Below are 1,153,433 nucleotides of genomic sequence, written 5' to 3'. Positions count from 1 at the left end.
AAACATCAGTGGCATTGGAGTGCAAGACAAATTGCTGCTTCATAGTAGTCTCATAAAGCTAAGCTAAAACAAGGAGTAGCTCAAACATATTACAGGAAGTTAAATCTAAACCGCTTTATGTAGATGCATACAGGTCACTTCAGGATCAAAAAAGACCAAATAACTCAACATGTAATTTTGCCATTATATCTCAGTAAGGACCACAGCCTGGTGCTAAGGAGAAAACCACAGTCAACCTGCAATTCTAAGTGATCTGCTTACAACACCCCACTTGTCTGCAATGTTATCACTCTTCTTGATACAGAGCCAGATTTGAAGTAATTCAGAAACTGCTTTATCCTCCTAATGCTTTGAAAAAATTATAAGTCTGCCATCCCAGCTGAGTATAAGCATCTTTCTAGATGTTTCTACCAGACTCGAGCATAGCCTATAACATTTCACAGTCAATACTATTGGCTCCTTACACCACTAAGTATTTGGGCAAATAGGGTCAAGGCTTCAGTTTCTGCCTGTCACAAAACAGGATCAACTCTCTGAACTCCTGATCCAAAGCCCAATTAAGCCAGTGGAGTTCCTTTCATGTGTTTAAAAGTTTCCTATTGTTTTAGTCATCCTTATTACAACTACCAAACAGAAGCCAAACTGGGTCCAGCCTTACACCCTCAGGCACAATCCAGGGCTGCCGGGGCTCCACCACCCCAGCCAGGGCATCTCCCTGGGCACGAGAGCAGACTCCGGCCAGCCAGGTACAGGGCAGACACAGCCACCACTGTGACTGTGCCCTCCAACCCCCTTACAGAGCTTTACAGCCAGCCAAGGCTTTCGAAATGGCACTGCCTCACCAGAGAGCTGGCCTTGCTACACCCCAGTGAAAGCCTCAGAAGTCTAAGCTAAACAAAAACCAAGTTACTTCTGCAGTGGAGAACCCAAGCAATTGTTGAGGCCCAACATTAGAAGTGCAAGAATCTTCATTTCATGGCAGCTTATTTTTTAGTTCTGTTTACACAAAGTAAAATCTTGGAAAATCTTTAGCAACAGAATATTTGAGTTCAGATAATGGAAAGAAAGAAGTGATACATTCAAACACAAAGTGACTACAGTAATTGCAAGAGTAAAGCATGTTATAAAGTCCACAGTATTCAAAATTACACCTGGACACTTCCAATTTCATTACATTTTTATTTAAAACATGTGAGGATTCTTTTTGGTTGCTCATTGTAACGGGAAACAAAAAATCACACTATAAAAGTGACTGAGTTTGAATAACAAAAAAGTGACAAAGAAACTTGCAAGAATTGTGTGAACAAATGACAAGCATTAGGGTTTATGATGAGTACCTTTATGGAAGAAAACTCTTGCCAGACTACCCTCCCAACACCACTAAAACAAAAAAGGCCATGAAACAAAACTACACAAATCTCCACCTCCTGATAACCACTGTTTGAGTAGAGGAGGCAGACATCTGAAAACCTAGAAAAAGAAGAAAATCACTGTTTTTCCCCACATTCACATTTATGTTAAAGTATTTTTAAATGCATTTTATGAATTTCTACCAGCTTCTGTTATTCTCTGTAGGAATAAAACAGTAATACTTCACAGAAGATAATCAGAAAACTGCACACGAAACAAGAAAGAATGCAAGCTTTAATAACTGGAGAGAGAGAAGGTGGAATAAAGAATTAGTGTTAGCAACTTAGAAAGAATACGCTATAAACTGAGACAGCATTCCCCCATGAATTACTTTAAAATGTACCACAGTATTTTGTTTTGTTTTCTTCAGGGTACATACTTATGTATGAAATAAAGTACCATTTAAAACCAAATCATACACATTAGAATTTGATGGAGACAGAAGTTACTCTTTCTGTCAGATATATAAAACCTGAAAAGTAAAATCATTTCTACTCCTAACAGCAGATTCTTCAGTATACCTTTTCAAGCTGGTGTGTGTGTGTGTCTGTGTGTGTGTGTCTGTGTGTTTTCGGGGGCTTTTGTTCATTTTTGTCTGTGTGTCTTTTTTTTTCCAAAAGGACCCATGTTATATATGACCTTACTTCCATAGTCGTAAAGAGTTTTTAGAGTTGGACAGCCTTAACAAGGGTCTTTTAGTCTAACTGCATACATGAGCCCACACTGGCATGATTTCCAGGTTAAAAAAAAAAAAAAAAGCAGCATTTATATACTGTGCCTTTATTCTGGGCTCTGTTCCAGTGTTGGTCCTGTAAAAAGGTCAGAAACCAGCCAGTTCATCCCCCTTTCCTTGCAATGCACAGCCAGCACGACTTCTTCATGCACAGCCTGGCAGCACATGCAGCCGGCAGTCAGTGCCTTGGCCAGCCTGGTAGTCATTTCATAACTTTTGCCTGCTTCTCACTGCCATGTAGCAGCCTGCAAGGTCACAACCTGCTTTAGAATTAAAGCTCTCCAGTGGGCACACAGTTCCCCAAGGACCCGATGTTTAGCGGCTTAGAAAAAGGGTTTGGAAGGATGCATATCCCAGGAGAGAGGGCAGGGCTCACCAAGGAGGAGAATTTGTGTTCTGCTCTGAGCTAACATTGAATTACTTACAGAAAGGCACTTTACCTATTTTTACACCCATATTTCTGCTCCACATCAATTGACAAACAAGAATCAGAACTAGAAGGCTGGATAGGGATAATGCACATGTCACCCAGATAAAGGCAATTCAGCAAGTTTTCACCTTTCAGCATGATTCCTGTCAGAGGGAATATGATAGATAAATCCAATAAAGTGAGATAACAACAGTGATGATGGCTTTCCAACCCATAGCCAGCAAAAGCAGTGAGAAACCAGGGGCTGAAAACCTGGCTTCGCCTCTTTTAGGAAAGGAATTCTTACTGCAGCTCTTAATCCAGAAACCTCAGTGCTCCTAAAACGTGAGTTGCTACAGCATATTTATTTATTTGTTTGCTTGTCCTGACTGGGCTTTTGCAGAGAAAACCCCAGAAATAATTTATCTTTTCCAGGCTGCCTTAACACCTGTTTCTTCTCCAGCTTTAACTTTTTCTAAATAGACATGAACTCTAGTTTACTATAACAAGCCCACAGTTCTTAACTTAGAAGAAAGGTAGAAGCTGATGGAAGGAAGCGCATCTTGAAGAAGAGCACAAAGTATCTAAATTAAAACCTTGGATCAGGCACCAGTTTTACCTGTGATCCTTCATGAGCCACAACCTCTTTCTGTCCCTGCTTCCTCTCAGCGAGATAATTAGCTGAATAAATGATAGTTAAAAACCCATTAACAACAGTCAGATTTACTAGGCTTGATCAATTAGGTTTTCCAAGTGTAAAAAGATCCCAACTCACAAGCTTAAGGAGGAAGCTGCTGCTCCTGAATGTAGTAAGTAATTTATGATCACTGTCCCCTTTTCCAATCCCTTCTCAGTCATTTCTTTAAATGGAGAGGTTTGAAGGAGGTAGAGGGAACAGGCTGTACTTTCTGATATTTACAGCAAGGGTTGTCTTTTTTTTTTCCAGTTTCAATTAATTTTATTTAGCTTTTTCTTCCCTGATCTCAAACTCTGAGCAGGGAAAGAAAAGCAAGATGGATACTGCCAGATAAACACAACTGGATTTCATATTGCTGATTTGGTTCTTTTTCCCAGGGTTCATACCAAGGCTGTGGGGTACTGCCGGCTGTAACCATTCAAGTTCAACAGCCCAGTGGGACTAATTACTGCATTTACAGTAAAAGATGTAAGGAAATGTATCTCCCTATCTCCATATAGCCAAGTTTACTGAAGGATAACCTACTACATTACACAGATTAATACTCCAGTGAGTAAATTAATCCTCAGAATTTCACTCACTACTTGTGGCTTATAAATTTTAATTGGCTCTAAACTGCCATATGAATTTATGTGAATGTCTATTGATGAAGTAGAAGGGATCAGAAATTACTCTATCAACACTCAGAGCTCAGAGATAACAGCATATGTTGGGACCAATTTATAAACATATATAAATGTCTGTAAAGCAGGATTCAAGCTTGTTTTAGAGGTGCATCATCATCGCTTACATGTAAGCCCACTGAGGAGGAAAGCAGCAGCATTAGATAAGAATGAAAGGCAGTTTCAGAGAGTGAAATACTCCCATTTTGCAAAACAAAACCAAAAAAAAAAGCCAGATGCAAAGCTTAAGGATAAGCAGTGCTTGTACTGTTTTTGATTGTACCATTATTGATCATAGTCAATCAATATTAGCAGTACAGCAATCAGAACAACTTTCTGATATGCTGACACTCTGGCATACTATACAAGCGGATATTTGGACAACAAGAAAATATGGCACCAGACTTTCAAAGGTATTAGAAGTGCTTAACGATACAGACTAGCATCTTGAGGAAATCACACACCTTCAGAAAGTTTTATCATCAGGACAAAACTTTCCCTCCGAAATGTAATTGTTCACGAAGATTCACTTCACTGGTTGAACCTTCCAACAGCGAATCAGGATATAACTGGTTCTCTGAAATGCTACAAGGACAGCCTAAAGTGTGGGGGGTTTAAGACCATTTACCATAATACGGTTTGTTAATCCTAAAATATAGCAATGTTTACTTGAATATCAGTAACAGTAAGTGTTCTAGTACTGCCCATGACAGCAGGAGCATCCGCTCCATATTGTCCATCTTCGTGAAATATAGCAGCAGTTAGCAAGGTTGACAATCCAAGAACTGACTTACTCTAAAATAATTACTGTCAAGACTTATCAAACCCAGTAATATGAAAGGCCAAGTCCATATCCTTTCTCCTCCCCAAATGGAAATGACTTCCTGACAGCCAGGAAGCAAAATTGTTACCAAAGAACCACCTTCCATCCTTGCACTGCAGATATGCATTTTTTCAGATAACAGATGTGGCATGCAAAAGTAATTCTGACACCACACTAATCAATTTTATATACTATGAATGTAAATAATGTATGAAATTGTAAGAGACTGCTTTTTTCATATTTATTCCCACATCTACCCAAGGCTTTCACAAACAGATCTAAGATGCTTCACAAATTGCTTTAGCTTCCAGTAGTGAGTTATTTGGTATGTCCCATTTCGCATCGTTAGCAGTGATGCTGCTGTACAGAAGAAAAATACCTAAGGCTAAAATAACCTATTGTGTCCTTTACATCTGAAGGGTGGGTCACTGAATTGCCCCCACACGTATTTCAAGAGGAAAATATCTGGTACATCCCATGCTCAGATTGCCTTTCAAACCACCAAACCAAACCAAGCTCTGTGAACAGACTCCTGCATTCATTATAGCTCCTAACCATAACTTTAGCCCCTGAGACAATGATATTACATTAAAGAGATGATCCAACATCCATCTTCAGAAGCCTTTGATACCTGTTCTAATTTGGGAAAACTGGGACTAGAAGTCAGCATGAATTTGCTTTGAACCAAACTCCTTACAAGCAGAAGCAGAGAAATCTTGTAGCAAACCTTGGGAACACCTTGGAATTCACAATGCTCCTTGTGACACTGAAAAATACAACCCAAAAGGGGATGCAGCCAGCAACTTCACAGTCACACATACACTCAGTTACATAGCCATATGTCTTCATTTTATGCCCTATAGCCGTGCATGGTGTCACCAAGTTGAAGCACAACTTAAAAGAAACAAAGCTACACAGTTTCCAAACTGAGATAGACCATGTGAATAAACAAAAACTGAGTAAATAAGAAAATATTTTCATTTACATATTTCAACTTTCAGTTCCAGGCCAACTAGAAATACTGACTAAACTACAGAACACCTCTTCTATAAAGCTATAAAGCCACCTTTTAGGTCAAAGCCCCGGGGGCTAATAAGTGGAAGTAATTAAAGACAAGCTAACAAAAAAAACCCACAACAAATCACACACACAAACATAAACCACAAAAACCCAACAACAGCACATACGAATACCTTATTTCTAGATATTCCCTTCTGATGTATTTATCCATTTAACATGATGCTCTTTTTACATTTCTATATTTTTTTGTTTTGTTTTGTTTTTCAAACAGCCAAGGACAACTTCACATTTAGAGGCAAGTCAAACTATTTTTGCTTTTTTACTTGAACAGTTAAACAGTATTTCACCCACATACTTTACTTCTTGCTCTTTAAGTGTTTCTGACTACTGAATAAAACCAGCAGAACTCATGCAGCCTTAACAGAGATCCCAAAGTTTTCCTACCTTTACCTGAGGTTCAAGACTCCTTAAGGCTGCTCTCCTTAAATTTCAAGTTAAGCTGATGATCCTCAGAGCATCCAAACACATCTCAGTAGCTCTTACACCTTCTTATCCAGAAGAAATGAGCCTCTGGAAGTTCAGCCATCAGATCCTTTCTCTGGGCTGATCAGATTCTGAGCAACCATTAGAATAGAAAGTCCAGGTCCCAACGCTGGCAGTAGAAGAAGGGATTCAGAGTTCTCTGCCTGGGATTTTAGTAGGGCAAGAGTATCATATTTTCTAGGATGCTTTATTGCTTTGACAATCTTTAGGAAAACAGACACAGGAATTAGCTCATTCTTTTCCAAAATGCGCTGGGACAAAAATGTCAAAGAAATAGACCACAAAGTTCTTCAGAAAAGTCTTGTCTAGACACGTTCCACAGTTAGACTTAGCGCATTACATCTAAGCCACTAATTAGTAAATATTAGAAGACCTACTTGTTCATTAGACTAATTGAGCTAATACTGTCCAGATATTAAAATACAAGGAATGAAAGCTATATGCAAACAAAACAGCTGTAATGACTTTCTGATAAATAGTTTCAGGCTGAATAAGGCTAGAGGATATTACTCAAGGGTAGCAGAAAGATTTCTTTGAACAGCAGCAATAATCTATATTTCTACAGAGAATTTAAATACATGATTGAGATCTGCAAATGTAGAGGTAAAGTTGCAGCTAAGTTTCTATTAGAAACCAGCATCGCTGAATTAACTTCTGGTCTTCAGGATGACAATTTGTACCAAATTTTTGGAGAAATTGACAAAAGGCGCTTGAACTAAAGGACTGGCAAGAATGAAAGAAACAGTCACTAGAATTCAGAGACTAACTTATCTGTCACTTTCTCAACAAAATTTAATCCAAAGAGAGAAAATGGACCTTCTAGGTCTTACATACATACCTAGAAGATAAATTTAATCCTGTTTTTTGAAGTTGAGATTTTAAACAGATATCAACTCAGCTCATTAGCTCTGAGTTAAAATTGTTTGTTCAAGGCCAAATCTTGTTAATTTGGAATGGTTTTTTTTCTCCAAAAAATAAAGCGCTAGAGCTTCGTTCACCCTGTCACAAAGTTCCACCACTGACAGTACATGTCTAATGTAGCTGTAAATGAAGAGTTTCTGAGTAGTCTTTTTCTCTGAACTGATTCTATTCTCTAATTTGTAAGAATAGTTCAGCAGAGGGCAGGAGGCAATGACCACTTTATAACCCTTTTTTCTGATATATCAATAGGAGCTGTCTGACCCGTCTGCCATTCAAATGGCAGGAACACAGGTGTGGGCTTGTATACATTTCTCTATGTGTATGTGCATGTTGCAGACAGTTCATAGCAAGTCAGAAAAAGCAAAGTCTGCAAACGTTATTTCCCACATTGCATCCTTGTTTAATAAAGCAAGGTGGAAGATGACTACAGTTACCTTGCCTGGGTCCATGTTCTTCTCACATGCAGGTGTGTGAGAAGTAAACACCTTTTCAACTAGTTGCTTCCTGCGAGTGACATTCCTTTTCTTCACTACTTCCCACATGGCATGATCTGGAGGGATAAGCCTGACAAAAGTCTTAGGGAAGAATGAAAGAAGCTAGAAGAAAGGAATATTATGTAGAGAAATGACAGAGTAAGGAAGAGTATCATAAATAGGGTGGAAGGGGAGAGGAAAGCCTAAGAACAGTGCAGTGATGGGTGTATATTCTGGAGCCAGTTTGGAGAGAGAGGAAGGTTCTCAAAAACTGAAATGCTTTGTTTCACTGCCCCTCTCTGGACTAATCAAAGGAATCCAGTTTCCAAGTTTACAGTCTTGCTTGTATCCTGGCATGTGGAGATTTCCTGACTTTTGTTCAGCTCCCCTAAATTAATATTAAGAATCCATGTTCTGCCTGAAACACCTCAAATGAAATCCATCTATCACAGTGCTTCTTCCTTTGGATACTTAGAGATGAAAATATTTATATCAATGTCTTCAAACATCTCAATGACTATTAACAACTTTTGGCTGAAGCGATTCTGAGAATTATTCTCAAGGGACTGTCTTAAAGCAGTGGCTTTGTTACAGTGCTGGTTGCTTGTAATGCTTCACCCTTGTGAGTTATGAGACATGCACTCAAGTGATAGAAATCCCATCACTTACCTTTATCTACGAGATATCCTCTAATTTGATATGAAAGTGTAAAAATGTTTTGAGAAATAGATCTCGGCAGAATTTACTGCAGATGCCCTTCAAGCCTTTTCCAGTGGAATCATTTATCAATATGTGAGAACATGTCAGGGTGAGGATTTCTGAGACTTGTCCTAAATTGCATTTTATATATGGATTAATGAATGAAGTAATAAATCAAGAAAGACTGCTGTGCTCCGATTACTCTCAGTTCCTTATATACAACTTCTTTTAATATCCTACCTGCAAGGCAATAGGGGGAAGCAAGGGGGAGGGATAGCACAGAAAAAGACAAGACTGGAGAGAATCAGCTTTCCTTTTTGCAGTAGTTCTACCTAGTGCTGCTTACGCTTTTTTGATTGGTTTTGCACTGTGTTGTCTAAAAGCTGGGTGGAAAACAGAATTCTTCCCCCTCTAACAACACCCATGTGAGCTCTGGGAATGGGTTTCCTCATACGTACCATAATAGCTGTCTGTCTTCTAGAAAAAAGTATAGGGTTTACAGCATGTTGGTTCTTTGTCTACAGTAAAGCATGGAAATATGTCCCACACACTTAGGCATTATCATAGCTCTTATTCCCCCAAAGTAATCAACTGCAGCCTTCCTACTAATATCAGTAGTTAGATGTCATCCTAAAGATCTCAGTTATAACAGAAAACAACATTGTCTAGTCAAGCTAAAATAATGTGTTAGAAGATGAACTGAAACCAGGTCAGAACATCTGCATGAAGGGGTTGTGCCTCTTAACCAATTTATCAATATTTTTAATGATGTGAATTTGCCATATATGCAAATGCAAAATGTCATGGAAATGCATTCACTTTTGTAGTCTCCACGCAGATAGCTCCTGCCAGGTAGCACACAAGCAGAGTCCAAGAGTCTTTTCTAAGACTTCAATAAAGCAAACCTTCCTTCTGTAGCTTGTGGAATCTATGTATAATAGATTTAGTTTCTCTTGGGCATTATAATATCTTTGGGAAGGAGTGTAAATGATGTAGAGACATTTCTGACTTCCAACAGTGGAGGGCTGTATGACTTGTAATCACAAGTGCTCTGACAGCGTTTGCTGTTCTATTGCTGGAAAATCCCCCTTGCCAATCCTGAAGCTTTTATTTTCTCCTTAGCCCTCATTTGCATTCTCACTTTCATCCAAACAACACCACAAGTTCAGCATTTTGACAGGCTGTCATCAGCACCATTCCCACCCTGAGGACTAGATCCATGATGTACAATTGTTCTCCACAGCCTCTTTCATCTTTCCTATAGAGCATTAAGGGGGATGCAAAAATCTTTCAATGTTTTAACATCCACACTTCTGTAGAAAGGGGGGATAACACATTTTAGTGTTCAAAAGGGTGGATGCCAGATTAATATGACAAACCTGGAAGAAGCTGGATAGACAGCCAGGAAGATATGACATAAGGTGCAGGAGAATGGGTTTTAAATTGGTGCTGAAACAAGCCATGTTAGCACTGGTGTCATGAATTCATAGTGTGTTTGCGTACCACAGCAAGTGTTTATTTTCTCCTTAGGGACAGTTTGTGTTTGTTATAGCTGACAAGAAGAAAGGTGAGGAAGAAAGAGTTAGTGTGTTTTAAAGCATGATAGGAGTTGTTTGTTTGTTTTGTTGTTTTTGTTTTGTTTTGTTTTGTTTTTAAAAGAAAGGTACTTCCTATTTTCCTAGTGTTTGGAGAACAGTTTGCTCTCTGCAACTTAAACAGATTGTAAGTAGTGAAGGGTGGGAGGGACATAGGGAAACAAAACAGAAATTGTGGGTTAAATTCTGAATGCTGAACTGGCCAGGATGCTCACTGATAGAGGGCTCTAGAAACTCAAACAGACACTGGTGACCTGGGAAGCCATTTGCTAGTGATTTCAGGTCACCTATCCTTTAGTCATCCTATTGATATAACATAAAATTGCTCAGACTGTATTTTTCCTGTGGCTAAAATGAGCAGATTATCTGCAAATTTAGCACACACACAGACTCACTTGCAGTGCAATTTGACTCCAAAAATATCCCAATATATTTGTTTTTTCTTCCTGTTACCCTGTGTACATGGAGAGTTTAGAAAACAGTGACTGATGGCAAACACTGAACAGTCCCACTGATGACAAACAAGGGACAGTTCATTTCCCTTTGTCTTCTGGGTTGGCCTCACAGTAACCAAAAATGCTAAAATCAGAAAGAATTGTTGCACTGCAATGAGCAGATATACTCAATATACACAGAGATTTGTGTAAGAAAGTTTTAACATAGAGCTACATTTTAAAAATAAAATAATTATCCCACTAAGTCTTTCTCGATGATATCAAGCTTTTAAAGAAAAAATAACTTTCCTATGTATTGCATATTTTAAGAGCTCAGAATTTAGAAGCAAATTAAAATCAGTATTTCAGGGTGGGACTGTCTCTCACTGCTTGTCGTGCAGTAGCCAGAACAGTGTTTCTGTTCAAAATCCAACATTCAAAATTCAAATTCAAAACAGAATTTCCTGTTGAAGCACAGGAAGAAACTGCAGTGTGGTTCACCCCAGAGATAGAGATACCTAACAAATGTTTTTAAAAGTGACAGATAAATGATGAATCTTTATGCTTACAGACATGGCCAGAACTGCTTAGGCCAGGGAAGCTCTAGCAAACAACAGAATTTTGAAGAATTAGAGAATTTGTTTTTCTCATGTATTAGTCTTGGCCTCCATCAAGCATCAGGGAATGTTTCTAAGTATTTTATCCATGTATCAATTATTCTCTGAAGAGGCCTTCACAGTATATCTACAATATTGCACTTGTGCAATAAAAACAAGCATCTGAAGAACCCTCATGAAAACATGTACAAGGCAATTATTGTGATTTGTGTTTACATTTCAGCTGTCTTCTAATGAGATGTTTTTCTGTGAAATTAGAAAAAGAGGATTGTGCTGTCAATTTCTGGACTCTGAGATAAAGTTCATGAAAGCATTTACATACATATTTACAGTTTCAGCTTTAGAGTTGAGAGTTTTTCCTGAAAATGTATGAATTTAAACACACACTGAAGTGCATTCATGAATTAAAAACTCCATTTAATAGATGCAAGTAAACACCCAATGAGACTGAATTCAACCATCTGTTTGTAGCCATGGGTTCCTTCGCAAGTAACTTCTCACAGTGCAGGTACTGACCTTCGATGACAAATGCTCCATGTATTTCAGCTAAGAACAGTCTAGACCATTCAATAGGGTAGTCAATAGGCCATATCTGGCTTCCAGGGTACTTATATTTCTACTGGTCTTTGAGCTGGGGACGGATGATGAAAGGTAAAACCTTCTTACCAGCAGTATGTGAATCCCAGCTTCTACGAAGTGCCTCTAGTCAACCTGCCCATATCCAGACACAAAGATCTAGAATCTGCCTATAGCCCCCCACAGATGCAAATGTCTATAAGAAAGCATCTGCTGAGGCATCCCAGTGCAGGCATCTGGCCCACACATATCAAAAAACTGAATTAACTAACTCCTGTAGGAAATGCTGAGTGAATTTGCTACTATAACATACCCAAACTGCAGCTGCTGTAATAGCACAGTGAATGTTCTCGTTTCTTAAAGGGTGTCATGCATATCGAACCTTTCTCAGTCTTAATTACAAAACAAAAAATAATATGATCCTCTTACTGTATGTCTTTATTTACCCTCTCATCTGCTCTGGCATTCTAATATCCGAGTTTTAGTTAGAAACAGATGCCTCAGCTTTAGCACCCTCTTGTAATGACTTAATACGTGAGGTAAGACCAAAGACAGAGGAAAAAGATGCTACACTGAGCACAACTTTTGAGCAAATGGGCTTGAATATTCATTAAACAACATTTAATTTAAACACCCAGGCTCTAAAAGCAGCAACATATGGGCCTGTTTTATTTTACATAAACTGAATAGGAGGTTGTGCCATTAGTTTCTGCAGACATAATGTTCATTACAAATGAAGTATGATTTCCTTTAGGGAATACACCGCCATTACTGTATCAGCTTAGTGTTGCCATTCCCCAAAAAGGTTCAGTATACTTGTACTCTTCTTGGCAATGTGCTTCAAAATGTAAACAAAAATCCCATAGATCTTCAGTGACAAAGGGAACCTGGGGCAAATTAATGCTTTAATGAGAAACAAACAAAGAATAAGAGTCCTGCATTCTCAGTATTTTACCATGTTTAAGATACTATCTCAGCTGCATAGTTTGCTACTCTTCGCAATTGAACATTTTTGTATCAATAACTGCATGAGATGTGGTTCTAGAGTCCTCTGCTGGCTAAATGGTTGCTTTGCACCATCTCTTTGAGAACCTAAGCTGTTTTCTTGCACGCATCTTTACTGAAACACAACATATTTGCTCTTGAAAGTGGCTAGATAAAAACATTTCAATTACTCAGCAAGCTCCATGCAAAGTATTTTACACGTGGTCCTGCACTTTACATTCCAAGGTAGCTATTTAAGTGGTAAAAAAAAATTTTAAAAAGTTTGGGTAGTACATACTTGGAGAACGAAGCTGAGAAGCAGAAGAGCAGGTTTACCACATGTGAGACTGCAGGATCTGTTCTCTCTTTAGTGTTGTTTTAACTGTCATTAACTTTATTGAGAAATATTAATTCCAGAATGGACCTCAGAAGTATCTTGTGCTTGGTGTTTACTTGGTAGCTGTCTACTGTAGTATTCTTCTATTTCCACTTACTAATTTTAATAAAAGTGAGGCACTGAAAGGTCATTCTGAAAGATTTGTAAACCACAGAGTGCCCCTAGTTAAGCCATCCGTTATGGGTACAGCTGAGCCATGAGACTAAATGGGTACAAAATTACGTTGGCCTATCAAAACCAACAAAAGTTAATCCCCACACGAGCCATTGGAAATGTACTCCTGAAACACAGAAATCTGTTTGCATGACATCTGACACATCGGAGTTTTTGTGTAGCAGAAATGGTTAAATTACTGCCAACTAGCCCCATCACCTTCGAGGAGAGCTCTTGAAGGAAGATAACAAAGTGACCTCATGAGCTGTCTGAACCCAGCAGGAAGAACTACCTGTTCCTAGGTAGGGGCTTTGCAGACTGACAGCACTGGCCAAAACATCAAACATGGACCAGTTGCTGGGCTGCAGTTTGAGGGCTGCGCAGCTGTCAACTCCAAGAGCACTTGGTAGAACACTGCTGAGGCAAAGCAGAGCTGGTTGAGCCTCGGTTGCATTTGGTGCTTCACGCACATTGAGCCGCTCTCTCACTGAGCATTTCCAGAGAAGCAAGTCCTGCCTCTGGTTTGCCGAGAAGAAAGCCAGTCCAGCAGTCAGATGGAGCGTTAGCTTGACTGAGATCCAATTCTGCAGCACAATATTCGCTTGTTTTCTGACCTAGTGACCAGTCACGGCAGGATGTATTTTGCATAATACTAATAGAAGGCTCATTTATTTGTAAACAAGTACATTTATATTTAGGCTTTTAAAACACTCAGGAACTTACAAAAATAATCTTTGTACTTTACCCTTCCATGCTTCATCTGTAAAGCAGAAATACTGGGACGTTCCATCCTCAGAGGGATTTGCAAGGTTGTGGATGCCTGCACCTGCCCTCAACACTGGCACAGTTTTTCTAAGGAGACACTCCAAGATTTGGTCTGTCCGCATTGCATTAGAGCTTCTGTAAAAGCACCCCGCACCAAGTCTTTCCCCCAGGCCAGCAGACACACCATACCAGTGAAGTATTGCCAGAAGCCAAAAGAATACTGTTAAATAAAGTACTTTCAAGAAATCATTTACCACACTGAAAGGAGACTGTTGTGGGTTTTTTTTCCCAAGCACACAAGTCACAGTCACAAAGGCAGCCAGAATACATTTATGCCTGTGAAGATTTTCCTATTTAATAAAAACAAGAACCAATTTTGATGCATGTTTTACTTACTCCGTGTTTAATGTCAGATGTTTACTTTTCAGCATTTCTTTGACTCTGGAAAATTCAATTTCACCATGTTTTCTCTGCTTTATGCATTAGTACAGTGCTTCAGTGTTTGTTTAAACACTATGTAGTTCAATGGTAGGCAAAATACACTCTCATTTTAATTAACTCCTCAAAAACATACAAGTTTAATATTTGTGTGTGGATATGAAGCAATTTCTCCCAGTCCCAGGTTCTTACATTAGTCTTTACTTTTATAAAGCCCTGAAGCAGGTCCTAGGTCAGCCAGATTTTCTTCAATAATGAGAACTGATCAATTAAAATAAATACTTAAAACATTAATTGTGACAGCTCCTAAGCGTTATGTTACCACTTTACTTGCCTTTAAAAACAAACAAACAAACAAACAAACAAACAAACAAACAAGGCTGCGTTTCACTTCTGCCTGTAACAGGATCCATCAAACTATAAAGGAAACAGTGAAAAAAATGTCAACTTTTTCCCCCTTGTAATTTAAAAATATTAAGCCCCTTCTATTGTGATTTTTACATTGGCTGTTAAATCAAACAGAAACATAGAAAAATGCAACTGTCAGTGCCAATTTTCTACTTACAGCCAATACTGTGCAGGAGATATGGATCTGAGGTCATTTGTTGCAGAAAATGTTTATTATCAGTGATTGAAACCTGTTATCAAATCAACACAAATGATTCCTGGCTTAACAACCAGGCCAGTAAAAATAGTCAGAAAATGATAGTAAGGTAGTACCTCAGTACAATCAAATCAGATCATCATGAAAGGCAGCAGAGCATGTTTCTCCCAATGTGGGTCAGTTTGCAGTCTGGCCAGTTTCATTAGATAACAAGCTGTATTTTAACCCAATGAACACAAGTACAAGCCATCATCATCTGCCCCAGTGAAACATGGCACTCACACATCTTTTGCTGCTTGTAAAGCATCTACTGTGTTAAGAAACGCCACAGAAGCTCCGACTGTCCTTGTGCCTCAGCACACTACTTGACCTTACTTAGGATCTCTGTGTACAAACAGGAGTAACTAGAAAGGAAGAAAGGAAGACGGAGATTTTTTTTATTAGTAGTACTGGATGCCGATGGCCGGCTCATGGAAGAAAACCACCATTATCTTTCAGCACACAGGATGCCTTTTAGCCACTTCTGCAGCAGTGTCATTAGCTGCAGCTTTTACAAAGAGAAAAAACAAGAATTAATAGGAAGCTTATGAATTTCAGACAAGGATAAAATTCCATAGGGCTTTTTTTTTTTTTCTCAAGACATAACTGCAGTTCCCAAATATTAGCAACAAACCTCCTCTAAAGCAGAGGGGTCCAAAAGCATTAATGCACTAGGTTCTGTCTACTCCTGGCATAGACTTGTCAAATCTTACTTAAACCTTTTCATTTTACCTCTTAGAAGAATTATAATAAATGTGTTCATAGAAATAACTAGTCTTATTGCTAAACAAAAGAAATATTTGCCACCTATATTGGAAAGTTCTCCTGCTCAGATGAAACTTTTCAAGCATTCAGAGAAAAAAAAAAAAAGAAAATGAACTACTCATCAAGTCCCTTAGCACCACCAAAATATCTATTCAAAAAAAGCTCAATATATCTAGTTTTGGTCAAATAGAAGCACATAAGCAAGGAGTATTCACAACTAGAATTTCAAACTTATTGTATGAATCTAGTTTCAATAGCTGCTACAGAACAATGTTCTATTTCCTCTGTGTAGGAAACTAATGACATTAAAATCAATACTGTACAGAAACTGACCAGAATATGGACAAGCTATTTTCTTCTGACTGTTACAAATGGATTTGATAGTAACCTGCATAGGTTATTCCCTAAATGCTCCATTTTCTATAAACAAAAAATCTGCATCACCCTTCTGTCCCTCTGCCTGTTGGTATTGCAGTCTTCTCATAGCATATTATGTCTTGGGACTGCGACCACGCAGACGAGCAGAAGTGCTATTCTTGTGGAGAGTTTGGACACATTCAAAAAGACTGCACCAAAGTGAAATGCTATAGGTGTGGTGAAACTGGCCATGTAGCCATCAACTGCAGCAAGACCAGTGAAGTCAACTGCTATCGCTGCGGCGAGTCAGGGCACCTTGCACGGGAATGCACAATTGAAGCTACAGCCTAATTATTTTCCTTTGTCGCCCCTCCTCTTTTGATTGATGGTTGTATTATTTCAAGCCACTGATGATATCAGCTTCATTCCTTTCCCTCAGCATTTGTTCTCAAGCCTCTCACAAGCTGCTCCCCAAACAAAACCACCTCATTGCCCAGGTGATGCCAAATTTTGCCATCTTTCACCTGTATCACAGTTATTACATTTTTCTGCAATGCCAAGACACTCATCTCTGCTTCCCTGGTCAATCTTTATTTGATTCATTGCAGTTGGTCCTTTACCTTCTAGACTACAGTCTCCTTCAGACAGAAATCACTATTATCTGGCTGTCCCTCAGCTGTCTCGCTGAACATGGAGATGGAACCTCAGCAAGAAGTTGGACTACTTGATCCAGTTTCAGTTAAGTCAAGCCCAGAGGCTTCTGCATAGCTTTTCAAGTATTTCAGAGGAAGACGTCATTTACTCTTTTTAGTCCAGCTATACAAGTTTGAGTCCTTCCCACAAAAAACCTAAACAATTTCAGCGGTAATGATATCCCTTGTAGAGAACAAACAGCTCAAAAAGAGTGAAGAATTAATGAAAGTCTTCCCATGTACATCAATTTGAGATTACTCGTCAACAGGTACATATAGAAATTCTTTCTCCAAAAATCCTTCACACTCTAGTTTGGGCTCCAGGCTGGTCAAATACATACAATACTTGAGGTACTCAAATATGAAGGCCAAGCCTAAAAGCAGACAATCGTCACAAAGACTACTACATATAGATGATGGTATATGCCAAGACCAGCAGGAAATAAAAGGGTACTTTCAGCACACAGTGGGGAAAGAAGAGAAGATTCCTGCTCATCAGTGCTTTCCACTTAATTGTTTTACCTCCCACGGGAAAGGGGATTAATCTAGAGTCTCTTCACAGCATGACAACTGTGTTCAACTTCTGAATTACAGAACATCTGCTACACATTGCTTAGGCTGCAGTGTACAGCAGCAAAATGTTCGCAGAACAGAAACTCACATGAAGACCTGCTGATGTCTCCAGACTGTGGAAGCACCAAGATTTCAGATGACAGCTATTTAGCTGCCTGCCATTTTCCAGGTGGAAGGACAGAGGAAAAGGATAGCCACATCAACACAGAATGTTGCAGAAGAGTGGAAAAACTCAAACAGGTTAATCTGATTTGATCAGTTAATTCTAGATCACTTAATGCCATTTTGTCCCCTTCCTCATTATTTGTGCTTAATGCCTCATACAGCAAGACAAGAGAACAGCTTATGGATATGTGGTTATAACCTAACCATACCACAAGGAAAGAGTCAATTGTTCTATGGAATCACTAGGTATTTTTGCTGTCAATCTTAAATCATCAAAATGGGGCATCAAGTAACAAATTATGGCACCAAGCATTAAGACGGTCAATTTCAATACATCAGCTTCAAGAAGTTACTTTACGTCAAATGAACCTGCAATGAAAAGCATGTAAGACATTGCAAAATTGAGAAGGGAACCTTTAATATTCCAACTCCAGAAAAAAGTGCTGCTTCAAGAAGTACAAGCCCCTGCAACAGGACTGCTTATGTAAAGTCAAAACATCAAGACCATGCAAGACATATGTACCTTTATGCCAGCACTTACTTACAGATCCTTTGTTAATTGCTTAAAACTGAGGTAAGGAGGCTTCTGAAAAGAGCAACTAGAATTTGTGCCAGTACTTTACAGCTTTGAAAAACACTAACTGTACAATCTTCACTTAAACAGAGGGTTTCCATTCAATTAAAAAATGAATTAGTGAAACAAAAATATCACTTAAAGCCTCATATCCTAAACACAACTAATTTTAATGCATATTTTCAAAGGACTTGACCTCTTTAGCAGGGGACAGTTCAGTTTCCTTTCAGTCTATTTAATGAAAAATTGCTATACAAGTCTTCCTCATATTCATATTGATGTGTTCACACTACCCCCTAGTGATTGTTGAATTGCATTTAATAGCATGACTCTTCACTCCATTGACGTTGAACACTATGTGGGAAAGGTTTACTGCAAGTATTACCTTTAAAACACACTTGGGTTTTAACTCTAAGCCTTACATGCATAAAGTTTTCTCCATATCCCTTAAAATCTTTTTAGTTGTCAGAAATTTACTGTCACCTATTCAAGACATACCTACAGATTCAAGAGTTCAGTGCACATACTGTAAGCAGCAACACAAATCCAGCTCCCCACTTTTAATACCCTTCTAGCAATTCTTCAGAATTTAATATACTTACAGCCTTTAACAAGAATATCTAACAGGTATCTATCTTTGAAGGTCTGTCTGCCAAGCAAAAAAGCATTTTAACTTCCACAGGACTTCAGAATCAAAACTATTATTTTGGAAGAAATTACTCAATTTCACCATCCCCTTATTCTAACATCACTAGTTTACCTATGTTTAGAAGAAACTGCAGAACCTACTCTTTCACTAGGGCAATTGCCTGCTAATCCCAGTTAGTAACCTCAATAAAGCAAGAAACCCTATAGTATGAGGCACAGATAATTCACTGTACAGCCAAGAACGTGACCACAGCAACCTCCCTCATGCAAGACTCAGATGGAAGGTACTAGAACAGGTATTAAGTGCTTTATCTACACGTGGAGAAATTGTATGGAAGTCATTAGGACAACACTTTAACTACTCTAACTATAGGGTTGCTGTTTTTCCCCAAAAACACTAAAAATGCCTTACTTGTGTTACAACAGTCTGCCTCAATACACAGGTAGTACATTTTAAAAATACTGTACTTAAAAATAAAGTCAGATCCTTTATCAGCACAGCTGCTAGAGCTGCCCAGTCTGTTGCAGTCCTATTTAAAGTATAAAACTTCTATTTTGCTTGCTACACAGAACACCTGCACGAGAATGCCCACACTTCTTGCACAGCCTGAGGTAAGGAGGGAGATCTTTACCTAGCAGTGGGACTCTTCCTCAGGCCAAGCTGCTTTGTCTTTCTGGAAGAAGATTGAGTCTCTCTTCCCAGCAGCTGAAGAGAGCACTGTGATACCATGCTGCTTCTGGCTGGCTGATGAAAACCATCAGAGACTTCTTTCATACCATGCTTTTCTGAGCATAAACCCCTCCAAAATCTCCCTTCAGCAAAACAACATTCTGTGCTGTTCCTCTGACATAGCCCCGATCACTGTCATGGCATATAGCTATTGCAGGGACTCAGTCTGTGCCTTCCTAAGCCTAGTATCAGGATCTAAAGAATTGGAAGAGCTCCCCTGTGCAACTTGAACAACTCCTGTGTATCAGAGTTCGCAGAAACAAAAACACGTGTTGCGCCCAACCACTATTCCTTGGATCAATTTAACCCATTTCCCCGTCCTTGAGCCATCTAGAGTTAGAGACAAAAGCAAACATGGTGTTGAAGACACCCAAAAACTGGAATAGGATAATGAAAATATCAAATACTACTCTGTCAAAACATAGTCTTCATTCACATGGTAATGAGCTGGTTATTTAACTGGATTTAAATCATTTTTACCCATTTAAATTTCCATACTGACTGGACCCAGCCTCCCAGTGTCTGCTTTCCTCTTTTACAAGGAAATATGAAGCACCCATGTGAAGTGCTCTGAAACTGACAAAAAGGTAAGTGTCGTTTTGTCTTAAAATATTCTCTTTGAGACTTACTGTCTAAATAGACCTGTGTTTGTGTCGTCAGAGCTGCAGCTCTTGCATGAGCCATATACAAGAAGGGCCCTTATTCTTGCTGACGAAAGGGTCTGAACATGAAGAGTCCTGTTTGTTGATTACATTTGCTGTATGCAATGGAGAAGCTTATTTCTGTAGAATGGGCATAAGCAAGGGCCAGAGAACATTTTTTGGGATCAGTTGGTGGTCAGACAGGTCCCACAGTTACCTGCCAGTATTTCCATTCTGCTACGGAACAGGTTTGAGAGGAGGATTTCTGCGTTTATTTCTGATAGAAATGAACGGCCCAGTGTTTTATGCAGATGTCTCTCACGACGACAGCCTCTTTACCCAAGGGCCAGGTGGTGCAACCTTTAGACTCAAACCCATCATTACAGGTGAGTGGTAAAACCAGCTTTTTTTGGTAAACATCACATCCTCTTGTGCTGGCTCACCTGAACTTCTTGAGAAACACTAATGGAAATGGCCCAAATACAAAAAACGAAGCGGCCTTGGCCCAGCCCAAAGAGCTTGGAAGTAGCAGTGGCTCAGTGGGGGGGTGGCCCTGTATTTCTGCATTTCTTTAGCATTATTCTTTGTTTACAGCAAGTCAGTATTTTTAATGTATTTTTTCTTTTTCACCAGGTGGCAGTAGCTATTAAAGTCTGAGAAGTGACGTATTTCCTTTCTCAGTTCAGCCCTTGGAGAACTATTGAGTGATCCGAAAATCTCTGCCATTATCTGAGGAAACCGTGCAGATCAACAATTTCTCTGACAGTTTCTCTGTCACAATTTTCATGAAAACGTCGTTTGGTTTTTGTTTCCCTCAGCCTCTCAGAGCTGTTGAGGTGACCATTAAGGCTCTATCCTCCTGCAGCTCCCAGCAGGAGGATTTCCAGCTTCCCCCAGGTATCTGAGTTCGGGACCCCGCCGGTACTGGGGAACTCCCGCCCCGCCACAGCCGCAGGGCTCGCGGAGACCTGTCTCCGCCCCGCTGCGCAGGTTCCGGCGGCGAATTGGTTGGTGTGAGCAGCACGTGCCTGCCTGCCGCCCTCTCATTGGCCAGCGGCCCAATCCGTTCCCTGTGGGCTGGGCCAGGAGGCTGAGGGGTCGGGGAGAGAGCGGCCCGCGTTGCCGCGGTAACGAGCAGGCCGGGTATGGCGGCGGGAGCGGGCGTTTGCGAGCAGCTTTCTGGCTTATTTGTGTCTCAGTTGGTTTCTCATTACCATTCACTTCTGTTCTAAGTTGGCATAATGTTTTTTTTTTTTTTTTTTTTAGCAACAGCATTTCCCAGAATTCCAGATACCAGTAGTGGGTTGAAAATTGCTTTAATTAAGGCAAAGGAGAAAATTCCAGCAACGGACAATTGTAATTAACTTTCTAAAACTGAAATTACCCTGATTAGGTATTAAGTACCTTCCTCCAAGATTTTTGTTTGTTTGTTTTGGTCTGTTGTGTTTTTTTTCTTGCACATCCATATATAATCACACATTTATGTTATTTGTATACGTATGTATATATACTGGAGCTGGAGATCAGCATCCATTGGCTGCATACCTTGCACTTCAAACACATTACAGAAAGCCTTACAGATAAAAGAAACAATTGCATTTGAAAAAGCAGAGATTTACTGGTAACAACAAAAATACTCGCATCAAGGTTAGACGTTCAAAAAAAAAAAAAAAAAGAAAGAAAAAAGTGAGCTTGCTAAGAAAATCAAGTTAAATTGTAGCCCTGTGTTTTGTGCAACTTACAGATAGGTTTGCATGTCTATTACTGTGATCTTCTTTAAAAGTACAGTAAGCCAAAACATTTCAAACACCATGACAGTTCAAAATACTGGATATGTAGCCACTAATTGGTTTAAGTGTTTAATATTAATTTGATATTTTATTAAATTTGAAACCACTGTGACGATGTTCCCAAGACCAACTTTATGCAGGTCAGCTCTTGGCTTTGAGGATATTTGCCACCCAAACTTCGATGATGATAATATTAATACTACATATAGACTAAAACTGTAGAAGACCAGTGAAGAGGTGTAGGTCATAACACAAGCTGCCCCTCTGCTTCTCCTCAGGCATCCCCGGCACAGTGACACGTTCGTGCACCAGGGCTAACGAGAGCACCCACATGGCCCCATGCTGGTCATGCAGCCACAGCCCAGGGCTGCTGCTCACAGCAAGTGGGTGCCAGGACAGCTGGTTCAAAGCACGGATTGGAGCTGCCAAGGCACAAGCACACACGCGTCCTGAGCTCAGCCAGCACAGCCAAACACAGAGAGCTCCAGAGCAGATACAGTTAAGTACTGTTGAAGGTTGCCCAGTAACTGGGAGTGCAATAGTCTAAGGCTCTTTCTGTGAGCTTGTACTTGGGTAAATATTTAGGTTTTAAAAGCTTTAAATGACAGTGAATATTGCATTGGGACACTGTGCAAAGCCCTGGACTATGTTTACTCACAGATGGTCTATTACCTTTGAGTCCATAAAGGCTTTTCAGTCCATGCAGTCATTCTGCAGAGTGCAGTGCTCTTTGGGTTCAGCGGTGAGTCAGTCTCTTCTAGGACGGCATCCACAAAGACCAGACTCCAAAAACCCCTGGTCAACCACAGCTCTTGGTCAAGAGGTGCGAGACAGCAGTATCTCAAGCTGGCCTGGCTTGCCTTATTCATTAATTCCAGGTGCTTTTTTTTTTTTATTGGATTTTTACTGAAATCAGACTGGTAAGCCTTCAAACCAGAAGGAAAAAAGAGTAAAAAAAAAAAAAAAAAAAAAAAGGTAATAGAAAAGAGCTATTGTCTGGCAATGAGAAACACCCAAAGACCAAGGTAAGAGCACTTACTGTGAATAAGTGAGTATCAGGGCCTTCTGTTGACAGAGGCAGCCCCATGTGGGCACCTGTCTGGGTGCAGCAGCAGCAAGCAGCAATCTCAAATAAATATTTCTGTCTCCTAGGCAAGAAGAGTGCCCATTTCTCAGGCCTGGTTACTGAGATGCATCACGGTGCCATCTCCCACGTTGGTGCTTCCCTTCAGATTTAGTAGTAGTGCTGCAAGCGTGCATGGGGATAAAGTGTTCGATTTTTGTCCCCAGCAGATTTAGCAGGAGATGTGTTGTTGATAAAAAGAAATCTGGACTGACAACAGATGGCCAAGAGAAAGGGTGAGGGTGGACACCACAACTGCCGGTCACTCACAGGAATGACAGGGCTCCTCCACGGTGTGGGGCTGTTGGTTTGCATTTGTCTGTCTGCCAAGCTGCAAAATGATTCAGTACTCACTTCCCTGACAGGATGAACACTGACCTCACTGGGCTTTTCATCAGAAAGCAAAAGACTTTATGTGATACTTCACTGAAAGCCTAATAAAATAACAATAGTGTATAACCAGGAGATACATTTCTGGGTGGTAGAAATCTTACAATATCTTTTATTTATGTAAATCAGAAAATACAGCAAATGGGACAAAGCAAACAACTGACATATAACAGCAGCTTAACTTCTGATTACTGGAAGGAAACTCAGTTTCATCATATGAATGTCCTGGTGTCCCAGAACATGAACGGTTTCATTTGGTTTGTAAATACACTTAGTACATGTGGCAATAACCATTGTGCTGTTGTAAGTGCAGGGCAATAGCATTGCTAAAGCCTTAAGAGCCATGTTGAAGATTGTGAACACATGTTACAAGATGGGCTAAAATATGTACTTTTTCCTTTAAGAAGAATAAAGGGGCCTTTTGCCTTAAAATTTTGTATTTGGAGAGAAAGAAGTTATCCAGGTCTCAAACAGCTTTCATTTTTCTACACAAAGGAGCAAGGAATTGCAGACCAAAGAGAGATTTTTACATGCAATACTGTTTGCTTAAATTATCATCATTTCTTAAATCCACATTTTTTCCCAAAGCCAGACATGGCTTCTGCAGCTTGTCCGGTTGCTTTTTCTACCCCATCCTGCGCTGCCTTGGAAGCCTTATCAATAGCTGCAAGAAAGTGACAAAAGATAAGCAAAAAGCTTCAAAAACACAACATGGTTTCATATTTATGATGGAAGAGGGAAGTGTGAAAGTTATTAGATTATAAAAGCATAGGGTTATATACATATTATTTTTTTAAATAAAAGGTTCTCCACAGGTGATTATAGTTGGGTTTGAGAGGATGTATTTAGGAAAGGCTGCAAAATAGGAGGGGTCACATGGAAGTTTTGGGTGCTGAGCTGAAGAAGTATGAGATGAAAGACAGGACAAAGCTGGAACAGATGGATATTGGTCTAGGTGTGGCCTGCCTGATGGAAGAGGGTGCTTTGGGCCAAGAAGTGATGTGAATGCTGGGATGTTTGGGAAAGACAACCTTATCAAGTGATAGGGAAGGGGAAGGCTGCTTTCCCCTTGATTCCTTTCTCAGTTGTATATTTGAGGCACCACTCGTGAGGGCTGTGGGCACAGGGTCACTCCTATGCAGGACCAAACGTCAGCCAGGATGGGAAACTGCAGCAGGGTCTCAGCAGGAGGAAGGAGACACTCATAAAGGGGGCACAGCCTCTTCCCCGTCTCTGGGATCTCAGCTGTATTTTGGCAATTTTGCTGCCTCCCCATCTAACATTAACAAGTGGCAATGATGTGGCATTATGGAGCTGTAGAGGATATCTGCTCTAAGGAGATACTGTCAATGCATTTTGGCTTTCAGTAAATATTTTAGACCCTGAAGTCACTAATTCTCCCCTAATTCTTAGAAAATTATTAAAATTAATGAGGACTGAGCTTAGTTTTTAGTTTATAATGTTCTCATTCCCCAAAAATGAGACACCAACGCATTCCTGATGGCACCTTCCCAGCTGTGGGATCATTACTGTTTGACCCCAGCTCTGCCTCAGCAGGTACTGGGGGCAGGTGTGGGCTGGACCCAGGCGCACCCCTGCCCTCACAGGGTTACTCAGTCCTCAAGAAAGAAGAGCAAAATTCTGTCCGTGCTCTTCCCTCTTCCCACAAGTTTTCTATAAAGGAAGCCAAAAATCTGTGTGCATGCATGGGAGTTGGTGGCCAGGGAGGAGTCAGCTATCATGGGATATCTGCCAGTAAATGTATGGAGCTACTAAGGAACAGATCCTCAAATTCTGTCCCATGAGATTTGTAACAGACCAAAAATTGTCCCTGAAACCAAGGGCTTTCATTCTGACAGCATGGGCAGGACAGAGAGGAACGAGCACTGCCCACTTGTGTTGAGCTGCTCCATCACTTCTTGATTTGAACATCATTTCTCTTACCTTTCTGGCTTGCATCTGTAATCTGGTTGACTGCATCCTGAGTAGCCTGTCCCAGTGTGTTTGCTGTAATTAAGGACCAAAAAAATTCATTTCCACATGTTCACATTTATACTTACAGGAATTCCCTATATCAATTGGCATTTCTGCATGTCCGCAGAAGGTTGTGCCCCTGGCAAGAGCTAAGGCTGGTACAGAGCAGGCTGAGGCTGTGCGCTTCACTTGCAGGCACCCTGGGAATGACATGTATTGCCAGAACAGCTTGCTCAGAGATTAGCATTCACCTGGCACCTACAGTCAGCCAAGCAAATCAATGACAGATAAGAAGATAAAATAAAAAGGAGATAAAGAAGCAAAGATTAGTGGTGAGTTTGAATTATGACATCTAGCTGTACTTTACTTATCTTACACTACACCTGCTTTTATTTATTTTTCTAGCTTATTCTGCTTGGAGAAGTTTGGTCATCTAGCATGCATTTTCTTTGCGGGCAGTTTAGGAGTAATGCCTTTCCCAAAAAGAGAGCAAAAACATAAAACAGAGCAGAACAAGAACAAGGATATTTTACGAACAAGATATTATATAAACAGAAGAAGAAGAGGAGCAGAATCTAAAAATGTAAGGGATCAAACTCCATGATACAAAGCATTAAAAAAGTGAGATGCCATGTGATTGTAAAATGTCTGATAGCTTACAATAGAGTGATAGCCATCCTATCACTTTTGCTAGAAAGTAGTGACCCCTCAATGGCACTAATATATTCAGGAGGCAGCAAGGGCTATTTTGTTTTCCAGGAAGGTGTACTATCTTGTTTCTCAGTCTACTACACATTTGTTCCCAGGTGGATGGAAACTTACTGTAACTCTGGAGAAATCAGTGAGGTTACTCACGTATTTTGGCTATACAACAAAGTGTTTGTAGGATCAGAAACCAGGACCGATACAAATCATACCCTGCTAGGAATGGGCTACGTACAATTACTGTAAGGAATATATTATAAAATGCTGGCAGCAGCTCTACACATATCAAAAGTTTTAATTTGAAGGAAAAGTTGTTATACTTTGCATTGAAAAATTGTTTTCCAATGCACAGGGCTAATAATAATACAGGACTTGGCCCTACAACATTGGAAGAGCTACAACAGAAATGTGGGCATGGATTTTTTTAAACCATGCAAAGTCTGGCGCTTACTGCTAGAGAAGAAGACAACAGAAACATACTTGTGCTACTTATTACAAACAGTCAATTGCAACCAATACAGTTATTACCAGAAGGCTTTGATAATCAGGCCAAGTAGCAAACATTAATCAAAACTCCAACTTCTTAGAACAGTATAAAAACTCCTGCAGAGCATGAGAAAAGTCCACCCTGGCAATGTAAATGTTAGATTAAAAAGGTTATTACTTCTCAAACAGGCTTCAGTGCTCTAAAACCACTAGGTTTAAAGCCCTGTTTGGGGAGTGATAAGGGTTGGACAATGCTCAGCAGCTGCTGCGGGACCTCTGGGTGGCTGGAGGTGGTTGCCCACATGGAGCTGAGAGAAGTGTCCAGTGTGGGGCCTTCTCCAGGCGATGTCCAAAACTTGGGCCTCGGGAATAGAAAGAAAAGGGAAAGTTGTGTCCTGGTAGCACCGATGAAGCTAGTAGTGCAACTTCCGATTGTAGTTTCTGTAAATGAAAGGACCAGCAAAGCCCCCCCACAATTACACAAGCATATTTCGTGTTTCTTACCAGCATCTTTTGCTGCACCTTCAGCCTGTTCCTTCAGTCCCTGGAAGTTTTTACCCGACATTGTGGCTTCTGACAGCGGTTAACAGTCCTTGGCTTCAGGAAAATTAAACACCTGGCAACATATATCACACTATGTGAGGGGTTGCCCTGACCTGTCCTGGTTTTATACATGTGCCAGGAGACCTGCTAATTCTTTTGGGGGTGACTGGTAGAATGGGTGGAGTTTGAATGTGAGGAACGAGAGCTGAAAACACATACAGAAAAGGTGTTTATTTACCCACCTCAATGAGAGGGTGTGCCCAGGTAGAGATTTCTGCTTCATCGCACTGTCTTTGTTTATAAGATTATTTTTTTTCAATCAAAACCACACACAAAAAAAAAAGCCCAACCTGTTCCACCACCGCAGACAGAGAAAAACCACTGAACTGAGCTTTGTGAAGAGTGCTGGAAAACTACTGAAGCAGCAGATTCTGGGCATGGCCAACTTCATCCCCCACAGGGCTGGTTTCTTTCTCCTTCCTTCATCCCCTGACCTGAACCTCCTGAAAACAAGAAACAGTCCAAACTTCATTAATTTCGTAGCAGTTTTAACCACAATCCCCTTTTCTTGTAAAGTGGGATACTGCTAGGTGGTAAGAGTTGTAATTTACCCATATTTTTTACAAGAAACTGCAAATCTGGCCATCTTTCCAGTTGCCTGCTCAAGTCAGATTGCAAAAGCCCAGTGTCACTGAAGGCCTTGCCTGGGTTAGGCAGATAACCTGTGTCAGCACTAGCAGCTCTCAGGTGAAGGAAAAATAAAAAAGAAGACAAATTAGCAAACCCACATTTTCCTAATGTGGCAAAGAGGAGGCTCTCCAGCACCCACCAAGCAGCTTGTCACGGCTTGAGAGAGGACGTGCTGAGGCTCCAGCAGCAAACCCCTTCCAGCTGCACCCCCAGTTCTTTTCTCTTGCTGCATTTTCAGGTCGAGGGCCCTGCTGCCGCTGGCAGGGTATTTGCCTGAAAGGGAGAACAGGAGCTCGGCGAGAGCACTTCAGGCAGACGCACAGTTACACTGAGCATTAAACATGCACCACAACAATATTTTACAGGCTCCTTAGCAGTTCAGGTAAATATTGTTCTCTAATTCTGCACTGGCAACCATCTGGATTACTCCAGCTCCAACTATTTTTCTTCCAAGTGGAAATCTTTGGCACTCTGAACTCAATATGCTTGTCTGATCTGTGCCACTGCTTGCCTTACCTCGGGCTCAAGACATTAAGTAGCATGAATTTGTGAGTAAAACCTACACCATTGTTTGCATAGCAGCATGACTCCTCATCTAATGTAATCTTATCCTTATCATTAAGATAATTATCCTGATTCCAAGCAAAAAAAACCCAAAGAATTCAAATTACACTTGCCCAGCAGACTGGCATGGCGTGATCATTATAGGGCAGACCAGAACGGAGGAAAAAAGGACATTTGGTATAGCACGTATTTATCCCCTATGATGGGACAAATGGTGTGTGCATCAGGTGGCTCACAGAGTTACAAAACCAAATCAGAAAATTAGCGGAATGTATTGCATCATCTTTATTCACTTTCTGAGTTAACATTACTTCTAAAAGCTAACATGAAGCATTTTGAACTGATGTTAGATATAGATTAGAGCACTCAGATATAAAAAGTATGATTGACCTGAGCAAAAGTAAGGATTTGAATTTCATCTGCTCAGAAATTTACAGCAATTTATCCCTGAGTTTTGATTTTGTTCTTTTATGAAACAACTACTTGAAACTACTAACGTATATCTGATCTATTCCTGGATTTTGTAAAAAACACTTCTCAAAATAATTCAACTTTCTCTTGGCCTCTAAAGAGAACAATATCACAAAGCTGTTGAATCTTTTTGAGCTGTTGAGTCTTCTCCTGAGACAGACTGTTTATGGAACAGTAAAATTAAAATAGTGAATGACTTCTTATAGATCAATGAACTAAACAAACTCAACATGTGGCTTTAAATGCATTCCTGTCCTGGTCCAAGCTATAGGTCACCTGATTCACATTTCACTGCATGTCTCCTGATGCGAGGTGTTCATGATGGGCTTCCATGGGTCCCTCATAAGTGTCATAGGAAGAGTGTGAGCTCCTGATGAGCTGGGTACCCCACCTGGGCATCATCCTTTCCTGTGACTTCAGCGGGAGTTCAAGACACTCGTGGCTGCATTTTCAAGCAAGTCAGCTTTCAAATGTGCAGCCTTCTGCAACGCGGTGTCTCCACTGTCCTGAACATCTGGGGAAAACATGAGCTTTTTCAAGAAGTGTTCCTCCTCATGCATCCCAGTGTTTGCTTTCACTCTTTTGTATGCTTTTCAATAGTCTGTCACCACTATCAGAAAGGATCTCACCATCACTTGATGGACCTGGCTGGTATGGCAGGTGTTGTGTCATTGTTCTTTCCATCATTGTCAGTTCTCAGCCACATTATCTCATGACAAGATAGGGGTGGGAGATCATAAAATATTTTGAAAGCTAAATGCCAAAAACACTACAGCCTGTGTGCTCCTTGTCTCCAGACATCTCCATAAATATTGAACCAAAGCTCCAACCTCTATGTGCATCTACAGTTTCTACTCCTGTTCCTCCCATGCATTACCTCTTTCCAAATGGATTTCCTGGTCCTTGATTGGTGTGTCCTAAGGTCAAACCAAACCACCTACAGGTGGGAAGTTGGTTTGGACTTTTGCTTCATTCAGGTCTTGGCATCTGCTGAGACTGCAGACAAAAAGCCTGGTTAACGCCAGCTGGGGTAGGTACCACAGTGTGCAGGCAGAGCCACATGCTGACGTGCCCCTGAAATTTCAAGCTATTCCAAAAGTTATTCCAGCTGGTGATGCTGGGGCACATCACTGACATTGTTGATCCAGAACCCAGATGTGAAGAAGTGTCACCACCCCGCAGCTCCATCTACTCACCTCCAGCAGGGAACTTCTCTCACCAACACTCTCTCTCTCACCACCGAATCCTTGGGCTTTTTCTCCATGTTCTGCACATTCTCAGTCTGTTGTCTATGATGAGCAGTTACTTGTGTTTGGGGGAAAAAATTCCCAAACTGATTCCTTAAGTGCTAGGAGGGCTCCACAACCCATGGCCCTGGAACTAGTCGGCAACTCCAGACATGCAGCCCAAATAGCTGTGAGTTAAATCAAAGGCACTGCAGGGAAATTAGAAATTCTTCTGGTTTCCTTTCACACCTCTTCTATGGCATCTCACATATCAGTAACATGAACCCTTCTGTTCTTATTACCTGATGAAGTTCAGAAGTAATTGATCAGAGCTAGAGCTCATGTTTTACACATGACAATGGGCAAATGAGGTTAATTAAATGGGAAGAGCTGAAATTTATGTGGTTTTGTTCATTTATACTTTTACCAGGGTTGAGTTTTACAGATAGGTGTGGTTTCTGTGAACAAGGTAAATGCAGTGATGTGTCAAGGCTGAAAATTTTTACACAGACCATTCCTGAAGTTAATGAAGTGTGCATCTGCTAAAAAAAATAAATGGCTGATATTAGTGAGGAAGGGATGTGATTTTTACATTAAGAAATAGAATTAGTCATTTAAAGGATCGAAGTAAAGCTGTTCTAATTAAGCTAGATTAGCCCTTCAGTTCAAATACAGAAATGTATTTCTGGAAGAAAAGTAGGTCTAACTGATTCTTCATTTACATGGGTGGCAACATTCTCCAGGGATCGCTGGGAAAGGTAGAGAAGCAGAGCTAACCAAGCTTGCTTCCCTCCCGTGCTGGAATACACCCAAAAAAGCAGGGCCAAAGCTTGACAGAGAAACTTTGCACTGCTAACAGGCCTGCATGAGATCATACAGACAGGGTTTTGTCTGATGTTTAGAAAGCTGAATGTTTTCTAATACACTATTAACAGTATAGAGTATCTTCTTGTGATTTGGTAGGGTTTCAATGTATTTATGAAACAGTTAAAATAAGTTACGTTTCAATATAGAAAAAAGTCTCAAAGTGGTGAGAATGTGTGATTGCATATATCTTATGAAGAACAGTATTAAAAATACCAGTACTTCAGTTTTCAGTTGCGTGCTCTTTGAGCTCAGTTTTAGAGCTTGCGTGATGAAGATGTGAAAATAAGACTTTCTGATGAAGTGGGATTTTAGGAAGTGTATCATTACCTGATTTGCATTTAAATTAGTGGAATGCACATTGAGATATTCTGGAGAGAGCCACTGCTTTGTCATCTGCAGACCAGATGAACATCTTTGAAAAATCCAGCCCCTGCACACCCTTGGCTAAAAGGCAATAGTGAGAGAGCTCTCAAACACTATGAACTGTATCAAAACAAGTCAGTTAATAAAGCATCACTGCAGACATACATGGTAGATTTTGCTGTTACAAGGGGAAAAAAATGCTTTTCAGCATTTTGTTGGTCACTTGTGAGGTAAAGTTGAGGCAACATTGGGCAGCAGCTGCTCCTGGCTCATTGGATCACCATGGAGGCCTGTGCGTGGAGCACCTGGAGTCATGTCACTGAGGACGGACTGTGGCTCTGCCATGTTGGGCACCGAGTGCTGCCTCATCACAGTGGAGTTAAATTAACAACTTCCACGAGAGAGGCAACGCGCATACAAGGCTCACTTCAGTAATTCACAGGGTGAGATCTGTAAAAGAAACTTTTGATTGCCCAGACCATGACCTGTCATCAAAAAATTATTTTGCTAGTATTTACCTCTGTCAGCTTTTACCTGGAGCAGGGGAGTTCCAGCATCTCACTTGTGACAGCACCTTCCGCTGCAGGATGTATTCTGACGTATCTCCTCTGTCCTTCCATTGTTCAAGTTTCCTTCTATCGCTTCTCATTATGCTTGTCTGAACACTCATTAAAAGTACAGATTTCTTTTCCATGCAGTGAACCACACAGACATACAACAAAATTTAATTGAATAATTAATAGACAATCTTTTGGCTCTTTTATGACAGACCCTTCTACTTCAGAAGAAACAAGTGTTCACCTTCCTTACCTTTGACAAAGGCAGCTCAGACTGGCACCTCTGTTCTCCCTGGCTGGGCAGTGCCTGGTGTGGGGTTGGCGAGGATGCTCAACTCTTCTTCCCTCCATCTGGCAGAACATCTTTTTTTTGTATCCCCATAAAGCAAAGCTTTGGAGCAGGGAGGTTTTTCCCTCTCTCTCTCTCTAGCAAGCACTAAGAACAGGCTCCAGCCTCCTGCTGCTGGGCACAAGTATCACAGCCACTTATGTCCTCTTACCTTGGCCTCGATTTCAGTTACTCTCTAATTGGCAAGTTCCGCAGGTGTTTTGCAGGACATGAGAAAAGACTATGCACATATCGGATATACCTTCCTTTGTGGGGTCTTGTTATCTCTGTGATGGCTCTTTTGTTCCCTTTCCTTGTCGAGATCAAACATCCACTCTGTATGGAAATCCTGTGGTCTCTGCAAGGCAAAGCTTTATGTGTATTGTTATTGTGTCAGAGAGGCTGATATCACACTTGCTAGATCCTTCCATGCTACAGCAAATCTCTCCTGTAATACCTTCCATAGCCATCATCATTATGCAGCTTATTGAAGATTAACAATCTGATTCTGAAGCAACTTAGATCTCTACAGTTTATACTGGCTTTTCATGGCTTCATGGCTGTTCTGCCTGTAGGTGAATAAAAGACCCTGTTTTTAGAGCCATACTTATGTGCTTTAAACTCATTCTTCATTATTTACAGCAATGAGCTTGTAGCAACATCTTCCCATTCTCTATGTTTCTGAATGCAGACAGTCTCTGCTGTTCTACAGCTTACCTGCAGACTGACCAGCTGCTGTAACTGGTACCAGTACCGGTGTTCGTGTCGCACCAGAAATTCTCCTTTGGCACCTGTTATTGGACCCACATTTCACGGGAATCCTGCCTGCTGCTGCCAGCAGTAATGCAGTTCTGATCTAACAAGTCAGTGCCCATCACGTTTCTTTAATTACCTTCTATCCATTCAGTACCCCCAGAAGATGTCAGGATGGAATTTTCAAACTCTGGTGTAAGCAGAATAAATAGCAAAAAAAAAAAAAAAAGCTAACCGAGATCAACGTGACTTTCATGTTCTTTTATAAAGCCTCCTTTTTTTCCACCTTCCCCTATGCACTCTCAAACTTGTGGGAATATCTTAAAAGTACAATCTCTATTTTTCAGTCCTGAGAGACAGAAAGATGGCCTACCTACACTATTTACTCAGAAATACAATTTTTCATTGTTTCCCATCTTTTACATCATGATCTAAGGTCCTTAAAGCCCTGAGATCCTTGTATTTTAATACCACACTTTTACAGGAACAGCTCATCGGGTTAGAAGGATCAACATTTAAAATGTGCAAATAAAACTGAGAAAAAAACTTGTTCAAATACTTTTTTTTATTAGTTAAAAAAAAATATTTCCACAATGCCTAGAGATCCCAAGTGCCAGTGCAGATGGACACAAGACACAGATCAGTGAGCCCGACCAAAACACGCAAAGCGAGTGGGTCGGGAAGCCACGAGGGAGGTGGGGAAGGAGACACACAACACCCTGGTACACGGCTGCGCTTTACTTACAATCAGAGGAGTCTGGCTTACATATATTGTACGATTTGCTTATGAGGGAGGTGAAAGACTACAGAGCTGAATGCAGTTAGTCTATGGAGAGTAGGGTTTTCCTGTTGTAGTGTCAGCTAATGTTTCCATGTATGCTCTTGAAATGCTCTCTTTTGAGCTACAAGTCACTAAGTTAATTAATTGCCTTCGTTTTCACCCTGTGAGAGAAGACAGACAGGAAAACAGTTAACTATTTCCAGTTAGAAATATATATAAATAAAATGAAGAGAAAAATCAATGTTGGTAGTCACCATATAAAAACCCACCCAGGGCTCTGAAAGGACATTGCAGGTCAAAAATTAAGAGCTAATTTAAGTATAGAAAAATCTATTGAAAAATCTAGCTTGTTATCTAAGCATCTACAGAAAAATCTGTTTCCTAAAGCTCTTCTAAAGTATGGCCGTAGGGAAAAGTTATTCCATATGATGACAAAACCACAGGATAACATATGTGCATTTACACGCCCAAATCAAGCAGCAGTTTAATCTGTCCAATCTGTCACTCATGACAAATTCTTGGTCCAAAAAATGGAAGAGGTAAAAGTGAGAACCCACAGCTTGGGTTTTGTCAAATAAGTCCTGAAAATGGGAATACTGATGGGCTCCACATGCAGTAGATGTATGATCACAGATAGCAAGGGTGAGATTGTCCTGGACAAGATCAGTGACACAGAAAAAGCCCACGTGTGGTCTTGAGAGCCCAGGGACTCGGGGAAGCCATGGCCATGGCATCACCTTACCTGGCCGCCACTGTCTGTGCTTGCCACGGGGGCCCCTTCTCCCGCTGCACCCGGCTGCTCGGGCGGCTCCGGTGCAGCCAGGTCCTCCTGCCAAGTCACAAGAGAGATGTTCGTCCTCACCCGCACACTCAGAGTCCTTGCCCGAATCTCAGACTATCTGAGCAGACTGCGCGGCATGGGTTTGAGCATTGCACACAGAAATAAAACACCAGGTTTAATAGATGGCAAATATTGCTCAAAATCCATTTTTGTGTGGGTTGTTAGAGCAGATGACTACGAAAAAACAATTCAGTTTCTTACAGCCTCGTTTAGGGTCTCTTTTTCACACAGAAAAACAGCTGTTTTTCTGAAGTTTTCCTTCCTGTCACCAAGACCAGAGTTTTGACTCCTTATGTGTGAAGAAATTTGGTAGCAACATATAAACTTACGTGGAGTGCTCTGAAGCACCTGCAGTTGCAGCTATTGTCACCAGTTTTCATTGTAGGTTTCTTTTCTTTCCACCTAACAGTCTAAAAAACTGCTTGTAAACCTTTAAAATACAATTTGAGGCAGGTGGGTTATTAGCTGCCACATGAAACAGTGAAAGTGAAACAAAGGCAACAGCCTGGAGTGCTGAGCTGCCTCAGGAAAACAGGGGGACAGCCCACATGAACACCAGTGCAGTGCACCCCTTCTTTTTAAAGGGAATGAGCACCTACTGCTCTTGCAAGAGAGGAGTTTAGCTCTGGTAAATGTGGGAATAGTCACGGAAAAGGGGATCCCTTCCTCAGGATGCTGCATCTGAGAGTGATGGATAGGCTAAAGAATTTCTACTCAGCTATTGTGCTGCTTATTATATCCCTTAAATGGTGGTCCCTGCCAGAAACCTGCTCCAGAAGGATAACAGTGACGCACCCATCTGTTTTCAGAAAGGGAAACAACCATGTTTCTGGAGAGTGTTTCTAAACAGCGGTGGAGGAACCAGCACAATGGCAGGATGAAGAGGTGTCAGGCCGTGTTAGGGATGGCTTCTCACAGCCTTTTTCTCACGCACTTCCCAGCCTGCTCAGAACAGTGAGCATGAGATGAGGAAGGGCTGCATTCCTCGGCTGGGCGTTAGCTGCTGGGGATCTCAGGGAGTGGTCAGCAAAACAATAAACAGAGGAGGACCGTGTAGTGCAAGGGTCTTCACTTTGGATGATGACCCAGAAGTTCCTGGGTACCAGCCACAGCTCTAACACTGACTCAGAGTGATGCTGGGCAAGAAGGCAAGGGTGAAAACCCAGCTTCTCTGGAGGACACCAAGAACTCTGCCACTGTTCGAGTGTTCATCTCCTCATCAAATGGGATAAAACATTCTGAGAGAGATGCATGTTGCAACCTGAAGTAATTAGTAATGCTCCTCCTGCTCTTAAACAGAAAGCAGATTTATTTTTCCTCTCAGAAATTATATATTGTCTTAGAAAAAGTGTTTTAAATGAAAAAATACCCTGGTTTAGTTTGTTTCTTATATTTTTTTCTTGGGGGGGGTTGAATCTTTTTTGGCTGGAGAAGAGAGAAAACCAAAGTAGTTTAACATAATAGCTAAGTGAAACACAAGACCTTAGAATTCATTACAGGAATACTAAACAAGTTTTAAAATATTTATATATATAAATATATTTTACATCAAATATATATACTATAGAAGATTTATATGTATAAAATACAATATTTCACCAAGTTGATGAAACAGTTACATGTTCAGATATCACTAATGAAAACCTGAACAAATTAGGACCTGCCATTTATAAAATCATTCCTGCACAAAGTTAAGAGGTCTTAAATAGAGCACACTACAGGCTTCTAGGTTCAGATATTTTAATAAGTTTTTTAAAAACAGATCTTAAAAGTCCACAGGTTTTGCAAAAAAATTTAAAAAATTACACTTTGATTCTTCAGATTTCTGTATTTCACAGGTTCGATCAAATTCCCTCTTTCAACTCAATGATTGTGTTTTACATTCTGCTGGCTGAGTCCATACATTAAATGAAATTTATATTTTTATCCATATTATGGTATAAGCCAGTGCTTTTTTTTCACCATCTCCAAAAATTCTTGAGATGAACAACCTTATCAGGATTATCTTCCTTATCTAACAAAGAAAGCATGCAGAGTCTAAATGTTGGATGCTGGAACATTACACTCATCAAAAACCCAATAAATGCAGCTATAAGCAAGATTTCTTTTATCATTATTATTATTTTAAGGCACTAAAACCAAAGAGGTTCACTGACAACCTAATCTGCTGCAAATTTAACAGCCCGCAATGGGACATCAATTGCATAAGGCAGAGAAACGTTCAGCCTCACGTCGTGCTCTTGACCTTGGGCGCTGGAGCAAAAGCGATGCTACTTGGCAGCGTCCCCAAACCGCTCCCTTGTACACCCTCAGGCAACCTGTCAGCTCCTATGGACAGGCCGTCCTGGATGCCTTTCAGACTGAATTTGCTTGGAGTGATGCTGGCAGGTCTGACTAAGAGGTCAACTCGTGATTAAAGTCAGCGGACCCACTGACAGGACGGACAGACGGGCGTGCAGAATTCCTGTCTTAGCCTTCAAATCCAGGTGGACCTCTTAGGGTAGCTTTGGATTGATCCAACTCACAGCCAGACTCTCTTAGAGCTTCTGGGGCTGCTTATACAAATAATACATATTTAATTATGTTTACATTTTATCCTACGGGATTACTGGGGCACAGCCTTTAGCCATGAAGCACACACACAGTCTTGTAGACTTTAGGCCTTCACCAGTGCCACCTGCTCAGCCATTCTGCAGGTGAAAAATGTACGTGTGGATGCAATAATGAGACCAAGAGGGAAGCACAGAAAAAATGCCTGTAGGCAGAGTACCCCACTCCACTCCCTGCCCCATGGGACGCTAGGGACACCACCAGGATGTATCACTGCATCAGTGAAGTATCGGGAAGCTTGAATACAAAGGAAAAAGTTTGAATACAAAGGGGAAGAGTTTTAACTATTTATTCTACTTAATTGTAAGGTAATTTGGCTTTTTTTTTCCCTGTTCCTCCTGCTCAGTAGCTCTGACTTCTGTGGCCTCTCAGTTGCCCTTAGTTGCTCTCCCATAAGTGGCACTCACCCTGCTCAAACTAACATAAACAGGGAGATCATTATCAGTTTCTGCTTCTAATTCCTTCGGTGCAACTGTCTTAGCATTGGTGGTGTCACGGGGTTTAAGTGAACAGAATTAAGGCCATGAACATCAACCATTCGTATTCAAAATATGCAGTGGTTATGAAAGCGATAAGCTGGGGTACAGTACACGTGTGCTAGATCAAGCGCAGAGAGAAAAGATGAGATCCAGTGAATGCGCCCGGCGGTTGCATATAACTGACAACTGCTCAAATAATTAATGGAGTGAAATAAAAAATGATCAAACCTAATTCAAAATGACAGAGCCATGAACTGACAACTAAATCATATAAAAACTGTCAGGGCAGATAGATCTAAAGGGAAGATCTAGGTGGAGGGCGTGGGGAAGCATCAGCTACTGGGGAAATTCCTTCACTTCCTGAGGGACATTTTGTGAGTATGTGTGTGTACGTACATGCGCTTGTTCCCAACCACGTGGTGTCTGCAATGCAGCAAACTTTGTGCTGTGTCATGCAGACGAAGAATTAATCCTCTTCTAAGACAGGAATATTTAGGAGGTGGTTATCTCACTAAAATCTCTTAATGTCCACCCCAGGGACTGGGAGGCGTGCAGAGCCACAGGCAAAACAAATTACTCCTTTGTCTCACTCCTTGGTACATCAGAAAAATAATGTTTTAAATTAAATATTTTTTACTTAATTCTTAAAACCTCCTCCAAATCAGTCAATACTTTCTGGTACTCAGCAGTGACTAGGCAAGTGCCAAAGTCCTACTAGGCAGTGCCAACACTACTCGAGGTTGCTCTCGCCTGGTGATTGGCACCCCTCCATAGGAGTAGCATTACTTCAAGCCCCATCTCCTTCTGCCTGTCTCCGAGCACTCACACTGAGGACAGCAAGGAGCAGTGGGCTGCCAGCTGCCCCGTGTGTGTCCACATCTCAGTGCCTGCCATGTTCCACAAAGGGCTGGATTCTTCCCCACAACCAAAGTCGCCACTTGATACGCCTGCAGAGCTCAGCCACCTTGCAGCTGCAGCCCCAAGTAAAACTTAATCCTGAATCCTCAGACTGTCCCACTCCTTGCTAGTACATGCCTGTCACTGATTCAAGCTATCAAATGCACAGATTAAATGTCAAGGAGCTCTCTGTAATTGATATTAATACTGAGAACGCTGAGCTGGGGACATGTATCTTGCACCATTCAGCTCTCCAGATTCAAGTCATCCTGTAGCATTGCTCAGTGCTCACCATTCACACAATCCCCAGGTGCTGTGAACAACCCGTCTACAAAGTCAGCAGTGAACAACACTGGAGGTCATTGTTGAAAACAGAAACAAGACATTAACTGCTCTTTGCAGTTAAAATGCAAGAGGACGGAACGGAGCATGAGCAAGTCTCAGGACTGGATGCAACAGCTCTCTCAAGCTTCGGGGTTGGAATGCTTGTGTATAATTTCAGGGTCACAAGATTTTAACAGTGGTATTTGTTTTTTAAATATCTCACTGCTATACCTTCTCACTCTTCTCAGTGTATCTCCAGTGGCTCCCTCAAATGCATTACAGTGCCTGGTGCTGCTCTTGGCAGCTTCTTTCCATTAGCAAATTGTGGAGCACAACAGAAGCAGATCCGGAGGGAAAACAGCGGGTGTGAGTGCCCAGCGCAACCCCTCTGCTCCTTTCAGGGCCCTCCCTCTGCAGCAGCTCTGGCCCCATAGCCATGAATCATCAGCAGCTGTGATGCACTTGGAGCTCCATCTTCCCTGTCATTGCTATCCAAAAGGTATCCAGCAGATGTACCTGAGGTACAGTGAGTGAGGATAACTAGAAGATTTGCACTCCTAATTTAAGCTGATGTAAAACACAACCCTTCTCTTTCACAGAAACAAATACTTTTATTGAATTTCTTTCTCCTGTGACTTCTTTCACCTTGCATTTCTCCTCTTACTTCCATTCTGCTGCCCACCTCTGCTATTTGACATTACACCATGATGTCATATCCAAAGCAGTTTCCTGGCTCGCTCAGTCTGCCCTTTAGCATGGGACACATGCCACATTTTTGTTTCTTGCTCAATTCCCATTTTAACTCTAAGCAGGAAGACATTGAATGAAGATGCCACAATCACAATTCAGATGCTCTAATCCTCTGGAAAACTCAGTTTTTGTTTATTGCCTGCAGTCTGCATAACCCAGAACCATTACTAGGATGAAGGAACCGCTGATTTTCTAGGGGACTACTTGCACAAGGATGGAAACAAGTAACATCAACCATTTGGGGCTGTGAAATTACCGCCTGTAATGTGTAGCTCATCAGACTTTGAGGGAAGGATCTCACTAGGACAACAGGGAAGAGGATTGCTGCTGCTCTGCCCTTGCCAGAAAGGGAGACAGTTCAGTATCTGCAGGATTGATTCCTACCATCAGAAAATTCCTAGCTCTCCTGGGTCAACCACCCTGCACCCAGCCAGTCAAAGGGTAGTAGGAGAGGGCAATCTGGGCCCACGGAATTAGGAATGAATGTTTGCACTCCTGCAGCCTAACTGCTGTTCCCTGTGAGAACAGAGATTAACCTTATCCCAAGGGCTTAGCAGAACTTCTGTATCTGCCCTTTTCACATGCTTTCAGAAGGACATTTTGCGTCACTCGTAGCTGCTGTTCTGCTCTTTTATTAAGCTATTCTCTCAGGATTTATATGGTGTGCAGAAGTTTTGTTTCACTTCACAATGTGTTTATATGCAGGTCAGGAAATTAATCAGCCAACTGTCTGAACAATTAAAACTATTTTGGCCAGCCTCTCTTTGCTTCAGTTCTGGGTTTGGGTGTGTTGTGACTCATCTAGATTATGTTGCTATCAACTCTATTGACCACAGCTCTCTAAAGAGGGGAAACGCAGCCGTGCCTACCAAAGAGCTGCCAAATATCAGCCTCATGTAGTGTACAAATGGATGCTGTTTGTTGCCACCTGGTGAAAGTATCCCCTCTAATCATCAACATTGCCTTCATCCAGGGAGCTTTCTGCTCCTTCACATGCCACTTAATCCCCTCACTTGAAGCAACCCAGTTTCTCAAATTAGGCTGGAGGACAGAATACACCTTGTTTGAATCAAATGCTGACACAGGTTGCCCAGGAATGTTGTGGAGTTTCCATCCATGGAGGTATTCAAAACTCAATTGGACACAGTCCTGGCCAACCTTTTCTCATTCACCCTAAAGGTCTTGGACTAGGTAATCTCAAGAGGTGCCTTCCAAATGAAATTATTCTCTGATTACAGATTAAGTGTTATATAATAGTATTAAACATTATATAAAAGCAGATATTGCTGAAAACCTCTCATTTAATAGGTAAAACCATCAGATGTAAATGTTTGCAGATACTGTAAGTGTAATGTAAAGACAACTCTTCTGTATTGCACATCACTGAAGAAACAAACATACCTTTCTTACAACTCCTGTAGTAGCCACGATGTTCTCTGCTCCTTCTACAGTCTTGTTTGCCACGGTGTTCACACTGGCTACTACAGCTTCTCCCACCACATTGGCCTGTTCTTTGGTCTTCTCAGCAACTAGGATTTCAAGAAAAGCAGAAAGTCAATTATCTAGACACTGCCAAAAGGTCAATAAAACAACTGCATTAAGAGCAGAAATGTCACCTGATACAGTCCTCATTTGTTTTTTTTTATGTGAGGTCATGTCTGGATTTCTATCATGTACATTTAGATCATGTACATTCGTCTAACTCAAAATGCTGCTCAGAGAGCAGCACTGCAGCCTATCAGTCTTTGTGGGCAACTGGAGAATGAAAAATTCACTGTAAGACACTAAGGGACATCTGTGCAAATTAGGTATTTGGCATTGCAGAGTGCATATGACCTCTCCTGGGTAACTTCTGTTTGATTTAATACACCTGGGTAGGGAGGAAAAAAAAAAAAAGTAATTTAGTAATGAAATTCTCCAGAGAAAGGATGCATTCATCCATTCATCTCTCTTCCAGGTGGTTCAGAGGGCTGCCCAGCCTTGGAGCTTGGCATACCCAGAAAGATCCCTCAGGGTCCCCGACTCTGTGGCTTCCATCAAATGGAAGGTCATGCAGATTAGTGGTGTTGCCCAGAGGCCTTCCATGTGGCAGTAACGATGGCCTTATCAAGATGTCCAGCCACACAGCACAGATTTCCACATCCTTTTCAGGGCTATGCTCTCACCTGAGGTCACACTTTGCACCACACCTTCCTTGGTTTTGGTACCTGTGAAAGGAAACACATGGTCCATCAGTGCTACCTGGCAAAGAACCCTCTGGATGTGGATGGCCACCTGTTCTTACTAGGTGTGGTGAGGAGCTGTGGTGCTGCCAGCACCTCCTGCTAGGACACAAGCCCTTTGTGGAGGTGGCAGAAGGGACCAGCTTTCTTCCCCAGTGAAGTCAATGAGCACCTTTGTGTTGGGAGTTGGGTAGCTTCAACCACAAATTGTCTGGAAATTCCTAGACCAGAAAAATCTTGATTACAGCATGCTTCAGTAGAAAAAATTGTCCCTGAAATATTTCCAAAATGAACAGTTGAATGGACGTAAATCAATGTTAAGCTAATTGTAAAAATGAATGTGTATTAACTGACCTGGTGAAATCTCACCTACTTCAGTCTTTCAAGACATGGAGTCCCACCTGCGACTCTCCCTGGCCTTTCAGCAGGATCCTTGGCTGCAGAGGTCATTAAAAGCTTCAGTCTATACTTCTAATAGAGACTCCAATAAAGACTTTAGCAAAACTTGAGGCTGAATTTACAGGACAACTACCATTCTACTACATACCTACTAACTAGATTCCCATTTTGGTGCCTCAGTTTATGCTGTGCCTGCTTTCAGCAACACACAGAATGCAGATGTTTTTATCTCAAATTATGGAAGTCCACCATATGTGTGCTTACATTGCAATTTATCTCTCTGTTGTCAAGGCAGAAAAGCTAACAGGGTAGAAGGGCATTCAGTTTGCAAGATGAGTTGCCTTTAAGGAATAATTAATCTCTGTGGTTTTCCTCCAAGCTTGAAGTGATCTGCTATATATTCCTTCCATTTGTATACTGCAGCACAGATGTTAAATCATGGTAGATGGACAAAAATAAAGGATTACATTTATCTCTTGGAAGTTAAATAAGCATGTGCCAAAAAGTTTCACCGGTCCCACTTTGCTGTATTTTGTAAATCAGCTCTACCTATACAGGCTCTTTTCAAGTTTCCCATACTGACACAACAAAAGGATTTTTATGGCCAACTGTCAAAATGATAGAAATATAGAGCCAGGCAGATCTTTAACTCCACAGGTACTGGAGCATCCATGGGTGTGGTGGGAGAAGTGAGCTACAAACCACATTTAGTTCTCATTAACAGCCTGAAAAGCAAAACAGGTGCAGTGCCCTGATAACAACAGATCCAGCCCAGCTCTGTTCTGCCTGATACATATTATGTATTATTGAATGTAAGTCTCAATTGTTGATTTATTTTGGTGGTTGTAATGGTTGCCTGTGGCAAAACAAAGCTGTTCTACTACAATATGCCCTCAACATTTCACTCCACCCTCCCAAACTGTGTTAAAACTGAAGAGATGAAATCTGTGTATGTTATTCTTGTTACTGCTGTAAACTCCGGTTCCTAATGACGCATGTTACATGTGCACTGCTGTAAACTGGATTCAACAATGATGCCTGTGATGCACAAATATGTACAGAAGCACAGCAGTGAACAGCAGATGCAAGTCTGAAGCCATGAACAGCAACTCCTGAACTGGCCAAATGCGCACAGTTCAACTCAGACGCCATCCTGCTTCAGTTTCCCTCCTGTGCCATTCCAATAAAAGACTGCAACAATATTGATTTGACATACAAGATCTTCTCACACCAGACACAGATGTTCTAGTTTATCACTTCCTTGCTGGTTTTTGGTCAAAGAGCAATTGTCACATAAGCAAAGTATATAATTTGCTGTACTGGCCTTGCATATGTTCAGTTTTGCAATAAATATGCTTAGTGAGGCAAGAGCTGTACTTCTGTATATATATTTTTGCCAGGCTTTTGATTTAAGATGACTATCTGGGCTCAATTCTTTTGCAAGGGGAGGGTACTTGGTGGGTGCTGTATTTTCTGGTGAAAAATAATTCCAGAAAGGAGGGATGCAGGTAGAAGAAAAATATCTGAATCCATTTTGTGACAGAAGCAATGGCAGTGGGATGTGGCACCACTGGGGAGAGCCTGCCTCACCTTCCCAGCCCTGTCTCCTGACCACACCCAATGACTCAGGCTCAGCATCCATCCATGATGCACCACATGAAATCAGACCTTCTGGCAGATACCGCTCCCAGCAACCCGCAGTCTGTTGAATCAGAAAGTGATCACCTGATGCTCAATCTCATTTCACCCATTAGTCCTTGCCTGCAGCTTGTGTACATGGAATTAAAAGCTCATGTATCCTGTCTCCTCTGAGCGCTGTGAGTCATCCTGAAGAGCTTTGGGATGGCAAGGGTGCAACTGAGGTGGTGGAGTGCTGCACAGCAGGAAAAGAGTTGTAGCAGAAAAAGATATTAAGTGCTGTAACTCCTGCAGGAGTTCATGCTGGAGTCATTTTGTTTAAGTACAGCTTGGTGCGTTGGGGCTTTCTGCAACATGCATGATTGAGCACTGTTCTGGAAAAATGGAAGTGCATTCTTTGTCAAGGCTTCCTGAATTATAGTATTAAACAGTACTAACAGCCTTATGTTCAACACTCTGATGCAGCTTTGCATTAACTTCATTAACTTCACCATCACATTTCTCCCTATTTAAACCAAACACAAAAGACAGCCCACTGAATCAACTTCTGTACCCACAATAACCGTGCAAGAACACACAGCCACGTCGGCATACCCAGAGGCTGTTACAGTTTGGAGAGCAGACTGTGACTTTACTAAGTGCAAAGGTGGCCCAAGCTACAGGATTTCTCTCTCTTTTCATGCACCCTCTTCCTTTTCCATGGCAGGGCAGGAGCACCCCAGGCTCCTCGTGACCCCATAGCAATGGCAGCATCTTTACCCAGCCCCGCTGGGAACTGCAATGCAGTGCCAGCAAAGGAGGGAGTCACCTCGGGCTCTGCCACAGGTTCTAGGAACTGAACCTGCATGGCTTGGAAAGGAGGGACGAGGTGACTGCAGAACCCCAGTGACACTATCTGCTCCAGGAGGATGCCTCTCAACGGGCTTTCTTTCTTTTCTTGAGGCAGCAGCAAGTGACTCATCAGATGTGGTGGTTGTGCCTAGACATCTGGAATCCTCCTTGGAGGGTCAGTGATGAGTTAACTCAAACCTGAATAAAAGTCAAGGCTCCGCTTAATCCACCCCAGGCTCTGGGGTTTTCCCCCTCCCTTTCCTAACTTTCTGAAAAGACCCTCAAGCTTTTATACAAGTATTATTTTCTCCTAGCATCCAAAGATTTAGGTTGCGTCATGTGACACTCCAGATCATGCTGCTAGGATGGGGCTCTGCAAGGGAAGGAGCAAGGAGGAAACAGTTCAGGTCTCTGATTAACCCTTCATGTGTCACAGACTGAGGAAATGTGGCACAGACAGCATACTAATCACTCCAACTTTAATCAATAATACCTGGCCTCCACCTTCTCTATTTAAAAAAATCAATTCTCTCAGCTAATCAGCATCTGACCTTTACTTTTCCTGCTTGTGAAAGACTGAATATCCCCAAAGGGCTGAGCAGACCTGAGCATGCAACAGGAACTGAGTCAGCCCCAAGGCAAAGGACCAGCCAGTGCATGACAGGGCAGGAACTGGAGGTATACCAAACCTCCCAACAAACCAAAACAAAAAAAAGAGAAAGCACTTCATCTTCACCTTGATCCATATTTGATCCTCATTCAGAGATTTAGGTCTTAGGAAGGCTTTTAGAAAATGTTTTTTGGAAAGGTTAGAATCTCATGAGCAGACTGTACCTCATGGCTGTGCGGGAATGAAAAACAGGTCACAGTGTGGAGATAAACGACATGGCTGAACAGAGATGTGAGAAGTTATGTATAAAAAATTTGGAAGAGTTCTTTCTGACATTCACTCAAATCAGGAAGCAGTCAGAGCAGCAGGGATGCCACAATCTGACACCTAGATGTGACATTTCACAGGCTGGTGTTTCAGTTACTGTGGTTCATTTAATTATTTACAAGGATGCTGTTTACTTTTTTTCTCATGAGTCAGTTTCAAACTGAAATGTGAACTGTTACATACAGTCATTCTCCATATGCCAATAGTTGAGTGTTTAAAATTTTGGGATGAAGACATTACCAGATCTGCTACACATACAGTTTGCAATTCCTTTGTAGCTTACAAATATCAGGTTTTGTAATTTTTGTAATTTACAAAATCAGTAGTTATAATCAATATAACTGTTTTAAATATAGTAGCTACATACAGCTGCGGATGTTGCAGCATGATAGCAGGATGATCCTGCATGTAAACTTCCTTACTAAAAAAAACCAACTCACTCCTACATCTAGCAAACATAAAAAGCTGCGTCAGGTACAGCAATCAGCACCGAGGCAATCAGTCTTGGGAACCTAAGACTTCACAGATTTTTATAGTATCTGGAATATCTGACCATCCAGCCATATAATTGCATGCGCTAGATAATGGAGATAACAGGTTTCAAGGGTGACCTTGAAGGGGAGGTTTCTGAAACAGCACATTAATTGTGAGAGAGGTCTCCAGCAGAACACCAGGCGTGCTGTTTTCCAGATTCTATCCTTCAGGCAAAATTAATATGGGTGTCCCTTGTAAAGCAAGATTTCATTCCCCATGTGTGCACGGGGAATGAAACAGATCAGTGAACAAGAGAAGGATTTCAGGACAAAATGGTGTGTTTGTGGGGAAACAGATGCATCCTGCAATCCCCACTTAATAATGCTGCAGGCTCCTCTCAGGGACCTCCTCAGTGTGTGTCTCACAGTGCAGAGGCAATGTGGAGTTCAGCAGCGCTTGGATGCCTGGAGAGTGAGGGACTCACCCTGCAAACAATCAGTGAACAGTCATAACAGAAACCTTCCACCTGGGCATATGCTCCTTAACATTGCGTTAGTTCTGCCTCCCCTGAAGTAGTGGTCTTTTCTATTTCTAATTTGCAGCTGGGGAAACTGAGGCACAGGGAGGATGTGGCAACTCAGGCTTACACAGCCACTCCATGAGAGAGCTGGGGATGCTACCCAGACCTCCTGCCATCCCCTTCCAAGTTTTAGCCACAATACAATTTCCCCAGGCTTTCTCAAAGACAGTCTAAGCAACAGTTCATGCTCAAATGTAGACTGAAAATAGTTCTCTCTTACCTACATACATCACCCCTTCTTTAGTCTTCTCTGCAGCCTCTGTCACTCCCTGCTTGGTCTTTTCTGCAGCAGCCACCACACCTTCTTTAGCGATGGAGAAACCTTTCTTAAAGACATCCATTCTTGTTGCTTGCTCGGGTATAACCCGGACAATCTGAGGGACAGCAGCAAAAAGCACCTCCAGACAACGACTGCAATGTGCAGCCTTACCCTCAGTGGATACTCGGTTTCTCTGCTGGGCTCTGTCTTTGCTCTTACTCCTCGGCTGGATGAAGGCAGTGTGGGAAACCTCACAGTCTCTGCCAGCTCTTATTGATGAACTGCACTGCACTGTAGCCAATGCCTGTGAACAGCTGATACTGAAATATTAATGATATGGATCTGCTTGGGAAGATTTAAGGAGGGCGGGAGAGAAGAGGAGAAGGAGGACATCAGTAGGTAAGGGACTGCCTGGAAAATTTCCAGACAGATAAAGCTTTTAAAATATGCTGCAATGCTCTCACTCAAGGATGCTCTCATGTGAAGAGGGAGACTTTTTATCTGAAGAGCTGAGTCCCTGAGAGGGCATCTCCCCAAGGCTGCAGCAGGAGGCAAACACAAGCTCTCCTGGGTTCCCAGAAGCTGGAGAGCATGTAAAGCTGGTAGCGTTTGTAGCAAACAAAACCAACAGCGTCAGGTTTCTTGATCTGGCAGTTACCAGAATCCATCCTGCACAAAACAATAACAAGAACATTATTTCTAGTAAATACAGAGAAAAAAAGGGAACCAGCTAGAGCTTGGTGCCAAATGAAGGGAGCTGGGGGTCCCGCTTGCCATATTTGTCAAGTCTGAAGTTGGCCCCTCAAGGCATTTAGTATAAATTACAGTTCCTCCTCAGCTGCACATCCCATTACAATGGTTCACTTCTGAAAAATCAGATGCCTGTTGGGGAAAATCCTGTTTCCTATTTGTTTCTCTGAGTTGCTGTATACAGAGCTCTGCCGCTGCAGAGTGAGACGACATTTTACACCAACGTCATTGCCTATGTCAGAGGTCTGTGCCGCAGAGCACGGCAGGGCAAGAAAATCTTCCAGCTGAGAAGTGATTGGGGAAATCTTGCAGTTTGCATAGAGGATCCATCCAGCCTCAAGGCCCCCCTAAGAAAAAAATGTCAAAATGTAGGATCATTAATCACAGTTGGATATCCTGATGTGCTTAAAGTTAAACTCAAGCTAAATTGTTTTCTGAAGTAGACTCAGAGTGGCCTAAATCAGCTATTGTCCCACTAGCACAAACTGATATTCAGTGCAGGGACCTGTGAAAGCAATTGCTGGTGCAACATGGTGATTATCTATTTTTATTATTATTTAATGCTGCCTTATCTGAAACCACAGAAGGCATGGAGCACTGGCCTCTGAGCACAAACTCTGACTGGCTTTGGTTGCTTTTCCTTACCAGGCAAACAGAACATGAAATTCAGAGGTTTAACTGTATGATGGGAGGGTAGCACGCTGTAACGTCTTGGAGTGCAGTGGTCCATAAGCCACTGCCACCATGAGTTATCAGCCTGGAAGGGTCAGATGAGGAATGTCTACAGAGAAAAAACAAAAGTCTGAATAAAAAAATGACACGTCTGCACATACACGGAAACATGCACACAAATACAGTTCTTACCATGGAAGTAAGCTCATTTCTGTAGCTTTGGGGAGTGTTTTTTTATTCCATACTGAAACAATTGAAAGACTGTTGATCTGGAAAATAACATACAGATTTCTTAATCTTTTTCTCACAAATGGGTCTACTTACTTAGAAATGAAGAACAAGAGTTCAATTTGAATGCAGAGGAGCCATATCTCTGACAGATTAATTTATCAATTTATTAATTAATTAAAAAGAGTGCAAGATTCAGAGGAATGCCATCACAACATACAAATTATTGTAAGAGCTCTCATTGTTCCAGACTGGCAGCAAGGAGTGAAGATTTTTCTTACCATCTTTCAAAATTTCCCTTAGGTGGCTGATTGACCACGATCCAAGGTGTATGGCTGGTGCCCATTTTTGCTCCCAGTGTATTCTTAAATTGGAGATGCATGTCTCTTCTTGTATCACACACCCACTGGTTTAAGCTAGCTGCGCTCAGGGTCAACTCACGACTTCCAATGATTTCATTAGGCACAGGGCAAGAGTCTTGGTTCTACTACATTTGACAAAAAGTGATTTTACCATCTTTGGGAATTGCTACTGGGCCCACTTACTTTTTCACTAGGCTTTCAAAAGCATTAAAGCACAGCAGAGCACTTCCAGGGTTATGGGTTTTACTGGTATCTTCAGGAGAATAACCAGCCTGATAAGGGTGAGGGAGAAGTGTATTTTGATTTTGTTAAGCTCTTGCTCTGTCCTTGCCATTTGTACAATCAAATTCTGTATATTTTGCATATCTACTAAAGGTAAAAAATACATGAAATATCAAGCCATCCTGGTAAAACGTGGATCATCACCAGACTGAATTAGCCAATACTTGAGTGGGATACTCCTTTCCTGCCTTCTCCTCTCCCAGTGACCTTCAGAAAGAACTCACGAGAGGCATTTAAATGCCTTGGATCGTTCCCAAGGCAGCAGGCAGTTTGCACAGGCGTTGTTTTACCTTGAAACCCTTTTAGGAAAGCTCTGGACTCAGGACAATGCTGTAGGTGATCCATATAGGGCATCAATAATAGCTTCTGAACATTTGCCACCCCATGGCAACCGTGGTACCTATTTCTGTTCTACACAGGGGATCCAGTTCAGATTTGTTGCCAAACCTGTATCGGGTAAACCCAACAACAGGAGATAATGTAAGTAACCTTGGCTTTCAGATTTTGCAAAGATCTCAACTTTGTGACTGAAAAACAATTTTTCCCCTTGTATGAGATAACATAAACAGCAGCTTAAGAGAAGCTCCTCCATTCGGAGAATCCAAATTACCATCTCACCTGACAGCAACCTCTTTTTTTCTGTTATCTACCTTGGAACACTGGAGAGAGGTCTGTTATGCTAGACATTAAGTTGCCAGTTTTTCTTATTGAGTTTCATTCATATCACTTTCTAAACAAACCTGTGTCTCACAAACACCTAGCTGATCTGTCTAATACCAAAAGAAAGTCTTCTCTTGATTTGTCCAGTGACCAACCAACTGTTGTTCATTTAAAGGCTGAATTCCATCTGCTCAGGCTTGTTCATAGAGTCTCTTGATACAGAACTCCAAAGTTTCTGGAGAGTGTCTGAAATTGCAGTTCCCCACCTCCCAGACGCTCAAACCTCTCTATGGGTGTTGGTGGATAATCTCTGGAAGCCTGTGCAATGCCTGCCAGTAATTCTGCAATACGGGCAAGACAAGTCCAACGCAAGTCTACCTATTCCCAAAGGACAGATGCAAGGGAAGGAAAAAAACGCAAAGCAGAAATCAAGTTTCCTTGTCTTCTACCACCTGATGTTTCTCTGTGTCTGCAACAGATTAAATCAGGATTTTACTTAATTTGTGTTTCTTCCTTCTTCAATTTTCCCAATTGCAACAAAACCTTAAACACATCCTTTAATGATGAACTTATGCTGGAGTCTCTCAGTTGACAAAAGCATCTTGCTGGATGAAAGGAGTGGGATTTGGTCATATTCTATTGAAGTATTTAAATAGTGCATGATGTTTGACAGGTAAGGAAAGGAACGACAGACTGCTTTGGTGGCTGGTAAATATCCTTTGTTCAGGAAGTTTTTGTATGGAGAATAATATTAACATTAGCAGGATCAAGCCTTGCTCTATATAAACAGAAATCCTCCCTCCTTCTCTCTCCCTCCATTTATGAAAACTTCAAAATGCCGAAAGGAGAACTGTCTCCAATCATTCATTTTCATGCCCTAACAAAAACAAGCAGTTCTGTCTGACATCCTCTTGGCAAACAGTTTAGGACTTGAATCCCTGCATGTACGTTTGCATAGTTAATGAGTAATTTCCTCTGCCAGGGAACAAGCAGTGTGAAGGCTGATGGTTGAGCCGTCTTTAAGGCACACACAGCGAGCAGAGTGCTCCCAGTACAGCACTCAGCAGTCTTCCCTGTCTGATCTCTGCTGTTGAATTTCATTAAGAGCTTTTGAACAAACTAAATAAAAATATAGTCAACAAGAATTCATCTTCCTCCTCGGAAGGACAGACCACTGAAAGGAATCCTCCCCAGGCCAGCAGCTCCTCCTGACCCCGCTCTCCCCTTGCTCCCCTTCCCCGGAGCTGCTGCACAGGCACGTGTGTGCATTGGCAGCAGGCAGGGGATGAGACAGCGTTTTCCAGATCTGAAAGGCAATGCCTAATGAGAAGTTACTCCCTTGCTGTGCAGCTATGATCAAAACTGTCCTATTCATCTTCCTAGGCATAAAATCCTTTCAGTTATTCGGTCTGCTTCAGAGATTTGGAGCTGGGATAATGAATCTAAAGCAATACATACTTAATAAAAGAATTCCAGCTTTTCAAACCTTTTTTTTTGTTTTTTCTTTTAAATACTCAAATTCTGAATTTAAGGCTATAATACAGATCTAAGAGCATTCTGGAGCAGGCAGTGAATCTGGGAAGACAGAAACAAACCAAACAAAAACCAGAATCTATTCACTGAAAATTCAATTCCTACGGGCTCTTTCTCTGGAGAGAAGCCGTCCGGAACAGCCAGTTCGCTTTCCAAGTACGTACAAGTCATTTATCAAGTGTATGGCTTGGCACTGCTTACTGTGTGGCCACCCATCTCCTCTCAAACTGTAGCTGCAGGGCTCTGACTCTAAACAAACAGGAAGGGGCCAAGATGAGATTTTTACATTTTATGCAGATTATCCAGAAGACAGTGGCGATATTTGACAACTTGATTATGGAATTGCAAATGAGACACTGAATTCTCAGGGTGGGCAACATCAGAGTGGGTTAATAACTGTGCTTAATGTAAGTGGTTATAATTACCAGACAAGGCGAAAGTAGTCCTGACAGTTGTCTGCAAGATCCCAGGGCACACTGAAGAGTCTGGTGTAACTGGAAATATCAGCTCTTTAAAGATTGAAAACAGTTCAAAGAAGCATTTTGTAGAAATACTTGGGGGAAAAGGAATTTCATGAACAAGGACACAGGAAAGAAAGCCACTAATGACTGGGGACCAAGAGTGGAGGAAAAAGTATCTATCACCTGTCAAATTTAGTTGCCAAAGTAGAGAACTAGTGGGTTAATTTTTTCTTTGGCTAGATGTTGTGAGAACTGCTAGAAACTTCTGAGAAGTATCAGGGCAGCTCCAAACAGCTCCATGGTGCTACTACCACCTCACTTACTGATAAGGTTTCAAGCATATGTTTGAAGTAACACCAATTTCCACATCATTTTCCAAACTATGTTTTAAATTTGGTTTGTCTCAGCCATTTGTTCCATGCCAGCAGTAGTGCCCAGCTCTGTAAGGTACATCACGGCTAAATTAGGCACCTGAACAGTGAATAGATACCTGTTTGTATTAGAAGGCACAGTTGCCTTCCTCATCCAGTAGGTACCTCCTAGAAGAGACCGACCTCAGACAGCAACGAGCAAATCATCACAGCAAATGACCTCATGTCTGTTTTCTCTGTTTCCACGCTGAGGCACCAGCTCAAAAAGAGAGGCAAAGTTGGGCTGCATTGTGTACCTTAATGGGTTCTCCTCATACCTGTTCCCCTACAGATGTTAAGCAAGAAAACTTACAGCTCAGTCTGCCAATATATCAAATATTATGAACCAACAGTACAACCTGAATATGTTATTCAGACACCCCAAATCAGAACAGTTATTAGATAAGAAATCTTAACTAGTGCTGTTTAGTAAGGAGAGTCCTTTGAATAATTCATATCTTGCGTGTGTTCATGGCATCATCCTATGCTATGACCATCATAAGGAAAGATACGTCAGGCCTTGAGACACTCAATATTTTAACATCTTTCGTAACTGTTACCAAAAATTCATGCTGAATTATTAACTTGCAAACGGCTGAGCAATCTGTGCCTCCTGATTGCTGCACTCATAGGCAGCACCATTACAAATGCACACGGGTTCTTGCACCTGAAGGAACAGACGTTCTGAGCCAGGAGGATGCATGAGAAACACTGCCCTGCAGTTTAGGAGGTATCGTATCCATGAAGAAGAATGATTTAATTGCTGAGTTAAGACTAAGTGGAAAGGTATCTATGGAAAGACAAGTGCAAAGGCTCACAAGTGAGGAAGCTTCAATATCTGTAGCACAAAAATAACTTTTCTGCAAACCACGATCACACAGCAGGTCAGGCTATAAGCCTGTTGTTTGTTTTGTCTCATGTTTGTTTCAGTTCCTTCCCAATATCAGGTTTTATTAAGTAAATACATATATAACACTTAGGTCACATCCAGTATTTGAAACACAGCACACAAAATATTCACACATTACCATGCATTACAGCAGGATGTACACAATTCTGAAATAAAGGCAGCAGGAAGAAACAGAGGGAAGTTACTTATTACTTCCAGTCTTCAGTCCAGAACTTGAGATTTAACTTCCCTGGAGACGTGACTACAACAGCAAGAGCAGATTTTGCCCTTAAAATGATCAAAATCTCTCTCTGCTTTACCCCATGTGCTACTGTCACTGCCCTAGGGCTTAATTCCTCTTACCCAGCGATGTCTGTCACAGGTCAGTAAGGGCCTTTCTGCGGTTTCTTAGGTTCTTCCATTAAGCATTACAGAGGGGCATTCAGAAGGAGAGGAGTTCAGATCTAACCAACGATAAGGAGATGAAAATCCATAGCCTTAAATAACAAGGCCTTCCAAAATCCTGGAAAGATTTTATCCTCTGTTTTTCAGCTGGCATTGGAACGACCCCAAAAAAGCTTTACATTTAATGCTCTGCAGGATGTGCTGAACTTTGGGCTAGCCATGATCTAGCAGTCCTGCACCAGAATTCCCACCTGTTCTGCCAGTGGAGCATCATTCTCACTCATTTTATTCTCAACAATGCCAGGTTGCATCAGCCTGCAAGACAGTGAGAAAAGAAATACAGCTTATGACAGAAACAAAACTAAAAGTAGCACCATCAAGTAAAGCAAAACCCGTAGGAAAACTACATCCAACCTCCAATGCCTTTTGTTTTGTTTTTCCAGTTGTTAGGATGTGGTGACGAAGGAAGCTCTTTACAGCAGCTCTTGGCAAGTGCTTTTTTGTAACACTAATTAAAAATGCACAAAAACCCCAGGTGTGAGATCCAAAGATAACAACCTGAATGGAAACTCTTAAAAATGTTCAATAGTTCTGACCTCTCTGAAAGACTACTTTATGAAAATCTTCACTTTGATAGGAACAAATTATGTTTCACAGAGCTACTTAGCAAAGGTCACACAAAAATGGGTATTTGTAAACTTTTTTTTCTGTGCATTTACTTCTGAATCCATTAATGCCCATAATTTGTTGTACATACCATGAATATTCTGCTGCTAATTCCAGGATATTTAAGACTTTAAATTGTAGTAAAAAAACACATGTGCAGACACTGGAGCAAGCAAGTCTGTGACATTTTCTGGCACTGTAATGAGAGTCTGTTACACCACTCAGTATTTTCTTTCCTTTCTTTTCTCTTCCTTTCCTTTAAGCTAACATCCTTTTCCTGTGCTGAGGGAGAAGGCAGTTGATAAAAGCCGAGTTCCTGTTCACAGATAAGTTTAGAAGGCAGCCAAGCTCAGAAGTTCCTTGAATAAGCTATATTCCTACCACCTCTTTTTCCCCCCCTGTCAGAGACGTTTGAGCCCCACACAGGAACTAGACTTACATTGTTCAGTAGCCATGGACATTTCCACAGTAGCTGGGAGGGTCGAAAGCTTTTTCCGCTCTTTGTTACACTTTTTTTTCCCTTCCTTCTTCCAACTTTCCAGTTAAAGAATATTGCTGGGACATTCCTGAATTAATCCAGGCTGCGCTTCAGAGAAGAGAACAAGAGACAGGTGTAACTGAGTGGGAAAAAACCCACAATGCTAGTGAAGCTTCTGCTCATCTGTAATACAATAGGGTTGGCAACACTGGTCAAACACTCATACCATCATGGATATCATGATGGTTCAGTGCACAAGCCACGAATTTATGAGACCTCTGCATACCCCCAGAGGACTCCTCCGTCACAGGAGGAAGAAAGTTATTGGGAGGCAGAAGGGCTCAGGGAGGATACTCAGGATTACCCTTCAAGTATGATCTCCTCACATCAGGAAGAGAGAGAAGATTTTGAAGCTGCAGGCCCACAGTCCCGAAATGGGTAAGTACCCCAATGTGTCTGTCTTACGGTTAACGGTACTGCAATCCTGATGCCTTTATATCCTGTTGAAAAACTACTATTTTCAATAGAAGTTTCTCATTAGAATATATTAGATTTTTAGGGATCAGTCTATATCCAAACAGGAGGGGTTTAAATGTTTTAACTACAGAAACAGAAACCTGAATCGGTTGTGGAGGATGAAACCACAGATGGGACCTTCTTTTTGTCTAGTCCAAGTCAGCAGAATAGGGTTAGGTCTCTGGACACACCTGGCAAATGTGAAGCTTTCCAGTTCAGCTGTAGCACCATAAAACAAAACACTATTTCTGGCAAAGCAAAACTAGATGAAATTAATTTATTGACTTTTTCTGATCACAAACCAATGCTGGTTATTTTTGCTGATCATGATAACCTTTGCCCATTATCAGAATGTGCCCAGCTGCAGACTTAGGCCTTGTAAATGTAAAGGAAAAAAATGGAAGGCTGTCAGCAAAATAAAACCAGTGAAAAGTAAATGGAACAAAGCAAGTTATAATAAATAAGCATGATGATGACTACAAATTCAAGCCCCCCAAAAGATTTTCATGACAGTGAAATGCTTCTCGTGGTAATCTATAGCAGAAGAGCAGCCATCCTGGGTAGAAAAGGCAGGTACCTCACTAGAAAGATTTCCAAACACTATGATTTCTGTAAGTTTTACAGAGCATGTAAGTAGGTCTCTAAATGTTTAAAATAGATGAAAACCAAGCAGGACAGTGAATGAATCTTTCATAGCCCTGATGGATGGGTACTGCAGAGCCCTGCTTGGGAGAGCTGAAACAGCAGCACAGTGAGTGCTGTTCCCAGCTCAGCACTTTAGCATGCCCTGGAATTCTTCCCTCTTGAGGAAAGGAAAAAAGGAAGATGGAAACAGACTATAAAACCTTGTTCATGTCATGCTTCCCTTTCATGCAAACTGAAGTATGCAATCTTGTTTCTAATCTCATCTACATGTAAAATTAAGGCTGCCCTCCTCTGTGTAGCATGGTGAGTGCATTAAAACCCTGTTGTCCTTCATACTACATCTTCCCACAAATCTGTACCTCCAACCATTGACGTTAAGTAATTTTCTAAGGCCTGTAAGTGTTGACTTCCAGTTTCTGATGGGTAGTGTTCAATAATGACATGCACTGTTAATTCATCAACTCCTGGTTAATGCATTTCAGACACTGTCAGAGGAAGGAAAACAAAGCCTAAGTGGTACTCAGGACTTCCACCTTATACTGCAAGGTGGTAATCATCTGATTGCCTGTTGAAATGCCAAAGCATTCTGAAAATTGACAACCAACGGTAGGACAAGGGGTAATGGGTTCAAACTGGAACACAAGAGGTTCCACTTAAACTTGAGAAGAAATTTCTTCTCAGTGAGGGTGACAGACAGTGGAACAGGCTGCCCAGGGAGGTTGTGGAGTCTCCTTCTCTGCAGACATTGAAACCCACCTGGACACCTTCCTGTGTAACCTCATCTGGGTGTTCCTGCTCCAGCAGGGGGATTGGACTGGATGATCTTTTGAAGTCCCTTCCAATCCCTGACATTCTGTGATTCTGCAAAAACTATGAGAATTGAATGGTGTAAAAAGTTGCATGTATAGGTTAGCAAGATGCTGTGATATACTATTCTAACAGGGATTTCTTCCTTTGCTCTGTAACTTTGTTCAGCACTAGCTTGTGTTCAGTACCAGCTATTACTCATCCTAACTTCCTCCCAAGAAGAGAAATACTTCCTCCTTTTGTCGAGATAGTTGCATAATGAGTCAAATCATCACATTCTTCCCAATTATAAAACTGTCTTGATGACCACAGACAATCAAAATCTAGCCTGGCAGTAGCTTTAAGGTATTTGTTCTTTTGCTAGACAGTGCACACAAACCCAGGAAGCCAGCACATCTTATGAAAGAAATTTGAGACTTTAAGAGAACTTGTGTCCAAAAGTGAGGGTAGAGAGTGTGAGTAAGGGGGGACAGCATAGATCCCCTTGTAACTGCACTCCAGATTCTAAAAGTCATTGCAAACAGTTGAGGCAATATACCTTCAGAGCCTGTAGTCCTCAAGTATGCGTGGAATACCCTTCTATGCACAAACAAGTAGTTACAATGGATCTGATATTTCCTCCTTACAAGTGTGACATATGCTCTGGAAAAAAACGTTGAGGAACAGAGCTTTTATTTCTGAAGTAGAGAGCAGGGGAAAAAAGCATCAGGAGTTAATCAGGAATTAAGAGATAAAGGAACATAAAGACGTGCCACAACGAAGAGCCTGGCTGGTGGAAAATAATTTTCTACCCAAACTATGTCCCTCTTCTAGTTTGCTTTTAAAATAAGAAAATATTTTCAGAACTAGGAAAGAAACAAATGAAATGCATGGAACCTTTGTCTTCAAGACAAAATTTTGACTCTCATCATTTTCTAATAAAAATGATGTGTTTTTTCCAACCTGTTGCTATTTTCCCCATGTACGAGGAATAGCAGTTGTTACAAAATATTTTCAGATTTAAAAAAAAAAAAAATAAATTTTCTTAGTGTAGTTATTTGAATAATTGAGACTATCATGACTAGTAACTAGTCAGACAGAATCCTCTGTTTTCTATTTCAGCATGTAAGGTCAAATGACTCATTAGATCCCGGTCAAATGCTTGGATATATTTCATTTAAAAAAACCCAAAAGATAAATGAAGCATCTAAAAGGTGCAATTCCACCACATGCTATCTCTGACAGCAAAGCCTAAAGCTGCCTGTACCCTCAGTTGGCCAGACCTGTCAGTCAAGTAACACTGTAAACAAGATCACTTCAGTGTTCCAGGTTAAAAATAATTTAGGAAAAAAGCAGAGGTTATTCTTAACTTTCTCTCTCAGTAAACACACTGACAGAGTTGGTCCCCAAATCGTTGACTCACCCAGTAAGGGAGAAATGGACTGTGGTGGTGTGATGGGAAGGAGCACAGCAACTCAGCAATTAAAGCTGGTTTCCCCAGCTATGACAACGTCTCACAGACCTTCTCCTCTGTCTTTCCAACGTGTAATCACTGCCAAGTAGCCCCTGTTTTGGATTTGCTCTCTCATTGGGCAGGTGGTTTGGTTCTCTGTCTTTCCCTTTAATCTGCAGCAACATGCACCTATAGGGACTTTTCTTACAATTACAATGTGTTGGCAAAAAAAGAAAACAAACAATCAAACAAACCAAACCCCACCCCCTGCATTACAAATAGCAAAGGCAGAAGTCACCCTTGATTACAGGAAGGCTTTCTGATGTTACCCAGGTACATTGCTATCTCACTGAAACACACACCTCTTCCTTTAATTTGGCACTGACACAGCCACAAAAAAGTAGGCCTCTTTTTCTGATTGTACAGGGTGTGAAAATACAGAACAAGTATCTTCTGAAGTAAAGATAAAGCAGAGAAAATCCAAATCAGTCTTATTCTAGGGGAAATCAGAACAATGCTCAATCTTAATAGCTTATTTTCTTTGTCTGCTTTTACAGGAAAATATCCATTTATTTAATTAAGACCAGTTTCACACTGACTCATCCATTTCTTCAAAATTAGTCAGGGGCTTTCTTAGGAAGCTGATGGGATACTGAAGTTCACCAACAAAGGCACACAGAATACGTGCTTAAAATAAAACATGTTTGGATGAAATGCAGCCAAACGCGATCTTCAACCCCTGACATCCTGCAAACCAGTGGAATGGCCGCTGAGCGCTCAACAATAGCCTTCGTGGTGCCAAGTTCATTAACAGAAGCAATGGTTTCCTATCAAAGTAAGGCACTTGGCTCCTTTCAGGACTTCAGGAAATTCTCCAGTTAAGCTTTTGCCTCAGACAGTGACTGCTGACCAAACCCATCACTCGATATTTGGCTCTCTTGCTGAGCTGCAGGGGGAGTGGCTCCCCGTTAGTGTATTTGATGCAAATGGCACAGCTTCACTGCACACAATATAGGAGTTATCAAACTCTCTGTGCCCAAAGCATCATTTCATTTCCTTTGTTACAAAATGCACTAGTGCAAGCTGCAGCAATTCATTCTTTCAGCAGATAGTAAGAGATCTCATTTCTGCACAGCCACAGAACCACCATCAGCACTATTACCACATGGATCTGATGCCTTCATACTCCTGAGGGTCAATGTCCCTTGAACTCATCAGTGGCCAACTCGGAACCAAATTACACTCATGCCCAGCACATGAACAGTGCACGTTGCACCCCAAGTGCACCCTGTCTGGGAAGCTTGTCTTCCTGCACATTTTTTACTCCCTGGCATCGGCACAGCTGTGCTAGCAGGTGGTCCGTGGCTGCGGTTCCTGCTTGAAGACAAGGTCTGACAAGGAGTGAGTGCTGTACTAGGGGTGAAATTAAGTCTGTAGGAATCAAAAGATGAAATCCAAGTGCCATCTGAGAATGCTGTAGGGTTTGTACTGTGGGGAGGATAATATAAATGAGGCAATGGCTGTGATGCTTTGTGAAGAGGAAAAACCTCCTGCATTTACGTCTCTGAAATAGCTTGTACAACAGCCTCCTTTCTCTGGAGCTGCTGCTCCCAGTAAGGCTCCAGGTTCAGGACTGGATTTGCTCAGAAAGCCTTCACTGCACTAAGTCTTTAGGACATTCTGCAGGACAAGTCCCAGCTGGTAACAGACCAACTGGCTCTACTGTTGGAATAAAAGTGGCATTCAAGCAGCATTGCTCAGGGCTCTGGAAGACTTCCAGCACTGTATGGAAATCCATATGTTTGAAATTACCACTGCCACTCTTTTCAGCCCAGCTCATTAAGGAAAACCAGAAATCAATTAGTCTACTTAAACCCCAGTGAAAACCAGGGTGGTTTGTGGGATAAGTCATAGGAGGATCCCAGATCCTCCCTGAGACAGAGCTCTGCTCCTCCCAAGGTAAAGACAGAGAAATGAGTTTCTGCTGTCTGATTGTAATACACAGCTGCTGGCTGCTTGGAAAGAGATGAAGAATTCCCTGCTAGACTATCAGCAATTAGTCCCTGTCTGCTAATTAAAAACCCAGCGGCACACCATGTTCCCTTTGGAGAGCCAGCACCTTTTTCAATGCCTGAATACCTTCGGCTTTCCATAACTAATAAAAAGATAAGTCTGTCTTAAAACTGACATGCATAGTCCTAGTTTAGATCAATTTAAATGTGATATTTTACCTCTGTTTTATTGAGGCTACTTTTGCTTGCCAGTAAGAACTTTGACGGAAAAACAGAAAACAGATTATTCCATAGCTAATTCTGCTTCAACTGGTATAAACGTGGAGTCATTCCGTGTAAGTTAGTGCAAAATCATTTGATTAAATTAGAAGAACATGGTCCTCTATTGTCATCTTGTAGCACCAATTATTGCATATCTGGTGCTTTTTGCATAGTATAGAAAAGGAAAGTGTGATGGACCTGAAAGTTTTGCCCTTTGTCAGTTGTAGGCACAGGAATGGCTGGACAGGAGTTTCCCAAGTAATTATAGAAACTGGCTTCCTTGAGAATAGAAAGCTGAGGAAACTGATGTGAAGGACAACCCAGTTGTGCAGCCAAAGGAATAACAAAACTTATGGAAAAACAACAGCCTGAAGTCATGAAGCTTCTGTTCAGGCAAAAATTCCACTGACCTTGGAAGTGTCTAAAATTATGCATTGCAGAGCCAATCACGAGAACATGTAACTAAGAAAAATAAAGCATGTAAGTACCTAGCTGAGCTGGTGGACATAACTCACACTCACTATCATGCTGCGATTGTTGGTGTAGCAGTGTATGAAGAAAGAGACTACCCTGTGTTCATTTGAGCAGAGTGATAATTACTGCCTCTCACTTTATCCCCTGGTTGTGGGGGTTTTCTTTTCTTATAGGGTGGCCCAACCAAGTGCTAGAAGCAGAGATAGAACTACATGCATTGTGCAGTATTTCTGTAAAAGCAGAAGTAGTCTCCAACATAAGAAAAAAATCATTGTAAGATCAGTTTTTAGTTTAAAGACCTTAAAGGTTCAAATAAAAGGAGCTTAAGCTAAAACAAATTCATTGAATCTTATTTAAATAGAAAATGCTTTGTCATGAGATATATTTCATCTCAGACAAAAGAATACACTTGCCTCAAAAAAGGTAAAAGTGAACAGATGCATGTAAAGACTCTGTTGTATAACCAGATTAGAGGAAAGCTTAGGGAAAAAAAAAGCACCTAGTCTAGCAAAGAAAATTATTCAGATACCTTTTTTCCCTGGATTTAAAAAAAAAAAAAAAAAAATTAAATATTATTTTGCTTGGAATGTAAAAAAAAGAAAAGCAAATGAACAAATTAAACATCAGTAGCCCTGGATTTACTAGGGTTCCCTCACATGTTGCTGTAACTCACAGTATTGTGATAAACAATGTGAATGGTAAATTCACCAGAGTGGAGAGAAAGCCCTTCTGCTCTCCTCACATGAGCAACTCCTTTCTACTCCTCACTCTCCTTGGCAGCAGAAGCTTGAATCAAAAGGAAACCATTAAAGAGAATAAAAGCAGAGGGTGTTAAGTTTGTTATATATTCAGTGAATGAAGTGACATAATTACAAAGCAGGGGAAAAAAATACAGAAGCAGAACACAAAGCTGCTGTGTTCCAGAAATCAGCTGAATAAAGAAAGCGCTATTTGTGCAAGAGCAGCTCTTTGAAACTTCATAGACTGAGTCAGAGCTCACTGGAGCCAGCGGAACAACTTCTGCTCACCTCATTGAACTTTAGATCAAGCCTTTCTAAGTCTTCCCATTGTTCCACATTACATCAAAGAATGACATATTTTCCCTCAAGTTTAATACAGTTAAGTATTTTTAGTTACAGATAGTAAAGTTTCCTTAAAGGAAGCATTTGACAAGATGTGCAAAAATACTGCAATAAAAGCTTCATCTTTGGCACATGTATCTATATTGCAGCTCATTACAGATGGGAAAGACAGACCTTATTCACTTATACGATGAGAGAATAAATTTTGATAAGCTTCATGGAACTCAGAACCCCTAAAAGCTTTTGTGATCAAAACATGATATTATGTAGCCATCCAGCTCCACAAATAAGCTTTTAAGATCAAGTGAGAAAGAACTAGTGAGCAGACACTAAAGAAAAATGGACATAAGAAAATGTGACCACCATTAACAGAAGCTTTTATTGAGAGTATATCAAACTCCCTTTTCTTCATGGTATTCATTCTGCGTAATGCTAATAACTGTCCAAAGTAGGCGTCAAATTGGGATCAGCCATTAATTCAATTTCTGATATAATGTTGCCCCTTCCTGCAAGTGGGAAGCCCACCACATACCTCCAACACATTAACAGGTTTTGAAAAGTAATCCTCATCTTTTCTATTAAATGTGTGTGCACATTTACATGTGCAATATAGCAAAAGTAGCCACAGTCACACAACACCACATCCTTGCTCGCACACGAGCTGATGCATGTAAACATTTGGTTTAGATTTGTGTGGCTTACATGACTCAAAGGACTTGTTTGGGAGCTGTGTATGGTGGGAAAAACAAATCAGCCCAGATGATGATTCATGGGGCGTGGATTATTTTCATTAGGAAAGAACAAAACACTAAAGCCAAAGAATTCTATTTTAAAGGAGGTTTCCACGCTGAATGCCTGGGTCTGGCAGGCATCCCATGGGCAGATCCAAGATACTACACCTAGCACCGATGCCAGCGAGCTCCAGCAGCAGCACTCGGTCACTGTATTGCCCAGAAAAACAGCAGAGAGGATCTGAGGGGAGAAAAGCCACTCCCCAGCTCTGGCTTGCTGGGCACGGGAGAGAGGGCAGCCTAAAGACAAGCACAGATCAGGTCTCTGTTTCAGAGTTAGTCCCCTCCCACTGACCAGCAATGGAGGCTGATTTAGAAAGCCTGGCAGACACAGGCACATCTTGAAGGCAGGCATCAGCCAGAGCATGTGTGTCAGTCTGCTGGCTTCAACTGAACTGCTTGGTGACACAAGCAGAGTGTTTGACTCTCCAAGAGTAATGAGTTAATAAAAACTTGAGGATTTGTCCTCTGGTTCAGTCCCATAGGAAACAAGACTCCCATTGATAACAGGCACAAAAATTCACCCAGTCACTTGCAAAGGCCTTAAAACTACAGCTCACAAAAAGAGCTGTTTTGGCTTTCAGTCCCAGCCTAGGCTGCAGACAACTGCTTTCCTGTTCAGCCTTCCCAGTGCTGTAGGCTTTGCCAGATTCCTGCCCCTGCTTCTAAGAGATGAAGAGTTTTGCTTGCACGGGTGCTCGCTGAAATCAGAATTATGTTTTCATTAAGAAACAGGGAAGCAAGAAGGCTGTCTGTGTCCCAGCAAGCCCTGTGAAATGTTCCCAGCTAGCCCAGGCTGTGTGCCCTTTCCTGCCGTGCTTTCCAGCTTCCCCCCATTCTCCCAACTGCCCGGTCACGGCAGCCACAGCTTCTGCTTTTGTGTTGGACTCAGTTCCCCATTGTTTCTGCAACTCTCTCAGAGAGGCAAACTTTTTCCATATATGCTGATTATCAGAGATTTGGTTCCTGTCTTCCCATTTAAAAATATACTGCTTCAAGTTCAGCTGTTCTTCACCAGACACGGCTCTCTCCCCCACACAACGCTCCACTCCGTTTTAACACAAGCTGAGACAAACTCATGGAGTACAAAGGCCCCCTGATCTCTCCAAATACCCCAAATAACATGATCAGTTCTGCGTAAGGCCTGATATTACTTTTGTTCTGAGAAACTTGTGTTGATTTCTTAAAGGAAAGGAATTCAATAGTATTCATGACAGTACATAATAGGATTTCTAATTTTTCTCCAGGCTTCATTAAAGCAGATATGCTGCATATGTTGATATCAGCAAGCTCTAAGGCTCATAGCAATGGCTGCAACTATACCGCATGCTGTTTTACTGGAGATAGAACAGCAGAGCCCTAGAGCTGCCAGAGAGAAAAATGCAAATCACGTGAAAATAGCACCTTGTCACTTATCAGGTTTACTCTTGGGCATTTAAACTGTCCAGCAACAAACTTTTGGGTACTGAATTGCCAGCAGCAGTACAGGAAGAACAATGTTAAAAAAAATATTCAAACCAAAACACTATAATGACCAGTTCTTGTCATTGCTAATATACCTGTCACATGGACATCTAACATAAAGGTAGCTCAGTTTTTAAGGTTCAAGTGGTCTTCAACCAGGACAGCTAATTTCAGGAAAATTAGAGAACTGTTTCCTCTGCAGGTGTTTTACTGTGAGGTCTCAAACCCCTTTGGAAATGAATTCATGCCAGTCTTCCCATCTGGAAAACAAGACTGTGATTGGAACTGTGGAGTCGGGTATTTCAGTTCAGAATAGCTAACAGCCCCATGCCAGCGAGCATCAAGGGACGTTTGAAGGAGCTGCAGGTTCTGCTGCAAAGGCAGAGCTGGATTTCATGGGTCACTGGGGAAGATGGAGCCCTTTGCAGCCTGTCTGGAGCTGGCACAGGCTGCGGAAGGTCACCAATTCCAAGCCTAAACCACAGAGGCTGAGCTGCCAGAGTCAGTGTAAGACCCTTATTCCTCAAAAACTGCACCTTCATTTGAAAAGAAGAACAAACACAAACGCCTGCTTCCATTTCGCAGGACAGGAACCAGTCAGGTTACCTCCTAACCTGGCAGCCTGTTTGGACCTGTCTGTATAGAGACACTGTGGAAAGTTAAGTTGCATTGGCTAAAACAGTGCAAGTGGTATATATTTTTTCATTTCTCTCTCTGAACTGCTCAACCCCACCTTTTCCATAAGGAAGAGGATTAGCACATTTTAACATCTGTATGTTGTTAAGTGGGTATGTGGCAACTTCCTAGTGGCTCTGCATGCACACACTGTATTGGAAATAACTGTGGCAGGTGCCCTCCTACTACAGGCGGGACATGGAGCCAAACTTGTGTGAAACACAAGGCCCTGGACTGTCTTTAAGACAAGTTGTCTGTAAAATGCAATTGCTGGTTCAGTGACTCTTCCTCTGAAGGTTTTGTGGCCAGAGTTAAACAGTGAGAGGGCAGAGACTACTTGTCTCCCTATAGCTTCTTTTTCCATAGCTGTCACATCCCTTCTCTACAGGATCCTACTCATAGAGTCCTTCAGTGTTTAACTGGTGAACTTCTGTAAACACACTTTCTGAAACAATCTGTTGAATACACACATAGTTTATGAACAGTAATTGCAATTACTAATTAATCAGATGCTATTTTTTCCATTTCCCATTCTAGTCATTACTACTTACTTCCTGTCACTTGTGATCTTGGATTTTAACCATCAAACTTCAACCAACAACACACTTCCATTTCTTGACTTCAAACTTTTGAAAAGGAAGAGGCTCATCTACACTCTGGGATAAACAGATGCCTATACATTTCTGAATCGGAAAACTTACCAGACTAGTAAGACTCATGTGTCCTTGCTATAAGCATAAAATTAAAACTCAAGAAAACCACCCTCATATTTCCAATATTATTTTCCTGCAGGTGATGGGAGAAATTATTTCAAAGCCAGTCCAATGAATGAAGTTCAATCAGTCACTACATTATCTTGAAGAAGTAATACTTAGGAAGGCACTGATTATTAATGGAGTTTATGTAGGATTAAGTTTTCAGAAGCAGTCTGCCTCGACCTGATGAGTCAGTCATTAGGCATCTGAAATGGCAACATGCCAAGAAAGGCAATTTGACATTTAAAATGACATTAACCTGCAGGTTATCATGAGATGGAAATTTCTCTTGCTAAATGAAAGGACTGGAAATGGAACTAATGCATCAAAGTTCAGACAATCAACCCTTCTGTAACAAACCCCGATAAACATCCCAAATGAAAACAAAAGAACTGGGAGTGGAGGGAGAAGCTAGCAAGCATTTTCCACTTTCCTCATCATCCAGCTGAAAAAAAAAAAAAAATTTGAAGGCCTTTCTGCATTTCTTCTTCGGCACTGTTACAAGCAGATACTTCAAAAGACCTACTTCAAATTCCTTTCCCATGTCTTTCTTCCACTAGGAACTGGTGTTCCTTCACGCAGTCCCGCCTGGTAACATACATAGAAGCCTGCATGAAGGAGAAGTACATAATCAACTCCCAACAGCCCTGTCTAAATGGAGCACCAGACTGCCAGAAGATCATGTAAGTATCCTAAATAAAACCAATGAAGGCAACATAATTTTCTCTGAAGCATCTACATGACATTCAAAATTATTTAATGACACATTTTAAAAATAATTAAAGCACCTACTCAATTTAATACCAAAATGATATAGGATCTGATTCACATACCTAATGTAAGAGGCATTTAAGTAACCTGTGCAAACAACTGTCTTTCCGAGCCATAAAGTACAGGGGTACACGGTGATTAAGTGATTTCCCAAATCTTTCCACATTTATGCAGAAAAAAACAGATAACATACCTTTCCTATTATTTTCAGGTCATAATATACACATATAACTTTAAAAAGTTCTGCCTGTGGCCATCTGTGAGACCACTTCATGGCAGAAATTGGAGACGTGCGGTTGCCCAATTGCTCTCTCTTGCAGAAGGACTGGCTGCCCAAAGAGTACTGGTGAAAGCCAACAGTGTACCTGAAGGTACCAGGACTGATCTGTGTTTAAAGCTGGGAGGCGTTGAATCACAATACCCTTCTGAAACGAAATAACATGTAATACTCACCTACATGTTTTCACGTCTATGCAGTCAAACTGATAACAACAATGCTTTTGTTATTTGTTAATACAAATTAATTTCTCTTTGTCTGGACATTAAAGTTTCATGAGTATTTCTAGTGGAGTTTTTCACAAATTTGTATCCTCCTAGGTGTCAGTGACATTTTTGAGTATCTGTTAAAAACAACACTTTCTCTACAACTCATTGGAATATTACAGAAGTAAAAGCTCACTCCACACTTGATTGCCAAAGAATCTATTACAATAAACATTACAGTTGCATTTCTGAGTGTTACATAAATTTGCCATCTGTGACATTTCTCAGACTCGAGTCAGATCAGTGCCTGCATGTTTGGAAAATCTCTCTCCTGGAGAACAGCAAAACTGCTGTGGATGGCCTCAATGTTTTACTAAGCAGCAGTGACACAGTTTACGATGCATTTCTTAACTGTGTTTTGCGTTAGTCATCTAGGAGACACTTGGCACCAGACTGCTGCTAGAGTCAGTCAATTTACCCCGAGTGATGCCAGCTGACTATAAGTTGCAATCTAATGCCCAGACCCTTACTCCCCAGGTACAGGACCGCTCTGAAGCCAGTCTATCAAGTGAAACAGAAGGTTTTGAAGTCTTTGCAGTGGAAATGCTGCCCTGGATTTATTGGCAAAGACTGTGAACAGCATGGTAAGGAAAGCTAGAGAACATGTGTGAGAATCAATAACTAAATGCTAGTCACAGTGGCAAGAAATGATTGCCTGTTTGGTTTTCCTTTTTTTTTTTTTTTTTGAGAATGGCTGCCTTACTTTCTTTGGTCTGCTATGCCCCAAATCACTAATACCTTGAAACAAGGAGTAGTTGTACTTAGCTGCAATTAGTAGCTAACAGCATTAGCTACTTCTTCTCTTAGTAGCACCTTTGTAATCTTTACACATGGATAAAGGTATTTGTTTCCCTGGGGCCTGTCAGATGTACAAGTCCATCCAGGAATGCCTAATTCCACACAGAAACTGGTGACACCAGAAAGCAACACCAGTATGTGAAACGTCTCTATGGCCAGTTTACAGGATGAAGTTACCTGGCTAGGGAAATTACAACATATCCAAGCCCAAGCAAGCCAGACAGCCCTTGCTCTCCAGCCCGCAGCGCTGCCTCTTCCCTGAGAATTTAAATGGATAAAAGGTAATTCCCTGTAGTGATTAAGGCAACCATGACAAAAAAGTCAGTCATGTGAAAATTTTCACACAGTCTTCGTCTAACTCACCTACCCAAAGAGACTCCCTGGATAAAAAGGGAGTTTCTGTTTTTATCTCTGTAGGTTTAGCTTTTCTTGACATATTTGTCTTTTAGGTGGTGCCCAAGCCAGACCTTCATTTATAAAGTTGGAAGGATATTACCAAATACAGTGCTTTTAGTTTAGCCTCTTCCTTCGTTACACTTGTTGACCAAAACCAGCTTTCTCCATCTTCATCTCCTCATTTGTACAGCATCAGTCACTGGAGCTGGTGCCATTAGAAAGTTCAGGTAACTGCAGAACACGGAAGAGGAATTTTCAGATCTTTTGACAGGATCCCCCAGGAAAAACAAAAAACAAAACCACAAGCAAACAACACACATATTTGCAACAGACTCACTTATTAGGAGAAATAACTCAGTGTACGTTAAAAAAAACACCCCTACTACATAGCATTATCATTTATGCAATGTTGTATGCTAGTGCCATACCGTTAGCAAAGTAATTTCTCCAGACAAGATGTTCTTTCCCTAAGAAACCTGTAATGCAGCAGCCTGTCTCCACCTCAGTTATGCTACACGTGAAATTGCCCTGCATTGTCTTGCTAAACTAGTAGTTTCTACATCTAAAACATCATCACAGATGTATTATATCTTAATTGCAGATCCTGATTTTATTCTGGTGCCAGAAAATCAAAATGAAGGACAAGAAGAAGAGGAGTTCTCAAACCACAGTATGTGATTGAAGTTATTTTGCTTGCCATTCTTTTACCTCTCAGTCACTGATGAGAAAAAGAGATGTATTTTTTAGCTGCAATTTTAACATGCTAAGCTATGGACAGTATCTCTAGTGAAGGCATTCTTTGGGAAAGTTTTTACACAACTACATTTAAGGGCGTAAACGACGGCTTTTGGTATAACAGCACATGAATGCTCTAGACAAAGCATTCTAAAGTTTCAAAGTCGTATGCTGGCTGGTCACCAGCGATACCCAGTGAGAATGCCAGCCGGGACAGTGGCACGGACGTTTAACCCCTTGCTCTGCACAACATGCTCACAAATCTTAGCAGAAAAACAATCTATTAAAAATGCTATTTTTGAGTAGCTCCCCAGTAGCTTTGAGATTATTATTATTATTATTATTATTATTATTATTATTATTATGAGGTACCAAGATTCATATCTCGGGCACTCTGTCCTACCAATCTAAGTGTCCAAAAAGGACTTACCCTCTGGGAAATGGTGTGGCCTGCAGTGCTATCAAGTTATCTTCTAGCAGTTGGCTTTAGGGTAGTATTGCAGCCCTGAAACAGAGTCTTCTTTACATTATACTCTCAGCACTGAATGAATATGCAGTTGCTTTACAGGACTGAAGTCTATAAAACATTAGATTTAAATGTCAAAAGTAATCTTGAAGGGTAAGAGGTCCCCAGGGTGGCACAGTTGGGATAAACCAGTTTCTGCAACTCCTAGTGTACACTTTGAAATCTACAGCTCAAAATAGCAGGTATTTATTTAGAATAACATCAGTTAAAGGGCCCCTCAGCAAGAGTCAGATATGACACACTCTATGCTCCTGATTCCTTAGTGAAGCACCACAATTGCTCTTCCCTGCTGTCCTTTTATTCTAGGTTGTTAAACTTTTCAGTCAATTGGCTTGAAAGGAGTTATTATTCCAGAACATTTTGATGGTGTGGGGAGATTTTAAGTGAAGAGCATTTTAATGACCTCATGGCTAGCACAGCCGATGTCCTTCTGTTAATGTTTAAATATATTAGGTTTTCATCACTGTTGAAAAGAAAATCTTTGCAAAGAAATAATGAATTTAGGTGCTATAAATCAACAAACAACCTAAATGTCAGTGCAAAATTTTCAGAGCAAAAGGTACACAGGTGTTCTCAGAGGTCTTGTAGGAATACCTGTCACCTGGTCACTGCACTCTGTTGCATTACTTTGTTTTTTTAATCTTGTGATTAGTGTCAACACCTGTGGATTCAAGAGAAATGTTGGAAGTCATTCAAAATCATGAGGCATTACTGGATGATCTTCAAAGTGATATTCATCAAGCAGTCAGCAACTTAGGTGACTTACAGAGAATATTTGAGAACAACGGTACAAGCATGGTGTTAGAAGTGAACCAGAGCAATTCAGGTGAGAGGTCTGATGCAGAATTATCGGCCTGACAAAAGGCCCTGTAAAACCACGCAGACCAGAGAGAAAAACTGGAGAACAGAAAGGCCCTGATACTCCTTGGTTTGCTGGTTCTTTCTAAAGAGAGTAAAAATGGATGCAATTCCAAGACAAATTAATGAACCAAATTATAGAGTAACTTGAAATGGGAAATGAGATGCAAGGCAGATTCCTTTGCGCTTTTCTGGAATTTCAGAATATGACTTAAGCACAGAATAAAGAGGTTGCTTTTACTTCAAATTTGTTAGCTTACTGTTCTGCTTCTACAGCTTCTTCTTTTCTATGGGGATGCAGAGTTTAGGTTTGTTTTTTGTTCTTTTTTCATATTCATGCTATATACTCTGATGTGCAGAATATCAGACTGATTTCTGTAAAAAAAAAAGTAATATCCAGCCTTTCTCTGGAACATTATTCCTGCTGTGGGAAAAAAAAAAAAAAAAAGAGATAGTGCATTTGACCTACAAATGTGAGCCACTGGTGCAGAGAAATATTTTCTAATGATACAGACTATTTTCCTCAGCGAACTTCAAGGCACTGAGGTTTGAACATTAAAGTTAGAAGTCAAGCCTTAGTATAATTCACATCTAGTACAAATACTTCACAGATTTTTCAAGTTATTTAGTTCTGGCCTGGAATATTCAGCTGCTAAGATGCTGTATAACTTTGTGAAGTAGAAGGTGCACTGTAGAAAGCATCAGAAAAAGAACATTATGAGACAGTCAAACAAGCAAGAGCCCACCAGCTAAGGACTGTTGTGAAAATGGGCAGTTGCAGCCACATACAAAACTGCTTGTCCAGGGTCTTCAAAATGCAGTATTTTTATGACTTAAATGTGGCAGTCAATACCTAAGTTATTGTCTGCAAACTCAATGACACAATGTGCTTCACAATAACCTCGATTTAAAATCAGGCTTTTGGTTTTGGTCAGAATTTGGGGTGTAAGATGGCAGTTACTATAGAAAAAATACACACTTGAATTACCCTGGCCAGATTAAGAAGCGTTCCAAAAGCAGAATTTAAATTTAATGAGGGTTTTTTTTTTTTTCCTAAACTGTGTTAACAGATCTACAGGAAAGGCTTCTGCAGCAAGTTTTGTTTCCTCATGTGGAGAATTTTCTAAGGAAACATTTTAACCCAATGTGGGCAAGCTTCAACAGAAGCTTACAGAACCTCTCGAACATGGTAAGAAACCTGTCCCATGACGTGGAAGCCAACAAGAGAAGCATAGAAAGATTCCAAGAGAACACTGTGCCCAAGAAGGAATTCCAGGAGCTGGGAACTAAGTTTGAATCAAAAGTTCAAGAAAACATAGTGAAAGTTGATCAGGTGAAAAGAGATGTAGAGAACCAATTGCAAATGCAGCAGGCGAGTATTCACTATAATCTCACCATGATCAAGGCAGATACTGACACAAAGCTCAAGAAGTTTCACAAGTTACACCAGTTCCATTTCTTAGCTGTGAACAACAGCATAGCAAACATGAAACAAGAGCAAAACAATCTTGAAAATAAATTTGAGACTTTGAAAAACAATTTAACAGACCTCTCCTCACATCATGGTCCCAAAGATGAAAATACCCAGTTAACCATCAGACAAATAAATGACATTCTGGCAGGGCACGCAAAGCAGCTTAAAGAACTTTACATGGAGTCAGATGTGGCCTTTCAGAATATTGCAGTTTTAGAGAGGTGGTTTAAGGAGTTAAAAAAAAATATCTCAAAGTATAGGCCAGAAGATCTTACAATAACTTTAATGGAGAAATCTCTTATTATGGAAGAAAACAAAGCGGCAATGGAAAGGCAGATATCAGAGCTCAACGATACTCTCTCAAATCTTCGGGAAAACTATTCAGATCTGTTGAGGTACATGGAGGAATGTAATTGCCAGAGGGTATCTTCTGACACCGATGTACTGGAAGAAGATTTAAAGAATACCACGTACTCCCTTGAAGGTACCCAAAGAAGCTTAAAGGAGATGAAGCACTTAGAGTCAGTTTTCAGAGATCTCTTGAGGAATGAAATTGAAGAGCTCTCCTCAGCTTTTCCATCTATCCATCAGTCCCTTAATCTCCGTCAAGAAGAAAACAGACAGCTTCAGTCGCAAGTTACGGCTTTTTCAGAAGACATAGGTTTCTTGAAAAAGAAAGATGAAGAAATTCATCGACACATCAAGTATCTCAACAGTTCATTTGGTTCTCTTTTGGAAGACGCCATGCGCCATGAAGCAGCACTGGAAGCTTTACTAGGAGAAGAATTTATGGAAGTCTTGTTTGAAGATGATCCTAATATCCTAATATTATCAGTATCTCAAGTGCAGGAATCTCTCAGACATATCTCAGATAAACTCCAAGAACAAAACATTACTTTAGAATCCCTTATGAAGAGATTTCATCTCCTGGAGAGATATCAACAGAATAATCACCATGCTCGTACATCTCCTAAGCATCACAAAGAAGAAACACAAACATCCTCTACTCTAGATGAAGTTAGCAGTCAACGCAGCATCGTAGAACATATGGAACCTAACTATGAGGCTGCAAAAGATGACTCCTTGGATAGCTCAACTTATAATGATATCATGACTCTGAAGAATGATATCAAACACCTGAGCCTGGCAATCAAGATGCATGAATCCAGAACCAACATGAATCTCTGCTGCAATCATACAATAGCAAATATAATTGAGCCACTCAACATTTCTGTGGAAATTCTCTCAGCAGATTTAGCAACTCTCAAGTGGAAGCTGGAGGAACATCTGCTGATTTTTAAAAAGCTATTTGGAAGCAATGAAGAATTAGTTGCCTCAAATATAAGTCTGGATGTTACAAAGATTCAGTCTATGATGACCAGAAAAGTGAGAGGGCAACAGAAAGGTCAAGGCAAGCAAAGAGACAAGAAAAAGCCTGAGAAACACAGAGAAAATATGCAAATGATAAATGGAAGAAATGCAGTGCAGACAGAACTTTTGGAAAAGGGTGAGTTCTTTTCTTTTATGTGCTGATGTACAGGTAGCTTCTTTCTGGGTCCTGCTCTAAGTGCTACACACATGGCATATTAATTGTGAGACCTTTCCGTATCTTGTGGGATGCTGGAGGGAGAAATTCTTCCATTATTTACATCTTTTGTTTGTAGATGCTCATGTTAATGTAGTAGCAGTTTTCTCTTTTACAGCTGATGGGGAGTGCTAGGCTTCCTGGTCATATTTCTTTTTCCTCTGCTATTTGAGTCTGGAAGGAGTATACTTAAAGCACCAAATCCTGCCTAATGTGCAGATACATTAAGTGAACTGCTAGAATTCACACAAGCAGAACAGGGAGGACTGACCAGAGAGCACACTCTAACAGCTGAGCTTCAGGGACAAGTTTTCAGCTTACACTTTGCTGTGTCTGTCCAATTGCCTTTCCCCAGGCACATGTGGTCATAAGCACCTGGTAATTACAACCACCACAGATTAAGCCCTGGCTTTTATGATTGTAGTCCTTGTTATGGGCATATAACAGAGAAAAAATCAGTCCTTTCAGGCACATCTGTGCTGCAAAACTGTTGTTAAGACTTAAAAAGCAGAGAATGTATTTCAAACTAACTATTTTTAAGACAGCATTTTTTTTTCCTGGATAGTCTCAGCCTTTTACTTTTCTAAGAGTAGTGGTTCAGATATTTCCAGGGAACCATTTGATCTAATCCCAGACACATACTCACTTTATGCATTTAGCTCTACAAAGAAGCATACAGAAATGAGACCGACAGGGTTTCATCCTTCCTCCCACTCTGATGATCCTTGGGAGACAACAGTGCTCACTGCTAAAATCCTGTTCTTTTCTTTTTCAGACTCATTGGTGGCATTCCATGTGGGATTCTCAGAAGGAAAGGATAAAGAAAAAACTCTGAGGTTTAATGAAACTTACCTCAATTATGGAAACAGCTATTTCCCTGAACATGGCTACTTTAAAGCACCACATAAAGGTGTCTACCTGTTTGTCATCTCCGTGGAGTTTAGTTCAGGACCAGCATTAGGACAACTCTCCTTTAGCCGTGGGTACAAAAGAACCCTCTCGAGCAGTCAGAGGAAAACACCAAATGGAAACACCATGACTACTTTTGCTATGGCAGAAATGGAGAAGGGGGAGAAAGTGTCCTTTGAATTGCTACAGGGCTCTATAGTGAAACGGAGTCCACCTGGGACAACGATGGCTGGATTCCTAATATTCAAAACTTGAATAGTGACATTTTGTTTTATTGGTATCTTTCCATAGATGCAATGGATCAATTTACTATTGCTTCATCTGTGATGTATTCAATCCTACTGCATGTGTTTAAACATAGCACTACCCCAGATTTGTCTTCATGCTTCTTTTCTGGAAGTGTTTGGCTTTTGATTAGTTGCTTATGAGCAGCAATGGTATTTTCTTCCAAGTGATAGCTGTTTGGACTCCAAATGTATCAGCACACACATTCCCAAATCCTTCCATTGTGAGAATTGCACTTAATCAGAAAAATAGGTTGGGTGGGACTTTCTTCACCTACAACACAAGTAATTTCTCCTTTCCCCTGGCAAAAGAGTATTCTCCCATGGCAAACACCCCTGCCACTGGCAAGAGAAATATTTTAGGAAGAACTGTATATATCAACTCTCCTATTTTGTGAACAGTAGCTTAAAACCAAGAAGCCAGGAGAATTTCACCTTTTAGTTCTCTGTGGATCACAGGCAGTCACAGACTGTCTTGGAAACTTCTGCAACTCATTCCTATTCGATGTTCCAGTCTGTGCACAACATGAACACTAGAAGAGATTGATCAAACCCACTAAGGCGCACCCTATGCTATTACTTGTAAGCAAACATCTTAGAAACAGCACGGTCTTTTTGCTTCTGCGTCTGTGTTGTATTTCAACTACACTGCAGAAGTTTGATAGTAATATACCCCTGTTAAGTTGAATTTAGATACAAGGAAATAAAAAACTATTGGTGAAAATGCAATCCTGAAGAATATCACAAATTCAGCCCAGAGTTCAGCATTTAGTAAATATTTTAAAACCAACCAAGAAAAAAAAAATAACAGCAAAAAGGGAAGTTCATTGATCTACTGTCATTGTTGAATATAAAATACATTAACAATTACGGTAAAACAAATAGCAGAATTTCTGAACTGTAGAGTTTTTTGAATTTCCAGAATCTCAAGATGACCATATCTGGTCATGTCCTAAACTTTTCTTCTGTAAAATAAAATATCCCAAAGGCTTTCATTTTAAACAAGTTCAATTGTTGTGGGATTTTTCCTTGGTTATCCTAATATCTTACAAAACAATATTAAAAAAATTACATTTGCCAAAATGAAATGCATTTAGAAATTTCCAATATTTTTGATGAAAGAAATACCTTCTTATTATGTATTTTATGCCCCTATAAGGTAGCATTTTTTAACAGAAATCTATCCTGCTCTTAAGGGGTTTTCTCCCCACCTGCTTGTATTCTAAGCAACACCAAACTACAAAATTATTTAAAACCACATCATTACCAATACACATTGCACTTCAGAGAATAGTTTCACAAGCAGACAGTACGTATCTTTTGAAATAAAGCTACAAAGCAGTTTCAGCTACTGACTTGCTGAGAAGATTCTCCATACTGAAAAAAACAACAAAACAAATGATTAAAAATGATCTCCCATCTGCTCCTCGCCAGTGCTGATTTTCACACAAGATTAACAGTCAAGTCTTGCCATTTACCTGGAGATGCAGAGCCACATCTCGCACTGCTCTGCGGCAGGCAGCACAAAATGCCTGCAAGCTCAGTGTCGTCTTCTGTCCCACAGATTTCTCAAATATCTGAGGGAAGGAAGGAAAAAAGTTCCAGAGGTGAAGTGTCAAAAAGGAAGAAAAGCATCAAATTGTAAGATTGGGTTAATCCAGTACAAAGCTACTATACCGGGGTGACCCAGACGTTTTTACCACTGGTTCCCCAATTCCAGGCTTTTGTGGGGGCAAAGTTCTGCAGTGCCCAGCCAAGCTGATTGCCCGGGTCAGGGCAGCTTGCATTCATTCAGTGCACGCCAATTCTGCAGCTACCAGCTCCGTTCCACATCAAATAAAGACCACACATATAGACATTTAAAAACACCTTAGTTACTTTTAAAGCTTTGACAGAAAGCTTCAACTGGAATGCAAACCATCCAGGTGCTTAGAAAAGGACACAGTAGGTAGGAGATAGAACACCAGTTCATCCAGAGAGGATTTTCAAAGGTTTGGCATCCTTGTGCTTACCAGGGTTTGCTTCTGTTGAAGAATAAGCCAGACAAGTTCAGAGATCGTCGACTCCAGAGTGAACAAAATATTAACATAAACGTTTTCGTATTTGAATTCTTCCAATATGTGCTCAAGTTAGCCACCTGCATATACAAAGAGGACACACTTGACTGGAACACCCTCACTTCTAGACTGTGAAGGAAAAAAAATTAGTGAAAAATAATGGGTTAAAATATTCTATTGGCTGTATAAGCCTTTTTTTTCTTTAATGAATACAGCAGGTTTTCAGTAAAATTCCATCTAAATGATCTCTCAAATACAAGCAAACTATTTGACTACTGGTATGAATCTCTTTAAAGCCCCCCACAAACACTTATTATGTTGTTTGTGGTTTTTTGGGAGGTTGGTTTGTTGGTTATTTTTTAAGATTAACACAGCCACATCACCATGACCTGTATTTTCAGGCAACAGACTAGAGGAAACCATTTTAATGAAGAGATGGGAGACTCCAGTTTAGGACCTAAAAAATTTGCCACAAAAACTGCAAGAGGACAAGGATGATTAACTGACAATTACAAAAAAAATAACTGATTGGCTCAGTGGATATAAGAATAGGGGATTTTCAAACATGAAAAATAGAGGCTGGCCATAGGTATTAGGAAAAGAGAATTGTCTGTAGGAATAGACAAGTTGCTTCAGCTTATCTCATAGGGGACCATCTAGACTAGCACACCTGATTGAGGCATCAGCCAAGCACGAGTAGGCACAGAAACATGTATGCTCACTCCGTGATACAGACATATATACCAGCAACATGAGCTTCACATTTAAAAAAAAAAGCTTCCAACTTCTCTCAGTACTTCCCAAAAATCCTACAACTGCCACAAAATGTTTCTGATAGCTTTATAAAGATTTTTTAAAAGCTGTGCATCTTAATGCCTTTGCAAAATTATTTTGTTACTGAAACTTTTACTGCTTTATGAAAGTCAGTATTTCGTAGTGCTTAACATTTTGAAATTAAAGTCTCCTTACATTTTTTCTTTTCTGTTACTAAGATGATCTCCTTACTTTACTCAAAATGCAAATAACTATCATATATCATCAATTTTACCTTCTATAGATCCATCAGTGCCCGAATTGTGCAATCAGATTCATCTGAACCTGTTTTTGGTACCCACAGCAAGCCAGTCTCTGAAGTCTGTGGTGGTCGCCCCTCATGAACCAGATTCCTGAGCTGGTCAGGTCACAGTACTGGTCCTCTCATGACTCAGACTCACACCTGCTATTCACTTACCACATTAACATTGGTGAGAAAGACTGAAGTGGTATTTTGGGGAGAGGGAAAGATAGAATGGATTAGCAAATTAATGGAATTAAATTTATCCTTTATGAAATTAGTGATACTTCAGCAATTTATTTTTTAGTCATTCAATTCACCAACCACTCAGTATACTTCTTGGCTTGCACACAAAATATACATGTGGTGTTTTTAAAAGTATCGCCGGATATGGCTGTTTCAATTCTTAAATACTGATGCAAACTCATCAGTAGCGCATTTTTATACAGAGGTCAAAAATGGTCACGCACAAATAATAACATTTTGATGTTTATTATTAGCAGGCAGCAGAATCTACTTTCATGTATCAAAAACGCCTGATTTTTTCAAAAGTATCTTCTTGTCTTTAGGATATAGCACCACCCTGTGGCCATATCAAGAAGCAACACTGGAGGGGGGAAAAATAAGTACTCATCAAAACAAAGACTGGTGCAAAAAGTTTCAGTTACTCACAGTATTTTCATTACATCCTCCTGTAATGCTAACATAAAAATCACAATTTTCAATCCAACTACAGTCAGTGTAATCAGCAAAGATATTTCACAAAGTAAACAATAGCCACAACCATAAGAAACTGTTTACTTTGCCAAGATACTAATGGTAAGGAGATCAAATATTTGTGCGGTATCATTTCCTGGTACTACATGTTCAGGAAAAAAAAAAAGGTTTAAAACTACATACAGTCAAGCCTTCCACTGTACTTGCCAGAGTTCTAATATAAGAATGCAACACTTGACTTTACGGGCGGGGATGGAGGAAGTGCTATGATTATCTTTAAAATATACTGATAACCATTTGATTATGTACGATGCTCAGCTATCAAAACTTCCTAGCTATCGTAAAAAAAAACACCCTTAAAGCCAAGATGATTCCTGATCAAAGGCAAAAAGAGAACAGAAAAGTGAACTCACAGTCAGTACATTTCTGCAATAAGAAAATAAATTTGGAGATTTTATAGAATTGAGTACTCACAGATGACAGGTCCCCTTGATTTGTCTTCATTTGCTTGAATCATAAAAACCAGAGTGAATTTAGCAGGCTATACAGAAGCATCTGCACAATTTCATAATCAACAGCACATATTAGTTCAAATCTCTTACTCTGGATATCACTACACAAAAAGAAGAATGTTGTACACAGAGGGAACAAAAAACAGTAACAGAGGAAACAAAAACCAATTAGAGAGTCCCTTACCCTTTTATTTTTTCTCTTCTTACTTAAAGAGATTGAGGCAAATTTATATGGATAGAACCAACGTGTAGTGAATTTGCGTACGCTCAAATAGAAGAATTATTCCATTTTGATTTGCCTCTGACTTTGCTATAAGACAGGGTTAAAAACCAGGAGAAGGAAGCATTGGTTTTACTGTTTTGCCCAAATTTAGTCCAAGCAATAGAGAGCCCAAACTTATAGAGCACCAAATAATTCTGAACAACACTGAACAATAAATGTGATCATTAACAACAACTGGGGGGGGGAAGAATTTAAAAAAAAAAAAAAAAAGCCCCAAAAAACCATAAACGAGGTATTAAAAAGTAGGGATTATTTAGTTACAGTATTACGATTTCCAAGTCATTACATTTTCAAGGCAAAATTTTATAGTAACAAAACACATAACTAATGTATACTAAAATAAGATTATTTACTTAAAAATGATACATTGGACATAATCTGTGTACAGAACAAGCAATTCAAGGTAAACTCAATAAGGCACCTTCTAAAGCAGATGCTGTACAAAATACATTAGTGTGTTACATTTTTAAAAGAGTATTCTACACTTCTGGCATATAACACACACAAGAGTGTGACCATTTGTCTTGTTCCACTCTTCTTCCATATTTTATTTACAGCTTCTCTAGGTTAACTACAATGTTATTTATTCTTCTTGTATACAATATAGTACATTTCATTTTGGGCATGGCATGTCAGAGCACAAATGTCACTACACGATGTGGGCTTCTGTAATTGCATTCCAAGGTAACATATTACAAAGCAACAATTACATAAGATTTGTTCCAAAATTAGAAGTAACGTGCACTCCACTTCTGCTCTACCAACCAAGGCTAATTCACCATGGCCCCATAAAGCACCGTATCGTGCACCATTGCCAGCCATTGAGACATCACCCCTATTTGGAATAAAGATTGTGGGCACAGGATAAAGACTTTTGACTTCAGAGGCACTGTCAGAAGAACGAAGAAGTGCTAAATCATTCTTATATTTGACAGAAGATGCGTATGTAACTTCCCTTTAAAAATATCTGCAATGGCCAAAGAGTGCTTTTTAACTTAATATCTTTGCTTTTCAAACATTTTAGACCATTAAAATACAGTCTGTGAATACAGAGTAGGTGAAATGTATCCAAATTATTCATTTTATAAACACATTCAAATGGTCATTTAGATCAAGATCTAAAATTTTACTCTAGACTACTACGGAGATAACGTAAAATATTGATTTTACCTTTTAATCGATACCTCAAAATAGGCTAATTGAGAAAATAATTGGGGAAAAGTGATGCACATTGGAAAAACTGTCAATTTCTTGAGTAAAACTCAGGAAAAATTACATATTGAGTAAAACTTGGAATAAAGTCAAAATGTAGGCCTACTTTTTTCTGTAGGAATATCACGTTTCTTGGAGAACTTACAAGTTAATCAGGAACACAGAAACGGTTCTTTCAGTTGCTCTAACAGTAAGATTTCTGTAAGTGACTCAAATTATTTTCCACCTAACTGAAATCACATGGAGTAGGTTAAATAAGTACAAAAACCTCCCCTCCATAGATGAGTGTTTAAGAACTTCAAAGGCACAATCTTGATACTCCTCAAGGTTTTTTCCACACTTCTGATTTTTATATTAAAAAAGAAGAAGACAAAAAAAGAATGAAAACAGATTTGTCAGTTTTGACCAACAATATGAGATTAATCACACGCCAACAGAAGAATCCTATTACCCTCCCTGACCTTAAAGGCTTCTGAACTCTACAGTTTTGCATAAAGCAACAGGTGCGCTTTAGAATCTGCACTAAGCAGGTTTAACTATGTAAAAATTAATGGGCTGACTTTGAGAGAAGCTGGGTTTTTTGGTGCATGTTTGTGTTTGTTTTGTTCTGTTTTCTGCAAATGATTGCTAAATTGTCAGTACAGATATACTTAGGCTCCAAACAGAGAATGACTTTGCACAGAATGTAAATATGTGCTCAAGTGCTTTATGCAACCAGGTACTTGAGCAGTAACATATTTCGGAATATCAGGGAATCAAGAAATGCTAAAGACTTAACAGCTCCTCTTCAGGACAATGACTACTGCATATGCGTGATATGTTTGAGTGTGAACAGAGTAACTGAAGAGCTGAAAAATTAAGGTTAAGCTTAAGGCAAGAAGGTTTTTTTCTCTCAAAGATCATCTTTGCAGCAGCCAGCTTACTTCTGGATCCAAGTGATGTCTAAATCAATTCAGGTCTTAAGATGTCTACCAAAGATCACCACCCTATTGCCTTGCAAATGCCTAAATGGAGAAGAGGAGACTGAGGGGTGACCTCATTAATGTTTACAGATATACAAAGGGTGAGTGTCACGAGGATGGAGCCAGGCTCTTCTCAGTGACAACCAATGATAGGACAAGGGGTAATGGGTTCAAACTGGAACACAAGAGGTTCCACCGAAATTTGAGAAGAAACTTCTTCTCAGTAAGGGTAACAGACAGTGGAACAGGCTGCCCAGGGGGGTTGTGGAGTCTCCTTCTCTGGAGACATTGAAACCCACCTGGACACCTTTCTGTGTAACCTCATCTGGGTGTTCCTGCTCCGGCAGGGGGATTAGACTGGATGATTTTTCGAGGTCCCCTGTGATAACAGAGGAGAAAACTATCGAAATTCAAACTTCTGGCAATGGCTTCCTGAAGACTTAAGAAAAAGGAATTTAAAAAAAAAAAAAAAATCACAAAACAAGTTTACAGCTAATAATGCTGTGGCAACTTCTAAAAGAAACAAAAAAATAATCTAAATGGGAATGGGTTAATTTAAATAGACCTCCATGCTCTGAAAGTTTAAGCTAGCAGGGTACTTATATAAACATTTTTCCTTCTAATTAATAAAAACCCTAGAGAAGGAAAAACTAAAAAGCTTATCCCTTACTTATTTTGGCTCACACCAAATATTTTCCAACTATCTGTGCAAAAATTATGCGTGAAGACATGATTAACAATTTCAAATTCATCTTCTATTTCTTGGCAATGGACGGAGAAATGTTCTTTTAAAAAGCCCTTTATCATGAGGATTGTGGCACAATATATATCTCTCGCTGTTCTCAAATAAGTTAAAATCATAGTTGACACACCTATTAACTTTTCAGCCAGAATACATATTAATACTTAAAGGCATTACTGAACAAAAGTAATTACTTTATTTTTATTTTTTTAAAAAAAGAAACGTCCCTCAAAATAGCTAGATTTCTATAAAATATGTAGAACTGTTAAATAAAGTCTGTACATCAAAATAGTAAATAAAAATACTGCAATCTTTTGCCTGACCATTTACATTATGTGAACTACAGAATTAGAACAAAAAATAACATGTTAGAAGGTTGTAATTGTTCACAAATCACATTAGTTCTGCATTACATTGCTTTCTACTAGTTGTACTTCCAAGGGAAATTTAAACATATATCAAAACAATCTCCATGTACATATTCTAAGACAACAAATAATCTGGCATAAATCAATCTGAAGTTTTAACCTTTTTTCCTCGATTTTGATATTATTCATAACTTTTTCTTCAAATCTTGACTATGGCATGTGTGTATGTGTGCATGTATCTAATGGAACACATGTACCTAGGACTAGGCTTTTTTATTTACTAAAGCACAAAACACACTGTATAAATAACTTCCCTTTTTAAAGTCGTCTAGAACAAGATTTACAGTACAAAGTTATAGGCACTTAAATTACCGAATAGGTTCAATTGTTCCAATACTGTGTGTTCATTCTTCTGATGATTCATGCATTTGAAGCTTCAACTTGAGTTATGGTACTATTTTCTAACTTCAAAGTAGAAGTGCCAAAGTTATAAATCAGTAATCCTGCCTTACAGTAACCTCATGGAGGGGTTCTGGTTTTTAACCAACTTGTCTGAATCAGTGAAGAAAAGGAGGGAACTGTAGCTTCCTGTGCATGCCAAATAGTTTGCATCATAGGATCAAATTTTGCAATTAGATTAACTTAGTTTATCTTCACAAATTGTTTTTTAACGCCATTCCTTTTAAATGTGCCTAACTAGAACTTAAAACACCCACTGATTTACCTTGTCTCATGTCTTGAATTTCATAACCGTCCACTAGATGGCTCACAGACGTGGCCTCCTGCATTTACATCAGGGCAACTCAGCTAAAAATCTTGTGCACATTGTGGGTATCTTCAACAGTTCACATCGGTTCTCCTGGTCTTGACCTTTACTGTACTCTCTAATCTTCTGAGTGCCCGGCCTGCGCTTCCTGCCTTCCTTCTTTTGTGTCTGTAAATTAAGACTTGTTCTCAAGCCTTTCAAACCTATCTTCTGCCTAGTTTTGTCAAATGGTGAAAAAGCATGCTCCTACAGTTGACTGATTGCCTCCTGTACAGAAAAAAGGTTCAGAGCATGACAGACCTGCAACTCTCACTAAAATAGAAAGGCAAAACCTATCATCAATGGTCTTTCTGTTAAGATGTGAAGTATTCTACAGCAAAAATGCTGGTTGCATGTGGCTTTATTAAGATATGCCCAATTTCATAGTCATCCAATTACGGAGCCCACTAGACCACAAGTGAGGTGACCAAAGCAGTTTATACCTCTAAGAGAGGCTGTTTCAAGCTCTCTGCAGACTCAGGTAGGCATTCCTTAACTTATTAATGGTTCACATTTTTGCAGTCCTCCTTGTGACCAAAATAAGAGTAGAAATAAAATTAAAACTGAGATTCTGGAAGATAACTTAATGGCAAAGAGTAAGTTCTGCAGCAAATCTCTGATTGTGGAGCCACAAAATGCACAGAGCCCTGACCATAAAACTTTGTTCATTTAAATGGTTTCTTATCTATTCCAAATGACAGCAAAATAATCCTGGCACACACATAAAGGCATAAGGAACCATTAAACTGAGCAGTACCACAAACAGACTCATAAACTACAGGCTGTTTCACAAAAACTTAGTATGGATTGACAAGGTTTTATCAGGTAGAAGGCAAAAAAAAGCTTATATTCTCCATCTCTGTTGAATCCATATAGCTTGTTAGGCTTTCACAGAAAGCACTGTAATCTGAACATTCAATTCAGTACCCAGAGTTTTACTGGAGACTCACTAAGTATGACTGAAGTGTCAATGCAGCTCAAAAAAAAACAAAATGTGTATTTTATCAAGGCTGTCCATATCCATAGCATGTACTGTATAGAGGCTCTCAGTATCACAGTCTATGAAGTACTGAAAGATTTGATTAGCAGCCTGTAGAAGTGTGCTGAGAAAATACACTGAATCTCAGTTATTTTCTCTTTCCACATATGTCTCACCCATGTCTGAGTGAAAAGATCTAGGAGTCCAGCTTTGCTCTCCAATGTCAATTTACTATGTCAAATCTTTACATCTTGTGATTCCACCATCTTGGCAAGTGTCTTCTTGATCCTCAAGGCCGTGAGCCTTGAGGCAGGATTATGAGCCCAGCATTCAGACATCAATTTCAATATTGCTCTTAAACACTGTAAAATGAAAACCAAAGGAACAATACTGTAACAACTGACAGACCTGAGGTGTATAACTTTGGTTTGCTGTCAAGCCCAAATTATAGAACACTTAAGTCCAAATATGCAACTTCTACATTTTCTGCAAAATTGTTGATAGAGAACTATTATAAACAGATCAACTAAAAAAAACACAACCACCATGTCCCAATCCTCCTTCTTCCTCCTCTTCACTGGCTAATATTACAGTAGCTAGAGCAAATGTAAGTATTTCTTTACTTTTGCAAGGATGCATTACCAGAACTTACCACTACAACTCAAGAGTAGCGGTACAAGAAATGGTAGCAATAAGCAGAAAAATTTTCATATATATGGCAGAAAACCTATAGAGAACTTCTTCACCAAAAATGAAGATGTGACAAAAGTTCTTTCAACAGGTGAAAAATAAGATGTAAAATCTGGAAATTCCTAAAAGAAATCAAGGATCTAGGGAAGAAAGGATATGGCATATCCAGTTTGCTGTGTGAAATAGTTACATCTTAATTACTGTGTTCAAGCTGTGGCCCTTTAGAAACACATTTACATTTAATATTTCAGTTACATTATGGTTTGTCCTGGAATGTACCAGGAGGAAAAAATAAAATTTTTTTTTTTAAAGTGAAATTGCCTAATATTCCTTATGCCACAGACCAATATGTTATAGACATTAAGACCAATAAAAGAAATACAAAACTTTAAGTTTTAGCTCCAGTCAAAACTCTAAAAAACATTCCACTATCTGAAAAGAAGACCTCAGAGTAGTATTCAAACACTTTGATGCTGCTTAAGGTTATCTTCCCCTCAGATCACTGAAAAGATATATAAAAATATGAGTATTTGGAAACTATTTCAAACATATCTTTCTCCTATTGTTGCTGTGAGGTTTTCAGAATATCATATCTGAATGCAGTCCCTTTTTTTACTCTGTTTTAATACTTACTAAGCTAAAATACTCTTCCATATTAATGAACAAACTGGACTAATTTTTCCTTTCAACATACTTACTTCATCACTGTTCCATCTATTCGATACTACTGGGCGTAGGCGCTTGACACACACCACTTCTCTCATGTCCTCATAGGATGGATCACTTGGCACCATGTCATAATATGGCAGCTGATACTCTTCAACAATACCTGAAGGTAATCGTGAGACATCAAGAACCATTAAAAAACCCCTTAAATCTATACATCTACTCTCAGACTGCCTTAGCTAGAAGCAAAAACTAACTCAATTTTGTGCGAAGGTAAACCCACCACACTGTTACACTGTGATAAATATCTGAAAATTTCACTATAACAATCAGACATTTACTAGAAAAGCTCCAATATTACTAATATTAGGTTTAATAGCTACAGCAATAATATCTTATCAATTACATTTTAAAAATTTTATTCAAGCACAGGGGTGAAGAAATACATCTGCATCCCACTCTTTCTCCCAGGCTAGGCATTCTGCTTTTTGAGCAAGGCAAAAAAGCCTGAGATGTTTAATTGCAACAATCAAAAGGTTTAGTTCAGTGATTTGTAAGCTGTACTCCGAACAGACTATTACTACTGCTTATAAAGAGTGCAAGCTTGTTGATACAGCAGGGTCATTATATGTTTTCCTGAAGAAGTACTGAAAGTGAGACAAAGGCCTGGTAGATTTTATGAAGAATATTTAAAAGTTTACCTCCTGTGACACAACGTCGAGCCATTTCCCAAATGATAAGCCCAAAACTGTAGATGTCAGCCATGATGTACGGTTGGAAATGGTTTTTATTCAGGCTTTCATCTAGGACCTCTGGAGCCATGTAACGTTTTGTTCCCACTCTAGTATTCAAGGGAACATCAACTTCGTTTGTGTCACTATATGAAAATATTAAGAAGTTAGTGAATTGTGGACTATAACAAGACATGGTATGATATCTTGTATGATGCAATTGGCTACACTGCAAAGCTCCCATTTATAAATTAAATTCTTCTGTTTCCCTCTCAATACTACACTTTAAATACATCGTACTTCCCTGAAAAAGATCATCTAGACAAATGACAGTGAGTATGGAAGTTGACGGTTTACAGGTTCTTTTACAAGACATTGAAAACACATATAAAAACTGTATTAAAAACTACTATAAATACTGGTATATTTGGTAACAACTCAGAAAACTATTTGTAAAGGCTTATGTTTTATTTCAGGCTCTATTGTAGCAAAAGACAATTCTCTGGCTCCATTGAACTTAAAAAAGTGAAGTATTCAGTAATACTATCATAGTATTATTTTTTCAATTAAGTTTCAACTCACTTTACACTGTCCGAATTTTCCATGAGATAATTTATAATGAAACTACATGACAGCAATTTCTATGAGAGGCCAGTTTTGAATAATGAATGAATTCACATCATCTTCCTTTCCTCTACGTAACTACTTCTATTTTCCACAAGAGTCTTCTCATTGTTCATTCAGCAACGTATTTTCACCTCAACGCTCACCAGCATCCAAAGGAAGACCAGCATTTTACTCTCAAAACCGAAAACATGGAACCACATGACTCCATCTTCCTTTTAAGAATGACATCTGGTACATTAAAAACAGTTTTTGCATTACAGAGGATTTGTTCATCTACCTGTTAAACTTGACTGCAAGACCCAAGTCAGCAATGCAGCAAGTTCCATTTTTCTTTATCAAGATGTTTTTACTCTTCAGGTCCCTGTGTGCAATAGCAGGCTTGCCTTGTGTCCCATAAATTTCTGTGTGTAGATGGCACAGACCACACGCAGCAGAATATGCCAGTTTGAGCAGAGCCCTGTTGTCTAGCGTAGTGCATTTCAGAAAATCGTACAACGATCCATTTTCATGATAATCTGTAATCAAGTAAAGCTGTGTCCACGAGCCAGTGCCTTTAATATCTGCAGCTATGAAACCTATGAAATATATAAACAAGGTTACAATTTATTTGTACGTAAGGTTTTTTGTGCAACAGTTTTAGTAAGAATTCCTAAAGCTATAGTATCTTGGACTGTATCAAAAGATATCCAAAGACTCCCCTTATGAAAACTAATAATGTAAAAGCTCAGATTTCAACTACACATGAGGTTACCACTCCAGTCTTTCAGTAAAGAGATTGCAAACATGTTTCCAAGCAAGAACAGCAAGATTCTACCCTTTCATTAACATTTTCTTAGCATACATGAAGGGATGCCCATCTGGTTATTCCATAGAAGCTGCCATATACCCCTCAAGCCACCCACTAAGAACTCCTCTTCTTCACCCTCACACAAACCCTCCAGTATGGTTTAAACCATGTACTGCTTCCTTACCAAGGATGTTTTCATGACGCATCAAAACAGTTTGGTAAATCTCTGTTTCTCTGAACCAACTGGCTTCTTCCGTGGTGAAAAACACTTTCACTGCGACTTTCTCACCCCTCCATTTGCCCATCCACACTTCACCATATCGCCCTTTTCCAACTTGCCTCACCATCTGAATTTGTTTGGCAATAGTGCGCTGAACCTAGGGAAGAAAGAAAAAGTAATAAAAAATGAGGGGAAAGTGAAGGAGGAAAACCAGCGATTAAATAAAGTACCTGGACAAGCTGCTTCTCAAGCTTGGACTCCTTTGAACTATGATCCCACTGTAAAATCTGTTCTATATTATTTTCCAGTATTCCCATTTCAAACTCATTATTGCTTCCTCCAAGGAAGAATTGTATAGCAAACCCAAAACAATTAGATCAGCTCAACTTATTTAATTCAGATGCATTCTCCTGCACTCTGTTTCTATTTTATAATTAGTCATCTGTATCACTGGCCAATGTTTATGCAAATACTATATAGGATGGCAAACCAAAAATTGTGAACAACTATCAGCCAATAAAAAACGAACCTCTTTTATCAGACAGTGGACAAGAAAAAAAAAATATCTTTGAGTTAGCTCAATTTGATACTTGTATTATCCATTCATTGTATTGTTACTTTAATGTCTGTAGGTTCCAATTTTTCTTTAAATTTTGCTGATGCCAAAAAGTTTCCTAACATAAAATCTAATTTTGCACTTCATTTTAGTTAATTATGTGATGATGGGCTTTCACACATCTTTAGTTTATACTGTACCTTTTATAGAAATTGCATTTAAAATTATTAACATACTGCATGGATAAACTGCTTTGTTCTAGGTATTAGGTAAATACCAAACTTCATATTTGATGGAGAGAGGTTTAGTGAAGAAAAAACTTAAGTTTATGAATTACCAACAACGGTAGTCCTGATCCACTCCCAGAACTCTGTGACTGGTCAATAAGGTCTTTTAATGACTCTCCAGCTGGAATAAATGCTTCATCTTGTTCCAGGTCACGATTATAACAGTGCCTCTTTGCCATTGACTTACAGTAATGCCTGCAAAAGTAACATGAAAAGTTAAGCTGAACTCCAAAACATGTAGTAAACTGAGCAAGAAAATAAGTTATATAAATATGCAAGTTTTCTTAAAAGAAAAAATCAGATTTTACCGTACCATTTTTTTCAGTAATGTAACTTACATAGGTTTTTAATATTAAGAAGTAGTTGTAGTGCATGTAGAGGCATGTCAGTTTATTATGAGTCAGATGGAAAACCAGTATTTTTAACACTCAGCTCACAGGCTGTGTTACTAGCATAACACTGCTGGGTTTGGTTTAAACTAAGACTGAACCTTGAATCATAGCAAATGAGACTGACACAGGCACATTTCTGCTGAAACTGGTAGAACAACAATCACCTCCAGCACAAGACTGGAGCTGACAGAAGGCGGCACAGTCTCTTAAACTACACCCACATGAATTGCTGCGGCTCAGCTGGTCAATTATTTAGTTTTGAACGACAACAGAAAGGAAAAGCTATAAAACACATCCTTGTCGCTTTAGGGTCACAAAAGCAGTTTTAAAAGGCCAATCTCAGAAGCAGATGGAATTTAACTTTTAAAAGTGACTGAAGATCCAAAACCTTAAAAAGCATGAAGACATTCTTGTTTACTAGATGCTATAGCATCAAAGTTCTATGTAGTTTAGAAAACTGTAAACGCTTTGTAGCCAGAGGAAAGGATCAAATTCACTTAAGTTCTATGCTTTGAACATTTAATTTTACCTCACAGTGCAAACTGCTAGCCACAGAAATGGGAAATTAAATTAGAACAGTTTCACTTCCAATCTATTTTTGTCAAAAACACATATGATTAAATGAGTACATTTACAAAATAACTGTTCTGTTTACACTCATTTGGGAAATTAAAACTGTTGCCAACAAAGAAAATGCTTTCCTTACTTGTAACAAAAGCAGCTAAATAAGATGATCATGACAATTATGCAGACTGCCATAGAAATCAACACTGCCATCCAACGAATGCTGCCATCAAAAAGTCCATCTATTAAAAAAAAAAAAAAAGAAAGTTTCCCAATTAATTAAACATCTATTGTAAACATTTATTTAGGTATGATATTTTCATATACTGTGTAGATGAATGTGCACAAATTGAAACACAGGAGGTTTTGTCTGAACATCAGGAAATATTTCTTCACTATGAGGGTGATCAAGCACTGGCCCAGGTTGCCCAAGGAGGTTGTGGAGTCTCCCTCCTTGGAGATATTCAAATGCATCTGGACATGGTCCTGTGCAACCAGCACCTGCTTGAGCAGGGGGGTTGGACCAGATGAGATCCAGAAGTCCTGTCCAACCCTCAACCAGTCTGTGATTCTGTGACAGCGCATGGAACCACTTGCAAAACATCATAAAGGAGCAAGACAGCTGATGCATTTATCAGTTCATGTGAAGTTACACAAATTTATAGGTTTTTTTAGTATCAAAGTAAGTATTTACAACAGAAAAGCAGAGATCATTTCATTTGGATGACAACAAAAAAACAGAGGATTTAACTTGAGATTCTGGAGTTGTTGGTTTTGGTTGACTCTTCTCAGTTCCTCCTTAGAAACAGAAATGAAGGATTTATAGCAGTAAGATTCTGAGAAATTAAACAACAGTTAAAACAGTATGACTTGTCTAGCAATAAATGAGTAAGTGCATGAAAATATCCAGTATTTTCATTGGGAATAACAGAGAGAGAATGAATTTACAGTACATAACAGTTAACAATGCCAAAGTATTTTTTTAATGATACATTGATCATGACAAATGCACAGTAGAGATTAAGAAAACCATTTTTAAAAGAAAAGAGAACAGGCTGTAGAAAAAGAATAAAAACAGATCAAAAGATCACATGCAGATCAAGATACGAGCAAACTGAGAAAGAGAATAAAAATACCATGAGTGACTGAGAAGAAAATATTAACTCAAAAGTGGCGGAAAAGGAAAACTGGAAATAAACAGTATGAAGCATAGTACAGTGCTTCACATTAAAACTAGTTAGTAAGGGAAAAAACAGATCTGTGCAATACTGCAGTCACATTTTGTACTTATTTTTATCTGTTGATCAGGAAGAACAGAATCCACATAGCATTTGTTAGTAGCAGTGTGAACATCTAGGAGCTATTTACCTGTACTATCAAGCGGTGGTAATGTTGGTTGTAAATCCTGATTGCAGAAATCAGTACGACAGCACTCAATTGTTCGACGTAATTGTGCTTTCGGTGAGTCCTGTTGAAACACAATTGAATAAACGTTCAGATTTTGAAGTGATCAGTTAGGATGGGCACAAGCGATGCTAGTGATACAACCCAGCATCAACAAAAGTTTAAGCTATTTTTTTTTAAAAAAATAGAAAAGTTCAACCTCACCATTTAATGCATGAGACAACATCCCAGTGGCACACAACCATCAGCTAATCTCTCTGGGTGCATACATTCTATGCTCACTTTTTAAAATTTTTTGTGGAACTTTTTTACCTGGTGCACAGAAACAGATGATTCCTACTTTTTTATTTCATATATTGCAAATTTTTTAAGCTTGGTCAAAAGCACTTAATCATATGTTAAAGAAATACTGCTCTTAAGACAAAAAACCCTGGTTCTTTTAGGAGTTTTTCTCTTGTGCTCATCACAGCAGCACTGCTTACTTCAAAAACATTTTCAGAACACCATATAAAAGATGGAGGGGTATGAAAACTAATCTGAAGATAAGGCACTAATATAAATACAAGAACAACTTCAAGAGGTCATTGTGACACCTCGGGTCTGATTTGCAGTAACTCTAAATATTCACAGCTGTAACTGAAGCGAACAGTGTGTCCAAGAGGCAGTGCTACTGACAGCTACATTATATAGGAACTCAAGTCCCAGATTTACATCTGGGTATTCAAAGCAGTGATAGCATTTCAGGGGGGTGGGGCAAGCAACCCAGCTGGTGACCACCTCTGCAAGCTCTGTTTAATGTAAGCAATGTGACAAAAGAAAAACCAAAATCCAGTCTTCCAAGGCAATATTCACTTGCCCAGATAGCACTACATCCCTGTCTTCTAAACAAATCCTTGCGTTATTAACTGTGCTTTCAGTCCAAGTTCTGTAACAGATAAAAAAGTTCTAAAGGCAGCAGTCTGCTTAATTATATCTCTTTAAATCAAAAGCAAGTTATATTCATGCAGTTAGTGATATATAACTACTGTAAAAAGGGGAAAAAAAATAAAAGTTGTGCATCAGACAGGAAAACATACATTCGATAAACCGTTCGTATGTGTCCATGAAACTTTAAGGGAGCTCTTGTGTAACCTGTGAAGACAATTCCTTATGATTTTGCTTTTCTCTCAGATTAACTGAAGAAAGCAAAAAATTCCACATCAAGGAAGTCTGCATTAAAATACAAACTACTCAAGATCAATTAGGTTAAATATAAAATAGTCTCTTCAACTGTGGATACAGCTGTCACAAGGAAAAGGCAGGTGTCCTCTGTGGATTCTATTCCAGTCTTTGCTCAAACACCATTAAGTGTCCTTTCTGTCACTACTCACCCATGATTGTTCACTTCCACTGTCTTCAGTGGTAAATGGCAACACGCGAAAATTCTATTATTGCAGTTGTAAGCTACTGAGGTTTAAATTGCTTATGCTTTTTCCCTTACATAACCTCCACAGAGATCTTAAATTCTAATAATATCTCATCTTTTTTACCTTGCACTGGAAGTCTGAACCTTCGTACTTCATGCAGCCAGAAGCAAGTGTGGGTTCTCCATGTTCATCTTCCTCAATGATAGCAAAGCAATGCCCATTAGTTCTGGAATAAACACATCAATTGTTCTTGGCTAACGTGTTTGTTGTTCAGTATGCAGCATTAGTTGACCATGAATGCATTAAGAATAATAGAATGCCAATATCCAGAAAAATTCTTCTTTAACGCAGTGGTTACCATACGGTTTGAGCATGGCATTTTTAAATAGAACACTTAAGGGATGTTTTCTCCCAAATACTCTGTCTTCTACTTCCTCATCCCGCTTCAAGATTTCTCACATCCAATCACACACGTGCAGTTGTTCAGAAACAACTGAGGGGGTGGAAGCACAGAGATCTGACTACAGTTTTACAGGTTGAAACAAAAATAACTTGTGTCTGTTCTTGAAACTGCAATGATAAACTCTCAAAGAGAAGCGCTAGTATGTGAAAGGTGGCTATTTCAAGATCAAAAGCTCAGCTACATTTTTCCCACATCAACTCTCTCAAATATTAAGCCTTTAGGGCAAAACAAACAAACCCCTAAACCTACTTTCTGAAGTTGATAGTAACAAATAGATTACATTGTTTTTTTAAAAATGCCACTTGAATTCCAAATTATCTTTTTATACAAATGCTTTGATTTCTGTACTACATGAAAATGACAACAATTTGTGTAAGGAATCTCAAACCAATTCGTAATGGTAGGTCTGTGCTTTCAGTACATTTAAAATTACGATTTTGTTAAGTAAATCAATATTTATTCATTCTCTCACCACAGATACTAAGGAAAAAAAATCCAGAAATATTTTTATTATTTTTTAAAAATTTAAAATAATATAAAGAAATGCAGATTTGGGAAGCATAATGTCATAAAACACCCCTCACATAAACACTGCATAAGTGTTATTAACTCTCTAACAGTTTTATTATCAGAGTATTGATCTCTACAGCCATTAGTTCAGAGGCAAAAAATTAGTAAGGCCTATACTGACTGCACACACTAGAGGGCAATAACAAGCAAAAAATAAATACTAAAGGAATCGAAAGACAAAATACTGCATCATAACTGAACATTTTCTAGGTGCAAAACTATGTTTGTAAAATACTACCTGTGTTCACATTTAAAAAGATAGTAGTGTTTATTCTACCTCCTTGGGTTCCACAAATTCTGTTTCATCTGCCAAGTTACAGCTTTAAAGAGGCTTAATATTAGACTCAAATTACAGTAGCAATGTTTTCTATTGTGTATCTTTACATTAATCCTTAAGGAAGAAAACATAAGGGCTTTAGAATATGGAACTACAAATGAAGAGAAAAAAAGAAAAACACAGATATTTTGCAACACGAAGAAAACCTCTTAAGCAAGCACGTAATCAGTGCATCACTCTATTCAGATTCTTATGCCTAAGTTAAAACTACCTTCCTGCCTCTATATGTTCAGAGGCTTTTCTTCTCCCTCCTGCCTTTCCCTCATATTCTACACCTAATTAACATGTAACAAGAAGAATTCTCAGTAAAAGGTTATTTTGCTAACATTACCTTTTGACTACTAGGTGGAAAAAAATATTAGATCAGGCAAGCGGGTGGTCATATCAGAAGGTTTAGATTCAGGTCATTTAATACCCAGCTATAGTTACTGAAAACCTCAGTTCTTCAAAGCAGTTGCTGGGGGCAAAATGACTGGTTGCAAATGGTTCTAAGGTACGGTGAAAGCAGTATTTTTCACATACAGATGACCGTGGGTTAAAACCTCATAGGTTAAAACCCACAGTGCTCATATCTCCACAGAACCAGTGAATTTCTGATCCATTATGGTCAAGTCACCTGAGAAAACCGCAGTCAGCACTCTAGTTTGCCCTCTCATGAGCGAAAACAAGCACTCTTCAAAGAGGCTCTTCTATCCTGTAGTCAATACTTACATGCATGTGTTATTAATAGCATCATCAGGACAATGTCCTGAGCAGTAGCACTTAAGAAAAGGTAAGGTGTCCTCTGGAGCGAGCGTTACTCCATTTGCTTGTTTCTTTTGGTCAGGATTTGTCTTCATTCCTGTGCCATGAAGCATGCTGTCAAGACTATTTTGACCTGGACATCACAAAAAGAAAAAACACAAAATATTTTTGCATCTCTCTGATAACTGTTCAAGAGCTTTACAGGTAAAGAGTGACAATAGCATCATTATATTAACAAATAATTGAATTAGACAAGATATAAGAACGTCCTTTCCCAAGAGTATGGCACAAATATCAGTTAATAATTTTATTCTAGGAATACCTAGCTCTAATATTTTGTATTTTAACAGCAGATCTTCCAACCATAATCAATATAAACAGAAAGAGGGTATTTTCCCTTTTCTGAGTTGGGGCAGAAAAGTAGTTACGTAACTGGTAAGGATTTTCTAAAGAAAGCCCTTCTCATTCATACGTTTAGAAAACCAAAATGCTTACCGTTTGATAACTACCAACAGTATAATTTTATGCATGACTGAATGTACTTCAGATGCAATTTTCTAATTTTCTGAACTGAATCATTTTTTACGGATTCAGTCTCATAGAAGAGCAGTAATAACTCCAAAATCTCTTGCATTTTTTGATCTCTGTATGCATTAGTACTTCAAAACAGAGCTTAAGCACATCTTGTTTGCAAATTAAATTTCAGTAAATGACATGAACATCCACACAAATGAGCTTTCAGAGAATAAAAATAGGTCTAAATTACACTCCAAGTAGCCCTCAAATTCTCAACAGTAAGAGAGCTGGGCATCATTTGTTCTAGTTCATATTAAAGTGCTTTTGTGAAAGTAGGCATTCAGAAGAAAAATTCCATCTGTTTTCTTCTTAGCAAAGAACATGCCAAAAAAAAAAAAAAATCAGGAACATTATCTGCCTCATTTGGAATATGCTTTGTGATCATGAAAGCATCTTCATCCACCTCCTCCAGCTTTATCACACATAGTTTTACAAACAGAAAAGCTCTGTCTCTCCATCACCCAGCAGTATTCTTGGCTCTAAGTCCTCAAGGTGTGAGCCAAATAATGCTGGAGGAGTCGTGAACAGACTACAGCCTGCACTGACATAATTTGCAGGCAAGTCTCTGTGCAAGGCTCAGCGTGCAAGGTAAGAGAATAGCCAGTTAGGACTGATAAAAGCTTCTACAAATCCAATTATAATTCAAAAAGTGGAGGTACCTTGGTACATTTCAAAAAATATTTTAGTCACAATAAAAATTTCATTTTATCTGAGAATAAAATTACCAAGAACCTCCTGGTGTCTTGTAACAGATTCTTATGGCTTCCTGCCAAACCCACCAAATACTAGCTGTAATGAGAACACTTCTCATGTACCTCGCTTGAAAGATGTGCAGAAAAATTTGATTAAAACCCTGTGCAAATACCACCCTCTGTATCAATCTGTTGTAACATCCACTATATAATTCAGCCAAATGTGCAATTAACAATTTGTGAAATTTGATCTTAGTGTTCTGAAAAAGCAGACTTGCAGATTTTGCTATCTAATTAACACAGCACACCCAGTGCATTGTCCCAATTCAGCAATTTCCCTGAAATTAATGAAACTGTGCTTTTTTCAGATACAATTAAGAGTGCATCGTAAGAAAGTACAGCGTGCCATTTACCTAAACCCTCAAATCAGTTAGCCAGGTGTTATTTGAAATGTAGCTTTCTAACAGTACTTCAGTAATGCCTGAGTTAAATATTCCTGACATGTACAAACTAATAACAAGAAGGTGCTAGAATGACACATTGATCTGTGCAACAGGTATTCCAAATTTAACCAAAAGGAATTTTGCACATATGAAATAGCAGATCTTCCATCTGTCCTCTCTTTCTACAGATTTCTTCCCAGCATAAATTGAAAGCTCATTTTAATACTGTGCTACAGATGTCACACAAGATTCTGTATTCACATCTAAGAGATCCTTACCTGTTCAGAGAACAGGTAATTCTACTTAATATTTAAAGGAAGAATGCAAGAGAAAAAAAAAAAAAAAAAAATCACTTCACTCTTAGATTTTCACTTTCTAAGACTGTAAAGAGAACTCTTATATTAAACAGGAACTTATCTGAGTATCTGGGGAAGGAAGAAAAAGGAAAATGAGACTGTTTGAGATAACTTCAGAAGAAAGTTCTTAATAGTCTCTGTCTAGATATTATCCCTAACTTGATCTTTTACTGCACTACTACAATTCAGGCTCAGCATTTCAAGAAAGATTAGTGTCTATCATAAAGATGCTAGGTATGGGGAAGGGAGTTGAATGCAGAAAATGACTTGGCTTCCATCCACCTCAGATGTTAAGACAGCAGATGAAGATATACATGGGGTCACAGGATGTTTCATTGCTGTTTTTCCTGGTTAACAGGTACTGGGTAAATGAACAAGAGTGAATGAAGCATCTGCCTACATGACATCTTGCTTCAAGAACTACCTGACCTTCCTGCACCAGGGCTCTCATTACCTGTCACACCCAAAGCTCCACCTCTCCAATATTCACACTGCTTCATCTTCCTTCTGGGAGCAGGACAGAGAAATAGAGGATCTTGTGACACTACACTACTTGATGATGTAAATAGTGGCTTATTTTCCATGACACATGCAGTTGTCAGCTCTGCAGTACAGCTAAGAAACATCCATACACAAACCTTACATAACCCTTCAAAGGTATCAGTGCTATGTATTAGTATACACAGCTTCAAAAGATAAAAGTTTGCACTGAAATTCATAACCCAGAGATTTCAGACACAGCAAAGTTTCTTTTTCTATTATTTCCCACTCTCTACCTGTACACTGCACAAGACTGGTGGAGCAAAATAATATACATTAACAGCAAATGAACTGTCACACACTGAAGGGGATTTCTTCAAGATCCTGAACCAGTATCAGCCAGCTCATCCAACCTTGAGAATGATAGTATCACAGACCTTTAGATATACAAATTGCTGTATAATATGTATTTTACCACATTCAAAAACTTGCAGCTTTCAATCAATATCAGAGTGGTAGTGAGCTGGAACACTGTCTTCTCATGTAACCACAGCATAAGACAATAAAGAAAAATAAGCTGATATGACTTCACATTCCCAGTTGGTCATTTGCTCTACCCCATCACAACACTGCCTCATACATACGGAATTCATTTTAAATTTTTAGACGTGTGAACTGCTACAGATAATACATTTAAATGGCTGTTTAAAATGAAACTTTTTAAAATATAAAAAAATAACACCTGCCAATGTATCATATCCAGCCCTTGAGATAACACAAGTTATTCAGAGGACTACTTCTTCTAATCATAGAAAATGCTACATTAGAAATGTATGAAGGCATGGCTTCAAATACTAACATTAATATGGATGATCTTTAAAAGGTACTGTGTATGACAGTGAAGTCTTATTACCCACAGAAAACTGAGTTAACTTGGTTGCAACTCAATGCTCAACTAATTTAATTAAGTCTTCTGATCTAAGAAAAGATTTATGTAACACATAAAAAACCAGCTCTATTGAGAAATGCAGACAGCAGGAAGTGAAAGAAAACAAATACCAAAGCCAAATTATGCACATAGTTTACTTCAGTGTATCCCCTCTACCTCCACAAAAAAAAAAAAGTGTTGCAAAGGTAGGACTTGTAGCCTACAGCATTCAAGTTGTTCAACAGCTTTCTGAATGCTAATATAGATGTTCCACATCAAAAATTTTATTTCATAGTACATTGCCCTTAAAAGGGATTTATCTTAGCAGAACTACAGTAACTCTCAGCATTTCTTTGTAGCTATTCTGATCCAAGCTGGTAAACCCCAATGAATTCAACATTTAAATAATCTTTGTCAGAAGACCACCTTCACCTGCCTTCCTGCATAACCTCAAGGTATCCTTGTAGTTCTCCCAACTTGCCTGTCCCTTCTTCTAAAGGTCAGAAATTCTCTTTTTGCTCTAGAGTTCCAGCCAAAGCTCTCTGTTCAGCCAGGCCGGTCTTCCCTACCAGCTCATCTTTTTGCACATGGGGACAGCCTGCTCCTGCATCTTTAAGATTTCCTTCTTAAAGAATGTCCAGCCTTCCTGGACTCCTTTGCCCTTCAGGACTGCCTCCCAAGGGGCTCTGTCTCCTAAACAAGGTCTGACCTCCAGAAGTCCAAGGTAGCAGTTCTGCTGGGCCCTCTTCCAACAATAGAAAACTTGATCATTTCATGATCAAAATGCCCAAGGTGGCCTCCAACCATTACATGGCCCACATGTCCTTCTCTGTTCACAAACAGCTCCAGTGGGGTGCCCTCCCTAGTTGGCTCACTGACCAGCTGTGTCAGGAAACTGGTGTCCACACAGTCCAGGAGCCTCCCAGACTGTTTCCTCTCCGGTGTGTTGTATTTCCAGTAAACATCTGATAAGCTGAAAACCCCCATGAGAACAAGAGCTAGCAATTGTGAGACTTCTCCGAGCTCCTTACAGACTATTTTTCTGCTGCTTCATGCTGGCTGGGTGGTCTATAACAGACTCCCACCAGGATAACTGCCTTGTTGGCCTTCCCCCTGGTTCTTATCCTTACACACTCGACCCTATTGTCACCATCATCAAGCTCTAGACAGTCAAACCACGCGTAACATACAGGGCTACACTGCCACCTCTCCTTCCTTGCCTTCTGAAGAGTTTATGGCCATCCATTGCAGCACTCCAGTTTTGCCAGTCATCCCACCAGTTTTCCTGCCTCACGATGGCTTCCAGCTCCTCCTATTTGTTGGCCGTGCTGTGTACACTGGTATAGATGAACTTCTGGGCTACTGATCCTGACAACCTTTTTGTGGGTTCTTATGTGACCATTCTCAGGTGCTTCCATGGTTTCTAACACATCAATAATCCAACAATTATGTTAGATATGCTTTCCTTATGAAAAACACATGCCTTAAAATTTTTATGTCATGCTTTTAAATTACTTGCTCTTGCTTTAGGATGCAGAAACTGCAAAAACATCTACTCCAACAAGGACATTTTACCTTTCTGCCTATCCCAAGCTTTCATGATAATTTAACACGTACTGCTATGTGAATCGAACCTCAGTAAAACTGATACAGCTTGAGTAAAATACTTTTTCTTAAACATAATTTTTAAAAAATCAGAAAAGAAGTATGAGTGCAAAGAAAATATATTAAATGCTCCCATAAACTCTGTGTCTGGCATTTTAACCATAATTCTCCCTATAGTGCTTTTTTATGCATCACGCCTGTGATCTCCAAGGACCAGGCATGTTAGAGGTGGCTCCATCTAGCAGAACTGGTTCCTAAAAATCACAGCACATTCCCAGACTACTTGTTTAAAATCTTTTCTACCACCCTCCAAGCTCTGCCAGGAGCTACACCAGTGCTCACCACAGAGAGGCAGCTCCTGCCCCCAGCCTTCCCACCCAGCTATCCCCAGCCTCTGCTCCACTTCCCCATAAAGTCACTTCTGAAGACTACTCTCTATTCTTACATATTCAATACAAAAGAAACAGACAAGAATATTTTACATGTATTTTACTTTTTTAAAAAAAAAAAAGTACACTGCATACTAATTTAAATTAAATGGACTTTTAGTTTTAAGTATCTTTCTTCAAATGTGAAATTTTAATAAAGAAACATATAACCTTTTAATAATCCATTACAATAACTTTAACCAGACAAATACTTAACAATATATGTTTGCTGCCCATGTATTAAAGACAGATGCAGCCATTCATAAGGGAAATAACTGGTAAATAGAACTACGCTGTCCTCAAGCAATAGATCAGTTTCTGACAACTCTAAGTTCCTTCTGCAGATTTTAGAATATTTTCTTTATTTTGGATTAGTTTATATATTTAAATTCAGTAAATATTTCACCTGAAAACCAGAAAATGCGTAAAATTTTAAAAAGTAGTATCATTTTCTATACCAAATCTCTGAATAAAAGTATGACAGTGAAATCAAATCTCAACAGATTTTTTCAATTCAGTGACGAACAATGCCAACTTTAATAAGTCCATTTTAATATTTAATGCTAACACTAATTATTTTAAAATGTAACTTTTAATAAACATGTCTTCATACATATTGAATGCTATTAATACTTTTTAGACAACTAATTTACTAATTCATTTTAGGATTAAAATACTGGTGTTCTGCGGTGTCTCTGAAGAACGCAAAGGTGTGCTGAACCACATATCTAACATATCATAGAGTAAACTGAGAGTAATGAAGTACAAAATTTAGGCAAACGTGTTTAAGCATACATTAAGTTCTTTAACTACCCCATTACATATATTTGAGTAGTCATTCTCATCAATGCATAATAAAAACAAACACAGATCTCCACTTTGAAGTAAAACTGGCTCTCTGAACTAAAAACCTGCACTAGTGGGAAGACAAAAGCACATTTACCACAGTCCTCAACTGCAACTGAAGCTGATAAACTCTTACCCTAGATGAGAAAAAGTAGGTGGACGAAGGCACAGAGCAAGTCACAGGTCAAAATAAACTGTAAAGGCCTTCCATGGTGAGAAAGGAAATACAAAAATGTCTTTCTTGAAAAGGCTGCTATTAAGTGTAGCCATCTGCTATCCAGGCTTAACTTCAATCATTTCTCAATGTAAGTGAAAAAAAGTCCCGTAGGCTACAAAGACGACACGATCCAAAGGATAACCACGTGTCCCTCTGCTCTATAGTACCGACGTGAGGAACAGCAGCTGCTCACCAACGATTTCATGGAATTGCCTCTGTTTTCTGCTGCTGTTGTAAGAATATTTTCACATTAATCAACACATGCAGCCACTTGTTTTTTAAAGCTACCTACTAAGGAATCTGCTGTGTGTATATATATGCACGTATACAGACATGCTATTATTATTCTCTCAGGTCTTGGTAAGTCCTGAAATTCCTGCCATTTTGAAGAAGCCTCCAAAACAAGCAAGGGAGCAAACCCTTAAGCAAAAAACTACATAAGCTATGTGCTTCTACTTTCTCTGCTTTTCCCTCCTCTTTCTGTAAATTGCACAAATTCTCTTTAGTTCATCATAATGTGACTTCTCCACCTCTAGTGATTGCTTTATGATGCATTTTTTTTAACATCCTGCATATATTTTCCTTGTTGAAACTATTATTTCCACCTTCAATTTCCACTTTTTAGACTTTTCACTTGAGACTTCCTCTTTCCTATAAAAATTTCAAATATTTGATGACTATCAACCTCACTCTTCTCTCCTTCCCAAACACAACTCCTCCATTAATCTAGGGACAAGCAGAGAGACTTGGTTGTTTTTCTACTCACCACCCCTAGCAACTGAGCATATTTCATGTGTTTGAAGACAAGCCCTTAGGCAACAGGCATCAAAGAAACAACAACATGTCAGCAAGCTCAACTTTCCCATAGCTTTCAGAACTTGCTCAGTACTGATTTGAAAGTCCAAAATATTACTAAGACAAGGCAATTTCTTCTTTAGAGGCTGAAAACAAATTTTACAGGGTCTTTAAACTTCATTTAGCTATATTCTTTTTTTAGAAGTAATTTATTGGAGCATTAATAATAAATTAGGAAGGAGTTAATGCAATTTAATTTTACATCACTATAAGACCTGTACATTTGTATGATTATTTCTGTTCATACCCAGAGAGAAAAAAAATTGCTCCTTCAGTTGCTATTGTATTTGAGTAAAATGCTGAATATTGACTAAAGCAAAGGGGTAATCACGACTTCATTAAAAAGAACAAAGCATATCACTCCCACCCTCTTCAAGGGAAGAAGTTGGCGTCTTCTGCAAGAAGCAGCAAAACTTCTGTAATACTAGTAAAACAAGCACCAGTGCAAAATGCTATGTCAGAGTATTTCAGAGTCGAAGAGACCTCTAGAAGTCACCTGTTTCCACCACCTAGTCAAAGCAGGAACAGCTAAGTTAGACCAGGTTGTTCAGAGTCATTCCAGTAAAGTTTTGACTATTTCTAATGACAGACACTGCACAGCTTCTCCAGGCAGCCTGTTCTAATGCTTAGCCACATTCACAGTGAAAATTTCTTTCCTCATTTCTCACCAAAATTTCCTTTATTGTGATTTGTGCCCATCTAATCACCCTAGAATTACCTGTAAATATTTGTAAATGTGTTCTATAAACTTCAACTATATCAAAACCAGGCTATTTCTGTCTAAATAGATTGAGCTATTGCTTGCAAATTAAAAATCATATGTTCACTACAGAAAGAGGGACTGGGCTTGAGAATTTCCCTCTACCAAATTAACTAATGGAACAAAGATGGAGGAATCCTGGATTTTTCTTCATTTCGTTGCTTTCAACCTTGAAATCTCTGTGGCAATAGCAAAGCTTCAAACTAAGACCCATGCTCTTCAATTAACTTGGCAATTATACAGGAACACTTGTGCAGTTTAGGAAGAAAAGTGTTTACAATTCTGTAGACTGTACTCAATGATAGAGAAGCCTTCAGTGTGTCTGTAGTAGCCTCCTTGACTGAACCCCACAGAGAACTTGAATGGAAGAATAGCAGCCTTAAATATCTTTAACAAAGTGGGACTCTTCACAGATCCAGAGAGAGGACTTCTGTTCCATAAATGCTCAGCTGTGAATGTATATGTGGCATGGTACTTGGAAGAGCTTAAAGATGATCCTCCTTGCACTGACACACTATTAATTTAGTTTGGATCCTAGTGTAGTTGACAGCTCATCCCTAGTCAATTCCAAGTAAATATCTTCAGTGCCATCTATATTTACTGCTTTATAAAAGTCTGGGTTATGTTTAAGGGCACAGTCCTGTGCTTTGCCTCATTGCTTCCTCCCACCCAGGTGCAGCAGTTCCCAAATCCACCTTGGCACTTGGTTACAAGAGGATAAATTCCAGCACATGGGAAGAGGCAGGATCAAGTGGCTTGGAAGTAGAAGGCCCATTACATATTTGATGCAAGTCTACTCTTAAAATCAGTTATCAAGGTATGTATCAAGCCTAGCCCTGATAGCAACAGCTCTGTTAAATCCTTCAATATTGCAGGTACACACCAGAAACTGAAAGAGCGTCATCTGCATACTTACCAGGCTTCCTTCTCTCTTCTCTTTAATGGGTTCATTGAAAGTAAAGAGCCCAAAGAATATCTCAAAATCAAGCACTAAGTAGTAATTGATATAAATATGGAAAGAGAATATAAAACTTTTCTATTCAAGTATTGAAATGCCAGTACCAAACTAGTCTTGTCTGTTTCTCTGAAAACATGGGCAAAGTTCCACATACTCAGCTCCCACGTGAGAGGGTGCACAGCTGGGAGAACTAGATATCTTACATAGAAACCAACTGTGGACGTACATGCTTGATGGACACACAAAGCACTACTGTTCACATCCCAAACATGAGAATGCAATACCGCTAACAGTTCAGATACCATTCTGCTATTCTGACACTCGACTACAAGCAATCACAAAATCGGATCTGGCAGGTACAGTTGCTAATAAGGAGTATAGAAATAATAATAAAATGGGCTTTCCCACAAACTACTTATAATCTTTATACTTAAAGCTTCAGTTCCTAGTAGAGCATGAGTCAGTCCTACTGGTCAGTTCCCCACACATATCTTGGTAATTCCACCCATTTGACAGAGGAGTTAAAAGTCCTAATGATAACTGGATTTCCAGAAGTTTTTGATAACTGGTGGCTGGAAAGACAACAGACGTATAAACGAGTATCTTCACTAACTGAAACCCAGGCTACTGTGAATATCACATAGCCTCACCTCAGCTCACTGAGTAGGCATAACAAGTTTATTTAGATTAGTTATGGCACACTGCTTCTTGGCTGCTGGGAGCATCAGATGGCATGTGGATCTGTACACTGCAATGTCTTCAGTGGGTCAATGTTTAAAGAGACCAAAGATGCACACACATAGGAAAATGAAATTCGGAAAGTCAAACCTTCGATTCTGCTGCTTATACAACTTGCTCCAAAGTGTACTGTGCATTTCTGGTATTGTCTCTATGTAAGCATTTGCTAACACAGACCTAATCTATAATCTATACTGCAACATATATGATCACTATAATGTCCTTCTTTTTAGAGAATTTTCTACATGGTATGTCAGGCAGAAAAGCCACCTGCCTGCAAAAGAACAACAACCACCAAACAAACAAAAAACATGTCTCAGTTAGATTAAAACCAAACTTATTTCAACCAGTACATATTTACCTTGAACATGGAGAATAATAAGCAGATAGGCTCCAAGCAATGGCTCACAAACTTTCAGTCGAGTCATTGTTCACTTTTAATCCTTCCTGTGTAAGGCAACCAGCCCTTCTGCTTGACAAATGTTAAGCTTAGTCTGTTCGGTGAAGCCTAATACAAGATTTGGTGCTTGACTGGAAGATGCTTTTGTAACTTTTCCAACTTCGTTTCCTGAAAGATACAGTAAAACAAAGTGTTAAGAAACATCTCGTGTTTTTGAAAAAAGAAAAAACCCTCAAGATTTTTCATCACATTGATCACAATGATGTGGCTGCAAAATATAATTAAAAATATATTAGCCATATTTACTATCCAACTGAAGAGCAGAGTTCTTCTGAAATACACATTTTTGATAACAACACAAAGGAATGTTATTACTTTCCTATCAAAAATACTAGATACGTTAACTCGCTCATCACAGCCATGTATTTTAGAATCACAGTTATCATATGTAATACTCAGCAGATTAACACTTAAATCTGTTTAAAAAACTATTCTCTTTACAGAAATTAAAATCTACACTTATTTTTCTGAAATGAAAATCAACTTTGACTTCCCATAATATTGCAGGAAAAAGCAACATCATGTTGAGCTACCAGTTGAAAAATGCTTGCAGAGAAGCTTTATTGCAGTGAAAACCCAGCCTCTTGCTGGATGAAAACTAAGTTAGTATTAAAATAGTTTAGTTACCTGATTTGTTTGCAATGTTACTTTCATCTTCTAGAATAGTACTACATCTTAAAAAAAATTTAAAAAGCAAAATGGCATTTAACATTTGAATGAAGAAACTGATTTCTCACTTGGCATCAACTACTCCAGTCCCTCTTCCTATACAGTACGTTATATAGTGTTTTTCTGAAGAAAAGAAAGTTAGTTCAGCTCACAATACTCATGAACATTTATTATTTATCTTTCTGAACTCCAGTTCAAAATCCTGATATCCTTCTGGATTCCCAAGTTTTCTGCAAATTAATCCTTACTGAAAAATTATGCTACTATATGCGCACACGCCATTTACTCCAAAAATAGAAGATAATTTTCCTCATCCAGTGGATGAACACATAGCTAAGACAGCCAAATTGAATATGAAGTTACTTTTTCAGACTGCAGCAGTTGTGGTCACGTTCTGCTTAACGAACTTTCTACAGCAATTCACAAGGGAAGCATAATTGGGCCTCAAAGGACTAAAAAGCAGCTCAAACACCTAAATAGTTAATCGCAACAAAAGCGACGTTGCACAAAGACAAACAGAGGCCTGATTTTGCCTTTCCTCGGCCTCTTGTTTTGGTGGGCTTGACCCGCCTGACCCCTGTCAGCCTGGCGCTGCTCATGAATGCCCAAACTGGTGTTCGCTCAGGGATGGGCTGCAATTACTGTTGGTGGCCGCTTCCACCATCAATAACTCAATCTGTCTGTCGGTGAGACCCAAGAACTTTTCATTTTAATTAGTGCTTCGGAGGCATTTAACATGGAGGCAAATTAGCGGCCAAGCCGGGAGGTGTCGGGGGGCCGGGGCAGGCCGCCCCGACCCCTGGCCTACTTTTCACACATCTCTGACTTCTCCCTAACGAAGCGACAAAGGCCTCCGCGCCAGGGGCTGCCAGGGGCTGCCAGGGGCCGGCTCCTTCCCCGATTACTGCCAGGTTATGGCGGCATGCACTCGGAATGACACGCTCTGCTGACGTCCGAAGCACTGGCAACTTCAAAATAAAGCTCCTGGAGAGGCAGAGGTAAAAGCTGTCTGGTAACAAAGATATTCACTTTCTGGAGTGCTTCCTAAGCACAAGGAACACGACCGATTTTGACAGGGAACATCCTTTGAGCTATAAAAACATCAGGCCAGCAACCCAAGTCTGGAAGTATTATTGCTTTATTCCCGTGTTTCAACTGCAATGAACTTCAGTCCTCAATAAAACAAGTGGAAGACCAACACTGCGAACAGCTTGTATGCAGTAAAACAACAAAGGCTTTATTTACAGTATTATTTTTGCACTCCATCAAGAAAAAAAAAAACACACTAATAGTCTGTTTATATTTAAAAATCATTTGTCTGTCCCTTGCAAGTTTCAGGAAGGACTACATATTCTCACTCTTCCACATTTCAAGAGCAGGAGTGTTTTAAACATTCAGAAAATTGGTGGTCTCATGCCCCAGTTCAATAAGATAGGAGAACACAGTGGCACAGGAATTTAATTTGTGATGTGTATTTACCACTGTACTACACAACATGCTATCAAAAAAAATCAAGAAATGGGAAAAAAACAACATTTTAATGTAACCCACTTCAAATTTTCATGGTGATTTTTGTTCAGCAACACAGAAATGTAAGGCAGTTCTCAAAAGTGTTGTCCAAGCCTATTCAAAAATAAAATGGTCGCTGCTCAGAACCAGTACTTTGTACCTGAATTTTCCTTTCATTAATATCTCGCTTTCACAGATAAATATATAAAAATAAATGTATAAAAATGTACACAAAAACATGCAATAAAATGACACTGAGAACAAGTTCTGTTATAACTCTCCATTTTATAAATCATTCTAATTTGAGAATGCTTATCAGCATTTAAAAGAATACCTCAAAAATGGAAAGTAAAACCCAGCAGGGGCGCAATTCCCAACTCTTCCCCTAAAATGCATGTATGATGCCTCAATGCTGTTACTTGAGTTACCTTCTGTAGCCGCTACTGTCAGTGTCAAGTTTGCCCTGAGCCAGAAAAGCCCTGCAGAAGACTTGAGGAGCCTCACTGCACCCCCAGCACCCAAGTTCATGTTTCACTGCTGGGCACAGGAACTTAAGCCACTGACGGAAAACTAGTGATTCACAATAAAAGGTCCCAATATGAACCATACGAAATGCAGTGTGGACACACGTTCTATTCTACTGCCTACACTACAGAAGGAACAAAGTTGCGTCAAATAATGACATGGACAGGATGAGGTTGGTTTTTTTCAGTCAACACAGTACAATTCAGCAGAGCTTTCTGGCCACAACTATCAGAAGAGATTTCAAGCATTTTTTACCCATCATTTGAACTGTTCTTCCTTTTTCTCCTGTAAATGTCTCAGCTAGACAAAGACAATTAGTACTCTTAACAGTTTATATTGCTTCTTCATAGAAACAAACTGTTTGAAAACATTCTGTTCCTAAAAATCACCTGGCACTTCAATACAGCTATGTCTTTTAATAGCTGGGAAAAAGAAAGTTTTAAATAACAGGCTGGCTGTTCTAGTGCTTCTAACAAATGCCACACCTCAAAACGATGTAGTTATGACCTTCACATGAGAATATCTTTCACTGAAAACAAAACAAACCACAACAAAAACCACATTTAACAAAACTGAAGAGGCTGCAGTGACACCTTTTCAGAGCTGTTTCTGGATTCCCGTTGAAGAAGACTGGCAGCCGCACTAAGGGACACTACCTAAAGTAAGCAACACCTGGAATTTCTCCAAAACCTGCCTGATATTAACAGTAGGACACAACTAAATGACGAATTCAAATGTGTTAAAGCACCAATTAACACCTGGAATGCTACTCTCCCAGAGTGATACTGAAGAAATTCAAGCCCATAAGCCAATCAGTTCATTTCAAAGTCCTCAATCTCTCTCTTTTTCCATTGTAGCCATGGAGAAACATCCAACCACAAGCTGTTAAAAACTAATTTATTCATCAATCATAACACCCAATTTGTCTACATTGTAATTTATTATGCTTCCTAAAAATAGCTTATTGAAGAAAATGCTTTTGTTATTAAAACTGTGTGGGTTTTTTGCTGCACTGGAACTGAGCTGTGAATTGATGGCACTATCACAGCAGTCTAGCCCTACACTCTGTATGACTCCAAATATACAAAGCTAAAGTGTGCAAGATTTGTCATATCGTCCAAAATGATTCTGAAGGCAAAGAGTTCAGTGGTAACTGTTCTTCAGATGTGGTTCTGTAATATTTTTAACAGCATGATCCCAAAACCAAATGAGCTGCACTGTCCCAAATTTCAATAAAGAATGATAGTGCTGAGTGTAACAACAAAGACAGTATTGTAAAAGGAGAAAACATGAAAAAAGAAATGTCAATCTCAAACTTTGCAAGAATTAGAACATTAAATCCATTTCAACAGATGTCTCAAAACATTTGCAGCAGCACATACAATACCAAATAAACATATTTGCCAAAGCAAAACTGACAAATATTAAATTCCTCGTACACATTATGAAAGTAAGAAGTGACTTAGGTAACCGTAAGAATATTACCTCAATCACATACACAGTTTTGAACACAATTTTGAGGTGGAACAGAATGCCAGAGATAAATTGGACTATCAGTCTAAGCCAGTATGCAACAACAACTTTGTATCAGAGCATAAAAAAAACCTGTTATGGTGCCACAAAGAAAATTATTAAATTGGATGAAGAAAAGAGGGATTGTAAGAACAGTAAAGAATTCACTACGGGGCAGATGACAAGTAGTTTCAAGAACAGAGATTCCCAGTGCAGTACAAATGACATCCTTGATTCTTGCATGAGCTTGATTCAAGAGCACTTAGCCTTTTTGTTAATGAACTAGCTACGAAAAGTAAAACTTTGATAAACCTTGCTGACAAGCAAGAATCAACAATTCAGCTGAGTGTTGTTTTTATGCGGGAAGATTTGGATCACATGAAAAACCAAAGTAAGAGAAACAGAATGAAATACAGCACGATAAAATTGGGAAAGTTATTTTGCTTAATGGGTACTCTGAAGTACTTGTGCTTCACATAGACCAGGAGTTCATGCACAGGAGATGCTGCATCCAAGGACTCTGGTACACTAACCGAATACAGAACATCAGACACATCCATGGGATGTTGCTGGGAGAAAGAGACAAACAACTCTAGGATTTCCTAGGGAAATTTCCCAGGGGAAATGGTAAAACATGAACAGAACAGAGATAATGTGATTGATAAATTCAACATATGCCTGGAAGGATTGATAATACTATCTGGAGAAGAGGAAAGCGCTATGAATGGAGACAAAAAGAAAAGAAAAAGATTAATACAGTGAAAGTTGGCAGGGAAATAATTACTCTCTGAAAACGTAACACAGGAATAAACACAAGGAAAGGAAGACAGCTATTCAACCTAAAGAAAATTACTGGTTCAACAACAACTAGGTATAGATTAGCCATTAAAATTTATTTAGATCAGAAATTAGAAGACAATTCCTAACCACTGGTTAGAAGGTTCTAGGGCAGATTTGCAAAATAAATAGAGTCCAAAAACGTAATTAAGTCTTCAGTTTACAAAGACAACCACCTCATGTAGCTGCAGGTGACGGGACAGGAACAGATTCTGATCCAGGAGAGCCCTGACAACTCCATTTTGTTATTCATAATACAAACTATAGTTAACTTCAGCTTATTCAAAATCAGATAGTCAAATTTCACCAATTTCATAACAAGAAAAAGGTTTAAATAAATGTTTCAGATTCTCTACTGTGCAATTCTTACAAATATTTCTACAAGTCTGCTTTTTAAACATGTTTCTATTATTTTATTCCAAGGTATGCCTATACAAATTCTAGAAAATTGTCATAATGCAACAGCCAAGCCAGCTGTGCTTAAGTGTTACCAAACATGTTAAGTTAGAAATGCAGGTAAATCCACCACTAAAATCTATGAAGAAATCATACAGCTGATGGAGAAGACTGCTGGCTATTGCAAGCTTAGCTGGCTGCATAGCCATCAATAAAAACTATTTCAAATAGGGCCCTATTTGTTTAGGCACTATTCTGTGCAAGTCCACAAAATTATTTCCAAGAAACTGTGGATTATATTAAAATTCTTTAAAGCTACTAGTGACTGCATACATTTAAAAGCCAAAACATTGTGTAAATTATTTCAATGCTCTTTCTCCCTCTACAAACTGTTACAAAATCTGACATGCTAAATGAAGTACACGTGTGTGCGTTATACACGTCTCCAAAGACTGAAATGAAAAAATATAGATCTCAGTTCTATTTGTAGGACATTTCTAAGCACATATTTATAATGCACATACTGCAACAGTGGGTTTGTTCACTCACAAAACACAAGCCCGTAACAACTGCTTTCTGCAGCAAGAGAGCTCAGTCTTTGAAAATGATTTCTGATTTTTGAGCAGCTGGAAGAAAAGTCACCAACATCCACTTTGGATACTTTAACAAAAATCTTGAGATGAAGATTTCATACTGCTCGCAAATACCAAATGTGTGTACATTACAGCAGAATTTAGAAACCCAACTACTAAATTATTATGTAGCTGTCTGTTTCATAAACAAAGTTGTTAAGCATGAAGAAATTAAAGCCTAGCTGCATCTTACCATGCCCAGCACAATTAGGTAATTGGGGACGCCACTCACTGGACTCCTGAATGGCAATCTTACTGTTACTCTGGTTTCCAATTAATTAACTGCTAAAAATTTTCTGCCATTAAACTAATAGTAATGGAATTTGGTTAAATGGTTTTCCCACTGTCATCAGGTATTCAGACATATCCCCTGTTAGTTACAAACATGACACATTTCTACTTAAGCACACTGAAACGTTATTTCACTACACAATTTTTACTCCTCTTGACCTATTTCCTCTCTTCCAGCTCCATCAGTTTGGTGATTAGCTGGCTGAGATCTTCTGCCCTTAAGACAATTGGCAAGCAGCCAGCCATGTTCCTTATACTATAAATGACATCAACTTCTGTTATTTTAACTAGAAGCTATCATTCTGAAATGGTTTTATTATCTATTTATCATTTTTGCTAATTCCTTGCCATCACACCAGTCAATGTAAATGAGGAGAAATGTCTCCACATGTAATGCATTCCATCTCTAAACCTCACAAATCCAAACTGGGAATGTAACTTTAACCTTTTAAATTTCATTCACCAAAAAAACCAAACCAAACCAACAAAACAAAACAAAAACAAAATAAAAACCAAAAACAACAAACAACCCAATGCACCATTACATAGAGAATACCTTTGGTTCAGTAAATATAAGAAGCACAAGTCATTAAACTGTTACAAATTTCACATTATTTCATATTTTGGTCATAGTATACTGCCCACAAGACCTATCACATTATTTTGGCTCTGAATTACAGTTTTACACGTACAATATACCTAGGCTGAGGAAGGGAAAAAGCTGGGCCTCAATCTTGAATATATATTTGGACACTTTTTGGTTGTTTTTTTTTTTTTGAAGTGAACAATGGACCCTAAAATCAAAGCCAGTGCATTTGAAAGTACACATGCTTTCCTAGGACTAGTTTCTAAAGTGCAACAGCCTTTTCAGCACCATAAAGAAGACTAATGAATGTTTTCACAACCTTGCAGTATTTTTTTTCATAATTTGAGGACAATTGTTCATTAATCTATGTCAAAAAAATCCCCAGAACAAAAAAAACTGACAGGGTAAGCTTTTATTATACTTAGATCCCATGGTCTTAGCTTGTTTCTGTTACGTGTATGATCTTTGTCCTATCTAGAAAAAGAGATTCACAACTACTTTTTGTCTCCTAAACCAAGGTGATTATGCAAATTCTGGGACACATGAAGAGTTCTCCAGAAACTGGGGTTTTGTTTGGTAGTTACAGAGCATATTTTTCATTTCGTGGTGCCCAAGTAAAACAGCCTGTCTTCTTTTAGATACTTAATTTAATCAATAACTGTACAAAAAAAAAACTATAGTAAAGCTATACAAAACCAAAACAACTATACAAAACCACGCTTGTCCCCCAGTGTCACTGACATTGGTTTCTCCTACAAGAGGAGGAGCAAGGAACAGAAAACCCAGATACCCCCTGTCCTCACGCCAGCCCGCAGCTCCAGATGCCAGCGCACCTTCCCACCCAAAGCTTTGCCCACATGAGGGGAGCTTAAGTTAATTGCCGAGGGGCGCGTTGCTAAAATCCACATCTCTTAGGCCAGAACAGCGCTTAGAAAAAGCGATTGCTATTTGAAAAACGCATCACTTGAATTTCAATTTTGGTACAAAGAAGACAACAGCAGCAACAAAGCTGAGACAATTCGATGGGGGCTGGGGGGGCTGCTTTTTTAGACTGCAACTTCTTCTGCCCTGGTGTCCCTGCCGTCCCCCCAGCTCTGGCAGTGCCGGCAGTGGGGTTCCCGTGGCTGGCCCGCCGCCAGCCCCCAGCCGCGCTGCCCCCCGGCCCGCCCGGCTGCCGAGCCCAGCAGACTCTCTGGCTCCACTGCCATTGTCTGCGCCGCCGCCTTGCTCCTTATCCACGGCCTGGATTAGCATAAGAATACCGCCTGCCCCCTCTGCGAGCCAGCTCCCCTCTACCAGACCTCTACCCCTTAAGAATAAACAGGGGCTTGGGTTTCTTTATTTTTCAGATTTTCTCTTTAAGTCTTCTTTTCCTATTCAAGAGTTGTAAGAAACAACTAAATAAAGCGCTAAACGAGCAAAGCTGACAAGGCTCAGGAATACTGGTTGCATAGATTAGTAACTACCAAGGTCAAAAGAGTCAATTTGATAATGCTATTCACAGAGGCCTCGATCTTCACACTCATGTCTTGGGTCTGATTTAAGTTATTAGAGGATACACTTCTCAAACAGAGCAGAGAATAAATAAACTCTAGAAAAAAAGAATAACTGAAAGTAATCTTAAACCCCCTTTCCTTTTTTTTTTTTTTTAAACTTACCCCCAGAATACGGAGTTTCAAATCAGTGAGGACAAATAGCATTACTTACCAACACAACCCTCAGCCAAAAATACATGCACACTCCCTCCAAACTGCTAGTAGCAATGCCTTCAATGCGGGAATCGCTGCTGCGCACCTCAACAACTGCAAACCCTTTCCCTCTGGTAACTTATCAGGCAGCAACGGTGCCCCTTGTAAAGCAAGTGTCATGACCTAGTATTAAAAAAGGCCAAAACAAAACCACTTCACAAGAAGCAAACTGCTTGCCCTCAAAAGGCTTAAAACTGTCAACACGGACGTTTTTTTTGTTCTGCTACCCGTAAGATAACTGCTGTCCACATTAATTCATACATAATTTTGTGAGCAAGATAAAAACACGCTTGCAAGTGGTACTTCATAAACAAGCTACGTAATTTTTAAATCATCAAATTCAGCAACGGGCAAGAAAAAGGCTTTCTTCAACCCTATTTGCTCAATAGACACAAACAGCAGAGACAAGATTGGCAAGTTCAACATCATCATGATTTGCTAATGCAAAGTGCTGCTTGGCAAGGTAAACCTTAATACTCATTTTCCTCACCTGCTTGCCATGCCCATAGAGGCACTGTACTCTGCTGACAAGAGAAACTCTGTGTCTAGCTCTTCTCACAAATCACTGCAAATAATGCACATATCTTCTCAATGGGCCAGGCTCCATCAGTCTTCCAAAGAGGCCTTTTAAGAGCTGGATAGGGCAAATAAACCTGTAGATGCTGCTCTTACACTCCTCTAAAACACCAATGTGGCAGGGGGAAATTATTCTTTTAGGTGTTCTTACTACAGAAACAAAATTTTAGATACGTCCTTTGCAAATTAAATTTAACTGTTGAGTTTATTCTTCATGTTAGTTATATTGCCCTTCTAACTTTAAATTGCTGAAACGTGCCCTTTCAACCTCTCTTGTAGTTCTTTTGAATTATATCAATAGTCAGCTAACAGCTCTTCTGTCATCTATGAGCCTCCACGCTCACCCGAGAAACTCATGTTGGGATATTTTTACGAGGTTACAAGCTCCAGACACAAAACAGGAGGAGGTTACCACCTCCACAGCAAGGGCAAGGGAAGTGAGCAAGTATTGTCGGTGGCAAGTCTAGCATAGCCTAAACCAGAATCAGCAGCAGTTTAAATTAATATGCCATGCTCTGAACAGCTGTGGCTGATAGCTGCTGCTTGCTTGATACTGCCAGGGAGGCGCTGACCTCCAGCAAAAGAGCAAGGTGGACAGCTGGGGGTTGTAACCCTCTCACTAGTAACCTCCAGAGCTGGCACAGAGAATCCTGACAAGTGCAAAGCTCCAATAAGCCCAAGCGGGGTGGGGGGAAGCACAAACAAAAAACCACAAACACCACACAAACCCACCTGAGAGCGAATATCTTACAACTGCAACATTCATTATCTTACATAGAACCTACAAAGTATTCAGTTATTCTCAGTATCATAGTGTGATAAACACTTGCGTATAAAGCATGACATGCTCATGCACAGAGTTATTTCACAAGTAATGGAGATATTAAATTAGATGTCTATATTAAGAAACTGCAAATAATCTAAAAATTAACTATACGCTGCATTTGGTTTCTACTTCCATCTGCAATACTTAAGTTTTAATTGTGAAGTATGTAAGAAAGTAGTATTGCTCCAAGAAAAATTTCCAGGACTCTGGATGGATGTGTCTGAGCCCATCTCACCCCGTTCGTATTCTGCAACTTTTGCTGAGATGAAAATACATTTTAATACAAACCAAAGTTAAACTCTAAATGCATGGTAGATCCACCTGGTTAAATAACTACAGAAACAACAGAGCATGCCCATGCACACAAACTACTCCTCTTAAGTTTAAACAATGTACTTTCATCAAATATAGCTTCAAAGACATTTCTAAATCCAAACACAGTAATCTTTCAATAAGTAGACAGAGTTCAAAGGTAATGTTTATACTTCAACAGTTATAGTTGCCTATTTCCCTGCACTGAAGTGCTAAAGCAATACTACTATTTTTTTTCACACAAAGTTTTAAAACAAACATACACACAAGAAGCATGACTAGAAAGCTCAATGAAGTTAAAATAGCTAAATTTAGCGTTTAGTACTTTTATTAGTAGTATCTGTCTCACATTAGTATTCAAGCAATTACACCTCTTTTTAGGGCAAAAAGATTATTTTAAACACACTAAGAAATAGTAGTTTTTCAACAACTGTTGCACAACAGAGCTAAGAATAGCAAACACCAACACGTAAAGTAGCAGTTTGCTTGGTTTAGTTTTGATTCTAGATTAAATGGAAGTTCACATCCCACTAATACTTTTTTGCTCCATTCAAATCTTTGCTTTTCTTTCCATATTGTAAGAAAGCAACCGGACTAAGACCCAAGGGAACTAAGAAGTTACAGAGATTATACGATAGATTCCTTCTCCTATCAATTTCACTTGTTTACCTACTTTTTCTCTTTGACCCTTGTGGTGTGTGACTTAAAACTGTCCCAACTCATGACTACAGGAATGATTTGGAGACTATTTTTATTGGAAACATTTCCCCCATTCCCCTATCACCCTTAAACTTAATGGTATTTCCTCTGATGTCTCAACAGTTCCTTAAGCTAAAACTCTTAAAAAGTAAATCCATCTGCCTCCTGAGTCACCTCTTCATTAACTTTGGCAATTCAGTTATTCCCCAGTTATTCAAGATCTCATTCTTACAACCATCTCATTCTGCCTTTTCTTACATTATCTGTCAGGCCCATCATTGCATCTAAAAGTAATTTATTCCTTCCACATCTCCGCTATTAAAACCTTGTTTCTTTTGTGATTCTTTAGCCTACACTATTACCTCCAATAGGACAGAATTAAGGCTGACTCAAAGCTGTGAAGCAAAAATTCAATGTTGCAAGAAAACCACAGATTCCGTAACAGGAAGAAATTTATTGTTGTGAGTAGAAGAAACTAAATAATTATTTTTGGCAGAAGGAAAAGGGGACAAAAAAGGTATTGTTATTGAACTTTCTCTGTCAAATGCTGTACAGTATCTTGTAATGATCAATCATCTGTCACTTCCTGAGTATTTTTTTCAATTTCCCTTTTTCACACATTTAAGAACTGTACTGAAACAAAAGAAGCAGATGAAATACTGTAGTATAAGTAACATCCCTACTAAAGAGGCAGATCAGTTCATCGCTCCTATGTCCTGACCTTAAGAGCAGTCCAAAGGAAATGCTTAGAGCAAGAGTATAAAACCCAGAGAACAACTAGGATGCTCATTCTCCACATTTCCCACTACATTCATTTCTTCTGCTGCAAAATTTACCCATATCACCAATCCCCACAAAGGGATTTACTCACCATAAATGTATCCATCTACCCCCTTCAAACTGATTTGAAATGTTGGTCTCTACGATAGTTTGCAATAACTGAATATCACTGTGTAGCTCTGCCCTATGCTAAGAAAAACCACCCTCAGAGACCTGGAACGAATACAATTCACACCGGGAATGCTTTCAAGAACTTTGTTGATAAGCTACCAGTTGGCTGTCACAAGGCACATGAACACGCTTTATCCAAATCCCAGTTTTACAAGAAAACTGTAAAACTTCTTTCATGATCCTTAGAAGCATTTTGCTACTCACATGGCCAAGAACACTGTTAGACACACAGTAAGCTGTTTTTGTTTATCTGCTCTACCTTAAGCACAGTTTTGATATCCTTGATATTCTGGCACAGAGAACTGGTACAGCAGACTGTAGAGAATATACTTCTCCCGGATCACAAACCTACACATGCATGACATGCTCAGTGGTAACTGCTCCCCTTGTAGTCACAGCAGCTCAAATCTCAAGCATTTCTACATAAGCACACGTGATTATTTAAAACAACAACAACAAAAAACACCAAACAACATTTCAGTCGTTATTTTTTTCCTCTGCCTTCAGTTACAACATGAGTTACATAATTAGTATTTTCCTTTTTTGGGGGGTGAATGGTCAAATGCAATATGTGTTTGCCATAGAAATGAATGTTTTAGTTTTCTGAGAAACTGATTTCAGCTTATCAATTTACCAGCTGTAAAATTTGCAGATGCATTAACACATTTAAAAGTAACATTGACAAGGCCAAGGAATTAGGAGACTTACTTGCTTTCAAGTATGCAGTACACTTCATACTGGATTTCAAATTACTACGAAACCCAATCGACAAACAACACCAAAAGTAACCACTCCCACTGGTTCAAGAGCTCCAAAAGACTTTTTCAGATGCTTTTTTATTTTTTCTTCACAGTCATAGGAACGGTGACAGAGTATGCCTTCTTTCCATGGGACTGTGTGTCCACCTAAGGATTGAGCTGCTCTGGCAGACTAATGGGTGGGGGAGAGGGAAAGGTTCCTTCTGATGTATGGAGACAAGAACAGCAATAGAACTGCTGATGCTTATTTTAGAAGACGGATAAAGACATTTCCACCCACCCCGCCACCCCAGAGTGAAAAAAAAGTCTTGATAATTCAAAGATTGGGGATGTCACCAAACAACAGATTTACTGAGGTGAAAAAACTACAGTAGATTACAAGTGTGTATTTTCAAACTCTGTGATAATTCAAAGCGCGTAGAGCTTCAGGACACCTGTATAAACATTCCTCTTCTCATACACTGCCATCTCACAGACTTCGGGGAGCCTCCTCTGTACAGGCCGACCCCTAATCACTGTCACTCCACTGAAAGCCTAGGACCAATCTTTTTCTGTAGAAAATTTTCATATGCTTTACCTGACAATTGAAACAAATCATTGTTTTTCAAAAAGCAGCAACTTGAAGCAACATGTTTGAGAACAGGCATTTTTAGATTCTAGAAGAAGAACAACAAAATCTGTTTAAAGCACAGTCAAGTGTAGCAATTTGGGGACATTTCTGCATATCCTTACTATGGAAATTCTCCTAAGGGATGGGACTGCTTACTCCTTTAGTATTACCCTAACAGATTCACATTTTCCGTCACTAACTGCAAAGCGTCATCAACTGCAAACATTTAAAGCCTGAGTGTAAGATGCCCTGTCTATATATAAACATGGAATAATCAGTGCACGGAAACTTCCTCATTACTGTAAGCAAGCCACAACTTCTAGGAAATTCAAGTTAAAAATCAGGAACATGAGGCTGCTGTTTTCTTCAAAAGTTCGTATATGACAAACACAAATATAGGCATATGCATAATATTTTCCCATGCAACTTATGCATTTGATCATCCACATGATTATACTTTTTAATACATATTAAACACTATTCCAGACAAGTTTTCAGTGAGAGGCAAGAACTCAGAGGACTATGTAAACCAAGTACTTAGTCCTAAGTATCTTGTCTTTCTGATTTGTGCATTCACAGAGTTGCAGCAGATAGGGATGCCCATGTCCTTACCCGTATGCATGTACTACAGGTGCTCTTAACTAGGTTCACAAGAACGGATGGGTCACATTCCAGTTCTAGCAGGTCTCTGTTTACTGAAGACGACACAATCTCTTACCGCTTTCCAGATGCAAGTTTGCCATCATGTTTCTAAAACTTCACAGTAACGTCTACTTCTCTATTTCTTATCAATGGTAATATTCTAATATTTTACAAATATCTGCCGTACTATTTTAACAAAATAAAGACCTGTCTACTGAGACAACACCACAATCCTTGTTCTGGTGGACACAGCAGCAAGGGTCTCCTTTCCTGCCCCAAAGCAAATATTTGGCCACAGCTTATCCTACCTAAACAGTTAGGTTTTCCTTACCCTAAATTCATACCAATGTACTACTAAAATAACTTCTGAATTCATCATCCTTGCTTCATCAGTTATTCTCGAGCTGTGTACTTCCTTTATTTTTCATCAAGCTATGTTATCTTTCCTTTTTTCTGTAAGCTTGCTCTTCAGATTATTAGTAAATACAACTAAAGTACTACTACTTTTTGGCATATAGCCACCTCACCTTGTCTTCTTTTTTTTTCTTCCCTGCAAACCATTCTATTTTGAAACCAGATTATTGTTACTCTGCTTTCTTACTGATTTTCTAAGCAACTTCTACTTACTTCTAACTATAACTAGCAAACTTATTAGCATTCTTTGTACATACACTTTCAGACTTTGTGCACTTGCCCACAGTAGCTGAACCAGTGGTTTACATCTGTTTTCCCCATACATATAAAGCACACCATCCTAGTATTCAGATTACATTATTAGAAATAACTAAAACCATTATCACGTCAAGTCAGTTCATGACAAAGCACATGGAAGAAAAAAAACACACCTGTGGTTTGATTTTTTTTTTTTAATTAACCTGCACCATCAAGAAGTTCTCTTCTATTCTATAGTATTAACACATCTCCCTGTTTTCCAAAAACGGCAAAATATTTCAATTAAGTGTCATACGACTAACCAATTCATGAATTTTTACTGCTTAATTATTCAGATTCTTTTTCAGCATGGGTATTTTTAAAAATCAAAGTTTCAGAACAGAATATTTACATTTTAAAATATTCAAATTATTACTCAAGATCCTGAAATTCCTGTACTGTGTTGTAAAGGCAAAACATACATATTTTAAGGACATGAAAAAAGTATGCCTTCTTTACCTACACTTGGCAATGGTACGTTTAATTTTTTTAAAGAATATAACATACCTGGATTAGAAATAAGAAAACTAGCAAGTTTCTACCATGCTGTTTTTTATTAAGGATATTATGCAAGGACCTTTATCTAAATCCATCTTAGATTTTGGTAGGTTAATAAGTAGCTGTTTATTTTAAAATACATGTTAACTGGACCCCTAGATTTATTTCCGTATCAACTACAACACTTGAGAAACATCTCATCTAACATTCCATGAAAGTTATCATAACATCAAAACCTTGGTACCTCTGGAGGACTTTTAAACCGATCTCAGAGGAACCTAAGTCCATAACTGACTTCTTTGGACTGCTTCAAAATAGCACCATCAGAAAGAAACGTTCATCTGCTTGGTTTTGCCTCAAGAAAATTAAAAAAAAAAAAAGGAAAAACAATTCTTGAAAACAAAAACAATCTCCGTATTAATGTTCAGTACATAACCACATTTTACCTTTCTTAATCTAAACATTAAGCAAGCAAATAAACCAAAAAGAAAATCTGGTATGTTTCTAATTTCATACAATCAGATTATTGTAACGTGGATAAGATACACTTCTATCAATATAAACATCTTCAGACTGTACTGTGAATGCAGATGTGTGCACTTTTATCACCATAAGTTCTTCAATTAATTCTTTCTCCTACCCCATAAAATTCCCATCCTCAGATATGGAAATAAGACAGAAAATTTATCCTCCTCTTACTACATAGGAACTTGCCTGGATTTCTTTCAGATCTGTTACCCACTACACTTTCAACAGGAGCTTCTGAGCCAAACAGAGCCAATATAAAAACCGTGAAATGAGGGGATTTTTGGACAGCTTAACTCAACCTTTCTGAACCTGACACAGCCTCAGCCTAGCAACAGGGAAGGCTCTTGTTCTATGTTGAGATTGAGACAGTCACATTACTGGAACAACCTGGGCTAAGGGAGGCCAAATGGATGCGAGGAAAACACTGTTAGATGGATACTGGTCAAAGGACCAGCAGAATGTGTGACAGCATGTCACAGAACAGAGCAGCTCCGGAGGGGAATCACTGGCACGTCCTGTTTTCGTCAACTAATTGGCAAGACGACACGGAATCCTGGTTACTCCACTCTGGAAAACGCTTTGAGCACACAGACCTGCATTTCCCATTTGTGGTTTGAGCCTGAAGTGGCTCAGCGTGTTTGTTACGGAATTAACTCCTAGCAAATAGTTTGCCACCAAGGAAATTTGGTGGCAGCTAACCCAACCTTACAGAACGACTGCTTCCTAAATGAAGGGAGGACATTTTATGTAGTCATGATGATTAAGAAGAAAACCACTGCAGGAACACCATCTCATCACTGGCAGATTTCACTCTGAAACACTGTGCACGTGTTCCTGGCTACTGAACAAACAAGCTGGTTCTATCACCACTGGTCTGGGAGGAGACAGAAAGATGACAACTCTGTGGACACTAAAAGCTGAAGAGTAGGAAGTTACTCCTAAACTGTCAACTAAAGTACTGGTTCAGTAACTGCACACGGGAGGTCTTTAATCTCCTAGTTGATGCCTTGCTCCAGGCAAGTCAAACTAGGGGAGTATTTTACATTTTAATGTAAAAGGGCAAGTCATCCCAGGCCAGTTTTCAGTACCCCAAAGAAAACAAAGTAATAATACAATCAAAATCTTTAATATTAAATAGACAACTTGATACAGGAGACCAGTTGCAGAAGGTAATTAAGCATACAGAGCCCTGCTGATTAGGTGTAATAACACGATGCCGTATTTCTCCAGTTACATCGCACTAGAAATGCCAAAGACTTCCACAAATTCAGAGCTGCAATTAAAAGACAGACAACCTACTACGTAAGATGTAAGAAAATTTTACACCATCTTAAAAAATAAGAGCAGAACTAGCATAAGTACAATGAAGGGCTGTGTTACAGAAATATTCCACTTCAAGAAAGATTAAAATAAACCATCTTGAGAACTGTCAGAGATATGGATGATACTCTTCATTGAACCTTAACAGGGAGGAGATAACCAGAGAGATTTAACCACAATTTCTCCTGTACACCAACTAGGAACTAAGAAATAAATTAACAGGCAGCAGTTTTAGATGCAAACAAAACGCACTTTCTGTATATGACAACCATTTGATGCTAAAGCACTGACTTTCACAGAGTTTTGTGGGTATCAGAAGTCATAAATGGTCTAAAAAACTACACCTGAAAGCAGGTCAGGCTATGAAAGACAATACCACGCAGCTCTCACTCAGGAAGCACAGAAAATGTTCGATCAACACCTGGGACAATGTACTCTGTCCACATCTGCTATTTACAGTTTTTCCCTCTTGGGCCCTGGTAACCTTATCTTTTGTCTTTGTCACATTGCTATTGAAATTCAAGTATAGAGGTATAAAACCAGGAGATAGAACATACACGGAAACAAATTATTAACAAAAGGACTTTTTTTAGTTTGGTTCTGATAAGTTCCCTTCTTGCCTTTTGTGTGCTTGTTGATTTACAAGCCCATAATCCTTAGTAAAAACAGGACAAGCTGTGTCAAGATAGGGAAATTTTGTGGTAGAGTGGTGTTGCCATTTCATATTTTGCTGGATCAGCTATTTACATACAGGGAAAGCATAAAACCACCTCCCTCCACTGTTGCTAATCCTATCACTATTTTAAAATACAGTGGACAACAGGGGAAACAACCTTGTGAAGGTGGTTTGGCAGGGGGGTGTGAGGGGTGGGTTTGTTTTCTTTTTCCCTTTTTAAAATAATATTTCATCCTGAGTTTTTAACCCAACTGTATAGGCTTATGCCCTGCCACTTAACACCAGAAAGCTTTTGCTCAGCCATATTAGCAAAATAATAAGTATTAGCAAAAAAAAAAGCCCTTTTCTCTTTCTCTCTGTGTAACAGAAGGGCATCCACCTATTTTTCAGTTCAGTTCAGGACAGCATCTGAAAGACACTTAGAGGGAAACACAGATGGTATCTTGAAGACATACTAATTAGCATTTACTCTTTATTTAGAGACGTTATTTATACATGGCATCTTCTCCAAGCATTACCCTTCCCTCAAATTCCTTATATGAAAGGAGTGAGATTTTTCATTAAGAAAGTTTACAGCACTACTTCTCCTAATACTGCATCAGCTCTAAATGCTTTGGGAGTGGGATCATTGAGAACAGAAGGCAGAGTGATGAAAGAGTTGTTTTATGATGACCCCTTCTGTACACTCTATCATTGCCATATCCTGTAAACCCCGGAATTTTACCCAAAGATCATCCTTTCACTTTAGCACATGAATCACTCTTCTAAATGGCTGACGTGGTTCTAGTTTCCACTGCAGACCATCTTGGTTAATGAAGCTATTTAGTTGTACAAATAGCTCTTAAAGTACACAGTCTTCTATTAGTATGCACATGTTCCACAAACACTTAATCTCAATTTTGCAATTTATTTCTAATTACAAGCCTGATAATAGAAACTATTCTTTCTGGTAGAGCGATCTTTGAAGACAGTGCCTCAATTGCGGTCTTCTATTGATAATTTGAGAACTGTTATTTATTATTCAACTGTGTCTCTCATTGGAGGAGAAATTATCTGCTCCCCTCTTCAGGGAGAAAAAGAGGAAGCTGGTTCTTGATTTTGTGTTAGTGCCAAGTCCATAATTTTCACCACTGATTCCAAGTCCTTTACTTTCCAGTACTACGCAAGTATGTGAAACCTACAGTAGCTGCAGGTTTGTTTTCAAGGCGCATAAGACAACTGGCCTTTGAGTTATGCAACGTATTTTTAGGAATATATGACTGAATGAGAAGAAACAGTACCTGCCTGTCTTCGTGTCAGGCATAAAATAACTTGAGTAAAATAGGAAGGTGAAAGAAGCTAACATACATCCTTAAGACATGCATTCAGCATGTAGATCAGAGTATTATCTTCCTCATCTGAAGTGCTGTAGATTGACTACAGATATTGCACTTGTCAACACAATTTCCAACTTTATACTTTTGTGAATTTGCTTATGGTGTGCAGAAAGTTACACATTTTTAACAATAAAACAGCTAAAGAGAAAATGTGGGTTAGCTGGATTCAATGCTGATCTTTCCCTAGGCACTGTTTCTCTACAATTTAGCCTCCAAAAGGGGATACATGCTTTTCTCTGTCAGTCAAATGTGTGTTAAGATTCCTCGGCTGATCTCCATAAGGGAAAAAGGCACAGTTCTGCTATAAGAAAAATTTGTTTTCTTGAAAAGGGATTCAACATCTAACAGTGGCCAAAATCTGCAAGATAAAATAATCTGAGATGAAAACTTACTTTGAGAACAACCAGATGATGACTGGTGAAACCTGTTAGCCCAAGTCTCTGAAGCTGTCCCACCTGTTACAGAGACCCCATTTCTACCCAAACGGGAAAAAGTGAGAAGGGCCAACAGCATCACAGCTTAAAAACAACTGTGTCTGGGCTCTGCTTCAGCTCCAGCTAAGCAAAATGAGAACCATTAGAAGCTAGATGTAGGATGGCAGGTCGTTTATTTAAACAGATTTAATTTTGCAGAAGAGAATTCTGAAATATGTGATAAATCTGACATTTCAGAATTATTCTACTTAGTCTCTTAGTAACATAAAGGAAAAAAGCTTCAGACACCACAAAGCAGCAAACTATGAACCAAACATACCCATCACTCATAATCAATCACAGGAATGGCTTTATGTAAGAAGCAGTGGAATTTAATTTGAAAACAAACAAACAAAACCCAGAAAACATAATGTTTTATTAAGAGCCGTAATATTAAAACCCAGTGTAATAACATTTTGTACCAGTCTAACACTGTGCCAGAGGACAAGATGCCCAACAAGCACATCACTTAGTTGTGTACCAGTCCTTTATTTCAATTAAAGGATTAGTAATAACCATGACCAGACAGATTGTACCAAACACAATTTGTATGATATAGTAATTTTTTTGTCAATGTATATTTCTACAATAGATATCTCTGTAGTTTTGCTGTCTTTTTTCATAACTGAAACATGGACAGAGTGGATAAAACAGCTGTTTCAGTAGGGTGTTAAAGACTGTCACTAGCATAAAAAAAAGAAGGCTCAGAAATGTTTGTAAGAAAATATGGTAGCTGCTTATCATACACTTTTTATCACTGAAATTCTTGAAACAGAATTTTGCATGCATTAACCTTACCTCAGAATTAGGAAACTGAATGAAACGGTATTGTACTTCAAGTTTCCTCCAGACTGTTTTCATCTGTACTTCCACTTCATTAGTTCAAAGGTGGTATTATGGAAATGCATATTTCTATTAATCTGTAAAACAGGAGGAAAAACTGTCTTGAGAGATACCCAAAGAAATTGTATTGACAGTTTATAGTACCTAATGTGAACTGCACATTGTAGATACTGGTATCTGAAATTACAGAAGCCATCTGCTATTATGAACTGCCCCTAGCTAGAACAAACTTCTTAGGCTCCTGCATTTCTAACAGTTGCATGGCTGCAGTATATTTATAAAATACTGATGCTAAAAAGCATTTGATTTTTTATATAAGTATATAAGCGAATTATTTAATTTTTATATATATAAAAAATATATATATAAATAATAATTATTAAATATATATATATAATTAAATAATTCGCTTATATACTTTTAAAAAAAAATCTATCCTTCACTTTAAATATAGGTTTGTCTTACACGAATGGTGATGCCAGGGAAGAAAGGTGTTAAAAATCTCAGCAGATAGCTTTCCTATGAAAAGAAGCCTTTCTGATCTCTCCCAGTAACTCTTGGATTCACCTGGTCTATACCAGCCAGATTTGCAAGCCTCTAGATACCAGGTTTCTCAAATTTTTAAGTCAGCAGACTAGAAGGATCCATTGTTGGTGACAAGGGAAAAAAACAAACACCACACAAGTCAATCTTTATTAAACACTGTAGAATCTGTAAGACTGCAGCTTCACAGCAAAAGTCTACTGGTGTCACCCCATTAGTTCCAGTATACAAGGAACTGCAATATACTGAGAAATAATCAATAGGTTTATTGTAGCTGGACACAGGCATGATTACTCCTGGGAAGCAAAAGCAAGCCAAGAATTTGGAAGAAGTACTGGCAATAGGGCTGGTTTGATTTTGTGCTTGTGTTTTTGAAGCGTTGTGCATCCAGGCCTTATAGGAAAGCACAGCACAGGCTCTTACCTGGCACTCCAACAACTGTGAGCAAGCATGGCTTGTGTAAAGTCCTGAAGTTTTCAAATGCATTATAGCCAGCTAAGCTGAGCTTATCAGCTTTACTACATAGATTCCATTTTGAGCATATGCCACCTATTGCCTACTCTTCCTATCTTGTCATAGCACCACAATTTTTGAATGTTTCCATCATCCAAAGCTTGCAAAAAGATCATACAAGAACGCTATCATTTGGAAGTCCCAGTCTTGTGACTGCAAACGTAACCTTGAAAGTAACACAAAGGCTTAAACACCAGTAATCCAGCTATACTGTTAAAAAGCATACAAGCACTCTTACAGTGTAGAGATAATACCTTATTTTTGAATGCCAAAGACAACAGTACTGGGAATAGAGGTAGACAAACCATGTGCCCGCAGGATTTCCAGCAGTGGAAGAGTTTCAATATCCGCTTTCCTTCTCTTTTCCTTTCTAAGCACCACAAAGACCTTAACCATTACAAGAAGGTCAGAATACTTCTGTCTCCATGTCCATTTATAAGCAGTGTTCCTCACACACTGAGGTTTAATAGTCGTGGTAATAAATAATAAATTTGTGTAAAATGGTAACCCGAAACCATCCTGAATATCAGATAGCGCCAGTTCTTAAAGACAACTGTCTGCACTGAGCAGACAGGCTGACACTTGACTGGTATTTCTTCCATGGTAAAACTGAAAAAACACTCTAGCCATGCAAAAGGGTTTGTGGGGATTGTTTTCACCTTTTTAAAGTAAATAAAGAATCTGCAAAATATATCCATCTCTCTCTCTTTACAACCAAAGAACTTGAGTTCATCTTCTGTTGGATTCCAAAAGAAACAACTATAAACAGAAAAAAGTTGGTGTGCTTTCTGTTTTTACAACACTGCTACTCCCCCTGTACCTAGTATCTGATTTATATAAAAGCCACTTTGTATCATTTAAATAGGCTGCTTTACAAGGGTAAAGACATTTCTGAGCAATGCTGGTCACTTTTTTTGTTTTTAAAATTATGCTCTCCTGATATTTTTTCCAAACACCCAAATCTATGAAATTCTTAGTAACTGGTAATTCCTATAAGCATTCATTGCATTTCCTGATCCCACTCCCATGTATCAGGTATCCAAGTTCTCTTACCAAACAAAATTATTTTAGTGAACTTCCTGATCTGCATGACCCTAGGTATGTCTACATCAGCATTTTAATTCAAATCAGGACTGTACTTCTGAAGTCAGCCTCCCAAGCAACTCCATTTTCCTTGCTTTGCTTTACATTGCAAAGCAGTCTCCAAGTACATGAACCAGACTTCTTTTGAATAAAACTAGATCAGAGAATAAGCTTCAGGTGCGCACTGTACACGCTCCAACCACTACCAGGTATTCAGCCACAGAATCAGACGAGGACCAGCTTGAAATAAAACCCTCACAATCTGTATACCATGGATGCCAGGTTCTCAGCACCTGACAAATCTGATCCTGTTACACCACATTGCTCAGTAATGTGGACACAGCCTCTTTTATGGCTTACTGAATATTTGTGTCAGTTCCAGATGCATCTCTCCCATTTTCAAAGGGACAACTACAAGACCTCTGTCACAGATGGGACTGGAATTAATGATACTATTAATTTATGCAAGTGTCCTCACTGTGTTAATATTTCTCCCATTTCTTCATTGGCATGAGATGTAACTTAAGAACATACAGGATTGTATAAAAGTCAATTGTCTTAAATATTTATTTTACACAGTTACCCAAAAAGGTTCATTGTTAATGGACTGGTTTTTTAAAATGTTCAGTGCCATTGTTGATAGCGTCTTCTTCCAGAGAAATGCTATCAAGAACAAAATAAAACTATTGAATAAACTACTTGCACAACTTCACCTTTGCTTTATTAGGCCTTGATCTACTACAATGACTACAAGAAGCATGAATTCAAAAGTACAGAGCTTTACAGTGCTTGTTGCTATTTACACATTAAATCCAGATTTGTGTGGGAATTTTTCTAAGTGTTAATACTAAATTTGGGATCTTCATATACGATTAACTCAGAAATAACAGCAACCAATCTGGGAAAAGAAAAGTCTGAATTACATGAATACACTAGCTACCTAGCGAACCCAGAGAACTGTAGGTTTTCTGCCATTGGCAGGTCCCAAGGTACAGTGAGAATATCTAAGATAAGCTGATCTAAACCTCATTTAGTGTGTGAGGAGGAAAGGGCTACCCTGCTAGTGCAGGACAGAGGGCAGGAACCAACCAACCAGCCATGAGCAGGACAAACCAACAGGAGAGACTTGCAGTGGCAAAGCTCAAGCCAGACTAACTCACCATACTTAGGCTGTGGATTCCTATTTGTCTTCCCACATATCTCTAGATCCTGCTTCCCTTCTCAGTAGCTTCAGTTCCTCCTGCTCCAGGGCCACATCCAACTCAGTCCCTCACCTGTCTCTTCTTTTGATGCTGAAAAGTTTCCTGGCACTTGACTCTCCCTGCACTCTGTTCCTCCAGTTCACTCCCCCTTTGTCCCAACTGCCCCACCAGTTTTTAGCTGAATTACTTGATTCATCTTAAATTACCTCTTCATCCTCAGAGGACCTTGCTACTTGTTACAGTTGGGGAAATATGCTAAAATTTGAGAACTGCCCTTTATTTGGGGCAGGTGGGTGGGATATATAACTTTCATTCCTCAGTATGAATTCGAAATTTCACAGCAGAGGTAGATGAAGGGCCTTTCTGATGTGGCATAAGCATCTGGTACCCTGACAAACCTATAGCTGAATAAGCACAGCAGGAAAGGTTGGCAGGCGGGAAATCTGCAATTGCAGAAAGACAGGATGCTTGTACAGACTTCACCTTTAAATAAAAACTGATGTACCATCGTTTTTAGAAACAGACACATGCAAATGGCAAAATCTTTGTGCTATTAGGCATCTCTAACTCAGGTGTTCATTTTAAAGGCAAAATTATATGTATTTAAGGAACATAATTTTGGAAAGTAACTAACTAACATAACAGTTGAAGTAATTCAATTTCAAGTAAGTACACAATCATACAAGGACTCATTGGTGCAGACTATGGGTTAAATACTTCTCCATTCACTCCAGCTTCCAGTTGCTTCTTTCCTACTCTTTTACTTCCTCCAGCCACCAGCACTTCACTTCTGCAGGGACAGCTGTTCAGCTAATCCTACCTTTATCTCAATTTATGAAACAGAACTTGTTTTAAAGCTGCTGCAAATTCAGATCATGTCACAGACGTGGGCTAGGGTGATATTGGACAAACAGTTACATCAGAAAAAATAAAACGAGGGGCGATAACCTTCAGCATCTCAGATTTGGGGTGGGAGCAAAGGGGAGAAAGAGAAAAGCAAGTGGTGCTACCAACGTGCCTCTGTGTGTAGTGTCAGAGTTCACAGCCAGCTGAGGGCTCTGTTAACCACAGACAGGACAGGTTTCAGAAGCAGAATTACTCATTTTCAGGTACACTGTAGTCCTAAACAAAAGGCTTTTTGTTAGAAATCTATGCACAAATAAAATAGACTGCAGGCCCAGATGGCAGCCTAGAAGATGCTTCAGTTAACAGCCTCATGACTGCCACTAGAAATTTTATCCAGAGTCACCGTAAGCCAGAAAGTTTGAAAAATAGTATACTGTTTTTAGAAGCTGTGAAATTTGAGTGGAATTTTAAAGGGAAAACAGCCATACCAAATTTCCAAATTCTACCTCAAAGTTCATGTCCAAGGATAGGAATTTCTTAAGGAAAACTTTTTCAACAAATTTACATGTGAGAAAAATCCCATAGCATACCGGTAATAGAAAACGTCACACTGCCTGTGGCACATTTGGGACTTGGTGGTCTTGTCTGTGGAACAGCAAAGGTATATGAGCAAGAACATCTCATTGAACAACCAACCCTTCCAAATTCAATGGGACTATTATACACAATAAAATGAACTGGCTGAAAAAGCAAATTGCTTTCCAGCCTTTGGACAACAAGTTTTTCAAGTAGCAAGATGGGAAATAAGAACCTGAAATATGGTTCAAGCAGATTTATCTAATTCTTGAGGCAAGCTAGTTCAAAACCACTCAAAAATCACTTCAGTAAAAATCTACCTACATCAAAGCTAATTTTTAAAATTAATTTTATTCCTGTATTCCCTTGAGTTTTAATAAACAATAACCAAGTTATTCTTGCAAGCCATTAAAAATGCAAGGAATAATACAACAGTCCAGCAGATCATGTCATACTGTTCTTCACATCTGTATTACAGTAGTTCGGCCTTTCTGTATATCCGGTCAAGACTCTCAAATTAGTTCAGGATACCACTAATCTTTCCAGCACTTCTAGGCTGTTCTTAGAAAGCCTCTATTTTGTTGTTTTTATTACTACATGGATCCTTTACTAAAGAAAAAAAAACAATCATCATTTTTGGGGAGGTTTACAGAACTTCAGAAATACTGCCCTGGAATAGTTTGATGAAAATAAGGTATCATATATAAATAATACAGACTTAAACATTAACTGGTCGATTTAAGTTCTAATGTAACCTGGCTGGTTGGTTGTGCAGGCAGGTAGAATAATGAGTGCTGCTACCACTAATGCAAAATCTCTTAATTGACCTTTCCTCTCCAGTCTGACAGCATATATAGAGCAAATCTGTAAAATTAAAAAGAATACAACTTGTCTTCAATTCAGGTCTCCCTCTTTGTAGGGAAAAAAAAAAAAAAAAAATCTTCTCTATTGGAGGCATGCAGCTTTCTTCTTACTAGGACAGAATTTTTATGTATTTCATTAACATTATTAGTCAGAAGTTAAATCCACGAACTAGATCTAGCACACTGACATAAGTTTTTTGTAGAACAGATACAGCTTCTCTTGACATGTTTAAAGAACTTCTCTAGCCAGGAAGCGTCAGGAGGCTCTTCACATGTCACATCATTTGGTCCTTTTACATAGGAGGAAAGAGTCTGTGCCCTAGAACCTGACCTTTTCTTCTGCAAGCTCATACAGACAGAAGATGCCCTGAACAGGCAGTATCTGAAGGACCGACACACTGCTTCAAGCTCAGCACTCTCCCTGCCCTTGTTACGCCTTTCTGTCTTCATCATCTGAGTTTCCAGCCGAGATTAAGTGTTCTACACAATCAAGCTCCCGAAACATCATTGCCCCAGGGCATATCTAGAAGTATTAGAACACAAATACATTCCTGAGTAAGGCAGGACTGCGCATTACCAGACAAATAGACAGGATGCACTTTTCAGAGTGACATGAATCTGCATAAATTACAATCCACTGCACTGTCCACAACATCTTGTGACACAAGGAATTCATTACTGAGGCCATGAGAATCCACACACAAACCTCCTTTAGAGCCATCATGAAAGTCTGCCTCAGCTTTTACTTTGTCCTGGCAGATGTAATTGCTATAGTAGAAAGAGTTTAAAAGGCATTTAAACAAAGTTCTTAGGGACATGGTTTAGTGCTAGAGATAGGTTATGGTTGGACTCAATGATCCTGAGGGTCTCTTCCAAGCAAAATGATTCTATGAGTTTAAGCCTCCTGATTTCTTTGAGGATATCTTGAATATTTTATTTTGGCATACATCATCTGGAGTTATCAGAAGGACTCCACAGCCTATCATGCTGTGAGAGCAGGCTCTGCAATCCCAGTGAAGCTGCAGTATTCCTCCCAGTTTTCTTAGATGTTCTTTGTCCAATGAGCCAGGAGAAGCCAAAAAAAATAAAATCAGTTGACTCTCTATACTTCGAGGCTAAAAGATATCTGCCAACAGCTCGCTGTTCATACCGAAGTGGTTATATAGCAGGCCATCCTCAAAAGCAATTCCATCAGTCTGCAGCACTGGTGATGCAACAAAGCCAGACAGTTAATTCAGTGTGGAGAGGTTGAGTCAGAATCTGACTTGCCAAGCTTTGTCAAAAAACAACTGGGCTAAAGCTTTTGCTGTGCAACTCCTTTCATCATATTCCACAACTCTCCAAGTATCCAGAACAGTTCGCTAACAAGTACTTTTGCTTTTTGAGAGAGATATAAAACTCAACTGTTTTACCTCAGCTTTGGAGGCACCCAACCCAAAGCTCCTCTATCCACAATCCAAACCTCCTCTCAGGATACTGAACACAGATGGGTCACATGGTTAACAGTTTCCTGCTGCATCTATCATATCTAAAAACATGAGGCTAGTTGTGAGACCATGGACTTCACAAGCCTTCCAGAGTTTCAAAACTTCATCAAAAAACACCTAGGCTCCATGCTGTTTAGGCATCAGGCAATTTCGCAGTCAACTTCCCCAGTGTGCTGGGCCCTACTCACCACCTGGCTGACAGGTTGCCTTGCATGGATGGAAGCAACAATAAAATTTGATCACTTGGCACACAGACCCAGAGGTGGGCATTCTTATCACAATACCGATGCCTGGGAATGCTGCCCAGACTGCAGTTTCTCTCTGACAAAAGCACCAATGAAATCTAGCTTCTGCCTGTGCCGCGGGACATATTAGACCACGTTTTGATAGGTGATCCTCTTCTCCCTCCCCCTAAGATTCCTGCAAAAGGTCAAGTATTTCTTCAATTTGTCTTTTTATAGAGTAATTCAAACAGTGAAAAACATTTTCAGGAACCCCTGATTTTTTATTTTTGTTTTAGAGTTCTGCCACAGCTTTAAAATCCTATGGTCTTAGGCACTATCAAATCAGCACAGAGCAAACGAGATCCCAAAACTGCATTAATGTTCTATCGCATTGACCCTCTGCATGAGTGTGTAGGGTTAATGTTTTGTTTCTTTCATTTTTAAGTTGAACCACAGCCACACAGAATCATATTAAACACAGCTTGCAGTATTGGTAACTTCTGACAAAGAACACAAGTGACTGGAACACATAGCTGGGAATGAGAAAACCTTTCCAAGAAGGTCACTGACTTCAGCAAAACAGTGAGTCTGAGCCATCATCTCAACAGCTCTGAACACATGTGAGCATGACAGCATCTTTAAGGAAATCAGGAGACACCCCAGATACCCCCCCAATGGTTACAGCCCTTCACCATGAACAGACTTATCAGGTACGTAAGTTTTCCTAGAGAAAATGACATGGATTACACTCTAACATTCAAGATAGCAAAATAATGGTCTTGGGGGAACCATTGCAACATGTGCTGGTGCTCAAAAATTACTACTTTTTCATTCAAATATGAGAATACAAACATAACTTGATATTTTTGGCAGTTTAAACAGATTCAAATATTAAGAGCCCTTGCAATTAATTTTCTTCTAGAAATCATAAAAATACTTATTAGCTCAAAAGTGTTCCTCCCGAAAAGCAAAATAAAAACCTATGTCTCTATCATAACTCAGTCTTTCCCAACAGAACATTCAAAGTATGAATGCTTTCCCCTGTCAGATCTGACACACAGAGAACAGTTGAAGGTCAGTCATCATGCATTTTAGTTGTCAGGGATGCTAACTATTTTAAAAGAATATGGCAACCTTAAGGTTCCAGATGTTAGCAGCTGGCACACAGAGCTGAACATTCAGGTTTTTTTCCCCTGGAGTTTAAAAATGCACATATTCTATTAAATGGCGTGTACTGAAACCAAAATCCTATTGGCATCAGGGGCACAAAAACACAGAATTCTTGCCTCACTCAGTAAAATCTGTTTAAGTTCTGCTAAAACATATAAACCTTAAAATTTGCATTTGTTTCCACCATGGTAAAATGAAACAATCAGTCAACTATCATTAAATCTGAAAATTGGCAGTGACTACAAAACAAGGGAAGTACATTTAACTGAAATTCATGCAGTGCATATCATATCAAGACCATAGAGAAGAAGGTTTGTATTTATACACCAAACTCTAAATTAGTCGCCTATTGATGTAATCCCTGGTGATAAAAAATACAATGCATACTTTATTTTCTATTATATAACTAATTGGTCATACTTTAATCAACATTAGATTTTTATTAAAATGTATTGCCCAGTGTTTTCCTTCAGACTAGTTATCAATACTGCTTTGGGGAAACCGATTACAATAAGGACGCTCAAATAAGAAGCAGATGAGGCGGTTTAGAATGCTGCAAGAGATCTGTGCATTCTTTGGAGAGTCCAGCTGTTGACAATCATCTATGTAAGGATATATAAATATAAATAAAGTTTGGTTCCCAGTAGGCCCGTATGGTCCAAGTGTAGCATCTAAAATTTAGCTATTTTCATGGTCTGTATGTGAGATCCATTTAGATAAAACTTCAGAAAATCATAATTCAATATTCTTCTAATGCACAATGTTCCACATGGTTACCTAAAGGGATGTCGTGGCTTTCCACAATTAACTGATATTACATAAACAACTTTAAGTCTTCGGCAGAGAAGATAGAGAACTAGAAGTTTTATCATTTTTCATAATTAATTGGTACAAAAAAAAAAAAAATCCTTTACATATTACCTTGGTAGTGTTTGATTGTATCTGATCTCAAGTGGCCTGAACTTTCCTTGATCTGTTTAAAAAAACCAGGCTGTTACTCTTCCTGATACAGTAAGACCAATTTGTCATTCAGACAACCATTAATCCCATCCCAGAAAACACAAGTAGTCTTTTATTGGAAAAGAGAATACACATTAAGAAATATACAACTCAAAAGAAAGCTATAGTTATGGAATCAGCAGCCTCTGATTAAGAAGTTTGCAGTAGGGACACACTGTTGCATACTTGGTCCCTGAAATTTCTTCAAACATTGTTATTTCAGAAAAAAAAAAAATTCATTAAGGAAATCAGAAGTAAAATCTCAAGTAATAATACAAACTGGATACTGCTAAAGTATTCGTTTGCTTATTAGGATCTTATAAGATATGACCATAAAAAGGAATTCCATCCTTACCACTTGCATGATGGCCACCGTGGCCTCAACTGCTGCAGCTGAGCTGAACAGATTAAGACTAAGGCAATGCTACATCACGTATGAAGTAATGCACAAGGGTAATTCAGTGTAGACACTGCTCAAAAATCCTCAGCTGTTTCAGCTACTAAGTCTAACAACTAAACATTCAGAATGCTGGAAGGTTATAGTACCTTAAGCCACCAAATCATGGTCCCTTTCAACTTGACCTAAGATTTCTAATGACAAATTTGTGAAAAAAGTAACTACATATGGAATAGACCTGAAGGGCACAGACAAACACAGGGCAGGACAACTCAACACAAGGTTTTTTAGATATTTAGATAACTATACAGCATGTCCAACCTGGCCTCTCACATTTCCTGCTGATTTATATATTCAGAAGTAAAGGTAAAGAATTTTAGTTAATCACATCTCAAATTCTTTGCTCCAAATGCACAGGACTACTGGTGCCCAGGGCAAGGATCTGAAAGAAAATTAAACCTGGGGGTGTTTTTGTGGTTGTTTTTTTTTTTTTTTGGGGGGGAGGTGGGTCAGTTTTGTTGTTTGGTGTTCGGGATTTTTTTGGGGTGGGGGGTGGTTTTTTGGTGGGTTTTGTTGTGTTTCTTTGGAGGGAGGGAGTTGCAGTGTGGGGTTTTTTTCTGTGTTTTTTGTTGTTGTTGTTTGGTTTTTTGTTGTAATTTGGCTGAGTTTTTTGTTTGTTTGTTTTTTCCATTTCAGAAAACCCACAGTGAAACAAAAATGTGGTGAATACTGATGACATGTCATTTACAGAGAACAATACAGATCTCTTCTGGTTAACTGCCTGGGAACAGTTTCATTTCATATAGCAAAACCACCTTCTATGAAGAATTACTGTAGAAGAAGGGCTGTATCCTGAAAAAAAGGACTTTAAAAAGAACAGCTAAATTAAATCCATAGCTTCTTGAGCCATGGAGAGGCTAACATAGAAGCTCACCTCAGCTACTAACGTGGAAGTTGAAGTATCATCCTACAAGCTGCAGATGAACAGGATGCTCCAAGATAGACCTGACAGGTACAAGTGACCTTTCTCTGCTGCACTTGCTAAAGACATGTCACTTCACAGACATAAGCACAGGACTCATGGAAGAAGAGGCAAAGGGGATAAAGGGGATAAAACAGGCATGAACTATTTTTCAGGCAATTAAGCATACATGGGGTGGGAAAAGACACCTGAAATATGACCACACATTTTAATACATGCCTTATAGCACAATACACTCGAAACAAGAAGTTATTTTATTTTTGGGAAGCAGAGAGAGTAGGTTAGACTTCACTGTCTCTGCTCCAGAGTTGCGCAGAGAATAGTATAGAAGTTTTTCCACCAACATTGAGAGACACCATCAGGAAAATATTTACATTTGTGATAGCTACATTTTTCAATAACGTTTTTGAAAATTTCGTATTTATTTTAGTTCTGGAAAGCTTGACCTGCTACAAAAAAACTTAAGATACTTGATATCATTGCCTCAGTAAGACTTCTAACAAAAAAAGAAAATAAAACCAAAAATAATAATAAAAAAAAAGACACAGACAAAAACCCTCTGACACCAGCAGCTTTTTCTGTTTACTGAAGGCACAAGAGGCAGCAGCTGACATTGGAATTTCACCGAAATTCAAATGCAATATACACTATAAAGAGTTATAAATTATGGACTGATTTACCCAAGAGTGCAGTGGATTGTCCATTGTTAAAGGCATTTACAGCACAATGGGGTATGCATTTACATAGGTTTCCTTTTGCCCTGAAGTCCATAGAGAACAATCTCAAGTAACAATTGCTCAGACCTGGTAACAACACACACACACACCTCTCTTCAAGCTAAGCAAGCAGAGCTTCTTCCCACGTACAGGACCATTAATTTAGTGGAGACAAAGCTGCATTACATGGAACATGAACCATCACAGGAAGGATCTTTTACCTTTACACTACTGTCCCATTTGTTGCTAATTAACATTAAACTTGAAAAACATTTGTAAAAGCATATAAGTAGGGCTATTTCAGATGTATACATCATTACACCCTGTAACATATATCTTTTAACAGAATAAATCTTACAAATACACTTTAAATTATTAATTACCTTAAGTAATTGCTGCTCCATTATTATTTTCTAGGATATTCAAGAGAAAGGAAAACTAAGCATCTTTGCGTGCCCCTTTAGCTTAGGTATTTCATTTCCTATCCAAATAAGTGAAAAAAATTCTTATTTCAACAAAGACAAAATGCAAAAAGGAGTTCTAATAAAGCGGTAACCTCTGTCCCTCTCTACACTGAGAATCATCTGGATTATATTAAACTGTCAAGCAAATACCAGGGTTAATAGAAAGATAAATAAAAGAACCTGTAAAATGGTAGGTTCTTTATAGGCTATGCTAAAGCTCAGTATGAAGCTCGGCTGATTTAACACTTCAAATGCATGACTTCTATTTTATACAATTACACAGGCAAAACTGCAGCCAAATATTTTTACCTATTATCCTAGTGTACAGAGAGGCTGCCTCCTCAGCATCTTATAGAACTACTTATAAAATAGCAATTAATACTGTGAAATTTAGGGGAAGGCAACAAAGACTTCCATACAAGGTTGTCAGATTATCTTATCTCTTACACTTCTGTGATTTAATCTTCTATAACACAGAATCCAGGCTACATATAGTACTCCTGAAACACTGAGTGAGAAAAGGGCCCAAAGTGCAGGCAAACATCTCCTGGGCTCTAAAGAAATTCAGCCTCATCCAGGCATATGCTCGAGTGACAAATTTGAATACCGGTTACAGACCTTGAGCATTCCTCGAAATACTTTCATACTTTAGATAGTAACAGTGCAACTGAATCGTCAGTCTTCAGGAAAGCCTTTTCAGCATAACATCATTCCCACGGAACCAGAAAGCCACCAAATTTCCTTACTCCTTGCAGAAACAACTTTCAGCCCACTAACGACTTACTGGAACCTCAGCACTCCCTGTTCGACAAGAATGTGAGACACTTCCAAGTGATGATAGATTTCAAGGGTGGGTAGTTTCTAAGACTATTCATTGAAAAACAAAAAGAATCCCAGTTCAGAGAAGTAGCTTCCTTATTCAGGTGAAGAAAGGCAAAAGGCTGCCCAAGAGTAAATTGGAAGTATAGAACAGAAAAAAATCAGTTTTTCCTGAAGTGTTTTATAAATGATTATTCACATTTTGCCTCTGTTTTCTTTCTACAGCAAGGTACATCAGTTAAAATTCCCATCTGTATACCATATAGTTCAACAAGAGTATAAAAAGAAGAGATAGAGACACACTATTGTGACCACTTCTGTATATTCAAATGTGAAATGCAATTGTTGGAATAAACAACTGTGGAGAAAAATGTACCCATTATGGATTTCAAATGTATAAGATTATATGTCTTAGAAAGTCAAGAAGGAGTAAGTTGGATATTCCAATGTTTTTTTTTAAATACAACATAAATGTTATTTCCATAGCCCCTTCCTTATAAACCACAGAATGTTAATAAGGATGAAACCACCTTTCACCTCTAAGCAGCTTTGAAAATTACTAAAATTGACACAGAATGACATAGCCATTCAGCAGCAGACTCCATTTATAGGAGTATCTTTCACATTGCATCATAGAACTACATAGTTTTGCTATCAGTTCCACCAACTCAGCACAGGATCAAAACCAGGTTACTTTCTTGGCATTGCATTAACAGTGGAAGATTCTGCAAAAGAAAGTATGTACCACAGATATGTCCCTGCATTTACTTCAAGAGATTTACTGAAGTATACAGGGCTGCAAGTCAGGAAATGGCTTTCAAGCACACGAGGAAGATAAAGTCTGACTTGGTTATGCTGGCTCTAAAAGAATAACCAGATAAAGCTATAAAAGTTACCAAAGTGAGCAGAAATAAATGAATATGTTTAAATAGAAGTTCTGCTGAATAGAAGCAGTAGGCTTGTACATTCCTTCTCACGTTAGTATATTCTCAAAACTAAAATAGAACGAATATTTGAGTATATTTAAACAGAACCACACAACAACGCAATAACAAGCCTACAGCTCTTCATATTTAAAAAGAAAACAGAACTCGAAAGATCTAAGCAATGCAACTAAATCTTGATCAAAGAAGCATGCAATCATATTCTGGCAGTCACCAGAGCAGATGCCTGCCATTAATGTAATATAAGCATCTGCATAAGCTCACTCATCCTTATTTAGAAAGACAAAGAATATCTGAAGTAAGAACAAAAAAAAAAGTTTGAAGTTACAGGAAACCTAGGAAAGGGTGAGCTCAAGACGCTGTAACATACTTTGCTTGTGCAAGTATGTCTGGAAGTCAGGTGAGACCTAGAAACTCCAAAGTTCTTTTCAATACAGGATGTCTGTCTCTAATAAACCAGAATGTTACAGGATAATTCAGTGATCTGATTAAAGGAGTTTTAGACTGTCAAACTGCCAAAACCCCATGTAGATCAGACTATGCAGGTCTTGGCCTTTCCTAAGATTGGAGAAGGGAGTGGGGAACATAAGGAGCAAACAATGATGACATGGGACACAGATATGCATGACCCAAACCAGAAACTCCTAAGAGTGTACTTGAACAGGACTGCTCACTCTTGTCAAGGCACGCAGAGGCATAAAACAGCCGTGGGTTATTTTGTGTTTCCTGAACCAACTTGCGAGGCAGAGGGGACAACCCCCCCAGTACATATTCTTCTAGATACAGCTCAGAAAGCTTAAAGATTCAAGCATTCATCTGATGATTGAAGAGTCTGTGGGCTTTCCTGTCTACATGCTCATTCAGGGCTAAGGTTTATCTCTTTGTCAATAGAGCATTCTGTGCTGCAATTTGTACAAGGACAACATCAGCTCTTCTATGCAGTCCAGCAAACTGGTTTGCAGGAGGTGGGGTCTTCTTGGCTGGTTGTGGGGGGGCGGAGGTGTTTTCTTGTGTTAAATAAGCTGAGACCTGCCCGTAGTTCCACCTTATTAAAGGTAGCAAAATATTTATCATTATCTCAAGAGGAACATTCTTAGATACTGAAAAATAGGAGCAGTTTGGGTATGTAATTCTTATCACACTACTTGTAACTTGATCCTAGAATTAACAAACTGAAAAGCAGCTTCAGAGCCCTATTACCTGCCTCTGGGGAAAAAAAAAAAAAAAAAGACACCTGATCATTTGAAACCTGCATGATCAAGATGTTCTTAAAGATACATAAGATGTTAAGTCAAATACAGGAAAAACATTAGCAGGATGAAGTGATACCCTTCTGCTCAGGTTGATAGATGACACTTTCAAAGGTATATCAATAGGAGGAGGAAGAACAAGATTACACCCTTCATCAGCTTCAAAAATCGTAACAAGGACAAATTCATCAGCAATGTATTTAGGAAGATGTCTTAAATAACTGAATAACTGAAAATGTTTATACTTTGAATGGTATGAAGAGGAGGGAGAATGTTTAGGACAACAAAAGAGAGAACAAAAAGATGTGGCAAGAGAACAGCTTTGTTTTAGCTGTTGCTCCTCTTCGGACAGAAGTTAAAATAGTGTAGAATTCAACCTAGCAGTACAGTGAGGGAAGGACTCGCCCCATAGCTCCTCAGCCCTGCCATGCTACTTCAGGTGCAGACCTATACAGCACCATCGAAAATTGTTTGTTGCCCATGAAGTAACAATGAACAACTGTTCTACTATTGCACACTAATAGAACATTATTCTTCCACAGGTCTTTCAGCACCTGGATTATTTTTTTAAATATTTTCTACATTTGTAAAAAATAATAATTTTAGACTTTTATAATTCTTAGACTTTTTAGTCTAAGTCCTGCAATAGGGCTTTTAACATTTACATAAAAATCATGGGATTCACAAGAAGTACATTAAGAGTTACTCCTTTCCTGGCAAATTGTTTCTTATGCTTGTGAACCACTGCCAAATCTAACACTGACAGAAGAAACACTTCAGAACTTCAACATTTTTTAAAGTCTTTCCATTGTTTCAAATATGCTCTTAGAAACAAACAACATTTAGCAACCATCGTATTATGTTCTCTTTCCCAGGTCACAAACACCCACAATTTAAAAAAAAAAATGTAAGCAGTAAGTGCTGTAGCACAAGACTATGTACAGTTACTTTTGCTAGTACAAATGCTAAGATTTAAAATAAAATAGGAGCCTAAATCCCAAATCTACTGGGGAAAAAAAAAAAAAAAAAAAGCTAGGCATCCACCCAACAGCTCCCACTGACAAAATATTCAGATGGAGATTTTCAGAAAGCCTGTAGCATTTGGCAGCCCTCCTGCCTCAGTTCTCTGTATAAAGACAAACTTAAATCAGGGAATAGAAGACTACCACAAACAGGAGATAAACAGAAAAAATAGTCTACATAGTTTTTCATGCCCCAATGTAGACGTATAGAAAGCTAGAACTCGGGCCACCTGAAAGAAACAAGCCTTAACTACAAGTAACACATTTTAGAAGTGAGTTGGAAAACAAAATTAAAAAAAAAAAAATTGTGAATTTGCTTTCTAAAGAAAGATCTACTAGAAAAGCACACCAATCAGACTCTAAAAAAAGAGCTATCACTCTGTTGGCTGAGTTCTTCCCTCAACTGTGAAACTAAAGATGATGGTGGTACACTGGCAAGCTATACACCGAAGTTCCAGATTTGATTTTAACTCTGATACGTAATACAAATCAAATTTAACCACTGCAGCCAGGTAAACTAAAGCGGCCGATGTTGAACAAGGTCAAGCAATTTTTGCTCCTGTCCTCCATTCACTCACTTAGTTGAATAAAATGATGCCAATTAAAAAGGACCAAACAAGCAACCCATTTGACTGGATTCGAAATCAGATGCGAGACAACTTCGCAGAGCTACATAGGAAAACAAGGTGACCATGTCACATGAAGTGGTAACCCCACACATCCCAGTTGCTGTTGGAACATCAACTCAGACATCGAAACAGACCTCTAGTTCAGCCTCCTGCCCAAAACAAAGAGCAGCAGTTCTGCAGCCTCTCTCAGCATCATGCCCCAATACCTCACCATTCTTTTTTTTTTTTTTAATCCAGTAAGAAATCACCTTGCTGTAACTTGTGGCCGCTCATTTATCATCCTTTCAACATGCACTTCTGGGAAGACTCTAGCTCCACCTTCTATAAAACACCCATTGCGTAGCTGAAGACAAGAAATAGATCACTCCTCAGGCTTCTGCAGGCTGAACAGATGTATCTGGCAGCTCCTCTGCTGCAGGGCAAGCCATTACATTGGTGTCTCATGTGCTGGGGGACCCAGACCTGGCAGACCAAGCCTGCAGCCTGCTGGCTATGACTGCTGTTCTAACTCAGCAAAACTGTGACCCAAAACCAAAAGGTTGAAGTCTTGATCCCACTACTCTACCCCAAGTTGCAGACCAGAGCTAGTACCCCATGTGATCAAAGGATGAGGTTCCTCAAATAACTAATGTGACTGATTTGGTGTTGTGTTTTTTTGTTTGTTTTGGTTTGGTTTCGTTTTTTTGATAGGTTGGATTTCTGACAGATCGGGACAATGAAATGACTTAACCTGGTTACCACAATTGCTAGATAGACTATAACAAGTGAAAGGTGCAGAACCACCCATTATCTCACTGCCCTATCAAACAGGTGAACAAATATCTGAGATGGTTTTACAGTGAAAGGAACGCTAAAAACATACAGCATATTCTCCTTTTGCAAGGTTGTTAGCTCAAATACCATGTTATTTTAGTGCCAAAATAGTTTTGTTGCTTGCCACAGAAGATTAAGGGAAGTGGTTTTATGAAGATCTATGCAAACATTTTGCAAGGTTAAGCGTGCGTGGGCAGAACGGACATAATTCAGATATGTTCGTTACAAACTTACAGCATGACTGCAGCAACTACACTCTTCTTTTAGCTAAAGCAGAACCGTGCGCTGGTGATAAAATCTTAGAGCTCTGCATGTATTCATTTACCGTGAATCTCAGCACAGGGGCTTCACTGCCACAGTTAGACTGCTTGAAGTTTCTGAACTGGCTCAATACGTGCATTTATAGTCCTTTTCTGACTTCTAGGCATTATACACACTGACATCTTAGCTTCAAAATGATGAAACTATCTGAACTACACTGAAACCTATCATAAATGTACACATTGGAAAATAAACAAAAAGGTGGTTTGTTTGTTTTTTGTTTGTTTGTTTAATATTAGTTACCTTTATCTAGTCTCAATAGCAGCTGCATCCACTCCATACTGCTTTTTGGAAATTAACATTTTTTTTTTTAACCAACACCACACACATTTTTAAATAAAGCATGGGACAATGAGTTGAGAAAACACTGAGAATAATTTGGCTAAAGAGAAGATAAGGTGTCCGTGTCATTTATTTTTACTATATATAGTCTTACTAAGAAAATGAGATAGAGAGTCCATTTACATTTTTGCTCTTACAGTCAAATTTTATTGACCCGAGGGTAAACTAAACCTTCCCAAAAAGTTTATGTTCAGATTTTACACTTGTGGATTGGACAGTAACCAGTTGAGACTAGATTTCTCATGTTCAGGCTGAGGAGAAGAAAAATTCTCCAACCTGTACCATAGACACTTCTGCTGGGACATAATAGACTCCCTGCAGCAAAACAGAATCAGTTTGATCCTTTTGGTTTGGGGGAGCTAAGGGATAAAGCAGCAGCAACTCTTAGAAAGAATTTTCATCAGAAGAAGGTACTGTCTGTGATTGCTTTGCGGTAACTAAAACAACGGCAGAATTTTGACATAGGACTCCCCCTTTCAGTGGGTGCTTGCTTTTATTCGTGGGTGGAGGGAGGAGAATAAAAGGAATTCCTTTGAGAGCTGCATTGCTAACCACAACCAGGATCATTTTACCTCTTTTGCTACAAAGAGGTTATATACCATGAAAAAAAATCCCATGACCTAACAGTTTCATATTATTTTACAAATAATATAACTCCAACCAGTTGCTAAAAGATATTTTTGTAGTTGATTTGCTTTGCACATTTCACAGCACTTGATTCACAGTATTCATCATTTAGGCTCAAGTGTGGTATCCCATGCCCTTGCTGAGTCTTCCCATGAACAAAGCTGTACTCAGCTCTTGAAGGAAATCGAGAGTTGTTATTTACCTCATTTTTGTGATACCATACAGATGGTAGAAAAAAAAGTCAAGAGTTGTTGACATCTGATTGGCAGGATCATTTACAACCTGAATTAAAAATGCAGGGGAGAGAGGGGAAGAATACCACACCAAAACCCAACATGGTCAGTGTTTCAACTTAAGATCTCCTTAGTTTCTTTTTTCTGAAAATATTTATGGAGCCTCAGAGAACTACACAAGACATGTGTTAGTGACCCTATGCAAAGAGTAGATATAAACTGATGTTGCTGTATCTTTGCACTCTACCAACTACAATAAATATTCTACAGAGCTATCTGTTCCAGAGTCAAATTGAAACTTTAAATACAAACCCAGTTCTATTATAAAAAGCCTTAATGATACACTCCTGCAGGTTTTTTTCTAGTGGTGAAGGCTTTAAAAAGTGTGCACTAAGTACACAACCATTGTTTCACCAATGAACTGAGTACGGCTGCAATGCAAACATTAAATGGAAATTATATGATCCTTAAAACACATTACTTCAAATTGGTATTTTGTATCCATGGGAAGAGATGGGAAAACAAGCAAAATACGCAAACCTACATGTCCATGAAAAAGGTTTAATATTAACCTAAAATTTACATAATACTGTAAATACAGGTAGCAACTTGAAAAATGAAAAGGAAATAAACACATCAGATAATTAACTTTCTAGCTCTCAGAGAAATATTTTCAACACAATAATCCGTTTCCAGAAAGTCCTTATAAACACTATTACAGCTAAGCAAAATTTAACAGAGCCATAAGGATCTCTGGTATATAAAAATAGTTCAGAACCAAGTTATTCCCTAGTAAGTTCTTATGCTCACTCGGAGCCAAGCCCAAACTCCGAACTCTTCGAGAAACCAAAGACATTAGACCAGACGGTGCCATTCTCTCCGGAGTGCTTGCCACGGTGAGAACGGCCACGAAAGGGGCGGGAGGAGAAGCGCTGCGCTCCCTTTGCCAGGCCCCTTCGGAGCAGCTCCCCGGGCCGGCCGAGCGGGGCAGGGGCAGGGCCGGCGGGGACGGGGCCGGGCCCGGCGCTGGAATGCGGAGCCAGTAACCCGATCGCCTCCCGCCTCTGCGCCCGCCCCGCAGCAGCTCCAAAGTCATTTAACCTCTTAAAATGGCATCTCGGCGCTGCCTGGCAGGGAACAGAGCTGCCCGTGTCCTCTGCTGAAACTGGAAAGAGAACGGTTTGTGTTCTGCTCGCCATCCCTCCCGCCACACGCTGCCGCTGTCGGTCCCGGCCGCGGGGCACCATCGCTCCCCGCCCAGCGACCGCTGCCGCCCGCCAGCGACGGGCCCCCGACAACCGCTGCTCAGTTCAGCCCTGAACGGCCCGTTTGTTCAGTTCGTCTCTGCCCTGACCCAAAATTCACCTGACTCTCACTAACCTTAGAAACCAACAGATCTTACTCAGAAACAAGCGGCTTGTAAGAACAGCCCATTTTCATTGAAAAAGCCTCGTATCTCAGAGCCAAAACATTACTGTGCATCAAATCAGAGAGAATTTAATTCTGAACACCACTTCATAAACACAAACAAAATGGACAATTTTGTTATGAATTCACTTGATTTTTCAAACTATACACATAGTTTCTTTAGAATACAATGACACTACAACATTTAAGTTTTCAGGTTAATTACATACATGCACAGAAATAACAATAAACACAGTAAAGTTACTCCGCAATATATGAGCTGATCTTATAAATACATAAACTGTCTCCATTTTCTCTAAAAGACAATATTCCTGTAGCATGAAAAGGCTGTTGCAATTCAGAATAACTAAGTACTTTGCTGTAAACAAAATAGCCAAGATTTTTACCATTCTGAACATACTGAAATTACTAAGATGCCATTATCTTACTAGATAAGAATCAAACACTTTGGAAAACAAAACAAAAAAAAATTAGTTATCAACCATTCTAGTGACGGGACAGTGTAATAAGAGAGAAAGAATAACTTAAAAAAAAACACAAAAAAAACCAAAACACAAAACAAAAAACATTTTTCCAGCAGTAGTAATTTTACTCATTAAACACACTAGCAAAGCTCTTCTATCAGGAACACAAAAAACCCCTCAAGGTATCTCAGGAGAGTACAAGCCCAGGGCATCAGTGTGGCCATGAAGAGCTCACACTGACTTTCTCTTGCTTGATTTCCATAGGTTTATACTTCTGTTGCCTTAACTAAATATGACACAGCAAAACACTGGTAAGGTTAGCAATTTTTCTAGAACTCTACCAAGAAGAGACCTTTGGCCAGCGTACACTGTATATGTAAAATCACTCAGTGTAAAGAACATCTCACCAGCAACAACAGCTACCAGAAACTCCTAACTGTCATCAGGTTTTGGGCCTAGATTTTAAAATATATTTAAGAATTCAACAACAGACATTCAGAGTTGAGTAATCTTTAGATATAAGATCCTTCACTCACATGGTTTCTCCTGTATTGGTTCCCAACCACAAAATAGGAACAAATTCTAAATGTTGAATTAATGTTGAATTGAAGCAGTCTTTTATTGCCAAAACCCCACAACACAGTGAGGAAGGTCAAATAACGCTATGACAGGGGCTTCCATAAGACTTCAAATCTGAAGAACAACACAACCACCACACTAGAGTAAAAAGAAAAAAAAACACTCACAAAACCCAAAACAAACAAACAAACACCAAAAAAAATCCCACTATGTACGTTTCTTAATGTTGGCTATTGCAGGTCAAGGATCAGAAGGCACTAACAGCTGGCTACTTTACCCTTATATACTACTCAAAGTAAATGCAGGGTTACTTTTTTGTTATGTGTCAGAACAAAAATCTTACTCAGATGCCTTAGTTAGTTACAGAATATGAGCACTTTAAACAAAAATGTTCTTGTTTCCTGCAGATATTGACTTATATTTGCAAGAGCTCTTGTTATTTTACAGAAGGCAAAATACAGTCATTTGGCTTGTGTGCATCATATACAATACATTTCGGGATTCAGATTATGCTGAACTCTAAATCTGTTAAATCTTTCCCTGAAGGAACCTCTCTTATCTGTTGCTCATCTACAGAATTTATTTCTGGATCATTTATTACCAATTTATAAATTATATCATATAACCAAAATTCAAAATAGAATCACAATCACAAGCTGGCAATATTTTCTATTTTACACAAAATTTCTAAATGAACCTCAAGGTAACAGAAAATGCTCCAAATATTCTAACAAATCATCAGTTATTTTTTTCTTTAAAAAACATATATTTAATAGCACTTACCTGGTTGTAATGAAATTTTTCTAATTGTTGGTTAGAAGTGGAAGAGCAAGAATGTTTACACATTAAAACTGAAGCTCAAAACACCATAACATGATTACCTCACAGCTATTAAATGGCTTTCAAGAAGTTATTAGTGTTAATTCTCTTTCAGAAGGTACACGTAACAGTTCTACCTTTAGCATCCTCCCTGTAGTTGTAACTTAGTTGGTTTTTAGTTTTGTTTTATTGCTGCTGCTGTTGTTTGTTTGTTTTAAGTGTAAACTTCCCCTCACTCCCACAGGTTGTGTTTTGGTCTCAAGACCTGTTATTGGGATATTTCACACAAGTAGTATATATAACGCAAATTAAGACAGCCCTAAAAATACAAAGTAATCCCAAAAGTTTTAACAGAGGTCAAACCCACTGTGCTAAAAATAGAAGACTGCATGCATATTTCACTGAGAATTCTCTGCTAACACTGTTTTCCAAAAGAGCAGATAGAAAACATGACTATGATGTTTTATGAGGACATGCACAAATACCTTCAGTGCTTAAATTCACCACAAGTTTCATGCCAGCAAAGATTACAACCAGTCCCTGGAAGGGGGTCAAAAAACCCAACAAGAAAAAAAAACTAAACCAAACCCAACCAAAAAACCCAAGAACCCTAAAAATCAACATCACCAATGGAAATTAATTGTAACAAATGAAAAGTAGTGTCAGGAAATATACCCACTTATAACAATTTTTATGTTTTCACAGTCACGACCACCTTTGAAAGCTACAGACCACCTATCAGAGAAAAATACACATATAATGAAGCAATCATTACCTGCAGAAGAGACATGAAATAGATTACATAAAGTACCATTAGAAGGAGTATTGGAAATGGAAAATCTCTCCTAATTTCTTCTAAATGTACTACTCTTGAGTGCATAAGCAATACAGAGCCTTACGGGTGTCATTTTAAACAAACCATCCTTTGGAACACACTTCATACAAGAAATGTGACTGTGAACATCACTGTTTTGGCAATTGTCACTTTAGACACTGATCTCTCACATCACTGCGCACAAGGAGTCCCACTGAGCCCTAACTGAACTGTGTGAATCTAGCCAAATGAAGCTATGCCTGTGTGTTACTGCTTTCAAGAGCAGAGAAACAATCTTCAGAAAGATGTAACAAAGTTAGTTTAAAACAGAGTTATTTTAAAAGTATACTTTTAGAAACTTGCATTCTATCTAAATCAAAACCTCAACAGTATTGATAAAGTTGCTTGCAGGAGGATAAAGTATTTCCTAACACACCTTCCAAAAGCACAAGTTCTGGATGACAATGCTTCCCAGTGAAAAAAAAAAAAACAACTTCAGTGCAAAAAGTAGCATTCAGCAAATCCAGCATTTTCAAAACCAACTAAATTTGTAATAAGTGGTTTATACAAAATCTGTTTTCTGTTACACTATAATAGGATCAGTAGGTGGAGGAGTGTGGACTGCATACATACTAATACGTAGACATGTGGCTGCATTGGTACTCCTATGACCTTGTCACACATTTCAGCACTGTATTTTTAGATTATTCTCTCATACCAACTGCACTGTTAAGGCAGCATTTAATTCCATTATGTCCATTGTCAAAAAGCTAGTCTTCTGCTTCAACTGCAGCAGTTCTTTGAAAAAAACATTTAAAAAACTATTTAATTTTCAAATGTGTATCCCCATTCATAACTATAAGACAGTTTGTGTAGTACATAGAAAGGAGCATCCACATTTCACTTGCTAGATGCTATGTCACTTTAAGCTGCTTTTGACCAACTCTAAAACTCCTTGGACCTGGTAGTAGCATACCTGTATGTTTTATCTGTCCCTGCTATATAGAGATTTCATTGTGCTTTCTCTGTGTTCTACTAAAGCCTAGGTTACATGGGGAAAATAGAAGAAAAAACTTAGTTGAATTGATCCCTCCTGCCCTGGTGGTGATGCCGAACACACACCTATGCTATTTCTGGTTCTTATACCCCAACAGATTCTTTCATCTCACATTTTCCTCTTCATTCAGCTAAAAAAAAAAAAAAAAAAAAAAGTCATCACACATCAAACAAATTGCACTACAAGCAACAGACCTAGGAAGACCTGATTTCCTACAGATTTATGTTCTATGTTGGCATATATCTTTTCCCAACAAAAGTGTCCCAGCTCTTTCCCTATATCCTGTATGTTTTCACTCTCCCTGTCCCTTGCAATACATCCATTTCCCCACTCACACACGTATTCCTCTAACCACAGTTCTCTCTCCCTTTCGCTCCCATGTCCTCTGGTGTCAAACAACATGTCCCACTGGCTGGACAGTATGTGCATATTGACTTCCCCTTATCAGGCATAACAAGTTTACTGAGCACTTCTACTTCGGATCATAACACTCTTCACCTCTGGGGACATTAACACAGCTCAAGACCTTTGAAACCAAAACAATGCAACATTCACTCCATAATCTTACCAAACATCTAAGCTTCAAGCCTGTTGATACATGCAGCTTGTCTTTGAAGTTTTAGGAATTTGCCAAAATCCAAAACTTCACATACTACCTGAGACAGAAACACTTAACAACACTACCAAACAAAGGACACAACTGCAAAAGGAGAAGAACAAAAAGGAATGTAGGGATGGGAAAGTAAAGCTTCTGCTAAATCCATTTTTACTTTGAGGAACGGGGATACACTAAACATACACTAAGAAGTTACATGGGATCGCTATTATGCAAGTTAATGTATAATAAAAAAAGCATTCCAAAATGGGTAACACTCCCAAACAGCAGCCTTACCCACAGGCACACTACACTACAGCTGAGTCTGGAAGGGGCACTCTTGTTCTGCACACCAACACTGGGCACTTGATCTGCCCTCACAACTGCAGCTACAGTAGCAAAAAGTGAAGCCTATTAAACAAAACCAAACCAAAACAAAAAAGTAATGTGCTTTAAGCCAGTTTAAATTCCTACAGCACCAGGGGAGTGCCAGTGCTGCTGTAAAGGAAAAGGCAAGGATGCATATGGGTGGCATCAAGAGGGAGTAGAACTGGCCCTTCGAGTGTACCTGGCTGCTAGGCTTGCTTATCTGTAGCACAGAACTGCCCTCTTCATCTGCTAGCTAGTTATTCATCTGGGAGATTTTCATTGCAGACATCAATGGAAGCCTACCTGGCTGCACCACTCCAGTCCTCAGGAAACTATATTATCAGTCTTTCCACACTAAGCAAAATAAAGTACCTGAACAGAAAATGTTCAAGATAATGTAGACACTAAAAACGTGTTACTTCATGTTTAATGGCAATACCATTAAACCAAACCCAACAGATGTGTCAATGAAGGCAACTAGATGCCAGTATGATATAAAAAAAGTTGTAGGCGTTACAGACACTACTGCATGTAAGAGCAGAGGAAGTGACGTGCCTGGGTGCGCGTGGGTGTGATAAAAGGCACATGAATTAGTCTCCTGCGCTGGAGCAGATGTCTGGATGAGCACTCAGTTTGTGACACTGCCTGCTATCAGACCAGTCAGGAAAGAAGGGAGAACAGAGTCCTCCCTCGCTCCATCCAGAAGCCTGTGCAGTTCCTGGTCTACAATTGGACACAAGCCACTGTGCTAATTGACATCAACAGACACATCCTTCAAAATATCTGTGCGATCATAAACCTGCACAATACTCTAATCCCCAGCCACATATTGTGGAAGCAACTCTTCAACTAAAGTATTCACTGTGCGGAGGGAAACACATACGGCATTTTACTGTGCTTGTAACCTGCCATTCCCTTGTACCATGAAGGACAAAAAAAAATAGCGGTGAAAAATTCTCTGTCAGTTTCTTAATTTCATTTAAGGTTTGATAGCTTACCATCGCATTTCCCTCTCCACTGTTTTTCTTTCCCTGACTCAAGAAGCCTGAGTCTATTTAGTACTGCAGCCCATTTGTACTGCTGGGGAAGAAAACAAACCAAAAACAAATTACCTTCTAATTTTAATGGGACTCTTGAAATTGTGTTACCAGAACTGTGTGACATGCATGTCCATATATAACGAATGTGTACAGCTGCATAATCACATTTTTAAAAAACTTATAATTACCCTATAGAATGCTGCTTCAAAATTGGCTTAAACTTATTTAAGACTGTGTTGATTATAAGAAGGGAGGCGCTGCCCCTCCTCTCCCTGTACTCTCCATATGGTCTTCATGGTGAGCTGGAGCTGCTGAAAACCCAGGGGTTTTGATATGGTTATTTTTCAGCCAGATTAGCAAACAAATCCAACCTTCCACCTGGCCACAATTACACAAATACAAAAGTGATAGTGGAAACATACAGCCAAGGGAAAGGAAGAGGGGGGTGAAAAAAAAAAAAAGGCACTTTACACACCATAAGCAGATAGGTGCAACCTAAAGTTGGCGCTTCACAGCAAAGAGCTATTTGAAAACTACCCAAGATCTCCCAAAGTGCTAATACCTAATTTAGAGCCTATTACTGTTTTTCCTCTGTCTGAATTAAATTACATTGCACTTACTGTACCTCATCTGATATTTTATCATCCATTCAGTACTGCTACAGCCAGTTTACAAACCTGTATCAGCTGCAAGTTTCACCACCTCACCATCCACTCCCCTTTCCACACCATTTCCAAACATACAGAGAACAGGCCCTGTCACTTGCTTCCAGCAAGGCTGTTAGCACATACCTCCCAGTTTCTTCTCAGGAGCCCAGAACTGGCCAGGGCCTTGCAGATGTGTCTCACCAGTTCTGAGATGAACGGCATCATCACTTCCCTCAGCCTGCCCGCAAGACTCTCCCTAACACAGCCCAGGAGGCTGCTGGCTGCCTTTGCTACAAAGGCACATTTGCTGCCTCACATTCAATTTGTTCAGTGTGACCCCCAGGTCTTTTTCAGTGAAGCTGCTTTCCATGAACTCAGTTCCCAGGCTCTATCAGTATAGGGGTTTATTCCTCTCGAGGCACAGGGCTTTGCACTTTTTGTTGAGCTTCATGAGGTTCCTCTCTGCTCACTTCTCCAGTCATCCAGGTCCCACTGGGCAGCTGCCCAGCCACCTGGCCTATCAAACACTCTTCCCAGCTCTGGATCACTTACAAACTTGCTGAGGGTGTGCTCTGTCCCATCATCCAGATAATTTATGAAGACGTTGCACTGCACTGGAACACAGCATTGACCCCTGGAGCACACTGGTAGTGACTGGTCTCCATCCGGACTTCATGCTGCTTATCACAACTCTTTGAACCAGGTAGCTCATCCAGTTTTCAATCTTGCTGTCCATAGCAACTGAACTTCCATCAGTTTGTTGATGAGGATGTTAGAAGAGACACTGTCAAAAGCCTTACAGAAGTCAAAATAAACGTCCACTGCTCTCCAATCATACACTGAGCTAGTCATTTCATGACAAAAAGCTATTAGACACCCACCAACATCACCTGTGCTGACCTGCCTCTAATCCTGACCCATAAGCTCTCAACTGCCTCCTCATCCACCCGAAAGGCAGAGCTTCATGCATTCTCACAGCTCTCTTGCAAAAAAAACAACACCACAACAGCCCTTGCCATGTCCTTCCTGGAGAGCCTGTAGCCCCTCCTTGCAGCACTCCGGCCATGACGGATGTCCCACCACATCTCAGCAAGACTGCAGCAATGCAGCTGCACACAGACCTATGATTTCTCCCATTTGTGCCCGATCTTTTCTACAATGTATGGCAAATAGAGTAAAATCCAAATAATAAAGTATTAAACAGCCTGTGCAGAGGGAAACTTTGTATTGGCTACCCTTTAATAGCAGGAAACCTTATTTCACACAAAGTCACAGATCACTGGAAGGAAAAATCAGAAGTGACAACAGAATGATAACTACTTGCAGAAAGGAAATGTATGGATAGATCTGTAAAGAGGTGCTATGCAGTTAGATACAGAGAAAGGAGATTTAATGTGTATTACAGTCTCAACTAGCTCCTGGTTTTTGGGGTGTAGGAAGAAGCTTCCACAAGCGGTGTAATTCCACAGTTGTGTGCTGCAGACTGTCTTGCCCTTTCCTCTGGAGCAATTCTGCTGGCCGTTGTTGGGAGCAAAACACCTAAGGCTGGTTTCTGTATTTGCAACATCCTTTTCTCACTAGTGCACCCTCATTCCATACATTTTTACTTGGTTATTTTTCCTATACCCAACCTCACCTCTGAAATTAAGTCAGCAGAAATTAAATGAACCACCAAGAAAGAAAATCACAGAATTTCACTGGAGTGCACAGCCATATGCTGCAGATGCTTAAGGATGAAGAAGGAAATTCTTACATCAGCTTAGCAACTTTCCCTCCACCTCTATTCTCCCACCCATCCCAGGTTCCTAAGATTATTAGTGAAAGCATTACAGAGAGATGTAAATATTATAGAACAGCATTTGAAACTTTGAGAAAAAGTTGACTGCCATTTCTGCAGCAGAACCTCTGGCTGAGGAATGCACAGCTGCCGAGCAGATGTATAATTTCAGCATTTAGATTCCATTATTTCAAGGGTGAGGTTTTTTTTTACTAGTTGTTTTCAGATTTTCTATTTCCATCTGTTTTTTGACCTCCCTCAGTTTAGTCCCCTCCTTTCTGTTTTAGTTAATAATGCCAAAATAATTTTCTAAATTAGAAACATCTCTACATTTAAAAACTTGTGAATTTGAAGAGAGGTGGGGGAGTGAAGCAGGGCCAGGGGCAGAACAAAAACAGACAGTTCAACAGAGGCTTGGGTTTGAATAAAAACTGTCCTGTCTGGGTCGGGTTATATTTCGCAGTTCCTGGTTTAACCCAAATTGGCGAGTCTCTAACTGCATTCCTTCCATGAAATTTTAAGAGCAGGAAACTGAAGAATGTCAGCTATATGGGAATGTTCCTACACTTCACCAGAGCCCTCTGCCCTAACTTCTGAGTATGACAGCATTCCAGGTTTTGATTCTTTCTTTCTTTCTTTTTAGAGTCACATTAAATTGATTATAGTTGCAAGCTTAAAAAATTAACTCATCATGTACCAAAAGAGTTTTACAAAACATACTAAGATTAGTGTAAACCAGTATCAATGGTTGTTAAATCAATTCCATATAGAATCAATTAATGTAGTAAAGTAGTAAGTAGTAAAAAAAAAAAAAAAAAAAAAAAAAAATTGAGTTAGCATTGTTAAATTCCGTTCATCTAACCAAAGTAGAAGACTAGGTCATATTAATACAATGCTGTCTGTCTTAAACTTCAGTCCATGCTATGACTTTTAAAGAATCATCACTAGTAATTCCTAATATCATTTGCACAACAAATCTTTCATGAGCAGATTATTAATTCTCTGCAGAAGTGAAATCTCTGACGACTTCAGTCCTCCAGAAGTCATTTGGGCTCTGCCCACTGATTTCCAGTCCAGGTTCTCACAGAGGAAGCGTGAAGGCCTATGAATGGTTTTAGGGTTTTTTTTCAAATCAAGAAAAAGTTGTTAATAATTAACACTATAAAGACAAGAGACTTAAGAAAAAGCAAATTTAGACCATTTCAACAGCTGCAGCAGTGAAAAGGAAATTGCTTCCATGAACCTGGTCTGCATCCTGGTAAGTATCTTCTGAGACTTTCTTTGATATTTCTCCCAACTTATCCCTGCTACATCTGCTTGTATTTTATCTGCCAAAACATGGCAAGATTGACAGTCTTCTCTTTAAGACAGTGAACTGAGGGAATATAGACACAAAGAATTGCTAGTTGTTTCCACATTTTATGCTAATAAAGTTGACTGAAGCCATCTTGTAAATTATCTGAGGAGACAATGAGAAAATTTGAGTTATTTCAAATTTTTGTGAAAAGCCTTGCTGCTGCTATATGATGCAAATCAAGCTACACTTCCGCTGAGCTAGTAATACTGATTTTTTTCCCCTTTTAATGCACAGAAAACTCATCACATACTAAAATTACATTTAAATCTACAATATTTTCCTCTGTATTTTGGGAAACTATATTTTGGGAAAAAATAAGCATCAGAGCATTCAGCCACAAGCTGCAGGTATGTACCCTATGAACTACTACTTCACAGATTTTGTCCTATCAGAACTTTTAAAAAACATTTAAACACAGTTCAGACCCTTCGTGCTACTCAGAACACTTTGGTACAGGTGGCAGACTCAGCTGACAGCTCGCAGGAAGAGCTCCATCGACCCAGTCACTTTCACTGTAACAACAGAGGTCACTGCAGAAATTCTCAGGTGGTAACACACTGGACCTTAAGTAACAATGCTTTGCTATTGCTTCAACTTTCATCATGCATACACAACCTATGAATATTATCACAATCATGAACTACAGCTTATTTGCCTACTTTAATACTTATTTTGAATTTTATTAACCAGAACATTTTAAAACGGTAAACGTAACTTAAACACACAGAATTTATAAAAAACTAGAAGGCAACTATAGGACACTAATTGGAAAATGGTAAGGAACAAACCTATCTGTATTATAAATCTGAAACAAGAATTACCATATTTTTCAGACAATTATTGTACAGCTGAAACGATGGGGTCATAACTAGAAACTCATGCATCTTATCACTACCACAGCACGAAGTTCTCAGTTTTCTCAATATAACAAACATACAATGACCTAAACCACTTCAGCATCATAAACCTACTACCATGAATTTCAAAATATAAATTGAAAATACATTGAACAGTTGTAGAATAATTGCTCTGTTTTGCTTTTGAGGTAGAGTGGGCATAAAATACATCTAATGTGCGCTGTAAATGCACCCAGTGAGGTGTGTGGAAGTCAAAACACAATGAATACCATCCTGGCAAGTTGGCAGTTTGTCCCCTAGTTGACTGCCTGGTCAGCAGTGGGTGAGCTATCGCTATTCATTTGTATCAGACTAAACCTCTTGAGAATTATGCACCTAGGGTACAAAGTATTGAGCAGATGTTTTTGGACTGAATCCATTAAAAAAATCACTATTCCATGTATCTTCTCAATAAGACCACTCAAAATGCCAAAATGATGCTTTCTGTACAATGAAGACAAATGAGGCGACTTTTTCATTTTTTTGTCTAATTATCAAGGATCGCCTATTCCAGTCTCCACATTATTTTTAAAGGATGCAATATAGCAGGTTGTTTTCAGTTTTAAACATTTTTCAGAATAGATAAAAGTACTTTAAGCCTGAGAGTATCAAATCCCCAAGAGACTTCACAGCAACTTTTAAGGGATTGCAAGAAAGCCAGGCAGAAAGAAATTCCTTGCTTTTCCTTTAAAACACTGACCATCGTGGAAGGCACAGAAGACATTGTCGCAACTGGGGACAGCCTGAGTGTAGTGTTGTGACTGCAGAGGGTTCTGCAGATCTTGTCCAAGAAAGGAAAAAGTGGAACAATTCAATCAGCAGCAGTAAAGGGAGAAGTTTGCTGTCAGGCCACCAAGCATGTGCACTCTGTGCCCACCCCCACATCCTACATTTTGGGAATATTAACAAGTGAAACATGGCCCTAAGTTCTCCATCTGTGTCCACATACAACAACTCTGACAAGATATATCTTTAAATTACTGAGATGCTTCTGTCATTTACAGATGACCACAAATTAAGTGATGAAAATCACAGGCACTGAAGATGATGCCCTCTTTTTAGTGAGGAACCAAGAAATACCAGACACTTTCAAAATATCAAGATAGAACAGACAGATCTTCCACTGATGCTTGACATAAGCAAGGCACAAACATACACATTTGTAACACATTCCCTGCCACATAATGTCTGGTCTCTTTCATTCATCTACCCTCTTCAGCAATTTACCAAAGAAGTTACTGCAGGTCCATGTGTCAGATCTTTACCTGCTCTTGGAAAGATACTGTCCTCATCATAAAAGTCACCAGCCACAACGAACAAAAAAATAAAAGAAAGGGGGTTTGTGTGCATTTGTTTTTTGTTGTTGCATTTTGGTTTGTTGTTGTTGTTGTTTTTCTGTATTGGGGGGGGGGGTGGTGTGTTTGTTGTTGTTTTGCTTTGTTTTGTTGTTTTGTTATTCTATTTGGTTGGTTTTCTTTTAGGGGCTTTGGAGAAAGCAGGTTTGTTTCTCTTGGAAAGTCTGGCTATACCAGAATTAGTGCAAGCACCACTATCTGTTCTTTGATCCCTTCTGCGAAGGGGATGTACTCAAATCCTCCTATCTACACATTTGTGCGCCACTATGCCTTGGAAATCCGCCGAGTTCTTAGTCGCACTAACTGTTAGTGTTGCACACAATTGTGTCAGTTGCATACAATTTAAGACAACAACTCTTGTGTTAGTTGCACACAATTTAAGACAAATTCCATTAATTCAGAGTTATTTAATATCACTGTTTTCAAAACACTTTTTTCTTTTAAATTATGAATATAGCCTGCACTGATTTCTCATTATAAAAATTTACTTTATGAAATAGTTAGCAAGTCCTTCCCTACATTTTTTTACTATTGCATATCTACAGAAACTGTATACTGATTCTTGGAGAACAAATAAAATATTACTATCATTCCTAATTTTTAAAACAAGAAAAATTATATGATAAATTTTTAAAAATCAATTTATCCAACTGTTTGCCTTTCAGGACCCTGGTAAGTAGACAAAGCTATCTATTGCTTCTTCAAAATCCTTTTCTCTTTGCAATGCAATACTCCATGACATTTCACACAACAGTAACGCTCATCTATGGCAAACACATGTCCATATTGAAAGAAGTTGGCAGACATTGTTTTCTGCACATAGAAAACTACCATATTCAATCCCAAACATGATCAAAATGTTGCCAGACCTGACTTGAAATAGTTCAATAAATACACTAACTACTACAAAGAATATATTATGTTACTTTGGTTATACCACTTACACCTTAGAGCCTCAATTCCTGAATGTTAGTATCCAGAAAAAGCCTATATACCATGTACACACTCTATTCAGTGTTTTTAATTCTCATAACAAAGCACACAATTCTTACCACAAGGATCTTGCAGAGCAGTGTCAACAACATTAGCATTTGGGTCCCATACACAGACTTTAAGAAACTCTTATGTGCTAGCTACATACTGTTTCAGCAAACATGTGTTTGATCAGTGAATTCCAAGTAACATGCTATTTCAAGCTTGCAATCTACCAACACCTTTCTTCTCTGATTGGAACAGAGGTTGGACCAGATAACATTCAGAGTTCCCTTTCAAATCTAAATAACTTCACAATTTAAAAAAGAACAAAAAAAGAAAAAAAAATCAAGTCCAGCCACATATATTCATTGTCCCAGAACACAGCAGTCAGTGGGACATACTAAGGACTAAAGCAGCTCAATCTTGCAGCTGTGTGAGAAGATCCTCCATAAAATTTCAGAGTAGAGCTCAAAGCCTACCAAGTTGCTTGTCTCTATGTAAGTACATATAAAAATACACACACACATAACAAATGAAGTGTGGTGAATAACCTAAGAAAAAGTCACAAAAGGAACAAAAGTACAAGAACAAAGGAAAAATACATTGCCAGCAAGAATTTTATCCAGACTCCTACAAGTACCACAACATGAGGTATTTCTGGCTACAGACTTGATACAAGTATCTGAATATAAATGGCTCTCATGTAACTTTTTATTCCAGGACCAGGTTCTACTACAAATCAGGCAACTTCAACAATTGAGCAGAGTCTTCCTTGTCGACAAAAGAAGCTTCTCTACTCCTACAGATAACAGGCCTGAACAATCCTTAGGACACTAACTTGATAAAAGAGCTCAAAATTAATTACCTGTCCACAGAGAACAAAAAATGTAAATTAGAACCACAATCAGTTTACACTGGGAAGAATCATCATATAACCTTCGACACAAAGTGACAGGCGACTGCTGAATGGAAATACCACAACTTACTACCGTTTCCTGCTGCTTAATTCACTCTTAATTTTACAGAAAGAAAAAAAAAAATAAAAATCAGAGGGTGGTTGATTGAAGGGTGGTAAAAAGCCATCCATGTTTCTAACCCCTCTTCAATAGATTTTGTAATCAGTTATGAAAACATCGTACTTAATCGGTACTCAACAGCACAATCTTTTACTACTAAGGTACGTGCAATGATTTGGGTTTATTGTTTCTTCAGACAAGAGTTTTTCTTTCACACCGCTAAACGACACCAGATTGGGAAAGGCGGCGCACAGCTTTGTTTAAAGCTCACACAAAAGGAAGACGAAGCACCTTATTCCTCGCACCCTTCCCACAGCCGCTCCGGCTGGGGCTGCTCGGCACCGAGCCCGGGATTACAACACCAGGGGCGCAGACGCGGGGGGAGGGAGCGCACGGCGAGAGAACGCGAGGCGGGCGGCCCAGCGCCGTGCCGGCGGCCCCCGTGCCCACGCACCAAACCACCGGCCCCGAGGAGCCCCTGCGCCGGCGCGCCGGCCACCCGGCCTCCCGTGGGCCGACCCCCACCAGCGGCGCCGGGTCGGGCCGAGGAGCGGCAGGGCAGCGCCCCCAGCGCCGCGGCGGGGCAGGGCGGCGCGGGGGGCCGCGGCGGGCGGGCGGTGGGCGCTCCCCGGTACCCGGAGGAGAAAGACCGGGGCGAGAGAACCGCCGCCAGACGGGAAAGCCGCAGCGAGTGTACGCGTCCGACGGCGCTGCCCCGGGACGGGCCGCGGAGAGTGAGCCCGGGGGCGGGAGGGGCGCAGACCCCGGCGGGCAGCACCGCGGGTGGGAGGCCCGACGGCGGGGAGAGACAGCGCCAAGGAGCGTCCCGCGCCCACCCGGCCGGGCGAGGGAGGGGTGCGGCGGCGCCGCGCGGCTCTGCCCGGGGCGCCCCGACGCTCCTTAGCCGCACGGCCGGCCGGGGCCTCCGCGGCGCAGCCCGGCCCGGCCCCGCACTCACCGGCGGTGGGGGCTCCTCATCCTCCGCGGCGGGAGGGAAGGCGAAGGGGGAGGGGGCCCGCTCCCCGCCGCGCTCCGCAGGCCGGTCCCGGGGCCCCGACGGCTCCGGTGAGACGGGGGCGAAGGCGGGTGCGTGTCGGGCGGGGGAGGGCGAGGGCGGGACAGCGCGGCCCGGGCTCAGCGCAGGCTCCGTCCCGGCAGGCGCTCCTGGCGCGGCCCGTCCCTGCGGCGCGCGGGCGGGGCGGGAAGGAGCCGGATTCCAATCACTGCAGCCGGCGGCTCCGGCCGCGCGCACGGCGGGGGCTGAGGGGAGGCGGGAGCGCGCGCGCAGCGGCAGCGGCCGCCGGTGGACGTCCTCGCGCGGGGTTCCGCGGCGCGCGGCGGCCCCTCTCCCCCCGCGCGGCGGCCGTTGGCTCCGGGGCCGTTGGCGCAGCGAATCTGCCCCTCAGAGCGGCAGGGCGGGGGCCGCACCCCGGGGTCCCGGCGGCGACCGCCTCCTTCGCCCTTCCATCAACACGTGCCGTGGGCGGGAGGGCTGGCGGGGCACCCCGGGAAAAAGTTGGCCGGGAGGAACTAGCCGGGCCTGCTTTTCCTCCCCCGTAGTCCCTCTTCGGGTGGGAGCGCAGGCCGCAGCCGGCTGCCGCCTGAGCGAGCTTGTCGCTAGGCTCGCTGCCCTGTTCGGGCACCCGCCCACCGCCCCCACTCCTGGCACTTGGACGTTACCTTAACGCCCCGCCCAAAAGGGCTTTCCCAGTGAAGAGGGTGCTGGAGCTCCTCAGGGAAAGGCCAGGCAGGTGTGAGGACAAAAAGTGGCCAAGCAGGTGTCATGGAGGCACTGCGGGCTAAGAAAAGAGACCGAGATGTGAGAAGCCACTAAGGCTGGATATGGCTGCAGGGCCGGGAAGCTCCATCCAGATGCTCTTGGAGTTGGCACCATGGAAAATGGACAAACTGCCAGGATTCACAGAGTAGATGGGGTGGAGGGTTACTGTAGCAGCTTTGATGTGAATTAAAGGGGGCCTCTGTGTGAGCTGTGTTGGGCAACGAGCAGGCAATGGTGGCAGCAGTGTAGGGAAAAATGAGGGCCTCAAGTGGGCCTTTTAGCCTTGTGGAAAAATAGCTCTGCAAAGGCTGACATTGCAGTGCTGTATGAGGGAGAGAGTTCCAATGCAAAGCACAGAATTGTTTGTTTGCTTTTTTCCATTTCCTGTATCTCTAAATAAGCAAGCCCAGTTAGTTAGATTAGAATACATTATAACTTCTGCAATGAGCTGCATTGCTCACCGATAAGGTCGCTGAAGGCCGTGATTTGCATTGCATTTCCAAGCTCCTCATCATTAAGACAAATTACAAAAGTAGTAATTTGTCTGTCTGTCTTCAAGTGAGGTCTCCCAGCAGCAATGCAGGAGGAACTTTAATGACAGTACGTCATATGACAAGGAGACCGCACTGTTCCCACCTGGGCTGCTGGTTTTAATCCTTCACTCAACAAAGTGGTGGCAGTTGTGTTGTTGATATGATCCTGCCTTTCACTTGTCCTGTCACTTGGTTATTCTGCATCAAGAACTTCGTACACAAAGCCAGCTATAGGGAGAAATGGAGATCATACGGATCATAGAAACCTTCTCAGTTTCCCTTCGCTGCAGACAGAAACACCCTTTAGGCTTTCAGGACACAACAGCAATTGCTAGTGTCAAGATGCCTGCCCAGATAAACTGTTTCTAGAGAATAACCAATTGGGAAGCAATCTTGCTTATCAGTGCCAAATAGCCACATGTGCATATGTTGTGGGAAACATATATATTGTGGAAAACATGGGCTTGCTTATTTTGTTGACTTCTCCACTGTCTAGCTCCAGTTTTGTGTGGTAGTATCAGATAGGACTTGTAAATGTGTGTGCCAGAGTTATCAGCTCTGAATGTACAATGGGAGCACTGGCTCTGCAATATTGTTCACATGCATTATACCCACAGATCCTTTGGCAAATGCTTAGCTTGCATACTATCCTATATAGGAAAAATTAAAAAGAGGAAGTATAATCTCAAACCTGTCAGCTTCACAGACTCCTTTAAAATATAGGCAGTTAGAGGCACACCTAGTAAGTGTAGGTGGCTGCATACTAGAGTGATAGACATTTTAAAAGACAGGTCTTGTCTTCCTAGACTTTTAAAACATTTTTTCCGATGACCATCATCCAGAAAAATCTGTCAGTGTCCAAAAGAAAGACAAAATCACAGCTTTCGTGCCAAGCAATACAGAACTTGTATGCTTATGTTTATAATTTCAAAGGAAAATATGAGTCTACTGTTCTTCCACTCTGTCTACTATCAGATTATAGCAACAGAATAGACACTCAATATGGAAGAAGAATGCAACATGTGTGTGTGTGCTCCCAACCAGAACCAAAGCTGTTAGAGCTAGCATGTCTTTAAGTAATAATCTCTGTGGTAATACAGTCCTGTGCTTTTCAGATGTTGGGTATTGATTTAAATCCAGCATGCATGAATTTAACAGAAGCCACTAAGAAATAGTGTTGCTGAGGACGAAGTTTGTGTTGCCATGACCAATATGCTTATTCTCTGCATAAATGAGCACTGTGTAAATACTTTTCTTAATCACAGAATACAGTCAGTGAGAGTAAACTACATAATAATAATATTAGGGCTGCAGGAGACAGAACTGAATCTTGATCTAAAATGATGAATCACAACAACCTTAAAAAGTATTTAGCTTGTGATGGATGTCTGGTGAAACACCACATGGAAAGTACCTGTGCTTTTCAAAACAGTGCAGTACTTACAATTTGTTTCCAATTTCATGCAGGTATAAACTGTCATTTTTGAAACATACGGATTTACAACAAAAATATGAAAACAATGTGAGCAGACTAAAATTCCTTATTTATTATCATACAGCAGTCTGCGTGAGAAGGGGATTGTTGGCCAGTCCTGACATGTGAGATGTTTGACCTGGTGATGGAAGTTTTCTTTATGTGTCACCTGAAAAACCCAAATGTATTTCTCCAAATGAAAGCTACTGGAAATTTAACCTAAGATTTTTGCTAAATAAACCATGAAGAATCAAACCTAATTTGTTTTGCTTTGCTTATCTTGTAGGCTAGTTAGAGATACCTATTTAAACCAGAAGATGAACAATTTAGGTGATAGGCACTCAGAAAGACACAGGGTTCAAATTAGCTAGTTATCAGTAATAGACATCTCACCTGGTAAAGATTTTAGGAACCTCCAAAAACTCAGACACATCGGCGTTTGGCAACATGAAGTATTTATTTTGTTAATTGAACAACACTCAAAGACACTGTAGTCTGAAAATATAAAAATAAACACATTTGGCATTTCACCAGGATGGGATATGGAAGCCTAACATGAAATATAGAAGAAGCGGTTCAAGACTGACTGTCACAATGAAGAGAACCATATTTAAAAAATAATCCAATCATGAATTGGATAGTCTTCCAGTTCCTTTCTTTGTCATTTCCTCTTCAGGAATTTCTTATTAGTTCTTGGAACCACTTAGGAACTGCAAACCTTAAATATCAAAAGACCTTGTTGAACGAAGAGGTATGTATAGGGAGAAGGTCATCCCTGTGATAAGAGTTTATCTTTGTAGCTCCTTCTTCCCTTCAGTCTCTGGAATTCATGTCTTAAATCTGTGGTCCAAATCTGGTTTTGAAAACTGTTTGCAATTAGATGAGTACTTCTCTGTTACTGTTACCAAAATAAATATTTCATGTTACATATTAAAAGAATATTACTCTGCAGGCCAGGGACAGAAATTTTTCACTTAAAATGATGTAAATTTGGCTTTGTCTTTTTTTTTTCAGAATTATTTTACTTGAATGTGCATTCTTCTAATTATGAATTTATTCAGCTGTCCGTTACTTATGTAGGGCATGGATTTTACTGTTTTAAATGTAAGCCAGCCTTGAGTCCAGTAAGTGTGATGTGGAATTGAGCACAGTGTAGCACTGAAGAGCACTGTGGAGATACTCCAAAGAGTAACAGCTCCATGTGCAGAGCACAGGCAGAAGGAAATAGGAAACTGTTCCCACAGCTTAGTGTGTTTGGGGGTTACTTATGGGCTTCTGCAGACTGGATTCTTTAGCCTTGTGCAGGTGGGCAGGGAGGAAGGAGGACATAATGGCTATACCTGCCATGTGCCTGAGGCAGCTGCAGGCTGTGAGCTCCTTCCTGAGCTGTGCAGTAGGGAACTCAACTGTGTCTTGCAAAGGGCTGTAGTAATGGGAGCACTTTGCCTGATGTTCCAAGTGCTCTAGGAGATATTTTGCCAGTCGAGAACCAAATTTCCTGTTGCTTTTTGTGTTTCTTCTTCCTATGCCTAGCTGAGCTGTATGTTTCTGTTTTTTATGGATTACTAGGTACAAAAAACATATTGCAGTCTTTTCACCAGGCCATAACAGACCCTGAGACATCTCTCCTTATAAATACAAAGAAACATTTCAAATTATTTTGTTTTTCTTAAAACTAAAGTTGAGTAGTAAGAACATTAAAAGTCTTACATAGAAAAAGAAAATATTTGTAGGCTCAGCAGAGGCTTCACAGGGGTGCTTCACTCACATTAGATTATTTGGAGAATTAGTAATATGTTTTCCCCTAGATGTATGCAAATAAGATCCTTAAAGTCTTCATTTGCTCTGAGAAGATTAAGTATTTAGACTTTAGTGCTGATTTTAAAATTTGTATTCCAAATTAACTATCTGTCTACATTGCCAAATTATCTACAAGGAAATTTTAATTATTAGCTTCTCTCTGAGAATTAGTATATCTATTATAAGGTATATTAGCGTCCCTCCACCTTTTATAAGAGGTATTTGTTAGTTTCTTTTACAAGTTTGAACAATCCTTAGATCCAAAACCACACTGTATTAACAGTTCTACTGATGCTGAGGCTTCACCCCCTCAAGCCTTTGTAACACAAAATCCACTTCTTGATAAGGATCCTTTTCAGCAACTGAACTAATGCTGAAAGAATAGGAGTTTTTTAAACCTGCGGTTAAACATGGAGGATTCTTTTCAATACAGAAAATTTCTGTCTTGGTGTGTATGCCAGCTTTGTCCTCAAGAGGCCTGGATTCAACTGAATGTGTTTCTGGCAGCTATAGTGGTTAGTGTAAAGATTTACAAAGATGGACATTTATAAGGCTGAAAATGCTATGTTCTTCCAGGCTTGTTAGAATGAAATAGATCTGAATCCTATGCAAAACAAGTGAACCAGATAATTTCAATTAATGAAATATTTAATTTTTTTTTTCTCAGTCTAAACATTTCTTTAACCGTGAGTGCATTGCTGTTAAATAAGAACAAATAGAGTAAAACACTCTCATTCTCCTCTTTCTTCATATTCTAGCACAAACAAAAAAATATAGGTCTACTAAATTAATAATAAGAAAAGGATATGGTCATATTTCAGTCACAGTAGTCATTTGTCTGAAAATATGTAATAAAGTTAAAAACATAGCAGTAAAGCTTTCCTCCTTTAGTCTGTAAGACACTTGAATATGTACTGGAACTGCAACTTGAACAAGTTAAAGAAACATGTACAACTAAAGGCAAATCCTGACAAATAGTCTATAACTTCCTTTGCTTCCAATGAGAAATTGGCCTGTATCTGCAAGTCTCTGGATTTGGCAGCTATACCTAATGCAGTTTAAACTCCCACTGGCATCAGCAAAAAAACTACCTGATTACAGATGCAGGATCAGATCTAAGATAACAGCATATTAAAATTCCACTATAAATTCAAAAGCTACTAATGGAAATTAAATCCCCAAAATATAAAATGTTCAAAGCAGTTGAATGGTTTTCACTGTACATGATCTAAGTGCTAAACAATAGTAGCTATTGCATGTGTGACCATCAGGAAACACAGCTGTGCTTCTTTGTGTTACAGTTAATTACTTCCGTTGTATATAAAATTGAAAGTATTGGTACTCTGGGGCGGAAAAAGGATATCCTGATACACTGCTCCTATTTCCTTACTCAGGCCTATTATTGAATGTTTCACCATTAATTCAGTTACAATGAATTATCCTGTGATGAATAAAGGAAGGGTAGATTGGGTGATTAATCACTATGCTAAAAGCTACTTTTTCTTTGCATTTTCACTCCCCTACATTTTTATTGCACTTTACTGCTTTCACATGTACCATCTTTGATAGCAATTGGTCACTTTAAAATAGTTGCACTTAGTAATGGAAGTCTAAAATAAATGTTTACTTAACTATCCTTTGACTTAGAGATTTTTTTTTTTTTTTTTTAATATTATGAGATCAGAGAAAGCAGAAAACTTTGTCACCATCCTTTCAAGGAATGAGAAAATTTCAGCTTAAGCATTTGTAGACAGGTTCTCTGAAGCTGGCACACAGAGATGTAATTTTATACCTTAAGCTAGAGGGGGATGAGGATTCTTACCTAGAGTTAGGGAGGAACAGTAACAGACCAGCATCTCTCTGTTATGTCTTTCTTTTTGTTGGTTTGTTTGTTTTTGGTGGTTTTTGTTTGTTTATTTTTTGGTTTGTTTTTTTTGTTTGTTTGTTTGTTTGAGAATTGCACAGGAGCAAATGCTGTTTGATGTTCTACTAAATAGTGCAAATCTAGACCCTAAAGATATATATTTCTCATAGACTTTAATAGCAACTTTTTGATAACACTGTTTGTTTCTTTTTAGAGAACTTAACAGAGAGCACTTTCTGTGACTGCTTAGGAAATCACTGAAGTCTCCAACAACCACCAGCCACGCGAGTCTATGGAAGATGGATAATGTGTTGTGTATTTGCTATTATGAATTTTATCTTTCAGGATGTTCCTCCTAACCTAAAAGTCTGTGGTTGTGTGCAAAGGTGTAATTAACACCACCAGACTGTTTCCAGCCCACTCTAAGATGTGTAACATAAAGCTGAGTGACATGAGGGAAATGTGGGGTCCTTCAATGTGAGCACAAATACATTTTGCCAAATGAAATCTTTGCAAGTTTCAATTCAGTCTAGTTGGTGTCACAACAAAGTAACAAAAGAATGGCAGCTCAGAAAAGCTCCCATTCCAGAAACTGCTTGACATAATACAGATGGCGGAAAAATCATCATCTGCATAAAATACAGCCCTATTCTCCTTTTGCTGCGGCAGCTGGCACTGCAATACAGTCTCAAAAGATACCTATGCTCTCTCATTATTTCATAACAACACAGTTTAGTTTCAGACATGCTAAATTTGATGTGGTAGCTAGAGCCTGAATCTCTCTGGCTGCACAATCACATTTCTTGCAAGGATTTTTTGGCCAGAGGTATGTACACTGTAGTACAGATGCTGTGCAGCATACATGCAGTAAAGCAGAAATTTCCAATTCGTGTCATATATATTGTGTACCCACAATAAATTTGAGTAAATCTGGGATTTCCAGGATGGAGTAGGCTGACTGAACACACACTAGCAGCACAGTCCATTATGTTACTTTTTACCCCACATTGTTACACAGTTTACAAGCATGTGTAGCACTAACTCTGGTCAGACTTTCACATGTGCAGAAATCATAAGGAAGTTACAATGTCCTCAAAATCAGGACAGGGAAAATTTTTCAGGAAGAAAATGGGCCAGGGAACATGCAGGCCTATCAGTGACACTGGGTAATGCAGAAGAACATTTGGTTGTGAAAAAAAACAATATATTGGGTCTTTATTTATAATGAACAAATTACATTTTTATTCCTGAAATCATATTTTTTAATATTTTGTTGGATTTTGGAAAGTGTACCCTTCTTTCTGCTCCTACATCTCCTATGCTATCAGAAGTCTAGAGATGTTATTTCATAAAGCACAAATACCCAACTAATGACAAAAACTAGGTCTCTAGGTGCACTCTTTAATGCATTGTTATTATGCTATGAATAGTAAATGGACTATATGACAACAATTTAGACTCAAATGGTGCAGGTATGAAACATATTCACTTAAAGAAAATCAGAGCCTCAGTTCTGAGTTTTTTAATCCACATACATGTTCCACACATGCATATAGGAATGCTTACATTCATCAATATTAATATTTCTTTGAATTAAACTAAACCTTGATCTCAACATTATTTTCCAGTCCACATATTATTAGATCTTAAAATAATTAAAATCCTGTAAATCATTCTTTTGTTCTGAAATGAGATCCTTAGTATGGCTACAGATATGTACTAACCTTCCTAAAAATCCAAAACATTAATTTTAATGCACTGTAAGAATAAAACATTCTGGAAGAACCACAAGTTTCCTAGCTTTCTTCTAGCAAGCAGTGTTCATTCCACAAGCACTGGAAGGACCATCACCTTTATTCAATTCAAAGTTGTATTTTTATCTATATCTTCTAATTAAAAGAAAAATAAATTGTTAATTTAGTTTCAGAAAGCCTCAACTCTTTTTCAGTAACACTACACATAGTAAAACTTCGTGGAAGCAGAAGAACTTCCATAACATCTTTGCCATTAATGAAAATAATCTGAATTCTAAAGTAGTAAGATTAGAAAATACTTTTGTAGTGGAGGTAGATTTATTAATGATACTTCATGCATACTGATTAAATATTCCCTAGCAGTTGAAATCTGGAAACTTTTAAAGGAAAAATATGTTTTGTTCTGAAGTTTAGCTTTGTTTAAAAAAAAAAAATAAAAATCTCCTTGTCCTTATTACACAGACAAGTCTTGTGACTCAGTCTGACAGTCCTTATTAGTACAACACACATTTGTTACTGTTTTCTTTTGATGTAATCTTCCCAAGAGGAGGAGGGACTGTATTTTTAACAGCTATCTAAGGGCATGTTTTATAGGCATGCAGCACAGAATTTATGCCTGAATATAATCTGAATCTCATCCATAACTCCTATTTGGCTGGGAGAACAAAGCATTTCATTGTGTATTCAATAATGGTTTCGGCAATCTTATTCACACATTCCTTCCTTTCTAAATCAACAGAAACTGGCCAAATTTAAGATTCACAATGGGGGGAGAGGGGAAACAATGCCAAAGCCTATAGTTTTGAAATCACTATTTCCTTCAGAGCAAATAATAATCTTTCTTCGCTTAAGAATCCCTTAATGCAACACTTGTCAAGCTATTTTGCACCACGTCCTTTTCTAATGAACTTTGCTCCATTCACTTTTTGCACCCTAGTAGCTGGCACAGTGCTATACTTGTGCCTCTGTTGCATCTACTTTCACTAGCTGAACTCTCCAGGGATCACAGTGCACAGTTTAGGAACTACTTTCTTGTGTGAAGGTTAAAGGTCAGAACAGACAATCTGAAAACCAGCAAATTTGAACTGATAGAAAATTTCATATGTTCTGTTCAGTCTTTTGAATTATGTTTTTCCTTCTGCACTTGTAAACAGAAATTAGGGCTGTAAAATAAAATCAAAGTGCACAAAGCCATGATTCCTGATGTTGTACTTTGTAATACCATCTAAAGCCAAGTCTGTCCATTTATCATCTAACTTCTTAATTAGGTTTAATATAATTAGTTGTATCTTTAAAAATCCTGCATTCCCGAGGGGTGGGGATTAGGAATGCACAAAATGGCTGTTTTTATAAACCACATTGTTATATGAAGATATCCTTCCATTTAAAGGTATTTCTTGGCACTAGAGTTCAATGAGGACGTTTCAAACATTTTGTGTATTGTTTAAAATCACTTCTGCTAAGAAATGGAAGAATACCCACCTGAATTTATGCAATCAAACTTTGTTCTCAGATGCATCAATGTAACCTAAGACAGAATTGCCCATTCCTTATAAAGTTACTATAAACAGTATTTGTTGACATAATAAGGTCTGTGACTACACAAGTCTTGCTAAGTTACAACATGAACATGTACACCTATGTCTTTTAAGCATACTAACATTTGTTTAAAACAGCATTATATGGTTAATAAACATTTAAGATTGATATACAATAAAGTTGAAACCAATGCTTTTAATTTTTATTTTCAGGACTGAAGTAGTCAGTACAAGCTTGTGTATGCTTTCTTATCAGGATTACATGGCTGAAAGCTGTCAGCTGTTCACATGGCATATTAATAAATACACCCAAATCATAAAGTTTAACTGTATTTGCACATTGCTTTTATTACTAGACTGTTTTATTCATGTTGGCACAGATAATCCATGCAAGGTAGTTACTCACACCTCATAAACCACACTACATTCTATTTCTGAAATAACTAGTAACTTAGGAAAAAATATATATCTAAAAGCAAGGGCACTTGTGGCATCAAGTCAACATATCAATATATTATAAACCCTGGACTTCTAAGATGATCACTGCAGGCAAGAAATCACTCAGTTTCAAAATCTGACATTTATAAATACTAAAAAAATTAATATCTGCTACCAGTAGACAAGTATTGCAAACAAACATTAGTGTGCCCAGCATTAGACACTAATGAGTGTGTTCAGTGCTGTGGACTTTCACATTATTAAACATAAATACAAATAATCTTTAACAAAACATTTCACCCAAAGTACTGACCACTGAAGGACCAAGGAAAACATTTTTCCCTGTTTTGGATTGATTTTAGAAATGTGTAATGTGTAAATCCAATATAGTAAAAACTTCTAAAAAAAGAAGTCATAAGAGTGTTTTTGTTTTATTTTGTTTTCCAGATAATAAAAGTCATCTTTGGAAACATTTAATTTACCCTCCTCTGCAAAAAGAACAGAAAAAGAAAAAAAGTATTAAGATCATTTTTGAAGCCTTTGACTGAAAAGTTACTGAACACTTTTTAATTAGATAAAAGACTGGACTTCTTATTTGATCATTCAGAGGTACAGTATCTTTGTTTTGTCATTTAAAACTCCACATTAATTAAAATGAAAAGAAATATTTAGAGGAACTTAGGACGTGTTCCAGGCATCTATTACAAGACATAAAACATAAAGAAATACACATTATTCATCTTGCATATTTTTGTACAGTGTTTATGTTCAGTGATAGTTGCATCTTTCCCCCCTCCATATCACAAAGGTGACATCTGGCAGAAGAGTATCAGTAGTTACATGATATTCTACCCCTGTGAAAGTTAAAATACTACATTATTATTCACAAATTTCTGGTTCGGATATGTGCAAAAATTATATCTTAATATAGATATCAAGGGCGGGTAAGTGGATTCCCTATTTTTGGACCACATTATGAAGCAGCACAAGTCAAAACAGGACATTTATTACATGATAATCCTCAGGGTATCTCTGTTTTTCGTTCAGAGATATCACTGTACTTCATATAGTGATATGTAAACTAGCTTTAATCTCACTTGCTCAGACACCAGCTGAAATCAGGGCATGTGTTACAGTGCATCTTATCTGCTCAAGGAAGTTTTCAGGAGTCTCTCAAGTTAGTACGGCTCCCACTGAAAAGGAAGTTTTCAGGAATCTCTCAAGCTAGTACGGCTCCCACTGAAGCCTGTGCTGCTGCATTTTCACTGTTGTCACTCTGCAAGGGGCTCAGTTTTTGCATTCACCTTTCTGCAGTACTGACCACATATTTACTACTAGATTGGATCCTGTATCCCCCTTGCTCATCCCTTCTATACATATTCATACTAGCTCTCTGGACTATTGAGAGCTACGTGTACCCTGATTTCTTCCTTCGAGCCCTTTCCCTGACTGTAGTGAGTCATGCTGGCTATCTCCTCCTTCCCCCCTCCACCCCACCCCAACTCACATGTCAGTTTGGTGAAACTAGTCTCACTTAGTTACTCCCCCTCCTCCAACCCCAGCTTCACTAATGGCCTTCTGTGTCCTCAATGCCTCATCTTCTTATACTCAACCAGAGATGCTGCTGCAGGTGCTCTCCCTTCTCTGACCCAAGCCTCCCTTCCCCTGCCCACACTGAGACCCAAGTCTCCCATATACCTGTCCACCCCTGTAACTTGCAGACTGACCTGGGCCACTTCAGCTGGTGATCTGGGCTCCCCTCTGAATCTGAAGAGGAGGCAGCCCCAGCCATGCAGCCTATCACCATCTCCCCACAGACTGTATCCCTACCAAAGCTGCAGCCCTCCATCACTGGCCATCTCCTCAAATGCTTTGTCCTTCACACTGCCAGTGAAGAGGGAGCTTTGAGTGACACTGAGGGGGAAGGTGGAGAGTGAGACATACACACACATGCATATTAGAGGTGAAAGACCTCATGAAATTCTTCTGAGACATCACAAGCCCTAGCATGTTGTGTCCTCCCAAGGAGTTTGACTCCCTGTTTTGATGTTGACAGTATGAGACCCAGTCAGTGGGTCACACAGAAATCTGCCATAAGAATATCTTCAATGCAGTCTTAGAGTATAATATGCTGATATGAATTCTCCTAAATAACAGAGAAGAATAAATACCATCTTGTTGAATGACATTCCAAAACTGAAAGGAAATCTAGAATTATCTCACTGTTATGAAAAGGTATTTAATGAAGTAAGATAAGTGAAAAAAATATTTAACTTCCATGATTACAATTTATTCCTCTAAAGAATATTATGAGCCAGGCCTTTGGATTTTATGATCAATGGAACCATATTCACATCAGTCCAACACTGACTAAAACCAGAAAATTTGTTTGCTATAGAAAAAAAACAAAAAAAAGGCTTTACATATAATGTACTAGTGTTTTAAAATAATTCATGCATAAAAAAATCTGACCCTGAAGCACTCAGATCAGATCACTGCTAAGATCTGTGAGAACTTAGATACGTATTGAACAAATGCAGGTCATATGTTTAAACTGCCACAGGCAGTTCAGGTTGTTATTTTTGTCCAAGATGAGGACTGTCTGCAGCTAACTTAATTCTCATATTAGAACTTCAAATTTCTTTTATTCCTGCCTCAAACTTTAGATAGTTTCTCACCCCTGAAAAGACAAACTGATTTTCTTAAAATGCGCATTACCCATAGTGGGGGGGAAAGGCAGACAGTGCTATGTAATTTGTTGTTACTCAAAACACAAGGTAAAATAGAGGGTGCATATGGCACCAGAAGGTGGCCCACAGAATGCATCCTCAGCCTTAGAAATTCTAATTCAAAACTGCCAGTACTGCAAGCTGTCAACACACACATCATAATTTTCACTTAAATTAATAAAATTGGAATAGTGATCAGACTAAGTTTTATAAATAACTGTTTGAACAATGTGAAAGTTGTTCTTAAAATATTAGAAAAGATGAGTGTATGGTTATTCTAATTGCCAGAGCCGATCTACTGTTCTATAGTGGCAAATACTACTGCAATTCAGGATGTGTTGCATTTAAACTAACAAAATATATAAAGGGTATGTGCCAGTGCTGTTATGCTGCCTTAAAAATTTTTAATCAATGTTAATTTGCTATAGGAAAAATTATGCCCTTTTCCTAACTATGTGGGAAAGAGTAGGGAACTTTTGCAAGCCATCTCCCACTTCCTAGCTGGGCTAGGTGGATGTGTGTCTTGTGTGTTCACCAATGTGAAGGTTCACATGTAGATTCCTACCTCCCAATGATGTCAATTGGAATTATCATAGAAACCAAAGCAACTTTGAGTATCTTTTTCCACAAGAGGAAAGGAAAACTGTTTTCAAATTACAAGCTGGCCTTTCCAGCCAGCTCTATTCCATCCAATGTAAGAACAATCTGGAGAAAATCAGTTGGCCTTTTCCATTACAATTTGAAGGTGAACTAATCTCGTGCGCATGCATAAGCCAAGTGCAGTAGCAAGGCTGATCCAACATGCTTCTCTCAGGCCTACTGTGTTATGGAAAGCATTATTCTGTTTCTACTTTATCTTTAAAGTAAGTTATGGATTGTCTCCTAGGCCTCCCAGCTACATATGTATTCAAGACAGACTTCTAATTTGTAAAGGATCTAAAATATTTGATGCTATGAGGTAGCACCACAACATAATGGAATAGCACTGACTTTTCATAGAGGAAACCCTAATCTATTTATTTCCCTTTGAAAACTATGGCCTTTGGTTCTACAGATTATTGTACATGTGGCACTTACTAATTCTTGTTATGAAAGAAAATTACTTATTACAGAAGGACTTTTCCAGTTGTTCTTAAACACTAGTGTGTGGTCTAAGCAGTAAAACTGCTGTGGGTAGTTCATTTGAAACTGTATTTGAGTGTTACTTTTCATATTACAGTTTTTAGTTATTTCAATATTTCCCCCAACTGTTGCTCTAATAATAGACTAGATCATTTGTTTTGACTGTTCATTCAGTAGGTTTTTGTATGAACCTTACAAAAGCATGTTCTGCTTTTACAAAAGAGGTTAAACTTCAGAAATATCAACTTCCTAGCTTTTACCAAGAGAAATGCTAGCCATGGTTATCAACTTTATAATTGCCCAGTTAGTCATCTGTTTTTCCCCAGCGTTACTGATACCAACTCTTCTTTTAAATATTGATAGCATGGGCATGCTTCTTGCACAGTGGCTTATCCTTCTTGGAGTAGAATGGCTGACCTTCCAAATTCACATGGCATACCTAGAATTAAAAATGAATACAATCAGAGCTCATAAAAGAAAAAAAAAAGTGATTATCACTTCGAGCTGTATTTCTCTTCCGGTCCCACATTTCTTTGGCAGAAATCCATCTGATTTCCTGGATCAAAGTGCGTGTCTTGGTACTTTTCTTACTCCATGTAGAGGTTAGGCTCTCATTTGCATCAGCTCTCCTCTCTGTATCCTCTTGCCACCACTACCCACTAAATCCACTAGTTTTCATTAAAATGAAGTCTGGGTACACAATCCCCTAGGCAGCTTTGGCATGTCCCAGCAGTGCTTGTGTAGACCATCAAAGGATAGTGGCATGCTTGAGTGCATGCTTCTAGCTCAAACTTTAAAATCTGGATTCTGATCCTTTAACACATGATTTTACAAAAGCTCTGGTTAGGTGCCATGGTCCCAGGGGTACCATCTTTCCATAGTACCATTAGATACTCATTCCTATTATTACTTTGTCTTGGTACGGGTGCTTATATGATCAAGGAGTGGGTCATTCAGACATCTGGTATTATTGAAAACTAAGTACTTATTCTTACCAGGTTATTCTTCAACCCATAGAGTTCTCTGTCTGGCTGCATAAGTGCCAGAGTTGACATAACAAAGCATGCAAGAATGCAGGGTGAGGCAGGGCAGTCCAAGTTTAGATCAGCTTAAAGTCAACTGGAATTGTACAGATATCTACAAAAGGGAGTGCAACACCACTTGCAAGGTCAGAGTTGACTAGAACCACTTAAGTCAACACATCAGAATCTAGGAATAAATGTTGTCCCTAACCCGTATGGCAGACTTAAGACCAGTGAGTAATAACATCAGTGATGTGCTACTGCAAGTGGAAGGAAAATCGTTGAAAGGATATGAGGATAGTATATTAAAAATTATGTTTATTTGCATTTTACTTAACCTACTGAAAGAAAAAGTTATCTCCCAACAACAAAAAAAAAAAGCTGTGAGAACTGCGTTATCAAAACTGTCACCTCCATAAAAAATTGGGTTGCTAATTTAAATAAATACATAAATATACAGTTAAATGAATAAGCAAAAAAAAAGAACATGAATTATTCAGAGAAAGTGTCTTTTGTAAGTGACTAATAGCTGTTAGTTTGTGAAGGAAACTCACTGTCTTAGTATTCCTTTCTATGTTAAAATTTCAAAAAGAATTCAATTTTCACAGGAAATTTTTCTGTCACTCACTTCCATGTACCTTTGAAAGACCAGTAGCTAGTTTAGCTTCAGATATTTATAAACATTTCTATTCTTTCTACTCTTCAATCTAAATTTTAGAGTTCAACAAACATTAGGAATTGTCAGTCATTTTTGGTGTGACCGACATACTCTTTTTAGTTAATTAGATGTTCTAGATAGTATTACCTTAGGAATAATATGTTGCAGAACAGCACAGCTGTATTAGAACCATATGAAAAGTACTGTTAATCATATGGATTTTACTACTTTGTGTGCAGAGTGTGGGAATATGGCCACACTGTAGACGTACCACAGATTGATGAGTTTGACCAACTTGTATGCTAATTACTATTCATTCTCTCTAAACAGACTCCTTTTGCAAGTTTCAACAAGCATTCTGCACAGAAATACAAACTGCACTACTTTGTAAATAAGATTATGGCTACGCTGTTCAGTATGGTGTTAATTTATTTTAAATGTTGCTTTATCTTTATTTGGTAAACACTGGAAAGAATAACAGAAATAGCGGTATGTATTACTGTACAAACTTTCTAAAACTGAATGTTTAATTAGAAAGCACTCACTTGTGATGGTCAAATTTAATAATTCTAGTAAAAGTTTGTGGAGGAGAAGAGAAATCACTCCCATCCTTCCCCATCTGCAAGTGAAAATCGAAATTCAATCCCTCTGCATCCTTAGGCATATGTTAGTCATTCCTCCTTTCAGGTCTGCTAACGTTACTTCACAATTTATTAGTACAAAGTAATAAGATAGTATTTGGTATAGAACCTACAGCACAAATGAAGCAGGTATCATGCCAAGTGTGTCCAAGAGCCTCAATGAACTTATCTCCAGCTTCAACAGGAAAATCACAGCCATGGCATTTTGTGCTGAACAAAGCAATATAATCTAAAATGAAACAAAAAGCAAACTTAGCAACTCTTACTGTAAATGTATTAAATCCAAGAAAAATAGAAAGTTTCCTGAGGATGATCTTTTCAATTGTTTTTCCTCAGTTTCCTACTACATTTGCTGAAATACACTAAAATTTGCTTTTTCATTATTTATATAGAAACCCAGCGCAAAACACCATGTTAGCACAACAGTTGTCATCACAAAGTAAACAAACAAAAAATTAATCAAACTTAAAGTTTTGTTTCTCATATAAGTTTTAAATGAGCTTTAATGTATGTGGAAGCTATTCATAAGGACAAATATGGTCATATGAAACACAATCTAATGGCCAGTGAATGTTACCTTGAGGGTGGTCTAGAAGCACTGTTTAAGTTTCCATGCCTGGATTTATGTTCTCTCTGCATTAAGAGAATATTACAGAAGCCACGTACCGGCTGGTTAACACATCTTTACTTCAAATATCAAATGCAATTTGGAAAGACTTGATATTGAAAAAGATTAGCAGAAATTCTAAAAGTACATGGATTTAATGAGAGTCATGATAGGTTATGGCAAAACCTCCAGTTTTAAAGCGTAGGTGCCAAGTCAGTCATGGTGTATCACAGTATGTTTGGGATTGGAAGGGACCTCAAAAGATCATCTAGTCCAATCCCCCTGCTGGAGCAGGAACGCCTAGGAGAGGTCGCACAGGAATGTGTCCAGGCGGGCTCTGAATGTCTCCAGGGAAGGAGACTCCACAACCTCCCTGGGCAGCCTGTTCCAGTGCTCTGTCACCCTCACTGAGAAGAAGTTTCTTCTCAAATTTAAGTGGAATCTCTTGTGTTCCAGCTTGATCCCATTACTCCTTGTCCTATCATTATTTGCCACTGAGAAGAGCCTGGCTCCATTCTCATGGCACTCACCCTTTATATATTTATAAACATTAATAAGGTCACCCCTCAGTCTCCTCTTCTCCAAACTAAAGAGACCCAGCTCCCTCAGCCTTTCTTCATAAGGGAGATGCTCCACTCCCTTAATCATCTTTGTGTATGGTTTTCATTCTTCACTAAGAGTTACTGATTTGTAAAATTCTATTTGTGCAACTGTAAGGAAGGATTCTCCACAGAGAACTGGGCCGGAGACTCATTAAATGGAAGGCAGGGCTTACAGAGAGAATACCACTTAAACCGTAACCTGCTATCTGACCATGTCAGGCAACTCATTTACATGGCAAGCACCATTTATTAAACCATATTACCCTTTCCATAGTTTGGAAAACCATGGTCTTTTCTTAGTTGGCAAGAAGCAGTTCATTTGTTGCAGCACTCAGAAAACATAATCTGCACTACCATGTGTTGCACATCTGGGCAGAGCCATCTTTTCATGTGTGTTGGTTGATCAGTTTTAGGGTGAGGTAGCAGTATCAGAGGTCATAATTCAAGCAACCTAGTAGAGACAATGTGGGCAGCAACCCACACATACTGTATAGAAGCACTACCAGAACCCTGAAAGAAGAATTTTTCATGCCATAGCATGTAGATTTCTAGTAAGCAGAATCAGGGAAGGGAAGGGAATAGGGGAAAAAAAAGTATAGGGAGAGAAAAGGAAGGTAAGTATCATAATACATAAGGGAGAGAAATGAAGTAAGGCATTCTGGGGCATAGACGCAGAAGATGCTCTGTCAGTCTGTCGTATAAACTGGAGAAAAAAACAGAGAGGGAAACACTTGTATATGTGGAGAGGGGAAACAAAATCCAACTGATTTTATTTTGTTCATCAGCTGCTTTATTCTTAGGTTGCTTCCATACATGAAGCATATGATTACTGAGCAGAACTGTCCAGTTTGCCTTACCTTTCTCACAGTAAGGTTCCCCATCCTCCATGTGAAAGAGGCTATTCCCAAACGGCATCTTACAAGCAGCACAGACAAAGCAGGTTGTGTGCCAAGTTTGTCTTAGGGCATGCATCACTTCCTGTAAAACAAGCAAATAAACAAATCTCCAGCAGAACAGAATGCCTACTGGAGAACAAACAAGGCAGAAATGCTCTAAATTTTTCCCATCTGTATCAGCCAATTCCCCTCCTCAAAAGAAAGTAGTATGACAGAAATTGGGATCCTTCGGAAAGAAAGAGGAAATAGGACTGCAAGCTTTCTAGAACAATGTATTTGCCAAAATGAAACAACATAGTTCAGCCAGCTGTTTGTATCAACATGGCCAGTTGGTGTTGTAGTAGAGATTCTGCACAAGGATTCTGGTTATTTTCTGCTTTGTTTTGACACAATTAGTATGAACTCTTCAATGCCAGAGCATGATTTGCTAAATATGAAAGAGTTATTTTCTCCTGTAAGACCAAGAAATGCATGCAGGGGATAAGCGACTGAAGTCTGATGTTTCAAAGCACTCTAGATTATGTCCTAATTTATTTAAATTTCTCACAGGAATGTTTCACGAACTAATGTGAATATCTGAAAAAAAAAAAAAGGTCTTGGATACTAACTGATGTGATTAATGCAACTGAGTCTGCATGTCTGTTCCTAGGCCATGTGTTCATAAAAAAAAAAAAAATCTGTGCAACTGATGTTCTCTCGAACTGAGTATCCAGATTTTATCAGCTTCTTTCTTATATGCGGTATGGAACAATCTCTATTACTGCTTCATTCTTATCTTGTCATACAGGAGTCCTCTAAGTCCAAAAGGTGCTGTACTGAGCTCTGATGCATGGTTACCGGCTAATTTGTCAATCCTTCTTGTGCCCAAGACTATGTTCAATAGTGTATCTCTGTAAAACAGTCCAGATTTCAAAGGGCCAGCTGCGTAACTGGTGTGAATTAATTTAACTTTGTTAACTTCAGTGAAACAGCATTGATTTACACCAGCCGAGAAGCTAAATCATATTTTATGTTGCTTTCATTTACATACAAAGACCCTGTTCTCTTTTAAAGATTGTTTTTTATCTCCACTGACTAAGACAGTGGAGATGCTTCCAATCCAGTGAATAGACAAAATAGTCTAATTTACGTTTGCTATATATCTCATTAGAGAACCACCATTTCAGATGCATTAACTTCTGCTACTGTTTGCAAAACAGCTATCACTGATAAATAGGTTTTGATCCATAATGAACCTCACCGAGCTAAGAAGCAAAGAACAGACTGAGAAATCATATTAATATAAATAGAGGCAGCTGGCATCTTTGCTATTTTTCTGATGAAAATCCATAATGGGGAACTGATTTGTGCCAGCATTAATTAGGTAAGTTAAGTCAGTACTCTGCTGTAAAATGACTCCTACTGCTGCAGTAGCAAACAAGACTTGGTTGGAGCCAGAGCTTCACCACAGATGTCTGATGCTGCCATCCCTAATTGGCAAATTCAGGAAAAAGCATCTAGTCTCTCAATGCCAACATTTAGATGTCAAAAAGTGACAACTAAGCAGTGAAAAACCCATGTGCTACTCCTTGCTTCCTCATTGAAGAGAATCTTGTCATATATTCATGATAACTGGATGCATAAATGCACTGCCAAAATTATCTTATGGCATGCCAACCTCATCACCATCTAAGTTATATGTAAGACAAAAGCCACATTATTTTTGCATTTCTGGAATTCAGATCTTTGTATTTGTTCTGTATTCTTTTAACTATAAGAAGTCAGCAGAATTCCTCTTGGCAGCTGTGTTGCAAGGTACCAGTGAGGCTCCTTCCCAAGGCCACTGACACCTCCACTGAAATTTAGACTCAGTCCTGTATAAGAAAACCCAGTTCAAGTCTCTTACTGTAAATATATGGAAAAGAAAAAGTAACATAGTTTGTATTGGATAGCAGGGAACTATCCAAAGAACGTTACTTATTTTACACTCAGTGAGATAGTAATTGGATTAAATGTTCTGTCTACAAGTTGAATAAGGTACAGAAATATCCAAGATTTTGGATAGATAAAAATTATTATGTTTCTCATTCTGAAATAATAACAGGCTTGGAAATTATTATTAAAAGAGGACATAAATAATTAAATACCTACTTTCATTGCTTACAGTCTAGACGATCGTACTGTTTCAGTGAACCATGCAGTTGGAGAAAGGGTTAAGCTTGTTCTCTTACCCCCATGATCTTAGTGTGGCATCTGGCACAGGTTGGTGCAAAGAACTGTTCATAACAGCGCTCACAGTACACACTGTTCTGCTCCTCCACAAAGCACACATCAGCCAAGGATGTCTTGCAGTAAGCACAATTGAATTCTTCTGGGTGCCAAGAGCGACCCATGGCTACCAGGAAAGGACCCCTGTAAACAATCATAATTATCTCATTTGTATAGCAAAAAGATTGACTGACTCTGATTACAAACCCACTTCGTTAGACACTGCATGCATGTATAACAAGCATTCTACATGAACCGTGAAGGTGAGTATTAAAATAAGATCCAGAAGTCTGAAGAGTAATGGTATTTTTCAAGATCATTACTCAAACACTGTGCCAATTGGTTGAAGTATTTCATTAGTGTTTAGTCATATACATTGGATTTACAGCAACTGTTAGAAAAAATCACCAATTGTTTTCTATCTGCATAGCTATAAGTGGTCTTCATAAACAGTTGCAAAGACAACAGGAAAAGGCTAAGGGTTGTAACACAGAAGATAGTGCTACTATTTGAAAGCATGAGAAAGCAGGCAAATTTCCAAACCTACACACCCACACCTCACAACAGCTCCTAAAGTCTCCTGCCTTCCTTTGATCTGAGACAGCACTGCATGCAGCATGTTCTAGAAATGTCAGACTATCAGCTGACAACTTGCTATCTGATTATATGGAAGACACATTAAATTCATTTTGGTGATTTATTCTCGATTGTAATTAGATGTAGTGATTATTACTGCAGTCTTTCAGTTTCAGAATATACGAAGGGCAATGATTAGCAGTTGTGCAAAACCAAACTAGCTTCTCTTTTAGTGGAGGAGACTGGCATTAAACATGGATTACTTAAGGCTGGTTAGCAGTTCACAGGGTAACAATGGACACTGGTCCAGCAGAACTAATTGGGAGAGGAAAAGGGAGAGGCATGCTCTGAATCACTGCTAATAGAATGTAGGCATTATCTTTCTCCAGACAGAAAAGCAACAATTATATTTGAATGCTCTACCAAAATGATGTCTTGCTCCTGTCTCTACATAATCCTCCTTCACCCCCCAACTCTCCAATTGAAGTTGTGTGTACCTTCTTCAAGGTGTACCTTACGAGCAGAAACTTGTTTAAAAAACAAACAGTGATTTGCCACAGCATCCAAGGAACAAACAATTAGCATGTATAACTTAGCAGTGATAAAAAGTGAACCACGCGATAGCAAAATGAGCTCTGGAATTGTTGAATTAATAAAGCAGACAACAGATATCCCTGCTGTGTAAATGTAACTGAGTCTTAGGCTCTGTATACTGTATACTGTATACTGTACTGTATACTAATGTAAAATAACCAGTCTCTGTGATTTTTTTTTTTTTTTTTTTTTTTTGCTTTGTCCCTCTTCAAAACCTCATGACCTTACCGAATGATGCTGTTACAGTGTCCGCAGAGAGGAGTTCGGCTGCTGGCTGGAAAACGCTCAGCCCTTTGAAATGTTCCCCGGGCTATTGGAGGAGCCTGGGAAGAAGTTGAAACTGGAGATGGGTAAGCAGAAGTTGAGCCAGGAGATCGTACTGGAGCACCTCTTGGTAGGATATGCTTTGTGACAGTGGTGGTGGTTTTTCCGGGTGCAAATTTCTGGGAAAAGGAGTCATCTGTTACCCAGGGAGGACGACTTGCAGGCTCAGTGCTGGGAGGAGTGTAGGAATGAACTGGTGCTGGTGCTGTTTTAAGTATGCCAAAAGAAACCAAGAAGTATTTTAAAGTCTTTCCTTCTGACGGCAAAACAGTAACACTTACCAAAGGGTACTCCACGACACACAAAAAAATAAAAGCTTCAGATGAAAATTATGGTCTGTCCCATTATTGCTCATTAATTCTGGACTGAAGCCAAGGATATCAGCACAATCACTGACTTTTAATCCACATGCATTACAGAAGTGACTGCCTACTGCCTTTTATAGATTTTATGAAGATCATTTTCAAGGGCATCTCTTCATCTTCTAGCAGGAATGGATTTGACAATCCTGTGATAATTTTAAAGACTGCCATATAATCTGTTTAAAAGAGGCTAAAAATAGAAAGGCCAGATCATGTAATAAAGTTTTAGACAGAATTCACCGCAATTTCAATAAGAAGTTATGCTTAAATTTTGATCTCATTAAATTCATTTAAATGCAGAGTTTCCCACAGATGTCACCATTATCTAACATTTCTAGGTTTTACTCCTATGTTTCTGAAGGAAAACAGGCTCACGTAGGGAACACAGAGCTATAGAGCTGGAAGGAATATTGAGGGAGTCAATTCATCTCACATGACCAGCAAGACAAAGCCAACGGCACTGAGAGGAAGGCCAGACTTGCGGTTATGACTGATCTCAGTTCAGCTCAGTTCTTGGCTCTGCCACAGACTTCCTGTATAATTTCAAGCAAAGCGTAGTATTTCTTTGCCTCTCTTCCCATGTATAAAATAGAAATATTATACTTCCTTTCTTCCATCCTTCGACTATCACATAAAATCTTCAGTGCAGGCTGCCTCTGTGTTTGCGTGCACCAGGCTCAAATGCTGGGTGGAGCTTTATCGCATTAAAATAAGCAGAAGCTGGAGCCTGCACATACCAAGGAGTTTTCCCATTGCCCTACTCTATTCAAAACATCAGATCTTGCATTGTGTAGGAATGAAGTGTCTGCCCAAGAAACTGCCTCATTTTGCCAAGTACAGGAGCACTAAAAGCAGTTTTTCCTTTGCAAGGAGAACAAAAAGTGAACGATTGTTGGTTTGTGAGAGGAGGAACAGAAGCTTGGAAAGTTTAAGTGTTCTGCCCAAAAGAGAGGGCACAGTTCTGGGAACAAAAGTCAGTTCTCCTGCAGCCTAGGCAACCACTCTGGGTGGTAGGTCCCAGTGCCAATAAAATGATGACCAAATACAACATTTACAGTTTTAAGGAGCTTGCAGGTAGAAAAGTATTTCAACCAAGAAGAGGGTTCCAAATGTAACATAGATCTTTCTGGATAATAAGGTGGTTAGATTATGTTTAACTTAACACTTCTTTGTTAGCCCAAGCCCTGCCACACAAAATAACATACACTGAATACTGGCAATTGCATGTGCTTCAACTGCATACGTATCAATCCACTGTGATCACCCCATGATCTCTTATTTTCTTCTTTTTATTGACTTCAGAGGTGAATCTAAAGCATCTTCTTGATAAAACATTCTTATGCTACAGCATCAACAAAGTTTCTGCTTCATAAAACCATATCCCACCTTAGCTTGAGGCTTTTTTTTTTTAACCTGGTAATGGTAAACAGTGTTTAAAGATTTCAGAACAGAGAATATATATGCAATCTCTTTAAACCCTGGGGCTGTTGCTATTTATGTATTACGGTGCTAAGCCAGGCAAAATTAGAAGGCAATATTTAATCTCTAATTGGCGAGTTCAAAAGGCTCCCACCTATGAGACTCTCTAATTAAATAAGGTGACTTCTAGCTCACTCGGTTTTGTTTAAGGATTCTCCCTCCCCCAAAGAGCCAACAATCATTCATGCAAAGTACGGCAGCATATCCCACAGGGGGCCTAACAAAACGATCAGATGTTCAAACCCAGAGTTCCAGAAGTGAAGAACAAATGCAGCCCAGGTACCATTTTTAGGATGTCTTTTTCCATTACTGTCATCAGTAAATTCAGCTTACAACCTCTTAACTCCTTTGAAGGATAAACACTGGGGAAGGGTCTTTGTCTTTCGTTCTCCCTGACTTCTATTTCTTTTTACTTAATCTTTTCTACTTGCATTGGTAAAAAAAAGCAGTAACTTTTTTTTTTTTTCCAGTTGCTACCAAGGAAATTATTGAAAAATGACAAATGTTGGGTGTTCGCAACTGCTCTGAGTTCTCTTTTCAGCCATTATCATTTAACTTTACAGGCTGGATTTATTACATCATATTTCCCCCCCGTGAACAGACTGGAATTACTATTAATTTAAAATAGTATCAGTGCAATGTATTAGAAAGGTTTCACTAACTTTGAGATTTAGCTATTAAGAGGGAATTATTATATTTTAATCTTATAGTTATATTGCTAAGCTTAGATGAACTCTCGTTTTTGTAGCTACTGCCATACAAATCCACCTTGTATGTTTATGTATTTTAAAATCTTCCAAAATACATGCAGCAGATAAAATGTGTTGTTTGTTGGTAAAAAGTACTAAGATTCGGTATATCAGAGAATAGATTTTCAAAGTATCCGTATTTTACGACCTGACCCTTAACTGTTCAAAAATGAATACTTTACATAACTCAGTAACCCAGCTTCTATCACCTTCTCACAGCCCTCTCATAGGAAGAAAAGAATGGGACTATTGTTATCCCGTTATCTCTCTTAATAGCTGTAAGAACAAGCCAATTCCTTGTTCCTGAGGAATTTAGAATTCTCCTTATCAGCTCGTTTTTTGTGGTCAATGGATATCTTTCCTCTAGAAAAAAGGCGTGTTACCGAAGATTCATTTAGTTAAGATTCATTAAGTCTCAAATACTTCAGTCTTACAAACTAGTTTGCACTGTGAGAAAAATTTCCTTTCTTTTATCTTTCCTTTGTTAGTAGAACACATAATTGTTATTCTTAGCAATAATTTTCCAGTAATACATTTATTCATAGTCACAACTGATTCGGCTTGTTCTACACATCACTGAAGCCCCAAATTTTCCTATATACTGTTCCAGTATACAGAAGATGGCAGACAAACCAGATAATGCAACAAGTCCTAAATAAGAATGGTGTCATCTTATAAAGAAGAATTTAAAAAGAAAGATGGCACACAACCTGCTGTTTTAGTCTTGAAGGTGCTTAGGATTCAGTGAAAAGTTAATTGAGATTTGTGGGAATCTTGCTACCAATTTCTAAAAAGAGTGGATCAGGCCTTTCCACTTAAGCACTTCTACATGCATGAGCAGACCTATTTGGACTTATGGATTTTTAAGGAAATTTCTGCTTTCTTACTTTTAGGTATCGTGTTACTTTGTAGTATAAAACCAGCATCTGGGTTTCTTGGAATATATGAAAGCCCTATTCTCGTCTGAGAAAGCCTGTAAGAAAGGCATACACACGCATGTTCCGCCATCTAGTGGACCTTATTCAGAAAAGAAATCTGTGCTCCTTGCAAAAACGGGCTATGAAATTTACAGGACAGAGAAAAGATTACGGAGTTCACAGCTTTCCCTACAGGAGGAAAACAAAGCAGCAAAAGATTCCCACCAGAGTTGGGTTAGTCAAAGTAGTACCCTTTCTTTGCTTTGAAGATTTAACTGATTACTCCTATCTGAGCCAGATGGTCAACAAAGTAGTTTCATTTTGAGATTGGTTTCAGATTAACCAAATCTAGCCTTTTTTTTTTTTTTCAATTAAAGATTAAAATAGCCTTGTAAATCCTCTTAGTGATTGATTCCAGTTTCTGGATATTGCTGTTGGTGGAAGTTGCTGGCCCACATTTTTAAGGGAAGCAAGTCACCTCATTCCCATTAACACTGAGGGCTAGCATAAAGGCATTTCTCTTCTAAATATTCCATTGCAAATCATTAATCTCCACTATTTTGGCCTTTTCACATCATGGGTTTACAAAAATATAATTCTAATAAATTATTTGTTGAAGTGAGAGTACAGTTATTGAAAAAGCCTGAGTTTGCACTAAGACTGGAAGAAAAAAAATTGATTTTGTGATTTCGTATGTCACCATTTGAGAACAGCTGATCCTCTCAGATTGAAGCTGCATTTTACACTGCAGGGCAAAATTTATATGCATTGACAAAGTTGGATGAGGAAGTTTTCTAACTGTCCTGATGGTTTGTTTCTAAGTACTACTGATCTTTCCCATCTGTCACAGGAAATGCCGTTTCCAACTTCTACTAGTCCCAAGTGACATTTTCCTGTTTGCTCAGAACTGCAACTGCAACCATCTTTAGAGCCAGCTCATGTTCCAAAATCAGTACAAAGTGCTACTACATCAAATACATAAAACTTCAAAAAGATAGCAAAACAAAATCCAAACATCTTCAATAAAATACCCTTCTTCAATCTCCTTTGTACCCAAGTCACTTTGGGGTTCAATTACAGAAGTATTTTAGAATTTTTATTGTAGATCTCAAACTCCTACACAATACAGGGAGACGACTTATCTCCTTCTCTGCCAACTTCATCGCTATTTGAATTTTGTCTTTGTAACATATCACATTACATCTTATTTTGAATTTTTTCCTGTGCTCTAGAGTACATTATAGCCTTACAGTGCCTGCAAAATAAGGATTTTTGACACCCAGGCAGACAATATATATAATTTGAGCTAAGTTCATTGCATACATACGGACACAGAACATAGTTTCCTTACTGTGTATTTTAAGCCCTTATTGAGTGGCAACGAGGCTCAAAATCAGCAATATAAGGAATTGCAAAGATGCCCATCACAGGAGAAAATAAAAGCATCACTTCTTATTCTGAGCCTCTTTCAACAGCAAGCTTTTTCTTTAACAGATACAGCTACTAATTGGATATAGCTACTAATTTACTTCTGTGGCAGGTTTGCATACTGAGAACTGGAGACTATGCTTCCCCTAAATGAGCATGGGGCTTAGTATAAATCAGTGTATTTAGGAGATACTTTGACTTGCCACAGTTTGCTGTGTTCTGAATGATGGAAATAAATCCTGTTTTTATCTTTTCTTTTTTTTTGCAAGGCAAAAGTAATAACATCTGCCTTTAGTAAGAAGATGGTATATGCTGACACACTCAACCAAAAGCAAACGAAGAAAAGGTGAAACCTTTATTGACTCTGAGACCCTTAAACAGCTTATGATAGTTCTGATCTGGCTTTTTCCACCTTTATATCTCAAATGAAATCAATTGATCTGCCTGCCTGCTTTATGTCTAAGTTTGTATGGGTTTCATTTCAGTAGAGCATTACAGAAGACATAATTTAAGATTGTCAGAATTCTTGGCATTTTCATATTTACTTGACTGTCAAGATATAAATCAACTTTCTAATTCTCTTGCTATGACCAGGACAAGCTTAATTTGAAACAGAACTGTATTTAGACTTATATTGCTGTCTCATTTAATTTGTTCATTTTACAGGTTCACATTTTGGTCATCAATGGTTTTAGAAGTTCACTCCGTTTTTAACACATTAATACAAAGGGAATTTAAATAACATCAAGGAGCATATTTTCCACATGAATGAATAATCAAATCATTTCTTTCAGTAATTGGAGCTATGTGAAGTGGAAGAATAGCATTACGAAGTATTTCAAAAAGTCATTATTTATTTCAAATATAAGCCTGAGTCTGAGAAGTTCAATATAAGGCCTTATCTATTTTGCAAGTATATCCTGTTCAAGCCACACTTCACTGTTTTATCAATTCTGAAGTGTCACAGGGCTCCTAATTGGGTGTGCTGGGTTATTTTCCAAATATATTTCTTTTGAAAAGTCAGGCTACACATTTTTTTAATTACAGTTTTTTTCCTTGCTTTTATTCTTCTTCCTCCTTTTGTTCCACATTTTCATTCTAAAGCAGAATACAAATACGAGATAATGCTCAATCTTCATTTTTCGATCTTCTTTTCTAAAACAAATACACGAGCATTTCTTTTCTGAATCCTTTCATTCCATTGAAATCACCTTACCTGGCTGGTAGACAGAGGGCTTTATGCTGGCAGTAGTAACAACTCTCGTTTTTGAAGTAGCAGAAGCAGTAGGACTTTCACTGTAGCTTCCAGAAACTGGTGTTGGTGTATATGACTGGCTTGTGTTTCTAGAAGCAAAATGAAGGTATGAGCAACCTTATAAACAGCAAAAGTTGCTGATTATGAAATAACAGATCTGGAAGCTTCCAAAGTACTCCAAGAGGAACTGTCCTTGAGAGCTACAGAGAGAATACTGTAAGATTCGTTAGTCTTTATCATTCCTAAAAAAAGCTCAGACAATTCTCTGGACAGAAAAATTAGCGGAATAAGGATTTTAAATAACACCAAGTTGATCTTGTCACAGAAAACAGCTTACTGAAGGAATATGACAAATTTATTAAAGGAACTCTCAGTTTAACAAGGGATCAGACTTTGGGAACAGGCATACAAAGTCTGGGCTTTCTGTCCCTACAAATAAAAAGGTCCGTTCTTGTCTAAGACAAATCAATGAGGGATATCTTGTTGGCCTAAAAAGGTACTGGCTCAGCACAATTACTACGACTATCACTGCTACAAATACTAACTACTCTTTATAAGCATTGCACTCTTTTCAAAAAGACGGCAGTGACCTTCAAAAAACATTTCTAAAACCAACTCTTTTCCCTATATAAACTGAAACCCGAGCCTACATTAATTTTTCTAATGTTCAGATTCAGCTAACCCAAAAGCACTTGATATACAATATTATGATTCAATTTCTGTGTTCCTAGATAAAAAATGTTTCCTTAGGATTCCAAAAATTATTAACAATTCATTTTTCTCTATTTCATGACTCGGATGGTGATTCTCAGTTTGATTACTGTATATTGAAATGTATGCCTCTTTGAATATTACTTAGAATGATTCTATTTGCAGTGACTTTGCTACTTAGACCACTAAAAGAGCATTGCAAACAAAGCAAGAGAGAATAAAGAAGTACAAGGAAGGGAAGCAACAGATACAGAAATGTATGCATAATAAAAACTATTTGCTATTGAACATCATTCTTACTTACGCTGGTAACATAGTTTTACTTTCTTTTTCCCTTTAGTGTCACTATTTGTATGAACAAGATCCCTATGAACTTGTGCTGACAGTTCAGGAGTTATTTCCATAGTGGCTTTGTCTATAACAAAACATTTGTCAGCATAAGAAAAGAAGTGCCCAGCTTTGTCAGGCCATTGGTCCATCTTGTACTTTCTTTGATAGTGGAAATAGATGCCATCTGGAGAGAACATGCTATAAGTTTTATAAATGACAAACCCAGAAAATTTCTTCCAGTACAGGTAAAAAGTATTCTGACAAATGTAAACTTTCAGTTTTTAATTTTGAAGAAAATAAACATATCCTCATGACACAGCTTTTTGCTACTCTAACAGTACTTATACTGCAGATCTAGGTTGCACAGCATTGCTGCCTCAGGCTAATTTATTTTGTCTATTTAGTTAGACCCAGAAATACAGCCATTGCTACAATGACTATAGCAAATTATTTCTGTACCTAGTCTAAGGCTTAATGCTAGATTTGAGTCCACTATACCATGAGTGAACAGGACTCTCCAAGATAAGCTACTTTAGCAGATTAGTATTCACTGTAAATTCTGTTGTGAACTGTGCTGTGTTTTCATAACTGCCAAGCCTGTTCTAAGGCCTGCAGGACTTTTTTATTTTCCATTCTTGCCACCTATTTCCTCCTCATCTGTAATGCATAAGAATACACTGTACTCAAGGTCACTGGGCAGAGGATCATCACTCCTACCGTAGCACAGACAGGACAATGTACGCTTCAGATACACTGGCTTCACACACAGCTTACAAAATGCCTTTAGCTAAACACACACTATCAAAAGACTTTTACTTGTTTTAAAATATACTGTTCAAGGTAAACTAGACAGAAAACAGTAAAACATACTTACCTTTACAGGATCAGTGATCAGTATTTACAATGTGGATTAAAAGATTTTAAATCGTGTTTCACACAGCCTTTATCTGAAAATAGCATACACTCAGGAAAGTCTAGTCCCAGACGTGCAGGTCCACTGGTAGAAAGACTCATTTGAAGCTCTCAATGCACAAAATACATAAAGAAATCCTGAGCCTGATTAGTGATAATTGGACTGTCATGAAGAAAAATGGTTATTCAAAATCCAAGTGTTTCCCAAAGTTTACAGCATGATAAAACCATGCCACTAGATTGCCTTCTCTGTTCAGGGAAATTAAGTTGAAAAAAACCAAAATCAACACAGACACACAAAATTGTATCCATAGTACCAAAACCACGGCAAAATTAAAAGAAGTCAACTACTGAACTCTTTTACAAGTGCATGATGCATATTAAATACAGTAAAGAAGATATAAAAGCTTGTGAAAGAGAAATAAAGTGTTACACTACATCATTAAGGATTTTAGTGAAGTTAAAAGATTTATCAGAATTTCTGCTGAAGAAAAGGAAGTAGTGTGTGATTAAAAGAAAGAAAAGAAAATCAAAGAAGAAAGAAAAAAAAAAAAGATGCCCTAAGGATCAAAGATGCTTTAATGGAAGAGGAAGCAATGGCATCTCAAGAAGCAGTGAAAGCACCCTTACTGAATTTATCTGTAGCAGCCAATGGCAAGTGACACGTAGCAAATTAAATACTGGCTCTGGAAACTATTAGTTGTCAGAAAAACAAAGAGTAAATATTTCTAAGCAGATAATTTTTATGTTAATACTTCACTAGATGCCTACTAGCAGTAATAAACTGATTTGTTAAGTGCTTTTAAGGTAGAGTAGCTGCACAAAACAGTTTTATACCTCTTATTTGACTGGTAGTTGATGGAGGTGGAAGAATGCCGGTTGAAACTAAAATGAGACAAAAGTTGTATTTGAAAAAAAGCATAAACACCACAGAAATTGGGATATCTTGTCCTACAATGAATTTCCTTAGAAGAGGTGCTCTTAAGTGCAAAAGTAAACGACGTACATATTTATAATCATATAAGTTCAGTATTAAAATGCATTTTGCTTATCTTATTTCAGCTAGAAATCATAATGAAACCTGAAGAATGGTAACATAAATAAATGAGCTGAGTATATTGCTCCATAAAGTCACTCACTTCTAGTTTTGCTCATTCTTTAGTTGTGGAATTCTTATTCAACCACTGGAATATTTGCTTTGACATACGCCATTTATTTGTATTAGCACAGCAAAATAAGTGAGAGTTTCTCTTTGTCAGTGTCCTAAGCTTAAGCTGCATCAAATCTGAAAAGAAAACCTCGAATGAACCAAAGCCCAAAGATCAGCCAAGTTTCCTGGGTTATGAGGCAACTATGACAATTCCTCAGAAAGGACAGGCTGGAGGTAGTTGAAGCAACAACACCAAGCTATCATAGTCAGCTTTTCCCTTGCAGTACCATTCTACTTACTGTTCAATTACTAAACAGAGTCTTACGTAAAAAGGTAGGTTTGGTTTGGTTTCCACCCCCTTGGGGAAGCAGCATCATTTCAGAACAGAAATGATTCATTTATGTACATAGAAAGTACTCAAAAGTGCACAATGTATGATCTGAGAAACGAGAGGATTCAGAATGAATCAGCTCCTGTCTAAATGCTGAGCAGTGCAGGGCTACATGGCAGCAATCGCATTCCACAGGAGCACAGCCCACATTTGCCAGAACTACCAGAAGCCTACCATGTGTCAGTTATTTTCTCAGTTTCTGGAGAAGAGTATTTCTTCCCTTTACCACAAACACAGTGCTTGTATTAAAATCCTATGATCACAGAAGCTACACTTTCCTTTTAGAACCGTAATCGTAAGTCTTTGCACCCTTTCTCCTGTTTTTGTATTCCCAAGGCACTGTCTCACTGGTTGCCCTGCTTTTAGCTTCCAGATGGACTAACTAATTGCATGAAGAGCCTCATGGCTTATTTAAAATACTCCTGCTATGCTTTCTTCTTTGTAAGTAAGATGGTTAAGTGAAAAAGTAAGATTAACAACGCAGATTTAAGAGTAACATGATCGGTTAAGGATTAATGACTTACTTCAAACATTCCTCTTTAGGAATACTATATTTTACTCATGTTAGCTGTTATGCATACAGCCTTTGCTCACAAAACCAAATCACTATAAAACTGATCTTCCAAAGTTTAAAATTAGATTTAAATAGTTAAGGACACTGATCAAAAATCCTCCTGCATTTGCTGGCGTGCCTTTTTAAGGTATCTAGAAATCTAGAAGGAGGGAAAAAAACAACAAAAGAAACCCAACCAACCAACCACAACAACAAACACTGGAACAATGGTGGTAAAATCTCAGTCTCAGCCTCATTCTACCTGAGCATATTTTACAGGATGGGGATACTGCTGTAACCAAGGTCATCCATATTTTGTCTTTAACTAAAATTATAAGAAGTGCTGCAATGCTCCAGTGGCAGGTCAAGCGGAAAGTAGATTTTTAAGTCTGTATTTTGGCATGCTAATGCATTGCTTGATTCCTAAATGAAAATTAACAGATGCTCAAAAATTTGAATTATAAACTAATTTAGAGGTTGCTTTCGGTTGCTTGTGTTTGAACAGCTAAAACATATTACAGGGTTTTTTTTAAAAAACATAGAAGTAGTGCACAAAGATGAAGAACCTATTTCAGCTGCTACACAACCCTCTCAAAAAAAACCCCAAAAACCTCAAATTGAGTTTGCTTCTTGTACCCAATGGTCAGGGAACCAATATCCTACAACTTTCTGATCTACCTTTATGTCCCAAGGCTCGCTGAATTACTGAACTTCCAAGAGAGGTATTAGCAAAGACATCAACATTTGCCTCCTGATAACATATGTCAGTGTGATATCTGTGTCATCTGTTGGCAAGTACGATTTTAGGGCAGTAGCATATAAAGCTGATACGCTGTAGATAATTGCCAGGTACAAGCAATAGTTTTTAGTAGCCTGATTAAAGCATTGATTTCTGAAATGGACAGTTGTTTTTCATAGATTCCCAGAATCTTGCAGGTTGGAAGAGACCTCAGGAGGTCTCTCATTTACCTCCTGCTCAGAGCAAGGGCAGCTCCAAGGTCAGATGAAGTTGCTCAGTGTTTTATCCAACAGTGCCTTGAAAACAGAGATGCAAAGCCTCCCCAGACAACCTCCTTCCTTTCACAGGGGCAGGAAAGGGGAATTAAAAAAAAAAAAAAAAAAAAACTAATGCAGGAGATCAAAGACATTTGAAATCAATTTTAATATCTCAAGGTCATCTTTTTATCATTAAAATCTTTTTATCATTAAAATTGTGATTCATGTATTACAAGGGGGGTGGTCAGTAGATCGAGAGAGGTCCTCCTTCCCATCTACTCCACCCTGATGAGACCCCATCTGGAATATTGTGTCCAGTTCTGGGCCCCTCAGTTCAAGGAGGACAGGGAACTGCTGGAGAGGGTCCAGCGTAGGGCAACGAAGATGATTAAGGGAGTGGAGCATCTCCCTTATGAAGAAAGGCTGAGGGAGCTGGGGCTCTTTAGTTTGGAGAAGAAGAGACTGAGGGGTGACCTTATTAATGTTTATAAATATATAAAGGGTGAGTGCCATGAGAATAGAGCCAGGCTCTTCTCAGTGGCAAACAATGATAGGACAAGGAGTAATGGGATCAAGCTGGAACACAAGAGGTTCCACTTAAATTTGAGAAAAAACTTCTTCTCAGTGAGGGTGACAGAGCACTGGAACAGGCTGCCCAGGGAGGTTGTGGAGTCTCCTACTCTGGAGACATTCAAGGCCCGCCTGGACACGTTCCTGTGCGACCTCACCTAGGCGTTCCTGCTCCAGCAGGGGGATTGGACTAGATGATCTTTTGAGGTCCCTTCCAATCCCAAACATACTGTGATACTGTGATTAGTCCATATTGATACATAACTACAAATGAATTTATAGTTTCAATACCTTGCACTTCTTCCCTTCTTCTCATGAAAGAAATGTGAAATTAAAATGAAATGGATAAAGGCTCAATCAAGAAAGAATATTATTTTAGCTCTGAGATAGCCACACAAGTAGCATGGGCAAATAACAGTAATCTATATACTAATTTATTAGCTGTTTGTATGTAAATTATACATAATTGTTGCTCAACTATCATTTCCAAGACAGCAATGAAAACATAGCTCTTTCAAGGAAGAGCAGATTTATCTCAGAAAATAACAAAAGATATCTGCATCTAATTCTTATGTCAAATGCCAGCATGGAAAATGAAAGCTATGCCAGCAGTTGTCCATCTGCACAAGTAACTGTTACACACTATTCCTGACCAACACAGCTATTACATTATACCATGCCTCAGCATTAAGAGTGCCTGTTCTGGCATTCAGAAGGTCTATCCCTAGGTTTTGTGATTAATGCAAAGGAACTATAGCTTCTTAAAGGAATAGCCTTCAGTTCAAAAAAGTATGCATGCATTAAGCATTTTGTGAAAACATGCCTTCTGCCCCTTGGGCAGCTTTATTTGAAGGATTTTCTGTGATGATAAATTATCTGTCTCTGAAACGTTCCTAGAAATCTACCACTTTTATAATTGATTTTAAAGCCTACGATGCTGTGATTCACATATTCATAAGGGTTTCTGAAGTTTTCTGATGACTCTGAGTACAGACTTAGAGCTCAACAGCCCAATTTTAGAACAGATCCCTGACCAGCAGCATTCTCAGTGTTCAAATCGATGTTTGTCTTCACCTAATCAGCTAGCTTCACAGAACAAGAACAAAATCCAAAGGAAATTTTATTTCTGAAATAAATCCATTTCTTAAAACTGGAAAACTTTATAGTTCTCACATTTTAAAAGTACGATGTATTCTTTAGCCCTCCCTTTGTACCCTCCTATTCAAGATACTCAGAAATTGCTAATGAATAGAATTTTTTACTGAAGTGTAAAAATGCCTTTCTAGTCTTGGGTGGGCAACAAAATAAATTTAAGATTTTGCCAATGGAGTCCTAAAAGTAATATATGTAACACATCTGTGATTTTATCTTTCTGCATTCCTCCAAAATTGTTCACTAAATGAAAGCCTTTCATTATCTGATTGCTTTTCTTGACGGGGAAAAATGAGGGCCTTTTGTGACATCAATGCTAATCTTAATGAAATATACATATATTGCACAAACAAAATGTATTACATGTCGTACTACTACTATATGCAGGCTTCAGAGACCTATTATTAGCTATTATGTACAATTCTCACTGAAGCTAGTATAATACCAAGGAAATCTCTTATGTAGATATGTAAAAAAACTACCTCTCATAGCAAAATTTGTAAGTATCCTAAGACATAGACTGATGAAACATGAACAAATGTCCTCTCCCTGGCCAGAGCAGTCACCAAGGCTTTAGTTTAATTTCATGTTCTGACTGATGGATACATTTCGGTCCTCAACTGAAAGAGTATTTTCCTGTAGCTCAGAAGAAATAAATAGGTTTTGCACATCAGCACTATAAACAAGCTCAAATATGCACAGTTATTGCTGCTTAGGAAGCAAGGGACTTTCCGTGGTTATAAGAGGCTTTTAACTGTCTCCTACAACAACTATGTAGGACCCTCTTCTCATAGAAAGATGTGATCACTCCAACTAACAGAGATCTGTTAGTAAAACAAACAGTGGGTGAAATAGTACTGGTGGCATTCAAGAGCCTAATCATACCACAGGACTGAATGAAAAAGCAGTGTAAGAATTACTTCTGAAATGCACTGAGGACTTAATGTGAAAATCAGGTCCTCTTAAAGGTATTTTACGATGGATATCCACAAATAATGAATTCCCTGAATAACTCAGCACTTCGGAATTTTGGAAGTTCACACATAAAACTAGATGTCAATGGAAGTAAACACCCCTGCATCTATTCTTACCTTCTATTCTTGGTAACATTCTGGTGACATTCACCAGCTTCATAGTGTAATTGAAACTAAAGTTGCAATTAGTATATTTCCACTCAAGTAAATAGAATTAGATCAGCAGTTAATTTTGCTTTTTATGTTTTATCTGCTCCATAGGGGAATTACACCCATGTTTACACCCTAAAATTCTGAACTCTGATCTTCTGTTCCGTGGCTATTTCATTTTTGCATTGGTTTCAGTCAACCAAAATGCTTTCAAGTAAGTACCTGTGCATAGCACTTAACTGTTGTTTTCTATGATACTCTTGAGAAAGATACTGATACTTCTAGATGTGTAGCCTTCAAACTTGCATGCTTTGTCCATTTCAAACATTACCTTTGGATGATTCCTCACTATCTTTTTATAGCAAGATAAGAGAGACAGATAATTATAACGTCAAATGTATTGCTGATTCAGTTTTTCATTATTTTGGAAGATTATGTTCAAATTATGGGTCTTAAAATCCACTGCTTTCTCCTCTGTTAGTCTTGGCAAAGTGTTAATGAAAGCAATGAAAAGGTTTAGCAATGCAGCAATACAGCAGCACTCTCTAGTGATAGATGCTACATTTCCCTGCTAGTGGTCTTTCATTAGTCATGATTAAGAGCATAATAAAAGAAGGTCCGTGATTCTTGTGATCCTGTATCTTCACCAAAAAAACCCAGGCTGTCATTCTCATCCCATGTCACTAGACTAATATTTTCATTTTAAGGTGGCAAAACCAGGACAAGCCCATCAACTACAATATACCTTTGTTCCAAAAGGATCTTTTTGGTCACATATGCTCAGTCTAAAACTTAGGTGTTTCCTACCTTGGTTTTAATGGGAAAGATAAGCAAGAAAGCTATTCCTTTAAACACATAATGCTTTTCAATAGTCTCTGTCAAGCCAATCTCTTAAGAACCTGAAAACCTTAAATCAGTAATACAGAATAAAAACAAATTAATTTAAAAGAAAGAGAGGTTTACAGATATACCTAGACTGAGATGAGAGAGCAGATGAAATAGTGGAAGCTGCTAACGACATGTTCTTGGACCCATGGAAAGGCCTAGGCTGTGAAAGAGAGCTGGGGGCTGCAAGCACTCTGCAGAAGACACATGAAAGCATGTACAAAATAGTTTAACAGGGACAAAAACAGTGACATCAGAATCAAGCTTTGTCGGAGTTCAGATGCAAGAGGACTGCTGCATAGTTACCAGGAACAGGTTTTCTGTAGCAAACATCTGCAGACTTACAGAATAGCACAACCAAACACATTCCTACAGAACACAAGACAAAATGCACACATTACGTAAAAATCTTAAAACCAGAGTCTCTCATTAATTAAGAAAGACAATATTTCAGGACAGGACTTTTGTCAATGATACATGTTTTTATCTGCAAGATTTGAAGATGTTTAAGTCTGAATTTAAGATAACCTTTTTAATATGCAAGCAGTACCAAACTAAAGATTCTCCTATTTAAAACACAAGTCATTGGCATGATCGGTTTATTAGAGGCATCTCTTTTTGAGGCATTTATTAGATAATCCATTTTCTTCATGTTACAGTTTCAACTAAGGGATAAAAATTACTTAAATCGTATCATTATTTCATGTGAAAGTGCTTTACAGCACAGTTCTCAATTACAGAATAATACCTTTTCAAACCTCCTTTGCTGGCTGATATTCTTGCACTGGAATAAAACCACTGGAGTCTAGTAAGTCACAGGTAGGTAAAAACTGATTACAGTGAGAAACTAAGTAAGTGGTATACATAAATTAAGTAATGTAGTAAAAATTAAGCAAGAAATAGAGCCAAGAGAACATTTCCAATTCCATTTGCACACATCTAAGATATGACAGACTATATCTTAGATCTCAATTATTTAAAGTAGTTTACATTACTGGAAGTTTGTTTTTTCCTTGGTTTTTTGAAGCATGCTAAAATATATATGTTTTCAGGAACATTCATGTAGAAAAAACCTGCACCAAAAGATATACACCAAAAAAATTTGCTCTTACTATCACCAAAATTACTATAATGTAAGTCATAGCAGTATAAATCCCATGTGTTTCTTCACAGACTGACAACTTTTAATATACAACTGTAACTCCTACTGTACTTCAAGTGTTATGAATGCATGGCTTCTTGAAACTCACTTTAGCTCTATAGCTAAATCTCATTAGAGAAGTGTAGATAAATCTAACAGAAATTAATTGACTTAATACCTTATAGAGCAAGTCAATCATCAAACACATGCTTTTAGTGACAAATTGTGCATTGTCAACAATATTCTACTGACATCTGCTACAATATGGTAAGCTCAATCGCATGAGTAAATGACATTTTCTGATTTTCCATTTCATGTCATACTGCAGAAACACTATTAAAAGAACCTTCATTCAACCACTGTAACTATTACAAGGAGCTATTTTTGTTCTATTATAAGTGGTGAAAAAAATTTCTAGTTTTAACTCCAGACTTGATTTCTGAAAATGCAAACTGTATTGCAGACTTAAAGCTACTTTTCATTATTTTTTAAGGCAGTTTTATTTTGCAAATTCTTTGCAAACATGAACAATGTACTTCATCATAAGAAAACACACCAAAATATATAAAAGCATATAAAATAGGCTACAGCTTTTATATACTACATTCTTAAGAATGCGTATGCAGCATTTCCAGAGCCATACAGGGGTGTATCTGTGAAAGGACAAAGCAATGAGGCGTTACCTTTGGAAGGAGGAGGAGAAAGACTCTTGCACTAGCGAGGTGGTGGCTGGTGGTATCATCAGACTGGCTGTACTTTGAGCAGCAGTAGCAGGCTGGTGTGCTGAAGCATGTGGCGCAGGAGCAGAGGCAGAACTGGTAGACACCGGAGCATGCTCAACAGGGGTACTAATTAGAGTTAAATTAAATAAAACAAGAAGCATCTTAAGAAGGTGCGCATTTACATGTAGAGCATAAAACCTACTATGTTTGAATCTGAAGCTGCAAACATAGTAGGAGGCTGTGTTACTGACAGAAAAGCACAGTTATGCAAAGAAAAAGAAGGCATTTGTTAGGCCTTTTCAGATGTGCAGTTAAGACTTCAGTGCAGTTTTGGGCCTGCTTGACTGAAATTTATCCCAGGCGTTATACAACACTTAAGTCCTGCTCCCACTGAAGCCAGTGGTGGGAAATGTGTCGTGCAGTACTTAAATGGCTGCAAACAGCCTGTCACAAACTCTTGGAGCTAGGATAAATTTCACCAAATATTTACTCCTGAAGACGAAGTTTTATGCTAGGAGTAAACATTTTAATCAGATGAAGAACGGCAAATTAAAGAATATTATCATATTCTTGTATTAGCAGGTTTCCTGCAAGTTCTGACAGTTTTATGGTAGGCTTAATCATTTTTGTGCAATACAGGTAGCTGAAGGATATTTAAAAGCAGTTCATTGTTTGTCAGTTCACATCTGACCTAAATTCATCTCACATTACACTGGCCAACCCATCAAACATCGAGATGCCTTTTTACACAAACAGTATGCAAAGTACAAGAGGAAGAGGTAGCATAAAATTTTACTACACCAGTTCTGAAACCACTTGGATGATGAGCATGAGCTGTTATGCTTGTGACCCTCTTGTGCTGTTGTGGCACAGATAACAGAGCAGAGAAATATTAATACTTATTTTCTCTTTTATTTGATTGCAAAATAGATTAATTGAAATGAATAACAATAAAAATCTGGTATCATCCTGTGGCCATTTTAGTAACCCACCAAACTACCGGTGTTTTTCATCACCTGCTATCAGAGCACTCAGTGCTTATTAAAATATTTGAGCCTCACTCAGGTTTAGAAAGTATTACTCACCTCTTAACAGACAAATGGGGCAGTTATCTATTAGACAGCTCTACAAGATAGTGTAGTCAAAGCCATCTACTGCTAAGAAACGAACCAATCTTTTGGGAGGTTCAGGTTATTGTCTTCGACTAGCTTTTACATCAAATGGAAAAAAAAAAATAAGTGGACTTACAAGATTCACATTCTTTGCTGACTGTTTCAATGAATGTAACATCAACAAAAGAATAAGTATACTCATTATTCAGTTGCAAATATACCTTAAAAAAATCACTAAGTTATTCAAAATTAAAAAGGGGTTAAAAAAGAAAAGAAAAAATAAAAGACAAAAAGCTTAATTTTGTATGTAGGCAGATTGTACTGTGGATTTTATTAACTATTATCCACAGAATAAGCCACTGAAGAATAACTAATTGTAATTTGATTTTTCAGATTATTATACTATTTTGTGGCACAAACTTCAGTGATAATATAAGCATCCATCCCCCAGGCATAAGGGACATATTTCCTGATGCCATATTGTGCTGTAGATTCATTTTCTTTAGTAGTTATCGTAATGCATCTATTTTTTGTTTTTAATCAGGGAATTACTGCACATGCTACAGTTGTCCTGTGCACAAGCAGTGATATAAGAACATAACGGTATATTTATACTTCTTTTGACCTCAATCATAAATGTATTGCCACATCTCTGGGTTCTTACAAATGACCCCAGTCAGGATGATGGAATTAGTGATTCTCTTGTGCACTGTACAAAGAATGCAAAAAACATTCTTTCTGAAGTACAGTAAGTATCAAATGATAAAAGTAACCTTAAAGTTCCATGACTGTTTTTCAGCTAAACCTTAAGCCCCAAACATTCTCTCAGCTTTTTTTTCTATGCAAATCTGCTACTGTGCAAATATTTTCTCTGTCTTTCAGCCATTCTGTCCAATATTTTCTTTTGCTTCTTTCAGCAGCACCGCTTCAGCCAGTTGTACTCCTCAGGACATAGCATAAGTACTTGGTACTTGAGAATTCCTGATAACCTTTGCTCTGCAAGGGACTGTCCCACTTCCCCTGTCCTGGCTTCTTCTCCACCTTCCTGTATGGTTCAGTAGTCTAAATAATGGGGTCTTTTATTTCAGCTGAATATTTTTTGCTAGATTAGGTGAAATGGAAATGTGGTTGTTATGCCCACTGGTTTCAAAGTTGAAAGCAACCCATCACAAAAGCAGAAAATCAGTATTTTCTCCCTTATGAGTTTCATCTGCAATTATGCACAATACAAGTGAGCTCCTGAAAATACCTTGTTTGCAGTTCTGGTTTTCAAATCATTACACCAAAAGCCTTGCAACAGTTTTGCAAAAATTTGTCCATCATAATCTGCATTGAAATTCAGATCAGTTCTATCTTGATGCATTTGCATTGTGATGTAAATTCTTCCACTTAGCTAATACAGTTTCAATGATATAGACTACGTAAGCAGAGCAGCTGCATATTGTACATCACAGCTACAGATCATGGGCTGGTCTGTCACCCAGTTTTAATACTTGCAGGAGTTTTTTTTGCCCTGTGCAACAGTGCGTACTGGCATTGTTGCGGTAAAAGGTGTTGAGCCAAAATTTAGTACTTACACATCTTTGATTTGGCAACAGGAAATGGCTGAAACTATACTGCACATAAAAATGGAACTTAATGCATGTACTAAAACCAAGCGTAAACTGAGATTTCACCTATTTTGTCTCTCTGTTGTCACTGAAGTGAAAGAGAATTTGCTACAGATTTCAAAAGAATCAAGACTTTATACCTTGAATAGAAGGAAACAGTGAAGTTACTTCATCACTGTAACAATCTTTAAAATGTTAACCAAAACACATACTCAGTGAGACGAACGGACGAACGGATGGAAGGAAGGAAGGAAGGAATAAATATGTGGGCATGGACCTCTGTAGAGACAGATTTGAACTGGACAAACGGACATAAATGAAATAAATGCAAATATACTGGAACACCTTACAAAATTTAAAAGAAACAGAAACAGATTTTATCTTGCCTGCTGTTTGCAGTAGGTCTGTTTACATGATTAAAATATTAGAGGCTTGATCACCTTCCTGCAGGGTAGAATGTATTAATTAATAGAACAAAAAATTGGAATAAATATAAATGAAGTAGATATAAACCTTAAAAATTATTGTGATCTGGTTTACATACAATTTATGCAGTTAGTAACTAATTCTCTGCTCAGTTTTATAGAAAGAACTCTAACTTGACTGGTTTTAGTTCAACCAATACAAATTTTAAATAACTTCATTTATAATAGATATTAAAATAAAATCACATCATATTTTCCCCTTTAAGATTGCCTCCTTCCTAGATTTTCAATCTGAAAGACTGCAGAAGAATTTTAATAACCGATAAATGTGAATACTGCTTTATAAAATAGATCATCTAGTTTAAAAGCTTCGTTATTAAGTATGTTACTAAGTTTGTGTTTTTGTTTTTAATACAGTCATTCTATACGCTTTTAATCTGTACAGTATTTTGCATTTCAAGGAAAATCAAAGGAAACTGATGTTCTCAAACATCTCCATATTTGCGGTAACAAACATAAAATGCACAATGTAAGTAAGTTACATGGATGAAAACAAACACATCTCTCTCTCAGCTGATTTTCACTCATGAAAAGGAACGCAGATCAGTAGAGATTAAGAGGATAATAATGGTTAACGATCATAATGAGAAAATACAGCAACAAACACACGTTTAAAAAGTAAGTACAGATTAAACTTCTTTCTCCCGGTAAAGTTCTGATGCTCTCTGTCTCAAATTAGAAAGTGGATTATTTAAGCAGTACTTAGTCTCCTTTAGGTAATGCATGAAGTTCTTTGTGTTTCAAATCCTCCACCAGATCTCTTGTAAAGAATTGAAAATATAGGGAATGAAAATTAAAAAGGCAAAAAAATATCTCTTATCATAGCATTTGTAGGAAAAAGTGCTGGAGAATGTGTTTAGAGAAAGATATAACATAGAAGAGTTTTGCATTTGAATATGGGAAAGTTTGTAGAAATAAAGTGAATAACATCAGCTGCTGTTTCTCTGCAGAAGGTGCTTAATGACTGTTGTCTCTACAGTGTAGGCGAGATCCTTAGGAGTGCCACTTAGAACTTAAAACCACATGAACTAGAAGTTGCTGGAGTTGGTAGACCTTGGACATCTGCCTTTTAGGCAATGGGCATTTCCATCTGAAGGAGTTAGAGGTTGTTATTACCAAACCATTCCAAAGCTCCAAACCAGGTCAGTTATGCCGTTACACGTCACAGTGTACCTTTGATTACTGGATGAAGTAAGAGGGACTTTCTGGCCAGTAGTGCCGAAACTGGCCTCCCTCTGACTTGTACCCGCTCCAAGCCTCACAGAGCCCTTGGAGGCCACTGGCTTAGCACTGTCAGTGTTGGCATCCGTGGCGGATGATTTAGGAGGATGCCAAATACTGGAGGTCACATACTGTGGCGCGTGCGTAGTAGCTGTAGGCCTGGGTAACAAAGATTACAAGGGGATTCGTAAATGAAGTATTTATCACGTCACCAGTTCCTAGGTAATGGCAGGTATTTGAGGGGGAGACAGAATTCCAGCCATGGAAACGGCTGGTGTTTAACAGAAAAAGGTTTCTTCAATTTTTCAGTTTTCAGAGATACATGTTCTTACTGTCTACCATACCAAATAAAGCAGCATTTTAGAATGCTAATAGCCAGCCCTTAAAGACAACAGGGAAAAAACAAACAAACAAACAAACAACAAAAGCACTGAACCTCATAACTGGAAAGTCAAGTCCAGGTTTAATAATGAAGGCTTTATTTTTCTGTCTCTTTCATGGAAGAAGACTTTCATTTATAAACAGACAGCGTCCTTTTTTTGTATCCCTAAATTCCTTACACCATAGGAGATCATCATAATATTGCAGATGAAGTCATGATAAATCTTGATAGTTTATTAGTTTATTACTGCTTAAAACCAGGAAAGGCTTTAAGAATTAAAAAATGTACCTTGTGTTAAATCTGGAAACCATATTGCTAGGAATATCAAAATAAGACACATAGCAGAGCTGTGATGATAATGGAGGTGGAGAAAAGCTATGGTATGACAAACCATGCAAGATTAAGGCAATGGAGTATGACACTAGCACGAGTCATACATCAGAAATTGTTCCTAGCAAAATAAAATAATTTTAAAAAAAGATATTTCAGTGGAGCAGCTGCAGAGTAGATGATTTTACACAAATGAAACTGCTAGTGATTGCTAACATGTGTTATTTATTTTTTCAATTTATATGCAGTTGTTATACACGTATCAAGCAGTTTATTTCATTCTTTTGACATAATTAATTTAAAAGTAAAAATCCATTTTCCCTAGTGTTCCAAGTGCCAGTTGCCATTGTTTGTGTCATTAGTAATGATAAAGCTTACACTTGGATTTTATGCAACCTTTGTTCAAATGTGAGCAGTCTCATGGAAAAATAAGGAAACAAAAAGTGGTTGGACATTGTTGAGACAGAATTTTTTCATGACAAAAAAAAATCAGAGACATTTAGCAATTGGTCAGATTCACTCAAGAAGTACCTTTGTTTCAGGACTTGTGTGTTTTAGTAAATGAACTAATAGAAAACAATGCATTTCTATATGTAACTGCAAAATGTGTTAAGATTCTTTGGAAGAAAATAACTTTTGAAATGAAAGAACTTCGAGGTACTATGTTTTGAACCTCATAGTGCACCAAGGATCAATCAAGATATGCAAGAATCTGATATATAAATGTTCTTGAAATACCAAATATATAATCTTATTTAGAATTTAAAAACATCTTGAACAATCTAGATCAAGTTTAAAATGGAAATTAGTCTTAAAACTCCATCACTAACTGACAAAACTCCATTTCAAGAACATTTGATAAAAGCTTCTTTTTCAGGTTTATAAATTCTGAGAAACACAACACCTGTCACTCCATCTCACAGAGCTTTTTGAAGTCTACAGTAGAAAGAAATGCCTAACAAACCCCCTTAGTTGAAACCTCTACATTCATCATCTGCTCAGTAGACGAATTTCCTGTTTGTAAGGTAAGAACAATATGGGAAAAGTGGAGGTAAACCAGACACACACAGCAAACATTACCTGTTTTCTGATGCTGCAGCAACATTTTCCTTGTCTCTGTGAAAGGAGGGGATACAGTATGAATAAAGTAAATGCAGTTGCCAGTGGCAGGGAAAAAACCCAACCAAACAAGCCCAAAACAGGGAGAAAGAAAATGGTGTGAAGAGAAATGTTTGGTTGCAAAAAGCATCCTAGAGTGGTTGCTCATAAGTATAGTTATGAGAAATCTCTTCAGCTCTCCAAGTGAAACCCAAATATACGCTTCTCAGTTGCAAACAACTTTGTTTCAATATTAAAGTAAAACAAAGGACAACTAACAGTTACAAATTAGACAATGTATGTACGTATATAATTTCAACCACAGTCCCTCATAAAAGAAAATTTCAAGAATATTCCAGTTGGAACATGCCAGCTCCAAGTGGCAAAAATAATCAGACTTGGGCAGTCCTCAAGGATCCAATATTTTGAAGCGATAAGCAGTTAAATGGTTAGCAAAGACTCATACAAGATGGATTGCATATGTGTCTGGCATCCCTCAAAAATTCTCTGTCCTTCGCAAGTAAGTACTAGTTTTTTCAATCTAAATCAGATTAGAAACAAATAATTCCTTCACTGAGGTGAGGAGTAAGGCAGCCTCAGTGACACAGAATTAGGCTGTTCCTCTGTAAACACACATGCACACTTACAAAAATACCTGATCATTTTAAGTGCAAGCAATTGTATATCTGTAAGAAGCTAAGACACAGGTATTTCACAAAGAATAGAATTCTTCGGCCTTAGACTCCTAAGTTTGAAATCCATTTCAGTTAAATGATCAAGATACTCCCAATATTTAGCAAGTAAGTGGGTGGTTGTGTCCTTTCGTAATTGTGCTTGAATTGCAACACATTTCAAGTCAAAATATGCCAAATGAGAACGTTTTGCTTAATTGGGATCTAAAATTACAAAACACAAAGCAAATGTCCTAATTTAGCCAACTGAACCTTCTTTTTGAAAAGTCCTTTGCCAAAAAAGGAATATATATATTTATGTGGATTTACTGGGCTCCAGTCATTACCTTGCACTATGTCTGGAAGGCTATTCTTAATATTTTCCATATTAGTAGTAGTATTTAATATATTTCTCTATGTACATATGTACAGTCACATACTCTTTCCTTAGCTTAGCTCCAAGAAAGTTATAAAAACCAGTCCAGTTTACATCAGCAAAGGTTTGGGCATAGGTGTAACTCTACCAATTTTCAAAACCTCTAACGAAAATGTAACCCGTAAAATATATGAATTGAAGCCAGATTTTCAAACACAAAAGAAGAGCTGGAATGACCCTCAGATGTAGCTGCATGACTAAGAACATCAGTATGGTCAGAATGGAACAACCCATCTTTAAATACCCAAATAAGATCAATTGAATCACCACTCTGAAGCAATAAGAAACCAAACACTATGGCAACCAAGCCGTGAGTTCACTGGAACTTCAGGTACAGGAAAGCCAGGATGAAACAAGGTAGAGAAGGCTGGATTAGGAACTGTGTGTGGGGGAGGGAAGTGTTAATACACCAAGAGCCATGTCCATGCAAGGATGTTAAAAAACACAGTCACAGCCTGGAAAGAATAAAGCATTGTTTATTTCCAGTGTCACCAAATATTGTATGAGAAATTAGAGCCAAGACCAAAAGGCAGGCAGTTGGGCTCAGGCAGAAGCAGTGTTAGGCCTCTGTTGTTTCTATTAATCTGATCCAAACTTTTCTGTTCCACTAGCTGTGGCTACATGGAAGAATGCAGAAAAATGGCACTTGACTTGGAGTTCAGGATTTCACACAAGTTTTTTCCATGAGTGTATAAGTATAGGAAAATGTTGAGTGATGATTGCAGGGGAGCTGTGAAAGTTAAAATGAGAGTAGTAAACATACTTCCACAGAACAAAGCAAAGGAAAACAGAGAGTAAAGGGAAAGATGAACTTAAAGGCACACAGGACTTCTTTGTGAGTTTACTCCCAGGTACTATTTCTCTTCCCAGTCAATGGGAGTTCTCGTTTGGCTAACTGAGAAAGGCTCAAGATCAGACGTGTGTCTTACTGGCAATACCTGCATTTTGAGGAACAGGTTACTGGATTTCCACCTTTAACAATCAAACATTTTCTGCTAACTAAACGCAGAATTAATTTTACTTTTGAGTCAAATACATCCTTAAGGAAGGTTCGGTGAAGTCAATACCTTCACAACATGAAAGAATTTGGATCAGAGCATTATGTTTGTATCCTGTGACTACACAGGCTGCTTAAATAGCTCAAAACTTCTATCCATTACTGTCAGTTATCTGGCCAAGAGATTGTTGTTTTGTTTTGTTTTGTTTTCAGTTTGCAGCCCTTTTAGTTCCCAGCTGAAACAGTTTTTGACAGAAGAGCCTTAGCTGATGACTGTTCCAAGGGAACACTGCAACTCCCACAGATTTTATTAAATATTGGACATATATCTCAAACAAGATTTATTTATGCAGTATAAGATCTTCCCAATTACACAATATATTATACAATGGAAATTATGAGATCTTTCCTTCTCATACAAATATGCTACATAATATGGTCCTATGAATGAAATGTCAGAAACAGTCTTTCCCTCCCACACACTTGCAGGAATTGTTAAGAATTTGAGTAACAAAATGTAAAATTGTTTCCCTAGCCAAGCTTGGTGTGCTATTGGATCCTAAGAAGAGCCCGAAGAAACTTGAGTTTCCTATAAATGAGTCTGTTGAATCTGAACTGTGTGTACTGGAGACTGTAACACTTTCCTATTCTATTTATTTGTGGAAACCAAATGTAAAGGATTCCTGAACACACTTGTACAGGTAACAGGGGACCTGAGATGTGGAGCTTGTGCACCTTCCATCTACCATCTTCTAAGAGAATAACAGATCTAGACTCTCTCTCTCTCTTGAATAGCTCTTCTCTGTTCCATTAAAAAGTTGTAGAGACAGAATAATTTAATCTGTAAGGAACATAAGGAACTTTTGGCATCATGAGAGACCTTACGGTCCTTCATTCTTCTCTGTCCTTCAGTACCGAAGGAATAAGAGAATACTATAATTGATTTTTTCCTCCATATTCTCATGGACCGAGACTATTTTTCTCATTTTACAAATGAGGAACTGAAACTTAATAGACTTGCTCATGGTCAAAAAAAAATTCCACAGCAGGGCAAAGAACGGAAATAAGCTCTCCTGAATCCCAGCTGATTATTTAAAATATCAGCTCACCCTCTTTAATAAGCGATTATAGATTTTTAAATAAATATTAGTCTCCAGTTTATCAGTATTTTCCCTGTACCGATCATCCAATAGTCTTCCAAAGAACCTGGTAGATATATACTGTCCTTTTCGCAAAGAGGAAAAAGTTGTTATTAAGACTTGCAGATTGATACGATCTGTATCTATTTAAATTAAAAATTCTGGTTTTTCTAGCAGTATATTGCAAATTCGCAGGACTTGCCCTCATTAGACTTATAATAGCTTCCACTCTAACATGTATGTATATTTACATACACATACTTGTGTACAAGTAAAATTTCCTTTAAGAGGTAGAATTCACAAAATAATAATTAAAAAAAAAAAATCTTATAGGGCATCTGGGAGTAAAGTTGTGTGAAAACTATTTCATCATTTCCTTCTAAACATTTTCGTCTCAAAGGCATGAGATATTGACACTGTTGGAAACTGGACACTGAGTTGGATCAACTGCTGCTCTGATCCAATGAAGCTATTTCTACCTTTCTGTGTTTGCAGCCGAGAATTTCCATGACCAGATGACTATGAAACTATTGAGATTGTATCTTTTTTTTTTTTCTCTCCAAGCTATATTTTTGTTATTTTAACAAAGACACCATAAGACACACAAAGAAATCATCGGAAATTAACTGGAGAGGACAGAAGACAACTATCATGCTGGTTTAGTTAAAACTTTAGCTTGGGATCAGAAACAAGAGGTGGAAGAGCTAATCTCTCTTTTTCAGCCACTGTAGTTAAGAATGTGAGCAGCCCACGCCAAAATGATTGCAATGTATCCCACTAGTATGTCTGATTTCCAAAACAGAGGAATACTTTTCTCCCAGAAGGTATCCTGGTTTGTGCAGACAGTGTCACGGAGTAGGAAAAGCATATATTCAGTGGAAGAAAAAACAACCGGTAACTCATTCTCAAGAAGTAGTATGGAACACAAAGCAGTTCACTAAAATCAAAGCCAAATACCTCCTAGTGATGCATTTTAGTGGTATCGATTGGTATGTTGTTATATTTAACAGTAATGCAGTTGGAAATACAGCAGCAATGGTGTTGGTGAAAGTTGTAACTCTTTTCCAAGATTTACATAGTGGTATTTGGCATGCAACTATGTGTACTCCAATGCATGTAGTGGTAAACACATCACTTTAATAAGAACAAAGACTGCAAAATTTTGAGTATGTGGAGTAATTTGAACTGGGATCTATTTCAGATAATTATTCCCTATCTTGGCCTTAAGCATGCAATTGGATTTATCCAAATGGTTTCCTCCAGCTTTTTATAGCCCCACTGGTCAAGTGCAGGTATCTGCCACCAGGCACCTGAACACAGGATGAGGACTTTCAGTTTGTACTTGTGACCATCACAGACAAAACCAATCCACAACAAGTTTAGGTATTGTACACCAGCAAATCATTCCCCCTTCACTGAAGTGTTCTTTCTCGTCATGACTTCACTTTTCTCCAGGGAAGCTGAGAGAACAAGAACTCACAGATCTCAATGTCAGCTGGTAGTTTTTTTAGAGCTACCTTTTAATTTGCACATACTGATAAGAAAATTCATACTTTCTCTACATGGTATTAACCTAAGTTTGAAGCTGCATCTGAAGTATACTAATGTGTCTTTTCTACTCAGTTCCTGAACCAAATAAGTAAGCAGTATGAATTAGAGCAGTTATCGTTCTTTCAGAATCTGGACTACATTTTATTTCATAAATTTGTTTAATGATTTTCTTACCTTCCCTCTCTCTCATTTGTAATCATATAACATTCTGGGTCAACTACAACAAATGCTTACATGGAAATGAACTATTAGGAAGTTATTAGCATTTAGGGTAATTTAGATGACATTAACACAATTTAGAAGCAGAATAAAAGAAAGCAGTGCCAGTGCTATGCTATCAGCCAGTTCTCCAGCTCACCCTAAACAAAGCTCTGTGAGCCAGTCTGATGATTCCCAGAGCACAGCTGAGTACCTCTGGTTACACATGCTTGTTGATAAGCCTGCTGCATGCAAGAAGTGTGTTTTCTGCGTTGGACTGAAGGCAATGCAAGGGAGCACTCAGACAGAAAGGCAGCATTGTGCACTGGTATCTTGGTTTGCCATCTACACCAGCAGAAGGACGTGTATGAAAATCTTACAGGCTGCACAGTAGGAACGGAAGTGATGTTACTTTCTGTCCATGCAGAAGTGCTGGACAGGAACATGCAGAAGACTCAGATGGTAAAGATGAGATGGGAAATATAGGTCAGTATGCACACACCCACACAAAGTTGAATCCTGAGCTTTAACAAGTTCTGTTAGCTTAAATGTTACAGTCTCTATGAACTATTTGGAGAAAAGATTCATGGTATTTGCTAATTTCATTTGGGGGCCTCATTTTTTCTATTTTAAGCGAGTATATTCAAGTGGACACACCATACCTTACTGTCACACCATACCTTACTGTCTTTGATCAATTGGCTCTACAGAGAACTGCCTTGAAAACAAGGAATTTATGATCTCTCAGTTCATTTTTCCCACAGAACTTCCAGGAGTATTTTGTGGAAGGAAGACATATTTGGTCAATTTTCCCTTCTGGTTTCACTCAGAATTCCATAGAGACAATTGAATTAATTCACTGCTCCTGTGTTTTTGTCACTCTTTAGGTGCTAAAAGGGAAGTGGAGATCAGAATATATTAAACTGATGTGCCTACTATTCTTTATTGTCATTATGTTACTTACTTGAGAAACCTACCTGATTTATTTTACGGGCTGCTGCGGAAAAATAAGGTTTATCTTTCAAAAAGATTTTGGTAATCTGATTGGTGTATAGATTGGAAGTTTTTGGTAACTGGGCAGGTCAGCAATGCTAACAATTGGGAATTCTGCCAAATAAAAGAAGGGGATCAAGGTGCCCTGGCTTGTCCTAGTGGAGTCAGATGGATTTGATAAGCAGCAGTGGAACAAAGGATGTTATTGTGCTTGAGACCAAATTTTAGTCAATTCATTTTATGTATGTTGTAGAAAGATGTTGATTAAAGACTGATTAAAGAAAGTCATTACCTGGCACTACCATGTACCATAACCAAATTCTAGCTTTTTAACTCTGCAAACTAAATTTTGTGCAAGTGTTCACGTATTTTCTGATGTATGTAATGGTAATTTCAGTCACTGAAACTCCTGGTGGACGCTGCTAAAGAAGCCACAAAATCAACTTAGTCCCTGTGGGAACCTGGGTGCACAAGTGAAAAATTGGTGTCACCTATTCTGCCCCTGAAAAAGGCTCCAGGCAGCCTTGTGATACACAAGAGTTAGACTTTTCAAAAGTGAAAAAGTGGTTCCTAAAATATTTATTCCTTTCTACTAAAGGTATGCTTCACAGTTGTGCATAATAAGAGAGTAACTGCAACGCAAAGAAAGCGACCTCTGTATTTATTACAGAGCAAAAACTTATTCTCCTTCCCATGCAGGCAGGCATGAAAGGAGGCAAAGGAAGGAGCCAGAGGACCTTTCTCCTTTTGTAATTTCTTCATGCATGAAAGGAAGAGAGGTCGAGTTCTCATGCCTGCTTTTCTCAAGTCAAGCTCTAGCCACATCCCATCAGCACACACTGCATGCAGTCAGTATTGCTGCTGCAAACTAAGCACCATAGGAGGTAAGGAGGAGACCAGCTGAGTAGAAGACAAGACAGCAGTACTCAGGAAACAGGTTAGTTTAGATCAAACGGTCTTATATCACAGCAGAAAATGAGCATTTCCCTGTGTCATAACCAGACAAGCAGATTTACCTGGAAGCCTTTTGGTTTTGATTTCTTAATGGCATCAGCTTTGCTGCATCTTCATTAAATGCTTATAACACTATACTTTACTGGCAATATTGGGAAGGGCAGGGGGTTAATATCACTACCCAGAGCCTGCATTTTAGTTTATTTTTGGCACAGTGGCTATTTAGAGACAGTATTGTCACCAACCATTGTTCCCGGTTCAACAGAACAGTCACGGTTCAAAATACATTCAGTGTGGGACAGATATACCTGTCTATCATCAGTGATATTTTAAAGAATTACACGACTCATTGAGTCTTCAATCAAGAACCTATTTGAAGCCTCACTGCCATTAACTGAGACTACTTTTCCTAGACTAACCACCAGACCGCTGCAAATGGTCAAGAAACACTGGAAGGTGGGGGTGGTCAGTCAGAAGAAATGTGCAGTGAGATAAGCCTGGACACATTAAAAACAGGGCATAAGCAGGCCAGGCTTGACCTTTGCTAAACAAAGGTAGGGGTTTCTTAAAGCTGTTAATGATTTCCTCTCAGGCCTAAGTCGGTTGCAGTCTCTAGCAATGAGATGCAGTAGGATGACAAACCCAGCTCAACTTCTCCACCTTGCAGGAAAAGTCTGCCTCCTGCTCGGGAGGGAAAACCCGTGCCTTTTAATAGTTACATGAAGAAAGATCTGTAACATTCACTTTCTGGGCTTCAAGACTGCCATGACAACATAAAGGCAGATATTTCAGGACTCAGTCAAGGAATTACTACTCTAAATATAAACACGGAACTGGATAGAAAATAAATGACTGACATTTTAATTAACAAAGTCCACCACTTGGGAGATTTTTTGGGGGAGGAACTAGACTATATAGTAGAAATAATGATCTAGTAAAGAATCTTGCTTTAGGGATTAATGACAGCACTTCCAGAAAGGTCTTTATCATTGCAAAAGTTCCAAGTTTACCAACTATTGAAGATTTTTTCTATTTTTTCCTGTAATTATGTAAATAATTTAAATTCTACAAGTTTGGAGAGTGTTTAGATTCTATTTTGTATCCCCCAGGAAAAAAAGGGTTACATCTATTTCCCTGATTACGTGGTCTATATGCACTGAATTTTTATCATCAAATCCACTGCAGCAGAGCTAAGGGGAAGGGGTTCCTTAATTACATCTGCATTAGTTTCATAACTGATCAAACAATGTTTTTCTGAATATTAAAAATACCTTTAAAAAGAACATTAAGTGTAAATATTGAGATATAATCTAGACATTTTCTATTATAGTACATGCACTAGGACTATTTGAAATAAATAGCATCTGCATTATGTTTGTTAAACACTAAAGATACACAATTCCTATTTAAGTGAAAACACCATATTATTACTTATTCAGAAAACCATTTAATATGGTTGAACATGAGAACTGGAAGATTTTTTTACTTAAGTACATTTGATGTTCATGAAATAAAGTTAATTGCTTACTGATATTTTAAATTCTATTAGAATTTCCCATCTATAAGTAACATTTACCCACTCTGAATCAAAGTTTGATCTTAGCAACATTCAGAAAGAGTTAAAATGTTGCTCTTATTTCATGCAGTTATGCTGATTTTCCACAGGCACTAATAAGATGCTATGATCAGAATCTGTTTGTGTTCCCATACGGAAAATATAAACTAATGTTGTGTATTAAATTGCATGCTTACTGAATTGCTATGGTACTTAGCTAAGGAAAGTGAAATGCATTTTTAAAGGAACTAGTGCTCATGTACTTTTAAATAATACTCAAAAACTACTATTATTTAAAGTATGATAGCTACATTTTTTTTCCTTTAAGCACTCCAGTATTTAGTTGATTCATGCAAAATCCTCCATAAACTGTAGCTTTTCCTTTTTTTTAGAACACAGAAAAACAGCAGGATTTTGAATTAACTTTGTTCTTGTATGGATTGCTGATATAAATTCCAGATGTTTGAAAGCAGCAAAAAGCGTAAGAATTCCAACTTAATCTCATGCTCCAATCTTTTTGATCACAATTACTGCTACCAGATAGAAGTACCTAATTTGCAGTTTGTAGTAGTTAAAACATATTTAGGGCTGCAGGCCAGCCTGCAACAGTCAGCCTTCCACTGCAGACACCAGTGTTTTATCACCAGAAACTTTCGTTTCCATCAGTGCTAAGGACTCCTAATGCAGATTGTTGAGGGATGACGTCAAGTGTTTCCATGGAAAACACAAATAGTTCAATTTAGTTGCATTTTTTTATTATTATTTAATGATCAGAGCATAAGCTAGAATGGGAAGTGACATTGCTTTTGGTCTATTTCAAAGAGAAAAGAGAACTATTTGGGGGCCTTTGGTATGAGTTTGCTGTATCTTGACTGACACAGCTTAAAAGCAAAGCATTGTCGTAATGTTGAGACCAAAAGACTCTATTCTGAGCACCAACAATGTCTCAAGAGCCTTTGCCATGGGCACAAAGTAAGAATTCTTGCCAGAGAATGCATATTATTCAAATGGAAATGCTAAACAATATTATCAACAAGTTGTAATCTAACATCTATTAATTATGCATTGTTTTTGTTCACATCTACTACACTGTTTGTTCATTTCTGTTGTTCTTTCAACTGCTTTGTCACGTTTACTCTAATTCAGGTAACCTACAGGACAGAACGATTATAGGTAATAGGGAAAAGCTTTTTGACTAAATTTTCTATTGTGGAAAGAAAAGTTCTCCTTTCAATAATCAGTTGAAGCAATTATTGTTTTAAAACAGAATAAAGTACTGTGTAAAACAGGCACGTAATTATTTTAGTTTTAAAACCTTTTATTTCAGATAAAGCATGCTGCTATATACAGAAAAAAAATGTGGGTCAAAGCAAGAGCAATACAGAATGGCAACATTATTCCTTAAAACGTACACATTCCTTAAAACTTACAAGACGCTTTTAAAAACTTTAGTGCACCAGTAGTACTATATATTCTTTTCATTCCTAAATTATGTCTAGCAAACTGTCATTTCACCACAGATCCTGAGCAACCACATCTATCTCTAGCCTTCGTATAATGACAAATTCAAGTTTCCAACAGAAAACTAACAGCAATGGTTTCAGCAAATTACTTCCATAAGTATAATATATTGAAGAAATATAACTTCACGTTGCTAATATCTAATTTCAAATGGCATCATTCCACTATGCAAACTAAGTATGTTGTATATTTAGCAAAGTCTACGCCAGGCTCACTCAGTTTTCCTTTTCATCTTTCTCCTATTTATCTTTACAACAGTAAAAGTCTCATTCCTCTAACTCCTAAAGAAATACTGTCAATAACTTTCCTCTCATTTTCTTCTAGAATTAAAGTCAAGAGAGTACAATAGTGATGTTTTCCCATATACTGAAGTTATATTTTATATAGTACAGGACAAAAGCTAATCTACTTTATAATGAAGAACACGAACCAAGTTGTATCATTATTTTTACTTGTGGTGACTGTGAATGGATACCAGGTTAACAACAGATATCTACCAAAGATGACACTCAAAGAAAGGTCCTAGCAGTAAGGCTTTTCTGGGGGTGTGACACTCGTAGGCTCTAACTCAGGACAGCAGTTAATTTTTTACTGTAACTCTGTCTCATGTATATGCTTGCTAAATGTGGGCTTTTAACTTTTAACATTAAGGAGCTGCGCTGACAGGCCATGATGCCAGTTGCGCAATTTGGCAAAGCGTGGGCTGTTACGTTCCGTTTCAAACCTCTCCCTGTGGCATGAAGAAAAAGAGAGAGAGAGAGAGAGAGACAGAGACAGAGAGAGACAGAGACACATACAGAGAAGAAAGAAAGGAGGAAGAAAGAAAGGGGTTAGGGACCATGGCTACCACTTCCCTGCCTTATAACTAGGGCAATGGCAATTTATTTGGATATTTTCCTCAGCTTTCAAATCAGTGCAAAGGTGGCTGGGTGATCCTTTTCAGACCATGTATGAAAAGTTTTACAGTTGTTCATTTCTAAGAAGTAACTTGATACAATTTTGTATTCTTTGACTTGCGATTGGTATAACAGGGCTGCTTTTGCTAGAAATGCAGTGTTATCCCATTGTTGTCCTGCCAGCAGATTCTCTTGGCTTTTTCCTCCCTCCCCCAGAACCGAGCAGTCAGTGAAAGTTAACTCCATACAAGAGCAAAATTAATGCAAATATTTTCCATTCTGTAATACCTTGGTCAGCCTGTACACATCCTGCTGTCCTCCTGCAAAGACCATCAGCCAGTTTCAGCCGTGCTTTTCTATAGCTTTTCCAAGTGTAAGAGAGTACAAGTGTTGATATGTGCAAAAATGTTTTCAGTCGTTTGTGTTAAAAATTTTCAAATCCCAGTCCTGTGAAGTTTGGCCACCTCCCATGAACACCCCTAACTACCTTTGACTGCAGACCAGAGTGCTCAAGCAAGTTGTAAGCAATGTTCAGCACCTCTCAGGATTTAATCTCTTCTAGATATTCTACAGTTTAAATTCAGGTTTTGTAAATAAAAAGAGGAATGAGGAGGATGTGGGATGAGAGCACAGTCAAGAAGAAGTATATCAAACAGAATGGAAAATAAAATGTTCTTGTTAATTGCAAAACATATTTGATTCACTGCAAACAAGGTAATTTTCCCCTTGTTATTTACACTCAAAACACAAGACAATTGTGTTAATACAGCAGAACTTGAGAGCAAAACCAGACAAACAAAAATGAACAGGGCTAGTTTTACTCCTCAGGCTGAAGAAAACACAAAACAATAAACAGAGTAAATGCCAACGAATTCATTGATATTTCCAAATCTTCTGTTCCTAATAACATGTCATGCAAGTAACACTCCTAAGGACCCTTGATGTATGATTTTGCAAACTGTCTTTTATGCTTTGAAGTAATTAAAAGATACAAAGTATTCCTAGCTGAAATACTGAAACTTCACGATGGCATTTTTTTCAAGTTCTATTGGAGCATACTAGCTTCAGTGGGTCTTACATGAAATTTAAGAATTCCCTTACTGCTTTAAAGATAGACCCCTCCATTCAAGGAGAAGGTGTTCACAAACATCTGTTTGGATCGAAGTGGATACCATCTTTGCAGAAAGTATTCTGTGAAAATCATCACAACAGCAATGCAAAGTTTTCACGGCAAGTTATAATCTTATCTGTGCCTTCAGAATAGCAGTACCAGGAGCAAAGGGCAGTCACACAACGTGCTCCTTAATGCTGACTGAAAGGAATATTCTGCCACTTGAAAATTCCCAAGCATTATGGATTCTGTTCAGAGCATGTATCACGAAGTTAGAAGCAACAATCTAGAATTGGCTATTATATAAGATGGTTCTGACAAAAATAAGCTACTTTTAAAGTTTTTTAATTGTTATTATTTTTATTTTTTCCCTGTAAGTGTTTGGAAGAAACCCAATCACCATTTCAGGCAGTTCTTGCTGTCTACACTAAAGAGCTGACATAAAGAGACAAGGGAAAGCACCAGGGAGAGATCATCACAGGATGCCCTGAGACCAAAATTGCCCACACTGTGAAATCTCCAGCAGTTTAAGTTTTGGAACATGAAGGATTCTTCCAGAATGCCAGCACCACATGAGATTAATGGAACACTGAATCTGGTAAGACTCAGGTTCCACAGTTCCATGGAAACCACCTGCTTTTAGGATCCCAAGTTGTGGGCCTAGAGAAAGATGTGGCTGTAAAGGCTGTCTGGAGTAGATACTGGAGAACAGTTTCTACTCCATTATTGTGCCAGAAGAGTAGAGTTCTGTGCATCTGACACAAGTCCTTTAATTCTTCACAAAATCAAGAGTGGCAGGTGCCTTGCCTAAAGACAAAGTAGAAAGGCTCCAAGAGGCCCAAAAGAGTAGTATCTGAGGGATGCATGTATAACCAGGGCTGTTGCTACCAAATCTGCAGGGGAGCATCCACAACATTCGAGGTAGGTACCAAGCACTATCAGGTCGGTAGGAAGAAGACCCTCTTTCAGGCCTTGCACCAGAGCTCGTGCCAGCTGCACTGTACCTGTATAAATACTGAGTGTGGGTTCCCTTCTGCCTCTACAACCAGTGAATGCTCTTCAACCTCTTCAGGTAATACAGCTGTGCCTAAATATACTCATAGCCAAACTGTTCGTGTGAAAAAAAGGATAACACAGTAATACCTCAAAACCACAGAAAATGTGCAAAGCACAGTGGATATCGTCATCTACCTTGAGTTATACTCACTAGAATGCGCAGTTTACATGTTGATGTGTTACTAGATAATTATTTTCAACATATTTGATACCATGTTTCCAATATGTAGTATTTTCCAAAGCTACAGGCTACAGCTAGAAAGATTATTTCTTCCAAGCAACATATTAGTCTCAGATTGTTATGGGGGACTGTTAAGTTCAGCAAAATGCTTTAAATCCCATCATAATAAAGATTTGGATGTCAGCTATTACATCAAAACAGGCAATGCACAGTACATTTAGTAAGAATTAGGCTTACACATGAGGGAAGAAATAAATCCCTCAGGAATGCAATGTCAAGCCTGATGTTCAGGCACCTAGCCATGAATGCAGGTAACTGCAATGAATGGTTTATAGCAAACATAAACTCAAAGTATGCTCATTGTGTTCTCACAGGGGAGATGACAGACACCTTTCTCACTAATTTAACATTTGTATAATAAGTTGCACTGTGATAAAAAGCTCAAAACCTTTATAGAAGCCACATGGTAGTAAAAAGAAAAAAAAAAAAGAAAAGAGAAAATAAAAGAAAGTGGATTGAGTATCAAACATCATAAACCCAAATAGCAGCTTAGAGTAACTAACATGATGTAGGGATTTGAAGTACGCAAACAGAAAATCAGGCTTGCATGCAGGATGCTCTGATTCAACTGCAATTTTTAAGCTCAACATAAGAATCTCTAATAAATCTATTTCCCAGCTGTGTAGAACAACATAGCATGATGGTAAATCCTTAATTCCTTATTATATCTCTTTTTCAGTGTTTTTGGTAGATCTTATGGAACAAATACGTTAATCCACTAGCAAAAGCAGTCCTGTAAGCACATATTCTAAAAATGTGGGTTATATTTATTCCAAACAAAACATAAGCAAATGAGTACAGATACAGATGGAAACACCTACTTTACTACATCATTTCGGGAGAATCAAATGTCAATTACAGGGTCATCCAAATAAATTGCTCACAAGTTCCAGTGCTATCACAACATTATATGTTTTCATCCAGTTACACAATCAAGTAGTTACACGGGGCTTCGTCTTAGGAACTCATTGCATTCACACACCCAGCAAAGAACACAAAAGTTGCAGGTGTAGAGCACTTTCAGATTTGAACACACACTTCAGGAATTTTGCACTGTCTTTCCTAAAAACATGCCAATTTGTTACCCTTCTCATTCAAATGCTTCTCACTGATAGCATTTTAGTGATTTTAAGTAAATGTATTAGAACATTCAAAGACAAAAAGATAATAACATACATTCATATTAATGCTGTCTTAAAACATTATTTGGTTATCAGTAAGGAGAAAACCATATTTTTCACAGGAATTTGCCTACCTTGACCTCCTCAGGGCTTCTTCATCTGGATCTTGCACTGTAGACAAAAAAAAATGTTTCAGTGAGAAAAGAAAGGAAGGAATTAGCTTTATAATGAAATCAAAAGAAAGGTATCAATGTCCTATGTAAAGGGGCATTCATGCTGACTTTGCAGCCATGGATTTTGCAAGATCAGCACGAGGAATAGCAGTTCCCTCAAGCTAGAAAAAAGGGTGTCAGTAGAAAACTGGCTATTACAACTACTTTTTTGTTCTTTTGTTAGCAATGTGTCACAGCTGTAGGCAATGACTCTACAGAGAGGAGCAGCTGTTTTGTGGGAAAGCATGAGAGGCAGTAGCAGATTCATATGAGGGGTAAACACTTAGTACGTGAGAGAGGTCCCTGTGCTTCCTTCTCTCTAGATCAGAAATAAGCTCTATAGTTAGTACCAGGTGGCCAGAAATATATTTCAATAGGCAACAAGGTCTGAGCTCCCATGGCATTCATGGCAGATCTAGGTTTCGATAACAGGGCTAATAGAGAACCGTAGGTTCAATGCAAATAGTGTCCTATGATTTGTTTTGACCTCCAGAAGTTGTGTCTATAAAAGGCTGTTACAAGAAACATAAGGTGTTTATCTTTTTTTCTAATGAATGGACAGCTTTGTATGTCTAGGTTGCTGGAAAATGAAAGATTACACTGCAGAGATTTGATTTGCAAGTAAGAAGTAGAGAGTCCCAAATGCTCTTTTACTGTATAGTCTGTTATACTTGTATGGTGAGACCCCTGGCAGATCAAAGAATTTTCTTCATGAAGCACAAGGTGAGACTGAACACTTGGATTTCCTAGTTCCCTCAAGTCACATCCAGGGTTCTCGGAACTTAGTCCTCACTGACAATGACGACAAGCTGGACATGAGTCTTCCTGGAGTAGCAGTTGCTAATAATGGAGTAAGAAAACAAAGACATGAATCTAAAATCAGGATGAGGGGGATGTTTTGTTGTTCAACTTACTGTACTCCGTTCCAGTCATCTGGGCAAGGATACGGAAAGACCTAGACTGCAGATTGGCAGAACGGCGACTCCAGTCTTCACTTTCATCTTCAGGCTTGTTCTGAGTTTTAAGCACAGCCTGATACACCGGCGAGGCACTGTCTACGTGAGGGTCTTTAAGAGGCAGACTACTGCAATTCAGAAAGCGAAACATTGTGAAACAGCACATGGTAGCTTTCATCCCAGCTTCTCATCCAGAGTAATCACAGTCTAAAACATGACTTTGAAAATATCACTTTAAAAAAAAAAAAATACATATCTTACTTTTATGTGAACTAAGAATATTACGGCTCATTCTGTCTTTGAAATGGCCTGTTATCATTCAAATCTGCATATTCAAACCAGCATGGAAATGTTTGGACATGTCTGTTCATGATTCCTCAGCCAATGCAGCCACAAGCTTCCAGTGGTTAGAATAACGTGTGGTGCTAAGGGAGAGTGTGTCAGGCAAAAACATTTCTCTAAGCATTTTTTTGCATATTATTTCTTATGAAAGTGGCTTCATGTTGATCCTGTTTTATGTTATGTCTTATTACAGTTTTGGGCCAGTGTATTTAAAAGTTTAGAAACAAGAAACATATTTTGTTGTAAAAATAATGTGATAGGCTTTTATAGTTTTTTTTCTAGAGGTGATTATTCTTTGCCAAACTCTGAATTAAACTTCCAGCTGCCACAACTCTCGATTCACTGTCTGCTAAACACGTGAAGCACAAGAAGTCTAGGCTTGCAATCAAGACTTGCATACATATTTTGTATCTGAAGTCTTTAACAGCAGAATGTATCTCAGAGTCTTAAGACATCTCTAATCCCCTTGCAAAGCGATATCCAAGAAAGAAACGTCCAGTTTTGCACACCTAAAGTCATAGGTACAAAGCTATATAGCACAACTGCGGTAACACCTCTTTGATTGATGATGCAAGCTAGAAACAGACTTAGTAACTTAATAGCCTTTTTTTTTTTCCTACAAAAATAACTTCTGCATAGCATACAGTTAAAATTAAATATTAACAGAGCAGCAGAAATATACACTGAGGGAATGATGTGTGCTTGGAGTAACTTGGCTCCATAACTTCTCTAAATACAAGGTCTATTTTTGAAGCAAGTGATTTATTGTAACAGCTTTAACATGCTATTCCATATAGAGCTTTGCAAGCAGCATGCCCAACTCCATGAAAATTGAGAAACGGCTCTGTCAAAAGCTAAGGGCCATTTGGTCCAACTAAGTCACTGCTATAAAGTTCCAGGAGCAGTCACCTGCTATAAAAGTTGCTTCCTTGGTTCAGGCTTGAAGTTGGTGTTCTCTAAGATACCACTGCACAGAGAAGTTGGGTTTGTGATTTGAAAGCCTGAGAGGAATCATAAAAAAGCCAAGAAGTGTGTCTGATACCCTACACAGAGCAATAACATACACTGCAATAAAAAATATTACCAGGTAGGTGCCTTTAGTGTCAGTATTTTCCAGCTGACATAGTCCTTTTCTTCAGCAATGCATAATATACACCGTTTTAATGGATTTGCACCTAACAAGAGTGTGGGACGTGTTCTTCAAGTAAGATACATTTTTATTTATGCTATGGACACAAAAATGCCCCATTTCGTCAGGGTTTGGGTATTTTTTTTTTTTAATTAGAGGAGTATTTCTATTTCTCATAACCCTCAGTATATGCAAACTTCTCACTTTCTTGAGGACCCAGCAGGGTATAAAAATGATTTTTCTTTTATATGTCTCAGTACAATCATCTGTGTGATGGAGTGTGGCTTAGAAAAAAACCCTGACTCTTCCATTTGAGCTCTGTGACAAATCTTTAGTTATGTGAAAAAGTCTCTGAGCATGGAAGATGTCCTGTAGGAGGAGGCAACATTTTCCAGCTCCTTTTTTAGCTCACGTTTCCTCGAGCACTATCTTTACAATTTCTAGACACTACCAGGTATGGAAGGCATAATATGGACTTGTTTATTTTGGGAGGGGTGTGCCAGCAGTGACTTCCACCAGCATTGCTCCTGTGTGCACCAATGGACAAGTTAGTTCTGTATGCTTCTCCAGACAGAAGATGGGAGAGAGTGCAGTAGCCTCCCTTGTCTGGCCTGTCATATCCAGTGGCAGGGCTGGCTGAGGAAAGGGACACAAGCGCAGCAGTGAGTTCTGCCTCTGCTGACTTCATGCAGAAATAGTCTTTACAGAACAAAGATGCTCAGTGATAGCAGCAGTCAGTCAGCACCCTGCTCAGGACCATTCTGCTGCCACTTCTCACTCTCAGCTACTGCTGAAAAGTTCTGTCATTTTATAAGCTCCAGTACGAGTCCTCCAAAAGGCGACCCCATTTTCAAGTGCCCAGAGGCACTTCAGGCTGATGTCTTAGCACTGACTAAGCAGGCAGTACCTTGCCCTGTAGCACTGTCACAGGTGACTGCCAGGTTTTGGTCAACACTTAACTTTATATCCCCAGACTTACTTTTTAATCCTGCTGAAGCTTAAAAAACTGCTGTAACGCGATAACACATTTCACCGCTGCAGACTGGGTAATAAACTACTGGAGAGATAATACTGCTGATTCCAACCACGGACTGCTGGGGCAACAGCGGTGTGCAAGTCATGGACAGCTGAAATCCCTTTGTTTACATGCTCTAGCTGGAATGCTTTGCTCTTACACTATGACCCAATACAAAAAAGCAGTTTAAAAGTGTATGTATAGATATGCCTTTAGCTCAAAGGTAGGTAAGAAACGCTAGAGGCTGGATCACAAATTTCACAGTAGCAATCTGTGGCATCAATATGACATATTAATATCCTTATGGGAGATGATTAAGGGAGGAAATGGAGCTTGGTGAATTAACCTTTCCTAGCGGAGTGAAACACACTTCCATAAATTGAACTAAATTAATGCAATACATTGGAGTATTTCCAACTCTGTCTATAATGCAACAGGCCTTTTTCTTTTTTTAAAATCATAATTATATTGTAGATGAGTAACTAGGACATATGACCCACTCAGCATGGAAGTGTCGCTGATTATCTGCATTTCATAAACCTAAATGTGACAGTTGATTCTTACAAGCAGCCTAGAGATGCACATAACCATGTTAATACCTCTGTTATACCTCTTCCTAATTTAATTTTTTCCCATCTGGGTGTGTATGTGCAGAAATAAAACACCATGCATCTTTAAGCATATTACTTTAAATTGATGTTACTGAAAAGAAATTCTTCCCAAATGGGTTAGCACTTTGGAGCGTTTTTCATATTAGAGCCACATCATCATACAAGTCACACGTTATTAACATTAAAACAAGCTTTAAAGATAGTCAAACCTCTTTCAATAAGTAGCAATGTGTTGGTATTTTTTTCTCGGACTTCATAATGAACTATGGTTTACCATGTGAATCACTCCCTGGAGTCATTATTCAGATTTAATTTAAGTACATAATAAGGAAAAACTTAGGAATGCTACAGTGGTTCTATCCCTGATGAAGACATACAATGAAGGATTCTGACTTTGGATATTAGACTGATTCCAACTATTTAAAAAAGCTCTAAGATGTAAAAAGAAAAAAAAAAAGCAACCCAATAAACAAACAGTTCCTGCAGACTGGTAAATTATCCAGCCAGGCTGACTAATTGTAGAGGATGCATGAGCCTTTATTTCGTTTGTACAATCACATCATTGATTCTGCCACTAGAACTGCTGGTCTTAATGCAGGTAAAGTTGTTGGATTTATGTCTACTTACATGACTTGTGAATTTGGCTAAAACTGAATAATGGAATTTAGAGGTTTAACAGAAGTGTGCTTGAAATTTACTGACCACATGGTTTTACTGCAACCAACTCTCGGTTCTTGGTATTGCAAAATCAATTAAAACACGGCAATACAGAGTGAGAAGAGAGATCAAGTCAGGGAATTCAAATTTTTCTACCTTTAAGTTCCAGCATGAGGTCTGAATAACTGCAGTATAAATAATTTATATGCTTTCGTGTTTCCCATGGAGATCCCATATGCGTTATTTTTTAAGTGACGTGAGGCTGACTCTGATCTCACTGGCTTAAGTTAAAATATCACTGATTTCAAATGGTCAAGCTGAAAAATGAATTTTTATCTGAAGGCTGTCTGCTCTTCACCACTGGTAAAAGGAGACAGTGTTTCCAGCTAATGTCTGCCAAAAAGAACAGAAGCTCTTTACATCTCCAGTCTGAGTGTGGTGACCATCTCACACACACCTTGTGGCTTCAAGGCTTCTCTCTAACATAACGTGAAAAGCACAAATAAGAGTAAGTGCTGAGGCCAAATTATAGGCAGAGAACCGAGACCAAATGAATCAGTACACAATTTGGTCTGGTTTCACATGATAAACTTCTCATGCATATATTTCTGCTTTCAGCATCATTTTAGATCATACTTGATCAACTACGCAAACTAAAGAACATCCTCAGTTTCCACTGGAAATTAAAGTTCAGAATATCACAGAAGTCAAATCAACACGTTAAAGAAATGAGTAATAGGTTTAATCAAATTAATATCAGTTGATGGGCAGGCTGTTGCTATGTCACCACAGACCTTGCCCTTGTATCTAGACTGAAAATGCTGCATTCATGGTAAAAAACAATCTACTGAGAAAACTGTTAATCACTACGTGTAACAAGTTATAAACCAGGCTGTAGCTCACAGCACAGGAGATTTACAGTCTCCTGCACCTGACTGCACATAGCAATAGAAACATGAGTTTCTTCCAGGCCAGGTGAATGTTAGGCTTAAGAGTCACATTTCAAAATGAAGGAAAAGTTTAAACAGCAGTTTAGATAGTGGGTTTTGCAGAAAAAAAATTGGATTTAGCAGCATTAAAGGGGAGAATATAGTCATAGAGTTGTCTGCAAAGAGTAATGTTGCACTAAAATTTTCTGATACACAAGGATTAATTGAAATAATCTAATTTTAAACCATGCATGTGATGCATGGATTCCCTTTTCAAAGTGAGAACAGAAAGTCAGAACAGAGCTTTTGCTACTGGACTCAATAGTCCATAAAAATCTATGCTTTTTATCTGTGTTTTCATCCATCTCTTTTCAACATGTATGTATACAGTAACATAATTCATTACCATCTCATGACTTAAGATTCAAGCCTCTAATTACTCAGATTTTTTTACTACACGATTCTACACATTAAGAAAAACCCCTCACCTCCCTGTGTGCTGATTTTGCAGTTCTAGCTGTACACTTTGGACTTCTATCACCCTCTGTGAGATTTTCTAGAAAGGGCATTTTCCTCTCCTCACAACACAGTGTGTTTTCATCTCTTCCACACGTGGGAAAAGATGATGATTGTTTCTAGCCCAGCAGAGCCACTCCTGTGATTGGAACTGCATTTGAGAGATTCTTCCAATGTGCTGTTCATAATGTGAAAGGGATCCACATGCTCAGCAGTGAAACTTTATAATCATCTGATCATTTAAATAAGTAAAAATTTTAAACATTACTATTTGCTTTATATAACATTACAGCATTTAGTAGAAAATGCCAGTATATCATAAAATGTCTCATATAATCCATGTCTATGAAAGATGTGAACCATTATAAAGAACACCAATAGAATGAACTTCTTTCATTGTACTTGGCTAACTGGAAGTATGAATCTACAGTGGAGATTCATTGAGTCATGGTCAAAACCAACTAAAGGTATTGTTTGGCATCCATCATTAGGGGGAGTTGTGATTAACAACATTAATATTGTAGCAAAAAAAAAAAAAATCAGGAAAAAAAAAAGGAATTTAAAAAAAGATAAAAGAAATGGACAATAAAAGGGAGCACTAACAAATACATAAACTGTCTACATTTTGAGTAAGCCAACGGCTAACATATTGAAAAAGCAACTATGTTAAAACATACTGCTATACCTGTATTTTGGTGTCACAACAAAGGAAGCTAAACTCTATTTTGGGTAGAGAGCTACTAAACAAGAGAGAAGCCTGGCTACATTCATTGCACGTGTAATTTCAGTTAAGTCATAACAATTGTGGATAAGTTTATCAGATAAGATTACCAGAAACATGCGCTGGAAAAGCAGAATTATGAAAGATCAATGGATTTTGCCACAGTCTGAAGGATACATGTAAGACACACGTACAGTATGTAAACTAGGGATACAGCACAACTACTCATTCTGAGGAATAAAACAGTAGCCAGTACTAAATAAATATTTTGTGTTCCTCATGTATCAATAAAAATTCTGCCCCCTCTTTCCCATTATTTCTGAGTTATGCATATCACACAGTGGCTATTACAAAGCACAGTCAGAAATTAAAAGCCGTCCTATGTCATATACAGAGCACTAGATACATTTTTGTGGGGTTTACCAGTTCTAGGAAGAATACCAAAGAAAGACATTACATTTTCCAACTATCCATCCTTTACACTTCAAAACGATGAAGTGCATTCAAACACTATCTAGGACTGGTCTGTATTTTCACGTTTAGGATAGTTCAGAAAAGTGAGTCCGGGAGGAGCTGCCATGTCATGCACGTAGGGACTGTTAGATGTCTCATGCAGAGAAAGAGCATTCCACACAAGGCAATCACCTTACCTAGCAAATTCTCCACCCTGGGCTTGTGCCTGGCCTGCAATTGCATCCATGATAGCATCTTGGGAATACATGCTGATCGGGGTGTTATACTGGGCGTGAATTATCGTGGCCTTCCCGCCTAGGCCCTTCACCTCAATGGGTTTGTGTGTAGAGAGGGCAGAGTCCTTCAGGACGTTGGGGTTGAAACGCTCCGTGAAGTCCGTGCTGGGTTATGCAAGAGTGAGGTTCGACAGGGAAGGGAGAGGAAGAAAGGAGAAGGGTGTGATGGTTAAGTGAGAGAAAAAAGCACCAACAGGGGAGTGTGCATGTCTGTTCGCAGCACCTCACCACAAAAGCTCCTGGTAGGAGGATAAGAGACAGCAAAAGTAACAGCAGTGGAAAGCTGGCTGTGCTAATGGATGACATTCTTATGCTCACTCATCGATGAGAAGAGAAAAAAAAAAAAAAACGGTGAAACAGTTGTGACTATAAAAATCACGACAAATCCCTGAGTATTTATGTAATATTTACATATATTAAAATTCTATTCTTACATGCATATATAAGCATATACACACATATATACACACAGGCGTATATATTTCATGCCCATGGACGTACACACATACTGAGCGTTTATTCACCGCATCCATTCATTCTTTCAGAATGATCTTGCAAAGTGCTAGAAAGTGCAATGGGTGAACAGATGTCAGGTCCTCTATTATTTAGACGGTTCCAGTAGTTTCTGTCTGGATTATTAATCATGGCAAAATTTAGTACTTGAACCTTTTAATCTTCAAAGCTTTCCTCGCAAAGACTGAATTAATCTTTCCCAAAACTCTGTGCAGCCAGCCACAAGCGTTGCTACAGCATGATGAACGCTCCGTCTCAGATCAAAATATCCTACACTGCAATGAACAGGACAACTGCAGCCACCGTGTTTTCTAGTGGCTCCATTTATGAGGAAGGATTTTGATTTGAGAAACTGAGCCACAAGCAAGTTAACTGAAGCTCCCATCGCAACAGAACTAGTCAATTTAATGTCAGACTTTAGCTAAAGAGAACCTGGCCTCCTCATACCGCCTTGTTGTACATTGTTCTAGTCCTAGAGTTAGGACTGAGCATTGTCCAGACTTTCAACAAGCAAGCTAAGCCTCAGCTAAGCCTAAGTTTAAAACCATTACAGCATAAGTTTATCAACTAATATTAAGCCTTTCGCTGAACTTCTTCATGTGACTGAACAACAGCTTCTCTGGCTGGCAGGGGACCAAGAGTGTGCCTGTCTTCTGTGGGCTGGCCACAAGGGTGTCTGAGTTTTAAATTCAAACACTCAGCCCAGCATGGAGGAGAAGGGAAAACCAGGCTAAGCCAAGGGATTCTACTGCATTTTCAGCCTTTTGCTTGGTGGGATGCCCTGACTGAAGATGGGTAGAGGCAGTAAGAGACATACAGTCACACATCACACTCAGAATACTTGCTGTAACATCAATGGCTACATGCTAAGGAACAGAGACACAAAGATGCACATGCTGTATTACAACCACAGCCTTTCATTACACACATCAACATTACAGGGGAGGAAACCCAGAAGCTGCATTATGCATTCAAAAAGTGAAAATAATCTTTTTACAAAGACATTTTCACATTTAAAATGTCTCACCATAAACTATTCATCAAGTGTGACAATATTATTATTACACTGACATCATCTGTTGAAGGGTGATGTGCAGAGAGGTGCAGGGTGTTACACTCTTCTCATCACGCACATGCCTCACTTTAACAATGGTATCACTTTTCTTTGTCATACTCTGAACAATCACAGGATAATTAGGAACACACAGGTCCTTGAAATCCTGAATTTAGTGTTCTCACTTCCCCACACCATTAGAAGCATTGAAGTATTGATATATTGACGTATATATATTGATACATTGAAGTACTGATATTCCAAACCCACGATCTGAGAAGATTGTGTGACTGGAAAGAGAGAGGTTGAATGTGCCACTTTTAAAGAATAAAGTTCAAAGCAATTGGTTTCTACAATGAATTACAAAAATAAAAGCTAGTAATCTTAGAACAGCCTAAACTTCCCTAAGGGTAGCAGCAGTAGTGATTTAGACTTTCACTTGTGGTATTTAAAAGGCGTTTAGACAAGGTTCTTAGGGACATGTTTTAGCGCTAGAGTTAGGTTAAGTTATGGTTGGACTCGATGATCCTGAGGGTCTCTTCCAACCAAAATGATTTTATGATTCTCTGATTCTATTTAAAGTTTCAGTGACATTTTTTCCAGAGGGTCATACTACACATACTGGGGCAAAACTGTCACTGAAGTTAGCACGATTCCCCTACAAATAACAGAAAAGGGTACAGATTTTCAGCTGCAGAGTTTTCTTTATAACTCTGGAAGTAAACAGCAGATACTAGTGCTTGTAAGGGGTGCTGGGCTCTGGCACAAAGTGAGCAGAGGGAGGGCCCTAGAGACAGCCAGAGCACCTCTGAAAAATGAATGAGATTTTTCCACTAAGCTGGAAAAGGATCAGGAAAAATAAAATCCCAAAGCAAGTAAGACTAAACACGTCTGTAATGCGACTTCTGCTTTGAGACAATTGTAACAGAATAATTATCAATGTAAATTGGCCAGATCACTCCAAAGGAGTTAACATCATTTGCATGACATCACACCCACACCTCATTAAAATCAACACAGAATGCCAGACCACTGAAAATTATCTGCATTAAATATTATTTCAGTTTTATGTACACTACTACTTCTAACCTCTTGTCAGTTTAAATTTGACATTTAACTAATATAATTATTTTATGCTGAATTTAATCCACTCCCCAGCAATTTCGCAACATTCAGCTCAGAGACAGAAAGCAGGAATTGAGAGACAATCCTCTGCCCTTAGAAAACTAAAGCTCAAAGCTGAGGACTCTGTGAACTCCTAAATAAAGGAGATCAATCACATTTTCAAATCAATAGTTGCTTCTCATTTGGGGAATATGTTTACTAAAGTAAATGAATTTTTAGATCTTCTCCATATCAGTATCTCAGACTAACCCAAATAGGAATTTTAGTGAAGTGGGTCTTTGGAAACTAATGCTGAGGCTAAAAAATACACCACTAATAATACATCAAAAAAAAGCTCAGATAAGGCTCCCCAAATCCTGAAGGCACAAAAAGTACTGAAAGACTTAGGAGGAGTTAAACATGGACTGTAGAGACAAATCTGGAAGCATTTACAAGGACTAAGCAAGCTCAGATGCCAACTCCATTTGCAGCATTAGAACACAGCTGAGAAATGCTGGACACGTGGGGTGCTCAGAGGGGAGCACCACTGGACCCCACGGCAGTGCATGACTCTTGTCGTGCCAATAAGATTTTTTAGAAAATACTTCCACTTGCAAGCACACACGCAGCAGGAACACGAGGGATCATGCTACCCCGGGACACCAATCTTCACACACACATACAGTGTAACACAAATACTTGGCACTACATAGAAGTGATACTAACTTGGCAGCGGTGTTGGTTATGACCTAAAAGAAGAAAAAGAGAACAAACAACATCAAAAACAACCACACAGAAAAGGTCAATAGTTTTTAGAGTGCAAAGGGCAAACGGTATTTACAAAAGCTTATTAAAAGTTTTTTCAGGCCATCTACAAATAAGACCAAAAAGTAAATGTAAGCCTGAAAACCCCAACATGATTAAGAAAGGAAAAATGTGCAGGGATTACAGGTGATCCACTAGGATTTAGTAGGGTACCATGGCATTTTGGCTGACTCTTGAGCATGAATTTATTGCTCTGTATCCCTGAAAGTACTATTATCAAAGTGTAGGGGGGAGAAGGGAAGAGAAACAAGCATTTGCAGAGTATATTCTCATCTGAAAACAGCAAACAAGTGGTAGAGATTATATTCTTCCCTCAGATAGTAAATATTCAGGGATGAATTCTGTTCCTCTCAGGCCACCCTCAGAGCTGGTATTGCAAGACTGATTTTTTGGTCTTTTATATGCTGGAAAATATCCAAAGTATGTATTGATGTATGTTTTAAATCTAAAACTAAGGAAAATGCCTTTGTGTTTAACAAACTATTGGCCTAAATTTGACTGCACCTACATTATGCCAACAGTGGTGTAAGCCAATTAGTTTCAGAGTAGTCACTCCTAATTTATTCCATGTGAAATGAAGCAAGTTCGTGCATTATGTGGTTTTTTGGATACCCATATCAGGAAATTTTATTCCAGTTGGTATGTACACAGTATAAAAAACATATGTTCATGCTACATCGTGCTTCACTCCATAAACAAGAAGTGATGGTGGCTCACACAGTAATTCCAAAGAAACACAATTCAAAACTCAACATAAGCTTATGCAGGTCAAAGTTGGGAGTGAGGAACAGCAAGTGTGCTCAGACTGTCATGCTGTATTATGTGCTAACACCACTTTCTGTTGGTTGCATGAATAGCATTAATGAGCCATGACATTTATTTTCACTTTGTATTTTCAAAGCTTAGAACACCCATTTTTTGTTCTTATTCTTGGGTGAAGAGTAATACATCATAGTTTGTGCAAAATAAAAAGGAAGAGAGTCTAGGATCAGTTAATAAACATTTCTTCTTATTTAGCTGCACAGAATGCTGTTGAGAGAATTGGGCACAGAACCTTCCCCAACTCACTGTTGTTAACATTTCTGGATCTGGGACTGATGCAAAATACTGGACTTCAACGTTAGGCTGTTAGAGTGACATTCAAAGTGCTTTTGCCTTGTGCAACCTTCGATATTTCTGCTTCTTTTTACATCCAGCCCCTTTGCATTGGCTCATTCAGCTGTCTGTCTCATGATTAAAAATCTCTAATAAGCCAAAGCCACAGTAAAGGCTTCACACTCCTGCATTTCCATTGAAAAAGCAGTCCCAGTTCATCACCTGCACTTACTGCTCTTCAGATTCTCGGATTCGAGAATGTTCTGCTAACTTTATAAACCCTACGTTAAGCCAAATATCTCAGTCTATTACAGGAATCAGTAGAGATGTATTAGGAACAAGATGTAAGCACGTCAGTGATCCTATCTCCATTTTAGGTATGTGCAGGACAGCTGGGCACTCATTTACAACAAAACACAGTGTAATCGTATCATTTTCTGAAGTGGACTCTGATGCCTGCTTTAATCCTCTGATCCAGGCCTCTGCTCTACATGTAAAATAATATTGTGAAGGCAGAACTACAGTCTTTAAAATAGGCCTTAATTAGAGGAACCACTTGTTTGCATATAAAAACATATTCAAAGATAAAAATCATTATGTGCACACACTAAGAACAGCTCAACAGCCATATATCCCAGCGGAGATTTTTCAGATGTGAAGAGGCTATTATAGCTTCCTCCAAAAAGACCAAAGCTTTGCTTCTCCTTATGTTTAGTATGCGGTGAGAAAATTCTCTCCAGATCAGAGCCCCACGTTGCTTCTAAATAAGGAGACGTACGAAACCCCCAACTTGCTGCGCACAGAGGTCACCCAGCCAGCAAACAGTAACCCAAGCCACCTGGCATGTAGTGGTGGGACAGGTATTTACTGCCCTTGACCTACAATGTAAAAAATGTTAGCGGCCATGACTCACTCTTCATGTTTATTAATATTCCTCTTTCCAGAGACTTCAGCACATGAAGTTCCACACTTTTAACAGGTCACCTCTATATTTTTCACCTTGGCCCAGGATTACAAAGCTTTAATGCAAAGGTGCATCAGAGAAACGGATGCTGTGTTCTTCTCCACAGGTCAAGGAAATAATCTCAAAATCAATTTTAGCTTTCTGATAGGATTTTTCCAAAGGGTTAAGCTAAACCTCCAACAGCAGCTCACACAAATTTAAATGATTCAGTGAAAAGAACACCAAATTGAAATACAAAGTGTACCTTAAGACTAACCCCCACACACCTGAATTTTCTCATAACTTCTACCATACTGCTAAATGCATGTTCATGGATGCAGAATAAATTCACAGCTTTGGAGTACCAGAATGTCACAAACTTTACGTAGCATCTCATGTTGTACTATGTGAGAATGTTCACAACAAAGTCCAGAGCTGATTTTGCAGAGCTCACAGTGCTTTGCTTGTGCACTTTTTCATATGTACCCACAATGAGATCAAGACTACCACAGATAATACAGAAGTCCCAAGATAGTTCCAGGTTCCATGTTCTCTCCCCACTTCATGGGTAACACTCAGATGGGAGTGTAAATGATGGGATTATTGAACTCTGAGTTTTCTCTGCATGTAAACAGAGATGTAGAACTCTCAAAGCCACAGAGGAATTACCTGAAAAGGTACACATACTTAGTGGCTTTGGGCTCTTTTATCTTTTCAGCTTGTTCCTGAGCTGCAGGATAAAGCCTGAATTTTTTTTAACAGAATATTTAGATGATTTCTCAAATTTTCTTATTTGTTCATCATTGCTACAGATATTAAAGGTAGATAGACAGTAACTCCTTAAAATTTTGTTCCAACTCCAAAAAAAATCTCAGAAAAGAAAAAAAATCTCATGGAAGAGCAGCAGAGTGAAGACAGTGAAGTGTCCTCTGCAGGTACACCTTTTCTGCACCCCAGCAATCACCGCCATATTATGTAGTCCTATCCCAATGACCACCACATTGAGTTTGGTGAGTGATGGATGCAGCTGTGTTGTCATTCTGACAACAAAGAAACAGTCAAAATGCTGAGCCATCCAAAATGCAGCCCCTTCACCCTCACGAATGTTAATGGGGGGTTATGAAGACAGTGGGAGAAAGACTCCCAGATGTAGCCCCAGAAAACTTTGCATATTGCAATAAAACAAGGATTAGTTTTCCTCAAGAAAACTGTAAATTAAGAGAGAAGCATTTTGAGGTTTATTTTGCTGATCTTGCTTTCTAACTGTAATTATTTTCTTTTAAACACTAATTGCTTTTCTTAATTATCATCTGGTATGAGAAGGGAGAATAGGATTTTTTCAGATAAGTTAATTAGGATTGTTAATGCCAAGCACTTAAGAGAGTTATGGCGAGTCATCTATAACATGTATATATGCTTTTTATGACAAAATATCCTTACTTTGCTACAATTCAAAAACCTGTGGTTTTACCCTTGCAAAGAGCTCCTGCAATGCAATATAAAGTACATGAAAATATGTGTTTGCTATCAGACCTTGAGTGGATTGTCTGAATTTTCTCGTTTTCCACATATAGCCACGTTCCTAGCATCAAAAGTATATTTTTTCCCATATTCATAGCAAGAAATTTATCTTCACTTTCAATAAATGCACAAAGAAAACCCACTAAAAAATAAAGTAGAGATTTGTTTGCAAATGAATAAATGAAGGCAGAAAAATTAGGAAAACCTGTTTCTCATTGCTTTTTCTCATGTGCTCTAGTCCAAGCTCCTCACTTCACAAACCCACTAATAGAACAGTTGATCTGCAATACAGTAACACTGAAAACCTTGTCAGCATGAGCTCAAACTATCCAGGTAGTGTCTAGAGGTCATTCCTTGATACACACAAGTTAAGTGCAAGGCTGACAGATGTGAGACAGACAATGTTCAAACCAGAGGATTTGACTAGTTTTGCATAGGAGAGACAACACGCTAAGGAAGGAATTATAGTAGACTAGCATGTTAGATTTGCTGGCCAAAGCAATTTCTCTTTAGGAAAGCACCAAAGATCAGACCTGTTTTCTAGCAACTTCTATAACGGTGATCCTTGGTTCTGTGAGACTGCATGCATTAAATAGCAAAACCCTAAGGTGATCACACTTACTTCACTCAGAGTGCTCCTCCTCATGCTGTGTGACCGTAAGCAATCCATATTGCAATTCAGATACCAAAGACCAAGAGTGATTCTGTAATGGTGCTGTATTTTTGGTTTTCGGGGGGTACTGGAAAGTTTAGTGATTGTTCCAGATCTTAATCATGATAAGCAGACAAATGCACAACAGGGTAGGTACTATGACATTCATTTCTCAGCAAACTCATTACTTATTGAAATATTAAAAATTTTACCATGTTACCTACCCTCTAGGAAGTCCACCTTCTGAAGCCCTTCGGTTGAGACTTAATTTATGCATCTCAGCCATTTCCCTGAGAGTCTCTGCTGAGTACAGGCCAATAGGGTTGTTATACTGCCTCGCAGGGCTCAGCTGCTGTACAGGACTATTGACATCGGTCAATACGGGGCTTAGTTTTGAACCTAGATTGCTCTTTGCAGGTGAAATATCAGGAGTCACAGACTGAGAGGACACAGAAGATCTAACTGCAGTAGTCTTTAAGTAGGAAGAGCTATTTGAAAAGCTGATCTCTTGCTGGTTGAGGTAGCCTGAAAATGATCCATTGGTTGCTAAAATACTACCCATAGGCCCAGTCGCCGTGTTAGTTAGAGGACTGAAGGTTGCTCTGTTGCCATTGATTTCCCAAGCAGGTTCCTGTAGTAGCAAACATGCAGGCCAAGAAAAGAAAAAAGAAAAGAGCAATCATAGAACACATGCAAAAATAATTTATCTGCAATTACTGCTTTCTAAACATACTGACAAACTTGCAAGAAATTGATTTGGGCCAAAGCATCCAACCTTTCAGAGAAGATTTTCAACAAAGAAGCTTATTGTTTCAAAATAAGGGAAGCAAAACATACTCAGGCATTTTAAAATTGCTGTTTAGTTGAAATCAACAAATAAAGCTTAACATTAAAAGAGCATTTGCTAATAGCCAACCTTATAGCAATAATTTTCTCTAAAGACAACACTGTCCATTAATTTCTAGGATAATTAACTCTTAAAAATATCTTGAGGTCAGAATCATTTCAGATATTACACAAACATAAAAATCAATGCCATTATTATAAAAATGCAATGATTCTAACCCACACCATTCTATTTTCCATGAGTACACTATAAGCTGTGGAAGCCCACGCACCGCATTGCTTGGGCAGACTCTGGTTCATGCTGACAAGGCCATGCAGCAGGGTTAGCAAACAGACCAATGTGAGAACAGGCACCGCTCAACACACAGGATGCACCTCTTCACGTCATTTCTGAAGAACTGCTACCTGAAGGAATGTGTGCATCAGGATGTAGATGATGGGTGTTTGATCCTACAGTTGTGGCCCAGATAATATTCCTAACTAGGACAGCAGGATCTATTGTCTTAGTTGAAGTCACAGGAATCTCTCCTACAATAGCTATACCCATAAAAGTCTGTGCTGGTGCTCAAAATAGAAACATTCTACCAAAATCTCATTCTGGAAAAATGCAGCACACTATGCTTCAGTTTCATAAATGATTTGCTAGTAATGCCACTTAGCGAAACCAAAAAAAAGGTAATATCAAAAAAGAAAAATACTGCTTTTTTAGCCACACAACGCAGGAAGTTGTCTGAGTTCTGAGGAAGTTTCATGGAAAACTTCTGGGCTTATGTTGGCTAAAACACCCTACCACTGCTTCTGCCATTCAGTTCAAGCTCATTCTGGTGCAACACCATCTAAATCCCCAGGACTGGAGGGTACCTGGCACTTTGCGGGAAGCACAGAGCACCTTTTGGGTTAAATTGCCTCATTTCCTTCCAGTTATGGGCAGCACGTGGTGACCAGAGCTCTGTGCTGTTTGGAACTCTGCCTAAATGCAGGATGGGCAATTTTGTCAGAGGAATACAAACTTGTATTTCAAGGGGGTGTTTTATACCTTTACTCTCAGTTTTCTTATAATTTAACTTCTAAAAGCTCAATGACAAGAATATAAATAGCAAGATTCTAATATTATTTTTAACATCTCTTTCATGTTTGCCTTTCAAAACGAGAATCTCGAGTGCTGGAACTCAACAGCACATGTTTCAAAATAATGAATTGTACAGTTTCAAAAGTACCTATTTTGTTCTTCTCTTTTGTTTGTAAATATGCACTTTGGATAAAACAATCTATAGCTGAAATACCAAATAAACTATTTGAATGCTTGGCAATTTCTAGATTTCTCTAGAGCCATAGTATCGGTTTCTGGTTTATCCCAGAAACTTAAAATCCTGGGTCTGCCTAACTTGGGCTAGGTCGCTTGTGCTAGAGGAGGAGGATCCCTTCCACCTCTCCCTCTGGACTTAGACCAGGTGCAGCCACCACAGGGAACCAGAGGCTTCAATGCTCCCAGTCAGAGCCTATTGGTAAGGCTGCCATCTGGTTCTGGGGGACAGGGACAGGCAGGGGACACGAACCTGGCCAAGGGCTGGAGCCCACAGCCAGCACTCAACAAAAGCAAGGGCAAGAGCAGGTGGTGGCCTGCAGTGACATTTTGCTTCATTTGGGCTGGCACTGCTTCCATTGCCATATTTAACATCCTACAGGCATCTCCCTCTCAGCCTTACATGAACCATAGCCCTGAACAGAATTTGGCCTCTGCTGTTCTACTTTGCTAGTGATGGTTATCATTAATGTCATTTACTGATTTTGATGTTAAGGTTCACGAGGAAGATAAACATATAATATTTTCCTCTTGGATTTTTCTATATTGCATATTTAAGTTTAGGGAGATTACATTTAAAAATCAAGATGATATGGCCAGATTATTTAAAATTAATTGGAAAAAAAAAAACCCTAAAGGTCTGCGGATATAATTAATCATAACATTAAATACATTTAGGAAGTTCTGAATCAAAAACATAAGTCAGATAAAATGAAATGAGAACATTTCCCTTAGTAATAAACTGGAAGAGATTTTAGCTGGCATTAATAGTTGCCTGAGGCTGCAGAAATAGATAATCCTAAAAGTGTTTTTCAGAGTATTTATTTTAAATTAATACATTTGAATTACATACTTCAGTTATTATACCCTGACATCAAAAACACCAAATAACCAACTTTTAAGTAGCCTACTGCAAGCTTCCAAGTATCATTAAATAAAGATAAAACAGGGATTCTCTTGAAAAACATGTTTTAAAAGAGAAATAAATGCCCAAGGCCACATTCATAAATTAAGTCACCACTTATGCAAATGTTTTACATGCTGGCAGAGGGGGACAAAACAAATATATATATAAAAAAAGAATGCAGAGGCAACAGAGAAGAAGGAGGATCATCAGAGTCACATTTTTTTACCTTGAAAAGCCTGTGGTTTTTATCTAAATTTCCTGTGGGTTTTCTTTCTATACCCCATAATTAAGGGACATACAAAGGGATCTAGTTATAAAGTATCAGTTTTGACTGCTAATGAGAGAAATGCCAGGTATTTCCTTAATTAAAATGCATTTTCATAATTTTGGAGCTACTGGACACTAACAGTAGGCAAAGGGAAAATTATAGAACTACCATCAAAAATGATGATTGGTGATTTTGCTCACAGTTACTACATGAACAGAGTTTTGGTTTCACTCCTCAAACAATTTCTAGCTGGAATACTAGCACACTGTAACTCAGCACCAGAATTCCCAAGAACCCAGCACTGCTAAGTCACTGTTCTCCATTTTGCGTTAATATTCACAGTAGTTTTAAGGTAGGTGTTTCGCCTGTGTTTGGGGAGGAAGAAATGAAACTAAAAATGGCTAAGAGAGCAGCTGTATAACTTCAAAAGAATTACTGCCTTATAATCAACTTCTTTAGCTCTTCCCTCTTGTGATTGACAAAGAATATCCTACTGGGAATAAACTGAGAGATTTCGGATTTTTTTTCCTCCAGTTTAGTGGCAAAACCAGATCAAGGCAGCATTTCTGAAATCCCTTCTGAAATGGGAAGGTTTCTAACACTGTGCAGCAGCACAGCTCTCAGCATTACATCACATGAAACGCAGCCAAGAGTCACAAACGCTCCCCTGTCTCCCGTCTCTCTCGTCCCATCCTGTCTGACAGTCTGTGTGCCTGGACAAGCGAGCAAACACTGTGATCTGCACAAGGCTGGTGCTGCCCTGCAGCCGACCAGGAGAGGAGGCTCCGACACTGAGCAATGGGCTTCATTCTTTGGGCAAGAGCTGTGATCCTGCAGCAACCCCCTACTAGGAGGGGAAAACTGCGTTTTTATTTCCCAGTGTAATGTCGGTGAATGAGCTTAAAACTGATAAATGCAGAGGAGTCTCAAACATTTGGGAATAGACAGGAAGCTATGAATCAGCTCAAATTCCATTTTGAAAGATTGTTATTGTTTTTTTTAGAAATATTCACTTTCTGTGAAGGGCAAATACTCCTTATCTATCAGAGATGTGATAAACAAGTTTATATGGGAAGACATGATACCAGTTTTTCAGGTTCTCTTCTTGTGACAGCCTATGTTCTATTTCTCTTTTCCAACAACCATACAGTCTTTATCCACCTTTTGCAATTCTGGGAGAAGAATTTCACAGAATGGCAAGGGTTGGAAGGTATCTCTGGATGCATCTAGTCCAACCCACCTGCTAAAGCAGGTTCACGTAGAGCTGATTGCACAGGAATGCACACTATACTAATGAATTTGACCTCCCAACATGCCCAAGTAGCAGCTGTTCCACTAAACCTTTTATAGGAAAAAGGAAATGAAGGCACCACAGCATTAAATGACTCTGCTCAAAGACATCCAACAAACAGCGTTTGGCTCAGCCAGCTCTTCCATCCTGTGCTTTACTTAAAAAGTCAGTCATCTCTATATCTATTTTATCTTAGCCACACAGGCTCCCAAATTTGGCAGGAGACAAGAGATCTTCACTGAACTCTGAAATAAGTGTGTTCAGTACTGGTTCACAAACAGAACAGCACATAGTCACATTATTAAAATTGAAGAGGTTGTCTTAATACCTTTATGGAAGGTGACAGATGTTAAAGCTATGCTTAGCCTTAAAGCTTCAGCCTGAACATTCTGAACTGCACTGAGCTGAGTCTTCACCGGTGTGGTGCTGCCCCCGAAAAGCTGCAGGAACTCACAGATTGATGATGGCTTAGTTTCAATCCTTGGACTCATCCTTACTCTTTTTCTTATTTGAACGTTTTCAGTATCAGTTATGCCTTTTTTTCCAGCTATGCTACACCTGTGCAAAAGACTTGACTGAATAAAACAAAAGTTGACTAAACTAAATCAAATTGTTTCAAGTTTCAGATTAATGCCAGATAAGGAAATAGTGAAAATGCAAATCAGACAAACTTTTATTTCCTATAAAGTCCCACACCCCAGTTGATGCCATACTTATGGCTGCAGAACCTGTATCATCAGCTCAAGAAAGTAAGGGGCAAATGTATGTTACTTATGGAATGCAGAAAAATTTCTATCATGGTGAAGATTCTGGGGATTTTATACCTTCCTTACGTCTCTGTAGAAAAGTGTATTCTTGTTTTTCTAAAACACAAAAACCATTACTATAGCAGTCAAAGAAGAAACACATGCTTGAAAATTAGTGTAAGCTGCAGATCAACAATTATGTAGAAAAGAAGTTATGTTTTATACTAGACACTGAACTTGCGCATGCAGATTTTTTAGCTGACATTGCCATGCCTTAACCTTGGCTCAGAGAAAGGTGAGAAAAACTTCTCTCGATGTTTGAGAACAGCACTGTCATTACTGTCTCGTAATGTAGTTTTTTGCTGTTTATTGAAATGCAATTGAATTCATTTCATGTGAACCATCAAAGTTTGAACACTGTCAAGCAGTGATGTGGAGGTGACATCTTCTGTCACAGAATTCTTCATTTCTACAGCGATACTGTTACTAGGAATAAGGGACAAGCAAATAAACCTTGTTTTTAAAGTATATTTACTGTAACATAACTTATTGCAACATCCCCGTGCCACTGTTTATAACAGTAAAGACTATTTACTTTGGATTTTGAGACTTCTCCAACAGTTCAATGCCTTGTTTCCCTTCCAAATCATCCTCAGAGAATTTTTTTTGAGTTAAAACTACTGTTGTCTACTAGTGTACACTAGTGACACAAATGTCATTCCTCCTGACCTGCAAAGGACCTCTCACTCCAGTACTCTACTGCTGCCTCTTCCCCTGGACCAAACATCCCACACCTAAGAGACCTGTCTGAACACTGCTAGATACCCTGTTTCCCACCATCCCTTCACTTAGATGCCACCCTTTTCCCCCAGAAAGGTCCTAGTAAATCTCTTTTCCAGCTGCAAGTATTGCCTGTAGCCCATTCAGCACAGGCTGCTTCCAACAGCTCCTACAAACCTTCCTAAGCACTGACACAGAGAACACTCAAGGGCCAGGCAACATGCTCCTGAAAAAGGGTTGAGTTCTTTGACCCTCGTCTCTCTCTGAAGGGTTAAAACACGAAATGCAAAGTGACTTTATAGCTTTCATGCCAAAGGCACTCTTAGGACCTTTAAAAAAAATCCAAAAACTACTGTGCATGGAGTTAACTTCTGTTTTGGGTAGCTAGTTACGAAAAATGTTTTGTGTAGTAAATAGCTTTGAACACCTACAGCAGTAATTTTAAAATTGACATTTGCAGGGAAGAAATGCACCTAATATAGAGTCATGAGAATGTGATGTTTAAAAGCTCTTGCGTGCCTGTGTTGGAAGTAGGCAAAGCTGTCATACCTGCACAAGTGCTACTGAGGGTCTCAAAAGATAATCGTCAGTCTTGTGTTGGTGAATGACTCTGAGGAGACACGTCTACCTGCTCCCTTAAAAACTAACAGCATTCTGTGTAGTTCTTGAGAGAAAATAAGTACTCTCTCCCCCTTCCTATTACTTTGCTGGTGCAGTTGAACATCAGCATAACAAAAAGAAGGATCCAATGGTTTTGTTCAAGGAATTTCACAGTAGTATTTGCTGACTCTTCTAATAACTTTCTCCAAGATAACTTTTATGAAATTGCCAAAACAACTTTTGGGCAAGATAAATTCTTAATTTAATCTTCCCTTCTCAAAAGGTTTACAACATCTGCAACAAAATGACATTATTTCCGTCTCAACGAATAAATGTCAAATTTCAAATTTGGCAAAGTAAAATTAAATCAAATTATTCTCCCCAAGTGCATTCTTCTCTGTTAGTCTGAACATGTTGGCAGCACCTACAGGGATGATGTTACCTACTGAGGTATGAATTGGGAAAGCATGGTGTTTAAAAACCATGCAGAAGACAGAACTGTCCAAAACAGTAGAACATCACCTAATTCCCCATGTATTTTGATCTTGAGTGTTTCTTACTTATACTACATGCTAGAGATGAAACTGGCACTCCCAGAAGGGGTAAAGTTGCAGCAATGGAGATTTTACCTCCTCTCTCCATTTATCTCATTAAATGCATTGGCAATACAAATGTCCTACCCAGCACTTGAGCCTAAAGATATATATACCATCTTTCAGGTATCCTTGCTCCTCAGTGCCTCCAAAGATACAGATGATGAGTTGCCAGGCACAGTCAATGTATGCCGTTTATTCTAATATGAACATTTATTTTATGGAAGATGACAAGCTTTGACAACAGAAACCAAGCCATCCATTTCCTCTGCTGCTTGTGGTTTTTCATTAAATTGACTTATCCTCTTTATTTTTCATTCTCATGTCTTTTGCATAATGTGACAAGAACGCAGGATGATGCAAGCTTTCAAATGCCCTAGTGTCCTCTTTCCAAATCAGTGTATTTTCAGTTGTAGTTCGGATTTGGATACACTGAGGCACACTCTAAAGGTTTTCCCCAAGAATCTACAACACCAAATGTCTCTTCTGAGAAGCTCTGGTAGCCTCTTGCAGCCTAGATGAAAACAAACTGCTCAGAACAGGTTAGACCAGATTACCAGAGGATAGCTGAATGCTTTGGTTCTGCTAATCAGAAATTAGCAACATACAGATCACTAATACACTGCATTGTGACAGCTTTTCTGCCTGTGCATTCATTCAATGTTTACTTATTCGAGGTGGGCAAAAGCTATTTCCTGCAGTAGGTATTTACCTTTGCTGTGGTAGATAAAAATGGCATTAACTTTGGCTGAGGAAAAATGTGTCACATACCTTCTGGTGGGGAATTACAGCCCTGGGAGAGTCAATTCTGGGCGCTGTGGTTGAAACAGGCATTGGACGTTTAGATCTACGAGACAAAAAAAAAAGGTAAAAAGATTAGCAATCTGGACTCCTATTTTGCAGCTTTAATTTCAAGCAAAAATGTTGCTTCACCAGGGGACGAGCATAGCCTAGACTTTTTCTACATTCTCATATACAAAGGTCTTAAATGTGAGAATAAGTTTGATATGGTTTCTCTGAATGATGAAAAGCCACCAGTTACCGAAGCAGCATGTGATTTGGGAGATCATCTGCTTTTCAGTACCTTGTGACAAGCTGCATTTTTGTAGGTGCCAATCAGCCACAACTACATAAATTCAGGTTTGGGCAGCACTCTGGAAAATGGGACTCAGGAGTGTCTTAAAATGCAGAGACTAAACTTCAGTACTGAGGTCTCTCTGTCAACTCCTCAAAAGATCATTATTTAATACTTTAAACCGTATAGTAGCTGCCATAATTTAAACCTCTCTGCAGGAAGAAACATGGGTTTCATTTCAGACAATTTAGTTTCAAAAGGAGCAGACAACTACTGAATTAACCACACTCCACTCCAAATGCCCACCTTTCACCTGTATTTGACAAATATACGCACATGATCATTTCAAATAAATAAATAAATCCTACTAAAATGCTTTCAAAACACACAGTTTGCCCTTTCATTCTAACATAACAAATAAAGCACAGTGATAAATGCTAACTGAAGCACTCTAGGATGCTCAGCTAAGTGAAGATGTATTTGTGGAGGTGTTGCAAGAACCTGCATAGCACTCAATGCTCCCCTAAAATCTTTCCAGTACACATGGGATCACCAGACTGAATTAAATGAAAAATGTAAAAACAGTAAAAATAATTCAACATTACACATTATACATAAGTAATATACATCTACATTATATATTACACAAGAAATATCCTGTTGCCAGCCCACAGATCAGAATTATGCCTGGAATTCTCATCTTTGAAAAGCAAATTTCAAAAAAAAAATCAAACAGGTAAAAAATGAAATAAAACTACTTAAAAGCACATAAACAGAGCAGAAGTGACTGAAATGTTTGGAATTGTTTGCTTTAGACTGTTGATGAATAGGGGAAGACATTACAGAAGCTTAGAAAATAACAAATGGTAGAAGAAAAGGGAACTAAAACTTCATTCCTGGACATTAGGTGAAATTGAAAAGACACCATATATAAAGTTGATAAGGACAAACCCTTATTCCTAGAGTATTTGGTTAACCCCAGGTGAAAATCATTGTTACAAGACATCATTGAGACTATGAGAATAGCAGGATATCAGAAAGGATTAGGTATTTATACTTACAAAAAAACCCCAACAGCTGCTTTAGACTGTTACAAATAAGCAGCCATAGAGATTCTCATTTTTCATGGCGCAACTTAAAAGACTGGCAGAAGAAGATCTTCTGCATTAGGTTCATTATTTCTTTACTGAGGGCTGTGTTGCCCTTCCCTCTGAAATACCTACCAGCGGCAGCTATCAGAGACAGAACGCTGAGCCAGACAAAAGCTGGGCTCATCCATGGTGACAATCCCAGCATTAATTCCTCCCTTCATATTGAGCTATTTAGCTTTAGCTGCCATGAAGAAAAATATTTCCATAGGCAGGAGTAAACAAACAATAAACCAGGTAAAAGGAATAATCTTTACAGTAACTGGAAGATTCCCCATGTAAAAAATATGGAAAGCACGCTACTTAAAAAGCTAAAAACAAAAACAATTTAATATATGCCTACCTCACAATGAGATACTAAAAAAATGAACACTGTTTGAGGAGACAATGGATATATCACAATATACTCCATTAGACATAATTATCTGAGAAATACATACTTTTGAGTTCTAAGAACAAGAGCTAATCACTTATTGCCTAGAACAAACTTTCCCCAGGTGAATTACTAACTGCTCTTGCCTCAGGAGTGAGTGCTGTATCCTTCCTCCAAACATTTTAACTCAAAAAGAGAAACAACAAGTCATATTCATCAGACATGCACATGCATCATGAAAGACAGCAAAAAAAGGAGTAAGAAGAATAATAATAAAAAAATCAGCAGCAGGACAGAACACAGTCAGAGTTACTGAAAATTGACTGTGAAAATTTATGAACATATAAAGATTTAGGGGGAGATTTTGATCCTCCTTCTCACAGAATCACAGAATGTCAGGGATTGGAAGGGACCTCAAAAGATCATCTAGTCCAATCCGGTTGCTGGAGCAGGAACACCTAGGTGAGGCTACACTCTTGGTGTCCTGCCTGGGTACAGTTGTTCCTGTGAAGTTACATGGGAGTACCTGGACATACTCCAGACCAGAGCTGGGCAGAGCAGATGTAGTGTCCCCTCTGCTCTGTCCACCCATCAGGAATGTTAGTGCCCAAGTTGCTCAGCCCTGTAAACACTGTTTGTCACACACAAAGGTACAGCAAACAGCACACACTGCGTGTTTGACATATAGCTGGAAAATACTTGTATTGCACAAAGGAATTTATTTATCAGACAACTCCATCACTTCCGTTGTTTATTGTATATCTGTGTTTCTCCCCTCACTACCTGACCACAGAAGATGACGTTAAAAAGCTGTATTCCTTTCACCTTACTGATAAGCTATATTGGTCATTCACAGCAGCATCCAGCCAAGATTTTTATTTCACACTGACTCTGAGCTGTCAACACATTACTTTAAAACAATGAGTTGCCTACATAACTCTGCCCTGGATGTTTATAGCTTTGATACTTAAAAACAGAATGATGAAGCTTGCTGGATTTAGCAGAGGCTTGCACCAGAGAAAAGGGCAGAAGAGGCGAAGTCAATTTGTAGAATGAAAGTGAATGCACTTAGACAATAAAGTGATTATTTACATAAGAGCCATTACTCCTCAGGAAAAAGAAAAAAAAAAATCTGCAAGTTCAGGACATCTGTTTTCCTCCCTTTTTTAGTAGATGAATCAAATCCTGCCACAACACAAGTTTGCTGTTCAAGTGATCATGGTACTGTTGCAAACATGTGTCCCCAGGTTTACCTTTTAATCCATTGATTGCAAAATTATTTTATTCCAAACACTCAGGGACTGTACTTGCTTAGTAGGGATAGGGGAGGATCAAAGTCCACATTTCACAAATGACTCTGATAATTTTATATTCGATATTGAAATGTTCCATCAAGACTGTCTTTTCTGAAGCAATTAATTTGATTTTGACTTTTAGACATTTTGTTCTGTATTTACAAAGTTAAAAATGGAAACAAAAGCCTCATTTCAAAATGAAAACTCAAACTAGTTTTATGATGACTAAATGCATCATTCTGATATTTTTAACATTCTGCTCCTTTCCACAGATACACCTCCCTTCTCCCTCATTACTGGTTCTCTTTCTTAATGAAGTTCAAAACCAAAATGGATGCAGTTCTGCAGAGCTGTTCAATTTTGATATAGTACTGCTGATATGGCTGTCAAAATTTCTACTTGTTCTCACCTACCTAAATATACATTTAATTGAGGAGCACTTTACTTCAGTCCTGGTATCTTTGCACTCAGAACACAGGTTCATTACAAGTCAACTGTGTTAAGAGGAGCTGCCTGTGTAAGGAAGGGCTGCAAAGGGTCCTCAGGTGACCAGAACATTGTGCTTGCAGAGAGGTGATGGGATCTAACAGATAAATGCTCTTTTTCATCTTCATGTGGATTTTTAAAATTTCATACTTTCACCTGTGTCTCTCTTCTCTTTTCTAATTCTCAGGACAGCTAAAAACAACATTTATTTTCTTTCAAGCTTTCAGTTTGAAATTTTATGTGAGCACTTATATATATCTTTTGGAGCATCTTAATTTTTCAACCACTAGGAAATGAAAAAGGATCAAGTGCATAGAAGGGTAATAAAACAGATCAGATTAGAGTTAGAAATGCTTAGAAAACATTTGACATATTTTACTTCGCACCTAATTGAAGTGGAATAATTCTGGAGTGATGTGGGTGAGCATATATGAGGATGCAAAACAACAGAGCATGTAGAATTGTGCTTCTGATATCTGTTTTAATATAATAATATTCCTGACAATTTGGTGGGGTTGGGAGAAGAGACATAAAAGGGACAGACTACAAATTATTCACGGTTATCAATTTAAGGTGTTCATTTCGTAAGTGCTAAGACCAGTAAGGTGTCAGTTAAATCTTCAGCTAAATAGTGAATTAAGTAGCCAAATAGAAGCTGCTTCTTTTTTCTAAGGCTTGCACAGAAAATCTTGAGTCTCGTGACACCACAGTTGAACTCTCTAAGCCCCATCTGGGACATCAGCAAACAGTCTTAGTGACTCCTGTGAGAATCACAAAGACAAAACCCTGAACATTTCACAGTACTTCAAACGCTAGGATGAGACCTACTTTCCCTTTCTCAGGATATCAACTGTGCCTGCAAAAGTATTCCCATCAGCAGTTTTACTCTCTATATATCAATGGCGAATGCAAATATTAGCATTGGGCTGGATGACTGATTTGTTAATTATTTCCCTGCACTGTGCTGCACTCAGATTGCAAGACAGGCAATTATACTTTCCAGAGCTAATGTTCATACTCACAGCAATACATGGACAAAAACTTTTTACGCACAAATGGCAGCAACCAAAAGAGAAGCTGCTATCCAAAAAATTGAAATTGTTTGAAAGTATGTAATAACCTTTTTCCCTTAAGGGGGATGAGTTAGGGGCAGCCAAACCCCATGAGATAGAAAGGGAAAGAAAAAGGGAAGAAGCATTGGAGAATTTTGTGGAGGTAAGGACTCAAGAGAAGTATGCATAAAGCTGAGATTTTTGAAATAATAAACTGGCTCTATGCAGAACTTGGATTGCCTAGCTATAGAGAATGGTGTTAGAGAATCAAAAGTGAGAGGCTGAAATACCATCAAAATTATCAGAGGGACCAAAGCTTAACAGTATATAACCTTCAGATACCATGTCTCACTTGAAATCTCCAAGCTCAGCATAGTGATTTATTATTAATAATTTTATTACAATATTGCTTATTTATAATTACTGAAAGATGTTAAAAAATCTAAGGTAAACAAACAAATAATAAAATAATGTATTAGTTTATGAAGAGCAGAAAAAAACGGCTTATGGAAAGAATAGTCTAGAGCAAAGAATCAGCTGTTATTAACAAAAAGCAGAAGAGGAACTGAATAAAGATTCAGTGCTTATATGTGGCCTACCATACCCTGGTCTTGAGAGGTGACTCAGCTCTTCCCCATAAACATAATCAATAACAATTTGAAAGAATCAAGTATCAAAAAAATTTATGTAAGTTATTTGGCTGTAAAACACCTGAACCCTAGTGATTTCCCCGGTTTAATTTTCCATTGCCATGCAGATAGTGTACCCAAGACTTAGATTACTCCCATTCAAGTATCATCAGGCTCCACTGCAGTCCTGCATCTCTTGGCTTCTGAACGGCTTCCTTGAGGGCCAAAGTCATTCAGGGACAGATTTCAGCACAGCACTGGGGGGTGCTGTAAAGCAGCACCCTAAAGAGCCAGTTCCAGAATCAGGAATTGCAGCCAAGCTTCAAAGATACGATGATTCACAGAAGAATAATAAAAAGCTTTGTAACTGCCTTGTGTTCACGAAGAGGAGTTCAAGTGTTGTCCATTTCCAAACAGATTTCTAATGCTATGCAGAATTGGTCCTTTTTTTTTTTCCCTTTGTCACTCCACATTTTCTAAAAGCAAAACTCTAACTCAGGATACATTGAGCATCCTGACCACAAATTATGGTTTTAGTTTCCTGAAGCTGTTAATGAAGCATATTTACTTACCTGATATTCCTCTTACTTGGGATGTGGACCTTGTAGTGTCCTGTATGGCTTTTAGAGCATTTCTAACTGACATGCATGGGAAAGGAAAATTAATGAACACGGATAATTAGATCATAACTACAGCCCGCCCCATTCAGGCCTTTGCTTTTTCTGTTTCCAAGCTAAAACACTTTAATGAACTTTCTATTAATGCCTGTGTCTGAGACACTTGGACGGGAAATATAACTCTAGGTCTTAAGACTTGTTAAGTCAAGAAAGTCAGTCAAAAGAATTTGGTTTTTTTTGAGGTACTCAAGTATTGTTTGATATTGTCATTACAGCAATGCAGAAGCACAACAGGGCCAGCCTGGACCCAGTGCCCCATATTGCCATGCAGCACCAGACACCAGCCTGGTAGAGCACAGACACCAAGAGGTGGGCAACTCCTAAAGATGCCAGAAAGCCAGGCAGAACAGACCTGGGCCTATTGCTGCTCTCCCCATAAGAAACAATGGGGCCACAAATGATTAGAATTTAGTGAAAAAAGAACGAGCTCTGACAGCATTAATAGTGGCTGATGGGCAAGAAACAGCACGGTAAAAAGGATCCAAGGAAACTACAAGCTTCGCCTGCACAAATAACACATTACAAGATTGATCTAGCAAAGCCTTAGTGTTTTACTCGATTGAACAATTCCTCATTCCACTTCTTAAAAATACTATATCGTCCATTCCAATTAGCTTCAAGAGTGTAATTTATATTTTGACGTGACCTTGCTTAAGCTAATCAATATTACTCAATAAGAAAAGGTCACAGCCCTATTACATTCCTATCTACTGTAACATTTTGGGTAACGTATTGATTTCCTCATTGCAGAATGCAACCAGTAACTCTTTGTCTGAAAGATTACAACTGTCATATGTATTTAGTAAGTTGTGTCAACCCATTGACTCTGGTGAGATGCGCTCATGATATCCATCTTGACCTTTCCATGGTGAATGCAATATAATATGTGAAAGGATTCACATGGAGATTGTCTTTAGCTCATCCAGAGAATATTTCTCCGACAAATAAAATAGTGATTTTTAACCTCCCCTCTAAGCTGATATTTGGGGTGGGAAAAAAAAAAAAAGTGATGTGCCCTCTGAGAACAGTTCTAATCCCTAAGCAGAATCTTATTGTAATGAAAAGTTCATTGCACTTTAAAGCCTTGGCATACATCCACACTTTCCGGGCTCTTTTCTAAAACCAACAAGGACACTTTATGCAGTGAGTGTAAATAGCAGTTCACTGAATTAAACTGCTCATGTAAGGAATATATTTATACTTGATTGCAGTGACTGTCATTGCTATTTTATTTCATTTTCCATGGAAAAAGCTAATCATTAATTTTAAGAGTATTTAATGTTGCTACTCAAAGACAGCAACTCACAGGTCTGTCCAAATGTTAATCTGACATCTATTAACAAATCCTACTGTCCTCTCATACCTGCGTGCAGAGACAACCAGGCATGCAATGGGACTCACTTCTGTTTCACAAGGAGCAAGGCAGGATCACCTCTCAGCTCACAGTAACACACGGTAACTTCCTTAATCCACTGGGAGGATATGTCTTTTTTAATGTTTGAGCACACAGCATCATCAGTTTGCAGAAGAAGCCTTGGTTCTTGGAGACAGATGGCTCTCAGAAGTTCTAGAGTCACACATCTCAGTAAAATAATCTAACTAGTATCACATGTGGTCCTTGTTCCCTAAACTCTTCACTGCTGCTATGCTAGCTAGGTTGTCCCAGGTAGCACTCCTGAGTATAACAGAGTTGCAGCAGCCTCATCCAAGGAGTAGTCATTTCATACTGTGCATTCCACTTCTATAGTTTTAAGACTGCAGTCAGAAAGGCAGGAGCAACCAGGAAAAACTCACTCTCTCCAAGAACAGATTTCAGGAGATACATTCACAATGCTGAACGTGAACACTAGCAAATTATCACTAGCATTAAAGTCCTTTTCAAAAAAAAAAAGTCACATTCATATGGGCTCAGATTCTACCCCTAACATGTAAGCAGTCCCTGAACTAAACCATCATTAGCCTGATGAATGTAAAGGAATCATTCAAAGAAGGGGGAAAAAAAAAATTCAAATCCATATTTTCATTTTCTGTTTATTTTCACTGATAATCTCCCACAATGTTTTTAGGAAATGTGCTACAGAATAGCCTGAGTATCACTATTTCAGACCATGTTTTATCAATATTTTTATATGGTTTTAATTTACTCTTAAACTGGGACAGCTCCCCTCTTCTAACTCTTCTGAACACAAATGTAGTCTGAATCTGGTTCTGATTTCAAATGTGTCCATCAGCAGACCTAAAACATGCACAGAGTTGGTTACTATTCACAGCTTCAGACAAAAGCAAGCAGTTTACAATAAGCACTGAATTCTCCTTGCTTGAAGTTTGCTGTCACCACATGCTTTATTTATAGTAGGCCTGAAATAAATACTGCCAGATCAGGCATCTTTTGGTGCTGCACAGGAAAAGGAAAGCTATTAAATATTTACCATGACTCTCTCGTAGCTTTGCCTCTAACACTTTCCCTTTCACTAGAGGAAAGGATTGTTTAGCTCATGATTTTCCAGCAAAAGTCAGGCAATTGTGACTGTCTGGAAGTGAAGAGTAGCATCACTGGCATGCCTGGGGGGAAGGTTGTGTCAACGCTCATCAGCCATGGAAAGTCTGTACCTTCCATGCTCCTCTCCAGCAGGAGCAGGGCGACGCCAAGGCAGGAGTCTCAGGCTGTCACAGGAATGTTTGTGCCAGCAGAATGAGGAGCACTCATGTTACAGCACTTTCCAAAACTAAGCCAGTACATTTGGTGAATCCTTTCCAAGGAGCCTGATCAGATTCCTTAAGTTAAGATCAAATGAATGTTGTGGATGCTCCAGTGAAACATGTTGACAAATAATACTGCACTCTTGTGCATTGCATTTACTGTGAATTTAAAAAAGAAAACCATTTGTATGAAATAAAAATAGATTTTATGTGCATTTTGTTTTTCACCTGTGAACTGAACACTGTAGGACAATAAGTTGATAGCTCAGTCTCTGTGGGACAGCCAGACAGTTAAAGACGAACTTTGACTGGCCCAGAACTAAAATGCCTCGGAGCAGCTACGTAGCTCAAGTAACTGATTAGAAACTGATACTGATAAGTGACTGAGAACTACACTGCAGGAGGTCACAAAAAAATAAAAGCAAAGCAATGCCTTTTTCCACCACAACCCAGGCCATTATAGAGTAAGATCATAGCCTTCTACAGCACTGTCTGGTGAACTAGCACCAATCCCCCCGTCCTCAGTACATCTAGAGTAGTGTAGGTTCCTAAAGAATGAACTGCATCTATATAAGTATCTAATGGTTTAGAACATCAGCCTTGTTTGCTTGAATACTGCCATGCCTCATGGAGTTCTGCTGGGTGAGACTGCAAAGTGACAAAGAAATTTCTTTCCTTCTCCCCTCACGCTGCTCTCTTTTCTTCAGTAAAAGAGAATTCACTTCCTAGATGTATTCTTTTGTCTTCTAAACGGAAGGAAGTAGAGCTGGTCTGGAGGGTCCCATACCTTTCCATACCACTGGATCACAGGTGTCTTTCTCCAGGAATGGTTCAAATACTTCAACTCCCTGCCACTTGAGTGTCTGCATCTTTTAGCTTCCCAAAAGTAGCACAGGGAGACACGCTGCAGGCTCTGGGAAACACGGCAGCCACACACCAAAACTGAGCAGGCAGAATATGCAGCCTTGAACATACTCAAGCCAGGTTCTGGCTGCATGATCAAACCTTTGAAATATTTGGCAAGACCTCCATCCTAATTTTGTGGTTTCATACAAAAACATAGCATGGTGAGGTAATTTTAACGGGGAGTTTAGCAAAGGAAGCTGTCAGAAAAAAATAAAAAAAACAAACAATAACACATCCACAAATTCCTGAACTCACAATGAGACATCTACATGACTGAAATATGGAGTACTCCATTCAGGCCAACACTGCACACCAAGGACTCACTGAAGAGCTACGTTATTGTACCTTGAACAGTGCTCATTGATGGAACTTGAAGAAAAACTAGTTTGTATAGCCAATGCAGACTGTCTCTGCTTAGGCAGGCAAGTAGGAATGGGCATTCTTAATGTTTCCCTTCTGCTACATTTGATGTCTTACAGTCTGATGTCCTGCACAAGTTCTGACACCACAGACAGCTTTTCTTGACAGCCAAATAAAAAATAACCAGCTCCCCACCCTGAAAAAGAGAACTCCACAAGGAACTTAAGTGTGATAATAAAAGTGAGTAGTAGCAAACTCTGAGCTGTCAGGTTATAAACCGTGTTCATTAAACTTCATGGCCAGGATCAATAAAAAGAAAGGCCACTGCTCTCAAGAGCCAAGAACCATTAGAAAAATAAAAAAAAAATCTTTTTCTTTCAGAGTGTTTATGCCGAGATTTCCTGTTCCACTGCTTCTTCGATGGCCTTATAGACTAAACAAGCAAGTTCACTTCTACTTGCAGTGCTGCAACAGCGAAACCAAACCACAGATTGCCTGGTAAGGCATTCCAAGACCTTGAAACATATTCTATAGAGCCATGTGACTACTTCACATAAATGACCAAGATCATCATAAGTTTTCCCATCACAACAGACAGCTTCCTAATACACATATATGCCTTTTCCATTTGAAAAGATTTGCAATGTTTCCATACTTTTATGCAAATTAGATAATCAAGTGTACTCATCTCTCAATCTGTATGGAAACTTGCTGTCTTTTTCCATAGCCATAGAACACTCCGCTCCAGTTTAATTGCTGCAAGCCATGTCTAAAAAAGTAAAAATGATATCTTAGCACAGTCATTTTTCTGGTAACCAAGTCCCAGGAGACTGACTTTCTCCTCTTTTCTTCTTATTTGGTTGAAAGTTACTGTCACTAGTGACTGCTGCCATATTTTTCATGCTAACTATTCTTCCTCTCACCAATACAATCTCTGTAAAATTCTTCTGGTTGAAAAATGTATATGTAGTCATAAATTTGGGGCAGGTGACTAAACTGCCACAACCTTTTCTTTTTTAGGTAAATCAACCCATTTGTGCCTAGGAAAAATGATTTTTCAAGGTGAGATTAATCTAACTTCCCGAATATTGTGGAGATGCCTTCTGTTCAAGACATTGGGATACTGGATCTTTAACAGGGTTCTATGCATACATCAGTTGGCTGAGATCACATGCTGACAGGGTTTAGCTTATAAAAACACCGAATTGTGCAAAGTGAAGGCCAACTTAATGTCTCTGAGCACAGTTTTTTTAATAGCCCCATATCACCTAAGAAACAACACACTTTTTTTAAAAAAGTTACTTTTCAGTTTTTATCATTTGTTTTTCCCATATAACTCAAGTGAGGTTGAATGGGTCACCAATGCAAACTAACAGCACAAATCAAAAATCAACTGTGATACTAAAGAGAAGATTCTATGGATTGTGTTACATTTAGAGCTAAAGCATCTGTGAAAGTTCTTACTTGCTAACAAAGAAGCTGCCTGACCCATTTGTGCTTAACAGTATTTCATATCACTTTATGCCATTTTTCTTCTTTTCAAAATGGATCTTAACTCCTCTATATCTACTAATCCATGCAAGCATATTTCAGTCTGTGAAACACTCCATTACTGCTTACTTTGACTGCTCATTATCCATGTAAGTTGATTATCTGAATCACATGCTATTGTTTTGGAACGAAGAAACATAGCAAGCCTTAAAAAACCAAACGACAGAAAGAACAAGAAAGTAATAAATAATGATACTGCTACTAAAATTATGTTGACAAAGAATAACGTCTGACATAATAAATAAAGCTTTAGCAGTCTGAAAATACTGTAAGAAAAACTAAGAATTACTTCAATCATTAAACAATAAACAGAAAACAAATAAGCTGACCTCCTGGATGCAATAAAAAATAATTTTTTTTTAAATTTTAAGATACAGCCACTATTGTTGCTGGTATTGTAATTCAGAGTTCAGCAGTTACAAAAGCACAGCAGCTGTTCACCTGAAACATCTCTGACAACGCTTGATCAAAATTACTGTTTTAAGTGACTTGCAACTGTGACACATATTAGGATAATACGTTTGTTAGTCATAGATTCGGGAAGCTTTCCTCTGTGTGTTTTGACAGGAAAGGTGATGGTTTGTAGTTTTAAATGCCAGGCCACAGTGTCAGTCCCTGAACAAAGCAAATAAGAAAAACGTTCTCTTGATATAAAAAATCCAGGATCCAATAGAAAAGCAAACAGAAGTTCTGAAATAAACTATCAGAAAGGATTTGCCTTAACTTGCAAATACAAAATGACCCAGAACAATAGAAACATTTCTTAAAAAGTTATCATACATACCTCCATAATAACAGTAGCATTCATTAGAATAGAGAAAAAAAACCAGAGTGGGCCATCAGATGAGAATTCAATTACATGCACCAAGAGAGTGCCCCATCATCTTGAACTATTTGCAGGCCTCAACCACTTTCTTCTAGCTTCTGATATAAGGCCCATTTCAGTACATTTAGGATCAGGCTCCTGGTATCTGTTTAATTTGTTTAATTATGGCTGAAAATCTTGAGCAAGCACATTAGAGACATACATGCACATTGTATGAGGTGGCAGAAATTATTCCATCCATCTCCCTACCTCCCTTGTGCATTCACTAAAACAGACCACACCCTTTGAGAAAAATCTCTAAGGTTTTTCTTTGAGAAAAACTAAAACATCTGAAGAGCATGATTTAAAGCCCTCTTCCAAGAAATATATAAGTTATACATTTCTAGGAAATAGGCAAGTCCACCTAGTGTTCTAACAGAAGCTAAAACATGTTTCAATTGTTTGTTAGTATCTTTCTACTTTGTGTACTTATTTTACACATTATCTATAATGCTCACGTAAAGATAAACTTGAGATTTACGAAGCCACACAGGAAATTCAGCCAAGTGTTTTGCTTTAGAGTACCTTGCTCTGTCTTGGAAACCTCAGTTAAAGATGTTTGTCCCTTAGGTGACAGCCTGTTCCTGCTATTGCACATTCCTATATATGAGACTTTCTGGTATGTTCTCAGAAATCATAATTCCATATTGCAACCTGCTTTCTGTCTTTGCCTAGAATGTGTAAAAATTATCTTATCCACAATGCAATAAAAATAGCCGTTACTTTGCTTTATATTATTATGGAGCTTTAAAATACTGTAACTATTGCAGAGAATTTCTGTGCAAGGTTATCTGACTTGAGATAAGTTTCTTAACAAGGAAGCAACATTAACAAGGAAAACTTAAGAGACCTATCTGTGAAGAGATTCTGCTTTCTTAATGCTGAGACACCTCTTATCACATCTCTATAAGAAAGTCTGCCCTCCCCATGTTGTATTGACTTCCTTTCCTGCACTCCGGCTACACCTTTCTGATTGTCAGATGCAGAGAGGTGACTTCAAACTCGCAGGTGCCAGATCACTAACACACATTCTCAGCCTGCTGTATTTATTCACTCTGTGAATGACAGGTTCCTCCCACACATTCATAACACTTGTTACAATGGTCACTTCTAGAAAAGTTGTTCACAAACTGATAAAACAAAACCATGTGTTGTCCACATGGGAATAAGTAAAAGAAACATCACTGTTGGATTTATTTTTTAACAGAAGCCTGAATGGATATGGGACTATACTTGTATTCAACAGGCTAAATTGAACACAGATACACTCACATAGCATATCCACCATAATGATTTCTACAAGAATCAATGCTGATTTCTACAAGAATCAGAGTATATTTTGGCTTTTCATGTCATATCTGTGCCGTGAATAGTTCAAGCAAGTCTGACAGGCAAGATAAAACACCTACAGCTGTCACTCACGGGTTTCATAGGATACCCTTAGGAATGCAAGGACTTCAACTTATATCAACATACTTCTGAAGAGTGAGGCTCAGGTTGTGGCTGGCTGACTTGATCTTGTTCTGGGCCTCTAAGTGGGTCATGCTGTCAGTGTTGACTCCATCAATGGCTACCACAAGGTCCCCTTGGTTCATCTGTGACTGTGCTGCCTTGCTGCCAGGGGTGATCTGTGTGGGAAAAGAAAGGAAAAAAAGTCATAGCAGAATAAGTCATTGTGTGCACAAAGCACCTACAGAGAATTTGCCCAGAATTCATAGAATCATTTAGGTTGGAGTCCAACCATAACCTAACTCTAGTACCAAACCATGTCCCTTACAACCTCATCTATTAGAATGAGTAACAGATACAACAATAAATACAGTAATAGATACAGTTATTGCTGTATCTATTATTGCATGGGTAGAACAACAAAATTTATGGAAATTAAACAAACTCAAAGTTAACTCACATTTCTGCAAAGGTCCAGGACAATCTCTACTTCTCATTACTTCCATTTTGAGAAGTTAAGCCAAATATAGTGGTTCCCTCTTCCTCAAGGGGATATTTACCATTATTTATATTGGAGTAGCATATAGAGACATTACTCAGAGTGGAAAATTACTAAATCACTATCTGCTGCAGGATATTATAATATCTTTCCTCCTAAATTAATTCATTATATCGACCAAACAGAAAATGAAGGTGAGGGGCCTTGCACACACCCCTTTTCTTTTATAGCAAGCTTTATAGCAAATTATTCTGCTTAACCTCATCCACATTCAACTATAGCTCCATTAATTACCAAAACAGATCACTACATACCTGAGGATGACCTCCTTAACCTGTTGGACCTGACACTCCAAAGACAGACCAGCACTTTTAGAAACAAGAAGCCACAATGCTACAACTACAAACCCAACACTGAGACAACAGAAGTTCTGGTCCTTCACTATGACATTCACACTTTGCTAGCTCCAGATGTTTTGTGGACTGCATTTTCTCCAAATTGACAGTATCTTGACCTCAATTTTACACAGCCCTCTCAGCTTGCATCTGGATGATGTTGATACATTACAGCTACTTATGAAACTTAACTCCACCAGGGAACTCCAACTAAAACAGAAGAGCATTCACATACTGTCAGCCAGGCAAACTTTAGTGAGCACAGCAGAGTAGTCCTCTGCTCTCAGCACTCAGTATTTAAAGGGTACAGACATAAGCTGTTGTTCTTTGCTCTTGTTTTTAGGTATTCACTTCTTTACATTCTTCAGTTCTAAAAAAAACCCCCAAGGATGATCTAAAATGCCACAATAAAGGCTGCAGTCAACAACTCTGTTCCTTGAGCAGAGTGAACAGAAAAGAAAGATGTGTCTGATCATGAACCAAAATTCCCCTGTGAATCCAGCCAGGCTGAAACTCTGAAGTTAAATTCCTAAGGAAACCAAAACCCAACACAAATCCAAACACCTTTCCTCATCAAGAATGAAGTGAAATTCCTTAACCTGTATTCCCTAATATGACCTCAAAACACTTAAAAATATGTACATACCTAAACCAAAAAAGTCCTTCCAAAGCAACTCCCTAAACTCTTGTGCTCTTCCACTGGTAAAGACAAAGAAGAAATAAAGGGGAAAAGAAAAATTCTCTTTCTCTTTCTTTCTTTCTGCTCCATTAAAGAGGCTCAGTATTGAGTCTGACAGTCTTTTTGACAGCCTAATCTGGCAATAGGAGTTGACAATTTACTAGAATTGACAATTTACTAGAACATGAGCTCTAGGATCAGGGTGGTAGAGCACAGCACCCTAAATACTTGAAGACTACTTAAAACCAGAAGTTACTTTGGAACTAAGCACTGTAAGTAACATCCTACACCCGATCTGACTAGATGAGACAGCTTTCTGTCCCTTTACATTAGAGATAAAAGCAATAAGAGTTGTATGTTTTCTGAGTGAAGGACATCCACAGATGTAATGCTCTCACGCAAACCAGTGTTGAATGATAATGGCAGTGCCACTCCCTGATGTATTTTTCTGGTGTTAAAGAACTGAGGAGTGGGGGAAATATTGTGTGGTCGTTTCAATGATTGAGTTTTATTCTGTAGTCTAATGCACCCTCATAGAAAGAGATTAGTAAAAACAAGAGATTCATATTTCAAGCATAGTTTTCCTAACCTATTAAAGAAACACTAGCTTCTATGCATTTGATTGACTTTGTGTTAAGTACATAGAATATAGAAGCCTATAAAAACATGGATCATTTGCATACTCACACATATAGCATGCCTTGTATAGTTACTGAAAGACCCTTTCCTGTTCAGTCCCCTGAACATGTCAAAAACCAGTATCTCCAATAAAATAAGAGGTCAGGAAAAGGCAAAATGTGAACAAAAGCCCAACTCAGATAGAACAGTCAGTACAACTTGAATTCATCAAGCAGGATGCTTCAGTCATTCTCAGTTTATTCTTTTTCTATAAACTCTTTGCCTGTCATTTAGACACCAAGGCTTGAGGTTTCTTGATAAAGGTTTTTTAGTAGATAATCTTCACATATCACCTTTCCAAGACAGCACTTTTTACCTTCTCATGAAACATGCAAGTTCTTGCCACAAAACATTAACTGTGTGATGCTGATACTTCCAGTCTCCAGACAGCTGGTTCCAAATGCTGAGAACTCCCTCTTTTGCTCATCAAGAACAAAGACTAGTTTTTGAACATCAACCCAGTTACTGAAAGTGAAATGTCTGCCCTAATTTGGGAATTCTTGCTTAATGCACACATCTTTCCTTCCGCTCCACAGTGATGCCTCAAACAAAATAAACCCAGAGAATCAGTGCTTTCACAGAAAAGATAAAGAAGCCTGTAGATTTGGGACTATTTTAAGTTAGCTATAACATCCTGACTTCCCTCTCAGTTTCTCTGATTCATGCTTTTTGCAGCCCCAAATTTAAATGTCATATCTTAAAATAAAGAAACAGCAGCTAACTACAACTGTCCTAGAATCAGAGGCAAATTTAGAGGTTGAGGATGGTTATAGTAGTGACCTGATTTCACAGAATCACAGAATGGCTAGGGTTGGAAGGGACATCTGGAGATCATCTAGTCCAACCCACCTGCTAGAAGAGGTTCACCTAGACCAGGTTGCACAGGAATGTGTTCAGGTGGGTTTTTAATGTCTCCAGAGACGGAGACTCCACAACTTCTTTGGGCAGCCTGTTCCAGTGCTCTGGCACCCTCAAAGTAAAGAAGTTTCTCTTCATGTTTAGATGAAACCTCCTATGCTTCAATCTATGCCCTTTGCCCCTCATCCTAACTTACTTTAATAGGATATTTTCTGCCTAACAGTTTTAGAAAATACTACCTAAATGAAAAAAGATAATAATCAGAAGAATTTATCAAACAAAAAGTCCTAGGTTACTTTGAATTTGTGATTTATATAAGTTTCTAACTACAGCCATTGCAACACACTTTCTGACGCAAAGTGCTACAGGACAACCACACTGGGAAAGATAAGGAAACCACCTCAATCACAGCTCACCAGCCACTGTTCCTTTATTTGAAAAGGAAAAAGATTTGTAGTCATTACTTCAGCTAAGTAGAACAGTAGCAAATTCTGTGCTGGATTCCTTCATACAGCTCTACCTTTTCAGTTCCCTTGTCAGGGGCCAGCACAGCACTGATGTCACTTTAGCTCTAAAATTCAGCTTATCCAAGCTTCATAGATAGCAAGACCCACAAGTATAAAAGATGGATGCAGTTTATTGTATCTGTAATTAGGAATCACAATAAGTATCAGGAAATAATTACTTCCCTCAGTTTTCCCACTGGCTAAGAGTATGTTATGTAGACTATTCGGTTCTGTAAATCTTTACATAGAAGGCATCATTTAAGTCTAGATGTATACTCTGTATAAAATATCCAAATTGAAGTACAAAATTATACTTATTTTAGTCAGAAGCAAACAGGCTTATCTGTGAAGCTTTCAAGAGAACCCACAGCATGCATGTTTTACAGCAGACAGTGAGAACAGTCAGTAATTATTGGGACAAAATATCAGTGTACAGATGGAGATATATCAGCAGCCAGATCTGAAGTGTCAAGACACATTCGAGACTATCATGTTCCCATTTTCAAAGATCCAGCAGAAAGGAATGGAAGGCAAAGTGTTTATATGTTGGTATTTTCCTTACTCTGAAAACTTATCTCTGATCTACTAATATTTTACCAGGTACTCACAGAGAAGATCTCACTTCATCTTTGTGAAATCTTTAGTGATTATTTTCTATTTAGAAAGGTTTTAAAAAAATTATTTTTAGAGTGAAAGGTGAATGTTAAATAACTCTTTGAAACAGACTGCAAATCCAGCAGTGTCTACACAGTAAGTTCTAGCTTGCTGTCATCTCGGCCTCTCTTTAACTAACTAAAGTAACATTGAGTAGAGAAATATAATGCTGTCTATGTCAAATATGCATTTTTTTCAATTTGATCACGGATTTTTTTTTTTTCTTAAAACATCTCTGTGCAAGATCTAAACAAAACTATTTCAGAAAACCTTTGTAATAGTCTTAACTCATTACAACATAGTGTCACAAATGCCTTTATTTAGGGCTACAGTGAGATGTTTGCCAGAGATTGAAAGTATAGCTATTTCTGCCAATTGATTTACAGAATCCAAGACAGAGTACCACTGACAGTAAGATCTAATTTTAATAGTATTTCTTTAGTGCCTCAAGCCCAAGCCGACTTCATCTCAAAGAGCCAAGAATTTTTCTCTCAGAAAAGCGGAGAAACACTTGCTGCTTCAGAGATGTTCATTTGGAGCCCTCACAAATGTCCTATAAGGCAGACATTTGACTTCCAATATCCCCAGCTTAGAGCAAGTGGGTGGGCTGGAAGTATCACATGTTGCTTTCAATGCACTACAGAGAATTCTTATTGCACTCTGTAGTGAGCAGAGCTGTATACTGGGTGAATATATAGTACAACAGTGACAGCTGCACCTTAAAAAATAAGCCTGCACTGGGTTCAGAGTAAATACTGCTTAGCAGGAGCTCTGGGAAGCAGCATACAAAGTGCAGCTGCTGCACCGCACATGTTCCCACCAAGCCCCCTCAGCTCCACTCCAAAGGGGGACAGACAGGGATCAGGCAGTATTTGAGTGGCTGAGTGTTAAAATACTAATGAGAATGCTTGTATAAACAGATGGATGAACATAGTTTTCCTACCCCAAGGAACTCCTAATTTACAAGACAGACAAAAATACATAGGGAGGCCTACACAACTGAGAAGGTGTTAACATCTTAGCTTGCAGCATTAAGCCAGGGCCTCTTTTTTCCAGGACTTGAACTATGCCTGACCCCAACCCTCAAATCAATGAGTTACATTTTCCTCTTCTCATTCAAGAACAACGTTTCAGAGAATCAAGTATTAATTAGCACTAGAAATATGCTAAAGCACTGGGAATGAATACCCTCTCCTCCTCAGGATCTCTGGGACAGAAGAAAATTTTAAAAGACAGTGTTCCTTTTCCATAGTCAGAAAGGCTAGAAATCAGAGACAGGACATAAATTACCAGTTACCAGAGACTACAGGATACTATTACAAGAAGAGGAATGGACAGACACTAAGGATCACTAGAAATTAAATATTTTTCCTTTCTGGAGAAAAGAGCATTTAAATAGCCCTCTACTAAATTTTTGCAAGTGGGTTTTTTTATAGATGCTTCCAACAAACCTTCCTATGCTTTCTAAGTATTGAGGCTCACAATGCCTGGGAGTGGCAGCAAAACTTCTTCCGTTTATGTGCAGAAGCACGACCCTCTGAAAGGAGGGACACGAAATCCCACCACAGAGCACTTACATCCAACTGGTGAAGGCCCATTCGAATCCAAGTAGTTCTCTCTGAACTAGAGACATCTGTTCCTTTCTTATTGTGAACAAGTTAATAGGGGAAATTTATATTTTTGTTTCCTAAATGAGTCACTTCCCATTGCTCCCCACAATAAATGTGTAACAGCTCCACAGGGAAAATAATGGGTTTTCTTAGAAAACAGAAGACTACTCCAGACAAGAAAAAAGGCAAAGAAGAGTAAAACCCCCTTGGATAAGTCAACAGGCAAGAAATTCACCATTTCACTCGATGCTTTGTCAGAAGGCATAAAACAGGAACAAAGAAAGAAACATCCTACATAACCTACACCATAGAGCAAACTCACTGTCTCTGACAATGGCTTTTATACCTTTTGGTGTCAGCTAAGAGAACTGAGTAAAAGCAACTAAATATAAAGACAGAGGACTGTAGGACATTGGAAATTAAAGCCCTTGCACATATCGCTAATGAAACCTAAAGAAAATTTACTTTTTGCAGCCATCATTTTCCTGAAGAAAATGTCTCATTGTTTTCAATTTACTGCCAGCCTTTTTTTTTTTTTTTCCATTTTCAATAAGACAACAAAACCTGCCTTAAATGACTGCTCAGGGCATCTGCAGAATGTGCCACTGACACCTTGAAGAGCTTCCATTTATATAAAACAGAGCTGAACTGGCAAGCTCCAGAGACATTCTGAAGTGGTCTCTTCATCTGTAGTTATGGAGATTACAATACACGTGAGAAGACCCAAAATAGTTTTAATCTACCTCTCTTGGGTACCAGGAGCCACGATGCCACAGTAACACAGAGATTTTGTGGGACAGCCAGTCACTTGCAATTCAGGACACGCTGTACTGCAAGAACAGAAAGGCTATTGGCACTTGAGCTATCAAACTTAGCTCAGCCTCGGGTATGCCAGGCCACACTGGAGCGATACCACCTCAAATAACACCAGAAGTTTTCCTTCTGCTGAATGCCTTTAAAAGGCTGCTGCTCATGTACAATATATAGGCTCTTCAAGGAAGAAGACAGTCAGCAAACCCTTCTTGACAAGCTAAATAGACCCAGGTGATGAAAATAAGCCAAATGTAAAAGACTTTCAGCTTAAAAATTAAAGGAAGTAAACAGGCAATGCTTAGGGCAGGGTTGTCAAACTCACTTTCACTGGGGGCCACATCAGCCTCGTGGTTGCCTTCAAAGGGGCAAATGTAATTTTAAGATTGTATAAATGTGGGAGTAAGGCTTAGGGGATTGCCCTAGGTAAGGCTTTGGAGGATTTTTTGAGAGTGACTGTGAATGCTCCTGTCCCTTGTTCGAAGGAAAATCATTCCATTTCCTGCTTCAGCTCCATATTATCTGACTGAAAAATTGTCAATTCTTTGTTAAAAAAAAAAGGAAATGTTTTGGATTTTGCAACTTAGCCTGCTAGAAGCATGACTAGTCTATATATACCAGCTATACAGATGATAGTTAAAATGTGGATGTAGCATTTTAATAGGGTGAGTTGGCATAGGTAGGAGACTCTGCATCTCTCTAAATCTTGTATGGTTTGACTAACAATAATCTCCCTTCTCCCAATCTTCATCTAAAACCAGCTGATAGATCTATTCAGTTTATTCTCAGCATCCTCTGCCAAGATAGCATGTGCTATGTATCTTGCTGAAATGAAATGGAAGCACAGAGGTTAGTCATATAATAACAGATGATGATTGTCTTGTTTTGACAGGTTTTTAAGGAACAAGTGAGTAAGTTCTTCTTTGGTATCAAAAAGTTTAATAACCTTAATGCAAATCACAACTGAGACTATAAGTGAAGTACTGATCCTTACTAATTTGGCAGCCCCATGTGTGTGAGCAGTTCTGTCTTCTTCCCCAGGACAACTACCTGCAGCAAAGTTGCACTCAGCTTCTAAGTGTTTTCAGGATCAAAACTACCCAGTTTCTTCAAAGGTTTCCCTTCTACTTCCCTACTTCTCTTTTTCAAATTTTAATTCATTTTAAGGCAGCTTTGTAAGGTGGCGTATTTCTTTGTGTTTCAAGTAGACAGATCTCAGTTATCAATATTGCCTTCCAAATTTTCACCATTATCTTGAATTCTACATTCTGGGCAGCTTTTTGATCTCCTCATGCATAAAGAATTGTGTTGTCTCCCCGTACAAGCATATGCAATAAACTGAGGGGTTCATGTATTTGCTTCTAGCCACTAGGGTATGATTTTTTTTTTTCCAGGTTCCATTTTGCTTAATGTATTTCATTGTATATAACTATAACCAAATTGCTTTATACTTTGAAAGGCTTTTCAGTGGTTCAGCAACAATAAGGCCTGACTAAAAGGGCATCTGAGACAATACTGAGAGTTTCAGTTTGGCAGTCTTGGCCTGCAGCCACTTCTGATATTAAGCAACTTAAAATAGCTTTGACTTTGAGTCAAAGTCCTGAGGTTCCAGCACAGTTTGATTGATGTACAAGTGACTCTTCTGCTACTGTGTTTGTAAATTAGGGTGCTTGGTGCTTATGACATTGACACCAGCTTACATTTCACTGGTCTTTAAATGTGCATTTCTTTATTGTGTTATTTTTGTTTGCAGCCACTAGAATACCAGGGAGTAATTCTTCCTATGATCACTAAAATACAAACTGCCACTTTGACACAGCAAATAGCAGTCCTGCCCCTAAACCAGCAATATATAGTATTCAACTCCATGCTTTGCCCACAGATGCTAGAATAGTGTAGTACAGACAGAAAGGCATCTGTATGAAAGATGACAAAAATGAAGCACATGTTCACAGTGACACAGAAGTTGAATCAGAACTAAATTTGCAGGAACTACACTCTACATCATGCCATTAACTTCTGCATCTAAGGTCTTAAGAGGCCATATTGCTAAATGTGAATCTGCTTCAATTGGATGGTCCAGCATTAACCACCCACCATAGAGCATCAATTACTCACTGAACACTCCTTTTCCACAACAATAAGTGTTCTGTACCTGAAGCATTCATCCATGTTCTGTGAAAGAATAAACAAAAGCACAGGCTTCAAACTTCAGAGAGTTAATAACTCCTGTCAAGACCCAAGTCAATTAAAAAGAACGGAAGCAAATATCTCCTGAAAAAGTGTCACGCAAATTTTGTCTGTAATATGATGCATCACATTGCGTGCGTACCATGACATCCTGCCAGGTATCACCACAGGATCCTTGGAAAGGTAAAGATGTTGCAGGTAAAATATAGTCTTGACACATTTAACAGTTATATAAACTGCTGGATGTTTCAGGAAGCAAGGGAAGTTGTAGATACCAAGGATGTTTGTTTTACCTGTTAAGCTATTACATTTTAAGCTTTGTTCTCCTGGCTTTTCAATCAAACATACAACTGCCATTTCTCTTGTGGAGCCACAGGAACCAGATTTGTTTAACAGGGAACAATTTGAACATATTCGTATCATTTCAAATCTAAAAGGGAAAACTCACTATATTGAAGATTGTGAAGAGTGTCAAAATAATATTTAAAAGCAACACAATCTGAATTTTAAAGGAGGAAGCAGCTTGTTTTACCTCGTCTTTATCTTGACTAAGGTGGGATTTGCCTATTGCTCATGACAAGGGTTGAACTTTATAGTGATGATGCCATTGCTGGTTTGGGGTGTTTTAACCCACTAGTGGCGGGTACAGCAATCTTCAAAAATTTCCCACTTCAAGCTTGCAGATAATAAAAAAAATCCCAGATTCTATTTTACAAAGTGCAAGCCAGTGACATACATGGTTTTCTCAAAGTAAAAGCATCTCTCTAAGGGAACTTTACATCCATCAGCTTTATAATCTTCTATTGCATAAGTGTAGCTGAGTACCTTCCCACATATCTTACAGTGGCTTCAGGGCATGTAGCAGTATTAAGCTGAAAAGTTTCCAAAATGTGTTTTTATCTTCTTTTTTTTTTTTTTCCATACACTATTCTCCATCTACTCTACAATAACCAATTTTCATGTGACTTTAGAATGGCTTCCTTTTAACAAACCAAGCGAAATAATAGAAATGAAATGTTTTAACTTATAACCACTGTCTGTAGCTAAAGGTTATTTCAGACTCAAAAAAAAATCCAATTAATTAGATGGAAAATGTATCATTTATTAAGAAAGATACAGTATTTTTGTTCAACTATTAATCCAATACAGGTGGGTTTCATTACCATAACAGTTCACCTGCTTGACTTCTCCTCTCCCCTACCCACCATCAAGCTTGTGATGATATGGAAGGCCAAGCAAACCCTCAAGAGTGGCTCGTACAGTAATCTAGGGCTTGCAAGCTTGTCTCATTACTACTCAGAAAGAAGTCAGATCAGCTAGGTGTGCTACACACAAAGGTAACCTGGACTGATAGTCTTCCTTCCTCACAGAGCACTGCTTCATCAGCTTCCCTTCCTAATTTGCACCATTTCCTAGGAAAAATCTGAAGTAAAAATCTTTTCTAAAACATTACACAAAAGAGAAAGATATTATGGTCTGAAAGTTTATAGAAAGTTTTCATTAAACATCAATATTGTTTATGAGCCAATACATCCTAAAAGGTACAACTCAAAATACTGCTAAGTTAAGAAAATGCAACATAAAGAAGGGTTCACTGAAATAAGAGTTTAACAAGAATATTCCATAAATTCAAGAAGCCAGAAGCTGATTTAGAAGTCAATAAGCAGTTTATTTAGAAAGAGCTTTAAGAAATTAATGGCCCCAGCTAGTTAATATTAATTTGCCTATGATGAATGGGTCTTAAAATAAACTGACCTGTGTTTGAAGATCTAAACGCCACTCAAACTTCATCACAACACGTCTTCTATTTTTATACACAAGTTTTGGGCTGAAACTTGACTCAAAAATTCCCAACTATGACAAGCAAAGCTGTTCTTGGGGAATTTCCATTCCAGATAAAGGCAGAAGCCTGTGATCTCATGATTCCTAATTCATCAGAGTACATAGTTCAAGCAGCCTCAATTAGCTTTTGCAGAGGGGAAATTGTTTACTTAAACTCCCAGTCCCTCTAGAGTACTCCAAAATGGTAAAGCATGTTTTCTTGACCATCCCACTCAGCAGCATATTCACTGGTAGAAAAACAGAACTACTTCCACAATAGGAAAACCAGAAACTTTTTGACACTCACAGAAGAACTTAACTACCATTGTGACAAAGATGACATCTACACCCATTGCCAGTAGTAACACCAGGTGTATTACCTACTCTGTCAACATTCACCTACCAGTCTTTAAGGTGCCCAAGAGAAACAGTCTGCTGCGGACAAGCTGATCTGTTGTCTCTGATGGCAGGTTTTGAACTCCTGGAGGGGTCACCCAGTACATGTGTGTGTGGAGGGGGGTTTCAATGTGCAAAGACCATAACCAGTAACCGGCACTTGAAAGAAGTTAAGGCAGGAAGAAAAGTCTGATCAGTATTTCCTGTCCAGCTGACACGCTACTGTGGACAGCCTTTCACCTTCTGAGCTGCTCACTCTGGTCATCAACAGGTAAGGGTTAGAGAGCTTTCAGTTTGCACCAGGAATGCTAAGTGAGGTGTATCTAAAATTCTTAAACTTTATTTTGTACTACATTCCAGAAGGTCCAGTGAAAAACCTCCATCTCTTAATTACAGATAGCAAAGTGGCCAACCATCAACTGCAAATTAACACTTTCTGTCTAACCAAAAGGTGATCGCAAAACAGAGCCTGCAAATTTGCCTGTGATACTGATATTGCTGGTTAGTGATACATTTACCTGTTAACCTGGGGAGCAAGGTTTCTGCCAATTCCTTTTTGGGTAGTCTGCTTCTCTCCTGCTTTGTCTCTTCTAGATTTGGTGCTCACCCTTTATTGGCGTAAGCAACACCAAGCTAAGGCAGTATTATTCTTCCAGAGTGTGCAGGTTTTAACAGTGTTTCAGGTAGGGCCTTGGAGCACGCTGCCTAGATATACTTCTCCAGCTCCCACTCCTCTGTACATTTTTTTTTTCAGGTAGTTAATTATACTTGGAAGGAAAGTAACAGTGAATAATAAAGATTTCTACCAGTTTGGCAGCATGATCAGTGGTTTAGGAGCTTAAGCTACAGCTCACATATTCCTATCTAAAAAACTTTAAGTAACAAAGGTTAGATTGCATAAATTACGTGTGAAAAATCATCATTAGCCTGCTTAGTATATTTAGCTAGGCTTTGTCTAGATTAATGTGGTTCTAATTCTTAGTTTAAGATATTCATTCATCCTTGATTCAGAGCAAGGCTCCTTGTGGATCACCAAGCTGTGTAACCTAGACATAGCTTGGGTGTAACAGAACTATTCTGTAGGGTGCTTTCACTTCCGTTCCAAAACTGTGCTTTTTTCTTTCCTCCCTTCTGGCAGGAAATCTAGACTGTCTAAACTTCCTTAACAGCTTCTTTGGTAACTGCAGACATTTCACTCAAAAGCACTGGAAGCAGAAGTTGTAGCGAGCTACACTTCTAGCCACAATGAGTTTCAAAATTCTGCATGTCTAAATTAGGAATTTTCCTCTCCTGGTCCAGAGTAAATAGACTAATTATGATAATCTGATTGCATATTTTGTTATGGAATAAATGTTCACAGGACATCTATTTAAGTCAATGGAAGGAATGCAATCAAGTTCAGAATTTGGTTTAACAGTGTTTTCCTTGGCTGCTTTAGATGCTTTAACTTCTGCAGTGGAGCATGTCAAAATAAGTGGTTTGGAAGAAACAGCAGGAAAGTTGGAAAGAATTTCAGAGAGTCTAAGGTGGTCTGCCTTTCTGTGCCCAGATAGTCTTTTCTCCTTCATCTGGCACAAAATTAATTGCTTAATTAATTGTGTAAAAGACAAAATATGACCAGTACTTCAAGAGGGATTCCTGCTGTTAGTAAAACCATTATTTGCCTGATAAAAATGGGGAATGAAAGGAACATGTAGAAAAGAAGTTAACCCTCCACTTTGATCTCAAATGAGGACTTAGCTAAACTGCAGGACAATGAGCTTCATAATTCTGTTTTGTCACCAAACAAACCACTGAATGGTTAAAGTGACATTTTGGACTGCAAAAGGTAAAAATGTCTTTAAAGAAGATTGATGTATTCCCTAATGCCAACATACAAATCTCAGATCCAGCTAGAATTATGACTGACAGAATTATGAAAGTTCTCTGTTCTAAGCAGCGCTATATTTACAATAATATTTTTCAAAGCTGTACACACAAACAAAATCAGTAGGTGTTTTGGAGTTCTAATATGTTGTCGGAGTTTGATCTCGGCCAAGTTTCTCTAAACACTCTTAAATTGGGAGATTACTTAGTGGATGACTGGCTCCCAATCTCCCAACCTTTTTCATATGTTTTCTTCTTTCATTGCCCTCCTTCTCTCACAGAATCTTGTTCAAGAAAATTGCTTAGTCTCATGAATCATGTTTGCAGAAAAATATTTAGCCACTGTCAGTGATGGAACTTTGACATACTCCACATCAGAACTATATCAACGGCAATAGAAAACATTTCTTACAGTGAATATGCACCTATTTAACAACAGGAAGCTTTTGTTTCAGATACAAAGAAGCAGAAATAAAGGAAAATTAAGAATGCTTGGAAGGTCATTGGGCAGCTGGGGAGATTCCTGGGGCAGACAGAAGTGCCAAATGAAGCTGTACTGGTTATGTATCTTTATTCTATAATGGGTCTTCTATGTATAGAATTATACAGCTCTTCAAGAGACTAAGATTACACACACATATGATATGGGAGTAACATATGCATTTTACATGTATCTGCCTAATAAAGTCCAAAGATGCTTCCAAACTTTTACTAAACATATTTTACATAGTACCAAAGATTATGTCCACCTGGTTCTCTCACCTGGCGACAGGCATTTTCTTCTGAATGGCCTTCCCCTCTGCCTTTTTGTGTCATTTCCAGGATTGAGACAAAGTAATGTCCTACTTTCTGCTTCCATTTCCTAAGTATCTTCTACAAAAAGTCCTCAGAAAAGAGGATTAACAGTTCTAGATCATACCAATGAGTCTTCTGGGTCACACCTAGTCCAGCATACATTCAAATAAAACTAATTTCTATTCCATACAGTGACATTAACCTCCTATTCTATACCTAGAAAACAACAATTTCATAATGATGCTATTGTTCAACAGCCATCCAAAGACAGAATGAGAAAAATACTCCTATTATTCAGCCTTAACATTTAGTTGCTCCTGGAAACAGCATTTTACCACCAAAATTTTATTAACAAATTTGAGAGACTTCTGAGGCTGCATAGGGAAGTATTGAGCATAAACAGTAGCTAATGCTGAAGCTATATTCAACAAACACACAGAGAAAATGTAAACGTAAGCTTAGATTAATCTAGCTATTTGTCTATTCTGATAAGGGGAGACACCAACAATTTCAGGAAATTCTCTGGTTTTAAACAGCAAGGAGATGATGCCTCTCTTCCTTTTATGTACAGTGCCCAGCACTATGGTGACCAGACCTTTGCTGGTACTGTACCTTAGGGTAACAGCAGTATCGCAAATAAAGATCAACATGTTTCACAGAGTGAAAAACAAGACATCAAGCAGTATTTTGGGCATGTGATAGAGAAGACCTGAATAAAGAAATCATCCAGGTATTAAAATGAGTTCCTAATAAAAATATAAATAGAAAAAAGGAGAAACTGAGACATAAGAAAAACCGAAAACTTATTTTACAAGTTTCTGGCGATGTCAGAGGAGAACAAGACGCTGTCTTCACTCTCCACTTCGAAACATCTAACATCATCTCATCTAACTCTGCTGCTCTGTGTGAATACCACGGACCAACAGAATTGGCATAAAAGCACGGATGTCAAGCTCTATGCTACTCTGCCCTGCAGTCTAGGCAATAATTCTAGCATCTGTTGCAGCCTCTGTGAAGAGATTTGCAGTGATAGTGCAGAGGTAATAGCTACACAGACAATAAGGTATCGGTCACGTCTCCTTGGAGGCCACTTATCCTTTTTTATCATGCATGACTCTGTAAGAATGTGCAATGTGATAGCCCAGAGAGAAAAAGCACTAGTCTGTCAAGCTGAGCTTTTGCTGGCTGCAACTCAGATATGAGACAAAGTCATACCCATCTTATATAAAGACTGATAAGAAGGCCATGTGCTGTTTATGCTAGATCAGTGCACAATTAGAAAGTCCTGTGCTTGTATTAGTAAGTACACTGATAATCAGCCTTCAGAAACAAATGAACAAAGAACAAAAACAAAACAAAAACCCCACACACTCGCATAAAAACAAACAAAACCCACCACACCACAAAGAATGAAGAACTGAAAATCTGAATGTCTGAATATCAAAAGTGGTTAAATCCTTCTAAAGAAGGAATGGCAAAGAACAGAAACCGCTAAGATTAACAGCTTTTGAAACAGCATGATTACAAGTACCTTCCCCAAGTAGGGTGTCAATCAAGCTATTGTAGAAGTTCATGAGTCAAGACATCCCATGCAGGAAATGAATTCCATTGTTCATATTCCTCCTGTGGCCACAGCCTGTTTGCTTGGGGGACCAGAGAACTTCTGTCTCTTGGGATTTTATTTTTTTGCCTTGTCTGTCAACACATTACAAATAAGGCTTTAGCACAGAAAAAAATATTATGGCCTCAGCGCCCTATTAGCACAAAGGTCTTCTATCCAGTGCAAATGCAAGTGTTTCGGTTTCTCCGTTATCTGCTTTGTAGCACTACAGATGAGTGCACAGCTGCCTGGCAGTGGTAAATCAGAATTTGCATTTTCTCCTCAGGTGAAATATCACTGATTTAATCTCAAATAACATTTGAAACACATACTTTTATTTTACAATAGACTTCTAAAAGCTCTTCTATTCCACCTACAGTTTTATATTAATGTTTGTTGGGTTTATGAATATGGAAGTAAACCGGAGGACTGTGGGCAGCCTTGTTGCTCATGTCCGTGTTTCCTTCTGTCCTGAAAAGCAACCTCCCATCTCTTATCAAAACCAAGAACTTGTAAGTTCATCTCACCTTCACCTTTGAGAACCCCGCTCTGATCACCATGGCTAGGGCCTCCAGTATATGAAGTGAACACTCAAAGCACACAATCTCTGCAATTTTTTGAATGATGTATAAGCCTAAACCACAGAAATCAAAGTTTGAAGATGCCTGTGTTGGCAGAATACAGACAACAAGCCCATGGTAGCGGCAGGAAGTCAGGAGAATGGTCCATAGGATCAAAAGGATACATCTACATTTATCTGCAGTTCTCTTAAGCAACTAATTGTCAGGACAAATCTATGAAGCACAGAGTCCCATTGAAAACAGACAAACAAACCCACCACCAACCAACCAACATAAACCACCACCACCAAAAAACCAACACACACACAAACACAAAAACATGTAATGGATTTAAGAGAGACTGGATTTCACATTTCAGAGTTCTATACTTATCTCAGTGGGAAGAAGGGAAGACTACAGAAAATTCTGATGTAAACATCAATTAATACTAAGTAACTTTTTTTTCCCCTTAAAAACATTTTGTTTCCCTTTATAGCTTTATGTAACAGATATAACAATCAACTGGGAAACATCATCCATGTTTAGATAGTGCACACACACAAATCCAGTCATAACATGTAACATGCCAGTGAGGTTGAGGGATCTGTGTGTTTGTGCATGAATTACAGAAAGTATTTGTCAATCCATAGCACAGGTTTTCCATAGGGGGCGGTAATATTATAATACACCATTCTCTTAACCCATCATTTGAACTGTTGGTAATAACAAAGGAAGTTTAATCTGTTTTTCTTATAAACTTGTAATTGAAGCCATAATAGTAGTCAGAAATACAGGCCAATATTTCCAAAGACTGACTTAGGAGTATTCAGCGCAAAGGTATGTGCTAATATGTTGCCCGCCTTAGGTATTTTTTAAAAAATGGGAGTTTATTTGCAACAGAAATTGTTTTGCTTTGTTAAAAACAAAAGTACTACTATTCCTCTTATGGATGTGGCCCTGTTTCAAGGACACTAATTCAAATCATTGCAAGAATAAAATGTCAATTAATTCTTCCTTATGAGTTACGATAAATTATTTTAGGATAAAGCTATACATTTTTCTAAAGGGTCTTTATCACAGCGATGTTGACAGGACTTTAAGTATAGTGGTATGCTCAGTACTACTCTCAAGCAGCTGAAGTATGTGCTGCAGCAGGTGCCACAAGCAGAACATAGATTTGCTTTGACATTAGAACGTAGGGTATAAGGTGAGCACAGGATTGTTTGAGGGATTTAAAAAGAGCATATGTTGTGAAAGGTTTGGAAAAGCAGAGCCATGAGGATATAGCATTAGGCGAAGCAAACTGAATTTGAAGAAATCCTGCCTCTTCATCGCAACAGTTGTTTGTACTTCATGATCATCAGGGTCTCTGTCATTAAAGAAATATTTTGCTACGTCTAAAGGAAAAGCTCATTGAAGTGTAACCTCTTGGTGAAAGTAAGATCAACATATTAAAACATGTTGTTTGAGTTTTAAGAGATACATTTCTGCCACAGAACTGTAAAAATTGTATTTGCAGCTATTTTCTAAAATCTCAATCATAGTTTACATTTATTTTACATTCTCAATAATGCTGTCTTTGTAAAAGTTAACCTTGAATTTTTGCACCAACTTCCAGTGTCACAGGCTGTTGGTAATCAACATACTCCTAGTCCTTCAAGCACAAAGTGTCACAGCAGATGACAGCTTTTCCCAACCAAAGAATCTCTCCGCATCTCTAACTTCATACACCCTCAACACAGATTGAGTAATTCACTCTAACAAAGTAGGAGATGAAAAGCCCTCCCTTGTTAGGCACAGCAACACCTCCCTGCTGACACGCATACGCTTCTTGCAGCCATAAGCATCTATATGCTCCTGTGTTTTCAAGAGTCAAAAACACTATGTGGCTGTGATCCACACAAACAAAGTTTCTCCTTTCAGAATTTCTTCACAGTTTTCAGTAGTTTTGGTCTTTGCAATGTCATTCTACAAATCTATTTATTATTCCTTTTCTAATACCTGAGCAATGGTACAACAATATCTAGGGTGGGTTTTTTTTCCACAAATTACGCCTGACTTCTCTTGATCCATCTTCAAAATCAACTTATTGTTTTGTATATGAATTAAGGTTACGTATAACTTGCAAAAATAAAGTGAAATACCTAACCAGTCTGCTTGACAGCTTATAGACTTGAGGTATGCCAAAACTATAGCTAAAATTAAAGATCTATGAAAAATACACAGCCAGAAAACATCAACCTCACCTCTGATTAAAAAACTAGAGCAAGATTCTCATATATTAGAAAAACATGCCACATTCTATGGTGTTCAGTCTCCTTAACGGAGTTATGCTGGTTTATACCAGGTAAAATTATTAGTCTTAGTGAGTGTAGCATTTCTCTTACAGAAGGACTTCTAACTTTACATTAAACAATGTTTTCCAACCTCCGCTTACGCACAAGTGATTGAGAACAGCAGTGTTATCCTTCAACTCATAAGACTTTCTGAACAAATATGTTTCCCCTGCAACTTCATAGAATCAGTGGAATTATACCAGGAATAAGTCTGTTCCAGTATCTTCAGTTACTCTATTTGGAAACCAGTCATTTGCCTGACCTTCAGTGCAAGGCTAAAAACAGCGTTTGTCTGTCATCAAGAGCCAGTGAGATTTCAGATAAAACAGAAGTCATGGCTCCTGCAATGAAATTCCAGGAGTGTCCATCAAAGGCTTGCCAACAATAGCATCTCACTTAGTCAGTACTTTCATACTTTGATAAAACTAAGAAAAAAAAGGAAAGAGGAGTCTTGACATTCAGAAATCGTCATGCCACAGAGACTCAGTACTTGGGACAAAGTATGTGAAACCAAAAGAACTATTTAATTATATTCTACCTAAACTTTTATGACTTGAATAGCATTTTTTGTTGGTTGGTTAGGAATATTTTACTCCTATTGGGAAACACTACTTCTTGATACCAACACCACAAGGTATTTAAAATAACATATAGATCAGCACAAAATCATCTTTGTTCTAAATCCCTATACAAATATTGTGAACAAACACTGAAGCAAAAACAGGACTATTTATTCTCCAAGCTTCCAACTTCGTTATTTAAATTAAAATACATTAAGCTTGTCTTAACTAGAATAGGAAGATTGTTATTGAAGGATAGCGGTTAGGCGAGACTTCAAACTTTTTCCTTATGCTCCTATGCCAGAACATAGGCTTGTAATGCTCTCTCGTTTCAGATCTGACCCTGGCATTTCTCTTGACATTACCCAACCCAAAACTAAGCTTCAATATACTATCCCAGTCCTAGCAGGATATTGATGAATACTTTGATAGTGAAAGACAGGGATAGTGAAAGTTACCAGTCATTTCCACATGCATCCTAGATATCACTCACTATACACACAGCTTGCTAACAACCTCACTATCCTGGAATATACATGTACACTTCCAGTATTGCTGCAGTTTTTCTAGTCTTGTAGTTACTTCCTACTTGGGTTCCTACTTAGAGGATCTAAACAGCCATCTTTACGGTAAGACTAAGGATAAGAGCAGGCTGGAGTGAAGCTACAAAATGAGCCATAAAGAATGAAAGATGGAAGTGTCAGGGGCAAGAGCAGAAAGGAAAAAGACAACCCACTTAAAGACAATGTCAGGCATTACAGGAACAGAAAGCTGCATTTCAAAGCTAAGCAGAGGATAAGATTCATACTATTAATTTCTAAGTGCAGCTTATAGGCCATGGTGCTCTCTCTGTTATGTTACCTAATTAAATTGAGAACTGTCACAATGCAACCTATTTGCAATACAAAGTGATATAAGTCACCAGAGGAAGAGAGGAAAGCATCACAAGACAAAACATTGGCTGTTTGTCCCTGGTGTCAGTAGTGTGCAGAAGTTCAGTCAGAGATGCTGAGCCTGCTGGGCAAGTTTTGTAAACTCATTCAAGAAGAAAACACCCAAAGTCAACAAAACTTTTCTAAATAGGTAAGGCATGCAAAAAGATTAGCAAAAAGAAACAAAGCACTACAGTTGGGAGAAAAATCCAAGTCTCCATGTTCTTGAATACTAAATGAATGAAGCTGGACACAAAAGTAAAAAGATACCATCGAAACAGTATGGATTTTCACTTATTCTGGTAGCAAAGCAAGATAAACTGGACAAAATGTAAGTCATGGTGTGACAAATGACACAGAAAGGAAATATATATATGTTAGTATATATATCAGGAGTACCTGTTCATCACACGGATACAAAAAAAAAGCAGCAGAGATTTTTCTATAGGCCACTTACATCCAAAGATAAACACACAGGTCATGGGTAGTATACATTCAGGAAAGAAAAATGAGGAGAACACTTCTTGCATAGCAACTATAATGTAAAACTAAGCTCAACTAAAAATGTACCAAGCACTTTGCAAGTCACCACCACCTTTATCTGTTCTCAGATTTTGTATTTTTCTAAACAAACATGCTTTTACTTCATTTCATATTTCATTTTCTTTTTTTTTAATGTAAATAAATTCAAATGAAAATATTCAAATAAATATTAAGAAACAAGTGGATGTTTCAACTTCACTTCTTCAAGGTGGTTACCATCACCTCTTGTAAGGTATTAGAACTGAGTCAGAAAAATGCTTTTCTCTTTATGACACACTGAGAAAAGAAATTTTTACTGAGTATCACATCAATGTAATTGTGGCAATGGTGAGAGGATATGAACAGCTTTGGAAGATGGCATGCACCCGCTTTTTTTTTTTTTTTTTTTAGTTTATTTTATTTCAGCAAGACTTTGGCAATTTGGGGGCTTTCTTGCTTGTTCCTGATCCATATTTTGTTATTGTAAAATTTGGTTCTATGCAATGGAAAAATATAATTTAGAGAGTGTTTTCTACACACCTCTCTTTACAGTATTAGCATACCCCAAGACAGTCTCACCCTAGTGTGGATGCATGGGCTAGATAGCCACTACTCTCAGACAGCAGTCAAGAGCAGATACTTTAGGGGAAGATTAAACCTAAGGACTTCTGTCATCCAGGCCAGAACATCCACTGTGAATGTCCTAATATTAAATGCCAACAAGGAGAGTTTCTTCCTAAACCTTTTATCTACACACTGAACAAAGAGCTTTAACAATCAACTACATGGCAAGAGCTCTTGCTTGGCCTTCTAAGCTTGGAGATGCATTTAATATCAGGATTCAAACCACTTCTGCAAAACCAGTGGAGGAGGATCAAGTCTTAATATAGACAGAATAAATAAATCAATCCTGCTTATAAATCCTCTTAGCAATGCTTTCCTCAGATATCACTCAAATGTCCAGTTTATAAGGCAAATTATTGTGTTAACTTAAAACTACTCTTTTGTGCTGTCTCCTGACCTACAAATAGTTTTAATAAAACAAAAAAGGTTACAGACCAAATTACGTAATTGAGCTAAAGACTCAGAGTGGCAAGAGAAAAAGACATCTATCCATATTATCAAATGTCATGAAACTCAGATCTAGCTTTGACTTTCTTCCTCATGACAAGGATCAGCATCTCACACTGTACTTACAAACTACAATACTGTACAAGAGTGTCCTGTCTCCTTTCCAGGTTGTCTTTAGGACACATGAACTCCACGGAATCGTGGGTGGAATGTATAAAAGATCTCATTGCAGCTGCTTGTATTGCACCTGTTCAAGGGATAAATAAAGCAGCTAAGTTCTAGTTTTGGTTTCATTCGCTACTAGTCCCTTGATATGCAAAGAAATGATATACCACCTCCTCATATTGTCAATCATTCTGCAAATATGTCTTCAATATTGTTGAAGTGATGATCACTTTTTTTGTTGTCGTTGCCAGGAACATTCCTGCAAGCTGGGATAACCTCTATAACAAGTTACATGCACTGGGAAAAACCAATGGTTCTTCACTTCTTATTCTTCCAGACAGCAAGCAACCTTGTTCATGTAAATTGTCAATCCTTACACCTCTTTAGATTCTTACTAGGAAAGGAATTAGACTTACATCTAGATGAAACTGATCTGAAATTAAAACTGAACTAATTCACAAGTTCTCTAGAGCTTACAGGAGGTTTATTCTGCTTTGTTTTTTTCCCCCACTTTATTCACCTCCGACTCCCAAAGCTAGAAACATGTTATCATATTGTATAAAAATACTAGATCTGTGTGAGTTAGTTGAAAATGCAGACCTTTCTGATGTCTCATTGGGGTATTTCCATTGGCATTTAGGATACACATGCACATCTTCACAGGAGACATTTACCACAAAATCTTGTTGTTCCTGTTACTCTGCAGAACAGGTGTGGGGTAATTTTTTTTTTTTTTTTTTTGGTTGTTTGGTTTTTAACTCTTTTGCTTACTTGCCTATTTCTTTAGGTCACCTAAAGAATATTTTCTAGAAATTCAATAAAGTAAATGATGTTACTCTCAGAAGACACGACATAGGCTTTGACAAGATGCACATATTGCTGTGTTTTGCCATGGAGAACTAACAAATGTTCACAACCACTATCTGCTTGTATTTTTCTTTTTTAAAGATGATTAATGTGTCCTGCTAGCTATGGTTGGCATATTTTCTTCAGAGAAAATGTTGGAGATTACAGTCTAAAATAACATTTTGTAGGGTGAGGAAGCAAAGCTCAGTAGACACTTCAGCCCAGAAAAGCAGAAAAGGGAGTTGCTGAGGAACAGGACAAAACCATCATTTTGTGGGCCATGGGATGTGTGGTTATAAAGGGATAAAAGTATCTTCCAGGAATTCTCAGTGAAGATAAACTACATTCTCAACACAAAAATTATACTGCTCTTAGTTGCAGCTTGGGTTCTCCAAGATAGTGTAAAGATGACTATTTAATACAGAAACACATGTAATCAGATTAAGAGGAAACCTCACAGCTACATACAGAGCAGCTGTGAACCTCCATAAGGTGCCCTGTTTAGCCAACTCCTTCCTGCACCCTTCCACCCTGGATAATCTTTCTCTTTGCCTTCACTGTTCTAAAATAAATTATAACACTTTCTGGAAGGGTCTGTAACTTTCACTTTCCAAATGCAACCTCCATCTATTTACTCCTCCACTCACAACATATTAATCTGAACATCTTTGAAAGCCAGGAGCAAAGAAAGGCTGACAGACTCCGGGAGGGAGAATATTCAGGGTAGAGCACAGAAAGGCAGGCAGGGGAGGGAGCCCCCATCAGCATCCCAGGCATATGGAAGGAAGACACAGCAGAGTACCAGCCCACATAGAACAAGGATGAATGCCAATGGCCAAGGTTAGAGGTCTCCCATATGACCACAGACCACAGCAATATCAGTATTTGTCCTTGCAGCCAACTGCTACAACTAAGGCATATGGTTCTCAAGTGTGGGAAAGTTTCTCCCTCAGAAGAGAGGGTAGTTCTGCTGTGCCTCAGGGATGGAACCAAACAATTCTGGCACCCTAATAATCTGTTCACTCTTTCCATCAGAGTCTTGCCTCCAATGGCCTACTACCCACAACTCCATGCACTCATCCTGAACTACTGACAACTATATGTCAACACAGCACATACTTTAATTTTAGAAATATTACACTGAAAAGCAGCACTTCCAAGCAGCAGGCAATTAAACTGTTCAAACAGGTTTGTTTTGTTATTGTTCAAACAAGCTGTGACACTTACAGACCTTTGACCACTTCACATCATCAAGAAAGCAAAGCAGAAACGAAATAGAGACATCCTCATCCATCCCACCCCATACAGCTGGCAAAATTATTTAATCTGGAATAATTTGTTAGGTGATTTAAGCAAACAAGTGAGATAAGAATCTTCTAAACAGGAAAGTAATTTTGACAGCAGGTCAGAAGAGTATTTTTATTTTGCAACTCCTGCCAGAAAATTAGCAGAAAGACTCTCCATTTACTTCCTAGTGTTGTTAATCTTAACCAATGGATGAAAAAGAACATCTTGTTTCAGCTGCCTATTGCTTTTTTAAACACCTGCTATAGCACCAACTGCCCTTGGCCATTTTTGAACCAGCTATGACTAGGTAAGGAGAGAATGCTGACATTCTCAAATAGAACAGGATGGTTGCAGTGACCCCCAGGATCAAGAAGAGGCAGCCCAAATTCACCCTAATACCAGAGCATTCTGATTTGGCACTACATATCAGAATCTGGGGTTACAGGTAGTATTTTTGGAGTTTAGGATACCATAGCTCATTCCAGAAGCTTGAGGTAAGTGTAGCATTCATTCCAATTCAAAATAGCTTCCTAACTTACAGGATGCTTTAAATATAGCATGAAAATCCCACAGAGGCTTCTGAAGAGTGTGGATGGCACCCTAACCAGGTATAATAAGGGCTACAGTACCTTACAGTTATTTTTCTTCATGCCAAAGACTAATTGTCACTAATGCTGGCTTTAAACTGAAGACCCATAAATTGTTTAAAGTAAGTGTGTGCCCTTAAGACTGTTACTTTTAATGAGAAGAAGGGTTTACATGTATTAACAAGTATGGCTAACCAAGTGAGGGAGCCAAAACAGACCACCAGCTGAAATTTTGACCTGAGCAAGGGAAAGGAAGGGATATGGTGTGAGCATATGAAAGGCTGAGTTCCTCCTAATCCTCAGCTGCCATTGATACAAATCAAGTGTATTTGGAAGGATTTTGGAGAAAGGTTAAAACCTATTTATGCACCATGTCCAGGCACTGAACACCTGTGGCACAGATGATCACAACACCAGCTACGCATGTGGGAAGTACAGAAAGTAACCCTACCCTTGCCAGGGGATTTGCACGCCTTTAAGACATTTGACTCATTACATCTCCCTAAAAGAAGAGCAAGATCTCATTGACTTTCTGGAAAAATGGCTGCTAGCCACTGCTAACAAAAGGAGGAGTCACACGGTATGAAGCATGTTGAAGATGTCATCTGTATCCATTTGCAAGCTCAAAACTAATTATTTTCACGGTACCTAATTCCCAAACCCACAGATTTCTTACACTCAGAGTAAGTGGGTGGAAAAAAACATCCTTTATTCCCCCTACAATTAAGAGCTGGGTGCTCTTGTTCCTGAAATCTCTCAGAACAGCACAGAAACAACTTCACATTTGGGGGAGAAAAAAAATACTCTTCATGGACCTGAAAATGAAAGTTTTTAGGACTGTTCCCAAATGATACAGAACAGTAGGGCTGAACTAAGCTTCAGGGCCAGCTTCAGGCTGATGGCTCCTATGATCAAGTTTTTATTTCACTTAGGCCCCTAAGTTATGATAGCAGCTACATAAAATATATAATTTTTTTCCCCTCATCTATGCAGCACATTTTGACTGGTGATACCTGTTTGCTTTTAAATCCATGATATCATGTAAATTATGGGTTAACACAATGTGGCAGCACGCTTATTAACATCATTGTCCTCACTCCGTACTGGCAAGAATTAAATTTTTTAGGAAGTGTCATTTATTGAGTATCATAACATACTTTCATCAAATTAGGATTTTTTAAAATTTAGACAATTGTAATAAAAAGCCTATTCTGAGAATTTGCTTTCAGGTGACTTTTTATTAAGGTTTTAATTAGACCAGTACAAAAGAGACAGCCCTTTAATATGCTGTATAAACCATACTTTTTCAATTAGCATTACTAATTTCAAGGCATACCATAGCTGACATTGCCAGAGACTCTTTTAAATTAATTTCCCTACTCAAAACTTGCAAGTATAGATTTTTACCATGTTCAGCAAAAATTTACCTCCCTCCTCGTGATCTTTCAATGGGGATTAATAACTTACCTGGACATTGAGCATCGACCTCTTCCTACAACAAAACCCAGTGAAAAAAGAAAAGCAGTATTTTTATTATTATACTGGACACTATTTAATGCCATATTGTGCATTAAAATGGTGGCATCTCAGGTACTTATGTGCAGAAACTTCTAAACACAAATCAGTTATATCAAACTGTGTTTTCAGCTAACTCCAGTCCACTAAAAATGCTAGATTATTAAAAAAAAAACACACTGCATTTTGTACACCATTTTAATACTTTCAGAGTGGTACTGAAGGTCGTGGTTTTTTTTTTTTTAGCACCTACATTTTACAGAGTTATAAAATAACATTGTCTTTATGCCACTAATTAGACAACAAGAGCAACCAGATGACCACTGCTGCTGCTAGTTCAGAAAGTTATTCTCAATGTATTTGCAGAGCTAATTTCCGTCATTGTGGTCCACTTGCTGGAGAACATCTTGCAATAATGTATTCAGAACTGAGCTAATGACAGGGTTATCTGGTGCATTATGAAGACAGCCATTTACTGAGTTCACACAGCAGCCACTAATAAGAGGTTCTACCTGAAAAAAGCTTATTGTGCATTCTAATTATACAGCACTAACAGTTCAGCAGCTTTAAATTCATAATTTAAGGGTTACCTCCTGCTGTGTTTACTCGTTCCAAAAGATCTGCAAAATTATTAACTTAAATAATACTTAAGTAAATCTAAGGACATCCAATAATACTACATCAACTATATTCTCAACTAAATAAACTCTAGGTCAAAGGCTGAGCAGTTTGTCAGATCAGAATGTTGCCAGGGAACATTGTTAAAGCCAGAAAAATAAAACAAAACAAAACATAACTCATTTGAGTTGTGGACCTATTTCCTTACTTAAATAAACCTTCTCCTCCTCCATAAAGAGACAATAACTATGGTTACCCCCACTCGTGAACTTCTCAGTTTCTAACAGTTAACACTACGCCTCCTGCTCAAGGGGAGGGTTATGTCCTCCCACCTTTTGCAGGAAAGAAAGTCACAAAGTCACTATGGAGTGGTTTTTGTGGTGTGACTAGTAAAACTATCACCAAGAAATACTGACAGTATATATAACTGAGTTGGTAATTGCATAGATGTCACTCAGCCCAGGGATTTCATACACAGGGCACTTCTTATGGATAATGTCACGAACATTGATGATCCAGATACAATCACACCCCCTAAAAGAAACACTGTGTTTAGCAGGTGAAATAAAGAAAAAGTGTTAAACCCATTGGTTGTGTATTGTGTGTCAGAATAGTGAGAGCAGCAGGTTCGATGATGCAGCATCAACTAAGCCAGTATCTCAGCTATTCCAGTCCATTATTCATATTAATCTGTCTTACATTCTAACAGTGCTATTTTTTTCCCCTGACACTTAAAACATGGACAGAATTGAGAAACACAGCCTTAAATAGAGCTGTGCATAATGTCCACACAGATACTGTGCAGAGTACATAACACTCCATATATACCTCTGGCCTTCAGCAGCGAGCTTGGTATTTAGTGATTACTTTAATCACACAGAGAACAGGGGTTGCCTTTCAGTTCTAAGCATGCACTTGATTTAAAGGAGAAATAATTTGACCAAGAGCTGTAGTTAGCTCCATATCCTTCATGAAAGTTATTTGGTTGAGTACAGTACCTGCATTCAAATCACTTTGCATTATGATACTAAGATTTAAATAAAAAGAATAATAAAAGGATTCTTTCCCCTAAAATCCTGAGATAAAGATATAACAACAAGCTGCATGGACTTCTCAGAATATTTTCTGCAAGGAAAGAAAACAAAAGCTGCTTGTATCATGATTGACCAGAAAGGACAAAATAGTACATCTTGTGCTGCAACTGTTTCATATTACAAAAATCAGGTATTTGTTGAAATCAAACCTCCTCTTAAAGTACTTGCAGCTTTGGTGAAACATCCAGCAGGATTACCCGTCAGATCTGAAACGGTATTTTTGATCAAGACAAGGAATGTTGCCTACCTCAGAATAACTAATCTTCGACCACTTGCACAGCCAAGTTTAAACGTTTTCTGCTTTATTCAAAGAAGAGACTTGAATCGAGTCCCCAGTATCCAGGGGTGTTCTGATCCTTAAGCCCCAGAACCCATGTCCTTCTCTCGCCCAATAAATATAATTTAAAAGCAATACAACTAGAGAATTTGCTCCCTCCCTCATCATCCAACATACACATGGCACTTGTGTTGGACAAGAGATGCAACGATATAATACAAACGCCCCACATACTGAACTGTGATTTATAGTGTAGATACTGACTACTGGAACATCTCAAATAACCAATACCAAATCAGGACGTTTAGAAGTTACTTGTAGGGTTCAGACTCACAGAAATGCAATAATTTCTGATAACTCTGGCTGTGAAGATATCAGAATTGGCTTGCAAATTCGTTTGAAAGCAAAGACACCATCTAAAGTAACAAGCATTTCCTCATGATACTGACACATCCATACATATAACAAATGGCTGCATGTAATAAAATTCAGAATGCTGTAACTTCAGATGGGGTGACTCCGTTGCTCAAGAACTGATCTACAAATTAAGCTGATTATCCCAGAGAAATGTTGACACCCACAGAGCAGCTGTTTTATCAACAACAAATAGGAAAGTTTCAGAGTATTCTTAAAAGCTGACCTATAAGTATTTTGTTTCCCCTTCACAAGGAAATATGCTGAGTTAAACTGTAGAAGACTGGAGGATGTGAAACCAGCCATGCATGAGAAACCGGTACAGCTTATCTAGACCTAAGACAGTCATTACACTAAATGGCTCGCTCTCCCTCTCAGAAGTTGACTTAGTGCCATTTGAGTTTTGGGGGAAGCACAGTCACAGCAAGAGATTGACATAGGTATGCTAGGGAGTGGAGGAGAGACAGGAAGCAACCAGGAAAAGAGGCTGGTAATATGAAAGAGCCCAACAAATGTGAGAAAAATCTTCCTGCTCCTTCAGAGACATGGACTGTGAAATGTTAGAATAGGTTGGGGTTTTTTTCCCCTTCAAAGAGCTGTTTCAGGCTGCTTGTATCAGAATAACTCTACAGATCAGCTAATTTCATTTTTTTTTCTATTAGTGTTTGCCATTTCCCCTCAATGCACTCATGTCATCACCAGATTTCAACTTCTTCCTTACTTAATAGAATAAAGCCAAAATAATTCTCTAACACTTTTGTTTTGTTTAAACACTATTTATTTCAGCTTCAGGATCTGGCTTTTGGTTTGGAACCCAGGAAACATTAGAAAACCTTCTATTAGGAAATATAAAACTGTATGGATTATCACAGAATGAATGTACCAGTCATGAGTTACTGCACGGTTCTGGGTAATATTTCTGCCATCTCAGATAATTATAATTTTTGCATACTTTTCAGCTCATCGCATCACTTGCAAACCAGTCTGCCTCACTAGAAAAACTTGCTGCTCAGCACTAAACATTCACAAATACATGAAGAGGCTCTGCTATTGCATCCATCCATGTACAATTGCACCATCTTGGGTAACATGGCAACACAGCACTTAGATAATTAACTATGCCTAAAAGCCTTCTTAGAGAGGATTAGGTCTACAAAATTAATGAATTCTGCTTGCTTCCAGACAGCCCATGGTTTGCTGCCCACGCCAATTTGGAAAGACTAGATTTATGCATGTGATCATGCCACTAGTGAAAGCTCTTAGCATTGCCAACAACCTGCAAGTCTCATTCTTTTCAGTAAGACTGACAGATGCTCAGCTTTTACTATAAGTCTGTCAATACTGTCTTCCTATCTCTGCTACCTGCCCATGACATCTCATGACAGAATTTGTTCTAGAAGGTAGAATGGTCTGCAGGGTAGGGACTGCAAAAATATTTTTAAAATCCTCCCAGATTATTTTCTAATACTATTGTTAAAGGAGTGTGAAAGCTGCAGACTGACCTCAACTCTTTGCCACTTGTTTTCATTTCCTCTTTTCCTGTCCCCACCCCATTACCAAAGTCAGGCACTTATTTTTGTCTAAATAACAAATAAGCAGAAAAATCCATTTCAGGGGGACACATCTTCACCTGTCACCCAGATGACTGACTGTGACTCCTGTGTCATATGCTATTGAATATGCAGCAGTGAGCTGATCACCTGGACCTATCTGAAGGGAAGAATATGCAATGACTCAGACAGCATTTTGAAGAGTCCTTTAAAACTGAATGGTTGTTCTAAACAGCTCTGAGTAATTCCCTTCCTTGTCTGCTGTTTTAACAGCATTCTCATGAAAAGAAGCATTAAGCAATGCCACAATCTTGTATCATGCTTTTGTCAGTAGGCTTCAAAGACCTTCAGGTTTTCTCCCCTGTTTCTCAGGTGGGTAAGTGTAAGCTGAGTGGGAATTGCACAGGGCTGTCTGATTAGAGCACAGGTCAACAAGACAGCTAAGTCACAGCTCTAGTTCCTAAATCCAAGGTGCCCACTTTAGATGTGGGCTAGCTTCATACTGGCACAATACTAGCTTCCCCTTTTGGGAGAGTGCTTGGAAACATGCAGGCATAAGACTCTAAATGGGACAAACAATTCTGCTGTCACCACCTGTTGTCACCATCATCTTCCTCAAGAGCTCAGAGGCAACTCTCTCATGGTATGACTTGTAGCATGACAGAAGAGCACAGAGCCTCCACAAAAAAGGATGAAACTTTTCGTTCTCTATGGCCTTCCTGCTGCTTGGGGGTAGTTAGAGTATAATGAGCATGTCCACATGTAAACTCTATCTGCCTGTATAGAGGCATACAATGCATATGTAGGGAAAAGGGCCATAGTACATCTGGTATTAAAAGCAATTTTAAGACACTTGAAGTGGAAGTGTCTGGGGTTTAGGTCTCATCTTGCACATAGAAAGTCTAATCCCAACTCACTGCAGCTGCAGATCAAAACCAGTCCATAGGTAAGTGTATGGCATCCACGTTTAGAGTGGTGTGCCCTTTCCAAGAAGGGTCTTTTCTTCACAGTTATCTTCCCTCCCCCACTCCACCCACCCCAACAATATCTTAAGAACATCAGTACAGCTTTCTTCTTCCTCCACGGTAAGACTGCAATTATGGCTAAATTCACAGCTCAACTCACTTATGGCTGCAAAATGCTTATTAATGGGAATATCTGATCTGTTTTGACACATATTTATGTGAAAGATACTAAAGAAAAAATATACTTTAAGAGTATTATCATCAAAAGTCATGTATTACACTGTGTTCCAATTAAAAAATACCACAACCAGCAGGCATTCCTACTCCAGCTCCCCCCAAAAGAGGCTTCATTCATTTCTGCATGCCTGCTTTTCCCCTCTAAGGCAGGATGCAAAATCCAATTCCATCCCAAAGCAATGCTCCCAACAAAAAACTGGGCCTCACTGGGAAACACTTCAAAACAGTTAACACTGCTTTCTGACACTTCTACTGCAGGCAATGCAGCCAGCTGTGTGAAGAGGTAATTCCTCCGCATTTCTGGGAATCAAGCCATTGCAGATTCACTCCTGCTCATCATATGCTCTCAAAAGCCCCATAAGAATCATACAGCCTTCGGGCATACTGAGTATACTTTAAGAGATTATCATTTGAGACAATGTATTCTTTGGGAAACAACTGTTTTTTTCATTTCTGATTGTGTCATATACAGTGCAAGTGCCACAAACCCTTGACTGACAGCCTCTGGGTATGACTGAATTACTTATAAAAAAAATAAACACCATACAGTGCAGGTTGCAAAGTGTCATGAAAATACCTACGGAAATATGTTGGCATCTTTCTGTACTTACCTTGGGTGGAATAAGGAAAGAAATACCAAAACTACTTATCACAGTGAAATTAGTATAAGTTTATGAAATTAGTTTATTTCTACAGGCAGAAGGTTTTTTTGGTTGTTTATTGTGTGTTTTTCATAACACTGACAGAGCAGCCTTCTTTGCAATTATTATGCTGCTTCTGCAAATGGGGTTATGACAAATTCCTCTCATCATCATAGGACATAAAATTAAGGTAAATGTGGCTCTGTCTTCAGAGAAAGGAATATTGTGCATAAGAATAAGGGAGATCAAATAATACAGAGCTTTACAGTATAAATATGAAATAACATAGTTAAGATTTCAGAAACTCACTCATGACTTTGAATCATGATTGTACCAGGGATATCTATTTGGTACCAACAGCTTAACAGACTGCATCTTTTCATTGTGAAAAAACAAGTTTTCAAAGCAGTGTAGGTGGCTTTTTTTGCTGCGAAGCAGACCTCATTTGCATTCTATTTGTTTGTCTGATTAAACCATTCTGGTATTCCCTTTAAACACTTATGTAAGTAACCTCTCCTGTCATTGCTCTGCAAAATAAGCCTTCTGCAGGTGATTGGTGGAGGAACCAAGATGTCTCTAAAAAGATCTGAACATTCTGGAACAGATTTGAGACTGTCAGGGGAAGGGAAAAAAAAAAAAAAGAGGAGGGAGCTGCAAGAAGTAGTAGAAAGCAGAGTTCCCAAACCAAAAGTTACACAGAACTATCTAGTTTGATAAGAGAAAGGTAGGTAAGGGAAATGCTTAAAAATTTCCTGAAAACTATCTAGTGTGTAAAACTTTTAAGAAACTGAGCTAATTCAGGTAATAAAACCACTCCACTGCAACACCTTTAAATGTTGCTCTTCGGAAAACAAACAAACAACAAAAACCAAAAAGATGGCTAGGAAATAAGTGGACTAATCTGTAATTGACAGATACACCAGGTAATTAATTATTAAATCACAGGCTGTTTGTCAGTTGCAAATGGAAGGCTTCTGCATAATTTAAGACTGTATTTTAAGCACTATTGGGTCTTCTGCTTGATATATCTAATTTTATCCAATTATTGCTCCTTTCCAAAAGAGAGGACATGTATCCTCATCTTTGTCTAGTTTTAACACCTAGGCTTCATGAATTTTCAAGAAGTTATATGTTTGTTTTCTAGAAACATAATTTTATATTCCCATTCACAGTTGTTCTACTCCTTTCCCCCTCAAGTAGACAGCACTAGTGAGGCCCCTATCAGCAAAAAAAAAAAAAAGAGTCAACACCGTACAAAATAGAACTGGAAGCTTATTTTTAAAAGACAGTATTGCCATTCTTAAAAAATATACTGACCAGAACTGTCTTCCTGAGGCATCATCAGTGCCAGGTTGTACCTTGAACTGGTATATTTTAAGGCCATATTATATTTCTTTATTCAGACCTAGGTGCAAACATCCTCTATTTTCATAGGCCAGGTCAAAGTGCACATATGACTAGTTCACTGGTATTTTCCAACCTAACCAAGATCAACACAGTTTTTTTGCTCACTTACTCTGGAGATGGTCAAGGGCATGTTGAAGTCCTTGCCCCCTTGCAGTCGGAAACCCCATGGTCCAGGTCCATTCAGAGTCACACTGTAAGCCATTTTGTACCTCTTTCACAAGGCAGCAACAAGGCACTGCAGAACAGAAGGATGGGGTAGACAGAGAAAGCGTGAAAAAAAAACAAACAATGAGAAAAAGGAAGAGTTTTATATAATGAAAACAATTCTCTTCCTGCCTTGCCTGTTCAGTCCAGCTGGGATATCACCTAAGAATAGATGGGAGCTATAACGCAGATGCTGATATCCCAGCTGAGTAGGGCCCATAAAAGGTTTGTAACCAGACACCTACTATGCAAAGACTTCATGACTCAGAGGTCTAATATAGCCCCCAGGGAAGGGGATAGATCTTTCTAGGCTTCTCAAGCCCCTCTTTGTGCTCAGTTACTATAAGACCAGAACACATTTTGTAATAAAAGAAGCAAACAAAATCCCATGCTAAAATCCCAACACTCAAATCTCTCTACAAACCTGTTAACAACTGCAGAGCCATTTGTAACTTCTACCTCAGAACATGTGTATTGCACCATGATATACAATGTACTACAAACAAGTTATTTTTACATATTCCATATGTAGCAGGAAAGGCACCACAAAAAAAAAGTGTTCGCCCTCTGTTTTTGTTGGTTTGTTAAACTGAAAAAAGTATATACTACACACATTCAGCATCACATGTTTGGCTCTTAATTTCATAGCTCTTGCTTTCTCAAGGGAAAATTAAAATCTGTTCTCTTTGAATGCAGACTGAGGTAATATGGATTATTTCTAATCAGCATTAATTTCTGTGGCAAAAGCATAGTTTCACTACTTACCTGTCTCATTATTTCGATACAAGCCTTCAAAAGGCATGACACTGAAAGAGAAGGCTAAGAATACAATTAGCTAGCTAACTGCATCCTTAATTCATTCCTTGATTTTTCATAGTTTATATTCCAGTTGTTAGGTGTTCTATAAAACTTTACTTTCAGTAATGCTGGATAGCATTGCCGCCTTAGATTAAGAATAGCTAAAATACAGAGAACAAGAAGGAAGAGGTGAAGCTGTTGCAGAACTACATATATACACAAAAAGCTTTTATTCTCAGGATAAAACCTATAAACATTAAACAACGCTCCCCCCTTTCAAGTCATTAATATGTGCAGGATCTCCAGAAGCACTCTATCTCCGCAGCATCCCTGTCTTTACTCTCCAATTATAAAGAATTTCCCATTACATTACAGTGGAGAGAGAAGAAAATTAAAAAAAAAAAAAAAAAAAAAAAAAAAGCCAAAAAAAAAGAAAAAAAAGTGTGAGTTCTACTCTGATAAAAACCACATGATGCACTATAGTGAGGTAGCTCCATCTGAACACTGATAATAGTCACCCTGCCCATACACCTACTTTAAAACTTGATAGAAAAACTGGCAGTGAAACAGCAGAGAGCAAACACTATCAGGGCCTCAGTTTTCATCCGAAGAGATAGTCAATTTTTCAAAACCATGAGGCAATAGTAGTGTTTGTTTAGTATTCACAGTGGTAAAAAAGCCATTTGCCCAAGGGAATAATTATGATCCACACAGACGCTAGACTAAACCACATAACCATATTTTTTTAGTCAGAGGCCCAAATTAAACCACAGCAATCCACAAAGATGTAAGTGAAAAGTTGCACTCAGCCAGTAGAACTGGTCCAAATAAAAATCAGCGCAGATAACAACACAAAGCTTAAAAAGAAAATTAGTTTCTGATGTTTCACAAATACCTCAAGGCTACATGTACATAAAGAGCATTTGAAACATACCCTATATGAGGCCACAACCAGTGATGATAGGATGATTACTTTGAGAGGAGACAAAACTAACCTGTTGCACTTCAAAAGCAGAATTTTCAGGCTTTCCAGTTTATCCAGGAGGTCTCTTTCTAAATCCTGGTACTGAATATTTTTATTTATTTTATAAAATACACACAAAAAAGATTAAAGGTAAATTCTCACTGCACTATTCCTGTCCTTTTTCCTAGAAATTCACTGTTGCTTTTTAGTGATCTTTCTTGGCTCCATTTTGAGGGTTCAGGAGAAGGGAATAAAAACAGAAGTAAGATAAACATGGCAAGTCATTGCTAGTAAAGACAGTATCACAGAAAAAAAGTATTGTAAGAGTGATTATGTTTTTATGGACTCTGAATTCTGTGCATGTAACCTTTCTACACTTAAATCTTCAGTCATTGCAGGGGTGCAGGGAGTGGGGAAACAAAACCCAGAATAGAATAAAAATGCACAGATATCAAGGTGACCAGAGCTACACATTGAGAAACAGGGATGCTGCTTAATCAAACACTAATGTGCTTCTATCCTAGTTTCACATGTGTAAGATGCCATTTGCTTATCAGTTTAGGACATCTGAAAGGGTCTGAGATGCTTCAGACTGGGTGGTATACTAGGAAACTGAAGTGGTAATCTCATTAGGGGCACTGTCATTTGAATGAAATGTTAAACTGAGGTCCTCACATTAAACTATTCCTACTCCTTTGGTTTCTGTGTTTGCACAACTTAGCACTTTAAAAAAAAAAGTGTAGATTGTGTAATGTGCCAGTGCCCTGGCCAATGTTCCCCTTCAACACATCAGGACCACAGCTCTTTCATGTGCTTGCGCTATCACTACCAGGTGCATTTGGCAGTAAAAATATTCCACAGTTTTCTTTCTCCAGGTCTCTCTAAGTCCTTTCCCTCTTGTGTTCATCTCCCCTCTGTCTGTCTGGAAAAAGCTCTGTGCATAATACTGAAGTGCAAACAGCAAAAAAGCTCATGCTGTGGTCACAGTTTCACTTGCTGGGGACACTCTTAGCACAGGTCTCACTTGTCTTCTAAAGACTTTTAATACAAGCAGCCTCTAAATAAGAAAGCTGGTGATCCACTCCCCTGTTTTCAAAGGTGAGAGACATGAGTGTTCTCAAAAACATCCAGAGCAAACCCAGGGAACTGGGATGGTGCAGCAGGTACAGTGCCATCATGGCTACCAGCATAAACCTCAGCAAAACCCTCCAGAAAACCTGAGAATTAAATAAATTGTACATACATAATAGACAACCCCCTTGTTTTCAGAAGCTTGTCATGTTTAGATTAGGTTCTAGTTGTTCTACATAACTGCCTGTTAGACTGTTCCAAAAATCACTTTTTGTTTGCTCAAATAACAGTACTTTGTTTCTCTTGGTGTGCCTTTTTCCCTATGTTCTCCAGCTATGTCAAAATCTATGACTTACTTACTTACATTCCCTCCCTACAGACAGAAGTTATGCTGAGTCAGATGAGGTCACTGGTGTAAGGAGTGTCATTTAAAGAAAAAAAAAATAAAACCACATTCCAGGAGGAGGGTGACATTTTCTCTACAGATACAAAAACAGAGTTGTTCAGAGCTCACCAGGTCCCCCTCAGAGCTCATCAGTTGACTGATGGGAACAGTTGAAGGAAGCTGGATGGGTACCAGGCTCTGCAGACTCTACAGCAGAGGAGAAAGCTGCCACCTCCAGCCTCAGAGCCTGAGCAGAGTCGCCCTTGCAGAGCTACATCAGAAACGTTACACTGGCGGAAACAATTCACATACGCTAGGAGACCATGTTGTGTTACAGTGAACTGACCTTAGGAAAGCTACAACTGCATGCTTGGGAGTGCACGGCCATTAAGTGAATGAAATAAACACCAATACTGTCAATGCTAAATTAAGGTGGAAGGATACAAGTATGGAAATTCCAATTGTTCAAGTTGCTATCACTTCATTAAGTTGGCCACATTACTCATTGGTTATATTTTGGCTGCAGTGATAGATGTGCTCATAGAAGAGCCTTGAATTACTGTTATTGAAGTAACAAGGTTGTATCATTAAGTATTTCGGAAGTAGATTGCTTGAGAGTTTGACTTCTGATCTGCAACAGACTAAGTATCATTGGCATATAAACCAGGATTATATGCACGGTCATGGTTTCAGCCACCTTTAATGTTTTTCTTCAGGCAAGTGAAAGGCTTGCTCTGCAATGGGATAAACTATAATTTCTTCTTTGACAAAAAGATCTCCAACCAGTTAGATAGATATTCTTTAAAAAAAAAAAAAAAAAAACAAAACACCACACACACACAAACAAACAAAACCAAAACCAAACCACAAAAAAACTAGCTGCCTCTGTTTCAGTCTCCCTCACCTGAGAGAGTGGCAATATGAGAAGGCAGAATTCAGCTTTATGACAAACATGTCCTTTTTGTCCCATGAATTCCTGTACTGTCCCCAGTAAGAATATCTACACTCTTTCAGAAGAGTGGAAAGGTCAGGAGAATGGATTGGGAGCATGTGAAGAAACTTCTCACCTGGACAGAAGCATGAAGAAAACCCCAGCTTTGAACCAGATGTCTGATAAACGCAATCAGAGTTTTCCAAAATTTTTAATTAACCAAATAATGAGGAAACAACAGCTGTGTTTGGGGACTGATCTTCATTGCAATCCACAGGGCAAAACAGCACATTTACTATAATATTGGCTAATCAGTGCTAAAGAACTTGAAACTGACGTATTAGAGATGTAAAAACTTTTTACCTCCAAATTCCTGGCTTGCCAACATCGTATCGAATATAGAAGTAATTACAAAGAGCAAAGATTCTTTTTCCCCACAAGTTCAGCATGATTTCAATATTGCATCCAAAGCAAAACTATTATACAATGCAAAAGAGCTCATTGCCATCTCCTTTCCTTCACTGTTGAGCTCTGAGCAAAGTTGAACTAATCCTGCTTGTACTTCCACATACAGCTTTGTTTCAACCATTTAATCAAAATCCTTCAGTTCTCACTGAACCTTGTATTTCTGAGTTCCTCAGCCCCTTTATCGAGTTATCCTAAATTTCTGTATTTTTATCTTTCTTAAGAAGTTCAATTTTCTATCACATTTGGCTTTTCCAAATCTTGCTCTGTTGATACCTTTCCAGTAATGTGGTTTGTGGGTCCCAACAGAATATAGTATTCCTGGGGAGATTTGCTAGAGCAATATAATGATGGAATGTTATCTCCCTTCTCTGTAATACAATGCCTTCACAAATGCAACTCACACTGTTTTCTGTTTGGCTGTTTGCTGCTAGCAGTATCACCTTACCAGGTAATCAAATTTGCTGCCTACCCTCAGCACTAGATCCTTCACCATGACTACTCTCACTATTGCTGAAAAATGCCATTTCACACTTTTTTCCCTTGCCTTTTTTTTTTCCTGTCATAACCTTTTTTCACTATCACAAAAGAATGTATATACACCACAGTATAGCCAGACTTATCTTTAAAAGATTTGAAGATTTTTGGTAACTATGCTAAAGTGGAAACCATATCTGTGGAGAGACATGTTACCAAACAAAGGGAAAAGACACCTGACCAGACTGTTTACAAAGACTTTATTACCTCTGTATTACAAAAAGATTTAAGTGTATGTTACCAAGTTCTCACCTTACCACCATTTCAGCCATTGTTTTTAAAGGCACCCAATACAACATGCAATACTTAAACACTTCCATGACACCTACTTTACCAAGCTACCAAATTCATGTTTTTCAAGGTAAAGAACACCTAAAGACCTTGTTGTTACCATCTCCTTTTTACATACGTAGCCATAGTGCTTAGGTTACAGAAAAAATCAAAAGCAGCAACTGGATTAAAATACAGAACTCAGTTTCTAATATAGGTACTTGAACCAGAAAGAGAAGGTTGCAAAACATGTTGCCATTCTGGTTATATCATTCCCCAATTCTGGGCTGAAACCAGGAAAGTGTATAGCAACCCTGTGACTGCTCTAATTTGTGCCTTGCTACAGGGGATCCTAATTGACCGTTTTGGCCTGCAGGAGAAGACAGCAAAAGAAAAGAAAAATCCAAACACACACAAAAATGGCTAAAAAGGCTATGTGCAGATTATTGTCAGCTCCACATAGACTGAGCTGTGACACTGATGTCACAGGACTCCTACAGTGTTGGCTTGGCTCCAGAGAGCCTGAGGTTTAGCACAGCACAATGACCATATAACCAGGCTTAGAAGAGAGATGTTGTGCCACCAGTGCAATTTCACCATTCCATAGATTCCTCAGGGATGACCACACCACACTGATGTAGCAGTGCACCTCTATGCATGTGCCCATATGCACAAGGATGCAAGGTTTAATCTTAGGTAGATTTCAGCCAAATGACTCACTTACTCATTTCTGCTTTCCCGGTAAAGTCTTTACTGGGTAACATTTTCCACTAGAGAAACTCTTTAAACTTGCACGGAGACTTTTAAAGAGAGCAAGTGGCTCCCAGCCTGCAGCCGCTTGCCAGCCCTCTTTAGCACAGCACCTGCCTCCTGCCCGCTGGGCGCTCCGCTGACCCCCCGAAAAGGGGAGCACCGGCAGATCCGCCCTTTCTAGGCTGCGGCACTCGGGCGGCGCCGTCACCCCGGGCCCCGTCTGCGTGACGAGCCCGGCGCCTCGCCCTGGCGCCGCTCCTTCCCTCAGCGCCGCGGCGCGACCCACCTTGCCCACTCGCAGTGTCCCGAGTAGCGTAACCGGTAACTCTAGGCCGCCCGGGAGCCCACCGCTACCTCCGGCCGCGCACCGCTTGACCGTGCCGCAGCCGCGGAGGGTGGGTATCGGCAGGCGCGGCCAAGTCCCCGACAGGACCGGCGGGCGGAGGTCTCCGCCCCCGCAAGAGCCGCAGCTGCCCTCGGCGGGCGGCGCTTGCGGTCACACGCACCCACGGACATTCCGCCCCCGCAGCCAGAGGGTGGCCCCGGTGATGGGGACGGGGGAGAAGGGGGGGGGGGCTGAAGGGAGCGGGAGAGGCAGCATCACCGCCGGCACCCGGCGCAAGGGAAACACCACTATCGCCAAGGTGCGGCTTTTAAAGCGCCCGCGGCCCTTCCGGGCGCCTCCGCCGCGCGTGGGCGTGGCGTGCCCGGGGCGCTGGTGCCCACCGGGCGCCGCCAGCGCCGGCTGAGGGGAAGGCGCCGACCGGAGGCTTCCCTGGGGCCGCCGCGAGGGGGCGCTAGGCGGCGAGGAGGAGCGTGAGGGGATTTGCCGCCGCGGGCGGTTTACGGAGCGACCGTTAACCGAGAAACCGTCACCCGCGGTGCCCGAACACTTTTTAAAACTCCGTTTCCGAGCGGAGATCACCTCATGGCCTCGGTGGCTGAGCGGGAAGGGACACAGAGCTGTGGGGAAGCGGTTCGGCTGAACGCCGGGGGAGCAGGTATCCAAGAGGCGCCGAGCGTGACCCGTTTGGGTGCCCTCAGCGGCGAGGGGAGAAATGGCGGCGGGGGGCGGGGGAGCGCGGGGGATGCCCCCCCCAGAGGGACCCGGAACGTTCTGGAAGGCGGCACGGGAGGCGGGTGCTACCCCGGCTTCCCGGCACGCGCTGCAAGGGCAACGGCCCCGCGGGGCGGGCGGGAAACCGGTGTCGTGCCCGCGCTCAGCAAAAGCTCAAGCATGTGCTCTAACGCTTTGCGAGCTCGGAGCCTGCAGCCTTCATCCCCCATTTACCGCTGCAACGTGTGAAATCGGTGGTTTCCTCTCAAAAAAAGTGAAAGTGAAGCGTGGTTTGTTTTTCTTTCCCCTGGTGGTTCACTGGTATTGGTAGGTAATGGTCGTTTTAATTGAGTGGAAAAGTTAAAAGGAGAGCCCGAGAGCAGACAAAGGGTGTGGAAGACAATTTAAAAAAAAAAAAAAAAAGAAGGCATAGTTGCCCACCCGAATTTAGGATCCCTAGCCTCGTGGTAACTTCATATGGCTGCTGAGTTTTATCAAGATCCAAGGTACCTACTACATACATCCCTTTGTTCAGCAGCACTATGGGAAGGTTTTATAGCCTGCGCCTAGAAGTATTTTCCATAAAGGTGGCTGCTTCCTCAGACTGAGACGCTCCTTTATGAACTTGTTTGAAAGAAAAAAGCCTGTTCCCAAGCGTGGAAATCCTTGAACCCCCGCGCTGCCTCACCAGAGTCGCCTGGGAGTTGCACCGGCGGGAGAACACCCTGGGCCAGGGAAGCTCTCGGCCAAGCCGGAGTGGCGCTGAGCTCGCCTGCACAAATCCCGGCGCCGGGCGAGGGCTGTGGCGGGGCAGGGCACTTCCCCAGCGGGCGCTTCCCCGGCGGGCGGCCCGTCAGCACCAGGGACAGGCGCCTCGCCCCGGGCCGCGCTCAGCGGGGTTGGCTGCGGCAGCTTTCTGCGCCCCGCCAGCCGTGCGGAGCCAGGAACGTCCCGTCCCCATCCTGTTCACGAGGTCTCGAACTCACTGGTTAACAGAACTTTTAGAATGAAAGCGTGGGTTGAGGGAACTGGAGAAAAGGAGGCTGAGGGGAGAGCTTATCAATGTCTACAACTACCTGAAGGGAGGTTGTAGCATGGAGGGTGTTTGTCTCTTCTCCCAAGTAGCAAGTGATAGGATGAGAGGAAATGGCCTCAAGTTGCACCAGGGGAGGTTTATATTGGATATTAGGAAAAAGTTCTTCATGGAAAGAGTTGTCAGGTATTGGAACAGGCTGGCCAGGGAGGTGGTGGAGTCACCATCCCTGGAGGCGTTTAAAAGACGTTTAGATGAGGTCCTTAGGGACATGGTTTAGCACTAGAGTTAGGTTAAGTTATGGTTGGACTCGATGATCCTGAGGGTCTCTTCCAACCAAAATGATTCTATGATTCTATGAAAGTATCTCTCAGGTCGTGTGCAGGAATAAATCCAGCAGTGGCATCACTGGAGTGCAAAACAACTGTTTTGAATATGTTCTCAGCACATCTCCAGCCTACTTAAAAGTATTGCATTTGGGGTTTAGTGTTTCTCATGGAACCTGAAGTCTGTTTATTCCACATGTGCATCTGACTGCAATGCACATTAAGTGGGGTCTTTTGCTTCAACACACAAGATGCACAGACTGGCGCAGGAAATAATAATCTAAATTATTTCTGTATTTATATTTAGCCAAAGTTCACATTCGTGTGGATTGTGACTAAATGGTAGTGGAAAAAATATTCCACTGACAGGTCAGCTTACCTCCCCAAAGGAAATATTTTGCATCTTGTCAAATGCCTAAATACATTGTTTTTCATGAAGCATTAAAGGTATAACTACTACAAGACAATGCAGTTTATATTATAGGTTTGTCAGATCTAAGGCAATTTGCAAATAGAGCAGATCAGTTTTACCATGGATTACAGAAACAAAATCCTTGCAACTTTTTTTCTTTTTTCTTCCCCCCCCAAAACATATGACAATATGGAAAATAATGGGATGACTGCTGTGGAAGGAAGAAAAGCATACCATAGCATTGTGCACAGTCCATTTTGTAGGTCAGGTAATTTTCAACAACATATTAGATATAACTTTTTCCAAAATTAATTCCTAGCTGAAATTATACATCTTTTTTTGGGGAAAAAAAAAAAAAAAGTGTTGATGCTGACAGCAGTATATTCAGTTTGTCTTTTAATAAAGAAAGCAATTAGAAAATTGATTTTTAAATGGCTGTTTGGGGCTACTGATGTCTTGAGCCAGGGAAATACCAAACTATTTTTTTAGAATTGCTTCTTATTACAGAGTTATCAGAACTATGAACCATTGCCTGTTACATTAGTCTTAAGGCAGCAGTGAAATTGTATGGTAAAATGTAAGAAATTTATTCAAATCAATTTATTAAAAGTTTTTGTATCTTTATTTACAAATGCTGATGCTAACCAAATCTGATGGTGAGCTCTTTGCTATCCTTTGATGAATTCCTCATCAAATCTGCTGTCCCTTAGAAAACCTCTTTGAATAAAAAAAACTGCACCATGACCAGAAGTAGTTCTCCTGCAGATGAGCAAGCCTTGGAAAGAAACATAATTGATGACTTAGGTTGGAAAATGCGATCCAGATGGAGGGAAATTATGTTTATTTTATTATTAATAGGGTGATGATCTGTTAGATTATTATTCCATTTTACATGTCATAGGAAAAATCATATTTCGATTTAAGGGTTTATACCTGAACCTTTACAATGGCTTTAGCAACCTGATTTTCTAGCTCCTGGTAAACATATCAGCAAGGAGGACTGAAAATTGGCCCATAATCCTGTTCTGATAAGTGGTGGTTCAATTTTATCTCAGAATTCGTTTTTATTTGAAACAGGGTGGTATCCACTAGCTTTTGCATTGCTCGTTAACTCACTCAAGACCAGAGAATTTGAAAGTATGGGAGGTCTACCTGCTCAGAACTCTAAAAGAGACTACAAGTTTGCTCCCAGAAACTTGTGCTTGCCTTTTGGAGGGACAAAATCCTCTGTTTCCCTTTTCTGGCAAGCACTAATGACAGTATTAAACTTGCATTTTAAATAATATTTTAAAAATACATTGCTAACCTACCAATGGCCTTGGAATAGTTCTGTGAAACAGCTTCAGGATCACCACTTAGTACAGAAAGCTGAAGACAGAGACTACTCTGTCCAGGCCATCCTGCGCAAACAATCCTATTTGCTTTCAGGAAAAAGCTTACTGGTAGATTTAGCTGTCCATTTTCCTCTGTGACTCACTTGGTGTGATTTGCTTTTGATCCATGAGTTTCATTCCAGCCTGGGCAATTTCCTTTCTTGGAAAATTGGGATAGTTCCATCTGAGTTTTCCACAAGTCTGTCTCCAAGTCTTTTGCCCTTTCTTCTAATCACAATCTGATCTCCACAACTGTTGCATTAGCTTTTCAGCCACAGGTCTGTCACAGAAAGATTGTTTCACTTGTAAATAAGCCCCTCGCTTTTCCTAAATTTCTGAAATATTATTTCATTAGGCTTATGAGGCATTTTGGTAAACTGTCTCACAGTTTAATTACGGTAACTGTAAATTGAAGGTACAACCATCACAGATGGAAACTTGAAAGAATGATTGCTGCCCAACAAGCCTGGCCTCCTCAGCTATTGAGGGATTCCTCACCAATAATGGTGTTAGGAAAATTAGTGTGTAAAGTAAATGCATTGCAGGACAAAATACAGACATGCTTTCTCCTAGGATATAGCTTTTGATGGCTGATCTCATTCCCTGCACAGCTGAAGAAATTACAGTTCCGAGTTTAGAAATAAACTAGTTACGAGTGTGGCTTTCTGGGAGCCTCTACTTGATGACAACCAATAACAAGATATTACCTTTGGTTTTGGTGGGCTGTGTAGGTGTTATTTCTCTACGGTGACTTTGATGTGACTGTTCAGACAGAAGTGCTAAATTTTAAAGGAGTGCAGATCTGGGGTGCATTTGCATTGTCATTCACCCAAATTATAGCAGCTCCAGTAAATGAGGCCCTTCCATGTTTGAGTGCTTACGGCTTAGCAGTTCTGACTTTCACTGTCCTTTGCCCATGCTGTTTAAGTGGGCAGGAGATTCAATGATCTGTTCCTTCTGTCATTAGCAAATGAATAAGCAATTTGCAAAACAACTCACAATTTTCACTTACCTTCTGATAGAAGACTGGAAGGAATTTATTTAAAATGAGGACTATAGATGTGTGCAGTTAACAGCCTGATTCATGTAGGATTGTAGTTTAACTTCTGACATTGGCAAAAAAAAACCCTGCCAAAGTAATCTTATATTTTTGATCTTTGGAACTATTTTTTTGCAGAAATTTTACAAAAAATATTTGGAAGATGTAGCAAGCACATTGCAGCATATTGTTAGAGCGACTCTACTTTGGTAATTTGACCCTTGTAAGACAGAGATTCATCATTCCCATTTTCAGTCTTAGCAGTTTCGTGAGGTTTCTAATGTTGCCCACATACAAGAGCAAACAAACAAGCAAACAAAACAATCAAAACGTCAAAACATCAAGCTGTTACATAGGGTTCAATACAGCATTGTGAATTGCAACTCCAGAGTTTTGCTCAAACATAGAAAGAAAGCTGTCCGTGTGGTAACCTCCTTGGACTGTCCCTGTCATTTCCCTGAGGTACATTATTAGCTTAACATTCCTAGGAGAGGGTAAAACTACAGTTATGGCAGTAGGTAATTCAAGATGGACTGTCAGCAGAATGAACCCCAGCAACACAGCTGGACTCATAACCCAGGCTGCTTTCATACTTGGGGCCAATCCAGCCTCAAAATGTTTGTGTTGACTACAAGATATCCACAAATCTTGTGCTCCGATTTTAGTCAGAAGGTGGCATTCTCTTTAAGTTTAAATTCAATATATTTTCAGTTAGCTAGTCTAAATAAATGCTGGCCTCTTAATTCTAGCTTCACCGTTCAACTGTAAGTGTTCAGTTGTAAGTGCGTGCCATTTGTATGACGGGGAAGTTATGGTGAATCTCTTCCCACCTGTTTCACTCGATATATCTGCATCTCTCAGTTGAAGGCTAATTAACCCATCATTGCATCTTTCTTAGAACATGCACTGCTGATCCTCTGTTTGAATATGGAAAAAGGGCCACAGTTTGCAACCTTTATGCAAAATCTTCCTAATTTTACCTTGCAGCAATCCCAGAGTAAACGATATGCCCATTTATAGATAAACTTGGATGCTGCAGTGAATTGAATTTTCAAGGTCACAGAGGGAGTTAATGTCATACTCTGGCTCAGAATTTATTATCTTTGATACTTACCACAAAGTAGTGTCAGCTGAATATCAGTCTCATTCAGTTTGATTACTTGGTGCCTTGATCTGATGGTTTCTTCAGTTGAGCCTATTGATTTTGATTGTGATGTCTGAGGACTAGGATGAACTCATCTGAGAAAACTGTGAATCAGTTGGCTCTTCCAAATAAGGGCACTCAAGCACCACTCAAGCATTAAAATATACATTCCCAGAGCCTTTTAAAAGTTATTTACAAAAGGATATATCACCTCTAGATTATTCAAATGAAGAAAGGCTGCCCAGCTCACCTATTTTAACAAACCAGAATTAACAAGTATTTTGTTCTGCTGCTGATACATTCACTGCATCAATGCAGTAAAGGAGGAGCAAGATGAGCTGCACTTTTCTGATAATTTTTCATTTCACGGTAAATAGAACATGCGAACTGGCTCAGCCGCTTTTCTCACACTGGCCTACAAGTAATGCTTTGGCTACTTTGTAGTTGCAAGTAAAGATAATGATTTTAAATAAATTTGTCAGCCACTGGAAAATGACTGCTGATATATGCTTTTTTTCAAAGGGTAGCATCTCAGTGCCCCCACTTTCAACATCCCACAGAATTCTTCCTGGCCCTTCAAACATCAAGTAAATTTGTTTAACACCACCACCTCAACAGATATCCTGGAGTAAGCCAGTATTGTAGCTGGAATGAAGGTTCCAATGAAATGTGTGCTCAGTGATGAGCTTTTTTCTTTTGATGAGATCTTGCAAATTGAGGTCAGGTAAAATAATAACAGTCGAATTATAACTGAAGTCACATAAATCTACTGGAACCAATATTTCTTATGTAGAACCAAACTGCTAGCTCTTGGAGGAAGGAAGCAGAGAAAGACAGGTACTTGCAAGTTAGTCACATGTTGGAACAGAAACACTACGTTGTCCTCTTGACTTGTCAAATCAGCCAATATTTTGAGTGTAATTTTCACTGAATATGTAATAGCTGGGACTGTTGCATTAGTACTTAGGCTGGGACTTCCAAAGAGTTTCAGTTGCTGAAGTTCAATTGAGTATCTTTTGCAGCAGCAGCATCCTTTTTCAAATCTGTCTCCAGAGACAGATCCAGAGATATCCAGAACTCGGGAAGAAATAGTGGTATTGTAAAAATCTTAAGCAAGTAGGAAACTGATCACTAAGACACAAAGTGCTTAGTAATGGGTATGGCTTTATTGCCATGGGACTTTTGTTTTGTTTTAGCGATTTTGACTGACAAATTCAGTACTGTTTTGAGATCCCTGTGAAGTGGTTTAACTGCCATGATCATCCGTTCGGAGAATCCTCCTTAAATAGTAAATGAGAAATTACATCTCTTTGAAAGCCAGTTTCCATCAGGATCCACCTCATGTGGCTGAAGCATTATGCTGTAATCTTCACTGGTACAATGCCGTCCTCACCTCTATGTGTGTTTTGGTAAGGCAAGCGGCCCTGGCCTTCTTTTGGCAAAAGAAATGCACTGATCTTATCTAAACTCAGAATCCTAGGTTTCCAATGATGTTGGACAGTCATTTGGGTTATTTTGAAAACTCCTGCAGTAATTTTATTTTTAAAAGCTGGGTCACAGCACAAAGGCAATTGCCTTTGTGGACAGGTTCAGCTGTGGTGGGGATTCTTTCTGTTTCTGGAAACAGCATAACGAAGGGAAGCTGCAAGATGAAGCTCTCTGATACATGCTGTGGCCTCCTTAGCCCTGTCTCTCAAATCACTGTGGTATGGCTCCTACATGTGAGAAAAAATCAAGGAGGGTTGAGTAAGTGAAAGAAACAAGGAGAAAGCTGATACAAGATGGGAATTCTTAAGTTCCTTTTCTGATAGTGGCCCACAACAGGAAAGAGAAGAGGCATGTTGAAGTTATGAAGTTGTTATGTTTTGCCACCCTTCAGGATTCCCTAGCTTATTTACAGTCACTTTATTTTGATGCAGTGCTAATGGATATCCTGAATTGTGTTTTCTTTTTTTTGCTTCCTTTGCCTTTGGCCATCTTCTACCATGACAATTTGGGGTAAAGCAAGAATTAACGTAGGTGTGATGTATTGAAATGGAGTTTCCCATTATGTTTCATAGAGTTTTCACTTTTCAAATTCCTTCAGTTGAAATAAATGGTCTCTACAGTGCCCAAGGACAACAGCTTTTACTGCATGAAACTTATTTCTCGTTGGACTGAACGTGATGATCCAGGACCTGAAAAATGTGGTTTTTTTTTTCTTTTTCAGAGGAATGATTTTCAGAAGGAATGTACGCATTGAATATGACCAACCACTGAGCTGCCTGATGCTACTACCTCAACTCTGTTCTTCCTCAGATTGTTATCTTCCTGCTTCACTGAGCAGCAGCAGAAAGTGAGTTTTAACCAGTGCCTCTGGAAAGCAGCACTTCAAATAAGATGTATCAATACACATTAAGGGTTCTGCCACATGCTTCTGTTACTCAGAGATTTCAGCTGAGGACAGCAGCCTCAAAAGGATTCATATTTTTAAATAGCAGTTGGAGGATTACTATAAACCCTGATTCCATCTGTTTACCTGCTATGTTGGAAGCATACATGGTTTCTTTAAAAGCCAAGAGGGAACTGTGTTTAATTAATGCTGCCTTTGGCACCTGAGGGCATTGGGGACAGCTTGGAAAGGGGTACCAGAAGTGTGAACTAGTGAGAACTAGAAGAGGGTGGTGATACTGCTGGGAGGGCTTGAAAGCTGGACTGCTCTAGGACTGTCTCTGGGGAGAGTGACAAGGAAGGCTTGACTGCAGGATCTGCCTGGTAAAAGGAGCTGAGACCCAGGCTTATGGGCACTCAAGAGATCAGGGTTACAAAGAGAAGTGAGGGAAGAAACAGCCATTTCATGACAGATGCTTAGAAAGGGTAAGTGAAGGCCTGTCCTCTGGCCCTGGGGATTAACTAGCAAAGAGCTGAATGGTCACTCGCTGCTGGGATGAGGGAAAATGAGAAGAATCTCTAGGAGATGTGGACTGAGCTGAGCAGGCTCTCTGCAATCTGCACAACAGGATAAAGGTGAGCAGTGTCATTGGGAAAGAACTTCTGAATTCAAATCTGTAGCTTTTGTGCATAAAAAAGAGAAAACCCATTTTTTGTCAGTTTGGTTTTAGCCTGTTTTTCTTATTTTCCTCTTTTTTTAAAATGAACTTGTATAACATGTCTAGTATAGACAAGTGGAGAAGTATTACCAAAAACATTGAGGTATATTCTATTCTCTGGTTATGTGTTCACAACTATGACCAGTCTAGTGTATATTAGTGCTTACTTGAAGACTGCTGGAGAACTGATGCTGTGAATTTCTGTGCTGCTCCATCACAGATCTGAGAGATTATGACTGAATATGTATTGTAGTAGCCCAAATGGAAGTAGGTCTTAGAAAGGTTCTCCCATATAAAGCCTTGGCGAGAGTTGGTTAAAATATTCCCGAAAGCAATCAAAAAAAGCTTTGGAAATATATCTGCATCAATACTGCTGTTTGCTTAAGTTTTAAACCAGCAACAACAAAAAACAAACAAAACCCACCAAAACAGAAGGGTATGAAGGAACACTTTGCTGTAAAGAGGGCTGAATACCTTTCTATTCTTATTGGCCAGGGGTCCTACTTTTTACCCCCAGTTTCGTGTGAATCTTGGTCTTGACAGCCACTTTCAGGGACAAAAAGTGTTTGTAGGTAACATGCCAACCCATCACTGTGAGGCCAGCTTTGCAATCTTTGCAGTCATGAGATCCTTGCACCTCTATACACAGTGGAGTGATATCAGTGTTTGGAAAATGTACTAGCATTTTCCTACAATGACATGACTCTTGCAGTATTTGCTTTACTCTGTGAGCCAGGTACATAGAATTCCTGTTCCATGTCACCAGTAGAATCCTGCTGCTGCCAGGACTGCTGTAACTAAAATAAGTCTTTTCATACCAAAACAATATTTTTACTAATGTTTGTCCTTTATACTAGACTGTTCAGGCTAGATGAGCTTTACAGAAACTTTTCTGACGTTATTAAGCTTACACTGATGATCTACTCAGTCTACCATCTGTAAAAGGGGTGTAAATAGGACAGCTTATAAATCTTGACAACCATGAACTTTGCATGAATTTGAAAATGAGCATTTAGGCTGTAAATCTGATGCAGTAAGGAAGGTATAGTAATCTTTTTGTTCTACATGAAACGGTTAGTCTATGGGATTGTGGCCCATGTTTAGGGTTGCTAGGAATGACAGTATTACTTTGTTTTAAGACTGCTTTTGTATAAACCTATTTATAACATGGAATTCTTCACATTCCTATGATATTAACAACTGCAAGGCTACAAGCACAAGTGTTTGAACAGAGATACCTGTTGCTCAGCTATGAAATACCATTGTCTGATACTAACATTGCTTTGCAGATAAGGGCCCTCTCTCAATAGAGCTCTGTGGAAACAGTGGTTTCAGAAGCAGAGACAGGTGTCTGTCAGAGTTACTGAGGTGGTAATATCTTTCACTGAGGGATCAGAGGATGAGGGCCACATTGCAGCGCTTCTTGGAGCTGCCTTAGTAAAAAATGGCACCAGTCACACCAAGGAGAATGGGGGCACATGCGACTTACCCATGTTACGCCCTAAAGGGCTGTAGAAACACCTAAAACGTATTGGAGGTGCCTTCGTTTTTCTCTGAATGCCAAGCTTACTGTTGGTTTTGCATGTGACTTCAAGAAAAACTCTCTTTGCTACTCTGTCTTACCTGAGAATGTATGAAAATTTACTCAGTTACTATGATGATACTTTTTAGTACACTGGTGGATACAAAACAGTTTCCAAAAGTACTGAAAATGAAGCTGTAACCTGCAAAACACACAAAGTTTCTTGTTAGTATGTGAAAATTTGAAAGATTAGCAACTTGTGATAGCTGCCTTATTGGGTACTTCATTATTGACTTTCAACAGCCTTTTATTACCTTGGGTCTTGGCTCCTTCTTTGCAAGATCACCAATAGTTACCGGTAGCTCAGCAGTTTTGCAGAATTGCTTGGATGATCAGACCAAACATGTTCACTTGTGATCCAAGTCTGAATTTGAGCCTGAGCCCATGAGAGCTGTCTCAAGGTGAAGAGCTCATCTATTAACTCACAGCACTGGTTGCTGTTGTCATTGCCAGCAGGCTGCTCTGTGAACAGCTGCTGTAGCACAAAAGGCCAAAGGGGAGCGCCTCAGTTCTGCTCGGGTCTTTTCAAACCTCCAAGTCACTGGAACGTACCCAAGTGCATGGTAAACTACAGGCGGTCTCTCCAGTGCAGAACAGGCTGTACAGTTGACTTAAACTGAAATATGAATCATCTCAGTCCTAAATTATTTTAATCCAATCAGTCATCTCTGTTAAAGGGTGTAAAGAGACAGCAAAGCAGAAAGAATGGCTGCCAAGTAGAGGATACAGGACGCAAATAAAGCTGCTAAGATGAGTTGAAATATGAACTAATAATGATTTATTTCAAATGCCACTGGGGTTACAATGTGAATCACTTAGAGAGTTATTCAGGTGAAATGAATTTTGTAGGCTTTCTCCTGAACGATTTTTATAGTCTCAGTAGAGGTAAAGGCAAAGCTGTTAGCTACACAGGGAGTTCACACAAGAGTTTTGAAGTGCTCCCAAACAAATTCTCCCTAATTAATATGTGGGTTTTCAAGCGTCTTGTAAGTAGATGAGCATGAACAGCTGTAGTTCTTTTTATAGATACAAACTAATCTCCAGTACGTGTTGGAGTTGAAGGATATAGAGAACAACATGCTGTGGATTTGTAAGGCTTTTCTAGCCATGGAAGCATTCTTTTTATGTCCTCTAAAAGTGGAAGGGAATGCAAAAGAGTGCAGAGAATAGTCTTCAAGAATACTATTTGGAACAAAATCATGACAGGAGCAAAGGGTCTAGCTTTTAAGGGTACATACCATGCACATCTTATTAACACACAAAACAGCATGTGTGAGTTTTGACCTATTTTCTTGAGAGGTTCAGCCTTTTTTGACTTGTATGAAATAGGCAGCATTCACTAGCATTTGTTCCCAGTTTTGACTGGTGTGAATAGCCTTCATGATAAAGAGTGGGAAGAATTACATGCTTTATGTTTTTAAATAATTTTAAAAGCCTAAGCAGTAAGTCATAATAAAGTTCCTCAGACTTGCTGAGTATCTTTGAACACACTTCCTGTTTGAAGATGGTATTTTTTCTCCCTTCTTTCTCCTTATTGCGAGCTGTATATATTATCAGTTTAATATTGCCCTCTGCCTGGAGACAATATGCAGTTGTGGTAGGTGAAGGGAAGAACTGTAATAGCTCCTTTCCATCTTTTTTCTATTACAATGCTAAAATGGAGATGGTGCCGATTCCACTCATCTCTAGAACAACTGTTTTGGGGGAACTAACCCTTCTCCTCCCAAGATGTACTTTAGAAAAGCACATCTAAATGTAAACCACTTTGTGGTGTGAGAAGGCAGATTTATTGACTTAACTACAAGACATTTCAGTATAAACGCTGCTTTGAATTCTGCATTCTTCTTATGAAACCTCCTAAAGGAAAGTCAGGAGTTTCCTAATACTTGCCTGTAGCTCTAGAGAGGTTAGCTAAGAGTGGGTTATACTGGTCTCTAAGCGACCATTGGAAAAGCATGGAAAGGACCGTAGCCTCGTCCTCAGTGTTGTTCCTTTCTCTTCCCCCAGAATTTCAGAAATTAAAATAAAGATCTGAGACTTCAAATTACTGCTCGAGTGCATTGCCTTTTAGTTGGATTGTAGAAGAAAATTAGGGAAAATGTGTCATTTATGAGAGAAGGGAGCACAGACTCTGTGATTAGGTTTCCATTTGGTTGACAAACTTCACAACAATGAAGAAATCGTCTTCAGGGAGTAATGTATGTTTTTCCCAAAATCTCTCAGCTTTAGCTCTGTAATAGCCTTGAAGTTAAAACTACACTAAGTGAACAAAGGTCAGTTTTGAATCTCATATTTCCTTTTCCTCTCAAGTTAATCCTAGGGGGCTTGTAGGTAAGATCCATACAGTGGTGGAATATACCTGAGCAGAGTAAAATCCAAGTGGAAGAAATTGGTTCATGAGCTGCATAAAGGGATAACAAAATTACAATGAGACTCGGTTCAAGAAGTGAGTGACTGGAGAGAATTCTGATGCTGAAAAGCTTACTCCCCTTGCTTTTCTCCTTGCTTGTCTTGTGTTTGTGTAGGAGCATTTCAGAACAATGTAGGGAGGTGTTCTGGATTCAGCTGGTCTATAGCTGTTCCAGAGGTATTGGCTAATATGACGTTCTGGTTTTCACCACTCACTTAGCTGTTGGACTTCTTGTTCTGCTTATGGCTGTTGATCTTTGGATACAGGAAACCAGAGTTGTATCCAGAGGGCCGCTCTCCTCCTTGGATATCGCTGTACGTTATTGTAATGCTGGGTATCTGGGCTGCCAATGGTCTGCGGTGAGACTCTCCTTTTCTTTGTTCGATACCATTCAGGTTTTCACCTCTCTAAAGGATTTAAAAGAAATGGAAAACACGAATATCTACAAGGAGATCAGGTTGCATCATCTGTGAAAAAGTTGCATATATTTAGATAAGCACTTTGCTGATCACCACGACTAACTCAAAACCAAACTTAAAAGATGGAGGAAAAAGTAGATTTAAACATTTTTTGAATTTTTCCTGAATATTTAAAAGAAAAAAAAACAACATGTTAAACAAGTTAATGTACTAAAGCACAGACTTTGCATTTGCTACTTAAGAGCTGGTCTACTTTGATGAAAACCAGGCTAATGACAGAACATTCGACTATGAACAAAAGTGCTGTAAATATGCTCAGTCAGTCTATTAATTCAATGAAGGAAGAAGTCCGTCCATAAAGAGGGACTGTTTAGGTTCATTTGAGCAGGAGGTAATGTATAATGTAGTGATAACAGCATGGATAGTTTGAAGGGGGAAGCACACTAGAGAGTGAATTGAAAACTGGAATTGAGGGAAAGATTAATAAGTGTTTTTTGACAATAGCAATATTAGCTGTCACTTGCACAGGACCAAAAAATTAGTGTGTTAGAATCAGGCTAGCAATAGCTTAATACTAACACTAAGGTCATTTGTTTATATTACATTTGGGTTAATACTGCAAAGATAAAACTGTCTTGTTTTCACCTGTCAAGTCTTTTATTTCCCTATTTGTCAAGAGTTAGAGCAAGTCAACTCACTTGTGGCAGATATCAAAAAAGTTTTATCAGTGTGCTGTAGCTTTGATACACAGAAGAAGAAATAGACACAAACACAACATCTTACTGAATAAGTGATATGGCATGTTTCAAAAACTTACCTTGATTTCCTCCAAGTTGCATTTTTTTAAATATTTGCTGCTACTCAAAACAGAACATTAAATAGTTAACAATGTCAATTTGCACAGTAGTACTTGCCACAAGACTATGGCTGTCTCAGAGGTACAGCCATCAGAATGGCTGTCTCAGCTTACTGTGTATATTATTTCTATAAAGATGGCACAAAATGAATGCTTCCATGCTCCACTAAGAAAATGACAGACCTCATCAGGGAACCTACTGAATTCAAAAAAATATTCAAGTTCCTTGAAGTGGTTGGACTTAAAGGAGAACCCTGTAGTATGTGTTCTCCTTCTGCTTAGTTTCAGCAATGATCTACCCTTTGTATTCATGTTTGTTCTATATACTCCTGGGAGTATCATTTAATTTTTGCAACTCAAAAAATAACTTAATTTGCCCTCAGAGACTGGGAATGTCATTAGTTTTTATTCCCTTGGTTAGTTAGACCCATTCCAAGTGTTAAAATAACAGTTCTTACAGTAGATGTAGTAGTGTACTCTGTGGCATTCAGTTCCTCCATGGATATATCTTCAATATCTACAGGTGTCTGAAAAATGGACACAAATAAGAAAGAGATAAATGACATATAGGTATGTCACAATATTTTACATATATAAAATACAAAGTACAGTAAAAAGAAAACTGGGGTTAGCAGAGGACTGACTGAAAAGTAGTGATATGCTAAATATAGCCTTGTTTTTTACCTTTCATCATATGTTTTCATTTGATAGCAAATGGTGAGATAACAGAAAGATTGACCAAGTAATTTGGACAGTGAAATACAAATATTACAGAATACACACTTCAAACACAAGACAACATACCATTCAGATACTAAATTCTGTAAACCAGCACCATTGCTTGTCAGAAATACAATGAATACAGCTGAATAATGAACCAGGGTGGAAATAAAAAGCTGATGACCTTTTACAGCCTGTAAGTCATTACCGATTGTGTTAACTCATAGGTTATCTCCATCTTCTTGGCAGGAACCTTCATTACTAATTATGGTAAAATGTGCAGATTTGTTAACCTACCGGTTGTCAGACAATTTAGATATTCTGCAGTCTTTTACCTTCTCGTATATCCCAGAATCATGACTCTTCAGTTTAGTTTTGGCTCTTAGGTCACTAGTTTGAGTTGTGTCTTTATCTGTTTCATAGGAAATCTGCCTGCTAGCAAGTCTGGAGAACACACTGAGGGTATCGGTTTCTGTGTCAGTACAGTCCTAAAATGAGTACAGCAAAAACAATCACTTTAGCTTCCTTAGACTTTGTTCCATTTTGCCCCATGAGGATCAGTTTTACCCAGACAGGAATTGTAAAAGAGACAGACACAATATAAAAGACATTTCACAAAAGTTATGCCATGTATGACTTCATGAAGTCTTTGCTTATAAGAGATACAAACAAAACTATCAAGTCTGTTGAGTCTAAAATTTGCCTTACTCTTTTTTTTTTTTTCCCTCCACAGGATACACTGCAAATTTTCAAACAAAATAGGGTTTCTTTATCTACTGTTGTTGAAACTTCTCTGATGCACCTTGTAGCTCTGAGGAGAGTATTTCCATAAAATACGCAATGAGGAAGCACAGGCGTTTGGAGGAAATAGGGCCAAAGTGGTGTGGTTGGAAGCAGAATTAAATAGAAGGAGATGTCTGGGGACTGCAGAATCAGTTCTTCAGAAATATTTTGTTTCATGAAGGAGCCCTGATTTTATAAACTTTGTTCCAATTAATGAGAAAACAGAAAAATTAAAAGACAAAAAATCCCAATCCACCAGAATTTCCTGTAAGTCAAAAAGTTCCTTTTCTTCACTCTGTCATCCTTTTCACTACAATGATGAGGAATCACAGAATTTCACTGAATTCTATAGATCATAATGAAACAATGAAACAGCTGATGGAGTTGTGATGAGCAGCTCATGGCAAACCAGCCTATTTTCTGTTTGGCAGTGCACCTTGCCTTAAAATGGGGGAACATAACAGTGCGATATACTTTCTTAATTTTTTTTCATGCCGCAAGGGTTTTTCATAAGCAATCTCTGTGCTTTCCATGTAGCTTCCATTAGATGAGCATATATAATTGCTTGAAAATACTTAAAGCAATTATTGATACTTTCAATTATTGATACTTTGATAAACTTTCCCCAAAGAAGAAAATTATAATAAGAGGTGTAGAAAAACCTGAACATTGATGGAATTGGAGAAATTGGCCTGATAAGTCTTTTACTACTTAGATAAAATTGTCATATAGCGTCACTAATCAGGATTCTAATACATAACAGATTGATTGCTTCTAAGGAGGAACAGGATCTTTTTTCCTGTAACTGTGGGAAAGGATGAGGGCGACACAGAAGCATGGGAAGGAAAAATGAATTTAATTTGGAACAGTGACAATCAAGATGGTATTTTCAGAAGCAGCTTTCTAACTCTTGAGATGAACCTACAGAGTGAAGTGTCTCCAGACTGAAATGTCCCCATGGAAGATTTTTTAGAAGAGCATAACAAAACATCCATAAGGACAATCTAAACATATGTTTTCCTGCTGAAGCGAATGAAGTTGGACTAGGCCATTTTCACAGCATTTTTATTTTAATGTGTACTGTGCTTCTCTTTCCCTGCATAGAGTGTATTAGCACTTACAGTCCTATTTGATTGAATTTTAAAGTGGAGGCAACTTTATTTTTTGAGCACCTGTTCTGGAGCTTGGCTCCTTTTCATTGAAAAGAATTGTCTGGAAATTGTTTCTTCAGGATTTTCCGAGGTGCAGAATATCTTTGCATGCACAGGAGTAGAAAAAAATGCATAAAGATAGTTTATTGGCTTACAGTTTGATGACCAGCCTCAACATTAAATACATGGCAGGATAGGTACTGCATTTTTGGATTTTGAGTGTATGTATGTCTTCAAATCTTATAGTTTAATTGAGCCCCATATGATGCAAAAAAGCCTGAAATAAATTATCAGCGAGCACTAAAGCAAGTTTCTTTTCAACTTGAGCCCTTACTTCACCTGAACTGATATTACTTGCTAATAAGTCAGATATGGTCAAATCCAATAGTTAAGGGAAACATATTTTTGTCAGGAAAACTTGACTTTATCATTGTTCTGAACAAGTTCCAGATATACTCAAGGCTCATAGAAAATTCCAGACTGAAGCATGCCAATTATTTGGAATTTTTTAATTTGGGTAATGTTCATGCTCCATTCCCCTATTCTACCTTGAGTCTTAAGAGTTGCTTTTCGAAGTAAAAACGAATTTTTGAATTGTATCATTCCCCTTCCCCAGCACTGATAGCATTACAAGAACACACGGTGTTGCTGAAGGAGTCTGTTGTTTTTTAAGAATCGGGATTCACAATCTATGAGATGCAATATAAGACGTTTTGGGTTTTATGAGCCAGTTTTAAAACATTCTTCCTTAATGGTGGCTACTAGCCAGAATAATTTCATTTTGATGGGACCAAGAAGTCAAAAGATATAGAGTGCAAAGAAATGGAAATATTACTGTTAAAAACAACTGTCAGAATTCAGCACTTGACTGGAATAGATACAATGATTATCTTGACTGTGAAAAAGAATCACTGAGGGAATCATGGCTTTTCATATATTTTGAAATTTGATTTAAAACAATTGCAAAGAACTAACTAATGTGCCTAGTTACTTAGTAATGTAATTTTGGGTTGCAAGAGGGAGCATAGGATAACAAATATTTGCCCTGTTTCCAGCTGCTGTGCAAAACATTTGGCTTCACTTAGACTGGCAGCAGCAAGCTGTTGAGGTCTTTTGTGAGAATGATTCTGTAATGGATTTACTGATTTGTCTAAATCTGATGATGAATGTTTCCAAATACAGCCCACTTCACTTTCAGAAAGCATTATCTGTTTCATTACAAGCTTGCTTTCCCTAGAGAACTACTTAGTGAGCAGCAGTTTCTTTTGTGTGTGTGTGACAAGCCTCCAAATCTGTGGTCAGACAGGTATGTCCGGGAAGTATGATCAGACTTTCAAGGGTGCTCTGACTCTAAGCTTCCCTTTCCAAATTTCTATTGTTCCATCTTTCCGCTCTTTCTTCGATGTCACAAACCATCAAGAATACAAAGATCTACATTCTGCTTTTACATGTCAGCCTTCTGTCTTTTATTTCACTTTGTCTCTCTACTTTCTTTGAAGCCCTTGTAATGAGCACCATGATGCCTTTCATCTAAAGAATCTACCACTTTGAAAGACTTTATATGAAAATGAATTGCTTTCCAATTAAAAATGGATGTATGGGAATTGTCTCCCTTACTGATTCACTGTTAGGGAGAGAAGACAGTCGCCTTCTTCCTTTCTGCAGCCCACTTATCTGAGAAGACTGGCTGGTTACAGTTGCTCGTCGGGAGGAGGTGTAACTGCTGAAAGACCGTGAGTCTTTAGGAGAAACTCTCAGCAGGGATCCAAGGCAAGGAACATATGTTGCAATGGCTTTTCTAATGGATGAGAGGTAGAACCAGTCAGATTTTTTTTCTGTTAGCACAAAAATTCAGTCATCATAAACAATGCATTTATTCAGAGAGATGAACTGATGCTGCATGGACTGGAAAATTACTGGGTACAAAAAGAGTCTTCCAGACATCCAATACCTCCTATATAATCACCCTGCAAGATCATTTATTCACAGTGTTCTGCAGAACTCAAATTTATTCCTTGGCAGAAAAGAGCATTAAAGTATAACTCTTCAAACTGAAGTGAGCTATTAAAATGATGTTTTATCTGCTTTCAGCTTAATCAGGGCAAAAATAAAATTCTGTCTCTTTAAACTGAACCTTGTGGAAGTACCACGTAATGAATCATTTTAATCTTCCCCTAAGCAGCTATTCTAGCTTCCTCTTGCACATCTGTTTGCCAGCTATCTGTGTTGGATAAAAAGTGCGCTTATATTACAGTATTTCTTTCCTCATATGCAATACAAGGAAATTCTTTTGCCTAGCTTTCATTTTCCTCCCAAGCCTTCCCCACTCAGATGTTCATGTTCCCCTCTTCTCTGTTCAGTTCCCCAGCACGTCTTTGTAAAGGGTGAAACAGCAACATGTTTATGGTTTTGCTGCTATCCATTAGATCTCACAGCCTGCATCTTAAACCTGATATTATAATGACCCTAGCTGTTACAACTCAGAAGAAATACTATCTGAAAAATGAAAGCTTGAAGAAAGGTGGGGAAGATGCACAAAACAAGGAAGGGAAGAGGTAGCTTGACTTTATGGAATTGCATCTCTCACTGGCCTGGTTAATTTAACAAACTGCTATTTGCAACACTGACAGATCGATAGTTTAAAACTTTATGGTGCTTTATTTTGGAGTGGGAAGTTCTCCATCTTTTATCCTGTAATCTGTAAGTACAGATCAGTATCCATAAACATCTCTTAATTCCCATCTGTACAGTAATTTGTTCTAGGTACGAGTTCCACTGATATTTATATGGCTTTAAGAAGTTTTTTTTTGGGGAAAGCAAAGCTGTCTTGCAGAGGTAAAATGGGCAGATGGAGTGGAGCTCAGGTTGTAGTCCTAAAAGTGCCAAGTTACTGTCTGGTTTTCTTTGCAATATTAAACATAGCTTTTAAGAGTGAACTTACCTGTATTTGGGGTGAGTGATGGCATAAACAATTGGGTTATGGATGACAGAAGCTTTGGCAATCACGGCTGGTATGGAGTTCATGAAGGGTGTTAGGATATGAGAATACCTAGAGTAGTGCAAATGTATAATGTATTACATATTTAGTATTGAGTTCTGTGTAGTCTATGCACTTGTACACTGACAGCACAATACTTCCTTAGTGCTCCAGAGAGAGTAAAAGGTGGAGTTCTCTACCCAAACAGTGAGAGAACAAATTTTGCATCCTTTGACTGTAAAGATCAACACCAACCTAACTGCATTTCTGAGAAACATGATTTTCTTGGGGCTTCTCACAGCAGTTCACTACTATGACTCAGGATGGTGGTAATTCCCATGTTATTTATTCTAGGGACGAAGTCAGCCTTCAATAAGAGAATGTGCATTCATCAGAGTATCTGTTCCAAACTCAGCAGATATACTTGCTGAGTAATGTATTCCTAAATAGGTATGCAGAATGAGGCATTATAGGGTCAGATGACTGATAAACCTATTTTCCGATTCAAACTTTGTTTTTTGCCTGATCTGAACTGAGAAGTGAAAGGGAAGTATTTTTCTGAACTAAACAGTGAAGGGAAAGTATTTTCACGTGTCATGTTATGCTCATGTGTTACTGTGACCATGCATATATGCAGGTGATGTGACTCTAAAGGATAAAAGAATTATAATTGATGTATATCTTCCATGCTGCTATCAGCCAGTTGATTTTTGAAGACAACTTGAAGTAACTCATAAGGTCCTGGTCAGAAGAAAGTATGTACTATTTTTGAACTAGCTTATACATGTAAGCAGCTTGTTGTAACACAAAAAAATGAACAGACTTTCGTAAGTAAAGGAAGAAAAGAGAGTCAGCCCAAGTGGATCTTTTTGGGCATCTTATATAGCATTTTGCTGCTAAATAAAGTTCATATGATTCAAATAACCCAACATAGAGAATCTGCATTCAGAAATCATGAGCACGGTAATGTTATATTGCCAGTAATAACCTTCCTGATTTTTTTTTTTTTCTAAGTCAAACTGAGAGGAAAAGTCACAGTCAGCATGTGCCTCATTTGTTAACTGTCACTCCTAAATATATGAATGTTTTGGATGCACTTCAGGCATTAAACTTGACAGGTAGCTTTGACTTTCATCTGTCTTCTACAATTTCACACCTTTTGCTTTCACTGAATATTCCTTTGCTGATAATTACCCAGCAAAAGCTACCAGAGCAACAACAGAGTATGGTGACCATGAAATGACATAAAACAAGATGACAATCAGTGCAATTTTGGCCATCTTCCACTCATTTTTCATCCTCTGATACTGTTTCTGGCATTCTTTATTTCCATGTTTGTATCCAAATGTCTGGATAGACCTATGGGAAATAACCATACAACAAAAACAGAAAAAAAAAAAAAAAAAAGAGGAGGTAGGGAATTGAGCCAATAGCTTCATAAAATGGGGCGACAATTACTTTTATGCTATTTCATGCTAAAAGTCATGCACTTTTAATGTGTGTTAATGTATATATGTGACAGCTTGTTCACAATTCAATCCACTTTTATTAAGCTAATCAATGGCAAAATTCACTTGTGCCTCAGTGAAGAAAATAGTCCTGTACCAGAAGAATTTCCACGTAAATCAGGCATTCAAGCCAATTGAACAATGCAATATTAAATATAGTTAGAGAAGCCTTTACTTCCCTTGATCTGATTTTGCTACCTTCCTCTTGCCCTGTGCTTCTGAGCTCTGGGACTAGATATTCTGATACCTGCAAGACAGATATCTGCAGATTACAAATGTAGTGGCAGACACTGGCCTTTAGTTTTACAATAGTTTTTGTTTCAGAGACCTGTGATAAAATGTTTTACATATTTTTCACCCTTTGTTAAACATGGGATTTGTAGTTCAATTCCACCTATTTTTCTGTGGAATAGTTGTTGATACACTGTTGTTACATGTCTCTGATGTCCTCATAGTATTTCCTTTGGTTGGTTAATTTCTGCAGTCCTTCCTTATCCCTCCGATTTCTGTTGTTGCTACTCATACCCTTCTCCATGTCGTTAGACAATATACTGAACAGCTCTGGTTTACATTCAGGAATGGTTTTCCAAGAATCACAATTCTTACCATGTTGGCTATTGACGGAATTCTTTTTTAGTTTCCTGTCTTAGTCGTGCAAACAAATTAAAATTGAAAAGCTTCCCAATTTTCTTCTGTTAGTCTTTGTTTCAAGAAAAGAAGCTGTCACTTAAGCAGAAGGCAAAAACTGAAGATTGTTGACTACTTACTTGTCGGCCTTCTTGATAGCCTCAAATATAAAGATGTAGCTGTATATGATAGCAATCAAAGGAATGAAAAAGACAAAGCAGAAAAGAAGCATCGTGTAGGCGCGGACTGATGGTGTGAAAGTCATGTAGTCCCAGGAACAGGAAGTCAGCAAACCCTCAGGAACATACGCACCTAGAAAAAAAAAGGCAGGAGAAGTCATAAGCCATGGATTGCCGCTTATTCTGAGTCCAAGACTTAGAGAAAAACACTCAGAATAACACGGCATTTAGTCCTTTTCTATTAGAGGGAAAAAGAGTTTAAAAGCATACATGATTCTTCAGTTAAAGTACCTCATATTTTTTTTTTTCCTTTTACTGTGTGGCCCTGTTGTATTTCTGTTTTGTTCATATTGGAAAAGTGAATAATTTTATGTTAGTTCTTAATATTGTTTAAAGCTCAACATAGTCAAATGGCATCTCTCCGAATACTTCAGTGGGTCTTGGATGCAACCTGTATTGTTTTTAAATGTCTTCATGTCATGTCATGTCAGTTTGCCATCTTCCCAAGGAGTGAAATGAAACTGATTGCTCTAGCTACCAGTTTTTTAAGCTTGTGCAGATAATTTACTGTGCAAAGGAGAGAGGTTTATTGTGCAGATCAAATTAATTTTGTTGAAGTAAAGTTTGAGTACAAGTGAAAAAAAGCCACATACATACATAATATTCTGCCTGACATAAAACATAATCTCCTTAAAGGAACTGTGTCAAACTGTGAAGTAAAGAAATTGTTAACAGCAATAACTTTTTACCTTTGCATTTTACTTTGCATGGTTTACAGTGATATTTTCTGTTGAATTCTTAAGCATATTGTACCAGATATGCTCATATGCATCTAATTACCATATGAGAGTTAGTACTGTGGATAGTATTAGAATCTAATTACAAGGTAATAACACCCTTCAAGCAATTATTCCACTTTCTCCTATTAAGAATGTAAGACTATATTGTCATTTTGTCATTCTAACAGCTCCTTGTTCAACTAAAAGTTGCTTCTCCCAGTATTGTAGTTTGCCTGCTTAAATGTGCTTCATGAGGGACCAGAATGACAATAACAAAAATCTGCTGAAATTCTACTCAGGGACTGAGTTGGTTGCAGCATCCTTTGTGAAAATCAAACATTGCTATATTCTCAGCTCAGCTGAGCTGACACATTCTCTTCTGGAATTAGAGAGCACAATAATGAGCAGGAGTTTTGAATGATGAGTTCTTTCTAACATACTGACTGAAACTAGAGGCTCACAGAAAACAGATATATGATAGTGAGGCAGATTCAAACGACAAAGAGTAACAGAAACTCCCTTTGTTACAAGTTGCAAGGGTCAAGATGCTATATGTGTGTTCCAATTTGCAGACATAAATTTCACATCTACAAAAGCAAAGTAATAAGGTAGTTATTGCTAAATGCTATCCCTGTTGGAAGCCTTAGTGAAGATATCAATGGCTGAAAGGAGAATGTGACCAACACCTAGCGCAATTTGCCCATCTAGAACACAGCCAAGACTCACTGAAGATGTACTTGCACAAAATACTCAGACTGCATTCCTGTTTTATAAAGAAATCTAGATCGACAGGACTATCTTACACAGTGCCTTTGGGTAGGAAAAAAGGGATCAGAAAAAACCCAATTTCTTTCACTTTCATATTGGCTCAACAGAAGCAGGTGTGCAGATACATCCTTCATAAATTTTGGCCTTGACTTTGTCTACTGTTCTTTATTCAGTAAGTAATGAGCTTAAGGAAAAGCGTCATAGCCATGTGGTATGCTGTAATAAACACTGGATTTTTTTCTTTTGACCAGAGATCTTCAGTTTCAATATGTATTTTATCAGTTTTCTTCAAACTGATTTATTCAAGTCTAGTATGAAAGACATTAATTCAACCCTCTTCTATAACTGTAACTGATCTTTAATCCAGTGCTATGAGGGAAAAAAAACTTGTATTCTATTTCACTTACTCCATCCAAAGAAGGGTGGGAGGCTCCAAGCCAAAGAGTACAGCCAGACTCCTACCAGGATTATTAGGGCCTTCTTCTTAGACGTCACTCCAACAGAAGCCAGAGGTTTTGTGATGACAAAATATCTGTCCAAGGCAATCACCATCAAAGTGATCATAGATGTAATGCCAAAAAGAGCTCCGCAGAAGGCATACAGCTCACAGCCTTTCAATGAAGATGACAGAAGTAGCAGTGAAATTAATCTACCCATGCTAATTAATTTCTGGGAGAGTTCAAGTCTGTGTTTCTTGTGAACTAATGTATTTTGGAATTTGTGCAGCAATGGAATTTCAGTTTTCCTGCAGTTGTAATGCTATTTCAAGTCTGCTGTCTGTCTTGCTAATGACATTATCCATGGAAAAAAACTTCAAAGATTTTATTTGCTTGAATTGCTGGAGAGACAGGGATACTTAACGTATTTTCACTCACTGATTTCTGATGTTTCTAGTGGGATCATTTCAACCGTCATTAATATCTTGTTTAAGTCCAGTTTTACTGCAGCTCCCATAGAAACAGCTGTTTTACTTAACAATGGCTTATAGCTACTTTGATATTATGGATCCATTTATATCTCAAAGTCAAGTAAATATGCAGACTATGAATATATTAATGAGTGATTTTAATTATTCAAACAACCTAATGACTAAAAGCAGGCGTTGGTGGTTTTTTATGGGGTGTTTGTTTTTAATTTTATTCTAACGTGCATGCAACTGAACGCTTTTTGCTTTTGGTCATCAGAGAACAAAATAGCAAAACTGCTTCTCTGAGCTCCCTCTCTGTCTTCCTCTTACTACAGTTATATAGGAAGAATGAAAGCAGCTTCATGCCACGTTTTCTTACTGCCCAGGAAATGTTCAGTTAATGTGTCTGTTGTGAAAACTCACTTTTGCCAGGCTTTATTGCCTCACTTGCGGGGTGCAAGTCCAAGAAGAGCTTTTAAGCTGGTGTGTTGCGGGGTTGTGCTTCTTTGTCATAGGACTCTGCCAGTAACTAAGCTGTGAGATGACTGGGGAAGAATACTGGCAAGAAGACTAGTCCTGTGTCTTACAGTGCTAATGTCGCTTTTGCATCTATCTCATGTCTGTAATTTTCCTCACCCTGGTGGGAAGGTATTCACTGCACCCAGACAAAAATGTTCAAACATTTGTGTCAACATTGAAACAATGTTGAGAAATATTCTCCATATTGCAAGTGTACCTGAGGATAAGACAATAGTATAATAGATTAACTACCACTATGGTAAGAACATACTTAGTGATATCTTAGAAAGAATATATACAAACCTTTCTCACCAAAAATCCAGCGTTTGTGGAGGCTGTTGGTGAAAAAAACTGGAGACTGCGTGATAGACATCAGGAAGTCACTAATAGCTAGATTGACGATAAAAACGTTGGCTGGAGTCTGAAGGCTCCTGCTCCTACAAAGATCAGAAGGAAAGTTGCTAAACACTTCTGCACTGTGAATTGTGGCGTTACTCTTTACTGTGAGCTGTGACAGCTTCACAAATATCAACGCAAACTACATAGCAAGTTGGAGCAGAGTGCTTCTCGGTTCCCTCATGAGAGAACATAAGCAAGGCTCAGTTTTACACTCTTATACTCCTGTTCACATTAAAGGATTGTTTTGATAACCAGTTCAGTGCTGAGGATAAATCATATTGTTCTTTAAATACCCTGACCCAGTGCACTGCGTGTCCGTGATTAACAGGAAATTAAACTTGCTGTACTCTGTGGATTTGCTGGATCTGGGTCATGCTAAGCAGGGGAAGGAGAGTGCATTTTCTACTGCTGATAAGATGAACAGTGACTTCCAAATCCAGGGATTAAACAAACTCACTATGTACCACATTAAGCATTTTGTTTTACATCAGTTCGTCTCTATGACACTCATTTCACTGGCCCAGACACTGACTTTAAAGAGATCAACAGCGAGCCTTCAGTGTATCCTGCCTGTATATGTTATTCATACTACTATGGTAAAGCATTTTAAAGGGTACACATAAAAGCTCAACTGAGAGCTCCTCAGTTTGGGGCTTAGTGTAACTTTTTAGCTCCTTTCTAAAATTTTCAGTCTTAGACACAATTGAAAAATACCAGAATAAATGGAAGTTCTTTGCACTGATCCAGAATCAATCACTAGGACTACTCTCAACTATCCTTCGATTTAGGAGCAAGGAGATATTATTAGAAGATGCTTATGGGCTGCTTGTATTTGTTCAGTAGTCTACAAAGTTACTGAACATATTTCTGTTTCAGGCAGCTACAGTTTGCCATTACATGAGACTGCTTTGTAGGCATCTGATGTGTTCTCCAAACTTCTGATGTACTTGTTTCCTTGCTATCAGTATCCCTCTCTGTCTTCATAACATCTTCAAATGAAGACAAACTGTGTCCTCCAGTGCAACTGCCATGACTGGATTTCCTGTGTGGGACCAGCCAAAGAGCTGAGGTGGCTTATCTGCTTCATCCTCACATATCTGGTCCGCATGCCAACACCTTTTCTGTTCTTAAGGCCATGTTATTCACACTTAAGTGTTGGTATCTACTCTTAATGCACATAATGAAACCTGCCGTTTAACACACCACGTAAACATAGTCTTGAAAATCAGACTGCCACCCACACTCCAGTGATTTAAGTTAACACAGCCAAATTAGCATATAATTTCCGTTATTTTTGTTTATTACATTAGAGCCTAAAGACCAATCATGAAGTAGAAGCTCACTGGCCTGGACATCATGCCAATGCTCTGCCCCAGCGTGACAAAACAGAAACAAGATGAGTGAACAGAAATGGTGAAAATACCACGTTTTTGTCAGAGATACAATTTCCTTCAGATATAAAAATTGGAATGTGGCTTCAGTTAAAAGGAAATAACCGAAGTGTTAGAAAATGTGAAAACAAGAGACATGGCCAGTAATGAACAGAAGGGGAAAAGAAACTGAGTAGTAAGCAGCAGGAGAAAGGAAATATCTAAACTAGAGAAGATATGTAGGAAACACCAGTGCAAAACATCCCATCAGACCAGTGCAGAAATAGTTCAGCCAGTAGAAAAAAAATCACTGGAAGGTTTCTGCTTTGGCTGCTTTCCTATTGCTTGCCATATCTGAGGGATTCTTTGCAATGTCACTAACAATTTGTCTCTGCTTATGGTTAATTGGAGGAAGTCAGGGAAGTGGCAGGTTGCCACTTTTTTTTCCCCATAGCAACATCTCTTGGTGCATTTTACTATGTCTGTGTAGTAGTCTCATAGTATGCCTGAGCTGCATTTGCAGAGCACAATGAAGGTACTGTTTGTAAATTTGAGTATTTAAAAAAAAAAAACATCCAAAAGAAAGATACCTGCAGAAAACATAGATGACCAGGAAATTACCCAGAGTTCCTGTGATCCCCACTAGAAGAATGACTACTCCAATTGTATAATGGGCATGGTCTGGGACATCCACTGTAGGAAAGGCACCAGGAACATCTTGCACTGTCATCTTTTGTGGAATAAACAAGAGGTCATAAGTACATCGTCAGACTTCACTGAAAAAGCTGGCATGTGGTTCTCTAGAAGAAGAAATGGTCAAGAATGCAAAAATACAGCAAGCAAAAAAAAAAAATCCTTTATACCTTGTGCCTGGTTTCCATACCAGTTCTGTTTTTGCTCCGCACTGAATGAAGGTATTTTGCTCTGTGAAGTATGTGATAAAGCACTTGGTCAAAGCATTTAATCAACTAATAACTCATAGCAAAATACAGTAGCTAAGTCTGAAAACTACAGCATTTTAAATAGTAATTTAAAACCTTTTTTAGAGAAGTATCAGAAGCCACAAACACATTTCAGGCGGAGTGATCCCAGATTAGTAATGAGGCAAACAATAGGGTAGCACCCAGGAAGTAGGATGACCTGATATAAATTGAAGAGGAGAAAAGAACAGCTGTCCAAACCATCACTGTTCTGCTGCCTTTTGATATAAGGTCAGGCAAGGAGATGTAACCACTCACCTCTGTACAACTGCTACTGTCCTAAATGTGTCTTGGCATCAGCTCCAACCAGCTAATGGACCCATGAAAAATAGCAAGCCCCATCCTCATTCATCTGCACAGACAGATCCAGTCTCCTCTTCGTAGCCAGGCTTTTGTTAAAGGGTGGCACTCTCTCTGGAATGGCATGCCATGGCCATTGCTCAGAACTCAAGCCTGCAAGCTGTGGCCATGGCATTCCTCAGCTGCTGAGCTATGAGAATTGCACCAGGGCTGGGAATTGCTCAGGAGATATTGTTTGTAGCCCGCCTGCTGTGAAACCTGTCAACTTGTCTGTGGCCTAGGATTGAGGGCAAGGGAATTGACTGTACCGAGGTCTGTGCCTGTATCAAGCTTAAATCATGCTATGAGGCTGGATATGTTCTTTCCAACCACCAGCGCTGGCAGGGGGTGGCACAGCTGTCATATTCCATCATTCCTTCCCAGGAAAAGGAAGGTCACTGGCAGGAAAGGAGGAAAATGCACAGAGGTAGGTATGAAGTTCTCCCTTTTAAGCTACAGTTGTGTTAGTAGTTGGCATTCACTGTTAGAGTGTGATGCAGAAATGCCTTTAATGACATCCCGTTTACGAAAGGAAACGGGTATTTTCAGACAACAGAGGCAGATATTACTTCTGAATGTATTTCTGAGATTGGGCTGAAGTTACTAGAGACAGTGCATATTTAAAACCAGTGTGCTGGTGTCAAGAGGTGAACCCCAGGAGTGTCTGGAATTCTGGAAGAGATTGTCTTTGCTTGTGTGCTGAAGATCTGCCCACAGCAATCCTCAACAACTAGAGCATGCTCCCTAGGTTTCTACTTTAGCAGTAATCAAATGCTGGACAGATACTCTGATGTTCAAGAGTTAAAAGGTAGCTCTGGGTGTTGTTATAATTGGAGGAAAATGTTTAGGCTGACACACTAACTGAATGACAGTATCATGACTATTTTTCAGGTTCCTGCAGCAAATAAGTTGGCATCACATCATGAACATCAATGGGCATCTTGCCTCGATAGTAATTGCTGCGCTTAACATGCTGCCTGTAAAATAACAAAATCCCATACTAAGAGCAAGTAGAGAGGGACAGCCTGAGATAAACCAGTTTTAAATAAATGAAATCAAGTTCTTTGGTTTGGGGTTTCTCTCTTCTCCTTAGCCTTGTGGCTAGAACATTTTTTAATTGCTGTTCTACATAGAGTTAATGATGATTATTAATGGAATGGGGATTTCTTATGTTTTTCCGTGTAACCATCCGTTTAATCAGAACTTGATCACGGTAACAGAAATGAAGCAACTAAAGGAGCTTGTTTTGGCTAAGAACAGATTAAAATGGCTTTAATTTGAATTAAATTTGTGGAGGACTAAGAACAACGAAAAAAATTAAAAGAAATATAAATAAAAATGTCAGGTGTGAAAAAAATAAAGGAAAAATAGTTATATAGGAGCAGTGATAGGACATAAATAATAACAAATATATGGGCAAATAAAAGATCGGTAGAAAAGAGCAATAAAATCACATTTTAATGTGCACTTCCTGTAGGCCTGAGATTTTTTTTTACCATGGGGTCCAACTCTGGCTGTTTTCTAAGAGGAAAAAGACAATTATTTTAAAGGTTCATTTTGCTGTTTTGGTTGGAAATGCTGGTCTGATTCAAAGCTTAAGTCAAAGAAAGGTGCTGGTTGACTGACAAGGCATTAGATCAGGCCTGAGCACTGCAAATTCATCACAGAGCTGCGTGCATACAGCTTCCTTAGCAGAAGATGAAAACACCTGCCTGTTCAGCTCTAGATCTTCTAATGGAATTGTATGCCAAAAGAAAGAACAGGGGGAAAAAATTAGTGCTAGAGGAAGTCAGGTCAGCAAGTTAATCAAGAAATGAGATAATTCCCAAAGCTTTTACCTATTCAGTTTCTCCAGCAGATTAGCTGTGTTTAGTCTGTTTTCTGTTGTCATCCCGCATTATAAGTACTTGGTTGGCAAGAAAGAATAAAAATTCCACTGCTGCCATCCCCACTGTAGCAACTGTCCTTTGAGGATACTCTGAACAACTACTTCAGTGGCACTGATAACACATAGCATTGTTGCCATGCATGTTTTTCTGTTCAGCCTTCTTTCTATAAACACCTTATAATAAAGAAAAATGAACAGGCAAAAGCAGCACTTCATTATTTCGCCCCCAAGTGACAGAACACCACAGTTTATTTAATGTAACGTGGTTCAAAACATCACCGGATGCACAAAGAAACTGAACTGGAAGCTAAATTTTGGACATTTTCCAGTACATGGACAGTGGACTACAGCTTTCCTGAGTCAACAAATAGAAGATGCTTGTACCTGAGGCTTTGGACCACTGGGTGCCAGTATATTCATGGGCCTACTGTGCTGTGGGTGGCTTAGACTGGTATTAATTCTGTAGGAAACAATTCTTTGGAAAGCACCAACTTCCTAACAGTCAGTATCAATAATGCAATTTTCCCAAGCAAGCAAAGGAAACAGTCATGGAATCTGTGGAAGACATCAAGGTAGTAACTGTAATGTAACAAAATGTCTTCACAGTAAGTACCAAGGGTCAGTTGGATAACATACTTTCTAACCAAGGACAGCATTTTAGTCAACCTTAAAAGCAAGTTTTATAATATTCTTCAGGTATATATGAAAACTGGCCTTTATCTAGAACTGTAAAATAATTTGTGTTTTTAAAATCTAATAGGCATGTCATTTATTATTTATTATTTCTTTACACTGTAGTTTTGCATAATCAAATAAACAATTTTGGAGTGGTAAGGAACTTGGGAAGTGACACACTGATTCAGACCAGCATTCCTGACAAAACACTAACCTGTCTTTAGGCATGACTGGCTGTTTCACAGAGCTGTGAAACATTAATGATGAACAGTCACATGGGAATTTCATTTTCAGAATAGACTCCCAGCAGTCGGGTTTTACCCTAAAACAGGGTTGTTATCCCTTTGAAAGGATTATCTTAGTGGAGGATATTTTTATCCTCCATATGCAGGTGTAATCCTTTTCTAAATCCTACTCTATCATTTGCCTCAGTAGAGTTGGTGGCTAGAAGTTATGAAGTTAGAAGCTGCTCTGTGTTAGTGTATTTCCTTCCAGCAGGTTTAAGTGTGTCCTTATGGAAACACTAGAATAGAGAGAAACAGGAAGCTTTAATGCACCCTGCCTTCTTAAAATGCTTTTTGTTCTCCCTAAAGGAATGCTTGTCTACTGCCTACGAGAAAACAGCTAAATCACAGCTGACTGTGTTTTCAGTTACCATTCAATAAACTTGACTGAGACTTGCAAACTTGAGATGCTTTTTGGGACTCCGGAAAAAATGAAATGTCTGATAGATAAATATGTGTAAATCCTTGCTGTTCTGGACTTGTCTGTAGAGGCTGCAGCACAACATGGGGCCTTGTTATTCTATATTTATGGTCTGCTGCCACGGCTGGTCACAAAGGAGGCAGAATTCTTTCTAGCGGGCCAATGTGAGGAGCCAGCCAGCTTCTTCAGCAGGAGGGCAGCACACAGTTCCTTCTGCTAAGGCTTTGTACAAGCAGAGAAGGGGTAAAAAATGAATCAGCTACAGGAAACATCAGTGTAGGACAAAACTTATATTTCAGTATGAGGTTTGTCAAGACTCTGCAAGACACTTTGCACTTAGGACAAAACCATGATTCTGAAATGATTTGCCCAGGTTAGAGGGAAGTCCAGATCAGATAAACTCAGGATTATTTGATGCCTGCATCTATTCTGTCTTGGGAATCTGTTTATTATACACATTTTTCTAAAGAGAAGGTTTTCTAAATAGTTATTTAATAAATGATTAAAAAAAAAACCACATCACAAAACAACCAAACCATTTCACCTGTTACTAACTTCTAGTAGTAGAAGACATACCATTGTTGAAAGTCCAAGCCTAACCCCACTGCCCATAGCATGAGAAAAATATTTGTCGTCCTTTTTTGCTTATCCACATGCAAAGAACACAGTTCCACTACTATTGGGGGCGGGTGGGGAAAATCTGTTCTTTTTCAGACAAAGAAAAAAAATAATATCACCTGATTACTGAAGTCCTGCTGAAGCTAATAGTGATGTGGCAGGAACAAGGCCATGCATGTAAATACTTGTACTGAATATAGATTTTATTTGATACAGCCCACTCCTCACATTCTCCTAATGGCAAGAGTATAAAGCAAGGTTAATTTATACTTATAGGGAAAGAAGAAATCCTCGTAAAGTCATTTAGGGATTTGAACAGTCCCACGTTGACTTTGGCAATGTATCAGGTTTCTTTGTTCTTAATTTTCCTACAAACACAGGTAATGAAGCCACTTATTTACACAGTATGACTTACACAACCAATAGAAGTCTTAGGCCTTTTTCATTACAACAGATCATATAGTTTAGAGCATTTATCAGAACAGAAATACTGTAGTTTCCTAGGGTTTCTACGTGCAGTGTTTGTACTGCCTGCCTACAAGGGGCCTCAAACAACTGAGAGCACTTATTTTGCCTCACAGCTCTTTGCTCTGATTTCTGAGGTTGCCTCTGTAGGCACTTGCTCTATGATGACAGGCAGCACAAAGAGAAGTGTAATCCCACCTCAATTATGGTTTCAGGAGGGCGACGCCAACTGCTAAGCCCTCTTTCCAATAGGCAGCAGGGCTTTCCATAGACGATGTTTGTCCTGTTGAGCAATTTGGATAGCAGATTTTGTATCCTGTCTCCCGGATTTAATTTCAACACAAGCAGCACATATTGCTTTCAGTCCTGAAACTCTCTTAAACCAATTTTTGTGTCAAATTAAAATGCAAAAGTTTGAAAACACTTTTGCTTGACCTAGGCAGAAGAAACAGACAGCTATTTACCTCTTCTAGCAGATAAGGAAAAAATCCGGTTTTCATTTTCCGCTATAAAACACACTGTCTCTGCAATCCTTTTCCATTTTGCAATGTGCTTTCCAGTTCTTCTCCCTCCCTGCTGTGTTCTGCTATCTATCCTCTTTCATATGTTATCCATCTAATTTATTTGTAAGCACCTCAGTTCAGGACACTTCTCGGTTTATTTTCTGTAATACACTCCACACAGTCAGGTTTTATTAAAAAAATAAATAAATAAAAAGACTGCATTTTTACTATGCAAATAATAAAATATTTACTGGTCCTTCATTATAAATTAGGATCCAACTGAAGCACCCAATCCAACATCCTGAATGCATAAAAAAATTTGGGAGTGTTTGAAACTTACACACAATTTTTAAGTGTCCACAGTGTTATGTGGGCCATACCAAAACACCTGGTGTGACCACATCAAGATTTTAAGTTGCATTTCAGCTTTTAAAAGCTCAAAAAATTAGCTTGGGTCATTTTTCTATTCTTTAGTTTTAAAGAGATTTTTGTATAAAGAGCAGGTAAAGAAAACTTCGTAGTCCTAAAGTATGCTGAGATACACAACCAGAAAGTGGACTTGTGAGCTCCTTCGGTTTGGGGCTTGTGGGGTAGAATGGAGAATATTTTCAGCATGCCCAAATAAATTCCATCCATAAGTGTCATCCTAACAGATTCTCACCTTCACACTTCTAAGGAAATTTTCATTCTGTTTAGTACTTAACGGCTGAGAAAGAGCTTTGATAGAACTTTATTTGGGAAAATTTTCTGAACAGCTCTCTTGGATAACTGCAAATAACAACTGTAACATGTACATAAGCATTTCACTGCACCTACAGACTAGGACAGAAATTACAAGTATTTCCATCTTGAATAGTAGCATGAGAGCATTGTGTTTGAACTGCTAAACAGCTGTTTAATGCGCAAGAACATGTTGTTTTGATAGTTTGCACCATATTTGGAGTACTTTGCCATTAGACATTCCTCCCTGTCTTCTGCCCATGTAACTGCTGAAAAACACTGTTTCTACAGTCCTTTCTGCAGTAAATAAATAGCTAAAGGAATAAAAAGGAAATTTTAAAGTTATCATTATGTTGTTCACTATTGCATTACAGCATTAAATGTGTACATGCTGCTTAAATGTCCATTTACAGTTCTATAAATGCCAGCTTCGCCAGCAGAACTACTTACTACAGCTTTTAGTGACAGAAAACACTTACTGTCGGGGCTCCAAGAGGCAGGTCCATCAGTGTGTAGGCATTGGCTTCCGAGTCATTCCATGCGTTGAAGGACTCCACGATTTTGGTGCTGTTGGGGTACTCAAAGGGACAAGAGATCCCCCTTGGAACAGGCTGATTATTCAGGTGAACAAAATCTAAGCAAAAACAAAGAAAGAAAAGCTCTCTTCTGTATTCAAGTCAGCCAATTTACCTTTTCCTGTGTAAAGCAGATTGCCAGATTCTCTGGAATAATGCGAGATCCAGTGCAGAATTTCTCACTAGAGCTTCAGATTGCTTCACTCCATCTTCAGCTTAGCAAAGGGCAGCAGCAGCGGTTTCCATTTAAATACAAGAGACAACAGGGTCCGCACATGCCCAGTTTGGAGCTTGTGCCATCCGGAATTCAGCCTCACTTTAATGACAGTATAAAACTGGTGCTCACTTAAAAAGTGCTCTTATTTTTTTTGCCTTTGACAGATTTCTGTCTGAATTTTAATGCTATATCCACATTATCCTTGTATGAAAACAAAGAAGTCAAAAGATTGGGTTCACTGCCTGTCTTAAATACTAGACCTATTAGACCTTACTGTTTATTTTCACTGTATTGGTAAATTAGTTTTTTGTAGTCTGCTTTTAAAGAAGATGCATGTGTACAGTTCTGCTGAAATTGCCCGAACTCAAATAGATTCTAGTATGTAACAATGTGCTTGTGTGCACTTCTGTCTTGTAGAATTTAGGTCATGATTATTTGTTGGTCTGCTTCTAAAAATAAACAAAAAAATAGGGATAAACCCCAGTGACATCATCCTTCTCTGTTCTTCAGTTAAAAAAAACAAAACACAGCATGCAAATACCTAAGGCAGAGAACAGCAAATAACCACTTGTTGTGTGCTTTCTTTTGCAGTTGTGTTTAGTTAGGGTGTACATTAGATAATCCTTTTTCACACAGATCTTCCTTTACATTGCACTGTGCAAAGAGATACAAATTGTTGTATTCCCAGTTGAAGGCTGGCTTACACTGTGGTAAAGTGAAATTTAATTCCAGGCGAGAATTAGACACAGAGTGTGAAAAACCTGTGCTAGTAGATACTGCAGTCTGAATATCACAGAGTTTAGGCCTTCCACCCACTGTCAAAATGACCCTAATGCAAGCTGTTAGCTTCATTGCAGTTGGTAATAAAAACAGATGATATGAACTGTTTCTGGAAAGCCGTTGTGAAAAGGCTGCGAGCATAGCAGTGGGGACTGTATTCCCTCAGCTCAGAATGGATTTCCCTTCTCAAGTACCTTTCCTTAAATTAGCACTTGCACTACCTAACCTTAAACTGAGGGAAAAGGGATTGCATTTCTTTGCATGAACAGGAGCTGTGCCTCTATATCAAAGGGACTCACCTGTAGTGCTGCAGATTCCCTTTTCTTGATAGTCATTTAAGGAAGACAACATTTACCTTGTGTCACCAGGCCACCAAACATAAACTGGAGGAGTCACTTCTTTTACTTCACAGGTTCTCAAACTGTGAGACCTTAAAAACAATTAGCAGACCTATTGTGAAAGGCAGAGAAATTTCATTGAGTATCCCTGTCCTGTGGTGTTAGGTCGACATAGCCAAGCCAGATTTGACCAGCCATGGCAGAGCTGAGCTCAGAGGCGGCTAATTACTTGGCAGCTTTTCACTTTGTCAATGCCTGACATTTCCTGGTCATTTTCTAGGGTGTAATCTTCGCCTCTTCTCCATGTGTGACACCAGACATACAAATATCAGGGCAATGGTGGATGTGGCATTAATGGTACAAACTTCAAAAGTTATTGATGTGAACTCCAAATCCATCACTCTGTGTTCTTGCATACACAGTGTATGCATGCAGCACACTAAGTAAGAGGCAACAAACAATGGGGTTGGACATTTTGAGGGATAAAACCTTTTTGTAAGATAATTTTGCATTTTACCACTAAAATGGCAGGAGATGTCATTACAGAAAGCCACAATGTGAAACTGGCAAAAGCTTGCACTATCTTCAAATAAAGCCTATCAAGGGAGTAGAACTGAAAATACATTTTAATGATTGAAGTGTAGAGAAAGGAGGGAATGGGAGATCTCCCATTTGCGTGAACTTTATCTTTGAAGTTGTATACAGTTACATCCTGCTCTTAGCAAAATGATAAGATATGAAGTTGGAGACAAACAATCTTCAGTGACAGGCATAAATACTAGATGGAGGTGTTCTTTGACTATGTATTCTAATTTTCTTTCCTCAATTCCTCTTAGTTTTCTGCTTATGTCTTAGTTTTGTGCAATTCCAACTCTCCATTTGTTTACATACAGCTTGTACATTAAGTTTTCCTTGGGTCACAGATTACATTTTTCCTTCCTTCTTATTTCCTCTCATCTCAATAACAAGTCAATGCACTGAAAACGTTTCATTTCCAGTTAGCCTAGAAGTATCCAATTGTTTAGCATTTTTAGGGGAACCCATAATATGTTTGGCAGGGTAATCAAATCATGGAACACAAGTAGTCTTTTTTTTAAGTAAGTCAGACAGTATAGAAACTACATGTCTTCTTGTTTCATTAGATTTAGTGTTGTTGTACATGCCTTTCCACATGGGCTAATTTGATTAGTTCAGCAGCTCCTGAAAGTATATTATGCCAGAATATGCAATATAAAGGAGAGCAAGGAAGTTTCCCCAGTAAGAAGCGCTTGCTAGTCCAGATCGAGCTATTCATTTGCTATCCCTCCTTAGCCGCTGGGTCCTGCTCTTGTGAATGCTGAGCACTTCAAGCTAGGTGAAATTATTTCTGAAAAATGGACCCTAACACTGAGGTTCATGTCCAATGGAAGTGTTCTCACATAATTAGTCTAATCCTGTGTTACAGCCAATTGCTAAAGGTGATTATATGCGATGCCTCAGCTTCCGTGGAAGGAGAGGAATCATGTCCTAGAACTGCCCAAGATGTGAAGAATGAGGCATCTCATACTCTGTACCTACAGCTTGGGAAGTCAGACAAAGACATATACTAGCAAACCATTCACAAAGACTGTTTTCTTTCAGATTTCTAAGTCATAGAACGTCCTGAGTTGGAAGAGACCCACAAGCGTTTGCGATGTAACTTCATAGCTTTTTATGAACTACAGCCAGAAACAGCAAAAAGACCCTGGACTCTGGGGCCTTTCCATTAAACTGAGAAAATTATCTAACAGGACAAGGGAAAGATAATGCATGGGTAAAATTTAATTAAATTCCAAATGAGTATAGGAGTTCTTTCACAATGAGTGAAAGGGAACAGTGTTGTCTTCTTTGGCTGGGAGCTGTGTGGAATGAGGTTTCAGCTCACCTGCAGACATACAGAGTGGACTAAAAGCATAGGTAATCTGCTGCTTAGATCATAAAGATCACTGTTGGGCAACTCCAGGAGAGTTAGAAGACCAGAAGTATGGTCAGCCAGGCATTAATGCCCCTGACACATATTTACAAAAGCTTACCTGGGCTTCCTTAAATTTTATGAAAGATCCCCTAGGCCAGCATGAGGAGAGAGGAATAGACTACTTAGTAATGAGAAGGGTAAGCTCCAACTCTTCTTTGAGTTCAGATACAGTTCTGATATTTGAGTTACCACAAACAAGGAATGCACAAAGCAAGGAAGTTGCATGACTTTTTTTTGTCTTCCTATAATGGAGAGAATGATCATGATAAATCTTGTAACACACTTTGGGGATAACAATGCTACTGTCAAAATATGCTCTGCTTGCCTTCTAAACACACTAGTTTTTTCTATAAGTGATGGAATAGAGGAAGGAATTACTGATTTTTCACTTGAAAGCCTATCCATTTTCAGTATCTGCCTTTTGAAAAGCAATACCACACTAAAATCTGAGCCCATAGCAGCCTTCCTTACACAGTCTCTCCTGTATAGAAATTGTGAGCCTTGGGCATCCGGTGTGGTATTGCTTGTCAGTGGCTGTAACGTCCAAAACCACATTTCTCTGAGAAGTGTTTTCAGAGGCCTGCTTTTATGCTGGTACCTGAAACTTGCTTATCTGCTTCAATATACAGGTGAAAACTAGTTGTTCATTTTAGACAGAAATCTGGCTTCAACCATCTGTGTCCTTTTTGCCTTTTAACAGCCAAGATCTATCAGGTGGGAACTCTCCTACTTCCTAGCTGTTCCCAGACAGCATACTGTGATTTTGGCACCCCAAATAAGACATAAGGTAGAATTGTATAATATTTATCTTCTTTGTGCTCTATTAATCATAGAAATTAAACTTAGTCCTTCATGCCTGGAGTAACTTGGCAAGAGGACACAGAGGCAAGAACACCCTTTGTAAATAAAATTGTTAAACTGAGTACAAAGTTCTAGATGGCCTTTTATGGGAGCACACTGTTGAGATGACCCAAAAATCAATAGACAAAATAGAAAACAGTAAATCAAATCAACATGGTTTCTGCTTAGCTGTAGAAGTGAATGATTCACCTCATAGGTAGTTCTAATTTTATAAGAAAGCCGACATCTATGGTGACCACCAGAAGCACAAACTGCTGGGTACAGCCAGTGAGCATGTAACACTGTGGAGCTGCTTAGCCCCACAGCAGGGAATTGAGAAACCCAGGGCTGGACTGAGTACAGAAGGGCCAGACTAGATGGGATGGTTTAGAGAAGTCCATTCAAACAAGTTCTTTTCTAAGATTTATCAAAAAAACAACCAACCAAACATCAAAAAAACCACCAAACCAACTAACCAAAACAGTCTTTTCCACTGAGATGAAAAGATTATATTAGTATCTCCTTACCACTATGAATTTAGCTCCGTAACACGGCCTTAGGCTGCCACTCTATGGCAAGACTAAATCCAGCAGATGCTCTGCCTTTGTTTCCCCAGTAGTATTTCCAGCTTACTCTAGTGGCTTATGGCTTCAGGGCCAGGTAACTTGAAAAGGTCAACCCACCTCTGTCCCTCTTGTCCTTCCTCACAGAGTCTGAAGACAAAGTAGTTACACAAAGAACTCCCCAGAACAGCCAGGTTGGGTTTGCAGTACCTCCAAAAAAAGGCATTTTACTTTGTTTTGTGGGCTGAGCTCTCACATTCATCCTTCCCTGTCTCCTGTAGCTTAACCTCTGCGCAAAAGCTACCCTTCTCCAGGGAGCTCTGGTTAACCAACCTCTTCTCAAGTAATTTCAGCTAGAAGCTTCCCTAATTCCAGTTCCCAAATAAGAGCTCACACCCTCCCAGCCATTCTCCTGTGTGAAACAAAGTTGATTGTTCTGGTACAGTTTAGTGCCTACTGTAGGCAGGGACAAATCTTAATTTTAAAGATATAAAAGTTGCTGTATCATTGCAGAAAGAAAAACCTCCCATCTTTCAGGCAATAATTAGATACAAAGCTTAAAGGGAACTTCCCTTTCTATTTTCTTGCCTGTAATAAATCAGATCTGTGCCACAGAAGACTCAGTCTTGAGTGGGCTGAAAGGTGGGTCAGCACATGGCAGTATCCAAGCTGCCTTGTCATCTTTGCTGGAAGTGGATCTAATGAAAGATTTGCTTATGCATAGATACAGCAGAACAGTGTGTTTCCCAGCTGAGGTAGGGCTCAGACTAAAAAAAAAAAAAAATAGTATTATTATTGGTAGAGAAAGGGTGAGAAATAAAATTGCAAAGAAATTCTGTTTATCAAGCATTTTCTCCCAGTCAAGTACTGACAGCCATTAGAGGTACACACTGTAGCCAGTGACAGACAGGAGCGCCAGGTTTGGGGCAGCATTAATAGTTTGTACTGCTTACAAGAAGAACAATTAGTACCACTTGATTTTTGATTGTTTTGGTTTTAATCTCATACTTATGTAGTAGTTACTACTGAAATAGAAAGAACTCAGTGACTAGAGCTTACCATGGGGAGGGGCTGCACAAGTATCTTGGTAAGATAGAAGACAGTCATGGAGACAGCCAGGTCTCTGATGAAAATACTAAGGGAAGAGGAACAATAAGAAGCAATCAATATCCACACACAACAATCAAAATTAAAACTCTGGGGTCTGGGAAATAATAGTTCGTTATAACCAGAAGGTAAATAAAGTGTGGTCTAATTTGATATTAAAGAATTATCATCTTTCTCCTTAGATAATAGCACTACTATCTTCAAACAATCTGCAGAGAATACATATACTGCCCTAATGGTTATACAACTATTTTTTGTGGCACATACTGTCGTCTTACTATGCCTCCTGTAAAAGGAACTGCAGCTTAAGTCTCAGCAACTCACAGCTATTCCAAGTGCCCTGTGCTTTGCTGTTCCAGCCTGTGCCATACCCAGTGCTTTCAGGAATTTGGGCTGGATGAGGAGGGAGAAACAGACCACTAAATAACATCACTGAATTTTCAAAACCCTGTATTTGAATTGTTTCTGAAAATAGCCTGAAGAGTGAGTGCAAACTAGAAATACCAGAGGATATTTTAGCTGGGTCTGTACGAGGTTTCAGTGACAAGTGTCCTGCCTAAGACAAAACAGCCAGCAGCAGCTGAAGCAGAAGCAAGATTTGGCTCAGATTACAACAGTGTTCAAGACTTGGGCAGGGTTCTGTAATGACCATTACAGAGACATTATGACAAGTTACTCCCTGCTGCAACTTGAAACCTTTCAGACAAAGTTCAAAATCAAACAGACCTAGTGCTTAAACTAGAAGAGAATCCACCACAGTTCTATTATCAGAGCTTCTTAACACAGGGAAGTGTAAAGCCATATGCCCATTTCTTTATAAACCCCTCTGCTACGGCTATCATCCAGCCCATCGTCACCTCAGACTCCAGTTTCCTAAGTGTTCACATGACGCCTCTAATGAACAGAGACTCTTTTTTGTTTAAGTCTGCAGTGTGGCCTTTATTAATACCTACTCTGCTAAAAGCCTCCTCTGGATCCTCACTGACTTCTGTTTCAGTTGCTATGACATCCTTTTTCCTCTGACCTTAAGTTACGGAACATACAGGACAATTATCATAAGGCTGCACACAGAATGCCAGTGCAGCTATGTCCAGGTCAGTGTGATCTCTTTTCATCATGATCCTCTCTTCTCCCAGCTCATTGCTTTGTCTGTTATTGCCATGCATCCCCTTCTTTGACTTTCTATTAAATCAGAGATATATTGCTGGTCTTCACTTCCAAGGGCCTTGATGGATTATCTCTCCCCAGCTTACCTATCATCTTTCAGACAGCGTTGGCTTGCCAGCTCTCACACCCTGTCGGCCAGTGATGCTCATTTCCATCATTCACCAAACAGAGCTTCCAACACACATGATTTGCTTGTCTTCATGCAGTTCCTCATGCTGGTGTCAGTGGCAACAAGTCCTGGACAAAATCTCGGCTGCAGGCACACAGAGCTTGCTTGGCCATATTGTCAGCACTGACCTATGTTGTCTAATTGTTACCTGCTACTTTCCTGCCAGTATGCCTCCATTGCTTGTTTCCCTAGACTTTGATAACAAGCTCTTTGGAGCAGAGGCATTTTATTCTATGCTGGTGTAATGCTTTGATTTGCCTAATATTTCTAGGCACAAGAATAATAAAAGCATTGTGGGCTTCTATTCTCTGGTAGTGCTGCAAATTTCCTTAACAAATATACTCTGCTTAAATTTTTTGTGAAGGATTGTTAAGTAGTTCAGTATGGTTACAAGAAAAAGTCAATTAAAGCTCAGGGTTTTGTTTTAATAAAAATGTGGACTTGTGTTTGAAGGTTGTTTTCAGAATTTAATAACCAAACAGAAAGCTGCCTGAATAAACATACATCTCAAAAGCAAACATATGAATTCAAGTGATAAAAATACTGGCACTAATCCTCAGAAAGCCAAACTACTATTTCTTGATTTACTTTTGTAATTCTCTCTGCTCCCTACAGAACTGGCACTCCTATTCACAACTTGCAGATAACACTGCAAATCAGGAAAACATAGTTGGGTAGTAATTTTGCAGCACAGCAAACAAACAGAGACAAACACATAACCTTAGCTTACCATAAGAATTTCTCAGTGAAAGAATATCCTGAAATTTATATATGTGACTGGGAAAGCTGGGCACTCTATTCTTTCTGCTCTTTCTATATGGCTACAAATACACTTGTAAGACCAAAACATATTAAACACATGCATCCTTGAATAGGGACTTAATTTCTGGGCCAAATTCCCCAAAACAGTTGAGCTATTTTGCACACTACCATAGTTTCTGTCTTGTACAAATGGAAACTTAAGAATGTCAACAGTAGAAAGTGACTGACCTCTCCCCATATAATGAACAAGTGGATGACCCATGACAAGAGTCATCAGATTTAGACAAGTCTTATCTCACTTCTGGGTGAGTGATTCAGCTACTCCTTCTCCTGGTAAGAAAAAACCCAATGTACTCTTTTCTAAGCAGAGTTGCAATAATGGGACTTAAGACTGCAGAACACCTTAATAAAGAATGGACATTCAGATGCATTTTTCCCTGATTACGAAAACATCTTTCTTTGCATGTTTTAACCTCTTTTTTGCAGCATTTAGTAACCAAATCTAATTTACTAGAATTCCCACCCTCTCCTTGTTTCTCCCCAAAATCTCTACCCAGCCAAAAATTTAAGCCTTTGCCTTTACTACATAAAGTATATTTTACTAAACAACTACATTGCTGCTGCCTTTGACATGAGAGATGAAAATAGTACATTTTTATTTACAGTAACTGCTTGTGAGGAGAAGAGGTAATGAGAAATACAGTCATTTCTGTCTTCAGAAATTTAAGTGAAGTTAAAAACTCTTAGCTATGCAATCAGTACAAACTTGTTATTATGTTGCTGACTAGGGACATCCTTAACAGTCTACTCAGTCGTCTTGTTTTCAAATTCATTGACTTGCGGTAGAGTTACTTTCTTGGATTTCTTTTAAAGTGAGAGAACAGGGCTGTTTATTTTGCAGTTTGCAGGCAAGTGTCCTTGGGCAGCAATCGGAACTAGTTACCATCATCAAACAACCGCAGTGATCCCAATGTCTTGCAGATAGCAAGTCAACAGTGATCATGTTGGTTACCCAATAGAAGCAATAGAAAAACAACCTCACAGCAGCATTCTGAAGTTAGATACCCAAGAAACTCAAACCTATTTTCTGAGCATAAACATTTCATATTTAAGGAACAGCATACCTGTTAGGACTCAGTTTTCCAGTACACCAAAACAGATATTCCACAGAATATACAATGAGCTTCCAGGTCTAATCACCCTTACAGAATTAAGCAGTTTTGTACATGATCATAAATCTACTCATCAGATAGCATAAATCAACATGACTCTACTAACTCAGCTCCTATCACTTCAGGATCTGAGCTCCCCATTACAAAGCAACTGCAAAGCTGGTGTACATCACCCAAGGAAGATTGTGCCACAGAATGAGCTGCTAAAGCACATTCCCTTCCCAGCCATGTTTCTTACCTCACAGCCTCCAGTTTCTGGACAAGCCCTACAGAGCTGCTTTGCTTTTGCTTTCCCTTTGGAGGGACCAGACCAGTGAGGCCCATGGCTGGGTACAGGCATAGCTGGGGTAGGCTCAGAAAGAGAGCATGGGACCAGGCCTAAGCTTAAGTGCAGCCCCAGCCCATGGGTAGAGGGGGTGGATGGAAATGTCAGGTGAGGCTACTCAGGTCAATTAAAACCTATTAGTGCACTCAGGTCCTTGACAGACCCTGAGTCTCAAATTCTGGTTAAATTCTCACTACTAAGTTCTTTCTGCTAAATTAAATTCTTAATAAATGAGCACATTTTCTCAAATACAGAGTCTTACTACCTTCAAGTGATATCACCCTAAATATCTTTTACCATTTGGCCATTTATTTAGGATCTTAAATTTGGATTTAGAATCTTCTGACATTTTGGAAATTTAGAGCAAGATATCTCATAAGGGATTATTTTTTTTTTATTTTAAATTATCTGTTGTGTTAGAGAAAGATGTTGGTATTTAATACATATTTCTAAGACTAGAAGAGTATGAAAATGACCATTCTGAATCAGTCCAAATGTGTCTAACCAAACATCCAGTGGCTAAAAGCAGCGTGCCAGGGAAGTGCAAGAGTATGGTGACATTTTTCTAGAATGCTCTTTCAGCCTCCAACAGTATGCAGCTCAGCAAATCCGTGCCTCTCAAATCATATTTCAGTGATCTAACTCAAACATTGATGGGGCTTTTGTGGGTTTGTAAAAGGATCCTGGATTTAAGAAAGAATGTGTTTCAAGTTGTCAACATAAAAGTCAGGGAAAAGAAAGGCTGCGGTCTGAACCATGGAGTTATTCTGGTCCATGCCAAATTAGCTTGGGCACAGGCACAGAAATCTGAAAGCTAATGCAGCCTGTCTTGGAAAGCTTTGTATAATTTCAAACACAGTCATACTACAAAACCAGTTTTCATGTCAGCTCAGCAACTCTCTTCATGATCTGCAAGTGCCTTTCCAAGAAGGTTGCCAGAAGAAATCAGCTGAGATACAAGCTCCCTTTCTCCTAAGGACTGGCAGATAAAGACTCCCTCTTAAAACAAATTTTCAGTTCACAGATTTTAATGCAACTCTTTTTTTTTTTTAATAGATCCTTAATAGTCTTGTTAAAAGCTCTGATTTTCAAGGCTTGATGATCAGAACTCTGAGATTTGCATTTGAGAGAAGTGGCTGCAACTGAAGCACCCAGAAGGACTAGCTGAAGATTTAGGAATATGGTTTTTGTATAAGAATTAGGCTTAAAGAACTGAGAGGTTGAATTAAACCAGAAATCTAACAGACTAATGCAACATTAGCATTTGCTTAGCTGTGCATAGTTTCTAATCACTACTATTTCTCAGGCTTTTCTTGTAATACTTCGATGGCACTTCTCCTGAATTTCTTACTGCTGCTTATTAGACATTACTGCAGTAAAAGGCTCATCATGATTGACTGAGTGTAGAAAAACAATGGAGAGGAGGCTTTAAAAATGGCAACTGCTGTGCATTCTCCGACCATTCCACTGGGGCTGAGTTTTTAATTTTTGGTAACCAGTAGAGTTAATACATATGCTCCCAAACTGGAAAGTCTTTTGCAAGTTTTGCTAAATAATCACTATTAAGAGGTCATATTAAATATTCTACGAGAAATACTCACCCACAGGGAGCTGGGTATTTTAGGCCCTTAATGATAATTTCTAGAAGTGCATTTTGGAGCACTGGTTTGGGAATTTCACCTGAATGTGTTGTGAAGTCACTTGATGCACTTTTCTGAAGGTGCGTGTGTAGGACTGAAAGATATCAGTGGTCTTTTGTACAGCGTACTTTTGTAAATAAACTCTGATGAATTATTTGCAATTCAGTTTTAGTTTTGAAAGCTGCTGCTTTTAGCTGCACTGCCAACTTGTTACAGCAGATTAATTTGCGCATGTGTCTGAAGACTACCTGATTATTCAAATTATGCCAGTTCATCTAATGAACGATACTTACTTAGAGAGCTTGCACAGCCTGTCTTTACACAATAACAGCTACAGCAAAGTACCAACAGAAATGATGGCATGTTTCACTGACTTGGCAGCATCCCTCCCCAAAATTCCTGAAACTACACCAGAAACATAAAACACAGGAATACTGTCATCAAAAAAAAATGTGTGTGGTGTATAGAAACAGAGGCAGCGCTAATCCAGCCCACAGATATCATTTGCGGCTGATTTTCCAGTATCATAACGAACTATTTCTCCATTGCACTTAGGTCAGTTTCTGTGGAAGGTCATTGAATACAATGGTAGGCAACATGTGTGACAAACAGGGTAAAGCACAAACCATTTGACTCTCTATAAGAATAAAGGTTTGTGTTTCAACAAAAGAATTGTGAACTGGGAAGCAGGGTTTCTGGAGAAATGCGCAATAAAAAAAAAAAGAAAATTCCAGCTTTACCGTGGAATGGCAGGTACTCCACACCCCAGTGATGGTACATTTGGCTTTCATCAGTTCTAGGTTTTACAAATACAGAACAACTTCATTTTAGTTGAGCTTTACAAATTGTATCTGTAATCAGAAACTGAGCTGGATTATTGAAGGTTTCTACCATTTCTCTAGAAAGAACAGTTCTCAGTCACATGTAGCTAGCAACTTTTATAGTGATGCATAAGCCAAGGTGAAACTCAGCAGTTTTCCCTGATCATGCTGGCTCTGTACTGTTAAAAGGACTTCAGATATCAGTGCTCCTGTTAGCAATTAACATTATGGAATTTAATAACATTGGCACAAAAACGCTTTTTTGAGGTCTTTTTTTGTTTTCCTAGCTATAAATATGTTTGAAAAATAAGTGCTATAAAATATTTTAACTATGACATACTAGTGGCTGGGCAGAACTGAGTAACAAAAAAAGTCTGCAAAAAATATTCCTGAAGCAAAGTCCTTGTAGTATGTAAAGACTCTTGGAGTCCTGAGGCCCAGAACATCTTGAGCAAATGACAGTTGTATTTCTAACCATGCAAGCATATAGCTCTGACAGTGCATGCTAAGTAGCTTGGGCACTTAAAGAGAAACTAGTTTTAGATGACAATCTCTCATGGGTTGCCACTTACATGGGAACAGGGTGCTTGTATGTCCTCTTGTGTATTCTGAAATCTCTCGTAAGGTCCAGAAGCTAGGGAGATAACCAAGAAGGTGAAAAAGTTAATGCTAAAATAAATCAGATAACCACTCCTCCCCTTCTGTTACATAATATACTATCATTATGTGACAGGTGAAAATAAAAGTTATTTGTGCCAAGGAAAGAATGAGTTAGCAGGCAGGAGACTGACACTGTTTGAATTCAGGATTCAAATTCACACTGATTTATTTACCAAAAGATGGATACTACTGAGCTGATTTAATTTTAATCTTCTTCCTTCACAGACATTTACCATTAGGGAAACCTTCTCAAGAACCTGTGCCCACCTAAGGAACTTTCTGCTCTGCCTCATATATAGTGCTTGGCTCCAGGTCTTCTTACAGAAAAATAATGGCTATTAGGTGACAAGGTCTAACAGAAAAACACCACACAGACATGTGGAACCAGGTACATTTAAAATTTCTATTCTACAACTCTTATTTTACAGCCATCTGCACTATCTTTTATATCAAAGTCCCAAGCCTCTGTTTATGTAGGCATGCAATCTTTGTATTGCTCTTTTCCACAGTGGATGGAGGTGACGCATTCTTATTTTTGAGAACTACCTTCAGTAAATAAATCTTACCAGCATTTGATAACTTGGTATTAAGATTTCCCCAAAACACCATTTATTTACTTGAAAAAAAATTGACCTCGAAATATGGTTTAGATAATCAGTGCTGACAACCTAATATGAAATCTAATTATTATAGCCATACTACAAAAATAGTGAGGGACCTAGAAGTGAAGGTGATGAGTTAAATACTATATTGAGCAAAATGTCTGTGGTCTACAAAAGGCAAACTACCAGTCACCTGTAGAATAGCATGCAGAAATTAACCAAAGAATCTGTACTGAACAGAGGTACTAGTGGCTGAAGTCTACGTATCCAACATATAAATTAATTCCAAAGTGCAGAGTAGGAGGTAATAGCTAGAGAAACACATACAATGTATAAGTTACTGGTTAAAAAGATAAAATGAGCTAGAGTTTGTAGCCTTTGAATTGAAGAGATTAAAGAGCTGGATCTGATTGTATGGGGCTTGGTCACAAACCCAGAGTGCACCGTACTGCCCCGAATGAAACACAAGAATTCCAGTACTAAGTAACCCCACATACGTGGGCACCTCAAAGAATCCAGAACCTGGAAGCAGTGGGATGAGGAGCTGTTGCAGGACTGAGGAGCCTCCATGGTGGTCCCCAGAGCAGCCAGGGACAGAGTGGCTCATAGTCAGTGGCAGAGCCAGGCTGTGGAAGGACCAAGGAACATTAAACACCACCCCGTTATCTTTGAAAAAAACATTGCTGCACATGCGTGGGTTTTCCATTTTTGTACTGCCTTGTACTTTCCAAAGCTTAGCACAAATTACTCTTACATAGGTGAATGGAAGGTACCTAAATTTAACTGAGTATTAGAAAAACATGGTAAAGGCGAGAGCAGTACAGTGGCACAGGGGACAGATGAGCAGAGGAAGGGAATGAGACATAGCAGGGAACTGGCTAAAGCAAGCAGTAATACACCATTCATCTAACAACAGTGACAAGAAGTGCTAGTCCTTTACTCTCTAGGAGCAGAAATGAATCTATTTAGAGCATTAATCAGTAATGCTTGAAATCAATAATACATAACAGACTAATGGATCTTAAAACTTATTAGTGGTGTGTAGGAAGCTTACTGCCTAAACTGCATGAACATTAACATTAGAGCTAGTCAGAGAATGGATAATCTTGCCTGTGCAAAACCTGATTTTTATGTCTTCAAGTGATATGAAAAGCATAAATTCTGGGGTGTGTTTTTTTTTTTTTTAAAGAAACATCACAATAATTCTCTTGGTAGGTGTCTATCCATTTTTTATCTATTGTATCTAGACAATAAAAGGCTGCTCCATTCCAGGAATGTTTTGTTGCAGATTTTTTCTTTAGACAGAAAGAAATAAGCTGCAAGAGCTGTGATGAGGCTAATAAGTCCAATTAAAAATATTTTTTATAAGGAATATATAGTGACAACAAATATGTTGATCTTGCTAATGGTTCTGGCATAACATGTATGTGAGAGGATTACAAATTTGTGAAGCAAGTCTGTCACAGCAATCATCTGTTCAAACAAGGGACACCTCTGCAAGAGCAGCTGCACTTAGACAAGAACAGCCTTTGAACATTCAGGGCAAATGGGAAAGACCCCTTCCAGGCTCTGCTCAGCAAAAGACAGATATCCCTATTAAAAAGCAGCATCGAAACAGAGTGGGAGGTGGCATCTTTCTCATTCCCACCACCCGTAAAGGAGGAAAAAATGCTAAGATAGATTTCTGTAAATAAATAAATAATTCAAAATTCTATATGAAATATCTTTAAAAGCAACCAGCAGACATTTTAAACCAGCAGAAGTTAATACTAATGCTGATCATATTACTTTCCTCATAACTCTAAATAAGATTTAATAACTTCAGGCCCCACTACTAGTTTGCTTTCCTTCATTTTATCCCTTTGGATCCTTCCTTTCTGTTTGTGCCTAGAAATTGCTATTTCCTTGAAAGGCAGGTGAAAATCTAAGTGTGAGCTCTAATTTGAAATAACAAATGATGTTAAATTGACTTCTAAAGGAAATTCCATTAATAAAACTAGTTTCTGAGAAGTGGACAAGTTTCCAGAAGAGTTTATAGTTAAAAAGGTATAAAATAAGATTGCATGTGTCTAAGAACCAGCGTGATAACTTAATATAACTGGTGATACTTAACCTCTGTCAAACCTGATAAGGACATGATGCTTATGGTAACTAAAACTAAAGCATATGCTAAGTCATATTGATTTGAATGGTGTTTATATGAGTGGTAGATTAAGGTATGGTTAGCTTTAATGGCCCCATTGCTGTTGAAAGTATTGATATTCCCATTACACTGACTAATGTAGTTCCTTGCTAAGTAAGTGAATAATTTACAGCACTCAAACCTTAGAGGTCTGGCTATAGTCCACTGAGCAGGACTAAAGCATACTCTGGTAAAAGCAAAATCTCTCAGGTAAGTTTCAGTCATAAGAGCTCCAACCACTCCTGAATACACATGTTAAGTGCCATGATGGTAGGAACTGGAGCAGGGTGCGTTCTATCAGTAGTATATGAAGAATCACTCTATATAGTATCATCCATACCAATCTGCCAGCTCAGGAGAGGTCACGCTAAGGATGGGAGTCCAGTTGAAAATGAATTGTGAGTATAACTGGAAGAAATAAAGAAATTAAGTAGTATGACCTCAAAAATTACACTCAGACTTACTTATGTAGTGCTATGTGAAGGCTTGAGAGTTGAAGCAACAGTTTGGTTACCCAACTTATGCTGTTCTTGTTGCACTATAACCTCAGTGATGAAGTAATTTCTCGCATTTTTCATCTCACTCAGTTCTCATCCCCACCCAACTAATTGTTTTTTCATTTTCCTCACAGTCTGCATTTCTTCTTTTCTCCCAAGTGGTATCTCTCATTCATTCTTCTCTCTTGCTTTATTAATTTTGATATTTTTCAGTGTCCATGGAAGAATAAATACTTACCTTTGTAGGAGATTGGAAAAAATCACAAAAGCAAGCTATTTTTTCTTAACAGAATAATTCAGAGTTTCATATCTGCCAATCACAATCTAATTTTGTGTTCAAGAGTCCTTTGCACACCCAGTAAGCTAACAAGTATGCAAACTTCATAACAAGACCTTTAAAAAGCTTTCACTGCAGTATTTGGCACAAGCTTAGGGATTTTTTTGTTAGCTACTGAAGGAAGACTCAGTTGTAGAGGATAATATTACTCAATGATAATGTGAAAACAAGGAAACATGGGTTTCCCTTAGGAGTAAAGGCAAATTACTGCATGTTGCTGCATATAACACACTAGCTGAATTAAAATCATTTGGAAAAGCCAACACTTGCTCTGAAAAATAACCAACAGTTTAAGAAAGGTCCACTCCCAGTGTTAGAAGAATATATAGAAGCTATTTCAGATACAACTGGTTTGTTATACAGATATTAAGCTGGTTATTTGTAAATCAGTTTAAAAATAGCATCATTCTGGTTTTAGAAGCTAGATAAGGAGAACTGAGGTATTTTCTTACACAAATAGGATTAAGGGGAGATTTAGTAGTACTTAGTGAACTACTTCAGAAGCTGGTTTGCAGTCTAACACAGTCTGTTGAGCACTAAACAATGAAACTGGGTTTGTGCGCATTGTTCCTTCAATTACGTTGTTCAAACAAACGCAATCACAGCAAGATTAACTACCTTCTGCAATAAGACACAGCAAAAAGTATTTTAACAAAGAATGGTCTTTAGAAAGACTTCTTGCCCACTCATTCTTCTGTTCTAGATCTCATCCTCTGCAATCACCTCTCCTCTTTTTCTGTTATCAGCTGTGATGAAAGACATACAAGAATCTTCCGTATTTATAGAAAAGTAATGTCCTGCTGTTGGACCTGTCCTTTCTCCGTGGAGGTCCATGTTTCTCAAGCTTCTCTCCCTTGGTTCTACTTTGGAAGTAATATTGAATATAATCTCAGTTGTATACTTCTTTATTCCCCTACAATCACTTGGTCTGAGCAACTCTTGAAAAGCAAGTTATACCATGACTCACCTACTGTTCATTAAAATTATTTGATTATCTGTCAAATTATAATTAATCACTAAGTAGATATCTAGGAAATTTAAGAGACACATATACTACTTCTGTTACTTCTCTAAGCCACCTACTCTAGTGCAGTTAAAAATGGCTCAGCTACTATAAAATGATATCATATGATCACATATGTTTTTCCTAGCCAGCTTATCAGTTTGATTATAGCAAGAAGAAACATAGCAACAAAATAATTTCTTAATTGTTAGATAAAAGACTGAATATTTTTACAGTACTGATCAGCAGAGCTAGGACATAAAAAATAGCTGGAGCATGAACCACCAGTGAGGAACACTATCTTTAATCACTCACACTTTGAGGAAGTTCCTCAGCTGGGAGCTGCAGCAAGATTTATGACACCTTTGTGGACAGTCTGGTTCAGCATAGAAAGGCTGAGAACCATTACTGCAATACACAGTAGGCATCAACAATCATTTCTAGTCCTTCTCATAAAATACTACCATATAGTCCAATTTAAACTGTAAAGCTTAATTATCAAAGAGAGTGCCAGTTCATCCACCTATCATGAAGCCTGGGGCACCGTCACAAAACTAGAGCTATAACAAGAGACACCAATTCGTAGAAAACTAAGTTTGAACATTGATATCCTTTCCTTAAAGGCTCTGACTGTAGTTCAAACAGTAGAAGCAATTGCCAGTTACATTCACCAGAAGCAATTTTTAGATATATCAGACTAACATACATCAGTGGTTCCTATTCCATATTTGTCACTTAGTGAGCCCCACTACCTTCATCTGAATCTTAAAACTGCTTCTCTCAGTCTAAGGATATTACCATGGTGCATGTAACAGAAGAAAAAAAATAGTTGGCTTAATCATCACTTGATAGTGGATACCATTGCTTTAGATTGCTACAGAATTAATATTTAATACATAGGAAAAGTATTAACAGCAATTGCAGTTTCAAATAAGAATCAAGCACAGTTTACACAACAGTGATTTCTAATGTGAAAAATAGCTTCATAAATATAAATAATGTTTTGCTAATGTATTATTAACACAATTGAATAAGAGGCTTTAAATGAAAATGAAGTAAGGGTTTTCCACAAAAATACCTCCACAATAGCCTACATTAGTCTTTAAAGACCCCTAGAAAAATAGCAGAAAAGATAAACAATCTCACAGGATCCAGCTCTTTCAACATAGAATGTTTCTAGGCATGCATCACCAATTCAAGTTCCATCAAACTAAGCCCAGTCATAACATTCTTATCAAACTAGTTCCATCCATTTACAACTGTAAGAAAACAGAAGAAGTCCTTAAAGTGTGATTTTCATCAACTAAAATTGATACAAAAAGCTTTGTACTAGGAAACAGCAAGGGCCAGCAGCTCCCCAAGGGACTGAGAACCAGGCACAACAATACAGTTGAGAGAACAGGAACCTGCACCAGCCAGGCCCCAGTCCTGCCGTACCTGAGGAACACAAACAAGACAAGTTAAGGGATAGCAATTAACAGTTCAGATCCTCATACATACCCCTAAAAACAACAAGGCAAATTTGAAATAAAGTTGAAAAACTGCATTAGGATCAGGCTTACTAAGGATAACGTGAGCCAGATACCTCAGGGAAGCAGATCTAGAATCAAACCAAAATAACAGAGCCAAACCCAAAAATACAGAGATACAGCAGAGCTAGAACTACAAACCAGCAGCATTCCCAAAAACAAACTCAATCAGAAAACAAGTATCTAGGGCTGAGCTTAAATAGAGCTCCTGGGCAGAAGGAGTGGGTGGAGGAAACAGGTGACACCAGTCAGGGTAGTTAAGGCCTATTAGTTCATTCAAGGCTCTGACAGTTCAAAAGCACTCCTGCTTCCCCTGGGAGTAGCTGATTTACTAGTACTTACTTAGCTGTTCTTTTGGATTTTCTTGCCAGAGTTGCTGAGATAAAAAGTTAAAGAGAAGGCATATCTTTCAAAATTGCAATTTGATCACACAAGCTTGAATTACATCCCCAAACATTCCTCATGTCAGATTTAAATTCACCATGGTTTCTTTTCAAGTTCCTGAAGGGAATAATATTTAAGAGTTTTTCAGCATCTTTTTTATTCTCTATAAGTTGGACTTCAACAAGCTGTCAGATCAAATAGATGTGAGGCTGTTCGTGTTTCCACCCATTTTATCAACAGGGCAAGACTACTCTGAATCAGGGAGAGAACAGAGGGCATGTCAACACCATACAATGAGCATCATGCAGAGATGCTGGTTTGGGTTGTGGATGCAGAATGGAGACACAGGTACATATCTTCCCAGCTAATTGCTCCTGTTAAGCATTGTTTTTCAGTAATGTTAACTATTCTAGTTCTACTACTAGCTTCTCTACACAGCACAATAGCATGTGGCATGGGCACACTAAAACAAAACACTAAAATAAAATAGATGGGGATGATAGTCTAGAATCTGCACCACCTTGTGCTCTTGGATTTCCCTGTGTTAGATACATAAAGATCCCTGATATGGGGAAAGCATATATGTAGTGTGTTCTGCAAGGCACTTTGGGATATTCTTTAAAATAGCAGTTGGAGGGAAAGAGAACTGGCCACATGGATTCAAGGCACATATTGTGGGTCTCCTGCCATTTTCCAACAGTAAACCTAATGGCTGAAAGTGAGCACAGGCAGGGAAAAATGTTTTGAGCTGTCACAAGGCTGTGAGGAATGTGATCACATGCTGCGCAGGCACAAGTCATGTGCACAGCCAGCTGTGCCAAGAATCACTTGAAAATTGAATTGTAAGAGCAATGAGGCCTGTGTACTCCTGTGGTACCTGCTTGAGATGGTACAATTCTTCAAAAATATCCTTGGTGTATGCAAATAAAGTATTTGTACAGCTGTGCATTGTCTGAAAAATTGTGTTGCATATTTTTAAGATAATTGAGTTAAATGTATCAGGGCCCTGAGTGACTAGGCCTTAATGGCGCTAATCAACCTCATCTGGGACCCCCTCACACACACTCTCTGCCCATTGGCCCAGGAGCTCTACTTAAACTCAGTTCTGAGTGTTCAGTGCTTGAGTTTTGCTCTAGGAATGCTGTTCTTTAGTATAGTATTAGTCTTGTCTGTTTTCATTTCAGGTTAGTGTTGTCTGTGTGGGTTTTCTGGGTGCTTAGTGAGTTGTGTTTGACCTGGTTGGTCTTATTAGACCAGACCTTATCTGTAGGTCTGGTTTCATCTTAGACCTGTATCTTTGTCACAATTTGCTGGATAACCTGGATACTTGATCACACCTCGTTGCTGGCTCTGTTACTGTACCTATCTTCTTGTCCCTTGGGGAACAGCTCGTGCTTGCAATGAGGCTTAGCAATTATAGAACTGATCTTTATGACTTTCAGGCATTGTCAATGGTTATATTTCTGTTCAATGTGAGCTTTCTTTTTATTGTTCCTGTTAGCAATGCATTATAGCTCATAGAAATCCTTGCTTCTGAAAGCAGTTACAAGGCAATTTATTTTAATGAAGATTTCTATTTTATTTTGTGCTTGAGGTAGCCACTGTTATCAAATCCCAGGAGTAAAATAATGACTGGATAAACCATGTAACACTATGTTACAATGTGAGCATTTTGATTTTGTTTTACCTTAAAAATGTGAGAAGTCAAAGGCTTGTAATGGAGCAGTGTGGGCTATACTGCAACTCAAATGTGATAGATCCTGTTGTATTGGTCAGGTGCTACCACACTTGACAAGGGAGGCCTGCTGGGCCAGATGTATAAAGCAGGCTACTGAGAAAAGGTGCTAATAACATTTCTTTTGCTACAGTGCAACATTTCTCACCACAGAATGAATTCTTTTCAGTGGGAAGCTGTAGAAGACTGCAAGGGTTGGCAGGTTGGTGTTCTCATACTGTCAAATAAAGGGATTTCCTCCCATCTAAAACCACACAGAAGAAAGGCAGGAATACAAAAATAGTATTTTCATTTTCTACCTCAGAAATGGGGCATGCAGCATATAAGAGTTGTGTAAAACTATCCAGGAAGATCATAGAAGAAATATAGGTAGCCTGAGTCCTAGCCTTGTTTAGAAGACCTGTCTGTCTTTGTTAGCATAAAAGGCTGTGTTCTTCTAGAAAGGTAAAAAGGTGGGGTTTTTTTCCTGCATTGTAGTAAACATTTAAAGCTATTTAGTCAACCCTGTGTGACTCTACCATATACTCTAGAAGGGGCAAGAAAGGAAAACTATATCTTCTTCTTGCCTTTTGGAGATAAAATAATGTTTTCAGTGTAGGACTTGCATATCAAGTAAGTTTATTCTGCATCAGTGTAGATGAGGATCCTGCCATTAAGAAGGAAACTTTTTTCCCCCTTGTTACTTTTGCAGTTCTCACAACCTTAACATTTTTGCACCTTCTTCTTAGAGGCTGTCTGCATTTGGTTGTTAAATCACTTTTGCCTCACAAGGAACTGGTTTTTTTCATAATGTTTTGTATACTATTTACATGACAAATGATTTGTCATGGAATCACAGTTATAGGAATTAATGTTCAACCTAAATGACCAGTCTTTCTAGTATGTCAGGCTAGTATATCTCAAAGGATACTGTTTTGTGCTTGGCCTTCATGCTGTTCTCCAGCTTTCTTGGAGCCTTTCTTCGATCCTTGCAACCTTTTAAAGGCAAAGGTCTCCAGGGCACCAGTGGCTCTTGGTGCTTCCCTTAGGGAGGTAATGCCTCTGTAAGTGATGTGTTCATCTGCTCTCAGAAAGCTTTAAAGCCTTCTGCTTTGTGGGAAACACTTTTCTGGTGTTTCCTCCTATCACAAAGCCAAGGATCCTTGGCAGAGAAGGACCCTGGCTTTGCTTCTTGTGCTTTCAGACTCCAATACCCTGTGCATGGAGTTCAGAGCTAAACACTGGTTGTGCATGGACATGACACAGTGTTGTGAAGCTTTATGTTGAAATACCAGTTGAGGCAGCAGGCACTGTAGTGAGACAACTTTCAGACCTTGCACTGACATAGATTGTTTTGGTTGGAAAAGATTAAGATCATCAAGTCTAACCATTAACCTAACACTGCCAAGGCCACCACTAAACTATGTCCCTAAGCACCATATTTGTGTCTTTTAAATACTTTTGGGGATGGTGACTCGATTGCTTCCCTGGGCAGCCTGTCCCAATATCTGGCAACCCTTCTTGATAAGAAACTTTTACAATATCTGATTTAGCGCCCCCCTCCGGTGTGACTTGAGGCAGTTTCCACTCTTCCTTAGGAGGAGGAGAACAACACCCTCCATGCTACAACCTCTTTTCATGTAGTTGTAGACAGCGATAAGGTCTCCCCTCAGCCTCCTCTTCTCCAGGCTAAATAGCCCCAGTTCCCTCAACCGTTCCTCATAAGACTTGTGCTCCAGACCCTATGCCAGCTTCATTGCCCTTCTTCAGGCACATAAGCTCTATTACACCAAATCAATGTATACAGCTCTGTCATAACAGTATCAGAATGAACAGTCTTGCACTGACAGACAAAAAGATCATACATAGAAGAGACACAACTCTTATCTAGTAAAACTTCAGGTTGCATGCGGAGTTTTTTTTCCAAGGTAGGGTGATGAGTATAAAAGAAAATCAATAAAATACTTGTTAAGAAATGACAGGTTGGGTATTAACTTTGTCTAGTAGTCTTTATTTAAGGTGTGTAGGAAAACCTAAGCTTAAAGCATGTTGGTTTGTTTTCATAGCTATTTTAATCTGAATTAAGAACAATTACTTTTCTTTCCTGGTGTAGAAATGCCTCTATAGTTGTGTGCCTTAAAGCTTCTTAATTACTGATGTATTGTGAGCTATCAAGTAGATATTAAATAGGTACAGGGTTTTATATAGGGGCATACGCTTGCAAACAATGGAGGCAGTAATATTCTGGCATGTCAAGGTCTATTGAAAGACTAACTCTTAGGTATACTTGTTCAACAAACAGCCATTCAAACCCGCTGAATAGAAGTAATTCCCACTGATACTTGGAACTGTTATGGTTTTATGTCAGGACCTATGTGGACATTTTCCAAGCCACAAATTATTTAACTGCAGAGGCTGGGAGCAAGCAGTGGATTTAGATATTCAAATTTATCATGACACAATATACCCTTTATAAGGAGATGACTTCAAATGTAATTCTGCGGAGGAGGACTGACTGTGCTCCCTTTTGAAACATAATTACTTTACATGATTCCTCTCCTGAAAGAGAAATCAAATGTTTATGGGAGTCTTCTGGAGGTAAAAAAAGAAAGTTTTTGATTAACATAGGAAAGTATTGTTTTTATAGATATACATGAAAAGTATAAACTAATGTTTGATTAAGCTGCAGTCATCTGGTGATGAATGCTTTCACTGAGGGCTGTTGAGCAGGAAGGTATAAGCTTAATTTGAATTACTGGCTTGTTTGAAGCTGACCAATGTGGTCATGTTGTGTGTGGTGGTGTGCACTGGGATAGTCTCTTGCTGCTGGGATTTGCCTGTGAAGAGGAAGCAAAACCCTTAGCCTAGTTTAGTTATTCACTTGGTTGTGCATGCTTCCCTTTAAAAGAACTGAATTCCAGTTGAATCTAGCTGGATGGAAACTAAACACAGAGATGGAGAAATAGGATAGTTGTGTTTTTTGTGCCATCCTCTCTAGGCCTATCCTTTCTCCTCTTAAACATGTCAGAGGAACCAAGGTAGAAAATACAGAAGTAGGAAAGGAGGAGGAGGAATGTGGTAAGGAGAGATGGATGTGGATGTGAAATGCCAGAGGAACAGTGAGCAGATTAAATAGACTGAATGAGGAATGATGTGGGGAAAACTACATGCTTTGTTTTTGTCTAAGAGTAATGACAAAGTATTTGATTTGCTGGGTTTTGCTCCCTGTCTCCATGATGGTTACAGCTATAACTGTGCAGAAGGACTGACATTCTGCAAGATGCTGTATGATCTGTCTTCTATAGCTGTTACTTGGCAAAGATACATATGCTTGGCTGATCTGGGAGCCTAGAGACCATGTTTGTAGTTGTGGTATTTGATAACTATTTGGTGCTCTTGAAAATGTGCAACTGCAAATGGATGTTGTCATGTGGTCTGAGGAATGTGCCAGCTGTACCCTGAAGCCTCTGGTGAGACCACCTAATGTCTCTGAGCAGCTATCCTACTCTAGCACAAGTCCCCAGAGTCCCTGCTTGCTAGGTTCAAATTCCATCTTTTGTAGCAAGTGCCTGCCTATTAGACAGTCAGATCTGATACATGGAAAAGTAGGTCACTTTTTGTTAAACAACAGCATCTGCAGAATTTCCTCAAGTTGGCAAAATCAGGAGTATACCTTATACAGTTTGTTGCAGGACTCCATCACCTTTATGATCAAATCGTCAGTGTTTTGAAAAGACAACCTGTTGTGTGTTAAAAGGTGAGCATAGGCGGCCAATCATCATGGGTTGCTCTAGACTTGCTGCTTTTACAGATTTTCCTATCTCTGGTAGTACTTTTGGTCTGTTTGAGAACTGTGAGTTAACAGAATGTCACATTGTATTGAACTGTTGTGTGTGTTGGCAAACTCTATAGTGGGACCAATGGTGCCAATACAGCAGTTCCCAGTGAAGCTGTGTTTGCATTGCTTGTAAAGTGCTACTGCTGTGTCTGCAGGATTCAATTTCCTTTCTATTTTTATATCATTTTCTAAGTCTGTAGTTAATATTAACTGACAGGGCCAGCTGAGAATCTTGGGATTTCCTATTACAGATAATTAAGGAAAATACTAATTCATGTACAGACAGATGCCTTGTGGTAAATTGCGCTGCATGAATATCATTGCCTTTACTATTAATTCTGTTTCCTACTGATTACTGAATTAGTCTTCTAATATAAGGTGCTGGAGGCATGCAGCAGGTTTCCCAGAAAGTAGATGTGTAAAGAAAGCTGCAGAGGAGCTCTTATGTTTGTTGCTGTTGTTTTGTTTTCTGAAGTGTTGCTTTTATGCACCAGTTGTCCTAAATCATTCTGTGCCTAGAATATACAGGAGCTTGCACTTCATGCTTTCTTAATGCAGCTTGCAGAAGGACCTGGAAGATGGAGGGAGACTTGCATTCATCAAGGACTTTTTCAGTTCACTTTAGTTGTTACCAAATCGGCATATGTTAGAATAGAGCTTCCTGTTTTGTTCAAAAGAGATATTGTCATTAGGGAGCAGCAATAGTGGGCTGCTCTGCAAGGCGGGCCAGCCAGGAGCTGAGCATGACAGCAAGACAGGCAGTGGTGGTAGCAACAGGGGTCACAATCCCCCTAAGTTTGTGCAGTGAGGGCAGAGAAGAACCAGTGACAGTAACCAGGAGTGGTCACAGTCATCACTAGGCAAGTCTATAGCAGTAAGGCAAATTGAAGGTCTAATGAAAGCTGAGTCAGGATCATTAAGGCACATTACATTTAGTGAGGCTTAGCTACAGCATAGCTCAGGATTAGAGGTTGTACTTCAGACCTACTCAGCTGGACCAGTGCAAGGGTCTGAAGTTAAAAGTAGCTTGAAGCAGAGGAAGCCCTAATGGGGCTTCTCACAGCTCTTGCACGCCAGCCTGACTCTGTGTTGCAGCTGAGCTACACAGGACGCTCAGAGGTAGGGGTGGCGGGTTGCAGTGCCTGTTGATGCCCTCATGCAGCAGTTGTAAACTACTACATACATGCCATGTTCTTGAGCTGTTCCCTAGACAGGAGCCAGGATATTGGGTTACATGGATCTACAGTCTGATGTGGTGCAACCATTTTTATGGTAGCATGCTAAACCTTTCTGGCTTCAGAATAATCTGTTTGGAGATACAAGAACAGGACCTCATAATTCAACTGAATGGAACTGCCTCAAGCTGAGCAGGTTTGAAGTGTAATACTTTTGTAAAATATTATTTCCTTATCTGTCAGCATAAACATATAACTGAGTATTCAAACAAGCAGGTAGCTGTGATCAGTAGTACAAAGTTGGCCTCTAGCATCTTGTGGAATATATGTTTCCTGGGAGACTGGCTGTTTATCTTGCCAGTGAAATGATCTGTTAGTTTTATCCCTGTTCTCTGGGAAAGAATATGCTGGAGTCTCCTGACTCATAACTTATCAACAAGCAGAAGGGTAAATGTTGATTGTAACATGTCTGAGTACAATGAAACATGAGCATAGAGGAAGATCTGTGCTTGCCTTTCACCTTCTCAAGTGTCTCCTGCAGAGGGATATGAGAGCAGTTTCACTGGAGTCACACTGCTTTGCACTCATATGCCATGCTGGCTGCCAGCAGCAGAGACACTATGGCAGGTCTGGCTTTTACAGTCCTCTGGCTGATGAAGAGTAAGTTTGAATATGCAGGCTCAGGCCACAAACACCCTGCCTGCAGTACAGGTGTGGCCGCCAACTAAGTCAGAGTTGCTATGAGGTTACACTTCAAACCTGCTTAACCAGAGACAGTTGATTCAGTTGGATCTTGAAGTCCTGTTCTTTTATGTCCAAGTTCCCGATTTGAGGGCACTTTAAATTAATCAAAGCTACTAGCATGCATGCTTAACACCAACTTCCTTGTACTGTGGAGAAAAATACAGACTAGGTTCCTGGAGTTTAGCAGGAAAGATGGAAAATCAGTACAAATGTAGCTGGTTGAGGTTGCTGAGTGCTCTTTAGGACATGAATATGACAGAGCTCAGTAACTGGGTTTTGACAGACTCCATTGCAAGAGCTTGCTTTTCTAGCAGTGTTGTGCCTCTGCTATTATGTAATTCTATAAGTTCTTACCTCAGCATGGTTAACTGTTTATCGTCATTCTGATATCTATTAGATTAACTCCTTTTTACCAAGTTTTGTTTCCAAGACTTTTAAAAAAGAACCCTCAACACTAGGGTTTGCTATTAACTAGTGGCAGAACAAAGGCAATCCATGCACCTCCAAATGACTATTAATTGTTAATCTTCCCTTCCTTGGAATACTGCAGAAACATTGTCTAACCACACTTTTTCTATTGATCTGAATAATCCAGTGAGTGCTGAGACTTGCATTTTCTATTCATGCACTGCAGCCATCCTAACCTACAGCACTGGTGTTACAGGGAATCAGGTATCCTGTAGGCTCTACTGTAAGCAACTAATATAGAAAGCTGAAGTAAATATATTTTAATGTATAGTTATTAGCATGTGTATATATACGATGCCACATTTTCAAAAAGCATATGGATCACTTAGTGCTTACTTGGATATGTAGTTCATCATAGAATAATAAAATAACAGTGGTGAGAAGGGACCTCAGGAAGTCTCTTGTCCAACCTTGTTTTCAAAGCAGTGTCAGCTTTAAGGTCAGACCAGATTGCTCAGGGCTTTGTCCAGTTAGGTCTTGAAAACCTTCAAGAACAGGAACTGCACAGCCTTTCTGGGCAACTTTTTCCCCTGCCTGCCTGAAAAGGTTTTTATAATCTGCAGTTGGAATTTCTCTTGTTATTACAAGTAGATCCATATTGTAAAACAAAGAAGTTGGACTGTAGTTCAGGTGTTCAACTGGGAGTGATGTCAGGTGCAGAATACAATGCCAAGAACCTATGTGGACTGTAGGTGAAGTGCTGCTGACAGGGACAGAGGCTAATGTATGTAAAATCTGTATTCCAGTAGGGATACAGGGGCTCTATTCATGTGGTACTTAATTGCACATGGAGCTCAATGTCTGTAACTCAGCCAGAGCAGAGGCTGTTACAGAAGGAGTGCCATGACACCAAAACTACCCCGAAATAAAAGATGTGTTTGTAAAAGTAGTACTGACTGGATCTCCCATACCTTGCTTTCCTAAGAAGTTTTACATGTCTTCCTCCCCTGCATCTAAGCATGATTTGTCTGCTGCTGCTCATATCTTTGTAGAAGAGCAAAACCAGCATGAAATTGATATGATCTTCTTTCATTGCTACCCAAAAGGTTCTGAATAGCAGCCTTGGAACAGAGTGCACTTGTTGACTTCATTCTGCAGCTGCATGACAAATCTGCCTTCAAGCCTGCAGCTTCAAGAAGACAGTGTAGCATCTGTTCACATAAAAGATAGCTTTTGGCTTGTCTTTTTTTTTTTTTTTTTTTAAATAATGGGAAATTTGAACTACTGGGTTTAAATAGAAACTTAGAAACAGGTGACTTGGGCTTCCCTCATTTGCCTAGAAAAGTGCCTCTCACTTATTTTTGACAAAGGGCTGGATGGATTATCCTCAATTTCAGTTAAATATTTTTGCTCCACATGTGGAGAAATTAACATCTAATTTACAAGAAGCTTTAATCCTAGTAGAATAATTATATTCTATTATGTGAATCTCTGTTCAGTCAAGGTGTAAATACAAAGTCTCTTTTTTTCTTTTTTAATGGCCTGGTTCTTTCTATATGCATCTCTTTCCATATGCATTTTCTTGTCACCATGACAACTTCCTACCAGTTTGTCCGACACTGTGCACTTCAGAGAAGTTACATTTAACCCAGGGGCTGAATGCAGAGTACTAGGGAGTAATGTCTGAACATCCAATTTCCATGAGCTCATGTGTAGTTCTGCTCTGCTGAAGTCTGATGCATCCATGCATGCAAGTTTAAGAACAAAGAACTACATTTTTTTTTTACCAGATCTTTGAGCTGCAACTTAACTGCAATATACTGCAATTTCTTCAATATATTTTCATTCTTATGCACAGAGGTTTGTAAGGCCAACATTATGGGCATGTTTGTAAAAATAAATGTTTAACTATCACTTAACTGATTTATAGACTGACTTCTAAAGGAAATGTAGACTTTTTTTATAAGTTATTCTCTTTATACTCTTGCTTAGAAGTTTTTATTACTGGATACTGGGATCAGCACTTTAATTGGCAAGTATTCAATCACAGAACTAAGCTGCCTTACACTTGTCTTGATCCGTTCTCCAGTAACCTAGAAAAAATTTGGCCTGTGCAAATCTGCCTGATCTGTATTCTTCATCAGGAGCAATTTTTCAACTTTGGTACATGAAAGATCTGTGCATTTTTTTAATATGCCTGAGATGATACTTTGTGAGCTGCGCTGATTTGTGTTGCTGCGTGATGTGGGGTGCTCATTGCCATGCTTCCTCACCCTTCCATACAATATTTTTGTTGCCTTGGGAGAGTTTGCTCTGGAGACTGGCAGGCTTTACCAAAAATAGGCTTTCAGACAGGAAGCTTCAGTTTCTTGAAGGAAGGATTTGCAGGACAAAGAGTTGAAAAATTTATTTGGGGTATGTGGCTTTGTTCAGCCATATCTGACAGTGCCTCAATGTTCAAGGTGAAACTGAAACTCTAAACCTGCCAGCGGTAGTAAGGGCAAAGTTTCCTAACGAAATGCAAATGGCTAGACCTCTATCAGTGATGTTTATTGCCAGTTGTTTGGCAAGACTGTGGTTTAAAACCTTGTATATGTTATTTCCCTGTCAACCTCAGAAAAAAAAAAACCCTGTTGATTACAAATTGGCTTAAACAGAAATACTCATGCCCATATGCAGAACTAGCTTACACAGTGGAACCTGGATGGTAGATGGAGAGCTGAGTCTGCTGCACAGAGCAGTAGTGCTGCTTTTGCTTATTGCATTCATTCTGCATGCTCCAGCTGCTGTGTCTCTGAATGCACATCATGCATATTACATCTATTTTCTGTGTGTGAAGCCTTATGTCATGTTTGGGTTTTTTTTGTTGTTGTTTTTTAAGAATTGTAGTGGACAACTTGAAAGATGCACTGGATTATCCTCTTTTCCTAAACAAAATATCTTAAGCATCTGAAAGGGAGTTTCGTTACGCTTGGATGCATTATCTGTTCAGAAAGGCATATAGAATTGTGACAACTCTAAGTATATCCACTATAAAAAGAGGTTCTTGTTCCAGTTTTTGCTAAAAGGTCACTGGAAGTACCTTATTTGAACCATGGTCCTGGAGATGGGCTGTTTTGCCATTGAAATAAAGGAGCTCTCTAGATGTCATCATTATAAAATCTCATAGTGAAAGGACATGAAAGTTGAGTTTTCTGTTGTTTAACAGGAAAAGAAGGTACGTAACACTTAACAGACAAAAAAATTAAGGTTCTCACATGTCTCTTAGACAGTTTATTGGTATTTATTCTTTTACAAGGTGCTGGCTGATCTGTATGACCCACAAGACTAACACAGCTGTGACAAACCAGTTCAGCACTACAAACAGCAGGGATTTGTTGGAAGAAAAACCGTGATCTCAGCTGGTTGTGCTACTCGTGATGAGATTTTACCTTTCGGAATCCATGCTAAAATGCATACAATTGAAAGCAAATTAAGATGTATTAAACTATTTGCTGGTTGATTATGGTTATATTAATGAAGTGACTAAGGAAATAATTGGAGACATTTCCCAGTGTAAGCCAAAAATCAACTGGACTATTCTAATGCACTTCTGCCAATAACAAAATGTACAACTTGATGTCATCTTTAGAGTGATAAAAATGCAGTTCCAAGCAGTTAATAATCAGAGGGAGTCAAAATCCTATTTTGAAAAATAAACACAATGTTTCATTACCTATAACACCGAATTGTAGCATGGTTCTTAGCCTGAACTGCGAAAGAAAAAATTGTGATTCTGTGGGCAGGTGCATAGATGAATGCATCTAGATTTTCAGGAAATGTTGGTAACTTTTTTATTTACCGGTAGGTGTCACTGGAGTCCAGCAGAGAGCTATTATTAGTTTAAAATATCTTTTCTGTTTAATCAAAGCTTTATTTCATGGAGAAACATAGGTATTTGTACATGCTGACATACATCCAATAAAAATTAAGAACTGCAATCAATGCTCTTTCAAATATGTTTATCCCTGTCTCAGCTACTGATAACTGCTGGTGGATAATTCAACAGATTGAGAAAGATCTATGGATTATTTTCTCTGCAGCATGCCTGAATCTGGTCCAAGCTGATAATGATTGAAGAGATTACTCGATGCAAAGGTGAAGCCATTTAGCAGTGCCTGTGGGGTTCCTCAGTCCTTGCCCAATCTTCCATTTTTTTTTGGGAGGGAGGCAGGACAGGCGAGAGAAGATGGAAAATCAAGCTAAAAGACCTAAATCTTCAGTTTTTTGGCACCTCTACTGGAATTTTTGGAGAGTCCGGGAACTAAATGGGACAGGAAAGACCCATCAGCCATAGAGCAGCTCTCCGTGAGACTGAGAGAGCATTTAGGGAGGAAAACTAGTGGAAGCTCCACTTCTGGTGTCTGTAGGTATGTACCTCTGGAAGTAAGCAGTACAGTCTTGATGTCAGATGTGGTTTTCCTCCAGTCTTACATGCAAATTGCTTCCAAAGAATACAGAGACTCTATATAATCACAATGTCATTAGTTTTATGCACTTGTACTTTATTATATGGATGTTTCTCTGAAGATCTGGACCTTGCTTCCTATAATTTACATTAATAGACACAGCACTGTGCTGAGCAAGACTGCTTAGGACTGAGCTGAAATAGAACATGGAATGACCTATCTGTTTTAATAAACTGTAGTTCTTGTCTGCTATGTGTTTGCTAGACAGGTGATCAGCAAAGGTGTTTTGATTGAGAGTACCTGAAAGGACATTTCAGGTGTTTGCTATCTGAAAGGCACAAAAAAACATCAAGTAGACACCTATGGCTACTACATGATGCTCAAGCCACTTGATATCATACATCAAAAGCTGAAAGGGGAGTTACATTTTTGTTTTTTCCCCAGGTATGGTATAAAAGCCTTATACTTTGTGAACACCACCAGGGAGACATTTTGAATTAGTTGAGGCGGTCTTAGTTGGAGCCTAAGCTCTTGCATAAGTACATTCCTCCAGTCTCTTTCAAATGGTCACTAAGAAATGACTGTGAACACAGCAAACATTTATCTCAGAAATTTGAGATCACACATCCAGTAGAAAACTATAGCACAAGGAGGCTGCTGCAGGCCAATGTATTATTAGGATAATGTGCTTTTGGACAGTAAATGCACTGCCTGTTCTGTTGCCTCTATATGTGGCTAGATCCAGTAATGAGTTACTTGTTTGATATGTCTAAAGAACCAGTCAGTACACTGGTCATTTTTAGCCTTTTGTTATCTTTAAATACGTTGCTGAAGTATTCTGCCACTTGTTAATGGGCTCTCCATTGCATGCTGTAGGACAATCTTTGACTGTTTCACAGAACACGGTTACATTGGCCCCAGTGAACCTTGTTAAGCATGGACAGGGTTGCTGAGCTGGCACAGTGTATGTCCCCAGATGCACCAGGGTCTTGTGCAACTGGCAGGAGACCTTCCAGCTTTCTTCATGGTGCTGCATTGGAGGTAGAATAAAGGTGAAAGTAATTTATTCAGGGCTGTATTCTGGCAGGAAACTAATGAAGTAATTAACTGGTATTTTGTTGCCTCCTACCTTTCCATGAGGAAATTTCACTTAATTATTTTTTATTTTCATTTTATCAGCTTAATTTGCTAGCTAGTACAATTCTGCCATGACTTTCAGGGAAACGTCTAGCCAGTCTTCCATAGTTCCACAAGTTGTAATTCTGTGTGGATTTTCTTTTCCAGTTGTAGTTTATGTTGCTGTTCCTTGGATCATCGCACACAGCTCTTCAAGGCCATACGTACTGGTCTCAGTGCACTAGCTTAGTTGTTTGTCCTGATATTGCTATAGTTTAATTCTTTGTGACTGCTGTAGATGTGCCTAGTTAGTAGTCAAGTTCTACTCTTTCCAAAAAGTGGAAAGTAGTACTTGGGAAATATAAAGATGAAAAAAAAAAATCTGGTAAATAAAGTCAAAAGGGAACTGAGTGATTATAGCCTCTGCAGATAGGACGCCACACACAAGCCTAATGATCAAAACTAAGAGGACAAAGGAAACAATGTGTGAGTATTGGTCATATACATTCTCTTTTGAGAATTTTTGGTAGCTTTTCTTAAGGGCTGCCACCATGCAGACAGACAAGTTCAATAATAACATGAAACCGTAAGCTCTTTAGAAGAAGACTTTAAAAAAAAAAAAATCTAAGAAAGGATAAGGTTTGTTGTTGAATCTGGTTCTCCTACAGAGTTGCAAGAGCTCACAGGTATTGAGAGGGTCAGTCCCCTTTTATTCCGTAATAAAACAATGGAAACTATTTGACCAAAGAACCTAGACTTCCCTTGCTGCTTTTAAAATCAGGTTACATTCTCACTGCAAATGAAGTGGGTTTTTTTTTTTCCTGAAACACCTTGGCACATTGTAAAATCTTCATGGGCAAAAGCACAGGTGGTTACTTTCTCAGCAAAGCTTGCAGGGAGAAACTGCATGGCAGAATAAAGTTCTGACCTTGACAATTACAACAAGGTGAAAGCTACTTTGTGCCTTTCCCACTAGTATTTCACCACAGGTTTTTCCAGTGGACTTGCAGGCAGATCACCTGGGGCAAAACACTGCACAGAACAACCAGTGAGAATTTAGCCGCAGGTGAGTGACTACAGTTGGTTCATCAAGTAAAACTAGTCTTTCCAGAGGCTTTTACATTGCAGGGATGACGCTGCCTCGCATGATTGCAACACATGGGTGTGCAGGCCAGAGAGAAGGTGAAGTAGTGCAACTTTTTCTGCTACCTGCCTGGGTCTGGTTTATTAGTGCTGCGATCCAGGAGAGAATTTTTTTTTTTTTAAATCATCACAGAGAGCTGGCTCTTTGCTGCATTCCTGTGAGCATTTATTTGTTCTGTCCAGTGGTGCTTGTTTTAACCTTTTGATTACTAACCTTAATGTCTTGGTTTGAGCACCCTATATAAGGAGATAGCCACAACATGGTGCAAATACTGAAAAATACGATCCAAAACTGTATAAAGTTCCCCTATTTTTATGTCTTACAGTCTCTCTTCTCAGGGTTCAGTGTCAGAAATAAGCAGTGTACTATTCATTGGAAACATCTCACTAAGAAAAACCATCTTCACAGAAATCACACTTCTCTGCACATTGGGTAGCACATCTCCCCTCCCTCCCCATCTCTGTGCATTCTGCCTTATGCTCTGCTCTGGCCCAGCTGCAGCAGCTCTTGGTGCAGCCCAGCTGTTCTCCCCACACCCATGCCGCTGCTGAACTTCCCCCAGCACGCACTAGTAGCAATACTAATGTAGAAATGACTATTTTCAGAGCTGTTTCAGAAAGTTGACTAAAGCATGGTAATTAGTTACTTAATGTGTCTCTTTAACCTCCCTTCATCCTTGCTACGCAAATAGCAAGGGGGAGATTCTAGCCCTAGTGAAGTGAGATGGTGACATCCTGAGTGCTCTTGGCCAGGTGTGCAGCGTGACACTTGAAGGACAGAAACAGGAGAAGACTGACATTTTGCAAAGAAAAAGCAAAGCATCCTGAAATGTTTAATATTTTAAGTGGTGCTAGTTGAGACATGAAAGCATTGCAGCAGCTGTTGGGTGCAGCAAGAGCAGCAGGACATCCTCTTCTCCCACATCCTGTCCCACCTGGACAAGAGGCAAGGAAGGAAGTACCATTGGAAGCTGGAGAGAACTTGGGAGGCAAACAGTGACTAGGCGATGTATCGGGATTTGACAATGACTGAAAATACTGTTGGAAATATGAAGCTAGCCCAGGGGGCAGAGAGTGTGTAAGAGCTTTCAAATGACACCCAATTACTATCTTCATAATGCAAAATTTTCTAAATTACTCTTCAAGTGCCTTCTATAGCCCAGGCGTTGTTTGAAATGTATTTAATTTCAACTCTGAATTTTATATCAAAATAGAAAATACTTTCAAACAGTCTATTGGTGTCACTTCCTTTTTCTGGTCATATTTTTTGCTTTTTCTGGTTTTCAGGACAAACTTCTTTTTTTCATGTTGTAAAGGACCCCAGAGAGCCTGAAGGTATTTTGAGCTCCCAGTACTGCTTTTTCCTCTTTTTCTAACAGATCAGTTAGCCGTCAATAGTATGCAAAACTCAAACTGGTTTAGCTGTCTGTTTACTCTTGAAGTTTAAACAGGCAAATTAGTAGCTATAAGAATACTCAGAGGAAAAAAAAAAATCTCACTTTTGGTATTCAAATTAGGTATTTTAAAATTTGTAACCTGTTTTCAGTAGCTCTTCCATGACTGAGTCAGGTGGTTAGATACAGATAAACTTGTAAGCCTCTGAAACACAGCACAAACCTCTCCGGTATCTCAGATCAAGCTTGTACATGTCATCACAAGGCCCAGTCTATTTCATGATCACTTTCACTAGCACCAGGTGTGTACTGACTTAGAGAGCACATTCACAGTCTGTTTGCTCTTCAGAGGTAATACCTAAAAGCTACTAACACATCAATGGGTGCCAGGTAAAGACCAAAAATCAATTTACTTACAGGATCACTAAACAAAACCATAGTCTTGCTTCTCTTTATGGAAAGCCAGTAATTTTGCATTAGGTAAAGGTATAATTAAGAAAAGTCATCCTAACTAGCAGTATCAAGACAACTCTAACCTCTTCAGTGCACTGAAATCAGCCTTTTTTTTTTTTTTTTTTAAATTAATTTTGCATTTGGGATGTGGATTTTAAACCCTTTACTCAAATGACAGGTGGCTAATACGATCACATGTGCTGTGAAATGATTTTAGGTTCCAAAGCTGTAGAGCTTTTGTTTTGTTTTCTTCTGTCTTTTTTTCTTTTCTGAGCTTCTCACTCTAATTAAAAATTACAAGATGTATCTGAGTATGATGTTTTTAATGCACTGCTTTCCTACTGGTGCATACTTAGTTTTCTATTCCACAAACATTTTACAAAATACTCCTTATAGAATTTAACACAGTGGATTTGATGATTGTTCAATGCCTACATATATTTGCTGTATGACAATCTCCACAGAGTACTTTTTCACTTTACAGTGCGTATCATTAATTAAAGCCTCAAAGGTGCGCATAAACATCGTATCTGTGGGTGGATGTAACTGCTCTGTAGAAGCTAGTGCCTGTGGAAGTAGGAGCATGTGAAAGCTGCTCTTAAGTCCATGGGACTTGTCCGCGGAGGCCTTTTCCCCCCGGGCGCGGCTGTGAAGGCCGGGACGGCAGGCGCTGTGAGTACCGGCAAGTGCTGCGAGGAGTGCGAGGGGCTGGGTTCCGCGGTGAGGCTCCCGCCGCTGCTTGGCGTAACAAACTTTTCACGCAGTCACCGTACGGCTGTGCCTGCCGCGTTCCCGAACTCCTAAGACGGGGTTTGACCTTCGCTCCGGCTGCCCCGGCTCCTTCCCGCCGCCAGGCCGGGGCGGCCTCGAGAGAGCCGGAGACCCGCGCGGGTACCCTGCCCTCGAGTCGCGGCCTGGACGGGCGCCGGATGCCGCCGGGCTGGGCTCCCCGCCGCGGGCCCTCCTGCGGGCCGTGCTGTCCCCGCCTTCAGCACCGCAGCGGCGGCACGTTAGAACCCCGGGGGCGCGGGCCTGAGCGGAGGCTACAGCGGGGCAGGTCCCGCCAGGCCGCGCCGCGCTGTCCCGCCCGCTTCAGGCCGCCCCTGAGTGGCCGAGCCCCCGCGGACCCAACATAGCGCAGGCCCGGCCGCCCGCCCGCTCCCTCGGGCCGCGCCGGGAGGCGGGTCCGCCGCTCGCCCCTCGCCCGGCCCGCCGCGCGCCGGGTTGCGAACTACAGCTCCCAGCAGGCGCCGCGCGGGACGGGCCGGTATCGGCGCGGCGGGCGCACGCGCGGCGGCGGCGCGGTCGGTTGAGTAAGGCGGCGTGCGATTGGCTGCGGGCGGCGGCCGGGCGTGGGACGCGCAGTGACGGAAGGAGCGGGGCAAATGGCGGAGAGATGGTCCCGGGCCCCGTCCCGAGAGCGGCGATAATCCCGGCGCGGAGGAAGCGACGCCGGAGGAGGCGGCGCCGGGGGCCCTAACGATCGCAGCACCCCGGGAGGGTGTCGCTGCCGCCGGGGGAGGGGCGGAGGTGTCCCTTCGGCGAGCGCCTTTCGCAGGCGGCACTTCGGCGGCCAGAAACCGCGGCCAGAGCCACATCCGCGGCGCCGCCCGGAACACGCCGGGCCGGCGCCCGGGACTCGCTGCCCGGGCTCCGCTGCCCGCCCCCACCGCCACGACCGACGTCGAGGTAGGTATCGAGCAAGGAGGCGACTGGGGGCGACCACCCGGCGCCCGAGGCCTGTGCGGGCCGCGGAGCAGGCCCCGGCACCCCGACGGGCAGGGGCCCCCGACCGCTGCTCTAGCACCGTCCGGCTTCCGGGGCGGGGGCGGCGGCCGCCTGGCGGGACACGGCGGGACATGGCGGGCGGCCGCCCCCGGCCCGCCTGGAAGTTTTCGGGGCGGGAGTCGTAGGACTTTGCTCGGGGGTAAAGTGCGGTTTGGGACCGGGAGGAGTGGGGGTTGCGGCCTGCGAGGCCCGCGGCTGCCGGCGGGTTCTGCCGTGCGCCCCGAGCTGCCCCGCGGCCCCGGGACTTGCGTGGTGGGGGCTGATTTTCCTGCGGGGCGGGGGGAGGGGGCCGGGAGGAAGGGAAATGACATCAGAAACCGTCGGTGGGGTGACCCGGTTCCGCTAACACCCCCTCCCCCCCGCGGCAGGGGGAGGGAGGAAAAAAGAAACTGTCACCGTGGGATTTCATCAGCTCCTTCTGCCTCCGTGCATTTAACCTATTTTTCTTCCCTTTGATTATGTAAGAGGAGCGGTGCGGAGAGGAGCAATGAGTAGGGATGGCTGATGCGCTTTCTGGGGAATTATCGGGGTTTTTATGTCTGGCTGGGCTGCCGAGTTAGCCTTGGGGAATGACGGAGAATTATGGTTGGGGTTTTTTTGCTTCTATTTACATTTCTTGCGCTGCTCCAAATATTGCAGCATGATGAAGGAGAGAGAGGCAGGGAGTGGAAATAGAGTGAAATTGGCCAGGCTTTTTATTTCATACTGAGTGAAAAGCAAGGGAGAATTTTAAGTTAAGAGTAAAAATCTTGTTCTGTTGGTGCTCTCACGTAAGGAGGTGCATATGTATTTTCTGCTCATTAATCACACTCTGCTATAAACTAACATCTTAAAGTGAATTTGTATTTTCCCGATACTAATGTTTTAACCTGTTTACATTATATTCAGTATTTGAGTTTTGACATTTTGATTCAAAACTCCTTATGAGATGATCTTCATTTTTTAAACTTACAAATAGGAAAATGTAGATGAAGGAGCTCTGTTTTCTGAAAATAAAGTCCTCTTGACTACAGGAGTTTTCTCTTTAAAACTGCAAGCCTCAAGTCATAATTTAAATCTGCTATTATTTTTGCAGATGCTGGAAATGTAATGTTGGAAATACTTATTTGTGTCAGGGTTTAGGGAAGGAAAATGTGCTGGTGGTGAGTGATTATTTTTTTTTTTCCTGTAAGAGTTGTATAGAAACTGAGATGTTAATAAATATTTCACTTCAGTTTCTATAGCTCTAAAAAGTGGCCAAAATATAAAATATTTTGATTAGTGTTATAAGTATTTTCACGCATGAGTTTGGCTGTTCATTTTCTGAAGTATGTTTTAGTTTCGCTCTTGGATGGGAAATAGGAAATTAGAGCTACTTACAAGGGAGCAAAAATAACCCAAAAAGTTTGGCAACAATGTGTTTGGAACAGCACAAAGTAGTCTGATGGCAGTGTGGGGAAAAAGAGGATGGAGAGTGGACTTAGAGAGAAACGTGTACTAGGGTGAAGCAGAAGCGGTCTGCAGAGTGGCGTTCCACAAAAGAATCTTGGGCAATAGATAAGCACGTCTTTACTCATCCATCTGCTGAACTGCTTGGGAGAAGAGTTTTTCCCAAAATGGTTGTTCCTCTGTCCCTTCTCCATTGCAACACTATCTGTCTGTTAAACTTCTGAAGTTCAAATTTGATACTTGTAGTTCACTTAGAACCACTGAGACGTAGATGGATTGTTCATTTTGTTTGATAGGTGGAGGGTGGCCTGGTCTGATAAAGGGAGACTATTATTAGTGAGACAGCCTCACTAGAGCAAAGTGGCAGAATGACCTTTCTGGAAACCAGTCTGGTGATCTTGGAAGAAACCAGCCTGGTACTTCAGGTTGAGACACTGTGAGTGTTGAGATCAAAACTAAAATGTGGAAGAAAGACCGTATAACACATATTCAAGGGAATAATAATAAAAACAGTTGTCCCGAACAAATAAATCGTATGATACGTTTTGTTAACAATAATTTTAAGTGCTGTTTTTCATGTACTACCGTATATGAAAGAAGATGACACTTTCAAAGTTGGATTTCTTTGATTCTGTAGCTTAAATAAATGCCCCTCCCTTTTTGAACAGTGATTTCTCCAGTATGGAGAGTAATTTTGGAGGGAAAGATATACTTGATTAGATTCAGATTGACTATAAAGAATTCTAATTTCCTATTCAAGTTTGAACCAAAAAAAAAAAAAAGGAGAGAAAAATGCTGGTTTATAAAACAGATATGATAGTTTTGGTTTTATGTTGTTGTTTTTTGTCCAGTAGTTGAAGTATTTGTTTTGGAAAAAAAGAAACAAGTTAGTCTGTCTTCATTCTTGAGTTAAGCAAAAGTAGGAACAGAACTCAAGCAGGGAACTGTTTAAACATGTTCCTATTTAATCTGTTTGTATTTAAACTTTATTTCTCTGAGAGACCAAACTGTGAATCGGGCTACAGCTGTAACAGCCAGTAAACAGTCGCAATTTATGCTGGTCTGTGTAAGGTGTCCTCCGTGTTCTTAGAAATGGATTGAGAAGTGTCACTTTGTTCCTGTCCCTAGATCAATCAGATTTACTCCTGAGGGATCTGTGTGCACCAGTCTTGACCATGACAGTGCAGATGGGATAAACCACACTGTATTACCAAATAATGTACTAAGTATGCCTGATGTGCAAGAAGAATGTGGCATGAAGTTGTCATTGTTGTGTGATTAATTAGTATTTAGAATAGCTAGAGCATCTTGAAATATTCTGTCAGTTTTTTACATTTAACTACAAAGAGTCTCTTTAAAGCCATACTGTGTTATTGGACTGTAGCAAAGAGCTGCATGTTCAGATGTGGTGAAAATATCGTTCAGTTTTCTGCTGATGTTTCATGAAAACAGTGCCCTCTATACTTGGAAATATAACGTTAGAGCAAACCAGTACCAAAAATAATGTATTCATAGCAGAGTTTTCTTAAGGATCCATTGTGCCATTGTTTTATAAATGTGCAAGTAACTGAATTTCGATTAAAGTTGGTAGATACACTACTTATTGCAGAAACTTTTGACATAATGACATTCACATGTAGATGAGTTAGTCTGTAGAAAGAAGCAGATGATGTATCTGTTGCTTGTGTGAAATGTATCTGCCTGGTGCTTGTAGGCCCAATAAAGGGTAGAAATACCATCGTTTGTACTAAAAAGTTGGTGAATATATGTTTCTTCTTTATTTTCCAACAGAGAATATGAAACAGGAGCCAAAATGACATCCCGATTTGGAAAGACCTACAGCCGGAAAGGGGGAAACGGCAGTTCCAAGTTTGACGAAGTATTTTCCAACAAACGGACCACCCTTAGTACAAAATGGGGAGAAACCACCTTCATGGCTAAATTAGGACAGAAGAGGTCCAGTGTCAAACCAGATATTTCCGAAGTTCCTAAAAAACCCAAAATTGAAGATGAGGTAACAGAGGATCCATTTGGATTTGACAGTGATGAAGAATCTCTTCCCGTGTCTTCGAAGAATGTGTCACAGCCTAAAGGCTCCTCTCAGCTGGAACCTGGTGAAGCTGCTCAGTCTGAGGACTTCACTCCTCTACTTGAAGCAAACAGCAGAATTAATCAACCAGACAGTGGAGAAAGCGTTGCATTCAGCAAGTGCATATCTTTTGATAATACTGTTCCTCTCTTGAAAGAAAAGAGCACAAGCAAAAATGTGGAAGATGGAGAATGCAAAGGTGGCAGCGCTAAACTCATACCTGCAGGTACGTTTACTCAGCTGTCCAAATCGTTCTGTTATCTTCCAGTTTTTAGTACTCTACATTTAGACTTCATGTTTTCAGGGGTTGGTTAAATGTTTTAATAAAACCATGGGGCGGTTAATTAAAAGGAACCGTAAAGGGTGTGTTATTTAACTAAAAACACCAGGAAGCATTCTGAATTTTACATGTTGGTCTGAGATCCCGGGCACTTTAATCCTGAGTCTCCAAAGTGAGGTGCAGTGGTTTAGATTCAACATAGTATGTTAGTCCACCTTGAATAGGATGGAACAATAACCTTTCTTTGCTAAAATTTGTTCTGAGCCCAGTGCATTTGTGGTTTGTAACATGTAGTATTTTGAAGAGTGATGAGTTGTTACTAACAATGCTTTATTCTGAAGTTGCTGGCTTGAATTTGGTGTGAATTTATGGTTACTACCATGCAGGTGTGGATACAGCTTACAACCTGCCTTATTATTTGTATAGTAAAAGTAGTTTCCTGATCTTCAGTTGAAAAAAGGTGTATATATATACTTTTTTTTTTTTTTTTTTGAATTAGCACATCTTTACAATGTGTACATAGAAAGCTTCAGACCTATGAAACAGAATTCTGTCAAACTTCTTCTAGAGGCTGTTCTCAGGCTCTGAAGTGTTTGTAAGAGATCTTAATATTTTTGAGAGGGAATTCACAAACCCCACGGATCTGAACATCTCTATAATTTTGTACAAGTCATCCTTAGACAAGATCAGATGTTATTATATCTCATTAGAAGTTTTCATATAATGGGCTGATTAAACTGCAGCTTCTGAAATTGCGCAGAAGATCCCATTAGATGAACCTTGATGAAGATGACACCTACTGACTTGCTCTGAGTTATCATCATCAGCTTTAATGAGAAGAACTTGCGTAACTTAGAAATCTCGGATATAGTTAACCCTAGCATCAGAAATTTGAGTGCACTTGTTCAGTTGTAGTACAGTGGACGAGAAGATACTTAATAGTGGAAGATATATATATATAGCTCAGTTATATTGCTAATAGAATGATCTTGCAAATAATACAAGAAGGAAAACAAGAAATGTTGCTTTGAACTGTTATTTGACAGACACGTTGGTGGGACGTGTAGTTGTCTTTTGATCTTACTCTTATTTTTGCTGCTGAATTATTTCTAATTTTCATATGGTTTTCTGCAGTTTATTTATCTGTATGATCTACCTTCAGTCTGGAAATGCAATTTATGTTTTGCGAAGTTTGAATATAGTTTTCATAAGAGATTGGATAGATCTATCCCCCAATATTTACAAGGAGAAGAAACAGTAATGAGTTTTCTTGGTTGTTAATGAGAGATTGTAGCAGAGCAGGTTTTACAGTGAAACGCTTTCCACGTAGAAAAGCTTTGTTAGGACAGTATTTTTCAGGTTGGAAAAGAAAAGGAGAGCTGTGGGGAGAAAATGTGATAGAGCTCTGAAAATTCGTAGTGTGTGAAAGACCAAGAGGAACAGACTTCAGCAGTTCCCTTGGTGTTTCCTGGTTCCAGTATTGTGGAAAATAATAAAATACAGTATTAACTGCAGAAAAACTTTTTAATTTTATGCCTATTTAAATTCTAGAACTCCTTGTTAGACAATAATATATATACCGTAAATATATACAGCTCTAAAAGAAAGGAAGATGATGAATCTTGCTGGACAAGCTCATCAGTGGTTGCTGAGTGTGGTGGTGGTGATTTGGATGCAGAGGGGAGTTGACTTCAACAGCAGTTTACTTGGAGAAATTCTGCTTGTGATGCTTTCCTGAGGTATTTGTTACTGACTGCAATTCAGCCAGGAATAGTGAAGGCCAAGGTGGATCTGAACCTGTTGATGCTGTTCTTTTCAGAATCCATTACATTATTTTTACACCCAGTCAAAGGAAGATAAAAACCCATTTCAGAACTTTCTGAAGAAATTAAATCCAACTAAGAATGAATCTTTGCAAAACATGCTAGAAGGCCCTGTAAGTAAGGGTAAGGAAAAGAAGACTGTAGTTTTGGTGCTAGTGTTTGTTTTGGACAGCTAGTGTAAATGAAACTTGGATGGTTTAAGCAGCTGTTATGCTTGTGTGTAGACTGATCCAAAATAAATGAATATTGTCTCTGAATTGGCCGCTCGGAACATTGAGCAATTAGTGATACAGTTACCAAGTGTAAATGCAGGTACTTCAAAGGTTTCTGTGTTATATTGACAACCAAGTAAATTTGATGATATAAGACGTACCTTGCAGAACTGGAGAGAGTTAATTTTGTTGATTTGGGGGTGGAAATATGAGGGAAGAGGGGAACCTGAGGGAGGAAAAGCTGAGTAATGATGAAAAGGTTGTTTCTTATTGTGTGGTCTCCTCAGATACAGTGTATGTACTTCTATTGCTTACATGTCCTCACCCTTCCTAGTGTCTCTTGGACTCTGCCAGGTTCAACCATGTTTGTTCAAAGGACTTAAAGATCCTTGAGACAGCAAGTTCTGCTACTCCTGAAGAGGAAAGAACGGAAGCACACACACACAAAAAACAAAACCCCACAAAAAACCCAACAAAACAGAAAACAACAAACAAAACAAAAACACAAACAAAAACAACAACCAAGCAAACAACAATAAATGAATAAACAAAAACCACCAAAACAATTACACCAAAAAAGCCCATCTTGGCATCTCTAGGTATAGGAAACAAGGCTATATTGGTACTGATGTTCATTTAGGTGCTTGTTAACGTGTTTTAAGTGCCATTTGCTAGTTGTTGTCCTGACACTGACTAGACAGTGCACGAGTCAAGGCTTCAGGACCTCCTGACAGCAGGTACCACCATTGTATCTTATTTCTTTACCTGAATAAGGTGAAAATGATGACTTAATGTGGATATGGGTAATCTGAGAGCTACAGTTTAGCCTGCAAATTCTGCTCCTGATGTGTTTTCCTCTCTCCATGTCCATTTCTTTGGACATTAAAAACAAAGGTGATGCAATGTCAGTTAACATTAATGTTCGATATTAAAAAGCAGTCTGTTTTTTGTGTTGTTTTAAAAGTTGTGCAACTGTGTAACACAGGTGAGGATCTGTATCTTTTAATTGATACAACTTTCTGGCGGGTTTTTTTGAGGGGATTTTTTGTGGTTTGGTTTGTTTATTTTTTTTTTTTTTAATAGCCTTCAGCTATTAAGTGCTTGTAACAATCTCATTTTAGAAGCTTTGAGAAGCTCTTAATATGGAAGGCTTCTCGTAATCTTACACTAATGTTGCTTGACCAAGTCTTAATACTGTCAGAAGAATGTTCATGAGTAATCCTGTACATAACAGTAGTTTACAGATAGCGGGGGTTTAGGTAAATTAGAAATAGCAACAGAGTATTCAGTGTTAATAGTTACTCTTAGATCACTTTTGTTAAGATAGGATGGCTTGGTAGCTAGAAAGTAAGTTGTGTCATTGGAAAAAATATTCTACTGGTTATTCATACCAAGCAAAAATGCAACAACTTGATAGTTAAAAGGTGAGGTTTTTTTATGAGAGTCTAACAGTAGGATAAGATGAAAACCCACAGAGCAATGCTTACTTGGGTTTCTGAAACACCTGGTAGATGTTTATTTGATTTTTAAACTGTTAAGCTGCTTCTGTGATTCTGTAAGACATAAACTCAAATAGTATTTCTCACTGAATTCTCCTGCACATAAGCTTTTGTATAAAAACATGGCCTTGCAGAGCACATTGTGAGGTGCTAGTTAAAAAACAAATCTAATAACTTTGTTCTTAGAATATTTATGTTAGCTTGCGTGTTGAAATTAGCGTAATACAGTTTTTCAGGTTAAAAACAGAGTCAAAGCTTGATGGATTTTAAAAGATGGCTTGTCATTCCATAATTATACTAGTGTATTAATATATTTCAATATATTTCAGTTCAGGGAAATACTACTTCTGTCATTCTTGTGTGAGCGTTTGTGTTTTGACCCTGGATGTTGTGATCACTGTGTTTTGCTTGGGTGCCGAGGGCTGAGCTCTTGGAACTCCAGCCTTTGGAGGGTCTAGTCCAGGGCGTTGATGCTGTTCATGAGATAAGGCTCCTGGGTCAAGAGATGTCTCAAGTGGCTGGATGATGTCTCTCATCTTCAAACACCTTGTGCTCCTCCTGTTTGTGGTTGTGTTAATTCTGAGTTAAAATATGTGGTATTTAATGATGCTTTTAACTCAGAAGTCTGGTTTGTTTTAAAGACTGTGAGTTTATTTCTTGAAAATATATTTTGCTTGTTGTGGAGAAATAGAAAATAGAATGGCTTAAAATGTCTTTTCAGAATACAGAGCAGTGTAGGAATAGTATCCCTTTCTGCTGTGCTGTGATGCTAAGTGGTTGTTGTCTCGGCGGTGTCCTTTGAGGCTTTTTAAGATTAAAAGGACAAACTATTGCATGTAAAATATTTGTGATACTTGCATTTTTTTCCCCTAACACAGTAATTATGAAAATAGCTATTCTGCTTCTTGTCATTTTTTGCTATGTACTGGTATTCAAACAAGTCTGTGTTCTGGAAGTCGTTTTGTTCTTGGTGCTGTAAGGAAACGTCTGCCTGTTTGCTGTTCAGTTCTTTTGTGTTTCTAGGTAGTTCCTTGGCGGCCTCTTTTTTCATTTGAGGCTCACGCACATGTCGGTAGCAAATTGAAATGGCAAATGCAATCCTTCTTAATAAATTGTGCTTATGCAAGGCAGGAGTGAAGGGATACAACTGTGCTTAACTACTTCATGACCCAATGTGCAGAATCGAGTTACTTGAAAAGCATACTGAGCAAAGAGAGTAATTTGCAGAAAATAGTTACCCTGAAAGAAGATAGTTCGAATCATCAGGGCTGCTCCCAACAGACCATCCTGATAGTACCTTAGTGAATGTGTCTGCAAAGCCTCTGCATCCTGATTATGTGGGTGGGGGAGCCCTATCTTTAGAGTTAAGTTGCATCTTCTCAAATTCAAGTTTGTTAAATAATTACATTTGACAGCACGATTTGCCAGGATATTCCTTTCACATTGTTTTGGAACTTCTGTTTTGTATTTAACATTGACATGGACGTTTAAGATAGTAGTTAGGGCTGAGTAATGTTATCTTTCAGAGTTGCTGGGTGCAATTTATTTACCTCTTGAAGAAGAATTTCACTTTAGTCATTTTCTTTCCAAAAATGGAGCAAAAGTTGGGGAAAACTAAATGAGGTCTGAGCATTTGGCTGTGTTAGGAGACAGCTGGCAGCACCCATGATTAAGAAGAACTGCAGCTGTGCTCTGGCTGGCTCAAAGCATTAAGAAACTGATAGCAGAGAATGGGAAAGGTCTGCCAGAAAATATGTATGCCCCTAGAATTTCAGTGTTATGATGTTTGTTTAAATGGCAATAATTATACTGGGTATAGAGATAGCTGGGGCTTATCCACAAGTCCTCTCTTTTTCGGTTGTTATGTTTCCCTCTTTTTAAGATATCCTTTCTCCTCTTAGACACAGAATTGTCTTGCTTTGTCAGTAGCCCAGGTTCAAAGTAGTGTGATAGGTATTTGCAATTTTTTTTCTTTGGTATTACTCTGATACTTCTCTGAATATTTGGTGGTGTTGGGTTTTTATTGTGTCTTCTGTTTTTATTTTCATGGATATTTCTCATACATCTGAAATGATTTAAATTCTGTTTATCTTTCAGTATTCTGTTATGCTAAAACAGCAATACAAGAAAAATACCCCAGTATTTAGGAAAGAATCTTCTGATATCTGCAACATATTTTTCCTAATGACAGGTACATGTAGATCATGTATGTCCATGTACAGAGCACACAAAACTTTTCCCTCAACCTGTAACTCTCTCAAACAATAGTGAGGTTGTCAAGACCTTTTTCGAGATCCATACTTTTAAAATGATTATTTCTTTATGGATTTGTACAATGAACAGTTAGTTTTTAAAAGGTCAAACTTTTGACTGCTTCTTCACTTCTTTCATGTTTAAAAAGTTGAAATAACTTCGCATTCAAAACAGTTGGTCAGTGCTTTTAAAAGAAAAAACCCTTTTAACGTGTGTACCTCTTAAATGGACAAAAGCATGCAGGAAAGCAGACAACAGTTGGTGAGGAAGCCATTTCAGGTTCAAACTGCTGAGATCTTATTAACTGTATGGAAAATGTTTTTCAAATTCAAACTTAGCTCATATTTTCTTTCTAAGAAGCTGCTACCGTATGCAGTGAAGAGTTTCAGCATATTTATGAGTAGTGTCTGAATTCAAGCTGACTTAGCCTAAGGATACAACTGTTTTGACAGTTGTTAGTGCTGCTATGTTATAATATGCTTTAATACTTTTTTTTATAAGGGCTCATACAACAAAAGTCAGTGAAGAAAAGCTTCTTTGGTGTGTGCCAGCCCCTTGTGTTGCCCATGACACTTTGTGTTTTCCCTGCAAGGGGTGAGTAGTTACCTTCCTGGATCAGCTTTCTCCTGCTGCTGGGAGCAAAAGATGCCCTTCTGAGCTACTCGTGAGGAAGAACGTGTTGATTTCGCTGGACTTTCCATCAGAGCTGAACACGATACAGGTGGTTCAGGCTCTGACAACTCTTGTGTCACAGGGTCCAACCCCTCTCCTGGCTGTTGGGTTTGATGTTGCACGATTTCTCGTCTCTTCAGGATGATTTTATTTTTAGATTTCTGACCAAGTAGTGTTCCTTGCAGTGATGTAGGGTTCTTCAAAACGTAATTCTTTGCTGGAAGGCAAAAATTAGTTTTCTTTCTATCTGAAGGGGTTTTAGCGTTGTTTACTAAGTCTCCAGTTTGTCCTTCATTTGAGAGACTTGTGGACTCTGCATGTGAGTTGGATGTGAGCATTGACAATATGCTGCATGGTATGTTGGGTTTTTACAGAATATCAGTGTCTGTAGAGTCACATTTTTGTTTATACTGTTACGAATGTGGATAGTTACAGATCTGAGGCAATGTTAGAAAAGTCGTGTTTTTCTTGTAAGTCTATGAACACCAGAAGAAAAACAGACTTTAAACTAGGTGTTCAGAATGTTGTAGAAGAGTTTTAAGCAAGATTAGAGGTAAGAGTGAAGGAGGAATTGTAGTTACTCCAGCTGTGAAAGACAAAGTATGAGACTACAGTTGCAACTTTGACAGAAATACTTACCTGGGGAAAAAAAGGGGGCTTGAAGTTGAAGGGCTTTAATTTGATAGGAATTGAGAGGCTGGATATAGCTGATAAAAAGCAACCTAGGTTTAATTTTGTAGCTGTATTTTGACTGGAGGAGGAAATGCCTTTAGTATGAAGGACTAAATTTGTAATTTTGAGGTTTAGTGGTTTTTTTTTTCCCCCCGAATGTTTGCTGGGAAGGCAGTTGTGCTGACCACAGAACAATGTGTGCTTTGGCCAGGTGCGCATGGATAGATTGGTATGAAGGTGGTATTGAGATATGCAGTGATTTAAGATACAACGAAAGATCAGTGTTCAGGCGGAATATCTAATGATTGCTACCTGAAGCAGCAGAAGAGGGGAAGAGCAGCTGGATTGTTGCTTCAAAAAAACATTTTCCCATACCATTGAAAATGTGCCTGAGATAAAGGCAAGTGGAGTTATAAGGAACTATTACTTCTGGCTCCAACAGGTGCCCGAGGTGAGAAGCAGGAATGTGGTGGTAGGGGTTTAGCTGTTCCCAGGGTGGATGGAGCCCCAGCATGCTGGGCTGTTGGGCTAACAGCACAACAGACCATGTTCGGAAAGCGTGAATATGTGTTAGCTTCATGGAATGAAATAATGGTTACCAAACTGAAAGGTGTCTCCTGTCTGTCTCAACACCTATATGTTTAGGATAGCTACTCTTAAGAGATGTAATGCAATTGAGAACTTGTTTCATACGTAGTTTTAATAAATAATAAATACAGCCTTTTCATATAAATTGCCTTATAATTTTTATATTCAGAGTGCTGGAGGGGAAACAAGAAAAGCAAACTATTCTTAAGGAAAATAGGTCTGTGATGGCAGTAAATTAGATCTCATCACTTTAGAGTTTCCTGTGGAATTCTGCAACAGGAGATGCCTCTTAAAACATCTGCAAAGAGGCCAACTTTCTATCCAACCTGTATGCAAAATTGTTGGGAACTCATTTTGATTCAAAGCAACTGAAGAACCAGAATTTATAATCATAGCTATAGATGTGGTGGTTCTATAATTTTAGCTATTTCAGTGATTGTCAGCCATGAAACTGATCTTGAGAGCCTCATCTTCCGAGGCTCTTACACTTCTTATCTTCTGTTTATGCCTGCTAACAGGCACTGCATTTCGAGATCTTGTGGGCATCAATGGTTAATGATGGATCTAAGTAAATTTTGTCATTTTCCTAGAATTGTGTATTTTATAGCCATAGCTTTTTTCTGTGTTTACCAGCTGTTCAATCATAGGCAGAAAATGGATCAAAGGAGTTCAGTCTGTAACCTTTTCTCCTTACCATCCAAAACACTTCATTTCCAGTGCAGAGAAGAGAGAAACTGTAATGAAATTTGTTTTCTTATTTGGAGAAAAGCATGGCTGCTCTGCAGTTGCTGTTTTTCTGTCCAAACCAGAGAAGACACTGTGTGTATGTCACCTTTGGGCTCTCTTCCCAGAAACGAGGAATGTGATACAAGCAGCTGGTCAAGATTAATCTTTTCCTTTAGCTTGGTCAGCTTCAAATTGTGAAGTGATGTAGCTTTCTGCTTGGGAACATTGGTGATGGTGTTATGGAGACATAACGAATGTTTCCGAGGGTTCAGGAGCATCAGGCAGAGCTGTAGCTCATAATGAGCTTAACGAACTGTTTCCTGCATCCTGTGTCAGTGGTCTGCCTGCTCATGAGCTGTGAATGTCTGTGCCCTCAGGAGCTGGAGGGATCTCAAGGCCCTGAATACACTTTTTTTTCTTACTGCCTCCTTTTCCTTGATATTTCATTGTCTTTTACATCTGTCTTGGTAGTCAAGTGTTTATTTGAAGAGAAATAGAGAGGAATAAAAAACTGGCAGCATGCCACCTGTCTGCCTTTTTAAAGATTTCACTGCTTCTGACTAATATTATCTATACATTCACAATTAATTCTTTGAACTTATGTGGCTAATAGTGAAAGAAACCTAGTTTCAGTTTGTAGATATGTTTTCTGTGCACAAGAATTCAATCATGCTTCATTTGGTATTAAAATGAATGCTTCTACAGCTAGTTACACAGCAACGAAGGAACACAGGGGCTCATGCTACAAATGCTACAGAAGGTGCTATGTCTTGTTTGTAGCTTGGTGATGCTTTGGTTAGTCTTCATCAGGAATTGCTAGAAATGAGAGAAAACTAACCTAGACTTCAAGTTAGTACGGCTAGCATTTAATACTGGCAACTCTTCCATGAGTAAATGGAAGAAATAAGCGTGTATTTTGCATATGTGATCATATTTTGATACCTTAACATGTTTTCTTAGCATACCAAGGCTAATATTGACTGTCCATTTGTTCAATTTCCTAATAACATTTGTACTTGTTAACTAGTTTTGATCAGACTTTGAGTGGTAAGGAGAGATTTCAAAGACACAGTGCTATTTCAAGTGTCATATGGTGGTGTGAAAAACTTGAGTTGAATTGATTCATCTGTTCCCCTAGCTCTCTCTTGTCTGCCTGCTGGTATGGAAAACGTGGTTATGCCCGGGTCCCTAATCCATTTGTGCAAGCCGCAGCAAGCTGGCAAGCCAGCACATGTTGCTGCACATGATCTGCAGCGTGTGCTGTCCCCTGCTCATCAAACAGGTTGGTGGTTTGAGTTGTGGGGCATTGAGCTTTGTTCTGTGAGCCCCAAATCTGTTGAGGACAGAAATTCACATTAAAATACATTGTTCTCAGAGCCTGTGAGGCTGCTCTGTGCTCCACATAACTTAAAAATAGCAAAGAGGCTTCTGCAGCTCTATCACTGAACTGGTAACAAAAGCATAGAGTGTTTGACTTCAGGTAATTACTGTTAGACTGTTAACGATGATTTGATTGTTATGGAGCTGAAAATTATGTTTTCAGACTTGGAGCCAAGCAACTTAATCTTGTAAGTTAAATGGAAATGAAATGAAATTGAAATGGGGACTAGGCTGGAGGATACATTTCTTGATGGCTAGTTTGGATTATTTTTTTTTCTTTTGATTATTTTTTGCCAAGAAGAGCCTTTGGTTTCCTAGAGGATGTTTCCCTTCACTTTGTTTTGGATTCCGTTTTGGTATATGCTGTACCTGAAGGATCAGGGCATGAAATTGTTAACTCTTGCAGCTTTGGTAGTTGATGGAAAAAAGATACCACTTTCTCCAAACTTCAGTGTTTCTTCTTCAAGTCAATCTGTTAAGTTTCATTAGTGTAACTCTTCTAGTATGTCATCGATAATGATATGAGAAAATACCAGTTTGAGCTGTCTAAAACATTCTGCGAGGAATCTGTAACGATGTGTACTTGTCGTTACCAGAGGTGAAGAAGTAGTGAATGTGTCCACCCAGTCCAAGCACTTGTGGGCAGTCAAAGGTCAGGCTTAGAATTACCCATGTTTTTGCATTTTTAAAACGTTTATGCATTTGTTTCTTTGCCATTTTGTGTACAATATAAAGTGACTGGAGTCACTTAGCCAGTTGTGGAGATAAATTGCAATATGGTCTCTTTATTCGTTCTTTTGGCAATTTCTTATTTCATCCTGAATATAAGAAGTGAAGTTATTTGAGCTGTGTGAATAAAGAAATTCCTCAGAGTCCCCGTGTTATATTCACAGCCCGCACTAGAAGACAGCTTGAATGAGTACCAGAGCTCCTACTCAACTGGTCTAGTGTGGCTTTTGCTCTGGAAAAAAAAATTTGCTATCACTTTTTTTTTTGTTCCGTATGACAATATACAGCTAAAGATTGAAGACAAGAAGCGTATTGGAAGTTGTCTTTCTATCTTCAATTAGTAACTTACCTTCTTTTCTTTGCAACATTCAGTTTTAAACACTTATGAATGGCATATAATTACAAAAAAAAAAATAGTGATTCTTTTCACACTGGCAGTTTCTGTATGCCTCGCCATTTTTTTAGACCTTTCGGTGTCTCAACTAGTCTGTAATTATATGGTGTCTTTTATTATTACTGTGATCAAACTAAATGTTTTGTGGGTGTGGAGATATTCTTCGTTTGCTCATATCATACAATGAAGAAGTAGTAATGCTTCTGAAGGCTACCTGAGAGCTCATTTCCTGGTAGATGTTAGTTTCTTAAGAAGAAAATCCCTTTAAAATAAGGCGATGTGTTATGGGAACTTAATGAAAAAATAACATTGAGACATCTTAATGTCAAAATTATCAGAGATGTCCAGATGAAGGATGTAGGTGTCTCATTGCTAAAGAAAATAAATTTCAATTCTTTAAAAAAGTCTTTAGGAAACAAAGTCTGGAATTGCATTTTTAAAATCATGTACAAAAGGAATAATGCAAAGACAACAGGTAGTCCCACTATGGCTACTTATGTTAGCAAGAAAGCATTTTGTGTTCTGTTGGATACATAGAATAGCATTTGTTCCATCTAGTGAGTGCTTACATTAAGCATGTGTTTTCAAAAAAAAGATATGAACAGAATGTTCTCTTTATACCCATCTAGTCTCAATGATATAATTAGTTTAGATGTGCATTTGTTTAATTGTTAAAGGTTTATTACTGAAAAAGCAAGGGCTGATCGCCAAAAACGCAGTGGGATTTTGAGAACTCTGTTACATTTCCACTCTTTGAGCATTTTTGTATGTCTAGAGGAGTATAGACTACTACCTTACATGAATTGAGTGTAGTGCAGTGTATGACCTTGAATTTTTATGGTCATCTTACAAAGGTTACTTGCAGCAACAATCATAATCACTTAAATACGGCTTTACGGATTTTGGTCGTGTGTGTAAAAACATCTCAATGTGTTTGGTGGGAAAGAAGAGAATTTTCACTCCCCCCCTCCCCCAATTTATGAGCAATACTTAAGACTAGACATAAACTAGAGCATAAAATAAAGCAAGAGGTTTGTATAAGTGCGTGAATGTTTATCAGTTAACATTTAATTTAGACTTGCCAGTCATTTAGACTGACTCCCTTGTATTCTGGTAATTAAGTTCTAGAGATTTAAACAGAAAACAAATAATGATTACTACAGCAGATTGTTATGGTTCTTAGGAATATTGTACTAGCACCTGGCAGGGGGGGAAAACCCAACACTCTCTGGTGGATTATATAGTTATGTGCTGTTGCTGAGCTGAAATTACTTGGGAGACTTATTCTGGTATTTGAGCCCCAAAAGAGCCTAATAGCAGTTAAAATTGGGAGGATGCCTCTTTTGAACAGAATATCTAATAGTTCAAAATTAGTTCATTTTCTCATATCTTCTCTGTGTTTTCTGTATCTGTAAATAAAAATATGTTTTGTGTTTCCTACAGTCATGGTAGCTTCTGCTGTAATAGTTACTACAGATAAATATACTAATTTTTTAAATCAAGGTTATTGAGTTGCCGGTGTTGTACACCTTTGGGCAATTAGCAAGTGATTTGCAGTAATTTCTGGTGTGGAAGCTTCAGTCTGACAACTATTGACCCACTGATGAGCTGAAAACAGTGTCTTGACAAAGTGTCCTTTGAGGAATTATTCTTCTAAATGTCACTGCTTAGTTTTCCATTAATGCACTATGATGACCCGGTTTTAAGGCCAAACTTTCTATCTGGTGTACAGTAACCGGTTTACTGGTTACATTTTTCATCAGCTTTGCTTATTATTGGAGATGGAAAAACCTCCCTGCTGCCATTAAGACTTCTGAAGTACTGGCTGGTTTAAAAACCACCACCACCAAAAACCACCACACCTTTTTCCAAATAGTTGATTAATGTTTCTTTGGACACAGATTGCTTGGTGATTTTTTGCCCTCCCACCCCCCCCTTTTTTTTTTTGTCAATGCTTCTGATGTCTATGAGCTGTATATATTTTTATATATCATTGGCATCTTCAGTCTATTTTCCAGGCTGGTTGTGTAGATCATGTTTTCTGCTTGAGAGTACGGTCTATAGCTGAAATAATAATGATTCAAGCTGAGACTACGTGAAATTAAATTTCAGCTTTTTTTCATCTCAAAACAGATTCCTGAATTATTTGGCTCTTGGGTTGTAATGTGCATATGTACATGTGTATTCTGTTCCTTCCCTGGGAAAATGAGATTTGGTTTGATCCTGGATGAAATGTGGCTCTTTAAAATCCCAGCCTTCCTTAGGATGGGAAAACCATTCCCTTTCCAGATATGCAGACAGAAACATGTTACTAGCAATTCTAAACCAAGACAGGCATATTTTAAATATACTTTAAATATTGCTTAGGGTTTCATTATTTCAAGTAAACATGCACTAAGATATGGAACAGTGAAGTGGTGAGGCTACAAAATAGTGTATTTTAGCAAGAAAGTCTGAGAATTTTTTAGCTTAATTTGCTGGGTTTTGTGCCTAAGTATTACGATAGTCTTCAGTTGCACAATAATATTAAGCATATGATGGGGAAAGGAACATATTGTGCACTGTCAAACTCACTCTTTGATTACAGAACAGTTAATTTTGGTTTGGCCTCTTAGATTATCACAAACATGAGATTGAAATGGGAATAACAAGATTTATTGTATAATGTATTTATACTGAAAAAGATAAAACAAGGTTCCATCACTGAGATGGCTCAGACTGATGTTCTTTGGGGAATTTAGTTCTGCGTTTCGTATATTCTGTTAAGAGTTTTTTTTGCATTTCTGGCTGAGTATGGAAACTTGCCTGACAGACCTCAGCTGGACTCCAGAAAAACTCAGATGACATTTGTGAGATATTACTTATCCTCTCTCCCTGAGGAATTTCAGCTAGGATTAAACCAGTTTCCTGCAAAACTTGACTTGGTGGTAATTTCTTTAACAGAATTTTCTGCTTGCGCCTTAGAGTTCTTTTATAAACCATATGTGCAGAGATGTCATTTAGATGATGCTGGTTTAGTTTGAAAACAAGCAAATCAAAGTCCCTGGAACAATACCAGTGCTCACTTTCCTCATCAGGATGGTTGAAGCCTTTTGGTCAGTGCTATGAAACTTCTGTGCCACTTGGGTAAATGGGAGCTGCTGGAGTTTAATGCAGTCAGGCCTAGTGCTGAAGGATGCTGAAGCCTTCATTTTACTGATGAATTCAGGAAGCATTTGCCACCTAACAAATCTGAACCTCAGGCCTTGCATTCTGCCAGTGCAGCCTCTTCTATTACTGGAGCGTTCTGTACCTGTTTCTTCAAAGCATGTTCTCTTCTAGCATCTCTTTTTCTACTTGTCCCTGTCCCAGCTGCTTCTCTTTCTCCAGTTGATCTCATCCTGTGCTATTCTTCTATGCCTCGGGGCCTTCTGCATTCCAGTCATATTTATCTTGCAGTCCTGGCCCAGGCAGCTGGTACAGGGAGCGCTGATAGCGATGGCAGACACCTTGGCTCCCGTGTTCGGTTAGACTGTCTCCGAAATGTCAAAGAAATTTCTGCTCATCTTGGTTCCAGGAAATAACGTACTTGTGTTTCTGGGTATCTTTGTGTGTGTGTTGATGTGCAACAGCAGAGTATGGCAGATGCAATCTTCATGAAACTGGTACTAAGTCTGCTGAATTTTTGTTGGTATTCAGGGAAACCGAAGGTTTCCCTATGAACCTGTGATGAGAATTGCATTTTCTGTATTTCTTCTGGAAGTCCAAATACTTTAATTTGAAGCAGCAAAATAAAATGACAATTGCTGTTCTGTTCAGGGCACGTTGATGAAATCTTATGATACAATTTGTAACAGGGACTGTAGCATTTGTAGTACAGATATGTTAGTGGATTACTTTTGCTGGTTTTAGTAGCTGTACAGTTACTGTATTAGGCAGTGGATTATAGGATAATTTTCAGCAAATATACTTTAATTCATTGGTTGGTTTTGTGGGCTGTGCTGATTTTTTTATTTCTACTGTGATGTCTCACTATAATTTAGTTCTTTGGCCAGGAATATCTGAAGGAGCAGCTCTAACCTGTCTATGGATCCCCTTTCCTGACTGTAGTAGGCTGCTATAATGCCTCTTGGAGTATTAAAAACAGGAATATGTGCAACTTAGCTAACTCATTGATTCGTACCTGTTTTGTGTTTCCAATGATATTACCTGCTCTTTTGAAGTTCTGTGCAAAAGCAAAAAGTACTTAAAAGTAGGGCATCTGAAGCAAATGAGCTGCTAAAATCTATATCGCAAATCTTTCATTTGAAACACTAGTGTAGTTGCAATAGCGTGATGTAAACAAGGCTTTTGTGGGGGATATGTTTACATAAGAATACAATACAACACGTATAGCCTGTGTCCAGGAATGAATCTTTTTTCTTGTATAATTAGAAAATGCTTTGTTATAGCCCTTTTGCAGCGTAACTCATTTGTGTGGGAAATGGTGAATGATGACTGACTTCACTGAAAATTTCGCTGCAGACTTTTTCTCCTTTTTTGTGTAGGTTGTGTAGATAAGTGGTTGTATTTGGGGTTTACTAATGTTTTTTTCGTGATGCACATGTTTTCTAAGTGACGCTTATTTCATGTTGGTGTATGTTTTTGCTAGAAATGGTGAGAGGATTTTATTATAGCAAAAATTTTTAACTGGAAGAATTAAAAAGTATAAACCAGGACAATAAGGACCTCCTTAATGTTTTTCGTAATTGAAAACTGAATGTTTGCTGTTATTTTTTCACTTTCTAAAGTTGCCCATGTGATTTTTTTAATAATGCCTTTTAGTAATAAATTAATATTTTTTTTTTCTAGATAAGATACAGAATTTGAACGAAGATAATGAGAAGAACAGTCATTTCATCTATGAGAATGCTGAAGACAGTAACAAAACCAATACTGAGACTACAGACACTTCTGGACACAACATTGAAGCCAAGGACTTGCCTGATACTTGGGACTCCCACATGGCAAAACCATCAGACTCTCCATCAGAAACATCTCAGACGAAGGGGCCGCTAAGAACTCACTTGTATGAATGGGAGGATGAAACCGAAGACACCAGAACTGGAGAGTATGTATTGGGCTTTGACAATGAACATCTCTCAGAGATGAAGAACAAGGATGAGGAGTGTGATAAAGAAGATACTGAAAATCCAAAGGAAGCCATTAGCGAAGAACTTGTGCAACCTATTCCTAGGCCAAGCAACTGTAGGACATATTGTCGATCCAACAAAGCAAAACTGCAGGGGGCAACAAATTTTGACAAGCTAATGGATGGCACTAGTCAGTCTTTATCCAAAGCAAACAATGAGTCAAATAATGATGGTCTGAACCCAGCAAGAAAAGCATCTTTAAGTAGTGGGACCAGTTTTAGGGGGACGGTTGGACGGACTAGAGACTATACTGTTCTACACCCATCTTGCTTGTCAGTTTGTAATGTTACTATACAGGATACCATGGAGCGAATCGATGAATTTACCACAGCAGCCCCTACTGACCTGGGAGAAGCTGGACGCTTAAGAAAAAAAGCAGACATCGCTACGTCAAAAACTACAACCAGGTTTCGGCCAAGCAATACCAAATCCAAAAAGGATGTCAAATTAGAATTTTTTGGGTTTGATGATCAAGATGAGGGAGGGGGAGATGAAGGTGCCTCTAGAAGTTCTGGGAGTTCCAATTACAAAATCAAGTACTTTGGGTTTGATGACTTGAGTGAAAGTGAGGATGAAGATGAAGAGTGGCAGGTAGCAGAAAGAAAAGCTAACACAAAACGAAGTAGAACTGCACCATCGTCTTCACTACAGTCAACCTCCGATGGCAATGAGAACTGTTCCCAGGATAGCCAGCTCAGTACTAACACAGGTAAGCAGAACTCTTCTGGAATACATACTTAATATAGAAATTGAGTTGCCCTTTGTATTCCGTTCATTTTGCAGTATACCTAGGAGTTGGTTGAACATGACTACTGATTTGAAAAGCTAAAAGTTAAAATCTCTTGTTTCTGCTGTGTTCCTGTCTGCTGTTTCACAGCTGTCTTGAAGTTTGCTTTATACCCCTTGATCTCTTGCCAGAGGTAGAGTTTTTTTGTTGGAGTTTTTTGAACAGAAGTTGTAACCTTTTTGTTGTGTTGAGCATACCTATGCCTAAAAGGCAGACACCTTCCCACAGAAGCTCCCCATCAACCCAGAATTACCGAGCTGATTGCAGAGATTTAAGTAGCTCTTAGCAATGTAAAATATGGTTTTCCTTTTGGTGCTTTTGAACACATCTATAAACTTTTTAGACCTTTCTCAAGTTCCATCTTTTGATGTATTTCTGGTTTTTTATATCTGCTTTAGTGTACAGTTTTCAGGTATCTCCATCTCTGCAGAGGTGGTACGTGTCTATATATATGTGTACACACACACACATACAATAAAACTGTTCTTGCAGAATTTTCTGAGCAAGTTCTGGTGTTTTAGTACCTTTGAAAAATTAGACTTGATTGGTGGTCATTTGGGCCAAGGTTTAGTTGTGTGAAGAAGAAAAGGAATAACTTTGAAAGATTTCTTGTAGCTTTTTTTTTTAAAAAGTCTAGTGCCAAAGAATCATGCATGTTGGAGTAAGTATTTCGAAACACTGCTGCTGTTCGAGGGAACTCCTTGTCCTTTGTTTTGGACCGTGAAGCATGAGAAGTTTTTATCCATTCCCTGAAATTGTTACATATTTAAGACTTTGGCAAGAAGTATTTCATTGTGATGGGGAGAGGGAAGGACTCAAGTCTAGCCTTGCAAATGTTGGAGAAGCTTTTTTTCTTCTTTTCCCTACAAATAACTTCTGCTAATATAATCCAGAAATAAAACTTCATAGGAAAAGATTTTCATTTCTATGTTATAATTATAGTGGTCTCTAAATACAGAAGCGCCTGTGAGCCTTTTAATCAAAGGTAAATGTAACTACTAGGTTTTTTGTAAGTGCTGACAGGGCCAAATTGATCCTGATGTTGTATGAGGAGATTGTGTTTTCAAACAAAAAAATCTTTTGTTTATTTTCATTGAAATTAATTGTAATGAAACACCTGCATTCCAGCCTCTTTGGAAAATGGATTTAACTTACAGTGCCACTTAAGAAATACTTCGTCTGAGTCTCTTTCTCTGACAAGTCTTTGTTCAGCCATTTATTCCAGGGAAAAAAATTGCTTCTACAGTTAATGCAGCTGTGATGCTGACCCATCAAATAATCCGTTCAGCTGCTGTCCTCTGGAGTCTCAAAATATCTCCAGTTTGCTTTCATCACTACATTCACCAAGGAGGCCATTATACTTCGAGGTATCAGAGATTATTTCTCTGAAATATTTCCTGAGAGATTCCCATGGCAGAGATAGATGAATTTTTGTTTTGTTAGGTTTTTTTAAAATATACTTCACGGGTAAGAGTGACTTACTGGTGCCTCTGCTGAGAGATGGTTCTGCTTTATTTGCATCTCCTTTGCTCCCTCGATTCCTGGTTTATGCTACCATAGCCAGGTGAGCTTTAACTTGCATTTTTTCTTCTGAAAATGGAAGGCGTGATGTGAAGTTATTTTCTTAAGTTGCAGCATGTTCCCTAGTTAATCCAGTAGTACAGATTATAAAAACAGGAAGTCTGATATTGCCCTAAAATGTGTAGGACTACTTGATATATTTCATGCTGTTTTCTTGTAGACCATTGAAAATTTTGAGCATCACGATCACTCAGAACAGCCATATTAGGGTCCTTAAATGTAGTGGTGCTGAATCTGAGAATTTATCAAGGACTTCAGGATTGAAGCCTCAAGTTGCGGTAAATGTGTGACATTGCCGTGTGGTATCGTCTTTACGTGCTGAAAAAAACGTGACTTCTGCATCTGTGGAACATGCCAGTTTTGAATCCAAGTGTCGGAAGACGTTTTCAGAACATCTTGCACGATAAAACTTTTTCCTGAAGTTACAACAGTACTGAGAGGTGCTAATGCTACCTGAGTTCCGTGTGTGCTCTTTTATATGTGGATTTTTTCGTTAGTACAAAAAAATGCAGTGTTCTTGTTCCAGGTTGACAGGTGAGATACCAGATTGCTTCTCTGCATTTCAGCCCAAGAATGATTTTGACATTCTGAGCATAAATAATATTATACAGCATAGTCAGTTTTCCAAGAGATTTGATACTTTTAGTTACGGTCTTACAAATTTCTTATGATAGTACTGATTCAGTTGCTTACCATAATGTAGGCCTGTTTTTATGAAGTGTTTTAGAATCCTCATATAAAACAACATGCAAAGATTTTCCAACTAAACTGGAAATGGACTGTTCCTTCCAGTCTAGTAGTTCACAGTTGAGGGAAAGTCAGTTTAATAATATGTATTTAAATGTTTCTACAAGTGAAATTTAGGGAAGCACTAAAGACTAACTGGACAATATTGTTAGTTCAGGAAAAAAAATGCAAAGTAGGTAAATTCGATTTTAGTTAGACTGTCTTCCACTGAAGTGTCTTTTCTGTTGTTCACTTATGCTATAGACTTGCCTGCTGAAATGGTCAAAAACCACCAAAACCCCCATACAAACGCCAAACTAATAAAACCCCTCAAAAAGCTAAACCACAAAATGCTCTGGCTTTTAAATTCCTAGATGCTGTTCACAAACTTTTCTTTTTAATGAAGGTGCTTTCGCTGAAGATCCTGCTATGGTTGTCAATAGTCTGGGTGGTCACTAAGGTTCCTAATGTATTTAACTTCTGAACGTGTAGTCTCAGAATACTTTATTTCCTGCATGTTCAACTGGGACACCTAGGACTACATTAATGCTTGTTTTACTACATTTCACTTTGGCCAATGCAATAAAATTATTACAGAAAGTGACAGGCACTACCAAAATGCTGACTAAAATTAAACATATCCATATCTCTCTGTAGACTAACAAACAGAATAGAGCAGTTGCCTTGAAACCTTCTGCTGAAGGAAGACCTGAAGATCCATCCTCTCTAACATGCTTATTTTTTTGGTTCACCTCCTCCTTCACTATATATTTCATAAGCAGTACAGTAATGATGAGCTACACTATTTTTGATTAAAATTATGAACACAGTTATCCTGTCATTATAGTTTAAGTATTGCAGCTTTGCTTTATGTGTTGTGAATCAGTTCTGGTACACAACTTAACGTTTGGGTCATGCATTCATTTTCTTTTCCATGATCAAGATTAGATTTCTATAATCCTTTTGGATAAAACAGCTTTTGTATATAAGCATCTAGCACTCGCTTCATTTCTGGTGAGCAAACTTGCCCTGTTTTTTTTTCTTTTCCTTCTTCACATCTCCTCAAAAACTGAATCATGTTAATTGGGTAAATGTTTTCAACCAGTTAAGATTACATCAAAGTTTTCAAAGACAGAGTCCTGTTTGGACTTCAAAATCATCTGCACAATTACCCTCAGGCACTAAAATGAAACTGGGTTGTTTTTCCGCAGGAAATTTACTGTGAAGTTGCCTTCTTGGTCTTTGAACATCTTTCCAATTTTAGCTGAGACAGGCAAATTATCTCCAAGATTATAAACGCTTTGAAAATGATTGGATAGGGGAGAGAAGACCTTACATGCTCCAGTATTGAGAAAAAGGTCAATATGCTCATCTTTTCTGTGAGAGGGGGTGGAAGCTTCCATAGAAGAGATAGCCAGTGGAAAACAAGTTTCATTAGTGTCACTGCTTAGGAAACGACTTGTGTCTTTGCCTGGCTCAGTTAATGTTAAAGAAAGACATCTCCCCCACACTCTATTTAGTTTAGGTTTGAAAATCTGGAGTGCTTTTAGAATACCTACAAAGCCTTAAAGACCATTGGTCAAATAAAAGCATTCCACATAATCTTAGAAAAGCCATCATAAGTTTTTGATATGCTAGCAACATAAAAAATGCAAAATTACCCTGTTTTAAGTAGGAGTTCAAACGTCTTTATCAAGAAGCTTCTTTGAATTTAAAATTATGTAATTTAAATGGGGTAATTCAGGATCACATAGGAGTAGAATTCAATCAAAGAAACTTAGATGATTTTAAAATTGTGGCTTAGTTGATATTGTGCACAATTAATCATTATTAACCACAATAGCAGCTCCAAGTCTTAGCACAAGGCACAAATTGTTGTGCTGATTTGATGGGTGAAAACACATCTTGTGTCTCTAGAGTGACTTGAATGTTTGTAATTACTGTAATCAAGTGAGTTTAATTCTCAGCTTTTAATCTACAATAGGAGGGTCCAGTTCTGTTTGACTTTCTTTGAGAATCGCATTCAGGGCCTGACTTCTTCAAAAGCATTTCAGAATTTGTAAGGATGTGTATCAAAGCAATTTGATTTGGCTCCTTTGACTTTTGTATGGATTTGGAAGTAGTTTTCCTTTGTTTAAGTTAATGAGAATGGGTCTGTAATACTTTTCCTTTGCTAGACTAGTTTTATCGAAGCATCTTTTGGAGTCAGTTGTTTTCAGAGGGATGGTTCATGTGTTCTTAAGCTCTTGTGCTGACATAGTACAACTAAACTGAAAACAAGTGGGCTGGGATGCGAGAGGCTGGTGCCTTGCAGTGGGTGACCTGCCTGCCTTGTTGCTGCCAAGCCTGTTGAAATTTACTGCAATTTAAGAAACTTTGAAGCCTTATTTTAAGAATACTTCTATCCCCCAGACAAGATAAGTTCTGTGTGCTTGTGAGCGCCATTAGAAATTTGCTTGCCTGGTTTGGTTTTGATTGCCTCCCTCCCAAGGCACTTGGCTGGTCCTATGTACTGGATGTGAGAGCACTTGGGATTAGAGTAATTCATCCAACCTGGTTGTATTAGGTTGCTGCAAAAGTAATTGCAGTTTCAGACGGTGAATTTCAAATCATTTTAACTAGGCTCAAAACATCTTTATTAATCAAAATAGAAACCATTACAATCAACACACTTTTGCCAATGAACAATATGTCTGTTGATTCCTGTAGCATTAAAATCTGTGCTTGGGGATTCGACGAACTCTTGCAAAGCCTTTTCTGCGTCCTGCTGGTTGTGTAAGTGTTTTCACTGCAAAAAGTTGTCGAGATGCTTGAAGAAGTGACAGTCGGTTGGCGAGAGGTTCGTTCCACTTTTGAAGCGTTGGTTGCGTGACGTGCAGTCGGGCAATGTCGTGGAGAAGATTGGGCCCTTTCTGGTGACCAACGCTGGGTGCAGGCGTTGCAGTTTTTGGTGAATCTCATCAATTTGCTGAGCAGATGTCTCAGATGGAATGGTTTTGCTGGGATTCAGAAAGCTGGAGCAGATCAGAGCAGCAGCAGCAGCTCATTGAACAGTGACCTTGACCTCTTTTTGTGCGATTTTGGCTTTGGGAAGCGCTTTGCGGGTCTTCTTGGTCCAAGCACTGAGCTGATCGTCACCGTTTGTTATATCAAAATCACTTTTTTGTCACATGTCAGAATTCGATCAACAAATATTTCATTGTTGTTGAGTAGAATAAGAGAAGACAACACTTCAAAATGATGAATTTTTGGATTTTTCAGTCAGCTCATGAGGCACCCACTTACCGACCTTTTTCACCTTTCTGATTTGCTTCAAATGCCACAAGACCATAGGATGGTTGACATGGAGTTCTTTGGCAACTTCTCGTGCAGTTGTAAGATGATCAGCTTCGATGATTGGTCTCAGTTGGTCGTTGTCAACTTGTGATGGTGGCTGCTACACTCCTCATCTTCAACGCTCTCGTCTCCTTTGCGAAACTTCTTGACCCACCACCGCACTGTCTATTCATTAGCAGTTCCTGGGCCAAATGAGCTGTTGATGTTGCTAATTGTCTCCATTGCTTTATGACTCATTTTGAACTCAAATAAGAAGATTACTCGAACTTGCTTTTTGTCCAACATCATTTCTGTAGTCTAAAATAAATATAGAATAAACAGCAAGTAATAGGTCAGTAGCAAAAAAACATGAAGTGACAAAAGCACATGAAAATGATTTGTAAAAGAAACACATTGATTTAAGAAAGTATTCCAATATCAAATGGCAAATTTCAACAATGCAAAAAACGCAGTTACTTTTGCACCAACCTAATATTTTTGCAGTGCAGTTTTCAAATAGCAGCAGCTTCTCTGAAATAGATCGGTTTTCTAAGCTGTTTATCAGATGAAACAGTGCTTTGCTGTGCCTGTCTTCATTTCTGTCTTGAAATTTTTAGTAACTTCTGGGTTGTACCAAGTAAAAGAACATAAGCGGTCTCCAAGGGATAATGCTTCAAATATAATGGACAAGAATTTAATTAGATCAGTGAATTGCAGATTTAGAGTCCAAAACTGAGTACTAGAACTACTGTTTAGGCAAGTATTGAATACACTGAAAGGCAGTTTCAGCAGTTACTTCTAGTTGACTCCTTTCTGAGCTGATGACCATATATATATATTTTTAATACTGTTTATAGCAGAACAAGCAAAAATAAACAGGCATCCTTCATGAGAAGTGAAGTAGGATCAATTCTTTGGTCCTGTAGTTGTGGTGGGAAATAGTCGTCTTCTAAATCTCTTAATCTCACACTTTTGAAGAACCCCATGTCCTGTTTAATTTGCTTGCTGCTCAGAGTTGTTGCAGCAAACCACAAGTACGTCTAAGAGGTAACCTGGGATTTACAGGAGTATAAAATGGGAAATAATAATGACTTGAAGCTTACACGGTGGACAAGAGATGCTACAATAATTGTGGCTGTGTATCTTGTAATGTGTCTTGTACATATTATGAAAGTCTGGTTGATAAACTAGAGCTCCATTCTGAGCTGTGTTTGGCTTTAAAGCTGATTTTTCTGATGAAGTTGATTGTTTATGTTGATTTCAGAAGCTATACATGTGATATGTCAGATGCAAGAAATGCTTGAGCAGTTCAGTAGCTTTCAATATGGTTGTTTCATGTCTATCTTTACCTTCAACAGATCTTCTGGAGTTCTCAGAGGATGCATCTGGTGTGCCTGAAGGCAATAAGAAATCCACAAATAAACAAGGTGATAAATCTAAGGAAAACACCAGGAAGATTTTTAGTGGGCCAAAGCGGGTGAGTAATAATACTGAGACCAAGACAGGGTTCTTATTTTAATTAACTCTTCAGTATTGATGTTTCTCCCCATACATGTGACAGGGCTTTTGTCCCAGTGTATTTCTGCACTTGAGATAATTTGTTAATTTTTAAAATTTTATCTTGAAAAGTAAAACCTTCAAGTGCAAAATGTTTGTCTCCATTACGGGGATCTTCACTCTTCAGATGCAGGTCTGGACCTGCGCAGTGGTAACACACAACCTAGATGCATTCCCTTCTAGATGACTGATAAAGCAAAGCCCCATTAAATGCTGTGTGGTTTGGTTATGTTTTCTCTCTTCACTCTCCCAAGAAATATGTGTCATTGTGGGATTTAACCTTCCTGAAAGCTTCAGATTGGGCATTGGTATAGTCTTTATAGAATGTGGAAAAGTGAGATTTTTCATTTAGTTAAAAAAAGAAAAAGGTAATCTCCAATCCCATCCCTGTATACTCAGACTATGTAGTACTCAGTATGAGTTTGCCCTTTCATACTGTGAATGGAGCTTATTAATTTTGCTGATGTCAAGTGTGGTTTATCTTACCTGTTATTATAGGTTACTCAGTATTTTGAGGTTTTTAAAAACGTCCATACAGCAAAAATTGTTTAGCTATTAGGTGAAAATTGCAGTAGTGGCATCCATGTGATGTCCTTTGACTGAAGTTCTTATGACTTGAATGTCCATGATACCCATTTCTGATGCTTAAGGCCTTTTCATGTGCTTTTTGCCTAACACGTTCCCGTTGTCTGGTGAAGAGAGCACCCGTCTCACTGTCGCTGCAATCCAGAACTGGTGTCATAAGAGAAAGAGGGAACTGGAAAGGGAAATGTGCTTGTATTTCTCCTTTCCCTTTGAGTTCCATAAGTTTTGCAAGACCTGGCAGTTACATGTTATATTACAAACTCCCTTTTATATGTGTTCCGAATGTGTTCAGCAGTCTTACAGTCCTAAGAATTTTTTTAAAGTTATTTTCCTTGTTATTTTTCCTTAAGGAATTCTAATAATAAAACCACACGCTATAATTTCTCATACAGGTAGCTAATTACTTGTGTTATATGATAGTTTCACTGGAAGCAATGTAAGGCTTTTTTTTTTACTTCCAGAACCAGAAGACTTATTATCTCCCAGTTGTGTCGATACACAGGGTGTTTCAAAAAGATTGACCCAGTTTGAAATCATGCTGCTTTGAAATTGGGTCCATCTAATTGAAACACCCTGTATAATCATTTTCCATTTGAAAATGTGGTTTTGTGGGTGGAGGAAAGAGGACAAATTTGTTCTATTTCTCAAAATATGCAAGAGAATAATTTCATTTGGGAGGACACGTGACCAATAAATACTGTCAGTAGTGATGCCCTTTGGAAAAGAAGTCTTCCTGCTGGTTGTTTGGGGCCTTTGGATGGAGCAGGGAGCTCTTGGCTGCCACCTCTTGCCTCCGGAATTGGGGATCAGGCTATTGATCAGTGAGGAGGGTCTTTTCAGAGCAGAAATAGTGTATCTTGAAGATTAGAGTTCCTCAGCTTCTGCTAATAAAATCATCTTTTTGTTTTGTTTTCTTTTAAATCAGCTTCCTATCAGCGAATATGTTACATTAGACTGAGAAACAGAAGCATGGGGAATGTAAATTTAACTGTGCCTTTTTTAGTTTTTTAGTAGCATGAAACAGCTGTGGGTGTTCTAATAAATGTGGAATATTTTTTAATGTTTAAATGTTTACGTGCTTCAAATACTATTCTGTAATAGCATTTTGTGTGTTTCTTGTTTAATTTTAAACTATAAATACTTGAGGGTTTATATGAAAACTGTTTAAATTAATTTTGAGTCTATCTATCATGATATTATGTGTAAAAAGAAAAAAAAAACAAACCTTACAGCAATATCATACTATATGGGAGAAAATGGTTTCAGCTCTAGAAAATTCTCAGTTGGGAATAATAATTCATGTGAGGTGAGAATTAAACAGCCTTTTTGACCCTGTAGTGATATAATGTACCTAGAAGTAGAAATTGCTGTAATTGCGTTCAGATTTTAAACTCTGAAGTTCTCTAATCATACAGCTGTTACTTGGAGTTACTAAAAAAAAACCTGTAAAGCTTGTTCTGATGATAATTAGAGATGCTATAATTATCTTCCTAAACTATAGATCTAGACTCTTAATCTCAGTCGCATCTTAAGGGAATTTTCATTCTGGGAATGAAAAAAATGAACTGAAGGTATTGACCTGACCATAACTAAGTGATCTTAAAAAAAAAAAAAAAAAAACTCTGGAAATTCTTCACTGTCTCATCACCTTTTTTTTTTTCTTGTAGACACTAGCAGGTATATTATGAATAATTTCCTGCTAGGTGGTAATGTTAGAGGTATGGCACTTGGCATCACACTGAGCTGAAAGGTAAAAAGCTCTGCTACTCGGGAAGCAACAGGTGGGATTGTTCAACTTCAGTAGATCCAGAAAGCTGAAGGATTTTTTCCAGTTCATAGTCAGCAGGACTTTTGCCCATGTTTGCGCTGTTGAAACCTGACCATTGTACCCCAGTGTTAAAGTCCAGCTCTTGAGACTTTGAGCATTTGTGTAATAGAGGATTACAGACATTATTGACTTAGTGAATAATAGTCTTTCTAAAAAAACTACTTTTAATGTAAGGAGTCTCAGTAGAATCACTGGCTATATACAGAAGAATAATGAGCATAAAATTTGCAATAGCGTGTACATTATGATAGGTATGTAAAGTAGCAATGAGAATTCTGCTTTTAAGTGAATTAAATCTCTTTATCCTTAACCCGTGTTACAGGGGAATATTACGTTCTGTAGCAACATAATTATGTACTTACAGTACATAAATATTGGCATTACTTGACTTGCAACTTATGGGTGTGAAGCGTACGTGAGTAACATCTGCAAAAGTTTGTTTACAGCTGTTTACAGTTTTAATTCAACTGGCTCAGTAACTCGTGCTCTAGCACGTAAGTTTGGGAGCTCTGTGGGACTGGGATATGCCCACCTCCTGCTGCCTTTGGGCTTAGTTTCCCTTCTACAGATCAAACTATTACTCAGTTATCAGGCAGATAACAGTAAGGTATACAAGAACTTTTTTGTTGCTGTGGTCCAAATCTACTCAGACTAAAGGGACTTGAAAACAGGCACCATAGAAATTCTCTCCTGAGATTTCTTGCTCCTGCCTCTCACCACAGCTTTGGGCTGGAGTCAGCAAATGAGGAGAATCAGGTTTTGTACAGTACTCTGGAGCAGGTCCCAGTAGCCTTATGTAAATGATGTATATCTCTAAATGGCAATGAGGTGAGTGAGGGAGACATACAACAAAAACTCGAACATATGAAAAACCAAAACCAACCAAAAACCTCCACATCGTAAAAATGTAAGATAAAGAGAACAAGTCTGTCCCCAAACTTAATCTTTTGACTGATCAGTCCTAGAAGGTGATAACTCTGCCTGGTGTTTTGTGCCCGAGCTATACTGTCAGTTCAGCATTAAGGGCCACAAATCTTCTGAACTGCAAATTTTCTGGGATAGCCCTCTGCTCTTAAAGTGAAAATGTATGATAAAGAGTGACCTGCAACTCTGCTGATCATGGTTCTGCCTGTGGCCATAGGAAGCCAGCCTAGAGAAGGTGAATATTGATTAGCTTTGAATATTCCAAGGTAAGAACATAAATAGAATTAAAAGGTAGAATTAAAAGGTATAGGAGCCTTTCAGCTTGAGAGACCAGGGAAAGGGTGGAGACTCTGATCCTTCTATTAGTGTTCTTCATGCTCCTAAGACATACAGGGAGACTTACTGTGTCCCATGAAGTGGGACAAAGGAGCTAAAACAGAAAAAAAACACTGATTCTTTCAAACAGACATACCCAAAAGCAATCTCCATGTTGTGCTTTTGCAAAGTAGTGTGGCATTTCGAGGTATTAGGTGAGTACTATATCAGGATTTTTTTTTTTTATGCTGGGCCTTAGAATAGGTGAACTTTAGAAATTTGTGTTTTGGATTTAATTTCTTATGTATTGATATTTTTCACATTGAGTAAATTTCATAAAACTTCCATGCTGATATTGACGGAATGCAATGTAACAACTATAAAGTACTGACATTTTTTTAAGAGGATAAAACATATGTATTTTTATGATTGGTAACTTGAGGAAGAAGGTACTCACTGCATGAACAGTCTACACTGATGATTCATGGACTATTATTCAAACTAAAAACTAACCCGAATGCTAGTCCGTTGCTTAATGACTTCTGACTTCAGTTAAAACTTGTGTTATTTCCCTTACCTACTCACTTTTGCAATGAAAATAGGATGCTTATAAACAAATTATAAACAAACTAGCTGTTTTTTTTTTCTCATTCTCTTGTCTTGCTGTGCCTGGAGAAGTTTCTCTAAACACGCTTTTTGAGGTCTTAGCTCTAGAAGATTTAACTTGTCTGTGACTCTGGATGCATTTCCCAACATACACAGTGAATGGGAAGAAGGGTGTTACATCACTGTACTTTTTTTTTAATTTCTTGTGTGCACATTGGGTTGTACAGGAAAAAGTATGGAAAAACCTCTTTGCCATTAACTTGATTATCCTTGTGTTTGCTTTGGGCCACTCCCTCAGGTCTTGGAGCATGGAGTTCCCATGCAAAGCACTTTCCTTGTCTTTAACTGTCATTACTTGAAAGTTATTCTACTAGGGTGGAATGCATTCGTTAGGAAAAGCTGAAGGTCTTCTTGTATCATACATTAAAAAACAACAAAAACCGCAAACCTAACAAAACCCGAAGAGGGTAAGGACTAGTTTTGCTTGAAAACGGCAAAAAAAATACTAACAGTATTTGAAGCTGCCTTTGCACACCTTTTGCTCCACCTGCACACTCCTGTTCCCTCTCTGTTCAAGTTTCTCAAGGCTGTGTATTGAACTAAATTGAGGAACCTGTCTGTTTAAAAAGCAACATGCTAAAAGGAAACATTTACCACAAATCTCAGTCGAGTTCATTGGGAAACAGTAAACACTTGTATCCACTCAGTTGAGGGAGCTGAAGAAGAGAGATTAAGTCATCTTAACCTGGTTAAGTCAACATTGCAACTGAGAAATGCTCACTAAACGCAGCTGGCATTAGCAGGATTACACGCATTACTTTGATCAAGTGACATTAACAGAGTTAGTCATGACAGTAGTGTTGAATGCGTGAATGAAATCATGGCTGGATTCAGACATGGCTTAGCCAACAGACTGCTCCTGAACCCTATATCCAAGATAAAAACTTGATCCACTCATAACTTTGTCAGTATTGCTGTTCATGTTATATTCAAGTTTTACAAACAACTGCTGTATTTTGTGCCCAACAAAGTACAGAAATGTGTGGTTTTGGACAGATCATTTGGGAGGATGTGTTAATTACTGCTGTGTGAAGAGCACCAATTTCCAGTTATCAACTGCTGAACCAGCGAAAAAAATAAATTCATCTTTGTGACTCCAGTTTGATCTGCAGCTAGTCCATAGTTCATTATTTCGTCTTTCTTATCCCATAGGCAGGGTTTTTTTCCATGAGTAGGTTGTTTTTGTTGAGTTGCTATGCTCCTGTTATAAATTTTAGACACTGTGAGAAACTGGCAATCCTTTAAAATAAAGCTTAGGTGTGATCCTGCTGTTCCTAATAGGATTGTCTGTAGTACAAGTTCAAGGGTATAACCTATGAGATCTTTTACAGGTTGATGTGAGCTTGTTCCATTGGTGCTTTATGCTGACTGGAAGAAGCGATAAGTATCAGCTGGAAACAAATGCTATGTCTAAGTTTACTTGAAGTCCAAGCTGAAATACTTGTACCTGAGCTTTGAAAGAGTTTTGAAATTGAAGAAGTACAAAACCATGCGTGGCTCTTGCTTTGGCTGAGTAATCTGACGGCTAATGTGACAATGACGTGTGTGTGGGATGGGGGAAGGAACTGGGCTGCCCTGTGATCTGTAGTTTTCCACTTAGCTTGTGTTATACTTTACAGTAGATGTTTATCAGAGACATCCTGCAAGTAATGTTTATTTTTGCTTGCCTGCAAATGAATCTGCATTTCCCCAAAACAAATTTTAAAGTGTGTGGGGGGTGTTTGTTTTAGATTTAATGTGTGTGTGAAGATTAATCTATCTTAGGTGCACACGGTCAGGTGGGTTTGGTTAATTATTTTTTCCTTAGCTTATTTTAAGTAAATAGTTTTAGAAAAGCAGCAGGGGAAGTGTAATTCAGAAGTTTTGCTGTGTCATTTTAGCCCTATCCATACACTTAATGGTAGGATCAGAGGAGACTGGTCAGAACTAATTTTAAAAAGAACTGCTTGTCTTCATCTTGCATAACCTTTAGGAAATGGGTGTCCAACTAAAAGGAGGAACAGTTACAGCAAAGCATTTTTTCAGTGATATTAAACTGTTGATACACAATGAGCTGCTATTTGCATCCTAATTTAGGATTGTCAAAATTGCACTTTTTAATAGGCAAGATTATTAGTTGACACTTGCTATTTTGATTCTGTTGAGAAGTCGGGTTGAATTTTGAAAATCAAAATATTCTGTGAAATCTCTGGCCTGTACGAGTTTAGCACTAAGCCAACAGTCTGTTTCATCAGCAGTTTGACAAACAGTGGTGGTCAGATCTGCCAGCCTGTGACAGCTTGTTGCTACTGCTGCCGTACATTCCTTTTCATTTGCGGGTTGGTGTTTCTGGCAGATGGTCTGCCCAGTCCTGAACTGAAGTGTTTTCTGTGGGTTTTTTGGTCCAAAAATTATTAGTTGGAATGATGCACAAGAGATGAGCTGTTCTAAGTGCTAACCAATTATAAAGTGTATGTGTATTTTAAGCAACTTTTGTATTGCTGGAATAAAAATGAATTAAAAAGATATAAAAGATGACAAAAGGTAAGAATAAATCCATTTCTTTCATGGTTGATTTGTTATAAATCAAAGCTTCATCCTGATATGATTATTTCACTTCACCTTTGCGAAACCAGATTCTTTGGTGAGCATATTTATTTAATACTGGCTTCCTAGTGCTTACCAGTTAGAGACTTTTTTTCTTCTATTATTAATGTAAATAGACGAAAATGAAATCTTAGTTTTTAAGTTACTGTGGTAAACAGGATACTCATCAGGTCTGGCATGTTTTTAGATCAGTCACCTAATTTGAAGAGTGAAGTAACCCCTGTAATTTTACTGAATTGAGTTGGGGCATAACACCTTGAAGCCATCTCAGAGGGAAAGCGAATGCGGAGAGTTGGTCTGTTAACTTCAAGATAAACGTTCAGCGATCCAAATTATTTCCTTTCCAGTCCTTCATACTAAACCATGGTGGAGCAGAGTGTGTTCTGGTAGATGCCAAGATCCTTCGACCCAGCAGAACTGCTTCCTCAGCTGTCCTCCCCATGGAACTGTGGGTAGAAGTGTTGTAGCAACGTTATTGGAGGTGCATTTCTGCTCCTATGCAGTAAAGATGTTATCTGTTGATACACAGCTTTGTTGTGAGAAAGGTAGAGATGCAAAGTGCAGTGAAGGTAACAGGCTGAGTCCTCATAAAGGCAAGAGGAACAGATAAAAATAAGCATGGAAAGCCTTGTGTGCTTATGCTTTTCAGGAAGCAGAGAAATCAAGTTGAATGGAGAATGTTTAGCACTGCGGTGAAACTTTGTGTTTCATACTTATAGCTCCTACTGGTATTAACTCTTAGGCAAGAAGCAAAGATGCATTAAAACATTTTTGAAAACAGATTCTCTCTTCGATCTTTGCATTTCCCTCCCCACTGTGCCCCCCATATCAGTTACATAGTTCCTGGTAATTCATCCAGTGTTTCAGTAATTAAGCAACGTAGGATAACTGCATAGAATAAACATTACATTGCACAAGGTCTCAGTCCTGTAGAAAGTTCCAAAACAAATGCTCTAAGAGATTGAAATATACCAGTTTCATTTAACAGTGGGAGCTTAATTTATATGCAGATGAATAAGCAGAATGGTCTTCACAGCTCCCATGTACCGTAGGAGCGCGGTTGGCTCGCTCAGCTCTGTCTGTGGCTCTACATGTATTAGATAATAGTGCGATGCAGCGTGAGTACATCTTGAGAATGAAACAGGTGGTGTTGAGGATTCCATGTCCCCATTATACACATCTAGAAGTTTCAACTTTGAGTTAGCTTTATTCCGATCTGCTTTACGGAGTGCCCAGGAACAGGGCTCTCTGGAAGAGCATCTTCAAGTTTGGTTTCATCAGAAAGGAATCAGGTAAGCATACGTGGAGACTCGGTGATGCAAACCAGTGTCATAACTGAGGACATCCAGGAGATCTATTTGAAAAATGTGTTATTGATCCAAATGGAAACGCTTATGTGTGTGTGCCTGCATGCACAGGCACCCCAGCCATATGACCTCGAGACTTCAATTGCTGTTGCAATTTTGTAAGGTGTTCCTGTTAGTAGATTGGTACACTTTGAGTAGATTAGGAATTAGGGGGTGTGGGACAGGGAGGAGGGCTGTGTCTCTGCCTCTATGTAGCAACAAAGAGGGCAGGAATTTTGTCTTTACAGTTTTTACAAGGATGTGTTTGTGCCAGTGCAGTTACTTTGCAGGCAGATGCAGGTTTTTCTCTTGGTCGAAGTGACACGTTTCCAGTATTGTAATGGTATGTCTAAACTATTGTACCCTGTCCCTTTTAATCACACTTAACACGGGTCTCAGGCCAAATTAGTAACCACAACCATATGGCTTCTGCTTCTGAGCTGACCAGTTTTGAGTACACTCCGTGTGAGCAGCATCCAGAACACCATCAGCTATTTCTGGTAAAGGATGAGTCTCATGTTTAGCAAACTACCCTGTTTCCTCAAGTTCAATTTTCATGCTTCACTTGGGTGTTTGACCCAGCTTGTTCCACACTGTAGGCCTCTTTGTGAGCTTTAAGGAAGAAAAAACATTTTGCAGTTCTTCAGAAGTCTGATACTAGAAAAGCTTCAGCGATACTTTCCCCCCGCTCACTGTGTTGTTTGCTGCTGACTGTTCAGCTTTGTCTGACTAACACCATGTTGTTGTGTAGCTATGTGCATGCGTCATGTGTTTTGTGTAGTGTGTTCATACTATAGCAGCTCACAATTAAGTCATTCGTGGGACCCAGAGGTGATTTATTGGCACTAATCTGCCACTGTGATCCAAATAATGGAGATGCAGTTTACATTTTGAGCATGAAATAAATTACTTGGTCCTGGTTTGCTGCTGTTTTTTAACTGCTTTTGGAAACTGTTATCTTACCTGGACTACAAATAATCCTTGTGTGTGTGTATTATATACATATGATTCAGCCTGTGCTGATCTGCTATTCCATCTTCCTGTTTTGAAGCATAATTTCTTTTTCTTTGCTGTGAATGGATGTTCATTCCTTTCCCGTTTCAAAGTAAGCAGTCTATTATGAGTAGTTCTGTGCTGCATAATGTACTTGTGATCTTTTTCCTGTTCAAAGTGAAACATGCAGGGCAGAGAGGTACTCTTAATGATTATGAATTCTGAGTGGTAAATAATCATGTATTTTGGTTTATTGGGGTTTTTTGGAACTTGTAGTTTTGACGAGCATCTAGCCTACAGTCTTACTGAACACCTTTCAGATATAAATAATGCATGTATCTGGATATCTGTCAAAAATGTCTTGGAGTTTTCTTTTACGATTATTTCCTACCTTGGAAAGCATTCTTGCCTGCAAATAGATGCTGTCTTTCTTGTTTTGTTAGTATTTTCAGCAAAACTCATGTCCCTGGCTCTTATTTTCTGCTCTTATATCTGTGAATGGCAGGCAGCGCTGCATAAGTATGTGCAGAGTGCCGACTCTTGAAAAGTTCAGCTTTTGAGGCTTTCAGGGATGGGAGGTTAAACACGACCTGTGGTTTGTGCCATTTGGAGATGATCTTTTAAAATGGAAAGCTCTGTGCGTTCTGTAAAATCCCTGTTATTAGTTCTGGTTTTGCGTCTGAGTTCACCCTGCAGGACCACGTGCAGAGTCCCACAGTACAAGATGCTTCGTGCCCTCGCTGGAATATTTGTGCTCTTTCAGACATCTGTCTGTGTGTAAACAGCTGTCGCTTCTATACATACAGAAAAAGGAAAATCTGCTGCTATTCAGTAGAAGCTCTTACAGCCGATAAATAATGCAGAACTTAATTGCCTTAAGAACACAGAATTCAAAGGAGTGATGTACTTCTCCTTGCATCCATTCGAAGTTAATCTTGAGAGGAAGAATTCTTAAAGAAAAGTCTGCATGATCTGAATAATTGCAAGGTTGTCTTTAAGGGAAAGCAAGACAGTTTCTTAAATTACTGCTGCTTAAATATCAGTGTTGCTTCTTCAGGGAAGCTTGTTGCCACAGGCATTTGAGTCACCTTAACAAAAAAAAAAAAACCAAACACCAACCAAACAAAAAAAACCTACAAAACCAAAAAAAAACCCCTTTGCTTCTGTGATTAAGCCTTCTGAAGAGTCTTCGTTCAGTAGGATTGATTTGATCTTTGATACTTTCCCAGGCTTCAGTTCCATCACACAGTAATCTAAAGCAAGTCTACACGATGCTTACAGATTGATCAGCATTGATGCAGTTTCTTTGCAATTGTTTTGGAAATCCATCTTTGTTTGGTTAGTTGCAAGAGACAATGTGGAGGTTGCTCTGAGAGGTGGTTGAAAGGGATGGATGTATTTGTCATGTCCATGCCTGTGTGAGTTGTAAGAGAGGCTCCAAAGCCTCTGCATAATGTGTTAGTACTGATGAGAACTTGATTTTTGGAAAGCAGTGCTGGATTTTTGCAGGTGTATGTGGTGGTTGAGCTATGTGCAGTCAGTGTGAGGCAGGACACTGGAGCAGATGGCAGGGGTGCTGGGCAACAGTGTCCACCGTCTAATGAAATATTACTGGGAAGGCATGGAATCACAGCCAAAATTACTTTGATCTGAAAGTGGAAGATAGTACAAGGGGTAGTGGCTAAAACTAACCCTCCATAAATATTGGAAGTTTAAAATAATTACCATTTTCAGATACAGTTTCAGTTCTGTTAAAAGTGAACTATTAAATGAAGATGTCCTAATTTCTCAGAACAGGCTTTTATTGGTGGCATTACTTGATTTCTTACATAAAATGTGGCTCTCTTCTGTATTGCATTGGTAGTGCCTAAGCAAGCTGTGAAGTGCCTTGTCACAGAACACTTTAGGATAACTTAGCTTTCGATTTGCTAAGAGATAAGGAAAACCAGAGAAGAAAAGTCCATTTTTGACTGTTAAATAAAAAGGATGCCATCTTTGACTCAGGAAGCCTCTGAGCCCTGAGTATGTAGAAGGGATTATCCTTATCTCTTTGCCCTGTTGAACTCTTCCCTGGCCATCAGCTGTTGCTTTCTGCTGAAGAAAACACACTAATGCTGTGTAGACCTTTGGTTATGCTGACGCAGCTGTTTGTGTACTTCATTCTCATTCCATATTGAAGCACTGAAGTCGGTCTGTCACCTGTGCTTCCTTGCTGTACGCATGTGTGTGCAACAGAGGCACTGCATTTTGAAAAGCCGAGGCTGCAGACATGCGTTGCCTGGTCAGCAAGGGCTCGTTCCAGCTGCAGCTTCACTGAGATGAGCTTGAATGGCAGCGTGACTGCTCCCCTTTGCCTGACAAGGGCTGTGTCTGGGTCATCGGGGAGCACAAGGCCTGGAAAAAAAGGGACGTGCAGGCAGGGCACAGACAGAAGAGGCTTTATGTACCCGGAGCAGTGAATATGGTGAGCTCCTCCCTTGAACTTTATACAAATGAGGGTCCTGCAGCAGCAGCAGAGCCCCCGTTGTTCCTGCATCGAGCTCAGAGAGTGGTGCAAATCTGGGATCCTGTTGTGTGGCTGCATCTCCCCACTGGGAGCACAGAGCCTGACACTGCTGCTGCAGAGACTCAGAATGCTGCTGGGCAGCATGTAGCTCCCGGGCAAGAAACTGTGGAACATGACTATATTAGCATCCTTTAAGCAGGGATAGAGTGCTATTTGAGACTACAACTGTGATTTGGGACTATTAATAGAGAATATCCTATGTTAATAGGACTTCTGGCAGCTGTAATGCTGCTGTCAGAGTTGTAGTCCTTAAGCTTCCCTGCAAGGTTAAGAAGAATTATGCATCAGCTGAAACTGATATGAAATATCTGCTGTACTTTCATGCTGGTTACTTGATAGTGTGTTATTTCCTTGAATTTTCCTCTATACCAGGATACAGCACCAAGGAATTTATTCCCTCTTTTCCCAATCCCATGTACGTACTTAGATAACTTGTGGAACAGCTGTAATTCATGGAAGGAAAAAAAAAAAGGAGCATCTAGAAAATATTCAGTGGTTGTTTTCCCCTGTAGTCGTCTGTGAAACATTGTATCTTTTGTGATTAAAAAGCATCTTTGTTACTAAATTGTTATTCTTTTGTTCATGGAAAGACTGAATTATATTCTGGGAAATAATTTGCTGTTTAGAAATATGTAGCAGAAAAGAGAGTTAACCTTTTAACCTTTTTTTCAGCAGTTAACTTTTTTCAAGTAAGGATCTATATGACATCATCTTCCTATTTGTGGACAGAGATGTCCTCTTGTAACAGCAGCATGAACTTGAAACTGGTTTCTGAGTTTAACTTTTGAGCTTGGTGAGATTGTCAGGAAATTGGGCAAATTAGTGCTGCTGTTACCTGGGAAAGTTAAAAATTGAAGTTATCAAAAGCCTTATTTTGGTATTGCTACGTGTGGCCATGATGGCTACATGTGGCTGCTGAAGGGCTTTGTATATCTGTCACCTGAAAATGCATTGTTAAGAGCTTCCTTGGAAGCAGATAAAACTGTTGTGGCGATCGCCATTGTATACGTGTTGCTGAATGGTACATGAGCACTGCTTTAAAAAAAAAAAATCCAGCTAAGTTTCTTATGGGCACATCAGAACTCCCTGTGGGAGGGAAAGAGGATTTTCTCTTGTCTGGAAACTAAAATGATTTAGTGTCTGGCAGGTTATTCTGGGCTCCGGAAGCTCGTAGCTGAGATCTTGAGTCTGCTAATATTCTTTGAAATTTTGTTAGTCAGGGCTTTCTCTTCTAAAGAATGATGGGATGCAAAATAATAGAGTTTTAACAGTAATATAGAAACTCTTGACTTAAAAAATCTACTTTTTGGCTTTTGATGTGCCAAAACTCTGTTATACTTCATAGAAAGGCATTCAGTCCGTAGCTGGCACTGCAGGGTTTGTTACACATAGCCCCTCTGTAGGCTGTACATGAGCCAGTAGCTGGTTTAAATACTTGATGCATTATATTTTGACAGAAAATTGTTTACACGCCCAAATTCTATTTTAAAAATATTTTTCTCATGTTTAAAATATTATGTAAGCGCATGTGAGGAGGTACGTAGTTATACAGTTTACACAGTGTATGGCATGTTGGGAAATTGTGAAAATTGTAATGGTGTATTAGTCTGGAATATTACTGTGCTGTTAGATTGGTAAAATCAGATGGTAGAAATATAATTCTGTCTTTGCTTCTTCAAACAATTCTATTGTATCTCCCAAAAATTCAAGGACAGTGAATTTTGATGCATTTTGATTTGCCTTGACATATTTTCACACAAGAAGAAGAAAAAAGGTTTCTTAATTTATTAATATGGATTAAAGCATTTCATTTGAGTGTTTTCTATTCCTCCAAGCATCAAAGTCTGTATCAGTTCTGCATTATGATTCTAAGCTAGTCATATTTTCTACTGACGTGGTGTTTGCTAACATTGTTTCCCCATAGCTGTCGTATTTTGTCTACAGGAAGGTTGCAGACCTTTTGTCTTCGAATAAATTTAAGAAGTAGAAAAACTGAAAAATTCTTGAAATACATTCACATCATATCTTTTGCCATTAGAATGGGTCTGTATGTCTTTAAAATTATCAGATGTTTCAAAGTCTTTCAGGCTTTCTGATGTGTACAATATCGAGAAGTTGTATTGTTAGGAATATGGAAGGGGGGAAAACGAAGCTTGTTTTACTTATTTGGCTACATTATTGCTGCAGTATTTTTGAAGTATATAGTCACTTCTGGTAGATTTGCTCAAAAAAATAACTTTTAATTTTGTCTTTAGTCTCCCACAAAAGCTGTATATAATGCTAGACACTGGAACCAGCCAGAATCAGAGGCTCTGCCAGCACCACCGGTTTTGAAAACTCCCAGTGTCCCAGTAAGTAGACTGTTGTGCTGCTTTGTTGGGTATTTTTGGTGGTGTTGTTTTTTGGTGGGTTTTTTTTTTTTTTTTTTTCCAAGTCTAGTAAGTCTCCTTTGAATATTCACTGATACTTTTTGAAATGCAAGTTCTTGATATCTGGTAATGTCACAGTGATTTAGAATGAAGTCCACTTCATGATGTGAGCCATCCTTTTGATAGGAAAGAAATTCTCACTGGAAATACTCTAGAATTGGATCTTCCATATAACTTCAATATACAGAAACAGAAAAATACTTCAGTCAAGTTGTGTTCCCCCATCTGCAGAAGTTAAGCTTTCTAATAATGGACTCCATGTTGTCTGCTGTGAGAACCCCTGAGATCAATTAGCTCATACCCGTAGAAAACAGCAAGTTGCAGGTCAAAGAGGAAAAACTTTAAAAGACATATTTATTTTTCCTTTCTAATGGAGTAAACTATTGTGAATTGCTGACTTGATTCTTTACACACTATGAAAGAAACAGAATTTTCTGTATACGGCCAGAAATGCTAATACAAACATATCAGCTACAAGCTTGCCTGCAAAAAAGTAGACTGGGGTGAAAACAGTTCTTAAAGTAACTTGTTTGTTAAAAAACCCATAATTTTTCTGAAGCTTAAGGTAATTGGGTTTTAACTCTTTTGAGACCCTGAGAATCCAGGGTCATGGACTTATATGTGTGTAGAAGTTGTTACTGATGATGCTAAGAGAGCATTGTACTTTGTCAGTAAACTTCACTTCATTTGGTGCCTTGCTTACAGTAGTTGCATGAGAACAGAAAATCAGAAAGTAGATATTTTTGCAGCAATAAGTCTTCAGCTTTTATTGTTGTCATTGTTACCAGTTTTAGGTTTGGTGGGGTTTGTTTTGTTTTGTTGTTGTTTTTAATTCCACCTGTGTGTGTGGTGTTCTGATACTGGCTCCTTTTTGATTTTATGGTTGGTTTTGGCTGCATCCTCACAGTATTCTGAAGAGCCTTCCTTCGGTTCCTTCGGTGTTAACTACACTGCCAGGAAAATGCACGACTCATTTCAAAATAACCATTACCTCTAGTGTTTGAGGAGACAGCCAAAAATTCAGTCCTGAATTTCTCCTAAACGCATTTCTCAATTTAAATTATGTGCATTTGAACTGAAGCTTTTGTTGCTCACTGAATCTTCGTGTTGATACTGATTTTTGTGAAGTACTCTTGATAGCGAACTTAAAGGCAGATTTGCCTGAGTCTTCTCAGGCAGACTTTGAATAAATCCTCTTCAGGCTGGGAAAATGTCTGGATCATTCATATTCAGACAAGCCATGTTGTGTGCTGTCAGACCTCCACTTTGTAACTGGAACCACCAACATTAATTGAGGAATATGGCAGAGGTTTGGCTGAACAAACCAGTTAGGGCAATTTGTCTGTATCTGCTCCTCATGTTATGATGTACATCTGAAGTTGCTTCAGTCACTTCTTCTTAACCTTGATTTACATGTGCATAATTAAGATTTAAGAGTTACAAGATAAATAAGCCTTGATCCAAACGTTCACCAGTAATCCCTGTGCAGATGATTCTGCCTCTTTAATTTCTGTAGAACTTTCATATCTGCAAATCTGGGTAAATTTGTCTTGGATCTGTGGTGAGAAGCCCAGAGCAGGCAAGCTGCTTATGCCAAGTTTCTTATGGCCTCTCCAAGCTCCCTTGGAATGTGCTTTGAAGGGGAAACCATTAACCAAGACTTGGATGAGAAACTTCAGCAGATCTCCTGCGTTCACAGGCTGATAAGATCAGAGTTCTCCAGTACGTGCTCTAAAGCAGCTTTTCAGGATGGTTTATTAGCATGTTGCTACTGGAGCCTACGTGAACAAATACTGAGGTGCTGCACAGTGATAGAGGCAGCATGTAAAGAATAATCCGATAATATAACAGGTTGTTTTGGCTTATATTTTCATTTTGGCTGTTCATGTACAATACATAAGAAGTTTTTCTCTCAGAATATCCCCTGGATTGAGTAGCAGTTAATGCATCCTTTATGCCTGCATGTTAATTTAGTTTTTTTCAGTCACACTTCAAAAAATTCTCTTTTTTTAATGCACGGAAGCAAAGTACATTTTTACTTAGAGACTGAGGGTGAGTAAATGACCACTGGTGTTGGCACTTGTACTTTCAGAATTTGACAGTTGGAGGTCTTTTTCCTGTGTGCCTTGTTTTCTGTCATTTGTCTTCACATTTGATTTTGTGCCAAAGAAGTAATCTGAAGAGAAGCTGACACCTAAGATTATAGTAGCCTCAAACTAGCACAGAGGAGTAGGTAGAGGAAAAACCTGTAATACTTGTCTGAGATGGCTGGAAACTTGTCAGTAGTTTTTCTAGACTTAATATTAAGTTCTCCACTACCTGTTGTAGGTTCAAAATAGATTGTGCTGAATTTTGTGCTATAACATGTCATTCCTAAAATACTAACAACGCAAATATGAATACGGCCACTGTACGGAGAGTACCATGAATTTACAAGAGCCTACTCCACCTGATGGAGGCGTGCACCGTGCCCCTCTCCTTTTTGGTGATATAAAGCCTATATTGGTAGTCTTCTACCTAGAGGCAAAATACAGTTTGGAGTATGAGGTTGGCGAGGGTGGCTTTCTTGTAGCTACACCCTGAGTACCGTAGCACGGTAGCCTCCAGTATTAAAGATGAGAACAGCAAGCACAGAGTTTTTCAGTCCAGGCTGCGCTGGGGCAGCGATTGCTCAGCACTGCGATTGCGCCCTGCCCCGTGCACTTCACACTGATTCAGCAGAGCAACCGCCTTGGCCAGTCCTGGGAGCTCCAGTGTAAGGGGGTGAGATACTTGTGTCAACAAGTACTAGTTTTTGAACACTGAACTCGGTTGGTTTATTTACCCTGAAGCTTAAGGAACTAGTGTAAATGACTTTTTTTTTTTTTCTTATTTTAGTTTCAAAATTCCGCTGGAGCTTTCCTGACTACTGAGAACTGTTTTTTGTATTTAAAAATGCATATTATTTCTGACATCTTAATTTATTTTTTTTAAAGATTAGGTACATTATCACACAGCTTAGGTACATCTTTGTAGTGTAAGGCAAGGACTAAGGAGTCCCAAAATGTGAGTTTGACAATTGCACACCTGTACTGTTTCCTGATGTATTTAGTGTATGTTTACATGCTCAAAACATCTGCCCATTTTAGCACTTTCTTATTAATAGGTAAGGCTATCTTCAAAGGAGGCAATTCATAAAGATGATGGAGTTTTTAAGGCTCCTGCACCACCTCCCAAGGTGATAAAAACTGTGACAATACCTACTCAGCCCTATCAAGAGATAGTAACTGCATTGAAATGTAGGAAAGAAGACAAAGAAGTAAGTATTCTTAACAAATTTTTAAAATAGAGTTATTGGTAATCCTAAGTATTGAAGGAACAGTGTCAAAATGAAATTTGGCTTGCCTGTTTTTAATCTGTTTTTATATCTAAAAAATTGAATGGCCTTCATTAACTTCTTAATGTCTCCTTGCACTCAAAACTGAAGAGATTTTAAACTGTACTTGTTTAAGGTTATAATCAAGCCCAAGAGCAACTTACCTAGGTCAAAATATTTGTCTCTTCCAGTTATACACTGTTGTTCAGCATGTAAAGCACTTCAATGATGTAGTGGAATTTGGTGAAAATCAAGAGTTCACAGATGATATTGAGTACTTGCTAAGTGGATTGAAGAGCAATCAGCCCCTAAACACACGTTGCCTTAGGTAAGATATCTTCATATAAAACACTGAACTTCTATTTCAAAGAGATACTGAATTAAATATTCATCAGTGAAGTGACTGCGCTTTAAAATGTTGAGTCGTTACCTGTCACTTTTGCTATAAAGAATAAAATTTGAAAATAATCAAGATGCTATATTGTGAAAAATTAAAAGTAGTATGACTAGGAAGATGAAATAGAAAATTGTGCAGTCAGAGACATCTTCAACACACTTGTTTACCTTGCTATAAATAAATAAAATAAAAACCTTTCTGTTACTTTTCTTTGTTGAGCGCAATCTTATGTGCAATGTCTGATCTGTTTTTTTAATGCAAAATTTTATTCTAAAATAAAATCTTTAGTACTGGACAGTTTGGTTATAATCTAGAACTAATGTAATATTGAGATACTGTTTAGCTCCAACAGCCTGTTCTTTCTCTTCTGTTGAGAAACAACACAGCTAGCATCCACTAGAAATATTGTGGCCTCAGTATTAATCGGAAGCTTCCCTAACTTGTCTTGAGCTACTCAATGCACTCCTAGTATTAAAGTTACACATTATTGCAAAGTTAGTATAAAAAAGAAGTGTTAGTCTTGCTTTGAAACAGTTTGGCTTAATATTAGTGTCCATTCCCTGGACATAAAGGTAATTGGAATAATGTTCTGTAACCACATAATTTTTTTTTATACTTGTAAATTTTCCTCTCTGTTTAGCAAAACTAAAATGGTAGAGAAGGAAAAACTTGAATCCCCAGAGACAGGTGATGAAGACACTTTACTTGAGATTTGACTGTGGATGAGAAAAAGCTTTATATGCTTTCAAGAAAGCTATTTTAAAACTTTATTCTTCCTGTTGCTCAAAAACTAGAATGGATGTTGTTGCTGAAGTATAAACACAAGGAATTTATTATCCAGTTTGTGTGTACATTATAAGAATAAATTAATACCATAATGACAATTTAGGAGTGTTACCCAAGTTGAGTGCGCTTAATTTGCTCGTATAGGCAAACTTCCTAAGATCTTAAAGACTTTTTTTACTTTCCAAATTTATATCATGGAATGTAAGTTGTATAAACACCATAAACATTTTTTCTTTCAGTTAACAAATTAAAAGAAAAGTATTTTTCCAAAGGAAATCAGTGTGTAAGGATAGGAATAGCCGTAAAAGAATCAGAAACTGGTAGGTAAGCTCTGACTGGCGCTGTTGTGACTGGAGAGAGAAAGACCACTTGTTCTTTAAAGGCCATACCTGATGGATCCTTTATGATACGATTCCTCAGTAGTCATGGAAGTCTTGACTGCAGACTCCCTTATTACTCCACATTTAAAAGCAATGTATTTTTAATAGTCTCTGTGTTGTACTGTGCTTGAAATGGCAGGCAGCTTGCTTGTAGAACTAGGGGAAGACTTCCATTTTTAAACCAGAACTGGTATGCTGATTGCTGATGAGACTAATATATTTCTCAGATTTTTCTCCCGAAATCTCTAGTGTATCCATCAACCAGAAGTGTGGCAATAAATATTGAAAAATATTTGGGGTTTTTTGGTAAAAGTATTGTCAGGCATAAGCAGGAGTAATCAGTCAATTAGATAGATAACTTAGTTAACAATAGAAGCTCACATTTATATTTTCTAATAATGCCTTGATCCATAATAAGCTCTCCCGTGCCTCTAAATCAGAGCTTCATGCCTAATCCGTGAACATTTTACTTTCAATTTAACTATTTGGAATTATTTCAACTTTTGTTTGAAAGAAACAAGTTCAGGGTATCCTTTCAGATCCTGTTTTTAGCCAATCTTAAAGCAGAAATAGTTTGGTGCTGGTAAGCAACTGTTGAATAAATTACTGCTCTGTTCACCAGCTGCAAACTTGCCTTACACAAATTTTAGAAGAAACATCCCGATAGAGTGTGTCAGGGTCTGCGGTACATGGTCAGTCACATTTCGTAGACTTGTTGAACTGCCTTGTTTGTAACTGTGTTCACTTGAGTTGTTCTAATCCAGAATTAATTTTCTGTAGTGTAATCAGCTTGGCGACTAAGTGCGCCATGCCCAGCTTCCGAATGCACCTGAGAGCCCATGGGATGGTAGCCATGGTTTTCAAAACGCTGGATGATTCCCAACACCACCAGGTATGGAGACACCGGGTATTTCAGAAAAGTTTGATTGGACTTGTCTACTTGGTGTGGATTTTATTCACACGTAATTCAAGGTCAGGCATCCAGTACATGTGGGATCAGTGGCTCCGTTTGAGAAATCTGTTGTGAAGTGAAAAGTAAGAGCGCCTGTGTTCCAATGACAAATTCCACTTCCACTGTTATGTGCTTCTGGGTTTTGAAATTTTTTGAAAAAAAAACTTAAGCTTTTTAAAAAGACTGACTGTGCTTTGGATTGCTATTTTATATCTTCTCTTAAGCTGGTTTTTAACAGTTTTGCTGTTGCATTTATAATTTCCTTCAGATAAAACACATTTGAAAGGAAACCTTTGTCCTTATATTTAAAGTGGCTTTAAGTGTTCATCTCCAGACTTGCTTGTATGTGAATTCTGTAGCTGTTGTGGGGCATTTTTCATGTCCTGTGCTTATCTCTTTGAGCGGTGCTGCAATTTCAGTTGTAGGATGCCTTGAGTGTGTGCGGTGTTCTGTGATAAAACAAGGAAAAGTAAATTCTAACTACTTACGGTAACATGACCCAAGAGTTAAAAACTAGCAGTTTGAGTTTTCCTTCTTATCGACTTCACAAGTTCATTCAGCTGTGATAGAAAACGCTTCTTGCTGGTGATAGTATTTTACCAGCGGTTGGAAACTGCCTCTGTGGGGTATTTGTCCCTTGGGGTATTGTTACAAAAGCTGAACAGAGGAAATGTTACTTGAAGTGGGTAGTGGATATGTATATCCACTCAGGTTTATTACCTTTATTTAACAGATCTAGAAGAATGACATAAAATGCAGAAGGAAACTTTGCACCCACAGAAACAGACATTTAAGAGATTGTATTTGACATCTTATTGTGGGCGGGGGGAAAAGCTGTAGAGCTTTAAGTAACTCATTTAGAATAATAGCATATTTTCGATCTCCTTAAAAAATTAACAGTGGCTAACTGTAAAACGTAGGAACCAGGTTCAGTGCATTCATTGTGAGTTGTTAAAATAGTGCTAAGTGCTACTAGAAAGAAACAAAGTGCAGTCACGCTCGTTAGGACAGTTGCCACCTCTGAGTTGCAGGAGATCTGCAGAGGACAGTTCCAGTTCCCTGGATATCGTACGAGCAGGCTCGGTGTATTTTTGGCTGTCTTTTAACAGTTACCATTATTCCTTCATTTTCAAAAGAACTAGCACATATAGTTCAAAAGGAAGTTACATGCTATTATTAGTCTGCAGTAACAAAAAGCATTGATTATATTCACTGTTTTCAGTATACTTGATGAAATACTCCCTTTTGTCAGGAAAAAAGTGGTAGTTAATGTTTTAATATAGTTACAGTGCATTCTTAGTACAGGTTAATATAGTATTAGAAAATGACTGCTTTATCAGACTACTATTTAAAAATGCTTAAGTACATGCTCTAACTACTGACAGTATATGCTTCAACAGTGACCACCTCTGCAGAAGCTTGCTGCCTTTATATACTACCCTTGCATTCACTAATTATTTCACTAAAATTTCAACTTGTTCAAAATGCATCGAAATTTCTCCACTAAGTCTCAGTTCAAAGTAACTCAAGAATAATACATCACACTAGGCTTTGCTCGCATGGCTCAAATCCATGTTAATATTTTCTTTAAAGTATTCTGGAGATAGGAAAGCTGTCACAATGGCATCGCTAATGGAAACAAATACGAGTGTATGCCGCATTCACAGCACTGATACAGTGGAACAGACGGAGAAAACAGGGGACATTTACATATCCATAAGAACAGAAAATAGCAGTTGCAGAGGTATTTTTTTAACCACCAAGGAAAACAAAACAATTAGTTACCTTAATGAGCTATGCCCCAAAATATTTACATGAAAATTACTTTTCCCACTGAATTTTTCTTGTAGGTAGGCTTTTAAGCTACAGTTTCAGTTTTTGACTGACTTTGTCTCTTCAGTTATGCTCTAAAAGTTTTGGAGTATTATTAATTTTTAAAATAAAAATTGTAGTTTCATTGTAGCTGTCATTAGTTAAGCACAGAAATGTGGTCTTGTAATGTCTTCAGCATGTGAATAATTAAAAAAAAAAGTGCATTAAATGTAGTGCAGAACCCTAGAAAATAACCATCTGTTCCCACAAGCTGGAGTATAAATAGAACAAGCAGGGGAAGACAAGGATGAGAGTGGGTGTAAATGGTCTGCCGTTTCTCAAGTATATGTTCAACTAGGATGTTTTCCTCAATTCTGTAAAAGTATGGAGTGCAACTCCATAGTTAGATATTCCACAAAATTTCTGTCTAGAGCAAATTATATTTATTTTACTTTATTATCCTCTCGACATTTGGTTGAGAGCAGAACCTGTTTTAAGCATCTTGAGGAACAGAAAGGGGGAGCGAGGGGAAGCCCACTCGAGAAAACTGCTTCGCTGCCGCAGTCCGTATGGGTGGGATTGTGAGGGTTTGATTGGGCTCTTTGGTTGTTTGGTTTAGGTTTTTTTTAGGATATTGATCAAAAATGAGTTGTACTAAGAATTTTCCCTTCTCAACTTGGAATTCTGTGTATGGTAGGGCATGGGAGAGCTTTCAGACAACATGGGTGACTGTGTGTAACACTTACAGAAGATCAGAGCAAAATGTAGAGTTGTTGCATTCAAGATCAAACCCACTTGCTTATAGGGACCGAGAAAAATTAGTTTTAGAAAACCCAGATCACCAGCATGTAGCTGAAGCAGGTTTGTCCCATGTTACAAGCACCATTCATGTTTGAGGTCCTTACGTTTGCAACATCACTATTTTCCTGCTGCACATCAGCATTTGGAGGCTTATTGGCCCAATTGCCGTCTGTATATACGCTGCTGCAGGAACCCTGCTCTTGTTACACCTTCCTACTCCTCTTTGCTTTGCAGCCTGAAACTTTCCATGTCATGTTTTAATCTCCTGTTTGGGTCCCTTCTGATCACACTTAAGTATCTCAAAACCTGGGTGGAAGCTCTGAAGAGAAGTGTTGACAGAGCTTATGTGGCACGAGAACCTTCACTCTCTGCATAATAGTCAATTGGATTCTAAGAAGGGAGCCTGGGACAGGCCAGGGCTTGGTACTGAGGTGTCCAAAATGAGTGTGATTGCCCTTATCAGACTTTGGAGTATTAGTGAAGCGTTTCTGAGTAGTCATCTAAGAACAGTCTCTGACTTTTTGAAATGCCTAAAAATTGCCAGCCCAGATTATAAATTCAGCAGTTTACAGCTATTAAAAGGTGCACAGTTTCTAGTTGATAGAAACTCCTTTAGGGGCTTAAGTTGTTTGTTTGTTTTAGGTTTGTTTTGGTTTGTTTTGGTTTTTACCAGGGAGCTCACCTAGATAATGCTGATCACTAGAAAGTAGTTCTTCATAGATGTTGCTTTATTGGGTCCCACACTGGCTGAACAACCATTAGCAAAGTAAACTTGGTTTCTCTGGGATGCACGTGCTCCTGTGTCCTCTTGTAATAACTCCTGTTCTGAAGGAACAGAGTGTTCTTCTAGGAACCTGACATTTCTGAGTTTAAAACAGTAGCAAGTGAATCCAGAGTAAATAATTTCTGTAATTAAAATGATAAAATTGCAAGGTTTATTGGAGAAAGTTAATAGAAATTAAGTGAAAACTATGTACCCTGTCTGTGTAGACAAGCCACGTAGATTGTTTCCTGCCTTTTATCTGGTGGACCTGGAGCAGCGATATTCACAGCTAAGATTTTTAAATTATCATTACTTTTAACCAACCCTGTGGTTTGGTTGTGTTCATGAAAGGAGATGTAGATTTGGAAGCTCTTGCTTCCTTCGGTGTTCCAAATGTGCCTTCAGTTGTTAAAGTCTTTATTCACCTGCGGGTTTCCTTGTCTCAGACAGGAAGGAGTTTTAACATAGTGTTTAATAGACTGTCAGCTGCCTAATCCTGTTTTGGAAATGCTGATACTACTTAGTATGACCAGGTATGATTATTACTTGCTTCTAAAATAAACGGAAGCAGCTAATGATTGCATTGGTGGTTGGCTGAAATCTAAACAAGATGTTCATCTGTTATGACACAGAAATGCTGCTCTTTCCTGTTGGGCTTTACAACATGCACATCTCAGAACTAAACTTTTCTCAATTTTTAATTTATAAAGAAAAAAATGGAATAGATGCATGCAGCATGTTGACTCTTGAGGCTTGAAGTCAGTAAGACACACATACCTCTCCACATCCCCCCACCAGCTCTTTTTTCCTTCAGATACCTCTAAAGGTTTCTGAAAGTATTGTGTCCTGCACAACTCAGTTCTTGTGAACATTTCTCCTCCGTAGCATAACTGGGAGCTCACCTGGACAGATGGTTTCTTGGTGCAAGTGCTGTACTTCCCAGCATCTGATCTCTTCACTGTTATTTGTCCTTTCCTGACAGTCACCTTCTGCCTTTGCTTTTCTGGGTCCTCACAAAGATAAAGTTTAATTCCCCCTTGAAGAAAGATTCTTCGGGCAGTAAGAGGACCCTGTACACCAGTTCTGTGTAAGACAGGGATGGTCAAGATAATAACATGTTCTTGTTAAGGACTGATGGGGATGGAGCAGGGGAGAAACTGGTTTGTACTCTGCCAACTTCCAAAAGAGCAGAACTCCTCTGGAAATTAAATGTGCTTATGCTGGAAAGGTTTGGGTAAGCTATTGACTGACGGACCTGCTTGGCAGAATTGGAATGTATGTCACCAAGTGTGCTTTTTTTTTTTCCCCTCCACATGCGAACACTGTCCCCATGATCTCTGTATTTTCTGTTGCTGTCAGCAGCTTATCTCATCGAACCAGAATGTTCACCTACCTTGCCATGTACCTTGTGCTTTTTCACTTTGTTCCTCTGCCATCTGTCTCTTCTGTAATACCGTGTTACTGGCATTTCTGTTTCTTATTCTATCTGTAGCATCGAGTCCCTTTAAAATAGAAAACCCTGCTTTTCTACTAAGATTTTGTCAATGTATTAAGTGCTCTATGTTGCAGTTGTATTGGTTAGGAGAATGCATTAGTAATGTGCTAGAAAGAGTCTACGTACAACAGTAAATGCTCATGCAAATGCTGGTGTAGATTGGGATTTGTCAGGCTTTTTCTTTCATAAATCTTCAGCTTGTTTATTGAACTTTGTGAACGGTCTGCCTAACATGATTACTAAAAACCTTTTTCTTTCTTCTCTCAACCCAAGAACTTGTCCCTTTGTACAGCAGCTCTAATGTACATTCTGAGCAGAGATCGTTTGAACATGGATTTAGACAGAGCTAGTCTAGATCTGATGATACGGCTTTTGGAATTGGAACAAGATGCTTCTTCTGCCAAGCTGCTGAATGAAAAAGACATGAATAAAATTAAGGAAAAAATTCGGAGACTGTGTGAAACGGTTCACAACAAACATCTTGATCTTGAAAACATCACGGTGGGTATCATGCTTTTATCTGAAAGCCATGACAGTAGGGGAATGCTTAATAAAATGAAACTTGTAAGTATCATCCTTAATCTCATCTCTCCCAGCCAAGGAGTCATAATGTTTTGTGTACCTTCTGCATATATATGACTGCACTGTGAGTATTTTCTTCTTTGAATTTGAAATTTCCTTTCTTAAAGGCTGTTAGTAGGATCAAGTTTTCATGTTCTTCACCTGTCTGATTCACCATTCACTCCTGCTAAGGATAACTAGTTAAAGGTAGCAATTAAAAACAAGTAACACTTTAAATAGCCATGTGTATAAAGACCACGTTTAGATCATTTGACTCTGTTTCTTTGCCCAAATTTTATATATACTTTCACAAAGAACAAGGGTTCTTAAATGAGAATAAGAGTATTGTGTATTAAATTGAAAATATAGTGCAGGTTATCCCATTAAAAAAAAAATCCGTCCTACAGAAACTGATTTCTCTCAGCCCAAAGTGTGGTGGCAGATCTGTTGATTACCATAAATGTGGATTAATTTTTTCCTTCCTTTCTCAAACATACTTGTTTTTTCTGAATGTATCTTCAACTGCAACAGAGTGAACTGTTTTTGTATAAAAATAAATTTGGCCATGGTTTGATGCTAGCATCAAGCTAGCTTGAAAAATAAAGGGTAAGTTGCAAGTTGCTTTTTGAAAGAGTATATTTAAAGAATTGCTGACAGATTGACTAGATGAGTGGTCATAAATGGCAAAAATTAGTAATGTGTTTTTGCTTTCACTGTATTTCAGTATAACAGATGTTAGTATGATCCGAACTTTTAAACATCTTGTAATAGCCTTTTAATGTTTTAAAGGTTCTCATTAGCTTTTTGGCGTTTTTCACTTAATACTTACACCCAACAGGAGAAGCTTCTGATTTATTGTTTATGAAGTGAGCTTTTTAGAGCTTTATCTCTGCAAGTAGTGTTTCAATTCCTGCTAGTAATCTGCAGTGGTATTCTATTTTAGGTTAGATTAAGAGATGATGTGTCTCGTTGAGCTGGCATTTTATTTTGTAGTTTTTGTGACTATTTTGTCAGTTCAGGAAGGATTTGGTTTGGGTTTTTTTCCAGAATTCTAGCTATGGAACATATAGCTGAGTTGGTGTGAGATGTCATTATTATGTAGCAGTAGGAGCTGAATTTTGAGGGAGGAAGATGATATTGATGACATAATTCTTAACCTTGGTGATCAGTTGGTGGTGACAATGGAGAGTTGTTTCAGAGTTTCGGTTGTGGGCTTGTTTCCTACAGGCCTATGAGACCTGCAGGGGGCTGGGATTAATTTTCTGGCCTTGGAAATCTGCGAAGGAAGAGGGAGTTGGAGATTGTGTCATGGGAATTCAGAGAGTAAGCTGAAAGTGGAAAAAACAATCTGAAGATACCAACACAGAATGAAATTTGTTCTCTAGGTGATGATCAACTAGGAATCTGTATAATCAGTGTCTTATTTCAGTGCTGTTTTGGCGCTGAAGGCAGCTCACGTAGCTCACAGGCTGTCAGTGCCAGGATATCTTTGGCACTGGAATGTGTAAGACAGCTCCCTTTATTAAGCATGGAACAGCTGGTACAGGTTCCTCATGGCTAAAGCATCCAGCCACACAGACCACTGTCTCCTATTGGAGCTTTCTTTGTAGTTATGATCTGAGCTAGCATGATGCTTTTTCATGAACTGGAATTCTGGTTTTGTGTTTTTTTAAGCATGGGGTTTAAAGTGAGAGGATATATTAAAAGGGACTCTGTCTTGCAAGGAAGTTGCCCGTGAGTAAAGAGTATTGTCATCACAGGCCAGCAGTTTCAGCTGCTTTTTTTTTTTTCCTGAGGCCTCTCTATCTCTTAAAATTATGTCGAGCTGTTGTAAATGTGTTGAATGCTGTATACTCACAGATGGAAACTGGTTCCCTCCCAGCTGCACCATCTAGCAGCAGAGACTATATAGTGTTTAGAGAATATATGCAAGCCAAATGAGATGATTAGGTTCTCTTCCAATTTATGATAGTAGCAATGGTAAGTTGAGACAATAATGAACTTCATATTTAGAAGATAAAGTTGTTTTCACATAGATCTATCATGAGATATAACAAGTAATCTCTGTGTTGTACCAGATGACAGGCAGAAAATGCTAACAAAGATGCAAATCTTCCAGGGGCAAAGAAAAGATCTGTGCTTTTTCAGACCCAGACATGTCCCCCATGTGGGGGACTACGGTGGGTCCGTGGATTCCCTGACGCCCAGAAGTGAAAAGGAGTTTTCAGTTGGTTGAATTTGTTCTACATTTTTTTGCTGGCTTAGAAGGGGATAAAACCTGAAGAACTTTGCCTCCATCTTAGCAAATGGCACTTGCCTGTCAGTCAGCACAGCCCTCTGGCTGATGCTGCCTGCTGCCTCCTCTCTGTAGCAACAGAACGAAAACCTTTCAAAGTGACTTCTCTTCTCAGTCGGTGAAAGAGGTTATTCTGTTTTTTCACTCTTGGCATAAGGTTGAAAGCTTAAGAATTTTGAACCTTTGGTGTTACAATTTCATAGTAGTTGACATAAAAATTGGCTAGAATGGATTACTTTTCTCAAAATCAAAAGAGTTACAAGATTTCATTAATTTTATTTTTTAAAAAAGTAGTTTTACACCCAGTATTGTAAATGTCATTTTATATTTTCATGTCGTTTTTTGAAGTCTTATTGCCCTTTGGTAGAAAGCTAAGCACCGTATTTTAAATATTGTGTGGCCTTTGAGCTTTCATGGTGAAGGTTTTTAGGAAGCTAACTAAGTCTTTTGTAGCTGTTAAGATCTCTAAGGAGACTTTAAGCAGCTTCTATCAATCTGGTTTAGGTTAAGCATAATTTCAGACACCCATTTTACAGTATGTTCAAACTCAGTCTGTAAAAGTGACAGGAGTCATCTGAAGAGGATGGGAAAGCTTTGGAGAGCTTAGGGCTCTGTCAAGCTGCCATCTTCAGGTGTTCTCCCCTCCTCCCTCAAGATGCTTTCTCATTTGGTTGGCTTCAGAGGGGAAGTTCTCCATCCATTGCTTAAAATATCCTCATCTCCTTTAGCATTATGTTTTTTTTATCTTGCAGTTGTTAAAAGTGTGAGGTTTTGGATCTTGTATCTCCCAGTGGTGAGCTGAGAACACTCTGTAACCAAGTGTGCTTGGTTTCCGTCCTGTGGGAGGGCTGGTTGAGTGGCTCTTGGCAATTATGAGATTCCCGGGTGGTGAAGCAGTTGCAGGAGTAATTGCAGCTTTGTCTTCATTTCCTCAGTGATGGGCAATTGAGATGCTGCCAACTCCGGGAGGATGGACCTGTTGTAGATTTGCTGCTGTTGTGTTCTATTGTGTCCACCCCCCAACACTTTTATGACCCAAGGACCCTTCCATTTCCACTGGAGAAATGCTGTTCCAAGCTCTGTGCTTATCAGTGACAGTGTGCTGCGCAGCTTGCTCCTGAAAACCAGAAGTAACTAGGTTTGGGTGGTTACTCTTCTTTATGAAGACTAGTCTTCAGCTTTATTTTCCTCCTTGGAAGCCAATATATGGAAAACAAGGAAAGCAACCGAAGATGTTGGGGTGGCTCAGACAATTTATAATTTGGTTTTCCGAGACAAAGGGGTGTTCCCTCCAGCTTGGGGAGTTGTGCTGTTCCCAGGAGGTGCTGAGGTTTGAACTGGTGTCCTGGGACATGCTGCACAGCGCAGAATCAGTACAGCCCTTCTTGAAGCATCACAAATCAAATGTGTCAGGGAGGGAACACAACTCCAGAGTGGTTAAATTCAGTTTACTTTAATGAGATCTTATGGCTTTTTCTCTGACTTTTCATTGTTGTGTTTATGTACCATATATGAAATTGTTAAGCGTACAGTAGGCTGTATTTGCCTGTGCACTTTCCAGATGTTACAGAAGTCCATTCCAGTCACTTTTGTGAAGGTGTAAATTTATGTGTATATATGTTTTATTATCAACACTTGCCGTTTATGAGAAGCCTTTTGAAAAAGCAAGTTACAGTCATGAGTTAATAAATGTTAGTTTGGTTAAAAACATTACAGGGGATTAACTAAGATAATCACCTAAAATCTTGTCAACTTCCATTTGCAGGGAGTAAATTTATCTTTGCTATTGTTGAATTTTGATATGTTTTCCTCTTTAAAAAACAAAAGTAAATATAGTAGGATTTTTTTACAGTGTTTTAGTTTAATTTCTAGCTTCAAAGAGTTTAAAATAAAAATCACAAAACACCTACATTAAAATCAAATGTATTCTACAAGCAGCAGAACAAATGTCTTGTGGAGACAGAGCAGCAGTGTTCGCTGTGGCTTTTCTTGGGTTTTCTCCTGCCTGGCTGATTTGTCCATTTCCTTCTTCCACTTGTTTCTTTTGATAACAAGAGAAACAGATGAAAGGAGCTGCTTGGGGTTTCTAGGCTATTAAGAAAATCAAGAAAAAGTTGAAAATGCAAAGGACTGACTCATTTTTTAAGACATGCATATTTTTCAGTCCGTTCTTGCTCCCTCTGGTGGTTCTACTCAGAGCCTGTACCTTTGTGTTTATGCTTTTTATATGACGTGTATTTGTGTGATTTGATAGATCGGATAGAGCTGCGTATAATGATTTCACTAATTCTGGAATCTAACTCTTTCAGACCGGGCATTTGGCAATGGAGACGTTACTGTCTCTCACCTCCAAACGAGCTGGGGACTGGTTTAAAGAAGAATTGCGACTTCTAGGTGGTCTTGATCATATTGTAGATAAAGGTATATTGGAGATACTGCTTTGACAGTGTGAAAAATTAGTGAATCTTACTGAGATGTTGGCTTTTCTTAATTTTCATTTCTGTAGTTTAGAAACGTATTTTTGTCAGCAATGTTAAAAATAAAGTACATAAATATGAAGTCACTGGAAAATATTAGTGACTTTAATTGTTGCATGTGGGTTTGAGAGTAGTTTTAAGGTTAAACAGAATGTGTATAATGTTGCATATCATGTGCGAGATCAAAAATGGCTTATGCTTAGACAGAACAGATTATTGTGTTACGTATCTCTGTACAACACACAAATACAGCACACTTATTCCAGAGGAAAATCTCCTTTGCGGTCTTCTAGAATTATATTCAGGCCTGATATTTTAACTAAATATCCCAGAAGAAGTCAGCGGTTCAAGCAGAAATGGTGGGAGTTTTGTTTCCCAAGACATATCTTGGTTAGGTTTTTTGGATCAGCATTTCTCAGATAGGAAATGGGACATTTCCAAAGTGAATTCTTGAGCTGAATAAAGCTTCGTCTTCAGTAAGCAGAGGGGTGGACAAAGGAAGGGTTGAAGAGATGAAAACATTCAACTTGGACACTATGTCAGACTTGTAAAGTGTGGGGAGAATGTGTGCTGTATCTTTTTTTTTTTCTTTTCTACAAAACAGTGCATTACAATCAAGGAACATAGCCGTGCTGTGCAATCTCTTCATTGTCAGTACAAAATCAAATATACAGAGAGGTAATTTGTGGCAACAATCGCAAACTTGTAAAGCCAAAACTGTAAGGGTTTGGTGTTTGTTTTTTTGGTTTTTTTTTTTTGGTTTTTTTTTTTAGTTTACTTGGAGAAATGAAAATCTGAATGCTGATCATGTCTTGGTGATTTTTTTCCTAGTATTAGGGTTTTATGAAGCGTAAAGCAAGGTTGATAGCAACTCTCTGAGTAGTTAGTTTGTACTCTTGGCTTTCAAAGACCTCTTACTGATAGCAGCAAACACCTTATTTTTGTTGTTTAGTTAAAGAATGTGTGGATCACCTAAGCAGCGATGAAGATGAAGAGAAATTGGTTGCTTCATTATGGGGTGCAGAAAGATGTTTACGGGTCTTAGAAAGTGTGAGTATGAGCAGTTGCATTGCTTTTCTGAAAACGGCTTTTTGTCAACCAGACGTTTTCATTGTTACATTCTTTTAATATACGCTTACATAATAACACTATAATGTTGTTTATTTTTTATAGAAGATACTAACTTTCTGATCTTTATTGGTGTTTGTGGAACATTTGCAAATTTCTTTTGCCGTTCTGTATGCATGTGAAATGTTGCAAGTTTATTTTTGGAAAGAATAACTGAGTGTAACATAATGCATTTTCTTAAGTTCCTACAACAAGGTGCTGTTTATGGGTGTTGTTTTGCGGGTATGAGTTTGACTCTCCATTGTGTGTCTAGTAATAACAGATCATTTGAGAAGCAGTGTTTTCTTAGAAGCAGTAAGTCGATGTATATTTTACAAATTGATACTTTCAAACAATGGGTTGGCTAAGCACTGAAAGAAAAAACTGCCCTGAAAATGAAACTAGTCCTGTAATCAGTCGAGCGTGTATATTGAGATGGTAGATAATTTTTGATAAGAACTTTGAACACAGTGCCTTTGTAGAGCTTCATGGACAGAAATGGTGAGCATATGCTTCTCTACAATGCCTTATCTTCCTGAGTTTCATATTTGCTACTGGTGTCGCTCTCTGTGTTGTGACACAGTAAGCAAGCAGAAGAGTGGTGTGGGCACCAAAGAGGTTCAGAGTACAGGCCAATGTATCATAGTGAACACCTTAAACCCAAGTTAGAGGGTAGATAGCTACCATGGTGACTTGTTTTCTGCACTAAAATAGAAGGACAGACTCAAAGATAGTGGAAAAGTAAGCTAAAACCTGAGAAAGATGAACAGTTGCTAAAGTACTAATTCAGGGGTGTCTGTGTAGAAATTAATGGCACTTAGCTCTTCACCTGCCTTTTGAGCAGCGAGAGAAGAAATTTCAGATCCAATTTCTGCTTTTATAGTTGATAGGTGGAATTTCCAAGCAACAGTAGAAGAGCCTTGTTTAGTGGTAGAATTTTCAAATTTAAACTTAAGGGTGATTTGTGATGCAGTAAGATCCTTAGGAGCTTGGGAGAGATGACAAAAATCAACACACCAAATAATGCAAGTACAGAGAATAACTTTTACTGTTTCTGAAAATGGATTCTGAATTTCAGTCAAGGTAATCAAGGGAAAACTTAATTTTTATGGTCGGATGTATAATAAGCTCTCAGAAGTGGAGGTGATGTCAAGTCCTAAAAATAACATTATATATATATAATTGTATTCTGTGTTGTATTTTTATGTATATTTACATGCACATATACACTTACACTTTAGGACACTGTAGTTCCAGGATATAGATTCAGGCTTCTGTTCTGGCAGAACGTTCTGCCACACAGTTTCTGCACTTACTGTATCAGGGAACATGTGTTTATCTTCAGTGCCACAATTTTATGTGACTAATGACAAGGTGAAAACTCCAAGGAGTTATTGGACAATCAGTGAAAGTTTACACTGGATAATAACCAAGAAATTTGCAACTGAATCAAGTGGGGTGGTGGTGGAAGGGAATGGTTCTCTTTCAAGGATAAAAGTCCTATTTTTAATATTACTTTCTCCTCCTTCTAGGTAACTGTGCATAATCCAGAAAATCAGAGCTATCTGATAGCATACAAAGACTCACAACTCATAGTCTCCTCAGCTAAGTAAGTTATAACAAAAAGACATTTTTGCAGAGCACTGCACGTTATAGGGGGAAAAACATTATACCAGAAGATTCTACGGGGGAAAAAAACCCACAATTTCCACTGTTGCTTTTCATGAAGTAATGCTGAAGTTCATTTAGATGAGGGTATTGGTAACTGAGTGTTACCAATATGTAGTGCTACTCTTGTTGGTTCTGGAGAAGCTGCAAACTGTGGATTCATCTCCTTCTGTACCAATATGAACACAGAAGAGGGCAACTGGGAAACTACATTTATTTATTGTGTTTTCATTATGCTTAAGTGTTTACTGAAATGGAGCATAACAGAATTGACAGTGTAACTAAGAATTAAAATAGTGAAATTGTATTCTTAACTGCTCTCCCTGGCAAATACGCTGTACAAACATCTCTAACCCATTTATCAGTCTGGGTGAGGTCTCAGTTGACTGGCAGAGATTGTGTCCTTCTTCTACTGCTCATCATAAGAGAACAAATTAAGCTGAAAATTTGACTTTGCAGATCTCATTGGAGGCATAACTTCATGGTTGTGGTTTAGATATTTTGAGTATTTATTTAAATTAAAAAAAAAAATAAAGAACAACCCACACATAAAACCCTCACAGTTTCCTACGCTATTTAGACCAATAGATATTTTTGACGTTTTTAGTTGTGTTTGTAATTGAAATCAGTGGTGCCAGTTTAACATCAAACTAATGTCATGCAGTAGAATCATGCCTGTGGTCCAGTACTGTTATGAAAGGAAGATTTTACTGCTAGGACGTCATATGTCATCTATTTCTTACAGACTGGAAATAACTCTGAAGACAGAAAAGAGAACGTTTAGATAACACTGTTAGAATAATATTGTCTTGGTGGTCAGAGGATACGAGAGGCTGGGTTTGTAGGGAGAGGAGATATCTTTTGTAAGACCATGTGGTGAAGACAGAAAGAAAAATTAACTTTCACTCTTGAAATCTCAAACTGATAAATCTCTAAGCCACAAAGCTTTCCTGTTTTTTGTTTTCACAATTTGAGTTGAACTCATAAAAGATTGTATAGATTATAAGTTTATTATCTCTCCCTACAGACTGGGCATCTGTGCATCAGAAAAATTCTGCATAAGCTCTGTATTTGAGGTTTTTTCCTGGTACAATGGCTAGAAAGGTGGAATGTCCTGCATGTTGTAGAGGTAATTTTGTTCTGCATTTTCTCCCTACAGAGCACTCCAGCATTGTGAGGAGTTAATCCAGAGATATAATCGTGCTGAAGACAGTATCTGTTTACCAGACAATAAGCCTCTGCCTCACCAGAATGTAACTAACCACGTGGGTAAAGCTGTGGAAGACTGCATGAGGGCCATCATTGGGGTCTTGCTCAACCTGACAAATGATAATGGTAAAACAAACCATAAAATTTTGCATATTCTGTGTTAAAGCACCAGATAAAACATTTATGTAAACCCTTTCCTTATCCTGATGACATTTTTTCTGTGTAGAATGCAGTAGTTATGTATGGTAGATGCCTGCTTTTAGTAATTTGTCTTTGCAAATTGGATGAGCAATTGCAAGTATGAAGTGTTAAGACGCATGCTTTGGCTAAGAGAGTCCCATTTGTCTTTAGGGCTAAAAGGTTTTTATCAATCTGCTTGCGATTATAAAAATGAGTATTTTCAAAATTGAACCTCAAAACTCTTTTTGTTTACAGAATGGGGTAGTACAAAAACAGGTGAACAGGAAGGTCTGATAGGCACAGCTATGAATTGTGTGCTGCAGGTTCCAAAGTTCCTACCTCAAGAACAGAGATTTGATATTCGGGTGCTGGTAAGCTGTTGTATTTTTTACATTAACATAAAAGGATTTGTCCCCTTCTTGTGCCTTTTATCATTCTGGCTCCAAATTAGGGAGCAGCTTCTACAGTTTTCATTGACCATATATATATATATATATATATATATATACTTAGTTGAGGTATTTAAAGAAGATTTCTGTAAGGATTGTGTAGTTTTGAGCTGTAACCATTATCCCCTGTGATTGGTGGCAAAAACTACAGTGCTACATAAACAAAGAGATTTAGCTAAGTCTGTGAATTATCTGATTTTCATATCTCTTTTCAACTTTAGAAATACAGTGGATGTTATTGTTTGAGATAAAGGCTTTGTCAAATTTATCTCTGCTTATGTAGAATGGGTCTGTGTGGCCTAAATAGCAACTGTGAAATGATATATATGAAGGGTCTTTTATGAAAAGGTGAAGGCTGGACACTTGAATCCCCAATCTATAAATGAAATCTCATCTTTAAAAATGTCCAGAATTGGAAAAAACAGAGATTCCTGCATGCAAATTCCAGTATACAGGGATCTCAGCTTTGCCTCGTGTGTCTTTAGATCCTGATCCCTCTAACTGTTTAATAAAGGTGTGTTACTAAGTTATGTATCCTCAGAAATATGACACACAAAGAAGTCATTTATCTAGATAATGTTCTTTGCTAAATTACCTTTTTTTTCATGTGTGTAATCTTTTCTGACTCTCCCATTCTTGCAGGGATTGGGTCTGTTGATCAATCTAGTAGAATACAGTGCTCGGAACAGGCACTGTCTTGTCAATATGGAAACATCCTGTTCTTTTGACTCATTCTGTACGGGAGAAGGAGATGAGAGCCTAAAGATAACGGGACAGATTGATGCTGTTCAGGCTTTAGTGCAGGTAAGAAATGCGTTTTTCCTGTAGTGGTCACTATTCCTCATTATCAGATTGTTGAGGGGGAAGGGAGAACTAAGCAATGAAGATTTGTGAGAATTTTTTTCTGTTTAGTATTTTGAGTAGTACAGCATAGTGAGGGAAGAGGGGTGCTGCTCATAATTTTGACTTTTTCAGTGCTGTCTGTTACAGAAATAGCTTTCCTGGTAAAAGACAGTGGTGCCATTATTACAGACATCCAAAGGCTGCTCTAATGCTCTGTAAAGCTTTCTTGTTCCTAAATGTCTTACTTCTAGTTTTGTTATAAACCAACTGTAAAAATTCTAAGCTATTCTTGTCTTAAATACTTCACTTCCATAGATTGTGTTTTGAAGTACAACCTTTTTGGAAGTCTGAAACCGGAAAAAAAAAAAAAAAAGTATTGTGCTTTAAAAGAGCAATAAAATATGGATGTAATGATTCTGGATGTGAAACAGCATTCTTAAATGCTGTGTTGTCTAACTTGTTCAAAAAAATCCAGTAATTTTGGTGAATGACTTCTACCTTGCAAACTGAAATGAAAAAAAAAAAAAAGGAAATTAAATAACAGCCTTTTTTATTTCAATTCAGATAATTTTATGGACTTTTTTAGCAGTTCTTTTATTTAACTATATGTGAAATAACTGACTAGCAGCAGACAAAAATAAAAAAATAATAATAAATAATGTATGCAGCTCAGCAAAGCAATATCTAAAACTGGTAGTTGTATGGTTCGAGAAATAATTCACAAGATGTAAGTGCACAATATGAGATTGCAGATTCAGTCACATCCTTGATAAATCATTTTAAATTACTTTTTCAAATTTTTGCTTTTTACATATCACGGGAAAAGCCGAGAGAGCCAAGAGGGAATAGCTAGCATGAAAAGAAAATCAGAACTGGTAGAGGATAAAATGGGACAGGAACTTGGCGAATTTCAGTCTTCAGGCTGTGTCTCAAAGACAACGATTAAACATTTAGGGATGCCCAAGAGGAGCCTGTAACTGGTGCCGCACTGGGGAGGGAGCGGGAGGGAAGGAGGGAGGGAGGGAGGGAGGGAGGCCTCTTCTGTAGAGCACAGCAGTACTGGTGGGATAAATTATGTTTTCCCTTGAAGAAGAAAAGTCTATTGTGAAGAAAAGTATTGAAGACTAACTGTATTAAGGGGTGAATTGTGAAGGGGAAATAAACTTTTGATTATTAATTCATTGTGTTTAGGGTTTAATTTATAATAGAAATTCTCCTGAAACTTTCCCCATTAGCTATTTCTTGAGCGTGAGCGAGCAGCACAGCTGGCTGAGAGCCAGACGGATGAACTGATTAAAGAAGCTCCTACTGCTCAGCACGACAAGAGTGGGGAATGGCAAGAGACAAGTGGGGAGATACAGTGGGTCTCCACAGAAAAGTCAGATAGCACTGAAGAGAAAGATAAGAAGGAAGAAGACGATGAAGAACTTGATCTTAATAAAGGTACGTTGTCTGGTTTCCATGACCTCAGAAAAGGCTAAGAATTTGCATGAATTCCCACCTTGTCCTCTACTTCCCATCCACATGCAGTCTCTTAGGGTGGGATTTCCTCAGTCCATCCCCCAGGTGAAACCGTTACAGATCATAAGTAGTAGCAGTTCAGAGCTGCAGCATAAGAAGTGGAAGAAGTTAAGCTACTTTTTGTTTTCTCAATAGTACCTTCTATCAGTTGCTTAAAAAACAAAAAGCACAGCTTTTTAGGGACATTCTGTGTAGGAACTATTCTGGAAGGGATGGCTTCTAGGCCTTCTATCTTGTTCTTTTGAAACACTCCTTGAACGTTACCTGCCTTGATTTTGTTTTCCGGCATATCATGACCTGTTCTTGGTTCATGCTACTTTTAAGGTGTCATTTTTTTTTTCCTCCCATCCCTGTTGGTGTGTGTGCTACTTCTGTCCCCATCTTCTTTGTGTCTGAGTTCTTGTCATTTCATCAGTGGTACCCCAGGTACCTGTGTAATGTGTTGATGTGCTGCATCTTCGGTAGTTTCTTCCAGGAATTTGAGTGTCTCTAAGCCGAGTTATGTAGTTTGTCACTGGAAAATGTATGAGGTCTAAAACATCACTCCTTAGTTAATCTTATAATAGTAGGTGCAGTGTATGACTTCTAATAGTGTTTTAATCTTATAGTAGGTGCAGTATATGACTTTTTCCAGCCTGGCTTTATTTCCTTCATCCTCTTTATAGCTCCATCAACTGGTGTCTGCAGCTATTTGTGGTTTGCCCAAAATACTGAGTCATTAGCAAAAGGTCCTGTATCTGTTATCCTTAATAGGACAAACTTCTTTCGATGGAAGTCTTACTGGCTTATAGTATCACATGAAACATTTAAATTTGTATTTTGGTGTGTTAAGTGTACAGTCTGCGCATTAAAATGGCCATTAATAAAATACTACACAATGTAATGAGTTGAAAGCAAAGGAACAGTTTTTCTGTTCAAGAATGTGCTGCTGAGCTAATAAGTACAGAGTTTGTCTGATTCTTGTCTCTGAAGTCTCAGTCCAAAACTCAACTCATTTTGTTTGAGGGGAAAAAGAATTCTGAAAAGCAATAATGAAAGATTGTGTTTGAAGCAGTAAAAGATAGGAGCTGTTTAGCGATCACAACACACTCGGTTGTCTCTTTGCAGCTCTTCAGCACGCTGGGAAACACATGGAGGACTGCATCGTGGCCTCCTACACCGCCCTGCTCCTGGGTTGTCTCTGCCAAGAGAGTCCGGTAAGGGAATAAGTTGATAACTTGCTCTCAAGTCCAGTACAGTTTTTAGTGAATTAGTACTTTGTAGTAGTGGAATAGGTTTATTAAAATAGGATTTGAAGTGAGCTAGTTCATTGCTGAAGCTACACTGATTATATAGTTCTATGAAAAGTTGCCAGAGTTATTCCACCCAAAATAAATTTTCTGAACATCGGTATGTTTATCAAAAACAGTTGGAACTGAATATTTAACCTCTTCCATGACTCTCCCCTTCACTGTTAGTCTTATCCAACAAATGAATTTACTTTGGAAAGGGAAAGGAAAATTAGCTCACCTGTTCTTTAATTATAAAAGCTTGCTTTATTTTTCAGTAATTTCAATAAGCAAATTAACATCAGACTTGTTTGTTTTTTCTCAGTCTGTTTTATTTTTTCCTCCATTGAAATCACATGAAACTGTGTACACCTACAGTAGTTGAAGATGACTGCCTCAGACTGGAAATACATAATACAAAGCTGAATTTAAGACGTAAAAATATGGAACTCTAATGCCTGAGAACTTCATAAACTCTCCTGTCAAATATATGCTCAAATGAAATGAGGTTGAAACCTGCCTACAGGCTTGTCTAAATTTACCATGGTGGCAGAAATGGTCTTTAACATGCTGTTCTGTACCTTTTGACGGATTAGCTTCCATACAATTTCAGTGTTTGAAGTGATAGTGATGGTGAATTCAATCATTCTCAACCCTTCATAATTATAGAGGGAGATTCCATGTCAGGAGAGTAAATCTTCTTGGGTTTTTAGGTCTTGATAATCTTGTAGTTCCAGGGGGGGCTGATGGTGGTAATGATCATTAATGAGGAAAAAAAAAAATAAAAATGGAATTGTTGTTTCCTAGAAATATAAATGTGAGTACTGCTTAAGAGGGACTTCAATCATAGAGATGACAGCAAAAACCTTCTTAATAATGCTTTGAATCTACATGTCTTATTGCATCTCACATGCAGAGTAATATAGTTCTGTGTCAGAAAAATATTTCCCAAATTAAAAGAGATCGTTCTGTTTCTTAGATCAATGTGACTACTGTGAGGGAGTACTTACCTGAAGGGGACTTCTCGATAATGACTGAAATGCTCAAAAAATTTCTCAGTTTTATGAATCTTACTGTAAGTAATATATATTTTAAGTTAACGTATCTAGATATTTTTGTGAACGTGTTTTCTGTTACTAGTCTGTACATTTGTAGAAGCATTTAACATTTTTCTGTTTCTTTAGAGGAGCACAAGGTGACTGTTTTTAAATAGTGAAAGCTCATTCATGTGTCATTTTGGTAGTAAATGGAATAAAGCTACTTTCATTCCATTTGATTGTGACTGGTCAGGAAAATATTTTGTATCTTCTGCCTGAACCTAATTGCTTTTACTGATACATCATTCTAAATACTAGAATTCTGAAATGAGAGTAGGTCTTAAATATTTTAAAGACGTCTTAAAAATGCTTTTTTGTTACTTCTGTTTTCTGTTACATTTTGCAGTGTGCTGTTGGAACAACAGGCCAGAAATCTATTTCTAGGGTGATTGAGTACTTGGAACACTGCTAGATCCTGAACTTCGCTGCTGGAGCAACCCTTAGACAAAAGAAGTAGTCATGAAAGAAGTCCTTGAAGGATATACCAAGAGCATTCGTCTGTGTCATTCATGTTCGGATTTTTAAGGCTACCTGGTCTCTTAACCATGCGTTCAGCATTTTCCAAAAGACAGTTACTACATCAATCTGCAACTATCAAAAATGAGGGGAAAAAGGTTCTGAGGAAAGTAAATAAAGACACCATGCTGTTTATGATGCAGTGCAGTATTTAAATATTTTTTGGCAGGGTTTACCCTCCCTATCTTTTTTCTTGCTTTGTTCATGACAAGTTTCAAGGGGAAGAACTTGCTGCTGATAGTGCAACTGCTGTTTACTGTTGAGCCACTGTTTCATGCCAGCCAGGTGCAAAGGCAGCTTAGCTACTGAGGTATCAAACAAATGTGCTAATAAAGAAGTTCTGGACAGCAGCACCGCTCCTATTTGAGTTTAATTTGCTCTTGCTTTTTTATTACTAGATTATTCCAAAATCATAAAATATAAATTTTTAAATACTTTTGTGATTTTAACTACTGTCTATATTTAAAATTTGTTGGAATCCAAAGAGGCGAGGATTGGATAGTTTATTTTTTATACTGTTTTGATTGAAATTAGGTTGTCGAACTATTTCTCAGTTCTAAAACTATCATGGCCCATGTACTGTAAACTGATAGACCATAACACTTTGTAGTTCCTAGAAGCATGCAAACCCATAAACACACAAAAGCCATTTGAGGGTACGTTATCCACAAAAGAAATAGTAACTGTAAAAAGCTGTGCCCTGTTTAAAAGAAAAAAGTATATATATATATATTCAATCCCAGGGTAATTTACACTTCTCATAAGCAAAGTCTTTGAAATGCTGTTTTAATTTGTTTCAAGGAAGCACTCAAGATGTATTTTATAATGCTCAATACAAAGAATCTGGATGTTTTAGGGGGAAGAATTTTAAAGCAGCTAAAACATCAATAGGGATTAATGGTTCCAGCTGACATAATCTTTCTATTTCATTCTTCTGTAGTATGACAAAGTTTAAATGCATACAACACAAAGCCTTAAATTGCTGATATAGCTAAGATTTTGTTCAGTCTGAGGTCTAGTTCACAGCAAAGCATTGTGTTTGAAGACTTAAGTGGAACAAAGAATCCCAGAAAATACATAATTTTTTTTTAGCGTTTTTTTCTTGCACTCGTTATTCAGACCAACAGAATTGGTAATTATTTTTATTAAGGTGGTCTTGAATATTTGCAGACTGTTCTGAGATCTGCTTCATCGACAATTTTAAATACCTGTATAGGTAGTTACATCATGTTATTCCATTGAATTTGTAAAACTTGAAGCCATAAAAATATTAGTTCTATGTATAATGAGGGGGAAATAACAGGAAATCTAACCTGCTTTTAGATCTTGTGTTATCTCCATGTATAAAGTTAAGAACTTGTGCTTTTGTATCAGTGCCAGCTGTAAATTTTATACATACAGTGGCTGCCTTCTATGTCTTCCTATTTTTGATAATGCAGATTGTTGGGAATTCAGTGAGGAAGTAACTGATTAGTGGCAAAAATCCTATGTTGGTCATACTTTTTTGCGTTTTCTCTCATCACTTTCTAAAACTTAGTGTATCAGTGTAACTTAGAAACGTTTTTGAGGTTATATTCCCCTTTGTTTAAAAAAACCTCAGTACTAAGGGAGGGAAAGGAGCTGTCTGTAAATGATCTACATCAGGAGGAAATTATTGAATAGTTTGCCCATCGAGTTTTCTGATTTTGGAGGTTTTCACTTACGGGATTTCAATTGGATTGTATAGTTTTCCGTGGAGAGATGGCGAGAGAAAATAAAACACCAATGTGATGAGGGGGGAAAGCAGGGACAACTACCTTTCTTTGTTACACTGGTAATTGTTTGAGAATTGATTTACCTCAGTGTTTAACAGGTTTTTTTAAATGTAACTAATTGTCAAGCACTGACAAATGCAGATTTTTTTTCTTTTGAGGGTGCGGGGAGAGATCACCCTGTGAACTGCAGTGCATTTTTGTGTATTAGACCCTCAAATAACTCTGCATTAAAGGGTACTTGAGGCCAACTTGCAAATTAAAGTTTTAAAGTAACTTTTTTCCATTGTAAATATTTGTGTAAATACTCTCAATTGGAAATTAGAACAGTAGAGTACTTTTCTGAATCCAATCCTATTTTTATTTTATACAGTATTTCTCAGCTGTGATCTTTGGAGCAAAAGCCAACGGCAGGAAAAATAGTTTGTACCAGTTTCATGAAGTATGTCTTTGGGTTTTTGTAAATAATTTTAACTCAAATAAAATTGCTACTTTCAATACATATCTTGTCTTTTAACATGTAATAAAACACTCATCTGAGTGATTGCTGAGAGAAGGCAGTGTCAGGTAAATTGTTAAAAGGAAGTTTAAAAAAAAAAAAAAAAAAAAAGAGAGAAGAACAAAAATCCCAGAGGAGCATCCTGAAGGTAGAGGTCTGTTTTTCACTGGTGTGTTGGGACAACAAAATTCAGTGCCTGGACCTGAGGCTGTGGTGGGTCAAACCAGCTAAGTCTTGAGATCTTCTGGAGATGCTGTACTCCATTTCTTGATGCATTTCGGAGTTCTCCGTGCAAGTTGCTATTCAATTGTTCAGCTGAAGGGGCACGGAACAGCTCTGAAGAGCTGTAGTTAGAATAACAAAAATACGCTAAACCATAAGGGAAATGGGGCAGTTGCTGTTATAGTGATACTTTTCACATTGTGGGGGATGTTAACGTCTTCTTTCTTCAGTGAAAAATGAGAAAATTACCATGCACATAGCTCTGTTTTCTATTAATATGAATGATACTTTAATTTCAGGATTTTTTTTTTCCCATGGATTTTTTCTTAATTGATACAACTATATGCAGGTACAATATGCAGTAATTCATGAGCAGTAAAGCAAGTTGTATGTGATGTGTCATCTCTGTTGTCACTTTAACAAGCATCAGCATAATGTAACTTTATTTCTGTGCTTTAAAGGGATGTTACTGGAGTTTGAAATATGCAGCAGTATGTTATTAGTATGTGGCACTGTAGGAGGTAAATACAGCTTTATGTAGGCATATGTTTGAAAAAAAAATATCCTAACATCAGTAAAAGTATTTCCTCTTGGTTATTTTGTCAGTAGGTATGTAATGGAAGCGTTATGTGTGGATGCTTTGAGATGACATCAGCATTTTCAGACTAACAGGACAATTGTGAAGACTTGGCAGTCACAGCTTTTCACATAGATTATGTCACTTTGGGACTGGTTTGGAATGCAGGATTTGCATAACAACAGTGATCTGGTGTGATGGGTACAGTACTGATTTAGCAGAAGCTTAGTGCCAAAGCAGGCAGTAGTGCTGCAGGTGATTGCTCAGACTGCCCTAATGGAGATGGTTTTGTGCTGTCAGCAAATGGAGTCGCTGAGTAGGAGGCTGGACAGTGATCACAGAGGCATCAAAGCCTCATCCTTCCCCTGAGCCTGGCGGCTGCACCACACACACAGCTTCAGACAGTGCGGTTCTGCCAGGAAACTCAGTCACTGCTGCACAACCGCTTATTTTCATAATGTGGTACTTTCCTTTTTTAAATGGCAAGGAAAACAAAAATATGTATTTGAGTTCAAAAGATAAAGAGGACTTCAGTAGCTGCCGCTCTTCTGCGTGTGAGGCCTGCCTTATAGGATGGCTTGTTAATTGGGTTCTTTAAGATAAATGAGGTTGGTATTTGCCTTGAATCCTGCCAGCCAAGTGTTTTCAAAACCAGGCCGATGTAATTGTTGATGCTGCCACTTCTCTGCTTAATATGTTAATTTGTCTTTGGGTAAAGGACACTACTGGATCATTTTAGTGACTGGAACAAAAGCCATACATACATATTCTTTTTCACCTGTCCTAAAGGTCTGCTGTCTAAGGGACTGTAATTTATTAAGATGTTTGCAGCATCAGTAGGTGCAGATAGTCTTACTGTAAATAAAAGTGAAACCATTATAAATAATGCAACTGCTTGAAGTCCTTATCTGAAGACAGATTGATTTACTAATGCCACAAGTATTTTTATTCCAACTGTGAAAACTGATCTTAATTTGCAGCTGTAGGTTAAACCTCAGGTTGCCATGCTGGGTATGGTATGTCTGTGTGGGACACAGGCTCTCCGGGGCCATGCAGAGGGTATTGTCAGGAGCCCTGGAAAGAGCAGCTCTCGTCAAGAGGAAAGACCGCCTGAACTTTGAAGAAATACATATTCATACCTTCTACCTCCTGTCTGCCAAACTGTATTTCTAAGTCTCCTAATGCCCAATTTTTGCTACTACATATTGAACATCCATTTTATCAGTTTAGAGGAATAAAGGCCAAAGAATTTCTTCAGATGTGCGAAAAGCTAGATTACCAAATACCGGAGTTGTTCAGACAGTAGTACTTATTTCCTTTTACATCCACTGCACAGACTCAAAATTCTCATCTGCCTTAAATGATCCAAAGTTCTTTAGAGGAAGGTTCGTTGTTGGATAAATATTAATAGCAGAATAAACTTTTGCAGAGTAAAATTAGGTGATATGGAAAAAGACTACTTTGGGGTAATGAATAACAGGAGTTTTATTTCGATTGACTGTTTGTTGTTAGAGTCCTTTAAGTTTCCTGTATTACAACAGAAGACTTAATTCTCTCTCTGCATTTAATTTTTTTAATTGGGGAGGAAGACTGTTAACCTGGAGTATGGAGTGGATTAAATTATTTTTGTTCCACCTGTAAAGTTGACCCTGTGATTGTGTCCTAGAACAACAGTTCAGTGTTGGTTGAGTGAGTAACAATAGTTGTGTGTGTGTGTTCCTCTTTTCCCTGAACTTTCTAGCTCTCACTTTACCCTCTTAAAAGGATTAAATGTATTCTCACCACTGAAAATAAGGAATAAGGACACTGAGAAGAGGATATTCTACCAGAAGAAAGATTTGAGTCAAAGATGCCCCAAAGAGGTTGTGTTTGTGGAGATGAATATTTACCACCTGGACAAATATTTTTGTTAAAGACTAAAACCAGATTTCTTTAAGGGGTTTCTTAACTTGTATTGTTTTCTCCTTCATATTCACTGATGTTTAATCAATATACACTAAAGCTTGAGGAAAGTTACAAGGGCTACAATTTGAAGGAAATTTTTTAAAAAATACTAGAAATCATTTTACTTTTTTTTTTCCCCAGCCAGTAATTGACCAAAGAAAACATATTTAACTAGCCTCTTTGATGGGAGATGGACTTATGAGTGTGGCAGTGATGTTATGTCCTTGTGACAGCTGCTGCTGTTAGTATCCTACTTGGTGGAAAGCAAACCTTGATGAAAAATATGTATCTGTGTATGTGTGTGCACACACATATATCTGTGTATATAGTTATTTTGTTTCTCTGCTGTTACCAGTACCTAATGCATGAAAATCAAGGTGATGGGTATTTCTGCAGGAGTTTGAATGAGAAAGGAGAGGAGGGAGTTGCTTTTGCAGCAAATGAGACCACTCGGGAGCGATGCACACGCCTTGCTGCCTCTGGGAATGAGCCCAAAGTTGTGATATTTTGTTTTGGTTTTTTTTGGGTTTTTTTTTTTTCATGGACATGTTGTTGGCCTGCTATCCCAAGCATGTGGCTCTTGAAAGCACTTCTGGGGCAAAAGGTTTTAAAATACATAGCCTATGTTGTTTTCTGGACTTTCTTTTAATTTCTAGTCTCTGTTTGAATGGAATTTAAGTACAAACCATAAGGAACACTTGGAGTAAGATCACTTTGTGTCACAGCTTTACTCTGAGGCATGCATTTAGGTTCAAAAGGTTGATGTTCAGGTTGCCAAGCCTCAAAAAGTAGTTCAGTGAAGTGTTATATAAACTGCTGTGTAACATCTGGTGTCATTTTGTTGGCTCGTGTTCTGAATTTTTGTCTTCATTCAACATGGAATTTTAAGGCAAGCTAGCTTATCCAAATTAAAAGTGCCATCGTGTTTGTCTAGGTTAAAATGCCATAATGAAATTATACTTTAGCAGCAGTAATGGAGCATTGTAAATTAAATAGAAGTGATGCAATTATTGTTTGTAGTCTCCTTTGCCATAACTATTTTTAAAACCTGGCAATAAATTTTTAATAAGAAAAATTTAATCTTCCTAATGGAAAAATCCGATTGCAATTTCTGCACTGACTATATTAGTGCATATCATACATCCAGTTTCAAAATGGAGCTTCCTCTTGCAAAACAGCTTTTTTTTTTTTTTTTTGGTTATACCTTAGATTACCATGAGGTTCTCATTGAGTCCTGCATCTGGGCAGGAACAACCCCAGGTTCCAGTATAGGTTGGGGCATGACCTATTAGAGAGCAGTGTAGGGGAAAGGGACCTGGGGGTCCTGGTGGACAACAGGATGACCATGAGCCAGCACTGTGCCCTTGTGGCCAGGAAGGCTAATGGCATCCTTGGGTGTATTACAAAGGGGGTGGTCAGTAGATCGAGAGAGGTCCTCCTTCCCCTCTACTCCGCCCTGGTGAGACCCCATCTGGAATATTGTGTCCAGTTCTGGGCCCCTCAGTTCAAGGACAGGGAACTGCTGGAGAGGGTCCAGCGTAGGGCAACAAAGATGATTAAGGGAGTGGAGCATCTCCCTTATGAAGAAAGGCTGAGGGAGCTGGGGCTCTTTAGTTTGGAGAAGAGGAGACTGAGGGGTGACCTTATTAATGTTTATATAAAGGGTGAGTGCCATGAGGATGGAGCCAGGCTCTTCTCAGTGGCAAGCAATGATAGGACAAGGGGCAATGGGATCAAGCTGGAACACAAGAGGTTCCACTTAAATTTGAGAAAGAACTTCTTCTCAGTGAGGGTGACAGAGCACTGGAACAGGCTACCCAGGGAGGTTGTGGAGTCTCCTTCCCTGGAGACATTCAAAGCCCGCCTGGACACATTCCTGTGCGACCTCACCTAGGCGTTCCTGCTCCAGCAGGGGGATTGGACTAGATGATCTTTTGAGGTCCCTTCCAATCCCAAACATACTGTGATACTGTGATTTTGCAAGAACAAATTTGTAGCTATTTTATCTCACGTACTCATAAAATTTCTTTCCTCCTTCCTTATTTGGTGTAGGTTATAATGGTTCTTTGAGGATTTCAAATGTGACACAAAACCAAGTATTATATAGGACTTGAAATGTCATTTATGTATTCCTGTAGAACAGCAATTAAAATTGCTGGGACAAACCAGTACTCTAGAATTATTTGCTAGTCTATTATACATCCAGTGTAAGACTGTAAATAAAAATAATCTTTCTGTAGAGACAACTAAATTAATGTTTATTTTCCTCACAATAAGACAGACATAGAGAGCTATGCTAGTGGTGTCATACAGCATTAAGACGTTTATACTAAGATGAAATATACTGTTACTGTAATTTTATTTAACACTTGTGGTTAACATTCAGAAGTTTTCAGGAGAACTGGTTAGTGCTGTTTGATTAACATACGTAATTGTAGCTTCAGCTTTAAGTCTTATGAAAATCACTAAGAATGTGCTTTGGTTTTTGAACTTCGCTAGCTGGGACCAGATGGAGTGTCTCATGAACCACTGCTGTCCACACAATCCTACCATATCTGAGGATTTTCATTGGGCACAGTTTTCAAAATCCTGGATTCAAAACCTGATGCTGGTAGCATCAGTCTCTCCTGCATTATGCTGATGTTCTTTAAAGCTGAGCTCAGTCTATATACCTTTTTCTGGGAGAAACTCTCAGAAAATGCTCAGTATGTGCCAAGTTCTCAAAAAAAAAAAAAAAAATCCTTCTAAGTCAATGTGAACATGAGGTCAGACCTAGAGGAGGTTGGCTTGGGAAGGCCCCTGTGGCCCAGCCTACACACTTGAAATCCACTGAGCAGCGGCATGATGCCAAATGCATCTGAAGAAGCTGATGTGTCTGTAGGGGTTTTGCTGAGGTTGTTACAAGTGGCTGTCTTGGGTTCTGGCCCAGGAGCTAAAGCTGTTCACAAAGAAGTGTAAGATGAAGTGGTGGAGGGTCCCTGCTCAGGCTGTTCCTGCCCAGCCCCAGGTTCTGTTGATACTGGAACCCCCACTGTGTTTTTCCTGGGCCCAATTTAAAAAACCCTCGTGAGGGTTGCTGAGCCGTTGTTAGTGTTGTTCCAGTGAGAGGAGCATGTGGCACCAATGGAATGTACTTTTGCTCCTGGGTCTAGCAGAAAAATCATTGCACTCAGATGTTGGAAATGACACAAACAAAAGACCTGAAGGAGTTCTATGAACCTGGATTCCACTAAGTACATATGTGAGGTTCTACTTAGACTTGTGGCTTGGCTTCCCAAACAGGAGATGTGCTTTTAGAGAGGTGGAGATCATCACCCTCTCAAACAAGATTATAGGCATGTGTAAGACAAGGATATCCAGAAAAGTAGGATTGTTCTGCATATTGTCTTAATTAATAATGTTTCCTCAATACCAGTAAATGTCAGATTATTTCATGAGCATGTGGAACTTTTGATGTCCTGAAGAATAAGAAAGAATTCTAGAGACTCAGACTTGTGAAAGAAAATAGTATTTGTTAGTGTGCTAGTGCTGAAATTTGTCATCCCTCTGTGACCAATGATGGGGACAGAGAATACCCTTAGTTCTAACAAACTTTCCCTGGAGATTAAATCAGAGACACAGAGGCCTGACAGGGAGAAGACGACCCGTCATGTAAGGTATGACATATCAGAAGCTGGAGCAACATCTCGGCCTGGTATGTGGTTGCACAGCTCTTCCTGTTCTGAAGTGTCAAGTATTTCTTGTAAGAACAAGATGCCACTGAGGGCTCCAAATGGGCTGGCAATCAGCCTGTGAGCACCTTTCACTTCCCAAATGAGATTCCAGTAGTACCACATGCCATCTAGGATTAGGTTGCTATCTCCCAGCACATTGCAAAACCAAACACCTACAAGCAGGTGCCAGGAAGATTGCATATGCTACTGTGCCACAAGCAACTTGGTCACAACACTGAGAACTTGCCAAGATACAGCTCAGGTCAGTGTTCTGCCCTAAATCTGGTGGTACGCAGTGTTTTAAAATGGCTACTGGTTCAAGATGCTGGGGTTTGCTTCCATCAGTCTAAAGCCCAGGATGCTTCATGGCACTTGGTTTAGGGCTCAGCTTTCTGGTGCAGTTCCACAGAAATACCAAGCAGACATGAAGTTATCAATCTTGAATTTTCATCTCGCAGTAAGGACAAACACTGACTGGTCTACAGAGTACCACGCAGTAGTAGTAGAAAATAGCAGGCAGTTTACTGAGAAGTGAGTTCACCAGCCATGATGTCCAGTTGTAAGAACAGATATTTACTAGAGTATAACTAGCTGCTCGAGATGCTGTGAAAGGTGTGAAACCCATCATCTCTTGCTGTCAATGTTTCAGAATAACCATCATCATAAGCATCAAACTGAAGAGGAACAAAAGGAAGATTATAGGTCTTCTGCTCTTTTGTTCCCATAAGGAGAGAACCAGGAGGCCCAGGAATGTTCACAACCCGGTTTTGAATAGAGCTTGTCAGGCTCCTCAACATCCCAGGCTCAAAACTGACAAGTATTTCTCTAGCAAGTTTCATGCTGACTCCTTTATTTCTGTAGAAATGCAGGAACTGTTCAAGGTATGTTGTGACTCTGCCTCCTCTGATCTCCCCTGCAGCTGGCAACAGCTCCAAGAATTCTCTTGCTGAGTTTCTGTGGCTCTCCAGGGCACTTGAAGGGTTGTCGAAGTATGTCTGAAGTCCTGTGTCTGTGATGCTCTGCCCCATGGCAGTGGCAGAGATCCGAGATCTGCCCTGCTATGCATGTCGAGGTAAGTGTGTGCACATTTGGTTCCAGAATGCCTCATTTCTGCAAGGAGCTCTGTAAAAGCATGTGGAGGCTTACAGGGGGATGCAGCACAGGGAGAGCAGAGGAGGTCACTGCCACTCAGAAGCTGTCATACAGGTTTATGCTGTCCTGGTCACGCAGCCTGCGAAGCTGGGAACTTCTCATGTTACTGCATGACAAGTGCCACACTCTGGTTAGACTGCAGAAGTGAAGTCTTCAAAGGAGATCTTCTGAACATACAGGTTGTTGGTAGTAATTCGGGGATTTGGGATGGGTATATGAGATTTTATGAAAGGCAAGTGAAAATAAGGTGTTAACTTCTATCCTGCAGAGGGTTAAATGGATTATGAAACATGAGAAAAGCCACCACAGTTGCTGGAGTTCACATGCAACTTTATGAAAGAGACTGTGCACGAATGCAGGATGTCTTTAGTTCGCTCCCTTGCAGCACTTCTACTTAAATGCAAGTTTTACTAAAGAGACATCACTGCCAGTGTTCTGGCAGACACACAACGCTCTAGTCTTTTACTGTTTGTCAGTATTTGCAAAGGATTTGAAGACAGAGAGCATATTGATTAAAAATAGACTTCTTGGAAACTTGGTGGAGGGAAAAGTGTCAAGGAGGTGCCACTGTCAAGGCACAAGCTGTATGGGTATGAAAGGAGCTGATTATCAATGACTGTCAGGCCAAATTCATGTGTACTAGGGAGCCCTAAAGCAACTCAGCAAATGGCTGTGGTTTGTCACATGTCACTTACTTACAGCTGGAACTAGTGGAAAGACTGTGACCACAAGCTTTCAGAAGAGCTTCAGAAATAGTACCACTAACCACAGGCTAGCAAGTTTAACTTCATTCCAAAAGAAATTGCTAGAAGTTATATACTATAATAAAACATAGAGAGATGACAATGTATGTGGCTAAATATTATGGGGAACCAGCTGCTGTAATATTAAAAGAAATTGTGAGTAAGGATTGCTCTTAAAAAGCTAAAGGAACTTAGAAGTAAACAGACAGGTGTGACTCAGTTAATATAAAACCATGCAAGTGTTGGTTGGAAGGAATTCAGGAAATTATCTAGCCCAGACTTGTGCTTGAAGTGGTGACCATGCTAGTTCAGGTCAGCCCTGGCTTTGCCTAGCCAAATCTTGAAAAACTCTAAGGATGGAGATTTCATAGCCTAGGCAATCCACACCAGTGCTGTACTACTCTCCTAGTGGAAAAAAATAAGGTGTACTTGTCAATTTGAAAAAAAAAGTTTTCACAAGACCCTAAGCTATGCATAAAGAAATCCTCTATTGGATTGATAACCTTGCATCCAACGACATAAAAGACCTGAGCAGAAGTAACCATCTCATCCCTGCAGGAAAGAGGATGCTGCTGAGTGTTGCATGGGTTTATAATTGACTTGACAAGGGGTGGGTGGCGAGTGGGAAGCGTGATGGACTGCAGGTGTTTGGCAGCCTGTGGGCATTTGGTTATTCATGATAGTCAAATACAAAGCTGAATGCAAAGAGCTGCAGAGGCTATAATGAATGACGGTATGATTAAAAGCCCATTGAAACTTGCCACTGATAAATGTGAAGTAATGCACATGACGAAAAGTAACTCTACCCCTACATCAAGTTAGACTACAAATTAACTGTTGCCACCAGAAAAAATAAAAGAAGTCTGACTATTCAATTTCAGCAGAGGGCAGAAAGACAATTGTAACATTAGGCATTTTTAGGAAACAAAGAGAAGAACGCAGGAACCATCTTCGTATCACAGGATGCATCCATGATGTTGCCTTGTTTTGAATATGGCAGGGATTTTAGGAGATTGCAAGACAAAGGCAGATACAAAACCCAGCCTCTTTACCTTCCTTTCTTCTGCTTTATACCCTGAATAACCAGCAATATGGAATAGTGAGAGAGAGGTTAAATAGCCTGGAATTCTTCAGCTGGAAGAAAAAATAATGACTGGAGATATGTGACTGGGAACAAAACCTCACATATGATGTGGAAAACACAAATAAGAAATGACTCTTTCTCACAGAGCTCACCTTTGTTCTGACAAGAGGGAGCCCAGTGCAATTACCAGGTAACAATTTAAAATAAGCAAAAAGAAGTACATTTAAACACAGTACAAAATTAAACTGGGAACACTGGGAACTATTCCCTCTGAATGTTTTGCTACTAAGCACTAACCTTTACATACCAGGAAGCTAAAATTAATGGCAATGCATGAAGGAGTAGCGACAGCTCTATCTGGTATCTACAAGAACTGGTCTCTTCTTCAGCATTTTGCATCGGTCCCCCCACTCCTTAGTGCACCATTAGTTTGTGGCAGTATTTGTGCTCTCCAGTGCATACAAGCAGCAGGAGCAGCTTTATTTGGACCCTAATTCCTCAGTTACCCGGCAGTGCCCCAGACACCACTGTGCTTCAGGATTAGCCAGGCTTAAAGACTCGTGTCCCTGGCTGCCAGTCCTGGAGTGACAGACTCGCCAGACCCCAGCTCCGCTGTGGGGTGGGGGGGTGGGGGGTTTCCACCCCCACCACCAAAGCACTTTCCTTCCTATGGAAGGATTTCCTTGCATCTGCTTGGATGGTAGCATGTGTCTATTCCCATTTCTTCCATACTACCAATCCCCATATAAATAATTTGTATTATTTTCAAAAATAGTTTGAGTAGCCTCTGAATAATTTGCTATACTTATAGCATTTCTGAAAATACTAAACAAATACCACAGCCAGACAGACATGCTGTGGCAGCAGATCTTGCTCATATTTTGACCCTGGGTAGAGTTCCAGCTTCTGATGGCTGGAGATGGCTTCAGTTCAGTTGTCATATGTATCCCCTTGAGCAGCTGAGGTCACATGAAACCAGACTGGGGAGAAACCTCCTCACCCAGCCTCTCTGCTGCTCACTGCTTGAAACATCACACATGTCTTTCAGGGGAGCTCAGCTGTTTCTTTAATGTTGTTCTCCCTGTGGCTTCCTCTGAGCAACAGGCTGGGACCTGTGAGATGGATATCCAGCCATGGATATCAGCAAGGGTACAGTCAGTGCTCCCACACTGTATGAGAGGCTGGGCTCAGGGCAGTCTGTGTGCTGAGGACAGCAGCTCAGAGCCCTGTAACAGGGCAATGCTGAGCTCAGGCCCTGCATGGCCACACCTGGCTTGTTCTGAGTCCATTCAAAGATTCATGAGGGCTTCAGCACAGTTAGGAAAGTCAGCCTTTAAACAGGACTCACTAACCATAATTGCATATGAAAGTGACATAATTTCAGAGAGCAGCTCACTGAAATGTACACTGCTCTGGTGTAAGTCCAGCTCCGTGTTAATTATTAAAGAATGGTAATTTTAGTCAGCATTTGCAATGGATTCCACATGACTGAAACCTTGTTCCCACAAAAGTTCATCACAATGTCAAGTATTTAATTAATTTTCACCTTTATTTTATTTTAAAGGTGTTACTGCAATTAGTAGAATGTCTGTAAAAGCCTCTTTGATTCCTTTCTTGCCCCCTCCCTACTGGGAAGGCTGAACAATTGTATGAGTTCTTGCCATGCTTTCTAACATCACAGAGTACCAAGTTGCCCAAGATATAAATATAAATCCACAGAAGGGGGGAGGCAGGAAGAGTTGGCTTACAAGAATACAGAGATGTATAACTGTTCTGAGTTAAAGTCAACAATTAATCTGCTATTATTCTAACAAGAAACACATACTTTTTAGAACAAGTAAATTAAAAAAAAAATCTTAACATCTGCAGTCCTTCCTACAAAAAAAAAAAAAATCCTTAAACAGTTGGCAGCTCTTAGTATAATTTGCCTAAATTCATAGACTAATTTACATTTAAGAGTACATTACCATGACAACTTTTAAATCTTGCTAAATTCTCCTCTTACTACTAAAATTGGTTTTGCTGTAATTTCTTCAAGAAAAGTAACCTGTAGTCTGGAACCTCCTCCACACACAAAGATCTTCATCCTGCATCTCCAGCTCTGAGTGCACTTTGAGTACTACTGTGACAATGTAGAGTACACTTAAAGCATGTTACCCTTAACATCTTGTTTATGAAGAAAGAGAAAACAGATCATATATAGAAAGCCAATAATTTATTGTTAGTATAACTGAAATCTTAAGTCTTATCTAAGAATCATTATTAATCCACATCTAGGTATTACAGAAAAAAACACTTCTATGCAGAAAGAATTGCAGTAATAACAAAAATAATAATACAGTTTAAACTGTTATACTCACACTTCCCAGCGTCTTCTCCCTTTCCTGGTGTTACACTCACCATCCTACCGCTTCTCAGGTTGGTGGCTCAGCCTGGTAGCAGGGGTGCTAAGGCTGCTCACCAGCACATGGGGTCTTTTGCTGGGAGGAATGTGATGTTGATGGCTGCCATCTTTCTCACTCCAGGATCCACTTGGGGTCTTTTTTATGACTGCCAACAGGCTTTCACACCTTGCTGTTTCATCACTGCTCTGCAGCTCCGCATGATATCCAAATTTACCATATGTGATGTATCTTAGATATGCCAGAAACTTGTTCTTTGTTCGGTTCTCCATAAAATGGTCTTTTTGTCTAACTCTAGGTCTGTATTTCTTTTTAATGGAAAACAATTGTTGATTTGTTTATAGCTGCGGAGTCTCCAGTGGCAAGCCTGTGCCTCATCTTTTGTCATCTTGTGCCTGTCCTCCCCACTGCATCCTGTGTCTCTGCATCTCAAGGCCTTGGCTGTTATCCCTTTCCTGTTGAAGCCTGTTATTCTCCATGCTGCACCATCCTGTTGGTTGTAAGTATTTTGTTCTACACAGAACAACTACTTGTTACTCCTGTCTGCACATAACTACAGTGATACCATACAAGGATAAGCAAAACTAAAATAAAATCATCTATAACCATGGGGTCAGACAAAAAAATGCTAATCCAAGTTAAAAGAAAACTTGCAGGCAAGTCAACAATTGTTCAGTTGAGGCAAGTCTGGTATGACTCAGGGCTGAGGCCTTGCAAACTTGCGGCAAAGCATGTGGCCTGCTGCTCACACTGGCAGTATCTGATACAGGGCTACATGTTACACGTAGCAAAAGCTGCATCAGGCAGGATGCAGTAAGCAATGGAGTGAATAATGCTGCTGCATGACATTCCAGCCAGAGTTACAGTGGTGTCTGGCCCTGCTGACAAAAATAAGGCTGTACAGGTGCAGAGCAGCAACATCTGGGATCTTAATTACTGCTGTACAATAAAACAACCCAGCCTGGTGTTACAGTCTCACTCCAAGTTGGCTGTGCAGAGGCTTGAGTGGAAAAATAGCTTACTGGTGAGATCAGCCTGTTCAATCCAGGGAAGTAAGAAGAGCAGCTCATTATTAAAATAGAAGGCAAAATGGGGCAGTTTCTCTTCCTGTCAAATAACTGGTAAATCTTCTCAGAGTCTGTGCTTCACATGCTTTGGTCCATTTGGTTACCTCTGTCCTATGAGAGTAAAAAATTCTTGGCAGGGGAAATGCTGTTTTCACAAGTACAGAGTGCCAAGCTTTTAAAAATTAATACTATGTAGAGAACATCCTTTGTTTTTATGAAAAGGTCGTTGAAACAGCCCAAGTTTCAGACAGACCTTAAGTAATACTTTACATATTTTTAGGAACAAGGCCTGGTCTTCACTGGAGGCGCAGTGAGGCCGGGTATCTCTCAGAAGCTACAGGTGAATGTTTCCTCTGTAGGCGGGGTGGGGAAGCAGCAGTACCTGGTGTGTCTCCAGCTGGGAGGGTTCAAGGCAGAGCTTGGCACCCGGGCCGCGGTTTGTGCTCCAGAGGCCTCTCAAGTGACTCCGACTAAGTGTCCTTTGAAGTCCCCAACCCTGGGGCACTTCAGGGAGTTCCTCCAAGTTAATGAAAACCAGGCTGCAGCAGCTAAAACTTCATTAAACCTGCAAGATTGGATGCTAAGCCCATACTTGAATGTAATTCACAAATGGGATTGAGTAAAGCATTTACCAGCTGTCCCTGACCCAAATCCCCAAAGGCTCACTGTGTTCGCTCACAAGTTGTGAGCTCAAATGTTTCTGCAACCCCTCTGCCAGTCCAGGCCGTGCAAAACGAGGACGCATGCGGCTCCTTGTCGAAGTGACCGGGCCTACTGGCGAGGCATGCGGGCGGCAGCCTGCCTTCCCCCGCGGCCTGCCCGCCGGCTGAGCCCAGGGACAGCGGCCTCTGCGCCTGCCCCGGCGCGGCGGGGCCGGTGGGTGGGCGGCAGCCGCTCCCCTTAGCGCAGCGGCATCTGTCGGGCTCCGCCGCGGGCCGCTCCCCGGTACCGAGCACCGATGGGCGGAGGCTCCCACTGTCCCTCGGCCACCTCCGCCGCCTCCCGGGCCCCGGCGCTGCGCTGGGCGGGCGTTGCTGTGGCGGTTGGGGCGCTCAGCGCTGACAGGATTCCCGCCCCTTCTTGCTCGCGCCGCGCCTCAGCCGCGAGCAGCTCCTTGGGAAACGTGTCCAACACATTCGTTCACTTTAAGTTGGTTTCTCCGTAGCCTGAGGTGCCACCCGGGCCCTGGGGGTCGCTCACCAGCTGCAGCCACTCCCTCCGTCCTGAAACCCATCCCGGATGGCTCCCTCTCGGGGTTTCACCGGCCGGCCAGGCTGCCGCCCAAGTCTGAAAATCCAGGTGCACCAAACATCTCAGAGGTCGGCAGGGAGCACAATGTGCCTGCAGGGCTGTGACTGCAGGGATGGAGCCAGGCCACCCGCAGAGCAGCCAGCCCTGCACCCTGGCAGCACAGTGACAAACCCTGCTAGCAGCCTCAGGGCTCTGCCCACAGTCCTGCCCTGGCCCCCGGCAGCAGTGGGGCAGCAGGAGCTGGAGGCTTCCAGAAGGTTCCCAGGGCAGCTGAGCAGGCAGGGCCCTCGCTGGCCCTGCGGCTAGCACTGGTGGTTGCGGGTGCAGACTGGTGTTTCCTGTCCCTGGGTTTTTGGAGAGAGGTGACAGCTCCAGGCCAGCACATGAGGAGAAAGGGACTTCGCACTGTGGGCCAGGCTCACCCTGTGGCCTGGAAGGTTTAAAAAAATCCGGGTGTGTCACTGCTTTTCTTTGCTTTTAGTAACCACCAGAGGGTGACATGCTGGAATTATAACTGTGTAGCTACAAAAGTGAGGTGTTAAATTCTTTAAAGGTCAGAATTCATGATAAAATTTCGCAGGTAACAATGTTTTTTCCTGTGAACTATTGATGAGATAGGCACTCCTGTGCTGCTCTCCAGGGCTGTGTTTGAGGTGTATTAGCCACAACTAGTTGCAACTTTCCTGTTGAAACTGTTTCCCTCATGGAAAAGTAGTGATTTGTAAAGATTACACTGTAGGAAAATTATTGTGAATTCTGTATTTTTTGATGTGACAAAAACAAACAAACTAAAGTTTAAATACAGTTAATGTATCCAGTTTCACTAATGTTTACAGGATTTTTTTTGTTCAATTTACTCTTCTGTTTAGAAATTTACATTCTCCTTTTTCCTTAGGACACCAGACAAAATGTTTTTAAATACTTACATCCACATTCTGTGTGTTGTGTTTCCTCTGCCCCAGAGGAGCTGCCTACCAAGTCATTGTGTCCCCATGGCAGTAGTGTTTAATGCCACACAATTTACTTCTCTGCACTGTGCACTACTCAGTCCTCTCATCCCAGTCGCTGTCGTGTATGTCAGCTCATGATCTGCTTTCACTCTGTGTGAAGCCTGAGGCTCATGTGCATGCAGGCATAGCCCATAGAAGGACTGGTATGAATGTAGAAAAGCTAGGTGTGGAAGGCTAAGCGTGAACAGTACTGACGGTTTGCTGTATGGTGCAAATTCCTGCAATTTATAGATGTGTAGATGGTGCTGATGTGAAACAGATCAGATTTTGGGGTGAACAATATTCAAGACTTGTTATGTAGAGATTAGGAAAAACTTGTGTGATCATTTTGGGCGTAATTGGCTACCTGTGGTAGACAGTTATGAAAGCTCCTTGGTGTCACACATTACTTGGGAGCTTGCCAACAAGTGGATCCATGCCTAATGACGTGATCCATTCAGTTGTAATTACTTCAGTATTGAACGCTGTTGTTCCTGTAGGTGTGAATTCTGTCTGAAAGGACATAAGCATCAAACTGCAAACTAAACATGAAAGAGACTGTGGGTCAATGAAAATAAAACAATAAAATGAAGGTTGAAATGTTACTATTTGAGCCTTTAAAAAAATTATTTGTTGCATGTGTGCAAATGAAATGATGGAGTACTCAAATAAAATCCCAACAAACAGTTAGTAAATAGCTTTGACTTAATGGTATGAGCAGAAAATGGCCTATTTTAACACTGTGGGAACTAAGCAGGTGATGGCTGGAGCTTCACCAATTAATAATTAAGAAGCAGGAGACAGAAGATACTACCTGAGAAGAAAATATGCTGTGTAATGTGGAAGTGACTGCTGAAGTGTACACACAGTGAAGATGTGACTTGGATACTTTGTTCCCGGGCAGCTTTTTGCCAAAATACTGCTGTGTTGCAGATTTAAGACTCCAGTGGAACATAGGTTAACAGAAAGGGATTGTTCTTGCAACTATACTCCATACTCCGTCTTGGAAGCTTAGGAGATTTTTGACTTCTTAAGGAGTTTCACTGTCAAAAGCACTTCCTAATTTCTATGGTTAGACAAGAACTTAGATGGAACACATGCCTTGTTTTGTGGCATTTTTTCCCAATCCTGTCCATTACACAAGGAATGAAAAGAGCTGTAAGTGGTTCCTTGCTAAAACCCAGGCATGCAGTTTCTATTTTGAAACTCAAGTGTATGTTTCTATGCTACAATACTGCTGACTTTGCTCTAGCTATGCATAGTTCCTTGTCCTCTGTCCAAGCCGTTTTTAACTCCAGTGTTCTGTTGTAAAGAAAACTGAATTGGAGAAGAAACATATTTCTAATTCAGTCTTTTTTTTTAACCTCAATGGAGATGAAAATTGAAACTGCTCTTGAGGGAAGAGTAGTAGGTGGACCAGAACTACTTAATATCAGAGTCATAATTCATGCTACTGACATCTTATCGTGGAAGTACAAATTGCACTGTTCTTGAATTCTCAATGTTTTTGTTGGTTTTTTTTTTTTCCTGATTTAAAACGGGGATTTGATCTCTTAATTTTGGAAAAAGAGCTTCCTGTCTTCATTGACTTCATAGTACAAAAGTTTCAAGCAAATCCTCACTTCTCCAAGGACTATGAGGTAAATGTTAGCTTGATAGCAATAATTAAAAGCGGAGGTTTTGTTTCTGCTGAGTCACTCCTTATCCTGAATGTTTCTAGGTGATAAAACAGTTTGTTACTAATTTTTAATATGTACTTACAAGTAATAGGAAGGCTTGTGAGTAGAATGCATTTGAGAAATTCAGCTGAGCCGAATTCCTAATGATTGTATTTGATTGTTCTGATTATGGGCACACCCTGGTTGCTGTGAGCTTTAGACAGAGCCTGCCCAGTGGCAGATCCTCAATAGCCTAGTGAATTCAGTAGGAGTTTCTCTTCAAGTGAAAATCAAGAAGGTAAAAAAGGAGGAGATAATCCTCTTGTGGATCCATGTGTGCTAGTTGTGCTGCTTCCAGTTGTTCAGCTTTGCTATCTGGCTATACTTTCTTGCCTTCCCGGCTTGTTATCCATTGACAGCCACCTGAGGAGTCCCTCTACTAGTCTAGTTCTGCTTCAGAAAAAAATGTCACTGTGACTATCACAGATTCACTGTGACCTCAACAAGGCCTATAGCTGGTTTCATCAACTCTGCCTGTCATGTCTAAGATGCTGAAGCATCTTCTCCCTGTTTCTAAATGGCATAATAATGCTGTCAAAATGTTGTTGTGTAAACCAAGCTGCAGTTTGTTTGCAACATTAGTGCTAATGTGACTGGTCTAACACTTTCTTCTAATTACAATTTGCATATTGCAGTTCTTTAAACTGAAGAGAATTAGTAGGATAAGCAGAGTTGCTCCTGACCTTGGAACTAAAGGACATAGCTGCTGGTTCTTTTTCCACCAAACTCCAGAGCTGTCTTGGAGGCTTTCTTCATGGTAGAAGACCATATGAAAGCCTTGTTTGGACAGCAGTTGTCAGCCTGGGTGGATGTGTATGTGACTAGGAGGAATGTGGCGGTGGTGGAGACTGCGGTTAGCAGAAGAATTGACACTATGTTGACCCCTGTGACAGAGGCAGTGCAGTTTCTTATCTGCTTTCTTACCCAGCTACAAAGATCCCCCAGAAAACTAGAAAAGCCTCTAGAGCTATATTATGACTCTGTTCTGAGATGCGTACTTCAGCACTCTCTGAAAGTTTGATTCAGTACAGTATATGAGGCAAATACTTCATCAGGCTTACAGTGGCCATTAAAAAGATTCCTTGAGAGTGGTAGGGAAGGGAAGAGGTAAGTACTTGCCCAGACAAGCTTTACAATTTCTTTTGTGACATGTAGTGCACAGCAGAAAGACAAACCAGACATTTTCCTGTGATAACCATGGATTCTGAAATGAGAAACAGCAGGTGGGAAAATTCAGCCAATAAAAGACGGGACTATCTAGTGACTATAGTGAGCTTTTAAGCCTTTCAGTGCTACGTGTCTTCATAACTGAAGTGTTACCATGCATAGGTGTTGTTTAGGAGGGATATCACTTAGATAATTTTTCACTTTGATGACCTTGAGGGATGTTCTGCAACAAAGAATGCTGGAGTAGGGAGTACTGACTTTGATTTCTTCCTGCTTAGCTCAAAAATCTGCAAAAGCTTTACATTTTTAAGTGACTGTGAAACTTGCAAGCATCTATTAATATTACATTCCATAGCAGTCTTGTTTCTCCTTTCCTAAGCCCCTCTGAATTTCCAGTGCTTATTTTATAACTCTTTGGTCTAGATCTTTATCAAAACTTAGTTGAGGAACATGGTACAAGACCATAAACTGCATCATTAAATGCAGTTATGCTGATGAAAATAAATGCCTCAGTCCTTCCATCCACACCACGCCCCCCAACCCAAAAAGGCAATATCCATTTTTTATTATTAAAATAAATTACAATGTCCTTCTTTGGAGCAAATTCACAGAGAATTATCTGCAAACACACATTTCCTTTAGTGTAAATACGGTGTGGCCTCCAGTTCATTGAGCAGTGGTAGCTGTCTGTGCATGTGTCCTCGAGTGTTGGACAGGTCCTCACTTGCTCCCTTTTCTTCTCACCTTCCCCTTACAGACCTGCTCCTGGGGAACTCAGGCAGATGGTTCCTAATGAGAGCTATTGGAACAAGAATGTAGGTGGTGCAGATGTGTGTTTTGTGTCTCTCCCTCTCCTGCCTTTCACCTCTTGTCTCTGAATTGCCACCTCCGGAACATAAAAATGAGTGATTGTTTTTACAGAGAAATCACAATACAGAAATGATGCTAAATGAACAAGCTCATTGGTAACCTGTTTGTTTGGAGCAGACATTGCAAGACTAATTGGCAAAGAAGCATGAAGCAGAACTGGCTGGCAGGGGCCCCCCATAATACCCTGCACCAAGCCCCTTTCCTTTCTTGCTTGGAAGAAAATATGGTAACTCACATCCACGGCCTTGAAATTAATCCTGTTAGACACTTCTGAAAAAAAATACAAGAGGCATACAGCTTTTCACTTTGATTAATCCAGTGTGAATCTAGTGCAAAGACACCCCCTCCCATTGTGCCTCACATTTGCACATGCTCCTGAATAGAAATGAGCTCAAGACTGTTGTGAGCTTCAGCTGTTTCAAGAATCTAGGAAGACAGGAAGAGGCTGTGACAGCTTGGGCTGCTTTGGTTTTTCAATTAACAGACCATCCAAGGCATGGAAGAGTTATTAGAGATCAAAAAGGAGCCGTCACTGTCCTTGGTGTCCCCTGGTGGCTTTCAGGTTTTCAGAAGAACAAACCATCCACTCCTGGGGTGAGGGAAAAACCCTTTTCCACAACTGAAACCCCCCAACTGCTGTTTGTCCAGGCCTATTCTCTTCCTCAGACCCACCCTAAGGCAGACCGATATTCATGGGCATCTCTTCTCAGTACAGATGTTTTATTACCGCCCTTTAGGTTTGACACCACTCTTGCAGTGATTTACCTTTCATCTCTGCATTAAAACAGAAATGTGAAGGGTACAGTGAAAAACTTTGGTGCTACTGAATGAACTGGGAAGGGGTGGAGCTTTTCTTAGTGGACTTTAAGTGTGGAAATTATGTGTGTGCTTTTGCACTCTCTGCTCAACTCTTCCCTAATACCATAAGAAACCATTAATTGCATTGAGCTGAATTATCCCAAAGGCCGAGTTTCTGTAAATGCCATAGAAGCTGGTGGCTGAATAAAGGGGAGAAATACCCCAATGGGTTATCCCACAGAGACAGTACTGACAGATTACAGGTTGTCTGTGTTCTCTTTGGCGTCAGCTGACCCTGCAGGCAGCACAGGCTTAGTCCTGCACTGGTCGTCCCTTCCTGTGGAGTTCACACACACAAAAAAGATGGAGCTGCTGCTAAGAATGAGGGTAATGGCAGCGACCCCAAGCCCATAGGAAACATGTTGTTGATTCCACTGTTCTTGTCTCTAAGGGGGCAATAACCTATTTTGAGGTACTTGATTTGAGAACTCAAAGTACCTTTAAATCAGCCATGCTAACAAGTTGTATGTTTTCACTCTCTAACTCTCCAACACTCACAGCTTTTGGGAATTTTAGGGCTTGGTGGTTTTTTTGTTTGTTTGTTTTTTCCAAATTGATTTTTTTTTTTTGCCTGTAGCACATGGCTGTTATATCAATAAGTCTTTGGTGTTTTGAATTAAAAAAAATAATGAGAATAACATGAGCAGATTAAGCATTTTTGGAAGACACTCCTACAGTTAGAGGAGCCACAACAACAGGAGAAAATTCTAAAAAGTAAGAAGGAAAATTATCAGATTAGGAGAGGAGATATATTGCTTCACTATTACTGCACTGAATATTAGTAGTGAGACTTGCAGAACCTATGTGTAATTGAAAAATAGCATTTCTTTAAGGCAGAGTTGTAGCAACCTCATAGATAAACTCCACATTTGCAACAAAGTGAGAAAAAATTATTTCAGGTTGAGGAAAAAGATCACAGATCCTTCTATATCTGGGAGGTTTTCCGGCAGCAGAAAAATGGAAGTTCTTTTACTTTATGTATTCAGTGGAACTGGTAAGAAGTGGGTGTATCTCCTGGATTTCAATCCTTCCTTGTTTGCTGTGACCCCATTACAGTCCCCGAAATGTAGAGCTTGGGAGGAGGCACTTTTGTGTTTCCTGTTGCCCTCTACAGCATCTCAGAAGTAAAACACCAGCTTAAAAACATGGAAATATGTTGCATTAAACATGAAGTAATAGCAATTTGCATACTACAAGGAAGAAAGCTGAAAAGATTATAAATAAGCATTATTTACCTCTGAACAATACACTGCTGTCTTTCTATGGCTAAGCTGGAAAACTGCATATGTAAGTAACTTATTGATTAAACCAGCTTTTAGATAACCACAAAACTCTACAGTGATCCATCATACTTTCCATTGTCACTGGATGTGTTGTAAAAGCAGTGATAGTCTGTATTTTGTGAGGCTCGAACAGGCTCAGATTGCTAGCATTCCCCTTTCTACCCTGGCCTGAAAACAGTTCTTGTTTTTATAACATTGCCATCTGAATCTACACAATTTTTGGGAGATTAGCATATTCCTATCTGTCAAACAGTGCTTTTTAGTGTAAATTTAACTCCACTTTTGAAGAGCCAATAACATTTGAATGCGTTCCACTTTACATTGTAATTCATGCTTAGAAGTTTAGTCAGGCTGGAAATCTGCAGAATAGCTTGCATTGCATGAAAACAAACATGACAGCCCCCAAACAGGAATCCCTTAAAGTCAGTGGGAGACCTTTTTTATTCACTTCCATAGATCTTGTGTCTGACCCTTACTTGCTTTCTCTTTGGACAAAAGGTTTCAGGCAACTACTTGCACATTCACGTTTCAGTGATGTTCAGTACAACTCTGCTGGGCAGTGATAAAGTTGGGCTTGACTCAGCTTTGCCTCAGCATTCTTACAGACTGGATCTTTTTTTCAATATAGGTAGCACTGGTGTTACTTGGTATTACTTACACCAATTTCTATTACAAGAGTGTCTGTTTAGTAGTTTATAGATCAAATAAAATAGTTGTTCTGAAATTTTTCATACTGGTGTTGTTTGTTGGTTTGGTTTCTTTTGAACAGACTTATTATACAGTAGGAATGATGCTTCATATCAGGGAAAACTCATTTACTCTCTACCCAACTTTGAATGAATTTTGAATTATGAAAACACTGGAATTTCTACATGTTTCAGCACAGACTGGCTAGAGCTTAAAGGCTGAATATCCCACCCACCTTAAGACTTAGTTTATAAGGTAGTTAGCAAGCCATAACTTCACATCTCCCTCATTTTTACTAATGTCCTGTGTAACCAAGCCCCGAATCTAGTGTAAATCATGTTGCTTATGAAAAGAGAGGTCAGAAAATAAAATTTGAAAAATAAACAAATGAGAAGCTTGAAGCAATATGATGAGATATGTCTGTTGGCACAGGACATTTATTTAGATATTGTTGTAACATCAGAAGACTGTTGAAAATCAGCACAGAAATCAGATCTCATTCCTACCTATATGTTCATTTATGTTTTGAACTTGAATAATATCTGGCCATTTTCAAAATGAAAATTGGTTGGTTGATGGTTTTCTTAAGGCAGAGTTTTCCTTTCTCTCACATAGATGAGCAATTAAATTTTCATGTGCTTGTTCTTAAATCTCTTGGAGCAACTTTGTGATACTTTGGTGTTTTGACAAAAGCTACTCTTGGCATACTGGCAAAAAGGAGTAGTACAGATCAAAGTAACTGTACCTGTCATGTTTCATAATTAAGAGGACAGGCTGACAGAATGTGTCAGTCTTATTTATACCAAACAGTTATGTAGATAAATTGCTGTTGGCCTTCCATCACTTTCAGTAATCCATCCATCCTCTTTTTAATAAAATGAATAGGTGCACTTTCAAGAAAGATTTTATGTCATGTAAATGAGGGGCAGGGTAAATGCGAACCAGTTTGTTGCTGTTTATTCCTTGGCCAGTTTCAGTCCTTAGGCTACTCTATATTTGTTTTGTTATACCTGTTACTGCCAGCTGTTTCTCATAGGATTTATTTTTCCGTTGCAGTCTTCCTGAAACTGTGATAATGAATTTATTTTGCTACCTTAATGTCTTCAGAACACACAAGTGTAAAACTTGCAAGTATGTAATTCAGAGTGGTTTCAGAAGAGCAATTAGATTTGCAATTGTATCTTGGAAGACAGGATCATTGTGTATCTTTTTCTTCTATTGTAATAAGTAAACCTGTGACAGAAATCTTCCTTTCTGTGGCATAACTCTATTGAGGGTGACATTGGAGATGCCATTCAAATCAAAGTAGTCTGTAATGCTGAAGTTCAAATCTTAGATGTCAGCTGTGATGTCACGCTCCTAGCATTACTTTGAAGATGCTGAGATAAATTAACCTGCAGGTTAAAGTCCTAAATCTACCCCATTTTTTCTTTTTTTTTTTCTCCCCCTTTCAATGGTACAACTGTCTATAGCTGCTAAACCATTATTTTTATGGAATAAGTGATTCTGCAAGTTCTGTTACATTTTGTTCCTTTTATTGACACACTAGTTACTGAAGCTAGCAAATAGTGAGAGCCACGCTCAGCTTCTGCCTTCATCTATAGTTGGAAGATAAGAAGGTACTTTTAAATGCTTTTCTTTCTTTACCTCTCTTACAAGATGCAAGTGGATCAATAGAAAATTCTATAGCAAGCTGAGCTGGTTTTATAATCATAATGGTTACCAATTGAATCAGGTAAAATTAATTGACTCCCATTGCTTATCTGTTGTGGTTATTTTTAAGAATTCTGCTTCACAAAATGTGTCTTCACATGAATACATTTTAAAGGAAGTATTACAAAGCCTTATGTAGCAAAAAACGGTTTTCTTTGGTATGCAAGTGACAGCTGAATGTGATAATGAAACATTCAGTAATTGCACACAACTGGGGGAACTCTGGTGTTCCCACCGGGGTCAATTACCGTGTTTGGGTCATTTGCAGATGAGAGGCTGTAGTTAATCAGGCGTGTACACCAGTAATAGGAGACCTCTGTCTCTGATAGGAGCTTGAGGGCATATAGTGGGCCTTGTCCCACTTGAATAGTTCTTCCACTGAATGACCATATTACCAATTAGACTTCTATAAGCTTGTTTTCTCTTACATCTATATCCATTGTGTTTTCCTTGTCTTTCAGTGACCTTGCAATTGATCTGTTCTCTCTTTGATAATGGTGAGCTGACCAGGGGTGGGTGGTGTCAGTGTTCCATTGCAGTGACCTACTTGTTGGTTTTACTTGCTGATAATTTCCTTAAATGCATTGTTACTAATTTCCGTGGATTTATTTTAAGTTAGGGGATCAGAAACAGTATTAAATGTTAAAACTTTACCAGTAATTAGGAGGAAGATGGAAAAAAGAAAAATCAAATTAATTTAAGCTGTAAAAGACAAAATACAAAATGTGGCCTTTTGTGATCTTTGCTTCTTTTGCCTACTCTGTGTACAATTACAGACATAGGGCATAATAAGTCTTCAATAAAAAAACTCTCCTTCTCTTGAAAAAACTGACTGACTTCAAGTTTGCATATTGTTCCATTGCCTAAAATATTATGGGAGAGGGTCAATGGGTGGTGGTTGCAACAGCTGAATAGCTTGACAAGTCATGGTTTTCTAGGCTTGAATGACTGTTGGTTCAGCAGGTATGTTTCTGGAACACATATTTTTAATCTTAACTCTGTTGAGTTAAATTAATAATTTGGACAGTTCATTCAATGCTTTTCTAAGAAGTGACTTCCAAACATTCACAAATGTACAGGCTGTGCTAGAGGATGTTGCTTTGTTGGATAAAAACATAGTTATGTTTCAAGAGGGGGTAAATTTTAATCCTTATAGACCTAGTCATGCGCTTGGATATACCAGTCTGACTGAGTTCAGTGAGTCTGGGCTGAACTCTGTCAATCAATTTAATTTTTAAACTTTGAGACACAAAGGAATGAAAAGCTTCTTCATGTTCCACACTGGGTACACTGTGTGGATGATCCCACTTGAGATCTTGCAGGTTTTCAACTTCCCACCATACCTGGTCACCATTTAGCCTTATGCACTGATGCCACAGCCTTACTTGGTAAGTGCTGTAATGTAAGAAAGCTGAAAGGTAGGTACAATGATTTTTGCCTTTTCCAATCTTTTATGATTCACCTCACCTGCCTCCTCTGTATTACTATTCTGAAATGCTCAGTAGAGCTGAGGAATTCAGTGTATTCAGTAGGGTAAATTTGATCCGAAATGCTGCCCTGCTGTGTGTCAGGGAATAAATTGAAGATGGCTAATACTCTATTCCGAACAGTTCACAGTTTCTTCTGATTTATAAGCAGAGATTTAAAACTAACCAAAGAAACATTTCTCCCACTCAGTCTTGGCTTCTGCTTATCCCTCAGAGTTGGTTTCTTGAATGCTAACGTATTTACATGTGAGCTGGGGCAGCATAAAATGCATAAACATTCTGTTGTGAATACTTGTGATTGCCTTATGGAAGACAATGAATTTCGTGCATATTCTCTGGAGTACGGTAAAATGTGCTGATCAGCGCATATGCATGCCTGTAAGCCAGTTCAGTAGAGCAATTGTGAAACAAAAGCACAATAGAAGACAAAGCAGACTTATTGCAGGACTGGGGTTTTAGAGTTTTCAAAAGCATCTAGAGAATGTTTGAAAACAACTCCCATTGAGAGTCAAAGGGATTTGTATGGTTAAATTCTTCAGCCATTTTGGAAAAACTTCTCCTAAATGAATAAATATAGGGAAACTGTACAGCAAATCAGTGTGTTCACTCCCAAATGAAGAAAACAAGTTCAGGAAATATATCGACTTAACGGCAGTAATAGTAACCTGAAAAATTTCAGAAGGTGGAAGAAAAAAAGCCACAGCTTTCCAAGGTGTTTTGTTTGTTTGTTTTAAAATGTATATTTTTGCTGGGTTTTTGTTGAATACCTATCCAAACTGGTAGCTAAAGGCTGGATTGATCGTAAGTGTAACTGCTGTGACTTCAGATTTGGGGCTGGCTGGAGTGTATGAATCTCCATTATCCTGCAGTGGATGTTGTCTCCTTCACTGTTGCGATTCATTTAAAGATGATAAAACACTGTGTTATATCCAATATAACTATATAAATTGCTTCCTTTAGAAGATTATATTTGCATAGGCTGGTCTTTTCCTGCAGTCTGTTAAGTACAGTCTAACTCAGATAATTTGTAATCTGATACATACGTACCTAAAATCCAAGTGTATATGATGGAGCCCTAAAACCCAGTGGAAGCCCAGTCAAACGACAGTTTGTGTTATGCACCAGGTATTTTTCTCAAAAATATTTTCTGCTCTGAGATTATGTTTCTGTTACTGCGTTCAGTGCTGAAGACATCGTGTGCTCGTCACTCTGAATTCAAATGCTGAAGGCAGTGTAGGTATGGACACCCATCCTTTACATTTGTTACCACAGGGCTGGTAATTCTTCCCCAGTTCAGATGGGTAAACCAGTGGAAGTAGATTGTACATGTTCTTGGGTTATTTTCAAAACAAACTAGCCATTTTTATTGTTTGTATTCTAAGACTGGTCTGAAGAAAACCTGCGATTTAAATCTTAGCTTCTCTTCCCATGCTTTCTGAACCTCTACAATCTGATTGCTTCATATGTTCAAATTTTGTCTCAAATGCAAGGGCTTTAGTTTATTTTTAAATAAAGAGAAATATTTCTAATGGATAAGGATATAAGAGAAAAGAAAAAAAACAGCACACAAACAAAAAACCCAAAACAGTTAAAAAGATGAGAAATCAGGATGAACCTGTCATTCTCTCTGCATGTACTGGTGAAAGGGAACGTTTGCAATTATTTTTTGCATGTGCACAATCATTGCCCTTGTAGCTGTTACGGTAGATAACCAGATGATGGTTAGTTTTGTTAGAAGCAAGTGCGGTCAAAATTATATTAAGAGTATGTAGATTCTCAAGGTATTATTTTTTGCATGGGCTGTGATGTGACAGCATTGGAAATCAAAAAACTGACTATCATGACAGCTAACTATTAGGAAAGTTGGAGGGATATTTTGTTCTCTTCTTTCTTCCTCACTGATGTTTGAATTATTTCTGCCATCTTTTGCTAGTAAAAGGGATTGTTTTTTCTAGTGCTCTGATACATTAACATTTATTTATATAATTTAATAGAAAAGTAAGTAACATTCCAATTACATTAAACTAGCCCCTGTCCCTGAATCTGAAATATCTACAGAGCCAGTTGAAGAAATACTGTGAAACAGAAGACAGTTTCTTCCACTCTTTCAGTCAATAAGCTAGTAGAATTTGTATCATAAGGAACAGACCACTCATTTTAACAACAACAAAAGAATATTCTTTTATAAATTAAAAATACACTATTTTTTACCTCCAGAATAAATAAAATCAGTAGAATTGATTCCAAGATCAGCAAATCTAGCAGTGTACTCAATGGGAGGCTCTGACACTGCACAACCCTCCCATACTGAAGAATAAAAGATGGTGACAGAGATGGAACAGGGTTACCTTGGTACCTTCCCAGGCATTTACTACTGAGAAAGCTATCCACCCCCTTTTTAGAATTTTAAGACAGGATACCTGGCTGTAAAACATGAAATAAAATACAGCAGCTTCTGTCAGAGCCCAGTAATAATGGGAAGAAAGGATTTTTTGAGAAAAAAAAAAATGATGCGAGTTAAAAAGACACTTTTTACTCTTGAAATGGGGGAGTTGTAACAAGGCAGTGAAGTTCTCTAAGGCAAACTGTAGTTACATCAGCCTGGAACTGGAAGGTTCTAAGGCCTGGATTTTGTAGAAACTCTGTAGGAATTTCAGGCAACAATAAAAGTGCAGGAAAAAAAAGTAGAGATCACATCACCTGTTTGTGTGAGAAAACTGAGTAAAGATTAACATCTTGAGTGAGAGAAACAGACTAGGACTGGAGAAGGATCTTTCAGTCTCTTTAGCTCAAAGGGCTGAGTGAATGAAGGACTGGAGGGAGGGCATCACATTCTGGTTTGAGAGACGGGTTATGAATTTTAAGAAAGTGAAGAGACAATAGGAAAACAAATAGTCCATTAAGAAAAGATAGCTTCTGTTTTGAGGTCTACAAGCTTCCCTTGTGACTGGGAGAAACAATAGTTTCCATGCTAGCTCAGAAGAAATGGAATTTGTAGTTTGGGAAAAATTAAAGCCGATCACTGATTAAAGCCATAGGACTGAGCCACTTGACTATCACACAAGTAGTTCTGTATGTGCTCCACAATTTTTATTCTATCTGAATTGTCACTATGCAAGAAACAAATTTCTTCATGATCTGCGGAAGTATGAGTCTTTAAAGTCTCACTTAGCTACACTGCGACACTTATCAAGAGCAATGATACCATGGGAAATGACTGATTTTGACATTACTAAGGACAGATATGGTTGAGGAGTAAAATTCTGCACATGCATGTGGCTTCCTGACTCAACTGTAGAACAAATTTAAACCACAGTTTTTCACTGAGGAGATGGACAACTTTGAATTTGTGAGAGGGAAAGGCTTAAAAATGTGCTCTGGACTATTAATTTGTTGGCTGTTTATCTATGTGATAGAGACAGCAGAAGTGTTAGCAGTACAAACTACCTGGCCTGCATCTACCAGTGTGCCCTCATGTTGCTGTAGGAAGTGAAAACGTCTCTGGAGCATGAGAGCAGTGAGTCCGTAGTTCACTCTGCCATTGGCAGCTTGTCTGAGTCTGCCAGAAAGATGCTACCTAGTGCCAGCTGTTAGTCCTGGGAGGCTCTTCAGATCAGGCACCCTACAGCCAACACAAGGGAACTGCTTTATTTTCACAGTAGTAGTTCTCAATATACTTTCATTCATGCAGATGGGATAAAACTCCATTAGTTATGCCAAGAAAAAAAAAGGTGCAAGGAATTACTTACGTAAAATTCAAAGGGAAGATTATCCGAATTGCCATCTGATAACAGAGGCACACAGAATTAAAGACAAAGGTACATGCCTGTGTGCATCAGACCTTTGACTTCCTAATCCTGCCCAATTGCTGCAGTCAGGATCACAGAGATTATTTTTGTGAGCTATTGCTCAGTGCAAGCAAAACAGATCAGCCATAGTTTGTAGAATTAGATCAGCCCTGTCCTGAGGCATCAAGCACAAAATACAAAGCTTCTGGCAAAAATAGGGAGAAATATAACCAGCTTGTCCTCCTTAAATCTAAGTGAGGAAAGTGCATCTGGTGTAGCCATAAAATACGAAGTGACTTGTTTTAAAAGGAAAAAAAGCATCAATTTGTCATTCTGGAGCTCTGTTTTTTGCAGTGCAGAATTGCTGTAGTGATCACAGGATTCAGAGACTATTTATTAATTGAGTCCATTCCCATGCACTCATGGACATAATCCCCTGATGCAAATACGTGATTTATTAAGGTTGCGGTATACTTACTATGGGAATCAGACCTCTAATAACATTATCCCCAGAGCTCTGGAGGAATAATGCTGCTTCTCTTTAGAAGTGTGCTGTGGATGGCTGTCCACCAATGCTATACACTGGTAAGAGGAGTAGACCATGCAGGTGAACACCGAGCAGTGAGAAAAGCCATTTGAAAGAAACCAAGAATGTTCAGGTTATCTGCAGACATTAAGTGCTTTTCAGATAGGTCAGTATTTGATGAGAAAACTGAGGTATGTTGGCTTGAGACATGCTTAAATTCTCCCAGCAGATCTTGTATTTCAGATCCCTTCCCAGTACATTTCAGCCTAAGGGGAAAGCTGTGTTGAATGCCACAGGAGGTCTGAAGAACAAGTGTGTGAAGATGAAGAAATCTGGTGCTATCAGAACCTCTATCAAATAGCTAAATAAAAGGCCATTTATGTATTATGGTGTCAGGGAATCCACGGACCCACCGTAGTCCCCCACAATTTTTGCTGAGTTCTCTGTCCTCTCTGTGGGATGCGGCTTTTGGTCTATAGCTTAGCTGCTAGCAGAAGAGTTGGAAACTCAGCCATGTCATACAGATGTTTGTGGTTGTATCTGCCCCAGAATTTTCTACCTCCTCCTCTTACTCCAAACTTTTGCAACTGCTATGACTGCCTCATCTGTACTAGTAGCCACAATGGTAGGAGCACTAGGATGCATAAAGCGATGGGTTAAAGCCACTGTGTTTGTATGTTGCAGTGCATGTTGAGGGCTTAAGCTCTGAAATCTGGAGATAGAACAATTGCATAAATACCTAACTTGCATCACAAGAGTGAGCTTGTGAACATGCCTCATTTTTAACTGAGCTATGTTTTTTAGCACAAGAGATTCAGTTCATCACAGTAAAATTAACTCATTCTTCACTTGCTGCCAGATTCTCAGGGCTGCTTCACTTTTTTCTATTGTAGGAAATGTCTTCCTAAAGGCACACGATGAAATGCAGTATAGTATTTTTGTTTACTACCTGTTGCTTTAGAAGTTAAATGTAGCAGAGGACAATACAGAAGAGAAGCTCTGAAATCAGGGCTATTGGTTTTCCTACCATTTTGTTAAGATTTGCAGAAATTGTAACTCACTCTAGCTTCCAGTTTGAACTGCTGCCAGGGTCCATAATCCAGGAAAGAAAACCTTAACCCTCAGAAAACAGCTTCTGCTGAGGATGCTAAGTTGGTAATTCAAAAATCAAGACACTTAATCACTAATGATTTTTTAAAGTATCAGCCTTTGGTTTAACACCTGCTGCTGATTGCTTACCTATGTATACACACACAGTGCTAGAAATTTTGGATCTGAAATAGTATCATTTTTAAGCTGTGATGTTCACTTTTTAGAAAGTTAGTTACATTCCTTTTTCCCCTTCCTAAAATAAACATGAGAGGAAACATCAAATTAATGGTAGATACAATGGCTGCCTGTAGTGAGGTAGCTCATTAAGCTTCCTGTTTCCATGCTCTGTGTTACTTTCAGAATTTTAGTCTCAGTAGTATTTTTTTTTTTGGTTGAAGGGTGTGTAGTATTCTACAACAATGAAATTATTTGTTGGGACATTTATCATCCGTTGCAATAAGGAAAGTCTATACAATTATCTTTGTGCTTGTGTTACACTCTGAATTTTTATAATCCAGGTATCTGCAGGCTTTTAGAACTTGCACAGTGGAAGATGCGCAGTAGGGAAAATGCATCATTGCTTCTGAAAGCCCATCCTTGGAAGTTACATAGTTACCTCCCACAGGAAGTAGACTGTTAATTTTTCCATTTATGTTCTCTGGCTTATAGCACCACCTACAAGTTACTTAAAAATTGCAGATGCAGGCTGATCTTTGCATGTTTGTGTACCCTCTTCCATGATGCAGCTGCAATTGCCCACTCTTCCACAGCCTCGTGAGAGCATCAATGGCTTCAGCCATAGCCATTTGCTGCTGTTAAGGATACTGTAGCTCAGCGATTTTGTCTGTGTCTTGGAAACCACTGAACTTCATCCAATTCTGAAGGTCAATACAAGTCCCTGCATCTCATTTATTATTCAGCTCTGGATTTTAATTAATGAGGGAGGAGGAAGAGCCATAGAAGGGAGTCTTTGTTGGCACTAAGAATGGTGCATATGCCAAAACTTGGTAAACTAGAGTAAAAGGCAGTAATGGAAGATCAGGTCCAAAGACAGTCACTATGGACAACCAAAAGCAACCTTATTGTTCCTTCGTCAGGTGGAGCTTCATGCTAAACTACTGGGATTTTTTACTTCCACCTCAATTTAACAAGTTTGATTGCTGAGGTTTTGTGAGATTGAAATTAGTTGCACTCTGACAGAGGGATAACTGAGCTGCATGCCAAAATTTCAGTAAATTTTTGCAATGGCTGTAATGGCTTTGGTGGATTTTTTTCTTCCCTGTCTTTCTCAGAGCACAATATTCCTCACGTACTTTCATGGCACTATGTGCAGTTCAGAAAATGTTTATCTGTAGCTCTGCTGTCAGTTAACCGCTGTCTCCAGTGTAGCTGACAAACTTACTCTGGTGGAAATTGCGATGATACCCTTGTACTTACAATAATAAAAGGTATTTACTGATATGGATGCACTCTACAGTGATCAGAACAGCTCACACGCTAATATTGCAGCTGCTGTAACAATAGAAAATGACATCTGGATTCATACAGATTGTTCTTGCTGTTATTAAGCAGAAGAGGGAGATTATTCTGTTCCATTTGAGGAAAATATTGTTTAAACTGAAAAACTTTCGGTATGTCCCTTAGTTAAAGCTATGTTCACTTATCCGATCTGAGCATTAATTATAGCTTGTTTGATGTACATTCAACTAAAACTTCTTCCACAGTGTATGGAATGATTCACATTCAAGTTCTCACTGGTTTGATTGGGGTGACAAGGCTGTGAGACAAAGGAAGTACCTGGTGTGAGTATTCCTGGAAAAGCATAAGCAAAAAAAAAAGTATTCCTAGCAAGAGAGCACATAATCTTCCAATGTAAAAGGAACCGCTAATTTCCCAAGTGTATTACTGTTAGCAGTGGGTAGCTTATCAAAAGGATTTTTCCATCTGGGAGTATTACTTCATCGCACAGACACGAACTTCATGAGTTACTGACTCCTGCTGGTAAACTTTGAAAAGCATATTGTTGAGCTGCAATTCTGCAGACACTTTTATTTATATATATTTTTTTTAATGTTGTAGAGGTGGTTGTCATCAAAGTGTGTTGCAGGTGGGGAGAATAAGCAGTAGGAGCAGAAGAAATGTCAAGTAATCATACAGATTTCATATTAGCTACCATAGTAATACAACTAAAACCCACACCTCCTCGTCTCAGAGGCAAAATAATTTCTAAAATGAGAATAGCTCTAAAGTTTTGCATAACATGCCAGGTGCTCTTTTGGATTCTGTTAATTTGACAACCAAATTACTGGTAGACAAAAAAGGATTCATTTTAGTAGTGTGTATTTCAGATTTTACTGAACTTTTTATTATATGTTACATGTAAGAGAGGGGTAGATTTTTGCAACATAGTAACAGACGACAACTCTAGTCCAATAATTTTAACAAAAAAGCGCTGAGAACAGTGCTTTAGATGTCTGTGGGAACAGCTGTAATAATTACTTGATTACTTCTTCTAGCAGGATACCTTGGTGCCATGCAGAAAAGAGGGAAGGCCAAATGAGAGCGAAATACTAGATGTGGAATCTTTAATTACAAGGAAATCAGATGAGGGCTTTAATTTTTGTGTGTAAGATGCTGGCAAAGCTTTCTGCAGAGCCTTCCTCAGGAGGAAATCTTGTGTTGTCCTTGCACACCTGCCAGATTTCTCGAACAGAACATGTTTTTCTGCCAAGGCACCCTCTTTTTCTCCCTCCTCTCCTTATTCATTTCAAGAGCAATGGAAGTAGTACTCTGAGGCCTAAAACAGCCACCAAACACCTCTGTCCCCTTGAGGGACTAAGGTACTCTGCTCCATGTCTCAGTTTTTCTTCTGTAAAATTAAGGTAGAATAAATCCATCTGTAAGGTGAGGAATGCAAAGGTAATGAATACTTCAGCACATAGCAACAGCATCCACTGAAATCTCCCTCTTTTATTTTCTTCGTTCTCTGGGAAGAGATAAGCTTGCAGGGAAGGTGGACTTCCGAGTCTTGTCAGTCATTGACCTCATGTCTGTGTCACTCCACTGTCCCTTATGCTATTTCCTATGAATCTTCTGATAAATCCATCCTTGAAGCTGGCTTTTCACGTACTCTTCTAGAGAAACTGTACGTACAAACTACAAATGCCTTCTCCTAGTATTCTTTTTTTTTTTTTTCCATTTTTTTAGTCCTAACCTAGCAAAGTTTTAACCCATTGGGAACTGGGAACTCAGAGAAATATTCAACTTTACTACCTGATGCAATGGGCAGGATCAGACGACTGATCCTGATTTCACAGTCCCTCTAAGTAAGTTAAGAAGACAACCAATTTTATGCAGCAGCATGTAACTCTAGTGATGGGCGTTTCACAAAACACTATATTCACATGCTATCAATGTAGTGACCCCACCTGCAGTACAAGGTCTTCAGTTCTTTTACTTTTATTCCTACAATTTCTTGTATTGGGATATCATCATTACACATGGGATGGTCTTTCCTGTTTAACTGTAGTAATAGTAAATGTTAAGGCAAGAGTTATTATCCTGCTAGAACAGATAAAATGTCCCGGGTATTGGGGGCAATAAAAGTTGTACCGTAACTTTATTTGTTCCTTAATAAGTAGGAGGTGAAACAGGATTATCTCAGATATGCTGAGCCCTCTCCAACCTTATTGGAGTACTGCATTTAAAATGGAGAAATTATTTTATTTTTATTTATTCTTGCTCTCCAATTTAATCCAAGCATTTGGAAAACTAGGGAGATTTTTTTTTTAAAGTATTCAGTATTTTCACTTTGAATTTCAGGAAATAGATCCTACTGCATATTGCTGGTTTATGCCAGTCATCTGTAAAAAGTACGAATAAATTATCCATTTGAGAATCACTGTCCTGTATGTATCTGTGCCTTTTCCTTCCTTAGAATTATGAGCTTTTTCATTTATTTATGTTACCTTTTTTCTCTGTACCCACACTTGCTATGACTTCTCAACATTTCTTGGTAGTCACACCTCTGTCTATCAAGTGCATTACCCCTCCACTGGTGAGGTTACCCACTAAGCTGACTCCATCCAAAACAAGTCAAATCAAGGACAGATAAAAATTCCTCATTTCAAATACACTTAAACAAAAAACCCAAACAAAAACACTTTTAGAGAGCCTGTGGAAAGTCTCGGACTGCTTGCTCTCCTGCAGAAAGGAATGTGGCTTGGAAAATAATATATACTTCACTGTTTCCGCTCTGCAGACCATGTGTGGAATGCAGACAAAATCTGAGAATTGCTGAACATATTCATAGTTCTCAGTGCACCCAGAATCTGCAATCAAATTGGCTATCAACACGCCATCAGGTTCTCTTCCATGGTCATGGCTGACTCAAACGATAGTAAATGCCGGCTTTGCAGCTGACTTCTCAATCACAAAAATACTGCTGTCCTTGCATCTAACTGTTCTCACATAATGCAGGCTCCCTCCTCCCAGAACTCAATTTCACTGCCACTGAACCAGTGATAAAACCTGAGCACTGACAGCATGAACAATTGGCATTCTTAAAGGTAAACATGAAGCCTTATCACTTGGCTGCTGCTGCAGATTGTGATAGGGAGATGAGTGCTCAGTAGTGACAATTCAAGATGAGGGATTGCAACAAAGGGGGAAAGAAAAGCCCTGTGCTGATAATGAAACTGTTTAATAGTTCTGACTCATACATAACTTTGAGTAAGTTACCCCCCAACCAAATTGTCACAATTAAATACATTTCCAAACTGTTCAAACAACATAAGAACTAACAATATTGTTCATTTTCACCTTCTATTAGCTTGGATATTTTTCCCCAATGGGTATAAATACTGTGAATTTGACAAGAACAGGTTGGATAAGAGTTCTAAATGATACTGTATGAAGGGGTCACGTTGAACTCTTCCAGCTGCTTCCTTTGCTTAGCAGGTCACAGGTGATAAAACTTAAGTATTTGAGCACGTTACCTTGGTTTCTAATGAGGCTGGCCTATCCTTTGCTCCTTTATTTTCGTTCATACTTTCTCCAGCCCTAGAGAATATTATTATATTGGTGATCAGATCTGAGGCATACCGGCAGTGCTAGCTATGGTATTTTTACCAACATACCATATTCTAGCCTGGAAAGGCACTTCTGTCTGTGCTCTTCCTAGAGCTAATTATCTCAAGTGCAAATTCACTCCTGTGCCATTCTGTTTCTAGCTTCACATTTAGCCAAGAGGACTCCTCCTCTCCCTCCACCACAAAATCTGTGCTCAGCTGCTGCTTAATACTGTTCCTGTTTATGTTTCAGAGCCATTTGCAGCTACAAGCTGTGCCACATGTAAACTGCATTAGAATTTGAAACTGAGGATTGTCTTCTCTTGCTTGGGCAGCTGATCTGACAGGTATGCCTGAACTCTACTTGGGCTTTCTGTTCTAGCCAATTTATTTGAGATGTTCAAATCTGTGGTATGAGTGAAAGCAAACATGAGAGGCAGGGACACTCCCTTATTTCTACAGGTGAGTGGCATTTTAGGTATTTAGGATTGGGGTGATAAAGTAATTCCCACAGTCTGGCCTGCTGAATGTTTGAATACTTTTATCAGGTGGATTAACTTCTATATAAGAAATCGAGAGCATATGCTAGCCCATGGCAAAGTAGAGTTTTAGGATACAGCAGGTCTGTTCTCAACAGAAGCAAAGGAAGCATCTTAATCCAGGTTCTGGTACTGAATGCAGAAGAGGCATCTAATTTTTTTTCACTGTTCTCTAGAAGTCAACATCCTAAAACCTCCAAAACCTTTCTTTTGGTACCAGCTTCATGTGCTGTCACTGTAGGGTCACTTGGGAACATGTGAATTCTAATCAATGGAAGGTTCTCTAAAAGTTAATGTTTGTGTTTTGTTGAATTTCTGCTTAGTCTTTAACTTGTGAGGGAGAAAAAAAGAACAATAGAGAAGAGTAGGTGTGAATGCAAACCAACACAAAGAACTCCTCCCCAGTATATTGGGACCTCATAGTCTAATTAGCTGACAAGGTGCCCTCAAATTCTTATCGGTACGGGATTAAATATCCTGCCCAGTGCCAGAGAAAGGAGAGCACAGCTGTCTTCTGATAGTGCTGCCTTTGCCTATGGGACCTGCAGTGGGTAACTCCATCAAAGAGAGTAACTCAGACTTGCACTGTGTCTTCTAGATTTTATATTATGAAGCTCTCTATCATAAAGAACACTCATTTCCTGGCCAAGCAAGGGTCAGGTAGATAAATGTTTGGACATATACTGCATATCCAGAGCTTAAAAATATCTCTGTGAAATTAGAAAAAAGCTGAGATACTCCTCATGAGGGAAGGAAGAGAGAATGCTATTTGCATTTACATTCATCACTTTAGAAGTGTGCATTGCTGATTAGTTGTTTATAGCTAAGATAACAAGCTGCATCCCTGTGTAGTATCCCATTTCTACTTGTTGCCTTGCTTCCTAAAGCATTTTGAATGGTGCATCCCTGAAGCGGGGTTTCTTTCTTGACCTGCTTTTTGTTTGTATGAAGAAACTAAGGGCATTAAAGCTGTTTCTTCCACTTTAATAGAATATCAAGTTTCTGTCAAGGGCAGTAGCATCATTAGTGCGGGCTGTATCATAGACTTGCTTTACCATTGCTTGGGTTGTCTGATGCCAGGATGTGCTCCATGTGGGATCACTTAGAGCAGAGTTGCTGTATTTGAGCCCCTCATGAGATATGCCCAAAGGCTTCGATCTTCCTTTGAAATGTCTCAATATCATCTTTACTGTGACTTCTGCTGCTGTTAATTAATGTGGGTTAAGCCTTACTGTTTGCCAAGTAGAGACAGCAGTGTAAAGAAGCCTTGTTGCAGGAATTTCTAGGTAATGCACATTTGTTTTATTGCTGCTGTTTAAGGGGAAAGGGACTTCTGACCTGTCACCCTAAGAAAAGAAATAGTGTGCTAAGCTTGAAGTTATGGAGGCTCATTTAGTGTTCACTTTTAACCTATGCCAACCTCTGGCACAAAGGCCCTGGTTCTTACTTTGAGGTATATTTTACCTTGTAAAGAAAGTCTGGCATGGACCAAAGCTTCAGGTGAGTTTCAGTTGCAATCTTTTGTTAATCATGCTCAGTAAGAGAGGATGAGACTGTTGAGATTGCCGTCCAGGATTGAAAATCCAAAGGAGAATTTCTTAAGCTGTTCTGGGAAAACCTCTAATGGTTCCTCAGCTTGGAATGGGACCCACTAACCGTCAGAACTCCGTGCTGCTATAGTTAATTTTTTAAGACACTTAGTTACATTGATAAAGATATTTTTTAGGTGACAGCTAGCCATTTTGTATCTGGAATACTGAAGCATCAATTTTCTTTCTTATTCTGTTTTTTACATCTCCTGTATTACAAAAAGCACTATGTTATACCAGTGTGAAATGAGCTTTTCACTGCATGGATTACAAGGTGCTAAACGTGCATGAATTGTCTGATTCTGCCATTTTGAATGTTCTTTATGGTCGTCTTCAGCTTCATAATTATGTCGTATTAAATAACTTTGTTTGTTTTGTGCTTTCATGTACAGAGCATGGCAGTAGAACAGACAATGAAAAAGAATAGACTTTTTTCATGTTCGACTCTCTCTTTCATGGTGTATTTGTGTGCCTATTTGTACAAGCTTAATTATGCCTTAACCTAGTTTTGTGCATTCACTATGAAATAAGTTTCATAGAGGCTCATGGTAGCAACCTCTATTTTGAATCAGAGTGGGGAGGGAAAATGCACCTTGAATATACTGCTTTAGACAGTCAAATGCTAGATACTCTGGAGTTATACAAATAAACTCTGTTTAGCTTTTCCCAATGTGCGTGACTATTTCACTAAATATAAGCATGTAAAATAATCACTGACTATTTGAGACAACTGACTGAATTAAAATAGCTTCCAAGTTACACTGTCACATTGTGAGCACAGTTGAAATGTTACCTGAGTGTGGCAGGGAGAAGCGACCTGGAATACAAGCTCAATTCAAAATTCTTCGGTGATCTGTATTTCTTTGCCTCAGGAACAAGAGGTCTACTTTTGAACTTCAGACACAGAGTGCATGAGGACCCTGAGGAAGGTAAAAATGCAGCACCTTCATAGCTGGCAGATCTGTTTTTGTGAGAGATGATAAATACAGATGTTTCAGTTCCGCACTACAGACAGTAGGAATGAGTAGCTGCTGGAGAGCAGAAAAGATTTTCCTTGGCTCTCTGCAGAATTAAGGGGCCTGTTATTAGAGGCCTCATTGCAAAAGGATTGCATGGGGAATGGTGTGCATTATAATGAACTGCAGGGAGCCACATCTGCAGATAATAAATTATAATGAAAGAGTATAGCTTAATTTTTGAGACCTCAAGTTGAATTTGCATGGCCACAACTAAGAAAAAAGCTTTTCTTCACTTATAAACCAGACAAACCTGGTCAGTAAAACAGTGGGACAGAATAAATGTGTAATCTCACAATATTTTACTAGGGCACTTTTAAGAACAGAGCACCACTTCACATTTACTTTTGACATTTATTTATCTCTGAGGGACCCTACAAAAACTGAGAGAATTAAAAAAAAAAAACAAAAACAAAAGCCAAGTCTCCCAGAGCTGTCAGATGAGGTTATTTTCCACAAGATTGCAGAAACAAGAACAGAAATTGACCCCTGGGTGTTCAAAAGCAGTAATCAAAGCTGTTTTATTAAGCAGTGGAGTTTATTAAAGTTAACTGTTGTATGGGTTGGTCACAGATCAATTTCGTCAGTAGTATTGTGACACTTAGACTGTTGAAAAACTGCTGCAAACAGAATGCAGCTCATTCTGAGCCTCATTTTCCTATCACAGGATGATTGAATCTGTATCCTAGGTGAATAAGAACATACTCAAACCTCTGAAATTAATAAAATAACTCCTAAGAATATAATTCTTCTCCTTCAGTCTCTATGCAGATTATTGGGAAATACTCAGCATCTGCTCTTCATGTGAACAACTATACCCATCTAACTTTTTTTTTCCTCCACTCCTGAATGCAGATTATGATGATGAAAATATCTTCTGAATGGCCCATATGTATGGAAAAAGTGTTGCTGAGTTAAGGCTTAAAATGAGCCCCAAATATGCCATGAAAGTCTAAACCATTCTGTTGATGTCACGTGAGGCTTTTTTTGGTCAAGGTCTCACTGAAAACTATGTATCTGGAATAAGAAATTTGGGACAGATTAGCAAAATATGAATTTGCAATAGCTGGTGGCCACCTTCTTCCTTCCTCCCATGATCAAAAAGAGCTGCCACTTAGAAAAAGTAATTTAATACTTACTATCTATGAACATAAAATAGTGCCTGGCAAATACCTCTCTCAACTTAAAATGTGCGAGAGTCAGCCAAAAGGATACTCTGCTGAATGCTGGTACAGACCTACTCTCTCAGGAGGTTAATTTAATAAATGCCTTAAAACTTTTTTTTTTTTTTTTTTGTAAGTTTGAGATAGCTCCTGATCAAAGTTTAAAATGTTCAATAATGAAAATGTAAGCTAAGTTTTCTTCCCCCCTTCTTTTCCTTGTGGGAGAAATCTTCCTTATTTCAGAAGCTGCTGAAAACACCAATTCAGGATTTGTACCTGCAGACACTGGGAAGTACATGTGAATTGTTAAATTTTCATCCTTTTAAAGGTTGATTGAGAGCAATTTTCTCAGCTCCTGAGCACAGACTGAAACAGAAAAAGGATTGGGCAGATCTTATACAGTACTTTGTGTAGATATTATTAATTCTGAGACCCAAAGCTCTGACGAAAATGTCTTGAAGGTATGCACTGTCCTGAAGCAAGTGTTATATGCAGGCCGAATGCCATCCCAATTAGGTCACAGAATTACCTGAATTTGAGGTTTTTCTTGAACCAAGTATATGAATCACTTTTGATTATTTGAGTGTTTTTCTGTTTGAATTATGGGAGATTGAGGTATGGGATAGGACCTGAAGAAAGAATAATGACATTTCTGCATGTAATGTGAAGATTTTTTATTTTGCCTCCTGGCTCTGAAAAGGAATCTGATTAAATAACTGGTAGCACCACAAAAGCCCATTGCTGTTATGAATATTTACATGAGAGGACACATAGACATCTAGACTGTTATACTTGAAATCCACTGTTATAATTTCCCACTCTCCAGCTGGAGCAAACACAATTTTTTTTTGATCCCTCTTTTGGCTGAGACCTGAGGGTGTTTTTAAATGAAAGCCAAAAGTTGTATTTATTATTATGAATTACACTCAGCAGTTTTTTTTAATCATTGTTTAAATAAAATCCTTCCAAGTTCAGAAGTCTTTGTTCTGAGCTTCTTCTTTTCCTTTTTTTTTTTTTTCTCTCTCCTTCCTCTACAATCTTCCACATTTCCTGCACCTCATTTCAGTTTACCTCCTTGCCCAGATTATGAGCAACATGGGTTGTGAAACAGACTGGAAGGCATGTGAATATGGTGGCTGTGAGGAGGTTTCTCCATCCTTCTGTTGAGGGTGGAGGCTTTTGGGGGTTTGGGATCACAGCATTGCTCCCACAGTACTGCTTTGGTCTTTGGCTCAGCCTGGTGTTCATCATTCTGTCATCACTTTCTCAGTGAAGTGAGTCCCAGATGACTGAAGCTCTGACTACTGCTGGGGAGTTCTGTCCAGTTGAGACTAATTATCCACTGTGCAGATGGGTGCCAATTTTCAAAGTCCTATCTCCTAGCACAGTAATTCCTATTTCTTCTTTCACCTAGGATGTCTCTTCTTCTGGGACGTTTCAGCGTAAAAAACAAAAGGGACCTGGCAGAATTGAAGTATTTCTGAGGATCCTAAGTGGGATTACTAGAGATAGGCCTGTCACTGTGGGGAATATTCCCAGATAATAGACAAGCAATGGTGTCCCAGGTAACGTGGAGCAATTCTCCTTCCCCTGGCTCCCTCTAGATCGTCTTCTTCACCTTCATTCTCTACTTTTGGATTTGCAGAAGGATGAGAGTGAATAGGGTTTTTCTTGTCCTGTTTTCGTTGCATTTTTAGTTTTGTTTGTTTGTGGTTTTGTTTGTTTGTTTTTCCTCTCACTGCATTCCTAAACTCCTTCTGCATCCGTACCCTGAATAACATTGAAAATTAAGTCAAACCAGCCATTTCATCTTCTGCTGTTATGAACAGAAATGTTTGAAAAAATTCCCTCTGCATACATGGGATTTATACTCTATTTAAATTTCTTTTAGCTCCAAACAAGGGTAAAATTTAAGTTTGAAATTAAACTTTTCTGTTTTGCTAAATGGCAATTCAGCTTTTGTTCTCACTGTCTGGTTCATTAAGACCTTAGGAGATTGTACCATTCTCACTAATGGATTGTTTATTTTGAATAATTCTAAAAGGCACTCCACCATTGTTGGATAGAAATGTTCTGCATAGTGGTACATTTTGTGTAAAGTACTTGACATTTAAAAATTTGCTTGGAAAGGTAAATGGATTAAAATGTTAATTTGTTACAATGGATTTCCGTGATGAAAAATTCAAAAGGTTTCCTGCTCACATTTTCAGGTCAGGAGAGCATTTGACTTTTACAAGTCAAAATAAAAGGGATTTCTACATAATGCATGGATGATGTATAACTTTAAAGGGAGCTTTCCTGGAGCAAAGTTTCAGTCTGTCCTTGCCCAGCTTCTTACTACAGGAGGTGGGAGATAAGGGAGTAGCCACACTGGTGTGCTTGAAGGATTAGTAAAACAGTAGAGAGACTTTCCCTTCCACAGTAGATCATCCGTTTGAATCCAGCAGAACTCATCACCAGCTGTTTGGTGGTCTTTTGCTGATTACCAGACCTCTTTACCAAGAGGGTGATGACACTGCAGTGAACATCAACTTGAACTTGAGACAGAAGGAAAAACTGAAGTCAGTTTACAAAACTTATTGGTCTGAAGACCTAGTGAGTTTGTGACATAATCTGTGGAGGGAAATATCTTTTTGGACCATAGGACTGAAAAGCCTGTTGAATTTCAACAGCTGTGTAATACAGTCCTTGCAATAACCTGAGACTCTATTTTAGCGTGAGTCAGGCTGGGCCTTTTCCCCCTCTGCTCCTGTTGCATAAAAGTAATCTATATGTGGTTCCAGTACCTGGAGTTCTCTTCTGCTTTAAGAAAGTGGGTGAAAAATGCATGCTTTTTTGCTTGTTTTGTTTTTAAAACATCATGCCATTGTAATAGGTGTGACCAAGTAATTAGTTTTCAGTTGTTTGACCTTTTTTTTAAATCTAAAATGAGGATCTGGACATGTCTCAAAAAACAAAATAAATAAAAATAGAAAACTTTTAAGGAACCAGGAACCATGTAAAAAACCATTTGATGGATCCTAAATTTTATTTTTCTGCTTTGACAGCCATTCTGTCAGTGATCATTCCAACTCTGTTTAAAATAAATTTGGTTGTAAAGAATTGTTGTAAGATAGCGTTGTGTTTCCCAGGGACTGGGAATCATGCATGTAATTTTTCAAATTAATGGCAAGACTTAGATGGAGTGTGTACCCTTAGAACAAAACTGTCTTGTTAAAAAGTACTGTGTTTAGACAGCTTGCAGCAAAAGGAGATTAGATTGCTGGATTGGCCTTTTATGTGGCTTGATTGATGAGAAAACTATTCTGCAGTATTCATTGTTTATCAAATGCCATTTGGCCAGTGGCACTAAAACCACCAAATATTTACTGGATGCAAAAAATCAAGAAATGATTTTGCAGAAATGTGTGACTAGTTTCACTGAAGATTTTTGTACCTCAGTAGGGGCAAAAAGTTAAGATGTGCTGAAACAGTAATGAGAGGCAGTGTGCAATGTAACCAGGGAAACATCAGACACTGCCTCCTTCATAGAAAAGAGGTTCTTGTTCGTGATCCCTTATTGAAAAGCATTGCAAGAAAAACCTGCATGTGTTTATAAAAACACACTGCTCTCTCCAACTGCTTTCTCCCTCTACTCCTTTCAAAAACAAGCAACCCCAGGCCTTGATGGATGTCTGTCATTGTCAATCTTCAGATGTAGCTTCCCCTGGTGATGGGTTATACCTCTGTATTGTAATTCATATCCACCGAGATGCAGCACTTTTATCCACAAGTGGGAATGGGAACTTATCCGTAGGATTACCTGATTTAGGCATCATATATGTTGTTATGAGTAGGGCAGTGCTGTGAGCTACATTATCAGAAAGAGTGAGAACGTGGAAGGTGGATTATCACTTTGTTAACCATTTAGCAAAAGAATTAGTTGTCATATGGTGACAAGTACATTGTGGACATGTTTGATAAACTGTCTTTTCTCCCTGTCTGTAGAGGTGGATTTATCAAACATTGGCTTTTTAGGATTTGTGTGTGTGTGCAGTAAGAACAGACTTGGGATTCCATTTCCTCTGTAATTCCACATCAACAGGTATTACCTGTTCATTTGTGGGGGATCCTTTTCTTCTGTTGTTGGTTGGTTGTGGTTAGGTGTTTTGTTGTTGTTGGGTTTTCTTTGGTGTTTTCTTTGTTGGTTGGTTTTTTTAACATGCTTGTCTAAATATGGTGTTTGTAAAAATGAGTCTCGTATTAGCTGCAGGTTTTTGTAATTGAAAGGCATGCTGGCTGAACATGCTCTAGCCAGTCTGCCTGGAAGCAACTATGATCTGTGAAATGTTATCTTGGTTGGTTTACATCACTCCCCAGTGAGTCAGTTTGAACTCTGTTCTTTTATTAGATTATTATTTTTTGGAAGATGATTCTTGTTACATTTGTATTCATGAGACAATGGACAGTAGGTAATTTAACACCTGCTATCTACAATCTCTGTCAGCAAATGGCCTTCTCCTAGTGGGATTTGTAGCTACCTCATGTTTCAAAGGCGGAGAATTCAAATTCTGTTTAGTTTGCTGCACTGTGAGCAGGGTTACAGTATGTGCTTGCTTTCCCACTGTCTTTTAGTCTGGTTTTAGATTTAGCACTGCTTATTTTATTCCAAAATGGAGAAAAACTGAAAGTTGGAGGGTGTTACCAGTTGTCCCATCCCCATCAAGGTCTTATTCCTCTCTAATGTAGGAAAAGGTGGGAGTATGGGGAAGAAAACTAAGGAAGAATTAACTCTAGTTACACCTAATTTACCTTGAATGTTTTATAGGCTTATTGTCTTAGTCTCTGCATTTGTTCTCCTATTGATTTTTGAGGAGGAAGAGTCTGCACAGGTGTGAGGCAAAACTGATGTCTAAACCTGTAATCTGCAGAGGTAAGGAACGTATTACTTATGTCTGCATAGTTCCTCTTGGGAGGTCTGATTTAAGGTCCTTTCAGCTCTGTTACAACTTCCAGTTCTGGGTTCATTCAAAAAGTGCAGAGAAAGTGTAAAATGGGAGGGGAGATGTAAGAGATACTGCTATATCTCTTAGAAGGGAATGCAGTGTTAGTGACTGATTTTTTTTTTTTTTTTTTTTTTTTTTTTTTGGTAATTACTTTTTTCCCCCATACCTAGTCTGTAGAAAGAGTACATGTTATACCCACCCTGCTGCAAAAACCTTGTGTTTTAGCAGATCATTCCTATCAGCAGTGGTTGCTTTAATGTTAATCAATAGGAAGAAGCTAAACTCTACTACATCATTTCAAAATGAGAAAACTGCCTTTTGATTAAAAAGGTAATCAGCATTGCCCGATAGATAATAGACAATTATTGCCGTCTCACAGCAAAACTCTGCATAGAAATGTTCACTCTAGCTGGCTGAGAGGCCATTAATCTAGATTAAGTAGTCTACGGTATTTTGTCCCACATGATCAACAACCTATTGTTGATTTCAGTCTCTTACTTAACAGGTTAAGAGTACTCAATGTTAAGAGGAATTTTATCTCTTCGGAGAAGGGAAAAATGTTTGGGGAGTAGGGGTACCTCTCTTCCCCCCTTCCCCAGGGGGCTGTGGTTATTTACAGTGCTTATCAGCTTTTCAAAGCTGTGTAGATGTCGTATGTTCCGAAGCAAACCCTCCCTCTTCTGACTGTGCATCCTGTTTCCTTTTTCAATCTGTTGGAGAGACACGCTCTGTGCTCTTTTTAGCATTAGAGCAAAAGCAGCCTTTGCGATCTTACCCTAGATTTCCATCCACCTCCCTAGCCTGTGACTGGTCTGAAGAATGGAAAGCCTGTGCTCCTGACTACATGTCCCAAATTCAACAGGGACACATTTTAGATGCAAATGGAAGACAATATGCCAAATAGAGACTTAAAAGGACTGTACCAGAAACACTTTGGAAAGGGAGAGAAAGATGCTTTTTCATATCAGTTTTTCTGCTTGCAAAGTACCAGAGAGAGTGGGAGTTTTTTGAAGAGCATGCTCAGTATGAGGGGGTTGCTGGTTGCCTAAGGAGGAGCAGTTGTGGACAGTGCCTGGGCGGAACACTGACTGTCCAGGAGGATTGCCAGTGTTGGGGTGTTCTCTCAGAAGCTGTAGACTCCCCTTAGAGACTGGGGAAAATAGCTGCCTCTTCAACAGAAAGACTGTAGTCTCACAAAAGCAGGAGGATGGAGTTACTGAGGTGACTGGACTGAGCTGTGGAATCAGGTTGTGCATTGTTGGCAAGTCCGGTGGAAAAAGAGTATTTAAAAGACCTTGCAGAGACCTGCCTCTCAGAGGGATCAGCAGCCAGCCCATGAGTACACTAGACAAGCTCGATTTGGATGTTGGAGTACCCTGTCCATTGTAGCTGTGTTCCTTTGGTAAGGGAGGCCACGTCAGGGAGCTAGTATTACTCCTGTCCTGATGAAGGCTGCCCCACAAACAGAAGGGACATTGTTTTGAGGGCATGTCAGTCTGGCACCTCTGCAGTGCACTATAGCACACCTGCAAAAGGTAAAAACAATCCAACAAGCAAATGTCAAACAAACAGATTCTTGGATGATCTATAGAATAGAGCTTCAGCTCTGCTTTAACTTTACAGAAGCAAATACGGTTTATGGCTTGTTAAGTAGCGGCTTTCTATTACCATCTGTTGAATCTTGCCATTTCTCTTCCCTCCTTCTCTAGCATCTGTGTGTCTCAGTAGCAGAATCGTTGCTTGGAAACTCAATTGTCTTTTTGCATTTACTGGTAAAAAAGGTGCTCAATTTCAGTAACTTGATTATCACGACTTCTGCATAGATCTAAAACTCCTTAGCAAAGTCAGTTTCTGAAGTGACAGGATAAATGCTGCAGATACACAAGAAGTGATCAACAGTGTTTTCAGCAGGGGTGGAGTTTTTCTGATGTGAACATTTGTTGGTATCACAACTGAGGCATAAAATAGGTCCCATGGAAATGAACCTATTGTATATGTGCTAGTATCAATGTGCCATTTCTACCTTTTTTTTTTTCTTTTTAATTAAATCCTGTGGAGTAGAAAACCACCTGTGAATATTCAGGTTGCCATCATCCAACTGTGGGTAAATTTGGCTTGCTTTGTCTGTTTTTCTTACATTATTTGTCTCTTAAACTTTAGTTCTGCAATGTACCCTGATAATTTGTTTTGTGTCTGCTAAAGAAGTCAAACTTCTAATACATATCAACTTGTGATAAAGATTCAGTCACAACATGTTCCTCTGGTGTTAGAAGACAACACAACAGTGTATTGAATCTTTTTGTACAGGTAGATTATTCAGAGTTAAGTTTGTCTGAAAGAAAAGAGTAAGTGTGTTTTGTGACTCGTATCTGATCTCTTGATTCAAACTGCTTAGGAAATAGGCACTCCCTCCTATTCCTTGAGATTTTTATTCCTAAATCAAAAAGCTGATGTCAGCAGACTCACTCTCTGATAGATTCACAAATAGTATGTTTACCATTGACAACTGTTTTTTTCCCCACACATGTGAATTTAAGTAGTCATGTGCCTTACTGACTGTTTGCCTTAAAGGACTCCTGTGGCACAAGAAGGATTTTGAGTTGAGGAGAGTTTAGGAAGCGGTCATAACATCAGGAAGCCTGACACACACCCACCTTTTTAATTTTCAAGTTGGTGACACTGACCTTATCTCATATATATTAGGGGAGCAGGTAGAGAGGAGAGATTCTGAATTGCTTCATAACCTCTTGCGAAAATTAATCTCCTGTCTTCTGTTTGAGTCTCTTCTTTCTCCAGCATCCTTGTTTCTCTATCACCCCCTACCCTTCAGCAGCTTCTTGGAGGATTGTATTATGGATAGATATTCACAGCTTGGCAAGAAGATTTTTGTGGAGACTTTTGGTTTGACAGAACACTTCTTGAGTTTGGTTTCTATGGGACTAATACTTTTAGGGGTTTGCTCTGAAGAGAAGAATGAAACAGTAATCATCGCCTTGTTTTCTGGGGTGGTGTTGTGGTGTTTCCCCCCACCCCCCTGTTGCTTGAAGTAACATGAATTTCACAAACCTTGCAGAATCAATACTTAAACGGCATACTAATGTGCTTTGCAGAACTACAGAGAAGGTAGGTGGATGGAGAACATGGAGTGACTGTTCATAGTGTGGTTTGAAAGAAAAATAAGAGCTGCAGTTGCCATCTGCAGTTATGCTCAGGAATACAACATCTGAAGGTGGCTCTACCAACACAAAGCTTAAGAGGGCTCTTTTTAATTGCCATTTAAGTTTAAATATTGGAACCTATATTGTACACTCTAAAGTCATAGTGAAGAGTTATTCTTCACTCAATTTCCAGGAGGTATCACAATATCTGAAAATGAGCTAACTGCCAGAGCAGGCTGTATGAAGTGTTAGATCAATACTTGAAATGGGCACATGTAATGACAGCTTTGAAACCGATGCACATGTGAACGTGATTGATAATTGCACTGAGATCTTCTTAAGAGAAGCTTGGGGATTCATCTTGTTTAAAATGGAAGGAAAACAATATCTATACAACACTGTGTATTGCATTTTATGGTAAGTGTTACAAATGAAGGCTTCAAAGATTATTTAAGTGCTTTACGCTATTCATTATCCTCAAGGGTATTAAAAGCAGCATTCTATTAATAGGTTACAGAGCTTGTGGGATGCGCTTTCCCTTGGGATGGAGAGGGGTGGTAGCCTTTGTGGTTTGGCTAGTGCTTGGATTCCTCTTTTTATCCCATTTATGGGGGGGGATTTTCATTAGCAGCTATATGTATTTGGACTTGAGAAACATCTATTTAACTTAACATTAACACAGGCATTCATACATTTGTGCTGTCTACTCCTTTAAAGGCTGGGTATGCACTAGCAAGCATCACCATTTCATCAATATTTCCGCATCACCACATCACATCTTTTGTGAAGTTTAGTGGCTTTGACTTTATTCTGTGGGCCATATGGGGGTCTGAAAGTAGGGGGTGTGATAGTGAGGTACTTAATTACTGCTGTTATTCCAGAGCAGTCAGAAGCCTAGGCTGTTTGCGCTCCTGAGCAAGTGATTTGGCAGTGAACCGGGACTGTCAAGTGTAAAAGAAGAACAATGTGCTGCTTCAGTACTTTGCCATAAAGGGCTATTCTGGTTTTCTCATAGAATATAGCCCCTGAAAAAAAAGACTTAGAGCTCCCTAGTTGGGGCTAGGTTATTGTGTTCCATTCGCAGCTTGGATGTTCTCAGCCAAGAAGAAAGCAAGCTCCTTTTTTACTTTTAGGATCTGGGGAATCTCCAGTATTGGAACTTTAGGTTATTATATTTTACTGCCATCTGGATTTATTTATTGTCAAGTAGGGGGTAGGACAACAGTTGTTCCTGCAGAAGGCTCTCACTAGCCTTTGTTCTTAAAATTGAGCTGCTAGAAGATATTTTGTAAAGCACATGTTCCCAAGCACTTTTCTCTATGGAAACTGTTGTTCTAACTTCCTGCTGATCACGTAGAAATTATTTCTTATGACTTAGTGTTCTGTTTGTTGTCTATAGATCTTTTGATCTTTTAAAAATCACTGAAGTAGTGGGCTGAAAGTTTGCTTTGGCATAACATAGAAACAAAGATGACCTACAGTTTTCTGAAGCAGTTATTGCTGGAGGCATTAATTCAGGTGTTGTTTTGACTACACCTGTTGCTTGGACCTACTAATTCAGGTGTGATTTTAATGACACCTGTTACTTGGATCTGCTTGGCAGGCTGACTTCTTAATGTCTGAGCATGTAGCTGTGTTGAAACTGGCCTAAATGAGGTTAACTGGAAAGAAGAGAGCTGCTGTTGACATGAAAGAGAGTTCTGCAGAGAGGTGAGTCAGCAGAGGTTTAAAACAAAACCATGACTTGCTGAGAAGTGCAAGTAGCAAACTGTGAAGTACATTTAATTAAATGCACGTGGGGGAGACTGCATGTAACAAGACAGAGTTGTATAGGGTTTAACAAAAACGTAAACAAAACCTTAGGAAAGAAACCAGTTGCTTTTTTAATCTTTGTTTCCTTACCTAGTTGCAATAAAATTTAAGAAAAGACAAGGAAAAAAAAAAAATCTTTTCTCTAATCTAGAAGGCTTTTAGGCTCATCTAGAGTTTCCTAAACCTGAAGCAACCCAAGACTCCCATTGTTGGGATAAGATGGGGAATGACAGTGCTACTAGCCAAGGCAGAAAGGTCATGCTTGGAAGCCTGACTGAGGCAGCATAAGCATGAATGTAACTCATTACTTGTATCTTTCATGATATAAAATGGGGGTTCTTGCAAATGTGATCTGTGTGTATTTCCAGTTGGGGCCAACAGATACCAGACTTAAACTGTTGTGATGTTACAGGTTAACAAAGGCTTTGGATACCAGGTAGGAAGGATTGCATTTTTTTTTTTTCCTGCCATTTGATACTGTTATGCCGTTAAATCCTTGACTTTTCATGTGAAGCCTTGAAGGATCCTGTGACACTGTTTTCTGGAACAGAGTCTGTGGCTGCTAGCATGATACAAATATTTTAAAAATGGAACATAGAGAGGCACATGCTATACTCATAGGATATTTTACTCTTCCTTCTTACTGGCTTTATCTTGACACCTTTTGAAGGTGAAGTTCTCTGCCAGTAAGATTGCTTTAACTTTAAAGGAAATCATACTGTTTGAGAACTGGCTTAAAGTAGACCTTGTCCTACCCAGCACAAAAATAACAGTGTTCTGCCCAGAATCAACTGAGTGTAGAAATGAATTGCCCATATAAAATTCATATGAATGTTTCTTTAGGAAACACTTTTCTTCACTTTTCACATAGCAGCAATGAATGTATAACAGGGGATCTGCTGGAAGAGGGTCTACATTTTACCTTTCTTTGCTGAAACATTTCTCCAGTTTGCTAAGGTGGTGGAATTCTTTAAGAGCTTTTTCTTTTTTAGTGGTGTCACATACATTAAATTAACCACCGAAGATACCAAAGAAGATTTTCCATGATCTGCGATCCAGATGTCACCTTTGTACCACTTCAGTTGTTCGAAGTTTTGTCTCTAGAGAGTAGAAAGAAAATCAGTTTTTTCAGAAAAAGTTTTGTCAAAGTGTCTTAATTGGACAGAGATTAAGGCTTTCCATGCCTTCTCCAGCTTCTGTGGTAATTTTTTTAGGCACACCATGACTTGCAATGTTGAACTAAGAAAAGTTGTAATTCCATGTAGGGTTCTCTGTTGTGTTTTCTTCAGTGACAATGGTGATTTGGCTGCTTGTGGTCAGAACTGAAAAGGTAAAGGCCTTTCGTAACAGAAAAAATTCTCAAACCATAGCTCCAGAAATAGTAGTTCTGCGTAGCAACCACAAAGTATGTGTATTCTACAAAGGAACCCCACAGGAAGAAGAAAGTCTCAGAACTGATCAGGTAATTCTGTTAACCTGGTGGAAATAGTTTGCTTTTACTTGGGTGCAGGACATACCTTGGGCTTTTATCCTATTCCTTAATTTTGTCTTGTACCTCTGTATGTTAGAGGCAAAATCTGTGTATTTTCTTAAGAAAAGTTAAACAAGACTTCCTATAAATTCAGTCTAGGAGTAGGGTGCATGACATGAGAAAGCATCTTTCATTGAATTTGATAGAAGTACTAAAAACTGCTTCTTCCCAGCATAATCTTGCGCCAAGATTATATCTAAACTAGAAAGGGAGTGTAACAAGATGGTATCTCTTTAAAGAATGGATGAAATTTCTCTAGTAAGATGAGCATTATTAACAGCACCACCTGGTGACTCTTGTAGCAATATTTCCTCATTAAATCGTAACAGATGAACCTGCCTCTTTGGGATAGGTGGCGTAGCTAATTCTCAGTTGTATAGGTTTGTCTGTAGTTTCTTGCTCACGTGTGACTAGTTGTTGATTTCGGTTTATTTGAGTAGGTTGATCTTGAATTCTTGCTAGTCTTAGACTTTCCAGAAAACCACTTGCTACTGTGAGCTTTTACAGCAATTAAAACCAGTCGTTAGCTAAAGATAGTTAACTCAAGGTAATTGCAAAATGTTTGAGGAGGAAGGGATCATATCAGCTTTCACAAGAAGTAGAGATGAACAGTTATCTCTAAAGTAAACTACTATGTGCTAACTGGCAATTTTTTAACTCTATAGGTTAGATTTTGGTTTGAGTACTGTCCTCCTTCCCCCTGCCCCAGGGCTTCTTTTGTGGAAGGGCTCTAGCTGTTAGTTTTGATTATAATAACCCGTTCACAACACAGTGGAAGCTGACTTGCTTAGTGCAAGCTCAGATACTAGATAGCTATCAGATACTGCTTCTAACATAGATAGGATTCTAATAAAATATTTCAGGCTTATGAAAATAAGAAATAAAATATTTCAGGCAATGTGTCTGTTACTTTTATCACATCTCCATGGAGTTGCTTTATGAGCTTTGAGCTCATATCAGCTGTGGATTGAAACAGGAGCATTAAGAGCAAGTTGAACCTGGCATGCTGGCTGGTTACTTGGAAGATCGTTTTACTACAAGGACCCATAATTGCAAAGAAGAAAGTTGAAGTTTCTTGGAAGTATTGTAGTGACAGCAGGGAATGAAGAGTAAGATTTCTTTTCTGCTTTTCCTGGTATGCTTTTCTTTTGTTGTCCTGAAGAAACATGAAAAGGACATGTGTGACCTGGCTTGGCAGGAATAACCAGGGCCCAGTGAAGTCACATCACTGGTCCCCACAAGGAGGGTCAGTGCATGTGTAGAAAAGCCAAGAGAGAAGCATGTCATCAGCATTCCATTTATTCCTAATGAAGCAAGGGAATCACGGAGCGGCTGCATAAGAACTGCAAAATCTGCAGTTATGTTGCTACAGCAGTTTCCCAAGAGACTAATTGAAAGAAGCAATACTTTGGACTTCAGTGATTTAAAAGGCTGTAGTTCCCTGTAGTTGTTCAGTGGAAATGGCCATAATAAAGGAGATATGAAAACTACAAGAAAACAGTCTTGCAACCTCTTTAAAGATGGTTTTGAATTCGAATTGAAACAGGGCAATCAGACTAAACAACCTCTGGGATCTAAGATTTAATGTTTTCTTAAAGTAATTGTATGATAACCTGTACTAGACGATTGATAGCATGTGAGAGAGAAAAGACTTCTGTCCTTCTGAAGATAGGCCTACTCTTGGTTTGTAGGACTGACTTAGTATTACACTGGAAGAAGAGACGTTCAGAGGAGGTCATGCAAATGGCTCTGGCTTTACTTGTGCTTAACTGAGATACGTTTAGAAAATCAGACCTAATAATGCGATATACTAGTTGAATGATGTGGGTATTTTTTAGTGTGTTGTTTTTTTTTTTTTTTTTTCCCCCTCACAAACATGGGTCTCAGCATAGGATTTGTTTTATTTATTTTAATCTTCAGAGAAGGAGACAGTTATAGATGACACTTAAGTTGTCCCTAATTCTAGCAAAGAATGATCATCTTGAATTTCTACTGACAAGTGCATGGAATTGATAATTGTGCATGACTAATTTCATGGTCAGCTTCTTGCTTGATTTTAGCTGCTTCTTGTTGTTGTCCTATTACTGTGGAAAGAATGAAAGCATCTAAAATAGACAAAAAAAAAAAAAAAAGGAAGGAGTGAGAGCAAATGTTGTGTCTGTGCCCTTAACCCGTGGAAATCCCTCTAGGAGTCTTGTAAATGAAAAATACTAATTGACTATCTAACAGCATCCAAAATTCTGAGGAGAAATACCTTTGGGTATACTTCTGACTGCTTATGCCTAAATTTATTTGGACTAACTCCTAAATTTCTTCAGACTACTAATTTATGTGACAATATTCAATTCTAATTCAATTTTTAAACTATGTGTGTTGGGCTATGAGGTACAGTGTGAGCTGGTACAGTGCTTGGACAGACATTTAATAAGAAGTGCTCCTTGCTCCCAGTAGAAAAAGGAGCAGACATGCAAGGCAGTATTATAGATGAACAGACTTTCTTCAGGGATATCTAGACGTGTGTAGGCATTTAGTCCTTTTTGCTTACTACAAAAAGGATGCAAATTTCTTTCCCTCCCCCAGACTGCATGCTGAATAATATCCTCAAAACTGAATTTAAATTTAAAATTTGTGGAATCTCTTGCACTTTATTTTGACACAAAGCTGATGGTGCTAGCTAGAAGGAAACTTCTTAAAGAACTTAGCTTGTACAGTGAAATTCCCCAGCAGCACTACTATGATTCAATGCACATGGCACTCGTGCTGCTGTTCTCCAGTAACCTTCCATCTAGAAACAGCAGGCACTGCTGAAGCACTTCAGTCCTTGGCTTTTCTGCAAGAGAGACAATGACTTTTGCAGACAGGGGATGGCACTGTTGCACTGTAGCTCCTCAGCCTTCTATCCAAAATGTCTCTATAAAAAGGGCTTGGTATTTACCAGGAAGAGAGCAGATGAACCAGACACATTACTGTAAGATTCTCTTGAAATAGTTCTGCACAAAATATTAAATTCGAGTTACAAGGAATTTTATATTTTGATAAAACCCCCAAAGAATGTGTTACTATGCATCTAAATTGGATGTTAACAGTATACATAGTTTAGGGCACTCTTATTTATTTTAGATTTAAAATGAAACACCTGTGTGAAGCTCTGAGAAATCATTAATATTACAATAAACTCTCAGCACCATGGCAGTAATAATTTCAATAAGAATTAAACCAGCAAGCACTTAAAGAAACTCCTTTCTAACTTCCTTTTATTCTGGAAAATGCGGACTTCCTTTCTCTGAAGCCTTAATGTACTGTTGCCTTCTGCAGTTCAGTCAGAAGTTCCCTAGAGCATGGGGTCAGTTCTGCAAGGTGCCCGGTCCGCATAGGCAGGCACATATGTGGTGGGTGTGGAAGAAGCATTCAGCTTGCTCATTGTCTTGGCTCACCACTTGTAGGAACATGGCAGATGGATCAAAATTACTTCTTTTGAAGGATGGACTTTGGTCATGTAAGGCAGTATAGACCTTGATCAGCACCTTCAACTTTAGCTGCTAGTTGTGTGCCATCAGAGCTCTTAGTTGAACACTGGTATCAGCATGTGGCAGGGAGGTATCTGACTCTTCTGTCATGCGATGGTTCTCAGATGGAGTCCCATCTGGGACATGCTGTTAACGAACTCAGTCGTGAGGTGGTGAAAGTATAGGTAATGATAGGCAAGTCAAAATACAGATGGTAGGAAAAGCTGACCAGGCTGTTGCTGACATGTGATGGCTGAAATTATCTCACCCTTTTCTTGGAGGAATCTGGCTGTCTTCTACCAGTCCACTGTGACTCCCTTAGTTCTACCTGCCTCTCTGTTTCAGCAAGGCATGGACACTAGTCCTGAGCTAAACTGTGCCAGTCGATGAGGTAAAGCTGTACAGCTGACGTGAGTCAGTACATGAAAACCACAGACATTTGTGTTTCTTGCCTAGGCCCCTTGTCACTGACCAGACACTTCACACTGGTGGTGTGAAAGTAGTGGGGAGAAAAAACCTGTCATGTCTGTGACTATCAGCAGAAACATCTGCAGTGAAAAGAATGAAACCTCTCAAAAGAGAAGTTAAACTGTAACAAAGACTTTCTCTCTCTCCTTTAAAAAACAAAACAACAAACAAAAAACCCTCCCCTGAAAACACGACTGAGTCAACCGAAACAATCTGTGTGGTATGACCTCATATAGCCTTTTTAGGAAGAGGGGAGGGAAAAGATACAGATGATTTTGGTCAGACCATTTCATTTGGCACTGCACTTTAAAAAAAAAAAAAAAAATTCAACATGACATTTTAGTTTCAAAAGAAAATACAAAATGTTCACTATGCTTAATTCTGGGACATAACCAACTTTACTCAAATTGAACCGACCTCTCCCCATCCCCATGCTTCCTGCCAGCTGTGGGAAGAACTGAAAGAGAGAGCAGCTTTCCAGGAGCTTAGGACAGGCCCTGTTGCCTCCTGCTGAAGTGTGTAGGTGACTCAACTCTGAGGCCTTCCTACTCTGAGGAAGTAGATTTATTTTCTGGAGAAGATAGAATAGAGATAACCTGTTTGCTTCCATGACAGTATCAAAGGGAGCCAATCAAGCTAATAAGAGCAGCATTATTATAAGGTGTCTGATTCTCACCCATCATTAGAAAGAAATAATTAATTAAGAATTCTTTTGGCTTATTCTGTGTCTAGACCTAGATTACAAGGGTCAATGGCAAGGAAGGCATATATATGCTAAGAGCCATCTCACTGTCTGCCTTAGAAAACAGGAGATCAGATGCTGGCTAGTTATGATACTCTGGTGATGACTCCTGAAGTATGCATCTTTCAAAACTATATTCAACCCGGTTTTCTGTAATGTTGCTGATTTTCATTGCTAGCCAGGAGTTTGATGGTTTTCTTTAGGACTCCTTTAGAAAGAGGTTACATAGGTCTAGCAGAAAAGGTGTTGAACTGTTTTTTTTCTAGCACTCCTTGAAAGTGAGTGAGCTGGGAACTGGCTGGAATAGGCCAAGGGCCAGCAGAGTAGCCAGGGAGCTGTCTTAAAAGATTCCTCATCTACCTACTGGCCATGCAGTGCCACCACAATCATGTTTGCGTGGTAGCCTGGAAATATTAATAGCATGAACAGAAATACATTAAAAATGTCCCAGCTTTGTTCCATTTGGGGGCTTGCACAGTAGAAGTAGTATTCTTTCAGGTGCTTTCTCAGACAGAGTTTTTTTCATTCTACTTATTTTTTTGGTTTGTTTTTTGAACTTGGAAAAATCTTCCTCAAAAAATATGTTGGAGCAACGTAATTTCTCCCCTTGAAAGATTCACCTGATCATGCCATGTGTGTTTTTCTGTGTTGTTATGTGATGACTCTTTCCTGGGAATTAGGAATGGGGAAAGTGAACCTTTAAAGATAGAAGCACTATAAAAAAATTATTTCATTTCAGGTAAATGGCTGATCACCAATGATGGTGATTTAACTTGAAACAGGTAAAGCTAAACTGGAAAAATAATTAAAATTATATTGTAAACCTAATAACACTGCAGTAATATAGGAATAAAGTGGAGGAATTTAGAGGTACAAATTAGTTTTCTGCATTTGTAGTGTCACCACTTTTTGATAGATAGAACATGATTAAAAACAGAGATATCGTTACTTCAATTTCAGATAGGGGAAACAAATGCACAGGTGTTGAATGACTTCTTCAAGTTTACCCACTGCATTCCTGTCAAGACCAGGCCTCCTAGTAATATTAGAGTATAACATCACCTCAGGAAGTTAAAGAAGAGCTAAACATTCTCACTTTAAAAAAATATCTTGACCTAGAAATTCAAATTGACTGTATGTGTTGGAATGTGTTTAATGGAATGTCATGCAAAACTCCAAGTGTTCTGCATTAAGAAAAAGCCAAGGTACTTGAACATGGCATTGTTCCTCCCACCCCCTTTTTTTCCCCCCTGATAACAAAGACTTGTTTCTGAAACATCCTATTGGAGCCCCAAATATCTTCAGTGAATTTCTGCCTACCATTCATGATGAGGAATGTCCGTTTGAAACTCATCTAGGATATGTGGCACTTTGCATTTCGTAGTGCTGCCGAAATTGGGCCTTGAGTCAAAATGTTGATGACCTACCATACACTGAAATGAAGCTGATGATGCATAAAGTGGTGAAATGTGTATTTCAATACTTAGCTGATGATGCATTATTTATTTTAAGGCTATTGAACTGTATAGTTGTAATAAGGTTTTGAAAAGCGGTTATGAAATGTCCTGATTGTATATCTGTCACGGCTAAAGATGAATCTGAACTCTGCAGATAAATATTGCTGGTTTCCAGTTGTTCAATATCCAAACTTGGTTCTGAATTGCTACAGTTGAGACATATATGTCATCACATGTATGCATGTATCTAATTACATACAGTATTCTATTACGAAGCATCCGGGTTTGGACTTAAAGATGTAAATTCTTGCAAAGCTCTGTTTGTATTGGGATTTTGGACAAAGACCTCATAAAATCACTATTGGAAGGTTAACTCTGACTTATTTATTCCTTACAGAGGGAATATTCACACAAACAAGATTAGATTGTAGATTTATGGATAAGTATTCAGAATTTTCCTTCCCAACATCCTTGTGTTAGTGTTGCCTCATCCATTTAAATGACAGACCTGAAATCTTAATATTTTTTCTTGCTCTGGAGGAAAATTCCTTTAAATTACATAGCATTTCTATGCAAGAAAACAAAATAAAGTACACTTACTTGAGAGACATCAGGTTTTTAAGCTCTGGGTCTGTGACTATGAAACCTAGCTTTTCATAACTTCTAGGACTTCACAGATCACTGAGTGCAGAACTGATGTTTCCTTGGGGAATGCAAGGCTTCCCTGCTGGGCTTCCCTGGAGGAGTTCATCCTAGCTTTCTGCCTAGGAGCTAGTGCAGCACATGGGGAAAGTCATACCTTTCTTTAAAGCATGTATTTGCTGCACAAGTCAGATATCTGAGGATAGTTTTTCAAATGATGTTCATTGAATAACAGAGTTTAAACTGTGCTTGCTAAACAGGCAAGTCAAAAATCCACTGGTACTGAGTACGTAATGGATAGAACCGGTTTTGGATGTGCTTTATGACTAGGAATAGTTATTTGATAATACAGCGTACTTTTACTATTAGAAAACAATCTATCAGTTGCACACCCCCCCTCCCCCCTTTTTTTTTAATTAGGAATTTTTTTACATTGTCTTCTGAAGTTGGTGGGTTTTGGTCGGGCTTTTTGTTGCTTGGTTGGTTGTGTGTGTGTGTGTGTGTGTGTGCCAACTGTATAATATGAAATTGGGGAATTAATTTAGGAATTCTTCATTAACTGTTTCACAGTGTGTCTGGTGTGGCCAGGCACTGGTGGACCGTAAGTCTACTTACTGCATCTAGATCCAAGAGTCATATAAAAATTTCTCTCTGTTTTCTAGGATTCCTGTTTGACCACTGTTATGGAAATTGTACTTCGTAACCTGTTAGATAATTTGTGTTGGTGCCTAAAGTACCTAAGGGTGTAAGGTGTTTTCCTTGTTAAACTATGTATCATAAATGAGAGGTCTATTTCAAGAAACTGGTTGAGTGATCTTGTTTGCTTCTCCCATTTGGTGATTTGGTATGTCAGCTGTCTGAAGGTATCAACAGAAACAAATGTTGCAACTATGTAACCGTGATTTAAACTTGTGAAAATAAAGTGTGGGTGGTGGCCACACTAGTACTGTTTTTCAGGAACACTTTTTTTGTGAAACGGTTACAGCCTGCAAATAAATAAGAGCCTTTTTTAAGCCACTTTACTATGAGCATTCATACTTTAAAAATAAGATGCATATTTCACTTCTTAAGATTGGAACTCAGTGCTTTAATTATCTTTTTATTCACCTTAGAGTGTTTGATCCACAGTTAATATTGCTTACACTAAAAGAAGAGAAGGACTTGACTTGTGTATTAAAGGTCATTGAGTTATAGAGGCCCATAATGAAACTGTCTTTGAGGATGATTAAAGATGCCAAGTAATAGTGACTGTCAGCACTGCTTGGGCTGCTAGATCCCTGCAGCCTTTCTATTGAGAGCAATGGATCAAAGGGAAAATTTACAGCAAAGTCACATTTTTCAAGCCGAGAGGTCTAAGGGATGGCAGGTTCCAAAGTGTAACATGCAGGGGCTGAAGGAAAGGGATGTGTGGGAAGGAAGTGTGTTAACCAGATGGCTCTGCTTTGCTGTTTTTGGGAGCCCTTGAAGGGAGTGAGGGAGAGATCACGGCAGCAAGTTTCTGCCTGAGCAGCATTTCAACCAAAAGGAGCTCTGTGTGTGATCTTCACTTCACTGGTTCAACTCGACAAGGCTCAAGGTATAACCTGTAAATAAACTCCCTTGTACTTTACTTTTCATCTTTCCAAGCACACTACTGTTGAATTGGACGCTCTGTATGGTGCTAATGGGGATTCTCTTTCTTTCTGGAAATGTACAAGCCCCTGTTTGCCTTTCCATTCAGATCAATCACAAATACAAATCCAATTTTTATAACTGTTTAATTACAGGGCTCCTGTTCATTAGAAGTTCCAGGCAATGGCAGCCATTCAGTATTTGGCTTGTTGATGTCTGTGTGCCCCTTGGTGACCTTTAGAGCAATTTAATTAAAATGACCCAAATTACCTCTAGAGACCTGTCTCTCCAGGCTAAACATGGGGAGTATTGTCCTCTAGGGCTCCATTTAGGGAACTCTCTGTCTTGTTGAAGATAAAGCCTATGTGAATTCTAGCCTACCGCAAAAGCACAAAATAAAATATAGGAATGAAAAGACGTTGTATAACCCGGAACTTCGTTCTAACAAACATACCACTAGTTACTACTGAAATACTCTGTGTTAAATACTCTGTGTTAAATGAGCAGCCTTTAATCTAACAAATGACAAGAGGGGAGAAAAAGGTATTATTAGCAGTCATAAGCTGTATATATTCTCCAAAGAAGTGAAAACATCTATTTGTGTTTCCTCTTAAAACAGATTTCAACATGAGGGTACCTTGATTATTTATGTGCTGCATCTAGAGATAACCACAAATCATTTTGGTGAGTTTAAACAAACTCTAAATAGTGGCATTTAAGTAAATTACAGGCAATGTTTTTCAAGTTTTGTTTTAGAGTTATTTGTGCCACCTGAAAGCATTTTAGTTCCTCATCTCAGCTCTTCCTGATATTATTCATTGCTCCTCTGCTCGTTAGTGCGTCACATTTCATAAGCTAAGCGAGGCTGCTGTGATTCCTGCCAACATAGTTTACTGAGTTGCCCTGGTGTACTGCTGGACTTGTCTGCCACCAGCTTAAGAATCTCGGAGTTTTGTAAGAATACTTCCTTGATAGTGGATTGCCCAGATGAACAGTATTATTTCCTTCATAAATCATCTGTAGGGCACAGATAGGTACTTCTCCATTCCTACTCCAAAAGCCACAGGTGATTTGCACTTAAGCTTGATCTTCTGGCCAAATTCCAGTGTTTTCTGTAAACTCTGTCTCTAAGAGGAAGGAGAACACTTGTTTTTTGGTGTGGTTTTTTTTTTTTTTTTTTTTTTTTTTGTTCTGGATGCGTCACTGAAAAGATCAACATTTGAAGTTGTTTGGTGCCCTTTCATGAAATGGCTATTTTTTTAAATTTTATTTTATTTTGCTCTTGATGGCTTTTCTTTGACAAAATCCAGGGTACAAGCAGCACATCATTCTTTGCATATCAAAAATGAAAATGCAAAATTATTGTCCAAACTTTTCAATTTCCCTGAAATACTTATGTCAACCTGTCTTAACACTGAGACTTGTGTTAAGCTTAACACAGCAACCCCACTTTTGGTAGAAATGCAGTGATTTCTACCATTTATCTAACCCCTGAGAGGGAAGTGAATCCTGTATTCTAGGATGGAAGGCACTATAATCCTGCTGGTTCAGACATCAGGCTGCTTTGTCGTTGTGCTGCAGAGAAATAGCAAAGACGACAGCTCCTGTCCCGGGCAGCTGGCACTTCCACTTATCTAAGAGGCTATGATAGAGGCACACAATGAAGAACTGTGGCAAGGCAGGGATGGAAGACTGAGGCAACAGCAGAGGCTGCAGCTGAGGTGAAAGCAACTGAAAGTGGAAACAGAAATTGTGTGTTGATATCCCAAAGAAACCGCTCAAGTGTAACTTGTCACTGGCAGTGCTCAGCTATTTCTTCCTGTGTTTGCTTGTCCTATGGGCAGCTTAACATTGACAGTTCCTGTTGGAGTCAGTAGTCCCAAACAGACCTTTGGCCAGTGATATGACACCCTCCAACTTTATGCTGATATGAATACACAGTGACCTATTTCAAAAAAGAACAAGGACAATTTCATTAATTGTATTAAAACCAACACTTGATGCTCAAAGGGAGACTATGCTCTGGATGTTCGGCCATTTGGTGCACTATTCATGTATAGAAGTCAATAACAGTCTAACTATAATACAGCTGATAGACTCCAATATTAGCCTTCTGTATAACTGCTTTATTTTCATGGTTAATATGTAAGAAAAAGAAATCTTTTAGGTACTGACAAATTTAAAGAAGATATATCCGATTCTACCTCTCTGCATTTTAAGGAAGGTTTTCTTTTTCGTGCCTGTGTTTTTGTTTTCTTTTCTTAAAGGAAAAGAGTAGTTGCTGTTTTGCCTGTAGTTGTTTTGGACCTCTGTGAGCTTCTCTCATGATACACCTTCTCTTGTGGAGATCAAAGGATAAAATAACTTCTATCACATTTGTGGATCATTTCAATATATAATTTTGTGTGTGATATGCTATTTGAATAACTGATCAAAATCGATTATATGAAAGTGTAGATTGCTTTTAAAATAGATTAGAATAAGAAAATGGGAGATACACTATTCAGAGTATCTATCCACCTTGCTTCTTGATGTTTAATGGCTTAACATCTTATAACCAAAGGCTTTAGTGTTATGTATTGTAGGATTATCAACACTGCTGAACTGCAGCTCCTGAAGTCAGAAATCCTATGCGTTAAAAAGAAATCAACAGATGGAATTTTGTAAACCCTGTGTTTCATTGTCCTATAGAGATTAACAAACGCATAATGAGCACCCAGCAAAAATAATATTCGTTCTCTGTTAACTATTTTATTTATCATAAGCAAGCTACTGATACTTTTAATTTTTTTACTTCTTGCTGGTAACTCTGTAAGGTATATGGTGTTATTATCACAAGGCTGTGCTCATCTGTGAGTTAGCATTTCAAGTCAGACAATGAGAATGCAAGTGACACCTATTTTTTTTTTTGTCATCTGCTAATCATATTCCTGTAATATCCATATACTTGCATTATGATTATGTTGTAGTTTATAATAAGGATGGATTTCAAACAGTTGGAAATCAGATTTTCTTTTTCTAGAAGGGAGGGTGGTAACTGGCAATTAGGTTTAACATAAGTCTTAGTTGAAAGGAGGTGAAAGAAATTGCTTTTAAAATAATAATAATGCCAGGTAGATGGAGGTTGCTTATGGATGGTATAACCAGCTGTGCAGGAGAAATGTCAAAAGATGGTTATGTGAGCATTTGGAATGTAGAAAAATCAGTCTAAAAGTGTGTTACATAAACCCTGTAGATTTTATTATGATGTTGTCTTAAGACTATTATCCTGTATCCTGCCATTATGAGATTCTTCCTGTTGTAAAGTTGCTCTACCTTCTCTCATATAACTTCCTTAATGTTATTTATTGCCTTTTGTAGAAAGAAAGCAGTGTGTTGCTTTTAGTCATGTAAGAAGTAATAAGCTAAACCATCTTGTTAAAAGAAAATAGATTCACAAATCAAAAGAAGGCTTTGGAACAGAGAAGGTATTAAAGATAAAAGAATCCTTATTATTCAGTACATTTTCTTTCTTTGTGATTTGAAGTCCTGAAAACTTATTTGAGGCTTTGTTATTCCTCCATCCATGTCAAGTTTTTGGTGTTTCATCAGCAGTTCCTAGTGATTCCTTGGCAAGGTTCATCTTTCCTAAGGTCATCTGAGACTTCCTCACCTCAGGAAGGACGATGATGCCCACCAACATTTATTTTGGCTTGTGGCATTCTGCGGTTGATTTTTACATTAAGAGAGTGGTACTTATTTGCAAAGTTGTTATATCTTTATTCCAGAAAATCCTTATTTTGTAAGGAAAATTGATTGCAAACATACAACAGGAAGATTTTTTTCTTTTGTGAATTGTTCTGCGCTGTTTGTCAGCAGATGATGTAATGAAAGGAATAAAATTGCCTCTTTGTCTTAATGAGGAGTGAGACCAGCAGCGTGATCATAGTTTCATTAGTAGCTGTTCGTCTATTAGTCAAAATGCATAAACTATGATTATAGAACTGAGATTTGGACTTGTGGCCATGAATAGCTATTTATGGGTGAAACTTGAGCTTCCACCACAGTTTTTGTGGTGCAGCTGCTCTGCTGCAGTAGGCTGGTCCTGAGAACTGTGTTGGCTTCTCTGGATCCCTCCTTAGAGCCAGAGATAGTGCCATGGCTGTGGAGGAGGGCAGGTCTGTGTTAAACCAACCAGCATAGTGCTGGGGAGAAGAAACAGTCCAAAGCCTGGGCCTAAAGCTGCCCTGGAATGAGCTCACAGACTCAGTACTTGCACAGTCAACCAGTTGGATGCCCTTGTCTGTGAGGGTGATCATTCATTCCTAAACAAGGAATTGATTTTTTTTTTAAGGTTCCTGTTGTCCTTCTAGAGCAATGACAACAGAATCTAGTCTCCTATGTTGAACTTACACATTGTTATCAAAGTACTAGAGGCAGCCACACTTTTTGCAAGAGTATTTCTAATAAAGTTTTCACTGGTGGTAAATGGAGACATGAAAAATTGAGCTACTGCTAAGAAGTCAGCCTGGAGAAATTTCATGCATTTTAAGCTGGCCAAGGTTTTGTGGATATTGTGTGAGCTGGAGACCAAGAAATAAGGCATTAGAAAGGTGAGCTCTTAATTTTTATATCTTCTTTCTAGAGGGAGACCTATATGTTTTAGTCTTCTACCTAGTTTTGTAAAAATGGGGAAAGGCTTGGATGATTGCAGTGTATGTGTGTGTTTCAGTTACTTTTCCACCTCTTCTTCAAGAGTTTAAAATTTTAATAACCCAACCCAAACCTAAGTTCCATGACAATGGACATGCAGGTAGAGAAAAGAGGCCAAAATGAATAATCCTGTTGAGAGAAGGTGACAGTGTAAGTTCATAAAACAGTCTTGTGAAGTTCTGTTCCATACAAAATTAGATGTTGTGTTAGTGGGTGTGTGGACAGACCACCTCAAAAAGTTTCCTAAGAAGAAATGTAAACACTTTAGTGAATCAGTAGATATTGAGGACTAAGCAGTAAAGCTGAAAAGCTACTGTTGAAGATCATATTTTGGTTACTGTACAAGAAGAATTAACACTGTGCAGTAGTATATGATAACAGTGAAGAATAAGTGGGAAGAGACATAGCTGTGAAGTCCAGTAAGCACAGCCTCTCTGGTCAAGAGCCAGGGGATGCCACCCCAGTGTCATGAAACTTCTCTTGGCTTGAGTTTGAGGTCACACCTGCTGCTCTCCATTTGGCTTTGTTTCTTCACCTGTATTTTATTGTCTCTTGATATCTTAAACAGTACACTCAGCAATAGCTGATGCTCCTCAGCAGTGTGGTTTATGAACCACATACAAGCGAGTGCTGGCTGGGGCTTCATGCTGAAAAGGACCTGAATCTTCCTCTAAATCCTTTCTGTAAGCATTAAGCCAAAGCAATTCATTCTTTTTTCCTGTGGGCTAGAAAGCTTATTCTTCTTGTGAGCTGATTTGGTTATCTGTTGCTGTATTAATTTAGTGATCTGATCCTTTGAACCTATTGATTTAATTGTAACTGTTCACTCAATTTTGTTCATTGTATTATTCCATCTTTAATTAGTTTAGTAAAACTGTATAGTGAATCATCTTAGCGCAGCTATAGTTATTTTTTTTTTCTTATTCAACCTTGAAATGAAATCCATAAATGAACAGAATGGATTTATTCCACTATGTTGCAACAAGATGAGCTTAAGGTTACAGAAACTAACATGAGAAATTCGTTTGCCTCTCAGTTTTGTTTCCTCACCAGTGTTCAAGAGTGCCTTTTAGTCTCAGACGGTATCCGGAATCTGTTTCACCTCTGTAAGCAATATAAAGTTTGATTGTGTGCTAATGGAAAATCGTTTGAGCTGGTGTGTTGCCACCTTCATCAAGAGAAGGGTGTTTTCCTCCTGTGCAGGGAAAATCACATGATTCACTCCTAACTGCAGATAGTGAGAACTTCTGCTCTAGTGTTTAGAAGTCTAAATAGAAGAAATCATTCACTATGTTTTTAAAATGCAGCTTCTCAGGCTGTATTGACCAGTGGCAACCACTGGTAGAATTGAACAGACAGGTTACTGCCACTGAAAGTGAGAGAAGTGATGGATTTGTGCCTGTGTACCTGGTTAGCAGGTGTCATGTAGGAACCACGCATACAGCTGAACCGGGAGCGGGGCAGGGCTTGCGCTTTCCATCTCTTTAACGCTGTTGTGCAAATTTCTAGGGCTGTTCTCCATCTAGTGGCAGTTGGCCCTATGATTGACCTACACAGGCAGGGTATGTATCCGCATAATGGAGACTTTTGATCCTCTGTTTTTCACTACTAACGATTTAGATAAATATGATATGAGTGCCTGACTGGGTGATGATTTGTGACTTAGAAGGACCTGATAGATTTTTATTTCTGCCCATGTAGTTTTGCAGTCAGGCAGTGATGTGGGTGGGTGGGCAAAAAGGAAAGGAACGATGTCACTGATGGAGGGCTTCAGCTTCCAGGGCCAGAAATGCTGCTGCTGAAAACAATACTGAGGCCAGATTAAAAAGCAAAGTTACTCATCCCAGATTATTACACAAAATCCATCTATACATACCCAGTTTCACTTTGGACAGGGAAGAGGAAAAAAATCTTTGTTACTAATATATGTCAAGCATTGCCAAGAATTTGTTGAACTGGGTGTCTGGGGCATGCTGGGATGAAAAGAAAAACACTTGTGGAAAAGAATGTTGGTTAAATCAAGTGCTGCACCTAATAATTACATATGCTTGTCAGATTTTAAGAAAACAAAGTTGTGGGTTTTGTTATCTTAAATAGATGAGAGGATATAACTTTGAATTGAGAAAGTTACCAGTAGCCTGGATTTGCAGGGATATGTTTTATTATAATGGTTCCTCACTATAATAGCATTTCTCTTCAATGTGGAATTAGAGAAAGGTAGAAGTTCACTAAAAGGTGTCTGTAATGTATTTATTAGGAGGCTTCTTCTATGTGTATAGTACTGTGCTGGTTTTGGATGGGATAGAGTTAATTTTCTTTATAGTAGCTAGTATGGTGCTCTGTTTTGGATTTGTGCTGGAAACAGTGCTGATAAGACAGGGATGTTCTAGTTACTGCTAAGCAGCGCTTGCATTGAGCCAAGGCATTTTCTGCTCCTCACAGCCCCCAACGGTGAGTGGGCTGGGGATGCACAAGTAGCTGGGAGGGGACACAGCCAGGATAGCTGACCCCAACTGACCAAGGGGTATTCCACACTGTATGTCATCAGGCTCTGCAACAGAAAGTTGGGGGAAGAAGAGGGAAGGGAGGTGTATGTTTGGAGTGATGGTTTTTGTCTTCCCAAGTAACTGCTCTATGTGCTGGAGCTCAGCTTACCTGGAGATGGCTGAACACCTGCCTACCCATGGGAGGTGGTAAGCAAATCCCTTGTTTTGCTTTGCTTGTGTAGCTGTTGCTTTACCTATCAAACTGTCTCAATCCACAAGTTTTCTCACTTTTACCCTTCAGATTCTCTCCCCCATCCCACCAGGGGAAGTGAGCAAGCAGATGGGTGGTGCTCAGTTGCCAGCTGGGGTTAAATAATGGCAAATGCAAAGGTGGTTGATAGCTAGTAAAAGAAACTTCCGAGCTTTCAAAAGAAATCCAGGTATGTAACAACAGTGGGAGAAGATTGAGTGGCCGAAGCAAAAGTGTCCAGAAGCTCTCCGCAGCATAGTAGTGCTGAGGGCAATTCCATTCTTCTGGGTGGAGAAAGGCTCTGAACAACCATGGCAGTGAAATGAGGGACCTGTGTAGAAGTGAGAATTTCACTGTAGTGATCCTAGGCCAATCTGCTTTTCTTCTCCCATGGTATGGAAATTTTGGTTTTGCCACATGCTGAGGGGAGAGTAAGTCACTATGTTGTGTAGACTGTTTCTAAATCAGATGCAGAAGGTTATCAGGGTTCAGGAGGACTATGGCACTTGTTGCTCTGTAAACCCTGTTAATCCAGTTGACATAGGTGAAGCAGGTGAAGCAGCTATGGCTTCTATTAATTTCTTAGGACTCATTTGCTCTTAATTAAGGGGAAATCCATGAATTCAGGTTGGAAAGAGAGGCTTGGAGTAAACAACAGGGCTTAAGGGTGGCAAATACTGCTCTGTCACCTATCTCTCCTAAGTGCATTTTACTTGGTAAATAATAGAAACTATGTGGAGTGATTGAATAATTTATGCATCTTCAGTTAGTGTTTCTATTGGATTTCTTTGAACCCTGACTGTAATTCTGCTGCTTGAGAAGGAAACCTGTCTTACTTAATGAGCTTGAGTCAGGTGATGGAGTTAAAGCTCTCTGAACAAACCACTGAGGAAAGTAAGGTATAATATATCCATAATTGTAAGTCCGTCAAAACCATAAGTGACTAATAGCAATTTGGAGGTAATGCTCCAAACAAGGCTCAGAAACCAAATCTTCCTTTATTGTAACACAAGTCATAAAGGTCAGTGTGTACTTCAGGTTTTTGTATTCCTGGTGTTTCTAAGTCCTGACAGGGAAAAAAGGGACTTTGTGGTAAGAAGAGTAAAAACTGACTTTTCTGGGGCTTTTTCCACAAACTATGTGGGAAAAAGGGTATTTAGCTACATGGATAACAGGTTTTGTGGATCTGCAGATAGAGTAGCACAGGTGAAGGCACTGATGCATTCAACAACCTTCCTGGCTGGAAGAAGCCAGAAAAGGGAAAGTATGGTCCTTGTGATTATTGCAAGAAATCCGTTTTGCAAATTGGGATTAAGCTGGCAAAGCAGTAAGAGAACTGGGAAATTTTTACCAACTTGGGAGCCATTGAGGATATGAGAACAAAAGCGCAATCTGCATAGAAATCTTGAAGAGGTATTTAACAGTTATTTTTGGAATGGAGTAAGCAGCATCCCAGGGAAACTGGTCAAGTAATGATATGGTGGTGATAAATCTGAAGGACTGCTTAGGAGCATGAAAATTTTGTCATAATTTTAGACCCTTGAGTATGTCATTTAAAATGTAGGTGCAAGGATATGCTTTGGGTTTGAGGTTGATTTTTTTTTTCCCCCTTCCCCCTACTGTGTATAATTTATTTAATGTAAAGTGCTCTCCCAAGAGTGGTTTGCTTAGTTGCTTGTAGACTCTTGCATGACTCAGAGCACTACGTGAAGAATCTGTCTCTGTTTCCAGGGAGCAGAAATCCCTACCTAAGTATGCTCTAAAAGGTCAAATTAAATTTAATAAATTTATCTTTCAGGAAAACAAGCATCGTGTGTGTGGGGAACACAACACCACCACAACAAAAAGGTTTTGCATTTAAAAAAAAAACTCTAAAGCATATTATAGTTGTGTGTGAAGTGCTAAAAGCTCATATTACTGAAGCCATACTGGTGTAAATCCTCAATACGTATTGAACTCAGTAGCTTTGCTCGTAATTCTATTATATAGTCTCTGAAGAAAGGAGAGCTGCTGGGAAATGCAATTCAAATTTGGTCTTAAAGTACTTATCTAAGGGCTGTATCCTGGCAGCATTTTTAAAATAAGAGTTGTAATCAATGCCATTGCTTAAAAATCAATGTTGCCTGGTATAGTCATGTGTGATAATACAGCACTGCAACAAACAAAGCTATTTCAATTGCACACTTACATTCAGCAGGATAGTATATAGCTGTAGTATAATATAGTGCTGTATGATGCAGCACATTTTAGATTGGAAGCATGATAGACTGTATTTAATGATATTATGAAGATACTGGAGAACCTGGGAGCTTTAGGCACTGCTGGTCAGTGAAATTTTGCAAGGATGCTGTGACAGGGACTGTGACTCATGGAGTGCTGGATGTTTAAAGTGGTGCCTGTTTTTTATCCTTCCTGCCCTTTGCATAAACCCTTTACTGCAATATCTCTGAGTTGTCAGAAGATCAGAAAAAGTGTTTGGGCCTCTTTATATTATTTTTCTCAGAACTTGTGAGTCAGGTATGTAGAGTAATAGTTTTGAGTTCATTTGTAATAGGAATCAATAAAAAGAGGACATTTTTTCCAGTGTTTTCAGGTGGTGTGTATCAGGATCTGAAGTTTTTTGGAGCTCTTAACTAATTAGTATTTTTTTCTCTGGCTTAAATATATATACAATGGCAATAACACCCAAACAGTGCTATGTGGAATGCTACAAAGCCATGTGGTCCCGGATTACCTATTTTGACTGGCCACACTATAAAGACTACTGCAAATGTATCTATGATATATGCTTATGTTTTCAACTGGGGCTGTGTAAATGGATAGATAGGTGGTGAAGGGATGAGGCACCACTAAGATGTGGCTTATGTGACTTAAGCCATTACAAAGGTTGTGAATGCCTGGTTGTGTTCACAAGCGGGTATGCTCATGGAAATAACCCCTTTTCAGGGAGCAGCAAAAAATGCCCACAGAAAATCAACCTGACATGAACAAACTTCTTGACCCAGGGAAATCTCAGTTGGAAAGCTGCTACTCCATTCATAGGCACAAACACCCTCTACAGCCTAGAGTTAGGAAACAGTGTGTTTTTCTTTTTCTCCCCCTTTCTCACCAGGCCATATGGAAATATTTCAAGGTGGTGTTTTTTTCCTCTCTCAAAAGATGTGTATATTCTTCCCCCGCTTCTTCCCCAACACCTAGTCATCAGGACACCCCTTCCTCTGGTGGGAGACCCAGTTCAGGTGCCTACTCTAGCAGAATTGAAGAAGTGACTGGAATGTAAGTAAGAGCTTGTAGTTATGGCTGGGCTTGTGTCTAGAACTTCTCTTATCTATCTTCTGCTTCCCCCTCTGTCCCCCCACATCACTCCCCTGGTTAAAAAATTGTAAGACCAAAATCATTAGACAGCTGAAGTCCTGTCACTCAGGCCAGCAATGGATCTTGGATACTGAACGTTTCCATCTAGACTCAGCTACATGGAATGGACTGGTCCCAAGGACCACACAAAGCATTTTTTGTTTCAAGTTATTTTAAATATGAGAAAAATTTTCTAGTCTCTGTGTGTTTTACAACCTTGAAATTGCTTAAAATTACTGTTTGACCAGCCAAAACCAAACCTACCATGTTTCCCCTACACCTCCTGCATAAGTAGGACAGCTGACTGAGTGCAGTAACTGTGGAAAGGAACTTGATGTTCTTGTTCACCCTTAAATTGAGAACTGAATACAATGTTCATGCAACAGTCCACTCAATTAGTCATGAAATGAATCGGTGACTGTGGTGGGAATGGAGCCCAGGAATCATGGTCCCTCTGCTCCAATGGCTGGATTGCACTGCCTTAAAAGAATCCCCTGTTTTGAATTGGAAATTTAAGGAATACCATGATAATTGACCATACTGGTTGGCTTGTGGGTTGTTGTTGTTTTGTTTTGAGGTTTTTTGTGGTTTTGGTTTTTGTTTGGGTTTTTTGGTGTGTTGTGTGTGTGTTGGGTTTTTTGTGTTTTTCTTCTAAGAGACAAAAAGACAATAAGCACAGGCTTTGCTAGGACAAATTTTAAAGTCAGGCATACAATGAGAGTCAGGCTGATGTTTCTGTTATCAAGTCTTCATTTCATCCCTTCCTGGAAACATGAGTATGAATTATGAACTCCATGACTGGCAACCTTTTCCTGAAGAGAACACAGATCCCTGAGATAATATATTCTCTTCTGCTCTGTGTGTGTGACTGCCATTAATGCTAATGGAGTCACTGAAAAGGCAAATATGCCCTTGTTTGTACAAATGGCTGCGAAGTAGATGTTGTAAAAACACACTGCAAAAAAGAAAAACAAACAAAAAACAACAAAACAAACTAAAGCACTTCGTGACATAGCACTGCAAGTCAAAAGAGAGACCTTACCAGCTGGGAGAACTGGCTCATTGTGAGACAATCATTAAATATAATACAGTTTAGAATGGACTGTTGAGAAATACCAGGTTTTCTTAAAGATAAAACTACTTTCCACTTAGAGCACTTTCCATTGTGAGGCTTTTAAAGGACTCTGCACACACAAACTGCATCAGTATTTAGTGATGGTGAAGCACAGAGTTAGTGCAATTGAAAAGGTCCCTATTCTTTGCCTGAGGTGCAGCAAAGGGCAGTGTTCATGTTCCTGGCTTGTAGCAAAATCTTTCTGCTTACATCACTTCTCAGTGGAGTTTGCAGTGAAGTAGGAACAAACACAAGATCTGTTACCGTGTCTTGGCTGGAGGGCAAAACTTTTCAAATGTACGTGTTCAGACTTTTCTGGCTAACTGCTTCACCATGCAGCATCTTCTTCTTTAGTGGTTTTGCTACTGTCTAGATGGGTAAAGTGAGAAGTAGCAAGAATATGACTTTTCCAGAGTCTTCAGCCAACTTAAGTGAACTGCAGGATAACTTCTAGTAACTTGTTTTTTCCTCTGGCTGACATGCCCCCCTGCAGGTTCAATCAATTCTAGCAAGCAAGGACATATTCTTATGGTCAATTGTTGATAAAATTTATAGAAGTGGGAGTACTGGGAAATGTATTGACAATGATGTGTCTATATGATGCAGGTATCATTCTTGGCCTATGATGACCTGAGAAAGTGTGAGATCAGTTGGCATGTATTTATGTGACTACATGAGTAATGCGATCTGGCAGTGTTCTTGTTTTGGTTTTCCTTCTTGGATTTGCTTGTCTCTGTGGGCTGCTGTGATGGCAGAGGACAGCTGTCCTAGAGATGTCTCGTCATCTGTAATAGGCAGCTCATTGAACAGCTCATGAGACTGGTCAGTGTGTACAATGTGGGTGGATCAATAAGAGGCACGCAAGATGTTTGGGAATAACTTTGTAGCCAATTGGATGATGGATGCCATATCCTTTCAAGTCTCTTGTCTGCCTTAACATCTGGGAGCAGAAGCTGCCCTGGAGAGGATTTTATCTGTTTGGTGGAGAACTGTGTAAATCCCACGCCCCCTGCCCCCAGGATGAGTGCCAGTGAAATTAGTTCAGAGATTATCTTGATATGGCTACTATTAGATTAGGAATAATTAACAAAGGAGCTCGCATCGTTGTATATCTGCACTGTCATGAAGATGGTAACCATGCCTACTTTACTCCCATTCCAAGGAAAAAGAAAAAGATCCCTGCTCAGAAAAACAAGCTTAGAGAAGTTAGCCTTTTCCAGTCAGTGTCCAGTGGATGTAATGACAAAGAGCTTGCTTAGCAGTGAAGGAGAAAGGGTTTTTCCGGTAATTATGAGTTACACTGGTATCCCAAATGGTGATGACGAAGGATTCTTTGCCCATCTGTGTGTTAGAGCTGTCTATAAAATACTTAATTGTGGTACTAAAATGTTGTGAACAAACAGATTCTTTTTGAGTTTCTTCTGAATCGAAGTGTTAATCTCTATCTTGGCATTTATGTTTAATTAAGTTTACCAACACTTGTAAATTTACCAACACAGTTTGCCTCAAACTACATTAAGAGTGTATTCACACAACTATGAAAATGTTGGAGGGTGGAAAAACCTATATAGGCCCTTGTCTCTTGTAAAGAAAATGCCTGTTTAAGGAAAATAGAAATAGAGGACTAGAGAAGTAAATATGAATCTTACCAAAATGCAAAAGATATTGAACTCATGCAATTAAGCAAACATAAGGATGAATTAAATCAGATTTAGGCTGTGTGTACTCTACTGAATTACATCAGGTAAAAATCTGGAAATAATAGTGTTTGGCTTATTTATGGCATTTTAAAAGGCATGTCAACCCAAATAAAATGTTGACTGTAGCCAAGTTTTGGATCGTTAGTAGGCACACAACAAATTAATCAAGAATGTTGACTGTCCCACAAAGAACTCTACAATTCAACAACCTCTTCTTGCAGAGAGACTCTAGTCCATTTACTCCTGGAACATTATCATGCTATACTATCAACCATGACAGGAGAAAAGAAAGTTCCAATAAGCTAAAGAAAGCTTCAATAAAACAACTGATATCTCAGGCTGTCACCACAGGAGAATGGCAATCAAATGACTTTTTAAAAGGAAGCATCCATAAAGTATGTTAGAAATGTATAGTAGGTCTGAGGTTTTTTTGCATTACTATTTCCAAAGAGAAACAGAACTGTTAAATTTCTTATTCTAAAATGCAAAGAAATTTGACTTTTTTTTTTTTTTCCTTTGTGAGTGTGTGTGTGTGTATGTGTTAGCCTTAGGCATCTTGGCTGTTGGGGAAGGAGGGTGAGAATGTTACTATGTTGGGTTTTAGAATATTTTGGTTATTTTCTGTTTTAGTTTTTTCAACTCCATAGACTGAGCAGCTAACAATTGGAGATAATTTACTGTGTCTTTATACCTGTATAACTGACACAGAGGAGGAGTTCCATTCACTTTCAGAGGGAATAATAATCATTGCTACATGTAAGCACATAGACATATATACACACATACTTTAGAGGCTAGCCCTTACCTTAGCTGGGTGTGAATGCATGGGGGCCATTGTGGTTTAGGTGGATTAGAGAATCACCACCACCCCTCTCGCCTTCCTAGAAATAAAGATTCTTGAGAAAACTCTAAAGAGTTTCTCTTCTTTGGAGAAGATTATTTCCCCGGTCTAAGCTACCCAGACTGTTGAGTCTCTTTTCTCTTCTTACCCTTCCTAAACAAGAACCATAATTTCCCTCCAGTGCTTCTCTCACTGTTTTAAGCACTCAACGTTGTCTCAATTTTTATGTGAGGAAGCCTCAGCTTAGCTATAGTGAATGGGTGGAAGTTAGGAGAAGACAGGACAAATGCTGAATCTTAAAGCACTCAATTTATTCTGAGCACAGGCTAGGATATGATAAAAGTCTCAGTGTTCTGGTCTTGCAGAGCTCCTGCTTATGAAGACTTTGTAAATGCTCAGTAAACATGGGGTGGCTTTCCAGATCCAGGCATATCCTGAAGCCCTAGTTCTTCTGGTGATGTCTGTCAAAATGTTCCTAGTTCTTGGTGTGGCAGCACAAGGGGACAAAGCCCTGGGCACAAGGCTCTGAGCGTGGCACTGCACAAACCTTTCAGCTCACCTTTCTAGAATATTCTATATTTCTAATCGCAATGTAATTTTTTGAACCTTACTCAAGCTGTTCTCCTGTGATAGCGAAACCCATTTGGTACAGGTTTCATACCACGTTCATTCTGACGACAGAAATAAGCTGAGCAATAGCTCATGATAGGTTAGCTCAAAATCACCACAGTGGTTTGCAAAGGTAATAGAGCTGTTAGGGATGCGTAGAATTGCATCTGTTGCTACAGAGTTGAACTTTGAATAGTGACTGTCACTTAAGTTGGATGTTTACCTTGCACATTTCTAGTAAGATGTCATTCTTCCACTGGTACTATAAATCCAATGGTACCTTATAAAATGATGTGTAATGAGTTGTCCCCTACACAATGATGATGAATGATCATGGCAACTTATAACATTCTTAATATGCAAATGTTGGCAAATAGATTAGCTTTTTAGTGCCAACGACTGCATCTAAACAATGTACACCCACCACAAAATGTCAGCACTCTTCTGACCGTGAACAATGAATGGCAAAATAGAAATGAGCTCTCTCATTTCTACTGCGCTTAGAAATGCGACATCGATGGTTTTTTGAAAGGAAGGAAGGAAATAATAGCGGAAGTGTTAAGTGCTATGAAAACCAAGCCAAAGTTGAAGTTTGTTTGGTGGGGTTTTTTTGTTTGTTTGTTTTTGTTTTATGGATTTTTGGTGTTTTGGTTTGGTGTGGTTTTTTTTCTTTTCTTTTTTTTTTTTTTTTTTTCTCTTTTAAGGAGTGGAAGGGAAGGAGAAAATAAGATAGTGCAGATAATGGGAAAGAAAAGGTAATGCAGCCTGACTTAAATCAGGTTTAAAACCAGAAACCATGAAGTTTTGATGCTGCAACTCTCCATTTTGCAGAGATGCTACTGAAGTTGCAGTTCTTCTCTTTGGTGTAGTGGATCCAGTCAGGTGTCGTTGCCCTTTGCATGTTACAAATCAGGTTTTATGACATTTGGGATTTCTTCTAGGCATTTTCCTCATCTGTTGTTGTCCTCTGGCTGTGACAAATAGCCTTCTGCCCTTTTGGGGGCCTGTTTCACTTGGTCTGTTTTACAGTATTCTGGGCTCCTGTGTGTTCCCGTCTCCCCTTGGCTGGAACTGGATCCTTTCATGCATGTAGAGTATTTACTCATGGATTTCACAGGAAATTTTGTAACTTGTCCAGTTGACTGAGCTTGGATTTTTAATATTTTTATATTACTATTTTACTATTATTAAAATAGCAGCCAGAGGCATCCCAGCTGAGGTACAAGCTGTACAAAGTTTAGAGGCAAGCCTGCTTCCGAATGCCTGGGGTGTGACCGATGGGTGTTTGGGTGCCTGCATAAATTGCGGGGTTAATAGCTGCATATTTCTACAGGTTTCGGACTAGGATGCCAAAGCACTTTTCAAACACAAATAAATTTAACCTCCTTTCCTCTATGGCAGTCAGAGATTGGTTATGTGGTAACAGTTCCCCCCTCTCCTATTCCCACACATGTACTTGTTACTGACATATATATGACTGTGGTCAATATAGGTGCTTAACTTTTTAAAGAGCCTGTGTAAGTCACTAAGTGCATATTGATTTGAAGCAAATGTAAATGAGAATTAATTTTGACTTGCTAACGTAGTCAAATAAGGAACATTTATATTGATCTTTGTCCCAGAAGCCAATTATCTGGATTAAGTGTTTTTATTATGTGAAATACAGTGTATAGTATATATCATTCTGCATTGATCAGTATGAAATTGCATATTTAAGACAGGGACTGTAAGTGTAGTTAACAATTGATTTATTTTTAAAAAGTGTATCTTGTTTTATTTAGCCCAGCTTATTCTTTGTTCAAAAGCTGTTCTTGTAAATACCACTGAATAGGAAGATGTTGACGCATGTGGATCAACAGGGATTCTTGTTCATATCACTTCCATTTCAGCTTCCTTCCCATTCACTCTGCTCCATCTCGACTGTGTTCCCTCACTCTTCTGCCTCCTCAGCCATTGTAAAGCTTATCTATATTTGCTGCTCCTTAGCATTAGGTGGGTTTTGGTGTACTGTGCTCCGCATGAAAAAAAGCATTTTCTATATTAAGTAAATACATTACACCAATCTCTCACATGAGCAAGCGGTGCTAAGTATCTGGAGAATTTAGTAGTGCATGTGCAGGTGATGGTTATAAAAACTGTGCTGGATTGACATGACAGTGCTGGTGTCACGACAGGGGGAAAGGGACCATTTTCATTGCTGTGGGCAGAGCCCTGGGGCCAAGCCTGAGCCTCCTTTCCCCGCTGAGGCGTTGGGCTCCCGCGTTCCCCTGGAGCAGGACGTGGCCACAGCGCTCTCTGACTAGACTTGAGCTTGCTAGACGGCCACCTCTGAGAATCGCTCTGCCTCTTGTTAGCAGAACGCTGACATTATCTCTATGTATCGCTATAGCGGTCCGTGCCTCAGCTCCACAGCAACTTAATAATCTTGGTAACATCCTGCTCTCAACTCATTTTCTTGGCAGTAGTTTTAATTACGTTTCGGGCTCCTGAATGGATTTGTTTTCTCTGGATCCTTGGCATATTCAGACGCTTGTCACGTTTGGGTGCCTGCAATCACTGATGCGTTTGTTTTAGGGGATGAATTAGTCTTCTGAGCCTGAGCATGTCCAATTTATGAATTAGATTTCATTGAAAGCTAGAACAAAACAAAACAAGAAGCGGTTCTGCTGTACCACTTTTCTCCCCCACCCCCTTGCCCCCAGCGCGGGGTAAAAACCTCACATTTCCATTTCGCTCGTTAAACGCGAATCATGTCCCGGGGCCGAGCATGTGGGAGGAGGAAGGTGCATTCCTCCCCACCTCGGCGTGCCGCCCCCGGTCGCCCAAGTTGAGCGAGCGGCAGCGGGCGCAGCCCAGCGCCCCCACTCCCTTACCTGGGGGGCGTCCCGCCGCGCCGCGTAGTGCCGGGCCGCGCCCGGGGGCTGCGGGAGGCCGCGCAATGCAGGGCAGGGGCTGCAGCCCCGCGGAGGAGCCTGAGCCGGCCATCGAGGAGCTGCCGAACCGCTTCCACTCGCCCCCTCCTCTGCTCCCTGCGCTTGGAGCGTCGCCCCCCTACCCCTTTCGCCCTCGGAGATATACATACATTATATATATGAGATGTATATAATTCTGGATATGTCTAAATACATTCAATTGCAATTAATTTCCCTGTTCTCGGGCATCCATCCCGCTTCCTCGCGGGGCTGCGAGCTGCCCTGTGCCCGGGCGCCCCGCTGCCCGCTCCCCGCCGCCGAACCGTGCCCCGGCGGCACCGAGCGCTCAGGCTCCGCAGTCACGTGGCGCGGGGGGCGGGCGGCGGCGGCGGCGGCGGGGGGGCCGCTCCGCAGTTCGCGGTCTGCCGGCGCCCCGGCACACACCGAGCGCTGGAGGCTCCGCCGCGCCGCCTGCCAACCCGGGATCTACCTCCGTGCTTTTTTAGCCCCAGCTTTTTTTTTTTTTTTTTTTTGGCCATCGCACGTTTTCCCCAATCTTGGAAAATTCTTGGGGTGCTGGGGGAATTTGGGATTTTTTTTCAAAGGGGGGGGTGTCTGGGTATCTCCCCCCCTCGCGTCCGCTGCCTTGCAATACCTGCCCTTGCGCCTTTTTTTTCTTCTCTTCCCTTGTCTGTCTCTCCACCAAACACGGGCTGATGTGCTGTGCGAGAGGCTGGAAATGGAAGTGTTGATGCTCTGGCTTTTCCCCTGGATATTTCAGTGCGTTTCGGTGCGGGCGGACTCCATCATCCACATTGGTAAGAGATGGAACGGGCGGGCGGAGAGGGACGCGGTAGCTAAATAAATCAAGGCAGAGTCTCGTCTAGCCGCGGTAGTGTCACAGGCAGCGGTTGAACCCAACTCCGTGGAAAGACAGGAGGAGGGAATGAGGAAAAGCAGCTGAATATTTCCCCCGAGTGTAAAGTTAGGGGCGAAATGCCGGCTGTGCGCCGGGCCGGGCTGCGGGACCGGGAGCGGGTGCGGGGCGGGGGACCCGCCGGGGCCGCCGCTGCGGTCTCCCATGTGGCTGGGGAGCCTCTGCTTGGACCTGTTTGCGTGGAAAGGCTTTCACCCCCCCATTCCCCGGCGCCCCCGCGCCTCCTCGCCACGGAAAACAAACAACCGCCCCCCGCCCCCGAGCAGAAGACAGGGATAATCGGAACGTGCTCATAGGGAAAACTTTCGGGGAGATAATTCCCTGCTTTCCATCCCCTGATGTAGCAGGTGTCAGCCGAGCCGGAATAGGGGGGAGGGAACTTAGCTGGGAAAGGGTTAGAAAGGCGAGATTTGCAGTGGCTCTGTGTATGTGTGTGTCTGTGCGCGCAACTGTTGTGCTTTGAATAAGATCTCATTAAAACCCCTGGGCAGCAAGGAGGCTGGATCAGCAGTGGGAGGAAGAGAGGATGAATAAGAGGCAAAGGAAAGGCTGATGTGAACTTTTATGGCTTCTGGGAGCAAGGCATGGTGATGTCCGTGGGAAGCCTGGCAAGCAAAAGCGAGGCTCTGCAGTCACCTTTTGGCTGGTGTTGAAAGGTACCAGCAGGAACGAAAATGAGGATATTTAGAGGCGAAGAGAGGAGAGAGAATCACTTGTGGAGGATGACAGAGGAGGTGATAGGAGTACGGCCGAGAAATGAAAAGCCGTAATTGCCACCAGCCTTTTGGAGAGGATGGGAGATCAAAAAAAGGAGGGGGCCGGGGCGGGAGCGATTCTGGCGACGGGAGGCTCCACGGAGGCGGGAGGGAAGTCCCGTGTCAACCCGGGGCGGAGAGGGGGAGATGCGGACGAGCCCTGTAACAAGTTTCTCGGCAGGGGCGGCAGCCCCGTGCCGTGGAGGCTCCGGGGCCGGCGGAGGCGGCCCCGGTCGGCGCCGCTCGCCTCCGGAGCCTGGGGGCGCAGCCAAGGCAAACAGCATTGCGGAGCCATTAAGGAGACGGGTCAGCCCTGACCGCAGTGGGGACTCCGGCCCAGGGACGCTCCCCAGGGCTGGGCAGACGCCGGTGACACCGGGGCCAGCCCCGCGGGAAGGCAGGGAGGCAGTGGGGCTGCCTTGGGCAAGTGCCTCGGCCGCGGGGTGGGGGGCGAAACAGCCTCCGCGCCTTTCCCTCTTGACCCCACTTCTCCTGCGGGTAGAGGGTGTCACCTCGGCTTCTCCCCGCACGAACTTCAGCCTGAGCAGTGTTTGCTAACTAACTCGTAGCAGAAATAGCGGGAGAGGAGAGCTCTGTTGTATTTGTGTTGAGCTGTGATTTCACACGGGCAGTGCACGGATGCTCCAGCCACGGGCACGCACACTGTGAATCAGCAGGACTTTCCAAGGCTGGGGGATAACGGTTTTTTTTGCTCGTTGTGTTGCCAGCACTGAAGATCTCCTACTGCTGCGCAGAGCGGGGCAGTAGCCTGGCTTGGGCACACACACGCACTCCGTCGAGAGGGGATCTTACGTAACACACATCGCCAGATGTTTTCACGTTAGCTGCATAAACAGGACAGTGAAATTAAAGCTTCCAGGTTACTGGACACAAATCCTGGCTTCACGTTCTTGTGTGCACATGAGCTTCAATGAAAGTGCTGCCCGAAAGGTAGCAGCAACCCAGGGAATGGAAAAGTGAGCAAAAAGTTGGTCACATTCCCAAGCCGGCTCCCTTTCCCACCGCTGGCAAAGTGAGTCCCACACCCTGGCGTGGCTCCGGCTCACGGCTCTTTAAATGCCGGTGGAGCAGAAGCGGTCGGCAGGAGGGTTACACTTCCCGGTGCCTGGGACAAGGGAGTTGAGCCAGTGGCAGCCGCCCATGTGTGGATCACAGCCCCACGGGCACCCGGTGTCCCCGGAGCTGCCCTGCCTGGCACCATGTGAGCCAGCTCGAGCTTTTCATGGCCCAGGGCAGAGTGGGGGTTCTGGGGCGACGAGCGGGGCAGGTCGAGCCCTCCTCACCCTCTACCACCTTCCTCCCCGCAGGTGCCATTTTTGAAGGCAATGCTGCCAAGGACGACGAGGTGTTCAAGCAGGCGGTGTCGGATCTGAACCTCAATGACGACATCCTTCAGAGTGAGAAAATCACTTATTCCATCAAGCTTATAGAGGCCAACAACCCCTTCCATGCGGTGCAGGAAGGTGAGCGCCCCGGGGCGGCACCCACGGTGGGCTGGGGGACGGGACGGGGCTGAGAGCGTCCCGGCCCGGTCCATTGGCGAGGAGGATGTTTCAGCACCGGTGTCAGCCCGGATCTGTCCTGGCGCTCGGCTGGAAACTTTTATTCGGTCGGGGGTTGGCGCTGTCTCACAAGGAAAGGGGAGGGACGGCTCGGTGCGGCGGCTGCGGCGCAGTGTCCAGCCCGGCCCAGACGCGCGGGGCAGCCCAGGTGGGGGGCAGCTGAAGAGGGGCGACAAGGCAGGGGGGTTTCAAGTCGCTCCTGGATCCGCAAGGTCCCCCTCTGCCCCCCGCTGCGGAGGGAAGGCCAGGCCCTTCCACCGCCCCCGTTCACCCAGCAGGGCCCACGCGTGGATGCAGCGGGCAGGGCAGCCGAGGGGGTCCCGCCCGGAGGCGGAGGGCGTGCGGCGCCAAGGGGCCGGGCAGGCGAACTGAACGCTTGCCGGAACGGCTGCGGGAGGGGACGGGGCGCAGGCCGGCACCTCTCCCTACGCATCTGCCCCCGCGCTTCCAGAGAGGAGGCAAAGCTGGGGCGGCAGGCGGCGTCAGCACGGCCCTCCGTGAGAGTGGGGGTCGCTCCGGGTGGCCGGGGTGAGATAGCCGAGTCACCAGCTGAAAACCTTCTCAGAATTTAGGAGATCTGTCAAGCAGCTACGTAGGTAAATCATTTCAATTAGATTTTTGCAAAGGGAAACGTTTAAATTAATCGGCTTGCCTTTACAAATAAGACTTTAAAAAGATATTATTTGTGATTTAATGAAGGCAAGGTTAATTACAGCCTAGGTTATTTCAGAAGCTGTGTTTTTCAGTAGTAATTATTCTAGAAACAGAGAGCTATTTATATACTCAGACTAGAATATTTAAAAAAAATGATTCATCACCAGCCTTACCCTTAGTTTTACAGAGCACAGAGCAAATCTTTCCCTGTACAAAAATTTGCATTAATCCATATGTATTTATGTCTAAGTTGTGTACATGCAAATTATGGCTACAAAACTACACCAAATGTTAATTTTCATGATCTCTGAACAATTTCTTCTATCCTTTTTTTTCTTTTTCTTTTTTTTTTTTTTTTTTTTTTTTTTTTTTAGAATAGGTGCTAGTTAATATCATGCACATTCAGGAGGAACAGCAATATATACATTTTCAAGGGCCTGATCCCATTAACAGTGGGATTCCTCCTGCTGCTCTGAAAACAACGCAGTATGAAAAAAATTGTGAAAATGGGAAGAAAGGGACTTTAAAACAAAACTCCACCCACATAGCCAGACACTAGAGGAAAATAAAAGTCTCTAAATAATGATGTGTTGATTTATTGGCAAAGATTAACTCTGAACAATTGGATCTTCTTACATTTTCCAAAGCTCAGTGTCCTATATTGGAGCTTATTCATACTCATGGAAGTGACAGTAGTTGGCTGGCTGAACAATTGCTTCCACAATGTCTCCTCTCAGAAGTAAAACTTTATGAAACTATTCTGAATGCCCTGCGATCTGAGCTGACAGTCTTTGGACAGAGAGCCTTTGCTCAGTATGGCTGAAAGCAGAAAAGCATGACCAGCTGGACAATTCTTTTTGATCTAGTAGGATTTTTTTAAAAAATTGATTTATTTGCTAGCGTGAAGATAAGTATTGCCTTTATAAAGACTACTAAGAAAATAAAATTTCTATGTTGAAAATCCATGCTGAAGCCACAGAAAAAACTTTTATCAGGTTTTAAATCTCTTTAATACAGAATCTTTGTGTTACCTGAATATTTGTAAATAAAGATGTTTATTCCTGTCCCTTCCAATATGCTCTTTCAGGGTTCATGTTCTCCGTTGCAATTAGAATTGCTCTTTGATGAGCTGATCTTGTGCTGGAGAATTAAGGAAGTGGTTGGTGAGTGTTCACAATTCTAAAGAGAAACTGTTCTCCATCACTACTTCATTAAGGCATATCAGCGTGTCTTTTGGAGGACTACAAAATGATCCTAGTTGTGAGTAAAACCTTGCCATAGTGGGAGAGCTGAGAGAAGAGTATCAGACCTTGTTCAATTTCCTGGCTTGCTTTGTTGGTCTGGGTCAGGTCTTCTTTTTATTTATGATTTAATTTCCTACTTTCAAAACTGTTATACAACATGCTGACAGACTGATCCACGGGATGTGCAACTTGCTGGGCTGCTCTTACTGAGTGGTACTTCTCTGCCCAGTGTTACCTGGTGTTATTCTGACCATTCAAAATCTCATTGTATTGCAGTGTACGAATGTACTGCTCGTTTTGGTAGAATATTGTGTATAATTGTCAAAATAACCTGGAGCAAATCTGCTGCCCTCACTGCTTGCAGAATCTTGCTGCTGCTACATAAAATGCCCTGACATCCACATTCTTCTTCTGCAGCATCTCTCTAAGCAGCACCATGGAAATCAATGTTGCAAGCATGAGTTTCATAGCGAGGGAACTTTCTATAGTAAAACCCAACCTGTAATAAAAATAGACCATTGTGATGCTACTGCCAGAATAGTTCATGCAATCAAACCAGTCACAAGTATTTTTTTTATTTGAGGTGTCTTTTGTACAGTCCTGTGAGATGACATTGGAAATTTTTCCTTAAGTTCTTTAAAAAGAGTGCTACAAGCAAGGATCTTCATTTCAATGATAACTGTGCTGGTAAAATTACGGAAAGTCATCCCTCCATGTAACAAGGTCTGTTACACAGTAACAAGACTTTAATTACTGATGGAGAGGGTAAAAACTCTCTAGAAGCGTGTGTTTGACCTGTCATTTATTGTGCCATTGTGCATGGGTAGGCAGCACAGAAGAGCAGTAACTGTAAGGTTTTCTCAGTAGGAGCAGAGCATTTGCAAAACTAAAGGTGAAATAGAACATCAATGGAATAGTTTTAAATGCTGGAAGGTGCTGAGAAATGTAAGGTTTTGAAAAAAAAACCAAACAAAACCAAAAAACCAAAAAAACCCAACACTTTAGGGACTATGCTTCAGATAGACAGAGGTACAATTGTGATAGCTTCTGGTGGCCAAAATAGGTAATTAAAATTCAGAGATCCTTTTTCTTCAAAGACTTGATGAATACTTGTGTCAATGGTTGTGTCAGGTGTTAGAGAATAGTAATTAACAAAAAGAGTAAATTGCATTCCATCTTTGTCTTTCATTTTAACATATGTTGCAGAAGCAAATTCCTGTTGTGCTGATAAGTGAAGAGATTGTTTTGGCCCCATCAAACTCATACACTGTAACACTGTGTGTGGCAAGCAGGTGACAGGAGTTCCAGAGGCAAGGGATGTAACAGTAAAGAATAAACAGGCCCTGGTGTACGCACAACATAGGACTTGGTTGTCTGTTTGTGCTTGCATGCAGTTGTTACATTTCGTAACATATTGCTTTTATGTATCTGGCGATTACTTGACGGGGAAAAAATGTTTTTTCACTGCCATGGGAAAAAACATACATGGGGAGTCATTGTTCTTTTCATATGATTTTAAGGAAATGAGCTCAAATCACAAGCATGGTGTTAAATTATATCCTTGCTTCCAGAAGAGCTGTATGCTCAGTTTCTGTTAAGTGATTGAGATATGAGATGATATTTTGTGTGTGGTGTGTATTTAAGCTAGTACTGAGGTAACCTTTTGTGATTCAAGAATTCAAATAAGGTCAAAGGTGTAAGAAACACTAAACCTCTCAGTTCAAACTGGGATTTTGTGTATGACATAGGGGTGGCAAAAAAGTTTCCAGCTGGGTTTGTGAACATGGTGGCATGTTTGAACTTAAAAACCAAACAAAACTAACATGTAAGTTTTAAAAATGTTGCTTTTGGAGGGGGAATAGTTAGCCATAGGTCAGAACCAGAGCACAGGAAAGCTAACACTTTTGTAGTGCTGTTTGGAGGAGGGATCAAAGGAAATAGCTACTCAGAAACTGTGAACTTTAAAACTCTGTTTCTCAGTGGATGATACTTACACATTTATGGAGCTTTCCTGGAGACGAAACTTGCTGTTGTCTCTGCATAGCAATTTCAACTGAATTGTTTCTAATTTAAGCAGCCTTGTATGTGTGCTTGTTGATGTTAAAAAGCTGTCAGCTCTGGAAGCCAGAACAAATTTGGAAAATCAGAATGTGATTTGAGAGCAAGAATGGTGTTCCATAAATGGGTTTATTGTCAGTCCCATGCATGCTGCTGTGGTTTCAGGACAACTAAGAGCTGCTGATTTTTTGAAAGTCTGTGTTGATACCATTGAGTGAATCTGATCTCTTATCATAGTTTGCAGGACCGGTAACGATACACACTTGGCATAGTTCTTTAACTATCTTGGCTCAGCACGTATATTTCAAGTTATTAGCATGGTTGCTTTCTAACAGTTTTGTTTGTTGAGAAAGCATAAGCTGATGATTGTGTTGATAACTAAGATGAAATACAGACCTGGAGAATGGAACTCAGCAGCTCCATTGCTATTCTAGCATTTATTTGCTGCACCAAAATCCCAAGCAGAGCTATACTTGTTATATGTGTATTGCCCAGTGGAAGGGAACTGTGGAGGAGCAGAGTAGCCATACATTTGTGTGTGTGCATGTGCCTTGGGATTTTCACACATAGGTCTTTCTGCAAACCTGGGACTTCATTTCAAGATAGTGCAAGTGTCCCTGACTAGAAACCCACAGATGGGTCAGAAGTGAATCCTGGCTTTGGCAAAAACCAGACTTCATGCTTTTGGTAAAGGACTGTTTTCTGTGTTGGGAGAATTTAAACTCAGGTGGATATTAAATATAGAAGCAGAAGGACTAACAACAACCGTGAAAAGATACCCCTGGGTCATGGTGATAAACCCTCCCTTGCCATTGCAAAAGCCCAGATCCAGCACCACATAAGGCTATGTCAGATAAGTTTTTGTGTAAATGTGGAATAAGACATTTTGGTGAGCTCTAGTTTCATGTGCCTCAGAAATCAAGGTTGTTGTTTTTAAGAGCTGGAATATTTTAATACCAGAATGGAAGAGTAGAGAGAAGGGAAAGGGAAGCCTAACAAATGCAAATAAAAAATAGGATGAAAATTCATAAAATATTGTGTATACAGGTTATTAGTTTGTTTAAAAATGAAGCTTTATTGATTTGACTGCATTGGACTGGGGAATTTGGTGTCTAGTTAGAAATCACAGGCTGTACCTAGATTTTTAATGTAAAACATAATAAAACATTTTTATCTGCCAGAACTGCAAAGGACTGGTTTATCTCAATAAAGCACCAATTAATTTTTCTTCAGTGGTTTCTCTTGAACCTTTCATTGTCATTTAGCTTTACCTCTCTCTGTTCTTCTTCCATGGCTTACTTGAACACGGATTTCATACTGTTTTCATCAGGATATGGCATCTTGTTTGGAAGTTTTTGACAGGTGAACTCTGAGCTCTCCAGATAGCACATATTGTTACATAGTCCCCCCCCCCAGTTTTAATCTGAGCTTTCAACACTTTTTCAAAACCAGCCAGAAAGAGGGTAGGTAGGGGTTCCCTCCCACAGTCAGAGAGGTCTTGCTGTGCAACTGCATGTTTTTTCTACTAGTCTGGTGCAGTTAAAAGCTGTTGCTCAGTGGGGTGAATGTGCTTAACAGTTTTACCTCCTTGTGCCCTCTGAGACCAGACCAAGACTTGTTAAGGACTGCCACAGTGAAGACATCTGTGACACTGTCATCTCATTGTGCTTGTGTTTTTATGCTCCATAGCTGCATGGTTCGATGTATTATAAGCCAGAGCGATTTGCATAGCTGAGGAAAACAATTTATCCATCTTTTCCTTTTTTTTTTTTTTTTTTTTTAAATGCTTAAAGCAGAGATCTGCAGACGTCTTCAGTAGGAAGGAAAGGAATCACCAGCCCATAAAGCAGTCGCTATGGTGTTGGAGATGAAGGCAGGTTACAGATTGTGGGCAAACATCCAAACTCACCTTTGTTTCGTTGTTTCATTTCACTTGCGATTTGTTACTGTGTAGCCACAGCCATTTGTTTTCTGGTCACAGTTTAACTGCAAGTGCAAAATGTTTTGTACTTTCACGAGGAAGTCCCCTCCAAAACACATCCCTGCCTTTCCACCCTTCCTGCCCCCATCCTCGGGTGTACTGGGGTTAGTTCTACCCTGCCTGTATTCACTCCTTTTGCAGAGTCTCCCCTAATTTCAAGCTGGGGCTGAGCTGCCCGGTGTGAGCTCCAGGTAGTGCCATGCATTGGGGTGCAGCAGGAGCGAGGAGTCTTGGGAAGGAGGTGGTGCTGCTGTGGGCTCATGGCTTAGCACCCAGGGTAGAAAGAGTTGTTTTGTGGAAACACCATGAGCATGGACGGGACCCATTTGGAGCTCAGCTTGGCTGAGACTGGCCGTGGGCAGTGGCCTGCACAGGAGAAGCCCCGGCTTCTGCAGGATGACAGCAAGTCCCTTGTTATTTTCATGCTTTGCAGTGAAAAGGTTTTTATTTTGTTGGAAAGATTTTTTTTTTTTTTTCCCCACTCTCTCCATCTGCATAGCAGGTTAAGCTCATTTCTTCTCTCCTGTTACGCAGACTTGCCTGATACCTTTATTTCCATGTTGGGTGTGGGCCACCCATCTATTTTAAGTCAAATACACAAGAGGGGCTGCAGGTTAGGCTACAATTCTTTTTCAGTACCTAATGGTCTTTCCCACTGATCCTGCTGCTGATCCTGCTAATTTATCAAGGAGCTGCAGTTAGCTTTCTTATTCTAGAATTTCATTATAGAAAATACGCTACATCATTAAGTAGCATACTAGAAATTACAGAAATTATCCCAGAAGATTAGAAATAAGCAGTGTTCATAAAAATATTAGCTAATGTGTTTCAGGGTTAAATATTTCTCTCTCTTCTTTCTCTCCCTCTTTCTCCCTCTTTCTCTCTTTTTTTTTTTTAAATTTTTTAAATTTTTTAAAAAATATTTTATTTTATTTTATTTTATTTTATTTTATTTTATTTTATTTTATTTTAATTTATTTTATTTTATTTTATTTTATTTTATTTTATTTTATTTTATTTTATTTTTTTAGAACAAAATGATTTTCTGAGTTCTTTGTGCCAGCTTTTCTCAGTCATTACTTTGGAGGAGGATCTGTAAATATGGAACGAGTACACAAAACCACCGTAGCCTGATCTAGTTAAAACAATGGCTGAAGAAAATGATCTTAAATTGTGAAATCCAATCTGTATATATGCATATACATGCATGCCCATATATCCCATACAAATAGTTTAATTGCTAGACTTACTAAAATGTGTCCTGCAGGGAACATGCCTTGAGTCTTTCTGTGTTCAGAATCTTGCAGCTACAGGTGATTAGAGGATTGACTATCTAAATATTACCTTTTAAGTTACGTCTTCATACTTGCAGAATTTCATGAATTTCATGTTTTGATGTGATTTATCATGTTATGGCTAAGCCATACAGTTAAAGGAGTTAAAACTACACATTCTTTGAACAAAGGGGATATAATTATGTTTATTAAAACTGTTCATAGCTTGCCATAGTTATTTACTGGAAGGAAAACAACCCAGTTATACAACTACAATAGTGCTAGACCATAAGATGAAAACCGTGGCTGAAATAGTTACTTGGGATTCAACTTTTCTGTTTCAGAGGAACCATAGTCAACTCTTACTCATTATTCTAGGCAAAGATCAAAATGTTTTTCATACTTTTATTCATAATAAATTCTGTCTGAGGGAAATTCCCGCTGTGTCTTTATTTGTCTCTGTCATCTCATGCTTAGAGATGTTTTTTCAATTCGCCCCTCAGAAAGATTTACTTAGAATGCTTTGTTGGAATCATACTGCTGAACAAGTCTTATAATTATATATATATAAATTATTATTATTATTATTATCTTTTTTTTTCCTAGCAGATGTCTTTGTTTATCTGGAAGTGCCCTGCTAGAATGGAAATGGCCCACACAGCTATTGCTTTTCTGGCAAGAGATTCTTCTGTAATTTACAGATATCTGAGATGATTATTTTGAAAAATGGCTTAAATGTTTGATTTTACATGGTGACAGGTTTTTTATGTAACAGAACTTGGAGTGACTTTTCATACATACAGAAATTCTGCGCGGTTCTTTCCATTTGGAAGCATGTTGAAAGAGGCCACATTTCAGACCAAGGAATGAAACATTTTATGCACAGGGCACATACAAGTTATGCAGGCTACCTTACACAAAAACATGTCAGCTCTGAAGTTGAAATTTAGGTACCATCCAGAGAATCCTTTCCATTTCATTCTTCACTGCGGAAACAGGGCAGCTAATGCTGATCCTTAGTGTAGCTCTTTGGTAATTAGGATTCTTGTCCATGAGAAAATTGAAACAACGCTGTTAAATAGCATGCAACCTTTGGAGAGCCTCATTTTATATTGTATGTAGACCTGTAATCATTTCAAAGCAGATAATAATGATATGCTAATACACTAAGATTTCTTTCATTTACATAACTTTAAAGCAATAAATATCTGAAATGAGAAATATGTTGAAAGAGTTTCTTTTATGTTTTTCCTAGTAGCTTGCATTTAATTATAGTTTGGAGACCTGATTGCTGTGCTTGAAACTGAGTTCAGGTTTCTGCTTCTGGAGTGCTTTTTACAGCCTGAGCGTATCAGAAAGAGGCTGTCTCTGCTAGACCCGCTTTTGTGAAGGTCCGTTCCTTTGACCCTGTTGTGGCATCTTAGTGCCCGTCCATTTTTTCTCTTTTGCATATGATATGATATGACGTTATATTATGTTATATTAATCATATAATATATTCAGATACACAGTAAGAATTAATACTGGAAAGCACTAACAGCCAGTGCTTGAAGGTAAAAAGAACCAAGAGGCATTAATTTCAAGTGGTGTTTGGCTGCATTAAAACACACAGCAGGGTTTCTACTGTTTGACCTTACTGAGAACCATTCCCTTAGCAACCTTTCATGGAGGGAGTAAAAGGACAGTAAGAAAACATTATTATTATTTTTTTTTTTCTGTATTCAACAGAATAATATCTAAGAAATGACTTTGTCTCTTTAAAAAATACAAGCTCAAACCAAAAAACTCCCAGTGGGTCCAAGCTCTCATTATGTATCTTGTTTCTCAGTCCAGTCATTTAATCCTTTGCTTTTTAACTTACCTGAGTCTCTGAGATTTTAAGTAGTAGCATTGCTGGCAGAATACTTTCAATATCCTCAAAATCTCATTTACAATCTAGTTTGTTCTTATTTAGAAAGTGAACAAAAGGATTTTCCATATAAGCGAATGTTTGTAAAGTTAATGAGAATTGTCTTTGTCAGTGGATAAATAACTATTTTATACCATTATTTAATCTTCAGGAAATACCAATTATTTGCTGCTTGGTAATATTTTCAGTGCAGAAACTGATCTAGATCAGCGTTTCCATAGCCCTTTGTTTTCTTAAGCTCTCTGCTCCTGGATAAAGGTAGAACTTGGGGTGGTAGAAGAACAAGTTGGTTTATGGGAGACAGAGCCTCTCAGTGTCTTTTCTGTGTGTTTGCTTGACTTAATTTTAGCTTTATTTAAAAATGCTTTAGAGCTCCAAAGAAAACTCTGGTATAAATTGTGCATTGTCTTGTGTGGAATATTAGCTGCATTTTAATCTAAAGGACTGATATTTTGTCCATTTTCCATCCTACTTGAGAATGTTTTTGGAATGAGCACGGTTAGCTGAGAGGCTCAGAGAAAATGAACTTAGGATGTGATGTCTGCAAGGGTCAAAACACAGAGGGCTAGGTTGTTGAAGTACACAAAGGGAACAGTCCAATTATCTGCTTTATTTTTACTGAAATGATATATTTCTCTTCTTTCAGCTTGCTTTTGCCATGAAGTACTTCAGGTACTGTTGAAGTAACCATGTTTTTGATATAGGTAGGACTTAGTGACCCAAACAGAGAAAAACCTTGAGCTTCCTCTCGTCTGCGCAAGATGCTTGCACAGTGTGGGTCTGGATTTTTAAAGAGGCTGAAGAAAAGCAGGAGTGCCATAGCATTGGCAAGTAATCAGTCTGCAAGTCATCCTGTGGCAGGCATTTCCCTTCCCGAGAGAAGAAAAGGCATTTCCAAAGTGTGCTCACAGGACAAGATGGGGAAGGATACTGTCTAGCAGAAGTTGAGGTTGACTGATCCTCTGCTTGTAGAAAGTCACTTGTCTGGGGAAGCTTGAAATGAGAGTGCCTGTATCTGGTTTAAAGTGTTGTATAGTCCACGTGAAAACTAATTTCACATTTCAGCACTATCTAGCTTTTCCCTTTAAAAAAACCTCAACAAATTGTAAGGGAGCTGGTGGGCTCTGTATGGTAACTCTTAGGAAGCACTTTGGAGGAAAATCTTGCAGCAAGGCCTCTAGACCAGCAGTATTCTCAGCCATGAATTAGCACACCCATTAGATATGTGACGATGCTTCAGCAGCCAGTGGGACTTGCCGTGCCCCTGTCTGGGTGCTCACAGGGTCAGCTGTGCAGGTGAACTCAAGTGTGGCTGCCAAGCGTGATTACAGCCAGCCTGCTTAGAGCAGGCGGCTGGACTCATCTTTTCCTCCCTTCTCTGCCCATGGCAGTGGCACTGCTGTGGCAAGGCTGGTTCACAAACAGGTTTCTAAAGGCTTCGTGCCGTGTCATGTGTTGAGGACAGTTTACGTTTTTGTGACCATGGTGTGTCCTCTTTGTTTTTACACTGTTGCTTAAAAATGGAACGTAATGTCAGCTAAAACTCAGAGTCATCTGAGAAATGCACTGGTGAGTGACACCTGATTATTTCTGAATTCAGTCTGCAATCCTAGTTCTCAAAAGGCATTTTACTGCCTTTCTTGAGATTTTTTCTTGCAGTAACTTAAGATTTATCTCAAGAAGGGCTTCCTTCTGTATCTATTTGGTTTATTCTTAGTGTCTTACTGCCAAATCAGAGACCATATAGTTGTAGCTGGTATCTTTATGCCTGAGGTCTTCAATGAAATGCCAGTTTCTCAAAGGCATCCAGCTGGTGAGACATATACTTTCCTGTTTGTGGTCGTCGTTGCCAGAACCACCTCCCCACTTCCAGCCATGCCTCAGTTTATATGGATAGCAGATTAATCATTCTACTTCCTAGCGAGGTTTGTAAATGTGAACTATTTTTCCAAATTCTGATGTCTTGTTTACTTGTATTCTCTTGTTTTGTAGCATCGTGTTCCCCACATACTTCCCTCTTCCCTGCTACTGCTCAATGCAATAGATTTTATGAACTTGCTTTTTGTGATTTGCTGGATTATTCTATTTCCATGGCACTTTAATCATCATGATGACAACATCTGTTGGCAGTAGTACACAGATGTTTTTCAGAGCATATTCTAGGGTTTGTAAACGGCTACTATCTCTACACGAGAAAACGAAGGTTTTCTCTTTTGCATTTACATGAAAAGAAGTGGAACTGCATTATGGATATGAAATGTGTGTCTCTGGGAGACCTACTACCTTTCAGTGACCGTCAGGGGAAACCTTAAAATTTCACACAGGTTCTTCTATGTTACCTGCTGCAGTGAGCCTGGGGTTTGTCTTTGTAAGTCTCCCATCCTATTTTCATTAATATGACAAGTAACCTTCCTTTCTTTCAAATTTTATTTTACATTTTAATCTTTAAAGCTGTGTATCTCTGACATCATAAGGAGAACACACATGGACAAGAAGCCAGAGGTGCTCCTTGAGAGCATCACAGTAGCTCTAAAGAATGGCAAAATATTGAGAATGCTAAAAAGAAATTGCAACAATGATAATTTATATTTGCTATAGGGCATTCTGGCAACACTGACAGTTAAGTCCCTTCAGACTAAAATGGTAATTTGGTAAAAAAATACTTTATAAAATGTCAATGAAATAGAAGGCAGATTATGTGTTGTCATAATTTTAATGTCTTTTTTTTCTTTACTCAAGAGACATTGTCCTTTAGGCAGCTTAACATACAGAAAAGCACCTGATGGGTATGCAAGAATTAAAGTTTGTTGGTCAAAGGTGGGAGTTCATGTCCTGCATTCGTGGTGGCAATGGGCCTTTAAACTGGATTTTGCTCATCTTGCTAACTGTTTTTTGTATTTGTTGCTGGCCTGTTCAGAGATTATTAGTAAACTGGAGTCTTGTCTCTTGCCTTGAGAAGTTGTGAATGGTTGTGTCTAGTGAGAAGAAGTGGCACATCTCCTAGAGGAAGCTATAAGAGGAAGGCTTGGAGCAGGATGTGCATGATGTTTTGGCTCAGAAATTTCTTTTCTCAGAGAAATAAATGAATAAGTTGTTATGTGGGATAATTAATAGTGACACAGATTATTTTGGATCTCTCTCATGTTTTGAAGAAGAGAAAGTGTGCTTTGAAATGTTGATGTTCTTTTGGGCTTGCAGTCCGTAACTTGTGACAGACATATAACGTACGAAGTTGTCTTTATACATATATATATGCGTGTATATATATATATATGCATGTATATATATATATATATATATATATTTAAGAAATAGCACTACTAGTTTCCCAGTGGTGACCTTTACCTCTGTACAAAACCTGTGCATGGGATGTAAGTTAACTGTAAAATTTGTACACTGTAAAATGCAGCACATGAGACCAGTGAACTACCGTACAAGGCCCTAGAGAAAAATATGTATCATACCTACACATGAGACTTTAACTCGGTAAACTCAGTCACAAGATGATGGGGGCAGAAAAAGGCGTGAGCCTGCACGGCTCAGTTAAATTCCTGGGACAATTCATTGAACTAAGAAGGTAAAAGTGTTCTTTCTGAGGCTGAAGAAGAAATAGGAGGAATTTCTTTGACTGTAGAACAGCGTAGTGACAGCTGTGGAAAGGCTCTGTTGGCTCCAGTGCCCCTGGGAAGTGCCTTAAGGCAAAATGAAGGCTTGTGTCTATTTGCCATTTAAATCTGTTCCCAGCTACTTTGTTGGTGAGGTGTATTTGACTTAGGAAATACAAATAAATATATCAATGTAGAGAGTTTTGTCTTTTAAAAATGTATCTCCATCTCTTCAGGGTTACTTTGAATGTATGATTTGCAAATAGCTTGTCAGATTATTAGATTGAGTAGGAAACGGTCATAGGTCCTAAGGCCTTTGGAAAATTCACTTTGAAGCTGAAAATTTTAAGTGAGATCTTCAAGATTTATTGTGTTATTACAATATCAATAAATAGCTTGAGAATTGATAGAAAAACTTATTACCCTGTTGATAAAATGCAAACTAGCTGAGGAAGCTGGTCTAAAGTTCAAATAAGCATGCATGAGGGGAAAATAAAATCACTTCTGGAAAAACGGTCTGTTGATATGTGAGCCTTGCAACTCTTATTTTTAAAATATTTCCAGTGATGCTATATTGATTTTTTTTTAATACATCAAATTATTTTAGCTCTTGACCAGAAAGTTTTCTAACAGATATGACAAAATCATTATCTTCATGAAACCATTGAGAGAGACAAATGTGCATGTACTTTACTTTTGGTCTCATAAACCTAAGTTTAAAAATGTCCTTGGAATTCTGTAATGAAAGGTTGTTTAGTATGAAGTGTGTCTGTGTTCTTTCCGAACAATTACCAGTTACCTTTATTTCCAGGGTATCTGTATTTTCAAAAAATGGCTCACATGGGAGAAGTGTGGCCATCAATGTAATAGAGTGTTCATAGTGCTTTAAAAAAGTGTGCTTGCAATGCATTCATCTGGAATAATATTGAGATTTAAGCTGAAGATGGGAAATATTTGCTGACAAGGCTGGCCTCAAGGCATTCTTTTTCCTTCCTAAATGCTGATAAAATGGCTTGAAATGTTCTAAAGTATATTGAAGGTTGTCTCAAGATGGATATATTGGCTTAAAAAAGAATGATTCCATTCTCCCCATAATTATATTCTGTCTTTGATGAAATTTCACAAAAAATTGTTTTATGTCTTTTTCTATAGAAAAATATGAATATAGGAAGCAAACTTCTTGAGAATATTAGTTATCTTGATGCAGAGAAAGGTCAATTGATTTTCTGGATGCTGGTCCTGGATTAAGTTTTATATTGTAGAAGTTTAACTCTGGTTGCTGGTGAATGAGAATTACCAGCTGAAGACAAATGGGGCTCCCAATGCGTTTTCTCACGTGCTTGCTAAGCTCTGGTCTGTATACCAGAATAAGGAGGACAAAACTTCATATTTGTGACCTCTGTAGGTGTCCTTGACCAGACTGTCCAAAGAAAGTGATGGGATGTTTGGTATATTAGGCATAATCAATAGTCACATATTGATTAATTCTGTTATTGCTAAAGTGCGTTTGCTTAAACCAGAAATGGGTTAAACTAGAGTTGGACTCGTGGAGGAGTTTTTCTCCCCGGTGATAAGTGGGAACTTGATACTTATTTCATTTTTACTCTCTGTGTTTTGTGGTTTGTGGTCAATTTCTTAGGATTGTCTGAACTATTGACATGAGACATTTCTTGATATTGTTGGGACTAGTGTGACAGCCTGAATTTCCTCTGCTCTCTGGAGTTGCACTGTGATTCTGGCATTTGGGTTTTTTCTGTAGACGTTGGGATGGTTGTAGGCCGGTTGTTTTCAAGTTTTTTTAAATCTCTTTAGCTCTGGAAGAGTTCCTGAGAGGGGTAATCATTTAAATCTACTGACAACATATTTTATTTATTTATTTATTTATTTTTAAATTGCCTAGATTGGTCTGTGAACCACAGATTGAAACCAGCCGTATAAGAGTTAGAAAATAATTGTTGGTGTTCACAGGACTGATGTGTTCTTGACCTCTTGACTGTATTTTCCTGTGGCTACAAAGAATTGGAATCAGTGACCCAGATGATCATTCCAGCTTTGTCCCCATAAGTGGAGCATACGTATGCTCAGTCATTAACCTTGTACTGTTTAGTTTCCTTAAAATGGTCTGTTAAATCATTAAGTACTGAAGGTTTGTCTTATCATTATCCAACTACAAAGGCTAGACAAAATGACTGATGTTATTGAGCTATATTCCATTATCTAAGTGCTGACAAGCAGGTGAACAACCCCCTTGAATTTGCTAGTCTCAGTTGTTTTCTGCAGGGAAATACGATGTGTGGGAGGAGAACCCTAAGTCTTTGGAGGTATAAACCTCAGAGATATGTAACGAACATGGGAATTTGGGATGTCTGACAATCATAAGCTCAGATATTGGCCTGTTTGCCATACATGACTGTGCCACTGTCATAATGCAGACTAGAACTCTATAACAGCTGTACTTCAGTGCTTGTAAATTCGTGAGTGATTATTTCATCTTTTGTTTATACCATTCATCAGTGCAGTCTGGGCTGACAAGTCCTGGAAAATTCTCAAGGGTTTTGCTGCTGTTAATGCAGCGCGCTACAATGGGACCTCTCTTGTACAACAATGTCACTGAGTATGTCTAATATCATAGTCTCTATTGGCACTAACTCCCTGAATCATAGGAGATGCATATTCCTGCCGGTCTGCCTCATTTAAATTGATTGCAGCAAATTCCTTGGAAGTTCTTCCTTCAATATAATGCATGTGAACTTTTAAAGTTGATTATGTTTCTTACCGTTAATAGCACTAAGTAGACATTTGATGATTTTGTAAAAACTCAGGCCATTTACTTAAAATAAAAAATAGATTATTTCTGTGAGGATTTTGAGCAACTTAACATTTTTTTCAGAAATATGAATAAATATTTCCAAGAAACCACTGTATGGAGTAGTATTTCGGTGCTCTAATTTATTAAACTTATTAAATGCTTCCGTAGCCTTGTTCAATTCATAGAAGCTTAGTATGGGGACCACAACCTGCTTTCTTTCTGTTCAGAGAGAACCCTATAACCATCAGTAATCATGTGAAATTTTGCCTGGTTTGATCCTCAGATACTGTCGCAGATGAGTGATTTAGGATCCTGCTTGCCACAGAACAATGTTTAGATCACTTAAAGAAAAGTGTGACTTAACAAGAGTTCGATGGCAAAGTTCACCGTATTACTTACTGTGTGGAGGAAATATGCCAAGGAGAATTGTGAGAGAGTTGCTTTAGAGTGATTTATATGGGGACAAGAGATGTAAAAGGGTAGAGGGAGGCCTTCTCATTGAGTCACGAGGTTTAGAAAGCACCTCCTTGCTTTCTAAATTGCTTCTCAAGAGAGGAGTCTAGGTGCAACTTGATCCAAACTTAGTCCTAGACTTGGTCAGTGGTTTATGTTGAAGAGACATAAAGGGTAAGGGAAAATAAGCAAGGGATTATATGTGTTTATGGCCAAAGGAGTATATGTGCACAACTGATTCTTTATATCGCTTGGCTAGGATTTCAAAGTTTCATCACGCTGCATCCAAACCTGTTTACCTCCCCTCTGGGGGTCTGGTGCCAATTCACTCTGAAGTCTGAATCCTGGGTCTCTCAAAGCAAACTCTCAGGTATGGAAGTTCCTAGAAATAAATAATATAATGGAGTAGTACAGCAGCAGGGTTGGCTTGAGCTGGGTACCTTCAAAGAGGTGTCAAACTCAGTGTAGAAATCCCTGCATAATTAGTATAGAAAGTATAGGAAAAAAGTACAGAAAAAGTATGAAGTATAGAAAGTATAGGAAAAAAAAAGTACAGAAAAAGTAGAAAGTATAGAAAAAAGTATAAAGTATAGAAAACTCAGTACAGAGATCCCTGCATATTTATACCCTTACACACTATTTACTTCTATTACTATTTACTATTACCTGGCTACAACTCAGGCCTTTACCTCCTTTGGAGCCTGTACCAAGCCACTGCTGGTTTGGTTAAGGGGGGTTGAGTGTGTCTGTCACAGACACGTTCCTGAGGTTCTAGACCACACATAACCCCATGGCAACTCTGATTTTAAATATTACAAATGACAGTTATTTTTTACAAGCAGGCTGAGAATTTGTGCATAGAAAATCTTTCCAGGCTCATGTGCATTTAGACCTGACCTCTGACCAATACAGTTTAAGTACTGTGAAAACGAACCACATCCAGCTCTAGCATACCTTTTTGCCTGTACCTTGCCATGTGTAGCAGAGCTGGGCATATACAGAAGAATCTGCTTTGAAGTGCATTTCTTTCCAAGTCAACTTGGCTCTTCAGCCTCAGTGAGTGGGCATCTTATACAACAAAGCAATTAATTTGGTATACTGCTTATGCTTATTGCAGTCGCTTGCAATCTTTTGCAGGTATTTCTGAAATATGATACTCAATCCTTCCACAGACAGATCCTGCACAGGGGAGGAATGTGTTGCATGCATCAGCTTAAAGGCAGGATGGCTCAAGGCACTTGCAAAGCCAATAGCTCTGGGATGAGTGACTGCAAGCTTTGGTTCTAGTGATGAATTTGGCTGCTCTGTGAGGCTTGCCAACCATTGCTACTGCCCCATGAGAAGTGCTGGGCCGTGAGAAAGCAACTGTTGCTGGGTGTGAGGAAAGAGCACCCCTTCTCATACTTTCCACTCTCACCTGACATCAGGAATAACAGGGTCTGCTCACCTGAATCCACCACTGGGACTTCACCTGTGGTTTGTCCCTTCGTATTTCTTTCCTATGGCAGAAACACCCTGGAATTGACCAGAAACAACCTCTTACCCTGGTGGCATCAAAATTCAGTTCTGCCTAAACTGCTGAGAAGATGTGATCAGTCTCTACTAAGCAGTCCATATGATACTTTGTCCAGTTTGCCTGTGTGGGAACCGAGCCTGTATTTCTAAAAGGTACAACCAATGGGAAAATAATTGCAAAGGTGGAGCTGCACCATGAACAGAATTGATGGAATGCTGAGTGTTCACGAAGTTACAGCCCTTTAGCTCATACACACGTGATCTTCTCACAGGCGATAGCGTGCTCAACTGGCCAGGAAAAGCCAAACAGGGCTGTGTCTCTGGGGTGACTGCTTCCAGTTAAACTGTGAGTTGCACTGGACTTGACTGGTCTGCAAAGACTTGCAGTGATTCATTTCTAAGGGAAAGAACTGCAGTCTGCTATATGCTATTCAGTATAGGCACAAGAATAAAGACCGTACTGGGGGAAGTTATTTGTTGAAAATTATTCAGTTGCCTCTAGAAGAAATAGGCAATAAATTTGCTTGACTGTCTTCATTAAACCCAAAAGCAACAGTGTTGCAACACTTTTTATGGAAACTCAAGTAGGTATTAAGTCTGACTGTAAAAGTTACAGAAAACATAGCTTCAAAAATTCATTGCCTGTTTTACTAGTGATTGGCAAATAATTCCTAAAAAGAGGCTTTAAAGGGTCTGATCTGTGGAGTTCACAGTTCTCAAAGTCTTGTTTGAGGTTTGAGAGTATCTAGCTCTTTCAAAGAGAGTGTGTTTGCAGACTGACAGTATCAGATATTTTTCTAACAGTTCATAGCTGATTATCACGCAGAAGTAAACAAGACCCAGCCAAGCATGGACAATGGGAAAATGAAATCAGACAATTCCCTACCAAGGTCTTTCAGACCTTAGTCCCAGCCATGCATATGGAGCTTGGTATCTCTTCTTAGGAATATCCTGAAACTGTAACAAGAAAAAGTGTCTACTTCAAAATGCCACACTGCATTTACTGTTTACTGGGGCTTCAGCAAGGGAATCTAGAAACAGATATGGCAAGAGATATGCCAGAGTTCTAGTTGCTGTTACTGGCTAGTACAAAATATATAGAAGAGTTCTGAGTCCCTAATTTTTAATACACAAAATAGCTACATGTAGCACAGAATGTATTCCATGGTGAATTACAGACCCATCATTAGTTTTGAAGCAGCAAAATATGAGAAAGGTGCTTTGAAAAGTCATGCAGGCATCTTTCCTTCTTTATCATCCTTCTGAGAAAACATAAAACAGAAAACATAAACAAAATTAAACTCCTAAATGTTTTTTAGAAATCCATTCCATGAGATTTGAAACAGCAGTTGGAAAAATCCTTTATTTCATCTCAGTTTTCTTTGAAAGCTGAATGGAATACAGCTTTTCGGTTACAGACTTCTTACTAAAAAAAAAATTCCTGCCTCAGAATGTGTAATTTTTGGTGACAGTAATGTTTTCTGTTACCTTTACCCACTCTCCCAAATAAAATCCTGGTGGGAAGGAGGCAGGAGTAGGCGGTGCAGCCGGCGGGGGCTGCTGAGCCACACGGCTGGGCAGCTTGCAAGGCTCTCCACTCTGACTCTGGGCCAGTCACAGAAGGTACCTGACAAAGTGGCCTTGGGACCTTTTTGTCTAATGAGGGAGTAGGACACTTTGGACTGCTCGCAACCGATCGTCTGGTCTCTTTCTTGAGAATTGCTACTGAATTCTGCGTGTGTTGGCAAACTTTCCTCTTAACTTCAGCAAGGAAGGTACCAAGTAAGGCAAGAAGAGTCCTGAAAGATGGAACTTGAAGTATCAATTGATCTATATTTCTCCCACTTCTGTGAAATTATTTTATATATATATATATGTCTGTGTGTATATCTAAAATAGCTGCTCACCATTAGGCAAATCATGTACATATTGGCGGATATTTCTTTCTGGGAATCTTTTTTGGTCATTCTCAGCTGGGGTAAGCAATACACAGAGAAGGATGTTGGTTTTTTATGATAGAATCACTGTTCTTAGTACTAGTTTTATTTTTTACTGCCTCTTATGACACTTGAGCATGTTGTTTTAATGCGATTTTATTTTTTACAGTAAGAGTTTTGTAAAAGTCATGTTTTGTGCTAAAACTGCCCTTTTTAGGAATTTCTTAATGAAATCTTTGCAGTTAGGACAAGCTGATTGCAGCCCCTGCAGGGTGTTGAACAGAAGATTCTTGACCACCCTCCCCTGCAGGCCCAGTCTCTGCTGGGCTGGTCTCGTGCTCCAGGTGACCCAGCTGTCAGCTCCCAAGGCACAAGGTCCCCTGCAGCACTTGCTGACACATCACCTGTGTTTGCGTTTGTGCTGGAACTCTTCAATCAGGTACTTGATTGGCCATCACAGTGTCCTTATTTCTCATAGAATATTGAATCCTCTATCATGATGGACTCTACACAACTTTTAATGCTATGTGAATCCCATTAAGAATTGCTGTGATGCCTAACAATATATGTCTTGTAACTTGCTATAAAGACAGTTTCTGTTGATTTGGTGCGACAGAAAGAAGGCATATTTCTATTGAAAATAGTTCTCCTCTTGCCATTTGTTCATCCAAATGCTTCAGAAGAAGCTATGGTGCTTCAGTTTACCTTTGCAAGCCTGAGTTTTTTGATACTGAACATTTCCACTTCAGAAACAACTAATTAGTTAGAGGCTCAGAATACAATAAGGTGTCAAAGATGGTAAGAATATCTAGGAAGGCTGCTGTTTACCTGCACTGTAAGTTTAATTAGCGAAGACTTTTTATAGCATGGGACTCAGAGAGGCTGTCATTCTTATCTCTAATGGGATGCCTCAGAGATGGAGCTGCTAACTGCTCCAGTGGTGGCACTGTGGATTTCCCTTTGAAATAATCTTGAGAAGAGATGATGCCGCTTCACCCAGATCTCTGGTGACATGAAGGGCTCACTAGTGTCTGTCTGGCTTACAGCCCCTCAAAGCCTTCTTATCCAGGGGAAATCTTCCCAGGAGTCTTCATAAAGATACTTGAAAAGAACAGGAGATCACTGCTTGCACAGGGCCACGAGATCTCAAAAAGAAAAAGCTTTGCAGAGTAGAGGATTTTTTTCTTTCTTCGTGTACCTGTTAATGACTGAAATTTGTGAAAAACCCCAAATTATAGCCTATTACACAGCAAAGGAGGAGGACTTGGGTTAGACAAAGTTTTTAGCTTGATATAAACCTTCTTTGTGTTTTGTATAATAGTGTGTCACTGTGAAGGACTTTAAAAGTGCTTTTATCAAGAGGGATTTAGATGAATACTGAAAGGCAAGCTGATACTAGTACTGACTTGTTTCACATGTAGTCTTTGTCATTTTAGCAATGTCAAAGCTTCTTATAGCCTGGATATTTCAAAAAGGCAGATAGGTACATGTAAATCCATTGATTGTTCAGGTTGGTTTTAAGTTTCAGGCTTGTGAAGCAAAGTTTAAAAATCTCAGTCTTTATTTGAAATAGGAAAAAAAGGCAGTCGCTTTCTAGTAAACCTGTATTTTCTTTAGCAGAAATATTTTAGGTATTGTAGACCATTTTACTGTCTGTCACTGTATAGATACTGATATGGTTGCTCTGTAATAATATAATCTTTCTGCTCTACCTACTTGTGAGGAGCATTGTGAGAATTAATTAACAAGTCTTGATAAGAATATTCAGCATGCTCTCAAGTACTTTTGTGCAGAGATATCTTGCCTTGCTGTAAGAATGTGAAGTGCTTTTCTACGTTTGCATTAGAATAAAAGGTCAGGAAACAGCATTGCGGTGTTTGACGTGAGGGATATGTTTTCAGATAATGGCGGTGGGATGGCTGGCTGCACCATATCTGTGAGATAGTGTCCGAAATTGCTGTTTTGGGTTTGCACCCAGAGTTTTCTGAGTATAGCTGTCCTTTCCCTACTGGTGCTAGATTTTGAATCTAAAAGAGAAGTTGATAGCATGTCTTGTGAGTGACCAGATTAAATAGAAAACTGCCAAGGTCCTGTCAAAGAGGTAAGGAAGAATTTTCCCTGTGAGGGTGGTGAGGCCCTGGCACAGGCTGCCAGAGGAGCTGTGGATACTCCCTCCCTGGCAGTGTTCAAGGCCAGGCTGGACAGGGCTTTGAGCAACCTGGTCTGGTGAAAGGTGTCCCTGCCCATGGCAGGGGGGGTGGAACTAGATGATCTTTAAGGTCCCTTCCAACCCAAACCATTCTGTGATTCTATGAAGCTGCAAGCACTTGGTTACGTAGGGGTACCTATTTTGAGAATGCTTTCAACTTTGTCTGAGGTTTTGTGCAGAGCAATCAGTAATATTTAATTAGTTGATTAATCACAAAAAAATAGCAGGACTTCAGGGCGTGCAGATCACTCTTACTTAAAATAACTCCCACCTTTACTATTCATTATCCTTGATCATACAATTTTTTTTTTCCTGGCCTTACTTCAGTTCCCTGCACTTAACTACAATGTTTAGAAGGTCTTTCTTCATTGGAAAACATAGTAAGTGCCAGAGGAGGCAGGCTCATGCATGGAAGCAATGTATATGTTATGGATAAAGATCTATTATTTTGTAAATCTTGAGAGTGGCTGTATCCTCTCATTTAATGAAAACTCTCTGCCCAAGTCCATCAAACCTTTCAATTATTTTCACTCACCTTTCCCAGTCCTTCCTGTTGTCCCTTTGTTTTATGTTTGTCCTCAGAGAGCTATGTCAAGGCATGGTTTGGCCCCTGCTATCTGCCTGTAATTTTCTAAAGGAAAATAAACGAAGGCTATACCATTTCTGTTTACCTTTTAGTCTGATCTTCATTTGCTACATATCTTTGATAGCTGCCAGAATGCATTTCCAGCTTCCTTGAATGTTGAATTTATCTCCCTTCAGATCTCATTATGTTCTGCAACTTAAATGCCCTAGGAAGCAAATATATGTATATCTTCATCATGTTACCTTTTTTTTTTTTTCCTTTACAAACATCACCTCTTCTGTTTTCTCCCCTTTCTGAATGTGTGGATAACAGCAGTTTTCCAGAACACTTGCTTAGTGTTCTGTAGATTATGACACCACAAACGAGTTCTCTTTTTGGATGTATTGATGTCTTTGTGCCTTCTCTTAATCTTGTCATGTCACATTCCTGCATCATGAAGTGCTTTCTCCAGGCTCATCTATTTCCTTACCTACCACTCCAGACTTTACTAATTTTTTTCTCACCTGTCTCCTTGCTTTTCCTTTTCTGCCTTTATTTTTGGACCTCTCTTCTCTTCTATTTCTTCTACCAGTGTAGTCACAGTCACCAAATGTTTGTGATATTGGATATCTGTTGCCTTAGTTCTTGCAGAAACCTTATGTGAAAAGAAAAAGGAAGGAAATCAACACATTGCTTGGAGGTGAGTGGTGCCAGACTGCAAGGAGTTCTTGTGCCAGAAGAGAATCCTCATCTTCTTCACTCAGGAGAAATCCAAGAACTTCATGGAAGTGGAAACACTTTCCCCACACCTTTCTGATTTGCCTGCATTCCTCTCAGACCAGATATACATTCATGTGGTTACGCGAGAAGTCAAAACAGGAGCCATTTAAACTGGATTGGACCATCCAGTTCTCAAAAGCATCACATGTGCATCTTTCCTACAGCAGTCATGCTTTCCAATTTTTTATGCCATAGAACATACTGGAACAGGCTGCCCAGAGAGGCTGTGGAGTCTTCTTCTCTAGAAACATTCAAGACCTACCTGAACACATGCCTGTGTAACCTCATCCAGGTGTTCCTGCTCTGGCAGGGGGAATAGGACTAGATGATCTTTCAAGGTCCCTTCCAATCCTTAACACTCTGTGAGTCTGTGTGAATGCATATTTTCTCCCTCTCTGTCTAGGCTGTATTTCCTATTTACAGTGGAAGAACTGATACATCTCATCCTTTTTTATTTCTTTTTTCCCTCCCCTCTGTGCACCAGCACAGCTGGAACTCTAAAGGATACACTTCAGACGAGCACTGAATTCTTATATTGTTTGCAGCAACAAACACTACAGTCACAAAAAGACTTCCATTATAGTCTCTAGCTTGGCTCTTGCCTCTCACCAGTGCCATGGATTCCCCTTTCATTTCTACTATTCATCTTTAAACAACATATGTTATCTGCAGGCACAATGGAGAGATGAGCTCTTCAGAAATGTACGTAATAATAATCCATTCTGCATGCTATTCAGTGCGAGGTGGTGAGTACTTTGGAACCTGTCCTTCTGTAGGAAAACAGTGGCATTTCAAAAGAACTTTATTTTGGAGAAGTAAGGTAGGGTAGTGCCCTGTTTTCCAAAAGAGTAAGCGAAGTACTTCATATTAACCTAGCTTTGTGGATTTTATAAGTAAACATGAAATGCTCAGTTATTCTCCTGGAACAAGGTGACTTGAATCTATTATTTTGAATCAGAAAGAATGATGAGCATTTGTTTTTGTCTGGGCTCTACAGTGGTGAATATCAAACCAGCACAGTGTTGCAGGTTCAAAATCTGTCAGTCTCAAATTTGCTTACAAACATGGCTCTTAGGCAGGATAGGGAGAGATGGGATTTTGGCCCTCCAAAGATGAGTTTCCCTCTCTTAGCAAGTGTGGAGATTTCATGCACTACAGAAGGTACATTTTGGGCACAACAATCAGTAAGTGACAGGAGACTTCTGTGTATGTTGATAGGGAAAGGAGGAAAGCTTTAGTTTCACTTCATGTTCCTTCGATTTGTGCACATTTTTTAAAGGAAACGAATTTTCTTAAGTGGGAGCCCAAAGTAGGCACAAATGCTCTCTTCTTATCTGTCTACTTGCTAATAGCTTTTTGATGAATTAACAGCAGTCTACTATGAAAACTGGATGTGCACAGTACACCATAGTTCAACTTACCTAACTCAAAGTCTTTGTGTCTTTGTATGTGTGAGAGAAATTTGCAGCTGTATGTATTCCAGTGGCTTTGTAAGAGCAAATTTGGGCTCTTTGTTAGTCAAAATGAGTGTTTAAAGGAGTTGTGCATCTGCAGACTAATGTTCTTGGTTTGGTTAAGGCTCTGGAGTCAGTGTTTGTTGACATTAAATGAAAGAGTTGTTTGCAAGGTCTGGAAAAAAAACAAGTCCAGACCCATGCAGTCATTGTCATGTAGCTGCATTGTGATATGGCAAATGTATACTGTGGTTTCCAGTTTTCTGAACATTTGTGTTGTTTCTGCAGGGAAGGATAATCAAATAAGCATATCCTTTAACCCATGCTGTTCTATTGAGTACCTCCTTTGGGTTTCCATCAGAAGTTCAAGATTGACATAGACAATATAGAGTGTCAGCTTCTGTGTCTTTTGGAAATATGTGCCTTGACTGACTGTGCATTCACTGTTTTTTTTTTAGGTTGTACAGTATTTCAGAAGTACTGAACTTACCTCTTCAATTTAGTTTTCTTCTGTTGATGTAGTTAGAAATACAGAAATGCATTAAAATTCTGCATAATGTCAGAGTATGTGGCTATTGAAAAGCAGCTTGTGCCATTCATGTGTACATTTAGTTAGATCCTGGTAGATTTTTGTACTTGCCAGAAACTGGAGTTTGGGGAGGAAGGAGAAAATAGACAAAATTAGCGTGAAATGCAAAAAAAAAAAAAAACCAAAAAAACAAAACCAACCAAACAAAAAACAACCCACAGAAAATATGGAATTAAAAAGGTATTTCAACATTTCTTGCAGTGTCTTCATAAAATATTTTGAATTTTTGCTTTTGGAGATGATATAGTTCAGGGATGAACCCTAACAGTTGTTTAGGTAAAGCCATGGTTGGGAAGTTTCTGTACCTTTCACCAACTTTCTTATATCTCCAGACACTACCAACCAATCTTTCTCAGTTTTTGGCTCTAAAAATACCATAAACTAAAAGAAAATATTATTGAAGGGAGAAAAATGCCCAATATGTCTTGCATTAAACACTAGATCTTTTAATAAAAGAAAAATCTGTTTCAAAGAAGTATTCTTTTTATCCCACTGGTTTGGTCCTGCAGTGGATTTTTTTTTCTAGCTACAGCTATAATTATAAAAACTGTAGCTGGTAAATAATAATGGCTAAATGAAATATCTCAGCTTATTTCTGTACATACAGACAGCCTGGCATTCTAATATTCCCTTCAGGGAGGGAATACATTGTGAGAAATCAAGCCTGCAAATTATCTGTAGTAAAAATGCATTATTTCTGGCAAAGCTACAAATGGGGTGCCTGTGTTGATGCATGCCCACAGTGTCATTAACCATGTTCCTTAATAACTATTAATTAATTTCACTGGAGCTCTGGTAGTCCAGATTAATTGCAGTGGGAGGGCCAAGGGGAACTAAAACACTCTTTCAGTTCAGTGCTGCCAAAAGCTGAATGCATTTATTGATAGGAGGCTGCCTTTAGTCGTTCTGTAACTTTTTGAGTGATGGTAGTTTCCCTGGATCTTTTAACCTCTCATAACTGAAATAGCACCTATTAACAGTATCCAAAATGATTGGCATGCCAGTATGCGTCTTCCAGGGCTGCACACAGGCAGCGTGCAGGTAGTGTTACAGGATTTTCCTTCATCCAGGTATATCTTCATCCAGTACCCTTTGTTGTAAACTTTGCAAGCAAAATGAGGACAGAAAAGAAATGCGGTAGCGGCCAGTGCCCAATGAACACAAAGCAGAAACTGCAGCAGGACAAGTCGTAAGAATAATTCCCTTTGCTCTTTGGACAAGTTTATTTTCCCATGAATCATAAGGGAGCTCTCGTTATACATCAATCTGCTTTAAAACAACTGTTTTAGTAGAGAATTTAATCTTTATTTTATGTGATTTTTTTTTTTTGTAGTTGTTCAATAACCACATCACAAGATCATTTCTGTTGACTCAACTCAAAGAAGTACACCAGATGGATTAGCCATAATTATTGGTTATATGCAGCTTTGATTGGGAAATTTCAGTATTTTCTCAGGCTTTATCTATTTCCAGTTATTACCAAACAGTGTCTCCATACAGTACTAACCATATTAAAAGTTAAGCTGTATTTTAAAGTTATTGCTGAAGAGCAGTTCTTTTTCTCTCATAATATTTCATTCTTTTATCCATTTCTGCATGATTATTTTTGGTATCTTTGCTCTCCAAACTTTGACTGTTGTTAAAATTAGTACAGAAGCCTTAACTTGTTGTTGTGAAGCTGTCTCTGATATAAATGGTGTGAGTGTCTTGAAGAGGATATCATAGCATCTCAGTAGGAAAGACTTGCATTCTTACTTGTCTACTGTATTTTCCAAATACATTTTTTGATTTTATATCATAGTTGAACTTTGGATGAATTACATTTTGGGCTCTTTTGCTTCCACTCCTTATGAACCTCTCACATCCTTTCTATGAACAAGCATTTCTAGGATCATTGGCTCTTCACCAAACTCTCCATTGTTGATATACTGATGTGTTTTCAACAGATGTTTATTAGTTATAGCTTGTTTTCTTAATTCTAGTTCTGTTTTTCCCTGATACAGTAGCATTAATTTATTAAGAACACATCAGTCATAACTTTTTTATTGAGAAAAGCATATTTATTTAATCATTTCTGCAATTTTAAAGTGCTTGTACAGGTTTCAATTCTAACTTCCACATCACCATCAATATGTTGAAAATGCATTGTAAATTTTGATAGCTTGTATTGCTTTACAGGTGTTTTAAAATTATTTTTTAAAAATTTTATTTATTTATGTGGAAGTATAGAGCAGAACTGGTTGACCTGATGTCATAGTTTAACCCAAGCTAGCAATGCAACTACGATAGCTGCTCACTCACCCCTCCCTCAAATAGGGGAGAGAATTGAAAGGGAGAAACTCGAATTGAGATAAACACAGTTTAATAAAATAACAAAATACTAATACACTACTAGTTAAAAATATATAAAATGGAAATAGAATACAAAATAAAAGATACTTTGCCCCAATCATGACCCCATTCCTCAATGCCTCACACCTGTGGGCAAAGCTCAGAATGCCCTTGACTCTCAGACCAGAGCATTAAAAACAGTAACTTTGTCCAGGGGTGTTATCTCATTGTTCTCAAACTAAGTCCAGGTAATGAGTGTGCTAGCTATGAAAAAGAAAGGTTTCTAACTGCATGAAGAAAATTAACTTGTTTTCAGTCAAGCCAGCACACATGACCATCCTGTAATTTATACAGTAATACTAGAACTGTGTTACAAATATAGGTGTAAAACTGCCAGGTACTTTGGTTTAAATGAAGAAAGAAGTTACCAGTCAATCTTAGACTACTGCAGATAAGAAGGAAACACTGTGTTGTTCAGGTCGCTTTCTAATTAGGAAGCAGGTTGGTTGGACTTGGAGCAAATTGCAGGCTTCCAGCTGTAGTAAAGAGCTCTAAAGCTTTTAACCCAGTGATTTCTAATTGAGGTTTTTGTACCACTTAAAATCCATATGCTTGAAGAATTTTCAAGCTGTTATTAAGGGGACTAAATATGTGAAACTTGGAGAAATCCAGAGGGAATAGGAACTACAGAATTGCAAGAGTGTTTTTAATGGCATTTGCAGGTTGCCTTTAGAAATTCTTGCTGTTTTCTGTGATGTTTTGTTCTCTGCAGATTTTGTGTATTGACTGATCTTTTCAGAGGTAACCTGCTGGGAAGTGGAAAATGGCCAGTTTTTTTAATGTATCGACTGAGATCTTTAGAGGTGATTCAGAGTGGAAGTGGAAGAGGGAAGGGGGATGTGGAGTGTGTTAATAAAATCAATTACACTCATATTCCTTCAGAATGTGTCCTCCATATTAAGAATTAAAGGATAGCAGTTGCCTGTGACACTGATATGTTGCTTCATAAGTTCAATGGGGTTATTCTCTGTGTTCTGGGAACTATTGATAGTTGAAGTAGACATGAAGTCTTCTATACAAATAGAAGCTAGAAAATTATCAACTGCGGTCATTACTAGAAAGTCGACTATCCGTCCTTGGCAGTATTTGCAGTGTTTCTGTATTTAATTTGAAGGATACTGAACTTGTTTTCTACTGTTTATGTAGGGATAAAAACAAATATAAGATTAGTTATCTCTCCATGTTGTGTTTTTTCTAGTTACATTAAAAACAGCACATCTTTTGTTCTAATGCAAAGCACTGATAGCATCTACTTTTTCTTGTAATGAAATAAGGCAGGTAATACTGCATTCTTATAAATTGGATGGAATCTTTCATTCCTTCAAACGGATTACTTCTGTGAGCAACAGAGCTCAGTTTGTACTGTGAGATTTAGGCTGCAACCTTCATTTGTATGTGACTTGCTCTTTCTAGACTTTATTTAATGATACACTGATTAAATTTCTGCCCAATACGCAATAGAGCTGTGTATTGACATTTAGTTTTTTTTAATAGTAATTTTGGTGTTGTTCTTTCTCACTTTGAGTTTTTATTTATTTTTTTCCCCACTATCTGAAAGAGTGGTATAGTCATTCTTTTAATTTTCAACTATACACGTAGCAAATGCAAGGTCAGTCCAGTCTTGCAGTTGCAGTTTGTAAACCAATGAGGAGTGAATGATCTTCATTGGGATTACACCCTCTGTCTGTGTGGATGTGAAGCCAGCTTAAAATTGATCTTATTTCTGAATAGTTGTTCTTTGTGATTTAAAAAATCAGACTTGAAAACATTTGTTTAAAGGAGATAAAAAACTATCTGTTGAGTTAATGTATTCACATTGCCTAATACTTCTGTGAAGTACAATAAACCAAAAAGAAACATTCAGGCCTCAATTTTCAATTATTTACAAGGAAGATCACAGTGTTTTAACAGCAGATTGTCTCTACACGTATGATTCGGAACCATTCTACTGCACCTTTTAGCTTAGATAGGATAAGACCCATTTTGTTCTCATTTGATTTATAATCCCAGAATTACTTCCAGCACAGACTATTTAATGGAACAAATTATACCTGCATTAGATAACACGCTAGATTTTTATAAAATTGATGATGTGAATATGACCAAACTTTTATACATCATTCAGAGCCTTTTAAATTATCAATTAACTCTTGAGTTCAGTAATATAAAAGGGATATTAAAATGTAGTTTACTGATTAATCCTTGAGCTTTTCTCTGTTCTTATGCAAGGTTTTTTTAGTAAAGTTGCAGTCCTAATTCTTTGTACAAAAACCTTGTACATCTGTTGCTCAGAGTAGGCAGGATATTTAAATTCCAAATAGATGAGTTTCTTCAGCCTTATGGTAGACATTTAGATGTTTTCGGTTGTAAGGTGTGGGCATTATATAGTGTTGATATCTGCCATCTTATTTTGTGAGGTACTCATTATGATATTGCAATTTCTTTAAATACTGATAGACAGTTGGAAACTGGAGAGGTGAACCTAATCTCAGATGTGATATCCAGCTGCACGTGTGTCTTAGAGGACAGTTTTCTACATGCGGATTTGTGGTTCTCAGTTCATGTCTGTGTCATCACGTTTTACTGTTGTAGGTCAGCATTAAAAAGAGACAGGGGCAAAGGTGAAAATTCTCTTCCACGGTGGAAATATACTTAAAATTGTGTGGTGGCCTTGTCTGGTTCTATGTCTTACTCTGTGCAACTATTATGAAGAGAGATGCATTATAGTATGCTAATGTGGAAGAGACCTGGTTTTTGCTCCAGTGGCACACAATATCTCTAGGATGTCATTTAGTCCCAGCTGTTCCCAGTCTGGATTTCTGTTGTAGCCATGATTGGTGGAAAAAAGGCTGCTTGACATACAGTGGTCTTACCTGGCAAAGAAAAGCTTGCAGATGTATTGCTGTTAGAAAATTGAATTACTTCATGGCAGAAAAAAATCAGAAACAGTGTGTGCCTGTTTGGGTTATGCTTCAGTGTGGCACATGAAACTGTGTTACTCTGTCACTTGGAGGATCAGTTTCAGGAGAAAACAGATGAAATTTAATATGTGCTGGCTTTTAACCAAATTAAAATATGTTAGAAAGTTGTAATTTTAACAATTTATTATTCTTAATGTTGGTGGAAAACTTAGTCTTTGTAGTCTCACTATTTCACTGATGTATGTTGTGTTGCTGACATTAGCTTTGTCTTGAGGTATACCAATAGACTATGAAGGTCCTAATGAACATTTAACCTGATCCTCAAAGCCAAGTGTAATGTAACTCTTAAAACTGATGTTGAAGTAATTTTTTTCTCCTAATCAGTTTGATACAGATATTCTTGTTCTTAGGAAATGATTTAAAAAAAAATCCTATCTGGGATATTACTGGGAGATGCAGTATGGATTTGACTATGAGATTCACTAATAACTTGCGATCTACTAGTAGGTTTCATGTTGCTCATGTGTTTTAAGACCAGTGAAACAATACTTTTATGTTTAGTGTTGTTTGTATATGCAAGTCTGAAGGTGTCATTTTGCAAACTATTGCCTCCACACTGGGATCATTTGTGCTGTGTTCAGACTTTACATGTTCTTGTTGAAGGTAAGTGATGTTCAAAGAAGAATTTATTTTTTTCTCCAAAATTATATGCATGTAGATTTTTTTAAAATGGGAAATAAAATCCTGGTATCTTTTCCATTTTGCAATATTTGTATGAAATATTTGAAACCTTCCTTTAATTATCTGCATTGGTGGAAAGACTGTGTCACAACTGAAGGATGCAGCCAGAGAAGGAGTGAGAGTTGTTGGCACTGTTCTGATCCTTGGAGGTCTGTGGTTTTACTCTTTCTAGGCTTGTTGTAGGCCAAACTGTTTTGTCTGACAGTGTTTAGATACGTCCAAACCACTTTGCAAAATGCAATATATGGAGAATATTTAAGCTTTGTTCATTTATACTGTTCACAGGAGTAAGCCTGGTGGAAGATCTCACATGAATGTAATGCCAGGCTTTATGACTGTAGCTCTACTGTGATTACCTTTATAAAAGTGGAGTTATAGGCCCCTGAGTTGTACTGATTTCCCTTGTTAATAGCTCCCATATAGTACAAAGCCTATTATACCTAAGGGAAAAATCATATAAATGATATTGTAGTATGCCATTAGCAGGAGGGTGACAGTTTTACTTGCACTATTAGTTTCAGGTTAAAATCCTGGAGAGCAAAATATTTCACATGCTCTTGACTATAATTAACCCCTTGTGTCTTTCTCTGATAGTCATGTCATTTAACAAAGCTTCATTTGCAGTGGTTCAATAACACAACACATGCTCCTGCACATGCAAAGACCTCTTCAGTGTTGCCCTTCTGCTAGAAGCCGGGCAACTTGCAAGTTTAATTAGTCACTCACTGAGTTTCTTACTACTGCTGCAAATTTTACACACTAAGACAGTGGGCAATTCTGCATTCCCAGAGTCTGTTACTACCTTCTGCTTTGAATTCTGGTTCTATGCAGATTCTTATTGCTTGGTTTGTTCAGTATAGCATGGGCACATAAAGGACTGTAAATACTGTTGTTCAGGAGAAAGGAGAATGCCTGTAAAATTGGATGAAATTGAACATTAGTCATGTTGTAGCTGGCATAGAGTTTGTGTGCTGTTTATAGCTTATATCCATAGCGCTTTGCTGTAACATCAAACTGTGTCCTGCAGTTGTCTAATGTTGAAAAGGAGTGTATGCTCCTTCGTCCTTCCATTCGAGTGTGTTAACCCTCAACTCGTACTGGTTGTGGGCTACAGAAAGGTAACCCTGCACAGATGGTCCTGATGACATTGGTGCTTATAAAAGGCATGTGGCTGGACGTTTTGATGAGTTTCCATCAGGCTATTAATTTTGGACAGGGTAAAACAGAGATCCTGTCTGGATTTAACATGTCCCTCATTTGTTACCATTAGCCAGGAGAGTTTGAAATGTAGAATAAAGTATTCTTACTGGATTTATAGAAAGGGAGAATAAAGGTTCATGACTTAGCACCTTGCAACTTACATTGTTGGAGGTGAAATTGCTTGAATAATCTTAGCTGTAGATCGATTGCTTAGTTCAAATGATGACTACCTGCATGGTGACTGTTAGACTGTTAAAGAACATGTGTTGTAAGTGTCAGTGCATTGTAAAATATGCTAGATACCTTATAAGTCGAAGTCAGGCAGTGTAGAAAAAGCTAAGATTGTTGAGTTGGAAGAGAGGAACAAAGAAAAACAAGTGAACTGAATAAATAAGAAACAAGTTCTACTGTTCTTTCCGGCTTACTTCATAGAACCATAAAACAATCAATCTTATTACCGTATGCAGTGTTAAAATACTTCCCTGAGTGCTCTGTTTGCATGTTTTTCTTGCATGTTGTGTGCCATCCCATGGATTAGATATGTAAGGAAATTTGTTTTCTTTAAGATTTGCATTTGCTGCAAACTTGTGCACCCATATTTGCTGGATTTGATCTGTAGTAGACATTAATGTACCAGAAGACTGCAAGAGCAACACAAAAATAACAACAATATTTTGAGAAATGTATTTCTTTATGATTTTCCAGTGTTGGAAATTTGCATACAATCATGTCCATTTGAACCAGAAAGTCAAAATATTAATGCATGGTTGGATTAAAAATATAAGGAAGGAACAGGTCATAATAAGAATAATTCATTTTTTTTCTATTTCAGGTTTTTAAAAAATTGTTCAAGAAACTGTATCCACTATGAAAACTAATTGCATCTATTTGTGGTTTTTTCCTGTTGATTTTAATATTAGTTTGGAGAGCAGTCAACTTCATTTTTGAAATTAAGGAAAATGGCCAAAATAAACAAATATTCACAAATCAGGGGAATCATTAAAGGAAGCTGGTAAAGCATAGCTGTACACTGGAGCAATATTTACTCATCAGCCGTTCAGATTCTCCTGGTCAGCGTAGTCAAGACCAAATCTAAAATTATTTTGCAACTAGTCTGTCTAGACCAAATGAGACACTAACCCTGCCTGCTGCAGCAGCAGCAGAACGATAAATATGCGTGGGATATTCCAGGATTTGTAATCTTTTTTTCAGGCTAAAAGATTAAATCCTGTGTGAGGAATGGTGTGCTTTATTTAAAGAGCAATTACTACAGCCTCTGCCATCTACTTTAGTCAAAAGGAATAATTGATTCCTTTTCTCCTGGTGTGAATCTAGCTATTCAGAATGATATTTTCTGGATTTTAATAATACACATTCTGAATTGCTTCATTGCTAAACTTAAAAGATGATAGCTGCACCTCAGCTGCCTAAAAAAGGTCACAGAGAGCTGGATCACAAATTTCTTTTCATTTCTTTCCCAGTCATTTTACAAACCCATACACTGCCCAACAGAGTACTAAATAAGCCAGCTGCAGCAGGCGTCCTTGCTGCAATGAGAGACGTGACCACATTTCAAAATTCAGGTTTTTGGTCATCTCCACGCTGAAGGGTGATTGCATCTCATAAACATTGAAGACATGTAAGCACTATGTACCGAGGCCTTGTATGTGAAAAGCCTAATCTCTTCTTGCATGTGCGGTATTTATCCATGAGGACAGGTTTGCCTCTTTAAAAAGAAAAATTTCTGATGCTGTATGACCTCTGAACTGGAATGGGCATTTAAAAGTACCTAAAAAAAATCAGGGCAAACCCAACTTATGAAATAGATGTTCTTCTTGTATGCTGTGAATTGCTGCATGGTTGATGATGATGTAAGGATTTAGTGATGTGAAACGGGAGTTCCCTGTTTTGCTGCTGATGTGCTCTTGTGCATTGCATAACTGTATTTTCGTTACGTTTGTGCTCATATTTTAAGTAATATGATAGCCACTTTCATCAAGTTCTATGAAGAAAATTAGGTAAATGCTCTTAGAATGAATTTTAAAGGTAGTATAAAATTAAATTTAGAATCAATATCTTACAAGTTTGTACTGAAAAGGGGTGATGAAAATATAATTCTCTCTTTTTGGGTGGTCCCTTCACAGAAGTGCAGAGGAGTTTGCAACAGAACCAGGTTCCTTTTAAGTTCAGATGAACATTTCTGCACAGTTTCAATACCACAAATACTTTTGTTTTTCTTCTCTAATATTTAGTACAAAATAATTGTTTAATTTTTTGTTTGGTTTTAATAAATGAAATTATAGTTAATGTATAATTGAATAAACAGTCTTTCCCATTTTGTTGCCACGTTCATTTTTGTACCTTTCTTAGTTGTTCGGCAGACTATTCTTCTAATATATTGTCTGTATCTTTTTCTACAGAGCAGCAGTTCTTAGTTTTCTTTTTGTAATTTTACTTCTATTGCTAGCATTGCTGTCCGTAAAACTCGACTATAAGCCCCTGTAACACCTGCCATGAAACAGAAGAAATCTTTGAAATTGGAAAATCAAATTTGGCTCATAAAGTGCTCATATGAGTCACAAGCCTTCTGATGCTCCCTGGAGTTCTTGGAGGGAAGTGAGAAATGTTTCTCCCACTGATGCTCGCTGGTCCCACAGTCTCTGTCTCTCTACTTCTATTGCCGCAGTGGGAGGAGTATTTCAGGTAGAGCCTTGGTGAACCTGCTCTGTGTTAGGAGGTGAGTGTTCCCTTTTGAGTGTGTTCCTCTTTTTTTTCTTTTTGTTGTTTTTCGACAAGTTATAGGAGATTAATTTACCTTCAGAAAGGTCCACAATGTGTGTTGCCACATCAGTTAAAAGCCAAATTCCACTACATAGTCAAAAGTACTGACTTTGGTGGAGTGTCTTGAACAAGTTGAAGAAAACAAACATTTCTTCCAAAGTGAAGGATACATATCAGGTGATTTGCTTCCAAAGTTAGCTGGAAGTTCAAAATGCCAGCTTCTGGCCACTGTCTGACACAGCAGCATAGAAAGGTTTTTAACCCTGTTCATGTGCAAGCTTAGGTGGGAATGGTTTCTTTAAGACTTTCAAGGATATGATAGAAAAATCTTTCTATATCTCATAAATGAAAAAGAGTGAAACAGCATTTTGCAAGATAACATTTACAACCAAATTTACTCAGATGATGAAAGCATGAAACTGAAGGGTTAGTTTGGTCACCATCCAAGAAATACAGTGCACTGGAAGAATCCAAGTGGTGTGGTATGCTCGTGAAATACATGGAATGGTTTGTGTACTTCTGGTTAGCAAGCGTGACAGGTGCAGTATGTTCTAATTGCTCAGAATTACACTATTTGAGTTCCTTTTTCTCATTTTATTATTACCAGATATCAAGCCTCTTAAATGCATTCATGCATCTAGTGATAATAAAACATGAAAATGTCTGTATTTGTTGTTTTTAACATGTATGTGCATCAGATTGGCTTTAATTGCAGTAAAACTCCAAGACAGCCAACTACTGTCTGTTCAGTTGTGAACTGGATGTGTTATGCAATGTAACGGCTCTGGAAATATATATGCAAAAATATGTTTATTTTTCTGACACGATATTTACTGTGAAAGTTTAAAACATTTCTAGTTTCCCTATTTTAATTTTTTTTTTTTTGGGGGGGGGGGGGGAATAAGAAAAATAAATTATTGCAAGGGTTATTTTAGCTTTTACAGATACTGAATCATTATTAGATGCATATAAGTGACTGACACAGTTCTAATTTCTCCTAAGCTTCTAATAGTTTTTCATCAGCACTGTCCATTTTCTTCTGGACAGAGGGGTATTTGGATTACAGAGGAATTATCAAACACTTATAAAAAGGGGGAAGGGCTGTCTGTGACAGTACTACGTGCTGTAATGAAAGAAGACGATATTTTACTGGTGTCTGATTGTTCAGTTACAATCACAGTTTTCATGTCTGCTGCAGTATAGTGCTAAGTCTTGTAGAAGATATGCATTTAAAGTGGGTGCTTTTGTTAGACTAAATAAACTCTCAGAATCCATAGTCTGTAAACCTGGATTCCATTAAATGAAATGTTCAGTTTATTCAAGACTAACTATTTCTTTATGCTCTGGACAGTCTGCAAATGAGAAAAAAAACATGGTAGGATTTCTGATGTTCACTGACACAGGGGTGGAGGGTGTCCGCCTATATGCACTCAAAGTTCTTTGCAACAGCACATTGTTAATGATCAAAACCATGTAAGATTAAGCCTGCAAAAGACTGGCTTAATGTAACAAAAAGGTGTCAAACAGCTTAGCTGGAACTTAAGAGAATTAAATTCATTAAAGGCAGTGAAATCAGGTCTCCAGTGAGTACAAGAATCCACTGATCAATATAGCATGTTAGAAAGTACTGGGGCAGGAACAGCTCAGAATGGTCATGCTAATGGTGTGCAGCCCCCAGAGCAGCACCCGCCAGCTGGGGAGCTGGTTCCTGCTTCCTCAGGCACTCAGGGCATCTCCTGGCCACAGAGCCAAGGGGCTGAGCCTCTTGCAACTGCCACTAACCTGTGTGGAAGGAATAGCATAAAGATGATGACAAGAAATGTGGTGTTAGTCCTGAGTTCATGTTTGCAGTAAGGCCTTTTTCCAAGGGGGAAAATTCCATTGTCTAAATGACACTTGGAGAATTTTGTCTGTACTGCCCCAGTCAAATACGCAGTGCAACTGCCTTGAGTGGTCAGCCACTGCTGGCAGCTCAAGGAACCAAGGCTTACGCCAGGTCTTCTATAGCTTTATATTTAATTTATAAAAGCTTTCAGGAATAGTTTACTAAAAAAACTTTATTGACTGCTTTGTCTAAGGCTGTATGAACTCTGACAATCCGTGTGTAATAGGGGAGGTATGTGTGACAGTTGCATTATGCAGCTGGAGGTTTTCTGCTGTTTTCCTACAGTGCACTAGAATTTGATTATTAAGTTGATTATGCAAAATGCTGCTACTACTAAGCAGCCCCTTGCAGTGACAGTTGTGAAAGAAACACCCCAATTTATGAAGAGAATCAGAACCCTTGAAAGGGACATTGAGTAAACTAAGGGAATGGTCTTGTAGGAGGTTCTTGCCTGAAAAAGATCTGTCATAGCCATGAGCCTTGCACCAAGCCTGTCAGCTGTGTTATCAAAGTCTATAATATGAAACAAGAATGTTAACAAACTTAGAGACAACAAGAGTTATGTAGTTTTTTTATTGTCTATGTAGTGAACAGGCTTAGAGGCTTCAGTATCATCAGAAAGCTGTATGTGTCAAGTAGCTGCTCAATTATAATGATTTTAAGTAAATTAACGAATGAAATGACAATGGAAGTGAGAATACATCTGAAAATTCCAGCAGAGAGAAGCCACTGAAGAATTTTATATTGGGCATTTTTCTGTTAGAGTAACTGACAGGGCATTTGCTACTTTTAGCCAAGGCAGGTGAGAGGGGGAACAAGATTATTTTTTTGCCCTGGATGACGACTGCTCTGGTTCTTAAAGGGCCTGAGGTTCCCATTGGAGCATGCCAGTTCAATTGTTCTGAACAAATATGAATTACAGACTTATCATTACTGTACATTTATTGTTCTTGTAGCTAGAGTGCAATAGTCTGTCTTACTTTGAGGTTACAACAGTCTCTCTTACTTTTGGATCAGTCAACTGTACAGAATGGTGCTTGTTTTAAATTGCTCAAATTCAGGGACTCTTCAGAAATTTGCAGATACTTGCTCTCTAAATATTTCAACATTTCTCATTTTGTACTTACATGTGAAGTAATTTTTAAAGAACTTGATAGTCTCTTTCAAGGTGCAATAAGAAAAATAATCATGAAGAATTACTAGAAGTATTATTTAAATGTAGGTCTGGGAGACAGAAACTCGTGACATTTAATCCCAGTACTAAAACTAATCCTTCTGTGGCATTTACTTCTCCTAAGATTCTCTGAATCTTATTACTAGGAAATTACTTTTATTACTAACTGTCAGGCACCTGTCTTCAGGCTTTAGCAGTTAATAATCTCCATGCCTCATTGGACCCCTTGTACAGAGGAGGATGCTGCTTTTCTGTACTCCACCATGAACATACTGTGATCGTTATGGCTCAGATTCAGGAAGAACCCTAAAGTCTTTGGTCCCTTATGTTTATAACTTAAGCAGTACACATGTACACATCAACTGGATGCACATGTTTTGTTCTGGATAAGGATTATTTGGGAGGAGATCAAAGGGGGCTAAATCAAACTTCAATTTTAGTGCAAACTAAATGCTAGTTCTGATATATCCTCATATATTTCAGCTTTATTCTTTTAAAACTATTTGTGACCAATTGGTTCAAGAGACTGGTTGCCTTTATCAGACTATTCCTTAGGAATGGACTGTTGAGATAAATGCTGTTAATTAAATACAAATCCATTTCTTGATTGTGCAGAAACAGCCTTGCTGCTGGTCCCTCTCCTAATCTTGTTATAACAGTCCCCTGATAGGTCTCATTAGATTGTCTTGTTAGCTGATATAGAGTCTATTTTGCAGCAGAACAGACAGAAAAGTTAATCTTAGTCAGTTGTAATATGTCTCAACCACTAAAGGATTTTTTCCTCTTACTTTATTCGCTTTTGTTTGCTCTCATCATCTAGTTCCTTTTGTTCAGTTGCCCAAAACAATAAACGTGTGAAACCAGTAATTTATTTACTTTGATTAGTTTTATTTAATCTGTCATGGTTTATTTAATTTAATTACTTTTAAATCATTAACTTAAACCGAACAATGTAAGAAGGGGGAGAAAAGCCCTAAGTGTCTTGTACAGTGTGAATGGGAGATGCCATGCGCTAGTTCCTGATTTGCCATAGTAAAGGACCATCTTTGGACATAGAGTTTTAGTCAAAGATGCTCTCTGTTTTTCAGGAGAATGTATGGAAATATTGTCACCTATAATTGCATATGTGGGATCTTCTCGGTTCCTTTCTCTGTAACTTTCCCATATAGTGAGCTACAGAGCTGCTTAGCAACTTGAGAGATTCAGAAGACCAAGGCCTCTTGAAAATAACTCTTTGTAAGAATGAACACTTGTATAAAATAATTTCAGTATTTTGAGTTGTCTGTGATCATGCTAATGGAATCCGCTGGGTGGCCTATGGAAGGTGAATTTAAGTAGCACCTTTTTTTTATGGCAGTGTTGTTAATAGAAGACTTATGAATTCCTAACCATTAAGAACTCAAGATTAATTGCTCTGATGCCTATCAAACTCTTTAGCCTTGTTCCTGAATTGTTGGTTATATACTGCGGTTCATGTGTGATATTTCTCTAAAGAGGTGCAGCTGGCCACTGAGACTGTAAATTGGCAGATATGATGAGGTGCAAAATCAGAGAAGAAAGTAGTAAAACCACTGGAAGAGCCATGCTTTTGACTGAATGCAGTCATCTGGCATTTCTTGGTTCATTTTTCCTCCTATTTCTCACGAACCATGTGAACTATGTTTGCATGGACAAGATTTTCCTATATTTTGTATAATGATTTAAATATAATTGTTCTGTTTCACGATGAGATCTATAGGAAGAGGAAAAAAGTGTTTTGTTATCTGTTTTTCATATAGTTTGTTTCTTTGTACTATTTTCTTGAAGAAAACTTGGAGGGAAATTGCATACAGAACATTATTCTTAGAGTTATTTTACTAAAGCTTTGTATTTGAGGGGCGGGGGAGAATTGATTATTGATTGTTGAAATTGAGGCTTTATTGCAAATGCTCATCTTCACTTTTTGTGAAGCATAGCTGGTGTATAGTCTGCTTACCATCCCACTGGAGACCAATAGTTTGAGTTTTAAGTTTGCGATGATCCCATCACCCTTTTGATAAAAAGGACCTCATGTTTTCCTGTTTCTCAAAAAAATCATGGTAGCAAAAGTACCTGCTGCTGTAGAGCTCTTTTCTCTCTGGTATTGACTCCCTGCTTTTTCTTCTTCCAGTCTATCTCTTTGTTTTTGAATCTTAACTTGGTTAAAAATTCTAAGGAGTCAGAGTCTGGGGATTTTCCTCTTCCTTCTCAGGAATCTTTTGATGAAGCGAATGTATCCTAATCTGATGTCAAGCTAAATTAGTGTCTCCATAAAAGACAGATACCAATGTGGAGTACAGCATCAGGTGTATAACCCATCCGTCCTGGCTTCCAAATCTCTGTCCTTTTTCAAATGTAATTTTCTTTTCATGTGTTTCATAATACATATTATATATGTAACAAATTCACAGCTAGAACTGGCTCTCTGAGGGGGCATACAGGTGGGAAAAACAATGGCAATGGCACAAGAATGGCATCATTGCACTTTCACATTTATTATTATTTCTTGCATGGATAGAATTATGTTCCATTTGGAGCTGCTGCTCTAAACTTTCTACTACAGCATTTGTAAATACATGCGTGATACCGGCTCGCTGTTCAAAGAGGGAAGAATGAGAGTATCCTTGGAGAACAGTGTTAGGAGTCTTTGCCAAGTAGCTGTATGCTTTAAGGAGCAAAGGATGATTGCTTGGCAGATGTAAAGTGGGTGGGTTGATTCAAGTGTGAGTGCTGGCATGAGAGAAGAAATAAAACTGAGAATAAGTACAGGAAACAAGTGTGCAGGTAGGAGGGATGAGGGAACCGTTTACTTAGTAACCTGATAACCTTTTCAACTCCAGCATAAAAGAATCATGATGATCTTGGTGATTTTTGCTTAACTGGTCAACAGCCACAAGTTTACTGCCCAAGCCTTTTTAAAATTCAAAACGTGTATGCATTTGATGAAACTTGTGGCAGGGTAAAAGCTGTATCTGACTACACTGGAGCAAGTTGTGAGTTTTAGCATGAATTATGATGTATGGCTCAATTTGAATTAAGAGTGTTTATATAAGATGACTAAGTGGTCAACTAGTCTTATTTCTCTTAAGTCTGAGTTCAGACCAGGCCTAAATATCAGCTGGCTTCTGGAATATGTGGTTAGATTTTTTTTTTTTTCATAAAGCTTTTCTTTTTCTGGTTGTTTAGGCTTTGTGCATGCGTAAAAGGAATGCTAAATTCTTCCTTGGGGTAAATACATTGGCTCTTTCAACACATCCAGTTTTCAGAGACTCAAATTCAGCAATATACTGTTCAAAAGAGCACCTGAGGAAATGTACTTGAACAATAAAGAGAGCTGAGAAAGCTGCTTTTTGTGTGTAGTGTAATAAGAACAAAAGACATGACTGAGTACTTCTCTTTGTCCTGAAAGATGAAAAGTCTGTGGGTCTTCAAAGACATCAAGGATACACTTGAACACCAGCCATTCCAAATTCTGCCTTGCATAACGTGAGTAGTATGGGCTCATAGTGTGAAAATGGTTCCAATTTCCTTGGTGAGCAGAGCCCTGTGGATATTCTGGCTATGAGCATATGGTGATTTATTCTATGGGAAATAACAAATGTTCTCCTCAAGCCCATATTGGATTTTTAGCATGCATCTGCTACTTTACCAACAGCCTCCCACATGCTGCCACAAAATCATAACTTGCACATTTTGGTCTTGAAAGCAAATGTTTCCTATAGGCCTTGACTTCTACCTCAGAGTCCCCAAGGAGAGTTATAAAATGCATGCATGAATACGTTTTTAATGGGATACAGCCTTTGTTTATTTAGATGAGACTGAATGTAATAATATCCAGGTGTCTTGAACTCCTACCAATGGTAAGAGTGGAAAATTCACAAGCATTATAGGCTGAGTCTCCCAGAAAAGACTATGACTTGCAGGAGCACAGTGAGCAGCCCCTGCTGCTACTGAAACTACTCTCATGAAGGCTGAGCACCTGCCCACCTGTGGCTCCTGGGAGCTAGAGAGTGTTTGGCATCTCTTGTAGACATAGACAGGAAAAAATCCTTCATCTCACCTTGCAGAAGTTCAGTCATTAAATCAAATGGTACTTTCACAGCTAGCTAAGCCCCCGTAAAATGCGAGTGGCTAAGCTTTTAAAAACCAGTTCTTTCAGTTTTTAAGACCTGTAGGTTAGGAAAAGAATAGATTCATGGGTTTAAGAATTGATAGATACTCTATATTTTAAGCAAGAAACACTTGAAAATCTATCTCCCCTTTGCTTGCCTAATTAAATCCTGAGTTCTGCACCTCACCCTGTCTTTAAAACTGATAATGTCAGCAATGAAAGAAGAGACAAAAACTGTTTATGCTTTCCAGTCACTGCCAGAGAGACATTAAAGATCAACCCCAAATTTCTTTTGCAAGCTTATGATTGCAGCGGTAAAGTACTAAATGATGCAACGCAGAGCCAGTGCCTTACAGCGACTTCTAGACCAGGTCCTCATGTCTGAGTCTGACCTAACTCTGTCTGAATGCAGTGGAGTGACTCTAAATATCCTCTGATTTTGTGGGAGTATTTTTATGGTTTACCTCAGCAGTATTATTGCCAGTTACAGGGGGAGTAACTTTAAGCTGTCAGTGTTGATTGTGGGAAGCCAGACAATTACATTGGCTTCCACAGTTATCCAGAACTTAAATAATTATAGCAAAGATTGGAGTCTGGCTGTACAATCTGCAGTGCAGTAGAAGAGGTTAAAGTATAACCGCTAAGGCAGAAATGTGTTGGTTCCTCAGCTATCAGTGATGAATAAGGCCAGGGACTTCTACTGCCTGTTAATACAAATGCTTTCATTTGGGGAAGGAGAAGGATTCATATTCTAAATGCTTTTAGTCTGATAAGTTGTCTGATCTGATCTGGTCCCATTCTTGCAAACATTTTAAAAAGTAAAATAAAAACATATGATAAATAACAGGAAATTTCAGAGGAGGTTAAGAAGAGATGTTTACATTAGTAGTCAGTTTTTTTACATTATCAGTTTTGGGGTTTTTTGTTATTATCCCATGGATGTTTTTAATTTTTTTTTCTGGTGATTTTAATTTTTTCTTTTTTTTTTTTAATGTAAATTTTAATTTATACTGTTACATTTACATAATGAGCGTAATTACGTCTAATTATATGTCATCTCCCTGCTGAAACTTGTAATTACAGAATTATAATGTGTAGTGACATCCATGCTAGATTTAATGGGGGGAAAATATAAAAGAAGACCACAGCAAATCCATTTAAAGATAAAATTATATTGAAATAAATAAATAAACCCAATCCCAAATAATTGAATTCAACCAACTGAATCTTTACTATTTGGACGAGTTATTATTTTAATAGTATTCACTCATTTATTCTTTGCCTGGGAAAATGTTGTTCGTTTTCTTTTCAAATAGTATTTGACTTTCTCAGATTCAGAGACTAAATTTTAGGATTTTCCCCTGACCAATAATTACACAATGTTTGTCTAAGAATTTTGCTTATGATGTACAATTAGGTTAAACTAGAGAATTAAGAAACTACAAACTGTGTGAGGAGTACAGAAATAGATACAACTTAAAGGAGAATATATTTTATAGCTTAAAATATTCTACATTTCAAGGAGAAGTAGGGATTTAGTGGGAGTAAATATTTAATCAACAAACCTAAACTTTCTTACAAACCAGAAATTACCGCCTGCATTACCCAATTGGAAGAAAGCTGTAATTAAAGGCACAGACAGTAATTTTAGAAGTTGATTTTAGTGTTACAAATGCATCATTAAATTTATAACCCAGAACCCACTAAAAGATTAAACATTTTCTCATCTTGCTCTAGATGGGTAACAGCTACAGATGAAGAGGTGTAGTGGCTGTGGGCCTTGACAGGGGTGTTTGAATTGACTTCTTCATTTCTAGGCACTGTGTGATTTTCATATCGAGAAGGTGGAGGACAGAACTGACTCCTGGAGTTATGTTGTGCTGAAGGCCGAATGTGCAGCTGAAGGAACGTCTCTGAGTGGGTTCACAGACTCTCAGGCATCCCCTGGGATACTGAAGTACTTGTTTAGCAGCAGAGGCCTTTGGGACAGGCTCCATACAGAACTTTTCACCTCTCCCTCTGTGGAGATTCTAGAACATATGTTGCTTTGGGTGACATTGCAAGACTTCAAATAAACTTAGTAAGGAAACTCTGGAAATTCTGGTTAGCAGTCTATCAAGAGGAATCAGGCAGCCTTTTCCAATTTATCTTGGGCACACTTTGAATACTTAACAGGTGATCCCTTAATTATTCCGGTGCCTCAAATTTATATTGTTCTAATTGATTTATGCTTGGAATGAGTGAGAATATAGAAAATAGAAAGTACTCAGAGCAGGCTTTCCTGAGGTCTTGAAAACAAAGGGCAGTAGACAAGAGGTGGGAAAATCCTGACTCTTGGCACATCAGGGTGAAAACTCAAAATGGTTCTAACTGTTCCGTGTTCGTAGCTAATCCTTTCAGAAAGCAGCGACAGTTGCTTGCAGTCTTCTAAAGGAAGCTGATCTGGCCCAATTCCACCTCCGAACAACCCTTCTATTGCCTCCTGAGAGCCTCTTTTGCCTCATCAGTGCAAGGTCAACGTTTGACCTTGCAGTGAGGTATCTTGTGACAGATAATTCTGTTCACAGTGCATTCTTTCTGCAGCACAGACTTGTCAATAGCCTCCTCTCAGAAAAAATGCTTCCTGGGATTCATTTTGCAATTGCCACCCTGTTTATAAATGGGCTTTTTCAGGCAGATGATGGCTGAGCTGAATCCCACCACAGTCAAACCACATCACTTGTCACATGAAATGGACTTTCCTTGATAGACTGGATTTCTGGACTTGTTTATTAAAACACAAGAGTTAAATGCGGTACTGCACTTAGCCTCGTGATTTCTTTATGCCCTTCCCTTCTTCTGCATTTCAGTCATTCGCAGGAGCAGAGTCCTTTACAGAACTGAGAGCAGCACATGTTTTCCAACTGTACAAATGAAATGAAACCACTGGGCATAGCTGAACCAGAGGCATGATTATATGTATTATAAACTACCGAACTGGAGGAACATGCAATGAAGGCATCATCAATCACATTGTATGTAGGGGGAAGGAATCTGTCAACTTGTTCTGTATTAATGCCATGATAAATTGGTACTTACTTACACATGTGTATGTGTAGAGCAGTTTATTCTTAATTTATTGAGTTGGGAGAACAGCTAAATGCCTGTGAAGGCCTCTCAAGCTATTGTTCAGAAGTTAGCAAGTTCTTGGCTCCAAGTAGCTTTCTTGCACATGAAGTCTGAAAGCTGTTTATGTTTGACTGAAATACCATAATGGAGGACAAATGAATGACACATTTAATTACATCTGTGGAGTTAAATAAAACACACTACTAGAGCATATGTGTAAGGCTTGCAGCAGGGAGTTTTATTTTCTGATAAATCAATTGATTTATTATTCATAAATTAAAATGACACAAAATGGTATTTGATGTATCTGGGCTCTTTGTCTTTAGCATATTTTCATTTTCTCTGAAACAAGATTTGTTGAAAGAGCTTCTGTCTGTTGATATTTTCAGGAGATACTCTCTGAGCAGTCCTTAGATATTTGATAGTGGTTCTTAGTTTTCCACTTCTTAAGTTTATGTTTTTAAAAAAGAGGAAAGAAAAAAAATAATGTATTTTAATATAATGTACGTATATGCTATTTAGCAGAAAGTCATTTCATGAAGTGGTGTGAAATATTTATGCTAGAAACATCAAAATTGACCATAGCTTGCTGTAACTGGTGTGTGATCTGAGTGGTACGCAGGGTGGGTAGTGATCGGCCACTGAGTATGTGTGTGCGGAGATAAAATGTCTCTTCTGAAGGATCCCTGTACTTGTCCATTATAAGCATAGGATCTGGACTTAGTTTCTTGCCTCCATCTCAAAAACCCTGAGCAGGACTATGACAGGAAAGCCGAAGTGGCAAGGCGGCACTTTGTTGTTGGTGAGGGTTTGTCTGCCCCATGCAGCAAGCTCAGCCCAAGGACTCTGAGCGGTGGGGTCTGCCCAAGTTCTCTCAGAAGCAAGTGGGTGAGGGGTAGAAGATGACACCCCTCTCTTAGGGGATGTTTGGGGTTCTCTCTTGCTAGCTGTTAGTTTCTGTACTCCATGTAGCAATATACTGTTTCCCAGAACCAAGTGTCTGTGCTGTTTCATTGCAGACGACTTTTGTTTAGTCATCCAGGTGTTAGGCAACAGTATAAAGCTGTCTTGTTTATATTTAGTTATGAGTATGTGGGTACGAGGCTGTACTGTTCATATATGTTACTTGAATTTCAGTGGGCTCTTAATTGAGAAAGAGTAAGTCAAACATGATGAAGTTCTAGTTAGGAAAGAGCTAAAGGAGATTTGGGGAAAAAAGCAGACAATAAGGCAAGCATCCCTGCTTCCGTGAATACTGGGAAGGGAAGAAGAAAAGCTCCTTTGGAATAAGAGAAAAAAGGATGTCATCGTACCTGGCTGTGTTCCTTTTGGAAACTAGCTGTATGGAGAGTGTGAGCTGGGACTGGGAGCCACTGAGAAACAAAGCAGACCCGAAAAGAACCCTGAGGGATGCAGCAGAGTAAAAACCTGAAAGCAATTGTAAAATCCTATGCTGTCATTCTCAGGGAATTGCAGGTTCCCCGAGATGATGCAGCGTGGACCTTCTGCTTCCCTGTCACAGGACAAGTGGGAACTCCGGTCTCAGAAAGTCACAAGGAAGGATCAGTGTTGACTGCAGGAATACAAATAATGTTTTCTGTTCTTCTAGTTCCAAAGCTGCAGAACTGAGGAAGGAGAAAGCAGAGGAGGAAAATACCAAAGCTGATCCCTTTCTCCTCTCTTCTTTTATTCCCCTCTCCCCCTGTAATCCACTGTATCTTAGAAGCCAGGCTGCAGGTAAAACAAGCAGAGTTGCAGCTCCAGAGGGAAAAGTAAGATACGGCCATTTAAATATCAGGGTTGTGTTCTGGTTAGTAATTCTTAGTTAGGTGGTGGAAACACTATCAGTAGGCATTAGCCATCACTGCCAATGGTTGAATTTATCCATATTACCTGTTTTAGGACAATGCATCTCAGTCATAGTTTACAAAAGAAAAAGCAAAGAAACATTTTTGAACCTTTGTTATCAGTTCTATTATGAACTCCCAAACAATGTTAATAAAGCTTATTCTTTTAAACTTCTCATTATTAAAGCTGAATTTGCCGTATAATATTTTTTCATTTATAACAAAACAGGGCTCTTCTGTAAATGCTTAACATGTTTTTCTCAGATGGCTACAAAAAAAATATTTGACATGTCAAGCTCAACATGGTGATGATACTATCTAGGAGAAAATCCAAAGTACAATCAAGTTGATGAGGGAGTTTTCAATATGCTCACTGACTGCTAGGACCCTGACAGATATATTTGCTTTGGCTGATTTTCAGAAATAGTTAATTAGTGTCATTAATGCAATTTGATGTTACCAAGGCTGCCTTGAATTAAAACTGATCTGAAATTTGTCAGGAGTAGAATATAATGAATTAGTTACGTAAAACTCATGAACAATAAAAACGGAATGTCCAGTACCCAGTTCATGTGGTTCATCAAAAGGCAATTACAAATTCTATGGGCAGACGAGACTGAAATTGTAAGTTGAAACAGGAGGAATGGACAGAAAATCAGTAAGACCAGATGGAAATTTTTCTCGCATCTCTGTGAATTTACATAAGGTATGAATGCTTTTAGAATAAAATTTTACAATTTCTGCACTACCACAAAAATGGACTATTTTTATGTTATGCTTAGAGCAAGAGAATGTTTACTTCATACCTGTCTGCCATATGACCACAGTTACCTATCCCGTTTTCAACAACAATTTTCTGCAAAAAAAGGTGGGTTGCTTTCTTTGGGTATTTTCTCAGAGAATAATTATTTCTGTGGTAACAAACTAGTGAACATTTTAAATTCTCCAAGTAAATTCACTAAGTACATATATCAGTTTTAAAAATCAATTTTCTTTCATTCCGGGTTTCTTGTACTCTAGACAATTGTGGGTTTTTTGTCCTGATGGCTCGGGGTGACTTAAGGCTAACAAATCTTTCAAAATGACAGGGTGCACTTGGTGCTCTGAGGGCATAAAATGGGTTCTGTCTATCAAGGTCTTTAGAGAATTATATGGTTGAAGTCATGTCAAAATTTATCTCGGTCAGAGCTAATATTAAAATCACTGTCAGTTCCCAGGCACCTCTGCTGTATTGGAAAGTGTTGCAATGGGTTAACATAATCATGTTTAGGGATGTCAGCTCTTGATCGATTGTGTGAGTAAACTGAGGAAGAATAAGATTTAATATCTATTGTACCAGACATCCACATTTCAGTGAACTATGAAGAAGTACCTGTGGGTAAAGTGTGTTCTCTCTTAAACTGTGGCTAGTCACAGAAATGTATATAAAATATAAATGTTCTTTCTGCACCATAATACTTGCAGTGAATTTCCCTGGAGGAAAAATTAAGTGTATAGTCATGAACCAGAAAATAGTTTTCTTGTTTGATAGATGTATCAAGTTCCATTTGGTAATGAAGACAAGGGTGGATGCGAATAGCAAACTTTCCAGATCCACACGTTTCAGCAGAAATTCGATGTAGCCACAGTTGTCAGAGAAGTCACTTCATGTGCTACCTCATTTAACCTGTGTGGAATGAGGCCTCCTGAATTCAGTTCCACTACTGACTGGTACACTGATAAGGGTAAGAATCAAAGAAGGTGGGGAAAAACAGGTGCTTGAAGGAAGTTTACAAGAGGCAGAACAAGAATCTGAGGTTTGTTTCATTGGTCACAAGACATCAGTTCAGACTAGAAACTGAAAATATGGAAGCTGCTTCTTAGCTTATTAAGGAGAATGAATGAGTTTCACTTTCCGGTGTGCACTAAAAAGTGGTTTCAACATTAGAATCCCATTCGCATACTCAAATGGTACTCAGCTGGCTCATACATCAATGCGGTTATGGGTTTAATGCCTGGATTTTAATTTCTTCCTTTATGCAATTCTTACTTATGTCAACTGGCTAAATCTATTACATTCCAGCAAGGAAAAAACTTATTTATAGTATCATATATAATATTTTGTTTTGTTGAGCTCCGTGTTTTTGTATACATTAAAGTGAATTAAAGTCATATAGATATTTGAATCCATATTCACAAAAATTACATTCTCAGCGTCAATTGCCTCCATCAACACTGAAATAGGTTCAAGTAAGAAGAAACATACTTGCAGCAATACCTGAAGTCCATTTTAGAAAATTTATATGATGTAGGATGTTGCATTTGACACCTATGTTTGATTTCAACATAGGAGATAACTGAAGGGACATGAACACAGTAAGAACATGTTTTTACTATGAAAAGGTTTCACTGCACTCACTGCATTTCCTCTGCATTATAGAACTGATGTTGACTCCACATGTGACTTCCTGATGTGCTCTTGTTATGGTCATTTTCATTATCATTCTTTTCCTAGGAAAAGGAAGATAAATTGTGTGTTTCATTAAGAAAATAATATTCAGAGATTTGGCTTTTTCAAAATCTGCACATGGATTAGTTTGCTGATTTGAGGTCTTACTATCTAGTTTTTTAAAAGGGATTTTGTCACTTTCAGAGAGCAGAATTAGAACTTAAAATGCATGAATTATAAAATAATTTCAAGATACCTGTTTGGTTTTCAGAGGACACTTTAATATGCCTTTTTTGTACTCTATTTTTTTAGTTGGCTGTCTTTGAGTTGCCGTTAATGTTTTAACACTTCTACTATAACAGCCATCACAATCAAATTTGTATAAGAAGTTAATTGCTAGAAAATCTTAGTAAAAAACCCCAAACTATGATGATTACTCTATAGTAAGAACTCTTCACAAAGAGCAGAATTTGCATTCTCGTTTAGCTCCATTGTTCACTTTATTTTGGAAAGCGCGGCCCACTCTTCCATAGGAGAAGTTTCCTCTCTTTTTGATGGGAAGCTGTGCCAACATGATCTGTGATGAAGAGAGAAATGTTCCAGGAGAACATTTGTCTCCAGAAGAAGCTCTGTGGCTTTGCTATTTTATAAATGTAAATTCTTAAATATTGAAACGTATATTGACTTGAATTAGTGTGAAATTGTTCTGGTCTTAGAATGGGTCAGGAAGAAAAACAAATGAGCACAGGAATATATTATCAGTCAACTCAGCAGTCTTAATTGGTAAACAATAGAGCTGTAACTATTTTATTTTGATTATATTCACTAACAGAGTAATTATCATTTTAATTGATATGTATGAACAGGTGCTTACACTGAAAGCAGTTTCAAAATGGGATGTGTTATGCTTGAAAAGTAGCTTGGGTGATTGTTCTCATTAGCCAAACAGATGGCTGGACGTTTGCTTGCCATTTTATGGAGAGAGAATTATAATGTGACAATATTTTTACATAGTGTGAAGTATTTATAAATCAATAAAAGATGAAATTTATGCTCAGTATTAGTGTAGAGTAAATGCAACTCATGCTGGGAATGGCATCTCCATGATAAATATCAAGCTACTGTTCTAATTAACTCTTTTGAAGGGTTTGCTTTCAAGTGCAATGAGGCTGGAGCATTGACATGCTCGGGAGTACGTGGAATCAGATCTTATTTTAAATGATGGATTTTAGTGCCCTTCTCTGGACACCATGTATCTACCTCGTTCATTCCCACCAAGTGCCTGGGTTTTAAAACCTTAGGGCTTTTTAGGGTGAGCCTTGCCATGCATCTCTGAATGTTAATTGACCACACTCTAAATGTTGGCTTCTATATTTTAGCCTTGTTGAAAATGAGGTTGTGTGGGGGTTCCCAAACTTTTAACCTAAATTTGCTTTTAGATTTGAGAATTCTCTTCCATTATACTCTGTATAGTGTAGGATAGCTCTTCGTAATCTGCGTAATAGTTGTGATGGATACGTTGTGCTCCCTTGTCTGGGTAGTAATGTTTTGATAGTGATTGCTCCAGTATAATTTGAACTTCCTCTCAATTTGTTACTGTATTTGGCCATGCAAAAATATCTGATTTTGCATACTTCTGTTTTATGTCAAAATGAATGTTTGTGTGATATGAGCCTTTTACTCCAAAAATGGAGAGAGAAAATATATTCTGCAAACAACAAGTGAAGGCAGTCACCTCTAATTTTGGAGTGACAAACCAGAAACTTTTGCATTGTCTTTCCATATTCCCATGAGTTACATAGATACTGGGCTAATAAATGTTCTTTGGTGTCTACCTTTTCTAGTTTTGGTTCTGGATACAAACATCCTTTTCCAGTGAGTCTCCTGACAAGTCTGACTTGCAACCAAAACCAGTCAGCACCTAAAATAATAAATCCCAGAAACCAGCATCAGAGGCTTCATAACAGAGTTTGCTTTAGAGTTTTTATTTTTACAGTTACAAGGTATTTTAGGTACAGCTGGTTTGGTGGCGGGCAAGCACCTGTAAAGTCTTTTAGGTATCATCTCCTGCTATGAAATTCTGCACCAGAATGCATCTTCTTTACTTGGCACTGTCATACTTTCCAGAATGATGACTGCAAAATCTGAAAGAGAAACAGATGACCAGCTTGAGGGATCAGCAATAGATCTTCACACACTTAAGAGTTCTTGATGATTGCATTGCTTTAGTATAAAGTTCGTGTTACTAAACGTCAAAGAAAAAATAATCACAATACTGTTGCATAAATAGAAAACTTAGAAAAAAATAATTAACAAAATATCCTAACGTGCTTTTTTCTTTTTTTTTCTTTAAACATTCAAATGCCATAAAAGTTCACATGTTAGATTTCCAGTCATGGCTTCAAACCTGGAAATGGATTTGGGGGATGTAGAAGGGCTTTTGCTGAACACTGACCCTGAAACCAGGCTGTAGTTACCTGTCCTTTCTGGTTCCCCCTTCTTTTCATGCCTTCATGGCCACATGATGAGCCTTTTTATTTTAGACTGTATTTCAGCCTTGGGATTCAGACAGCCCTGCAGCCACACAAACAACCACACTGACACAAAGGTTTAGCGTGTCATGGACTAGGTGAAATGTTTGAGGCTGGAGTAAAGCAGGACTTTTCTTGGTAACAGCAATAGCTTTTACTGCCTTAAAATGCTTTTGCCACCTAAAAATGTTTAAACTCTTGCTTTAGCTGGTGCCCTTTGAGCAGCAGGCTTGGTGCTGCCCCAGCTGGGAGCCCTTCTCTGCAACACACACTACCACCCCAGAGGAACTGCAGCGTGCCGTCCCTATTGCACCAGGCACTACTCTGTTAAATAAGCAGCTGTGAATGTCAGATGGTATTGAGTTGAATAAAAATGTTTTTAGCACTTCCTTGTTTTCCCTGCTGCATGGGTTGATGTCCCAAGCATACAGGTTCCAATGATGTTCACAGCTGTACTGGGACAGTCTATATTTTGGCTTGGCTAAGCATTTGAAGCTAAGATGCAGAATCTTTCACTCCAGACAGATTGTAGTGCACAATGGATTTAAAATAAGTTGTCTTCCCCTTGGTTAGAAGGGTCAAAGTGACAAGGCATTTCAAGCTAGCCACTGAAGGCATTTTTGGTGCTGAACAGCATTCCTCTTTGTTTGTTAGGGCTACGGACTTCAGAACAGTAAATGACATCAACAGATTTTCTGAAGTTTTAGGCATATTGTTCGGCAATCCAAAGACAAGGTAAAAGACAAAGCTAAAAAAGAGTTGTTTCAGTCAAAATATGATGAACAGCACACTTTTCCGAAACTCAGTTACAAATCATTCTGTCAACAAACTGAAATCACTTGGCTTTCCAAAGGAGGTGGTCACCATGGTAACCAAATATACCAGATACTTCGTTTTCCTCAAACCTTTATTCATGTCATAAGCAGAGTGGGAGCCCATCCTTCTTTTACTGAGGGAACAGGAGAAATATTTTCATCGGTGCTTGTTATCTGCTGAAAGATCCTCACCAGCTTGCACATTACTGGGAAATGTTTGCTAGGGCAGGTGTTCCTGCAGAGCATCTCTATGTGCAGAGAGACTCAAGTACGAGTTGAGGCCCAACTCAGTAAAGCATTGAAATGGTCCATAATGGCTGATGAAAAGCCAGGGGAGGTGAGAGGAGGAGAAAGGGAGAAGGGAATGTTTGGTACTACTTGTGTATGAGTGCTAGAAGATAAAAGCAAACTTTCTCCAAAGCTAGTTATCTTTATTTCCCATGGCGAATCTATCATCTTTCAAGGGCCCAGAGCTCATAAACACGCACCTGGCTCTTGAGTTGCAATTTGCGTATTGAAGCCTCTTGTTGTGAGGCTGCTGTACTGGAATAGGCAAAGTTGTTTTACTATTATTGTAGATGCAGTCAGTTGTTTCTTAATTTAATTTTATAAGCATCTCTGTGTATTTTGTCTGCAGCTCAGGTATACCATCTGGATCAGTCTTGTTTCTTTTAGTTTTATCAGTTCCACCTTGAATAGTAGCTCTTCGCTTCATAGTTAAATTATTCTAGAGAACATAACAAACCAGAATGAGTCAGTTTAAACTGAAAATGTATCTTGAGCAAAGTTCCACATCCAGGACCAGACCTGAGGAAAAACAACAGGTTTGGGCCATTATTTTGCTTGAAGTACCTCAGCAGAGTCTTTCACTGAAATAGGACACAAGACTGGAGTAAAGATTGATAAAAAAATCAGTTGCCTCTCTTTTCTTTCATTTCTTCCATATTATTCTTCTCTTTTACTGCTTTATGGTTGGACTTCTTTTCTCAATGGTGTTTTTCAAAGCTGTTCTCTGCTTGGCCCAAAGGAAAAGCTGGAAACAGTCCCTGAGGGAGTTATTTTATCATGTTGTAAAGATGTATTTATGAGAACTGTTGTAATGACAGAAGATTTTAATTAAGAGAACAAGTTTTAAAAACATCCAAACAGTTGACCTTCTCCCTGACTTCACTTTTCACTAGCTGTTGCCTTTAAGGAGACAGTCTATTTTTCAGGTTCAGAAATTTCTTTAAGCTACTGTTTTAATTCCCAAATTCAGAGATGGTTTGAGAAGCAGCACTGTTTCAAAGTTAGTTTTGGAGGGTTTTTTTTCCCCGCTATATCTATTCTATGTGCAATATTTTGACTGAAAGCAACAGATTTACTAGAAAAAGAGACCTGACCTCCTCTTTTATAATAAAATCTTCATTAAAGATCTTGTGTTTATTTTTCATACTAGACGTAATGGAATTTTCTTTCTCTTGTTTTCATTCTTTTTTATGTGATTGTATGATGAAACATTGATCTTGACGTTTCTTGTTTGCAGTCCTTAATTATAATTTAGACTTTAAATTGAGAGCATGGTATTTCAGGTTAAAAAAGAAAATAAGAGTGTAGATACATAATCATCTATAAATTGGCTTCTGTTTTAAGAAGAGAAACTAAATGCCAACCAGGAGAAATTTTCATTGATCCAAAGGAAAATGTTGACAGAGTAAACTTGATCACTTAAAAAGGAAGTGCAGATAATTCCACTCTAATTTCCAGCTGAACCACGAAACTCAAACATTCTGAACATATGAAGAGGGAAGATGTCCCAGCTCTTGTCTATCATCCTTCTGCTTTGCTGTTCCTGGTGATAGGTTCCTACTTCCACTTCTAATAGAAATGTTGTAAGGTTTAGGAAACTGCTTATTTGAGATGCCACTAAATGCATTTGGGATGCTTTCAGCTATATGACCAATTCCTGTAGTTTGTTCTGCATAATCAACAAGTAGACCTGGATGACATAATTTAAAATTATAAACCAGATTCATAATTTGGACATAGAAGTCAGTGAGAATGAGAACAGCTTTCATATCCTTGATCTTTAAACTTTTCAGAGTGTACTGGAATAATTCCTGCATGCATGTAAGTGTCTACATCTAGTGAAGATATTGATTAAGACTATCTGCTGGATTAATTTCACTTTACTTTCTGTTTCTAAGTAGTATCAATCCAGATACAGCATACTCAAACTGATTCAATATTTGAGTAACCAAGCAAAGTTCCTGAAAAAGGTTGTTGTTTCCTTTTCGTGTTCTGAAATTGTGCTGTCATGATTATTTTCATTTGAATATATGCTTTTGGCTAATAGGATAATAGTTCTAGTGGAATTGCCATTTTAGTTTATTAAGATTCCAACTATTTGCTTTCTTCCTTATGTCATTCTAGTTAAAAGTAGACTGTATAAAGTCTTTGTGGAAAACATACAGTGAAATTTCAATGTGTTTAAATAATGTGTAGGATGATATTTTCCTCGCTCTTTTAGTGCTAGCAGGTGATAGTATTTAATGTATATGACAGTGAGACTGTGATATGTAGTAAAGCTACATGTGCACACCACAAAGGAGTATGGCAGAACTTTAAACTGTCTGGTGTAACTGTTATCAGTATGTCACAGTTCCTCCCCGCCCCCACCTTTACATGATAAGCTTTTACTTGAGCTGGGAAAAGAATAGATCAAATGTCATCTCAGACTGTAATGCACAATACATTTTGAACTATGTCATTCCTGGAAGTTACATTAAAGAACATTTTTAATACCTGTAAAATTACTGGCCAAGTAGACTGGTTAGGTCCAAGGGTGTGAAAGAATGGCATATATGATATCAAACATTTGATTGAAGAGATTTCAGTTAGTTTAAAATACCTTTCTTTGAGGGGAGGTGGGAGGGAGTGGGGAGAAAATACTTCATGCACGATTATCTGTCTAGGGAAACTATTTCAGGTTATAATAATTTCACCAGGAAAAATTTGGCTTTTTAAACGTCGGCTGATTTAGGCACTGGGCAAGGGTGGTGTGGGATCTTTGCTGACTGTCTAGGGAAATAGCTTTAAAAAACATCAATGGAAAACATGAGAGAAATACCGGCAACTTGGACAAGTGTATAAAGATTAAAAGCCATGATCCCACAGTGCAAGGAAAAAAGCTTTTCATTTTGATAATTTACAAAAGGTGATGTGTTTTTTAGTGAATGATTTTATAATGACAAAGAATACAAGATTTGGTAGACTGTGAAGTTTAAATAAGGAGGCATTATGGTGGGCAAAAAAAAGGGCAGATGCTCAGCAAAGTCTTGGAATTCATCAGATTGATTAACTGATAAGTAGATGTTGATTGATTTATTGTTGATAGGGAGAGTGCAAAAATGGAAATTGTTCAAACAGCCTTCAATCTGATCTAGAAAAATTCAATGCTGATGAAATTAGGCTGGATGAGAACAGTTAGAAGGACAGAGAAAAAGAGGTTTTGAGAAGACAGACATAAAAATTTAAGATCTCCTGGGGTGCAGTCTAAGGAAACAGGCGTTGAGGTGACCTGCTTTCAAACAGATAGCATTAACAGAATAATTCAAAATTATGTATGTACAGAAGGAGGATAGCAGAGGAAGATTATTAAAGATTAACTTGGTTAAATCATGAACTCCCCACTGGCTTTATATGGAAAAGAAGTTTAGTTAGTTTACTAATAACAGCTATAAAAGAGTAACACTGATTTATAGAGAGGTACTTAGAAAACTAAGGCTCAAAATTAGATGCATTTAGCAAGAAACATTAAGGATGACAAGAAATACTTCTATAATTTCTTCAGCAGCAAAAGGAAAATTTTTGGTCTTCTTTATCAACAGAAGGGAGATTTCTCAGGAGATGAGGAAAAGAAGGCCAGCATTTTTAATGTCTTTTGAAAGAGATCAAATATAACCAAGAGGTTAGCAAAATTAATGCTAACAATAAAAGGAAGAGGTATCTCCCAGCTTGAGAAAGAACTTTGCATTTAGCACTTTGGTAGTTAAAGTGTCTTCACGTCAGCCCAATATAACTCTAAGATAAGTTTAAAACCTCGTTGAATGAACCTCAGAACCAGCAGTAGCTTTCCTTTGGGAGCCTGTGGAGGGTGGCTAAAGTTGAAAGAAGACGCAGGTTTGCCCAGCTTTAAAAGAGGCCAAGGAGGAGGAGGACAAATGAATTATTATTTTAGGCAGTTTGGTTCCTACATACGTTTCTGAAACACACAAGCTATTTGTAAACACCTGTGATTAGAGGAGAAGATAAGTAGCTACCAGTCAGGTCAAATAAGTCTGATTTTCTTCCATGCCAGGAAGATAAAGCGGATGCTCTCTATCTTGGATTTATTAAAAGTTTTGCCACAGTCTTATATGGCCCATTTATTCGTAGGCTAGATAAATGGTCTTGATAGAACTCCTAAGGAGTGACTGCCAAGGTCAAAAAATTAAAATGAAGAATTAATAAAAAAATACAGTGTGTGCATATTGGTAAATTTGTCATACATTCAAAGCTGTATTTTTCCTGAAGGAGGAAACCAACACAAATATATTTGTGTGCATTTCCAATAATGTTGTTTGCCATTTCCCTTCCTGCCTTTCATCTTTGCTATTGTAGAATTTGAGAAGACCATCCCAAGAGTCATAAGGTTACTTGGTGTCCTGGGCATACTCCTTCTGATTTCAGGTTGCTGGTTAAAGCATTGACATTAATAAAAGAGTGGTTTTCCAAACAAAATGTGTGCAAGGCATGTCCAAACACAGCTATGATACTGTGTGGATATTTGGGAAAGCTTTGTCAGTAACGTCAAGGTTTACCTTTTGCATCCTAGAATTTTGACTTATCAATTTTATAGCCATTTGTGCTATAGTTACTTGAAGCTAATGTTTTTATGTTACAGTTATTTTACATACTTATTTCATATTTTAACAGAACTTGAACTCATTTATTTTGGAAAAAAATGTTGTATTGGTTACTTGGATAGATCAATGTTTCACTTCCTAATGCTTTTGAACAACCTTTATGGTGAAGCTAGTGACAAAAAGCAACTCCACTTAGGAAACTGATTTTTAAAAGGAGTTATTAGTTGTGGTTTTTTTTGTTTTGTTTTGTTTTGGTTTTGTTTTTGTTTCTGTTTGGTTTTGTTTGGTTTTGTTTGTTTTGTTTTGTTTTAATGCAGTTGCATTGTATAAAGATGTCAGTACTAACCCATTACGTGAAATAATGGCAAATGTAATTTGTTAACTTAATCTGGCTAAACTCTGGAAATTTGTAAACTTAATCTCGCTAAACTTTAGAAATAAACAGACTTACTCCAAACCAGAATGAAAAGAAAGAAATTGCATTTGCAAAAGGAAATAGTACTTCTCTGGTAGAATGCCTTTTCAGTACTGGAGTGTTCCTTAGATATACAGGGTGTTTCAAAAGGATGGAACCAATTTGAAATCTCAACACGAGGTGTTTTGGGTCCACCTTTTTGAAACACCCTGTATATGTACATATAGCTTTCATCTTTCAATATTTACTTCACTTCTTGTGATTTTTTTTTTTTTGTTGTTGTTGAGATTATTTTACACTTGGATAACTTTCACTAGCTTAACCTTCCTGTCATGTGTTAAGAGTGAAAAAAATGTGTCTTCAACACTTCACAGGAAGTTTTTTGTGATTAGAAAGGTCCTATACTCTTCCTTGCATTTTACCTCCCTTCTCCTCCTCCATCACTTTGTCAGGAGTCTTGTTAAGTAGCTCTTGCCTGGTTTCTATTCGTGGTTTACTGAAGCAAACATAACCTTGTGTTTCTTTCCTCTGTGGTTTCATATCTTACTGGGAATCATGCACCATTTATTATGGTACTCATCCCTCAAAAAAATCTGTAATTTGCCAAGAATCACTGTCTTTTGTATCACTCTGCAGATACACCTCATCCTTTCTCTTCTGTCAAGATTCTGTCTTTATCTTTTGATATGTTGGTTGAAGTAGTTGACAGCAACCAAGCAACGAACAAACCTATGTACAAAGAGGTCTCAGAAAGCCTTTTGTTGTGTTTTTGTCACTATGTTTGTCATATAACAGAGACTGGGAAACAGCCTTGAGGAATTTCTTCAGCTCCATAAAACAGGTAATAATTAGTAACCCGTGGGTCTGTATTTTTTTTTAATGCTTTAACATAGACTCCTTAAAATAAAACTTAGTTTTATTTTAATAGTCAGAAGAAATTATTGATTTGACAGAATCAAAAGGACCACTGATGCTGAACTAAAGGTCATTGTTTTACTTTAAGAAGTCACCAAGAGTAATGCAGCAATAAAGAGAGGTCCCAAAATGTGCCTTGCAAAATCTGATGACAAATGAGACCTTGGTAGGATGAAATACTTATGACTGATTAATTTATAATGTTTTTTTTCCTTTCTGATTTCCACCTCCCATGAAAATATAGAGAAATTATCTCGAAGCAATTAAAAATTGCTTTTCTATGAAATGATTGCAAAGGTATGTTATGCCTATGCTTCATATGTGGATGAGAAAGGACACTTGCGAATTTTTCATAGTCAAAGTGAATATAACAACTGTAATTGATGGCAAATGTTTGCTGACTGATAATATAAGCTAGAGGAGGTGTGACACCCTACATATACTCTACATGCAATGCTATTGTAAAAAAACCCCTCAAATTTAGCAATGAACTCCATCACATCCTCTCACAGCCCTAATGTCTCTACTTCAGCAGCCTTGGAGATTCAGAGAGAAAAAGCTTGTAAGGGACATGAATATTCTTTTTTCTTTCTATTTAATTTTATTTCAATTGCATTATAAACTTAGGTTATAGTCAGACTTGTATTGCATAGAAAATACTAGGTGATGTGAACATGAATGTTCTCAACAGGATATTTGACCTGTGAGACCATGGAAAGATCCATGTAGCCTGTACCTCTTCTTTCTTTTCTCTCAGGATTGTCATAATTACTCAGGGAAGGGAGAAGAATTGTTCAAAAAGTTTCTTCTCTGCTCCATTTCCTACGATTCCATGGCACCTTGTGATGTGGAAGCATCATGTGTGTTTTGTGACCAAAATACAGGTGTCTTTTGAGACCAAAAAGGGAATTTTGTCACAAGGTTGGCAAGTTGGCTGTCACACGTTGAGCACTATGTAAAGACGAATGGGGGGCCCAGGCAAGCATCTGTGAATGAGGATATTGTATGGAGAATACATTTCCATATAAAATGTGAGTGATTTTAGACTCAATTATCTTTAAACTCAGCTGAGGCTACCAATGGCTAGTACATCCTCTACAGTCCATCCTCTAGAGCAGGGGTGTCAAACTCATTCTCACTGGAGGCCACGCCAGCCTCGTGGTTGCCTTCAAAGGGCCGAATGTAATTTTAGGACTATTTATACATCATAAAATTACATTTATACAGTCCTTTATACAGTCATTTGTACATTTACACAGTCATTTATACAATTGGTGAAAATGAGTTTGGCACTCCTGCTCTAGAATGTTCTGCCAGCTGATGCTGCATTTCAGACCGTGCAAGCTCAGATCACAGATCCTTTCTTGGAAAATGAGGAAACAACCATACAGAATAAAACCTGCTGTCTTCTTTATATTCTATATTTAATGGCCATTTTGCTAAAATTGAGTGATCACAACTAAAATATTGCCAGTTCTGTGATTTGGTGACATTCATTTAGATGGTTGTGCAGGTTATTTTGTTAAACTTTTAAATTAGGGTTGCATCCTAATTCTTCCATAGGACACATACTCCCTTCTTGGCACGGTGGGGTATGTTGAAGGTTGATTGACAGCAGCATTTGTACCTGGTTACTTCTACTTTAAGAAACAGAAAAATAAAGTACAGGTATTTTAAACATTACATTAACTGCTCATCAGTGTTGTTTTTAATAATGACAATACGTGCAGTAGAGTTAGACACCTTTAAATTAAACTGCATAAGTGTGCAGAACTAGGTATTTAATTTGAATTTAATAGTATAGTACTCATTTGCAAAATGAATCATTTAGGAATATATATCTTAGAGATATATATTAACCATTGCATGAGAAGTAAGTATCTTTCAACTATTTAATGTGTTGAATATTTATGTATCAGTAACATACCATGATAACATACTATTAAATCCTAGAGGGTAACAAATTGAATTAGTTAAGCTGCATTCCCTTTCTTCCCCTTCTTTACTGCAACCTTACACTGTAACTGGTTAGCATTCATTATTTATACAATAAATGTTGCTAGCCTTTTTTCTCATCTTTGTGCTGCTTCCCTCCATGTGGCCTTGTTCTTCACTCCATATGCATGCTTAGGCTGCAAAAAGCAGTTTTGCAAATGCCTGTTAAGTGCTGTGTTCGTGTGCAAACTCTTACCTGCTAACTGATTACTAAATATATGCTTTGCACATTTACAGTTTTATATTGGGCTTCCCAGTAAATTAAAGTTCCTGACTTCACAGGTTGGAGTAGCATTGCTAGTTGTGATATATCCCCTTAGAGACTGAGTAGTTGAAAGTATAGTAGGGGACAAAAAGGAGAAAGAAAGGTGGAGATTAACCAATAAGGCTGTATTGGTTAAATCAATAGTATCTTGGAGTCTTTTTTTACTCTCTGAGAGGTAAGAGCCTGCTGACAGAAGCTAATTGCCTTTTTCTTATTTGAGTAAAACGGAACATCCCTGTCCCTGCTGCCACAGGAGCTCAGGGGAGGCTGGGAGCCAAAGGTGGCTTTCTCGGCTGGCTCTGTCAGACTGAGGCACAGATCTGTGAGCTCTGTGACCCTCCTGAAGTGACAGGCAGAGCAGGAGACATGCTGGTTGTGTCTTCTCTGACACCTCCAGGTCAGCATGGGGCCTCTGCGCCATTATGCTTCTCCCTTATGCTTCCCACTCATGCCCTGGAAGTGGCAGTGGCGGATGAACGAGGCATTATTGAGGGCAGCAATGACAGTTGCAGTGGCCCTGAGGAACAGGCCATATGCTTTTCTGGTGGGCTGCAGTCCTGGTTGCCCACAGGGTACTGTGTGACTTATGGGGTTGTGAAAGTGGCTGGCTTAGATTGGTCTAATGTACATGAGGACGCAGACCACCAGACAGTGTGCTGAGAGCTGTCCCCCGTGCTGCGTGGCCACGTCGCTCTGAAGACAGTGGCTTATTTGTAGTCAGAGCCCAGGTTAGAAGAGATGTAATTAAGAGGAGGGGAAGAGATTGATGACTGATGACTGAAGAAATTGCCTACTCCAGATGGTAATCTGAGAGCTGAGCACAAGTGTAGAGATGAAGCCTTCAGCAGCAGTAAAGCAGGAAACTAGAGAGCAAGAAGGAGATTGGTGAGGCCTTCCTCCCAGGCAGAGCTGGAGCTGTGGTCAGGTGTTCCTGGGTGCCCCTGGCTGGTCTCTCACTGTGTCCCAGGGGTGGATACTGAGAAGGGGGTATTGCATATCACCCTGCCTGGGATTCTGCTTAGGACCTGTGTTACAGTGTATAATATACCTGGATGTCATGCAATCTTGTCCCTTCCTTTATTTTGCTGCCTTTGCAGAGTTTTGATGTTTGGTTTATTTTCCTGCCTCCTATTATCCCTGAAACATGAATAGACAATTTTGTTCCTCTAACTACTGTCAGCAGCGGGTGATCTACAATTTTATTTCCTCTCTGCTTTTCATTCTGTCATCATCCAGCTACAAGAAGTCTATATCCTTCATCTCTCTTTACATTTTTTTCATGAAAATAAATAGACCATAGCAGATGTGCAAAATTACATAGTATACATATTTAACTTTTCTGTATTTGGGATGACCAGCCAATTAAATGGGCTAGTTCTGTAATACTCATACTACTGTTAGAAGTGTGGTTGAGTTCAGAATTACATTTGTAATTTTAGATCATCACGTTCGTCATATCAGCAAAGAGTCTACTTATCCGATCTTTTGTTATAGTAACACAAATACTATTAGATGTGCAATGCATTAGTTGTGAAGAGAAGCAAGTTCTTTCTACACTTCTGTCAAGGCAAAGAATCTTCTGGTCTGCGGTCTTGTCAAATTACCTCAGTTTTCACCCGGTACAGGAACATTCATCTATCCTATGTTACGTGGCACACAAAAATGGTTATTCTAAGGGGGATAGGAAAATTCTCGTAGTTAATACTACAGTGTAAAAGACACAACCAGCATTTAACTTCTCATTGTCCTTTTGGGAGGTGAATTTTTTGTTGTTATTTAGTTAAGGTGGTGTTTCTAACCCATTTAGTCTAATTGAAGAAATGCTGATATTATGCTAACTCATATTTAAAAATTGATTGAACAAGGCATGACCCTTTAGGGTGAAAGGTGAACTGAGCTATGGCTAAAGGTAAATCAAGTGCCTAATTTTTTTAGTTTAATTTTATCAATAACAAAGTTTTTATGTTATTTTAGAACATGTCACTCTGACATGAAAAGTAAATTATATAAACAGGCTTATATTAACTCAGCAGAGGGTTGGTCTTGCTCTCATCTCTTTGATTTCTGAAATTGTTGGCCCTCAGTTTGTCTTATCCTAGGATGTTTGTCTGATTTACAGGAGTGAATGTTTTTCTTGTCTCTTAGAATCAGATACTTGTATATAATGGACTGTCACTGCCAACAGAATTACTGTGGTTAAGATGTGGAACTTACTTTTCCTTTCTTTGGAGAGAAAGATAGAGCTTCAGCATGTTTTATAGTATATTGCAGGTTTTACAGTAAAACAAAACAGAAGAAGAACTGCTACCAGAAACGGTGTGTAGCATGATGAATAAAGTTGACTCAAATCTGACTCACCTTCTTGCTGGCATCTTAGGTCATTTGTTTTGGTAGATAGGTGAGAACAACATTTACAGAGGTGGAGGAATGACATCTGTTTTATAGATGCTGGAATAAATATGACAGAGAGGATTAAGACAGTCTTTGCCCAAGGTCATGAAATAATTTAGTCAAACAAGCTGTGAGTAAATATGATATCTACTACTCATGTGGTGAAATGTGACAAACTATTCCCTATTTTTTACATTCATTATTATTAGGCCTTTCTCCTGTCACTTCAAATTCTTTCTCTATCCTTATGCTTTTTTTCCTTTAGGCTATTTCTCTTATGACAGTTTTATGTCCACTTTATTCCATATACATTTGTTACTCTGGTATCTGAACATCAAATATACAGATAAATACAGCTGGTCCAGAAAAACACAGAGAGAAAAATGATTCCCATCTTTGTGAAATCCTAGCAGTTCAACAAAGTAAATTAAGATTAATTTCAAAAAGAAAAGAAATTATTAATCTTCTTTAAGAAACCCAAAATATACTTTCAAGGATTCTTTGCTGTCACTTTTAAAAATGAATGTAATAAACTATAAGTAAAAATATTAAAATGAACCTTCCCATTTATAAATTACGAATTGCTTCTTCAATAGAACCTTTAGATTTTAGCTGCTCAGCAATCTCAGATGAAGAAAATGCTGGAGAATTTGAAGTATGTCATCATTCTCCTTGTTTCTTCCATCAGGCTGTGTTGCCATGTGCATGTAGAGCAATAGTGCCAAAGCATGGAAGAAAGGCACCTGTCCTTCAGGAGGGCAGAGGCTGCTGAGCTCTTGATGTGTAGCCAGCAGTAGCAGGTTGCTGTAAAGTGGGCTGCTGTTACTGCTCTATCACTGTCCTTTTTTTCCTTTCACTTCCTTGAATAAATTATGATCTTTGGCAGTCTGAGAGAAAGAAAATTCTCTTGTTTTGAACTCTGTTATGAAGTATTTTGTTGTATCAGTTTCTCCTTTGTTACATTGGCTGCACCAATGTTCCTATTTTTGCTTTGTGACTTGTCTCTGCTTGCATTTCATTATGGGTGAATGGCTATTTTTGGGAAACCTGTTGAAGTCTTTGTATTTGTTGTTGTACTGGGATAGTTTTCTGGGGTAGCATTTTTGCTCATCAGCATCTTCTGATGGCATGGCCATGCAGAGACAGTGTTGACTTTTATGCTCTGCAAAAGTCGTATGTTGTTTTATTTTCAAGTTAGATTTGAAATGCAGGAAATTAAATATTTGTTAATACACTGCCTGATTTGTCTTTATATATTTATAGTTTTAAATTCAGAAGTTTGGTAAAAGACTATGTTATTTTCCTGTAATAAAATATTCAATATTTATTATCATAATTTCAATACTGGTTTTGTGATATTTTATCCACATGGAAAAAAAATCTTTCAGACTTGAAAATTTTTATTTATTTACTGATTAGTCTACAAACTAAAGTAAAATGAAGGAGTTTCATTCTCTCAAGAACGACCTCAAAATTTAAGTTCACATATTTCCAGTTTAAAAAAAAAATACAAATTGAGTTTCAAATTTGTACTGTATGCCTGTGCTGCATTTTGTAGTGTGTCAAGTGCCTGTAGCATCTTCCAAAGGAAATGATCCTTGTTACACTTTCAGCATTGAGAAGGTTTACTAAGTTCGGTGTTTCTTTGTGGGTTTTGTTTGTTTTGTTTTAACTTGTTCATACTTTCAGAGGTAGAGGCTCACAGGAAAGTATGCCAGTTGGGCTGGCGTCTTCACTTTCTGTATGCTTTTCTGTAACTTGTTCTGCAGTACTTAATTCCAAATCAATGTAACAAGGTGCTCCAGAAGAGCTGACGGAGACTCTTCCAGAACCAGCACTCACGGACGAGGTGCAGAGGACACGGTGTCTGTTCCTAAGGAGGTCAGAGCACTGCTGCCCTGCCAAGAAGTGCTCTGCTTACCAGTGCTTTCCTTCGGAGATTTACAAGCTGAAATGAAATTAATAGGAAGGAGTGGATGTTCCTGAAAGGTAGTGATTAGTAGTTAGTCCCTTAAGAAACTGCAACATGATGGCTACATGGGTCTAATTTTCCCCTTTGTGCATACACAGAACTCCCACTTCCATTAATGAGAATTACATGCAAATGTCAAGGGAAGAACAAACCCTGTCTTGTCAACCGCTGGAATGAGGCTCCTTATTGCTATGCAGGAGTGAAGAGGCTAAAACTGACTCCCTCTTTTACTGGGCATAGTTTTGCTAAACTAAAAATCACCATTGGCAATCCGTAAGTCAGTTTTGTAGCAAAATGTTACCAGCACCTATACAAGTTTAGGTCTTTCATTGCCATCAAATTCCTAGCCAAATGTAAGGGAACAAACTGTCCCCTGGCTCTTGGAAAAAGGAGGGTACTTTTCTTTCCAAAGAGTTCTCCTTCCCACCCCCTCAGTCAGGTAGTGCTGGCACGTGGCAGTGATTCCCTTCTGCCTCATCCTGTGTGGGCAGTGAGCTGTGCACCACATCTGTGCTGAAGTGCCATCACACTCATCAGCTCTGTGGTATCATCATAACAGCTGTGTGACAGGGACTAAATCATATATTTTGTGCTATAAACCTATATAATCAAAGGAGAAGTTGGGAGGTTTGACGCAAAACCAAATATTTTAAGCCTTTTCCAGAAAAATGCATTACATTCTTTATACACCGCGGGGAGAATTCTAGTGATTTTATGGTGACAAAACACCTGTGAGCTTGCAAGTGGAAGTGGGAATTTAGCAAGATCAGCAAGGTTATAGTGTTGCTCAAGCTACTGGTTTCTTGTGACACTAAGTCGCTTCTCACAGCTTGATGACTACAAAGCAATGAGAGGAGTCTGTGTTTTGGCAGAGGATGCCTTTCTTTCATGGTATGTTTTTGAAAGTAGATGAGGAGGGGAAATGTAGAGGAGGAAAAAATATTTTGGTTTTAGCAACCTAATGATGTTGATCTCTCAGCTGCAGCTCCTGTGGGTAGCAATAGTGTGTGGGAGGTGAGCTTATAGCAACAGAAATCAGCAAAAGTGCCTCTTCATTGCTTTATTGATTAGAAGGAAAGTTCAGTAGTAATGTTGCATTACCACTGCATAAGTTACATTCTGGTGTGCTTCTTTTGGTGAAGTCAAGGAACTTATTTATGCTCAGAAAAGTAATTTAATGTTTATGAGAAATGGAGGGGTTGGGTGGCAGCTTGCTATATGGTCTTCTTTTAATCTCTGCAAAGCATTACTCCTTCCATCATCCATTAAGTTTCCGTGTAGTTAGAAGCTCTCAAAGATGTACGTGTATTTGGAACATCAGAAATCATAGTAGAATCTTCACTAAATGTGTCTACAACCACTAATTTGTGAAGCTTTTGTACTGAAGCAACGTAGTTTCTATATTTTATTCCCTTCTGCACTTGAAATCTTGGCAGTAATTGTCTCCAAAGAGAATAGCTGTATTTTTCTATAAAATACCTGAAGAGCTGAACAACCCCAAGAATAGTGCACCTCTTGCCCCTTTCTCTGCTGCTTGTCCTTGGCTTAAATGACAGAGATTAGTTCAACATTTTGCTTAAAGTTGTATTTGCAGAGAAAATGGGAGTCCTGTAAACAAAATTACTCTGAAATGCACTCCTTCTAGTTTTCTTTCTCCATACTCTCCTGCCATGTCGAGCAGCCTTAAGCTTTGAGCTGTGGCAGTGGGAAATTGTTGTAAAAGAGGCATTCTGCCCCATAATATACTGCTTATCTTTGCAGTTAACATGAAAGCTCTCCATGGCATGACATGAACATTTTCATGTTGACAGATTGCATTTTGAAGAATTGTATATTTATATAACTTAGTAAATAATGATGCGGGGATGATATTTGTGAAGACTGTGGGGACTGCTACTCTGTAGTTTACTCATGAGGGATGTGTTACTAGAAGCTGGTTTTGGTATTATTGTGCTGTGTTATAATTTCCCCTTTGGCCTGAGAGACAAGAGTTTTGAAGGTCACAAGTTATTTTGCAACAAGGGTTTATATGCAACCAGTTGTATTTCAGTGTCACTTCTCACTAAAAATCCACAGAGAAAAGAAAATAGAATAAAGTAATTGTTCTGTCAAGGCTAATAATCTTCATTAAAATCTAATCTGTTTAGTGCCTATTTTTCAGTTTTTTAAAAGGCTGTTAGAAATCAGATTATCAATAGCATGTTATACAAGTCTTTTATTAATGCTGTCAGTTCGTCTTTCATAGAAAACTACGTAGCAGTCTGGCTACTTCTCTGTCTATTTACTGTCTAGTGCCTTTTTTCAATGGAAGAGCAAAGAGGTTGCAGAAACTGCAGTCTCACGCATTGCCTTGAAATCACTGGTTTTAGGTTGCTCAGTTACATTTCTTTATTTGGTCTGATTAATATGTAGTTTGATGCTGAGAATTTTGAAATGCTTTATTGTCCTAATTTTGATTTATTTATTCTGAAAGAGGAAACCATGCAGTCAACCATGAGACAATATAAGATGAAATCTATATTATGTTCATCCCACGCAAACTAATCTTTGGAAGCATGAATCTGATTCATTTTGTCACACTTGACCCTCCTTGATATGGTTGATACACAGAAGGTCCCAGAGAGAAAATCCTAATAAAGCAATACAAGCAAATGAGTTTGTAGTGTGAAAGGAACAATCAGAATATCAAATTCTGAACAAATTTCTTTATTTCAAGAGTACTGAAGAACACAGCTCACAGTAGCGGAACAGTCCCGGAGTTGTACACAGTAAACTGTCAACACATGCAATGCTGAATTGACCTAGACCTGCTCAGATTTTTTTGTGTGTGTGTGTGTTGTATAGCAAATATTTTGGAAAGAAAAACAGACACACTTGTTTTCCATTTCTGTTAGCACCTGAAAGTGTTCTAAGACACAGTTGCTCAGGACTGGCTTGTCAGAATCTGCCCGTCCATTTCCTACCACTTTGTGTTTCTGTGTAGTTTTTGTGGGTTGCTTTCAAGTTCAAGACACTTTTGTGTTCCCATGGAGCAAAAAAATCAAAAGAATTAGCTTGAACTGAAAAGAACTTGTGACTTTTGTTGAGTTTTTCTGTGAATATTTAGATAATTTTCTAGCTTCCTGCCTGGCTTGGGAGATCTGTACAGCAGTGGTTGATGTTTACCTGGTCAGTAGTTGAGAATTGTCATGTTATTCAGGAATGATGGCTCATTCTGCCTTGGGAACAATTCATCTTTTCACCTTACACCTGGAATGAAAGAATAAGCAGTTATGTTAGAGTATAGTAAAATTCTAGTAAAATCATAGGGTTTCCTTACATGAAAGTTTAGCTCACCTAATGTACTTTAACTGCCTAAAGAACTAATAAAAATATTAACATAAAAATAATTGCACTTAGATCTTTTGGTTGTTGTATAGTTATTGCTATTGAGAGATACTCACCAGTTCTTCAGATATTGCGCTCTCCCTTCATTCTCACTTCCTTCCTGAAGACAGTGTGCAGTTTTTGCAGCTTCATGTAGGCCTCCTGTTGCAATAGAGAAATGAAATGGTTGTTGGAAGTTACGGAAAGATTTAACAACATAGGCATGATGCTCCTCTAAGCTGTATTTGTACTTATGAATTAGCCACCTGACTACGGTTTTATTCTAAGCCTCCTGGAAGTACATGGGTTGTCAGGATATCAGGGACTTTAACTTACAATTCTTCATTTAGGTGCATGGATGTTCTGATTCCAGGTATTTTTGTTGCCACTATCTCTTTGTAAAAGAAAACAAACCAGAAGAAAATACAGGACCTTTCACAGGGACTTTGAGGGGAAGTTCCTGTTCCAGTTTATTGCTTCTTCAGTTGAAGATTGTGATAAAGATTGAAGAAAGAAGTTTGTTTTGGAGAAAGATAAAAATATGATTAAATGCATGTTTTGTTTGAATGTGAATTCCTTCCTTTAAAACCAAATAAAAATGGGATTTCGGTCTTTAAACCAGATTTGGATCATCCAATAATTTTTAATTTGTTATTCTGTTTTTTAAATATAGAACTCAGAGAACATATTTTGGTCAAATAGATGGGCATGCTCTGCAGAGATACGCCAAAAGAATGACACTGTGAGTCTGTACAGATGCTTGATTAACATTTAGCATCCTTTTTGCTAAGTGTTTTTTTTTCAGTAATTGAGGGTTTTATCACCATGTCTGCAGCTCTCTGTGTCTATCAAACTCTCCTTACATTCCTCCTCATTTCCAAAGCCTTCCTCCCCCATTCTTTTCCAGCACTGGGTTCTTCCCTGACACATTCTCTTCCTTCCTCAATATGCTGCTATTCCCACACACAGCCATACCCATTACCACTGGTGTGCAGCTGCCCCTGTCCAGGACAGTGCTGTCTGCTGTGTCTGTACAGGGCCATCTGTGTGATTGCACTCAATAATAATACAGCATCTTCCCTCCAATTATATTTCCTGCATCTGAAAAATACGATCAGTGAATATTTGACCTTATCTCCCAGTGCAGGAATCACAAGTGTTAAGATGTGTTCACTGGTTACGTGGCCACCTGTGAAAGATCTCTGTTCATTTAGATATAATTAATGTATTTTTGACCTATTAGGGCATCAAGAGCTGCAGAGCTAATTAATTAGGAAATCATTTTTGTATGCATACAGGTGCACTCATTGAAATGTCACTGACTTAATTTAATAACACACTGTGAGTTTGGACATGCTGCCAATTTGATAGAGTTGTTTGTTTCTTTAAATTAAACTTAGTAAGATTCTTTGCTTTTTTTTGAAATCTCTGAAGAGTTCAGATGATAAGTAATTTTCTTCCCTTATGAAAGTGTTTGTTTTTTTGGGATTAAATATTTTAAAATAGTAATAATTATTTAGAAAAAAAAAATCAGTTTCAGTATTTGGACAAGAAGAAAACCAGTGCTTTACAGAGAAAATGTTTACCTTTTAGAATGTCTTAATGAAGCTTTAATAGGTGTTGGTAGGTAAGTTAACATTTCTTGGAAACATCTATATAACTACTCATATATATATTTTTTCAATTTTTTTTTTACCTTATTTTGGTGAGGGAAGCCATTCATCGTACTGGTTGTAAAATAGTGTTGCAGTGTGTTGCATATCTAGGCAAGTCACCTACACAACCTGATCTTGAGGCCAAGTGTACCCTGCCACTCCTTCTCTGTTCCAACACAGTTCTCCAGGCCAGGCTTAGGCAGAACAATTCCCTGGCAAACTGTGTAAAATACTGGTCCCTGGAATGAATCCCCTCAGGTGTGCTGCAGGGCCCAAGGACCCAGAGGTTGTGTTTTGTTCCTGTCCTGAAGAGAGCAAACCTTAACCATTGGAAGGAAAGAGAAATGATCTCTTGTTCTGTTCTGACTGACATTACCCAATCTAAACCAGTTCTGAGATAAAATTTTAAGACAAAAATACAGTCAGTGTTCTTCATGTATATATTTTGTTGGTTTATTGATATATTTGATTGCTTTTTTACAAGTCAGTTCTGGAGGGTTTAGGACTTTTAAATTGTTCAGAGGATTAACAGAATGCTCTTAAAGTCTGAACTAAACACAGTTCAGTGAAGACATTCATTTGCACAGAAAGATAAAGTGCTTCTCCTTCCAATCAAATTTCAAATTGCATTGAACTAAATTTCTAGTTGTTTTTCTTAGCAAAAGATTTTATTGCCTATCCTCTTCACAGAGAGCACAGTCTCTGTTATACCACAATCTTCACTATCTTAAGTTTCAAAGCTTACACACTGTAAGAAGTAAGAACCAGTACAATGACACCTATTCATGTGAGGGAACAGCCCTTGACATTGTCAGCGAAGAAAATCTGGGGTGTGGAGGGAAGAAAATTTTGCTCAAGACCTTTCTCACACTAAGGGAAAACTGATCTTAAAAAAAATTAACAGTACCCTACAATAATCAAAGTGCCTTTTCCTCCCATCTTGAAAAGTGCAAGTCTGGACACGTTCAGTTTTGTAATTCAAATATATTATCTTTACAATGTCTTCTTGGCATAAGGTCTCTCATTTTCTTCAGTATCTGCTTGGTCAAACCTATATCTGAAATATTTACTGCAAATAGCTAGGAGTTATTCAACTAAGGCACAAATCTTGTCTGTTGTACAGAGCCTGGGTGTCCCAGAGGTGCTAATGCAACTCCAATGGCTCTGGCAGGAGGTGGCTGAAACTGGAGTACTCCTGCCCTGCTCTGGACTGCAAAACGTCATTACAGCTCTTTCCCCAATGCTAATTTAGGAGTCACAGTTTAAATATCTGCAACAGCACCAATGCTCATCCCTCTGATCATCAAGGAAGAGCTACCTAATGAAGTCACAAACCCAAAACGATTCCCAGACAGACAACTTAGGCCAAATTCCATTGGCATTTTCTGCTGCCATAGTACTTGTCAAGCTCAGAACCACTTTGTTTCTTCCCAATGATCCTTAGACTTTCTTAGCACCACCATTTTTTCAAGATTCTCCTTTCCAATGCTACTCAAGTTGGGAGTCATTTGTTTCCCTGACCGACTGATTGTTCTCTTTTCCCAGGCATTATTTTTTTTTCTCTTATTTTGTGTGTCTCTCTCGTTTTTTATTGCACATTCCCATTTAGCAGTGGGTGTCCTTAACCTTTTCCTCATCCAGTCTTACATCAGATGTTAAGTTACAAGATCTAAACCAAGTTCTTTTATTATCCAACATGCTTTTCTCCTTAAAACTGCTTATTTTTTTTTACATATTTTAAAATGTTTTTATTCATTTTGAGCATAAGTAAGAAAACTCCCCTCTCTAAGGACGTATTTATGTAAAAGAGTAACTAAGTTCAGAGTCAATGTGCTTCCTGAACAAGGTCCTTTAATAAAACCCAAAACTCTAGGAGAGAATTTAGCAAATTATTGTCGTCAAATTATGCATAAATTTTGCATTCTTTTTTTCTTATATCAGGTACTGCATGATACTGTCTTTATGACCACCTGCTACTCATCAATCTCAGTTTCATCACACTCTCAGCTGAAAATTTTGTTAATCGTTGTTCTGTTATTTTAACTACAACAGTAGAGATTACCTTTATTTCATATTCTGAACATTTACTCGACATTTTTTCTGCATTTTCCATTTATAGAATGTTTTTTTCATTACTCAGAATAATAGCAGGAGTCACAAAGACATGAAATATCTTTTTCTACATTCTGTAAAACACTAACATGTTTGTCCATCCAAATTACAAACGCTAGTATATTCCAAGAACTTTTTATTAGCTCTTCATCAATGACTATTTCTAGACTGTTGTACAGCTAAATTGCCATTTTTATGTCAGGTAATGGAAGGATATAAAGTTCTGTGTATTTACTATGACGTTTCACACAATTTAGAATTACTAAGGTCTGATGAACTTAAGGAATGAAAAATGAACTTGTGGAATATTTGACTAAGTGACTTCATGGTTCGCCATCACTATAGTTCAATATTTATAGTAAGACAAAATGGTAACCATGAAACTTTTGCTTTCCCACTTCCTTGCATTTTAGATTTACACATAATGCTGTGTCATCTGTCATCTTCATCTATTTCCTTCCAATAGTGACTTAGCACTGTTGAAATCAGCAGGAGTTTCATCTGTGAAAACATGCAGGACCTTAATGGGCCCACATGCTCTCTATTCCCCTGTTTTTTTACACAATTCATTTCTGTCTACTCTTCGTGTTGCTGCCAGGGCACAGTGTCTAAAACCGCCTTCTCTACTTCAGTAGTTTTTTCAGTGTTGCCCAGGAGGCTATGAGGTTGGGCTGTGAATTTTGTAGCAAGTGAGGCATGCTGCTCTTTATGTTAGATGGGGTAACAAAAGGGGTAGGTTCGTTTAAGTATTCCTAATAGAGTTTCTTTTCAAGAAATTTCAATTTTTTGTTATCCTATGTTCTCACAGTAAATAATAAGAATTTAAGTGCAGTCTGACTGCTCATTTCATATTAGCATCTGAAAATATAAATGCCATTTAAACATAGAATTGAGAAAAATGAAATATCAAAATAAAAATAAGACCATGAGAGTTTTGCATAGTGGAATAAGTGTCTGCTGGTGGCAACAACCTTATTTGTTCATTGTTTTAAAATCGGAGGGGACACAACTGTCAAGTTTTTTACAAGAATTGGCTTAGACTGGCTTTGTAATACATTGCCCGGTCTGAAACATGCTTTCATTCTGCTGCAAGTTTTAATGTGGCTTTACATAAAACTAAACTGTTTCCTGTAGTGATAGTTCTAAGGCATTGAACTGCCACCTGTTATATTTTATGTAAGAAAATTTATTCAGAAGTCAGCTGCATAAATAGCTTTTTAAAGTGACACAATTCATGATCAAAGTATTATCTCGGAACATTGTGTTGCGGACTTCAGTATTTGAAAGAAAAAGTCTGTCTCTTAAGAACTATACTTTGCTGATGGTCATCTGTAACCAGTTACAGTGGAACGCTATTTTATTCTTTTTGTCAGGAATTCAGTACTAGAGGAAAGTAATTGGGTGTTTTTTTTTTTTTTTTTTTTTAAGTAAGTAAATGTTGAAGTTTACTTTTTATAATGCAGCTGTGTGCAAATTCCCGATGGTTCAAACTGGGCCACTTGAGCCATTGGCGATGACAGTTACTGAAAAAGAACGCACTTTTTTTTTCCAATGTTGGGACTATAAACGCTTGTTTTGAGATTTCTGAAGAGCTCCAGGGTTGTGGTTAGATTTGTCCCTTGATGTGCTTCCTGTAACATGCCTTCATAATGATGCATCCCTAAAGGAAAGGTTATGACCTGCTAACCACTGGGTAGTTTGATAACCACTTGCTTTTCTTTAACAACCCATCAGTGAGTTTGTTGCTTAGGTACAAATGACACTGGCTGGAGTCAGTTGCTGTATTGGGCATGTTTTAGACGATACTCGGTGCAAGCTTCCCCTCAAAATTTTGCTCATAGGTCTCAGACTTGCCTGCAATGCTGGCAGCTATTCTGCATGAGACCAAGTCTTCAGCAGAAACTGTGAATGGTGTCACATCAGGCTGTGGTATCATGAAATGCTGTCCAATCAGTCATTTCAGAGTGTGGATTTGTTCCCCAGGGAATGAAAAGCCTTCAGTATCTCATTGCACCGAGATACTCAATGAGTCCATGTAGTTATACAGTGAAACTACTGGTCTGTTTTAGAAGAGAAGTGTGGTTTATTGAAAGCTCACCTCTGGCTAGTCTACCATTCTTTCTTTTGGAGCACTCAAAACAAATTAGAAATAACTTCAAAAGGGTAAATGCTAATATTGAGTCACTTTAATTAAACAGCCTCTGCTGTCAGGAAATTAGGAAAGTGTTTTAGTTCTTTGCATGGGCAGGGTACTTTCATTGTCAGGCATGAGCCTGTGTCCAAGGGCAAGCTCTGTGAACATTTATAGAAAGATTTCATAGGCATTTCATGCCTACCACAACTCATTTTCATTATCTTGTTTTAAAAAAGTAGTTTTGCTTGCAATAAATGCCATGCCATGTGTGAATACTAATGTTTTATAATTTAGTTTTCAAAATTTAGTACAGAATACAGATAAGACGCAATAGACTGAGGGCTTGAGAAGCCCAATTTCTGTTCTAAAATAAGTTCATCTTCTTCTCTGTTCTGCCTTGTCCCCTTCTTCTGCCTCAAAAACCAAAGAGAAGAAACCATCACCTTTATTTGGAAGTGAAGAACTGACTCACCTGCCAGAGGATGGAAAGAAATTCCTTTCAAAGTCCAGGGGAGATGTTGGTCCATGTTATTACGTTTGTGTTGTATCACAAATAATACTGATGTCACATTGCTAAAAGCCACGTGCCAATGTGCAGATCTGCTGTCAGCATGCAGTAAACTCTCTAGAGCTGCCTGGATTCTCTGGGGTGTTTGCTTTATTGAAGACGTGTTTCATTATATGGTGCATTTCTATTTTGTTTATTTAAGAGAAATCCTAACCACTAATTATTGTAAGCCATTTCATATATAGCATGTGTTTAACACAGGCTGTGCCTCTCCTCTTGCTTTTGTGAGCTCTGTGCTAATGCAATGCTATTTCTGACTCTGGTTGACATGCAGTTCTATAAATGGAGATAATTTGTTTTGCCTATTGAAACACTAAGTTGTCTGAGCTGGGACTGTCTCTTACTATAAACAGTAGTTAAAATTAGGTGACTGTAACCTCAGCTAGTGTTTCTGCGTACTGTTGCATGCTAATGCATGTAATATACATCAGCTGCCAAAAATGAAGGATTTTCTTTTGCTTTAAGGTCCCTTGCTGTCTAGTTTTCTCTCCTCTGTCTCTGAATGTTCCCAAGCCATTTGTGGTTTCACTTCCTTTTCATACATGATTTTGAAAGTTTAGACCTAATACATTCACTAGTAAAAAGCCCAAGGCACTAGTGTTGCATAGGCAATCAAATATTCACGCTCTTTTCAAATATTTATTTGTATAGTGTTAATAAATTAGAAGACAGGAATGTGACCTTTTCCTGGCTGTGAGGGCAGCTATCTGACATGTAGAAATTAATTCAATCCCTGGATTCAGATTGTTTTCTTATTTCTTAAGCTTATTATGCTCAACTGTTCCTTGTATTTATGTTCCTCTACCAAATAAGATAAGTGGGAATTTTAATTTGATTCTCCTAGGAGTTGTGGCTACACACATGAATGTCTTCCTTAGGATACAGTGTAACAGTTAGGACCTTAATTTGTTTTCGAATTATTATTTTTTATTTCACCAGGAGCTTCAGTTTAATGGGGCTTTGTTGGATATTCTGGAAACTACAGAAATATGCAAGCATGGAGCATGTATTCAGTAATCTTTCTTGCCTTTTTCTGAACCTAGTAAGTGTATACGGCCATAAATACTAATTGTTCTAACAATGTAATCACTATTCAGATGCTGAATCAAAAAAGCTATATTCAACCAAAAGGTTAGAATATTTGGCATTTTGTGAGTTGTTGGGAGGACATGAAAGCTGTACAGGGATTAAGTTCTGTTTTATCTTCCTTTTTGAACTCCCTTACTCTGCCAAACCAAAATAGGGGCATTCTCCCCCTTCCTTATTGATTATGGGGAGAATTTTTTCACACATGAAATTTTTGGAGTATGCTCTCAAATTTTGCAGAGATGGTTTGGATGTACCAGCACCCTGGAGTGCCACATGAGATGGGTGGAGACCGGTGAGCAATCTGCCACTGAAAGTTTCAGTGGCATTGCTGTTCTCTTGTAAAAGATTCTGATTCAGGTAAATTAGCTTTTTCTTAGCACAAAGTTTTTGCTTTTGGTCAGTTCCATCCCCTCATCTCTTCATTTGCCTGGTTTGTTTTCTGAGCACCAGTGTGTTAGACAAGTATGTTTTCAAAGCAGCTTTTCACAATTGACTTACGCTTTTGTTTTTCATTTGAATACTTCTTCATATGGCTGAAACTTCAGGGTTATGTCAAGGCTCATTCCGAAGCGTAGCAGTGTTGGTGAACAAGCCTTGGGGCAACCCTGCCAAATACGATTTGCGTTGCTGCAGTCTCTGCATGTTTACACAGTATTATTGTTTTGACAGTGTCTTAGAGGATATGTTTTTGTTGTAAGGATTATGACCAGGTAGTCCCAATTTACCTTCAGATGGTCACGTGTCTGCCCTCCGTATTAACTTTTTATTGACAACAACATTTTCCTGTGTGCCTTCAGCTAAAGGATGCATGTCTGTGTGACAGAAGTGCAGTCTAACTTGTCAAAGGAACTATTTGTAGAGCAATATGTAACTCAGAGTAAGGTCATCAAAGTACTTTTTAAAATTATTTTTGATAACTTCAACACTTTAAATCTATCAAATATATCCATCAAATAATTTACTTTTCATTAATATTGATATTATATTTGACCTCTTTGAACATAAATAAAAATATTATTTTTCCAAACATCCTTGATAAGGGTTTGGAGTAACTTGATAGGAAAAAATTCTTAGCTATGTGGGATTTTTACTTGTTTGTTTGTTTTGTTCCTTAAAAACAGAATTTTATTGTTTCGTAACAATACTTTGCCTTTTTTTTTCCTTCCCTCAAGTGTGTCGTTGGTATTTTATAAAATGAAGCATTGTATGCACACTAAAAAAATGCAAATTTATGCAATGTCACACTGCTTTAAAAACCAAAACTAACAATAGCTTTTCCTAAGTAGAGAAAATTCCCCATTCCTTCAGGATTGCTCAGGGGTGTTATTTTCCCTTCTTCATGGCCCAAAATCAGACTTGTTAGCTGAATGGTGAAATCTTACCAACAAAGCCATTTTCTACATAGCAGTGAAGTTCTCCTGTCTCAGTGTCAACTACCAGCAGTTCAGCAGTTTCATGGGCTGTTGCTCTTCATCTGTCCCTGGTCTCATTTTGTGAACACTGTGGTTTTTCTTTTCTTTTGTTTTAAAACAAAGAAAAGATAAATATTTCCTCTTCAATAAAAGCTGGGTTTTAATGTGATTTACTGTATGCTTCTGCTACTGATTGGAACAGGCATCTGCTCTGTGTCTCTGCTGTTGTCCTGGACAAGAGGAAAGCTTTCAGCCCAGCTCTGGTGGTGCTGCTGCTTTTCTGCTCAGTCTCCGCGCACCAGGCTCTTCCCTGGAGGCCAAGTGACCAGCAGTGAACCTCCAGAGAGAGTCCTGCTTTCAGATAGAGAGCCTGCTCTCTGAGCACAGCACTAGATCTGTTGTCATTTTACATACTTTCATACCTAAAGTAGTAGCTGACCTACTTTTTGGCTGTGATTTAAATCTATTCCTTTCCCCAACAACTCCTTTATCGGTAGTTACTATAAGTTCATCTGGCACATAACTGCAAATGTAACCCCAACTCTTTCTCTGGATTACATCTGTGTTGTACTGAATTGGGTAATTTGCAGCTTTATTTTCAGATATTATATTTTTTACTTTACTTGCTCCTGCAGAATTGTGGACAGGGAACTAACAAACAAACAAACAAACCATCTAAAATGAATAGAATGTATCAGCAAACACTAAAGCTTTTAGAAGGAGTAAGTATAATTTGAGTTAAGTTTTCATGTCTCTAAAATTACATTATTGTTTTTGACTAGAATGTGCTAAGATTCTAAGAGAAGTTCAGAGAAAATGTAAGACTCTGTAGGAAAATTCATGTTCCACTTTCAAGGTGGTTGTCCAAACCTTTATTCCTTTTTCCTCAACGATTTTTTTTTGTGAAAGACAAGCCCACACCTGAACATACTGGGTGTCAGGGATGAGATACAAACCTGGGAAAATTAAGATTTGAATTAAAAGGTGGATCTGATTTGTGTGTGTGTGTCCTGAGGAGAATGATGTTGAGCTTCCTATGACCCAACAAGGTGTGATAATCCTGATGTTTTTTTGGAGAAAAGGCAGCTCTGTTTCTAGAAATCTCAGAAACCTTAAAAACCACCAAAATATTTTTCAAGACAAACGTGTTGGATGCATTTCCCAATTACATTTCTCTCCTTGGCCTCCCTTCCCCCTCTTCCCCCGACCCTGTTATTTAAAAAAAAATCAAAGCTTGGAAATAGCTCTTCTGACCTCCTAAATATAATGTGTGTCATTCACAGACGTGTATGTATGTACATATACAGAACTATGTAGTTTCAGAAAACAAATAAGTTCTAGTAAGAAGTTTATAGCCAATAAATTGCAAACATGTTATTTTTGAATAGGAAAGGCTTTGTCATTGTTACATTTGTTACTAAATTTTATGAGCAAGATTTACAAACTTCACATGGTAGAAATGCTGTTCTGTCATAGAAAGAAAACACAGGCTCTTTTTGTATACTTACTTGATTCAAATACCCAATCTATTTGTGCCTGAGGATCTTATATTTAAAATTGAGTTTTATGCTAAGAAATAAATTTTTGCTATATGTTTTAACGTACAGTAATGAAAATAATTCAGTATTGTGTCACCACTGAGCAAGATGCTCTTAGGAATTTCATTGTAATTTTGTTTTCCTTAATGATAATGTACCTAAAATACAGTTAGTGATATAGTAGTAGCAGAAACTTTGCCGCACTCAATCCATGCTTATTTATTGTTGAAAAACAGATTGTATGATGATGATAATAAGAAAAGAAATAGATACAATATCGACAAATTAGCCTCGGTTGTGTTTTTACTCTTCAAGAATGGAGAATTAAGTGTCCCAGGTTGCTGGAGTACCTGTACAGCACAAGGAGTGCCATGATTTCTTTCCTGCATGGCTTCTTTGGGCTGAGCACATTCCCACACCTTCCAATCAGCTGCATTGCAGTGATCTTGTCCAGCACCGCAGAACAAACTGTGTGCAAGGCTTAAATATCACATCCTTGGAGGTGGAAGAGACTACTGAAATGTTGTAAATTGCAGACACAGCCAAGAGACTTTGATTTATAGGCTTGTTGTTCTTTTAGCAGAGAGACATAAAGGCTTCATTTGACTAAGTTCTGTTTCAGATTATGAAAGCCGTGAGGGAGATAGGTAGTTTAAGAGACAAGGCATTGAAGTTTTTAATCCCCAGGTCTCTGTTTCAGATTCTGTACAAGGCAAAACGACCGTGAAACCTTGATACCAGATTGTTGTTTGGCCAGCAATCCAGTTTCCTGGGTGTTTTTTAATTCACGTTACTGGCTTGTCTCTAGTAATTAATATGCAGATTAACAATTTGAGCAACAAAAAAAGCCAGTATGAATATGGAATCTACTTTTCTAAACTTAAAGTTACCTTTCTAAGTTGACAGCAGTGCAAAATCGTCATTGCAGGAAGCTTGTGCTTATACTGTCTTCTGAGCAAAAGATTTTATTGTCTAGAGCTGTCAGGCTGGAATTTTCTGTTAGTTTCTTGTGAAAAATAATTAGTAAAGTCTTGACTATGTGAAATTGTATGTATTTATGTTAAAGTCTGTTAGTTTCTGTTTTCTTCAGTAGTTTAAACCCATTTGTCTTGACCCACTACATTTCTCAAAGCTATTTTTCCTCATAGCTGAAGAAACTGTAAATTGACTTAGAGCAAAGCCTTCATAAAAAAGCCTTTTCATGGTGAGAAGGGGCCAACTCTGAAAGCTGTGGCTCCCTTTGAAGTGACCATGTTTGGTTCTGTGTGTAGAGAAGATTAAAAGAAAAGATGTTTCAGAGAGTGAGATGCTTTCTTGCTAAAGATGCCCCTTCAGAAATTTCCGTCATGGTAATGTGAGGTGTGGAGACACAGCAAGTCCAGGCTGTACCAGATGGAACACTCCGTTAATTGGTTAATTCTGCTTTAGTGCCTGGCCACCACTTGGCACTGTGGCACAGAGAATTTTACATAGATCCAGCAGGGAAGCTTCTGCTTTTTATTATCCTGAAATAAGGAAATGGTTATGATGAAATGAACCCTTTTAGTTAGATTTTATCAGATTTTAGCATGTCCTCAGATCCCACTCTTTAACCTTGTGTGTGTGTCACCTTTTTGAAGTTGAAATCAAAACTGGGTCTTTATTTATTTATTTATTTAGTTAGTTAGTTAGTTAGTTAGTTGGTTAGTTGTTTTTCCTTGGTAGGCTCTGGTAGTCTTAAGATCATGGCTAGTGATTTGGAGAGTGAAAAACTGCATTTCAGTAAATGTGCTAATAATAGATTTTGCTTATGGCCTGTCATAACTACTGACTAATGGGTCTGTGGACAGGATGAGTGCACTCAGTTCTACTAATGTAATAAAGCAAGTACCTTTCTGGATAGTGGGACAAATTTATTCTTGGAATTACTCCATACACTTTAATGCACTTAGAGCTGAGCTGAATTTGCCCCAAAGGTCCTATTTGGAGAACAATATTCATCATTTGTTCAGTCATGATCACAAAGTACAGAGGCATCTTTTAATTTTTATTATCGCATTTAAAGACACCATGAAGTTCATAGTAACATAGGAATTCCAAGCTCTGCAGATCCTACAATGGGAACTAGATAGTGGGAAAGAAGGTATTATCTACCTTCTGCAGATGCAAACCTGCAGCACATGATTTATGAAAGAGGTGAGAGTTACTTAACTACTTCTTACCTTACCTTGACCATTCCTTCTGAGCTTGAGGAATGTATGTTTTCATTATTTAAAATGAAGACACAGGCTTCTGAAAGGCTTTATTAGGAATGACTTGGGACTGGGAATGAACAATTTTAGAAGAAAAAATTCCTTTAAGACTAGTGTACTTCTCAGCTACTCAGTATACTTATGATAGACTTGTAAGCCTGTCTGTTATGTTATACTTGAATGAATATTGCTAGAAAATAGAAATTGTTAGAGAATTGAAAATGGAAGTGTATAGGAACACAGGCTAGGTTAGCTTCGTTCATAAATTAGAGCTTGGAATTTGGATTAGATGAATCCTTCTTTGTCAGTGCCATTTACAACACTGCATTCAACAATCACAGAATCATAGAACAGTTTGGGTTGGAAGGGACCTTCAAAGGTCATCTAGTCCAACCCCCTGCAATGAGCAGGGACATCTTCACCCAGACCAGGTTACTCAGAGCCCAGTCCAGGCTGGCCTTGAATGTTTCCAGGAATGGACCATCTACCACTTCTCTGGGCAGCTTGGGACAATGTTTCACCACCCTCATTGTAAAAAATTTCTTCCTTGTGTCTGCCCTGAATCTTCTCTCTTTTAATTTAAAACCATTACCCCTTGTCCTATCACAACAGGCCCTGCTAAAATGTCTGTCCTAGTCTTTCTTTTAAGCACCCTTTAAATATTGAAAGGGCAACAAGGTCTCCAGGGAGCTTTCTCTTCTCCAGGCTGAACAACACCAACTCTCTCAGCTTGTCCTCATAGCAGAGGTGTTCCAGCCCTCTGCTCATCTTTGTGGCCGTCTGCTGGACTTGCTTCAACAGGTCCATATCCTTCTTACACCGCGGGCCCCAGAGCTGGACACAATACTGCAGGTGGGGTCTCACCAGAGCAGAGTAGAGGGGCAGAATCACCTCCCTTAGCCTACTGGCCATGCTGTTTCTGTCCAGGACACAGTTGGTTTCCTGGGCTGTGGGTGCACATTGCCTCCTTGTGTCCAGCTTTTCATTCACCGGTACCCCACAATACCATTGTCATCTGTACTTTAGCAATGACCAAAGAGATATTGCAGATCTCTCTTCGGTGAGATTTGCTATGAGGAGAGCTAAAGGAGGCTTTTAAAAGACCTCAGAGAACCTGTAGCATGTAGTTTGTTGGAAATAGTTTTAAAAGGAATAGCATCAAACATTAAATATTTATACACTATTTGTAGACAAGCATTTCATTTCACATTAGGTGATTTTTTTCCTCTCAGCCATGTCAGTTGCCATGCTAGTAGATGATTACACCTACAGTGTATTTACATTTTCTAAAGGCATTCCCATTCTCAGTTTCTCACAAATATTTTCCTGTTTTGATGGTGGTGGGAGGAAGCAAAGAACCTCTAGTCCTGTGGTGATGTCAGTTTAAAGATGTAAATAGCAGATTCAAATCAGACACTTAAAGCAACCTTTCAACAAGAATTACTTTCTGCAGGAAGATATATTTGTGTTTGCGTAGGCATGGATATGGACACATTTATACCTCACTTATATTAGGAAGCAAAAAAAATAATAAAAGAGCATACATCAGTTATTAAGAGCTGTCTTTGGCTTGTGTGTCCAGAAATTTTGAAGTGCTCCATATTGTCCTCTTAGCCTAGCCAAATGCTATCTCTACATATCGTTGCCTGATCACTGACTGACAGCCTTATTCATTCTCTGGAATTTGGGAATCCCCTTTGGGAATCTCCTTGCCAAAATGGGCAGTGATGATAATAACTTCATTGGGACCATAAAGCTCACTGGAAACAGGTCATCAAGCATGTATTAAGATAACGTGCCTAATGCTTTTGCCTAATACAAGCTGGGTTCTAATCAGCTATCTAGGAGGCATGCAAAGTTCATGTTCCCATCCCAGTCGGCCAATTTACCTGTTTCTCTAGTGGACAGTTGTGCTTATGTTATCTAGAAATACTTTATATTGAATTAGTTTTGTGTTGTCAGGTGATGAAATAGAAAGGCATCTTGACTCCTTTCCACAACACTAGCAATTTGAATGAATTTAGAGTAGTCTTTTCAGTCTAGAAAAGAGAGAACTGTGCCAGCATATGATTGAAGTCTATAAAATCTTGTTTGACATGGAGAGGGATCAACTGCTCACTGTGTTTTCTAATGCAAGTACAAGAGTTCGGCAGGTGAAACTAGTAGGTGGCAAGTTTGAAACACGTGAAACAGGTAAAATTTTACATTGATACTGGTAAATCTGGAAAAGTTAATGAAAAAGAGAAATGCACCAAGAATAATTAAATTCATAGAAACTGTATCCAGGTCCCTAGTCTGAAAACTGTTGTCTGCCTAAGCTGTGAGTCTTAATTGAAGCAAGGAAGAAGTTTACTCTGTTCTTATTCTCTCCCATAGACCTGTGGTCTGGAGAAAAGTGCAAATAATGGCATGCCCTTACTCTCTCAACTATGTACACTTTTCTGGTAGCAGAAAAAGTATAATTTCTACCTGGAAGAATGATCAGCTTGTTCATGGAAAAACCATGAAAAGAACAGATTTTTTTCACCATATGATTTGGAAGATATTTATAAACTCTAGCCAGGCAAGATTTTAAAATATTTTTGAGATAATAGTGAAAGCAAAAGAAAAAAAAAAGTCAGTTGTCTGTAACTTGTAATCACCTTTCCTGTTCTGTAGTTCTTGGGCATAATATACCCATGTTTTCATTCATTCCTTTTTCAGGAAAAATGAGATATAAAGCATGCTTTTGCCAATTGGTAATTAAATGTTTTGTTATCTATACTTTATTTTTCTTTAGGAAAAAGCAATGGCAGATTGAATTAACTGAAAAATGTCACAAAGCAGATGATGTTCTAAACTGTTTAGATCAAAGTATTGCCAGACTTGAAGAAGATTTTGGTTTAGTGACATTAGTGAGATGGCGAACATCTGAGTGGTTTGGAAGAGAGCTTTAGAATAGATTTAAGGATTGTTTATGAATTAGGATGCATATTTGGGTAATCCTTTGGAATTTTAAGCATATATTTAGATAGTTGAGATACATAACAATGCTTGGGAGAAGCGTTATACAGATCAGTAAAGAGAGTTGAGATTCCAGTGTAGCACTTGGAAGCCTCTCTGAACGATGTCCTGACAGAGCCTGCCACACATACATCTGCTTCTGCTTGTGTTGTTGCCTAATTTACAGAAATGTCTTATCTCATTCGCATATATTTTTTAAATTTTTTTAAATTTGTCCTTCTCTTTGTAACTTAAGGAAACTTAAGAGATATCTGGAGATCTTTTCCATGCTCAAGAAAGAATGAGAAAGGACTCTGCTGCAAGAAGTTAAATTGCTGGTGCAGAAAGTAATGAAACACCACAAGGTGCTGCAGAGAGCCTCAAGAAACAGTATAAAACAAACATGCCCTGAATAGGACCCTGTCAAAGTGCTTGTCTACTGTAAGGCTGTGCAAGAATTCAGATACCAGAGGGAAGAAAGCTTTGAAGAGTAGCTGTTTATCACACATGCTTCTCCTTGCTCCTATTCAGAGATGCTTGCAGCTACTCTCCATTCAAGCCATACAAGATGCATAAAGAGAAGCAGATTGCTTACAGGCTGATAGCATAACACTTTTTTTTAGCACAGAGAACACTGTATCAGTTCCCTTTTAATGCTGTGCATGTCAGTACCTTGCCTAACTAATATTGCCAGCATGTTTTCCCTGGAAAGCTTTAAATGGTATGAAAAAACACTTTGGGAAAGCGTGTAAAATTCAGTCAATTTGTCAAAATGTTTTACAGTTTTATCACCTTAGTCAGTAGAGACTGAGTGCTGCATATCAAAAAGAAAAGTAACAAGCCGGAATCATTGCTGGTTTTCCATGTTATAGATAGTCTCTAACATGCAAAAACCATGTTAAAGGGCTGCCTAGAATTAATCATGGCAGTAAATTCATCAAATACTACATGGCAGGCCACATAAAAACAAAGTAAGTATCTGGAGGTGGTTGCTCTTAGTTTTCCTTGTTTTTGATAGAGAAGATTATTGTTGCTTAGATGAGTCTATCTAACTTCTTTTAAAGGTAAGCAAAACAAGTTAAGTAAAACAAAAACTGTGACGGATTCCTTTAAATACAGGCACAAACCAATAAGATGAGACGATATAGCACTAAGCAAATTATTTGTGATAAGTCTTAGAAGTACAATAGATAACATGAAATTTTTGTAAAATTGGTGCCTTTCCTTTTAATGTTAACTGTTTGGCAGACAGGCTCCTGTAACCAAGAAGGATGTGGAATATGGAATTGCTGACTATAAGGGCTTCTAGGACTTTTTTAAAAGATAGATGTGGTTTTAATGTATTTATATGAAAGTAGCATCGTTTTATTAGCCTAACATAAAGCTACAGACATGAAGCAAATGCCATAGTAATTCTCATACAGAAGAAACAGTATTGAGGGGAGAGTGGCTGGGTGTTTTTTACTTATTCTGAATCTACCTTGTCAAAGAGTATTTGGGTTTATCTGGGTCTCGAGTGGGCTGGCCCTCCTCATGCTCCAGAGTCCAATAAGACCCTAGTGGGAAGTGGCTCTTACTGAAACTCAAGAAGATAAAAGGGAGGGTGTTATATTGTGACTTGATTTAGATGAAACAGTAAGATGAAGCAATGCCCAAGGGAAAACCTGAGTGTGTAGCAGAGCAATCCAAAGATAGGCTTCAAAATTCAGTATCTTATTTTTGAAACCATCATGCTTCTTATCTTTTGTCTTAGCTATTCAGAAAACACTCCAAACAAATTTTCCTTTATTTTTTTCCCCAGCAATACTAATTTTAAAGTAATGTATTGCATCCGATGGTCACAGGGTGTTGTACTGAAATTCTGCTGCTGTTGTGGAACAGCTAGTCTCCTACAGCTATCTGCCTGTATTCTGACATCCTCTTGCTGTACTTGTACCAGCATTTCCTTCTTTCTTTGCTTGCAAACAGAAAACTATTCCAAGATATTCTGCAAAGAACAAATGTCCGGACCTTTGTTGACACAATAACATGTCAATCTTGGTGTTCAGGCAACACCTGGGTTGCGCTTGCTCTGCAGCTGGTATTCCACTTGCTGGTACAGCGCTTGGTCCTCTCCCCTCTCTGTTTTTAAGTGAGAAAGTAACACATCCGTATTTTCACCATTTGCTAATTCTTTGCAGTTTCAGTCAGAAACTGAAATTCTATTTGAAGGCATGAAATGTCTGCATATACAGTTAAACAGTGTATACAGGGGTACGTGGCCACAGAGCAGCCAGTTCCCCAATCAGCTGCCCTATGGGGCTGTGCCATGTAAGCTGTATGAAATGTGCTTGTCAATCAGCAATTGATTAACTGATTACTGTTTTTACAAATGACAATACATTTGCTTTTGTTGTTTTTGTTACAGTTTTGTTAATAACCTTAGCTAGAAATCAAAGTGGCATTCAGCACAAAACTGAGAAATCCCAAGGGTAGGAAATGATGAAGCAACTACAAAAATTTAAAATATATTGCAGGAAGGCATACTTCACATCTTGCTCATACGTTATTTTGAATTTATCATCTGTATAGCAATTGGCATGGAGAGAAGAAAACAGCATGGAGTGATAATAGTTATCAGGTTTTTTTTTTCTATCTGATTATTGATGGTGTTTAAAAGACAAAAATTAACAGCTCTAAAAAGAAATAATTGATAAGCACTGTCGGTATAATTATATTATTTTTGGAAGCTCGGTGTGAAATAAGTACGACTTGAAATTAATCTGGAATTGGAGATGAATTTGTCAATGGGAGGAGAAAAAATAGTAACTGAATGTGATTTGTGAAGTTAAATATTTGTTAGCATTATATTCCACATACAGAATAAAAATGCAAGGATGTCAAATCCGAACACTTGCAATATTTCAGCACATTTAATGTATAATGATTACTGTAGTTGTTTAGCATAATGACTAAAATAGTTGCACAAAGTACTTTATTTATAGCAACCGTTGTAATTAGGTACTTGAACATTTGTTATTTCAGACAGGAATGTCCTGTAGAGCTAATCCATGTGAAATTAATTCTCCAATTAGTGAATATATATATCATGCCTATTTCTATGAAAAGTTAAAAAAAAAATTCTTGGCAATTTTTGTTACTATTAATTTTGTTTTTAAGGAAACAGTAAAACGTAACTCTCCTTTGGCATATTTAATTCTCTAAATCAGTGACTGTATCCTCAGTGAACAAATATCACAAGTGTTTTCCAGTTGGAACTCCCCAAATATTATTACTTCATGGGTACTACCTAATACACTTATAGTCATAAAGATGCTTTTTACTCTTGTAGCTTTTCCAGTCTTTCTCCATTCCGCCTTTCTTCTAGAAGAAGAAAAATCCAACAAATACCTAGCATAAAAACCCTGGGTATAAGGTATTCCCCTATATTAATCAAGTTCATTCTTTGCAAATTAAATATTATCCAGTCCCTTAGTAAGTTTTGTCTTTCTTCTAGCAATGTTAAATTAATGTCAATTAGCAAATTAGAGATGATTGTGCCTTGTGCAGAAGACACAGTATGAAGACTACTCAAATGCAGCAGTTTAGAGGCTGGTTAAGGTGTTCACAGAACATAGAAGCTTTGCCTAAAAACTCTATTTAAGATTGAAGAAAACTCCTTTGCCACTGTTTTGAGTACCAAACATAGGAAATGAGGTAAATATTTAGATAACGTAAGATTCTCACATTCTCTACTGAAATAGTTTTTAACTCCATGGAAGGGCTTAAGTTTTTATACGCAAAGGTCCTCTCAGCCTAAATTTCTACCACTGTTCGTGCACAGGACATTGTCTCAGAGGATGGGAAACTTGTGGTCAAATGCTAATTCCTCCTCTTGGTTTGACCAGACTGCTGAACTTGGGTTTCCTTCTTCCAAAGGCCTGTTATGACAACTGATCCATTGAGTCAAAAGGGATCCCTCCTGGCCTCCTACGTTTGTTTCCATGGGACCTTGCTGAGTTAGTCTGTAGATTTAGTTTGTACCTGTACTTTCTACAAGCCCCATAGCTTCTGTGATTTGCATTTGTGGATCCTCAAGCTCCTCTTGCTCAAACTGAGGAGTCTGGGTGCTGATCCCAGGGCTCTAGGTCCCTCTTGGTGGAGGGACAAGTCTGATGCTGATGGCTGTGTCTCTGGGGGGAGATATCTTCATTTGAGCAGGAAGGCTTGGTTCACTCTAGGTACAACAGAACATCTGATTTGAAAACTGTATACTGTGTGTGATAAATGTCTTGCTGATTTAAATGTAGTTTAGCACTTTGTTTGGGTGAGGGTGATTGCCAAGGAAGAACCCCACTATTTCAAGCTTATATTTCAAGCTCTGAAACACCTCGAAAGAAATAGAGAAGTTGTGAAACTTAGTGCAGGCAGTACTACCTAAGCTCCTACTTTCACATCACTTTGCCAAAAGTGAAGGGATGAAGAATTTGTCACGTGGAGATAAGAAGTAACTGTGATTCTGGGATCTGGCCCGTTGGACTGGCTGCTGGGTAAAGTCAGTGAAACATTGGTAGTATTCTACTTTTTAATACATTAGGTTTAGTAGATTAGTAGATTTTTAGTAATAATGACAACAATGCGTCTGTGTTCACTATGGCACTTTGTATGACTTTATTTAAGGGTGGTAGTGACCCAAGCCAAGTTAGGAAAGTAAATAGTATCCAGATAAGCTTGAGTCTTAAGTGTTTACTACTACAAAACCAAAATACTCATGCTCATTAGCATTCAGGTTACAAACAGGTGTGTTTGACCTGATGTTTTAACTGTCACATACTGTTAAATACTAATATATGCTTCTGTTTCCAAAGATACTTTATTCCTTTTTAAGAGATTCTCCTTACTCTTATTTTTCTGAAGAAGAGGTGTTTTAGTACAGCAGTTCACACTTTGCTGGGAAGCAGGGAAACAGAAGCTGTTCAAGTCCTGTATGTCTTATGCTCAGGCAGCTGAAGTGTTTCTATAGCCTCTTAAATACATGAGTAAAATAATCGCTTTTGATCAGAAAATACCAATTTGTTGAAATGGTACCATCAGGAATATATACCCAGGCCCATAACAGAACTTCTTGATAAGAAGACCAATTCTGATTTCAGAGAAATGGATAATCTACTAGGTGTGTCTAACCATTGAAGGAACCTATGGTTAGTTTGTTTGCTGTTATACTGAACATGGGATTTGAAGTCAGGCTATTTCTTGTTGAATATTTAACTGTTTGGCATCAAACAGTTACACAAAGGCTTAGCATCCCTTGGGCAGGGCACCTGTTGGGAGAGGAGACCCTGGTGTTCTAAAATGGTCAGAATAAAGCTGATACGTAGATAGATTTGAATGCTGTGATCACTGTGATCTACTGCCTGAGCTCTACATGCCTCTCTCTGTCTTGTAGTTGGTGAAGGTTTTCCCTCAAAGAACAGAACTTCAGAAGTACTTGGAATATAGGGCATAGATTTCTTATCCAATCTTATTAATGTGTGAAAGGCTAAAGGCCTACTGATATTTCTTCTCGACAATCTTACATCTCTCACATTTGGACCTTTCAATGGCACACCAAAGGCAGTGTTGTGGTAAGGAGAATATGGTAAAGATCTTTGCCTGGCCTATATGCGCCCATTTTTGTTAAGCTGCCGACCTGATTGTCAGTTCACAAGAAATTAAAGCTCTTCTTTTTTAAAAAAATTGTATCTTAACAGCCTATTTTAAAGGCTGTATTTTGGAGAAGGAGCACTAGATCCATAATGTAATGTTTTAGTAGGCATTTAAAATGTAAAGTATGAACTCTGAAATATCCTTTTAGCTTACAGAACAAATTAAAAAAAAGGAATGTTTCAAACTCATTCCATTTTATTCTCTATGCTTTCCCTGTGAGCATTCTAATGTTCCTCAACGTTAATCTAGAACACACACTCTGGTTTCTAAGAAAATATATTTTATTTAAAATTATTTCAGATTTTTAAGAAGTGTCATTTTCTTTTGGAGTACAGCTTATCACAGCATGATTGCTTTTGAAACAACACAAACATGGTGTCAGGTAACATAACTAATTCAACACAGTCTGCTGTGTAATACTTCCCAATATGAATACTTTTTATAAGAAATAAAAATGCAAATGCAGTTTTGGAAGATAATTGACAAGTAAAATAATGTGAAAGGGATGTCATTTAAGTGTTACTCTTTGGAGCAAACAACGGCTGTTCAAGACTTGGTAATGTATATCTCACATACTTGCAGACTATGCAGCTGGTGCCATGGATAAAGATAGTGAAGGAATTGATGGCAAACTTAAAAAAAAGGGATGATAAACTACTTTAGTTTGGAGAATAAAATTGGGCACTGTTTGAAGATAGCAAAAAACCAAAAAGTAGTTTTGCTGGAATTTGTTGTTTGTGGTTAAGAATCTCCAGTGTGCTGAGATTTGTGTGGAATGTCAGGTAAACAGAACACCATGTAGGCTTTTAGCCAGTCCTTGGGATTTGGCAGGTGATTCTGAAAACTATCTTGTAAAAAGTAAAAATATACTTGAAATCAGAGTTTTATACAGGGGAAAACGAATCTGTGTTCAGAATACAGGGTCTTGTTAGCTATATATTGATAATTCTGTCAGTCTTCTGGTGAAAGAGATTACATCAGTTCTCAACACCAGTGAACTTGGCATTTCGCATAAAAAAATCCCAAACCTAAAAAAAAAAATCATCTGGATTTCTATTGCCCTGAAGGCAAAGGTCAAAACAGTCCAGGAGAAAAGCTGTGAGCGGTAAGGAGAGGGTGGGGAAAGGTATTATTATGTACAGTTCCTGGAAACATCAAAAAGCCTGGTCAGATTGAATATTCTTCTACCTCATATTTGTTATATGTGATAACACAGATGAGACTTGGAAAGGCCTCCAGAAGGAAAATGCCCGTGGTCTTTCTCAAGCCCTGCAGGACTTGCCTGGAAAATCTGTCCAGCTCCTTGCAGCATTACTGATCTGGTGAACTCTGTGTCTGTGGGACCACTGTGGGAAGGAAAGAATCAGGACTAGGCACCATACTAATGTCATACTAACACAGCTTCAGTTCAGGCTTGAGAGCTGTTTTTATCCTAAGCCTTGACATGTAAGTGTTCTTCTCAGTCATTGCCTCACACCATAAAGCAGTTGCTTTCATGACAGATTTTTGTTTTCATGGATTACTTCCATTTTGTAAGAGTGCGCTTTAAATATTGGCAAACACAAGAGTATCACATGCAGATTTGAGTAGCTAATATGTCACATTCCAGATCAAACAGTGTTCAGATGCAAAATACCTACCAAGTAAAGGTAACTTCCATACCCCTAGCAGCTTAAACATGTACTTAAATAAGACTCACCTTCTAATAGTGCCAGGAGACTGCTTTGAAATACTCAAGGGAATTCAGAGAAAAGGTTGTCTTCTCTATTTTAAATTCAAGTTGTTTCAAAAAAAGCTTCACTAGTGTGTGACAACATTGGGTATTGCCTACATCTGTGGAAATTGCAGCAAATTTGAAAATTGGTGTGCACCTCCCGAGTAGTCATGCTAATGTAACAAAACAAGGCCTGTGGTGGGAGGGGTACTCTGGCTGTGGTTGTCTCAAAGACTATGCCCAGCTAATTAGTATTTAGTAGTTAGTTATTCAGACATATCAAAAATGGTGGGCTCTGGAGCTGACATAGGTCTATACTGGCTATGCAAACTCATCAAGAGACATGTAAACTGGTCAAGAAAAAAATGCAAATATGTTTCTGCATTTGCTTGGTGTGTGCATGTCCCTAAATGTGTGCTGGGAAGCCAGTTCTCTTCTCCCTTTCCCAAGGATTCCTGTCTTGTTTCTGTTTGGCAGTCTGTCAGCTACAGTCATATGCAGACAAATTTCTCCTCTGATGCAGGCCTTAGGTCAGCAAAGCCCAGAGTTCTGCTGAAATTAGTAAGGTTTAGAGTTACAACTAAATGAAATGTTCCCCTGGGTGTTTTGCTGACTATGGTGCATTATAATCCTTTGCATTCTCTATATGCCACATTCCTGTTTTATGTGCCACGCACCAGGACCTTCTTGTGTTGTTTGTTTCTCTGAGTGTCCCCAGTCCCTATAAGGGTCTTGCTCTGCTGCCCTCACTCCTGTTGTCCCACTGCAGGGGAAAATGTGGCTCCAAATGTGGTGGGGGTCTCATCATAGGTGCCAAAGAAGGTTGTTTCACTCTGCAGCTGGCTGAATACCCAAGTGTTTCAGGAAGCCAGGAGTGCATGGCCATGTAATAGCACTTGGCTGGACAGCAACTACAGAAATAGTAACATAAAAGAAGGATTCATGGTCTGAGCCTCTTATAGGGTGTGTGGTCCTGCATCTCACCAAGGGTTCTCCTTGCCATCCAGCCCCAGGTGCTTTCCAGCTGAAGAAATCCATATGGTTGCTGTCTGCTTTTTGTTCTGTGAATAAATTAACAATCACAGTTACTTATGCACTTATTCTGGCATCTTCAATACATGAACATGCAGAGTGAGATTTTGTGTGTGTGTATGTGGTGAGAAGAAAAATAGCTCTAAAGTGAGAGAGATGTTATTTTGATGGAACATCTGTCTTTCTATATTAGCATTTATACCGAATAGCAAGTCTTAGAAAATCATTTAACTACCTTTAACTCTGTATTTTCATAGTTAACAAAGGATGCAACATCTGCTTTTTGCTTTTTACCATTTGTCTCTCCTGTACCATTTGTAGAATTTAAATGCACCTCATTACTGTTCTCAGTTATTTTCTAGAATGTCTTAATTTAATTCCCATCCATTCTCCCCTGTGGCCTCCAAAGAAAAGAAAATAGGTGGGGTAGAAAAATTGGAAAGGAGGAAAATACACTGTGTCAGCTTTTCTGATTGTGTCAGGTGCACTGAAGAAAAAAATAATCTACTTCATTATCTCCTTGTTCAAGTGGAATACTAATCAATATCAAGGACTGAAAGAACAGCATTTGACAAATACAGGATGCTACTGACAGTTCACTTTTTAAAGTGATCACTCTTTTTTAATAGTAACCTGCTGTTAACTGTTGTTTTAAGTGATTTTTTTTCAATTGTTATGACTTTAAGACTGCTATGTTATCACTTATGCCCTTGAAAAGCAGACATCTTGAAGTGTCCCTTTACATTCTTCTACTCCCCCTCAAATTAAAACCAAACCAAACCAAAACCAAAATGTGTTAAAATGTCTTTTCAGGATCAGGCAGAGCAAAAATGTCTTTCTCATGTAACTTGTTCATTTAGAGAATGATCATAAGACGTTCTCTTATTCTAACAGCTCTCCTTGGGGAATGACCTATTAGAGAGTAGTGTAGGGGAAAGGGACCTGGGGGTCCTGGTGGACAACAGGATGACCATGAGCCAGCACTGTGCCCTTGTGGCCAGGAAGGCCAATGGCATCCTGGGGTGTATTAAAAGGGGGGTGGTTAGTAGGTTGAGGGAGGTTCTCCTTCACCTCTACTCTGCCCTGGTGAGACCACACCTGGAATATTGTGTCCAGTTCTGGGCCCCTCAGTTCCAGAAGGACAGGGAACTGCTGGAGAGAGTCCAGTGCAGGGCAACAAAGATGATCGAGGGAGTGGAGCATCTCTCTTATGAGGAAAAGCTGAGGGAGCTGGGTCTCTTTAGCTTGGAGAAGAGGAGACTGGGTGGTGACCTCATTAATGTTTACAGATATATAAAGGGTGAGTGTCACGAGGATGGAGCCAGGCTCTTCTCAGTGACAGCCAATGATAGGACAAGGGGCAATGGGTACAAACTGGAACACAAACCAAACCACTACCTCCTTTATCCTGTACTGGGAAAGAAAACTCAAACGCAATTTTGAAACTTCTGATCACACTGTTTCTGTAACTGTATTCTGTGGGGCAATAGTATGTAATTGAATTCCCTAGGGTAGTATTTTTGTGTGATAAACAGTGACTGTCTCTAAATGGTTGCTGTAGACAGCACACAGAGCAAAAGCCATGCAATTACAGACACTTAATATTAGAAGTCATCTTGACACTCAGAATTGAAGCATGTGTCTCTTGCACAGAGGCTTACACTCCTTCTCTGTCGGCACACCTGTGACAGCCATCAGTAGGTGACTGTGGTGTTTGGTCTTGCTGCTCCTTTATGGATCTTTGGTCAGCTGTAGAAGATCTGTGTGTTCCAGAACAATCTTAGAAAGTGAAAAAAAGATTTGAATGATTTGAGTGGTGCTCTTGTTGGGTTCGTGTGTCTGTCTGTGCCTGCTTTCCACTTAATACAGTGGGTAGGTAGCTGTTAGTGTCCCAGCCCAGGATGTTGTTAGTGAACCTCTGGGGATATGCAGCCTTGACTGGAGAGCCATTGTGCCTTCAGTAGTGCCACAGGGGCCAAGTTGGAGCTGCCACTTCTCGTTTGTGGATGAGACTTAAGAGAGAGCCCCATGTGTCATTACTGAAGGTGCCAGCAGGATCAGGAAAACATGAAGTAGTGATTTTAGACTTCAGTGTGCCTGCTTACTGTTTTGGAGGGAGGGGGTTAGGAGAAAAAGAAGAGGTTGAAGCTCCCCTCCTGTTTTATCTGTTCCATTATACTTCATGCTGCTTTTTGTTCTTCATAAAAAAAAACCCAAGTTATTAAAAAGCGGTCAGTGGAGTGTCAGGCTGGTCCGCTTACCACATATGTGACTTGAATGGAGTATAAAATCCATATTACTTTATTACATAATGCCCCTCTTTATGGGCTGAGATCCCATTCTGCCCATGCTTTAAAAACTGTGTAAAATTTGTATCCTCCTGCATTTTGTCTGGTACAAGTTACAGCCAGGAAGGAAAAGCTCTTCAGGCCTCTTCCTGAAGTCTTGAAGAGCTCTCTATAAAAGATCACTCAAAAAACCCAAACATTTCTTTCTTAGGAAATATTTCTCCCTGTATCTGCCCTAGAAGAAAAGATGTCTGCCCCTTCCTTTTCAACGTATATTCTGCCTCAGTAAGAGGTGTTTACTTTCTCTACTTTAATACCAGCTTCACATTGCTTAATCCTTACTAATGACTGCAGCTTGCCTCCGTGCCATGAATCCACCTATGTCTGTAGACTTCAAAAAAACCAAACTGAGAAGAATATTGGAAATCTAGCCAGAAAAACCCTCTTTAGCTTCTTTGGCAGAGTGCCTGGAAAGGAAGAGAGAACACAGAATCAAAATAAATTACAGGATTCAGAAACGCATTACATTAGCCCTAAGAAATTGCTTTCTCCTTCTATTGGTGACTAGTGATAATTTGAAACACTTCAGCTGCGGTCACTTTGTTATTTTAAAAGAAACGGAAACAGAGATGTTAAGAACAGAAAGACAATGGTTACATTTTAAAGTAGTAACTTCAATCAAAATGTTTTGGTTAAGAGGAGACACCCTAGCAAAGAGTTAATTTTAAAGGGAATAAGAGGAATCAGAGAATAATTTGGCCTTGAGGGAAATTCTCAAGGTCCTCTTGTCAGTCCTCTTCCTCAGAGCAGGGCCAGTGGAGACAAAGTTGCTCAAGACCGCGTCAAGGTAAGTTCTGAGTATTTCCAAGGCTGCAGATTCTACAACCCATGTGAGTTTTAGAGGATGAGGTGCACATTTCTCAGCACAGATGAGAGAGAGGAGTTTTGAATGACAGGTTGCTCACACTCTTATAGGTACCTTCCTCACCAGTTTTGACAACAGTGCATTTTGATGGAGTCTTATCATGTTATTTCTCTTTTCCAAGGTTTAGGAATCCCCCTGAAGACATTATGTAGCTTCAACACAAAGGGAACACTAATAAGTCAGTGTATGTGAACTGATTCATCCACACAAATCTGATCAGGTTGTTTGACTGCTCAGCTAATTAACTTTAAAAATAGTTACAGCTAGGAGTTTGAAGCTTGTCTGGAACAAGCACACAGAACTGCTACAGAGCTCTGGATGCTAAGGTCTTTCCACTAGGTTAGACTGCAACTTCACTTTATTTTTTTTTGTTTAAAAAGTTGACCATATCTATAAAGTAAGAAAAATAATTCAGGAAGGTCAATAATTATTGTAGTTTTCTTCATGGCTCAGTGGGGAAAAAAAGACCGTATTGACAATAAAAAATCATTTATGGAGTATGCAGCACAAAGGGGCTTTCCTCAGTTCCCGTAGGTAAAGATAATCCTTTATTTATTGTGCAAATGTACAATCCCTAAGGTAAAGATTTGCTGCAGAAAGTGAAATATTCACCTCAAAGTAATAAATGAAAGGATCATCACTCCTCACAGTTTTTATGCAACTGTTGATTTTGAATTCATTTGTAACTACCAGAATCGTCATTCTGTTTGTGTTTTGCTTGTCAGTAAATGCTTAAATGAAGATAAGGATGTCCCATAAAGGCTTTAGAAATGTAATATTAAAGCTTTTATCCCGTTGGAACACGATAAAGACCAAGGGGACAGATTTGAAAAGGGCATTCTTTGGTTCTTTTCTGATGACCTGAGTATCCAAATTTCATCTATTTACTTATTTATTGGGTCCTATACATTTCAATGGTTGTGACTATCAGAGACGTCTTGCAGGATTTGTTTCCCAAGATCCATCTCTTTGTCTTCATTGATGGCTTTATTGTAAGGGAAGGAAGATTCAGTCTGTTTTCCAGGAGTTGTCTGGATCAGTATCCTGTTGTCTTAGAAGCTGGAGGTGAACTGAGTAATGAATGCAGAGACACAATGGAAGAGACAGATGAGTGAAGGTTATAATTTCTTTTTTTTTTTTGAGCTGAAAGGAATATTATAGACATGTCTGTTAGTAAGGGAGAGAAATGGATCTCTGAAGAGTAATTCAAAGGAAGTCTGGAAAAGAAAGGTGGCGCATTCCCCTATAGTTCATAGGAAGCAAAGAGAGCACAGCTGGTACTCTGTCACATCAGAGAGGATGAGTAAATGATGAGACCTTACTTCAGGGAGGTCACAGGCTGAGACATCCCTGGTTCTTCATCAAGGATATCACTTTGGTGCAACTATGAATTGGAATTATTGTAGTTATTATAGGACAGTTGCTCTACTCTGTAGATCTTTTTCTGTAATGTACGCTTTTTTTTTTTCTTCTTGGGGTTTGTTTCACACAGAACATTGCTGGCAATTTCTGCAGCTTGCTTGCTTTTGTAACGAAGAAGTATTAGCATATGCCAATGTAACCTACAAATAAGTAACTTGAGGGAAGAAAGGATTTGAAGTTTGTTTATATGAAAAATAAATGAGAGATTATTTGCAAAGAGAGATACAACATAAGTTTAATTGAATATATTTGCATTTAGAATGCAAGGGATTAATAACTGTAAATTTAGGAATTTAATTTGCAGTGGTAAGATGTATTTCAATGAGAATAATATGTTGGAGAGATTCCTGGAAAAAGAATGCCTACAAGCATGTTTTCTAGTATTTCTTTGGAATGACCACAATGTTTTTTGAGTTTTTATGATATTTTATTATAGTTTGCCTCAAAACAAACTTCTGAAGTAGAAAAATACTGTCCTTAGCAGAAAAGCACTATCCTTATTTTAAAGGTGGCGAACTGAAACACAAGATAGACTGTGGCTTTCCTAAGTGCAGGAAGCTGTGTGAAGCAGAGCAGAAAGTGGCAACTCAGTTTCCCATATCCCTGGCTGGAATGCCAGTTCCCAAATATTTCTGCATTTGAGATTGCAATGGAATGAGGTTGGCTGGGTTTAAACAAGCTGGCTTAGACACTGGTAACAATTTCTGTGGCAGAATGAATTTCAGTACAGTCTAGATAACTTTGCCTCTCATATCTGCAGGTTATATCCAAAACTGCTGAGCTTCATGAGAATTTGGTTTCATATTACTGGTCTAACTGATGTAAAGGCGGTTTTAGGGTCTATCCAGTACATTATAGTGCTGTGTAAATGTACCCCATTCTGTGGAGTGACAAAGCACGCTCTGGTGGGTTAAGTCTGCTTAACTTACTGAGTTAAGCCCAGAGACTTAGTACTTCAACCAGAATCTCCCAGTTCTGCCACAGATACTTGGATATGTAATGGCGGTCAGGATAAATATTCGCTGTGCCCTGCGGTTTTGCTTCTGTAAACTGGAGGCAATGTTTCCTTGCCTCTGGACAGTGCCCCAAGAATAAATTCTTGTTTGTTAAATGCCAGGAGCCAGGGGGAAGACAGTCATAAAAATACACATCTAAGTACCTTAGACCGTTGAGGCTTTGCAGTTCTGTAACAGCCCAGACTGCTTTATTGCTGTTAGAGAGAGAATGAATATTGTACAATGTCTACATCCTGTCAGTGTCTAGAAATGCAATTCTGCGAGACAGTAGGAAAGGCTACAACCTGCTCTGTGCCTGTCACTGCTGCAATTTTGTAGAGAATAATGTCACATAAATGTATTGCTGAGTTTTCTACCTTTCATTAAATCTTCATCATTATATTTGTTGCTGGAAATTCTTTGTTTCTTCTGCTGCCATAAGAGGAACCACAAAAGTTTTGGGTGAGAATAATGCCCTTGTAGTGTAACCACCTGGATGGGGGTTGCCAGAAGGTTGTGTGCATGCACAGACTCATACATACACTAATAAACAGATACACAAGTGGCCAAGGAACAGAGTTTTAATTGAGGAATACTCTGCAGCCAGGAGTTAAGGTTATGTGACAGTTAGTGCCTCTCTGACTTGGAATAACTTAAAATGGAAACAACGTTGGAGCCCCATTCTCCTTACCTAAGCTCGCTAAAGGCTCCAGGAAAGACGATTTGCAGACCACCTTGTTTTAGAACAGAATAAACAACCATTTTAAGGGATTAGAGAATAGACAGATTTTCTTCCCCTTAAGCGTTGTTATGGATAATCTTTCTGGAGTCCAAAAACCCTACAGAAGTGACGAAAAAAAATGATCTGTGACTGAATGGCTGAAGTGATTGATGAGAATATTGGCTATTTCATGTTCCTGTCATTTTTTAATCCAGAGCTGGTAGAAGGGTTATGGTCTGAAGATTGCTGAGCAGTCTTTGTGAAATAAAACAGTGCATGTTTTACAAAGTCTAAAACATTTGTGAAGAGTTTAGATTGTGTTTTAGAGCTACTTAGCAATATGAATATTAATATTTACTGTAACTTCAATGAGTGAGGGGGATTCTTGAGGCCAGACTTTCAGAATTAAGAAATATCAGTCTGAAATTGGAAAGGTACCACTAGTATACCTTATGAAAATATACTTACACAGTTTCTGATAGCAAAGACTTAATAAAATAAAGATGTTGGAGAAGGGCTAAAAATAAGATGGACCTTCTGATGTAGGAGAGAGTATTTCATGAGGAAGTATTTTCTGGCTCTCTCAAGAGACTGAGTGAGATCATTCAGGAAGCTTTTTCATGCTTCATCAACAGATCTGTGACACTGTTTTGTTATCAGCTTTATGTTTTTCTAAGCTCCACTGAGAATAAGAATGTTGCATCTGAAAGCTTGTTGTCTTTCATTACAATTTTTGTGCATGATCCTGCATAAGACATTCTTTAACCTATAACGCAAGATGCAAATTAATCTAATAAACTAGCCCATCACAGAGTGCAAAAATAACGTATATCTGTCTTATAAACCTAAAGTTTGTGAAGTTTGCCAGCACAGGCACTCAGATCAGAATTTTGTGCTGACAGTTGTCTTGAATTTCCAGGTATTTGTATAACTAAGCAGAGTCAGCAGTAAAGTCTTGATCATGGTTTGTTTGCTTTATTATTTTTCCTAAGGTCAGAATCAAAACCACTTGTGAGTATATGTGATATGTTTTGCCCTAGAGAGATTCTTCGAAATTGCCCACTGTTTACTTTCTGCATATATTTCGTTCTTGACCAATGGTACTACAGAGCTGTAGCTTAGGAGGCTTCCTCAGATTCACCCTGTAATGATTTGGGTTTTTCTTTCCCCTTGAATGATACTTAGGACCTTTAAATCTTGGACTCTTACAGACTGGTTAAAGTATATTTTGCATTTCTGCACTCTGGCCTTGATGCCAATGTTTGAAAGCAAGAAAAATCTCTATTAGCTTAATAGATTTATAAATGAAAAATGCCCCAAACCAGATATCTGAACTGGAGTTTAAAGCCTTCTAATTATCTGGGCAAGAGTAGAAATTATGCTTCATGAATCATTCAGAACAAGCATGCTTATAATCTGCTGCTTGATTATACTTTTCAGCTGATATGCTGGAAACACCCTCCTTCCTCAGTTCATTTTGTCACTGATGAGTTTGTCTGCCAGAACCAGAGCAGAGCTGCTGCTTCCTTCCTGGCTCTGAAAGGTTCATCTTTATTGGTTTGATTTGTTAATCATGGCAAATATGCATTTTTTTAATGGAAAGGCAACGTGTCATCTTAGATGTTAAAGTGATGCATGAATATATCACTATCGATTTTCAGGGAGCAAAACCTTTAATTTAGCATACTTATATTTATATGAAGTGAATTTGAACTTTTGCTGTACATAATATGGTGGTGGCCTAATTACACAGTTCAATACAATCTAATAACACAGGACAGTAGAAGATTTTTCTTAGTGATTTAGCTGGCAGCAAACACTAATCTTTGTGGTTGTTATCAGAGAGAGACATCTGAATCTATAGCAGTATTTGTCTTTTCCTGGCATTCAGTTCCTGCTTTCTGCATGTGTCAGACTTTTGTTTATCGTTTCCGATTGTTCTGGGCTCCTAACATTCATCTTCATTTATGTGGTTTTTTCCTTTCCCTCTGTGACTCACGGCAATAACTTATTTTCCTCTGAGGTTGGTAAACAACATCCTGATGTGTATTCTGAATCTGATGTAGGACATTTCTGTTCGATCAGAAGCAGTGACTCAGCTTTTGATAGCCAGCAAGTGGCCAGTTGCCGAGTCACTTTGGCAAGTGTGTTTTATGGTGAATGGTGATGAATCTCACAGTATTAAAGGAACTCCTGAGTAAAAGTACTGCTCATTTTGAATACTTTAAAGGCTGATACAGGCACAACTCAAGGGAGAAAAAGTATGTTTCAAGAGTGACCTTGATCATTCAAAGTAGTACATTTTGTGATATAAAAAAAGCTTGGTTGCTATTCCATTGTGAGAAGATACCTAATTAACCAAATTCATTCTTGGCATAGCTGTTGAATAGGTAAATCAGTAATGAAATTATCTTGCTTTGCTTTATTACCGTACTTCATATGTTTATTCGAAAAGTTACAGAGAAATTCCTCGTTTGTTTTTTTTTTTTTTTTTTTTAATGTGTGCGTATTTTCTTGATTTGTAGTACAGAATGCTATTTTAGGCTGCATAAAAACAGCCTTTACTGATAAACCTGAACTGCTAATTACTACAATAGAATCTCGCCCCGTTCCTCCTTCTTTCTTTGTCTAGTCACTAAAAAGTGGTGAATCCAAGTCATCAGTCATCACTAACACAAACCTGTTATGGTCTCATTTTACATTTCTATTCTGCTGTTTCTGCTGCTGTGCGTTAAATGAAGGCCTTACTAACAACACACATTAAAATAAGGGGACCCACAGTGACTTCTAGAGACAGATGGTGTTAATTGTTTTCATTTTCCCCTTCACTTGCTTTCTTAAACAGGAAGACAATAATCCCTTCTTATCAGAATGGAATTTTGCTTGTCACTGATGTTTAGAGAGGTTAGTTTTAAAGCCTTGTATGTTTCAAGAATGTAAATAAGATTATGTTGTAAGTGTACAATGTTAATACATGTAGATTGGCAGGACTAATCAGATAAGTAAGAATGTGCTTTTTATGCACTTACAATTTCCACTTGCTTTTCTGCCTTTTTTTAGCTTAAACTGATTGAGTTATAGTCAATGAGATTTTGTGGGAAAGGTAACCCACTAGGGATGGCAAACAAATTTAAGTAGAGGAAGAACGATTTTTCCATTTAAAAATAGGGGTTTTATTAAACAAGAATTGGATGGTATGCTTGGATTCAGGATACAAGGACTGGTAGAGTCAATGTAACTGAACTAAGCCAAAGTTGTGCTATGGTCCAGACTTCTTCCTAATTATTTTGTTCTTTATTAAATCAAGTAAACATTTCCTAATGTAAAACTGTAAATCTAGACTTGGATATATTTCTAAATCTGTGCCTAGATTATTTGGTGTGCTATAGCAAGTATGTGGTCTTTCTTCCCTGGTAAATGGACATTGGAAAATAAGTGTCATCTAACATATGAAATGTTGCATCTGCAGCAAGCAGTCTTGAATGACATCTGATCCTCTTGGAAGAGCTTTTTGTTTACAGGGGAGAAGGTCATCCAATCTCATCCGTTAGAGAATGTGTTGAAAAGCAAAACTTTGCTATATCACACCATTTCTGAAGCCTTGTACCATTTCTGATTTACTGTTCATTCCTTAAAGACTTGCAGAACACTTTGAGTTTTGCCATTCACACTTGTCACGTGTTTACTTTCCTGGCTAACTCAGTACCTTCTTCCTTCATTTTCATACCTCTGCAATGACACTCCCACTGGACAAAACTGAAAAGAAATGAAAAGTGGCAAAAAAAAGCGGAAGTGCTGAAGCATGTTTGAGTAAGTGCAGCAAGGATCGCCTAATAAACTGCAGAATAGCTCCAGAGCAGTGCAAGTGTCAAAAATCACCTTATGATGTCCTTTTCTGAAGTACGTATCCGTGGAATCCCAACAACCAAAAGCTATTGTGGAGTACAATAATTATTCTTTTGCAATTACATACTATGAGATAAAAATAGCAGTGGCCTGGTGAATCGCAGAAATCTCCATCCTTAAATTTAGATTTTCAGAACTACGTGTAGCTTTTCTGGCTATATGTTTTATTTATTCCTTATCTCACAAAAATGAATCAATATGTAAAGTAAAAACAGTACCGCTTGACTGAGAGCTAGTAAATACATACATTTTGGGGAAGTTAAAAGCAGTGACTGTTTTTGTTTAGAATAGTTAGATGGACAATCTATCGTTTACTTACTGGTTTCCTTCCACCTTTCCATTTCTCTCAAAGAGTTGTTTCATTTTGTCTCTCATGTATTTTTACACCTTGTGAATTATCTTCACCAGGAATTGTAATTTATTTTTTCTGTACAGGACGTAGCACAAAGAGGAACCAACCTTGTCAAATCTCTAGTTGCAAGCAATAATATTAATAATTAAAAATGGCACAGGAAAATTAGATTGAGAATGGAGTTTGTATGAAATGTAATATTGAATGTAATAAAAGAGAGTCTTTAACATATAAATGTGTTTGAGAAGATACAGTGTAATCAAATTCAACTGCATTTTTTTAGCACTTTTCATGTCATGTCTCCCAAGGTGCTTTACAGCACAATAATCATGATTAACTCTGGATTTAATCAATGAACTAGTACAGTAATCCACAAAGTGGGACAATGAGTTAGATGAGTTTGATATTGGTGAGGACCCTAGTGACCACGTTATAATTTGTGCAGAAATGTCCATGAAACCCAGAAAGTCTGGGTGTGTCAGAGTACACGGGTAATCAATTCTGTATTTCAGAGAAACAGTTGGAACAAAAGTTCACAAGCATTTCTTAGATAACATAATAATCTGTGGACGGGAGGTTTGGGATGCGGACTTTATTTTGGGATGGTGCTGACAAATCACAAAAGGACTTTATACCACATTTTCTGATGTGCTTCAGTTTTGCTTTCATAAATGTTTGTAAGCGCAAATGTCTCTCAAACGTGAACTCTGTGAATCGCAAGTACTGGTTTCTTGGCAACCACATCAGGACTTTGCTATTTGCAGCCAGAGAGGAGGGTGTATTTTCAAACAGACTGCAAATTTAGAGGATTTGATGGCACTGATGGTAACAGACATTTATGGCTTATGTTTTAATTTTCTTTAATCTTGCATTCTCAGTTCTCAGATTCCTAAGTGCAATACACTATCAATGTGTTGAGTACCAAAGTAATCTTGAATTACCTAGGTAGTGGAAACCTGGGTAATTTTTCCTGGTTATTGGAAGACAATTTTTGAAATACAAACCTTTCTTTTAGGAGTGCTTCATCACCACATGAATTAAATAAACTAAATTCTCTAGTGTGTTTTGGGTGGATAACGATGGGGACTCAATCTCTGTTACTGAGAGGTTATGATGGTAGGAATTGAGGAAACATCATTCCTGTGTATGTGCCTTGGGAGAAGGGCAAGAGGTTGTTCAGGTGTGGAAGGGAAAAGTCTGGAAGGGGTAAAGCATATTTGATTTAGTGCTACGACTCAGCAAATTTCAAGTATAGTTTTCCTCTTCTTTCTACCTCCCTCCTTCAACTCACTACCTCAAATTTGGGGAAAGTACTCCACATCTTGGATCGCTGTAAAATACAGAGAAGCAGAGGATTGTCAGACAGAGTAGACAACAATCCACCTGTTAGAGTCCAGAGGCCTGATACGCAAGCAGTAGTAGTTCAAGTCTTAAATGTATTTTTCTCTGCCATTCAATATGGTTTACATAAATCAGTATTAAGAAATAATAGTATGGATGAAGAATTCCTTTTAAGTCTTTTATTATGGTGAACAATTAGAATTATTTATGTTAAGATTTTATTGCTTTCTGAGCAAATGAAATCTGTGGTTATGAGAATTGTTTCTGATTTTGTAAGATTTTGTTTCTAGTGCAGTTCAGGTGAAGAAAAGAGAAGGTCAGTGCAAGGAGAAAAATGAGACATTTTCATTCTCTTTCTGTGGATATTGGCACAGGCTCTAGAATGCATGTTCTAAATGTGTGTTGGATCAGGGTTTTAGACTGTGGACTCTTAAGATTAGAGAGAGTTTTAAAATTATACCATGAGGGATTTATACCCTACTTTGGATAAATGCTGGCTAGCACTAAGAAAACAATATAATTGTCATGACTGCATCAAAGTTTATTACAAAGCTTTTCATTTAGCGATACTGTAATCTAAATTCCCCAACACGTTTAACAAACGTAAATGAATTGACCTTCCCATACTTTCAGAGAAGAGATAACTTTCCTATAGATAAGAAGCTTGCAATAGAAGTTTCTAAAGGAGTTACCAGGTATATTGTGGTCACAGTTAGGAACCAGATTTTGTTCTTTGTTGCCCTGATCAGCCTTTCCACACTCTGCCCACCTTTGCTCTCCTTTAGCCCTTCCTTTGGAGTTCAGCCAATTCAAAGTGTGTCTGTTATTCTGGTGGCAGTGGTTGGTCCTTTTGTCTTTCTCTTTCTATTTAATCTTAACAAATTTTTGTCTTCTGTGAAGTGGAGAGAGCAGTCCTTATATACCCTTCCAGGCATACGGTAGGGTTGGCTAGTTCAGAGATGCAGAACTTCTTGAACCGGGGAACTGGGACTTTACTAATATATCCACACAGGGAAGAAGAAATTAATATCCCCTTCACACCTGGAACTTCTAATGTCTCCCTGGACTATTCATGGATGCAGCCAATGCATCGTGTCTTTCTCAAGCTCACTCTGCATGAAGTCACATTTACCGACATATTTATTATTTATTAAATGAAATATTTATTATTTTACTTGCTATTGTTTTCAGAATTGCTTGACACAATTATTGAATTATGTATGAGCATGGGTATGTTAGTTTGTGCAGACATGAGGACAGTACAGTACAGATTTCAATTTTTAGAGTTAAGTTAAATCTAACTACGTAATGAAGAACAACAAATCCAGATGAAGTATCTATTATGCTAAAGCAAATGGTGTTACTTTTTACTACTTCACACTGCAGAAGGGTTTTCGAGATGAAATCCAGCATCTCAAATGAATTTTTTATATTGCATGTAGCAGGATTCATTTTCTCCATCATCTAATGGATCGTGTTTACTGAATCTGACAAACCCAAGAAACTGAGCTTTCAGACATGAAGGGCAGACAGCTGCCCGCATTTGTTTGGCATCATCGATTTATCAAGACTTTCATCCCTTCATGAAAATCTCCATTATCTTTCTTAAATCTTTTAATACTAGTATTAAGGAAAAAATGGTGTTTAGGAAAATGGCAGAAATATTTTACATAAAATTCATAGGGATGCTGTGGAGTAAATGAGCAGTCATTGCCTTTCTGTTATTTGGATTCAGTAGAGAGGGAGAATATGATGTCTTGAAGACAATAGTCTTGATCCTGCTTTTAGCAAGGTCAGTAGTTCTGCCTCGCAAAGATAGGGATACTCAGCTGTTTGACCTAAAGAAAGACATTTTCTTCTGTTGAGAAGAGATTTTGCAACTGCAGCAGTTCTTTTGGTTGAACTATCTGTCTGTTAGTGAGAAGACTGATGGCTACTGCTACTGTGGGACAGAAACCTGTTTCTTTTCTTCTCATCCTCTCCTTTCTGTACACTGTGGAATATCGCAGCTCCCTGGCAGGAAAATGGACCTTGTTGCATTGAAATCAATGGGGAGTGTTACCACTGACTTCAACAGGAGCAGGGTCAAGCCCCGAGTTTCACAATCCTTTTACAGATGCCTTGAATCCACAACTGTTTTGGTTTATGATTTCTGCCAGCGTTACCCATGCCTTGGATCTACATGGCAGGTATGGGCTGCAAGTGGAGAGCAGGTGGGGGCCTGATGAACAGTGAGGGGTGGCAGCTGTGAGGGAGCCTTTGATTGGGAATTGGCAAGAGCTGCGTGGGGTAGCCTTGCTGGGAGCAGGAAAGGGGCTGTGCTCCAGAGACGTGCTGTCTGCTGGACCTCAGGTAGGTTTTTTGCTGTTTAGAAGTTGATGATCTAGCTCATGTATACAGGTAACAAGTAAGGCTTATTTGTTTGCTTTTTGGAGTCAGTTTTGCTTATTGGGAGTGTACATTTTTGTGTATGTTTGGGCACCCGTTTTATATTTGTAAGTTAGGCAAGGCATAAATCCTTTCGAGAACTACCCTAGAGTGAGAAGATTAGTATGTACTTGGAGGCACAAAAGGTCAAACGTAAGCCAGAAAATGTAGAAAAATATATCTCTATTTCAGAATTAGCAACCCCTTTGGGCTGGGAGCTACTGCATTGCTACTTATCTGTTATTTAGGTATGCTGGGCACCTGGGAGTCATGGACAGATAAATGTTTTGTATCTGCAAAAGGCAACTCTATTGTGTGGTCAGTGATTATAAAATTGTAAGATATTTCACTAGATTTGCACATTGATGGATAAAGTGCAGCTTGGCTTTTGCATTGGCTCTTCATTGTTAGTAAACTAGACTGAGATTAAGATATTTTTATGGAATTAAAATAGGTGGTACAGATTGTGAAAGATGTGTACCAGGAAATTACTTTGGATTTGCTTATCTTTTTATATGTGGGGTGGCAGATATTGCACCCTGTGCTCTATGGATGGATTCTCTCCTGCTTGTTTTATAAAACCCTTTTCACCTGTGAAAAGTGTCTAAAGGCAAACAGCCAAGACATAATGGTGCTATAGATGTAAGAAATGATACAAGTTACAAGATAATATAGTGGTATGCATGGTTGTCTCTTCATAACAATAACCCCTTTAGAAAACTAGAGGATGTCTCTTCATAACAATAACCCCTTTAGAAAACTAGAGGATGTATCTTCAGGCAGGTGATTGGAAAAACTTGACTATGCACTTGCTAAACTCTAATACTAAGAAAGTAAGACCATGTTTCCTCAAGCACCAGCTGAATCCTATTGTGGTTTATTACTAGATACATGTCTTTTGCATTTTAACAGACACTTCATTTTAATTCTTTCTTTCCTAGATGCCTTATTCATATAATTTACAGGACTTTGAAATGAAACAAGGTGTATACTCTGAGGCCTTAATTGTTAACTGTTAGTAAACAGAAGTTTTTTGCATTAACTTACTGCAAAGGCTGCTGAGTAACTGTTCCATGGTGTGGTTTGTTCTTGTCTGGGGGGATTGTTTCACATTTTGAGAATGCTAATGGCATTTTATGAATTACAAGGATTTATTTCAGAGGCTGCAAAAACGGTGAGACATTTATCAGCTCAGTGTTCTTAAACTACCAGTGTGTAAATGAACTCTTAGATGTATTCTTTGAGCTCTGTGGAGTGCTGCAGTGTGGACGTTTCCAGCTGTGAAGGATTACTGTTGATCCCACTGCCTCATCAGGAGAGAAATTTTTATTTTAACTCACACTTTGAATGACTGATTCATGTCTTGATGGTGTACACACAGAAACGAAATCCATTGATTACTTTATTTCCTACTATTCATAGGCACTGCTTATACATTGCTTTATCAGCTATAAACTTTATCACTAAAAGCTCTTATCTGGAGTGCTGCTAATAATGAGAGCACTTTTACTCTTGTTAACCGTCTCTGGTGTGGTAGAATGGGTTTGTTTTACTTCTCAAAAATACATCTGGGAGGCAAAAAGGGGGAAATCATTAAATAACACGGTGATGTTTACAAGCTGCCCTTGGGAACTCCAGCCAAGCCTTCAGCTCCCGATAAACTGAACCCATTCTCACTTCAGACCCTGAGCAGAAATTGAGGTAGCTCCTTGAGCCTAAAATAAGGAGAAACAAACTCAGTTGCAAACCAGTCTGAGCCAGGGGTTCCTTCTTACTGTCTCAAGTAAGAATGTGGAGACTGTTTTTATTCAAATGTTTTAAGATATGTTAGAGATTTCTGCTTTGTTTGTTCACTCTTGAATTCTGTGACTTGCATCTTCACTTGCAGATGTATGCAAAATTTCAAGGTTAAGCATCAACTGTCACTGAAGTATACTACAGTCCAAATAGAGCAGTATATTAACACTGGATTATTGGACATACTCTGACAAAGAGGATATGGCTACCAGAAGCTGTGTCCTGCCTGGAACTGGGGGTGTGACGTGCTTGGTTTGTTGTACAAACAAGTATTTTGTTTTTCCTACGTGCTACATCAAATAATTTTAAAATTAAAATTCAAAATTAAAGAAAATTTTTGGGATGTAAATTCATCAGACCTTTTTTTGGCACTTAACAAGTCAGTCAAAAGATGAATTTGGTGGTGAGCTGTATTCTGAACTGACAGATACCTAAAAATATGATTGATTTCAACCATGGAGCTATGACTTCTCAAGGTTTTCTTGTAGCTGCATTATGCATGAGGGAAACATATTGAAGCTACCTTTACTGCCTTGAAAAAGCAAAACCAATAGTAAACTTGCTATGTTCCAAAGAATGTAGAAATACATTCTGAAATCTAGATGTTTTAACTGAAAAAATAATTTTTGTATATGAAGCTCTTGCAGGTTTTTTCAATATGTATCTATAACAATCTTAGCACATTTAAGTCTCAGTATACTTAGTAATTTTAGTCTCATTATGCTTACACCTTGCAGCTTGTTTTAGCCTTTTAGCTAAAAAAAAAAAGAAAAAGGAGTATGTGTGGATTTTTTCGGGTTTTTTTTTGCCCAGCTTAGGTTGATTAGTGACTTTTAATAGAGAACTTGGAACAGAGGCCCAACATGGAAGCTGACATTTATGAGGCAAAGACTGATAGGAGTTTACCTCATAAGAAGTTGAAGCTTTTGACATCATGGCTTTTTGCAAGTTAATTTTGGAGTAATTTTATGCTTTAGAAGGTGAGAAATGGATCACAAAGTGAAGAGCCAAGTGCAGTGTGTGAAGGGGCTGTAAAAGCAGCCCCTGTGTCTTACCTGCCTTTGAGCCAGCTGGGATGCAGCCTCAGCTTTGTACTTCTCAGCACACGTGAGAAGTTTCACATACAGATGAAGATGGAGATACCATACGCATTTTCTTGGGTGACCTTCACAAAAACGTTGGAATCACAACTTGGGCTTTGGTATGTGATTGTGTATATGTGAACTTGAATCACTGGGTTAATTTTCAAACTGGTCCCAGTTACCACCTTTTGGTTTGTGTCATGAAGCAATTTCAGACTGCACAAACCAGGTCTTTTCAGATGAAACTGCACTGGAAGGTGCTCTCCATGAGCACACCTAAAGCTGATAAGGGATAGTTACCCCGCAGCACTGGATCAGTGCTACTCCCAAGTAAAACTCTGTGATCCTATTCTATGAGCACTTGGTCATTGGTACTTGCTGATTGACTGCTTCTGGTGTGAGATGGCCTCACATTGTTAAGTCACTTGCTAATACAGAGAAAGCATGGGATTTATTGATTTATTTATTTATTGGTGCAGTTGTAAAGGAAATAAAGGGTTATTTGGGACTGAAGTTGAGGGATGGAGGTGTGAATTACCTGTTGAGGTGCTTCTCGTTTGAATAAATCTATTTATACTTGGATTTTTATTATTTTAGTGAGGATAAATGAGAATCTCACCTTTCTCACTGCTCATAAAGGACAAGTGATGATTATGAAGCCACTGCTCCATCAGACAGTAGTCCATGAAACATGTAGGGTGCTTTCCTGATATATGAGAGAAACATATTTCAATCTTTCCTTTGATGACCTGGATGTCTCTTGTCTCTTTCATGAGTAGGGTAAATACCATCTTTTTAACTGATTACAGTGGGGGTTTATTTTGCTTTCAGTGTTTCCCATGGAGGATTTCCACTTTGCGTACAGTGTGTTTGCCAGACTCAGTGAGGGAGAGCGACTTGAGACCCTGATAACCAGCTCCCAGGTCCCAGCCATTGCTCCAATCTGATGGTGCAATATGGGGCAACTTTAGTAATTTGTGTTGCATGTGTCATGTTCTTAATAATGAAGATTAACCTGAGTGCCAGTTTCAGGACTGTGTTTATAAGAATATTTAAATAAAAAGATAGCTTGGATTCCACAAGATTAAGCAAATGCAGATGGGGGGAGGTGAGGCCAGGCCAAGACCAAACTCAGTAATTAAGGTTGTGTGAACGTATCACTTTCATCTTCTCTTCTACTGTTCCAATTTTCCTCTTCATCACATTTTACGGATTCTTTTTAATCTGTCTCCTGGGTGATTTTCTTTTTGAGAGAGCTTGTTGTGCCATTGTGACTGTGTGGAATAATGGGCCATTTCTTCTTTCCTGGCACTATTTATTCACAAAAGATGAACTGTGGTTTTTGTAAGTTTTTTCTAGTTTGAGAGCTCATGGAACCTTTTCATGGTTTGACATTCCTGGTGTCATTTGGCTATGGGGCTGGACCATACCTTTTGCAATGCCCCAAAGCTATTTTCCCTATGGGAAGCAGGAATCTAGCATAATGGAAAAGATCATATGTGCCCATGCTATCACAATTTTTTTGGTAGATCTTTCATAAGAGCTTTCACATCTTAAAGTAACATAAAAACTGTGAAGGGACTACTAGATGAAAGTACAGTCAATCAAAATGTAAAACTACACATGCTCATTGGATGTCACAATAGTGTATTTTTCATTAATGATGCACTTTAGATGCAAAACTTTTTTTTTCTCTCATAGGATGTTAGCAGTTATTGAAGAAGTAATACATGGAGTAGTGATCCTGAGCAAAGTAATTCAGTCTCAATTCCTTTCTTGAAAAGGTGTGTGTGTTGTTGTGGTGTGGTTTTTTTGTTTTGTTTTGTTTTCCTCTTTGGATTAACATTTTTTTCTTGCGTAAGATGACTGGGTAACTCCAAGTGTTTTCAGGCTTAGGATTTTCAGAGGTGAAATGATTCTGAAGACACAAAAGGGGTAATAGTGTACCTCCTTTTTCCTGTTATATGTGCATATAGTCAAAGACATATTTAAACATAAATACATGCACATTTATTTATATAAATGTGAGGTTTAAGACAATTTTGGCGGTAACTTGTAGAATACACCACATACTATATGCTTCTGCTTTATAAATACACTATGCTCTGTGTTAATTACTATCTAAGAGAGAACTTTCAAATTATGTTTACCATTTTATCTTGTTTTTGAAAGGAAATTTGTGTGTGTGTTTATTTCCTCTTCCCTTGTAGTTTCTGGTGTTGTTTAATTCCAGCCAAACTTGGCAGAAGGGCAAAATCAGAGGAGGGGTGGCTGGTATGAGGAGATTCTATTAGCGTTCCCTGCTGGGAAGGAGCCCCTGCACCTGGAGGAGCTGCTCCCTTTCATTACGACAACAGAAATTCTAGATAGGTGAACAGTCTTTTATACTTCTTGGCTGTGGAAAACATTGTATTTGTTGAAACTGTTTATGCTTTAGATTCCAAAATCAACTCTTGTCAGGACACAAATCCATGAGAAATGTCACTTAACTAGTTCTGCTGTTTAAATAACTGCTTGTTATACTTTTTTCTTCCCCTTTTCCCACTTCCCTCTCCCTATGAAACCACTGTAGAACAGTGGAGACTTGCACTTGCTTTCAGAAAAATAAATTTTATAAAGTGCGCCCTGTTAAAGCAGTAAATGGACTGCAACGTCTGATTTGTACAGACAGAATATCTTCAGTTAATTAAGCTTTTTGGTTGATCATCTTGCCGTATAATTTCAGAACAATTGGACCACACTACTTGAAACAATAACAGCAAATGTACTAAATGTTGCTCTGCTTCAAAGCTTTTCTAGGATACTTCTAAGTCATGAGTTGTTGATCCCAACTTTTTACAGCTATTCTGTGCTTGAAAGGTATGACAGTTTGCCATGGAATTAGGTGGAGAGAGTAGTAGCCTTGTGTGGTATTTGGTGTTGAATAAGTTAAACATAAATTAAACAACAAAACAGTTTTGTTCTTTGGAAGAGACCTGTAGCTGGGTAAATAGTCTACATTTATAATAAAGATGATTTACTTCTACTTTATAGCGGACTGGGTTGAAGTTTTTAACTCTTTGGAAACCTGTCAAGGAATAAGCATTTCAGTAGTACTAATGTATTATTCAAGCCAGGGAAAGGCTAACCTTCTCATATAACAGCAGGGGAGATACTGAGCTGCTTATCATTTCATGGAACAATGTATGAGGCAGATTACAAATGTTTCAGAGTGCTGGGGAGTCTTGGATGCTGAGCTGTTTGATAAAGTACTCATGAGTACAACAGAGCCTCAAATGTAAAACATCCAGCTGTTATATGCTGTGAACTGGCACGTTCCAAGTACCTGCGAGCTGTATTTAGAGTTAGTGCTTTATGAGCAACACATTATGTCTTGGATACAATATTGGAAAGTAAGTTGTAATGTTCTGCACATCTCCTGTGTTCTTGGGGAGTGAATATTGAGAAATGGATAATTACAGTTTTTCAACTGTGATAGATAGGTCTCTGACAGTAATTGTGGAAAGAAGACAACCAACCACAAGTATTTGCTGTGTAGTCTGGTCTGAAGGAGCAAAAGGGGTTTTTTGAGTGCTACCAGAATTATGTATTTATATTTATGTGGTCCCTCAGAAATCACCATGGAAGATCTTGGTTTTGCAAGTATTTAAGTACTTAAACTACAGTTCTGAAAATTGTTCGTCGTGCTTCAGACAGAACACACTGATACCTGACTGAGCATGCTTTTATATGACTTTTCATGAGGTGGTGAATAACCTGTAGCATGTGATTTTCATCTTTCTTCAAGAAATATAAATAATGCAATTTTAATTGGGTCTTTTGGGTAATGAATTTACAGTCTTATATGCTTAAAACTTATCTGGTTTAAAGAAAAGAAATATGTTTTGGTAGATTGAAGACCTCAAGCCTTTCAGGGCAGTCCATGTGGTATTTGTCCAGCTGCTGAGCAGGCATGCAAGTCATGACCTTGTGTGAAGTCAACAGGAACCTCATGTCTCTGAGCTTAATGTTTGTCTAGCTAACTTTTTGAAGTTTTTCCAAGAAAAGGAGTCCCAGGGGGAAGGATGATAGAAGAGAATGGTGAAATATGCAAATACTACTGGGGTTTGGATCCAAAAATGCAATTCTGAACTTTGGTCCAAAGTTGACTTAAGTTAGCCCTATCTTTCTCTCCCTTTTCTTTCTTGATTCTGCTGATCCTGTAAACTGAGGATGGAAAAACTACATCCCTTTTTTTGAGTCGAAAGCTTAAGGTAGCTTTGCCAGGCTAATGAGTAACCTTGGTTGATGTATGGATTCATGAAACTGAGACAGAGAAGACTTGTTTGGAAAAAAAAATAAATCTTGAATTTCTAAATATAATTGTCACCTATCTGTTCTATATCTGCTCTTTACCACTCAATTTCCGTGTGAGTGGAGAGCAGTGCTTGACTATCTTGCAATATCTGGGCTTTGCTGATTCTTTCCAAAGAACTTGTTGCTTACCTGGATATGCCAGGACCTTTGTGTGCTTTGTTTTGGTTTTTAACAGTGGCTACGTTACATATTATTATTAGAGATTTGACCTCTGTTTTACTTAATTAGAAAAAATCAAAACTGGAAATATTTTCCTCACTAGCTTGTGCTGTAGTAAGTCACTGCTCTTCTAGTAGTATATTTGCGTGTGTGAAAGTTGGTCCAGATTTCTGCTCTTGCAACTGTCACAAAACTCTATTTGTGTGAATGTTATTTACCCATCTCTGGTATACAGAATGCAATTGCATTTACATATAGTGTAGTTTTTTCCAAATCCTTAGTCTCTTTTCTTTTGTTGGGAAAATTAATCCTTTAAAACTACTGTGCATGGTTAGAGATGTATGACACGGGTTAAGCTATTCAATTAAATTTGAAAATACAGCTTCTGAGAATTGACTGCAACTTACTGAAAAGTGGTTCTTAAGTTCTTTGTTTGAAAGATAAATATATAACTATAAGGGTAAGTTACCGCAGCTTTTTTTAGGTAATAATTACAGTAAGTATTTAAAAATAAGATGCTTTTAGTATCTTTACACTTGTTGAACTGTTCCTTTAACAAGATGGAGATGAATGCTGTAAAAGACAGAGATGAACACTACCTTAGTGAAATAACGTAGCTAGGGTTTTAAAAGCAAGGAAGTTAATAAGATAAAAGCATAATTTTTGACTACAAAGATTTATTCCTCACGATAAAGTAAGTATCTTAAACTTATCTGGAGACTACATGTTATTAATAGTAAGATATTTATTAAAAAATTGTAAAGCCCTCTGAGGAAAACGTATGATTAAGTCAAAGATCCTAATCTATCAGTCTAGCTTAGAGCTGGTTTGATCAAATTTGAATCTCAGTAGTGGTACTTTATTATTAAACTGCATAAAGTATATTTATTTGAAACAGTAGTTCTTAATTGGTATTTGTGCTCCCTCTACCATAAATAATCTTAGCTGCTTAGTTCAAGTGTTTTAAATACCAAAGCAATATGAGAATAAGAGAGAAACTATTCTGAATTTCAGAACAAAGATAGTAATAAAACCCCAAATACAGAAATACATGTGAATTTTCTTCTGTATGGCAGGAATAGTGTGCATTACTTCATGGCTTTAAAAAGCTTAAAGCTTTTCTACAATGTTGTGGGATCAACTTTTTTGGTTAAATTTTTAATTCTCCAGAAGGCTTTGGTTACAAGTAAAACCTATTTGTTAAAAAAAAAAAAAAAAGTTTGTTCTAAAGTTGTTTCTAATTTGAACTACACACATAGAATGAATTTTAATGTCAATGTTATATCATGTAACATAGACTTTACATGGATTCACAAGTATCCAAAGGAATCTTGAATGATTAAGCACTGTGTCACACCACACTCTAATGTGTTCCCTATAAGCAGCCTCTTTTGTAGAATGAAGGAGTTGAAATATTCGACAGGGTTTTTTCTGTTTGTTTTTAATCTGGTCATTTACTTTTTCCTACTACCCATAAAGCCTCTCTTCCTTAATAACTGGACTCCAAGGGAGGGGAAAATGAAAACTTATAAATTTTAAAACATCTCATAAAGATGATCTAAACCAGCCTTGCGATCTATAAAAATGTTACAGATTGTAAGTCATTTGTCTGGAGACCTTCCAGAGCTGGATGCAAGTGATGCTGCTAATTCGGCAGTTCCCATTTCTAATTGCATGGGGTTTTATGATGCTGAAGCTGTAACCTGTAAGTGTAGCAAGACTGAATGGCATCTTTTTGGAGCTGAGAACAGTATTTCTTTATTTTCAATTCTGGGGCTGGAGCAATGGCCAAGAATAAAACATTAGAATAAAAAAAAAAAAAAAGTAAAAATCTCTGAATCCTTTCAGGGATCAGGAGTAAGAGTCATATTGGTATGAATATTGCCTCCATTGGATAGTGTATGTGCAGAAATCAGTGCTATAAGTGTTATGAACATTGACAGAAGCTTAGATGTTTCAACTCTGTCAGATGTAGGACTCTTGCCTTTTGCCTTCCTCTGTTGGTTTAATAAAAACTCCTGCTCTTGGTTGCAACAATAGAATCTGATGTTTTCTTTACAGTTATTGGGTCCACTAGCCCTGTTTCCTTTTATTTAGAAGGTGTTACTTGTTAATTTCTAGATTCATTGGTTTTTCTTGCATTAACTTTTTCCTTCTGTAAAAAAGTCTTGATTAACCCCTGGGAAAATCATAGCCTGCAAAGCACATAAAGGTGTAATCTCCCAGTTTTGTCAAGGAGCTTTACTCAGTCCTTGGGCAATCACTGCAGGAGAGATGAGGTCACTCACTCACTGGAGCCACTCGGTTTTCAGCTTTTTTTCTGGAGAGCTGGTTAGAAAGGTGACAGAAATAATGAGGGTGTTTTTCTATGCATTTGTGCTCAGAGCAGTTAAATGCAATCACCCCCCACTTTCAGATATGTCAGAGTAGCCTCTGGAGTTCAAAGTTGGTGAGATTCTGCTAACTGTCAGAGCTTGAGATCATTTGGCACCTCACAAGATCAGACATTGGAGAGTAACAACCTTTGTGCAGTGTTGACTTGGACAAAATTCAAACTAGTGACCTATAGCAAAAATAATTGCTTTTTTTTTGTGGAATTTGTACTGCCAAGGTTCTCTTTAAAGCTTGGAAATCCTGCTGTCACTATTTGTTTTCGCACTGCAGGAACAGCATCGATCTTCCCCTTGTGTGTGTCGTGCAGGAAGAGAACAAGGCATGCAAGGTTAGTGGCTGTGCTCTCCAGGACAACACCACTGGCCCTTTTTGGACATTAAAGCTTGAGATGACTAGATATTATGTGCAATTCAAGTCACTCAAGTCTTAGTTTGAAAAAATCTTGTATTTTTCAGAAGGCTGCATCTGTGTAAAATGGTAGGGATTCCTGATTTTAATCAATGGAGATTATAAGTTGATGGAGAAAAATTTTCACTTTGACAGGCTTTTATATGACAAATTGCAAACGATTGTCACTCTGGGGGGGTGATGTGGGAGGATGGGTGGGAGTGAAAGAGGAAGGAGTCTGGATGTATGTGAAATCCTACTGTTCTCACTACTGGGTGCACTTAAAATGTCATTGTTATCTAAGATAAATGGATACTAAAGAAAAAAGGACTCTTCTTTGTTCTGTCCTCTGAAAATATCCATAGGAGGTTCTAGTTCCCTCTCAGCACAATAGGAATAGGGTTTAGGATAATTTAGGCAAGTGAGTTTCAGCTCAGTTGTTAGAAAATTTTCAGTCCTTGCTTGTTAAGGGACTGGAGGGCTACGTGGAATTCACAGGTGTCTTCAATTTTCCTTTACAAGAAGAAAATTTTTTTTTGTGCTAGCAAGTCCTTGGCCTTAACTCACAACTGCTAATTGTCCCAGCCAGTTCTGTTGACCCACCCCTTTGGCTGAGCATCCAAAGGATCACCTGTCCAGCTGTGGATGGGGCTCCCCAGGCCATGTACTGAAGATGACACTGACCGCAGATAATTAACTCAGAAATTCTTTTGCTGTTTAGGTAGACAGACCAACACTGCAGAACTGAGTTTATGCAATGGATTGTACTCTCAGCATATCACCATGACACAGAGAAGTTTTTTGCTTTTCTTTTTTTCTTTTATTTTAGTTAGAACAAGAGTTGGCCATATAAAAGCACTTTCTATTGAAAGGTGTCTTCTGTTGACATCGTGGGAAAACAAAATGCAAGGGTAGTAATCTAAAGGACTATACAACAGGATTATATCTTGATATTATGCTTGGAAAAATGCAGAATTTTGGGTGTTTTCCTCCTCCTGCTACGATTTAAACAATAGCAGTCTCACTTGGATTTCATTGCAAGCCTGTGTCTGAATGATGGTCTTCGTCAGATTTCCACCCAAAACTCCCTTTGGATTTTGGTGATCTGATCCATTCCTGCAGTGAATCAGCTGGTTATGATGGATTTAGATTTAAAAAATTCAGGGGATTGGTTGGATAAAAAGCTGAGCTTCCCATTTCCAAGCGTATTGTTACCTCATATAGATAGCATTGGTTCAAAAATGGCTATTGCAGCACACTTTTCATTGATATGCACCTGTACCAGTTACTGAAATGTGACACAAAAGCTCTTCCTGTAATAAAGAACTCTTTTTTTTTTTTTTTTTTTTTTTTTATGGATTTTGCCTTTTGGAAATAGACTCCCTATTCTCACATCCATGCTGATGATGGTTCAGAACACAAATATACTTTATTTTCATCTCATAGAGAACACTGAAGAATACTGAGCTGATGAAAGTACCAGTACCTGTATCTGTTAGTTTTTCATTAATGTGACAAAGCTGCATGCTCAGTTGCAAGCACAGAGAGACAGACAAGCCCAAAAGGTTAATTACTTCTCATTTTCTTATCCTTGTGTTTATTTCAAATGCTCGTCTCTTCCAGTGCCTGAAGGTGGCCAATTAATCTTATGTACTTTTGTTTCTACCAAAAGAATGGCTGTGGTGTGTCTTGCTGTTCTTAATAAAGGCACGGAAAGCTCTTTACTGAGGAAGAATACCAAAAAGAACAGAAAACCGTTTTGCTTAGAAGCCTTTTTGAGGGACTGTTTAAAGCTAAAACTTGTAGTGAACTTCGCATGAATATTCTTCCATTAGGAGGATTGTGGGTTATGCCCAGGGAGAGCTGTGGTCTCTACCTTTCTTCAAAGTAGAGTTATTTTGTTCCCTGCAAATTGTATAAAGAGGTAAGGCTTTCAAATAGAAATCCAAAGCCAGGGAGCCAAGCCACCTCCCGTAGTACACTGTGCTTCCCGGCTTCTGTCTTGTGAAGTGATTTGCAGGGCGGTGATTTGTCACTGTGTGCTCTGATTCTTCCCCGGCTCTATGGAACAGAGGATGGAGGTCTGCCTGCTATTGTGTTATTTATTATCGTAGCTCCAGAAAAATAGGATAAATCAATGTTTCTTCTGTGGTGCCTTTAAATCTAAAGCAAGACATTTTAAAATTTTTAATTTAATTTTTAAATTCCTCATACTCCAAACTGTTTCTACCAATTCCCTGCTGCAGAGTTGTGTTAGAGTTGTTCAGTCATCACTTCTACTGTCTGAAATTTGCTTCTTGGCTGGCAAAGAATCAGTAGTATACTGGGAAATATATGTTTAAAGGATGTCAGCATGAAGTCACGATGCAGAAAGTAGAATCGGAAGTCCAAGAAGTTTAAATAGTGTAAATGGTGTCTGGCAGGTAAAGGCAAAGTACTTTAGAGATGAACATACAGACTCCTGCAAAGGGATCTCTCTGTGAACAAAATCACAAAATAATCAGATTTTTAAATATCTTAAGAGTTGTGTGTGGTTTGTTTGTTGTTTGTGGTGTTTTAGTTTGGTTGCTCTTTTTTTCTTTTTAATAGGAAACCTCTTTATTCTTCTTCTTCCATCTTTTCCTTTGTGGTTAAAAAGTATTATTCAAAGCCACCACTGATACCTCGTTTAGGAGATCTCCATGTCCTAAAGGACGTAAAAGCTGAAAAACATAGCTGTAACCATACTTGATAGTCCTGTGTAATTTGTGCCAAAACAATAGAAGCAAAATAATAACTTTCAGCTGCATTGCCTTTAACAGATAATCTAAGCAGTCCTCTAAACGTATCATACAGTTCACCCTAAATTAAATGAGGGGATCTCCTCAACTGGCTGGTTACTCACAGAAAGCATTTTTGGTCAACTACTACAAAGAAATTGGGGAAAAGACAAGTTTTCTTATGCTCTGAGTGATTCTTGTGAAGCCTCCCTGGACTCTGTAATTGACATTGCACCATTTACTTTCTTACTGGAAAGGAGTGCTTTTGGGTGAGGTAATGCTGAATTGCTAACGTGCAGGTATCTGGGAAATGTGGCTTACTCTTCTTTTGATCAGGTGGAAGGTTATATCTTCAAAATTGAGAAATATGCTGTATGACTATTCACTTCACAAGATGAGGATATGCTTTATAGGTTTTTTTCATTATTATCCAGGAGAAGGGATCTACTTGATAGTGTTGCTGTGCTGGGCACAGGTGGTTTTCAGTACTTCTCAAATAAGCATGTTGGTAGGTGAGAGTCTCTGGAATGTTTTTTGTGAAATACATATGGTGGAAAAAGCTATTTATTTTGAAGCATAACATGACCTGGAAAAAAATGGAATATTTCCAAATACAATTTTGCTAGGCTTTGCTTCTTGCCTCACTTTTGGAAGCATTTGTTTGTCTCATGCTGTGATGCAGCATACCATGTAACAGGAGAGCTGGAAAAGAGGATGTTTCCTCTGTTGTTTTCCAATATTTGGTTTGCTATGTATTTCTCTTTTGTTATTGCACTCAAACAGTTTAATCTGTTAATGCCTTCCATTAAAAAATATGAATTATTGGAGTTGGAATATTATGGTAATGAGAAGTGGTTGGGGTAGTTTAGCAAGTAGAATACTTGGACTCAGAAGGTCTCTTCAGCTTTGTGCCTGCTTCTTTCACTTTCCAGGACATGTCCAGTTTGCTTCTCCATTGCTCAGTTTCTTCCTCTTCAAAGCAGTGTTGTTAATACTGTTTTAAACCGCTTCAAGATCTGTTTGTATAACCTCATACAATTAGACCCATTTATTTATTTACTTCCCCCCCTCTTAAAGTTGCAGTTTCAAGGCTCTTTCTATTCCTGTTCTATTAAAAGAAAGACTGGAATTAGAGTTTTTTTGATTGCTTTCCCTTTCCAGCCAGGTCATTTTCCTGGACCTAAATTTGATCTGTGGCCTAGAAGAAACCTGAATAACCAATGCTAAGAACTAATGGTTTCTCTGCTTATCACGTTGTGATGAATGCCCTTCCTTACAAGGCTTGAAACCACCTAATTTTTAGAAGAATTCTCCTTGTGTATTTTTATACTCATTCTCATTCTGCAGTAGAGGTTAAGATTTGAAAAGCAAGACTTCTCACATCCTTTATTCCTGCAGACCTCTGGTTCTCAAAGTATAGAGCTTGTGTTTACTGGACAGGATTTAGACTGGATATAATTAAGCTGGTGGTCAGTGGTGAAAGATTTCTGTGTAAAATAGCAAAAAGAGTGGCAAGAGTGTTTATATGATGTAGGGTATCATCAGCCACATTGGTAAAGGAGATTGCTAGCCAAATGAATGACAAATAGGAACTACATCAAATCTTGCAAATAAAGTTTATGAAAAAGAGGAATGATAGTTTATTAAGGTCTCCTAAAGTTGAAAATATACACATTTCCATTTTAAGCCTGTTACAATTGTGCATAAATTAGCATGCAGAAGTCAGCACGTTTATTGTATAGCTCTTCAGCTCCAGTACTTTTTAAATTGCTGTGTAACACATTGTAATTATTGTATTCAACTTTAATTAAATGTAAAGTCATGCACATTGGAAACACAATTTATGCATTTTTCAGAGTGTAATGATTACAAAGACTTTTTTCTTGGGCATTTTAAATGCTAGTTCTGAAAGGAAAAGAACTTGTTCTAGTCTAACTCTCTTGACCCATCACTCCTCTGTCTTTCCTACCACATAGCAAGATTTGTGAGTTTGAAAAAGCAAGATTGAATTGTTAAATTCTGCTACTCTGAAATCCTGCCAGCCTGTACTTGGTAATCCCTGAAGAATTAAGAAAAAAGGGGATGGACTGTGTCACATTCATGCACATCATCTTAGCGTGTCATTGGGTCACAGGCTTAAGGCAACAATTGCATAACTGCGAAGGCAGAGACAGACACTGTCTCTAAGGGACTGTGAATCCCACAGGCCGCTCGAGTGTGTGTGTGTGTGCAGCCCTTGGGACAGTGTTAATCACTGAGATCTGTGTGTTGAGGGTCTTAAATTGTGGAATCTGTGCACACTGAAGCTACATTATTTTATTTTTTCATTCTACTTTAATAGAATCAGAAGGGAAATCCTTGAATACAGACATTGTTGTGAAACTCTTCAGCAACACTGTATAGGTGGAATAGGTGCTCTGCAGTGAGAAGCAATTGTTGCTCCTGTTGGAGACCCTCTTATTGTGCCTCCTTTACTCCATGAAGTGTGACTCCAGCCCTGTGCACTCTGACCTGCTGTACGCTTCACTTCCTGAGACACAAGACTGCATCCTTGCCTGGAAGAACATAGCTTGGTACCTGGGTGCTGTTGAAGGAGGGGAAGGAGACTTTGTTCTTGTGTGTTATGAGATTTCATGTACCTTCTGGCTATGCTGATGTGCAGACAAGAAGGTGCTTGATGCAACTGTGTAGGCTCTGTGCTCAAAGTGGATCAGCTGTGGCCCTTGTAGTGGGGTGGCAGCAGGGCTGGACTGGGAGCTCCAGGGATGCCCCGTGAGCCTCAGACTGTCTGTTTTCAGGGCTGGCTTTGCTTGTGTTCATTCACAAGCTTTCAGGTGTCTAACTGAATTAGTTAGAATAAACAAAACTGCGGAGACCCCCTGGGAGAAAGGGAAGGGATTCTCATTGCAACTCTGAACTCTAATTATTTGCATCTATGCTACTGTGAACTTCCAGATGGCATGTTGCTCTGTTTTCTTCCAGTGTGATGCACCCTTTGGGGAGTTTTCCTGAGGAAGAATGAAACATATTTGAATCTGCATGCCATCCTAGTACCCTGTGAATGCCTTGTAAGCAAGACTCCCTTGTCTGGCAAAAAGCATCTGTGAATTAAGAGCAACTTGGGTTAGGAGTCCACATGCCAAATTAACTTAGTTTCATTCAGCAGCCCCAGCAGATTATATTTAGCAGGCAGTCTGTTCCCCATTTGGATGATCTGCTGACATCATGTGCTTCCTTCCTCTAAATCATCTACGATGAAAGCTGTGATTTTTATCATGCATTGAACACACACATACATTTACTCCTTCTAAACTACTAATGCAAGAAAGAACTCATCTATTTTAGCTAAACCAATTCTTGACATGCATGCACACAAGAGTTTATCATAAATATTTTATTTGAAGGGTCCAAGGCATAGAACATACACCAGCATTCGTATTTACAAGCCTTCAGGCTCTTATTGCAAAATTTTATATATTAAGGAACAAGTCTCCTGCTATTTCGAATATTTTTCATCATGATTTTCTTGTTTAAGCTTCGTTTCCCCCCACCTTTCTGTTTTCTTTAGTTTTTCTTTCTGTAAAATTTCCAGATACGTTTTGTGCGTATTTCCCCATATAAGGACATAATCTGCTCTGCATGATACCACAACTAGTGATGAGGCTGTAGCTAATTGTAATCTTATAAGTATGTTCTAGTCACTCCTTTTCCATTAAAAAAAAAAAAAAATATATATATATATATATGTTCTTTAGTAATGAATAACCTGTTTTAATCTGTCATTAAAAGAAATTGGAGAAGTATGGGCAGTAGTGGCAGCTCTTATTTGCAGGCATATCTCCACTGATTGCTTTTTTTTGGCTTATGATTTGAAACCAGCAGGTTCTATAACTGTTTTAATTCCAAGAAAAATACATGTACAACATCTGCACTCCATAGGTGAAACTGTAGTTGAGGTGGTTCCCTGACCATAAAACACTCCCTTGAACAGAGGCAATGAGGTTGACACAGTTGTGCTGTCTCTGACTTTCTCTGATGTGCTTTCCTGTCTGCTTACGGTAGCTGCAGTGATAACTTGATTGAAAATTTGAGAGGATTAATTTATTTTATGTCAACATAGGCTTTAGTTTCCTTTACTGGACTTGGTTACCTGCTTTAAAAGGGCTTAGAGACCAATATGTTTGTTTCATAACAATACTTGAGGAAGAGAATTCCCCTTTTTGTGAGAGAGGATTTCCAACCATGCAGTGCCTGGGCAATAGAATTACAAAATTGGAATTATTGTCTGACTAGCAAAGGGATAAGTCCAATTTAAAATACGGGATTTGTGCTTGTCCAGCTGTGCATCTACTTTAGGACTTCCAGTTACTCTGTCCAGTAGCAGGCTTCTTAATGATTTGAGAAAGAAATTTTCATGGTAGGAATTGCACTCTGACTGTCCTGTTTTTCAGTACATACAAACTGCTTACTGTTTATATTTTTAGTTCCACAATAGAGATAATTTCCATTTAAAAGAAACAAACCTCCTGTCACTTTCCAAGGTCAGGTCTTGTCATGAAGGTGAAACATTCTCTGGTGTGAAGTTATAATACTTTGATGCTGGAATAGAATTGTAAGAATATAAGAATTATAGCTTACACTCTCAACCCTGTTGAGTTTTAACGGTCGTAAAATGCCTTCCAAAGTCAGTCCAGCCCTAGTAGTTTAGGACCACCTCTTGGGTGTTCTAACTCATTAGAGCAAAACCTAATGCTCTTATGTTGCTTGAATTATGTACACTGTAATGTGGGAACTATAGGTGAGAGGTGGAAGTTCAGTTCTGTTTTCACTTGGGACCAAATAAAATTTCCAGAGAGCTTTCTTATTTCTTGTGCCAGGAAGGAACCAAAAAATGTGTACGGTATGAGCAGCAGGTGAGAATGTAAAACATCCTCGTTACTGTTGAGGTGGGCATTGTCTCTCAGTGGGGACGTATGATAACATTCTTGCATGTAGGATGCAGTAGGTACCCAAACATATGTCTTTTCTAAAAGTGCCTGCTGAGAGATATACATGGAAGTAGGAAGAAAGACAAAACACAGTTCTGTCTTATCTTCTCTTGTTTAGTGCAGGAAGGCTGAACAACCCTGCCTTTGGAAAAGGGATAATATTTCTGCAGCTCAGCCTCTCAGTTACCGGGTCAGCCTGTGATCCACCAGGGATGTGACTTTATGCATTTATCAAACCCATGTTTGTCTGCTGGTTCTGATCTGACTTAGGGAAGGGCTGGCAAAGTCCTCCTAGCCCAGGAAGTTGAAACTATGCAGTCGTTCTTGCTTCGTACATGGAAGTAGACTAGAAAGCAAGTGAAAAATATTTTCTCTGTGTGCATTTCCCATCTCCTGCTCCTCCCTTGCCCCACACCACCCCTTAAAAAACAAACAAACAAAACAACACCCAAAAACCCAACAAAAACAAACAAAAATCAGAAGAAGTTGAACTCTGGCCTCATGCCAGTGAGTACTGAATAAAGTGGAAATCCTCAAATGTGTTTGCAAATATATAGATGAAGATTGGCTGCTGATTTTCTCTCTCTATAATATATTTTGGGACCCATGAGGTCTGATCTGGTTAGGCGACTTCATCTATTTTTACTTTACACATATCTGTCTGTGGGTTTTCTGACCAACTGCTGAACATTAATTTAAACAAAATCTTATCACCAACAATGTAAACTATGTATATTTTTCAAAGCTATAGTTGAAATGGAGGATGAATGATTAGAAGTAATATTTGCTAACAAAAAGTTTTCCTTGTTAGTTCCTTGTTCATTAATGTATGTTAGAAGTGCAAGAAGCTGACCCTCTTGCCTAGCCTCACTTGATCAAAAGTAGTAAGACACAGAATTGAGTGGCTCTAGGTATGTCCAGGTGTTTCCTTCAGTCCTGACTTTACACAGGCATGGTTCTCATCCTCATTGGTAGAACTGGGAGCACTGAAGCTTTTCTCCCTGCTTGTCACTAATATCTGGTGACTGTGTTTTTTTTACATGTGTAGCTTTTGTGCAAAATTGTGTGCTACTCTGTTGGGGACAAACATTTCTGGTTTTGAGATGCTTTGTGTGAATGAGTAAATATTGCTGTTTTTATTTGATATAGAGCATAGAAACCAGACTTGCAGATGTGTTTCCAGACTTCAGAAACAAGCCAGCAAGTCTGCTACAGTGTCTGCATGCTATAGACTTTCTGCTCTGTCTGTGGAGCACCAAGGGCACCTGTGGTATTGCATGCGGAACAAATGTGGCATAGAAGGCACTTTGTAAATGAAATTACATGCCTCTTCTTATTGCTTGTACTGAGGATGAATTTGGGATAGCTAACTAGGAAAGAAAAATTGCTTCTTGTTTGATTTGTATGCCATCCCAAGCAGGGTCTGTATATAAACAAACATTACTGCATAATTACAAGATAAAATGCATGAAAACTTTGAAAAATATATAATCCTATTCTTTATTGGATCAAAGTAGTAGTTTTTTTTTTTTTTTTAATAGGCATGTTACTTCAGCTATAATTCATAAAGAATGCTTCCATTTTTTTATTTTTTTTTCATTTTTTATGCATAGTGCATGGAAGAAATCAGCCTGAAACCTGCCTGCAGTTATCAATACTGGTCCATTTTATTTTGACTGTGGTGGCTAATGCTTTTGCTTACTTGTCTATACAATGCTTAAGGAAAGGCCACAGTTCTTAATCAAGATTCTAAGTCTTATCTCAATATACATAATTCAGTAATTATTAAAATTATTTCCTTCCTGCCTCATCTATTTGTTATTCTAATTCACACTTAATAATTTGAGAGGCTGAGAGCTGTTGGCAGAAAGTCAGTGTTTACATGTGTTAATTTACTGGTTTATTATTGGTGTTCTTTAAATTGCAGTGGTCGGTTCTGCCCCTTCTATCAAGGATTTATAATAAAATTAAAAAAAATATTACTTATTTACAGACACGGATTTTCAAGAAATCAATGAGATGGCACAGCACTAAACAGTAATATTAGGATACCAACCATCTGACTGGAAAAGCCAACCAGAATTAAAAAGAAGTATTGTGAGAGAGGCTGTTGAAACACTAAACCAAGTCCTTACAAATCACATTATTTTGTATGAAAAGAGGTAGATTTTTTTAAATGCCTCATTTATTGTTTGAACCACCAGTATCTGGTGTCATTGGCCGTGGAGGAGGGGGAATGCATTGGCTCAAACCTTTTGAACATGATACAATCACCCACCCGCCTTTTAATTTCAAACTGAAGGATCCATGTGAAGCTTAGTGTGGAGGAGGTTTTCCTTGCTCTTTCCTCTGCTCTAGGAGGCAGGGCACTGCTGGAATAACTGTGTGTGAATGCATGGATCGGAAAGCATACACAGACTGCTCTCCTTTAAGAACTTCTGTGATCTGTATAGTTCACCTTTTATTATTATTATTATTATTATTTTTTTTTTTTTTTTTTTTGTTACTGTTACTATGCTCAGCTATACCTGCAGCATACAGCAGAATTGAGGCTAGGACGAATGCCTTGTCTAGATGAATAAAAAAAATAAATAAGCATCTCCTTTCCTATTTTAAACTGCAAGCCAATCTTTGGTTTTGACTTGGAACTAGTTTAGCTCCATCTGGCTATGGAGGTCCTAAGAGTCAGTCTCAGTATTGAAACAGGTTTAATCCTTGAATTTGGAAACTACTACTTAAAAGTATTTAAAAGGAATATAAAATACAAATGCTGCACTGTAGTTGTCATCCTGTGTTGTAATTGGCATGTAGAACCTTTGACACAAATATTTTGTAGGCTTTTTTTTGAACCCTGAGATGTCAATAGTTAGAAATCCTGGGATCTTGCTTGTGCATCCAGACCTGTAACTCTTCCCGTAGGTGTGTGGCCCTCAGGCAGCTGCCACTCTGGGATACAGAAGAGAGTTGTGTTAACCAGGTGATGTGAAGAGCTAAGTATTTCAAACTGTTTGCATTTGATTAATTTGAAATTAAAATCCAGATGTTGTAAGTGTACACAAGTTCCCCAATTCTTTTGATCGTGAGGTGCAAACAATTTAAAGTTTCCTCTATTTCTTTTTTCTTCAATATTGTGTCTTACTCAAACTATGTAAGCCCAGATTTTCCAACACATATAGCAGAAATTATATAATTCAAACAATTTAAAAATACACAGTTTTAATTAGAAATTTTTGCAATGATAAAACCAGGATATTTGTAGCTTATCTTAAACTTCTGTTTATTTCCCCACAGTATAAAGTAGTACAGGACGGTATTGCTGATATATATATGTGGTCAGGCATTTCGTTAAAGAATTTGGGGACTTCCGTGGTGTTAATGGTGGTCTATGGTGTTAGTGGTGGACTCAGTTATAATCTGAGTGGAGAAAATCTGCAAAAAACCCAAAATATTTCAAAACCTGTGGATCCAGGTGAAACTAAGAGAGGTGGGAGTAGAATGGACTATTATTGTCAGTGCTTTTCAAATCTTTTCTCCTAAGAAGAGTTGACGAGATGATTGTAGGGTATAACATGGAAGAGTGTTCACTTAAAAAGACTTGAATAGTTTTCCTATGCTTGCTTAAAAAGACCCTTTGACTTCTGGATTATACCTTTAGGTGCTAGGCTGGCCAAGGTTTGCAAAAGTTTCCTAATTCCATCTTGAATAACATTGTTTTCCAAGCAGTAAAGGGATGAATGCTTGTTTCTATTTTAGCAACCATCACACAGCAAGCAGGACCTGTTCTGGCATTTTGGTTTTAGGTCTGAAGGAAAATATAAGATAAATGAAAACCACAATTTAAAATAACAAAAGGAACTATAATTAACATAAGATGGGGACAGTATAAAATCTGTGGTAAGATGATAGAAATAGATAAAATAAGAAAAAGAGGCTATGGAACAGTGAGTCATTTTGCTAAGTGTAGCAGTCTGATGTCCACTTTTCTTAAGGTCATGTCATTTTCAAAGGGTGGCAGCTGCTGTGTAGAAGGGACCTGCAGGAAGGCAACCTGGGGACAAACTGTGAAACCTGTGCATGTGTTTGCATTTGTTTATGATAATGGCAGCTTGAAAATGCTACCTGCCACTGTTAAAATTTCTGTTAGCATTTCAGTTGTGTTCTCTGAAGCTAGCTAAAGGTTAGAGAGAAGAAACTAATTTATGTCTCATTAATTAGCAGTACAAGAAACATCTGAGGTCTGAACTTCAGGATTATTTATAAAAGCTGCAAAATTAGTCAAAACTCAGGAGGATATCCTCCCAGGCATAATATTCCCCCAGAACTGCCTTAGAATATATAACTTAGAATTAAGGGCTCTGATAGTCATGACTTGTTGATGTTGAGTTGTGGGACTGTTTCCGAAGGGTGGGTAGGGACATAGTGATGCTTATACTGTAAAGTTTGTTGGTTGAATAGTACAGAGTAAGGCTCTTTTATTTCTGTCCATATTTCCAAAGAGTGCAAAACTGCTTTTTCAGCATCTATATTTTAAAATGAGTCTGTCTCTTTTTTTTTTTTTTTTTTGTTTTTTTTTGTTTTTTTTTTTTTGTTTTAAAAAAAAAAAGAGACTAAAAGCAGTTTGGTTGCCATAGAGCTCCAGTCCCTTGTGCTCAGCTTGTTCCATACCCCGAGGCGTGAGGAGCTTACAACTGGGCTACTCTTGCAAAGCAACAGGTTTTGTTTCCTTTCCTGCTTGCTGTCCACAGAATGCAGCAGCAATCCAATTGTTTTGAGGTGGAGCTTTCCTTTTTCCCTTTCCTCGTTCCCCGGTGCTTCTCCATGATGCCCAGGGACTATTGCTTCCCCTGAGAAAACTCCCAGCTCAGATTAAAGAAGTAATGTGAACTGCTACTATGGCAATATGCAAAGACATTAGAATGCACAGAAGAGACTTAGTGTTGAAATGTGAGCTCGTGCAGTAAGGAGGCTTGTTTGGCTCTTACAAACACGATACAGAAAGGGGAGAGTGATCATAATACAAACAAAAGTCATGGCATCATCCTGTGTTTTCTCCCTTTGCCGTGCTGTTTAGCAAACAGTATCATGTCAGTGCCCTAACTAATGGCAATTTTAAGATCAGCTCTGGGAAATATGTTTGTTTGCCTGAAGAGGACCACGTGCTTTTCTTATTTGATAAACAGAACAATAAGTTGCTGCTTTAGAGCTGTGACTCAGAGAATGTCCTTGGGTGCTTTGTAGGTACGGAATGGGAAGTTGGTTTCCATGAAATCGCTAATGATATGAGTCTAGTCTATGAATTCTTGTGCTCTGGAAGAGTTAATCCCAAACCTTGCAAAGTAAATGCGAAGATTCTTTTGCCTTCTCAGGACTTGGCAGCAAGCTGTTGAGTTGAGGAGTGTATATGCTTCTCTACTGACAATCCTCTATGAGACATTTCATGAGGACTTCTTACTTGTCTTGATTCCACAATCACTCTGTTCAGAAATCAAAATAACAAGCACCTCACCAGGCAAACCCTAGCGAATGTGTTTTCTGATAATGTCCATTTTTACACCGAGTGACATTTAATAAGGCAAGAAGAATAGAGTTTCATCCAGTTCTAGTGTTGATGATGGGTGCTGAAGAGTACATAACAGAAAAACTTCAGCAAAATTGGTTATAGTAAGACAGATACTTATCTGGAAAGATTTTAGAATAGTAGGAAATTTACACCATACAGTGTGGAGTGTCTTGGACCTCTCTTGAATAGACACATTACAAGTCCATCAGTGTTCAAAAAAAATTTACTTAAGTGGTACAAAAATAATTTATTTACTGATAGTTTGTTTTAATTGTCTTTCTGTAGTTCATTCTAATTTCAAGTTAATTGTATACAGTTTGATGACAATATGCTGTGTCTACCAAATGCAAATTCTCCAAAGTCTTCAAGCAGCATTTCATCTTAATGAAAATGCTATTTGGAAGAGAGAAATGTAGTTTAAAAGCAGAGGTCAATTTTGGCAGCTAATGACTTGGCATAGATGAACAGAAATGTCTTGCTAGAGGACTTTTTTTGCTGCAAAACGTGTTTTTTCTCAGTCAGGTCTTGCATTGACTTAGGAAGATAAGATCTTATGGCAGTTTCTGAGAAAGTGTACTTTGGCAAGTCTTTGTGATTCTGGCTGATTTCTGATACAGATGAGAAGTGCCACTTTTCTTATAGCCAAGTATCTTGTTGGCCAGAGATGTGAATGCAGGGGGTGGGGACCTGAAAAGAGCAGAGTAAGCAGAATGGAAGCTTATGTGAGTGTTCTGAATAATCCATGGGGACTGAGTAATTATGTATGACTCTTAATGAGATGTACATGTCATAATAGGATTTTTCTGAAGCAAGAAGAAACCTGATGTTCAACAGACTGAGAAAATGTAATGTGAAACTATAGTCCAGTGCTAGCTTTGTTAAAAACCTACTACAGTGCCAAGTTAAAAACATTTAAGACTTATTCACATGTCAAGGAAAAATAGCATTGACTGAAAGGGTGGTGATTTTCAGTTTACCCATGGGAACTTACCTTGCTGCATGGTTTCTTAAAAAGAGGGAAAAAAAAAAAAAATCCCTGTTATTCTGTATGGTTCTTCATCCTGTGCTGCTCATTTGACATTGGCCAGGAAGCAGGTAGGATTTGAACATTGACTCAGCCTGGACATAGGGGCAGCTGGTTTTCAGTTACCCAAATGGAGGCAAAAAGTTTGTATGCCAGTAGCAATCCTCAAAGACTAAAGCACCATAAAGTGTAATCACTTAACAATGTGTGTCTATAGTATTAAGCACATTTGAATGAACGCAAATGAATGACTTAGAAAATATAACCAATTATGAAAGTCTTGGGGCATATCTGAACAGTGTTTGTTTTCAATTTCAGAAAAAGCAATGAAAATGGATTTATATGGTTAGTCTTTTCTCCTCTCAGATGGAAGGTAATTTCCTATTTTGAAGGAATTTCTTTACCACAAGCAACATATTCAGTGAGTGCCAATGATACTTGATCGGTAAACCTGTGCAGAAAGATATTTTTTTTGGTAGTGAAAAAATATTTTGTATGAACATTTAGACTAATGCCCTTTTTTCTTTCTAGCTGAAACTGTGAGTCTGTTAGCAAGATTGCTAGCATCAGAATACAGATTTTTCTCAAAGAGAACTCTTGGCAAATGATTGAACTGTGACAAGGAGATTTTTCAAGTGCCAAATGGGAATTAGGTGCCCAGTTCTCACTGACTTTTAACAGAAGAACAAACGGCAATTGGATCTTAATCTTTCTTTTTGATCCGAAGTAATTGGCTTCTGTCTATGTATCTTTGTCTGCTTCTGTGAGGTATGTGTGAGCAGGAAAGTGTTGTAGGGAGATTTGAACTGCCCTTTGAAAAGAGCATCCTCTGTGTGCTGGCAGCAACTTGGATGTGACAGCATGCTGAATGTGGATTTCAGACCTGCAGAGTGGGAGAGGATGAGAGCAGGATTCATCCTCTGGTGACCTTATTATGCCGACAACCAAAAGGAGTTGCTCAAATATGTAATGACCAGGTGGAGGCTGGATTCAATGTATTCACTGCATGCTGTGTATTGACAGCCAAAGTATGGCTACTCTGGCCCATAACCTCACTCTCCCACTCCTGATATCTGCAAGCTTCTTGACTTGGATCTGAAATAAGAGGTCTCAATTTTGTTGCTCTTTCAAAACTTAAAGTAGCTCTTTGCTGCTCCAGAATGGAGGAATAAAAACCCCAAACCAACAACTGCACCAAAACAACTGAAATACAGAGATTTCTGAAGAGCCTTTGAGTGTGAATGGGGAAAAGTTAGTGAAGTTACTTGAAGTTAGGCTCTTCTGTATTGAAGTTTCAAAACCACGACAGAAAAGTGTGTGTAAAGCCTTTTTAGTGAATTTGTTGCAAAACTCCAGTGTGTAATGCTAAGTAAACTGTCTAAATCAAACTTTCTGTAGGTTAATTCTACTTGGCTTGTTATGATGTCTTAGTTTGACTTGGAAAACTCCTGATCATTAACAGATGTCAGAAGTATGGCTAGAAGCTGACCTAGGTGACTATACAATAGATAATAATGAGCACCCATGTCTGGGCTGATTTTACTCTTTTTGAACTGGGCAGTCAACATTGTATATATTTGTATGTACACCATTCCATGGGTAGAATGGGTGCAATGAGTGGAATGTTTTTCTAGCATTGGGATGCTAAATAAAATTTAACACCATAGAAAAAATCCTGTTAGGAAGTGAACATTTGTGTTCAAAGGTAAAACCCTGAAAAATAAGAGGTAGGCATAGATGCTATTTTTCTTTGTTTTTCAGTCTGCTTATTAAGCGAGTTTCATTTTGATTCAGTGCCTTGGGTGGCATGGGGAAGGCTTATAGAGGGAGGTGGGATTGTATAATTAACAATTGTTCAACGAGGTAAACAAGGCTGAACCAATTCTTGTTGGGCAACCTATGCTATGTACCTAACTTTTTATTGTAGGGGTGTTTGTGGAGGTGTGGGGCGTTTGTGGAGGTGTGTGCAATTCTGTTGCAAAGCAAATAACAGTGGGTAGTTTATAAACATTAATTAAGCCATGTGGTGTTTTTATAAGTGGATATTGTTCAATAGCTAGGAATCAATTACACTTTTTTTTTTCCCGAAGGGCATTCAGTGGCACAAGGTAAGGCAGTACACAGAGAAACTCCCTCAGTTCTTGACTCAGTCACAACTGCAAGACAATAGTTCGAAATAGTAACTCAATAGTCTTCTGCTTTTTTAAGGGAAGAACAATTCATTAGGTTTCTCTGTCGTTCCTAGGTAATATGTATTATATGGTTTTATATAATTGTACAATTAAATTAAAAATCTATTAAAATGTATTTAATTACATACATTTAACTATACAAGTTATGCATGTAGTGTTTTAGGTCTACACTGGACTTTTAGAAAGTTGAAAATTTGATGGAGGAGGCTCTCCTTTACAAAAACATATTGATATACAGAAAATATGATTGTTGCACTGTTTATTATTAGCTAACTTTAGCAACTCTGAAAATGAGGGAAGAAATCCCTTTGGATGAACAGAACATGAAGATACTTAGTGATTTGAAACAGCAGAAAAAGTGTTTGGAGTTTAAACATTTTGTTTGGCCCAGATAATAGTTTCATGGTAGTGATGTGTTAAATATACATCAACAGATATAAGGCACTGTAAATGGAGCTTTTATGGCTTTAAAATTGGTGAGATATAGGGATAAAAAAATCAATGAAAAATTGAAATGCTTTGTCAGAAAATATCAACAAAATTTTGTCTTAAAAAATGTTCAGAGAATTTGAATTTATGAAAGCAAATCTGTTAAAATTTCATCACCATATTGCCAAATCCTGATGCTATTCTCTTGGTTTTCTGAGTTGAGAGGAAAACTTGGACTGAAAGGTTTCACCCAGCCTCAGCTTTGTATCCTGTTGAAAAAGGCAACCATTGTGAAATAAAATGCTGGTCTGAGTCTTACAAGATCCAGAGAATCTACTTTTGCTGTTGTTAAAATAGTCTCGGGGTCGATAGGCCCTTGGCAGCCCCATAAATGTGTAGCTAGTCTTTCCCCTTTAGTTGCTTGTACTTGTTTTACTGTTCAGAAATGAAAGTTATTTTCAGATTGTGCCTTACACTACCTCACTGCTTCATCCCCTGCTCGACTGCCACAGCGTTAGGGTGGCTGAAGTTGTGATACCAGAGGCCTGAGTAGGTTGGGGCTGACCTGTGGCACGGGGAGGGCTCTGGGAATGTGTCTTGGAGCCTGTCCAGGATCTTGGCACAAAGCACCTTCCTACTTGCTAAGGTTTTGGAACTGCCCTTGACTCTCTTCTTCAGAAAATCAAAACACTCCTATAGATACTGATCTCCTAAGATACTGTACAGCCTAAGAATTTATGTACTATGCCAAAAAAATACCTGGCTCATAAGGTATATCTGTGTATTTGGAGGCACTGGAAAACTGACCGGAGATAAAGTCCAAGTTGCCAAAAGGATATCTGTGATTTAGAAAAAAGGTAAAACATGCACTAGACCTATAGTAGTCAACTCCACTGCACAAAAGAGACTTTCAAGCCTTCAAGTTCCTTGTCTAAGGGCTCTGTTTGGTATCTGATGTGCTGCAATGGCTGAATGTCAACTCCTACAAAGTGGTATAAATACTGTCAGAATGAAACTCACTTTGCTAAGATCTAGGACAGGAAACTCCTGCTGTGCAAAAGCCACAATAAGGAAAGTCCGTTGCTAGTGATGAGAAAGCTGAGTAGGAAGCCACTTAACTTGGAGGAATTGCAGCTCTGCTGAACTGGATTCAGAGAGTGTCTGAAAGTTTTTACTTTTCTGAGGGGGGAAAGCTTTTCTGGTGTGGGCTTATTATTTGGAATAGGATGTACTTCTCTGGGACTTTTGGACCACTCCTGTAGCATCAGTCTAACTCATTGTGGTGATTTTTGTTGTGCTTTAATGCCTTTCTTGCTCCACAGTTGTCTACTTCTCCCTCTAGGGACCCTCGCCTCTGAGGCAAACATTACTGTATACACTGACTTGTGAAGGGCTTTAGACGTTATGAAAGTTTAGCTAGAAAAAAATAAGGACAAATAACTATTTTGAGAGTCTATTCATTGGTAGATGATTTTCAGTTTCAAAATTTTGGTTAATCAGTATTTTGCACAGCAAGAAAAAAAATCTTGGCATGGGAAACCATTTAGAACTGAAAGTGAGCATCTGTAAAAGCTCAAGAACTGTTTGTAGTTCTCTGCATCACTTGTAATTCAGGGTCCTGATCCTAAAACCACTTATGCCAGTGAGTAATATTTATTCTCATTAATTTGGGAAGGGATAGGTAAAGTTTATACAAGTAAAGATTTTTCAAGTCTGGACCTATACTGTTGCTTATGCCAGCTCAAAACTCCCCCTTCAACGCTACTTCCATGTTTTGCTGGGACAAAAATTGGTAAAGTAGAAATCTGAAGTGGGAATTCAATCACCAAACTTTATGTTAATTACTCCTCTGTTACTTCCAAAAATGACTGGACCATGGGAGAGTGAAATGAAACATCCCTGCATTTCCCATCATTATGGGATTCTGCTGGCAAGACCAGGACAGTCCCTGGGTGCTCCGAGACCTGCCACAGCTCTGCTCCTGATGCCAACTAAGCCAGCTGTGCGTGGCATCACTGATGGGTTATTGGCTTATGGCTGAGAGTGACTCTGTGGCCAGCATCCCAAGGTCCCTGCCCTAATCTGAGCCTTATAATATCATATTAACAGACAAATGTGACTCCTGACCTATTTATTTTCAGAACGATTTGGGAAGTGCTGTGGGTTGCGTGATGTACAAATCTAAGGTTTAGAGGATTACTGTAGAACATTAAATTGTTGTGGCTGGATCACAGTCAGTCTAAGAATAAAGATTTTTTTTTTCTCCCCCTGAAAGTTGATATGTAATGTAATTTTATTCTTAGTCATCACAGGCTTCCTGATTTTTCTAATATTTGGCTTCTTTGCAGAAGCCAATAAGCTACTGACAATTTCTGACAGCTTAAAAATCACAAAGATCTAAGGGTTCATGAGAATCTAATTTCTACTAAAGACAAAGGCTTTTGTTCCCTATCTGATGAGCATTACCAGATCTCATGTCACTCAGATGATGAGGGGTGCATGCGAGAATCTTCTTTGTGTGGCACAGTGCGTTCCCCTGTGCGCTCAGTGGGCCACTGGAGAAGGGAGCCTATGCCTATTACAGTAACGCAAGTAGCAGCTGGAGGCCTAGTTATGCTGAGACTTTAACTCTGAGTAACTACAGAGCTTAATCACATTAGCAATGTAAACGTTTCCCCAGCATAGATGGCATCTGTGTCTTTAAAGTGAGTAAGGTTTAATGCATAGTGGATAACAAAGCTATCTAAATAATGCCTCCCTTTCTAGGTCAGTGCTTTCTGTTAAAGTGCACTTCTGTTCTGAAAGGCAATCAGTACAAACAGTCTGGGATCTGTATGATGTTAGTGTCATGTTTTCACTTATTATATATGTTATAGTGCTATGTATGATATTATATCTGTGAAAGCTGTGCTGCAAAAGTTGTCAGGCTTCAGATAACAAAGTGTGCTCTTCCCTCAGGAGGTATTGCTCTAATTTTAGACATTTGAAGAACAGGATATAACAGAAGTAAAGTTGGGGAGAAAAGGTGAGAACTGGATGTATTAGATCAGTAAACATTCTGAATTTACTCAGTAAAAGTTGAGCGCATAGAGAAAAAGGTACACAAAAGAAGGAATGACCTTTGTTAGCTCATCTTTACAGTTGTCAGCATAAGAGGGGATCTGGAGGAGATGTGAATTGGGAGAGCGGAGCAGATGGGTGTGTTGAGGGTAAGCTGTCACTGAAGAGTAGAACTGGGAACAAGAAGCAGAATTTTAAATGGGAAAAGTGGGTGCCCTGTGGAGTCAGATGTTCCTGAATATTTGATCATGTTTAACTACGGATCTGGATGAAAGTGAGAAAATGTACTTAAATATACAGAGAAACCAAGAAGGTCAGGGCTAAAACCCTAACTTTCTCTTGTGTGAAGAAAAGAGTATTAGTAGAGGGACTTAAATACGTGAAATAATCAAGTCAAGGAAGCGTAACTCTTAGGAGATGTATTTTGTTGGGAGTGTGTCCCTGTGTCTTGGGTGCACAGAATAAGAAGGTTTTGCTGGTCAAGTCTGTGTGATGAGGGCCTGGATGAGAGTTTTAACTGTCAGAGCTGAAAGGAAAGGTCACTTCCTAGACACTGTTGTCTTTGTCCTTCTAATTTTGCTCTTAGGGAAAGCTCTAAATGAGGTAGTACAGGATGAATATGTGGCCCATGAAGGGTTTACAGTGGAGAACAAACTGTATTAAACTGAAATATGCATAAAAACTAAATTAGACTAGCTTATAAAGTGAAGTTGAAGCCAATTATGGAAATTAAGCATGATGTAATAGTTAATGAAACCAGTGTAGCAAGCACAGTGAAGCTATGCTGATTGCCAAGAACATCTTGCTTTTACAGTACTTATGTAACCACCAGGAAAGGCCTCAGAGTATTTTTAATAACAATAAGCCTTTTTAATAACATTCCTTTTCACTTTTTTTTTCTTTTTTTTCCCCTGTGACATTTTGTGCTGTAAGGTCGAATGTGGGTAGGAAAGTAAGAGAAGGAAAATGTTTGTAATTTTCCCAAGCAGTATTCCAGGTCATATATCTACTCTTATTGCCATTGTGAGCTCATGTGAATTGCATGCATATACTTCATTAACAAGGAAAATTCTGGCTCCTCAGAACCTCCGTTGCCCTTACAAGCTGAATGGAAGATTTGTGTGGTTGTCTGCTTTGATTTTCTTCTGTTTTCAGCAGTCCAAATTTAATTTCATTAGAGGAAAGAAATACCCAGCAAAATGCAAAGCAATGTAATACTGTGTTGGTTCTGTGATAGTAGATGTTTTCCAAACTTTTGTGCTATTAAAAAATGGCATAACATGAATCTGAGCATTAGAGTACTTGATTTGTCACTTCTCAGAATTTCTCGGCCTTATTCCCTCAATAGAAAACTAGATTTCACTTCACAAATCCTTGCTTGACTGAAGTCAGAATAAAATAAGGCTAATGAACAGGAGTCTCCACTTCAAAATAGAGATTTATTCTAGTATAGGCTGATAATAGAAATTTACCTGCTACAGATTGGCTTTTCTACAGCAACAAGTGGGTTTTAACATTTGTTCTGTGATCTACAGACCTATGGTAATAGCAAACTTATAACTTATGTGCTGGACTGGAAGATGAGATCATTTCTTCATGAGCTTTGTACAAGTTCTTGGTTAATTTAGGTCACACATCCATCAGCTGCTTATGTAGAAGGTAAATTAAAAACAGGATTAGAAGGTTTAAAAATGTTTTCTGAATTGTCAAAGCTAACTCCTTGTAGAAATGCCAACATTTGACCAAATTTTACCTGAGAGGAGCAACATTAGAGTAGGACACGTACTTGGGAATGGGAAACTGAAGTACAGAGCTCTATTCTGCCTGAATCTTATTACTGGTATCAGAAGGGGGCTTGACTGTGGCTTTGAATTACAAGTAAATGATATAGTATGGTGCTTATTTTTCAAAAAAACCCAAAGCATTCATGCTTGTTCATGTTAAGCATTTTCATACTTCTAACAAAAATCCTCTGATTGCTTTAGTCAGTATCTGGAGATTGTTATTGTAGTTACCCATTCTACTTCCCTGACTTGGGAAGGCTAAAGGAGAACATATTAATTTTCTTGAGTTGTGTTATCTTCTGGCTTCTCCTTCCACAGCTGATTATCTGGTTCACCCTGTATTTTCCTGAATTAGCCCAATCTTGATGAGTATTACTGGCTGGAAAACAGATCATCATAACTAAACTACTGGATGGAGCAAGGCACTTACTAGACAACAAAGAGTATATTTAAATAGTCCGTTCAGCTGTAATGCTTGTTTGTCTTAACAGGACACCATGTACTCAACAGTACTGTTGGTTCCGTGAGAGAATCTCCATGTTATCGGTGAATTAAAGAAATAGGCTGTTAGACCTAGCCCAAGAAGTTTGAATCAAAGCTCCTATCCATGAGTTCTTGGTGAATTTCAGAGAAATGCAAGGTGGATTAAGTGAAATATTTTTGTGTCTGTGCCACTCTTGTTTATTTGCAAAACATTTCTTTGTTGGAAAGTGACCTGAAATGTTGAAAAAACAGAAAGAAAACACAGTCCTTAGAGCTGGTTGTCTTGACGTCCATTCTCCTGGGCATCCATACATCTGTACTTGCTCCATAGCTCTATTATTCCAAGTTATGGAGGAGGAGGTCTAAAGAGGATTGTTAAAGAGTTTTGCATTGTTAAACAGGTCATAATCTAAAACTGTGCTAATATTGTGCAATAAAGAGAAACTGTTACCAAGTACTTAAAAGGCCTCCTTTCTAAGTTATGCACATGGTAGCAAGATACACCAGCTAATTAGTATTTCTATCATGCTAAGACAATTATATTGTGATGTAACCAGTTACTATTGTTTAACTGAAACAGTGTAGGTTACAAAATAATCAGAAGCAGAAAATTGATGGATGAGACTGTGCTTCAAAGTCCAAGCTTTTAACAGTGAAGTCGTACTCATTTAAAGCTTTGCTCTTCCTGGGATTATGTGGTAGGTTTTTGGGATCACAAACACAGCAGTACCGTTAGCAAACAGCTTTAATTAATTTAAAAAAATGAATTAGATAATTTTCTTTTTTCCTCTTCCTCTGTTTAGGGAGTCATCAAAGCAAGTTGGGGTTATTTTGCAAATAATTTCTGAGCTTGAGAGCACTAACTCTGTTAGTCATGAAATATTGGAAACAATGCAACAGCTCATTGCATTGTGCATGTATTTTCCTCTTGTCACCTATTCTACCTCATAAATCAAAAAATCCCAAACAAAGGATTAAAAAAAGGAAAAAGCATAAAAGAGGAATAAGATAAGAACAGGAAAGGAAGAAGAAAGCAGATTTATATTTTTATTTTCTTTCAGAAAAATTGATAAAAATTGAGACAAATAGGTTTCTAAAATACTGAATATCACTTTCTTTCCTATATCGACCAAACACAACAGTATTTTGTATATGCATGGAATCACCACATGCAAAGAATTTGATGTTGCTTGTTTCTATAGCTACAGTAAGTGTAATTACTAAGAGTATCTTTTACAGATTGCATTGTAACTTCAGGTAACTAATGACTTTTCTTTTTTAAACTGTCTGAGCAAAATGCTTAGTTTGAATTTGACACGAGTAATACCATTTTCCATCCTAGTTAAGTACTTTATCGTAAAACTTATCTCTCCAGAGCCTGGTGTTCTGTCTATAAGCATATTACAAATATTATTGCTACTTATTTTCTGGAAGTAAGATAAAGTACTGTGTGTGTCCAGAGAAGCTTGTCTTCCATTTTTACTGCTTGCTACATACCACTGCAAATTCAGCATGAAATCACTGCAGAGATAATTCATACTGTTCTCCAATATCTTGCATTAAACCAAAGGCACCTCAGAGACCATAACATTATCTCTGGGAATACAAACTATGTAAATACAGACTTGCAATGTAGGATTGTGTTAGACTGTGTAATTTTCTTAATAAAAAAGAAACGAGGTCAAAAATGTTTGTCTTTCTTTTGTCCGTGAGAACTGGTTTTTCAGTAGCCTCCAAATTATTCTGTGGGAGAAGGAGACTTTTTTTTTTAATTATTATTATTTTTTAGGATTAGTTCTTGATGAAAAAATGATAAAGTCAGTGAAGCACGACCTAGGCTGCACAAACTTTTAAATTGTGGAATAAGAGGCATTCAAGGGCAATGCATATGAGGGGAGTTTGTTCTGAACCCATGAAGGACACAGTAGGAGAAAATGGGTATCTGAGTTGGTCTCAGAAATGTGAAAATTGTCCTGGAAAATTGTATAACCTCAGTTGTTTGCTCATAAGAGCTCTAATATATTTTGACTATACTAAAATCAAGGCACTAACTTTTATCATTTGTTGATGACTAGACACAGGCTCAAACCATCATCAGGTCAGAGATTTTCAAGACAATGGGAAAATTAAGATTTTAGTTTACTGGACTGAAAGAAACACTAGAAGCAAAATTAACCTGCTTAAGGAGATTATTTTTATTTGATCTAAACTTTCGAACTTTATCTCTTACACCATGCAACATGTTGGACTTGAAAATAATAGATACAGAAAGCATTAAAAAAGCATTAGTCCATAGAATGTTTTCTGGGATATGCAAAACTCTGAGAGTGAAGAGTCCGCACAGGCTGCCATTTCGTCTCTCCAGAAGAACCAGCTGACTTTGGTGTCCCTCTTTCTTGTGTTCATGAAATACATCTCCAAATGTCTGGTTTGTGTGTGTGTATATATGTATTTAAATATTAAAAAAACCCCTTTATATGTTGCTATATGTATAATTTATAGTTACCAGATATTTACTCTTTTGTTTTATTTGTAATTTGACAGATTTGGAAATGTGACACGTGCAATTATTGAGCCTAACTGGACCAGTATGAGGCATGGTCTAAGTTATTTAAAATGAGTGGAGTGACAATAGGAATGAATTGTATGGCCTGACCGTGGCCGGCTTTCCTAACCGTGTGCTAAATTGTATTGTGGCCAACAGTCACAAGATATGGATCAGATACCTGGTAAAGCTGGAAGACAGGAGCGTTCCAGGAGAGTTTCACAGGCAGAACATGACAGCGGTTCCTCCAGACGTTGTGTGTGGTTACTAGTGAATGTGACTTAGCAGTTCCCTGTCAGTTTGCTTTTTTCTATAGCTGACAGCTGGCTAACACAAAAGCAGCTGTGCCAGAGAAGTCCTGATAGGGATTCTGTGATTTGCCATAGTGTAAATAAGAGCTTGTGCTTGAGCATCTCTTCCATTGCATGGTAAGGAAAAAACAAGGAAATCACAGGGTTGAAACATTCAGTAGGCAGAGGTTGCTTGCCTGCGGTTCTTTGGGCATCAAAAGGCGTGGAACCAAGTTGACAGATTGTTAATTCCTTTTCTTACACATAGCACCAGTTACCAAAATAGAAAAGGAAGGAGGAGGTTTGGGCTTATTCCAGGCAGGATCCCAGTTTCTTCCATTTGGTACATGGGTAGTGTTTCCTCTTCTGGCACTTGGGGATTTGATTGTTTACACAGGTTTGCTTAGTGAGTGCACAATTTAAAAAATGATTTGACATGAAAACAGACTTGTTTGCATGTGTGCACATGCACATAAAATTTATAGGCTCTGTATGCATGCACGGCATTGGCAGCAAATATGTTCCTTCTGACAGGACAGAGCTGGGTAAGATGGAAGCATTGGGGTGTCTTGCTTCATGTTCAGCCTTTCTCCAACAGCCCTTTGGTTCTTGGTGCCCTCTCTGCCAGCTGGTGTTTGCTGGGATAAGCAGGGAGGTGGATGTGACTGGGGGAGAGGACATGAGAGCCAGAGAGGAAGGGTGAAGTTGTTCTTCAGGACTCGCCGTTATTACTTCTTGCTGCAGGTACTTGGTGTTTGAGGGACTGAAAGCCTACTAGGGGTAAATAAAAGGAAGACAAAGCCAAGCGGGTAACAAAGTCTTCGACTGTGGCTCACTCAGCTGTGTATATGCATTTATTTTACATGCTAGCAGTAGTGATGTGTGTATGCATGGCATCTCTATATCATCTGCACGTGATGTGGCAACTGTGCTAGCTCTCATTTTATTATTGATTACATTGTAGACAATTTAGAAAAAACTTAGAAATGCAGAACAATGAACTAAAAATGTTTAGATATTAATTGTATGCCTAGGAGGTTCTTTCATTGAAGTTCATCAGGACATTGAATATTGCCCTTACACGTTGATGAAGACCTATCTTTTCAGGTTTTATTGAACACTTAAACTGTACTGAGCCTTTCTGATTGTTTCAATGATGGCACTTTTAAAATGAATAAAGTGTGAAGAGACAGCTGAATTTCTGTTATATTCACATAGTTAATCTTATGGTTGCTTAGCTTGTGTTTACTTCTTTGAAACAATTCCTGACAAAAGCAAACAGTCAGTTGAAATTTTCAAGTTCAGTATTAAGATGTAATGCAGGAAGAGGAGTACAGTACAAGCCTTGGAATTGAGAGAAGTCTTTTAAAAGCCTGGATGAAGTCTAATGTTATTATCTGTACCACAGTCTTACACAACAGATTGTAAAATCTTTTAGTGTCACCTGTACTGCTGTTTTAAAATTAACTGGTTGTCCTGTGTAGTCATACAGTTGTGTTATGTGAATTGTAGGCTGAGTGAAAGAAAAGAAAGGTATTACAATATTTCCTGACAGCTCCTTCTGTGATTTCAAATGAATCAGAATAGCACCTTCAGTTTTCTTTTTCTCAATTCAGTTACTCTTTGGCAACAGTAATAAAGAATGATATAAATGTGATTGAAGGATGAAATGATAATTGTACAAAAACTTAGGGCAACTTTTTCTCCCTTTTCAGTCCACTGAGAGCCAACATTGTGTTGATATCATTTTGTGTTGCATGAATGTGGTAATCAGGTTAATTAACAGTAGTGGAGGCTTTATCAGCAATAAGAAATCAGAGAATATAGTCTTAAGACTTTTTGGATCCTCTTGTTTCCAGGGGTGAACAGAACACCTTTTGCAACTTGGATTCTGTTTCAACAAAGTTGGACCAGAAACACCTGTTCATTTTTGTACCCGCTGTGCTTTACTTCCCATTGGAACTCTGCTGCCAGCCAGGCTCCCTACCTGCTGGGTGCTTTCCATACTTTCCTCTTCTGTCTTCCTGATTTCTTTCTGTATCTCTGCCTTTCTCTTCCTGACTTAACACCACTAATATTCATTGAGATCCCTGAACCCGATCTGTGTTGATTGTGCAGCCAACAGGCAATGGCAGAGCCAGGGCTGTTACCAAGCCCTGGTGTCAGCATTGCTGGGCAATGTTGTAGCAGCCAAGAACTGGCTGCTTACAGTGGAATATTTTTCTCTTCAGTTTTTCAGAACTGAAAAATATTTCTGTGCAACCTGAAGGAGACTGGCTTTGTGTTTTTCTCAGGTTTTGCTACTTTTTTTTTTTTTTAATAAAGTTGAATCAGTGGAGCTTTAATAGTGATCGAAGCAATGCAATGTAGTTAGATTGCAATTGCAGGATGTGGTTTAACTTCTGGAAAATAACCTTTCAACTGACAAACAGCCCTTGAAATAATGCTGTTTGACTTCATCAAATAAAAGGATAAATCTTGGGCAAACACATCATGGCAAAGCTCTTTCAGATTTCTGAGACAGGCAAAAGACTGTTTTATACTTAGATGGTGGTTTTGTGTTGTAGGAATGACAAATGACAACCAGTGATTAGGAAACGCTTTTGTAGAGTTATTAGAGAGGCATTTAATAAGCAAGAAAAGTAGTTTAGAAAATGGCAGTGTACACTGAGGGTATGGTTTTAGAAGGAATGGCAGCATTTTCTGTGACCAATAACGTGCCTAGTGTCCAGAAATCATTTGGGATGCAAAGTATAAGCATATCTCAAAAAAAGTGTATGGCCTATTTCAAAATATAGAATTATAAACGAAGAATTACATCTTGATATCAAACTAGCTCATGCATTTTTTTGACTGGAATGAGCATTGGGCTGCGTCGCGGTAGCAGTTTGGTCCAGCTGAGTAAAACTGGCTTCCAAGTCATAGCCATTTCCTGAGCTGGCTGCTCAATAATGCTTCCACCAAGCTGTGCTCCCTGTTAGTGCTGGCCCTTCTCCTGCAAACTGTGCTTCCTGGACTTCATTAGATGAGAAAAAGGATGAGCTGCTCCTGTCTTTCTCTTTTCAGACTCGTGTCTGGAGGGTCCCAATTTCAGTGCTCAGTAGCACAGCTCACTGACCTGGCTTCTAACCCAAGAGCACGCCTTCAGGGTGAGGGTCTGCTTTGCCTTCTCAGCTTGAGAAGAGAGCAAATACCTAGAAAAATTGTTCCTGTGTTAATATCAAAGGCAGTGTGACTGTGGTTTGGGGTAAAGTGGGGTATTCCCAGTGCCTTTGTCATTTTGGTTATCTCCATAACTTTGATTTAAAATCTTCCTTTCCCACTTGGAGTTGCATTAGTATGTGGAAAAAGATATCAGCTTCTCTAATGGTGAAATGAGTCCTGGCAAATGCAGTCCTCTGTGTACCAAGCAGCCAGGAATGGTTCAAACGTTCCAATACCAGACAACATCAAGCTTGTCTGGAAGACCCAGCTCTAATAGGAGCTAAGCTGGATCAGCCGAGTTCTTGGCTTCTCTAAAATGATGTGCAAAGGGTACTAATTAGTAACATTTCAGCAGGCCTACCTTTGAGACTGTTCAGTAAACCACCAGTGATGACACTCGGTAGTAACATTTGTACCAGTCTTGTCAGTAAGGATTAAGGTTCAGAGACAGAGGCTGTAAGCAGGTGATATTAAATGGATCAACTGTGTTCTGTGTCTTCCACTCCACACAGCTGAGAGATGGGGAGAGAAAACTGTACGCTTGCTGTGGCCGCTTTTTTTTTTTCTGATTAAGATCAGGTCTTTGCAGTGTCTGCTGAAAGAGTTCACCTTGCCATGGAATGAAATTGTTTGGGTTACCAGTATTTAAATGAAGGCAGGCAGTGAAAGGCAAGTTGAGCTAGAAATTCTCTGGTGGGAACCTGGGTATGCCATTTTCCCTGCTGCTCTGAGTGACCCCACATGCTTCTGGAGCCGCGGGACTCCTCCTACCCACTAATCCACCATCACTGCTATCTGTATGTATTTTTGCCTTTTGAATTATAACAGAATCTTAAATTAAAAGGATATTAGCACACACGCATAAGTAATTAGTAACAGCAGACAATTATTTATCTTTTTTTTTAGGAAAGGGCATATGTAAGGACCACTCCCCTTTTAAAGGAGAATGCAGTGAATAGCTTATTGCAACCAGTGAGAACAGGATTACATCTTTTTACACATTGCTTTTGAGTTTAGCAAAATATTGTTGGAGAGTGGGAGGGGATCAGCCTCATTAGCTACAGTATTTGAAACCTTTAACTGTTCCCAGGTGGTTGTAATCAATCCACAGAGAAGCTGTTGTTTTGCAGTATTCAGATAAAGTTCCATCGCTCTGGTGTCAGAAAGGTCAGATGCTAGAATTTGGAAAAAAATATTCACCTCAGACACCAAATGCAGATTATCTGAAAACAGCCATATGCCAGTTTGTTAGGGGTATGTGCACATGCTTGATGTAGTATGTTGGTTTCAAAGCCAAATGTCTCTCTGAATGAGGGGTAGAAGCAGAGTGTCGATGCAGTGAGTGTAATCCGTTCTAATATTAGAACATGGGGCTGGATCCTCTGAGCTGGCCTACTCTGAACAGCCCAGTGGTTGCAACTGCAGCTGAGGGTGCTTAGGACCTCTGCTCCATGCACACAGCATTCACTGATTCTAATTATTTTCTTTTTTTTTTGAAGAAGTAAGAGTAAAGGACAAATAATCACCTCACAAAATATAGTTGCAACAGAAGACATGGTCTAGTAGAAGTGGAAAAGTACTGTGTTGTGGTTTTATTTATCTCAGTTAATGCACTTCTAGCTTGATGGACAACTCTGTCCATAGTCATCCTATATAGAAACTGATTTTGTAAGTGGCAAAGGTAACACCATAGAAAAGAAACAAAAAACCCTAAATCCCCAGCTCTAACTTATGACCTTTTCTGGATTTGAATGCAAAGTCAAGGCCTTCTCATAGTGATATTGTATGCACAAGTAGCAGTGGCTAAGAGTTGGGGGACAGGTGGGCAGATAGGTGAGAAGTGTTACTTAGAATCATAGAATCATTTAGGTGGGAAAAGACCTTTAAGATCATGAAGTCCAACCATTAACCTAACACTGCCAAGGCCACCACTAAACTGTGTCACTAAGTACCACATCTGCATGTCTTTTAAACACCTCCAGAGATGGTGACTCCACCACTTTCCTGGGCAGCCTTTTCCAATGCCAGACAACCCTTGCAGTGAAATTTTTTTTCCTAAAATCTAGTCTAAACTTCCCCTGGTGGAAGTCAAGTCAATTTATCTTTTTTTCGTATCACATGTTACTTGGGAGAGGAGACCAACACCCTCCATGCTAGAGCCTCCTTTCAGGTAGTCACAGATGGTGATGAGGTCTCCCCTCAGCCTCCTCCTCCCGAGGCTAAAGAGCCCCAGTTCCCTCAGCCGCTCCTCATCAGGCTTGTGCTCCAGGCCCCTCATCAGCTTCATTGACCTTCTCTGAACTCTCTCCAGCACCTCAATGTCTTTCTTGTAGCAACTGGCCCAAAACTGAAGACAGTATTCAAGGTGGGGCCTCCCTGGTGCTGAGTACAGGGGGATGATCACTTCCTTGCTCCTGCTGGCGATGATATTTCCAATAATTCTCAGGCTTTAGCTTGCTTTGTTTTTAGGGAGTTTTTTCAGAAGCATAATGGCAGGTGGGTATCCAAATCCCACCCCACTCCCCTAGGAAAACCGTGCTCCAGAACCCTGTCTTGAATTTGAAATGGTAAAATCGCTAAGACTGATAGGAAAGTGAACTGTTCAGAGCCGATTGCTGCCACCTTTAGGCCGGCTGGAGATCATCTACCCATGGTGTTACCTGTGTCCTCCAAACTACCAGTGGCAAATGCAATTCCAAATTCCACTGACCTCTAGAGGTTTGGAGTATTGCTCTAGTCCAAAACTCACCTTCATTGCAGGTCCGTGTATTGAACTTGAACTAAGCTTAAAAAACAATATTCTACCTCTGTCACAATAAGTATTTGCAGCATGCAATTGTAAAGAACATGAGTGCTCATTTGTTTCAGTTCAGTTGATATAAATGTCTAATAAATACATCTGTGCTGATGTTTAATTCAGTAGTGTATTTTCTTAATATTAACATGTTAAAGTGCAGGAAAAATCAGAGAGAATCTTTTTATTTGCAATCCCTTTCTACTTATCACTTCCCACCTATCAAATCTGTCTATATGAATGCTTTTGGTATTTTGGTCTGCTTGAAAAGCATTAGAGGAGGATAAAGATAGTTCTGTAGTTCATTACAAGAGAAGAGTTCTGAACATAATTGAAAAATAAAGATACGTTGCCAAAAATGTGTGTCACTGTCTCTCTGACTGTGGTACTTACAGGAAACACATCACCATAGTAACTAAGTCTCCACTAAATAATTACCAAGAGATTTTTTTTTTCCCCTCTAACTTGTATGATATGTTTCACCTTGCCTATAATTTTAAAGATAAGAATTGAATGTATATACATTTTTGTACGCTGCATATGGAAGGTAAGCCAAAGAATTTACCATATATGATCCTAATTCTTGCAGAAGTAACTCTGGATTCTAGGTGTTCATGGCTGTTGTTTTTTCACAAATGAAAGAACAGCACAGAACAGTTTTAATAAAGGTAGCTTTGGTGTTACAGTAAGATGTAGCTAATGTAGAAAGTCAGACACTGGGAGAAGCAAGCATTTTCCACAAAGCTAAAGCAATTTCTTGAAAAATATTAGACTTGTATTTAGTAAGCAGCTACTCCAAGGAGCGGAGCAGGTTTCCCTGGCTTGGCTGTACCTCCTACTCCATCAGCAGCACTTGGGCAATGCCTTACTCAGCAGATCAGTAGCGTTGCATTTTTATTCACTGTATTGTGCAAAACAAAAATATGAACTTGGTTTGGAAGATTTACTGTCTTGCAGGCTATAATCTGTGTGAACAATGAGCAGAGAAGCCAGCTGAGAACAGTGTGTTTCAGCACCTTCATTTGCTTTTTGAGTTGCTGATGACTGCTTCTCTGAACTCTTTTTCCTCGTGAAAAGTCACCTCCTTCTTTACTTTAGGAGCATTCTGGAGAATGCTGGAGTGTTTTTGAAGTCTGTGGCTTCTTGTGGGGGAAGTGGTCTGCTTCTCCATTGTTCCCTAGAAATGCTATTTTGTGGGCATATTCTGTTTGTAACCTCATTGTTTTGGGAGGAATCTGCTAGCCTTTCATTCTACTCTTAATATTGAAAGAAACAACTTAGTAATAGATTCTTAGTTCTTAAAATGTGCTCAACTTGATCAGTCCAAAGATATCTAATGAAGCAGCTGTACCTCAAACACTGTCTTGCAAAGTGAATCGTGTTTGGCTCAAATAATGACATGATGAACCCTTTGTGATTCTGGCTGAGCTCAGTTTCATCAGATCGGTTTATTTGCTCTAGCAGCTGATGCAGCTGGTGATTCAGAGACCTGGCTACCATATGATCTCTGACTTCTAGGGTTTTTGTTGTCAGAGAGTTGTTACTTATAATAAAGAGGCTATGAACCATTTAGGAGCAGAGTTCTGAAGCCAGTACATTAATTAATCTGTGTGCCTGTGCTCACAATATTTAGTTGAGGTGAGGCACAGATAAACCGAGGTTTTTAGAGCTGATTGTTCACCTTCAGTTATTTGCATGAAAACTCTATCTCTCCTGGTGAGGAATAGCATCCAAATAATTGATCAAGGAAAACATTCACTGTAAGTGCTAAGTTCTTAACGTTTTCTTGTGAAATTCTGGCACAACTTGTAACAAGCTGTGGTATTAGAGACTGTTGTTAGTAGAAGTTGTTTGGTTGTTTTTTTGTTTGTTCATTTGTTTGTTTTAAACAATACGGCATGAGTTGGAGCTAGTCCATAACACACTAAATATTCATCTATTTAAGGTATGGGCATGAGGTCTCTGAAGACAGTAGCTGCACTATATGGTCTCAAACAGAACGTGGGTTATCCTAGAAACAATAACAGTAGCAAGACCATTAGCACAGAGAACCTCACTGTAGTATTTTGAAAACACCACAAGTAACAGCAGTAACTTTAGAGCTGTGTTGTATATGATTTGCACTACTATAAAAGCCATTTGTTGCAGTAAAACTTCTGTTTAACGTTGAATTTTTCTAAATATACTCTTAATCATATTTGTGTAATTGCTCAAATATATGTATGAAATGGGTTAGGAGATGAAAAAAGACAGCTCAGAGTGGTTTTTCTGTATCTCTGAGTATCACATAAGAGCCACGTACAGACATGCCATTTAAAAATTGAACTGAATCAGAGAGATGGACCTAATTAAACAAACTCAAATTGTTTTCCAAGGAATCAAACTTGCAATTTTCAGCACTACCACTCCTTTGAAGTCTATAAACTTAAATATGTTCCTGAACTGGATGTGGAGCAACTCTGCAAATAAGAAGGTAAATCCACTGAATGCATTATGAAATTTGTCTAACTTTGGTTCAGCAAAGCATGAAATGTACATACGTAGATGTCTTTAGCTAAACCCATATAACTATGGCTGTGATAAGTACTATCTCAATCATTTATCTAACAACAATTTTCTAAAAGGCAGCATGTTCAAATTCCAGATATCTTTATTGGAGCAACAAGTGGAAACAGCTTTTCCACTTCTGCAGATGAATCATTTTGGGAAATGCCCTTGAAAAAATCTCGTTTTATACTAGCTAGGGACATGCATATTAAGTCTCATCTGCAGTTTTAAGTTCTCCTGGAGATGAAGATTTATGACCAAGGTTAGACGAAACTATGACAATATTGTCTTGGCTAGTATAACAGCAAAGTATCTAAGTGAGTTTTAAGCTACAGAAAGTACGATTTTTTGTTCACAGCATCTATCCCATTTAATCTCCATCAGAGAAGTCATGGATATAACATCTCAATCATTATTGTTCTTAACAGGCAATTACTCTTCTACTGGCTCATGTCCCCTGACATACGGTTTGTTGGTTTTTAAGCCACTTCTAGACTGTTAAATAGCCATATGTCCCATTTGAAGTAAGTGTGTGGACTTTCAATTTTACCTTGTATTTATTCATTGGACTTTTTTGTCAGTGTCTCCCATTGCGTATTTTGGCTTGTCCGTCCTAGTTTTTTCCTTTTAACGTCTTTTAATATCGGTGACTCCCTAACAATGTGAATTTAATATTTTTAACTTATTAGTGACCTGGATTGGTTTGGGGGATATGTTTGTTACTATAAATAATTTACTATTGCATACTGGAAATACTGAGCCATATTTCAAAGAATCTTACCCAACAGCAGTTTTGCGTGTTAGTGGTCACTAAATAGCAGTAAGTAGTTTGACAAAATAATTTTCCAGTTTCATCCTAAATAGTTTGATTTAGTATGTTTAGTTGGTAATTTAATTTTGTGTGATGATAACATTTGAACACTTGAGAACTTGCATAAAATTATCAATCCTGTCTGACGTAACTGAACTGAGAAAGGTTTTAATCTACATATGCCTCACATTTTCAGATTTCAACACAATCATTTCCATTTATGTTCCACTAAAAGACAAAAGTAGTGCAGAGTCTAAATTTCCTTCAACTCTCTGACCTCTGTGAAATGTAAAACATGAGGTACATAAGATTAACTAGGTCTCGTTTGTTTTGAAAATGGAAATATAACATGTATGCTAAATGACAGTCTGTGCTGGGGAAGCCCACTGATGAGGAAAACTTAATCTGTCTGGGTTTTGGCAATACGTTTCGTAACAATCTGTGTGAGCGAACAGCTATTGAGAAATGCATGTTGTAGTAAAATATGTAGTGTTTATATTGTATAACATCTAACAAGGAAAGCCTATGAATTTAGTGGACTTGGTGGTCTCACCTTCCAACTTCAGCCATTCTGTCACTCTCTGGAATTAACTGGACTTTGCTCTAAGAGCTAACTTGACAGGATTGGATTTTTCCCATAATCTCATAGTTTTACAGTTGAAAGAGGTAAACTGAGCTGTGTTCTCTTTAGGGTGGCCATGAAATGTTGTAGAGTACAATTTGTCCTTTGATTAACAACATGAATTGAATAGAGGTGACTGTTTGATTCTGTGCTACATTAGAGAAGTCCTTGCTCCTTGAGCGGAGGCGCCAGGGGACTCTGAAATGAATGGGACAACTTCCTTAATGCTGATTTTCATTATGCTTAGAAAATAAAATTGCTCATAGAACCCAAAACTCATGTACTTGTCAGCTGAATTCAGTAATCTGTCTGCATGACAATGTTTCTAGACAACAGTTTCTGTGGTGATTAAATGTCTGCACAATGTGAAGATTTCTAGTAGATTTTTGAAGAGAAGATTGCAGCCATATATCTAGAAAAACTTGTAGAAATGTGTTTTCCTTAATTATGAGGATCTATAAATCTTAAAAATTGAGATGGTTTTGCTATTAAACATTGAGTGTCATAAGGGGATGTTTAATTGATATTTTCAACCCTTTACTGTAACGGGCTTTATTATCGTAAGGAATTGATCAACATTTTAAAAAATGGGACCCTTGTTTGTGAGCTTATAGTGAATTTTACGATTTCCCCATGTTCACATTGGAATAACAGGATTAATTATGCCTTAAATTAATGGCCTGACTGAAATATATGTCTCTTTATCAGGGTGATCTATGTGCTTATTCTCTATCATCCATTCACTGCAAAACCCCTAAAACATATCGTGGTTTGAATTATGGGAGAGAAAAATGTCATGGCAGAATACAACACACTACATTGGTTGCCAGTTGAAACTGATTCTAAATCCAAGTCCCTGACTGCCTTTACGTGCTTATTAAAACCGTAAATTTCTGTCACTTATCTGAATGTCTTGTTCTGAGTGTTCAGTTATTCCTTCTTCCCCTTCACCTTTTTTTTTTATAAATCCTATGTATACACCAGCAGCTTTCCTATGTCTGTATTGCTGTTATTTTCAAGAGCTACAGAAAAATAATCGTGTTTTCTCTTGTTGAAATAGATAACAAGAAAAAGATTCAGAAACTAGTGTCATGGTTATTTCCAAGGGCATAACAGTGCTAATGTAACAGAGAACAAATAATAAAATGCACCACAGAGGGATTTGAAGTCTATAAAACAAATAACTTGTATGAATATGATAATAGACCGATTGGGTACAGAAGTGATTTGCATTGGTACAGCTATAGGTCTTTTTTGAAAAATGTAGCTGAATATCAATTTTGATACTTTCACGATATGAAAACATCACTGTTAACGTTTTTCTGTTCAGAAATACATTTGCAGGAATTACAAGTAAGCTGTGCTCATACAGATAGGTTAGAAATAAAGGCAATGTAAAAGAGGCCATATAGCTACATATAAATATCTGAGAGGTGGAAAGCAAATGACTAGTTTTCAATTTCAGTATTTGAAATTTTAAGCAGAAGAGTTCAAACTTGGCATAATGATATGCCACATGATATGCCTTTCATTAAAGTCTTGTACTAAGCCTTGTACAACTTTTACCTTAATAAAAGGTGGCTGGTTGTAAAGCATGAGCACTTTGAATTATTAGCTTTTCCTGTGCTGTTGCGTGAACCACATGAATGAGCAGCAGGGTACTGGAAGGTCAAAGTCTCAGGATGGCTTCACACCTACTGGGGTGGAAGATGCTTGGCTCATTCCTTGATCATGCTCTCCCTTTCCAGTATGTGTGTAGGCTGATGTCCCACACATCCCTCTGGTAGAGCAGGATGTCCTTACCGGTGCAGCAAGAACTATAGAGTATTGGGACCCTGATCTCCTGCAGGTTGGAAGCCAGCAACATTATTTACCCCAGCTGATGATGAAACATGAGGCCATGAAACTATAGAACCACTGTAATGGTATGTGTGTGTATTTGTTATGTTTATGTATGTATTTTAAGACATGAATGTAATTCCTTTTACCACTGCGAGATTGTTACTGATTTATGCTTGCGTGAATGAAAGCAGATTGTCTCCTTTCTGCTTAAGCGCTTACAGTGTTATATTGATAGAGCTGAGCACCACTTCTGCATGTGCAGTCACTTAGTAAAGGCATGTGATAGGTGTGTATATATTATATTAAATTTATGAAATAGGATTTCAACCTGATTAAAGCAGGCACAAAATAATTAAACTTGTTTTTCAAAGGTGAATTCAATCCATAACAGAACAAATCAAACAAAAAGAATGGAGAAATATTAATAAGAATAGTCTTCCAAAGGAAAAAATACAAAAGCTATGAAGCAAGTCTGAATCACGCCTGCTATAACACAAATTCTTAAAACAAAGAAAATCATTATTTATTTTGCAGCTTGAAAACAAACCTGTATCTTAAAGATATGGGTTCAAATTTTGGTTGCATTACTCATTTCTGCAGAGTCTTAAGATAGTTACTTAATCTATATTTTACAGCTTTTAATCAGTAAAATATGTTGGCAATATACCTTTTTCTTACTCTGTGTGTCATGTCTAAAATGTATTGTGCTTGTCTAACATTACTCCCACCATTGGTTTGACCTTGTTTGGTTTTTAGGTTGAGCTGCTTTGCAGTGTACTAATTCAAACGTATTTCAGGCAAACTGAATTCTTACTTCCCATGAATTAGCCCATTATGAAACTCAATTACTTCAACAAAAATATATTCCTATAATATGGAACAATTCAGCAATAGAGTTAACACAGCATTCACACCTCAAAGAATTTAAATGCTGACTTAAGGAGTTTAAATGCTGAATTTGAATGCAATCTTCTAGCATCGTGTATTTTGAAATTCATAGATGAAAGAATGGTTTAATAGAATCGTGGCTGCTCTTGTCTCATATCTAACCAAATGTCAATACAGATCATAGTATCTATTCAACATCCTATAACTGTACAAAACCAAAAAGGACAAGCACAGCCAGAAAAAAACCACCTGTGACTAGATCAACTGTATAGTACACAATCATGAGTAAAATCAGACATGAAGGTAACTGAGAAGGTCAAGTACTACACCATTTCAGGAATATGATATCAATGGAAATTAGCTGGAAGGTGTCTTTATTAATGTTGTGTATATGTCTGACTTGACTTGTGGTATTTTCTGTGTGGATTCAGGGAGCTTCTGGCAAGAAAAGGCATAAAAGGAATCTAAAAACATACTAGTAAGTACTTTATTGACTTTCTGTTGTGATGTTTCTTTATTGACACAAGTGTCCTTTTACAATACTTTTGCCTCTGATGTTAAAACTGTATTTGATATCTAAGGTTTTACAGGTCCTCAAGGAAAAAAAAATAGTATGGTAAATTTAAGTCTCTGAATTTAGATGTCAGTGGTTTACAGAATTGATAGTGGCCCGAATCCCATACTTGTGGGGATTACACACTTGGGGTTAGTCTGCTTAACCTGAGCTAAGCATGGGAGAAATCTGTTGGGCATATCATTGTGTTGTTTTCTTTGAATGACTTATTTGATACAGAATCTGCCTGCTGGCCACAACTGCTGATATAGAGTGGCCTATAAATCTAAAATCTCGTTACCTTGTTAAGGGTTGTAGCTGAATACAGAGTAGCGATCAAATCCATGAACAGGCGAATACAGGTTGCTAGTGAAGAAAGAAAACTTTCCATCTGTAGCTGTGCAAGTCTAACTGAGTGGCTAAAGAGATGCAGCTGATGAATATGAAGAAAAAGTAAACTTGTTTCTCCCAGGACAGTTTTGCAGTGGGCTGTAGAGTAGGAATGATCAGCAGAGAAAGCAGTTCCTCTTTTTAAGAAGACTGGTTGAGGAACTGAACCTTTTTAGAGCATCATTGGCAGCTCAGCGACTCAGAGGCCTGAAGGAAATTTGATTTAGCTTCATTAAAAGTTCATGGTGGCAAGGGAAAAGATTGGAACAGCTTATTTTCCAAGCTGTCATACAGAGAATCCCTGAAGATTTCCTTCTTGAATGTAATCATCTGATCAGGCTGGTGCAAGCATGGCGAGTGCCATAAATGTACTCCTTGTTTTTGTGAGAATTCTGTGCATTGAGATCCTTTTTCAGTGAATTAGTTATTTAACTCCAGCTCCATCATGGTCTGATAGAGCAAATGAAATGAGATAGTGTCTATCACAGATTTATTAGTTGTGCCTTACTAGCAACAGTAGGTAAATTCAGGAACGTTTCCAAAATTTACTCAGAAGGCCTCTGAAAAAATGTTAGGTCCTACATACTGAGCTTGTCTCTAGGTGGGAACAATAAAAGGTGCTGGGAAGCAGACTAAAATAAGGTACCCCATGGAAAACAGCATTAAGGGCAGGGAAGCTATAACGACTGTCAGGAAGCCACAGGTGCCAGCCTGGCTTGTGGGGTGCTCCCTGTCAGGCTCAGCATTTTCCTTTCTAATTTACAGTGGCTAGCCTGGTAAGCACTACATTGGACAGTGGTGGGGTTGGTTGTATATATATATATATGTATTTTTTTTTTTTTTTTGTCCAAAATGAAAAGTGAAGTAGTAGCAGTGTACTGGTCATAGCAAACCCTAGCTGCTAGTTAGCAATAGCTAAAGCTGTGGCTAGTGGTATCGTTTTATTGAGAGAGGCTGTGTTGGTCAATATGTAACAATTAATTCCCTCTACGCATTTTGAAAAGAATCCTAAGGTCCTTATTCTCTCTTTAAAAGTCACTGGAGATAAGCAAAGTAGACCTTGTTTTAAGCGCTTGCCCAAAAGCCAGTACTTCTATCAGCATGGCAGAAGCTGTGCAACTTCCCCATGCTGTGTAGTGCACCAGCAGGAGTACTTTAAGTGCAGGTTTTTGTGAGGATTTCCACGTGTGATTCCCTTCTAGTTCAGCCAGACTGCTGACACCTCTGAGCTGATGTTGTTGATGAAGTGCTTAATACATTCTCTATCTGCACTGCCAGTGCTGCTGGATTCCTAATCTTGAAGAAGTGTGGGTAAAAGGAAACTGGCTTGAAAGATGCTCGTTCTTTGACAAACTTCTTTGTAGTGTACTTACAGTTTTTTGCAATAACGATACTTGCAGGCTTCGCTAACACACAGTTCATTCTGCCAATTCAGCTCTTGGGGGATGGTATTGAAAGGATGTTCAGTCTGCATTAGTAACAGCAAAACTGCCAGAATCTTTATATAAGAGATATGACAGTGTACCATGGCATTTTTAACCCTGTTGTTTTTGCACAAAGTTTAAGGCAGAGATGTTACATATGTTCAGAATGAAAAGGGCTGAATACTTGCTGAATGACCACATTGTGCTTTAGGAAAATCCCACATCTGATGGAGAGGGGTGGGTGTGTGGGGGTGTGTGTGTGTGCATGTGTTTGTTCAGTATTTCCTTAGGGGTTTTAAGAAGGTTGTGGTTTTGAGGAAGGTGTTTGAGGCATCTATGTTGGGAAAATCGCATTGCTTTGAATAGAGGAATTTTGTCTTCTATTAAAGATATTGTACTTGGACCTTTGCATGGGCCTGGTAAGGGCTGGGTTACTTCTGAAAGTAAAGATTGAAAAAAATTGGGCAGAGTGCTTTTGAACGACACGTCGTTAAGAAACTTCCATGGTTTGACACTGTTATTAATGTCTACTATCTTCTTAGGCCCTTCAAGGTGAAAAAAAAAACCCTCACTATTAACTCCTGCTAACGTGTCATTAAATCTCCTTGAAAACTGATTAAACAGGCAGTGTTTGAAGAAAATGGCTTGTAATTCAGTTATAACTGATTACCAATTTTTTAGTGGTTGTGTGTATAAGCATGTTACTCTGAGTAGATAATTTGTAGCTCAGAGACCCTGAAGCCTTGGGTCAGTGTTAATGTTGAAAATAATTTTTCTTCAGACAGCAGTAGGTGTTAGACCCTGCTTTTAGGTGTAAATACTAGAAGGAAGATGTATCACTGGAAGATGATTTTGTGCTCAAATATGGGAGGCTTATGTTATAAAAATATGTCTGAAGCTCTGGTCTATTTAGGAGCTGTGGTTTTCATCTAGATCAATGTATTTTGAGAAATAGTGCCCATGTGCTTTTTTCATTTTACAAGAAAAAAATCTTTTCATGAAAATCCTCTTAGTAACAAATATATAGAAAATAACAACTGTTCACATTTACTGCTAAACTCTCTACAAAGGAGAACTTGCAATCCAGCAGCAGGGACAACAGAGCTCCTTTACTTGAATGAGAAAAAGAAGCTTCCAACCTACTAATGCTCTTTGCCCCACTCAGTGGGTACTTGTTATCTCAGTGGTGACTGAAATCTGTGGTAAAGAGAGCCTACTTTACTGTGAGCCATATTGTTTGTGAACTCCACTGTGTGCTTTGCTTACTTTCATGCAGCAAAACTCCAAGAAAAAATGGTGCCCCACTACGGCATGCTTGGCAGCTTGTAGTGGGTTGAGAGAGTTGCTTATAACGTGGTCTAAACAGGAGACCGTTTTGTGAAGTGAGTAATCGCCGTAATAGTCAAAATGATTTAGGGAACCGTCTTGTTGCTGGTAACTACAGTCATAGGTGATATGTTGCAGAAATTTGCTAGCTCAATTTGAAAGAGGAATTAGAAAACTAATTTGCAGATTTCCATGCCCCCCCCTTTTTTTTCTTTTTTAAGCTGCAATCAAATACATTCTGCTTTAGAGAAATGAAATGTACAGGGGAGTGGGTGGGAGTGGTGTAGGGTTGTTTAAGTCAAGTCAGTTTTGAGTCTTACTGCAGAAGCCAGATTATGAACTCAGTGTAATTGTTACTTGCAGAGAAGAATATTTTCCACATGTGCAACTGCTCCTTAATGTAATATGAAGAAAATAGTTTCATTTTACTTGTTGATTTAATGTTGTTAGACTTGTTGCTTTGTCATTGCTCATACATTTTTAGCAGTCAGAGACTTCAGGTTTTAGCCCAGGGAGAAAGCAAATGGATTTGGGAGAATATGTACCAACACAGTTTGCTCTGGTGACTCTTAACGAAAATTTTGTACTCTGCTACCCTTCTGCTTTTGTAAAAGGCAGAGCCCAACTTCCTTCTCCATTTAGCCTTACAGTGTCTTTTCAAAAGAATTACCAAAACAAGGAAAAGTTGAGCTTTTACTATCACTGTATTCTAGTCCGTGTCAAAGACAGACAAGTTCTTGGTACTTGATTCTCCACTCTGGATAGTCCCTCCAAAGAAGTAGAACATAGGAAGAGAGAACATAAGGAGCTAGGTCTGAATGTGCATGAAAAATAACAGGATAGCATCTAAAATGAGGGTAGTCTTTAATTTTCAGATGAAGTGATATGAGCTTTCTGGAGCAAGAGGAGCTGTACTGCAGTGTTCTCAACCCCCTTCTGCAGTTCTGAAAGCGTAGCAATGTAACAAGATAATTTTTAAGGCAATTTCAGTTGTGCAGACAAGAAGGTAATAAAACCTATATAAGGCTTCTTGCAGAAGTGGGGAACAAGGTAGAGGTGAATTTTGGTGACTTTTCCACTGCTGCTCTCTCAGTAGTAGTGCTTACTTATGCTATGCACCTCTCTTTGCTGGGAATGGCAACCAATTGCTTCTGCATCTGGTGTCTCTGGCAGATCTGGCCAGCTGGCAGGGAAATACCTCTTCATGGTTTGAATGACCCTGTCCCCTTGGAGACTGAATGAGGATGCTGCATCCGCTGACCGAGGGAACAAGGGGCATTCTGTGACTCCTCTCAAGCTTGCATTGCTCCTGGCTGGAGCAGTGGGCAGGCTAACCACGCTACTGCATGCCGCTGCTTTGCCAAGAGTGGTCTTGTCAAATCCTTTCTTTGAAGCCTGATGAGCTTGGGGTGTTGCAGAATGGGGGAATATAGGTAGTAAAAGGTCATGTCCCTGGGCCTTGACTGTGCTTATATCAGAGGATACTTTTAAAGTTGTGATAATCTGTCAGGCACCATGATGAGATGCAGAGTAAACCAGAGTCTCTTTGATTTCTCTACTGGTGAGGTTATCTGTATGCATGCCAGTCTTGTTTTTCTGTTCTTAGCCTTGGGCTTTATATAGCTATTGATTTTTTTTTTTTTTTTTTTTTTTTCTGGTTGTTACAACATTAATGCTTATTCAGGTAAAGATATTTGTTATTTTCCCAGCACAGCCTCACAATTCATTAAGAATGTGACAGGTTCCTGTGTGCTAGTAATGACTGCTTTAATTCCAGCAAACAGGATGCCTTACAAACAGCAGGTTAGATATTCACAGCTAGTTCTGTGGTCCATTACAGCAATTCTTTTTCTTCTTCACTACAGCTAGCATTAGCATTCAAAAGCTGAAAGCACACTGGTGGCAATCTACCTAAATATTTATGGACTATTGCTAGGGTCAGAGTAACGAAGGCAGCAAATCAAATTAAAGATTTACACCATGAAACAAACCAACTTATTAATCACTCTTAGCCAAGTTGCTTATGCCATTTAAAGAAGAGATTTTTTTCTAAGAAGATTTTTTTTTAATTAATTTCAGCATGAAATTTAGATCTGTAGTTTCACTTCACTACCTGCATTATTTCTTCCAACATAAGTGGGTTGAGAAGATGTTGCACAACAGACAGAGTTGGCTGTTGCATGACTTGATTTTATAAGAATACTACTCCACATAATTTAGCTGTCTATATCAAACTCTTTACCAAACTTTAGGATCATAAATACCCTTGTGTGTGGAAAGTAATGTGAGAGGAGAAACTGAGATGCAACCCCCTCAGAAAATTACGTGACAAGTCAGACTTAAGAACAGAAACCACGAGTTGGGCAGACTTTGCATTTAAACTTCAAACCTCAGGCTGGACAAGGAAGCGAGCTGTGCTGAGTACTAAGCAAACAGAGATTGGTTTACATTTTTCTGGAGGGGTATAAGAACCTGGATAGCTTGGCATCTGCATTATGTGAGAAATGACACTCTTCTGTTTTGTGGAAGCATGACAGAACATGAATATGAAATGGAAATTGCATTGCTTATTCAAATGAAAACCTCTGAGCACAGAAGCCCTGTTTTCATTATTTTGATTAGAAGCTAAGTATTTTGCAATAGCAAGCAGGTAGGAAAAAAGCCAGATTGGAAGGGAAGAAAGTATTTTTTTTTCCCTTCAAAATATGGCATTTTTTTGTTGCTTTGGGACACGTGTGTAAATTAATGAAACCAAAATGAAACATGGATTATTATTCTTTTTTTCGTTCTGAGATAAATTTAAGTGATTATCTAGCAAGGCTTCCGTAAGGTGACAACACAATGTGAATAAATATGTACATCATGTGGAGAAAATGATCTGAACCGTAAGTGACTTTAATAAGCAGCATGTCAGCTTTTTCTTTTGGATGTTATCTAGGGATTTCATAAAACAAAGCCCCAGGAACTGACTTAGCATTAATGAATTTTCTAACTTTCTCTCAAAGCAATGTTAAGTACTTAAACAGAATTAAAGTGGGGTATTTTATTTCAGTAGAATAATGAAAAATTTCATTTGTATAAAAAGTACATACACATGTATAGGATATCCTTTCATTTGGCTAGGAAAATTCTGAAATAGATCAGAACCTGTAAGAACAAGCATATAATCTTACAGTTAGTATTGAAATAACAGTTATTTGCCCTAAGTAGTGCACGTGTGTACCAATATCAGTATAGTTGTGATGTTTGGAACCAGCATTTGCTTTTTGCAAATGAAACCAGTCTCTGATTACCCACTGGAGCAGAGTAGTGTTGATAATCACTCAAAAGGGATTTTGGATCTGTTTGGAGAAGATACAAGGTTGTTTCTACTAGAGGAGTGTCTGAACATCAGCATTTGCAAATGTTTTTTTACTGGTAATTTGTGATTCTTTTGCTTTCCAGGGAAATAAGACCTCGATGAATGTGAAAGAAAAAAGAAACCTAATAAAGTTACAAATTTATGTTCATTCTTATTATATAAGTCCAAAGGATTCAGGGAGAGGATCTGAAATTTGTTCTATATACATGACATTGTTGCTGTTTTGTGTCCTGTCCCATCATACTCGTGTCCTCTTCTCTGGGGAGCAGAGCACAACAGTTTTAGCCTCAGCATTATCCAGAATCAGATGAGTGATAAAGGCTCTCGTTCAGAAAAGTATCTTTGCATATTTTCCAGTATTGCAAACTGCATAGTGATTTAAAATGTAGTGTTTTGCTTAGAATCACAGCAATTCACAGAGCCTGGCCATAGCAATCACAGTACATCAACTAGCCCACAAAACAAATGAATATTTTTAAAGATCCAATTCTTGTGATTCTTAGCCTAAAAAGAATCTTGACCTGAAGAATGGTTCCATTGCCGTTAAAGAAAGCTCCGACACGTAGGCGCTCCAGTCTCCTTATTCTGGCTCATTTATATTGGGCTGACGTTATGTATGCTGTATGGCCAGTGTGGAAATTCCAAGAACTTCACCAGCTTCAGAGCATCACCCCTTATTTAGCATTCATAGACACATCTGTCTAAACATAGAGTCTTTCTTCTGTATTTTACTTACACTGTATAATCTTTTCCCCAGCGAGAAGGAAGGCGCACACAGCCACAGATGCCTGTGGAAAGCATTCCTGTTGTTGCCCTGTGAAAAAAAATTCGGAATGTCCTCATCAGTTCAGATTTTTGGATTAAGATCTTTACCACTAAGGGTCATTAATAATAAATGCTCATTATTTTTTTATTAGAGGCTGAACTTGTGATATGTGATTTCCTCAACTTTTGAACCGTGTGCAATATCTAACTGAAAATGTTCCTGTTTCTCCCACCCAAGATGAAAGACACATAACATTTCACAGCTATTTATTTTGCTTAGAGGAAATAGACTTTTTTTCCCTATGAAACAGATACCTTCCTCCAGAGTTTGTTTTTCCCTCACTCTACATTTACCAGCTACAGTACTGTGTCTCTCTTGGCCAAGGAGATGCTGTCACTATCAGTGAAACATTTCAGAGCAAAGAACAAGTTACACAGCAGGTTTAACTAGGACCGAAGGATGGCTACAGGGAGTCGCACGCTGAATTAACTTGTGGCACTGACTGCCCTGAGAGCTGTGAAGACACATTGTCGAAAGATGACGTTTTATGTGTTCAGTTATTTCACGCAGGACCCTAAACACAGAATCTTGGTCTGAAAAATAATTTTGTGAAAAAGAAGTCTTGTTGATGACAGGGGAGTTAGGTATGTTGTAAATCTACAGCATAGAATACTGATTCTGAGTAACAGTCTCTCTAGACAGATGTATGTGGAGTGGATTTTCCTTGCTTCATTTTTTGATACAAAGAATAAATGCATGCTAGAATACAGTGCTTCAGATATTTTGAATTGTATTCATATCCTCTGTTTTCCTATCTGTTTTCCACGGTGCGGACTGTCGGATCAGCTGTACCTTTCACACTTCTATCAGTCATCTTGGACAAACTCTTCATATGGAAGATGTCTGAGGATTTTTCCTGCTGTTGTATGGGGTTCCTAGGTCTCAGATGTCACTTCTGAAGTCAAAGGGAACTCTTCAACAGTGGATTCCCAGTACTGTGCATGTAGTGTGTTATGTGCTTACACTCTGTTATTTGAATTAGCTGTTGTCAGAAGAGATACTTTTCTAAGATGTACATAGCAAACCTTGAGTACGTGGAAACTATCTATATCTATCTATCTATATTTTAAGCAGCCTTGGAAGAATTCTGGTTAGTTCCATGTACAATAAATTAAATATAATTTTGGTTCCATTCACGTCATCAGGTTTCATTTATTCTGAAAACATATCTGACTTCCCTGAGCTGGTAGATTTGAGGGGGAGAGAAAATGAAGACATATTGAGGTGCTACTTGGAAGTACACAATCTTTCTGTGCCAGCATGATTTTGGTTTCCATATTGTGCTTACATTTTTTTCAGCTTCCCTATAGAGAGGTATTCAGTCACCAGACAAAATGGTTTACGTCGAAGTGCAATTCTTACATGGTGTTCTCTACTAAGGGTAGTTTTAAATAGTAGATGGACAAAGTGTTGTCTGTGCTTGCACTACATCGGATAGCTCCCATAGTTTCCCAAGATTGGTGGGGACTTTCTCATGGGGAACTGCAGCATGCACAAGGCATCAGAGTACAGATTTCTTTTTTTTCCCTGGAGTTGGAGGCCATGAAATGTCTGTAAGACTGGCCTAGCTAATCAAGCTGTCTTGTATTTGCCAGCAAATGCAGCCTACTGATCAGGACGACAACAACAGAGACTCCTCTTTGCCAACAGGGACTCTGGCTGTAAGTGATGTCCCCAGTAACTCCTCAGGAGTTGCCCCTTGGAGTGGTGTTTGGGAAGCTCAGCCCCACAAGGGGCACAGTTGCCCTGGTCTCTGTACTCCATTACTGCCATGGTTGATTTCCATCCTGGCTTAGTGAAAGAGAAGCAGCTAGAGGCATCATCTCCTGGATATGTGACTTGCATTCTGTGTTTAATTAAAGCATGACAGTTTATGCCAGAGGATGTTAAAATGTGAAATGGAATTCTCTTTGCCAAATATTGGGATTTTATAGAGACTTGGAAACTCATTAGTAGAGAATTTTATTCATAATAAGTATGCAGCTTGTTTTGCCCGGCCCATTGAGTTTGGCCTCATTTTCTTTTGGATTTCTCCCTCACTGAGTTGTTATTTCAGCCTCACATAATGTTGATGGAAATATCCTGCTCAGTGACAAAACTATTTGAGGAACAGGATGCTAAGCAAAACATTTCTCTGCTAAGGAGATGCTCCAGGGGACTGTTAATGAGATGGAGAACCTCCTCCACACTAGGTCATAGGTTTCCATTTGATCACATCACTCAAATTTTAACCACCTAATAAGCTGTTAGGTGGCCTGTAAGAAAAGTGGTAGGTATTTTATACCGCTTGTTAGTGTTTTACAGGACACCTGTAGAAACCTTGCAACCATTACAATTGATAGCCTCGGAGGTGAAGTATTAAATAGGAACAATCATGTGGATAACTGTGCATAAATACTTTGTACATTGGGTCAGCAATTCATAACAAGACACAAATATCACCTCACTTTGTGAACTAGATCACAAACTTATCACTCTGAAATCAGCTATTAGCAAATGAATTAACTCAGAGTATCTGTCAGTTTTGATTAAGCAGGAAAAGTAGTATTATTTTTACAAATGATTAAAATGTCAGGCCACCTGAAACTTAAAAGACTTTCTATTTGTTTTGTTTTGTTTTCTTTTGTTTATACAAAGATTTCCCAGGTGTCTGATAGAATTTACCCTTCTCTTAATTATGAGGGAGGTCACCAGGATGGGGGTCACTTTGCTCTTTTTCTTGATAGTGCTGTAAGCAATGGCTAACCACAACTTGAGTGGTGCACTGCAGAGCTTGTTGGAGACAGGCATGGTTGATCAGTCAGCCTTGTCCATGAGCTATTAATGTGTAGATTCAGAGTTGTTAGTATTATTCAAAATCCTATTCTTTCATCAAAAATTGAGCTGTAAACCGTTGTAAGAAGTGACATTTTCATGTGCATGAATTGAACCTCTTTAAAAGTAATTTCTTGATGTTGTCAGATAACCTACACAAAGTCAGGGAAGACAACAGAATTCACTATTGAGGGTGAGGGAGCTGGCAAAGTGGTTAGCAGATTGGGAAACTAATAGTGCAGTTTGTGTGATGGACTTGTCTTGTGATTAGCAGCAGACATGCATATCATTAATTGGTTTGCAAAGGTTTGGGTTTTTTTGCAGATAACCCTGAGTTGTGTGTGTAATTACGTTAATACTGCTCTCTACTGCCTGCCTGCCTAATGATGCTGAAGGGTTTACCTTGGAAGCAGAGAATGGAAACAAGTCCCCACTCTGCAGACTGCTTGGATTAGGCTAATTTATGCTAAGGTACATGCAATCCTAGGCAAGATATGAAACAAAGGATGTTAGAGCAGCCTGGATCATATTAAACTCCTGTTAGGTTTCAGATAATTAACAGTGGATTCCACTGTGAGATTCACCCTTGTTGAACCGAGGAAGTTCAAGTTAACAAGCTTTGTCTTGCGATCTTGCTTTACTTTGTATGTGTCTACAGTTTATAATTTTCAGCCTTTTGAAGTTTAATGTTAAGTTTTGCCTATTTGATGAAGCTTGTTTTGCTGCAAAAGGAAAGAGGCCTCCTAAATATGCCCCTGAAGGTGACATTTTTTTTTGGAGTGCGGGGACAAGTTAGATTGGACCTGCTTAAGGAACAAAGGGTAAGGCCATAGAGGGAAAGGCTGCTGATGTTAACTTGTTCTTTTGTACTTTTTGCATAGCTATGAGTACAGAAAAATTGTACTGTAAATCATGCATTTTGAGTGAATGTTTTCAGTTGTGACTTACATGTCTTCTTGATGTTTTGGTAGTACATCCGTTCAGGTCTTGGTGTTGGCTGTGGTATTAATCTTCCCCTGGAATAAGACAGTCGTTTTGCACTTCATGAGGATTTGTAACTCTGGGCTTTGGTAACTTTCCCCTATATATGTAGCTTCTATTGGGAGACTGTGATTTCAGGTCTTGGGAAATAATGGCTCAAAGGGCCAGGTTTGTCTTTGTTATCACTCCTTGTAGGGAAGGCTCATTCCTTCCTCATCCTTTTAATTCATAGGCAGTCTCCTATGAAGTCTCAGGAGTGGACAGGCAAAATCCTCGTTCTGCTCCTTCTGGCAATGCTACTGCGTGGCAATTTTCATTGCCAGCCGATGTAACTGTGGGAATTTTCTAAACTGAAGCAGGGGCTGCAAAAGCATGTAGTAAAAACTAATTTCTAATGACTTAGTTCATCCAAAAGAGGCTCCATAGTGTTTAATAGATGCCTGAACAGAAAGTGGTGATGTCCCATCACAGAGAAGTTGAGTTTAATTTAGAGATCTTTTTTTTTTTTTTTAACCTAAGGCCTGAAATGGGGATAATTATGGGTTTACCTATCATAAGTAGTAAATATTCATGATTTTAAGTGAATTTCAGGTTGTACCATGTAATTATCTTTGTGATTAATAACACCAATATAGCTGATTTCTTATTCTCTCTAGGATTGTTATGCAGTAAATCATACAGTGGACTGTGATTTCCCGTTGATGCTGAAATATTGCAATGTAATGGCCTACTATGCTCATTCAGGAACAACCAGAAATAAATAAATAAAAGGAAAGGGTCTGTTAAAACACAGTTTCAGCATAATTACTAACACTTTATATGAACTACTCTTTGTGCTATTTCTTGTAATCAAAAGACAAGAAAGATGTGGATTTTAATCAGTTTCTGTGGGAGAGGCTTATTAAAAAGGTCTTCAGGGATTAAAGAAGCAGAGCAGAAGAGATTATAGTTGTGTTAATGAAGCATCTTCAAAAAAAATTCTTTGCATTTTTATCAAACATATAGTGTAGTCTATGGATGCACAATGACAGAACAGTATTCAGAGACTATCCTTTGCAGTGCTCTATACCTATGATAAGACCTTATTTTTTGTGTTGCATCTGGTTATATTACATATTACTATGTCATATCACAGCCTATTATGTAACCTAAAGCCCCAACAAAGAGAGAGAGTGGAGAACTGAACAGAAATGTCTATAATCTAACAGAAATATGACTGAAGGAATTCAGCAGCTCAAATGTTTTTGTGTATAACTGCAAATGGTTAGAAAACCAGGCAGATTTATCAGCTTTTGCAGCTGCAGTGCTAGAAATTTTTGACGACAGAGCAGAATTGCAAATGAGATACTTAGAAAATTGTAGTATGAGCTTTTTAATAGGCAATACTCATAGCATGTATTCAACCAAATTTGAATATAGAAAATAAAATTAGATTCAGATTGTAGTCAGTATTTTTCTGAAATTACATTTTGAAACCATAGATTCTGTATTACAGCTTCCCCCCCCCGCCCCCCGAATTAGTTGAATTTCTGTAACAGAATCAGTTGTTCTAAATTGCCATTCTTAACTGCCGTAGTCTTGTACTTCTGGTTCATAATTTAAAATCTGGGTGTCATTTTTATTTGTACAGTTGGGTAAGTTTATGTCAAGTGCTTCTCAAAAATAATTCTGCAGTCTGATTCTGTAGATGTGAACTGCTGCATAGGTACTCTGTACCTCCATTGAATGAGTGCTACTACTGTAAGCCAGACTGATGGAATCAGAGCTTTGAGCTGGCAAGGACAACTGGCCATCCCAAAGACTGGTGTACGTGGTTATAGGATATGTATTTGCTTCTTTATTGTGCCATTTAGGTGACAGTAGTTCAGTGCGAATACTGAACAGACAGCACTTTGTATTAATTGTCATATTAAAAAACTGTATTTGTGTATTCTGGGTTGACCTCTACCAAGATGTGTGTAGGGCCATGAGTGAATGCGATGTCTAAAGAGAGCCTTAAATACTATTTTACATCGATGCTTTTCTCAGAAGTCTCATGTTTGCTATAGCCAGGAAGCAGAATAAGAGTTGAATTCTGCGATAAAATAATGAAGTTATGAGTTAGTTTTCAGATAAAATAAATGCCCATTGAGAAACATTTTATTTTGATTTCAGTCATGGAAAAGTTGTGCGCACAAACTTTCAGCATGCCTTGTTGTTCAAATCAGCAGCTGGGCAATACAGGGTGCAGGTGGGAGATTGTGGATTAAAACCTCTTGGTATGGAATATTTGTAAATATCCTGCTCAGTACTCGAAATAGGGAGGATTATGCCATAAGCATCAGAAATAAAAATCAGCGTTTGTATGTGCAAAGTTTTATTAGCTTAGGTGTTTGGCCAAATTCAAACTTAACATGATACACACAATGTGAAGTACACTCAAATGTATAGTGACTGTAATATCATGGGTGAATTAGAGTACCCTGAAATCTGGATAGTACCTTGAGGCTTTTCAAAACTGTACTGTTCCTTTCTGCCTGCAAAACAGTGGTAGAAGATAAATGTAGTTTTGGTAAAAATCTATTGTGGCCATGTTTGTATTTTATTGAAAAAACTGTTTTCATTTTTGTTCTGATAACAACTAATTACTTTGATTAATGTTACATAGTTTTGTTAATTTTTGTTACAACGTGTTTTTTTGAAACTAACTTAGCTAATATTTCATGTTTGAGATTTTTATTTACTCTTACCCTACCTTTATGTAACGCTATTGAGTGAGTATGGCTTCACAGCCTTAGAGTTTCAGTCCTTTATTCCAACTTAGAAAAAATGATCTGAAATGTCAGGATTTCCTGTAGAATTAAAAAAAAAATGTATTTTCAGTCTCATTATTTCCAATTTGCTTGTATCTGTAATACAGGGAAGGATATTTTAAAGTAAGGTGTAGGAGAAACGGAGTTCCAGTGGAAGATTACCTGTCTTGAATCTGTCTAATTGTTTGAACTGTGTTTCTCTGAGAGAGTGCAGAATTTCAGATTATTTCATGTAAAGGTGGAACGGATTCACCTTTTTGAGTAGATGAAGGAAGTGAGGATGTAGCCAACTTAAATGAGTTAGGGAGCAAATATTGAAGGACAGAATGGGTGAAAAGATGATGATCAAAGACCGAGGTTGCAGAGGTGAAGACACAAGAGGGTGATGGGGAAGAGGAGTGAGGTGAGATGGGAAGATGAGTGGGAGTTTTTTTGGTGGGAAGGGTTGCCCAACATGCAGTGGAAGGAGATGGTGCTTGGTTTTTTAACTGCCTTAACAGGTACGCTGGTACCAGTCTCCCATGTGTACACCTGGTCCAGAGCAAGGCTTAGGTGTGGATAAGTCTCTCCATTAGCTGTACACAGAGGAAAGAAAATGCCCTCGTACTCCCCCAAGTAGCTGAGCAACATCTTCCCCTGGGCTGGTGGGGAGCAGCACTGGTGAGTGTGTCAGTCAGAGTTGTTGGGAGGGTGTCAGAGACATGAGAGGCTGTCCTGGGTGTGGGGAATGGCTCATGGCATGGAGGTGGTGCCATTGGTCTGTGTCTGGGGTGGGAAGGCCTATGGGATGGCAAGTGAAGAGTTCTGCTATGGGAAACTAGGTATGATACTTCAGATACCTGAACAATGTCCGCAACATTACAGTCAGTATGAAAGCTAACATTAAGACACAACCAACTGTGTCATTTCTGCTTTTGGAACAGAATACGTGCCAGCTTCTTAATTTCTTACTCTTTATTGTCTCGTTAATTTTTGTCTCAAGGCTGTTTAGTATTTTATTACCTGTTTTTGCCAATACTTGTTAGGAACACATACTGAAGCTTCATATTAAATCAGTCTCACTGTTAGCATTCCAGACTAGAGTTCTCCATTCAGATTTGCCATAAAATGCAGTTTGTAAGATAATTATATTAGAGAGAACTGCACTCTGCAAAATGCTTTAAAAGCTAGAGTATAATTAATTATAAAGTGATCTCTTAAAGAGAGTAGATTTATTTCTTGAGCATGAATTAATTTCCTGATAGATATTTTGGAATGCCATCAAACCAGAATTGAATCTGTCAGTGTCTGTGTCACTATTACCATAACTAGTGGTGCTTATCAACTTTGATGTGATGGGAACTCTTCTGTGGGAATATGGGCGACTTGGAGGCCAGAGCTTTCCAATCCATAACTTCCTTTGCAAATGTCATAGTAGTCTTGATAACTATTGACTTTTCTACTATAATATACTAGAAACTCTAAACAGCTCTTTCACAGAAGTGGTCGCCTGCCAGTGAGGAGGTGTCAGCTGGTTCAGTCCAACTTGTATCAAACTCTGATTAAGACTGAGATGAAGGAGGTTTGTATTTTGCTGCTGCACTGCTGGGGACCATAACATTGATCAGCATCCCATTGTTTTGGTCTTTTTAACTATCTGATTAAGGACAAAAACTGACCTAAAAAGTAGAGTTCTGAGATTCTGTTTTATTCTTGGTGATGTATTGTTACAGACTGTAGTTCAAATGTGCAACATTTTACTACTGGGTTTGCTGAAACTCAGAATTAATGTTTGATAATGTGTCAAAACTTAGCCAACTGGAAATAGCTGCCCAGTCCAAAATGAAGGATAAGTAGTGTGCTGATCCCAGGGATAGAATAGAATAGAACATTGTGAACACCTAAGAAAACTTGAAGCAGAAAGGCATTTAGAGCTGAAAGTCAGGTCCAGTGTCAGCCTGGCATTTGGAGAAAGAGGAAAAATTGCAGCACGGAGCATGAATTTACAAGGACCAATAAATAGGTCCAAGTGACAAGGTGGTGATCTTAGAAGCACTCCTTTTTGAAGCAAAGGGTGAAAGGAATACAATAGAAAAAGAGTGGGACATTTGTGAAGTAAATGGGACTTCTACTGACTTTAGGGTAAACACATCAGTGCAGTACCAGGCAAAACAGTATTATCTGAAGAAAAAAGCATGTGGGTGAAAATGAGGCTTAACAGCAGCCATTTAATCCTTCCTGTAGAAGACAGTGTCTGTAAGAAATTAGAATAGTAGTGATTTTGTATTGTGCTGGGGGAGGAATATCCTTTACTGGAAGAGCAAAGAGAATCCACTCATTCAGCCACTCTAATAATTGGCTTGAACTCAATCCCCATTATCTTTAATTTAGCAGGAAGACAGAAAAAAAGTATAAGAAATAAAAAGATTCATGCTAAGATGAGTGCATTTAGAATTGATTATAGAGCTACAGTAATTAAACGTCAGTGGTCACCCTCTGCTGACTTGTTCAGTGGGAAAAATGAAAATGAGAACAATCCCCACAAGGTGGAAACTAATGACAGAGATGCTGTGAATGATATACATGTAAAGAGACAGTCAAGAAAGGCAGCAAAAAAACCACTTCACTGTTATTTAGGGTCCCAAGTGCTGTTACTACTTAGGAAACTGGTTTACTTTTTCTTCCCAGATTAGAAACAAGGCCTGGAAACTGCCGAATTATCTGAAGACATAACTGTGTGGCCATGTGTCATTGCAGTGTTAGGCAACAGTGTGAGGTTACCCCATGTTGAGCATTGCTTAAAACAAAATTAAACAAAAAAATGTCCTTAATTGAAACAGTTCCCAAACCTTGCATTTGTCTGGGTCCACCTTATGCCATAGTCTCCTCTCATTTCTTTTGTAATCTGTGGGGGTTTATTTCTTGTGGTATATTTGGCTGTGCTTTGCAATGATAACTGCATATCAGGCACATGCTTATGTGAGTGTGGGAGAAAACACACTGAAAGAACACAAATCCATCCACTGAGCCCTGGGACAGCAATCTCTTTATTTACTTTTTGTTGTTTGGTCAGGACATGCTTCTGCTTTTTACCATCTATCAGCATTGCATGTATTTTGTTTCCTCTTTCTCTTCATGATTATATCACTCCTTCCATTCCCATACACAGAATTAGATGATGTTGGATGATCTGTCTACGCTTGGGGAATTTGCATTAGCACAGGAAGTTTTTAAGTTTTTTCTGTGGATAGTGGCTTTCCGTTGCCTCCGTCAGCATGGATGCCATATGTAAAATATGAACGTTGCACTATAAAGTGATGTAACAGAGTGGAACAGGAGAGATAATCAGAAGCGTTAAATTTAGAAGTGATACTATTGGTATATGGTGAAATCAGAGCTGAGTTGACAAAGGAGAATATCCAAGTGACAATGTTTGCAACATCATGAATAGATACAGACCCAAAAGAAAGGTTGAAGAAATAGCGGTGATGACTCGGTAGCTACTGTGCTCTATTAAACTGGAAAACTGCTGTCTATCTGAGGAGAGAATTTTCTTGCAGTCATTCTTCCAAGACTTTGGTACCAACGAAACTGTGGGTTGGGATTGTGTAGTTAATTTATTCCCCTTCAGAAGGCCAGTAATTTAAATGCATCTATGGCATTTGGAATAGGATTTACTCCCTATGACTTATTCCTTTGAAGTCTAGGTTAGTGTGTTAAGTAGTAATGTTTTAATAGTCTATAACCCAATGAGTAACTGGCTATAAGTGAAATCTCATGAGAATTGAAGTCTCTGGTACTAAAACGGCTTGATGTTATAACAGTAAGGGCTGAGAAGCAGTTCCGAGTAAGACACTTCCAGGAGCAAGGCCTGAGTAGCTGAGGCCTTTCACAGGCTTTGGTGATAATACAAGAGTATGTAGCTTCTGTGTATGTAAAAGAAATGTCTATACAATGAGTATCTGTATTTACTGACTAGTTTGATTTTTGACAGGATGCTTTATTTCTGTGTTGATCTTTTTTGTTACATCTTGTTTGGTTTGTCTGAACAAGAGACAAACTAAAACCTTAACTATTTTCCAGAAGCTGATTTTTCTAGTGATTTCAGGATGAAAGGAGGTATCTCAACAACAAAAAAAGAGTAAAACAATAGATTTTTTTTTTTTTTTTTTTTTTTTTTTTTGGCAGTAGAGAGCTAAGATGTTTTAAAATAATATATTGTTTTCAGTTATATCTATTAAGGATTCTCATAATGATTTAAATGGTATTCATTATAAGTCCCTCAACTATAATATTACTAATCCTGCTGAATGTAGCTACTGCATAATTTATATTTTTTTCATGCCTGACAGTATGTTTATGAAGATGTTCTGCTCCTAGATTTACCTCTCTATTCAACCCTGATACCAATGCCAAGTGTACATAATACATTTTCTCATTTTTATTTTTTTTTTTCTTAGTCTTTTGTACTTTGACAGCTTAAAGGTATTGTCAGTGAGTGTTCTAAGGGCAGAAGTGGGATTATATCCTTGAGACAGATTTGAGTGTTTCTAGTTTGAAAAGTGGTTTTGTATGTTTATTTTGGGGTGGTCAATTAAAGCCCCTTTTGAATGTCAGATACGAGCTACCTTGCACTGCACCCTGGCACGTGAGCAGCACAGAGGGTAATGTGCACTGTGCTGGCGCTGTCAAAGGAATCGCTAGCAGTGATGTCAAATTTAGCCTATAGCTGTGAGGACTAAGGAAGCCTGACATCATTATTTGGAGCCTGCCACTTGTGCTCAAGCAGAGCAGTAGCCGATGACATGAATGCTTGCACCGGGTGGCATGTGCTGACTGGGAAGCCACAATCACAACCAGGAAGAGCAGCAGCACTTGCTGCACAAGAGCATAACTGTGTGGGGCCCTGCCCAGACACGCAGCCAAGCGTGTCCCAAGCGTGGCTCACCTCTGTGTTGCTGTGGTAGCGGCTCCTCAGAAAGAGCAAATGGCAGGAGAAATTGTCACTAAAGGACTCACAGCAGTAGAAGCAAAAGAAAATGCTACAGTTGGTTATTATCTCGGTCTGGTTGTGTTGTGGCTGAGCAAGGCTCAGTGGCTATGGTTTAGGAGGATTCTCTATGAAATTAAAGGCCAACAAACATGTTAGTGTTGGTTTGGTGTGTTGCAGTTTTCTGTGTGTGTGTGTGGTTGTTTTTTGTTTCCTCTGTTCTAATTCTGCTGCAGAATGCAGCTGATGCATCATGACATACTTTGCATGTCTTACCATGAACTTGTGATTCTCACAAGGGAGATGTGTCCCACTGGTGGGTCTGAACTGATTCCCTCACTAAGGACACCTGAATATAGAGGTCACAAGGAAAGCAGCTAGAAGAGAGTGGGACAGAGAAACCAGAGTGCTCTAGAGAAGCAAAGGTAACTGTATTCTCATAGATAATTTTGCTTTTTTATTTTTATTAAAAAGCATAGCATGAAGAGTCAGTAATCTGTACCTGTGATCTATTTACCTACCTCCCCTGGGGATCAGCCTCACACTTAATGGAACTTGAAGCCCAGTTTGGTTTGCTCAGACAGAAAGGTGACTGCTTTCAGGAAGCGATTAGCTTTGGTTTGTATTCTTTATGCAACTACTCTTTATTCTTTCAAAATAAGATGCTCTATAACTGGTCTAATTGAGAAGGGGAGTGGTAGGAGATGCATTGATGAAAGTCCTGCATAGCAGCAGCCAGTCTGTGCCTTTGTCCACTGGTTGTAGCCTCTTGCTTTCATAATGCACCAATACATGCCAGAAAGTAAACATGTATATCTCTGTATTTAAATCGAACAGGGAGCCTCCAGGTGCAAGCTGACTGAGGGTGATTCCCCAGCCATGATAACATGCATTTCAGAGCCAAGAATGAAAGAGGCCAGCAGATGAGAACAGCCATCTACAATTTGTCTTGTTTCCACTGTTTTCACAGTTTGACCTCAGAAGCAGCCATGATGTCTGGCTTTGGGAGGAAAAAACGTAGCTGATGTGTGTTTGTTTGTTAAAGGGACACATTTGTTGTCTGGAATTAATAGGATGCAGAGCCAAGTAGGTATTGAAGTTGATTGCATACAGCTCTGCGATTTGGATTTTGCAGCTTTATACAATTGTACAAATTGTATCGAAGGCAGCTTAATCACTCTAGATTTATTTGTGTATATGCTGAATCATAATAAGAGGTCAGTTATGTGGGAGACGAGACTGAAATGAGTTCAGCCTGTGCTCACACAGTCACGTTTGCTCCACTTCTAGGACCACAAAACGCTTTCTTTTCAGTTTTAGATGGACAGTCGTTCTGCAAGTACAGTGTGATGAATATGTTTTGGCTAGAAAATGTGAAAGGTAAAAAGTATGGCATGAAAGGCATATCAAACTTGATTACCTTTCTGATAGAATTACAAATCTGGTGAATGAAGGGAATGCAGCAAATGTAATACATTTGGACTTTAGTAAAGCATTTGATACTCTGTTTCATGAAATCTTACTTGAAAAATTGATCCAAATTGATTGTGATGGAGATGCTGCCATGTGATCTAATAGCTGACAGGGCAACTGTAAACAAATAATAATGCTAAATGGATGAGGCTGGAGCTTTGGGAAAAGCCTAACCAGAGAATAATGCTATGTGTTCTTATGTTTAATATCTTTGCTAATAGCACAGAAAATGAAGAATATAAACAAAATTCTGTGGAGGTACTGAACCGTGACAGCTCCAGTACAGAAGAAAATAGTTGAAGAACACAAAAGAGCAATGAGATTTAGTAGAAATCTGCATGAAAAATAGGAAGAGAAGATGGATGTTAAAAAGCATAATCTGAGTCATGGCTGAAGGGATAATGCATAACAGATACTTTAGAACAAGCTGATAGTAAAACTTAGATAATAGCTTTTTTTTTTTTTCCTCTTCTAGTTAACTCTAATTAATTGAAAATTGAAAAAAGCTTTTCTGTGGAGCTTCTCAGTGTTGGGCACGAAGGCAATCAGTTCTCTTAAAAAAACCACCAAAACCCTAAAACCAAACACATGACCCACCCCCCCACCTCAAAACTCCAAATGAAAGACCAAACCAAACCAATCCTCTCCTCCTCACCCATCCAGTGCTTGAACTGGAAGGTTCTCATTGATCACACTAAATTGCTGCGTGCAGAAACTGATGGCTACCTGGAAACATAAATATATGTTCCCTTTGTGGTTGGTCCTGAAAGTGAGCATCCTATTTAGGATGTGAATCCTTGCCGAATGTTTGACTTTTGTTGAATTTATGGCCATTTCGTTGCAAGTCACATACTATTCAGGTAGTTAAATGCTTTAAAAACCTGAAAACAACCCTCAAAACCCCACAAAAAGAAAACCTGCAAAAAAAAGCTTTAAAGAAAAAAAGTCATTACCTCCTTCATGTTACTGCTGGTGCTGCCTTGTGGTATTAAAGTATATATGTCTGTCCAAATATATAACAGTTTTATTTTCTAGAAGAAATACCTGAAATATCTTGAAACATCACTCGAGAGAATAGAACACTTTTCAAAAACACCCTTTCCTATTTTCTTGTATTAATGAGCTCAGGAGTTGCTGATACTTCTATATGAGACAGGGTGCATTTGCATGTTATGCATTTCGGTACTACAATTGTTGGGACCACAGACCTTTTCCAGGAAAGTGCTCCCATTCTGTTGTATTCCCGTGCACAAGGAACGTGGTAGCCAGCACCACTGAAATACTCTGCCTAGGAAAGATGTAGTTATACAATCCAAACAGTTTGCCCAAGAGCTCACACAAGATCTATCACTTAGCAGACTACGGTTTGGAATCTGTGAATGTGTGACTTCAAAGACTAAAATGCTATTTGCAAAACTTTTTAAAAAATCCCCTAAAATGGATTGTCACTATGAAGCCTGTCAATGAAAAGAGAAACATGGAAACTGATATTAAAACCAAATTAAAAAACACCCGCCAATAAAACAACCCTCAACACACCCAAGGGGAAAGAGCAATGGATTCAGCCTTGTAATCTCATTAATAATATTAGTTTAGATGTTTCCATTCAAAAAAAGAGAACTTTCCTTTCAATACAAGGACTCTGTGGTGGCCCACCCCTGGGTCACTACCTGGCCCTGGCACTGGCCAGTGAGGAAACGTCTGCTCTCCAAAAGAGTTTTAGGAAAGCCTCTTTGTTGCCCGAGAGAATTGTATTGTGGAGCTGACATGGCCATGGATGCCACAGGAAGTCCCCAGGGCTCTGTATTTGGGACCCTGGAGTACTGCTCCCAAGAGCAGAGCTGAGAGTTTGCCCGTCTGGCCCTGTGGTACCCAGGGGAACAAACTATGCAGCGGAGTTTCAGCCAGCATGAAGGCATAGTAGACCACTGTAGAGTTAGCTGTGAGGAATCAAAGTCCAAGGACAACTGTTCCATTGGAGCTTCTTTTAATATCATGGTTGAACAGCACTGATAAATATTCAATCAGTAGGAAACAGAAGTAATAAAATAACAAAACCAACAGGAAAATAGCTACCCATGCCTTCTTTACCATGCAATTATTTTTTTAAGTTTTCTGTCCCAATAAATGCATCTTGGGATTAATACTTTTTCTACAAGAGATATTTGACAAAGTCGATAGAAGTGAAACACAGTACTTGAAGTCTTCCTCTGACAGTGTACATGTAATCAAATAAAAAAAATGAGCAGGTCACTGTATTAATTATCTTTGTATTTTATTAAGTTGATCTTTTCCTGTGTTATGTCCTCATTAGCATACGCAGACCTGCTGAGTTGTGCCTATAGATTCTATGAACATGTGACCTTACCTCTGAGGTTTTGGAGATCTTTGATCATCCTATAGATTAGAATTTCTATTCACATCCCTTCTGAACTATGGCCGAAGTGAGTCTGGTATTTCTCTCACTTCTGTAGTTTCTCTCTGACTGATGGATGTTGGTATTACTGAAAGATGAAGCTAATTAGTATTTGAAGTCTGGATATGCATAAATCCAGAGGTAGAGTGAGAAAACAGTGACTCACTTTTTCAGTAATCCAAACACCTACCTATATGTAATATGCTTCTTAGGATTTTTATCTTGGAAGAGTACTGATCAACTGCAGCTTCATTAGGCATGGATGATTTTTAATAAATCAGTAAAGGGGAGGAATCCTTAAGAAGTAAAATTATAACAGATGGGTTAAAAAGGTGAGAGTTTGCTTAGTCGTACATTTTCTGTTCACCTGAATGGAGTGGTGTCCTCGATATCAGTGAGTTACTTGTATGCCTAGTAACAACTTCTCCATGGCTCAGTATGGATGACATCAAGAAGATTAAAAGAATAACTAGGATTTGATAAAATAAATTTAACACCTTCAACATTTCCTAAGAGTTAGTTAAATTTTATCTATATATTTCTTACTATTGTCTATTATCCTACATTACACATGAAATTTCAGTATCTTCAGAGAAGTTATTTTCAGGTAAATTACATGGAAAGTTTCTACAAATATGCAAACTGAAGATGTGGTACTCGGACTGATATCTAGCTAGACCTTACTGGTGCCGCCAAGAGCATTTCTGTTCTGCAGTCATGTTAAGTGATGTGAGGTCATGTTTCTAGGAATGTAAGATGTGTATCATACATGCATAACATAGGAATGTATTTTTGAGGAGTTGTGATTTAGGAAACAATATGGGTATTTACCTTCTGTGACCTAAATATAAGCTCTTGAAGATTTGTAGCAGTTATGAGAGCAGAATATTGAGTAAGAGCGGTAGTACCACTGTGTTAGTGTAAACAGTCTTAAAATACAGCCTGGCTCAGTTGTGTAGTCTTTATAAAGGATATGGGCAAGTTCTACGTTCAGTAAAGAATTACGAGGCTGGTTTGACATCTACTTCTCTTGTTCTAAGAAATTTAAAAAAATGTTCATGTAGTTCAGGAAAGTGTGACAATCTTTCTGTGATGACTTTGAGACTGTATTTCTGGTAGTAATAAAGAGCTCTGTATTCTTGTGGAAAAAGCCTTTACAAAATGGTGAATGTGAAGTTAGAAAAAATTGAGGCTGGAACAAAAGAGACTTCCTGAAATAGTAAGAATGATAAAATGTTGGATCAGTGAAGCTGAGCATGCAGTGAATCCTGGAAGCTCTAGATTTGATGCGAGAGTCTTTTGATAACATTTTATAGCAATATGATTGTAACACCTCAAACTAGATGGCTATAATGATATCCTTCAGGCCTTAAAAAATATGAATCTTTATATTTATTGTAGTCATTTTTAGCTAGTGAAATGAAGATGTCGGGTCTTTAAAGGGGGAAGTATTATTATTATTGTTTTTATATTATTATTGTCTATATTAGATTTTATCAAGTGATCAGTGACAGCTGCATATTGAGATGGTGGTAAATTTAATGTAGCTTATTTGGAGATATATAAATATCACAGAGTTCAAGATTCTTATTGTGGAGCATGGAAAGGAATACCACAATCTTCTTATAATATCATCCAAGTCTTGCTAACCAGCTCCTCTGACTACCTGTATATAACAACCAGAGATTCATGCCCCCCACCCAACTGTAACTTTTCACTGCTATCGTGGCTAAATGTCACATCTTTAGTTGCAAAAGAGATGGGAGTGACATCAAATTGTGATGTAACTGCGAAGACCACAGGGAGTGGGGATGTGATCGTGCCACCTCTGCACTGAAAACAGCCCTCTCCAACCCTTGGGCTGCATGCAGTAGTCCAGGGTAACCACTTCTGCCTGGAGTGTCCCTCTGGGAACATTTGCAGACTGCAGTGAGCTGGGAATTTCTCCAAAGGCTTGTAGTGCACCTGCCCTTAAGACTGTCATTTCCAGACTTTATGCGGAAAATTCTCATTTTAAAAATGTGCAGATGACCTTCTGCCTGAATATCAGCTGCTTTTTATGGTGGCTCTAATTGTACTCACAAGTTTCTGAAAGAGGTTGAGTTCTGGAAATGTTGCTCTGAATTTTTATTTGCCCAGGTATGCATTTATGGATTTTGCTGCTTTTGCTTTGATAAATAGGTGATTTCTGCTCTGCTATAGGCAATGGAGAGTTGCAACTGAAATTACTCGGAATCAAGAAGCAGTGATTCCACAAGATTTATTACATCTTGATTATACCTTTTTTTTTGGTTTGTTTAAAATATGCTGGTGTTCCCAGTAGCAGAAGGATGATGACTTGTGGGGAGGGTAAAACAAACAAACCCAAAACCAAAACAGCAATAAACCAAACCAAAGCCAAACCACACAAACAAACACCTCCCCCCCCTCCCTCCCGCAGGAAACCGAAAAGGCCCAACCCCCCAAAAGCTTTAAAAGCAGAATTTTAAATATATGTGTTTAAATTTATGTGTTATAAAATATTACTCATGACGTATACTCATTAAAAACCTATTTAAAAATACATATTTCAAATACTGTTCATGAAAGCCTTATTCCAGGTACTACAAACTTTTGAGTACTGAAATGAAAGACTTTTCTAAGCCAAATTAGTTTAATCTAACTTTCAGAATGTTTCTTTTAATTTCATTCTAATTTATTATTTTTCTACTCTTGCTCATTGTAGGCTGCTTAGAAGTACATTCATCTTATAATTGTTGCTGTCACTTCTGTATAATTTCCCTGAACTAGAAAGAATACCCGTACAACCAATTTTTAGTCATCCACAGGCTCTTGGGGGTCCTGAGTAACTGCTGAGCGTTTCACAAAAGGTGGTGAAATAAGTGACATTTGTGCCACTTTTAGTGAAATTTCCAGTGTCCCATTCTCCACTGGAAAACCTTCTTGCAAAGATGAAAACCCAGTGACTAGGATTAATGTAATCAAGGCTTAAAAATGAATGATTTTATGAATAGACCTTCTAAGTATAGATATGAGACAGGTTGCTACAAGTATCCAAAAACATACCTGGCAGTTAGTTAGAAAGTTAACAGTGTCAGTTTTATTGAATGAGGCACCACACAGCTGTGAACGGTGGCGTTTCATTGCACAGCATCTGGAATCTGTGTCAACCCCTGTGCCCTTTGGGCATCACCTCTACCATCATCATACCTCCGTGGGTAGGAGCCATCATTCAGCCTGTCTTTATCCACCTACCACTTCTCCAGGTAGTGCTTTTTCATATAGTTGCAATCTGCAACCCTGTAGGCAAGTATCACCTGTGAGTGACAGAGTTATAAAGCCTAACTTTTCAGCCTGTTGTTATCTCTGATAAATGAAGCTCCTGAAGGACAAAGGCTGTTTCCTCTCTTCGCTCACTGGCTGTCTTTTTCATTTTGAATTAGTGTTGAAGTTAAGTACACGGAAATCATCAGATGTTTGTGATAAGAATCAGGCTGACCCCTGATGGGCAATGCATGAGTTGAACTGAGTGCACTTGAGATGCCATTTCAATAAGGAAAACCAAACATACATACAGATCACATTGCTCAGAGAGAGAATTTGGCTTTCCTGAACTTAGAATGTAGAGCAATTCAGGCTCCTGAAACAAATTAAGAGATATTTCAAGGAGTAAAGTATATTAAACTCCTCGAAACAAACACAGTATGTGGTTAAGGTTAAAAGGTTTGCTGGAGATAAGAAATATCTGCCAGGCCTCCAGCTGTGTTTGTTAGAATATGAGTTTTTGTGCTGCTTGGAAGGTGTGTAAGATGTATAAAACAGATGTAGGGAAGTGTAAGTTATTAATGTTATGGAAAAAAATACTATGTTCTTGAATCTAAAACACTTTTTCTGTTATCTGTTTACAGTACAAGACATGTTTCTTCTGATAGTATCCACTTTGAGGATTAAATTAACTTCTTGGCATTTTATGAATTAGGGAGTACATAAACTTCATTTAATAGGAATTCTTCAACTGATGAGCAGAAATTGAAGACAGCAAGATTACATATAGCCTATTCTTTAGATCCTACTAGCATTGTGCATCTTTCTGATGTTAAAAATAGGTTCTTGTAGTTATTTGCTGCTGCAGTGTAGTTTTTCACTTATTTGAAACAACATGAAGTGTCTCACTATTCTTTTCTCTCCTTGTAACTGAGGATAAGGGAGGATTTCTGCTGCAAGTACAGATTGTAAAATAGGTTAGGGAAATATTTTTGCAAGATGGTTATGGCTAAGAGAAGCTTTCTTTGTTTTCTGTGCCTTACAAAATGCGTATTGCCTTTGCCAGTGTGTGGTCCTCCTTGAGCATTCGAGTTCATCAGCTCCTGTTTGTGGTTGTGCCATTCCTTTCCACCGTTTGCCCCAGCACTGCTGAGTGTGTTCTTAAAGAAAGGAGAGCTAATGTAAAGAGAAATCACTCTCCATTTGTGCAAATAATTTACTGTGGCAAGTTTGTAAAATTGAATAAAGTAGCAAAATGGGATGATAGATGCTAGGAGATAGAATCACCAACTGGAAAACAAAAAAGCTATTGCAGCAGACGAGCAGCTCAGTGCAAAGGAACTGGTGATGTAGCAGTGCTCAACTGGGTGCAAATGGAAAAACACCCAGACAATCAGAAAACACTAGTAGGAAACTTGGCAAGGAAATAACTTTGGGTGCCTCATAATATGCTGTTTGATTTCATCGAAAATGGGTGAAGATGTTCACCATGTGTTCTGAAAAATATAAATCTGAATGTAGCACAGAAATATTTTTTTTAAGAAGGAACACAGTAGTTTATTTGTGGTTACTGCAGTTTGAAAGGATTTCATTGTACTGCATTTCTGCAGAATATGTTTTATCTTCCCATGTTCCTGACAAATGCATTCCTGCCTGCTCTCCCTGGTGTGTCTATCAACCGTTTGTTCAAGGTGTGTTCACTCCTGTTGTCATGCGTGCTACTGTTATCTTCCTAGGTTTAGATGGATGTATTAAAGATACAGGTGAAGATAACAAAAACCAATTCTGCAGCCTGGATGCAGAAACCTCCAGTCACAGTGCGGGTGTGCGCACACCCACATGTTGACCGGTAGTGTCCTGGCCAAGAGGTCTGTACAACAACCTTCACCCAGAACTTCTTATAATGCCCTGACAGAGCCTGAAGCCCAAAATCTCATGTGCTATGTGGTGTAACTGCCAGTGATCATGGGGTACTCTACATCAGGCTGTATATCAGCCTTGCAGTCTCTACACCCAGCGGGCTTCATAATACTGACAAAGCAACTTATTTATCTCTTTGAGCTGAGATGCTATTTCTTTTTGGACAGTCTGGACTCCTGGCTACATGAACTGCCAAGTGCAACACATATGTTGTGTGGTGGGAAAAAGATTTGATGGTGACCTGCCTTATTCAGTGGTGAAGACGTATCTGTGGTTGACTTCTTTTTGGATGCTGGCCAAACTCCAAATGTGCAAATGTGTCCTCTTGTCTTTAGGATGTCAAAAGTGGGAAGGAATTCCCTGTGTGCACTTTTATGAATAATCATTGTTTTTGGAAGAATGGACATAGGGATGGGTAGATGCATATAGTTCAGTTGTTGTTTTGATCTAACAGATTGTCTGTTTGTTTTTGTGTTTTGGTGGTTTTTTTTTGTTGTTGTTGTTGTTTTGTAGTTGTTGTTGTTTTAGTTTAGTTTTGTTTTTACTGGGTGTTTTGTTTTCTTGGTATTGTGGGGCTGTCAAGAAATGTTTCCTGCTGTGATATGCTTTGTGTGTGTTTCCAAATAGAATATATATGTGTTCGTGTACGCCGCAGTAAATTCTAAAACTGTTATTGCCACTCAAGAAAGAGATCTTGCGTCTGTTGTAGGTATTTCTCAGAAAACTCTAGTTGAATCCTTAGTGGCAGTAAGGAAAGACAAATTTCAAGAATTGTTAGGAAGGGAATGGAGAACAAAACAACCTCATTTTTCAAATGTACTTCTACATCTCAAATTCTGTGTGCAGATCTGATGATCCTGTCTCTTAAAGGTCACAGTAAAACTGATAAAAGAAGGAGGACAAGAAGAATGGTTAAAGGTGTGGAGCTGCCTGTAAGGGAGGAAAAACACAATGGATTAGGACTACTGCATAAAAATATATGATAATAGTATTCTAGTGGTATATAAAAAATATTGATGGTACAGAAATGTGAGTAGGGAGTGAGAATTACCTGCATTTTTTAACATGAGAACCTAAGGGATCTCTAAGATAAATAGGAGAAGACTTAAAATGGACAAAAGGAAGTACTTTTCCATGGAAAGCACAATTAAATTGCAGAGCTGGTTACCACACAGTATTAAGGATGTCAAATTATAAAGGAATTAATAAATTTTTATCAAGAATAGATCTTTTGTAGGCTACTAAAAAAGTGGATTTGAAGCCAGATCTAGCTCAGGTTAATTCTGTTAAGCTGCTGGAACCACTTGGAACCACTGTCAATTAACAGGCAGGGGGATCACACAATGCACACTCTGTTTTATAGAGCCTTTCTGTGAGTATCAGCTGCTGCACATTGTTTATGTACAAGGGAAAAAAAAAAGGAAGAGGGGAAGGTAGCATTGGGCTGGGTCCTTGTGTCCTGCTAGTACAGTCATTTCTGTGTCCACTGAGTGTGGCTTTTCTGTGGTGCACAGCTTTTAGTCTTTAGTCATCATAAGAGCAGGTATCATTTTATTTTCTAATTTAAAAAATAGTGTAAAAGTGGTGCCATTTGGACATCACTTTCTAAACTACTGTCCAATACATACCATTTTTCTTTTAAATCTTTGCTGTAGAGATTCAGGCTGGAGAACAGAAGGTTTCCTACAATGTGCATTGGCTTTTTTTGTACGTCTGCTCAGAAAGAGAGTTTTCAGAGCAATGGCAGTATATCTAATGAGCAGAAAAATAACTGTCAACACTGCAAAAGTACTTACTGGATAGTCTCAATTGTCTACCTAGTGATACCAGCAAAGCAGTATATATGAGGCATATTTATTATGAATGGCATATTAGGTCTGCTTCCTCATTTCTACATTAAAGCCAGATACTTTAAATGTAATATCTAAAATTAGGTATTGTTATATGTTGTTGCTGTTTCAGAAGAGCATATCAGGACAGTGCTTCCTCCTGTTTTAACCAAAACTGAATGTAATCAATCAACGGAATTCCAATTTTTGCTTTAGGTTCAAGAAAAATTTTGAAGATTGAATAGGGGATGAATTTTATCATACAGTCAAGTGTTATTGTAAATGTTTTTCTGAATCATTGCGTAAACTTTTGTAACCTGCATTTTCATTCAGGTTCTTCTACAATAAGAAAGTACTTTGATGGTCAAGTATCTTACATTACCTGAAGTGATCGAAATTGTTAAGCCCTAAAGAAGTGGGTACATTCATTAGCACTTTTTTTTTGTATTTTGCTGTTCTGTTTAAATCAGGGACTTGTCCATTTTGGTGAAGCCAAGTTTTGAACTGCGACCAAAAGTTTCAGTTCTGGGAAGCTGAGGGAGAGAGGCAGGTAGCACAGGTGGAGGAGGAGGGGATTTTGTTTGTTTATTTTTTTCTTAAAAAAAGTTCAGACCTTCATTTACCTGTGTATGATATAAAAAGTAAAAGAAGATTTGAAGTGTGATAATTCTTTCCTAACTCAAACACCATAATTTTCTCAGTGATTTCGGGAGTGTTTGAATTGCAGATTTACTGTTCTCAAGTTTTGAAGTAGGGGCTTCTACTAACTGCAGGAAGCTGAAGCAGTCAGCAATAGTTATTTAGGCATACTCGTAAGAAGCTAAGTGGTAATCAAAGCTGTAGTTTACTGAAGAAAATAATGTCTAATGTATTTTCTAAATTTGTCTGTCCTAAGCAAAGACTGCAAAGCTTCTTATTCCCTTGTCTACTTGCTGTGCACATGTTAAAGGACTATCTGATACTTATTCTATATAGCAGGGTTCTTTGGTGTTAGTTTAGTTTCTTTGTCTGTAATTGTTGCCAGTGCCACTGTTTCTCCTGGATGTTCAGAGCTGGATTGTGGCTGAGTGCACAGCCCACAAGTAGCCAGTGAACTACTAACAGTCACAGAAGAACATCATGCAAGTCAATTGATTTTAAAATGTACATGTGCACACACACATATAGAACTATTTTAATATAAAATCCTAATTTTATTCCAGTCCAATGTTTCTTATTCCAGCTCTGACTAGTACGTCTGTCTCAACTGCTGTAGTATAAATTAGGTTTGAATTTCTATTCTGTGTTCTCAGAGGATCTGAAATGAAGAGGGGACTATGACAGTCCAGCAAAGATAAAGCAAACCAAAGAGTGTTTTGTCAAGGGTAAGAGAATACTTTTGTACAAGATGTAATTGGTAGATCAAACAGAGCAAAATCAGCACCGCAAACTGAACTGCTCCTCTTCAAAGGCAGCAACTCTTGATGCTGTGGCAAGGCTTTATTTCCATTAGTTGCATGTTATTTTATGTGATGGTGTATGTGAACACAGTGATTTTTAATGTATGGTTATTGAGGAAGTAAAATGAAAACTCTGTTATTCTGCTCTTAGTTTCAGAAAAAAACAATTTTGATTGTTTTTGTTTTTAATCTCGAAGTTCATTCTTAAAAGTGCAGTTTCAGTAGTTAGTGTTCTTTGGTAATGTGTTGGGGTAAAATACTAAGGCATGTGACATGCATATATCTCTACACGCTTTACCGAACTACAACAAATATTCTGAATAGAAAATTCAGTACAGTCACAATCCAAGTGAAATATAAGATAAAACTTGCTCTAAAACCAGTAGCGGCACAGTAAAAGTTCACAATGGTATAATAAATCGTTCACCATGTTAAAAGGTTTATCTCTATGTCCTGAAGTTGTTTCCATTGAAAATATCTGAGGGTAAATGAAATGAGTCATAAGAATTCTGATGCTGACAATAAGTGGTACATGGTAATTTCTTGCATTTCAGCCATGAGAAAGAACCCTCATTTCCAGTTTTAAGCGGTAAATCCTATATGTGACATACACAGAGATTTGCACTGGGAGGAACAGCATTCATTCCATCTCAGCTGAATAATGGGGGAAAACCTTGTTGAAAAGTTCTGTACAGAATTTTGTACAGGATTGAGAAATATTTCTAAGCCATTTTTAGCCCATGAGTTCAGCCCATAAATTCCAGAGCAACAGTAACAGCAAACTAGATCCAATTCGATACTGAATATTTTTTGTTTTTCTTGTATTACTTTCCCAGGAAATTAGGTAGGCTTCTAGGGTGGATTCTGTGTCTCTGTTGAATCTTGAATTCCACTATATTTTGCAAGATTTCTTCATGGAGGAAACCAGTGCAGTATGACTACTGCATTGACTCTGCGTCAGAAGCCATGTGAGACTTAACCAGAACGTCAGATCTCCTGCCCTACTTTGCATTTGTGAGATATGTGCCACTTAGGAACTTACTTGCACTGCTCAGTGCACTATAGCACAGAAAAACCCAAGTGACTTCAGATTGACCCATCTCACACACCAGAAGCTGGTGCAACTGTAAGCTGCACAGTGGAGACAAAATGTGGAGTCCTTTTATAGGTATATATCAGTTTCGTTTTTCGTATCTTTCCAGAGATAGCAAGATTTGATGCTACTAAATCTTTAAAAAACTACAAGTATCTCTTATAGTCAGTTCGCTATTCTTTTGATTTTGTTTGTTGTCTTTCCAAGGAACCAGTTTTGCTGCAATACCACAAATGCAATTTCATTAAAATAGGACTGTTGCAGTGCCTTTCAAAACTTAAGAGAGAGCTTGTGGCTCTTGCTGAAGCCACAACACAATTTCCGAGAACAATACCCAATTAAACACATGGTTAGAAAACAATGTGAACTTCATGAAAGGGAGAAATATTGCTTCTATGGTATTGATATTCTTTTTCACAATGTTCAGAGAATACTATTATAGATCAATGGACTACTGTATGGAAAAAATCATGCTCTACCAAATGGTCTCAGAAGAAGCCAGCAATGAATCTAAGCAGTTCTGGAGAAAGGGAGAATGGAGGTGAGGAGGAAACTGTCTATGAAATCACGTGTCATGAAATATTGGCACAGAAAAAACCTAAGGCTGAGATCTCTACCTCAGCTTCTATGCTATAAATAGTGTTTAATATACTCACATCTAATCTGGAACTGGGAATACAATTGTGTGGATGATATGCATACAGACTAGTGGCTCCTTACAAGAGTAGGTGCACGGGTAGCAAAATGACAGGTGAAACTCACTGCTGAGACTTGTGAAATTGTGCTCATGGAAAAATAATGAATTCCACAGCTGTGCTGTAGTTTATGGAAAAAAAGAGCCCAAGTGTCACCAGAGAGAGGTCAGTGTAATCGTGTTAGGAATGCCATGTTTTTCCTCTGTCCTTTCTGGTGTCTGTTTTGTGAAGATATATGTGACACGGGCTTAAATATTCAGAGGGAAGTGGAAGCTGGTTAAAGATGTGGAAAAGAGCAGAATCTCAAAACTGTTATGTAAAAAAAGAGGATTCACAAGTGAAGTAGGGGAAATGGTGATGGAAAGAGAAAGCAGGTGGGATTTTGTTATTTTAACTCCATAGAAGGCGGAGTCAAGGCTTCAAAATGGCAAGAAATTGCTGAACTCATGAAGTTAATGTGTTGAATGATTAGGATCTTAGTAGGATATTTTTTTTTTAAGAATTAGACTCTATACAGATAATTAGAAAATGCATAACTATATATGATCTGATTAAGAAATTATAAAGAATGTAAATCCTCGCACTTCAACATGAAAGCCAGTGAATATATCGGTATTCTGAAAATATTATATTGTGAGAGTTTGGTTTCATATATATCTACAAAAGATTTTACAAGCTTTAGTGAGATTCATGTGATATTGGTGACAGATATGGAAAAGACACTGGCCTAGACAAAGCTAGCTAGCTAATATGATAAATTTAATATTGTGTTTACCTTCAGTGGAGATGTTGCTTACGCAAGGAGTGTGAACTTCGACACTGACAGAGGAACAATTAGAGGATAACAGTAGTCCACAAAAGGTCCCTGAAAGTTTTGCCTCAAAAGAAACTTCATCCTTAACCTGTCTTTTAGTAGAACTGTGACAGATGACTGCAAAAACACGTTGTATAATATTTTGTAGTAGAAGAGCGCAGATCCCAGACTGAACAAGAAATACATGGACAAGTTATTTACGTTAAAAATAGTTTATTATCATTCAGACCTCTGGTTGTTTTCTTTTTATAGCATCTGAACTGTTTTACTTTTATTAGCCAAAATAATATTACATGTGATTATGCTGTGTAGGGTCTGAAATGTCATGACAAGTACGGGTTTCTCTTTATGCTGTGCTACCTACTCAAACAGAATGCAGTTGCATGGTTCATGCAAGTACTTCAGGAAAACACAAAGAAATAAAATTACTACGCAAATGAAATTAGATATTGCTATTGTTCATTTGTATGTATAAATTACCTGTGTGATTCCGTTCTACGTGCACAGATCAGAAAGAAGTTTTCTGATTAAATCCAGTTGACCCTGTAGGTAACAAAAGTTTAGTCTATCCTTTTTTGTGTGTGAGTGGCTTAAATCGCTGTGCTTATTGTGGCACTTACTGCACTCTAAACACACATTGGCATTCCAGGGCAAGTGGAAAGCCTGTCATTTTTGGATGGGGTTTCTGAGCAGTGGAAACTGGAAATTGTGTTTGACAGATTCAGTCACCATTTTAGCTGGAACGTACCCAAGGTGTAGATGGGAGCCAGGCAATGCTTTATGCTTGAGGCTTTGTATAACTTGCCCTTGAGAGCTCAGACTCTTCATAGCAAAGAACTGAAGCAAGAGCTTGCCAGCTGATGCTCACCCCGAACTGAGATTATAGAGGCCAGTCAGTTGCCAAATTTTTTTTAGCTTGCAGACCCTTGAGTAAAGTGACTCCCTTGTGGGCTGAAGTAGCACATGGACTGAATGAAGTGTCAGGAGTGGGGACTGGTTATTTAACTGCTGCTGAGAACCACAGGATCTCGTGGTTGCTCGGGGGTGGCATTGAGTGTGGATCAGTAACCAGAGGGCTCAGCCTGGGTCATGCAGTGGGGAGGCAGGAATGGGAATGCTTGGTGGTGCTAGGAGGGGGACCAAAAAAGTCTTTTGGGCCTGGTGAGCTCACTGAGCAACTTGGCAAGGATTGTCAGAGCCTGTGATGGCCAATGGTTAACACACCGAGAACCTGCGCCACTGTCCATGGCACCCCAGAGAGTCAGTCAACACCAACATCAGCCCACTAGGAATATAAAGTGCTCTGTGAGAAGTACACCTGTTCTCAGGTTTATGGCAGAGTTTAGTCTACTGTATGGGCATGTTAAAAATAGGCCTGAAAGGAATTTACCTCTTGTTGCATCAACAGATACTGTATGCATATGTTAAGTAGAAAAAACACTGTATGTGTGCTTGTAAGCTAGTGGTATCCCAAATACACCTATGAGAAAGCTTGTAGGTGAGAGCATGAGAGGCATTCAGCAATACTGATTTGTTCTGGAAAGTTGGAAAGGATGTTGTGGATGTATCCATATACAGTCATCACTGCAAATCAACATCATGTTTGCATGAACTCTTCTCCTTGAGGGCTTCAGATAAAAACATAAGTCACCGAACCACTGTTACAAATTTTTTGCTTGTGCTGCCCAGTGGTGATCCATGGGAATGGACTGTTGGGACTGGCAGGTAACAGAGATTTCAGCTGTAGCATAACTCTAACTAGCTGACACTGCAAGTGCTAGCTGGTGTAATAAATTTCAACTGAGTCCTCTTCATTTTCAGTTTCAGCATCAAAAGAAAGTTGTGTATTTATGCTTTCTTTTTGCAAGTATTTAGGTTGCAAAATAAAAAAAAAAAAGAGAAAAAAGCTATTACCTATATTGAAATTCTGAGGTTAAACTTAAAACAGAATTTTTTAAGACAAAGATTAGTATGTTCTCCATATGGAACTTCTTGTGGTTGATCTTTTGCTTTGTAGAGATTTAGATGACATCACCAATGGTCAGTGGGCAAGAAACTTTTGACTTCAAAATACCTTTTAGATTGTATTTACTTTCAACTACATTAGCACATTGTGGGGCACAAAGATTTCTAGTGACAATGGGCATCTCTATTGGCTCCTGGGACTCGGTGCAGTGCAGCTGGCTGGACTCTGAGCATCTGGTCCCAGATGTTAGAAAGAGTATACTCACACAACATGAAAGTTGTCTTCCATTAAGTCAAAAGATAGCAGAGAGCATTGACAGAAAATACTGCCTTTCTTCTCGTTATATACAGAAATGTGTCTTAGACTGGAACTGGCTGGGAATGAAAGGGAGCAAAAATGTCTTTCCCAGATTGTCCAGGTTCCCTGTCATGAAGTAGGTCTAAATATACTTGGCAATCACCCTCCTGCAGGCAGGATTCAGTCATGCAGCTGACTTGTAGCATCTTGCTATGCTCTGTTGTAGCCACCAGGACAAGTAAGAGAAGCAGCAATATGTCCTTACAGTAGATGTTGGCCTTGATCTCCAGAGTGTCCAGGCTGTCTGGTATGTGGCAGCCACCCTGCACTAGGAGAGGGCTATGAGGAAGGAGCATCCTGTATCCTGCCTCCATTGCACCTAGATGTAATGCATAAAACATACAAGGAGATGAATTTCCCCCAGACTTTATGGTTGCTGCAGAATGGGGCTTCATTAACACCCTCCATTGGTACCGTGGGCAAAGATAATGTATTATGCCTTGTGTTGTACAGCTAAGCAACCATGTTATCAGTGGAAAAAAATCACTTTTCTCTTGTAGAGCTGAGAAATACTTGTCAGTCTAAATACATATATGTATTTATCTTGTTTCATAAGACTGATCCCCATGGAATTTCAAAGAGTAATCAATGTGCAAGGTCATTGTTTGCCAGACAGATGGTCTAAAGATGTAGATTTGAACTGTATAAAAATATTCTTATCATGTAAATATGAAGAGTCTCTCTGACAAAAAGCTCCCCTAGGAAATCAGCTGATACGTCTTATCCAGGATGTAGTTTTCCTGGTTGTGCAAAGTAGTTTCAGCCTGGTGAGGGAATAAATTAAATGTAATTTCAAGTAAGTTGCTTATTCAGATGAATCAGGTCCAAAATACGAGTGGTTCATAGTACTGTATGTATAATAAATACTGCAGAAAATGCTCAAGCTCTCCATAGAGCTCACTTCAGGGGATGTGGGAGGGGCGAGTAAGTATGTGCTTTGTAAAGCATGTTCTAGTACAACTGTGTGCAAGCGCTGGTGAAGAACCTGTCTGTCTAGCAAGATTTTAGGTACTTCCTAAGTCAAGACATTAGGCTTAGCTAAAAATTCAATTGTGCTGGTCCTAGCTTTAAAATGTAATTTGAGAGAAGATAAGTGAACTGTGACAAAGGTTGAAAGGGACAACAATAATAGAAGGCATTTAGATAGACCGCTGATGTGCAAGACTATCTTGGTGATTGACATCTGCGATGAGAAGATTCTGAAACTACCATTTCTGGTATGAGAGGAAAAGAGTTTGCTGGCTGCATTAACCAATATAAACCCTTAAAGTACCTGATAAGAGAAAAAAGAAAAGTGAAAACCAAAGCATAGCTCTTTCCTGCAGATGAGGGAGTTCTGTAGTGATGAATGATTTACCTCATGGGGAAAATGCATCTGCCGTGCTATTAAGTTCCTATGAAAAATGTTATGTGATGTGTGAATCATTTTATTTTGAAACTTCCTTCAGAACCGACTTATTTACAATGCATGATTTTTTTTTTTTTCTCCCAAGATTGTGAACTCTATACAAAGATATACAGCTGCTGGAAGTCCATATGAAAAATGGGTATTCTCCCTTCCTTTTGTCTTTTATTTTTGAAAGGTTGTGTTTTGTTTTGTTTTGGTTTTTTTTAGGTGATAATATATAAGTAGTAATGGAAACCACCAGTGATTGTGGAAGGCCCTTGAAGCAAGGGTTGGTTACTGCTTATGAAAAAATGAGTTTATAAAGACCAAAATCAAATTAAGCAGGAAACTATGTACTTAGTCTGGACTTCAGCCTGAGTTCTTCACAAAGTTGACTATATTATAAAACCATGACAAAAGATTATAAAAGCAAGGTTTTTCACCACTCATTTTAAGGAAGAAGAGATAAAAGGTTACATGTGGGAAGAGATTCTGCAGTCCAGGTAACAAACAGAAGGAATGGAAGGGGGACAGAGGAGTGTTCAGTCTGAAGAAAACACATAAATCTGGAAGAGTCATCAAGGGCGAGGCTCGTATGTTCAAGAGCCTGGAAATGGCATGTTAGTATTTTTACACAGTTTCTCCTGTTAACAACTGTGATCTGTATTTTCACTGTTAGAGATTCTTGAATGAAAAGTTATAGTCTAGTCTAGCACCCACGAAATTTTTTCTTTGGAAAAGGGTTATTTTAAGTAAATTGGGAAGCTTAGAGAGCTAATTGTAACCACGGAGTCTGCAGAACCAGGCTGCAATGTTTGAACTCTCAGAAACTGCACCTTCATTAGGTGTTCAGAGACCTCACTTCTGGAGAGATTTGGGAAACAGTAAAAGCCCACAATGCCAATTTTGTAAATTATTAGAAATCAGACAAGTGAGATTCTTGAGGGGGAAAGTACCATCAGGCCTGAGAATTGACTCCCCCCCAGCCCCACACCTTACAGACACATTACTTTATGAAAACAGTGATTATGAGAAAATAATAGAAGTTATGAAGAATGTCACAATTCAGCTGGTGTATATAGCATATGTTTTGGGTGAGACAGTGATTTTATAAAGATGATGTACAATAGAAGAAAAAATCAGAGTGAGTATAACAATCATACAATGACAACTGAATAAAACCGTAACCCTGCAGGGAATATAACATTGTTACTGTCAGTATGCCAAGGCTCTAAAGCTGACGCTGTGCTGTCTGTGGTGCTCTGCTGTACCTTGATTTTTAGTGGTCCTACAATGTGAGTGCTTCTCTCACAGTAAAATTCCCTGATGTTGGGGACAGCAAGAAGGTTGGAGCTGTTGTGACTTTCTAACATTTGCCTTCTGAATTTTTTTTCTTTGCTTATGACTATGGACCATGTGACTATAATACATATTCTCAGAAAATCTGTATGACCCAATAATGAATGCACATTTAAAGATGTAGTAAAAGCCTTTAGTGAGAAACTGGTGACTTATGAATAAACAAACAACCTCCTCATTTGTAGTGGTACTTCTGATTAGAAATTCACTTCCCTAATAAGTAATTTATTGTTCTGTAACTGGTAAAAAAAGAACTGATATTTGACAGCAGCATCCTTCTCTGACCTACTCTTTCTGCTTCTCTATATGAGGTGCATCTTTTCTTTTCTTAAACCAATCCTTCTTCATGCCCAGGTTGGAAGGTGGTGCTGCTTCTTTCTCATGACATCCGTCTTGTCAGTTTAGGCATTTTCCTAGCATCTCTGTTTAACTTTCCACACAGGCAATGGTTACTGGTGTTACAATGTCCTGTAACAGGCTCAGGAAGATGCAATAGTGGAATTCCTTACCGACTATTACTTGTCCCGTCACACTTGATAATATCTTAGTGACTCTTTGTGGTTCCTTCTGGATTAGTCAGTTTTGGCTTGCTTCCACTTTTTTGTTTTTAATTTAATTTAATTTTTTTTTTTTAATTGTGCATTCCATAGTTCTTTTAGTAATCTAATTTAATAATTAGCTTCATATATATGATTTCATATCTTATTTGCCTGAAATTATTAAATAAAATGCGTAAGTATTGGAATTAATCACATATTTGAAACTACGATGCTTTAGAGTAGTCGCATCAATTGTCTTATTAATAAAGCGATTTAATTGTTAGTACATTTTTTTACCCATAGAAACTTGATTAGAAGAAGTACTTTGTGTAATGAAGGTGAAGGAGGAAGAAATATAGAGCAAAGAAAGCTCAAAGTGAAGGTCAGGTAGTCTGATCATTGATGGACAGAATAGGAGACTAGTAGAATAAAATATTAATACGTATTTCTCTTCAATAAAGTGCTGTATAAAGCTGATTATTTTTTTCTGTATGGATTTAATACACCTGTTTCTCACTTCTGAGTCACTTTAGCAAGTAATTTTAAGGCTTATATAAAAAAAAAAAGGTAAAATTTGGTCTGAATAGTTCACTGAAAATTGAACTTCATTAACAAATCTATTCACATCTATGATTCATTTGCTTTAAAAAACAATAGTTCTGTGAGTTCCTAGAACCCAGTCACTAGCTGAACAATGGAGAAGTAAACCTATTTTATTAAAAAAAAAGTTACTGCAGCAGCACTCCAGTACTGAGAGAAGGTTCCACAGCATCTTTGTGGGGCTGTAGCCCTGTGAATGCACCCACCCTTGCTCATTTCTCAACGTGGTGTGAGAGGATCCCCCACCACACTCTCCTCTTACCATTTCTGTATTTGTGTGCATACCCTTGGTGTGGGTCCCTTCCTTGCTGTTTTCAAGGTCTCTCTTGTGCAAGTCAGCCTGTGCCCTTGCTCATCAAGCTGGTTCCCCAACTCCTTATTTGATTGTTGGATGTAATTTCCCTTCACATTGCTCCTAGTTTAAAGCTCTTTTCACCATTTTGGCTAACCTGGTGGCAAAGATGCTTTTACACCACTGATTGGGTAGGTACTGTCTCTTTCCAGAAGTCCTCGGTCTTGAAAGAGGGTTCCATGGTTGTAAAAACCCTGCTGTTGACACCAGCTGTGCAAACAGGTATTAAAACCACAGGCTCTGTCTGCTCCTCTACAAACCATTTCTCTCTACTAGCAAGACTGAGGAGCAAAACACTGGTGTCCTCCTGCTTTTGACCTTAACTCTCTGGGACATGTAATTATGCTTGATGTGCTCCAGGTCTCCCTGGCTCTATCATGCCCTGTGGAACAGTAGCAATGGGCACACCAGTGTGTGGCCTTTGTGTGCTGGGGAGATGTGTGCAGTAGAAGAGAGGGAGGGAGACCTTCAGAAACTCCATGTTGCTGTTTGATAAGAACATTAAAAGCAAATGTATCCAGCAAAGAGAGGCTTGACCACCTCTGAATAATTCTTTGTCTTTTGGTGTGACTTTTTTTTTGAATTTTTAACCTTCACAGTAGATGTAGCTGAAAAAGTACTCGCCTCTATCAAACCTGTCTGTCGCTCCAGGTTATCTTTTTAGTTTTCACGTTGGAGTCTTCCCTAGAGTGATTTTTATGTTCAGAGGAACCCTAGGTGGAAGGCGTAATTAGGCCAATTTTTAAACAATTCTGAATAAGATTAAATAAATATTCTACATCTGTGCTGGTATGAGGTAAGCCTGGTTATGCACAGCATAGTATGTGTTTATCCACAGAGATGGAGGCCGAGATGGCTTAAAAAAAAAAGTCCAAAATGAAAGCAACTTTTGAGAGGTCATGTCTCATTCAAGCATCAAAAGAAGAGCCTTGGTCTTCAAGCAGCCTCTGGGTAAGAGGTTCATAAGTGTCGTGACATCTTGAAAATCTGCCTTAAGGTTCACAGTGGGAGCTATCAGGTGTTAAACAAGTTTGAACAACTGGCTAATTTCATGTGTTTAGATGAGAACTCTTGAAAATTTATGGGCTTTGATGTTTTTCCCTGATTTGACTCATGCAGAGCTAAAAGGGAGTTAGTCGGAGTAATACTCCAATAATTTACAGTAGCTTTATTAGGTATTAAAAATGTTATGTGTGGTGTCCAAAGCTACTGTAGGGCAATTCCTAAAAGGAAAACTGGAGAAAGCAGATTTGCAGTATTTTAATGCCACCCATTTTGTAGCACTGGATAGCCATGGGGTTTTGAAATCTGTAAGCAAAGTGGTTTTAATGTAAGGAATACTGGTGCTGAGTGAGGGCAGGATATTTTTCTTAGTATTGAGCAAAAATAATTTTGGCACTCAGATGTTTCATGGGTGAGGAAAGAAGAAAGTGTTCCTTTTAAAGCTGTTTTTAGAAAATGAAATAGCAGCTTTAAACAGCTGGGATATTTGTATAATCCTTAGAAGCAATTGCAAGTATGTGATATATTGCAGAGATCTTTCAATAGATCAACCCCTAAAACTTGTCAATAAATATATGACATAAATGTGGACTGAGTCACAGCTAGGTTCATAAACGCTAGAAGTCTTTCTGCAGTTGGCATAAATAAATGCTTGTTTTTTGGGTAAACTGTCTCCTTCACCATGGGCATGCTTCCGTGGCTACATGAATTGATTTCTGGTGTCTCATCTGCCTTACATAATATTGCTGTCCACTTGGCTGGTAGAAGTCATGGCTGTTGGAGGGAGAGATCATAGGTAGGATGCTAAGGATAAGATTTAGGGCTGTGCATTTCTTGAACTGGTTGTTGGAATACAGAACTTGCTGTTCATGCATGAGGCAACGGCAGCTTTTGTGAATTTACCTTGAGTCTCCTAACATTTAGCTTCTTGTAACGCAGCAGCTCTGATAGAATTATATATTTACACCAAAGGTTCCCTGCTGAGTCTCCTTCTTAAAATTTAGCTCAGAGGATGTGAGATGCTGCTTTGGAGTGAAGTTTGCAATTGTATGTTTTGGTTGTTTTCAAGTAGCTGTTTTACTGGGACACAGACTGGAGTCTCCTACTCTGCAAACATTCAAAAGCTGCCTGGACACCTTCCTGTGTAACCTCATCCAGGTGTTCCTGCTCCGGCAGGGGGATTGGACTGGATGATCTTTGAGGTCCCTTCCAATCCCCAATGTTCTGTGATTCTGTGACAGTGGCAGCTTGATTATTGAAAAGCAGGCATGTGTCAGTGTTTTGGTTTCCTTAACGTTTCCAGGTGAGCAGTAGTGTGTGGTGAGCAGTATATGCCCCGAATGTGCTGGGGAAACAACAGAATAGAGAAATTTCTTGTAGCTTGTTCAGAAGCCATGTCGTGATTTTAGACTGATGTTCATCCCTCCTGCTTTTTGGCATGGGGTATGATACAAAGGAGAACAATTTAAGGAAAGGGAGCAACTCCCCCCCCCCCCCCGCCTTGAAGTTTCTGTTGTCACTTTCTGTGCATAGGTATCATTACTACCAATTAGACAGGCCAGCAGGGCTAACATGTTCCTTATTTGTCAATGCAGCTCAGAATCTGAATGAGTTTCTCAGTACCAAAGAACTGAGGGATTTTATCAGCTTGTCTAGAGCTGCTACGTTTGACTGCTTTTTGTAAATGGCAGGAGAGTGTTTTCCTCTTGTGCATGCCGGAACTGAGCCTGACCCACGCTGATGGTAAAATAATACTCAGCATGTGCATGTAAAATAGTTGCAAAGGAGGCAGCAAAGCCAAGCATCCCTGCAGAATGCTAATGAAGGTGTGAAAAAATACTTTCGTATCACTATGATTTGTCATGAAAGGCAGGTGAAAGAAGCAGAGGGTGAGAAAGTGCAGTTTATTCTGTGCTGAAGGGCAAAAGAGAACATAATTATGGAAGAACTTGCAAAGAATGGAAATCGAATATGCAGCACTCAGAAAAACAGTTGTTTATGTCCCTCGAATAATAGAGGTGATTTGCAGTTAATTCTACCTCGGAACTAGTGTTGAAGGGGTGAAAGAAAAAAAAGCCAAAGCTGGTTCAGTTCTGCCTAGTGCCTTAAAATAGTATTAATGTCATTGTGATTAACATGTATATCTGAAAACCATGCTCTGTTCAAAATCACCAGAAATGCTTATTCACATTTTTAAACATGATGCCAAATATTATTCCAGGAGAAAACCATCACAAATGGAATTACATTTTGTTGAGAAAACAGAAGTGCAGCTATTCTGGAGAATTTCTGTGCTGTCAGGTACTATTTAGCTGCTTTAAGGATGTTTTTTAATTATTAATGAATAAAAACTAGAAATTGTTTAAATTCTATGATGTTTCACATCCTTAACTACTCACATTTCAGAATTGTTGCCTACCGATTTTTTTTTTTTTTTTAATACCTACATTAGGCAATTTTTCTTGGCTTAGTCTTCCAAAAGCAGATTATTAGCTATAAAGCTGTTTCTGCTCTGAGACTCTTACCTTCTTTGGAGGAGCTAGAGAGCAGTATCAGATCTGCCTTTTGTGAAAACAAGGCCATCTCTTCTCTCTCACTAGTACTCAATTAATGCACTTTTATCAGTGGAATATGCCTTGTACTGATTTCATGGTGGAAGCTTTTCTACAGAAAATGTAGTCAGTGAAGACGGACTCAAAACCTTGCTTGGAAAACGAGTGGTGCGTTTCTTCACCACTTGGTGGCATCACTCAGTTGTATGGAAACTAAACTGCTTGACGAGTAAAGCAGTTTTTACTGGTGTGCTCGGTGTGAGAGGACCTTCATGTTTTATTTTAGACTATTAAAGACTGAAGAGAGCTATTAGTACGCTCCCATAAATTAAACGCAAGCTGCAACTCTAGTTGTGGTAACTGTTTTCCTTCTTTATCTGCATAAACACGAGCGGAAGGGTGGTCTAGATTGCTCCTCTTCCTGCTCCTGGTTAACTTTTCAAGTATGACGGCTGGTGGTTTATTGGGGCGATACTGACACAAAGAATGCTGTCATGCAGTGCAATGCCTTTTTGGTTTGATTTGCCAGGGGAACTGCTTTAAACCTCCAATAGGTGCAGTCAATATGCATTCTAAGGAAAGGATTTATGTAATTTGGTGGGCTCACTACAGGTCCTGTAAAATAAAAGCATTTTGCAGCATTCATACCAATACTAGACAATCTGTCTGTGTGGGCAAGGCAACAACAACTGTTTCCTGAATACGCTGAACCAAGGGGATAATGGAGGAAACAAGGCACAGTGACTATTATTTAGAGGTAAAGGGCAGTTCTGGTAATGTCAGGGGAGCTCTGACAGTTTACGCATGCTGAGAATTGGCCCACAAGACATCAGGTGGTAAGGCATATATTATAGTTGAAAGCAAGTTGAAAATCTAAATACTATGTCTCCTATGCAGCCAGTGTCAACAAGCAGTGACGAGGCATCCCTTTATTGCTCTGAGCAGTGACACAAAGGAGATGGAACCAGCTGCTGACCCCAGGAGAAGTAAATGGACAGTTTGGGCAAAGCAGTGCAAGGAAGGCGGTAATCACCATTTGCTGCTCTGTTCTACAAGTACTGGTTAGCATGATTCTGGAGGAAAAAGAAAAACTAGGAAAAATATATGTTAAAAAAAATTATTTTTTCTTCCCCTCTCCTTCCCCTGTTCCTCTTTCTTGTTCAGCTTAGGCTGCTGCATGCTGGAAAAATAATAAAAAGACAGCCCAAGAATGTTGGGGGGATCTTTAATAACAGTTCTGGAAATTTTCTGGTAAACATTTCAAAATCTCATGCTTTCCTTAGATTTTGAGGTGTTTTTAGATGTTGATTTGTCAGGGATATTCTGACATACTGATTACATGTACACTTAAATGCACAGTAATATATATACGTACTGGTTTTCTCGAATGTGTGTACTGGTTTTCTGGAATCTTTTAATTGTAACTGATGGCCTACTGAAATAATCATCGTTCTCTTAGAAAATGTAGGTGATGATGCATATCTAATTTTTAGATCATGGGGCACTTTGAGCTGGCCTGCTGAGAATTTTACATAAATTGAAGACTGAAATGTCCGTCTATAGGACTTTACCCATACAATTTATGATAAGGATTTCTAAAAAGAAAAAAAAAAAAGTGTTTATCGACTGACTTGCCAGTCTTTCTTTCAGTTGCTAAGATTCAGTTGCTAAGAAAAAAACCAGCTATGATTCCCGTATCTTGTGTTTTCAAAGAAAAAAAGACATAGCGAAGGATGGAGAAAGAATTCAGAAACAGGCTAAATAGCAATTATTTAGTTTTTTAAAATATATTATCTAGTGTAATGGCTTTGGTTGGAAGTTATTAAGAGACTAAGTAGCAAAAATCCCCATGGAGGGCATCGTTCGTGCATAGATGCTAATGACCTCACTACTTATTGGCTTATATGTATTTTAGCTTTTATACTGTAAGTCTGTGGTTTTTAGAGATTGTGGCCCCAGGTTTTATTGCTGTTGCAAATAACTTGTTAAGAACCTTACATCATACACATTTACACAAGGGAAAGTATCAGCATCTTGTCCAGAGAGTCTCTGGCAATATGGTGTGTGTGTCAGATTTTGAAGCCCTTCCTGAGCTTGCAAGCTGGCAGAAAATGGGGCACTTGGCTTCTTAGGACTGGAGAGACCCCTGCACTGATTTACTCTGAATTCTTTCCAATGTGGGTTTTATGGCTTCAGCAAAAGGACACATAAAGGGAGGTTTGTTTGATATGAGTCTTCAGAAAACAGGGCTTTTGAGGATGCAAATATTAGAGTTTGTGTTGTCTTTTTGTTGGGTAGGTACATGCTTTCTTTGTTTTAAGTTTATATTGTGTTTCTGTGAAGTCTGGAAAGAATATTATTTAATTGACAAACCCCAGGCATGTTCTATCCTCTTTGGTTCTCAGGTTGGTTATTTATTTATGTTGCAAGAGTGTCTGCAGTATTCATCAATGGTCACATTTGTATTTTGAATACTGGGGTAGCCACAGGTGCTCTCCAAGGCCCTTCTCACAATGCATTATTATACATGGGGAATACTCTCATGATTCGAAATTCTCATCTCTGGTGGAGGACTTGGCATCACGTTTGGCTCTGGATGCTAGCAAGTGGGGAACACAAGTTGTCCTCAGGAGCTATGGTGAGGCTATGTCAGGCTTTCCTATGGCTTCCAAAATAATCACAAAAAGTGTGGGATCTGAGAGTGCCTGTATCCTGGTCCCATGTGCAGAAGAGCTGTTTAAATGAAAGGAAGGAAATATTTATCGTTCTTGAATGTTATATCCAAAAAATGTGCACATAGAAACTGGGGTAGTTATGAATTTTGGTTGGTTTCGTTTTTGCATCAAACCACGGAGGACTAATTGTGAATTTGTTTTCTTGTTTTAAGATGCATTTTGTTTTGATTGATGGTCTGTGTAATGGAGTAAGAAATATTCATCTTCACTACACATAAGGTGCTACAGCAATAAAAGTGCTACATAAAATATTTTTGCTGTCTGTGTCTGATATCTTTTCTCTCTATTAAGTTACTCTGTGATAAATACCTATAGCTTTGTGTAGTTTTCATAACAAAAATAATAAATGCAGAGTTACTTGAAAAAACATAGTGTAAGTACAGAACATAAAGCTAAGTAGAAGTCTGCAGAATTGGAACAAAGAAAAATATATTTATTGCTAAGTATCCAAAGGAAGGACACATGCATTAGATGCCAATGATGCAAATTCATTATGAATTGCCTTACTCAGTTAATGAAAGAAGCTGAAGAGTAAACAAATATCATAAAATGTAAAGTAAGTAAAAAATATTCTTCAGGAAACCCCATTTAGTGAAGCATCATGTTGAGGGAGTGCTTAGGTTACCGATTTTGATGTTGTCCTTAATTCACCAATAGTAGGAGTGAATCTATAGGTCAGTATTTTTCATAGAAGGATTTTCAGCAATATTAATAAGATTATTCTACAATTTTGTCTTGCATATGCACTGGTTTTGCACAAAACCATTTAAATTTTAAAGGCCTTTTGAGGCTTAAAGAGAATTAAAATGCAGATAACTAACAGTCTTTTACTGTTTTTCTGTGTGACTAAGTTAGCAGTAGGTTTGTGCCCCTGATTTCACAGGAGCTTCTTGTGTACAACAGCAGAAACATTTGAATTTGTTTAGATATGTGTGAAAATGCGCGCTTCTCTGGTTTATGTTATTTTGGTTTTAGGTGAAGGAATTGTATCATCATCCTCTTGAAGTATTCCTTGATGAACTGCAGTCTTCTTCCCTCTGTCTTCTTCATCCTTTGTCTCATCTCGGTGCTCTCAGCAAACCTCCCAAGACTTTTTCCATTTAATTTAATCATATCTCTATGGATGTGTGTTTTTTTTTCTAGACTTTACATCTTGATTAAAGACACAGCTTATCAGATTCCTGAACTGATATATTTTTATCTCCTCTTTGCTATTCTAGTGTTTAACTCAAAACTTTTGTTTTGTGTATCTGTTTATAAGTAGATTAACTAATGAACCAAATTGCTGCTTAAGTTTTGCACATGTGAACAATACAATAGATAGCTTCTTGTGTGTTTATTTGTGTATAGCGCATGATATTCTGCACCTGCTTGCTCAGCCAGTTGGTGGATTTGCTAACTATGCTCTTCCAGCAGAATAAATTACAGGTCTTGAGAGTCTCATGGAATATTAGGATTTAGGTTCCTGAAATAGGTTTATGTATTTATTTTTCTCCCCAGAATTTGTCTTGTTCTCTGGAATTTAATGTTTTAATAAGAAAACTATTTTTTCCTCTACTGGTTTTGAAGACGAACAATGTGAAAAATGAGTTTTCTGTCAGATTGACTGAGACAATAGTACTAAGGCAAGCATGAAGTCACTAACATCAGCAGGACAGTAGCTTTGAAACCTCATTACAAACACTTAAGTGCCAACTTTATTAATCATTTCATTGCAGAGTACTGCACCAGAAAGAGCAGGTACATGTAGTGTGACTGGATTTCCACTCTCTTGCCAGATCTGAAGTTCCCTTCCTTCACCAGAAAATCTTTCTGAGCAAAAAGACGGCAACCTCTCAGTTTTCTAACGGTGACATTTTTGAAAATGCAAGTTTTTTATGCTTATGATGATTCTCCACTTGCAGTGCAGTAAAGAACTCCTAAGGATTAGTTAAACTGAAAAAGACAAAAAAATTCTAGTAAAAAAATGAAAAACAATTCAGAGAGGATTTATCAAATATAATCAGATGGTGTCCAAAGTGGGTAGTACCAGCTACAGTGGTACACAGAAGTGAGAGACAGAAAGGCATTGAAGTTTGAAGAGGCAATGTGAATGCCAGTAGGTGGATATATTGTTAGATCCTAAATTACCATGGCAGCTGGTCTATTGATAACTGTGGAAACAAAAGAGCAAGTTTCTACCCTTTTCTGAATAACAGGGAACCACTGAAAGGGAGACTGAAAGACGGTCATATTGTCATGTTGCCAGGAGCAAGACAACAGTTTCTCTTGGAGTATTTTGATTCCCTGCACTTTAGAGAGAGAGGGATTTAATTACAGAGAGATCTGAACTAAAGCTCTTAATGCAAATATCTCTATGAAGATGGTGCCAAATCAGGACTCGGCCATCTGCACCTGTCTTCAGAAATAGGATGGCAATACATGAGCAATGGTAGAAGAGCAAGACCTTGAATGTGATTGTAGCAAAGCAGGATTCTTGTATTATCTCACATGCCATGAAGAGTCCCACTGATTAAAAAGGTCATATGGATAAGGTGCAGTTTGAAAAATAATTGCTGCTCTTCTAGGCTTAAGTGTGGTCTTAAATGGATATGGCTGGAGTTAGAGATGAGCATCACAGACTGAGAGAAAAGTTTAGCAAGTATTGGTGTGGTGTGAGAGTCAAGTTAGACAAATTCAGTTAGAAGATGTCCAAAATATATTAACTTGTGTTATTTCTGTCACCATCATGACAGAGATAACATGGAGAAGGTAAATGCAAAACCTGACAATAGATGGAGAAGAGAGCAGTGTCTCATGAAGCTCTGTAATGGAAATAACTGTTTAAGATGCAAAATGTCAAGCAGATGTGGAAATGGGACTTTCTGAAAACAGACTTCAAAAATATAAGCTAGGAGAGACACTTCACTGAAACAACTAAAAACTGGATTAATCAATAATTTGAGAAACTTAAATGAAATCCAAGTATAAGCTTGAGCAATGTTCTGTTGATGGAGGTGCACATTGATAGTAACATTGATGAACAACCACTATGACATAATGTAGTCTGCTTAAATAGATGAATGCAGATTTATAATTCAGACATGGTGATGTTCGTGTTTTCATCATGTAAACATACACGTTTCTTACTGTTTGGTTTGTAGGATGTTGGTGTTCTCTTAAAATGCAGCCTGATGATGATGAAGGCATTCAGCACAGTTAAACTAATAACTATTGCTATTCATATAGCAGTGAAACTTGGAGGCAGGATTGCTAGAACATTGTGTCGCTTTATCTGGGGAAAAAATACTTTAAAAACATTATCTATTGAAACTTACCTATGTAAATATATAGGATAAATAAATATGAAAGCATCTTAGTTATAACAACATGAAATTTTTATAATTACAGCTATAGAAATTAAAGATCGATTAGGATCTCTGGGTGTTTCCCTTATGTTAGTAGGCTGAGATGAACCAAGGCACTTCAAATGTCTTTATTTCAACTTCAACAAAATCAAGATGAGGGTTATGAAATTCATGTACAAAAATTGCAGGTTCTTTTGGGTGCTTATGATGCAGCAACTGACACACAGATTTAGTGATTTACTCAGATGCAAAGTCAGGAACACTTGATTGTTGCTCAGAATCCATAGTTAGTACAAAGTAAAATGGAAAATGACACATTTTCTCTTGTCACAAAGTTTTGTATGCAAGAAAACACAGGCATGTGGGGGTAAATCCTAAAAACAAATGTCACTCAAGTTTTCTTTCGGGATTGCTTAATCCTTGAAGATTCTCTTGCTAAGTAATTTCAAATTTTCTTCTGAGTTAATAAGTTCTTTAATTAATCGGTGTCTGTTATGTCATTGTTCCAGATTGTGTTACTCATGTAGAAGGTACTACTTGCCTTCTTTATATGCTAAAGGTTTGTTCTCATCCTTCAGTGTAATAAGTATGGAGAGGCTGAATTTCTCGGAATCCATTGTATTTTTATATAGTGAAAGTCTTCTATTAGAAATATGATGATCTTTTTCACATTCTCTAATTTGACTAAAGAAAGCAATTCAGAAAATATGAAACCTGTTTTCCGTATTATTCCATTTTTTTATTGCCTACTGTACTATCTCAAAACAGAAAGCCAAGAGGAGATAACGCTTACTGTAGCATATGCTTTCAGGCAGAACATAATCAATTGACAAAATATCAGAATGTAGAAGTGTATTGACTAATTCTTCATTTTAACCCATTGACACGAACCACAAAACATTGGGGAAATGCCTCAACCAAAACATTCTTTGCTGAGATACTTCAGCTGTGTTCTTCAGTGGGCTGTGCTGGGAGATAAGGGACCTCATTTGCTCTGGTCTGTTTTATCCTGGTCTTTTTGCTACGAATAAGCGAGCAGCTTTTGATTAGCGTCAACTGCTACGTAAAGTTATCTCTTGTTATATAACTGGCGATCAGCTCTATATTCCACAAATAAGTGCCTCTCTGGATGCAGCCCACCATCAGAAAGGGAATTATTTTTTCTCTCCTTCTGTCTGCTTTGCAAGTAAATTGTTCCTTCTACAGATCCGTGTGTCTTGCTTCTCTCTCCCTCGGTGACAGCAAAGCTCGCTGGTTGGTGAGCTCTGCAGGGGTTTATAGCTCAGCTCTGCTGTTCTCTCCCTCTGTTCCCACTTCTCTGTTCCCTCCCCTACTGTGACTAAATAAATTACCTGTATGACATGTTCAGTTTTCTCTGGCAAGAAGCCTGGGAAATCAAATCTGTTCCCGAACCTGGGTCTCCCATTTGGCAAATGTAATGCCTCCCTGCTGTTAAATCAGGTCAGCTCTCAGGAAAAACAAAGAACAATTTCATATAGCTATAATCAACACAGAGTAAATTTAGATAATGCAGCTGACATATGTTTATTGTAAAGACCATCAAGGAAATAATTTTAAAAGCACTTCATCTCTGTCTGTTGCATTAGGATACATGTTGGATGTTCTATGCGTACAAAAGATCTAACATTTCTTTCTGCTATCTCATATCAAAGTGAAATATATTTTATGTCTGGTGTATTAAAATATTTGGTGAAATGGTTCATTCGTTGCATTAGAAGCAGTTTTATGTATTTAATTACTGTGCCTTTATGTAATTAGTATGAATTAACAATTAACAGTTAATTACTATTAATTATACATAACCTGTCCAGTCCCTTTGACTTTTTAGTCTCTGAAAGTGGAAATATCCTTTTTTGTTTAGAGGAGGAAAATTAAATACTTTTGATACATTATGTTCATTTTTCTACCTTCCAACTCAATCTGTTTCCACGGGACATCAGAGATGGTGGGTCAGTGCTAGGGTGGCAGCAAGTCTCCCCCGTGTCACCAGACCCGACAGGTGCCCCAGCAGCAGGGCCCTGTGCAGGCAGCCACCTTGTGCCAGGGAAGCACCATCAGCCTCCTCTCTTCTACTGGAAGCTGAATTTCCTGCTCAGCTACTCTGCATGTCCCAGCGGGGCTCTGAATTACATCCCAGAGGCTCTTTTGTTTATCCACTTTGAGCTAACTTATGCAGGCTGCAGCTGGACTGTGGAGCATCACTGGCTACTTCCTGTGGGAGCTCTATGATGGTGGGCCTTTGTCCTGGGGAAGCAGAGCAACTGGTTTCCATTGGGCAGGCTGTGCTTGTGCAGGTGGTTGCTAGGGGACTGAAACTGCCCTGAGCTCTCCCTCAACCCTCTTCAAAGGTGGAGAAAATTAGGAGGTGCCACATGCCCCTGCAGGACCCTCAGGGCTGATGCAGCACTCCTGTGCTGAGCTCCCAGGGACCAATTTTGCTGCACCTTGTTCAAAAGGGTTAGTAAAACCAGGCATTAACAGCTCTGCTGCTTTACAGTCTTACAGTATCTTACCACCACCACTGACTGAATAGCTACTGAGTTATGGCTGGGGACCTCGGCTGGAAACACTTCCCGACCCCAGCAAAGTATCAGGTTGTTTTATCTGGAGGAGCCCTGGGAGATCAAGCTGTGCGAGGTTAACAGTTGGACTTGATGACCTCAAAGGTCTTTTCCAACCAAAACAATTCCTGAGCAGCAGAGCAGGGCTGCACAGGGTTCTGCCCAGGGCTGCCCAACCTGCATGGCCTGTGTTTCAAACTCACCTAACACTTCATTCTCAAAAACGGATAGACTGAAAGGTATAAGCAGTTTTTAAAAACAGGACATACTTTTGCAGATCTTTTTAAAGACAGCTACTATTATTAATAATTGTTTAGTCATTTGTGGGTTGTCTTTGTTCTGACGAGTGTCTTTGTTGTTTCTTCATTGCTCTGAGACATACAGTGAATATTTTTTCATCAGTTTAAAAATCTTTCAAAACTCTGTTCTGTAAGACACATCCTTGAAGCTGAAATTGCTCTTTATTGTCCCAAGTCTTCATCCAATGTTCACAGTAAAGACTAAGAGGTAAAAGCAGTGAAGTGTCTTTTAAAAATGGGAGTTAAGTTCCTGCTTCCACCAGAAATGACCTGAAACAAGGGCCATAATCTCCATTTGCATTAGTTTCTGTTTGAAGAAATGAAGAAATGCCATCTGTCCTCAACTTAGTCTTATCGGTACAGATTGCAGATACTGTCTCCTACTGTAATGCTACGGGACCTATCTCTGAAAGGCTTTAGCTGATACTGTAATAGCATTCATTTCAGCTCTGTGTTAATGGTAAGGGTAAAGCCTGTCTTGTTCCCTTCTTAGCATCTAGGTTGACCGAAGGACTTGCTGGGCTTGTTCTAACCCTGCTTTATTTTTTGTATTCTCCAGCCTGTGACCTGATGACCTTGGGGATCTTGGCTTTAGTGACATCCACTGGTTGTGCCTCGGCCAATGCCCTGCAGTCCCTGACGGATGCCATGCACATCCCGCACCTCTTCGTACAGCGCAACACAGGGGGCTCCCCACGCACCGCCTGCCACCTGAACCCCAGCCTGGAGGAGGAGGAATACACACTGGCTGCCCGCCCACCCGTCCGCCTCAACGATGTGATGCTGAAACTGGTCACTGAGCTGCGGTGGCAGAAATTCATAGTGTTTTATGACAGCGATTACGGTAAGTGAGGAATTTCAGGCACTGTTAAATTGATTTCTTTTTAACTGGGAAATGGAGAGGAAAATATAAAGGGAGGGGAGGAATATAACTTGCTGGGTTCTTCATTGACAAAGGGAAAAGTGTTTCAAGTGGATGCAGGTCTTCTCTTTGAAGGAAAGGTTGCTGTGAAAACTAGTTCTCAGACAAGCAGCGAAGTTGCTTAGCAACACCTATGAAGACAGCCAAAATTTGAATCATCTCACACTTTTTCAGTTAAATATTAATAAAGTGTTGACATTGATTGGCAGAGGTCACATAGCTGCGCAAGCAAGTTCAACATGGCCTCTACTCATTCCCAGAAAACACTTTCTATCAAAGCTGAGTACTGTTCTCTTTAAAAATTAATTTTCACAGTAACTATTACCATTTCTTTTTTCACATGCTTCCTCACACTATTCTCCATTTGGACTAAATTTCTTAGTGATACACTTTCTGGCATTAAACCAAATGGTAGAGTTAGCATTTTTACTACATCCGATGCCTCTCCTTCAGCAAAATCTTTACTTTGGGCTGAAACTTGAGGAAAAGGAGTCTTTGCCCAAGCAAATTTAGTACCTTATGATGGGTGTAAAGAAAAATAAATCTCTCATTGTGCCAAGCTCTCAGAGTAGAAGTGAACTGTGTGCATAACTTTTTTTTTTTTTTTTAATACAGTTCCCCTTCTCCTCTGCTTAATTGATAAGAATATTGTTCCATATGTTTAACTCGTGGTATCTTCAGCGTTCTCATAATGGGGAAAATAAACATTCTGTGGTATGCTTGAAAACCCTGAAAACACTTTCCATTTAAAATGTGATGCATAAGCTTTTGGTGTGCTGAGTTACTATGAAGAGAATACAAAGAAAATAAGTTAAGGTTAAATTGAAGTTGGAAAAATAATCTTATGGGAATCTGTACATAGAGTTTCGATTTTATAACTATACTTTCACAATTGCAAAATAGCTATTTATTTGAATTCTCCCTATATAACGACATATTTTTCAATGGTGAATCAGAGAGAGATAACATCTTTGGCTTTGAAATTGAGCGACTTTTGGTTAAAAGAACCCAAGCAAACAAACAAAAAACCCCAAGCAACCAACCAACCAAAAAGACAAAAAACCCACAACAATTCATAAAAGCTATGCAAAGAATCCTGAACTTGAATGAGTTCTGAAAGACTTGTTCTCGCCTGTTAGAGATGTCACTTGCTGTTTCTTCAACAGGCACATTGAAGATAATGAGGGTGATTTTCAGTGGGAAACCAACCAAGGCTTCTAACATCCTATTAATTATATAGAATTATTTTAATCATGAGAAGACTACTGTGGTACTTGTAGGGTTAATCTGTAGACTCAAAAATCTAGCAACCCAACAAATAAATGGGTATGTAACTACTGTCCTAGGTAACAGTTGATCAGTGAATGTTTTGAAAGCAAAAACCACAATGTACATGGAAGGTGTTCTTTTGGTGGCCTTCTGGTAGTGATGAAAACGTCACTATATAGCAGAGAATTTGGCTTAAAAAGATAAAATTATTCTAACAGTTATTTCCAAGAATGGGAAAGAAAAATATTAAAAGGATGCCTTACAAACATCCTTTTCTAGTTACCGTTGTTTCTCTCTCCTGATTTATAACTTTAACCTTCCAAAACTGCTTGAGCTGGGTATCTTCAAAGGTTGCAGATTTAACCCCTTGGAATCCTGGCCCTGGTAACACCATAAATGCTCTATGTACAAACTGCTGTCACCCATATTCTCTGGTAGCAAACCTGGTTACTGAACTCTGCTGTCACTTATTTTAGTAGCAGATCCAAGTTTCTTTGCCTCTCTCTGCAAAGGGTTAACATCTCAGTACCAGGTCCTGAAACACTTAAATTCACATACTCTGTAAATTCAGTTACAATCAAATTTATCTTATCCATTTATCACAGACTGACCTTCAGTCTGTACCAGTCAGATAGACACTAAAAGGGGATGGAAAATTGCCACAGGCGTTCTGTTCCTTCCAGTGGAGAGTGTGCTGCATACTGCCGCTGCCCATGTGCTGTTGCCTCTCCTCTTCCTCTCAGACATGGCAACCATCTTCTACTAATTCCACTAGAAGCCAACTGAGCCTTGCCAGCTCCAGGCAGGCATCTGTGAATGGGGGATAAATAACCTTGTTGCCAGGATGTTCCACGCTGTGCTCTGAAGCAGCAGCCCAGCTCCCCAGGCATGGCCATTGCCCTCCTGAGTTGGCTTGGGCACAGCCCTGCCCACCCATCTCCAGCATCGCCTCCCTGCCCAGCGTGCAGGGCTGAGTGCTGACCACGAGGAGGGAGGTCACTTGAAGAACACATCTTTATGATTACAGAGAGTTTCCAGCACCACGCTTTTGTGGTTCGCACTAATAAATGGTTCTTCTCTACCTACTCTCTGCAAGTTATACTGTTCCCTCGAGTAATGTTTTAATTTGTCCATCTGCTGATTGCTAAAAACCAGCCAATCCCTTGGTGTTCTCCTTGTGGAAACTGTCAGGTTTTCTAAAGACTAAATAACACTGCACAACTTAAAGAAGTCCTGTGGTTATAGTAATGCTGTGCTATACTGGAGCAGAAAATTATTTACTTCATGAACTACTTGTTCCTTATCAGATGCACATTTTGGATTATAATATCTGTGCTGGTTAAATTAAGGAAAAGTAACAGACTTGGCAATTAGAAATACAGAGTAGTCACTGAAAAGCCTAGCAAGCTTAATATTGTTGTGCTTATGATAAAATAGGCCTTGTTTCACACTGAAGCTACAGGAACAAATCTGTCTGTACAACTGCAGTGAAAGAATACGGTCCTTTCCAGTAAAATGCCTTAAATTCTGTAAGAAGAAATGAAGAGATTTCACAGGAAAAACGTGGAAGTTTTGAAGAAAAAGGTTGCTGAATGGAAATGGTAGAAGCAGAGTACGAACTGTGGCATTCCACCTAACCTGAAATCCGCTTTTAGATTTTTTCACTTGTGGTGAAAAGTGGATAATAGCAAGAAAGGGGTAATAGCTTGATTCTGGAGAAGTGACTTTTCAAAGACCTCAGACTTTGATAGTTGCAGCATTCAAACTCTTCCCGATACACTGCTCCTCTGAGCAGTACCAATTGGGGAGAGGTCAGTTGATACATATCCATACAGTTCTCCTATGTTTGAACAAGGAAAGAAAACACTTCATATGGATACTACATCTTCATGGCTCAGCCCTTGTTTTTCCACTTTTCTCATTAATGGTTTATGCATAATTTCAGAAGATGCAGGATAATCTACTCCCCATTGATCTCAGTGGGAGCTGTCTGCTGATGAGACTGCTGCCTGATACGAACATGATGGCTAGGCACTATAGCAAGTCAGTCATAGCTAAAACAAGACAAGTTTCCTCTCTTTCTGATGAGCTGTAGAGCTATTGGAGCTCAGGGCTAGAATGAGACAGTCTGAGCTCTGTCTCTGTCCCTGCTATTCTTTGCTATGTCATCTTGAGAAGGCTTTCTAGCCCTGTATGCTTCCCTTGCCCATCTGTGAAATGGAAAGAAAAACCTTTCTCCCAGTGTGACTGAACCAGTGTTTGAAATGTGTTTAGAAATTCTTTAGGCAGCAGAATTAAGTGGCATATTCAGAAATAAGGCAATTCTAGTAAGACCTCAAGGGACTAGGGTCACGTTAAATGCATTATTCCACTTTAAGTGTCTTTATGAAAATCTCATACCAAAGCATGCTACTTGACATTAATTTTCTGGGGAAAAAAATGAATTGACCCTAAGTTTGTCAACAGCTCTCTGAAGGTGCTCTGCGGAATTAAACCCACTCACCTGTTAAAGAACTTGCAACAGAAGCCAGATGTGTTGTGCCGTTCTAAAAAACTTCAGCTGTGCCGATCTGTTTTGAATTGCTTTTTCCTCTACAGGAGCATCTTTTGTGCCTCTACATACATTGCATCAGTGTGTAAATGCCTGCTGGGAAGTTTAATGTTTTATTTTGCTGACCTCCTGGATGTAGAAGCATCAGTAATCAAAATTTCTGACACAAAAATTGGTAGTGTGGCAAGTTTTGTTGAGAATCTTACCAAGCTCTAAAATGACTATAAGTTAAAATCAGTGGGTGCTGCCCACAGATAAGGTTGGGTAGTAAACAGCTGAAAGTTTTTTTTCTAGGGTGAGCAAATAAATAGCTGTATGGCTAGAGGAAGGATTTGAGAAGGATTTTGGAAACTGGGTGTAAAAATGAAAACAATGAGGAATACCAAGTCATATTTCTGAAGGGAAATGTAATAGCTATGTTTTCACTAGATTATTCTTACTGTTGAAAAACACTTTGTGGTTTTATCCAGTCTCTCTGCTTTCTTTCTTATATGTACACATACCTGTATTACAAAATGTAACACAAACAGGATTTTGTTATGGTTCTGTTTTACCAATGAAAATTGTATTAGACCTGTGAAAGGGAGCTGCAATTTTTCTATTCTTAATTTCTGGTGTCAACAATTGTGTTTTATCTGGTTAAGAAAAAAGTTGTACAAAAGCTTTAAGGAATAAACCGAAAAATTTTAGACCTTTTTGATCTATCTATGGACCTTTGCTCTTATAGGAAAAAACCCCAATCCTAAACGCACATTATATTGAATTATAAGTTCTTTTCAATTTTGTTTTTTAACTTTTATTATTAGAGATCTATTTTATTTTTATTATGATAATTGATACCACATTAATTTTTGAATGCTTCCTTATGAATCTTGCTATGTAGAAATAATGTGGTTTTCAATGCAGTGAGTTTCCTGGGAAATTTTGTTCCCTACAGCAATTACATGGTGATTTTATTTCTAAGTCATACCTGTCAAGGGTCTCACTTTTGATTGGAAGTAACAGGAATTATTATATCAATAGTTTTACAACTAGCTATTGATCCTGGCGTGGTATCTGCTTTGTAAAGGACCCTTTGTGCAGGCCACTACTCTTGCAATTATTTAATTTATGAAGTTATATGGTAATGAAAATTGAGAAATGCATGGTTTCACTCGATCCATGTGTAACTGCAAATCAGTTGTGATATGAAGCATTGGCTGTCACAATGAAAGCACAGTAGAACATTTGCACATAAAGTACTGTTGTCTTCCCTGCTTTATTTTGTCTTTAAGATTTCTTCTGTTCTTGTTAGTATAACATAAGTTATCTTCTGCTTTCTGAATCATCATTTCAGCTGTCAGACAACTACTTCTGTATCACTAGGGCTGCCATATTTCTTGACAGGCTTTTCCAGTGAACATACCTTGTTTAATGCAAATACAGGGAATTTGGCACTTGAGAAATGTTGAACCAACTTCACATGTGTTGGTATGTGCCTGTTCAGCAAATCTGACACTACCAGAAATTGTTAGACTTCTTTTGCATGTACCGGTGTGATTGAGCTTGCTTGTATTATTAAAAATAGCTGGGTTTTTCAGTTGGTTGGAGCATGTGGAACTCTTGGAGAGAAGCTTGAATTGGGCTTGCTGTGTTCAAAGAGTAAAACGCATAGAATTTAAGCAGGCAGCCACAGAGAAACATAACTTCTTTATTGTCATCAATCTGCAACAAGAATGACTTTGGGAGGGAGTCCTTGGACATGTCTATCATTGGTGCTGCTGTATAAGATGATAAAGGCATAAATAGACTGGACCTAAGCACCTTTTCATCTAATAAGGAACAGAATCCTCCAAGCATTTATTCTACACAAATCCTGCTCTACCTAGTCATTAATCCATAACCAGGGATACAGGATGTCTAGACTCCAGACAAATGTGAAATCTTCCATTTCTACCTGGAAAAAATGAAGACCTTCCTGTGAGCAGAGTGTCTCATAGCATAAAGTATAATCAGCATTGCTGCTGCAGAGAATGTCAGGAAATAAGGAATTCAACCAGGTTCTCCAAGTCCTGCAGGGAGTTTTGTGATGCCATGGGATAGATGGAAAAAAAAAAGTTGACCTTTTGCCTTTTACATTGAATTTGGTTTAGAAGCTGTTGAAGAAACAGCATTGTATGTTCCCATATTTATCCTTGAATCACTTTTCTGACTGTAGCAGCACTTAAAGTAATTGGCCTCCTTAAATTAAGCATGGATTTTTGTCATTTTGTCATTTCTGATAGTAGTTTTTTTTTTATTTAGTAATGCACTGCAGTATGTAACACTAAATGTCATTAAAGAAAGTCAACTTCACTTCAAATTATTACTTATAAATTAATTTTAGTACTTTAATTTTTAAAGTATATGAGTAAGCGTGCTAATAGCAGAAGTAAGACGTCCCTGTTCCTACCCCTCCCCACAGTTACTAGCAGGGTATTGGAGCAGCAGACCGAGGTTTCCCATAAAAGCCATTCACTAAATACCTTCAGGGAAATGCCTGATATACAAATGATCTTAAAGTTATGGTAAAGCCTTTATTCTGAATGAGTGCTATCACAACCTACCTGGAAGTTCAGTGGTAGCAGGGGCCAGTCAGAGACCTTTGGACAAACAGTTTGAGCAGTTTCAAGCAACTTGTCTTGCTCATAAATCCGAGGCAAGTTAAGGATATAATTTCAACCTTTCGAAATGTAAGTTCTTTTGAAAAATTCAAAATGTTGTGGAATGACACTCAGAATGGAAGGCTTGTGCTCTTTATGCAAAACAGTTATTCTTAAAATCAGTTTGTATTTTAAAAAACTTCAGAAATATAAATCTGGAGGGATGTTCACGAAAAAAATAAATGAAAGGCTTTATTAGAAGCAGTTTTCCACCAGTTTTTGAGCTCAGTCATCTGGTCAAAAGTGATTATTAATCTAGTTCTGAAAGCATTCATTGTGCATTCTTTACTGTGTCTTTTTCTACCTATTGTAGCAGTTTAATGGACAGTCTCCAGGCTCAACTTTGCAGGAACTGGTGGCTATTGGCGGCTGTATTTTTTCCGCTTTATATTCTGAAACAGAGAAATGTTTCATAATACAGCACACATTGTCTAAAGAAAGTGCAAAGTTCAGCAGCCTGAAACCAGAGGGTGCAAATTAATTCATTTTGAACAGAGAGGTCTTTGAAAATTGTAGATGTCATCTGCAGAAAGTCTTAAGTTCTTGGACTTTTTTTTGCCTGACTGATGGTTGTTTGAATCTCTTGGCTTTTCAAGCCATGGCATAAGGCTAAACTACTTGTTCGGGCATGTGAAAATGAGAAGGAGAAATATGAGGATGATTTGGTATGCTTGAGCAGGGAATCTGAAGAACCAGTTCCAGAAGGGAGTCCCTTTAGTTCACATTTCTTAGAGAGTGAATGTCTATACATTCATTTAGAAATTGTTTGATAAATGCATAACTGGAAGTGGAACAGCAGAAAGTTAGAAGTCTGTCCAGGAGGATATATGTAGGGCTTCGGACAGTAACACCATAATTCTGAGAAAATATATTTGGATATCTCAATATGCAATGAACCTGGGTTCCCATTCTCTGTTGTCTTTCATGGAAGGGGTTAGGGAAGAGGGAGAGAATTAATATACATATACACACACATGTTTATATTTATGGATTTCAAGGAAAGTGGCAAAGGAGTGTGTGTATGTTTACATGTGTATATGCTTGTGTGTAGATGTATACATCAGTCCATACATGGAATCAGGGAAACATATTTACACAGGTCCCTCCTGGTAATCTTTCTGATGCCACTCTGGGCAGGACAACTTTGGTTTCTCTCCTGGATAGAAAGGGTTTTTTTTTTTATTTTACCCGAGTAACAGTTGGTGTGCCTTCCCATCACTGCTGTGTGTCTTCCTTTTTGAGACAGAAATCACATTCCTTTTCTTTCTCACACTACTTTTATTAAGATACTGTGTTTTACTACGTTATTTTTCTCATGGCTAAGTTTTTTATGGGTTTACTGGCTTTCTTCAGCACCCTTTCCATAGGCTGGGGCTACGCCTTTGGCCAGGACTATTCCTTTTCTTTGCTGATTAATGATAAACGGTGAATGAATGTACTCTGAAGGATTCTTTTTGTTTCTCCTCTGCTTGTAAAGCATGCTGACTGAGTACATTAGAGAAGAGATAACATTATTTGTCATTGTCTTCATAGAAAGGATTAATCTTGAGGACCACAATGAATATAAAACTCCCAAAATCTTTTTAGAGGAAAAGTATAGTAGCGAATGGGACTTTTATAGAGGCCTGGGGGTCAAAATGGTGTTCTACATATTGTGTGGCTATCAACAAATGTATACGGTTATGACTCCTGCACAGTATTTATATGCTTGTAATATATTCATATGTGTATAAAGTGGTTGACTACTGCATTTGTGTATATATAACGCAGCAAAATTATTAGACAGAACCAGCCATTTGTTCAGTGTCTGGGAACTGGAAAGATCTGATGATCTGATCCATGCAATCCAAGATTGCATTGAAATGTCCCTTTTTTTATTTTTTTTTTTTTTTTCTGAAAACACAAGTTAAGACTGTAAATAGTCTGTACTGCAGTGACCTTTATGGAATATGAAATAAATATCATTCATACTGTGAATTAAAACAAACATAAGGGCCATTCTCCTCGCTGTCATGGAAATGCTAGATAATATTATCTTTTGTAACAGCAAGCAGGACAGAAAGATACTTAGCTGAAAAAAAAAGGGGCAATGATCAAGAAGGGTAAGCAAAGCTTGACTGATTTTGAGGTAGAGTTGAATGCAAACAAAGATAAGTTATGTAGTCTGCCTAGGAGGGTATTTAATCAAGAAATGGTAGAAAATGAAGAAATGTGAATTCATGTCAGTAAAACACTGTTGGGATTTGTACTGTACAAGTTTCCATCTTGGTGCTCCCTCTCCTCGGGATGCAGCTGATGTGAAACTGTGGAGACTCCCTCATCCAAGCAGATCTCAAAGCACTTGGAGTTGTCTGGGCTCAGAGCAGAACCCCAAGTTGTGCACTTAGTCGGTGCTGTAGTCATCTGTGTTATACACTACCTTTATGACTTTACATTAAACTATCCATTTAGTGAAGTTCTTTTATCATAGCATTTGATCAATTTACAGTTTAAAGCATCATCCTGCAAGATAACGTGGCTGTACTCTTTCCATCGTATAAAAATTGCAGAGACATGGGGAGTGTTGGGCTGCTAAGATATTTCTGTGACTATAAGCTAGGAATCTTACTTTGATTTCAAAAAGGTTCTGAAACTTGTTTTTAATGTCTAGCCAGCTGCGCGCAGCTACTCAAGGTTCCCTTCCCAGCCAGAGGTGTGCAAAGGTGACAGAGTTTTGCTTTTCCTTGAATTGTGCTGTGCAGGCCTTCTGTGCTTTCTGCAGTTACATTCTGGTGTATTTAATGTTTAGATCTGTTGCTTTGGGAGTTATTTTGAAAATTATTTCAATCATTTTAGAAGCAAATGCATCATTAGACTGTGAAAAATTAAATAAAAGGTAGGGGGGGAAAAGCTTTGCCATTTGGATTATTCAGAGTCAGAGCCCATTAGGAATGTAATCTGGATGTCTGAGTTCCATTGGAGAGTGATTTAATATTCATCATATTATTATAGCATTTGTTTAAATGGAAATAATGCATTTTGTTTTGTGTACAAATTGAGTAAATAGGATTAGTCTCATTACTGGGGAACATTGAGTCCTACAGAGATCCTTTTTAATAATGGTTATTTTGTTTTCGCATCTCCTGCTTTAGTAATCAAGACCCAAATAGGCTGTTTTCTAACAAAAACTTATGGGAGAATGGTGGAGGGCTTCAAGAAATAGATGAAAATTGCATGAGGACATCCCTCACAGTAATTTAATTGATGATGCCTTGTGATGGGAGAGCTCGGAATGGAAACACAGCTACTGTAACACTGGAGGCAGTAGTTCACTTCATCAATTTGGAAAGCCTTATGGGGTCAGGAACTATTGGCAGTCCCCATTTCCCAGCAGCCCATCTCATCTATCAGTAAGAATTGAATCTTTGGCTGGATAAATCTTCAGCTGTTGTGTAGCAGACACGGAAGGGAACTCAGGTTAGAAATTCAGCTCTGGTATTTATCATGGCTGTCTTCAATTTCATTTCAAATGTGATTGTGATTTCCTCTGGTCTGGCTCTGGCCACCATTTGCTTAGATCATCAGCAAAATTTTTTTCCTGGCAAAGAACCCGTGCAGAGTGAGGAAAATAGAGAAACTATGCCATGGAAGAGTAGTTGTTACATGTTTACCAACAGACCAAGAAATATTCAGTCCCTGAAATACAAAATGCCTTCCTTGCATAATGGACCATAACCCAGAGATCTCATTTGTCCTAATGCAACTCCTCATTGATTTTGAAAGTAGTTTTTCTTTGGTCCACCGATGTTAATATTTGACATTGCCATTAACAGGAATTAAGATATGTCTTGTCTTCCAAAAGCCATATTACAACATCAAGGGAACTTTGTTAAGAAAGTAATAATCGATTAGCTAGGACCAACTCTACTCTGTAATCACCTTGATCTTCAAATGACAAAGTCTTTACAGGAAGGAACTGTCTTCATTTTTGTCAGTACAAATATGAATCTCCCTTGCTGTGGAAGAGTAATTAAAGGTCAAATTTTCTGGCATTGTATGTATAAGTCAGCACAGCTTGAGCACTAACACCTAACTGGATACCCCACCAGGCGCTTGTGTTGCAATGGAAATCCTGTTGGCTGAAGAATCAGCAGTGAGCTGAGTTTTAAGTGAAGATCTTCCCTTGTTGCCCAGCTTTAAGGTTGCTGTGTTATGATTATCTTGTGTGGAAGTAAATATGAGCTTATTTAATTTTATTAAAAACAAAAAATAATCTGGACTGCAGATATTTGATTCCAAATGACAGTTCTGGTTCCCAAAGAGCATTCTCCATTTGTCAAGCAATATGTGGTGATATACTCTGTCTCTGTTGTAGGAAGTAGTATCTGTGGGAGTCTTTGTGGTGGTTTATATCTATTATTCTCTCCCATCTTGTGCAACCACTTAAGTCTGGATAAGCTGTATTTAGTGAAAGAATATATTACAGTATTAAAACAGGATAACAAAAGCAGCCTTGCAGTGGGAAGGGTGGGAGGCAAAAAAAGATGAACATGTTACGTGTTGGATTATTGGCCAGTTAGTGGGGTTGACTGAGTATTAATGGCAGATGTATTTAAGTTTTGTTTCTCTTAGATCCTACTTACACCATTAGAAAATAACAGAATTCCAAGTCACGGTAGTGGAAGGGGTTACAATCCCTGAGAGGTGTGAGTTTGACAAGTGCAGCCACACTCACAGAAACATGGACTGGCTGGGGAAAGGTGTGACGTTGGTGTGATGGCAGCAAGGTCCCTAGGGGGTGCAAGTGGTTTGTGGTGGAATCTTGGACCATGCTCTTCCTATTTGGATTACTGTAATTTAGCTGGTTCACTTTGGATCTGGTTTAGTAACTTCTGCTGTGCAACAGTAACAGACAGAAAATTAGATAATTAATAATAATAGAAATATTGAATTTTTTTTTCATTATGTCAAAGAACAATAAGACATTTTGGTCCTCTTCAGACAATTTCATCAGAAAATCATTTGATGGTTTATAACATGATGTGATTGAAAACATTCTTACTAGACTTAAGTGACAAGAGGGAAAACTGCAAAGTTAACAGTGAGATTTGTCTGCTTCCTTTTATAGGCTTAGCTCATGTAGTGAAGGTGATGGAAAGGTTTACTTCCACTAACTCAGCAACTTCATTGCAGTACATTAAAAAAAATAGTGTAAAAATTAACTAAAAGCTTCATTTTTAGGGGGAAGGAGAGAGGGAGGTTTGTTTTGTACTGAGAAGTATTTTATTGTTTAAGTTAAAGAATCTGGATTGAGTTGATTCAAATAATAAAGAATAAATGTGAAGACTTCATTACCTTCTTTTTTCTAATTGTGCAAGAACTGATGTACCCATGTAACTTTAAATGAGTGAATAGTCTCCTTGAAATTCGGATATAAATGAGTAATCGCAGGTAGGGAATTGGAGAATTTGTAGCCTATCTAAAATACTCAGAATTCCTCCTGAGCTCAAATCCTACCACAGAAATGTCTGCTTGATGTGAGGAAACACCTGCATGAGGCACTTATAAGCAATGACCTGATACCATCCATGCCAGGAGGCATCATCTTCTATCCTGCAAAATGTGTGCATGTGCCAAGTGCTCTATCTTTAGACTGAATAGAGGGACTGTAAAGGTTAATTATAGCCTCAAACTGAAACACATATAACCGTTTGCAGAATGGGCTCTCTACATGTATGCAAGGATTGAATTGTTCAGTTTGTGCTGAATTTTATTTGGTTCTTGAAAAAATATGGCATCTGTGATTACATTCTGTAGGTCTGAGACTGTCAGTTTGCTTGTGTTCTGAATAACATTGATCTTTTTGACTGATTTCAAATCAATCTAATGTGACAGAGGCCTCAAGCCTTTTCTATACATTTTCAAAAAAAAAAAGTGGTCAGTACCAGAGGGAGCTCCAAATTCCTGCTGTGTAAAAGGTTGCACTCTGAACTCATTTGCAAACTATTAGACAGCAAAGAATCAACCCAGCAGCCACAGGTGTTCAGTTAGGTTTGACATCAGGGAATTCCGAATAAAAGGGTCTTACAGAAGATTCAAGGGAAAGCTTTAGTCAGACATTGCTAAATGTGAGGTAGTCCAAATGTCAGATACGAAGTCACAGGGCTCACAACTGCTGTTGCTCAGGAACAGGTTTGTTTCTAACATTCTGTTGCTTAACCCCTTTTGTGCGTTAAATAACCTCTGTGTTTTGCCGCCTTCAGCTGATGTCAGGAAGACGTTATAGTAAAACCAAACAAATTTGAGACCTTTCTCAGGTAGGAAGGGCTGGCAGTGACACCTGAGGGAAAGGAAAATCCTTACAAAACTAATAATCATCTGGGACAGGGGGAGTATTTGAGAAGTTCTGGCCCTTTGCAGGAGAGCAGTACAATTTTTTTTCAGGTTTTTAATATTAATGTAGGAAGAAAGATTACCGTTGCTATCCAGCAAAACAGTAGTTAATTAGATCTTTGTTTCTTAATAATGATGAAAGCTTAAGTTTTAGACCATCAGGAGAACCATCTGGGGATTCTGAATGATTGTTTAGAAAACAAGAAGCCTAGTTGAATTTCTTCTTATTTGTGGTCATTGCTGTTTTTCAAGTATTGATGCAGCACAATCTATAGGGACTTTTTTTTTGTCATGGATTTATTAGAAAATTAGGAGATAAGAATACCTGCGGCTTTTTTTTTTTTTTTTGGTGTGTGTGTAAACGTGAGGGATTTTGGAGATGTTTACATCAATGTGTTCCTGAATGTTCTTATTTATATTACTCACCTACCTGAAAAAGAAAATCCCTTGGTTGAAATGCTGCTATGAGGAATTGATATTGATTTGAGTATTCTCTTTAGCAAAACATGTTAACAAAAATCAGCAGCTAAATGTTTTCTTGCCTTAATAATGATTTAAAGACTAGAAATTAGCAAGCAAAAGGAGACCTGTGGGGATATATGCAAATAGATTTGTTTTCCCATACGTCTTGGGTGGGAGGATAGCTGCTTTTTATTTAGCCAATTCTTTATTTGCTAAAGAGATGTTTTTGTTAGAGGAAAATAGCCTTTTTTTTTTTTTTTTTTTAAGGAAATGATCTGATAATTATCTGAAAGAAGAATTTTAAACGTTTAGTCTTTATTGCTGTTAATTACTGTGGTGATTGTATAGAAACGGCAATGTGTGACTTTAATTCCTAGTTTATTTATTTGAAACATATAAAAGCATCCACAAACAAGTTTTTATTTAGAAAAATCTTATTTAGGGTGTAGCTACTCTGTCAGAGACCAGAATCTACCCACAGTCTGTCTTATGATGGGGTGTCTCTTACAGAACTTGACCTTTTGATGTGAAATGTCATATGTTTAAAACAAAATTAAGCCCAAATAGTCCTTAAACTTAAAGACCATAGAGGCTGTCAAAATGCTTTGTCTCTATGCTTTGAACTTTATTTAGTTCCATAAGAGTTGTTTTTGGAGGTCCAATGCAGGGAGATGACCAAATTTCATTGGCTTTTAATGTTATGTGTTTTGTCCAATGATTATTTTGCATTTTGAATACGTTTTTATTAAGATCTTTTCAAAAACGTGGCAGAACTTAATTTTGCTGGAATTTAAAGCAATTTTCCGTATAGAATTTTAATGTCTCAGAACACTGCAGGTCGTGGAGGAGAATTTATATATACTCCTACCAGCCATGTTCACATGTACATGTCCTCACCGTGCTAATCCTGACCCCAGTCAGCCAATCAGACTTTAATGCAGCTTCTTCTTATCAGTCAGAGTAGTTTGTATTCGGCCTTCATCAGTCAGGTTTACATGCATGGCCCATAACCTTCCAGTTACCATATGGATTGCAGCAGCCCTAAATCTAATACTAAGACTAAACAATGTTCACATCCTCTTGCTGTGATGTTTCCACAGCTTTTCTGTCACTCTCAAATGTTCAGAACATTCAGGTCTCAGGTAGCGTGTGTGTAGTTTTAGATTTGTTTGCTTTTTAAAATTGATAAATATTTATCACAAAGGAAGTTGATGGCTATGGTGAGGATTGAGCTGAAGTCCAGCGCGTGTTTCTTACTAAAAAGGTAGTAACAGAAGCCAGCCCAAGATTTAGTTATTCATACATTTCCAACAAACCTCTTGTGAATTCTTACTTTTGGAGAAAATATGCCGTGACCCTACTTTATCATCAGTTTTGAAAAGAAACTCTGATTGTTATTTCATAGTAGGGTTGTATTTGTTAGCATTCCTGTTAGAGAAGGAGTGCTTAATAAGGCAAGGGATAATTGGGCCAATAGTGTTGTTATCTCTTTTTTCCTAAGTATAAGCTTCAGGAGGGTCCTTGCTGTAGTCACAGTCAGTTTTGTTCTCTTTATTTTAAGGGTGAAGAAGTTAGATCAGTATTTATTAAGTCTGAAGTGGCTTCTGTGTTCATTTGTGGTTCGCCTGACAGCCACACACTTTGCAGTTAGTGAGTCTATTTAAGGCACAATCTTTGTCTCTCTACTGGCTTCACACGGCAATGGGGAAATGGAGCCGCCCCTATTAGAAGTAATTGGTAAGAAGCCATAACTACTGTCACACATTGCAGTGAGGCTTATATCTCACTTTAGCTGCTAAGGCTGCATGTCAGAGCCTTCAAAATGATCTGGCTTTCTCCCTTTGTGATCGTACATTGCTTCAGAGGCTTCACTGGAATGTAAATTGTGTGGACCTTGTTACAGTTCTATCCTCCTTCTGCTTGCGAGCTCTCCCTCCCAACACAAAAAGCTGTGGAGTCGTTTGAGTAACATTAATCAGGAGCTGGTTGTCTTCCTTTCCCTGCAGTCTTCACAATTAGGGACAAGCCTCTTTGATAGTGGCTGCTGGTACTTTGACACAGCAGCTAACAAAGCAGAGCCAGCTTTTTGAGAAAGTGCTGTTTATTTTGCACGCCTGTCCTTGCGGCTAGCCACCTGTTGCTGAGACTAATTGGTAGCGTTGGAGGATCAGTAAGGGATAGGAGAAACATAGGATAAACCCATATTGCACACAACATCCATGAACATGTGCTTAGACTATTTCAAAGGGTATGTTTTTGTGTTCATGTCCTCATGCTGCATATAAGTGTGTAATGCATATATACATTACTTGTATGCACACTCATATACAGAGCAATATACATACAAATGTGTAAGCATCTGTGTAAACAAAGGCCAAAGGCAGTTTGTGCCCATATTGATGAACATTACTTATCGGGAGACTGTCAATTAGAAATTCAGCTGTAAATACAAAGGTAGTATAGAAAAAACCTGTAGGAATAGGAGTTTGGGTTAGTATCATTTAGACATATTAAAAAGGTTAATCTTTCAGGGAAAAAAATGCAAATTTTTTTTTTTTTTTTTTTTTTTTTTTTTAAAGACCTAGCTTTCCAGGTTCCCAAATAAGTCAGTATTACAAAGCTAGAGGGTAACAACTAATGTGTGACATTCAGGCTTTATAAGAACATATCTTCATTGAAACTGTATGCAATTTCTTGTGCTAGTTCCTTTGTCCACAGGACAAATGTTAGCTATGTACACCACCTTTGAAAGTATACATAGAAAACCAAGAAATGACAAACAATCAAAACCAACCAAACACCAATGAAACCAAGCCAACAAAAAACAAGAGCAACAAAAGCCACACAACAACATAACCCCTCCTGGAGATGAGTGTAGTACCTGTTTTTGTTAGAATTATAAAGCTTTTCAAGTTATAACTTAGTTTCCATGTAGCCCTAGTAGCTTTCTTTACCATTCTGCTCTCTAGATTAAATTTCTTGTGTTTGGTCTGTCCTGGAGAGTGAATTATTTTGGCAAGGTCAGGCTATGTAGGTAATGTGATGTTGATTCACGAACATATATTAACTGGCAAAGCTAGAGGAGTTAGTGTGTGTTTTAGTGCCATGAGCTGACTACCTCCTAGGATTTTCTTCTATTCTTGGTTTTACCTTCTTTGTCTCTGGTCTGTCATTAGAAAAATCTATGATTTCTGTCATACGACAAAGTATATGCCAAACACTTGGTTATCAGGGGCTTCCCTAGGTAAGACGGCCCAAATAATGCTGTCTTTACCATACAATTGGTGTATGAAGCTTCTTCTCCCTGACTTCTAGTTCAGTCAACAGTCCGCTCTTAATGCATGATATAAAGAGGGTAGCACAAGGAAGTCCCTGTTACCTTAGTTAGCATTCATGCTTAGACATTGCTGAGAGCTTCTGAGAACTTAATCTGATAGATGTCGTATTTGAAGTTAGATCCATGCTTGTTATAATTAAAGTCAGACAAGCTGATAAATATTGGAAATGGTTGGCTGTAAATCCTGATGATAGTCAAGGTAAAATAAGTTGTAACCTGCATGATACTGAAGTAAAATTAACTGAAGGACTTGTCTCAAGGTTAAATTCAATTTATTTTCAGAGATTAACATATGTCCTATGTTAAATTGAAAGATAAAAATTAAATATGATGATAAGATGTTTGAAAGTTTGAGGTAGTAGAATATTTTAGCGTGTATTTAATCACACTTTGAAGGACTTTCACCTGAATGTCCATATGTTAAAAGAATGATTTGTCGGGAGACTCTGAGGAGACATTGCCTTGCTGTGCTGGTCTTCCCTTTTAAACGGTTTTGTTTACTGTTGGGAAGTTTGAAAAAAATGATAATAAGCCCCTCAATTTTCTTTCTGTAATGTGTAGTGTTTCATATCACTATTAAGGCAGCTGACAAAAGTATAAAGGCCAGCAGAGACATAATAAGTGTAATACAGCAGAATGAAGATGGCTTAGCTAGTTCCTACTCCCCAAGACATTTTGATAATTGAGAACTTGTTTTTGCTACCCAATGTGCATTAAAAGGGCAATAATTACAGAATCTCAGTTCTATCATGCCGTAATAATTTTGAGTTCTCACTGTATTGCTCTCTGTTTCATTGCAGTCAGACACTTATATGGCAAACATTATGACTAGAAGGTAATTCTGCTTCAGATAATACTCTTTTTCTCTAATGTCCTTGTATACTGATGATTGAAAGTTTAATACGTTTACACAGAGCGTTTTACTGCATAAAAGTGATTAGGTTTTCTTTTCAGAGTGGGTCTTGTTTAGATAGCAATGTTTAATTAATCCTCCTGTTTTCTTCTCATGATTGAAGATTTTTTTGTTTTTAATAGAAGGCACCTATTAGCGAAAGGGGGGAAGAAGGACAGCAGGGGTTTTTTTGAGTTTTGTTATTAAGAGTGGATCAGGGTAGAAATTTTTTCGTAACGCTCTGAAGGATAATTTGTTTATTAGAATCTCTTGACAAATGTTATGGTGGACAATGGGGGGATGCATCTGTCCTTTGTGAGGACAAGGGCAATGCCAGTGCTGCCAGGGCTCTGCTTCGTGCTGCAATACCGGAGAAAGGGTTTGACAGCAGGAGGGCTTTGGGTCTGTGAAGTGTCCGAAGGTTCCAGGAGTGTGGGCAAACCTAAAGGGTGGAGAGGCCACCACAGAAAAATTACTCTAGATCATGGCAAAGAAGGTATTTTTCTCTCAGCTCTCCTTGTCACAGATCATTATGAATTACCTGGATTCACTGCAAACTGACCGCATCGAGGGATACGGTCCAGCTGCAGTTTTCCAGCGGTCGCTGTGAAGGTGGCCTGTGTTGTGGTGTCTGCGTGGGACATTTCTCTGCATCCACTAATTTATTTCATGAAACTGAGGTATAGTTTTTGCTGGTAATTCCTGTCCACCAGAAATACAGAGACATCAGGGTCTTCAGGCATTAACAAGGAGTTGAACCTGCAGAAATGCTGGTTTTACTGTGACAAGGCTGACCTGCTGCTGATAAACATTTGAGTCACTTGGGCCTCTTCACTCCACGGGAAAAAAAAAAAAACAACCAAACCCTTGATCATGAGTTCAAAATATAAAACGATTTTTATTTTACTTTTGGAACGTTTTCAGTTAGTTTTGTCAGTGCTTCAACATCTGCTTTATCTTTAATATATATATTGTATCTTTAGAGGTAAATATTTTTTCTCTGACATACCTGCTTCCAGAAAGACACTTAGGAGAGAAGAAACAAATTAGTTTAGGATGCAGATGCTTTTTTGGGTCTTGATGTCCAGAACAGCAGTAGCGACCAGTGATCTTTTGATGGCAGGGATCTCTCTTTACCTACAGTGCTTTTTCTGTATTTTCAAATACATTAAATAAATTTAAAAATAAATAGAAAATGTTTCTTTTTATCTTTGGAATTATTGTCCCCTAGTTTTCTGTTCATTGACAGGCAGGCAATTTGTATTACATTACTGCACAGCTTCAGTCAGCACATTGATCTTTATATTAAACAGGCACTTAATGAAAACTTTACCAACCTTTGGCATGTTTTTCCTTGCTTGTTTCCTTTTAACCCTTGTATTTATTAAAGAGCCCTTTCAGTACAACAAAGCCTACAAGCTTATTATGTTTTGCAAGTTCTGCAGTACTAATAAAATGCAACTAATCTACAGCCTCAGAACCACAACGTTGTTTATAAGCTTTGTAGGGAACCTAGTTCAGCTGTACTACTAGATGAAGAGCTCATTGCTGACTTATTCTTTGGTGTGGTGTTTTTTTTTTGTGTGTGGTGTTTTTTTTTTTAATGTGTAAATTGCTCTTCAAATTGTTATACATAAGTATAAAATGAAGTGTTGATGGAAGATGTCATTTAAACCTAAGCACTCTTCTCTTTCTACAGATTTGTCAATGTGTTTCTGCCCAGTTTACAATATTTGCTACTTTAAAAAAAAAAAGAAGAAAATGTGTCTTTGCATAACTTCAAGTTTTTGTCTCCAGTTTGGACATCCCAATTGAAGTTGTCTGAATCATTAGTCACTGTTGATTAAAAATTAGCGAAAAGCATTGACTACAAAACAGTACTTATTTTAGAATTTGTGTTCTCCAATTTTTAAAAAAGCATTTTAAAATTGATTTTGTTCAAAAATGTTCCTAGTTTTTCGATACCTTTATAGAACCATTTTTCAATTAATTGTGAGTGCTGTTGAAGTTAGGTAGCTACATAGACGTCCTTTAAAAGTGTGCTTAAGGGATGCTTGATTATTTATGTCTACATGCACTTGCTTGTGAATGTATTTATAAGTAACGTGTTTTGACATGTATATTGAACTCATTCTCGTGTTTTTATAAGAAACTATAGGTCTTTATACAATATTAGAAAAACCTTGGATGAGACCTGCTATTTCCATAATGGTTATGTTTGTTTAATCTGTGGAAACCAATAATTACAGTGATAAGGGCAGCTTCAAAAGTATTCTGAAGTGTTGGAAAAGATTGATTTACCCATAACCCCAACACATAACCCAAAGTTCTGGACTGATTCTTTAGCCCTGTGTGCTTATGCCTGTAATAGAGGACAGCATTCAGGCTAGCAGTCATTGTCCCATCAGTCTTCGTTGTTAACCTGTTGTTGATGAAATCATTCAGCAATGGATTCCTAGACAGTTCTTAAATTATGGTGTAGAGAGACATAATGTCTTGCCAGATAGATAATGAAAGATCACCTAATATTTTCCCTCTCTGAAGGGTCACTTCTAGAGGGTCGGTATGTTACTGCATTTGCTTTTGGAAACTCTGTGTGTTTCAGTGTATCATCTGCCACATCATTTCAGATCAAATTTGCAGGTTTGTTTCTCACGATGTCAGGTTCTGTTTCAAGCTGACAGTGTTGTAGCATTATGGGACTTAACATGACCTGACAACAGAAATTCAAGTTCAGTTAGAGGTAGCCTACTGAAGTCTTCATGGGGCGATTCAACAGGGCAGTGAGTTACTGGTTTCGTAGGCTGCTTTACTCACAAAGTGAGCTCTGTAAGTTGGGCTGGAAAATGGATGCTTTTTTTTTTCTGATTGCATTGTCTACAATAATTTACCAAGATATTAAAACAGTTATGTTAGTGTTAGATACATGTAGGACTTGAAGAAGTCTCCACCTACCTCTGCAAAAGTAACCAAGTATAATCAGCAAAGACTCAGTGTATAAAACTGCAATAATGCGTAAACATTTTAATAGGGTCAGCCCAGTATTAAAAACAAACAAAAAAAAAACAACCCAAACAATCCAGACAAGGTAAGCAGACTAAGTAACTAAGTACAGCAGAGTGTTGGAAAGAGTGGGCCAAAGAGAGCTGCCTGTGGATGTTTCCTGCACTATGAGGTAGAATTATTATTGCCATATCAATAGGGTTGTGTTCTTTAAAGTTTGTAGTTCCTTAAAACTGATTGGAACTGAATTCTGTGCTGAATTTCTAGTTAGCAGGGTGAATTATTTGATTAAAAAAAAAAAAAGAAAATAGGTAGCAATAATGTGAGAACTTAGTCTGTAGAATATAGCATCATAAGAATCCATGTAAATGGACTGTTTCTTGTCTGTGCCACCTGTTTTGCCATCTTCTACAAGTTACCTGTCTTACCTATATTCTTGTGAGCACCAACATTCGCTGTCGAGCTAGCCTGCCAGTACTGTGAAAACTGAATCAAATCAGAGTTGAGAGTTCCAGCAATAAAACAGTACAAATACTGTGTTAATAATTGTGTGGAGCCTCTGTGTGTGTTGTAATTTCTGCATGGGCATAGTGAGGTGCTTTATGAGCCACAGGAAATCCCAATATTTCATTCCCTTTGTATCTCTGTATTCATTTTCAGATTATGCTCTGGACCTGAGTACTGAAGTGACATGCTGAAGTGATTTGTTTTGGGGTGATATGACACTAATGGCATCCTTTAATTTTCAAGCCTACACATCAGATTTTGAGACAAGGCATGCAGGAAATCTTATAGCTATGAAATGAATGACACTTATTTTTTCTGAAGAATATTTTGACCGACTTGACTCTACAAAAGACGTGATTTCTAGCATACAATCTGAGGGAACATGGAATCAACGAAACAACTTGGTCTTTCAGAGAAGTGTGCAAAATGAGGTGCAGAATGGGGGAAAGCTTCTGTAATTACTGTCAAGATATTTTTAATATTTTCTCTCATTATAAGCTTGCCCCACCCATTTGTTAGGGTACGGGAGAAAATGGAGAAAACCTGGAGTTTTATACAAAGTTAGTTTTTGGACAGCCCATAGTAAAAAAATTGTTTCATTGGAAAATGTGTGTTTTAACGTGATAATTACTAACTACTTGCTGAGGCTGGTTATACTGTAAAGGAGCAGTCTAAAGAGCCAAATGTAAATATATGAATCAGAAGGAAAAAGTTGTCAGCCACCCATGCAATCACCAGAAATAGAGAAAATTTTTACACAATAACAGGTATAATTGCGGGGTAAGGAGCCAGAAGGCAAGGAGCTGTCAGTCTGAAAGGCAACAGGAAAGTATGTTGTGAAGAGCTGCTTCTGACAAATTGGGGCTCTCTCTAGCTTAATAAAGCCATGGGTCAGCTGAAGACTCCCTCAGAAATTACACTGAGCGTTACAATTGTTTGATGCGCGGATTACTTAAATTTTAATTTTTTATATTTTTTTTGAGACCCACTGGAAGAACTAGTTTGAATGTATTAGTTTTAATATAGTTTTTTGAATGACTGTAGAAAGATCTATGTTTCTAGAAATAAAATCTGGAATAGGATTTGGTTGTACTGCAGATTTGAAGGCATGTCTAATTCATGGTCTGTCCCATGGTTTGTCTCATGTGATTAGTCCAGATACCAAGAACGACAAAAAGCTTTTGAGGTCTAAGTGCCCTGGTCCTTAAGAGCAGTTTTCTCATGCTGATCTGTTTTGGGCACAGCATTATCAGTATCTGAGTTTGCCACCTGAATGCTGCTTTTATATGTGTCTATGAAAGCTGCAGTCCCACATTTAACCACAGTACAGATGGAGATATAACCACACCAGATACAGCTGTTTGCTGCCATTCACTATTGCACAGCATTCCTGTAAGGAGAAAGCAGATTACTAAGTTTATTCTAGCCAGTTTCCAGCTGCCCAAATTGTTTTCTGCCAGTTTACATTATCTCAGCAGCCTTAATTGTGTGAGGAAGAAACTTCTTGGAATTGTTTTCACTAACCAATTTTAGGAGTTTCAAACAACACCCAGAAAATTGTTGAATTTTATGAGGGAGTAGTCAGTCCTGTGTGAACATTGAATATTTATTTGTTTATGAAAGGAGGGGTCAAGGCACAAATGTTTCTTTTCTGCTAGAAGGTATTTCCCAGAATGACACTTTAAATCTCAGAGCTGCAGAGTAGATGTAGTGTGGTCTCTAATGGAGAAGTTTGGGGTAAGACAGTTAAGCAATGCCACAATCTTCTCCTCAATGAATGAACTTAATCTCTCCATGATTTATAATTTAAAGAATCAAGCCTAAAAGCTGTCAGTGGGAAACACTATACCTGAAGTTAATGGGTGGGATGTTTTTCTTAATGCTTGATAGATGGGTTTTGTTCCAGTTGGCATCACTAGTTGAGTAAAATATGCAATTTATGTCAATCCTCAGAAAACACAGTTCAGAACTAGAATTTAAATTAGTGTTTTAGTGTGAAACTCTGGAAATCTTTCCCCTTTATGTGTTTGTGTGGGTTCTAGGGGCAGATATGTCCTCCCTCTGACCTGATCTGTAGATGATGAGAACCCCTCGTTCCCCTGTTAGGAATTACTGAGTTTTCAGTCGAAGCTAGATGAGCTTGTTAGTTTTTCAAGCCTTGGGTTTAATCTCACAGCATATGAAGGAAAGAGCTGTTTACCTAAGTCACTTCAAGAAATGATAGGAAAAAAGTCTAAATATATATGTGATTGTGTCTATATAATTAAAAAAGAAAAAAAAAAAAGGTCTGAGGTTGAGTGTGGTAGTTTTGAATATCCATCAGCTAAGATGTAACACAACTAATTTAATTCTGCTTTCATAGATGTTAGGTAAAATTAATTCCAAACAGCAGCAGAAGTGCCAGGACAGAAAGGAACTATTCTCTGTTTTTCAGGCACTAATTGCTCATTTTTTAAACTTGTCAGGTTGAGGAGAATGGCTTATGTTGTAGTGAGCTTCAGACATTATCCAAACAGTTAGGAACTTACAGATGTTCTGTGACTAGAATCAGTAAGGAAGAAACACTGTCCACTTTCTGTGACTGCAGGGGTTAGATGTGCTCCAATACAGTAAGAGTACAATCTTGGAATCCATATTCTTGAATGTGTGGAGTGTGTGCATTAATAGTCACTTGAAAATACTTTCAAAGGCAAGTGGAGGGAGTCAAAGAATCAAATGGTAGGGCAAAGGTGTTTGTGATTCAAGGATGCACCACCAGTGTGGACATTAATGCTCAGGAAAGAACTTTGGCACATTTTTTTCTTATTGTTTCAAGGTGTTTTTTTTTTTTTCCTCTGTTGACCTGGCAGAAGAGAAAGGTACTGCCTTTCCTTTTGGTCTCTCTAAGAAATTGCAAGAGTAGAGAAAGACAGCAATGTGTCTTGCTCATCAGACTGAATTTGAGATGTCTGTGATTTTTGTCCTCTTTCAGCTTATGCATCTCTTCAGTTTCCATCCAACATAGTCTGTGTTCTCCTTCATGCTGGGTGAATTGAGTGTGCAGAAACTCACACTGGTCTTTTTGAATGCAGAAGAGCACAGGAGCAATTCTTATCAGAAGAGAAAAAAAAATATGATCCTGGACTATTCTTTGTCGCACTAGTTAGAAGAATGTAGAAATTCTGAAATAGCCTGTTTTTTTTTTCTTTATACAAGGCAGGAATGAGAGTCCATTTTAATATTACAGATGTTTGACTGGTGAGGACTCGTAAGTGATGAAGTCCTCTGATGTTTTCTGGTTTTACTTTTCAGAAAAACTGTGAATAAAACATGGGTTTTACCCAGCAAATCTGGGTATACCACAATCGCTATGTACCTTCAAATGTGAAGACCTCAAAGCCTGACTTTCTACATCACCTATGTTCTGTGTTTTCCTTTAAACTGTCACATTAAAAAGATTATTGGCCCCATTTATTGCATACTTCTATCCACAGGGACTCAGATCTGTATTTTCAACTTCAGAGTTTAAGTGCCAGATTTTACAGTTGGGATAACTTGGACAGAATTCTAATCAGCAGCTCTAGAAGCTCAGTGAAGGGCTTGTTATAGTCCACTTGAGGACTTTTCTTTGTGAACAGCTCTTTCATGAAAAGATTAATTACCTGAAAAACATTTGTACTTTGTAACCATCACCTCCCACTTCCTAGTGAGACTATAGACAATTTCAAAGTCACTTTCTTTGTAGCACACGTGTCATAGAAATACAGACACCGTGTTTGACTTCCAGATGAGACATCCACAACCTGGAGTGAATCACACACTAATATCCATAAAAGTTACTGGAATTTAAAGGAATCCTCCCAACCAAAGATCTCACAACATACGTGAATTAATATTGCTGACTTTCACTCCTGTACAAACAGTGAAGCAATAGTGGAACTTGGGACAGCATATTTCTCTCTGCTTTCTTTTCTCCTTGCAATTCTTCCTCATCTCTGTTTTCCAAACTCTGTATAGATGCAGCTTGGGTTAACTGCCTGTTTTGGTTCATGTGGCATGTGAAACTATGTAATATCTAACTATCCGTCAAAACTCGTATTTTATTTGACCACTCTGTTCACACAATGGAGCATCTTTCTATATTCACCCAGACAGAGTTGCTTCTCAGGTGAATGTGGCAACTTAACTCCTGTGAGGATGGAAACACCTATTGCTGACCTGTGTTACTTTTTCCCTAAATCATCAGATCAGTTTCCTGAGTTGTTCAGCCATGGTAAACATATTTTCTTTCTGATCTTTCTCTCCATTCATAAATTATTTCTCTCTCTAGCTACAGAGTATTTTTCTTTGAAAGCAAAAACAAACAAAACCTTTAATCCTTTCTGACAATCCCTGTCATTTGCTCTATAGAGTAATAGCATGCAAAGTAACTTTCAACATATTGTGTGAAGAAATAATGAAGGATAATTTTAATATGTACACTAAAATTTATAGAGACTCCTTAACATGACTAAGACACACACATGCCCCCCCACTTCTCCCTAGATGTTTCACTGCCTTCAGTAAAAGTCTTTGGGGCTTTTAACCAGTTTAAGAAGAATCTGATAAGACTCTGAGTTTTCTGATTTATTTATGTGTTTAAAAACCGACTGGTGTGTATCACAGATAAACCTTGAAATGTCCTTGAGAAGATTAACATTGACTTTCCACTGAATGGATGATTATCTTACCGTATCACATCTGAATTCATATCGAGTGGGTGGGCTTTTAGGAGTATGTGACAAAGAGCTTATGTAATAGCTTCAGGCAGAATGCTTCGTAACTGAATGCAAGAGAGTTCAAATGTACTACAGACCATTAATATGTGCCTAACTTCTCTGCTACCTCTCCTGGGTAATGAGGTGGAAATTAAGAGAGATCATTTTGAAAAGTCAGTTGCTAAAGATATTGCTGTTTATTGATTGAAGATATTGTTTCAACTGTTGCTCTGTGTTTTTCGCTTGGTGTGTGGTTTGGGTGTGGTGGGTTTTGTTTTTTTGGTTATTGAAGTTTAGTTTTGTTTGTATGGTGAAGATGTGTAAACTTCTGATAGTGGCTTCTTATTATTTCTTATCTCTTTACCCATCTGTTCTTCCTTTCTTTGCTTGTTTACATCATTTAAATGTGTTTTGCTCTTTATTTGTAGAGAGATGCCTTAGATGTTAATGGATTTGAGGAGGCATCTCAGAGAGAGAGGCTTACAAGAGGCTTTGCAGGTAGAAGATCAAATCCCAATTAGATTGCTGTAAGATAGAGACATATCTTGCCCAGATGGGCACACGTAGCTGACTTCTCCACATTACTATCATGCTTCTGCCCACAAGGAGACAAGTGCAGTGTTTTGATCCAAGCGCCCTGAGAGAAAGAGACAGGGTCGATGAAATGGGGCAGAATGTACAGAACAACTAGTTCAATTCACACCAAAGATGGTGGAGATTTTTTTTTTAGTGGCTTCCTCCATATTATCCTGGAAACTGATGGAAAAGTTTACATGCTGTGACTTTCTGAGTAAACCAAGCTCTTACACAATTTTGCTTTTCAGGAGTATCAGAACAGATACTCAGAACTTTTGCAATATTCTGTTGCTTTTAATTTCAGTTGGGAGTGAGGTGTGGTTGCTGTAACAGGATTCTGCATCCCTGACCTTCCACTACAGGGGATACTTTGTGGGAAGGAGCTGTGCTGGAGTTGTGGGTGAGGAAAACCCTCACTGATTTGGTGTATAAAGAATCCCATACAAAAGCTGAGGCGAGATTTTTTTCTGGACAGACATGACAGCTGCCTGCACTGTGGTTTGTTTTCTCCCACAAATTATTATTCTTCTCTTCTAAGCACAACTCCAGGAAAGAATCAAGTCTGGTCTACTTTGCCACTGCCAGAAAGAAAAACTCCTACTGGCTTAAAAACCAAACCAAAACAAAAAACCAACCAACCAACAAACAGAATGAAAAACAAACAAAAAAACCAAAACAACCCCAAACCCTCTTCCTTTTTGGTGTTTCCTTTTTGGTGCATAGCTCAGGAATTCCAAAAGGAACATGAGAAAGAAGTTTGCAAATATATACTAACAGAAACTCTCATGGGGATGGGATTAACCTTTAAGAATTCTTTAAATCGAAGTTCTTGAAAAAAGTTTTTATTGTCATCAGAAAATGAAGTAGTAATTCAGTCTTACCAGAATATAACCTATTTATTTATTCAATGTTTGTGGGTTTTAGCTTGGAAATGAACTTTGAATTTAATACGCTGTTTCAGCAGTTAAAGCATTTTGTTTACTTTTAGGGACATGCGCAGTAAACATATGTTGTCTCTGAGCTTAAGGTGGTGGAAAAGAGCAAATTACTATTTTTTTTTTCCTAAAGATTTACCCTTGTGTCTTAGTGCATGGACGTGCTATTATGTGAGGTTGTTCTTTGTGCTTTCTGCAATGGTTTAATTAGTTGTATTTACTTGTTTGCAAACTTATGTGATGGGGTTGATGGAGAAGAGAGTTTCTCTAACTGCATATAAAGACAGTTTAGGGAAATTTTTCTTTCCTATGCTTTTTAAAGCGAAGTGTTAATCTAACTGTTGCCCCTAAATGATGGGGTGGTAGTCAGAGTGTAAAATTAACAGAAAACACCAAGCCAAGTAAGTAGAGCAGGAAGTAACATCCAGAGTTGTCAGTGTCTGGTACAAGAAATTACTTGACAACCATAGCTTCAGAGCCAAAAGACAGTAGTTTGCATTCCTTTTTTTAAGATATATGGCCACAAATCGAGAAGTAGGTTTTTGAGTGTCATCGGCATAACAGTGGAACAATTACAGTGATAAATTACAGACATGTAAAATCACTGAGAAGTACCAAAGAGTTTTAGTTATATATTCTTTATGCCTGTTTTGGTTTTTTTTAGCTGCAGTGATTAATAACATTAGATTATAATCTAGTATAATTTGAAAGATACGGCATGTTTGCAAAATGTGTTAACAGTGAATGCAGTGTTTATGGCAGCTAGGAACTAGTGCTTAAACTTGAAGTAATCTTTTTCATCTGTGTTTGCAGCAGACTGTCTCATATTTCAGCCTTCATATTCTTTGGAAATCAACAAGCAAAGTAGTTTTGTTTCATAGAAACACAGAGCAGATGAAACCCACCTTGTTCCTTTCCATTTCTGATCTAAATTAGAGTTTGCTTCAATTTCTTTGGGGATGACTTACAGTCTTGAGCTACTAAAGCAGCCTCATCTTTCAAGCAGAGACTGGATCAGCCTCCAAGTCCCTTGAACTTTCTGTAGCTGCAGGGTTTTTTGATCTATAGATGTTGAGGAAACTGTAAATTATCTGTTGTAATCCCATGTTTTTGTTATTTGAATATAGGTGGGTAATACCACAGGCCAGGAAACAGCAACACATACAGTGGCAAACCTGTGCTCTCTGTTCGTATTTACCTGCAGGAACCAGCCAGGTTGCTGCTGGCTGCTCGCTGATGTCTCTGGGCTTGGCTGTCCTGAGGATTCTACCTCTCACTGTTTTCAACAGCTTCCCACTCCTTCATGACTTCTGCTTAGAAAAGATACTTTAACACAAACCTTGTCAGGTGGTATGTACAAGTGGATATAATGTCCTTTCATAGATGGATTTGCAGAACTGGGGCTGAAAATACTTGTAGTCCTTTCTTGCTCTCCTCCTCTACTGTGACTAACCACAATTTAAGAAGAATCTTACGTGTCACGCTTGTTTTTCTCTTTGATTAGGAAAGAAACTAGAAATGATGTTTTGTAAGGCTGTGTTAATAAAAGACATCAGGTTAAAAATATTTGACTGGGAGGGAAGTTAGTGATTTAGTAAAGCAATGCTTTGGCTTTTAATTTTTTGGCTCCTCTATTGGCCTGTTGCTGACCTTTCTCTGTGTTGTTGTGCTTTAGCTTTTCTGCCTGTAGATTAGGACTTTATTTTTGTGTTAAGTATTCCGAGGTCTGTTGAGAAAGAGCTGGTGTCAACGCTCGGGAAATGAAAATCTCTTGTAATCAGTTAATCTGCATTTCATGTTTGAGATCTCTGTTGCTTCTGTGTTGCTTATTTAAAAAGAAAATGGATATGCAAGCTGAAAGAAGATAAATACTTCAGTACCCAGGTCCTGTCTTTTTTTGACTTCATTCCTCATCTGAAAGAATTTTAGTTTTTCATTATGGATGTTTGGCTCAAGTGTGGAAATAATGGGTTTTTTGTTTGTTTGAATGCACGTGATTTAGATACCTGGACTTCAGTGAAAATAATAGCTTGAAATCCAAATAATTTGCCAGCTCTGCTGTGATCAATTACAAAAAAAGTCTCTTACTCCACCAAGACTGCATTCTTGTCAAGAACGCACAATTCACTTTTGAATATAGAAATCCACAGGAATAATTTCTAAAGTAAAAACCCCAAAGGCAAACAAACAAAATCAATTTTCCCCCCAAATTCTCCTCCTCAAATATTACTCTAAAACTAGTATTTTTGTGGCTCTTAGGGAAATGTTGAATTAACATATTAAGGATTCTTCATGCTAAACGGCCACCGTTGGATTGTATAGATATAGTAAACTTCACTTTCTAAGGTATTGATCATACTTTTCTCAGAGGTTTATAACTTTCTTAGATCAGTTTTTAGAGATAATATTATCCGTAAGGTAAAAGATGAGACGGTATCAATTTGAACAAATTGGATTGTTGTGATTTATTTACTACATAAACATGAAAATATTCCTGAAGTGCTTCAATAAGCACACACACCACACCCTGCCATGTCCCCAGTTTTTCAGTTCAAGATTAAAAAAACGCTAGACCAAAAGACATGTCATTGTGGGTTCCATCTTTTAATAAATTGGAACAACAATATCAAGCATTGGTCAGTTCAGCAGAGAAGCTATGAAACTGGAAATCAGAGATGATGTTCATTGTGTCAAAATTTCATTGTCTTCCATTGTACTCTTAAAGATATTGCATATATTAAGTGTATCATGTTAGCTGTTAATATTTTCAGGTTGATCTTTCAATTCATAAAGTGTACCCAACAATTTGTTGATTGTCTATCATGTCCTCAATATCCATTATGCATATAGGATGAGCTTTTAAATATTATACTCTCTCTTTGCCAATGGATTGTGTTTTGAAGACCATCTCAGAAAAGCTATATCCCACCCCCCCTTTTTTTATCTCTGTCTCTTTTTTTTTCTCCTTTTTTTTTTGTCCGTGTGTGAAAGCAGCACGCTCCCTTTGAGCACTGAGACTAAAATGTTTTGTGAAGTTACTGTATTACTAGTAGCACTTGTTGGACCTTTAATCATTTTGTCAGTATTCATTTTTCATGAGTCTGCTTTGCTCTGTTTCCTGCAATTCCTTTGTGTGTGTTTACGTAACAATCTTCTTTCTATGTCTTCAAGTGAACGATTTTCTCTGGCAATATGAGATGAATGATAGGTACTGATAGATTTAAAGGAGTATCTTAGCAATGAAAAAAGGAGCCAAAAGAATAGCGTGTTCATATAGCTGTAACTACAAACGCTACAGGGAGTTACTTTGAAGGCAATATATTGGCATTAAATCGGCATCGGATTTGTTCGTAACTTTACTTCGATGATGCAAATTGAATTCACAACTTCCTTCAGCTCAGTCAATGCAACAAAGAGCAGACCTGCCCCAAATAGAGTGCAAAGTGCATTACGCTTGAATCATTTGCGTTGAGGCCAAATGGAGTATTTTAGCTGAAATCTAGCATTGGGATTTTTTGACATGCTCAAATGCTAGCTGATCTGGTGAGCTTTCCACCATATACATTTCAGCTTCTGGTTTTTAGTCATGTTGTGGCTGCTGCAATGATATGACTGTATTCAGAGGACTCGCATAATTAGTCTCTTAAAGAGTGATGCATTCATGTGGGGAGGAAAATTGCTAGTTTATGTGTGGAAATACAAGTTAGAAAAGGCTAATTATTTTTTCTAGCATCCCCACTTTCTATTTCCATCTGCTCCCACTAACCCTGATGACAAAGTTTGGCTTCTGACTTGCCAACCACTAGTCGTTATTTGGAACTGTCTGGACAGTCAGAGGTTTCAGGTAGCTATTGAGACCTGAGTGGTAGCAGTAGGCAGCTGGCTACAGCTTTTCTTGAGACAATCACCCATCTTCTGAGTACTCAGTTCCTAAATTCCTATTGTAGCTGATGATATAGTCTTGGAAAATTCACCTGCATGACAGGACTGAGCCTAAAGGGCTCTTGTGCAGAACGGTGCAGTGAGTACAGGTACAGTTTCTGTGAGGGACTTGGAGTTTTCAGTTAAGGCAGGCTCCAAACACCTGCTTCTTGTTGCATGACTTTCCAAATACCTTCTTTATTGAGCTAAAATTTTTCTTATATGCTGCTCTCATCATTGTGGTAAATTGTTTAGGAAATGATTGCATTTCAGTTTGGTGCTACTTGCCTCACCATCATTTGTGTTGTTATTAGCATAATGTCTTTCAGAAAATGTGCATTTATATTAGCTTTTTGCTTTATTGGACATACTTAAGTAGAGTCCAGATCTTATTTTTCTTGAATTCTTTTGCTATGTCTTTCAACAACTTAAGATATTTAAAAAACTTCTATCATGCTGTGGCCATAATATTTAATGAATAAAAGTCCATTTTGCGACTAAGGAGACACAAGTGTTAAAATATAATTTTGTTGCTTGGTGCCTAATTTTCAACATGCTGATGTTGGTCTGAGGAGCTCCAGGTACATGCGTAATAACAACACCCATGGCTGTCTTGGGAGTTCTCTGTGTTGTAATGAACTCATGTGATGTAATTGTGTATTTAAAATGTAAGGATGTTATTGTGTAGTAACTATTCTAAGGCTTTGTCCTTTGTCTCCTGCGTAACTGGGTGTTGTACATTTAATTAAATGTGCAATTCTCTGAATCTCAGTGTTTGTATCGGAGTGCCTACATTTCTGCTGTATATATTTTTTTCTAGTTTTGTTTTTTCCTCCTTTAGTAATGGAAACATCATGAAAGAAATCTCAGTGTCAAAAAGGGAGAAAAGTTAACATTATGGTTCCTCCGATAGCTTTAACGTAACTTCACAAGAGATATATATTCAGGCATAAATGTAAACTCACATAAACTGTGAAACTTGAAATGTTCTGGGACAACTTTCAATGCCAGTAATAACTATTTTATTGCTATTTTGTGTGCTTGAAGTCTCTACCACTGCGTTCTGTTGTTGTATCTTGAATACAAATTTTCTGTCATGAAAACTACGATCATGTGCAATGGACTGTCGAGCAAAATAGCAGTACAATTGCAAACTTGGACTGGAAAAATCCACTGTTGCAGGAATACCTGCTAATATTGAGAATTCAAAATGTCTGCATCTTCTGAGATTTGAGTTATGTGCGTTCTCTACAATAGAAAGTGTATTTTTGTAAAAAGGAAAGTTTATGCCACACCCTGAGTCTGGAATGTACCAGATAGTATTTAATAAACTATGGAATATTTTTTTCAAGGTGCAGGGTGTTCTGGAAAATTGCACCCTACATTTTCTAGGCTTTTTTTTTTTTAGTTAAAACAACAGGGATAATTGCTTTTATTCTGAGTCTTGTAAAGAAAATAGCATTGAAGAGTACACCTCTATACGAAAATGAGAGTTAGGAAATTAAAAATCTGTTGTATGGTTACACATTTGTTTTGAAGCTTGAAAACAGTGAGAATTTCTTTGTTACGCCTTTTGAGATATGTTACATCATTCTTTAAGTTTTGCCCTTCCTATCCTGTAACCTTTGCTCACTTCCTTATCTGGGCCCTGTACAAATTCACGTATTTTAAGACCAGAGAGGATTATCTTATCTGATCTATCTTGAGTATCACTTATGCAGCAGACTGATTGAGTTAGAGCATGTTGCTTGGAGAGTTGTTCACCTTGAACAAAGGATATCAAATGAAGGACAATCTGCCGTTTACCTCAAGTAGATGGTTCTCATGGTGCCACTAGTCTGATTCCCACTTCCTTTTTCTGTCTTGCCGCCTTAGGCTTTGCACTTGGTTCCCTTTTGAGAAGAATAAAACAAACCAAAAAGACTTATTTCTCACCCAACCATTTTCTTCTGTCTGTTTTTTTGCTGTTAACCCCTATACATCTTTCATCCTTACTTGGTGATGAATACATCTTTCAGCTTCCTTGTTCTAATGGGGAGGATGGGGAGGAGGAATTGATAGATAATCCTCTTTCTTGGACCTGCTCTTATTGCTTCCATTTGTATTGGCCAAGGCAGGACAGCTGCATGCCTTCTAAATTTTCCAGGAAGGCATTGTTGAAAATGGTGTTTTCATGGAATCATTTCTGTCTTCATCTGTTTTGATCTGAATCTAAGAATGCTGCGAAGGGAGAAACAGGCTACTGTGTGGCAGGAACTTGTAGCTAAAATGAAAGAAGAATGGCATAGGCAGGAACGTTATCATAAAACCCATCACAATGTGACAGGCTTCAAAAAATGAGTTTGGAAATGTTCTACAAGAACCACTACTGGTGGTTCTTCCACTGCATGTAAAAGCAAATGAATTATGTAAAGGTCACAAATGAACATTTTTTTTTGTTCTTAGGCTTGCTGCTGATGTTATTGCTGAAAATCTAGTGAGTCTTAGTCTTTGGAATTTGTGTGCTATTATGAATCATTCTCTTCAGACACTCTTGTGTTATGCACTGTTCCTTTCATGGTGCTTTTACGATGACATAAATGCTTTTATGAAAATAATGAAAAGTCCTTTCCTGTGTTGCACAAACTACACTGAGAGATGATCACATGCACAAGGATTTATGAGGAGGGCTTGTAGCTGATGTCATACCTTTATTATAATGATGAAGATTACTTTTTGGGAAAAGTAAGAGCAAAAGAAATGTGTCAAGGAAAGTGTGTTGGATTGATGAATTAATATTTGTAAATGTTTAGTGATCTTCCAAGAAAGGTGTACTAGAAGGGGCTCAAGTATAAAATGCATAAAGTGTATGTGTAAATACTGAACTAGTGTAGGGCCTAGTGGCCCAAAATTAAGCGACTTATTCTTCATAGGAAAAATCTGGTGAGATATTTCTCCTGTGCTTTCTTATATCTTCTTTAGCATTTTTATTTTTCCTTCTGTCTGCTCTTTTTTCTGTTACTAGTGTGCTAGTGTGTTGCTTGTGGGTGCAGTGGTTTTTTGTGTGGTGTTTTTTTTATGTCCTGATTTCTTTTTTTGCTTTTGCACCAGGTCAAACATAGAACAGCTAAGGAATTGCAGCAGAAGTGACAGTTGTGTACACAAGTGCTATACTGTATGGATCGCTCCAGCTAGCCTGCAGCTGGCTTCCTATATAAAATGCTTCTTTTTCTCAATATTGCTACTTTCACTGATATTCCCCCCTTCTGATCTTCAAAAGCGCTACATGTGGAAGGCTAGCTGTCAAGAGATCTGGTGGTTGTATGTGTGTGATCTTTTGAGAAAATACTGCAGCTTTGCTGCTCAAGAGCAAAACTACCATCCGGGATAGCAGTTTCCAAGTTCAGCAGGGATAATGAAGTTGCTTTGTTCACTAAACATATTTTTTCCAATGTGTCTTGCTCTAGACAGACCTGTAAAATGCACACTGCAATGCCTCAGTTATAGACTCATTCTATCTGACTGCTATGTCAGATCTGCTCTATTAGAGTTTTCCTGTGAGAGCATTCCACTTTGTAGCAGTAATGCTCCCAGTATTTGGAAAATGGTATTTTATGTCCTGATGCCTCCTTCAAATTATTTAATTTCAACTTTGAAAGTCTTCCTAGCTTGCTAGGAGGAATAGTTATAGATAAACAAAACTGTTCCAGTCTGCATGCTGGAAAATATGAGCAGAGTGTAAATGTGTGAGCTAAATGGTGAACAGTTCTATGAAATATGATTGTCATGTAGATACCTGATAACTGTCAGCAATGATCTCCCGGGCTGCTGATGTACTGATTTAGTTGAGATCAAGGTAAGTGGTGTACTCATAAGTTATGTTGCTGTGCACTGAACTGCACAGAATGAAGGAACTGTGCTTTGGAAAGGATAAATGGCTATTAGTTTTTCCTAAATATCTTATCATTTATGTCTGCACAAGGTAAAGTATGAGTCAAGAATAGTTTGGTTGGATATTAAGCATTCTCCTGCCATGTCTATATAGTGCTTCTTAGAAGGTGTTTGTTTGCTTCAAAGAGAGTGAATGGGAACTAGGTTACAGTCTTTCACCAGTAGCTTCCAAATACAATAGAACTACTGAATTTATTTTTGTGAGTAGGAGTTTTTTCTTCCTACTGTTTGAGGATCATCTGATTTGCCAGTTAACACTTTCAGTGAACACCCTGAAAACCCTCTTTTTGTTAAGAAGGAGAGTCAGAGAAATACTAGTTTTTCTGCTACAAAAAATTTCTTTAAAATGTAGGTTAATAAATAGTATGACTGGAAAGTGTAGAAATTTTGTTTTGAAAGCATTTTGCTGCAGAGCTAACATAGCAGGAGATAACTCCCTGAATCTTTCTCAGGAACAAACAGCAAACACTGTAAATGAAATATTTCAGTCTCTTTTAATGTCCAAATGCATATTATTGAAGTATCAAAGGAACAAATGTGACACTACCTTTGACCATTTTTTAGATTCAGCACAAAACTTTGGTTTGAAGTAAGGCTGAAGGCACCACTGCCCAAAGTTAAAGATTATTAGAAGGAAATTGAAACCTGAGGTCCCCTGTTAAGGTGCAGAAATTGAGGCGTGTCTTGTGCTGAGCATCACTGCCCAGCTGATTGTACTAATGGTGTTTTCCCTTGCTGCGATCTGCTAGTGGCCAGAGCCACAGAGGAGAAGCCAGCTGCACCTTCCTGAAAATAGCATCACTATTTCTGGAGTGGCCGGCTGAAGCCCAGGGCACAAATTTAACTGGTGATTGGCCTTGTGCCCAGAGCTTACACAATCTGTTATAATCACCAATCTCCTCCTGAAGTTTTCTGATCTTCACATTTTCTTACTTTGAAGCAAGACAGTCTTGTCCTCCGATCTGTTCATATTTTTCACTTTTTATTTTCTGGATCAAGATCAAGAGGATAGAGCATTTGGATCTCTCATGTTCATCCAAACTGAGAGAAGACAGTACTTAAAAACATAGGGAACATTTTATCCCAAGAAAGTCAGCATAACTTACATGTCCACTGGATCAACAAAATACTACTTCAGATTTTCTTCTAGTAATACTCGATATATTACAAAGGAATTAGGTAAAGAAAGAAGCATGGATAGCAAGGGAATAAATTGATTTTAAATTAAGTGGAAAGACAAAAAGCTCCTTGTTTCGAAAGGTGAAGTTCTGAGAAAGTAAAGGAGATAACTCTCAAATGCTGCTGGACTAAACAGCTCAAGAACTTGACTGTGGAGGAAATGTGACAGTTCTTTAAAACAACAAGACTTACCACCACATTAACCTGGATGAATTATCACCTCAAAGAACATTAGGAACAAGCAATGAATAAAAAGATGATGGGTGAAGTATGTTACATCTTAGAGACCAAGCATTTTAGAGCTAAATGAGAATTGGCAAATTCAAGCTGAGTTAGTGCTTGTAAACAAAAGCTTCTCTGACCAAACAAAAATAAAGCAATGAGAATGTGAAAAAGAATAAAAAGATGATCTAGCTAGGCTCACAAATCTCAGTAAATATGTTTGTGTTTGGATTTCAGTAAGACTGACGAATATTGACCACTCTGAAGAGTGTGGTATGGTTGTATGCTAGCCCTCAGCTGGAGTTTGTAAAGAGCTGGCTTACGATAAGAAAGAAATACTTTGCCAATTATTGTATCCACTTAGCAATATTATCGGGTTGTTCACGAGTAGCAACCATAATAATATATTTCAGAGTTGTACTTTAGAAGTTTGTGTGGTGGAAGGGCAGTGGAGAGAGAGAAATAGTAACCCAGAAGACAACAAACTTTGTAAGTCTTCCTTGAATAGAGAGCAAGAATTTAGAGGAGAGGTAGAGGGCTTTTTTTGCCTTTTTTTTTTTTTTTTTTTTAATTTTTAAAAAATGGGTGAAGATACGTACATTAAAAAAGAAATAAACATGATAGTTCTAAAGGCAAAGTATGCTAAACTAATGTGATGTTCCTTGATAAGTCCACTAATTGCATAGATAGAGTAAATGCAGTGTTTCTTATATGTTTGGGTTTTAGCAAAGTTTTCCATGCATTGCTATGTGGAAAATTGCTGTTTACCATTGAGGCTGATGTAAGAATGTGAGCAACGGCTGAAGAGAAAGGGCTAACTGTTGTGCTGAAAGTGGCATGGATAGGTCAGAGGGATAGTATGAGCTAATGGTTCTATTTGGAACAAATATTATTTTCCTTATTGACTTTGTTCTGAGAGATAGGATAGTGTGCTTTTGTAAATGCAGAGTTACACTGGTTAGCAGATATCTGAAGAGACCCTAAATGCTCTAGGCTGCCTATTTAATGGGGGCATCTTTACACTCTTTCTGGTGTTTGCATGTTCTGCTGCTGTGACAGTTCACAATGTGGCAAAGTGTCATGCCAGCTTGCTGTCAGTGAATGAAGTCTCCTGAGCTCACTTTGCAATTCCCACTCCTTCTGCCCTAAAAACTAGACTGAGACACATCTCCAGCCCCTGAAAAATGTGCAGCTTGCCTCCTTCCAGGGGCTGTTGGACTCCCCCATGCTCCAAGTCACGTGTGATTTCCCACAATTTTTTCTGTTGTTCTCTGCAGAAGAGCTAAATAGGGGCCAGGAGGGTGAAGGTAGAACTGGCATTTTGGGTGAAAGTTCATGGAAGGATCCTGATGCACTTTCCTTCATCACTTGATTTTTGACATGTCTAGAAATAGGCTTTCTGTTGTATCCTGTGTTGGGATCTACATATTATATAGTAAGGAAGTAAGTACTCAAATATACTTTGAAAACAGGGCTATTAATCTGTAATCTTCCTTAAAGGGATATGTAACAGCTGGTATGCTGATGACAACGGAAAGATAAAAATAAATTGGGCTTTGTTACCAAAAAAAAAAAAAAAAAAAAAGCTGACTTTCATTTTTTGAGGGGTTCTAACAAGTAAGTTTTTCTTTTCCACACAGGGGGATTGTTGCAGGTACTACTTGCACAAAACCTGACAGCTATTATTAGTGTAAAAGAGTGCTTTTATGTGCTGGAGTTCATAAAGAATTGATGACATCTTTCTTTCAGGAAGTTTATAATCAAGTGTAATCCCAACCCACGGGGTTTTTCCTTCTCTGTGAGGCTGATAAACTTCTGTCTTGAAGATGTTATCATGGAGGATTTAGATGACTGCTGCGTGCTTCATAAGTATAGGAATGGACAGCAAGGCATTATTGCAGTAAATTTTAATACATTTTAAAAAGCAGTTATTTGGGATGGAGTGTTGAGAATTCAGTAAAATTCAGGTTGTTATCATCAAAGGGATTGTTTTGGTCTTTTCAAAGTCCCCTGTCTTGTCAGCAGTGTATTGTCAAGTTCTGTGAATTCATCAAGAGTATTGTGCTATTTGGTTTCTTCTCTTCCAATCCCAGCTCCAGGACTTGTAACAGAATATGATTATTGTGACTCTTATTTGTTTATTTAATGTGAGTGTCTCCTGTGCCTGATTTTAGGGAGGGAAAAAAAATACTGGGAAATTTAACTGTGATATAAGTTAAAGGTAAAAAATAATGTTGTATATCTTTCCTGGCTATCTGCATTTTTGAATAAGCATTACTGGTTTTGGAGTCCTTATATTTGAGTGCTTGAGAATAGCAATGTTGACTTTACAAAGTCATAAAGCTTAAGAGGATAATATTGATATCAGGAAACATAGTACGAAAAGCTCCCCCAGGGATCTCCTATGCCTACAAGTAACGGCAGGGTGACGTGACATCATGGACTTGAAGTCATGCAACCATGTCTCAGTGCTCTCTGTTTTGTGAGGAGGGAGGAGGTCAAGAGGAACTTTGCTGCATTCATGATTAGAAGCTGTAAGGAGGGACATGTCAAAGAACCAGTGAATCTCGGATAGCTATGCCATGTTTCTGTACGTTTTAATCTGAGTATTGACTGCAGCATTTCTGCTTGTCAGTACCAAATCTACTCCTCAGGTTCTCCAAAACCCACTGGACAGCTCTGCCATCTCTTCTTCTTGAGAAGCTTGGAAACACGAGTGGGGTTGCTGGTCACATGGAAAATGCATTCACAGATGTGTGGGAAAGGGAAAGAGCAGATGGCAGGACTCACACAAGCTTTACTTAAACCATAGTTTGGCCTAGTGCTATTAGCTCCTGCTTTCTTGATGGAATATAAAAATCCCAGTGTTCTCTTGGAGTTACTTGTGCTAATCATTTATTTATAGGTCATGCTAGCCCAGTCCGTAGATAGTAACCAGTGGGTAATACTAGTGACGCCTCTTGCTGCTAAGTGGGTATTCATACCTTGGCTGACCAGGTGCACATTACAGTCCAGGCTCCTTTCAAATGTAACATAATGAATTAGAGCTGAGACGCTGACTAGGGGTGAGGGGGTAACAAAACCCCGTGATCGTTATTTGCCTTCACAAATTTCTCCAAGGAAATCAGCTGCACTGGAAACTGCACCTTGTTAAGACTGGTATGCATTTCATTTGTAATACTCAGTGGAAATGCCCATGATTAACCCATCCCTCCCTGTCAAGTTCCTATGGAGAGGTTCAGCAATGATTACTCACCATTACATCAAAGTGATTTTATCAGTTCCATGGTTGCTCTGCTGTTAATGTTAATTTTACAGTTCTGTTCTTAATAGGCACAATTGATGCCATTGATTGGCACTGAAACTGAATCATCTGAATATGACATGTGCACAGATTTAGCAATACCTGAAATTATTCAGGTAGCAGTCAGCTCTGGGGAGTGAATATGAGATGACTGTGTGTGGACAATTTTGAAGCGGTAAACTTGGGATAAACTATTGTCAAAACAATCTGGACTGTGGCTACCTCACTGGTGATCTTTGAAGCACATATTGGAAACTTGACATAAGTGCTGTATCTATTATATTTGGGATTTTTTTTCCTCCATTTTTTACAGTAGAGAAAGAAATTGTAACAACTGTGTGTCAGCGAATGAAGATTATACAGACAGAGACAATTCAGATGTTAATTTGTGTAGAAAAAATTGTTGTAACATGATTTAAGTGGATGAAGCACAAAATTTTTATGGAAAACCACAGACAACCTTTTTTTTTTTCCTCTCTGCAAAGAGCAGAATAGTCTATTCTGAAATGTTCTTTTATGCTGAAGGTGTATGGCAAGGTGATGGCAAGGATAGTGTGGTGTAGTTTTTTAATATTTTTCTACATCAATTTTCTCAGAGCACCATCATTTTTTAAAATTCTCTTCACTTGACTATGACTGTTTTTCGTATATGGGAGAATAATGCTACAGAAATTGCTTGCTTCTTTCTCTTTGTACAATAGTTGTAATGTGGGTTACAGTGGAGTTAGAGTTGATTTTTATCTTCATGGGATTCAGGTGGTAAAGCCTGAGCGGAGCTGAGCATCCCGTCAGTGTAAGCAAGCACGAGTGGTTTGTGGGAACGAGCCATAATTTCCAGCTCTGTTTTCATTCCACATGTCACAGCCCATGCTGGTATCCCAAAAAGCACTTCTAAGCCACCACGACGGAGGAGGAAATGCGTGCCATGTGTAAGACCAGATTAGGTGTGTTTGTGATGAAAACGCCATGTTTAACTCTACACTGGTGCAATCCCAAGCAGGCATTTCAAGCGATAACAGGCTTGTGAATGCCCAGAGGCAGATGAGAGCCTGCTATACCTACTGTGATCATTTGATTTCTTGGTTGCTTGGGCTCTAAGAGTCTGCAGACATTTCATAAAGTAATAGTAAACCTGCTGAATTCATTAAGAATGAGGAAAAGAGAGCTTCTCCTTATGTATCAGTGAAATTAAATTTAGAAAAGAGTGTTTAAAAAGTGATAATAGATTTTAAAAGTCCCATAATTTGGTAGGAGGCACAGAGCATGATACTGTTGCCCAGCAAGACCATTGATATTTTTATTGTATGTTCAGATCATTTCTGTACTTACTGTAACTGGGTTTCCTTCATGCTTCATTTGCTTTAAAGAACTATATATTTTTGGAACTGAACACTAATTGTTGCCCTGAAATTTCACAGAGCAGACAGTTCTGGTCATAGTGGACTATGGACTGTATTCCCAGATGTGTCCTTTCTTATTTCTTGAACATTGTGCTTCTAACATGCTTCATGGTGCTCATTGGTTTCCCTTAGAAAGCCAGTCTACTACAAAGGAGGTAGGCAAGTATACTTTTCCTGCAAGCTCACTTTTTTTTTTAGCTATTGCTTGGCTAAAAACCTGAGCTAGCTTGTTTCTGTACATTATGTATTCTTCCTCTCTGCTTAATTAAGTATCTCTTGATTGAAAAAGCAGCTGCTCCAACGGAACACCCTGTACAACCTCTCTGTCTTCTCCAGGAAGGACTGACATCATTCACAAAGCTCCAGTTAAACTTGTAACGGAGCCAGTGAAGCAGATAAATAAGGTTCCAGCCTTAACTTCCAGTGGATTTTGAATGTTTTTATACCCTGACTAGAAACCTCTTGGGAGGATGGAGTCAACATGGCGTAATAGCTGCTGTATCAGAAATACACAGCAGAAAGCTCCCTATATTTTCGCCAGTTTTCCAGGCATGAAACGTTCCCTTCTTGCTTATGCCCAGAAGTGTTTCTGTCTTCACAGAGCTGGATGTTCTCGGCTCCTGTCAACTTGTGGTCCTTTTGGGATCCCAAACCAAAGCAAGCTTGTGGCTGGCATCCTGCCCTGGGAAGGAGGAAAATTAGGGGGGGGTTGTACTCACAATGGCTTGCCCCTTTTCTCAAAATAAAGCTTTTCATTCTAATGGGTTAAAATTACTGTTTTTGCTTTGTCTCTTTGGGCAGTTGTATCTTGCCTACTTTTCACTGCAGTGGAACAGCTTTGGCAGAAGGGATGGATTGACCTAAAGCAATAAGGATGAAAAGTGTCAGAGGTGCAGGCAGGCTAAAAAGGCTGCTAGTTGCTTGCCCTCCTGCTGAGATGTGTAGGTCTGTCAGTGACTGTACAACAAAACGGACAAATATATTATTACTGTAAACCATCGGTCACTGCCCTTTGCAGAAAACCAAGAGAAAATAGAGCTTGTGCTCAAGAATCTAATTACTTAAGCGCCTAATCTGACACCTGTTGAGGGCAATAAGTGTTTTCCAGGTAAATAAAATGGATAGTGCTTCACACCCAGCAGTGTACACTGGAGAAGAGGAGGTTCTGGGGAGACCTTGTTGTGGCCTTTCCATACTTGAAAGAGGCCTTTAAGAAATCTGGGGACAGACTTCAGCAGGAACTGTTGCAACAGGACAAGGGGTAATGGTTTCAAACTAAAAGAGAGGAGATTCAGGGCAGACGCAAGGAAGAAGTTTTTTACCATGAGGGTGGTGAAACACTGGCTCAGATTGCCCAGAGAGGTGGTACATGCCCCATCCCTGGAAACATTCAAGACCAGACTGGACAGGGCTCTGAATAACCTGATCTGGGTTAAGATAATGCCTGCTTACTGCAGGGGAGTTGGACTAGATGACCTTGAAAGGGCCATTCCAACCCAAACTGTTCTATGATTCTGCACCAGTCTTATGCTGCTTGCCAGCCAAGGGAGGACAGTGAGGATGTGGTTTCATCAGTGATGTATGTGCGTTAATGAATTGGATTATAAGAATGGGATCGGGCAGGTATTAACTTTAGACACATACAAAAAATGATACAGCTTTTAGATTGTCTGACTGATGGAAATGCAGACTTCAATTTTTTCTGGTGATTATCTCTGTAAAAATTACATAAATGTGTGCAGCCTGTACCTGCATGCTGCGGAGTGCTGGGAGGCTGCTGGTGTTTGGGCTGAGCTGCTGCTGGGCCCCTCCTTTGCAGCCCGCACCCTGGGTAGGAGTGAAGTGTGCTGCCTGCAGTTACCTCATCACCAAAGAGAGGGCACCGTTCACCAAGTTAATAATTTATTATTTCCATGGCAACTAGCAACCGGTCTCACTTTCAGAATACTTTCCCAGTATTGTATATCACCTGAATCAGACTAAGAAGAAGAAACTTGTCTATGAAAGAAATACAGTTAGATTCTTATTAGACTGTGAGATATGGGGGGTGAAATTGGTGAAAGGTTTTCTCCAATCCGTGAATAGATTATTGGGTTCAATTATTTTGTCTAACAGTGACATTTATACTGTAAAATGCAGCAAAAAAATAAATCAATGTATTTTAAAGGTCAAAAATCAGTGGCAAAGAAAACCACCGCTGAATTTAAAATCCTATCTTAAGCAGGTATCGTTATTAGTGCATTTGCTAAGAAGTTTCTACCAGTTTTTAAGGGCAGATTTCTTATCGTTAGAAGGGAGTTTCTCTAGTGAAGTGTATCAAGAGAAAAATCCAGTTACACTGACTTTGAAGACAAATGGATGGAACAGGATTGTGAATTTTATACATCAAAAGAAAATGTGCTGTCATTATTAATAATGTTTTATTCTGCATGATTTGATTTGTGATAATCTGTTTATTTATATTCAGAATGTATACATTTTGAATTGCAAATTGGCAAGGATTTCCTAATGACGTGGATTTTTCTTCATGTACTCACTTCTTTTGTGCTAAAATGCATTGGTGGTAATTGAACTGTGTTGCTGGGGTCTAAGTGCAAGATGGCTGCACGAAAAGTTAATTTTCTGGTGAACAGCTGCCTGTTCAGAGGTTTTCATGAAAAGTCAGAGTTCGGTCATCTAGGATTTGGAAAATACAAGTTAATGTGAATTACTAGCACACTGCCCTACCTACACTTAAAAGGTCATGTGCCTCCTACAGCCATTAACATGTTGAGTTGAAATCTGCTGGGCTATTTACATAGTGGCTAATACCTTCAAATCCTGGTTTAGAGAAACTAGTATGTGGCATTAGAGAAAACTAATCTTTTGTTCCAGAAATAAGCTTATCTGAAAAACCGAGACAGTCTTCATGCTGTTTCAGCTGTGATTGCCTTGCCAGTGTCCCTTGCAGGTCTTTTGTGAAACATTGATATCACCGTCAATCGAAGATTTTTCACCTATCCCAAATTTGCTTAATATTTGTCACAAATTTGTGTGAAAGTTACTGCAAGAGAATTAGAAGCCTGGGATGGTGGAATTTTTAAGGTCGGAATTAGAGTACATGGTAGTATTAGAATCATAGAATTATTTGGTTTGGAGAAGACCCTTAAGATCATCAGTCCAGCTGTGAGGATGACCTTGTTTCAATATGCTGCCCTTTAGCCAGTCTGGCACTTTGTCACAGGACAGCTCTGAGTCTAGCCTGGAAACAGTTCATCCCATATTATCCACAGATTTTCTGAGCTGACATGACGTGTCTTGTGGAATGAATATTGGGAATTATGTATTTCTTGCTCTGAAAGCGATTTCAAAAGACAAAGTTTAGCTGATTAGATTAGAAAAATGAACCGGCTGAAAATACTGAAACATTAATAATGACAAATTAGTAGCATATTCAAATAACTCAAAGTATCTGCTCAGACCATCAAAAAGCTTGGGAGAGAAGTATTTCTTTTTCCCATCTGTGATCTCTTTGGTCTCTGACTAGTAGGATTAAACCAACAGGCTCAAGGCTAGGCATTGTTATTATTTTCATATATTTGCTGCCCTCATTTTGTGCAGATGTGCGGATGAAGATGTTGCAGTTACCCTTCTGTCAGAAATAAGTGCTACAGAGGCACCAGAAGGAATTAAAAAGAACAACAGTTGTTCAAGTTGGAATTGAATTATTAAGAAAGTAGTCATTAAACTGTGCCAATAAGAAATAACTCTGCTGGGAAAAAAACAAGTTAAAAAAATATGTCAGAAAACCCCAAACCCTTAATCTTTGGTTCCAAGAGGCAGTTTTCAATGAAATAAGATTAGCAAAGGCCTGCAGCTAGTGATGGTTTAAGTTTTGAATGTTTGCGTTCTGGGGAATCAAGTATGCATAACTTCAAGAAAATTTTGCATTTCTTTTTCTGTCTTTCAGTTTGGTCATTGTCCAACCTAGAATATGATCTTTTCTTCTCCTTCGCTAACCAAGAACATGTTCTTCCTCCAGGAAGAAATTGGCCTTTAGGTCTATGCTATGTATTGAGAAAATGAAAGATGGCTCTATATGTGGAAACTTCAGGAAATGTGGGTAGTTACCCTACTTGGACTCATTTTCCAAATTTTTTGCTTCAACTCTGAGTAATTTTTCTGTTGCTAAAGAGCAGTGAATCTTAGAGTGGCAACTTTGCGCAACTTTCCCTGTGTCATGGGGGAAATATTTTCCACTTTGGAATCTAATGAAACCCTGAAAGTTTGAACATCTGAGAAACTTGGTCTTCTCAGTAAGGAAGCAAATGGGGATGGGCTCTTTGTAACTTTCAAATTTTGCATACAGTTGGTTCATTTTGAGACAAAAAAGTAAACTCGTATTTTCCCAATAATTTGTTTTCTAAGTATACTTAGAAAAATATTCACCATCTTAATTCTGATTTCCATGTAGCCGTTAATTAGAGAGTACTTCAAGTGCATGATTAATACCACTGTTTAATCAGACTGTGATGCACAGAGTGGAGTTTTGCCATTTGTGGCTCTGTGAACTGAGGTTCTGTTGAAGTCAGAATTCTTAATTTGTTGCAACATTTGACATAAAGAACTAGAGGTATGATCTATAGGTGGCAATTTGGATATGATTTAATTTAAGGTTGTGTTCCTTGTTGTTAATTTAAGGTTGTGTTCCTTTCTCATTAAGTCACAGATTATTTCTGTCATGCTCACAATATGAAGGCAAGTTCATAATGGCAAAAACAATTACTGACCTGATTGTTCTTAATTTTCCTTTTTACCTGTTGTTATGGAAGAAATTTTTGAGGTTTGGTGTTGTGTTGTTTTTTTTTTTTTTTTTTTTTTTTTTTTTTTTTTTTCAGAGGTAGAATCTAGCATTCTAAATTCAAATATTGAATAGTTTCAGATCTGCATTGGAAAGTGCTGTCTTCTATCTGTTTCTCAATCTTAGTGAAATACTGTATAGGTTGCACTTTGCATAGTGATCCCATTGCTACTTGCATCATAGCATGACAAATCACAACAATTCCCTCTCCACCTGTCCCATATGGGGAAAAAAACCCCACAACCAACATTTCTATACTATGTTATGATAGTCATACCTATCGGCCCTCTTTAGAGGACTCACAGCTAGGGTACTCTTGCAGTATTTGTACTTCTACTCACCTTAATCACAAATTTCCTCCTGGTGAATATGAAGCTTAACAGTACTTTTGAATTTCCAATTAAATATCTGAATATGAATTTCCAAATATATTGAAGATTTACAGTAGCTTTATTTTTTTAAGTCTTCAAATGTTTGTACCAAATAAAAATAAAAGATACACTTTGTGTGATTGTACCAAAAGCGTCTTCCAGGTTTGAATGGGTGTTTGTGGGAAATCACATCATGTCGTGTGTCACATATGAGAAGCTTAGCTTCTGAGAAATGAATTAGTTTTTTGACAATTCTTAGTTATCATGTTCATGTAATCACATTGGGGTGATTATTCCTGATTTTAAAAGATGTTAAGGTTATTATTAGTGACTGGCATTACTATTTCATCACTCTCAGGCTAAGAGCAAAGAAAAGCAAAGTAAGCTCTTTACTCTCGCTGCGTATATGTAACTCCATTTAACATTAGCAAGTAGTGTGTGTACTTTGGCAGAAAGGAATAATACATAATTTTGTGTAACCTACGCAAATATGGAGGTAGTGATTCTGTACCTAAAAATAGCTGGTTAGTGCTATTGTAGGTGTCTGGGGTATCTACAAAAGGCCATCTACATTATCTTCCATTAGGCCACTACAGAACAAGTAGGGTCACTTGCAGGTCCTGTGTTGTACATGAAATGTCATGAGATGCCTTTTTGTAGATGTTTGATTTGCTCCTAATGTTTCTGACGATGAACAGCTTCAGTTAAAGACGGGTAACAGATGGGATATTTAATTAGGTTCTATTTTACCTTTTTATTTATTTATTTTTTTTTATTTTTGGGGACATTCATTTTAAAGCTTACAGAAAATACTGAATGAGATTCACAAGTTAAAAGGTACAAGTAATAACCTTATTTGTTCTTAAACGAGATAAAAATGTGTTATTTCTTTGTTCTTTGAGGTGTTATGGATTTTTCCAGAGCGTTTCAATGAAAGTCTGAGTATCATCAGAACATGTTTTAAATTATGGATTCTGAGCAAGTCAAGCATTTTTGTTTTTACTTATCACCAAATTGGCAGAAATGCTCCAAAGAAGATAAAAGCCATGAGTTTTTGTCTGCCTCTTCTGGTGATGGCAATGCAAGTGGAAGCTAGCTATTCTGTGGCAGTGTTAAAGAAAGAAAATGTGGGGAGAGGGGCCAGTCCTAACACTGTGTGCAGTAGGACTTGATTTAATGAGAAAGACTAATGGCCACAGCCATAAGTGAGTTATTTCAAGTGTACAACTAGTGATCTTATAACTTTGTTTTCACTCTCAGCCATTTTGTGACGGTGTCACAAAATCACAGAATGTTAGGGATTGCCCTGTAAGCTCCAAATCTTACATCAAAAGCTTTTGTGAAGGATCTTATACTGTAGCAATAAAGTTACCTAACCTAAAAATAATTGAGAAATTTATCAAAAATAGTAGTTCCATGAAAGTAGGTTACATCATACCTGTTTTAAACTGATTTAAATGTCTGAATCAGTTTTCCTCATGACAAGACCTTAGTTTTTCTTTGGTACCAAGTTGGATCCCCTGCAAACCTGGTGTAAATTATTGCATGATTTGAGAGGAAAGAACACAGAGTATATTCTATTCATCTTGAGCAGCATAATCTGATACTAACCTCTCCCCATGAACTTTTTATAGCTACTTACACTATACATGTTTGGTAGGCAGGGAAGAGAGTAGAGTTTGTGTAGATCCAGCCACTACATTGGGGCATGTAGAGCAGTTTGAGGCCATAAGTGAAAGCAAATTATGCCAGTTGTCGAAGTAACTTCTCTTGTGGAAATTTAGTTGCTTCAATCATGAAGAGAAGCAGGAGAATATAAGAGGATTCTTTAAAATTACAAGGGACAAACATAAAATATTTCTAGCTACAGAATGTTAAATAATGAGGTTTATTATAGCCATTCAAGTTGAAAAATGGCAAAGGTGTCAGACATCCCATTAGTGACTCATTTTTTTATTTTTTTCAGTCTCAGGAAAACAAATACAGAGAAAACACCCATCCAAGTCCTACTTGATCATCACAGCAAAAAGGAAAGATGTGTTTGGAGATAGCAGTTCAAACTAGAACGGAATACAAAATCAGACATTGGCTTTTGAAACTTTTCCAATTTCATGATGCTGCTACAAAGTCAATCATTTTCTAGATCACTAGCACAAAATGATTAGTTTAATTCAAAATGTTGCCCAGCTACTAGTAACAAAATAATTAATCATTAATGACCATCAGCTGTTGTGTATTCACTGGCCTGATTTTGAAGAGGCTGAACAGGTATCTTGTAAAAATCAGCCAGGGAATAAAAACCAGGCTTAATGTTTAGCCCCAGGCAAGGACATTTTATTGCAAGATTTTTACAATACAGCCCAATAAACTTTTTATTTTTGTTGGGAATTCTTCTTGTAAACAAGATTGTAAGGTATGAAACAAAGAAAGAAGAGATAGCACACCCAAGTACTGCTTTTTAAATAGCCACAAAAGAAGGAAAAAATGTGGTGGTAAAAATATTAAACTATTAGAGGCACTTTAAAAACAGACAAAAAACGAAAACAAAACTGTCCCAAAAAACACACACAAAAAGCCCAAAACAAAACACAAACCTAAGGGTTTTTTTGATCATGTGCTGCGTAAAACTGAGGGTGAGATGTACTCTCTTTTAGTTTTATTTATAAATGTGAGTGTGATCGGTGTTGTTTCATGTACCCTTTCATAGTGAAGGTAGACTGTTAAAACTTTCTGTTATCATCATTGATCTTGGGGTAATGTCACCTGTGTAAAATGGAAATGAGTATAAGTAATTGCACTGAAAAGTGGCATATGCTTGTCTGGATTGCAAAATAGGGCATATTTTCCTCTTTTCAAGATTTACATTCCCTTAAGTGAAGAGACATTAAATGTGAAGACCTTTGGAGCTGTTTCTTCATTGTGTGTGTTAGAGGAATGCTTTAGTGCTACATTGACCATGTTAAAGCAAGTGTGTGCTTGAATTACATGTACACTTTTTACAGCACAACTAAGTCTTCACTCAAAGCTCTTTTCCCTTCATTTTTTAAGCTTAAATTTTCTGAGCAGATCATAGAGACTGGTTGACTTGGTGAAGAGCTATAAGCCAAAACCCACCCACTGTTTTCCAGAGCTCTGGGGTGTCTTCAAATGGTTTGGCAGTTTCTGGAGAAAGAAAGGGAGAGTAAGGATAACTGGGATCTGTGCCTCTTCTCTCTATTTGAGGCTGAATGGATCAGAGAACAAGATGACATAAATTACTCTTGTAGGCCACCTATGGATGCTTCCAAGGTCAGGTATCACATGAAAAAACAGTGTACTGCTTTCTACTATACCCGGTTCACTAGTGAAATACATTTTAAAAAATCTTATTGAATTGTCAAATGCGACATCCAATTTTGACACCTCTAAAGAACAGAGAAGTGGATACTTGGGTATTTGAGTCTGACCACAATTTGCACAGCTCCATTGCTGTTATATCACTAGGAAAAGCTGGAGTTCTGAATTGTAGGGTAGGAGCATGGAAGTGGAAGTCCTACCTCCACAAACCACTATGACCTGTTCCCTTCAGAACACAACAGGTATTTACTTCCGTATCTAAACAGGAAAGAAAGAGTGCTGTGGAACAAGGCTAGTTTGTTAAAATTCTGTTTAGCTTTATATGCACGTTTTTATGATCACTGCAGAGATCTTCACAATGTCAGTCTTGCCACTGTCTCAGTTCTTTCTCTTTCCTCAGTGGTGGGAAGACTGATCCAGTCAACTCTGTAGCTCTGACATCTGTCTTGTTTGCCTTGCAGGCAAACGTACACAACTGGGGTATGATCCGAGTAGTAAATAATGGTAAAATGGTAATAACTGTGATTAGAAGCAGTTATAATGAAATCACAAAACCTCTGAATAAAGGACAAGCTTTCATTTAAGTATTTGCATACACATGTAAAGAAATGTGTATGTACAAATACAGATAATCTAATTGATTATTTATACTTGGTAGGATGTGGAGAGGGACACATTGGTTTGAATAAAGAAAAATAAAATTCATAACCAGCATTGTTTGTTGAAGGTCTCCAAACACCAGTTTTGCAAAATTTGACTTGTATGTTGTTCATACATGTTAAATATTTATATACTACTTTCCTAAATACTAAAACATGAAATTATAAACACATATGTAGAGATCTAATTTGATATGGAATGTAAGCATTATAAAGAAAGATGTTATTTTTTACTGTGAGATTGTTTCAAACCTAGAAGGTGATTTTATTCGTTTGTTCATCTGTTTGTTTAGCTGTCGGTCCAGGTCTCAGAGCTGGACTAAAATTCTTACAATTGGTTTGACCTCAAAGCAATTAAACTAAACAAACCAGTAACACATAGTGATCTAGTCCATGATGCAGTGCTGTGCAAGTAATGCAATAAAGTCATCTTATATTGTGCTTGTGTCCAAGAAGTTAAACCTTTTCAATTTACTTTCAGCACTGTTTGGTTGTAATATTAAAAATACCTGAGGGTCTGTAGATACATACAGTTGCGTTTTAATTTTTGTTGCTGTTGATTTCTAAGTGGTTCTTTGATTATTTTTTTCCTATTCTCGTTTTCATTGGTTTCAGTTGTTTACATTCAACTTATTAGTAGATATAGATCTCTTTTACTTTACTATGAAACTTTGGGTTAAGTATTTACTCTACCTTGGATTCATACAAATAGTGTACAAGAATCTTCTGATAATCAGGCAAGTTTAGAACAGTTTATACAATTGTTTATAACCGCTTTTACAACTGAGGTGGATTGCTGACTCTGCCAACTCTGATTCCTTAAACAACTAGTGTGAATTAGAAAATTCCATCGTCTTCAAATGTCCAAATATCTGGTCTGAGTACTTATCTTACTTTTAGAAATAAGGTGCAGAACCTTAGTTGTATGAATGTTTTTTAAATTTTCACTTGCAGCATTACACATACTATTATGTATTGGCAAGCTTCTTGTCCTTATGTGGCAGCGATTAACACTACTATTTGAAGTACATGACACAGGTTTAATTATATATATATATATATGAGTTTTGCTTTCAGTGAAAATAGTCATACTGGAAATTAACCTGGAACTTAGTATATGTTTAGTCCTTAACTGAGCTGAATAAATGAACTCTGTACTTACTTAGAAAATAACCCTTGTCAGTCAAATCTGAGACACTAAGAACAGCACAGTACCAGATTATGTTAGAGTTTTTTATGCTATATTTGTTCAGGGAGTGAGTGGAAATCTTTAATCTTTAAATGCTGTTGTCTTGGCTTTTCCTAGCTGAGATTTGAGGATCACTGATCAAAATCATGACTTTTAAAAGTCACTTGAAACTCAGTAGTTGCTTCTGATCTCGATCTGTGGCATAGCGCAATGCAACAAGCTGCACTTTGACACAGTGGGTTAATGTGAAACTCAGGATCAAGATCAAGACTAAGTGGGTTTAAGCATTAAAATATGTTGAAATATGAAATAAAATAATTTCTCTAACCCTTTTCCAAAGTTTTGTGCTGATATAATGAGTGGCTGCTGTTATATCTTCCTCACTTTGAGTCATAGACGCCACTTAGTGACATTTTTGGTTAGAGCTAAAATAATGACTGTGTCAAAATACAGGAGTGTAACTACAGGGGAGGAAATCAGCAGCAGCAGAAGGTTGCAGCTTCCCTCTTGAATCAGATAAAGTTGTTGTGTGAATGTCCTTTACAATATCAATAATTTAAGAGCCAAACTCTGGTTGAATGCTTGCGGAATGCTAGAGCCCTTAAATATCATTTTAGGTTAAATTGTTTGTTATTTATGTTTCCTTTGAACTGCCAGTACTCTGATATGTACTCTGGGTTGTATCCCAGCCTGCCAAGTGGAAGAGGCGTTTTGATAAACTCAGTGAGGCTTTGGTCCTCTGAACTTAAGGAGAACATTGTGTAATGGAGTTGATAGGCTTTGTCTTCTGAGGGGAGAGTTTGGGCTGCCTTCAGACTAGACAGTCAAATGCCATTTTCTGTTAAACACCCGGTCAATCACAACCTGCCTGACCTCCAAGCTGGAGAGTGGCATCTGATAATGGAGACTCCAATTTTTCACAGTGCAAAAAGGATTTTTCAATTTTTTATTTAGTCCCAAGTGCACAGTGAAAAACTGCTGCATGGTGTGCCTGGGAAAGTGGGTAACTCATGTAATCTTATAGATGCGATACCTTGAATACAGCTGTTTAGACTTTTAAAGACTCTTTGTACAAGACAATGTATACACACAATCTTGTCAAAACACAGAAGCTTTTCCTCTGATTGCTTGAAGTATATTCTGTAGGGGGCTGCCTGTTAACTTCAAAGAAGAATTGCATACTTGCATAGAAAGAGATCAGGGCAGAGCTTACAAAACTATGTATATGAATTTTAGCTATCAAATGGTACATACTTGTCTCCTCCTTCTGTTTGAAGTCAGCATCGTCCTTGCATCTTGCACCGTCCAAAATGTAAATACTGTCAAACAATTACAAATTTAATCTTACATGTCTGAATTTAAATACAAATGGGCTATCTACTAAACCTACAAAATTAAAGATGACTAGCACTGTGGAGGGGCTTTTCATATGATCTATCATGCAGATCATGCTAGCACAACCAGTTTCTTTCCTTGAGAAGTCCATCTTACACTGAGATAATAGTGCCTATTTTAGTTCTTTGTTTCAGATTAAGAGTCTTGATGGGCTGTAGGACAGAGGTGGGTTGGGGTGTGAAAAAGAGTAGCAATATAAACTGGAGCAGGATGAGGAGGAAGAATGGGAGCCAGGAAGCCTCAGAGGGGCAGGGGTCAAGGCAAGGACAGGACTCATTAAGGTGAGTGGAGACTGCTGGTGGGGCTGGAGATGACTTCAGAAACTGTAGTCCACAAGGTAAAATGGTGTTAGTCTCCACGGTTCAGTCTTTATCCACAGATTTCTATGCCGGTTCATCACTGATGAAGAACAACATCATCTTTCCTTTCGTAGCACATACCCCTGTCCCAAGACACAGGCACTTATGACACAAATGCAAAATTGCAAGTATGTTTTTTTGGTGCTCTGATGTATTTGTCCTCTGCACCCCTCTAAGAGATAATTTTCCACAATTCTCTCTGTCCTAGTTTGTTCAGAGGTTGACTCCTAAGCCTCTGACTTAAAGTGTTTGATATGAAAAACTTGCTTCTCCCCTAGCCCCTCTCCAAACTGGGAAGATCCACCACAAGACATGTTCCTTCTAGGCTTCAGGGAACTAGAAAATATTTTTTTGTTTTCCCTTTTTCACAGTGTATTTTGCTCATTTCTTTCTTCTGTTAGATCTCCACACTAAAAGTCCAATTGCATGCTATTGAGGTTAGTGTTTACCCATAGGTATAATTAGTTTGTATACAATAGACTAGAACAAATCATTGTATTTAAGCAAGCTAAGAAAGTGGAAAGATTGTTTTGTACCTGGAGCCAAGGCCCCAAAATCAAGTTTATTTCCAACAGCAAACACTATATAAATACCCTTTATAATTTTTTTGAGATTCACAGCTCCTCTCTTACTCAAGTTCTGTTCTCAACTGCAGGGTTGCATCATGGACTGGTGTGTTTGTTCTCCACTGTTGCATTTGGAAAAGAATGATCTGGAAGCAGGTGTTAGGCAGAGCTTAGAAGTAGAGGTTAAACTGACCTTTCCTTGTGTCTGAGAGCTATCCTTGCTCCAATGTACTGATGGAGCATTAATGGAATGGATCTTGCAGTGAATAATAGGAAATGAATCATGCTTGTTTAATTATTTTCTTTTTTTAAACTCTCCACTAACCTAAAAAGAAATTAATCTGGCAGAAGTTGCATGTATTGCGTTTTTTCCTTTCTCCTGGGTTTCTGCCTTCCCTGATTGCCATGACAGGGCATAAAAATAATAAAGATGAAGGAATACTTCTGAGCTCCCACTCTGCATGCCATAGTCCCACACAGGGAAGTGAAGTGCATTGAGTCGGGAGCGTGTGTGCGCAGTCGTGCACATAGGTGTGCCGGGACAGGTGACTCTATGACACCGTCTCCCTGTTCTTGAAATGATATTGCCCATTCCAAAGGCACTGCAAAGTAATTTGGTACTGTAGATAGTGTAAAACTGGTATTTTTCTGTTAAGTCTGACCTAATTTGAGAGAGAGACGGGGAGAAAGAGAAGATTGATTTAATCCCTGTGTGTCTGCCATATGCTAAGGGAGCATTACTCTGTACCTGCGAGTGGCAGAGGTTGAAGGATGTGGAACCTGAGCTGGTGGGATGATGGGGAGGAAAGGATGAAGGCTGCCAAACAATTTGTTTTCTGGAAGCCCATGCAGCCTGTTGCCTGAAGGGTTAATATAATTTTATCTGTGTTACTCTTGTTTGCTGAATCCTGTACAATGCTCATATTTGTCTTTATGACCATGTATTTTAGAGTGGGTGTTTCTAGAATTATTGAGAAGTTGTTACATGCTTAAGGGCTGTTTTGCAGTCAACAGGTAAGAGCTGATGTGGTCATACATGTTGATATTAGCCCTGCCTATGTTTTTAGCATACAAGTTTCATTAAAATCAATGGAAACCGTGGAACTGGTTGTTCGCCAGCTAGTATTGAAATCTTCAGGTTTAAATATGTTAGCCAGCAAAGGGAGTTTCCTCCATGAGTACTGGACCAGCATGCTTGAAATAAGCAAAGTAGAAAGGAGTCATCAAATAGAGTTTGCACTGGATACCATGGTGACAAGGGTGGCGTAAATACTTCAGTTCCAATCATTAGGTAGTTGCAGAGTTCCTAGACTGTGACAGACTTTTCCCTTCAATACAACTTTTAAGGAGAAATAGTTTAAAAAACAATTGTTAAGGGGCCTTATTAAAAAGTATTTAAGCATTAATTATTGTGTTTGCTCTTGCCCTTGAGGATAGTCACATCAGTGGTGAGCACTGAACATTAACTTATACATTTGTTCTTAAATAATTAAGGGTATAAATGAAAGATGGAGTCAAGTGTGGCAGTCGCAACCTTTCTGAAGTAGGATTGCCAATAGATTAATATTTCATTCTGCAGGAAGGGAGTTTTTTACATGGTGAGGTTGAGGTCATTGTGGACTGTGGTTTCCTGCAGAGCAACCTGAGAAACAGAGCAGCTCTGTGTTAGTTATATCTACACTGATTATACTGCTGTTAAGGGAAAGATTTCCTTCCAGTAGTTCATCCACACAGGGCCATTTTCATGTAAAATCCACTTGAAATTGCACACTGAGCCAAAGTCAGTAAGGTAAAAAGCAGTCTTTCAAGTGGTCCGCTTTACTGTTTATTTTTCCTGTTTCATCTAAAATGGGAAAGACAATGAAAGAATCATGACATCTGGCTGAGGGGAGGTTAAAGGTCTTGAGATTTTTTTCCTTAGCAGAGATATCTTTTTGATACTGCAGAGCCCAGTTTTCAAAATGAGGGCTTTATTTTTCAAATTGCTGTCTTATTTTCAAAGTAGGTATGTGTAAGCTTTGAAAACTTAGCATCCCACAGGTTCACTTCCCTTGGTGGTTCTAAGGCAGCTTTGATTATTTAAGTAAGCTTCGTGTCATCTTCACATAAACTTCACAGAGTCTTAGAATCAGATGCACTCGAGTGCATCATTAGTGAGTTCACACCTTGCTGCGGGCAGCTCTAAACACCAAGGTGCAAAACCATTGTGAGCTTTGCACTGCGAAGAATGGAAAAGCTGAGGGGAGTGCGCTGGGCTCTGTCTAGGGTCCAAGACAGTACAGGGATCTTTCTGTTCAGGACTACATATAGGAAGGGAAATGGTACCCACTGAGAGCAGCTGAAATCTGGCTCCTTGTGCATCAGGTGTGGCTGTAGCTTTTGTTCATCTAGAATTTCTGCCAAGATCCTAGATATTTAATAACTGTTATCAGACTTCCTTTTGAACTTTTTGAAGTAACATAAAAATATGGGGAGAGTGCTTGTGTGTACAGATATAAATGAAATTTATGAGAATGTATTAATTTTCGCATTTCATGTGCATTTGTGCCTGTAATTAGTGATGGGATTTCTCATAGATTTCACGGTGGATGCTGGCTTTTTTTGTAAGCAAGGCTCGTGTCAGAAAGGTGTGACCTGAGAAGATAAAATTGTAGTTGAAGTTCCTGAAAGTGTTGCAAATGGTTCAGGTGGGTAGATGTTTTTGGTGAAGCATGCCTAGGGTAACACATAATCTGTAAAAGAGTAGAGTGGAAAATGGGGAGGGAACAGTGTGATGAAGGACACTGCTCGAAGCTTGAACTAACAGGCTATCAGCTGTGCTGCTGGAAGTTTTCTCACAGGGGTGATACAGTCTGAGCAATGGAGCAGGAAGATAACCAGCATTTTTTCTGGACTGGAAAAGTGCGGTGTCTGTTAGGAAAGCTCGGAAGAATACATATTCAATGTCAAAACTAACAGACTATATCAGTGTTGACAGAACAGAAAGGAAACAGCAAACAGTAAAGATCATAACAAGAAAGGAGCAAAAACTTTGACTGAGCCAGTGTATAGATATTAAGGTATCTGGGAAAGAGGATGGAAATCTGCTTCTGTGGTTCAGCCAGAGAAGAAGGGATGAATGAAAGACCACATGCAGGACAGATTAGCATTACGGCAGATCAGAAATGTTAAAGCTTGTCTGCAGTAAAATATCTTATTAGAACATGCCATTTTGCTTAAAGTAATTTAATGAGCATGTATTGCTTTGGATAACAAGTTTTCTTACATTAATATTCTAGTCAAAATGACAAGCATGGTTTTTCCAGGACAGCCCTCCCCAAGGCTCAAGTTGTTGTTTTGTTGGATTCCCTGAGCTCTTATTAATATTAATGTTTATTGTGTTCAGTAATTGGAGACAGACTTGAAATGGCATTTAGTCTTCTCATTATGTTTAACTGTATATTTTGTCTGTGCTCAAATGTCTCATTTTACATGAGAAAAGGAAGAGGTAAGATGACCTTTATGCAAACAGAGGGTTTGCAATTCCTTCCTACCTTAAAATATAGTAGTGCTCCTCACTGATATTTATAATTTGAATTTGAAGAGAGAAAATAGGAAAACTGGGCTGGCACTATAGTTATCGCTGATCTATAGTTTATGAAGGAAAGCAGCAAAGCTGAAATTGGAATTTTAGAACTCGGTTGAAGACTTTGACACCTCACTCTACCTAGTGAGCTACTGCCAAATAGATACACAATTGAATCTTTTTTATTCTAGATGACAAGATTTAAAATTAAATAATCATATTTCACTCCTAACTGAATTTTAGTGCTACTTCAAAAGGGAATGATTAATTTTAAATGCTTTCCTGGATATTCATTTCCTTTAAACTGGAAATTGCTATAATCAAAATGAAAACTCTTGACAGGGAATTTGAATGTTCTTCTGTTTCTCAGCATAACTTTGTTTAATAGACATCTACAGTTTACTGGAGAAAAGCCATTCTAATTTCTCACAGGAAATGAAAGCAATATCTATATTAAAACTTCAGCCTGCATGGTGAATGAAGGCTGGACTACATACTACTTTGCTCTTAAATGGTGCTTCATGATTTACTTCTCACAATTTATTGTGTGGAAATATAAGACTTCAGATAGATTACATGAACTATATGAGCAGACAGTGAAGATTTATTCCAATTATACGATTTAGATTGTTTTTTGAAAAATCATCTATCCTGGTAAAGTCTTTGCATAAGGTATTTGACTAAAGTCTACTCAACTTGTCTTTGGTAGCTATCCAGTAAGAACTATAATAAAAGGTTATGATTTCTTACAACAATTAAGATTGCCAGAAAGCTTTCGGGTAGCAGAGTATATTGTTGCACTTATACAAACACTGATAAAAAAGTCTCTGTCTGAAATAGTTTAGCAAGTTATTTAATGTGATTTTGCACATTTATACTTCTGGATTTTTTTGGTCATCTATAGTGACATTTTCTTTTGGGACAGGCTTCTCTTAGAATAAAATTGTGTTGTAGACCTGATATGGACTGATTTTTAACTGATTTCTTGTTTGTAAGTAGGAGTAGCCTGGAGTGGATCTTTCTTATAAGTTGAAAAATGGGCAAAAGTCTTGGTTCCTGTGTAAATTCCATACCCACAATCCTCACTTTTTGAGACTCCTGCAAAAAAGCCCCTAATTATGTTATGGTAATTGGTCATTTTTCTACCTGAACAACTCTTCCACAGCTTGAATTTCTTCCAAGGTCATTTACTCTGTTTGCTAGAGTGGCATATAACACCTCTTTTGAGTAAGCTTTTAATTTCTGTTGTGTAAATAATCACTATCTCCCGTGCAGCTTAGGCAATGTAGCTTTGCTTCAGCTGAATCTCTGTGGTGGTTGTTGTCTTTTTTGGTTTGTTTGCTTTAATTAGTCATTGAATAAGGTTTTATTAGTTCTGTGCATTCACTCTCAGCTTTTTGTTTGTCATTTACTAACACGTAGTGTCATGTACAGTCTGAAATTCAGGTACTGGACATGGCAGTACCATTCCCACCATTTGATTGATTGTAACCATTGAATCACAGCTTTGATTTATTGTAAGTCCAGGCAGTGAATGTGCATGATAGATCATGATGGTCATGATATTTCAGAAGTAAAGTTCAAATTATATTTTAAAAGAATTTTCCCCTCCTTTGAACCATCACATTTGTAATATTCCCATAGAGTTTATGGCAGCAGATGATCATAGTGATTGGTTCTTCGAGGATTCTATTATATTAGCTTTATTTTGCCAATATAGCTTTTTAATTACTGTTTTTTTTTTTTTTTAAATTATCAGCAAGAATTGATTTCTAGAAAGAATCACTGTTAATAATTTTAATAAGTCATTCAATATGAATCCTAAATTCCTTTATACTGGTAGTAAACAATGTAAGGGAATAGATTTTGTCACAGAGTGCAAATCATTTTAATCTACACAGTCCTTGGATATTGAAGATTTTTATATTGTTTGATTTTTAATATCATAACTGAAATGTGTGTTATTAGACTAGCTAGTATCTGGTTTTAAAGTTGAGCTGATGGTACTATTTTGATTGTCTTTTAGTACTGTGGGGTTGGTAAAATTCTGGGGCTGTTTTAAGACAGACCAGGGAGTGAAACAGCAACCAGCATTGGCAGAAGGCAGATGCAGTGGGTGACCTGTACAGCTGTACAGGGTTTTGTTGGGATGGAATTAACTCTCTTTGTAGTGGCCCATACAGTGCTGTACCGTAGCTTATGGCAAGACTTGCTGGTGTTCCAGATGAGAACTGAAATAAGGAACTTTCTGTAAAGGACAATACTTTATTTACTCAGTTTTAAAACATCTCCTAGTACAGCACAGCACATTGCCCTAGCCCAAGGATAGCATAGATAGCAGCTGAAACATGTTGTAAAGTGCATTGTCATACAAAAGGAGAAACACATCCAACTTTTAAATGGGCTACATGGAGGTTTAGTTGATAGACAAGGCAGAGAAAACAAAGCTACGGATATGTGTGCCTGTTCCCTTACATTATTGTCTCCTATTATAGAAGACTGCAGCAACATCCTAAAACATGAGATTTTTGCTCTTGTGTACCTCCACTTTTCTGAATCCCAAAGAATGAAGGTCAGTCTGTCCCTCTGCCAGGACTACTTACATGGACAGACCTGAGTACACCTTTCAATATCTAAAAGTGAATACCCATGTAACATCTCTTTTGTATCTTTAATGGTATCAGGTAGATCTGGTATTTCTAGGTCTTACTAATAAGCACCATCTCAAGTCTTCATCCAGTAATATTTAGGTCATGTCTGCTAATGACTCTTCCTCACTCCTAAATGAGCCAAACAACTTTGGAAAAAGTTTTTGACTCTTTACATGCTTCCATGTCTGACTCTTCTTGCCAACTGCTGCTTTTTCTTAGATCTTGCCCAAGAAGCAGTAGCTTTTAGTGAACATGTTTGTACATACAAATGCCCTTCTTGCATGGAGAGGGGAAGAGAGCAGGAGAGATAAGCAAATGTGTCAAATCAATCCACTTGGATTAAGTAGGTCTTAGAGCATTTGTATCTTAATGAAATAGAATGCAGGGAGTTTCTGAGCCTTTGGATGTGTTTTCTTACTGATCTATTTAAAGTCTGTTGATGTAGAATCTGGATAGTTTACCTGCCTGAGCGCATTTTGACTTACAATAACGATGTGAAAAAGAAATGCTCTTAATGATTCAGATGGGGAATGGAGGCACAGATATCCAGAATGAGATTATTTTCTTTTACAAAAGCATTAAGAATATTGAATTGCTTAACAGCTTTACTGGGACACAGACTAGAAAGTTCTGAAATTTTCATGAGGCATCTATTTGAAAGATCAGAGCTCTAAGTATGTCAATGAATACGTGATCCTGTGAGCCAGAGGTGGGACAGAGACCTGAAGGAAAGATCCAACTTCTACTGTGGTTTCTAATGTGGCTCTGAAGAATATAGAGTTTTACTCTAACGTTTTCTTTCCTCACCTGCCCTTTCTGCTTGGGTTTGTAATTCCTCAGAGAAGGAATCCTCTCTCATGAAGTGCTGACAGGACCTGTTGCTGGTTAGATGACGCGCAGATTAGGCCTTCATTGACTGTTATATCACAATGGAGTAAACACAGGATGATTTGATAATGAAAAAAGGTGAATAGTATGGATATTTATTCATATGTGCCTTCCATATTGGGAATTTGTTTAGATAAACTAATTATTGTTGAAAAGATTATTTTTTTTCTTCCAGTAACAGTTGGGAATTACGTATCTAAAATCATAGTTACACATATTATTACTCTTTGCTATTTAGGCATTTTTAATGTCTAAATGGAGTCTGAATGTCTTCAGTCTTTCTCGCTCGTCCTTCAGGAGCTATGCTTTTTTTTTTTTTTATGATAGTCACATGCCCACTTACATTGATAATAAGTATATGGAATTTAACTTTCTAATACTACAGCTATTAAAACTTCATAAAATTAATCACTGCCAATGTTATAAATCCCATTTTAATTGTTTTTATATTGCTAGGTGTTCTGTGGCTGGTGGCCAAAACATTCAACTCTCTCTACCTGTACCCTACTGTGTATGATGAACACTCAGTGTTTTTATAATTTAAATCATGGGTCTATTCATTCGAGTAGCCCAATACTTTCAAACTTTTTACCTAGAATTACTTTATTGTTTTCATCATAGCCCAGACACTTGGTGAAGGCTAACATCAGAACTTGAATATTTAGAAGCATGATAACACAATTCCTTAGATGAGTAATAAGAATGCGTATATTCATCCAGTGTATCAGATTTAATAAGCTTTATCATGATCAAAATCTGCTAGTACCAAAAGACTCCTTACCAGTGCTTTCTTAATGTTATTGCCTTTCCAAAATTGTTGGATGATATTTGCTGGAATGACCACCTGCAGAGAAGGGCATGTCAGCCTGACAAACACAGACTGGTGAACACACTTGGCTACAGATTATTCAGGATCAAGACAGCAGGAAATCATGGGAAAAAAAAAATCTGCTCCTGTATGGAGAGTTGGAATTTCTGTCTGTAGAAATTAAACATACCACCTCTGTCTAAATGGAATGTTTTTGCCCATTTCTTTCTCCGTCTGGAAATAGTAGGCCACACTGTCTTTTCTGATCATAGTCTGTGTCAAGTAAATGGAGGGGAAGGGAATACTATGCCAAGAGCTCACACCTGCTGAGTCTTAGAGTCCATGTGAGAAGTAGGGGCTACCATCCTCCCAAATGTGATGAGGTAATTTGGAGATGTGCTAGGGAACATCATAGAATCATGGAACAGTTTGGGTTGGAAGCGTCCTTCAAAGATCATCTAGTCCAACCCCCCGCAATAAGCAGGGGCATCTACAACCAGATCAGGTTGCTCAGAGCCCCGTCCAGCCTGGCCTTGAATGTTTCCAGGAATGGGGCATGTACCACCTCTCTGGGCAACCTGGGCCAGTGTTTCACCACCCTCATAGTAAAAAATTTCTTCCTTGTGTCTGCCCTGAATCTCCTCTCTCTTAGTTTGAAACCATTACCCCTTGTCCTATTGCAACAGTCCCTGATAAAAGGTCTGTCCCCATCTTTCTTATAGGCCTCTTCTACATACTAAAAGGTCACAATAAGTTCTCTCCAGAGACTTCTTTTCTTCAGGTTGAACAACCTCAGCTCTCTCATCCTATCCTTGTAGCAGAGGTATTCCAGCCCTGTGATTATCTTGTTGGCCTTTCTCTGGACCCCCTCCAACATGTCCATGTCTTTCCTGTACTGAGGGCTCCAGAACTGAACACAGGAGTCCAGGTGGGGTCTTACCAGAGTGGAGTGGAGGGGGCAGAATCACGTCCCTTGACCTGCTGGTCACACTCCTTTTGATGCAGCCGAAGATACGATTGGCCTTCTGGGCTGCAAGTGCACATCTTCCTAAATGCAGCAATCCTCTTTAGAATGAATTCCTTCTTGTAGGGAATAATCCTGACCTGATCACAATGGATTCTTAACCCTTTTCACGTGTTTGATCTTGCTGAAGCGGCACAATGGATTTTCAGAAGCTGACTGTTCAGTTTTTGAATTCTAGCCAGGTGCTACCCTACAAAGCAGTGATTGTCCAGTCCTGGGGAGGCCTTTGCAGAACAGAACACCCCAGCCACCCTGGATTCTGTCCTTCTCCTGTCTTGTAGATCTGCCTTCTCCTCCATCCTGCCATCACCTGCTGCAACAGCTCTGGGAGGCGTGGGAAAAGTAATGCTCTTGTGAAGCTGATGGGGACTGCAGAGAGGCATCTCTGGAGATGGAGGGAAGGATCTTGGCATCACTATTAATGAAATGTATGTTACAGTGTTGCCTGTAGCAAGGGAACTTTTAGGGTAAGTTGGTCTGCAAGACTGAGAACATGTGAATCAGGTGGGGCTTTGGGGACTCTCTTCTCCCCTGTCTGGCCAAGTCCCTTCCAGGACAGTGGTCACCCTGGTCATCTTGCAGTGCTTCGGACAGCTCTGCCAGGTACTTTACTGAATCCCTAAGGGAAGCACACTGTTTTAGAGTTACCTTAAAGTGGGTAGAGTCTTTTGGCAGGGAAAGGGAAGCTGTCATAGACCATTCTTGACTATATGATAGGATGGACTTAAAGGTGAAGGTGAGGTGAAAGTGAGAGTGCTCTGGTACAAAGGTGAGTAGATGGGGACAGAGTTGAGTTTAGAGAATTGCTCAAAAGCAATAAGAGACATTAAAGATTTGATAACCGCTGCTGTAAAGAATGATAAACCTTTATTTTGTTAAGCTTTCATTAGTTATATGCATGTATGGAAAGCACAAGTACAGAGTTATCACTTTCCATGTAGTGTTATCCCTAAAAATTGTATTGGATAAATTTAATGAACCTGCAGGATATGGACATTTTAATTTTCAGTCTAATGTGACTTTCAGCAGCTGTAGAGGCTAAAAAGAACCTGAGCAGCTTTAAAGGGGAGCTTGACTATTTTGTTTGTAACAGTAATCAGATTAAATGAAAAATTATTAGAGAACTAATAATAGATGTTCAAATATGTGTGTATATAAAACGTCAGAAAAAAGAGAGAGGTAGTATCTGTCTAAAGACAGAATGGTGTTCAACCTTGTGTTTTAATTCTCCATAGCATAACTTGTAATTTCACCTTTTCAGTCCTATTACTTATGTAGAAAACTGCATGCAATGGCTGCTTATATCTTTAAAGGTTATATTTGCAGCTTATTTTCATCTTTGCCCTGACAATGTCATAATAAATTATAAACACAATTCTAAATAGAAAAAAAAAAGAGAAATTCAAATCCTTGTCTTAGGAAAAAATCTACAGAATAGGAACTTCAATTTAGTGGGTTTTTAATTTTTTTCCCATATGTATAACCCTATTCAGTTGGATGAAGAGAATTGTAAATCAAAGTGATTATTTATTGCAACGGGAATAAGGGATAGGTTGGATACAAAAAAATAAAAAAGAAAGAAAAGAAACTAAGATATGAAACATCAGAGACTGTAGCAGATAAATATCACAAAAAATTCATTTGCAGCAGTGAATTATAATACCAGAAACAAGGAAAAGTTTTAGAACAGTTATTCTGTAAACTTCTTTTCAACATAACGTGTAAAACACAAAATTTTATCATTATGTAAATTGGTTTTGGTATGATTTACGTAACTCAAACAATGTGATACAGTTTTTGTGGGATATTGTCCAAATAAAATATAGATTTATTTTTTTTAATGTTTTTAACCTGGAGCTTTCAGAGTATCTGAGTTTATCTACTGGTTGTTTTTAAAAAGATATTATTTTATATATTAGGAAAGGAAGATTTCATAGTGAGGAAGGAATCAAGACAAATATATACAACTTAGTTTTCTTTCCTTGGGATAGATCCTTTCTGGAGTCATGGTATTGTCTAGTCATACAGACTGTGATACAGAGGCAACTGATTTACTTTCTTCTTAGTTTTGGATTATTTAGCATATATCTTTTCTTTTTTAAACTTCTGCAGACAAGCTGTATGAACCTCTGATAGAGATGAGATGGAAATTTCCACGAAACCTTGTATGTGCTTCCCCATACCTGCACAGTCACGTCCTCACATTGATGCAAAACTACCGAAGGTTTACTTGGTTTGCTGCTCGATTTATTTTTAGGTTTATATTTGCTTTGTTACCTTTACAAATATTTTTTTCAAAGTAACAGAAACGTTCACTGAATTAAAAGAATCAAAGATTTAAGGCCAGAATGTTTTTTTCGTTATGCAACACAAGCCATAGAATATAACCCTTTTGTTTTCAAACTAAATTTATGAGTTCTCCCAGCTATTGCATATCTTCTAGAAAAGTCTCATATGAGAACTTGTAAACATTTAATCTGAACCACCACATCCTAAGGGAAATTGTTCTAATCAGTTTGGTTACTTTCACTCGTTTAAGAAATGTGTTTTATTTGTTTTAGGATTGTTTTGGTTCAGATTCTGCTAGCAGACCTTCCCCTACTTTTTTTTCTGCTCAGTGAGTTGTCTGTCAGTTTTGTCCTCATTTAAATTTTTATTAGACTTAACCTTCTTTTCTATAGACAAAGGAAATTGAAGCTCTTGAGTCTCTCACAATAAAGCATGCTTCCCAGAGTCAATAATTTCTGTAGATCTGTCTTGGATTTTTACCATCACGTTTGAAGTGTGGACACTCGAGCTGCCAAGCCATGTTGCATTAGGTGCCTTGCTTGTGCTGGCAACTGGAGTGATACTAAATCTCGGAGCCTGCTTGGTATTTCCTGCTTACACTCTGCTGAAGGACTGACCTCCTCAGGAGTGTATGAGTCTCTTTCTCCATCCAAGTCAATATAATGTAGTAAAGACTTACCACAAAAGTAACCACTGAAATCCTTTTCAATTATAAGTTTTCAAACAAGACTTAGAAACAATTATTTAACTTTAAATAATTTAATTTAAAATTATTATTTACTGGAAGAATCCTCCACAGCAACATCTTTTCTTTTCCTATCTGTACTTTTGGAAGTCTAGGAAAACAGGCTGTCTGAGCTTGAGAAAGCAGTGGCATTCACAGAGGAGGAAAGTTGCACTCTGTTTAGTGTCCCCTCTTTGGCAGTGAATGTACGATTCACAGATATATTGGGAGAGGCACAGTGAGAAGGGGACCTCTGGCCTTTTGAGGGACAAGAGAGAGGAGGAAGAGGAGGAGCTGGCATCTATGTGGAAACAGAGAGATGGTGGTGCAGAGGGAAGAGTTTTCTAAAAGTGCAACTTAATAGGTTTTGTGAATGAGATCATCCATGTGGATGGGTGCTTGTCCCAGAAAACTGCACATTACCTGAAGCCTTGCACAGTGTGGCTGATGCTTGATTCCTGAGTAAGCATTTAAAGCAATATGTAACTTTGCTTCTGAGAGAAGGAATCTAACTGCTTGAATACAGAACAGACATTATCATGGAAGGGTTACCTCCATTGTCTTGACTCTTTGTTGTTATTATTATATAAATATATTTTTTCACCTGCTAATGGAAAGATTGTTCCAGTTTTCTAGAATCTAAGCTTGAAAGAGGTGCTGTGGTATTTTGGCTGTTCATTTGGACTGTTCTCAATAGCTTTTGGTGTGTGGGGTGTGTGTTGATGGTGGGGTTTTTTGTTTGATTTGTTTGTTTGTTCTTTTTCCTTCAGAACCAGGTCAAAAATGTAAATGAAGTAACAGGCGTGAGGACACACTTCAGTTTGTGTTTGTTTTTTCCTGTCTATTCTTTAGTAGTTGCTAAAAGAATTTGCCTCCATATTCCCATGGCTCTCTTCAGTGTCCAGTTCTTTCATCTTTGCAGTCAACCTTGCTATCTCTCTTCGCATCTCTTTAGCCCATGGGACCATGCACTTCACTAAATCCACTGCAAATTTCAGGTGATTCATTCTCTTCTCTTTTAAGTAGGTTTTTTACTCACTGTCTCTTCAAATTGTCATCAGTATACTGCAAAGTTCAAGAAGATTTTTTTTTCCCTCCTAGTAGGTTTTTCCTCAATTAACTAGTCCATGTTCATTCTAATATTCCTCCTTTGGCTTCTGCACTTAAATTCTAGCATGTTTGCTCAAGGGAAATATCTTTATTGCTTGTTATTTATTGCTATTGCAATGAAGTCTTGTAACTCCCTCCCTGCCTCGCATACAACAGAGATTTAAACAGATACTAGCGTTTTTGGTAGGACTTTTCCTAGCTGAGACTGTGAAAGAGTGCTTATATCATCCTAGGTAAATCTCTCAATATTGTAGAATCAATAAATCAGTCATTGATGACTCCAGATGAAAAGGAATGACGGCTCTATAAGAAGACACTAGGGACTTACTCCACTCTTTAAAAGAAAATTAAATTGTATGTTTCATCAGTAAAATATAAACCAGAAAAATCACAGTGATATAAATTCATGTATGTAGATATGATCCCATTGTACTTTTATGAAATAGGATGTGGGAGTTAACATATTGGAGAAAAATGTGAATACACAAATCAGAGAGACATAAGCCAGAAAGAACAGGAAAATGTTGTCTGTCTTTAAAAACAAACAAACCCCAAACCAAACAAACAAAACCCAAAACAAAACATCCAACCAACCAATCAAAAAAAAAAAAAAAAATCCACCAAACATTCCAACAAAATGACAAAATGACAAAAACAAACAAACATCAAACAGCTTGGAAGACTTGGTAACAGGGACTAAAAGAATCAGGATACTATTATAATATAGCCAGGAACTGGAGAAAGTGATATTTTTAGTATTAGACTCTTTTTGCATAAAAAGATGGTGGGGAGGGGGAAGGGAAGGAAAGGAGACCCTGCTGTATGAAGAATTTAATCCATGACCTCCTATCTCTCAAGAACCAAACTTCCAGTTCTCTCTTTTTTCTCATGTTAAAGCACATTTTGCTGGTCATTCATTTCACGCTTTTGAGCAAAAGAGCTGTGTTTGTACAAACACTGAATACTTGTTTCCAGGGGAAAAAATGATTCTTTTTCATGCAAACAGTAACTAGTGTAATAGAGCCTCGGAGGTGACTGGGATGTGAGGTTTCAAATGCTGTCACTAGATACTCACAGCAGTGGTTCTGGGGACATGTCAAAAGAAATGAAGTGTGAAACTGTGTCTGCAACCTCTTGCCAGGAGGTTTTGGAATAAGGGTGTTTCCAGCAGTTTACACGGCTGTCTCGTTCCCTGAAGTTTACATCTATATCGTCTGCGCTGCTGTGGAAGTCATTGTAGCTATATGTCAGGAGATGCATCTAAATAAAAATTAAGGGTGAGAAGGAAGAAGGTGCAGATGAAGTCGGTTAATGTATTCAGCACCCAAAAGCAACCTCATGATAATGAGAGGAATGATTATATAAATGAATGAAGAGATTTGAAGAAATACCTGACTGGAATGAACCTCATTTTTTCTAAAATGAGGAGATTGAGACAATAAAATAACAAAAAAGCCTAAGGTGAACAAAATAATTTAGTGTCATTTTGCCTTCCAAAGATTTCCAGCTGGCACTCTTAAGTGATCTTTCAGAGAACTGGGTCACGTTCTCCTGACAAGGTGTTTCTCATCAGGCCCCCCCCAAAGTTATTAATTATATTAACCATACATATTTCAGACAGAGAAGTGCTTGAAAGTATTGCATAGTATCAAAGCACTTTGATTATCATGATGATTAAATTCAAACCTCATGACAACTAAAAGAGGCACTAGCTATACCTGGAGCATGAATGAGCTAGTAGAATGAGAAATATTAGTCTTTATCTGGTCATTTTATGATCAATTACAGCATGTGGAAGTTATCTTAAATCTATAAAGAGGCAGAGTTTGATGTGTTGTGTCCCGGGAGTAAAAACCTGGGATTGATTCTACCTGGAGTGAGGAGCAGAATAAAAGACAAAAATAAAAACTCTGTATGTTAATCTGGAAACCTACAGCTGGTTCATCTGGAGTTCAAATACTTTCCATTCCTTTATACTGAAATATCACGTGGTTAAATTATTCTCATGAACTCAGCAGATCTAGGCTTTTCTCAGGAACTGTAATATGTAAAAGTGATATGAATTTACTGGTTCTATTTTTAATGTTTTATGTTTTCCTTTCATTGCATTGTTGTAATATAGACTTTTCTTAAGGAGAGGGTTCTGTTTTTCCCTCTCCAGCTATTCCACAAGAAAAGAAAAAGAAGAGGTCGGTATATATGTTAAAATCTCATCTTTACCTGATTAATGGATTTTTAGATGCCTGGCAGTAACATATTATCCTATCTTTTCTGGCATGACATCTTGTCCTCTTCCAAGCTATTGTTTTATTTAAAGTAACTGAAATTAGCACAGTGTCTGAGTCTGTGCACTATGTTAAGACGTGCAGATTTGCAAGTACCTGCATAGTGCTGCTCAGAGATGTTCTTCACAGCCTTTTCTGAGGATAAAATTTTTCCCAGTGACATTCAGAATGTCTAATTCTTTTCCAGTAAATTAGAAGACATTAGCTAAGGAATTAAGTTAATTAGGGGGGCAAAAAAATAGACCTCACCATTCAAATGCTAACCTTAGGGTAAATTGGACTTCCTAACTGGCCTTCATATAAATGGCTGTAATTAGTGAATAAAAGCTTCTCAGATTTTGGACAAGTTGCACTGAAGCTTTGAGTCTCGCAGTCAAGTTTCAATTTAAATTTGCTGAGTCATATAGCTCTCATTTCATTTACTCATAAATATATGTAAAGGAGATGCTATAGCAACCCCTAATTTTATAAATGTTACCAAAGTGAACTGAGAAACCTGAATAGTTCTTGCTTTTAAATGTTAAATTTTGTTGCCCTTGTCCAAGCACTTGGGTATCTTTGAGTGTAGGTTTCAAAAGAGCTTTCTAGGTAGTTGCAACTGGAATTGTTTTGAGATTGCTGCTGAACTAGGGGGTGGTTTTGACTAATGAACAAAGGACTCTCTTACTGAATCTGAGTGTATTTAGTTACATTTGTGTGGGACACCCTAATGGAGTAAAAAAATTCTGCATAGCATTATGCTCCCATTTTCCCATTAACCTTTTCTGTAGCTGCAGTTTTAATGAAGAGACACTCTATTCCTAAGTCTGTAAATATTTCTCTTTGCTGTTGCTCTATAGAAATATCATAAAGAAGAAAAGCTATTGTTACAGATGGCTGTTAGTTTTCAAATGGAGTGCTTCACTGAAACCTGGATAATTGCTCTTGTGCCTGGGCACAGGTGAAACGAGTCATGGGCATGTTTGTCAAGGGCAAGTTCACAGTGCCTTCCCGAGCAGACTTGTGGTTTGGAGAGGAGGGTTGCACAGGAGGATTTTTTAATTTTATTTTATTTATTTTTTTAAATAGCTGTTTAAAGAATGAAGGGCTTCACATCTGGGAAGATCCAAGTGTATTCTATGCATTTGAAGTGTTTTTCTTGATTGCCATCACAAGAATAATCACAGTGTGTAGTAGCTCTGTGAACACTGAGCATGTGGGAGGAGACTTGGCACTGAGTTTCCTCACGTGAAGCTAAATACGCACTTGAATGTTTGTAGAACTAAGACTTAAAACATCTAATTTCTCAGCCTGTTAAAAACGTGTTACTTTTGTTTACAAGATGATGGGTGGAGAATCTTTTGGCACTGATCTTGATACAGTATACCACCACAGTGTTATCAGTTGTCTTTTCAGTAATCATTACTTGTTATTTTCCAAAAGCATGGAGCTAACAGAGGAATGCCTGAGAAGGTTTTAGCTGATGACAAAGTATAAGCACATCCATATTTTCATTTTCTGACGTGTTGGTTTTGGTTTCGTGGTGTGTTTTTTTTGTATGTGATGTGTTGTTAATTTTTGTTTTTTTCCTTTCTTCCCCCTCTGGGATCAGAGTTGTGTTATTGGAGAGTGGACTACTTGTATCTGCCATCATGCTAAAAGTAGTTGTCATAATGCAAATGCATAATTGGCAATTGTTTTTTCTCTGTTTGTTATTGGCATATTCCTACAATAGGGACTAATTGACAGTCATTATATGTGACATGAACTTAGTTTTTCTTTCAACTCCCTCCCTCTCCTGCCAAGAGATTTGTTATCTCAGTAGGGATCCTTCTCATCTTGCTTTTAACAGAAAAAACTGGAGAACAGACAAGTCTGTAATTGATTTTTGTATCCTTTTGCGTTTTTGTGCAGAGTTTTAAGTTTTATAGAGACTGGATTGCAAAAATGGGCTTCAAAAAAGCGGAAAAAACCGCATCCTACTTTAATTTCCTAATTTTCCACATTCAATGTCTATATGAAAATGCACTTGGTGAGTCAAACAGCTAACCAAGGAAATTGAACTTCTGATACCACCATCCTCTTTATAGCCTGATAGACCTCATTTAAGTAAAATAAAGATGACCAGGGGATGGTTCTTCCTGGGTTCTGAACTAAAAATGTGCGCACCATTGTCCTTAGCTTGCCAGCAGGTGGCCAAATGTTTGCCAGGTAGTTCAGGATCAGTTTGGTAGGGCAGGTGAGCTCAGTCCCAGGCTCAGGTCCCGTGTAAGCTGGAGTCCGTATGGTCCATGCAGTGGGGCGACGCAGAGCCTTACTGGTGACTGCAGCCTGGCGCTGACATGGTCAGTGAGAGCTGTGCTGATGATGAGAAGGCTCCAAGGCAAGGTTTGGATTCTGTGTCCCTGTATCAACTTGTACTGAACACTCTGAAAAGCAAGCAGTGGAGTGAAACTGTGGCACCTATTGAAGTGACATCTGTAGTTCTCAGTGTAGAAGACCTGAGATACTATGGAATTAACATCAGTAAGGACTTGATTGTCTAAAATCTGAGATCGGTTGAGAAATAGTAACCTTAAAGAGAATCTCTGTTTCCTCAGCACAGACTCCATCCCTAGGTGATGCCAACAACATGAGAGCTGGCAACTCTGACAGCCTTCCTGCTACTTGTGTGCCAAGGGCACCTTACTTGTACTTGAATCTACAGAAATACTCCAGTAACAGAAAGTTTCTTCAATAGAGAGTTGAATTATTATTTGGGTGACATGTAGTTAAGTAGGTATAACAACAAATAGCTCCTGTAATGCGTATTTATAGTGTATACTTTATTGTACTGTACAGGTGTTTATAAAGTACATTGAGGTCCTTAGCTGAAAGGTGTTGTATAAATGCAAGCAATAATTATTGTTACACTTGTAAAAGTTTAAGGTCTTCCTAGCAGTAGCCTTTCCTCAAGGGGGGTTTTAATTTCTTTATCTGCAGTAATTTTATTGTAGTCTCTCTTGAGATCAGAATGTGCAGTATTTAAAGTTGATTTAAACAAGAGGGAGACTCACCCTGCAATCCATTAAAACAGGATGTGCTTCTGCTTTCTCTTTGCTGGACACTGAACTGCACACACATACAGAATGAATCTCTTTCATATTCTCAGGTGATTTCTGGTTTTCTCTGAATGAGAAGAGATACGTTTTGCCTCTCTATTTAAGACATTTCTGTTGCACATTTGCATTTGCTTACCCCTAGTTTAGGGTCTCACTTATGAAGGACATACTTCATGTGTCAAAAGTACAATAACAAAGCCTACAATACAGTAACATCTTCTTAACACTAACAGCATTGGTGTTAAACCAGACAAGCTTACAGCCCCAACTCCCTAAATGGACATTATTAATTCAGATGTTCATGTAAAATAATATGGCTTCAGGAAGGTGTATCTCAGCCCTCCAAAAGAGGAAAGCTGTGTTTTCCTCGTGTTTAAAATTGCTTGTACCCAACCGTAGCAATTCTTAAGCTCAATAATTTAATGCAATAATTAAAGTTAATATAGGTTAAAAAAAATTGGTTTAACTTAGGATTTATCTCAGCAAATACATAGTTTCTGTCAATATATCTATTTTTGTCTTGTAAAGAAGATAAAGCAATAATACTGCATAGTGTCTTTGAAGGTATTTTAACGTACTAATAGCCGCAGCGGGATGAGAAGATATTACACCTCATTTAAGTGGTTTACCATTGGGCCAACAGTTGGCCATTTTTGCACTTGCAAGAATTAAATGGATGATTTGAATGGAAATGTTAGTTCTTCAGTGTATTCCCTTTTTACATCAATTGCAGCATACGTCCATATTTCTTCCAGCAGTAATGAATTTCCTGAGGTGTTTTCCCTTGTGCTTTTGAATGCTAAGTGTTAAAATACAGCATGAGAGACCTGTAGTTGAACTTTCATGCTAAAAGTGAAAGGGCTGTTGTAACATTTAAAAGGCTTTTGTGCTCCTGGGCCTCCCGGGAAGCTCCAGTTACCTTCAGACTGGATCACCTGTTTCAGGTATGAAGCATCAGTTGTGCACAGTAACTTTTAAATATTTTTAATAATGATGTCTGTCTTCTACGGTAAGTTGAATCTGCAAACATCTGTGTGTGCATGCATCACATCTAGCTTTATGATGTGCTCTGTCCCTTTCCCATCTGTTCAGGAGTGAAAATCACTATGATTTGTCACTATTCAAAGTTCTTTTCGTATTTAAAAGCCTAATAACAAAATCGATGCAGGCAGTATAACTGCCTGATAAGAATTTGCTGCAGCCATTACACAGGCTTCAGCCTTTGATATAACAAGGAGTTCTAAATAGACCTTTGCATTTGATTAATCCTGATACTTGTATCAAAACACATGTGGTGAGATCTTCAGTTTCTACAGAGAGATAGTCAAAGGTCAGCCTGTGATCTGTATTTAAATGGCAAAATAATGTTCCCTGTATGTTTGAAAGAGTACATTTCTGATAGCCTGTTTTATTATTTCCAGAAATCTGCAATTTCTTGCTTTTCTCTCGTCTCTTTGAGAAGAGGCTGTGCAGCTTATAGGTCTGAATGTCATTAGGTAGTGCCTGCTTGGTCAGGCAGTGCAGGTGCTGGCGCATTACTTTGTGCTTGATTAATGCTAGGAGAACTCTCCAGGAGAAAAAGGTGTAAAAAGGGGAAAGGAAAGTCCTATGGAATCCTGAAAATTCCGGATTCTACTTAAAATGCTGAAGGTGAACTGACCTGGATGCTCATAGTTTACACAAACTTGAAGGGAAACTGTGCTGTTCAGTGGAGTAGAAAGCCATTGAGGGTTACAGGATAGAAATACACCCGTGTAGTGCGTAGAAATACACAGAAAGCACACCTGCCTGAGGAATCCCCTACATTGTGAGCTGTGAATCATTGGGAGAATGTTAGAGAGAAGTATTGTCCCACGATTGCTCCTATTTTACACTCTGTTTATCAGAGACACGTTATAGAGCTTAGCAGAGCTCCTGGCCTTGTATAGCTGTTTTAATATAAGCTGAATAATTAAAAAAAAATCCAATTTAATTCATGAGTGTATTGTACTTGCTATTATATGTACTTGCTATAGTAACTATTACCTAGTTACTGAAAGGGTATGAAATTATTTCTCGGTGCTTCTTTAGCCTTGCCTTCAGCTCCAGCTTGGTGCTTCAGTTTGCTTCCTGCTTCTTGGCCATGTGCTGCTGCTATTTCTGTCAAGTGGGGTTAGGAACTGGTGTTGGAAAGACAATATATTGCTCTACACCTCCTCGAGATTCCTTTCTACAGTGAGCCATTCTTAAAGGCCAGCTGTGCACACAGTTGTTTCACACACACACAAAAATAGCTTAAAGCTGCTTGTGTCAAGGCCAAGAATCAGATCTTGTAAGTTTATGAAAGATTAATGCTCTGCGAACTTTTTTTTATACAAACAAGATTACAGATAATATGAGAAAAATGAATTACTTTCTAGATGACAGTAAGCTTTACATATAGGTAGCTAATGTCACATCTAGTTCTTTTATACAATGTTTATGTACCAGTCTATCAGCACAATGATCAGTCTAACCTGCAGCAGGAAATGATACATTCCATTATTCTTTGTAGTACAATAGAGCCCTTTATTTATGGCAAGCTTTAGTTTTGCAGTCACAGTGACAGCATTAGTATCTTAGCAGTGTATCAATGCTTTTCTTACCTCTTTGTAATAGCTATCCCCGAAATTGTCTCGTTCTTCTGTTGTCAGACCTGAACATATGGTAGATCTGCCAGTGTTAGGGAGGAGTCTCTTGGCCACAGAGTTTCTCTCTCCAGACAGATGTAACAGAAGAGCCACAAAGTTCAAAAGTTCACTTTTCTTATGAAGCTTTAGTGAGTTATTTCCATTTCCAACCTGCTAATTTCATGTGATCGTAGTTGACACTATAGTATTTTAAACATATGCAATTATTATGTGGTTTTACTGATCACTTTTATGAGAAAGGCTCACCTGAGTGCATTTTGTACAGTGTCATTTTCCTTCTGGAGCACAGGTGTTGCATTGTCTTCAGAAACTGATGTTCTCTAAAGAGAAACTTTCAAATATTATCTCTGAAATTCTGCTTTGCATGTTAAGCATGCAAAATCAGGTGGGTAATTAGATAATTTGAATAGTACTATGTGATTTTTATGGCTGAATATAGGGTGCACCCTGAACAAAACTAACTAATTGGAAATCTGAAGGCAGGGATAGTTGTAGGTTGTGTAGTTACATCAAACTGGTCTTTCATATGTCAGTTGTTCTAGACAGAAGTGTTTGATTGTGATTGAGTTTGGATCACTGTTCTTTTCCTATAAAATATGAAATAAATGGGCCAAAGGAATTATTTTATGACTAATAATTCAGGATAACACTCATGTTAGAATTTAAGTTTTGAATGAAAAAGTTGCTGTCAAGATTACAAGAGACAGAAAGCACATATATTTTAACAGACAGAAGCATTTATAGAATCCTTTATTTTTATTAAACTCTGTGTGCATTTTATGACTCCTTTTAGTGTTGAAGAAAATGAAGGATTAACTGCCCTAAGTTATGAGAAGTAGGAAGAAATTAATAACTGTTTCTGTGAATATTTCTGTTTGAGCAGCCATGGAACAAAGTTTGGGTTTTCTTTTAGATTGCATGGATTTGTGATCTACTAAATGGGGTAAAAAAAATGAGGGCATCAAACTCACTCTCTTATGTGATATGTCAGATAAAATAAAACTGAGCTTAATTCATTATGATTTATAAACAGATGCTTCTGCATATGTACATGTGTTTGTGTATTTATGTTCCGATATATTTTAAGAAATGATTGCCCTCTTGGTAATGATTGCAAATAATTATTTATGAAAAAAGAGCCCATTATGTAGGCACCTAAAATTGTCAGTCACATCTGAAAACACTGCTCTTCAGTTCCCACTTCCACCTCTGAATTCCCAGCAAGCTTTCTCCTCCTCCCTAGTGTCACGTAACAACAGGCACATCAGCCTTGAGGAAGACAGAGTCTTGCAGTTCTTTCTAATTGCCAACACTGAATAAATTCACATTCACTTATACTTGTGAAAAACTGGCAGATTGTCTTTGTACATTTGAACTTGGACAGTCTCTTCCATCTCAAATTTTGCTTTGTTCTCAAGCTGGAAGAAGTCTGAATCCATTCAGTTTTTCAAACTGGGAAATAGGCTGTTTTCCTTGGGGCTAACAAGGGAGTGTAAGGGAATACAAAATGCTCTTCCAAGTCCAAGCAGTCTTACTATGTTCATCATGTATTTTTGCACTGGTCTATGACAATATTTCTAACCAGTAGTTCAACAGGCCAGCTGAACACATAGGGCAAAAAAGCTGAAGAAATATCAACACTGTTAATCTTTTGTAAAGAGCTTTACTTTGCACAGTGATAACTCGGTATGCCTACACAAAAAGACGAGTCATTACTAAACTATAAAAAGGGGAACTTTGTTACTGCTTATCGAGCACTGCAGTAGTTCTGAAGGACTAAACGTCATGAAAAGAAAAATCCTTGTTTGATGTATCAGAGATCCATAAAGTGAGCATAGGTATGGTAATGAATGCTAGTTTACTGAATTTAAATTAGCAAAATCCAAACTTAGCTTGACAACTTTAATAGAATACTTAAACCTGTAAACAATAGCTCTTTGTCACTGTTAATATTTCATCACACCTCCAATATTTAGCAGTTATACAAGTGCTTAAATTTTCTGGCATTTTCCAGAAATATCCACATAACAATAAACCCCTTCCTTGCCTCAGTGACTCAGGATTTTAGAAAGCAAGCAGGTCTAGCAGGTATTTGACAGCGTGATAAAACTGCTATAGATTTGCTCAAGTCACCAGGAAAACCCTCAAAAAGTCGTATTTCCTGATGGGGGGGTTGGCTGGGGTGATGATCATATCAACGCCAGTTAAAAAGTCAATGAAGAGTCTGCTGTGGTTGGCACATCCCTGGCTTAATTTCTGTTTCTTTCTGATGCTTCTCTGTCATTCAGCTGTTTTCTGAAGCTGAATTAATCACAGTAACAAGCATTCTAATGTTTGCGTAGAAGTACAAAGCTATTCACAGTAACTTTCAGTGCTTTCTTTTGGATTGAATGTTTGCTAGTTAACTTGTTGACTCTAATACGTTGCACTTGCACACAACCTGAATTCTTCAACTGGTGTATCCTCACAAAGTGTTACTTGTGTCAGGTTTCATACAATGTTTTTTAGGGGAAGAAAAAAGTAGTTTCCATGTATATTCTATGGTCAAACAACACTAGGACAGATGGTGGTCTAAGAGCCCATCCAGAATGGGCAGCAAGGGATGCTCCTGACTTGAATCAGACTGGTTTTCAGTCCTCTGACTTAAGCAGTGTCTGTGGTATTGACACTTAAAATTTAGTTACAAGTTTGTTATTTCCAGGATTTAAAAATCCTCACCAGCTGTTACAATCTACTATACAGAGATTGTTGGCGTACTTATAGTAAAGTTTTCTGAAGAGTGGGTTTTATTATGAGAACAATAAATGTACTCTAACTTATAGAATTCATCTTCACCCACAAGCTGAAATTTGGTGATAAAAACGTGAGAAATGAATGTGAGAAGAGGGTTAAATACTTTCTTATTCAAGACAAGTTATACATGTTTCAGATAGAATTAAGGGCTCCTAATGACGTAGTACAGATGTGATCAGGTCACTGTTAATTTTGAGAGAAATCTGGTTCAACATAAGGTCTGACCTTTTTCTTGTTCTAAATTTCACTGCAAAATAAATCTCAAACATTTATTCTAGAAAAATGCGGAGAGTCATGAAGACAGACTACAGTTTGAACCAGCAGATTCATCATGAATATAATGTAAAATGTGTGTTCCTCCATGTTAATGTTCTAAAAAAAATATGGTTAGAAAAATATATTCAGCCTGAAGTTGAGGGGCAGAGCTCAAAGGAGCAGGTTTTGAAGGGACTTGTTTGCATGATTTCTCCTACTGAAATCCATTTTTTCTTTTTTCTTTTTACACTGTAATATATCCTAATAGTTTGGAGCTTTGAGTACTCTTTCATGGGTTTACAGGTTGATGGTCAACCTCTGGTCAGGGAAGTTATTTATAGACTGGGAAGAGAACATAAGAGGTCAAAAGGAGGGCCGTGTATATTCTGGATATTGTAATGTTGACATGGAAAAAGCAAGTGTGATCTTATGTAAGACAGGTTGAGGTAGAAGGAAAGAAGTTTAGGAGCGAAGTGTGTTATTTTGGGGTGAGACTGTCTTTGTGCAGTGTTAAGCCCTGTGGCCTTGAGCCTCTGAGGGGAGGTATCCATAGCCAACCAAATACATCAACTGTCTCTTAAGAGTCACTCAGAGACCTCTGGGGAAAGGTAATTGATGGTCTTTACCTGTTGGCATTGACTATGAAAGGGAGCTGTGAAACATGGCTGTGTGGAATACTGTGTTTCTGACAGAACTGCAAGAAAAAGTGTCTTTTTGCACCTAATTAGTGTCGCTTGCCTAATCAGTGAAGGTTGATGAAATGTTGTTGTTTTGGTTTGGTTTTTTTCTCCTCACCCCTTACCCCTTCCTGTGTTACAGATATACGTGGACTGCAGGGATTTCTTGATCAGGCTTCAAGACTGGGACTTGATGTATCATTACAAAAAGTGGACAGGAACATCAGCAGAGTCTTTGCCAACCTGTTCACTACGATGAAAACAGAAGAGCTGAACCGCTACCGGGACACCTTGCGAAGGGCTATCTTACTCCTAAGCCCCCGGGGAGCCCAGACTTTTATTAATGAGGTCAGTGCACAGGTTTTTTTTTTTTTGTCATTAACATTTCAGGAACATATATGGGGGGATTGGACTAGATGATCTTTTGAGGTCCCTTCCAATCCCAAACATACTGTGATACTGTGATACTGTGAATTATGTGATATCTTGCCACGTTTTCTGAAGCGGTAGATTTCGACAATGCTGTTTGGTAAACATCAAATAAGACTGTCGGACTCTAGTGTTGGAGAATTGAAATATCAGGTATGCCATGCAATGCATACTTTGTGGTTAATGCAAATGGGACATCATGGGCTAGATAGACGTTTTCCATATAATATATACATCTCCATGGGCCAATTATTTTTTCTCTGGTTGTCTTCCATGCTTTTGACCTGGATTTCAAACACTGAGTACAAGTTACCGGAAAACCTACTTATAGTCTGTTAGAAATGAAACTTAATGTGCCTGAGAGAGTCATCTTTACTGTGGAAATCTCCAATGCATGTTAAAAGGGCATGTTATTGATGTTTGAAAGCTGAATCACAGTGTTTTTATGAAGTAGAAATTATGGCTTTCCTTTTTTTTTGATGGTTTCTTGAAATCAATGGGGCTAATTAGGACAGGAAAGTAGCTGTTGGGCAAACTTTGTAATAAATGCTGTGCTATGGGCTAATTTTTTGGCATTAGTTCATAGATCCAGCTTTCAAAATGTTAAATAAAGAATTATTTTACAGAACTTTATATGTCAGAGTTGAGAATGAGAGTTGGATCCTCAACATAAGTTCTCATGTAGTCATTAGATAAAAATTTGGCAATGAAATAGGTTTTTTAATTATTTTTTTTTTTTTAGCTAACCAGGGATAAAACTGAACCAAGAAATTAAAATGTGGATGAAACCTGCTTCCAATTATCAGTTTTGCTGCATCATAGTCTGTTAAATTAAAAAAAAAATCAACTTAAATTAGCTAATTAAGTTTTTTTATCATATTGGCATAAGTAAATTCTCCATGTTTATGTTGATCGGTGATTTTTTAACAATATGGTATAATTCTATCACATAAGTATTTTTATATAAATAAATAATATAATTTTAATAATTAATAATATATTTTATCAAATAGGTGGCTTGGTAAAGACTGAGCACAGGGACAAACTCTACTCATGTTTGTGTATACACAGGGATCTTCGGTAGTGGAATGAGGGAATAAGTGTTCTCAAAGCATAGAAAGCTATACACAACTCAGGCAGTGGTTTTATTTGCTTCATGGCAGGCCTCCAGCAAAAATACACTTTGCTTAGTTTTCCGTTGAACCCTAACAAAGTGTCCAAACCAGATATTTAAAAGAAATCAACACGTGTTTTATTCAGACCCATGCTGGGGAGAAAGTCCGTCCCTCTTCAGTGCACGAGGCTCCAGAAATGTTTGTAAGAGTTATGTGCATGCACTGGCAGGACCCTGCAGTCTCTCAAGTGTAAGGGCTAATGTATTAAACTGTTTTACTACTCGCTTCACCTTAAAGCAGTGTGTATTATAGGCATTAAGGCTAATGATCTTGATGTATTTCCAGATCCCTGCAGGACTTTAACTGTGGGCAGAAATGAAAAGTAATTTATTTGGCAATCTTCCTGTATTGAATCTTGATTGATTCAGAAAAGCTTGATAAAAGAAAATTTAGATCTTAGAAAGGAACTCTCAAAAGGCTTGAGAGGTGAGGTGCACGGTGTAGGGAAGAATCCTTTACTAGTGGCGGCTGGGCTTTTGTTTCATGGGGAGTAATGGTACCTGTGATTCCTCAGTATCTCAGTCAATAGGTACAATTTCAGATTGTCTAGAATAACAACTCTCAGCTTAAATAAAATATGTATTCTAACGTAATTTGCAGAAATACATCATTCAAAATATGCAGCAGTAAGTGCCTTCGATGGGTTTGCAGATTTCCATAATTAGTAAATATTTCGTGCTATAGGTACTATATAGCTGTATACTGACTAGTGTTGTTACCAATCCAGTATTGCATCTTGGAAGTTGTTTGAGGTTTTGAAACAATTTATCTTTTCAGTTTTCAGAAAACAATTGGGGTCTCTAAAAAAAAAAGTAAGTAGTAACTTGAGAAGAAAATTCATAGACTTCATTTTTAAATTTCCTTTTTCTATTTTAGCTCAAGTTACAAATAAGAACTTAGGAAAAAAAAAAAAAAAGAGAAGAAATTGGATTTAAAGGTTTTTTCCCATAAATTTCTGGAAATGGAAAATTCCAAGTGAAAAAGAGGTTCCTTATTAAGATTTTCAGTTTTGCCTAATTGGTATTTTGTAGCAAGGGAAACATTTCTGAAAAACTTCAATTAGATCTTATTGAAGTCTATTTACTAATAACATATCTTCATAAAAAACAGGTGTTGCACACAAACCATCCTGTGGAATTCAGAACTGAAGAGACTTTCTTGGACAGTGTCTGGATTATGAACCCTGATTTGAATGTTCTTAGCCCAAGTCAAAGATCTCAGCCATTGGAAATTGCTACAAAATTTATTACACCTGTTTCAGTATTGCAAATGATACATTTTTCCAGATTTCAGCCTTACCAGCTCTTGGGTGGGCCACAGAGAGCTCATCTGACTTTTGATGCATAGAGTTAAGGGTGTCTGACATCTCATAAATGAAAAACTTTCTAAATCCTAGAACTCAATTTTAGGGTTATTTCTTTAACTTCTGTTTAGGCATTATTTTCTCTTCACTGGCTTAACATCATCGATGCCTGGTTTTGTCACGTGTCAAATTTACTGCAGCAGAAATTACTGACATTTTAATAGGTTTTCAAAATGTATTATTCTGCTATAAAACTGCTTTGACAGAAAGAATAGAGAGAGGGAGAGAGGAAAAAAAAACTTTTCAGTGGTATAGATGTTAAACATAGAATCAGCCTTTATTCAAAAACCAGAAAAGTAAATCAATTTCTAAAATGATAGCTACCCTCGATATTGCATTAAAAGGTCACTTGGGGATTAAAGTAAATCTAATTTAAAGAAAGTGTGTCCCTCCTTAATCATTTTGAGAAAAATGTTCCCTGCTCCACCTGCAAAAATCCCTGATATATTTGGCCTGATGCCATTGTTCTGTTTATGTGCAAAACTCACCTCAATTGTAACAGCTACACAGGATTGTGCGATCTCCTTGCAAGACAAAACATAGAAAGAAAAGAAGAAAAACTAGTAATTTAGAAATGGGAAGGAAAATTATTTCTTTCATCTCTTCTGTTAGTCTTTTTGGCCTGGCTACTGGATTTGAGTCTCAAAATACTCCCTTGTTGAGACAGATTTCACCTGCCTCTGCCACTTGCCAATGGATACTTTTTTTTTTGATTGCAGGTAGAGGTATATTTGGGTGGATTGCTTTTATCATTAAGGTTTCTACACTACATAGTGACATGAATACGTGGAAAACAGTTCAAAGAGAGGTGACAAAAATGATAGAAGTATAGGAGAGCATGACCTCAGAAGACAGGTCTCAGGAATGTGATATATACAGCCTACCTAAGGGAACATAGCGGACAAATACTTGAGAAGAAACACGAGAAGAGGAGGAGGAATTATTTAAGGTGATGAAGGGTAGTCTAACAGGAAGTAACGACCTGAAGCTAAACTAGGAACGCTTTCTAACAGGGAGGTCAATTAGACGATGTGAACACTTGACAAGGGAGGTCTGTGAGGCATCACTCTTCAGGGTGTTCAGGTGTTCAATAGATAAAACACCTGGGCAACTTAGTCCAACAGTATTTATGGACTAGTTTGAAGGGTGTTTTGGATGACCCAGGGGTCCTTCTGAAGACATATCACAAAACATTTGTTGTGTGGGTAAATTCAGACTTTGCATGTTTTGTATACATGGTATTTGAAGAGGAGGAAGAGATTTTGTAGTTTATTGTTTCTCAGGTTTCCTATGTAGATGTGCAGTAACTGTTAGCTGTGGGGGACTTGTTTTCTTCTTCACAGAACACATGCCGTTTGTTTGGGATATGTATTTTAATGAGAATTTTCTTTAAAACTGCAGGTGATATCATTTGGTTTATAGACTTCAGTCATCCTACTTTCCAGTATTATTACTTTCACTTGTGTAAACCAGCAAAATGGAGGCTGTAACAGAGTTGCATGCGGTTATTGATTTGAAAAGAGAAGGAATTCTTGGCTTTATGAAACCTTTAAGTCAGCATGACTTGCTTTTTGGCAGCTTCACTGAAGTGCAAATTGTTTCTGTTTAGGTGCATCTTTGAAAATGTTATCATTCCTTCTGAGTCTATCTTGCCTGTAAGCTGGTAAGCTTACTGCAATAAGATTGCTAGTATTATATGCATATCACTGCAGCATGCTAACTGAAAGCAGAACTCTTTGCATGCTGCATGCCTAATAAAGTAAACAAGTTAAAAAAATAATAAAGAGCAGTTTAATTGCATTAAAAATTAATGCTAAAGACTTGTGTCATCACAACAGGGTTGTCTGAATCACTGCAATTCCAATTTGAGTGGAAGCTATAAAATTCCAGAGTAATACTAATTTGGTGAAGATATCATTATTTATGTTTGCCCTGTTTCTGTAGTCACCCCTGTGTCCTCTCTGGAAAGCAGGGACTGCTCTGTTTCTCTTTTACCCTAGTTCATGTCAAATGTTCTGACTGATTGTTTAAAAAAATACAGATATTCTGCTTTGGGTTTAGGCATTTGGGATCACTTCACACTGATTTGTGACCTTCCTTCACACCTGGTCATTGAGGATGCTGAATACCTTACTCCCAGAGTACTCCCAGCTGGAACTTGTTTGTGAACAGTGCTCCAGATTTTTCTTTTCCCCTTCTGCAGTTGGTGACTTTCTACTACTTGACTGGAACTGCAGGAATTAATTATGGCATCTTTTGAACAATCCGCACCCACGAGCAATTGTATGAAATGTTTTTTCATAGGAAGTAAAGATCTTTACTTTTCAGAATTTAACAGGAAAAAAAGTTTAATACTAATTTTCTGGCACTTGGCATATCATATTGCCATGCATCTCTTTATGTTGCAAATGTTCAGCATATTAGTCCATATCTTTGTTTTATATCTGGTATATAAACATCTTGAAATATTGGCGAATAATTTTGTGAGAAATAATGTTATGTCTCTTCTGTTTCTAGAAGGAAATTTCTTTGTTTAAAGATCTGGTAGTGTTGGTAACAGAACTGTAGAAATAATACATTCTTCTTCCCATAGTTCAAATTAAATTCTATCCGTCTTATTATTATTTTTTTATTTCTAAATCCTCCTCTGTTTTTCTATTTCTTTCTCCAAGCTAAAATCTTCTCTGCTATTGTTGACATTTACAATACAGTAAGGCTCTTTGTACATAAAGAGAATAATACTTATAATTAAAACCCAGGCAAACCTCATTAAATTCTTAAAACCTAACTGAAAACAAAGCATCCCATGTTGGGATAAATTGGCTTAGGAGCAGGTTTCTTTCCATTGGGCTGAAAAAAACCCCATAACGCAAACCTTCACACATTTTATTTCATTATGATTAATCCAAGATATGGGATCAGTATGTGAATGTGTTTTGAAAAATCTTTACATATGTTGTTATAGATTTTTAGGCACTATGAAGAGGAAAAAACATCGTAATTTGGTTAATAAATTAATTCATTAATTGCTTACAGAACTTTGTGTAAGTAACCTTCCTTTTACTACTGCAGGTATGTTTAGGTGACAATCATTTCAGAAATCTTGTTTGATTCCACTAGTAAAGTTGCAACAGATTTGGAACATTAACGTTGCAATCATGAGAAACATGAACCTTGCATCCAATTTTGTACATCTTTAACCATAACTGATACAAGTTTTGTGAGGCTTTGTGGGTCAACTGAGAAAAAAATTACGGAAATGGAATACATTGGCAAGAGTTACACACAGTCCTTATGAGTCTAGAAATTGCTTTACTAGCAGTCTTACTAAGGCCCACAATGTCAGTGATAATACGTCTGGTCTGAATTTTCAGCTCAGATTTTGAATCTGATGACTGGGCCACTTATGCGTAAGGGATCATTTATTTTTAAATGTCATTAAATCTGCATGTACAGGAACTGGGCGTTCCTCTTGCTCCAAATGCTTAATCCTCAGTGTACGTTTGGTTCTTGTTTCATTGCAGGTGTTCAGTTGCTAAAACATGACTCAATTCCTAAAAATGTTGCTGCTGTCTACAAGTAAGGGGGTCAGATCTGAAGGAAACCATGCCAAATATCTGGCTGACAAAATTGTCACAAATACTTTAACTTTTAATTGTCTCATGATCTTTATTAATTTTCGTTATTCATTATTTTTCATTCGTTACTTTTCTTTATTTCATTCATCTTGTTCATTTTCTCATCTGTTATTGACTTGGAAACACAGAAGTGTTGTATTGGGCCCCGTGCAGTTCACCTTTTTAGGTACTGTCATTGAGTGTACCCAGTGTTGGCTTTGCTGAGACCTAAGACAGGACAAATATCTAGTGAGCACTAAAAGACCAAGGCTCCCCAAAACTAACCCCACCTTCACCTACACTTTCATGGCTGTATTTTCCAAATAATTTTACATCAGATTGTTCATCTGACTCCTGGAATGCTATGCAATTTAAAGATAAAGATTATATATATGTCTTTTTAATGTAGTGGAAAGTTAATTTAAATACCTGATATATCTATGGTCATTGTAATACATGAATATATGCAAAATGTTCCTCTAAAATATTGCAAATCTGCAGATAACTTTATCATTCCCAACAAGGTTAATTTTCTGCAATTTAGGTATAATTTACCAGAAAGCAGAGATTACAGATTAATTATGGATGATTAATTTTAAAATATGCTCCTGTATTTGCATTTTATCACTATGCTGATGTTTACCTATTATAAGACATTAGCAGAAGCAGTACACGTAGTTTGAAAAATGTGTTTGCCTCTCAAAAAACAGAAAAAAGTAATGGCCATACAAAAGCTATTTGACATCTTCCAGTTTTACTTTTTCATATAAATTCAGTGATTTGTTCAGTTTACTCTGTTAAGGCAGCTAGACTTTGAAGACTATAAAATATGGAGTACAATTATTATATATTCAGTTTTTGAACCTTCAACACTGGTGTGTAAACATCATGGCTACAGGTTGACTTTTTCCATGGACACACCTGCAAGTGTCTTTAAGCACAAGGACTGGCTTGGAGTACGGGGCTCTGCACAGTCAGTCAACCCTCTCTCCCCTAAAAATTCACCTCTCGACCTGCTGTTCTAGATTAAGAAAATCACTGAAGCATTTCATTAGTTGTTTCAGAAGTTATAGAAGGCAGCCATTTATCTTTAAAGGGACGAATAAAAGTTGTTAATAATAATTTGCACCTGCTTTGCATCTTTTCACAGGAGGATTTTAATAACTTTTAGTAGGTGAAATAGATTTATATTTACCCAAGACTTTTAGCTTCAAACTAATTTGGAAAATTATTTTAACCTTCATTAATTGCTTGTAGCATACAGTACAGTGCAGTCTGTGTGTGAGAAAAAAGCCTGAGCAAGATTTACCCTGGTTTGTGATTAGTCCCAAGCAAGGTGTCCTAGAACTAATGCTCTGTTTCTCTTAAAGTTATTTCTATGTTGGGAAGGCAGCGCAGAGCATAGGTGCAAGGGTTAGTGTTGTTCATACGGCACTGCCCAGTATGAGGGAGACAACACTATATGTTATACCTATTTCTTCAGAGTTAAAAATGTCGAGCTTCTAAATAAATCAAAAATAGAGGCTTATGGCACCTATCTGGAAATGTAAGAGAAGAACTACTTGGGAACCTTGTTCATCAAGGGCAAACACTTACATCTGATTAAATTAAACTTATAACTTGAGACAGTCTGGTAACTGCAATAAGATTGTCTTTTCCTCAGGCAAAGAGTGTTCTGTGTCAAATAAATACAGCAGTATATCATCAACATGAAGCATGATGTGTCAGTTCCTTTTTTTACCTTTGTACCTTAGAGACTGGCAAATACCTTAAAAATTAGCAAGGGTTTAAGAGTTGTTTTGAAAAGGGAGTATAGTCCTATGCTAACCATTATTTTTCCTACTGCTACTGTTAGTACTGCTGGTGCTACTGTAATCAATATGCTTGCTGTACTAAGTTTCTGCTTGTTAATTGAGATGTTGTTTTATTAGTTGTGTGAATGTGTCCCCAAAGAAATGTGGAAGAGGTGACAGAGATATCTGGTGAATAAAAGAGACTGATGATGAATTTTTGTTCAATGACAGCAATAGCATCTTCTTACCAGGATCTTAGAAATCAGCATTTTTTTGGAAAATAATAATAACAATAATAATCATAAATATATATGTGTGTATATATATATGTGTGTGTATATCTATAAGGAATTTTAAGGTATTTGTGTAATTTTTTTATAAACAGGGGTAGGTGAAGAACGTTGACACTAAGGCAAACATCTTGATGATGAATTAGAGGTAACCTGGATGACTGGAATAAAAAGTGTATGGTGTTGGAAATCAAGAGAGTTAGCATGTCTTTGATGTGACAGATAACAAGGAAGCTCTTGAAGCAATGTGCAGAGATGGGTGAAATGATCAAAGCAAGGGGTTAGAGATCCTCTTTGTAGAGGAAGTTGCAGTGAGATGTGAGAGGAACCTGCAATTCTTAAGGTCAGAAAGATGAACTTTGTAGTAGTCAATATGTAATGTCATCAGAGCTGGGAAAGGAATTTTAGCATTACTGGTGGGTGAAAAGAACTGTTTACTAGAAAGATTGTCTAACGAATTTGAGATTTGGGGCTTATCCTGGATGAGAGGTTTTGAGAGAAGTTGGAATCAAAGATGACACTTGGTTTGTAGTCCAAATTGGCAGGTCTGATGTTCTGGCTGTCCATTTTGACTGAGAAGAAGGTTTTCATTTCCCTGAAGACAGAAGGTTGAGAATTCTTGTTATCTTCATGAAGATTACGAGGGTATCCAGAAGGCAGACTAGCAATTTAGACTGAACAGGATGTGAAAAATGTGTCATGGAAAAGTAGATCAAGAGTAGTCAGTATGTGAAAGGATGTGGATTTTTTGCTTGCTGGAAGAATTTAGCGTAAGGAGAGGAGACTACAGAGTGAAGAATATAAAAAAGCATCCTCTGGAGAGGCTGTGCTGAAGGAGTGGCATAGGAGGAAACCCAGGAGAGCAATGCTGGGAAGACAAGATGTATCAAAACCAAATGTGATCAGCTGTATAAGAACATGTGGCAAGTCACAGCTCCTCATAGTTTAGTATCATCAGCAAACTTGCTTAATGTACGTCCTATTCCTGCATCCAGATCATTTGTAAAAACATTAAAGAGCACTGGCCCTAAAATTGAGCCCTGGGCAATCCCACAAGTGACTGGCCTCCAGCCTGATGTAACCCTGTTTAATATAACTTTTTGAGCCTGACCCATCAGTCCATTGCTCACCCAATGTGTTATGGACTTGTTTAGCTGTGTGCTGGACATATTGTCCTGAGGAATACTGTGAGAGACAGTATCAAAAGCTTTGTAAAATCCAGACGTACCACATCTACTGGTTTCCCTTGGTCAACTAAATGGGTGATCTTGTCATAGAAGGAAATTAAGTTGGTTGAGCAGAGCTTTCCACTTGTGAACCCATGCTGTCTATGACCAGTGACTGCATTATCTTTCAAGTGTTTTTCAATAACTCTGAGAATAACCTTCTCCATAATTTTACCAACCATCGAAGTGAGGCTGACAGGTCTGTAATTATTAGGGTCTCCCTTCTTAGCCTTCTTGAAAACTGGGACAACAGCAGCTACTTTAAGGAATATAAGATGATGTAATTCTTATGATGGCAACTGCGTGGAAGATATCTTCAAAGGTACCAGGGACTGGAAGGCATTTCACATGCAGAGTGAAGAGACAGGCTGGCAGGGGCAGCATTTTGCTGTGTGCTGGGGCTTACGTTGTCTTTTCAGATGGGTAATGTGCACTCCAGAGTGACAAATTTGGAGCTGACCCTGTTTGTCTTTGTGATTCTTATCAGATATGCAGTTTGCTTGGTGTGTCTTCCTCCAACAATTGTGTATTGGTAGGCAGTAGAGATTTTACTCCCTGCTCCCTGTTGTGGGCAGTTGGTGTTTGTGGGTTTTCTTGTTTGCTTTTGTTTGTTTGTTGTTTGTTTTGTTTTGTTTTTTATGAAGCTAAGGGCAATGTGCAGAATTCCATCATTTTAATCGTACTGGGAAAGGAGACCATTTTCCAGGTTTTTGGATCATTTCCTTTGCAGTATGAGTGCTAAGGGAATAAAAGTAACTCTGATAGCATCTTCTGTGGGAGCAGGACATAAACTCTCTGTTGTAAGGACAATTTCTGATGGAGTTTTAGTTTTTAATAATGTCTTTTTACTTGAAAAGTCTTTATGCTGCAATTTTCATAGAAGGAAATATAAACAGGTTTATGTATATGGATTTGTTGGTTTTGGTGTTGTTTTTATTCACTGCTTGTTAAGCATTTTAAGATTTGTTTTCATAACTTGTTTTCAAGGGTCACTTTTCAAGGCTGATCTCTTTCTGTTGAGGCAGGTACCTAATGATTAACCCTACAGCACATAAAATGTGGAGGTAAAGGATTATTTGTCCCTTTTTTTTTTTCCTGCTGGGGCATGCAGGTGCAGATAAAATAGGCAATTTACTGAGTTCACTTGAAATGAGGACTGAACTTCTAAATGTCAAACCAAGAACTTGCCCAAAAGGTCATCTTTTCATTTGATACTGCCAGGTATGTCTGTGCCACCACTGACCCCTAGTTGTTTCATTTGACAGAACTGATAGTCCTGTTACTCCAGTGATCCTTTTGTCAGACATGCAGCCTTTAACCTGTACACACTATGTCAAATATCAAAACTCTCTTCGAAGAGTATACGTTGGTTTTAGTTTCAGATAAATAATGCAGCTTGCACATAAAGTCCTACAGAATATTTAAAGATCTGCTCAGGTAATGTTAAAAATTTGTATTTTATTTATTGAATTGAGCCCTTTCATTGTAATGGAGTTATAGTTTGCCATAGACCATGCTCTGTGAACAAGATCAATTTGTTTGGCACTGACCCATCCGTTCAACTTGAAGCAATCAGATTTAAAAGCTTTACACTTTATTAATGTGTCTGCAAATAGCAGTTGGATTCCAAGGACACTCTTTAGGAAAGCACCTTGAGTGACTGGTCTTGATATATAATTCATATTTTGCTTCCAACTTTCCAAAGGAAAAAAATCTCATTAAAATTATTTTTAGATAATGTCGAAAGGGGAAAAAAAACCCTTGAAGTATGGCAATGACTTTGTGTATTTAATGAACGTATCCTGACTTGAAAATATTAAATGCTCCCCAACATATTTTCCCATAAAATTATTAGAGCATTGAGAATATTTTGAGATGTGCATCATCATACAAAACCAAAGCAAAACCAAAAGAAAAGCAAAAAAACAACTAACCAACAAACAACAACAAAAAAACAGCACCCAAAACCATAACATCTTAGTGTTCATTTTCTAAACTGTTTTAGCATTCAAGATATTCTGAAAAATCAATGTCAGTTCTGGATGCATCTTGATTTAAAGTCAGAACATTCTAGCAAATAGAACACTTCAGCATGGATGCAGTTATGACTACTTAAAAGTACTCCAAGTCAGACTCATCCCTGGTAGCTCCCATAACCGAGAGGCACCCTAACACTGGAAATGCCACTGTGGAAGTAAGATGCCAAATAAGCAGTGGTACTGTCTGATTTGAAAAATGTGTGGCATACAGGAGCACTAAAATTTTGCATATGTAGAAATATGCAAAAACAGAGAGTAAATATGTTTGTTCTGTGCAGCTGGAAAAGGAAAATAAAGGTACTGGAGGAGAAATGAACCAGAGTGTGCAAATTTTTCTGAGTTGTTCTGTTTCAGCTCATTCAGAACATTTGCTTTTCTGCTGTGCTCTACTGATACTTGCAAATAGTGTCAAAATCTTTCACTGTAAACCAGGTGAAGAACTGTATCTTTAAAAGGCTTTAGGAATCATTTATTATTTCATGCACAGGACTTGCAACACTGATCCAATGGAACAGAGACAGTGTAGAAAACCTACTTCACTCAGGCTCATTTGCACAGAATTTTCTGTGAATGATGAATACACGAAGAGTAAAATGAAAAAATGTCAAAGCCTGAATACAACAGTGAGCAGGGAAAAACTGTCCCAGTGCTGGTGTCCTTGCAGAGCACAAAGCCTCTTTGGGAATGTGAGGGGAGCTTCAGTGCGGGAATTGAAGTCAGCCAGACGTTGGATCCAAAACACTCCATAGTGTAATGGTAACTTGTGCAGAAGCTGTTATTTGTGATTTCTAAAGGAAATTTGTGGGATGTTGTAACCCCAGTTGACAAGCTGAATGAAATGGTTGAGTGGAAGAATCCAAACATCAACAAATTTGTGAATAACCTGGGGCTGAAGAGTCAGTTTTGCCAGTTGGAGGCTCGTTCTCTTGGCATCTGCAGAAGAAAGGCCCAGTTGGCCACTGGTACTTAGTGGTTAATCAGAATGTGAAAGGGAGTAACAAGCTCTATAGTATTTTGAGCTGAAAAACTATGAGCATGTTTATATCAACCTGGCTATACTGGACAGCTTGCATTGCTGTCAGCAGCTGCCTTATATGTCAAGAGTATAACAGTCACATTGATGTTCCCACAACATGGTGTGTGTAATCTTTATCTCTGTTCTGATTTTTGCTACTTTGAAAAATGAAATTCAGCTTTTCTAGCTAGAGAATTAATGTCTTTCTCTTGTTCTTTTTATTTCACTGCTCTTTCAAATGTTTCCCTTTGTGATATATTGAACTCACTAGTTGTGATAAATAGACTGAGTTTAAGAGATCCTAACAGTAAATAATAGTGGTGGTGATGTTAAAATGAGCTACATAGGCACTTAATGATATATGTTTGCACTGTTGCAATTGCTAATCTAAAATTAGAAATAAGAGTACATATAAATCTTAGCATGGAGGTAATGACCCAGTTAAACAATTGCCGTATCAAGGTGCTTTGCTTATGTATGAAGCTGAAGTAAATTCGTTTCACCTTGATGAAAAATTAATTAAAAAAAACCCCAAAACTCCCCAAAATACTGAAGCTTTGATGTTGACTGCTGTAATTAAAAGTGAACATGTAGGTCCCATCTGTTTTATCACATCACTGGAGCTATGAACACTGTCAGTGGCCGTGGGCAAACAGATTAATCAAGAGGCTAGTGGGTTGCTCTGGAGCATAATGGCATCCCCCAATTTCCCACTCAGCTCATTGATAATGATTTGCAAATGGATCTGCCTGTTTGTTTATTAGAATCGCGTCATTGCCTCAGCAAAGTGTTCCAGTCAAGATGCAGCAGCTTTCCAAGGGCTCTGGATTTCATTGTTTATCACTGTCAGTTGTGGAAGGATCAGGAAAATTAGTAATGGGGAATTGTAATTACAAAAATTCCCAACTGACCAAATAAACAACCAAGAAACTGTGAGTTAGAAAAATAGTTTGATACTGAAATTTTTAAAGCAACTAAATGAAACTTAAAAAATAACAATGTGGTAATGTTTCAACTGTGCTTTAATAAATACCTAAATATAAAAATATATTTTTATATAAATATATAAATATAGTGTGAGAAATCATAGCCTATATGTCACTGCTTTCATTACCGATCATTATTTACTTGTTAATATAAGCGGTCCTAATACAGATGCTTATCTTCTAGATCAAGACTAGAGAGATTGAGAGACTATTTGCAGTAGACATAATTATATGGATATTTCAAGGATAAGTCCTTCTGATCACACTAAAAACATGAACATAAAATCCAGTAACACAGACACCAGACAGCAAAGTAATGAGAAGAAGACAAACAAGGTGGATGAATAGTTTAGATGACTGGGTAAGTCAGATGTTTGTTAGAAGAGAAGTCAGGTCAGTGTTTTCAATTTGAACTATCCTTATGATGAGTGTTTGTGAATACTTTGAAAACCTTTTTTGTTCATCAACAAATTCTTAAATTACCAAGAATGCCGAATTTCTATACAGCATGTTAACATTAGGAAGACAGTTACTGATTCTGAAGCACTGCCATTCTCTTGAACCTACCTATTTGTTGTTGTGCACATTTTCCCTCAATCTTGTGTTATTTTTCCTTGCTCCTGCACAAGAATGAAGCAAAGGGAGTAGGGTTTGTCTTTTAAAAAGCTGGGCAAACTAACATCATCTGCATGTGAGACAAGAGAGAGAAAATGGAATACTGGAGTGCCGCATTTGTCTTGCCCTCATTCAAGTAGTGACATTTCCGCTCATCAGCTGAATCTTCTGTAGAATGTCAAAATGTTATTAAAGAAAACTCCATGCAAACTCCCTCCAGGTCTTTGTTGCTTTTGACAAGAGTACATGAAGTCCTCTTATGTGCAAGAGAACTATATAAAAATGGCTGCTTTTGTGCATTTCCTGCCACTATTTATTGGCAGGATGGCTTCTAGAAATGTTAAAGTAGAGCCTATTCATCCAGAATTCTGGCAGCAAAGGTAGCCAGAGATTTGGTGCCAGTCTCCTCGGTTGAGCTTGACCTTGCTTTCCTCTTAGTGCTCCCTGCATACACTGCCTCTGTAAAACTCCATTGTTCCAACACTAGATACATTTTTGGTGAGAATCCTGGGTTCAGCCGAGTGTGCATGAGAGCTCAGTGACCTCCGCAATTCTGTGCTTAACCTTTTGAGATTATATATAATGCCAGTGGAGAAATACATTATTTCTTTTCCTTTCTGGTGTGAGGTCCTAGAATGGATGATGTTCCAAGCCACAATTAAGTTTTTATTTTCAAATACGTTGAGTTTGTAGGCTATTTAAAGAACAATCTCTTGAACTTTCTTGATAACAGGCAAGGGCTAACTCCTGAGAAAGATTAAATGTTTCTACTTTGTTTTCACTAGTCAGTCTCCCAAACACTATGTATTGTGTATTATTGTGAATAACCGATAGAGTAACACAAACTATCACCATTTCACAGTAATTTTCTAACAGGCAAAAACGAGTTGCAGATTGTCTGTGAAAATCTGGAAAAGTGTCAGTTGTTGTTTCTCTGATTTTTGAGCATTGTTATAATGGCATGAACCCAAATAAATGTATCTTTTGGAATTAAAAAAAATTAAATAATTTGGTTCCACAGCTGGTTCTTGGATAGGATGTACTATTGACTAATACAAGCGCAAAGCTCTGGCACATTGATGCTGGTGGAAGTGGCTTTTGGAAAGAAAGTTTTGGTAGATAGGTTGGGTTGTGACTTTAGCTGCTTCTCATATGACTTCCCCTCCAAACCCTTCACCAACTTCGTAGCACTCTTCTGGACACTCTCCAGTAGCTTAATATCTTTTTTATCCTGTGACACCCAGAACTGCACACAGTGCTCCAGGTGCGGCTGCACCAGTGCAGAGCGGGACAATTACCTCCCTGCCCGGCTGGCAATGCTGTGCTGGATGCACACAGGACACAGTTGGCCCTCTTGGCTGCCAGGGCACACTGCTGGCTCATGTTCAACTTGCTGTCGACCAGAATCCCCGGATCCCTCTCTGCAGAACTGCTTTCCAGCATCTCGTCCACTGGTGTGTATGTACAGCCAGGGTTGCCGTGTCTGTACAGGTGCGAAATCTGGTATTTGCCCTTGTTGAGCTTCATGTGATTGGTGATTGCCCAGTTCTCCAATTTGTCCAGATCTGTCTGCAGGGCCTCCCTGTCCTGGAGATTCTCGACAGCTTCTCCCAATTTTGTGTCATTGTCAACCTTACCAAGTAATCCCTCTAGTCCTGGATCTAAGTCATTTATAAATACACTGAAGTGTACTGGCACTAAGATCCATCCCTGGAACCCTGTTAGTGACTGGTCACCAGCCTAACATAACCTCATTTACTAGAACCCTTTGAGCCTGGCCTGTCAGCCAATTGCTATTGACTGGGGTCCAGGTGAGGTCTGTCTTAGTCTTTTCCTTCTCAAATTAGAATAAAACTTAATGAAAGGGAACTCTTAGACATCTATGTGAAGAGCCTTCTACTTGTGTATTTCTTACATTTTTCTTCAAAACAAAAGCAGCTGGGTTTGACCTTTATTTATTTATTTATTTCCTGAGAGCAAGTAAAGAGCTGTTTTTCCTTTTATTCTCCTGATACATTTCCAAAACATTTGGGAGCAAATATTTGAAAAAAAAATTGACTGTGCATCAAAGATAAAATCAGACCTCATGAGATGGTAGCAAAAGGAGGAATTGCAGAGTAAAGATGAGAATTCAGACTTTGCTGCTGAGGGTGTTTGGTGGTGCTTGAAGAATAAGTTGAAAGCACACTGAGGAGCATCGAGAAAGACTGCAGGGTCATAGGATTTTGTTAGCATTAGGGGAAACACCTTCTGGGATCAAGTAATGCTGTCTGCAGATTCATAAAGCTAATATTCATGTTATATCTCATTTCTGTTGAGGAGGCCAGCAGGACTAAACGAAGGGGCTAATGGCATAAACAAGGACGTATTTCACCCTTGAGATCCTAGAGCTCAATAAAGTCCTAAAATGTTGAGACTGGAAATTGAGTGATACCTCTTTTGTGTAGAAGACAGTAATACTAGTACAGATAAAATAACGTGGTAATATGCATTGATGGCTAAGAAAAAGTGTGTCACAAAGGGAGAAAGTTCAGCAAACATCTTGAATTTCCCCAGCTTCTGCTCGTCTCATGTATTTGAATGTGACTTACACTATTGTTCTGTTATTTTTTTTCTTTTTTTAAACCCAAAACACTGAGAAGACATACTTATGATGAAAACAAAATGCTAAGTTTGGAGACAGCATACAGTGACTTGTATTTGTTTTTTGGGAGTCTTTTGGCCTGCTTTGCAAGAATCCTGTTTGTATTTAATTTAAATATTTATGAACAAATAATGAATTTTAAATGGAATTCAGTGAGAACGATTTGAGTTAGCTAGTAGTTCTGCGAGTAAATAGTAAATTCCCTTTAAGATTATGGAATGAAATATTATATAAGCTATTAAAAATACTACCAATAGAAGTCTAGTTCATTAGCTACATTTCTAGGACTACAAATGAGCTTTCTCAACTTCATAAGCAAGTCCTATGTATGTGTATATAGAACTGAACATCTATTTTTTCTGTATTAGCTATGACTGTATATAATAAATGTAATGTATATTGACTTCACTGTAGTAAAATAGTATCAGTACAGGTATATAGTATGAATTTATATGCACAGACTATAATGGACTATTATATTTATAAGTTTTGTACACATAATTACAACTGGACGCATAAATTGGGTGTTGGCCATGTAACTATCCTCTTTGTAACCAAATCCTTTACTGTGCATTTAGGCAGCTTATCAGTGTTGTTAGGAAGTTGTACAAACAGATGTGTATGCAATTTTAATGCAATTTCCAATAAAACCTCTATGTTGATGTTTTGGGTAAAATGCTTGCTGTCAGCAAATAAGCCGAATTTCCAAACATCTTCAGTGCATGGCATCTTGCATGTCAAACTGAAAAGGCATCTTAATATTTGTCAAAATCTGGGATTGAAAGGGAAAAAGTAATAGAAGGGAGTAGTGGCTGAGAAAGGTAATGGCTTTACAGTATGATTTAGCTGGGTGTATGTTATTACATATCTCGGGTGGTTCCAGATTTCCTTGGTCTTTGTCTAGGGATCTCATAATTTGTTTTCTTGGTTTGATTTTCTTTGTGTTATCCAACGTGGAGACTTCCCAAGCCCATCTCTCCCTGCTTGTGCTTTTTGAGTGTACATTGATTTTTCAATGCAACCGCGTAGTTTTAAGAAAATCTCTTACTTCAGAGTTTTGATAAATCAAAATATTCAGCCAGAAAAGTGTTTTATCCAATAAAATATGTGAGTTCTAGTATGGCACTATTTTAATTCTTTTTCTGAAATTCGGATTCCGTTTTACTTTTTGCAGTCTACAGTTATACCATCTTTCAAGTCACCCCTATGTTCATCCTCATTCCCCTGACTCTACAGTTCTTGATAGTTCTTGTTTTGGAAAAGTATGTTAACAGAGTATAACAGAGATTGCCAGGTTTCGTTTGTCTGGTTTGATTTCAAAATTGGTTGATGAACCTTATTTAGAGGATCAAAAAAGATTTTAGCTATGAATATGTTACATTTGAGATAAGCAGACAATTGAGAAATGCTAGGAGCTCTACTTAATGGCATGCCTCTCTTACAGGAAATTGATAATAAGAATTTGTTATTAATTTATTATTGACTTATGTCATACTTAGCATCAGATCATACTTTCTGCCACAAGATGTCAAAAAAATCAAAGTTGTCAAATCTCTATTGAGTTACTTACAGAATGTTTGCAGAGTGCTACATTTGAGGGTATTTATTTTTTTTACTGTTTTACTTTAGTGTTTTATCACAGAGTGTTTTTTCTTAATGAGAAAGTTGATAGCTAGATTATACTAAACTAATCTCTGATTTAACCTTATGGCTTGTTATTCCAGCTTCTTACACGACTCATTAGCTGTCCTGCCTGTCCTCAGTGGCTCGGTTAGGTCTCAGGGGAAGCAGATCGATAGAAAATACTTAATTGTACGATCATTTACAGCTACAGCTCTCTCACGTACATGCAGTCTTGAACATTGGTGTCTTTCAGGCCTTTCTATCACTTGTTTTATTTGTAGCAGTGCTATAATTATATTCTTTCAACAATAAAGAGCAATTCAGAAGCTTATTTGTTCATCAGTTAATATCACAGGCTTTGTACTGTTTTTACTCTTACTTCTGAGAAATCAAGGAGTTGGACTGTTGACTTAAGTCAAAAGAACTGACTGGTTTACAACCAGCATCCCTATTGGAACTATCAACAGGTTTGTTCTGTAATGTAGAGCCATATGGTTATTGTGTAAGAGAAATGAGGGAGATGGGACCCTGTATTAATAAAACAGAAAACTATAATTCACTTACTTTGTTTGATTACCTTGTTGTGGTGAATTGGTTTTTAGTGCATTTATTACAAGCCTAGGTCATAGAACAATTAAAGGACTGTTTAGAGCTGACTCCATGGCACTTAAAATCAACCAGTTTGTCAATCAGAGATAAATGCCATTGGAATAAAATTCAAGGAACTCTTAGAGGAGGGGAAATTCAGACACAGGATGACTCTGAGACCCTGTATAACAGAGCAACATCACAAAGACCTTCTTCTGTCATGTGTAGAAAAGAAATAATGGTGATGAGGGTGTATATGGATGGAATCCTAGCACTTATTCTTGAGTGGCATATGTGCTTAAGTAATGCTACTAATTTCTGCGATAAAGGTTTTCCTGTGCTGATACAAATGCATCCAGGGTTGTAGGTTCTAAAAATGTATGCCCAGGAAGGGCCCAGTGGAATTTTCAGTGCCATACTACCCTTTCAGGCTGATTGCAAGCTCAGGGAAGAGCTGTATCATATCTTACCCTTGGGTTACAAATTGAAAGCTTGGATTTTGTCACAACTAGCAAAGCTAAAAATTTCCTTCAACTGTAGCGGACAGTTAGATAGATTCTCTTTGGCCTCCAGAGCCTGGACATTTCAAGACTTTAGAGGTTTCTGCATCTATCAGACATTGGAAATTCTGCTTCTCCTGTCTCAGGTCTGTGTCTTCACATCTGCATCAGCTCAAAACAGAGACAGACTTCACACCTTTTCCTGTGTCAGACTGCATTAATTTCCCAGGGCTAAGTTCTCATTCCTAAAAAAGGAGGTCAAATTAGAGACCACGAAAGTCCTCATCGTAACTCATTCCTTCTCATCACTGCTCTCAGGCTTCCTTGCTGGTGATCTTGATTCCCTCAGGAAGCAAATTCCCAGCAGTGGTGCGGCAAGGGCAGTGTCCCCTCCATAACAATGAGCAAACAAGGGAATTATTTTCTAGCAGTGTGCTGGTTTTAGGCAAACACTTGCCAGACTTCCACAAATAAGTTGATATTGACCAAAAGTAATTACCTTCTGAGAGGTGTTCAGGGTGGCAGACTTCTCATACATCTGAAATCACCCTTGCATTCCCTGGAGAGCATAAGACAATTGCAGAGACCCAATAAATGAATCATTTTGGTTTGATTCATCCCTTGCTGATGGCCTTAGATGTCCCGAGCTGAGTGTATTGACACTTCTGGCTCTGAAGTCATTGCAGTGCAGTAATGCCCTGGCCACACCAGATCTTGGAAATGTTTAATATGAAAACAAGCTCTGTGAATGCCCAGCACCAGCTCGGCTGAAGGAAACCATGAGAGCTCTGGAGTAGGTAAACCCGAGTGCTGAAGTTGCTGGCATTCGTTGTGAGCTCCTATAACATAAGATTTGCAATCATTTCCAAAATATTTATCAACATTGGTTCTCTTAACTCTACATACTTTTTGTGTCCATTTTAGTGTCAGTTATTTTTAAAGCTTGCTGAATTCTTGATCTCTGACTTCTGTAATAAAATTTTAGTTTACTTACTGTCATGTAAGAAAAATGTTCTTTGTTTTATTGTGCTATAAGGCAAACAAACTAGTAGCTCAAAGGCTGTTTTCTCTAGATTATTTGTTGCTCAGTGTATTTTTATTACATCCCCTTTTAATCATCATCTTGGTAAATATAACTTCTTCATCTAAATTCTTGTTACTACTAATTTTCCCTGGCTTTTGAGAATTCTTATCACTTTGAGCTCTTCAAATTTTGTTACCTAATGTAGAAGCATCATGGCTTTCAGTCTGTGTTGTCCTACAAAATGAAACCATTGGTGAGCTGTAGGAAAGCCATTTGTGTTTTAAATATATTGGAGAAATTAAATAAAGGAAGCATGAAGTATGTTTGCAGCTTATCTAATCATAAGGTGATGAAGCAAAGTGGGCAACAGTACAAAAGAATATCACTGGATGCAAATTACCAGATGGAAAGTGGTGTAGCACAGAAATGACCTAAGATCAACTTTCTTCAGCTTTCATCTGGTTTGAATTGGGAACAGAATGCATTAACCAACCAAAGACAAATTCAAACTTTTATTAAATACTGCGACTTTGTTTTAAATAACTCTGTAAAGAGTGATGGATCCATTCAGGTGTACGATTTGTCTTTGGGCCTTCTATCAATAAATCAATGTCCTTTATTTGACTGGTTGACACATATTTAATTTGGTGTAATATATGATACATGGAAAATGCCTTTCAGTTTGAAACATTAATGACTGATAGTTACCATCATTCAAGTTCTGCATGTTACAATTCAGTTTTTTTTCTCTACTCATCAGGTTTACTAATAATGATTAAAGATTTTCTTAGTTACATTGTCTTTGACAGTATTGAAGATTAAAGACATGGGCAACTTGTAATATGGAACAGTTCACTTCTGTCCATCATTGATCTTTCCATATTATCTGCCAGTGAGACCTAGGCAGAATTATAGAAGAACAAGGTTATTCGGCACATTTGAATGAGTTATTGATGAATAGACATCAGTTAACCTAATAAAATGTATATTTTAAAACTGGTAATCAAGGGAATAATATTTCATGCTTACAAGAAGATTGACATTACACTGGAAATTAGATACTTGCAATTAAGACAGAATAATGTATTACATTGTAATAGATAATACAATGGTAGTACATGGGTTTCAAATAATTGAAGCTTACATTTCATTTGCAGTTTAAAACTTTGTTGTGAATTCTCTATCACATGAAAATTCAGCCTTCTTATATGTTTGGGTTTCCTCGGGCAAGGGGGTTTGGTAATAAATATTTCTGTTCTTTAAATATAAACTGAAAAATAAAATCAGTACATAAGAAAAGAAAACAAAACCACAAAAAAAAAAAACTCAAACCAAACAAACAAAATAAAACCAAACCAAAACAAAAAATTAAGATGGTACTTACCAAGGGCATGCAGTGCTGAAATATTTCCTGGCTTAGATGACAGGTACGTGACTAGTTTGAGCTACCTTGGTTTTGTTTCTCAGCTCTGTTTCTCCCTGGCTGACCTTGGACCTTGGCAAGCCATTACTGTGACATGTGCCTTAGTTTCCATGTTGTAAGACTGAGCTTAATGATCCTGACCTCCTCTTAAAATCGTATTGAAGATCAAGCATATTCTTATGAACAGGCATAAGCAGCGATTGGTCTTTTCACCTCTATTGCAAAGGTGACTACACGTATTCATCCCAGTGTGAGAGCAGCTTTCTGTTTGGTCACTGATACAGAAATCTGTGCTTTCTGTTCCAGGTGGTGACAGAAGGTGTAACTTCAGGAAATTATTTTGTCTTGCTTCTGCATCTTCTATTCACATCTGTCAAATAGCAATCGTCACCTTCTTTTTAAAGTAGCTTTGAACCTATTAAAAAAAAAAAGCTACAAAAAAGAGATACAATTTACTTGTGCTGTGTTTTCAATTTTGTGCCCAAAATGGCCTAAACATACCAATATTTGGGGAGACTTCATTAAGGATTTCAATTGTAAAGGAGCAATTGGATACAAATACTAATTTTTAATGTGTAAATGAACTTCTATCATACACCATATTCGCCCTATTTTTTACCGCTTCGCGATGATAAGTTAAAAAATTCTCGATCAGTTGCACTTCTAATCCATCATTAAAACATCCAGTTCAGTAGTTTCAGACTGAGAAATGTCTTTTCAGTTAGTTATGTCTGGTCAGTTTCTTATTTTTGTAAATACGCTTTCTGGGAAAAATGAATAATAACTTGGAATAATTTTAGAATTATTTCTCTTAAATAAAGCTGTTCTTAATGCATTTGGGTACCATATTTCATATTTTCTTACAGATACCTGAGCATTATTTTTGCATATGACTTAGGATTACTGTATATATGAAAAATTCTGCTTAGTGTATTATATTATTAAATGTAGTATTTTAATATTAAATATGCATAAAGGTCTTATTGCACATTCTATATGATAGAATGTATTTAAACAACGTGTATTCATCCTTATATTTGCTTGTTGAATTACATTTAAAACAATGTCCTAACCATGCAAACTTTCGATTTTTTTTCATGGAAATAGGTAAAGATTAGCAAACATACCTCTGTATTGCTACTGTAGGCTTACATTTGAGGTAATTATCCTGCAATATTTGTTCCTTGAATTTAAATTGGCTGTAACTTATCAGTGTAAGATCTTAAATCACAGCACAAGGACATGGGTCCATTTTGTGGGTGACTGTATTTATCAGACAAGCTTATCTTCTGGCTGAGCATCTAGAAATATTGAGTAATCTTCAAGTCTGAATTCAGAAATTCACTATGTCCTGTTCCTAGGAATTCACCAGATTTTACCAAATTGTAAATTAGAATATAGAATGAGGTCTTCATTTTCTATCATTATTATCTGATTCCTTGATCTTGTGTGTGTCTGGGTCTATCATGTAGCCCTGAACCCGAATCAGTCTGTTTTCAGAGTATTAATCTCTTGAGTAGCTAAGGGTTAGGCTACTCGTGTTACCTGTTGACTTGCACACTTTGGTTGCAGTTCTGACCCTTACTACCTGATACTTCTTATGATATGTAAATATTTCAGCTCTTTTTTAAACCCAGGGAGCTATGCCTGGTTTAAATCTTGCTCCTTGCAATGTGATGACTGCAATACATTTAGAAATGTGTTAATTCCTGATATTCTAGAACATGCAAAAATGCACAAATATGAGCTGTACAACTTATGTGGATCTTTTTTTTCCAGATTTTGCCTAGGGAGTAAGAGTAGAAATTAATTGAGGTGCAATGACATGTGTTTACTTCATATGCAGTGAAGTGCCCCAATCCTAAATTATTCTTGCTCTAGTTTTCTTTTATCTGCAGTCTTGCACACAGTTTGTCACAGCACTGCAGGCTCAGGTAGAAGAGTGCTGCTTTAGCAGCAAGCATGATCTTATGTGGAAGAAGCAAAATGGCTCATCAAGATAAGATAGGACAGCAAAATTAATGAGGTATTTGTAATTAAGAAAGAAGGTATTTTGTAGACTAGAAAGGAAAATTTTACTACAACTGAGAAGAAAAGCTGCAGATTGTGATAAAATGGTGATAAATTAAGTGACCAAGCTCAAAAATGGATTTTCAGAAAAATAGCAGTAATAGTAACTTAAATTCCCTCCATTCCCAGCATTCTGCCTCTGATGGTGGTAGCAGATGACGACAGTTAGGTATAGTAGGCAAGCCTGGCCATCCTCTGCTGCCCATCATCTCCCCATTGTCCACATTTGCTGGATTAGGAATATTAAAGAGAATAAAAAGGGATGAGTCCTCTAGCCTTTTTTTTTTTATTATTATTTTTTATTTTAAACTTATTATTGGTTAATTTGAACCTGTTGGAAATGTTTACCTCTACAGGCTCATGTAGCAATAAATTCTAGTTCATCACTCATGATGTAAAGTTCCTATGAGCAAGAAAGGTTATGTTAAAAACAAATGATCTTAGCTGTCTGATCCTGGAGGTATAACACCCAGTAGATCCTCAGTCTTTTTTTATTTTGGACACAGATCAAATGGAAATATTAAAAGCGAATCATCATACAGAAACAAAGTTGTTTAGATTTTAGGAATAAGTGGGTTTGCAAAATGAAAAAAAAGTCTTGGCACAAGTCGGTGATGCAGAGGTAGAACATATTTCAGCAAAAGTTTTCTGCCAAATGTCAAGTAAGGGTATGTCCAGTAGTGAGTTTGCCAATATTTAGGAATAAACCTTGCTATGTGTTTTGTGAAGGTCAAGTCACGTGCTCCTGTCTGTACTCTTATACACTTTTAAAAGCAGTAGCTCTTACTCCAGATAATGAAAGATACGGAGACTGATGGGTAAAGGAAGGGTTTGACTTTTGGGATTTTGTTCACTGTAGGAAGATTTTTGAAATGCAAAATTTCACCATCTAAGATAATTAACAAAATGCTGATAAAATAGTGCCCCCACCTGATCATTGATTACATGACTAATCTCAAAACAACTATTTTATTGGTTTATAGGAAGAAAACAGGTTGCCCAGAATTAGCCTTAGATTTCACTCAACTTTTGTATGTTGTTTTAAAAGGAAGTTCTTATGAAGGAAAGGTTCACATCATGCACCTCTTTTGTCATGTTGGACAAGTAAGTACAGCTTAGCCTTCTGCTGTGAGCAAAATGTAGGTCATTCCTGCTTTAATCCTTGATTTGTCTTCACTAGAATTTTCATGGTGGTCCTTCTGTGTAGTTTAATTCTTTGTTGGTTTGGGGTTTTTTTTAGTTGTTGACACTTTTGAGGCATTAATTTTTGTAAAATCAGATGATGCATGTCAGCTAATTAGGCTACAAATACCCTCATGAAGAAAAAAGGAGAACAAAGGGAGTATAGCTGGAAACTCCTTCCATTGCTATTAGGAGGCTTTCAGAAACACAGATGTTCATTTGAAGATTTTAGTACAAAAATACAAATGTTTTGAATTCAGCTTTAAAGTGGGGATAATATTTGGCCAAATTAATATGAAATGATAAAGAACAAATTAATCTTCTGAATTACAGGTAAAAATCCATTCTATTCAAGTGTATCTCCCTATGCTAGTAGGGTGTTTAGATAATTTGCTCTAATTGCCATTTCTTCTTATATCCAATGCCTAGAATTAAGAAAGGTGGATTTTTTTCGCAACTGTTTCCTGATATATTCACAGTGTCTCCAGCAAACTTTTGAAATAAGAACAGTGAAACCAGCAGTGGTTGATAACCTTCTCACATTTTGCAGATAAACACATTTCAGGATTGGGACCTTACTGCTCCCAGCTGTGTTTCAGCTATAACTGCTTGTCTGCCAATATTTAACTCACTGTTCTGTAAAGTGCTTTTAGACACCTTAAGGTGGGACTGGCTGTATGGAAAAGCAAAACTTTGATCTTCCTCTATCTGAATAAAGGACAAAAGATTTAGTCTACTGGGCTATTTCTAAGTGCTGTACTGTAATAAAGATGGGGTACAGAGGCCAGATTATATGCTGTAGTAATTAAAAGGAGTTAAGTGCTTTCTTCTGTTCCGCTTGTGTTGCATCTGTGTAAAATTCTTCTGAAAATATACCAGGTTGATGGGCTTCAGTGCAGAGCTGTCTGAAGCCCTTCTTCTTTCCAAATGAACAAGCCTATTCATCATTTCAGCTTTTTCTAGAATAAATGCAGTTGTAAAGTGACTGATCATTGACTGAAGTACTGGGATGTATTAGTCTTTTGTAAGGATACAATAATGGTGTTCTCCATCAATAAGGGACGTTGCTTGGGAGTTTATCTACAGCAGAAATGAAACAAAAAGGCACATTATTTTTCAGGCCATAAACCTCCTTATTGCTGTTTCTACATTTCAGTGGCAGGCTCTGCACTGAACAGTGTAAACAGCACCATTTGGGCTTTTTTTTTGCATGTCTGCTCTCATGAACAATTCTAAACCTCTTTGCTCAGATATAGGAGGGAGTGCAGTACTCAAAATACTGTTGTTATGTTGTGTGGTTTTGTCATGGCATTTCAAACCTGGATTTCTAACGCTGATGCAATGTGGTTTAGTTCTGTTCAGCTAGCTATAAATAGGCTGTCTAGGGTGTAGGTATTTGTCTAGTTGTGTTAGAACTGGTTTTAGCATTTGTTTCAGCTGGACCTGCAAAATGCGGTGCCAAGTTTTACATACGGGTTGTGCGAGTGGGGAAAAAAACTCACAGAATATCAGGTATGTATAAAAAAGTATATGTATGATGACATGATGATCAGAGCTTCCTTCTTGGTTAACTGTTCTTTTGGAATAAGTGTTTGATGTCAGCAGCCTCACAACAACCATGTTCTAGTTTTCAAAACAAAGTTTTTCTCCTCGGTGATAGGTTTCTGTTCCAGAATGGAAGTTTTAGTTTGTCTGGAAGGACATGAGGATAAAGGCTGTTCAAAAGCCACTCATGGGCAGACACAAGCCTGTCTCTCAAACTGTCATTATTAGCTTTTCCTCCACTATTTCAGGAAAATTAGAGGGAAGTACAGTGACTCACCCAAGGACATCTGCTTGATCAGTGTCAGAGCCAAAGAATCTACTCTCAGCTGTTTCATCTCAGTCCAGTGCAGTAACTGCTAGATTGCCTTGTCTTGTCAGACATACCCTTGCTAATTATATTATAGGTCTTGGCTTATTTCAGTGATTTGACAACCAGGACTTTTTTGTCTCTTTCCTAGAAGTGGTTATCATAGCTTTTGGTGGGTTTGATTCTGTTCCTAACAGGTCATGAAAGCTGCTAGTAAGATACTATTCTGCAGCCACGTGTGTGTTAAGTCCTGTTGTTGATGCTGATAACTGAAAAATAATCTCTCTAATAACTATCCTCTGAAAAACCATCCTGCTCACAGGAGACTCTTGTCAATGGAATTCTATATTTTTCTGCTGGAAAGTAAACATAACATACAGGCAGCAGTGACAGATACGGAAATCTGGAAAACATTAAATACCTCAGTCATTTCAGATCCTGCAAGATTGAAGTTTATGCACTAGGGAAAACTCCAGTAGTTAAATACTGTTTTTTACTGCAGGCTCTGCACAGGCATAGGAACTTTTATGGTATTTCATTGTGATGACGGGTCACTGTCTTACTGTGCAATGCATGTGTGGGTGTTTTCATTATGGAAACTAACTCTCTTGTTTATGTCAGTTTTTGGCTTCATTGCAAGGCTTAAGGTTTCCTGGAGTTTGTTCAAAGACTGAAATGAATAAATGGGGAAAACAGTAAATATAGTTCAGTTTTTGCAATGTAAAATTGCCACAGGGCTTCAGCTGAATGCCCTTTACTCCAGCTACAGTTAATGTGTGGGTCCTTACTTTTAACATCAATTATTTGTCTGATGCACGCTGAGCTTTTAAGAGTCTGCCTTTGATGTTCAGTGGTAGCTGTGTCTAGTGTGAGCCTTGATGCTTCTTCATGGTTGGAGAAAAAGTTGGTTGTGAAAACATAGAGAAAATCCCATTTAAGCTCATTATGCTCCTATTGAATTGTGTCGTCCTTTTGTGTGTGGTTATTTGTCTTGTAAGCACGATAACACAAGAAAGCTGAACCTATTTGCATTTCTTTCTTCTTTTTGTGAACTCTTGACACTCTCACTTTGGTTTAGTCCCCTCTTTACACTTGGCTACCCAGCAGCAGCTTTATGAGACTTTATCAGTTGGTCTTAATAAACTGTCTTGAAAGGTTTGGTGATATCACAGATTTTAAGAATTGATTTTGTATCATTGAAGTAAATTTGCATGTTGAATTGACCTCAGTAGATGAATATTCCTAGCTGAAGACAGCATAAAACCCTACATGAGAAAACAGAAAAAAGTTTCCATCCATCTACCTTGCTATTAGATAATCTTAAAAGAAGCTATAAATTAACCATCAGTATTAAAGTTTCCTATGTAATAAATCTGTGTTGAAGCATGCTGAACAATGCTGGTACTGGTGCCATGTGTTGTGCAATTTCAGACTTGTAATGAGGTATCCACAGGTAGTAAAAACTCTACATTCTCTCTCTTCCAATACCCATTCCATTGGAATATGCCATAGCAATAGTTGTTTTCTCATGATAAAGACCAAAATGCAAAATTCCAAAGGTCAGTGTTAGTGGCTGTCCTTTTAATTCCAAAGGATACATAGTTTTAGTGGACATACTTGTGATTGTTTCCCATTCTTTCAGATAATAGTAGGGAAAATAAAATTACCCCCATAAGTGGTGTCCAGAGAAGCTGAATGGAAGAACAAAAAATATATATATATATATATATATAAGCAGTTTCTTGGCATTTAATTTATATCATGGATTTGTAGCACAAAAGCAGAAATCAGCCAGTGGAGAAAAGGGTATTAATTCCCTTTTATATTTAAAGGTTGACAACCCTATCACACAGCATTCAAAACTGTATTTTGAGATGTTGAAAATAGAAAATAAATTTCATAACTTCAGATCTGGACATCTTCAGGAGCTCAGACAGTACCTGACTGAGTCTGTCAGGAGTAAGACATTGGGCAAACAGCTGTTCAGTTTACTTAAAGCCTCTGACCTAGTTCAAAGCAGTTTCTTTGACCTGGTTCAGTTGAATTTACTGTTATTTGCAAGCTTTTGATTAGTACTCACCACTGCAAAGGCTGGATTACAGGAGAGTTTAGCTAAAAATATTTTTTGATGGCAAATTTGTTATCCTCAGTCTTGATATATTTTTAAAAAAATGCACATTCCTTCTTTATAGATTCTTTTCTTTCTCCTGAGTTGAGTTGAGGTTATGGTGGTATAGTAAAATTGTTTGGATGCCACAACTGCATCGGTCACAAGCAATGATGTGGAAACTGTCTCCATTGCTCAGGGTGTACTTTAATAAGGAATTAGTCTGCAGTCATCCCTACAGACTGGAAATTTTTATATTCATTTAGAAGGAACTTCACCAGCAAGAACTCAGGTATTGTTAGGTAGGTGTATTAAACGGATATCAATGGGACTGAAAGCACACCTGCTGCACTGGTGTGTCTTGTATATTACATGAGATTTTCCATGTGGCATTTCCTACAAATGTTAAGACTTCAGACATAGATAAGTTGGCTAAGTTCCAGCAAGGAATCCTTCAGCCTTAGCAATATTCCTTCTAGTGTTTGTTTTTATCAGATTTCTCTCTTCAGCAGTTATTCAGTTGTACAAGGGTCTCCTAGAATACAAAAGCCCTGTAGAATACTAGTTCCTCTGTCACAGGAATCTTTGTCCCAGGGAGGGGGCCTATCATGGTGTCCTGTGGTGCTGCAGTAGCCAGTAAGACCTGGGTAGACTCATGTGCTCACCAGTCAACACCAAAGTAAAACATAGACCTACTACAGCAAGGGAGGTAGTCTGAATAATGCATGGTACACCATGGTACAGCTGAGACAAACACCCAAAAGGCCAACATGGACTAGTTGTCCACATAAGGGGGATTTCTCATCCTATGAAAGCTCGCTACTCCTGTGTCCTCAGCATTTTTAACCTGATACTGGAAAAATGTCAGCTCAGGAGTCCATGCACTACCACCACCAAGCAAGCTCAGGGGATGGGGATGGATATCCACTGAGGTCTGGGAGGAGGTTGCAGAATCAACAGCAGACCCATTAGGGAATAGTTAAGACGCCCAATTAAACACTTTTTGCCTGGATTGTGTGCAGTTGTTTTCATCTTGTCTTGTGAGGTACACAAATGCACAAGTTTTTGATAGAGTGGCAGATTCATGTGGTCTTCACAGATGACATTTTTCCCTTGGGAAATAGCAGTAGAAAAATGTGATCGATGTTGACTTTTTGAAAAGTCTAAACCATGAACTGAAACAAGCATCCTCCTGCAAAGCAAAAAGCAAATGAGAGAGGGATGCATAATGAAGTCACCAAAACCTCAGAGGAAGATGAGTCCACCAGAAAAATGCCATTCCAAGAGACCAGGAAGAAGAAGGACTAATTACTAATAACTAATTACCTGTTTGATCTGTCTAGTCTGAGCACAATGCAGGTCAGAAATGTTAAGTGGATGCGATACAAATTTCAACAAAGGATTTGAAAATCTGAAGGATTTAAAGGCGCCCTTGTTACGTTTTCTCTTTTGGGTCAGATAGTTTAGACATCTTCACTCAAGTGCAGAGAATATCTTCAGTGAGGATCTGTGTGACTCAGATACCCTCCAATATACATACAGCTAGTTCTGTAACAGAATTATCTCTACATACAATAGATACCTTCATATACATTTTAAGGTTTTCCATTCCTCATTTTGGGAACCAGGAGTGGGTTAAGAGTTCTAACAGAGGACTGATTCTTCAGTGAGAAAACTGCAAAAAAGTACATGCATTGGAAAGGCAATAAATACTTTCAGAGCAACACACTGTTATGTAGGTCTGCGATGTCCTCAGGTAGTACAGAGCTTGGTAGCTGTTGGCTTTTACTGAAAGTGAGTCTCTTTGATAAATGTTTTCCTATTGCTCCTTCTGAACAGAACGTACTGTGTTTATTGTAGTTGGATGAAAGGGTTACATGTATTCTGTTATGCAACTGATTTTGCATACACTGGACTATATTTGAGTGGGTGAAAAAGCCCATGAGTGTATTTACATTTGTATCTGAAGCTTACCTAGGACATGGCCTTTTTATAAAACAAAGCATTCCTAAAACAAAATTTGTTTCTTCATATTAATTGGAAAGAAACGTGTGTGTAACATGATGCCAGATGTTCACTACCATCACAAATCACTCGAGAAGAAAAAAAAAAAAAAACAAAGGCATAATTATCTAAAGAAATAATGAAGCTAGAAGTTCGGGGGAGTAATTTGTCAGGTAAATGAATCTCAACAGGAACTGTGTGAGCATGGGACGACACCTTATTTGTCAGAAAGCTGTTACCTATTGGGGAGGACAACTGCTTCATTGCTCTCTTTGCTTCTCTTCCTGGCTTTCCCTTGAGCTCTTCCCTACTGAAAACACCCATCTTGAAGTAGACAGTAAAACTCCGAGAACCCAAAGTGACAGGTATGAAAAACTGTGGAGCTCAGTGAAGTAAGTACTGATGAAGGAGAAAACTCAGACCCTTATAGTGTTACAAAGATTCTGCTTGTAAGTGTTGAAGAGGGCAACATGGCCAAAGCACGTTGCTTCTCTTTTCTTGTACTGATGTGTAACATTTCAAGAATATTTTTAAAATGACATATCTCACCTAAAAACAGTTGATTGTAGTTTTATTTCAGGTTCAACATGCAGCTGAACAAATTAAGGGGGAATTCTTGATCTGGAGCCTGAAACAGTCAGATACAGAATCAGTTCATTTTGAACCAAAACTTAAAACAAAACAGTCTGTCCTGGTTTTGTTAAAAACAAGTTTCTCTTTTAGTGAATTTGCCTGTCAGCTAAAGCCTTCATGTTAGCTGCATTTTCCTGGAGAACCCAACACATGTTTTGGTTAAACCTAGCAATGGAATGGAAACTTTTGTATATTTTGTATTATTTTCTCTATTCTTATTAGTAGCATTAGTAAAACATCTTTAACTTTTCCAACTCTTTTCTCTCTGTCCTTCTTTCCCTCCCGATCGCCTGTCCTGAGTGGGAAGGGGGGGAGAGGGAGGGGCAAAAGAGGGAACTGGGGGGGAGAGGAGGTTAACAATACATCTGCCAGGGTTTGATTGTCACCCCGCAATCTTAACCCTCTACATAGTCCAAATAAATAATCATGTTTTTTTTTCCAAAATAAAATATTTTCATCTGAAGTAATTACACCCCTATACTTAACATCTTAAACAAAAAGCTCCATGCTTTTTAAAATGCTCAACAATCAAAAGGAAGTAGACACTATGTGATGACAGCGTGTGTGAATTGCCAGTCTAGAAATTTGAACTTGTTGACCTGTGTTAGCCAGATCTGACATGGAAGCAGAAACCTCAGAGTTGTTACTTTCCAGTTTCTGGGAGTCAAGGCATAACAGTGTTGCTAGACCTGGCCCTTCGCTTCCAAAGTTAGAGCCAGCATGAATGTATAATTTGAAAAATATTATTTGCCTTTTAGAATAAAAGAGGAAATCAATCCAATGATAAGGCCGTAGAAACATAATGCATTTCCCCTAAATAGAGCACTGAATCAGATTAATCAAAATCTTCATCTTGGATGAATGAAATTATGTTGCCTTAGAAAGGGAAGTTGTTCATTTGTGACAACCTCCTCTTTTCCAGGAATTCAGACTCTGGGAATAACATCAACATGTCAGTTAAGATGCTCAGGAACAGACTTATTTGAGTTTTAAGTGACTTCCTGTTATTATTTACCTCTTATATAAGTTATTAACTAAACAGAAAAGGTTATTTTAATATGCTCCCAAAGTATGCCATTAATGGCCATGCATGCAAGCACACACACATTCAAGTTGTGTTGCTTGATCCTGCGTCCTTGAACACAGGTTTCAGCAAGTGCTGTGCAAGGGTGTTGTTGCTTGTAAGATCTTGCTGGTTTTTTTCCCACTGTTATTCTGTGGCTTCTTAGTGTATACATTCATACTGTTGTATCTCAATCAATTTCTTTCAAACAAAGGAAAGATTGCCCTTGTTGAGTTCCTAATTGTGGACACTGCTGTTGCTCTGCTTGTAAACAGCAATCATTTTTTTTCCCCAGATTTCCCTAATAACAGAACATGCACATGCCTTTGCAAGGAGAAATTTGTGGATTTGAAATGAGAGGCAAGGATAATTGTTTAGATCTGGAGGTCCAAATATTTTGCAATTAGAAATGATACATACATAATTTTTCACTTTCCTCAAACCTCACAAGTCATTGGATCAAATCTTAGGAATGAGTGGCAGGTGTGAATGGAGTGGAGGAGATGTGGTGTGTGGAGAAAGGGATACAGCACTGCTCCTTTGGGGATTGCCAAAAATAGAAGATTTTTATGAAACAGTAAGATATAATTTTAGAAATAAGAGAATAAAGGTATTTTGTATTATATGGTACCCATTATTGTAAACAATTTCTAATTTTTCTTTTTAACTTCCATAAATATATTTGTTAAGATCAAATGGCAGTATTAAACAAAAGCAACTAGAGCAAACCTATTACACAATATAGTATCAATGGTAAGATATTGTAAATTACCAAAGCCACCAGTCATAATGTGGGTGTAACTTCTTCTGATAGCCTGCATATAGTCACCATCAAGAAAAATGAAAGACAGTAGCAATCAAAGCTCAAACTATTACTAGGAATAATAACCTAAGTATTTGTATAAAATTGTTGTTTTTTAAAAAAATGTGAGTCAGGGAAGAATCAGAACTGGGAAAGAGAACAGTTTTCAGAATGATATTTTTAATTATTAAGACTTGAAGCTCGAGCAGAATGAGGATGGGAAGGAAGGCAGAATCCACTTACTATTTCATTTATTTATTTATTTATTTTTTAAAGGGTATAAAGCTGTTGCAAAATTAAAAAAAAAAAGCTGGTATGAAGTCATCTGGGAATCCAAATATTTTGAAACTTTAAAAGGATTTATTTTCTTTGCAGGCTCACTCAAAACAGTTTCTGGTGTGTTGTAAAACCACATTGATAATTGTTTCTCCCACAATGCCTGACAGTCAAGCAGACTTTTAAATACTCTTTCCAATTACTGCCACAAAACCCTTTTTATTGTATAAGTACAATGAAACACTTTCTACTGCAGCTTGCTATGGTGTAGCAATGGATACTACATTTTCTGCTTTACGGTATTCTACCATTGGGAGACCCTAAGTCATTTAATGAATTAATGTTTTGTGTAAGCTGAGGACCTACCTTCAGGTAAACCAGTGACTTTTGGAAGTGATGTCCTGCTGCGGATGCAGGATGGTTCCACTGAAACTGGGGATAAGGGAGAAAAGGATTGGCACATCTTCGCCTACTTTCTTTCTGCTCTCATATGAAGGCACGAGTGTATCAGGCACAGTGTAGGTCTGACGATAAGCCATTACAACTGCTGTCCTTGAACTGGCTCACTTTGAAGTGGAGTTTGCCATTATAGATGTTTTGGGGAACCGCTGGCCTGGCATTGCTGGGGAAGGTCCCCATGGTGTGCTGGGCTAGTGCTGCAGGGACCCACTGGCGCAAGCACAGTCAAGAGGCAAAACAATCCCCGTTTCAGATCTTTTTAGTTCAGTGTTGTGACAGTGAGATGAAGACTGCAAAAATGGAACAAAGCAATGAATAACAGCATAGTAAAATAATTAAGGCTCATTTGTTCATGTATTCCCACTAGGAGAACAGGAAGCTACTGGTGAACAGTGAAATCTAATCGTTCCTTTGTTAAAAATGAAGAAAACTGTTATTTTTCTGTCCTCTGTTGCATTCAGGTTAGTGCAGGAATTGGTGTTTATGGAAGATATTGATTAGATTTTGATTTAGTTTCCTCTTTACTCTTCTGTTGGTTAGGGAGGGAAAGAGCAGATGTCAGTTCAGACTTCCTATCTGATTTTATCATTGATTTATTGCAAAGGCACCTGGCACTTAGCACTGGGTATTTTTTTACAGTTTCTATTGCATACTGCAAGAGATGATTCCAATACAGGATTAAAATGAAACACAGAACGCTTTTGAGTGGGCGCTTTGAGTCTCAGAGAGGCTTGTGAGTTGGCGTATAAAAGCAACTGGAGTCTCTTCTGCACTTACCAAGAAGGGTGGGAGGGAAAAATGACCATCCTGAGACTAAAAAGGCATATAAGCACAGAAAATCTGAAATGACCAAGTAGTTCTAAAAGCATCCAAAGCTGGTTCCTTGTACATATAGACCCTCTTCCTTTGTATTATATAGCAAGCACTATTTTTATCTGATAAAAATATAATCTGATGGAATAATGTACAAGATGTCATGCAAGGGATATCTGTTGTTGCCTAGTACATGCTAACATCTGTTTATCCCATCTGGAAAGCTTTAGAGTAGTCTGTATAGAAATAATACTGCTAACTGTGAACATATTTCGTTTCTCCTGATTCATTGTTTATTTTAAGAATTCCTGTTTGGTAAAGCAGGTCTTTCTCAAGAGGTTCTTCCTTTATTCTAATTAATATTTGCCCATATTTTACTTTCATTTGTGAGCTATTCTTGTTTCTACAAAAGTTTAACTGTGTGTTTGGAGAATGGTGGCAAGCAGTCAATGGAACTAATTGAGCAGGTGATAACACTAACGGCAATGAAGGGCCCAGGGCCTTTCCAGGGGTAGTTTGGAGGCAGATAGTGCGGTGAACATAAAGAGCTGTTGTGCAAACTGAGATTTGTTTCGTCTTTATCACCTATGTTAGCACTGTGCTTGGCTGTTGTAGCAATAAGCATGTTACAAAACTTGGACAGCACTGCTAAGACCCAGCTTGCGAGAAATTTTCACCCCCTAACAAAGTCTTACATTTAAAGCAGTGGAGTAATAGCAGGATAATAGCAGAGAGAGGATTTAAAACCAAGCCTGAACATGTTTTGTGTCAGACATTTACCTACACAGAAAGTAAGCAGACAAAAAACTTATAAAACTGCCAGGAAACAGGAGAAGTCCCCAGCAGGTCCCTGACCTGCGATGCTCTGTCAGGCACGCGACACCCCATTTGCCGTGCTTGGAACCATCTGCCATGGCACGTGTGGCTGCCGGCTGCCGCCTCGGCCGAGCCCCCGCAGCCGGCGGCAGCAGCTCGTTGTCCTGGAGGAGCAGGGTCGTGTGAGGCCAGAGCTCTGCACGGGCTGGGGGTGGTAGGTGGCCTGGGGACGCATGAGTGCTGCAGCCTGGGAGGACCCTGCTCCTGCCATCATGGCTCTGCTGCTGAGAAGGGTGGTTCATGTCTATGGAGAGGTGTTTCCTTCTTCACTCAATCTCTGCACTTTTTTTCTGTATTTCCACATTGACAGACGCCCATTAACCCTCCTGTAGTAATTTACCATGCGTCCATCAAGCTGAATGCTCATCTTTATAATTTATAGGTGCTTTTCAAAGTTGCTTCTCTGTACATTTTCATGCAGGAGCAAACTCTATAACAAGAAATTCTATTACTCCACTGAAGGTCTTATTCTTTTGTTTAAAAAATAATTGAAGAAGTGTTTGTTTTTCCTTTGGAAAGACTTATTTTGTCAGCCATTGCTTCTCATTTATAACATACAACTTCTACTTAGGCATTGATCATCCCCTTGTAATCTGGGATCATTTTGCATAAATGCTAGAAAATGATGACCTCCAAGTAGTGACTGCTGTATTTATAAGGGGAGAAAAGATTGCTTTAATAGAAGATTTTTTTTGAGAGTTAGTTTCAAAAACCCCATCCCACCTAACCCTCCATAAAAATGCAAATGCTGTTCTTTCAAGACTTGTTAATGAATCAATTAATTTACATGATTAAAAAGCATATGTGGAACAAGACATACAAAATATAGAACATTGGAAGTGAAATTTAGGTGTTCTATACTGAAGAGCCAATTGAAACTCTTCTATCAGTTTAGTTTATTATTTATATTTTAATTAAGTTGCTCCTTCATAGAAGAACCTTTTTGTAAGAATAATTTAAGACTTTAACAATCGTATCTCAAACCTTTAGCTGAGTAATTATGTACATTTTAATTTAAGCTCTGGGGAAGTTTTAGGATTGCTCTTTTGCAAATACTCTATTTGCTAATTGGCTACGTGGAAATATTATTATGGAAATATTATAATATATATTATATTATAAATATGTTATGAAATATATTACTATGGAAATATTATTATGTCAACCACAAAACAGTAGAAAACAAGAAATGCCAGCCCTTCTGAAAAATAACTTTTTTAATTGAGGTGAGCTTACACCAATTCTCTGTGATATAAATGGGATTTACTTTTGTGTGAGTCATAGGTGGGAAGAGAGTGGAAAGAATGAATAGGAGAGCTGTGGTTTTGTGTGACCTGAGTGCAAGAATGAACTCAAGGAGGACATTTGTAGCAGAGGTGCACACTAGAGGGTGCTAGTATTTAGCATCATGACTAATGTTTATTCTTTTACTATTTGGAAATAAACAAGGGGTTCTAAGAAGTTTCCTACACAGTGCGGGACCAAACTTTGAAGTTTCTGCCCAGTGTTTGCTATGTTATTCACATAGTATGTTTGCATTTTGGAGTTCAGTGATGCTTTTCAAGTACCATTTATAAAACATTTGTGGTCTGATTTGTTCAAGGCCCTTCCCTTTATTGCAGTGATAGGCTTTGCTTGGATTTCAGTAAAATTTGAATCAGCCTTTAAGAATGTTAGTAGATTACTTGTTTATTTCTAATATTTTTTTTTCCCCACCTTCTCTGTTAAACTTTGATTTTAGTAAGGTTTGTGCATTCTAGTTTTTATTGCCCACCCTATGAAAAGCATCATTTAGAAAAACTGAGGGCTAAAATGTGTTTGCCTCAGTGTTGAGTACAGAGGTAACAGCACAGGATTTACTCTTTGCTCACTGTCTTTCTCTGCATCTGCTCACTCTTTTCTGATTCTTTCCTCTCATAATTTCATCTGTGAGCTTGCTCATTTGTCTGACATCTTATTTCAGGACCTGATTTTTCTGTCTTTAACTGTTAGCTTTGAAGCCTGCACTAATCAATTCTATAATATCACAGGATGTTCTTAGAACCTCTGCCAGGAGTGTTTTGCTTTGGGGAAATACCAGAACATCAGTGCAGGAAAACTGGTAACCAACCCTAGAGCAGGGTTTGAATGCATCTGCATCTCCATGTAGACCAGAGACTTCTTTTGCAGCATCAGATGGTAATGTCCTTCACTGTAACAACAGATCTACTTCAGTTCGTCCCATAGGTGGAAGACAGAAGATGTGAAACGAATGAACAAGGGTTCACGTGCAGGACTACCCTTGAGGGATTTGACTGGTTCTGGTTTGGTCTGTGGGATGAAGTCCACCATGGGCAGCATCCCCTGTCTGGTGCGCGGGGGTGGCTAAAGTGTGGAAGGGGGTGCACAAAGTGCTGGTGGAAGAAGAGATGATTCTCATAGGCAAGCACTGGGACAGAAGGGGTGATGCAAGGATGATGGACATACATACAGAAACTCCTTACGGGACAGTTAGTTAGGTAATGTTAGACGATGGAGGAGGGAGGACACCAAGATCACACAGGATCCTATAGATTTGAGAGGAGAGCTTTGGGGTCCTGCTGGGGAATGTTTAAAGAAACTTTCTTTTTGAAGGAAGTTTGGCAGACAGCAGTGGAAAGTGAAGGATCGATGCAGGACCTGCGATTACAGGAAACAGGGAAAGAAGAAACAGATCACACACAGTCTTGGCAGTCTCTCTATGGCATGATGGAGGGCAGGCAGGTGCTACAGGGGACAGTGGGGTGGCACGTGTGATGCGTGACACATCTGGTCTGTGACACAGAGCATGGCCTTATTGTGTTTTCTTTGCCTATGTCTTGCTTCAAACCTCCCTCCATATTTTACAATACTTGCTTGGTACCACAAGGTTCGTCTTGTGCACTTGGCTGCTGGTGGGTTACTGACGTCTCTGGTCTCCAAAAGAACCCTTGCACTTATACCTCTTTGTAAATCGTGGGCACCCATCGCAGGGCAGCACAGCAGAGACTGGCCTGGAGGCTCGGTGCAAAATGGTCACTCTGATAATGCTGCAAGTGGGTAAGGTAGCTGGATTGTTTTTTTGCTTTCCATTTGGCCTCACTCACTTGCTATTTAATGACTGAGCACCTTGTATAGTAAACCATATAAACGGCCTTTTCAGTGATCTTGTAATTCAGTCAATGAATCATACAAACCCTCTTTTTTATCCTTTTCCTGATGTATTTATAAACTTGCTATGCTGTGCCTGAGATAGCAAAAGTTATAAAATAACTTCAAAGATGATGAGAAATTTCTGTTCTCAGTGATTTTCTCTGCAAAAATAAAGCTCATCCTTAATTCCATTTTCTTCTACTGCATCACGATAGTATTACATAAGAATGGAAAGGAGGACCAAACCTGTGTAATAGTCTCCTGATTTAAGGCAGAGCTGAACTTGAAAATTTGCTATGTATGTGAAGATACAAGAAAGTGTATTACACAGGGAAGTGATATAGCAGTAGCTGTCAGCATTTAGCTTTCAGGTGTACATGCCAGCTTTCAATGTCAGGCACCATGCAATGCAAGATCCATAAGCTCAGCAGTGTAGGTGCTAAACCCAGAAGCACCAGGTGAAATGCTTGGTTTCAGAGCAATGCTACTTTTAGCTGGGATGTTGACTAAATATGTGACATATCCCCATTATGGATGTTACATATAAATGCTTTTCTCCCGCGTATCAGACCTTGGATTTCCCTCCTTTGTCTCTGTGCCTGTCACTGGTGAACTTCATAGGCTACTGAAAAGCCCTGTCCATTTGAGAGCCTTTTCAACCAAATTACAAGGGCAAATTATATAGTACTTTAAAATCCGTTTATATTACTCAACCTGGCAGTCAAAAAGTTAGAGCTTGTCTCAATGGAGAACATTCAGAATGTACTTAAAACTACACTTAAATTGTTCTCATACATCTATTGCTTGTGACCTTCAGCTTCTAATCGGAGCAGACTGTTTAGGGCACTGTCAATTTTTTTCTGCATCAACTTGCTCCCTCACAGGACCATTGTAAAATTAGTTCTGATCTGCTTCTTTTGATGTGTTTGCCCTGTTAGGAGCTAAAGTGCAATTTTGTGCTGTAGTGACTAGAGGGATATGTATTATAAAAATACACAGTATTGTCAGTATTTCACTTAAAACAAAGGTATTTAGCTGCACAGAAGAAAGGCAAATTAAAATAAAGACTTGGGAATTTTCTGGTGATTTGTGGAACATCACATAAATGTTCCCATCTTTCAGAAGATCTCACAGACATCCTTGGAGTGAAGAGGAGGGAGGAGTCCTCTGAAATGAGAAGACTGCTTCAATTAACAGATATTTTTTAAGTGCAAAATTATATCTTTGGAAAAACATTAGCAAATGTGTTCTAAATAAATGGGAGTCTGAAATGTTCCCCTGATTCAGTAACTTATGATTATTGTTTTCCTTCTAAAAGTGGTTTTCTCCTATCATTTGTATTTCCTTCTTCAGTCCCATTATTAACTTGCGATTAAATTGATTTTACTCAAGCTCTGACAACAAAAAAATTGTCTCACAGAAGTATTCAGCAGTGCGTGTTTGGGCACTTCATTATTTTGTCTCTAGTAGTTGATCAGCAAGTATTGTTTGGTTGTTGTGTTTTTTTGTGTGTGTGTTTTTTGTTTGTTTGGATTTTGTTGTGTGTTTTTGTGTGTATGTGTGTGTGTGTGTGGTTTTTTTTTTGGTAGAACACAGAAGAATTTCAAATATGTTAAAGTGAATGCACTGAAAAATGAAATGCATGACATTATTGTACTAGTGGCATCTGCTGTGGGTTGGACACTTCAGGAGAAAAATTAGAGGAAGTTGCTTACAATTCCACATCAAAATGATGTTGTCTACCCTTTTGTCACATCATCCATCCTTTCTCCTATAATTGTCTGCGATGCCCACCTTCACAGTGTTTCTCCATTGGAGGACAGTCACACATCGGTCCTGGCCTAGAAGACACAAGTCACTGATGTGTTTCTAGTTCAAGTGCCAGGAGCTACCTGTGCTTAGAGCTCCTGAACAGTGCTGTGATTTCCCTGAGCTGCTTTAAGCACCTCTAGAAGGCATCTTTCTCTGTGTAAAGACATCCTCTAAGCAGTAATCCTTTTCCCTTCCTGATTTTAATGTGGTTTTACCCTTCTGCTTTCTGTGATACATTTTCCAATTCTTTTGAACTAAATGCATGCGCTTAAGTTCACACAGTGCAAGTGCTACTGTTACCATAGGCTGGAAGGAATCTGTTATAGGACTTGGTGTTAGCTGGAAACTGAGAGGCTTGTAAACATCTTGTAGCTTACAATGATAATTCAGGATTCAAGACTCCTAAGATATTTAAGGATCTCTCTAGGGCAAGGAGTCCGAATATCTCCCACTATCATTAAGGCCTAAGAGCACAAATTATTTTGGCTTTTTCACAGGCAGAGAGGGGTGGTAAGAATATCTATTTGCTCTTCTGATTTCTGGGCATAAAACCAGGAACCAATGTGATACCAACTTTTTCAGTGTGTTTTGAGGCTGCTGGTGACTTCAGAGGGCTAGCGGAGGGGAGCTGCAGATTAGGTATGCAGGTTAGGTTGGGTAGCTGCTAGGAATTTACAGCTAGCTGTACTGGGGTTTGCAGGCTTGTGAGAAGGTGCTTTGAAGGAAGCCGAACTGCACCTAGGTGAAGCAATATGGAGGTCCTCATGGCACCCTCTGGCTTTGAATTTTTCATGTTCTTCACTCTTATACCTCCTTCAACAGTATTTTAGGTCAGAGTTGAAGGGATTTCTGTTTCAGTTTCTGCTGTCAACCGATGGAATTTATTGATTCACATAAAACATGTGGAGGCAGCTGTTGGCAGGCATATGCTCTTGTAGCAACACCAGAAGAGCGGAGGAAATAGTGAAGTGCGAGTCCTAGTTCACATGTAAAAAATGTCTGTGCAAGAGCACACCAGAGGCTCATGAGGATGAACTGCTCTCCAGTTGCTGGCAGAAAATGGCAAGAATAATCTAATAGCAGGGGAGGTACTGGTACCTGAATGCATAAGCACAAGTTTTGGGTTGTATGAAAAGGTTTGCAAGCATGGAGGGATCCTAATAATAATACTGGATGGCTTCATTTTTTTCCCTCTCTGGGTCTGATACAGTGTAATAAAAGAAATGAGGTATTTTAGCATTATACTTAGAGAAAACTGTGAGTGATACCAGATATGACCTGCTGTCCCTTGAGTTACTTTGCTGACAGATATAAATCAAAAACTTTTTCTTTATGAAGTATTCTGTAAAATATAATGAAAATAAATAGAATGCTTTGAAGGCATAAAATAGATTTTTATTTCTGAGGTTTATATTATGAATCACTCTCTTGATTTATGGCCTAATAATCTGATTTATGCCGATTTATTTTTTACTTTTGTTTATATGTAATCCGATATCTTATCCTGGTTGTCTTCTTTTAGAGCTAAAAGAGAGTAATAAAATTGTGATGCAAACCAACACAAATGCTTTATTCTTCTAAGTCACTATTTTTCATACGTTACAATAACTATAATAGACAAAGCTAATGCAATAGATTATGTGAACCAAAATGGCTGCAATTCTTCCTTTTTCATTCAATAATAACATTTGCAATATTCTTAGTATATTTAATATTGTAATTTAAAATAGAGATTTTCCCCATGAAGCTATACTGGCTTCTTCAGAAAGGAACCAATAATAATACTCCTTTAAGTGATCAGTTAATAATGTTCACACTCTAAGCCTTTTAAAATCAGTTATTCCTCACACTGCTCTCGGATATGTGTGGGTAAACATATTAAGACAATATAATTATTATGAAATGACATTAAGTGGACATGAATAAATGAAAAAAAGTTCAATTTTCTTTTTTTTTTTTAATTTGTAAAAGCTGAAATTTAAAAAACATAGGGTGTGTCAGCAAATAAAATATATTCAGCAAAACATTTCCTTCAATCCCAACTGTGGTTTTCAAACTGGATTTTGCTGTCAGGGCGTTTTTTGTATGTTTTTGTGTTTTGTGTTTTTTTGAAGAGAAACAGTTAAGAAGAAAGAAGAATTGTGGCTGGATGTGGGGAGAGGAGCTAAATAGTGTAAGAAGTAAAGGTGAACACAAGAGGAACCCATGGACCTGTCCAGGTTCTGACTGGGACTTAGGAGAACTAAGGGAACAAGCCCTTATTACTTGTCTTCCTTAATCGCTGGCTGTAGAAACGCACCTCATTTTAGTAAATTAAAAAAAAAAAAAAATAAACCCCACAACTTTATGAAGCTGAGAGTTGTAGTTTGTCTTTAAGAGTGGGCAGGCAGCAGGTACAGTTGCTCTCCACAGTGTCAAGATAGCTGTCATTCATTTCAAGTGAAATTGTTGGGTTTTTTTCCCTTTGCCACTTCTAAGGTGTTTATTTGCACATATTGCTGAACAGGTGACTTCAAGTTGGAAACAAACTCCTTTTTCTCTTTCTGCAGAGGAAGAAAATTTGAGGCTATACAATGAAGTGGTTTTATAGGAGATTTTTGGATAAAGTTAAGTGTGTAGAGATGGAATATGTGCAGAAATGGCATTGATTTTTAGTAAAATAGAGTGGAATAGAGCCCTCAGAGCAGGATATTGTAGCCTACCTCACCTCTGACTTGAACAGACTTCGAAGAGTCCTTGTGCAACTGATACCAAACCAGCTGATGGACCTCACTTTGCTCCTTGCGGTCGAGTCCCTTTAATATGGAGAAACATCCTTCCTCAATGACAGGTCCAGCAGAAAGCCTAAGTGATGAATGGTCAGTCCTACTGAATTATTTTCCTGCTCTGTGAAGAGGCTACGCTCTATTATTGTGGAAGAATACTGAGAGGGAAGTAAAAATGGAAGAAAGGGAGGGAAAAGTGAGAGGAGACATTTTGTATTAGCGGTATAATAGACACTATAAAATTACTGATGGTATCGAGGGTTCTTCTGTTCATACTACCATTAGAAATACTAAAGTCACTTTAAGTGGTGCGAGTTTTCCCTCATTGAGCCTTTATGTGTTGAGTTTCTGCCCAAAGCACATCTTTATGATTATTTTAAGCCCTTAATAAAAGTTTCTGCAAGATATGCTGTCAGAGATTGAACAAGAACATAATGAATAAAGTTGCAAAGGAAAGTGTATTGAGTAGAAAGTCAATACTATGAAGCTGATGTTGTGTGGAGTAATTCCCGCAATATTCCTACAGTAATAAAACAATTAAAAATCAGTGTGTTATTAAAAAAAAAAAAAAAATTAAAAAAGCGTGTTGTCTACTGGACAGATGGAAGACAAAGGTGACTTGGTGCTAACTATATTCCTCTCAGCACCCATAATCCATACTGTTCATAAGCTTTAACAACAGCCATGTCCTGCTTAGGATTCAGTTCACATTCCTCTGCCACATTCTGCAGCCATTGCATTATCTGCAGAGGCAGGAGTGCCGACAAATAGTAACAGAATGGAGCAGTCCGATGACTGACCTGGGAGATGACAGCGGTTTGCTGAAATAATTACAAGAAAAAAGTGCTCACAGTCCCCCAAACATCTCCCCAACAAATATACGTATTTGGCAGGTTTCTGTCCCCTTCCGCAGGAAATTATCATTGCAAACCAAGAACAGAGATAAGCGAGGGGAGATGGTCTGTTGTATCATTTGTATTTGTTTTATTGGATTTTTTGGAATGAAGGGTTAGTAAGTGTGCTCCTTGTGTTCCAAAAGTGTAACAAATAGTGATTTTCTGTATAGGGATGGCATAAAAGGGGGCTTTATCCAGTTTCATTCACACAAAATAATTTGACAATTGCAAACTCCTTTTTATGATTAACACAGGATCACTAGTGTACCAATTATTAATGCTGTGTCTGATTTGCTGAGTTCCACTTTATTGATTGTATTTTGATTGGAGTAAGACTGATTGCCACCTTGGAAAACAAAGTTGTCCTTGAATGACATTATTTAAGTATAACATTCCCCTAAACATTCATTAAGCCTCATGCTTTAATTAAACTTAAGTAATACAGTGTTGGAGGTGCTAGAACGGAAGCAGCAAAAACTGGACATACCTGAGGACCTTTTCCCTCTTACTAGAAAATGCCTAAATCACTGTGGAAGAAAGAAGTCAGTGAAGTTTTTGAGGTTTTTTTGAGAGACCATCTACATTAAAGCATGACCTTGTTCTGCTATACATTTTTTTCTTGATTATTCATAGAACAATTTTTATGTTTTATGTACGTATATATGTCTGCTTTTGGTATCTTTTACTGACTCTGTCAGTAAAGGTAACGAGCTTTAGGGCAAGGGAGGAAGCCAGCCCGATAGGCTTCTGGTCTGGATTCATGAGGTCTAGGCTCTACTACTTGCTGCATGATGTTGGACAAATAATCTTTGTTCTTGTATTTCCTCTCCTGCTCGTTTTACTGCCACCTTAGTTTCTTTTTAATGAGAACCTTGCTGAGTTTGGTTAAGTTTATATATCACTGTTTTCTTTCTTGCTGTTGTTACGGGCCCCTGTACTTGTTTTGCATGAGATCTTGTGTTAACTTCTCTAAGAGTTTTGGCATGTCCCACATACCTCTGTTGGTCACCACGTTGTCACTTCTCACTCACCAGTGAAGATTCATTTCTCTTGGCTCTGCCACACTGCTTTCACCCAATATTCAGTTCATGTGCAGAAAAAGCTAAAAAAATCTCCTTCCCAGTGTTGTTATAGAGCTGCAGAGAACACAGACTGAATTCCTGAGGCCACATAGCCAAGTAAAGGGCAGAATATAAGGCTAGAAGCAGTCATATGGCTTGCCTTCCTTGTGAAAAAAATTGATGTACAGGCAAGTACCTCAATGCATTACATAGCTCATGTTCCCTAGGATGAAGAAGACTAACAAGAACTCATTTACTTCTGTCGTTGCACGTATATCATAATTGAGAAGTATTTTGCTAATATTTACTACCTGATACATCTGAACCTATTCAGGAATTTATCCCTTCTGCAGCAAAATAGCTGCTGTTGAGTCAGCAGTTTCCTAGTACAATGTAATAATAATGAATGTAAGAGGTTTTGGCAAAAAAATTTGCTTAGTGTATGCTGTTTTATGATTAAAGGTGGCACCTGGGCTTTCAGGTAAAATGCTTGAAGAATTTAGATAATAAAACACCGTGTTTTGTGCACTTTTGCCTTCTAAAAAGTGACATATATGTTTTAGAAATAGAATAGAGATTTTAAACAACACATTTGCTTTGGCCCAGTGAACTCTGGAGAAAACATGGAGATTCTGTCTGTTGCTCTTTATTACTTATCATTGCTCACTCAGGTGAGCAGACTCAAGCATTGCACTTTTGGTGTTTAATTCACCAACATTGCTATCTGTAGAAAATGCAAAAATATACATAATGACACAGCCATAATTGGAATTTGCTAGGGTTTATCAATGCCTTATCAGGACTTTGAAAGGCTCTGCACATATGTACTCTTCATTTGCATTATCTTCATGAATTTTGAAAATAGCCTAGGCTAAGATGTTCTCCATGGCTCATTAGCTCCTCAGAGCTTAGACAGAGGAACATTGGTCAGATAAATCAGCAACACATAATGTTAGAAAAATAGGAGATCTAGTTTTTAATTATATGACAGCATTCAGGGATGGATGCAAAAGCAGTGTCATGACTGCAGAGGCAATCCATGTTTATAGCATTATCTCTGGGTAATGCCAATTACTTTACGGATGCTAAAGGATTATATTTTTTTCCAGTGAAGTCAAGTTATGAAGAAACAAAATGCCATGTATTACTTTGTAGCAATAATTGAAACTGAATGGTATGTTAATCACTGTTTGAAATCTGGTTCTTAGAAGATTACAGCAGATACAGCCTGATGTAACTGAAACCAGTTTTGGTGGTAACAGTAAAATACCATGTAATTTATGACAATATCTATTGGTAGAAGAATTGTGGTACACAAAGAAAAGATTAAATGAGTTAAGGCAGCAGGATAGCATTGTTTTACATTACTTTCTTGGGCTATGCTAGATGAATGTATTTCTAATAGAAATACCAACATCCCAGGAAGCGAGTGTGGCCCTTGGATATCACAGGCTGTGAATTTTTACCTACTTATGTTTAGGGTGAGTGGGAAGAGTGGATTAGGGTTTGGATCTCTTGGAACTGAACCATTCTAATGTTTTGTTTTCAGATTAAATCCCAACCTAGACCAGGCCTACTCTCTCATGCTGATATACCTACATTTCTGGGAAATTTAAATTCTCTATTATATTTAAGTAATTCTGGACATATCATCTAGTCAAACTTCTGCACCTTGACCTGACATTAAGCAATTGTATGTGCCTGCTGCAGAGTAGAAGGCACTATAGATGGCCCCAGGTGGCTTGTTCGGACAGTTCTGGACTGGAAGCATTGTAATTGCACCCTCTGGCTGGGATCATTCACATGTTACTGAACTGGGGTCTCTGGCTGCATTAGCTTGGAGCTCCTTGCTCTGCTGTCCTCTGTGCAGCATGGGCTTAACCCGTGGTTCCCTTTTTTCAAGGTACGATTTTCACTCAGTATTGAAACACATCACAGAAGCTTCCCAATGATTTTCACCTATTACAAAAAATCAATTCAGTAAATTTGCCCTAATACAAAGGTTCCTTATTTTTATTGTTCTTTCTAGTGCCTGCCCTTATCCAGCAGTCACTGGTCAGAGCTGCTGGCAGGTTTAGTACTACAGGGTGCCTCTGCTCTCTGCCAGCCACTGCCGTGACTGCTCTGCAATTGAAGTTCAGCTTGCTTTAGGAAAATAGATCAGTCAGTATTGCCCAGAAACCAGGATCAGTCCAATGCTGGCATGTAGGGTTTGTTATTCAGGGAAGTGGGGTACCACTCTCGGTACTGCGGCTAGCTGGTGCCCAATGCTGTCCCACCCTGTAGCTGCCCAAATCCAAAGAAACTAACCTGAGAATTTCTGTATTTTTGTACTATGTATCAATGCAAATTGCCCATTCTTCCAGTGCTTTTTATTTGAGATACTACTTTTTCCACATCCTGGGCACACGTGGAAGGAGCAGCACTGTTTTATTTGTGCTACCATTGAATATCATCTTTAGATATTGCCCCATTTGCATAGGCTGTCTCCACAGGTGGTGTTGTGTTGTTGTGGGGTTTTTTTTTGTTTGGTGTTTTTTTTTTTTTGTGTGTGTATTTTTTAAGGCTTTTTTTTTTTCCTTTTTTTCACATATTTTTTTAGTCTTTTATTGATTGCAGAAATCCAACTTCTAATTTTGTCATCTAGTTCTCATCTTTCAAACTCCAAAACTACCCTGTATTTCTGTTGCACAGCTACAGTAATTACATTAAATATTTTCTGGCCTGCTTTAAGTCATGCTGTGTGCTCTTGACCCTTCTTCAGGACTTGCAACACCCCTTTTGCCTTCTGTAGAGTTTTTTCCTTTCCTGTATCATTCTCCAGGAGTCAACTTTTTTTTCCTATCAGAGAAAATCTGTGGCTTTGGTTCAAGACATATGGTGTATACTTTACAGGTGAATGCACCTTGTAGTGTATATTCCCAAGCTACCTTTTTAGTCTTTAGAAAGCATTTTCCTCTGAAAGTCTGATTTTGATCAGTAGGAGGTGTTTGTTTACCCTTTTACTTATTCTGCTCTTACTCTTGACTATGACTGCTGTATGTGCTTATACCATGATTTTGCCTCATCACTCCAAGGTGGCTGCTGAGCCTGTGTTCCTTGTGATATATCAGTTTTGCCCTATGGCATTACCTAGATCCTGTAAGAACTACTACTGTGATTTTTTTTGGAGGCTTGACAATAGCTTCAGGTGTGCGTTAAACCTGAAACTAAGAACAGATATCTACCTGATTTGAATGCAACACTGACAGCTTAGCATATCTGTGACCAGTCATGAGAGGGGAATATCAATACAAATGATTTTGTGTTATCAAACCAGTGGGCAGGGATTAAGTCAGTAATATTGAAGTATTGATATTAAAGACGCTGGGCCTGTAGTTGAGTATAGTGCTGATTTTCACAAATAATGATTGATCCAACCTTCCTTTTTTTTTTTTTTTTTGTGACTGTAAGTGGTGCTATTACATAATCTTTAACATACTACTTATACAAAAGTATGGTGCCAAAGGCTAAGTTAGCATATAACAAGTTGATGGCTAATGGGACTGTTTGAATAGAGTACCAATTGTTATTAAAAAAAAAAAAAACAAGTGGTGTATGTGCATTAATTCTGTGTTACTGTAGAAGATGCCTCTTTCCTTGCTACATTGAGTGTTTACATTGGATTTGTAGAATTATTTGTATTCACTTACGTGTACTGCAGATCGTCAAATTTGAAATATAGTTTAGAGTTTTTGCCCTGAGACCTACCACAACATTTGTGTTTGGTAGATGGAAGAAAATGTAATAGGGAAAGGTTTTGAAGAGTGAGAACTAGCAGACTATAAAATATTAGGCTGAAAAATAAATTGTGAAAGTCAGCCCAGCAAGACTGGAAAAACCTGTAGTCACTGGCAAAGAGAGTATTAGGAAACCTACACAATCTTTTCTATCTAATTTTCATACTTTTGTTAAGTTTTCAGTTTTTGAAGATTGAGAGGGTTGGTTTGAGGTGGTTGAAAAACTATAAATGAGAGCACTTTTTAATTAACGTGGGTAAGTCAATTTATTAATTGTAAATTACTCTGTAACAATAAAAATGTTGGAAAACCAGTGAGACTAAGAATAGTGTTTAGAAATATAATGAAACTGTTCACTAAGCCTTAATTAACCACCAGTCTTTATGCAGTGCCCTTCAGTAGCAGCTCTTTTTAACTTCATTCTTCAAAAGAAGTAATTGTACTGTTTCTCAGGGCTGCTGCAATACTGTAGCAATGGGCCAAAATAATTAATCATAATACAGTGTAAGTGATTTCAAGCTTGTGTTTTTATGATCTGTGCTCAGCTCACTAAATATGAACCTTCCGCTTCACTTATTCCTGCATATTCATATATTAATGTACCTGCATGTTGATGTAGATTTACTAACTTTAATGGACTTACATATAGTGATGGCAGTTATCCATCTACATTTTGATATGTTTATCTGCATTGAAGAAACTCTTTGCTTGATGAATCAATCTTACATGTTTCTGCTCCAATAGAAAATGTTCATGTGTATTTCACAAAGATAAGTTGGTCTTAAGAATAATTACCTGCAGTCCATCACTTGTTCTGAAATTCAAAGATTTGGATTTCAAATCTAAGTTAGTGTGACTGTAGGTTATCTGAAGAGTGTCTGATCATACAACCAGAGCATTACTCATAGCTCTAATATTCAGTCAAAATTTAGGAACGTTTATGGCTAATTTGTTTTCAGACAAATATTTGCGTTGTTTTTTCAGAAACAGAAAATGAAGTTCCAAATACCCGGAAAGAAGCTTGTGTAAGGACAGTAGACTTTTTTTACAATAACTTGTTTACGATTATTTGCATCTAAAACTATATAAAAAAAGTTAGTCAAGCAACCTGTTGGATTTTCCATCTAAGCATGTGAGCAAATGCAATTTGAGTGTTGTAAAGATTCCTTCCCTGCAATGTGAATATGAAAGTTGCAGTGTATTTTTGCCATTATGGCTTTTTGTAATGTTGTCTTCATTCACATCTGCTACTCAACTTTCAATATTGATTGAATGGGAATACTCTCTTTGCTGTAATCAAATTATTCAGTAAGTTCTGCTAAAATGAATAAAAATAATTAAAATATAGTCTAAAACAATTTTGTTATAAAAATGAATAAATGAACAATCAAATAGATAATGGTGTGGTTTTGTGCAAACACTACTTATCAGAGCATGAGTGTGGAACAGAACTTGCAAAATTGCAGTCCAGTATTTTGTATGTACTTATCAATAAGTGTGAATAAGAATATTCTATTCATCTCCTCAAATAAATATATGTATTTAATATAATAATACTATACTATTTCTTTTTATCCTTGTGAATAGCTAGTGAGTCTAAGCAATTAGTAATCTCTGCTTAAGGAAGCATTATCTCTCTTTTAGAAAGGGAACCGAAGCAAAAATTAAATTATTTTCCCAGTGTTCTGTATGAATTCTGTTGTACTGATGGAATTAAGTCAATTCATTGCTGTCTTTAGATGTAAAAAAGGGATTTCACTCTTCGAGGCTTAATACAGAAGCATTTTTCTCTCTTTACATACTTGAACTATTTCTGTGCTGGTGAATTAATCTTTAATAGTGCAATCTTTTGGTTTCCCCCAGCTACCTTTGTTCCATTACCTCATTTTTTTTTTCATGTACAAAGATATTTCATGCCCGGATCTTAACATAATGTTTAAATGTAAGCATATGCAGAGCTATGTTGAGGTCAGAGAGCTTTTCCCATAGGATGAAAACAAACAAGGGAGAAATTAAACTGTATGGCAGATAAACTTTATGGCAGAGTTATATTAGGTTGTGAAACAGTCATTTTAGGGAAATATTAGAAACCCATTCACTTGAGACTTTTATAACTAGAATTGACAAAACACTAGAAAACAGTCTATAGAGTGAAAGTTGTGCAGTGCAGAGAGGTTAGATGAAATAGGATAAAGGAGCTCTTCAGTCTTGAAATTCAATGATTTTGGAATGGTGACAAATCACATCTGTGGTGTGTACTTCAGACTTCCATGTGTTATCAACATGTATCTAAAAGCAGACCCATTTAGTCACTGAATTTCAAACTTGCTATTCTTGTTCTCTTTTGATAGCTAGCTTGGAAAGAATAGTTTGGATGATGGTAGCCTACTCCATTTACAGCACATGATGGTGCATTAAAGAAAGATTTGTGAAAAGCATCCTTGAAACAGTCCTGATATTTATAGACTTTGGGGTTTTATTGTCCTCTTTTTTGTCATTTGTTTGTATTTTTACTTTTTACAGTACCGTTAAACTGGCTGTTGCCGTTCTCTTTCTTGAAGTCTGGTTTTATATCTGAGTATGAAACCCTGCTCATTTTCAATAGCTGGAATTCTTCAATCTTAATGTCATTGTATTTTCCCTTACAGGTTCATGTTACATCAGTAGATTGTTGATGTTCCCTAACAATCTTTTGTCAGCAGATTTTCCTATAGTTATTTCATCTGCAGAAAAACAGAAGATCATGGTTATTGATAAAAGAGAAATGCTTACTCATACAGTGACTTTTAAAACTAATTCAGATGATTTCTGTGGTGGTTGATGTTGCTCATACATTTATTATTTTTTTTATTATTATTATTATTATTTTTTTTAAATTGGAATTGTTCAGAAACTCAGAGTTTCATATCTCTTAAGAGCTGTCGCAGTAGTGACCAAAAGTCATTGTTATCTGTATGGGCTTGTTGCTACATTTACACAGAAGTTCTAGGAAACAGATCCAGAAGTTGTGAAGCTTCATAAAGCTAAACCTTGAGATACAATTGCTATTAAGGAACTTAATGCAAACTTGACATGCAATGTAAATGAAATTTTTCTTTAAAAACCTTTAAAATTAGTGTCCTGAAGAAGCTTTGTGTACTTGTGCTTAAGTATTTAAGATCACTTCAATGAAAATCTAATTTAGAACATTTGTGTGTTGATGCTGTTTTAGTACAAAAGCTATGGAATTTTGCCTTAAGTTAAAAATTACAAAAAAGGACTCATTTGACTATTTGCTCTACTTATATTTTCTTTTGATCCCTACAGACCTTTCTTGTGGAGAACTTTCATTTGCTGCATTTGGTTTCATCTAGATGAGATATGGGATCAAGTCTTGATACTATAAATCCAGAAATAATAGTAAAGCATATGCTAAGGTTATTCTGGTGATACTTGGAAAAGTAAATCAGGGATAAAGTCTGGATTTGCATTTCTACTTGGTGACAGATATCTCCTACAATTCTGGGAGACTTCTTCTGCTTAGTATAATGGAAATTGCATCTGAATTTGACCTGGGAAACAAAGTTTTTTTTACTGTGGTTCTGTAGGATTGGATCGAATATTAGGGAACACTTTTCCAAACCAAGAGAGATTTTGAAGAAAACTCTTGGGCATGTTAATATGTCTATGTTAAAACTTCTCAAAGAAGATGTAACCAAGAATAATCTGTTAAATCAAGGTAGTTTTCCCTCTCACATGCAAGCCTTGGAGAATTTTCACTTTTTATTAGCTAATAGAATTTAAATGAGGACTTGAAGTTCACTGTAGAAGATCAATAAATTCACATGAGCAAAAATTCCCCAAAAGACCCAGCTTCCTATGACGGAGTTCAGTCAAAAGTTTCCAAAGAAACTTGATGCTGACAATTTTCAGTGTTGGAAAGGGAAAACAATGTTTTGGTGACTGAACTGTTATTTGGGGTTTCCTGACACTATTGTATCTGTGCTTCCTACAAGTCAGCGTCAGCTGTTGCTACCTCTGTATCAACTTGTGTGTGCTCAGACCTCTCCTTACTATTCTGCAGTAATTTTTGTTTTTTGTCTGCTTCAGAAATTTCGTCTGATGTGATTCTGGAGTAACAACAGCAAAATCCTGCATTGTATTCTACCTCCTGTCTGTATTCTTTACTTTAGGAGTGCTTACCATAGGAAAATATTCTCTCAAAGCAAAATATTGTAGGTACTGTTTCTCAGATGGCACTGCAAAACACTGTGAATTACTTCAGCAACTAGTGGCTTATTGCGAAGCGTAATTTGTTACATGCATTCAGGTAGAAAAGAGTATGTATAAAAATATTTTTTCATATCCTGAATGCTTTGCTAAACTAATTGTGCCTTGTGTCATCATGGTTAATGGGAAATTATTTGTAGAAGGACCACACTCCAGAACAGTTGTTTATGTGTAGCTGTGTGTGTGTACATACAAGTAGTGACAATTTATAATTTCATATCGATCTTTTCACCATCAGAGACTCTAAATCTTACAGTTATAGTGCAGAATTGACAGCTTTGAATGTTAGGCTGTCAGATACAAACGTTTCAAATGTTGCACTTGTTTCAATCACAACCAGAACATTTTTTCGATAAATCATTCTGTTGCAGATTTTGCAGTTGCAAAATTTTGCTCCTGTTAAAATGCTTACACAGTTCCACTGAAGTTAAGATTCTTACTTCACTCTACTGAACTGATGAAACAGAAAGTTACCTTTTGGATTCCTAGCAGCTGATTGTCTTCATTATTTGTCTTAAAGCACACTGATGAGTGATGTAGTTGATATTAAAATGGAAGAAGCTGAAAACTTTGAGATTTCTTTTATCAGTTATGTAGATCTCTGTCAGCTATCTAATACCTTTGGAGAATGAGCACCCTGTTGATAAAAATTTGAATATTTGTAAATTTGGACAGCCAAATTAACACTGCACTGGCAGTGGTTTGCATCTGTTCACAACTTTTGGCAGCAGCAGTTTACAATGTGCCATCTGCAATCACCAGCTGCTTAAAAAAAGGATAACAAATGTTCACTATTAACAGTTAACATGGATCAAGACATTTAAAAGATCTTGTGCACCAAACTATCTGACATTTCTTCATATAATACTCTACTCCTGTTGGTTGGGTATGCCCTGTAGGTATGAACTGCATCACAAGTCCCACACGTTGAGTCCTCTCTCTCCTACAGTGCAAACACAGTAACATATGATCTTTATTTTGAATTATCTGAGGCCCTGTTGGTTTAATTAATGTTCATTCTCCCATTTTTTGCACCTCCCCCTCTGTTTCTTGCTGAAATGCGTGTTGTCCTGATGGCATTACCCAAGGCAGTTGTGTGTTCTCTGTATATTTGACTTCTTGCCTGATCACCGAGTAGCAGCTTGGTCTTCGAACACATTCTGTTTCTGATGGTGTTAGATTGCTGTGGTACCTGTATATTTGGGCACTGCACCACAAGAATTTCTCCATAATAGTAAACAAAGATAATAATGTAAAAAATGTGGTCCTTAGCTAAAGTTTCTCTTTTGCATCTTCTGCAATCAAGGAAGGTCTCTTGAATTTTTCGGTGACAAAGGTTTGTTAACATCAGTATTACTAGAAATCAGACCTCAGCAGCTAAAGGAATGTTTAGGTCTTCAAGTCAGCTTCATGATTTTAGCACTAAGTGTATAATGTTTGCAGAATAAACAAATGTAAAAAATCAACATTAACTTTCTCCAGTAAACTCTTTTAATTGCCTGCATTTTAATGAAAGGACATTCTGTGAAGGAGATTTTAAGAATTAACAAACTGTTAAATGATTGGTGCAGTTACAGTAGTGGTGATAAGTTATCATTTTGGCTTAACAGAGGTAGGATACCTTTTAAATTCTGCCACCATATATAACACTGTATCTTCCAAAATTTCATTTATATGCAAATATTTTGGAACGTAATGCATACATGGTCTGTCTGTGGCAAAATATATGTGAATCTTGTGGCCAAAGTAAATATTGTTTTCATAGCTTCAGTTGCTACAGGTATTCAAAATAGATTAGGGAAGAAATACACTTAGGCTGAAGGCAGCATGACAGGCAGGTTAAAATAGAAGGAATTTATTAGAAATGTCTTAAAGGAGATCAGTACTTAGATAGTTTCTACTATAAATATACAAAAATCACATGCAGAAAAATTTTACTTACATGTAAAGATTTATATCACAGAAGTACTAGGGCTTAAAAATAAATGTATAAAACTTATATGTGTTAGAAAGTAGTTTTTACAGGTATTTAGCTGATGCATGATTGTATGGTATAGACGTGTGAGGTACCTTTTGCTCTAGATTAATATCTATTATATAAAATACATTAATGGACTCCCTTGATTGAACTTTAAAGTGCAGCACAGTAATGCCTGCAGCATAGCAGTCAGTAATAGATGAAGTTTATTTAAGTAAGTAAAATTAGATTTATACACCAAGATACAAACAGAGGGGAAAAGTTATGCTTTAAAGAAATCAGGGAAATTTTAAAGGAAATTTTGAAAGGAACTCCAGGGTAATGATATGAGGCTTTCAAATGACTAGGAGAAGCCTGGAAAAACAGTTTTGAAAGCCAGTAAATTTCCTGGACTTTTCACTGAGAGTCTGAGCAGTTTAATACCTGCCTGTGATTGCCCATCTTTGTAACCCGCTATTGGTTTGGGATATTCTGGGGGGTTGGGGAATATTAATAACAGAAAAGTCCTGGAGAAAATCAACACTACTGTAAATATCTAGTGGAAGGTGGTCTGCAGTGACTGCTGAGGGAACATACATCAGATGAGGAAGTTTATAGTAAAAATCTAGCATGTTCCACCTGGTTATTTTTAACACACTACAGAAAATGCAACTGATTTCCCTATCTGCTCACACTTTTCTCTTTGAGTAGCTGTCATATTCCTGTCACATGCACCACATTTTTCAATAATTGTCTCTTTTTCACTCTATCCTTTTCTTATTACTCCATAATGAAGACTATAAACATACAGAATAGAACTCAAAATAGAACTACTGAGTCCTGTTAACTTTGCTGACTAAGAATTGCATATAACTAAGACTGGCATATAAAGCTTTTTAATGTCATCTTTTAACTGTGAATTGGATCTTATATTTGTATTTATGTTTTGTGGGGTGTTTTTGTTTTGGTTTGGGTTTTTGTTTTGTTTGGGTTTTGTTTTGGTAGATTGAAGCTTTTTTGTGTGGGTTTTTTTTTTTTTTTTAATATGAAACTAGTTCCGACTCAACACTTCCTGGTGAAAAAGCACAGAAATAAACTTGTCTTTTAATTATGGAGAAAATATTTCAACTTTCCTAGACTAACTCAAAGACCTGGTCTTTAGCAGACGGGTGGTGTTTTGGTTTGTTTGTAGTATGTATGTGGTGTTTGATTTTTTTTGTTTTTGTGTTTTTTTTCAACAGACAGATTTTGGTAAATCATTTATGCAAGAGGCCTTTGCGCAAATAACAATCTTTGTTATTAATAGTTATTTGGGTTCTGTTTATTATTGGTAGTGAAAAATAGAAAATGTTTGCTTATTTTATGAGTAATAAGTTCAAATGCCCAACTTTAATAGCTTCATTCATCATCATATGTGGAATGACAATAATATCTGTGCTTTTTCAATTCCACCTCAATATTTACGAAGCTAGAAGCAGTTTTTTTTTTTTCCAGGCTGATTTCTTTAAATAAATGTTAGCAAGAGAAGAAATGTTTCTCCTTAGGTAAACTTGACTCTTTTCACTATACTAATTAGCTGGTATTGATTAGTACAGCATACTGAAAATATTATATAATGTGTCAAAATCCAAGCAAGTCTCATTTATCTACACAAACACTGCTATTTCTTTAATTTTTGTCAAGATTGAGATTCACTTGAGGAACATTATTATCTGACTTTAGCTATGATAGTCTATATCTGTAAATATTTTTAAAGCATGTTATGCAAACTCATTAATGTCAATGGAATGGAGTTTTCTGTTGGCTTTAACAAGATTTAGTTTAAGTACTGAATATACTGAAAATACTGAAAAAATATCTCATTATACCAAGGTACTGAACTAGGTTGTGACCCGATTGTGTTTTCAAAATAGAAAAATGCTGCTCTACCTGGAATGAAGCATCACTGCAGCAGAGATGCTAATTCCAAATCAATGACCATGTCCTTATCCAAGAATGCGGGGTTGTGATTTGAGAAGGGGAATGGTTGCACGCCAGCCTGCGTCAGGCAGAGTAGCCCCTTTATGGCTGTTAATATACAGCCTTAGCATTTTAAAATTAGATTTTATCTTTAAATGACTAAAACCACCATAATAATAATAACAAAATCTCTGCAGTGTTTTATTTGTCCTCCATTGTTTTCCATTATTCAGCAGTAGGGAGTTTAAAGCTTTGTTCACTAATAAGAGCACTTGGTATAATAACTTCTTTAGAATGGTCGAATGTTTTACAGTCAAAAAGAATTTATGGTAGCAGTGTTCTGACTTGATTATTGACCATTTCTATTCACCGGGAAAGGCAGGTTCCATAGAGAATAACCTGTATAATGCTTGTGTTCTTATGAAATACTTTTAAAATAAGCATAACCTATAAAAGAATACATAGCACAAGAATTATTCTGTGTCAGCAATTCTTAAAAATCATTTGAAGGGAAAACTATTATACATCCATCAACTGAAGTAAGCAGGGACTCCTATTAGTTTAATGTGTATGAAAAACTCAGAAATATTTACTCATTTTAGGAAATCTGATTTGAAGCAAATCACATTCTGGTGGGTAATGTTACCTGGATCAGAATAAGGCGTGCTTTACACTGAAGAACCTTTGCAAGACAGACACGGCGAGGAAGTGGTGAGGTCTGCAGTGTGGACAGCAGTAGAACTGGGTTACTGAATAAAATTCTGTTATTTAACAGCTCTATACTAGGCAACTTTTATTAGGGATTATCAAGCAAGGCTCAGCTTTTAAGAGAAAGACTAATTTATCCCTTTTATTTTAGAAATCCTATAGTTTGATGGTTATGTTAACTTTTTATTGTGTGTGTTGTTTTCTGGTACATCTTTATTCTTAGCTCCAGAAGAAGGAATGCATAAATAAAATTCCACTGTTCCTCTGCTGCTTTTCTGCCATTTAAATCCCTATTTATCTCACTCTAGGATGCCAGAGAGGAAATTTAGTGTTGAGTATTGGTTCAATAAATGTCAGGGAGGGCAGGCAGTTTACATCCGCTTTTGCAATAAACATTTAGTTCTCCTGACAAAGACAGCATCAGAATATTGGGAGGGAAAAATCTTGTCTAGTGCCCTCTACTTTTTTCAGCACCTGAAAATGCAGAGTGGTGATGATGATCACGTGCACAAAGCTGAATCTCCAGAAGTGGTTGATACGCTGTCAGGGATTCAAATGCTTTTCTGATAAAAATAAACATTTCTTGTTTAGGAAGTTGAACTGCATGAGACTTGGTCTTGTAAAATGTTAGAGCAATTTTCTTCTTATCTTTAAGCATTTTGTAGGTTTAACTTTTCATGAAGGTAGTCTCTTTGCACATATTAATTTTTGTGTGTTTTGTTTGCCTTGCAATAAGAGACAATGACATCTCTTACCCATCAGCTTAATGAATGACGTGAGACTTATTGAGCTAAACTTGCTTGTATTATAATCCAGAGTGTGTGTTAGCTAAGAGAAGGCAGAACTATAGTCTTCAGAGCTAATATTTCTCATCTTCACATGTACTGATGACTGATATACTTAAGAGTCTTTCTATTTCTTTCTGAGCTTTTATTGTGATCTTTCTGCTTTTGCTTTAAGCTTGTGTTTAACAACAGGAGAAAAAAACCTCAAAATGAACCCTGCAATTTGAACAAAAAATAGAATTAGAAATATACTTTAGAGACAGTCTTCCACCCATAAGCATGGCAAGTCTTCTATGCTAAAGCTCTTATGTTTTAAGGTGTGTTTCAACTAGCTGTTAATCAAACTAAAACTGACTTAGCCAAACAAGGATTTCCATCCTTTTGTCCTTCATAAAATTTACAGGTGTAAGCAGATGGCTAACATGAATAAAATCACTGAGAGAACACACCTTCCAGCCCAGAAGAAAGGAAAGCAGAGAAAACTTTACAAAACTTGTCTCTTATAATTCTCCCAGGCACTTAACTTCAGGCTGGATGAAATCCCTGATCACCAGGTTGATTTGTTTTGACCTTGGCAAATATCAAATCGCTGGAGAGCTGAGGGCTAGGCTATGTAGGGTTGGTACATCTCAATCAGCTTGTACCTGTATTTAAAAAGAGGAAAAAAAATGTTGAGGCCAAGTGACTAGGTAGATAACAGGTCAGCATAAAGGGATCTGAGGCTCATAGTGTGTCACAAGCTGAAAACTGCAATTGCAAGAGCAGCAGGTGTTAGGCTGGGAATTATGGACGGCAGTATCACTTGCAAGACTTGGTGTGCTTCTCCTCTACTGCTCAGGACCGGTGACACCTCAACTGGAGCACTGTGGTACCCCACTGCCTGGACATGGCCCCGAGGACAGCATCAAGAGGGGGCTCCCGCAGAGCAAACCACCCTTGAAGGCAAGACTGCCTCAATAGGATTTATCAGCCTTGACACAGGAACTCTCGAGGACCAGGAAGATTGTGGTATAGCATCTAAGTATATCAATGTCTTTTGCAAACAAAAGGTGGTAGAGAAAAGGGAGAGGAATGGTGTGACCATGCATTGACACAAAGCCACGTATGGCCATAATACTGGCTGGAAAGTCCCTGTCAGGCTGTGTTAGGCAGGGTCGGATGGTGAGTGCCTGGCAGACCTTTGCTGGTAAACTGCTTTGTGGACCTGGGTTTAGCTGGGGCAGAAATGGCACATCAAAATAGTCCTGAACAGATGCATAATTTAAAAGCATGGGGAAGTATGAAGGCTATAGAGTGTGGCTGCTGAGCGTCCCAGGCTGCCATATGGTCAGAGTCAGGTAGTGGCAGGACTGTGCCTGCAGACTGCAGTGTCTGTCTTCTGTCTCTGTGATGCTCTGTATTCATCAGGTGTTCTTGGATCCAGCCCCAAGCTTTCAACCAGCAGCAGCCATATCCTAGAAGTAATGATCCTGCTAAACAACTATCATGCGAGCATGTCATTCAGTCTGTCAAGAACACAGAGGCCAAACATGATCATTTCTTCTCCCCTTCCTCTTTCCCTGTTAAAGAGCTTATCTCATCTTTCTGATAGTTTAATCATTGAAAATTGTGGCCACGAATCTTGATGATATGCAAATCAGGGATGCCATCTGTTGATCAGTGCTGCAAACTCCCCAGGCTCAGCGGTGAACTGGTGCTAGGTATGCTCACTTTATTTACCTTGCACATCTGAGTAGTCACAGAGGGAATCTGATTCAGACACTTGGAATGAGATATCCTCTCTTTACCATCACAAGAAGTTTATTTCAAGCAGCAGAAAGAAAGACAAGTTTCCTTACAGACACTTTACCAGTCTGAAGAAAAATACACATGTGAAATTACTGTCCGTTCTTTGCTCCTGTAAATAATTCAGCTGAAGATGCTCCTTCTCACTCTCCGAACAGGGCCCTGCTGGAGCATACTAGACTGTTTTCATCTCTCCTGCCCAGCCCAGCACACAGGTATCTTTGCAAAAGAAGGTAGATACCTTAATTAAAAATTTAACATCTGCTACTCTGAGTCAGAGCAGTGGCCCATCTAGGGTTCTGTGTAAAAGCGGACAGTAAGAGATACTTAACAGCAAAGGCGGGGGGCATTGAGGAAGTGCTCAGCACCTGAGGGTTCACAGGTTCGATAGTGCTGGAGCTAGGAGCTGGATGAGAGGTGGAGGTGACTTTTGTGAATGTGTCTCCTCCTTTCTTGAAGGCAGATCTTCTTTTGATTTCTACTCATTCTTTGGAGGTGAGTTACATACTTTGATGTGCTTTCTGTGGAGAAGTGCTTTTTTTAAGCTAAAATCTGATAATATCATTTGTCTCTGTATAGTTCTTGAATTGTGAATAATAATTTCCTATTCACCTTTTCCAGGCTATTTAAAATTTTAGAGCTACTATTCTACATCCCCTCAGTCATATCTTTTTCCAGCTGAAAAGCTGTAGTCTATTTAGTCTATTCTCATGTGGAGGCATCGTTTGACTGACGTGGCCAACTTGTTTCAACTTTCTTCACTGAAAAACCATTGTACTGGAACCATTTTAGGTCATTAAGGAACTAAAATAATTGTGTTTCATCTGAAATTACTTAAAATATTGTACTGTACTACCAGAAACCTTACAAAACCAGCATAAAATCCTGAAATACTGCTTTCCTCCTGCCTTGCCCCTGCAAAAAATCCTCAAACCGTAGAAAGACCTACGTATAGTAATTCAAATGAGAGTTTTACATATGGTAATTCACTGCAAGGGTGTCTGCTCCTTCTGGGACAGATTAATATAACATGTATTGACATTTAGCAGAAGTAGTTGCTACAGACTGAAGCAGAATAGAACAAATAACTGCAACTCATAATAAATTGTTTATGGCTGAAGCAGAGTTAATATCTTCTATAATCTACCAGAATAAGATCGCTAAATCATCATTTATCTTAACAGCATGTAATAGATAATTGATGTTTTAGTGATCCTATTCTGGTCCAATCCCAGGCTCAGAGCAGAGTTGACTTTGAAGTCAACTCTGAGCTTCAAAGCTGGATAAGCTTTCTCATGGTGCTGGTATAGTGCTACATTGACTGTCTTTTATTTTGGGTTGGATTTTCTATTTTTTTCTGATTTTGATGTTAAAAAGGAGGGGCGTTTTGGTTGCTTGAATAGTAACATTTTTGCAGTCTATGTTTTCTTTTAAGTTTTCTTTTTAAGTTTTATTTTAAGATATACGTCAGTGCCCAAAGGGCTACTTTAGATTAAATTCTCAACTTTTTTTTTTTTTTTTAAACTTTAATATATTGTTCTTATTTTAATACTTAAACTCCTCACCATCATTAGTTCAAATCTTGAGAGCAGCAACACAGTCGTCCTATGTCTGAGCTCACAGAGGCCCTCAGAACGTATTGTACGAGTCTTCTCGGCAAAGACCTTTCAGGTGGATTCATTTTGGCCTCCCTTTACTACCTACGTTGGGGAGAGTTTTTGTCTGACTTTAAAAATGAGTAAACCTATTGCTCCAGTTTGCTGCGTTGTATTTGGGTATTAAAGTGAAGACAAGGAAACCCGGCCGAACTGCTTTTCCTGACCTAAAGAGCCAAAAGCTTTTACCCTCCCATTTTGTTACAATGGACTCTTCCTAGGTCTAGCTCAATGTCTCTGCCATGCTCTGGTACAGCTAATCACCACTGCAGAAGTTTGTTCCTTGTCTCTACAGCAGGATTTATTTCGAAGCTTTCAGAGCTACAAAACTGCTGTGCACACTAACATACATTTTTTATTTGGTGTGTCCTCTTTCATGACCTTCTTGACAATTTCTTTCTCTTGTGCATGCATGAGGCTGGTGAGATACCATGTCAAAAAGCTTCCTGTCCAGACTGAGAACTGAGCAGAAGAAATTTATAATATGTTATTAAATAGCACCTTTTGGTTTTTTAGAAGCTGGATTTTCATAGCATCCCACATGGGAAAAGATCTTTAGACTTACATTTAGTGTGGTAGACACAGGGTCCAAAGTGCAGTTTCTGCCGAGGAAAGATGATTCATTCTGTGAGGACTGAGTTGTCCTTTGCTACTGTTTTTCAGTTAAAATAAGTGCAGTACTGTTACACTGTGGAATATGACCAACTATAATAGAATTTAAATTGCTCATTGGAAAAACACTAAATTGAACAGGGTTTCTGATTAATAATTTTTATTATCTGGTCTCACAAAGATTCTAAGTGTCTTGTAAAATAGGATTTCTGTGCAGAGTGTCTGTTATTCATGTTCCTTTGGAAGCTGAAATCCTACTGATATTAAATGCATGTGGTTAATAATGGCTTATAAAGATGCCAGAACCCTGGCATCAGAAGGACCAGCTGTATTTGAAACACTTGTACTAAATGCTTCTCATGAGCTTATATAACTTTTCCTTCTATTTTGATAAATTGGCTGTACTGTCAGATAGATTATGTGAAAATTTGGATAAGGGATTTTCTTGAATGTTTTAACTTAAATAATAAGTATTTTTTAAAGAATTAGTTTATGGAATAGAAGTCACATACAAAACAACAGATGCAAATGACAAAGCACCAGAGATTTTAGATGATTTCTCCCTCAGCTTACAATAAATAAACAGTAAATTCATGAAAGAGGACTTAAGATGTTAGACTCAATAAACTTCTTAAAGTTTGTCTGCTTATCTAGATCTTTTTGGTTTGTTTTTCTTGGAGGAATCCCAGTATTTTCGTTTGACTTAAAGATAGCATTACAGTCCATCAGTCTGGCATTGTACCACTTTTAGGCTTCTACCTAAACTTAGCTGTTTACCCCCAAAAGGTATAGTGCTTTTCCTAAGGTAGTTTAATTCTGCCTCTTATGGATTGCATCTTATCTTTTATCAGTTGACTTTTTTACTCCTAATTTGTACCATGATTGGTGGCATGCTAGCAAACATCTGATACTGCAGTGATAGTCTCTTGTTTAGTATTTAAGTCTATGACACAAAATATACAAATGAAGTTTATAGACTCTGATTACGCAACATTTACACAGACTATTGAGCTAAACACAGCACCAGGTGCTTGAAGGTATTACTTTTAATAACATGAAGGTAAGACATGACCTGCTACCATTACAGTGCTAAAGTATAAGTACGCTTCAGTTCATTCAATGTGACATCATTCCCCAGACAGTCGTGTTTCTGCATATGCTGGATATACTTTATGCTAATAAAACTAAAGACAATCATAATAACTAATAACATGTCAACATATGGCTGATAGCGTGTGCTTTGGATAGCTCCAACTTTTTGAAAAAAAAAAAAAAAGAGGAATAGAAATGTTCTGTGCTATTTATGCTTAATTTTAAATTGAAACAGTTTCTTTTATAACAAATCAATATCCTTAAATTCTTTGCAATCCAACACAACATTAGAGAAAACCAAACAGAATATAAACAAGCCTAATGTGATTCATTTTCTTTGTCAGATACAAGAGCAAGATACAAGGTAAGCTAACAGCAGTTCATAGAATGGCATTTATTTCTTCACAGTGTGACTTTTAAATGTCACTATTATTTTAAATTCAGTTGACATCAAAGAATCAACTTTACTTTTTCATCAGTATTTTTACATTAGGCTATGAGAATTTATAGATTGTTTATTCTCTTGGTCCCTTCAGTTCCTCAGTCTCTGAATTACATTAGAACTGTTCAGATTGTAAAACACTCCAGGCAGACACAGTTGTCTTTATATGCCACATACAGTGTATTATCTGTTTTTCTCCTTATTCTTCCTGGAATTACCAGGAAAATTTCCATGAAATGGGATTTTACTTTATGAGCATTTACCCACTTGTGCTACTAAATCCCATTATAGTGAGAGCATAAATGAACATTGTCGAGGGATAAGTAGCAGGAGGAGACAAAATTTTATGAAAAAAGCATTCAATTTGAAATGAACATAAATACATGTCTGACAGATTAGTAAAATGTCTGTACAGGTGAAATATTGTACCCTTAGATCTACAAAGTTTTCAGTTTCCTTCAAGGATCTTCACAACAAGGAGTTTTTGGTTTTTTTTTATTAGCACACTTTATGAGGAAACAAAATGTTCAAAAAATAGTTTATACAATACTAGAAAGAACCCATTCATTCTTATATTTATTAGTCTAGTACGTGATTTTAACAGAAAATTATTTTATTGAAATTGTATGAGCTCCAAGAAGAGCATATTTCTACCTTGCCTTACTGTTGAGGTTTCAAGGCATCTTTCTCTTGTGACTCTGTAGGATAAAAAAAATGGAAAAAAATTAATTTACTGGCTGAGTAACATGAAAATGTGTGAAATTTTATGTCCCTTTGTGATCTGCATCTTTGTCCTTTAACATTCCCATCAAGAATTCTAAATTCTGTCCATCACACTTATTCTTCTCTACTGGGTTACCACTGGTAGGATATTCCTATGCCAACGTAACACTGACAGTTTCTGCTGATTGATAGATATCCTCTTGGCTAATTTGAAACCACATTGCTATGTAATGGTTATGAAGTCAGTGGATAAGAACACTTTATATACAGTCTCAGAATGCCTTTACATACTTTTTTAGGAAATTCATGGTTGTCAGGACTCCAGATAAAAATGACATTTATATAACATTAGCACCTGCTTCATCCTTGGGGATAGTACAGAGTTTGAAAAGTCACCTAAATAGTGATAGGGCATGTGTTGCTCTTGTTCGCTTGAATAAAAACTTGCAGCTTATTAAAAATCAAGAATGAGAATATTTTACTGAGCCAGTGCAATTCTGTGCAGTATTATTTGTATTTATCATATTTAATATTGTATTCTGGTTTTCCCTTCCTTATTTTTATCTTTGTAAAACTTACTTTTAAGGGTCCAAAAGTGTTCAGAAGTTTTTCCAGAAAGCTACAAAGCAGTAGACAGAAACAAATGCTGAGGTCAGAGATTTTACTCTTTGATGTGTTCGCTATCTTGTAATTAAGGTTGGCTATTACAATTAATTACAGCGTTCCAAGCAGGATCACTTGTTGGTATGGTTATCTCATTGCTCTGATCTGCTGGCATCCATTCACTGCCTTCCTTCTTGGAGATTGTCACCCGCCTTGCTGAGAACTAACTCCACATTGCTCAGAGTGACTGAGAAGTTGTCCTGCGGTGATAGTTTGCAAAAGTCGCAGTTACTTAAACAGCACAGGCAAAGTATTATTTATACCTTTAAAAGAGGAGATTTTGCACAGTGGAAGAGGCTTAGCAAGAAGTAGCCTATAACATATTACTGCCAAAGAATTTTATATTCTCTGCTTAAAGCATCTGTCCATTAAAACAGTTCTGTGCACCCCCTGTTGCCACAGGGTGTAAGTTCCTCACAACTTTTTAATGTCCTTAACTTCTCTGCCTGACAGATTCCTGCCTCTTCAATGAGGACATAGGAGGCAGAGGCAGCAAATGACTCAGGTGAAATGAATCACGTAGAGCACATCTGTAGTTTATGGATTTGGGCTGCCTTTTCAATCCCAGAGCAGCATTTCTTCCCAGCACAAGGAGGTTTGTGGTCACTCTAAACCGGATTTTCACAGGACTGCCATATGCTATGGAGTTCTTCCTGCACTGAGGTGCTCAGCATCTTCAGAACCGAATACATTTATAAAATCATTAATACATTCAGAGACTCTTATCGTGCTACTTATGTTCCATCTGAGAAGTGGTAGAGAGAGAAATTGCTGTTTCTATTTTTAGAGTACTTTCAGTGAGCTTACACTAAAAAGGTCACATATTATTCCTATGGTGCCCTGTGCCAAGGAACAGGGTCTCTAGAGTCTACCATGAAAACAAATAGTATTTCCTAATTATAATGAAAACCAAGTATTGTTGGAGGTGGAGTGTGAGTCATAAGTCTCCAAAGTAAAGTAGATGTTATTTAACATTTACTTTGCAAAAGCACTTAGAAACATTTATAAGATTGTGCTCTACACTAGACTAGAGACACTTTGCAGAATTTCAGTGAATGACTGTCCTATTTCACTTTAATAAACTCAAAAATCAAAGTAGTCTACGCCCCCTGCACAATATAGGTCCATTATATTTCCATTTATCAAGGATGTATTTGCAGCCTATTTGTAGCTGTTTTCTTTCCCGAATATGTTTTAACTGTATTAGGATGTTTTCCAGTGGTAGCTGGGGTGATGTATGGTATGTGGTACAGCTGACATGTTTGTCCATGTTTCAGATGTTGTGCTAACAGGGGCATCAGCCAGGCAGATTTTTAATAATCTCTTTTTTCTTCTGTCGGTGTAATATTAACAGAAGAATGATTCTCATTCTAGTAGGAACTAGCTGCTGCTTCAATTTACTGTTAAAACTGCTAGATCCCTGCAGTGCCTTTTTTGTATTTCTCACTGTGTTTTTTAATTTCCTAGGCTTATGCTTATGCTTGTTGTTTGTGTCTGTTACATGATGGTGTTCAATCTGGACAAATGTCTCACTATGCTGAAATTAATCTGAGACTTTTAATCATGAAAGAATCTCAAATTAGTATCGGGGGTGAAGTGGGGAAAGAATTAGTAGGTGGTATTGTGTTGACTTTTATTCTCCAGAGATACAATTCACACAAGGTTGTTGCATGATGCTGCTCCGACAGTGTGACTTTCTTAGCATCTCCATTTCAAATGTTGTTCTTTAGAGTCAAGTATCAAAGTATCATTTTTCTCAGACGCATGTTTTTTCTTGTGTAGCTCTCTCTGCAGTCCAGAAAGGTGTGTGTAACTAGCAACATTCCAGACTTCATGCACTCATATAGGTGATGAACACATAAAACACTTCCAAAAAAACCCTTTTTTTTCCCCTCTTTTTCTGATCAGAGAAATCAGAATTGCCTTACCGTGAGCTGGATCTGTTGTTAGGGTGAGCTCAGGAGATTATACTTCCTTTCTGTTTGGTGATGTGATGGTTTCTCACAGTGATAAGCAAGAAACCAAACCTCTTCTGACAGGAGAGGAAATGCTTCTTCAGCAGCAACTGTATCGCTATTGATAATGCAGTCCTGTAATCTCTCCAGATTGAAAAAAAATTATATTCTTTATTTTTGTGATTTGTTCTGTTCTTGTGGCACTCTGTAGTTATCACATTTGTGATCCATGTAAGTCACACCCTCACTGTCTAGTTCAGTTGACTTACATCCATTTGGATGAGAGGAGCAGCACAATGAAATTACTTTTGCCCTTCTAAGAGTGACTGTGTTTGTTCTTGAAGAGTTATCTAATTCGGGCTGTGACCTGTACAGATATTTGTCTGGAGTTAAAAGTAATCTCCTGGAAAAGCGGTATGAAACAAATTCTGGTACTTAAGAACATTACTTACAAAAGCCTGTTGTTCTGTGTCCCCTTCATGAGAAATGCCTTCTGGCTACTCAGAACTCACATAAAGTGCTTTTCATAGGGTTTGGAGGAAATTTAGACAATTCGAGTGCCTATTTATTCTTATCAAAAATAGGGCCTTACAGGTTTCCATGAATCTCTTGGTACATTTATACATGTGTTTTAGGGGAGAGGGGGTTCACTGATCTGCATTCATGTGCCTGGATTTGCTTGTGTCTGCTAAGAAAAGTACTTCATCTCATACTGTGTGCAAAATAATGTACTTGGCATTTACACAGAGGTTTTCAGCAAAACATCTCAAAGCTTTGAATCTCAAAGATTTCAGGCATTAAAAAAAAATAAGTCAAGAGCAACCTACTGGGAATTAGCAGCACTTTGTTCAACACAAGAGATGGAGGACAATATTCTGATGGCAACTTTTTCATCAAGCTGTGTCATTAAATTAAAGCTGAAACGCTTTGTCAGGGTCTCTTTTTTTGAAGAATGTCATGCTGGAAAAATAATCAAGTTGTTTTAACATGTGCTAAATAAAGCCTCTTATTTAAATTTAGTTGTTAAATTTTAGAAAAAAATCATACTTTTATGAAGCTTAAGAAATGGGGGAAGTTGAAATTAAATTTTCTTGTCATATAGGAAAGTAACTTGATCAAGACTCTAGGATATACTTAATATCAATGGAGGTAATTGAGGCGATGAAGGTGTAGGAATACAGTATAGTCTCAACAAAAGCTGTCTGTAAATTTACCTTTTTTTTTTTTTTTTCTTTTTTCATCTTCCAGTAGCCCTCTGATAAATAAATTATTATTCATTTCTTTGGTTCCTTACATTTGGGGAATAGCTAGTTCCTTGTCATTTAAAAGTAATGCCTGAAATATGTATTTTGTAAACAAATTGAGTATATATAAAATGTATGTAACTACACAATTGTTTTCTAGTTAAAAAACATATTTTGTTATTTTCTGATCTGGTGGTTAAGCAGAATGAAAACTACAAATTCAAGTCTGTGCAGTTTGATGCATGTGACGCACAGTAAAAAACCTCTCATAACATACCCTCTTAAAAATTACTCAATGAATAATGTTGAATCCTTTCAATGATTTTATATTTGCTGCAGTACAGTAGTAAAGCATTAAGGCATATCACTGGACTATGTGAAGGATAATTTTAGATAAATATAACTTTTTGAACATTTGGTGGAAAATATGGGTAGTAAAATTTTGCTGGCAGTTATATATCAGTGTGAAGCTTTGCTTGCAAGAATTTGGTACAGATCTTGAAAGCCTTCAGCAGTAAAACCAGTGATTTTTCAACGTCCAGCGTGATAAAGCTCAGCTTTGAGTTAAAGAACGTATCTCCTTTTTTTGCTGGTCCCCTGCATGACCCTATGCTTTTTAAGTATACCTGATGCTTATAAGAGAGTATCCTAAGACCCAAGAGTGGAAAAAATCTTTGCCTTGCCCTTTTATTATATCCTTATGTTTTTTCTTCTACTTGTATTCTTTTACTTTTGACAGCAATTTTATTGGCTATCATATCTTTTGAGCAAATAAATTTGAAATACATTTAGAACCTCCTAAATACTGCTAGTCAATTTTATGTGATGTGGCTGCTTTTAGTCCACATAGACATGAAATGTAGCTCTGACTGTTCCGAGATAAGTAAAGCCTGGGCAGGAAAGGAAAAGTCCCGATGTTATTAAAGTTTGAGTTTCATCTGTTATAGGAATAATGTTAGAAATCCATCACCTCAACAAAAAAAAAAATTATATCAAAGAAAATATTTTCGTGTTAGTGTACATTAAAAAGTCATGGCTTCAGCTTTAGTCATGAAGTTTTGTAAATTTTTTTGAGTCTCATATTTCAGGTGCAATAAAAGTGTTAAAGGTTAATTTTAAATCTGTATATGTTAACAGATACCACAAAATCCTTCTTTCTGTCTCTGACAAACAGAGATTTCCGTTTATTGCTAGACAAAATGTGATATTTTCTCTTTAAAAGGTGTATATGTTAAAAGGTTTGGATTTATTTCTTACATGCATGAGAAAGAATGTATAGGAAGGAAAATGTTTGACAACAGTTTAAAGCCACATTTAAGGAGAATAAATGAAGAGATCTGGTCATTTTTGTAGTGTGGATGTTCTTAAAGGTGGTATTGGATAGTGACATTTGATCACTGAAATTTATTAAAGGCTTTGCTGAATGATAGTGGAATAGAAGGCAAAACTGTCAGCGAGCAAATATTTACTTGCTATTACTTATTATCAGTTATTCTAAGGTTCCTAAATGAAGCCCAGGAGGTGAGAACATCTTATGTGGAGTTTAAAAATCCTGCATTATATTATACTGTACTTTCATTAAGGAGTTGTATACAAGTGAAGATCTATAGCAATAATAAAGAGAAAGTCCTGTTAAGCTTTTCCCCAAAAGAATCATTGAATTTTACTACAGAGTCAGCAAATGTGAAACCTATTCTTTCTTCTCTCCAGGATCATCAATGATATATTATTACAGTTTTTAGTCATAAATATGGGTCAAAAAACTGTTGTGTTTTTTGGGCCTTTTGTCTGTTTATTTGTTTGTTTTATGTTGCATTTTGTCTTTTCTCCCTGAAGTTCTTGCAGCCTAATTGAGGTATCAGCACTGGAAATTCAAATCCGGCAAGAGATGCTAAACAAACAAACACATAAATAACAAAGTGTAGATAAAAAAGAGCACATTTTAAGTAGCTAAATTTTGGCGTAATGCTTTTGAAATCCGTAGCAAAATCTTTTTCAGTGAGTGACTGGAAGACCAGTGCAAAAAGAACAAAGATACAGGGGTGAAATCCTGATGCAGTTCAAGTTTTATATGGAGGATTTACTGTCCCTCATTATCCTGTTGTGGCCCGGCCAGGTCTTGACATCTGGTTCTTATGTCTTCACTTATCACATTTTTAGTTTTCAGACTCTTGAATGAGAGTTGATATGGTTATGAAATTTAAGTATGAAAGTTTTGCTGTAGAAGATTTCTATCCATTACCACCCACCCCAAAGTTTAAGTGGCTGAATGCTGTATGTGTAGCCCAATACAAGGTGTATTTCAGGTGCTCTTCTCACAGTATCTCATGAAATATCCACTCTGCTGTGAATGTTACTTCTTAGTATAATAGTATTTTGATCAGTGCCCTAAAAAATGACATTTCTATCCGGGTTCTTGGCCGTGGCTAAAGACATGTAACTGGTAGTTCTTCTGGGGCTAAAAGGTTGTGCCCAAAATCCTTTCAGTTCACTGACAGAATTTCAACAAAAACCTCTTAGGAGTTACAGGAAGCTGCTCCAGTGCGTTACAATGGAGAAATATGAAACATAATTATTATGATGTCTCCCCTCTTTCCTAATGCATTTATTACTCCAATATTATGCTGTGGCTAAGCTCAGCACAAAAAAGAAGAGGGAAAGTAATAGAAGGGGATTATCTCACTTTCCAAATACCTGTCATAAGCTGCTTGGTGGACCTCTATAGGGATTTGAATGTATGTGTTAGTTGTAGGTAAGTCAAGGCCAGAACTGTACTGTAGCCCTACCTCTACCCATTTTCCAGTCTACACCTCTGCATATAACGCAAGTGTTATTGGTCATTTCAGAATAAACCATGGTATTTCCTAGAAAAGAAAATGTTTTGACGTTGTCTAAATGTGCTGTTTTGACTTATCATTTCAAAAGAACATTTTGTTAAAAGAAGAAAAGAAGCTACATTTTGGAACACAAAGTTTTGGTTTGAATGAGTTTTGTCAGTTGACCTAAAATCAAATTTCTCATTATTTTTTAATTTTTTTGTCAGAAAAACCTATGCTTAAGGACAGTTTCAATTCTGTTGAAAAAGTATTTTATGCATTTTTTAAAACTCATCTGCCAAACCAAAAATAATGTTATTAATTGACCTCTAACCAGAAGTATTTAAATACAGGAAATTATATGAGCATATAATTTGCCTTGCAAGTAGGTATGTAAGGCATTTAAGTTTATGTATAAATAACTGATTTTACATCGATCCCCAAAAGTGCATTTTTATGAAAGCACAAGGCATTTCAATGTGGTGCATGAGGAAAATATTTTATGTTCCTAATCATATATATCACAACCCACTTCTGTCTTTTGCAGCAAAATTGTTTTGGTGTTCTTTAACTTGTATGAAAGAATAATTCTACTATTAAATTATACTAGGAAGAAATCAGCTAGCTTTTTTCTTTTACGTGTATTCTTGAAGTAGAAAACAGTTTTGGAAAAAACCAAAAAAACTCCATACAAACAAACCAAAACCAAACCAGCAAAAACCAAAACAAACCAAAAACCAAACAACAACAACAAGCTACACACAGAAGAAACAAACAAATAAAAATAAACCCCGAAAAACAGCTCCTGTGCTTTCATAAAAGACATTATTGTGGTTTAACCCCAGCCAGCAGCTAAGCGCCACCCAGCGAATTGCTCACTCCCCCTGGTGGCATGGGGGAGAGAATCAGAAGAGTAAAAATGAGAAAACTCATGGGTTGGGATAAAGGCAGTTTAATAGTTAAAGCAAAAGCCGTGCACATGAGCAAAGCAAAACAAGGGATTAATTCACCACTTCCTATGGGCAGGCAGGTGTTCAGCCATCTCCAGGAAAGCTGGGCTCCATCACATGTAACAGTGTACCAGCTAACAGGAGGAAAGTAATATCTATCCCAGCTGAAATTGGGACCGGGATTTATTACTTGTTTAAAATTTGCTATATAACAGTGTCCTGGAGTAGATGTTTCAATACATTCAACTTATGTATTAACCTATAAAATTTTTATTTTATGGACATAGGGTAGCCAAGGCCTCCTTAGAATTACAGCTGGTGAGAGGGGTCAAGGACAGCAAGAAGAACTTTTTCAAATACATAGCAGATAAAACTAATACCAGAGGCAATGTAGGCCCACTGATGAATGAGGTGGGTGCCCTGGTGACAGAAGACACAGAGAAGGCAGAATTGCTGAATGCCTTCTTTGTCTCTGTCTACTCTGCTGGAGGCTGTCCTGGGGAACCCTGTACCCCTGAGACCCCGGATGAAGCCAGGTTAATGGAGGAGTTTGCTTTAGTCGATGAGGACTGGGTTAGGGAACAATGAAATAGTCTGGACATCCATAAATCCATGGGTCCAGATGGGATGCATCCGCAGGTGCTGAGGGAGCTGGCTGAAGTCATTGCTAGACCGCTATCCATCATTTTTGCCAAGTCTTGGGAAACGGGAGAGGTGCCCGAGGATTGGAGGAAAGCAAATGTCACTCCAGTCTTTAAAAAGGGCAAGAAGGAGGACCCGGGTAATTATAGACCGGTCAGCCTCACCTCTGTCCCTGGGAAAGTAATGGAACAGCTTATCCTTGGTGTCATCTCAAGGCACATCAGGGATAAGAGGGTCATTAGGGGCAGTCAGCATGGCTTTACCAAGGGTAAGTCACGCTTGACCAACCTCATAGCCTTTTATGAGAATGTAACAAGGTGGATGGATGATGGCAGAGCGGTGAATGTGGTCTACCTTGACTTCAGTAAAGCCTTTGACACAGTCCCTCACAGCATCCTCACAGCTAAATTGAGGAGGTGTGGTCTAGACAGTAGAGTAGTGAGGTGGGTTGCAAACTGGCTTAAAGAGAGAAGCCAGAGAGTGGTGGTCAATGGTGCGGAGTCCAGTTGGAGGCCAGTATCTAGTGGAGTGCCTCAGGGGTCAGTACTGGGGCCAATATTATTCAATATATTCATTAATGATTTAGACGAGGGAATTGAGTGTACTATCGGCAAGTTTGCTGATGACACTAAGCTGGGAGGAGTGGCTGACACGCCAGAAGGCTGTGCTGCCATCCAGCGGGACCTGGACAGGCTGGAGAGTTGGGCGGGGGATAACCTGATAGAACTTAACAAGGGAAAGTGTAGAGTCCTGCATCTGGGCAGGAACAATCCCAAGTTCCAGTATAGGTTGGGGCATGACCTATTAGAGAGCAGTGTAGGGGAAAGGGACCTGGGGGTCCTGGTGGACAACAGGATGACCATGAGCCAGCACTGTGCCCTTGTGGCCAGGAAGGCCAATGGCATCCTTGGGTGTATTACAAGGGGGGTGGTCAGTAGATCGAGAGAGGTCCTCCTTCCCCTCTACTCCGCCCTGGTGAGACCCCATCTAGAATATTGTGTCCAGTTCTGGGCCCCTCAGTTCAAGAAGGACAGGGAACTGCTGGAGAGGGTCCAGCGTAGGGCAACAAAGATGATTAAGGGAGTGGAGCACCTCCCTTATGAAGAAAGGCTGAGGGAGCTGGGGCTCTTTAGTTTGGAGAAGAGGAGACTGAGGGGTGACCTTATTAATGTTTATAAATATATAAAGGGTGAGTGCCACGAGGATGGAGTCAGGCTCTTCTCAGTGGCAAACAATGATAGGACAAGGGGCAATGGGATCAAGCTGGAACACAAGAGGTTCCACTTAAATTTGAGAAAGAACTTCTTCTCAGTGAGGGTGACAGAGCACTGGAACAGGCTGCCCAGGGAGGTTGTGGAGTCTCCTTCCCTGGAGACATTCAAAGCCCGCCTGGACACATTCCTGTGCGACCTCTCCTAGGCGTTCCTGCTCCAGCAGGGGGATTGGACTAGATGATCTTTTGAGGTCCCTTCCAATCCCAAACATACTGTGATACTGTGATACTGTGACTTATTATATAAGAATTGGAATATTATATAAGAAAGATAAAGGATAGTATTAAAGGCATGCCACATGTCATGGTCAAAGTTGTTCACTTTCTCAAAGTTGTGGAATATAGGCTATGAAGTCCTCATAAAAGAAAAAAAAAGAGATTCTGTAAACAAACTGGTTAATGGTATGAGAGAAAATACACTGTCATACTGCATCTTTAATCCAGTTTTGCAAGATGATATTTTCCTTTGAGGGTTACATGGCATTTTATTACCAGGTATACTTTAAATGTTAATAACACCATTACCTATGTATATGATTCACTTGTATTTGTCATGTAATATGATAAAAAAATACCACTCTTATCCAAACAGACTTTTGGAAGCATCTATTTTGAAATCCTTCTCCCTTTGCTGGGATGGACAAGGAAATGAGAGAAACGGCAGGAAGGTTATAATGTGGAAGGGAAGAAAGTGTTGAAGGACAAAAAAGAAATTAAGTTTCACAGTTTCCTTCATACTACTTCTTGTGTTGCCCCCGTTAGTGGAATTTTAATGTTGGACCTTTTTTTGTAACACTAACATCTTTGTGCTTAGTTTTGATTAATATGTATTTTGCTTTATTTACAACAATATTAATTTTGCTTCCTCTAGACTGTTGCATTTTTTATAGCTGTTTAATTTTATATTCTTAAGTGGATGTATTTTAAGTCAGCAAGTATAAAGCCTTTGAATTATACAATATGGCACTTTTAAATTAAAGTCAGTACTTAATAAGCAATTTATATTTTAAAATGTTCATAATTCATGTTTTAAGGTTATATATAATTTTGCATTTGTGTTTGTGTATTTGTAATCTGCTGTAGTAACGCATAAATAGTAAAATCAGGAATTTCAATCAAAATATGGATTCTAGTTCAGGAAAGTACCTAAGCACATATTCAGCTGAAAACAGAGGGACTTTTTCAGAAACAAGACTGAGAGAGAACTAACTCAGAATTAATGATGATTAATTAGGAGCTTTGCTAGATCAAGGGCATGGCTAGAAGTTCCAGTGTGGTCCAGGCAGGCAGGGATGCACTTCTCCTGTATGCTTTGTAGTGCAGACAGTCACAACAAATGACTTACACCAAGATTTCCATTGTGTGACTCATACTGCAGTTGTTTCTTGATAGTGTGATTCACACCCACGAAAACATTGTGTAATGAAAAACTGTCCACTTTGTGAAATTGCAGAGTGGACAGCTGTTCTTTTTTTTTGGGGGGGGGGGGGGGGGTGTTGTTGTTGTTTTTTAATCTTCACTTGTTGAAGTGAACCAACTCTCAGTATTTGAAGATACTCAAATTTTTCTGCTGTGCAGTACGGAAGTACACAAATCTCTGTTCTAAAAAGTCTTCACATTTTGTTATTAATTTTAAAGAGACCATTTGGCCCTTTTGTTACAAGTCCCTCTAGAAAGTCTCTGGCTTCTGCTTCTCTTCTGTTAACATTGCTCCCTTGGTCTTTACTGGGTCTGTAACCAAGGGGCTGGGATGCGAAGCCAGAGGTCCTGTCATTAAAACCAGAAGAATGAAAAAGAGCCATAACGGAAAGAGTTCTGGAGAACTCTGATTATTGCTTCTACTGTCATCAGAAAATCTTGAAGGGAGATTGTCAGCTGCTGTTTCTGAGAGCACCATATTCCCTCCAAGTCCGTCTGTTGCTCCTCCATGACTACAGTGACCATGAAATGTGGATTTGACATCAGCAAAGCAGCCTTTGACTTCACTGCCACTTTGCTGCTGCGAGCAATCTGCCACTTTCCTCACCGGTGCTCATGGAGGTGGCTGAGGAGCTGAACTCCCTGCTTTATCTGTTATTATAGTTGTTGGACTACTCATGGTTTCCTGACTTGCTAGTCTTGGTTTGAACATCACAGAGCTATAATAAACAAGGGCTGGAAAACCAAGGAAAATCTATAGTACTGTGGCTTTCTCTAAGCTTATAATCTAGGTTTCTTCTTCTTTGAGGGAGTGCACCCAGCAATGCTATGGCAAATTTGAACTAGAAGGTTATTCAGTTTTGAACATTGCCTTTTGCCTAGCATTAACTGGACAGAGTGGAATAACTGGGAAAGACAGTGTTTGAAGTAATTTACGTTGTGCTTTTTGAAATCAATGATCTTAGTCCCAGCTGTATCTCTGAACTGAAATGATCAAGTACCAGAGCACAGAGATACGGTGCTGGAGGTTCGCAAATATGATGTACAAAGATTCTTATAGAGTGGATTTTATTTTAGTCTGTAAAACAAATAATCCACAGGTCCGATCTAGTCCTGTCAAGAAACCTTCATAACCAGACTCTACTTTTTTTTTCTTGCATATGACTTACAAATATGTTAAAATGTAGTCATTTATCCTCAGGAACTGACTTGATATAATTTCAGACAGCTAAAATCTGATCGTTCCTAGACATGTGATAAATGATCAGTATTGGCCCAGACTGGGTTCAATGCAGAGTCAGATGTGAGGAGGTCCATTCCATTATAGGAATTTTATCATGCTATTTTCCTGAGCCTATTTTCACAAGTGAAATGAAGTCACATTTTGTCAAAGTATCGAAGGCATAAAGCATATTCATTTCATTTATTCTTTCTTTGTTTTATCCAAAGGAAAATAGCATTCTGTGAGACACATTGATTTCTTTGAAGGATTTTCTGCCAAACATCCTGCCAGAGGATTTATTTGTTAATGATAAATACAATTGGGCTGTAGATTTAGAGAAGAGTAAGAACTCACACTTAGAGGAATATCTGTATATAAAAATAATAATGTTATACTACAGAGAACCACTTTCTGCTCTAGTAAAGTAATAAATGTTCGTGTTTTATTTTTTTAATGGGATAATACTGATAACTTTCATTTTATCATGTCAAACTCAAGATATTATTTTATTCTCCGATAATGTGAGTGACAGGCTGTTACATCCCTCAGAAGTTAGAACCTTTTTTCTTACCTTGCTCTACAGTCTCTAAATAAGGTAAAAAATGCTACAGAATCAGCTTTCTAGTTTGAGTTTAGGTTTTATTTCTTTCTCTACACCCTCTTGAAGTGAAAGAAAGTCTTCTCTTGCCACACTACTTAACAGAAACAGTGTTGCTTTTCATTCCTGCCAGTAATACAGGCTTCCAAATATTACAATGTTTATTTGTTTAGTTGTAAATTTATTATAATGATGTAATGGGACTAAAAGGCAAAATCAGGATATTCAGATAACAAAGACGAACCTGAAGAATCTTTAGAGAATACTGAAAAAAATAATAGACATCACTTAATAATATTAGAATGTAATTTGGGACATTTTTTCTCTATTGAAGGCACAATATTCACTGTAAATTTGGTGTTGCTCCCCACCAAAGCTTTTAGAGTGTACAAGCACTTTAAAATACATATATGTGAAAAGATATATCTCTATTCATTTATACTTCTGAGCAATCAAGCATCGAGTTTTCTATGGTCTTTCAATTGTAATAACATATAAATTTCAGAGTAGCAAGCATACAGGTTGTAAATAATAAAATTCTTGTAAGGTGTAAAGATTTATGGACATGTTCAAATGCTGCTCAGCCACAGACCCCCATATCTGAGTGCTTATTTGAACAAAGAAGTCACATAATTTTTGTCCACTTTCAGAGGATGCATCCAAATGGAAAAGTTTTACAGATTATTAGCACTACTTTTTTTTTTTTTTTTTTTTTTTAGATATTTTCTAAAACTTAGCTGCTAGTGATCCTAATGACTTCTGCTATTATACCCTGTATCAAAACGTCTTGCCCATCCTCTCACTTTTAGTTATCTGGCATTCCCTTTGTGTACGTACCTAATTGTGGGATACTTGATTTTTCTTAAAAGCACGTTGGCAAGTGCTGGATGGAATGTGAGCTTTGGATCTGCTCTGGAGTCAGTCAAGTGTGAGTTGGCTATGGATATATGCTGCCATGTCTGCAGGGGAATACAAAAAAATCTGTTTTCATTTCCTACCATGAATAAATTCCCAGGGAATTTGTTCACTCCTATGGCAAAAACCAACTTGTTCAGATTGTATTTCAATATTTATCAGTCCATGTCCAGAAGATTTTTCAGGTATTCTTGATTTTTCTAAGAAGATTTTATTTTTCAGTAATCCTTATGATCAACCTTTTCACAAGAATAATGTTTTAGCACTGGATTGGAGTACATGTATTTTGAATGTGCTGGATTTTTGAAAGACATTTTATTACACATATCAGTTTCCATCCTTCTGAAAATCTCTTTGCACATATATAGCTTTAAATGAATGTTCTTAAAGGAGCTTCTGTTGGAACATTCAGAGCAGAAAGCACCCAAATCCCACTGAAAGGACAACTGCAAATTCAGTTCTGAACACAAACTTTGTAGCTGAGGGAGCTCAAAAGAACTCATTCTGAAAGTCTCCTCCATAATTTAGCCTTCTTTCAAAATCAAATATAGCAATTGGGTAAATGCTAAGGAGAATTTTGGAAGAGCGAACAAGAGGGTAAAGAAACAATGCTTCCAACCCTTAACAGGTTTTTTTTCATCTGCTGTTGCTAATTGTTGTAAATCCTGTTGTTGCTAATTGTTGTAAATCCTGTTGTTACTAATTGTTGCAAATGATGGATTGGTTGCTTTTTTTAAAAGTGATATTTTTAAGGAAACATACTGAATTTGACCCAGCTATTATAGTATTAAGAATGTGCTTTAGGTGCAGGATGGAAATTCTAATCCAAGGAGACTAGAATAACTACCTCTTTCTGGTCAAAGCTGATAGTTCTCAGAGAGATGGTGAAAAATTGAGTTGTTTTTCTGTTGGTTATTCTGAGGTGCTGGAGATACATACTTCATGAAAATAAGTAAGAAAAATCATTTTCTCTCACTGTAAATTGGAGACAAATTCTGACACTTTTTTTTTTTTTTTTTTTGTGAGGAGTTGATGTTTTATGCCAATTCTACCAGTACTTTGATGTTTTTCATCCTTAACTTATGTCTAGGTGGTCTTGGCTGGTTTAGGCAGCATTACACACACCCTCTGTACACCCAAGGTTGTAGGCTTCAGAGGCAGAACTTTGCTTGCCACTTACAAGTCTACACCCTGACACTCTTTTTCCTTGTGGAGGATCTGAAGTTAGCATTGGCTTCCCTGTATAATTAAATCATAGTCTCAGAGTTTTATTAAGGTCCAGACCCACTGGTGTTCAGTAAGTGCCTCTGGAATTTTGCATGAAAATTTAAATGGGTAGCCCCACAAAATTGTAAATAGATTTCTAAATGCATTACACTTTACCCATGAGAAATCACATGCAACCGCCTGCAGATGATCTGTGTCCACAAGCAGTTGAGCTTCACGCAGTCTCATGATTCAGAGTCTTCTTCAGTGCAGTCTTGCTTTGTGCTGTAGTGAGCATGCTGCTCAGAAAGGTCGTTGGTTCTTCTATGGCTTTCCAGTCTTCTGTGTCTTGTGACTCTTTTGACCAACCTTCAGATGCTATAAGTAATCAGTTTTTGTTAGTCATGTATGATTCCCACGTTATGTTGAGGTAGAAATACATGGAGAATTTCTAAGGCAAGTCATACCAAGAGATATGTATTTTTAACTTTTATACATACATACAGACAGACTGCTCCAGCTGCTAAAGCCAAAGATCTTTTTTTTCTAATTACAAGTTTAATTTAATGTTTCTCTATCTGCATGTAAGATGAGAACTTTGTACCCCTGAAAATGCATCTGTATCTTGTGTATTTTTCTGGGTTTTGTCCTGGTAGTTTCTGAGCCTTAGAAATATTAATAAATTTTACACACACAACAACTTTATGGTCTAAGGAAGCATTAATATCCTCTTTTATTCTGGGCAACCAAGTATTTGGTTATTGAATCATCTGTTCAAGGTTAAAAATGAAACCTGGGAAGGTCAAGGAGTTTAAAATAGTATGTATCTATCTCAAGGCAGTTGATAATTTTTATAAGGATATATTTTGCTTAAATAGACAAATATTCACAGTAAAAATATTTTGAAGTTACTGACTTTATAGTCCTGATTTTTTTTTTGTTTTGTTTTAATAAGAGAGATGACTTCTGACACACTGTATGTAGAAGGCAAATCAAAGATTACTAGTTAGATTTTTTTTTTTTTCCTGATGACCCCACTGTGCTTTGGAGTGGAGCTTCACTTTATGATCTGTATTTTTAAACATGTTTTTGAATGTGCAAATTTGCCCTTTCTCAAAAGTGTAATAGTCCAACTGAATTCCCTTCCTGCAAATTGCATCCTTCATGTGTCACTCAGGGTTTCAGGGACATGGATTATTTTGGTAAGCAAAACCCTTGTTTTTTCTAAGTACAGATGTCAAGAAGTATTTTAGAATATGCGACTTAGATAGTATCCTGCAACACGTGTGAATCCAATAACGTCCTTATGCTGGACAGGCAAATGCTAAGGTTTATGTGGATTTGAAGTATTTCTAACTACCTCTGAGCTTGCCTCAATGGTTTTATAATTTCACAACATATAATACCAAAAGCTAATCTGGCCCCTTTGGTTATTGCAGGCTGTCTAACTCATTCCATGTTACTTCTTATCAAGATTGGCATAACAATAGGGCAATGGAAGTTAATTCAGTAATCCGTCCACTGTTTGTTCTCCTAAATCCAATATTAGATCTCTATTAAAAGTTCAAACATTGTATAGTACTAAGTTGAATTACTTGAAGAATTTGTATCAGTAATTTCTCTTTCTGAATCTTATCAGTAAGCTTGTTAAAGCAAACAAACAAAAACTAACAAATATCAAACAAACAAATGAACAAAAAAACATCCCCAAACCACCCCTCGCCTCCCACCCCACAGTATACATATTCTTAAACATCTAGTTATTGGTTGACCAGTCATGGATAAATTATATCCTGAGATGAACATCAGGACCCATACATAACCTCTTAATCTTTGTATGTTTTAGACTTATTAATACTTTGGATTTTCCTGGGCTTTTGGAGATTTGTTAAAAATTAAAATTACTGGTTTGAACTACCCATCAGTTAACTCATTTAACATTATGTTCTGTCTTTTGTTATTTATTCATAATACTGAAATATTTTTCGCTGTGTAGATTTTCTGAGCTGCTGTCATCTACTAGATGCAGATTCTTCATTTTTATCCATTATAATTCCTGAAGAAAGATTACTTTGAACTCATTGCTAAACCAACACATCCTGTTCAGCTTTAGTGGGTTTATGTGTATATACTCTATTTGAGTTACAGAAGATTTAGATGAACAGCTGGAAAAGAAATGAAATAGTATTGAAAACAAGTTTTTGAAAGGATGAATTCATAATATCAAGTAGACCGAGGAGATTTTCAGTTTATTCGAGCAAGCAAATCAATACGGGGTTGGGGGAGAGAGAATTATGTGAATTATCCTTAGATATTAATCATTTGGTATCTTTGCTTAGGGGACCTGAAAGAGGCTCAAGTTTGCATTGTATTTGCGAAGGGCTATAAGATCGCATTACTGCCATATCTGTTGTTCTGTGTAATTTGCATACGTATTGAATAGACATGTTCTGTGACAAAAGTAACAGATTGTTTTATTGATTTAGATGGTATATATTCCTTAGAAGAAGTATGCAAGTAAGGAGGAATAGAGAAGAAATGGTGTTTAATGCTCAGAGCTGTTACATCTGCTAACACAACAATACCTTGGGTAGTAGCCCAGACCTTACACAGGGATCTTCAAGTCTCGTAAGAAGTAAACCTGGTTTCTGTGAGAAAATTCAATGAACTGTTAACGATCTCTTAGGAAAAAAGTATTTTGGCTAAGAATGCAAAACAAATTAGATTCTAGCTTTAGTAACTGTAAAGGCAAGGTTGACCTTAGTTGGAAATAACCTAAAACTCTGGGCAAAACAGGAAAGGCTGTAATTGAAGCAGAAGTGTCGCCACAACCTCTTCTCACCACTGTAGGTTTTTTTAAAGAAAACGATTTATCCTGTTCTCCCAAACACTGTCTGGGAGGAGGGGAAAGCAAAACAGAAAGAGGAAGAGCTACAGTGTGTGACAATGCGCCAGAAAACTCAGAATATCTTAATATGATATATCCTTATATATCCGTAATATGTCAGTTATATTTATCAGTATATATATCAGTTTGTTGCTTGAATATCACCACCATATAGACACAATGAGAGCATGTGAATATATGAATATTTGTGTGGTGGCTTTTGACCTTCTATGGCACCCAAACATGTTGAACAATTACAGTGTTAACAGCTTTAACAGCTGCATTGAAAACCATTCTTTTCCTGAGAAATCTAAGAATGCTTGAAAATTAGTGTAAAAACATAGGATGTATGAGGGAGAACAAAACAAGTATTACAGCTAGTTAGGAAATAATTAGACATGTTTAATTTTTCAAATAAAGGATTTTATTCTGGAAATAAACAATCTCAGCTGTTGTTGCTCTCACACGCCTCTTCTTCTATACTTCCTTTCCCTCTTGTTTTTTTAGTTCAGAGGTGGGAAAGTGATGCTAAAGCAAAATTTAGGAAAGAGATGTTTTTCCTATATGAAAGGAAATAGAAGAATGTGGAGGGTTTGCATTACACTTTCAACTGTTTATAGAATTTTGTAGATAAACAATATATTTGGAGAAAAATGTGAACTGTGCTTTGCTGCTTAGGATAAAACCATATTTATTTCAATTCTAATGCACACTGATACACACATTTGCAAAGTCGAGTGAGAAAAATAAATGTCAACCTTCCTGGTACTGTTTTTCTTTGGCAGTTTTTCATGGGTATCATGACAGAAGTTTTAGAAGAGACTTGAAGGATGATGAGATCTCGGTTTTACCTTTACAAAATATATGTGTGTCATATATTTAAATGCAAATGAGAAAATTCTACTGTGACAAAAGGAGAAAATTGTGTTGGTGATTTCTGTTTTGAAGAGGTCTTTGATGATTTATCATATTTACTGCAGTATATTGTTTCAGCTAATACCATACCTACTTAAAAAGGTATAAAGTCCTTTCAAATTTCTTTACAATGCTTGTGGTCAGCCTTGCATGAAAAGGCCATTTGTTCTTCCCGTATTAAAGCTTGTGCTTTCATGTAGTTCTGAGAATTTCCTATTACTGTAAATTAATTTCACTTCATTAAATGGTTAGGTCACAGGCAAAGGAATAATAGCAGTCAGAGGCACAGGAGATTACTAGTTTGAATAACCATAAATTGGCACTCACCCACTTTTTTTCTAATATCAGGAAGAAGCTTCTGGCTGTCAAAGCCATTTCATTAATCAAAAAAGCCTATGAATATGAACTTTAAAGTTAGACAAGATAAAATTATTATCTACATGAACAACATTTTAGAGTGTGGAACAATGGATTCTAGTCCCTATGGGAGACAATGACACAATGGTAAAAATGCAGTTTTCTGTGTTACTTTGCTGTTATTTCAGGTCATTTGTGATTATTCAAAGTCATCCACTCAGCGCTGGTACATTACGCATATATGTCTCAGTTTTGAAGAGATGACTCCAGAGCATGACCAGTTTGTTATTTAGATATTAATTTGTGCTCTTATGTAAATTATTATTTATTCTGCCAAGATATTCATTAAAGCCATCGCGGTACTTTTCTCCCAGAGGAAAAGATGATAAGGTCTAATGAAAATGTTTTAATGAAAACAGATAACTGGTGTTTATTTCGCATTCTTTCTTCTAATCCTGGATCAACACTTATTGAAAATGACTGAAGAGAGTCAGACTAATTTCAGTGGTTTTCTGATCAAAGCACTAATCTCTAAAGAAAGCTGAGGGGAGTCATTTATCCAGGATCCACCTCCCTTTATACTGAATAGTGAGAACTGAAGTAGCATAAAAGACCCTGAAAAGCATCCTCAGTGCAGGGGTTTCAGAAAAGGCTGTAAAACTACCCTTTGAGGAGCAAACTGGAAATGATATGGTCAGAGAGGCTACACACAGGGTGTTATAGTTGCAGAAATCTCTGAACAAATTAGCCAGGTCCCTGGAGCTGTTAGAGTTGTGGTGGATAGTGCTCCAGCGTTTTCTCTGAAACCTCGCACATGGCATAACACTGGCATGGAAGGACGTTCCCTCTGCTGTCTCTTAACCATCCCCACTGTCACCTCTCTATTTAACAAACAGGGTGAAAATTTCAATTATTGCTCTTTCTGCACCAAAGACAGCTCCTGATATTGAGTCTGTCTCCTCAGCTTGGAGGTTTATGTGGAACGGAGAACTCCAGAGTCATAGGCCTGGGTGGGAGAGAGAGGGAAGGTGTATTTCCACAGTGGGGACTCTGGAAACATTTTGGTGGTGGCAAAACATTGTCAGCTCTGTCAGAGAGTGCAGGTTGGGGAAAAGCTGACAGGGCATGCCTTGCTCTGAAAATATTGCGTAGTATTAACTGTGTGCCTTTGATACACCCAGATAGGAGTGGTGATGCTATGTTCTGAGTTTCTACTTGTACTCATGCTTGTCATTAGATTACTTTTTGTCAAGATTGATCAGTAGTTTATCATTGTTTCTTTCTTATCCATATTGTACATGATTCTATATCATGTAACTAAGGGTGGCATAATTACTCAGATAAAGGATAATTGTTCAAACATTTACATATGTAAATTCTAAAGGGGGATTTGTATGAGCCAAATTAGCCATACATTTTAAATCTTATTTATTTAAAAAAATACGATACCAAAAATTTACAACTATTTTGAGTTGCTGTCACTTTACTTGAAAAATTGAAGGAACTTTGATTTTTGCATCAGACAGATGTTTCTAACATCTTTCTTTCCAAGGCTCCTCATTTCTGTGGTAGTAGTTCAAACAGTGATAAAAACAAGACATCTCAGTTTATTTCAGTTATTACCGTAATTATTTTTCTGAGACAGGTTTTGAACCTTCCCTGGCAATAGAATGGAATAGTAAAGCTTAGGATTGTATATATGGTTTCCCAAGCTGCACAGGCATGTAACTGAACTGCAGGGCTTGAGAAGCAATCAATATATTGAGCAATTAATCATAAGTTATTAAATGAATGACAAAGTTCAAGTTTTGTAAATTAATTATGGTTGGTAGTCACAGAGAAGGACTGAGACCATTGTGAAGCCTGGGAAAGCTGTACAATATTCTAGTTGTTTTTAAATTACATGATAAAACTGTTTCAAATCCATCCTGGGGTTATGGTTTTTTTGGTTGTTCTTCATCCGGAACGGGTTGTAGTAATGGAATTTCAAATAAGAACAGTGTAAGAATGGCAGACAGTTGTTTTGGTTGATTTTTGTTGTGTTTGCTTGGTTTTGATTTTAGTGTTTTTTTTTGTTGTTGTTGTTGTTGTTGTTTTTCAAGAAAGTATATTTTTTCGATGAATTTATGGCACTTGGCTTGTATGGCAGCTGTTCTCTGTGACAGAGGGTATTTGGAGGGGTATGTGTGAACATATGCATAGCTTTTACACAAATAAGACTATGTATTTGTAGTTACTCTAAGTGAGATTTGAGAATTACAATGGCCATAAATTTCTGTTTACTGAAGTCAAGAAAGAAGTGTCCTCCTCATTTTGTAACTAGGTGGACAGATGGAGAAAAAAATATTTTTTTTTGGCTTTTGAAAGCTGGTAAAGACTTGTTTTGTGTGTTTATTTCTCACGGAATAATTTCAGGTGCTGCAGGGTTGCATACCTGGAGTGAGAGCTGATGAATCCTGTAATCGTCAAGTATAGAGGCAGAGCTCTCTGAGCAAGAAGGTTCAAGTGTGAGGAGAAAAGGTATTGGGGTATCCAAAACTGAGTAAAAATAGTTTCGGTTGGAAATTACAGTATTTTTGAATATACCTTATTAAGACTAATATGCCTGATCTAGCCAACACTCAAACAATGAGAGGTGTGGCTCAAAATGCAAGGATCTGTCTTTCTTTGTAAAAAGAGCAGGAAAATCAATGGTGTAGCGTGTTTGCACAGCTTCTGTAGACTCTTCAGTCCATCCAGGGAGGCAAGAGGAAAAAGGTGGTATAGAGAGAAGAGTTTTATATTTGTAGAGTTTTATCTACAGATGGGGGCAAATGAATCCATCTATCTCTGAATCTGGAGGAACTGTTATAGCTGGTGAGGGTTTCAGAATAAAGACTGGTTGGGTACTTGTAATTAATTTGGAAATAAATTTTCTCTGGAATAGGGAACATGGAGTAGCTAAGGGAGAGCAAAATAATGGCATAGGAGTGTGCTGCAGTCTTCTTCTCACTTGACTGATGGGTTTTCTGTCTCAGCTGTGCAGCACAGATAGGTGAGTAATGTCTTGTGCTTGTTGAAACGGGCTGGAAGAAGTCTGCTGACAAAGACAGCCAAGGCACAGCTTTTAGAGACAATTGCTGAATAGACTTAATGAAAAGAAACAAGAAACAATGGGAGGTGAGGGAGGTGATGTTTGAGCATGGCACATGGGCTGCTGTGAGAGGCAATTTGCACAGCGCTCAGCCATGTGGTATCTTGTCTGACACAGCTGCATGAAGTGGTGAAATGTGTTCTCAAAGACAAGGCCAGAGTAGATCTGGCAGGGAAAATGGCTTGTTGTCACTTGTCCCAGAAGTGTTGGCCTGAGTGGGAAAGGTGTCTTTCTCCCAGAAGCCAATAAGTGACGACAGAAAAATGTACGTGCTCAAACTTTTTCAAAAGGACCGCCCTCCTCTGTTTTCTTATTCCTAAAGCCACAGAAGGGAGTAAGTATACAACTTTTATGCAGAAGGGAAACAGACTGCGTGGCTTAATGTTTTATATTGTTTTCCTGATAGGTGTATAATTTGACCAATAAATCCTACTTAGATATAGCCAAACTTAAAAATCAAAACACACAAATAATTTTTGTTTGTTAGCGTAGCTACTAATACAGTCCTGCTCTTCTAGACAATGCAAGTCCTTGGAAAAGTTGCAACAGTGTTTTGCCTACTTGTATCAGTCTTAAATTTGTGACATTTTATGCAAGTATATATATGTGTGTATTTATCTGTCTAGACACACTTATATAATATGTAGTTAATTATTCTTGTACATCAAACTTGAGAAAATTTGCTCATTCTTTTCCAGGAATTTTATGATAAATCCTGAAATGTTTTTTTTCTGAGACCCCATCCGGTGTGATAGTAACACAACTCTATTTGAAATACTGTTTATGCTTGGAGCTGAATATTTTGAATGTTAATGCTGGCTTTAACCTGTGAGATTATAGACTCCAGTTTATTTTCCTCCAGTTTCCTTTTCCTGTTTTATGTGTCTGTCTCCAGACATCTGTGTGCATATTAATATTTGTAGGAGTGTATCTACACAACTATGTGTGCACATACAAGCACAGTGTATATCTACCCAGAAGAGAAGGGCAGGGTGATTCTGGGTTGTGGCCAGAAAATTTTGGCTGTGAGCTTCAGATTCACGAAGGAAAAATACTTCTGCTGCCTTTGGGCATTCAACTGAAAACAATCAAGCCACAGGCTTAGTAGCAGCTGCAGGCATGACACAGTAGGATATAATTTGTAAATGCAAATTTGCAGTGATATTCTCAGAAGTTAAAGTTTTGTTTGCAGTTTGAATGCTGTAATGGAGAAACCCGTAAAAGGCACTGATTTACGTTTATAGTCAAGAGTACACATCTTTAAAGTGCTCTTCAAGCAAAGATATCAAATGGGACAATGGTAAGAATGTATTACTGGTGAGGGCCTCTGGGACTCTGACAGTACCTCCAAGCGTGTGCTATCTTTTCCCTCTGTGACAAACTCTTTAGATGCTACTGAAGGCAAGAAAGAATCTAGATTTTTAAAGCAAGGATTACTGTTGAAGACCTCAAACAAGGGTCAGTGACTTGAGCTCTTTGTTCTGTCATGTGTTATGTGTAATAATTATAGTGCCCTTGGTCTCTCTGCTTTAATTTTCAGCTGCAAAAAGTCTGATACTACATCATTTTTAAGTGTTTTCTTCTCTGTTCTGTTGAAAACTCTTTTTATATCATCTTGGGGCTCACCAGTTTGGGACTGGTACCAGCCTGATTTGAACACCATGCATAGTAGAAGTTGTGAGGTTTTTTCCCCTCCCCAGAACTCTACCATGCCTATTTTCATCAATAAAATAGAGGCAAGGATTTTTTTGCTTATGTTTGATGTGTATTTGCTATAAATACAGTTCAATTTCTGACTATACTGTCATCATATTTATATTATTCTTCTTGCTGTTTTTTGCATCTTGCACTGCTCTCTCTGTTTGGATGTAGCTGATAGTATATCCTCACTAACATATCTTTATAGTCTCACAAACTACAAGTAGTTTTAGAGACTCTGAGCCCTATGTGTTCTTTCATACTTAAACTTCTCCTAGTAGTTCCAGACTTAGCCCCTCAAGGCCCACACTGAAAGTCTCATCTGAAAGAACCACCTAAGAAAGGTCCATTTTAATTAGAACACTTTTCAGTGGTTACGTTTACTGTTTCTTTTTCCCACAAGACTTTTTTTTCTGTCTTTTCGTCTTCCTTAGCTTCATCCTACTTTGTACTGTGCATCTATCTCACCTATGTTTAAATATTACTTTATCCAGCAGTAACCATACAATGACACCTGACCTAAGAGAAGAAAGATTTTTTTTTTAATTATTATTCTTCCTTATTTATTTTCTGTCTCAAGACCGTATTTCTTGTTCTAGCTTGCTGACCTCTTTCTTTTGTGCTCTCTGTTGACAAGGCCAGTCAATTTGTACCTCTTGTAAATCAACAGGTCCTGGGACTTGGCGAATCTCCAGTCTTAATTTTATTTCCACCGTCTAGTTTGTAGTCATTTCCTACCTTCCCTGTCCCTTCTTTTTTTTTTTTTTTCTTTAAATCATCTGTACATTGTCTTCATCATCCATAGGTCTCAGCCCTTCATCTTCCTCTGTACTTGTGAGGTTCATCTGTTTTCCTTTTTTCTTGTCTGTTTGCTCTGTGCAGAATTTCTGTTTCTCTGTGCAGCTATCTTGCTCTGTTACCAGCTTTTTCTCTTGCACCATTTGATCACTCCTCTGTTTTGTCTTTGTGGTCACACACTCCAACGCTGTTCACAGGTATTTACAACTCACATCATGTCAAATTAGTGTTTTCTCCTCTTTCCTGTGTGTTGTCTTCAAAAAATTTCTGAATTTCTCCCATGTCTCCAGAGGTATCTCTTGTCCTTAATTTTTCCATGATTTTAACCATTTAAGGATGTGTCTTTGTTCTGTTTTTTCAGCTATTAACATTTGTTGTCACATTGTTTTCAGCCTCTTATAAAACAGATGTAACCCTGATATAAAACTAGGGTCTATTCTGGTGTCATCTTCATTTCCTCCTCTCTTTATAATTACATTTAACTCCCACAAACTTCCCATTTTGATTCCTTCTGCTTATTGACTTTCCAAGACACTCTCTTTTAAAATTTTTCCCAATGTCAATTTTTGTTTGTTTCGGGGTGTTTTTTTGGGGGGTTTGCAGTTACTAATCAGCCATGGCTAGAGATACCTACAATATGCTCTCCTGTACGTGACCTTTGTCTTACTTAAAGTTCAGTGTGCCCAGATGGATCCTACAAATGGGAAACTCTGACCACACTACAGATTTTATGAACAAAACTATCATAAAGATTCGGTTTCTGTTTTCATCTTTCATAGATTTTCCCTCAAGGAGGAGAAATTTCATGCCACATTCCCTATTCCCTCTTGTGATGTTTCACAACATGTTACTTTTACTTTATCTTCAGAAAAAGAAATTAACGTTTGCTAGATGCTTTCATATACTAGTCTGAAATCTGAATCCCCTTTCATGGGATATACATTGAAGCAATTTTTGTTTCCTACTTATAGTTTGTCATGAACACAATTGTTAAATTAACATCTGCGTGCTCATCCTATAAACTATGTGTTCATTACATAATATTCAGGGAATGTTGTTTTTTTTTTTCCACCTCAGCTGATCATAAGAGGCTTAAAACATAGACTCATGGTCCTCTATAAAAATAATTCTGCATAAATGATATACCATACAGAGTACTTTATTTTTTTTTCTGGGGATGTGTAAGCTACTTTAATTAAATGTAATGGAAGTTTCCCTTGTGAACCGTTTCATACCTGCATGAATTGGATAATAAAAAGTGCTAAGGGTAGCATATCACAATCAAACATACACAGATTTTAAAATGAAAAACTTATTAGTTTCTCTTTTTATTTCTTTTGGTTTTGTATGGAAGCTCAGGTACATGGAAATTCTAACACAAATCTGTGTTTTGTATAAATTCTACCTTAGAAATGGGAAGAAAATTACAGTAGTTAAATCGCTAAAAATGATTCAGTTTCAAGAACAAAATCAGGGCATAATATGGAATGAATACTGGTTTCCCAGATGTCAGAAGATAAGTTGTTGCTCCAGACAATGTAGAAAGGTTCGTTTTGAAAACCTCATTTGTCTACAACTCTGCAAACACTATGTGAGCTTGTGTTAGTTAGATGAAGTGGAAATTCTTTCAAAGGATGAAATATGTGTTTTTAAATTAGTAACTGTTTCATACACTTCTGAATAACTACATGCAAACATTTAGGAAAAGTCTGTTTTCCAGTCAAATCTGCTCATGTCCCATTACTGTAATATATATCTTTAATATCATTCTTGCTGCCAAAGATTTGCCAGGTGATAAAGACCCTCAGTGATGAAATAACCACAGGGGCTCCGGTGCATCTCTGCAAGCTTTGGGGAAGTGTGGGTGCAAAACATGATTGGTTTTGACCCAAATGGTGAATGTTTGAACACCTACTTGGAAGAAAATCTGTGAATAAATGTATATTTATCTTTGTCCTCTTCTCACTAGTGGTGGCTTTTTTTGGTGTATTTGTACACTGTGCTAGGTGGCTGTTCCCTCTCCTTACTTTTGTTTAGCCTGTAAGGCTTTGCATAATGTCGTTATGGCTGTGGCCATACAAAGTTAGCCCTTCCATTACTACCGTTACTGCTCCCCAAGGGAGGCTAGACCAGCCTGAGTTATCACTTGGCAAGTACATGGAAGCCAGGTAGCCTCATGCAGTATAAAGAAAAGCAAATACTTTTTCCTTAGGGAGAGTCTTGTGGTTTGAGATGGTTAAGGTGATCTTTAAGGTGTTCTTTAGTGCTCACACAGCCTGGGGCACTGTTTGTGCATGTAAAATACACTATGACTGACAAGAGGGTCCTCAGACCTGTAGGGATTTTGCTTTATTTATGTATTTATTTTGCAATTTAAAATAAGACTGCTGTAGGTAGAAAAGGACAGCTTTGAAAGTGATTATGTTTGAGGCTGAGGCAAGGCTAGTGTCATCTTTCCTTTAAAATCAGGCAGGATCTTTAAGGAATTTAAGAGAAGAGATTGAATGTATGTGAACAGATGAAAAGATGAATAACGGACAGGGTAACCTTTGATGTGGATATACCGTTATAAGCTCCTACAGTTTAAAACCCCTTAACCAATGTAAAATAACAATCTTGCAATGTGATTGGCAACTTTGTGCCATAGGCAATGAATCAGTATTAAAACCATAAGTTCATGAAAATCAAAGTGACCTCTTCACCCTATGGCTGGTTCTTTCAGTTTAGAGTTTATGTGATACATGATTCTGGGAGCTTCAGCTATCATATTGTCAAGATAAAGGAGATTTCTTTTATAAGAAGAAATTAGGAATATAGAAGTTGTTTTCACTGTTTGGTGTTATGTGCATGTTAGAAAGCTAAGAACTTTGCATCTTTCTTTAATGATACACTTACCATACTTAAAAAAAAGATCAAACTTTAGAAAACTGTGCAAACTCTGTGAAGTTATATTGAACTTCCAGTGCAAGCTGAAGTTGGAGCTTAAGTGATGATTCCTGAGTGGAACTGAGAAAGCACAGTGCATGAAACTGGTGGTATATACTGAAATGTGTCATACCTTGACCAAGGAGTGGCTCCTTGTTATAAGAATAGAGAGCAATCATCAGTGCTGAACATAGGTTTGTTTACCCAGAGTCTGTACCTGAAAAGGCATTTGCAACCTTCATGCATAAGTCTAGTCAACCCCATGTAGGCATTCCAAACAAACAGAAAAACTGCTAAATAATTTCAGTGGTGATTTCTTCTCTTAAGTGGAGGCAGGAGGAGAACCTAAGCAAACCAACAAAAAAAAACCCCAAACTTCAAATGCTGGCCGGTTCTGTTGGATTTAATTTGTTTTCTGGAGTTTGGCTCTTCCAGGAGTGCAGCTTTTAACAAAGCATTACAAAATTGTCTCTAAAAAGCTTAGACTTTTTTTTATAGAATACAGATATACAGACCTGTTAGCTTCAAAAAGAAATTCAGTGTCTAATTGAGCAAAATTTAGTTGTTCTTTTCAATTAATTCATTGGGTCTTCAAAGGCAACTCAATGTGTGGCTTTGGTAAAATTTTAAGTACAAGATTTCTGTAAAGTTATGTTCTTTAGTAAACATTAGATTCATGTCTTTACAGAAATGTTACTTTCTGACAGCTGTGCAATTATCCAGTGTCACCACCATGCCACATAGTTAAATGGTCAACAGTTACCGTATTTATAAATAGTATGTGACATTTAAGCTTTGTAAAGTAAATTCTTCCTGAATGCTTTTGGAAGAGTTCCATATACAGTACTTCACTTTTATGCGTCATTCAGTGTAATATGCATTAAAACAAATGGCAACAGAGCTGGAATATAATAAGCATTACCTATAAAGCAGGAGTAAGATTAAACAGAAATCTCAAGGCATTGCATTGAAATAATTAAGGTTAAAACAATAAGCAATGTCACATGTATTACAGTAGTTACTCAAGAACATTACAGCTCTGTAACCAGAAGAAGTTGCAGTATATAGTTCATTTTCTCTCACTGTTCCCTATAAGTTTCTTAATCTCCAATGTTTCTCTTGATTAACATTTATCTTTTATGTAGGTTTCCTTCACTGTAGTTTTTTCTGATCACCTGTGACTTAAGTAATAGGCAACTATTGCAGTACAGACTTTAAAAAATGTTATTACTGTATTTCTTTTTTGTTTATTAGCAAATCATATTGTGCCAAATGTCATGTACACCTTCTGATTAGCACTTGTCAACTGTAGGGGTGTGTACTAAAAGCTGGTGAAGGTTTGGGTCATATTTACTCCTGTTTGCATGATATAGCATCTTAGCAAGTGAAAATGGAAATCAGTTGTGCATAGAATCAGAGAATTTGCTCTGGAATGTCTCTTCTTTTTCCCTGCCCCCCTCCCCCCTTTTTTTTTTTTTTTTTTTTTAATCATTTATTTGTTTTGTCTTGATTAGGTTGAGTTATTTAGCTTGTGAAGGAACTGAGACCGAGGTCAAGAAAGGACCATCTTGTATGATTTGGACAGAAACCATAAATATTACAGAGTTTGTTGGAACAAGAACACTGGATAGCTATCCCAGACTAATAATCAGACATCTGAGTAGGAGGGTATGGAGATCTATAATATATGACTGGTTTGGCCTATGTTTTGTGGGAGATTGAAGCTGAATAAGCCAGGTTTATAGGCTTATACTGCTGGAGGCAGTCTCATGATAGCCTTTCAATAATTACCCTTGCTTCATGAGTATCAATGAGGGAAGAACAGCTTTTCTTAGCAATACAGTTCTGCAGAAGAGTAATGAGGAAATATCAATCTTTGTGTGAGTAAGATTTTTTAGTAATATGTTTATAGAGTATAGACTAAGAATGAAGTATTACACACAATGAATAATCAAGAAATGTGGATGTTAAAAGCAAGTAATGCTTGTGGTTCGTTAACCACTTGCACAAAGCTCATATGTACTGAGATTCAGAACTGACAGCTTCTGTTCTAAGTGTAGGTAAATCATCTGTGTCATTGTCATGAGGCAGTGATCACTGAAAGTCGGGGACTTAATGAGCCTGCTAAGTGTTTTTTAAAAAGTGTGCATGTACACATTTCTAGGTAGATATTCAGGAAAAAAGGAAGAATATAGAATTTCTGGCAAGGCCTTTTTTCTTAAAAGTACAAATTCTTCATGGAGAATGATGTTCAGTAAGAAAGGGTCACGTTCAATGGATTTTCTGATCTGGAAAAGTATGTCATAGAACCTCTTTAAGTTCGCATTTTACCATTTAGAGAAAAAATTTCGTAGTTCACTTTGAAATGACATTGAGAAATTTTAATTAACTTGTAATAGATGAGAAATGTAAACTCACAGTCCTGATTCAGTTTACTGAAACTGTGTTTTTTGTCTTCAAGATTCTTAGTCCAAAATGTCTTAGTTTTGTGACTTTTCTTCTAGAATTGGATTGTTGTGCTGTGGCCTGGAAAATTTCATTTTGATCCCCGTACTAATGGTGTCATTAGCAATTAAGCTCTAGAAACAATATCAGTTTGGAGTATTCCTTAGTACACTATAAGTATTATAAGAAGTTTAAAAAAAAATATTTTTATATATACTTTATTGTGGCTAGTAATGCTTATTTTATTTATTTATTTTTAATTTATTAATTGTTGTAAGATTTCTGTTCCTCTTAGCCAAGAGATGTTTATTTAAAATGCAAGATAAAGAAAGGTTCTAATGAAAAACAAGAGACTCAGTAACTGCTACAGAGGAATTGTTTTTCTGTGAAGTTCTATTACCTATGCAAGCCACTTCTGGACATAAACTGCACTATTTTAATTGAAGAAATTTCTAAATATAACTTGGGTGTCTAGGGGATATAGACTGAACACATCTGCTCTACCATAATTGACTTTTTCTTACCTCCTGTATTAACTTATTTGTATCCAAGACATACATAAATCATCTCAGATAAACAGGTGCACTTTGATACTATCCAATTAACTACTGTCAGATGCACTGCATTGGAAAGTTGCTCTGTATCTCCTCCTTGGGATCTGAACTGGTTCCCTGATTCCTAAGATGTCTTTCTGGACACTTAAATCAAGAACAAAGCCACTTTTAAAAACATGAGTTCATATCCTGCCTTGAAAGGTGCCAGCTGGAACTGGGTTTGACTCAGGCTTACAAAATTCTATAGAAGATAGTGGCTTTATTTTTATTTTTTTTTCCTATTACTTTTTTACAATGATAGATTTCAAAATGGTTCTGAAGAATTTTTCTGATTTTTATGGTGGGAAGAAAAAAAAACAGTAGTACAATAATTTCTGCAAGGATGTGAAGGGAAAAAAAAAAAGCTTCTTTTGGAAGCAAGGTCACTGGCTACAACCTTGCTTGGGTTAATAAGAGCTGGAGACAGGTTTCTTTTGAAACCTGTCCAGTGGAAAATGTAAAGTGAGCAGGTAACAAATTGTAAGGCCTGAGAGTTATCCCTTATGAAAGATTTGCAAAAAGCTGAGATTTAGACCTGATTACTTCCCCAACTACTTCTTTACTTTTACCTTCCTTGTGAATTATAATAATTAAATAAGTAAGAAAAAAAAAAAAAGAGGTTTATCTGTCATTGTCATGCTGGTTGCTTTAGAAATATAAAGGGAAGGATGACAAATGAACTCAGAAGAACGAGAGATTTTTGTTATTTACCTGTGATTAAGCTGTATCTATTTTTCTTTCACTTATTTCATAGTAGTAAAGCTGACCTTGAGTACTTCCTAACCTCATCTCCCACCATCCCAGTCTCTAAAAAGAACTGGGGTGTCCTGCAGGCACCTGCAGTCACACACTGGCTAGCTTGTTCTGTGCTTGGTTTTCTGCTGTAAGCATCCGAGGGGCTGGCAGGGCTCTGCAGTGGGGCTGCAAGCTGGAAGGCAGCTGCATAGGAGGAGTTTGTAACGGAGCCTGGTTCCCAGAGCTGTGGATCTGTCTGTCAGTGCCTCCATGGAGCCCTCACTGTGTTGCAGATGTACCTGCTCTTCCCTTTTTTTTTTTTTTTTTTTGGAATACTATGATGCTCTTTATCCTCACCATTAAGGAAAAGGATGTGCAAGTAATATACTTTACTACTTTGATATCCATTCCAGCAAAACACTCTGGTGGTTCTTTTATATCATGGATTTCAGGGTATCAGCCCTTGTTTCTGAAAATGTAGACACAACAGGACCATCTGTGTTTGCCATCTGCAAGGCATTTCCTTATGGGATCCCGGGGTTGGTTACAAGGCTTCCAGACATTCCTCCTGCCTGTCCCCCTGGGTACGCAGCATACAACAGGTTTTTAACTATAATGTAGATGTATGTAAGCCTAAACTCTTCACCACATCCTGCTGGTGCTGAACCACAATTTACCTGTGCCTGTTTGAACATCCATGAGCATCTCCCTAAGTTGTGTGGCCGCTCATGCCTATATTCCTTTCTCCACATCCTGCTTGCGGCTGTTAATGCCAAGGGACTGACACTGGCAAGAGTGTTGTTGGGAAGACTGTTCCTTATTACTATCCACCCATTAAACCCTTGGAAATATTTTTGTTTTTCAATTTTTTGAGAAGGTCAGGAAAGGATTGTTTCTGCTCTTTTTTTAAATTTTTTTTTTTCTTTCCCTGCAGAATTACTTTATTTCTGAACATAGCAGTATTTATTGCCTACTTCCCTAACTTCTTTTAATCCTGCAATTGCCATTAGATAAAATAATGAACCGAGTTACTTATTCATAAAGGCAACCTAAATATTTGTACTCCGCTGTATTCCCATAAAATAATGTTGTCATGGATTATTGGCAGTAAATTATTTTGAGTTATACACTTAAAAGTAAACAAAACCCTATGCATGAAAATATCTTTGATCATTTTTCTTGAAGCATCCTATTCTTTTATTTTATCATTGTTGGTATGAAGTTGGAAATCTTAATGCTTGTATTTTGATTTTCAGTGTCTCCCTATTTCATTTTTATTGACAATACTTTCTACTGAGAAATTATAAACAGTTTTCTACATTCATTGTTCCTCTTCCCCTCTTCCTAGTCTGGCATGATTCTGACAATATCATTTATATGTTGTCATTAGTAGTGGACCACTGAGTGAATTATAATTCCCTTGTTTGGGTTCTGCATTTTAACATTTGGCTATTGAAATGTGGTTGAGGAGGAAGAAGGACAGTCTCAAAAATCCCTCTTTTTTTTTCCAGATTTGTAGAAGGTATTTTTTAGTTTAAGAGAAAATAAAGGAAAGATGGATGTTCTTCAATTTCCAGTGCATTGTTGATCTCAAAAGCAGATTTTCTATTTGATAGAAATATTGTGAGGTATTGCTCCCAAGTGTCAACTAGACCCTATGTACATGTAAAGTATATAAAGAACTAGGATATTTTGCATCTATATTAATAATTTTTTTCATGAAAAACCCCATAACACATTTCAGCACATGAATCCTGCCCCAAAGATGACAGAGTTTTTCCTCAGCCACAGTCATCACACGAATTCCTAACCTACTTTCTTTAATATAGAATTCATTTATGAAATAGGCTGTAATAAATCCTTCAGGATGTTTCTTACATGATTTTTTTTCTTTTTGAACGGATGGAGGCACAAGCTTTAACAAATAGCAAGATCTTGAACAGCTTGAATAATTAAAAACTAATTAAAATGTGTGACTATAATCTCCCAAGTGCTTATACTTTTTCCTCTTTAAAGAAGAAAAAAATCCATAAGTTACAAATATGTAGTTTCTTTCTTATTCCGAAAATTCTGAATAAATTTCCTTATGATATCGTAGCAATGTAATAAGACCTAGTTCTTCACACTGCTTAATTTCCATGAGCCTCCAGAGATACACCTCCAATAGACCAGTGCTATCAGAAGGTTGAAACCTTTCAGATGTGTTTTTCAATAGTTCATTTTAGGATTCTTTAGGACAGCAAGTCTGTAAATATGGTGCAAAATCTGAAGCACAAAATGCAAGAAATTTCTGCTTCTTCTCAGCATGCCTGGGTTTAGAACGATGCTTCATGCTGTGTGTTACAGCTCTAAACAGCAGACATTAATAGATATTTAAGCTTACCTACTTACAGTTATGTTTCTAAATACATTTCCAGCTTTTAGAGTGCAGAGTCATCGACTTCTGTAGGAAGTACTGGATGGTCTAGCACTCTGATGACTAAAGATAAACTCTTAGCAACCTAAATTTAGGCATCTTATTTTAAAAACTTTGGCCCAGATACGAGAACCCACAAGAATCAGTTACAATAATTCATGTCAAATTCCCTGGCTCTTGCAGCTCCCTAGACTTAACATTTATTCATACAAATTGCTCACTGTAGTGGATAAATCACAAAATGTAGCCAATGCAATAACTCTGCACCTGAGCATTACTTAATTCTGCTTTGCTAATGTTGGCAGCACTTTGCTTTTCCTCTATATGTTACAGCACCTGGCTGTTTTGGCTTTGTCTGAATATGTCAGAGGGGTGAATAAGTTGAAAATCTACAAGTTTTTGCCCTCCCTTTCATTACTGCTAGCTTTCCTAATAGCTGCAGTTCCTCAATTAACTGGTCAGTTTAGTGTTCCTGCCAGCTTAAAGGAAACACAAGGGAGACAGTTATCAAGGGAGACAATTTTTCACTGCATGCTTAGGAGAGGATTATCTTGTCAGAAGTTCTGTCTCCAGTGGTTCTCATCTGCTTTGGCACCAGGGGCAGTTAATTTCCCATAATGCTGCTGCTGCTGATGATGAGAAATACTGTGCCCTGTCTCTGTTGATTTTTCTCTTTTGACTTCTTCGTAGTTTCTCTTTTGGGTTTTTTGTCTCTTTAAAGGAGTATTTCACCTTGTGGACATGAGAAATAGGTTGAGGTATGTGTGGTCCCCACGGTTTTCTTTTAGGTTTGTGAAGACTGCACAAATGAGTACAATTTTAAAACAAATAATTATTATTATTTTTTTTTCAATATAAACTAAGTCGTTTTAAAAATGTTGGTGTTGGCGGCTTATCCAGTCTTCGTTTTGTTGGGGTTTTTTTTGTTTTTTTTTGCTAGGATCAGGTAACAGTACTCCATTTGCCTATATTAAGGATGGATACCTTGTCATTTCACTGCAACCTAAGTCGTGGGCGTTTATTCTAAGCGAGTCATCTATAGTCAGTGTCATGAGAGAAGATGATTCATCCCATCTGACGCTAAATATCTGAAAGGCTTATTATGCAAATGTGTTGCGGAGGGGAAGGTGGTTGATGATGTTCCTGCTCAGCCCAGTGCCTCAGTCTACAGAGCCTCGGTGTACAGGTGCAATTGTTTTTGAGGCCACACACAATGAACAGGGTGCAGAAATTTTCCAGGTTAAAAAGCAGTAACTGGAAGTATTATGTTAATCTGTATTTGTTTTTTTTTAAACCAGGTTCATTTTAGTCATTCATAGGGCCATTTATAACACAGAGATAAGAATATCTGTTCAATGAATGAGGTCATATTGGCACAGAAGAAAAAAATGACTGAAAGCAGAGACATTGAAAACTTTGTGTAATGAGCTGCCTCCTGAAATACATGTGAGCACTGGGACTGTCCTGTTTTATTAGGTGAGATGAATCCACAACAGTTGTTTAACCATGTGTTGAGTAAGACATTAGCAATATCATTATCACTGTAGTGTACACCTCTTGATGCTTTATTGCTTTATTAGACTATATAGAATCTTCGAGTGAGCTTATCTATGTCAAACAAGGGGGGCAGTTAGAAACCTCTATGTATATTGCCCAGTCCTTCCACTGAAGTCTTCAGTACTAGTAGTGCGGTTTGTGCCAGCAGCCTTCCCTAATTTTAGCATCTTAGTGAATCTTGAGGATTATATGTGTACAGAAGCTGTCCAGTGAGATAGGCCATTTCTTACAATATGTAGTGATTATACAAGTCCACACCAGGAAGCCAGAAAAGTGTTCATGCAAATCATAACTTTCTCTTGGGTCTTATATAAATATGGAGAAAGGATGACTCATATGAACTTCAGTGTGGTGTTTTTCATTAAACAGGTTAGCCAGCAGTTAAACTATCAGAGGTGTAATGAGGCAGAGACATTATATTTTGGGAGGCATATTGACAGGAAACCCAGACTACTTGGATGCATTAGATATATGATACAGAGTTAAATGTCATGAACTGCATGTTCTGTGTGCAGTTGTTCATCATAGGATACCTTATCATGCTGATGTACCGTCCTGCACCAATATGCTTTTGTGGTACATGTACAGAAAATCTTCAGGGTACAGGGTACTTTAAATACTGAAGTCAGAAAAGTGTGACTACCACCAATAAGATACCATTCCATGAAGCAGCTGTGGAAGAGATAAAAAGAACTATACTGAAACAATGTCAATAGCAATGAAAACAATCAAAATGAGCATTATAGTACCTTTTTATGCAAGTTCTGTCTGGAATATGTTTCACATGTTTTATTTATTTTTATTATTGTATTTCTTTTTATTTTTTGTAGGCTGTGGAAACCAACCTTGCATCAAAGGATAGTCACTGGGTCTATGTAAATGAGGTAAGAAAGTCAAAAGAGACAACAGAGCTTTTTATATTCACACATCACCACCTTTTTTTGTATATCATTTGACACATCAAACTGAATATACACTTAGCATATTTACATTTTGAATGGTACAAGATACAAACTCCATGGTGTCATTGCTTGCCTGTCTCAGTTGAATTGGCATAGGTTGAATACCAAAGGTCAAAATAAAGCTTTCAGTATACCTTGCAGCAGCTGGGAGACTTTATTTTTACCTTCATGCTGACCCTATTTCATTGGCTATTTAGAAAACAGAGAATATCTCAAAAGAAACCTCAGATATATGCATCTGTACCTGCCAGAATCTTACCCTTTTCTGCTGTGAAAACCCACGCTCAGATAGCAGGAGAGAAAAGAGTGCTGAGACCAGTTGCAGACTTAGCTTGTGCAAATATGCATTTACATGGCACACAGGTTTTCTCTGGTGCAGAATTATGTTACCGTTTTGGCCAAGTTCCAGAATAGCAGAGATTTAAATGTGATATTTTCTCTCTGCAGCAAATGATATCCTGTCCTGGCACTACGATTATTTATTTTACCTTAGTACCATGGTGCCCTAATGGGAATCAGTGGAGGCTCATATTTAAAAAGCAATAGAAAGCTTGAAAAATTGTACCGCATATAATAATTTATAAATCACTGATTATTCAGGATAAATGACACTATTGAATATATTTCTGGTTTTAATTAAGATTCCTTAAAAGATAGTAAAATATCTAAGTTAAAAAAAAACGTGCTTACTGTTTTATTTTTACATTATAAATGCATAGCCTCTAATTTAATAACCAATCCCTTTGTTAATTTCTCATTTATTTCTTTGCACCTAGCTGATAATTTTGGATAGGCTACTTTTAATAGTAGCTATAAATTGTATTGTGTGGCATTAGAAAGGCTCTGTATTTAAATAGGGGCTAGGGAAAGTGTGTGAAATCTCTGCTTATAAAGACTTTCTAAATTCTTTCTAGTCCTTGTCACATTTAAGTGCCTCCTGATTTGCCAGCTGCAGTAATGGCCCACTACAAAATATCAGCCAGATGCCCAGGGAATCAGTGTTTATATTCACATAAAGATAATACAGTGGAGATTTCCTTAAACATTTATAGAGAGGGAGTGTTTGTGAATTTGTTATTGCTGCTGTTACCATTCAGGTGTTAAAACTCACGTCATGAAGCCTGAATCTGTAACATCACAAATAAACCTTCAGCACGCAAACACATCACACGGGGTGTCAATTCTGTTTTTATTTTCTGATCTTTTATTTTTTCTCTTTTATGGTTAGACACTGGGTTGGGAAGCTATGCTACAAAAATATAAATCTAAAGTATAACTTTTTAGTGATAAATACATACTTATAAATATCTCAAAATGCTATTAAATTCAAACAGACAATTACAGAAACTTTTCAAATTAATGAAATTTTGATGAACACTTTGCAGGTGAAGAGAGGAGGAAATGTCTTGATTATCCTTTTTTAACAGCAGGTCTTTGTGTGCTTAAAACTACTGTGAAAAGAAGATACGTTAAGCATGCACATGGATGTATGTGTAGAAAGATAGAAGTTCCTTAGGGCTTGCTTTTCAGTTAATAGTGTGCGTACCCCCATGCTAGCAAGAGAACATATTGATTATGATTTCCTTGTGTATATTTACATTTGGTAACAGTGAGAACTGCATGGGTACTTGATGGAAAATGTTATTCCTTGACTGGATGTTCATTGGTGCTGTGATTTGCAGAATACAATTAATTTTTAATTCCTAACAGTCAAATCAGCTCTTTTTTTGTGTAGTTCCACATGAGTAGCAAGAGAGATGTAGTCCATTCTGTAAGTGGACCAAATACTTAGCCAGTCCTTTTTCTCCCAGAGAGACGGAGGATCCTACACTTTTCTGTTCACCTTGTGGTCTCTGTGATCTAATGATCCATTCTGCAAGGAAAGAGAGTACAGCGCTAACTGGCCTGAAGGGGGAGCAGTCAGAAAATAACACAGTGACAGTTATTTTCATTGGCATTCTTTGAATGAAGAGTGTTGGATTTTAAACAGGTTCTTTAGGTCTTGCTCACTTCAGGGAAACATTTAAGGGCCTGGTACAGGTTAGACTACTGTGGTCCGCTGATCTTGAGCACCTTTTCACGATCTGTCCTGTGTCCCACCTCTTGTTAAGCCAAGGAGGATCTGAACCTTGGACTTATCTTGCTATAATAAGAATGACTGTAGAGCGCGATATTATTGTCTTACTGGAATTTAACCTATTTTACTCTCTCTGTATTGACAGTCCAATAAACATTTGGGTTGTTTTGTTTTGTTTCGTTTTTCCTTCTGCTTCTGTCCCATACCGCAGGATAGGAGCTAAGTTTTGGAGTTTGAACAGATTTTGTCACTTTAATTTTGTTAGGCAAGCAACACCACCAAGCTTGTGATGAGCTAACTAAAACTGTATGGTTGTTAACCCTACTACACAGCAAATGAACAAATATGGAATATAAGAGTTGATCTTAAAGTACAGAGCTATACTGTCTCTCAAGATCCTGCATTTGCTTGCTTCCAGTAACCCAAGTCTCTGTGTTAAGGTGTCTGGTCAGTTTGAATGCTATTTGTAGAATAAAAGCACTCAGCTGTCTGGTCAGTTTGAATGCTATTTGTAGAATAAAAGCACTCAGCCATCTTTAGGAAAAGGCTAGTGAATTGGGAGGTGGATTCACTGTATGGGGTTGGAAGACTTTCAGAATAAGAGAATACACAGGGATAGGTCTTTGCAGGCAATCATGCCCTCGTATGTCCTGTTTGAAGCCAAGACCACCAAACCTTACTGTTTTAAAAATATACATTTGTAAGTACATCTACTTTTCTCACTTCAGACATTTTATGTTTCAAACTTGCAGAGCTGTCAAAAGTAGTGAAGGTTGAGGGGAAAAAAAGAAATGGACTTCTAACCACCCTTCCCCTTTTAGATGTATATTTCATTATCTTCACTTTTATTCATCTGGATATACTACATCATTCCTTGCATTCGTTTAGGTAACTCTTCTATCTGAATTCTACATGACAAGTAGATTTTTAAAAGCTAGAATATATATGATTTCTGTATAAATCTTTGCAACAGCAAACAGCTCTTCAGAACAATGACTGGTCCATGCTTAGCTTTGTCTCTGGAATAGTCCAAAACAATTTATTACCATAGACTGTGTTGGGAGTTGCCAACAACTAGCAATTTTGAACCTGAAGAAGAGCTATTAGAACATATACGGTATTTTGCTTTTATCTTTGCTGTTTATGCCTTCAAGTGTTGATGAAATGACCTACCAGCTTTGATAGATGTGTGCTAGTTCTTATGTCATGACTGGCACAGTTGTATATGTTCTCCCCATCCCTCACTTTTGGGTGCTTTTGTCCTGTCTTTTTTTTTTTTCCTCGTTTTTCTTCCTTATTTTTATTTTTGTCTTACATTTCCATGTCTTTGGTGCCTGACATCAAGGATCTCTGACATTTTTCATTCTCCCCTTCTCTTTTTCTGCCTGCTCAGAGAAAATGCTGTGCATTGCCCAGGGCAAATGTCTGTGAGAGAGGCACAAGAGCAATACTTGAAACTGAATTTGTATGTAGTTGTACTAGGAGCAATGCTCTAGGAGTCTGTGTCTGCTTTTTTTGTTAGCAGCAGCAGTATGTCTGGGAGTATAAATAGCACTAGAAGCTATGTTTTCCTTTTTCTGGGACATTTCATGGTTTTGAAATTTTCTCCATTTAAGGAAGGAGAAAAAGATTTTTAAAAAATTTCTGTAAAACTGGAATTTGGACAAAAAATGTTCAAATTAAGCACAGTATTTTATTCATTCATGTCAATGTACTTAATTCTATTTCCAAGTTTCTAAACATTCAGTCTTCTTACATTTAAATCAGTAAAGTACACAAAGCAGTCAACTACTCTTCATGGAAAGGGAATGGGTACTGAATTTGACTGATAACTCAAAAGCGTTGTTTCACCATTATCAAATCTTTCCTTTAATTTATTTTTTCAACAAACTGTCATCACTTTTCAGAAGTTTAACTGGAGGTTGTAGGACATGGTAAGACAAAGCACAAGGTTACTGGTTGAGATAGGAGATAATTTTTTGTGAAGGACAGGTAGGGGTGAAGAGAGGACAATGTCGTGTTGCATGTTCAAACCGTACATACTTGCTCTGAAGTTAAGGAGGGGTGAGGTTCAAACTTGGTGACTAGTGGCATAGAAATACACTGAGGAAGACTTTTTGAAAGTGCATTTTTGACAAAAATACCCCAAAGACAGGAATTTGAAATAATGGATGATTTTAATTTCCCTGGCATTTGAAAATGTCTTCAAAATTTCCTGTGATTGACAATGTTATTCCTACATATTTAAAAAGTTCAGACAGGTGTCAGTTAAGATTTCATTATGGCTAAGGAAGAACGGGCTAAGGAAGTTGGAAGATAATTGGTGTGAAATTGATCGTGAGATGTTGGCATGCACTATTTGAAGAAGAGGAAGAAGTGAGAAAAGAAGAACAGGGATAATGGACATCAGCAAAAAGAATGTGCAGCTTCACAAGTTTAGGGAACTTGTAGTGCTTTTGGAAAGATAATATGATGAGTAAAGGATGGCAAAAGAACTGTGGAGTTCTGTGAAGATGAAAGTGTGATAAGATATCATTATGGTTCCAATTGGTTATCTGTGAAGATCTTGAAATCAGAGAGGAATTCTAAAGGAAAAGTGGTGAAAAAAGGGTTCAGGAGTAGTATAAAGGAGTAACCAAGTAAATTATTATAAAACAAGGCTAAGGTGCAAAATGACTCATACCAGTGGTCATAAATAGCAACAATAGAAGTTTAGGCATAGCAGAAGATGAAGAGTAAGGTGATTACTTAATGGAGAAAGGAAATTTTAAGATTTTTACTGACTTACTTGGTGCTGGCTTTATAAAAACTGTTAATTTTAACCAGACTGTTAAAAACATTGTAATAGTTCCAGTTTATTTAGATAAATCTAAGGTATTCCATCAAATGAGATTCAATATAGAGAGTATTTTGCATGTGACTACAAAATGACATATAGCTGGTGATCATCTGCAGCAGCAACTTAGAATCCTTCTGGTTAACGAATAGAATATTAATCAATATTGTTGTGATCTTGCAAAACAAGCAAACCTAGTCCTCAGATATATTACTGGAACCATCCTTTGTAAGATAAGGGAGGCAATTATTTTGCTCTACTTGACATCAGTTTGTCCTTGTTGTAGCAGTATTGCAAGTTTTGGGCAAGGCACTTTAAAAAAAACCAAGAACGCACAGAACAGTTTTGAAAATCCAGAGCAGAGCACCTAGCATGATGAAAGCTCAGTAAAATAAGACCCATGAGGAAAGGTGAAAAGAATTAGCTTTGTCTCCTATGAAACTCAGCAGACAGAGCAAAGGTATAGCAGAAGAACAGATATAATTAAAAGAAGAAAATAATCACGTGTTCACTCTAGAAAGATAAAGGAAATGCAATTTAATCTTCTGCAGTAGAAATTGCATTGAGTATTGGGAAATAGTTAATGATCTAAATATGATAATAATGAACAGGAACAACTTCCTTGGTTACTTTCGTCCATCTCGCCATCTCTCTGTCTTCAGACCTGGTTCTGCTGTTGTTTTTTTATTCTTCATTTTTCCTACTCACATTATGCAAGTCTCTTAAATATCTTCAGATCTCAGTTTGGAAAGACAAACACAACTGTGTTATGAACACCACTGAGAATTTTCTGATCTGCACCTTCTGTTCTAGGTCTTTCCACATATCTTTTTTTTTACTAGGGCTATGGCAATGGCACTTTGTAAAAATAGTCACTGCATATACTTCTCATTGAATCACTTAATACTTTTGCTGACAAACATGGAATTTCTGGGAACTGTGACTCTTATTTGATTTCCAATCAGCGTAGAACTCCATCCTTCTCTGTCTGCTACTGGGCAAGCTAAAGTGATTGTGTTTGACTAAATACTGTCAGCCAAATCCACACTTGCGGTAGCCTCTGCGGTTTGACTTAGCCAGGGATGAACCTAGCGTCATATTTCTTGATATCAATAATTTGAAATGAAGTAGTATCTTGGAACTGCATGTAGTTTTGATAAAAACATGCCTAGTAATGAATTGCTGTCACTTTCAGTGATTTAAAAATAGGTTTAATTACAATGTGTAAAAATTAAGTCTGAAAACTAAAGATTAGAGCTTCTACTTGATTAGAGTTTTCATCTGTTGCTTTTCCATTGAATTGATTCTCATTGATTCAGATTAACGTGCATCAGATCAGATATAAAGGGATATTAACACAAGATGACTTCTTATTACCCTGAATTTTCAGTCTTAGAAATACCACATGCTGTACCATATGGAATAAAAAATCCTGAGATTCAAATAATATTGACTTCTAAATTCTCAAGATGGAACCATGGGAATAGTGGGGAGAACTAGTGGAAATTTCATTACATTAGTTCCTTACTGTCTAAATTATCAGGTACTCTCTAGGAAAGGAAAGTACTATGGGGGAGAAAAGTACCAACTTGTGGATATTTGCTGTGGCAGGACACTTAAATAAAGAAGGAGTTCTTTCTAACAAAACAATACATTATTTTTCAAAATAACAGTGTCATGCATTCTTTCATTGCATTTTTCTATGAACTGCAGTACAGTTTTCAGAATTAAGCTTTGTAAAGGCAGGAGGAATCATATCCTTGAGTGTTCTGGTAGATCTACTAGCACAGTTTCCAGTGTATGTGTGTGCCTACTTGGAACCGCAAAGAGGGTGCCTGTATTTCTTCATTGCATGATTCAACATATGGTTTAATGCTATGCAGGATACCTGGGCTCTAAGGTGCTATTTTCTTTATCATTAAGAAAAGCTTGTGCTGTTATTAATAGTTATTCTGTTTAAAAACAGATGGAAAAATCAACCATATAACCTCTTCTACAACACTGCAGGGTGGATAGTAGAAAGGTAACTTGTATTTGTAGTGGCTCTTGCCAAAATCGAAGGTGCTTTTTTTATTGATAGAATGTAGTAAGCCAGTTGATTTTCTTGTACTAACCTGAGCTTGATAACTAGAGCTTTTGAAAAATTATCAGTTGCTTTATTTTGCTTCTGATGTACAATGTTAACCATAAAAACATTTTTTTTAAAAAGTCAGGGACCAGTTTATTATTGGTGAAAACTGGTTTTCAATAAGAAATCTGAAATAAATAGGATGAAGCTATACAAATAGAGTATTACACAGATTCCAAATCCATAGGGAGAGAAAGTGTTCCGTAGTTAGAAAGCAGCTGATATTCTTGTAAACTTTAATTAAAAAATAAAACTAAACCACATTTAACATCTGGAAAAGCATGCCTTTGTATATTTTCTCTTTTCAATACACAGAAAAGATCTTGGTTTGGAGAAGTTGGAGGCAGTAAGCACAGAGAAACTGCTAGAGCAATTGCAGATGTGTAAAGTATTTGGTTAAATTCTCCCCAACTATGATGATAGTTGTCAGAAGAAACCCTCCACATTGAAGGAGGAGGGAGAAGTGGAGTAGGAAGAAAAGGTCTTATAATTTCTGCAGGAGAAGCAATAAAAAGATTTGGAAGAGGACAAATTCCATCGGTGGTGAGGAGCCTTAGAAAGTTTGAGTGCTAAGGGACCTGCAGAGCTCTGAGCCATGTTGAGGTATGTTATACACATCACTTGAATGTGGGTCAAAACTTTTAGACAGCAGTTGACCTTATTCTTCCTTTTTGGACAGAGGACACTTTCCAAATGATGCTGGTGGTGCTGTCAGGAGATGAATTTCTAGATGTTTAGGTGATCAATAAAAATTTCCCAAATTCAACCTGGGTGATCAGTCAGAACTAAATGAAGAAAAATATTATTATGCTCTTTATCTTTCCCTTTCAGAGCATTCGCTCAAAACACATTTCTGTTAATCCTTTTCTGGATTCTGGCTCAATTCTCTGTTTTTGTAAGTCTCTCTTCATCACTGTTTTGCTGTCTGTAGGAGGTGGTTTGTTATATGAGAGAAGAGGAATTGTTCCATTGCCTCTCTCCAGGTGTGACATATTTCCTACTTTCCACTTCTATCCCACAGCTCCTTTGCTCCTGCCAATAATTGTTTTCCTTCCTTTCACCATGTCAGACATGCCCAGTATATCTGTATATTTCTTGATTTGAGAGTCAAACAGCTTCTCAGCCATCATCTGGGCACTTGTTTCTTACTTTCCTCTATGAAATATTTTTCAAAGCTTGAGAAAAATCAGCAGAAAATAGAATAGTAATTATCAGATAAAGTCCATCTCTGCAAACTAGTTTTTCCCCAGGGGTAGCATGTAGGAAGGTGTTAGAAAATACATGATGAACAGTGTTCTTCTAGTACAGGGCTTGTAGAGTAGTCTTGGGGAAACTTAGAAATTCGGAAGGAAAATCCCTGACAAACAGAGTGTTTGTTATTCACTTCTGTTTGGAAAATATTTTTTTTTAGAAATTTCTATGTTATATGCACTTTGAATGATCAACAATTATACCCATGAACCCGTGCAAATTGTTATGGCTTCGTTTTTACTGAGGTAGAACCAGGACTATCTGATAGATTACAATTTTGCTCAGACTTCCTGTACATATGGAAGTGCTAAAAGTTTCTTTGTTTGTTTTTAAGCATCAGTCTGTGTAATGATGCTTGTGTTTACTCTGATAACAAGTTAATAAATCTTTTACGCTTCCCGTGCCTTATTTTTGCTTGAAAAAAAACAGACTTCTTAACAATGGTCTAAGAATGCAATCATGGCAAGTATTCTAAGATCTTTTCAAATTATACAAAAATGCACAGACTAAAAGAAGTCAAAAAATTGAATAGAAATACAAGGAACACACTGCGAAAAATTTCTTAAGATTTAACAAATTACACATTTCAATGCAAAACTTAGCAATTTAGAATTAAAATTTATTCCAGTTTTACTGCAGGTCCTTTATATTTACTACTCTCCTGAAGAAATTTTGCTTCTCTCCTATTGTCTGTTGTCTTCATCACTACACAATTTTTATTTATTTATTTTTTAAAGAATCTATGCTTTTCTTCTATATGTTGGATGTGGGGGAAGCTTCTAACAGCTTCTCACAGAAGCAACCCCACAACCTTGTCATGCAAACCCAGTAGAATTTGCTTGAAGGTAGACATATGCAAGAAACTGCACTTCATGTGTACCTGCATCCTGCTCACCGAAATTCGTAGGGTTCAAAACTGACATAATTCTAATGCTGCTGAATTACATAGAAATGGTCTTAGGTAGGAATTAAGATGAAATGAGATTTAACTTGTTTTATCAGTGAAATCCACATTAAAATCAAGGGTGATTTTTTTTTTTTTTTTTTTTGGTCCAGCTTTTGATAACTGTCATTTTGTGTGATTATTTTTCTTTCCTTAGGAAATTGCTTTCTAGTATGGAATAGTATTCTCTTAAATCAGAGGATATTTTACTGTATAGGTACTTGCTCTGATCTGAGAAGCATTTTGGGACAACCAGTGCAGAGTCCTTATGTCTAGAAATAGATCGAATTCAACTAAATTATGAGTACATTACTGTAGAATTTTTTAGGATCATCAGCTAAAAGGAAGAGAAGTGGTAGAGTGTTGGATGTGTGGGAGGGCAATGAAGATGGGAGTTGGACAGGTGGTCATGCAGACTCATTCTAGAATGTTTTCTGTGCAATGGAAAATAGATTGTGCCCTTGCCTGCAAGGATTGACCTATATATGTATACATATGCATCTGTGTGCCTACTCATGTGGGATGCAGAGAAGCCAGCATATTGTTGGCTGAATAAATTGATCTACAGGGTAAGCTGTCATGAATGTTTTTAAAAAGCAGGTAATTGTAGGATGTTTTCTGGATTTTCAGCAAGTGAACAAGTGTCCCTTTATAGATGTACAGAGTGCATTAAGGGGAATTAGAATAACCTAACAAACACTATCAATCCTAATGTAAAAATTCCATGTGAATCTGTTGGTTGTCTCCATGAGTGTCCTTGTCCTCATTGTCATTCAGTTTAATCCTCCAGTTTTCTTAGGGATGAGCTTTCTGGAAATCTCTTTTGGCTCTTTAAATTATTAATGTCATTAAAATTTATAATTTTCTGTCATTACCTCTAGGAAAATAGAGATTGTAATGTGAAACATAATTGTCTCATTTTGCAATTTGTGTTATGATAGTTGAGCACAACTAGAGCTGATTTAAATATTCCCCTGAGCAATACAGCTAGGTAATACAAACTGACTGAAGTTCTTTGTGTGCAGATAAATAAATAGATAAATGAATTCCCCAAATGACCAATATTTCTGTTCAAATAAACAGATAAATGAATGCCACAATTTTTTGAAGAGTAAACTTTGCCATTAATACGTCACATGAATAGAAAACACAGCACTTAAAGTACTCCTTCGGTGTTGAGAACTACTGCAAGCCTGCATGAATAGTCAGTATCACACTGATGTCTGCCTACCAAAATATCTAAGTGGTCTATGAAATATTGGGAATAGCCAAATTCTTTCCCTTAGTAAAGGAAAAATCCAGGATAAGAACACTTAGATAACATTTTCTATCCCTGGGTGAGCTCTCTACCCTCATTCAAGAAATTCAGTGTTTACAGTCCTGAGTGCAAACTGCTATTGAAGGTGCCAAGCAACAGAGAGTTAGGCTTTTTAACCTTCCTTAAAGCATATCCATCTATATTAATTAAAGATTTACCCCATGTTGCAGTAGTAACATCATGGGATCACAAAAGCCAAAAAGTGGGTGTGTGATATGGAATTTTGCAAGGAATGCTTGCATGGCCAAACCAACTGATAAGCTCTACTTAGAATACATCTTTCATGCATGGTATGAGCGCAATTACTGTGTGCTGGCTTGTGCCATTTAGTGATCCAAGAACAAGATTGGAAATTTGGGATACAGTTATTTGAAAAAAATGCAACAAACCACTCTAGGACCAACCTAAATTATTTCCTTAGTTGTCAGTTTCACAGTGTAAAGAAGATTTTCATATCATGTACAGGAAAGAAAACAAGCTACTTTAAAACAAATAACTAGATGAACAGACTTTAATTGTAAGATCAGTGTGAAATGTTTTTTCCTGTGACTCTAAGGCTTAGAACTATTTCTTGGATATGTGCTGTTATTCTGATGGGTGTAAAAGTAGGAATCCACTTCACATTTACTTATTTTTCCTCTTTGGGGCTTTTTTTTTTTTTTTTCTTGTCTATTTATCACAGTCAGAACACAAGTGATCTTTCTGCATGTGACATTTAAGGTTTCACATGCTGCTAAGCCAGGACCATGAGTTTTCTGGAGTACCCGTGCCAGACAGGAGGAAAAGGTGCAGTCCCGTGACCAGGGAAGCTGCAGCCGGCCTGCTCTGGTGGGGGATGTTGGTGACCTGCTCTTTTCTGAAATTCAGGCTCTCAGCCACTTTGTTCTACCCCTGGACCTGCCTCAGGTGACCTGCAATGCTGCCTGTGGCTGTACCACCCTGTGAATTGGCATAGAAAAGCCCATAGTTGCCTTTGGCTTTTAGAGCACCAGCTCAAAAATGCAGACATAGACCTTTTGTTCCCAGCACTTCCAAGAACAACTTTTTATTCTGTGCTTTTACATTTCTAAAAAAGAATTTTGTTTATAAAAGGAACGGATCATCTGCTGGCATGAGTGTCCATTTAGCTAAAAGAAAAACCAGGAGCTTTGTTCTGCTTGATGTTACATATTGAACTGAGACACTGAAGTATTTTATATACTGTCAGTTTTCCACACAGAAAAAGGCAGCACTTTCAGAGTCAGATTTAGTCTAATTTAGGTTCTGAATTTCCCTTCAGAGGCTCCTGTTTTTCTTCTTTGGCTGTGCAGCAGCTACGATTTTACATTCAGGACTCACTTGATGCCTGTAGTTGAGTACGAAGAAACTGAGTTAATGTGTCTAACATAGTTGATCTCCTACACTACCTTACCTCTGGAAATCCCATAGGGAAAGCAGTTCTGATCTGCTATGTATAGGCTTATGTGTCTCAGGTTAAGCATTTTGGCACAGGTTATGAGATGCCTTTGTAAAGTTCTGCATCACTTGGGGAGGAAACAAAATGTATGTGGTGGACTGAAAGTCTGGTTGATTTGTGATATTTTTTTCTGTTTCTAGCCACTTAGTTTGAGTTTGCCTTCAAGGGACACATCCTAAGGGTTATGAGTTAAAGGTATCCCATAGTATTATTCGGACTGCAGATTATACACGCTGTGGGACTTTAATACCCCTGAGCCCAAGAGAAGAGAAATCCAAGGCAGCAGTGTGGAGGGATCTGTAGAGATTGTGGGTCTCTTTCAGTGTCTCCCTGCTGGGCAACAGGTGCTGCCAAACATTTTCTATTAATCCTCAAAATCTTTGGCTTCTATAAGAATATATTTATTTTCTGTTTTCACGGCACACCAGTTGGTCTGTCGTTAATGCAATGAATTTCACCTTCTGCAAAGTTAAAAATTCATGTTCCTAAAAAATGATGGGAAATTGGCAAAGATGAACTAAATCGAGCCAAAGCTACAGTACTAGTCAACCGTAACAAGTAATTATAATAACCCCATGATCATTTCAATCACAGCTTGACAGAAAAAATGGCAAGAAAACAAAGTATTTTTTTTTCTTGAATGTTAAAAAGATGGGGCCTTGTTCATTTCTGCCGATGACACAACACAAGGTGTGGGGCCTGTTGACTGAGTAAGTACAACATGAGTTATTTGCAGTCCCCTACCCTGTAAAGGGCTGAGCAGCCCTGTGCAGGCTGTGCAATGGGTTGGCCCAGATGTGCAGCTGGTACAGCCAACCTGTGCTGGAGCTGAACTGATATGGGTTGCAGATGCTGCTGGTGGCAGTGGTGAGGAGCTGGGATGCAAAGCTTCTTCCTGTGGAGGAGGTGCCTGGGGATGAGTGCAGCCAGCAGTGCTACCTCCTGTCCTTCCCCACCATGAACTCCTAGTGGGAAGCAACCATCCCAAGCTGTTCTGCTGTTTTAGTTTCAGGATCAGCTAAGCCTTTGGTTTTCAAAATATTTATCCTAGGGGTAAAAAAAACCCCAAAGTTTTGGTTCTGTGGCTTTTTCTTGGATACAAAATACTTAAAGCATAGAGTTGAGTGGGCTTCAGTTGTGATATAAGGGCAGCAGAAGCAGACCCTGGCCCAGGATGGATTAGGAGGCTGACGTGGGTAGGTCTGCAAAGAGTCTTTAGACAGTGCAAAGCCTGAAAAGAAGAGCAGCCTGTCCTTGGGGTCTCCTTATATCTTATCCTAAATTATTCTGTGTGCAGAAACTTGCAGTTCTAATTGTGTCAATCCTTTCCACAAAGTTTCTCCTATTTTTTTATTTCCTAATACAGATAACCTCGAAAGAGTACCTTGAGTCATTATCTAGACTAGTCTTGAGAAATAATCTGCTGTTCTTATGAGAAAAGTACTTTCTTGTAGTGTTGCTCTCAGTTGTAATAGACATATTTCCTAAAGATAGTTACATTTTTTATTTGTTGTTTTGTTCTGAGGATGTAGTGAATATTATTCTATTCTATTCTGTTAAACCAAAACCCGTTCTATATAAATCTGGTTTGAAGGCTCTTGTTTTTTGCTTGGAAACCTATTGAGACCATGTTGGTGCTTTTCTATGAGGAACTATCTCTGCAGTATGTTAGTATTGCCAAGACAGATGGTCCTGTGTTAAACTGTTTTGTTTCAGATGATGCATAAAAAATACTTTGTTGTTATTAAATACAAAATAAGAACATTTGGCCTAGACTAAGCATGTGTGTCTGTAACTTTTTTCTTCTATTGTCTTTTTAAAAACATTTATCCAATAATGTAAGGAATATATTAAATGTTTGGACAATTATATGCTTTTAAAAGACTGTATCTCCATTCACAGGAAATCACTGATAATGAAATATTAGAATTGGTACATAGCGCTCTGGGGAGGATGACAGTTATCCGGCAAATTTTCCCTCTCTCAAGGGACAACAATCAGAGGTGCATGAGGAACAACCACCGAATATCATCCCTGCTGTGTGATCCACAAGAAGGTTATCTTCAGATGCTGCAGGTCAGTAGCTGTGCCCACCAGAAAAGTCCTTTTTAGGAATTTGACATGAAATAGTTTTCTGTGACTGTATTGCCTCAGAGGAAGAATAAAATGAGTATAGATAAATCTGAGAATGTAACCTTTGGTCAACTTTTCCTGATTTTATTATCTATTTTACTTCCTAGAACTGAGTGCTTTAAATGTGATGTTATGTTTATGAAGTACGAGCAAGTTGTTGCACTAAATCAGAGCTGATTTTGCATAATTCATTATCTTAAGAGAAAAAACAAAATAAAAAAGTCCTATTATAGTCTTGTGGTGTTACTCCTTGCTTATTATATTTATGCCCATCAGATATTGTTGTGAAAGAGTTAATCTGTGAGGATAACAGAAGTCTGATAGATATTGGGCTGTGGAGCATTTAATATTTAGTTAAATGGACTGGATCCAGCTGATGTATTCAATCTGTCCCATTTCAATAGTCTCAGGAGTCTCTAGCAGCTGATAATTGTCTGAGTGAGTGAAATATGCACTACTGATTTAAGTTCCAGATTTTGGTAACAGATTTCTCTCTGGTATAAGCAACATCTCAAGATTATCAGATTTTTTTTTTTTTCTTGCAGTAATTTAAATAAAATTTTAGGTGTTATTTCCAAGGATAGCCTAACAATTCAGGAACATACATCTTGTGCTTTCAGTGGGATTCCATGTGTTTCTTGTTTGCTTTAGACATGGTTAAGAATCTCATTTGTATCACTGTTGAAGCTGTTGGATAAAACTAAAAGCTTTAGTGAGACTGAGAATATAAACTTGATTAGAACCTTTTTATTGCATATTTAGTCTTAAACTATGATGGACTGAGTGAAGACAGAGTGTTTGAGCCTGTGAGTTGGCAATCATGGGTACTATGTGTTGGAGTGAGGCTAGAAAGGGCTTGGTTAGGCTGTGGGGAGCGGGATGCTGGCCATTTGGGCTGCTGCAGCCTCATCAGGAAGGTGGTATGGGGTGAGGGGTCCTTCCAGAGGGAACTCATGTGCTGGCTTGGAAGAACTTCTAAAGAGCAAGGTATGAGACCAGAAGAGGTAGGGTGATTATCTAGAAAAAGAAGTGGGAGGTCAAGATTTTCCAAGGAACACGGATGAGGATGTTTGTTTTACTTATTTGTGCCCTGCTAAAAATTTACAGATGCGGAGACTGAAGTCCTCTGAGGGAAGGGTATGGATGTTTCCTCCTTGAAGAGAACCTTTGCTGACTGAAGGTTCTGTCATAGCGGTGCTAAAGTTTAGGAAATGCCAGTCACATGGACTGTAGTTCTGGGCACTGGTCTATTCTTTCTGCACAGGGGAAAGTTTATTTTCATCTCTTGGCTTAGAAAGAAAAGACACTTTTGATTTTTGTAAGTAACTCTGAGGTGCTCTGTAATGAGAGCAAAGGCCACTCATGTCAGAGAACTGAAGCAATTTCTGGTATGTTGAAAAAGTTATCTATCCTGCACCAACAAATCACTCAGTGGTGAAAAAACTTACTTTACAGCAGGATTTTGAGTAGTGTTGTCTATGCTGGTTTATGCATAATTTAATTCAGAGCTTCATCTGAAGGGGTCTGGCAGACATCTCTGAGCAAGTTGTTATTTACTAAAACAATAACTGGTTTGCTAGCATGAACAACCTTGTGCCCTGTTACTAAATTTCTCTGACAAGAATGCTTTAAGAAGGACCTTCTTCCTGCTGATTCCTGAATGTGGATTTTGAGAAGCAAAACATTCTCAGTTTCTGTTTTCCAGAAATATTATACCATCTTAGAAACTGTCTTTAGCAGAATGGAACAGTAATGTTATGATTTGCCCATTAGATCCTTCTCTACAAACATAGAAACCAGAAAGAGATATAAAGTAGTATAGAGTTACAAAGTTCACCTTTTGGAAGTTGATTCCATAACTGTCATGTTCAGCCACACTGGAATGAAGTATCATGAAAAGTGAAGGGCACCTTTGAGTACTCTCAAATTAGATGTCCCCAGTATCTCTTATGTTATGCTTAGGTTTCTACAGATTGAATATAGGACGTTTTTAGCATGTACAGTTACATCTGAAGCATTCCGTAGCTGCACTTTTTTCATAGGCTTTGACAAAACTTCTTACGAAACACCTTGTTGGCATACAGCTCATATTAATTTCCAAGTATGACTGGCATGTTATTAATGGTCCTGCAATTCAGGTACTTCCAATCTTCTATTTCCTTTTTCTCGCTTAAAAAATAGCTTTGACCTTTTGCTATACACAAGCACATCACAAAATTTCCCCCGTTGCCAGAGGCTGCAGTAGCTTCCAGCTCCGTGTTGGGCTGCATGAATCCACCAGAGGCAGTGACCGCCTGCTGGCACCGAGTCCTTGTGTTGCTTTGAAGTAGTTTGATTAACACCACAGTTTGGAAATCCCTGGCTCATTCTCCCTTGGGCAATCTCATATTAATAATTCTTTGTTGTCAAGGTAACTTAGCAGCTATTGTTAGTTAATTATTTATTTAATGACTTTGAAGAAGAATAAGCTAATCTCTGTCAGCCTCTAGCTGTAAATTCTTTTTATGGGAGAATTTAGTGTTTTTAACAAGCTAGTAAAGAAAGAAACATTTGTGTCATGGATTATTAACTTTGTTCTGGCTAAATTAATGAAAATCTTTTTGGAACTATTTTGTTCTCAGTGTGTTTAGTACCATATCCTGGAAAGTTGTTTTTCAGTGGGTGATCATCCCAGTTTGGCATTCTGACAAGGTTTTTAAAGATCAGGCTGTTCTGCAAGCTCATCAAAAAATTCATCTGTTCTGAATGCTTTGTGGAAATCCAATCTTATTCCATCAACCCACTTGTCAAAATTTTGCTCATGCCCTTATTTCTTCTACGTATAATATAGCCAGCTGGGTTTCTGCTTCAACTGGAGAAAAAGCCTTAAAACGTTTCCTGTCTTGGTCATTTTATTTGACTTCAGAGGACTAGCTTTATCTCTTTCTTATTCTTCGTTCCTTTGTGTCCATCTCTCTTTTTTGTTAGTGGAACAGACAGATTAGAATTTGCTGTCTTTCACTCGCAATCAGTATCTTGTGATTAGGGCCATCAGCATTGTCAGTATTGCCTCATGTGGAGAAAGAATACTGAAACATTTCAAGATTTATAGTTAAATCCAGTTAGTACTAGATAGACCTAGTATCTATCCCTGCATGGCATTTGAATGGCGTTTAGTGGGATTACGGCTATTAAACTGTTTAGATTATTTCAGACATATTCTTACAGAGTCAATTTGAAGACATTTTAATGCATAATCTGCTTCATTCCAAAATCTTCCCATTTAAATATTATGTTTGAAGCCTAAAAACTTGATTTTCGATGAAGATCTTTTTTCTTCCATCAGGTTACTTATGATGTGTTCAGACACTCAAAATATTTTTTCTGTTTCTTTCTGAAGAAAGGTTTATCTTTAGAAATGCATTTCCCATTGCAGTTTGCTTCTTCCCATATTTACCATTTTTCTATTAATAAATTCAGTCTATGTGAGTTTATAGTAAAACTTATTGCAAGGACATAATGTATATGAAATCATTTAGCATGCTCCAAAACATATAGTAAGATTAAAAAGGCAAAAAGAAAACCAAAGCAAACTGTGTCACAAAATTAATGAGTCAAACCTCCTTTTTGAAGAATTATTCCAGGCATTGTTTTGACGTATTTGAAGAGAAGACATTAGGAAGTGTGGGAGGGTATCCACCAAAACAGCTGCTCTTCTCCCATGTAAAAATTTCATTCTTTGAAGACTTGACCATCAGATATCTTGTAGGAATCTCTTAGCAGCTGCTCCTACAGGGTTGTGTTTTTATTTGTGAACTATCTTCTTTTCAGGAATGACTGCAATGTTTTGGAGATGTATTTGACTGCTTAAACTTAAGGGCCTGATCCTGCAGTTTTGTCCAATTAAATAGCCTCACTCTCATTTGACCTGTTTACATTGCTGTTATTACACAGCTGGAGGCAGAAAGTATTGATTAATCCTTATTAAACTGTCCACTTCCTACCATAAAGGACTGATGAGCCACATTTTTATTTTCCTTTCGTTACAAACCTCTATTTGCATGTCTCTAGTAAAGTTTAATTTGGACTTTTGACCACATGTTCAGTCACAGTGAAGATGGCTCTGAGTACCACATGAATGAAAAACGTCTATGAACTGACACTACTGCCCATTGCATGGCACCATCTCCCCCTTAAGCCCAATGGCATGTGTTTTATACAGGGTATATTAGTAGAATTGGTTAAAAAATAACCTGTATAATCATGGTTGTCCTCTGGTCATGTGGGATTTTGTGAGCACTCTGGAAACTGAAACCCCAGGTACTTTCTGGAGTGAGCTTTTCCTCTCTGCTCAGGCTACCTCTTTTGACTGCTGGAGTTCTCTATTTGCATAATTATTTCACTGAATTTTTGTTCAGTGCTCTATCAGGGAGCGCAGACAACAGTGTCTAGAAGAAAGGGTCGGTGCCTTTATTTTTTTATTGCCTCTGAAACCTAGTGTGAATCCATATTTATTTATAAATGAGGTAGGGTGAAATTATAATCTTATACTCTGTTTTGCAATTCCAATATTGTCTCTTGTCTTCCTGTCTGACTCTCAATTGGGTTCGGTTTTCTTTATCAAATGTTTCCTGCTAGACTTTCCCTGGACAGTTAGTGTTGGCTGTGCCAAATTCTTGAGACATCTAGTGAGCAAAGCCAACGCCTGCAGCTAACAAGCTCAAGCATTACACGGTAATCCAGATCTTGTGTTATTGTTATCATGTTATAAAACATACTAGTAAGAAAGCATTCTTAATTATGATAAATACTCATAATAAATACCTGAAGGACAGTGAACATTCAGAAAATAGAAACTGTGGGTAGGGAAAAGTGGTGTGAGACATGTAACTCAATAAAAAAGGAAATAAAACTCTAGAAAAGTGAAAAAGAGCTGCTTATTAATAATAAAAAAAAAATATTTCGAGAGCGCATCCTTCCAAAGAAAACTTTGTAAGCCTCATTGTTTGAGATACTTAAAACTAGAATGGGCAAAACACTAAATAATATACTAGTTTAGATTCCTTACTCTCAGAAGGCTTGAATAAATATACAATTGATGGTTTTTTGTGGTTTTAGGAAAATTTTATTCAGGTTTTCATTTGCCTCAGTTGATGATAAATAGTCCTTCAGAACTCTGAAGTTGACATTTCAGTCTTTAATGAATGTTTGGTTTTTCGACTCTGGTTTTCTCATGAATGCCAGACTGCTGGCTGTGATTTTGAGCTCCATGAGCAGTGAAGTATGAGTTTAAAACATAGGAATTCATGCAAAGTCTCACAACAGGCTCTACAAACTAACTTAAGAAAACAGAATAGGTCAAATTTCCCGTCTCTCCACTCAAACAATATCCTTGTAAACACGTGTTATACCATAAGTAAACCATCGATGTTCACCGCTCCTAGTAAGATACACCCAATCATTGGAGACACAAGTGCGTAACTATGCTTGGCAGTACTTGAACTTTGGAAGTTGAAACACAGTTTTAGGGCATGCTGGTGTGTGCGTACGCAAGTACGATGATATCACTCCCCAGGCAGCAAGCATTTCTGCGGCTGGCAGGCTGGAGCTCCTCTTCCATCTGCCTCATCCTTGGAGCTGACTGCTGCGGCTGCTCACAGGGTGATTTTTGGCAGCAGCAAGGTACAGATGCCCAGCTTGGGAATGACTTTTTGAAGCAGTGGCATCTGGGTGTCAGCTTGTTTTCCCAGCTGGTCTCTCCAGTGATGTTGTCTGTCCAGACTTCCAGCTCAAAAGTTGGGGTCAGTCTTTGTGATTTCCTGGGCTTCTCTGAAGAGCTGAAAACTATCTTCATATGTAACTTCAAAAGTAAAATCACTCTGGAATATCTCATGAAATTCACATAAATGACATTTGATAATATGACAGATTGACATTTCCACTCTCGTTGAAAATTTCTACTCTGCCCTACTAGTATATGGTAGATTTTTTTTATTCTTTGCAAAATGAAGGTTCCTACTGTCTGGAATAATACTTAGAAGATATACCAGAACATGTCTAAAATTACTCATGCACAGGGAAAGCTCCAATATATTGGTGAAACAGTCACCATTGTTCTTACAGCAGATAGATCAAAAAGTATCTCATTCACAATACCTCCAGATCTTACAGCTCTCAGCAATGGAGTGAAAGGGGAATTGAAAATTACTGTTGCATCCTGCAAACAGAATAGAAATGAAACACTTTGTTCTGATCTAGGAATTTTGTTATATAGAGAGGAATCCTTGCAGACAGATAGATGTCCTTCCCTCCTCCATTCCACCTGTGAATAGATAAACATGAAATAAGAAATACTCCAGAGCTTGGAGAACCTGAAGTAGCCAAGTACACTGCCTTATTTTTTCTTCTGTCTTGCTTTGCAACCATTTCTGAATGTTGTCTGAAGACTAATTTTTAAATTTAGTGTTTTCTCATGCTTCTGAGAGCACTGGTGGAAACAGAGTCTAGCTGATCCCTGTGGTGTCTCACAAACTCCCTTTGAGGGGTTGTGTTTTTATTCAGAGGGAGTTTGCTAGTTAACTGAGACTTGAAACATGTGTGCAGTTGCAGTAATAATTGTGTACAGGCTTTCCCTGCTGAAGCATTCTTTTTTCCCCAGCACTGCTATTCTGGAGGTTACAGTAAAATCGTGTTGCACGTACAATCTAGTACATATAAAGAGATTTTTCTGTATTAAAAGGAATATCAGAGAAAATAAAGGTAATCATTATAGCCTTGGGTTTACTGTGAGATCAGGCCGCGATTTCTGTGTCTTGTTTTAAGTCACATTTTTTCTGCAAGAAAATATGTAGATGGTAATGAATTCAGGTAGAAAGTGAATATGATTTTGAGAAGAGCATATTTGAGGCATTTAAGTATTCTTGTTTTTCTACCTCAGAAAGGAATTAGGAAAAAAGAAGAAAAAAGTATCCCTCACAGTAATTTAATAATATATCTTAGTGTAGGTGTTGAAAGAATCAACTGTTCAGCTACACTCACAACACTACTGAGGCGTCAGATTGGACCTGCTTCCATAATTCTGCTTTCTAGCACAGAACTAGTTCCCATTTGGGTTTAGGCAAAGACATTCAATCTATACTGCTGCGGATGTTCAGGAACTGGATTCTGCTCTGCACACTGTGAAGGATCAAATTGACATTATTTTCTAACTTATCAGGATAATTTTCGTTGTTCTTTATTATTTCTTTGCACTTCAAAGAAGTGACTCAACTTAGAGGACTACCAAAACAATACTATCAAATGAACATCATGCCTTCTTGGCTTGAATAAAGACACTGTTTACAAGCTGAATTTTGATCACTGTACAAAACCAAAATCTTTGAGTTATGTTTCATAAGTTTTAAAGAGTTCTGCCCTTAATAGGGTGGACTTCTACACTTTGTGTTAATTTATGAATTAACTAACAAATTAAACAATATTTTTTTTTAATATTTCAAATCTAGCCTTTGTTGTGGAGGTTTTGTGGTTTTGCTTTGTTTTTCTGGCTTACATATTTTCTGTTCTGAAAGAGAAATGTTGATGGTGTGAATAAAATTCAACTACTCTTCCATAGGATATTGACTTTTCAGTGAGTAGGGGGTAAAAAAGGGGTAAAATGTAGTGATGCATCTATGTCATATTTATGGGAGTAAATTCTTAGAGTATGAGTTTATGAAAAAAAGAATTTTGCTGATTAGAAAGTAATATATACTCATTTCTTGGACAAGACTTGCAGTAGAAAAGAACTGGAGTGGCAAAATGCAAGTGGTGAAGTGTGTACAAGATGTGCAGAGTAGCCTTTCCATGGCAAAAATAACTTGCTGTGTTCTCTGTAACATTTTCTTCTGTCTTGGTACAAATCCCCAGATGTATGACAGAAGGGCCTAAGTAGGAAACTCTGTTTCTTGCTGTCACTCAGTTTATATCATTCCTATAGAAGAAAAAAATGAAACAATACTAATATAAAATCTGTTCTAGATCTAACTGAAATTTGTGGATTTTGGTGGTAAATAAATGACTACTTTGTTTTGCTGTACACCATGGGGTAATTTGAGTTGGATACATGGCCGTGTACACTAAGATCCTCAAAAGCAGTTCTCTCAAACTTTCTGTCCATTATCCATGCAGAACTGTGACTGTTTCTCTAGGATCATAGAAAGCAGGAAGCGAGAAGTGAAGCAGAGTACTCAAGTACATGTTACATTTTGGCCCAGGGCTGTCTGCTAGCAAACCAAGAAAACTGTTTTTGGGAATGAAGCTGCAGTTTTCCAGAACTGAAAAAGAGCAAAGTATTTCTGATTTCTGGCTGTTCCAAGGTAACAGGCAGTGAGTTGTCAGTTAAAAGTGAGGGTATAAAATCAAATTTATTGCGGAGTGAAAAGGATCATGAGGGCACATAAAAAACAACATGTTTCCTTATGCAGGTAAAATCTACTTCAAAGCAAATGGTTTTGTAGTGTATGATTTTGGTGGCTTATTTTTTTGGGGGGGGCAGTAGGGGTGGTGTTGTTGATTTGGTTTGTTTTTTTTTTTTTTTTTTTTGTACAGAGTAGCTTAACACAGAAGAGGAAAAGTACCTTGTTGAATAATAAGGATTTGTTTGGTTGCACTATTTGAAAATTGTTTGGAAAATATCTGCAAAGTAGGGTGACAAATGCAACTGAGCAGAAAGACACTTATTTGCTGAGGGTCTTATTAAGTCTTTAACTAGTTACTTCTCCTAAAAAGAGAGGAAATCTGAAAAGTAGCTGCTTTGGAAACTCATTTAAAAGGAAATGTATTCATTGGATAAAACAGCAGATACAGGGAATATGGACTGTTTTTTCGGGAAAACTAGAAAGAAAAGAAGTGAAAGAAGATGCCAATGCTAGATGAGAGATATTGTCAGTCATAGTAGTCATAGGCAGTCATAGGTTTTGCATTGTTTTTTGCGCAAAGATACCTGTTTATGTTCAGTGACTTAAATCAGTGGATATACTCAACCTCTTTTTTGTGGTGTGTTGTATTTTTTTTTTCCTTCCTATTTGATTATTTCAAAGTGAATTTTTGCTTAGTTGTATTTTGTTCAGATTTATGTATACTTTCAAAGTGCCTAGGTTCTCAGTGTATTACAAACTCCAGATTATGGAAGATTAAATATTCTGTTTCTGAAGATTAGGATTTTAATATATCAGAAATTTACTTGGAGCCACCGATGCAACAATAATATATAGTTAAGCTTTCAAAGCTGAGTGACATTCTGCTAGAAAGTATGCAGCTGCATTAACTTGCATAGGTAGCCCCTTCCTGGTCTCCAGGCACCTTCTTCTATGGTGAATTGAGAAATCCAAATGATAAATAACAAATTCATGGATCACCATGAGTAAAGCCTTCAGCTAGGAGAATATATTTTTAATAATGATAAAAGCTGTATCTGGCAACTGACGTTAACTGGAGATTTGAATTTAGTAAAGAATAAATCAATACCCCTGAATCTCTGCCTAGATTTGAACAAGAGTACATGTAAACTCTGGAAACAGGTGGAGAGTATCTTCTTTTTTATTTTTTTCAATCACTTCTCTCAACCAACTTTCACTGCTAAAGTTTTACCACTTGCAGTGGATACCACTGCATGTCGAAGATCTGGTCTTGTATTGATGGCCATGTCTTGGTTTTAAAAAATGAAATACATAGCTGAGCGGTGTTCTTACTAGAGTCTTTGTTAATTATTTCTTCCCTTTATCTTTCACATAAATTGAAGAATAAGGGGGCTAAAATCAATAGCTCCAGAGAAGGTAGAATAGTAACCAGTTTCCTGTATTTTTGGTGGAAAGAGATGATAAAGTCTATGTAATACTGTCATTTATCTTCCCTCTATTCTAAACAGTTGCATTAGCATCATGTTTTCTGTGCCAGAAATTACCAAGGAGATTGCTCAATTGAAGAAAATAAAATAAGAAGTTAATTCCGTTCTCTCTTTTTCTCATTGCTGAAAGGACTGAAAAAGTAACAATCCTTGTCTTTCATTGATAGAAAGCTGTATTCCTTCTACAGCTTGTGTTTGTTTGAACTGTGATCTCTTACATCTTTACAGCGCTGCATTGCGGTGGTGGTTAATGCACAGGCAATGTAAGCGTGTCAGAGTCCCTTGACCAGAATGGCCAAGCAGGAAAGGTGGGAGTGAGTGCTGGTATTGGTCTGAATTGCCTTGACTGTTGAAGACATCAAACATACCCAGCTTTTCAATTTTAGTCATGTCTTCTATTTTTTTTTTTTGATTGATGGCTTTTACAGTTTATTCAAAATTATGCTTAAATAAACCAGGAGGCTCATTCTTATTATTGTTTGCAGGTTTCCAACCTGTACCTGTATGACAGTGTGCTCATGCTGGCCAATGCTTTCCACAGAAAACTGGAGGACAGGAAGTGGCACAGCATGGCAAGTCTGAACTGCATGAGGAAATCCACCAAACCTTGGAATGGAGGAAGATCCATGCTAGAGACTATCAAGAAGGTGAGAATAGACAAACCACAATTGTGTGACCAGTTGCAAGAGTTGCCCCATTTCAACTTGAGATTAGCTTTTGAAGAGGTTTTTGACCTCTATTCAACTTTTCTTTGATTTATTACAAGCAGTTGATTTACAACTACCAGGCATCATCTGCAGCTATTAAACAAGCAAATGACTTATTACAAATGACACATGCTGCAGTGTTGCTCCAGTGCTGTGTGTTCTACTGCTGTTGTTCTCATAGCTACCTTCTGCAGAGATAGTGTGATTAGGAATAGTCATACAAATTGTTGTGTGCGTGCATCATCATCATTTCCCCAAGAGAAGAACTTAAGGAGCTCGAGAGGCCAACTGATGATGAGGTTTAAGTAAATGTTCCATTTCCTGCAGCTCAACTAGCTTCATAACTTAGCTGAGCATTGGTGAGGATCTATTTGTGTACTGTAGCCCAGAGCTAAGGGATCTGGTTTAGTTAAGTTGTCACTAACAGTGATGCTGTCTTACAGCATGTTGAGTTACTCGGTTATGGACAGTACCATGGCTTTGCAGATGCATGGTAACTTCTTCATGAAATTTATTTGATCACAAATATTATTTGAAAAAAATACTCTTTTTTCTTTTTTATTATACTAACTTTAGCAATTATTGGAGAAAAACAAAACCCACAAAACAACCTTCTTTTCCCACATATATTGATGAAATGGTTTTCCTCTAGTAAATTGATGCAATTTGATCAAATGTTATGTTATACTCAGACCAGTCCTAACGACAACATCCTTTGTTGCTAAATTGATTCAAACTTTAGTGTCATTTCAAGTTTCCTTGCTAGAAATCTAAAATCAAACTCCATGATACTTTCAAAGACAAGTTTTAATCATAATAGTACTTAAAATTTTATCTTTTCATTATGCCTCTTTTGAGAGCACAGCAGGCATACTCTTTGTTTTGGACTTGGAGTTCATGCCTTTATGTTTAACCCCAGAACTGAACCTGTTGCCCTGAGTTACACTGAAAGGGGTCTTGTCTCATGGTCCAACAAGGTCCCTCTCCTTTCCTTTGGGGTTTGTCTCTGTGAATTATAAGACCTGATGGCTTTTTTCCACAATATACAGTGGATGTGTTAGTGTTAAAGTAATTTTCTCAATTGAAAAGTCTTTTGTCTGATGCTATGTTTGAGCTATTGAAAAATATTGTAATTGCCACATGTAAGTTCACTGTAAACATTTTCAAACCAGATTCAGCACACCTTTAATAAAAAGGAGTACTTATAAAGACAAATCTGTTCTATTCTAAAATTTCTGAAACTTATTTCCTTAGGGCCATATAACTGGGCTTACTGGTGTTATGGAGTTCAGAGAAGATGGCGCCAACCCCTATGTTCAATTTGAAATACTGGGCACTAGCTACAGCGAAACATTTGGCAAAGATGTGCGGAGGGTAAAGATATGCTTTCTCTCTTTTGTTTTCCTCTAAATAACATACATTCTACTTCAAAGGAGAAAATGTTATTAATTAAGAATGAATTAGTGCTACACTGCAGAAGAAATTTGCTATAAGAGAAATATTTTAAAATATCTTGCACACTTAAATCTTGAAAACTAGTTTTTTATTGGTAGACAAGAGTCCTGCAAGTTGTTTCCAAAAGTGCAGTAATGATGCAGTGCTGTAACAATACTGTGAATATAATAATGAAGACAGCACAATTCTACTATTGTATTCTATTGTTAATTAATATATAACTGATATAACTGGCACTTGTTTTATTAAGAAAACTAGCTGAGAATATAAGTTACCTAAACACACAGAGATGTTTCAAAGCATAGCAGCTGCAAGAAGTTGAGATAAATTAAAAAACTCTAGAGAAGATAACCTCCAAAATGGATGATGCTATCTTGTGTAAAGTAGAAGATGACCTATCAATGGTGGATGATGGAACAAGTACTGATAGAAATTAGAAGGCAGACAAAGTGGTTCCATGTGGCTACTAACATAATTTGTTATGGGCTGAGAAGGCTACCTGGGACTTATTCATGCCGATGGGATGGTCTGAAAATACCTGAAACTCTCAATTGAACAGTGAGGTTCTGATAGGAACCCAAGCTACAAAATGTCCCTAAACTGGTCAACAAATTGGTCAATACAGACATCACTGCTGTATGGTCAATGTGTCATACATTAAGCAGAGCTGAACAAAGAGGATTTCATGAAGAGTTAAAATTTATGACATTTTCTGTTGTCATTTTACTATTGGTTTCTGTGTTTTGTTTTGATTTACCTGGATTACATGAATCTAAATGAAAACCAGGCAAAGAACTTGTGTTTACATTATAATCTTAAAAAGCTAAATCTGAGATTCATTGAGTTTAATTTGGTATGATGATTCTGGACATGGAGCCAAAGGCTTGCAATATTTCTTAGAAATTTGACAGGAGGAAGAAAAGTGTTTGAAATGCATAAAGCTCCAGGAGATAAAATTGAAAAACCTTATGTTGACAAAAAATGTCTCTGAAGACTTCAGATTGGCTAGGCACACTTCTGTGTTGTAATGACCAGAAAGGCCTATTTCTTAGTCTGCTTTCATCTCTAGAAGATTTCTACTGCAAATGAGGAAGTCTAAATTCCAAATACTACCTAAATGATGAAAAATTAACTCAATTTTTGAAACAGTGTTGCCTATTTAATAAAACAGAGTTGTCTTAGGAGGCCTAGGAAGCAATTCTAGTTCATAAACAAAAGTATGCACCACCTTTTACGCGAAAGTATGCAAAACAGAAATATCTGGTACCATGTGAGATGCTTTGAACTATCCTACTGTGTTTCCAGCTGGCACTACAGAAAAGCATGAATGTCTTGTCAGTACTGGTTACCCCTAGCACATGGATGCCATGGAGCATTTGAGTTTGGTTCCATTTTGTTACAGAATTCCCAAGTGACTTTGAGTAAGCCACATAATCACCTTATGTTTTGATTTACCTTTCAGTAAAATTGTCATGATTACTACTTAGAACAGGTTTGAGTCCTTAAAGGGAAATGATGATGTGTGAGCATCCATTTTTTTTTTTTCTACTGTACATTTCAAATAGAGCAACACATTTAGAAAAGCTCTCACTTCAGTATCTGTAGCACGCTGACCAAATGGAGATATAATCCAGATGGGTGGACATAGCTGCAATGTCACCCAAAAGGGACCACAAGGCAAAGAAGAAGGCAAAATTACTAAAATAGCTAAACTGATATACTGTTGATCACTTGACTCCTAATGTGCTACTTTGGGATTAGGTGGTTAATACAGGAAGGCTTAACTCTTTGGATGTTAAATGCAAAACATTATACAGTTGCGCAAATGAAAGTGAGTATCATTCTAAATGGGTAAAATGCTACTGGATGTGGAGTACTACTCTGAGCTAAAATAAGGTTCTGAAAATGATCTTTTTAGCTGAATATAGAGAGAGAGTAAAGTCAGCAATATGCTAGAGGAATCTATAGAAGAACTTGTGATATTTCTTAGAGCAAGATTACCATAGAACTACTGGTATTCAATTATTTAGACAGCCTGACTTTTTATTATTGCAGCAAAAATATGTTACAGCTCAGAAGTACTTTTAAAAGCTCAGATAGTCATGCTTGTGTCATTTATATTACTTGAGTGAGAGATAAATTCTGATTTATTGTCAGTTGTTTCTGTATCAGCATTTCTTCAGATTTAGCTGTGGAGGAACACATTTTTGGTGGAAAACAGAGGGCTCTTGCTGCATGGTTTTGTTTTCCTCTGAATGGGTAGCATCTGTATCTGTTTACCCCTGTCCTGTCCCTACAAAACACTTTGCACTTTGGATCTGTGACAGGGCAGGGCAAAAGTGTATAACATTGAGTGTTGAGCCTTAGAGGCTTGACAAAAAGTTAGGGGACTTTTAATACTCAACATCCCTCTAAAAGTTTCTTGGGGTTCCTTTCCACTAGAAAGACTCCTAGGAAGATGTCCAGGATAGTAATCCAAAGATGGCAGGAATTTTCAGGGCCTTTCTGTAGAGGTGTCCTGATTCTTCCCAGTTGCCCTGAGAGCTTGTCTTTCTGCAGACAATTGTTCCTTCCACTTACTGTGACTGAGTTAGGAGAGCAAGTAAATATATGTATTTGCTTGCTTTAGTATACCTTCTCCTTTATTCCATAAGTCTAACAACATATTTTTGTGGTAAAGGCTGATAGTGGCTTTTTTGTATTTTGTTTGTGTAGTTTTTTTCTTTCTTTGTTTAGGTGTACTTTAGTGAAAAGGAAACTTCAGAAAGTGCTCTAATTTCTTTGGTTTAAACATGAGTGAACAGGGTATGTCCCTTCACTTATACCACCTTACTTTACAAAAGCATCAGGTGATTGTGTTCCATCGACTGTGTGCATGTGGAGGCTGAGAAAGCATGGTGTATTCACGCTTAAAAAAGAGATCAGTGTGGTGGCTTATCAGGGCATTTGAAAGTTGAAGGGCAAGATTGTCAGAGAAACTGAAAAGGCTTAAATGGCTAGTGCTTGATGATTGCCAGTAGGGTTTATGTTCCTAATGTCTGTAAACACCTTGTAAAATAGCAGCCTGCGCAGCTGTATATTTGAAAAACAGCAAACAAACAAACAAAAAAAAAAAGAAAAAAGAAAAGGATATAAAGAAATAAGGGAACTGTAGAACATATAAAAAGGAACAGAATCAATGAAAAAGAAACTTAAATGGCTGAGGCCGCACTAGTGTCTTAAACGAAATGAAATTTGAGTGAAAGAAAGAATGAATCACAGAGGAAGCATAACTTGAAAAAGCAACAAAAAGTGGTGTAAAGTGTTCAGGTGAAACATATGGGAAGAATGAGATTAATATCCTACTATGTTCAAAACCCTTTGGTATTTGCATTTTTAGCAGATAAAAACCACTTTCTTCTCATTTTACCTTTTATGTCCACCTCCCATGCTAAGGATGTAGGCATCAAATTCAGCATCAATCTTAATTGCTGTAATTGCTGCATTATTTATCATCGAATGTTCTTGCTCTGATTTAGAGTTACCAACACACAATTTTTTTCCTTTTTTTTTCTTTTTTTTTTTTTTCTCTTTTAAGTTCTTATTTATTAGTCCTTTATTAATTTACTTTTTTTTTACCTACATGTATGTGTAAAGCCTCTCATGTATCTTTACATTTTCATGTCTTCTACCTCAGGCTTCCTGAGCCTTTGGTTCATTCCCAGCAGTGTGGAATATATCGTAACAAGTAGCTGCCCTTCTAGGGATATGATTCAGTGTAGTTAGATGAAGTCTGTAAGGAGCTTTATGATTATCTTCATCCTGGCAGGAAGATCTTCTGTAAACATGAAATATTGTTGTTATTTTGTTTATTTTATGACAGGGATCATATTTTTTATAAAGCAATCTGCAATTCTTTCTCAAGCTGGCTGTAATGAAGGCAGAATTTATGGTTTACACACATGCTGTATTTCATAAGAAACATTCTGTTCAAAATGATAACGTTTACCATTGGCTATTCATTTCTGTCAGTTAGTATGTTTTTCATTTTTTTTAATTAGATTTTCTTGAAATATCATCTGCTTCTTAAACAATCACACTTGTTTCCTCCAGCACTTCTGAGACATATTGCAGAAGTCACTGTAAGTAGTTTTGTGATATGTTTCACAGTTCTTGAAATCCTATATTTGAAGTCTGATACTGCGCTTTAATTGGGATTGTTGCTTTTAGACAGAATCTCATCATTATCATAAAGAGAAATCCTGTATTGCTTATTAATTTAAAAAAAAAAAGGAACTGTATTTCTAGGGTTCTGCAATATTAAGTGCTTTCATTTACAAGGAAATTACCAAGACAGGTCATATGCGGCTAAAATATATATATTGAAGAGAATTAACTTAGGTGGTTACTACAGTAATTGAATCAGTTTTATTCCTATGGAAAAATACATAACTAAATTGCCTGAGTTTAGCTGTAAAACAGACGCGTGCCTCCTGTTAGACCACTTCATAAGTGTGCACTTGGGTATAGCAATTCAGTTACTCTGTGTCAGCAAAGTATCTTTCAGCTGAAATGTGAGACTGAAGTCTTGGCTACTTGTGATTACCAAACATCCCGTGTTACCTTGCTAAGGGAAGGGCTAATAGTCCTCTCATTCTGGGTAAACTACAATTTCCAGATATTTACATTTGTTTTCACTTTCTCTTTCTACTTGGGTTGATTGAGTGTTACGGTAGAATAGTTTTCAAGGAGAGTATTGCAATTAATTCTGTAAGTACATTGTGTTAAACTGAAGAAAAATCTGAAGTATTTTACTCAAAATAATAACCCTCCTTCATTTTTTAGTTGTAATTTTCTGTACAAGATGCAGGTGAGGAGTAAAGATAAATACATTCCTTGCAAATTCCATAAGTTGAATTATTAATGGTGAAAAGTCCAGCTGAATATACAGCAAATTGCTATGATCCATTTTTATACTACAGAGGAATATCAGAGAAGAAACATAATGAACCTGTGGAGTATTTTTCTGAAATGAAGTACTGTCCCTGTTTGCCCAAGTTCTGCAAATTGTTGTTTTGGAGATTTTTGTATTTGAAATATTTTATGTTCGGTAGTATTTAATTTTAAAATTATAGCTGAATTTTTACGCTCACTAACTGAAAAGTAGGTAGAAAGCTTATAAATTAATTTTTTGTTGCAAATATGTGATATGTAGTTCTTTCAAAGTTTGTTTTTTTAAATTTTTATGTTTTTGGAAAACACTGCTAATGGGTCCTGTACTTTCGTGTAAACTGTTCCTTGTGTTTGCAAACACAAAATGCTGTATGTATTTGCAAATTATACCAGGGTCAACCCCAAGTGAAAGGGATATCTTGCAAATTTCGGTTGGAATTCCTCCAAGTGTAAGATCATGCTGGTCTTCTCCTTTGGAAGACTGTTCAGCTGTTTATATGACATTTTCACAGCATGAAGCCTGAGGTTAGAATTTTAAAAGGAGCTGTATCTGAATTACGAGCAGGACCAGAATACCCACAGCAATTAGGGTGCTGCCGAAGTTTCCACAGCCCACATGCACGGCTGCCTGTATGTTTAGAAATTTTGTTTAATTGACATACTATGTCATACTTACTAGATTATAATGAATCTTGGGTATAACATTCTTCTTTTCTAACACGTATGCAATATTGCATAAAATTGTGATGTTAAAATTAGCATTCTAAAACCAGTTACATGTTAACTACGGACTTTTCATCAAAGCTCCTATAATTGATCCAAGGAGAGTATTCAGAATGGGATGAAGAGAAAGGCCCTTTCTGTAGCTCAGCTCGTGTAGAATTCTGTGCTCAAGTATGCACACTGTGGAGAAAAACGTATTTCCATAGGGAAACAGGTCAAGATCTTCTGAGCTTAACACCAGAGAAAATAGAAAGTATTTGAAAAAAACCTCTGCAAATTCTTTTTATCTTTTTGGAAATCGAAAGACAGAGATTATCTGCTATTCTCTTTTGCACAGGATCAATCTTGAACAAAGGCAACAAACCCACTGCTCCAGAAAAGAGAGAGAGAGAGAGTATTTTTTTTATTTTATTCTTTTTTAAAATTTCCTGCCCTAAGAAATATCTTTGAATCATGATTATTGTTTAAAAATCACATCAGAAGAACTTTCTGTTGAATGTCAGAATAACTTTTTTAGCATAATGTCTGTTTAGAAAAATCGCTTTGAAAGATATTAATGATAATGCCAAAATACAAGCTCAGTTATTTAACAAATCAAATAGATGTCATCTTGGCTTTCATAAGTAAATAAACTAAGGAGTTTTAACATCTCTTTATTTGTAGCATGATTTCAGTGTCGAGGACAGTTGCAAGGACTGTATGTTGATGGGGACTATGCACAGTTTCCTTTCTGTAGTGTTTGAAGTGCATTTATGTCTTGTAATTGTTCTTGTCTTATATCATTTGGTAAACTGCAAATAGATGTAGGTGCCAAGTGTAGTTCATGAAGGAATTTATTTCATCAGTAATTTTAAAATCCAGGATAACTATGTTGTCTTCATCTGTATATTGTTCTGATATATTGTGTCAGAAAATGGATGTTTAAATACAGGTAGTTAAGATATTTGGTCATGTTACAACATAGTTTTGTTAAGAAAAAAATACTAAATTATTTGGTTTAGTCCTACTAAAATAGACAACTGAAACAGAAGGTTTTTAAAATTGCCCTACTATTTTTGCTTTTATTTTTGCCATTTCTTGCTAGATATTACTGTATACTAATAAACACTTTCACATGCAGATTTTCAAATGCAAGTTTAATGACAAGATGGCAACCGCTCAGCCCAAATGTTGGAAATGAGGAACTTCTGTGTCACAGGTGCCACCAACTATCTGACTTACTTTGGCTTGGTTCCTTAATTTCATTATACTTAAAAAAATAATAACCTTAGTTTCTTAACTTACTCTTTTGGAAAGATACATGCAAAAGGGCATCAGAGTTCTGACTAAACCTCTTTGACCGTATTGGCTAATTCACTGAATCTGTACTTGGCAGAGATTGCCTGCTGGTGTTCCAGTTTCTGGCAGAACTGTCTTGAAATTGGGGACTTTCTGTTTTCAGACCACAAGGAAAACACTCAGTTTTACCTTAAAATAGCTACAATCTATGATTAATGTGATCCTGTGTCAAAGAAAGAACTCTAAAATATGCGTGGTCTAGTATCACAGTATTTCTTGCTATAGGAGTAAATGTATTTATACACTTGGGTAAAATACACAGATGTCACAAAATAAAACTTGTTTTCCATTTTGAGACAACATCCTTTTACTGGAATGGACATAGTTAATAACTCTAAAAATGGAATATTCTTTCTGAGTGTGACATTTATGTGATAGGCTACCAGAGTATAGTATGTCTGTATTTTTAATATATTAATGAGTGTGATGTACAAATATGTAACAGATCTCCCCCACAATATGATTGCTAACAGGACATAATTTTAAGTTGTATGTTGGCAACAAAATAGATTTCTTTAAGCAATATATAGTAATATATACATATATTTTAAGTATTTTCCACCAAAAATGAGGTGTATGAGCAGAGCACAATAATAATTAAAAATATTAACACTGTTTAAAAAGTCAATTGTCAATATGTTGCTATAGGCTGAAATAGCTATTAAATGCAACAACATATTTTAATTCCACTTAGATCCAAGGGAAAAAAAAAAAAACCAAAACATTTCCAACAAGACAAAACCCCTAAATACTGAAACTCACTGCAATCCACTTTTGATGGAGATTATTTGGAATGGTTTACACAGGTTGAATCTGTCACATGCATCACCCTGTTTACCCTAGGAAGCCATGCCCTAGCTATTTTTAGTGAAAAATATAATTGACACTAGACTGAATGGAAAATGGGATAGAAGTGATTTTTTAGGAGGATGGATTCCAGGTCATGCAGAGCTTAAAAAAATGTTAATAACTTGAAATTACACCTGGATCTGAAATGATGAGTAGAGTATGACAAAGAAGAGGTGTACTGTGGTGACGGTGACCATGCATGCAGTTTTTACTTCACCAAGACAGGGCAGGATCAGAAAGCCTCCTGTTAGTTCAATGTAAACCAGGCAGAGCGTCACGAAGAAGAGTTGAAGCCTGGTATCTTAAGTGACCGAATCCTCTTTCCAGTCAAAATTCTCTTATGAACACTTACATACCTGTGCTGAAATTAAATTGCAAATTACAGAAACACCTGACTGCATGCCTGAAGCCTATTGGGTTTTTATAAATAGAATTGTACAAAACATAAAGCATGCAGGATGCCAATATTCTGCCTATGAATTTAAGACACCATGGAGAACTTAGTGATGTGACTCTCTTTCATCATTAACTTTTGTACTGTGCTTTGAGATCATCAGATGAAGGATGCTATGTATGATCAGGTAATTCTTCAAATGCATAAAGCAAATCTCTTTGCAACTGAGTACTACTTTAATTTAGTAAAACAGCTGCCAATGCCTACTTCACTCACAACAATTTATTTTCTATGAAAAGATAAGTTACAAAGCCCCGTGGAGTTTATTGATGAAGTCTAATGAGGTCTAAAGAAGTTGCAGATATTGGGCTTTGTTGGAAAGCAGACATAATGAAGAATTAAAAAAAAAAAAAAAAGAAATCTGTTATAGTGGAGGAGTTAAAGAGAAATGTGCTGCTGCTCATTAGTGTCTGAAGCCAGGTACAGAAAAGAAACTTAGGAAACTTTAGGAAAAGAAACAGCATGAAAATCATTGAATCTGACACCAGTTACTTGCTTTAAATACACTTGCTAAGGTCAGTTCCCATGAATATGACAACTAAGGAGAAGAAAGGAGGCTTGCTTACTTATAGCAGTAAATTACTCTCTATTATAACACCAACAAAAGGTCCCTTCTTGGTGCTTTACTCAGCACAGTGCTTGCACTTGTTCCCACTGTGTCTGAAATTTTGTGCCATCTCGTCTGGTCCTGCTGTTTCTCCCACCATCACAAAACTTTGAGAAAACAAGTGAGGAGGCAAAACCTTTCTCCTACAAGTGCTGTATTCTGGGGTCATGTGTCCATGTCTGTTTTGTGTTATATAGTTAACTAACAGACTGGTGATTTTCCCAACCTGTCAAGGGAGTAGTTGATTTCAGCAGGTTGATTGTTATATCACCCTGCGTTGTTCATCGTAAAATCTCACATTCTTGAAATTTTATCCATTGGTAAAATTTGGTTGCAATGCTATAAGAGAAGTAGATATGTTTCAAAATAGTTGAGATGATACCATTCAGGGACATATGTGGCTGATATCAGTTCTTGGACATTTGTTTTGTTTTGTTTTTAAATAAGGGCTGTTATTTAAACATAGACAAGATTGACAGTGTCCAAATACAGGTATTCTTTTGCAAAGCAAGCTATAAAGCTTTCCAAATACCATGCTTGGGCAGATAGGCAACTGAAGGTATCAAAGCATGTAGTCCCTGGAGCTTTACCAGAAAGTAGTCCTAGACAAATACAAGAACTGGAGGGGAAGAAAAAAAAAAGCTAATATCCAGTAGCTAGAAGCATAGGTGATATTTAATACTACGAGAACATTTCAGTTTGAGTAGTTCTAGCACCCCATATAATTTTCTTAAAGCATTATGTGCAATTTATTCTGCCATAAGATTAATAATACAGTAAGTTTTTAGTGGATGCTTTGCAAGACTGCTGTCTGAGCTGTACTGAATCTAAGATCCCATTCAATACCCACCTACAAGGTTACTGTAGCTATTTACATTTCAGTAGCACCTGGAGGCTATGGTTTTGTTATACCAAGAGCTGCCTGGGTAGTTAACTATATTATGATGATATAATGCATAAACCATGTGGATGTGTGTTCAGAAAACTACTATTGTAGTTTTGCCACTCTGACAGAAAAATGGTATCAAAATCTAAGTTTTGAGAACAATTCAGTGTTGGGACTTCTCCAGGGTGTTTGCTAAGAGAGGGATAAATAATTTTGTGAACCTGGTGTAAGGTATGTTTTTTCAGGCGAGGAATAACAAACACTGATGCTCTTGGTTCAGACTCAAGGAGGGAACAGCTCACTTCTGGAGCTGAATCTGAAATTTTGTCTTTCCTACTAAGCTTTAACTTAAATAATTGAGAGTAAAGCATGTCTTGATTGGTTTTCTGAACTCGCTCAGTAATGTTACAAGGTAATTTTATTAGAAATTTTAAAGAGAAATAAGTGTTGTTTCTCCATGTTTTTATTAGGGCAAGTCAGGGCAAAAGAGAGTACAACATATTTACTTTATGAGCATGAGGAAAATGCAGAGATTTTGCTATTACTTTTTGTTAATTCTGAGTGGTTTTTGAGCATTCGGAGAAGGACTTTTCCTCGATAGACTCACTGAAAGGACATTCAGCATCTAGAGCTTTTTTTTTTTTTTTTCATTTGAACAAAAATAAGAACACAATAATCAGTGAAGCAGAAAACACAGATTTGCTGGCTGAGCTGGCTTAAAATGAAAGAGTGAATCTGAATCTAGGGTACAGCCCACAGAGTCTGCTACTCTACTGTGGCTCTCACCACAGAACATTTCAGTGGATTTCTTAATTAAAACAAAATGTCTAATCTTCTCTGCATCTCAAGATGAATCTCTTATGTCAGGAGCTTGCTCTCTGAGTTTACTTCTCTTCCTCTCCTGCATCCCCCAGTTTCAGCCTGGCTACATGGTCCTTACTTGTGTGTTGTGACCTGCACCGTGGAAGATTCTCTTTGTCAAGGACACTCATTTGCCTCCATGGAAGCCATGATCTCCCCTGTTTCTGCAAGTAATTCAGTCTGACCCTGGGTGCAATCTGGCTCTGAAAGATCGGTACCTTTCTCTGTGCTGCCTAACCACCACATGTAGCAGAACACAACATACAGTCATACAGTGAACTGAGAGATTAAATATATGCCATTCATTCCACAAATCGACATGATGGAGTGGAATTCAAATCAATATTGGTTTTCTCTCTGTTTCTATATTGAATCCTGATGGAGGGTTTGGGCTAAGACAGATTAATTGTTCCAAGATCTATAACTATGTTATTTTAACTATGGTTTGATTTAATAAACAAGTAAGGAAAAAAAAAAATGCAAAAAAACCCCTAATGTTAGGTTTTGGAAGAAAAAAGGGAGACGTTTTCATATAGGTTTTCATTATTTATGTAGTATATTTCTGTATATTTTGCCTGTGGGTTGTCTTACAAGACTTCTGTGCATTATGAATTCTACTATGTCAGACATGACTTACCACCTTCATAACATTTTATCGAAGATGACTCCTGTTGAATCTTTTTAATTATCTGTGATCTTTCACTATTTCTTCCATTCCCAAGATGCAGTGCACAACATGCATTTATTGCATAAAATGAAGAAAAGAAATGAAAAATATGAATTGAATCGCCTTTCGTTAATATATTCAGATTTTGGTGAGAGTGAGTTTTCATAAGGAAAGGAGTTCAGATTAGACTAGAGAGGTATTTTTTCAGAATTAATCAAAATTTTAAGGCATTAAGAAGTTTTGGCTTTAGCACAATTACTGCAATTACATTAGTTATTCAGTATGATTTATTATGATTTTTCAGATTCACAAGGGAGAGCTTAGCACAGTGCTTGTGCTCTGATTTAACAAGCACGCTGCAGGCAAAACATCTCTGTAGCAACCTCCTTTGTGCTTCAAGGTGGTACATTACCGAACCAGCCATGGGAACTGGGACACTCAACAAACATCCCAGCAAAGCACACAGTTTCCCTATTGCTGATTTGGTGTGATCATTCAGGTGGATTTGTGGATTATAACATAGTTCAATACTGGACAGTCTGATGAGGATATGAGAGTAATTATTATCTGACAGCGGAGTCATCTGTGAAAAGTCAGAGCCTCCACCATTGAAACCTTTGTGTCAGCCACAGAGGGACTCTGCTTCGAAAAATAAATAGCCTTCATCTTAGGAATGCTTTCTAGGTGGAAAGGGTCATTATTGGTGGGGAGAATAAGGCTGGACATTCCTTTGTCTGTCTGTCTCTGACATATGTGAAGCACATAAGGTTGAAGTCTGCCGGCAGTGTCTAGCATAAAGCAGCAGTCTTCAGTTTCTTATTTGCATTAATTGCACACTTGTGAGGCTGTCTAGTTGCTTTTTGTCTTGCTCAAGAAATGATGCATTGCCTGCAAGTTTTGTCTATTCTGTATGGTCTTTATAGCACAGGTTGGCTATTAATTGCCATAGGAATTCACCATGTTTATCACTTGAGCTATAGCTGCCCTTATAATATTTTATACTAATAAAAACAGGAAACAAATTTCCTTGCTTAAATTACATTGATTGCGCTTTTACTATACCTATCCTCTGGCTTCATTTGAGAATTACAGCCTATTTCTTGACCATTTACAGCATTTCAGAGAGGATCTCTAGCTGTTCACTGCTCCTGCAGCCTGCCAGATAATCTCTCTCTGTTCTCGCAGATTTTGAGTGAAATATACTTTAAGAACCTGAGTTAGTGTTGCTGGTGTCTCTGTAAAGGAGGATTTATGGTAGGTGTTTTGAGTACTTATGCTGGATTTTGAAAATAAGTTGCCCTGGTTTCCCACCCTTTATGAAGCAAAGAAAAACAGTCAGCGGGATCTCCTGAAAGGACAGGAGGAATTGGAACAGCAAAGGATCTCTTCAGCTCCCTTCTCCCCTGGGTCTCACAATGCAGCCTGCCCACATTAATCATCCTCATTGCTCCATGGTAGTTCGTCAGGCTGCAGCAAAGATTAAATATCCTTTCCTGTAGCTGAATTAACTTTCTAGATGTAGGTGGTATAAAATAGGTACATCAATGTACCTACTTCCTCTCTGGTTTTAATTTTTTCAGAAATCCTGTCTGTTCTGATTTTGTAATAACTATGAGTATTTCCAAGAGTTGGAAGTTCAGAATCAGACCAGTAGCAAAGCCTCTGTAGAGGTAGAATATCCCAGTGAAGTGAGGTGTTATAATTCTGATTTTGAAACACTGCTCTAGGATATGTCACTTCTCTAGCTCTGGCTTGCTTCAGTAGGTATTGCATGGTCCCATCCAGAAAGACACTATATGGATTAATGGTGCTTCAGATCAATGAGCAGAGGAAGTGATTTTCTTTCCTCCTTCTCCCCCATTAGATATGAAGACACCTCAAACCCAAAGCCATTCCTGTGTTTGTGTACAGTCATGATCCTGTCACTCCTTTAAATCCTGTGGTGTTACCCATGCTTCTTATCACCAAAAACAAACATTAGCAATGGATTCTAGGATAGAAATTGGGATGCCTGTTAGTCTGATTGATCTTAGTTTCAGAATTTCTTCAGTAAATGTAAGCATCTCAAAATGCCTAGTGACAAATTAAATGGGGCATAGTCCCAGGGAGCAGAACGGTGCTCTGTGGGGGAGTGCGCTGAGAGTATAGGCACTTCGAGTAATCCAGGAACCTGGAGATGCAATGATTAATGAGGAAGGGACCTCCAGCTGGCCTGTAACCTAAGCAAGCTGTCAAAGTCTGCTAAATTAAATACTGGTTTGATTGACAGCAGCTCTACTGAAATCTGCATCAGGACTAGTTCTATTGCCTTGCTGCTGTGTATTTATTCTGAAGTATGCCTGTTCTTAGGTATCTCAGACTTTTTATGTTTCAAATTGCAACTCTAGATGTTCTCCTTTTGTTTGGGGCTGAAAATCATTTACATAAAAATGGCGAGTCTTTAAATTGTGGGAAAGTTTATAAAATATGCAAACTCATATACATGTATATATAGATTTCACTGTATCTGAATTTCCTTTGTGGCATATTCAAATCTGCTTTTCTTGTTGGTCACTTAAAAAAGAAAAGCAAGTAGACAAAAAGCAATTTTTCTAGGGGCATTCTGAGGGCTATATGAACACATTTAAAGATCGCAACAAGATCCATTATTTTATTTTGGTGTGCTGACTAATGCTGTCAAAAGCATGGGTTTTGGGAAACAAAACATGCCCAGTGGAAATAAAGGGCTGTGAGAAAAATGGAAAGAATTTATGGATGATAATCATCAATAAACCTGACAGACGATAGCAGTACTTTCTTTAGCTGATTACAAACTAGAAATACAATTATGCTTTCCAGACTTAGATTAATATTGCTGTGAGGAAGAGTCTTTCCTTATTTTATCTACATGATATTTTGAAGAGAGTAATGTAATCTCCCTTCTAGCGCTCTGGGCTGGCCCCAGCTGCCTGTGTGGGGTGCAGGAGGTGCCCTTCCTCTCAGCAGAGGATCTGACCTCTGACACCTACCAAGGTACCACACCTGGGTGACTCCTGGGCTGGTCACTACACAGGAGGGGCAGCTCAAAGGGTGGACACACATGCTGGAAAAAAATAGGAAGCTGGTGACATTTGGGATGCTTCAGTTTCCTCTAGTATGGGAAATGGGAAGTTACTGTATCAATCATCAGCTGATGAGCATTTGGGCAATGCCAAAAAATCGGTAACAGGTTTTTTGGTAACAGTTCAGAAGGAGATAGGGAAAATTTCAACACAAATAAAATACAAGCTAGTTTATTGCCTTAATAAATGTTTCTTATTTAAATCAGATGCATTTTTTTTTCAAAATAATAGATTTTCGTAGACTGAGATAGCTTGCATTCTAGGTCAACTTTTCTGTCTGTTTTTTGGAAAGTTAATAAATATTTTTGCTATCTGTTTCAACATTGTGATGTTCTGTTTCATGTGTTAATTCCATGTAGGGATTTTTTTTTTGTAGTGTATGTGTGTATATATATATATATACACACATTAGCTTCTTTCATGTAAAAGATGAGAAACTCCAGCTTGAAAGCCTAACTAAATGTTACCATGGTTTCACAGATAATAATAAATTACTCCCTTCACTGCAACTGGCAGGCAGTAAATGCAACAAGTACAAGTAGGGGTTCTGTTTGCAGCAAGTGACCACGTGTAAGGTGATCTAGCTAAACATCTTCTTATATCTTTTTTTCTCTGCCTATTGCCTCGCTTTACAGTGACTCTGAACACCTTTGAGTTGGCTGTGTCATTAGCAGGCATATATATGCCTCAGTTGAGAGATTATTGAAAACAGGTATTTTCTATTAATGAATGTGTTTCTGGTTCTAATTTATAAAGTCTACTTTAATGAATTTACTCTCATGTGGCATTCCTTTTAATTATCTGAAAGAGAACGCACAAACGCTTCTTTTTATAAAATTATTTTTCCTTTGCAAAGACTAAAATATTGATTACTAGCTAGCTGGATTTTGCTGTCTTTCGTGTTAATGCTACTGGTTTCTTTCTGTAGAAATATTGTCTCCCTAGTGTTACCTTCATATGAAGACCTTCTTACCTCTGCAGATCTTTATTTTTCCTTTAGAGGAAATGAAGCTGTCTTGGAAATAAGTTTTGAATGGATTTTTAAGTTCTCTAATGATCAAAGAGATGGTTGCAATGAAATCGTTGCAATGAAAATAAGAATATGTAATGATAAGCATTTTATACATAGGATTTTCAAAATTACTGTGTTCTGTTGGTCACAGCACTTGTGACAGGACTCCACAATAACTCTTACAGCCAGTTACTTTTCTGAAAGGATACATGTTGAGAGTTGTTAGCACAGATATCCTAAACAACTGAAGAATAGCTTTACTTGACCAGAACAGTTATTGTCTAGGTGCAGTATCGTGATGCTGCAGAAGCAGCAGCACCAAAGTTACTGAGGTGGGGTGTTCCTCAGGGTTCAAATACCATTACCCAGGCTGTGACCCAGCTGTGGACAGCTGTTAGCTGTTTTACCTAGTGAGGACACTGCCAGTGAATGACTGACTGATGACTGCAAAAAGGCAATAAACAGTTATGTCAAATTCATTATTAATACAAAGAGGTTCATTTTCTGAACCAGCCTTTGAATATAGAGTGAATATGAGTTTCCTTCCTGAAGACTGAGATGGAGAACAGAATACATAGTCACATTGATGTCAGACGTGCCTCAGGACCCAAACCCATCCAGCTGCTCCAAATGGCAATATGTGTTTGATGTGTTTGGCATCACTGTACTCTCTATCAATTTATCACTTCCAAAAAAATAATAATATCTTTTGTAGTAATGTGCTTTAAAAGAAAAAAAAAAGTTAAGAAGGCTAGTTCTTTGCAATTACAAAAGACGTTTCTACCTCTCTTAATATGAGTGTTTGGAGGGTAGTGACTTATATATTTCAACTTATTTAATTGAAATTACTGATTAAATATTAAAGACCAGAATACAAGTGCATAGAAACTGCCTTATTTATCAAAATGCCTGTAACTGGTGTCTGTAGTGCATATTGGTTTTGTATACCTTTTTCAAGGGATGTGTCTGGAGAATATGGGATGGGGGGAAAGGACATCCAAGAAGAGCAGCTGCCTGGCTTCTCATGAAAATCAAGTGCCTTTGAGGTGACCAAGGTCAAATGAATGTAGTCCGAATGCATTTGGGTCTGATCACAGCATGATGGACCCTGTGGGTCTGCCTCTTGTGTGCAGCCTGGTGTGCGCCACCACCAGAGGACAACGTCAGGTTGCTACCTTGTTAAAATATTGGACCTGTCCCAGGGTGAGGGCTGTGCTGTGTGCACATTCCCCTGGGCCATGTGGCACCATCCTGTCTGCACTGTCCCTTTCCTACCCTGTTTCCTTCACATGTATAATCTTGGCCATAATATTTTGCTTAACTTGCTTGTACTACAGTGTGAATTAGCCCATTTGTGCCTAACTACTTTCTCCTTGAAGTTTCTTTTTAGCTGTGTTGTTTCTCTGTGTTGAAGCAGATTCTTAGCTATGTTAGTTAATGCACGACATGAATTGACTTCTATTGAGATAAATATAAGCTGCTAGTATCCATCCCCCTGAAAACTCCCTTGACTTTTTACCCATCTCTGCCTATTGTGTACCTGGCATGTCTTAAACTGTTGACATTGTGAAACAGTTGTTATATTTCACCACAGAAATGACAGAATACATGCGCAAGAAGATGAAGGACCTTTTAGGATGAAAATCACCGTTCCACAATGATTACTCTAATGAAATTGTAAACTACCATGTGGTTCCTTTTTTTCTTCTAAACAAGAAAATATAAAAAAACATTAAAACATTCAGGCATGTTCTAAACTTCAGATGTGTTCTTTTTGTTTTGTTTTGTTTTTTTTCTTTTCTTTTTTTTTGAAATAAAATAGCAGACGTCTTCCTCAATAAGGCTTTAAATAATCTTTCAGCTTCAGGATTTTGTTACAATATGCCCCCAGGAACCTATTCTTATTATAATTATGATTCAGAGGAAATATTCTTGAAAAGTAACAGTTTTCTATGGTAATTGCACAGTAGATTTTATACAGAATTGATGATTGTTTAAAAGCTTTTTGTCAGTATGAGGTAGAATGGTCCAACATCTTTGAAACAAGATACTAGCTTCCGACTGAATCAGGAACTATAATAAAGGAGAAATATGTTCTTAGGAAATGCGTTGTAAATTAGTAGGTCGAAGATGAAAAGACTGAAATTATTAATAAGAATTTTTCCTTCATTGCTCAAGAGTAGCTGCTGTTGTTGGTGTTGGAAGTTTTGTGGTTAAAATGAAAAGATCTGTGTTCTCTCAACACTGTTCTGCCATCACCTATTACTTTAACAGTGAAAGGGTTTCATGGGGTCAGTCTCATAACCAGTAAATGCATGGGGATTTGTTAATGTTCAGGGTAGTTTGATGAATATTTTCAACATCACAGCTGTAATAGTTATTCTATATGTGAGAATTTATATTGCAGCCCAGAACAGTGACACTTCCAAGTTTGGGAAGATAAGATCATGTGAGGGATGTGGTTAGTCACTGCTGTGTGTGACCACTGTGAGTTTGAGTATTGTCAGAACGTTTGTAGTCTTCTCTCTGACCTAGAAAAGAGTCAAGGCAATGGAAGGTAAGTTCCATGATATCAAACTAATATTGATAGATTATGTTTCTGTCCTTTTATTTTACAGTTTCCATACTTAAACTTGCTTTTTAGGCAAGAAACATGGGTCATAACATACAGAAATCAAGACTTTTGTCATGCAAGAATTGAAAAAACTGGAAAAAACTCTCATCTTATTTACTCTCTAGACTGATTTTAGAAGTGCTGTGCATAATTCTGTTAGCATTTAATCTAGTTAGTATCCTGTTTGATATCAGAAGTGTCTCTTTTGGAGTTTTCATGTATTTCTGACTAAAATAAGGAAAACACCACAAAGAAAATCTATAACCTCCAAACCTCTCTGACTTTTGTGGGTTTTTTTTTGGTTTTTTTTTTTTTTTGGTGTTTTTTGTTTGTTTGTTTTTGGTTTTTTGGGTTTTTTTTGGTGTGTTTTTCTCTACTTTAAGAGAAGAACAAAACGTATGAGTCTCCTCTTTTATTTTTTTTTTTTTTCAACATGAGGGTAGCTAATAGTTGAATAACTTATTTATAGACATATGGAATATCCATGAGTTCACTTTTCAGGCCAAAGTTAGATGTCTAGTAGATACGTTAGCATCTTGATAGAGGCTACAAGCCTAAGTGTTTATCTTCAATCCTTGTATTACAGGAATCCGAAGTGGGGTAGTCATAGAGATCTCTTCTGACCTTAAAATCAAGTCCAATAGCTCCAAAATCCGATAATGGAACCACCCTTCACAGTTGGCCTCCATCATGGGAAAAAAACAATGTATTGAATTTCAATTGCAACTGATTTACCTTGCTTGGGATTCTTATTTTTCATCTAGGAGTGAAGTTCAAACCTAGCAATACAGATAAATATTCAGTAATATCCAAATACATGCTTTTATCTGATATTTTTCACCTTACTAAAATAAAGGCCTTGTTTCAAAAGTAGGTATTCTTGGTGCTAGTGTGAGACTGGAAACCTACAGTGGATGAATTTCTGAAGAAGAGCACTTCACTCAAAAATACACTGGAGCTTGGGTTTAATAGAAGAGTTGTTTACATTTTTGGTTTTAATTCAGAATTTTGGAATCATATTCATTTCATTTTTTTTCTTTTTCATTGTGATAGAACAATCTGAAATGAAAGAGTGACAGTGCTTAATATTTGTACATAAACAGTCAAAAAATGTGATTTTGGCAAAACCTCTTATCTCTCAGGCCTGGTATATGTCTCTCTCTAATTCTGTGTTTTACAATGTACATGCAATATTGAAATGTGAGGAGTGAAAAGCTGGTGCATGGCTTTGATGGTGTTTTATATCCTCCTTCAAAATTTTACATTATTTAATGTGTTTTGAGCCACACTCATTTTTCTGTGTGCTATATCTGCCCTGAAGTTCTTGCTTTCCAATATACATACAGAGGTCAGGTTGTAATATGCCTGGTGATATGCGATTCATCCATAACTTTTCAAAAAATGAACTTTTTTGACTACAGGAGCACAACAGATGTTGAATTTAAATATGGAGTACATAGCCTGGTAAATTAACTTGAAGAATAATGAGAAAGCAGTTTGGAGGAAGATACAGAAGTGATTGAAAAGGGGATAACAGAGTTGGGAATAATTTAAAGTCAGAAAACAGAGCATAAGTGGCAAATTATTGTGTTTTTGTATCAAAATGTGGCCTTTGTTTGTAACCTTTATGGCAGTTAATGGAAACACTGGATAAAAAAATAATAATTTTTAAAAACCACCAAAAGAGGCAAAAACAAACACACACACACACACACACACAAAAAAAAAAAAAAAAAAGAAAAGAAAAGAAAAGAAAGAAAAATATGTCAACCACAGCTGTAATAATTACTGGAATATTGCTTTCATAGGTCTAAAATTTCTGTTATTTATTTAGGTTTTAATAGCATGTTTGTGCCACATCTGTTATAAGAGATTAGGAGACATTATTGACTGTCCTTCCACAAGAAAACTGATAGCAACAATCACCTGCAAGGGAAAGTTAGAATCCTTTAAACCAGATGATTACCTTTGTCATATTTCTGTTGGTATAGCGGATAACACTGTCAGATGTTTTTGAAGCTCTTTCTGTATTCAACGTGTTTTAATTAATTGAGAAGATAAAGGAGATCAGTGTAGAATGGGAGGGAAAGACAACCATTAACTTGTTCTTATTTTCTTGTGAGCCCTACAGTATGTCTTGAGCAATATACAAGGCTGTGTAAGTATTACATTTAAGACCTTAACTGTAAAAAACCCTTTTTTGTTTCATTTATAAACCTTTGAAAAACCTCTAGTTGTGTGAAGTTAAACATAGTTTTATTTTGTGCTATAGTTCCAAAGTGTAATTTTCTTATAAATGGAATGGTATGTTGACCACTTCATTACATTGAAACAATTTAAGGCTTCTAGTGTAATTTAGGATGTGTAGAGAGACTTATTTACCATTCACTTGTATTAGTGGCAAGTTAAGAATGACCAAATGAATCCAATACAAAGGTGGCAAAAATAAGGTGTAAATAAGATAATTAGTTTCTAAGATACCATTTTCACAGAGATTTCCCTGTACATTCTCTGATTCTGTGATAGTTTGGTATAGTCTATGACATGGATATCCCACAATATAGTATACAGAGCAGTAATTTAAGAGGAAGTATACCGGAGTGTATGTTCCTGAAATGTTCCTGTTATAGCAGACAGGAGCACTTAGCAAAGATAAGATTAGTAAGGAGTCAGCTGGAACCTCTGTTGATGAGTAGTTGAATAGGTCCAGTTAAGTCAAGGGATCTCGATCACATTTTGCCAGTTAAGGATCTTGCTTGGAACGTTTTTCCAACCCGATTATAACATTTACTTCTGCAGTCTGTGTAATAACGGTTCACGAAGCCATTTCTATTCCAGCTTTAAATTAACTAGTTTAGGTATTGCCAGTTTTATTTCCGCAGCACCACGGAATTCATACATAGACTGCAAACCCCATTTATATTTATGCTAAAAGCCTTGCAAGTACAGTCATGTGGATGCAATAAAAGCAATGCAAATTATTGTAAACAGGAATGCTATATTAACTGTTTATAGCAGCCTTTGAGTACCTTAAGGGGGCCTACAAGAAAACTGGTTAGGGATGTTTTACAAGGGCATATAGTGATAGGACAAGGGGTAATGACTTAATACCAAATGGGGTAGATTTAGATTAGATATAAGGAAGAAATCTTTCCCCATGAGGGTGGTGAGGCCCTGGCACAGGCTGCCCAGGGAAGCTGTGGATGCCCCACCCCTGGTAGCGTTCAAGGCCAGGCTGGACAGGGCTTTGAGCAACCTGGTCTAGTGGAAGGTGTCCCTGCCCATGGTAGCAGAGTTGGAGCTAGATGATCTTTAAGGTGACTTCAAGCCATACCACTCCATGATTCTATGATTCATGCAATTTTTTGTTACTTTAGGCATTGTGCTAATAAATGGGAGTTAAATAGGAGAATATCAGTGTTCTACTAAAATATTTCATTGTCTTAACTACATTATGTTTTCTCTGAAAAACTTGTCATTGTTTTTTAACAAGTAATTTCTCATACCTTGATCCATCCTGTCTTGAAATGTTCATTGATGAAAAAAAAAATTGAACACTGCTGATATAGTGTAACTCTTTTGATACGCTTGAGCAGAGCTTCTAAATGCAGTATATGTCTCCTAGATAGGTTACATACGCCAGATTCTGATCTGAAATCAAGAATAAGCTGAAATTATATTAGTATAAAGTAGCCTGGTTGACTGTCTTGTTCCTTGTCTCAAGAAGGACTTAATTTTATACCAAATGAGAACCCTACTGAGTCTGAAAATTACTTACTTAAATGAGTGGCTGAATCTGGTGAATTAGTTCCTCTGGTATTCTTGAATATGGATTTCAGGATCAAAATCTCTATCTGATGTGTACAGGTGTAAAAGATGATTAATGGTTTGTTGAATAATGGATGATCTTGCAGCCTATCTTGAAAGGGATATTTTTGAAATATTTCTGTTTTCTTGCACTTTATCTCACCATTTGCACATAATATAATGAACCTTGCCAGAGTGGGAAGTGCTGCTGGAGATGAGGGCAGCTGCAGGGCTGGTGCACCTGTACAGCTATGTAACCTTTACCACGTCATGGGTGGGATTCATCCTGTCTTACACCTCTCATGGTAAATTCAAGACTGTGAGGGCTTGGAAGACTAGAAAATTCTGATCTGGCATTATTTTAGGCCTCCTGTGTTCACCTTAATCATGATCACAGTTAGAAAGCGTAGAAAGCAGTGGCATACCCATTCAAAATGTGGGTTGTTTTTTTTCCAAATAATTTTATATTGTTCACATGATTCCAACCACCCAAAACCAGATTTGTGTTGTTTGTTCTTGTCAGATTTCTTTGAACACCAGAGGAATTATCTAGATAGCTCATGAGAAAGGCTAATAATCATATTTATTTTTTATGATGTTTTAAATTTCAGCAAAGGGATCCTTATGCAGCAAGGCCTTTAACCTGAGTCTAATCAAAAATTCAGAGTGATTGCTGACATGCTTAAATTCTTTGCTGAACTGAATTGAGATTTTACCCATTGTTCTTGTTGACTGCAGCAAGAGCCTCATGCTTGTGGCCAAGGGCAGACCGGCTGGCAATGCATAAATTCTAGCCCGTAGAAGAAATCTGGAGTGAATGTGATGACTGTGTCCATGTACAACATTTTAAATATCTTGCAGGCTCCCTTTTTATCACGTATTGGCATCTCTTGAAATGAAAAAATAATACCGTTTGTGTATGAACAGGAGATAATTTACTGCACTTGTTTATTGTACTATGGATTAAATTATAATTTCGGTGCTAATGTTAGAGTTAATAAGTAAGACATTCAAAACTGTCTAACATCACCAAATTATAAGAAATTAAGGAAAGACAGAAAATGAATAGAAGTAGCATAACCATAACCTATCTGTTATTTTCCTTTGTGTATTTACTCTTCAATACTGAACTGAGATTGTGTATCATAAATCAAAAATTTATGTACAGATATTAATATTTGATATTTTATCATTTGGAATTCTGCTTACTCTGCTATCGAGAAATGTTTATGTTAAAATACAATATCTTTATCAAGTAATTTTTCGATAGTCACATGGTATCTGCAGAATGGTAGAAGGAAGGCGACTTGATGAGGTCTTTACTAGATAGCTCATCAGAGGCACAATAATATTTTTTGCCATGACATCAGAGGGTGTTCTTTGAGATTTCAAATAAATATTTTCTGTGTGTGTTTTTTTTTTTTTTTTTTAGTTTGTTGATTGTTTTTTTTGTTGTTTGGGGTTTTTTGTGTTGTTTTTTGTTTGTTTGTTCATTTGGGGTTTTTTGGGGTTTTCTTTTTGGTCATCACCTGGGAAGTTTGTCTTATAGCACTTCTGGGAAGTGACCTAGACGTGGTGATCTGCACTATCTTAGAATAATTCCTCTATGGTGTTGGTTTATAACTCAAAATATAGTTGAAATTTTACACAGTGATTGATTTGAATATGAAGGATCTGCAGAATCAATATTTTAACATGAGGCTTTAAAATTATCACAGAAAGTTGACAGGGAACCTGCAGGAGGAAGGCACACAATATGCAACTGAGATTTAGCCTGAAGAGTAGATGGTTTTTGTACCAGATGAAGTTTTCACATATTTTCATTATCTGCATTTAGTCTTGTGTATTAGAGCTTTTGCTAATGTATGAATTGCTGTGGCCAGATCTTTAGTGATGGGAGAGCTGGGAAGCCAGATACTATTATTATTTATATTCAGCAAGAAGCCAGATGAGACCCCACAGGTTTTGCAACTAAGCTAGCTTTCTACTTCCTCCTATAGTTTTGTTCATTTCCCTCTCTTCATTATTATATACTTTACCTTAAAGAAGAGGGCAAGCTGAACTCTGAACAAAAATCTTGTTTTACATGCCATTACTTAAAACCTTATTTTTCTCCTGGCAAATGTGTTTGGTACCTCTTATGTTTTCCAACACATATTTCCCTTCATAGCTCTATGCAGAAAGACAGACAGGATGATAGCTTTTAATCAACTTGATTGCTTTAAGCAAAATTATGAGGGTTTTAAAATTTTTCCAGGTGTGACTACATTTCACTTTAACATTGTTGGTCTATTTTTCTTTAGCCATAAAGGCTACAGATTTCCACTTTAATATTAGAGATATGATGGCCTTCTAATTATATGACTCTAGCATGTGGAGACTTCAAAGTGTTTAATCAGACTTGCTGGCAACATTGCACTTAATGTTCACAAACAAATTCATAAACCAGGTAACTTTATACATGATGCGTGAATAGAGTGACTGCCAGTGCTTGGCGCCAAATCTAGTCTTCTGTTTTATTTTGCTAAACTACTTCAGCCAATAAAAAAGAATTGATCTGCTTTCTGAAAAAAAAAAATCATGTTCTACCTATTGAGATGGCAGACACGAAATATGTGGATTTTCTCAGATATTGCTCAAAATGTGTTTTACCATGACTTTTGATTTGATTTCAGTATCACATATTATTGAGTGCTGATCATCCTAACAGTGAAGTTTCCCTGGAATCTCACTTCCGAAAGCTCAGGGTCCAGCACCCTCAGTTGCACAGATGAACCTTCAACATTAAAAAGGACTGAGCTTTGATAGGTCAGAGAACCTAATTAACCATGTAGACTGAATGAAAGCTTTTTAACATAGTATTTAGAAAAATCACAACAATAAAAATCAGCTGTATTGATAGCTGTTTGTCAGTTTTTCATTGGAATGGTTGTCTGGTGGATAAATTTGCACGAAAAATAAATTATTTTTGTAAAAAATTATTAGATTGAAATTTGGAACTTTTTAACTGGCCTGGAGGTTTTAATTTTGACAAGATAATAAAAAAACAACAGGATTGAACTGGTTTAATATCTTCTGTCTTATATTGTGGGTCAGATCCTCTTATATATTTCCTGTACATGGTGATCCTGAGGGACTGTCTTGCAGGAGTTTATTCAGTGGGATATATAATACGCTTTAGCAACTGGTCCACTGGAATAAATTGAGAACTAGGATTGTAGTGAATAGAAATGTGTTTCAGTATGGAATGGATGAGATCTGTAAAGGATTTTTCCAAGGGTTTCACTTTGTCAAAACACTTTACTTGAATTGATAATGTCTAAACAAAATGTTTTGACACTGCCTTGCTTAGATATCTCTATGTGGAAAAGCTCAGCTGTATATCCCACTTCAGGAGGAAATAAAACTGTCTAGTTTCTTCTATGATAGTTCCATTTTTTTCTAAAGTCTAATTGTCAACTCCTTCAAATATATACATGAATTAGTTCAGTCTTTCAGATGTGACAAAGTCTTGGGCTGCTTCTGGAAATGTAGGCATTCTCCTAGAGGAAGGATTATACTTAAATAGTGGAATAGGTTCTGAAAGGGTTCTGTAGCATCCGTGTTTTGGGAAGGAGGCAGAAGGAGAAGGCATCACAGTGGATCTCGTTAAGCATCCCTGTTGGGTTTCTTTCCCATTCGAGTGATCCCGTGCAGCATAGGTAAACCATTATGCCAGGAATGTTCTAATTCAGGAGCATTTTACTAGTCAACTGCTATAACAAAGGAAGGCTATATTAATCTGTGCATTTGGGATTTTGGTTATTATAAATTACACTCTTTGAAATCTCATTTAGAACCAGGAACTAAAATGATGTTGGAAGACTCAGAGGATTAATTCTTTCTGAACAATAGGCTGTCACTGATCACTCTGTAAAGTAATTATGCCAAATTTAATTATTATACAAGCACATTGTATGATAGTCATAGTGTGCCCAAAAGAGAGTTTGAAAAGGTGCCTCACAAGCATATAGACTAGCTCTGGGAGTACAATGGCAAATTACGCATGTTGTAATTGAGTACAACTTAATATCAGGCTTTCTTAATTAAAGATTTGAGGTTGGGTGGGGTGGATTCTGGCTGGCACACTTTGTTTTTCAACATCATCAACATAATGGAAGAAACGAACTCTTCCCTCCCCATTTTATAGATTCTGCCAAAAGCCGTTCTGACTTCTAGTAGCATTAATGTATTTAAATCAATTCCAGTGTCACTGTAGTGGTAAAAGTAATCAAATTGTTACAGGGATAGAAAAATAACTGTCCCTTCTTCTGATACTTCAGTTGTGGGAACTGCACTATGTTATGTTGATGATCTTTCAGTATAATCCAGTCATACAAACTTAAGGCGCCTACTTCACCCTTTTAGCTTTCTCTCCTCAGTTTTCTATCCATCTTCATGTTGGATTTGGACTGGATATGGAAATACTGTTGACCCTTTAACTATAAAATCAAGCATTGATCCTGTTTACAGCTTCACTTCCATGGCAGGCTAGAACCTAAGGCACTCGCTAAACTGAGGCACCCACCAGGATCACAACCTTAACAGAGCCAGCCCAAATTTAGAATAACATTAGGATTCTTGGCTAGAACCTTTTATTGGGAAAAAACAAAAGATGTGTGAGTCATGCATAAACAAATGAAATGACTGCCAGTGCTTGGGGAAGCCATTGCAGCTGGAATGGCATGGTCAGTAAGCCTGAGCTGAAGCTTCATGCTTTTGTTATGTTGGGGCAATTATCTTGGAAGAAGGTTAATGTGTATTGGTGTCAGGAGTAATGAACCAGGAATGGTGGCAGTGAGAGACAGATGCCTTTGGTTTCTATTGCAACATAAATGTTTACTATAAAGCAACCAAAAGGGTTAGGACCACAGGTCAGAACTAGCAAAATGAGTGCAGATCTACTGAGTTTCCTGGGTTTGTAGTCACAAAAGGCTTCAATTTGTCTTTACATCCCAATAGAAAAAGTTAAAAATAGAAAATCTATGAAGAGCAGGAAAGCCAGTGCAATCTAATATGCTTTCTTTTTTTTTTTTTTTTTTCTTTCTTTTACCTTATTTCTTTCATATGCAACCACCTTGTTAGATTATAAATCTGGTCAAAATGTGAGTCTGGTGTCAGTCTTTCTACATCTAGCACAGAGGCTGCTGACAACCTGAATTGGAGGTGCTTCCGTATAGAATAACTCCTAGTTCTCTAAGGGGTGGTGCCAGCACATGCTCTGCACTTTGCTCCCCCTATTTCTCCCCATCCCAAAGTGCCTCCATCGAAAATTTTTGTTCAATAGAAACTATTCAAATAGAAAGTATTTTTATTCAATGGAAACTGTTTAAACAAAAAATAGAGAAAGGTGTTTTGTATATTTTTCTCCAGCATAGAACATTTTGTTTTCCAGGTCATCTTTACAACAGTATCGTATTTTTAGAGAAAGTGTAGGAAAAAAGATATTTAAAAAAAAAAATCAAAACCTCTATGTACCTGGGACATGGCAAACCTGGCTGTACATACAGACTGGGGGACGAGAGGCTGGAAAGCAGCTCTGCAGAGAGGGATCTGGGGGTTCTGGTCAACATCAAGTTGAACATGAGCCGGCAGTGTGCCCTGGCACCAGGAGGACCAACCATGTCCTGGGTGCATCCAGCACAGCATTGCCAGCCAGGCAGGGAGGTGATTGTCCTGCTCTGTTCTGCACTGGTGCAGCCTCACCTGGAGCACTGTGTGCAGTTCTGGGTGCCACAGGATAAAAAAAAGATACAAAGCTACTGGAGAGTGTCCAGAAGAGAGCTATGAAGTTGGTGAAGGGTTTGGAGGGGAAGCTGTATGAGGAGTAACTAAAGTCACTTGATTTGTTCAGCCTGGAGAAGAGGAGACTGAGGGGAGACCACATTGTGGTCTGCAGCTTCCTCACAAGGGGAAGAGGAAGGGTAGGAACCGAACTCTTCTCTTTGGTGATCAATGAGAGAACCCAAGCAAATGGCAGGGAGATGTGGCAGGGGAGGTTTAAACTAGACACCAGGAAAAGGTTCTTCACCCAGAGGGTTCTGGAGCACTGGAACAGGCTCCCCAGGGATGCGTCACGGCCCCAAGCCTGGCAGTGTTCAAGAAGAGACTGGACAATGCCCTCAGACACATGATATGAACTGGGGGTTGTCATATGCAGGAACAGGAGTTGGGCTTGATGATCCTTGTGGGTCCCTTAAAACTCAGGACATTCTATTTGCATTTTCGTTATTGTGTTTAACAATGTGTTATAAATATTGACATGAACCATGTTAATAGCCAGCGTTCTGTAGTAATTTACACCATCAAGGAAATTTTTATCAGATCCTAAGCCAGATCTGCCATAGACAGGAAGGAAGAATGTCAGTTTGTTTTATTGAAGAATATTGAATGTGAAATCTTGCATGAACTGTATGTCAGCAGTTTTTGCAACACCCACTAGGTGACATTTAACGTATTTATGAAGAAATCTGTGTTGATGTGATGGGCAGTGATGAGGACAGGAATGATGTGCTGGTGACCACCATTGTTTGATGTGATTGCTGGTCTCTTAGTCTTGTGAAGTTCTTTAACCAAAAGTTTGTGACATATTCATCTGCAGTCCATTATACAAAAAAGCCTTAATTCTCTTTGAATTTCTATATATACACAGTCTCCCTAATGTTGCCAATCTATTGCTGACTGAAGTCCTGATTAAAGTTATTGACATCAGATTTATTCATATTAACAGAAAACTTCTACTTGTTGAGAGGTCCACTATAGTACCCCCTCAAGACCAGGAGATTTGGTATAAATAGAAGTGTCCCAAAAGAAGAACAAGTAACAAGGTTAAATAACTATGAAAACTAGTTAAAAAATATTGAAGATTTTTTTTCATTCCTGTATGTCTATTTACATTGCGTCACAGTGACTGCAACATTTAGTACTGAAAAGCAAGTTAAGCCACATACTTACAAGGGATAACTGCACAGGCTTCTTTATGCATGCATATGTACATATATATCTGTCTATATATATAATGTATATCATATATATATACAAATGTAATGCCAACTGTGTGTTCACTAATAGAAAGATGAAGAAATGTCATTTTTATGATAGCCCTAGGTGACCATAGGGCGGGATACGTTTTTAAAGGAGGACATGTTAGCTAATTAGATGATTAAGTCTATGTTACTCAGCAGAGTGAAGGGAAAGTCCCTCACTGACGGAGCTGTCTCTAATCAGGATCTACGTTTTAAAGTACCACGAGAAGAGTTGCATCTTGTGACTCTGGGGGTGAGGGACCTGTGACCTGGGTACGCAATCCCTCTGACCAGCCAGGCTTTTTAATATGTTTTGGATGAGAAGCAATGAAATTGTTTTCCCTTCCTGGACTGTGAGTGATTCTCGTTCTGGTACCACACTGGCAGCACTCGGAGTAGAAGATCTCATTCTACAACTGAGCAATGAACAGATGTAGCTTTCACAGTCTGAGCTGCCAGTTCTGGAAGGACCTCAGCTATCAGAATTTTTATTCCATCCTTGACTGTGTCCATTTTCTATGCCCATCTGAGCACAGATTGTTGGCTAACTGTGACCTTAGGAGTGCTAACTAGTAGTATTTTAGTAGCATCACCTGGGCTAATGGGATTATGATATTTGTCACCTATTCATTCATCCCTCCCTGTAACTGCTACAGTTTGAAATCTGCCAGGGAGATAGTTACTAATATGTTTAATGCAGACATTTCTAGTTCAGTAATGGACAAGTTTTCACTCAAGTATCATGAGCTACTAAAAAAAAAATCCATGTCAGCTGGAACATTCCTGAAGGCCTGATGTGATTTGTGCAGGTGGAAAAACAGTCTACAGAAATACTCAAAGTTCAGCCATTGCTGCAAATTCCCCTTAGCTTTATGAAGAGTTGCAGGCAGCCAAATACTAACAAAAAAATTATTTTACTCTGAGCCTAGTAAGAGGAAAGAAATTATTGTTAGTTCATGGCTTTCTATTTTGTGTACACTACTTTTTGGTTATGCAAGGAAATGGTTTTACGAAGAGTTCCCAACTAATACAGTGGAGAGTGTTATCATTTTTTCTTCTGTGTTGAAGTTTGTTTTTCCAATAAAGATTAAATAATTCTACATCTTACTGTGCGTATCGTAGGTAAGCATTTATTTTCTATTTTCTAAGTATATCTTATCTAAATATATTCCATTTCTATTAACAAGCGACATTTGCTTTCCACTTCCCTTGTTCAACTGTGTCTGCATTTTAATGCTGAAATGCATTGTTGAAGAAAAAGTAGATTTTTAAGGCAACTTTTCCAAGACCATTTTAAAATAAAGATTTAATAATGTATCGGAAATTTGGCTTTCCAAAGACAGCTTTCCAGTTTTTGACAGGCTGATTTTCGACCATTCTCTATTATTTGAATAGAGTTGGGTTTTTGTCTAGGTTTTTATTTTATTTTTTTTTCCCTCTGAAAAATATATGAAAGAACTAGAAGAGATACAGAGGAGGAAAAAGGGTGTTTGGAGATATCAGATTGCTTCTATATGAACAGACTGTAGAGACCATAATTCTTTAGACAAGGAAGCAGACAAAGAGGGGAGTATGGCTAGGTGTTTATGAAACAGAGACAAAAAAATGAAATGGGAACAATTATTCATCTTTTTCTCATAGCAGAAACCTAGAGCATACTTAATAAGATGAACAGGTAGCCAGCTTACAACTAATAAAAGAAAGTACATTTTCAGAGACTGTATGCTTATATTTTGGAATTCATTGCCACAAAATCTGTGGAAGAGAGAAGTTTAAATGGACTCGGAAGACCTTAGGAAAATGAATGCCTGATGGGTCCACTGAGGAAATAGTCTTTATATTGCATTAAGGAGATATTTCTCACACTTAGAATTTCATGAGAGAGAATACTGATTTTTTCTTTAAATGTATAAATGGCTGGATAACCATCACCATAGCAACGAAAAGAATATCAGGTTAAAGCAGTAAGGAAGGGATGTAATGAATGTAATGTGTGTGGGCTTTTTTCTCCTTGGATATGTTTGTGGTAATTCTTCGCCATATTTCTGGATTTATATTCCTCTGAGATCATTGCCCATTTTAGCCTCAGTGCTGTGTACAAATACTTTGCTGTTTATTGTTGAAAGACTACTTGCCCTGCAGTGACCAAGAGCCATTTACACTGTAGGAATAAGCCTTGCGACTTTAAGCTCAGGTGGTCTGCATGTGAGATCTGACCACTTGGCCCTTCCCAGAGAGCTGCTGCCTTTCCCTCAGGTTGGCTTGTCCCGTAAGGTCAGGGCTTGGTGGCAGAACAGATGGGTGGTCAATGCTGGGGTTGTCACCACTTCTCTGTGACTTTGTCTTCTCCCACTGTGAAGTTTGGACCATGCATAAATCATGTCTTGTTTTCTAATTTGATCAGGTTCAAATTGTCAGAAAGCTTTTCTCATCATAAATCAAAGCATCAGGTGCAATATTAAATGAGCTTTGGAGTAATTACATAAAATTACTAAATTATTGAATCCTTCCAAACATGATGTAGGGCTCTCCTGTAAAGTTTCTTGGAGATCACTGTTTATTTTTAAAGCTATAGTAAGGAATCTGAAAGGTGAGTCTTTAAGTATTACAGATGATTCAAGCTGTCTTTCTTAACTCCTGTAATTACTTATCTTTGACTACTTTGCTCAAATTATCACATCCTTTCTAGTGATGGAGTTTTGCTGACACAGGTTGGTTTGTGGAGCTGTGGAAAAGTATTTATTACTGTAATCTTTCTTATATACCTTATGTGCACTGTCTGTCACTGTGTAAAATTTTCAGAAATGCTGTATTTTCAGTTTGTTTTTTTTTTTTGAGCCGAGAAGGCTCCCAATGTCTATGTGAAAGGGGGAAAAATAAAGGAAAGCAAAAACTTTTTAAGCAAAAAATTTGTAAACATTAAATGGAAAAGTGTTGGGGTTTGTTTGTTTTTTGTTTTGTTTTACTGAGTTTTCCTTTTTTGTTGAAAAGGAAAAGTTCTACAATTTGTGAAGCCATGCTGTGTTGTCAGATTCTATGAGGTGCAAGGAAAAAGATGAAATAATGTTGTAAATATCAAAATAAGGGAAAGTTCAGTACAAGAAAATTCAGTAAAGGTGGCGCTTCTGAATTTATTACAGGATTTTTCAGTGTTCCATAGATTCTAGATTCCAGTGCTGACAACCAGATCTGGTGAAAATACACTTAAACTCCTTGGCACGACATCTTTGACATTTATCATTGCTACCTATGTCACCAGAGAATATTAGCTTCTCTTGACAGCAGTTCTGATAAAATATTAATATTTTTAAATGTTCCTGTTGAAGTACCAGCATTTCATCTAAGACTTTGACCTCTTTTTTTAAGCTTTAAATTTATTTTTAAAGTTACATATTTAGAATTAAAATGTGAATAAGGTATTTTTCCTCTACAACACTGTCCTTATTGTTATATCAAGACTACCACCAAAATATTATGAGGTAACTAGATTAATAGCAGTGGTAAGAAAATGAAATAAAAGAACAAACTTATACCAATTTATTGGAAAATATAAGAAGACACTGAATCTCAAAACTTTGCCATCGAAAATTTTAGTAAGAATTTTATTTTTTAAATGGTTTTCTACAAAAAAGAAAAAAAAAGTTGTGGAGCTTTTCAAAACTATCTAGAGTTTGAAAGAAGAGTATTTTTTCAATACAGGATTGAGAGCTAGCTCAGTGGGTGATGCCAAAGAGTGGGCTGAAATTTACTTTCTTTCTGATGTGACTCAGTGCCATCAACTGAAATCAGAAAGTGAATTCATGATGGCCAAACTTCAGAAGGTCTGCAGCTGGTGAAGTCACACCATGGCCCTTTTCCCATATGATCATAGAACGGGTAAGGCTATGAAAAGATCAGTCGCTAGAACTGCAGTTACATACGGGTTTCTTGAATATGTAGTGAGAAATCAAAAGCATTCGGCTCAGATTATATCCAGGGTATCCAGTAATGAATTAAAAAAAAAGAGCAGATATTTTGACATAGCCAGCCAATTGTAGTGTGCCAGTTAATTGCATAAGAGCTCTCATGCAGAATGCCTGGAAAAGATGTGGTTTTCCAGCTGCACAATTCTCTCTTGCTCTCAATTCCCAGTAAAATTCTCAGAACATCACTGCAGGGAGGTATTTGGTTATTATACTGAAAAAAGCAGGACAAGAACTTATAGAAAATTGCCATGAATTTGTATTATTTGTTGCTAGATCCAACTTTTCAATGATTTGTTTACAAAACAATTTGCTTAGTTCACTATTGCACAGATAACAACGGTAGTTCTGCTCTCAAAACCTAGTAATTTCCCACCAAAAAGCATCTGGAAGCTTTGAAAAGAATCTGTTCTCCATGTGAAATGGATTTATTTCCATTTTATCTGCACATAATGAGTAAAGGCAGGGAGTCTGGTTCAGTTTTGTCCACAAGTGGCTACTCTTGAACTACCTGACTTACAGTATTTAACAGCAGGGTTCAGGGTATCTTTGGAGTCCAGCACCCACCATCTCCCACCGGGCAGCAATTTTGTTTGTTTTCAAAACTGCAGAAGGGAGATGAAGGGCTTGTTTTTCTTCCAAATAGGTAACCCAGCGGCAAGGAGCTTGTGCTGTAGGGCTTTTCAGCCAGTCATTTTGTGACATCTCTTTTGGACTTTATCTTTGGATTGGTCTAACATTTATGATTACTTATCAGTTTTAATATTATACTTAGAGACCTACTTGCTCATGTCAACTGGTAATTTACAGTGCCATTGGGACATACCTGATTCATGTTCCCACAATTAGTTTATTCAAACCTTAGGAGAATTGTGATGCTGCATATGTATTTTTTCTGCTATAACAGCACTACCATCTGATTCAACATCAGCACTGCTATTTCACACCATATTGTTCATATCTTAAAGCCTTGAAAAGTGGCAAAACTGCAGATAGAGGTGGAGGTTACCTGCCTGCTTTACAAGAGAAAAACCTGCAAGATCCTAGAAGAATTTCTTTTCAATGTTGTTTTTGCTGCGTTTTGATTTTGTGTTAGGGAAATGAAATGCAAAGAATTGGGGGCAGATACTTGCCTGCACTTTAGAGAGAGGCCATCAGGGGATAATATTCTTGTTGATATTGTTTTCATCACTCTTACGATTGCTTCATTTAATACTACATTATTTTCCAGTGCCTGTCTTGCTGCAGTGCCCCCCACTAATAACATCAACGTGCTGCAGTCACAGCTTCTTGAAAGACTAGTATTAATTGAAGCAATTTATTCTACTAGAACTGAAGATGATCTATTTATATTTTTATATAATGAATATTAACAGGTTACATTTATCTTGTCATGTCCTGTCAGTTCCTTTTCCTGCTTTATGCACATCTACTGTCCTGTATGTTCTTTGCTCAGGCTTGGCACAGAACATAGGTATTTTCTTAGGTGATATCTAACAGAGCAGAAATGCTCACCAGCTATCACAGTATGGAAAGAGAAGCAATCCTGAATTGGTATCATTGTTCCTTCATTGACTTGCTGGCAGAATAATGTCTCATTCTGACAATTGATGGAGCAATATCTTATTTCAGAAAAAAAGTTTTATAATTGATGTCCTTCAACATAATATTAAATGCGATGTATATGCAATATAAAATATAAAATATATGGTGCTGATCCACTTACAAGGTGTATGAGAAGTCTTATACTGTGTCAATAAAAGGTGTAGGGTTACAGAAAACTGCAGCTTCAATTCTGCATGAAACTCCTCAGTCACAGCACTGAAGAAAGCTGCTCTATACGTAAATGCATGTACAAGAATAACTTAACTTCCTTAATATTAGTAGCATAAAGCATAATGTGTCTAATCTTCATTTATGTTGTGGAGCTCCACTACATGTAAAATAGTTGGCTTTTAATAATATGGGCATTACACTTAATTGAACTGAGCTTTGGCTAATGAAAAACATAAAGGAAACTGCTTCCATTTGCATCAAAATATTTTATATTCTCTGCAGTGAAGAACCATAAAAATAGTGGCACAAGATCCTACTGAGTCATGCTAGGTAAGGTCAAAATTGTTGATTGCAGTGAGGAGTAGAGTTTGTAGAGCAAGAGCTGAATAACTGCTTTTTACACAGGCTTCTAGAGACTGAAGAATATTAACACTGAAATACCAAGGGCTCTGCTTGTAGTCCTCTCTCCTCCTAAACTACCCCCACACAGTTCTGGATTAGGTGTTGTAGTTTTTCCCCTTCAGGTTTTCCCTAATGATTTAATACTGTAATTGATCTTACATGAGAAAAATATTATTCTGATACTAATTTGCATTTTTACATATAATTTTTATTACTTTTCATTGAGCTTGAGCTCTTTGAATGATTTTGAAGTTTTTCTTCCAATTTGTGTAAATTTTCTGCTTGTCATTATGTACCTTCTTGTTGAAGTACACTTTGTTTGCACAATTGGAGATTTGTGTTTTCTTAAATCTTAAGAATTTCATGGGACTATCCATGAGACAGTGATTCCATTAACACTACTGTTCTCTCTTAATTGTGAGCCAGTTCCCTTACATGGTTTGAAGGGCATTATGTTTCTTCAAGGGCAGTCCTCTTGCAGCATCTTCACCCTAGACATTTGCCATTTATGTTGTCGTGCTTCTCAGAAGAGCAGTGGTGTGTATCTGGTTCCTGAGATGTGTCAAATTGGGTCAGCTTCTCTTTCCTACTCAAATCTCTCCATCAGTGTTCTTGTATTTTATTTTCTATTCTAGGTCTGTGCTCAATTAACTTTATATAAGTGTAACTCTCAGGATTTGATGGTACTACATACGTTTGCTAAGTTAAAGCACAATTCTAATTGATTGTAGTCTGAGGTCTTAAATTGCTCCTGTGCACTTTCTACATAAGTTTCTGGCTAAGTTCTAGAAATGGCTTCATTTCAGAAGTGGGAATGGATTTTTCTGTCAGAGATGAAAATCTTTTAGGCTTTCATGTATTCAGGGATTACACCATTCATCACAAAGACTAAACCAATATTTCTGACCTTTGTGAATGATAACATGGCCCCATACTAACCTTAAAGATGGTGATTAACCCAGTCACCTGAGATGTGGCAAACTGCTGAGATCACAGGCTAAACCTTGCACTCTGGGATTTGAATAGAGTTGTTCTACATATGAGAAAAATACCTTAATCATCTTCGTCTATGATCCAGCATTATGGGAAGCACTGGTTCAGATTTGGTATCTGTAACTGTCAGACTGTTCTTTGTTTTCCTTCATATATGAACTTCCTCATATCCTGGATGTGCCAAATGTTTCCCATGAAAAATTGTTCTGTTTAGAAATACCTAGAAAAGCTCTACCCTTTTATCTATTTCTCGTTTCATAGTCTGCATTGAGAATGAATAAATGTTTCTCAGAAATGGTTTGTATTTCATGTGAAAGGGTCTCTGTAGATTATTACAACTTGGCAGCAATAGTTCTGTTGTATGGCATCTAATTTTATTTCTATTTTATCCATTTCTTAGTCATCATTACCTTCAATATTTACAGTTGCATCTTTTCTTGTACAAACTGACTCCTCCACCTGAGTAGCAGTTGTCCTGTTCTCCCTTGATTATCTTCCAGCATTCCTAAATCTTGTTCAGACAGATGCTAAACACAGTATTAAGACTTTATATTCTTCTCAGCTATGTTGTGACTGCTCTCTGTGCAGCCTACGCCATGCGATCCATGAAGTCCAAAATTACACTGGTACATTTGCAGCCATACTGTATTAGAATCACAGAATCATTTTGGTTGGAAGAGACCCTCAAGATCATTGAATCCACCACCATTTGCATCACCCATTTACATCACCCATTTACAGTTTGCTTGCACCCTGTACAATTTTAACACTAATTTCTGCATGTGTTTCTTCATTTGAAACAACTCTGTTTCTCATTTTTCCTTTTCATAAGTGTTTGCTTCTAGTAATGTAGGATGCATATTATTATTTCATGTCTAGGTTCTTTTCACTCCCGATTATTTTCCTCACTATTCTGGTCTGACATATTTGCAGTGCTTCCCAGTTTTGAGCTATCTTTGCATCTTAGACATTTTAATGTTAGCAATTTTCTATTTCCCATTCCAAGTCATTAAAAAAAGCTATTAAGTAAATAAGATCTTAATAGTGACTTGCTCTAAGGTACCTCAGAACTTTTCTCCTTGTCTTGATACATCATTCTTCATTGTTGCTTAGAAGTTAGTCTGTAAATCATGTGATATTCTTATTTAGAAAACTAATTCGAATTGTCCTAGATGAGGTTACACAAGACCCTGTATGAAACAAAACTAAAATTCAGATACAAGTATCTTATCATCTTCATTTCAGCTACCTGTTCTGCAGTGCTATTGAAAAAGAAGTCAAGTTTGCCCAGAATGGCTTGTTTGTTATAAGGTCTTATTGCCTCATACTTCTCTACCTGTGACTCTCTAGAGATGTTTTATTATCATTTGTGTAGCACCATAAATCTTCAAAGCCCCACAACTAGAAAAAAATGCATTCTTCTCCCTGAAGATCTCACATTCTTAAAGGTCCATTGAAGCAACAACGGTCACGTAAATGTCCTTCACAGAAAACCAGGGTCCTGTTGAACAACGAACAGTGACATGGTAACCATAGAGGAGTCAGCCCTTCCCTACTTCCCCATATTTTCTTACTTTATATTGGCTAGTCATGACCTCTAAAAAGCTTAATGTCTCAAGAGATGGATGATGCTGTTAGCTCAAGTATCAGGAAGGGGAAAGAGCAGCTTTCCATGGTTTCTCTGCCCTTCTCTGAACTTTTACCATGCAGATGCAATCCTTGTGTGGCCATGTAGTGAGAAACTGAGTGTTTTGAGCATTGAACGGGAGGTGATAAATTTATAACCCAAAAGACTGAGAGTATCTCTACCACTTAAGACTTGCTTTGCAAACCTCTGCTTGATAGTTTTAATATGTTTTGAAGTTCTCAGTGGCTCTATGGCTATGGATGAGTGTTTATTCCAAACCAACTGCAGATGTTCGGAAACAAGCTACATCTTTAATACAAACAAATGCAGAATATCAGAATAGTGCAAACATCTGGACGTAGATGACTTGCAGATATTTCACTGCAAACAAGGTCGAGTTATGTTGGACCACAAAATATAGCCAAAATCAGTTCAGCTGGTGATTTTGTCAGGTATCTTATCCCTAATAATGACCAGAAGATTATGATTCAGAGTAGAAATGTTACAATATTCCTACTAATTATGTAGCTGTTATAGAAATAAATTGTATCAGTGTTTGAATTTACTTGCAAGTATGAGAGTGGATACCTTTCTATCTTTCTAATCCTGTTTGATGTAACTATGCATTATACATATAGTGTCCAAGAAGTTTTTAAAATTTTTCTTAATTATGCTCTCATATTTCAAATAGAAAGATTCTGGTCTCTCAATACAACTCCAGTCATAAAGAGGGAAATGATATTTCAGGGAATCCTGTCAATTCCTTAAGAATGACACATAATCCAAAGTGTGAATCCTACTAATACCTTGCTGTGAATGATATTAAATGACAGCAAATTGCCCAGATTACTGCTATACTGCTTTAAAATAAAAAAAAAAAAAAGAAAAAAACAACAAAAAACACCTGCACTTAAATGTAGATATTACTTTACAATGGATTTTCTTTTATTCCTTAGACCTGCAATACTAAAGTGTCTAATTTGCTCCATTTATTTAATAGGCTGCTGCCTTATTTAATATTTATTTCCTATAAACATTTATTTTCTTGTTTCGATATTGTTCGGGGTTTTTCGATTATCATGTTTGCTTAAAGTCTGATTTTATAGTGACAAATGTTTCAATAAGGTTTTAGCCATACTGCAAGACTGGCAAAGGCAGTCAAAGGTGCCATCGTGCAAAATATGCATACATGGTACAAGGATATCATATTTGATATACACTATGTTGACTTCAAGTTTAAGAACCAAGTTGTCATCAAAGTGAAATCCATTTCAGTTCAACTTTAATCTAAAAGCTTTATCAGATTGTGAGTGCCATAGATTAATTTACCTAACTCCATGCACAGAACAACTTTAATATTCAGAGAAAATGTACTCTGGATTGATACAGGTGTCCTTCTCTCGCAGCATGAGAACTGCCTACCTCACACCCTCTCTTCCATTTCTTGGCTGTTAGAAGTTTTTCAGGATTCAAGGCAGAGGTTCCCAAATTTAATTTGTTTGGATAGTGTAACCTTAGCTCCAAAGGAGTTACCAGATAAAAGTTTTCAGGTTTTGGTAAGAGAGAAGATGCATGGTCTGGACTGATTGTAGCCCTTTCAAACATTACTGTACATCTGCTGAAAATTATCTTGGTGGTTTTTTTTTTTTTTTTTCTTATGGAAATCCCATTTTCCCTGAAAAGTAGGTCATGTTTAGGATGGCATTATACTTAAAATTGTGTTAGACAGCAGTAACATGCATTATTTGGACAGAAACTACTGCATCATAAATGTAATAATGTAGATGATCTTATTCATTGTTGTGATATAAATATTAAATATTCAGTTTTTATGCTAATATCAGTTTTCAACTGTATTTACTAGTAGTTTGGAATTATTTTCATCTCCATTTGTTTGGGCACAAGACAGACTTTTGCTGTAGTCCAGTGGTGTGAGTGTTCACAGCAGACTTAGGAAAACTAAATTCAAGTTCCTGATGGAAGTAGTAAGTAATTACTGTGTAATAGAGCAGCATGAACATACAGAACTTGCTGATGAAGAGATGTATATCAAATAACTGAGATTATCACCAGCTTCATCTCCTAAAGGAAGTGGTACATAGGTTCTCAGTCTAAGTTCACAGGAGGTAGTAAACCTTGCAAATCAGTTTATTTAAAGAGAAGGATTGTCTGCCTCGTGCTGATGATAAGGATCTTCACATTTCTGTGGAGTTGGTTCTGATATTCTCTGGTTTGAGTTTACCATGACATCCCAATATGATTTCCCCTGGGAAACTAATCACTCAACTAAGTGTTGGACAGCCAGCAGCTGCATCATTAACAAAGTCATGAAACTCCTTTGTAGGATTTGGCTTCTAGTTTATTGATGGGAACTCAGAATCCCCAAAGTTACATTGATATCAAGTTTTCTTTGGAGATCCTGACATACATCAGTACCTTTCAGGACAAAATCCTGAACAGCAGGTTCATAAGGCATACTTTGGATTACATCCTTTATCATTTGACATTCCCGGGTTGTCTGGCCATGTAATTGTTTTGCTTGTGTGTTGTGTGTGCTTCCTTGGAGCTACACATTGTTTGTGGAGGTTGAAAACAATACTAAAATTGTGACTTTCTCTCTCCAAGCTTTTCCTTGAAGTTCTGGTTGAAAATGTAGTAAGCATTGACAAAGTTCAGAAGCATGCCCTGAGTAAAAATATTTCAACAAATTGCCTTTTTATCTGAATTTCAGAGTTGTTTCTTCTGGTTTGTCTTTATTGAATGATTGAGCTTCTGGTGTATGGCTAGAGCTATAAGATTCCCAGCAATATGGCTGTTTCAGAAAGAGAAGCTAGGAAGAAGGTTTAAGTTGAAAAGCTATAAAATAGTAGGTCTTTTCAAAACTTGAGCTACCATAAGCTAGTAACTTGAGGATCAAAAAAAAACCCCTCACCCAGACTGATATTAAATATATGTTCCAGAGACCATTAACTTTCAAAATAGATCCTACAAGTGCTGATTCTGCAAGCAGTCGTTTGTTGAAACCCTTTATCCCCTATCAGCTGATGGTTGTGCCATAGCATTTGGCTTCAGACTTCTGGTACATATGGTACATAGTTCCACAAAGAATGAAACTTTAATGACCTTATCAAATAACAGCAGTACTCATTGTGTTTAGCAGTGCTGGAAATTAGTTTCTCGGGCACTGATCTTGACAGGTCAGCTGTCACAAATTGGTAGACCTATCTGTAAATACATCAGTCCTATAAACAACATTCTGTCTGCAAGAAGTAGAAGTTAAAACTGACTCACTGCTGAACAAATTAAATGTTCTGTGCACAAGGATGCACAGGAAAAGTACCTTCTGGAAAAGGTTTTCCTTGTGTTCCATGTATTGACTTTATCTGCAGTTTCTGCCTCTGTAGAGAACACTATGGAGTTCTGCACTGAATTAAAATATGCTCCTCCTCCTTGCATCTGCCCCTACTGCATAAAAAAACTGAATCTTTTTCTATCTCCTTCTGAATAAAAGGAATAAATTTATGTTTTTGCACTGACTTGTTTCAGACTTCTTTTAGGAATTCTTGGTGTTAACACAGAATACAAAACATAGGGTATTTGAAAAGTCTAAGTCCTTGATATGAAACCAGATAGAGTTTTTGAAGGGAAAAGGGATAGGAGAAGGAATTGAAATGTCAGTCCACTAGTGGTGAAGTAAGAAATGAATGTATTACATTTCCCAATTTTTAATAAATATTTAATCACCTTCTGTGCAAGCCACCACATGCATGAATACTGGTGTTTGAAGTCTGTTGAACCATATTGATCTATGTCATTTGACAAATAGGTCAGTTTTGGCCATAGCAAAAGCTAAGAAACATCTGGACATACTTCAGAGCAAGCATCTACATTTGAATTTGAAAGATACTGTGGCTATAGGTATCTACCTGTATTGCTGAAGACACTTTTATGTGCGGAAGCTCTCCTGTCACTCCAAACTGGCGTCACAGAGGGAGAGTTCTCAATCAGCAATATTCAGCTTTCAGGAGTGACATTAGGAAGCTGGATATTATTCAGTCTTTCTCCTCCTTCATCTTCCAGGTCAGCTGAATAAAAGGAGATATAGCTTAATCGCCTCCTCTTCTGTGTCTCAACTTTGAAGATTCAGTGACTATAGAATAATTTGCACCAGCTGTGATAGTTGTGATGGTTGAATATTCACTGAATGCCCTGATCTTTTCTATTTCCCTGTTTATTAGTTTAGTGCATGAAAACAAAAATAAAATCTATACAGATCTCTCCCACCACATTTTATTTGTTGGTTGGATTTTTAAAGCTTGAGGATAAAGCTGAAGTCATAGAAATAAATCATGTAGGACATCTAGCTATAGGCATTTAGAATGAAAGAAGTTCTTTCCAAGAAGGTTTTGACTTGTTACATGAAAATTAGCTTCTGGCAGGAAGAAGCCACATTTCACAGATCTTGGACAATGTTGAATTTCTACAGGGCATGCCTTCAGCTAACAACACTGCTTACACATATGTAAGCATAGTATTGGTGTAGTAGAGCTGAAACAAAGAAGGAAACAGTTTCTACTTGATACTATTTATGACTTTTGTGAACAAAATGACACTGTGGATTCTGTTTGAAGACAAAAGGAGTGTCTGACTGCTGCTGCTGCTGAAAAGCATATTTCGAAAATCCAAAGGTCACTAAAGACTGACTTTCCTATTGAACTTCTTTTATTGAATTTTATTGCATTTCTCTTCAGAAAAATGCTGTAAAATTGATTTTTAAAGCCACACATTTAATTGAAAAATAAAATATTTAGATGCAATGTTCCAGGGACATATCCTGAAAGCATGCATCTGGATACATCTAGCAGATGTGTGAAGTACTAGTACATAGCAGATATTTTATGATCAGGACCCTGAGAGCTTGAGAGGCTGTAATTGTTTTACTGATGAGGTAGAAGTAGGGCAAGAAGAGTGAAAATAGGACTTAAGATCAGATCTGAAGAAAGTCCAGGAGAGGAGAGGAGGCAGTTTGATACCATAGAATCTATGTCAAGAATTTATGATGATCGGTGAACAAGAATGTTATGCAGCAGGAAAAAGGGTCAGTCTTTGATAAACAGCAGGGAATTATTTGAAAATAGGAGCGGATCTGAGCAGAGAGGGAAATGTGGGATAGTGAGACCCCAGATAATCCTGAGGACTGCCAGGTAATATAAACTTACTGGTGAGAAATGCCATATCAGAGTGAGATAAGTGAAATAATGTGGCAAATACTGCTGATAATAGAGTAGCTATGTTATGGGCATTGATGAAAATGCATTCAGGCAAGGTACTTATTTATGTCTGTTCACCAAATCTCACTAATTCTGATTCTACATTAAAAAAACACACACTTCTTTTATCCTCTCTGTATCAGTCCTGTATTTGGTCCAAGTGACTGTTAAATGTTTGTGTAAATACTGAAAGATTTCTGCCTAGTAGTCCTTCAGTCTCACTGTGCTTTCTGTTCTAGTTGGCAACATGGGACTCCGAGAAAGGACTGAATGGCAGTCTACAAGAACGACGTCTGGGCAATGACTTGCAAGGACTGACACTCAAAGTGGTGACTGTCTTGGTATGATCCTATTTAAGTTCAGGAAGCAAATGCTCAAAATAAAAGGGACTTGACTGAGTATTTTGGGCACTTCCCTCAGCACTTTTTCATATCGTTTTCAGTTCTGTATTTTTTGCAGATCAATTATATAAGGCAGGAAAATAGATTATGACCTTTTATTATTTTATGTGAAGCTGTGCACTGTCAGAAATACGCAGCATTTGTTTGCTTATGCTTGTTTTCTGCAATTCAGTTCTTACTGGGCATGGAACAAGCACAGGGTCTGGGTGCACGATACCATACTCTAACTTGGATACGCAGTTTGCAGCATTTCATGGTTTTTAAGATCAGATGGGCCAATTATGATAATCTAATCTTGGCTCTTGTACACTGCAGGCTGTAAAATTTAATCAAGTGTTTTCTCCATCAAGCTCATAAATTCCCGTTGTTTGCTTTTGGGACTACTGTCTGTCAGCAACCAGAGTGGTAGAAGAGCTCCTGTCAGCTAAGTGCTAAATTAGGGTCAAATTAGTTCTTGAATACATTCCTGCCTAAAATATTGTAGTTTGCAGAATATGGTGTCCTTCTGTGATTTTTATTTCTCTTTTTCTAAATCATGGTACAAATAAGAACTACTGCGTAAGATCATTAAGACACTCACCCCAGCCCTCAGTTTTATTTCCCATGTCTGGTGAAAAGTGAGGTTATACTGTAGCCTATGTGGGAGGTAAGCAGATCCCTTCTGTGAGAACATCAGTATCAGGCTGCAAAGGTGATGACTGTGCTGCTGGCAGCCCTGGTGTTCCCATGCAGTGGAGCCCATGCCTGACAGAAAACATACCATAAAATGTTGCATTTTCCTGTTCCTGAAGCATACTTTAATATAATACACTGCAAGAACCAGTAACCATGAAAACTGTTATTTGAATTTTCAAAATTTTAAATATTCACAAAATGCAGCATTTTTAGCTCTTGTTTTAGTATGTGTCCTGGATGAAAAATTAATCATTGTCTCTGAAAGAGGGTTCTCTAAATCTGATTTGCTCTGAGATAGATGAGCAATAGTAATGTTTCTATCTAGGACTTGCATGCTTAACTTAATACCTATGGTAGGTATCTGTGCCCTCTTTATAGCCAGTGAGAGGAGGTAGGCACTTTAGAGAGCATTTCATCCTGTGGACACTGGGAAACTGCTAGAGGGGGTTGAATTGTCCTCTGGAGTCTCTGTGTCTTCTCAAGAACTGTGAACAACCCAAGGCCAGGGACAGGACTCAGATGCTGAAGCACTGTTGTCTCGTTGGGATCCCTCATAGTATCCCCCCTGGCCTACAGTTTTTGCCTCTGAAAGTTATGCATGTCTCAAAATGTGTGCCAAATTGTTGAGAATTAACTCAGGAAAAATCCTTTTGCCAAGAGAAGCAAAAAAAAAAAGCTTGTTTCAAGTATCAGTAAAGATATTTTTTTGTTCTCAGGAAGAACCTTTTGTGATGGTGGCAGAGAACATACTTGGGCAACCAAAACGATATAAAGGCTTTTCCATTGATGTCCTGGATGCACTTGCCAAGAATCTGGGCTTCAAGTATGAGATATATCAAGCTCCTGACGGCAAATATGGACAGCAGCTTCAAAACAGCTCCTGGAATGGCATGATTGGAGAACTCATTAACAAGGTACACAGAGAAGAAGCTACATTTAAGAAATAGAAAAAACTCCCTCTTCAGAATAAGGTGTCAAAGCTTTATGAGTGGATTGTTTAAATTCTCACCTTCCTCCGTTCCAGATTACAAGGGAATAAATTAGGATGAAAGCACTAGAGCAGAACACTGTAGAGCTATGGATGTATGGTGTAAACTGTGCATTTGAAGACCACGTACACAGCATAGGAACTAGAGAGTCTGCTGTGCTATTTACTCCCAACTGTTCTCAGCATAAATTGTATCAGTGTAAATCAGCGTGTTTACATAGTTGTAAGAATAAGAAGAGAGGATATGTACATATGTGTGAATGAATGACTATAGAAAATAGATTAAAAAGGTATTCTTAAAATATGAATTACTATTTTTTTCATTATGTCTTTGCTACTTGTTTGTATATGTGACTTTATTTGGGTCACTGTGGCAATGTGTTTGATAATGATCAAGCATTCGACTCCAAAACAGGAAAAATGTCCCTAGTAATATGCCATAAAGAAGTATTCTAAAGGACCAGGTTTTAAACTGAACTCAAGATTATTCATTCATTAAAATTTCTTTTCTTAATTACAGTCTTGCAAATGAGGACTAAGTTAATTGAACTCCATTGAAGTAAATGGAGAAAGTCCGTAGCTTAAAACCTCCCAGAGAATGAAATTAGAGTGTATTTTGTTCACGATCTCGCTATCTGACATAGGACAAATGTTAATCAAGAAGGAGAATCAAAGCAATTAATATTGCATGTTGCTGCCCTTTGTAGTAAAGGTTACTCTTCTACAGTGGAGTTATTACTGAAAGTGAAAGTTTTCTCATTATCTAGTAAGTAGGCAGCTCAGTATCTGGTAAGTAGATGTTTAGGAAGAAATAGAAGCAATTAAAGTAATAGCAAAAGTGTGTATGATAATGGGATATTCTTGGCTGTGTTAGGAAATATAAAGAAGTTTTTACTTATTTTGCATTGATATAAGCTGTTTGAATTTCATTTTTTGAATATGTGGTAAAAAATCATGCTAAAGTTCTTTGGAAATTGCTTTCTTTGAAGCAACAAAATACCTATTATGGTATTTTTAATAGTATTTCTGCTACTAGCTTTCCCCCTGACTCCAAAGGATTTCAAAACTGACCTCCCTCACGTAGAATTTAGTTTGCTTTCCCAACTAAATCAGGAGATAGAAAAAAAAAGTACATTCTGTTTTTTGAAGACAACTGCTTTTCTTAAGGTGGAAAAATATTCACAATCTAATTGCAGCTCTTCAAAAGCTTTGGGAATCTTATTAACTCCTGTTTCATCTTTCACTGTGTTTGCATGCTCTTTAAGGACCCTCTATAAGTAAGACCTACTCGCCTTTAATGTTGAGGTCAAGGCAGTTTCAGAGGCTAAGTTGCCTCTGGTGCATTCTTCCAGCTACTATTGTTTTCAATTGCTTTATTCATCTTAAAAAAAAGTAATAATAATCTTCCCCCTCCCCTCCCCCAATTGCCATATGAAATCCCTTCATGAATATGGGAAACTGGCACTTCTGCAGGGAGAAACAAACATTAGCTCTTTGTAACTTGTTATCAAATACACAAGCTAAATAAATGGTGTTTCTTTCTTATTGTTTGCAATGCAACAGTTTAATATGGTTTGGAGTTTTAGGTATCCTTTGGAAAACCAGTGAGGTTAAATAAATTGCACTCATTCCAGTGAGGAGTCTGATGCTTTCTGTTCTAGAGTACTTTGACAGGTAATGTTTCACTATTCTGCTTTAGACCAGTAAAATTAATTAATGTTCAAGTGATGAAACTGATTCTGGTTTTATTTTTAGATAATTTATTTTAATTTGTCTAAAGGAATGAAAAGGAATGCATGGAGTCATTTGGTGCTTAAGTTTCTCCTTAAGGCTCACGCTGGTAGAGTTCATGGTGCAAGGAAGGGATGTGATCTGTTCTGTTTGTCTCATAGAGAGCAGACCTAGCCATCTCAGCCATCACAATAACACCTGAACGAGAGAGTGTTGTAGACTTCAGCAAGCGGTACATGGACTATTCCGTGGGCATCTTAATCAAAAAGCCTGAAGAGAAAATCAACATCTTCTCTCTCTTTGCTCCTTTCGACTTTGCGGTGTGGGCTTGCATCGCTGCAGCCATCCCTATTGTTGGTGTCTTGATATTTGTCTTGAACCGGATCCAGGCCGTCAGGGCACAGAATGCCTCTCAGCCAAGCCCTTCTGCTTCCTCCACCCTCCACAGTGCCATCTGGGTCGTGTATGGTGCCTTTGTTCAGCAAGGTACTTACTCGCTTATAAACACCACTGACCGATATTCAGAAATGTTCTGCCTTGGGTAAAGTAGGTCAGGAGATGTTAGTCCTGGCCCAAATGGTCTAAAGATAAAAGAGAAGGCTGGTACGGGGGGCAATAGGTTTTATTAGCCCAGCTGATGAAAAGTTGGAAGAGGTGGGTAAGTTTTGGAGGTTATGATGTTCTGCTTTTTGGTTTCTCAGTAATCCAGAAAAAACATTCCATGCAGGCTTTTACATGATGGGAAAATAAGCTATGAGTGTGAGAAATAAACTCTAAAGCTGCTTCATGCAGAAGTACAATACTTCTCCAGCTCTGAAACCAGCAACTTCTTCAATTGTTTAAATCTAATTTTAGAAATTGATATGTTTTTGAACTAATGTGAGACAGTTTATCTTTTGATTCTTTGAACTGAATAAGAAATTTATAGTCATGTAAATAACTTTAAAGACAGGAATCTCTAGACATAGGTCCAATCCTATTGAATTCAGTAGGATTGCTACCATAATCAAAGTTACTTTTGTAAATAATTGTTTACAAAATCTACCCACGCAGTTTTTGTCAGAAATCTGTAATGTTAGTACTATTCTTAGAAGGCAGGTTTTCTTGAATGCTAACATATTAGTATGTTGTTAACATTTTTCTAAATTTTTTTCATCGTGATTGCAAGCTTTTAAAGCTTCAGCTGGAAAATCATTACTATTGCTATGGCACTTGGTCCTTTATCTCATTAAGGTGTCATCCCTGATAGGTTTAAGTACAGTAAGATACAATCAACGCAAAATACGCTGAAGTGACTAGCACCAGCTATATGGTAAAGTTTGGTCTCCAACAATATTTGAGCATAACTGTGATTGAAGCCTGCTAGAATGAAATCTTCACATTGTTTGAAATGTTGTAAAGAGTAACAAGTAATGACACTAATGCATCAGTGTTTGCAGATTTAAATAGAGTACAGACAGCACACAAACCAGTGGACAGTTTTGTGAGTTTTTTCCGAATCTAAAATGGTTATTGAAAACAGAATATTACTATATTCTGAACACTGTAATTATTTAATTCCTGCAGATTAGTTGCGCTTCACCATTGAATTTCCTTTATTTAGAATATTTTTCATGTTCTGTAGATTTGATCCTCAATAATTGCCAAGGGTAATATTTTGAAAGGTGTTTTTCCAGAAGGGTATCCAGGGCAAGAGGCTGACTGGAGAAAATGTTTGTACGTTATCAGTCTTAACTGTCACAGTGAAAGGGCATTCTGGAGAGGAAACAGAAATGCAGAGGGGAAGCTCCAGCAAAGTTTAACATAGCAGAGCACACAGGATGTGATTGTAAATGGAAGCTGCTGAGAAACCCTCATTTTCTCTGCGTATTTGTAGGAGGCGAATCCACTGTCAATTCTGTGGCTATGCGCATTGTAATGGGAAGCTGGTGGCTCTTCACCCTTATCGTATGTTCTTCCTACACAGCAAACTTAGCAGCATTTCTCACAGTATCAAGGATGGATAATCCTATAAGGTAAGAGCCTCTTCTTAACATGAAGCCAGGAACCTGGATTTCACAGAAAGGTATTATCCATTTGAGCATTCGTTCTTGCAAGAAGGAGATAACTCTTTAATAAAATACCCTGCTTATTTGCAGTGGTTGCTTTTCTCTTCTCAGCCCCCCTTCTCCTTCACTCTTACAACTCCCAAGCAGCTTTGACAGGTGCATCAGGGGGACAATGGCACTTTAATTGTGTATCTTTCCAGAAGATATGTTTTTCATGTTTATATGTATTTTGATTAACTGGAGCTCTCACTGCTTCAACTGTCTTCATTTCTTTGTTGAATATCAGAGGGAACTGTCACCTCTAGGGAATTATATAACACTTCACTTCTCACCTTTGATGTGTAATTTTATGTTCTCAATATTTTGATATACACTGTTGTGTTTATACTATTATTTGCATGTAGGGTAATATAGAGGATCTTTTAAAATATAAATGGCAAGATTCAGTGGCATTATTTGCAGAAAAAGCTTCTTCTCAAGGAGGAATATATAACTGAACATGACTCCAGGATAATAGATGTAATATAGCAGTTGTTTTATTGAATTTGTATATAATTCTCTACAGTTGTGTTGGCAATATTGTGGCGATAAATTACAGCTTCTATAACAAACCCAATTTATCTTGCACCTTTGACTTCTTTCTCCTGCTGTTTGTCTACTAATCTATAACCAATGAGAATATTTTCAACACACCGGACCTCTGAGCAGCTCCAGAGAGCCTGCTGGTTGTTTGGTGGCAATTTGTCTGTATGTGCACATGTAATTTGTTTTTCTTCAGAAAATTTAAAGGCTAAAGAATGTTTCCATTTTTTTCTCTCGAAACACAGATACAATTTACAACTTCACACTCTCATGGACTACTGGGAGGGTTGTTGATTGTCCATGGTCAGTGTTGACAGGATTAGAACTTGGTATCTCATGTTTGGTCTGATGGTGATGGAGTGGAGAGGTGGCCAGAGGACAGACAGTGTGACACAGGCTCTCATCCCAGAGAATGCTGAGCCAAGGATTTTAGGTGTTTGACTGAGATTCAGTTACTCTGTTGGTCTCACTTGGGGCTGCACTGGAAAAACTGGGGCTGTAATCTCTGTGCTCTGCTCCTGAAACACAGTCATTGGCGCTTAGGTGAGGCTGGCACTTAAAAAAACCGCTCTTAACTTTTCTGTGGTATCTGCACAGAAGGTTATAAATAATCGCATTTCTGACAAACGTGAGTTTAACAGTATTTCCAGTTTTTAACTTACCATTGTGTACTTACAGGTAATGTAACGCTTTGTATGGATATAGTGTAATAATAACAATAATAACGCGTTTTGTTTGCTATCCAGAAAGCTTGGATAATAACCTTCTCAAAAAATTCTGAAAGTTCTAGTTCCTCCATGGCAGAAGAAGTTGTTTGGTCTACTGAACAACTCCCAAAGCTCAGCAAATTTCAGAAGAGGAAAAAAGCTGGGGTGAAATGAAGTGAGGAATCTTCAAAAAAGAGACACAGGTTAAGAGCAGAACCTGTGGAGGAAAGAGGAGGCCTGTGAGGCTGAGCTATTTCAGCATTTACAAGGGCTTTTGATTCCTCCTCTTATTAAAATGAAAGGACATTACTGAAAATCTTGAGGGAGAGAGAGAAGTTTTTTGGCTAAAGGAGCTACTTGGCATGCTTTTGGGACTTCAAAGCCCTGACACCCTTCCACTGTTAGAGATGGCAACTGAAAAATTATGATTACATGCCTTTTATACACCTAATGATAGCTGCCACTTTTCCAGTATCATATTGCCTTGTATAAGGTCAGGATACAGAAGGAGGAAAGCATTGCCATAACTGAGCCGGATAAGGGACTTGCTTGTCTTGGCTTGCCGGTAGCTACAGTACAAAGTTTACAGAATTTCCCTAAGATCATGCTACTCTGAGAGACAGAGAGAGAGATTGAAAACTTAATGCCTTAGGAGAGAGGGGATGGGGTAAAGGAATAGGCTGTCTGGAAACTCTTGAGCCTTCATCCATTTCTAAACTAAGATGAAGAAAGATATTTTCATGTCTCCTGTCTTTAGAAGAAACATAAAATGTTTTGTCCGATGTAGAACAAATATTTTTCCTGAGAAAGTAAATTACTGCCTTACATGAATGCATTGCAGCCTAGTGTATCAGCTCCCAGTACTACTTAGCTTCAGCATCTTGTGATATAGGATGACTATTTTTGACTTTCTAAATTTGCCATTCAGCTTGCCCACATAATGTCTCTAACGGATCCAGAAAGGAATACTTACTTGAAATCCATTTTTCTCACCCAAAGAGGCACAATGAATTATAGCTGCAAATTTGCTCCCCGTTTGAGAACTACCAATCCACCTGTGTATACTTCCATTGTTAAGAAACTAACCCCCCATCCTCTTGGTAAATCTGTACTATTATCTCTCCCTCATAGAAAAGTCCTCTGAAGTTCTGTACTGCTGCTGCTAAATTGCCAGCAGGAGATAAAATCATAAAATGGTGCTGCAACAGCTACAACATAGTTAAGATTTTCATTACAAGATTGATTTTCTTCCCAAGCCCCCTCCAAAATGCCTAATAAAAGTTGTTTCAGCATCAAATTTGGCATAAGTGGTCTGTGGCTACTAGAATAGGAATATGTTTGATTAAATAAGTAGGTGTCAATAAATCCAGTGATCCTTACATCCACAATTTCACTGCAAAACAAGTGTGTCATAGAAATCATAAATGATATTTAGTAGAAGGGGCTTGGTAAGACATCCACTGAAGCAAAGTTGAACTGCTGGAAGGCAGAGAAAAGCCTTAGATGAGGAGAAAAAAAAAATAAATCTGGCATTGGCAAATCTCACAAGGCTTTTCCACCCTGCCATAACTTTCAGGGACTTCCTGTGACTCACTGGAAGGTGAAAATACCCAGAGTAGAGGGCACAGCAGAAAGCAGCTTTGATATGCTGCCTGTATTTCTGTGTTTCCTGACAGAGACTTCTTAAATCCCAAATGGGTTTCCAAGTGCTGTGCTGTCCAGTGCCCAGTACCCATGTGAGAAATGTGGCCATCTTGGAAAGAACAAAATTATTCTCCTTGGATTTCCCCAAACCTTCAAGGTCTTCATCACAAACATGATAATGGGGAGAGGCACTGTCTTTTTGGACTGGCATGGCTGTAGGTGCTGCCTTGATCCTGTGACAGGGTGCTGGGAAGGCTCATAATGTGGAGTTTGAGACCCATATCAAAACCTCTGGCCCTTTGGGAGATCAAGGATAGCAGAAAATAGCATAAAACTTCCCCAACTGTCCTCCATTTTCCAGTTGCTAACAGCTGGTACTTCTGCACTCCTTTGCTCTTTTAATATGGTTTCTGCAAGCCCTCTGTCCAAATTACCTCTGGTGCTCTTCTTATCTTTTCTCTTCCCCAAACTCACAGCAAGGGAACAAAGGCAATGTAGTGGTTACGTCAGGATTTCTGCATTTGTTGAGATTCACAGGCAGGGCAGGAAACCATCAAGCAGTTTTCTCTACCGTATGTGGGCAGAGGAGGGAGTGGTTCTGAAGAAGAAGGCACTTTTTATAAATGTGCTGGTGGTAACCACTTTAAAGCTCAGGCTAGGAGACCATGATCCATGTTCGAACTTTGTAAATGAGCAGATCTTTATTTTAATTTTTAAATAGATATCTAAGTAATGTTTAGAGGCTGTGCTAATCCTTGACAACCTTGTTTAAACCCAGATGATTTACATTTATTATTCTAATATTTCCCTTCTGTACTGCATGCAGCTGAGAAGTCTTCTAATAGGCCAGTCTGCCAAGTAAGGGTTGAATTACTACACGAGAGTTTGTTCTTTCTTTTGTCTTACTAAATTTTCAAACAGCCCTCGGATTTGCTGTCTGACCTTCCATTTGTAATTATGGGTTTAATTAGCAGTGACTTAACTTCCAACTTCATTTCTTGTTAACAAGCAGACTACACGCACTTCAGTAACTGCACAGATTTCTGAAGCTCAGGTTTAGGATAGCTTATCTGACAAGAGATAAAGAATCAGGCAGGAAAAAATAGGACATAAAATGTAGGCTATTCACAAATCCAAAAGAGCTGAAATTTAATATTTTTTATCAAATTGATCCTTAACAGTTTCATATGCTATGGATGTTTTGAATGGCATCTGTATATATGCATTCATGGACTGCATACAAATGTATGTTATATCTGCTTTTAAGTTCACAGCTGTTGTTTCATGATTTGGGATTTTGTTATTTGCATCTTAATCCTCAAATTTCATGTGTTTTGGTGACAGCTGAAGATTTACTTCAGCTTAGTTGGAGCGATAGTCTGACACTTGGAAGACTTGGGTGCAAACTCTTTTTCTACTGTAAGTTTTGTTTGATCTTGGCAAGCTTAGCCTCTGTCTCAGTTCCCTTTCTGTGTAACACAGCAACAATATTTTCGTATCTTATATGGTGCATTGTCAGTTTAGCTGCTTTAAAGATGATGGCCAGAAATGACTGTTTATAATAGCTCTCCAGGTATCAAAAAAGATAGATTTTCTGGGTTGCATACAAACCAGAAACAATCTCAAGATATTTTAAAAGAAAATGAGAAAAGTATTTTGAAGATGCCAGCTAGAGGGAAATGAACAAAGGTTTCATCTGCTGTAGTTTAACAGATTTGATAGGGTTGGCAGTGAGAACCTCACAGGAATCCCTCTGTACTTGCAGTGATTTTGCCTTGAAATTCCTTGTGTTTGAAAACAGCCTTTCTGTTGTTAATATCATATGTGGCTTTCTAAATATTTCATTGGAATTTATTTGGTTATGTTTAATTTTGTTATGTTCAATTTGTACTACGTTTTGCAGTGTCTGTGCAGCACCTCAGCCACCTTGACAGGAGGCATGTATGAATGAGCATGATAAAAAATAATTATAGTGATTATTATTTAAAGCCTGTGAGCAAAAGCTTCCATCATTAAATAACTAGGTTAAGTTCATCCATAAAAACAAGGGCTAAAAAAGGGTGTAAGAAAGTCACAAGGGAATGAGCAGGTACAAAAACTCCAAACTTTTTTTCTTTCCAGAACGTTCTGTGTTTAGGTCTCATGGAAGAAGTGTCATGGGAGCAGTTTGTGGAGCAGGGTAGCAGAGCTTGACAACCATTTGCTCTCAGACACTGCTCAGGACACGGCACTGTGGTGTTGCCAGTGCCAGATCCTACCTCGTCTCTTTTTTCATTTCACTTTCATTGACGGTGTAGTCTAGTGGGTGCTTTTGGGAAACCGAGGGCTTCACAGAGTCTGGGGCCTTTTAAAAAGCTCTCTGAATGTTGGCATATGCTATTCAACCATGGTTTAAAATGGATCCTAATTACTCCTGTAATTGAGCGAGCAGGTAAACATAGATGTGCAAATCCTTCCCGAGGATATTTTTTCTGGGAAAAATGAGAATGCACAGCTGAAAATCAAGCTTGTATCCCATCGCTTCAGTTACCATTATAAAAATGTAGCGTATGTCGTAGACCAATGGCAAATCAATAGATTTGTGATTCCAGACCGTCTTCAACTCTGCTTCTACACCACCCATATTACAGCATCCCTTGATTTGTTCTTGTTACTGGGAAGTTCTATGACTTAAGTGACTTGACGCATTAACATTCAGATCCACACACAGTTCAGAGAAGAAAATTATTTGGATATGACATCAGCAAAATCTACCATCTGTGCAGGTAATAAAATGATTTTTTATTATTTTTTTATTTTGCTTTGGAAGCGTGAAAATCTAGCAAGAGCAGTACTCTCATGACAGCCAATCAAAATGTACAAGGATTGGTTCAAATCTGATATTTAATATACAGCCTCTTCTCAGTTCATATTGAGTTGCCTTTTAAGTCAGATTTTCTCATATTAATATAGGTTATTTACTGGTTGTCCATAGAGTAGAATAGCTGTATGCTTTTTGCATACATTAAATATCACTGGCCCCTGACTTCAGCCTTCTTTGTAGTAGTTTGTGGTTTCTTTTCATTACAAGGGCAGTACCTATTGCTTATTTTGTTGGGGTTTATTTTCTGTTTGACTCCTAAGGGATAAACAATACAAAATGCAGTAATAGAACGTTTTTGCCCAATAGGATATTTCTATTTATATTGTTTTTCCTCTAAAGAAGCTGATTTAATGTCTTATATGAACTGATAATAAAATCTAATATAACAGATATTAAAAAGGCAAAATAATGATCACTATAGCAATTCAAAGAAAGATGGCCTTAAAACTTCAGACTTTTCCTAACTGTAAAGACTACCTCAACCTCTCATTTTTTAAGCACAAAAACAGGAGTTAGAAGAAAATCTTCATTCTTAATTCCGTTTTGGAAATGGATTCTGGGTGAGGAACAACCATTAAAGCAGGCTGGACTGTGTGTTTGAGTATTTGAGTTTTACTCCTGCAAAAGCATTAACAGTTTTTTCCACTGTATGAGGTGGATGTTTATTTGACCTACAATGCAAAATTACCTAACTGCTTTTTGCATGTTAATATGCTCTTCCATATGTTTGCCTGCTGGTTATATTTGCTATTCTTTTGGACAGACAGATGTTACATGCACTTAATGCATGTATCTTTTTGAGAAGAGTTTTTAAACAAAGACGTCCAAAGTGGGAAGACAGGCAGAACCTGTAAATAAATAAATCTCTGCATGACACTTGCTAGTGAAACAGCTGCCTGGAAAACAAAACAAAAAAAGACTGTAAAATTACTTGTATTTTATACCATTGGTCTGTGCTGGTCAGAACCATTAGGTTGTTCTATCATGGGGTAATATACTGCGTATTTCTGCATAGGTTTCCAAATCATCCACAGGCAGAAGGTCTCTCTGAAAGCATCCCTGCATCCAGAACAAAAAAGTGCATTTCCAAAACTACCAATAATTAGTAAGCACTTTGTCACAGTCAGTTACTTCCTGCGAAACAATGAGACAAAGTTGAAAGTAGGTGAACCTGCTTGTAAGAGGGGAATGTTGTACCTGTTTTCTCACTTGCCATCAGCTCAGACAGGACATACATGAGCTTCCAACTCTGCTAATCTCTTGTATGTTTTGGAAAATGCTTCATATGCTCAGGTAAAAAACACATTTTCACATCTGCACCATTCCTCACCAACTTCTCCATGTGAGCAGCGGTTCTGTCCTTCTCATACCATGGCTGTTCAGCACCAGAATTTCTCACCCACCTGACAGCAAAAGTGATTTTCCTTGCCTCTCTTTGTTACCTTATATTCAATATCAGCAGGCTGACTGTGAGTATAAGGAGCATGCACTGAATTGTTTATTTCTTTGCATTATTTTGGATGAAGGGAGGAGAGGGGAAAGAAGGAAAGTTTCCAGCAGGAGCAGAAGAGAATGCTTGCCCAACTGTCCTCCCAGAGTAGTGGTTGGTTGGTTAACACTGACCAGCGTCACTGCACTATGGCCAGTCCTGTGCTCCACTTAGATGATCTGCCTTTCACAATGAAAGGGTTGAATTAATAGCCTGCAATAGAAGTTACCAAGGATTGTGCCTCCTATAGCCTAAAAGCTCAGTTCATACAGTCAATTCAGAAGACAATCTCTTGGAGCAAAGTTAATCAGGTGTTCTTTCGGAAAGTAAAGATAGAGCATGTTACTAGGAACCCACTGAGGGCAAGGTAGCCTTTCAGAGAAGCTCCACACTATAGGCAATCCATATAGCATTTTTGTGATTCTGTTGTATCTCTTCTCTTACCTGTACCTCTCTCTAAGTGTCTTCCTGGCAGCTACCTTTCTGCACCAGGAATTGAGTGTTGCTGCTCATGCATCTCCCCACCCAGCATCTTGACTGTCTATGCTGTAGGTTGCATGTGAACTCGGTGCTTTCAGTTTCATGTTGTGCTGATTACATCAACAAAAATTAAGAAATCAAACTTTGTATAGGTTGGCTAAGGTACAGGCACATGTCTTTTTGCCATCTCTGCGGTGGACACAAGACCTTCAGTCAAGGGATGACGCAAACAGCATTGTGTAATAACATTTTAAATCATAGAAGCAAGATACATTGGTGTTGTAAGAGGGATTTATTCTTGAGTCTCTCTTTTTTTTTTAATCTCATACATTCGTACAATTCTCATGCATTTGTAGTATGTATTTTTATTTAGTCAAAGGGTTGTGCTGTTCCCTTGTAAGTTTACTTAGAAAAAATGCTTGGTTGTTTTGGTTTTCTAGGTCCTGATCGAGGTTTGCTGACATTGTATCAGCTTCTTCTTGTAGTTCCTCTCATTAAGATACTTTGCATCTATGTCCTTGATATGGTTTCTTTCAGGAATTGACAGCTTTTCTTTAGTCCTTTATCCTTTATATCATCTTTAAATCACTTTCTTCTCCAGTTCCTGAAACCTGGTCTTTTGAAATCCATTATTTCTATGCTGTTACTCTTGTTTTTTCCTTTCCTCAGGATAGGGAGCTCCATTGTCTTGCAAACACTTCTAATCTGGCTACTTTTCTCTTTGACATTTTCATTCAAATCTAGAATAGCCATTCCCATAATAAATGCCTCTATGATAGAAGATCATTCTTTCTCACATTTTAAACTCTTAACACCTTAAATGATGTATAGGATGGCCTTTTTGTCTTCTGAAATAAAAGTTGTTCCAACACATTCGAAAATGTTTACAGGCCAACTGGCTGTGATGTGGGAAACTCTAAACTTACCATTCAAAGAAAATACTTTAAAAATTGAATATACTCATAAGGAGATGTAAAAACTATTCCTGATGATATTAAAAAACAAAACCAAAACCAACGAAACAAACAAAAAAAAAACCCACCCAAAAAATCCCAAACAAACCAGAAAAATACATTTTCAGTAGATGCAGGTTATGAATGTTTGGGGGGGTAAGGGCTGTGGGTTCTTAGTTTCCCTGAAAAATTAAGATGTTACTGTTTATTACCATGAATGCTTTCCTATTAGTTCTTAGCTCCTGCTTCACAAAAGGATTCTAGAGGGAAAGAACACTTTTCTGGAAATAATACTCTGTTGCTAAGGGAAGGATTGCGTATGTTCTTTCCACTTCCTGGGATGATCTGCTTTACTGAGCAATACTCTCTTCTGCACCCATGCCCCCATAGAATATAATACAGGAGCATTTCCAGACTCATCTGGAGATGAGGGAGAGAATGATGTTGCCTTAGAAAAGCTATTTTGATACAGCTGCCAAAGTTGCATTAGAAGAAATGTAATCACATACACTACAGTTGTTTGCTTCTAAATCATTAAAACCAGCCTAGAAGAATAAGCCACTGATTTGATTTAATTGATTTATGAATAGTCATATCTATCTAAAAAAGAATAGGACACCATCAGTCAGAATGGGGTGGATGTTAACTACTCTATTTCTTTTAAATGGCAGTAATGCAATATTCAAATTCATATTTCAAGGTATGTAATTAGGCTACCAAATAAACTAATTAATCTCAACATAAGGAACAGCTAGTTGGTTTTGATGCAGTGCTGTCAGTGTTTCTAGTATGAGGTTCAGTGTTCAGGTGAGATTCGTGTTCAGGGTGAGGACAGAGAGGCAAAAGGGTAAGATCTCTTTTTCTGTTTATTCTTTGTACATCAGGGTGAGGTGGGAAGTGCACCATACACCAAGTGCTTGCAGTTTGGGTCCTAGGAGAAACAGGCAAGCGGCCTTCAGACTTTAAAATATGCATATGTAATGCGTGCACTTTAGACATCAATAATAAGTGATGATTGCTATATGTGCTTTCAGTATTAATAAAGAGCCCTGTATTTTGATTTCCCGGGAGTGCCAGCACATGTTCTAGCAATCAAGATGCCTCTCTTTCCGTCAACGTCAATAGCTTCTGCTTTACTCACGGTGGTAAAGGAAGGGTGTGAAGCTGTTTTTCAGCATCACTTTGTACCTCTGACAGATCTGAGCCGAGTGAATTCATCCAGCCCCTCCACCCCAGCTGCGACACTGCTGGCACTGGTGCAGGCAGCAGCCCAGAGCTTTCTGCACCAAAAACCTTGTTCTCACAACAGGTCTCTCCCATAGCATGAGACACCTCCTGATAAATCAAAAATTAATAAAGAGTTGAGTAGCACCTTACCCCACACCGGGATTTCATGGACTTTAATGGAACTATTCACAGTATAATGATATCCTAACAGTCATGGTATAAAGTACTGCTCACCCTGAGTAAGGATTTTATAAGCCAGCACCAAGATGCCAAGCCTTATCCATTCCCCACTCTATTTAATTAAAAAGCTACTCTTTGTCATCTAAGTGCAAAACAGAATGGCAGTGGTATCAGTACTTATAACACCAGTTGAGAAGGAAGAAAGCAATTTCTTCCCTCTCGATCTTAATCATTAATCTTCATTAGGATTTTTAGCTTCCAAATATAAGTGGTAGAAGACATCAACGTAGCAAGCAATTTAAAGTCCATCTGCATAAATAATAAAGGTAGTTTGTTATTTTCATTGTAAGTAAAAGTGTGTGTCAGTCACCAGATGTGTTTGATTCAGACAATATGATTTTCATGCCAACTTTATGATATGTTTGATTTAGGTGAATTGGCTAAAACCTGCTGTTGGGATTGAATTGCTGTTACACACCAGCTGCAGTTTTAATTTTAATTAATAATCTAAGGAGTAGAATACCTTGTTGTAATTACCATGTTAACCCTTCAAGGTACCCAGAGAAAGGTCACAATGGCAAAGTGGTTTAAAACTAAAGGAAAAAAAAATATGTAAAAGTAGTCCAAATGATGCATTTATTTCCCATAAATAGTCTATAAGTTCTTGGGATGTTTTCACCTTTGTTTGCGTTTTAATTTCTTCCTCACTGTTGAATGGAATATGGAGTGCTGGTAAAGGACCTACACTTAGCCAGACTTGTTAGCAGGACTGATTATTCTGGATTTACAGGATGAGCAGCAACTGCTCATAACTTCTCTGAATCCGTTTCCAGGCTTTTAACCGAATCTGTGAATGTCTTGCAGACGTGCTGTTGTGCCAAAACTTTCCTTGATCCATTCTGAATATCTGCCCAGTCATGTAGTAGTTCATGTATGAATCTAAGCATATAAATTAAAGCTTCAGCTTTTGGAAACCTGGGTGTGCATCTTCAAAAAACCCCTCTAATGTGATTTTCCTGAATGTCAGTCTACTTCTTTCCATTGTTGAATTGCGGACATGGTGGTCAAAGTGGCTAGTATCTCAAGGGTATTCATTTGTTAGAAATACGGAAAATTGGGGTGGTCCTGTAAATGCCCTCTGTAAATATCAAGACAGCCCTCTGACTTTACTCCCTCAATTAGACAGCAGATTAACTCAAATGCGATCATATATGCCCAGCCGTGAGAGAAACTTCATCCAGAAATCATGAACTATGGGGTGCCAGTGGATTCAGATTTGAGATGCAAATCCTCAGAAACTACATTCCACCACTACCACTATTAATGGAGTTATTTGTTATAGTATTGTTTGATTGCTTTTTAAAACATTTTCAAGCAAAGTAATCATAACTTCCACTGTAGTGAACATCATGGTTTCTTTCCCATATGACAAAAATCAAGAAAGTGTAGGACATTCAGAAAGAAAAGATATGTTACAAATAAGCAGCCAAAACCCCACCAACTTAGTTAATGGAAAAATCAGCAATCTAAGTGACTTTTGCTCTTATTGCCTGGAGGTGTGGAAAAGAGGAGGTTTGGAAGTATAGGTAGAAACGTTGGACTGGCAATCAGGAGATGTTTAGCTTATTTCTAGCTTTTTAACAGATTTCTTCCTGTGTGGTGCGGGAGCAGAGCCAGTGTCAGTTCTAGGCAAAATGAACTTCTACAACCTAGCGACAAGTCACACTCATGCAGATCTCTTCAGATGACTGGGAATTACCAAGGCAGTCTTGAGGGCATCGTTTAGAAATAGCAATGGATAGGAATAACCAGAGGACTAATTTTGTTTACCAAATAACCTGTATTACTGATGATGATGAGAATCCTGTTTGATTTTTGGATCTAAAGTTGAGTCTCACAGCTACAAAAAACTATTACACTTTTTTTTTTCTTTTTCTTTTTTTCTTTTTTTTTTTTAAATTTTTTTTAATGGGTGTGTTTCCTATCTAAACCACTGGAAGACATTATGAAGCTCTGTGAGTAATGGGACACAGCCTAGACATATGGATTTTTGTCCTACGTTCCCTACATTTTGACTTCAGCAAAAATATTGCAGATTTTTCTGAGATCAGTAAAGCAAAAGTGAGATTTCAAGGGATAGTAATAGAGCATATTACTGCTGCATCTCCAACTCTTAGTAAAAGTACACAAAGCCTATGAATGTCTTGCCAATACAATATGTGTATCTATTAATTCATTACTATTAAAATCATAAACATGGCAGTGTATCATTTATTAATAAGTGGACTGTGTTTGCATTTCAATGGGTATACATATGGCTTGTTCCCTTCTTTTAGGATTTAATCATGCAGTAGCTCTGGAGGAACAGAGTCCCAGTGAAAACAATTTGCAGTGAAAGTATTGCTGTATTGGGAATTGAGAAGAGAGTTTAGTTTCTTTTTCTTGTCTTTCCCTTTGCATGTAGGAACCGAGGCTGATGGAAGTTGTTTTAAAGGGATAAAATCATTGTAGTGGCTGTATGAGTTCTGTGCTTCTAGTACTTAGTGTACATATTATTTGGATATTTTGTTTTGCCTTTTTCTTACTGTTTATACTTTTTCTCCTATCCTTGAAACCCTTGAGCATGTGCTTTTGTGTGCATTAATAGTTTCACTGATCTCAGCAGCACTGGTCTAGCTGTTAGGTATGCTAGGTACCCTAAAAAAAAAATGTATTTGGGGCAGAAGGAGAGGGACCTGATTCAGCGCTGAAGGGCTGATAGAATTGTTGCCATCACACGTGGCGAAGGGAACATGCAGTAAACCCCCTCCTACTTTGGCAGAAATAAAGCTGGCTTTAGCTTCCTTCTTCCAGTAAATCTATAACTGAATGTTATATTTTGCTTTTGGTTGCACCTAATGCAAGGCAGTGAGTCCCAGGCAAGGGCTCACAGATGCCACCACACTGGCAGCAATGACCATTATCATCATGAAAACAGCTGCAATGATATGCAGCTGCTGCAGTGCCATTACCTGCTAAGGGCTTCAATCACTGTTTGTTTCAACTGTAGTAAAAGTATGTAGTTGACATGGCAACGTGTTCCGTGACACATGCCAATTGTTTGGTTTTTCCATTGGAGGAAAGTCTCTGCTTTTTTGAAATCCTGCGCAGCAGCTGTTCCTGCCCCACTGATGCTGACAGGTGCACACGCAGCCATAACTGTGTGCGCTGTTTGTCTGCTTCCGTGATTTGGAAATGTTTAGTCCTGGTGTGAAGGGCTGCAGCTTCATTGATTCAGTGTAGTTTAATCTGTCAGTACTTATGGCTTCCCTTGGAGAAGCTCCCATGAGGCTTTTTCTGTTGAGGCTTTTGTTTAGAGTAAAGTGGATGGTATTTTTCATGGACAGCTGATGAAATGAGGTTTATATGAACTATAGAGTGATATATTTGCTGGTGAAGAACTTGATCCTGCAAAGTGTATACTAAGCATGCAAGTGCTGCTGCCGATTTCTACTGGACTGATTCCATCAGTAAAGCGAAGATTTTGCTTAGTGTATTTGCTGAAGAAAACTGATGCTCTGTACATCACTGAGATGGAATTAAGACCATTTAAAGTGACTTGATTTGCAGTGAAATGAAACAATGTGGAATCTGATCGTGTCACTATAGAGAAGTTGGCAATTTAATAATTGATTTGAGAGCTCAGCTTGATTATTCATAATTTCAAAAGAAGTCAAAGAGATGCACTAATTAAAACCATGGGCCTGATTCTTCTGAAGTGTAAAGTTATTGGATGTGGAGATGAACTTGGTTTCGTTTTAATATTTTCTCTGGCTACTGCCATTCTAACAATAATTTGAACAGTTTCATTGGCCTCACTAAAAATAGCCTTCGAAGTGGCTCATCTTTTAGTTTATGTATGTTACATGCAGTTTAACACATCCTATGTGGACCTAAGTAAAATCTTGGAAATATATAGAAGTATGTCACAATGCTTTTTTTTTTTTTTTTAATGAGTATTTACTTTTGAGGCTTGCAAGTGCTAAAGATAGATCAATTCTAATGCTATCTAATTTTTCAGCTAATATGTCACTCTTTCCAGTACAGTTACAGACTTATTAAGTATTGGCATGCACTAATGTTTAGGGCGACTAACTGCCATTCTTTCTTCCATCTTGATGTGGGCTTGTGCTGTTGTAGCTTGGATTCAGTAAGATAGGGGAACTTTTCACATTAGTCTCTGAGTCAATGAAACTATCATCACCTAGTGGCAATTTATATCCATAACAGAGGATTTTTTTTCCTAGTGTTCAAACATTAGATCTATTCAACTTCAGTAGACTAACTGTAGAGAATGTCTTTATGTCAAAGTTTGAACTCATTTGCAGATGTTTATGACTCATAAATCTTACTTCAAATTGGAGATCCAAAGTCCAGAGATTGTTCATCTGTGAATAATGGACTAAGGCTCAAATCCTTTGCCTAGCTACTTCACAAATAGATATAAAAAAATACACAAGACTCGGGTTCCGAATGGAAGGATCTTCTGCTCATGTAAAAATTATGTGCGCCACCACACTGCCTCCCACAACCTTGATTCAGCTTTGCAGACTATCTCCTCACCGGAGACGTGTACAAATGAGAAGCTGATCAGGTAAATCTTGCCTGGCTTCCAAGTCCATCTCTCAGCAGGTGGACTGATATGTGGTCACCAAAAATAAACAACATTTTCTCATTTTTTCCCATTGTCTTGCCAAATAGATCCATGCAGACTGTAGTGAGCAATTTTATGCTTCAAAATGTGAATGCCTTTCTGCATTTCACAGTAGGCAGAATTCTCTTTCAACTCATTGCTTTCCAATAGTGATAGCTTTATCAAATAAATCTCTTTTCAGATAGTATTTTTAAGTTCTAGATTTCAGCTCATAGGTATTTATTTTATGTGCTGGTGGTATAAGGTTGTCAAATCAATTCAGATGTTTTTATTTTTACTTAGAACTTTAGTGGGATTATTTTTTCCCTATGTGCAAAGAATGTATTGCCCTCCTGAATCTCCTCTAGAGAAAAGGCTTTTAGATAGAAATTGTACTTGTATTTAGTTCTGTAGATGCCATGAATTTCTTGCTTTTGCAAAAAAGAAAAAAAAAAAAAATTTAAAAGAAAATAAAGTATCTTCAATATATATTAGGACTTGTGCCAAATGTTTTATATATGCATTTCTAAGGCTTCATTTAGGTAGAGCAGCTTAAAAAGTCTCATCATCTCCAAGGCACTTTACCTTGATGACAGCCATCACGTAAAACATTGTGCTGCCTTAAGCAAAATTTTCATGGTTCTGGCTTTTTTAGTTAAAAGAAGAACATAGCTTTCACTGCCAAATATGGAAAAAGGAGTAAATGTATGTTACTGTGTATATATGATTTAGGGCTTAATATTTATTAAGAATATTAATTAATTTTAATTGAGAGATATTATTTGTATAGTATTGTTTGGCAAAACATGCATAGTGCTGTGAACGGAGAGGTTACTCTGAAGTGTACTCACAACATGGAAGAACAAAGACATAGAGCTGATCACTACTTCCACGTCTAACCTTATTATTAACAATGGTATACGTGTAGACAAACGAACAGGAATTAAGCATGAAAAATCTAGCATCATTTTAAAGTAATACTGTGGATTCAGAAACTGCTGAGATACTGTTTTCCCATAAGTAACAGCAGACGCAAAAAATCCACAGTTTTTCAATGTCAGAACATGGCGGTTGTGAAAGCTAATGAGAAACTACCTCTAAATTGAGGAGCTGTCAGGTTTTTCCTGTTGTGGTTTTTCTAAGGCTGATGTCAAGACAAAATGTTATGGTTATTACTGTGATGTAAAAGACCAGCTCAGCATTACGCTGCGGTGCCAGCTGATTGGCGCGTTTGCAGTCACAGACTTTACATACAGGAGTCCAGACGTGCGGCTACAACAGACTTTAGAGAAAGTGAATGGATGAGGAAAAACTCAATAAGTAAGGAATTTCTGCCTCATTGTCTTGTTTCTTTGTTTAAAGACCTTCTTTAACCAAAAAAAAAAAAAAAACCAAAAAAACCCAAAAACCAAAACCCACAAAAACCAAACCAAACCAAAAACAAACAAACAAATAGTTGCTATGTAAAGAAAGAAAATAACTTTTTTTTTTTTTCTCTTTTAATTTAGAAATGACAGAAGCCTGGAGTTTTGGCAGTGCTTTGTTTTTTGTTTTAATACTTTGATCACATTTGATGATCCTGATAACTCCAGTTGAGTTAATTGATCAGCAGGTACTTCAAAGCACCCAGTTACAGGAGTGACAGGTTTAGTCTGTCACTTAGACAAGATTTGTTCACATTATTAATCCAGAAAGTCTAGGGTTTATAGCAGCTCCAGTATAAAATAAACCTATACTGGCAGCACATTTTTAGGCTACATATCTACAGCTACACAAATGTTTTACAAGTAAGAAAACATCTCCAAAAAGTGTAACTTCATTGGTATTGTTATTCTGGCAATTATTTCCAGAAGTCCAATTATAAGTTCTAGTACAGCTATTGCCTGAGTGTTTCTTCTGCAGCATATGGTTTATGTCAATATATTTATAAAAAAAAAAATGAGCAGAAAGTCCAGTTTTCAGTTGACTCTACATGAAGTAATTGCAACTCCACTAGAAATTATGTATCAATTGTTGCATTTATCTGGCAGACATAACTACATGTGTTAAATATTTTAGCTGGTAATACAGTTTTAAAGGACAGCATTTAGGGTTTAGATTGGCCACAGATACGTTTACCTAAACAAATTGGTTTACATGTCCTTGCCTATTATAGCAATCACAGAGTGGATACATTTGTCTACAAATTGAAGTTCGGCTCCTATAACTGTAAGTGAGCAACATTGACTTTTTCTGCTTTACTAGCTTTATTTTTAATCACACTTACAGAGAGTCCTTAATGGGTTGTGACATCCAATAACTGAGGTGGTAAGGTTAATGAGGCATCTTGTTATGCTACACATTTTCATTGCAAATTATTTTATTTATTAAATGCACAAAATCTTTGCCATAGGAAAGGGAGCTAAGAATTTGAGTGGCTAAGAGAAGGTGGATCCAGTTGCTGGCTGGTTATAAAAATAAAGTCCAAGCACCACGACAGCAGCTGCCTTTAGAGAACAACACAATTGCAAGTTAAAACCAGTATCTGAAATGTGGCAGGGAATGAATTTGTCTAGCAATGGCAGATCTGAGAGAGTTAAAATAGCAATGATTAAAACCTGCAGTTGTAATTATCTTAATTTATCCTGTAAAAAACAGGAGATGCTAATTCAGTGTCTTTTATATATGTGACTGTACCTACCATATCCAGATCTTTTGATCACCACTCTGGTCATGGAGGTGCTGAACATTGCCTCCACTTGCAGTGTGGAAATACTGTATGGAGACATTTTTTATACTAAGAACTGGGGTCTAGACCTGTCAGGATAATTTCTGAGATACAGTTTTGGCAAAGTGGTCCGTTTGGTAAAGGCATGAGGTTGTTTTCTCACTTTAACAGTCACCATCTTTCTGAATTTATGTTACAGGAACTATTCATAAGCTTGGTTACCTACTGTGACCCTGACTGTGTCCTTTGGCAACCATCTGTCTCTCTCCTGAGATATTTCCAGTGGTGGTGCAATATGTAGAATTTCCTGTGGCAGTGACTGTTCTTATAATACATCAAAGCGGACACTACGAGAGAGGCACATATCTTTAGGACATGCAATACTCAACATTATCTCTTCTAAGGAAATTCTGCCAGCTAAAGGGATAATAGTTGTTTTACAACACACAGGCAAAGGCTGTGCTCCCCTCCCTGCCACCAGTACTGATTAGCTGCGTATTGGGCCAGCAAAGGACTTGACTTAAACCCCAAATTTGCTCACTGTGCACTGTGATGTTTAGAGAATTGAAGCAACTGTGTTGCTCAAGAAGCAAGATGTACTGTGGTTTTGTACAGTACTAATTGTCAATAAAATGTAATGCAGCTACAACAAATGTAGTGATTGCCAATAAAGTACAATTTAGGTGAATCAAAAGGCATATTTCTGACAAAAAGCTTCCCTAGCAGTAGAAGCTGCTGAAGTGATCCAGAAAATACTAACATTATTAAAACTTTAGGTGTTTGTTTGTTTTTAATACATAAACCCTTGTGTTCAAACTTTCAAGTAGAATGGCAACATGAGCAGTAGGCACCTGTAAAGTTGTTACCAGCCGAAAGCTGTGTCAAAGAACATTAGCTAAACTTGTTTCTGCTGTCGTGCTTCTACCAAACATGCACTCCCACAGACACTGGAATCCATATGCCAAACCTGGTGTGAAAAACGTTACCACAGAAACCCTCCTGTGGGTATTGAGTACCTTTCTTAGTCATTTCTACATAGAGTAGATCAAAATGTGTCTTTTAACAGCTACATCATCTATCTTCAGGATGGAAGTAATTCCATGAGATATGATGAAACTTATTTTAAAAAAGAAAGGAGGAAGTAAATGTAGCATGTAATCATTTAGATCAAGACCAGAGGAAAAATGGTCCTGTTCACTGAAATGTACAGGAAACTTAAGGAGACCAGAATAGGACTTTCAGGATTGTTAAACAAAGAGGAAAACAAAATTCATTCAAATTGTCTCATTTTTGTATTAGAATTTTAATTTCTAGCAACCTCCATGATGTTCATTTTGTACTTTACTGAAGTGTCATATACAGAGCTAGAGAAATAACAGGAGGTTTGGGATTAGATGTAGCTCCTAGAGTTAGCCCAAATCCACAAGCGTGCAATGTATATAGAGAAAAACTGTTCACACAGTCTTACTTAAAGCTCCTTAACAGCTTAAAATGATAAAAAGTCCTTAACACAATTTAAGAATTTAAACCACTTAAACTGTTTGAAGCAGCTTGTGAGTGTGAAGAGTTTTGGTGGGGGCGGGAGAGGCACCCCTGCTGAGCTACAGCCCTGGGCCCGGGCTCCCAGGCTCCCACACAGTGTGTCCAGGCAAAGGGGCCCTTTTGGGCCCAAACTTGGGAGGCTTGGCCGTGATGTGATGGAGAAGATGGAAGCATTTTCTACATATTTTTATATAGTATTGTGTATATACCCAAATTGTTTTGCTTTAAATAGTGGTGTGGGGAGTCTTACCCAGATGTGAAGTGTAAACAGCAACATCCCTTGAGTGGAACAGGGAAGAAGGTGGCAGAAAAATGTTGTCTGTGACAAGTCTCCAGCTGTGGGAAGCAGCTTCAGCTGGAGGAATGCTCCAAAGCATTGTGAAGAAATCATCTGAAAGAGCTGCAAGGCAAAATGTTTTGCTTTTGTGGCTCCAGGAGTTGGAGGCAGGTGGGAGGTGGCATCTGTGGGCCTTTCAGATGTTTTTGAAAAGAATTTTTTTTTTTTCTGAAAGATTATTATTATCTATATATATATATACATATATATTTACGGAGGAGGACGGGGAAGGAATAGGGGAAGGCAGGGTGGGTTGCTTCAGTTTGGTTGGTCTCAACCAGCATTAACTGGTTGGTTATATCAGAAACATGTCACTGTTCTTATGTGATGTCCTACATTTATAAAGCATAAAATAAACCATTATTTATGAGATTCAGTTTTGTCATATGTGGTGGTCAGTGGTTGAGTGTGTGTGTGCTCAGGTGAAAGAAATGGTGGCGCTGCACAGAGCTGATACTTGAGGACAAAGGAAGGGGGCTCAGGAATGGGAATGAAAGTCTTAAAAGTGGAAAACAGCTATGACGCTTCTTTTGATGGCAGTGATATCACCTTAAATGTTCCGAAACTTGGTCTGGTTTTCATTGATGCAGGCAGTGATTTACACCTTTGTCTGCAGAAAAGGCTGTAAAACAGGAGTGAATTACATCCTGTACAATTTGAAAATAAATGGTGCATTCACAGCCACTCACAGTTGAGACCCATTTACACTTCCAGAGTGGGATGATGAGTAAATGAAAACTAGGCCTTTGTGTGAATGAAAAATGGCTGTTTTACCAGAGGCTGCGAAAAGAGGGAGAAAGAGAGACTTAGTGGAAATTGAAAGCGAGATTTTATTTGTTTGTTTAGAACAGTCCTATTGATTTGGAGTCAGATGGAGCACTGGTGTAACTGCAAACTAATTCCACTGAATTCTGCGAGGTATTTGTGGTGATGCTGATGGGGCTGGAAGTTTGTATTTATAGCCTGAGTTTTTCATGTGCTCAAGTAAGTCTTTATTGCACTGCATTCTTGTGCAAAATTGGCATTGTAGTATTTAACGTGAATATTATCTGTCTAAAAAAAGCCTTTACTGGGGTGAAAAAGAACTCAGATATAGTTAAATTCATATGATCTCAGTATGATTAAATTATTCTTTGGTTTTCTTTTATGATGTGGAAAGAGATATGCAAATAGTACTTGGCAAGGGTAAGTGCTTTCTGGCTAATGACAGACATAGAAACTATTTAATGAATGAAATCTTGGTAATGTACTATATAACACTAACAGCTCAATATCACTTGAATTTCAGAACATTTCAGGATCTGTCCAAACAAATGGATATATCTTACGGTACCGTCAGGGATTCAGCAGTGTATGAATACTTTAAAGCAAAAGGGACAAATCCTTTGGAGCAGGATAACACATTTGCTGAACTGTGGAGGACTATCAGTAAGAATAATGGGGCAGATAATTGTGTATCGAATCCTTCTGAAGGCATTAGAAAGGTAAGATTGGATCACAGGGGTCTTATTTTCATTTTGGTGCTGTATCAATGTTGTTTGCATGGAGTTAATAATTTAAGTCACAGGAAAGCAATTGCATAGTCATTTAAACTAAACAATCACCCTATCTCAAGTTCCTTTTAGTAACTCAATGGCAGATAAAAATAATATTCTAGGATCATGGTTTTGGATTAAGGCCTTCTGCCTTCTTTGTATTTAGCCATAATGTTCCTTCTAATTTTCATGATAACTCTAATAATACCATTTTGAATGTCATGCTTTTAATGATGTTGGTACGGACTCTGTCCTTTGTAATTTGAGCTTTTGTTTGTGTATTTGTTTTGGGGTTGGGGGGGATGTTTGTTTGTTTGTTTTGTTTGGTGTGGTTTTTTTAGTTGATGGATTTAACTTATTGGAAACATGAGTAAGAATCAAGGGTTTCATTGAATGTATGCTCATTTCTCTTAAACCAGAAAATTAATACAAGATTTTCTTTGTATATTCCAAATTTTAAAAATAAGTGTACTCTCGCATGTCAATGTGCTTTCACCTAACTTTTCTTTCTCTTGGATATAGCTACACACTGTTTTGGTTAAACTGGGCATTGGTGTGGGATTCAAGGACTGATACATATTGGCTCGGGATCCTTCATCCTTGTGCCGAGACCTGCAATAAACAGCCCTGGTTCACATCACACAAATACAAATGTCCCCATTTTCTCATTCTTAGTCTGTCTGTCTTCTCTGCTATTCATCTTGTAGCTCAGCAAAAACAGAGAGTAAATAGCATCAAGCCACATGTGTCCAGCAGTACGCTATCACAGAAGGGATGCAGACGTAATGAAAGTTAGTGTGCTGCTTCTTTAGTGAAAAGTGTTCCCTTTATTTGTCAGTTGATTTTTTTTCACAAAACAAGTTAACAACTTTTATTAATGTGATTTTTTGAGCAAAGTTATTCTGTTGTCAATGAAACATTGATTCTGAATAAATACATTACTAGTTCTTTATGCTTTTGTGAGTGGGAAATAATGGAATGGTTGAGATTTGGGTTTCTTTTTTACTCTGAATCTTTTAAACCTTTTGTGAACAATCAGAGGGAAAGCATCCAGAATTTACTGTTTTTTACAGTGCCACACTGGGTGGAACACAGTAACATAGGACATCCCTTTTCCCAAATCAAAGTCCCTTAACATAAGATTCCCAACTGTTTGTGTGACTTTTGGACAAAATCCTTATGCAAACACTCTTGTGTCTCCCAGTGCAGAAGTATTTAGTAGCTTTGGTTCACTCTGCCTTTTCTCCCATCTCCCAGCTGAGCTTTCCTATAGTCCTGTGCCCTTGGCTCAAGTAACCAGTAGCCTTTCTTTCTTGGTGCAAGGTAGAGCTCTGTCAATAGCAAAGTCTGCAGTGTGTTGATATAGATAAACATATATATATATATATATATATATATTTATTTTTTTATCTGCTCAATACTTTAGGAAAAGGAGGCCTCTAGTTTGAGACACTTTGTTAGCATTTAAAGGAGGTAGAAGTAGTGACATTAAGTAAGGATTTTTCTATGCAACCTGGCATTAAAACCGATAATAAAACAGTTTAGCTGAAAAAAATGTACACTATTTTACTTTTAATTTTCTTATTCACCATTCTTATGTCAGTGGATGCTCTTTATGCATGAGATGGTAAATACTCTTCTTCTGTAAGCCTACTGCGTGCTGCCATTTACGATAGCTAGCTTTGCCTAAGCCAGAAATGTAACTGTAGACTGGCAGGCTGTTCAGAATACCAATTACATTGTCTGTATGGAGCTGACAGCTCCAGCCTATCTATGTGATAATAACTTTTCATATTGAGTTTGATTTCAATAATGTAGGGTGATTTTTATATAACTTCATCAGCTCATTCAATTAACATCAACAATAACCAAATTTACTTCAGTCCCCAAAGCTGACCAAGACTGTTATTTGATTAGACACCTACAGAAATTGGGCTTAATATTTAATAATGTTGCCAACTAAAATGTTACACTTATAGTTTAAGTGTTACTCTTCCTTGCTCATTGAGCTCTTTGAATAAGTAGATAAGTTTTTCATGTCAAATATTAGGGCTAGAAATTCTGGTTTTCTAAAGGAGAATTGATGCCAGCAAAGGAAATGGGACTTTCCCTCTGTAATCTTGTACTGATGCATGAAAGAGGTGTAAATGTTCCTTAAAAGTGTATTTTATAGGAAATGGAAAATCTAAATCTCTCTAGCATACAAAAATGCCTAATGCATTTCTCTGAATGAGAACTTGCCCTACACAATGCAAAAGAAGAAATCTCTACTGCCCTTCTCCCCTCCTTCCCCTTTTCTTTTTCTTCAGACAGCGTCACAGTTCATCTGCAGTTACAAGCAGAGCAACGCTGCTTCAATGCAAAACAGGAGAGTGCTGCTTATTTATGGCACAGGCAGGTATTGCAGGTGCTTGTCTCCATTCCATTTCCCCGGGTCTTTCCTACTCCCTTTGACTATCTAAAAACAAAAGGATAATAGCGGAAAAAAGTCCTAAAAGCTCTTGTGGCATTTGGTTGCCATGGCAGAGGTCTCTTTTCCAACACAGAACAGTCCCTGTAGCCTCAGTGACCATCTCCCATTGCCGAGGCACAGCTTTTGCAAGGCTGGTAGAGCCAGGGAAAGGGCATTAATGCACTGCAGAGCCACGTGAGCGAGAGACGATTCGGAGCCGGGGAGACATACTCCCAACGCAACTGAAGGTGGTCATTCCAGATGGAAAACGTCCTCCTACTCATAAATGTCTCTGCATAGCATAAGAGGAGACTACAAGACAAATCATCAGTGTTGTTTTGTCACTTGAGTTTTCCGATACTGTAACAGACGAAGATTGACTAATGCTGTCCTATGGAAAGTCTCTGGGTTAAGCTAAAGCCAGGATCCTCAAAAAACTTGGCGTGGGCAGCTCCTGCCATCTTGTCCCAGGTGGACATTGGTAGTGGAATTGCACATTTCTAAGCCATTTGTAAATCTCAGCAAACTGTTTGTGTAATACCTGGTCACAATCAGTTCTTCCGGGTAATTTTTAATTACCACATGTATATAATAACCTGTGGTTTTTTTCATTGTGGGCAGACATTTTTGCTTTTAACAAATGAAGTAATATGATCCCTGTGTATCACCATATATGTATCTTTTTATACATATATATATATATATACACACAATTGTTACTGTTGTATTTTTTAAAGCCTTGCTCTGGTGGAGACTGTTTGTTCCCCTATCCAGTCAATTTGTTGCCAAAATTACCCTGAATCCTTTCTTCCTGTGTATCACTTTTGATGAAGTGATCAAAACCAAGTACAGTACAAAATGTGAGTGTATTATTGATTTAGGCAATGACACAGTAACAGTTTATTCCTTCTTTTTTTTTTTTTTTTTTCCGATCCTTCAGAAATTTTCTCTCCCTTAAAGAACATTAAGTATTAAATCAGAATGTGTCTTGTGGAACAGTCACCTCTGTTCATTTTTATTTTAAAAGTAAAAGTAATTTAAAAGTTCAATGAATAGGTTGGGGTTTTTTTAACTATTTTTTCCAATAATTTATTTTCCACAGTGAATTTCATATTATGAATTGTGGTTGCTCATCCATATGTTTTCATGGGTCCTCTTAAATTTCACCATTTATTGTCCCATCAGGCTTTGGAATGAAAGCAAATGATTCCTTAAAACCTGAATATATTACACCCTTCAGTGACTCATTAATTATATTAATTTTTAAATCATTTGAACAGGATTAATTGGCATGTTTTCTTTTTTTACTAGAACTGTATTACTTCTCTTAAAACACCTTTTTATAGATAATAAATGTTATCCAAGCATGTTTCTGAACTATTCCTCTAATGCCAGTGTAAAGGTCACTTTTCGATATTTCTGTGATACCAGTCATATAATGGGATCAGCTACAGTGACACTCCATTCTCGCAGTAAATTAATGATGAATGCTGCGTTATTCTTGAACTTTTGTCTCTAGTGTAGTAGCTTCTTCATAAGTTTCAGATAAACCGCAGACATATAAGTGATTAATCTGAAATTAATCATTTTTTCCAAGCTATTATTATTTCTTACCATGCTTTCTTTGAAAGACTATCGTTTTACCATCAGTAAGCCAAGATCCTTTGAACAATATTCTTCCATCTCCCTCCATGTTGAAAACTGACATTATGAGGTTGCTTTTTTACTTTTCTAAAGTATTACAATTCTCTTTGTGATCCTTCTTATATCTAGGAGGCAATCTTCCTAAGCTTTTAAATTTTTTATGATTGTGAAGAATAAATATTTTTAATGTAAGTTTTGCCTAGAGGTTTCTTTTTTTTTTTTCTCAAATCTGCTTTCTTAAACCTCTTCAACCAAAGATAAACCTGGTGTCTTTGGTGTAAACCACCGTAGTATTCCATCCAGGAGGAATGAATGCTGCCTTGGCTGAATTTCTGTTAAAGAAGTTTTTGAAAGTTTAACCAAGATATTTTTGTTTTATTTTCCAATATGCTTGCATGCTGAGAGTCACAATAAGGCCATAGAAAAGGAGCAAAATACGAAAACGAATTCAAAGTCTAAATTATAAATTTTAGTGCATTATTCTCTATTTCATTTCAGTCATTCTTTATTCAAGATATCTTACCTATTCTCAGCTGGTATTTGACACATTCCCTTTTACCATCTCACTCTGTATATTACCTTTGGAATGATGTCTGATCACTAGAACATCTTGATTCTATTTTGGGCCCTTAAAATTTACAATGCAGGCTTTAGGTGGCTGAGCTGTGAATGCAAGAGGACATGGATCTTTGCTGTATTGTGATCAGGACTTGGTTGCATGTGGGTAGGTGCATCGGTGTCATATGCAACTGGGGAGCCTTGATGTGTTCCCTGCTCATCCATCCCATGGCTCAGTGCCAGGTGTTTCCTACCTCCAGTGCCCCTCTGGCCTAGAAGCTATGGAGTATGCACATGTGCATGCATGCATTCTTTTACATGACAAAAATGAAAAGTTTGAACTACTTTTAAAAAATTTTAGTTTGATTTTTGTTTGAAAATAAGTGTCAATTTGATTTTATTTGGCTTTTACTGCTTGTCCAGTGAAGGTATATAAAAAGTAAACATATTTCAAACATGGATGTATGTGTGTGGTTGTGTGTCTTGTATATATGAGTTTCAAAGTTTGTCAGTTTTTCTTTAAATTGAACAGATGATACTGCTTTGCTGTCGCAACAGATATTAAAGGGGGTGTGATTTTAGACAGCAACTAAATATTTGGTCATAAGGAAGCTTCCCCTGCAATGAACACAGAAATATAACAGTACAAGGTCTCCACTCTTCAGAGTAGAAAATTACACAAGTGGAAGCAGCTTTGGAAGAGACAAATCTTCCCTTAGGAAAAAGGGATCTTTGGAGATTCTGTCATTGCTAGAAAGGGGAAACAGTCTCACATCCAGTATTTCTGGAAATTGAGAAGTATGTATAAATAACGGTTTTGAACTCAGATTTCTGATTATGCTAAAATTATCAGACTGTCAGAGAAATAATGCTCTACAGATGTGGTGGCGCTGGATAGAACAATTTATGTCATGAAAATATGAAAGTGATATGAAGAAGGCTGTTAGACTCTGTTTATTGACCACTTACAGTTGTAGGACACAACTTAGGAGTGTAACGTTGCAAATGCAAGAGAAGTAGACCTTTTCAAATGATCTGCTGTCCAACATCAAAAGCCGGTGTATAAAGCTCTTCTATATAAAATAACACAGAAAATTGAGGCTTGAAAAGTAGAATCAAGGATGTGATTTTTCTCTAGACATTGACTTATAATTGAAATTAAGTATTTGGGAAAGACTGTGTTCCTCAATTATTACTAAGAAAAATATGAGGAATGTATGACATGTTGTCAGTGTTCTTTGTTAAATTGTAAATTTGAAAAGATGATTTACAGAACAATTCTGAAATGAATAGAAGATACAGCTCTTTAAAACAGACAAACATTGAAGAAAAATAAAAAAAACACAGCCAGAAAAATGGAAAAGATGCAAGACACATTTTAACACAGTGATTTAGGCCCAATTTTTTTGAGGCCTCCTCTTCCTAAACATCCATCAGGCATGTTTTTATTCTCTAATAACATGGATTTTCAGTTAATTCTCTGTACAGTGACAAGTGCTGTTTTCTTTGGTCCCATGAACACATATTTTTCATGCACTTGAACTTGGATGTTTTTTTTATTATAGATAGTGAAAGCCTGTATAGTATTTGCCATAGAACACAACTCACCTGAGATGTACAAATATAGGGCTTTTGATGGTCCTTCCCTGCCAGGAACACCAGTGGCACTGATGCCCATTGCCTGTCAGAAGCCTGTCAGCACCATTGCAGGTGTGGAAGCATGAAATGTGAATCATTAAAGCCCATCACAGAAAGAGCAGAGGGCAAGATGCAGAGATTTGCTGCTAACAACTGAGTTAGTTATGAGTACATGATCACTCAGAAAACACCTTTGAAAAGCACATTTTAGGCTTCCAAGAATGAAGTTCGCTGGCTGAATATAGGCTAGATACTTTGAGAAGTCACTCCCTTGCCATCCTTAATTTTTTAGGCATCCTTATGTTAATAGGTTATGAAGCCATTTCTGACTGTCACATATAGTAAAGAGTGATTTGTTTGTTCTTTCCTCCTTTGTACCACCATTACCAGTTTATGTAGACAGCCAGGGGTAGTATTACGATGTAGAAGTGGAAACCTTGCTCTGGTCTGATTTCATACAGGAACATTGAAGTGAGATATATTTTTATGAACATGTTAGTTCCTTAATTTGTTAGCTCAATCAATGTATGATTTTAATGGTAGAGTCTTGTGGCTCCTCTTTGAGTAACTTGTGTAAGGTCCATACTGTAGTTTAGATTTTAATTGTGTGTTGTACTATCACAACAATGGTTGTCTGCAGCTAAATACATTAATTACTGTCACTCTGAACTGACCAAGGAGGTGACAAAGGAGAAAGTGGGGACAAACCCACAATGGTGACATACCCTTAACAAAAAATTATTTTCAAGGTGGTCAATACCATTTAACTCTTAGCGAAGAGGAAGGATATACATTTTTACTCCGGTTTAACTCAGAAGTGAAGTAATTTGGGTATCTTCGACTGCCTCAATGCAGATAAAAGGGAAAGGGAAAAGAGGTGGATTGTGGCAAGTAGCTTATAGGAAATCCAGGAACATACTTTTAGGCTTTGTTTCCCTAGATTCTACCCTTTAGACGATAAATCACCCATTTGATTTATTGTCATATTTAAACAACTGTCAGGGACTTCAGAAAACTGTGGTTTATGCAAAGCATGGTGAAATAAAATTAGCTTACTTGCTCAACTGATTAATCCAATATACTAAAATTACTAAGGCAGTCATATACAGGTGAACTCAAAACTGAGCTTACACAAAAATGGAAAATATGTGGAACAATGAGCTAATTCTGTCTCAGAGCTGCAGCCATTTGCTAGAGGAGCTTGGTGACTCAGTTCCCATGAATAAATATATGCAGGACTACAGCTCCCTGGGTTGCTTTGTTCTGACCTTAAGAAAGATCTGAAAGCACCCAAAGTTGAAAAAAAAATCTTGTAAATCTACATTTGTGACTAAGTATTTATTTGCATTGTGTTCTAGCCCATCTGTTCCCTTGTGCTCTGGATATTCACTAGAGACTTAAAAACATACTACTTAAATATATTAGGAAACCAATTATTACTTTAACCAAACAAAGTTATGACTTATTTCTTTACTGAATCCTTATCCAGAGGTGTTTCTTACATCTTATGTTAAGATGATTTACATTCATTGTAGGCACTGCATACAAGCCTTGGTTTGAATCCCAATTAAGGCTGACTTTTAAGGGCATCTGTGTGGGTGTGCACTAAAATTAAACAATATTTGTCCAAAAACTGAGATAATAGGTGATGCTGGTGACTTTTATTACCTGTGAAAAACAGAGGAAACTCTTTTAAGCTCAGACCACAGCTTTTTTACAGGACTAACATAGCTCTCAGAAAGGGCTTTGTTTATGTACATGTTTATATGAGGAAAGCTGTAGAGTTACCATTTGGGCGACTGTAATGACAAGGAAGCACCACGTAGTACTCACACTGTACCTGTCTAGTTACATGAATGTATGGAACTGGTCCCACTCCTGTTAATCCACATCTGCTACAAAACATACATCAAATTTCATCAGCTAAGGCAATAGCTTTCATTCATAATTGATTACCTGTTATGTAAACCTTGCCTACACTTACAGTTGGCTATATTATCCTATGTATTCCTATAAAAAATGGAAGATATTTTAGTAAGGTTTGAAGTAGATGAGGTACTGCTGAGAGAGAAAAGTGCTAAAAATGTACTAAGATGTTGGAGGCCTGCAGATAAACTGGGATGTAATGAAATACCACCAGGGATTAATGACAAGCTCAGGGTCGGTTTGTTTGCTTGGGCTTGGTCCTGGTCCTACCTGGAAATACAGTTTAGTTCAGATTGTGTCGTGTTCGTGCTGTATTTACAGGCAAAGAAAGGAAATTATGCTTTCCTGTGGGATGTGACGGTGGTGGAATATGCTGCGCTGACAGATGATGATTGCTCTGTGACAGTCATTGGAAACAGCATCAGCAGCAAAGGATATGGGATAGCACTCCAGCATGGAAGCCCGTACAGAGATCTCTTCTCCCAGAGGTAAACTGAAACAAAGCTCATTTCATAGGATTCCTCTCTACAACCAGCAAGGCATCCCAGGTGTGGTTCATGTTAATTTTGGCAGTTATTGAATAAATTACTGTCAATAAGTGACAGCAGAGAGGTTAGGATCTCAGGCTTCAACAAATCTGCTACTTCTGCTCCCTGTGCATCTGCTTAGGGAGGAGGGGTCTGGAGAGGGTTTGTGGCCTTGCTTGTCCAGGCAGCACTGCCTCTGACAGAAAAGAGACTGATGTCTTCAGAGATTTGTATGAGCTGCGGGAGAGATTTAAGAGAGGTCTTTGATTCATGCTGCATTTTGCAGGCTGTGAAGCAATGTTTTGCTCCCTGCAGTAAGCAAGTAATAATCCCCTGGTTTATCCTTTAGGGTGGAGACACATGTCACAGCCTCACCATGGTACAGGAAAACAAGAACTGCTGAGTATTGTATGGGATTGCCAAGACTATGAGACTATAAGACTTTGCCATTTAGTGGTCTCTGAGCTATCCGCTAGGAATATCTTTTTCATGTGAATGCATACACTGAAATGAAGAGATGCGGTTGTGCAGGCATGTGTGGCCTTAGCAGAAGGTGAGCGGGTGCTCTGCTCCAGGCAAGGAGCTGAAGCAAGATTTCCTCATCTTGCTCTTTCTTTATAAAAAGGGGTAACACTCCAGCTGCAAAACCAGAGACAAAGCTGCCTCAGGAGAAAAGGTTGTTAATAAACAGCTAAAACAGTTGTCAAACCAAATCCAAAATGAATCATTCATGGAGAGAAAGGACACTTCACAAGAGGCAAAACAGTGATTAATTAGCAAAAGTTAACACAGTAATTCAGGTATGAAGTAACAACATTGAAGTAAAATCCTTTTGAATAAACTGCATTTGCTGAAGTAAATGAGTTGGTCGCTGCTGAAACAGATTTGTATTAAGTGGTGCACAAATAGTAGCATATTTAGTCTCACATGATTTTGAAATTATTGTGGAAGAGCAGCAGTGAAGTGGGTTGAGCATTTCACTGGTGGGATCGGCTGTTGCAGCTGAATGTAGCCAAATCAGCCATGACTAACAAATACAGTGATTCCTCTTGGAAATACTTCTTGCATTGCAGTGGAATTTTTGACAGTCTCTTCTTTTTCTAAACTTACTGAGTGGAGTTTGCCTGCTGCTGTGAGTAGAAAGAAATCCTGGTATAATGGCATTTCAGATGAAAAATACTACATAGTGGGATGGAGTTTTGAATTGTGGGATGGTAAATTGAAGAGTTATGCAACATACAGAAAAGACAAAAAAAACTGTGAAAAAGTATCCTTTAAAATAATACTTGTCTTTTGAAATTTCTGCAGGATCTTAGAGTTGCAAGAAAGCGGAGATTTGGATGTTCTTAAACAGAAATGGTGGCCACGGATGGGACGTTGTGACCTGAATAGCCATACAAATGCACAGACAGATGGGAAGGCCCTCAAGCTTCACAGTTTTGCAGGCGTTTTCTGCATTTTAGCAATAGGCCTTCTTCTTGCGTGCTTGGTGGCAGCATTGGAGTTGTGGTGGAACAGCAACCGTTGTCATCAAGAAACACCGAAAGAGGTCCATAACTTTTATTCTTATCACAATTAAAAGTAGAAAACACAAAAGAAAGAGAGAGCAAGTGGAAGTTGTGGTATTTTAGGTGCTCTCATACAGTATACTTGATTTATTTTGATTCATCATACTAAGCTTTGCATATAACTTTTTGGGTGGTTGTTTCTAAACAAATAAAACAAAACATGTCTTTTGTGCACATGGAAGGTGCCCAACTGACAGCCCTGGAGACTAAAGTCCTGTATTTATTTATAGAGCAGGTACATCATGGGCAGCAGCAGTGCAAACTTCCCCACATTGTCCCACCAATGTGCCTCAACCCTGACCTGGAGAGACCATCTTTAGGGGTAAGAGAGTAGTTCAGAAACATGCCCTCAGCCTCTCTGCTATGACTGACAGGAAGGCCGGTCATGGGCACACGGTTATGCCATCTGTGGTAATTTTTTCTCTGATCTGAGACCCCATCCATCGGCCATGAGAACCATGTCCCTCTTGCACAGGCAGTGCAGCTGCCAGCAGCTGGTAGCTGTTTTCCTTGTGGTTGACCTAGGCTGAGTTTAAAGAGGTACATGAGTAATTAAAAATAAGCCAGCTAGTTATTAATTGGATAAGCCATATTGCCATGACACTGTTGAAATGATTCATTTCTCTTGAATCAGTTTTACTTCTGAAAGTAGGAACTCTGAGTAAACTGACCTTAATATGACATATTTTACCTAGGAAAATATATCTGAGAATTTCTTGGTTTGAAGTTTTCATGCACAGCAGTGAGTAATAGTTAGCAATGCTATGATAGAATAATATTCAGATCTGTCTTGCATGAAGCCTGTATCTGCTTACCTAGATTAAATGTTTAACAAACTAACCTCTTGTAATGTTGGAGACACTGAGGCATTTGTGGGTGCTTTCATCTTGGAACAGATGTTTGTTACAAGCAAATAATAGCAGTGAGCTGCACTACAGCTGGAAAATAGTACATAGCCCATCAATTCCAATCTATGTTTCTCAGGTTGCCGGGGTACTACACTAATTGACATACCTATCACCTGTAAGCGGTTCTGGCAAATGGGATCTGAAGATATATGTTGCAGTTCGTAATGTTGTGAAATATTTATCAGTAAGATTCCATTCTTCTGAGTTCCTGCTTCTCCCATTTGAACTCATCCATCAAGTGCTTGGTGATAAACATCTGTACCATGATTGTGGGACAAAGCTGCAAAGTCACTTGCCTGTGACACTACAACATATGCAAAACATATGCAAAAGGGAAATTTTGCTTATAGGAAGAGTGTCTCCACTTTGCACAATGCCGCACTCCAAAAGCAGAAACAGGGAGAGCATGAGTAGGTACTCTTGCTTATAAAGAATCTTTCATATGAACAGAAGTGCATATTTAATCGCTCTTTGCTTAAATACTGTAGTATTTTGTCCTGCTGCTTTGTAGAGGTCGCTCCTGCTGTGATGTAACCCCAAAGGCTCCACTCCATGTTAGCATTGCTAAGGCCTGAACCCTGGCAGCAGACAGCTCAATGCCCACTGTGACATCCTGGCTGGAAAAGGGGCAGAGACGTTGTCCAAAGCGTTCTCATGCTGCACGTGCACAAGTATTTTTCTTGCCATACTCTGCAATGCATTCCACTCTTTACGCTCAGGGACTCACCTTTGTGTATCTTTGTAGAGTGAGATGAGAATATGCTCCAAAAGCAGAGTTTTGTATAGGTATGGTGAAATCATTTACTTTTTTATTGCTAGGAATTTTAAATACTCAGATTCCACCTCTGAAAAATAATCTGTCATCCTGAGTTTAAATGTTTTCTTTTTGCTCATCCCTTTCTTTTCTCTTTTTATATCTATAAAAAGGATTATTACAGACATCTGCCTGCCCCTACCATCTTTTTTCTCCCCTTCCCATCCCTCTCATCCTCTTCCCCTTTCCCTCCAGAGCATTCTTGGTTATGGTTTGTTGCTCTCTACATGATCCTTTGCAGTTTTTGTGACAAACAATAGAATAATTTGAAGGTTTTTTTAAAGTATACTGAAGTTACCTGTATGGTGTAGCCATACTTGGGAAATTGACCTATTTGTGAAACTGAGTCGGCAGCCAGTCTGTGTTAAGGGAGCCAAATCAAACTCGGGCACAGTACATACAAATGGGCTTGGAAAGGGTTGGTGTTGTGGATGCTGCTGAGAGAGAGGGACCAGAGACTATGGGAGCCCTGGCATGAGTAAGTGTGAAGGTTGGAAGAGAAAGTGCTTGTTCCTGAGGAGAGGGCCCAGGGACAAGGGCTCACAGGCTGCACTGACCAGGAGGAAAGCACAGGGAGGACATGTGGGGCAGGCAGGGTGGAACATATTGAGAGGTCCCTGAGAAGGACAGGTGGGTGCATTGACAGGCAGGCAGCTAGAAGCACTGCTGGACCAGGTCAGAGCAGCTGGAGGGAAGGGTGACTGTGCCCAGTGCCAGGGACAGGCAGGGTCTTCAGGGACCCTCTGCTTAACCATGACATGGCCACATTGTTGTTATCATCTGAGCTTTATTTCTGGCCAGACCCTCTGCAGAAGGGTCGTGTGATATATGAACCATCACCTGAGCTCCCAGTGCGCACCAGAACTGGCCCAGCAGCCAAGGGCAGTATCCCCAGCCAGGAGTCCAGGCCCCATGGTGGCTGCAGCCCTTCTCCCCGGGCAGGGCACAACAAGGGCACTGCACCTCGTTCTGATGGACCCAGGCAGCTGGAAGTGGGTACGTGACCAGCTGGCCCATGGGTAATGGCTGCCCACCTGCAAGATGGTGGCCTGGGGACTGTGAGCAGGGGAACCAGTCACAGTGACCACAATAGCCACTCAGATAAGTCAGCGAACCACTGTAGCAGATATTTCTAGGTAGATTAGTGGCACACAGATATTTTATTTACCTACTACTAGTGAGAAGGGATTGCAGTGGAATTGCAAAATTTCAAAAACAAGTTTCAGAAGAGATGGTACAGATTGGTTGAAGATTTACAGTGTATTTAGGAGAACCAGGTTTCAAAACTTTGGAAGGACAGGATCCAGAGATGATGGGAGTGTTGAGTCCTGAGGATCCCTCTGCTTGGGTAAGGAACAGTGGCTGGACATTGCTTAGGGGGACAAAAGCAAAAAGAGGATTTGATCTGCTAGAGGTGTGTATTCGGGATATCTCATTTCTGTCACTGGTTATTATCCAGCTTTTCTACAGAAATAGCCATAATAATGGAGCTATGGTATGCATAGTATATGCAGAATGTTAAAGTCTGCCTCTCAGCTGCATCTGAGACTCCAGCCAAGTTGTTAGCTCCATAACAGCTGCAAACTTAAGTCATGCTACTGATTTTGCTTTTAGGGAAGGCTTTGGCCAAACACAAGTGTTGTGGTGTCACCTAAAAATTGTGGGAACCGGATTGTCTTCCAAGCATTTTCTTCTGTGAAGTGAAGAGCTTGTGGAGGGTTACAAAAGGGACTGATTTTCTTGCAGCCTAAGATTAGAATTTGGTGGTCACCTCATGCAGAAGTCACTTCATGAGGTGAAGGACAAGGGGGCGGTGTTTGGCTTCTGTGACCCTTATTCTGTTATGAGCTTTTTAAATCCGTCAAAGAAAATTCCAGTGGATTCAGGATTGAATGAGGAACTGTTATAACTCACAGAGCCCTCGTGTAACACTCTCTCTCTGATGTGACCTGCTTGGTAGTCTGAATCATGCCAACAACTGCCAGCTCAAAAAACAAAGAGATGTTGAGAAGGTGGATGCATGACTGCTTGAGCAGATTTATGACAGGGTTGGGTGACCATGCAGCTTGCTGGAGAGAGAGAGAGAGGAAGGATTGTTTTAGAGACTTTTCATTTTGTATAGCAAGGGTCTGTGAAGTCTGTGGCTGGAGGAATGTGCGCAGCCTTCATTAGCATTGGAGAAATGTTTTCAGCTGACATTAAGGTGTGGGTATTGGCCAGTTTCTTGTGTTTTCCTCTTCGAATTCATATTCCTTCGATTTTATGGAGGTTAGCCTGAGCCAGTACATTGAGGTATTCAAGGACTTATATGTCTGTGTGGTATAAATCACAACTCATATTTACAATGAGTGTGAAAGATGCAGTGTTAACCATGTAACTGGGAGGAACAGGAAGCTGCTTTTGAAACCTGATAGCATAACTTGGACTTTGATGTTAATCTGATCTACATTTGTAGAGAACTTATAGGAAGAGTTATGTCAGATGGAGACTACTTCCAATTGGAATATTTTTTACATTGTTCACATATGAAGAAAATCTACCCCACACAATTTAAAAAAAAATATTGTTTCAACCCATTAAGTTTGTTCATTAAGATAAATCTCCAGAAAATATTGGCTTAGTTTACTTTTCCTAAACCACAGTTGCCATTGTTTCAGAATTCTGTCATGTAAAGGAATAGTGAAATTTCTTGCTAGAAGAGTGAAAGCTGGGTTGATTTTCAGGATGCTGATAGAAGACATTTTTATGCTACTTGAACTAGATTTGTAAAAAAATGTTTCTAATGACTTCTGTTGTAAAAATCTTAGTGTTATTCCTTCTAATTCATTTAATCCTTATCAAATCAGATTAACAAAAGAAAGATTAGCTTCAACACCAAGAAAAAATATATAGCTGCAATACCATGCTGCATTCTTCTATTAGGGCTCAAGTTTGTAATCTTTAAAGTTGGAAAGATATCGAGTAATGTTTAAATGCTCTTATTTTTGAATTCAGGAAAGTTTACATTGGGTCATGTCTTTCAGATCAGATTTTCTAAAATCTATAATCATCCTCTCTTAATTGTTTTTAATACTCACAGTGAAATTTAACTTACATCTTGAATTTACACAGCTGCTACACAGTCTACAATTCTGATATCTAATCTTTTGACTTCGATAAGCTTCATAACTTTGGGGAGTTGTAAATAAAAAAAAAAAAAAAAGAAAATTACTCTTTATTCTGGAATCTCTGTTCAATCACTCTATGTCCCTTTTGAGTAACTGAGCAATCAGATAAATGTATTGAAATCTGGTACCGTAAAAATGTCAGGCTTTCAATAATTACCTCTAGATTTCTGTATCTTTTGGTATGAGTCCTATGGATTTATTTCATGATAGCAGTAAGCCATAATATAACTTGGATCATCTAACTGCCAAGTGCTTCACCACTTCATCAGGTTATTGGTATCTTTTATTCCATTTGACACACTGAAAGACAGTTTTCAGATCTTCATTGTCATTGTGATCAAGTGTAGCTGCTTATTTTAATGGGCTCCTCAGTATCTTCTGTGCTTTATCAGCTATGTCGTACTGTTCCCCTTGAAGATTATTACTTCTGAGTTCTCTTCAGAACTATTAAGAAAGCACTCCTAGTTCATCCACATAGTAGTCTCCAAAACAATGAAAACTTAGAAGCAAAGATAAAATATCATCTTATTCATTGAAATGAAGTTGAATTCCCATGTTTTTCACTGTGCACAAGATGTGCTCACTAAACACCGAATTAACAGGTAACCCCACATCCAAGAAGATTAGTCACTTTTACAGGAACATTTGTTTTGCTGGGATGTTTGTTGCATTTCCCATAAAAGGTGATATTGATTCACTTATTGTTAACATAGCTCTTGAAAGGCAATGTCAGAATGATCTCAAGAAGTTTGATTCTTAGCTCAGATAATATATATTATAAATCAAAAATGTATGTTCTCCAAACCAGCTGTGCTAGCCCTAGCAATGTGAGTGTTTCAGAAACTGTACCCAGTGTGTTTGTAGTGCATGAAGACTTTGTTCTTTTACTGGTTCAGAAGTAGCATAATTTTCCACCTCCTGAGTTGCTTACTAGTCATTGCCTTGTAACTTGTGTCAAATTTATAATTCATTAACAACCACAGTCTTTTCAGCTTAGTTTGTTATTTTTAATTATCTAATGCTTCTGCAAAATAATTTTATTCAAAAGACTCTTTTCACTTTTCTGTTCTCACTTCTTATTTTTAAATGATTAAAAGTGGGTAGCAATTCAGGTACTGTCCAGAGTGGGAAAAAACTTGTGTTCTAGTAACAGCATCTTATCATTCCACTTTCCAACTACTCCCAGCTTCATAATGTTTTAAATGTTATTAAATGTCAGAAAGTCTAGATTCTGCAGTACTTTCTAGCTCTATAGGATAGTGAGAGTCAGCAAAATTACTGTAAAAAATATCACAAATATATCCGTAGTATGCAGGATGAAAGAAAGAAAACCTGTATCTCTTACCAGGGCAGCCTTGTATGATCTGCCTTAAGTTCCCCTGTTCCCATGTTTGAAGATATGCAAATTCCAGCCTACCTCAAAAATACATTTTTCCAGCTTTATCAGTCATGAAAGTTACCCACTAGGACATTGGAATTACAAGATGATGAAACACAACATATCTTAGGAGCGGAAATACGAGCTAGCAGCTACGAGTCCAATGGGTCAAAATTCATCACTGCTGAGAATTGTGGTTTGCATCGTATTCGTCTCACTTCAGTTCTCCAAACAGATATTATTCCATGGCAATTGAGGCTTCTGTAATTTCAGCATGGTGTCTGCAGTGTTATTTTTGATTATTAAAATCTTATGCTTTCACCATTATTTTCACTTTCCTTGTCTTTTTCTTTGTCACTTCATTTACTTTGTCTCCTTTGTGGTGTTATCTTTTTATCTGACAATTTGATTTCTCCAGGGATGGTTCCTTTTGAGAGTGAAAGGAAACATGAGATCAGCAAACTGATATTTTATTTTCCCTTCATCGCATGTCCTCTATATTTTATCTGGTTTTTATTTTAAATTAATTTTTTTTCTGTATTTTTATGACATGTCTGATAACTTTGTACATTTTTTGCTCAATTGCATACAAATGATCATTTGTTTGTACCACTGTATTGTATTCTACTTTTCTAAGAATAAATAAAGTTTTTTTTGGGGAAAATAAATAATGCAAAAACTGGCAAAATAATGCATTTTAATGCCATCTAGAAATTCAGTTTCAAACTAGCTTTGAATGTAATGAGCTGAGAAACTTCATTTAACTAGCATTTTAAAATCAGAATAGTGGTGTTAGGAATCAGACATCTCAGAATGCAAAACACAATGTTGTTTGATGAAGAAATATAAGCTAGGAGAATAATTTAAAAGAAAACAGGAAAAAAAAAAAGGAAAAGTGGAGGTATAATATATAAATTGCCTTTTACGGAAACTGATAATAGCTGGAAGGGCATCTTAACTAACTCAGTGTTGGTTTCTTACATGAGGGAAGAAACAAGATTGTCTCCTTAGAGGGTCCTTAACAGTGAAGCAGATATTGTCTGGTATCTGGTCACAGACAGTGTGCTTATCCAGAGTCCAATGAAATCAGTCAGCTCTTGCTATTGATCACCATAGATTTAGGTCAAGGCTACAAGGCTGCAATGCGTTTAAAAGTGACACGTCACCCCTGTGATTAATGACATCAGGCCCAGGCTTATGCTACCCAAAGCAGTATTGAAGCATTCAAGTTTGATTTCAGTGTATTTCCCTAGCTGCAAGGAAGGGATTTTTGTGTTTGGTTTAATTTTTCTTTCAGTCATATAAGAAAGCCCTGCTAATGGGATTCTTAGGGATATAATCTGGATTTACTCAGCGCAAACCGTAGGGGAACGGGAAAATATAGGAATAAGCTTAAAAAAATCAATGTTGCTATGCAAGGAAGTAGGAAAGAAACAACCTGTTTAAAGTTCCAGTTTGGTGATGAATTTGAGTACTTGTTTAAGTTGCATTACAACCCCTATCACAGAGAACTGTGGCTACTCATGTGCTTGGCATGAGCTTCTGTATTTTACTGAATTGGAACCTTAATGTGTTGGATTCTTTTTAGATTCTTCACACGATGTTTACAGAGCTAATGTTTGTAAATTTTATCTCAGCCTACAGGGGTGTTTTAAAGTTGACTTTTTAAGGGGATGTTGAATGTTCAGTGATAATGAAATCAGTAGAAGTTTAAAATAAAAAAAAAAAAAAAAGTGTTTGGTTTCTTAATTTTTTTTATCATTTTTGTGGCTTATAAAGTATCTTAGGCCTTAATGCAGCTAAACATTCAAACATGTGCTTACAATTAGATAAGAGTTTGATCCTGATCTCACCCAGATCACTAAAACACTACACTATTTTTAGTGTTGTAGGATCAAAACTGAGTTGCTTTGAAACCAACAACGTATAAAGCAAAAACTGGAAGTTACATGTTCATTGAAGTGGTTTGCTGAAGATTGAGCTTGTCTTACATTATTATTAAAAAGCAATTTATGAATCTATTTATCCATTGAATTTAAATAATTTTATAATTCCTGAAATAACCTGTGTTCAATATTGGCAAAATATTAAGGAATCAAAGGTATTAATATTGTGGAAAATACTATTAAAGAAAACCAAAACAAAACACAAACTTGATGGTTTGGTTATGATTTTCCGCAAGTTCAGAACCACCCTTTACCCAACATAACAAGTACTATTTCTTCAGAAGTATTCAGCATCCAAGAGTTCTCTTCTGGGAAATTGTTGGTCAGGTTTTTTATTATGGTGAGCTATGTTTATGATCTGGTTGGCCATATCTTCTCTTATCTTGAAATAAGAGCTTGGGCAGTTTCCAAAATACAGCCCTGAACAGGGGTGCAGAAACATTTTCAAAATTCTGTATTTAATTAAAATATTTGTGACTAATAGTCAAGAATAAGAGTTTTCAAAAGCTTTCTCACAGCTGCAGTGGAGAGAAGGGGTTTTGTAAGATGACTGTTGCTGGGCATCAAACAGGTTGTAGAAGCAACTCCTTGTGCCTCCTGTCCCAACTCTCTCTTCTACTCTTGGCATAATAGGAAAAAAATGGGAACTTTTGAGATCTGGACTTCACTAGTCTGAAATGGTGAAGGATGATGATGATAGAGCAATCTGTTATGCCTGATGCTCCAGTAGAATAAATCAGACTGTTACAGGGTAGTGTTGCTTTGCTTTGGGCTCAGCAGAGTGAAAAATTACATCCCTTATGGACTAGATAATAAATTATCATTTTAAAACTGTGTAACGCAATGTAAAGAAACCATCGATTTTTAGTAAGTTTTGAAACAGAACTTTTGTGAATCTAATCTTTACTTCATGAAAGAACAATCTGTCACCTCACAGAGTCATTTTAGATGTAGTTGAATTCTGAAATACACCACCCTCTTCAGGGCCATCCTCTTTGTTTGCAGTGGCTAGAATTTGGTATATGAAACCAGAAGAATAAGAAGTAATAAGTATATGGTTTGCTAAAAAGAATGAAATAATAACTACTTTATTAGCCTCACTATCTTGATCCTTTTTTTTTTTTCTTCCCATATCTTCCTTTCCCTTTCTATGTGGAGATGGCCAATGATGTGAGGCTGGGCCTCAGAAGCATGGTGAGAATTCAAAATAAACATAAAGATAACCAGTTTGTTGTTGAAAATGCCTGCATAGATGAATCCTTGCTAGTGTTCTCCTCATCTTTACCTCTCCGTGGAAGTCCCCTTGAACCTCACCTTTGTGTTGTTGGAAATACCTGTAAATACAATGTATGCAGTGTATGCACAGTCAAGGTTTCCCCATGTGCAAGTTTTCTTTTCTCCTAAAAGAGTTCCTTTGCAGTGACATTGGCATGCTCATCAACCCACACTCATTCAGTACTGCATTTTGCTGCTTGTGTTGGAAAATGTTTATTTTTAACCTCTTGAAAATTGTGGAAACATGTAAAATGAAAACTAGTAATTCATTTTCTTTGTAGTTGAGTCACCAGCTTCTAATGCTTATGAACCAAGGTTGGTAAGGTTTTTAAAGCTTGAATAGCTCAGCATGAGGCTGAGGTATTCCTGTTTTGTATTGAGTAACAAATGAGGATGCTATCACAGCGTCTTACCTTGCAGGTTTGAATCTGCTGTTGGTTGTGAGGAATAGCCAGTGTTTCTTTGCGATTGCACTAAGTTAATTGTGGTGGATGTGGAAGCAGATCACTGCAAGAGACTGTGGGGCTACCTGCTGCCACCAAATGTGCGATGCATGTCCCATTGGTACATCATCTGCATATTCATTCACACAGTGCCATAGCGTGCTGATGCAGTTGAAGACAGAAAGTAGAACAAAGACAGAAGTTTAGCTGGTTTAAGTTGGTGCGCATCCTCAGCTTTAGCAGCCTGGTGAAGAGCTCATTGTCTGCTGCGTTTCTGGAGAAGGCTCACAGAGAGAGACTGTGAGATAGTCACAGGCATCTGCAGAACTAGATCCCTCACTAGATGTGACTTCAGGTTAGATAAATCCAACTTGAATAAGAGGGAAACATGAGTGTGGGGTGACATGGGCTGTTTCCTGAAACCCTTGCTGCTTGTAGTCATTCTGTAGCAAGTCACTGTTGCTACATCGGTCTCTAGGTTTTTTGGTAATGCTTCATTACTTTCACCAATTACAGGTGTTTTCTGGCTGTAGGTAGGTGGGAATAAACTTTGGCAATGTATTTATAAGAATTTTCTATCACAGTAACATTGTCTTTGCAGCGTTCTGTTATTTCTCACTTTTTTTTTTTTTCAGGTTTACTTAGAAGGAAAAGAATCTTTCTGTCTCTTCACAAAAGAATTTCTGCTCTCTGGTGAAGGAGAGCACCTCCTAGTGAATAAGGTGGCCTCTTGTACATATTTTTTATGAAGTTTTGTTTCTTTGAAGATGATTACACACATTGCAAAACTCATTTCTTTTGTTCTTTCAATTGGATAACAGTCTACTGGACGCCAGTGAATGTCAGTCTCAACGCATTCTTCTAACAGCTGTTTTGTAGACGATAGATTAGTTAATTGCTAATTTAAAATACATGGTATAGTTTCCACTTATAAGAGCAGAACCTTGATTGCAGATTTGAGCCTGTTTATAAAAGTAGTTTTTCAAGTAGGCTCTTGAGGTACCTCTGTACTTATTTCTAATAAGATACTGTTACAGCCACACCAGCATCTAGCAGAGTACATTCAGAAACCACTCAGCAAATTTTATGTAACATTAAGTGCCATTTGACTAGGTCAGTTGCCTGTGTTAAATTAATGACAGCAAACATACATCATTGCTGCATCTGTTTACATGTCTATCTGCATTTCACTGCGTTGTCGACTGTGGAATCTCAAGAATAATGAATGTGGCAAACTGAGTCTTATTAAAAACAGGTTATTTGTATTAATATAACACCATACTGTGCTGTCATTGTTTTGCAGCATATCTATTACATACATCATCATTGCTTTTTCTTCTCAAGCAAGCTAATTATGTCTGGTTTTGCTACTCTGTCAGAGCCTCCTGGAATAAATTAAAATTACAGCTTTACATATGCAGTAGCTGCAGCTGAAAGTAATGATAATGACCCTGGGTGAAGACAGAATTTCAAAATAATCTTAAACAAATGTACATATGCCGAGCTGCTGCTTCTTCATTTCTCCTTAACAAGCTAAATGTTTGAATCCATGATGTCTGAAATCCCACAGACAGGAGCTGGGAGCTGTGGGGTTTGACTCTGAGCTGAGAATAGCCTGTGGGTGCCTGAGCATGGAAACCTTGCAGTTTCAGTTATATTTCTCTGCTGTTTTTCAGTTCTGCAGTATGTCTGTCTGTGCATGGAAGTGCCTCGGACACTTCCTTTCTGCTTAACTGGTACACGTGTGCCTTCCATTGGTCTGTGTCTCATGACAGCTGATACTCATATTTTTTAACATATATGTGTGCATTAAGAGGTGTTTTATATGGATGGTATAGGGACTGGTATGTGACCTGGTCAAGGCCAGAAAAGGAAATATCTGTCTGAAGAAGGGGCTTGACTCAAATTTTGAACCTTCATCCTGATCACAAAATTGCCTTATTTTTTAAAATAATTATTTCACAGAATGAAAATGTAATATGGTTTCATTCTCTCACTGGAAGATAATCCTTCATATTGTCACCCAAGACATAAACAACAAGCAAACAAAAGAGAAATCTGCCATGATTGATGATTAAATCTATATTACTTTAAAAGATGCTCAGGCATTGTTTTCTGCATATCTTCTGAGGCTTATTAAGAACTACTTTAACAGGCTTTTAACACTTAGCACTGTTTCAGCATCTGACCAGCAGGTATCGACACATTCACGACAGTCCCTCCAAGTATGTGTCTGTCTGCCCATATTCCCTACATTTCTGAATTTTTAGTGGTTGATATTTAGGGTCAGGACCATCAGTCTTTTTCTTCTCCTCAGGTCTGTTGTGGTTTAATTTGCATGTGTGGGATACAGATGCAACTTACCACCATTTTGGCACAGTTTAGCATCAAATCTCTGCAGATATCTGGCCTTCCTTTGGGGGCATTTGTTCTCCTTCTTTGGCCTTACTGAAACTGCTTCGTCAGCTTGCAATATTGAGTGGCTTCTCTTGAACTTTGTGATAAGAGCAAAGAAATCATGCGTAAGAACAAAAGGCCACATTAGTGTCTTTAATAAAAATATTTTTCTCAAAAATCTTCCTTTTGGAAAATCCCAGTTGTTCCACACCTGGCAGCTAACAGTATTACCTTTGAATTAATTGCATTTATTGTGATGTAGGCAATATCTTTCCAACACTCAGTGAGGTATTTCTCAAATTTGAAAACATTAACTGACTCCAAACCTCCCAAGAAGGCTAATGTTCTTTGAGTCTGGCTGCCCACATGCTTTTGTTAGAGCCCACTGTCAAAAGTCATGGAAAATGAACTAGAAAAAAATATTGGTTACTCTGTAAATCATCCTGTCTGCATTTATATTTTGCCATATTTGTCTCCACATGATAAGGCCAAACTTGGTTAGTCCTAAAAGGGAATCATGGTTTCTTGCAAGTGCAGTTATTTGTTCCCAAATAATTCTGGTGAGAATCCTTCGAGTCCATACCAACTCTTGCCATGGTGTACTTCTACTGTCAGTCATAGGCCATTGAGCCTGTCACTCATGATCAAGTGCTTGGGACATATCAGAAACATGCCCTTCATTCACTCTTCTAGAACTCAAACTCCTTGGGGAAGAATTACTTTTAAATTGGTATTTATGAATAAGATAATTTCCTGACCAGCAGCAGTGTTTGGTTAGCTGTTTTCCTTAAGCTTGAGGAGGATAAGCCTGTGTTTATAATTCATTTTTCTTACACGTGATATTTTTTTCTTCCCTTCACTGATTAATTTCCTCAACTGATGTATTTGGAGTACAACATTAATTTTGAAAATAGAATTATGAAAGTACCAATGGAAAAATATTTGATCTCCTTCTGGCAACACAAGCGTATACATTTATTCAATGTAGCTGTACCTGAAAAGTGAAGCTGAATGTGCGTGAAGCATTGGAGATATGACATATTTATAATATTAACTGAGTTTTGCATATCAAGTAAAAAAAAAGAAAGAGAAGAAACCTTTGCTAATGTGTCTGTCACAAACACTGAAGTATTATGTTTGGAGTTCATTTATTCGTCTCTTGGGGAGACCTAACTGGAGCTAAGAGGAGCTGAAACAAAAAGCCTTTGTGAGGAGGAGCAGTGAGGCTTCCCCCGAGGGGCTCCGCTTTGGATAAGGGAAGTCTCTGTGCCTGAAAACCAGCACAGTAAGCTCCACTATGGCTCCTGGTTTTTCCATTCAGCTGCCATTCCTGGGCTCCAAGCTTCAATTTATTAATTTATAATAGTTTATTAATTTTAATTCATTAATTTTGTCAGAGATAAATGCAAAAATAGAGGCAAGTTACAGCATCCAAAAGCTTGAAAATCTTTTGCAATGCTATGTTACCGTGTCACTGTTAAGGTAGCAAAGCCTCATGAAATGAAAAAAAAATGCAGCCTAAGTACTTAGAAATTATAACAAATTGCCCATATTTAATGAGAATTCTAGATCTAAAAATCAAGGAGAACAATGAGCTGACAAGGGAGCAAAACATCATAACATTTAAGATTTGTTTTTCTGACTTTATTACCATTTGACTTTTTTCCATTTACCTTGTTACTGTTCAGTAGCATATTCTTTGTTACTGAATTTTCCAGGAAACCAATAAAGGAATAGAAAGATGAGGTTTTCAGAATTCAGAAATTCTAGAACTTGGCTTGTCAAATAAAGCTTTCCTACCTTTAGTTCTAGAAATACTGGGATTCAAGGCAGTCTTCTAGTATGTAACAGCAAACTAATCTTTTCAAGGGTTTCTAAATTTTATCTTTAGGGTTTTTTTAAGCATTTGAAAAATCCTTCATTCAGCATTAAGGTAGTTTCATGAAAAGCTTGACATTTAGTTATTTAGCTGCTCTTCAGGTAATAAGACAAAGAAAAAGGGGAGAACCTTTAAAAATGAGTTTTTGTTATTCTTCAGAGACAGAGTTGTTTTCCTTAACCTTTACAAACATTTTATTTTAACAACAAAAAGAAGGAATAATGTGAATTTCTGGGCTCTTGGAAGCCTTTAAAAAGTATTCTCTGCTACTAATAAGGCCAGAAAGTTGTCCTTGCTGCTGAAAAAGGGCTTACAGTTAGGCAAATGAAATCTCCACTCCTACCCCTTAAAAAGATCCCAAGCATTTACTTCTCTACTTACTTCATAAAGTGTTCTGTTGTAGATAAACTGTGTTGTCTGTGTGCAGGAATTACATTTTTCTTTTTCTTGATAATGAAAACTTCAGCACAGTGAAAGATGAGTTTATATCGTGAATCTTAAGCAACTGCAAATTCACCATTTTCTGAGGAATGCTGTCCCAGGGCTGGACTGCACGCAGTACAAGAGGGCAATCCTGTTAGACCAGCAGAGGGAAAAGTTCCAAAACATGTGGTGCTTGATAATCCCTCTGGTCTGGACCAGGAGATTTCTGTTAGGAGCATCCCATCTGTGCCTCTTCATGTTTACATCTTAAAAGAGCTAAAATAAATATATAACCAGGATTAATTCATCCTTTGAATTTTATGACCTTTTGTGCGCAGATGTTCCAAATAAAGAGCACACTTCATTCACAAATGTATTTTTCTTCTGCAAATAGTTAATGACTGCATGTTGCAAATATTGGAACTCTGCATTTCCCTCTGGCTTGGCTAGTTATCCCAGTCACATTATATTTGTTCCTGTAGCAAAGCAAGATGGAATGTACTGAAGATGTGCTTGCAATCAAAAAATACAAATACAAATAAAATCTTGATATCTATTTTCACTTGAAATGATCTCAAGAAGGCATTAGTATCTGGCAAAGGCTCAGATGAATGCAAATGAGCCATGAACGAATATGGGTCCCAGATGACTAGGATGCCAAGCTAGGAGTCTGAATCAAAGCTAGCAGCATTTTTGAGAGAAGAAATAGTACAGGGTACCTAAAGAACCATTATGTAATAGGCCTCTGGGAGTTACCTTTCTTAGACAAAGACATCATCATAGGTAGTAGCAGCTGAAGTTTATGGATAAGCAGAACTTTGCAACAAGATTTCGTTGCCCAGAGCTGAGGAAAACACAGCCCATAGAGGTCAAGCCCTTACTCCCAACAGGGAATAGTATAAGAACAGTTCTCACACTTGCCCCCAGTCCACATTTTTAATTCTAGAAATATAATAAAATTATGAATTAAATCCATGTAATTGTCTGACCATTATACTACAAATCCATTATTTACCTAGCTACAGAGTTTATGAAAGAACCTTGGTGTTTTTGCCAGCTTGGTGCATTGTCTCTTATTGAGTGAAGAGCCTGACAGGTCAGGTATGGCTGTTGGGAAGAACTTAACACAGCTGCAAGGGTTATCTGATCAAGTATTGTATGGTCCCTTTCTGCCACAAAAAATTATTTTTTTATTTATTGTCCATTGATTTTGTGTAACTCAAAATTATCTGACTGGTGGATTTACCTGAAAAAGCAGTATTTAGAAAAAAAATACTGGTAAGGAAGATGATATTCCCAGGATTCTTGGGAGCTTTGTTAGATTTTTGATGTAAATGAAGTAGGAATTCATTTTCTACTGATTAGCAAAGGAGATGCAATGTGCAACTCAGACCAGTAATTGTTGAACAATTCTATGCCAGTTGAAAACAATATGGATTTAGCCTAAGCTAAGGACACAGGTTTGGGTTCATCATCATGTAACACTAATACGTTTCCAAATCCATGCAGAGATCAGCAAATCCAGCTGTTCTTGAGTAATGTAGAAGTGGTGTTAAGTCAGAGGGTTAGAATCAAATCTGTAGTTGACATTGACTGGAATCAAGGGCTTTGGAGTTGACTTGTGAATTTACAGGTGAAAGCAATGTTGTGTAGCAGTGGATACCACTGGAATAATATTGCAGTTCTTTGTGCTACACCTGAACACCAGTAGCAAGAGATCATGAGAACTGGGTGGCAGTGGCACCTTATACTTCTCTGTTCCAAGAGTCTAGTTTTTGGCATGAATCAGAGCACCGGTAAGACTGCTAGTTTTGGTTTTAACCAACATGTTGGTCTGCGGGCAATCAGGAATTACTGGAACATAAAAAATTTTGGGTGGTCCTGCTTTTTAGGCTGGAATCTTGCTAGCTGCCTAGTGTAATTACAGGCTTCTGTCAGACCAGGGAAGTTCTCCAGGTCCAGGATTGTTGGGCTTTTATAGATGCTTTGCTGTTAGTCTTCTGTATGTTAGACATGCATTAAATAACTACAATTGCAGATCATAGCTGTGCTTTATGAAATATAGAGAAATTATATAACACAATATCTTTTTATTGGCAGTACAATGCTAGCTATTAGAATACAGTCATACAGCATCCCAGGTGGTTGCCTTTGCCCTGTCAGTTTCATTGCTTTCTAAATTGAGCAGTCTGAATGCTGCGCTGAGGTGATAACCTATTGTAGGTCTTGGCTGCTTCACGTTTTAAAGACGACTTCCTTGGCTGTATTTCCTCCTGGAGGCTAAAACATGTTAAGCAAGCGGTGATGAAAGTCTCTTCAGGAGTCCATTCTGAGACCCTTTGCCAATGCATTCTCAGATGGTGATACATTTTCTGAAGACCAGTGTTACTCTCCCAGGCACTAACTAGAGACATTTACCAGATGACATGTTAAGATGACAGACAGGTTACAGCTGGTCACAAAACTGTTCAGAACACAAATGAGTGATCCCCTCCCTACAGCTCCCAGGGTAGGTCTCAGTGCTGTTCCAGTAGGTCTGCAGTGTGTACTACATTGGCCACCCAGGGCTTCCTACTGGGAAAAGACTTCTTCACCACCACAAGCCCTGATCAGTAGATAGGATGAAGCAACTGCCATGGAGTCAGCTAGACTGTGCAGTGTTTTACTGACATGTTCCTTAGAAAAGGCACTGCAGCTGGATGAGACAGTGGTGAGCGGTCTTGTGGTTACAAGGTGGCGGGCTGCTCACTGGAATTTGGCGTCACAGCTTGTTTGTTTGCCTGCTTCTTTTTTTTTTTTTTTTTTTTTTTTCCTGGGCTTGTGCAGGGTGAACAAAGGGTTTGTGGAATGTGCTTGTTCTTGGTGCCAGCTCCTGCTAGCTGACCCAGAGCCATCAGTTTACCTCCAAGGAGGATGGTATTGACAACATCGGTGTTTTCGCAGGCTGAGATTGAGCTGATGTTTTCTTCAGCACATGTTTCTCAGCTGGAAATGTTGGGCAGACCTTGAGGTTTTGCATAGGTACAGGTGAAATCGAAGAGATGTAATGAATAAACAGCAACTCCTGGCACACAGAAGAAGTGGAAGGGGGCCGGATGGGGTTGGTGATTGTGTTTGGACTGATTGTTCTGGTTTCTTCTTCACTAGGATAAAGAAGTGAACCTGGAACAGGTCCATAGACGCATGAACAGTTTAATTGATGAAGACATAGCCCACAAGCAGATCTCTCCAGCGTCCATTGAAATCTCAGCCTTGGAGATTGGTGGCATGCAGCCAACTCAGACCCTGGAGCCGGTACGCGAATACCAGAACACACAACTTTCTGTCACCACCTTTTTACCAGAACAGACAACTCATGGTGCCAGCAGGACACTCACAGCTGCCTCGGGCAGCAACCTGCCGCTGCCCCTGAGCAGCTCGGCCACCATGCCCTCCATACAGTGTAAACACAGGTCGCCAAATGGAGGACTATTTCGGCAGAGTCCCGTGAAAACCCCGATCCCAATGTCATTTCAGTCTGTGCCGGGGGGAGTCATTCCAGAAGCAATGGAGCCCTCGCATGGAACATCCATATGATGAAAACAAACAGTAAAACAACCAGCAAAGCTTTTTAATACAAAACTTAAAAGAAACAACAACAAAAAAATAAAACAAACTCTTACATTTTTCTTGTATATACCTGTAAATAATGAAAGAATGAAGTGGGGTAAAAGTGTATTTTGAATATTCCCAATTTTCAAAGTCAGTAAAAAGCAAAAGAAAAAAAAAACAAACAAAACAAAAATGTATGAATGACTTTGTAAATTTTGTTCTATATGAATAAAAAGGCAAACTACTTGTGATCGTTCTCAAGTGCCAAAGAAGACCAGTTACTGGGACAGAAGGCCGTACTTTTTTTTCTCTGTGGATTTCAGCACTTATTTCCTTGCCGTTCCCATTTTGGTTTAGTGGTTTTTTGGTTTTTGGTTTTTTTTGTTCTGCCTTTTTTTAGTTTGTTTGGTTGATTATTTTTTTGTTGTTTGTGGGTTTTTTTTTGTTTGGTTTTTTTTTGAGAAAGCAAAAAATTATCTGGTTTTGCTAGAAAAGTTCACCATGATCAAATCTCTCATTTCCCCAGAACACTATTTTATAGTCAAGATGGCAATTCACTTGGAGAATGTAACAGCTGGTATTAGCATAGCAGTAACGAATGTTTTAAACATGAATTATAACTAAAATTCAACAAACAATAAACAGAAAAAAGAGAGAACTTTTTCCTTCTAACAACAATTTAAACTTCTGCACAATTTCTAAGTTTAAGCACAGAATTATTGAATTGTGTTTTTACATGTCTGCTGTGTGGTTCCTTTTATTTAACCTTCTGCGTTGTGTTATATATAATATATATAACATATATATATTATATATGACATAGTTTAAATATATATAAATACTTTGATAAACAACAGGTTTGAGGTTAATGGTAAAGCTTTTAAGAAAAACTGATCTGCTCTTTTTTGTCTCGTCTATATGACTGAAAATGGGGAGGAATCAATGCCTGAAAGGAGTGAGACAAGGAAGAACTTTAAGGGGCAGGAGATAATGGTGTTGCAGTGACTGTGCCTGCTAGCGCTGTTTCTTTCTGTAAGATTTCAATGAATTTGCTGCATAATGGATCCAAAGCTCTCTGTTAAAGTCATATCCCTGAATGACAAGGCTAAGCTCATGACTATAAGCACAGCTCTGCTTGTTTTTCCATTGATTTTGTAAAGAGAAACATTTTAATTGCCATGTCTATAATCCTGGTAAAAATGGCTGTAAAATGCTTTTTTTTTTTTTTTTTGTCTGTGAAACACAGAGGACAAAGATAGAGCAACATACATAGCGAATTTAATGTCTCATTCTGCAAATATTACCACTGCAATTTCATATGACAAAAAAAAAAGGAAATCAAAACAAAACCAAACCACATTGTTTCCTTCCCAAGTCATTCAAATGCCCAAGATAACTTATCCCTGCCCGCTGCCTCCAACCCCACATTGCTAATGGACCATTACTTTCTTTCAGATTTGGAATAATTTTGTGTCTTCTCAAATGTATCCCTATAGCTAGGTTGTAACTTGCATTTGTAGCTGTATTTCTTCACTTTATTAGAACACTGCTTTTTGGAAAAGGTTGTAGATGTTGGTGCTGCAAAATTACTGCCTACATCAAGGTGAAAAATCATGTTTGAACAGTGGTAAAAATGCATTCACATTCCGAGAGAGTCAGCAGGCAATCTGGGTCAGGTTTTGGGGTGAATAAACATGCCATTGACTGCTCCTAATCTGATCCGCATAATTACACAACAGGTATATTTATGGGATGATGAATCTTCAGATTTTTACATTTCTAGTTTAAGCCATGAGGAAGAAAAATCAACCAGCCTAATGGAAGGGCATACTCTGCATACTAGTTTTTAAATGAGGAATATTGATGCTGAGCTTACAGAAGGAGTACTATTGCAGGGATTAATTTGTCTCTGTTGTCAAGCCAGTTCCTCACAAAGACAATGTGATTTTGCAGCTTGGCACAAATTGCATTATTTGCTTCAAACTAATTAAAAATGAATAATGCTTTAGTCAGCTGACTAGATTTATCCTGTTTAGAGACTTGGCCCACAGAATCTTGAGATTTATTTTCTTTCTTCTTTCATCATACTTTTTCTTACCATTATCTTAAAAAACCTATGGCCACAGGAAAAAATATCCATTTCTTCCCCTGATTTTTGCCTATCTTCCATGAATACAGTAACTAGTTACGGCAGAAATATCTGTTCAAAAAGACTATGCACACCTAGGTATCTGTAAAGACGCTAACGAGAAGGTGTGCAATTATTTGTGTTGGAAAAAATCTCTCCATTTTATTGCCAGTTTAAGGTTTCCGCAGCTGCAGAGGACCATGCTCCAGAAGAGCTTCAAAGAGATCTTCGTGTAGCTATAAGGGTGCAAACCTGCAACCTCAGGCTTGTCGGGAGTGGGTGCTCCCTCCTCACAGAGTGGAATCACCTGCCCTCATCCTGAGCATCTTCCAGAGCACAGGTGGGTGAGCAGCTCACTGGCCACATTGGCAGCGTGAGGTGATTGCCCAGCCATGTCCTCCCTTCTGGATGGTGAAGAGCCCTGGTGAGCTGCTGGTGCACAGCAGCGTAGCCACTGCTGCCAGCTCTGCACTAATTCTGTAGCGAACAAACCTGTCGAAGGTTGTCTGAGCTACTCCCTTGCCGATTCCCCACAAAGCGTGCCACTTATTTGCCGCAGCAAAGCTCAGAGCAGAGTATTGAAACCCTCCTTTACTGAGGTGAGGTATCATTGCTTTCACAACTGTATTAGGTCTGGTTTGTATCATAATCTAAACCACTGTACTGAATAATTTAAACTGAACTGCGCTTGTGGAATAAATTGTGAATACAGTATACTTTGGGGATTAACTTTAACATTCTCCATATTCAGTGTTCTCCTCTTGGCTTAGTCTTGCCATGTGCTTTAAAGTTTGGAAGTGTGGTTTAACTTACAAACAATACTGGATCTCACTGATTCTTACGCATAAAATATGACTTGCCTGTTCGAATGCTCTGCAAGATTACATCTAAAATGAACAGGATCTTGAAGAATCAAATCGCACAGTCCTTTTTCAGAAAGGTATTTTGAGCATGTGGGTAAGTCCTATAGAAAGAATCTGCTTTATGCACAGATCGAAGCATATTGCTGATTAATGATAGATTTAAAATGCACATCTCAAATTAAAATATATGGCTCATTTTAAACAGGTGAATGAGCTCAGCAAACTCCCTGAGACTATTCAGTTGCTTGAAGTTAACTGTCTTGAGTGCTTTGTTGCACCAGAGTCTATACTGTAGAAGTAGGAATCCAAAATGTCTAGTAATTATTTGTTTATATAAAAGTTAGCAAGTTATAGCTTGAGCCTGTCAACCATGACAGGAAGCTGTTACATGTTTCATGTGATGGTGGTTTGGTTTTAGATTATTTAACCAAATCACCAGGTTCTCCTTGAACACAAAACATGTTTCTTTCCCCTTAACTTTCAGTTTTCAAGGTAAATGCAGAATGTATGATTGATTTCCATATTCTGTCTCCTGTTTTATATCTTCATTTTGACACATCAGAGCATTCCCTGTCTATATAATACGTATTCACCTCACAATCATGCATATATATATACATGTGGAGTTACTCATAGAAGAAGTGAGAAATATAATTTCCATGTGATGTAAATGAGCATAAGCTCAAAGCTCTCATAGCTGTGTTTATTTACACCACATGCAGATTTGACCCTTCACTTTTAATATCTGGCAAGTTGAAATAGAAAAACTGCAGAAATTCCTGAAAGTTCTGAAGACCAAACTGTGCCCTTGATTTTCAAACAGAACTTCCCCTGAGTGTACTTAAAAAAGGGAATAATGTATGATCCCAAATATTCTGGCTCCTCCAGGTTGTTTTCGTTGCAAAGGTGGTTGTACATGAAATGGAAATAGGATGCCTATACCTTTTTTTTTTTCTGTTCAGCTTTTTTGCTGACAAACATTCGTAAAAGTGACATCTGTGGCACAGCACTTGTAGTGCCTCTTGTTCTATCGATCCATTAGTTTAGAAATTATTTTCATACACAAATGTGACTGTTTCTTCTATTTGCTTGCAATCCACAGGCAATCTGCTTACAATCTGAAGAATGCATTGCTCTTATTTCTTAGTACGTCATGTTTTCCTATTGCAAGGGAAAAAAGAGTAATTGTGCTTTTGAATTTCAAAATTGAAACTTGATAGAACATTTTTATGCTGAGTTACAACTACAAGTGTGCAATATTTGTCTTGCAAAGTGAAATTCCCAATGTTTACCTTGCTTTGGTAAGCATTGCTGCAGTGTAGATGAAGTCTCAGCAAAAACAGTCACTTTCTCTTAGTCTGCTGATAGAATGCAACACTTAAACCTGGGTTCTCACCTGTGTAAATCAGCATCCCTCCAGGGAAAGGATCAACCACACTGAGTTTCTGTAGGTGACAATTTGTCTCTTAATATTGGGCTTGAGAGCACAGCTTCCCATGTCTTTGCTTTTATTCCTTTTACTGTAAGTCTCATTGCAAGACGTTTAATCTCTCAGTAACTGTTCAGTTATTCTTGTTGCAGTTATGAAGATTTGTAGTTTTGAGGGTGCTCAGGTTTCTATTTGTTTTGGTCTTCATATAAGGAGTGGGGGGAATAGATGCTTACAGCTGTAGAGAGACACAGATATAGGAAGTAGCAGGGTAGGAAAAAAGCTTGAATAAAAAAGAAAAAGATGTTTCTGTGTCTTGCTAAAGCTTCAACTGCATGGGTGACCGGCTGGGATAGAAACTGATTTCTGAATATGTTACATGTGACTGACCGTACTGTAGAAATAATGTCAAATGTTTCTAGGTAGAAAACCACATAACACAGCTCAACGTGCCCCCAGGTCATTTTCAAGATAAAGAATGGGTTTAGTTTGTGTGTGGGGTTTTGTTTGTTTGTTTTATTTTTTGCATGTTTTTTGTTTCTTTTGTTATAATGTCACAATTAAAGCTGTGTGTGAAGAGATATGAAACCAGAGGTTTTATAACAGCGTTAGTTAATTATCAGGCTGCTTTTAGATTCTGATTCTAAAAAGTCACTCGTTTGTTCAAGGGAATGTCTTTGAGGCTTTTGTATTTCACTTTTTTCTTATTTTATTTCTCTTTTTTAAAATGCGTGTATTTGTTTTCTGATGGAATTATTTTCAAAACGGTTAAGTATAGCAACACAGCACTTCAGGTGAGAATTGCAGCTAAAAGAACAAAAGAACATAGAACCATGACCATGAACTGTGAAGAGGAGAGGTCCCAGATTTATGTATTTTTTTCTCTATATCAGCAGAAAAAAAACTTGAATTCTGTTTAATGTACTCTTTATATGATTTATATTGGATCAGTCCCACCAAATTAACTACTTACCAGAAGTAAAATATTCCAGTCCACCAAAAGTGCTGAAATGCATATTTGCAAATAAATCTAAGCAGACATTGGAAATGTTTCTCTATCTTTTTAGAAAGCATAATTTTAATCTGCTGAAGTGGGTATACTTACTGTTCAAAGACCTGAAGGACATAACTAAAGCGTTTGATAGATCAGCATTTGCAAGCTGTTGAAAATGGGTAGTTCCTGCATTTCAGGTGCCATTTAAAAGCTGGCCAGGACAATGCATTGTAGTATTTTTCTTGATTCTAAAGCTAGCTTGAATTATTGTGAGAACCTATTTTTTGGAGAGTGCTTTCATCATGAAAGCTTTTAGCTTCTAGTGTAGCCACCACTAATGTGGCAGTAGATCCCTACAGCTTAGACTGCACGCCACGGCGACTCTGGGATGATGGCAAAGTGAGCATGGAGTGAGATATCTGGCAGTGTTTGCTGCACATGTCCCGGAGAGTGTGTGCCTGCACAGGAGAGCCCCAGAGCGGTGGTGGGAAGGGGGTCGTGAGGACGCCCTGGAGAACAGGGATACTAGCTGGGGGAATGAAGGTCTCCGCAGAGGAGTGCTGATGGTATGGGTAAGGTGCTGGTGAGGACTGGAAATAAAATGGGGAAAATACTAGATCAGAGTATAAATACCCACTGGGGTTTGAACCACAGATGGGGACGTTGTTGCATGCAACTGTCATTATTTGCATGAAGGTTTCCTAAAAGCCACATGATGCTAAATGGGGAAACTTGGATCAGACTGATTCTGGCACACAGGGAGAACAAACAGTAATTTTATCAGACTGTGAAATAGGGTTTTGAGTTGCTGTTTCAAGTCAGTGTTGTTTGATTTCCCCTCCTGTTCTGTGTCTGTAGATCAGCTCGCTTGTCTCTTCTGGCCTGTGATTAGTTGTACAACATTTACCCAGCTCCTTGACAGGGGGAATGTGCTTTTACAACACAAGAACAGTTTCCTCTTGTGCATTTGCATTCCTGGTTTTGTCTTGTCGTTCATGTCAAAATGTCAAGCAGAGAAACATATGCTTTCAAGTGGAGTTTTTGCAAACGATTTGGATCAATAAGGCCTGTCTGTCTGCATATTTGTAACATCTGCCATGAAGCAATATGAAGCTCTATCAATTCAGTGGCTTTAGTAAACCATATTTCACTCCAGATTGTAGCTTGTTTACATTCAGTGACAGGAAAAAATGGGTGCTCTGGGCACTGCAGAGGTCTATTGTAAAGCAAGTCCTGCTTTTTGGAAAATAGATGTCTCATTTTTGCATGCAGCAAATACATGCCATCCTGAGAGGCTAGGGAATTAATCCATAGATGTGTCACTCAGCTCCTGACAGCTCAGTGCAGCTGCTGATCACCTCTGGTCTGCTCCAAAGGCTGGTGCAGGCAATAATTTTGATTACTCTGAGACGGCATCTGAAAAACTGCCAGGGTGTCAGGAGGAGAAACAACATGCCTGTGGACAGCAGAGGGGTTTGGTGTGGGGTTGGGGGGTGTCTGGTCACAGTCCAGGAGGAAAACAAAGGCAAAGTTTCACTGTGCTCTGCCTGTTTGGGTTTGGAGGGTGAGGTACAGCTCAAAGGGCTGGAATATCACAGCCAGGAAATGGTGGTGGAGCACAGTGATAGGAGAGAGATCTCAAAAATAGGGAGAGATGGTACCAGGGCCCACAGCAGGTTAACAGCTTGCATAGTCCTGGAGCAGAGCCCCTGAAGTGCTGCAGGTACATTACTGTAAGAGACTATGAGGTTGCAAAAGAAGCATCCTACAGTGCCAGTTTGGATATTAAAGGCAGGTCCCAGGTCTTTAGTTGTAAAGCCTGCTTAGTTCCACAGTATTAAGTGCCATGAAAAGTGTATTAAACCTTTTATTAAGAACTCAAACAGCAGACAGTAAAAGCAGGCAAAATGTAAAGTGTTAAATTAGACCATCAATTTAATTATTCTTTATCACTTAATCCCTTTACCTGTGTGGCTTGTTAAAGGGAAACCCTTCTCTGCTTCAGGGAAGAATTGCAGAGGACAGCACTAGTCCTTTGGGAGGAAGGGGAATCAGGGAAAGCCATCACACCTGAGTGGAGGCAGCTTCTGTTTGCAAGGAGCAGAGTTGGGCTTCAGCAGGGCTAATGCATGAGCAGAGGGTGATGGGGAGCGAAGACTTGGTCAACAGTGCCCTAGTGTGCAAATTTAGTGGGGGTGGAGTAAGGTACAAGGTGCGGTACCTGTTGCCAGAAGTTCCAGCACTTCTGAACTGAGATCTTGGGGTTTAGTTTTACCTGAGGGTGAGGAATAGAAAGTAATTCTACAGCAACGCTGGGGCTGTGTTGGCAGCACTCATTGGGGTAAGCTGTTGTCTGGAGTGGTGATGCTGCAGGTCAGCAGGAGCAGGCTGAGCAGTGGTCGCTTCAGGGCCAGCAGCAGGTTTGTGCCAGTGGTTGTGATTCTTTCTGTCTTGATCTTAAACTGTTATAAAAAAGTGTTTTTTGTTTTTTTTTTTTTAAAAAAATATATATACATATATATATATATATATATATATATATATGTATTTCAGTAAAGCCTAAGGGAAAATTCCAGCTTTTCCTTGCCAATAAGGTGCTTATTTCCTCAAAGACAAAAGCTTCTGTATATGTGGGATTTGATGAGCAGATAAGATAACAGTGCATTAAGACAAAAAAAAAAATGAAAACAAAGTCATGGTCTGAAATTTCTGATATTTCTGGAGTTTGTTTGTTTGGGTTTTTTTGTTTTGTTTGTTTGTTTTTTACATTGGAATGTATTGTTCAAAATTCTTCTTGAGTTGAATTTTGATCAAAGTTTACACTGGAACCAAGGGTCTTTTTGGAAACTGGATTTTGTGTTTAAATTAGCTGGTCAGTATTATACAAATACCAGCAAAAGTAGAAATAACTATTCAGTGAGCCGCAAATTGAAAGTATTCATAGTTATTAAAGATGGAAACATTAAAATTTCATTTTGCTTTTCTTTTTGAAAGTAGTAATTAATTGGAAACAATTAGCATTAAATTACTCACCTGGCTTTAGTTATGACAGGTTTATTAAGTCATTATCAAGAGACTGAAAGGTGGCACATGTTGATTATGTTTAGATGTCACTTGTCTTTGTTTTTTCAAACACTAAAAAGAAACAGCTCGAGTCTTCTGACAGCCAAAAAGAAGCAGGTAAAAATTGATGGTGTGACTGAGTCAAAGACATTTAAAGTCCCCTAGCTATTAAATTTCAGTGGGAATTATAAGCTTAACTCCACAGAAACTCTTTGATAGTCCCTGATCAAAGTAGAAGTCAGCTCACCATTACTTTGTGCATGTCTTGTCAGATGCATGGATTGAGATTTCAAAGCTGTTTCACTATTTTGGATGATTAATTCAAATCCATACCCTAATATTTGTGGAAGTATATTTGGTTTTGTTTAGAGTTTGTTTGTTTTTCTTTGATCAGCTTGGAAACTTTATTTTTAATATGTTTCCATCTTAATAATTGAAAAACTTTAAACAACAAGTTTTGCATTCTCCTGCCAGGAAAGGAGAATACAGAAAAGAAGACTTGAAACTGCAGTTATTAAATGAGACACCCAAAGGTCCTGCCGTCTTTTTCTGCCTCTGGGCAGAGCCTCCTACTTTGGTCACCTGCTGGGATCCTCTCTGCTGTGGTCTTACAGATAATACGGAAAAATAATGTAAAAGTTTCAGTCTCATCAAACATTCGAATTCCTAGTGCTTACTGATGCTGGCCTTCTATTAGATCTCCTGCATAACCCACCTTTGTGGGTCATACAGATTTTAAGCCACATAAAAAAATCCAACTGTTCAAAACCAGTATAAAAGTCTCTCAGCACTGTGAACAGATGTTACTTCACTCCCAATGTTGTGTATATAAAGTACCTTTCAAGGACTATTAGTGCAGAGAACATTAAATAAACTACAAGTGAATTTTGCTTATATTCTATTAATGTTAATCTTGTTTGTATTTTTCAGTTATGTTTGATTAGTTCAGTAATTCATGCAGTATCTGCTATTATAGATATATTTTTAAAAATAAATATTTCATAACATATAAGCACAAAGGCAATGTTACCTCGTGATGGGAGTAGGAAGGAATATTAATTTCTGTCTGGTTTTACTGTAATACAGCACTTGCATTCAAAGTGCAATAGTTTAAAAGCACAGAGAATTTTCTTGTGTAAATAATCAATCTGGCTGAAAAACTGAAAGCATTTTTGAGGAATAGAGCACAAAAATAGGGTCCTTCTGCCTGAAAACCTCGACATTACCTCTTTAGGTAGATTTTTATTTTGGCTTAAAAGTCTGTTTAAAATGTTTGGTTTTTTTTTTTTTCTTCTTGGAGAGGAAGAGACAAAATGTGTAATGTTTCTCTGACTTTCCTTTGTGCGTTTACCTTTAAGGTTGCTGTGATACACGTAGCATACATAGGTTTTCAGGGTGTGTGTTTATATGGGTTGGGGTTTTTTGTTGTTTGTTTGTGGGTTGTGTGGAGGTTTTATTTGTGAGATGAAGAAGAATTACGTCTCAAAGAAAGAGGTCCCAAGGTCTCAGCTTTAACACCAGGGAATTATTTGCTATCTAGCAGAATCTTATACTTCTAGCTGTCATCTTCATGGCTAACTTATACTCTGTTCTTCTAACTTAAACTTGCCAGAACACCAAAAATTTTGATCTATTGCTGCGGCTAGTATAAATAAGTATAATTTTCTGTGAAATCTTATCTATCAGATAGTGCTTAATTATGTCACCTCAAGGCTTGACCCATCTTCACTGTGACAGGCACAGTTAAGAATTTTAAGCATCTGGTTATAACTGAAGGAAAAGGAAAGCATTGTGAAAGAGAAGTATTCAACTCGTGGCAATGTGATGATGTGTTATATTCCTGAACATCAGGCAGGACTCGTTACTGATGTTGCAGGTGGAAAATGACTTTTTTTTGTAAGCAAAATTTTTATGGATCTGGAGATCTGCCTTATTTCCCCAGGAAGATGAGATTTTTTTAACTAGTCTTTTTCTTTTGTCCTTCCCACATGCTTTAACAGTCCCAAATACAGATATCCAGAAGAAGTTAGCAGTGCTTTCTAATTGATCCTCCTTTTGGCACTTGCCTACATGAAAACTTGCTTCCTTCCTGAAGGAGTGGTCCACTCTACTTTTGATGTGGCTCATATAAATGATATTTCTTCCATTGGATTTGCCTATTTTTTTCATGGAGTTGCTTGGGAACTTAGGTATTCCTAAGTTCCTACTAACTAAGGCTACCTTCCTGCTGGCTCATGTATGCTCATGTAGCTGAATTACTCTATCTGGAGATAATTGTGTTAGCTAGTAAAGATCTGAAATGTTGTCCCTTGAATACTATATATTAGCAGTTTCGTGTCAAAATAATCATCAGTGTGAGCAAGAAGATTTCTCAGCTTGGCCTACGTTTATCCTTGAGCCTGGTTTTATTACCTGCTCTACCAGCTGCATTTCTGTATTTCTCTGGTTCCTCTCCAGTAGCAGAACACAGATTCTCCCCCATGCATCAATGAGGCCAGTGCTCGATGAAGCAGCAAGCTAAGTTGTCAGGCTTCAAGACATAGCAATTGCCGCTTTGTTTTCTTTGTTTTTATTATTTATTTATTTATTTATTTATTTATTTTCTCCCTCCTTAATAAGTTATTTCCTCAGCTATCACACAGTACCCTTTATTTTGATCACCACTGACAGACTGAGTGCAGGGCTGGAAACTTGGGGATACCTGAGCAGAGGCTCGGCCCCTGCCGAACTGCAGGACAAACTCATGTCTGGGTGCTCACCGCCCACTGCCAGGCACTTGCCTCCCCACCCCTGGAAGAGAAGCATTTGTGGTCTGATTTCTGCCAAGCCTCTGTGTTTTGCATTCCTTGAAGCCTCCCTTGTTTAGGCTCTATGAACCTCTCTTTGTTCCTGCAGATGCAGAAGAGATACAAATTGTTTTGGGGCATCAAAAATTGATTCCATCTGTGAAAGCTTTAGTATTCACCCTGCTACAAAGGGTGGGCAAACAGCTCCTGTCTTGTTCTGAGGAGAGAAGGATTATGTATGTGAATCTTCATCTATTATCCATAACCAAACTCTTCTAATTTTCTTCTGCTTTTTAGATTTTATTGTAGGCAATTATGAGATGTGAATGAAGTCACAGGTTGGGTTTGAGTCTTTGTATTAGCAAGTACACATGCAGTGTAACTCAGTCCTGTTTACAGGTCTGAGTTTGTTTTATACTGGGTAACTCAATTTGCATGTGTGAAATGCCTAAGTCTTAGTCGTGTGACCTTTTTAATTGTTTGGCTTTTACATGTAAATTGGTTCTATGTCAGCCAAATACTGCCTTAATTAGAAAACAAAATATGCATCCTGTCACCTAATGTATCATTTAGCTTGTTTAAGTAGTCTGCGGATTTGGAGCTGGGCCAGATTGTTGATTCAGAGTGTATTTTTAATTGGATTATTGGTATGTAATAATTGATATATCACTGATCCGTTATTAAAATATAGATGCACTTGAAACTGTTCCGACACATCCTAGTAGAGCTTAATTGAAATGTTTACTCCTAGACAGCAGTATAGGCATTTCTTCTTTCTGTGTTAAATAATAAAAACCAAATAATGTGATGGTATATTTTACATATATCTCCCTTTGTAAAAATAGATTTATGTCTTGCTTATATTTGAGCTGTATCTTTGGGGGTTTTATGTATAAAGAAAGCTATTTTTTCGTCTCAACCTTGAGAATGGATATCCTAATTTTTGAAGTAGGAAGTTGAAATAAGGACTTTTTCTTGGTCAGAAAGATGAAATATTTTTTGGTTTTGGAGTGTGTGTTCTTTGAAAACTGACAAATTGTTTCCACTTTTTGTTGGTTCTTTTAGTTGGCTGTAAAGAGAAGTTACTATAAGGTAAAGCCATTCTTAATCAGGGAAAAAAAATCTCTTTCTCTCTCTTAACAACCAAGTTGCCTTAAGAAGGGCCTTTGAGTAACAGCTTCAAATGATTTTTGAGAATGCACCTTTATTGTGTCAACTGGATCCTCCTTTGTGATCCTTTCAAAAGGAGAATAGATTTAAGAAGCTGGATCTTTCCCTTCTGAAGAGGCGCAGTGGTTAGTGTGGGGTTTTCTGTCTGCTCCCTGCCTTGTGCCAGCACCTCTACACACACATGTTCTTGTGTAGACCCCGCTGCATGGACGTATGTGGTAATTTGGAAGGAGGTGTCTAGAAAAAGACCAAGACCTGAGCATTGCCCTGCTCACAGTGGTGGCCTCCCTGGCAGCTCATAGGGGGGCTGCTGCCCCCAAGACCCCCTGGTGCACCCAGACCTGCACGGCCAAGAGCGTGGGGGGCTCTGAGCTGCTGCTCTGCTCCTGTCCCAGCAGAGCCCACTGCACTGGGAGCTGCACTGAGTCGCGGTCACCTCTCTTGGGATGTTACATGCTCATGGGTGCTCCTGTCTCCGGTTGGATCACCAATGTATAACTTGTGGGCCTGAAATCTGTGCAGAAAGTTGCTGGTGAAGGATAAATGAATAACAAATGAGAATGTAGGATGGGATCATCCTTACTCCATCTGGACATATATTACTTTGCTCTCAGCCTTCTTCTAGCTGTAGGCATCTCCCACCCCATAAGGCTTCTGCCTGTGCTCAGTTACCATGCTTTGAACCAGCTGTGTTAGTGGATCTTTTGGAGATTTCTGTTCCAAAGAATTGCCAGCTCAGACCTAAGATGGTCTCTCTGTGAGAAGCAGCTTCTCTCTCAAATCCCTTTTCTCTGTATTCTTATCTGGAATGATGTAATCATGCACTGTCACTCAGAGCTGCTCTGTATTTTGGAGGCAGTAATGATATTTCACCACACTTCTTCACTGATGTGCTGAATATTTTTATATTTTTTTTAGTAAAATCGTTATAAAACTAGAACTGCTCTAAGCAGGCATTGCTTTCATTGTTACTTGCCTAACCTGAATCAGATGGATTCGTGTTGGTGGTTTTTTGCAAACAACTGTATAAATATGTCAGCCTACTTAAAGTACCTACAGTAGATTTGGTTCCTCTTCTCCCACAAAGATGAGATGAATGTGTGCTAAGGACTGGAGCCCAAGGGAACAGCAGTGTTATGTGCTCTCCCCAGTGCAGTATTTAAACCCCAAAACAAAGTCTGAAAGTTTTTGGGCTGCTCAACTTTGAGCTGTAGATCAACCTATATAATTGGAGAGAAAATATATTTGTTTTGCATGACTTCAGTGACTGTTATGTTGATGTTTATCTGTGTGGCTTTAAAGAAGAAGGAAAAAAAAAGGAAAAAACCATGCTGTTTTACAGTTAGATAGAGCTCCACTTCAGGTCAGTGCCTGAGTAATGATCCTTCTGTATCCCTGTGAGTTTCCGCAGGGGTTGAACCCCCCCTCACTTTGCATTGCAGTGTTTAGAGTGGCCAAGGGTACCGAGGCAGAGAAAACAGCATGCAGCCCATCTGTCCTCACTGGTCATCTTGTGGAAGAAAATTTTGTCGGATACTGTTGAAAATTTGAAAAGGTGAAGAAAGAGTTCTTGTCCTTTTACACTGCTTAGATTTGAAGCTTCTTCCCTTTCCTAGCTTGCATATTTTGCAAACATTTTAGCTGTTGGCACCAACTATGTGTCTAGATCCTTTCAACACTTTGATTGTTCATCTGAAATATTAAACGCTTTGTGGGTTTAGAGTAAACTCTTTGTTTCCTCTTCCTAGACAAAATATTTTTATTTGTACAAGTATTTGATCAGAGAAATTAAACCTCTTTTCTTTAATGACTCCTATTTCTGAAGACTCAGTCCCACTGCCTACAAAACAATATTTCTGAGGGAAGGATGACCAATTTTTTTAGTCAAATATAATGACAGGTTCATTATTGCTTCTCTTACCAAAGTGACCAGAGTCTTCTAGTTTGAGGCATATCTGAAACATCCACCCTGCTGTAAGTGTAGGTGATGGAAGAGTTGGAGCTGGGGACCATCTCCCACTCAGAATGAAAAACCAAAATGCCACCTCCATAGTGCGTAACCTTCCTGTCCTGGCCAGGATAAAGACTCATGTCCTATCAGTCACTTGGTTTGACTCACGTTTCCTTCAGCTATGAACAGTTCATAGTTGTTGTCTTCTCTATTTCAGTGCAGCTCTCTAAAAGCTGAAGCCATCTGTCTGTACACTGAGCACCCATGGGTATAAACTGCTTGGTTGCGTCTCAAAGCAATAAATCCTTTCCTTGTTTGAGGTGACAGATCAACCACTGTCATGTGATTCTTGAAATCACAATAATTGTTATGGGTGTCACAATTAGAATATGGCAAAAGTGACCCTCCTGTTCACTATTAAGTCACCATGAAAGCTGACTGTTAATTGAGAGAGAGATCTATTTAATTTTTTTAATTTTTGAGTAAGCTTGCTGAGCAGGTTTCCATGTTAGCTGTGGAATCTGGGCATTTATAGAATTCAAAACCACAATCAGGGTACTTTCACACAGCTGGAACTGTAAGAAAATGCAGTCATCCCTAGCATCCAGATAGCCAGTATAGTATTATGAGTTATCATGGTTCTTAAACATGAAAAATTCAATTTCTCTGTAGACAGAGCAAAAATGCCCTGGAAGGACAAACAGAGGTTTTGGCTTTTATTTCAGAAGGTGAAAGAATGAAAATGTACCTGAGGCAGCTTTTGTTCACATATGGCATGGATTTGCTTATTCTTCTATCTGTAGTGGTCCTAATGGTCAATTTGAATCTGAAGTAATTTAAGAGTAAGGAAAGCCTTGGCAGCAACATCTCTTATTCAACTTGATATTTCTGGAGGGACTGATTTTTTTGCAAGAAAATTGTTTCCTGGAGAAGAGAACAGTTAATACCTAATACTCTGCTTATATTCCCAGATACTAATATTCTTATTATAACATTGCATGAGAAACTTAGGATTAAAAAGAAAAAAAAGTCGCACCAGGATAATGCAGAAGAACAGATATAGTCAGTAGTGAGTGACACCACCAGCAAGTTTTGGAAAAGCAGGGGCAAAAGACAGGATGGTTTTCTTTCCTGGAGAAAAATGTATTAACTCTCTGCTTTTATCAATTACATATTTCCTCTGGAAGAAAAAAGGCTCCCAGCAATCTTGCACCTCTCTCTGGAAGCCTTTGTGCCTGTTCATCAGCCAGGATTTACAGTTCTTGATAGATTCCCACCACCAGTGTGCTGTTTCTTAAATGAATCTTAAAGGGCTCATTTCCTTAGTTATATTCCCATTTTATTTAATTACATTTCCTGAAGAGAAGCCATTGTGTTTTATGTTTAATATTACTGTCTGCATGGGAAATGAGAGGTAAATAGAGCTGGTAAAAAAATCTATTGCAATGAAGCTTTTTGTGACAGTAATGAAGCTGTGACATTACCACCATGATACCTGAAAAATACATTTCTCCAGCACAGTTTTATTTGCATTTGTTCTTCAAAGATTTCAAACAAAACATTTTATTAAAAAAAAAAAAAAAAAAAAAGAGTAATGTGGGGTTTTTTTGTGTGTTTGTTTTTGTTTTTTTTTTTGTTAGGCCTGCTGCAAACTTTCCTCTGGTTCTAACTCCTTTGTCTGAAAAGCTTGAAATTATTTCAGTTTAGCTGAAATAAATATTTCTGTGAAACCAAAAGGAAACTTAGTGTTTGCTCCAATAGGGACTATTTTTAACATTTTATTGACCAAAAGCAGGACAATAAAAGGGAAGATAACTGATCCCTGAGGTGCATCACCTCCAGGTCCCTTAGATACAGACCTCTCTGAATGAGGGTTCAGAGGGAGAGGAGGGGTGAGGGAAAGCAGAAGTCTTTCTTGCCATTTCTGAAGTAACTTGTTAAGACACTTGCAACTGTTCCGTTCTTCTGTCTCTAAGGTGGAAGCTTAGCCCTCTCCAGGCAAGTTAGTCATATTACTGCATATTACATCTTAAGTGTGTCTCAGCTGAGATACAAAGCCAGCCTGTTATACTTTCATCTCTTTAGCGTGCTCAAAGGACTGCTATTAGATAATCACTATGTGTAGCTGCTCTTATATGTAGAAGTGGTTGAAAATCAGAGGTAAAAAGACCAAATTAATTGCATACCTGTATCAGCTGATATCAAAGAGACAAAAGAAATGACGAAACTGTGGTCTTTATCAGTCTAATAGCTTTTTTTTGCAGCTTCCCCAGCAGCACATGCTCTTGCTTAATCTCAACCCTAACAGATATTGATCAACAAAATTATTTTTCAAGGTCATGGCTTTGGACAGAGTCTTGCACCAGAGATAAGCAGCACCTGCTTCTCAGGCAGGTACCGCTCCTGTAGCCGCTGTGAGGGCTGTGACCTGCCCTGAGTGTGCCAGGGGCTCTTGAGGGGTATTTAGGTCACCCAAATACTTTCTGACAGCAGGGCAACATCCCCGGCTTTGTTAATTTGAGCCGCATGGGGTAACCCAAGATTTATCTGAATTTAAAGGGACTATTTTGACTACCCACCCCCCCGCCTCCAGTTACCTTTTTGTCTCTGTTCATTTTAATGTGAAATTCTGAGGGTGTTATGTGTGGTGTGTTTCTGGTTGTTTGTTTATTTGCTTGCTTTGGTTTTTTGTTGCTTTGGTTTTGTTTCTTTTTCTTCTAGCTGTATGTGAACTACTTGATCTTTCATAATCAAAAAAGTTTTATTTTTAAAGTTTTACAAGTACAATGAAGAACCTTTAAAATTAATTATGCCTACACAAAGTTTATCTGGGAATACCTGTGTGGGTCTAGTCACCACTGGAAGACTTCCTTGCTAGCTAAAATAGGAGGCAAATCTAATTTTCTTAGAATACAGAGTATTGGGAACATTATTACAAAAGATGTTCGTTTGTTCTTGTATTGAGAGGTAACAGTGAGACTAAAAAAAAAAAAGGAAAAAAAAAACTTTGAAATATATTTTTTGTCCAGTAAGTATTCCTTCCAAATGAGAAAAACCCTCTTTGTTATGAAGCACTTGTTAACACGTACTGGAGTGATTTTTTTTTTTTTTTGGCAACAATAGATGGAAATGCTGCAGCTTAAACTATTTTGTGTTCTCCCTGGAAAGCCACAGTGATATCACCCACCTTTGCACTGAAAACATTTTGAAATGAGTCCAATCTGCTTAAGTTCTCTTCTGTTTGGTGATTTTGATGTATAATGAAAATCTCGAGTTAATTCCTTAAAAGGAAATGGACTGGGAAGACACCTGATGGATAGTATATTTTGTAAGCTCTGATTGCTTCCTTTTGCAGTGAGGAACTGACCGCCCAACAAATGGCAGGGAGATACTTTAGTGTTCCCATGTTGTTTTTGGTGTAAAAAGATGGCAAAAAAATGGAGATGTACCACGTTCAGACTCTTTCAGAAACTGTCCTTTTAGATTTTTGGGTTGAATATGGGCTTAATGTGTAAGTAGTGTGTTAAACCAATTGACAGCCCTATGTCTGGATAGTAACTTGTCTTCTGGTGTAAGCTGGTGCACCTCCACTGATGCTGTAATTTGTGTTCACCTATACTGGATGTTAGTGTCTGCAACAACAAATGGAGTTGTTGGGGCCTTCTCAGAATCAGCTTATTTCCCTTCTGGATGCCTGTCCTCTGAACATCTGGGTTAGAGCTGGCAGGCTTGAGCAGATTTTACAAGCACACTTCCACTTAGGTGTGGTGGAAAATCAGCTGACACACAATCCATTTGTTTCTCTGGTGCAAAGAAATAATAGGTTGCAACTGGTTGCCATTTTCTAATGATCTCTGTGCATTGAAAGAGTCATCAGCTTTGTTCCGTGTAATTGCATTCTTTAAATGTGGCTATTTGTGGTAGATTATAGCTTGCAACTACAAACGCATTTGTGTAGACAGTAGATGAAGTCCATTGGTTCTCCTTTTAGCCTTACCCAAGCAACTTCTGTGGTTTTAGTGCACTGACAGCTGGCTTATCTCCATGAGAGGACACAGAAGTGATGTCTGAGGTGCACTTCAATTCCACAAAAATTATCCACCTGTCTCAGGTTGATTCATCTGTTTCTTGAGTTATATATTGATATACCTACAGAAGCTTCAGTTTCTACTGTTATGAAATTCTCCTTAGAAAACTACAGAATAAGCAAGGAAGACAATACAAAATATTCAAGCATCCTTTCATTATACACTGCATATTTTATACAACACTTAAAATATAACGTGCAAAAAGAAGACAGAGCTCCTGTGTTTCTCTACAGAGTTGGGGAAGGTCTGTGCTGTCTTTGCTATAGACTATATAATTCTAAAGTCAATGCTGGTCCTATTTTCAGTACATCAGGTAGCTTATGAACCCAAAGAACAGAAGGTGCCATTTTTAACCTTTAGTTCTTAGGTGGTAATATAGGCTAGTTAACTATTTTTTTCCAATTTATTATAAGACTTGAGTGGTAATTCCAGTCTTCATGCTAGCTTAATCTTCAGTTCAGTGACTGTCAATTACTAACAGAAACACACTGGTGCTGCTTCAGCAATTATGATCTCAAGGTCAAACAGAAATTATAAGTGACCGCTCTTGTTTCAAGGTGCCCAGGTCTGAGACGTGCAGGAGTCCTTTCCAAACACTGATCCTGCTGCACTGAGTAAGAGCCATACCCTTCAAACTTTCCCAAAATCTTAGTAATCATCCATCTCTTCTACTCTACCTCTCCAATACTTGTTTAACTTGTATTTTCGTCTTGGATTATTTTAATGTACTAATATCTCTCACCTGTGTCTCAGAAAACATGCTAGGTGGATGCCTCTGGATGGAAAATGTGTGACTGTCTCATCCGGGGCAAACAGGGAAATTGTCCCCCAAAGTACCAGCAGAGTGTTTTTCACCTGTGCATGTGACTGTGTACACACACACGTACAGAGTATATTCAAAGCATCGTGAACATGGCTATTCTTTATGTAAATGAAATTAGGTTTGTGGTTTTTGGTTTTGTGTTTGTTTCTTTCTACTATAAAGTTCCTCTAAAAAGAGAACAAAACACAAAAAACACAGCGCTAAAAAAACCAACCAAACAAAAAACCCCATACCGTAGGTGTTGCAGGGGGGCGATGCTTCCCATGTGGTGTCATGTTAAATAGCAGTTAACATTTCCTGACCTAGTAATGGTACTGGATAAATGTGAGCTCAAGAACACACTCCTACCTGCATTCCTGTGCAGCAAGGGTCAATTGATATACCTCATTTGAAAATGTGTCTTGCATAGAGGAAAGAGGAATTGGGCATCTGTCACATCTCACAGGAAAAAGATCCTCTCTTCTCCTCACTGAAAAGTGGAGATTATAAATTAAATCCCTATTTATTTATTTTCATGTGCCAAGGGGTGTTGACTCCCTGAAATCAAGTGTCTCTCTACACATTCTGTGCCTTGTTCTATGATTAGTGATGACCTTGGCTCACAGCCAGGAGACTTGTCTTTACTCAGAAAGGGAGGCTAATTTTCTACAACTCTAAAGCAGTGCTCCACTGAAAATCATCCCTATTTTTTGTGGAGGAGAACCAGTATCTCTGAAGGGCAAGAGACTTGAGAATCCAGAGGAAACTGTACTGGTGTCATCAAAAAGGAGAAACTCAAGGAGTGTATCTGAGGATCTGCCAAATGTCAGACCCTTAGAGGGACAGGGGAACAAACCTAAAGAATGTGCTTCTCTGAGGCTGTACTCAGTAACACAGCACACATGCTTCTATTGTGAACCACAAATCTTGTCTCTTGAAACCACAAGCCCTGGCTTCATTTTGTACCTTCGCTTTGTTGCCAACATATAGAAACACAGATAGCAAACACAATTGGTTTTTTTACATGATTGGGCTAATAGACTGCATGAAGGAAGATACCACTTTTAGCACGTATAGGCAATTTAGGAACTTTTACAGTTAAATACCATTAGCAGATGGCAGAGGAATATTACGAGTTGCACAAAGTCCAGGTGTGGTAGCTAAGCAACTGCCTCACATGCATCTTGCCCTTTGGAGAGAGGACTAATGCAGGGGGAGAACAACAGCTCACATTAGTGTTGGAGATAATTGGGCTGACTTCCCTATATAGCTCCTTCCCTTCTTTTATCTAGTTACAGTTAACTATTTTACCTCTCCCAGATCCTCATGGTTGTTCAGAAGTGCTCACTCCATGCCCAAATGCTGTTGGGGGGAACACCACGTGGCCCTGGCTGGGGATGTGCAGCCCTCTGCCGACATGGGAGTCTGCGACACTCAGGGCTGGACTCTCTCTGCCCACCCCTCCCTGTGCAGTGGCCTCTGTGCTTGTGCAAGAGAACTTGTCTCAGTGATTCCTACTGTCTAAAATTTGGTCTATCTTAGCTGAAGTTAAAATAAGGAAAAAGCAAGTGAAATAACTTCTTGCTTTCCTAACACCCAGTGCACTGAAGTGCCTGAATCTGTATTTCATGTTTGGTCAGTGGGATGTAGGTGCTTTTGAAGAACTTGGCTTTAGTCTGTTGTTAGCAATTATTCAGTGGGAAGTGACGTGTTGGGCTCTATGTCTGGGTCCTGTCCATTTGCAAAGACTTCTGTCACAGGTGTGGCTGTGGTCATTTTTGGGAGGCAAACATTATCCTGAGGTGAACAAATTAAATTATTGTGGGTCAAACACAAAGGTCCTTGAGAGAGGTTTCAAAGTTGTCCATCTAATGTGTTTGAAAGACAGCAGAAGAGCAGAAAATGACACAAATGTTGTGGGAAACCTTATTTGCAAGCCTTCTTGTGTCAGTCTGGTGCTGCTCAGCTGCGGCTGCATGCCCCTGTCCTGGCAGTGCTCCTCAAAGGTACTGCACCCATATGCTCTTCCCACCCCTTTTGTCACTGTGCAGGTGTCAAATTTGACACCATTCCTTTTTAGTAAGTGGCTAAAGAAATAAAATTAACCTAGGTTGTAGAATCTAAAGTTATTAGGGGAAAAAATGCCTTCAAAATAACTACCCTCAAAAGGTATTTGCAGCAGAAATAAATTTCAAAAATGAACCTGTTTCCATGTAATTTGTTCTGTAGTTTTGCAGTATTAAATCCTTTGTGAAAAGCTAATACTCATCCTAAGTACAGGAAAGGAAGCTTGGAAATGTTTCTAGTCAGTGTCAAGTTTTGCTATTTCTTTACAAATGTACTGTTAAATGCTGAGCATAAATACTGCATATTGCTTCAAGTTATTGTCTCACATTGGCTTCAAAATCAGTGAAACTGTTCTCATATGTAATCAAAGGAGAAAGCCTATAATGTCCCAGGAAGGTTCATCCCACTGCTGCTGTCTGCCTTTTCTAGCAAACCATAAAGTAGGTAGCAGCCCCTGACAGACAGGTGTGTATAAAGATAAATTACCAAACATTTACAAAACAGATCAAGCAGAACAAGAACTTTGTCTGAGAAATGTTATATTAATGCTTCACTAGACAGACCTCAGTAGTGTAGAACATTAATAAATGATGCATTCTTTGTTAAATAAAGTGTGGATGTGTGTGTCCATATCTATATTCTATAGAAGAGCATTTATTTTTGTATTATTTTATAGAAGATAAACCCCTCTAGCTTTCAGACAGTGGGCTCTTTCTAATTGACTGTAATCACTTACCACAGAGATATCCGAAGTCCCCTGAAATATTTTATGAGATGCTTAACTAGGTTATATATTAATGTTGTAATGGATTGGAACAAAACCCAAATATTCAAGTAAACCACAGGAAAAAAAATAAAACACAAGACAAAAGTCATCTTAGTTTGAACCTAACCTCCAATGCTGGTAGCTGCCTCTGGTGTTGGTTCTTCATCCCAGAGATGGATGCTCCCATGGTTTGAAGCATGAAGCAGTCAATTGCCAAGTGGTGGCACAGGGCTCTCCAACTCACAGTCCCTTCCAAATAGTACAAACTAGATGCAGAAGACTTCTGCAAGTCTTTCCTCGGTGAACAGACCTCCAGTGTTTTGGAGGTCTAACAGGCATAACTCAAATGAAGCCTTGAACACTTTAGAAGAGATTCATATGCTGAAATCTGTTTGTCAACTGCAGTGCTGACCCAGGCCCAGCGGTGTCTGACCTTGCCACGCCATTCACAGCCGCCCGCTGTTTCTGATATTTTCCTTTTGGCAAGGAGGAGGAAGGAGCAGATATCAAAACCTTCTATACATATCTTTGATATTTCATAGTGGGTGTATTTGTTCATCAAGTGTACGTGACTTATAGATACCTTGCATTAATGATATGCTGCTCTTGCTTGTTTGTAACATTGGCAGCAGCAGAGAACATAGTGGCTAATCCTGGTAATCCTTCTGACTTGTTTATGCTGTACATATTTATCTGTTGTAAATGTGTGTTTGATAGGCCAGGAGTTCAACAGAAGCAAATTTGTATCTAACCTTGTAATACCATAGCTGCTGCCAAATTAGTTCTTGGGAACAGAGGTCTCTGCAGCCTTAAACACTCCTGGGAGTGCTGCTTATGCAGTCCTGCTAATATTTAAATTAGCCTCCCTTGTGCAAACAACTGCGCCTGAGCGCAGGGTAGATAATTTGTGGTTATGTGTTAGCAGTAAGGCTTAGGAGATGCTTTGCACCTTGGGATGGTGGCCTGGTGTTACATACAGCTTCAGCTCAGCCTTTATCCTGGGCTGGCAGCAAACTCGGTATTATATACATGGCTCAGACCACCTTTATGCCTGTTAGAGAGATTTACAGCAAACTTGTGCTTCACGGAACTGAGCAGGGTTTAATCGAAGACTTTGTGAGATCCTGTCAGCCACAATAAGGGTGTTATCGGTGCTAGTCGCATTATTGTCAGACGAATTACTAATTTGTCCTTCCCCACACTACAGCCTGTGCCTGCAGCTGCCCATGGGACAGAGCTGGCTGCAGCTGCAAACCTCTGTGGAAAGCAAATAAATGGCAGAAGTTTAGAGCTGAGTTTGGCTTATAAATGAACTTCCACTGAACCAAATGAAATATATGGATTCTTCAACACTTGTTTACTTGACTTCACTGGAATAAAAACTGGTATGTGAATGTTCAGAGGCCTGAGAGAGGCCTGCAGAAATAGCACAATGATTTAGGGCATCCGAGGGTTAGGGATGCTGTGATACTAGCAAGTGCCTTTTTGACAAACAGGTTGATGTTTTAAGTTGTGTTTCTACTCAGCTGTATGACTTCATATATTTTTGTGGGGAGTAATCACTGGTCTTCATTTAGAAATGTTGTCCTGAGAAATATTTTGTTCTCCAACTGATATTTTCTCATAGAAAACTTCTGCTTCAATAAATCTGCAGTTTGAAAAGGGAAAGAACAGCAACTTTTTTTTTTTTTTTTTTTTTTTTAATGGAAGCTTTCTGACCTGCTGTATTTCAGAGGATGTGCTAGTATGAAGGCTTGGATATCACAGAAGTAAAACTCCTGCTATTACTTCTCAACAGAGATACTAAATCCTTTAGCACTTGAGAGCAAATCAAAGCTCAATTCAAGTGACAGTCTGATGCTTTTGCTACTGTGGGATGTGATGTTTCTGAGGCACCGGGTTGTACATGAGGAAGCCACAGGTAAGCTGTGATGGCTGGAATTAAAGATCTGCTCCAAAGCCTCGTGATTTCAATAGGTCCTCAATTAGCCCTTGTGGTGTACTTTCGTCTTCACAGGGAGTTAGTAAGAGGGTCATAAATAAACTTGGCTCAGACTCAGGGAGCTGCTTTGGATTTGGTTTGTGCAGGAATGAGTCCTTTTACTTTTCCAGCATGATTTCTCTTCTCATAATATGTATAGGATGACCAAAATCTGAGTGCCACATTTATGAAAAGGCACTGTGGGAAGGTTGGACAGGTTGGTGAGTCAAGCCCTCTGCCTGATTTGTTTGGTGAGCTGCAGATCCTTTTATTCATTGATTGCAGCCCCATGGGAGAGGAGAGATTATTTACAGGTTGCAATGAAATTAAAGCTGGAGAAACAAATTGGCTAAAAAGGCTGCAACAGGTCATCAGGCTCGGAGGAGCAGGAGGGTTGCACTGTATAGTGGTGTTAGTTGTTAAGGGATTAAGCACATCTTAGTAGGTTAAAGCAGGAAGGTGATGAGCATCTGAAACCTCCTGTGGGACTGGACCTGATCAGCACCTCCTGGATTGAGTTGCAGCATGTGCTTGGTTTATCTGTGTGATCAACACCTGACTCTGCTCTTTGATTATTTACTTGCAAAGTGCAATAAGGCAACATAAGCCTGAAGATTCACTAAATTCCCTGTATTCTCACAGGAAGATATGGTAAAGGTACAATTTACATGCACACTGAGTTGCTATATGGAGAAAAAAACAAACACAACACCTGTTGAAATAGAAGCGTAAGAAAGATACGTGGTTATTTAGGCTTTTGATTAACTGTTCTGTAGTGTTCAATAATAATAAAAAGATGTTACTTTGGGGCTGGGGTAGGTGTATGTCTTTTCTACTGGGTGGAGGCCGGGGGGCAGGGGGGGAGGCGGGGAGTCTTCATGTATTTGCAGCTGGTTCAGGTGAGGAAATAGTCAACATCGCACTAATTTGCCACTGGAGCAGAAATGTCACGAAGGATTGTGAAAGTGCACTGATAGTAGCAGTTATATTGATAACCTACCATTCCCAGCAGCAGAGAAATCAATCTTGTACTAACAGGATTCTGACAAACTTCTATGAAAATCAGAAAGGAATCAATATTCATTTTGTGATAGAAATAACTCTAAGGACTTTCTTGTTTTTCCCTTTCAATTTTTTAATTCTTCTTACAAACAGCATGTTTGAAAATGCTGTAAATAAGAGAAATGTGGTAGCACTAGAAACAATGTACCTGTTGTCCTGCCATTAGTTAATTAGACGCGTTCATTGCTCTGTTAAAGGCACACACTCCAACAACTTTATCTCCCTGATTGACCCTTCACTCATAGGTGTGTGCCAGTTAATAACTTTACTTAGTAGTGAATTAGAAGTTCCACAAACTTGTCTTACCTTCTTTTCAGCAATGTTACAAAAACTTACACCAGCTCACAATCTTCTCACACTCTGGTTTCCAGCCCCTTGATGTGTCACCAGGCATACACTTTGCACTGCATTTCGTTTTGGTTTTCACACTGTAATGGATTTTATTTTAGTTCTAACACACATGGAAAGGGAGCATTTGGACCTCAACAGAGTTTTTCATTTTGAAATATAAATGAATTTGTGATTGGGAAGCTGAAATAAAAATGAAGTGTTTTGAACTCATTTTTTTTTTTTCTTCAGATTTTCAGTTTTGATAGGTTTCTTTTTTAACCCAGTTTTCAGTAGGGAGAACTGTAGAAATGTTCTGACACCCGTGAGCTGAAATGGGTTATACAAACTTAGTGATAGAAATAAGGGAATAAAGTTGACTATCCCATCTGCATTCTGTTGCTTTCTTGTTACTCGATATGCTGAGAACAAAGCACAATATTTGGAAAAAAAAAAAAAAATTGAAGTTAATGTGAAGCCATCTGGATCCTACCAGATTACAAAGGACTGCAAAAATATATGGAGGAAATGGTTAAAAGTCCATGAGCTGAAACCAAGTCACATACCATTAATTGAGAATCTGCCTCTTTCAGCAGTATGTGCAAGAAAACCAGAGGCTTTAGAATATATTAGATTGGGAGCATTAAGTTTAACTAGAAATTGTTAAGTGAAATGTTTAATAAAATCTCAGTAAGAAAAGGAAGATTACCTTATTCCTTGAAGCTGTATCACCTGGGAAATGTGTATGAACCCAACAGTCTGGGCAGAGCGCTGATCGTGTATTGCAAATTCGTGTGCTGGAGGTATATGATGTGAATCTGTACTGCTAGAGAGCCAAACCTGCAAAGGTGCAGAATGGACCAATTCTTGCTTTTAATAATAACCGAGTCAGAGCCGTGAACTGTGCGAAAAACTGCATTTCCACAAAGAGCAGCAAGTGCTAGAGGGTGAGAGGAAAGTTTGCTTTTTCATAATGGGGAAATAATGTAAATGTATGTAATCATTAAGTTGTACAAAGGGACTGACACTACTTGCTCCCTCTCTCACTGTGCCCTTGGAGATGGAATTTAAAAGGGTGGTGAAAGGCCAAGGCCAAGCTCTTGTAGACCTCTTTCAGAGCCTGCAAGCCCAAGTACCAGGCTTGGCCTTGGACTGGAGCAGGGGGATACAGATAGAAGGAAAAAGGGCTTTAGCACCCTGGAAGCATCTGTGACTTAAAAGGTACAGTAGCCTGATGTATAGTTGCAAGAACACTTTTTCTAGAAGCAGAGTTAGTTAAAGTAAGCCTGATATCCAATATCTACTGCCCTCTCTAATGTTTCATGCTTTGTGTTTCTAATGGTTGAAATTTTTAAATAATCTCAACATGGAGAAACGATAGTGTACTGCTGTGAATGTAGTGCCAAGAAATGTGGATAGCAAAACGCCCTTTGTTCTACAGTGAATGGATTTAAGGAACATATACTTGCTGTAATTAGAATATTGCAACAGTCTTTGCAAGTCTTAATTAGCAGCACCAGATTAGCAAATCAAAGAAAACTGTAATGCCAGCACCTAACAAGCTTCTCGAGTCAAAGGAAGCTAATCCCAAATTACTTACAAATGATTTGCACACTGCGAACATAGAGCAGGGGAAGTGACTCCAAGGGAGGGAAGATTACAAAATTTTAAAAAATACTGCACACAAAATGCCCCCAAAAAACATAAAAGCAATTCTTCCATTGCACATGGGATGAAATGAGCTCAGTTTGCCATGCAGAAGCTTGTGCACCAGAAATGCTCTTTGGCTTCATAGGCTGGCCATGGTTTTGAACATCACTGGTCCCATTGGCAAAATGAATCCCATAAATTCAAAAGGTTTATTTTTTTTCTCCTGGATCTTGGATTAACGTGAGCAGCCCAGCTCGAAAATTTTCAGGAGTCTAAAATGCCGAACAGTCATGTAAATCAAGTTCATTTACAGCATTTCATTTCTGGTTTCTTTAATTCTAAATTAACCGATCCTCTGAAAAAAAAAAAAATCTTCAACAAAAGGGACAATGTTTAGCAGCATCATAATATCCACTCTTTCAACTTGAATACTTTTTTAAGAGAGAGCTTGCTCTAAATGACTGTCTCTCCAGGAGAAGATGAGGTTTAACAAAGTGTCATTTTCTGGTGGAGAAACGTCTCATTGTAAAATTTTCAAGAGTTTTTGCAGTGAATGATGCTCCATAGGAAATAATGCATTGTGATTTTGCATCTCAGCACATTTTTAATGCTTTCAGCGAAGCAAAATGTGTGTTGAACCGGGTCACACCTGGAATATTCTGTGTCATGTGAATGTTCCTGTTGCATATAACCGTAGCTTCTGTATTTTTTCTTGTAGATATTCCAGGATGCTTCAGAATTCTCTTTTGCTGAGTGCATGCCAAAACATAATTCTTTGAAACTTTAAGTTTAGAAGTTGAGGTTTTTCCACCTTTCTTCCAAGGGAGGCCAACGTTGCCATACATAGCAGCAAAGTTTATCTGACAGCGACTGGGTGTAGGACTGGAAGCACAACAGCAGCACAGTTAATTTGGTAGAAGAGGCATCACCAGCTGGGCTCTAAACTTAAGGCCTGCTGATTTGCCAAGCAGGTTGCAAACCCTTTTTATAGAAATCTTAGTGTTCGGCAGAAAAATGACAAATACATTTTCAGTGTTCCCATGAGGTGCACAGATTTCAGCACACAGAATACCTTTATGTAGTGAAATAGGTCTCTGGATTTCCTTAGAGCAGTGGGACTCGTTGCTCTTTCATGCTTCATTCTTTTGTGCACCTCTTGTCCCCTTATTACTGCTCCTCTTTCTTTTTTTTTTAACCAGGGCTGTTTAAGTTCTGGGAAGGTAGCCCTCATATTTGGCAGCACCAATTCGTAATACATGTAGCCGACTGAGTATACTATATATGAAGAATATCTTTTATTCCACGTTCATATAAAAATCTAGCATTAGAGGTTTTTGAGACTAATAGTTTATTCTACCACCAAAAAAATCCTTCATTTATTTTACTCTTCCCTAAAATGAAGTTCACTGATGCCTGTGCTCATCAAATTGTTAAAAGAGTTTGTTGATTAAATATAATGAGTCTTATTTTAGAAGACACAACTTGCATTGTAGTCTTTTATGTTTATTACACTGTCTCTTAAAGGGAAGTTTGGCCTGCCTTGACTTCCAAAGAAGAGTTATCGAAACAGTCATGAAAAGACATAGGGTATTCTGTTGTTTGTGTGTGTTTGTTTTTTTTTGTTGTTGTTTGTTTGTTTTAAATATAAACTTCGCTCTTTTATTTTGTTCTCATGCACAGAAGCTCTGAAATTCTTGACTGAAAAGTAGAACGTTGTTAAATACAGAGATATTGCTCTGGTTTGAGGCTGAGGATAAGGTGTCTCTTATCTTCCACTATTGGTTGCAAATGATGTTTGGCATTGGTTAACTTTCCATCAAAGTGAATTTTTTTGGTTTGTGCTAACAGATTTGTGGTGTTACTGAAGCACATTTTTAGCACTTTATAGAATGTATTTTAACTCTCGTAAATTATAAAAAAAATATAATAATAAAAAATTTGGAATCCAATGTCTAATCCAATCTCCCACAGATTCAAATCTGAGCTACAAACTCCACCCAAAGGCCTTAGGACTTATGCTAGACCTTGACCTGTGCTAGACCTTGACCCCCTCTTAAATAAAGAACCCTTCTATGGTTTTGGTAGAGCACCTCCATTTAACTTTTGGAGCACAGGTATAAAACCACTCGATAAACTCCTGCCTACCTGTTGACACTGACCGTTTCTGCTCTTGTGCAGTACGGAGAGATCCTTGGAGGATCTGCAGCTGGTGGTGTCACAAGCATCAACTCTGAAGCAGATATAGAGCAATTCTTCACTTTTTGTATAGCCTTATGATGAAATCTTCCTGCCCAGATTTGGACTAAATGTTCTTAAATATCTCTTGTTTCCGTTTTAAGAAAGGGTCATTTACTTTTCTTTCTGAAATGGCTTTCAGAAAAGTCAGCCATATGCCTCATTGCTTATAAGACTAATAAATACCTCTGGACTTTGGCAAATCCTTAGCTAGATGACTCCAGGGTCAATTTTCTCTAATAGACTTAGTCGCTTGATGCATGCTAATTTCTGAGAGAAAAATAACAAAGGTGATGTATATTGAAGAGTGACTTTATGGTGGCTTTCATGAGAGTGAAACATCTCTCCACACATCCAGAGCAGGCGCTCTGAGACCTGCTTGACTTGTCTTTATTTGACCCTTCATAAAAAGGGTTCTTGGAAGTGTGGCAGATGGTGATGAATTAAATGCAAATGGACACTAACTGGATTTATCCCTTCTGGTGTGCACAAACCAAGTCCCCACCACGGGTTGTTACCAGTTCTGCCATGTTTTTAGCCTGGGTGTTGAGGCATATCAGAGCAAGCTCACCACATATGTCTCACCTATACCTGAGAGCAGGGTCTGAGCTTAGTGTCACCTTTACCTGTACCTCTCCTGCCTTAGGAGGTCATCAAGCCTTGCACTTAGCCTTTGACCAAAGTAAAAAAGCATGTGTTTCAGTTCTCTGTGTATCAGTTATTCCTGCTTTTCTTGACCCGGTTAAGCCCTGAAGTTTTACTTGAACTTGCAAATTCTCTTTGAAAGACAAGAATGAAAGCAAATTGCTTGTTGTTTTGGCTGATGAGCTGAACAGTGACAAATGGCGGTGTTTACTGAGAAAGCTTTCATATTTTGCATTTGATGGTGCTGTCAGATGTTTCGTCAAGAATGACTTAGAGTTTCAAAGGTGCTTGTGGAACTGATGGTCAGCAACTGTCAAATAAAATGGTATGTCAGTGAGTGAGGCAGCACTTCAAAGTGGTCTTTCTTGGGCACAGAGAGATGAGACTCCAGTTGAGGTGCTCCAGAGGTCCTTCAGCTCTGACCTTGTAAGATAATTAGCAATAAAGGATTCAGGATCTTTCCTTTGTGTTCAAGCTTTCGTTTCTCAGTCTAAAGCAATGCTTTTAATGAACAGCAACATAGAACAGGCAGAAGCACTGGGACTTGAGGGAATGTTTCTGAATGTCTGTGCAGAGAACAGAAGCACTTCCCTCGTGTTTTTCTGTTTGAAAAAGCACTGCAGAGGTGACAACTCCTGCAGAGGTCAATGATAGTGGGTCAGTGCTTTCGATGCCTGAGTGTCAGTAGACCTAGTTCAAAATCCCCTGGTGTAACTGAGGTATGTCAGTGTGTGCAGACTCATTGGGATATAATTGTCCCAGGGAAATGTTTTTGGTTGATGAGAGGTTGAAAAAGTGCTCTCTGGCCTCTTACCAGTATGTCTTGCTACATATGACCTGAATATAATGAAGAGAGAACTCCTTGGAGGCATCAGCTCCAAGACTTCCTGGCTAGCTGTCTGAGTCCTCTCACTCCATTGGTGTGTTGAGGGGGAGGCAAAAATCTAAAAACTCTGAAAAACATTGTATCTGGGTCTCTGGGGTCCTGAATCATTTGAGGTTCCCAACATTTCCAAGCTGGAATTAAGTAAAGTGTTGAAACTACCCAACTCTCCGGGTGTTATCATTCTCTGCACAGCTCCCAGATATATTTAGTAAAATAATTTCAGGCTCTTCTGGTTTCAGTTTTGTCCTCTTTCTTGTTTAAAAGGCCCCAGAGCTGAAATAACTTCCAGAATCTTCAGCGTGAATTCAGCCTCTACCACTGCTGTAATCACCAGACAAACATCGTGTGTCATGAACCCTTGGTCTCACACGGGTTTTCTCATAACAGTCATAACAATAACCATTGTCTCATCTCATGCAGATTGGCTTTTTTGATTGGAGTATCATTAGAGAACTACGAATAACCAATAAGTTCAGGAGATTAATTGTTCTTTCCTCCCTGTTACAGGACAAGGCCAGATATTTCAGCTTTGAAAGTTGTCAAACCAGAACGCACAACCAGCACAGAATTCAAATAGACCATTTGCACAGGGTGCGGGTGTAAAATAAACTGGGGGGTGAAGGGTGCCAAGCACTGGAAAAGAACCAAGGAAGCTTGCAAGTTCTCATGCTATGGTCAGTGCTGGGCAAAGCGATTCTTCCTCTTCCCCATCCTCTCATCTCTGACCTGCAATTGACAGTGTTATATCTTATACTGATATTGTAAAGGAAGAATTGCCCAATCATAGAATGATATGAGAGAATTCTAAAACAAATAATAAATTGTAACACTAGGAACATTAGCTATAATAACTGGGAATATGTTTGTTTTAATAAAGGACAGTATCTTATTTCCCTAATGAATTTGCTGGATATTTCTGAACTTATCCCTGATAGGACCAGTTGCATCAGAAATAAGAGCTATATACTGCTTCTGCTTTCCAGTAGCATGTCATATGCAAACAAAGAACATTTTCTTCAGGAGACTTAAGAGCAAAGACATTGGTGTGACAGTGTTAGATGGGATCAAGAAATACGGGTGTTTATTTTGTCATCATTGAACTGCGGTGCCCTGAGTAGTTTGAGTTGCATACGTATCTCCACTGGCCACATGAGCAATTTGGACACCTAGTTTTGAAACTATGCACAGGATGTTGCTTCCAAGACAGTGAAGAGACCCTGAGCTACATTGTAGCAGTATTAGTGTGGTATATGATGGACTGATTTTTGGTCACTCACTTTTCTGTTAAGGTACTACTGTTTTGGATGGGTAGAATGGATTTGTGGTTATTTCCTATTATTAAAGATAGGTTATTTGCTACCTTTACTAGACTTAAAAATTGTGAAGAAGGCTGATGACATAAGGAAAAGGTTTGAACAGTGCTTTGAACTGTAATTGGAAGTGACTAGAGCTAATAAAAATGAAGATTAATATAAACCTTTGTGTGCTGGTGGCACAGGGATATCAAGGTGGTGAGGTGAGGAAAAGTGAAGAAAAAAAGGATGTGAACTACCCAGCCTGTGTAGAAATATTCCAAATCTAAATAAATTTATAGAAATCATAATAAGTTTTTTTCAACTGTTCTAAAAAATGTACAGAAAACAGGAAAATTCAAAGATTAGAGCTAGACTGCAAGGATTCCTCAAAAAAAAAGACTGAGCTTTGTAAACCAAGAAAAATACTGTATGCTAAAAATACATATTCATAAAAGGATGCACAGCAAACCTAAGCACACTGTACAAAATAAACACTAAAGCACTATTGACTCTAGTAATAATTGAAGCAGGGTGGTTCAAAGGAAGCAAAATGCTAGGGAAGCCAAAGCTCAATTTGAACTGCTAAAATAAAGGGGAAAAATCAATTTATAGGAAAATACGAGGCAAAATAAGGAAGATTGCATTTACCAAACTTGACAAAGAACATATTAATATTTCGCACAGTGCAATGCAGTGCCATGGCAGAGCTCCCGGTCAGCTCCAGGTGAGCTGGCACCCTAGCACTGACCAGTGCAGAGATATGAGCTGGCTCCCCAGCACCAACCAGCACAGGGGTGGGAAGTGGTGTTGGGGTGAAGCAGAGTCCCTTTGCAAGGGCTGCATCCAGCACAGATGTGGTTTAAGCACTTAAAAATGCCCTAAAGGATAAACAGGAATATTTCTGTGAGAGTGGGAGCTGGAGAGTTTAGTCTTGGGATAGAGATAATTTTGCTGTGACTGCGAAAAACATGGAGAACCCACTAACTGACCTAGGAAACCACTTGTGTTGGGGGTGACACAGAACTTGCAACATGGACTGAGGTGGGATCAGTCAGAGTTCCCAATCGTTCAGGATCTAGGCACATAACTAAATATTTTTCTTGAGAGCTGAAAAACATGCTCTCCCTTCCTGATTCTGCTCCAAAGTTAATATGAGCAAATGCCTCCAGATGTTGTCTATGCTGGAAGGAGCTTTGATGTTCTTCTATCCATTTTAGGAATGGCAGGCATCATGTTGGCAGGCAATTTCAACACTGAAGCTTCTTAGCCTCTTAGGCTACATCTTGTAAAGGATAATACTCATGTCTGGGCTAATAGATGAGCATTTCTCAAACATCATAATGCTGGGGGGCACCTGCAGCAGAGGAACAAAATTTTTCCTCATTATTGTGTGTATGGCAAGATACAGACAGTGTGGTCTGTGCAGAGGTGTAAAGGAAAATTTCTTTCTTTCTTCCTTGTTTGAACATGCTGTTATTTCCTGATTGCCTTTACTTTTCATAACATTTTGAAACTTGTGGTGGGCTGTATTTCCTTCTTGACAAGAAGCCCCAGGCTATGTTATTCCTTGTGATACACACATTGCTCAGCAAGACTATGGCAATATGTTTTGACTGCCTCCTTTGCTCACAGCTATGTTGCGCTCCCTTGCAGAAGTGGCAGGGCAGGCCAGGGCATGGGAACTGCTTTTAACTCAGGGCACCTGGGCATCTCCAGGGCCTGCAAGGATGAATAAAAGGCAAGACCGTGGGGATGGGAGACATAGAGCAGAGCTGGTTGTTTACCTTTTACTACAGATTGTGACCATGAGGAGGAGAGGGTAGACAGGACACTGGCTTCAGAGTTGATAGCAGGAATTTATTAGGGTTCAAAACGTTGTACCTAGTGATTCAGGAAGTTATTGAACAAATAAAACCATGTAATGAATCTGTCTGAAAAGACACAGCAGGTAGGAAGACAGCTGGTCAAGTTTGTCTGTATTTGTTTATTTTTTCCCCTCTTCTATGGTGTACATTACTTTAGGTTATGTGTATGTCAGAAGTTAATTATTTTAGTTTTTTGCTAAACTCAACAAAAGATGTTTGCAATTGTATCCATATAACTCTTTGAGACAACTCAGGACCATGGTAAATACATACGTTGGTAAAAGCAGTCGCTCTTTCCAGATGTCAAAAAAGTTTATTTGGAACTAACTGTAATATTATATATAGCTATGACAATGCTCAATAGTGCTTGACTGCTAGTAATGTGGAGTAAGTTGGCAATGAGAAATGAAAGAAGAAACATACCAAGCAGAACAATATGTGAAGAAATCAATATTTCCCACTGTGCATCTCCCACAAAGGGCAGGAATGACAGTGGTTTTATCAATCATTGTAAAGTATTCAAAGGAAGTCATGAAGGAATTTGCATTGATGGAAAAAAAGCAGGCTTGATGTTGTTCATTTCAGCACGGTAGGTGATCTACAGCTAGAACACATTGGAAAAGAGGCTGCTGTGCTACTTGTTCATCTTGCCAGATCCCTGACTTGGTCCCCAACTGAGTCCAAGCTCATTTCATTCTTATGATCACATGATCAAAGCATGAACCATTTTAGAAAGTTTAATGTAGCGATAAGAGAACACTTGCCACCACAGAGATCAGGTACACTGCATTCCCAGTGAATTTCAGGAATGTTAGTACCGCAGTCTGTACAAAAGTTAAAAATCAAGGGTCTTTGGTCTTTGCTAAATTATATATATTTCCTCTCTGATTTCAGTCATAAATTAGTAGAATATGGAATTTGTATAGTTAAGAACTTCTAAGGAAGCACTCAGCGTAAAAGTATTCTATTAAAAGGAATAATGCAACAGCCTTTTAAAAATCACTGGCAGAGCTTCAGGACAATGGCATTAGCAGATGAGCTGCAGTCAGAAGATGGCAAATAATTCAGTGAATTGCAAGTGAATACATCTTAGAACATGCATATAAGAAAGACAGTAACATACTTTTCCACAATGCCTGGCTTAGATTCTTTACTTTATGGAAACCTGAAAGGAACAGGGGCATTTAGCATTCCAGATCATCTTTGCAAATCCCTGCTTTTGTTAAAATACAGCAGAAGTGTAAGTAATCGGAATAAGTCACCTCATTCATAGCTGTTGATTGCACAGTGAAAATATCTGATGATGGGTGTATGAACGTAACCTGGGACAGAGGAAGAACTGCCCAAGAGAAATGTAGCAAGAACAAATATCAAACTTCCACAGCTTGTTCTCTTTTGCATTTCTGTCTGAGACAAATGTGAGTTCAGAAAGCTTGGAACCAGTCTAATCACACTTTACTCCAAAACTAGAAATTCCTAAAGATGTTTATTGGGTCATATAAATTGTCAGGAAAAAAATATGCCCAGGTGCAGATTTCTTAAAGTTTGCTCAGAAAATTAAGAAAATGAGGACATAAGTTTTAGAAAGCATGTTGTTCCTACCATGTTTCTTTTCGATTTACAGATTTCCGAGTATATAGGAAACATCTGCAAAGACTGTAATAACTAGTATACCATTTTTGCAGTATAAACTCTTTCTTGTTAGATTAGAAATAAGTTACCCAACATCTTGCATTAGCCATGTTTGCAACATGAAAGTCATTACTAAAGTGTCTACTTTCTCAGAAGAATTGCGCAATCTGTTCAGGCTGTATTTGAGTTTAGCAAAAGAAGTTGAAAGCCCTTCTAATGGAAATTAGTTTATTTTTTTTTTCCTCTGCTCCAGGAAGGGTTGTTTGAAAGGACAGCTATCTTGCACTGACATTCTTGGCTGAGATAGGGGTGACTAAAGAAATCAAGTTCTTATGTCCTGAACTATTACCGAAGTAACACTGATAGTATGCATGAGTGAATTGTTGTTCTAAGAGTCCTATTCATTAAAAACAACAAAAAAGGGCATTTAACTTTATTTAAATAAGACCTAACCACTTTTATGTCAAACAGAAGTGTGGGGAAAGAGATGCTCTGGGCAGAAGAGAGAAGAAAGCATGTTGTGGTTAATGGCAGATCTCTGCCTTTCCTTGCAGGAATCTCTTGTGCTTCCAAAGACCCCAGCTTGGAGCAGAGCTACTGCGCACATCACTGTTGGTCTTCTCTTCAAGTAACCACAGGACTGGTGGTAAGGATAAAGGTGCCATTAATTTTCCTTTGAACAAGGGTATGTCTTTTTGTACCTTTTTCATGGAAGCAAAATATGCAGACTCCTATTGGCTTTGTCAAGTACAGAAATGCAATGTTGATCTTACACTCTTGCCCAGGGTTGTTTACACACAGTGACAGGCTTCAGTAGTCCCACTCTTGGGCTAATTTCTGCCAAAATGAAGGCAATCTGATCTGCATGCACACAATGAAGCCAAATTAGGCCCATTGTGCTTTTCTGTTTCCATTTTGGATGTAACCCACGGTAATAGCTTTTTTTTTTTTTTGGTCAATAATGTACCAATATCACATTTCTGTAAAAGAGCTATTAGTATCAAAACAATCACATTCATGTGCCAAAGATTCACAGGTTACCAATTTATCCCCTAAAGTAATAAATGGGATAATTAAGGAAGTCAGCCACAGGAAGAAGTTGTGGGGAACGACTTGTCTCTGGGCTCTCTGACTTGTCTCCAAGGCTCTCTGCTGGCTTGGAGGGCTTCTTTGGCTCACTGCCATTTCCCCTCCTCTGTTGTCTGGTTAAATGCTAACACCACCCAAGAGGATGTTTGGGCTGTTTCTGTAAAGAGTGGGCTCCTGATGTAGTGGGAAAGTGGTTGTGCTGAGATCTGACTCCGAGCTGGGAACTGGAAGTGCTGCTGGTGGGAGTTACTGGCAGATGTCCCCTCGGCTGGGTCTGGCCTTTCTGCTCTCAAAACTGCAGTGTTGCAGTTGTGTTGTTGTGACAACATCTAGAGATTAAAGATGAATTGTGGCAAGACTTGCAAAAACACATGGTGAGAAAGAACCTCCTGAAGAGCTTGATTCTAAATAAGAAAAACTGATGAAGAGTAAGAAAGGACACGGAGGGACAAAGCCTTGCAAAAGGTCACACGGCAGGGTTAGTGGCAGACTTGTCAATTGGAGCTGGTCAGGAAAGTCAATCTTTTTCCCAGTAAATGTTCTCCTTGAAGGCAAAAAGTAAAATTACAAGAGCTTTCAAGTAGCTTGCTGGAAGCTAAACAACCTGACTCTTTGACTCCTCAGGTCTCTGTGGTCTCTCGGCTGTTGGAGAGGTATCCGAACATTGATTGGGAACAGAACATCTCACTCTGCTTAAATATGTAGCAAAAAGCATATGGCAGGAACACTTAGAGCATTGCTATTTATCAAGCAAATCTCTTCACAGATGTCAAGAGTACTCACTGAATACTCAATATATTGATTACTATGTTTAGTAAATCATATGTTAGCTGGCTAAATGCATATTTTATTATAGACGAGGAAGTATTTTCTTGCTGGGAACTGTCTGGCTGTAAGGTAAGTGTGATTCCATTTCTAGATGTTTCTGTTGAAGATACTCGTAAGTGGAGTTAGCATCACCAGAAATATAAGAACTAAACTAACAATATATGGGACACCACAGCCAAGGACTTCCCTACCTGACATTCATATATTTACTCAGAAGAGTTAGAAGAACAAAAGCACTCTAGAGCGGTGAAGCAAGGAAATGCACTAAAGTCCAGGAAGTGTGTCTCCATGTTAGGTGAGTAGGTTTCACCTACCTGTGCTACATTGACCTGGGACTTTTCCCACAGCTGTGCCTGCCTAAGGGCCTTGCTAACTACGCTTAACTCCTAGGACCAGGAGAATCTGACTGCTGTGCAGGCTGCTCTAAGCAATCCACCATTTCCAGGGTTTCTGTCACCTTACCCTGTCTTAAATTATCTGACCTGCAGGAAGGCTTGTGTGTGAGTTCTCACTGCAGCTCTCTGCTTTTGGCAGCCTTTCTGCAACCACCCACCGCTGCTTCCTTACAGCAGACCTTGTCCAACCACCCACCCCACTGTAGCTGACCCAGGAGCCAGGGCTTTTTGCTAGTGTAGAGCTGCTAATTCCTGCCTTACAGCCCACAGAAGAACCACTTGCAGCCCTGCCCACTGCTAAACTTCAGCTAGAATGAGCTTAAATCTGTACTACAAACATAAGGTGCTCCTGGATGGAATTTGTGACTTATTCTTGGTTTCCCAAAGCTGCTGCAATAGATGCATTCCCATCTGCACAGGGGCTCTGTCCTTCTGAGTTTTTAAAAGGCTCTGTTCTCTGTTATGTTACCAAAGGCATTAACTGACTTACCCAAGTTGTCCTAGGCCGACATCTGCCCATGTTAAACAATGATTTAACTTTATATTTTGCTCACGCATATAGAAACATAACCCCGTAAAAAGTACAGTACTTCTATCAAAGGCATATTTCCGCTTTTTCTGTTCTTCTTTCATCTTCCTTTTTGTCTTCTGAGAAGCCACTAAAAATCAATAGCTCTGCATTAAATTTAAGCTTGTAAAGGCATCTAGTTGTGTTGATACAGTGTTTGATAACAGATATTTCTGCTAAGAAAGTCAGTGAAAATATACTTCAGGTAGATGTTTCAGGCACATCTTTCAAGCATTATGTCACACCTTATGCTAGGCTATAAAATGATTTTGAATTGAAACTATATTCTGAGTGGCAAGAAATGTGTAGTGTGGTGTGTGTAGTTGTTTTTCTTTTACTTTGAACACACTTTGCTTCAAAGTCTGTTCACCACTCAGGTAATTCAAGAAGACTGTATGACCACTTTTCAAGTAGTTTGTAACAGTTTCTATCAGGGAGCAGAGGAACTTGCCTACTATCTTTTTTTCTTTTGGAAGACCAAGCAGTAACTTAACTCTTCACTGGGAATTTTTATTTTCCTTCTGGTGCTCATCCTTGCTTCTCAGAGCGTTTCATGGACAGCTGTTCTCAGCCATCTGTTGCACAGTTTGTGGTGCTGCTTGAGTACATATGGATTAAGAGATGGTAGTTGGGATTCAATGATTTGAGTGCAAGTCTTGTGCTGAGCTCATGAGAACTGCCTCCAGCTGAGCCATAAGTGCATGGCTGGCAGTTTAGAGTTGGGTTTGAAAGATGGATGGATGGATGTAGCTTTAGATGTAGCAGTCCTCTGTCTGGTTTCCACAAGCTTTCAAAGATAATGTGCTTTATCTGGATTAACTCAATGGCCTTTCTAGACTTGAGACAAACACTTGATTTAACATGTGTACATGCTCTGTCACAGAATAACTGACTTGTGGTAATATGGCCAGAGTGTTCCTAGGTTTGGATTTCTAGGCAGAAATTTGCATTTGATTTGGAGGAATTAGCAAATTTCCCCAGATTAAGAGCAGTAGCAAGCAGAGGCTAGTTGTTTGTCTCAAGAAACGCATGGCAGGCAGAAGCTCTGTCTGTCCTGCCTAAGTCAGCTCTTTCTGCCCAAGGGGCTGGAAAAAACTTCCTGTGGTCTAAAACTACTGCCCTAGATAGGGGATATATCCTGTTTTCAACACTTGTTTCCTTTTCAGTCTCCTATAGTGGCGATTTGCATTTTCCTGAGTTGCTTCTGCTTTGACAAGGGTTGTGGGGATCTCTGAAAGATCATCTTTCCTAAAACACTACTGTTATTTAGGACTAACCACAGACTATGACCACAAGCTCGGTCAGGTTAATCTGTCTGAGTTCTTCTCAGTATGTTGCCTTAACAGCAAGGAGGTGGTTCTACTTTCTCATTAGACCTTTTATTTTTGTTAGGTAAGTTCTGGTACCTCAGTAGCTTGCCCTGATGAGCAAAAGAGTGGCTGCCACTGCTGACAGACTTTCTTGGATTTTAGAAAAGTTCACAAAGTGCTAAAGCTATGAAGAATTATTTTAAAATCAATGAGTCAGACAGAATAATTGGCATGAATATAGTCAGTGTTTACAGATACATTTATATGCGGAAGTTATTTTGGGCCACTCTCGTATAAATAACAACGGAATAACAAAAATGTTAACATTCTTTCAGTGTTCTCCAACACATTTTCCATCTTGATGGCTACACTTCAGATCAGGGCAGGTAAAGTCATAAGGGGAAAACAGACAACAGAGTTCTAAGACCCAGAAATGCAATGGAAATGTCTGGGGTGCAGACTACAATGTAGTTTAGTTTTGAACTTTGAGCCCTGGGTAAATTAGCCAGTGCTAAGCTTCTTGATTCCTGCCTGGTTTGCACCAGATCTGTTAGGTGAGGCTGGACACTTATAAACTAAACTGTAGGTAGGATGGCTCACTTTGCTACCCTTCTGCATCTGAATGGGAAGACAAATAGCAGCAGGAAATGGATATGGCTGCAGTACAAAGCACACAAAAGAGGAAAACTGCAAGTCCTTTCTGTTTCTAACTACTGAGCTCCCTTATTTAAACAACAATGATTAAGCCTCGGGAATTTGAATGTGTCTCATGGCCAGACCAGTTATGGCATCTTCAGACTTCTAGTGGAAAGGTGTGATGTTCAAACCTGTGCTCTAAGAATACTCGAGGACTTTATTACTCATCTTACAGTGAGATCCCGAGTTATTGGATGAACTGCGCTTTATCGTGACTACTGAAGAGCCTATTAAAACCAGATAGAAATAAAAAGCCCTGCTCAACCTGGCTACAATCTCTTTAAAATTACCTTCACAAATTCCCAGTCCTGGAGCCGGCTGGAGGTCAGTTGGGGCTTCTGCAGGTGTCAGAGCAGCCTCACGATGGCCCCGCATCCTCTGCTGCTGCTGGGGACCAGTTTCTCATGCCCTGAGACTGGGTGCTTGCATTTCTTCTTTCTGTGTTATGGAAGTGAGTGGGCTCAGGACCCAGAAAACACCATTCCAAATATCAGTAAGGTTTTGGAGATAATACCTAATATTTAGTATGTCTGGATATTCTTAAGCCATATCGTCTGCTTTTCCAAGGGTAGAGTGTGGGTACTTTGTTGTTGTTGTTGTTTTTGTGCCTTTTTTTTTTTTACACTTTGGGGGTGTGCACTTAAAAAAAACCAAACCAAACCAAACCAAACCAAAACAAAACAAAACACAACAAACTAAACACAAAAAAAACCACCTCCAACACAAACCCAACCACAACTTTTTTTTTTTCCCCTAGTCTAGTATAAATGTTCTTTTCCCCGGTTTCCCCAATTCGCTACTGTTCTTCCTTTCCAAACAATTTTTATATGTCTTCTCTAACTTCTGTTAAAACCATGCAACTCAGGCATGTTTCATGTTGTTTTCCTTCCCCCTGTTTCCCAAGGAGTTTAGAGGCACATACCTAAATCATAGATGATGAGAGGTTGCTGTGACAGATGTTTGAAGGAACCCTCTTCCCAGGTGTTTCCAGATTTATAGTCCAGCACCATCAGGGCTCCGTTCACTTCTCTTTTTGTGCAGTGTCCTATTGTTTCACTTTAGCTGGAAATAATATTAATAAAAAAAAGTCCTAAAGCAGTCAGCCAGCTTGCATGTGGGGTGGATTGTGGCTGTCTCAGCTGACAGGTGATGGAGATCAAGAGGCAAAGCATGGAATAAGAGATGGCAGGTTGGAACAAAAAGTCCAGGATTAGACATCACATTTTCAGAAGAGTGGGGGAATAGTTATTATGAAATTATGGAAATTACTCCACATGCTTGTGTCTTGGATGCTCTGCTGCCCTGGCATGTTAATCCTGAGCTGCCTCCATTGCTAACATAAAGGACACACACATTGGATTTAAATGGTCAGCCAAGATTCATCAAGGCGTATGAACGATTGACCAGTAGGGTTCAATCCATGCCAACATGCCACAGATTACAGCCAGATTATTTCTTCATATCAGACTAGATCCTACTGTGAAACTTCCTGTCCTTATGTGTACCTGCTGTCCAGTTCTGTGAACTGAACATTTCCTCTCCATATTGAGGGAAGGTGTTATCAACTGGCTCTTTAGCCAGCAGTCCAGTTTTTCTAGGGCTTAATTGCCTTGGCTGCCTGGCCAGGCTGTCTCACTGTCAGCCTGGGCAGAGGCAGTGCTTTACCAGGTCTTTTATTTATTTAGCTGTTGGATACATCGTGCTCTTCTTTTATTACCTGTCACATCTTGCCTCTTGTTGCTTTATGAAGAGCCTGTTCCCCAGCAGGACCCCAGACTCTCTGGCAGGAAGATGGAGGTTTCACTCCCCACAGCAGCCAGGAGAACAGTAGGAGCATGGTGCATGTTTGACATTTCTTTCTTTCCCCCACTGGCTGCATATATTATATCTTGAAAATCACTGGGCAAGGGCACAAGAGCCCAGCTAAGCACGTCAGTGATTTCAGAGGTAGTAAGCCAAAACGTGAATACTGACAACTTAAGCAAATTGCACCTGTGAACTTCTTGAGGAAGAATTCCACTAGGGACACAGAATTAACAATCAGCAAAGAGTACTGATGCCTATACTTGCACTCTTTGATTTATAGGTATTTTGACAACAGTGGCAGGTCTCTTCAGTAATCAACATAGGCAAGCAAAGGGTATTATTTCAGTATTGCAGCTGACAATTGGGAAAAAAAAAAACCCAACACTACCACAAAACAGGAAATGTCTCTATGTATATGGCAAGTATCGCAAAATGCAGTTCAAATTGCAGACCCAGCATCAGCAGAAACCACATCATTGACTGGAGTGCTACTCTCACTAGAAATAGAATTATGGACAACTTAACTACTGACATGCACTCTGCAGAATCACCGACCTAGCGGAGTCTGAATTGAAAATGTTACCAAGGTAAAAAGGTGCTAGATGACTAATTTTACATGTGCCTAAGTGGCTGTGTATGGAGCAAACCAGCAGAGCAGCTGGCAGCCAGCAGTAGACTCTATGGGTTGGATTCATCTCTGCCTGCCTGCAAGTGCCTGGAGAATAGCTGGAAAGTTCTTGAGAGCCTCTGGCCATGAGAAAGAAAACTTTGATGTAGTTCAAATTGTTTGCTTCAAATGAGTCTCTTTTGGGCGCTGACTTTATTATTTCTGTTTCTTCAGGAAGGAGTAAAAGTATGTAGAGAACCCATTCAGATGAAGAAACCTGTATTTAGATGAAGGAATGGCACCCTGTGTGCTTGCAGCTCCCCTGAAAACAGTGCCAAACACCAGCTCCTGGGGACCTGAGCCTTTCTTTGACATCTCATTGAGAAAAAGTACCTGCGAGCATCTAACTTTAGAGAAATTCATGTATCAAGAAATGTCCTCACTGTCACAGTTTTGCTGTGGACTGGTTTGTAATTATTTAAAAACAATAACAAAAAAACAAACCAAAATAACAAACAAACAGAAGCACACACAAAAAACCCCACACGTTTTTGTGTACACACTCATCATCTTCATCTTCTCCTACTGTTGTCCTATAGTTGTGGGGTAAATTAAAATTGAGCAGGGATCAATAGCTTCCTCTTTGACACTCTCCTGATTCAGCTTCTTGGGATTTGATTTTTTAAGTATCTTCAGAAAGCTGGTATTTTTCTGATAAACCCAGCTTAACCATAATTTTTCCTTTTTTTCCTTTTGGAATTTTCCCTTCTTTAGATAACTGTAGTTATTAATGTTCAGAATAGACTGTGTTTGATCCTGGATTGTTGATAAACCTGAGATTTCTAACCATGTGAACATTCAGAATTGTACCTAAAAGGTTTTCACCTTTGGGAAAGGAAAAGCTATAATTTTCCAGTGGGACAGCACTTTCTTCAAGCTCTGGTAGGTCATGAGTTCTGAGAAAGAAGCAGCTACAGTAGAGATCTTTTAAATTTTCTGTACCTCTGTGCACAGTACAGTATGGCTTATTTTAATTAAAATCTAGTTTGCAGTTGGACAATAGAAGAAATGGTCTCCCTAAAATTTTTTAAGACTCTCTAAAAAGTGTCTTATATAGTTTTTCCCTTCCTGTAAAATAGGTTACATATGTAGAATATATGGCAATCTCATATAAAAATGTTTTGTTGGCACTTGCTGTAATGACTTTCATAACTTATTCATGAGTTCACTGCTCATGAGTAATTTGGTCATCCAAAATACAGGCCCATAAAACTTTTATTTCTTACCATGCTGTCATGTCTTCTGCACTTTGGGTGGGTAGATAAACATAGGCTTACCAGAAACAAGTTGTAGATCTTTTAAGTGGGAAGTGATTAGATGAAGATGATAACCTGATAAAAACTACCAAGGCCAAAACAAATGTGTTCTGGTTTTGATGTGATAAAACTGATATCTTTTTAAGTTGTCTAAGGTTATATGTACTTATGGATCAGAAGATGATGCTAGTGATGTTTCCCGTTTATTCTTGCAGGTCTCCCTTTCTGTCTTTTTTTTTTTTTTTTGAGCTGAGTGAGCAGCAGTGGGACAGTAGTTTTTGTATAATTATAGCTGTATTACACTGGATTTTTTTATGGTCTCTGAAGGTGTTCAGGAAGCAACACTTTCATGCGGTTGGAAAATCTATCAGATATAAATCTAAAATTGGGCTGTCTGCATACAGAGAAAGAGATCTCTTATAAATCTAGTTTGACACGATTCCCTATTTTTAGCTTTGTGGTACAGTATCATATGACGAAGTGCCCCGAGGGTACCTGCTGCACCCACAAAGGAGGAGGGCTCCTACCTCCGGAAGGCAGGCTCATGTTTGTTATGCTATTCAAGAAATATAATGAACTCCTGACTAACATGATATTTTATATCCAAGAGAACTTTCAGGTACCCAAGCTCAGAGATAACATACTGTTTACCACTTATTTCATTTCTCTGCTACTTTAAATCTGTGGCATGAAATTTATCATCTTGGGGACTGCTTTTCTGTCATACTACTTATGCTATATATGTCCTTTTCTTGCAGTATATGAAGACCTATGTTTATAGACTCCTCTCTATTTTTTTTTTTTTTTTAGAGCATATATGGTGCATTTTGTCCTACCTAGAGCAGAGTGGGTGTCTGCCCTGCCTGACAGCCTCTACCCATTTCTTAAGCAGAGGCTGTTCCTTCTGCTGTGAGGAGCATGACTGTGTGCCTGGTGTGTTTGTAACAAGAATATTGACCCTCTAGCACCTGAGCAGAGAGCTAGCCCTTTCTCATGAAAATGCAGGACAAGGGAGCATGGTACTTGGTGACTGCCATGAGTGAGGCTGCAAAGGGTGCGAAGGGAAGGGCTTGCTTTGGCAGAGCTGTCGTAAAGAGGGTTGGTTGTAGGTCCTTTTGCAAGGTGGGAAGACCTTTCCTCCCAGTTAAATGAAGGAAACTTTTCAGTCTGAGTAAAGAGACTGAGAATTTTTGTTTAAAAAGCTGAATGGCACTGCCTCTTTTATTTACTGTTAAGCAAAACCTGACCTGAAATCGTTCTCTTGGAGCGACTGGTGTATACCATCCTGAGTATGCTGGAAACGAGGCCAGGCTATAGAGGGAATGATAAGGGTTGGGGGTGAGGAGGTGGAAATGTGTAACTGTAAGGATCTAATGCCGGCAGTGAGACTGGTTCACAGATTTTCTGGTAATTATGAGGAGGGTAGCTGTAGGGTCACCTAGCCTGATAAGACTACAGTTCTCTATCGAAGATGAATCTTCTACTTAATATGTTCTCAGTTAACAAAAATAGTAAGGGTATTTGCCAACTCAAATATTTTAATGCTACTTTAGAAATACTTTAATGCTACTTTAGACTCTCTAAAGAGTATCTTATGTAGAGTTTTTCCCTTCCTGTAAAATGAGTCACATATGTAGAATATATGGCAATCTCATTGATTGCTTGATCCAGGGGGATCACAGAAGTTGCCTGGCTCAGTAAAACAGGCACCTAAGCCTTTGTAAGGCTCTCCCAGTCTTCAGAGTGGCAGTTCCACGTCATAATACCGTGTTGTCCATCAAATCCCAAGAGAACATGTGATAGTTGGAGAGATTTTTATAAGAAGTTAGGTCTGTTTTCTGGGTATTCTAGGTGTTGAAAATGTTGTCTGGTATTTACAATCGTGTTAAATTTGGCTCATTTTATTTGAATGATTTTTTTTTTGTTTAGCAAAGGAGACCTTGTCATCTATGGTTCCTTGAACTATTACAAACATCTACTGTTCCTATTATTTTTTTCTTTTTTTTTTTTTTTCCCACAGATCTATCCTTAAGCTTTGTTATTTACAGTGGTTCTTGCAGAAACTGTGTGCATCAAGTTCCAATTTTCTGCAATCTGAAACATGAGATAAAATTGTATACCAGGCACCATCATATCCTGTGAGTTAGAGCACAGAGAGATATAGGTATTAATTTTAACTATTTCTTAACATAGTATTTTAAGGAACTGTTTAATTTGTTATTTACTTTTGATTTTCTCTGCTAAAGAAATATGTATATCCCTCATGCCTGCATGTACTTACAGTTAGTACCACTGCACTTAACAAGGTAGGAGGTCCCATCAATTATATTTTTCAGTGCATCCACATGAATGCCACAGCACTCAGACTTCTACACCCCACTGCTAGCATGGGAAGTTGATTATCAGTCCTCCAACAGTACAAGTGTCATTTTCAGGTTAAAATGACTATAAATTAATTATGTCTTTCTGGAAGATGGGTGGAGTGGATAAAAATGCTTAGATCACATCATTTTTGACAGCTCTCTGCTGTCTATAAGAAGGGTTATTAATTTTCACCTCCTTGCCTTTCCTCCCTACCTCTTTTAAAGGTCAGCAATGAGGATACTACTTCTAACAGTGAAGTGACTATCCTGTTTGTTTTGTTGCCTATGTGGGTTTTTTTTGCTTTGCTCCTCTGAATACTTTAGATTTTTATAAATGGTGGAGGGAAATATCCTTTGAATGGTTTTGTAATTTGTAGCTCTCTGGGAATGAAGGATAGGGAAGGTGAGTTTCCCTGAAATCTCCTGGGCAGAGATCATACACAGGTTTACCCCAAAGTCCTTCATCCTTTATTTCCCACCACTTTGCCTCCTTACTGGCAACAAAAGACTTATCTAAATAATATAAAAATTAGATCCACTGGGATATGATATCTTGTCTAACAGCTTTTCTAGGTGGCAAAACCTATCACGTGAATGAATCATATAATTTTATGTTCTTCTGCACCTAGCTCTGGATTACTTAGAATCATGTTGGTGCCCATGGTTCTCTTAGCAAATGTCCCTTGCTATTTCCAGTTTTGTTTCAAGGTATGCCTAGAAAAAAAACCCTACAGGCTAGGCAGCCTGGAGGCCAAGAACTATTGGGATTTATAAACCTCACTAACCTAGTTACTTCACCTTCAAATCTTGCTTTGAGAAATCTGAAACCACATTTACAGGACCAGATTCTGTGTGAAATGAAGGACTTGTGTGTGGTGGCTCACACAAGCCATGAGAGACCTCCAAGGAGACCCCTCCTATGTCAAAGACTATCTGGGCTGTTGCTTCTCCACCTGTGTGTAACCTCCTTACTACCTAAGACATTGCTGAAAATGAGTACTTGCTATTTTAAAACACAACTTCATGAAAAAGATGCATTGAGACATATTAAGATACTTGAAAAAATAACTAGAAAGCTCACTGACTGACTATATAAATAATTAAGCATACTTCAATGGTGTAAGGAGACTAGTTCTTTCAGCATTTGATGTAAACCATATTTATTTATTATCCATCACATCTGTGAAGAGAACCGTATCCTCCTCCTTTATGCACATGGCTATGTTTGGCTGTAGCCTGCACACTACGAATCATAGATGTAGTAGTAATAAAGTTTAGTATCAACAACTCATTATGGAATTGAAGTTTCTTTTCCAGAAACACTGAAAGTTTATGCATATTCTTCAGCTGTTACAAATGCTTTTCAGCTGGTGTGTAAATCATTGATAAAAGTGATGACTGGAAAATGTGGAACTTTCTGTAAAAACTTTGGCGGAAAATATTTATTTTTTTTCAGCTGCAAATCAAAGCCTGACATATTCCAGTTGTAAATGAAAAAATATTTTAATTCTAAATTACCACTGTATTTCCTCTGGGGAGATGATTTAGGCATCTTGTGTTTGTCTGTGCCATTCTCGGGCTCTATCTTCAATGATGCATCATGATTTTTCTCTTGTGATGGGACTTAGTGGGGTGTGGTGCCAGATGTGTGAATGTAATTTAACGGCAAATAAAGAAGAGGAAGGAGAAAAAGACACATTCATTTTTTTGTGAGGCATTGATTTTATTGTTTTTTCAGATTAAGACATTTTGCTATTTGTTATTTTGATAAGAAAGTGAACTTCAAGAGCAAGCAACATCTTTTTTTTTTTTTAAAAAGGAGTGTTGAGTAAAAATTAATTTTAAAAAAATATTGACCTATTATATTACAGCAAGCAAGAACACTGAGCTGTAAAAGTACTGTCAGTATGCAGAACACATCTTTTGGTCGTAATACATATGTATGAGAAAATTATACTGTGAGAGGCATATAGTGATCTTGATTGCTTTCTGGTGTTATTTATATATTTAAATTAGACAGAATTTTAAAATTAGTATATGCAGAAAACAAAGGGGATATTTAGGACATACCAAAATGTTATGATAATGCCCTTATTACCAATAATTACTGTGCTGCAAATCTGATGCAACTCAATAAAAGTCGCTTAATTTACACCAATATGAAAAAGATGAGAAAGATGAGAAAGAAGACTTTTTTTTTTTTTTTTTTTTTTTTTTTTAAACACTCCTGATACAATGTAGAGATTCTGTCTCAAATCTAATTGGCTTGGATGGAAATGTTGTTACAGCAGGCTGAAAAAAAGATCTCTGGTCTACTGTCAATCTGTATCGTTGCCTTTGGCATGTTGAGCAGAGAGAAGTCAGCCAGTGCTGACTATCTTTCCAATTAATGGAAAGAAAACCTATTAATGCAATGGGTGTTAGAGAGGGATCCAAAATAGGTCCTGTGTCTCCCAGCCAAGAATCTTTCTCTGAAAAGCACACTGTGCAAAAAATGGAAATAAATGGAGAGAACATCTGCTTTTCCAGACTCCAAGAGGAAATTCTTTATCGTCTCTACTTATTACAGAATGGTAACTAAAATGTGATCTTATTTTTTCCCACATATATTTGATATTGCTACTTAGTCAACTCTTCCTCATGCTGCACTTCTTCCTTTCTTGTGAATTTAGTCATTTCAGGAGGGTTTTTTTTTTTAAATCTTTAATCATAATTAAGTGAATTGATTTATATGTAACACTAGAGATCATATTCAAGCAGATGCAAAAGGGGCTTAGAAAGGACTTTCAAAGTGTCAATTAACTGTAGGATATAGACATGGGATAATGACTTATGTATTGTTGAATAAATCAACTTTATAAAATCAATTTTGCTTCATGTTGTTCATAAAACAATTAACAGAAACAATCAGACTTCAAAACTATAAAATCAAGTTTGGCTCATATTGTTTCATAAAGCAATTAATACAAACAATCTGACTTCAAACATCTGCTGTCACATAAGCCACTGAATCATTAGCCTTAAAAATGCCAATAAGTCTCTCATGGTTTAAAGTGAATTGCCAGGTGAGGTAGCACAAGAGATGACGTTTTAGCTATTGATGGTTTTTATAGGCTAATGAAAGGATGTAGCAAAAATGAGGGTCATGATCAAAGTGAGCTCCACTGCTTCTGCTTCACCTGCCCCTGCCAAACTGGGGCCAGTCCCCTCTGGGGAGGGTGATGGCTCCGCCATGCCACAGGCACCCACTTGGGTCCCAGCTTGAAGCCTGAGTTTTGCCCAAGAGTCTCTGCCTGGGGCTCTGTAGCTCAAAACTCTCCTTGGAGATTAAGCTTGTCATTTCTTATTCCTGTACAACCCAGACACTGTTCAAATAATTTCTTTAGCCAATGTTAGCAGAGGTAATATTTGACTATTCTTGCTTTAAGAGTTAAACAGGCACAAATCAGGAAAAGGAATTCAGCAGAATTTGGGGGTGCGGAGTAGAAATGCTCACAGAAGGCTAAGACAGTGGTAAACAAAAAGAATGAAATATTTAGTTTCAGACACATCTAATTTTGTCTTTCTCAGCCATAGTGCTTACCCATTAACAGACACTTTCTGTAGGAGGGGACACTTGTAATATATATATCTAACAGGCTGCAAAAGGAAAATTCTTGGAGGCAGGGGGCTGAGTGAAACTTTTCAGCAAAATATGCAAAAGTAACAGCAAAATATTTTGCTAATATGTGTTCAATTCAGTTGGTTTTTTTTCTTTTTTTTTTTTTTTTGGTTGGTTGTCTTTTTTCTTTTTTTTTTCAATTTCTGAAGTACTCAAACCTCCAGTTTCAACACTTCATATTAACTTAAAGGTTATATAGGATTTTATATTAAAAAATATTTTTAACAATATTTACAAATAAGCAAAGTAAATAATAGAATAGAAAAAAAACTTAAATGATTTTTTGTAACTTTTTTTTTCTGTGGTCTAGTTTGTGTGACATTTGGTACGTAAATATAGACTGCCAGATTATATTTGTGACTCTAGGAATCAATATAATAGTATTATGTAATCATACAAATAGAAAAATTACGTCCCCACGGACAATGCTGGAAAGAGAACATTACTGTGTCTGATCTTGCATAGTACATGCTGATACCACATCCTAAAAATCTCATTGAGAATAGAAGTCATTGGTACGTGGATATATCTCCTAATTGTGATACTTAAGTACTGCAGATGTCACTGCTGGTTCTGCTGATCAGCACCGGAGCAGGGATGGCACAGGATGGCAGGAGCAGTTAGGAAGTGTTTTGGCTGCTAACTTTGCCTAAAGCAATTACATTAATGTTGGTTTTCTAAGCATTTTGCATGGTGTCAGTAAGTCTGTGCTTAGTGCCTTGCAGCTGGTCAGGGCTACCCGAAAGCCTCTGTCTTTCTAACAGATTAACAATTCTATGTTCTTTTCTTTCCCCTGGAGGGGAATTTTAAAAAAAAAAAAAAAAAAGTGATAAAGCAGATCTGCCACCGAAAGCATGGAATGTGCTTCAAAGACTATTTAGGCACTATGACAGATGTGGCCATGTGTTGCCTCAGCCTGTGGAAAATCCTCAGACGCTGCCGTGGGCTGAGGCTGGCTTCCCTAGCCCTGGGCGAGGAAATGGGGAGGTTGCCAGCTGGAGAACTGGACGAAAGGAATTGGACCAAAAAGCTTCCAAGTCAGGGCAGGCTTTGTCAGATGGGGCTGAAACAACCAGCAGGTCAGTACCACTTTTGTTGAAGGACTGTGCTTAAGAGGGGAATTTTAGTGAAACTTAAGTGCTTAAACAGCTTTTAAACCTGTGCCCAAGTGTGGATGCAGGTGGTTTCAGGTGAATTTTCAGCAATGAGGAAAGCTGGGAGCATGTCTGCTGGGGCTGGGGCATCGTTCTGAGCCCCTTGAGAGCTGGGGAGCTCAGTCCTCCACAAACCCCATTGCTGTTGCCTTGTAAGAAAGGTCATAACAGAAAGCTTTATTTTATGGTGACGAAGGTCAGCAGCCTGGCTGATCATAACCCTAGACAATATGGATTTGATACTTTCTTATATTTTAGGAAACCCATGTTTTTCTTATCTACATCAGTCAGTCCGCATCTAGTTTGGAGATGATCTCCCATTGACGACTGTTCTGGGTATATTTACAGTACAAATTTCCCAGTTAAATATAAATTAATTATCATTTATATTACAGTATCATCCTTGGTCCTCCAAGGCTGCTAGTTCTGCATTGATTTATACTGTAAAAAAAAAAATCCTTAATTCTCAAAGAGGTTAGTATTATGGGTACGAACTGGAGGTTCCACTTAAATATGAGAAGAAACTTCTTCACAGTGAGGGTAACAGAACACTGGTACAGACTCCAGTTTGTGGAGTCTTCGTCTCTGCAGACATTCAAAACCCGCCTGGACACCTTCCTGTGTAACCTCATTTGGGTGTTCCTGCACTGGCAGGGAGATTGAATTAGATGATCTTTCAAGGTCCCTGCCAATCCCTAACATCTGTGATTCTGTAAAGAGGCATTATAATTTGCATTATTTTCTTATTCTTGTTCCAGATAGGAAACCTGAAACAGATTTAAGTATTTTTTTTTCCGAGGTGTTCAAGAATTTCACACAGGAGATTGGGAATTAAATGTCTCAGATTTGAGACCATGTCCATAAACAATCAATTATACCAACAGTCCACATAGGTATTGATATTGGATGTCTGTTAAATATGTATAAATCAATGCAGTAGCTGGTGCTAAAAAGATTACAGTATTTTAATTTGGAAGTATAGAATCTAAAATGTGCATTCTGCCAGTTTGTAATTATTGAGGTTCAAGTTATATTTCCAGGGTGGAGATCTGTGTTAATGAATATGTGCTTCCTGAAGCTAAAACCTAAGCCTTGCAGAAATAGATTACATTCCTGAATTTACGGAGTCTTTCAAGCTCTTGATGCACAGACACAGTATATGGACTGACCTGAAAGGATTGGCAACAATACCAGCTGGTCATGTTAAAAACTTCATGTTCAGAGGCTGCTGTCATTTTATTATACTAATGATTATCAAATGTATTGGAGATAATATTTGTTTTGTCCTGGTTCTGGGACAGCCTACCATCTTGACGAGGGTTGGCAGTCCTGCTGCAGGGGAACCAGGTCTCAGTTCAACAGCTGAGGAGCAGGGAAGTCCCTGTCCCGATGGTTTCACCCCACATTGGGGGTCCAAGGGCTCCTGGGCAGGTCTCCAGCAGGGTTTGTCTTCTGGGATTGCTGGGGCAGGATGGGAGGTATTTCCCTTTTCCAGACTCCATCTACAAGGCTGCACAGGAAGGTGATAGGAAGCTCCAGTTATCTGGGGATCTTCAGTTAAAGATAAAGGAAAACTTAAAAGCTCTAGGTTTCAGTTTCATTAGAAAAATATCTGTGAAGAAGAGTGGGGACAACCTCTACTATGGAAACCTCGGATCTTGTTTTTTTATAGCACAAATAAGCGTCTTGTTTATAACTGAGTTGACTAAACTTTATCTATCCGTTTTAATAGATCCTCAGTAATAGTTTCGCTGAAATCAGCGTGAGTAATATATGTGAGGTATGACTCAGGTGGAGATGCGCGTGTTTTTGTGGGAAGAGGCAAGCAAACTTCTGGCTTAAAAATTTTCTTAAAACAATGTCAAATGTGGACTGTTCATTTTGTTGGGAGGGTAAGACTGAAAAATATCTGCTCCAGGTTTCAGTTAACAAATTACTCGTTGAAGAGAATCTCAGTGTGCTGTTAAATGAGAGATGCAGTAAGGCCCTCTGTTGTAGTCTCTGGCATACTGGCAACATTTAATTTCAAACTAGGCAAGCTGTTTCACTCATACACAGTAGTTATTTTTTTATTTGGGCTTTTTCCCCTGAATAACATATGAAGGAAATAATTATTACTATTGAGGTCTCTGTTAATAAAAGAGAAGTTAGGGTTTGCAGGGCAGTTAATTATACTAACCAATTGTCACATTTCTGTGGTCTAAGAGAAATCTCTCAAATCACTAATAACAAACAGATAGAAAATAGTTGAAGTTATATATTTTACACATCTGCCAAACAGAAACATTTGTTTTGCCTGATTTCCCTGAATAAACCTCTAAATCTGGAGAGCTTTAAGATAATCAGTCTGAGCAGTCAGTTTCTAACTTTGTAACCAGCAGCTACTCTACAGGAGGTCCCTTGCACTGCTTTCCAGCCCTTTAGAAAGAGCTGCTGTCCTCAGTGTTGGAGACTTGGTTTGGGCTAATTTTAGGAGTTTGATGAACCATGCTTTTCTTTTCCTTTGCTCATAGAGGTTCTAAATTGCTAATGATCTGCAGCAGAAATTAATTATTGCTAATTATTCCCTTTGAGCCATAGCTCAAATCTTTTAGCACAGTATGTGGATGCAGGTTAAATAAAGTCCAAATTTCATTCCCTTTTCTGTCCTTGAAGCAAACAGCAGATCTTGCTCATTATTTGCATCCAGATTGGCTTTGTGTAAGAATGCAACGGGGGGATCTTTGTCATGCTTTCAGAGAAGAGAGGGAGGATTTCTGTACTTAAAGCCTAAAATGGGATTTTAAGGCCTTTCTTCTGTCACAGGTTCATTCTTTACCCTGGTGCTTTAAGTAGGACAAGGTGAAACTGATATCTCTTCCAAACAAATATATCAAGGAAGATTCTATTTATGAGGAGAACAGTGCATCTGACTTCATTTAAATGAAGGTCATAATACTCAACATACACATTGCAAAATGATGCCATTTTCTATGCAGTCTGCATATAAACAGTTATGCTGTTATTGAAAAGTGTAACTTGCAAAATTTAAAAGATGCAAATTAGTTATATCAAGTGACTTCAGGCGAACTGTTTTTTAACTAGTAAGGCAAATTAAATGAAATGTCACTCAGTCTATGGTTACCTTGCCTAAAATGAACACGTGGCTTTGATCAACTAGGAGGGTGCACTGAGGCCATTTATTCCCACTGCCTCTCTTAGTTGAGTCTGGAGATGGACAAGGAAATCTGAAAACACTTGCCAACAAAGCACAGTATTTTCAGAGCACAAAGAGAATTCAAAGTATGAGTTTTCCTCCCACCCTGATACAGTTACTGCCACTTGACATTATAGTGAACTATCTTTAGTGAGGCTAGCATGTGCTTGCTGGCAGGGTGAAGTTCTCCCATGTCTAACCTTGGAAATGCATCAGGTCTTATGGCATTTTTGAAAATCTGCTGGCAGAAAAGCACATGCCTCAATTTCTGTGGTTCATCACATCTGTAATTGTCTAAATATTAACCTACACAAGTCATATGCAATGACAAATCCCTCCTGGCAGTGAATGTGGTGATTTCTGGGGCAGACCACCACAACATGCTTTCTTCATACAAAGCAACCCTGAGCTGCTGTCCTTTCATTTCATGATGATTTTAGCTAAAATAAGGCAATGATATTTGGGATGAGAAGAGTTCAGGTGGTTTTCTTAGTCTTTGGAAGAGGCAGTATGCGATCCATTCACTATTTCTGCAAAGGAAAGCTGAGGACACCAAAAGCCCTGTTTTTAGGTGCTGTGATTGTGAGGTAATGTCCCCCTGGTGAATGTAGCTTCCTGTTAACTTTAAACCATCACATGCAAAGATATTTCTGTTTCTTTCACCTGTACTTGGCAAATCCTCACACAACTCATTCAATGTCAGCTGTTTGCTGGTGGGAATTGTGATAATCTCGTCTTCCATTTTATTTGAAGTTGCAGGTTAAAAATCATCTCTCCAGCAAATCTCATCCTTTTGACACAAACTACATAGCTAGAATATTTATTTATTGAAAAGGGACAGTGTTGTTGTTTGAACAGTGACAGTGACAACTGTTAATTCCCACAGGCTGCTTAATGACAGAAATCTGCTCTGAAGAGTGGTTTTGCCTCTGTGGAGCCAGGTCTTCCTTACTTTGTCATATATCTCTATCATAAATCACAAAGAAAATTGAGAGTGTATTAGTCTTGAGGTTGTGGAAGGTACAAGTACTAATCTTTTCATCAGAGGGCTTTCTGGGAGAGCAGTGGGCTCTCCACTGCCCCATCATGCAGGAGGTGCAATCGCTCAGGCTAGTGACAACTAGCTGCATCCTGAGACATCTCCTCTGATCACTCCAGTACCTGCCTCTCCTCCATAGGAACCTCAAATGATGGCCCTGCTACTGAGGTGTGTTAAAGAGAGTAGCTGTATGTAACTGTACCTTGAGAGCTCATCTACAGTCTTTATTACAACAATTACTAAGGATCATTTGACTGTAAGCGCTGTGTCTCTCTTGCTATGAATCAATCAGTCATTAACCTTAGCAGTATCGACGTGTTCTCACTATGCATTTCAAGCAGGTTAATAAACAAGAGAAGAGTTAAGAGCCCATTCTGCATGCTGTGATGTATTCCTGTATTACTGGATCTGGATAAACAAAGTGACACTTCATTGTACTGTGAGAGATTTATGAAGGAACTATGATGTGGGAGAGAAGGGGAAAGAGAGGCTTGTGCTGAGATGTGCTGATAAAGAAGCAAAGCTAGACAGGGAAATAAGAGCAACGTGCATACTTGCGCACGTCTGAAAAGCAGGCATCTGACAACGAGCTGACACATGCTAGGCAGGAATTGCTTTCAATTTCTGCTGTCGTGTCACTGTGATTCTCAATGATTTTGTATCATTCTGGGAAGAATCAACATGTGTGATGAAGGGAAAGGAGGAAAAGTAAGAAAAAAAGAAAAGCATATGCATGAAAGTAACTCTTTTTGGTGTATCTTTTTAGGTGAGCATAGTTAAAGGTCTTGTATCTTGTGAAAGTGTAGTCCTGTGTAACATGATGTCCTTGAGTATTTTAAGACACTCTTTAATAATAATAATAAAAACCCCAGGAAACAGCAGAGTCCATTCAGAAATCCAATTTCTGACAGTATACAAAACGACTTGGAGGTCTCTTCTCCTCCCCACAAAAACAAAACAAAACAAAACAAAACAAAACAAAACAAAACAACACAAAACAAAACAAAACAAAACCTTGAACATCTTCATTTTTTTTTAAACTCTTCTTGGTTAACCCAAACAGCGGTACTGGCTCACATGCTGCCCATGAGGGTCTTAGTTATTTGCTGGAACAATATTACTGTGAACAGTCCAAGCTGAGGAAATATGTTACATGCGGAGCTGTCATAGCCCAAGATTTCTGCTGACAAGGAAGGGCTGGGGATCTCTGCCTCAGAGCATAGCAGCCCAGGTGCTGGGTGTGGCAAGGATGGCGTGCAGTCCCTGGGAGCAGGGGCAGAATTGGCAGTTACATGTCAGTGCCACTTGCCAGCTGACTCTCACAGCAATGCTGGCACCTTATCAGGCAGCAGAGTCCTGTAAAGGTAGCCAGAAATTTGGGAGGACTGAGAGCAGCCTGCTTGTCTTTGCCTGACGACTCCTGGGTAAATAAGGAAACAGAAGTGACAAGCACAGCAGATGACACTGGGATTCTTCACTCTGGGTTCTGCAGCTGGCTCTAGATGCAGCAAACCTTTCCAGCTTCAACTGTCAGAGAACAGTCACCAACTTTGTAGCTAAAACAGGATGTCTGGAACATAATATCCTTCTTAGGAAATGTGAAGCACTTCACTGGGCCTCCTGCCTGAGCCTGCAAGTCCCCAACCTGGAGCAGCATTTGTGAATGAACTACATACACTGAATAGCCACGGAGAGTGGTGCCCAGATGGTGTCCGGAAAACCTGCCCACTCCAGTGTTCACGGACCAAACATCCTGAAGCTTGACAAGTCACCAGAGGACTCAGTGGCTTCATTTTTCATAATTCCTAACATATGTAGAACTTCAACTACGACACAATTAATTTAAGCCATTAGCGAGAGCTGGATCTGGGCCTTTGCAGAGCCAAATGGCCTATATGTTGTATTTTAAGAATTAAACATATTCTAGTTCCTCTGAACAGGGTTTGCAGGGATTAATATACCTTAGGGTGTATTTATTCAGCCAATTTTAAGCAGTCCTGCTGTTGGGTGAGGTACCCTACATTCTTGTGCATGTGGGTCTTGGGGACACTCAGGAGTCAGCAGTTTGCAGGCACAAGCCTTCTGAAAAATTTCAGATAGGGAGTTCTTTCCAAGAAGACTGGTTGAAAGCTCATTGCTTTGTCTCCTTTATCTTTATTCACCTTTTAAAGCATGTTCATTCAGGTCTCAGGCAAGACCTTATTAAGTACCTCCTGTTAGCTTCTTTTTCATGAATATGAACATCTTTGTGCGAAGTTTTGCACATTCAGATCCATAAAAACATGGCCCTTAGAATCAGCAGTTGGGATCTGAAAGTTTTAGACAATCTCCACATATGTTAAAGAATTTCAGTTCCTTTTAAAGTTCTCTAATGATATTTTAAATTCTAAATTAAAATATATACAAAGAATGTTTGCAGTATACCCTCCTGAGTTTTAGACCTCCTAGTCAGTTTTATTTTACTCTCAAACCACATAGATGTGTATACATAGTAGATGTATTTATAGAATAAGTAGCTATTACAACTGTGTATTTAAATCAAAATCAGTAATTTATACAGATTTTCTACTTTAAGCTTCATTAGAAAAATCATAATTTTCTTTATCAGTTCAGTGTCTTGTATTACTTTTATGCTACTGCACAGAGTGATTTGGGGAAAAAAAGGAGGAAAAAAAAAACGTCCTATGTGAGTATCTCAATTTTTAATCAATCTATACTGATTAGTTGTGTTTGGTCAGATGTATAATATGATATTGTTCTTCCACTGTGGCTGGATGAATGCACAGATAATCATGATATGAATCATTACATTTGCAAAGCAAAATCCATTTTCTACCAATTCACTTCCCATGAGTATTTTTTATGAAGATGAATTGCTGAAAGGCAATATTTTTGAATATGTTGGTCATTTTTAAGTGTCTCCTTTGAGCAGCTTTAGAAATTATCTGCATCTGATTTTAAATGGGAGGGGAGGAGTCAGGACTCTGAATATGATGCTGCAGGTATTAACTGGGGTCAAAGGCAATTAAGTTGGAGGAGGGGGCCAGCCTGGCCTGCCCCTTCCCATCCATTCCCCAGCATGGGGACTGACCCGCTTGGTCAGGCTCCCTGAAACGCATGGGGAGGCCGAATGTGTTGCTGAGCGTGGATCTGCGACATGCCCCATGTCTGAAGAGGCTCATGCCATGTCCAGGGAAGTGATTCCTCCCCTGAGGCTCCCAAGACACAACACCTGCAGGGGTCACCCCGTGGGGCAGCGCATGGCAATGGGAGAGCTCATGGGTATGTGTCACAAATGCTCACCCAGTCTGGACTAAAATACTTTTTCTGTGTTTTTGAAGCAAATGTTTATTCTTCTGCAAGTGAAAACATAGTTTAATGAGTGACTGCCTACTGACTTGATCATGAAGTGGAATGCTGGGAGCAAATAGAATCATAGAATGTCCTGAGTTGGAAGGGATGCCCAAGGATCATCAAGTCCAGCTCCTGTCCATGCATATGACAACTCTACAGTTTGCACCATGTGTCTGAGGGCACTGTCCAGTCTCTCGAATACTGCCAGGCTTGGGGCCATGACTACCCCCCAGGGAGCCTGTCCAGTTCTCTACCACCCTCTTGGTGAAGAACCTTTTCCTAATGTCCAACTTAAACCTCCCCTGGCACATCTTCCTGTCATTGCCTTGGGTTCTGTCATTGGTCACCAGAGAGAGCCCAAGTAAAGTACTTGCAGGGTTAAAAAAAATTTCTACTCTGATCGGTGAACCAGCGAAAGAGCATGCAGCTCTGCAGAAGACAAGTGTTGAGCACAGGGAGAGACTTTCTCTGGGCAGAGAAAGTCCTGGCTGGTGACAGGCTGGCATGAAGGAATAAAAGGCACTGTTTAGAAGGTTCTTATCCTGTGTTTCATTGAGAAAAACAAAAGGAAAAAATAATTTAAAAACCTCAAGAACTACAGGAAGCAAATTAAATTACCACACAAAAATAATAATCACTGGAAGAAGTGTGGAGTATGGATCTTATGTATTTTTTGCACATTGTAGAGAACCTTAAAGACTGTCAGCATTTTAATTAAATATGACAGCTTGACAAAAGGAGCAGCTAGGTGTGAAACGCATATACTGCTGGAGGGAGGTTTTCTGCTCAACAGTGACCTGAAATCGGGAAGTCGCTGACTGTGACCTTCGCTGTGCTTTGCGGAGCAGCCAGAGCTGCAGGCGGAGTTGTCAACTGTGTAGTCTCCAAAACTGACACACCACATTCATTACTGCATGAGTCAGGCACGGCAAGAGCACCACTACTGCTACTTGTGCTTACCATGCATGAGTAGAGAAAAGAGTCGACCCTTCCCCTTGATGTGGAAGCTTGGTTTCTTGTTGGTGCAATGGACCTTGCCTGAAAAAGATGCTGAGAAACTGCATTCTTCCAACCTTCTTTCTGTCACAGTCCCCGCCCCCCCCCCCCCCCCCAAAAAAAAAGGAAAAAAAAACCTTAGTAGTGGGATTCTGGCGCTTAATCTTATTATCAGAGACTAGCCATGACTGTAGCCTGCAACTAAGTTCTTTCTACCATTACATGGCTTTTCCATTTAATAATCCCTCCAGCGTAAGGTTTCCTAGCAGAGTAACACTTTACTGCATTTCAGGCATCTCTATTATTAATTAATTTGCTATTCACTGTAATACACCCTGTCACAATGAATTTATTTAGTGCAATGTGGATATTTCATGTCTTCTGATTATGCTTCCTTGACTATTTCAAATGATTTTTCAGCTGTCAAGACACAATACCCTCTAACATCCTGATGCAGCAGATCCTGACCTGTATTCTATCAGCAGCACCAGACTCTGAGGCAACTTGAAACCCACTCCAGAAATGGAACTGAAAATGCTTAAAAATTTTCATTCCTGTCTTAAATTTTGGAAGTCTTTGATATTCCAGCATTTTCAAGAGGAGCCAAGGCTCTGCTTTGAGCACAACCCTGCAGAGGAGGACTAGGCGTACTGGTGGATGAAAAGCTGGACATGAGCTGGCAATGTGCACTTCAGCCCAGAAGGCAAATCATATCTTGGGCTGAATCAAAAGGATCGTGGCCAGCAGGTCGAGGGAGGTGATTCTGCCCCTCTACTCCATTCTGTTGAGACCCCCACGTGTAGTACTATGTTCAGCTCTGAGGTACCTCAGTACAGGAAGAATATGGATCTCTTGGAAAGGATCCAGAGGAGGACACAAAATTATCAGACGGCTGGAACACCTCTCCTATGAGGAAAGGTTGAGAGAGGTGGGATTCTTCAGCCTAGAGAAGGGTCTGGAAAAACTTTTTTCACCTTTCAATACTTTAAGGAGGCTTATATGAAAGATGGAGACAGATACTTTAGTATGACCCATTGCAATAGGATGAGGGTAATGGTTTTAAAATAAAAGAGGGGAGATCCAGACTAGATATAAGGTGAGGATAGTGAAACACTCAAACAGGTTGCCCAGAGAGGTGGTAGATGCCCCATCTCTGGAAACATTCAAGGCCAGGCTGGATGGGGTTCTGAGCAACCTGATCTAGTTGAACATGTCCCTGCATATTGCAGGGGGGTTGGTCTGGATGACATTTGAAGGTCTCTTTCAACCCAAAATATTCTATGATCTTGTGTGACTCTTGGGAAGCTGCAAAACACACAGCCAAACAGACTTTGTCAGAGCTGAGAACACTCTGCCTGGTGAAACCTCCATGCTATTCTGGGTTCAGATCCTAATGCTGCAGATGAGTGATTTAGCATCTTGATGCTACTGATGTAACTTTCATGAGCAGTACTGTTGACATTAAATCTACTTCCATGATATATTACATTGTAGAAATGTTTTCTTCAGTGTAATTTACACAGACTGGTTTTAGATTCAGAAAAAAAAAAAAAAAAAAAAAATCTGCATTTCTCAAGATTTACATTGACTTGTGGCTCAGCTTGATTTCTACTGTGAAAACCATTTTAGGTAAGAAGTTATATTCAGAGGGGGCTGCATGTTCATTAGCATCCTGAAAAGGAATGAGAGGGAAATTCTGTACAGGAAAACTTAATAGTCCCTGTACTTAGGTGAATGTAATTGAGCTCTGCTTCCATGGTGCAGAAATAAAATCTCCTGTGCCTTGAAGTAGTTGAAGAGTTCAACTAATTCCTCAGAACCACATAATAATTTATCATTCATTATTATCCCAGTGGATTTCTAGTGCTCATTCTGCCATAATTTGTACCCCTCATATCCTCAAGCAAAATCAGTCACTGGTGTACAAAGACTTGAAACAAACATCCTTTGAAAAGAGCAAATTGAACATTATGTATCAGTAACATGATTCAGTGATACTTGTTACAGAGCAATAAGTACATTGTTTATTTCCCTGCATCATCATATAAACAAGGTGATTAATGATAAAATCAAATGTTCTTATTCTATTCATACACTAATAATCATATGTAGAGCAGCATAGGGTTTATTACTAAAACTCAAAAAAATGGTGTGCACCAGAACGAAGTCCAGCTGTGACATTAGTTCTGTGATGAGCTGGTTGGGGTTGGGAAATGCAGTGGGAGCTTTGCCACTGAGTTCCAGGTGAACTGTGTCAGATGTGGAGACCCCTTGAAGGGGCTGGACTGGCACCACTGAAAGCAGCAGAAATACACATTCAGTGCCTGGTGACTGTTAATACGACCCACACACCCTTGTAGTAATTTCAGAAACTTGTACAGAGAAATGACTAGCACTGTACAACTCAGCATGAGCAAAATAAAACCAAAATTCGTGTTCAGCAGGATGATCAATAAACCTGTTGCTGTGGGGCTTGACAGCTTAGCTGGTCAGCTTTTACCTTCCTGCTGTTGAGGGAATTTTTTTTAGGGAAAAAAAACAAGCAAACAAACAAAAAAAACTAACCAACCAAACAAAAAAACAAATGACAAAAAACCCACACATTTCTAAAACTGCAAGTAGATTCAGCTGTATAGCAAGAAAAATGTGATATTTCAACCATATCAGCTTTCAACCAGTTTCAGGTTATGAATTTACCAGGCTCATTTTATCTGTCAGCTTTTTTGTTACCCATTTCTACAGATTTATTTACAGGATGACAGACTTTTTCATGTTCTCTTCTTCATCCTGGAGAACATGACCTCTTATCGAAGTTCATCTCATCTGTCTGCTTGCACATTGGTCCGTTTAAAGCAAGCAACCTTTTATAATATGTAGGTGATTTTGATGTATGCTACATGCTAAAGCATTTGTGTAATGTTGCTGTGGAATTGAACAGCCAATCATTATCTAGTACTGTTAGGGTATGTAAAATAAATAGTAATAGTATCTACTTATCTCTTTAGCTGTTACTATGAGCACAGATCTATATTTTGAATTAAAATCATTGTCCTCTTTGGGAAAAGTATCCCAGAAATCACAGCCTGTCATTAGTCTGATGTGAACTCCAAAACCAGGTTTGTTTGTTTGTTTTGTTTTGTTTTACTTTTCTGCATGCTCTGTGCATGAAGTTAAACACATTTAGTCATGTTACTTGGGATGTTTTTGTGTCAGTGAGGAGGGAGGAGAAATGAGAGAAAGAGTTGAGGTTCACCAGAGCAGCTTTGGATATAACCATATTTGCAGGACCAGACTGCCACATTTGAAAAACTGCCATGTGTTTAACTGTTGAATAACCCAAGGAAGTTCCTGTTGTGGGCTTTCTCTGGAACTGGGAGGGAATGTGGCCATGTGGGTTAAGCAGAGCATTGGTAATGATCTTCTCTACCTAATCCCACTTTCCTTGTTTAGAGGACAGGGTTCTGTAGTTCTGAATGTCATACAGATAATTTTTTTCTTAATTGTGTGTGCCTGGCTGGATTGGTCTGGTTTATGAAGGAGGCAACAGCTGTTGACACAGTAAGCTGATGGAAATTGCCTGTTGCATATTCAGTAAGAGAGCGGTGAGACTCAAGTGAGAGCTCAGGCACACGAGTTCTACCTCACCCACTGGCTGCAGAGGAGTCTGCCTGTGAGCCTGTACTTTCTGTACACCTACTTAGCTGTGTCTTACTGAACTAACAGTCTGATTTAAATCTCTTGAAATAACTAGATTATGCTTTGGATTCCTTAAGCACTGGTCATGTGCTCAGAATGAAACTGGACACATAACTTCCAACGTCTAAAAGTCATTTCTGTTCATTCCTGGTATTAAACCATGGTTGAGCCTTTTAGAAAAAAGAGAAGTTTTTTAATATTAGAACAGTATTATTTGAACAACAATATTTTAAGCAAATTCTACCCACTGTATCAGAAATCAAAACAACTTCTAAAAAGCTTAATATGTACCTACAGGCAACAGAAAACACTATGCTTCTGTTTTCTGGTGTTTTCTTAGATAATGCTGAATGATGCAAAGGAACCCAATACAACATTTAGGAAAGGAGAAGACCTGTTTCTTCTGAAGTATTTAAAAGCTACCACGGTGGCATTTTTTGAGTGTAGGTTCTGATCCTAAAGACAAATGGGAGAGCTGCAATGCCTGTCACAGTCTTTACCACAGAAATTTTTACAATAGCCCATCCTTCTCATCTCCAAAATCTCCCTCACAGAGATCTGGAAAGAGTACTGGAAAGAATACAGAATGTATTTTTAGCTGAACTGTAGCAGGAAAAGTTAGACTGGAAAAAAAAACTGATCACCTTTTCCAGCTTAGAAGGGTATTGCAAAGCAATGGCTGAGCCAGAATTTGCATCACCTGTAAACTATTTCATACTGCTTGAGATGGTATTTTTTTGTCTAACTTAACTGTTTTCTGTCTATAAAAATATTAGATTTTTTATTTTAAGACGCAAAGAGTGACAATGTCTTGAATTCAAGAAAACTTTGATGAGGAAAGCTGTGGTATTTGTTTTTTAATTTCTCATTTCATTTTAGTGAGCCCAAATTGACCTATACCACCTCTTCATTGACCTAATTAATAGTATTTTTTTTTTGATAGCTGCAACATATTTGCTTCTTTTTCTATGTCTTCCTGAGCCACAATTTACCTTTCCAAACTACCCTATCCTCCACTGCTCTGAAGTAAAATCATTAAATAAAGATCATGAAGAGTAAAAGTAACTCCCTTGATTCCCTCAGTAACAGTGTCCTCTGGCTTCCCCAAATCACTTTCAATGCATGAAATGAGAGGGACTGAGACAGCACTACAGCTCGCTCATTTCCTAAGCCCTGAGAAAGGTTATGAGGAAGCAAACCCATGTCTTGCATCTCCATACAAGCCCTTTTTTGGACCTTTACTTTATAGCCCTATAGGAAGGGTAGACACTCATGTAAAAAACTGTGGCACGTAGTTAGAAGCAGCCCAAGAGTGATGGTTACTGTCCCCTGCACTGTGCATCCTCCTCAAGCACAGTAGCTTCTTACTTGTTGCTGCTGCTCTGGGCCCTGGAAGCCATCCAGGAAAATATCATCTTGAAGCGGTTTGCAAACCACTTCAGAGTGTTACTTAGAGAAAAACAGTTGGCTCTAATCCTGATCTTGCATGAGGCCTCTGTGAGTAGGTACGAGCAAGAAATTTTCAGGAGGCTGAGCAGAGTCAAACTAATTTTCAAGGCCAAGGAGGGGAAAAATAACAGATCTGGATGCTCCTGATGGGTGAACCCAACCTTCTGTGATTTGAATATGAGCTCTTTCTTGGCAAGGTCAGAAGCGAAGGTTTTTAAAATATCAGAGATCATATGGAAACTCAGGGGACAGATGGGTCTCAGAACCCACCTTCATTCTTGGCCCCTGAACTCTAGAAGCATATCTGTGTTGCAGCATAACCTCACCTGATCTCAATTTCCTGATCTTGCCTGCAAGACCTGAACACTCTTTTTTAGGGAAATTCCATTAGGGGACAGCTTCTGGTTTGTCCCTTGGGCACTAAACTTGTATGAAAACTGAATCCACCTTGGGAAACACCAGAGAGAAACTCAGAGGCCTGATCAACCGTCTACTTCCCATCTGGTCACGGTAAACTCAGGGTTTTGGGTGGTTCTGCACCTTTACAGTTCTAATCTCAATTTATCCTATAGCCATGTAACTCACACCAAACTAGAAGAAAATATTTTTCTAAAATATTGAGCTTTCTAGGAAGGGGATGACTTTGCTTTTGCTGGCAGAAACAGTTTTTGAAGCTAACGTCTTGATTTTTTTTTTTTTTTTTTTTATGATAGGTAATGAACAGAAGTGTGGCAGTGGACCTGTTTCTACACTTTTGTCTGAAGAGACACCTCCCAACTCTTCAAGCAAACCTGGACAATTTAACAAAAATTTAAGGGGAAAATAGCCTCATTTGGTGTAGAAAGGTTAAGTACTGGCAAATCTGATCCTACCACTGCTTCAGTGACATTTCCTTTCCCGGTGCTCTGTGCCAGTACCTGCTCCATGCACCTTCTATCCATCACCTCCACCTGTCACCCACCTGGCTGAGCTCCTGCGAGCACTTTCCCCCAGCAGCTGAGCCTGGTGGTGTTTGCTGCCAAGGGAGTCTTTCTGCAGCATCGTCTCTGTGCACTGAGGTACGTTGCAGGATTTATCTGTGTAGTTTCTCTGTAACACAGTGTTCTTCCCACATACAGCAGAATAATTACACCCTAGTACCAAAAATGAACAGAACCAAAGCTTCTTTCCTTATCTTTTCCTGCCTCCCTATTTGTTCTCTTCTTATTCAGCTGTGCTTGAAACAGATTTTTCCCTTAAATATTTCAAAAACCTCCCTATCTCTTCTCCTCATTTTTAATCTTTTTCGTTGAACATTATTTTAAAAGACTATTCATAAGTTGATTGTTTTTCCCCAGAAAGGCCTGCAGATTTAAAAGGCAGGTCTGTTTTGAAGAAAGTGAAAAAGAGACCTGCAGGTGTTTGAAATTTCTGTTCAGATCTGATTTTGGTGCCTGCAAGTGCTTTCCTAAGAGTCAGGGCAACATTTACCCCTGAGGTAACAAATTAAAGATGGAATTAAACTTAAGCCCAAGGGGAAGTGTGACTCTCTTCAACTAATTCCATACATTTTTGGACAAGTCATTTTTTAAACCTCATTATTCTGGATTGTTTTTATATTTCTCATATGGCTTTTTAATTCTTTTTTTTTTTTTTTTTCTAAATTCATCACAGTATTGCTCATTCAACATTCATTAAGATTATTTTTTTCTCTCTCATTGTCAAGCACCTGGTCATTTCAGTGAGTGAGTAGGGGAAGTTTTTTGCTGTGCAATGCAATGTGTAAGTCCCTCTCTAAAAAAAACACCTTTCCAGCAGATGATCTGAAAACATTTCTGATATTTCAGTCACTTTATAAACAGGAAAATAAGAACCAATTATTCACTCAGAAGAAACCTGGGATTGTCTTGAGATTCATGGCAGTCTGTGTAAAAAAATGGCCTTGACACAGTTTCTAGAGGAGGTAGCACTAAATGAGGGGCAGATTTAAGCTGATAAATTGAGTGAGACAAACAAAATAAAGTATAACGTGTATTCTGTGTGTGTTGTGCTTAGGCCATTTACCTGTCAATGGTCCTGTTAGTAAAGTTTTTGTTAGGAAGTACAAGAAAATTTGTTACATTCTGCTGGGACTAGGCCAGCTGAAGTGATCAAGTGTTGTACATTGCATACTACAGAGAGGCAGCAACCTGTACCACATGTACATTTTGTTTATTTCCCAAAGAAATCCGAAGATATTTGAGATTTTATGTCTGCAGATGTTAGAGGGGGGGAAAAAAGCCCCCTTCCATAGATTGTAAAATCCTACCAAGGACTTTGTGTAATAGCAGCAAAGAAACGCCTGTGCTCATGCATAGTCAAGTGGGGGCTATTGGGAACATGATGCAGATCTCAGTGTCTGGTCTGCTACAGTGCTTTATGTATTGATTCAGGCAGCTCCCTTTTCATTTATTTCGGCCATTATCCAGGCAATGGCATAGTTTGTAACACTGATTTTTTTCCCCCCACAGACATCAGAATAATTTTCAAAATCTTTCGATCATTTCTGGTCTATCATTCCTTCTAACCCCTTTAATGCATTCCTTCTTTAAGGTCAGTCTAAAACACTGAAAACAGAATTTTATGAAGAAACTGCAGTTCTGAGTTTCATTTCTTTTTCACCACTACACTTCTTTAAATTGTATATACACTAAATAGAAATGTCATCTTCTACTTGGCTCCAAGAAGAGACAAGGGTTTAGTGTAGTACACTTTGGCTTGCTTTCAGTTCAGCATGTTAAATAAAAAGTAATCAGCATTTATATCTGAGTACTGGTCCAAAGCAAGCCTTTCAGGGGCTTCAGAGTTGTTTTGGTGAATGCCTCTTGTTCTGTGTTCTCTGGTTCTGACAACATCTCAGTTTGCTGAAATAAGAATATTGAAAGAGCCTGTCTTTCCTTGCATGAATTCCAACCTGTCTAAAATCAGCAGCCTGAGACACAGCTGCTGGACAGCTGGTGATACAGTCTGTATCCATGCACACAGCCCTCTGCTTCCCAGAGAAAAGGAGCTGGGTGAGCTTGATAACTATACAGAGCTGTAGATGTTTACCCAGAAAGAAGCCTTTGAAACTCATCAGCTACTATTTGGGATATCATAGAGACTCCTGCCCTGTGAAGAATGATGCCATGCATTCAGACTTAAAAGCTTTCTTAAAATTCGAATGCCAGAAGCTCAGAAACTCCAGGAGGAAATAAGGAAACCTGAGTGGAAGTATTTTTACATCTTTAATTGCCTCCCCTGCAAGGATCTATTCCTATAATTGAGGGCATATGATAATTAGCATAAAGAAGCAATCTACAAGTGAAAAGTCAATGGAGTTGTGTTAAAGAGGAATATAAGTTTTCTTTTTACTCAGTTGGAAAGTCCTTTTTTGAAGCATTTATTGGCAAGTTGTAAGAAATAATCCATAAAGGAAAGAAATTTTGCCAGGAAAATGATGTCTTAAAAGCTGTTTTCCACTTTACAGTGCATCGCTTGTCTTTTGTCATGATAAAAATGTCCAGCATGTTTTGAGGTCCATACTTATTTATCCCTTCTTCTACTCAGGAAAAGTCAATAATTCTCATAATGAGACAAATGTCAGCAGTGTCATTCTTAGTAGGGATTACACATTCCAGTAAGTAATAATTTTTGGTATCTCATCACAGAGACAAGCTGGTATCTGAAGTCCTGCAAGCACCCTGAGGCCGGTTTTTACAGTCACCAATGCCAAAATTCCCCCCAAAAAAACTTTCCCAGCTTTTGACCACTAATTATGGTTGAAGCTAGTCTTTTCCTTTTTTTCCAAACAGATGGGAAAAATCAAAATGTTAAGTAGCTTCATTTTCACCACAGGGCTCTTTCAAAGGCTTTAAACTTCTGGATGGCAGCCAGATTTTCAGTTGGGTTTTTCTCCCTGTGTTTAGTCCCTATAGGTCTAAAGGCACAAAAAAGGCGAGTTACATGCAGCTCCCTTTAGCATGCCCTGCTTGCTTTCTCTGCTGCTCAGTTAGCAAACTTTACTCAAAGTAGGTTAATGCTTCTGAAGCACAGCAGGCTCCAAAACCAAAGCTTGATTTTTTTTTTTTTTTCCTTAAAAGCTGTCAGCACTCATCCATTCAAGGACCTATTCTGTCTCTCTGTTTACCTACCACAGGACATTTTGAAACTAAAGCCTCAAAGAACCAGACACTATATTTAGAATTCAGAAGAGTTACTTCGATGATAATCAGCCATCTTGTTTTTTCTGCAGTGACAATTGTGATTTATCTTATAGCTAAATAAGGTTTTACTTGTGAGAATTAGCATGGGGAGTCATCCAAGAAAAACAGGAGGCAGTGGGACTTGTATCAGAAGACAGGTGTATTTTTGGGTAGTTCTTGTTTAACATCTCCCCCTCACTATTACACTTACCTAAACTTTTCAGGCTTTAAAGAGTCTGGACCTGGGCTCTGGATTAAGACTGTGCCATGACGGGGATGAAGGCAGGCATGGGACTGTTTGTGGCAAAGAGAAAGAGGATGCAACATGGACAAGGCAGTCAGTGTGTGTGTATATGCACCCTTTTCTTCTTTCCTTTGAAGTCAGAGGTATTTCATGTCCCCTTACCTTTCCCCACGTAAAAGTGAATCAATGCAGGTTCCCTGGTGCCAAGGGCTGCATCGTCGGTAAATTTGTGTATGTTTTGTTGCACATCCTTTCTATTACTTGCCAAACCCATGTGTGTCATGAGCAAGTGTTTCTGGTGTTTAGGATTCTTTAAGATGTACGTATGGAAACTATAACTGGATTGTGGGAGGACAGGACTGTGCTTCAAACCCATCTTTAGGGGGTGGGCTCATTTGTCAAAAAAGTGAGGAAATAAGCAATGCAAAGTGCTCACTGCAGTGTGTCAGGGGCTAAAACTGAAAACTATTATTGCAAGTTTGTGGCCTGGAGGAATAAATATATTAGATTATCTCTTAATGGATGAGTTTAACTTTTAACTTCAGTGTGGTGGGGTGGGAGGAAGGAGTTTATATTGCTTACATTGCTCTGAGTTATTTGCCTGACATATATGATAATTTTTTCTATTTCTGGGTCACTGTAGTGAAGAATCATAGGATGTTTCTTCATCTGGGATAGGAAGAGACTTGATGTTTCACATTTACAATCTCTGCACTTAAGAAATATGTTACAACTTGTGTGTTTTTTTCTGAGAAGCCCTAGAAAGCAACAGAAGCAGTTTCAAAGGCAGAAGAAGGGTTAAAAGTTCCAGTGTTAAAAAAGCAACCTATGTAAACTGTTTTACAACTTGAGAGTTTTGCAAAGCTCTATCTTACCTTGATCTCATGCCCCACATTGCCTGTCCGTAAAGCACTGCAGCACTACCTTGACATATTTTATAGTACACTTCAGCTTTGAGGAAAATAAACCAGTTGTTAATAGGCTTCTGCAAGTCCCATGGTTCGTCCCATCATCCTATGGACAAGTGGACCTATGAGACTGTCCTTGGGTATGTAGCATGAGAAGTCTTGGGGGCATATGTGTTTGTACTACAAGTGAGGTACACTTACTGTTCTCAGTTATGATGATATATAGCTGTACATTAACATGTTCCTCACTACCTGTGATGTAGTTATCCAGGTGTTTGCATGTAACTGATGTTAACATGGCCTGATGAAATTGCTGTACTGTCTGGTGCATAGTCTATTCATAAGTGGCAATAATTGTATCACAAGAACTACATCTTCAACTTAGAAGGGGTACTGGCAAGTGATAGTCCGCTTCTACAAGGTAAAAATGGGATCTAAATCATAATTCATGTCAATAATTAGGAAGAACTGATCTTTCACCTGCTGTACAGTTTGTGGTGTCTTAATTTTGAGTACCTAAATCAGGATTCCTTCAATGGCTTTGTATGTTTGCAGGTTTATGCATACAAAAACCTTACAGGAGAATCCTACTGGAACAGAACTCTGAAGCTCTGGTGGAAGACGGAATAAACTGTGCCGAATGTGATCGTCTGCAGCCATTCCCATAAAACACCCTTGAGATACGTTGTCCTTCCCGAAGTCCTCAGGGGTCTGCAGGTGGGAACTTCCCACAGCACTTCTGTGCTTTTACACCTGATCCCGAATGGATCCCGCACTTCACGAGGAGGGAAAATGGAAAGCTGATCAGCAGAGGATCTGAAAAGCAAGATTTTTATCCATAAAGGACCTTATACTCATTACACCAACGTGTTTCTTGCAGTATAATGGAGAAACTGATGTGTGAATTAGGGCAATTCAACCACACTTAAAGAAGTTTATGTTTCTATAATTAGATGAGCATCTCTACAGAAAGTACGTGTCAATGGCCTGAATAGAAGAGATAAGAAAATGGATATATTTTATGTTGCACACTCTCTCCTTTAGATCCACTGCACAGTTCAGCTAAATGTTTCTAGTGTTTTTCCCGTAAGAGACTCTTAACTATGACAGCATCCTACTAAGAGGGGCTTTTTGTTATTATTTTGAGGGTGTTTATGTGCACTGGGATAATGTCACTCTATAAAGAGAATGCTTTTTGCTTTATTTTTAAAATAGTTTTCTGCTTTTAATTAAATAGTTTTTAAATAGTTTCTTGCTTTCAAAAAAGCAGAATACAGCTGCTACTGGCATCTGATTAATGCTTGCTATTTCATGATAACTGTAATTAAATTCAGTTAATTCTGCACTGCAATATTTATGGAAAACAAGGACCAGAAGCTGTAGTTCAACACTGATGCTGGAGAGTATAAGATCACACAAAATAAGTCTGAAAAGCTGTTGGGAAGGGGCTTGGGGTGGTCCACAGGGAGCCCAGACCTTTCGTTTTGCATTGTACTGGGTGACGTGGAGCCTGTACGTGCACACCCTCCCTTGTAACTTCTTCTTCTTGCCTCCAGTTCTTTTCTTCTGCTGTGAAAAGCGGTCTTGGGGATGTCTTACACAAAGGTTTGCTTCCAACTGTGCCTCAGCCTTCACTGCTGTGGAGATACCCCTCTGACTGGGCAACCATCAGGGGGATTTACAGTAATATTTGCCTTCAGTTTGAGGGAAGAACAGAGAAACATCATTTCCCTGGAGACTCATCTTTGGTGACAGCTTCTGAAATACGTGAGCTGTGACAAATGGATGCGGTGGCAGCTCATGGATATGTTAGTGGTTACAGCAGTGTCACTGCTCTCAGCTCATCACACAGACATGGAGAGATGACAAGAATGTGTCCAAAACTGTTTTTTTTCTCTGTGGCTGTGCCTGTCCAAACTGATCATAGGAATTCCTGTTGCCCGCTTTCCAATTCATTACCTACCCCCGCCTCCATTTTACTCCTCAGCAGGCAACTGTTCTATTAACAACGAAGTTTTCACTTTATGTGTCCCCAAATGGTGGTGTGATCTGAACACTGGCAGGCAGGTGCCTCCTGCAGCTACTGTGGCCAAAGGAACATAGCCTGGGAGAAGCTGACTGCAGGCAGATGGTGAAAACTGCTTGTATGCCACGATTGACTTGCCCTGGTTTTACTAACAAGTTTTTTGGGATGAACACCATGTACATGTAGTAACACCATGTATCTCAAGCACAAAGACACAGAGACTGTTGCTCAGAGAACAAATATCACAATAGACTATTGCTCCAGGAAAATGAAACATTAACCTTGAAAACACCCATGGGGTAAATTTAAACAGTGCCTTCCCCCTGCCATCAGCTACTGTGATTAAATGCTACTGGTAGATTTCCCAAGCTCAGAGCTCCAGGGTGTGATTTGTGAGCAAGCCTTCAACCTTGTCTCACCCAAAATACAGGTTTTGTCCATTATACAAAAGATGGATGCATGCCTGCATTTGAAGTGGGAGATTGCATCATACATTTTGACGCATATGTCAGAGAGCTGCCAATCCTAATATGTTTTCTAGAGTGTGCCCATAAGTATACAGAGGAACACATCATTCTGGTTACATACTGGATGAATATCTTGCCATGCAGCCGAAGAGGTGCCAGAGCATGCAGTGCTTGAGTGTTTCCATAAGAGGTACTACAGGCTGCATGGTCTGAAAATGCTGCTGCCCCTATGGTTGCTGTCCTCCAATTACCAATTATTTCTCAGTGTTTCATTGAAGATGGTTTAGTGGTTGAGTTGTAACTTCAGCCCTGGGACATCTCGGTTAAATTTCAGGCTTACAGCAGGTGTGTGGGTATCAGTTACCTTGGTGCAAAGTGAGGATTAAAGTAAATTTGTTAAAAATTTAGGTTTTTACTGGGCTACTTCTTCATTCAGAAAACAAACAAACTAACCAACCAAACAAACAAAAAACAAAACAAAAACAAGAAAAACTCAAACCAAAACAAACCAGCCAAAACCAAACCAACCAAAAAAAACACACAAAACAACAAAAACCAAAGCAATGAAACACCATCTTTATTGGTAATAAAAGCCCCACCAAATTTTTTTATAAGCCTGACGACAGGTTTAGAATAGAACATTTCAATTTTTAGTTTCAGTACTAGATGCTTTTTTTCAGTGGTCTACTTTCTTGGGCTTTTTGTAATGTTGTTGTGTGTGGCTAAGAGAGAAGAGCTTGCTTGTCTTCCTTAAGTTTATTTAGAGCTTTTCATTGACTAATGCCTTTTGTCACAACTGACAGTGAAGGACCTGTTTGGTAATAGAGATCAATGGAGATGAAGGTGACATTTCAGAGCAGCATTTTAAAACTAATGCGTAGCTATTTATCTGACCACGGCACCTAGGAACACTGGCTCACAGCCTAAGATCATCACAAGCCTGTAACTTCTGTTCCTGCCCTCCTTCTGAAATGCACATTTCCTGTTTCTGTCACTCTTCTTCAAGCCAGTATTTTTCCTCTTCAAATTTATTCTTGCCTCCTCTAGAAAGCTCTGTGTCACTTCTCACACTGTTGGTGGGGTCAGGCACCTATTAGTTGGGCTTTATCAGGAACTGATGGATGACTTACTTCCCCTGGGTAACTATACCCTTAGATTTTACAGGAACAGAGCCTTTCATGGTGAGGAGGTTCAAGGACATGAAGAGTGTCACCTCCTTTTATTCCATACTGAGAAAAGTGTGGTGTTGGTACTGAGCAAATTAAGAAAGTGTGATTTCATGCTCTATCTCTCCCTACAAGTTTAAATGCACTAAAAATACTTGTGAAAAGTGCTAAAGTGATAGACAGTGAAGAACTTAAGGCCCTTTTTCACTTGGAGAAGTGGTACAGCAGAAACTAATTGTCATCCTATATTACATAGTGGAGCAATTAGCTTGGAGTATACAGTGCAGTTCAATTCCCAAACACATTTAGAATTTAATCCATATCTTCTTTGCTAAGAAATCCAGGAAGGGTGGCAGCTTTCAACTATGCAGTGATCTGAGACCACCATATACTCAAATAAGTTTCAAAGCAGCTTCCAAACTAAAGCACTAGCAATGTTGACTCTCTTTGAGTAAATATTTACTGCCTTGCAACCAATTACTCCTCTCTCTACACATAAGCTTTACCGTCTGTGTCCAGAAGTACCGGATTTTGTGGTCTGTTTGTTTGACACCCACCACACTTAATTCTAGAATAAGAAGGTCAATTCATATAATGCATAATGCAATTACATATAATGCATGATCTCAGTAACTTCTGTACATAAATGAAATGAAAACATTTTAATAATCTACCAGACATTCTGTCTGGTTTTCTCGTACCATGTCATGGCAATGCATTTAGCACAGACCAAGCAAAACTAAGATGTATTGCTTTCCCAGAATTTGCTCGGTTAATGGAGAAAAATCCACCCTGATCTAAGCTAGCCCTGACAGTTTCCCAGAAATATGAATGCCTCAAGCTCTTATGCCTTTAATAAAGCAAAATATAATGTATTTCAATAGAAAACAAATTCTCCATTTCTCTTCTTCTGGCATTTGGTGCAGCTGATAGCTACAGTACTGGTTTCAAGCAGAGCATGCTGAGCTAATTATATTTCTTCTAAATGCTGTTGATTTCTTGATTGCTAATGTGGTATTTGAGAGCCAGTGATTCTTAAATGTCAGCTTAGGAATCGGTCTTTACCAGTCTGAATCCCCTAAATGCAGGTCTTGTTTCACCAATATTCCCAGTAAAGAATTACTCTCTCTACTGCTAGTCTGGCAAGTGAGACAAATAACAATTTCCAAAGGCTGTATTTTTTTTCTGCATCACATTTAATTGGTGGGAGCATGGAGACACAAAAACATTTTCATTAATGCTTCATTATTAATCAGTGAAAGATGGATGCAGCACTTGAGGGAAACACTGAATGCTGAATTCCCTAAACAATTTACTGTAGCTTCCTTCAAACAAGCAGCTCTTTGAAAAGATGGACAGCCCTGTTACTGCAAATGTTGCAACCACACAATGACAATGAGCTCCCCTTTTAATGTGTTCTATATGAAAAGGGAAAAAATGAAACAAAACAAAACCAAATAACTGTATAACTCTAAACTGTTTGGTAAACAAATGCAAATGTTATTTTTTTCCTTAATTTTGCTAGGGTTCTGTGAGCACAGTATTCATACAATTTTGGATGATGAATCATATAAATGTTACCTTCATATTTTTAGTGAGTTTCCACTTCTTCTTTTGCTTGTTATAATACTTTATCTATTATTTCTCTTTACATGTTACAATACTGCAACACAATAGTAATTAAGTCTATTTAGAGACATTTCTAGACATCCTACAGTGAGGGTCTATCATCATAAATTCCCCCTTGGAGGAGGAGAGCTTCACTGACTGCTGTTCAGACACAGCTCAGCATTGTCCAAGGTCTCCTGAGCAACAATAGCAGGAACTGTGAGATACTGAGCCATATTGATATGGGAAAAGGGGAGGGAGTGAAAATGGGTCCCTAATTGCTGGCATTAAAGTTTTGAAAAGAAATCTGAATACGGATATTTTTCTCTAGTTCTTGCTATATATCTGCCTATTTGGTAGTCTATAAAGATTGGTTGTGGGAACCATGTGTGAATTTGGTTGCTGTTGTAAGCAGAACTCTTGATTGTTAGAAACTTTTGAGAAAATACCGTGGCTACATACAAAAATCTTATCTCAGTGTGAGGAGAGAACCTCTGTGCTACCACCAGTAGTAACTCAGAAACTTCAGTATCATGGCATCCTTTTTAGCTGTCTTAGTTGCCTTGGCACCTCTAGGCAATAACAGACTGATGGGATGTGATGGATGGAGCTGTGATGAAACAGTAAACCCTGGGGGTGCTAGTCCTTGTGATCCCAGAGTATGGCAGATCCCCGTGCTTCACCCCCACAGTTAACCAGCAGCATAGCCTCGCAGTCTGGGATACAATCATTGTCTGTTGGAAGCAGACAGGCTGAGCTCTGCCTTTGTTGCAGGAGGTCATGTCCAGAGCTAGGGTTCTCTTTCACGAGTGAAGGTTATGGCCACATCAGTTCTTTGGCAGCTGGTGCATGTTACTGGATGCTGAAAACAGCCAAATTTATTCTTCAGTCGCAGTTTACCTTCATGCGCCTTCCTCAAACCATTAGCTTGTCTCCTGGTTGAGTCTCTCAAACATTTCTGTCCTCATTTGCTTGACGCTGCCTCTCCTCATCTTGTGTTTCTCTGGTTGGTGCTATCTATCTGATTTGCTTTATTTTTTCTCAACTGATGCTTGTAAGCTTCTTGGTTTCCCTGGAAGCATTCATTCATACTGAGCTACGATATGGGGGAAGTATCCCATTATCCTGTTGCTCTGTTCAGGCATGAAATCTCAATATATGCAGATTTGTAACGATTTTTACCCCTTTAGATGGAAATATTTGGGAGCAGAGAAACTGAGGAACATATTTAAATTGAAAATAGGGCACAGTATATTCTCATTCAATATGGAAGAACATTGACTGACTGAAAAGGAAATAATATCCTTTTGCCTAATTTTCTCTCTCACAATATGTGTTTTTTCAGCAATCCAAATAAAATCAGAACCATCCATGAGACTATCTACTGCTTTTATCTCAAATTGGAAGGGTAACAGGTAAGAACTGGTATATTTATTTTCTATTTACCTCTCAGGAGCAAATAAAAAACTTGTGATCCATCACAATTGACATAAAGAAGTCATTAGATAATTATGTGGAATCCCCATTTATTGAAACATCTATGTTAAAATGTGCATGCTAAACAGAATTTTAACAGGTTATGAGTCTAACTCCTTAAGCTTTAATTTGGTAGCAGAGAAACTTCAAGCCTTTTCAGCATTATTTCAAAAACACTTTAAACAGATTCCATTATAGGGCAAGAGTTTTTGGAGAGAGTAATTATTTTGCTTTGGCATCAAAGCAAATGTTTGATCAAATGCTTATTATGACATAAAGCATATGCATAGTTTTGAGTTATAATGTCTGTGAGTTCTCTTCAGTTTCAGTCTTCCCCTCCAGTTGTCTCTTCATTTTTCTGCCAGGTCACCAGGACTTTCACTCTAATCCCTCTACTATGTTTTATTCTTTTACACTGACTGAAGTGGGATCAAGAATTTGTGTTGCTATTCTGATGCTTCACTAGGCATTACCCTTCCAGGTTTCCTAGCCAGCAACGTCCCAGACTGCAGACCTTGGGTCTTCTCCCAGTTCTGTATCGCAAGAAGTTCTGGTCTCTTGGACTAAGCTGACATCAGTAAAAGAGTACAGCTCAAAGGAGCAGATCTGCAGGCATCACAGGCTGGTGTGGAGCCAGTGGTTGACATCCACCCCATACACATTTTAGGAGAATTTGCTTTGGGTAAGTTTTAGTCTGGTCCCGTGGTGACCACCTAGAGCATGCCTTCCAGTTTAACTTCACCTAAAAAGAGCCCAGATTTGATCTCCTGAGACTGATTGCCAGAGGAAACACAAACATGGGAATTTGCAGGGGTAGAAGAGCTGTCTGAAATAAAACAAGAGCAGAGGTTGCCCCCTTGTTCTTTCCTGGCTTTGCGCTTTTATCTCTGTCCTTTCCACTGTATCTTCATCTGGTTAAGGGGGGGGCTTTTCTATCTTCCAGGTCCTGTTTATTTGTGCTTCATGAATCTCACCCTTCTTGACATAAACTTGCCTGGTTTACCCTTCCTTCTCGCTGCTGGTTGAGTTCCCACAGGGAGAGCAGAAGATCTTCCTGCTTGGCACTTGCCAGGGAAGTTCCATAGAGCAAACCCTGGAGCACACTTAACTCACAACAGAATACATTTAGCTTACAGCAGCACCCGGCACTGCTTGGCACATGTGAATTCGGCCTTTCTTGTGTGTTAATTTGGCAGCATATAGATAATCTCTTCTCATGGAGAGATCTAGTCACAGGACTCTATTTCTATTCCTTCTTCAAAATAATGAAGGATATAAAATGTGTTGATAGAGCAGTTATAAAAAAAAAAAAAAAAATCAGTTGTGAGAAATAATACTTCCTTAAACTTAGCCTGATTTTTTTAAAAATTTACCCTAAATAGAGAATATTTTATCTTGAACTCTAGGAATCTGGCCATAGTATGACCTCTGAATGTATCTACAACCTTGGAATTCTCCACATAGCATAGATCTAGATGATCTGATCATATTTTTATTAAAGTTTATGCAGGTGGGGTTTTTTGAATGTGATGGTATTTTTTTGTTTGTTTGTTTGTTTGTTTTCTCAAGAAGTCAACACACACAACCTGCTCTCTGTTGTAAATCTGTTGAAAGTCCTCAGGAGTCCTAGACTTAAAAGGGTCTAAGTGTAAGGTGCTTATAGTAAAAGCTGCTTCATGAAAATAACCTGAGTGACTAGCTCTACTGATGTCTGTTGATTTACTTGTACAAAGGTGAATATTAGGATGGTTTCATACATTAGTAATTGATGTAGATGTCTGTATGAAGTACCATTATCTATTAACTTCCCCTTCTTGTTCTCTTTTTCTCTTTCTTTCTGTTTTTTTCCCCTACAGGAATACATAAAGCTTTCCAAGGCTATAAATATAGGATTTTTTTTTCTTCTATCACTTTGAAACAAATGCATGATGAAATATTACCTCTTCTAGCGTTTGCCCACTAGAGTAAACCTTCCCATGTGGGCATTCTTCTAGCCAGGATTCAAATATATTTTTTACATGTACAAAATCTCAAGCATCCCATAGTATCTATTTATTTTTTGCATGTTAGATGTAAACAGAAACAGATGAAGAGTGCAACAGCTACATGAAAATAGGGGAAAATATATGAAATGTTTATACATGGCAAGAAAAGTCAAGGATATTTGGAAATTGTGTCTTGTGTGAAAGTTACAGCACCATCATTCTTTCTGGATGACAGTCATATTCAGTTATTTTGCTTTTCAGAAGCACTGTTGAAATCTTTTGATGCATGCGATATAACCATTTTGTTAATATATATATATATATTTTTTTACTTTATTTTCCTGACCACATACCGTACATTTGTGAAAAAAAGCTCTCAAACCTTGAAAACAAATTTCTTCCTTTTCTTTTGATTCTGCTTGTAGGAATGGAAGATTTACTGAAGAAACACAGTCTGAAACAGCTGTTAAATACAATTCACAAAGTGTCATCACTATTTAAAACCTGTAGGTACTATATTTAATGGACTAGCCTATATCCAGAGAAAATGAAGGTACAAATAATAAGCAAACACTATTCAATTGAATCTACTTCTAAATAATACTTTTGACAAGAACAACTTTCTGAATCATCATGGTCTGTAGAAAGAAAGTGCCAAGTCTGGTTCACTGCTGTTCATGAACTGGCTTGTGGAAATATTTTGTTCTATCTTGTCTGATGGTAGGGGGCATACTTGGCATAATCAGGTTCCTCTGAAACCAAAATCTTTCAGTTACCTAATGCCTCAATGCCGTTCCTTTGTTCAACAAAGCCTTAAAAACCTCCAAACATTTTTTGCTCTGTTTGATTATCCATTGTAAATGTTGTATCTTAGTAATTCTCCAGGACAAAAATCAGTTCTGCCTTGGTAAATTAGTGCTGTTCTCATCAAAAACTATCAGGAATATGGAAAAAGAACATGGAAAGATGCAGTGGCCCAAGCTGCTCATTCCCTTGGCATCCCTGTTGGGCCCAGGCTGCCTACCTCTTTGCAGATATTTTCTGCTACACACTCATACAACAGGACTTGGGTCTAAAGTACCTTTATTAGTGTTAAATTGGATCATTTAAACTGTTAGCCTAACATACTTAATTTGGTATTTGTGTTTTCCTAAGAGGATGGGTTTGGTTTAATTTGTTTCATTTCATCCTGTACCCAGCTGTCTGTAATTTTACTATCAATTTCTATACTTTTATGGTGACTTAGATAAATATTACTAAATTATGGAGATTTTGTAAAAGCCAAACAGGTAATGCCATTAACCTCAGCCAGTCAAAAATCATCCTTTTAATTTCCAGTCAAACTGCTGCATGATGAATGTGCAGTCAAACTCACAAAAATTAACCATTTCACTGCAGAGCAGTAAATCATGTACTGAATATTTTTCTTCACATATTACTGTAACAACATCATCAGAGAGCTGTAAACAGCCAGTGGATAATGATACAAGTACGTTCTCGTCTGAGGTCCACCTTGAGGTTTTTGACTCCAGCAGGTACCTGCACAGATACACAGCCACGTTTGCGCTGTGAAGTAGCCTAGTTCAGCTCTGGCCACAGGAAGGACTTCTCTGAAGACCTCAGAGGTCAATGAAATTTGAACTGAATTTTTTCTGCTGCATTATATGCCTCAGTGGATAAATGGTTTTATACACTTTGCATAATTTCTCTTCTGAAAAATACAAAACTTAGATTGATCAAGCTTATACCTGCTCTTTTTGAGGTTGTAGGAAAGCTATGGGAATAGGAAATTGAATCATTACTAAGAATCTCCATATGGAGATTCCTATTAGTAGCTTTGCATTTTTATTAGAGGAGGATAACTCTTAAAGCCTCAGAAATATTGATGAGCTGAGAGAGAAGTTGGTTAGTTGGCAATTTCTGCTTTGTAGGGGTTTTCTAGGGGTTTGCTTCATTGTCTGGCTGAGTTCTGTCTGATCAATCCCGGATCATGGGAACTGCACTGTACAACAGCTGGATCCAACTGGCACCTGTCAGAGCCTCTGAACAATGCAGTCTGCTACAAATTTTTTGAGTTTTGTTTCTTTAAGGTTCTCTTAGGGCTTAACATTTCTTACCATAATTGGAAAGAATCTCAGCTGATATTCATAACAGAACAATTGTCACTCCAAGTCCCAAGATCCCTAGATGATAGCTAAATGCATCAAGTGACCTTTGTCTCTGGATAAAAAAATGTGAAATAATTAGCCTGGAGAGATGTATGTCTGAAAAATATTCCAAATGCTCCAAATTCCCTACGTGCGTAACTGGTATCTCTTTGTATCAGGAGCCCAACTCCTGGGTAGTTCACAATTTATGTATGTGAAAAGCTCTCAGATCTAGATCTGGACCTCAGCGTGGGTTTCTCATATCACCCCAGCCCAGTGAACTCTCCACCTCATCCCAGGGCACACTCTCCCAGAAACAGGTGATACAGGAGGGGTGAGAGGCTGAAATTTCAGGCAGCTGTTTCTACTCTCTTCCGCCTTTTTTTTCCACTCTGTTCCTAGCAATAATCAGTTCAGCCCTGAGTTTTATCGGGGCTGTCTACATCTCCATCATCTCTGAAGAAACACAGGAGAGGGGAAAGCACCTGGCAAAATAAATAAATTGTGGAAGGGAACAAGAGAATTGCTAGCAAGAAAATAAATGTACAAGGGAGGAGATGGAGGAAGAGGAATGAAGGCATGAGAACGGATGAAAAGAGACATAATAAAGAAAAGGAAAAAGAAGAGGACAAAAACAAGACAAAAGGAGAAATGGAAGTACATGCTGGTGAGGGGTATGAGCCACCCACAATTTTTTTGTTACACTACTATGACACTTCAGTAGAAAAAATAGTATGGGAAATACTGACTCAGGACTCCCTTCTCATCTAAGCTGTTTACGGCAGATTATTGATGTCCAGATTGTTTCTTACAATCTTTTCTAGAAAGAATCTATTTTTTCTTTTGTTTGTATTATATTAATACCTTATATGTTGTCTATTATTATTCTTGTGGTAAGTACTGTTAGTTGAAGACACTAAGATGTTTTCCTTGTGAATGTCTCCATTTGATTTCTATTAATTATGCCAAAGTGTAATTACTGGTGGATAAATGTGGCATTTGGTTAACTGTTAGCAGTAAAGCAACAAAATCTGCTTGAGTTGTGCATGCAAAATGAACACACAAGGCCTCTAAAATATCTGCCTAGGATGTGAGTTATAAGGAATAAAGCATAGTTTCAATATATTTTAGTAGACAAGGATAGCACAGTACTTTCAAGGTACGATACTATCCATTTATGGTATACCAACCAGCCTGTTAGATAAATCCTTTCTTTTAGTATACAGAACTAAATGTACAAAACTCTGCAAAACCCCTTCTCTTTTCTCAGCCTATAAATCACGTGCAATATCTCCACATTATATAGCTTCCATCATGCCCACAATCATGTTATTGGAGCCTAGGCTCAGTGTAATCATTATCCAGCATCTATCTTATCTTTCTCTGTGCTGGAAAAGAACCCCACACACTTAAATTCAGAAATGATTTTATCCATAGAGAAATGAGTAGCTCCAAGAAATGTCACTATTCCCAGCCATTCTTCTTGCACTTAACCTACACAGTTCTTCCTTTTCTGGGGGATATAAAAGACTTGTTTTCCTTACAGCAGATATGAGTAAAAAATATATCTAAATGTGGATTGTTGGCTCAGCTGGGAAAACTCTGGCACTCAGGGTAGGCTACACGTACTTGCTGAGGTCACCTTTTGTTTCCACCCTTTATTTTCAAGACATCACAGCGCGATGGCCAAGCCTGTGCCTTATATTGGAGTGCCCATATGCCATGGCAGAGAGCTCTTCTGGGCTGCCAGCACAACAGGACCCCTCCGTGCACCTCCCTAAAGGTTTGCTCTCAGCCTGACTCTGGGCAGCTGACTGTATGGAATCCACATTTCCATCTGACAAGGTGGTCCGATGTTGTCTGTATTTCACTGAGTTTATCTCCCCGTTTCCCAGTTTCCAAACAGATGCTTTCATTCTCTAATTCTGGTGACCCTAAACTGAGTTTCCAGTTTTCTTTCCCCTTTTCATCCAGAGGCTGACCACCTTTTCAAAATCTCTGGTGTTGGATTTTTATGTTTTTTTAGGATATATTTCCACTTGGGTTTACCTGTATTTTGTTACTTCTGTTGATATATGTATGACATAGGGCAAGTGAAAAGGGAAAGTACACGTTAAATTTGTTATTATCGTACCTGGACTCTAGACACTTATAGTCTGTTGAACTTCTGCCAAAAATTACAAGGTTGTTGAGGTTTAACCCCAACTGGCAACTAAGCACCACACAGCTGCTCACTGACTCCTCCCTGATGGGATGGTGGAGAGACTCATTAAGAGTAGAAGTGAGAAAACTCATGGGTTCAGAAAAAGATAGCATATTAGTTAAAGCAAAAGCTATTCACATAAGTGAAACAAAACAAGAAATTCATTCACCACTTCCCATGGGCAGGCAGGTGTTCAACCATCTCCAGGAAAGCTGGGCTCCATCTCATGTAATGGTTACTTGGGAAGAAAAACAACATCACTCCAAACATCCCCCTCTTCCTTTTTCTTCTACAGCTTCATATACTGAGCGTGATGTCAAACGGTATGGAGTATTCCCTTGGTCAGCTGTCCCGGCTGTGTCCCCTCCCAACTCATTGTGCCCCCCCCAGCCCACTCGCAGGTTGGGGCGTGTGAGGAGCAGAAAAAGCCTTGACCCTGTGTAAGCATTGCCCAGCAACAGCTAAAACAACTCTGTGTTATCAACACTGTTTCCAGTACAAATCCAAAACAGAGTCCCACACTATTAATAGCTATTATGAAGAAAATTAACCCTATCCCAGAAAAAAAAAAGCACATGGGTATATAAGCACGGCTAAATAACGAACCAATGAAACTCTAAAACTGAGAAATAGATTTGTTCATAATATGCAAAGGTGACAGGGAGGAGACAAGAACAGGTCAGAATCTTACCTTTGGGTTTAATTAAAGAATGGTGTAAGCATTTTGATTTGCTTATTTTTCTGCTTCAGTTAATTTAACCTTAATAAGTTTTTTGGCTATTGCAAGTCCCTTGTTTTATCCATAGAATATGTTTACTTTATCCCTCACAGGTTTATGAGTATTTTGAAACTCACATACTTAAACTAGAGAATAAAATCTGTCTGCTATCTGCTTAATGCTGTAGGAACCGTCAGTGGCTTAAATCCTAGGGCTCCTGATACAGCTGTGGAAAAGCATAAGGGCCTGACTTCTTATAGGAGCTCAGGAAACGAGAGCTGACCTAAGGGAAGTGCACAGAAGGGAGAGCATTACACTGTCTGTTGCTGGAGCTGAGACTGAGCTCATTTACTGTCTGCTTTATGTACTGTTGGTTTTGGTTTTGTTATAGCTTTCCGGGTCCCTGTCTGACTTCAGGCTTCCCATTGCTCCAAGCCCTAAGCGAACCTCCAGGTATATGTGCCTAATCTAAAGAGAAAAGGGTGGGAAGAATTGCTATTATACTTGAATTAGAAATACAAGGCAAGAGAAAGTAAATCTGTTATTTAATGTATTATGTGGCTCTTAGTTTTACCTGAGGTGATATATGAAGTATAAGGCAGAGGAGAGAGATGAACCTTAACCTTCCATTCAAGTGCACTTAACCATAAAACTGTCATTTGTCATAGCATGCATGATGAATTCACAAATACAACTGCTTTCTGCTTTGCTCCTTGTGGAGGATTTTTACAGTCATGACACTGTACAGGGATCAACTGTCTTGATTTAGTTCCCTACATCTGCTGTACAGCCTCCTCAACACAGTGAGGAACCAGCCCTCAAGGCTGACATGCCTCTTCTGAGACATTGTAAAAATGCACATATTTGTGTTTGGAAAGCTTTGTGGTGGGAGGATGCCTGGGCCAGTGAGATAGATAAAGATTTTTAAACTGCTTTCTAAAAGCTGCTTCTGAGAAGTCTGTCTTTGCATTATTCAAAAGGTACCAAGATCTTCTATAATCAACACTGTTTGAAATTAAGAAATTAAATTAAAGCAAAATCAAAGTCAAACCCCTTGCCTAAAGAAGTACTTGTGCCTCTAAACTTTGTGTGTTTCAGATAGACTGGATCCAACTCATACCAAATGTCTCAAAATATTCGAAGCCTCAAGGGATCAGTACACTTAAGTGAGTAACTATGTCATATTATTCCTGTAACCTGCTTCCTGCTTGTCTTCATCCCAATAATAGATGTTAAATTCCGAGCTTCCTAGGGCAAAGTAAAAATTTTCCACTAACTTCAGTGGGCCAATAGCCAAGTTCCTGATGCCTACCCTCACTGGTCTTATATGTCCACTGTTTCGATGGCTGTACTCCACAGTGGGCTCCTTCCAGGATCCCACCTGTCCCATGCAGTTGAGTCCATGCAGCATCCCTCCTCGTTGCTGACTGCACTTGGGAGTGGCATCATCCACCCTGTGCCAGGGCCAACTGGCCAAAGGGAATGGACAGACCTGGTGGCTGTGGAGCACTGTCAGAAGAAAGCAGCTGTAGATGAATCAGACTGAGAGTTAGCAGCTCTGGAAGGGCTTGCTTCACCCACAGATATAGACACAGTTACCCCTAAAGCATCAGCAGTGGTTGCTGTCCTTATTTATGACTATGAGTCATGTGATGTATGCAATGCTAATAGTTTTGCAGCATTAGAAATAGGGATGGAAATCCACTTTTTTTTTTTTTTTCAAGTTGTTAAACTTTCCAAGAAACTGTAATTAGAGCAACAAACATCCAGTCTACTGTTCACTTGAGAGTGGTATCACATGAGCATTTTGGCTATAAATGTGTTAATCCATTTCATTCTAGAGACCTGTTTCTTGTTCAATGGTATTTTCTTTCAAATGCTACATTTTAACACCTTACCACTTCACATTATGTGGTATTCAAAGCTTTTTACAGTATCTATTGTAACTTCAAAAAAGGAAAATTATTCAGTCCATCCAAGGAAATAGCTTCCATCCATTGCAACCTTGGGCTGAAAGCAAAGGTTTGCAATCTGTTCTCAACTTTATTAAAAAACATAGGGCATCAGCCTTTCCGTGCCTCAAATACATTTCCTTACATGGTGACATACCATGTCTGATACTGTAGAATGAACTTGATATGAATTTCTATTCAGTGCACTCAGCATGCTGAATATTATTTAATTCTCCAGTGCTGTGTGATTGAACACATTGATCACAGTAAAAGAATAGTTGCTCAGCCTTGCACAGTCTTATACTGTTTTCCTTTGCCCTCACTTTTTTTTTCCCTTCATCTGAGGATTGAACACTGATCTCTCCCTTCCCTTGACCAAAAATAATTGTCGTCAGACGAGGATTGCACAGCCATGCCTGGGCAGTAGCTCAGCTAATGTCCAGTCCTACGCAGCAACCACCCTGCTCTCTCTGTGCATATATGCTTACACGTGTATATAGGTACAGGTAGGGAAGTAGAAAAACAGTTTTAACCCAGCTGAGATTTCTGGTTTGGGCTGTCCCCAAGGCAGCATGAGCAGTGTCCTCTCACTGTTCAGTTCCGGGTCTCAGTAGCACCTGCAGCTTGGTGACATCCAAATTTTGTCTATTTGCTCTCCAGAGTATATGACTTGATACTCTTGATATCATTCAGCTTTCAATATGAATTACAGAGGGCTAGAAATTTGGGACGCCTGTGCCTAGAGACTTAGATATTCAAGAATCAGGAAAAAAAAATTATTTAATTGGGATAGAAACTAGTATTGAGGTTAACAAGGGAAATTGTTTTCCGTCCAAGCACAAAGCTCTTATTTCTCAACTGAATCCAAGCTATCAGCTTTTCTGCAGAAAATCTCCAGCTATGTACATCTGTTTCTGACAGTATTGGTTTTAGCAGCTAGAGCTGGACTAGAGGAACATGGGAAATAGACAGTTTATGTGGTATCAATGCTCGTATCTCTTTCAGATGCTGTGATCAGAAAGTCGTTTTATATTACATAGGATAAGATTTCTGCATTCTCTATCACGTCTTCTACAGACTAAAGGAAGGTTAACCTGTCCAATCACCATTAAGTGCTCAAAAGCACAGATGGAAAAATCTGTGCGTATCAGTTCTCTAAGTGTCAAGAAAATTTGCAGAGGAAAAAAATGACACACTGTGAAAATGGATAATACTTTACAAAATGGATACCTGGGAGCCATGTGGCTAAACTAGCAGTAAAAAAATTACCCCATTTTTTTTCTACATGAAATTATTTCTCTGCTGAAGTATAGAAAAGAGATTTTTAGGCTGTTTTACCACCTGCTCCTCATCCCTGGGATCTGTGTATTCAGTTTTGATTTATGAGGGAAAATGGAGGGAATCAGATCCATTTTAAATGGCATATATCAAGATTATACTGGTTTGGTCTTTTCTTCAAGGCTATATATTTTTTAAATCCTATTTCTGTACAATAGAAAAATTTCAACTGCTTGCAAAACCAGAGGGATTCTGTTTACTTCTCTCCCAATGTTTTATCACTGCTCCTATGTCAAGCAACTCTTTTGCTAAAGAGTAAAAATGAGCTATTAAATATGCAGAGAGGCTCGCCAACAGATAATTTGACCACAGGTCAGATCAACTGCTACAATACCCCTTTTCTTATTTATGTTAATAACGTGTCTGTATGTGCATATGGATGTATATATTATTCTCAGAAAATGTTAATCTAACTCTCCTGTCATCACACAGGCTGTGCAGCAGTGGTGTAATTTTGCTATTGCTCTTCAATGTGTGAAACAGAGTATGCTGGACACATTATAAGGCCATTCTGAAAACACAAATAAATATTTTGGCAAGTTAGGAAAAAGATAAAGGGTCTCGCCCTCCTGGAAATCCAGGAACCAAGGCATGTAATTTGCCATCAAAAACTATCAAATGTCTAAAGACCTCATGTAATCAGGCTTCTGTTAGCCTGAAGACAGAAAATATAATTAAAAAGGAGAATTGACTTGCCTGCTAATAACCCTTACCTGTGTTGCTAGCTCACCTTTAATCCTAGTAAAACTCCGCTTTTGTTTCACCATTTGGAAAAAAAGCCACTGTAGTCCTATGAAGTTGATTATACAATTTACTCCACTTTTGTCAATGAGTTGCATGCTTCAGTCACTGAGGACCAAAGGGATAAGTATCTATTTGGCAGTGCCTACCAAGAGGAAAAGTAGGAGCAGTCTGGAGTCAAAGTGTTGCAAATGGGGCCCAGCCTCTCCATACAGGAAATAGAACAGAGTGTGTGTACCCTGAATATACTTTACTCTTTATAGCTGAGAAGTTGCATGCACAGTTTTTAAAGAGAGTTATTACACTTTCTGGACTGAACCATCTACTACTGATGGTTGAGAATGATAAAAATGGAGGTGAAAAAATGCAATAGAGATCTATAGAAAACTCTGTTTCTATGCATGTAATTAAATTACCTGACATCAAATTATGCAACTGATATTTTTAGAGAATCTGGGAAATTTGGATATGATTAATATCAGGAATCAATCAGCAGTAAATACTGCTGGTCTTTGAATACAAAATTAGGTGAAGCTTCTCTACAGAAAACTTAGGGAAAAAAAATACAATTAAAAATTCTGTTTTTTTTTTTTTTTTTTTAATGACTTTATCTCTCTGTTTATTACTAAACCTTTCTTGTTCCACGCTCTCAATTAAACCTTTTTTTCAATTTTCAAGTCAAATTGTATGTCAGGCCTAAATATCATTCTTTAGGACTTGTGAATATGGATGTCTAATGAATTAGAAGAGTATTTACACAGCTTTAGTTTAAATATGGTACGAATGCATGTTTTCCCAAAACCTCATTTTTCTCACAGTAATGATGTACTTTCATGTTTTTAATTAAATCATCCTGATGGCTAAAAATTATTCTCCCAATCAAGAGGTCAGAAAACCAAGAGAGCATGAATGATGAGTTCTTGCCTTGAAGATACCTCTGTAGATACTAAAAATGTAGCAGTCTTCTGGGGTATTTTGTGACAACTGTCTGCTTTTGAACCTTCTTATTGAAAGTTCTTCTGCAACTCCAAACTAAATCTAATTTAAAACTCTAAAAACAATTCTGCTTATAAGAGACATTGTTTTGACTTTTGAACTTTCCATAACAAGAGAATGCCAACTGCATGACATAGCCAACTGCATGACATAAGTGGAAGTCTAGGATGGAGAAATATAGAAAAAAATATAGAAATACCTTTTCTGGAGAATATTAACTTTTGTGTTGTTGTTTTGTTTTTTTTTTTTTTTTTTGGGGGGGGTGTTTGTTTCGTTTTTTTCTGTTTTGTGAGAACTGTGATATAAACAAAGTATTCAAGAGACTCTCTTTGCTAGTGAGTAATTACATCATGGACTTCTATCTTTAAAAAAGAGAAAAATCTTAAAATAATCCAATTCTAAAATTCTGTCTTGGAACAAATTTAGAATTCTAACTATCTTTGAATCTTTAAACAAATACTGTCAGTTTTCTCTCTCTTTTTAATATGAGACCTGAGTATACATGCTCTTCTTTCAATCTTTCTAAAATAAATGTATGATATTTTCCCCATGTATCTCACAGCAAAATTGTTATGGAGACTGACCTTTGCACTGTTCCTCATATATATCTGAGTCTGAAACTATTGTTATTTAATTGCTGTAGAGAGAGATATTTTACTTGAGAAATGACTAAATAGCAGAATGTTAAACTATGTTCAATAAGAATAAATTCTATTTAGTCTGGTTGTTTAGACAGTTATGATTCTAGATGGATTCTAGGTGTCAGTTATTGCCCAAGAAGATGGATTTTGATCTCATAGTTCTGGATGTGCTACAAATCTTAATGTGTTTGATCGGAGCAATGAGCTCTTACTTCCAGGTGAGAGCTAAGTGTAGAGAAGTTTCAAGATTAATGAAATATACTCATCAGTTTCACAGGTGTATAATTCCTGACTACCACCTGGGAGAAAAAAATTAGTTTATCCAATAAAACAGAGCAATTTGCATTTTCACAGGAAGTCTGGTTTAGTCCTGGCACAGCCCTGGTTGTTGGCTTGCTGAGATCTTGTCCTTGTGGACTTTGTATCGTGTTTCAGCATTTTTTGCGGATAGTCCTGGTCCCACACACTGTGTGTTTCTTCCAGGTTTATGCTTTTCCAAAGGATCCAGTGTGTACATTTTCCTGTGTACTGATATTGGCTACAAAAAAGGGCAACATGTGCAGACTCGAAGCTTCTCCTTCACACAAACAGCCTGTTCCAGCTTACTCAGACTGATACAAGAGTTAGCTAAATAACACCAAAGTCCCATAGATCCCTTTCAGGACCTGAATGAAATCTCATTTAGTCTTTTATTGATCTATATTGGATATAGTTATCTTTAAAAGTCAGGTCCCTATTTTGGATATAAAAACCTCATCCTTCATAGCTTTTCCATCTTTGCTTCTGCTTCTTTATCACCATTTATCTTTATTAGTTTTTATTGCTTTACGTGGAGAACAGCACATAATAGAGGACCCCAGACAGTCTGTGAAGATTATGCAGGGATGCACAGATATAGGAATTTACAAAATAATTTGTCACTCTCAACATTTCTTACTTTTAATGTTGTGTTTTCCGCAGGTATTCTTTTTCTAGCCTTTCGAAACATGGTGTTTTTACTTATAAGGCGAACGTGAGGGTTTTTATTGCATGATACAATGTACAAGATATATACTACATATATACTTGCTAGTGCAGTGCTTGTTCTGTTCTTTTTAGCTTTATTTTAATGAAATCTCTATCAGATATTAGAATAGTCACCAGAATGAGAAGAATGACTGTACACAGAGTGCATTAAAATTCTAAAAGCAGGATGTTTGCTTCCTCTGCCCTATTATCATTAACATTATGGTGTGCTTTAAGTGTTAATGAAGGAGTACTGGAATTTCTGATTTTGATGAGACTTTTGTAAAACAATAGGTAAATAATGAATATTTGAGGAAAAAGGAAAAAAAACCTGAGACACAATGTTACATTACACCTGAAGTGTTCTAAAGGGACAGGTTACTATTTATTATTGGGCATGTTATTTAGTCTTCATCAACTATCTAGCCACCTGTTCTCTTTTTCTCAACTGAAGGAAAACTACCTTCTTCAAAATATGAAGACAAGTCTTCTAGGGGACAAGGAATGTAAAGACTGAAAAGACTCAACATTTTGCATAGCATGGGTAAATATTCATAGATATGGTTTCTTGAATGAAAGAAATACTATGATAGAATCAATTCATTTAAGGATGGTCTTCACTGATTGCTCTAAATTCAGATTCACACTATGCAAGAAATAAATTATATTATCTTAAATATGTATGCAGACTACTTGAGTTAGGTTACATTGCAGTTAGTGTACTTTAAACACAGGGTAGAAAAAGGGAAGGGAATTTGGAGGAATGCAACAAAATCATCGTGCTACTTAACTTCTAACTCAGTACGACTGCAAGACTTTACATTCATTGGTCATAAAACATATACAAAAACTATAAAGCCACTGTAGGAAATCAGAACCAGGAAGGTGAAAACAAGGGTTTTGTACATGTTTACTTTTGTGCATCTCTGCATTACTCCTGTCCTACTGCCATTTATGTGATTTAAAAGCAGCTAAATATAACTTCTGTGCTGCCCTGCACTGAAAGCTGGGCCTCAACTGGCTCCAACTGGTGATAGGGGTTGAGTAGAGCCCTTGAAAGAGCTGACAAGTTGCGAGGTTGATCAGCAGTTCTGGAATGAAAATTGTGTCTTCTAAGTGTCTGGAACCAGAGTCCTGCAAAACACCTGTTAGGACTTCTTGCTTTTGACTCTCCTGTATTTTTTCCTCTGTTTTGTTTTGGTTTGGTTTTTTTTGGGGGGGGAGGGGAGGAATGACTTTTCCCTCAGTCTTTTGGATCTTGCATTAATGAGAACTGTCTGCAGCAGAACCAGAGGTATGATCACATTCTCCATTTTATCCAGACCATCCATTGAATAAATCTGCACCAAATTCGATAACATCAGGATAAAGAAAAACAATTTAGCAGAAACATATGCATGATAATTTTCAATAGAAATCCAGGATGTTCAAATAAAATTGAAATTGATTTTTAGTGTACATAGAAATTATGTGCCAAATTTTTTACTATTGATAGATTTATCAGACTTTCAAACATTCAGCTGAAGCATCAGTGCTAATCGACAACTGAGTGCCAAAAGAATAATTTACTCCAGCTCCTCAACTACAGGTATTAGCAGTCTTTGACAGAAATAAGAAAAAAAATACTTTTAAGTGTAAGATTGTGAAGGAAGGTGGTGCACATCTAACCCAGAGGGATCAGGCCTATGTAGGGCTGATGGTAAGCTGGGGTAAAGGTTCAAACAGGAAGCTTGGGAACAGATTGGTGTGCAGTCTCAGGGAGTAAGAATAAGGCAGAAGTATGACAGGGTTATGGTTTAGACAAAGAATAGCTAAGTCAACTACCAGGGCAAGCAGATAGGCTTGAAGCTTAAGAGGGAATAGTTATACACAGCACTTGAGCTAAAGCAGCACCACTACCACATGTGGTGCCAGACCTCGAGCTGACATACAGGAGTGCAACAAGAAACCCATCAGTGCAGCCATGTCATTTACAGCTGTGCTTACTCGTTACACTTGGAACTTCTAATCAACCGCTAAAGGTCCCGGAAGACAAACAGCATCACTGTAATGTACATTAGCCAGCAGATTCCCTGAATAACTCTCTTTGCTATGGCTGAGAGAATAGAAGAATAGATTCCAAGAGCATTTATTGGACATATTCATACTTTCTTCTCCTGGGATAGTGACATGTTTCTAGAAATTCAACTGTTTATATTTACATACTGAAATGGCTTTTTGATACAAAGCAGTCATGGTACTATGAACTAAGCATTCAATTTTTTTCAGGCAGTTTAAGCTGCAAGTCAAATATTTAAGACATAGAATGTTTTGCTTTTAATTGTGCAACTGGATTAAATGTTTCCACTACCATAATATATTGGCTAACAAAACCTCATATGAAGAAATGTACAGAAGTCAGAATGAATTATTATCTGTGTTCACTGAGGTGATACCTGACATAAATTCTGCAGTGCCGTAAAGATATTAGTTGTCATTTTGGAGACATTCAGTCTTGAGAGCAGAAGCTCAAAGCTCATCATGTGTTGGTATCTGCCTGTTGGAGGGTATTAAAACCAACCAACCACCAAAACAACAATAACAAACCAAAACCAACAGCAAAACACAAAAAATCCTAACCAAAAAAAAAAAACAAAAACAAAAACCAAAAACACACAAAAAAAAGCACTGATGATCACCACAAAAATAAGTCATTCATGAAGGGTCCAAGAAATTGGAAGAGTTAATGGCTAGGTCTGCTGTCCTTGGAGTCACTGGTACATTTTCTGTTGAGCCAAGCAAGCTGGAGTCAGGCCCTGGATGACTTACCTGAGACACCAAATTGGCCCACTACTGCCTAAAACCAATTCTTGTGCTGCTCCTTCCAGTTTGCTGTCAGGATAATGGGACAGTTCATTTCTAGACTAATTGCCCTACTTCACATCTCTGGAAGCCCTGCTTCCCTTGGTTTGCTGCCATGAGCTACAAATCAAATGATTTACAATATTAAAAAATTACAGCCTCCGTATATCATGTTGCTGATGCCCTTATATTAATCACTGATACACATTTTACTGAAAGCTGACCAAAATATCTGGTTATTGAGGTTCCATTTTAGCTTTTGTGATGGAGGATTTAATGTAGAAAGAAATCAGGGTAGGGAAAGCTCTGAATATGTGTTTTCTAGGGGGAAACAAAAAAAGTTTCTTCTCGCCTCCTCTCACTGCCTCTCAGTCATCAAGAGAGAAAGAAATGATGAAAATGACACATGAGCTACTGCAAAGCCTAAAAATAAGACAGCTTTTATTTTATATTTGGAAAGGGAGATTAGTTTCTTCTGTGGCTACTTTTAATATTTTTTTTTTTAATCCTTAAACAAGGTGGCATTTAAAGAAGACATTTACCATGCTGGGAAAAAAAAAAAAAAAAAAACAAATTTATTGCATATTATTGCTGGGGAGGTGGATATTAGGAAAATAAGAGAAAAGAGTGGGAAATTATAGGAAAATGCATTTCTGTGGGTTTGGTTTAGCAGTTTGAGACAGGGAAGTACTTACAAAAATTGCTTTGCATTTATATCCAGAAATGAAGAATAGCCTTTCTCCTAAAAGGAGGTACCTAGGAGTCTACCTTGAAGCTTGTATTAGTTAGGCAGGACTGATGCGGCTGACAGGAGACTAAAGTCTTAATTGCGGCAAACCCAAAATCTGTAACCTTCCAGTTCAGCAAAAGTAAAGGTCCTGAGGTTAAAAAGAGAGGACAAATGAATGCTAAAGGATTTTTTTTTCCTAAACTATCTCTATAAAATTAGTTCTACTCCTTACAAAGTGTTTTGACATTGGTTTCAGACAAAATGCAGAAATAAAAAAAAAAGCCACTAAGTTCATGCTTTGAAGTTCACTAGGATTAGCCACACAGGAGCAAATTCCAGGAAGAGGAGGTAATCAAAATGCAGGCAAGCAATTAGATCTGCATATTAAGTATGAAAATACACAGTGCCAGGCTGCCTATTAAGCAAGTGCAGTAACCTTGTGCTTCCAGAGCCAGTGGATATGTTACTGTGCAAAGAAGCTCTGAGGACTCACCTCCCGAGGGACAAAATGCTTTCCTCTTTGGCTATAATCATTGATACGGTGCTGTAAACGTACTTGGTGCTTGATTGTGATTAGCAGGCTGGCTGGGTACAGTGGGTGGCAGCGAGCCCAGGTGTGGTGGGATCAGCAGGGTTGCGGGAGCAACGCGGGGCGGGTGGCAACCCTGAGTGTCTGTCAGCTGGCCAGGGCAGACATGAGATGCCCAAGAGACGGGCCAAGTGGAAGTTTGCAGGGCAGCTGCCCACACCGTGTCTGAGTCAGGACTCTGCCCCCAGTCTCTCACTTTCTGAATCACTAAATTCTCTTTGGAAAAAGGAAGAGCAGTAGCCTGAGGAATTTTTTTTTTTTTTTTTTGGTTGTTGTTGTTGTTGTTGTTGTTGATTATTGTACTCGGATTTTACTGCAGCAGAAGGAGCCTATTCTAATTTTGGAAACCAGTGCTACTGGAACAAAATACTGCTTGTTGGCCAAGTAGTTGCTTTCTAAAACCCATTGGTCAGATTCATGTGGAGGATATTTATCCTCCTCCCGCCCTCTAGAAAGATCACTGGCTTTTAGTGAGCAACACAACTGTAACACAAGTCCGAGCTCATTTTACAGTTTATGTGATATGGCACATACAAAATTAAATAAATACCACTCTGTCTTCCTGTCCTAGTCTTTAATTTCTCTGTGTACCTCTAATTTTTCCATTTATAAAAGTCTCCTAAAGATGAGATATTCATTCAAAGCTTTTTTCTTTTTTTGAAGAGCTTGATATTTTGGGATGGAGATAAAGTAATAAGAAAAAGGTAGGAAGAATTATCACCTCTAAGGCAAGCAGCTTACTTTTTCAGGACCCAGGCAAAATCATTTTGGATGAGCATCAAACATATAACACAGCCAAAATGTTTTCTTTTTATCCTTTTTCTCCTCTAAAATAGCACATTTGACAAAGCTGTCCCTTTAAATCCACTCTGAACTTTCCCACTTCACTAAGTTTGAATTTGCTGTATTTCTCAGCCCTGTGTGGTGGTGTGGGTGTCAGAAATATGTAGGTGATGTCATTTTTCTTTCCCTAACCCAGGGTTTAATTGACACCATCATTCTACACCCCTCCTCCCACCTCCCGTTTTAAACCTTGTTCTCCCAAGCCTTTTGGGTCAACACGCTTCAAAAATGTGTTACCTTCATCATTTAAAGTCTTCTCTCAGAAACGGAAGTTTCATAACTCCTTTTCATTTTTACATCCTGGTTGATATGGAGATGAAAAATATATCCAACATGGTTTTACTTTAGTAATCCTACCCAGTGATAGTCTCTTTGACACACAAAACGAAGTGATGACACAGTATTGGTGGTGGAGAGCAGACTGACCATCAGTATGATTTGAATTATGAAGATTTGTTGCCTTAGTTTTATTATTTAAATATCTATATATGGACCTTATAAATTCTTTCTTCTGCATAAAATTTGGTGTTGGAATATCTATTTTTATATAGTTATATTAAATAAATCATGACAATAAGCCATAGTTTAAGGTATTTTGTCATACCTTTAATGCATTCGGCAGAGATTTCAGGGTAAACCTTAAAAGTTTTGCCTTTTTTTCCACCCAGTGGGATATATCGTTACTAGAGGAAATCCAGTTTAGGAAATAAGTGACTAGGAGACACATAAAAGAAAAAGTCAAGAACTTATTTGCATTGATGGAGAAAAGGTCTCAGTAGCCTGATTCTGAGTGGGAGAGTATTGGATGATTCAAAGGTTGAAAGGCTATATTGAAACATATCTGGTCATAATAAATATTTACCATACAATTTCATCTGGCCAAACATAATTACTTGCAACTAAATGTATCTCAGTTTAACTAATCTCAGCGTAACTAGGGCAACAAAGATGATTAAGTGAGCAGAGCATCTCCTTTATGAGGAAAGGCTGAAGAAGCTGGGTCTCTTTAGCTTGGAGGAGACTGAGGGGTGACCTTATTAATGTTTACAAATATATAAAGAGTGAGTGTCAGGAGGATGGAGCCAGGCTCTTCTCGGTGACAACCAATGGTAGGACAAGGGGGTAAAGGTTTCAAACTGGAACACAAAAGGTTCCACTTAAATTTGAGAAGAAACTTCTTCTCAGTGAGGGTGACAGAACACTGGAACAGGCTGCCCAGGGAGGTTGTGGAGTCTCCTACTCTGGAGACATTCAAAACCTGCCTGCACACCTTCATGTGTAGCCTCATGTAAATGTTCCTGCTCTGGCAGGGGGACTGGACTAAATGATCTTTTGAGGTCCCTTCCAATCCCTAACATTCTGTGATTCTGTAATTGACACATATATTATGTAGCCGTCACAAGCACGGGATAAGTTTTAGGTGACTTGCAGGAAAAAGTAAAGAACATGCTTTCAGGAATGGGAGGGAAGAAAAGCAGTGGTGTTTTTTGTTTTGTTTTTGGTTTTTTGTTGTTTTTTTGTTGTTGTTGTTGTTGTTGTTGTTGTATTTTTTCTTTTTTTTTTTTTTTTAAAAAAAAAAGACTGCTATCAACCAACTTCACATAGAGTTTAACATCAATTTTTTTGAAGGTGTTTCCCATCTTAGAGCAATGTTTTCTTCTACTTTCTTTTGGACTGCCTCTTCTATCATGTTAAATGCAGATTTAATACATACTTACTGTGATTATGGTTTTGTCCTTTATTGTCATCAGCTAATGCTGTCAATGGAAAGAGTTACTGGAAAGAGTTACTGAAAAGAAGAAGGAGAATGGTATTTTTAGTGCATGCATGACAGGAATCAGTAGAAGTGACTGATGGTATACGCAGAACTTGGTGATTTGCCAGCGCTAAACCAATGTTGAAGCTGATCGGTTTTTGTCTAGAACTAGTACCTACATGTCCTGCTGCACAAGACTTCTCCAAATGAAAAAAAAAAATCTCTGTGGAAAGTGATTTGAATAATGTTTGTAACCACTGCTACTTTCATTGTCCTACCTCTCCTTTTACTAAACTATTAATCCAGTAAGTGTTACAGTTGTGCAGCCATCTGTTTGTGGGTGTCAGGCAAAAAATCACAGAATGTTAGGGATTGGAAAGGACCTCAAAAGATCATCCAGTCCAATCCCCCTGTCGGAGCAGGAACACTTAGATGAGGCTACACAAGAAGGTCTTCAGGTGGGTTTTGAATGTCTCCAGAGTAGGAGACTCCACAACTCCACTGGGCAGCCTGTTCCAGTGTTCTGTTACCCTCACTGAGAAGAAGTTTCTTCTCAAATTTAAGTGGAACCTCTTGTGTTCCAGTTTGAAACCTTTACCCCTTGTCCTATCATTGGTTGTCACCAAGAAGAGCCTGGCTCCATCCTCATGACACTCACTCTTTATATATTTGTAAACATTAATAAGGTCACCCCTCAGTCTCCTCTTCTCCAAGCTGAAGAGACCCAGCTCCCTCAGCCTTTCCTCATAAGGGAGATGCTCCACTCCCTTCATCACCGGTGTGTAACTGAGTACTGGATTGGAGAAAAAAGAACTGCATGGCCAGAGTCCTGCCACTGAAAAGCACCTGTGGGCCCCTGGGCAACACAAAGAGATGCAGGCTCACAAAAAAAAAGAAAAAAAGAAAAAAGAAGAAAAGAAACTTGAATCTTCACCTCAGAATTCATCCAGAGTTGAGAGAGGAAATTCTTAATTGGAAATTGCTTTTCACTAATTTTTTCCTTGCCAGGAAAGGCTGACTTCCCACAGACAGTGTACTTCACCACAGGCTCTGCAAGGATGCCAGTTTTACTGAAAATTCAACTACTTTACCACAATAGAAACCCAGCTGGGTTGCCATCCATAGCAATACTCCACTAACCCAATGCAAACACTCTGCGATTCGTTGATTATTGTCTTGTTCTACAAATGAGCTCTCATTTCGAATTTAGAAAAAAATTAGGCAGATGAAGCTCACTCTAAGGGTAGCTGAGCAAATCCAATTGTAATGACGAGAAAAAGGAATAATTACAACGCTAAGTTGTACTGAGAAACAGCTGGGTCTATGCTGCTCCTTCCCCCCACCCCTTAAATATTGTTTGAGCTCCAGCAATTTTGTTTACATCACTTCTCAACATAAGGTACCATATGGCAGTAGATGAGCAAGTGCTAATAAGAGCATATATGAGACAACTGTCTTTCTGGGTAGCCCTTTCCCAGTCACCCCAGGAACACTCCAAGTTGAGGCGTTAGCCTAGAGACAACTGAAGTTTGCTGTAGTCTTTTCCTGGTATCATCCTAGGTGTTTAAGCATCATTAATAACATTGATCCATTTGGAGGCTTTGCTGGGTATATTACACACACACACACACACAGCCGAAAATGGAGATAAATCAATATCCAATGGAATGGATATTGATTCCTTTCCTTACCTTTGGAATAAATACCTTCTCCTCAGTAATCAGCTCTGGAGGAGAAGCCATTGCTCATCTCAAACAAGGCTCAATAAATCTTAATCCTGCTAAAAGATAATTCTGAGAGGGGCACAGAGATATTATAGTCTAGTATTCCTGCAACCAAACATGACAATGCCCATGTCTTTTGCTGTTTGGTCTAATACTGGGGCTACATTTTTAAAGCCAATTTTTTAAAATGTGGGATTAAATTCTAATTTTTACAGCCAAACTGTTTTCACACTATTCCATTTATTTTACTTATCCAGAGGAATTCCAAATTTCTTCCATTGAACATTTGATTTCAACCTCTTGCATCACTTATGTCAATCTTGTCAAGGCTGACATGGAGTGTAAGAGCTTCCAGCAGAATATGTATGTGAAGCTGGATCAGAGGTCCACATGATCTGGTATAGCTGCATACTGCAAAGTACAGAACAAGTATATGGGTACTCATTCTTAATAGTCTCCCATCCTCTGACTGTTTTCATGTCATGGGTCGGCCTGAGTCAGTTTGTGCTTGCAGAAACCCTCCAAGGATCTCCCTTGTGTTTGTCCTGTCTCGTCTGACCCCTGCAAACTTCTTGAGGTTGTTGAGAGCAGATACAAACCATTTAAGAACATAACTTGGTATTAAATGCAAATCACAGCAAAAAAACAATGACAAATGAAAGTATATTTGAAATATTAAGTTAGGTGAATTTCATAAAACTCAAACCAAAGGAAAACAAAATAAAACAGCAGATAAAATGCAGAAGAATTTCTCTCTGTGCTTACCTAGCTTTCTGTGGGGTACTCTTCTGTCTCAGCTGGAGTGAGAAGATGACTGTCATCAGCTATAGCTTCACATCCATCACTTCAGTCAGTGACAGTCACCTGGCAGCCCAGGGAGCCTCCACGCTGGTGTGCTGGGAGAGGAAGCAGCAGGGTCTGTGCAGCTGTGGTTGAAACTGCGTTATAGAGCACACTGGGACCAGTATTTCTCCATTGCCGGTGCTGTGTGTTCCTGCAAAGTGGGGTTGACATCAAGTTGACAAATAAACTGCACAGACATGGAAATAACAAGCCCACTTCAAGTTCTAGCTCAGCCCTGATGCCCCAGGTCCTCAGCCTCACGTTATCTGAGCTGCTGAAGAGCTGGGCCTGTCTCAGGATTCTGAGGGTCTGCAATCTGACTGCAAACAGGTGCCTAAAGCTGGAGAAATATTTCAGTAACTTCCAGACTTGGGCCCCTATTCTAAGCTCATGCTAGAAATATTTCCTATTAATATTTTACAACCCTTTTAAAATGTATTCATTTTGCACAAATACCCTTTGTATTTGCTTCCCATGAATATTTATGCAACTGGCTTTTGCTGTGCAAAATCTGCACGGACAGGTATTTTAAATTGCTCTCTGGGCTACTCACACTGGCCCTCCCTTCACCCTCCCCATCAGTGAGCAGAAATGGCACGAGATGCCTTTTGGGATCAGCTGCTGCTCACTATTGAGGTGTGAGCCCCCTCAGGTAGCAGCAATTTCTTTCTTCTCAAATGCACATTATGTCTGCACTTAATATCTCCACGTCCCCAGGCAGACAGCAGCTTTGCCAACATTTCTGGCTAGTGCATCAGCTGATACAATGGCAAAGAAATGGCATTTAAAACAATCGCAACCTTGGGCTTTGTGGTTGGTTGTGTTAGGAGCTGCCTAAAGAAAATAATCTTATTTGAAGCTTTGTTTTATACCTGTTTTAAAATATTTCCAATGTGATACCATTTAAATTATATATCAGATTGACATAGGGATAAATCTGTGTCCAGTAATCCACAGTAATTTTTTTTCCTGATGCTACTTAGTCTTTGTTATTCTAGCAGTGCACTTCCTAGTGGAAATGATGGAACGACCTGTGTGTGGAAGAAATTGCATTTTGTCCAAGATAATTATCAATCAGTATACCCATAGAGCTTGATGACACCTCTCTTCTGTGTCTATCTTCTTATATTTATGTATACATATGATATATGCACATCTTAAGAATAGTAAATCATATGCGCTATTTAATTTCAAATTATATAGAGACTACATAATTATATCTAATATACCTAGGGATATTTTTCTTATCCATCTAAACTTCCTTTCTTTTATTTCCTTCTAAGTCTTTGTTACCTGTGACTTTATGTGGTTGAAAAAAAAATAAATTGTGGTTAACATATAAAATCTGTGGTTGAAAATATATATTTTTTTAATGTAAATACTTATACATGTAACATTATATGTGTATATAAAATATTGTATATGTTATACATAATATATACATAATACAATATATTATAATGTACTATAGTGTAATGTATGGTATAACAGAATACATTAGAATATATATATAATATGTTATATAACATATAAAATATGTAACTTATACCATATAACTTGTAGAACATATAATGTATAACGTGTGACATGTAACACAACAGGTAATACACAACATGTTATATGTAATATAATGTCATAGGGAATAGACTGCCTTAATGTATGATATATAATGTATAGTTGATGTAAGCTTTACAATTGCTATTGCCTACCATAATTAAATCATACTGTTTTGGTTTTTTTTTTTTTTTTTTTTAAATCTCATTAAAGAATAACTCTTGAGCACAAGAGTAAGCCATTACTTTGTCTATCAGGAGCTTGTTCTGTCTGATTTATCTGTGATAAACAGGTACTGTCTTTTCATGCTCTCTCTCTAGGAAAGTTTTTCTATGACACCAATCATTTCATCTCCATTCTCTGAAGACCTGTTTCTGTCATTCATATTTTTGAGATGCAGCCAGCAGAACACACTACTCAAGATGAAGGAGTACTGATTTATAAAATGGCATTCTGTTACTTTTTCTATTAGTCCATACTCCTTTTTTAGCTGTGTTTATGTTCTGGTTGCCATCTGACTATTCTTGTACATCAAGCAAAGTTGTTTATGACAACCAGTCCCCTTCCTCAGTGACTACAGTTAATTCAGACTCTAAGTGAGAGACAGCTGCTTCAGTGTTTCCTGACTGGTGATGCTTAGTACAAAGCACTGAATATCAGATTGCCTAATACACTGCAGTTGAGAGGTATTTGTTCGTTTTGATGTGGGTTTTTTTGTTTGCTTGTTTTGTTTTTTCTTTAGTATGCATTTCATTCTGCTTAAGTGCCAACTGACTTGAAATAATTTTTTTTTAATCCACATATTTCATAACTTTTGAGGGGTTTACTGTTTTCTAGCTTGGTCGAGTAATGGTAGCATTAATAAAAGACTCCTGTCTCTGCTGAGGCCTCTGATGCTGGACGGATGGACCCCACATGTCTGTAGCATTAGGTACTAGGTGATTGCTCTCTGCAGCTCCCAGGCAGGGACCAAGAGACACCATAGCACTTGAATTTCATTTTAATGGCACACAAAAGGTCGAGTAAGCAGTGGCAATATCTGCAAAGCTGTATTTGCTAACCAGAATGGCAAAATGAAAAAAAATACTTAGTGAACTTAATACTGCAATAACTTCGGTGAAGTTAACAGTGCAATAACTGTCACATACTATATTGTTTCAAAAAACGGATCTCAAGATTTCCCCTCCCTAAAATGGGTGTCAGAAGACACCTCTTTGCCTTCAGCAGTGCCAGGGACAGGCTTTTACTGTCCAATTTCTGCTCATAAGCTGATGGACTGGCATTGTGTTTTTATAAAGGAAAGCTGTTCATATGATTAAGTTGTCCATTTAGTCTCATGACATCTCACTTCGGCTGTGTGATTTGATTCTGTGTTGTGGTGTATATTTCTCTGCAAAGGTGGTGTTATGTATGTCTGCAAGGGGAAAATTTCAAGTAATGGTTTAAAAAAAAGGAAAAAATAAAAATCAAGCAAGCAAGTGCTGTTACAGATTCATTTACATACCATAGTGATGCTTGTCAGGAAAGCTGCATGTGGTTTGAACCTAAAATCTCTTGCAAAAAGTAACAGGCACACTGTAGGGCCTTGATTGTGACACTGCTTTTAGTTTCGATGATTTTTTCACAGAGCAAATGTTTTGACATTCGGTGATGAACAGAAGCTAAGCTACACTTTAAAATCAGGATAAGTCTCCTAAATGACCCTCCGTGTCCTTACACAGAGCAACCCTGGATTCAGATCACCTACTAGGAAACACCGGTGAGTAAAATAAACCTGCATTTTCTGCACTTCAGACTCACAGACTTTTTGTCATTTTTGAGGGGTTTTTGTGGATTTTTTTTTTTCTGGCTTTGTTTTTCTTTTTGCAGAGCACACATTACTGCCAGTTGGAATACTAATGGACATCAACATAAACATCATCTCCAGGGCTGTTCAATGAAACTATCTAAGGCTGATTGTCTTGAAATTAGCTTGACTCATATCTGAAAATTGCCAGTGATTAGCTGATTATGGTTTGAATTGAACTCAGATTGCTACAAAAAGCTACAAAAAGTCATCCTCAGATATACCCTAGTAAACGATGCCTCAGATATCTCAGTTGCTGCCAGTACTTGCATTAGGGATGAAGTTCTATTACCACATCACATTGACGGCAGTAATTTTAAAATATACATTCTGCCTGGGGAGATTTTGTCTCCTGGGGACAATTCTGTCTTTTTATTTTTTAACCTACTCACTAGGTGAAAAAAAAATTGAGATGTCGCAAATGGCAGAACAGGCTAAAATATCTTTCTGGTGAGAGAAACTTGTTTCCCCTCTCTAAATACAATTATTATAATTACAGAGTGGTTCAATCCTACTGTCTTAAGAGTAATCATCGCTTCTGTACTGATAGTATGTGACATTTAAAATAATTTTAAATGAATCAAAGGCCCAGTACTAACAATGCAAATAGATATCAGGTCTATTTAAAAAAACAAAACAAAACAAAAGTGAAAGCATTTCTTTGGTCGTAATTATAAAGTTCTGTGAACACTTCTGGTTTGATTAAGTCCTGTGGATTTAAGGGCTTTGATGCAAACAACAACAGACCTCATTAATGTTACTATCCAAAACTGCAAAGACATACATTTGGCACATATCATACACATGTCTGTATTTCTTAGAGCTGAAATAAATAAAGTTCAGCTTCAGGAAAATGAGCTAGTCCCTCATTGTTTCAAACTGGTCAGTTGTGACTATGTAGACAGCTTGCTCTGCTCTCAAATACCCAATTTTTTTTCACCCCAGAGAAAAATCCCTTACACTCTTTTAAAGGGAAAACATGTCTGAGTTGCAGCCCCTCTTGCATTATCAAGCATATTGCACAGAGAGATATTCAAAAGATATCTTCAAGTCAGAAGTTATATTTAATTCACATAGAAGTGAGTACCAGAATATTGCCCTGCTGTTTCTTACAGGCATCAATTTAGAACACTTGCAATTGGTAATTTCTTTTTTTTTTTGTGCATATTTGTCTTCCCACAACAAAAATATTGTTACTTGGCATCTCTGTTGATGTGAGAAAATGCTAATGAGAATTCTGCACTGGAACCACTCATTTGGGACATCAGGTGTGGGGTAGGGATTAGGGAAACACCCAAGACCCTCTTATAAATATTAGTGGTTGAAGTCACTGTGAGACAAACAGATGAACACTAGTTGCCAGAACCAGGCAAAAGTCACAGACCCATAAGACACCTCGTTTGCAAGGCACTACAAGAGAACCCCCAACTGCGGCCTCGACACTGTGCCTAGCAGCAAATAACAGACCAGGTGGTTCAGTGGTTGTCACTCATTGCGGGAACCCAAGGATGGAATGTCTGCACACCTGACTGCTACATGCAATACACAGCTTAACATCGTCCTGAAAACAGAAACTGGAAAATGGCAGGCTTCATGTAAGTCTGATATTTTACCATTTCCAGAAAAGATCCTGAAGAACAGGGTCCAGTATGACATGTGAGTGTCAGTTTTTACAGTAGAGATGACAACTACAGGGGAGGCTTCAGGGATCAGCACAGGCATACACTGTCATAAATGATCTGGAAAAGTGGCTTAATGGGGAGGGGATGACATCTGCTCATGATACTAAATGTGGTTCTTAAAGCAGAGGGACACATGTTCAGGACTACACTAAAAACAGATGAGATTAAGTGACTCTTAAATAATTAAAAGAAAATTATTTTTTAAAGATTAAAAAATATCAGAGGAAATTCAGTGAAAAAAAAAATTAACATAGAATATCCTTCCTACCCTTCAGCAGATTTTCATATGAAATTATCATTTCTGTACCATCTCTAACAACCAAGAAATGCCATACATACAAGCTAGCCTTATGGCAGCATCAGCACAGTGCTAACAGTTAAACAACAACAACAAAAGAAATCTAGTATTAGAAATCTTAGGCCATGTACAGTGAATAAAGAAAAGCTGTCATTAGGAATTATATAAATCTCTGTTTTGCCTACAACATGATCATTGCTTGTGGTGCTGCCTCTCTCCCTCTTCTCCATCACATAAAAGGGTGTAGTGAATCTAAAGGTGGTACCAAGGGTGGTCAGATATCAACCAGCTTCTCCTGGAAGGATTAACTAACTAGACCTCTCCAAGGTGCAATGTGGCTAAGCAAGACTTTGTAGAGGATGATAAAATCTGGGCAACAGGCAAGGATGTGTGCCAGGAATAGTCATGGTTATCTCTAATACAACGATTAGGAGCAATCAAAGGAAACAAACAGATGGCTGCTAGTTTCAAAACAAACAAAAGGAAATATTTCTTCTCTCAGTGTGAATTTATACTGAGAAAAAACTTTGCTTTAGGATGTTAAATGGCTTCAGAGAATCACAAGTTAACAAAGCACAGCCATAGAAGAAAAAATCCAGTGTAGACTAACAAATTAAAAGATGACACGTGTGGTTCAGACATGTGCCACAATGTAGATTATTGATTAGTGACAGATTACTCTGGGAACACCAGCACACACTTGCCCTGTTCTTGAGCTCATAGCCAGGGGTCTACTGGAGATATGGTAAGGGACATGTTGAGCTAATGCAGTCTGGCCAGCCTGATGTCCTACTTCAGATTGTCTCTGTGGCATAACCAGCAAATGAAATGGCTTTAAAATATTAAGATTTCTAAAACTATTAAATTCTGCTTGAATGGAATCAGTGCTGATGATACGAGATTTGAGAGAAAAATATGTGATGTCTGTGCTGTTAAAAGTACAAGGTGGACCTCTTAAAAGATACATTTGACAAATATGTTTAAGCTGTTTAACACCTAAAACTGAAATCTGACCTTAGCTATGTAGTATATATGCCTGTCTGTCTGCTTGCAAATTAAATAGAGTGACTAATTATTTAGGCTTCATAAATAATTTAAATCACCATTAGAATCTAGTCTGTTACATTAAGGATAATGGAACTGTCCTCTACTCTTTTTATTTTTAAAAAAGTTAAAAATCTTCATACTTTCTCTACATGCCTTCAAAAGTTAAAGTTTATGCAAAACCAAAAGAAGAAAATACATATCTGGAATTTACACATGTACTTTTTAAAAAACCCTAAATATCTCTTGTGCTAATTAACACCTAAACACATGGTTTGCAACAAAACATGAATCTGACACTCCCAGGCCTTCCTGTTTGGCATCCTGATGGGAATAAACTGATATTTCATTTTATTACTTCTTCATTTCAAGTTAAAGTTCTTAGGGTAACCTTAGTGTCTTAGGATTTTGAAATGGTATATATATAGAATCCTACAATTAGATTAACAAATAGATGCACAAAATCTATGCCTAGAACCATAAAAATAAAATAAAGTTCACAATACTCTTTTCCCCTAGTGACTTTCTTTCATTATCTTATTAAACAGTAGAAACATGAAAGATACAGCCTGGGAAACCTCAGGTAGCCTGGAAAAATTATTGATCTTTATGATGACTCAAATAACCTGCTATTTTTCTCCCTGATTGAAGTCTGGCTCCCTTTTTCACCAAGAAGGGTGATGATTCCATGAGCAGGACTGCTGCTTCATCTTAAGGGTCTGGGCAAAGTCTGCAACAGGTACATAAGACCCCTATATTCTGCACCTGGTGGGTCTATTTCAGCTCTGGGAAATTTCTCCATTTGTCTGTGGCAGTAGCAGCTGGGCCACTCATCCTAGCCTCACCCATGAGGTGGGGAGAGCTATGGCCCTTCAAAGAGGGTTAATACCCATTTTGCACGGTTGTGTGTATGAAGTAGTCATATGCGGGTGCAGAAGGACAACCTGGGCTTTTGGAGGCTTTAGCTGTCTCCAGAAACTCAGTTGCCCAGCCACAGCACTGCAAACAAGTTTCATTGGAAGCACCTCACCCGTGCAGCACCTGGATGCAGAACTGGCCCTCACAGTGGTGATGATGGTGCTAAGAAAACAGTGAAGAGCTGAGAACCCCAATACTGACATCTAACTCCAATTCTGTCAGTACCAATCATGATACGTTAACAACTAAGCCCAGGTGGCAGCCATTTAGCAAGCTTAAATATTTAATTTAGGAAAAATAGCAGGTCATTTAAATAATTAAATTCAAAGGAACACTCAGGCGACTCACAGCACCATAACAGTTTCATTTTGTTTGACATCAATGTGTACATTAACTACAAAACTTATTCTAAAAGTACAGGAGATGGGTGAGTGGAAATGTCTGCAGTGCACTGGTGTAATGCCCTGCTGTGGCTGTTCCAAGGCAGAGGTGAAATACGTAGGTGGTCAAGTCATTTCTCCCACACCTATGCAGATGCAAATATAGCCAGACTAAAGAGCTGTGTAGCGCTGTGTTCTTTGCCTTGGCCAGAGTTCAGGATAAAAAAGGAAAAAAAAAAAAGAAGACCAAAACCAAACCCAAAATCAAGGCTCTTACTGGTTTTGTGCTGACCATCTTTTGTCTCGGCCCTGGGGTGCCTAAGTTGGCTAGGGAACTGGATAAGAGACCTTTTGCTACATAAGTCCCCATGTCCCCATCAGTTTGTACACAAAGGCAAAGGCAGCACCACCTGGCACACTCCCAGCTGAAGTTGGCAAAACAGCCCTTGACCCTACTGCCCTCACAGCTCCTCAGGCCACAGTGCCGAAAATGAGAATGGCTGCTCCGCCAACAGCTTCTTGGCAAATGGTATCCAGAAAACATGATGAGGACCTCAAGGGCTGCCAGTTTGTATCTGCGCCCACTCTCAAAACCAGGGTTTTTTATATTTTTTAAATCCAGAGTAAAATAATAAGTAACCAAAATCTTTACTGAGTTTTAGACTCAAATGGATCTGATATGAACATTGTGGATGTAAGCTAAAAAGTATTATATAAACTAATTATATATGTGAACTATTTCAAGTGTGGCTAATCACTATTTCTTAAATAACTACTTTGTCATAGCTAAATAATGTTTAGGAACATGTTCCCTTAGCTATGAAGAAAAACACACACACACCAGACTACTCTGAATATACAGAATTTTATATTGCTGGCATGGGGCTTGGACATGGAACTGAAATGTTAGCTGCTCACAGGTCAGATGAATATCTTTTGTGCACTCATTTGAAATGTTAGCTTTTAGATCAAACAGCAGTATGAAACAGCTGTGGACTGTGAGTCCAGCAACTAATGACAAGCTAAGCTAAAAGCTGATGAAACACTGAAGAGAAGCCCTACAATGCCAGTCACGAAGCAGTTGCTGCACAATGAGATGTCAGTCTGTTTATGCCACCTACAACTGCCAGCCCACTCAGCCACAAGTACCAGCTCAGCCTCTGCTGTTGTGTCCTGCTGACTTTCCCAGTCATCACTGGGAAGAGCCCAGTCTGGGCAGTCCCTGGTCTACTGAGTCACTGATCTACTGGGAGCCACCATTGCTACAGGTGGGCAACTGGGGATCCTGCTCTGTTACAGCTTCATGGCATCTCAGGACGCTGCTGAGTCAGTGGCCACTTTGACCCATTTGCAATGTTTGCCACTCCCTCAATGCATTTTTCAGGGTGGTCCTTTAATTGCTATAAATGGGTGTTGAGTCAGTAGGAAATTTCACACTCAGTGGGCAAGGACCAAGCATGAGATCTGTTTGGTTGTTTATGTTGCAGAGACAGCAAATTTCAGTAAGGCCAGAAGGCAGATTATGCCTTTGTTAGCTGTCACAACAAAGTCCAACAGTGAGACAAAGCCCTAACCTCCACAGCTAAGTCCTCTAGCATGTAAAAAGAGATATAGTACTTTTAATAAAATCCTAAATTTAACATAGTTATATAAACCTAATTCTATATGCTAAATATATTAATTTTCAATAGTCAAAGCACTGCTGCTGACAGTCCCACTCTTGCTTACCTCATTTGCATCTGTTTGATTAGGGAAACAGACCTCCAGCATCTCTGCTGTTTTTTTGTATTTGTCATCTCCATATAATGCTGCCTGAATTCACAGACGGCCTCTCTGGGACTTCATGTTCCTCTCAGATGTCTATCAAGGCATGCCAGTTTTAATGTCCAGTGGAGGCTGTCGGGGAAACTTGCCGACTCAGTGCACCTCCTGGCATTACGACTCCTTGCTCAGCCCCTGTGTTCCTATTTCTATTCAGTACAATTTGATTTTCTGCTCCTGGACGGAGACAAACTGCAAGTCAATGGGGAAGCGAAGGAGACTGCCCATTCCCTGCTGCTATCGACAGCACAAACCCCATACCGAGAGCAGCAGCCCTGTCCCCAGACATTCGGCAAAGCCACCTTTAGGATTATTGCTGTTCTCTTCCCATCACAAAAACCCTCTATCCTGTCCACCTATTAGCAATTGGATATTTTACTTTACATTTAATTATGTTCCCAGAGAAAGAACAAGTTATGAAAGTGTCTTTCAGACTAACATCAAATTTATTTCTTGATGAATTGCAACCTGGTAAACTACTTGGAAGCTTTTGAAACATAAAGTCTAGTAAGACTTTCAATAAAATAATGTTGTAATGTACGGTACCTTTTTTCCTCCAAGGATTGCAAATATAATAGAACAATACCTGCTGCTGACTGGAGCTTGTAGTTGTCAGTGGGTGTTTGTGTTTTCAGTCCTGTTTTTCTGGGATCTCAAAACCCCAATTAAGTAATGATGGACCATCACTGTGACAATCCTACTCAGACAGTACCCATCAGCCACAAGAGGAAGTAGAGTTCATATACCACTGAATGGGCAATGGCTAAATACAACCTGGTGGTCTTGGTTTTAAACACAGCTCACCAAACTCTGCAGATCACACCTAAAGAACTAATAGAGAACTATTGTCTCTTCAAACTAAGCAGATAAAATGGACCTAATGCCTTGGATCCCTCAGGCAAGGGCACTCATCTCACAGGACACAGTCCTTAATGTAGGTCAGCTCGCATCTTCCAGAAACGAGACATAAACCTGGCTTAAACCCTGATGTGGATCCTGAACTAGAAATACTTGTTAAAGTTAAAATATTATTTGCTATCAATCAACCTTAAACATAGATAGTTAAATATGCTTAAACTTAGTTTAGCTGGAGGATGTGACCTTAGCAAGACTAAATGGCTATCAAAAAATTATGAGCAATTTTCTGCAGTAGATGGAGAACTTAAACTTTGCCATTTTCTGGCTTCTGTTGTGAATACAACCTTAACATTAACCCTGATAGAGAAACCAGACAAGGGACTATAACCTCAGCTCTAACAATTTCTCGCTAAAGGATAATGACAAATGCCCTTAACCTTACTCAATAAAGCTTTTGTACATAGTTAGAAGATTTTTTTCCATGTCCTAACCTTGGTTTCTCCAGCAAGAAGAAAAAGAATCCCTCAGAGCATAATTTCTGAGATTCCCTACACAGCCTCCGGCTTCCCCAGAGAATGCTGCAACAGCTGGGGAGGGGCCAAAAAAAAACCCCAAAAAACACAAACAAACAAACAAAAGAAAAAGACGCATAACTTGTTGCAATGTAGTTCTCAAACTATTTTCCTAGAAGACTTGCTTTTTATGGTGCAAAACCACAGAAATACATATGAAATCTATTTTCTCATTTACTATGTTCTAAGATGGGTTATGAGTGTTTTAAAACCTTTTTTTTTTTTTTTTCTTTTTAAGCACATTGAACTAAAACTGTATTAACACAGAGACTGATAAGATTTTCTTAGCAGGAGCATTACCCAAGTGAGTTGTAGAGCTTCACTGTGTTCTCCATGGACTGTATTAATGAGGTCAGTTCTACTCTTCAGAGAAGCTCAAATCAAGAGAAGCTTCAGTCATAACCTTTTCTCCCAGACTTGGTTGCTTTCAGGATTGAGTGCCAAGGATTAATCTACTATTTTCAGATAACACTCCAGCTTTCACAAAATGTATGGCTGGACTAATGAATTTACTGAAAAAAAAAAATCTGCTGGGTAAAGAACACTTCAAGTGAATCACTGAAACTGCTGTTCTTTTAATAAGGTGGGTTTTCCAAGAAATATATGTGTGAGGCTCAGAAAGCAACAGCAATAACCATCCTTATTCATAGGTAACTAAATGAGGAGTTTGTTGTTCGTTAAATCAAAGCTTTCTTCTTAACAGGTTAAATCCTTTGAGAACTACATTTGGATCATACCCTCTATTCAGTGGTTCAAAACTGCAGTGGCCATAAGTAAAAACCAAAAAACAATGTAGGCAGGGTTATATGTCACTAAAGAGGTTCCCTCAATGTATTATTACCCAAAGGAAAAAAAAAAAAGAAACAATTATATTTGGGTAAACCTCAAACAATTAAAGAGAAAATGTCATAACAAAATCAAACAATTTTGCAAATAATTATGCAAAAATAATCTCCATGAGAATGATGTTGTTGTGGTCAACTTCAATGTCATCTAATAGCATTTTAATTTTTATTCTACTTGCAGTCAAGTATGAATGGTAGAAAATAAAAGTGTGTTTAAAGTTGTTGATGGGTGTATGCATGTGTATAATCATAGATTTTTCTCCTCAAAGAACTTCACTTATCATGAGCTGGAGAGGACAGACATCTGTCTATAGACCCTAAGTAGAATCAGGAGGTTAAATTACTAACTGACCACTTGTTTGAAGTGACTGAGTTGTGATCCCCTGGAGAATCCAGATAGATGTTTTATTGCTCAGAGAAACGCAGAATGTCATGATGTCATTTTTACAACACTTGTTATAAACTGTCCTCGATCAACAAGACAGTTATGGGAGGATTAGGCAAACAATGTAACAAAACCTCCAGAAATACTACAAGTCATCTGCTAAGCCTGGAGAAACCAATCAAGAGCTTTTGAAAGCAATTTCAGTTTGCACTAATAAAACTTAAAGAGCCCACAAAATCAGAGACAGCAAGAGGAGATCACCGTTATAATTTTTGATGACCAAGAAGAAAAAAAGGGAGAGGAGTATTCCACCAAGGTGCACTAGGGAACAGATAAAAGTAGAAATATAGACAAAATTTATTTGCATAAGCTTTCTACTCATCAGTCTTCCAAAAATGCTTCCGGAGCTGTACAGAATTTCTTAATCAGTTGTAAAGTAATATCAAACAAAAATGGGGGAAGATCTTTGAAAAGATGCAGCCCTAAGGCAGCAGACACCTTTTCACCCCTTCATCATGTGTTTTTTTCCAAAAGATTTTTACAAAGAAGAAACTTCTTGGTGAAATTCAGCTACTTGCTGAAATCTCAAGGCACCAAAGAGCCAGTACAAATAAACTCTAAAGGTAATTTCCTACTTAACATGTAAGAAGCAGAAATCAATATAACTAGGTTAGATAGCAAAGCCTGAGAATAAGTCTTTCATTAAGTGCGGAAGAAAAGCCTCTCTGAGTGTGATTCTGTATCTAGACAATTGTATTACTGGATTTTTGAGTCCACTAATAAAAAATTATATATAGCCTTACATATGGCGTGGGAGATGGGAAAGCAGGAAGTGGGAGATAAAAGTATAATCTCAGAAGTTCATGTAAGTAGATAAAGACCTGGCATTAAAGGCTACATCCTTGTTACAGTACCTTTTGTTATTCACAATTATTGATTTTTTGTTGCTGTATTTATCGATGTTGATGCTCTGCTCTCTCATGCACTAAGTTTTCTCCTGGTTTCGCTTGCAATTGAAGAAACATGTCCAGGTAAACATACGCTGACTAGGTTTTGCTAGCATCTAAAGCAGACCTTCAGCTGAGTTAGATTAAAACCTAAGTTTAAAAAAATCTAAAAAGTGCAACCACACCAGCCAGGGTTTGCTTGGGCTTTCAACTTCTGCCTAAACTCTTGTTCATGAGATCTGTGCTTGTTATGCTCAAGCCCAAAATGTAATTTACCTGCTCAGTTAAAATCATACCCAGAAACATAAACATATCTATGCCTGTGTATGATGGAAATACTGAAATAAGTATGGCTAAATTCAGTCATTGATGCAACACTTGTTTGCAACAGTGCAGGTGATATATACTGACTATAATGGGTATAATCTTAAATGCATGATAAGTGTAATGAAATAGTTTGAAAAGTGACTAAAATCTGAATGACAGGAGAAACATCACTCAGAGACCCCCAACTTTTTTCCCTAGCAAGAAATCTGGGCCAGAATGAAGCTCCAGCACATCCCCTCTATCTCAGGTATGGCATCATGGCATACACAGACCTTTTATTGTTAAAAACATTTTCAGCTTTAAATTATTTTGAAATAAAATAATATTTTAAAGGTTTATTTATGTAAAATAAATGTAGAATTACGTATTTTGTAACAACAAGCCAGAATATCCCCCAAGTTTTGCTACCATACTCAAAAAACGCTCTGGTTTAAATCAAGCACCTCATTTTTTTGATACAAACTCACTTTGCCAATGTTGATGCTTAAATCAATATGAGTAATAGAAAGTCATTATTATCATATGCTAAAGGAGTGATGTGTAAGTTTTATGCAAGAATTTTACATCAGCTCTTAATTACCAGTTTTGTCAATATAGACATGAAATTCTCTTACAGTTCATGTTTTAGAGAAGTGGTAAGTTAATTACTACAAAAAATGTACAAAGTATTTGCCACTAGCTAGCTGTGTATTGTAAGAGTACTCTACAGAATACATTTTTAAAGTGATTGCTTAGAAATCTAAAATATATATATATATATATATAAATTCTCCTTGTTTTATCTGCTGCCTCCAGAGACAACAGTAGTCTCTCCAGAGCTGCAGAACATGCCAGGACTCAGGGAGCCTCCTGCAATGTGGGTGATTCCACCTGTAAAACCTCCCAAAGGAGGAGAGGAGCTTGCAACCATGGGGGTCACACACCAGCTGCAGAGACATGGTGGAAACACAGAAACTTTTCTTAAAGCTTTGGAATTTCTCAAATGTGCTGGTGCTTAAGAGAAGTGGAGGAATAGTTCATCTCAGCCATGAATTCAGTTTAGAGAGTGGCATTATTCTAATTTGTTCTATGATCTTACCAAAAACTATAGATCTAAAGATCAGAAAAGGCAGAGAGAAGGGCCAATCACAGTCCTAGTCTTCAAGTGAGTTTGAATTTTAGTGTGGGCCACTGCCAATTATAAATTATTTTGTAGGAACTGATGATTAAAAGAGAATGTTTAAAGAAAACAATATTTTAGAGTTTAAAGTGTGACTGGTTGTTTTAATTTGATTGGTAATCTTCAAAGAGGCAACATTTTAATTTAAGGGTCAACTTCTTCTGAAAGGCTAACAAATCATGTAATCTAGATAAGTCTCAGCCTAAAGAGGATAAAGATGGCCATGCATAATTAAAATATTCAAAGGCACCTCTGTCAGTTCACCGGAAGTTTTTGGGATGCCTTGAACCATACACTAAAGGAACACTCACTGAAGCAAATAGTTTAAGAGATATATCATATTAGTATGGGTAGTGAATCCTACTTTATACTGAGTACTGATTTTAATATAATCACCCCTGTGTGATGAGAATTTGTAAAACAGATTAGCAAGGTCTGATTATCTCTACTTGAGAAAACTTGAAATGTTCCATTTAAATTTGTAAGTTTAACTCTATTAGTTTCTTACAAATCCTCTGCTTTTACTTTTCATAACTCCTTCTCTACTAATGTTACTTAATAAAGCATAACAGTTCACATAGTTCTTCATTTAACAAAACACCAAAAAATCCAGTATGCTCATGAATAATGTTTTAGAAGTTATTTTTCATTACAAAGTCTTTGTAGATACTTTGCACATAAGTACCCCACTGTAATGCAAATTTCATTTTTTTTTCCTTGTTATTTCTTACTCAGAAAGCAAGAGTTGTCTCAAAAAAAAAAAAAAAAAGAGTGTAGAAAGTATGATCTTAAGTTTTGAAGGTCCAAACAAAAAATCAAAATTTACCTTTTCACACCTTCAAGCTGTTCCTGGCGACACACCTATCAACTAGTACCTATGGAATCAAATACTTTGTCTGCCCCTCCATCTTTAAGTAATTTTTGAGTTTATTGACCTGTTTCATATGCAATGTGCCTCATTTGCATATGAAGGACAGTGACCACAGTTTCTTCCTAATTTCAAAAACTAAGTAAGAAACTTCATTCCAGCTTCCCAGCTGGAACTGGAAGAAAAACCACATGCAGGGTACACTTGGTGGCTGCACAATTACAGCAATTTGAATCAGAACTTTTTACCAATTAATCTAAATCTGAAGCCTCAAAAACTAACCCCAAATCCTTCTTTGCCTCATGACCATAGCAACAAAGGGGTCTGTCAGTCCTGGAAAAAATGACTGGTGTTATACCCAGAACAAACCATGTCTGATGCTATGAAAGGAAACTGATGACCTAAAATGGAAGGAACATTTATCTTCAAGTAGTAAAACACAAGATAATACCAGAATGAAGTCACAGCTAACAAGGCAGTAACCTAGAGATTACCTGAAGTCTTCTCTATGATTCTCTGTTTTTTCTTTCCAGGCAAAGAAGAGGAGGATAATGTTTATGGGAGACATACATTACATTTGTGATTAGTTCTAGCGAGCTCATTTTGGAGCCTTACAAAGGTAAATTAACAACACCTAACCCCCGACCCCCAAGGCTTCCATGAACACATAAAACATTCAGTTCTTCCACAATGCAGTGCAGAAATAACACAAACTTTCCATGAATCAGAATAATGTCCTATATTTGCACATAATGGTAACAAACAAGCCAGGACCAGATGCACTTACATGCAAACTGAACACTGACCATTCCAATTCTTTGCTACCTTCTTTACGATAGTCTGGTTCTATGGCTTCAGAAGAGTGAGAAGTCATGTTAGACCTGTAAGCTCAGGTAGTGTAGGTGGATTAAACACAGCCCATATGAAGTATTGACCAGAGAGCTGCTCAAGCCTCGTCTTATGTTTAACTAATGGATTTAACTCAATCTTACATGGAAGCCAGATTCGTATGGGGAGGTGGCAGTTCTCATTATGCCAACTCATATTATTTGAAAGCACAAAAAAGTTACATATGTCCTTCTTCAGGTCTGAAAGCTCTTTTCAAGGTAAATCGAGGCTGAAAGCAGGCGCTGACTCCAAGTCGATTGTGCTTTGTATGGCTCCTTGCCAGTGTTGTGGCCTGATGGAGAGCCCAAATACTACCGTTGTGGTCCATTGTAGATTGAAGATACCCAATGTAAATTAAATACTGTAATAATATTGACTCCTTTCCCTAGTGGTCATTTTGGGGACTTCCATACCATGGACATACAGGTATAGAGTTGACAGAGTAAAATCTGTTACAGTGAAGGGTTCATA

General features: G+C 38.4%; 8 protein-coding genes and 1 long non-coding RNA gene across 34 annotated transcripts; 3 read left to right on the top strand and 6 right to left on the bottom strand.

The window, feature by feature from the left end:
* Positions 1-23,053: 23,053 nt before the first annotated feature.
* On the bottom strand, positions 23,054-33,431 carry ADIRF (adipogenesis regulatory factor). Its single transcript, XM_065843791.2, has 4 exons — positions 27,499-33,431; positions 27,110-27,221; positions 25,385-25,447; positions 23,054-24,104 (listed from the first exon to the last, which is right to left on the bottom strand). Exons 2-4 carry the CDS (start codon positions 27,168-27,170, stop codon positions 23,998-24,000), a joined length of 231 nt encoding a protein of 76 aa, XP_065699863.1. The 5' UTR covers positions 27,171-27,221; positions 27,499-33,431; the 3' UTR covers positions 23,054-23,997.
* An 82-nt stretch (positions 33,432-33,513) lies between these two features.
* SNCG (synuclein gamma) lies at positions 33,514-54,865 on the bottom strand. Of its 2 annotated transcripts, XM_071811735.1 has the most exons (10): positions 54,747-54,865; positions 53,893-53,956; positions 49,574-49,730; positions 48,604-48,680; positions 48,385-48,520; positions 46,951-48,086; positions 41,815-41,856; positions 41,051-41,178; positions 34,491-34,577; positions 33,514-33,909 (listed from the first exon to the last, which is right to left on the bottom strand). In XM_071811735.1, exons 6-10 carry the CDS (start codon positions 47,069-47,071, stop codon positions 33,889-33,891), a joined length of 399 nt encoding a protein of 132 aa, XP_071667836.1. In that variant the 5' UTR covers positions 47,072-48,086; positions 48,385-48,520; positions 48,604-48,680; positions 49,574-49,730; positions 53,893-53,956; positions 54,747-54,865; the 3' UTR covers positions 33,514-33,888. The 2 variants fall into 2 exon arrangements, with proteins under 2 accessions (XP_071667836.1, XP_065699703.1); XM_065843631.2 differs by lacking the exons at positions 53,893-53,956; positions 54,747-54,865 and having other exon boundaries at positions 49,574-49,753.
* Positions 54,866-54,884: 19 nt separating this feature from the next.
* MMRN2 (multimerin 2) lies at positions 54,885-74,665 on the top strand. Of its 2 annotated transcripts, XM_065843207.2 has the most exons (7): positions 54,885-55,223; positions 66,260-66,382; positions 67,491-67,597; positions 68,809-68,877; positions 70,121-70,294; positions 71,397-73,307; positions 74,161-74,665. In XM_065843207.2, exons 1-7 carry the CDS (start codon positions 54,946-54,948, stop codon positions 74,547-74,549), a joined length of 3,051 nt encoding a protein of 1,016 aa, XP_065699279.1. In that variant the 5' UTR covers positions 54,885-54,945; the 3' UTR covers positions 74,550-74,665. The 2 variants fall into 2 exon arrangements, with proteins under 2 accessions (XP_065699279.1, XP_071667835.1); XM_071811734.1 differs by lacking the exon at positions 70,121-70,294.
* On the bottom strand, positions 61,635-76,153 carry LOC139828541 (uncharacterized). Its single transcript, XR_011740268.1, has 4 exons — positions 76,057-76,153; positions 74,032-75,955; positions 66,226-68,438; positions 61,635-61,718 (listed from the first exon to the last, which is right to left on the bottom strand). It is a non-coding gene; the product is annotated as an uncharacterized lncRNA (long non-coding RNA).
* A 3,380-nt stretch (positions 76,154-79,533) lies between these two features.
* Positions 79,534-160,963, bottom strand: BMPR1A (bone morphogenetic protein receptor type 1A). 2 transcript variants are annotated; one of them, XM_065843146.2, is made up of 13 exons: positions 160,771-160,963; positions 125,515-125,636; positions 104,957-105,163; positions 94,681-94,846; positions 92,723-92,825; positions 91,158-91,257; positions 89,932-90,031; positions 88,884-89,028; positions 87,955-88,147; positions 87,261-87,558; positions 86,327-86,502; positions 85,658-85,788; positions 79,534-84,631 (listed from the first exon to the last, which is right to left on the bottom strand). In XM_065843146.2, the coding sequence occupies exons 3-13, from the start codon at positions 105,021-105,023 to the stop codon at positions 84,506-84,508; spliced, it is 1,605 nt and encodes a 534-aa protein (XP_065699218.1). In that variant the 5' UTR covers positions 105,024-105,163; positions 125,515-125,636; positions 160,771-160,963; the 3' UTR covers positions 79,534-84,505. The 2 variants fall into 2 exon arrangements, with proteins under 2 accessions (XP_065699218.1, XP_065699219.1); XM_065843147.2 differs by lacking the exon at positions 125,515-125,636.
* Positions 160,964-170,736: 9,773 nt separating this feature from the next.
* On the bottom strand, positions 170,737-297,722 carry LDB3 (LIM domain binding 3). 15 transcript variants are annotated; one of them, XM_065843921.2, is made up of 19 exons: positions 291,243-291,337; positions 291,011-291,136; positions 257,988-258,139; positions 244,166-244,241; positions 231,751-231,773; positions 228,255-228,458; positions 221,643-221,812; positions 220,651-220,687; positions 206,059-206,094; positions 204,219-204,425; positions 199,800-199,964; positions 198,062-198,169; positions 191,992-192,039; positions 189,163-189,290; positions 182,916-183,216; positions 181,481-181,661; positions 179,232-179,352; positions 177,279-177,394; positions 170,737-175,283 (listed from the first exon to the last, which is right to left on the bottom strand). In XM_065843921.2, the coding sequence occupies exons 2-19, from the start codon at positions 291,101-291,103 to the stop codon at positions 175,194-175,196; spliced, it is 2,256 nt and encodes a 751-aa protein (XP_065699993.1). In that variant the 5' UTR covers positions 291,104-291,136; positions 291,243-291,337; the 3' UTR covers positions 170,737-175,193. The 15 variants fall into 15 exon arrangements, with proteins under 15 accessions (XP_065699993.1, XP_071667827.1, XP_071667826.1 ...); XM_071811726.1 differs by lacking the exons at positions 228,255-228,458; positions 231,751-231,773; positions 291,243-291,337 and adding exons at positions 236,285-236,691; positions 297,566-297,722; XM_071811725.1 differs by lacking the exons at positions 228,255-228,458; positions 231,751-231,773 and adding an exon at positions 236,285-236,691.
* An 8,158-nt stretch (positions 297,723-305,880) lies between these two features.
* WAPL (WAPL cohesin release factor) lies at positions 305,881-439,789 on the top strand. Of its 5 annotated transcripts, XM_065843909.2 has the most exons (20): positions 305,881-305,998; positions 344,954-345,116; positions 372,703-373,226; positions 389,059-390,108; positions 397,167-397,285; positions 411,430-411,525; positions 414,749-414,901; positions 415,150-415,286; positions 417,302-417,413; positions 422,618-422,845; positions 427,511-427,622; positions 428,631-428,728; positions 430,318-430,394; positions 431,613-431,788; positions 432,098-432,213; positions 432,934-433,095; positions 434,370-434,577; positions 435,763-435,851; positions 436,903-436,998; positions 437,367-439,789. In XM_065843909.2, the coding sequence occupies exons 3-20, from the start codon at positions 372,725-372,727 to the stop codon at positions 437,430-437,432; spliced, it is 3,597 nt and encodes a 1,198-aa protein (XP_065699981.1). In that variant the 5' UTR covers positions 305,881-305,998; positions 344,954-345,116; positions 372,703-372,724; the 3' UTR covers positions 437,433-439,789. The 5 variants fall into 5 exon arrangements, with proteins under 5 accessions (XP_065699981.1, XP_065699980.1, XP_071667823.1 ...); XM_065843908.2 differs by lacking the exons at positions 305,881-305,998; positions 344,954-345,116 and adding an exon at positions 369,037-369,384; XM_071811722.1 differs by lacking the exons at positions 305,881-305,998; positions 344,954-345,116 and adding an exon at positions 369,602-369,622.
* On the bottom strand, positions 309,002-333,522 carry OPN4 (opsin 4). Its single transcript, XM_071811558.1, has 13 exons — positions 333,471-333,522; positions 332,079-332,233; positions 328,550-328,552; positions 325,297-325,436; positions 323,241-323,374; positions 321,919-322,122; positions 319,926-320,097; positions 318,845-319,009; positions 317,615-317,722; positions 316,291-316,471; positions 313,075-313,227; positions 312,478-312,546; positions 309,002-311,151 (listed from the first exon to the last, which is right to left on the bottom strand). Exons 1-13 carry the CDS (start codon positions 333,520-333,522, stop codon positions 310,960-310,962), a joined length of 1,728 nt encoding a protein of 575 aa, XP_071667659.1. The 3' UTR covers positions 309,002-310,959.
* A 78,005-nt stretch (positions 439,790-517,794) lies between the features above and the next one.
* Positions 517,795-1,036,469, top strand: GRID1 (glutamate ionotropic receptor delta type subunit 1). Of its 5 annotated transcripts, none has more exons than XM_065843450.2 (16): positions 517,795-518,183; positions 520,386-520,541; positions 730,374-730,658; positions 809,689-809,894; positions 911,676-911,729; positions 925,719-925,892; positions 936,297-936,458; positions 937,773-937,892; positions 981,158-981,259; positions 982,711-982,908; positions 984,875-985,199; positions 986,590-986,728; positions 1,007,433-1,007,628; positions 1,016,219-1,016,385; positions 1,017,733-1,017,973; positions 1,035,770-1,036,469. In XM_065843450.2, exons 1-16 carry the CDS (start codon positions 518,105-518,107, stop codon positions 1,036,196-1,036,198), a joined length of 3,033 nt encoding a protein of 1,010 aa, XP_065699522.1. In that variant the 5' UTR covers positions 517,795-518,104; the 3' UTR covers positions 1,036,199-1,036,469. The 5 variants fall into 5 exon arrangements, with proteins under 5 accessions (XP_065699522.1, XP_071667822.1, XP_071667820.1 ...); XM_071811721.1 differs by lacking the exon at positions 1,035,770-1,036,469 and adding an exon at positions 1,018,223-1,024,586; XM_071811719.1 differs by lacking the exon at positions 517,795-518,183 and adding an exon at positions 518,871-518,958.
* Positions 1,036,470-1,153,433: the final 116,964 nt, after the last annotated feature.

This window comes from Patagioenas fasciata, chromosome 8, assembly GCF_037038585.1.
Source record: "Patagioenas fasciata isolate bPatFas1 chromosome 8, bPatFas1.hap1, whole genome shotgun sequence".
Taxonomy (NCBI): domain Eukaryota; kingdom Metazoa; phylum Chordata; class Aves; order Columbiformes; family Columbidae; genus Patagioenas; species Patagioenas fasciata.
This window is presented reverse-complemented; position numbering and strand designations above follow the sequence as displayed.

Excerpts from the sequence above, each read along its gene's own strand:
- GRID1 (XM_065843450.2), top strand. The coding sequence starts at position 518,105 with ATGGAAGTGTTGATGCTCTGGCTTTTCCCCTGGATATTTCAGTGCGTT. Across the intron at positions 809,895-911,675 it reads CCCAGACTTTTATTAATGAG|GCTGTGGAAACCAACCTTGC; the intron begins GTCAGTGCACAG and ends TATTTTTTGTAG. Across the intron at positions 982,909-984,874 it reads TTGGAGAACTCATTAACAAG|AGAGCAGACCTAGCCATCTC; the intron begins GTACACAGAGAA and ends TTTGTCTCATAG.
- SNCG (XM_071811735.1), bottom strand. The coding sequence starts at position 47,071 with ATGGATGTCTTTAAGAAAGGTTTCTCCATCGCTAAAGAAGGTGTGGTG. Across the intron at positions 41,857-46,950 it reads AGAAGGGGTGATGTATGTAG|GTACCAAAACCAAGGAAGGT; the intron begins GTAAGAGAGAAC and ends TTCCTTTCACAG. Across the intron at positions 33,910-34,490 it reads GCACAGACAGTGGCGGCCAG|GGTGAAAACGAAGGCAATTA; the intron begins GTAAGGTGATGC and ends CTTCTCTCACAG.
- MMRN2 (XM_065843207.2), top strand. The coding sequence starts at position 54,946 with ATGCTAGTGAAGCTTCTGCTCATCTGTAATACAATAGGGTTGGCAACA. Across the intron at positions 55,224-66,259 it reads GGCCCACAGTCCCGAAATGG|GAACTGGTGTTCCTTCACGC; the intron begins GTAAGTACCCCA and ends TTCTTCCACTAG. Across the intron at positions 66,383-67,490 it reads CCAGACTGCCAGAAGATCAT|GTACAGGACCGCTCTGAAGC; the intron begins GTAAGTATCCTA and ends CTTACTCCCCAG.
- LDB3 (XM_071811726.1), bottom strand. The coding sequence starts at position 291,103 with ATGGCTTACAGTGTGACTCTGAATGGACCTGGACCATGGGGTTTCCGA. Across the intron at positions 189,291-191,991 it reads AACTACCAGTCAAATAAGAG|AAACACAAGCCAGTCATATA; the intron begins GTATAAAACTGT and ends TTTTGCTTCTAG. Across the intron at positions 183,217-189,162 it reads GCCCTCTGTCTACCAGCCAG|CACCAGCACCAGTTCATTCC; the intron begins GTAAGGTGATTT and ends TACTTAAAACAG.
- OPN4 (XM_071811558.1), bottom strand. The coding sequence starts at position 333,522 with ATGTTGTCTTCCTTAAATGACTATCAAGAAAAGGGAATCTGCAGCACT. Across the intron at positions 319,010-319,925 it reads GCTATCAAGAAGGCCGACAA|GTCTATCCAGACATTTGGAT; the intron begins GTAAGTAGTCAA and ends TATTTCCCATAG. Across the intron at positions 317,723-318,844 it reads GCTCTGGTAGCTTTTGCTGG|GTATTCTCATATCCTAACAC; the intron begins GTAATTATCAGC and ends GCACTACTCTAG.
- BMPR1A (XM_065843146.2), bottom strand. The coding sequence starts at position 105,023 with ATGACTCGACTGAAAGTTTGTGAGCCATTGCTTGGAGCCTATCTGCTT. Across the intron at positions 86,503-87,260 it reads CTTGCAGTCAAGTTTAACAG|TGACACAAACGAAGTTGATG; the intron begins GTAGATGAACAA and ends ATTTTCATATAG. Across the intron at positions 85,789-86,326 it reads TCGACGTTGTGTCACAGGAG|GTATTGTTGAAGAGTATCAG; the intron begins GTAAACTTTTAA and ends GATTACCTTCAG.
- ADIRF (XM_065843791.2), bottom strand. The coding sequence starts at position 27,170 with ATGTCGGGTAAAAACTTCCAGGGACTGAAGGAACAGGCTGAAGGTGCA. Across the intron at positions 25,448-27,109 it reads AGGTGCAGCAAAAGATGCTG|CAAACACACTGGGACAGGCT; the intron begins GTAAGAAACACG and ends CCTTAATTACAG. Across the intron at positions 24,105-25,384 it reads TACAGATGCAAGCCAGAAAG|CTATTGATAAGGCTTCCAAG; the intron begins GTAAGAGAAATG and ends ACTTTCTTGCAG.
- WAPL (XM_065843909.2), top strand. The coding sequence starts at position 372,725 with ATGACATCCCGATTTGGAAAGACCTACAGCCGGAAAGGGGGAAACGGC. Across the intron at positions 373,227-389,058 it reads CGCTAAACTCATACCTGCAG|ATAAGATACAGAATTTGAAC; the intron begins GTACGTTTACTC and ends TTTTTTTTCTAG. Across the intron at positions 432,214-432,933 it reads GATTTGATATTCGGGTGCTG|GGATTGGGTCTGTTGATCAA; the intron begins GTAAGCTGTTGT and ends CCATTCTTGCAG.